This window comes from Elephas maximus, chromosome 2 (genome assembly GCF_024166365.1).
Source record: "Elephas maximus indicus isolate mEleMax1 chromosome 2, mEleMax1 primary haplotype, whole genome shotgun sequence".
In the NCBI taxonomy this organism is placed as follows: domain Eukaryota; kingdom Metazoa; phylum Chordata; class Mammalia; order Proboscidea; family Elephantidae; genus Elephas; species Elephas maximus.
In genome coordinates this window covers 213,934,155-215,079,631 of record NC_064820.1, presented here as the reverse complement: position 1 = coordinate 215,079,631, position 1,145,477 = coordinate 213,934,155, and the positions used below count along the sequence as shown (strand labels likewise).

Sequence of the window (1,145,477 nt, the reverse complement as noted above, 5' to 3'; positions counted from 1 at the left end):
CCCATTTCAAGTATACAGCTCAGTGGTTTTTAGTCTATTCACAGAGTTATGCAGCCATCACCACAGTCAATTTTGGAACATTCTCATCACCCCAAAAAGAAATCCCCAATTGTCCCCATCCCCCTCCCCACCTCACCCCAACTCCTGACAACTATCAGTCTGCTTTCTGTTCCTATGGATTTGCCTATTCTAGATGTCTCATATAAGTGGAATCATATGTGGCCTTTTTCATCTGACTTACTTCACTCAGCATGTTTCCAAGCTTCATCCCTTTATGTCATGGCATGGATCAGAACTTCATTTCTCTTTGTGGCTGAACTATATCCCATTGTTTGGACGGACCACGTTTTGTGTATCCATTCACCTTTGATGCAGGTTTGGGCTGTTTCCACTTTTTGGTGGTTGTGAATAATGCTGCTCTAAACATACACGTACATACCATTTCCACTTCACATATGAGGAAAATGAGGCTGAGAGGCTAAGCAGCCCAGGCAAGGCCAGTGGTCTGGCATGCAGTCCAGTCCACTCTTGGCTCCTGTGATAGGGCTGCAGCTGACCTCAGGCCACTTGGCAGCAGCACGCAAGACGAATGCAACACACTTGCTGCTGGAGAAGGAGTGTGGGGTGGGGAGTCAGGGCTCCTGGGGGACTGTGGGCAATTCACTTGTCTCTGAGCCTCAGTTTCCCCAGTAGACAAAGGATGAGCCTAACAACGGCTGTGCCTCAAGGAGGGAATGAGAGTACAGATGGGAAAAGAGCTTGGTGTGGGTGAGGTGCTCTGCAAATATTGGCCAGGATAGAATTCCTGAGATTAGGGCCAGAGGCACCTCGGGACAAGTGTGAGGAGGAAAGACAGAGAGACACAGAGAGAAAGAGGGGCAGAGGTACAGAGAGAGAGACATAGGAGATAGAGAGTGTGAGCACGGGGAGGGCACAGCCTTGTGGGCAACAGCACTCAGGCCCCCAGGCTTTCCACCACCCCTCACAGCCACTTGCCCAACCCTGGGGGTGGAGGGGGCAACTGCCATCATTTCAGCCTGAGTAATGTTGGCCAGAGGGAAGGCTCCCTGGGCTCCACGGGAACATTGAACACAGTTACAAACGTCAGTGGCTGATGACATGTCAAGAGCCCGAGAGAGAAGACGGCTCCATCTGCATCAGCCACCTCTGAGGGGAGCTGAGAAGGGCCTGTCTGGGGGCTGGGCCAGGAACTGGAGCAGCTCCATCGAAGGGGCCATGGGCTCCTCTGCCTTGCCCACCTAGTCGACTCCCCTCACTCAGCTCAGGGCTCATACACTCATCTCCTTCTTAGTGTGTACCCTTGGGCAAGTGGCTTAGACCCTCTGAGCCTCTAATTCCTCATCTATAAAATGGGTGGAACTAGGACACCTCACTCAATAGTGAGTGTTTGACACTGTCATTGCTGTCTTTAGGTGCTGTTGAGTTGATTTCAACTCATAGCAGCCCCGTGTAACAGAGTAGAACTGCCTCATAGGGCTTTCTAGACTTTAATCTTTACAAGAGCAGATCATTAGGTCTTCCTCCGATGGAACTGCTGGGTGGGTTTGAACCACCAACCTTTGGTTAGCTGCCACGTGCTTAACCACTGTACCACCAGGGCTCCTTTGGCACTGTTAAAAACTAAAAAAAAAAAATTTTTTTTTTTTTTTTTACTGTTAGACCCTATTAATTCATCCCAGTGACACTGTGAGGAAGACATTTCTATTATCCCATTTATCAGAAGAGGAGGCTGAGGTTCAGAGAGATGGACCCTTACTGGGCCTTGGTTTCCCCAACTGCAAAATGCAAGGCTTGGCTAAGAAGGGCCACCTTATCCTTCCCTCCTCCCATCCCTCCTTCCCTTCCTTCTGCCCCAGCATTTTATTGTGAAATTTTTTTTTAACAGACTGTATTTTTTTGAGCAGCTTTAGGCTTACAGGAAAATTACACAGAGAAAGTACAGAGAGTTTCCATATAACTCCTCTCCCTGGCCCTCCTGCAGTTTCCGCTATTGTTAGCATCTTGCATTTGTGTGGTACGTTTGTTATGTACCCAGTTGATGAATCAAACTGACACATTATTATTAACAAAGTCCATAGCTTAAATTAGGCTTCACTCTTTGTGTAGTGCAGTCCCATGAGTTTTGACAAATGCATAAAGTCATATGCCCAACATTACAGTATCATGTGGAATAGTTTCACTGCCTTAAAATGTCCTGTTCTTCAATGATAAATCCGTGAAACATTTCATAACATGGAGGAATCTGGAAGGCATTATGCTGAGTGAAATTAGTCAGTTGCAAAAGGACAAATATTGTATGAGACCACTACTATAAGAACTCGAAAAATAGTTCAAGCAGAGAAGAAAATATTCTCTGATGGTTACGAGAGTGGGGAGGGAGGGAGGGAGGGAGAAGGGTTTTCACTAATTAGATAGTAGATAAGAACTATTTTAGGTGAAGGGAAAGACAACACACAATACAGGAAAGGTCAGCACAATTGGACTAAACCAAAAGCAAAGAAGTTTCCTGAATAACCAAATGCTTCAAAGGCCAGTGTAGCAGGGGTGGGGGTTTGGGGACCATGGTTTCAGGGGACATCTAAGTCAATTGGCATAATAAAATCTATTAAGAAAACATTCTGCATCCCACTTTGGAGAGTGACATGTGGGGTCTTAAACACTAGCAAGCAGCCATCTAAGATGCATCAATTGGTCTCAACCAACCTGGGGCAAAGGAGAATGAAGAATACCAAAGACAGAAGGTAATTATGAGCCCAAGAGAGAGAAAGGGCCACATAATCCAGAGACTACATCAGCCTGAGACCAGAAGAACTAAAGGGTGCCCTGCTACAACAGATCACTGCCCTGACAGGGAACACAACAGAGAACTCCTGAGGGAGCAGGAGAGCAGTAGGATGCAGACCTCAAATTCTCATAAAAAGACCAGACTTAATGGTCTGAGACTAGAAGGACCCTGGAGGTCATGGTCCTCAGACCTTCTGTTAGCCCAAGATAGAACCATTCCCAAAGCCAACTCTTCAGACAGGGATTGGACTGGACTATGGGATAGACATGATACTGGTGAGGAGTGAGCTTCTTTGATCAACTGGACACATGAGACTATGTGGACAGCTCCTGTCTGGAGAAGAGATGAGAGGGCAAAGGGAGTCAGAAGCAGGCCAAATGGACATGAAAATAGAGAGTGGAGGGAAGGTGTGTGCTGTCTCAGAGGGAGAGCAACTAGGAGTATATTTATGTAAGTTTCTGTGTGAGAGATTGACTTGGTTTGTAAACTTTCACTTAAAGCACAATAAAAATTAAAAAAAGAAGTCCTGTTCTTCAACTAGTATTGTGAACATCTTTAAGCATATAAAAAGTTGAAAGAATTTTTCAATAAACACGCATATATCCACCACCTAAATTCTACAGTTGTTGACAATGTGTGATCCTTGTTTTATTACATATTGATGCAAATACCCGTCTCTCTATCCCTCCATCAAACCGTCTTCTTTCTGATGCATTTCAAAGCAAGCTGCAGACATCAGCACACTTCACCCCTAGACACTTAAGCGTGCATATCATGAACTGGAGTTCAATATTTGGGAACAGTTTTGTTTTTTTGTTTTTGGTAAAATTTGCATACAGTGAAATGGACATAGTTTAAGAGTACTCATCTTGACAAATGTTCACACTTATATAACCAAAACCCCTTTCAAGAAATAGAGTATTACTGGTTCTGGTAAGATGGTGGCTTAGATAGGTGCAACATAATGTCCTCCTACAACAAAGACTCAAGAAGCTAAGTAAAACAGACACAAACAACAACCTTGGATTCCTGAACATCAAATGGAGGGCTGAAGAATTGGACCAAGCACCAACTGGAAGGAAAAATAGAATGAGACCAATGGGACCACGGAGATTCACAGATCATCCGTGCCCTGTTTGCTGGCCTGGCACAGCATGGCCATTTTTTGGAAGGCAGGAAGCAATATCTCCAGTGAAGAGCCCAGGAAGGCAACTTCATGGGAAACAACTGGAGGCAGAGATAACATGTAAACAAACCTGGAAAGAAACAAGGGGCCACACTAACTGTACCAACACAAAGGGACTTCACTACCCCTCAAGATCTGTGGAGGGATCCTGACCATCCATCACCTGGTGTCTGACATTGAAGAAGGGACTTGCTCTTACACCACCACACAATCCTCCAAAGGAAGACATACATGCTTAGCGACGTAGGACCCCTGTGTGTGCAAACCACCACACACATCAGTGAGAGGAAACCACAGCTAATCAACTGGTGGCACCAAAATCATACATAGGCCAGTAACACAAAACAACAATTAAAAACAATACAAAGGAATGGAAGCAATCTAAAGAGAAAGGGAAGAAGTTAAGCTCTTGATATATTTTTAAAAAGACTAACATACAATCACAAATAAATAAAACCTTAATATCAAAAGGATAGCAGTCAGTTAAAAATCATATGAAGAAAACAGGAAAAGGTGGTGCAAGCAAACAAAATAAAGGGACAGAAAAGCTCTTAGGAAGAACAAATAATGGAACCACCTGATGAAGACTTCAAAAAACTACATCTACTCCTCATTTATCAATTATCTCATCATCCAACATTTCGTATTAACGATAATAGTAAAAAATCTACCATCCAGCTATTTAGTACATTAATGACATACATCTGGGAGTAACGAATGCCAGGGTGCGAGGTGAGAGTAACACTAAGCTGTGATGGGTAAGGTTATGTGTCAGCTTGACTGGGCCATGATTCTTGGTGCTTTGGCAGTTACATAATGATGTAATTTGGCAGTTATGTAATGATGTAATTTGGCAGATATGTAATGATGTAGTCATCCTCCATTTTGTGATCTAATGTGGTCATCCTCCATTTTCACATAATGCTGATTTTTGCATAATGACCTGCCCTTTGGAACCGAATCATATCAATAAGTGAGGAATGGGTGTAGTATTAAGGCTCCTCAAAAAGGTCAAGAAAAACACAGAAAAAAACTCTAGATGAATTTAGGAAAACAATATAAGAACAAAATGACAAACTCAAGAAAGAGAATCCTCAATAAAACAACAACTAGAAATTCAGAAGTTTAACGATAAAGCAACAGAAATAAACGACTCAATGTATGAACACAAAGGAAGGAAGAATCAATGACAGAGGACAAATCCCTTGATATTACTCTTTATGAAGAAGAAAAAAAAATCAAAGAAAAATGTAGAAAGCCTACAGTTTATACAGTACACCATCAAGAGGAATAATATATACATATTAGGAATTCCAAAAGAGAGGGGAACAAGTACAGAAAGAATTTTTGAAGAATTAATAGCAGAAGGCTTTCCAAATATTATGAAAGACAAGATTTTCATCCAAGAAGCTCAACGAGTTCCATGTAGGATAGACCTCAAGAGAAATTCACTGAGTCATATCATAGTCAAACTTTCCAGGTCCAGAGACAAAGAAAGAACTTTGAGAACAGCATGTGAAAAACGAAATATCACCCACAGAGCAGCCCGAATAAGATTAAGCCCTGATTTGTCATCAGAAACTATGTAGGCAAGAAGACAATGGAATGACACGTACAAAGCCCTGAAAGAACTGTCAACTGAGAATTATATATCCAGCAAAATTGTCATTTGAAAATGAAGGAGAAATTAGAACATTCTCAGATAAGCAGAAATTAAGGAATTTGTAACCACCAGACCAGCCCTACAAGAAATATTAAAGACAGTCCTTCAGATAGAAAACCAACAACATCAGACCACAGCCTGAGGTTAAGACACATGACAGCATTTACCTGATACCAATCCAGGTGAAGACATCAAAACAGTACAATAAAAAATGATTACAGGCAATCTGGGACACAAAGTTGTAATTGAAAACAACATCAAAACAAAAGGGGAATGATTAGTGTAGTTATAGAACTTCCATATGGTGAGGAAGTTAAGGTGATTTCAAGATAGATCATTTTAAGTGTAGGATGTCAAATGCAAAACTTAGGGTAATCACAAAGAAAACTAGTCTACTCACCAAAATAAAGAAGAAAAACAAATAGACCCAGTAAATACAAAAACAACAATAATTAATAACAGCAAAAGAAAATCCATATACAAGAAGAACTAAGCATGGAAAGTAAAGAACAAAGAAATTATTAACACCATTTAAAAAAAGCATAACAAAATGACTACAGCAAATTCTTCCCTATCAATAATCACACTAAATGTAAATGAATTAAATACAACGCTCAAGAGACAAAGAGTGGCGAGCAGATGAAAAAAGATGACTCATTAATATGTTGCCTACAACAGACACATCTTAGGCACAAAGATATAAATAGTTTAAAAATCAAAGGATAGAAAAAAGCATACCAAGCAAACAGTAACCAAAAGAGAGCAGAAGTGGCAATATTCACATCTGACAAAATAGACTTTAAGTCAAAATCTATTGCAAGAGACAAAGAAAAACATTTTATGATTCACCAAGAAGACATAACAATTATATTTATCTACCCAGTGCCAGAGCCCCAAAATTTGTAAAGCAAAGTCTAACAGAATTAAAGAGAGAAATGGACAGATCTACAATAATAGTAGGAGATTTCAATATACCACATTTGACAATAGATAGAACAACTAGAAAAAAAATCAGGAAAGATGTAGAAGACCTGAATAACACTATTAACCAACTGGACCTAACAGACATATATGTAGAACACACCACCAAACAGTATCACAATATATAGTCTTCTCCAGTGAACACAGGACATTCTCCAGAGTAAACCATATTTTAGGCCACAAAACAAACGTCAATAAATTTAAAAAGATTGATATTACACAAAGCATTGTCTCTGACCCTAACAATATGAAGCTAGGAATCGATAACAGAAAGAATAAGGAAAAAAAGCAAACATGGAAATGAAATAACACACTACTAAAAAAACTATTGAGTCATAGAAGATATAAAAAATGGAATTGAAAAATACTTAGACAAAAATGAAAACACAACATACAAAAATCTTTGGGATGAAGTGAAAGCAGTGCTCAGAGGAAAAGTCACAGCAATAAATGCCTGTATTAAAAAGGAAGAAAGATCCAAAATCACTAACTTAACCAGACAACTTGAGCAAATAGGAAAGGAGGAGCAAAGGAAGACAAAAGCTATCAGAAGAAAGGAAAGATCAGAGCAGAAATAAAAAAATAAATAAAAACAGAAAAAAAAATAGAATCAACAGGACTAGAAGCTGGTTCTTTGAAGGGATTAATAAATTGACAAACCACTGGCCAAAATGACAAAGGGAAAAAATGAAAAGACACAAATAGCCAAAATAAGAAATGAAATTGTTGTCGTTACGACAGATACAACTGAGATAGAGGATCATGACAGGATATTATGAAAAATTGTACTCCAACAAATTAAAAAACCTAGAAGAAATGGACAAATTTCTAGAAACACGCTACCTAGCCAAACTAACACAAATAGAGGTAGAAAATCTGAATAGACCCGTAACAAAAGAAAGATTAAAGATGTCATTAAAAAAAAAAAAAACTCCCAACAACAAAAAAAGCCCAGGACCAGATAGTTTCATTGGGGAATTTGCCAAACATTCAGGGAAGAGTTGACACTAGTTCTGCTCAAACTCTTCCAGAACATAGAAAAGGAAGGAACACTCCCTAATTCATTCAATGAAGCCAGCATCACCCTGGTACCAAAGCCAAATAAAGGCATCACACACACACACACAAAAAAATTATAGACCAATATCTCCCATGGGTATAGACGCAAAAAATTCTCAACAAAATTGTAGCCAACGGGATTGAGCAGCATATCAAAAAAAAAAAAAAAAAAATCATCCATCACAATCAGGTAGGATTCATACCAGAAATACAACGGTGGTTTAAAACCAGGAAAATCAATCAATGTAATTCACCACATAAATAAAACAAGGGAAAAGAATCACATGAGCATCTCAGTTGATGCAGAAAAGGCATTTGATAAAATCCAACACCCTTCCCTGATAAAAATTCTCAGCAAAATAGGAATAGAAGAGAAATTCCTCAACATAATTAAAGGCATATATGCAGAACCAACAGCCAACGTTATTCTCAAAGAAGACAGACTGAGCGCCTTCCTCTTGAGAATGGGAATGAGACAAGACAAGGATGCCCGTTATCACCAGCCTTATTCAATATTGTGCTGGAAGTCATAGCTAGAGCAATAAGGGAAATAAAGTGTATCCAAATTGGAAAGGAAGAAGTAAAGCTATCCCTACTCACGGATGACGCAACCTAATGTAGAAAATCCCAGATATTCCACAAGAAAGCTACTGGATCTAATAGAAGAATTCAGCAAAATGTCAGGGTACAAGATTGACACACAAAAATCAGGTTCCTTTCCACTAACAAGGAGAACTCCAAAAATGACATCAAGAAAACAAGAGCATTTACAATAGCCCTCACCCCCCAAATGATAAAATACCTAGGAAGAAACCTATCCAGGGACGTAAAAGACCTATTCAATAAAAATATAAACACTAATGCAAGAAACTAAGAGACATATGTAAATGGAAGAACATTCCATGCTCATGGATTGGAAGACTTAACATTGTGAAAGTGTCAATATTACCCAAGTGATCTATGGATATAATGCAATCCTAATTAAAATTCTAATAACATTCTTTACTGAAATAGAAAAACTAACCACCAACTTTATGTGAAAAGGAAAGAGACCCCGAATACCCAAAGCAACACTGAAGAAGAACAAAGTAGGGAGCCTAACACTTTCTAATCTCAAAACCTACTATATAGCCACAGTAATCAAAACAGGTCCAATAACAGACAGACCAGCGGAATAGAATTGAGAACCCAGAAGCAAATTCATCCATCTATTTTTATGGGCAGCTGACGTTTGACAAGGGTGTCAAAATCCACTCAGTGGGGAAGAAACAGTCAATGGTGCTGGCAAAACTGCATATACATTTGCAGAAAAATGAAACAGGATCCATACTTCACACCGTACACAAAAACTAACTCAAAATGCATCAAAGACCTAAATGTTAAAGCTAAAACTATAAAGTTCTTGGAAGAAAACATAGGGACAAAACTTTAGGGGCCAAATTATTACAAAAATAGATTATCCAACACAACAACTGCAATGCACAAACAGTAGAAGACAAATTAGATAACTGGAACCTAATAAAAGTTACTTATGCTCATCCAAAGACTATCAAAAGAGTAAAAAGAGAACCTACAGGCTGGGAAAAAATTTTCAGGAACAACATACCTGATAAGGGTCTAATCTCTAAAATATATATACAAAACTTCAACAACTAAACAGCAAAAAGGCAAATAACCCAGTCATAAAATGGGCAAAGGACATGAACAGACACGTGAGCAAAGAGGACATTCAAGTAGTCAACAAACTCATGAAAAGATGTTCATTATCATTAGTCATTAGAGAGGTGCAAATGAAAACAAATGCAATATGTCACTGATCAAAAAAAAAAAACAAAAAACAAATGCTGCCAAGGTTGTGGGGAGATTGGAACTCTTATACACTGCTGGTGGGATTGTAAAATGGTACAACTACTATGGAAAACAGTATGGCAATTCCTCAAAATAACTAGAACTACCTTATGATCCAGCAATCCCACTCATATTTACCATAGAGATCTAATAGCCGTGGCATGAATAGACATATGCACACCTATGTTCACTGCAGCGTTAGTCGCAATAGCAAAAAGATGGAAAAACCTAAGTGCCCATCAACAGGTGAATTAATAAACAAATTGTGGTATATACATACAATGGAATACTATGCAGCTATAAAGAATAATGACTAGTTCTCAAAACATTTCGTGACATGGATGAATCTGGAGGACATTATCCTGAGTAAAATAAGGCAACCACAAAAAGGGCAAATATTGTATGATCTCACTTTTATAAAAAGACAAGGATAGGTATATATACAGAAAAGCAATGTTCTTTGGTGATTATCAGGAATGGGAGAGTGAAGGAGGGGGAATCACTTTCTAGATAGTAGACACTTGTTTTTGGTGATGGGAAAGGCAATACTAAATATGGGTGAAGTCTGCACAACTTGACCAAGTAAATGATGACACTAAGAAGTACAAAAGAACCATCTGATGCCTTTGAATTATGGTGTTGCTGAAGAATATTGAATAAACCATGGACTGCTAGAAGAATGAACAGGTCCATCTTGGAAGAAATACAGCTAGAGTGGTCCTTGGAAGCAAGGATGGCGAGACTTCGGCCCATGTACTTTGGACATGTTATCAGGAGGGCCAGCCCCTGAAGAAGGACATCGTGTTTGGTAAAGCAGAGAGTCAGTGAAAAAAGAGGAAGACCTCAATGAGATGGAGTGACATAGTGGCTGAAACAATGGGCTCAAAATAGCAATGGCCGTGAGGATGGTGCAGGACTGGGCAGTGTTTCATTGTTTTACATAGGGTCGCTATGAGTTGGAGCCGACTCCACGGCCCCTAACAATAACAACATCCAATTGTGCAACAACAGTAATAACAACCAAAAAATATGCATGTGGTTACATAGGTTAGATATGTATGCATATATGTGTGTAGGAAGGCACCTGTGAGTATATGGGTGTGCATGTATAGGTGAATCTGTAGGCATATGTATATACCTGTGTGTGCTGCATGTATATTCATATATATAATAAAGCTCATGGGGGCACAGTTATGGATACTTCCTAGACATAACCAAACACTTCACAGGATTAGTTTACTGGGTTTGAATGCTTAGGACCATAGTCCCTGTGAGACAACTCAGTCAATTGGCATTACGTACCTCATAAAGATAATGTTGTACATCCTAGCTTTGTGAGAAGCATCTGGGATCTTAAAAGCTTATGAGCAGCCATCTAAGATACAACTATTGGTCTGTACTTGTCTGGAGCAAGAGAGAAATAAGGAAATCAAAGACTCAAGGAAGAAACTAGTCTACAGGGCTTATAGCCCACATGAACCAGGGTCTCCTCTATCCTGAGACCAGAACTAGATGGTGCCTGGCTACCACTACCAACCATTCTGACCAGGGTCACAATAGATGGTCCCGAATAGAATGGGAGAAATATGTAGAACAAATTCAGATTCCTAAAAGAGGCCAGATTTACTGGACCAGTAGAAGCTAGAGGAACCCCTGAGACTATCACCCTGAGATACCCTTTAAACTTGGAACTGAAGCCGCTCCTGGAGACCACCTTTCAGCCAAATAACAGATTGGCTTATTAAGTAAACAATACCACCCATGAGTACTGTGTCCTTTAAATAGTCACCTATTTACACTAAAGCAAATATGAGAAGGTAAGGGGGGGCAGGGAAGCTAGATTAATGGAAACAGAACAACCAGAATGGAAATAATGAGAATACTAACACATTGTGAAAAATGTAACCAATGTTACTGAACAATATAGAAATTGTTAAATGGAAAGCTATTCCTATGTAAACTTCCATCAAAAACACAATAAAGTATTATTGAAAAAAGAAATTGGAGACATTACTACAGATCCAACTGAGATAAAGAGAATCATAGAATACTACAAAATACTGTACTCCAACAAATTTGAAAACTTAGAAGAAATGGACAAATTCCTAGAAATGCATTACCTACCTAAACTAACACAGATAAAGAGGTGGAAAATCTAAACAGACCCATAATCGAAGAAGAGATTGAAGATGTCATCAAAAAACTTCCAAACAAAAAAAAAGCCCAAGACCAGATAGCTTTACTTGGGGAATTCTACCAAACATTCAGAGAAGAGTTGACACCCATTCTACTCAAACTCTTCCAAAACATAGAAGAGGAAAGAATATTCCCTAACTCACTCTGTGAAGCTAACATCACCCTGATACCAAAGCCAAATAAAGACATCACAAAAAAAGAAAATTACAGACCAGTATCTCTTATGAATATAGATGCAAAAATTCTAGTGAACAGAATACAACGTATTAAGAAAATCATACATTGTGATCAAGTGGGATTCACACCAGGAATGCAAGGGTGGTTCGACATTAGAAAATCAATGTAATTTAACACATAAGTTAAAAAAAGGAAAAGAATCACTTGATCATCTCGTTGGTGCAGAAAAGGCATTTCATAAAATCCAACATACTTTCGTGTTAAAAACCCTCAGCAAAATAGGAATAGAAGGGAAATTCCTCACATAGTTAAGGGCATATATGCAAAACCAACAGCTAATATTATTCTCAATTGAGAAAGACTGAGATCCTTCGCCTTGAGAATGGGAACGAGACAAGGATGTCCATTATCGCCAGTCTTTTTCAATGTTGTACTGGAAGTCCTAGCTAGAGCAACAAGGCAAGGAAGAGAAATAAAGGTATCCAAATTGGAAAGGAGGAAGTACAACTATCCCTATTTGCATATGACATGTTTCTATACAAAGATTACACAAGAAATGTCTGGATCTAATAGAAGAATTCAGCAAAGTGGCAGGGTACAAGATCACACAGAAATCAGTTGGGTTCCTTTACACTAACAGGGAGAAATCCAAAAAGGAAATCAAGAAAACAATATCATTTACAATAGTCCCCCAAATGATAAAATACCTAGGAATCAACCTAACCAAGGATGTAAAAGACTTGTACAATGAAAACTATAAAACACTGCTACAAGAGACTAAAAGAGACCTACGTAAATGAAGGGCATTCCATGCTCATGGATTGGAAGACTTAATATTTTGAAATGTCAATACTACACGAAGTAGTCTGTAGATACAATGCAACTTCAAATTCCAACAACATTCTTTACTGAAATGGAAAAACTAATCACCAAATTTATAAAGGAAAGAGGCTTCAAATATCCAAAGCAATATTGAAGAATAAAATAGGAGGCCTCATGCTCCCTGACCTCAGAAAGACTGTACAGCTACAGTAATCAAAACAGCCTGGTACTGGCTCAACAATAAACACATAGGCCAGTGGAATGGAATTGAGAACCCAGAAATAAACCCATCCATCTATGGACAACTGATTTTTGACAAGGAGTCAAAGTCCATTCAATGGGAGAAACAGCTTCTTTAATCAATGGTGCTGGCAAAACTGCAAATCCACTTACAGCAGAATAAAACAGGACCTATACCTCACATCATACACAAAAACTAACTCAAGATGAATCAAAGACCTAAATGTTAAAGCTAGAACAGTAAAGTTCTTGGAAGAAACCATAGGGACAAAACTATAGGACTGTATTATAAAAAAAAAAAAAAAAAAAGATTATCCAGCACAACTACACATGCACAAACAGCAGAAGACAAATTAGATAACTAGGACCTCATAAAAATGAAATACTTATGCTCATCAAAAGACTTTATCAAAAAAATTAAAAGAGAACATACATACCGGGAAAAAATCTTCAGGAACAACATATCTGATAAGGGTCTAATCTCTAAAATATATACAAATATATGTATAAATTATATATCTAAAATATATACAAAACTTCAACAACTTAACAACAAAAAGGCAAATAACCCAATCAAAAAATGGGCAAAAGACATGAACAGACACTTCAGCAAAGAGGACATTCAAGTGGCCAACAAACACATGAAAAGATGTTCCCCATCATTATAGAGATGCAAATCAAAACTACATTGAGATATCATCTCACCCTTGCTAAAATGGCACTGATTAAAAAAAACCCAGAAAACAACAAATACTGGCAAGGATGTGAGGAGATTGGAACTCTTATCCACTGCTGGTGGGATTGTAAAATTGTACAACCACTGTGGAAAACGGTATGGTGCTTCCTCAAAAAACTAGAAATAGAAACTACCTTATGATTCAGCAATTCCTCTTCTAGGTATATATCATAGAAGAGACACGAACAGACGTGCACACCTATGTTCATTGCAGCACGATTCAGAGTAGCAAAAAGTGCCCATCAACGAATGAATGGATGAAGAAAATGTGATAGATAATACATACAACGGAATACTATGCCGCCATAAAGAATGAAGAGTCCACAAAACAGCGTGGATGAATCTGGACGATTATTCTGCTGAGTGAATAAGTCAATCACAAAAGGGCAAATATTGTACCATCTCGATTTTATAAAATGACAAGAATAGGTATATATACAGAGATCAACATTAGTTGGTGGTTACCAGAGATGGATGGGGCAGAGGGAGAGAGGGTATCACTCTCTAGATAGTAAAAAAAAGATAGTAGACCCTTGTTTTTTTTATTGATGGGAAATGTAATGCTGAAGTGTGCACAGCTTGGCCAAGGTAATCAATGTCCTGAAATGCACACAAGATAAAAGTGTCTTTTGGTAATTGCTATGGCATATATAATTATGCAACAACAGCCAAAAATATATATATGTGCAGGTGTATATGTATGTATGCATAAAAAAAAAAAAACCCAGTGCCTATATGTATATAAAAATCCAAACTCATTGCCATTGAGTCAATTCCAACTCACAGTGACCCTGTAGGACAGAGTAGAACTGCCCCACAGGGTTTCCAAGGCTGTGATCTTTACAGAAGCAGACTGCCACGTCTTTCTCTCACAGAGCAGCTAGTGGGTTTGAACCATCAGCCTTTCAGTTAGCAGCCAAACATTTAAGTACTGCGCCACCAGGGCTCCTTGTATGTGTACAGGTATATATATATGTGAGTATATGTGTGCGTATATCTGTTGTTGCTGTTAGGTGCCATTGAGTCATTTCCGACTCATAGCAGCCCTATGTACAACAGAACAAAACACTACCTAGTCCTGCGCCATCTTCATAATCATGGCTATGTTTGAGCCCATTGTTGTAGCCACTGTGTCAATCCATCTCATTGATGGTCTTCATCTTTTTCAGTGACCCTCTACCTTACCAAGCATGAGGTCCTCCTCCAGGCACTTGGTCCCTCTTGATAACATGTTCAAAGTACTGAGCCGAAGCCTCGCCATCCTTGCTTCCAAGGAGCACTCTGGCTGTACTTCTTCCAAGACAAACTTGTTTGTTCTTCTGACCAAAAAAAAAATCCAAACCCCTTGCCGTTGAGTCGATTCCAACTCATAGCAACCCTAGAGGACAGAGTAGAACTGCCCCATAGAGTTTCCAAGGAGCGGCAGGTGGATTTGAACTGCCAAGCCTTTGGTTAGCAGCGGCAGCTCTTAACCACTGCACCACCAAATGGAAATGGAACAACCAGAATGGAAATGAGAATATTCACACATTGTGAAGATTGTAACCAGTGTTACTGAACAATTTGAGTAGAAATTGTTGAATGGGAACCTAATTTGCTGTGTAAACTTTTACTGAGAACACAATATTATTTAAAAAGAAAGAAAGATAGCAGTATAGCATTGTCATTGCCCCCTGAAAATTTGCCGTTGCTCCTCCCCAGTCATTCCTGCTTTCCTGGAAACAGCTCTGTTCTGCTCTTTTTCACATCATGTGGTGTAAATGGAGTACCCATAAACCTCACACAGCATGTTTATTCTGAGACCCAGCCATGCTGCTGTGTGTTTTAGTAGTTTGGCCCTTTTCATTTCTAAATAGGATTCTACTGTACGGCTGTATCCCTAGTTTGTTTGCCCGCTTATCTGTCGATCATTGGAATTATTTCCTGTTTGGGGCTATCATGAGTAAAACTGTTGTGAACATTTATGTCTGAGTCTTTGTGTGGACATATGTTTGCATTTCTCTTGGTAAATACCTAGGAGTAGAATTATTGGCCTGTGGTTTTTTTTACAGAAAGAGCCCTGGTAACTCAGTGGTTAAGCACTTGGCTGTTAACTGAAAGGTTCCGGGTTTGAATCCACCAGTTGCTCCACAGGAGAAAAATGTGGCAATCTGCTTCAGTAAAGATTTACAGCCTTGGAAACTCTATGGGGTGGTTCAGCTCTGTCCGATAGGGTCACTATGAGTCAGAATCAACTCGATGGCAACTTTTTGTTTGGTTGGTTCTTTTATAAGATTTTACAAAAAGTGTAGGTCACCGGATTGCAGACACTTCGAACAATCACCATCGCCTTGTAAAGAGATGCTGCAACTCTGAGGAAGGTCTTTTGCAGGCTGGGGAGGGGACTTGGCTCATATCCTGGTTCTGCCATTTTTGCCCTGTATGACCTTAGGTAGGTTTCTTAACCTCTCTCCTCCTTTGTAGAGTGGGAACGATGACTGCACTCTTCTAAGGCCACTGGTGGAATCCTATGAGAGAAGGGATATAAAATGCCCAGCACAGGACTTGGCATATAATGAGTGTATCAGGTTCCCGTGGCTGCTGTAACAAATTTCCACAAACTGAATAGCTTCAAACAACAGAAGTCTATTCTGTCACAATTCTGGAGGCCAGAAGTCTGACATCAGAGTATTGGCAGAGCCATGCTCCCTATGAAAGCTCTAGGGGGAAATCCTTCATTGCGTCTTCCAGCCCCCAGTGGCTGGCAGCTTTCCTTGGCTATGGCAGCATCAGTCAGGTCTCTGCCTCCATCTTCAGACGGCTGCCTCCTCTTCTCTCCGTGTCTGTTCTCTTCTAAGGACTCCTATCATTGTACTTAGGGCCTACACAGGTAATTCAAGATGATCTCATCGCAAGATCCTTAACTCAATTACATCTGCACAGACCTTCTTTCTAAATAAGCTCACATTCACAGGTTCCCATGGGTCAAGACGTGGAGATACCTTTTTGGGGGCCACCACTCAACCCATGGTGTTTTCAGTCACCTCCTATGCATGTGAAAGCTGGACAATGAATAAGGAAGACTGAAGAATCGATGCCTTTGATTGCGGTGTTGGTGAAGAATATTGAATATACCACGGACTGCTGGAAGAATGAAAAAATCTGTCTTGGAAGAAGTATAGCCAGAATGCTCATTAGAAACAAGGATGGTGAGACTTGTTCTCACATGCTTTGGACATGTTATCAGCGGGGACCCGTCCCTGGAGAAGGACATGATGCTGGTAAAGTAGAGGGTCATAGAAAAAGAGAAAGACCCTTAATGAGATGGATTGACACAGTGGCTACAACAATGAGCTCAAGCATAACAATGATTGTAAGGCTGGGACAGGACCAGGTAATGTTCCCATCTGTTGTACATAGGGTCGCTATGTGTCAGAACCGACTTGACAGCACCTGACAACAACAGCAACTCAACCTGAGAAAAAGTAGCCCCAACTACCACCACCTGTTTAGATTCTATTGCCTTTCTAGGTCTACTGTCTCCTCATGATGCCTTCGCAGAGAATTTAGGTAACAACTGAAGAATACAAGCACTCACAGAATATTTACTCTGCCTCAGACATCCGGGAGTGCTGTCAGAATTAACTCATTTAATTCTCCCAACAACCCCATAAAGCAGGTCATTCATCATCATACCCATTTATAGGCACAAAAAGATTCAGTAACTTGCCCAAAGTCACACAGCAAGTAAGTGGTGGAACCAGGTTTTGAGCCCATGGAGTGTGGCAAATCAAAGGATCACAAAGATTTCTGTTGGCCTGCAGATATTCACTAACACAATCACCACGGCTGGGCCAGATGCTGTCTTCAGTGTTGCAATTGTTGCTTCATTCAGGCAATACTGAGAGGCATGTGGTATTATCATCTTTTTGCAGGTGGACAACTAAGGCTTAGAGAGATCGCATAAGGCTGAGGCCAGGTAGACTGTGTGGCTTGTACTAAGTCCCACTTTCCCCTCCTAAGACTTCTGTGGAATGGATTTCGGGGGTTGTGAGGGCTGTTTTATTATTATTATTATTGCTATTGTTGTGGTAAAATATGCATAATGAAATTCACCAATTTAACCATTTTAAAGTGTGCGATTCGGTGGCATTTTGTACATTTCCAATGGTGTACAGTTGTCACCTCTATGTAGTATCAGAACTTTTCCATCACCCCAAAAGGAAACGTCTGTTTCCCACAACCTGCCAGCCCTTGGCAACCACCAATCTGCTTTCTGTCTCTATGGATTTGCCTAGCCTGGATAACCCTGATGGCGTAGTGGTTAAGTGCTACGGCTGCGAACCAAAGGGTCGGCAGTTCAAATCCACCAGGTGCTCCTTGGAAACTCTATGGGGCAGTTCTACTCTGTCCTACAGGGTCGCTATGAGTCAGAATAGACTTGATGGCACTGGGTTTGGTTTGGTATGGTTTGGATATTTCACATAAGTGGGATCATATGGCATTTGTCCTTTTGTATCTGACTTTTTTACTCGGCATAATGCTTTAAAAGTTGATCCACGTTGTAGCATGCATCAGGTCTTCATTTATCTTTATGGCTGAATAATATTCCATTGTGTGTATAGACCACACTTTGCTTATCCCTTCACCTGTTGATGGACACTTGGCTTGGTTCCACATTTTGCCTCGTATGACTGATGCTATGAACACTCATGTACAAGTTTTTGCTTGAGCATATGTTTTCAGGTCTCTTGGGCATATCATATGCCCAGGAGTGGAATTGCTGAATCATATGGTAATTCAGTGTTTAACGTCTTGAGAAACTGTGAATCCCAGGGCTGTTTTGAACACTCTTGGGGTTATGGTTGGAAACAAGCATGATGGAGGAAAGAGGGTTTGCAATGCAGTGGTATCTTGTGGTCACTGGAACACAGTAGAAATGATGCCAATGAACTTTCACCCCTTCCCCTCCACTGTCCCAGGCCTCCTTCCCATGTCTTATCAGTTTCTTGAGGCCACCCAGCCCCGCCAGCACTGAGGCCTCTGCGTTCCACCCCCCATCCACCCTGAGCTCCAGGGGACCCCTCTTCTCAGCTGGGCAGTCCTTGGAGGGCTGACCCTGTAGAGTCCCCTCTGGGAGTGGGTTTGGGGTGTCACACCCCTTTTGGCCGAGTCCCACCTGCAGCCAGGCCCTGGGTGGGACCACTGCAGCTGGTGTTCAGAAGCAGGCAAGTGGACTCCTGGGTGCCCAGCCGCCCATCTTTCCATGCCGAGCCCCCTCCCTCCCACTGGGAGATGCGGCTCACCAGGAAGGGCAGACCTGGAAGTGCAACCAATGGGGGTCAGGTAGGTTCTTCTGGTCTGAGGCAGGAATTCAGTATTCACTTGCCAGCCCTGACTGCTCACCCTGTGGTGGGTGCTGCTCAACACACGGGGGACCTAGTGCTGACCAAAAGAGATGTGGTCCCGCAGGACAGCTACACAGTGCAGGGGCCAGGGCAAAATGAAAATGCAGGGCCCTTGTTCCAAAATTATTAAGAATCTCAGGATGGCAACAACAGAGGCCCCTCTACCTGTCCATGTGGCAATGCCCTTCATTGCCTGGGCCCCTGCCCTCAGGTGCCGTGTATTCTAGAGATTCCATTGCCATCTGAAGGAAGCATAATATGATTGACATCTGCAATTTAAAATGTTCTGGTAGCCACATTGAGAAGACTTAAAAAAAAGAAAAGGTGAAATTAACTTTAGCAATATATGATATTTAACCCAATACATCCAAAATGTTTTCATTTCAACATGTAATTAACATAAAACACTGCTGAAATATTTTATAGTCTTTTGCTTGTACTGAGTCTTTGAAATCTGATGTGTGTCTGGTGTTCAGTGCACATTTCAATTCGATGAGCACATTTAGGTGCTCAGTAGCCAGGCCCTTGGGTTGGGCAGTGCAGACAAGAAGCAATGCCGTGTTACCAGTCGGAGATGAGGCAGCTGCAGGGCAGGGAGAATCCTGGTGGTGGGAGTGTAGCCGGAAGGGCTCCTCTGAAGATGGGCATCGAGCAGAGGCCAAGGCCAGAGTCGGGAAGTGCAGCGCCAGGTGTGCAGGGGCATGAGGCCAACTGGGGAGCACTGCCCAACTGCCCGCTGCCTGCTCTGGGGCTCCAGCCTGCAGATAGCATCTAGAGCTCAGGAGCCGAAAGAGATCTTAGAAAACATTGGCTCAGTTGCCCGCTTTAGAAATGGGGAGACTGAGGCTCAGAGAGGGGTTATGGCCTGCCCAGGGTCACACTGAGCAGGGAATACCACCACAAACACTGCTTCCTGGCCAATACACCGCACTGCCCAGTGCCCAGCCCAGGGAGGACCCAGGCCTCGCCTCTCCCTCTCTCCTTCCTCAGGAGAGGGCTTGCGCTGTGCAGAAGCAGTTTTCTGGAACCGGCCCAGGTGACTTCCTTCTGGCTTGGAATCACGGGAGGAGGCTGGCTGGGCCAAGCCAAGCTCTGTGTGGGTGGACATGTATTGGGACGGAGCCAGCACATTAGCCCTGCCAGCAACACAGGCATGAGCAATGACGCTGGTGCCCCCCAGGTTCCAACAGCAGCCAACCCACAGCTTTACATGCGGCTGAAGCCATTTACAGAACTGCCACCGTCTGGCCACTTCTACTCACTCCACAAAGACAGCTACCTTGGGAGCCTGCGGCTCTCTCTCTGGCTGGACTTCTAAAACAATTGTAAAATACAACAGAAAATTCACCAGGGTAGCCATTTTGAAGCCTACCATTAACTACATTCACAATATGGTGCAATCATTACCATTATTTAGTTCCAAACATTTACATCCCACAAAAGAAAACCCCACACCCATCATTAGCATCATCCCCTAAATTCCCTCTACCCACAGCCCCTGGCAACCACTAATCCTATTTCTGTCTTTATGTATTTGCCAACTCTGGACATCTCATATAAGTAGATTCTTGTAACATCTGACTGATTCTGAATGACCCTGACTTCCACTTACTGTGAGCCCTGATAAGCCCACTTCAACCAGAGGTGGGAACATCACACCCACCACCTCCTTTAGTCCTCACACCCCCAATAGCAGGGGCATTTATAGAGGAGAAATGGGATCAGACAAGCTGCATAGAGAGTAAGTGGAGGAGCTGGGATTCAAACTTGGGTCTGATTCCCCAAGTTGCGCCCCAGGAAAAGGGAAACCCGGGACATGCCACTTGCTCTTCTGGAGTTCTAGTGAGGCCCAGAGGTGGCAGTGACCATATAGATGGGTGTCAGCAACTTTATCTGCAAGGGGGATGCTTCTCAGGGGTCCCTGTGGGCACCAGACCCCGACTACTTGCAGGCACTTTATGAATGAGGCGTGGCCCCTCAGGCTGTTGTCACACCAAGGCAGGTCAGGGCTCGGGAAGAATGGATGGCCCACACCTGGCCCAGGGGTGAGGCTGTGTTAGGGACCAGCTGCTGTGCCATGAGGGCCTGTTTTCAGGGAGGAGCCCTAGGAAGCCTCAGGGCCGTGGTGCCCAGAGAGGAGGAGAGGATGGGGGTATGGGGCTCCTACACCCTGGGCAAGGGGCCTGCACCTCCAAGGTGGACACTTTGAGCTTTGTACAAGCTGCATGTGTATCTGTTCAAAAAATAATTATGTTAAAGATAAACCAAGACCACACAAAACATGTACATGAGTATTTATAGTAGCATTATTCATAACAGCCGAAAGGTGGTATGGTGAAATAAGTTCCTTTGTGTGGCCTTTTGCCTTGGTTCTTTGGAAAAACAGCTTGAGAGATTTTTCCTCTAAGCCCTGAGGAGTTTCCTTTGCCTAATTTTCCACCCTGGAGGGTTTGTTACTTTTGTCCAGGTTGATTGACATTTCCTGAGTAAGCTGTAAATGATTTGCGGTTTGATACTTTTTGTCTGGTCCTGGGTTGCAGCCTAACCTGTAATTGGTATGTACCTTGCAGGGATTGGTCAACATACTATGCAAATGAAGGTGACTATAGACTATGCAAATGAAGTTACTATAGCCTACTATGCAAATGAAGTGTCCATGGCCTGAGGATTGGTCAATTCATGGCTGTTATCAATTGAATTAAAAAAAAACAAAAAAAATTAGCCTCCCTAAAATATGTGTTGTAAATCCTCACCGCTATGCCTGTTGGGCCTGTGGTTATAATCCCATTTGGGAATGGGTAGTCTTTGTTATGTTAATGAGATGAGATTCGTATAGGGTGTATCTTGAGTCAATCTCTTTTGAGATATAAAAGAGATTAAACGAGGAAGCAGACCAGTGATGGGGTAAGATAGATGCCAAAACACATGGAGATCTCCAAGGAACCAGGAAGCCGAAGCTGAAGAGACAAGGACCTTCCCCCAGAGCCTGTTGATCCTGATCCTGAGTTGTACCATTACTTCCTTAATGAACCATTCAACTGTAAGTATGATCTGTGAGTTCTGTGTGACCATTGCAACAGATTATTGAACCTAGAAGAGAAGTAGAAAGTGCTGTGGGAGTGTCGGCTGGTGTCAGAATTGGTGAAAAGGTTGGAGAGTGGAGGTATGTCTGACATCTACCTCATAGGTATCAGCCTTGGGCTGATCTTAATTGGCATTATCCCCCTTGAAGTTAGACAGGTTCTGCTGCTACTTCTACTCCCGCCATTTTATAGGTGAAATAACCCAAGTGCCCATCAACAGATGAATAGATAAATGCAATGTTGTGTATCTGTGCGATAGAAGTCCACATACATGCAATCACATGGATGAACCTTAAAAACATCCTGATGAGTGAAATAAGTCAGTCACATAAGGCCCCATATTGTATGGTGCCACTTATACCAAATGTCCAGAATAGGCAAATCCACAGAGACAAAAAGCAGATTAGTGGTGCCAGGGAATGAGGGTGGGGGTGGAAATTTAGAAGGGTGTTGGAGTCTGAGCAGGGTGAGGAGGGCACCTGCCAGGGGAGAAGGAGGTAGCAGAGATGGGAGTTGGTTACATCCAGGGGGACTGAATAAGTAAGCAAAGTATCAAGAGGAATGGGAGCCAGGTTTCTCATTACCAGAGAAGAGTTATGAATACAGAAAGGGAGAGAAGCAAAATGAATCCTGAGGTGTTGAATTGAAGTGGAGGCATTGGTACGAACTCACGGTTTTCAATATACACATAAAAAACAGTCAACCAGCATTATTTGCAGGCGTTACGTTCTATAAATTCACCACAAACCCTGAGTTAGCAAATAATGGACCATCGCTCCTGGGGAAATACAGGGCAAGGTTCCTGCGAGCCTCTGGTCACATTTTCATCAACTGATCAATGCATAACCTTGTTTTATGTGTGTTACTGTTTAAAGACATCTTATTTAATATATATTGTTGATTCATTAAGATGGAACTCAACGGCCAACAGCACTATAACATATGCCTGTATAAAGTTTATCTAACACACATATTTTCTCTGTAAGACACGTCATAACCTTCTTGTGCTTAGGAACACTAGATAGCACTTCAGCACTACACGTTAAAAAAAAAAAATTTTTTTTTTAAATAGAAAAATCACCACCACCGCCAACAACAACAAAACCTACAAAAATTGGGAAAACGGCACTAAATAGACCGCAAGAAGGACACTTGTTTAAAGCATGAGAGCTGAAACAAGAAGGCAGAGTGTCACTTGTTCAACCTCCCCTGGGAAGGTATGTGTGAGTGTTAGTGGTGACTCAAATTTTAGGCCACTCTGCGCATGTCCACGAATGACCACCAGTATCGATTTGGGGGCTACAAGTAAACTCTAGTAAGCCAGAAAATTCACAAATATGAAATCTGTGAATAATGAAGATAGACTGTAAGTATATATATGTATGTAGCTCTGTCCTCTGATAGGTTCTGGGGTTGTAACACCCCAATAGCCTAGTGCCCACGTCTCTTGGTTTCTAAATACCATTTTCCACTAGGGCTTCTTGGAGAAATGGCTGACTGCAGGGCTGGGGCAGGGAAAGTACAGAAAGAGCCTGGAACATCCTGTTGTGCCATAAAATAAGATGGTGCTTTTTACCCAGAATGAGGGAAACATGTCAAAACTGCATGGACGCCATCTTGAAAAGGGGCACCCAACGGCCAAATCAGGGTAATAAAAAAAAAAAACCCACCACTATTGAGTTGATTCCGATTCATAGTGACCCCATAGAATTTCCAAGGCTGTAAATCTCCACAGAAGCGGACTGCCACATCTTTCTCCCGAGGAGTCACTGGTGGCTTTGAACTGCTGACCTTTTGGTTAGCAGTCAATTGCTTTAACCACTGCTCCACCAGGGTAACAGGAACATCAAAATAAATAGTCATAATAACAGATTACACCCCCACGGAGTAAATAAGTCATAATAAGTCCTTGTGGCTATAAATAACCAAATAAACAAATTGAATGTTTGATGAAGAATGGGATATTTACATCATCTCAAAGCACCTCCCCACAAAATACATAGTCATCACGGTGGAGAAGCCTGGCCGACACCGTCTTAATCCAGTGACCCCACCTCTTGGTATTGCTGCTCCCTTCACAGACCTGCAGCTTTCCCTCTTGGGCCTATGCTCACCCCACTCCCCACTGGCGTTCCCCTCTCCACCTACCTATGACACCTGAACCCTACCTATGATACCTGGCCACCTCCTTCACAGTGTGCTCTCAGATCACTCCTGCCGCAGGCAATTTGGAATCACCTTTCATTCACTCAGTCAATATTTATTATGCTCCTACTATATAGTTAAATACTTGGCTGCTAACAAAAAGGTTGAAGGTCCAACTTGATGGCACACAACAACAACATATGCCTAGCAGGAGGATAACCCTGGGTATATAGCTCGTATTGACCAGGGAGCTTCCTGTCTGCCAGGGACCGTGAGAGCGTCCTGGAGGAGGTGACACTTCTCTGTGCTTTACAGCTGAGATGGTGCGAGGACACAGTGGCAAGGTGGGGAGGGAAATGTTTCAGGCAGAGGCATTGCATTACAGGCACGAGTCATCACCTCACCGCTTGCCCCATTTGTGGGAAGAAGCCACAGGGCTGGGGGTGGGGTGAAGAGATGAGGTGGAAGGAGTGGATGGGGCAGCTGTGAAGCCCCTCTGTCAGTCTGAATTTTAGTTCAGGGTTTATGCGCCAAAAAGATTGTATCTGTAAGCCGAAGAGTTTGCGAGAGCCAGCAAGCCCGGTTTCGACCTTGGAGAAGTTGCCTAAGCCCTCTGAGCATCAGGTCCCCCATCTATGTAATGAGGGCTGGGTTAGACAATACATGGGCAAGGCTGGACCCACGGAATTATCCATCTGGAAGGAAGTTTAGGGAGGTCTAGTTCAGGGTCTCAAATTCAGACATCCACTGGGCCAGGCAGGTCATAGGACGAGGGGCACATGGCCCACACATGAAGAATGGAGGCTCTCTAGCTCCCGACCAGCCATAGCTTCTGGTTTCCAGGTAGTGCGGAAACCCTGAACTCTGTGAGAAATGCTCAGACTTTGTGAAAGGGGCTCTTCACAGAGTAGGCTCCAGCAGTGGCTGCGAGGGAGTGGCTGCTCTAAGCCATGTCAGGAGGCAAGGGCTGGGTGCCCACTGGAGGATGCAGGTGGGATCCATGTGAGCGGCTGCAGCCTCCCAGCACCCCCGGCTGTTGTGAGAAAACAGAACACACTTAGCGACAGTTTTGGCCCCCAAGCCCCCAGTTTGAGACTTTTGTCAACTCCGTTTCTGAGTCTACTGTTCCCCATCCTTAGCGCCAAGCTCCTGGAGCCTCACACTGTCACCTCTCCCAGCCCCACCCCAGGCTCCTGGCTGCCTCAGCACCAGGCTGGCACCAGCAGCTATTTATCAAAAGGGTGGGCCCCTAAGCATCTGGTTGGATGTCTATGCCAGGATGGGTATTTGACCTTTTTCCTGCAGCCTACCAGCCATGGCCTTGGCCCTCCGGGGAGCCTTGTCAAAGCACTCTCCCCGAGCTGGCTGGTCAGGAGGTCAGGCAAAGCTGGGACTTTTGTCAGCAGAACACACAGGTGTATAAGGGCCCAGGAAGTCCACCCTCTCATCCCTGCCCCTCTCTCCCCAACTACAGAGCCTTTCCTTGGGACTTGAAGGTTTGGGGCTTCCTGAGACCAGGCTATACTTAAGGCCTGTTATGCCAGCCCCCTGGAACTGATGCTAAGAGCCTCAGAAGGCTGCAGGATTCAGGGAAGATGGTCAAAGAATTTGGGGGCCACGAGGCCTTGAAGGCATGTGGAGGGGCTGGAACTCAGTGACAATTCATAGGAACAGGCTTTCTGTGCTTCCTTCATTCCAGCTTGGCCTGGAGGCTTCTAGCCCACCCCATCCCCACCTTGCCTCAGCTGGCCTTGCTCCACCACTCACTGTGTGCTCTCAGGGAAGTTACTTGACTTCTCTGTTCCTCAGTTTTCTTATCTGCAAAAAGGGGATACTAATAGTGTCTCTGAATCAGAGAGGAGGCTGGGAGGGTTTGACCATGCCGGGCGGGTAGCACGGTGCCTGGCACCCGCGGGCAGCTCAGATAAGTTTGTCGTGTTGTTATTACTGGTATTGTTATCACCACCCTTCCCCTGACAGCGGGGCCTCCCAGTTCACTGTACACAGGGTGGGGGAAGCAGCTCCATGCCTGGGCCGAATGTGGGTAGGGGGAGCTCCTGCCTCATCATGCCGCAACCAGCCTCAGCCTGCAGGGGTGCAGTTCTCACCCATACCCCCTCTCTCTCCAGCCAGCCATCGAGGACACTCAGGTTTCTCCCGTGACAGTGCCTGGCTGTCAACATGGGCAGTGTAGCATCCACCGTGACACGAAAATAAAATACAGGATGTCCGGCCAAATCAGAATTTGAATGATTTTTTTTATTGAGTTGCTATGAACTGGAATCAACTTGACGGCAACAGGTTTGTTTTTTTTTTTAATACTCAAAACCAACCAAACGCACTGCTGTGAAGTTGATTCCGACTCACAGCGGCCCTATGAGACAGAGTAGAGCTGCCCCATAGGGTTTCTAAGGCTGTAAAGCTTTGCAGAAGCAGAATGCCACGTCTTTCTCCCGAGGAGAAGCTGGTGGGTTCAAACCACCGATCCTTCGATTAGCACCTGAGCGCTTAACCATCACTGTACCACCAGGGCTCCTTTTTTTTAGTCTAAGTATGTACTGAATATTGTATGGGACATATTTATACTAAAAAATTATCCACTGTTTATCTTAAATTCAAATCGAACTGGGCATCCAATATCTATCTCTATATATAATAAATAGATGATAGATAGATAAATATACGATCCACAATCTATGCCCAGGGAAGCAGCAGTCAAGGAATCAAATGATGCATTGCCTTGGGCAAATCTGCTGCAAAAGATCTCTTTAAAGTGTTCAAAAGCAAAGATGTCACTGTAAGGGCTAACGTGTGCCTACCCCAAGCCACGGTGTTTTCATTCTCCTCATATGCATGTGGAAGCTGGACAATGAATAAGGATGACTGAAGACGAATTGACGCCTTTGAATTGTGGTGTTGGCGAAGAATATTGAATATACCATGGACTGCCAAAAAACGAACAAGTCTGTCTTGGAAGAAGTACAACCAGAATGCTCCTTAGAAGCAAGGATGGTGACAATGCATCTTACATATTTTGTCAGGAGTCAGTCCCTGGAGAAGGACATCATGCTTGGTAAGGTAGAGGGTTATCGAAAAAGAGGAAGACCCTCAAAGAGATGGATTGATACAGTGGCAGCAACAATGGGCTCAAGCAGAACGACGATTGTGAAGATGGCACAGGACCAGACAGTGTTTCATTCTGTGGTACATGGGGTTGATATGAGTCAGAACCGACTCGATGGCACCTGACAACAGCAACATATATACGTGTGTGTATATATATATATATATATGCATGAGACAGTGGTGGGTCAGAGGTGGAATTCTCACCTTCCACGCAGGAGACCCAAGTTTGAGTGATGGCCAATGCACCTCAAGCACAGCCACCACCTGTCTGTCAGTGCAAGCTTTCATGTTGCTGTGATGCTGAACAGAGTTCAGGGGAGCTTCTGGACTAAGAAAGACTAGGAAGAAAGGCCGTTGATCTACTTCTGAAAATCAGCAAATAAAAATCCTAGTCTGGTTATGGGTCACAATGGTCCGATCCTTTATGCGTGGGGTCACCATGAGACGGGGGCTGACTTAACGGCAGCTAACAACTATATATATATATATATATATATTTTTTTTTTTTTTCCTACTTCTGGCAAACTTACCTACAACTCTTCCCATTTCTGGGCACTCAGGCCCCCAATTGTAGGTTCCACACCTCTTTGCCCGTGGATCTGCTCTGACCACAGGCTGGAGGGGTGGGGATGCACCCACTGGCACAGTGGCCTCCCTGGCATATTTGACACCTGGGACAGATTGTTTTTAACACCCCCTTCCTCAAGTGACCAAATTGTGTCCTGTAATAATCATGAAACAAAACTAATAATACCAATAGCCAGAAAAAGAATGCAGATGGTGAAAATTTTCTTTCATTGAGCCTGGCATATACAATCATGCTGGAAAAAAATAAAAATGAAAAATAATTTATCGAAAAAGGAATAAGAATATATACCTCCATAATGGTCAGTCACAGTAATGAATAATAACATGGTTTCTCCTTTCAAGCTTTTATTTCTTTGTCAAGACTCACCGTCTTCACAGGTTCATGTTGAATAGCCAGGTGTCTCAGTCCAGCTTCTGTCACAACTGATGGAAGGACACTTTTTATGAAGTTTAATTTTGAAGGATTTCTTTCCCGTGAAGAAATAGATACACAAATGTTAGGAAAGGTCTTCAACATATGGTAAGTTACGAAAAGATTTATAAAAACCGCATTTTACAATAAATTCCCAAACTTGCAACACTGTTCGCGTCTTTGTTTCATTGGGATTAATTCTAGCAGCTTTCAAATGCCTCTACGGCAGAGAAAATATTGAATTAAAATGAAAACTTCAAGTGGTCACACAAAATAATGTAACAGAAGGAATTCAGATTCTACAGCTTGTGAAGCAGGAATTGGTGACCTGGGTTTTCTAACTTCCTTTTCTCGGAGTTATTGTTCTTCCCATCTCCCATGGCCAAATTAAAAAACAAAAATTGTTAAAACGAAGACCCCAAGACCTTACCTGTCAAGCCCCCATCAGGATCCTGGAAAGCATCCTAACCTTCATCACCAAGCATGGGCCCAGCCCGCCCTGGCAGACAGGCTCTGCTCCAGAAACAGCGTGTTCTAAGGGAAAGCGATCCCTGGAGGGGACATTTGGGAGCAGGCGAGGAGGTGCGTCACTGAAGCTTGGTCGGGAGGGAAAAGTCCTCATGGCTCCCGTAGCTTGAGCCCTTTCTGTGAGCTGAGCTGGCACTGAGCCCTGGGGCAGAGTTTCATTTCATTGAGTTTGCAGAACAACCCCATGAAGAAGAGAACTGTCCCTACCTGCATTTTGCAGATGAGGAAACTGAGGCTTAGAGGGCCAAAGTCATCTGCCTGAGGTCTCCCAGGAAGTTAGGGAGCAGCCAGAGGGGACCCACGTCAGATCACACCCCTCCTCTGCTTAAACTTCCATGGCTCTGACTTCACTCAGAGTAAAGCCAGGGTCCTTTCCGTGCCCATACCTTGATTGGTCCTTCTACACCGTTACCCCTCTCTTTTCCTCCTATCCCCCCACCCACCACCCTGCTCCAGCCACTCTGGCCTCTCCATGGTGCTGGACACACCCAGCTCAGGCCTTCCTACTTACTGTCTGTCTGGAGCTCTCTTCCTGTAGAGGTGGTAACTGCACAGCCCTCCGGTTCTCCTCCAGATCTGTCCTATGGGCAGCTCCACAACACAGCCTTGCCCAGCCTTCTGCTTCAGAATGGCGGCCTCCTGTGCCTCTCCTGCAGCCAGAATGCCCGGATTGCTCTTCTTCTTGATGCTTAACACCATCTGACCATGCACATATTTTACTTATTGACATGTCTCTTTTCACCAAAATGTCAGCTCCACAGGGCAGGGATTTTCACCTATCTTTCTCATCGCCGTTTCCCCAGGGCTTAGAACACTACCTGGTGCCTGAAGCAGGTTGTCCTTAAATGTTTGTTAAATGAATAAATGAGTTGGGATTTGCACCCAGGTGGTTTGAACTTAAATGAATTAGCAAAAAAAAAAAATACTGACCAGAAACCGAATCTACTGAACTGAAAATCAGACCCAAGTATTTTAAAAAGTTTTTTTGTGTGTGTGTGGTAAAATATATATATAACAAAACATTTGCCAATTCAATACTCTCTCTACGTATAATTCAATAATCACATGTATTGATTGAAGTTCACCATGTATGACCATTCTCACTATCCTTTTCCAAATTATTCCACCACTGTTAACATAAACTCAATACCCCCTAGGCAAAAACCTCCCCTTTCCTCCTCCCTCCACCCCTGGTAACCACTAATGATTTGGGTTTTCATATATTTGCTTATTTTATACTAGTAACAGCATACAGCGTTTGTCATTTGGTGGCTGACTTATTTCACTCAGAGTAATGTTTTCAAGGTTCATCCACGTTACGACATGTATCAGGACTTCATTTCTCTCTATGGCTGAATAATATTCCACTGTATTTACATTGTATATTATTATACAATGAATAATATTATTCAGCCATTCACCCTTGATGGACATTTTGCTTGTTTTCACCTATTGGCTCTCGTGAACAGTGCTGCGGTGAACATTGGTGTATACAGGTGCCTGTTTGCGTTCCTCCCTTCACTTCTCCTGGGCATCTACCTGGGATTGAGATGGCTGGGTCATAGGGTAGGCCCATGGTTAACTTTCCGAGGAACTCCCAAACCGTTTTCCACAGTGGCTGTACCATCGTGTATTCCTATCAACAGGAGATGAAGATTCCATTTTCTCCAATCCTTGCCAACACCTGTTATTTTCCTCTTTGTTTTTTGATCGTTGCCATTCTAGTGGGAGTGATGTGGAATCCCACTGCATCTCCCTAATGATTAGTTGGCAGTTCAAATCCTCCAGCCGCTCCTTGGAAACTCTATGGGGCAGTTCTACTCTGTCCTATAGGGTCACTATGAGTCGGAATCGACTCGACGGCAACGGGTTTGGTTTTTTTTTTTTTTAATGATTAGTGGGATCCCTGGTGGCGAAGTGGTTAAGAGCTTGGCTGCTAACCAAAAAGCGGGCAGCTCGAATCCATAGGCTGCTCCTTGGAAACACTATGGGGCAGTTCTACTCTGTCCTATAGGGTCGCTAGGAGTTGGAATTGACTCGATGGCAACGGGTTTGGTTTTTTTGGTTTAATGATTCATGCGAGGCCCCGGGTATCAAAAACGGTTAAGCGCTTGACTAGGTTGGCGGTTCGAAACCCCCAAAGGCACCTCGGAAAACAGGCCTGAAAGGTCACAGCCTTGAAAACCCTAAGGAGCAGTTCTACTCTGCACACGTGGGGTCCACATGAGTCAGAATCAACTCGATGGCAGACGTCAATAACAATGATTAATGATGTTGAGAATGTTTCATGTGCCTTTTGGCAATTTGCATATCTTTTTTGGCAAAATGTTTATTTGAGTCTTTCACTCATATTTCTTTTTTTAGCCTTAGGCATGGTCTTTATTCACTTGGACACTGTACAAATTTAAAATTTCATTTTGCTGCAAAAAGAATAAAAATAATCTTCATATAGGAATCCATTTGTTACTGTACATCTTTCTAAATCTGCAAATGGCTCTAGCTGAGGGGAAATGAACAAACAAGGGGGCTATCCTCAGGGACCAACCCACCCAGGTTGCTATCTAGAGATCTCTGTTCCTTCTGGTTAGCACCCCACCACCACCTACAGGCTCTCAGGGCTAGGGCCGAGCAGAAGTGGGGTATATGAGAGGGCAGGAGGAGCCATAGGGTCAGGGGTGGGCAGCAGCAAAGGCTAGAGGTGGTGCTGGTAAGCCCCCAGCTCCACTCTATCCTTCCTTCCTTGGGGGCAGGGACTGGCAGGAGCAGGGCAGTGGGGCTGAACAAGCTGCCTTGTGGGGGTGAGGGTGGGTTTGAGGTTCTGTGCCACTGGGTGGCAGCAGATCCTGGGCCTGGGGAGGGCACAGGTGGGAGAGGCCTCCAGGAAAGGAGAGGTGACATTTTGGCTCCAGGATGGAGGGGCTTGGCCCCTTCCTCTGCTCTCCTAGCACAGTACAGGTGTGGGTGCAGGAGCAGGGGTGGGAACTGTGGCCAGGACTGTGCAGTGAGGGAAGCCTGGGGAAGCCAGGAGCCTGTGGCTATGTTGGGGTAGTGTCGGGGGAGGTCCCCCAGCTCAGATAGTCTGTGTCCAGTCACACAGGGCAAGTCCCTGTCAGGCAGAGGTGAGAACAGGCACATTGGAGGTCACAGACACCTTTACTCTCGACTAGGTTGTAACTGTAACCATGGTCTTCAGGGGGCAGAGAAAGACGGAGGAAGGGGGCAAACACTTCTAAAGACATCAGCTCCTCCAGCAGTTCTGAGCTCATGCATTCTCGTGTGAGACCCAGGATTTCTGACAGCCAGTGGAGTCTGCTTTGATGGGCTCACAGGAGGTAGGAGGTTGGGTCTGGATGAACTGCCATTGCTATTGCTGCCCAGTAGGGCAGAAGACTGCAGTGGCCAGGTGTCCAGTGCTGTGGGGCCCAGAGGAAGTGAGCTGAGCTTGCCACTGTCCCTGCTGTCGGTGCCAGGGTTGCCTCTTACTGTGCTCTCAGCTGTTGGGCCGGCTGCCCCCTGGGCCTTAATGCTGCTAGGGACAGGGAAAGGGGTGGTCAGCTGGGGACTGCTTGGGCGTGAGGCTCCCTGAGGCTGGGCCAGGGTAGGCTTGGGCAGAGACAGAGGGATAGAGACAGCAGGTGGGCCCTGGGGCAGATGTTCGGGGGGCGGCACAGGCACAGCCACAGGCGGTGAGCTCCATGCCCGCTTGCTCACCAGCAGCACTTCCAGGGGACCACTCACACTCTTCAGGGGAACCTGGTGCTCCTTCTGCCCCTGAGGTCCTCTGGGATGGGCACTCCAGGCTGGTGCCTGATGGGCCAGATGGCCAGGAGGGCATCTCCAGCAAAGCATCTGCAGATGTCCTCACGAGTCACGTAGGCCACGCAGCTGTTCTGTACATCCTCTGTGGCATTCTGGGTGCTCTGCTGTGCCCACGCCTTGTGCTGGTCCAGTTCTTGTTCCCGCCACTGCAGCTCCTCCATCTCTGCCTTGAGCCCGGTCAGCTCATCCGCAGCCTCCCAGGTATGCAGCCAGGCCTACGACCTTCCACTGGTTGCTATTCCTGGATTTGTTCTCTACCAGCCCGATACCTTCCAGTTACACAGCTAGGGGGTCAATGGCCAGCTTGAAGTCAAGCACGCTGTCCTTGGCCTCCTGCAGAAGTTACACGAACTTGGGGGTGAGAAGTCCCAGGCTCTTGTCATGCTGGCTCAGGGTGCCCAGGGGTGGTGGTGCCTGTGGCCCGGCCTCTGCCATCATGCCTGCCTGCCGCCTCACCGTAGCCAGGCCAGGCCAGGCCACACAACCTCTTTCATCCATTTTTCGATTGGGTTGTTTGTCTTTTTGTTGTTAAATTGTGGTAAAATTCATTTTTTACTTTTTAGAATAGAAATTTTGAACAAACATGAAGCAGTAAGGATAGTATAACACGTCACCTAGAAGCAACAGTTATCAACACATGACCAATCTTGCTTCACACCCAGCTTCATCCACCTCTCCCCTTCCTGGGTTATTTAGTAAATTACCCCCAAAGTTTAGCAGTTTAACAAAACACAGGTTCTGTGGCTCAGGGATCTGAGTGCAGCTTAGTCAGTTGTCTGGCTCAGGGAGTCTTCCAGGCTGCGGTCAGGTGGTCAGCTGGGGTTGCAGTCTTGTCTGAAGGCCAAGTGAGAGTGGTTGTTGGCAGGATCAGTTCCTCATGGGCCTTGCCACGTGGGACTGTCCACCGGGCAGCTCAGGACACGGCAGCCTTTCACCACAGCAAGCGAGTGAGCAAGAGGGTGGGGGTGGAAAAGACTGTAGCCATTGCCTTTTGTAACCTAATCTCGGAAACAGCTCCCATCACTCTTGCAGAGTTCTCTTCATCAGAAGCCAGTCACTAGGTGCAACCCACACCTAGCAGTTATACAAGAGTGTTGTTATAGCTTGAATTGTGTGTTAGGGATTGAATTGCACCCCCCCCCCAAAATGTGTATCAATTTGGCTAGGCCATGATTCCCAGTATTGTGTGGTTGTCCTCCATTTTGTGATCTGCTGTGATTATCCTACGTGTTGTAAATCCTACCTCTATGATGTTAAGGAGGTAGGATTAGAGGCAGTTATGTTAATGATGCAGGACTCAATCTACAAGATTAGATTGTATCTTGAGTCAATCTCTTTTGAGATATAAAAGGCAGAAGCACACAGAAAAAAGAGGGACCTCATTACCACCAAGCAATAAGAGCCAGGAGTGGAGTGTGTTCTTTGGACCTGGGGTCCCTGCACTGAGAAGCACCTAACCAGGGGAAGATTGATGACAAGACCTTTCTCCAGAGCCAACACAGAGATAAAGACTTCCTCTGGAGCTAGCGCTCTGAATTTGAACTTCCAGCCTCCTAAACTGTGAGAGAATAAATTTCTCTTTGTTAAAGTCATCCACTTGTGGTATTTCTGTTATAGCACTAAGACATTGTGTCCCCCAGAAAACCATGGTGAAGTCCTAACCCTAGTATCTGTGAAAATGACCTTGTTTGGAAACAGGGTCTTTCTTTGAAGCTATAATCAGTTAATGATGTCATACCAGAGTAGGGGGAGTCCTAGGCCTAGTCCCTTCTGAGTAGTAGAAAAGAGAAAGACAGACATGGAGAGACATGCACAGGGGGAAGACACCATGGGAGGATCCATCTACAAACTAAGGAACACCAGGTAGCACTCGGGCTGCCAGAAGCTGAGAGAGACAGGGAAGGATCTCCCCCTAGAGCCTTCAGAGAGAGAGTATGGCCCTGACAACACCCTGAATTTAGACTCCCAGCCGCCAGGACTACGATAAAATATATTTCTGTTCCTTAAAGCCACCTACTTTGTGGTATTGTGTATGGCAGCCCTGGGAGACTAAGATAGGTGTGAATACCAGGAGGTAGACTCACAGGGAGCTACTTTAGGGGCTGCTGCTTCTTTTTTTTTTTTTTTTCTTACATGGGCTCACAGCAGGCGTGTGTGTATCAGCCCTGCCCTCACCCACCCATTCGCACAAACATGTCTCATCTCAGGTGCCTACTGTGTCCTCTCCCTTTGGTATCTGAATTAGCTCAGCCCATACGGCTATGTTGGGGAGTGAACGTCCTTAGGGCAACCTTCAACCCATAGAAGTGCAAGTCTGCAGCTATGTCCCCTTACGTCCTGTCCCATGCAATCTCCACAGACCTCAGTGGGTTCCCAGAGGGATTGCATCTGGGGTACCCACAGCAGCAACCAGCTCCATAAGGCCCCCTTACTGCTTTTTAATGTCCTTTGTGCTGTGGTAGCAGACTCCAGGATGACTCTTCTTGACCCTCACCTCCTGGTATGCATGCCCTATGTAGTAACTTCCCATGTTGAATTGGGGCAGGTCTGTTTAATCAATGGAGGAAGGCAGCGGTGACAGTGTGTGATTTCTGAGGCCAGATCACGAAAGGCATGGGGGCTCCCTCCTCCATCTTCTGGATCGCTCGCTCCGGGGGAAACCAGCTGCCATGCTATGAGGACACTCAAGCAATCCTGTCTAGGAACCAAAATTTCTTGCCAATAGCCACACAGGTAAACTTGGGAACTGGTCTTCCAGCCCCAGTCAAGCCTTAGGATGACCTCAGCCCCTGGCAACATCCGACTGAAACTGCTGAGGTGCTCCCGGATTCCTGAGTCAAAGAAGCTATCCAAGATAATACATGATTAGTGCTGTTTGAACTCTCCAAGTTTTGGGCTAACTTGTTATATAGCAATTGATAAAAGGGAAACTAAATCGTCTCATTCTTCCCACTTCCTCCCTCCTCTTTCCTGAGATCCCTTCCAAAGGAACTACCTGCACCAAATCCTTGTCTCAGGCTCTGCTTTGGGCAGGAACCCAAACTGAGACAGCTGGAGCAGTAAAAGCCTTGGGACAAATTCATGTCCATCAACAGGAAACTGGATAAATAGTGGCATGGTTGTTCCATGAAATCAATACAGCAGTAAACATGAATGAGCAAGGACCACCTTCAGCAACTTGGGGAAGTCCCCAAAATCTAATATGAAATGGAAAAACAGCAAGTTGCAGAAGGATATGTACAGTGAGAAACTCTTTATAAAAATTTTAAAAAGCTTAAAAATAGGCAAAGCAATATGTGGTGATGTTAACAGACATGTGAACATGTAGTCACAAAAGCACGGGACCTCTGAGGAGGACGGTAAACAGGCTTCACACTTCCTGGTGCAGAGGGAGGAGAGTGGAAGTGGGGAAGGCTGCACCAGGGCCACCCCATGTTTAACTTCTTCCTCAAGAATTGAAGCTAATAGGAGGAATGTTGTGTTTTTTATGAAGCTTGTTGGTGGGTATGAAGGTGGTTGTCCCTTTCATGGCACAGTGAAGAGAGGAGAGCTGGGATAATTGGGATGCTTCTATGCTCTGCACCCCAGTTCTTAACATGGGTGTGATGTTTAGCTTCGTTGGGTGGCACTGACAGAGCAGGCTCGGGCTCCCACAGACACAAGACCTTCCATTCTGATCCTCCCCCGGCCTAGTTTTCTTTATCTATTAGAGATGCCCCACAAAGTGAAAATTGCCCTCAACACTGCGGCTTGGCCCAGCCCAGCTGCAGCAGCCAAATTGGCTGTGCAGAGGGGTGGGACAGCATTCCCCTTGGGGTCACCTGAGGTGACCTTGTCTGCACCCCCTTCCCCATCCTGTTAAGTGAAGGAGTTGAAGACATAATGGTTTGCAGCCCACTGTCCCCGTACAGCAGTTTCTTTCAGTAGGACTCCTACATGGACTCTTGGTACCCACAGCAAGGGAGAGGGTGGGCCCATTGCCAGGCTCTGTCGCCCTCATAGGTAGCTCCCCACGGCCCATGGAGGTGGGCTGCCAGAGACTCCCAGACTGTGGGTCTGACGGGTTTGCCCTCCAGTGTGTCCGGTGACGCCTGGTGTCCACTGGACGTGCCGTGCCTGCTGAGGGAGCACTGATGCCAAACACAACTTGTGAAGAAGAGAGGAGAAGCAAGGCACAGTGGCAGCATCAACCCCATGGCCCGATACAGCTTGGTAACACGTTCGGCTGAGGAAATCCCCAAGGTGCTGGGCGTGCTGTCCTGTCCCCCTGCTGCCCACCCCACCATTGCAGCACCTCTGTGGGCATTAGGGAAATGACTGACTTAGCAGCAGATGGTCTGCTTTACTGGGAATTGGGAGCATCTTGCAAAGAGTGAAAAGCACACACACACAAAATCATTAATTTGGACACATTGTCATGAAAAAGAGCATGAAGGGCACTGGAAGTTAGCTCCGCCCTTTGCTTTCTGTATGACCTTAGGAGATGCCGCTTGAACTCGCCAAGCCTCAGTTTCCTTGTCTGCAACATGCGCATGCTTTACCTGGCTCACAGGGTTCCTTGAGGGCTAAATAGTTAATACCTAGGGCACATGTCTGACATGTGGAGAAGAGTTAGAAATACCTCCTTGCTCCCTCCTGTAGATGGTATCACATGCAAAGTTGGGGGGACCTCAGTTTCCTCATCTGTAAAAAGGGGTATGTGCTTTGTGACCACAAAGGGCCTCCAAAGGCTAACATGACCCCTTGTGGCCCAGGTGGCCCACAATCACTAATGAAGCACTGAGCATATTAGAAGTAAGAAGGGTCTTTAGGCCTCACATCCAGCTGGGGGACCCAGAAGGGTCAACGATGTGCCCATGGTCAGAACCACGGCTGGAACTCGTCTCCAGATCTCTGGTCCCCAATCTTCCCTATACCGCTTCCTATCTTTCCAGCATCCTGACCTCCTAGCTTCTAATCTGCAACCCCCTGCCACGTTCATTCATGCATTCAGCATTTATTGACACCAAGACAGACTACAAAGCTATGATAATAAGAACAGCCTACTCACTGCCATCAAGTCGATTCCGACACAGAGCCACCCTATAAGACAGAGTAGAGCTGCCCCATAGGGTTTCCAAGGAGTGGCTGGTGGATTTGAACTGCTGACCTTTTGGTTAGCAGCCAAGCTCTTAACTACTGTGCCACCAGGGCTCCAAGAACAGCCTGGAGAACCTCAAATTCCTAAAAATAAAAATAAAATCAGTCTTTTACTGGACCGATTGAGACTGCAGGACTCCCTGAGACTATTGTCCTGAGATACTCTTCAAACCTTAAACCAAAACTAGCCCCTGAGGTTACCTTGTAGCTAAACAACAGATTGGCTCAAAAATAATGCATACCACCTGTAAGTACTGTGCATCTTTTAAAAATCACCTATATGAGACCAAACGGTCAACAATGACTTTAAAACAAAGATGAGAATGTAAGGAGGTAGGGAAACTAGATTAATGGAAATGGAACAACCAGAACACATTGTGGAGAATGTAACCAATGTCACTGAAAAACTTGTGTAGAAATTGTTGAATGGGATCCTAAACTGCTGTGTAAACCTTCACTGAAAACACAATCAAATATTATTTAAAAAAAAGAAAGAAAGAACAGACTGGAAATGACACAGGGACAAGCACGTTAAACAGAACAGGGCGTGCAGGTACATGCAAATGTGAGCACCCACTTTCTCTCGTCCAGCATGCTGTCAGTTCCTTACACACACAGGAGACAGGACCTTCCAAAATGGCTGCCAATCGATCACTCTTCTCAGAATGTGTCTCTAATCGTTCTTCCATTGAGAGGCGGGGTCTATGTCCCCACCCCCTGAAACTGGGTGCAAGTGATGCATGTGACTTCCAGGCCAGGTCCTAAGGCAGCTTTTGCCTGGCTGTCTGGGGACACTCACCCTTGGAACCCAGCTGTCATGCTGTGAGGAAGCCCAGGACACATGGAGAGGCCACAAGTTGGTGTCCTGGGTAACAGCCAGCACCACCACCAGACACATGAGTGGAGAAGCCTTTGTGATGCCTCCAGCCCCAGGCCTTGTCTGAGTGTCACCATGAGAGACCCTGATCGGCAGCCACCCTGCTGAGCCTTGTTAATTCCCAGAGTCATGAGAGATAATAATAAAATAACTGTTACTATTCTATGCCACTAAGTTTTGGATGGTTTGTTTTGCAGCCATTGATAAAAGGACACCACTCAAGTGCCTGAATCTCTCTCTCTTACCTTTTGTTAAGCAGCCCCTCCCTTCCCCCCAGGCAGGCATGACCCAGAAGTACAGGGCAGTTAACTTCCTGGTGGCACCCCCAGCCCTTGGGATCAGGAGGTGGTAAGCCCATGCCCCAGGCTCCTGTTCTACAGAGGCAAAGTTCTCAGGGGGCCCAGCAGGAGTCCCCAGTCAAGGGGTATAGGCTGAGGCGGGGTCCCACAGCTCTCAACCACTCATGGTGCCCTGTTATTGCTTTTGCTGTCTTTCTCACTCCCTTCCTGGGAGCACTTTCCCCAATAAATTACTTGCACCCAGGAACTGCCTCAGTCTCTGCTTTTGGGGGGAACCCAAACTAGGACATATGTTGGGGGAGGGTGTCTTCCTTAGTATAAGGCTTAGGAAAACATCCCTTTTCTACAGGCAAATATTTATTAAGCATTAATTAACCTATTGCCCTCAAGTCAATTCCGACTCATAGTGACCCTATAGGACAGAGCAGAACTGCCCCATAGGGTTTCCAAGACTGTAAATCTTTACAGAAGCAGACTGCCACATCTTTCTCCTTAGGAGCGGTTGGTGGGTTTGAACCATTGATCTTTCAGTTAGCAGCCAACTGCTTAACCACTGTGCCTCCAGAGCTCCTTTAGTGCTAATTACTAGGAATAAAGTAATGCTCAAGGGTTAAGAGCTTGGCTGCTAATCAAAAGGTCAGTGGTTCAAATCCACCTGCCGCTCTGCAGCAGAAAAAACCTGTCAATCTGCGCCCATAAAGATTACAGCCTAGGAAACCCTTTAGGGCAGTTTGACTCTGTCCCATGGGGTCACTAAGAGTTGGAATTAACTCGATGGCACACAACAACAACAACCCTCAACTAACACAGAGTCTGTTGGTGCTTTGTCCAAAGCTGAAAACAGCTCCTCTTCACATTATTTACAGCTGCGTGTGCACACACAGACAGCATACACACAGCCTAGAGGGCACAAGAGCTCAGATTGTAGAGGTACATAAACTTGGGTCCAAGTTCTGGCACCACTATACCATCCCCACCTTTCCATATTTCCCTTAAATTTCATTTTTGTTCAGGCATCAGATTGCCAGCTAACATAATTACCTTCCCAGGCTCCTTTGCAGCCAGGGTGGCCACTGGGCACAGTTGCGGCCAAAGAGACCCAAGTGGAACGCTGCTAAGGATTCCCTCCTAACAGAGGTGCTGCACCTTCCTTCTTCATCTTCCTTCCTGGAGTCGGGGTGTGAGGCCAGAGGCGGGCAGTCATTTGTATGCAGAATGTCTGACCTCAGCGGGTCATCAGTGTGGCAGGTCAAAAAATACTCCAACGATGTCCACAGAGCGACAGAGATAGAGACACTAAGAGACTCACAGAGCAGACAGAGAGATGGAAAAGGACAAGGAGAGGCCCAAAGGGAGACAAACACAGAGCTAGAGACTCAGAGAACCAAAAGAGATAGGAGGGAGAAAAAGAGGCATACAGAAACAGAAAGACATCGAGATTCAGAGAGAGACACAGAGACACAGGCTGAAATGCCCACACCCACGTCAAGTGACTGTCCAGGCTCCAGGTTCCAGCTCCCTGTGAGGCAGGGCCCTCACTCTCAGACTCCAGTAAGCTCCTCTTTGGCCTGAGTGGATTTCTGTTACTTGCAAACCAAGCATCCTGAGTGAGATGAGCCCTCTTCACATACCCAAGGCAGCCCCCTTTGCCCGCGCTTCTTGCCCACACGTCTCTCCGGCCAGTATATCCTGGGCTTTTTTTTTTTTTTCCATTTTTAAATGTTTTGTTTTGACATCAGTTTAGATTTACAGAAGAGTTGCAAATATATCACAGAGAGTTTCCATATACTCTTCACCCAGCTGAGCCTAATGTTAACATTGTATAAAACCATGGTACAATGCTCACAACTATCAGCTAAACAACAGGATTTATCAGGATTTCACCATTTTTTTCACTAATATAGGAGTCAGCAAACTCTTTCTGTAAAAGCTGAAAATATTTCCTATCTGGTCATATGGAGTCTGCTGTTGCATTCCGAAAGTAGCCATAGACAATATGGAAATGAGTGGCCATGGCCATGTTCCAATAAACATTTTACAAAAATGGGTGGAAGGCCAGGTTTCACTCACAGATGGTAGTTTGCTGACCTCTTTTTTTGTTCCAGAATCTCATATTGCCTTTATTTATCACATCTCCTTGGTCTCCTCCAGTCTGTAACATATAGTTGCCATTTATGTTGGTGAAAAAAGATATTGGCAATGAAGAAGTTGTTGGTCTTGCAAAATTCAATCATGCTATCTCCGGCATCGTTTCTATCACCAAGGCCATATTTTCCAACTACTGATCCATCTTTGTTTCCAACTTTCACATTCCAGTCACTAGTAACTATCAATGCATCCTGATAGCATGTTCGATCAATTTCAGACTGCAGGAGTTGGTAAAAATCTTCAATTTCTTCATCTTTGGCATTAGTGGTTGGTGCATATATTTGAATAATAATCGTATTAACTGGTTTTCCTTGTTAGCATATGGATTATTATCCTATCACTGACAGCATTGTACTTCAAGATAGATCTTGAAATGTTCTTTTTGACGATGAATGAGATGCCATTCCTCTTCATTTTGTCATTCACAGCATAGTAGGCCATATGATTGTCTGACTTAAAATGGCCAATACCAGTCCATTTCAGCTCACTAATGCCTAGGATATCGATCTTTATGTGTTCCATTATATTTTGAGGATTTCCAATTTTCCTAGATATGAGCTTCGTACATTCCACATTCCAATTACTGATGGATATTTACAGCTATTTCTTCTCATTTTGAGTCGTGCCACATCAGCAAATAAAGGTCCCAAAAGCTTGACTCCATCCACGTCATCAAGGTCGACTTTACTCTGTGGAGGCAGCTTTTCACCTGCAGTCTTTTGAGTGCCTTCCAATCTGAGGGGCTCATCTTTTGGCTCTACTGTATCAGACAAAGTTCTGCTGCTATTCATAAGGTTTTCACTGGCCAATTTTTTCAGAAGTAGACTGCCAGGTCCTTCTTCCTAGTCTATCTTGGTCTGGAAGCTCAGCCAAAGCCTGTCCACCACGGGTGACCCTGCTGGTATTTGAAATACTGGTGGCATAGCTTCAGCATCACACCAACATGCAAGCCACCACAGTACAACAAACTGAGAGATGAGTGGTGCAAGAATATTGGTCAGGTATTTTGTGAACAGTTGGTCGGTTTGGATTTGTCTTGAGTTTTCTCACGATTAGACTGAGTTTATGTATTGTTGGAAGAAAACCACAGAAGTGATGCTGTGTCCTTCTCAGTGCATCCTACCAGAGGGCAAGATGTTTCCATGTCTCATCACTAGTAACATTGACCTTGATCAGTCGGTTAAGGTGGTGGCTGCCAGGTTTCTCCACTGTGAAGGTACTATTCTTCCCTTTGTAATTAATAAATATTTAGTGGAAATACTTTGCAAATTCTGATTCTCCCACTCATTTCAGCTTTCCTCAGTGGATCTTGCTTGCAGCCATCATTACTATTGTGTTCTAAAAGTGATTTTCTACTTCCCTCATTCCTTCTGTGTTTGTTAAGTGGAATTCACTAAGGAAGAATTGTCCCTTCTCCCTTATTTATGTGTTCAATCATTAACGTATATCAGTATGGACTTAGGAATCTTCATTTTATTCTGTGGGTTAAAACTCAATACTATTATTTATCTTGAAATGTTGATCAAATTGTCCCAGCATTGACTATTGGGAGCTCTTTCAGGTTGGCTCCTTTGTCCTTTCAACAGCCCTCCTCCCTTTTTTCTGAGCATGTTCTTACTTTCTGGTACCTTAAGATGCTCCAGGCTCATCTTGTATTTTCCCTGCCCCTCAACTCCACCACTTCTCCAGGAGATCCCAAGCATTCTTGCTGTACCCCTTATTGTTTACCTTTCTCCTTCCTCAATCCTGTGCCCTTCCTCCCAGGTGGCCATTCCCTTCCTTTTGTTCCTTGTTGCCCCCTCCCCTTCAACCAGTCTCCTCCTTACTCTCTCCAGTCCTGGGGATCCCAGCCACCTCCCAATGCCCACAGCTTGCCCAGCTGGTCCCAGTCAGCTAGCCCCTGTCAAGCACTTTATAGTCCCTGGGTAGTTCTCCAAGGAACAATTTTGAGACCCCTGGATTACCTTCTTGGTGTCCCCTCACATGTTGGGGACAGTTGCTGTCTCCCTGGCCTGACATGTTGCCCTCAAGAAGGCAGGACTAAAAACCACCCCGCAACACGACTGCTGCGAGAGGCAGGAACAGAGAGGCAGATGGGGCCCTGGGTCTCTCATGAAGGAGCTGCCAGATGTTGATGGTCCTGGCTTGATGAGGTCAACCTATGGGAGGTGCAGGCACACAGATGGAGACGGGAGAACTGCCCAGCTCCACATAGCCTCCCTTCAGCTTCTGCTCTCAAAGCCCACATGACTAAGGCCCATGAATTGGTAACTTTATGCATGAGGTCCAGTCAGTCAGACCCATATTCATTCATTCACTCATGCACTCATTCAACAAGTATTCATTGAGCATCTACTATATGCTGAAGGTAAAGCAGTGAAGAAAATAGGCAGAAATTGATGCCATATTGAAGTCTTGCCCCAGCAGGGAGACATAAATAAAAAATAAAGAGTGTGCATGTGTGGGGTGCTACTCCAGACCTGTGATGAGACTTTTGATCAGAACTGTGCTCACCAAGCCCAGCGTAGCTTCCACATAAAAGCTCACTCTCAGGGGCAGTGCTTCCATTTATTTGTTGACGCTCAGTCGGGAACAGCTTGACACGTATTCTTTTTTTACAGCCCAATGACTCTTCACTGGGCTTTGAATGGCCCAGTAACACATTTTCATATTTTTCCCTTTCAGCCCCTTCGAATGGAAGTGGTATTATTAGAATCCTAGCGTGTCAAAAGAGAAGGTGCCTTCAAGGTCACCCAGCTCAGTAGTTTTCAAACTGAGGTCTTTGAATCCCATTGGTACTTGGGGTAGGGGCTGAGGGAACTCCCACGCGGGGAGGGGTTAAAGAGAGCAGAGGGTTCTTCAGCTTCACTTCTACCAAAGCAGTCCCCTGCATAGCTACATTAACAGAGCCACCTTGTCTAATATCATCTATAAACTTAAATATAAATTTATATATATATAATAGTTTAAACCAATTTTAGTAACTAAGGGTAAAAACAGGACTTCTATTCAATATTTCATTTGAAGAAAGGACTTCCAGTGCTTAAAAAAAAAAAACTTGGATAACCCCTCATTGTACCATTGTGAGGTTCAGCGCCTACACCTGAGGTCAGACTACCTGGGTTGAATCCTGGCTCTTTGACTTGTGGCTTACATGACTAGCCAAATCTCAGTTTCCTCCTCTGTAGAATGGGGGTAATAGCAATTCCTACTTCAACAGGGCTTTTGTGAGGACTAAATGGGATAACCTGTCACAAAGGTCTTAGCAGAGGGCCTGATAAATACTAGACACTAAATTAGTGCTATTTAAAAATTTTAAATTAGAAAAAAAAATGACAAAAGTGACCCAGGTCCTTAAAAAATCTAAATATTACAAAAGAATCAAGGACTACCTAGAAAAATCCCAAAACTCAATCTCAAAACACCTATCATTAAAACAATTTAATATGTATTCTTCTAGAGTGTGTACTATGTATTTTCTGATATATAATATTTGTTTATAATTTTTTTAACTACAATGGTATTTTACTCTACATCTTGCTTTGTAGTTTGCTTTTTCACTCAATGGTCATGGGCAAGTTTCTTCATCAGTACTAGAGGCATTCCACATTCTTTTTAATGGCTGTATAGTATTCCATTGCAGGAACGTTCCATCTTTTATTTAACTAATCCCCAATTTATGGGCATTTAGCTTATTTACAAATCATTGCAATTACAAACAGCACTATAATTAATATATTTGTATACTTTTTTTGCATTCATGAGCAAGAGTATATGCCCAGATTACTAGACATTTTAATTTTTTTCAAGAGAAGTAGTGTCTCAGGATTAGGTTAGCTGCCTATAACAGAAACCCCACAATTATGGTGGCACTGGGTTTTTTGTTTTTTTTTTTTAAGTAAGAAAGAAGTTAGTTTTATTCCTGGAAAAGAATTTGAGATGTAAGTAGTTTGGGACAAGTATCATAGTTTCTTAGTGTCACCAAGGATTCAGGCTCCTTCTCTCTTTCTCACGCATCATTCCAGCATATGGTGTCCATCCTTGAGGTCAATTCATAGTTCCAAAGTGGCTGCTGGAGCTCCAGCCATTTAGTTCTTGTAGCAGACAACAAGAAAGAAAGGAGGGAAGTGAAAAAGGGGCACACCACACTTCTACTTCCTTTTCATTGGGCAGAATTGAATCACATGGTCTCAACTTGCTGCAAGGGAAGCTGGGAATTGTAGTCTTTTAGCTGGAAATGGCTGCCCTGAATAAAATCAGGATTTATGAGCAAAGATGAAGGGGAAACCGATATTAGATGGGTAACCATCAGTGTCTTCCATGAGTAGGAACTCTATGTGAAATTTCCTGATTTTTAAACATTGACTCATGTTTTTTAAAAGCATCTTGCAGAACAAAACGAACACATCTATAGGTTGGTTATACTGCCAGTTGGGAACTTCTGGGCTGGCCATGGTCCTCTGAGGAAACCTTAGGTGCAAAACTCACCTGTGACAGCTTTGGAGGTGTTATTAGTTTAAAAGCAGCTTTCAGTTAAAACAATGTTGAATCACAGTGAGGTGAAGAGAGAGAATAAACCAATGTTTTACAAACATGAGCCCAAAAACCACAAAGAAAGGTCACAGTCTGAACCTACCACTTATGGCTTCAGACAAAAGCTTTCTGTTCTACATAAAGGCTTCACGCACAGGCTGCTGGGCAGATTTGACGGAAAACAGGCCTTCTGAGTCACAGCCCCCGCTTGCTATTGTATTCTGTGTTTGCATTTTCTTTGTGTATAAACCAATGAGTTATAAGCCATGAAGGAACAAGGACAAAAAGCCAGTAATTATTCACTCTGGAGTGACCTGCCACCTCCTCATCTTCACTTCCAGCATAGCATGTCACGCTGTTAATGACGTGTCCTGGGAAGACATGACAATAAACCTTGGGCAGAAAGCTGTATTTTTCTAGGCAGGAAACAAGCCCACATAGCTTCATTGCCACACGCTTCACAGACGCTCTGAAGCCACTGAGGTACCCTGCGGTGGGGTTTGGAGGTCTTTCTTGAGCAGTTGGCTGGGTCACTTGAGCTTTCTGGAAGCATGGTGCCAACTGGCCATAAAGAGGGAGATGTGGGGGTGTTGGAAGGTGGGGGAGCCAGGGCCCACGGCAGGCCATCCAGGGCTCACCTCAGCGTCGCCCTGGTGTGCTGGAAGATCTTTCTCGTGTGCCAAATCTCCCTTTGCAGCATTGTCTCCCTTCCTGTCAGACCCAGCCCCTCCCCTTTGGCTGTCAGGTTCTTCAGAGGCTGAGGCACAGGTTTGGGAGTTAGGTGAGCCTGGCTCAGTGCCCCGAGCCTCCAGGTATTTATTGTGTCCCAACCTGCGGTGGTTTCAAACAGCCACCGGAAATCACACTCTCCATTTTGTGAGTCAGGAATCTTTGTGGGGTTCCGCAGGGCAATTCTTCTGCTCCACGTGCACCGGTGGAGGTCAGTCAGGAGTACTTCACACACTACTGGTGGGGTCTGGAGGGTCCCAGATAGCTTCCCTCACACACCCGGGGATTTGGCAGGAATGGCTGGTGGGTGGGGCTCAGCTGGGCCTCTCCAGGTGAGCTCTGCAGCCAGGTAGCCAGACTTCAGACATGCCTCAAAACTCCGGGAGACAGAGCATGGACAGGTTTTGTCTGGAACAAACTCTCAGTTGCCGTAGTCAATACTGCCACACAGTTCTTTTCAGTGCTTGTACCAACTGTTAAAAATAATAAAAACTCCACAAAATTTGAACATAAGGTTTATTCTGAGCAGTTATTCTATATGCACATAGGGAGACCATTTGGATTCCAGAAAAAGCAAAGGGTTTGAAGCAACTAGGTACAATGAGGCTTATAAAGAGAAGAGGAGGAAGAAACATAGATCAACCATTGGTTAATATTAACATGAGTGATTGAACCCTGCCCACCCTTTTGTTTAACTGAGATCAACTGATATCAAGTCACAAGATGGTCTCTGCTTCTCCCTACTAAATTCAAATCTAGTAGGCCTGGCTTTGCACAGGGAAGAAAAGATTTACAACTTTGGGTGACAAGAAAAGCTGCTGGCAGATTAATTTTTGTCAGGGATTTCTTTAAAGTGAATATTTGGTTTCATGAGTTAAAAGAAAAAAATCAAAGCGAGATATCTGCTATCAATTTCTCTCTTTGACGTATTCCCCCCTCCTGATCATGATTCAATTAGAATGGTATAAATGTATAAGCAGGACCGCTAAGCATTGGCCAGGCACCAATCTAGATTCTTCTGGTCTCATAGGTACTGCTTTGTGGGTGTACGTTTTTGTGAAACATATTTTTCTCGTTGGTTCTTTAGCTTCTTTTCTTCACTCTTCATTTAGTCGGAATGAAACCCTTTGCTGTACCTCAGATAGACACAAGCAAGCTTTTAAGACCCCAGACGCCAAGCAATATAGTAACTTGATAATAATATAAAAGATTACAGAGGAGAATGCATAAGCCAATGGTCTGAAAGGCTTGTCCGACCCGTAAATCTAAATTTCCTACCCATGAAAACAAATCACAAGATGCAAGGTGAGCATCTGCAGCGTGCATTGCATCTCTAGCACGAGCTTCTACTAAAGCTATTACCCAACAATTTTCTTTCACCGAAGTTCAAACTCGTCCTTGGGAAACAGGTAAATAATCAAGAGCTAATAATCTATTTTATAATATAATTATCATTATCTGTGCTATTTCAGAGAGAGAACGCATAGCTACATTAACAGAGCCACCTTGTCTAATATCATCTGTAACCTCAAATATAAATTTATATATATATTTATATATAATAGTTTAAACCAATTTTAGTAACTAAGGGTATATTATGGCTGTTATAGAACAGCCAATTAATGTTCGCTTTGTCAACGGATCCTGATTTGATAGCAGTTTGGTCAATTGTTTGGTGGTTCTCAGCCTTCATGTCTCTCATTTTTCAAATTTTCTTTTGAGTTATTGATTATGTATAGATACACAGAGAACAACATATACTATGTAACTAGAACAAGTCTAATCTGCAACTAGAAAACAAATTCGTTAGTCATCTGTGGTTTCTCAAAGATGATGAACACAAACCCACAAGGATTTGCCATAATTTCCTATTGAAGCATAAAATTTCTCTCTGTGGCCTCCCTCCTCTCAGCATCAAAAGGCAATCTCAAAGCAAAGTTTTTCTTGATCTAAAATGTGGCCGGTCATCATTATTTACAAAGGTGCAGCAAGAACGGTAATTTATCACATAGCCTTTTAAATCTGCTTTGATGGACATTTTCATAAGGAAGCTCAGGTAATATCTGTAAAAGTCTCTTGCGGCTAGAAGTCAAGTCAAGAGCTTAACATCAGAAATACTGGCTCCATAAAGTCACTCTTAGCTTTCTTAAAAGTGTGTGGTCATGCCTGATTTTCTGAGCACTGTCCCCAAATATGATGTTCTGGTCAAAGCTTGTATATAACCGAGATTTCCAAGTATGTCCTGTTAACAAGGGGAACAGATTCTTACTGAATTTATGCAAATAACTATATTGCCATAGAAAAAGAAGAACTCATTAAGAGTTTTCCAATTCTGGAGGGATTAGAGAGACAGAAATAATAAATGTTCCGTCTCTGCATACACAGTCTATTAAATTATTATAAGTTATAGATAGTTTACCTGTTGCCATCAAGTCAATAGATTTCGACTCATAGCGACCCTGTGGGGAGAATAGAACTACCCCATAGGGTTTCCAAGGAGCAGGTGGTGAATTCAAACTGCCGACCTTTTGGTTAACAGCCGAGCTCTTAACCACTGTGCCATCAGGGCTCCATATGTGGGGGGATATTACTTAATGTTTTAATGTTATGCTTTCTTGGTATAAAAAACCATTTTTTTCCTCTAAAACATCAAGTAATATCCCCCCACATGAAGCCCATAATAATCCTTTAGCCCACTCAGTCCTGCAATTAATTTTGGTTCCTTTTATCCTGGATCAGCAGTCATGAACCCATCAACTTCTCCATAAAAATTCTAGAAACCTTGATTCAGTCCAGTGGTATAAGCGGTGCCACTGAGAAGTCCATGTCCACGTATCTGGCACAGTCCTGTTTATGGATCCGTTTTGGTGAAAAACTCTGGCCTGTGATTTATTGCAGGCACCTCCAGGGTATCATCAAAAGTAAGACCTATTTGCAGATGATAAGACTTAAAATATCCATGGTTAACTTATTGCTAATAGTAATTCATACAAGTAAATGACCTGATGAGAATTTGTTTAAAAGTAATGCAAAACAAACAAGTCAACCCCGCCTAAAAAAAACCACTTTAGACAAAATATCTCTAAACATAGTGGATTAATCTTATCTCATTTTTTTTTTAAAAATGGATGACCATAACCCTTAGTGAGAAAACTGTAGATGTAACATATAATAATCCTGAGACATTACATAATATGAATATAAAGCTTATAGTTAGGATATATGAAGAATATACCAGGATTTTCAAGTTTCTCAGCATCTGAATATTAATAAAATTCCAGAGGTAAGCAGAGTAAACTCTCAGTTGAAACCCACTGACTTGGATGCTGCAGATATAAATTTAAGAATAAAGTTCCAATCAAGTTAGCAATTAAAAAACTAAAATTATGACTGGTAATATTATGCTCTAATATTAGGCAAAATATAAGAGGAGATACTGACACATTAATTTCTAACCCAAAGAAAATTAGACACTGGTCCCAATTTGACCACAGGTTTCACACAACTCATAACATGTTAAATAGGCCTCTTTTTGTTTTTCGCACCTTTCCCTTTACAAGGCGGGTACAAATCTTTTGTGGCTTTCCATGAAGTTTTGAAACTTTCAAGAGGTATCATAGGTCACCGAGATGGATATCTATTTAACTATGGTGACAATAAGAGATTTTAGAAGTAAACTTCTCAGCTTTTTTCAAAACCAACTGGACTTGGTTTTCTTAGTCAAGGACATAAAAGTTGACATAAACTCATAGACCCAGAGTCTGTACCTGCCAGGCAGATGACACAGAGGAAAAAATAAATTTTCATATTATGGGTAAAGGCAATAAACAGTAACTCAAGGAAACAAGACCATAAAATTGAGTAACTTTGCTAGGATTTTAACATATGTTATAGCTTTTCAGATTTAGGTGTTATAACCCAAGGCAAATAAAAATTTTCCAGGTTTTGTCCTTGAGTATGCTCTTATATTCTGGAATAAACTGCCACTGTATTTTTTAGGTCTGACCTCAAAGGGCCTGCTAGGTCAGAACTAATCTTATAATCTCATCAAGAGGTTATCATCATGTGGTGCATTCATTGTTGCTGTCTCCAAAAGATTGACTAAATGAGCATTTTAATCAAGCTTTCCTCAGTTTTACTTTCTGACATAGTTGATGTCGATAGTTACCCCTCCCACCAATGCATCCCAAACTCTTATGACATTCCCAAAGTTTAAAGTGTGCAAAGGCTTTCAGAGACAAAAAAATAAATAAACAAAACAAACATTGCTTTTGGGGAAAAAAACTAATCCTTTTCCTTGGACGGGGGAGGGGGGAACAGAAGCATGGACACAGTTGTCTTAGTGATGAAGTGCTGCTATAACAGAAATACCACAAGTGGATGGCTTTAACAAAAAAAGAAATGTATTCTCTCACAGTTTAGGAGGCTAGAAGTCCAAATTCAGGGCATCAGCTCCAGCTCTGTCTGGCGCTGGTCTCCTGGTTCTGCTGCTGGTGGTCCTCTGCTGCCATTTCTCATCATCTGTGCCTTCTCCGGTGTTAACAGTTTTCCTCACCCCTTTCTAAGTCTTCTATTCATTCACAGTTCAAAACTGCTTCTACATTTTAGGTATCTGTTAGAGCAGCGGAAAACCTGGTGGCATAGTGGTTAAGTGCTATGGCTGCTAACCAAAGGGTCAGCAGTTCAAATCCACCAGGCGCTCCTTGGAAACTCTATGGGGCAGTTCTACTCTGTCCTATAGGGTCGCTATGGGTCGGAATTGACTCGACGGCACTGGGTTTGGTTTTTGTTAGAGCAGCACCCCACTCTCTTGGTACCAAATTCTCTCTTAAATTATCTAGTGCTGCTATAACAGAAATACCACAACTGGATGGCTTTAACAAAGAGATATTTATTTTCTTACAGTCTAGTAGGCTAGAAGTCCAAATTCAGGGCATCAGCACCAGGGAAAGGCTTTCTCTCTCTGATGGCTCTGGAGGAAGGTCCTTGTCGCCAACCTTCCCCTGGATTAGGAGATTCTCTGAGCAGGAACCCCAGGTCCACAGGAAGTGTTCTGCTCCTTGTGCTTCTTTCTTGATAGTATAAGCTCCCCACTCTCTGCTTGCTTCCCTTTCCTTTTATCTCTTGCAAGATAAAAGGTGGTGCAGGCCACACCTGGGGTAAACTCCCTTTACATTGAATCAGGGATGTGACCTGAGCAAGGGTGTTAATCCCAGCCTAATTCTCTTTAACCACAGGCAGTATGATTTATAACATGTAGGAAAATCACAAAATGGAGGACAACCACACAATACTGGAATCATGGCCTAACCAAGGTGACACATATTTTAGGGGAACACAATTCTATCCATGACAGTTGTATTCCTCTGAAACTATTTCTTCTCAGTGTAGTCTTAACAGCTAACAAATATCATAACTTTTAAGAAAAGCAATCTAGTTCTATTACACAGAGAACTGAGGGAGTGAATTCTTTCGTTCTTATTTTTATCTTTTGGCTTCTTAAAATTTCTCTACAATGGAGTGCTTGTTGGAGCCCTGATGGCACAATGGCTAAAAGCCCAGCTGCTAACCGGAAGGTCAGCAGTTTGAATCCCCCAGTTGCTCCTTGGAAACCCCATGGGACAGTTCTATTCTGTCCTGTAGTGTTGCTATGAGTAGGAATTGACTCAACAGCAACGGGTTTGGTTTTTGGTTTTAGAGTGCTTGTTTATGGTTCTTTTATGTTGAGGATCCACCCAACTTCTGGTATCTGCATGAAGACAGTATTTTTCTTATTTTAAACCTCACATCAATGTCCACATTATTTATTCTATTTTCCTTTCCCTTTTTAAAGATCTTCACCTGGTTGGGAAGAGACCTTTCTTCAAAAGCTCCCCTTGGATTACATGGGCAAGCCAGGCCTCAGAGGGAGGGGGCCTTGAAGCCCTGATTCTGTGCCCCCATTGACTTATCGTCAAGAAGAATTTGTACAATCTCTATTCATTTACGTATGATTAAACTAGTCAAGGTATTTTGAAAGACAAAAGATAGCTTAATTGCTCAGGCTGTTTTTTCAAGTACCAATTTATTTTCTTTTCTCTTCTACTTTCTCTTGGTAAGCAGTTTTGCCTTCTCTTCTTAAGTTTAACCTTCTAACCTTCCATCTCCACCCAAATTTTCCTTTTATGCTTTTCTCTTACTCATTCTGTAAGGGGGAGAGCTTGCACTGGGGAAAGAAAAAGAGGAAATGGTCTCTATAGGGGTCCCTGACTTGGCTGTTAAATGTTAACAAGGGAAGGTAGAGAGCTTACACTCGGGGAAAGAAAGAGGAAATGGTCTCTACAGGGGTCCCTGACTTGGCAGTTAAACGTTAACAGGGGGAGGTAGGAGAAAAAGGGTATAAAACCCTAAGAAAATGACAGTATCGGGGCACTCAGACTCTCTATCTATCTGAGTAGCCCACTTGACACTCCCTAGTCAAGTGTACGTTCGCTACTAACCCTCTGTAAGCTAATAAACCTCTGCTTGCTTGGCACTATTTGTCTGTGTTTGAATTCTGTCCTACACCAGAGACAAGAATCTAGGGCATTTTCTCTGGTAACAATTCTAGTACAGTTTCTTTCAGTTCAGGACAAAATTACTATCTTTTCCCTCAGCAAAACACGTTCCATATACTTAACCTTGCCTAGTTTGCTTGGGACCTGTTTTTAAGTCAGGAAGAATTCACTTTCGTTAATTCCCAGGAATATTTGGACTATTAAATTTACTGTTGTTGCTGTCAGGTGCCATCCAGTTGGTTCCGACTCATAGTGACCCTGCCCACAACAGAACAAAACACTGCCTGGTCCTGTGTTATCCTCACAATTTTTGCTATATTTGAGCCCATTGCTTCAGCCACTATGTCAATCCATCTCACTGAGGGTCTTCCTCTTTTTTAATGACCCTCTAAAAAAAAAAAAAAAATTTTTTTTTTTTTTTTTTTTAGTTTTATAGGGTCGCTATAAGTCGGAATCGACTCGACGGCCCTGGGTTTGCTTTTTTTTTTTTTTTTGGTTTCTGCTTTACCAAGCATGATGTCTTTCTCTAGGGACTGGTCCCTCCTGATAACTTGTCCAAAGTATGTGAGACGAAGTCTTAGCCTCCCCACTTCTAAGGAGAATTCTGAACAGATTTGTTCATTCTTCTGGAAGTCCATGGTATGTTCAGTATTCTTCTCCATGTCCTAGAGTAAGAACACGTACTCTGTTAAAGTAACAGCAAAGAGGTTTATTGGAGGTTTAAACAGTTTGAACCGGGGACACATTAGTTCTCACAGAATGAAGACGAAATGCTCTCAGATCCTGAAGGCAAACAGGTATATTTATATGGTAATTTCAGGCACTAACAACATAATATTTCTGATCGGTGCTCAGTGATTTTGGAGAAGTGAGAGGTGGGACATCTCAAAGCAGGGAATCGACAGGAATTGGTGCAAAGTACACAGGTGGATTATTTTGATGGGTTACATTCTTAAGTTGCAGAAGTGTGTGACTAGAGGAGGGTAGGTATGGTGGTCCCAAGATGATTACAAGGCATTCTATGGTAAGAACATTCCATTATACATAGCTCCTTGGGTAAAACATTTCCTGAGGGCTGCTTTTGCAGGACACTTCTGATACTCCATCTGCATCAAGTCCTCCACTCCGCGAGAATGATCTGTCAACATTCTTTTGTTTAATCACAAACAAAAGCATTTCCTTAACTGTAGGTTCAAGTCTGTACAAAGGTTGACAGTTGTTAGAGCAGTAAGCAGGCATCAAGATGGAGTCCAGGCTCAGACCCAGGCCAGTTATTCTACTAAGTTCAAACGCCTCATTTTTTGAACTCTCACACTGCCAACACCATAATTCAAATGTATCACTTCTCCTTTATATAAGCACTTATTTATCATTAAACAATTCAGAACAAAGCTCTTTGAAGGAATATTATAATCTAATTAATAATACTATCCAGAGGTAGGAAAATATTCTATTTCCATAACCCTATCCTCTGCACACTTTAAAGAACCTTTTAAAGAATTAAATTCAGAATAATTTTTATCTTTTGAGGCCTTGTTGTACCAATCAAAGTATCAATCCATCCTTTTTTTCCAGTGCATTTTTCAAATGAACCAATTTGTATCAAAGTTTTTCAGAGTAGCTACTGAAAGCTCAAATCGTAAGGCAAACAGAAGAAGCAGTTTTACTTGGAGCTGAGACTTAGAGTAACCTCATGAAGGCACACAGGAAAAAAAAAAAAAAAAGACCGAATGCTCTCTCTAGGTCAAAACCAACGTCCTCAAGACTAAAGCTCACCCACCTAGGTGACCCACTGTAAAATTCATCAAATTGGACATCATTTTTGGTGAGAATCACACATTTATCTCTCTGTGGAGCCAGATCAAAAAACAGGCTTATAGGGTGTAGGTTTCTGTTCTACTTTATGAAATTTCCATTTTATGACTATCAACAACAGCATAACACTCTTAAAACAGCACAACACAAAATAAGACAACATACACAAAAATAGCTACACAATTTCGAGCTGTTTCAGTCAGGTCAATCCATCTTAAAATTATTGGAGACCTTCCCTGAACCCAGTTTCATGTCTCTAGAACCCATTCAAGTATTTAACTACAATTATCTGAGTATTTCCTCAGACCCAGTCTGAGATTTCTTGCACCCAGATGGGAGCAAGTATATTCTTTTCACCCAAACTGGGGCAAGTGTGTCCCTTGTGCCCAAACTGGGGCAAGTATCCAAATAAAATTACCTGAGGCCTCCCTTGGATCAAATCAGACAATTTTATTGAGCTGAATTTGATATCCATTGAAACCAGTCCGAGGAAAGTATTCAGATAGAACAAATGGAAAAAAATCCCTATGACACTTGAGCACCAAAGAGAAATTACCCAAATTGGAAAGAAAAGAAAAAGACAGAACAGATGGGAACCCAGTTCCCCAAAGAGACCACGTGAAAGGGTAACTTAACAAGGAAAAGAAGTCCATAACTATTCAGATATATACTCAGAGAGATCAGCACACAAAAGCAGTGGAACTCAAATTCAGAAGACTTTTACCAAATTCCCCAGCTGTGGTGAGGGAGAAATTGGGCGGGCGCAGAGGGCCTATGTTTGGTACCATTTTTTGTTTGATCTCTCACCACAAAATGGAATGCTTGGCTCGTTGATTTTCTCTGGGTCCCACTTTTGACACTAAACTGTCAAAAATAATCAAAACTCAATGAAATTTGAACATAAGGTTTATTCTGCACTTAGGGAAACCGTTCCCCCCCCCCCCCCGCATTGGGATTTTTTAATTTTTATTGTGGTTTAAGTGAAAGTTTACAAATCAAGCCAGTCTCTCATACAAAAATTTATGTACACCTTGCTATATACTACTAGTTGCTCTCCCCCTAATGAGACAGCACACTCCTTCCCTCCACTCTCTACTTTTGTGTCCATTCTGCCAGCTTCTGACCCCCCTGTCCCCTCATCCCCCCTCCAGACAGGAGCTGCCCACATAATCTCATGTGTCTACTTCATCCAAGAAGCTCACTCTTTACCCGTATCATTTTCTGTCCCATAGTCCAGTCCAATCCCTGTCTGAAGAGTTGGCTTTGGGAATGGTTCCTGTCTTGGGCTAACAGAAGGCCTGGGGACCATGACCTCTGGAGTCCTTCTAGCCTCAGTCAGACCATTAAGTCTGGTCTTTTTTACAAGAATTTGAGGTCTGCATCCCACTGCTGTCCTGCTCCCTCAGGGGTTCTCTGTTGTGTTCCCTGTCAGGGCAGTCATAGGTTGTAGCTGAGCATCTAGTTTTTATGGTCTCAGGACGATGTAGTCTCTGATTTATGTGGCCCTTTCTGTCTCTTGGGCTCATAATTACCTTGTGTCTTTGGTGTTTTTCATTCTTCTTCGCTCCAAGTGGGTTGAGACCAATTGATACATCTTAGATGGCCACTTGCTACCATTGAAGACTCCAGACGCCACTCTCCAAAGTGGAATGCAGAATGTTTTCTTAATAGATTTTATTATTCCAATTGACTTAGATGTCCCCTGAAACCGTGGTCCCCAAACCCCAGCCCCTACTATGCTGGCCTTCGAAGCCTTCAGTTTATTCAGGAAACTTCTTTGCTTTTGGTTTAGTCCTGTATTGTGTAGATTGTGTGTTGTCTTTCCCTTCACCTAAAATAGTTCTTATCTACTATCTAATTAATGAAAACCCCTCTCCCTCCCTTCCTCTCCATTCTCTAACCATCAAAGAATATTTTCTTCTCTGTTTAAACTATTTTTTGAGTTCTTATAATAGCGGAGGGAGACCATTTTGATTCCAGAAAAAGCAAATGGCTTGAAGTAGCCATGTACAAGGAGGCTTATAAACAGAAGAGGAGGGAGAAATATAGATGATTAGCCATCAACCATAGGTTAGTATTGACATGAGTGATTGAACCTTGCTCCCCACCGGTTCCTTTTACTGAGATCAACTGATATCAGGTCACAAGATGATCTCTGCCTCTCCACCCAGTCATATCTTTTGAAATTCAAATTTAGTGGTCCAGTCTTTGAACAGAAAAGAAAGAATTTGCAAGTTTGAGTAAAAGAAAAGCCACTGGTGGATTAATTCGGGTCAGGGATTTCTTTAAATTGGATATTTAGTTTCGTGATAAGAAAACCCCAAAATCAAAGCAAGATATCTGCTATCAGTTTCTCTCTTTGACACAATTCATAAAACATACGGAGGGCTTAATCTGGCTTGCAGTTCAGGGAGCTCTTGTCCACACCAGACACCTTCACTTTACTGTTTATTTCCCTGCACTCCAGCGGCTGCTCCTGGCCCTTTCAAGCCGCCTCCCTCAGACTGGGGCCAGCCCCTCTGTGGGGGATCCCACTGCCCTTGTCTCTTAGCTGTGCTCAACACTAATCACTCTGGGTGGTACGACTCTCATCTCTCTGCTACTGAGGCCCTCCTCCTGGATGCAGCACTTGCTGGGGCCTCTCTAGACACCTAATCAGGCTCTGTCCAGGGCTCATCTTAAGGTGGCTCTTAAGTGTGGGTCTTCTCTTGTGGCCTCCCTGGGTGGTCCCGTTTGCTCCTGGGCTTCAACCATGCTCTCTGTCCCTCCATCCTCACCTCTGCTCTGAGAGTCACTAAATAGGCTCTCGGATTCCATCAGTCCAAAGCTGAACTCACCATCTGCCTCTCTCCTTCCCATCTCAGTGAGAGGCTGACTGGCCCCTCACTGCTCAAGCCACAGACCTCCCTTAGCCACCAGCCAGCCACTGTCCCAGTGACATCAACTCTGCCTCTTTTATATCTCAGATACATCCTTTCCTCTCCCCTCCACCCCACCACCTCAGGCCAGGCCTGAGGGTCTCCTGCTGCAGTTTCCTCCTGCCCTTCCTCAAAATCCCAGAGAAGAAATGGATTCTGAGTGCACCACATTGCAGACAGGGAGGACCTTCTAGACCCAACTCCAGCCACAGCTCTACTCTGCTTAAAACCCTGGGGTTGCAGCATGGGAAACGACTTAACGCCATGACAAGACAGGCATGCAGCCACCATAAGTCACCCAACAGAAGGCAGAGGAAGCACCCCGGTGCCACATAGGAAGGGTCTTACAACAGATGAAGGAAATAAAATGTGAGCCTGGGCATGGCCATGCCTCTGGATCTAATTACCAGTGTACCGGAAGCCCAGTGGACAAGAGCACAGGCCAAACACCACCATGTGCATGTGCTCAGCAAAACACAAGGCACACTGCCTGCTTTCCTCAACAAAAAATGGTAAGGGAAAAAAAGAGGGAGGAGAGACCAATAGACTAAAAGAGACCTAAGAGACATGTCAGCCAAATGCAAGGCAAGGACTCGGTTAGAATCCTGAGTTGGCCTGAATTGAGCAAACCAACTGAAAAGCGTTCATTTGTGAGAACATTGCAGAAATTAAAGACTAGCCGGATAAGTCACAATACTAAGGGATTGCTGCAATCTGTTTAAATGTGATTATGGTTTTGTGCTTATGCTTGAAAAAAAGAAGTTCTTATAGAGACACATACTGAATATTTACAGTTTTGGAGGGGTTACAATGCAGCGAATTTACTTAAAAGGTCCTTCTAGTCATAGTCTTTGTAACTCCCACCAAATGACTGGGTGGGACTATGCAAATTAGGTGCTTATGGCCCACCAAGGGGATTGAATAGCTTGCTAATAATGTAAATAAGGTGCACGCACACTTGTGGGTGTGGGACCATTCAAATAAGGTGTATGAAACCCTAAAGAGGGGATTGGTCAGTTTTGCCACCTCATTAGGCTTAAAATGAGCCACCCCAGAGACGGGAAGAGAGGATCTCGCCACCACCAAGAAAAAAGAGCCAAAAGCAGAGCATGTCCTTTGGACCTAGGATCCCTGCACTAAGAAGCTCCTGGAACCAGGAGATGGAAAGAGAAGGAGCTGTAACACTAAATTTCGGTGAGAAGCAGCAGCAGAGGAAGGAAATTGGCAGTGGACAGCATGGTGGGCTTCTGCGCCCACAGAGCAAGAAAACTGAGCCCAATTGTGCAGGAGGCTTGTGGCAGAGTAGGGTGCCTCTGGGCACTTGGTGAAGATAGGTTTGCCAACCCACGTGGCTAGAACTGAGTGTCTTTGGACTCAGGCTTACTGGTGGAGTGGGGTGCTTTGTAACACTTGCCCAAGCAGGGCAGAGGCAGAGGGGCCAGGGAGAGACCTACCTTCAGGCACAGCTGAGAAGAGGTCGTACTGATAGAAGAACTGTATCCTGAGCATTCCTGAACCTGAATTGTCTCCTGTTACTTCCCTAATGGAGTCCTGGTTATGCAGTTCTACCAGCCACTCCTTGGAAACCCTATGGAGCAGTTCTACTCTGTCCCGTAGGGTCGCTATGAGTCAGAATCAACTCGACAGCAATGAGTATTTTCTGTGAGTTCAATGAATTACTGAACTTAGCAGAGAAGTAGAGAGTACCATGGGAGGGATGGGTGGTGTCAGAACTGGTAAAAAGTTTGGAGGGTGGAGGCATGTCTGGCCTCTGCCTCACAGGAATCAGCCTTGGGCTGTTGATCTTGATTCTCCTTCCTCCTTGTGAAGTTAGAGGAGGTCAGATGCCCCTGCTGTGCCATTTTTACTGGGGTGGAGGGAGTGGGTAGGGGAATAAATGAAATAAGATTGGTCACTTGATAATTGTTGAAGCTCAATGGTAGATACATGGAAGTTTATTATAACTATTCTTCTTTTGAGTATATTTGAAAATTTCCATAATAAATTTTTTTAAAAATCAGGGACATTCTGGTTCCTCACTACCCTCAGGATAACGGCCAAGCTTAATCCTGGTATTTAAGTCTCTTCCTGTAGATATTCCCACCTCCTTATCTTGGCCTCCTCCCTCCACCCACTCCTCTTCCTACTTTCCAGTTGGCTGACCTACTTCCAGGCACTTTCCTGAACTGCCTTGAGCTTTCTCTAAGCTTCATGTATAGTTTTTGGATAAGGATACATTTATGTGGTTCAAAAATCCAATGCTCTACAGAAATAATTTTCCTTTCTTCTCCTGTCTCCCATGCACATAGGTAATGACTATTTTAGTTTCTTGTTTCTCCATCCAGAATCGTTACACATATATAAGCAAATAGAAATAGGTGCTCATTCCCACCCCCTTTATTACACAAAGAGAAATACAATAACACATTGCTCTGCACCTTGCTTTTTTACTTACGTATCTTGGAGAGCTTTTCCAATCACTACATTGTGAGTATCTTTATTCTTTTATACAGCTGCGTAATATTCCATTGAATGGATATACTGTAACATATTTAACCTGTTTCCTGTTGATGGACACTTAGGTTGTTTCCAATCTTTTGCTTTTTCAAACAGGGCTGTAGTGAATAGCCACGTGTTTACCCCATTTCAGGTGCTTCCTCTTTCACCCACTTGCTGCCCACTGCTCCCTCTGCCATAAATACTTTCCCTCACCTTCCCTTGCCCTCCTTTCCCCAAACTCTTGTCCATCCAACCACTACTCACCCTTCAGTTCTTGGGTTAGATATCACTTTGTTTGGGAAACATCCTCAGATTGGAGATAAAGATGCAGGTGTTGAGAACAAAGGCTCCAGAGTTAGACAGGTTGGAGTTTGAATCTCACCTCTTCTACTTAAGAGGAAAGTTATTTAACATCTATGAAGCTATTTCCTTTCTGAAAAATATACAAGACAATAATCTTTCTCTCACTGGGTTGCTGTGAGGATTAAATGAGGTAATGTATATATAGAGTCCTTAGAACACTGCTTGGAACATTGTAGATGTTAAATAAAAGATGCTATTATTATCATCATTGCATAGAAGGTCTTTTCCTCCAGAATGCTCCTGTTCTGGCCTTACATACACAAACCATATTGTTAAGGCCTAAGTCACATACCTGTAAACCTATTTTTTCCTAATCCATTCAATTTAAATTTAATTTCTCTTTTTTCTATGCTCTCCAAGTATCCAAATGTAGCAGTAAGAAAGGCTTTTGGCTGCAAGTAACAGAAAACCCAACCAACAATGCCCTTATAATATCTGGGGGGTTATTTTTCCCACACACTGAGAAGTTGGCAGCTATAAGCTTTGGATTAGATATTCAATGGGAGTCATTAAAAACTCAGGCAAATCTTTGCTTTCATCCTCTCCATCTTCCTCATTGTGATGCCTGTTGGTCTTTTAGTGATTGCTTCTTTTTTTTTTTTTCTTCATTGCAAGATGGCTTCTGCAGCTCAGCCAACATAACCACCTTCAAACCCAGGAGGCAAGGATGGCCAGAGTTAAGTCTTTCCCAGAAGCCCTCTGGCACATTTCCATTGCCCAGAACTTGGTCACATGCCTACCTTAAGACAGGGGCTACCTTCTCTGAAACATAGTGACCTCCACTCCATCCCTGAGTAAAATTAGGGTTCTGTCAGTAGGAAGGAATTCAGAATGCCTGGGAAGGTAACCCTAGTGTCTGCTGCACTCCGTCTGCATCTCAGTTTGAACAGTGATCTTCAGCCTTTTATTACAGTTTTATCTCTACTACTTTTTTTTTTTTTTCTTACTAGGCCGAGGGCTGGCTGAGGGCAGGATCCATTCTGATTTCCTCTATATTCTCTGTAGTGCCAGTGCAACGGGTATGTGTGGCCATGGGGTGGATGGGCCATCTCAAGACCACCATCCAGTTATAGCAGACACGGACTCTGACTCCAGGAGCTCCCGGGAGAGCATATGAGTTCTGTGTGGAAGTGATGTAACATCAAGACACCCACTGTGTTTCCCCACCACCTGGGGACTTAGCGTTTCTTCTGTGACTGTGATGTACAAGTCAATCCCTACCCTCAGCCTACCCCTCCTTCCTCTTTCTTGTCCTCACTGGCCACCCTCCCAGCCCTAGAGACTGAGTCCCCCATGCCTGTATGTGTTTGTTTAACCTGGTTATGGAGGATGAGTTGCACTGCCTGATCCTCGGAGGAAAGGAAATCTTGCCTGAGACCAGCTGATGGCATCATAAGCACTCAACTTAAGGGTAAAACAGTCTATTTGTTGTGTTGGGAAGCACCAACTCTCCAGTAGAGGTGTCTGTGAATCATTCTCCTCGTGGCTGGATCAGAGGCTATCCCAAGATAAGGAGATAGATCAGCACGCACTCCGGGGTGCAGCTGAGTGGTGAGCTGGTGGTGGAGTGGCTGCCTTGGCTTTCCAAGCCCCAGCTGGTTAACAAGTCTTGACCACATCAGACAGCGCTTCTCCTCTTCGAGCCGGTGAAGGAGGCTGCCTGATTGGGCTGGCCAGGCCCCTTGTCTGCGTCTAGGATGGACCTGGCTGTATCCACAAGATAACAAGGTGAAAACACAGATATTCTACCCTACACTGGGCTTTTGCTGATTTTCCATTTGGTAGCAGCTCTCTTAAGCCCTTAGTTTCTGTCCACCTTGCCACCAACCTTCATTCATAAGAATCTGGAAATGTAGTGAATGGAGTATCATCATATATGTCATGTCATATTGTTGTTGTTAGTTGCTGTCAAGTGGGCTCCGACTCATGGCGATCCCATGTACACAGAACAGAATGTTGCCTGGTCCTGTGCTGTCTGCAAGCCCTTTGGTATGCTCAACTCCATTGTTGTGGTCACTGCATTTTGAATGCCTTCCAACCTGTGGGGTTCATCTTCCAGCGTTATATTGGACAATATTCTGTTGTTATACGCTCATGGATTGAATTGTGTCTCCCAAAAATATGTGTATCATTTTGGCTAGGTGATGATTCCCAGTACTGTATGGTTGTCTACCATTTTGTCTTCTGATGTGATTTCCCTGTGTGTTGTAAATCCTATCAATATGATGTAATGAGATGGATTAGTGGCAGTTACATTGATGAGATCTACAAGATTAGATAGTCTCTTAAGGCAATCTCTTTTGAGATATAAAAGAGGGAAGCGAGCAGAGAGACTTGGTGACCTCATACCACCAAGAAAGCAGCGCCAGGAGCAGAGCACATCATTTAGACCTGAGGTTCCTGCACTGAGATGCTCCCAGACCAAGAGAAGACTGATGACAAGGACTTTCCTCCAGAGCCGACAAAGAGAGAAGGTCTTCCCCTGGAGCCAGTACCCTGAATTTGGACTTCTAGCCTACTGGACTCTGAGGCAATAAACTTCTCTTTGTTAAAGCCATCCACTTGTGGTATTTCTGTTATAGCTGCACTAGATGACTAAGACATATACATAGAGTTTTCATGGCTAATTTTCAAAAATAGATCACCAGGCCTTTCTTCCTAGTCTGTCTTAGTCTGGAAGTTCCACTATCTGTCCACCAGGAGTGACCCTGCTGGTATGTGAAATACCAGTGGCATAGCTGCCAGCATCACAGTAACATGCAAGCCACCACAATACGACAAACTGACAGGTGATGGTACCACATCATAAACAAAAAAACTAAAATCAAAATATTACAACATCATAAAGTAGAGTAAGCACTGAAACCACATCAGAGGTAGTTTTACTTTCCTTTAATGACTCACGTCTCCATCTCTTGACGGGGGTCTGAGGATCATCATTGTGAAACTCCATCAGCGTGGTACAAGCTCATGGGGCGTTGCTTCCTTTCAGAGTTGGAGTCTGCATAGGTGAGAGTTAGGTGGAGCAGTTGGTCTTCTCTCTTGCAAGCCCACTTGAGAGCCAGTGCAGCCCCTTCCCTCTGAGTCTCAGAGAATGGCGGGCATCTAATTCCTGTCTGGCTCATTTTAGGAGCCCATTTGCACGGGTTCCATTTAACCCTTCCACCCTTGGCTAGGTCTTGGAAAATGTTTCCCTGGAGGTAGAGGGCTGGAACTTTACTCCCTCCCTCTCCCCTGCATTTGAGGCCAGCTCCATTCCTTCCCTGATTTGGGTTTTGCGCTTGTGCTTAAAAAGAGTCCTTATAGAGACACATACTGAACATTTACAGATGAAATTAAATGATGTCTGGAATTTACTGTCAGATAATCCAATCTGGAGGGTGTTTGGAGGGAGTGGGAGAGAGGAATAAGTGAAATAAGATTGGCACAAGTGATGCCTGGCACACAGGTAAGAGCGCATTTGTACCTGACATGACTTAGGGTTTGTCAATGGCACACTGACCTGGGGTCATTCCAGGAGGCCACCACCCTTCACCCCAGGAGGTGGAGTTTTGGTGGTCATAGGGCTGTGGCAGCAGCATCCCGGTGGTCCTGGGTGGAGCCTGCATGGTGAAGCCCAGAACTGACCCTCCCTTGGAAGGCCTCTCAGGTTCTGTTTTTGGAGCATTGCTTCTCTCCCCTCCCAGGCTGCTGGCACGATCTGACAAGCTAGGGTCTGCCCCTTCTCAGAAGTAGTCCCCTTCTCCCCTAAAGGTCAAGAGGTAATTCAGTTGGAGCCCAGAAGAAAGGAGCACTGATTCCCTCTAAAGAGTGGAATTTCTAATTGAATGCTTTCCGGGGCTGGTCCTCTTCATCTTTATGGAGACTCTCAGCAAAGCCTGGGTTGTGTGGCACTTGATTAGTGGCAGGTGATGGTTGGTTTCCAGCTGTCTTCACGTTCCCACATAACTAGTGTTCTCTGTCTCCATCGTGAGTTCCTGGGAGGCCTCGGTGTCTCACCTGGTGACACAGCAGACGCTCAGTAATGTTTGTTGAACTGATTTCGAACTTGCTGAGTAATCTTTAAATACCCTCCCCCATTTTTGTTGTGTGTGGTTTTGTGTGTGTGTGTGCGGCTTCATGTAGAACGTTCAATGTAATACAAAACATGGCTGGAAAAGATGGTCAATCTTGCTGACATTTAATTGGGCTTACTGTGGAAGCCTTGCTATTTTGGTCTTGTCTAAAATACTTTGATTTGCCTGCTGGTGGGCTGCCCTAATTGCAGGCAAAGTACCAAGATTTCTTCTCATGCCATAGGCAGCTCCAAGTGGGAATTTGGTAAACCTGATTATAAAAGTTATTAGAGTGATATACTACTACCTTATGGCAGGTGTCTGGCATAGCTCCTGGCCTGTGGGTCCGGGCCCATGGATCAGCATCACTGGCCTCCTGGCCTGTGGGTCAGCATTCTGGCCTGCAGGTCAGTATCACTGAGTCCTCTGAGGTGAAGGGATTCTTTGCTTTGGCAACAGCTCAATTCCCCTGCAGAAGGGGGAAGGACCAGAAAAATCTGCTTCCCACCCCCACTCATAGCCATTTATTCCCTTTGACTTTGCCTGCAGGAGCAAAGCAAACAGAAGCTTGGGGAAAACAAACAAACAAAAAAAGGGGTAGGTGGGTGCTGCCTTAGGCATAAATTTACCGCTCAGCAGGAGGTCCTCTTGGAGCTGAAATCCTTACCCTACTTATTCCTCACCCAGCCCTGAAATCACAAACAAGCCCTTGGCTGGGCTCCTAACGAGTTTCTGACGAGCACAGCCTACACTTATGACACAGAAAACATAATTAGACATGCACAAGTGGCCATGAAATACCGGTCTAGGCACTGGGAACCTCAGTTCTCCACGCCACCGCTCGCCCCAGGCTTCTTCCACGTCACTGCTCACCCCAGGCTTCTTCCGGAAAATAGGGCTCGTTAGGGGCAATAATGGCTAATAATGCAGAGAGAACATCATGTTTTGGTTTCAGGTCCTTAGCAGGCTCCAGACTGTCAGGGCAACAAGAGAGAAGAGTGTGTTTTTGTGCACATGTATGGGCATGTGTCTGGGCATGTGTGTGAACATTGTGTGTGCGAGTGCATGCATGTGTCCGCATGTGTGAGTATGTATGTGTCGTCTGTGTGTGAGTGCACATGTGTATGTTTTTATGTGCTGTGAGTACATATGTCTCCAGCAGTGGGTATGTGTGTATATGCACATGTATGTGTTTGGTGACGGGGGTGCCATCTATTTCATCTATTTATCATAAAAGAACCAAAGCTCTAGGGTGTGTTGGCTTGTTGCAGTTTCAAGGTGAAGAAGATACTAGAGTGAAACATGTTGGCATTAAGATCAAGGTCCCATTTCCAGCAACCTTGGGGAAGTGACAGGTCTTGGGCCTCAGTCTCATTATCTGTATTATCTGTAAGATGAGGGTAACTGTAGAACCTCCCTGCCTGTGGTGGTTAGCGAGATATTGCAGCTAAAGTGCTTGGCCACGAGCCTGGAGCACAGTTAGGGCTCAAATGACATTGACCACTAGTCAAAGAACAAGCTTTATGAGTTTTAGTCTATTTAAGAAGCCACAAGCTGACTGAAAAAAGACAGAAAACACGGTCTTTGTCCTCACAGAGCTCAAGAAGCTGGGATGATGAGAAAACCATTGGGTAGGTCCACTTGGATGCTAGAGTGTGTGGCCCAAACCGAGGGACAGCTGTGGCTCACTTCGGGGCAGCTTGTTCTTTCTAATTCTCGTTACCTTCTCTCCTTTGGTGGTGGAGGAGGGTGGTTTCTGCAGGCTGTAGGAAGTAGGGTGTGGGTCATTGGTCTGTTTAAGGCTGTTATAAAAAAGGGAGATCAGCTCTTCGTTTACTTATTACTAGTACAAAGCACAGTATTTTCCAGGTTCAAGATATTAGACAGGATGTTATTAGTTGCAACAATGGCACACCACCACAAGTTAACTTAAGAATATGAGCAAAATGCAAAAAGTGAGTTTTTTTGTCTCTCATAACTGGAGAGAACAAAGATGTATCTGGCCAGCTTCAGTCATAGCTGGCTCCAGGTGCTTGCTTGCTTTCCCTTTCTCTCTCTCTTTCTTTTTTTCCTCTCTCATTCCTTTCCTTCTTCTTTCTCTGGTAGCTTCAAGCTTACACAGTAAACCCACAGCTCATGATCTCACAGTCAGAGAAAGCCTCTCTCCCAGAATCCACACACTGAATGCCATGGAGGGATTGTGACAGCCTTGATTGTCACTGGCCCCTCCTTGGACCAGTCACCCTGGGCAGGGAAATGGGCAGCATGAGAGTAGAAGTGGTGTGGCCAGCAATCCCACAATGGTGTAGATTTTCCCAGATAAGGTAGGTGAAGATGTGAACAGTCAAAATAACCGGAATCTACCTCTGTGAGACTCTGAGAGAAGATACAAGCAGACACCAAGCACTTGGGATGAGCAACAGATGCAGCCTTTATACTGGCCCTTTGTGTATCAAGTGGCTGGTCTGGGACATTTTGAAGGATTTGATGTCAGCCAGCCTACTTTCTTGCATTCCAAAGCTGAATGGTTTCCAATGGTTCTTGAATCAAAGTAAGTAAGGCCTAAATACCAAGCATATGGCACTGTGGCAGCAGCTCAAAGATGATGCCGGTGACCTTTGTCCCCTATTGTTCAGATCCTGGTGTAGTTCCTCCCCCCTCCCCCCGCGCCATGGAATAAAAATACAGTGGAAATGGCCATGTGTGGCTTTCAAGGCTGGGTCATAAAAAACATTGTAGTATCTACCTTGCTCTTTGAATCACCCACTCTAGGTAAGCAGCTGCCACATTGTGAGGACATTCAAGCTGCCTATCTTAGGCTGTGTTCTGTAGAGAAGCAAAAACAGTGAAGTGTACCTATATAGAGAGAGAAATTTATCTCAAGCGGAAGGCTCATGGCTCGTGCTGTTGTAGAGGCTGGCAAGTCCCAAAGTCTACGGGTCAGGCATTAGGCAGGAGGCTTCTCCTGGCTCACATGGCTTCAGGGGCTGATAAGCCCAGAATCAGCAGGTCAGACAGCAGGCTGCTAGCTCACATGGCTGCAGAAGCCAGTGAATCCCAAAGTTGGTAGATCAGATGATAGGTTGCTGGCTCAAGTCCCAAGAACTGAAGGTGAGATGATGACTAGCTGGAAACAGGATTTGGAGCAAGCGATCTGTGCTGCAATGTCCATCTACATACTGGGGGAAGGCCACACCCTAGAAAAACTCCCCTGACAACTGATTGGCTGATCACAACAGATCACATCATGGAGATGATTACATTATATCACAAAATGGAAGATAATTACATAATACCAAGAATCATGGCCTAGCCATGTTGACACATTAACTATCACACAGCTCAGTGGAGAAGTCCACATGGCAGGACACTGAGGCCTCCTGCCAACAGCCATGTGGGTGCACCATCTTGCAAGTAGATCCTTCAGTCCTAGTCAACCTTTCAAATGATGGCAGGCCCAGCTGATATCTTGACTGCAACCTCATAAGATACCCTGATCCAGAACCACCCAACAAAGCCGCTCCTGACCCCCATAAACTGTGTGAGATGATAATGTTTGTGATTGTTTCAAGCCACTAGGTTTTGGGGTAATTTGTTACACATCAGGAAATAACTGATATAGGTCTATTACAGTCTTTTCTTATATCACAGGGTCAAGGTCACTTGGAAAGTTTCCTTGGATCATTTTTAAAGCACTTCTCAATGATCCCTATTAGTTATTGTTACAAAACTTAAATTCCCCAAATGGAATCATGCTGATATCACAGTGTCGTTCGTACTGTCTCAACAGGGTGATTTTGCAGATTTAAAAAATTATGTTTACTCTTGCGCTGCCTCCTTCTGTGTTTGATCTGGAGATCGAGATTTGGACAGGAAGGACACCTTGAGGATTTGCCTCCACTGTCATTCAGAGCAGTTTTGGCGTATGTAAGTGGCTTTTGCAGCACAAATGTGTAGGTTCCATTGGTGACATGTGGCAAGAGTCCCCTTGGATTCTGAACCCCAACAAAGTCTTCCAGATGGCCTCCTGACTGTAGCATCACCTGCCCTGGCAAACATGCCAGCATTCAAGGAATGCTGGTCTGGGCTGTGTATTCTGTACAGGGTCTTCAAATGCCCCACTCCACCATGATGACTTTAGCGTTTCATAGATATCCTTCTCCAAGCCCTCCATGATCTGAGCCCAGCCCTGCTTTTCCAGATGGGTCTCCTTCCCTCCCCTATAAATCCTCAATCAATTAGTTATGTGCTGTATGGTTTGAACAGTGGCCTCTCCAGAATGCTAAGTCCACCTCCTAACCCCTGGAGCTTAAGACTATATATAAACCTTTTTGGAAAAAGGATCTTTGCAGATTTAATTAGGATGAAGGATCTTGAGAAGAGATTATCCTGGATTATGCAGGCGAGCCCTAATGACAAAAGTCCTTATAAGAGAGTGGCAGAGAGAGATTACCCAGCGAGAACAGAAGGAGGCCATGTGACCGCAGAGGCGGAGATTGGAGTGGTGCAGTCACAAGCCAAGGAGTGCTGGCAGCCACCAGAAGCTGAAAGAGGCAAGAAATGGATTCTCCCCAGAGCCTCTGGTGGAAGCACAGCCCTGTTGGCATCTTGATTTTGGCCTGGAATACAGATTTTGGATTTCTGGCCTCGAGAACCATGAGAGAATATATTTCTGTTATAATAAGCACCAGGTTGTGGTACTCTGTCACAGCAGAAAGGGGAAATGAACACAGGTACCTGTGCCCATGCCCCTCCCTCTAGCCAGCATTTTCTGTCTCCATACAGTCACTTGAGCGTCTCTTTCCTCCCTCTGATGATTCAGGCTTTACTACTGATGATGAGCACGTCTGTGAAACTCTCCAAAATGCTCCCCTTCCCCTCTCCCATCTCTGAGCTCCAATTATCCAAAGTATCTCACTGAAACTCTGAGTTCAGCCAGAATCTGATTGCAAGTGATAAAAAAACAAACCCACTGGCGTCGAGTCGATTCCAACTCATAGTGACCCTATAAGACAGAGTAGGACTGCCCTGTAGAGTTTCCAAGGAGCGCCTGGTGGATTCAAACTGCCGACCTTTTGGCTAGCAGCCGTAACACTTAACCACTATGCCACCAGGGTTTCCACTGCAAGTGATGGAACAACCAATTCAAACAGACTGGCTGGACCCAGTGTCCTCAGGACCCTGTTTTCTGTCAGCTCCAGGTTCTGACTTCCTCTGAGTATTGGCTTCGGATCAGCCGGCCCAAACAGCCCTGTGAGGGCAACAAGATTGATGCTCCCAGGAGCACATGGACTAGGGGAGAGGCTCCTTTCCACAGGAACAGGACTACTGGGAGACTCATCTGCAGCAGCAACTGTGCACTCAGTCAAACATGCCCCGAGACTTATTGGGACAGTGAGGTACCACCCTGGTTCTACAGTGGAATTTTAAGCACCTCAAGGTTGGGGTCCATTTTTTATACTCTTGTTGTAGTAAGCTGCCATCAAGTTGGGCATGACAGAACGAAATGCTGCCCGGTCCTGTGCCATCCCCATGAGTAGTTGCAGATCAGACCATTGTGATCCATAGGGTTTTCACTGGCTGATCTTCGAAAGTAGATCATTAAACCTTTCTTTCCGGTCCATCTTAGTCTGGAAGCTCTGCTGAAACCTGTTCAGCATCAGCATCATAGCAACGTGCAAGCCTCCACTGACAGACAGGTGGTGGCTGCATGAAGTGTGTTGGCCAGAATCAAACCTGGGTCTCCTACATGGAAGGCAGGAATTCTATCACTGAACCACCAGAGTAAATATAAATACACTTATCATCCTGCCTCTGCTTGCATACCTTCTGTGACAGGGCACTCATTACTTCTGGGGCAATTCCTTTTGTAAATTGCTCTCCACCTCTCTGCGACTTCCACCTGCTGGGTGAATTCTGCCCAGTATCAAAGAACACTCATTGTCAACCACTGTGTCTCCTCCTCCCCCCTTCCCTTTGTCCCATAAGTCACCGACTAGTGGACTGACATCCAGTGCATTTGTCGAGGGGCAACGCTGTGTCCTGTCCCCCAGCACAGTCCAGAACTCCCTCACTTTCAGTTAGGCACAGCTGCCTTTGGGGAAAATCCCGTCCCCTCACTTTCTGTTGCCTAAAATAGCCACTTCCTTGTTGGAGCATGAAGGGAAGTAGGGAGAGTGAAAGGGGATGAAGTAAGCCACCGAGAAATTCCCGGCTTGAAACCATTCCTGGAAAGGTCAGCATTAACATCAGCCAAATATTGAGCAAAGCTTCTGGCTGGTCATTAACCAGGGTAAACAGAATAATGAGGAAAGTCAAAATGGGAGGGTGAGCAGCGAGCAAATAGGTCGTAAACTAATGTAAAATATAGTCCGTGTGCAGTATGACTTCCTTCTAAAGGAATTTGACATGTTTACAGATGGCATCGATGCCCATGATTCCACTTCCGGTCGGATTAAGGCAATAAACAGCGAGACTGGTGAAGTCAGGTTACATGGGACACATGGCTCCTTAAGGTAATGCATTAGGTTTCCTTGTCATGATTGCATAAGCAAAGCATTCAAGGCTAAACAGTACATGTTTTGGTTGTCTGCCCGATTGTCCATCACTTCGATCGGTTTCAAGGACTTACTGTCTGCTTCTGAGGGATGTTCTGCAAGTGTGGGCTCACATAGCGGCCGCCATTTGTGAGGAAGTGTGCCACAACCTTACTTAAATAAGCGGTGGCCAACCAGTGGTCCAAGCTCCGGTTGCGCAGTGGTAAGAGCTACGGCTGCTAACCAAAAAGTTGACTGTTCGAATCCACCAGCCACTCCTAGAAAACCCTATGGGGCAGTTCTTCTCTGTCCTACAGGGTTGCTATGAGTTGAAATCGACTCTACAGCAAAGGGTTTATCCAGCCAGCAGTGGTGTTCATATCACCCTTCTCCCAGCTGCTGTCTTGGCCACCAAAGAGGTTGACCAGGTAGAGGAGGAACCTCTTCTTCCCCACAAGGTCTCTTGTTTCTCCCCTCTGGTGCTGCCTACCGAGAAGGACAGCTTGTGCATGCCACATTGCAGAGGGCTCGGGGTACAAGCTCAAGATGTGCTGGCACTCACTATTCCTGGGCTGGCTGGCCAGTGTCACACACCAGGATGCTTTCTGTAGCCCATGTTAGCTCTCTGGGAATTTCTAACCAAAGCAGGAGTGCTCCTTAGGACTCTAGGACTTGAGGGAACTCTGGAGAAGCAGACTGGGGGCTCAGGCCAAAGGCTCAGACCTGGCTTCTTGGCCTTGTGACCTGAGCATGGCAGAGAGGCTGCTGAGCCAGGATTCTCAGACCACGGCCTGAAGGCTGCCTGTGTCATGCCCCACCTGGAGGGACCAGATCTCCTGAATCAGAATTGTTAGGGTAGGGCCAGGTGTTTCTCATACCCACCCAACACTTGCTTTCAAAGTGGGGTTCCCGGGCCAGCAGCATCGTCATTACCTGGGAGCTTGTTAGAAACACAGAACCTTGAGCCCTCCTCCAGACCTACTGATCGAAGATCTGCATTTTTAATGGCCCCCACTGATCTGTGCACTTTGGCAGTGGAGAATCCTATGGCTAGGGTTTGAGAGCCGTGGCCCTGGCTAGGCGGAGGCATATCCAAGAAGGGTCCTCTGGAGTTAATCTTTTGCCAAATCTGAAATTCAGAGCTAGATCAAAGCATACTTCTGGAACCCTCACCCATCTAGGTTAAATGTAAATACACGTTGAGAAAATGTGTTCTAGAAGGTTGTGCGGTGGCCCCAAAGATACTTGTCTACCTCCTAATCGCCAGAAAAAGGGCCTTTGCAGATGTGATGCAAAAGGATCTCGAGATGAGGAGATCATCCTGGATTGTCTGGGTGGGGTCTAAATCCAATGATGTGTCCTTATAAAAGACAGAAGAGGAGAAGACACACACCAGGGGAGGAAGCAACGTGATTACAGAGGCAGAGATGGAGTGAGGCAGTCACAAGCCAACATCTGCAGCCACCAGAAGCTGGAAAAGGTAAGGAAGCATCATCCTCTAGATCCTCAGGAAGGAGCATGGCCTGCCACCAACACCTTAACTTCTGACTTCTGTCCTCCAGAACTGTGAAAAAATAAATCTCCGTACTCTGTCCCATAGAATTGCTATGAGTTGGAATTGACATGATGGCAATGGGTTTTTTTGTTTATTTGTTTGTTTTTTGTAAGACGCCCAATTTGTGGTAATTTGTAAGACAACCAGTGTGTGGTAATTTGTTATGGAAAAATTGCTAAATTAACAACAACAAAAAAAAACTAGTACAGATGGCCTTTTAAACTGTGGAAAGGTAAGGAAAGAATGGTAAAAAGTGACTCAAGAAAGAAAAATGACATGGCCAATCCCCAAGTAGTAACAATCTTAGCTTTGTTCCCAGAATTTGATGGCTTTTTCTCAGCCCACATTTTCTTATTCCAAGACCTGGGGCACTTGGTCTTGCGTGGCTGGCTAGTCACCAGACCATCAAAGGTCACCAGACCATCAAAGTTCCCAGAACAACTCTCTACGCAAACAGGGGCACTCCAAACACAGCTATTTATTCATCTCCAACCCCACCTTGTTTGAAAATTATTTAATGTATTATGATACAGCTAAACTGAGTCATATTTTAACTGCCTAAATACCATTTATAGACTTTAACAAGACTTTGGGAAATGATCCCACAGCAACTCAGTTTTCTAATCTTCAATGATCATATACTCAGTCAATGTCAAGCAAGGAATATTACTAGTGGATTTGAACGGATAGAAACTCTGGATGCTCTGAGGCTATTGGATAATTTGATCATTTCCCTTTAAAAGTTTTCAGAAATCAAAGAAAAAGATTTGGGGTAGTAGTTCTCAGCTCTAACTCACATTGGAATCTGTTGGGGAGATAAAAAACAGCCACACTAGTGCCTTGGCCTCAGCCCAAATCAATTAAATCAGAATCTCTGGAGGTGTCTGGGGAATCTGTTATGGATGAAATTTTGTCCCTATACTTGTCGATATGATTCTGTTTGGAAATGTTTTTTTGTTCTGTTAATTAGACCTACCTGTCATGGATTGTACCATGCCCCCCAAAAATGTGTGTCAACTTGGCTAAGCCATGATTCCCAGTGTTGTATGATTGTCTACCATTTTGTTATCTGATGTGATTTTCCTATGTGTTGTAAATCCTGCCTCTATGATGTTAATGAAGTAGGATTAGAGGCAGTTATCTTAATGAGACAGGACTCAATCTACAAGATTAGGTTTTATCTTGATTCCACCTCTTTTGAGATCTAAAAGAGAAAAGTGGGCAGAGAGACGGGGGACCTCTTACCAACAAGAAAGCAATGCGGGAGCAGAACATGTCGTTTGGACCCAAGGTTCCTGTGCCGAAAATCTCCTAGACCAGGGGAAGATCGATGACAAGGCCTTTCCTCCAGAGCCAACAGAGAGAGAAAGACTTTTCCTGGAGTTGATGCCCTGAATTCAGACTTCTAGCCTCCTAGACCTGTGAAAGAATAAATTTCTGTTTGTTAAAGCCATCCACTTTTGGTATTTCTATTATAGCAGCACTAGATAACTAAGACACAATTTGGTACCTGGAGTGGGGTGCTGCTCTAACTGATACCTAAAATGTGGAAAGTGGTTTTGAAACAGTGAATGAATAGAGGTTGGGAGAGTTTTAAAGTGCCTAATATTAAAAGCTTAGATTGCATTGAAGAGACTGTTGGTGGAATTATGGACATCTAAGACAATTCTGGTGAGGACTCAGAAGGAAGTGAGGACAGCTGTTACACTGGAGACAGCACAGATGGCGAGAAACAGCAGCAGAGAAATGGTAGCAGCAGAACCAGGAGATCAGCATGAGACAGCACAGGAACTAACCCACAGAGCTAGAGAGCTGAGTGCCTTTGTGCAGGAGGCTTCCTGGAGGAGTATGGTGCCTCTAGGCACTTATTTGTGGAGCTAGGCTTGCCAACCCATGGAGCAAGAGAGTGGAGTGCCTTTCGGCAGAAGTTTACAGGCAGAGTGGGGTTCTTCCAGGCACTTATCAGTGGAACTACAGAGCTTTGAAACACTTGCCCCAGCAGGGCAGAGGCAGGAGGTGAGGTCTGAGGGGCTGAGAGGCCAAGTACCAGGAAGCAGAAGCTGAAGAGACAAGGAATGCAGAAGGTAGAGCTTCCTTGGTCTCAAAGGGTAGGGCCATGCCCTCTGAGGTCTCAAAGAATAGAGTCATGGTCTCTGGGGTTTTAAATGGTGGGGCCACAGCCTCCTAGGTTTCAAAAAGTCATATCTTCACCAACTCAGTCCTGGAGTATGGGGCTGCCTTTCACAAGTGTCAGCAGGATGGGGCTGGATCTGCTGCCCAAAGCTGAGGGGGTGGGGCTGCCATGCCCAAGGGGCAGAAGAATAGGGACTGCCAGGGCCAAGGGGGTAAGGTTGTCACTCAGATGGACTAGAAGAATGGGGCTGCCCAAAGTCAAGGTAGCAGAGTTGCTGTTACAGTGGGCCTGGAAGGCAGAACTGAAGCCCAGGGGTACCTCCAGTCAGAATCCAGAGAGCGTGGCCAACACCCAGAATCTGGAGGGCAGAGCCCTTGCTTAAGTGGTTGCAGAGAACAGAGGATTATTTTCAAGCCTTGAGAACTAGTGGAATGTGTTGTGCTGACTTACTTGGTCCCTGTTATCCCTCTTTTCCCTCCAATTTCTTCCATTTGTAATGGAAATGTCTGCTTTGTACCTGTTCCATCATTGTACTTTGAAGTAGATAATTTGCATCCTTGATTTCATGGATGGAGGAATTTTTGGATTTTGGACTTGGAGTGGATTTAAGACTTTTGATATGATGGGGTGAATATGTTTTACATGTGGCAAGGACATGAACTTTTTGGAGTCAAAGGGTGGAATTTCATGGATTGTATTGTGTACACCCAAAATGTGTGTCAACTGGGCTAGGCCATGATTCCCAGTATTATGTCATTGTCCACCATTTTGTCATCTGATATGATTTTCCTATTTGTTGTAAATCCCACCTCTATGATGTTAATGAGGTAGGATTAGAGGCAGTTATATTAATGAGGCAGGACACAGTCTACAAGATTAGGTTGTATTTTGAGCCCATCTCTTTTGAGATATAAAACAGACAAGTGAGCAGAGAGACAGGGGACCTCATATCACCAAGAAAGCAGCGCTGAGAGCGGAGTGTGTCCTTTGGACTCCAAGTTTGGACCTGAGGTTCCTGCACTGAGAAACAACTAGATCAGGGGGAAACTGACGACAAGGACCTTCCCCAAGAGCCCACACAGAGAGAAAGTCTTCCCCTGGAGTTGGCACCCTGAATTCGGACTTCTATCCTCCTAGACTGTGAGAGAATAAATTTCTGTGTGTTAAAGCCATCCACTTGTGGTAGTTCTGTTACAGCAACACTAGATAACTAGGACAATACCTAAGTAGGGTGGGTTTAAGTTGAACAAATTCTGAGCTATAAAAAGAGCAAATTAGACACGTCCATGCACACATGGGAGGATGCCCAAGGAACCAAGGAATGCCTGGGGCTACAGACAAGGAAGGAATCCAAACTGCCAAGACCCTGATTTGGAGCCTCTAGAACTGTGAGAAAATAAATTTCTGATATTTTTTCTAAGTTTTATTTATTTTATTGTTGTTTTTGAGAATGTACACAGTAAAACACACACCAATTCAACAGTTTCTACATGTAAAATTTAGTGACATTGATTACATTCTTCGAGTTGTGCAACCGTTCTCACTCTCTTTTTCAGAGTTGTTCCTTGCTCGTTAACATAAACTCACTGCCCCCTAAAATTCCTAGCTAATCTTTTGAGTTGCTGTTGTCAATTTGATCTCCTATATATAGTTCTTAAGTGAACATAATGCTCAAGGTAGGCCTATTCTACTAGTGATAAGGAGTTTCTAAAATCAAACAGAGGCTCTAGCAAAGCCAAGATGGCTGATCACTGGACTCTCAATAAAGGGTTAATCCAGATCATTCTGAATTAGCAGAGGGAGAGAGACAGAAAGAAAAGTAATACATGCACTTAGAATGTTCCAGGAAGCATGTGACACAAACGTGACGTCCTCAGAAAGAATATGTTTTGCAGATGGTCTTCTGGAAGGAGTTAAGATTAACTGAAGAAAGAACAAATATTTTTTAAATATTTGTGAAATCAGTCATGCCTAACTTCTTGTATAAAAACTCAACTTTGTCTCCAGAAAGATGGAGGATTTGGGGAATTCTTCCTGAATATTGCCCAATCCAAATCGTTATATTCCCTCAATAAAATTCTATTTACTTTTACAGAGCAGCCTGTTTTACTCTTTGACATTTCTGGTGTTAGGTACACGAGATCCAAAGGTACATTATCTTCAGCTGCCCCTGAGACATCAAGGATTTGGGCTTTCAGTGCTGGCAGAGCTATTTTCTGGCTCATCACCTCTGCACTTCTCTGGAGTCATGTAAAATAAATAATCTCTCAGATTTTGAGCTCCTCTGCCTTGTGTTGAAGCTTTCTGAGTATCATTGAGGAATCTGTTTTGTCTTTGCAAAAATGAGTGAAATTAATTTCACTTTGTACTTGCAAGTCTGTTTTCTGGTTTGTTTCTGCAGAAATCTGTCACCAGTCCTGGCGAATTTGTCTCGCACAAATAATGTCTAGTCCTTCCAAGATTGAAAATTGTTGTTGTTGTTAGGTGCTGTCAAGTCTGCTCTGACCCATCGTGACCCTACACACAACAGAATGAAACACTGCCCTGTCCTGCACTATCCTCACAATCCTTGCTATGCTTGAGCTCATCGTTGCAGCCACTGTGTCAATCCATCTTGTTGAGGGTCTTCCTCTTCTTCACTGACCCTCTACTTTACCAAGCATGATACCCTTCTTCAGGAACCAATCCCTCCTGACAACGTGTCCAAAGTATGTGAGAGGCAGTCTCTCTACCCTTGCTTCTAAGGAGCATTCTGGCTGTACCTTTTCCAAGACAGATTTGTTCGTTCCTTTGGCAGTCCCTGGTATATTCAATATTCTTCCGGAACACCACAATTCAAAGGCGTCAGTTCTTTGGTCTTCCTTATTTATTGTCCAGCTTTCACATGCACATGAGGTGATTGGAAACACCATGGCTTGGTCAGGCACACCTTAGTCCTCACAGTGACATCTTTGCTTTCCAACAGTTTAAAGGGATCTCTTGCAGCCAATTTGCCTAATGCAACACATCTTTTGATTTCTTGACTGCTGCTTCCATGGGTGTTGACTGTGGACCCAAGTGAAATGAAATCCTTGACAACCTCAATCTTTCCTCCATTTATCGTGATGTTGCTTGTTGGTCCAGTAGTGAGAATTTATTGTTTTCCTTATGTTGAGGTGTAATCCATACTGAACGCTGTGGTCTTTGATCTTCATCTATAAGTGCTTTAAGTCCTCTTCACTTTCAGCAAGCAAGGCTGTATCATCTGCATAACACAGGTTGTCAATGAGTTTTCCTCCAACCTCGATGCCCCATTCTTCCTAATATAGTCCAGCTTCTCGAATTATTTGCTCAGCAGATTATATAGGTATGGTGAAAGAATATAAACCTGACACATTTCCTGACTTTAAACCATGCAGTATCCGCTTGTTCTGTTCTAAAAACTGCCTCTTGATCCATGTACAGATTCCCCCTGAGCACAATGAAGTGTTCCAGAATTCCCATTCTCTGCAATGTTATTTATAATTTGTTATGATCCACACAGTCAAATGCCTTAGCAAGGTCAATAAAACACAGATAAACAACTTTCTCGTTCTCTGCTTTCAGCCAGGATCCATCTGACATCAGCAATGATATCCCTGATTCCACAACCTCTTCTAAATTCAGCTTGAATTCCTGGCAGTTCCCTGTCAATACACTGCTACAGTCACTTTTGAATGATCTTCAGCAAAATTTTACTTGCGTGTGATATTAATGATATTGTTCGATAATTTCCACATTCAGTTGGATCACTTTTCTTGGGAATAGGCATAAATATGGATCTCTTCCAGTCAGTTGGCCAGGTAGCTGTGTTCCAAATTTCTTGGCATAGATGAGTGACCACTTCCAGTGCTGCATTCATTTGTTGAAACATCTGAATTGGTATTCCATCAATTCCTGGAGTCTTGTTTTTCACCGATGTCTTCAGTGAAGCTTGGGCTTCTTCCTTAGTACCATCAGTTCCTGATCATATGTTAACTCCTGAAATGGTTGAACATTGACCAATTCTTTTTGGTATAGTGACTCTGTGTATTCCTTCCATCTTCTTTTGATGCTTTCTGCACTGTTTAATATCTTCTTGGTAGAATCCTTCAGGATTGCAACTTGAGGCTTGAATTTTTTCTTCAGTTCTTTCAGCTTGAGAACTTCTGATTGTGTTCTTCCTTTTGGTTTTCTATCTCAGGTATCTGCACGTCATCGTAATATTTTACTTTGTCTTCTCGAGCTGCCCTTTGAAATCTGTTCAGCTCTTTTACTTCATCATTTTTTTCCTTTTGCTTTAGCTACTCAACATTCAAGAGCAAGTTTTGAGTCTCTTCTGACATCTACTCATGTCTTTTCTTTCCTGTCTTTTTTTAAAATAATTTTTATTGTGCTTTAAGTGAAAGTTTATGAATCAAGTCAGTCTCTCACACAAAAACCCATGTACACCTTGCTATACACTCCCAATTACTCTCCCCCTAATGAGACAGTCTGCTCTCTCCCTCCACTCTCTTTTCATGTCCTTTTTGTCAGCTTCTAACCCCCTCCACCCTCTCATCTCCCCTCCAGGCAGGAGATGCCAACATAGTCTCAAGTGTCTACTTGAGCCAAGAAACTCACTCCTCACCAGCATCCCTCTCCAACCCATTGTCCAGTCCAATCCGTGTCTGAAGAGTTGGCTTCGGGAATGGTTCCTGTCCTGGGGCAACAGAAGGCCTGGGGGTCATGACCACTGAGGTCCTTCCAGTCTCAGTCAGACCATTAAGTCTGATCTTATGAGAATTTGGGGCCTGCATCCCATTGCTCTCCTGCTTCCCCAGGGGTTCTCTGTTGTGTTCCCTGTCAGGGCAGTTATCGGTTGTAGCTGGGCACCATCTAGTTCTTCTGGTCTCAGGATGATGTAGTCGCTGGTTCATGTGGCCTTTTCTGTCTCTTGGACTTGTAATCACCTTGTGTCCTTGGTGTTCTTCATTCTCCTTTGATCCAGGTGGGTTGAGACCAATTGATGCATCTTGGATGGCTGCTAGCGTTCAAGACCCCAGACGCCACTCTTCAAAGTGCGATGCAGAATGTTTTATTAATCTTTCCTGTCTTTTTAATAACCTCTTGCTTTCTTCATGTATGATGTCCTTGATGTCATTCCACAACTCATCTGGTCTTTAATCATTAGTGTTCAATGTGTCAAATCTATTCTTGAGATCGTCTTTTAATTCAGGTGGGATATACTCAAGGTCATACATAGGCTCTCGTGGACTTGTTCTAATTTTCTTCAGTTTTAACTTGAACTTTCCTATGAGGAATTGACGGTCTGATCTACAGTCAGCCCCTGGCCTTGTTCTGACTGATGATATTGAGCTTTCCCATCATCTCTTTCCACAGATGTAGTTGAAAATGGATAATGCCAAATCACAGGGGAGCCCCCTTCTGGAACTCCTGCCCGTTTTATGAACAAGCACTTTTCTTGTTTAAATTGGCATCACTTGACCAGAGACAATTTAGAAAATCAGTGGCTACTTTGGGATCTTTTGATCTCTCCAAATTAATTTTTTCTCAGCAGTAAATGAGAAAGCAAAGGCTCCCAAATTAAACAGTCACAGTGGAACGCCTATTTTCATTGGTATTTAGAGGTCTCCAAAACCACCCAGATAGCATAATTGCTGTTTCCAAGTTAACTGAATAAAACAAGAAGCTACAGAATCAGGTTTCTGTTTCACCTACCCCTGCTGCTCTGACAGCATCTACCCCTTTGTCTTCTCCTTCTTCCTTATACCCAGCCTTTAACTCTCTTATAATCCTAACAAAATTTTATTTGAACTTCCTCTTTTCCTAAGGAACCTATTAAAGAGCCTAAATCTCTTTCTGAAATTCCTTTTAAGATAAAACACCTGGAGGAAACTAGCAAACCTTCACAGATTAATTTCTCCCCTTGACCTAAAGCAGAATTTCCTGGGGTAGTAAAATAAATTCTTCACTCTCGAGACGATCCTCAGGCATTCATAGAGGAATTTAAAATTCTAACTGAAAATATGAGCCTGGGTTTCCCTTCCCTATTGGAATGCTGGTCTGGGATTCATGTTCAAAAACACTGCAAGCTGAATATAATTTGAAATCTCAGTGATCACTTTAGGAAAATTAATTCCCATTTGCATTTTTTTTCTTAAGAATATTGTTTAATGTTTTAGTCAAAGAGTCTGAATAAAAGCCCTTCATCTGAGACTCTAGCAAATTATAAGTTTATCTAAAACCTTTTTTTCTGAATTTATCTCATCCAAGAATTGCTGTATACATTTTTAAGGAACTAAGTTGTTTATGTTGTGTGTTATTGTATAAGCTTTGTTTTTGAGCTGGCTTCATGGAATGATCGGTTCATGTAGTTTTTCTGCTTCATTTTGTTTTGAGAGAGTGCCTCAAATGTTGTATCTGTCTTGTATCAGGTTCAAAGCCATGGCTGGTGTTTTTCATGGGGCTGTCTAAAATATCAGTTCTTTTCTCTTCCAAGAATAGCTACTCTAAGAAACACTGATATAAATCAGTCTATTTGAAAAGTATGCTGGAAAAATAATAGATTGCTTTTTGGGGGAGGGCGGAGGGGTAAGATCCAAAAAGTTAATTTTAATTTAATGTAATTCTCTTATCTTTCAAGAACAGAATCATTATCAAAAATAACAAAAATAGTCAGATACTGCTATATTCACTATATTGTTGAAACTTGAAGTTTTAAATAGGATTTGGCAGTAACCAAAATCATCTTGAGTCTTAGGAGCAACCATAGGAAAGTTTTTGGTCTGTTTTTGTGTTTTGTTTTGATTTTAGAGCAAGTGTGTTTGATTACACCCCCCCTCTGGAGGTTATTAAACTTTTTTTTTTAAATTGTGCTTTAGGTGAAAGTTTACAGCTCAAGTAATTTCTCATACAAAAATTTATACACACATTGTTATGTGATACTAGTTGCACTCCCTATAATGTGACACCACACTCCCCCTTTCCACTCCAGGTTTATTGTGTCCATTAAGCCAGTTCCTGTCCCTTCCTGCCTTCTCATCCTGCCTCTGGACAGGGGCCACCCATTTGGTCTCATGTATCTGCTTGACCTAAAAAGCATGCTCTTCATGAGCATTATTTTTATAGTCCAGTCTAATCTTTGTCTGAAGAGTTGGCTTCAGGAATGGTTTTAGTTTTGAGTTAACAGAGCATCCAGGGGCCATAGATTGTTTATTTTAATTGGCATAACAAGGCCTTAAAAAGGGACAAATTATTCTAAATTGATTCTCTAAAGGATCCTAAAAAGCATTAAAAGACAGGGTTATGAAAAATATAATAATTTCTGTCTCTGAATGGTATTATTAAATTAGATTACATTATTTCTTCAAAGAACTTACTCTGATTGGTTCAATAATAAGCACTTGTATAAATTAAACAGTCCTAATATTCCCTGCCCCCACATTTCTGTTAGTTTGTCATACTGTGAGGGTTTGTATGTTGCTGTTATGCTGGAAGCTATGCCACCAGTATTCAAATACCAGCAGGGTCGCCCATAGCAGACAGGTTTCAACTGAGCTTCCAGATGAAGACAGACTAGGAAGAAGGACCTAGCAGTCTACTTCTGAAAAGAATTAGCCAGTGAAATCCTTATGAATATCAACAAAACACTGTCTGATATAGTTATAGAATATGAGACCCCCAGGTTGGAAGGCACTCAAAAGGCAACTGGAGAAGAGCTGCCTCCTCAAAGTAGAGTTGATCTTAAAGATGTGGAGGGAGTCAAGCTTTTGGGACCTTCATTTGTTGATGTGGCATGACTAAAAATGAGAAGAAACAGCTGCAAACATCCATTAATAATCAGAACATGGAATGTACAGAGACTGAATATAGGAAAATTGGAAATTGTCAAAAATGAAATGGAATGCAAAAACATTGACATCCTAGGCATTAGTGAGCTGAAATGGACTGGTATTGGCCATTTTGAATTGGACAATCGTATGTTCTACTATGTCAGAAATGACAACTTGAAGAGGAATGGTGTTGCATTCATTGCCAAAAAGAACATTTCAAGATCTCTCCTGAAATACAATGCTATCAGGGATAGGATAACATCCATACGCCTACAAGGAAGACCAGTTAATACGACTATTATTCAAACTTACACACCAAACACTAAGGCCAAAGATGAAGAAATTGAAGACTTTTATCAGCTTCTTTGGTATGAAATTGACCGAACATGCAATCAGGATGCATTGATAATTATTGGTGATTGGAAAGTGAAAGTTGGAAACAAAGAAGAAGGATTGATAGTTGGAAAATATGGCCTTGGTGAAAGATATGATGCTGGAGATCACATGATAGAATTTTGCAAGACCAACGACTTCTTCATTGCAAGTGCCTTTTTTCATCAACATAAATGGTGACTATACAGATGGAATATACAGGAATCAAATTGGCTACATATGTGGGAAGAGATGATGGGAAAGCTCAATATCATCAGTCATAACAAGGCCAGGGTTGACTGCGGAACAGATCATCAATTGCTCATAAGCAAGTTCAAGTTGAAACTGAAGAAAATTCAAACAAGTCCACAAGCGCCAAAGTACAACCTTGAGTTTATCCCACCTGAACTTAGCGATCATCTCAAGAATAGATTTGATGCCTTGACCACTAATGACAAGAGACCAGATAAGTTGTGGAATAACATCAAGGACATCATACATGAAGAAAGCAAGAGGTCATTAAAAAGACAGGAAAGAAAAAAAAGACCAAAATGGATGTCAGAAGAACCTCTGAAACTTGCTGTTGAATGTTGAGCAGCTAAAGCAAAAGGGAGAAATGATGAAGTAAAAGACCTGAACAGAAGATTTCAAAGGGTGTCTTGAGAAGACAAAATAAAGTATTAAATGACATGAAAAACACACTCAGTTTTTCTCAAGCTGAAAGAACTGAAGAAAATCCAAGCCTCGAGTTGCAATAGCGAAGATTTCTATGTGGGAAAATACTAAATGACTCAGAAAGCAGCAAAAGAAGATGGAAGGAATAGGCAGAGTCCCTATACCAAAAAGGATTGGTTGATGCTCAACCACTTCAAAAGGTAACATATAACCAGGAGCCAATGGTACTGAAGGAAGAAGTCTAAGCTGCACTGAAGGCATTGGTGAAAAACAAGGCTGTAGTACTTGACGCAATACCAGTTGAGATGTTTCAACAAACTAATGCAGCACTGGAAGTGGTCACTCATCTATGCCAAGAAATTTGGAACACAGCTACCTCTCCAACCAACTGGAAGAAATCCATACTTATGCCTATTCCCAACAAAGGTGATCCAACCGAATGCGGAAATTATAGAACAATATCATTAATATCACACACAAGTAAAATTTTGCTGAAGATCATTCAAAAGCCACTGTAGCAGTATATCGACAGGGAACTGCCAGAAATTCAGGCTGGATTCAGAAGAGGACGTGGAACCAGGGATATAATTGCTGATATCAGTTGGATCCTGGCTGAAAGCAGAAAATACCAGAAAGTTGTTTATCTGTGTTTTATTGACCCTGCTAAGGCATTCGACTGTGTAGATCATAACAAATTACGGATAACATTGCAAAGAATGGGAATTCCAGAACACTCAATTGTGCTCATGAGGAACCTGTACATGGATCAAGAGGCAGTTGTTTGGACAGAACAAGGAGATACTGCAATACTGCATGGTTTAAAGTCAGGAAGGGTGTGCATCAGGGTTGTATCCTTTCACTATACCTATTCAGTCTGTATGGTGAGAAAATAATCCAAGAAGTTCAGGTATATGAAGAAGAATAGAGCATCAGGATTGGAGGAAGACTCACTAACAACTTGTGTAACACAGATGACACACCTTTGCTTGCTGAAAGTGAAGAGGACTTGAAGCACTGACTGATGAAGATCAACGATCATAGCCTTCAGTATGGATTATACATCAACATAAAAAAAAATCTTCACAACTGGACCAATAAGCAACACCATGATAAACCAGGAAAAGACTGAAGTTGTCAGGGATTTCATTTTACTTGGATCCACAATCAACACCCATGGAAGCAGCAGTCAGGAAATCAAAAGACACATTGCATTGGGTAAATCTGCTGCAAAAGTCCTCTTTAAAGTGTTGAACAGTAAGGATATCAGCCTGAAGAATAAGGTGTGCCCAACCCAAACTATGTTATTTTCAATTGCATGATATGCATTGGTAAGCTGGACAATGAATAAGGAAGACCAAAGAAGAATTGACACCTTTGAATTGTGGTGTTACCGAAGAATATTGAACATACCGTGGACTGCCAAAACAAGGAACAAGGAACAAATCTGTCTTGGAAGAAGTACAGCCAGAATGCTCCTTAGAAGCAAGGATGGCCAGACTGCATCTTACATAATTTGGATATGTTGTCAGGAAGGATCAGTCCCTGGAGAATGTCATCAGAGCTGGTAAAGTAGAAGGTCAGTTAAAGAGAGGAAGACCCTCAACGAGATGGACTGACACAGTGGCTGCAAAAATGGGCTCAAGTAGAACAATGATTGTTAGCATGGCGCAGGACCAGGTGGTGTTTCATTCTGTGGTATATAGGGTCACTATGAGTCAGAACTGACTTGATGGCACCTAACAACAACAACAACAATATTCCCAGGGGAAACACTGGTGGTGTAGTGGTTAAAATCTATGGCTGTTAACCAAAACTTCGGCAGTTTGAATTCACCAGACATTCCTTGGAAACCCTATGGGGCAGTTCTACTCTGTCCTATAGGGTCACTATGAGTCAGAAACAACTCAACAGCAACAAGTTTGGTTTTTGGTTTTAATATTCCCAGGGGAAATCCTGGTGGTATAGTAGTTAAGAGCTGTATCTGCAGAGGTGGGGCCAAGATGGGAGTAGTCAGATGCTTCCTGTGGTCCCTCTTACAACAAAGATCTGAAAAAACAAGTGAATCCCTTATATATGACCATCTAGGAGCCCTGAACATCAAAGACAAAGTCGAGGAGACAGATCGAATGGCAGGGGGAGGGAGAGACAGTTCACAAGCATCGAGGATTTGCCAGACTTGACCTGGCTGGCACTCTGCAGGCTGAATTGGCTGGCGCTTGTGGGCTGAGGCAAGCAATAGTGCTCAGGATGCGTTTTCCGCATCAGGAGAAACTGAGAAGCAGAAAATCTGCTCAAGCCTCAAGAACCAGGGAAAAGTGACCCTGAATCAGCAAAAGATAAGTACAAGAGACTAACCTACTGCACGGATCAAAAAAAAAAAACAACCTTCCCCTCTTTGGGAAGTACCTCTCTCCCATTTACCTGCCCCCTTCCTGCTCTGATCCGGGTCCCAGTCCAGTTTCAACAATTGCTGTGCCGTCTGTGCCGGAAGTAGGACCCATCACAAGCCCCAAGCCATTCTCCCAGCTTTGGAGACAGAAAAAATTAACAAACAAGAAAAAATAATCTGCCAGCTCCTCAAAGACGGGAACTCAGGGCAGGCACAGCCCATTTGCCTCGGTACAGGCATAAGGGGTGTAGGACTTTGAATACCTTTCACCCCTGCCTCCACCTGTGTGGGCCCATTTCAATAGTATAGGCACCCATTAGTACGGTACAAGAGAATATATACCTGAAGCCTATTTTCAACTGCAACAGCTAAGGGGGAGTGGCAGATTTGTGACACTTGACATCACCATGCCCTTTAAGCAGGGTCCTCACCTACCCATATCAGAGGCCTGAGGACTGGTAGGTGTACCCATTCTACCTAGCCAACCACAACAGGGATTCGAGAACAAGTGATGCCTGCCAGTCCTTACAGCCAACAGCATTAGGTGCCCAAAGTCTGGCTATAAAACCCACCCACCTATGTACTCTAAGGGATAAGGGCACACCTTCCACCCAGGCACTCAGGGGCAGCTGTCAGCCCCCTGTCTTGCTCAGCACATGACCCCCTATTGCAGCCAGATACCTGTACCTACTCCAATCACCCTCGCCAGTCTAGGACCGTGGGTGAGACCCTGTACCACACACTCAGTGACCGACGACCTGGACACCTGAGCTGAATCCACACAAGAAATGTAAACAGACTCCTGGGCACACATACCTAGTAACGGCGCTAACCACCTGGTGACAGGATGTGAGAGCATCAAAGATACCAATAATCAAAGTAGCTGGTCAAATGACCAGCCTATTTGAGCATATCAAAACAAAACAAAAGCTGAGGTGGGGCCAAGATGGTAGAGTAGTCACATGCTTCCAGTGGTCCCTCTTACAACAACAACAAAAAAAAAATTAAAAAAAAAAAAGACCCCAAAAAACAAGTGAATTGGTTATATATATGACAAGCTAGGAACCCTGAGCATCAAAGGCAAAGTTAAGAAATAGGACTAAGTGATGGGGAAGGTGGAGACAGTGCAGAAGCAGTGAAGAGTTGCTGAGTTGATGAGGGCATCTCAGCCCCCATTCCCTGGCGCGACTGCAACAGGGCTGGAAGTAGTGTTCAGGGACGTGGTTGCTTGAGCGAAAGAAAGCAGCAAAGCAGCACACCCCGATCCCCTGGCGCGACAACAGTGGGGCTGGCAATGGCGTTGAGGACATGGCTACTTCAGCAAAAGAAGACAAGCGGGGTGGCGCAGCCCAGACCCCCTGGTATGACCATGGCGGGGACTGAGCCAGCACACACAATCTACACATGCCTCTGGAGTCTGAGATAAAACAGTGCTCTCAGTACAAGATAAGTGATTTTGTCTATTTACAGCATGGATCTAATAGCTCCTCCTTTTGAAAGAATTCTCTTTTATCTATCTGATCCCTCCTCCCTCTGCCCCAGCTGGCTTCATTAACATTTGGTTTCCCTGGGCCTGAGATAGGTCCTGCTGTGCTACCTGAGCCATTCTCCTGGCCTTGGAGAAGGATCAAATTAACCAACAGGGCAAAAATACTCTGCTGACTCCCCTAATCTGTAAAGTGAGAGAAGTGGCTCCAGTCCAGGCACAAGCGGTCCACAGACTTTATCTTTCACCCCTGCATGGATCCAGGTGGTCCCATTACAGCAGATAGGATCTGGCTATTATATTGCAAGGGCGAATCTGTTTCAGGTTTGAAGGTAACTGTTTCAGCTCTGCAGTGGAAAGGTAGGTTTTTGATGTTTGATACCACTCTGTCTATTAAACAGAGTCCTCACCTACCCACAGCAGGGGGCTGAGGTCTGGTGGTTCCACCCATGCCACCTAGCCACCCGTGACAGGGGTCTAAGGATAAGTGGTGTCTACCAGTCCTTACAGTTAAAAGCACTGGGTGCCTATGGTATATCTGCAGAGCCCACCCACCACAGTGCTCCAGAGAACAGGGACACACCTTCCTCAACAGACACTCAGAGGAAGGTTGTCAGCCCCCTGCCTTCCTCAGAGTGCAACCCCCTGCTGCTACCAAAAACCTGTGCAAACACCAATCACCACGACTTCTCTAAGATCTTAGGTGAAAGCTTGTACTACACACTAGGTGACCAACTACCTGGACACCTGAGCTGAATCTATAGAAGAATAGTGAATGGACTCTTAGTCTCATATACCTAGGAACAGCTCTAGCCATCTGTTGACAAGACATTAGTGCTTCAAAGGCTCCAATAATCAATTTAGCCCACTCTAGTACCCTTTTCTTTTTTTTTAGTACCCTATTCTGGTATATCAAAACAAAACAAAGCAAAAACTACGACACAGTGAGCAAACATAAAATAAATTAATACAATAACTTATAGATGGCTTGGAGACAACCAAAAACCAAAACCAATCCCATTGCCATATATTCCAACTCATAGCGACCCTATAGGATGGATTGGAACTGCCCCATGGAGTTTCCAAGGAGTGCCCAGTGGATTCAAACTGCCTACCTTTTGGTTAGCAGTCGTAGCTCTTAACCACTACAGCATCAGGGTTTCCCCGGAGACAGCAGTCGATATCAAATCACATAAAGAAGCAGACCATGATTGCTTCAACGAACTCCCAAAACAAAGAATCAAGGACTCTTCCAGATGAAGATGTATTCCTGGAATTACCAGATGTAGAATACAAAAGAGTAATATACAGAACTCTTCAAGACATCAGGAAGGAGATCAGGCAAAATGCAGAGCAAGCCAAAAAGCCCACAGATAAAGCAGTAGTGGAAATTAAGAAGATTATTCAAGAACATAATGAAAAATTTAATAGGCTGCCAGAATCCATAGAGAGATAGTGATCAGAAATTCAGAAGATTTACAAGAAAATTTCAGAATTAGACAACTCAGTAGAAAGTTAGTGGAGCAGAATTGAGGAAATGGAAGTCAGGATTAGTGAGATTGAAGATAAAATCCTTGGCAACAATATATTCCAAGAAAAATCAGATAAAAGACTTTTTTAAAAAATGAAGAAACCCAAAGAATCATGTGGGACTCTATCAAGAGAAATAACCTACAAGTGATTGGAGTACCAGAATAGGGAGGGATAACAGAAAATACAGAGAGAATTGTTGAAGATTTGTTGGCAGAAAACTTCCCTGATATTATGAAAGATGAGAAGATATCTATCCAAGAAAATCATCAAAACCCATACAGGGTAGGACCCAAAAGAAAATCACCAAGACATATTATAATCAAATTTTCAAAAAGCAAAGATAGAGATTTTTAAGAGTGGCTAGGGATAAACAAAAAGTTACAAGGTAGAGTCAATAAGACTAAACTCTGACTACTCAGCAGAAACCATGCCGGCAAGAAGGCAATGGGATGGCATATATATAAAGCCTTGAAGGAAAAATTGCCAGCCAAGAATGATATATCCAGGAAAATTGTTTCTCAAATATGACGGCAAAATTAGGGCATTTACAGATAAACAGAAGTAATTATAAGAAATACTAAAAGGGAGTCCTCTGGTTAGAAAATCAATAACATGAGGTAACAACATGACAGCATTAAAACAAACAAACAAACAAAAAAAGGCTAAATAATGTAGTCATAGACCTTTCATATGGAGAGGAAGTGAAGGTGATATCAAGAAATAAAAGATTGGTTTAAACTTAGAAAAATAACAGTAAATATTAAGGTAACCACAAAGGAAACTAACGATCCTACATATGCAAATAAAAAAGAAAAACATAAAGACTCAGCAAATACAAAGTCAAACACAATGAAAAGAAAATACATAAAGAAAAACAATTCAGAACAGAAAAGTGAAACAAAGAAACTGTCAACAACACACACACACAAAACCCCATCGAAATGATAGTACTAAACTCATACCTATCAATAATTACACTGAATATAATGGACTAAATTCACCAATAAAGAGACAGAGAGTGGCAGAACAGATAAAAAGACATGATCTGCCTATATGCTGCCTACAAGAGACACACCTTAGACTTAAAGATGCAAACAAACAAACTCAGAGCATGGAAAAATATATATATATCAAGCAAACAACAATCAAAAAAGAGCAGGAGTGGCATTATTCATCTCTGACGAAATACACTTTAAAGCAAGATCCACCACAAAGGGTAAAGAAGGACACTATACAATGATTAAAGGGTCAATACACCAGCAGGATATGACCATAATAAATATTTACACACCCAATGACAGGGCTCCAAAATACATAAACTCTAACAGCATTGAAAAGAGAAATAGACGGTTCCACAATAATAGTAGGAGACTTCAACACACCACTTTCAGTGAAGGACAGAACATCCAGAAAGAAGCTCAATAAAGACACAGAAGACCTAAATGCCACAATCAACCAACTTGATCTCATAGACATATACAGAACTCTCCACCCAACAGCAGCCAAGTATACTTTCTTTTCCAGTGTACATGGAACATTCTCCAGAATAGGCCGCATATTAAATTAAAGGCAAGAACCACGTGATCTTATCAATTGATGCAGAAAAGGCATTTGATGAAGTTCAACACCAATTCACGATAAAAACTCTCAGCAAGATGGGAATAGAAGGGAAATTCCTCAACACAATAAAGGGCATTTATACAAAGCCAACAACCAACATCATCCTAAATGGAAAGAGTCTGAAAGCATTTCCCTTGAGAATGGGAACCAGACAAGGAGGTCCTTTATCACCATTTTTATTCAACATTGTGCTGGAGGTCCTAGCCAGAGCAATTAGTCAAGAAAAAGAAATAAAGGGTATCCAACTGGTAAGGAAGAAGTAAAACTATCCCTATTTGCAGATGATATGATTTTATACACAGAAAACCCCAAAGAATCCACAAGAAAACTGCTGAAACTAATAAAGATTTCAAGATAAACATACAAAAATCAGTTGGATTCCTCTGCACCCACAAAAAGAACTTCGAAGAGGAAATCACCAAATCAATACCATTTACAATAGCCCCTGAGAAGATAAAATACTTAGGAATAAATCTAACCAGAGACATAAAAGACCTATGCAAGGAAAACTACAAGACACTACTGCAAGAAACCAAAAAAGACTTACATAAATGGAAAAACATACCTTGCTTGTGGTTAGGAAGACTCAGTGTTGTGAAAATGTCAATTCCACCCAAAGCAATTTACAGATAAAATGCCATCCCAATCCAAATTGCAGCCACATTTTTTTTAATGAGATGGAGAAAGAAATCACCAACTTCATATGGAAAGGGAAGAGGCCCTGGATAAGTAAAGCATCACTGAAGAAAAAGAACAAAGTGGGAGGCCTCACACTACCTGATTTTAGAACCTATTATACCACCACAGTAGTCAAAACAGCCTGGTACTCGTACAACAACAGATACATAGACCAATGGAACAGAGTTGAGAATTCAGACATAAATTCATCCACCTATGAGCAGTTGAACACAACACCAAAAAAGTAGAAATCAATAAGAGGAAGAAGAAGGGAAAAAAATCAAATACCTGAAGACTGAATAACACCTTGCTTAAAAACAACTGAGTAATAGAAGAAATCAAAGACATAATTAAAAAATTCCTAGACCCAAATGAGAATGAAAACGCATCTTCAGGACACAGTAAAAGCAGTGCTCAGAAGTCAATTTATAGCAATAAACACACACATCAAAAAAGAAGAATGGACCAAAATCAAATATTAACCCTACAACTGAAACAAATAGAAAGAGAACAGCAAAAGAAGTCCATAGGTACCAGAAGAAAGGAAATAATAAAGATCAGAGCAGAAATAAATGAAATAGAGAACAGAATCAACAAAATCAAAAGTTGGTTCTTTGAAAAGATCAACAAACTCGACAAATCATTTGCGAACCTGACAAAAGAAAAACAGGAGAGGAAGTGAATAACTCAAATGAGAAATGAAATAAGGGACATTACAATAGACCCAACTGAAATAAAAAGGATCATAACAGAAAATCATGAAAAATTGTACTGCAACAAATTTGAGAACCTTGAGGAAATGGACAAATTTCTAGAAACACACTACCTACCTAAACTAACACAAACTAAGATAGAAAATATGAACAGACGAGAGAAGAGAATGAAGAGGCAAAAACAACAACAAAAAAATACCCAAGGGGCAGGGATGGGGAGGTGGGGGCCTGGCCTGGATGGCTTCACTGGAGAATTCTACCAAACATTCAGAGAAGAGATCACACCACTACTGCTCAAACTATTTCAGAACATAGAAAAGGAAGCGATACTCCTGAATGCATTCTATGTAGGAGCATAACCCCGATACCAAAGCTAGGCAAAGACACCACAAAAAAAGAAAATTACAGACCAATACTCTCACGAATATAGATGCAAAAATTCTCAATAAAATCTAGCCAATAGAATTCAGCGCCATATAAAAAATAATAATAATACACCACGACCAAGCGGGATTCATACCAGGTATGCAAGGGTGGTTCAACATTAGAAAATCATTCAACACAATCCACCACATAAATTGAACAAAAGAAAAGAACCATATGATCATCTGAATCAATGCAGAAAAAACATTTGATAAAGCCCAACACCCATGCCTGATTAAAAACTCTCAATAAAATAAGAATAAAAGAGAATTCCTCAACATAATTAAGGGCATCTATACAAAATCAGGATCCCCACTGGCACAGTGGTTAAGCACTCGCCTGTTAACAAACGGTTGGCGATTCAAATCCACCAGGTGCTCCTTGGAAACCCTATGGGGCAGTTCTACTCTGTCCTACAGGATCACTATAAGTTGGAATTGACTCAACAGCAACAAGTTTGGTTTTTGGTGTACAAAACCAACAGCCAACATCATTCTTAATGGAAAGCAGCTGAAAACATTCCCCTGAAAATAGGAACAAGAAAAGGATGCCCTTTATCACCACTTTTATTTAACATTGTGCTGGAAGTCCTAGCTAGAGCAATAAGGCAAGAAAAATAAATAAAGGGCATCCAAATTGGAAAAGAAGAAGTAAAACTATATCTATTTGCAGAAGATATGATATTATACGTAGAGAATCCCAAAGATTCCACAAGAAAACTACTGGAACTAATAGAAAGCAGAGTAGCAGGATACAAGGTCAACATAAAAAATCAGTTGGATTTCTATACACCAACAAAGAGAACTTCAAAATTGAAATCAGGAAAACAATACCATTTATAATAGCCTGCCAAAAGATAAAATATTTAGGAATAACTATCTGGGACAGAAAAGATCTATACAAAGAAAACTACAAAATACTACTGCAGGAACCAAAAAAGACCTATGTAAGTGGAAAAACATCCATGCTTATGGATAGGAAGACTCAACATCGTGAAAATGTCAATTCTACCCAAAGTGATCTACAGACGTACTGCAATCCCCATCCAAATACCAACAGCATTATTTAAGGAGATGGAAAAACTTTATACAGATAGGAAAGAGGCCCCAGATAAGCAAAACATTACTGAAGAAAAAGAATAAATTAGGAGGCCTCACACTGCCTGATCACAAAACTTACTATACAACCACAGTAGTCAAAACAGCCTGGTACTGGTACAACAATAGACACATAGGCCAATAGAACAGAATTGAGAACCCAGATGTAAAACCATCCACCTATGGTCAGCTGGTCTTTGAGAAAAGACTGAAGTCCATTAAATGGGGAACAGTCTTTTTAATAAATGGTGCCGGCAAAACTGGCTTTCCATCTGTAAAAAAATGAAACAGAACCCATACCTCACGCCATACACAAAAACTAATTTGAAATGGATCTAAGGCCTAAATACAAAACCTAAAATAATAAAGATCATGGAAGAAAAAATAAGGACAAGGCTAGGGGCCCTAATATATGCCATAAATACAATATAAGCCATAACTAACAATGAACAAACACCAGAAGATAAACTAGATAACTGGGAGAACCTAAAAATTAAACACTTATGCACAGCAAAAGACTTCACCAGAAGAGTACCTACATATCTGGAAAAAATTTTTGATTACAGCATATTCAACAAGTGCCTAATCTCTAAAAATCTGTATCATACTTCAACACCTCAACAACAAAAACATAAATAATTCAATTTAAAAATGGGTAAAGGATAAGAACATTCTCTTCACCAAAGAAGACCATTCAGGCAGCTAACGAAGACATAAGGAAATGCTCACCATCATTAGCCATTAGAGAAATGCTAATCAAAACTACAGTGGGACATATCTCACCCCAGCATTACTGGCACAAATCAAAAAAACACAAAATAACAAATATTGGAGAAGTTGCAGGGAGATTAGAATTCTTATGCAACTGCTGGTGGGAAGGTAAAAGGTACAACCATTGTGGAAAACCATATGGCACTTCCTTAAAAAGCCAGAACTAGAAATACCATACAATCCAGCAATTCCACTCCTAGGAATATATCCTAGAGAAATGAGAGTCATCACATAAATAGACATAGGCACACTCACATTCTTTACAGTATTATTCACAATAGCAAAAAGATGGGACCAACCTAAGTGCCCATCAACAGATGAATGATAAATTATGGTACACACACACTATGGAATACAACTCAGAACGTGGATTAATCTGGAGGGTATTACACCGAGTGAAATAAGTCAATCTCAAAAGACAAATATTGTATGAGACTTCTATTATAAAAACTCAAGAAAAGGTTTACACAGAAAAAAACAATCTTTGATGGTTATGAGGAAAAGGAGGTATGGGGAGGAGACATCACTAACTAGACAGTAAAAAAAGTGTTAACTTTGGTAAAGGGAAAGACAACATATAATATAGCGGAAGTCAGCACAACTTGACCAAGGCAAAGTCATAGAAGTTTCACAGACACATCCAAACACCTTGAGGGAATGAGTTACTGGGGACTATGGTCTCAGGGGACATCTAAGTCAATTGGCATAACATAGCTCATAAAGAAAATGTTCTACATCCTACTTTGTTGAGTAGTGTCTGAGGTCTTAAAAGCTTGTAAGCGGACATCTAAGATACATCTATTTGTCCCACCCCATCCAGAGCAAAGGAGAATGAAAAAAAACAAAGACATAAGGAAAATATTAGCCCAAAGGACTAGTGGATCACATGAACCACAGCCTCAACCTGACTGAGCCCAGAAGAACTAGAACACCACTGACCTTGACAGGGATCATAATAGAGGGTCCTGGAGAAAGTGGGAGAAAATTTTAGAATAAAATTCAGCTTCACAAAAAAAGACCAGACTTACTGGTCTGACAGAGAATGGAGAAACCTTAAGAGTATGGCTCCTGGACACCCTGCTAATTGAGAACTGAAGCCACTCCCAAAGTCCACCTTTCAGCCAAAGATTAGGCAGGCCTATAAAAGAAACAATAGCACACTTGAGGAATGTGCTTCTTAGTTCAATCAATTATACAAGACCAAATGTGCAACACCTGCACGAAAGCAAAGATGGGAAGGCAGGAAGGGACAGGAAAACTGAATGAATGGATGCAGGGAACCCAGGGTGGAAAGGGGGAAAGCTGACACAACGTGGGGATTGCAACCAACGTCCTAAGACAATTTGTGTATAAAGTTTTGAATGGGAAACTAATTTGCGTTGTAAACTTTCACCTACAGCACAATTAAAATTTTTAAAAAGAGCACTCCAAGTAATTTTAACTTAAGCTAAATATTATATAAAATATGTTTTGTTTAAGGAAAAGGAGTGATTTTATCAATTCCAGAATAAATACACACACACGCACACACAAAATCTGGATCTGTGGAAGGTTCTGGAAGGTTAGAAGGTTAAAAAAAAAAAGTATGCAGACCTGGAATTGGTTTTCTACTAGGTTTGTTCTTAATGAAAAGTAAAATGACAGAAGGGGGCTAAACTCACTGCCATGAGAATAGCAAAGAAGGTCAAAGAGTCAGGAAACCCCTCCTAGCAGAATAGAAATATTTAGGTTACTGAAAAATAAATAAATAATGTGGTTGTTGATAAGGTCTAAAATAAGAAAAATTCTGTCTTAACATAGTTACCAGAAATTGAATGGATCACCAACGTAGTAAACCCATGGATAAATCTTAAGTTAGATTGAAAAAATACATAGGAAATGGTAGAAATTTGAATGAAAACATAAACTATTTAAACAAACTTTACTTCAACAGTAATTATGTTTTGTAGTATATAGGGTTAAATTAATTTCCAAGATTTTTAGGCAACTTACTGATATTAAATTGAGTTAATGGGTATTCATTATAATTGAAGTTTATAGGCTCTTGCTTTTTATGCCACAGAGAAAAGATATATATTTAGGTCTGGCAATGAGTGTGTTCATTAAAGAGTTGTAGTATAAGAGATACATAACAAAGACAAGAAAATTAAAATGAATTTATCTGATATAGTCAAAGTTCTTGTTTACTGCAGGTAAAAGTTTGATGGGTTAATTTATGAGAATTTTTAGGAACTTCAGTGTCAAATAGCAAAGAATTAGGCTTCTCACTGTTAAGATAAAATTTTCTTTGATTACTGAGTCGAAGAGTTAATCTTATTCTTTGTGTAATCTACCTTGAAGGCAGAATTATTCAAAAAAATAAATTCCTGAGTCAAGAACCAAGCCACGTGGCTTTCAGAAAAAACTAAGGTTTTTACCTTTAAGATCTTCAGTTAAATAACTCAAGTATTGTTCCTCAGTGACCTCTGAGAAACTCCTAGCAATTTTGAAACTTCATAGAAAGCCGCAAAAAGATCTGTTTCTGTTCTATATATTAAAAAAAAAAAAAAAACACTAAAAAAAAGTTTAATATTGTGGTGCAGTGAATTACTTAAATGGCCCTTCTGATTGGGTGTGGCTATACAAATAAGATGTGTGGAACCTGTGTTGGTTAAAGTTATGTGTCAGCTTGGCTGGGCCATGGTTTTCAGTGGTTTGGCCGTTATGTAGTGATGTAGCTTTCCTCCATTTTGTGATGTGTTGTAATTTCTAGCCTCTTTTTTTATTCCTGTGGTGGCATAGTGGTTAAGAGCTACAGCTGCTAACCAAAACGTCAGCAGTTTGAATCCACCAGGTACTCCTTAGAAATCTTATGGGACAGTTCTACTCTGTCCAATAGGGTCGCTATAAGTTGGAACTGACTCAGTGGCAATGGGTTTGTGTTTTTTTGTTTTTTTGGTTATGCCTGTGATTATGGTCCCATATGGGAGTGAGTTGTTCATTATGTAAATGTGGCAAGATTACGGTGGCATGTATCTTGAGCCACTGCCTTATTAGAGGGTATGACTCAAGTCATCGCCCTCATCCCAGTCACTACCCTTATTCAAGTCATGCTCTTACCTGAGTCACACCTTTTATCTTACAAGAGATAAAAGGAGAGAGAAGCAAGCAGAGAGGGGGAGCTCACTATCACCAAAAAGAAGAGCTAGGAGTCGAATGCACTCTTTGGACATGGACTCCCTGTGCTGAGAACCTTTTAGACACAGGAGACGGAAAGCTGTGACATTGGAGATGGCGCAAGATGGCAAGAAGCAGTGGCAAGTGCAGCAGAGGACTGGCAGCAGTAGAACAAGGAGACTGGTGTGAGATGGCATGGTGGGCTTTCCAGCCCACAGAGCCAGGTGGCTACAGTGGGTGTGCCAACCCATGGAGTGAGAGAGCTGAGCACCTTCGGACCAAGGCTTACTGGCAGAGTGGGCTGCCCCCAAGCAGTGGTGTCACTAGGGTTGATGTCACCTAGTGTGATAACTCATGGTGTCACCCCTCCATGGACCTCCTTCCATACCAGACCATACAGAATCTTTAGTAATGTTTTTTTGTACTAATGTTATTCGTAAATCATAATTCCCACATGTCATTTCTTCTTTTCCTTTAATTACTACTCCATTCTCAAAAAAATTATTGATATAGGTTCACAAATACTAATTACCACAATATTGTAGCTAAAACACCAGAAATTTGGCAAAAGCAGTGACTATATAAACACCAGCAGCAACGAAAACAACAGCATGTGCATGTAGCACGTGCAGATGAAACCTCGTTATTCAAAGCATCATTGTAATTGGGTAATAATGATAGAGTGCATTAGAAGGTTTGAAAAATAAATTAGCATAGAGTTTTAGCCTTGTAGGTATATTGATACATTTAAGCTTGGCTTACAAAAAATGTTTTTGTTGATATAACTAACCACAGGGTTATTTTTTATAGACAGTAATTTTGGTGTCACTCCCTCTGACAGTGTCACTTGGTGTGGTCTGCACCGTTCACACCTCCCAAGTGATGCCACTGCCCCTGGGCACTTTTTGGTGAATCTAAAGAGATTTATAACACTTGCTTGAGCAGGGCAGAGGCTGGGCTGAGGGGTCGAGGGCCAGAGAGAAAGGCCTGCCTGCTTGTACAGCTGAGAAGGGGCTGTCCTGATAGAATTATATCCTAAGCCATTTCTGATCCTGAATTGTGACTTGCTGCTTCCCTAATAAACCCTGTAATTGTGAGTATTGTCCGTGAGTACTGTGTGATCATTGCAGTGAATTATCAAACCTAGCAGAGAAGTACAGAGTGCCGTGGGAGGGACAGCTTGTGTCAGAATTGCTAAAAAGGTTGGAGAGAGGAAGTATGTCTGACCTCCACCTCATAGGAATCATCCTTGGGCTGTTGATGCTGATAATGATTCTCTTTCCCCCTTGTGAAGTTAGATGAGGAGGTCTGACGCTGCTGCCACACCATTTTTACAAATGTGAATTGCGTGACAAATGTTATTAAATCAGAAGATGTGCTCAATTTTATGTTAAGCTTGAGCCAAATATTATTAACACATTTCAGAAATGCAATTTATAAGTTCCTAGAGACGTGTCAACGTTCTCTCAATTCCTTATACATTCTGGTACTATTTTGCATGGCATTAAAAAAAAAAAAAAGTCCATTGCCATTGAGTCTATTCCGACTAATAGTGACCCTGAAGGGCGGAGTAGAACTGCCCCATAGAGTTTCCAAAGAGTGCCTGGTGGGTTCAAACTGCTGACCTATTGGTTAACAGCTGTAGCACTTAACCACTATGCCACCAGTGTTTCATTGCCTGGTATTAGACAACAAAAATATAGTATGATTGGTCATAATTTCATTTTTTTTTTTTTAAGAATTGACTAGGCCATTACTTTTTTCCTTTAATTTAAAAATAGCATCATCTAGGCAAATGATTTTAACTGAAGAATTCACGTTGTTTACACATAGATTTTGTTATTATTCAGATGTTTAGAGATTTAATAATCTTAGTATATTCTTGGTATATCCTATTTAATATTATGTCTCAAGATTATTATGTGTTATATCTGAAGCTTTTTTAAAATAAGGCAAATCATTATGTTTAGAGATTTTTTTGTCTAAAGTTTCTTTTTAATTGACTTTATTTAGGTTTGCATTACTTTTGCAATTAATTCCCATCAAGTATTTCACTTTTAAGAAGTATTATTTTTATCAGTTAACCATGGACATTCTTAAATTTTCATCTGCAGATAAGTATTACTTTGCTGATTCACTGAAAATGCTTGACCAAAATATTTAAACAAAAATAGACTAAATCAAGACTTCTAGAATTCTTATATAAATATGACAGAATTTTCAGACTGCTACTGATCCAGAATTACATGGAACAAAAATTAACTACATAAACCCACCCACTGCCTTCGGGTCGATTCCGACTCATAGTGGCCCTATGACTACATAGGACTAAATATAATCTGAAAGAATTACTATAAGGTTTATATGAGAATATTGCTGATGTTCAATGTTCTATTATTTAGAATAATAACTGGAAAACCCATGGCCCTCCCTTATGTTGCACATACTAACTCCACATTGTTCAACCTGAATTATTAAAATATTGTCACAGGTTAAATGATCCAGACTCCCCAAATCTGCCTAACCTTACCCCTGTATACTATGTATATTAGAAAAGGCACCAATTAAAAGACCCATTAAACCCATTGCCATCGAGTCAATTCTGACTCATAGCAAACCTATAGGACAGAGTAGAACTGCCCCATAGAGTTTCCAAGGAGTGCCTGGTGGATTTGAACTGCTGACCCTTTGGTTAGCAGCTGTAGCACTTAACCACTGCACCAGCAGGGTTTCCAAGAACCCATGTGCCGCCAAAACTAGACATCAAACCCTGGATCCATTTATCACAACTGAAAAAAGGCCAAGCTGCCCTTGTAGACCAGCCGGCCCTCTGGGGAACTAAAAATTACCCTGAGATGCTCTGGAGGTAGACACCTGAGGTAAACAGCTAATCCCAAGATCATGGAACAAGATTCCATGCATCTTGCTGAACTTTGTGGTCTTTGCTCTATAATTGTAGCTATCCTTATGCCGTTAGCATTACTCCGTACTTGTGGTATTGTTCCTCAGTAATTTTATTCAACAAGAAGGTCCATTTATGTTTTACTCTTCACTTTCCAGTACTTTATTCTCCTATTTGATGTCTTTACTTGGTTACCCAATAGCATTGGTTCTTTGTTATATGTTCATTATTACAAACTAGATTCATGTTTTTAATCATTGTAATGTTGGTTATAAAAAGACTTGTTAAATGTATTACATACACATCATGTATTTAACTTTTGCAGTCATACTGCTAGACCCAAAGTTATGCAAAGGATTGTGTATCTTGAGAAGACTCAAGTCTCTGAAACTTCCAAGTTGGTGCCCTAGCACTCTGTCACTTTGTGTATTGCTGAGATGTTCCTCTAAAAACTTTTGGCCTATCTACTCCAGGCACCCCTTACAATCAGATCATGAGAACCAGAGTGACTAAGCAATGACATGGTGAAGATACTAGATGATGCCTGGCTACTAAATAAAAGCATAGTAGTAGCATCTGGGGTCCTAAATGCTTTAAAGCAGCCATCTATGTTACAGCACAACTAAAAGACCATGCAGAAGAAAACACTCTTAGAGTGGTCTTTTGTGACCCAAGAATTTCTATAGAATTCTTGATCAAAAGGGGGAAATGATAAGTGTTCCTAAAATCAAACTGAGGCTCTCAGCAAGGCCAAGATGGCTGGCCACTAGGCTCTCACAGATCACTGTGAGGGGAGAGAGGCAGAAAGAAAAGTAATGTATGTGCTTAGAATGTTCCAGGAATCATGTGACACAAATTGATGTCAGAAAGAATGTTTTGCAAAGATGATCTTCTGGAAGGAGATAAGATTAACTGCTATGAAGAAAGAACTGTTTCTGAAATATTTGTGAAATTAGTCATGCCTAATTTTGTGTATAAAAACTCAGGGGCCATCTAAATCAATTGGCATAATAAAATCAATTAAGAAAACATTCTGCGTCCCACTTTGAAGAGTGGCTCCTGGGGTCTTAAACTGTAGCATGCGGCCATCTAAGATGCATCAATGAGTCTCAACCCACCTGGATCAAAGGAGAATGAAGAACACCAAGGACACAAGGTAATTATGAGCCCAAGAGATAGAAAGGGCCACATGAACCAGAGAATACATCATCCTGAGACCAGAAGAACTAGATGGTGCCCAACTATAATCAGTGACTACCCTGACAGGGAGCACAACAGAGAACCCCTGGGGAAGCAGGAGAGCAATGGGATGCAGGCCCCAAATTCTCATAAAAAGACCAGACTTAATGATCTGACTGAGACTAGAAGGACCCCAGTGGTCATGGCGCCGAGACCTTCTGTTGGCCCAGGACAGGAACCATTCCCGAAGCCAACTCTTCAGACATGGATTCGACTGGACAATGGGTTGGAGAGTGATGCTGGTGAGGAGTGAGTTTCTCGGATTAGGTGGACACTTGAGACTGTGTTGGCATCTCCTGCCTAGAGGAGAGATGAGAGGGTAGAGGGGGTTAGAAGCTGGTGAAATAGACACGAAAAGAGAGAGTAGAGGGAGGGAGTGGGCTGTGCCATTAGGGGCAGAGTAATTGGGAGTACGTAGCAAGGTGTATATAAGTTTTTGTGTGAGAGACTGGCTTGATCTGTAAACTTCCACTTAAAGCACAATAAAAATTATTTAAAAAAAAAAAAAAAAGAAACTCAATTTTGTCTCTAGAAAGATGGAGTGTTTTGGAAATTCTTCCTGAATGCAGCTCGGTTTGAATCATTTATATTCTCTCAATAAAACGATTTACTTTTACAGAGCATCCTACTTTACCCTTTGACACTAATTAAGCTAAACTATTGTTTCAGTTTTAAGATGACTTCAAGGAATATTTTTGGCTTAAGGTTTAAAAATAACCTCAGGGCAATAGTATCACCCACTCTCCATGACTCCAGAAAGTCTAGAGTCCATGAAAATTTGAAATTCCATTCTGCATTTTCCTCCTTTTGATCAGGATTCTTCTATGGAATCTTTGAACAAAATGTTCAGTAATGGTAGCCAGGTACCATCTAGTTCTTCTGTCTCATGGCAAAAGAGGCGGTTGTTCAGGGAGGCAATTAGCCATACATTCCATATCCTCCTGCTATTTCTGACTCTTCCTTCTTCCTCTGTTGCTCCAGGTGAATAGAGACCAATTATGCCTTGGATGGCTGCTTGTAAGCTTTTAAGTCCCCAGGCACTATGCTTGGAACTAGGAGGTAAAACAGAAGCACTAAACATGTTATTAGGGCAATTAACTGGGTTGTTCCATGAAACCATGACCATAAGCCTCCAAACCAAGGAACCAAATTCTATGAGGTGTTTGGTTATACATAAGCAGTCTCAGCAGCTACTTTTTCTTTTTGTCATTGTTGTAAATATGTCTATCACACAACTTTTGCCAATTCAACTTTTTGCAGGTGTACAACTTATTGACAACAATTACAATAATTGGCTGTGTAACTCTCCCCTTATTTAATCACTGAAACCTTTCCACCACCATTAACCTCCCTTTTCCCCTTTCCTCCCACCCCTGGTAACTACTAATAAACTTTGGTCTCTGTATATTTGCCTTTTCTTGTCTTTTTATATATGTGAGGTCACACAATACTTGTCCTTTTGTGATTGGCTTATTTCACTCAGCATAATGTTTTCAAGCTCCATCCATACTGTAGCATGTATCAAGATTTCATTTCTCCTACTGGCTGAGTAGTATTCCATTGTATGTCCATACCACATTTTATACATTTCTGATTTTTAAAGCCATTCACTTGTGGTATTTCTGTTACAGCAGCACTAGAATACAAAGACAGAATCATTCCTCCGGTGCAATAGAACCCATCTCCTGCTATAGAAGCCCCCTAGGCCAGACCCTTTCTTCCAGACTCCCTCAAAGGAGGCCGTGGGCATGGGACACGGGCTGTATGTAGCAGTGCTTTGTTCATTCTTCTTCCTGTGTGATGTGAATATGCCACAGTTGACTGACCATTCTATTGTGGATGGGCATTTGAAGTTTCCAGATGTGACAAAGGGTGTTGTTAGAAACATACTTGTGCCTGTCTCTTGGTGCCCATCTGTTAGCCAATATCCTTAAAAAATTTTTATTATGGTAAAATATATATATAAAATAAAACTTACAATTTCAATCATTTTAAAGTGTGCAATCAGTGACATTAATTACGTTCACCATGTTGAGCAACCATCTCCACTGTTTCCAAAGTCCTTTCATCACCCCAAACAGAAACTATGCACCCATTAAGCAATCACTCCCCCTTTCCCCTCCTCCAGCCCCTGGTAACCTCTAATCTACTTTCTGTCTCTATTAACTGGCCTATTCTAGATATTTCCCATAAGTGAAATCATACACTATTTATTCTTTTATGTCTGACTTATTTCATTCAGCATAAGGTTTTCAAGGTTCATCCATGTCATACATAGCATGTATCAGGACTACATTTCTTGTTACGGTAGAATAATATTTTATTGCATGGATAGATCACATTTTGTTTATTCACTCACCTGTTGATGGACATTTGGGTTGTTTCCACCTTGGCTATTAGGAATTGAATAAGTGCCTGTTTGCGTCCCTGCTTTCAGATCTTTTAGCTATATACCCAGAAGTGCAATTGCTGGAACTTATGGTAATTCTATGTTTAACATTTGAAGAATCAACAAACTGTTTTCCAAAGCGGCTACATCAGTTCACATTCCCATCAGCAATGTATGAGGTTTCCAGTTTCTCTGCATCCTTAAATACTTGTTATTTTCCTAATTTTTAAATAAGAGTCACCCTAGTGGGTATAGTTTTGAGTTGTATTTCCCTAACGGCTAATGAAGATGAGCATCTTTTCATGTGCTTACTGGCCATGTGTATTATTCTCTGGAGAAATGTCTATTCAAAGCCTTTGCCCATTTTTAAGTTGAGTTGTTTGTCTTTTATTATTGAGTTACGGGGCTTCTTTATAAGTTCTGGTTATTAAACTTTTATCAGATACATGATTTCCAAATATTTTCTCCCATTCTGTAGGTTGTCTTTTCACTTTCTTCATAATCTCTTGATGCACAAAAGTTTTTAATTTTGATGAATTCCAATTTATCTGTTTTATCTTTTGTTGCTCATGCTTTTGGTATCATTGCTAAGAACCAAATCTAAGGTCATGAAGATTTACTTCTATGTTTTATTCTAAGAGTTTTATGGTTTTAGCTCTTACAGTTAGCTCATCAATCCATTTTGAGTTAGTGTTTGTATAAAGTTTGAGGTAGGAGCCCAACTTCATTCCTTTGCATGTGACAATCCAGTAGTCCCTGTGCCATTGATGGCCAGATTATTATTTCTCCATTGGATGGACTTGACAACAGTCTTAGTTATCTAGTGCTGGTATAACAGAAATACCACAAGTGGATGGCTTTAACAAAGGGAAATTTATTTCCTCCCAGTAAAGTAGGCTAAAAGTCCAAATTCAGGCTTTCTCTCTCTGTTGGCTCTGGAGGAAGATTCCTTGTCCTCAAACTTCGCCTGGTTGAGGAGCTTCTCAGGTACAGGGACCCTGGATCCAAAGGACAAGCTCTGCTCCTGGTGCTGCTTTCTTGGTGGTATGAGGTCCCCTGTCTCTCTGTTCACTTCTCTTTTTTATATCTCAAGAGATTGCCTCAAGACACAATCCAATCGTAGACTGAGTCCTGCCTCACTAACACAACTGCCACTGCCCATCCTCCTTCATTAACATCATAGAAGCAGGATTTACAACATATAGGAAAATCACACAATACTGGGAATCATAGGCCAGCCCAGCTGTTACACACATTTTTGGGGGGACATAATTCAATCCATGACAGTACCCTTGTCACAAAATGGTTGGCCACAGGTATCTGGATTTATTTCTGGACTCCTAATCCTGTTCCATTAATCCTGTTTCATTGGTCTATATGTCTATCCTTGTGCCAGTACGACTATTTTGATTACTTCAGCTCTGTCGTAAATTTTGAAGTTGGCATGTGTGAGCCCTTCTACTTTGTTCTTGTCTTTCATGATTGTTTGGTTATTTGGGGCCACTTGGAATTCCATATGAATTTGAAGATCTGTAGAAAAGGCTGTTGGAATTTCGATAGCAATTCTGTTGAATCTATGTATCACTTAAGTAGTACTGCCATCTTCACAATATTAAATCTTACAATCCATGAATGCAGAAAGACCCTCCATTTATTTAGGTCTTTAATTTTTTTCAGCAATGTTTTGTAGTTTTAAGTGTACAAGTCTTTCATCTTCCTGGTTAAATTTACTTGTAGGTATTTTATTTTTTTTAGATGTTATTGTAAATGGGATCATTTTCTTGATTTCCTTTTCAAATTGTTCATTGCTGGAGTATGGAAACACAACTGATTTTTGTGTGTCGATCTTGTATCCTGAAACTTTGCTGAATTTCTTTATTAGCTCTAGTAGCTTTCTTGTGGATTCTTTGGGATTTTCTATATATAGGACAGTGTCATCTGTGAATAGAGTTAGTTTCACTTCTTCCTTTCCAACTTGCATGCCTTTTATTTCTTTTTCTTGCCTAATTGTTCTGCTGGAAGTTCCAGGACAATGTTAAATAGCAGTGGCAAGAGTTAGCACCCTTGTCTTGTTCCGGATCTTATGGGAAAAGATTTCAGACTTTCACCATTAAGTATGATGTTAGGTGTAGGTTTGTCATAAATGTCCTTTATCATGTTGAGGAATTTCCCTTTTATTCTTAGTTTGCTGAATGTTTTTATCATGAAAGGGTATTGGATTTTGTCAAACGAAGAAATGACTTCAGATGACTATGTGCACGAATCTCTTTTTAATAAATGCCTTTTCTACTTAAATTAGCGGAGTTGGTTTATGTTGCTGTCTTAGTTATCTAGTGCTGCTATAACAGAAATACCACAAGTGGATGACTTTAACAAACAAATTTATCCTCTCACAGTCTAGGAGGCTAGAAGTCCAAATTCAGGGTGCCAACTCCAGGGTAAGGCTTTCTCTGCCTGCTTTGGGGGAAGGTCCTTGTCATCAATCTTCCCCTGGGCTAGGAGCTTCTCAGTGCAGAGACCCTGAGTCCAAAGGACGAACTATGCTCCCAGTGCTACTTTCTTGGTGGTATGAGGTCCCCAAGTCTCTCTGCTCACTTCTCTCTTTTATATCGCAAAAGAATTTGACTTAAGATACAACCTAATCTTGTAGATTGAGTCCTGCCTCATTAACATAACTACCACTAACCCCACCTCATTAACATCATAGAGGTAGGATTTACAACACACAGGAAAATCATATCAGATGACAAAATGGTAGACAATCACACAATGCTGGGAATCATGGACTAGCCAAGATGACACACATTTTTTTTTGGAGGGGACACAGTTCAATCCATAACAGTTGATTACAACCAATGACTTTGATTGATTCATTATACATGCACTATTATTATCCCCACCTTACAGATGAGGAAACTGAGGCTCAGAGAGGCTCAGACACTTGCCCCAAGTCACACAACTAAGAAGTAGCAGAGCTGGGATTTGGACCAGGGCCATCTGACTCCAGAGCCTGCCCTTTCTACCACTGGTGAAGGGACACATGTCTTTCCACAGTCTTAGTGCTGCCTCTGCCACACAGTAATTTGGTGGTTAACAATCACCTCCTGAGGAAGCAGACTTGGGTGGGGCTACGAGGGAGCTGGGCAGAGAACTGCTGACCCCATGCTGCATTGGTGGTGGTGTCCCAGGCACAGGTCCATGAGGTCAACTGTGCCCAGGTGCCAGAGGAGATCACAAGGGATAGGGGGCCTTCAGGGCCACAGCTGTGTCTGGAGTCAGCCCTGCTAGAGGAAGGGACGTGTCCTTTCAGACAAGAAGACAGGATCCTCCACTGAGCAGAGTGGTGGCCTGAGGTCACTGAAGGGGCCAGTGGAGAAACGGCATCTCAGCCTTGAAATTCACCCTCTACCTGTTACATCATTCCCAGGTGGGAATGAAGTTTCTGATGCAATGTATCTGTCTGGAGGGCATCCTTTCCTTGGACAAATGGCCCTGCTGAAGCACCTGCAGTCTGCTCACCATCTGGGAGCCCTGAGCCAGAGCTGCCCCCACCCCCAGCACAGCAGAGCAGAGAGTGACATATGACAGCAAAAGGAGGGCAGAGGTGGTACTTCTGCTGAGTGACCCAAGTGATGAACCACTCTGCACCCACCGGATTGGGGGCCATTTCTTTGCACATGAGGAGCAGTGGGCCAGATGCCAGCCTCTTAAACACAAGATTCCCTCCATGGAGACAGGCCATAGGCCTTTTACCAAGGTCTCTGAAGACAGCATTCAAGTCCTATGTGTTCCCACAGGAGCAGGTGCAGGTGAGAGGTCATGCAGCATTTTTGACAGGACATTTAGGCTAAAAGGAGAGAAGCCAAAGTTGGTGTGGGCAGTGTAGACCTCCTCGTACCTCTTCCCAGGAGGCTGCACAGCAGGTACAGCAGTTTTCAGAGCAGGATAGCCAGCCAACAGTATCAGCAACCTCTGGGAACTCATTAGGAACACAAATTTGGGGCTTTACCCCAGGCCTGTTGAATCTGGACTTCTGCAGCAGGACTCATCACTCTGTTTAATAAGCTCCAGGTGATGCTGATGCTCGCTCCAGTTTGAAAGCCACTGGCATTGTGCAGCCATATGAAGTAAATATTATATCATCAGTTCTGTCTTATGGTTGAAGAAACTGAGACTCAGAAGGTTTGAGCAGCTTGGTCAGTCACACAGCTAGCAGAGGGACTATATTAGTTACGATTAGGTTCAGCACTCAGAGAAGAAACTAGTCCATAGGACTAAAGGACTAACAATCTTCACGAACCACGACCTCATCTATCCTGAGACCAGAAGACATAAATGGTGCCTGGTTACCACTACTGACAGTTCCGATCAGGCATACAGTAAGTAGATGGATCCTGAAAGAGTGGGAGCAAAATGTGGAACAGAACTCAAATTCTTAAAAAGTCCAGACTTACCAGGGTGTATGAGGCTGGAGGCCTCCCAGAGACTATCGACCTGAGATACTCTTTAAACCTTGAGCCAAAGCTATTCCATGAGGTCCTCTTTTAGTTAAATAATAGATTGGCTCAAAAAATAAGTAATATCATCTGTTAGTACTTTGCTCCTTTAAAAAATCACCTATATGACACCAAATGATCAACATTTCTTCAAAAGCAAAGATGAGAAGGTAAGTAAGGAGGCAGGGAAATGGAACAACCAGAATGGAAATAATGAGAACGTTGACACACTGTGAAAAATGTAACCAATGTCACTGAACAAGTTATGTAGAAATTGTTAAATGAGAACCTGATTTGTGTGTAAACTTCCATCAAAAACACAATGTCTTAGGCTGGGTTCTCTAGAGAAGCAAAACATATAAAACAAGTACAGCATATAAATATATATAGAGAGATTTATAGTAAAGAAATGGCTCATGTAGTTGTAGAGGCTGGAACATCCAAAGTCCATGTGTTAGGATAGAGGCTTCTCCTGATTCACGGAGCCAAAGGGGCTGGCGAACCCAGGATAAGCAGGTCAGAGGGCACAGCTCTTACTCACAGGCTGTAAAGATGGACGAATCCCAAGACTGGCAGGCAAGACTGCAGGTAAGCTGCTAGCTCAAGTCCCAAGAACTGGAGGTCAGATGAGCAGGACCATCTTCAGGATCCAGAGCAAGCAAAAGCCCACCAGCCTTGCTAGAATGTTCACTTACATTCAATGTAGGCCACAGGCCCAAAGAAACTCCCTTTAAACTGATTGGCTACTCAGAGCAGATCCCGTCCCATCATGAAGGTGATCACATTATATCAAATATTATCCTGGAAGTGATCACAGCATCATATGACTGCCATACTACTGAGAATCATGACTCAGCCAAGGTGACACGCAACCTTAACCATCACACACAATAAAATATTTTAATTAAAAAAAGTTACATTCAGCTGCAAATAACAGAAATAAAACCCTAAAGAACCACAGACTAAATAAAATATTTTTCTTTCATGGTCCAGGATAGCTGCTGGAGCTCCAGCCATCATACCCACATTCCAGGCAGCATAAAGAAGGAAAGTGAGGAAAGATACTCCCTGTCCCTTTAAGGCTGCATCCTAAAATTTTATATACTACTTCATCTTACACCCACTGACCAGGACTGAGTCAAGTGCTTCACCAGGTAGAAAGAGAAGCTGGGAAAATAAAGTCTTTGGGGTTCTACTGTTATGGAAGAACACAGATATTGGGGGACCACTAAGCAGTACCTGCTTCAAGGGTGCAGCTGGAATTCAAATCTAGAGCTGATAATTTCACCATTTGATATTTTTGTTTTATATTGTCTTTCTCTTCCCCTATTAGGATATATGCTCTCAAAAAGACCAAGGACCTTATCTGTCTTGTTCCCTGATATATCCTCAGCACCTAGAACAATGCTTGGCATGTAGTAGGAGATCAATAATATTTGTCATTATATGTGAATTTTTAAAAATTAAATTAGACTACTGTCATGGATTGAATTATGTCCCCCCCAAAATGTGTGTATCAACTTGGTTAGGCCATGATTCCCAGTATTGTGTGGTTGTCCTCCTTTTATGATTGTAATTTTATGTCCAGAGGATTAGGGTGGGATTGTAACACCAGCCTCACTCAGGTCACATCCCTGATCCAAGGTAAAGGAAGTTTCCCTGGGGTGTGGCCTGCACCACCTTTTACTCTCAAGAGCTAAAAGGAAAGGGAATTAAGCAAAGAGTTGGGGACCTCATACCACCAAGAAAGTAGCACCAGGAGCAAAGCATGTCCTTTGGACACGGGGTCCCTGTGCCCGAGAAGCTACTCGACCATGGGAAGATTGAGGACAAGGACCTTCCTTCAGAGCCAACAGAGAGAGAAAGCCTTCCCCTGGAGCTGATGCCTTGAATTTGGACTTTGAGCCTACTTTACTGTGAGGAAATAAATTTCTCTTTGTTAAAGCCATCCACTTGTGGTATGTCTGTTATGGCAGCACTAGATAATTAAGAAAACTGCATATGCAAAGATTGAAGTTGTCAAGAATTTCATTTTACTTGGATCCATAATCAACACCCATGGAAGCAGCAGTAAAGAAATTAAACGAGCATTGCATTGGGCAAATCTGCTGCAAAAGACCTCTTTGTAGTATTAAAAAGCAAAGAGATCACTTTAAGGACTAAGGTGCCACCTGACTCAAGCCATGGTGTTTTCAATCGCCTCATATACATGTGAAAGCTGGACAATGAATAAGGAAGACTGAAGAAGAATTGACACCTTTGAGTTGTGGTGTTGGCGAAGAATATTGAATATACATACCATGGACTGCCAAAAGAATGAACAAATCTGTCTCAGAAGAAGTACAGCCAGAATGCTCCTTAGAAGTGTTGTAGGGGAAAAAACATCACAAAGTTTAGTAAAACAAAGAAAGTTTTATTCGGCATATATTCAAAAAGACAAAAGTTGAGACGTGGACAAGCATACTGCCAGAGATAATGTCTGCCCAAGTCCAAGGAAATATTACAGAATAAGCAAGAATGGAAAAATGCCCCAGCACGTTTCACAGCCATGTCTGCCCGAGTCGAAGGAACATTACAGAATAAAAAAGAGTAGGAAAGCGGGCAAGCATGCTGCCACAGCCATATCTGTCCGAGTCCAAGGAAGGTTAGAGAGTCATCAGTATATATTAACATTGCAAATGGGCAAAACCATTGAAAGCTTCACTTTTTCACAGATTGGCTAGAAACTGTCATCCTACATTCTGAATCGCCTGTCTTAAGGATCACTGGTACAGGTTTCGGTAACGACAGTCAGGAGGGTCTTCACTGGTCCGACACATTTCTATCCACTATATGTTAATGGAAACCCTGGTGGCGTAGGGGTTAAGTGCTACGGCTGCTAAACCAAAGGGTCGGCAGTTCAAATCCGCCAGGCACTCCTTGGAAACTCTATGGGGCAGTTCTACTCTGTCCTTTCGTGTTCTGACTTATGTGAAAGGTTCCCTAAAAGATATTTTCCAAGATTATTCTATCTATTGTCTTTATCTCAGGACCCAATTGATGTGTCCCTGTGAGTCCTTGTGAGCTCTTGTGAGCCCAGCTCCAGCTGGGTCACATTCTCTACGCTCAAGGACAGGGAATAATGATCCCATTATTATTTCCTAAATCGGAAACGAGGGTGGGGAGACTTAGTCTCACATACTTGACATGTAATCGGGAGGACCAGTCCCTGGAGAAGGACATCATGCTTGGCAAAGTGGAGGGTCAGTGAAAAAGAGGAAGACCCTCAATGAGATGGACTGACACAGTGGCTGCAAAAACGGGCTCAAGCATAGCAAGGACTGTGAGGATGGCACAGAACCGGGCAGTGTTTCATTCTGTGGTAAACAGCGTCGCTATGAGTCGGAATTGACTTGACGGCACCTAAAACAACAACAACACATATGCAAAAGAACCCACTGGGCACATAGTAGGTACCGAGAATATGTAGCTGCTAGTCTTTTTTTTTTTTTTTTTAAGTCTTAGTTACATCTTTCTGGTCAACCCTAGCCACCCCCAGGAAGGGTTTATGTTTCAAACCCTAAATGTTGCTCCTGAGCTTGACCCATGCTTAGGCTTTAAAACTAACCCACGGTATTTAACTGAGTCTGGAGAACACACCAGCTACAGCTTGGGCACCAACTAGACCAACTAGATGGGTGAGGCATATACACATCACCACCCCCACCCAAACTAGGCTCTGGGAGGAGGCCTTCGGCATGATGTTAGTCCTGCTCAGTGATGGGCCAGCCTCTCCCAGCCCTCATCTGAGCTTCTCCTTTGTTAGTGCAGCCTCGCCAGGTCAGGCCTCTTGTTCTGGACTCTGGGTTTGCCATTGTTTTCACTTTGCCAAATTGGGTCAAGGCAGGGGGAGCACCGGGGCCATCTGCATTGGCTGCCTCCCCGACAAGTGGCACACATGCTCGCAGCCTCCAATATCCAATTTAATACAAATCCTGACGTCTGGACCGAGGCAAATGGGCCTTATTCAAACGGGAACGGTCTGTTGTGGATCTGGGACCTGACAACAGCCAATGCCGTTTTGCTCCATTGCAACTGTTCTAATTACAGACAAACCCTAATTTCATGGAATTTTTTGAAACAAAGCAAATATTTGGAAAGAATTTTTCTCATTTTTTAAAAATGCAGGTAAGAAAGGCTATGAGGGCTGATTGAGTTTATTAATGGCGTGGAGTTGTTACCTCATGGCCTCTCTTATCTGGTCTCCTGGCCTTCCTTCTGGGGTCTGTTTGAGGAGCAAAACGAAAGTGAGGCCTCCGGTGCAAGTCTTTTCTAAGTAGTCAAGCAACCTACCGGCAGGAAGTAGTATTATTCTCTGCCTTCACTACTCAGCACTCCAGCGCTTTATTCTTAGCCAGGAAACTGACCTTGTATCTGTGAGAGCTCAGGAACTCCAGCCCACAGCCCCAGGTACACACCTGTGTGTGGCTTGGCCCCACCTGCCTCTCCGACCCTCTAATCCCCCACCCCTACTGCACTCAACCTACACTCCCACCCCCACAGCTCCCTCCTAAATCTTCTCACCTTTTTTTTTTCAGGCTGCAGCTCAACTGTCACCTCTCGGGGAAGAGGTGGCCTGCCCATCCTTATCACAGGGCTCTGTCCTAGTCTTTCCCCGATTCTGACCCTTATGAGATAATTTGTGTGTTTGCTTATTTCTCTCTTCCTCCCACAAGAAGCGTCAGCTCTGTCCAGGCTGCACCCCGTGTCTAGGACAGGACCAGTCACAGAGTGAACATCAGTATGGTGGATTGTGCAATTATTTGGGAACTTGGTCTGGGGAACAGGGAGAAAAGTGACTGGTTAACTAAAGCGACTGGTTAAGGGATTCATTCACTCAGCATTGCTAACTACCTGGCCTGGGTGCAGCAGGAGAGAGCACTGGGTGAGAACCATGGGTACTCAAGGAGTTTACAGGTCAGGAGGAGGGACAGTCAGTGTGCAGTGGTTATATAACGGCTCCTGCTCTGAAGGAAGCCCGAGAACAGGAGGTCAAAGTTCAAGCACACAGGGAGGGCTGGAAGAGGGCACTCGATGTCAGGGCCATGGCCGTTCTCAGGAAAGAACCACAGGTGGGCCTGCCCTGTCCACCAGCACCCTCTGTCACCTCAGGTGGGCAGGGCTTTGCCACTTCTGCTGTAAGAGTCTCTCACTCTGGCCCACCCCATCTGGTCCATGGCGTTCCCGTGCCTGGACCTGCCTCTCTCTCAGCAGCTCTCTGTTGCAGGCCTGGCCCTGGCTGTCGTTGCTCTGGGACTTTGCTCTGAGTCACCTGTTGCTGCTGCAGAGGACCCAGCCCAGCCAGCACTGGAGTCCAAACTCAGGCCAGGCCCAGGTCAGGTATGATGCAGGTCAAGAGCTATACAGGGTGCAGCAAGGACAAGTGCACTTCTGAGCAGGGCAGAGGGGCCACAGAGGAGGTAGCCCTGGGGCCAGCCTGGGGGCTGACCTGTGTTTTGAGAATTTAAAATGCTCTTGGAATATTTTCTTTAGGTGCTCACTCTTGTTCTCAACAATGTAATTCTCATGTAGCCCTCCAGGAACCAGTTTCAAGATGTCAGTCTGACTCATAACGCCTAGAGGTTTCTCTTCAAGGACCGCCTGACAATTGTGTTCAAAGGCGGTTTTGAGTAATAAATGGGGTAATTCTGCCAGGCCAGCCGGTGAGAGGCTTCATAACAGACACCTAGCTTGAGACCTAATTTTTTTCAAAGATGCTTTATTAGAAAAAAATTCTAAAAAATTTGGAGTTAGGCAATGAGGACGACATCCCTCACCGAGGTGGGGCACAATCTTTCTGCTTGGATAGGCTGCTCATCTCCAACAGGCCAGAGAGGGCTCAAAACAGGGATCAGGGTGCCTTTTGTGTGTTTGTTTCTTTTGTTATCATTGTCGTTGTCTAAATTCTCTTCAAAAGCAAAATCTATGCTCTCTCTCGTGTCATTGCCTTGGGCTCCAGCCTGCTCAGCACAGCCAGCCCTGGTGGTGGAGTGTGGGGAGACACAGGAAAGAGAACCAACAACAACAATCACCCTGTAATGATGCCAGGACACCAACAAGTGTCAGGGAAGGCTCTGCCCTGCAGAAGTGGCAACTCAATGACCTCTAGCCTGGCCTCAGACTTTCTTCCTCCTGGTCCATTCATTCTAGGCATGCTCCTCCAGGCTTGAACCCTCCAAGGCTGGGATAGCTTGATAGATAGATCACTGATGGTTACTCCGAGAGAGGCTGCCTCTACTTAGGGCAGGTGTTAGAAGTCAGAAGACCTGGGCTCTAGTGGTGCTCCCTCCCCAGCCATACTGCCATTCACATAGTCATGTGGCCTTGGACAAACCACTTAATCTTGCTGTGCCTGTCTTCTCTCTTCAGTAAAATGCACTCTGATCATCTGTGCATGGGAATTCACGTCAAGCTCTTAGGAGTGTGCCAGGCAGAGAACAGGTACTCAGTGCACAAGAGCTGTCATGCGGCTAGGTACTTCTCAACCCTTTGAACCTCAGTTTCCCCAGTCACAGAACAAAGGCAATCGAACCATCTTTCCAGCTTTGCAGCATGACCGTGAGCATCATGAGGACTGAGGTCATGAAGATGTCTACATCTTAACGTGGAAGTGATTTCTGTCTGAAGTGCAGAGCATTACTAAGGAGGTGGCTCCAGGAGACAGGCTCCTTATTGAAGGGTGAGAATGCTATAAGGTGTACTACGCAACTGAAAACTTTTAGGAATCACCCATTCTCAGAAGAGATGGAATTCAGTCTTCCTGGGAGTCAGTTCTGACTCCCCTGCTATTTCACCAGGTGCACATGGACAATATCCATTATTTATCCAGGAGAATGGAAAGGTCCATGGGCCGCTCTTCTGGAAATATCTGACCCAGGTGTGTAAATGGATGTGCCAAACTAAGACCTTCTGCAGAGTTCAATGCTGCGGGCTGCCTGAAGGGGCTGCAGGACCTCGCATCTCTGTAGAAATTGGGGGGAACTGCTAGCTCTGTGGTCTAAGTGAGCAACAAAAGCTAACACTCAGGTTGGAAGACACGTGGTCCAGCTGGTAATATCTTCGGGCTAATTCTAAAGATAACAAAAGATTTTGTAGAATTATACCCAGAATGGGCTTTAGAGGCTGTTTAGTCAGACTCTCTCCTATTCCTGATAAAGAAATAGGCCCAGAGTAATCACCACCATCATCATCATCATCACCCTCACTACCTTCATGACCAGAACAATTACCACTACCATTACATCACCGTAATCATAGTCACTGTCATCACCACCACCATCATCATCACCATCACTACCACTATTACCATCATCACCACCTTCATCATCCCCACCAATGCATTAGTCATCACCATAATCACAATCACTACCACCATCACCATTATCATCATCTTCATCATCATCACCATCACCATTTTTAGCACTTATTGAGCATTTACTGTGTGTCAGGCACAATGCTAAGCACTTTTCATGGATTGATTCACAAGCTGTCTAAGGTAATGGGTTTACTGTTATTCCAGTTTTACTTATGAGGAAATGGAGGGGCAAAGAGGTTATATGTGTGCCCTATGACATAGTAACCGGTACAGCTGGGATTTGAACCTAGGTGGCCTGACCCCAGGATATCTGTGCTTTTGGCCAAGATTTCGCAGTGAGAGGTAAGATGGGAGCTAGTATTTTTTCACTTGATTTTCAGAATGGCCTTCCTGCTGCCCATCCCTAGTCTTGAGTACCAGAGCTCACAGGAGGGCTGAGCAAGGAAGGAGGGAGGCTGCCATTTCTGGGCTGCTTGTTGCGTGCTGCTGGAATAGGGAGAAGGTCTTTGGAGACTTGGGCAGGAGTGGACTTTTCAGTCCAGTCCGATTCCACCACAGCCCAAAGCTCATGGCTTCTGTTCTCTCGACAAAGGGCAGCTTCCTTAAACCTCAGAAACCGGATGGAAAACAGACCCCACAGCTGGGCTACAGAAGGTTGGTCATGGATATTCACTCCTCACTAATCCTCCACATGTAGACTAGGGTTTTCAGTGAGCTATTTTTGTTTTTTTTCCAGTGCAGTTCCTCAGTGTGCTTTTTTCTGGGCACATCGCTGAATGCTGAATGCCATAGCGCCATTGGAGGTTAAGACAGAGTGTGTGTGCATACACACACACACACACACACACTTCTTTGTGAAAAAGGTCATATAACAACATTAAGGAACTTCTGAAAATAAAGAGCACCCATAATCCCGCCCTCACCAAACAGCCATTTATGGTTTTGAATGTTGCCTTGCAGCTTCCCGTCCATTTCAAAGCCTCCAAGATTCACAACCATAAGATCTTACAGCCAGAAACGTAGTCCAGCTCCCTCCTTTCACTAATGAGAAAACTGATGTTCAGAGGGTTAAGTGATAGGATGTTACATGAAAGGGTAGTAGTGATGCCCCCACAGGATTTTCCAAGGTGGCCTGAGGGGCCTTCTAAGTGTTCCTCAAACTCACCAGACACATTCCTGTCGCAGGGAGAATTTCGTTGCAAACTGTTCTTATTCTATCCGGTCAATGATTGGTAGAATATTGGTTATTTTCAGTCTTAAAGGTTGACTAGTGAATGTAAGTTACGCTGTCATCAATGAATTAAGTTTATTGAGAAAGACACTAAAAACAGGTGGAAAAATCGGTGGAAAGTTCCTTAACTTATAGTTTTTACCAAAACCCTGTAGAAAATATCAAACTGGACAGTAAAACATTCACCATGTTCCCACTGAGTCATGAATAAGGCTACAGCTACCACCTGCATCATTATGCAGGAGGTCCCAGGCAAACAGGTAGAACAAGAAAAAGAGGTAAGAGTTACAAAAATTAAAAAGCAAAAGACAAAACCATCACCAATTATGGGTGATTTGATTAACTATCTAGAAAATTTTAAAAATCAACTTTAAAACATCATTTATAAAATTAGATTTAAGACCAAAAAAAATGTTTTTAAAGCTTGCTGGCAATAGCCAATTTTAAAAATATATGGAAAAAAGATGGGGTCTCGAAATGACCACCACAGACATCAGAACACGTGATTGTTCTCATGCGCTGACATCTGCCTTTGATGCTCAGTTCAGTGCGTCTTACTTTGCCACCCAGCCTAGCATCTTACCAGGGCCTGGAGGAGCTTGGCAAGCATTCCTGAAAGCACTTGGCTTTAATACAGACACACCCTCAGGCCTCAGTCCCCTGCACTACTCCTGTGCTTTTTTTTTTTTTTAATAGACTTTATAGTTTAGAGCAATTTTAGGTTTACTGAAAAACTGAACAGAAAGTACAGAATTCCCATATATCCCGTTTTCCCTCTGCACACCGTTTCCCTTATTATTAACATCTTGTTTTTTTATGGTGCATTCCTGTGGTACATTTGTTACAACTGATGCATCAATTTGTTGTTGTTGGCTGCCATGGAGCTGGCCCTTGACTCGTGGTGACCCTATGCACAATGGAACAAAACGCTGCCTGGTCCAGCACCATCCCCATAGTTGGTTGTACATCAGACCACTGTGGTCCATAGGGTTTTCACTGGCTGATTTTTGGAAGTAGATTGCCACGCCTTTCTTTCTCATCCATCTTAGTCTGGAAGCTTTGCTAAACCTGTTCAGCATCATAGCAATGTGCAAGCTTCCACTGACAGACAGGCGGTGACTGTGCACGAAGTGCATTGGTCAGGAATCAAACCTGGGTCTCCATGGAAGGCGAGAATTGCACCAGTCAACCACCATTATTGATATATTATTACTAACTAAGGTCCATAGTTCACATTGGGGTTCACTGTTTGGGTTGTACTTTGTGGGTTTTGAAAAATGCATGATGTTATATGTCCACCATTACAGTTCATACAGAATAATTTCACTGCCCTAAACACTGGTGGCATAGTGGTTAAGACCTACGGCTGCTAACCAATAGGTCAGCAGTTCAAATCCACCAGGCACTCCTTGGAAACTCTATGGGCAGTTCTACTCTGTCCTCTGAGTCACAATCAACTCAACAGCAACAGGTTTGTTTTGGCTTAAAAGTGTCATTTCCTGGAAGGAAAGAGAAGACCAAAATGGGTATCAGAAGAGAGTCTGAATGTTGCTTTTGAACGTAGATTAGCTAAAGTGAACAGAAGAAATAATGAAGTAAAAGAGCTAAACAGAAGATTTTAAAGGGCAGCTCGAGAAGACAAAGTAAAATATTATAATGAAATGTGCAAAGAAAACCAAAAGGGAAGAACATGCTTAGCATTCCTCAAGATGAAAGAACTGAAGAACAAATTCAAGCCTCGAGTTGCAATATTGAAGAATTCTACAGGGAAAATATTGAATGATGCAGGAAGCATAAAAAGAAGATGGAAGGATCATTCCTGAGATTTACCCTTCAGCCAAAGATTAGACAGGCCCATAAAACAAAAAATAATACATTTACTCCAACAATTTATGTGAGACTAAATGGACACACCAGCTCAGGGGCAAGGACAAGAAGGCAGGAGGGGACAGGAAAGCTGCACAAATGGAAATGGGGAACCCAAGGACAAGAAGGAGAGAATGTTGACATGTCATCAAGATGGCAACCAATGTCACAAAACAGTGTGTGTATTAATTGTTTAATGAGAAATTAATTTGCTCTGTAAACTTTCACCTAAAGCACAATAAAAAAATTAAATGCAGCAACAAAAATGAAATATAAAAAAAGAAGATGGAATACACACAGCCACCATACCAAAAAGAATTGGTTGATGTTCAACCATTTCAGAAAGTAGCATATGATCAAGAATCGATGATACTGAAGGAAGAAGTCCAAGCTGCACTGAAAGGAATGGCCAAAAACAAGGCTCCAGGAATTGACAAAATACCAATGGAGATATTTCAACAAACGGATGCAGCACTGGAGGTGCTCACTTGTCTATGCCAAGAAATTTGGAAGACAGCTTCCTGGCCAACCAAATGGAAGTGATCCATATTTGTGCCCATTCCAAAGAAAGGTGATCCAAAAGAATACAGAAATTATTGAGCAACATCATTAATATCACAGGCAAGTAAAATTTTGCTGAAGATCATTCAAAAGTGGTTGCAGCAGTACATCAACAGGGGATTGTTAGAAATACAAGCCAGATTCGGAAGAGATGTCAGGTGGATCTTGGCTGAAAGCAGAGAGTACCAGGAAGATGTTTACCTATGTTTTATTGATTATGCAAAGGTATTGGACTGTGTGGACAATAACAAGTTATGGATAACATTGGGAAAAATGGGAATTCCAAAACACTTAATTGTGCTGTTGAGGAACTTGTACGTAGACCAAGAGGCAGCCATTTGAACCAAATGAGGGGGGTACTGCATGGTTTAAAGTCAGGAAAGATGTGTATCTGGATTGTATCCTTTCACAATGTTTATTCAATCTGTATGCTGAGCAAATAATCGGAGAAGCTGGACTGTATGAAGAAGAATGAAGCAGCAGGATTGGAGGAAGACTCATTAACAACCTGCGTTATGCAGATGACACAACCTTGCTTGCTGAAAGTGAAAAGGACTTGAAGCACTTACTAATAAGATCAAAGACCACAGCCTTCAGTGTGGATTGTACCTCAACACAAAGAAAACAAAAATCCTCACGCCTGGACCAAAAGCAACATCATGATAAATGGAGAAAAGATTGAAGTTGTCAAGGATTTCATTTTTCTTGGATCCACAATCAATGCCCATGGAAGCAGCAGTCAAGAAATCAAATGATGTATTGCATTAGGCAAATCTGCTGCAAAAGACCTTTTGAAGGTGTTAAAAAGCAAAGATGCCACTTTGAGGACTAAGGTGCCCCTTACCCAAGTCATGGTGTTTTCATTTGCCTCATATGCATGTGAGAGCAGGACAATGAATAAGGAAGACTGAAGAAGAATTGACACCTTTGAATTACGGTTTTGGCAAAGAATACTGAATTCACCATGGTCTACCAGAAGAACGAACAAACCTGTCTTGGAAGAAGTACAGACACATGATCCTTAGAAGAAAGGGTGGTAAAACCTTGTCTCATATACTTTGGACATGTTATCAGGAGAGGCCAGTCCCTGGAGAAAGACATGATGTCCTTCTCCGGGGACTGATCCCTCCTGATAACATGTCCAAAGTATGTGAGACAACGTCTCATTGCCCTGGCTTCTAAGGAGCATTATGGCTGTACTTCTTCCAGGTCAGATTTGTTTGTTCTTCTGGTAGTCCATGGTATATTCAATATTCTTTTCCAATACCGTAATTCAAAGGCATCAATTCTTCTTTATTCATTGTCCAGCTTTTGTATGCATATGAGGCAATTGAAAATATCATGGCTTGGGTCAGGCATACCTTAGTCTTCAAGGTGACATCTTTGCTTTTTAACACTTTAAAGAAATCTTTTGCAGCAGATTTGCCCAATGCAATGTGTCGTTTGATTTCTTGACTGCTGTTTCCAAGGTTGTTGATTGTGGATCCAAGTAAAATGAAATTCTTCTTGACAACTTCATTCTTTTCTCTGTTTATCATGATGTTGCTTATTGGTCCAGTTGTGAGGATTTTTGTTTTCTTTATGTTGAAGTGTAATCCATACCGAAGGTGCCTTTGATTTTCGTCGGTAAGTGCTTCAAGTCCTCTTCACTTTCGGCAAGAAGCTTGTGCCATCTGCATAATGCAGGTTGTTAATGAGTCTTCCTCCAATCCTACGCCCAGTTCTTCATATAGTCCAGCTCCTCAGATTGTGTGCTCAGCATACAGATTGAAGAAGTATGGTGAAAGGACACAACCCTGATGCACACTTTTCCTGACTTTAAGCCACGCGGTATCCCCTCTTTCAGTTCTAATGACTGCCTCCTGATCTACGTATAGTTTCCTCACGAGCACAATTAAGTGTTCCAGAATTCCCGTTCTTCTACACTGTTATCCATAATTTATTATGATTCACACAGACCAATGCCTTGGCGTAGTCAATAAAACACAGGTAAACATGTTTCTGGTATTCTCTGCTTTCAGTCAGGATCCGTCTGACATCAGCAATGAAATCCCTCGCTCCACATCCTCTTCTGAACCTGGCTTGAATTTCTGGCAGTTCCCTGTCTGTGTACTGCTGCAGCCACTTTTGAATGATCTTCAGCAAAATTTTACTTGCACGTGATATTAATGATATTGTTCATTAACAATATCCAGGAGCCAGCGTGTCCTTTGGACCTGGGATCCCTATGCTGGGAGGCTCCTGGGATCAGAAGACAGAGAGAGAGAGAGAGCAGTAACCCTGAAGATGTTGAGAAGCAGTGGCAGGAGAGACCAGGCAGCAGGAGACGGTGCGCTGGGCTTCCCAGCCCAGAGAGAAAGAAAGCTTAGTGCATTTGGGCAGACTGAGGGCCGGGTAGAGGTGTGCCTGGAAGCATGGCTGAAAAGAGGCTGTGCTGATGAAAGAACCATATCCTTGAGTGTTCCTGAGCCTAAACTGTTACCTGTTACTTCCCTAATAAACCCCATAATTTTGAGTATGAACTGTGAGTTCTGTGTGGCCATCGCAATGGATTATCGAGCAGAAGTGGAACAATATTAATGACGTTGTTCAACTATTTCCACATCAGGAAATTATCGAATTATCTGTTACAGCAGTACCAAATAAACAAGACATTGAATCACACGTAAACGCCTGCATGTTGGTGAATTCTCTCCTCTACGTAGACATATCCCCACCCACCCCAGTTCAGCACCCTCAAGATTCACTCCCAAGTGCATTCCCCCAGTCCCTGTGGTTACCTGTTGCACAGGTCCTTCAGTGTGTCAGAGGGTCTCTATTCTCCCTCAGGCTGTGCTGACCCTGGTCATCAGCCTGGAGCAATGCAGGGTGGCAGTGGTGGTGTAAAGACAAGTGTCACCTCTAAGATACCTGCCTCATGTGGAGGGGCTGTCCCTGCAGGGAGGAGTCAGAAGAATATGTGAACCCACAAGGCTCAGGCTTGTCCCCTCATATTTCTCTACTCCAGGTTTCGAGGGCCCATCTGTGGGAGGCCCACTGAGGCTGGGCATCCATCTCTTCTGTCTTCTGCCCCTACCAGCAGACACTGGGCCTATGGCTGCAGAAGCTAAGAGTCTCCCCCACACCACCCAGAGGGTCTCTGACATTCATGGCATGTTCCAGTCGATAACTGGCTGACCTGAGTCTACCATTCTCTTTTTTCAAGGGGCCCAATGCAGATAACAAAAGTAATTCAATTCCGTAGTCTTTGTATTTACCGTTGCCCCACACCATCCCAGTGCCATGGCTACTGCTTAATGAAGCACTCTATAGGAACCACATTCTAATCAGCCATGGGGGATAGGGAGGCCGAGTGATGGTCTCAGTGTCACATGCCAGGGCTTATCACCTTCACGTGTACCACCAGTGCTGTTGCTAGCTACCATCCAGTTGGCCCCCAGCTCATGGTGACCCCACATACAACAGAATGAAATGCTGCACAGTCCTGCATGATCCCTGTCAGTTGCAGATCATAGTGCTGTGATCCATAGGGTGTTAACTGGCTGATTTTCAGAAGTAGATCTACAGGTCTTTCTTCTGGAAGCTCCGCTGAAACCCGTTCAGCATCACAGCACCACACAAGCCTCCACTGACAGATGGGTGGGGGCTGTAATGAGGTACATTGTTCATGAATGGAACCCAGGTCTCCCAAGTGGAAGGTGAGAATTCTACCACTGAACCACGATGGCTCCCTACCACCAGTCTTGGGAGCCTTACTACCATCGGTTCTAAAATCTCATTCTGGAGATCTACTGTCTAGAGCCCTACCTGGTGCTGTCCCTCTTAGCCTCAGAGTTTATTTGGGAAGGTGACAGCAGGAAGGAATGGTGAGTGAGCAGGGTGAAAGAGGAAGACGGGACAGCCGATACAAGGAGACACTGCCAAATTGGTCATGCCATGGGGGACCGTTTGCTTCACCCACCAGACTGTTTGAGCAGCCTATAAAATGGCCCTCAAGGCCACTCAATTAAAGGAAGAGGTCGGTCAGGGGCTGCCTCCAGGTAGTAGCTTCTTGCACTTGGGGTGCACACATGCGGGTGCTGAGTGGCCCTGCGAGGTGCTGAGGTGGTCAGAGCCCTGGTGCAGGGCACAGGCTGAGATGTCAGGTGGAACTGTGTGAAGCTGGTGACACTTGTGCAGACCAGCCAGCACCAATGTGGCTGAAATAGAAGGTAGAGCCAACAGGGTCTGCAGTCATGCCTAGGAGGAGTTTGATGTGGACACTGTCCTGGTCTTGAGGTGCCCCCAGTCTAGCTAAGAGGACAAGGTACGCACATACACACTAATCTAACATACGCAGTAAAAGGCCTCAGCCTCATTGGGATAGAGCAGGGAAAGCAACTCAGGTGTCCTCAGGGTAGCGGGGTACAGCTGCGGCACCATGAACACAAACCATGTGAGGCCAGGGCCATGAAGGTCAGGAGAGGTCTGGGCAGTTGTGTCCAACTAAGGGAGGCAGTTGCTTCCCAGTGCCAGTTGCTGCTACCATGGGGGATAAAACCAGAAAAACAGTTTTTGTCCACTTGATTGCAATTCGTGGCAAACCCACGTATCTCAGAGCAGAGCTGTGCTCCATTGGGTTTTCAGTGACTGATTTTTCAGACGTAAATCACCAGGCCTTTCTTCTGTGGTGCCTTTGGCTGGACTTCAACCGCCAACCTTTTGGTTAACAGCCCATCACTTTAACTGTTTGTGCCACCCAGGGCCTCCCCACAGACGATGTTGTTGTTGTTTTTAGGTACCATCGAGTCGATTCCACCTCATAGCAATCCTGTGTACAACAGAAGGAAATGCTGCCTTGTTCTGTGCCATCCTCACAATTGGATCCCATTGTTGCAGCCACTTTGTCCATTCATCTCATCGAGGATCTTCCTTTTTTTCACTGACGCTCTGTTTCACCAACTATGATGTTCCTCCTGATAATATGTCCAAAGTGTGTAAGACAAAGTCTCGCCATCATCCTTTCCAAGGAGCACTCTAGCTGTACTTCTACCAAGACAGACTTGTTCATTGTTTTGGTGGTCCATGGTATATTCAATATTCTTCCCCAACACCATAATTCATGGGTGTCAATTCTTCTTCAGTCTTCTATATTCATTGTCCATCTTTCACACGCATATGAGGCAATTGAAAACACCATGGCTTGAGTCAGGTGCACCTTAGTCTTCAAAGTGACATCTTTGCTTTTTAATACTTTGAAAACGTCTTTTGCAGCAGATTTGCCCAATGCAATACATCGTTTGATTTCTTGACTGCTGCTTCCATGGGCATTGATTGTGGATCCAAGAAAAATGAAATCCTTGACAACTTCAATCTTTTCTCCGTTTATCATGCTATTGCTTACTAGTCCAGTTGTGAGGGTTTTTGTTTTCTTTATGTTGAGGTGTAATCCATACTGAAGGCTGTAGTTGTTGGTCTTCATCAATAAGTACTTCAAGTCCTCTTCACTTTCAGCAAGCAAGGTTGTGTCATCTGCATATTGCAGACTATTGTTAATGAGTCTTCCTCCAATCCTGATGCTTCCTTCTTCTTCAGATACTCCAATTTCTCAGATTATTTGCTGAGCATACACATTGAATAAGCATGATGAAAGAACACAACCCTGGCACACATCTTTCCTGATTTTAAACCACACTGTATCCCCGTGTTCTGTTCAAATGACTGCCTCTTGATCTATGTACTGGTTCCACATGAACACAATGAAGTGTTCTGGAATTCCCACGCTTTGCGGTGTTATCCATAATTTCTTATGATCCACATGGCCTTTGAATAGTCAGTAAAACACAGGTAAAGATCTTTCCCGTATTCTCTGCTTTCAGCCAAACTTTACTTGCCTGTGCTATTAATGATATTGTTCAATAATTTCGACATTAGGTTAGATCACCTTTCTTTGGAATGGGCACAAATATGAGTCTCTTCCAGTCAGTTAGCCAGGAAGCTGGATTCCAAATTTCTTGGCCTAGACAGGTAAGCTCTTCCAGAGTTGCATCCATTTGTTGAAACAACTGTATTCTGTCAGTCCTGGAGCCTTGTTTTTTGCCAGTGCCTTCAGTGCAGCTTGGACTTCTTCCTCTAGTTCCATCGGTTCTTGATCATATGCTGCCTCCTGAAATGGCTGAACATTGACCAATTCTTTCTGGTACAGTGACCCTCTGTATTCCTTCCATATTCTTTTGATGCTTCCTGTGTTCAATATTTTGTCCATTGTTATTGTTGTTGTTTTTAGGTATCTTCAAGTCAGTTCTGGCTCATAGCGACCCTATGTACAACAGAACAAAACACTGCCTGGTCCTGCATCGTCCTTACAATCATTGTTATACTTGAGCCCATCATTCCAGACACTGTGTCAATCCATCTCGTTGAGGGTTTTCCTCTTTTTCACTGACCCTCTGCTTTACCAAGCACAATGTCTTTCTCCAGGGACTGATTCCTCCTGATAACATGTCCAAAATATGTGAGAAGTCTTGCCATCCTTGCTTCTAAGAAGCATTCTGGCTGTACTTCTTCTGAGACAGATTTGTTCATTCTTTTTTTTTTTTATTAACTTTTATTGAGCTTCGATTTGTTCATTCTTTTGGCAGTCCATGGTATGTATATTCGATATTCTTCGCCAACACAACTCAAAGGTGTCAATTCTTCAGTCTTCCTTATTCATTGTCCAGCTTTCACATGCATATGAAGCGATTGAAAACACCATGGCTTGAGTCAGGCGGCACCTTAGTCCTTAAAGTGAGGTCTTTTGCAGCACATTTGCCCAATGCAATGTATCCTTTGATTTCTTGACTGCGACTTCCATGGGTGTTGATTGTGGATCCAAGTAAAATGAAATCCTTGACAACTTCAATTTTTTCCCCATGTGTCATGATGTTGTTTATTGGTCCAGTTGTGAGGATTTTTGTTTTCTTTATGTTGAGGTGTAATCCATAATGAAGGCTGTGGTCTTTGATCTTCATCAGTAAGTTCTTCAAGTCCTTTTCACTTTCAGTAAGAAGGTTGTACCATCTGCATAATGCAGGTTGTTAATGAGTCTTCCTCCAATCCTGATACCCCATTCTTCTTCATATAGTCCAGCTTCTCAGATCATTTGCTCAGCATGCAGATTGAATAAGTATGGTGAAAGGATACAACCCTGAAGCACACCTTTCTTGACCTTAAACCATGCCGTATCCCCTTGTTCTGTTCGAATAACTGCCTCTTGTTCTATGTATAAGTTCTTTACAATTAAGTATTCCCACCCATTGTGATGTTACCCATAATTTTTTATGACCCACACGGCCTTTGCATGGTCAATAAAACAAAGGTAAACATCTTTCTGATATTCTGTGCTTTCAGTCGGAATCCATCTGATATCAGCAATGACATCCCTGTTTCCACATCTTTTTCTGAATCCAGCTTGAATTTCTGGCAGTTCCCTGTTGATGTACTACTGCAACTGCTTTTGAACGATTTTAAGCAAAATTTTACTTTTGTATGATATTGTTAGATAATTTCCACATTCGATTGGATCACCTTTCTTTGGAATGGGCATAAATATGGATTTCTTCCAGTTGGTTGATCAGGCAGTCTTCCAAATTTCTTGGCATAGACAAGTGAGCACTTCCAGAGCTGCATCTGTTTGTTGAAACATCTCAGTTGGTAATCTGCCAATTCCTGGAGCCTTATTTTTCACCAATGTCTTCAGTGCAACTTGGACTTCTTCCTTCAGTACCATATGTTACCTCTTGAAAAGACTGAACACTGACCAATTCTTTTTGGTACAGTGATTGTGTATTCCTTCCTTCTTTTGATGCTTCCTGCGCTGTTCATTATTTTGCCCATAGAATCCTTCACTACTGCAACTTGAGGCTTGAATTTTCTCTTCAGTTCTTCCAGCTTGAGAAATTCGAGCATGCTCTTCCCCTTTGGTTTTCTCTTTCCAGGTCTTTGCATATTTCATTATAATACTTTGTCTTCTCCAGCTGCCCTTTGAAATATTCTGTTCAGCTCTTTTACTTTATCATTTCTTCCATTCACTTTAGCTACTCTATGATCAATAGCAAGTTTCAGAGTCTCTTCTGACATCCATTTTGGCTTTTCTTTTTTTCCTATTTTTTTAATGACCTTTTTCTTTCTTCATATATGATGCTCCTGATGTCATTCCATGAGTCGTCTGGTCTTCAAATCTATTATTGAGATTGTCTCTAAATTCAGGTGGAATATACTCAAGGTTGTACTTTGGCTCTTGTGGACTTGTTCTAATTTTCTTCAGCTTCAACTTGACTTGCATATGAGCAATTGATGGTCTGTTCCGCAATTGGTCCCTGGCCTTGTTCTGACTGATGGTATTGAGGCTCTGCATTATCTCTTTCCACAGATGTAGTCGATTTGCTTCTGTGTATTCCATCTGGCAAGGTCCACGTGTATAGTTGCCATTTATGTTGTTGGAAAAAGTATTTTCAATGAATTGGTCATTGGCCTTGCAAAATTTTATCATGCGATCTCCGGTGTCGTTTCTATCACCAAGGTTATATTTTCCACCTACTGATCCTTCTTCTTTATTTCCAACTTTTGTATTCCAATCACTAGTAATTATCAATACTTCCTGATTGCATGTTTGATCAATTCCAGACTGCAGAAGTTGGTAAAAATCTTCAATTTCTTCATCTTTCACATTAGTGGTTGGTGTGCAAGGACCCGAGATTTTTAAAGATGAGCTGGAACTTTTTCTGTGAAGCTGATTTTTAAATATTGATTCTTTTAAAAAAAGAAATTTAATTTAATTAACTTAATTAAAAAAAAATTTTTTTAATTCTACGATGTGTCTTTGGCTAGAGTTATAAGCACCCTGAGAGTAGGAGCACTGCCTTGCTTCCTGCCATATCCCAGCATCGCACAACACTCACTCACTATTTGTTAAGCCATATGAAATAGATGCAATATACAGACAGCCAGTGAGCACTCCAGGTTATTGCTGGGGCTGTTTTGCTCTAAAACTTACCTTTTCCATACTAAACCTCTCTCTATGTATATTTTTTTCTTTTCTCCTCTGGATCTCATTTTAACATTTGAAAGCTTAGAGTTTATCTAGTTGGGGAATTATTTGGGAATTCCAAATAATTAAAAAAAAAATTTTTTTTAATTCCAGGAAAAAAAAATGCCCTTGAATGTAATCCCTAATCTTCCGTTTCTTAAGTGCAGTGTGTATTTAGATTGTAAACTCACCTGGTAGAAACCGTGCTTAAGTCTCTGTTTTGTACAATGGAGTAAGGGATATGACGGGATGACCTTCAGGGTCCTTCCCACCTCTGCACGGACACTCTGAGTCCACAACTTCCTGCTTCCAGATCAGGCTCACATAGGGTCCCCCACTCCTTAGACACATGTGGCTGTAGCAAGGCATGGGCCAAGGAAGGAGCTGCATCCCTTCCCAATGGTTTCTTAAGTTGCCTAATGGTTGTTGAGACTTTGATAAACAGGATTGGTCTGTTCAATACTCAGTCAAACGTCAGTTGTCAGACTGGGAGGAACATGGCAAGGTGGCCAAAGAGTGGGGATTTTTGTATGCCTACCCCTTCCCCACCAGCCAACAGGCCCTGCTCCTTAAGCAAATGTGTGTGTGCGTGTGTGTGTGTGTAATTTTTAAGATCTAATTCCTTTTCACTTTGGCAGAAAGAGATGAGAGAGGACCAACAATGAACAATTTTTCTTTTTAAGAAGTTTGTTGTTGTTAGTTGCTATTGAGTCAACTCTGATTCACAGCGACCTCACATACAATAGAAAGAAACGTTGCCTGGTCCTGCATCATTTTCACAATGCTTGAGTCCATTGTTGCAGCTTTTGTGTATTTTGAGTGCCTTCCAACCCAGTAAGCTCATCTTCCAGCCCTGTGTCAGTCAATATTTTGTTGTCATCCGTAGGATTTTCATTGGCTAATTTACAGAAGTAGATTGCCAGGCCTTTCCTCCTAGTCTTAGTCTAGAAGCTCCACAGGAACCTTGCTGGTATCTGAAATACTGGTGGCATAGCCTCCAGCATCATAGCAACATGCAAGCCAACACAAAATGACAAACTGACAGACAGGTGGTGTTTAAAAAAAAAAAAGCTTAGGATACTAAAATGAGACGCCAGGGTAGCTTAAAAAGTAAGAATCTCAGAGGAAGTAAAAGTTGTTCCATTTCAAGAAAAATAGTCCCAAAGGCTACTACCTACCATTACTATGATTCTCTAAGTCCTACATGGCTTCTCAGCAGTGCCTGTTTCCACAAGCTATTATTGCCCTTGAATAGAAATTTGCTATTTTTTTCCTTTGGATTTTTTTTTTCATGCACTCTTTTAGTGAAAACCATGTTGTAAATCAATACTAGCTCACACCCGTTCACAGGAAATGAATGAAAGGAAGTGGGCTACAAAACAACACGGTCCCAAATTTGTTTAAAAAACACATGTATGCATTTAAAATGTAAAAGACAACAAAATGTTAAGCATGGATATCTCCAGGTGGTTGAGGGAGGTTATTTTCTTCTGTGTTCTTTTTTTGCATTTTCCAAACATATCTTCATTGGCCACATATTTTTTGGGTCAACAGATTAAAAATAATAAAAATTTTTTTAATAAAAAAAAAAAGGTTGAAGTCACCTCTCCCTTTAAGAATCCTTAAGGAAATCATTATTAAGAATGTATCTGGGGGCTAATGGCAGAATGGTTTCTTGTTCTTGCCTTACAAGGCCTGGAAGTGATAGTGTCACAGGCCTGCGGTTTTTCTGTTCTGCTTTGCACACTGCCTTTCATCCTCCTACTGGTGGCCTCATGGTTTCAGTGTGGCTGATATATCTCCAGGCATCACACCCCCATTCCATCAAGAAAGAAGGGAGGAAGTAGCAGCCTCAGCCAATTCTACCTCTTTTGCTTAGAAAGAAGAAAGCTTTCCTGGAAGCTGATCTATTGATGGCCACAGCTGGGTCCCACGGCCACCTCTAGACCAGTCACTGGTCAAAGGGAGTGAGATTATCAGGACTCGTTGGGTCCAGTCACATTTCGTCTCCAAAGGTTGGAGTAGACACCTGTCCCCTGAGACCAAGGGATAGAAGAGTACCACCAGCTTCCTTACCAGGAAAGAAGGCCAGGGTGTGTGCTGGGCAAAGCATGTGCCGGCAATGAATATTTGACAAAAAATAAAAAAGCAAACACTTTGCAAGAAATTTCCACTTTGCACTACAGATTATTTAAATCTCTTTCCCCTCCCTCCCTCTGCCTCCCTCTTTGCTTCTCTTTCTCTTTGTCATCCTTTTCTCCCCTCCCTTTCCACCTCCTCCTTTCTTCTTCTTCTTCCTCTTCTACTGCTTTTTCTTTCTTCTTTCCCTCTCTCTTTCTCTCTCTTCTTTCCTCCTCCTACTACAAGATCTCCAAGAGCAGCAGCTAAGTCTTCTCTATCTTTGTCTCTCCCATGTCTACCCCGGATACGAAGGGAACGATTGCCGAATGGTAGCTGAACAGATGGAGAATGGACAGCCGGATAGGCTGCTGGCTGAAGCGCCAAGTCCATATTTCAGACAAGGGGAGTTTTGAGAAGGGAGAGCCCTCGCGTACTGAGGGTCCAGCAAAGGCTTTTGGGAGGACATGGTACCTTAACGAAGGCGCACCTCTCTCCGGTTTTATTCATTTTTCTTACAGGTTTCTCTACGGTTTGAAATGAACTTTTTTCACTTACATGTTTTCTCATTTTCATTGCATTTACTTTTTATAAATTTAGCTATGGGGGTGGAACCAGTTTTGATTTAAATTTAAGCTTTTTTTTTTTGTCATCCATGTGCTTTGAGCTTCTTCAGTTTAGCGCTGCTGGCCCTAAAATCTGTATCTGCTGCCTCCCACCATCTGGCTTGGCACCGTGCTCCTCTAGACGATGATGCTGGGGTGTCTGCTCTCACGGCTCCCGCCCACTTGCAGACGGGTCTCAGGACTGCTCAGACTTGGCTCTGTGACATCTGCTGTGAGGCAGGGGATGGGGTTCTGTCCGTGTCTCTGCTTTCCCTGTTCCTGCTGGGGAAATGAATCCCAGGAAGCCCTGTGGAGCCTTATCACACAACGCTTTGTTTTCCCCACAAATGAACTGTTTCCTGAGACAAACGCCACTTCTTATGCTCCTTGTGTCCTTACAGTGCCTAGTACGTGACCTCTCACAGAGCAGGCCTCAGGAAATATTAATTAATGTCCTGACCTTCTGATCCCTAGAGTAGTGTTAATACCGATGATGATATTTTGGGTCTGGCAGCATATGACGCCCAAACTATTGCTGTCTTAGTCATCTATGGCTGCCATAACAGAAATACCACAGTGGATGGCTTTAACAAGGAGAAATTTATTTTCTCACAGTCTAGTAAGCTACAAGTCCAAATTCAGGGCATCAGCTCCAGGGGAAGGCTTTCTCTCTCTGTTGACTCTGGAAGAAGGTCCTTGTCCTCAATCTTCCCCAAGTCAAGGAGCTTCTCAGGTGCAGGGACCCCATGTCCAAAGGAAGCACTCTGCTCCTGGTGCTGCTTTCTTGGTGGTATGAGGTCCCCAACTCTCTGCTTGCTTCCCTTTCCTTTTCTCTCTTGAGAGAGAAAAGGTGATGCAGGCCACACCCCAGGGAAACTCTACCTTGAATTAGGGAGGTGACCTGAGTAAGTGTGGTGTTAAAAAAATCCCACCCTAATCCTCTCAATATAAATTAATTACAACCACAAAATGGAGGACAACCACACAATACTGGGAATCATGGCCTAACCAAGTTGACACATATTTTGGGGGGGATACAAATCAATCCATGACAATTGTTGAAAGATGAAAAGTGCAGTGGAAAGGAAGGCAATTTCTGCTGGGTCTAGTTGGCCCCTGACTTTCTTTTCCTGTGTAGCTGGTTATTTTGGAACTGTGAGTACGGACAGCTCCTGACACGCGTGCCCAACAGTCCGAGAAGAAAGGGCAGGAAGCAGCCTTGACAGAGAGGCAGGAGTCACCTCCTCAGCCCATTTCCCCAATGCCCTGCTGTGCCTCACAAACCTGCACTGAACGATGTTGTCTCTAACCCACGGACTCCCCTGAGAGGGGGATGGTATTGCCCCATTGTACACCAAGATGACCCAAGTATAGGTGGTTGAGTGACAGGCCCAAGGCAGCAGCACCGGTAACTGGCAGGTGTGGGGCTGAGCCTCCTCCCAGCACTGTCCAAACGAAAAAACCAAATCCACTGCCATCATGTGGATTCCAACTCATAGCAACCCTATAGCACCGAGTAGAACTGCCTCATAAGGTTTCCAAGGCTATAATCTTTACAGAAGCAGACTGCCACATTTTCTCCCCTGGAGCACTGGTGGGTTCCAACTGCCGGCCTTTCGCTTAGCAGCCAAGTGCTTAACCACTAAGCCACCAGGGCTCCCCCAGCCTCACCCAGGGAACACAAAGGCCCCACAAGTCAGGCAAGTGCTCTCCATAGCCAGGGGCCAGACAGTGAGGGCTGCCTGGCTGTGGTGAGCGCTACCTGGCTTTGGGCCTCCTCTCACCATTTCATAGCTAGCTATGTTCTGTTATTTCTCCACTTGAATTCCTGCTGTAAGAAAACCCAGTTTCCACTGGGTCAATCAGCTGGCTTCAAAGCATTGTTCCAGAGCTGACCCTGGAGGACACTGCCGTCTCTGTGAGTGCTTACTGCGCAGTCAGCAGTCACTACTGGGCTCTGTGCTTGGCTGCCAGGGAGATTGCAAAAGGCCCCGGAAGCAACACACACAGGCAGCTCTGAGTTCACTAGCCTGATGGTGGCTCTTTAGCCTTCTCTCCTGACATTTGCAGCAGTCTCAAGCTGGGCGGTTACATAACCAGTCGCCCTTGCCAACAGTCACCAAGGCCACCTGCAAAATCAAGATTTCCACAAACCAGCAATGGCCTGCAGAGGCCTGACACTCTGTGCACTCTTGACCCCCCACTTCGGGGCTGTGTTTAAGCCCTCTCATTACTACAAGCCCTGAATTTTCAACAACATTCTCTGTGAATTTAAAACAGGTTAAGATGCAGAAACAGGCTAGAAACTGTGTGATCACTCAAAGTCATCTGTCCCCTCTGGAGTCCTGGTTTATCCCTAATGTCAGCAACACTGTCTTCCTGCTTCCATGCCCCGTTCTTCCACCCACTGGCTGCACGACCTTCAGAAATCTCCCTGGGACTCTGCGTCCCCATCTGCAAAATGAGAGGACTTGGAAGACAATGCCAGGTCCCTTCCAGATGTGAAATGATCACCTGTTGTCCTGTCATCTGGCCTGAAGTACCCTCCTCCCTCCCCAGCCCCCATCTGTCACATCCTAGCACACTTCTAGGCACCAGACAGGTACCCAGACACGCTGTTGGAGGGGCAGGGCAGGTGGGTTCTTGACAGCACCCAGGATCACACCATTTGTTGAAGCTAGAAGTGAGTACGTGAGCCCTTATATTCACCCCACCAGGTACAGGGTGGCCGTAAGATTTCCCTTACCACGTCTCCAAGTCCTTGACAGAGCCCCTTGTTGATGCCATCTGACCTGCAGCATCCCCATGAGGGGGCAGAAAGAGTGTTGTTGCCCCTTCTGCAGGTGGGGAGTGCCAGGCTGAGCAAGTGGAAGCAGCTCAGAAGTGGGTATCCAAAGTCGTGAGCTGTGTCCTCTCCCCATGCACTTCTGGGGTTGGGAGGGAGACTCATTCTCTTCAAACCTGGGGCCTCACTCAGCATCACAGCTAGGAGGCGGCAACACTGGGTCCAGCCCTGAGGTTCTGACTCCAAGTCCCATCCCCCATTTGACCACATGTCTTAACGCCAGGTAGAGGTGGGCAAGAGGGGAGAGCTGGCCAAGAGGAAAACATCTGGCTTCCCACCCTTTAGGATAGCTACTATAAGTGAGCTTAGCTGAAGCACTCAGGGGCTCTGGGGGCAGAAGGAACCGAAATGAGTACCTTCAAGTCGGGGGGTTGACCTGTGTCTCCAGCTCTTCCTCTGCCAGATGGAGTAACAAACATTTTGAATTTAGAGAGAAGGGAACTATTCTGTGTAAAACGCCCAGGCCAAGGTTGGTCAATATAAACAACCATTATTCTCTCTGTAGTTCATGTGCCTCGGATAAAGGCAGGCACCTGTCCCCACCCATGTCCCTCCATCACCTCCACCAAGAATGAAGGTATAGTCCATTCATAGCATGCAGAGATAGCAGTGACACCTTCCTTCTCAAGTCTACGGGTAAAGGCCCAGTTCTCACCGCTTTGGCCCTTGTTCAGGTCTCCTCCCTACCACCTCCCCAAAGAGAATACACAGGAATCAAATTGTCTACATCTATAGAAAGAAACAATAGAAAAGCTCAAAATCATCACTCAAAACAAGGCCAGGGGCCAACTACTCAACAGACTAACAATTGCTTATTTGCAAGTTCAAGTTGAAGCTAAAGAAAATTAAAACAAGTCCACAAGAGCCATATAGCATAAAGATTGAGTGAGGAGGCGGAGCCAAGATGTGGAATAGACAGATGCTTCTGGCGAGCCCTCTTACAACAAAGACCCAAAAAAAAACAAGTGAAATGAGTATATTTGTGACAAGCTGGGAGCCCTGAGCATCAAGGGCAAGCTTAGAAAACGAACTGAGGGGCTGGGGGAGGAAGAGATGGTTCAGAAGCGGAGAGGAGTTACTGGACCTGAATCACGGGGAGCCCTCAGGCACCATTCCTGGAGCGGCGGTGGTGGCGGCGGCGGTGGGCTGGTACTAGGGTTTGGCCGCAGTTTCCTTAGGGAGAAGCAGCCAGCCACACAGCCTACTCACACCTCTGGAACCAGAGGAGAAGGGTGCCCTCGGCAAAAGCTAAGTACTTATGTGTATTTTACCATGCCCTCCCCTCTGCCCCCAAGCTGGCTTCAGTTGCTGAATTCCCTGGGCCTGAGACAGACCTTGGTGAGCACCTAGAGCCATCCTCCCAGCCTTGGAGAAGGAATAAATTTGCAATTGGGGGAAAAGATAATTTGCCAGCTCCACTAACCAGGTGAGCTCAGGACAGAAGCAGCTCCTGTCCAGGCATAAACGGTCAGTGGACTTTGAGCACCTTTCCCCTCTGCATGGACCTGTGTGGGCCTATTTCCAGAGAATAGGCCCTTGTTGGCAGACTCCAACCGTTTCAGCTGTGCAGCGGAGAGGTGGGTATTTGATGTTTGACATTGCTTTGCCTATTAAACAAGGTCCTCACCTACCCACATCAGGGACCTAAGGACTGGTAGCACCACTCAGGTCACCCAGCCACCTGCGACAGGGGTCCCAGGATAATTGGTACCTCCCAGTCCTTACAAGCAAAAACATTGGGTGCCCATGGTCTGGTCCATCTTCAGAGCCCACCCACCTGTACACTCTAGGGAACAGGGACATGCTTTCCTCAGAGGCATGTGGGGGATGACTCTCAGCCCCCTGCCTTGTTCAGAGTGTGACCCCCTGCTGCAACCAGATACCCATACCTACACCAATCACCCCTGCCCCTATAAGACTGTAGGACAGAGCCTGTGCCACACACTTGATGATCAGCTACCTGGAAACCTGAGCTGAATTCATACAAGAAAAGTGAATGGACTCCTAGACTGATATACCTGATAATAGCTCTAGCCATCTGAGGACAGGACCTCAGAGCTCCAAAGCCAAAAATAATCAAGCTAGCTCACTCAAGCAACCCATTTGGACATATCAAAACAAAATTAAGTCTATTGGTAAACCAAAAGGTATTGGCCTCTGGTTGGGAGTGGGACAGGAGCTGGCAAAGAGAGGCGCAAACAATTGGGAGAAATGTTCTAACATTCTCAAAGGCTTCTTAGAAAGGAGGGGGTGGGGACAACAAGCCAAACACTGTTGTTCCCTCTCAATGCTGCTTCCATTTTCCAGTGTGGAACTTGCTGGCTCTTGGTCCTAAGTATTCTAAATGTCTGTGACTCCAGGCATTCTTCTCCCAGGTGTGAAGACCCCATCGCAGGACTGGGACCTCACCTGCCACATGATGCTCAGAGGCAGCACAAGTCCTGTCCTCTTCAGTGTCCCAAGTACGTAATCATATTTAATTAAAATTTTGAAACTGGAGCTAATAGGAGTCAAAAGATTTACAGTAAATCCAATATAGGAAACAAAGTAACTTCTAGAAAATGAGAGGAATGAAATGTGAGAAAGACAAAAAAGACAACCATGAGAAGAGGATTTTTTTTTTTTTAAGAAAACATTAACAGATGGGGTTATAGTGGAAGCTTTTGAGGAGCAGCTGGTAGGAAGAAAAAAATTGACTAACAAATAATTTGAATGAAAATTACTTAGTAAGAGATTGGAAGAAATATGGTAGCTGAAAAACTTTAGACATTTTAGACAAAAACTAGTTCCTGGAATGGATTGTGTCTCCTTTGTATTGTATCAAAAGCTGTTTAGAAATTTAAAGGGAAGTAGGTGGGAGCCTGGCTAAAAATATTAAGAAGGAATATGGACTAAAGGAAAAAACATAAGGAGAAAATTATCTAAATCTGAAAGAAATCTAGTAGAACTGTGTGCTGAAATGGCCCAAATGAATACTTCTGAGAAACAAAACCAATAAAATAAGCGGGTTAAGAAATTGGACATAATGGAGCATCTTAGAATAAGGAGATGATTGAAAGGAATAAAAAGAAAAAATCAAAGTGAGTTTAGAGAGAAGAAAGGCAATCCACAGGGTGGATCTGAGAAAAACGCTTTCATTCTGTGGTTTAAGCAACGTGTCATGGCTTGAGTGGGTGGATTCCTAGTATATGTTGTGCTAGCTTGGCCTGAACAATGACTGCTGCCTGTTTTTCTTATTTTTAACCCATGAAACGAAAGTGTCTTGTAGTTTTTTCATCCTGCCTAAGGCTCTAGGTAAATCAAGAGGATGAATCATAAGTACGAATACAGCTCTGATGAAAAAGCCCTGATCACACAATGACATAGCCCACTATGTTTATCTGAAAGAGAAATGACTATTTTTGTCTTTACATAGCAGAAATATAATTGTTGTTGTTGTTAAGTGCTATTGAGTCGGTTCCAACTCATAGCCACCCTATGCACAACAGAACTAAACACTGCCCAGTCCTGTGCCATCCTCACAATGGTTGCTATGTTTGAGCCCATTGTTGCAGCCACTGTGTCAATCCATCTCATCAAGGATTTTCCTCTTTTTTGCTGACCCTCTGACTTACCAAGCATGATGTCCTTCTCCAGGGACTGGTCCCTCCTGATAACATGTCCAAAGCGTGTGAGATGAAATCTCATCAGCCTCACTTCTAAGGAGAATTCTGACTACGTTTTCCAAGACAGATTTGTTCATTATTCTGGCAGTCCATGGTATATTCAATATTATCTGCCAACATCATAATTCGAGGGCATCAATTCTTCTTCGATCTTCCTTATTCGTTGTCCAGCTTCCACATGTATGTGAGGGGATTGAAGATACCATGATCAGGCACACCTTAGTCCTCAAAGTGACATCTTTGCTTTTTAACACTTTAAAGAGGTCATTTACAGCAGGTTTGCCCAATGCAATGCATCTTTTGATTTCTTGACTGCTGTTTCCATGGGTGTTGATTGTGGATCTGAGTAAAATGAAATCCTTGACAACGTCAGTATTTTCTCCATTTATCATGATGTTGCTTATTGGTCCAGTTGTGAGGATTTTTGTTTCCTTTATGTTGAGGTGTATTCCATACTGAAGGCTGTAGTCTTTGATCTTCATCAGTAAACGCTTCAAGTCCTCTTTACTTTCAGCAAGCAAGGCTGTGTCACCTGAATATTTATATTTGTTAATGAGCCTTCCTCCAGTACTGATGCAGTGTTCTTCATATACTCTAGCTTCTTGGATTATTTGCACACCATAGAGACTGAATAAGTATGGTGAAAGGATACAACTCTAACACACGCCTTTCCTGATATTTAAAACTAGGTGATATCCCCTTGTTCTATTCGAGCTACTGCCTCTAAATCTCTAATGGTCAGGAGCTAATAGCTAATTTTAGGTTCCTCATGAGCACAGTTAAGTGTTCTGGAATTTCCATTCCTTGCAGTGTTATCCATAATTTGTTATGATCCACACAATTGAATGCCTTTGCATAGTCAATGAAACACAGGTTAACATCTTTCTGGTATTCTCTGCTTTCAGCCAAGATCCATCTGACATCAGCAATAATATCCCTCATTCCAGGGCTTGAATTTCTGGCAGTTCCCTGTCGATGTACTGCTGCAACCGTTTTTGAATTATCTTCAGCAAAACTTTACTTGTATGTGCTATTAATGATATTGTTCAATAATTTCCACATTCTGTTGGATCACCTCTCTTTGAAATGGGCACAAAGGTGGATATCTTCCAGTTGGTTGGCCAGGTAGCTATCTTCCAAATGTCTCGGCATAGACGAGTGAGCACTTCCAGCATTGCGTCCATTTGTTGAAACATCTCAGTTGGTGTTTCGTCAATTCCTGGAGCCTTGCTTTTCACCAATGCCTTCAGGACAGCTTGGAGTTCTTCCTTCAGTATCACCAGTTCTTGATCATATGCTACATTCTGAAATGGTGAGAAATACAGTATCACAAGCCTATTCATAGTGTTCATAGCGGAGGTCCACTTTAAGCATCTGAAAGTTCAGTTATTGGGTACAGCCTGGTTGTTGTATTCGTTCTTATAGTAGCGGTTTGTTTCATAATGAATAATTACGTGTTTGTGGTTTTTTTGGAAAAAAAAAAAGTAGCTAGCATAGGTAAAATGTAAGTGTGTACTATGTGCCAGACAGTGTTCTAAGCCCTTTCCACACAGTAATGCTAGTAACTTTTACAGCAGCCTTATGAGCTTTGCAGGTGAGAAAACTGAGGCACAGGAAGATACAGGGTATGAAGTGTCTTTGAAACTGGAGTTAATACTCAAGAATTAAAAGATTTACAATAAATCCAATACAGGAAACAAAGTAACTTCTAGAAAAGGGAAAGAATAAAATACAATGAAGACAAAAAAAGATGACCATGAAAAGAAGGGCATTTTTTTTTAAACAAAAAGGATTTACAGAAGGGGTTACAGTTATAGTCGAGGCTTTTGGGGAGCAGCTGATAGATAGGAAAAAAAAACCTTCGCTAACAAATAATTTGAATAAAAATTACTCAGTAAAAGATGGGAAGGAATGTGGTATCAGAACAATAATGAACCATTTTATTAAAAAAAAAAAAGTGGGGTTTAATTAGAAAGCATATAGTTGAGGTCTTAATTTTTTATCCCATCTGACAGTCTTTACCTTTTAATTGGAGTGTTTAAACCTATTACATTTAACGTGGTTATTAACATGCTTGGGTTTAAATTTTGCTTGTTACTGTTTATCTTCTGATCTTTGTTTTTTTCCTCTGCTCTTTTCTGTCTTCTTTTACATCAATTAAATATTCTTTATGACTGCATTTTATCTTCTATCTTGGCTTATTAGCTATACATCTGTTTTATTTTTAGTAGTTCTAAAGTTTACAAAATACATCTTTAACTTATCGTAATTTAATATTAAATATATCACTTCACTTACAACTTAAGAACCTCAAAACCATATACTTCCTTTTCATCTCTCGTATACTATGGTATTGTTGTCATAAATTTTACTTCTACATATGCTATAAACTCCACAATATATTATTATTGTTAAATAAGTATATATCATTAAAGAGATTATAAAAAGACAAAAGTAAGAAGGTAACCAAAATTATAGAGAAGAAACAAATCTACAAAGTTGATAGACTACATGACCTCAGGAACCTTGAGACCGGAAGGACTAGATGGTGCCCAGATACCACCACTGATTAATCTGACTGGGGGTACAATAGATGATTGTGGTTAGAATGGGAGAAAAATACAGAACAAAACTCAAATTCTTAAAAATAGCCAGACTAATTGGACCACCCAAGACCAGAGGACTCCCTAAGACCATCGCCCTGAGACACTCTTTAACCTTGAACCAAAACTATCCTGAGATCACCTTTTAACAGAAAAGCAGAGCGACACACAAAATAAAGGATAGTATCCATTAGATTGGTGCTGTACTGAAAAAAAAAAAAAAATCTGTATGAGTCCAAAAGATCAACATTTAATCCAAAGCAAAGATTTGAAGACAAGGAGGCAGGAAAACTAGAGTACTGGAAATAGAACAACCAGAATACACCTAATGAGAACGCTGACACAATGTGAAAAGTGTAACTAACGTCATTGATCAGTTTGTGTGGAAATTGTCAAAGGGAAACCTAACCTGCTACATAAACTTTCACTAAAAACACAATCATGGTGCTATGGATCTCTTTTGTGTGGTCTTCCTGCCATGGTCTTGGAAATCCCACCCAAGTGATTGGGTGGGACTATGCAAATAAGGTAATTGTGGCCCACCAAAGGGATTGGTCAGTTTTGCCATCCCCTTAGGCTTAAGATGAGCCATCCCAGAGGCAAGAAGGAGGGGATCTCCCCACTACCAAGGAAGACGGGCCAAGAGCAAAGCAGCTCCTTTGGACCCAGGATTCCTGTGCTGAGAAGCTCCTGGAACCAGGAGAACAAGAGAGAGAGACAGAGAGAGCTGCAACACTGAAGATGGTGAGAAGCAATGCCAGAGAAATGGCTGCAGGAGAGAACATGCAGGGAGATGGTGCAGTGTGCTTTCCAGTCCATGGAGTGAGAAAGCAGTGTACCTTCAGGCAGGAGGTTTGCTGGTGGAGTAGGGTGCTTCCAGGCACTTGATAGAGCTAAGTTTGCCCATCCACAGAGCTAGAGCTGAGCACCTTTGGGCTGAGGTTTACTGATGGAGTGGGATGCCTCTGGGCACTTAGCAGCAGAACTAAAAGAGCTTGGTAACACTTGCCCGAGCAGGAGCCAGAGAGAGGCCTGCCTGTGGGCACAGCTGAGAAGAGGTTGTCCTGATGGAAGAACTGTATTCTGAGAGTTCCTGAACCTGAATTGTAACCCGTAATAAACCTCATAATTGTGAGTATTGTCCTTGAGTTCTGTGTAGCCACTGTAATGAACTATCGAAACTAGCAGAGAAGTAGAGTGTTGTGGGAGGGACAGTTGGTGTCAGAATTGGTAAAGATGGCAGAAAGAGGAGGCAAGTCTGACCTCTGCCTCAGAAGAACCAGCCTTGGGCTGTTGATCTTGATTCTCCTTCACCCTTATGAAGTTAGAGGAGATCAGATGCCACCTCATGCCATCTTTACAACAATAAAATATTATTTTAAAAAGGAGAAAAATATATTTCATACTTATGCACATATTGACTATTTTCAGAGTTCTTCATTCCACTGTATAGACTCAAATTTCTACCTAGAATCATTTTCCTTCTACCTAAAGACATGTTTCTTTATGTTGTTTGGCCACTGTTCTATAGGATTTCTCTTATTATTATACTGATATTATAGTGAAATACATAGGAGAAAATGGACTATTTTAGACAAAACATTTACATGTAGACAATAAAATACCTTGTTCGCAATTTTTAATATAGATTACATGTTGAAATAATAATATTTTGATTGTGGGTTAAGTAAAATGTATTAACATTAAATTCACCCATTTCTTTTTTTTTAATGTGGCTAAGAGAAAATTGAAAATGACATTTCTATTAGAGTGCTGATCTAGATCATTCTAGACTATTCTTCTTAACTGCCACCAGTTGATTTTTTTTAATTGGTGAGGGAGGAAACCCTACATCTGAATAATAAGAATTAATGTTTGCTGAGTGAAGATACTTCTCTACATGCTTTACCTGTATAACCTCACTCAATCCTTCTATGAGGTTGAATCAGGAAACAATTGTCCAAAGCCGTCCAACTTCAGAAGCGGAGCTGGGATGGAAAGCCAGCAGGTTGGTTCTGAAGCCTGAACTCACAACCTCCACCTGACCAGACAAAGCCCTTTAAGAAGCTGCTTCGGAAAGTGATCCACATATAGCTTAACTCTGTGACGTTCATAACAACATATACTCCTTAGGTATCAATGAAGCAGCTGCCTTTTTCTGACTCTTCACAAGGCGGTTATAAACAGACACATGTTTGTTGCCGCAATTGAAGCTTTAATGAAACCAGCACAGGCAGTATTTTTGTGACATCCACTTGCATCCTTGTGAAGTCAGCTTTACTCTTTGCCCCTAATTATATTAACTATTTTTAGGACAAATTGTCAATGTGCCATACTTGTTCATGCTTAATACATTTTCAAATTGTTTTCTTTAGCCATATCTATTTATACTTGAAGTGTTTTTTTAAAAAAAGATTATTCCGGCAATGACAAAGATTCATGATGAAGTTATAAAACACACCAGGAGAGGAAGATGACATGCAGTCACCATGGGGATATTATTGATGAATAGCAGATTGCTTTTTGAATTCTGAATAAGAACTTAACTTTAACATTTTGAATCATAAAGTTTCAGAATTGGAAGGGACCTGAGGTCTCTTATGCACAGGCTTGGTGCCAGGAAAGTTGTGTGTGTGACCCCGGGACCAGGGTCTTAACCGTTGTAAGACTCAGTTTCCTCATCTATAAAATGGGAATGCAAACATCTACCTTCTAAAACTCCTTTGTGGATTAAATGAGATAATATTGTAATTCTGTTTCTTGTACCTTCTTTTATTCCATGGTAGCTATGGTTATTATTATTATTATTACCATTATTCCATCATTATTTCCCCCAGGTGACTCCAAATGTATACCCTCTCTTCCAGCACATCTGGTCTTATCCCAATAGTCCTTTCTCCTCTATTCTCCACAAGAACTCTTGAACTCTTCCCTTAGGTGAGGAGGTCCCTGCAGGCCTCTCCCCCTCCCTTTCCTCTCCAGCACCCCCAACAACACCCAGTTTCCACTCTGCAATCTTGCTGCCCAAGGATCTGCCTGCTCCCCATGCTTCCGAAATATCAGTTACTGCTCATCTGGCTGCCTGAAGGTGGACTCCTTACTGCCCATGATGGTAGACTGAGGAATGATGCCAAATGAAGGCTTTCCTAGCCCATGCCTTTCTTCTTCCACTGGCTGCCCAGCCTAGACATTTATTGTACAGTCCCCTGGTCGTACCTATTTGAGGAACATAACCACAAACCACCAGAAGTCTCCCTGATTCCTTGGGTCCCAGGGGGTCCTCATGCAAATGAGACCTACCTTCAGGGGTCAGCCACATATTTAAACTTAGAAAGCAGTCTAGGCTTCGGAGGTAAGGAAACTGGGACCTAGGGAGCTTAAGGAACTGGCCCAGAAGTATGAAGAGTGTCTTAGTTATCTAGTACTGCTATAAAAGAAATACCACAAGTGATGGCTTTAATAAATAGAAATTTAATTTCTCACAGTCTAGTAGGTTACAAGTCCAAATTCAGGGTGTCAGCTCCAGGGGAAGGCTTTCTCTCTGTTGGCTCTGGAGGAAGATCCTTATCCTCAATCTTCCCCTGGTTGAGGAGCATCTTAGGCACAGGGACCCTGTGTCCAAAGGACACACCCTGCTTCTGGTGCTGCTTTCTTGGTGGTATGAGGTCCCCAACTCTCTGCTTGCTTCCCTTTCCTTTACTCTCTTGAGAGAGAAAAGGTGATGCAGGCCACACCCCAGGGAAACTCTACCTTGGATCAGGGAGGTGACCTGAGTAAGGGTGGTGCTAAAAAATCCCACCCTAATCCTCTCAATATAAATTAATTACAATCACAAAATGGAGGACAACCACACAATACTGGGAATCATGGCCTAACCAAGTTGACACATATTTTTGGGGGGACACAATTCAATCCATGACAGAGAGTATTTGAAATTCTTCAATGTATTATTATTTGTGGCATGAATCCCCATCTAGGTCCTTGGGTGGTGCAAACAGATTTATGCTCAATTACTATCCTAAAGGTTGGCAGTTTGAACCCACCTAGCAGCCCTGCAGAAGGAAGGCCTGGTGATCTGCTTCCATAAAAACTACAGCCAAGAAACCCTGTGGAGCAGTTTCACACTGTAACATATGGGATCGCTGTGAGTTGGAATCTACTCCATGGCAACAGGTTTAGCTTTGTTATTTTTTTTTTGTTTTTTCGGGGGGAGGGGTGGTTAATCCCTTCTGAAGGAGCCCTGGTGGTAGAACGTTTAAGTGTTCAGCTGCTAAATTAAAGGTTGGTGGCTGGAACCCATCCAGACAATCTGCAGGAGAAAGACGGGGCTATCTGCTTCTGTAAAAGTGAAAGAAACAAAAAACAATTCTAAAGGTTACAGCCTAGGAAACCCTATGAGGCAGTTCTACTCTGTCCTGTAGGGTCGCTAAGAGTCTGAATCGACTCCACCACAGTGGGTTTGGTTTCTTTTTTTTTTTTTTTTTTTCAGTCTTCCCATAGTTCAACTTTTTTTTCTTCAGGAGACCTTCCAGAGGAATGGCGGATGGTGGGAGCCCTGGTGGCGCAGTGGTTAAGAGCTGTGGCTGCTAATCAAAGGTTGGCAGTTCGAATCCAGCAGCTGCTCCTTGAAAATCCCATATGGGGCTGTTCTACTCTGCCCTATAGGATCACTATGAGTTGGAATCAACTCAAGGGCAATGGGTTGAGTTTGGGCCACGCTGAGCCTTATTTATCGCAAGGTTTCCGTGTTGGTTGCGTTTGGGCTCTCTTCGTCAGATGAATAGGAATAAGAAAGACTGGGTTATTTTTTGAAATAAGTCTCCTATTTCCGAGTGTTTAATAATTTAGCCATGTTGACTCACAGCCAAGTTCAGGCCACCCAGGCCCGCCAACAGCCTGTTGCCCAGCAACAGTCGCCAAGCACTGCCCAGCCCCTTTGCCCGGCACCCATACGCCTGTGCGCATGCGTAGACCCTTCCTGCCGGCGCGCAGCGGTGACGTATGAAATCCGTGACGCTTTCGGCGTGTTGATCCCCCCAGGGTCCTGCTGATTGACTGACAGACCCCTGAACTTCATGGCCTCCGCTGGTGTGGCCCCCGGGCGTCAGGCGGAGGATGTGTTGCCGCCGCCGGCCGAGCCGCAGCTTCCAGAGACGAAGCCGCTGCCGCCTTCTCAGCCGCCAACGCCGGTCGCTGCGCCTCAGCCGCAGCAGTCGCCCGCGCCGAGGCCGCAGTCACCTGCGGGCGTGAAAGAGGAGGAGAATTACTCCTTTTTACCTCTGGTTCACAACATCATCAAATGGTAAGGCCCTAGAAGATGACCATCCACGACACTCCCCCCTGCTTCGCGTCACACCCCTGTCAGAGCTGGAAGAGGCTTAGAGGCTGCCCCCATTTTACATATGGGGCTTCGGAACCGGAGGGGAAAGAGGCTTTTCCCAGGACCTCGCAGAGCCTTTCCATGAGGTCAGCAAATGCCTTGATCCCTAAGAGTTACCAGGCCTCATGATGGCCAGCCGATATTAATAAGAATGAAGTCAGCTCAGAGACTAAATTCACAGACTCTGGAGTAAAAAAAAAAAGTTTGCATCGCAGCCATCTTGAGCAAGTTCAGCCTCTCTGACCCTCAGTTTTCTCATCTGTTATATGGGGGTAATTCTCACTTTGGCTCCTTTTTTCTATTCAGCCAACAGGTTTTGGCCCTCCTTCCTGTATGACACACGGCTAAGTGCTGTGGAGTGTGCCAGTTAGAAGGAATGGGAAAGACACATAATTTAAGATGATAAGGAAGGGCTGATGATTAAAAGAAACAAGTTCCCCACCAGATTAGATCCTGTGGCACTAATTTCCTTCTAACATAGTACCATAGGGGGTGGTTGTCATCCTTTTGGCCAGGATTCAAGTTAGCTAGAGTTTTCAAACTGACCCCTGTAAAAGAAAAAAAAACCAAAGGTCTCCCTGATCCCCATTTTTACCTAAGTTATTTTTATTCTTGTTACTTGAATATCTATCCACAGGATACTAGGTGGAAACCCCTTATGCTTATAATTTATTTAGCCATTAAACCAATACAAATGCACAAAGTAGGTTAAAACGAAATTACTATTCTAGCACAATTCAAATGCACATTAGTACGCTGTTTGATGTTTTGCTGAAATGGAATTGCTACATGAGGATAAAAGAAACAAACAAATAAAAAAAACCAAACCCATTGCTTTGGAGTTGATTCCAACTCATAGCAACCCTATAGGGCAGAGTAGAATTGCTCCATAGGGTTTTCAGGGAGTGGCTGGTGGATTCAAACCGCTGACCTTTTGGCTTGCAGCTGAGCCCTTAACCTCTGCACAACCAGGGCTCCCACATGAACATACGGACCATTAATGGCCCAGATTCTTTTGAGTAGCCAGCCTAAATTCACTTGCTGTGGGATACATGATGTTTCCACCATTTTTCTCTTCAAACTATTGCAAAACCTTTGTTCTCACATTAGACCCTGACTTCGTCTGGCTTCGCGTTGCATAAACAAAAGTGAAGCAGACTCTGTTCTTGGCAACAGTGAGTTTGCAAAGACAAATGCAAGTGCACACCCCACACTCCTGGGGCAGTACTGGATTATGAAGGGGTTGGCCAGGTTAACCCAGATATACTTACGCTAGTTTTTAAAAAATCTGGGAAAATGAAAACCCAAAATATACACATTCGCAGAGACGGTTCTTAGACCTCTGAGAGTATGTTCCTGAGCCCTGATAGAGCAGTGGGGTTCTGCTGGCTTTAAGGATGGGGCAGTAAATTATACTAGAGAGAACATAGGCTTTGAAGTCAGGCGGTGCCGGATTCAGGTGTGTTAGGCCTTAATTCTCTCATCTCAATATGTGGATAATAATAATGGACCTCAAACTAGGGGTTCAGATTATAGCTCTATAATATGCTAGCTGGATGACCTTGCACCAGTAACTTAACTTCTCTGAGCCTCTTTTTCTCCTGTGAAATTGCTGAATTGTTGTGCAGTATACTCAAGTGTACTTTCCCCCCTGGGAAAGACGGCGGGTTAATCTCATGCATTCATCTCTGTTTCCTCTAAAAGGACAGTGAAGGGGTTTTTCTTTCTTTCTTTTTTTTTTAATGTATAAAACTAAAAAGAACAGGAGAGGAGATGATTGCCACAGGGCAGGCGGTCAAGGGCTGACTCACCTACCAGCCCTGAGAGCAGTCCACCTTTGACCGTGCTGTTGTTTTTAGGTGCTGTCAAGTCAGTTCCGACTCATAGTTACCCTGTGCACAACAGAACAAAACATTACCTGGTCCAGCACCATCCTCACAATCCTTCGTATGCTTGAGCCCATCATTGCAGCCACTGTGTCAATCCATCTCGTTGAGGTTCTTCCTCTTTTTCAGTGACGCTCAGCATTACCAAGCATGATGTCCTTCTCCAAGGAGTGGTCCCTCCTGATAACATGTCCAAAGTACGCGAGATGAAGTCTCAACCATCCTCGCTTCTGAGGAGCACTCTGGCTATACTTCTTCCAAGACAGATTTTTTCATTCTTCTGGAAGTCCATGGTATATTCAGTATTCCTCACCAACACCATGATTCAGAGGAATCAATTCTTCCTCAGTCTACCTTAGTCATTGTCCAGCTTTTACATGCATATGAGGCAATTGAAAATACCATGGCTTGGCTCAGGTGCACCCAGTCCTTAAAGTGATATCTTTGCTTTTCAACACCTAAAAGAGGTTTTTTGCAGCAGATTTGTCCAGTGCAATATGTCATTTGATTTCTTGACTGCTGCTTCCGTGGGCATTGACTGTAGATCCGAGTAAGATGAAACCCTTGATCTTTCACCGTGGCCTCTCCCGAGATTCCAGGAATCAGCAGTATCAGGAACCTCTGGAAATAAGGGTGAAAGTGGGACTAATAACAGGAGGATCACTTAAAAGTCTCTTTAAGAAACGGATCCCCACAGTCCTCTGACAGGGAACTCAAAGCAACAGGTGACTACGGTTCTTCCATCGGGTAGAAGACTAGTGTTACTCTCTCCCAAGGTTTTTTCCTCAGGAAAGAGTAAGCCAGAGGGGCCTCTGGACTGGGGACACCAGGCATATTGCAGGGGTTGGGGGAAAAGATGCTGACAATAAGGATGAAGAGAAAGTTCCCAAACTGATTGATGGGGCACCACACCAGGGGCATTCTTCTCTACTTGGTGTCTAGGCTGGCTGCTAGGATTATTACCTCCTAGGAAGAAGGTGCTTGACCAGCCCAAGAGAAAAAACATGGGGGATTCCCAAGAAGGAGCCTAGTCAGATCATTGTATAATAAAGTAAAAGAGTACCACTCCTACTCAGGGCTTCCACTAAGACCTTTAGTGCTTTGTTCTTAAATACGTGACTGGACAACCAAAGTCATTGAACATTTGAAGAAAACTAACAAGAAATACAGGACAGAATAAAAGAACAGAAAAAGCCACTTGAAGGAAACAGTATGCACAGGGAGATGAAGAGATAATTACAACCATGAAAAAAGAATAGGATCCAATTATTATCCAGTAGGGCCAAAAATAAGCCAGTATTATGACATACGTATATGCATTCGAGCTTCTAGGCTCCTGAGGGAAGGAGACATAAAATGTGATTAGGTGGTGATGGAAGTGTGCACGAGGAGCCTGAGGTAGCAGAGGCTTGTTGAGGAGTGATGCCAATGATAAGTCTAAGTCATGCAGGGAGGGGAGGAAGGCTGACGTAGGAAGTGCGTGGGTAAGATCTTGAAGTGAAGAAATAGCACTCCTGGGGATGCTGGAGTGTCAGAAGCCAGGGGGGTGGGGAAAAGGAAGGAAGAGCTGGAGAGGAGGGAGGCACCAGGAGACAGAGGTCAGTGCCTACCAAGTTAAGGAACGGGGGCTCTGTCCTCTGAGGTGTGGGGAGCTACTGAAACTTCCCAGCCGGTGGCGACTTGGTCGGGTTTATGCTTGAGGTAGATATGGCTGATGGGTCAGGAAGCCAGTTAAGAAGCCGCATGGCAGTCCTAACCAGAGGACAGGAGCTGGTGCTGACCTGGATAAGGCTTGGCCACCCAGTGTAGTGGTCCCAGGCCCTGATTTCTTCCTTCTCCTGTCACTTCCAGATGGTCCTTGTATTGTGTGTTTACTCCTTTCCCAGCAATAATAAGGACATACAACCTGGAGTGGTGAGTTTAGCCTTTCCTATTCTCACAAAGACTTCAGAGTTCTACTTTTGTTTTTTAAGTAATTTAATAAAAGTAAAAAATGCAAATTCAAAAGTACAGAAAGGTATAAAATAAAAAAAAGTGTTCCTTCCCCTAAGCCCCCTCAGCAGTGGTAACTGCTGTGAATACTTTCTTAAGTGTCCTTCTGGGAATTATATGTGTGTATCTTTTCAAAAATTTATACAAATTGAGATCATACTGTACTTGGCATTTTTCACTTAGTAGTCTAACTTGGATGTGCACTTAAGGATCCACCTCATTAAAGTAGCCGCAGGCAGTCCCATGTTGTAGATGTACTGTAATTTACGGAACTAGTCTTCTCTTCATGGACTTGTAGGAGTTTTTCTAATTTTTGCTATTACCAACAATTTCTGCTATTACCATAAGCTTCCTTGTCTTTGAGTAACTTTATTAGGAGATAAATCCTCGGCAGTAAAATTGCTGGATTGGAGGGCATATGCATTTTTTATTTTGATAGCTATTGCTAAATTTCGAAGTCTCATCTGTAGACTCATCTGCTTCAATTAACCTAAAAAAGTCTGTTAACCTGAAATGACCCATAAATATGTCACCCAGAAAACATTAAAAAAATAATAATAAAGTACGAACATAATATGGAAAGTGAGCCTCTCCCTCCAGCCCTCCCAGGTCCCTTGTCCCCAGGCTGTGTTGCTCCATGTTGTGGACACACCATGGATTTAAGCAGCTCCTGCTCAAGGACACGTGCACTGTTCACGCTGTTTCGCTGTTGCCGTCGGTGCTGTGGTGAACAGCTTTGAAAATGCTATCCCAGTGAACTCTTGAGAGTCTCTTAGGGTAAAGTTCTAGCAATAAGAGACGTGAAGTTAAAATCCTGATCCCTGTGATGGAAAAATCACATTGATTAAGGGTGGGCTTGCACAGCCGGTTAATATAATTGCTGTCAATAAACTGTACACCTGTAAAAAGTTCAGTTGGCAAAAATTGTGTGGTAGATCGATTTACAACAACAAAAAGAGCAGCTGCTGAGGCTGCTTATGTATAACCAGACACCTCATGGGATTCGGTTTCTTGTTTTGGAGGTTTAGGGTGATTTCAAATAGAGCCCAAACTACCCAGCACAGACCCTGGAAGGAGTCATTCTTATCTAGGCTGTGTGCAGCCCAGTCCCCTCCAGGAGTGCCTGCCTGCCTTTCTGTGCCCACAGAAATGTTGTGTATCCTTTAAGGATATGCGTAGAGGCCACCTCCTCCAGAATTCTGGGTTGCAGTTGTCATTGCCTGACCCTATGGTTTTGACCCACCAAGCAAAAGTATTCAACCAGCATGGGGGCTTTTTTAATTTTTTTAATTATATTTTTAAATTTGGTAAAATTTTAAGTTTTTTAGATTGCTGGATAGTAGCAGGCAGCCATCTTTGACACTACAGAGGTAGTTCAAGTGGTGAGCACACCGAATTGTCCTTTACTCTCCAAGCTTGCGTCAGGTTGCTTACAGCAAGTCTGTGTGTTACCGAGGCAGGTCAGCAAGACCTCAGAGCCCCAGCAAGACCTCTGTCATGGGAACAGGGCATTGTTGACCTGCTCCTTCCCACACAAGTGCCTGTTTTAGTCTGAATGGACCTTCGTGCCAGCTGAGGCCACCTGGGTGTGTTGCAGGAAGCGGCCTCCCGTGTCGGAGGAGGGTTTGTGAGTGACCAGGCTGGTCCACCGGGCTTGTCCACACTGGGTTTACTGAAGCCCTTGGCCATCCACTGCTGCTTCTCCGTCAACCAGATCCCACTAAAAAGAATGAGGCCCTGATGGAGAATATTTATAGATTGTTTGGGATTATTTCTGGGCCTGCTTAAAAACCTGTTCACTCTTCTACCACTTCATTTCTATTCATTCATGCAGTATAATTGATCAAGCTCCTGCTGGGCTCCACTAGAATATAAGCTGGGGAAGACAGATATTCAGGGCCAGCAACTCTGTAGTACAGCATAAAAAGTACAGCTGGGCCTTCAGGGACAGTGGGGCCTGGAGCCCAGGAAGGTTAGAGGCTGCTTGTGGATAGCCCTGCGTGGTCCTCAGGGTTTGGACTCACTATAGTAGGTGTTGTCTGGGGGCTGGGGTGGGAAAGCATCTGAGATTTTAGGAGGAGCAGACCGGGGTCTGTAGGAAATGAGCCACAGTGGAGGGGAGGAGGAGGTGGAGTCGGTTACTAGATGGGTGTTGGGAGCAGTGGGACAAGTCAAGAAGGACCGTTCTCTAGCACACCACAGCTGGGTGGGTGGAGTGCCACCACCTGAGACAGGCACCTGGAGGAGGCTGGTCAGGAGGCCTCCCCAGGTCTCCCCAGACTCCAGGGAAACACTGGTAACTGTTGGAACCAGGGAGCCAGAATTCAGGAAGGAGGGCTGGGCTGGAAGGAGCTCTCAGCATGTGAGGAGGTGGGAGTGGATGGACAAATTCTGGGGTATTTTGTAGAGCAGTGGTTTTTCCACACTTCTAGCAGCAGAACCTCTTACTGCTTCTTCAGGGAAGAATGTTTTTCACATGTAACCGTGTGAGCAGAGAAGCATGGTTATGAGCTCCAAGCCCCTTCCCAAAGGCCGGTAGGTGATGGCAGGACTGCGGGGGAGAGATACAAATGGCTGATAAATAAGTAAAAGCTAGTGTTGTCCCCTGTCACGGGAGTGCACGTCAGTTCAGCTTCTTTAGAGGTCGTTTTGGTAATAAAATTTTTGGTCAAAAATTTTCATGCATTACCTTTGACCCAGAAATCCCACTTCTAAGAAATTATCTTACAAAAATGTTTGCACAAGTGCATAAGATATAGGTACAACATGTCTCTTGCCATTCTGATAGCAGTAGCAATAAATTGCAAACACCCCAAAGGCCCATCAGCAATGAGTACAAATTATTCACGTATAACTTAGCTGTATAATTGTACATGTATCAACATGTCAAGTGAAAAAAGCAAGATTCAGAACCATGTGTGTAGCATGGCCACATAACTGTGAAAGTAACAGAAGCGTAAGTGTGTGTACTATTACAGGTTTAGAAGTTCTCTGGAACAGTGTGCACCACGTGTTAACAGAAGTTCTGGCTAGGAAGTGGGATTAGAGGGACTTTGACTCTCTAAACCTTGGTGTATGTCATTTTTTCCTTTTTTTTTTTTCTTCAAGCATTTATTGCTTTCATAATCATTAAAAAAAACTATTTTAAAAAATGGAAAGCCCCAGCATTCGCACACTGACCGGAGAAGCTTCAGGCAGAAGATAGCTCCTGCATAGCTCCAAGAGTTGGTGAGGAGAAGGGCTGAGCAGGACTAGCTGAACAGGCCCTCTAGAAAGAGCAGGACATGCAAGGCCAAGGGGGAGGGAATTGGGAAATGGACAGCCGAGTCAGATGCCACAGAGAGGTCCAGAGAAGTGAGGCTCAGAGTTGGGAAGCAGAGGGAGCAGGTTTGGTAACTCTCAGGTTACAGTGAGGAAGATGGCTTCAAGTAGAACAGGAGCTGAAGCCATGTGGCAGCGGGTCCAGTGAGCTCCCCTTGCTGCTAAGGACCAGTGGACAGACTTTGTGCTTGGTTGTTGCCAGTTTGCAGCTTCATGTCCCAAAGCATTGACACTTAAAAGGGGGTTGGATGTAATTCCTCAGTTTATCCACCTGAGCGCTATGATATTTTGCCTTGAGTCTGGTGACATTTATAAAATATCTGTGCTGGCTGCCGAAGGGGCATTCTGTGTACACCAGCAGTTACCCACGATGTTCTCCCAGCAATGGGCCATCAGGGAATGCTGCCAGTCAGGCTGCTGCAGTGGTGTCTGATCCTCTGTTCACATCGTGGCCGGCTGGAGTGCCTCACCTTGCCCTGTCGTACACCTTCCATGCTCTTCAACTGGCCTCGTATCCTTTTATTTCCCTTCTAAAATTGGGTGATGACTAACATCCACACAAAGGCAGGCCCACTCAGCGCTGTCTGCTTTTATTCACTTGTTATCTGGGTCTGTCCCTCTTCTGCTTTGAGCCTTTCATAGTCATCCTGGCTTAGCATGTTCCTGCTCGGGTTGAGCCAGTCCCTGAATAGAGCATTTTCCTCACCCCAGGAGCTGAGTGCTAGTTACCTCCACCCATGGGGGCAGGTTGAGAAGCTTGCAGAGAGGGCTTCCATGGGGCTCCGTGGCCTCCTTTCAGCTCAGCTCAGCTCCCCTCCATGTGGCTTCTCCTATGCCCTGATTGTCTTCAGACTGTCTCCTTACTGGAAGCTCACCAGCTGAGGACTAGTCAGCCCTTGAGATTTGGGGATTTTCAGAAACAAGCACCTTAAACATGGCCCGCTTTTTACTTTCAGATTTAAATGTTCCTTTGGGCCAGGGTATGTTTGCTTTAAAAACTTGATTAGCATAACTTCCTTCCAAAGGTTTATGAAGTTTTTGTTTTTACCATGTCCTTTCAGACTCATGTGATGTGAACTATTTTTCTTAAGACTATATTTTAATTTCAAAACTCCCTTGGGATATAAGTCTATAGCCAGTATGTTAATGCATATGCCACCCAAGTGCAGTGATCTGGGGCGTCCAGATGGTGTCTGCCCAGAGTGTGGATCCAAGCTGAGATTTAAAGAATTAAAATAAAAGTCGCTGCCTATTTGCTTCCTTTCAAATGACTTGCAGTTCTCATGAATACCAATGGTCCTCCCTAGAAATTGGGATAAGGAATACCATTCATAGTCCCTGAGTGGTGCAAATGGTTAACACATGCAGCTGCTAACTGAAAAGTTGGTGATTTGAGCCTACCCAGAGACACTGTGGAAGAAAGGCCTGGCAGTCTACTTCTGAAAAATCAGGCACTGAAAACCTTATGGAGCCCAGTTCTACTCTTACACGTGTGGAGTCGCCATGAGTTGGAATCAGCCCCACATCAGCTGGTTTCGGTTATACTGTTCACCGTCTCTCTGAATTGGCATCAAATGAAAGCAGACAAATGGTTGGCTGACCATACATTTCTTAAGTTATTGGTTCTCTCTGTCCTGCCTTCTGAGTTTCAAGCTGTTGATAAATAGTGAGCAGGCAGCGGCAGCACTTCGCTTTGCAAGGTGTAACACGTAACCAGTGGTCGTCAGGGAGGTGGGTATTGTCTGCGCAAGCAGAGAAATGGTGAATAATAAACGTTGAGTTAGCACCATCTGGTTTGAGATGCCCCACCTGGGATGAACGTTCAGTGAAAAACTAAGTGCTCACTGACACCTTGCCCCTTTTATGCCTCAGTGGTATACTTTTAGAACAGCTTGCTGGATTGACTTTGAGGTTTTTAGTCTCAACAGCTTGTTTCCTAAGGCTCATTCACTTCCTGACTTTTAAAAAATGTATGGGAATAAGTGGCAGGCTGTGTCTTTGATCCTAGGTGAGGTGTTTTTGTTTTTTAATTTAGTACTGACAGGAGCGTGGCTCGCAGGGCAGCTGACAGGAGTTGTGAGTGAGGGCCTGAGCCTGCCTTTAGGAGAGCTGGGCCCGGAGGCAAGGACTTGACCTGACAATGGTAGGCCGGCCTTGTATCTGCTGAACATTTCCAGTTACTCGTAACTAATTTAAAATTTACGAACATCCTTGGGGAAAACAGGCTTTATGTTAGCAGGCTGAAGCATCAGAAGCTCAGCTAAAATTAGCTGCCCGCTGGTAAAAATTTGATTGGCCTCAAAGTTGATCGGATCGAAAAAATGTGGCACATCCGCAAATTTTATCTGGCAGTTGTCACCAGATCTTGATAATAGTTTGTTCGTTCATTCAACAAACATCATGAATAGCCTGTGGGTCAAGCATTCGTTCTTTCTGTAACGGTTTCTTGAGTGCCCGCAGCGTCGTGCACACTGGGCAAGGAACGGGGAACGCGGCTGGGAGCACAGCGGCCCTGGGCTGCCCGAGCAGACAGTCTGGTGAAGAATGCACAGTGTCAGGGGAGAGTGTTGCAAGCAGGGCGTGTACTGGGAAAGGGTTCACTGGCCTGTGTCGGGCACGGGGGCCACAGAGCTGTGACTGAGCACCAGCACAGGCCGGCCAGTGCTACATCACCAAGCCAGCCTGTCTTTGGGCACGCAGCCTAGGTGGGGGACCGCACACAGGCAGGGTCTGAGGGTGCTGGCAGACCGCAGGGGCAGGTTCTTTGGGTGCAGGGGGGCAGGGGCCGGCGTGGTGTGTGTGTGCTGACAGTGCCTCTGTCCTCTATAGCATGGACAAGGACAGCCCTGATGTTCACCAGGACCTGAACGCCCTAAAGACCAAGTTCCAGGAGGTGCGGAAGGCCATCGGCAGCATGCCCGGCATCCACCTGAGCCCTGAGCAGCAGCAGCAGCAGCTGCACAGCCTCCGGGAGCAAGTTAGGACCAAGAATGAGCTCCTGCAGAAGTACAAGAGCCTCTGCATGTTTGAGATCCCCAAGGACTAGAGCGAAGGCACTGCTAGGAGCCACAGCCTTTCACGTCCCCCACCACCCCCGGTAGAAGCACTCTCTCGGACCTCAGCTCTGAACCAGGCGGCCAGGCAGGCTGAACGCAGTGGCTCTGGCAGAACCCTCTGTATATCCCAGAGGGTGGGAGGAAGGCCAGGGGCTGGGCTCCACTTGCAGCTTTGCAAAACACGGAGGCGAAGAGAGAAGGAGGCAGCATCCTCTTTGCTTCCTTCCCTCCCTCTCCTCTCACCCCTGGATGTGATGAGTGCATACTAGGTACATATCGTTCCCCGTGACAGCAGTTTTATGAAGCATTTGCATAGAACTCAGTGGGCAAATGATGCCAGCATCAGAGTGGTGTGGTTGCCTGCGGTAAAGAGCGGCAGCTGTGAGAATGAGCATTGCATTGGAAGACGGCAAGGTGGCTTTTTCCCCCGTTTGTCCCTTTCATTTGAGCCCTGTCAAGTGTTGGCTGGAGCCTGCAGGCAGCCCTTGTCTCCAGCTTCTCTGCCACCCCATGTCCTCAGTACCATTAGCTCTTGCTCCCTTGGTCTCCTGTGGGCAGCCACGTAATGCCAGAGAATGGCAGCCCTCACCAGAGCCCGCGAGGCGCCCTTGAGCCGGTGAGCTGCCACTCCTACCCGAGCTAAAACTGCTCTTCAGGTGAGCAGACCTTGCCCTTCTGGCGTTTCAGATTCAGGCAGGCCTACTTCAGGGAATTTTTTCCCCCTTTGGCCTTCTCACTAGAGTGAGCAGCAGACGTTCCGTGCACTGCCACACCAAGATGCTGGGATGTGCTTTCTGCTCAGAGAAGTGGCTGGTGATGTTCTGAGGGACGCAGGCCTGGCAGTCCTCACTACCCCAGCCCTACTCCGGTGTCTGCCAGGCGGGATGCTTTATTTATGTGCCCTTCCCCTGACAGCTTGAGGGAAGAGCACTTCTTTCCCCTGCCTCTTAAGGGGAGGTGAGAAGTAACTGCATTTTGTTTACATCTAGAAATGGACACCTCACCTGTGCCAGCCTGCCCGGGGCTTAGCAGGTGCCTGCCAACTGACCTCATTGGCAGGCACAGTGGCCGAGGAGTGTTTGGAAGGACTCCACGGTGTCCCCTTACCTGTTAGGTGGCTGGCGTGGTGGGAGCTCAGAGTGTAGAGTAGGTCAGGCTTCAGTGGCCTTGGGCAGAAGAGCAGGCTCTGAATGTAAGTGGGCAGTCACTACTTACAGCATCCCAGCAGCCATGGGACTGTTACTTAACTGAATCAGTTAATTTCTAGAAATTTCAGAGTAGTGTATGGGCCAGTTTTAAGGCTCTGACCAAATACCATGAAACCTGAAGCACATGAAGAACAAGACCATCAGGTTCTGTTTGAGGCTGAGATGATGGACAAGGGGCTCCTTGCAGGGGCAGGGGAGACACCTCCACCCCCTATTTATACCTGAAAGAACTTAGAATGGTCTGCTCTCAGGATGTCTTCGTTTTTGTACTGAGAAGCCCGCAGCAGGATGTCTGTTGAAAAGCTGACAGGAAAATGTTTGCTTAGAGTGTACACAGAATAAATTGTGAGAACTCTACACGTCTCTTTCCTGCCCCTCTCCCTGCACATACATCAGCCAGACCAGTGGAAACACAGGATCACTCCTCTCCTGGAGCAGCCTGACCACACAGGCAGGTGTCCTTTGGTGGTTTGAGGCAGTTTTTAGGCCTGTGAGCGTCCCCAGAGCAGGGTGACATCCCCTAGGAGAGTAACCTGGAGTCCCCTCACAGGGCCGAGCACCTCCTGAAGTACCACATAACATGGGTTACTGGCAGGCACTGGTGCTAAGTACTTTTTAATATCACAGCAGCCCCTGGAAGACAGCATTCTCTTGACTCTGCAAATGAAGTAGTTGAGTCTTGGCAGGTGTGGCTTGCTCAAAGTTTGCAGGCAGAGAGAGCGGGGATGAGAGTCCTAAGCATGTGCCCTTAGCCACCAAGAGAGGGAAAAAGCAAGGGAGACCTACTGTCCCTTAGGCTGGGGGAGAGGGGGGCTTTGTGATTTTAACTGTCCCTGGGCCACATCAAGTCTGGTGACAAGGCCTTTGGCCCTACACTGAGAGGACTCAGAATACTTTCAGAAAACGAAGCCGTGTGGCTTGACCGATGGAAACATCAAGCAGTAAATAAATGAACTAGAAAGATTGAGTCTATGGAGGTGTCATTTTTTTTTTCTTTTGTCCTTGCTTTTGGGGCATGCCACTCCCAGGGAGCTAGTCCCCAAATAGAAGGGCTTTGTCCCTCTTGCCACCCTAGGCCTGGGGGCCCAGGCATCTGGAGAATTTGGGGGCCTGCCTTCCATGACTGCTGACACTGTTTTCATAACAGCAGGGGTTGTTTCTGGTCTGGGAAAGGTGCATTCTCATTCCAGGAGTGGAAACTCAGCACACCTCCCTTCTCCCACCCTTCCTCCCTCCAGTCACGTCTAAGAGCAAAGAAAGCCAGGTTTTCCATTTTAAATTATTTTATTTTATATTATATTAAAAAACCAACAATAAAGACTGTCTCACACATACGTATAAACACCTAAGATTTTGTTCATGTCCATGACACCAGAACTATTAAAGTGCAAATTTTTTTTTTTTCCTTTTTGCAATATAACAAACATGTAAACGAGTCACCGGTTGTGAGTTGACCCACACCACCGCTTGGCTTCAGAAGGGCAAAGACTTTCACCAGCTGTGATGACAACCCAGACTCACAGACTAGAAGCCTGGCTGGATGGGTTTCTTGGCGCTTAACAGTGGCTAACTTCCAAACTGCCTCCCCCACCCACTCTCCGTCTCAGGTCTTTGTGCGAAACGAGACAAGTGCACCCTCCCCTGGGCCCAGCCCTGAAGGTGGGGGGAGCCCTGGTCGTGGCAGTTCTCTTTGCTTCCAGAGCAGATGACCGTCCCTTCTCTGTGCGGTTGCGCCTCCCCGCATCGCGGGGCTAGATCGCGGGCCCTGGGCGCGCAGGGCTGGCGGGAACGGCAGATCATCACTTTTAAAACAAAGGTTCTCCTTGTGTTCTGTTGCTGGGGCGGCGGAGGGTCCTAGCTGATGACGCAGCGCTCCTTGTCCTTGGCCTGGCCGCCGCCGCTGGCCTTCTCGCGGATGTACATGAGGTCGCTGTGCACGCTGGGTCTGCGCGCGAAGGGCGCCACGATGCCAAAGGCGTCGCCCGGCTCGCAGCTGCCGCCGCCGGCGCGCAACAGTTTCTTGCTGCGCAGCGCTTTCTTGTGCAGCACGTCGCAGTACTGCACCGACACCTTACGGTGCAGGTCTGGGCTCATCTCGCTCGGCAGCTTGGCCATGGCGAAGAGCGCTCGGAACATTTGGTCCAGGCTGCTGTTCTTCTTGGCCGAGATCTCGAAGTAGGCGCAGCGCTGGGGTTCATCGCCCACTAGCTGCTCGATTTCGCGCTGCTCCACTTCGCGTTGGAAGTCCCGGTCACCCTTGTTACCGCAGATGACCAGGGGCACGTCCACGTTCTCCTTGGTTTTGTTCTTGAGGCAAGACTTTGTGTCAAGAATCTGCTGCTTGAGCCTCTGCACCTCCTCGAAGGAGTCGCGGTTGTCTAGGCTGAACACTAAGATGAAAACGTCTCCTGCGGGGCGCAGAGAGGGGAGAGGAAAGGGGTAAGGCGGCTGCCAACAAGGCAAGTTGGGCGCGCAAACCTTTCCAAGCGCAGGGCAGGGCGGACGCGCCTCTAACCAGAGCACAGCCCTCAACGGCGCACTTAGATAAGGGGGTTTCCTCCCCTTCCCATGGCCAGCCCCCTCCCCTCGCCCGCTGCCCCGGGGCTCAGAGCCCGGACCGGCCCCCGCTCACCTGTGAGGATGGAGAGGCGCCGCATGGCGGGGAACGGGTGGTTGCCGGACGTGTCCAGGATGTCGAGTTGGTAGACCTCTCCGCGGATAGAATAGAACTTGCGGTGGAAGTCCTCGATGGTGGGCGTGTAGGTGTCCTCGAAGCGGCCCGTGAGGAAGCGCGACACGATGGCCGTCTTCCCCACCTTGGACGAACCGAGGATGACCATGCGGTAGCAGTTCTTGGATGGGATACTCAGCTCCGAGTCGCTCGGACACATCTTCTTAATCATCGCGGCCAGTTTCATTTGGTGCCGGTGCCACGAGGGTGAGCGCGGGTCCGAGAGAATGCGCGGGAGCTAGGCGCGGCTGCCAGCTGGAGCTCAGAAGGGAAGGGTGCAGGCTCTCGGCGGTCCGAGCGCTCTGGCTCTCCGGGTCCGGCCGCCGCCTTTATGAGCAGCTCAGGGCTGCCCCGCCCCGCCCGGTGCGTCATGGCCGGGCCACTTCCCACCGCCCTCTGTAGCGGCTGCTCCCGGCTCCTGCCCCCTCTGGGCGCGAGCAGGAAACTGCGTCCAGGCGCAGGCCGGGCGTAGGGGAGCCTGGCCTGCGCCTTTCCTCCGCAGTGGGCTCAGCAGCACCTGCGCGTCGGAGTTCTGGCCCCCGCTGTGTGACTCTCCGTGACTTCGGGCCGGGACCCCTGCTCCGCAACGCACACACGTGCATATACAATTACTTCTTTGGACCTCAGTTTCCCCAGAGAGTAACAATAGTAATTCTAGTAATAGCAGCGTGCCAAACGTTTTACGTACATTCTCTTTCACTCCCCAGAACATCCCCCTCCGTCCCCTCTACCTCCCACCCCCCCGGCGCGGCTCCGGCCGCGGCAGCCCTCCTTTTCCCGGGCCGGGAGGTGCTGTTTCCAGGCAGAGCCGCCGCGGGGCCTTCAGCCCGGGGATGGGCGCCATGCTCTCCAGCCGCCAGGGGGCAGCAGAGGGCTCCCCCAGCCGCGCGGAGGCATCTGGCACAGGGCGACCAGCTGTAATGGGGATGAGGGGCAGACGGGTTTGGGGTCCAGAGAGGAACGGAATACGGTCTTTGGGGCCCCAGTCCTGGACTCACCAGCAGCTCTCCTGCAGGCCTCAGGTGCTCCTTTATCTCAACCAGAGAAGCTCTGTGGCCTGGGGGGGGGGGGGGTCTTCTGTCAGGCGATACCCCGTTCTGTTCCTATCTCTGACTTGTAAAAGACCAAAGATTCCCCTTCCTTCCTTGGTCAGAACTAGACCAGCGTGCCCCTCCCCCAAAGCGTTTTGAACCTCTAGAGTTCCTTGGGCCAGCACTACCATTTTATAATTGGGGAAGCTGAGGTTCAGAGCCAGAGTGAGTGCAGGAAGACCCTGAGACCGAAGCCCGGTGTCTTGAACCATTTGCGGGACTGCTCTTTGCTACCCGTGGTCTTCTTGCATTGTGTGGGGCCGGAAGGGACACCAAGGCAGGCTAATGGTAAACGAAGCAGGCAGAAAATGGGTACTCTGGAAGGAGGACTGGGCTATGAAATCAGAAAGCTGCTGGGTGACATTTGGCCCAGGTCCCTTGCTAGTCAAGGAGCCCTGGTGGTGCAGTGGTTAAGCCCTCGACTGCTAACGGAAAGGTTGGCCATTTCAACCCACCAGCTGCTCCACTGGAGAAAGATGTAGCAGTCTGCTTCCATAAAGATTACAGCCTTGAAAATCCTATGAGGCAGTTCTACTCTGTCCTATTGAGTCTCTATGAGCCGGAATCAAATCCACGGCAGGCAACGGGTTTTTTGTTTTGTTTTTTTTCTTGCCTTCTCTGGGCCTCAGTTTCCTCTTCTGAGGTGGATGGTGGCTTGGTTCTGTAATCACAGAAGAGAAAGCATAAGCACTTTATGGGAGTGGGCCTGGTAACAATGGTGTTGCTGGGTGCCATCTGGTGGATTCTGACTCACAGCGACCCCATGTCACTGAGTAGAACCACCCCATAGGGTTTCTTGGCTGTAATCTTTACAGAAGCAGATAGCTAGGTCTTTTTCCTATGGAGCCGGAGCTGCTGGTAAGTTCAATAACAACAGTAAATGACCCATTAGGCCCTGTTCCGGCAGACAGGAGGGGGAGGCGGGGGCTCAGGAGCAGACACTGGCGGTAGCCAGTTGATCAGTAACCAGAAGTGGGTTGATGCTGCTGAAATGCCCAGAAATAGGCTGTCTGGAGACCAGTGCTTTTCAGCCTGGAGCTTGTGAAAAAGCCGTTGCTCCTCCCTGCAGCAGGGTCTCGCTTGGACTGTGTCTGGTTTTGGAGAAACCCAGGAAGCCATTAGCTTATGCACCCCCACCACCCCCCACACAGGTCAGGGTGCTTTGACCCTTGGTGTAATTTGTTCAGGAGTGATTTGACAGCCATCTGTGGCTGGCGAAGGCCTCTGGAGGGCCCCCCACCCCCACCCTGCCACGATTCTCATCTGAGGCTGTAGCCGTGAAATGCCTGGCTGGGGAGTGGTGCCATTTTCCAGAGGGAACTGAGACTAGGGGCACTGTACCCAGGGCTGTTGTAGATGGTGGTGCAGGGTGTGACTGCAGGAGGGCCAGTGGAGGGCACAGAGGGGCACGACATACATCACCTGGTCCCCACAGAGACTTACAACTTGGAACTCTTTGCTGGGGACTGGGAGTAAAGTTGGATCCAACATGGCCCCTTGCCCTATGAGTTTAGTGTCTGGGTGGGGTCAGAGGGCACACGAATGGCAGGGTGGAGGAGATACAGTGGCTGCGGCCCAGCTTAGAATCAGCTCTCTGCCTTGCCCCAGGTCACATGTCCAGGCTGGGACTGACTGGTAAAGTGTGGACCCCAACCAGGTTCACCTCCCCAACCTTGAAGGAATCTTGGAGCATCTCACCTGCTGGGTTTTGCAAGACTTATACTTTGTGAGGCCACGCCCATCAGCCAAGCCCATCGCAAGCACCTGAGCCCCATGCACCCGCTGATCATGTCTCCTGCAGAAAGTGAACAGGGGTGACACTTGAGAGCATGGCCACCTCGTCTCCTTGTCCTGCTTTGTGGCTTATCCTATTACAAAAGTGGGGCCATGGTGGTTCAGTGGTATAATTCTCACCTTCCATGCAGGACACCTGAGTTCAATTTCCAGCCAGTGTACGTCATACAGCCACCATCGATCCATCAGAGGAGGCTTCTGTGTTGCTAGGATGCTGAACAGGCTCCAGTGGAGATTCCAGACTAGGACAGACTAGGAAGAAAGGCCTGGTGATCTACTTCCAAAAATCAGCCAGTGAAAACCGTCTTAGGCTGGGTCCTCCAGGGCACCAAAGGCAGTGAATACAGAGATTTATTTCAAGGAAGTGGCTCACACAGTGTGGGGGCTGGCAAGTCCCAAAGTCAGTGGGTCAGGCATCAGCTGGAGGCTTCTCCTGACTCACGTGATTGCAGGGGATGATGAACCCAGAATCAGCAGGTCAGACAGCAAGCTGCTGCTCAAATTCCAAGAACCAGAGATCAGATGATGACGAGCCATAACAGGAGCTTTCCCAGAATGTCCATACACATATATATTGGGTGCAGGCCACACCCCTCAAGGAAACTCCCCTTAGAATTGGTTGGTTGATCACATGAGATCACATCATATTACTTATGGGAGATCACAAAATGGAGGATAATTACATCAGATCACAAAGTGGAGGATTATTTTGTGAGAGGCAGCTCTTGGGTGTGTGAGGTCCCAGGAAGTATGGGGCACACTCGGGCTGTGCATGGACAGTGACACCCCAGCCTGTACCCACCCAGGGCAGCTCTCGGCAGTGTGGGGTTCTGGGGAGTGTGGCGCACACTCCGCCTATGCATGGACAGCGATGCCCAGTGACAGCAGACGAAGCCAGCTCCAAGCAGCAGACACCCTCTCCCTGTCCCCCAGCTGTTTGTGCACTGAAGTATTTTTTATTCTCCAGGCCCCACCAGGCTCCCTGAAGCAGGGAGGCCAGGTCAGTTGAGCCAGCAGAGCTGGAAAGGAAACCCAGCTGCACTCAGCCTCTGTCTGGGAGCCTATGGACAGTGGTCTCTGGACCCCACCCTGTAAAAGGGGGACCCCAGCCCCTCTTCCTGACAGTGACCTGGCACTTCCTGCCAGCTGCAGCGTCATCCACACGTCCAGGTTTAGATGGCCAAATGCTGCTGGGTATGACACGGTTAGTCATCACAGTGTGAGGGTGTAGGCAGCTGATAGCCCAGCCAGCAGGCCATGTTTCTGAGGTGACGGGCTGCTAAACAGGCTGCTGGTGCACGGTGCAGCAGTCTTCTGCTCAGACCGAACAGGAACTTTTAAACACATCTCACCAAATATTGGGGGTGGTGTGGGGGAAGACAGCTGGCCCCCAAGGCAAGAAATGTTGGCCACACAGCCTGGCCTGGTGGCAAAAGGCAGCGAGAAGGTTCTTGAATGCCAGGTTTGAGGAGAGGGCAGGCAGGCTCCCCGTCCAGGCTGTGTCCGTGTGGCATCAGGACACTTGCGATGCCCTGTATCGGCCCATGTGTCAGTTCCATGGCACCAGGGGCCCGAGCTCAGAGAATTGACTTGTTGCCTCCGAGGCTCCCCTCCTACCAGTCTGCTGCCACCTCCTGAAGGAAGAGGAGAAGGGCTAAATGACCGCCTCCTGCCCCTCAAGATGCCCTTCATGAAGCTGAGATCCCAACTGTCGGTAGTTTCCCCATTGGTGAGTGAGTGGAGTAGGGCTGCCTTCTGCCTGGACTCAGCTCCCTTCTGCTCAGCCCCAGGGTCCCAGCCCTGCCCAGCCCTCTCCCTTAGCCAAGTGGACCCCTGACCCCTGGGCAAGGGGCCAGAGCTTCACACCCCACACCCCTAAGGGATGGCTAGGCCACCAGGCAGGGCCAGCAGCCAGTCCTGTGTGTGTGTATATGGCTGTGTGTGTGTGCTTTTGTCTCTGTGGTGTGTCTGTATGTTTGTGTGTTTGTGTTGTGTCTGTGTATGTGTGTCTCTGTGTCTGTGTCTGTATGTGCCTATGTGTGTCTGTATTGTCTGTGTGTGTCTGTGTTATGTCTGTGTGTGGGTCTGAGTTGTGTCTCTGTGTAGTCTGTATGTGTCTGTGTGTCTCTCTCTTTGTATGTGTGTAGAGGTGGTTGAGAATGGGAATTCCAGAACACTTAATTATGCTCATGAGGAACCTGTACATAAGTTGTTCAGACAGAACAATGGGATACTGATTGGTTTAACGTCAGGAAAGGTGTGTGTCAGGGTTGTATTCTTTCACCATACCTATTCAATCTATATGCTGAGCAAATAATACAAGAAGCTGGACTATATGAAGAAGAACGAGGCATCAGGATTGGAGGAAGACTCATTAACAACCTGTGTGATACATATGACACAACCTCGCTTGCTGAAAGTGAAAAAGACTTGAAGCACTTACTAATGAAGATCAAAGACCACAGCCTTCAGTATGGATTACACCTCAACATAAAGAAAACAAAAATCCTCACACCTGGACCAATGAGCAACATCATGATAAGCAGAGAAAAGATTGAAGTTGTCAAGGATTTCATTTTACTTGGATCCACAATCAACAGCCATGGAAGCAGCAGTCAAGAAATCAAGAGATGCATTGGGTAAATCTGCAGCAAAGGACCTCTTCAAAGTGTTGAAGAGCAAAGATGTCACCTTGAAGATTAAGGTGCGCCTGACCCAAGCCATGGTATTTTCAATCACATCATATGCATGTGAAAGCTGGACAATGAATAAGGAAGACCAAAGAAGAATTGACACCTTTGAATTGTTGTGTTGGCGAAGAATATTGAATATACCATGGACTGCCAAAAGAACGAACAAATCTGTCTTGGAAGAAGTACAACCAGAATGCTCCTTAGAGGCAAGGATGGTGAGACTGCGTCTTACATACTTTGGACATGTTATCAGGAAGGATCAGTCCCCGGAGGAGGACATCATGCTTGGCAAAGTACAGGGTCAGTGGAAAAGAGGAAGACCCTCAATGAGGTGGATTGACACAGTGGCTGCAACAATGAGCTCAAGCATAACAATGATTGTAAGGATGGCACAGGTCCGGGCAGTGTTTCGTTCTGTTGTGCATAGGGTCGCTATGAGTCAGAACTGACTCGACAGCACCCAACAACAACAACAAAGAGGTGGTTGTGAAGGGAGTGAGTTCCCTGTTCCTAGGGATAGGGAAGCAGAGGCAGGGAAAAAGCACTGGATATGGTCAGACTATACTGGCTGAGTCTAAACTTTAGAAACCAAAGAGAACACCATGGGTGCCTAAGATGGCCATTTTACAGATGAGGGGACTGAGGCTCCAAGAGCTGTGTGCACCAAGGTAGAGTCACCCCAGTCTCCTGACTTGAACCGGGGACAGGCCGATCCTGTGTCCTTGGAGGACTCCTGTGGTAAGGCTGGGGGCCAGGAGGGGGTTCTGTGGTCAGCCACGAGGCCCTGAGCAGTGGTGTGGCCTGCCCCCACAGAGACATGTGGCCTGCAAGGGATTGTGTCAGCAGAGACAAGAGAATTGGGTGTCTGGCCAAAGGAGTGTGAGAGGGGTTGGCTGCTGGGCTCAGCTCTGAGCCAGGCACTGATCGACCCGCTCCCTCCAGGAAGCCCTCTCTGACTGCGCCCAATGTTTCTTCCCTAACTCCTCTCACCATCAGAGGGATGGGGGGGGAGGGTGTCATGGACATGAGAGTTGGACAAACCGTGCACTCACCGTGCCACCTTGGACACACTGCCCAGCCTCTCTGAGCCCCCATATCCTCTGCCACCACATGGGGGGAGAGGGTGATACCCAGTGTGTGTCTTCAGGAGACGGGTACCCAGCACAGGCTAGCCTGCCCTGCCTTTCTCCTCTGCCCCCAAGGCTGAGCCATTGCTGGTTAACCGGCCCCCTCCCCAGCCTGTCAGCCTCAGGACACAGGGAGGAGATACTTTCCTAGACGACACATCGTCCACATTCGGAGGTGACTCCAGTGGTGGGTCAGGCGGGGGGAATGTCTGGACTTTCCTCAGAGCACCCCACAAAGGTGATCTGTGTCCAGCGCTGGCTCACCTGCTGCATCTCGAGGCCAGGAGGTCAGTCTGGAGCAGCGGGAGAGTCGTGGCCCAGCCCCCTGCCCGACCCAGGCAGAGCCCCGGCTCCGGCTCAGCCCCTCGGCCGAACCCCTGACCACCTTAGTCCTTCAGCGCCTGCTGCTTGAGCACCTCAAGCCTCCTCCCACCTCAGAGGCTTTGCGCATCGTGTTCCCTCTGCCTGGAGCCCTCTTCCTTCAATTCATCCCCCGTGGCTCCCTCTTGTCACTGGGTCTCTGCCCAAAGGTCACCTTGAAGAGGCCTCCCCACTCCCACCAGTCACTATCACATCACCTTTGAAATCGTTGGCATCATATTTACCATTATCGGATCATTTCTGGTTAGTTCTATTCAAACTGGTAAGTTTGTTTTTAATTAAATTTTCTTTCATTTCGGAAATTTTATATTAAGTTGAATTATATAAAATTGCTATTTTTATAGGTTAAAAACAGTTGAATGTTGGCCATTTCACTGTTCAACCTGACTTAAGTACAGCAGAGTGCAAAAATCCGAAGCTTACAGCTGGCAGGAGATCCACACAGGTGCACACCTGTGTGTCTCATACCACCGACCTGCAGTCTGAGACTGCAGCCTGAGCCCCTACACAGCAGCGTCCCCACGGAGCTGGTGTCTGTCACCACAGATTACTGGTTTTGCCTGTTTGGAACTTTGTACCTCTGTGTCTGGCAACTTCAACCCATTGGCCTGTGAGACCCATGTTGGGGGCACTCTCCTGTAACTGCAGAGTGCCCATGTGTGATGACACCATGGTGCACTTGTCAGTCTCCTGCTGGTTGGACTGTTCCAGCTTAGGGCTGAGTCGGTGGTCCCAACCCCTTGGTTCCATTGGAGAAATAACCTACAGGTGAGGCTGCAGGGTCCCAGCTCTGACGGCTTCAAGAAAGCAGGACTCCACACCAGCACTGCTTCTGCCCTCAAGCCCACCTCTGAGCTTCCCTCATTGCCCTGACCACAGAAATAGCACAAATGACTGTCCAGCTACCACCACCCTGGGGAGGACTGAACTGGAGGTGGCCATGGGGCGATCCAGAAACACCAACACAGGCTTTGTGACAGTCATCAGTGAGGTGGGAGTGTAAATGGTGCAGGCACTGTGGAACAGTCTAGAAGTTCCTCAGTGTCGCCATCTGAACAAGCATATCCACTTCTGGGTACTACCCAAGCGAAAACATACACCTACACAAAAACTCATACACCAATGATATTAGCCATTATTCTCAAGAGTCAAAGAATGAAAACAACCCAAATGTCCACCAGCAAATGAACAGATAAACTGCGGTATGTACACACAACGGAGTATTATTCCACCATAAAAAGGCATGAAGCACGATACGTACAAAGACCATGTGTTGTATGATTCCATTTTTATGTAATGCCCGGATTAAGAAAATTCGGAGACACAAAACAGATGAGTGCTGCCAGGATTTGCAGGGTGCAACTAAGAGGTGCGGAGTTTCTTTCTGGGACGACGGAAGTGTTCTAAAATTGACAGTTGCACCACTCTGTGAATGCATTGAAAGACGCTGAACTGTGTCCTTCAAATGGGTGAGTTCTCTGTAGGTATGTGAACTATATCTCAGTAAAGCTCACTGAAGCGGCACTATGAAATAGGTGAGCCAGTGGTCAAGGAGGTCCACTGCTAACTGAAAGGTTGGCAGTTCAAAACTACCAGCAGCTCCACAGGAGAAAGATGTGGCTGTCTGCTTCCGTGGAGATTTACAGCCCTGGCAACCCTACAGGGTCCTATGGGTTGGAATCGACTAGAGGGCATGGGTTTGGTTTTTGGTGAGGGAGAACTGGCAGCCCCAGGCTGTGAAGCTGTGCCCTCTGGGAAGAAAAATGGGGGCCTCAACATCCAGGTAAATGGGCCAAGACAGCCTGAGAACACTGGGAGCTGTGGAGGTGTCTCGTTTGGCAGCTGGAATGGGGGTGGGGGGTGGGGGTGTGCAGAAGGGAGGCCCCTGGAAGGTGAGGCACAGGTGGTCTGGGGGAGGTGAGGCAGGGCAGGCGGGGAGGCTGTGCAAGGACTGAGGGGTGCAGCCAGGTTGGAGGAGACTGTGCCATGGGGAGCCTCTCCCTACCTGGCCAGGGAGGGCAGGCCCCACAAGGTGCTGCACCAGGCCAGTTGCCAAGGGAAACCAGGCACCCTCCTCCTCTTGGCTTGTGGCAGACACAGCTTGGTGCTGGAGAAGTGGTGCCTAAAAATAGCACTGGGCACAGGCCGAAGGAGGGGCGGGTGTGAAGTCAGGTCAGGCGACAGGGGCTATTTGGAGGTGGGCCTTCCTGAACCTCTCCAGGCCCCAGACCCCATGTCGGACATCCTTGCTGGGGAGTGCAGAAAGGAGGCTCTTGCCTAAGCACCTCCTGCCTGGGCTGCAGGAAGCTCCAGAACACCCAGAGTCTCGGGGGGATAGGGTGGGGGTGGAGAGGAGTCAGGGTAGCTTGGGCTCAGGAACATAAACACAGTGGAGCCACAGGTGGGCCCCAGGCCCTGTGTAAACTGTCCAGTTAGGCCCACTACTGCTGAAGTCCCAGGGGGTTAAGGTAATGAGGCCACCCGAGGAGGCTGGGCCCTCGGACCCTGACTGCAGCCCCTTGGAGCCAGGTCATTCAGGACAGGAGGTGGGCAGTGGCTGGCCTTCAGTCACGAAGAGAGCCTGGACCTGAGACAGGCCTGGGAGAGCCCCTAAAGGGGTGCTAGCTGTGGCAGGGAGGGCAAGAAGTTAGGCTGGGGTCTCTGGCACACTGGAACGGCGATCCGGAAGACAGCCGAGCTTAGGAGTCCTGCTCTGTCCCAGCCGCGTAGCCTGGAGTCCTGGGTCCCAGGGGTCGTGCAAGAGGGACACTGAGGCCCGGCCATGTCTCCTCTGACAGGAAGTGGGCCAGAGCCCAGAAGCATCCTCCCCCTGCCCACCTCTGGTCCCCATGGTAATTTGAAGACCCTGCTCCTGGGGCTCACACTCCCTGGGCGCCCCACTCTGCTCAGATCTACTCATTCATACCATGACCCACCTGCCACCCCTCCCTCTGCCAGACCCCATGATCAAAGGGCCCCATGACATGGGTGCTGGGGGCCAAGGATGCACTGAGGTGTGAGATCACACATCCAGCCTTCGTGGTGGTTCTGCTGGAGGTGGGGTGCCCAGACAGGACAGGCAGAGAGGAAAGGTCTCCTTCTCTGTGGCCGTGGCCCATGGCACCCACCTCTCTGAGGCATAAGGGTCCATGAAGGGATGCCCAGTGAATGTCCCTTCCCACCGTTGGAAACTATCTGCCACCCCCCTCAGCCCACGAGGATATACAGAGACTGGAGGCCATGCTGAGTCGGGGGCCTTTACTGGGGAGTCTGAACATGGGGGCAGCAGGCAGAGCGGGCTCGGAGGCCGCATGGCAGCCAGCAGGCCCCCAAGGCAGCATTTCCCAAGGCACTGGAGCGGCCACAAGGTGCAAGCCCTGAGCAGTGGGGGCCACATCCCCCAGGGCAGGACAGGTAGGGCGGGCCGAGGATGCGGCCTCAGTGCAGCCACTGCCTCCTGGCTCCACCAGCCGGCCCATCAATTCCTCTTGTGAGACTTGGCGGCTTTCTGCCGGTAGATCTCCGCTGTGAAGGGCCTGTGTGGGGACAGAGGGCGGGGACAGGGGCCATCATTTGGTCCACCTGGGCACAGAGCAGACAACCCCCTCCCATAGGAGCCAGGTGGCAAGGGGGCACCAGGATCCCCTACCTCTCTCTCAGGGCTTCAGAGAACAGAAGGGGGTTCTGGAAGAGGGTGGGAAAGGGCAGGAGGGGCCAGAGGAGGGGGCGGGAAGGAGATGGAGGGGCCAGGAGTGTCCAGAGCAGCGGGGCATCCTAGGGCAGGGGCTCCCTGACTGTGGGGAGCATCGTGGCGCCTTATTACCTGCCCTCTCAGGGGAGAGGGAAGCTTAGCACCATGCCCTGGACTCCAGGCCCCAGCTGGGCCCACTCTGAGTGCCCATCTGCTGCTCTGGTCTGTGCCCCTGGAGTGGCCTCGCTGACAGCAGCCTGTCCTGAGCCCACCCAGGACATGGGGAATGGCCCGTTCTGCTCCCCCCGCCGCCCCCGGTGACAGCCCACTCACTCCTCATAGAGGATGGCAACCACATAGACGATGCCCACGACGGCGGTCAGCAGCAGGCCGGTGGGGCTGGCATGCCTGTGGGAGACGGGCTGGTGGGCAGAGAGCAGGGCTGGGATGTCCTGCTGCCCCCACCTCCCCAGCCGGGCCCCATGTTTGGGGCAGTATGACTTCTAACTCAGACCCAGGGATGCTGCTCTATCCCCCAGCTTAGGGGGCAGCATCAGGGGCAGTGGGCAGGACTGGGCGCAGTGGCCTGGAACAGACCCACGTGCCCAGGCACAGGGCCCACTCCAGGAGGCGAAGTGTGACAGCTAGAGGGCAGGCACCCTTGTGGGCTCTCCGGGCAGTGGCCAGGCCCTGTGGTTTGTTAGGGATGAGCATGGAGAAGCCTGGGCCCCAGTTTATTTCTGTTGGGGCCCCTATGGACCATGGCACCCCGACCAACAGGGAGGAGGGGGTAGCAGGCCACTGGGCATAACTGGAGCTCCTCCTGCCCAGTGTGGCTGGGGGCTCTGCCCTCCTTGCTGGTGGGGACGGCCAGCATCGCCACACTGGCCATGCACTGTGGGAGGCCAGACTACCATGCTCCCCAACCCCACGGCAGTATGACGTGGAAGCCGGGCCTGAGTCCCACCCCAATGCTGGTCTGTCTAGGAGCCTTGGGAGAGGCAGGCAGATGCAGGGACAGCAACCCCCGGCCTGGCCCCTGGTGCGTTCCGTACACTGCGCCCACTTCCTGTCTGGCTCTCTGCCTGTCACCAGCTCAGAGACTCCTAGGAGGAGGGAGTCTCAGGCAAACACGGTCTTCCCGGCCCAGCCTTGCTTGCTGGTCCTGTGTGTTCTGTAGAGCTGCTCCCCCGCCCCCAGCCCAGACAGGAGCAGAGCCTTCCTCAGGAAAAGAAACTTCTACTTCCCCAATGCTGTTCTTGCTTGACCTCGTAACAACTCTGTGAGGGGATGATTGTCCCCATACCACAGATGAGGAAACTGAGGCCCAGAGGGGCCCACATCCAGAGCCCAGGCCTCGTCCAGAGCCTGGGGTGCTGCCTGCACAGCCGAGTGGACCTGGTGCTGGTCCTGGGGACGGGGCTGTGGATCATGGAAGGGGTGTCTTGCTGTGCTAGGGGGTTGAGCAGGTGGAAGCCTGGAGAGGGCAGGGCGCCGGGGGCCCTGCCTCTAGGACCCCTACCTAGGTCCCAGGCCCTGGCAGTGACAGTGGACACCCCTGGTAGGCTGGGACAGACGGTGGCCCTGCTTGGTCATATCCTGTAGCCTGGAGTGATGGACTGTCCCTAACGAGCTCTCAAATGAGGGGCTCCCTCTCCCCAGCACAGCCAAGGCCCCAGCATGCCACACCATGTGGAGGTATCCTCCCAGAGGGCCTGCCACCTGTCCCTAAGGGGCCTGGCCTGGCACCCTGCACCCAGGGCAACTCCTCACTCATCTGCCCACACTTGCTGGGCACTGGCATGCTGGGTGGGAAGGACATGTGTGAGCACTGCCCTCAGAGAGCCCCGGTGGTTGCAGGGAAGTGGAGGCTGTAGAGCAGAGGCAGCACCCAGCCAGGGGTGGCAGGGGAGGGGCCTGGGTGGGCTGAGCATGTGCCTGGCACAGTGTGGGAGCTGACACATGTGAGTGTGCTGGGGGACTGCAGCAGCACGAGGGGGTGGAGGCAGGAGGAAGAAGTTTCCGTCTGGCTCATCTTATCAATCTCAGGGCAGGGGTGCTCCAAAGAGAGTGAGTCTGGAGGTGAGGAGTCTCCCCTCGGAGCCCACTGCCCCAGCCCAGGCAGTGGAGAGGGAGGTAGAGAAAAGAGTTTACAGGCCAGCATCACAGGGATGGGCACTGGGTGGATGCAGGCAGGAGAGGAAAGAAAGAGCTTATCACTGACATTCCACCATTTGAGATTCATTCCTTTGGTGCCCTCTAAGCTTTTTGTTCTCTGAGTGCATGTGTAATATTCTAGGCAAGTGGTTTCCAAATTCTAAATCACAGCAGCAGAACACTTTCTACAAAAAAACCCTCTGTGGAAGGAGCCCTATTATAGAAAGGGATAGTGCAAATGGTTAACTCTCAGCTGCTAACCGAAAGGTTGGAGGCTCTAGTCCACAGAAGTGCCTTGGAAGAAAGGTCTGGAGATCTGCTTCGGAAAAAGCAGCCACTGAAAACCCTATGGAGCACAGTTCCCCTCTGACACACATGGAGTTACCATGAGTCAGAGCTGACTCGACAGCCGCTGCTCTGGGTAGGGCGTGGTATGTATGGCTGGATGTGGGGCTTGGCTGGAAGCCCAGTGTCTGCAGTTCTCCCCAGGCCAGCCTCCTTGACTGTGAAGATAGAACCATGTGGGGGCAGCCTGACTCTGGGGGCCACGGCCCCTCACCACATACCTGGCCAGGGCAGGCGGCAGTCAGGAGGCCCACTCTCATAGCACTGGGGTCCCTCCTCTCAGGTGGGGAAGACACTGCACGCAGGGGCACCCACACAGGACCAAGACTTCATGGTGGGGACTGGGAGACCCCCATGTGTCCCCGGTGCTAAGTTCTAGCACAGGCTGACAAAGTACAGCCCCCAGGTCAACAGCAGCTTCTGTGTTTTTAAATGGTTAAAAAAAAAATCAAAAGAACAATATTTCATGAAACATGTGAAGCATATGAAATCCAAGTGTCAGAGTCCATAAGGGAGGTTGTGTGAGTGTGTGTCAATCCAGGTGCTTCCGTGCCACACATGTGGCAGAGCGACAGGGACCAGCCTCGAGACTGCAGAGCCAACCCACCAGGCCCTTTCTGAGGAAGTGAGATGTCTTCCCTTCCACCACAGATGAGAGCCTCCTAAGGGAAGAAGGTGGGGAGCAGCCTGGATGGCCCACCAGCTGAGTGGTACTCACATGATGGCCCAGCCCAGGTAGTTGGCAGTGCTGCCCCAGTACATGGGGTTGTCAAGGACACTGAAAGGGAATGTGGTCACTCTGGCCTCCTTGAGGATCCCGAAGTAATCACCTGTGGACAAGGCAGGGCAGAAGGTCACTGGGCCACCACCCATCCAGCCTACCCAGGAGTTGGCATCCTGGGGGCCCCAGCAGATGTGCCCTGAGCCCTGGCCTCCAGAAGGCTCCTGCCTCAGGCACCAGCCATAATGCAGACTGGTGTAGGCTACTCTGAGGCTCGGACCTCTAGAGGGATGAGGCTGGAGGGCCCCAGGGGGCTGTAAGCCCTTCTACCTGCTTCTCCTCCAGCCCTGGAGCCCTAGCCACGTTGGCCTTCTGATTCTTCAACCCCCGCACCTCTACCTGAGCGCGTCCCCACTCTGAGCAGCTACTGCCCTTCCTTCTCCCCACTTCCCCCTGGGCTCACGTCACCTCCTCCCAGGGGTCACCTCTTCCCAGAGGTCCTTCCTGACCAAAAAGTAGGCCCCTGTGCTCACCAAGCTATGTGCCCTCAAGTAAGTTCCTTTCCCTCTGGCCTCAGTCTCCCACCTGCCCCAGGGACCACCAGCCACAGACCTGTGGGCTCCAGGGGTGGCCAGCAGGTGTGGACAGACCCTTCCTACCCACCCGGGCTCAGGTGGCCAGCCCAGCCCTGTGTGCTGGCCCAAGCCCCCAGTGCACTGGGGACCCTGACCACTCTCAAGTGATGTCCCCCAGCAGCTTCAGGGCATTTGGAGGTGGCTGAGGGCGGGTCATAGTGCTCCTCTCCCCTTCCTGGGTGCCTGTGACAACAGAGACCAGCAGAGGGAGAAGGCAGGCAACATCCCAACAGCCCTGTAGAGACCACCCTGCTCACAGGGCCAAAACCTTACAAGGGGAGTGGGCTCAAAGGGGTACAGCGCACTGTCTGTAGTGGCTCTGAGTTTGAGGCTCAGATCTGCCGTGATCTCGGTGCATCCTTGGGCAAGTATCTCCCTCTCTTGGGGCCCCAATGTCACCATGTGTCAAACAAAAGGTTGGATTTACTATTTCCCCTTTAGCCCTAAAATTTTAGGCCCCTGTGACCTATTTCCCTCCCAGGTGACAGGCCAGCTTTGGGGCCTGCCTCCTGAGGCCTTGGGGCCTCCCTGCCTGTACCATGCTGTCTCCTGAGGCATCATGGGTCTCTTTCACTGCAGAGTATATGCACACCAGCTTCGCATTAGTAAGAGCAGGAAACAGCCGTCCCCTAGCCCTGGGGGCTAAGGCTTCCCCGACACAGGAGCTTCTGGGAGTGAAGCCAGCGACAGTGCAGGTACCCACAATGCTAGGACCCATGTCAGCAAGTTTTCCAGGTAACGGAAGAGTAATCCTTCCAACACTTAAACCTACTTCCTATGGAAGCTCTGCATGGAGAACATTCTAGAAAAGAATCACAAACATGAACAGAAGCCTCAGGATAGTATATCTCCAGCATGTTCTTCTATGCCTCAGGATCATGGTTTCAAGCATCAGTGACTGTGTGATGCTCTAACAGGCTGTACAGGTTGAGGAGGGACAGAGGCTGCCCCGATGCTTTCTAAATGCTCTGGTCTACTGGGCATGGTTTCCCTGCTCCTTCCCCAGCACCAGCTGTCTACCTCTCAGAAGCCAGCTGCTCCGCTCCCACTAACATGCTACCTCTCTTTGCTATGGGCTGTGACAAAGGTGTGGAGAGCAGAACAGCTCAGTTTCAAGTAAGGCCCAGGGCTCATCCCAACCGAGCCTGTGAGCATGAGGGCCAGCTATTCCGGCTTGGATGCTGCTGGAATGCTGAAGGCCAAGATGGCAGAGTAAGAAGCTCCATACTCCCATCGCCCTATAGAAACATCAAAAAACAAGCAGAAACTGTCAAAACTAACCTTGTTGGAACTCTGGTGAATATTTGGGATTGACAGCTGTCAAAAGAGTAGGACAGCTTTGTGGCTTTTTGATCCTAGCTCACCCCCTTGAAGCTGCAGCCGTGTTTCCTGCCTGGGACAGTGGTCCCTGGTTCTGAGTGTGCAGAGTGCTTGTCCTGCCCATCTTGGAGGTCAAGGCACTACCAGGGAAATGAGGAGCCGGGAGCCAACTGGGACAAAAGAGGGCAATTAAGATATACAATGGAAAGCTTGGGCCAATGTCAAAAAGTCAGGGAGAGAGGCTCTTTGGGAGATTGGGGCATTTAAAGGCACCCATGTATAATCTGGAGAGCCACACTCATGCCTAGGATAGGATGCATGCTCAGAAAGACCTGAGGAAATCCTACGCTTTCACCTCAAGCTGATCCCAGGGCTCAGTGCAAGCCTGGCTAAGTGCTGATGAAAGCCCTAGCACAGAGCCAGTTCTGCAAAGACTGCAAGAGGTGGGGTTCTCCTCCAAATATCTTTTTCCTCTCTTTTTTTCTTTTTAACTTCTGGCATTCAAGGAAGTGTCTATCAGAACACTAGATGAACAGATGCTAAAGAAACAGAGTCAATACACAGATCAAAGAATCCAATCTTTACAAAAACAGTTTGGAAAAATCACTAAACCAACAGACTACTACAGCCTTCAACAATAAACGGAGAAAGGAAAGACAAGAGAAGGAAGGGAGGGAGGAAACCAAGCAAACCCTGAGAAAAAAGGGAGAATCTGGTTTCCAGAGCTACCACATTATTCAAATGTCTCATGTAAAAATAAATCACAAGACATGCAGAAAAACACAGAAGGCTGACCCATTCAAAGGGAGAAAACAAAGTGACAGAAGCCACCCCTGCGGAAGCCCAGGCATTGGACTTATAAGATTTTTAAACAATTCTCTTCAAAGAGCTAAAGGAAAATATGGACAAAGAACTAAAGAAAACAACATATGAACAATATGAGTCTATCAAATAAAGAGAGAGAAATTACAAAAAGAAATCAAACAGAAATTCTGGAGCTGAAAAGTACAATAACTGAAATAAAAATTGACTAGAGGGGTTCAATAGCAGATTTGAGCTAGAAGACAAAAGAATCAACAAACTGGAGGATAGGACAACTGAAATTATAGAGTATAGCGCAGAAAGAAAAAAGAATAAAGACAAACATGCGTTGATAATTACTGGTGACTGAAATGCAAAAGTTGGAAGCAAAGAAGAAGGAACAGTACTTGGAAAATATGTACTTGGTGATAGGTACATATGTACTCTGCCAAAGCCAGACATGGCATGATAGGATTCTGTAAAACCAATGACTTATTCATTGGAAATACTTTTTTTCAACAACACAAACAATGATTATACACATGGACCTCGCTGGGCGGATTACACAGCAATCAAGTCAACTACATCTGTGAAAAGAGATGATGGAGAAGCTTGATATTATCAGTAAGACAAAGGCAGAGGCTGACTGTGAAAGAGACCATCAGTTGCTCATATCCAAGTTCAAGTTGAAAAAATACCAGCAAGTCAACAAGAGCAAAACTCTGACCTTGAATACATTCTGCCTGAATTTAGAGATATTTTTTGTTAGTATTCATATAATCTAAAAAATATTACATTTAAACAATGTACAACTATATTGATCACATACCATTCTATGATTAAAATTGATAATAAACTTACATGCATAACAATTATTGATTATATAACTCTTTGATAACTAAACAGAAATTGACAGTTTAAAATATGAAGTGGGGAAATGCTATGTTTTTTTCTTTCTTTTTTTGTCAATATCCTTTTTGTGTCTATACCCACCCATATGTGCTCAAATGGTCGTTTTCACTTTGGTTGTGGTATGTTCACTACACCCACATTCGGTGCCACTTTTCCCATCACCACAAATATCAAGTCTCTATGGTCTAAAGCGTACTTTCCCCTTCCTGCCTCCTTAAAGAGATATTTAAATAATCTACTTAAAGAATACATTTGATGAACTGAACACTAATGACCAAAGATCAGAAGAGTTGTGGGATGACATCAAGGACATCATACATGAAAGATGTAAAAGGGCATTAAAAAGACAGGAAAGAAGGAAAAGACCAAAACAGATGTCAAAAGAGACTGAAAACTGTCATAAGTGCAGAGTAGCTAAGCAAACAGAAGAAATGATGAAGTAAAAGAGCTGAACAGAAGACTTCAAAGGGCGGCTCAAGGAGACAACGACAAGTATTATAATAAAACATACAAAGACCTGGAGTTAGAAAACCAAAAGGGAAAAAAATAACTGGCTAAAAGAATTGAAGAGAAAATCCAAGCATGGAGTTGCAATATTGAAGGATTCTATGGGGAAAAAAATTGAATGACACAGAAAGCATCAAAAGAAGCTGGAAGGAATACACAGAGTCATTCTACCAAAAAGAACTGGTCAGCATTCAAATCATTTCAGGAAGTAGCATATGATCAAGAACTGCTGGTACTGAAGGGAGAAGTTCCAGCTGCACTGAAGGCATTAGTGAAAAACACGGCTCCAGGGACTGACAGACTACCAACAGATGCTTTAACAAATAAATGCAATGCTGGAAGCACTTACTCATCTACGTCAAGAAATCTGGAAGACAGCTAGCTAACTAACCAACTGGAAGAGACCCATATTCATGCCCAGTCCAAAGAAAGGCGATCAAACAAAATATGAAAATTATTAAACAATGTCATTATAATATCATATGCTAACAAAATGCTGCTGAGGTTAATTCAAAAACGGCTGCAGCCATACATCAATAGGGAGGTGCCACAAGCTCAAGCTGGATTCAGAAGAGAATATGGAACAAAGGGTAACACTGATGATGTTAGATGGATATTGGCCAAAAGCAGACAGTATGAGAAAAATGTTTCCCTGTGTTTTACTTATTACCCTAAGGCTTCGATTATGTGGATAATAACAAATTATGGATAACATTGTGAAGAACAGGAATTCCAGAACTTTTAATTGTGCTCATGCAGAATGCATACATGGATCAAGAGGAAGTCCTTCGACCAGAACAAGAGGATACTGCATGGTTTAAAATCAGAAAAGGTATGCCGTAAGACTGTACGCTTTCACCTTACATATTCAGTCTGCATGTTGAACAAATAATCTGAGAATCTGGACTATATGAAGAACACCAGGATTGCAGGAAGACGTATCAACAACCTGAGATATGCAGATGACACAACTATGTTTGCCAAAAATGAAGACACCTTGAAGCACTTACTGATGAAGGTCAAAGACTGATAACTGGTCCAATAAACAACATCATCATAAATGGCAAAGAAATTGAAGTTGTCAAGGATTTCGTTCTACTTGGATCAACAATTAATGCTCATGGAAGCAGCGGTCAAGAAATCAAATGACGTATTTGTGTTAGTCTGGGTTCTCTAGAGGAGCAAAACCAGTGAAACGTATATAAATATATAGAGAGAGAAATTTACTTCAAGGAAATGGCTCACATAACTGCAGGGGCTGGCAAACCCCAAATCCATGCATCAGACTGAAGACCTCTCCTTGCTCCTGTGGTTGCAGGGGCTGACGAATCCAAAATCTACAGGTCAGGTGGCAACACCATAGACTTCTGCAGGCTTACATCCCAAGAGCCAGAGGTCAAGCGATGAGAAGAGTACAGGGCCAAGAAAGAGAGCGAGTTTGCCACAACATCCATTTATATATTGGAGATAGGCCACATCCCCAAGGAAACTTCCCTTTCAACTAACTGGCTGTTCACATCAGATCACTAAATGGAAAGTGATTACACAGTGTCAACCAAACCACTGAGAATAATAGCCTAGCCAAGTTGACAGACAACCTTAACCATCAGAGTCCACCCCGTCAACTTGGCACCTATACACAGCTCCTTAAACCATATATAATCTCTAAATAAAGACAGTTATACATCACACTTGCACCTCACATGACACAACTATCATGAGTACAATCGAAAACATACTAGCCCCTTTTCTGTGTTGTACTTTATAATAATAGGATAAGTCAGGGAAGAAAACAAAGATATTTGGTCTGTGGGAAGAGATGATGGAAAAGCTCAATATCATCTGTCAGAACAAGGCCAGGGGCTGACTGTGGATCAGACCATCAACTACTCATATACAAGTTCAAGTTGAAAATGAAGAAAATCAGAACAAGTTAACGAAAGCCAAAGTACGACCCTGAGTATATCCCACCTGAATTTAGAGACCAGCTCAAAAATAGATTTGACGTGTTGAACACTAATGACTGATGACCAGACGAGTTGTGGAATGACATCAAGGACATCATACATGAAGAAAGCAAGAGGTCATTAAACAGACAGGAGAGAAAGACCTAAAGGGATGTCAGAAGAGACTTTGAAACTTACTCTTGAATGTTGAGTAGCTAAAGCAAAAGGAAAACATGATGAAGTAAAAGAGCTGAACGGAAGGTTTCAAAGGGCAGCTCGAGAAGACAAAGTAAGCTCTTATGATGACATGTGCCAAGAGCTGGAGATAGAAAACCAAAAGGGAAGAACACACTCAGCATTTCTCAAGCTGAAAGAACTGAAGAAAAAACTTAAGCCTCAACTTGCAATACTGAAGGATTCTACAGGGAAAATATTAAATGATGCAGGAAGATGGAAGGAATACACGGAGTCACTATACCAGAAAGAATGAGTCGACGTTCAACCATTTCAGGACATAACATATGATCGGGAACTGAAGGTACTGAAGGAAAGTCCAAGCTGCACTGAAGGCATAGGCGAAAAACAAGGCTCAAGGAATGGATGGAATACCAATTGATATGTTTCAACAAACGATGCAGAGCTGGAAGTGCTTACCCATCTATGCCAAGAAATATGGAAGACAGCTACCTGGCCAACCGACTGGAAGAGATCCATATTTATGCCTATTCCCAAGAAAGGTGATCCAACCGAATGCAGAAATTCGCAAATAATATCATTAATACCACATGCAAGCAAAATTTTGCTGAAGATCATTCAAAAGAGGCTGTAGCATTATATTGACAGGGAACTGCCAGAAATTCAAGCTGGATACAGAGGAGGACATGGAACCAGGGATATCATTGATCATGTCAGATGGATCCTGGCTGAAAGCAGACTACCAGAAAGATGTTTACCTGTGTTCACAACAGTGTGAATCATAACAAATTATGGGTAACACTGCGGAGAATGTGAATTCCAGAACACTTAATTGTGCTCATGAGGAATCTGTACATGATCAATAGGCAGTCGTTGGAACGGAACAAGGAGATACTGGATGGTTTAAAGTCAGGAAAGGTGTGCTTCAGGGTTATATCCTTTCACCATACCTAGTCAATCTGTATGCTGAGCAAATAATCTGAGAAGCTGAACTAGATGAAGAACAGTGCATCAGGATTGGACGAAGACTCATTAACAACCTGCGTTATGCAGATGCCACAATGCTGCTTGCTGCAAGTGAAGAGGGTTTGAAGCACTGAGTGATGAAGATCAAAGACCACAGCCTTCAGTACGCATTATACCTCAACATAAAGAAAACAAAAATCCTCACAACTGGACCAATAAGCAGCATCATGATAAACAGAGAAAAGATTGAAGTTGTCAAGGATTTCATTTTACTTGGATCTACAATCAACACCCATGGAAGCAGCAGGCAAAAAAATCAAATGACGCATTGCAGTGGGCAAATCAGCTACAAAAGGCCTCTTTAAGGTGTTGAAAAGCAAAGATGTCACCTTGAGGACTAAGGTGCACCCAACTCAAGCCATGGTGTTTTCAATAGCCTCATATTCACATGAAAGCTGGACAAAGAATAAGGAAGACCAAAGAAGAACTGACGCTTTTGAATTTTGAATTGTGCTGGTGAAGAATATCGAATACACCATGGATTGCCAAAAGAACGAACAAATCTGTTTTGGAAGAAGTACAGCCAGAATGCTCCTTAGAACCAAAGATGGCGAGACTATATCTCACATACTTTGGACGTGTTATCAGGAGGAATCAGTCTCTGGAGAAGGACATCATTCTTAGTAAAAAGTAGAGGGTAGGCAAAAAAGAAGACTACCCTCAACAAGATGGATTGACACAGTGGCTGCAACAATGGGCTCAAGCATGGCAACAGCTGTGAGGATGGCACAGGACGGAGTGGTGTTTCATTCTGTTATGCATGGGGTCCCTATGAGTCAGAACTGACTCAACAGCACCTAACAACAACATATATATACATATATATGTGTATGTGTGTGTGTGTGTGTGTGTATGTATAAAAAGTGGTTGGGTAGCATTAAGTTCCAGTTCAACAGAATCAGTATATATAGAAACACACACACATATAACAATACAAGGAAGAGATACAAGAATTACAGTCCTCACTTCTGTAACTGGTCACGTGGTTATAGCTGGTATTTAGAACTACCTTCTTCAATCACTCATTTTGTGTTCCCTTTGCCCTCAGCAAGCACCTCATTTGGCTGTGGTTCTTTGCCTGGCAGAGTGACCCAAACATTCATTCCTGAAGAGTAACAGCCATTAGCAGTCATGTCAGAATTGGGTTACTATAGTTTTCCATTGACTTTAATCACAAGGTATGGTAGTACTAAGAGACACCTTAAGGGATCTATCTCCTGTATCTCAGACACACTCTTCTTTATCTCCCGTATGTAATATCAATCTGATTTCCCCTTGGTAATCAGGATCAACCACACCAGCCAATATGGTAACTTTCTTCTTTGACTGTTGATCCAGAGGCATAAGGAGCCCAAAGTGGCTGGGTACCATTCTTAACGTCCAGCTCAATGGAATCAGTGTTGTTGTCTCCTGGCAGGAGTAGTCCCCTCTTTGGAACTAAGACCTCTAGACACACAGAGTACAGGGTTGCAGGAATAGGAAGCAAAAACTTTAAGAGTGGGTCACTTAGGGGTAATAGTGAGTGGTGCCACTCCTTTTCAAACCCTTGATTCCTGGACCCATGAATCCTGGCTAGGGGAGATAAAGCACCATATATTGGATGCTGGTTTAGAGCATATACAGCCTTCTGGAGAACACTGCCCCAACCCTGCAAGGTATTACCACCTAGCTAGCACCATAATTGTGTCTTTAGAAGGGCATTCCATCATTCTACCAAGCGGCTGCTTCAGGATGATGGGGAACATGGTAAAAAGACCACTGAATCCATGAGAATGGGCCCACTGCTATACTTCAATTGCTGTGAAAAAAGTTCCTTGATCCAAGGCAATGCTTTGTGGGATACCATCATGGTGGAGAAGCCATCCCGTAAGTCCATGGATGGTAGTTTTGGCAGAAGCATTGTGTGCAGGGAAGGCAAATCCATATCCAAAGTGAGTGTCTATACTGGTAAGAACAAAACGTGGCCCTTTCCATGATGGAAGTGGTCCAATGTAATCAACCTGCCCCATCAGGTTGCTGGCTGATCGTTCTGAGGGGTGATGCCATATTGGGGACTCAGTGCTGGTCTCTGCTGCTGGAAGATTTGGCACTCAGCAGTGGCTGTAGCCAAGTCAGCGTTGGTGAGTGGAAGACCATGTTTTCGAGCCCATGCATAACCTCCATCCCTGCCACTATGGCCACTTTGTTCTTGAGCCAATTGGGCAATGACAGGAGTGGCTGGGGAAAGAGGCTGACTGGTATCCACAGAACACGTCATCCTACTAACTTGATTGTTAAAATCTTCCTCTGCTGAGGTCACCCTTTGGTGAGCATTCACGTGAGATACAAATATCTTCATTTCTCCAACCTGTTCAGAGAGGTCTATCCACACCTCTTTCCCATACCTCCTTTTCACCAATTTTCCAATCGTGTTCAAGTCCCTAACCATCCAACCAAAGCACTGGCTAGAGCCTATGAATTAGTATACAATCACACATCTGATCATTTCTCCTTCTAAACTAAAAGAACCATTGCCTTCTAGCACACAAATAGAGAGTGGAAAATTAACCTGACAAAATTTCAGATGCCTTCCACCTCAGTGAAATTTCTAGGTGTCCAGTGGTGTGGAACATGTTGAGATATTCCTTCTAAAATGAAGGGTAAGTTGTTTCATCTGGCCCCTCCACCCTCTGGCACACAAATAGAGCCCTGGTGGCACAGTGGTTATGTGCTCAGCTGTTAACTGAAAGGTTGGCCATTCAAACCCACCAGCCACTCTGCAGGAGAAAGATGTGGCAGTCTGCTTCCATAAATATTTACAGCCTTGGGAACACAATGAGGCAGTTCTACTCTGTCCCAAAGGATCATTATGAGTTGGAAGCAAGTCAACAATAACGGGTTTTTTTGTTTTTGGTAGCAAACAAATGTCTTACCACTAAATCTAGAGTCCTTGATACTTCTTCCTCACTAGATCCAATCGGCATAATGTCATCAATGTAATAGAACAGTGTGATATTGTGTGGAAGAGAAAGGTGATCAAGGTCCCTGCAGACTAAATTATGTCACAGGACTGGACAGTTGATACACCTTTGAGGTAGGACAGTGAAGGTGTACTGCTGGCCTCACCAGCTGAAAACAAACAGGAATTGAGAAAACGGCATTGATTGGCTAGATTAATAGCTGCGTACCAGGTATCTGGAGATTAATTAATTTACTCAAGAAATCACATCTCGAACTTGGTTACGTTTATAATAATCCACTGTCATTCTCCATGATCCATCTGTTTTCTGCACAGGCCAAATAGGCAAGCAGGCCAAAAAGGCAAGTTGAATGGAGATATGGTGGGAATCATCACCCCTGCATCTTTCAAGTCCATGATGGTAGCACTAATCTCCAGTGCAGTATCGCTTTTGGTTTACTATTTTCCTAGGGAGGGACAGTTCTAACGGCTTCCACTTAGCCTTTCCTACCATAATAGCCCTTACTCCACATGTCAGGGGTCCAATGTGGCAGGGGTTATGCCATTGCTGAATATGTCTATTCCAATTACACGTTCTGGAACTGGGGAAATCACTACAGCATGGGTCTGGGGACCAACTAGGCCCACTGTAAGATGGACCTGAGCTAAGACTCCATTATTCTGACCGGTGGGTCGCAGTGACACTTTGGGTCTCTTAGACTTAGTGTCAGTTCAGAGCCAGTGTCCAGTAGTCCCCCAAAGGCCTGATTATTTCCTTTTCCCCAGTGGACAGTCACTGTCTTAAAAGTCCATACACCCCGTTGGGGAAGGCTGGGAGAAAAGATTACCAGTATAAATTTTTGGCAGCATAGTGGGGTTCTTCCCTCAAGGGAACCCAGCCTCCCCTCCATTCAAGGGGTTGTGGGTCTATAAACTCACTCAAGTCTGGGAATTGATTGAGGGGCTGTGACTCTCTCTTCTGGTGATTCAGGTTAGACTGCCGTTCCTTTGTAGAATTCCTCAGCTTGTACAGATTAAGTAAATATTTAGTAAGTTTCCCATTTATTTCACCCTCAAGGGACACCATGCCTAATCAGTCAACATCGAAAGTCCATGTGAGTTTAGACTATTCTGATTACTGTTTTGACTCTTCTGTCCACTATAGTAACCATGCTCCCCTTGTCTTCAGCGATTAAGTACTAACAAGTGGCCCCTGACACTCCAGGATCCAATCACTCCCACTGTAGTTAGGTGTCTTAATTCAGTTAGGGCAGTTCCCACTGTAAACATCTGACCTACATGGAAGAGCCATCACCGTTGTCTTCATGGATGCTGGGGCTCCCTTCACAAATTTATTCCTCAGAGTTGTGGTAAAAGTATGTCCTTTGGGCACTTCTGGGATGGGTGGGTGGGTCCAACATGACAAATCCACTGTAATATCCCAATTTCCTTAAGCCTTTAGATACCTTCTACAGTTTAACAAGGCAGTTCTGGCATTATAATTTCATTTAATGTAGGCCATCTCTTGGTCCACATCTCAGTCAACCAACCAAATAAACTATTAGATGCTTTTCTAATCTCTCAAGCTGAAACACTGAAGAATGTTTGCTTAGTGGACCCATACCAATAAACTCAGACTGACCTAACTTTATGCCCCTTACACCATCATCCCACACACTCACTATCCATTCCCATACATATTCCCCAAGTTTCTGTCTGTATATCTTAAAAAAAATAATAAAGCAGTTCTTTTAAAGTATAGCATACCTCCTCTTGGGTCACACTTTGTACTCCACCTCTTGGGGCTCGCTGAGACTTTAGTCTAGTTAGAGGTCTAGAAGCAAAAATGGGTGGTGAGAGTGGGTCCTGGAGATATTCAAAAATGTATTGCAAGGCATCTGCCTCACACAATGCCCAAATGATACCTCAGGAAAGATTCTTCAGACATAGCTGGGTTAATCTCATCAGATGGAGGAGAAAGGGATGGTTTTACTGGGGAAAGTGGCTTAGCAGACAAGACTGGAGTGATCTCTTCTGATGGGAGTGAGAGGGATGGCTCTGTTGGCAGGAGTGATTCAGTAGAATTTAGAGACTCACTGTTCCCAACTTCCACATTATCTGCTGATATGTCCCCATCCCAAGCTTCACAATCCCACTTCTTCCCAATCAATGCCTCACTTTAATTTCAGACACCTTTCAAGGTTGGGAATTCAACTGGCGTTGTAATTCAGCAACTCTTAGGGTAAGACTCTGGGTTTTGTTTTCAGCAATATCAGCTTTTACTACAAGAAATAAAGCTCTTTTTCAGGGCACAAGTATCAACTTTCAGGTCTTTTATGTGGTGCTTGAGCTGGGACTCTGAAGTCCTGCGCTCATCATTTTCTTTATCCCTTTATCTAGCAAATGCTGGACCAACCAGCCAGCATCATTATACTTCTCAGTATGACAAAAATGTTGAAGGGTATCAAATACACAATCACCGAGAGCTTTTTTCTCAAAGATATTTGATCCAGTGATGGTGATATTGTGCCACATTATGCCATGGATTAACTGTGTTCTCTTTACTACTGAAAATAGTGTCATTAGTGCCTTTAAGTCTAGCCAGACTTGAAAATTCATCCTTAAGATGTTGTTCCTTTAGAACCACTCTCGGTATCAAATGTCTTAGTCTGGGTTCTCTAGAGCAGCAAAAACCAGTGAAGCATATATAAATTATATATATATATAGACAAATTTACTTCAAGGAAATGGCTCAGGCAATTGTAAGGAATGGCTCAAACAGCACACCCAACTCTGTGGGCCAGGCGATGGGCTGAAGACCTATATTGGCTCACGTGGTTGTGGGAGCTGATGAATCCAAAACCTAGAGTTCAGGCGGCAGGTCAGAGACTTTTACAGGCTTATGTCCCAGGAACCAGAGATCAAGCTACAAGAAGAGTGCAGGGTCAAGAAAGAGAGTGAGTTTTGCTAGAATATCCACTTACATACCGTAGGCAGGTCACACCACCAAGGAAACTCTCCTTCTGACTAATTGGCTGCTCACATTAGATGACAAAATGGAAGACGATTACACAGTGTCTGCCAGGCAACTGAGAATCATCGTCAAGTTGACACGTAACATTAACCATCACAGTATTGCATTTGGAAAATCTGCTGCAAAAGCCCTCTTTAAAGTGTTAAATAGCAAAGATGTCATTTTGATGACGAAGGTGTGCCTGACCCAAGCCAGGGCCTTTTCGAATGTGTCATTTGTGTGTGAAAGCTGAACAATAAGAAAGGAAGGCAGAAGAAGAATTGATACATTTGAATTGTGGTGTTCATGAAGAATACTGACTACGCCATGGACTGCCAGAAGAACAAACAAAGGAAGGAAGTACAACCAAAAGGCTTCTGAGAAGTGAGGATGGCAAGACTTCATCTTGCCTACTTTGGACATGTCATCAGGAAAGATCAGTCACTAAGAAAACAGCATCAACAAAATCAAAAGTTGGTTCTTTCCGCAAAAGTTGTGTGACAGATATATTTACAACAGCAACAACAACAACAAAAAAGAGTAGCTGCTGAGTCCACTTATGTACAACCAAAAAACCTCGTGGGATTTTGTTCCTTGGTTTGGAGACTTAGAGCCATGGTTTCAGGGGGCATCCCAGTTAACTGGCCTAATGATGTGCTTAGTGCTTCTGTTTTACCTCCTAGTTTGCTGTATAGTTCTTGGGGTCTTGAAAGCTTGCAAGTGGTCATCCAAGGCACAACTGATCTCTATTTGCCTGAAGAAGAGTCAGGAATAGGAGGAGGAAATGGATTGTGTAGCTAATTCCTCCATGAGACCAGAAGAACTGGACGGTGCCTGGCTACCATTACCCAACATTTTGATTAAAGGTTCAACAGAAGAATCCTGATCAAATGGGGAAATGCAGGACAGAATTCCAAATTCTCATGGAATACAGACTTCCTAGACCCATAAAGGTTAGATGAATGCCTGAAACTACTGCCCTGAGATAATCTTTAAACCCTAAACTAAAAATATCCCTGAAATCTTCTTAAAGCCAAACAATAGTTTAACTAAGACAAAATGTCTGCCTTGAGCATTGTGCTCTTTTAAGAACTATCTACATGGGTTCAAAGTGACAACAACAATTCGAAAAGACTGACAGGAACCTTAAGGGTCAGTGAGTTATGTTAATGGTCAGTGAGTTTATGTTAAGTTTATGTTTTGAGGAACAACTCAAAAAAGGAGGGTGAGAATGCTTGTACAACTTGAAGAATGTAATCAATGTCACTGAATTTACAGGCAGAAATGGTTGTTTTGATGTATATTTTGCTGTGTATATTCTCAACAACCACAACAAATCAAAATTAAAGAAAAAAAAGTTGGTTCTTTGAAAAGATGAACAAAATTGACAAACCTTTAGCTATACTAACAGAGAAAGAAAACACAAACAAAAATTAGAAATGAAGCTGTGATGCAGTGAATTACTTAACATGGCCCTTCTAGCCATAGTCTTTGAGATTCCCACACAATGATTGGGTGGGACTATGCAAATAAGGTGCTTGTGGCCCACTAAAGAGATTGGACAGCTTGCTGTTAATGCAAATAAGGTATAAGATACCCTAATGAGGAGATTGATCAGTTTTGCCATCCTGCTAGGCTTAAAGGGAGAGAGCGAGAGGGGAGCTGTAATACCGAAGACCGGCAAGAGAGGGCTGCAGTAGGGCTTGCTGCCTACAAAGCTAGGCGCTTTGTAACACTTATCCAAGCAGGGCAGAGGCGAGGCCAAGAGGCCAGAGAGAGGCCTGCCTGTGGGCAAGGCTGAGAAGAAGCTGTTCTGATCAAAGATCTGTATCCTGAGGCATTTCTAATCCCAAGTTGTACCCTGTTACTTTCCTAATAAACCACTTAACTGTAAATATGGTTCGTGAGTTCTGTGAGATGAAAACTACAGAACGCAAAGACCAGAGGGAGAGTGCTGATGGGAGGGGAAGGTAGGTAATGTTAGAGATGACAGAGTGGTACAGCAGTTTGAAAAAGTTGGACACTTGGGACATCTTTAACCTCTGCCTCACAGGAACCAGCTCTGTGCTGATCCTTATAAAAGAAATTATTCATTTAGAAGTAGAGACATTACTACCAACCTTACAGAAATAAAAAGGGTCATCATACTATGAACAACTGTACGTCAATGAATTAAATAACCTAGAGGAAATGGACAAATTCCTAGAAACACACAAACTACCTAAATGGACTCAAGAAGAAATAGAAAACAACAACTAAACCGCCAAACACCCTTTTACCTCAGTACTGAAGTCACTTCTGAGGTTCACCCTTCAGTCAATGATTAGACAGGCCCATAAAACAAACAAGAATACACATAGATCAACCATGTGTACAAGACTAAATGGTCACACCAGCCCAGGGGCAAGAACGAGAAGGCAGGAGGAGACAGGCAAGCTGGATAAATGGAAATGGGGAACTCAAGGTCGAGAAGGGGAGAGTGTTGACATGTCATGGGGTTGGCAACCAGTGTCACAAAACGTGTATTTATTGTTTAATTGAGAAACTAATTTGCTCTGTAAAATTTCACCTAAAGCACAATAAAAATAAATGTAAATAATCTGTAGCAGAAGTGACATTGTAAAAAAGAAAAGAAAACAGCAAGTAAAAAAATTAAATCGGTGATCAAAAACATCTTAACAAAGAACAGTCCAGGACCAGATGGCTTCAGTGGAGAATTCTAGTTAACATTTAAAGAGTACCACAAATCCTTCTCAAACTCTTCTGAAGAATAGAAGAGGAGGTAACACTTCCTTACCCTGATAACAAAGCCAACACCACAAGTAAACAAAGCTACATACCAATATTCCTTATGAATACAGATGCAAAAATCCTCAACAAAATCCTAGCAAACAGAATCCAACACTGTGATGGTTAAGGTTGTACGTCAGCTTGGCTGGGTCACGATTCTCTTCTCAGTGGTTGGGCAGTTATGTAATGATGTAATTTGGCAGTTATGCAACAATGTAGTTATTCTCCATTTTGTGATATAATGTAATCACCTCCATCATGTGATCTGATGTGATCAGCCAATCAGTCGTAAGGGACGTTTACTTGGGGGTGTAGCCTGCATCCAATATATATGGTCATTCTGGCAGAGATCACTGGCTTTTGCTTGCTCTGGATCCTGCATCCAGCTCATCATCATCTGTTCTGGTTCTTAGAACTTGAGCCAGTAGCCTGCCGTGTTGCCTGCCGATCTTAGGATCCGTCAGCCTCCACAGTCTGTGAGCCAGCCGCCTGCCCTCTGACCTGCCAGTCTTGGGTTCGTCAGCCCCTGTAGCTACATGAGTCAGGAGAAGCCTCCAGCCTGATGCCAGACTCATAGACTTGGGAGTTGCCAGACTCATGGACTTGGGAGTTGCCAGTCTCTACAACCATGTGAGTTATTTCCTTGAGATAAGTCAATCTCTCTCTGTAGATGTATGTATGTATGTACATGTGTATACAAACACACATACACACACACACATATATACACACTTCACTGATTTTGTCTGTCTAGAGAACCTAGCCTAAGACAAACATTATATTAAAGGATTACAAACTATGATCAAGTAGGATTTATTCCAGGAATGCAAAGGTGGTTCAACATAAGAAAATCAATCAATATAATAAACCACATTAATAGAATGAAAAAAAGAACCATGTGATCATCTCAATTGATGAAAAAAAGGAATTTGACAAAGTCAAACATCCTTTCATAATAAAAATACTTAGCAAACTAGGAATAGAAAAGAATGTCCTCAACATGATAAAAGGCATTTTTGAAAAACACACAGCTAACATCAGACTCAATAATGAAGGACTGAAAGCTTTCCCCTTAAGATCAGAAACAAGAATGTGAGCTCTCACCAGATACTCATCATTGTATTGGAAGTCCTAGCCAGAGCAATCAGGCAAGAAAAAGAAATAAAACGTATCCATATCAGGAAGGAAGAAGTAAAACTATCTCTATTAACAGATGACATGATCCTATATATATACAGAAAATCCCTAAGCACAATAAAGCTACTGGGGCTAATAAACGAATTCGGCAAAGCTGCAGGGTACAAAGTCAACACACAAAAATCAGTTGTGTTTCTATACATCAGCGATGATCAATCTGAAAAGGCTATTAAGGAAACAATTTCACTTCCAATAGCATCTAAGACAATAAAGTACCTAAGAATAAACTTAACCAGGGAGGTGAAAAACTTGTACACTGAATGCTACAAAACAACGCTGAAAGAAATTAAATTGGACCTATATAAATGGAAGGATATTCCACGCTCATGGCTCGAAAGGAAACTTAATATTGTTAAGATGTCAATACTACTCAATGTGATCTACAGATTCAACACAATCCCTATCAAATTCCAATAGTTTTTACAGAAATGGCGAAGTCCTCAGTCATATAGAATTGCAAGGGGCCCCAAATAGCCAAAACGATCCTGAAAAAGAAGAACAAAGTAGGAAAATTCATACTTCCCGATTTGAAGACATAGTGTTATTTATTAGCTGTTGTTAGCTGCCTGACCCCATGCACAATGTAATGAAACGCTGCCCGGTCCTGTGCCATCTCCATAATCAGCTGTGAATCGAACCATTGCGATCCATAGGGTTCTCAGTGTCTGATTTTCAGAAGTAGATCACCAGGCCTTTTTTCCTAGTCTTAGTCTAGAAGTACCACTGAAACCTGTTCAGCATCATAGCAGAAGACATACTATAAAGCTACGGTAATCCAAACAGTCTGGCACTGGTATAAGGATAGGCTTATAGACCAATGGCACAGAATTGAGAGACCAGAAATAAATCCATGCATGTATGGCCAGTATGGCAAGCACTATGGAAAACAGCTTGATAGTTCCTCAAAAAGTTAAACATAGAATTACTATACGACCCAGTAATGACCCTATATATCCAAAAGACTTGAAAGCAGGGATCAAATAGATATTGTACACCCATGTCCACAGCAGCATTAGCGAAAAGGTGGAGACAATCCAAGTGCCTGTCAGATGAATGGATAAAGAAAATGTGGTATATTCATATAACGTAATATTATTTAGACATAAAGAGAAACGAAGCTTCTACCACATAAGTGAACCTTGAAAACATTATGCTATGTCAAATAAGGCAGACAGAAAAGACAAATATTGTATGATTCCACTTATATAGAATACCTAAAACTGGCAGATGCACATAGAGACAAAACTAGATTAGCTGTTACCAGGGGCTGGGGCAAGACGGGGATGGAGAGTTATGCCTTTAAAAAAGAAGAAGAAGAAAAAAAATGTACAGCAACCAAACATCCATTGTAGTTCCTTCTCATAGTGCATAATTTCTATATAATTAATAAAAACGTTCCTACATAAAATTAAAAACAAACAGGGAGCAAACACGGTGACGGCTGTATCTATCTGGCTTTTCATTGTCGGGACCAAAGACATCTCCCACGTGCTATTTGCAGTGTATTTGCCTAAGAGTAGTCTGAAACTCCCTTCATCTCCCTTTAGAAAAAATAACAAAAGTCATCAAATTGAAATAAAAATATAAGGTAGCTCCAAATGTATTTTAGCTTAAAAAAAGAATAAATACACATTATGAAATTTAAATCTCATATTAACATATATGTGGTAAAAGAGAAGAGAAAGACTGTCACTGTTGTCACAGACCAGCCCATGTTTGTTTTCACTCTTCGAGGACAATTGAGCCTCATTCGAAAGTAGGGCAGCCGGCTGACAAGGGGGTGCAGCAGGCAGGAGGAGCCATTGGGAGCTGCGTCACCCCATTGTCCGAGCACAAAGAGGGCAGGAGCCCTGAGGTGAGGCCGGGATGGAGTTCTTCCCAGGAAGCAGGAAATGGGTTAGAAGAGGCGATGGCACAGAACCCACTTTGGGGCTGACTCACTCGGGGTTACCTACTTCCAAAGCCCACTTAGGCCCCATTCGGCATTTCTAAGCTGCTTCTCCTGGGCATTCTTGGGCTTCTTTCTGACCACCCCCTCCCACCCCCTAACTTCTCACAACAGCCCTGACGCCACCAGTCCCCCTTCCCTGCTGCATCCTAACCCCAGCCCACCCTGGCCAATCCACACTTCCACCCTTTCGGCCCCTTCTGTCCCCTAAGCCCTGAATGAAGACCAGGCCCTCCCTGCTGGAGGGTGATCTGCCCTCTAGTCTCCAGCACAGCCTTGCCTCTCCCCACCTCCAGCAGGAAGCCTCCCTCCCACCCAGGCCCTAGCATCTCTCATTCCTCACCACCCCCCACCTGGGCCTCAACCCTTTCCTCAGTCTTCACCTCCATCCCAACCTTCTACCCCAGCCCATTCTCCTTGTTGCTGGGGGAGGGTCTTTCCAAGCTCTTCTCTGCCTCCCCATTGCCCTGGGGATGCAGCATCAGCTCCTGGCTTGGCCCTCAGTACCTCCAGTCTGGCCCAGCCCCACCACCCCGACTTGCACCCCTTGCCACAGCCATGTTATTGCCTGTCTGCCTTCCTCCAACAAGACCCCTGCTTCTGTCCTTTGACCTCTACCTATGTAGTTCCTTGGCTCAAGGCCTTTCCTCCTTCCTCCTAGCCCCGCCCCCACCCGGTCAACTAAAGTGTTCACATTTCCCTGATTTTCCCCAAGTTCTCTCAGCACCCCGTCTTCCAGGAACAGACTCCCCGACAGTTCATGTCCCACCAGGAGGCACATAGCTGCCTCCCACCCCTGTGCTCCAGCTCCCGACAAAGGCCTGGTGTTGAATCCACACCAAGCCCTTCCCCCTTAAAAGTGTGGCTCCCACTGAGGGTAGGGTCCAGTGCTGGGTCCAAGGTGGGCTCCCAGTGTCTGTGGGGTGTGGATACACAGGCCAGATGGTGGGGGTGGGAGCGGGATGAGGCCCACGGTGGCCCTGTCTACCAGCTAACTCCCATGTGTGGCCTTTCACTGGGAATTGGTCCTCTCTCCAGAGGGGCCACCCCCTCTGCCCTGTTCTCCAAAGCCCCCTGCTCCCTGCTGCTTCTCCTCATAGGCTCCCAGGGGTGGGAAGTAGCTGGCATTATGGGTGGATGGGGCCCAGCCTGAAATCCCCAGACCCTCAGGCAGTAGGGAACAAATACAAGGAATCATATCCCCACACCCGTGCCGGACCTGCACCAGCCTGCCTCTGGCCCAAACATAGCAATGGGAATCCAGCCCTGCCAGGCAGCCAGGGTACCAGGAACTGCCCAAGCAGCAACCAGGGGGTCTGTGAGGGGCAGCCCTCTCCCTGTGCGCGGTACAAGCAAGGTCCCGAGGGCCTTCCGATGGGTGGAAGTCACTCAGAGGCCAGGGCTGGGGGTCAGAAGCTCACCCTCAGTCCACCCTCAAGGTCTGCCCAAAGAGAAGAGTCAAGAGAGGGCAAGAACACCTGGTCCCCCAGGGCCAGCCAGCCATTGCAGACGTGGCTCCAGGGTGGCCAGCCAGTGAGTGGGTCTTACCTAGGAAGGTTCCAGTGAAGCCCAGTGCGAAGAAGCTGGAGAGCACGAACAAGGTACCCACTCCCAGGAGCACCAGGCCCATGCAGTAGGCCATGGCGTTATCCAGGCTCTCCATCTTGGGCTGGCTCAGCATGGCCTGTGTGAAGCTGCAGGGGTGGTGGATAGGGTGTCACTGCACGGGGAGGGGGCTGCCCACTCCTTGCACCCTTTCCTCTCCCCATGTCCCTGGCCTCAGACCAGGTGAGTCCTCAGAAGTAGCCGGTTCAGGATCTCAAACTCAAATGCCTGTTGGGCCATGCAAGGTGACAAACACAAGGGGCATGGGCTGGAGGGCCACCAGCACCAGCCCCTCAAGGCCATGAAAGAGGTGACAGGAAGGGGTCCAGATCTGTGCAACTTGGATTTTTCAAGGGAAGCCAGAAATCCTGAGGTATATGTGACATGTCCTAAGCTTGAGAAACAGGCAATTAGCTGACAATGGTTTAGACTCTCCATGTAAGCAGGCAGCTTCAACCCAAGGGTTGCTGGTTTGCAAACCATGATCCTGTCCACTTAGCAACTTGTAGTGCAGAGGCCAGCAAGGCTGAGAAAGATGAGACACCAGCCCCAGGCAGCATTAGCAGGGCCTCTGGTACCTAAGCACCCCACCTAGAGGGGCTGGCCGAGATTCTCTGGGTGGGCTATAAGTAGGGGAGCAGCACTGGTCAGAGGGAGGCCCTGGGTGTTCTGTGAGGGTCATATCAAAGGAAGGGGATGTGTGTGTGCACAAGTGTGGGCATATGTCACAAACACACATCCTCACTCTCCCACGATCATCACGCTCAGAAGAGACATGAAGCTTTGCTGTCTCACGTGGGACAACCACTTCCTCCACCCATTTCTGAACATTTACTCTGTACCAGGCACCTCCCAGCCAGGGCAGCACAGGATCCATCCATCTACCCATTCTTCCATCCATCAATCTCTCTTCTACCCATCCACATAGCAACCATCCATGCATCCATCCATCCACCCACCCACCCATCTACCCATTCATCCATCCATCTACCCACCCACCCATCTTTTCATCTATCAATCTATCTACATATCACCCACCTACATATCTACTGGAAACCCTGGTGGCGTAGTGGTTAAGTGCTACGGCTGCTCACCAAGAGGCTGGCAGTTCAAATCCGCCAGACGCTCCTTGGAAACTCTATGGGGCAGTTCTACTCTGTCCTATAGGGTCACTGTGAGTCGAAATCGACTTGACAGCAGTGGGTTTGGTTTGGGTAGTTACATTATCTACTCATCTTTACATCCCCCATTCACCCACCCATTCATTCATCTATCCATCCATCCATTGCTAAGTATCTGTTTGCCAGGCTCTTTTAGGCAGAAAGAACTTACTATCTTCATTCATTTATTCATTCGTTCCATTGGTAAATTCAGATTGTGGTAAAAATTTCTTCCTTACACTGAGCTAAAAAGTGCCTCCCTGGAACTTCTCCCTCAACTACACTTTCTCCCTGGGACCTGGCACTGCTTGCCAGATGGAGGTTCAGTGCATATTTACTGAATGGAGAGAAAACACATGCCCCTCCCTGCCAGAATGAAGAGAGTGGGGGTGGGGGCAAGGAGGGGGGAAGGGGCCTGCCCCGTGAGTTGTCAAACAGTGGCAAACACGTACCAGGGCAATCCTGGTTCCTGGTCACGCTGCCCACAGCCCCAACCCTCCACCCACTGCTGCCCTCCCTGCTCTCTCCTGCAATACTGGCTCAGGGTCACCCTGCAGCTCCAGGCTGAGCATTGGGATTGGCTCAGGGTCACAGCTGCTAGGCAGCAAGGTAGCTCGGGGCACACTCAGCACTGTGCACGGTTGCCATACCCATGCTCCACCCCCACGCCCTCATCAGACTTTCTCACAAGCCAGCAGCCAGGGTCCTCTGTACTCAGGGGTGGGGCTCACCTGCTGGCACCCGATTCCTTGCCTACCACTGTATCAGGGACCGCCCACAGCAGAGTTTGTGTGTGCGTACTATATTTTTATGCAAATAACGCACGCCATCTACGTTTGCTTGCCAACTGCACCCTCCTCCCACAAGGTATTTTCATAAGCATGCTATGCTAATCATTTTACAGCAGCATGTAAAAAAGAATTGGCATTGTAGTGCTTATGAAGATATCTCACAGGGAGAGGGCGCGGTTGGCCAACAAACATAGGAGGAGTGCATTATTTGTGTTAAAATACGGTATGTGTGTATATGGGTGAGTGTATGTGTGTGTGCATGTATGTGGGTATGCACGCATGGGAAAGCATATGTGTGCATGTATGCATGCATTGTGTGCATGTGTGTACACGTGTATGTGTGCGTACATGTATCTATAAGCATGTGTGCATGTATGCATGTGTTGTACACGTGTGTGTGTACACATGTGCATGTGTGTGTACCTCTGTAAGTATGTATGTAGTGATTGTCAGGCTTCCATGCTCTCATGAGCCGAAGTGACACCCAACTGCCTGGCCTCTGGGCTCTGCCCATCCACCTGTTCAGCTCTGGCACCTGCTCCTAGCTGCCTGGGCTGACCTCAGTCTGCCTAAACCTAGGGCAGTGAGGCCTGCCAGGCACCTCTGGCCAGCCCTAGGCTACTCACAGCCCAGCAAACCTGTCAGGGAGCACCCAGTGGGCAACACAATTGAGGGCAGGTGGGTACTGGCAGAAGAATGAGATTGGGTTCCCACAGACCTAGTGCCCCGGCCTCAGTGTTCTGCTCTGCAATCCCTACTCTGTTTCCTTGTATGGCATTGCTGTGAGGGGTAGACCAACTCCTTCCCAAGGTGGCTGACAGTGCCCAGGGCCTGGGCACATACAAAACACAGACCAGCCCAGACCCCTCTGCCTGTGGAGCTACAGGAGTAAACCAAAGACTGCAAACTCTAAAAGTGCGTGAAGAAAAAGCACAGGGGCTAGAACAAAGAACAGCATTTATGCAGAGATCTAAAGGGAGAAGTTAGCCAGGAAAGGGGGGAGGGGGCAGCAGAGAGCATTCTAGAAACAGGAAAAGCTGGGTCTGGAAGCCTTGAGGAGGGACAGGGGTCAGGGCAGGGGAGTGGGTGAATGGAGCCTGCACCCTCGGCCTGGTGAGGAGCCTGAATTCATTGTCAGGGCATGGGGAGTGGCTGCTGCGGTGGAAGCAGAAGGCCTCCTGGTCAATCCCTCTGCCAGGCTGTCCCCATCAGCTCAGCAGAAGGCAGGACTGCCTGGCCATGTGTGCATACTGCAGGCCAGAAATGAAAAGGACCTTCTGCTCCGAGCTGCTGCAGCCTGGCGCTGTATATCTCCAGCCCACCTCCCCGAGGGACAGCTCAGTCGGAAGACAGATCTGGTCTGGAAGCTGATGCGCTTCCATGACAAAGGCCTGCAGTGTGCCTTGGCTGCACTAGACTCAACACTTGGTTGGTAGGTCATGGCCCAGGGCCCCAGGGCTTCCCCTCATCAGTGGCTCCAGCCCTGGCCTTGACCGTGGACACCAGCCCACCCCACTCTACCTGGCCTGCTCTCTTTGGCACTGAGAGCCTGCTGAAGCCTCGCACACAGCCTGACTCACCCTTGTCACCGAAGCCTCACAGCCCCTTCCCCTTTGCTCTGCTCCCCAGAAATCCCCCTGACACATTTCCACACCCACAGGTCCTTGCCTACCCACCTTCTCTCCATCCCACCACTGCTGCCCAGTGGCAGCCTCCCGTGGACAACTGCCTTCTCCTCCTCAAGCACCTTTCGTGGCTTCCCATGTTCATAGCTGCAGATGGTGGGGCAGACCGGGGTACCCTGGGCCTCCTGAGTGAATGGTCAGTGGGTAGGACACTTGGGGAGCCCTAAATCAAGCTGGAAAAGTTGCAGACCTGCTGGCCCATCACCTCCTCCACTCCCCATCACCAGCAGAGAAAGGGCGGGGTGGGGATTTTCTTGAGCTCTCACAGGTCGGAAAGAGCCCCCGGGGTGCCCATCCCCCACGCGGCTCTGTGGGCCACTGGAAGCCCTCCCTGGGCCCCACGCCAGCGTGTACAGGCTGTGACCACACAGTCTGCCTTACGGAAACCGAGTGGCTCAGCCCGTCAGGTGCTCTTTTGCGAGTGTCTAGTGCCTCTATTAAGCCAGGAAAGCACAGTCAGTCCCCACGTCCGTCCGATCAATGGAGGACAAGGCGCTCTTTGAGGCCACAGGCTCGGGAAGAGAATGAAGTAATTGGAGGCAATTTCCTTTGGAATATTCTGCATCGGGCTGTGGGGGCGGAGAGATGCCCATTCATCTCCCTTGGGTTCTATTTTTAAAGCACAGATTGCGCTTTCAGTCACCAGCGTGACTTGAGGCTGTCTGGGCACTGCTCCCTGAAATCCAGGAGGTCTGAGTGGGGGCAGCAGCATCTTGCATGTATGTGGCATGATCACATGTATGAAGTGTGTCCCGCCACACCCAGCAGGTGAGCACCACGGCACCCACACCCTGGGGCCCAGCTGGTCCCTGTATCTATAACCAACAAGAAGCACACCCCAAACGTCAACTAGTCAGGAACTCTCTTCAGTATAATTGACTTCATATGTCCTTCAACTTACTCTTTATATCCTTCACCTCACACTAAGCAATAAAAAAAGCAGTTGCCATTGAGTTGACTCTGACTTATGGCGGCCCTATGTGTATCAGAGTAGAACCGTGCTCCACAGGGTTTCAGTGGCTGATTTTTTGGAACTAGATCTCCAGGCCTTTCTTCTGAGGTGCCTCTGGGTAGACTCAAACCTCCAACCTTTTGGTGAGCAGCTGAGCACATTAACTGTTTGCGCCACTCAGGGACTCACACTAAGCAATTCTTCCCATGAAACCACACGTCTGATGTGTGTGCTTGTTTTTTTCTAAGACACATTAAAATCAATACCTGCTATAACATGAAGGTCGTCTCTGCAACCCAGAAACCCTCAAGGGACTAGAATGCAGGGCTATAAACCCGTACAAAATCCATGTACCTTTCCAGTGTGTCACAAAGCCCACCTCAGTCAAGAAGTGCTGTCTTGTTCCCCAAATAGGAACCAGCCTGGTTGGAGTAGGAGCCACAGCTTCTCCTGCCCCCACAACTGATGAACAGTGAGGAAGCACGCCTCACACCCAGGGTGACCCAATATCCTCGCCCATGTGAGACAATGCGGTACAGTGGTGAGCTCCTCCTCCCACGGTCCCTCAGCACTCCTAGGGGGTCCCGGCCCACCCCCCTCCCAGATAAAGGGCACTGGGGCCCCAGGGGAGAAGACAGGGGGCAGCCCCGGAGTGGGGCCTCCATTCTTTCACCTTCCAGCCACAGGTCCTCAGCCCACTAGGCCTTGCAGAGCAGGTGCCCCTCCACCCTACCCCGGGCCTGGCTCCCCACCGCCTGGGCTCACCTTGATGAGCTGCAGCCTCTCTCCCTCCTCCTGCCCCTCCCTCTTCTCTGGGCCCTCCTTCTCCAGCTGCTGCACAGATCCCCACCACCTCCCTGCCCACAGCTCCCTGACAGCACCTCGCACCTACAGGAAGGCAGGTAAGGGAGGCATCCCAGGCATGCAGGGGTAAATAGTGTCTGGGGAGGGCCTTCCTCCAGCACCTCCAGCCACCCCACCCCTCCCTCTTGTCCACACATCTAATCAGTTGCCAAATCTTGGGGGTTCTTGTCTGCATAGGCCTTTGAATCTGCCTCCAGCTCAGGCCTCCTACCCCAACCTCCTCCCAGAGAACCCTCCACTCCTGCCACCAGGTGCACCCTGCTAAAACCCAACTCCAGCCAAGGCCTTTCCCTCAGGCGGCCACAGTACCCTTCCTTTCCTTCTCCAGCCCCCACTTCCCATGCTCCAGCCATGCTGGGCCCTTGCCCTTGCCCAAGACCTTTGCTGGTGCTGTTCCCTTGACTGGATGGAATTCCCTTTCACCACGTGGCAGGCAGAATTCTAAGGTGGCCGGCCCCCAAGGACCCATGCCCCGTACAGTCCCCTCCCCTTGAGTTCAGCCATTCCTATTATGGGGCAAAGGTGAAAAGACTTTGCTGAGTACCTAAGATCCCAACTGGCTGACTTTGCTGATTATCTTGGGCAATTATCTTGAGGTCAGAGATGGAAGAAGTCAGAGAGGTATGATGCAAGAGAAACACTCTCCTGCTGGCCTTGGAGAAGCAAACTGCCAGGCTGCACAGAGGGCCACACTGCAGGGAGCAGGGGACGGCCCCTAGGAGCCAAGGGCTTAGTCCTACAACCCCAAGGAACTGAGTCCTGCCAACTGCTGTGAGCAAGGACCCAGGGCCTCAGGAGAGTGTAGCCCTGGCTGACCCCATGACTGCAGCCTGGCGAGAGCCCAAGGCCTGTGATGACGGGAGGCGAGACCAGGAATGTATGCTGAGTGAAGCAGCAAGTTTGTTGGCATTTGTCGTGCAGCCATAGACAACTAACACATGTTGCCTCCCAGCCCATGGGAATCCCATTTGCCCATATAGATCCAACTCCCAGAGCAGCCTGACCCCAAGACTGAAGGAACACCTCTTCTCTGGCCATCTGTGCCCACCCAGGGCCAAGCTGCCACCTGATCCGTCCCACTGCCACCTGAATTACTATTCTTGTGGCTGCCTCACTGGTACGGCTGCTCACTTGCCCATCACCCTAGCCTGACCTATGCAGGGAGCAGTCCACACTGGCACTGGGGACACAGCAGTGACAGACAGACTGCCCTTAGGGGACAGAGCCATGAGCATGCCAACAGCCTCCAAGGCAGCAGAGCCCACAAGCGTGGCTGACCACTTTGGGACTATCAGGGAGTCCAGCTGTTAGACTCAGCAGGTCTGCTGCCTGTACCCCAGGGACCTGGACCAGGGGCAATGAAGAAGGTCGGCTGGACTCACCCCCCAGGTCCCGTTGGTCTGCCTACCCTGGTACTCTGGGTTTGCCCTCCTCCAGACGCCCCTCGGCCCATGCCTCGTTGCAGTGGGCGGCTATTCTGAGTCCTCTGCCATCTGAGAGCCCCTTTAGGACAAGAACGAGTGGATTTATTCTTCACCTCAGCACTGGGGAAGGAGCTCTTTCCAGGCTGGCTGTGCCTGGTGCACCAGGAGCCTCTGGAGGACATAGGTGCCTGGGCAGCTGATTCTGCAGGCCCAGGGGCCCTGGTGGCCACATTCTTGACAAGACTCAGGTGATTCTGATGTGTGCTGACGTACAGTCTCCCAGGTTTAGGACCTGATCAGATGATGTCCCTGGTACGTTAACTCCTGTCCAGGTGAAGCTGGCTGGGGGAGAGAAGGGCTGGCTCCCTCTCTACACACCCACACCCCCTCCTACTCCCATACCTTTAGCCGCTCTGAGTGCCCCCAGCCACTCCTGCCCAGCCCAGGCTACATGTCCCCTGGAAACTGCATTACTTGGGGTTATCAAAGGTTTCCTGGAGGCACATGTGCAAGTGCAGGAAATGCCCCCCCATAGGAGTCCCTTTGGCCCAGGTCACCTGTGGGTAAGGGTCTGCCCTGCTGCGGGACAAACAATGGCAAGGGCTGGAGGCAACCAAAATGGCCAGTGCAGGTGTTGAGAGTCACCACAGGGACCCATACCGTGGGTCCTGGGCGGCAGGGACAGAGGACACCCCAAACAGCACTACTGAGGGAGGATAAGTGTGTGAACCACATGTGTGCAAGGCCTCCCGGGGCACCCAGAGACCCCAGAGGGAAAGTGGACGGAGGGAAGGGAACTCGGCACTGGCCCTGTGCCACCTGCGCTGCTGGGCCCCTTAGCTGCTGTGCTAGTGGTGGGCTCTGCAGAAGAGCCGCCAGGCCAGCAGCACTTTTATGGCCTCGGCAGCCGCTCACCCTCACCAATACGGGCTGTGCACCCCTCTGCTCTTCTATCTAACCCCAGTTCCCTCTGATCCAGGCACGACCCGGTCCCTGCCCCCCCAGAGCCTGCTCGCTCAGGGACACTCCAGGAGTCCCAGGGTAGAGGCAGTAGCCATCGCAGTGCCCACCCACCAGGCACTGGGCACTTCGTATATTATCTCTTTAATGCTCCAAAGGAGCTGAGGCTCGGGGAGGGGGTCAGCAGGGCCATGGGGGGTTGCTGGAGGCCCTGCCCTGCAGTGGTTCCCCAGGGCATCCCATTTCCCTCTCACTCTAGACTTCTCACTGCTATGAACCAGGAACACAGGTTGCCTTGGCATGTCTGCCACCACATTTCTGGAGCCTGAACCTGCTGTCTTTGCCCCCGCTGGGCCTCACCTTCTTCCTCTGTAAACAGGCCTCTTCCCTGGTCCGGGAGCCCGTCACCATCGGTGTGTAGGCTCTGTGGGTCAGCTAAGCTGAGTGCCCCCCTGCTACTCCCCCACAAGCCCAAGCCACCCTAATCAGGCCAAGCTTCGAGCCCCTTCATATGGTGAAAATAACCTCCCTCACTTGACCCAGAGCAGGAGCCCTCCCTCCGCCCCCCACCAGGACTAGGGCCCTGAGATATCTGTCCTGGCCTGGGTGAAGGAAGCCACAAGAAACAGGTGGCCCAAGTGGCCAAGAGGCAAAGACCAGGAGCCAAACCCACAGGGATGGATGCAGAGAGAAAAGCCCCGCGTCCAAGTTTGAGCTCTGACCTTAGCCGGGCCTCAGTTTGTTAATCTGTAAAATGGGGGAGAAGGGCCACCTGTGCCTTTCCAACAGGAGCAGAGTGTGAAAGTGCCCCCCACGCTCCCATGGCATTTATAAAGGCTCTCTCTGTGCAGGGCGTGGCACCTAGCAAACACTTCTAACATCACCACAGCACCGGCTGGGCCCTGGAGGGAGGCGGGGTCAGGCAGGGCTTTGAGTGGGGAATGCAGGCCCCGTCTAAAGAAACAGCATCAGACATGCCTCAGCCAAGCTGCCGGAGCATCCAGCCTATCAGTGCACGGTTCTTCAGCTTTTGACGCATCACAGGGGCCCATTCGGGCCAAGCTCAAGCAACTGGCCCGTGTGCAGCAGCACTCATTTCTCACAGAAACCCAGGGTGGGTGTTCACCCTGTCTCCCTACAGATGAGAAACTGAGGCTCAGAGGTAGGTGGGCTGGGCTCCCGGGACTAGACAGCAGCTGGAACCACACTCCTGCTGAGGGTTTCCTAGGGAGGGGGAGAAGCTGGCCAAAACCAGCAGTGGGTGAAGCTCCGCCTCTAAGACACGATCCCGCCAGGGTCTTGGTCCCACCCTGGCACCTCCTGGAGGGAATAGCTAAAGCAGTACAGCTACATGCTGGGGCCACGGACAAGAGCCAGGGCCACTGGGGGTGCTCTCCCTGTCCCCCTACTCCCTGCCGGCCCCAGGCATAGAGGAGACATAGCATATGTGCCCCCTGCCTGAAGAGGGGCAGCAATCTCTGCTCCTCCAGATGCAATGCACCCCCATCTGGATGGACCCAGTACTGCCAGCATTTGCCAGCCCCTCTCTGGCGCTGTGGACTCTTATGATGGAAGCCCACTACACCAGCTGGCAGCAGGCCTAGCCCGGTGGCCCCTAGGTGAGCTTACCAGTGTGAGCGCGCAAAGTTCAGGAGCAGGATGGCACCACCCAGTGCATAGCAGGCCAGGTAGGGTGACCCAAAGGCCTTGCTCAGCCTGCGGGTCTTCTGTTCCCATCTTGCAACCTGCATTATGGAGAGAGAATAAGAAGGACACATGAAATGTTGTTGGGGAGCATCCCGGGATGGGGTTGGGGAGCAAGTCTCCTCTGGGATTCAAGGTCCCACAGTCCCAGTTTCGAGGAAGGAGGGCCACATAGAGGCAACAGCTTGGTCAGGGACATTCCAATATATCTCCACATGGGGCTAGTGCAGGTGGGACACGAGTCATGTGGGAGCAAGCTCTCTAACCAAGAAGCAGAGAACCGCCCTGGCTGGCATGTGGGTGTGCAGGACTGCCAACCACAGGCCCCTCATGGAGCCTGAGCCTTATTCTACCAAGAAGCCTGCAGCAGATGGGCTGAAGGAAACAGACAGAGCAGGAGCTGCTGGAAATAGACAGAACTGTCCAAAGAAGCCCTAAGGCTCCAATAAGCTCGGCTGCCCAAGAAGGCCACTGGCACGGGGCAGCACAAACAAGATGACCAGAGGTCCACAGCCCTCTTGCCCATGCACCCCGTGGCAGGAAGTGGGCAGGTAGGGTCTCCACGATTTGGTGCTGACAGCACAAACCTCCCGCCACTTCCCCCCACCCCCGCCGACACTAAGTCCTTAGGGCTTTCCTGAAGGCTCGGACTTTCACAATTTGAATACTTAGCCACAGAAGCCTTTTCATTTTTTTTTTCCAAGAATGCCTACATCCCACAGCTCACAGTGGAGATCGCAAGCAGATGGCTCTGATCAGTCCTTCTGTCCCACTGGACACTGCTGGTCCCACCACCCACAGCCTCTCTCATGCCCCGCTGGGCCAATACTGCCCTCCTGCAGTGGTGGCACCAACTGCAGGCACCAAAGGAGGGGAGGAAGCGGGGGAAGATGCAGCCTCAGGCTCTGGGGAGAAGGTGCTGAGAGTCAGGGCAGCTAGGCTCTAAGTACGTGGGAAGTCACCCACCTGGGCATCTGGAGCGTAGAAAAAAATGGTTTCTGTGTGTCTGTATGTATGTCTGTTCCTGTCTGTGTGTCTCAGTGTGTGCGTCTGTGTGTCTCCATGTGCGTCTGTGGTGGGGGGAGTGTCTGCCACATCTGTGTACCCCTGTATATGCCTGTGTGTGCGTATGCGCATGTGTGTCTATGTACCTATGTATATGTGTGTCTGTGTTTGTGTCTCTGTGTGTGTGTGTGTGTGTGTGTGTGTACGTGGGCATGTCTACATACAGGTAAACTGGAGGGCATCTAACACAGCAGGCCCAGTCCGCAGCTGGCTGAGCTGAACTGCATCTGTGAGGTGCAGGCTCTGGTGCAGAGGCCGTAACGTTGTGTGGCTCTGGACATTCCATGGGCCATCTGTCTCCATTATGGCCAACGTGATAACCATGCCTGCTGCCAGACTCAGCTCCCCAAATGAATCTGCCTTTCCCAGACAATCAATCAGCAGAAGAGTGATAAGCTGCTTCCGGTCCAGCCAGTGATGTGACCCAAGGCTACTGATGCTGTCCTCAGATATGCGAGGCAGCGGCAGGCCAGGGGAAGGTGCAGGCTGAAAGTGAAAGGATGGAAAAAGATATTCCATACATATAATAACCAAAAGAGACCTGGAGTGGCAATCTTAATGTCTGACAAAGTAGACATTAAGACAAAATCTGTTAGAAGAGACAAGGATGGACGTTATATAGTGATAAAAGGGTCAATTCAAGAAGAAGATTTAACAATTATAAATACATATGCATCCAACATCGGGGCACCTAAATAAATAAAAGCAAACACTGATAGAATTGAAAGGAGACATAGATAGCACTACTATAAGAGTTGGAGACTTCAATACACCGGTTCCAATACTGGACAGAACATCTAGAAAGAATATCAATAAAAAAACAGAGGACCATGAACCAACAGGGGACTATAAACCAATTAGACTTAAAAGACATATTATATAACACTCCACTCAACAACAGCACAATATACACTCTACTCCAGTGCACTTGGATCATTCCCCAGGATAGATCACATTTTAGGTCATAAAGCAAGTCTTGATAAATTTAAAAAGACGTCTTTAAAATCATAGAGTATTTTCTCTGACTATAATGGAGTGAAGCTAGAAGTCAATAACAGAGAAAAAACTGGAAAATATGTAAACATGTGGAAATTAAACAACACACCACTAAACAAGCAATGAGTCAAGATAGAAATCAAAAGAAAAATCACAAATTTCTTAGAGTCAAATGAAAATGAAAGCACAATATACCAAAAGTTTTGGGATTCAGCAAAGGCGGTACTCAGAGGGAAACTGTAATAAATGCCTACACGAAAAAACAAGAAAGATATCAAATCTATAGCCTAACTCTACAACCTGAGGAACTAGAAAGAGAAAAGCAAACTAAGCCTAAACCTACCAAAAGAAAGGAAATAACAAAAATCGGAGTAGAAATAAAATTGAAAACAGAAAAACAATAGAGAGAATTAATAAAACCATAATTTAGTTCTTTGAAAAGATCAATAAAATTGATAAACCTTTAACTAGACTAGAAAAAATGAAAAAAGACACAAATAACAAAAAAAAAAAAGAAAGAGGTGACATAAAGAGAATTATGACAGAAGATTATGAACAACTGTATGGCAACGAACTGGTTAATCTAGACGAAATAAACAAATTCTTAGAAGCATACAACCTACCCAAACTGACTCAAAAGGAAAGAGAAAGTCTCAAGAGACCCATAACAAGTGAAGAGACGGAATCAGTGATCAAAAACCTCCCTCCCTGTCATGGATTAAATTATGTTCCCCCAAAAATATGTGTATCAACTTGGTTAGGCCATGATTCCCAGTATTGTGTGGACATTCTGTGTAAAGGGAGTTTCCCTGGGATGTGGTCTGTACTACCTTTTATCTCTCAAGAGATAAAATGAAAAAGAAGCAAGCAGAGAGTGGGGGACCTCATACCACCAAGAAAGCAGTGCTGGAAGCAGAGTGCATCCTTTGGACCTGGGGTCCCCGTGCCCGAGGAGCTCCTCGACCATGGGAAGATTGAGGACAAGGACCTTCCTTCAGTGCCGACAGACAGAGAAAGCCCTCCCCTGGAGCTGATGCCCTGAATTTGGACTTTTAGCCTACTTTACTGTGAGAGAATAAATTTCTCTTTGTTAAAGCCATCCACTTGTTGTATTTCTGTGATAGCAGCACTATATGACTAAGACACTCCCCCCCCAAAAATCCTGGACCAGATGGTTTCACTGGGGAATTTTACCAAACATTTAGAGAAGAATTGACACCCGTCCTGTTTAACCTCTTTCAAAAGATAGAGAAGGGAGGAATACTCCCTAATTCACTCTATGAAGCAAATAAAACCCTGATACCCAAGCCAGACAAAGACATCACAAGAAAAGAAAACTACAGGTCAATATCTCTTATGAATACAGATGCAAAAATCCTCAACAAAATACTAGTGAACAGAATCCAACAGCATATTAAGAGTCATACACCATGACTAAGTGGGATTTATTCCAGAAATGCAGGGATGGTTCAACATTAGAAAATAAATCAGTATAATACACCATATCAATAGAAGAAAGGAAAAGAACCACATGATCGTCTCTACAGACACAGAAAAAACATTTGAAAAAATTTAATACCCTTTTCTTGATGAAAGCCCTAAAGAAAATTGGCATAGAAGGGAAATTCCTCAGTACAATTCAGGGCACATATGAAAAGCCAACAGGCAATATTATACTTAATGGAGAAAGACGGAGAGCCTTCCACCTGAAATCGGAAACAAGACAAGCGTGCAGTGCACACTCTCATCGCTTCTATTCAATACTGTGTTAGAGGTCCTAGACAGAGCAATAAGAATAGAAAAAGAAATAAGAGGTATCCAGATTGGAAAAGAAGAAGTAAAATTATCTCTATCTGCCGATGATATGATCCTAAATACAGAAATTCCCAGAGTACACAAGAAAACTTCTAGAGATAATAAAGGAATTTAGCAAAGTTGCAGGGTACAAGGTCAACAAACAAAAATCAGCTGGGTTTCTATACAGCAGCAATGAGAAATCTGAAAGTGAAACTGGAGAAACAATTTCCTTTACAGTAGCATCTAAGAGAATAAAATACCTAAGAATAAATTTAACTAGGCATGTGAAGGACTTATACAATGAAAATTATAAAACACGGCTGAAAGAGATTAAAGAAGACTTAAATAAATGGAAATGTGTTCCATATTGATGGACCGGAAGACTTGATATCGTTAAGATGTTAAAACTACCCAGAGCAATCTACAGATTCAATGCAATCCTGATCAAAATTCCAACAGCCTTACTTATTTACAGAATGGAAAAACCCAATCGTCAACTTTATATGGAATGGCAAGAGGTCCCAAATAGTCAAAACACTGTAGAAAGAGAAGAAAGATGTAGGAAAACTCTCAATTCATGATTTTAAAATATATTATACAGCTACAGTAATCAAAACAGCCTGGTACTGGTATAACAATAGACACACAGACCAATGGAATAGGATTGAGAGTCCAGAAATAAAACCACACATCTATAGTCAACTGATTTTTGATGAGAGCGCTAAGTCCACCCGATGGTGAAAGAAGAGTCTCTTCAAAAAATGGTGTTGGGGAAATCGGATCTCCACTGCAGAAAAATGAAACAGGATCCATGCCTCACACCATGTTGTTGTTAGGTCCCGTAGAGTCAATTCTGACTCTTAGGGACCCTATGTACAACAGAACAAAACACTGCCCAGTACTGCACCATCTTCACAATTGTTGCTATGTTTGAGCCCACTGTTGCAGCCACTGTGTCAATCCATCTCATTGAGGGTCTTCCTCTTTTTCACTGACTCTCTACCTTACCAAGCATGATGTTCTTCTCCAGGGACTGGTCCCTCTTAATATCATATCTAAGGTATGTGAGACGAAGACTGCTTAGAGCGCTCGTTTCTAAAGAACACTCTGGCTGTACTTCTTCTAAGAAAGATTTGTTCGTGCTTCTGGCAGTCCATGGTATATTCAATATTCAATACACAAAACAAATTCAAAATGGATTAAAGACTTAAATGTGAAAACTAAAATCATAAAATTTTTAGAAGAAAACGCAGGGGGCAAGGCTGTTGGGCCTCACTTTTAACAATGGATTATCTAATATAGCAAAAGACAAAATAAATGGGACCTCATAAAAACTAAAAACTTTTGTTCTTCAAAAGACTTTACAAAAAAAGTGAACAGACAAGCTACCAACTGGGAGAACATCTTTGGAAACCATACATCCGACAAGAATCTAATAACCAAAATATATATAAAACTTAGACAACAACAAAAAGACAAGTAACCCAGTCATGAAATGGGCAAAGGACCTGAACAGGCATTTCACCAAAGAGGACATTCAAATGGCCACCAAACACCTGAAAAGATGGTCCATGTCATTAGCCACCAGACAGATGCAAATCAAAACCACAATGAGATACCATTTCACTCCCATTAAGATACCAAAAACCAAAATCCACTGCCGTCAAGCCGATTCTGACTCATAGCTACCTTGTAAGTCAAAGTAGAACCACCTCAAAGTGTTGCTATAAATCTCCCACGAAACAGCTGGTGGGTTCGAACCACCAACCTTTCAGTTTGCAGCCACGAGGGCTGCTTCTCACTAGGATAGTTAAAATTAAAAAAAAAAAAAAAACAGAAAATAACAAATACTGGCAAGGATGTGGGGAAATCGGAATCTTTGTCCACTGTTGGTGGGAACGCAAAATGGTACAGCCATTATGGAAAACACTGTGGCAGTGCCTCAAAAAACTAAAAATAGAACTACCATATGACCCAGTAATTCCACTCCTAGGTATATACCCAAAAGATATGAACGCAGACACTCAAACAGATATTTGTACCCCCATGTTCATTGCAGTACTATTCACAATAGCCTAAATGCCCAACAACAAAAGAAAGAATAAATAAAACGTGGTACATACATACAATGGAATACTACTCAGCCTGTAGGAGAAATGTCTTGCTACGTGCTACAGTATGGATGGAACTTGAAGACACTATGCTGAGTGAAATAAGTCAGTCACGAAAGGACAAATATGATACGGCCTCACTTATATAAAAAGACAAGAACGGGCAAACGTATAGAGATCAAATTTTAGTAGTGGTTACCAGGGGTGGGAGGGAGGGGGAAAAGGGAGACTACTGCTTATGGAACACTGACTTTTGGTTTATGGTAATGGAAAAATTTCGTTAATTACGATAGGGTTTCACAGCCAATTATTTTAAGTGCTGTCAATAAGTTGTATACCTGTAAAAAGCTGAACTGGCAAAAGTTTTGTGATATATTTATAACGCTGATGAAAAAAAGGGTAGCTGCTGAGGTTATTTATGCACCAAACACCTATGGGATTTGCTTCATTGGTTTGGGGGTCTAGGGTCCTGGTTTCATGGGACATCCCAATTAATTTGCCAAATAACATGTTTAGTGCTTCTGTTCTAACTCCTAGCTCACTGTGCAGTGCCTGGGTCTAAAAAGCTTGAAGCAGCCACCCAAAACACAGCTGGTCTCTCTCTGCCTGGAGCAACAGGAGTATCAGGAATAGGAGGATGTGAAATGTGTGGCTAATTGCCTCCATAAACAACTGCCTCCTTTGCCAGGAACCAGAGGAACTGGATGGTGCCCAGCTACCATTACTGAACATTTCGATGCAAGATTCCATAGAAGAATCCTGATCAAAATGGGGAAAATGCAGAACAGGATTCCAAATTCTCATGGAATCCAGACTAGGCTAATGAATTCCTGAAACTATTGCCCTGAGATAATCTTTAAACCCTAAACCAAAAATATCTCCTGACGCCTTCTTAAAAACCAAACAATAGTTTAGCTTAACTAGTGAAAAATGTCTACCTTGAGCACTGTGCTCTTTTAAAAACTCTCTCTATGGGATCAAATTGACAACAGCAACTTGAAAGGCTGGATAGGAACTTCGGGGGCAGTGAATTGATGTTAGTGGGAGAGGAATAATGCAGAAAAGGAGGGTGAGAATGGCTGCACAACTTGAAGGATGTAATCACTGTCACTGAATTGTATACATAGAAACTTGAATTGGTATACGTTTTGCTGTGTATATTCTCAACAACAACAAAATAAATAATTAAAAAAAAGAAAAAGAAGTGCAAGGAAATATACACACACAAAGAAAAAGCCTGCTAACAACCATCCAAGGTACAATTGGTCTTCATTGACCTGCAGCAACAGAAGAAGGAGAGTCAGGAATAGGAGGATGTTGAATGTGTAGCTAACTGCCGGCATGACCAACTGCCTCCTTTGCCATGAGACCAGAAGAAATGGATGGTGCCCAGCTATCATTACTGAACATTTTATCAAAGATTCCATAGAATAATCCTGATCAAAAGCGGGAAAATGTAGAACAGAATTTCAAATTCTCATGGACTCCAGACTTCTGGAGCCATGAAGGCTGGATGAAGCCCTCAAACTACTGCCCTGAGATAATCTTCAAGCCTTAAGCCAAAAACATCTCCTGAAGTCTTCTTAAAACCAAACAATAGTTTAGCTTAACTAGTAAAAAGTGTCTGCCATGAGCACTGTGGTCTTCAGCAACTCAAAAGACTAGATAGGGCGCAGTGAGTTTGTTAATGGGAAAGGAACAACTCAGAAAAGGCAGGTGAGAACGGTAGCACAACACAAAGAATGTAATAAGTATCAGCGAATTGTACGTGTAGGAAACTGCTGAACTGGTGTATGTTTTGTTGTATATATTCTCAACAACAACAACAAAATAAATGATATTTGAAGACGGAAACCCTATGGAAGGCAGTGCTTCTGACACACGGGATTGCCATGAGTCAGAATCGAACCCACCGTAACTGGCTTGGTATTCTACCTCACGGGAGTGGGAGGATTAGGGAAGGCGGCAGGTGAAAACATTGCTGCACTAGCCTTCACGAGTGTTTGCCTAGCACCTTATTAAAGTGACCTGTCTCTCCCTCTGGCCAGGAGCTCCTTAGGGTAGGGCCTGTGTCTCATTGAAGTCTGGGGAAGGCCATCTGGCCATGCTCCAGAGTTGGCCTCGAAGGCTGCACCTCCAGTTCTAGCCAGGGTTTACACTTCTTTCCAGCACTTACTGGGGCTCTGTTTGTGGCATCCCTAAAGACTGCAGCCTTGCATTCAGACAGAGGTTGTAACTGGCAACCCAAATTCGTTTTGGTTAGTTGGCTTTACAGCGTTTAAAAAATACTGGATCCAACAACTAATCATCCAGAGTTTTCGCATTCAGACCCAGGTTTGCAGTTCTCAAGGAAAATCTGGACGAGTCCATGACGATGCTGAGCAACCTCGGTGCCCCTCACCCCAGCCCCTGACCTCCCTACTGCATTCCTAGACAGTTTCACTCACTTGTGTGAACAGTGTGTCCTGGAGGCCTGGGGTCAAATGAGGGCCCACCACGGGGCTGTGCCACACATGCCAGGAGCAGAAGCCTCCAGCGGGTGTGGCCAAGCCTTCCGCCTCCACAGCCTCCAGGCTAGGTCTGGCATGCTGTCTGTCATGTGTATACCAGGCCTGGGCAGTGTGCAAAGACACCCGGCCAATGTCAGGGAGAGTAGATTTATTGAAGTGAGACAGAGGCTCCTTCAAGGTCATGAAATAGTTATCTGCTGAGCACCTACTATAGTTTAAAAGGCAGGACAGTATGGTGGTTAGAGCATGGGTTCTGGGCTCAAACATCAGCTCCTCTACTAACTAGCTGTATGACCTTGGGCAAGTTATTCCCCCTCTCATTGCCTCAGTTTCCTCATCTACGAAATGGGCTAATAATATACTATACCTCAGAGAGTTGCTCAAGGGTTAAATGAGCTAATGCACACGAACTGTTTAGGACAGACTGGAGCATGACAAGCACTCAGAGACGGAAGGGGTGGTGTTTGTTTTTATTCCAGTGTGGACAAATGGGTGGGAGTTGAGAGGCAATGAAGAAGGCCTGGCTGCTGGCTACACAGACGGTTAAAAAGCAGATGAAGGAAGTTTGTTATGAAACCAGTGTTCCCAAGGGTGAGGATAGATGGGCCCTCTCTCACACTGGGCACCAGCTTGCCCAGCTGTCTGTCATCCCACCGAGCTGTCTGCTTCTCAGGTCTGACCCTTTCTCTGCTGGCCAGGCCTTTCCTACCTTACAAAAGGGCACAACAGGGGTGGCCCACTGGAACCCCACTTCTCTTCCCTCCCCGTCTCGTCCTACCATTGGCTAAGTTCCCCAGCCGAGAACAGCTGCCCCCCACAATCTAGCGTGCAGGCTCTCACCTGAGGACTGTGAACACCCCAAAACTGAAGAGAAAGGCTCTTCGGTGCTTTGGCTAGGGAGAAGCCAGAATCTCCATGAGCTCTTCAAAGGGGCCCCTCTACCCAGGCCAGCCATGCCCCCCAACTCTGTCAGGCACCATGGTCCACTCACCACCCAGGCAGGCACAGGCATACCTGCTCTCTTTCCACCCCAGTGCCTTTGCCCCGGAACCTATGCCTGCTACCGCTGGGCCACATCCCTGACTACCCTGATCCTACCATCCTCCAAGCTCAGCTCAAGCCCCTCCACAAGTTGCCCAAGCTCACCCCAGCCACAATCAGAACGGTCTCAGATCTCCAGGCTGCTATCACATACTCACTGATGGATTCCTGACATGGCTTAACAGTTCAGACCACAACTCACAGCTTTGTGCTCACTGCTGCATCCAGCTGAATGAAGTAGGAGCTAAACAAACACTGAATGGACGGATGGGTGGATGAATGAATGAGTGGTCACAAGCCTCCCAGGGAACATTAAAACCCACTGCCGTCGAGTCGATTCCGTCTCACAGCAACCCTAAAGGACAGAGTAGAACTGCCCCACAGAGTTTCCAAGGAGCGCCTGGTGGATTCGAACTGCCAACCTTTTGGTTAGCAGCCGTAGCACTTAACCACTACGCCACCAGGGTTTCCCCTTGAGTAACTTTCCCTCACCAATCCATGTCCAATCCATGAACACAGGATGTCTTTCTATTTATTTAGGACTTCTTTAATTTTGTGCAACAGTGTTTTGTAGTTTTCGCAGTATAAGTTTTATACTTCTCTTGCAAAATTTATTCCTAAGTATTTTATTGTTTTTGATGCCATTGTAAGTGGACTTGTTTTCTAAATTCCATTCTCAGATTTTTCATTGCTAGTGTATAAAAATACAATTGATCTTTGTGTCCTACTCTTGTTTCCTGCTACATTTCCACCTGCCCTGTAGGGAGACAAGAAGGACCTGTCCAGGCAGTTCCATCTCAAAGTGGAAAAAGAGACCAGGGGTAGGCTGACCTGCTCTGAGGAGCTAGGAAGGGAGGGGGCATCTTGCTGGGAGCTGAGGAGCACATAGAGTCCAGAAAGGCGAGGGAGGAGGGTTCAAGGTGCTCACAGAAACACACCATGATCCTACAAGGGCACAGCCTTTTCTTCCACCTATAGGTGACTTTGAGGGTCGTTGCAGATGTAATTCCATTAAGGATCAAGATGAGATGAGCAGGGTGGGCCATAAATCTGATGACTGGTGCCCATGGAGGAGAGGACACACAGATGCAGGGAGAAAACGACCATGTGAAGATGGAGGCAGGGATAGAAGGGATGCAGCCACAAGCCAAGGATTGCCAAGGATTGCCAGCAGCCACCAGGAGCTGGTAGAGACAAGGAAGAATCTTCCCTAGAGCCTTCAGAGGATGTGTGGCCCTGCCCACAGCTTGATTTCAGACTCCTGGCTTCCAGAACTATGACTGCATAAAACTCCTGTTTGAAACCACCAGGGCTCTGATACACCATTCCAGTGGCCCTAGGAGACTAATTCAGGGATGATGGAGATGTCTGTGATCTTACCTGAGCTCACTTTCTGGCTGTGCAGACATGCCAAAGCTCATCCAATTGTACACTTTAAATACACGTAGTATTCTATGTCAATTATTCCTCAATAAAGCTGTTTGAAAGATTAAATTATTGTTAATTTTGTTGAATGTGGTAACTTATTGTGGTCATTTATAGATGAAATGATATGGTATCTGGATTTTCTTTAAAACGGTACAGCAAAAGAAACAGGAAGGGGAAGGAAGGAGGATGCAGAAAACAGATTCCTTCACACCATCACACAAGAAATAGGACATAAACGCAAGATTAATCCCTGGAGCTGGGTAAAGAGTTCAGTGGTGGGAGGTCATTATACTATTCTAGTTTTATGTATGTTGGAACTTTTGTATAATACTAAGTTAAAACACAGCTCTGTGACTCTGGGCAGCCCCTGCACCACCTCTCTAAGTGTCAGGTCCCCCTCTGTGAGCAGGAGCCGGGGCGCCCCCATCGCTCAGGGTGCTGCAGGGTCTGGCTCAGTAACACGAAGAGGCTGCTGTTGCTGTGCTCTCAGTCTGAAGAGTCTGCACCTCCATGGTCTCACCTGTGGCCAGAGCCTTTCTAGGGCACAGTTTTCTCATCTGCAGAACAAGGGCTGAGGGGATACCAGCCACAGAGTCACAGTGGCAGCTAACACTTACACGCACTTAGTCTGCTACCCACCAACCTTGCCGTAGGCCACCAGCACCTGCTGACCTCCCTCTACCTAAGAGGCCAGCACACTAGCTGCACCAGCACAGCTCACAGTCCCCAAAAACCTTCTGGCTTGGGGTGGGCCCTCTCAGGAGCCATGGAGCTGAGCCAAGCAACAGGCCCAGGTCCCCAGATTCCCAGTCTCTAGCATTGGCTCTGTTCTATACACTTAAGCCAAGTTCAAGGCCTGCTCTGCCTATCCCTGGGCAACCCGGGAGCAAACTGGCACCTCTGGACCCAAAACACATATAGCCAACTTCCAAACCTTTCCTCCTGGGGCAAAAGAGGCCTGAGGACATGTGTCACCACCTGTGGAGAGATCGCTGGAAGATGGGGGATAAAAAGAGAACAGATCTCATGTTAATTCAACCATGTCGGGAGGATTCTGCCACCTGAGCACTACCTCTCATGAGCTTCTTCCCCCAGCCTCGCTCATGTGAGTCATAGAGATCAAAGTGTTTGGATGGAGGAGACACCGCACAAAGCCAACCTTCCTGGCTGATGGCAGACTCAGCAAGATTTGCCTGGTCACCTGCCCCTCCACGGACATGCCACCCCTGGGGGCTACATGGTGTGTATCTATCCAGGGGATGCCTGCTGCTTCAAGTCCTGTTGGTGGTTTTTTTAGACCAACGTTCCCTCCACTGGCTGGAATGGCCAGGCCATCGGGAGAGGGAATGGGCCTCGCCCAGCAGGGTTGGTTGCTGTCATTTGTGCTACGGCTGTCTGCCTCCACGCCTCATTCCCTTTGGCTGAGAGTGAGGTGGGGACAGAGGCGTGGCACAAGGTCTACATTCCCCAGGCTCTTGGGGATATCCACTCTCCCATGGGCTACCCTTAGTCCTTGCAAGTCAGGGGAGTAAGCACCCTACATACCCTCTCAGCCTGGGGTCCGCACTGGGGGGACCATGCTGCCTGCCATGTGCTCCGCCAAAGGGGCCGCACCGAGAGGCAGGTGAATTGAGTAGTCTGGGGCTGGACAACAGGAATATATTTGGCTCCTTTTCCTTGGGCAGCCCCTCCAAGTTTCAAAACCAGGTCTCATGGAGGCGCCTTAAGTGCATGCTGCCCTGTGGAAAAAGCCAGTCCAAAAAGGCTACCTACACACTGTAGGAATTCAACTCTATGACTTTCTGGAAAAGGCAAAACTATAGAGGCAGTGAAAGGTCAGTGGTTGCCAGGGGTAGGGACGAACAGGTGGAGTCCAGGGCACTTTTAGAGGGGTGAAACTAGTCTGTGTGATACTGTAGTGGTGGACACGTGACGTATGCATTTGTCAAAACCTGCAGGACTGTACAAAGAGGGAACCCTGCTGTACATGATGGGCTTCAGTTAACAATGCATCAGGGTTGGTTCATCAGTTGTAACAAGTGTACGCCTTAATGCAAGATGTTAATACACATCCCACTTTGAAATGTGGCGTCTGGGGTCTTAAATGCTAACAAGCGGCCATCTAAGATGCATCAATTGGTCTCAACCCACCTGGATCAAAGGAGAATGAAGAACACCAGGGTCACACGATAACTATGAGCCCAAGAGACAGAAAGGGCCACATGAACCAGAGACCTACATCATCCTGAGACCAGAAGAACTAGTTGGTGCCCGGTCACAACCGATGACTGCCCTGACAGGGAGCACAACAGAGAACCCCAGAGGGAGCAGGAGATCAGTGGGATACAGACCCCAAATTCTCATAAAAAGACCATAGTTAATGGTCTGACTGAGACTAGAGGAATCCCGGCAGTCATGGTCCCCAAACCTTCTGTTGGCCCAGGACAGGAACCATTTCCGAAGACAACTCATCAGACATGGAAGGGACTGGAGAATGGGTTGGAGAGAGATGCTGACGAAGAGTGAGCTACTTGTATCAGGTGGACACTTGAGACTGTGTTGGCATCTCCTGTCTGGAGTGGGGATGGGAGGATAGAGAAAGTTGGAAGCTGGCAAAATTGTCACGAAAGGAGAGACTGGAAGGGCTGACTCATTAGGGGGAGAGCAAGTGGGAGTACGGAGTAAGGTGTATATAAACTTATATGTGACAGTTTGACTTGATTTGTAAACGTTCACTTGAAACTCAATAAAAGTTAATAAAAAAAAAAAAAGATGTTAATACAGGGAAAACTGTGCAGGGGGAGGGAGCACACAGGAACTCCCTGCATGTCATGCACAATTCTTCTATATGTGTAAAACTTCTCCAAAAAATAAACAAAAAAACCCCGTTGCCGTCAAGTCGATTCCAGCTCATAGTGACTCTACAGGACAGAGTAGAACTGCCCCATGGGGTTTACAAGGAGTGCCTGGTGGACTCGAATTGCTGACCTTTTGGTTAGCAGCCAAGCTCTTAACTAATGCACCACAAGGGCTCCCTCAAAAATAAAATCTATAACAAATTTTGAATAACAGAGATAGACATGTCACTGGTATGTACTAAAGTCTAAAGATTTTCCTTCATCTAGAACTAAATTGTGGTTTATAATAAAAATCTCAACATTAAACAACAAAAACCAAAAACCAGGGTGTTCAAGCTCCTGTTTACAAACATCAGTCCCAGAACACCGGGCCAGTCCTGCCTGGTCAGAATAAAGGGGAGGGAACCTTGGAGAACAGCTCAGAAACTGGCCCAAGGCTACCCCACTCCTAAAGCCCCTGACTCTTGCCTGCTCCCCATGACCAAGGTCCCCATACTGGTCCTGGTACCTGGCTCCTTTGTCACAAGGGCAATCCTGTCCCTGCAGGTCCCCAAGCCCCGCCCCTGGCATGACCACAATGGCAGAGTCACCTCACCAGAAGGCTGCAGCTCCCCCATCACACCTCGCCCAGTGTGGATTAAACCCACTGCATTGAAAGGTCTGACTTATTTACAGATTTGCACACAGATTTCCAACTACAAACAAAACAAAGCCTACCTGCACAAAGCCACTGGGAACAGAGCCCACGAGTGACTCCTCAACCATGATCCAAATACCCAGCCCCTAAAGCCACCCCGGGTCACAGCAGCCTATGGTGACCTCCCCCCGGGCCAGCCTCCACAGGACCGCCATCTGCACAGCTCATCTGTCAGTTAATCACTCTCTGCCTCATGGCCACCTCTCCTAGTATTTGTCTGTAGGGGTGGGGGTGAGGGAAGATAAGATATGGAGGTAGAAAGAAGAGGAAAGCCCTGGATCACTATTTGTTCCCAGAGGCTCTGTGACTCAAATCCCGAAACCCACCCCCACCCCCACCGGCCCCACCCGCAGGCAGCCCCTGCCCAGGCTCCCGTAGAGCACACAGGCTCTGCAGCCAGGCTCTGGAGCCAGGTGCTGGGCTGAAACCCCAACCCACCACTCTCAAGCTTTATGTCCTGGTACATATGGCCACTCATTGCTGCTGAGCCTGTTTCACTGTGCGGGTGACCAGAGATGTGGAAACCATCTGGTGCAGGCCTGGCACAGGCACGAGGGGTCTCCCTCCTGCCACCAGCCCCCTGGGTGGCTGTTTGCAGACTGAGAAGAAGGGAAAGTAGGGGCTGGAGAGCTTGGGAACGTCACAGCATGTGACTTCAGTGGGGTCTTGTAGTCACTTGTCCCACCTGCCCCCTCACCCGGGGAAGATCACAGCAAGGAGGGCAGGAAGCGCTCACGGGTAAATGCCTTCAGGCAGAGGATGGTCTGACTGCAGAGACCCATAGCTTGGCCCATCCTGTCTGGCCCACTCTCTGATCTCACTTCCTCTTAAGCAATAGGGAAGGGGGCCTGGGCCGGGGCTGCCCGTGGAAGGGCCCAGCAAGCTTAGGTGCCACAGGGTAGATAGGAAAAGAGGAAGACCCTCAACGAGGTGGAGTGACACAGTGGTTGCAACAATGAGCTCAAGCATAGCAACGATTGTGAGGATGGCTCAGGACTGGGTAGTGTTTCATTCTGTTGTGCATAGGGTCGCTATGAGTCCGAACTGACTCGATGGCACCTAACAACAACAACAACAGATAGATGATGTTCGAGGGGGGCCTTCCTCTTCCTCCCTGACAGGAAACAGAGAAGCCCTGAAAAAACTGTCCCTATGTCATCAATGTACTCACTTTGGCCACCACTACATGCCTGTCTCCAAGAGGCCCACGTGGGGAGCACAGCCCACAGCAAACACAGAGGCTACAGCACAATCGCTAAGGCCACAGTCCTCGTGTGAGCAAAGCAAATATGTACCTTTTCATCTATTTAATAAATACAGTAAAACGGGAGGGAGCAGTCAGTGCTTTGTCCAAAGAGTCCCTCTGTGGTTCATTTAAATCTGTGGGCTTTCCTGCTGCATTTAAAGTGTTTGATTTATGCACAGCTTTTCAGGCTGTTTTTTTTTGACTGTAAATAAAACAAAGCTCACCTGTACAAAGCTCCTGGGAAAACAGCCTAGGAGTGACTCCCCAACAATCACCCAAATATAGTGCAAAACACAGTCTGCCTTCTTTGGTCAATATTTGTATGGACATGAACCTGCCTCAGAAAGGAAATCTGAAAGGATGTGGTAAACAGTTGTCTGGATATGCAGGGCTTCAGCCAGCGCTGGGCACAAGCTTCTGAGCCAGCCTTTTATGGGCACCCTGGTGGGGCGGCCACCAGAACAGACTCATCCTCACTGACACCAGAGCTGCACGGCCATCGACACCCACAGTGAGCCAGCATATTTGTTTTTGTTTTTTAAAAAAGAATTGTTTATTTTAGAAAGTGGGACTGTCTGAAATTTTTTTACGTCAAGTCTGTTGAGGTAAGATTAAGATACAACAAAACATGTGCCCTCTCTAAGGCACAGTTCTGAGTTTTGACAAACGCATGCAGTCACATAACCACCACTACTGTCAAGACAGAGAACGCTTCCGTTGCCCTAAAAATGTGCCTCCCTGCCCCTCTGCAGTCAGTCCCCTCCCCACACTCAAGCCTCTAGGAGCCACTGCTCTGATTTCTCTCCCAAGCTCGTGCCTGTCCCAGAAGGCCAGGTGGATGGAGTCACAAAGCATGCGCCTCCTGAGTTCCGCCTCTTCACGCAGCACGATGCCTCTGAGATCTAGACACGCGGCTGCGTGTATCAGGGCTTCATGCCTTTTCATTGTTGAGTAGTATTCTGCTGTATGGACCAATTTGTGTGCCTGTTCCCCAGCCCCACTGGATTATCCAGAGCCAACCCAAACAACCTGGATTGTTTACAGGTTTTGGCTACTGTGAATACTAGAACATCTACTTAGAGATTTTATGTGGACATAAATTTCCATCTTTCCTGGGTAAATAACATAGAGTGGGATTGCTGGATTGTTTTTTTATGGTAAGTGTGTATTTAACTTTAGAAGAAACTGCCACACTGTTTTCCAAGGTGGCTGTACGGCAGGAGCCAGCTCTCCTGTATTTCATGGTATTTATGGGCCTCACGAGATCACAGCCCAGGAGAGCCAGGCTCAGGAATGTAGATTTCAGGGGCTTGGGAACCACCCAAGTTCACATCAAGAAGTGGCAGAGTGAAAACAACCCAGATGCCCAGCAACTGGCAAATGGGTGAATAATATGTGGTCCATCCACACAATGGAATACTATCCAGCTCTAAAGAGAAAGAAGTTCTGATCCACGCTACGTCATGGATGAACCTTGAAAACATTACGCTGAGTGAGACAAGTCAGACACAAAAGGACAAATATCGTATGATCCCACTTACATGAAATATCTAGAATAGGCAAATGCATACACACCAAATATACACAGTTCATTCGTGGTTGCCAGGTGTGGGAGGGAGGGGAAGAGGGACTCATTTCGTAGGGGTCACTGAGTTTCTGTTAAGGGTGTTAGGAAAATTTGGAAAACCGGTAGTGGCGGGAGCAGCCAGCCCAGTAGCTGGTGGGCAGAGGAAGGGGATGCTCCACGGGGTTTTCAATGGCTGTGATCTTTTGAATTAGATGGCCAGGCCTTTCTTCTGAGGAACCTCTGGATGGACTCAAACTTCCAACCTTTTCATTAGCACCCAAGTTTGTTGACCCATTTGCACTACCCAGGGACTCTAGATAATTCCTAGGCTTCATCAAAGCCCTGCCAGGAAGACAGCATCACCCACATTGATGGAGAGACAAGTGACTTCTCAAAGCTGCCCATCAGTCTGCTGAGGAGCCCAATCCAGAGCCCAGCTCTACTCCCTGCCAGTGCCACTCCTCTCTGCCAGCGCCCCGCCACCTGGGAGCAGGGTACAGCCCAAAGCATTCCTGCAGCCTCCTAGGTGCCCAGGGCTGAGGCCCAAATAGATCTGCCTCACAGCTGGTGCTGACACCCACCCAGCTAAACAAAGCTAGCTCCCCCCAGGGGGCCCCGGCCACATGAGAATAGGCTCTCAGGACCCAAACAAGGTAGGCCACAGAGCAGCAGGTGTGGTGGCAGGTCAGATGCTGCTGCCACAAGGGCTCACCCCCAGGACATGGTCACCAGCAGTCCCGTACCTCTGCAGAAGGAGGTCACCCGGCCTGAGGGTGCTTCAGGGGGGAAGTGACCACTAGTATGGTTTCTCAAGGCCTCCAACGAGAAGCACGTGGTGTGCATTTTTCAGGTGAGGACTCGAGGCTCAGAGGGGTGAAGCAACCTGCCCAAGAACACACAGCTCTCCAGAGGCAGGCAGGATTTGTGCTCAGGGCATCCCGCAGCTGGGTATTCCCTGGCACCTTGGGCTGCCTGGAGAGGAACCTGGCTCCAAAGCCTGCCTGGCGCCACTCATCGAGGTCACTATGGGGCAGCAAAGCCCCTTGAATATTAGCATCTCAGCCAGAAGGTGCAGCTAATCTTGTTGTTCTTCACGGCAAAGGCTGTGCTGAGGAAAATGCTTTGCCTAATTAAGCTCCCTCACAGTTAATCCAGAAAAAGGAGACTGATCTCCCTGGACTGGCATGACACAGCCAGCAGGCTCCTGGCCTGGGACAGAGAGGGCCTGTTCAGACAACCCCAGTGGATGTGCGTGGCAAGCTGGCCTCACCTTGCAGGCCCTCCAGGCCAATGCCGTCACCTCCCCAAGGGTGCCATCTCCAGCTGATCAGTAGACTGAGGGGCCAACATCCCTAGGCAGAGAGAGTACAGCTGCCCCATAGCAGGGACACTGCAGAAGGGGGTGCAGGGCCTGCTCACTCTGGAGGGATCACCTTTCACAGGAGAAAGAGGAGAAAACGTCTCGAACCTCCCAGTAATAACAGTGGGCACAGTCCTAGCATTTACATGGTCTCCAGAGTTCCTGAGGACTTTTCACATCCACAGCTCCAACCAATTCCTACTCGGGCATGGAGATGTGGCAGGACTGAGTGTGATCCTCAGTTTATAGATGAACGTGGCAGGGCTCAGGTGTGATGGAGCCCCCACTCCAGCCTTGAGCCCAGCCCCTGTCCGCACAGCCTGGGGTTCCCCTGCACTGCCTCGTGTCCCTCGGCCACACGCATCAGCTGCTGGGGACTGCAGGGCCTGGGGACCATCAAAGACCGCTCCACAGGTTGTGAGGGGGTGCCGTTTCCATCCTCTGAGAAGCTGCTCCCGTCTTGAGCATCCTGAAGTTGACTCACTTTTCTCTCTCTCCAGCTGCCATTCCTCAGAGGCTGGATCCCTCAGGGGACCAAGTATGCCCGACGGGGCAGTAGAGAAAGGAGGGAGGCGAGCTACACTCCCCAAACTGCAGAGAGGAAAATAAAAAGGTTGAGTCCTGCCCGAAACCCAATCCCCCTCGCAGATCGGTGTGACTGTCCCTGAGGGCACTCATGACAGCAGGGGCTGGGAACAGCATGGCACTGGGCACAGGAACTCTCTCTTCTCGCCAGATACAGCTTGGGTCCAAAATACTGTGTTCCGTGCTAATTGCCCCCCGCTGGAACATTTCCCGCGGTCCTCGAGGACAGGAACATCCATGGCCTAAAGAAGGGACTAGACAGAACAGCCTGATCCTCACCTGCGGCAGGGCCTGCTGTGGTTTGGTCTCTGGGGACGATCCTGTGTGACTTCTCTGGACCACTGGGCAGGGAGGGATTAAACAGGGGCCCTACTTTGTCTCTGAGGTGCAAAGTGGGTACAGAATTTACAGTCCCCGTGGCACTCAGGGTCAGAGTCATATACACACACCCCACCTGGATGGTCCGGTTCAGGACATGGGGGGTGGGTTGGGTCTTTGCAGACACGCTCCTCACCCTGCAGTCTCTGCTGTAATCACACCCTAACCTGCCCTTTGGTCCAGGAATTCCAGGCCTAGAAGTAGATCCTAGGTATATCTGCCCATATGTGCAAATAAGTAGTCTAAGGAGTCCCTGGGTACTGCAAACAGTTAGCATGCTCAGCTGCTAATGGAAAGGTTGGAAGCTTGAGTCTACCTAGAAGCACCTCAGCAGAAAGGCCTGGCCATCTACTTCCAAAAGATCACAACCACTGAAAACCCCATGGAGACCCAACAATTCCACTCCTAGGTATATACCCAAAAGACTTGAAAGCAGAGACTCAAAAAGAGATTTGTACACCCATGTCCCTTGCAGCATTATTCACAGTAGCCAAAAGGTGGAAACAATCTAAATGTCCATCAGCAAATGAGTGGATAAACAGAATGTGGCAAGGACATACAATGCAATACTACTCAGCCAGTATGAGGAATGAAATCTTGACACATGCTACAGTATGGATGGAACTTGAAATCTGTCAATCACGGAAGTGCAAATATTGCATGACCTCCCTTATACAAAAAGACAAGAAAAGGCAAATGTCTAGAGACCAAAGTTTATTAGTGGTTACCAGGGACAGGAAGGGGAAAAGGCAGGTTAACGGTGATGGAAAAATTGCATTAAGGGTAGGGCCGCACAGCTGATTATCTGAATTGCTTTGAAAAAGTTGAATTAGCAAAAGTTATGTGACAGACATATTTACAACACTGACAAAAAGAAAGAGTAGCTGCCGAGGCTGCTTACGTACAACCAAACACCTCATGGGATTTGGTTCTTTGGTTTGGAGGTTTAGGGTCCTGGTTTCACGGGACACCCCTGTTAACTGGCCTAATAATGTGTTTAGAGCTTCTGTTCTATCTCCTAATTCATTGTATAGTGCCTGGGGTCTTAACAGTTTGCCAACAGCCATCCAAGTCACAACAGTTGGTCTCTATTCACCTGAAGCAACAGAGGAAGAAGGAGAGTCAAGTACAGGAGGAGGATATAGAATGTGTGGCTAACTGCCTCCATGAACGACTGCCTCCTTTGTAATGAGACCAGAAGAACTGAATGATGCCCAGCTACCATTACTGAACATTTTGATCAAAGGTTCTATAGAAGAATCTTTGATCAAAAGGGGGAAAATGTAGAGCAGCATTTCAAATTCTCATGGACTCCAGACTTCCTGGAGCCATGAAGGCTGGATGAACCACTGAAATTACGCCCTGAGAAAATCTTTAAACCTTAAACCAAAAATATCCCCTGATGTCATCTTAAAACTGAACAACAGTTTAGCTTAACTAGTAAAAAATACAAAAAAGTTCTGCCTTAAACATTATGCTCCTTTAAGATCTATATGGGATCAAACTGACAACAGCAACCTGAAAGATTAGATAGGAACATTAGGGGGCAGTGAGTTTATGTTAATGGGGGAGGAACAAGTCAGAAAAGGAAGTAAGAACGGTTACACAATTTGAAGAATATAATCAATGTCACTAAATGGTACATGTAGAAACTGATGAACTGGTATGCTTTGCTGTGTATGCTCTCAACAACAACAAAATAAATACAATTTAGAATAAAGAAAGAAAACCCCAAGGAGCACAGTTCTACTCTGACACACATGGAGTCACCATGAATGGGAGCCAACTTGATGGCAACTGTTTTTTGTCCACCGGTTTTTAAAAAGGACACATGATACCATGTATAGTCAAAACCATAGGGCTGCACAACATAAAGCAAGAACCCTAATGCAGACTACGGACTTCAGTTAATAATAATGTATCAACATTATTTATCAACTGTAACAAATGTAGCAGAGAACCAAGATTTTAGTAACAGCGGCAACTGCGCAGGGGGAGGGGAGCATATGGGAACTCTACTTTCTGCTAGGATTGTCTGTACACCTAAAGCTGCTCTAAAAATTAAAGTATATTTTTAAAAAAGGAGCAACAAACATAGTTTGGGGTATTTATCTGGAAAATTCACTGATACAAAACAGGCCCCTCCCAAAACAATTATCTCATTTTTCTGACAGCCTTTGCAGCTAAAAATGAGGGCCTTGCCCTATTAAATGATGACTACATCCTCGTCCCATTCCACTTCCCTCGGTCTTTGCCCCAGGGAAGAAACACTAGCCTGTGAGGCAAACGCTGGTCCTCCTGTGCAGAGGGTCTGAGTACACAAGGGCCACCATGGAGACCCCTGCACCTGGGAGAGTAGGGGGTCGGTGCAACCTGTGCTTGACTTACAAGTAACAGAGGTCCAGGCAATGCTGCAGTTTTTCTGTTCTGTTTTTTTTTTTTTTTTTCCTTCGTTGTTGTTTTATTTTTTCTTTTAATTACAGTCCTGCCGTTTTGACATGGAGACCCGAGGTCTAAAATTAGGCCACTGGATCTTACACCTGACTTTCCACTGGGGGAGGAAGGGAGTCTCGGTGCCAACAGATGTCAGATTCATGCTGGAGGGAACAGTCTTCTGAGCACCCTGCACCCCTCCCCCCGCCACACTGGTCTGGGGGAAAGGCTGAAGGGCTCCCACCTGGGAGGCAGCAAACCATGCTCGCCCCCAGCCCACCACTCTCCACATTCAGAAACCCCGATCTCGACCTTTTCTTCACAGGAACAAGCATCACCCAGCTTCCTGCGGGTTTCTGTTTGGGTGTGAAAGAACCTGGCAGGTGGGGGATTAGCAGGGCTTTGGTGTCCCTACACACCTTGTCCTTTGGACCAAAGGGGTTAAGGTTACTCCTCACCTTCATCCAGGCCAGAAAGTCAGATTCAGAGCCAAAGAACATGGCTCCAGCCACCCTCAGACCCACCTTGTCCTCTAGAAGGAGCCTCCACTAGTACCCCTCCCCACCCCCAGGCCAGGTCCACCCTTGGAAGTCATTCTATCATCCAGGGCTTAACTGCTGAGGTGTGGGTCATCCATAAGCCCCTGATCCCATGAGGGTCACACAAAGGCATTCAAGTCAATCACCCTGTATGCCAACTGCCACCGGGCCACATGCTGCACTGCCCCTTTGTTCCAGGGACGGAGGAAGCAGAACCATGCTTCCAGCTCTGTTCACTCCCTGGGGTACCCCCAGTTCTGTGCCCCTTCAACCCAGACACGCTCAGGCATGGGAGGAGCCTCCTCATCTCTGCCTCCTCCCAGTCACTTCCCTTGGACCGCCTTATCACCAGAACCCGGCCCTCCAGCAGGCGCTCTCGACCAGAAGGCTCAAGGCTCCTTCCAACTCTCCCATCAACCAAGAAAACCTTGCAAATCTAGAAACCTCTGTGGACAACTCTCCTGGTTCCCCACAGCAGGGGGATGGGCTACACGTGGTAGATTCAGGAGCGGCTCTCCTGGCCCACTCACCCTGCCCAGGAGTGGGGACCACTCTACATGGACGGTCAGGGAGGCATCTCTGAGAGAGGCCATGTGAGCTGTGACAAGGAGAGAGCTGGGAGAGCATATCAGGAAAAGTGATGTGACTGGGAGTGGCCAGCAGAGGCCTTGAGGGGCCCCACAGCCTGAACCCTGCAAGTCCATCGCAGCCCTACACGCTTTCAACCCCTTGTTCCTTCTCTCACAAACACCCCTGTGCAGAGGCAGTTAGCCGCTCAGTATGCAGGACAGAGCTCTAGAAGACCTGGGTCCACCTCTGCCCCAGCTGTCATAGGCCATCAGGTCTTTGTCCTGGGGCGGGGGGGGGGTCTGCATTCCTCCTTCCTGCTTCAGGGTGGAATTGCCCAAGGGGTCAGGGGTGAGTGCAGAGCAGGCAGGCACATTTCCCCCGGGGCGCAAGCTCTGGCAGCAGCAGGAGGGAAGGGGTCTAAGGTGGGCAAGGTGGGCTGGGACTTCATGGGCCTAACAGGGGAGGCTCTGACCAGCAGGTGGGGTGGACGGGCCAAGGAGCCCAACAGAGCTCTGCGAAAGAGGGGAGGGGCAGGTGCTGTTGATGGGCATAGGCGGATCCACTCGTTGCCAACCACACTTACAGCCTGGAGGGCGGGTGGGTTCTAAGCCCTGCTCTGGGCTCTCTCTACAGCCCTTATCTCCCCCATGGCTGGGACCCAGAGACAGGAGTGGCTTGCCAAGGTCTTCCTGCGGGTGAGCGGCAGAGCTAGAGGTCACAGCCAGGAGGGCAGGAGACTGAGATTCTCACCTGTCACCAGCTGTGTGCCCTTGGACAAGTCCTTTCCACCCCAAGATGAAGTGAGGAGGAACTTCCAGGACCACCATCCTCAAGACCTGCATCACAAAAGGCCAGCAGAGGGGTGATGGCCCAGGGCTTTGTCCCCTTCCCTGGGGGAGGCATTTATAGCTTGTGTTTGGGTTTGAACCCTCCTCTCCTTTGGCCCCTCTGGCTCCTCTACTGGGGCTCAGGATCTGTTACAGACAATGTATTCCCGACAGTGCCCAGGTGAACCCATGCAGCCCCCCAGCTGGGGTCAGGTGTGGTCTGCCTCCATGCTGCTCCCGCTCATAGCACAGCCACTTGGACAGCCCCACATTCCCACCAGCTATCGTTCCTCTCAATAAGACCTTCTACCAGCGGAGGCCCAGAGGATGGTCAGTCCTCGTCACGGGGACCAGGTCCTGAGCTGCCCTCAGAGTCACTGCAGACACACAGCATCCGCCTTTCACGGCTGAAGCATCTTCTACTGCCTTCAGATTCTCTTGAAAGTGGGCATAACTCAGCTAGAACGCCAGGGAAGGGGGCGAGAGTGTCCCAGTCATCTTTCGAAGCTCAGCCTGCATCAGAGCTGGCCTCCCAGAACCCTGCTGGGCCAAGGAGCTGGCAGGCAGCATGTTTTGCTCATGACCCCAATTTCATGGTTCCTGATGCCTCTGTGAGCCAAGCCCCAGGCTGGGCAAACTCAGCTCCTACTCGGGGAAGGGTGAGGTGCACAGGAGGCCCACGGCCTGGGCTGGGCAAAAGGACGAAAAAACGCCAGGGGAATTCAGAGGCAGGCAGAGGAGGCCCCTCTAGACAACCAGCTCCAGGACCAGGGCCAGGCCTTGCTCAATTTAGCACTATAAAACCTCAAAATGAGTCATCAACCCTCAGGGCAGCCTGGGAAATTTTGGGGTGGGGATGTGTGGGATTTCCACTGCCCGGATGGGGAGCTGAGTCCTGAGAGGGAAGGGCCTGGCCCAGGAACCCCAGCACATCAGACTCCCAGCCAGGGCCAGAGAACCTGGTCAGAGCCCACACAGGGGACGTCCCTGCTCCTTCCATAGAGGCCCAACAAGCACTCAGAGCCACAGGAATGGAGAAAGTGGTTACACGCCCTTAAATGCAGGAGGTCTTGCAGAGCTGAGGGAAATGGATGCGGGATGCCACAGGGCTGAGGTTCCTGCCCGCGGCTCAGTGGGAAAAGCCAGGTTCCGTATCCTCTTGCACTGATGCTGAAAAATTCAGAGCCTTGTCCTCACCATCCCCTCCTCTTCTCCATGGCCTCTCCAGCTCCACCCTCACACAGGGAGGTGATTCAGCACCGACCCCCTAGGAGGAAGGCCTGAGAGGTAAGGCCATCTCCAGGAGTCCCAGGGCACAGGGCAGGATACACCAGCAGGTCATAGCACACTGCACAGCCATCAGTCCACACGGGCTCCTCTCCTGGGTTCACTTCTAATCCATCTCTAAACCCACAGCTCTCAGGGCAGGGTTCTATAGGGTCAGTGCCCAGGAAACACTCAGCCAAAGTATGAATAAAAGATGCACCCTCACACATAAAAATCAGTTGGGTTTCTATGCTATGAGAAATCTGAAAAGGACATTTAAAAAAAACACCATTTACAATAGCACCTGTTACATATTGAACTGTGTTCCCCAAAAATGTGTGTCGACTTGGCTAGGCCATGATTCCCAGTACTGTGTGAATTCCACCATTTTGTCATCTGATAAGATTTTCCTATGTGTTGTAAATCCTAACTTCTGTGATGTTAATGAGGCAGGATTAGAAGCAGTGATGTTAATGAGCCAGTACTCAATCTACAAGATTAGGTTGTATCTTGAATCAATCTCTTTTGAGATATAAAAGAAAGAAGCTAGCAGAGAGATGGGGGACTTCATGCCACCAAGAATGAAGAACCAAGAGGGAAGTGTGTCTTTTGGTCCCAGGGTCCCTGCACTGAGAAGCTCCTAGATCAGGGGAAGATTGATGACAAGGAACTTCCCCCAGATCAAACAGAGAGAGAAACCATTCCCCTGGAATTAGCACCCTGAATTCGGACTTCTAGCCTCCTAGGCTGTAAGAGAATAAATTTCTCTTTGTGGTATTTCAGTTAAAGCAGCACTAGATAACCAAGACAGCACCTTAGAGAATAAAATACCTGGGAGTAAATTTATCCAGGGATGTGAAAGATTTATACAACAAAGATTATAAAACACTGCTGAAAGAGATTAAAGAAGACCTAAATAGATGGAAAGACGTCCGGTGCTCATGGATTGGAAGACTTATAGTCAGGATGTGAATACTACCCAAAGCAATTTACAGATTCAACGCAATTCCAATCAAAATTCCAACATTTTTTATAGAAATGGGAAAACTAATCCTCAACTTTATATGGAAAGGCAAGAGGCCCCAAATATCCAAAGGAATTTTGAAGAAGAGCAAAGCAGGAGACCTCATACTTCCGGACTTTAAAACATATTACACAGCTACAGTAATCAAAACAACCTGGTACTGGTTTAATGATAGACACACAGAGCAACAGAACAAATCGAAAACCCAGAAATAAATCCATACATATATGGTCAACTGATTTTCAACAAGGGTGCTAAGTTCACTCAATGGGAAATAAACAGCCTCTTCAACAAAATGGTGCTGGCAAAATTGGATTTCAACATGCAGAAAAATGAAACAAGATCCATACCTTACACCATACACAAAAATTTCAAAATGGGTCAAGGGCATAAATGATAAATCTAAAACCATAAAGTTCTTGAAAGAAAATACAGGCACAAAGCTATGGAACCTACTCTTTTTCAGTGATAACTTATCAAACCCAACAATGAATGTACAAGCATTAGAAGACAAAACAGATAATTGAGACCTCATAAAAATCAAACACTTATGTTCATCAGAAGACTTTTATCAAAAGAATAAATAGACAACCTGAAGACTGGGGAAAAAATCTTCAGGAACAATATGTTTGACAACGGTCCAATAACTAAAATATACATATATATAAAACCTCTACAACTTAACAACAAAAAGACAACCCAATAAAAAACAGAGCAAAGGACATAAATGGACATTTTACCAAACAGGATATTCAAATGGCCAAAAAACACATGAAAAGATGCTCAACATCTTTAGCCATCTTTAGCCAATCAAAACCACAATGAGATATACCATTTCACTCCCACAAGGAGCCCTGGTGGCAAAGTGGTTAAGAGCTCAGGCTGCTAACCAAAAGGTCAGGTGTTCGAATCCCCCAACCACTCCTTGGAAACCCTATGGGGCAGTTGTGCTTTGTCCTACAGGGTTGCTATGAGCTGCATGAGTTGACTCGATGGCAACAGGTTTAGAATGGCTAAGTTTTTTTTTTTAGTGGAAAATAACAGATGTTGACTGTAATGTAGGGAAATTAAAACCCTTATCCATTGCTGGTAAGAACGCAAAATGGTACAGCCATTGCGGAAAACAGTGTGGTGGTTCCTCAAAAACTAAAAATAGAACTACCATATGATCCAGCAACCCCACTGCTAGAAATATACTCAAGGGACTTGAAAGCAGCAACACAAACGGACATATGCACAGCAGTGTTCACTACAGCACTAGTCACAATAGCTAAAAGCTGGAAACAACCTAAATGCCCTTAAACAAATGAGTGGATAAACAAAATGTGGTACATATACACAATGGAATGCTACACAGCCAGAAAGAGAAATTAAGTCCTGATATGAGTGGAGCTTGAAAAAAATATGTTGAGTGAAATGAGTCAATTACAAAAAAACAAATATTGCGTGACCTCACTTATAAAGACCGAAGTTTATTAGTGGTTACCAGAAGTGGGAGGAGGGAGGCGGAAAGGTGAAATTTTTGCTTATGGAGCACTGAGTTTCAGTTTACGGTGATGGCACATTTGCGTTGATTACACAGCTGATTAAGGTAATTGATATCAGTAAGTCGTACACTTGCGAAAAGTTGAATTGGCAAGTGCTGTGTAATACATATTTTTACAAAAAAAGAACAGCTGCAAAGACTGCTTACATACAACCAAACACCTCACGGGATTTGGTGTCTTGGTTTGGAGGTACAGGGTCATGACTTCAGTGAGCATCCCAGCTAATAGGCCTAATAATGGTTTTAGAGCTTCTATTCTACCTCCTAGTTCGTTGTGTAGTACCTGGAGGCTTAAAAGCTTGCAAGTGGCCGTCCAAAGCACAACAATTGGTCTCTAGTCACCTGGAGCAGCAGAGGAAGAGGGAGTCAGGAATAGGAGGAGGAAATGGAATGAGTGCCTGATTGCTTCCAGGAACAACTGCCTCCTTTTCCAGGAGACCTGAAGAACTAGATAGTGTCCAGCTATCATTACTGAATATTTTGATCAAAGGTGCCTGATCAAAGGGGGTGGGAAATGCAAAACAGAATTCCAAATTCTCACAGAATCCAGGCTTTCTGGAGCCTTTGAGGTTAAATGAACCCCCAAAACTGGTACCCTAAGATAATCTTTAAACCTTAAACCAGAAATATCCCTTCAAGTTTTCTTTAAACCAAACAATAGTAAAGAATGTCTGTCTTGAACATCATGCTCTTTTGAAGAACTATCCACATGATATCAAATCGATAGCAGCAACTCGAAAGGTTAGACAGGAAGCTTAGGGGACAGCAAGTTCACGTTAATGCTGTTGTTATTGCTGGGTGCCATCCAGCTGATTCCAACTCATAGCAACTCACATAACAGAGAAGAGCTGCCCCATAGGGTTTTCTAGGCTGTAATCTTTACAGAAGTAGACCACCAGGTCCTTTTCTGGAGCCACTGGATGGGTTTGAATTGCCAACCTTTCAGTTAGTAGCTAAGTGCTTAACCACTGCACCACCAAGGTTCCTTCATGTTAGATTTGCTGTGTATACTTTCAGCAACAATAGGAAAAAAAAATTCACAACAAAAAAAAACACACCTGGGCAGGGCCACAGTGGCCAGGTGAGGGGCAACAGGACTGGCACCTGTGAGAAGGTGGCCAGGGCAGAGGTCTGGAAAGCAGCCAGGGGCAGCCACTGGCACCAGGACCCCAAAGACAGGGTGTGGTGCCGTGGTGAGAAACAGGGAGGGAGGCAGGTGGGGTGGTAGGCTGGGGTGGGGGGTTTTACTCCTCATGGGCCTTGGGCTCTCCCTTTCAGCTGTCCAGCCCCATGAATGGACCCTGCCACCCAACAGGGCCATACTCCCAAGGAGAGGCCCCTTGCCCCCGCTCTGGGCCCAGGGCCCACAGGTCAGAGAAAAGAAGTATCTGGCATTGATGCCCAGAGGGCCTGAGCTGCCCTGGGTAAGTCTAACAGGAAAAACAAAGTCCATGGGTGGCTGAAACAGTTAAGCACTCTACTGGCCAAAAAGCTGGTGGCTTGAACCCTGCCAGAGGGACCCAGCCAGACAGGCCTGCTTCTAAAAGGTCACAGTTCTACTCTGCACACATGGAGTCGCCATGAGTCGGAATAGACTAGATAGCAACTAACAGCAACAACAAATACAAGGCATCATGTCCATCAGCAAGCCCTGGCTTCCCTACTTCCAAACACATCCCAGGCCTGCTGGTTCCCCTCCTCCCATGCCACGTTGGCGGATGTTACTCCACCCACCTCACAGATACAGGAATTAAGTCACAGAGATCTTGCAGGACTAGCCACAGCAGTAAAGTCCGCAAGAGGCCAGGGTAAGACACCACGTGGTCTGCACCCCAGAGCAAGGGGCACAGGGAGAGTGGGGAAGATGGGGAGGGCGGGGGAAACAAGGAGGGCAGGAGGGTGGGCTCCTGGGGAAGCCTGCGTGTCAGACACTGGGCCAGGGGCTTTCTGTACAGGTTTCACCTGACGCCCAGTGTCCTGCCTATGAGGTAAATGCCATCATGCCTATTTTACAGAAGAAGAAACTAAAGCTGGTAGTGGTTAAGTGACTTGCTCAAGGAGGGCAGAACCAGAACTGAAACCCAGGGGTCTGTTTTGGGCCAGGACTCAGCCCACGGGGCCAGACACTCGCTCCTGCATGGGGAAGGAGGCTGGCCAGCAGGTGCCCTGATGCAGTGGAGAGGCCAGAGACCACCTGATGCTGGGCTCCACGACATGCTCTTCAAGCCTCCACAGGACAGGGATCCTGAGATATCAAAATGCAGGTGGGGCTGAGGCGAAAGGTGGGAAGGGAGAGGTGCGCTGGGAGGTGAAAGCACTCTGAATGGGGTGAGCACTGAGCACTGGGATTCCTGGGAAACCCAGGGAGGGGGGTGCCTCAGAGCAGAGCCAGAAAGCAGGCTCAGAAAAGGCCCATCATATAGCCCCACCTCCTCCAGTTTCTGTATGGGCAAACTGAGGCTGAGAGCAGGTTGATGGCCTGCCTGCTCCAGCTGGCATGGCTGATGGAGGTGTGACTGGGACTAGAACCCGCCCATGGCTCCCCGTTGCATTTCCTGTCCAGCGTGCTCTCCACCAGGCCTTTGTGGGCCCCACCCTGGACCCTGAGTGCTGGGGAGTGAGAGGCGGCCGAAGCCTCTGGCCCTGCAGGTGCAGCAACCCACCATGAGGCCTCCGATGGGCTTGTCAAAGCCCTGCGTCACAGCCAATCACAGCAACGACCTGGCCTGAGGGTCCCCGAGAGGCCAGCTGGTGTGCTCTTCGAACAGCACCCAGGCACCCTGTAGCTGATCAGCAAGTGTCCAAGAAGCCACCAGGAGGCCTACGAGGGAGAGCTAAGCTGATATGTCTCTAGGGAAAGGCTCTGGGGTCCCTGCTCCTGGGGAAGATACTGGACACGGAAATGTGGAGCAAGGGGAGAAAATGAACCCTGGGCAACTGCTGAGGCGGCAGAGGGGTAGGCCCAGAGCGCCTAACTCCCACCCTCCGCACTGTGGGCCAAGTCCTAGACCCTACCCTTGACACCCAGAATCTAATTTCATCATCAGAGAAAACCCAAGATACTGGTTATCTGAGGAGGAAACGAGGCTCAGTAACTTGCCCAAAGCCACACAGCTAGTGAGCAGCAGAGACTGCACTCAAACCAGGCCTACATGGCCCCACAGCCCAGCTCCTTTAGCCCTGCTATACCAAGTGATTTGGAGAAAGACTGAGAGGAGGAGGAGGACACTCCGCCCACAAGGTGGAGGAGCTGGGCATTACCTCTGTGTGTTAGTGCCGTTTTAACCAACTGGGCCCAGTGACCTTGCCAGACCCCGCAGGGAGAAGGGCCCCATCCCAGTGCATTAGCCAGCCTAGGAGGGTTTCCAACAGGCTGGTGCATGTGGCCACTCTCTCTAACCCATCACAGGCTCCCTGCCGCCCTGTGCAAGCCCTGAAAGCCACCTAGGCAGCCTCATCTCTTCCACTTCTCTTTTGAGTTCTGTGTTGCCCCTGGCCTGAACGACCTGAACAACCGGTGGCCCTTGAGCTCCCCATGCCCGTTACCTCCAACCCTGTACCCTGCTCTCCCTCCCTGCCTCCTTGCTGGCCCCACGTGGCCTCCATGCAGGCCCTGCACCAGTGGATTGGGAGTGCTCCCATGCTACCTGAGCACCTATTCTTCCTCTCCGGGAATCACCTTTTCTCCTAGTCTGCTCTCTGTGCCTTGTCACCTGCTGAGTCCCAGGGCCCAGCCTGGCACAAGTCAGGGACACAGAGGCAGTGTACAGTATGACCAGGAGGGTAGTGCCCTCTGCACTCTCTCCCTTGTCTCCTGCTACAACCTTCCTGCTACTTCCCCAGGCCTTGGGGACAAATCCTAGGTCACCAGGGCCAGAGCGTGCCCAGTCACCAAATACGTACTAGAGAGGATGTGTGAGGGCACAGTGCTGGGCGTGGGCAGGACCAGCAGCCACCACCACTACCACCACCCATGGTGTGCTTGTTAGGCTCTCCCTGAGTGCCAGCCCTGCATCGTGGGCCATGCTCATTCACTGAGTCTTCACCACAAGCCTGTAGGTGCAGCCTTTGCTGATCCCAGTTTACAAATGGGGAAACTGAGGCATGGGGCTCATGTTAAGGAGCTTGCCTCAGATCTCCCCTGGGTGCTCAGGCTCCCAAGCTGGGTAGTAACCACCATGCTCCTCTGCCCAATCTGGGAGGCCGAGTCTGGGTCCAAGGCCTAAACACACACGACATCGAACAACACAGGCCCCCAGAGTGGGTGGCCAGGTGGCTCCATGAACGGCTAAGGGCAAAGTGGGCCTCTTAGAAGTGCTGGGAGGTGAGGGCACTTGTGGAGCTTGCCCCAGGCACCATAATATCCACTCTCTCTTCCAATCTTCACAGCCTTCTGTGAGGCCACTACCACCCTGCCTATTCTACATGTGCAGAAAAGGAGGCTCAGAGAAGCCAGAACACTTGCCCAGGTCCCTCAGCTAGCAGGTGTGAGGCAAGACAGGCCTGTGTGCTCCAGCCAAGGATGGCCGAGGTCAGCCAAGGACAGAGGACGGGCCACAGGCTCCACAGAGCTCAAAGGTCATGTGTACCACCCTCTCCAGCAGAGGCCTCAGTGCCACAGGGCCATCCCACGTGGCCATGTGCCGCCCAGCAAGCAGCAAGTGTCACATGCAGTCACAATATTGACACTGGCGGGCACAACCCGCCAGGAGGCTGGGCTGTCAGTGGAGGGCTGGCAAGCTCCAGGAGAGAGAAGGGCCCCAGAGCTGGGTTGGACAGGTGTCCAGAGCCTCTTCCCACCAGCAGGGTCGGGTGGTTCCACCCCACCTGGGCCAGGCCATGCTGACATTTAGGGCTGTTTCCATTCTTGCCCAACACAACACACCTGTGCCCCAGGTAGATGGAGCAGTTGTGGTGGGAGGGGGAGATAATGCACAGAAGCGGGAGCCCCAGCTGCCAGGCCCAGATCTGCACTCACCACTGGGTGGCCCAAGCAAGTCCAGCAACCTCTATGTCCTTAGCTGCTGCTTCTGTGAAATCTGGGGGTAGGACCAGGCAGCCTCATGGTGCCTTTCAAATCAAATGCCTTCCATTCAGCATGCACAGTGTGCCAGACCTGTACCAGCTACAGGGAGACTGGAAACATAGCAGCGATGATAATGATTATTATTATTCCATTTATTATCATCATCGTCGTCATTGTCACAGCCACATCACCTATGGAGCACTCCTGCGCTCAGGGATTCATGTTCTTGGCCATGAGCTGTCTACCCCTTCACAACAGGTCACCACCCTTCAGTCCCACCTTCAGAGGGAGCAGGAGAGATACACTTGAGCACAAACAATGCTGACAGAGTCAGCCACCTGGCTCCAACCCCATGCCATGGCCCATGCCAGGAGCCTCTCTGACCAGTCACCTCACTGCAGCCATATCCAGGGCTCTCAGGACAAGGAGCAGACTCTCAGGAACAGAAGACAGGAATCTGCATACAACCGCTGAGTCACCCACTTGCCCTCAGAAGCACCAGTGTACTTTCAATTCCAAAGGAAGACGGCCTTACGCAGGAGCTAGTGTCTGACATCTGCCCATCACAACAAGGTCAGCTGGCTGAGGCTCAAAGGGACCTTCTGTCCTGAGCGAGGCTGAAGACACTGAGATATTCCCCAGGTCACCTCCACCTCCTCCCCACCGTCCCTGCCAAGGGAAGGAAGGGTGGAGCAGGTGGGCTCCACCAGGGAAGAGAATACACCCTTGCCCCAGCCAACGGCCTTCTCTAATGACCACACGTGGGACCTTCGGGCAGCATGGGTGGTGCCACTAGGGACATGGGTGGTCTCGGTGGGTCGGGGGGACCCTGCTTTTTCCCAAGCAACATTTCCTTGAAGGACTCCCCAGGAACCTGCTGGGGGACCTCCTGGAGACTGAGCTTCACTCACCCCAGCCTTGCAGGGAACAAGGAGGGGAACAACCCTGTGGGCTTGAGGGGAGGGACTCAGCACAGTAAGGGGCCACAGTACTGGGCCCTTCCCTGGCCACTGCAGCTGGGACCAGTACTGATGCTCACAGAGGTCACAGGTTCCCCCTGCCAGGGAGGGGAGCGCTCCTCCTGCCCACCCACCCCTGATTTAAACACCTGGCAGATTTCTGAGCATTCCCTGCTCTTCACCACAGCCACTGCGGGGAAGTCCCACAGGTCTGGGGAAAAAACGCAGGGCACCCCTCTGGAAGGGCCTGGGCTTGGGAGAGAGGGTGGGCCAAAGGCTGTTATAAATTCTTGAACAAACACAGGTAACAGGAAGAGTAACAGCAACCCTGAGGTACCTGCCCACCAATGCCCTCCCATGGTTGGTTAACACTAGATTTTATCTAACCCTGTGACACTGGTGGTCAGGAAGACACAGCACATTTCAAAGAACTACCCTTCCCACTCGGCTTAGATAAGACTCGGGACGCCCCCTGAGGTAGGACAAGGCTAGACACAGACCCTCCATGTTCCCATTCTTTGCCTCATAAATGAGTAACTAACTGAACTGCTGTCCCCACTGATCAATCAGAACAAAATGCTTGTTAACCAAACTGTGGTTAAGCTTCTCTCCTCCCCCCAGGTCCCCGAACTCTGACCCACCCTCAGCCTGAGTTCCTTAAGGGTCCCTCCCGAAGCAGAGGCTGCCCTTGGCATGAAACGCTGGGGTCTACTATCCAATGTGCTATCCAACCCACTCAGCCCACTTCCCCACACCTCGGATTCTCCTAGCCCTATCCACTCCCAGTCTGTACAACAGAAAAATGCCTTCTCCCTAACTCTTGCAGTTCTTATGGTCGGGGTGTTCTCCCTATTGTAGGAGTCCCCTACCCCCTACTACAATCGTCCCTGCCCCCATCCTTTTTCTTTCTGAATACATCTTCTCCCCATCAAAGTCTGGACTCGTTTTTGACACCACCCACTCTTCTTTGAGGGCAGATGCGAGGATGACCTCACAGAGGCCCCATCCTGGGCCAGGAGCTGGTCCTAGGCTCCCACACTGCATTCCTTGCCTAAGCCTCGCAGCGACTCTCTCTGAAGGAACCCTCACTTTGGAGGACAAATGAGCTGGGAGAATTTGAGGCCTTCTCTGGGCCCCAGCGTCAGGGACAAGCTATGCAGAACCAGCCCTAGCTCCATCCAGCCCAGGTTAGAGGCTGATGCCTAAGCGGGGCAGGCCATGACACCGCTCCCCGCAGGCCCTCTGCCTGGGACCACAGGCCTGGGGGCCCACTGGGTGCAAGGCACCCCCACCAGCCTTTCAAGAGCATGCCAGCTCCAGAAAGAAGGAAGTTTCCAGCATCCACTCTGCACAAGGCTTGAGAGGCCGTCCGGAGGAGGTCTCAGACTATATATAGCAGGTTCCATAACCCCAGACATCCACCCAAAGCCCTTTGCCAGGGCTCCTTTAAGCCTGGACGTCACACACGCACACACAGCCAGACAGACAGACAGACACACACACAGAGACAGACACACAGACATACACACACACACACGAGCCTGGAGGAATCCTTTGGATTGAGGTCATTTTGAGAGCAATTCTGACCTGGTTCAGACCGGCAGCTCAAGACCAGATAGGCCACCCGGGGACAGAGGATGTGGGAGCTCACGAGACTGGAAGATGTGCTATTTAACATGGGTGTTTGAGTCGTCAGGTCCCGGAGGAATGGATGTGGGCACTGCCCCATGGCTGGTGTGGCTTCTTAGTGGGCAAGGTCCCTCCGGGGTAGAGGGGAGAGGGGCCCTACCATGGCTCTTCACACCCAGTGGCCTGGCCTTCACCACATTGGGGCCTGGACCCTCTGCTCCCCGCAGGACAAACCTGTAATGCTCTGTGAGCTCCAGGTGTGAAAGCAAAAGGCTCTCAGGGCATGTGATGGTCAGCGCTGGACATGCTCCCATTATTCTGCAGGTTGGGTCACACTGCAATTCTTGTCCTTGGCTGCACCTGAGGATGCCTGGGACCTTTTATATACCCTGATGACTAGGGCCCACACAGGCCATCAGAATCACTTGGAGGTGGGGCCCAGACAGCAGAAGTTTTTAAAGCTCCTCAGGGGCCTCCAACAGGTGGCCTGGCTTCATCTGGGAAATAGCTATTTGAATACCTTGGCCCAGAAACTGTCCTTGTCCATCTTGCTCCCCACAGCCTCAGGAAAAGAGGACATTGGTCCAAAAGAGCCAGCTGGACCAAACTAAATCACTCCACCGGTACTGCGCCTGCTGTGCGTGGGTAATGGCTGTGCTGTCAGTAGTTCAGTCTAGGACTGTCTGAAGGACCAGCTCTCGTGGGTGGTCTGGACCCCTCCCTCTATGCACACAGAAGCTGCTCCCAGCCGACCACCACAAACAGACTAACCCTGGAAAATAGGCTCCCCACTGAGGGGTCAGAGTGTGGGGTGGGGCAAGTAGCAAAGGTCTGTTAGCAGGCAGAGTGGCCCACTGTGGTTGCCTCTGGGTCACCTGTGGGCCTGTACACCTGGCAGGGGCTGGCACAGCACTGGGATGAACCAAAAAGGGCACCCGATTTTGAAAACTCCCGTTGGGGAATTTCACAGGCTCCAGGTCCCAGTCAGGGCTCTGACCTCCAGGCATTCTTCTAATTCCCACCTTCCATCAGGTTCCCTGGGTCTCCATCTCTCTCCACCTGGACCCCTGGAGTAGACTGTTCAGCTCTGACCTCATCCTCCCACCAAGACCAGGCCCATGTGCACTGTACATGCCTCAGCCTGCAGACAGGCTCCCCAGGCCTGGGCTAGCGCCCCCTCTTAAATAAACCCCTGAAATTGTCATCTCAAGGTCCAGCAGTGACAGAAGCAAAGTGCCCTTTCCTGTCTCCACACCTGGCTACACTCCACCTTGGGCAGGGCAGCATTTGGCCATCTCCCACCTTAACCTTCCTGACTCTCACTGTGACACAGCTGGTAGAGGAAGCAAGGGGTGAGGACCAGGGACCATGGCAGCAGAACAGGGCTGCCTCCTGGGCAACCAATAAACTTGAACTCTGGAGCCAAGCAGGGGCATCTGGTGATCCTGGAGAACTGACCGCCACCACAGCCGGCCCTGGGCCCACTCATCACTCCTGGAGATAGGGAGGGGTCACCAGCTACAAGACACATCCCTAAGCCATGGAAATTTCCTGGGCACCAGTTTCTGGACTAAATGAAAAGCACTTGAGCTGAAGCTCAGAGAAGTAGCTGGGAAGGCAAAGGCGCTGGGGGCTTCCACAGATGCAAGAACTCCTCTGGAAGCTTCCACTGATGCCAGGCCTCCTCTGGAAGCACTTGTAGCCAGCAGCTCCCACAGCTGCTGCTCCTTGGTGCCAGTAAGGACGCTGGGGCCTCCTGATTCCCAAACCCTCCATTCTTTCCTCCCTGACAGCCTTGCAGCCTCACTGTAAAAAAAAAAAAGAAAGCAGGGCAGAGGCTACGCTTCCAGACCCAAGATGAAGCAACCAGCCCAAGGCGGGGACGGGACTGGCTGACTGGAGCCCTGAGCTCTCGGGAGCAAGGCCTCAGTCGGTTTCATGTGCCAGCTGGCTCTGCTCAAAGGCCTTCCCTGTGCCGCAGGCTCTATCAGTCAGCCCAGCTCAACATTCCTGCAAACACCAGACGCACACTGGTCAGGAAGATGCTCTCTGGCCCCCAAACCCAGGCTGGAAGCCCACTGGGTACCCGGCCATGCCCAGAGAGCCAAGTTTCTATGCCAGGGAGAGTGAGGGGCTCAGAGAGACTGGCTCACATCCCTGTGCCCATGTCTGCCTGAGCGACACTCCTACCCGCCTCCAACGGACGCCAGGACCACAAGCCATGATTGACGGTCTTCCTCCATGGGACCTGGGCCTGCCCATCCACCTCCCCCACACTTCTCCCCATCTTTGGTCTTCTCCACTCCTCCTCACCCCCCACCCCCACTTTCTCTGAGAAGCCCACCTGGGCCCATCTGTTCTGCCTGCCCTGGCTGGCCCTCTGCGGCACAAACTCTATGTAGCCTTCAAGCCTGCTTAAGGGCCCCTTCCCCAGGAGTCTTACGACCCCTCCCCTCATCTACTATCTGCATATAGACCCTTTAAAAAACAAACAAACAAAAAAAAATCCACTGCCATCGAGTCGATTCCCACTCATAGTGACCCTATAGGACAGAGTAGAACTGCCCCATAGAGTTTCCAAGGAGCGCCTGGTGGATTCGAACTGCCAACCTCTTGGTTAGCCGCTGTAGTACTTAACCACTACACCACCAGGGTTTCCTATAGACCCTTTAGGGATGCCTTGTTAGTCCTTGAACCCTGATTGTTCAGTTTCACCTCTCACACAGAGAGCCAGAGGCAGAAGAGGCAGGGCCCTGTCCCCCAGTGTCTGGCTGACCACCTCACTCAACATGCTTCCACAGGCACCATGGGGTCCATGGGGTCCCCAGGAATGCACCAGCAGGCAACTGAGCAGGGCAGGGCCCACCCCTCTCCTTCCGGATGTGGTCTCCTTGCCTTGCCCACAGCGCCACCTGCTGTCCTGCAGCCAGGGCTCCCTCCAGGCTGTAGCCCTGGCACCAGTCCAGCCACTGTGCCCTGCAGTGAGCAGCCTCCCACTCTCCCACCGCACCAGAGGGCTGGCCAGCCCTGCAGTGAGCGGCCTCCCCTCCTTGGAGTGAACACTGGCTCTTCCCAGATGAACCTCAGCTGTGTCTTCCCACAGACTAGGGTGGGCAGCCCTCCTGGTGTGCCAGGGGCTGAGGGGCTAAAACCAGGGATGTCCAGGGCAAACCAGGCAGTCAGTTATCCTAACACAGGGACGGACTGCAGGGCTCTGGTGCGGGTTTGTTTTGGCTGGGAGAGCTGGGATGTCTGTTGGCAACTGCCTCATCAAACACACTTACCCGCCTAAGCCCGGGGACACTGGAGGAGGGGGCTTCACAGGGCAGGCCTGCCACCCTGAGCTCTGCAGGATGGTGGAGCAGCTTAAGGCAGAAGAAACAGCCCAAGCAAGGACACAAGAGTAAGGGCAAGGGAAGCCAGAGCTAAAGGAAGCCAGGGTGGCTAGAGGCCACGGGAGAGAAGGCATGGCTTCACTGATGGCAGAGCAGACGTAGGTCCTGGCCCCTTTACACTTGTGTCCTTGCAGAACGATTAGAGCACTGCCTCTCCTTGAAGCATCCACTGTGGGGGGTTAACATGATGGCCACTCTCTCCAAACCCACCCAGTTCAACCACAGTGTCCAAAGGAGCTAGGGTGTCTCAATCAGCCTCCACCTTATCATAAGCAATTTATCTTTAAGAGTTAAGGTCCCAGATGTGTGAATCATCTACTGTTGTAAACAATGACAGACAATGCAAGGCCATTATTACAATAACCTCGAGCTGGCCCGGGGTCAGAACACCGGATGGCGTCCCCAGGGAGCTGGGCATTGCGCAGGGCTGCCCTATCTTATCTCTGCTGTGTTTTCTTCATCAAGTCAAGGCCTGCATATGCAAGGGTCACAACATAGACCCCTGGAGTTCATGTCAGAAGAGTGATGAACTGCGCATTATGTTCCATCCAAGCAATGACGGCTGCAGTAAATATTTACTGAGCCTGTGTTCTATGTGGACATAGCACTGGGCACTGAGCTCACAGAAGCAAGGAAGCAGACCCTCTCTCTGCCCTCCGTAACACGGAGGATGAGCAGGTGTCAGGTGTGAAGAGGCGGTCCCAAGGGCTCATGGGAGGCATGAAGTAGGCTGCTGTGTTCAGACCAGCAGTCAGCTGGTTTCAACCCCCACAGGACGGCCGTGTAGGAGACAATTTAGACCATTACGACGGTGGGGATTCTACTGACACCTAGTGGGTAGAGGCCAAGGATGCTGCTGAACGTCCTGCAGACCCCACAACAGAAAATGATCTGGCCCAAAAGCCAACAGTGCTGGGCTGAGAAGCCAGGCCCAGAGCACATGGCTGGGCACAGGGGGTTGTGAGAGGCAGGGAAGATACCCTGGAAGGGGTGAGCCCTGACCAGGTCTGAGAGAAGCTGGCTGAGGGCACAGGTAAGTCCTGAGGAAGGGAAGGGACCTTAGGGTGACTGAGGCACAAAGTGGGGTGAATGTAGGTGAGAGAGGGTGCCAGTCAGCCTTACAAACCAGGCTGAGGAGTTTGCACTCTATCCCAGAAGCAACTGTGAGAAGGGCATGTAGAGCCCGATTCTGCCTGTGGCAGGGCCCTGGGCTGCTTGGCCTGGGAGATGGGGGTGGTGGAGGGAGACAGGGGCTCAGCAGTAACTAGTGCCTTAGGAGGGAGGGATGCAAGTGGCAAGGAAGGCCCTGGACAGCTGGGATGGGCACCTGGAGGAGGTGACAGGGAAGGTGGAGTATGTCAGGAGGCTCTGGGAGAGTTCTCTTCTGGATATGGGGTATAATGTAGGGCCTGGAGATGCGCCTGGACCCAAGGTTGAGCCACTGAGGAGGGTCCTGGGCCAGGGACTGAGACAAGGGGACAAGGAGAGGCCTGTAATCAGTGTCTCTACAGCACTTTGGCTCCTTCCTCCTGAGCCCTGGCCACAACTGAATGGGACATTGACTGGGCCCTAGGTTAAGTAGAGGACATGTGCTCACTCAACACCTGGCACACAGGGCTTCCAGCAACATGGGAGGAAAAAGAGTCACAAGGTGCCGCAGAAAGAGATCAAAAAACTTAGTGTGGAAGCTTCAAGAAAGAGCAGGGGTCCAAACCCACAGCCATCAAGTCGCTTCCGACTCATAGCAACCATGTAGGACAGACTAGAACTGCCCCATAGGGTTTCCAAGGCTGTAAATCTTTATGGAAGCAGACTAACACATCTTTCTCACTTGGAGCAGCTGGTGGGTTTGAATCACTGACCCTTCAGTTAGCAGTGAGTGCTTAACCACTGCACCACCAGCACTCCTTGGGCAGGGGTCAGCACTGTTAAGTTTTACCCAAAGATCCTCCAATGAGACAAGGGCGGAAGAGTGCCGTTGGCTGGGGGGACACAAGGGAGGAACAGGGTGTGGAGCCCAGTGCTGTGAGACACTCACCTGACTTCCACTCCAGGTTCAGCTCCTGGCTGGCTGTTTCCTATGGCACTGGAAGTCACCACAGCCCAACCTCTCCCCTGAACCCAACTCCCATGCGTCCTCCACGCTTCACTTGGGTGTCTCACGGGCATCTTAAATCTAATGCAGACAAAACTGGACTTTTCCTCCTTCAGCTGTCCCACCTCCTGCCATCACTCAGGCCCCAAGCCACTGAGCTGTCCTTGACCCCTCTCTTACACTCACCGTCAAATCACTGTTAAGTCCCGTCAACCCTGCCTTCTCTCAGAACACACCAGAATTGGACCACTTCCCCCACCCCCACTGACGTCCTCCTGGTCCCAGGCACCAGCCACAGGGAGTGATTGCTGCTGACAGCCCCCACTTCTGCCCTTGCCCCTACCATTCAGTCTCCTCAAGGTACCCCACATGAACCTCGAACACCTGAGTCAGACTGAGTCGCTCTCAGCTCAAAGCACCACCACCCACGCCCTACCCCCTCCACCAGGCCTCCAACATCGTACAAGACCCTGTACCATCACCCCAGCCCCGCTGGCCTTCTCCTTTCTCCTCCCTCCTCACTGCCGCTGACTGCAGCTAAGTCCTTGAAATCACCAAGCACACTCCAGTCTCAGGACTTCTGCACTTGCATCTTCCCTGATGGCCAAGGGCTCCTTCAATATGCCCCCCCACCCCCAGTTTCGGATCAAAGATGGCTCTGCCAGAGAGGCCTTCCCTGGCCACCCCACAGACTCTCAACACCTGCCTTGCTTAGCACTTTGGACTGCACTCTGTGAGGCTGGGCCGTTATCCCCACACCTGAAACACTGCCTGCACACAGTAGGCCATCAAAAAATACATGAAAAGCAAATGAATGAACAAAGCTCTTTAAGCCTCGTTTCCAGGGGGGCCAACGACAGCATTTGCCTCAGAGGGCTGGAACGATGCACAAACGCACCTACCTAGCCTAGGCACATCAGTGCCCCAATATCTGTTGTTATTAGTTGCCATCGAGTCGATTCTGACTCATGGGGACCCCATGTGTCACAGTGGAACTGTTCATAGGGTTTTCAAGGCCTTTCAGAAGCAGATCACCAGGCCTGTCTTCCCAGGCACCTCTGGGTGTGTTCCAACCCCCAACTTTTTCGCTAGCAGTCAAGCGCTTAAGCGTTTGCAACACCCAGGCTCCTACTCCAGTATCGGCTATGATTAAAGTTTGATAAATACTCACCAAGTGGTAGAGGCTTTCACAAGCGGCCTCTTTCAGCCCCATGGTGACCCCAGAAGGAGGGTTTCTCATCATGTAGTGGCTCAGAGGCACAGTGGGCATCAACACCCCAGAGCTGGAAGGGGCAGAGCAGGGGGCAGACCCTAAACCAGTTTTTCCTGCTGTTCCTCTGCTCCCCACCCCCAGCAGCAGCCCACTAAACCACAACATGTTTCCGTCCATTTTCTCACTCTGAAACAACACTGAAGAGCTCTCTCTCCTACTAATGACCACAAACTGTTTCAGTGAATAATTTTCACAAAAATGAGGCAAATCAAAACTTATGACCAAAAATAACTGACAGCAAACACACAGCCCCAGAGCTGCCTGTCCCCGGACCCTTACTGAGACTTGGTCACACAGCTGTTCTGGAAATCTCTGTGGGCCAAAGAATAGCTTTAAGAGAACTATGTAAAACACATGGTTGGAAAGGGCAACTAGAAAATAACCAGAGGGGACTTAGGCATACATGTGTCCCCAGGACCCACTGTGGCTTTGGCAAGCCAAGCCCCTGTGCTGCCAAGAGGGGAGGCCAGTGTGCAGGGCCGGCCACCAGGTCCACAGCCACTACAGGCTGAGGAGAGGGTGTGCTGGGGGCCCTGACGCTTCCTGCAAGCAGAGCCTCTGGGGCCGGGACTCTGGAGGGGAAGGGTACCACACACTCCCACGCGGCTCCGTTAGGACTGTGATTTCTTCTAGCAGGGATCAACAGCTGTACCTTTTTTTAACACTCTATTCATTTCCTGCTGCTGCTGTAACAAGTGACCACAAACTTTTGGCTTAAAACAACAGAAATTTATTCTCTCACAGTTCTGGAGGCCAGAAGTCTGAAATCACTGTCACTAGGCCAAAATCAAGGTGTTGGCAAGGCCATTCTCCCTCCAGAGGTTCTAGGGGAGAATCCTTGCTTGCCTCTTCTGTCATTCCTTAACTTGTGGCCACATCACTCCACTCTCTGCCTCCATCTTCACATTACCTCTTTGCGTGTGTGTGTGTGTGTAGGTGTATACTCATGTGTGTACGTGTGTGTGTATGTGTGTGTATATGTGTGTAGTCGTGTGTGTGTGTGTGTGCGTGTGTGTTTAAGTAAACTCCCTCCACCTCCCTCCTGTAATTGGGTTTAGGGCCCACCCAGATAATCTAGGACAATCTCCCTATCTCAAGATCCTTACTAAACCATATCTGCAAAGGCTCTTTTTTGCCATATAAGGTCACATTCCTAAGTCCCAGCAGTTAGGCCATGGGTATCTTTTGGGGCCATTTACCACACATCTGCTTCACCTCTGGGAAGCTAGAAATGTGGGAGAAGGTGGAACAGGAAGAAAGCACACAGGGACCTGGGGGGAATACAAGTAGAGCCAGGGGACAGCAGGTCGGTGTACAGGAGGGAGGCCGGCCCTGGGCCTCAGTGGGTGCACCAGAGCTCGATTAGGGAGGCCTGTGTAAGGGGAAAGAAGCCCTGGTGGTGTAGTCGTTAAGCGCTCAACTGCCAACCAAAAGGTCAGCAGTTCGAACCCACCAGCCACTCCGTGGGAGAACAATGTGGCAGCTTGTTTCTGTAAAGATTACAGCCTCGGAAACCCTATAGGGCGGTTCAGCTCTGTCCTGTAGTGCCGCTATGAGTCCGAATTGGCTCGATGCCAGCTGGCTTGGTTTCTTTTTTGGGTGTGAGAGGAGGGGAGGGCCAGCTCGGCAAACAGAGCACGTGGGAGGAGGGCAGGTCTCCAGAAAGCCTAGGATTCTTGGGGCAGTGAGGAGCGGCCAAGAGGCTGAAAAGCAGCATGTGAAGAGCTCAATCCCAAACAGCTCAAGCCAAGCCTCCTGGCCTCAGTTCCACGCCCACATGGACAGAGAGCCCCCAGCCATCTCTCAGGGCTCTGCTCAGCTCAGCCAGGCTCAGCCTGTCCCCTCCCACCCACTCCCTTGCAGGCCAGCAGTGCCCTGTTCTCTTGCCCCTTTGTATGGCAAAGTGGCCACGCAGAGGGTCCAACATGTTCAGGACAGGAGGGACGGCTCATGGAACATAGCCTCTGTGAGGGAAGCAGCCCTGCCCACCCTGACCACCCACTACCCATGTCTACCTCACTCATAAACCCAATAAAAAAACACATCCTGTTCTGTCCCCTGGGACATGGGTCCCCTTAAATGAAAACAGGCAGGAACAGTATGTTGCTTGCGCTACTCTCTCTCTGCCTTCTCTTCAGATTCCCCTCAAGGCTGATCACAGGGCGTTTGCAAGCTCTGTACTAGCAGACCCAAGTGTAGCTCAGTTACAGCCCCCAGGGCTCACCCCCAGCTCCAGGGTAGCCGGAAGCAGACCAGAGGCCCCAAGAGCGGCACCCCACAATCTGGGAAGGAGGGGTACTCTCATACCTTCCTCAAGCCCCACCAAGCCTGGGTTCTGGGGGGTAGGCTCACCCAAGTGGTCAGCCCTAAGCCATTCGTGCACCCTCTCCCTTATAAATGGCTGCCCAGTTTCTTGTGTTTTGAATTCATATCGGCTTGTTCTGCTACAGCATGTCTCAGTCTGTGGGTGGGCAGACTCTTTTTGTTAGAAGCCTTATTTAGGGAAAATAAAAATGCTGATGGAGGCCATGGGAGGGGGAGGCATTTGCAAGAAAATGGCTTCATTGTGCAACATGGCAAAGAGGGAAGAAAACCTCACAACTTAGATAAGACTATGGGTATAGTCACTGTGGACATATTTGAGGTGGCATGTCCCAGAGGCCAGGTGGGCCGAATGCTGGCTGCAAGCCACCCGTGACTTCTGAGGCCATTTGAGCACTAGCCTAAGCAAAACAGAGGACTAGGTCAGCCACTCGATGAGAGGCTGTGCCGGCATCTCCAAGGCTAAGGGCCTCCGAGCGTCTGACCGGGACAGCGCCAGCAGCAGGGCACTTACCACATTCCAGAACAGTGGGTTGAAGGTGATGGTGAGGACAGCAGCCACAAAGCTGGGATCCAAGGGGTTCACGTAGCCCAGCAGCCGGGTCATAATGCAGAGGTCTGCCTGCAGGAACAGAGCCGACGTCAGTGGGAAGCCTGCCCAGTGCCCTGCAGCCAGGATCTGGAGCTCCCGAGGGCGGCAAGCCCTCAAACTCAGAAACAAAGTTACCCTCTGAGAACAAGTGGAGGTTTGGGACACCCAAGTCCAGCAAAGATACTACAGTGTAGTCTCATAAAACTGAAGATAAGAAGCTGCAACTCAGTCAACTGTGTCGCGCTCCGTCGCAGGACGCAGAGGAACAGGGGGCACAGACGCTAGACAAGGAAAGCACGTTAGCAACCTGAGAGCGAAGCGTCACCACACCTGGGGGCCAATGCATGGGTCACCGCACGGCACCAAGGGGACCCACGGGGGTGGAGGTTTGCAGAGGTGCCAGAGAACACTCAGTGGCTGAGATGTGTGTGAAGAGCCTCACTAGCAATCAGGTGAAAACAGAACAACAGTAACGCACCTTTTCTCACCAATCACCTCATCCCAAACGTAAACAACCGACAACGCTGAGTGCTGATGAGGGCAGGCAGTGGCCAGCGAAATTGCTCATGGGTGCATCCCACACCCGGCAATTTCACTCCCACGCATCTGCCCTTCCGGACCTCCACACATGTGCAGAGAGCACTTACAAACATGTTCCATCAACACCACTTGCAACGGAAAAGATCAGAAGTAGTCAGAAACGAGCAAGGCGTCCATTGAAAGAAAAATGAAAGATAAAACATGACCTACTCCCAAGGTAGTTAAACCACGGACGTTAAAATAAATGAACTGGATCCACAGGCATCAATGTTTAAAGTTCTCAAACACAGAATGTCAAACGAAAAAAGCAAGTTGCAAAGTTCACGGAGAATACATATACATTTTTAGAGAACAACACAACCCAATATAATGCGAAACATTCTTTCTGTGTGTGTGAAAAAGACTAGCATTGAGATACACCAAGGTCAGGACGCCTGCTGCCCCAAGACCAGGGCTGCTCACTCTCAGCATGGTCGGGCCTGTCTGTTGTCCTGTGCGCTGCAGGGTGTTCAGCAGTAACACCTCCCCAGCTGTACAACCAACACTGACTCCAGACATTGCCAAATGTCCTCTGGGGGGCAAAATCACCCCCACTGAGAGCCACTGCTCTAGAGACCAGAGGTAAGAATGACTGGAAACACTCAAGGTTGGTTTCTTTCGTGAAAAAAGACAGGTTGACAGGACACTCTGCGTGGCAAGTCCTTTACTGAGAGCATGCATGCATTATCTGTGGAGCCCTAGTAATGCAGTGGCTTAGAGCTCAGCTGCTAACCAAAAGGTCAACAGTTCGAATCCACCAGCCGCTCCTTGGAAACCCTATGGGGCAGTTCTATTCTGTCCTACACGGTCGCCATGAGCCGAAATCGACTCGATGGCAATGGGTTTTGCATTCTCTCTGTACTTTATTTTTCATTTTAACCAGGACTTTAGAGGCCCAGATCACTGAGCAGGTGGTGTCTCCCCACATACAATTCAAAATAAAAGCACTAAATCGTGTGATAAGCGCAAGTCCACTGGGGTTCTGATCTTTCTCATAGTGCCTGCTTTGTGGTATGTTGTGTTTCATTTGGGAATATAATAAGTTCTTTCAAAAAATGCTCTGTCTCTCGTTTGGGGGTGGTCAGGTCACCGAGCCCCCCAGGTGCAGCACCTGGGGATGACGCTAAGGGCCATGGCCATACCTGGATGCACCCTTCCTCCCTGCGCAAGCAGCAGCAGCCTTCACTTCCATTCTTAGTTCACCAAGCAGCCTTTGCCTAGAGTAACTCAGCCTGCCCAGTCCCTTGGGGCCATCCAGGCAGCACTGCTGGGTGCACAGAATATTCTGGAAATTCTTTCACATGGCCTGGCACATCACTCCTCCTGGTCAGGTCTTGTATTTCTCAAGGACAAGACCTGCACCTGTCAAGGGGCACGAGGGCAGAGCTCAGCAGATGGTAAACTCCTAGAATACAGACCTAATGTTATGGATTGAATAGTGTTCCCCAAAAATACATACTGAAATCCTGGCCCCTATACCTGTAAATATGGAGCCCTGGTGACGCAATGATTAAGAGTTTGGCTGCTAACCAAAAAGTCGGCAGTTTGAATCCACTAGCCACTCCTTGGAAACTCTATGATACAGTTCTACTCTGTCCCATAGCATCGCTGTCATAGATTGAATTGGTCCCCCCCAAAATCTATCAAGTTGGCTTGGTCATGATTCCCAGTATTGTGTGACTGTCCACCATTTCGTCATTTGATGTGATTCTCCTATGTGTTGTAAATCCTACTCTATGATGTTAACAAAATGGGATTAGTAGCAGTTATGTAGACTCAACCTACAAAATTAATCTACAATTTAAGCCCATCTCTTTTGAGATCCAAAAGAGAAAAGCAAGCAAAGAGACGGCAGTGGGGGAGGCACTCATATCACCAAGAAAGCAGCGCCGGGAGCAGAGTGTGTCCTTTGGACCCAGGGTTCCTATGCGGAGAAGCTACTAGACCAGAGGAAGAATGATGACAAGGACCTTCCCCAGAACCGACAGAGAGAGAAAGCCTGCCTCCGGAGCTGGTGCCCTGAATTCAGACTTCTAACCGGCCAAACTGTGAGAGAATAAATTTCTCTTTGCTAAAGCCATCCACTTGTGGTATTTCTGTCATGGCACCACCAGACAACTAAGACAGTCACTATGAGTCAGAATCAACTTGTCAACCACAGGTTAGGTTTTTGGTATACCTGTAAATATGATCCTATTTGAAAATAGCATTTTCTTTGTTATGTTAATTAGGTCATATCCAAGCAGGGTAGGCTCTAAAGCTAATCAGTTCTGAATTATCGAAAGACCAGAATGGACACAGAACAGACGCCATGAGAAGCCCACAAAGGAATAGAAAAGGAAAGACTTCCCCCTAGAGCCACACCCTAAATTTAGGCTTCTGGTCTCCTGAACTATGAGAAAATAAATTTCTGTTCTTTAAAGCCACCCACTTGTGGTGTTTTGTTACGGCAGCACTAGGAAGCTAAAACGTCTGCCTACTAAATGAATGAATAAGCAAATAAACCAGCAAGAGAACTAAAAGTAGCTTATCAAGTGAACGTGCGGCGGAACAACTGAGAGAAAAAGATGACCAAGTGAGCACTGAGAGCCCTAACGACAAATGGAAAAAGGAATACCCACTGGGGGAATGGCAGAGAGAACGGATGCAGATGCAGGCCCTGTCCAGGTTCAAGGCAGCCTCCGTGTGCCACCAGGGCCCTGCAAACCACACTTTGTCTTCCAGTTCCACCTCCAGCTTTCCTGAGAGTGTACCCCTAAAAGCCTTTGGCAGCACCAGAGCTGTAAAGCATGGTGGCCCTTGGGGGGCCGAACACCTTCTGCCACCAAGTTGTCCTCTCAGATCAGTACACCCTTCCTTTAACAAATCCTTGGGCTGTGATCAGGAGCCTCAGGTCTCCCTGGAGATCACACCATGCAGAGAGCTGAAGTCAGTTAAAAAAAAAAAATTTTTTTTTTTAACTGGGGACACACCTCAAAAATAGGGTGCCCTGCCCCGCAGAGGAATATCAGTACCTCCCAGTCATCCAGGCTCCCCAGGATGGGGGTCCAGCCACATAGCCCCAAAGCTTCCAGAATCTGGGCCTGACCAGAGGACCAGCTTTATCTTCTCTGTTCGATAATATGCATTTATTAAATCAAGCACCTCGTGAATTAAGTGCAGTCCACAGCTGGGCTCAGGTGGGATGTGAGGGGAAGGAACTATGGGGGAGGGAAAGATGGCCTAGGGACCAGGGAGTCCCAGCTCTGGTCATGACTCAGCCACTTAGAGGTCACGTCACCTTGCTGCTCCTCAAAAGCCAAGCCAAACCTGCTGCTGTCGAGTTAATTCCAATTCACAGTGACTCCGTAGAACAGAGCAGAACTACCCCAGAGGGTCCCCAAGGCCGTATTCTTTAAGGAAGCAAATGCTGCACCCTTCTCCCAGGGAGTGGCTGGTGGGTTCGAATCGCCAACCTTTTAGTTAGCAACTAAGCGCTTAACCACTGCACCACCAGGGCTCCTCTCACTGCTCCTTAGCCAGCAGAATTTCTCCAGGTCTCTCCCCTTTGCCCTGTTCCCCATCTCAATCCATGGCACGTCCAACCCCCCAGCCAAAAGCAGTCCTCTTACCTCTCATCCGCCATGTACTCTGGGGCCCTGTTACTGGGCCCTGACCATCCCACCTTGGAAACCACCATCTAGTCCACCTCCTTTTTCCAGCCCCACCACTTAGAGCATGGCCTACCCTGAGCCCACCAATGGTCCAGGGTGATCTTCCATGCTAATACCTACCCCATCTTCCCCACAATTTCCCACTGCCTCCAGTATCACACCCTCACCTAGCTGGCTTCACGAGCTCACTCTGCCATGTGCCTCACACCCTGACCCCACGCAGGCTTCCCAGGCTCACTCTGCCGTCCCCTCATACCCTGATCCACACAGGATGATTCAGCAACATGCTCACTAGCTGGCCTTCCACCTGCCATCCATCCTGCCCCGCCCCACTCACCCATGCTGGATACCTCACCGTAGACACTTTCATCACGGCCGCTGCACGTGTCTGAGACTCCCTCCACCTTTCTAGACCCCTCTGGCAAACTCCTACTCATCCCTCAGCACCCAGCTGAGGCAGCTCCCCTACCTCTTCCGTGACCCCACTGTTCACCCCATTGCAATGATGTGTTCTTCTGCCCCAGTCCATAATAGTCCCTCCAGGCCAGGGACTGCTTTTTCTGCATTTTTGTCTCTAAGGTGCCCATCTACTGCCTGGCAGAGGATGAATATTTTCTACATGAGGCTGGCCCTTGTTCCATCACCAGTAACTGAGAGGGCTCCCAGCACTTCCTCCTTGTACTCTGACATCCTCCACTCGGGGGGTGCAGGCCACCCTCGACTCAGCTCTGGAATGGAGACCAGAGCAGCCTGTAGGGACTCTGCAAGCAGGGAGCCAGCAGCTCCCACCAATTCCTTGGGACACAGAGCCCCAGAACCTGATGTCACCACCCACCCAGACGCTGCGCTTCATATTTATTTCTCTGGCACCTTACAGGCTGAGAAATCAAGCAGTGTCTTCCGAGCACTGGCAGGGGAGAGACGGCCAGGGAGGGCAGGGCCAGCAGAGGTGCCTGAAAACTTGGGGACTGGCCAACGGCAAGCAGAGGTCAGCCTAGGGCCTCTCCATGGGAAGTCCTGGGTGTGGAGCAGGTGGAAGTGTGTCAGGAGGAGCACAGGGGTCAAGGCCTGGGCTGCTGCTAGGAGTCAGTGGCACGTGCGCCACCCCAGCCCTCCCTGAGACACCATTCTCCCCATCCCTCAACTCTGCAAACTCCCCTAGGCCAGCTGCCCTGCACCCTCCTATAAAAGGACCCTTTGAATCATCCCAGGTAGAGGGAGTTGCGTCGGCAGGCTGCAGCTTGAATTGACTTTTTTTTACAGTGTGTTCACTTTTGAAACGGCAGTTCCCACAGGGGTTCATACAGTAACTCTATAAATGAGGATTTTATTATTAACCAGAACTCCCTTCATGGAGCGTTCCGCGAGCAGTCTCCATTCTCCTCAGCCAGCATTCTCTATTCCTATCTTCTCCTGCACGCCTTCCACACAGTCATGCGCTTGACAAGCTGCTTACAGGTACATTCTATAGGTGGCTGTAATCTGACCACGTGGAGCAGAAAGAAAATAAGTGAAAGACATTCTCTCCTGTAATTCTCCCAACAAGCCTGTGAGGTAAATGCTGCTATCATCACCACTGCCCTCATCCTACGCATCAGTAAACTGAGGCGAAGGGACTCACAATCGGCAGAGCCAACCCCTGAGTTCAAACCCCATGGGCCTGGTTCTAAAGGCCCCAGCCCTGCTGTCTCCCCAGGAGACCCCCCAAGACCTATCTCACGTGGCCTTGTGAGCCCATGCAGGCTTTGTCCTGGGTGTACGCCCTGAGCTGCCTGTCTCAGCAAGTCTCAGTCCTCAACCACATCTTAACTCAGAGGGAGAACCTGTGGAGCCATCCCAGGACCTCCCCAGGGTTAGCAATGAAAGCCCCATGTCCCAGAAATCCCTTAGACCCAGGCAAACCAGAAAGGGTGGTCACCCCAACATCACTCACCAGGTGGCCTGGTCTGGGCCTTAACCACTGCACCCTCCCGCTGCCTTGGGGTCACCAGGAAGGTATCAAGTCTCTCCTTGTGGGTCAGCCATCAACAGGGATGGGCAGACCCACTGATCCTGAACCCATAAGGGCCAACCCAAAGAGGGAAGAGCGTGAGGCACAAGTTTCAGGGCAGAGTCTCCTCCATCTGAAGAGAACGTGACAGACAGTGGGAAGGAACTCACGGAGGAAACCTGAGGCTGGGAGAGAGCCGGCAGATGGCTTTAGGGGGAGCCTAGGAAGGCTTCAGTCATCCCATCAGAACAGGGGTCACCCGGGGAGCAAGGTGGGGCACTGCCTGTGAAAGGTACAAGGATTTCTAGGGTGACGGGAATGTGGCACAAACGGTTAAGTGTTCAACTAATAACAGAGAAGTTGGTAATTCAAACCCACCCAGAGGCCCCTCAGAAGACAGGCCTGGCAATTTTCTTCCAAAAGTCACAGCCTTGAAAACCCTACGGAGTAGTTCTACACTGTCCTGAGACACAGGACCACCATGAGTCTAAATCAACTCCACGGCAGCTAGCAACAAAAACAACAGGATGTCCAGCTGGCGTCGGGGTGGGCCAGCGTATGCGCGTCAAACTCCCTGACTGCCCGCTGGTGTCCGCTGGGGGCCTGCGTGGTTCACCGTGCGCTGGTGTCCGCTGGGGGCCTGCGCGGCTCACCGTGCGCACATCACTCGCAGTGAGAGCAGAGGTTTGACAAAGCGCTTCCAGAAAGGTCAGCTGAAATCATCTCCCCAGCAGCCTGTGCCCCTTGGGTTAAACCCTGCCCCCTCGTTTAATAATTCCGCTCACTGCCATTCAACAAACAGTGAGCACCCACTAAGGGGGCCCTACTTGGGGGAGCGAGGGACTAAGACAGGTAGAAGGACCCCAGCACTGGGCTAAGACACCCATAATGAACTCACTCATACCAGCTACTGAGATCAAGGGACATCTATGTAAACTCTACATATCTCATTCCATCCCTGGAAGCTCTCCTGAGGGAAAAGCACAGCCATTAATTACTCTTGCTCGGCTGATAAGAAAACCAGAGGTTTGGAGAAGACCGCATGGGTCAGTGAGGAGTCTCAGGCCACCTAGGCCTCAAGCCACTGCCGTCAAGTCGATTCCAACTCCTAGAGACCCTACAGGACACAGCAGAACTGCCCCACAGGGTTTCCAAGGCTGCAATCTTTAAGGAAGCAGACCGCCACATCTTTCTCCCAAGGGGCGGTTCCTGGGATTGAACATTGAAAGCTCCTGGGGTTGAACACTGAATGGCTGACCTTTTGCTTAACAGACAAGTACTTAACACAGGCCTTAAAGGCCCATAAAAAAGCCCATAAAGTCCTAATATAAAAGGATGCAATTGCATATTCTCCACAGCAGCATGAGGCCAGCCAGAGGCCAGAAGGACTGGAGCTCCTGCTGCCTTGGAGGCAAGGATAAAAGTCAGAGTTTCTGGGTCCTGCTGGGGTAGGGGAGGGCCCTGCAGGGTTAGCAGCAATTGACACATCCTCCCCCACCCCTTACGCCCACTCCCCCCTCCCAGTTCGGGCTGAACCTGTCAAAACTGGACCAAGGCCCCCTCCCCGACCAGGTCCCAGTGCCCTCAGGTCAACCTGGTCCCCTGAGGGAAGTATCTGATAACCCCAGTCACCTTGAAGAGCAGAGAGAGAGACTGCAGGCCCAGTTGCCTGGAGAAGAGCCAGCTCAGCAGGAAAGAATGACTAATGGTTCAGTGTGGAATTCCAGGCAACTGAGGGCTTTTAGGGAGAGGGAGCCCTCTGGCTTCCCACTCTCTACTGCAGGTGCCTTCCTGATTATTCACTGCCCAAAATTCCGCCCGAAACGGGATCAGCAGCAAAGAGTCTAAAACGTGTGCAGGAGACCTGGCCGGCCACCCTCTGCAGACCCCTGGGCCACCTGAACTAAGGGAAGGGCTCCCACTCTCTGCACCCACCCCTAAAAAGCCTTGTGAAAGCAGTGACGTAAGCAGTGTCATCCTGGCTTCCTGCGCCTGGGTAACTGTAAGACTGGAAGCCCTTCAAGGTCACAGCCCACAGACCTCTCCTTGTTTGGCTAAGGACAGGGGCAACCTACCAGACGCAGGAGGAAACGTTAGCTGAGCTCCAGGAGTAATCCCACGGCGTCCTGACCAATGGGCTCTGCCACTGAAGCCCCACAGGAGGAGGCTCATAGCAACTCCACTTTACTGGGGGATTTGGCGATGCTTGAGAGCAATGTTTTATTTTCAGGGAATGATTTGCAGCAGGTCAACAGCACCCAGGGTTCATGCCATATTGTGACATCCGAGCAAACAGTAGGAGCCCGGAGAGTCAAAGTCACATCGATTGCAAGTGGCCGTTTGATTGTATACATTCTATACATTGAAGGGCAGGTGAGAGAGCTGGGGTTGCCCAGGAGGGGAAAGGGACCCACCATCACCGCAAAGCCTGCCTTTGAAATCACAGCCCCTAGTGCTGACTAGGTGCTGTGCACGTGCCCCTGATATTGCAAGTTGACTCCGTCAGTGTTTATTGGGCAACTTTTGGCCAGAGCCCCTATGTCTGGTGCCTGGGATACAAGAATGAGCGTGCTGGTCTTTTTCCTCTAAGAATCCTCTGATCTGGCAGGAGTAGGGGAAGCTGTTATACATTAGGGCAGCTCTCTGACCCCATTTTTTCTACTCTGCACTGGGGGCACTGGCTCAGAGGAAGGACTCCGGGCTTCGGCAGCCCACAGTTCTGGGCTGGGCACAGGGCTCCACCACACATGGGCACACCTCCAATGACCAACCTGAGCCTCAAGCGTGCCTTCAGTAAAATGAGGATAATGAGCTAGCCACCAGGGTTACAAACAGGACAGAGGTGAGGACAGGTGCGAACATACAGGGTGCAGACTCCTAGTGACAAGGGTGTTCACCCCCTTTTCCTGTTTGCCTATGCTAACATAGATATTTCACCTGTCTCACTCTCTGGAGGGCCCCTTCCCCCCTGGAAAGATAACCACCCTAAAGAATGAGTCAGAGAGAAGAACGCTGGCCCAGGAATGTAGACATGGTGGAATTTGAGGGCGAGGAAGCCCTGGAAACTGAAGCTGGTCTTAGAGCAGGAGGAGCCAGTTTGTCAGAAAAGTCACAGTGTGACAGTAATCTCAAATACCACTGATTGCAAAGGAGCCGTGGGAAAGACATTGCTTGGAAATGCCCTCAAGCCCCACAATAAAATCAAATTACCAGCAGCTGCTCCAACTGCCCAAATCCATAATTCCTTTCCAGAGGTGAATGACATCCTTCATTCATTGGTTTACCTATTCACCAAATGTCTGGCCATGAGGGCCCCGATGGATGGCACATGAGCTCCTCAGTCTGTGGGCTAGGAGCAGTGCACCCTTCTGGGATGGGATCTATGTGGTCTGCATTCTCCCAAGGCCCTTATCTCTTCCTCCCCTAGGTGTGACTATGCCCACCTCCCTCTTATCTCCTCTGTTTGGCTGTGGGTTTTTGGCCCTTCTCCTTTAAATTCATCTTCAAGGGCCCAGACCAGGCCCTTCTACCAGGCTGGCATCTACTGAGAGGCACCTCAGAAGAAAGGCCTGGTGATTTACTTCCCCAAAAAATCAGTCATCGAAAAACCTATGCAGCTTGATTCTACTCTGACACAGATGTGGTTGCCGTAAGTCAGAATTAACTCGATGGTAATTGTTTTTTGGGGCTTTTTTTTAATGAACAACTTTAAGTCCATAAATTCAACAACTTAGATGAAATGGGCACAAATGAAAGACACAAGCTACCAAAATTCATTCAAGAATAATCCTATATCTATTAAAGCAATTAAATTCATATTAAAAACCTTCCAAAATGAAAAACTTCAGGCCCAGATAGTTTCACTGGACAAACTCTACCAAACATAATCTCTTCCAGAACACAGAAGAGGAGGAAACACTTTCCAATTCACTTCGTGAGGCCGGCATTACCTTAATACTAAAACCAAAGACATTACAAGAAAAATACAAACCAATATTCCTCACTGAGTAGATAAATAATCATCAAATTCCACCTTTTCCTGACGCCAACTCTGAGGATATAACAGATTCCCACCTTTCACTTCTCTGTTCAGTTCTGACACCAGCACCCCCTGCAGCACCCACAGCACTCCTTCCTCTGACCCTATCCACCCAGAGCTAAGTCAGATCTCACAAGTTAAAGGAAACACACAGTCCTCCAGACTGCCCAGTCTGCTCGAGACTTCACACGCCAGTCACAAGCTTTGGAGTCCCCAGGAGCTACCTTCACTTCTGACCCACTAGCTACAAACTCGGGGGCTCCCTCTACCCCTGCAGGATACCAGCCTCAAGCTTGAGAGTCCCTAAGCCCCCCTTACTTCTGAACTGTTGGTTCCCACTACTTCCTCAGGTTCAATAATTTGCTGGAACACCTCACAGAACTCACAGGAAGTGTTATACTTACAATTACAGCTTGATTATGGCAAAAATTTCACAAATGAAGGGACTCATAGGGTGAGGTCTGGGAGGGTTCCCAACATGGAACTTCCAAGTCCCAAGAAAGGGACACATTACTCTCCCACCTGCATTGATGCCTTCCACCAACCAGGAAGTCCATGGAACTTCCATGTCCAGATCTTTTATTGGGCCTCAAAGCGTAGGGATGATTGATTGAATCATGCCTCCCCATCTAAGATCACCTGATATCAGTTGGCCAGGCCAGCCCCACTCATTAGCATAAACCCTCAGGGGTGGTCTGGAGGTTTTATATAACAAAAACACTTCAATTACTTAAATTCTTTAACCCACACTCAGGAATATAGTCATAAAGATCCTCAACAAGACATTAACAAATGGAATCCATCAATATATATAAAGGATAACACATCATGACCAAGTGAGGGCCATCCTTGGAATTCAGGGCTGATTCAACATTTAAAAAACCATATGACTATCTCAATAGATGAAGAAGAAACTGAAGTTTAGAGAGATATTTTGTGACCTGCTTAAGGTTACATAATAAGTGCCAGAGTAAAGCCTCAAATCCATTCCCTCTTGACACTCATTCAAAAAACACTGAAGGCAAAATGTATGTCCTCGGGATTTTACAAAATAAGTCATGTAATACAATGGCCAAATGTTTACTTTAACTGAAGTGATAACATCAAAAAGTTTTTTAAAAACATTTTGTATAGCAGGCAAACATCCTTCCCCAAAAGGCAGACAAGACACCCCAAACCTGCCATCAGGACTTTGCTTCAAATGGTTTACTGAGACTCCCGTATTACAAATGGGGACTGTCCAACTACAGGTACCAGTCTCCCTACCTAGCCTCTGAGCTTCCTGAAGACCACCCTCATGTGGGCTGCACTTCACCATTTATTAAGTTCCTCTACACTCTTCATCTCATTTTGGTCTTCACCATAGCCCCATTACCAGTCCCATTTTATAGATCAAGAAACTAAGGCCCACCTCTTGGCACCTACACTGAGTAGGTGACACCACCCATCTGCTCACATGAACAGGTAGCTCTGTGGAAAAGAAAAGGGATCTATTACCTGGGCATGAAAGAAGTCCACCTGGGGCCATGGCCCTGCTCTCAGCAGCGCAATTTGCTCAGACACTCTGGGTTCTCCAAGACAGCAGGGAAGTATTTGACATACATGGCTGAGGCCAGGGTCCCCCGCCTGTGATCAGCAAGTCCCTGCTCCCATCCATCCACCAGCAAGACTCTAGAATTCCATAGCAGGGAAGGCAAAGAGTGAGACAAAAAAGGGCCTAGCGGGGCAAGTGCCAGGAATACCCCTTACCCCAATAAATAAAAATTTTAAATAAAAACAAAACCGATTCCTGGACCAACCAAAGCACGCCTGAAGAGAGCTGGCTACAGGTATAATCGGCTATGCAAGCGCTGAAGCCAGCAGTGGCACTGTCCAACACAATATGGTAACCATTAGCCAGCACGGCTACTGAGTACTTGGGATGTCATTTTGGATACGCTGGATTGTATAAAATATATTATTAAAATTTCATGTTTCTTTTTTTTTTTTTTAATATGGCTACTAGAAAATGTAAAACTCCCTATGTGACTCACACTACATTTCTATTGGATGGCACCAGTGTGTCAGATCTGGCAGCCCACGGAGTGAACAGAAACCTGGAGACTTACTCAGGCCAGGGACTGACATCTTTTAAAACCAGAGAGTTTGAGTGAGGAGGGTGAGGAGATACTGCAAATACTTGCTGTGGAGGTGGTTACGTTTGCTTTTTTTTTTTTTTTTTCCTTTTCTTTTAAAGAAAAATCCCTTGGCAACTGGAAGCTTAGCTGTACCAATGAGGACAGCAATAGAAAAAACAGATTGTTAGTCAATGAGGATCACCCTGACCTGTACCCCCCAAATGCTCCCAGCTGTCAACTGCACAGCCCCATAAGTTCTGGGAGAAAGGAGAAAGAGCAGGGAAGATTAATCTTCCCCTGCTCTTGGCTGAGCCTCTCTGCTACTCCATCTAGAATATAGGCCCTGCCTCAGGGCAAATGTGCTTGGCCAGGCTCTGAGCTGCGTCCACTGTGCGTCCGTGCCCACCTGCATTCTGCCCACCCCACATTAATGGCAGCCCACCTTTCCCCACGGAATTTACTCCTCCATGAAACACTAAACCAAGCAGTGCTGATGTTGGGCCCCTCTTTGGAATTTCAACCAAAACCAAACCCACTGGTGTTGAGTCTCATAGCAACCCTACAGGACAGAGTAGAACTGCCCCACCGTGTTTCCAAGGGTGTAAATCTTTACGGAAGCAGATTGCCACATCTTTCTCCTGTGGAAGGGCTGGTGGGTTCAAACTGCCAACCTTTCAGTTAGCAGCCGAGCGCTTAACCACTGCATCACTAAGGCTCCTCTGAATTCCAACAGCCCTTTTCATTTGTGATTTACTGTGGTAGAAAACATGAAGAGCCCTGTCACTGACCACGTGCGCCTGGAGATCTCAAATGCTCCTGGGGGCCCGTCTGCATCTTGATCTGGGTGCTGATTACACGCGTATGCCCACTTTGTGAAGATGTATGGAGCTGCACTTGTAGAATCTGTTACTCATCTGCATGTTTGTTATATGTCAATGAAACGTTCCCTGTAACAATAATGTCTTTTCCTCAGCCATCCACTTCCTACCACCCTCCTGCACTCCCTCAGGGTTGGCTGCATAGCCTTTCCTTGTTCCTGGAACAAACACTTCCTCCTTAAGACTTCTGCACTGTGCTCCCTCTACCATGAGCTGTACTGGTTTATCATTCAGGTCTCCAGTCACATGTTGCTGTCTCAGAGAGATCTTTTGGAACCACTTGTCTTGGGATTTCAGTCCCACCTCCCCACCAGCTACTCTCCAAATATCTCCTTCAGAATATTTCTACTTGTTTCCCTGCCAATTGTCTCCCTCCTAGAATGAATGCTCATGGAGAGCAGGACCTTGACTGTCCCCACACCAGGCCCTCAGGAACCACTGGCTGGGTCAGTGAATGAATAAACGCACACATGAGTAATGAATAAAGGGAATGGATGGACTGAATCAGAGGCTGCTGCAAGCAGAGATGTCTCTTACGGCCTCAATGAACAGTGGCTGATTGATAAAAAAGGAGAACGAAGAATCTAAGAGGAAGTTTTGATCCACCGGAGAACACAGGCGAGCGGAAAAGTAACTGGAACTGGGGGACTGGGAGGAGACCCAGGAAAAGGGCAACTCAGCCAGCACTGGGTCTCCAGCTCCCGGGCTCTCGCATCCCATCCCGACACAACGCTCGCAGGTATGGGCTGTGCCATCATTGGCCCAGGACGGGGTGAGAGTCTGCAATCTGCTCAAGGTCGCAGAGTGGAGGCACCAGGGCTCACCACCGCTTTTGCCCCAGCTGCAGATCAGGCTTTCAGGCCCCTCCGTGCACACGCGCAGTTCTCACACACGCACATACCTGCTGGCCTCCTTTCACTCCTCACACTCAGTAACACACAGCCCCGGGTATACACACCCACGCTCTGACACGCTCCGCGCAACGCGACCACACAATCCCAGAGACTCCCACGCGGACACACCCCTGGCTGACACGCGCGCGCACACACACATAATCTAAGGCCGGCTTCCTCCCTCTCTCTCACAAAAACCCCAATCTCGGATCCCTGAGTATATCAGTCTCTCGGTCACACACGCGCACACGCACACACGCACGCACGCAGGAACGCACGAGCCCGTTCGCCCCCGTTGCCTAGTAACGCCCGCAGCCCCGCCCCCGGGAGTCGGAGGCGGTGCCGAGCCGGCAGCCATCCGCGTCCCTCTCCCCGTGGCCCAGGTGGCCCGGCGGCCCGGTAGCCCCACGGGATCAGTACCTGCCTGAAGTCAATACTGCCGAAGCCTCCGCAGCAGTCGGGCCCGGCTGCCGGACCGCTCATAGGCTTGGCTCGGGCCCCAGGTCCTCCCAGCCGGGGGCAGCCTCGGAGGGACCACGCGGGGCTTCGTGGCGCCTCCCGTCGCCCGAAGCCGGCCCCATCGCGCTAGGGGTACGCCGCAAGCCGGGGCGCTTTCCCGGTGACCCACACGCACATAACCCCCCCCCCGGCCTTGTGGGAAATGTAGTTCCCGGCCCCCGTGGGGCGTCTGGTTCCCGGGCTTGCGACGGCTCCCGAGGAGCTGGGAACTACAAGTCCCAGGACCGCTGGCGGAACGCGGCCGTGTCCCCGCGCCTGCAGCCCCTCGGCCACTGACCTGGCGTCCTGTGCTCGGCTGACGGCAGTGCATTAGAGGCCGGCGGCCGTGGGCCGTAGATATAAGTAGTTGTTGGGCAGCCCCCTGCGGACTCGGACTTTGGCCGGCGCGGCCCCCCGCCCCTTCAGAGAGTCGCTGTGCCCTGGGGCCGTGCAGGCCGAGCGAGTTTATCGCTTCCGGCCGGAGGCAGCTTCTGAGGTCTGGGCCCCCGACTCCCCCGACCTTTTCTCTCAGCCAAGACACCTCTCCTCACTCGTCCCTAATTTGTTCTACGAGCAAGACAGACAGGGGCCCTTATGCCTCTTAACGGAGACAAAGAATTACAACTCCGATAAGTGCTATGATGGAAAAAACGGGGAGCTAGGTCAGGGTAACAAAGGATGCGGTCTTAGAATGCTCGGGAAGGCCTCTGAGAAAGAGAGGTTTGAGCTGATGAGAACCTGCCAGTCAAACAAAGTGTGGGGAGGGCAGGAGAGCCAGCTAGGAAGAGGGAATGGCATGTGCAAAGGCAGAAGAAAGGATAGAATTTAGGGGCACTTCAGGAGTGGAGAAGAGGCTAGTGAGCTATGGAATAGTGGTGGAGGGGGGAGTGGCAGGAAAGAAGGAGTTAAAAATAATAGGTGGGTTTTAGATATATGGGTCCAAAAAGAAACCTTTTTGCAGCTGAGTATTACCTATATGGGGAAATAGATTCAGAGATTTGGTCGATGGCACACAGCCAGGCAGGACCAGAGTCCATGTCTCAGTGCTGTTTCCACAACACCAGTGGCTTCCCTGTTTCGGTGGCCCACTTCTCCTCCTTAGCCTACAGTACAGTTGTCAGGTGCTGTACAGTCGATTCCAACACATAGCGACCCTGTGTACAACAGAATAAAACACTGTCCAGTCTTATGCCAGCCTCACAATCTTTGCTGTATTTGAGCCCATCGTTGGCAGCCACTGTGTCAATACATCTCGCTGAGGGTCTTCTGGTCTGGTCCCTCCTGATAACATGTCCAAAGTATGTGAGAGGAAGTCTCACCACCCTGGATTCCAAGTACAGTACAATACCTACCATTACTGAACATTTACAGACACTGCATTCCCTTCTCTGTGTTAACTGCTTTACAGATAGCCCCAGCCTTCACCACATCCTCAGGAGGGGCGGGCAGGCCAATACAGCAGAAAGGGCACTGGCCTTGGAGAAGGCACTAGCTCTGTGACTGGGGGCTTCTCTCTTTGTCTTCAGAAGTAAAACGGGAAAAAATGTGTTGGTCAAGCACATCATGAGGGAGCTGACCCCTGGAAGTCTTCACTGACAGAGGGGGTTTACAATGGGTATTCGAGGGCTAGTTCATTGACTGACCCCTGGCATTTCACAAGAGTCAGGAACTGTCCCCTGCTCAGGGGGTCCAGGCACGCCCTGCTGGAATCAGAGCCGTTTCTGGGAAGCCCACCAAGGTGGTGGGGGAGGCCCTTAGCAAACATTCTCCTACCCCACATGTCTGCCTCACTGAAGCCCCGGTGTTCTCCTGACCTACCTGGCCTCTCTTGTTGTTTTGTTACGCCAACAAAATGGATTTTTGTGTGTTTGGTTCATCTGGCGGGAACAAAGAAACATCAGAGGTCACATCAGAGCTGATGCAACTAGAGGAATACGCTGCTCCACCCCTCAGTCCCTCCACCCCTGTGAAAAGCAAACACCCCACCCAGAAGACAAACTGGAATTTGAAATGTGACTGGGTTGTTCAGATCAAAAACCTGCTGAAGATGCTTACGGGCAGAAGTCCTTGCCTCTCCCTTGAAAGCTCCCAGGTGTGAGAGGTTGTAGGGAAATCAATCATCCTGGCCAAACTCACCCATTGGAATACCCTGTAGCATCCCTGGCAGATGGAAATGTCACTTCTGCTTACATGCCTCAAGTGATGGGAGGTTCACCACCTATTGAAGTAATCTGCTGTATTGTGGGACCAAACCAATAACTAGTTGCCGTGGTGTGAATTCTGATTCATGGCTACCCTGTGTGTGTCAGAGTAGAATTGTGCTCCATAGCTTTTCAATGCCTGATTTTTCAGAAGTAGATTGCCAGACCTTTCTTCCAAGGTACCTCTAGGTGGACTTGAACAGCCAACCTTTAGGTTAGCAATGAGTTAACTATTTGCATCACTCAGGAACTCCTCTGTAGGACAGAGGTGTTATTCAGGACACTAAGCCAAAGTCCCCTTCCAGAAGCTTTAAGAACTCAAGCTGCATTTTACCCTCAGGGTTACCTCTCTGATAGCTCTTCAGATAAGGGAAGACAATTATCAAAGGATATCTCCCAGTCTGCTCCAGGCCAAACAACTCCAGATAACCTCACTGGCCAGGGGTTTGACACTCCCCCCTATAGAAAATCAAGACCAAAAGGAGACTTAACCTTTTATTGGCCTCCCCATCCCCCCAACTTCCGTCCCCTGCACTAGATCCCCCCATACACACCAGAGCTGACTGCTTCAGGTCGCAATTCCCAGCAATCACTAAAATGGGCTTTTATGATTAAAATTAATATTTGCTTATTGGCTGACTTTAGGTTCTACTCTGAATATATTTCTGTTCATAAAACAGGCATCAGGATACCGCTTGAGTGAGGCTTCAGTGAGTGATAACTCACACAGTAGCTTCTCAGTGGACATGGGTTTCCCTTCTTTCTGTATAACTGAGATTCTAACATTAGGATCACACCTGTGGACACACTACTTGGGGTGAGAGCAGCCTAGCACTGGTGTCCAGGAGAGCTAGCTGGCAGCTCGGGGGCTCTGAATTCCCGGGAGGAGATAGGGCAAGAAGGAGCCAGGACGGCAGCCCTATGGTGCAGGGAAGAGGCAAGGCCCAGCATATAAACAGCAGGTCACGGGAAACTGCTCTGGGTGGCTCAGCAAACCAGGAGGGAGCGGTGGGGCATGCAGGGACCCAGTGCTCAGTGCCATTTCCTAGATTTTGGCCTGGACTGCCTTTCTAGAGAGCTGTGGGGTATCCACAGGAGCAGGTAGAGTGGAGCAGCACAGCCACTTCGAGTGATGAGTTACTTGTCCCTCTCTGCCACCCTGGGCTTAGGAATGAGTCCTTTCCCTAGTGACCTCCCACTTGCCAACAGAGGGCACAGGAGTGAACTCACCTGAATCAACCCTCAACATCTCAGCCAGCCCAGAAACACAGCAAGGAGGTTGGCGCTGGCGGGCCTTTCTCCCCTCAGCGTCCACAGCACAGACAAGCCCTGCCTTCCACCTGGCCTCCTGGCTGTTCCTGGATCACCCAGCACACTCTCACCTCAGGGCCTTTGCACCGGCTGTTCCCCAGGTCTCCGCACAGCTTCCTCCCTCACCACCTCAAGTCTCTGCTCAAGCATCACCTTTATACCCCACGCTCCCTATCCCTCTTGCCAACCTTATTTCTCTCCACAGCCGTTATCACTGACACATTCATTTAGCTTATTCATTTATTTTGTGTTTTGTCAGTCTTCCCAACTAGGAGGCCAGCTTCATGAGGGCAGGGGTGTTTGTTTGTTTATTCACAACTCTGTTCCATGCCTGAACTAGTGCCTAGCCGAAGGTAGACATCCAGTAAACAATTTATTGAGTAAATGAATGAATGGTTCTGCCACTCCCAAGGTGAGTGACCTTGGGCAAGTCACCCCTCTGAGCCTAGCTCTCTGTGGAGCTGGGAGTGTGGCCAGGTCTGTATGTAGATCTTACCAACAGAGCCAGCCTGTAAGTCTCTGCCACGCTGCTTCCTGCGTTGTGGACTAGGGTGAGGGCCTTGCCCTCTCTGACCTTCAGACTGGATGAGAAAATAGCACTTCATATCTGCTGGCATGGCCATATAAAAAAATTATAATAAATAAAAATGAATGCTTTTTTTTAAAACCAGAAAATAACAAGTGTTAGTAAGGCTGTGCAGAAATTGGAACACTTGTACCTTGCTGGTGGAAACATGAAATGCTACAGCTGCTATAGAAAACAGTTTGGCAGTTCCTCAAAAAGTTCAACATAGAATTACCACTGTTGTCAGGTGCTGTTGAGTTGGTTCCGACCCATAGCAACGCCACGTATAACAGAATGAAACACTGCCCGGTCCTGCACCATTCTCACAATGTTTGTTATGCTTGAACCCATTGTTGCAGCCACAGTGTCAGTCTATCTGATTGAGGGTCTTCCTCTTTTACGTCGACCATGGACCTTACCAAGCATCATGTCCTTCTCCAGGGACTGGTCCCTCCTGATAACACATCCAAAGCATGTGAGATGAAGTCTCACCATCTTTGCTTCTAAGGAGCATTCTGGCAGTACTTCTTCCAAGACAGATTTTTTCAGTCTTTTGGCAGTCGTGATATATTCAATATTCTTCACCAACACCGTAGTTCAAAGGCGTCAATTCTTCTTTGGTCTTTCTTATTCCTTGTCCAGCTTTTGCATGCATATGAGGCAATTGAAAACACCATGGCTTGGGTCAGAAGCACCTTGGTCTTCAAGGTGACACCTTTGCTTTTTAAGACTTTAATAAGGTCTTTTGTAGCAGATTTGCCTGCTGCTTCCATGGGTGTTGATTGTGGATCCAAGTAAAATGAAATCCTTGACAATTTCAGTCTTTTCTCTGTTTATCATGATGTTGCTCATTGGTCCACTTGTGAGGATTTTTGTTTTCTTCATGTTGAGGCGTAATCCATACTAAAGGCTGTAGTCTCTGATCTTCATCAGTAAGCGCTTCGAGTCCTCTTCAGTTTCAGCAAGCAAGGTTGTGTCATCTGCATAAAGCAGGTTGTTAATGACTCTTCCTCCAATTCTGATGCCCCGTTCTTCATATAGTGCAGTTTCTTGGATTATTTGCTCAGCATATCAGATTGAATAAACATGGTGAAAGAATACAACCTGGACGCATAATTTTCCTGACTTTAAACCATGCAGTAGTATCTCCTTGTTCTGTTTGAACGGCTGCCTCTTGATCTATATACAGGTTCCTCATGAGCACAATCAAGTGTTCTGGAATTCCCATCCTTCGCAATGTTATCTATAATTTGTTATGGTCCACACAGTCGAATGGTTTTTTACAATTACCATAGGATTCAGCAGTTCCACTCCCAGGTATATACCCAAAAGAATTGAAAGCAGAGGAAAACAAACACATGCACACGAGTGTTCATTTCAGCCCTGTTCGCGATAACCAAAAGGTGAAATCAACCCAAGTGCCCATCAACTGATAAGTGGATACACAGAATGTGATCTATCTATACAACAGAATGTAAAGATTTATAGCCTTGGAAAACCTATTGAGCAGTTCTACTCCATTCTATATGGTCACTGAGTTGAAATCAACTAGATGGCAGTGGGTGGATATCTTCTGTGCCTGGTACAATACCTGGCAACTCTCAGGCACTCATCAAATATTTGGTGACTAAATGAATGTTGGCTCTCAAGCTCCCAGGCTCCAATCCAGGATAGTGCCTAGGATATCCTAAAAGCATAAGAAGCATAGGAATTTCAGGGAAAAAAGAAGACAGAACATCTCAAATGCAGCCAGATGAAAAATTGACACATTACCCTCAGAGGAGCAACAAGACTTACAGCTGATTTCTCAGTGTAAATGATGGGAGCCAGAAGACAATGAAATGATATCTTTCAAGTGCTGGGAGTGGGGTGGTTGCTCATCGTGTAGCAGGAAAACTGTCAAAATTGAATTTTATGTCCAGTGAATGTATTCTTCAAAAATGGAGGCAAAGTGAAGATACTTTCAGACAAATCAAGGCCAATAACTCATCACCAGCAGGCCCAACCTGGAAAAGAGATACCATGGGAACTTTTCTAACAGGAGGAAACGATCCTGGTTGGAAGCTGAGAAATGTAGAAAGGAATGAAGAACGGGGTAAAAAAAAAAAGGGTAAATATGTAGGTAAATTTAAATGAATACTAATTTTTTAAATAAACTTTATTTTTAGGTTTCAGGTTTACAAAATAATTGGACTGAATGTAAAATTCCCATATATCCCTTTCCCCCCTCCACATAGTTTCCTCTGTTAAAATCTTGCCTTCATGTGGTACATTTGTTACAATTGATAAACCAATGTTGATTTAAAAAAAAAAATGTTGATAGGTCAGTATTAAATGAAGCCCATAGTTCCTATACAATTCTGGGAGGAGGCAGTCCTTTGAACAAGCTCAGCAACCATGGTCTTCCCTGCGCCTCCCCTTGTTAGCTTCTTTAGGCTTCAGAACAAACCAGCACCCCCTGAAGCCTGATAAACAGCGAGACTAAAGTAATGAAATTCCACCTGGCGCCCAGTTATCTAACCACCTCCTCCTGGGAAGATCAGGCAGGAAAATCTACATTGCACTTCCAAGGCAAAGTAAAGATACTTTCAGACAAATCAAGGCCAACAATTCATCACCAGCAGGCCCAACCTGGAATGAAATACCATGGGGTCTTTTCAAACAGGAGGAAATGACCCCAGTTGGAAGCAGAGAAATATAGAAAAAGAATGTGGAAATGTCAAAAGGAATGAAGAGCGGGGTAAAAAAAGGTAAATACACAGGTAAATCTAAGTGAATGTTAATTTTTAAAATAAACTTTATTTTTATGGAGTCGTGTAGTCCCTGGAGGATAAAATTAGCTAAGGGAGGAATTTTCTGATCCCTTGTCTACAGTGAAGGAGCCCTGGTGGCACAGTGACAAAAGCACTCAGGTGCTAACCAAGAGGTCGGCGGTTCTAACCCACCAGCCACTCTGCAGGAGAAAGATGTGGCAACCTGCTTCCATAGAGATTTACAGCCTTGGAAACATTATGGGGCAGTTCTATTCTGTCCTACAGGGTCGCTGTTCATCAGAATCAACTTGACAGCAGTGAGTTTGTTTGTTTTTTGGTTTTGTCTACTGTGGTACATCATGGGGCATGCATAGAAGAATTTCCACCCCACCTGGAGAGCTTTCAAGCCAGGGAGATCTGCTCATCATGGAACTGTCCTAGTTCCTGTCCTATGGTACAAAGTGGGAGCACATGTAGAAGTGTTTTCCACCTCCACCTGGACAGCTTTTGAGCCAGGGAGGACTGCTCATCCTGAACTGTTTCCTATAGTATGCTGTCTGTTGTTGGTGAGCAATAACAATGGCCTTCACTTTGCCAACACTTTGTGTCTCGCATGTATGGATCGACCAGACTAGACAGACACAGTTTCCATGCAGTGGTTAATGATACTGGGTGGAATCCTCATCCTGGCAGTTTTATTGCTGCTTAGAATTTTGAGGCAACCTGAGTGCGCAGTGCAGGCTCACTCTTTGTGTTGCTCAGCCCTGTGGGCTTTGACAAATGTGTGATGTCATGTGTCCACCATTTACAGTATCATAGAAAATAGCTTCACTGCCCTAAAAGTCCCCTGTGCTTCACTTGTTCATCCCTCCTTTCTCCATGAACCCCTGGCAACCACTGATCTTTTCACTGCTTCTATAGTTTTGCTTTTCCCAGAAAATATTAAATTTTTAGAACAATAAAAATACCTTGTGGGGCTTAAAATATATATCTTGGTAACTGAATGAAAAGGCAGAAAATAATAGCCAATTTACCTTATTGACATCTGTCTTAGGCTGGGTTCTCTGGAGAAGCAAATGAGTACATGCATATAATGTATATTATGTAGAGTGCAATATATATAGAGAGAGAGAGATTTATATCCAATAAATGGCTCATGAGGTTGTAGAGGTTGGCAAGTCCCAAGTCCGTGGGTCAGGCATCATGCTGAAGGCTTCTCCTGACTCAGTAGGTGCAGAGGCTGACAAACCCGAGATCCATAGGTCAGACAGGAGGCTGTAACTCATGGCTGTGAAGGCTGATGAATCCAAGATTGGTAGGTTAAGAGCAGGCTGCTGACACAAGTCCCAAGAACTGGAAGTCAGATGCTGACAAGCTGAATGCAAGATCCAGAGCAGCGCAAAAGCCAGCGAGTTTTGCCAGAAAGTCCACCTATATTGGATGCAGGCCACACCCTCAAGGAAAATCCCTTTCAACTGATTGGCTACTCACAGCAGATCCCATCATGGAGGTGATCACATTAATTTTTTTTTTTCATCATGGAGGTGATCGCATCATTATATGACTGCCAAACTACATCATAACTGCCAAACCACTGGGAATCATGGCCCAGCCAAGTTGACACAAACAACGTTAACCATTAGGACATCTATTGAACATGCCTCTCAACAACTGCATAATACACACTTTTCAAGTTCACATAGAACATTTCCAAAATATGCAGGGGCTTAAAGCAAATCTCAATAGATTTTAGCAGATTGAAATCACGCAGATTACTCCCCTAAACACAGTAAGAAAACAAATAACTAAAAAGTCCCCCAGTGCTCAGTGTCTTAGTCTCCTAGTGCTGCTGTAACTGAAATGCAAGTGGGTGGCTTTAAAGAGCAGAAATCTATCTTCTCAGTTTAGAACGCTAGAAGTTCAAATGCAGGGCCCAAATGCAGTTATAGGGAAGGCTCTCTTCCTTTTTTTTTTTTTTTCCCAGTAAGATAAGTTTATTAGCACAAACCAAATTAACAACACTCATTTTTCTAAAGCATAACTTCCTACTCAGAAACCCTGAATATCTTCAATATCTCCCTGTCCACTGCTAACTGAATGAAGGACTAACATTCACCCTCTATGTCAGCCCACCACAAGACTGACCCTCATCAACTATTTCTATAAAGCTTTCCTCTCCACTTCATATTCAGGTTCTTGAGATCCAGTCAGACTGAATTACTGTCAACCTTTAGACATGATTCACATTTTTCTGTGCCTCAATCTGTGCTTATGGAATTTCTTTATGGAAATTTTCACTTCTCTCATCTCCATTTTTTAAATTGTACCTTACATGAAGGTTTACAGAACAACCTAGTTTCTCATTAAACAGTTAGTACACATATTGTTTCATGACGTTGGTTAACAAGCCCATGACATGTCAGCACTCTCCATTCTCAACCTTGGGTTCCTATTAACAGCTTGCCTGTCCCCGCCTGCCTTCTAGTACTTGCCTCAGGGCTGATGTGCCCCTTTAGTCTCCTTTTGTTTTATGGGCCTGTCCAATCTTTGGCTGAAGGGTGAACCTCAGGAGTGACACCATTACCAAGCTGAAAGGGCCATATTCTCAGGGTTTCTCCAGTCTCCGTCAGGCTAGCAAGTCTGGTCTTTCTTTTTGAGTTAGTATTTTGTTCTACATTTTTCTCCAGCTCTGTCCCAGAGCCTCTGTTGTGATCCCTATCAGAGCAGTCAGTAGTGGTAGCCAGGCACCACCATCTAGTTGTACTGGACTCAGTCTGGTGGAGGTCATGGTAGACGTACTCCATCAGTCCTTTGGACTAATCTTTCCCTCGTATCTTTAGTTTTCTTTGTTCTTCCTTGCTCCCGAAGGGGTGAGACCGGTGGGTCTCCTAGTATCCTAGTCTCCCAGATGGCTACTCACAGGCTTTGAAGACCAGAGACACTACTCACCAAAGTAGAATATAGAACATTTTCTTTATAAACTATGTTATGCCAATTGAGCTAGATGCTCCCTGAGATCAGAAAGGCTGTCTTTCTCTGTCTGCTCTGGGAGAAGATCCTTTGTCAACTTCTGTAGCCTCAACATTCCTCAGTTGCTGGGCAATCACCACATGGCATCTCTCTTTCCCCTATTTATGTTTCCTAGGGGTGGGGCCAAGATGGCAGAATAGGCAGACACTTCGTGAGCCCTCTTACAACAAAGACCCCCAAAAAACAAGTGAAATGAGTATGTTTACGACAAGCTAGGAGCCCTGAACATCAAAGGCAAGGTTAGAAAACGAACTGAGGGGTGGGGGGGAACAGACGGTTCAGAAGCAGAGGGGAGTTACCGGAACTGAATTGCCAGTAGCCCTCAGGCACCATTCCTGCGAGTGGCTGTAGGGGGTTGGTACTAGTGTTCAGCTGCATTTTCCTCGGGGAGGAGCAGCCAGCCACACAGCCTACTCACACCTCCAGAACCAGAGAAGAACAGCGCTCTCGGCAAAAGCTAAGTACTTGCATATATTTTACCGCCTCCCCACACCCCCCAAGCCAGCTTTAGCAGGCTGATTTCCCTGGGCCTGAGATAGGCCCTGTTGAGTGCCTAGAGCCATCCTCCCAGCCTTGGAGAAGGAATAAATTCACAATTGGGGGAAAAGATAATTTGCCAGCTCCCCTAACTGGGGGAGCTCAGGACAGAAGCAGCTCCAGTCCAGGCATAAATGGTCCGTGGACTTTGAGTACATTTCCCCTCTGCATGGACCTGTGTGGGCCTATTTCAGGAGGATAGGCCCTTGTTGGCAGACTCCAACCATTTCAGCTGTGCGGCAGAAAGGTGGGTGTTTGATGTTTGACATTGCTTCAACTATTAAACAGGATCCTCACCTACCCATATCAGGGGCCTAAGGACATGTGGCTCCACTCAGGTCACCTAGCCACCTGTGACAGGGCTCCAAGGACAGCTGGTACCTCCCAGTCCTTACAGCCAAAAACATTGGGTGCCCATGGTTCATCTGCAGAACCCACCCACCTATATGTTCTAGGGAACAGGGACATGCTTTCCTCAGAGACATGAGGAGGACAATTCTCAGACCCCTGCCTTGTTCAGAGCATGACACCCTGCTGCAACCAGGTACCAGTACCTATGCCAATCACCCCTACCCCTCTAAGACTGTAGGACAGAGCCTGTACCACATACTTGATGATCAGCTACCTGGACACCTAAGGTGAATTCATACAAGAAAAGTGAATGGACTTCTATACTGATATACCTGATAACAGCTCTAGCCATCTGGGGATAGGACGTTAGAACTCCAAAGATGAAAATAATCAAGCTAGCTCAATCAAACAACCCATCTGGGCATATCAAAACAAAATAAAACAAAGCAAGAAGCTACGACACAGTAAGCAAACATAAAATAAACTAATACAATAACTTACAGATAGCTCAGAGACAACAGTCAATATCGAAGAAACAGACCATGATCGCCTCAACAAGCTCTCAAAACAAAGAATCAAGGGATCTTCTAGATGAAAGTGCCTTCCTGGAATTACCAGAGGCAGAATACAAAACATTAATATACATACAGAACCCTTCAAGACATCAGGAAGGAAATCAGGCAATACACAGAACAAGCCAAGGAACGCACAGATAAAGCAGTTGAATAAATTAATAAGATTATTCAGGAACTTAATGAAAAATTTAATAAGCTGGAAAAATCCACAGACAGACAGCAATCAGAAATTCAGAAGATTAACAATAAAATGACAGAAGTAGACAACTCAATAGAAAGTCAGAAGAGCAGAATTGAGCAAGTGGAAGGCAGAATTTGTGAACTTGAAGATGAAGCACTTGGCACCTATATATTTGAAGAAAAATCAAATAAAAGAGTTAAAAAATGAAGAAACCTTAAGAATTATGTGAGACTCTGTCAAGAGAAATAACCTACGAGTGACTGGAGTACCAGAACAGGGAGGGATTACAGAAAATACAGAGAAAATTATTGAAGATTTGTTGGGAGAAAACTTCCCCAATATCGTGAAAGATGAGAAAATATCTATCCAAGATGCTCATCGAACTCCACATAAGGTAGATGTTAAAAAAGTCACCAAGACGTATTATAATCAAGCTTGCCAAAACCAAAGATAAAGAGAGAATTTTAAGACCAGCAAGCGATAAATGAAAAGTCACCTACAAAGGAGAGTCAATAAGAATAAACTCGGCAGGAACCATGCAGGCAAGAAGGCAATGGGATGACTTACATAAAAAATTGAAGGAAAAAAATTGCCAACCAAGAATCATATACGCTTTTTTATGTTTCCTTGTCTCTGTGACTCTGCTGCTTATAACTTAGAGGTGATTAGGTTTAGAACACACCCTACACTGATTTAAAAAAAAGACAAAACCAGGCATGTTGCCAATGAGTTAGTTCTGACTCATGGTAACCCTATATGTTGCAGAATAGAACTGCTTTATAGAGTTTTCTTGGCTGCAGTCTTTACAGAAGCAGATCTCCAGGTCTTTTTTCTGCAGCACCACTGGGTGAGTTTGAACTGCCAACCTTTTGGTTAGTAGTTGTTATTTCCAGGCAGGATTACATCCACAGGTTTAGCGGTTAGGATTCTAACACGCATTTTAGGGAACAATTGAATCCATAACATTGAGAAATTAGACAAAACATTTTTAAAAATGCTAGAGAAGAACTTTAATTGGCCCAGCCTGGGTCAGATGTCCATCCTTGGACCAACACTGGTGTCTGAGAGGGTGGGGTACTATAATTGGCATGGGGGTGTGATGTAGTGAGTTCTCTTATATGTGGCCCTTCTGGCCTTGGGTTTATAATTCTGCCAAAATGAATGGCTGGGCCACAATCTTTCAAGGGATTGGTCAGTATACTATGTAAACAGGGTGCATAAAACCATCCAGCAGGATTAATTTACCTTGCAGGAATTTGTCAATTACTATGCAGATTGAGTAACTGTTGTCTACACAGGGGATTGGTCAGTTTGTGATCCTGGTGGGAGGGCCGTGCCTTGAAATTGAATATAAGGGCGAATTCCACAGAGGCTGAGAGGGACCTCACTACTACCAAGAAGAGCCTGGAGCAGAGGACATTCTTTGGTCCCTGCTTTGAGAACCTCCTAGACCCAGCAAAGAAGTAGAGAGTACCATGGTGGTGGTGGTGGAGAGGGAAGGGGGACAGCCGGTATCAGAAAAGATAAAAAAAGTTGGAGAGTGGCAGTATGTCTGACCTCAACCTCATAGGAATCAGCTTTGTGCTGATCTTGATTCTCATCCCTCCCTCCTCTTAAAGTTAGACGAGTTTAGAAGCTAGTAGATTACAGGGGGCAACAGTGACTAGCCCTAGTCAATCAATGGTGGCCACAGGGCAGGGTTGGGTGACCAGATAAGGAGACATTTCCATTTGAATCCCATGGTTAGAGTAGCAGAGTAAGGAAGGTAGTGGGTCGCTGAGTGCTGTTGAGTGCTACAGGACTAACAGGATGCTTTGGGCTTGTATAACAGCATGCAGTCCTTGCCCCAGTAGCTCAGAGATGAATGGGGTGTACACAGGTAATTACCACAAGTGTGAAAACTGCGCAGGAGGGACATGCCCAGTGAAAAGCAGGGCGCGGAGTTGAAAGCAATGGTGATGAGACAGAGGAAAGGAGGCCCAGCACAGATAAGCACAGCCCCCTGCCCACCTCTGGGCACTGATGGAGTTCATCCTTGTCTCCTGTGGACAGAATCCTTCCCTGTCCTGTTGACTTTGGGCTTCACCATGGCTCACATTTTGTCTAATGGAATGTGCATGGCAGAACTAGCAGAAGTCTTAAATATGCTGGAGTGGTTTGAATTTGGTGTCCTGCGCTCAGGTGGCCCTTCATGAGACGTGGGTGCCCTGGGTGGCTGAACTGGGACCCAGAACAAACGTGTGTGGAGGAAACTGGAACTCAACCTGTCCTGATGACCTGCAAACTGGAACATAGTGCCCAGGTGAGCCCAGACTAGACTAGTCAACCCACAGCCAACCTGCAGGTCTGTGAGCATAAGAGGAAACGCTGGCTGCTCTAAGCTGCTGAGTTTGAAGTAGGGCTTCCAACCAGTTCATTCTGGTTCGAACTCCTGCTGAGAATTTGCATTTCTAACAAGTTTCCAGGTGATATTACTGCTGCTAGTTAGGGACCAATTCTGAGCACCACTAGTAGAGCCAAACCAAAACCAAACCCATTACCATCTAGTCGATTCCATCTCATAGCAACCCTGTAGTAGAGTAGAAATGCCCCATAGGGTTTCCAAGGCTGAAATCATTATGGAAGCAGGCTACCACATATTTCTCCCATCACCAGGGCTCCTTACCTAGTAGGGTTAAAAAAAAAAAAAAAAAAAAACACTAAACCCATTGCCTTTGAGTTGATTTCGACTCTTCCGACTCATAGTGACCCTATAGGATAGAGTAGAACTGCCCCATAGGGTTTCCAAGGAGTGCCTGGTGGATTTGAACTGCTGACCTTTTGGTTAGCAGCCGTAGCGCTTAACCACACCACCACCAGGTTTTCCCCTAGTACAGTAGTGGTTCTCAAAATTTATCATATATAAGAATCACCTGGAGATCTTGATAAACTGTAGATTCTGTCTATCTGGAGTGGAAATGCAAAATCTCAGCAGAGGTTTGAACCAAAACGAACCGGTTCAAAGCCATGGTTTGAAGTGACTTGTTTTGTGGCATTATTGCAGCAACCACTGACTGATACAGCCTGGGTTCTAGGGCCAGCTTAACCACTTGCTAACTGTGAGAGGTTGGACAGGTTACTTGGTCTCAGCAGATCTGCGTTTCCCCATCTGTGTAATGGGGATAATATCAGTGTTGGCCTTATAGGCAACAGTGAGGGTCGAAGGTGATACTGCACACAGAGCTACTGGTGTATGCCTGGCACCAAGAAGTCTTTAGTAACTGTTGGTTACTCTTTGCATCTATTATCACTGCTACTTCTGTAATCATTAGCAGTGACCCTCAGGGTCCAGAAGGAGCCCTGACCTCTGCTCCCAGAACTCTGCCACACTGATGACAATGAATGGGAGGGAGCCTGGGATACATGACCGAGAGGTGGATGGTCCCAGGAACACCTTGCCCTAGTGGCTAAGATTGACCAGGACTCACAGTTGCCCAGGTCGCACCCACCCTTAGTGAGCATCTAGAGGGGGCTGGTTGGGCATCAAATGCCAAGAGCCTCAGAGTGACCCACGGGCCACAGAAAGTCAAAATCAGCCTTGCCCTCCCCAACGGGCTTCACCCCACTTCAGGCCGGGGCTTGTGTAGCCAACATTCCTAACAACAGGCCACAGTCCTGCCACAGGGCCACCCCTGACGTGAGAGTGTGAGTGTGTGTCTGGATTTCTATGTGCTTATGTTTCAGTGTCTGTGAGTGTGTATATCTGTTCGTGGGTGTGCCTTCTGACCTTCTGGGTGTGTGTCTGCACATGGGTGTGTCTGTCTGTGGGTGTGTCTGTCTGAGATTCTGGGTGTGTGTCTGTCCGTGGGTGCGCCTGTCTGAGTTTCTGTGTGTGTCTGTCTGAGGTCCTGTGTGTGTGTCTGTCCGTGGGTGTGTCTGTCTGAGGTCCTGTGTGTGTGTCTGTCTGTGAGTGTGTCTGTCTGAGGTTCTGTGTGTGTCTGTCCATGGGAGTGTCTGTCTGAGTTTCTCTCTGTGTGTGTGTGTGTGTGTGTGTGTGTGTGTGGGTGTGTCTGTCTCCAGACTCAGAGGGTTGCTGTCCAGAGATGCTCAGGAGCAGACCAGACAGCAAGGCCCTACTCTGCCATCAGGGTACAGAAGCTTCTGCAGGTCAGCTGCAGAGTGACCTTGGGGAAATGTCTCAACCTCTCCAAGCCTCATTTTCTCCTGGGGATGTCTGAGGATTGGAGTTGACTCTGCAGGTGAAAGCTGGTGCCAGGTCTGCCCCGGCAGGGCTGTCCCCTTTGCCATACACGTGCCCTGAGAGCACTGGCTTTGCCCACACCGGTCCCTTGGTACCAATGCTGGCCAAGTCTGCCCAGCAGGGCTGTCCCCATGGCCAGGTCCCATGCCCTGACCTTCACCCTCACCCAGTGAGGTCACACCCTGCTGTCAAACAAACTAGTGTGGCTTTCCCTGCCACCCATGTCTGTGTCACCCGGGTCTCCCCAAACTCGATCCCCTTTCCTTTAATTCTCAAATGAAACATCAGCGCCTCCTCCCCATAGGGAAGCCGAGCACCCTTCTGGGGTTCTGCTTGTCACCCGCCCCTCCTCCCACTCTCCTGCGTCTGGCTCAGTTCTCAGCCTCCCCTGGCCACCCACCTCCTCCCTCTCCACACTCGCCTTTGCCCCTCACATGGGCACAGCGCCCTTTCTTGTTCCCTAAGTCACTGCCAACCCTTGTCATGTGTAACTCGTTTTAAATATGTAACAGCTGTATTGACACACCACAGACATACTGCATGCCGTATTTTGCCCTTTAAAGTGTACAATTCAGGGCTTTCCTTACTTTCAGAGTTGTACAACCATTACCATTACCTCGTTCCAGAATATTTTTATCACCGCAAAAGCAATTTGCTACCCATTAGCAGTCACTCTGTGTTCCCCAGCCCCAGCCCCAGCCCTCCAGCCCGGAGCAAACGCTAATCTGCGTTCTGTCTGTATGGATTTGCCTATTCTGGACATTTCATGTCAGTGGAATCACACAGTATGTGTGACTTACTTTGCTCAGCATAATGTTTTTGAGTTTCATTCATGTCATAGCATCTATCAGTACCTCATTCCTTTTTAATGGCTGAGTAATATTCCATTGTATGGCTCACCACATTTTGTTCGCCCCTTCATCTGTTGATAAACATGTGGGTTGTTTCTACTTTTTGGCTATTGTGAATAAGGCTGCTCTGAACAATTGTATATAAGTTTTTAAGTGGACAAAACTTTCATTTCTCTTGGGTGTATATACCAAGGACTGGAATTGCTCGGTCACGTGGTAATTCTATGTTTAGCCTTTTCAGGAACTGCCAGGCCATTTTCCAACATGACTGCACCGTTTTCCATTTCCACCAACAGTGAATGAGAGTTTCAGATTGTCCACATCCTTGCCAACATGTGTTATTATCTGTGTTTTTGATTATGGCCATCCCAATGGGGGTAAAGTGGTACCTCATTGTGCTTTTGATTTGCATCTCCTTAATGGCTAATGGGAAACCCTGGTGGCATAGTGGTTAAGAGCTACACCTGCTAACCATAAAGGTTAGCAAATCCACCAGGTGCTCCTTGGAAACCCTATGGGGTAGTTCTCTGTTCTATAGGGTTGCTATGAGACACACCTGTAACCTGACCAAGACACCTGCGGACAGCTTACTTGGTCTCAGCAGATCTGTGTTTCCCCATCTGTGTAATGCACTGAGGGTTTTCACATAGCACACGTTGATTACAAGCTCACATCAAGAGTCATCCAAAATGGAGTATCGGATAGCACGGCTGCTCAGGTCCTATGTCTGTGTTCTGGTGTGTGTGTGCTTCAGTGCCTACATGCGTGTGTCTGTGCATCTGTTCCAGCGTGCATGTGTGTCTGTGTTTCAGTGTGTATGTGTGTATTACTGTGTGTGTCCCAGTGTATGTCTGCGTTTCATTGTGAGTGTGCATGTGTTTCAGTGTGTCTATTTTTCAGTGTGTCTGTGTTCATGTATATGTGTGTGTGTTCCTGTGTTTTTCAGCGTCTGCACGTGTGTTTCAGTTGTGTCTCAGTGTGTGCCTGTGTTTCATTGTGAGTGTGCATGTGTTTCAATGTGCATATATGTGTTGCAGTGTGTCCACGTCCCAGTGTGTGTCTGTGTTCATGTGTGTCTGTGTGTGTCTGTGTTCTACTGTGTGTCTGTGTTCATGTGTGTGTCGCAGTGTATATGAGTGTGTTTTCCAGTGTGTCTGTTTCTCAGTGTGTGCATGTGTATTTCAGTATGTTTATGTTCCACTGTGTGCGTCTGTTTCAGCCTGTCTGCGTGTGTGTTCCAGTGCGTGTCTGCATCCCAGCGTGCCTCTGTTCCAGTGTGTGTCTACATCCCAGTGCGTATCTGTGTTCCAGCGTGTGTGTGTATGTGCGCTCGTGAGCCCCCTGCCTTCCATGTCATCACTCCTGGCCCTGCCAGCCCCCACCCCTACCTCTAGGGAACAGTGACCCCTCCTCTCCCCACTAAGTTGCTTCCAGACAACCCCAAGACCTTTCCTCTACTATCAAGAACTCTTGGGAGTGTTTTTCTTCTAATATCACTCCTGCGGTGCCCTGTATATGTACAGAGATAGCTACGGCCAGCTTCTTAAAACAGCATCCTTTCTCCTCCCATCCCTGCAGAAGAGACTCTTGTCTCCCACCCCCTATCAGGCCACTCTGTCAGACACCGGCTCTACCACCTGCAGGCATCCCCCAAGGTCTCCCAACCCCACCCAGCCTGCTCCTTCCCCTGCTTCCGGACCCCAGGCCTCCCAATCCCCAGACACCTCAGTTCCACAGGCTCCTCCCTCCCCTCCCTGCCACCACTTATCAGTCCATGATGCCTATCAATTGTTCCTCTCTGAAGTAGCTTCGCTCGACCTCTGCAGCCCTCACCTGGTCTCCTCCCCCCTTCCCAAGGCATCCTTCACACAGCAGCAGTGACTCCTCTCCTCAAAACCCTGCCATGGCTCCCCACCACCCAGACCAAAATCCAACATCTTAGGAAGGGGGTCAGCTTCCTAGAGCCGCCGTAGCACAGGGCCACAAGCTGAGGGGCGTATAAGAACAGACATTTATGGTCTCACAGTTCCGGGACGGCAAGTTGAAATTCAGGGTGTCAGCGTTGGCAGTTCCTTCTGAGGGCACATCCATTCCAGGCCTCTTCCCTAGCTTCTGCTAATGGCCGGCAACCCTTGGTGCTCCCAGGCTTGCAGCAGCATCACTCTGTGTATGCCTCCCTTGCCACGTGGCCGCCTTCCCTCTGAGTCTCTCTCCCTGTGTCTCTTCTCCTCTCTTAGCAGGACACCACTCAGGCTGGATTAGGACCCACCCATCACCAGCATGACCTCCTGTTTCCTAATGCATAACATCTTCAGAGACCCTATTTCCAGACAAAGCGACATTCACAGGTACCGAGGTTAGAGCTTTAACATATCCTTTTGGGGCCACAATTCAATCCGTAACAGGAAGGTATATGAGATTCTCCATGAATTAGTTCCTTTTTTATTTTATTTGTATTGATTAATCCATCCATCCAATTCCTGAGCACCTACTATATGCTAGGGACTGGGACACAGTGGGACAAAGGACAGGCCTTTCAAAGAAGTCACTGCAGACTGCCAGAGGTATGACAGGGCCTGCATGCAGGAGGGTGCCAAGCCACGTGAAGAGAGCTTCCTGGAGGAGGTGTGTCTTGACAAGACTGAAGGATGAGCCAGGATTGACCAGGCAGCAAGACAGAGAAGGGTGTCCTGGGACCAGAGAATAGCACATGCCAGCGTAGGAGAGGAGATTGGGCCTGCCAGCCGGCCTCATCCCAGCCCTCACCAGCTCCCACCTGGTACCACCCCTGCTCCAGCACACCAAGCAACCTTGCCTTCCCAGAACGCTCCATGCTGCCTCTGCCTCGGAGCCCTTGCAAGCCCACAAAAGACCCTTTTCCCTCGTCCTTTTAGCAAACTCCTCAGCAGCCTCCGAGGTCTGGTTGAAATGTCCGCTCCTCTGTGCATCCCTGCCCCTCACCCTGTGCAGAGTGGCCCTGCAGAGACTTCATTGCCGCGTTCATTCCCTCCAGCCATGATTCTAACCATGATTCTCTGCAGAGCCAATTGCCATCTTGTTTTCACTTTCTGCTGCTGTAGACACATCAGGGAACAACCAGTGCCTCTCTCTTCCTGACCTGTACTTCCAGCTTCCAAAAAGGAAAAACCAGCCTTTTCTAGGTAAATGTCTGGCAGCTTCTAATTTAGGAGTTCTCAACCAAGGGTGAGGTTGGTCTGCCCTGGTGACATTTACAATGTCTGAAGGCTGTTTTGGTTGTCGCAGCTGGGGATTGCTACAAACATCTAGTGGGTTGCGTCCAGAAAAGCTGTTAAATATCCTACCATGCATAGGGCGGCCCCACGATAGAACAATCCAGACCGAAATGTTAGCAGTGCTGAGGGTCAGAAACTGCGTTCTAACCGCAGGTGGAAATACAGTTGAGCGTGTGTGTGCGTGATTGTATAAGCCTGTGTGTGAATGCATGTGTGAGTGAGTGTGTGTATGTTTCAGGCTAAGAGGCACCCCCTGGGCCCAGGTGAGCTTCCTGGAGATGATCTGTATCAGGTTTATGTTGGTAAGGCCCAGATACTTTGAGGGCACTGCTGGGTGGTCAATGAGGAGGAAGAGCTGTAGACTGGTGCTTGGAGGGACGAGGCAGGTAGCGCCAGCCCTGGTCTGCCTGAATCAGTTGAGAGGGAGAGGAGGGTCCCTCAAAAGCAGGAGACCCGACTTCACTCAACACCAAATTCAGAGATGGTAGAAACTTCGATGAGGCTAAGTGGGCCCCTGGCCACAGAGCTTCAGCAAGCATCACTTCAGCCATGCTCCCTACCACTTCCGAGAGATCAAGTGAGCCTGGCATGGGGCTCTGGGCCTTCACAAGATCTCTGTTCTCCTCTTCTTCCTGGGCACACCACCAAACTCCATTTCCCAGCCCCCTTCACGGGTAGTGTGGTCACGTGACTGGGTTCCAGCCATTGGAATGTGAGATAAAATGATGTCACCACCTCCAGACTGGGCCATACAACCTGTGCATACCATCCTCACTCTCTCCAGCTGGATTAGATGATGCTGAGTACCCAGAGGAAGGCACAGCCACAAGATGGACGGAGCGTAGGTCCATGAATGATGGTGTGAAGCAGAGCCCAGCCCTACCCCTCTCCCCACCAACCCACATGGGACTGTGACATGAACAAGAAGTAAACCCTTACTGTGTTGAGCCCTGAGACTTTAGGGTTTAACTTGTTACAGCAGCTGGTATTATTTAACATAATGAATACACCGGCCTGTGTCAGCAGAAACACCAGAGTTGGAAGAGAAATGTTTCCTTTGATTTTTCAGGACTGACCAAGTCCTAAGATCCTGGGCTGGTCCTTAAAGATGCCACCTCTCCCCTCCATGACAGTCTTTTATACTTTTTGCCAATATGACAAGTGTGACCTCAAATAGGATTTAACCTGACCTTTTAAAATAAAGGAATTCCTTGCACCCCGAGTGTTGTGCCACAGTCAGTACCCATGACACAACTTGTGTCATCTTTCTTGATTGACTGCAAGCCCTTTGAGGGCAGAGTTCCAGCAGAGGGCTCAGCACAGGGCAGACTTCAGGAAATATTTATGGATATCTCTGGGCATGGAATTTCCCTGATGGCCCAGCCTGCCCTCTGCCTTGGTGTCTGTATCTGTAAGAAATGCACTCACTTACAAGAAACAGAAAATCCAACCAACAGGGGCTTAAACAAATAGGGGATTATTTTTTTCACATAATGCAAGTCCAGAAGCAGGCAGTTTCTAGCATCGGGGACCTTGACTGTTTCGGCCTCAGTGTCACAAGATGGCTGCCATAGCTCTAGTCATCACACCTGGGTTCAAGGCAAGAGAAGCATAAGGGAAGGAGTAAGGATCATGGTAGCTGTACCTGTCTGTTTTCATTGAGAGAGCAAATGTTTTCCCAGAAATCCCCGCAGCAGACTTCTGCTGGTTAAGAGTGGGCACTGACCTGAGGGGAAGTGCATTTTTGGTGGGTTTCCTCCTCCCAGGTGGCTGGATTCCACTTCTGGCCCCAGCCGGGTGGTTCCCCCTGTTTCTTTGCCCAAACACAGAGTGCCCTTTCCTTTGAACTTCTGGTCACAGAGTTCACTACATGCCCAGCAGCTGCCTCAGAGGCTGACTGCTTCTTGGGGGCCCCCGCAATGTTGGGGAGAACCCACAGAGCATTTGAGAACCTGCTGCTGACATAGCAGAGAGAGGAAAGCCAGTCACAGCACTCCTCCTGGTGGAAGAACCCAGCATCTTTTCTGAACAGTCCCTATATCCAGTGAGTGGCTCAGATCAAGCCCCTAGAAACCATCACTGAATTTCAGGAACTACAAGGGACAGAGGCTTGCGGTAAACACCACCACAGGGACTCAAGCAACAAAACTCCAGATGGTGGGAGGCTGTGCAGGGAGAAGGTTTGACCTCTTCAACAAATGGATGCAAAAAATCAAAGATGGACAAAGAACCTAGAGGTTAAAAGAATCAGTATCAACCAATGCAATGCTGGACCTTATTTGTATTCCAATTCAAACAAACTGTAAACAACAACACATATACTCAGACACACACAGGTATATACACACACATATGTGTATGTGTGTGTGTGTGTTTGTGTGTGTGTGTGTGTGTGTGTGGTGGTGGAGGTCTGACTCATAGTGAGCCCACATCCAACAGAAGGAAACCTTGCCCAGTCCTGCACCATCTTCAAGACCGTTGGCTTGTTCAAGCCCGTTGTTGCAGCCACTGTGTATTTCGAGTGCCTTCCAATCCAGGGGGCTCATCTTCCAGCACTATATTGGACAATGTTTTGTTGTGATCCATGGGGTTTTCACTGGCTAATTTTCAGAAGTCCATTGCCAGGCCTTTCTTCCTAGTCTGTCTTAGTCTGGACACTCCACTGATACCAGTCCATCATGGATGACTCTGCTGGTATTTGAAATACCAGTGGCATAGCTTCCAGCATCATAGCAACACACAAGCCACCAGAGTATGAAAGACTGGCAGATAGGTGATGGATATATACACACGCACACACAAAACCAAATCCCTTGTCATCAGGTCAATTCCAACTTGTAGCAACACATATAAAATATATATATATATATATATATATATATATATATATATATATATATATATATATATATATATATATATAGTTGGGGATGATGTTAGGGAGGTTTTGTTACTTTATTGTTACCTTTTTAGGTGTTATAATGGTGGTGTAGTTATATTTATACAAGAAGAGTCCTCATCTTTTAGAGATACATGCTGAAATATTTACAGATGAAATAATATGATGTCTGGGATTTGCTTCAGAAGTATAAGGGAGAGGACATGGGTCACATGGTGGGTCTGGGAGCCCTTTGCACTGTTCTTTCTGACCTGTATATCTTGAAATGATCCATCCATAAGTTAAGAAAATAGGGCAGAGAAAACTTAGTGAGAAAGTAAGCTGGGTCCTTACTTGCTCACTAAGTCTCTCCCCTAGCCCCTGCTGACATCCCCTGTGTACCTGGCCCGAGACCCCCATTGCCCTGGGGTGGCAGACCATTCAAGGGCATCAGCATCAGGAACCCTGAGGTGACCCCAACCCAGCCTGGGCTCAGGGGGCCTCTGGAAGAGATGACAGTGAGACAAAATGGGAGGTGAATCAGAGGGCATTCAGGCAGAAAGGACTGAGGGGCTTGGACTTTCTGAGGGCTTGGAACCAACTCCACCTGCGGGCACGTGGGTCAGGAGACATGGCCAGACTATGAAGGCGTCGCCTTAGCAAGATGATTCTCAACTAGAGGCAAGCTCACCCCCTAGGGGACATGTGGCTAGTCTGAAGACAGTTTGAGGTGTCACAACTGGAGAGGTGCTACTGGCATCTAGTGGGTAGAGGCCAGAAATGCCGCTAAATGCCCTACAATGAAGAGGACAGCCTCCACGGTAAAGAATGACCTGACCGACAGATGGGTGCATGGCATGACTGACGTCATCTTGTCACTGAATTGTGCATGTAAAATATGCTAAATGGCAAATGTTTTGTACATATATTTTTACTATAATTAAAATAAAAGTGATCCCAAATGTCAGCAGCGCTGTGGCTGAGGGACTTGCTTGACCATAGAGGGAACCACCAGGGGTGTGAAGCTGGGAGTGGGTGCAGCAGCCTGGCATTGGGGCAGCCCCTACAGAGGGTGGTCCAGAGGCAGGAGACCAGAGCAGGGAGCCCAACAAGGGGCTGGGGCAACGGCCCTGGAAAGAGGATGAGGCCCTAGCCAAGGTGGCAGGCCAGCGGGTGTGTGTGATTTTTTTTATAATTTAGGTGAAATTCACGTAGCTTAAAACTAACCATTTTAAAGTAATCGATTTGCAGCATTCAGTACACTCCCAGTGCTGTGCAACCGTGCTCTATCTCATTCCAGAACATTTTCCTCATCCCAGAGGAGACCCCAACCCCAGAGCGCATTTCTCTCCTAGCCCCTCCCCACCCAGTCTTGCTTTCTGACTCTATACTTTTGCCTATAATGGACATTGCATATGAATCATACAGTATTTGTCCTTCTGTGACTGACATTTCACTCAGCATAATATTTTCAAGGTTCATCCATGTGGTAGCATATATCAGGGCTTCATTTCTCTTTATGGCCAAATAATACTTCATTGTATGGATACACCGGTTTGTTTATCCGTTAATCTGTTGATGGACAGTTGGGTTGTTCCTACTTTTTGGATACTGTGGCTGGGCTGAGGGAGTGCGCTGGCTGTTAGGGCATTTGGGGGACAAGTGGGAATTTTAATCAAATGTGGTTTGATTTAACTTTTTATTTGTTTTTATTGTGGTAAAATACACATGAAATTTACCATTTTGATCAGTTTAAATGCACAATTCAGGGGCATTAATTATATTCACAGTGTTGTGCAACCATCACCCCTGTGTAGTTCCAGAACGTTCTCACAACCCCAAAAAGAAACCTTGTACCTGTTAGCATCACTCCCCAGTCCCACTCTTTCCACCCCCATGTCCTCAGCCCCTGGCAACCACTCACCTACTTTCTGGCTCTACGGATTTGCCTGTTTTGGACATTTCATGTGAATGGAATCATACGACATGTGGCCTCTTGTGTCTACTTCTTTTGATTTACTTTTTTGAAGGCTCCTCTGGCTGTGGACCTCACCGGATGTAAAACACAGGAATCAAATTGACTACATCTACAGAAAAAGACAATGGAAAAGCTCAATATCATCAGTCAGGACAAGGTCAGGGACCGACAGCAGAACAGACCATCAATTGCTCATATGCAAGTCAAGTGGAAGCTGAAAAAAATTAGAACAAGTCCATGAGAGCCAAAGTACAACCTTGAGTATATCCCACCTGAATTTAGAGACCATCTCAAGAACAGGTTTGACACATAGAACACTAATAGCAGAAGACCAGATGAATTGTGGACACTTAGGTTCCATATCAAGAACATCATACATGCAGAAAGCAAAAGGTCATTAAAAAGACAAGAAAGATCCCCTAAGATCGAGAACCAGACAATGATGTGCTTTATGACCACTCTTATTCAACATTGTGCTGTAGGTCCTAGACAGAGCTGTTAGGCTAGATAAAGAAATAAAGGGGAAGTGGGTCCAAGATGGCAGAATAGTCAGGGCAGAGTGGTCAGATGCTTCTGGTGATCCCTCTTACAGCAAAGACCCGAAAAAATTAGTGAAATGATTATATTTATGATAAGCTAAGAGCCCTGAACATCAAAGGCAAAGTTAGAAAATGGACTGAGCACCAGGGGGAGGAATCGTTCAGAAATGGAGAGGAATTGCCTGACCTGAGTCGCCGAGAACTCTCAGACACCATTCCTGGGAGCTACTGTGCCAGGCTGGTGGTAGCATTCCAGCCGCAGATTCCTCAGGGAAGACAGCCACCCACACAGCCTACTCAGAGCTCCGGAACCGGAGAAGAATGGCAGTCTTGGCAAAAGCTAAGTACTTGCATATGTTTTACCGCGTCCCCAGCCCCCAAGCCAGTCTCAGTGGCTATCGATTTCCCTGGGCCTGAGATAGGTTCTGCAGCATACTCTGAGCTATTCTCCCAGCTGTGGAAAAGGAATAAATTCACAACTGGGGGAAAAGATAATCTGCCAGCTCCACTAACCTGGGGAGCTCAGGACAGAAACAGCTCCTGTCCAGGCATAAATGTTCTGGGGACTTTGAATGCCTTTGCCCCCTGAATGGACCTGTGTGGGCCTATTTCAGGAGAATAGGCCCTTGGTGGCAGAATGCAACTCTTTCAGCTATGCAGTGCAGAGATGTTTGATGTTTGACACTGCTTTGCCTATTAAACAAGGTCCTCACCTACTCACATCAGGGGCCTACAGACTGGTGGCTTCACCCATGTCACCCAGACATCCACAACAGGGGTCCAAGGATAACTGGTACCTCCCAGTCCTTACAACCAAAAGCATTGGGTGTCCATGGTCCATCTGCAGAACCCACCCACCTGTGTGCTATAGGAAACAGGGACGAGCTTTCCTCACAGACACTCGAGGGATGGTTGTCAGCCCCCTGCCTTGTTCACTGTGTGACCCCCTGCTGCAACAAGATAACTGTACCTGCACCAATCACCCCTGCCCCTCTAAGACTGTAGGACAGAGCCTATACCACACACTTGATGACCAACTATCTGGACATCTGAGCTGAATCCATACAAGAAAAGTGAATGGACTCCTAGGCGTGAATGGACTCCAGCCATCTAGTGACAGGACGTTAGAGCTTCAAAGGTGAAAATAATCAATCTAGCTCACTCAAGGAGCCTATTTGGGCATATTAAAACAAAGCAAGAAGCTAGGATACAGTAAGCAAACATAAAATAAACTAATACAATAACTTATAGATGGCTCAAAGACAACAGTCAATGTCAAATCACATAAAGAAGCAGACCAGGATCACTTCAACAAGCTCTCAAGACAAAGAATCAAGGGATCTTCTGGATGAAGGTGCTTTCCTGGAATTACCAGATGCAGAACACAAAAGATTAGTATACAGAACTCTTCAAGACATCAGGAATAGGATCAGGAAGGAGATCAGGCAATATGCAGAAAAAGCCAAGGAACACACAGATGAAGCAGTTGAAGAAATTAAAAAGGTTATTCAGGAATATAATGAAAAATTTAATAAGCTACGAGAATCCATAGAGAGACAACAATCAGAAATTCAGAAGATTAATAATAAAATTACAGAATTAGACAACTCAGTACAAAGTCAGAAGAGCAGAATTGAGCAAGTAGAAGGGAGAATTAGTGAGAATGAAGATAAAACACTTGGCACCAATATATTTGAGGAAAAATCAGATAAAATAATTAAAAAAAAATGAAGAAACCCTAAAAATCATGTGGGACTCTATCAAGAGAAATAACCTAAGAGTGATTGGAGTACCAAAATAGGGAGAGATAACAGAAAATACAGAGTCAATTGTTGAAGATTTGTCGGCGGAAAACTTCCCTGATATCATGAAAGATGAGAAGATATCTATCCAAGATGCTCATCGAATTCCACATAAGGTAGATTTTAAAAGAAAATCACCAAGATGTATTATAATCAAACTAGCCAAAACCAAAGAGAAAGAGAATTTTAAGACTGGCTAGGGATAAAGGAAAAGTCACCTACAAAAGAGAATCAATAAGAATAAGCTCGGACTACTCAGCAGAAACCAGGTAGGCAAGAAGGCAATGGGATGACTTATATAAAGCACTGAAGGAAAAAAATTGCCTGCCAAGAATCATATATCCATCAAAACTGTCTCTCAAATATGAAGGTGAAATTAGGACATTTCCAGATAAATATAAGTTTAGGGAATTTATAAAAACCAAACCCAAACTACAAAAAACACTAAAGGGAATTTTCCAGTTAGAAAAGCAATAATATCAGATATCAACCCAAGACTAGAACACTGGACAGAGCAACCAGATATCAACCCAGACAGGGAAATCATGAAAATAAATCAAGATGAAAAAAAAAACGAAAAAACTCAAAACAGGGAAACAGCGATGTCATTATGTAAAAGAAGACAACATTAAAAAAATAAAGAGGGATTAAGAAATGTAGCATAGGTCTTTCATATGAAGAGGAAGACAAGGCTCTATAAAGAAAAGTTAGGTTTAAACTTAGAAAAATAGAGGTAAATACTAAGGCAACCACAAAGGACACTAGCAATCCTACACATCAAAATAAAATATGAGAAAAAATAGAGACTTAGCAGAAACAAAATCAACAGCAACAAATAAGATGAAAAGACAATATATAAAGATAAACCACTCAGCACAAAAAATTAAGTGGGAAAAAGAAACTGTCAACAACAGACACAAGAAGACATCAAAATGACAGCACTAAACTCATACCTATCCATAATTACACTGAATGTAAGTGGACTAAATGCACAAATAAAGAGGCAGAGAGTGGCAGAATGGATTAAAAAAACACAATCCATCTATATGCTGCCTACAAGAGACACACCTTAGACTTAGAGACACAAACAAACTAAAACTCAAAGGATGGAAAAAAATGTATCAAGCAAACAACAATCAAAAAAGAGCAGGAATGGCAATATTAATTTCTGACAAAATAAACTTTAAAGTGAAATCCACCACAAAGGGTAAGGAAGGACACTATATAATGATTAAAGGGACAATATATGAGGAGCATATAACCATATTAAATATTTATGCACCCAATCACAGGGCTGCAAGATAAATTAAACAAACTCTAACAGCATTGAAAAGTGAGATAGACAGCTCCACAATAATAGTAGGAGACTTCAACATACCACTTTCAGTGAAGGACAGGACATCCAGAAAGAAGCTCAATAAAGACACGGATGATCTAAATGCCACAAGCAACAAAATTGACCTCACAGACATATACAGAACACTCCACCCAACAGTAGCCAAGTATGCTTTCTTTTCTAGGGCACATGCAACATTCTCTGGAATAGATCACATATTAGGTCATAAAGCAAACCTTAGCAGAAGCCAAAATATCGAAATATTATAAAGCAACTTCTCTGACCATAAGGCCATAAAAGTAGAAATCAATAACAGAAAAAGCAGGGAAAAGAAATCAAACACTTGGAAACTTAACAAAACATTTGGAAACTGCTCAAAAACGGCTGGGTTACAAAAGACATGAAGGATGGAGTAAAGAAACTCATAGACTCCCATCAGAATGAAAACACTTCTTATCAGAACCTTTGGGACACAGCAAAAGCAGTATTCAGGGGTCAATTTATATCAATAAATGTACACATACATGAAGAACAAAGGGCCAAAATTAAAGAATTATCCCTACAACCTGAACAAATAGAAAGAGAGCAACACGAGTAGCCTCAGGCAAAAGAAGAAAGCAAATGATACAGATAAGAGCAGAATTAAATTAAATAGAGAACAGAAAAACAATTGAAAGAGTTAGTTTATGGACCAAAAGCTGATTCTTTGAGAAAATTAACAAAATTGATAAACCATAGGCCAAACTGACAAAAGAAAAACAGGAGAGGAAGCAAATAACCCGAATAAGAAATGACACGGGAGATATCACAACAGAGCCAACGAAATTAAAAGAATCATACCAGATTACTATAAAAAATTGTACTCTAATAAATTTGAAAACCTAGAAGAAATGGATGAATTTCTAGAAGCACACTACCTACCTAAACTGACACAAACAGAAGTAGAACAGCTAAATAAACCCATAACAAAAGAAGAGATTGAAAAGGTAATCAAAAAACTCCCAATAACAACAACAAAGAAAACCCTGCCTGGCTTCACTGCAGAGTTCTACCAAACTTTCAGAGAAGAGTTAACACCACTACTACTAAAGGTATTTCAGAGCATAGAAAAGGATGGAATATTCCCAAACTCATTCTATGAAGCCAGCATGTCCCTGATACCAAAACCAGGCAAAGACACCACAAAAAAGAAAATTACAGACCTATATCCCTCATGAACTTAGATGCAAAAATCCTCAACAAAATTCTAGCCAATAGAATTCAACAACATATCAAAAAAATAATTCACCATGACCAAGTGGGGTTCATACCAGGTATGCACGGATAGTTTAACATTAGAAAAACAATTAATATAATCCATCATGTAAATAAAACAAAAGACAAGGAGCACATGATCAATTGATGCAGAAAAGGCATTTGACAAAGTTCAACACTCATTCATGATAAAAACTCTCAGCAAAATAGGAATACAGGGAAAATTCCTCAACATAATAAAAGGTATGTATACAAAGCAAATAGCCAACATCATCCTAAATGGAGACAGTCTGAAAGCATACCCCTTGAGATCGGGAACCAGGCAAGGATGCTGTTATCACCACTCTTATTCAACATTGTACTGGAGGTCCTAGCCAGAGCAATTAAGATAGATAAAGAAATAAAGGGCATACAGATTGGTAAGGAAGAAGTAAAAGTATCTCTATGTGCAGATGACATGATCTTATACACAGAAAACTCTAAGGAATCTTCCAGAAAACTACTGAAACTAATAGAAGAGTTCAGTAGGGTATCGGGATACAAGATAAACATACAAAAATAGTTGGATTCCTCTACACCGACAAAAAGAACATCAAGAAGGAAATCACCAAATCAATACCATTTATAGTAGCCCCCCAAAAGATAAAATACTTCGGAATAAATCTTACCAGAGACATAAAAGACCTATACAAAGAAAACTACAAGACACTACTGCAAGAAACCAAAAGAGACCTACATTAAGTGGAAAAACATACCTTACTCGTGGGTAGGAAGACTTAACATTGTAAAAATGTCTATTCTATCAAAAGCAATCTATAGATACAATACAATTCCAAACCAAATTCAAACATTTTTTAATGAGATGGAGAAACAAATCACCAAGTTCATATGGAAGGGAAAGAGGCCCCAGATAAGTAAAGCATTACTGAAAAAGAAGAACAAAGTGGGAGGCCTCATGCTACCTGATTTTAGAACCTATTTATTATCTATGGGGCAGTTCTACTCTGACCTCTAGGGTCTCTATGAGTCAGAATTGACTCGATGGCAATGGGTGTGTGTGTATATGTGCACTGCCACGGTAGTCAAAACAGCCTGGTACTTGTACAACAACAGATACATGGGCCAATGGAACAGAATTGAGAATCCAGACATAAATCCACCCACATATGAGCAGCTGATATTTGACAAAGGCCCAAAGTCAGTTAAATGGGGAAAAGAGTCTTTTCAACAAATGGTGCTGGCATAACTGGATATCCATCTGTAAAAAAAAATGAAACAAGGCCCATACCTCACACCATGCACAAAAACTAACCCAAAATGGATCAAAGACCTAAATATAAAATCAAAAACAATAAAAATCATAGAAGAAAAAGCAGGGACAACTCTAGGAGCCCCAATACATGGCGTAAACAGTATGCAAAACATTACTAACGATGCACAAACAAACAATGTACATCCATAGACTTCACCTAAAGAGTAAAAAGACTACCTACAGACTGGGGAAAAGTTTTTAACTGTGACATTTCTGATCAGGGCAAAGGATATGAACAGGCACTTCACTAAAGAAGACATTCAGGTGGCTAACAGATACATGAGGAAATGCTCACGATCATTAGCCATTAGAGAAATGCAAATCAAAACTACAATGAGATTCCATCTCACTCCAACAAGGCTGGCATTAATACAAAAAACACAAAATAATAAATGTTGGAGAGGTTGTGGAGAGACTGGAACGCTTACACACTGCTGGTGGGAATGTCAAATGGTACAACCACTTTGGAAATTGATTTGGTGGTTCCTTAAAAAACTAGAAATAGAACTACCATACAATCCAGGAATCCCACTCCTTGGAATATATCCTAGAGAAATAAGAACATTTACATGAACAGATAAATGCACACCCATGTTCACTGCAGCACTGTTTACAATAGCAAAAAGATGGAAGTGACCAAGGTGCCCATCAACAGATGAATAGATAAATAAATTATGGTATATTCACACAATGGAATATTACACATCGATAACAGTGAGGAATCTGTGAAACATTTCATAACATGGAGGAATCTGGAAGGCATTATGGTGAGTGAAATCAGTCAGTTGCAAAAGAACAAATATTGTATGAGTCCACTATTATAAGAACTTGAGAAATAGTTTAAACAGAGAAGAAAATATTCTTTGACAGTTACGAGAGTGGGGAGGGAGGGAGGGAGAGAGGTATTCACTAATTAGATAGTAGAAGAATATAGTAGACAAGAACTATTTTAGGTGAAGGGAAAGGCAACACACAATACAGGAAAGGTCAGCACAACTGGACTAAACCAAAAGCAAAGAAGTTTCCTGAATAAACCGAACACTTTGAAGTCCAGCATAGCAGTGGCAGGGGTTTGGGGACCATGGTTTCTGAGGACATCTAGGTCAACTGGCGTAATAAAATCTATTAAGAAAACATTCTGGATTCCACTTTGGAGAGTGGCGTCTGGGGTCTTGAACACTAGCAAGCGGCCATCTAAGATGCATCAGTTGGTCTCAACACACCTGGAGCAAGGGAGAATGAAGAACACCAAAGACACAAGGTAATTATGAGCCCAAGAGAGAGTAAGGGCTACATAAAGCAGAGACTACATCAGACTGAGACCAGAAGAACTAAATGGTGCCCTGCTACAACCGATGACTGCCCTGACAGGGAACACAACAGAGAACCCCCGAGGGAGCAGGAGAGCAGTGGGATGCAGACCTCAAACTCTCATAAAAAGACCAGACTTAATGGTCTGACTGAGACTAGAAGGACCCTGGAGGTCATGGTCTTCAGACCTTCTGTTAGCCCAAAACAAGAACCATTCCCAAAGCCAACTCTTCGGACAGGGTTTGGACTGGACTATGGGATAGAAAATGATACTGGTGAGGAGTGAGCTTCTTGGATCAAGTAGACACATAAGACTATGTGGGCAGCTCCTGTCTGTAGGGGGGATGAGAAGGCAGAGGGGGTCAGAAGCTGGCGGAATGGACATGAAAATAGAGGGTAGAGAGGAGGAGTGTGCTGTCTCCTTAGGGGGAGAGCAACTAGGAGTATATAGCAAGGTATATACAAATTTGTGTATGAGAGACTGACTTGATTTGTAAACTTTCACTTAAAGCACAATAAAAGTTTAAAAAAAGAGAAAAAAAAAGAATAAAAGGCGTTGGGACACTACAGCAAAGGTTATGAAACCTCACTATGGATGATGAGAGTCATATAACAAGATAGGATAGAAATTAGAAATACAGAGGTAAAATACCAGAGATATTGAGGCATGGCACATTGAACAGTCTCAAGACTGTTTACAGAGGGAGAGTTCCAGAAATAGAATAGGGTTTGAGGGGAGGAGAAAAGCCCGGACCAGGCTTGGAGTGGAAAGCGACAGGGAATTCTTCGGGAACTGGATGGCAAGCAACAGGGAGAACCCAGCGAGGCTGGGTAACTCATGTTACTTTTCTCTGTAAATCAGTCTAAGGTACAATTTTCTCCGTAAATCAGTCTAAGGTACAATTTTCTCCAGCAACACTGAGAAGCTCCCAAATTAGAGATATAAAAATGCCCAGACAGAGAAAAAGATTTTGAGAAAGAAAAACAGAAAGGAGTGGACAGGGGTTGGGCGAACCGGATGGCTGTAGCTGAAGAAGGGTGCTTCAAGGATAGGTTGTTAATGAAAAGAAAAAAGAAAAAAAAAAACTTCGCAAAAACAAAAGTCTAAAATCTTAGCTCCCTAACAAAAAGTTTTCTCTCATTTTTGTATGCTCCCTTCTACTTTTTGTCTATACCAGAGTCAGGCTTATTTCTTTCAGGCATGTGCTGGTGCCTTTGTACACGATGTCGTTTGATTTTCAACTGCCCTGTCAGGTTTGCTCTCTAAACTCACGCTGTACTGGTTTCTGCAGCACCAAAACGAAAAAAACCAAACCCATTGCCAACTCATAGTGACCCCATAGGACAGAGTAGAACTGTCCCATAGGTTTCCAAGCCTGTAATCTTTTTGGAAGTAGACTGCCACATCTTTTTCCCCGCAGAGTGCCTGGTGGGTTCGAACAGCCGACCTTTCAGTTAGCAGCCGAGCACTTAACCACTGTGCCACCAGGGCTCCTTTCCCCAATACCAGTGTGCGTTAATAGCTTCTGTTATGCACTGAATTATGTTCCCTCAAAAATATGTTGTAAATCCTAACCTCTATGCCTGTAGTTATCATCCCGTTTGGGAATGGGTTGTCTTTGTTATGGTAATAAAGTAGGATTAGCATAAAGTGTATCTTGAGTCAATCTCTTTTGAGATATGAAAGAGATTAGGACAAGCAAGCAAGCAGAGACGGGGGAGACAGATGTCAAGCCACCTGAAGGCTGCTTAGGAGCAGAAGTTCAGAGACAAGGACCTTCCTCTAGAGCTGACAGAGAGAACTGGCACCCTGAATTTGGACTTTTAGCCTCCTAAACTGTGAGAAAATAAATGTTTGTTAAAGCCTAAAAACAAAAAAAGACAAGAAAGAAAAGACCAAGAAGGATGTAAGAAGAGACTCTGAAACTTGCTTTTGAACGTAGAGTAGCTAGAGCAAACGGAAGAAATGAAGATGTGAAAACAGAAGATTTCAAAGGGCAGCTTAAGAAGACAAAGTATTACAATGAAACATGCAAAGACCTGAAGTTAGAAAGCCAAAAGGGAAGAATACGCTTGGCATATCTCAAGCTGAAAGAACTGAAGAGAAAATTCAACCCTCAAGTTGCGATTTTGAAGGATTCTCTGGGCAAAATATTGAATGACGCAGGAAGCATCAAAAGAAGATGGAAGGAATACAGAGTCACTATACCAAAAAGAATTGATCAACGTTCAACAATTCCAGGAGGTAGCATATGATCAAGAACCAACGGTGTTGAAGAAAGAAGTCCAAGCTACACTGAAGGCACTGGTTAAAAAAATCAAGACTCCAGATATTGACGGAACACCAGTTAAGATGTTTCAACAAACAGATGCAGTGCTGAAAGTGCTTACACGTCTATGCCGAGAAATATGGAAGACAGCTACTTGGCCAACCAACTGGAAGAGACCCATATTTGTGCCCATTACAAAGAAAAGTGATCCAACAGAACATGGAAATTATCAAACAATATCATTAATACCACATGCAAGTATAATTTTGCTAAAAATAATCGTAGACAGTTGTAGCAGTATATCCACAGGGAATTGCCAGAAATTCAAGCCAGATTCAGAAGAGAATCTGTAACAAGGGCTATTATTGCTGATGTCAGATAGATCTTGGCTGAAAGCAGGTAATACCAGAAAGATATTTACCTATTTTTTATTCACTGTGCAAAAGCATTTGACTCTATGGATTATAACAAATTATGGATAACATTGAGAAGAATGGGAATCCCAGAACACTTAATCGTGCTCCTGCGGAACCTGTACATAGATCAAGAGGCAGTTGTTCGAACAGAACACGGGGATACTACATGGCTTAAAATCAGTAAATGTGTGTATCAGGGTTGCATCCTCTCACCATACTTACTCAATCTATATGCTAAGCAAATAATCCGAGCTAGATGTCTTAGTTATCTAGTGCTATTATGACAGAAATGCTGAAAGTGGATGGCTTTAACAAAAGGAAATTTATTTTCTCACAGTCTAGGAGGCTTGAAGTCCAAATTCAGGATGCCAGCTCCAGGGGGAGGTTTTCTCTCTTTGTCAATTCTCCGGGAAGGTCCTTGTCATCAACCTTTCCCTGGTCTAGGAACTTCTCAGCCCAGGGACCCTGGGTCCAAAGATGTGCTCCACTCCCAGTGCTTCTTTCTTAGTGGCATGAAGTCCCACCCCCTCTGCTTGATTCTCTTTTTCATATCTCAAAAGAGATTGACTCAAGATACAACCTAATCCTGTAGATTGAGTCCTGCCTCATGGACATAACTGCCTCTAATCTTGCCTCATTAACCTTAGAGAGGTTAGGATTTACAACACATAGGATAATCACATCAGATCACAAAATGATGGACAACCACACAATACTGGGAATAATGGCCTAGCCAAGTTGACACAAATTTTGAGGGGACACATTTCAATCCATAACACTGGACTATATGAAGAAGAATGCAGCGCCAGGATGGGTGGAAGTCTCATTAACAACATGTGATATGCAGATGACACAACCTTGCTTGCAGAAAGTAAACAGGACTCAAAGCACTTACTGATGAAAAGCAAAGACTACAGACTTCAATATGGATTAAACCTCAACATACAGAAAATAAAAATCCTCACAACTGGACCAGTAAGCAACGTCAAGATAAATGGATAAAATATTGACATGGTCAAGGATTGAATCCACAATCAATGCCCATGGAAGCAGCAGTGAAGAAATCAAACAATGTATTGCATTGGGCAAATCTGCTGCAAAAGATGAAAAGCAAAGGTGTCTCTCTGAGGACTAAGGTACACCTGACTCAAGCCATGGTATTTTCAGTCGTCCCATATGCATGTGAAAGATGGGCAATGAATAAAGAAGATCAAAGAAGAATTGATGCCTTTGAATTATGGTGTTGGTGAAGAATGTTGAATATACCATGGACTACCAGAGGAACAAACAAGTCTGTCTTGGAAGAAACACAGGCAGAATGCTCCTTGGAAGCAAGGATGGTGAGACTTCATCTCATGTGTTTTGGACATGTCATCAGGAGGGACCAGTCCCTGGAGAAGAATATCATGCTTGGTAAGGTAGAGGGTCAGTGAAAAAGAGGAAGACTCTCGATGACATGAACTGGCACAGTGGCTGCAACAATGGAGCCAAAATAGTAACCATTTTGAGAATGATGCAGGATCATGCAGTGTTTTCTTCCGTTGTGGATAGGATCACTATGAGCCACCAAGCAATGAAGGATGCTGGTGGTTTGGACCAGGAGGAAGGTGAGGTGGGGAGATAAGAGACTCATGATGGACTTTGAAGGCGGCACCCCAGGGCTTCCTGTGGCTGGACTGTGGGGCACGAGGGAGAGCAAAGGAGTCAAGTAGGACTCAAGGTTTGAGGCCTGAGCACCTGGGAGGATGGTGGTACCAAAGTGAGACAGCAGAGGTGGGGGATGGAGGTGAGTGGTCTGCATGAACCCAAGGGCCAAGTATGCAAAGGGCTGCTGCAGATATTTTGAACACAGCCAATCCAGGGTCCCCTGGATTGTGAACATCAGCTTGGTGGAGGCAAGCAAGGGCTGTGCTGAGGACATGCACAGGCTTGCCAAGGAAGGCCCCTCATCACCTCCAGATTCTTCTTACGGGGACAACTGGTCCTTGTCCGTGCTCGGCGGGACATTTATGAGCCAGGATGTGAGCATGCTGGGGACCTGCTCATCTGCCTACCTAGCGGATCCGTTTCTGAGGGCTCAGGCCACCAGGCACAGTTGGGTAGGTCAGGAACTGGCGTTCTCCCTAGAGTTAGGCAGTGCACAACCTGTGCAGTCGTGCCTGGTGGCCCCAGTCATTGTGGAATTGCTGTGTTCGTAAGTAAAGAAACTCCTTTGAGGAGAGAGACGAATGTTTGTGAAAAATAGGAGTTTTCTTTGCTTCGAAAGGTCAAGTGAACTCTCTGGTGTTTAAACACAGCCCCAGAGTCCCTGCACGTCCTGTTTGCTTTTTTATTGTGGTGAAAATGTACACACCAAAACAATGGCCAAGGGTCAGATGGTAACTCTGCCTAATCATTTGAGGACCTGCAAATGCTCTGTGCCTGAGTTTCCACCATTACAGCCTGAGAACTTCCACACCCCCAATCAGAGATAGGTGCCCCTTCGGCAGCTGCAGCAGAGGTATGGGCTGCCTGTAAGCTGCCGCTCTGATGCAAGGAGTGGTGGGTGGCCCGTGAGGCCTATGAATACAATTGCATCACAGGAGGGGCTTGACTGAAGATAGGGATTGGCTGGACACTTGAGGTGAGATGTCTATAGGAAGGGGCCCTGAGAAGTCAAACAGGGTCCTGACTCTGAACATCTCAGCCCACATGCCCCTGTCTGGACCTTGGTCCCCCATCTGTAAAATGCACATGGAGGAAGTTGCTCCAGGCAGCCTCGAAGGGCTCCCTCCAGTGCCAATTCAGAGGCCCATCTGGCCTTGGCCCTGGCCTTGGCACAGGGAGCCAGGCAGGTGAGGAGGGTTTGTGACCAATGGCACTCAAATGGGCAGAGTCAAGTTCTGTTGGTTTCAATTCTGCTCCCCTTTCCTGGGAAGCAGGGCAAAGGGCTTGGGGACTGCAGGTGCCTGGAAGCTGGGCAGGGGAGGCAGGGAGAAGCCAGCTGGTAACAAGGGGCCTCCACCTCAGCCAAGACAGGCACAGGATCTTGTGTATGCTGTCACTGAGGGCAGGTCCAGACAGAATCAGGCTGGGCCAGACTGGGGACAGCGCCTCTGAGGCTGCACACGCCACTCCAGGTGCCCCACCCAGGCCAGGGCACTGGAATGACGCTGGGAACCCTGGAGAGGTGGCCTTGTCCCAGGCTTTGCAGTGGCAGTTTCCTCCACCTTAGGCCGGCCTCGTTAAGAAACACCCCTCAGAGAGTCTGGGAAGGCTTCCACATCATGGAGTGGGGCCATGGGAAACCTAAGCCAGGTGCAAACTGCTGTGTGGCCCCAGGCCAATCCCTTGCCCTCTCTGGGCCACTGTCTCCCCAGCTGTAAAATGAGGATGTGGTGCTAGGAAGGATCTTTCCAATTCCATACAGCATAGAGTCGCTGTCCCCATTGACAGATGGGCGCCATTCCTGGCTTAGCCCTGGACTTGGGCCCAAGGCTAGCCCAGGTGGATGTGAACTGGATGCTTTGGTCTGGGTGTTGTTCCTGTCTCTCGGAGGACAGGTAAAAGGGCAGTGGAGCTGGGAAGCACCTGGCAACAGCCTTGTCTCCTGGCAACCACCAAGAAAGTGCCTTTCTGCTCAGCTGCCACGGAGGCACAACGGGTTGTAGTCTCTGACCAGCTGTGCCCTCAGGGTCACAGCCCCCGGCACCATCCAGCTGAAAGGCCCCAGCCCTGGCCCCCACGGTGTAAACGAGGAAAGAGATCAGACAGGCGAGGGACTCGCCCAGCCAGTGGCTGAGCTGAGGGCTCACCTCCTAGGTTTTGTTATTTTAACTCTGGGCCTGAATCTCAGTTTCCCCATCCATCGAAAGCACGTACGTCCTAATGACTATCCCGCAGCATCTCTGAGGCCCAGGAGGCCGAGATGCTGGCAGCAGCATAGCTGGTGGCTGTTCTCAAAAAAGGGCCTCCCAGCCTTGATGCTGCCGTGCCCTCTGCTGGGGAGTCCTCCCCAGGCTGTGCCCCGCTGAGCTTGCCCATGCTGCCAGGCCACCCTTTCTCCCCTGAGCCCTCTCTGGGCCCCTCCTCTGGCTCGCTACTCCTGTGCCCTTGTCACATTAATGCTTTCTCATTCCCACCACCAGTGTCTCCTCTTGAGGATGGTGCTGCTCTCTTCCCCTCAGCTTCCTTCTTTCTTCCCTCCTCCCTCCCAGTTTCTCTGCTTCTTATTGTAAAAGGTCTGCTTCACTCAGTGCTCAGACTGAGCCCACTCTTAAAGCATTGACGATTGGATTCACACACACACGCACACACATCTACACATCCACACACAGGCACTCACACATACATCCACATATTCACACGTCACACGTCCGCACATTCACACACAGGCACTCACACACATCCACACATTCACACATCACACATTCACATGCATGTACTCACACATACATCTCCACATCACACGTCTACACATTCACACACATACATTCACACACTCGTTCACACACACTCACACACATGTAAACGTTCATACATCCATTCACATCTACACATGTGCACCTACTCACACAACCACACATTCGCACACACATGGACACACATGCTCACACACCCACTCCTTCACACATTCACACACATTCATACCCACACACATGTGCACAGACATGCCCACACTCACATATCCATATATTTGCACACACACACATTCATACCCACACACATGCACACAGACTTGCACGTCCATACACTCACACACACTCACACTCAAGCACATTCATAGCTACACACGTGCACACACATACACACATCTACACACACACACATTCATACCCACACACAAGCACACAAGCATGCACACATTCACACATCCATACATTCACACACACTCACACACACACACATTCATATCCACACACATGCACACAGGCATGCACACATTCACACATCCATACATTCACACATACTCACACACACTCACACTCATGCACATTCATACGCACACACGTGCACACAGACTTGCACACATTTGCACATTCATACACTCACACACACTCACACTCACGCATATTCATAGCCATACACGTGCACACACACACATCCATACATCCACACATACACATATCTACACACACACACATTCATACCCACACACATGCACACAGGCATGCACACATTCACACATCCATACATTCACACACACTCACAAACACTCACACACACACATTCATACCCACACACATGCACACAGACTTGCACACATTCACACATCCATACATTCACACACTCACACACACATTCATACTCACACACATGCACACAGACTTGCACACATTCACATATCCGTATATTCGCACACACACATTCATATGCACACACATGCACAGACTTGTGCACATTTGCACATCCATACACTCACACACACACTCACACTCACGCACATTCATAGCCACACACGTGCACACACACACATTCACACATCCATACTTCCACATATACTCACACACATCTACACACACACACATTCATACCCACATACATGCACACATTTCCATATCCATACATTCACACATACACACACATTCATACCAACACACATGCACACATTCACACACACACATCTACATATTCGCACACATACACCCACACATTCACACAGACATGCACACATACATCCACACATTCACGCATACTCTTAACAACTCAAATGTTTCTCCTTGCAGCACTGCAGATAACACCGCCACGCCCCCTGGGAGAGTGGTGGTCTCCTCACCTGTCGCGCCATCTCTCCTGTCTACGCCCTCATTCCAGGGAGCTCAGATAGCAGGGTCACCAGCACAGAGGATGGGGCTCAGCTGTGGGGTTTGGCGCCTGGGCTCCAGTCTTGCCCCCACACAGCTGGGCAGGACTTGGGGCCCCAAGGACACTGACTGTCCACTGGGCCCCTCTCTTGAGGAGCTGATGGGAAATGGCTGGCAGGGGAACTGTGTGATGGGGATCAGCTGGCCTGCTGGCTCAAGTGGTGCCATGGCCAGGGCTTGGGCCCAGCCTTCTGGGAACGGCCTGTCCACCTCTGCACTTGCCCTTAGCCCTGGGCGTCAAGAAGAGCACTTCTGGAAAGAGGGGGCCGTAGGCTTCCAGGCCCAGTACAACAGCTCCTGCTGGTAGTGCAGGGCACCCTGCCTTGGGCCCTGGAGAGGTCACGGTCACCGCACCTCCCAGCTCAGCCCACCTGGAGGATGTGCCCTGATGGAGATGGCCCTGAATGGTGCGTCCTGGGCACAATGTGGGAAATCAGGTCCCAGAGCTTTGGGGTCAGGCCTGGGCTGAGGCCAGCACTGCATTCCTTGGCACGTGGTCCAGGCGCTGCCGCTCCCTTCTTGGCTGTGAGATGAGGCTGGGTGGCTGGGACTAAATGAGACAACTCGTGGGATTGTCTACACCCCATATTGGACCCGGGCCCCACAGAAGTGGACCCCAAGACAACGATACCAGAGCCAGTGGTTATTTGGGACGTGACCCAGGAACCACGCAGGAAAGTGGGGATGTGAGACAGGAAGGGAGGAGCTAGTCAGGGTGTGCTGTCGAGCCAAGTGCCCCTGTACCGTCGTCTGATCCCACTTACATGAAATGCCCAAATAGGCAAATACATAGAGACAGAAAGTAGATTGGTCATTATCAGGGGCTGGGGGGAGGGGGAATGTGAGTTGTTGCTGAAGGGGTACTGAGAAACGAAAAAAAGAGCCACAGGTGCCTGGAGTCAGAAGCCATGCCCAGGCATGTGGTGGAGGGCAGGCAACGGTGTTTGGTACGGAGTAGGCACTCTGCTTTCAATTCCTGACTCTGCCGTTCCCTGGCTATGTGACCTTGGGCGGGCTACTTAACGTCTCTGTGCCATCTCTAAAACGAAAGCAGAACAGTTGTGAAGATGAAAGAAAGAAGCCAGGCAAAGTGCTTACAGCGGTGCCTACACAGATCCGTACTCAATAACCCCCAAGCCAGTTGCATGTAGTCAGTCAACTCACGGCAACCCTACATGTGTCAGAGTAGAACTGTGCTACATACGGTTTTCCATGGCTGTAGTGCTAGGTTCCCCTGTACTGCTGGGTGGATTCGAACCACCGAGGGCAAACCATTTGTGCCACCCAGGGGTCTTAAGTACTTGTCTTGGTCATCTAGTGCTGCTATAACAGAAATACTGCAAGTGGATGGCTTTAACAAAGAGAAATTCTTTCTTTACAGCAAAAATAAAAGTAGGCTAAAAGTCCAAATTCAAGGCGTCAGCTCCGAGGGAAGCTTTCTCTGTCTGTCAGCCTTCTCATCAATTTCCCCCTGGACTAGGGGCTTCTCTGAGCAGGGACCCTGGGTGCAAAGGACGTGCTCTGCTTCCAGCACTGCTTTCTTGGGTATAAGCTCTCCCCTCTCTGCTCGCTTCCCTTTCCTTTCTATCTCTTGAGAGATAAAAGGCCACATGCCAGGGAAACTCCCTTTACATTGGATCAGGGATGTGACCTGGGTAAGAGTGTCATAATCCCACCCTAATCCTCTAGTGGTGTAGCAGATAAGAGCTATAGCTGCTTACCAAAAAGTATGCAGTTCAAATCCACCAGGCGCTCCTTGGAAACCCTATGGGGGCAGTTCTACTCTGTCCTATAGGGTCGCTATGAGTCTATGAGTCTGAATGGACTCGACAGCAATGGGTTTGGTTTTAATCCTCTTTAACAAAGAATTACAATCACAAAATGGAGGACAACCACATAATACTGGGAATCAAGGCCTAACCAAGTTGATACAAATTTTGGGGGGACACAATTCAATCCATGACAGTACTCAATACCCAAAACCAAACCCATTGCCATCGAGTCAATCCCGACTCAGCTGACCCTATAGGACTCATAACGACCTTACAGGACATTGGATTTCCAAGGCTGTAAATCTTTACGAAAGCAGGCTGCCACGTCTTTGTCCCCTGGAGCAGCTCAGTTAGCAGCTGAGAGTATAACCACTGCACCAACAGGGCTTCTGAAGTACTCAATAGAGGTTAGTTTTCAGTCCATGTTAGGATCACCTTGCAAATTTTCTGGACCAGCTGTGGCCCCAGGTGCAGTATCAGGATTGAAGGAAGACTCATTAACAATCTGCAATATACAGATGATACAACATTGCTTGCTGAAAATAAAAAGGACTTGAAGCACTTACCGATGAAAATCAAAGACCACAGCCCTCAGTATGGATTACACATCAACAAAGAAAACAAAAATCCTCCAACTGGACCAGTAAGCAACGTCATGATAAATGGAGAAAAGATTGAAGTTGTCAAGGATTTCACTTTACTTGGATCCACAATTAACCCCCATGGAAGCCACAAAAACAAAAAACAAAAAACCATTGCCATCGAGTTGATCCTGACTCGTAGCGAACCTAAAGGACAGAGTAGAACTACCTCATAGGGTTTCCAAGCAGCGTCTGGTGCATTCAAACTGCTGAACTTTTGGTTAGCAGCTGAACTCTTAACCACTACACCACCAGGATTTCCCCTTACTTGGATCCACAATCAATCGTCATGGAAGCAGCAGTCAAGAAATCAATCGATGCTTTGCATTGAGCAAATCTACTGCAAAAGATCTCTTTAAAGTGTTAAAAATCAAAGATATCACTGTGAGGGCTAAGGTGTGCCTGACCCAAGCCATAGTATTTCCAATCGCCTCATATGCATGCAAAAACTGGACAATGAATAAGGAAGACCAAAGAAGAATTGATGCATTTGAATTATGGTGTTGGCAAAGAATACTGAATATAACACGGACTGCCAAAAGAACAAACAAATCTGTTTTGGAAGAAGTACGGCCAGAATGCTCCTTAGAAGCAAGGATGGCAAGGGTTCATCTCACATACTTTGGACAGGTTATTAGGAGGGATCAGTCCCTGGAGAAGAACATCATACTTGGTGAAGTAGAGGGTCAGCAAAAAAGAGGAAGACCTCAAGGAGATGGATTGGCACAGTGGCTGCAACAGTGGGCTCAAGCATAGCAATGATTGTGAGGATGGCGCAGACCAGGCAATGTTTTGTTCTGTTGTATATAGAGTCACTACTCAACGGCACGTGAAAACATTTTCTTTGTACACTTGGACTAACAGTGTTCAGCACGGAATGAGTGTATGAACAAATGAATAAATCAGTATATTTTAATTTTTCAAAATAACAACTTTTAGATAAATGTGGGCTCTGGTATATGCTCAGAAAAATATCCTGAGGGAGCCCACGCCAAACCCTTACCTGTGGTCACCACTGGGAATGGACCTATGGAGAGCTTCATGCAGTGCAGAAAACACATCTGAGCACTATGAGAGCTCCGTTAATTTTATCAGCCAAACAAATAAGACAAACCACAGAGTGGAAAAGAGCACATTTTTTAGTCACCAGTTGGCTGAAATGAGGAATGCACGTTTTGCAGGTGCCTCGCTGATCTGTGAGAGGTCCTAGCTCCAAAGGCCATCAAAGGTCCCGCCCTGGACTAAGAAGGTGCAAGCACCCACTTATCTTCCAGTCAGACAAAAGGCGGGCCCTAGGAGGCTCTTGAGAACTTGACTCTGGTGGCTTTGGAAGGGCTGCAGAAGGAGCTCCTGCGGGACAGGCCTTACTCCATCAACAAGCACTGCCATTTTTTAGTGACCACCTACTCTACACCAGGCACTGTGGACCATCTTAAACCTCTCAGGACAGTTTCAAGGTGGTGCCAATCCCTCATTTACGGTGGTAAGGAGAGTGAGTCTTGAAGAGGTGGCTCACTCAGTGTCACACAGCCGAGGTGGGACATCACATCAGGTCTGCTCTGACCCTGCACATGAGGGCCCGAGTGCATGCCCTGCTGGTCTGCAAGGACTGTCCGCACTTGGGCAGGGCCATCTGGGGCCCTGGAGCCCTGGTATCTACCCATTTTTGCCATTGTTTTAAAAAATGTTTTTTTTGTTGTTGTTAGCCTCCAGCCAGTTGGCTCCAACTCATGGTGACCTTACATACAACACAATGAAATGCTGGCCAATCCTGACCTGAGTCATCCTCACAATCACATGTTCGAGTCAACCCATCTCACCTAGGGTCTCCCCCCACCCTCATCGGCCCTCTACTTCACCAAACACGATGTCCTCCTCCCGCCATTGATTCCTTCTGTTGATATGTCCAAAGCAAGAGAGTCAGACAATGTCCTGTGGTGATCCATAAGGTTTTCATTGACTAATTATAGATTGCCAGACCTTTCTTCCTAGTCTATCTTCTGGAACATTCACTAAAATCGGTTCACCATAAGTTAACCTGCTGGTATTTGAAATACCAGTGGCATAGCTTCCAGCATCACAGCAATACCCAAGCCACCACAGTATGACCACGAACTGACAGATGGAGGTTAGGAAAAAAAAAAGAAAAAAATTTAAGGGTGGCAATTCTGACACACCACCAGGCAAGCACTGCCACCTGGTGGAAATTAGAGGCACTACATGACTTACCATGCGCGTTTGGGAAATGCTCCCCAGGTGCCCGCTGAGATCTAAGGGGCCAAGGGCAGCGCTGTTTTCTCTGACTTCATAAGGGGAGAGGAGAGAACATCCAGTGTGCTCTCACAGCTGCAAATCAGAGGGCGGTCCCATCTGGGTGCTTCTCACATTGAGCCCAGACTTTGGAGCTTTAAGGGACCCTGTTCCTCCAATACAACACTTGAGTGCCCTCCACAGTATCCTGCCAAGAGATCACCCAGCAGAGCTTACATACCTCCATGAATGGGGGGCTCATATTCTGCATGTTTTCATTGCAAAGTTCTTCCTCATATCTCCTTAGAACAGCCACACTTTTCTCCCATTCCACCTCCGTAAGAAAGCTCGTCTAAACCCTGTCCTTGCTGACCGTCCTCCGGAGGCTCAGGAAGAGCTCGGCTTTTCCCTCGGGGCTCAGTTTCTGCCATCGTTGTTCTTGGAATGTGTCTGGGTCTTCTCGCCGAGGTTACTGTCCTCAGGTCTCCATGCCCCATTTGAGCGCTGGTGCTTGGGCTGAGGGAAGCGAGGGGCACAGAGTCCTGTTTGGCTGTTTCGCGTAGCTGACATGCTTCTCCCCCAACACCTGCCATGGCTGGAGTCTTCTTGTGGTTCTGATCTCAGCTCAGATGTCATCCCCTCTGCGAGGCCTTCCCTGCCACCTTCCCCCTACCCCCACCAGTCCTCCCTGTGCCATCTTGATTGTTTACATGCTGTCCAAAATGACATTGTGTGTTTGCTAGCTGTCCCAGCCCTGCCCTCACTCCAGAAAATGAGTCCTAGAAAGCCGGGAATTTTGTCTGATGTGTTGGGAGCTGAATCAGAGCACCTGGCACAGGACCTAGGAGGTAGTACGTAGTCGGCAGACAGTGGTGTTTGCTCATTCAATGCTCACCCAAACCTGGGTTCTTCATCTGGGGTCCCCAGAGGCCAATCATGAGACAAGGACTTGCAGGTGAGATAACCCAAACAGTTAAGCGCTCGGCTATTAACCAAAAGGTTGGCGGTTCGAATCCGCCCAGAGGATCCTCAGAAGATAGCCCTGGCAATCTACTTCTGAAAGGTCACAGCCGTTGGAACTCCCATGGAGCACAGTTCTGCTCTGACACACACGGGGTCGCCATGAATCGGAATCAACTCGATGGCAACTGGTTTGGTTTTTTAGTTAATTTGGGAAGCAGTCCAAAAACCACCAATGGGGGATGGGGAAGCAATTCTGGGAGGGAAGGCAGTGAATAAGGAATACTTTAAAGAACAGGTTATGGCTGTGGGCAGCTGGGGCTCAGTCCTGCTGAGGAACTCTGGGAAATAGCGTCAAACATGCCCCAAAGTTATCCCACCAAGCGGTGTTGTATGCACCAACTCACCAAACATCCTGGCTGCGATGGGTCCTGTGGGTGCAGTCTCTCTGGAACATCCCACCTGCCCTCTACACAGGCCAAGCTCCTCCCAGGGGAAAGCCTCCAGCAGAATCATAGGTGTTCACCGAAAGCAGCCTCTGGGGCACAGAGGTGAATGTCAGGGGGATGTGAGTGGGACACCCACTGCGCTTGCTATAAACAGGAATTTCTCTCCCAATTTTACAGCCTGGGAGTGGGAGTGACTTGTCCATGGTAACCTAGGGAACCAGACCAGAGACTCAACCCTCTGAATTCCAGACAGAGGGAACAAGCTTCTACCCTGCAACCTGAATGATGGGCCCCTGACCAAGAGGCGAGGTTGGGGACAAGGATGCATCCGTGCTCAGCCACCCTCAAATGTGTGAGTGCGTGGGAGGAAGTGGAGGACTTTGGGACACCTAGGAGAAAGTGCGGGCTTCCAAGACGGAGTGCCCCCTCGACCAGCCCAGACGTGCCCAGAAACCAAATCCCAAGGAGGGGTCTGGCTAGGACAGCAGTTCGTGGACACAGCCCAGGGATGCAACTGTTCCTTCGACATTGGCTGAGCTCAGCTGTCAAACCCGAGCTCAGCTCTGGGGACTCAGTAAGGACTGAGAATACCCACCCCCTGACCTCAAGGAACTCACTGTCCCATGGGTGACATATATGTATGTGTGTAAACAACAGCAGAAGAAGTATGCTTAAAGTGTATAGAGACTAAAGTTCATTAGTGTCACCAGGCGTGGGCGTAAGTGAGGCAGAAAGGGGCCACTGAGCTTCTGCTAAGGGTGACAGAAAAATTTAGAAGCAGAGAGTGGTGATGGCTGAACAACATGATGAAAATAATTCATGACACTGAACTGTATGTACATGTAGAAAATATTAAAATGGCGAATGTTATTTACCACAACAAAAATAAAAAGAAGTATGGTATAGGGACCACGGGGGCTGTGGGAACCCTGAGAAGGCCCCTAACCAAGCCAGAGGGTCAGGGAAAGCTTCCCAGAGGAGGTGAAGAAAAAAAGGCATTGACTGCCACAAGATACCACTTCCCACCCACCAGGATGGCAACGGGCTTCCCTGGGTGGCGCAATGGTTAAGTGCTTGACCATCAGCAGGAAGGTTGGCAGTTGAACACATTCAGAGACACCTTGGAAGACAGGTCTCAAAATTTGCTTCTGAAAGGTCACAGCCTCGAAAACCCTCTTGAGCAGTTCTACTCTGCACACACGCAGTTGCCATGAGTCGGAATCCATCTGAAGGCAACTAACAACAACAAAGAAAGGCCCTTAAAAAAAATGGAAAATAAGCGTTGGTGATAATTGAAACCCTTGTACATTGCTGGTGGGAATGGAAAATGGCGCAGCTGCTGTGGACAACAGTTTGGCTGTTCCTCAAAAAGTTGAACACAGACTTAATATGACCCAGGAATTCCACTCCTGGGTATATACCCAAAAGAAACGAGAGCAGGGACTCAAACAGACATGTACACAAATGTTCATAGCAGCACTATTCACAATAACGAAAAGGTGGAAACAACTCAAGTGCCCATCAACAGATGAACGGGTGAACAAAATGCGGTCTCTATATACACTGGAATATTATTTAGCCACAAAAAGGAATGGATTTCTGATACATGCTATGACATGGATGAACCTCGAAAACGTTATGCTAAGTGAGCAAAAGTCGGACACAAAAGGTCACATATTGTATTATTCCATTTATATGAAACGTCCAGAACAGGTTAGTCCATAGAGAGAGAAAGTAGGTTAGTGTTCCCAGAGGATGGGGGAGTGATGCTAATGGTAGGGGCTTCCTTTGGGTGATGAAAATGTTTTGGAACTAGACAGTAGTGAAGGTTATACCACATTGTGCATACGCTAAAAACCACTAATTTGTACACTTTAAAATGGTGAATTGTAATGTGAATTTTCTCTCAATAGAAAGGAAAAGGAAAGCACTAACTGGCAAAGAAAGGGAGGAAGGGAGAAATGAGAGAAAACCAAGAAAGAAGAAATCATGTGACAAAGGAAACAGGAAATCCACTTCTGGATAGAGATCAAGAGTGATCCAAAGGTGACGGTACAGGAAGTAGCCAGGATGACGTCACCTGTGCCCTGGGCAGAAGGCCCCTGGAGAGATCTGTTCAAGAACATGACATTGGTAGAACAGATGGTGCACGTGAAAGACCTGACAACTGGCAGAGGGCCTGGAGTTAAATTGTGATAAGTACATTTAAAAAAAACAACCCATCAATTATTGCTCCAGGGAGAACAAAAAGTTGTTCAGGAAAAGAAGTCTCATCCTAGTATACTACCCGGCTTTGCTGTGATTGGCATTTACATGGGCATCAGAAAGTTCACACTGAATATCAATTGTGTCCACTCAGGCCCTCCGGGATGCAGATGCTAAGATGGATTTAGGAGCGCGAAAGATTCACTGGGAGAAGAAAAAAGGGGAGAAAGCAGAATTGGGTAGAAAGAGTCTCAGGCTACAACGCAGACCTGAAAAAGTCTTGGCCAACCCAATAGGGAGCTTGGGAGCAAAGACTGCCTACCACAAGTGTCCAACGATAAGCAGAAATGGCAGGGCTGAGTACCCCCATGAGGCCCATTTCCTGGCTGGAAGCTTCCCGGGGAGACCATTGCCTCAGCTCAAATGCTGCCCCAGGCCCCAAAGGCTCTGCTGCTGTCCACTAAATGCGCTCCCTACAGCTGAACAAGTTCTTTCTTGAAGGGAGATACAAGCCGAGTGCCTTTGTGGCTCACACTTCCATGACATAATTCTTATGGGAGGGTGGGGGCGGGGAGAGAGCAACAGACCAAGGACCTGGGTTGTAGGTAGAGTTGGCCAACCTTGTTGGAGGACTGAAAGTGGCATTAGGGGTGTCACAAAGACATCACAGCCTCTGGAGACCTTTGTTTCACCCATGCTCTTGCTTCACGGACTCACTTCTTCCCAGGGGTGAGGGCTTCCAGACGTAGCCCCAGGTATTCTCCCCAGATGTGGCCCCACCCAGGCCCTTCGGCCTCAGTCCCACAGTCAGGGTAGGTCCTGGGGAGTCCTGTGTTTCCTTTAACCTGCTGTAGACTGGCTATAGATAGGCCACCTCCATTTCTCCCACCTCTCAGCCCCTCCACCCCTCTTCAGGACCACTTGAGAAAAGAGCTGACAACCAGAACCATGGGATGTTCACTGAGGGGGCCTGAGCAGGCAAGTGGCTTAAGACTAGAGCACCACACATCTCAGCTTGCTGGGGACCCTCCCAGTGCATTCCCAGTGTCCCAGCAGGCGGACTGCTAGCCCACTCTTGCTTGTGAAGTATCTTGATCTGTACGATAAATCACAACACCATTGGCACATTTTCTCTGTAAAAGGCCAGACAACAGATATTTTAGGCTCTGCGTAGACTCTGTCGCAGCAACTTGGCTCCAACGTTGCAGAGTGAAAGCACCATTGGCTACCCAAACACAGGGTGTGTCTGCGTTACAATAAAGCTTTATTCACAAATACAGGAGACAGGCTGAATTAGCCAAGGGATTGTCTTACTTTCTCAATGCTGCCATAACAGGAATACCACAAGTGGGTGGTTTTAACAAACAGAAACTTTTTTTTTTTCACAGTTCAGGCGTCTGGAAGTCCGAATTCAGAGCTCTGGCTCTAGGGGAAGGCGCTCTCTGTCTGTTCTGGGGGAAAATCCTTGTTTCTTCCAGCTTCTCCTCCTCAGTTCCTTTGTGATCTCCATTTGGCATCAATTTTCCTCCATTTGTGCCTCCTTCTTTGCCTAATCTGCTTCTTTTATATCTCAGAAGCGGTTGGTTCAAAACACACCCTACGTTGGTATGGCCTCATTAACATAACAAAGAAAACTATTCCCTGGAAGGATTATATTCACATGTACCTAAAAACCCACTGTTGTAGAGTTGATTCCAACTCCTAGCAACCCTATAGGACAGAGTAGAATTGCCTGATAGGGTTTCCAAGGAGTGGCTGGTGGATTTGAACTGCCGACCTTTTGATTAGCAGCCAAGCTCTTAACCACTGTGCCACCAGGGCTCGAATCCCCTAAATTCAGCTGTGCTGGCAGGGGGCCCCCTGCTTACCAGGGTTACCAACCCAGCTGGCAGGGTTCTCTCATCCTCCCCCAGGAACGATGGTGACTGCAGTCCCCTGGTTTTGCCAGACCCTCGAGAATTCTAAAGGCCTGTCTGGCCTTATTTTACTGATAGGGCAGACCTCAGAGGGGTGAAAAGCTGTAGCCCAGAGAGGGGCAGGGCTTGTCCAAGGTCGCACAGCACCTGGGAAAAGTACAGCTGGGTGGACCCCAGCCCAGGGCCCTGTCTCTTGCTCTGAGCCAACTCCTTAAGGACACAGTGATCCCCAGGGATGGTCCCACATGATACCCCACCCTGACCCCAGCCCTCAGATTCCCACCTCATGGGCTCTCAGGGTGTTTAGAAGGGCAAGCCCCACCTGCCTTGGTGTGACAGTTGTAAGGAAAGGGGTAGAATCCTCAGGAGAGGCCAAGGCTGGGGGCCTCAGGGTAGCCTCTGCCTCCCCTCCCAGCTGTCCTCCTGCCCTCCACCACAAGCTTACCCAGCCCCAAAACACAAACCCAATCAAACTTGGTGGTCCTGAGACCCCTGGCTCTGGCAGGCCTCTCTCCCCGTGGGGCCAGCAGATGTGTCCTTGGATTCTCATAAGCCATCCGACCTCCCTGGGGTGCCCCCCACATCCCTCTCTGCCCCCCCCCCACCCCACTCTAGCATGGCTTGTTTCCCAGCCTGCTCCGGAAGGTCACTGTGGCTAGCGGCCTCTTAAGTAAGGAAGTACTTTCTTGGCCAGGGACAAACAGCTATCTCTCTTCCCTCTGGCATCCTCTTCAATCTCTTCCCCCTCTCCACTGCCAGCATTCAACCCCTACTCTTTACCCTCAGCACCCTCTTCTTTTCTATCCTCTCCCCATTATGAGCCTCTCCCCTCCCATCCAGTGTCCCCCAGCTCCATTCTCAACCTTTTCTCATCTCCTAGTGCCCCACCAGCACCTTCTCTTTCCCTATCGCACCCCAGTGTGTTGACTATGGTTAAGTGGTCATTGGTACCCACCCCATCTCACCCCAGTGTGTTGACTATGGTTAAGTGGTCATTGGTACCCACCCCATCTCACCCCACTGGGTTGACTATGGTTAAGTGGTCATTGGTACCCACCCCATCTCACCCCACTGTGTTGACTATGGTTAAGTGGTCATTGGTACCCACCCCATCTCCTTCTAGTGGGCCTTATAGATGGTGAGAATGAAACCAAAACCACATTTCTGTACTCCCTTGCAGCTAGGTTGTGGATGCAAAATTGGCTGTGGCCATTGGAAGCACTGATTTGACTATTATGAGTAATGCTGCAGTGAACATGAGTGTACAAGTATCTGTTTGATCCTTGCTTTTGGGTCTTTTGGGCATATCCTAGGAGTGGAATTGCTGGATCCTACAGTAATTCTTTGTTTAACTGTTGAACTCTTCAAGCCCCTGACATTCTTGCCTTGTTGTTTCTCAGTTATTGAGAACAAGACCCTCAATTTCGCCAGAGAATCATTTTCAAGTCACATCAAACAAGTATTTGTTGAGAAACTATTTTATGCTCAGCAGAGTCTGATTTAGGGTGAGGCAGCTGAAATGAAAGGAGGTGGAGAAGAGTGTGTTCCCCAGAGTTCCCCTATAGGAGAATATTCTAGAAGGATGGGGAGATCACTCTATCCTGGATGGAGGGTTCAAGCTTTTTGAGATTTTTTTGTTTGTGGCCAGATATATTGAGGTACAATTTACATCTAATAAAATCCACCAAGTGAACAGTCGAGTGTACACGACAGTCAATGAGTTTTGACAAATGTATAAAATGGTATAAGCACCATCACAATCAAGATGGAGAACACTTCTGTCTTGTGATAGGGTCTGTAGCTTGCTCATCTTTGTGTACCCAGACCCCAGCTCAGAGCCTGGTACACGGTTAATTTTGTGTGTCAACTTGGCTAGGCTATGATTCCCAGTGGTTTTGCCAAACATTAGACTAGTTACTGTTTCGTAATGTAATGTAACACAATGTAATATAATGTAATACAATGTATTATAATGTGATCATTTTTATATCCACTGCCGTGTAATCAGTTTGTTGAAAGGGGTGTTCCTTAGGTTGTGGTCTGCCTTCAGACTTTAAAATAGATATTTTGGCAGAACTTACTCTCTCTCTCCCCTCTACACTCCTCCCATTACCTGACCTATGGATCTTGGGTCAAAAGCCTACAGATGTCTCCAGCCTGCCGTCTTACCTACAGATTTTAAATTTGCCAGCCCCCTACAACCCCATGAGCCAGCGGAAGTCTCCAACCTGTTGTCTGACCTACAGATTTTGGATTTGTCAGCCCCTACAATTGTGTAGGCCAATCCCTGGAAGTAAATAAAAAAATCAATCTCTCTGTTTCTCTCTCTCTATATATACATATCTCTCTCTGTTGCTGCCAAGTCGATTCCAACTCATAGCGACCCTACAGGACAGAGTAGAACTGCCTCATAGAGTTTCCAGGGAGCACCTGATGAATTCAACTGCCGGCCTTTTGGTTAGCAGCCGTAGCTCTTAACCACGACACCACCAGGGTTTCCTCTCTGTATGTGCGTGTGTATAAATTACATGTATTAAATATATATTTTATATATGTGTACCTTTCTCCCACAGAGTGGATGGTGGGTTCCAACCACCAACTTTCTGGTTAGCAGCTGAGCACTCAACCACTGTGCCACCAGCATTCCTGCTTCTGTAAAGATTACAGTCTTTGAGACTCTATGGGGTGGTTTGATTCTGTTCCATAGGGTTGCTATGACTCAGAATCATCTCCATAACAATGGGTTTGGTTTTATATATTATATATGTATATATATATATATATTTTTTTTCCATAGAGCAAAATCATGGAGCCTGCTTAAAGTAAAAGCAAAAGAGGTTTATTGAGGGATAGGGCAATTCTCGAATCAGGGTGGCACAGAGTAACCAGGAAGTTACAAAGTACGCCACCAGTCAGAGGCTGCACAGGGCTTAAATATTAAAATATCAGGAACTAACAGTAAAAAATATTCTGATTGGCTAGCTAAAGTAAGTTCTTCTGATTGGCTATTTTTGGTAAAACATTAAGAACATGCCCAGGCAAGTTCTTTGTGTAAGAACAACATGGCCAGGCAAGTTCCTTGTATAAGTACTTTTCTACATACTAGTTAATCTACTTTCAACCACATTCTTCCTGAGGGCAAGCTGCCTCTCCCTTGTTTACCCACCAACAGTCATGGTTCACCCGCTCAGAAACAGAAGCAGAGCCTAGGACAAAATGGAGTCTGAGTCAGACCTTGCATAAAACATTTTAGTCATGGCAAGTACCCCAGATTTTGGAGTGCCCTTACACATTCCTTTCTTCTGATCATGGATTTCCATAGAATTTCTTTGACCACTATTATAAGAATTTCTTCTTCTGCATGGACTTCATAATACCTTCCCTTAGATGGCCACTTATTCTGATTAAGCTAATTTTTAAGACCCCAGATGCTACTTGTCAAGCGGTAGCCAGGCACCATCTACTTTCCTTCATTCCACCATGCCATAGCTTGGACACTCTGCTTCTTTGATTTTAAATTGGTGTGAGTGATGGTCAAGGCCACTACTTGGTTTTCTAAAATGCTCACTCAAGGTATGAGGTTAATTTCCTCTGAGAAACTATTTTCTTCAGGATACACAATTTTCTGCATAGCAAGGGGAGTGACAGTTTGATTCCAAGTATTAGAAAGGCATTTCATACAACATTTAACAAGAACTATATCAATAATTATTACAGTAATCAAGGTGATTAATCCAGTTTGTAGTATAGAGTCTAACCAAGAACCAATACCATTTGGTAACCAACTAAAAATGTCAAGCATAGGAGGAATTGAATGTAACCAGGTAGCTTTCTCATGAATCTTGCTAATATCTTGTTCTACTTTTCCTGAGGCATTTATCCAGGCACAGCACGAGGTATTAGCAATGGCACAGACTACCCTTTGTTGGGCTAGAAGGAAATCAAGAGCTATTCTGTTATCAAGGGATTCTAAAGACTTCTGTTGGGCTGCCATTCCTTCTGTAATATTATCAGTAATTTGAGCCATTGTAGTAGATAAATTACGAATAGCTCCTTCAAGCTGAGAATGCTGTAGCTGGGTGAGAGTGCTTGGAGGAATACTCATCGCATCCCAGGTTATCAGCTATTGGATTACCTTGTGGCATAAAGCCTCTCTTATTCTTAGAGAGGATTTTAAATCACCAGTCCAGTGTTTACTTTTATTATATGTTCAGATATCTAAGAGGATTTCTAAAGTCCTTAGGTGCATTGACTGTCATGTTCCAACCACCTAAGCAAGGCAATACCAAGGCATAAGGATGGGAACAGAACTGACAAACAAATTTGTGGTTGGGAAGGATTTTCATACAACATTGTTTTAAAGAACAATTAAAATAATTACTGATTTACCCTAAACATAGTCTCTAGGCTGATCTTTGGAGTCTGTTTCCCTGAAACACTGAGTTCTTCAAAAGAGCACAATGCCCAAGGGCAATGGCCTGAATGGGTTACCCCAACTTCCATGAAAGCCAGAAATTTGGGTAGCAAATTAAGAAGTAAAACAGAGACATTAACAACAATATTAGACCAATTGTCTGAAAAAACCCATGAAACCATGACCCGAAGGTCTTTGAACTTAGGAAACAAGTTCCATTTTGTGTTTGTACATAACTGCTTTTCATGTGCCTCAGCAGCAAGGACATTTTGTAAAACCTTAGACTGCATATTAATATAAACACAGCAATGTTCATCAACTGTTCCTTGGGAGACTAACAGGAAATCTAATGCCATTCTATTTTGTCTTCTAATTCGAGAGTTATAATATCTAAACTCATTCAAAGTCTGATTACTTCCTTTAATGCAAGAGCCAGCTATTTCAGTACTAATAGCACTATGCTGACTATAAAATAATCTATGGTAAGAATATTCTCATCTCCTAATTCTCCTTTCTAATGTCTTCAAGGTTTCTTTTCTAGTCTCGATTTTACATTACTCTCATATTTCTTATTTTTCCTCTTGGTTAATTGATTACATATAAATGCATAGCAATAGCAAACAAGAACCAGTCCAAATCTGCAGATAAAAACAAGAAACTCATTAGTTAGATAATTTAGGAGAAAGGAGGAAAAAAGTTTCTTATATCCAGAAAATAGGATATTAAAATATGAGCAATATTCCTATAGGAAACCCATAGTAATCCTTTAGTCCACTCAGTCCTAGGTAGTTAATTTCTGTTCCTGGATTAGCTGCAGTGTATGAAGCTCACCAGCTTCTATACCAGAGTTCTGGAAATCTTGATTCAGTCTAGTAGGATCCACATTCAAAATATCACAGTCCTTTTCATAAGTCCAATATAGGCGATTTTTTGTTGGAATATTTTGGTCAAGCATTTCAGCAAGTCAGCAAAGCAAAAGCTTATCTGCAGGTGACAAAATTTAGTAATGGCCGTGATTAATTTATAATAATATTTATTAAAAGTGAAAGATCTGATGGGAATTAATTATAAAACTAACGCAAAGCCAAGTAAATTTTAAAAACTTTAGATGAAAATATCTCCAAACTTAATGATTAAACTTATTTCCAAAGAGCTTCAGATATAACACATAATAATTTTGAGACATGATATCATATAATCAGGATATACCAAGAATAACAGTAAGAAACCCAATCCTTTGCTTTAGATGCTATTTGACACCAAATATTCTTTAAAACCTCATAAGCTAACCCATCAAATGTTAGCTAGACAGATAACATTAACCGTATCAAATAAATTCCTTAAAAAAAAAAAAACTTTTTAAATTTTGTCTTTGTTGCATATCTCATAACTTTTCAAGTGGCAAAAATGTACACACATTAACAGACCTGAATATATATACATATTCTTTCTCTGAGGCATAAAAAGCAAAGGTATGTAAACTTACATTATAACAAATATCTATTAACTCGATTTAATGTCTTAAAGATCTTGAAAATTATTTTAAGCCTATCGCTATGGTTAAGGTTGTGTGTCAACTTAGCTGGGCCATGATTCTCAGTGGTCTGGCAGTTATGATGTAGTTTGGTAACTATGTAAGGGTGTAATCATCGCCATAATGAGATCTGATATAATGTAATCACCTCCATGATGAGATCTGTTATGAGCAGCCAATCAGTGTAAAGGGATTTTCCTTGGGGGTGTGGCCTGCATCCAAACTAGGTGGACTTTCTGGCAAATCTCATTGGCTTTTGCTCTCTCTGGATCCTGCAGCTGGATCCTGCTCATCTGACCTCTGGTTCTTGGAACTTGAGCTATCGGCTTATCAGCCAGTCTTGGAATTTGTCAGCCTCTGCAGCTTATGGCCTGCCAATCCTGGATTTACCAGCCCCTGCAGCTATGTGAATCAGGAGAAGCCTCCAGTCTGACTGGGACTTGGGACTTTCTAACCTCTACAGCCATGTGAGCCATTTCCTTGATATAAATCTCTCTCTATATGTATTTATACACTTCACTGGTTTTGCTTCTCTAGAGAATCCAGCCAAGATACCCATAAAACATAATTACTATTTGTCTTCATTCAAACTTTTACCATTTCTCCTATTTTCCCCAATCTAAGTTTAGCCTTTTAAGATTTTAAGATCAACTAGTTTTGGAAACCATAAAATCTCTGCTTCTCTGACTGAATCATTGATATGGATATAAATTTAAGTCCTTGGCTAGGGGTGGGAACAATTCCCCAGGCCATTTCAGGTATGTCTTATTGTGATTTCTATGTTTTGGCTTCTAGAATTCCCCTACAATAGAGAGAACTTGTTTAAAGTTCTTTTATGATGGGGGTCCACTCAATTTCTGATAATGATAGTAAGACACCCCCATGCATTTGTCAGTTTGTCATATTGTGGGAGCTTGCATATTGCTGCGATGCTGGAAGCTATGCCACTGGTATTCAAATACTAGCAGGGTCACCCATGGCAGACAGATTTCAGCTGAGCTTCCAGACTAAGACAGACTAGGAAGAAGGACCTGGCAGTCTACTTCTGAAAAGAATTAGCCAGTGAAAACCTTATAAATAGCAGAGGAGCCCTCAACAAGGTGGACTGACACAGTAGCTGCAACAATGGGCTCAAGCATAACAATGATGGTGAGGATGGCACAGGACTGGGCAGTGTTTCATTCTATTGTACATAGGGTTGCTGTGAGTTGGAACCAACTCAATGGCACCTAACAACAACAATAACATAGTAAGACAGAATTTTTATTATTTTCTTTTGTCTTAAGAGGTCTTCACGTCGTTGGGAGGCATCCTTCAAAGGCTTCCCTGGAGCTTGGTCTCAGAGGCTGGGGGCCAGGGTAGCCTGATCTTGCCCCAGCCTCCCTCTTTTTTGACTCATGGTAGAAGACAAAAACAGATCATCCCAATTCATTTACATATGTTTAAGTTGGCCCAGGTATTTTGAAAGACAAAAGATAACAAAATTCTTGCCCTTTTGCTATTCTCTTGGTAAGCAGTTTTGCCTTCTCTTCTTTATAATCTTTTATCTACATGGTAGATATCAAAGCTCCTTAGAAAAATGAACCCATCAGTTTTTGGAAATTATACCTTTTGATCAAATAAAACACATTTCATATAATATCTAGCTGAAGTTACTTAGAAAGGTTTTGCTTTTAAGATTGACATACTACAGAACATAAAAATCTTTATCAGAACGAATTCATTTTCATTAATTCCTGGAAATATTCTGACTTAAATTTATATAAACACTTATTTATCATTAAATCAATTCTAATTTAACAATACAATCCAGAGGTAGGAAATTATTACATTTTTCATAACACTACCTCTTGCATGCTTTATAGGCTCCTTTAAAGAAGAAATGTAGAATTTTTTAAAAAATCTTTTTGAGGCCTCAGTATTTCTTCAGTGCACTTTTCAAATGAACCAATTTGTATTAAAGTTTCTCAGAGTGGTTTCTGAAAGCCTAATTCCTAAGACAGGCACAAGAAGCAGTTTTTCTTGGAAACAAGGCTTAGGGCAACCTCATGACAGCACACCGAGGAGGTGGGGGGAGGCGGGGGAAGAAACCTAAATCGATTGCTTGCTCTAGATCAAAACTGAAGTCCTCAAAATAGAATATTAATCCACATTTCTAGGTGACTCACTGCAGATTTCATCCAAGTGGACACCATCTTGGGTGAGAATTACACACTCACTGGGAGACAGCTCAAACAATGGGCTTAGAGGGTCACTGCCTGTGTTCTTCCTTGAGATTTTCCATTTTATGACAATCAGCAACAGCATAACACTTTTTTTTTTTTTATTGTGCTTTAGGTGAAAGTTTACAACTCAAGCTAATTTCTCATTCAAAAATTTATACATACATTGTTTTGTGACAGTAGTTGCAATCCCTGCAATGTGACAGCACACTCCCCCTTTCCACCCTGGGCTTTCTGTATCCATTCAACCAGTTCCTATCCCTTCCTGCCTTCTTATCCTGCTTTCGGGCAGGAGCTGCCCATTTGGCCTCGTATATCTGATTGAACTAAGAAGCACTTTCCTCACGAGTATTATTTTTGTTTTATAGTCCTCTTTGTCTGGTATGGGCTTTGGCAATGGTTTCAGATCCGGGTTAACAGTGCATCCAGGGGCCATAGTTTCAGGGGTTCCTCCAGTTTCTGTCAGATCATTAAGTCTGGTCTTTTTATGTGAATTCGAGTTCTGTTCTACATTTTTCTCCTGCTCTGTTCGGGACTCTCTGTTGTGTTCCCTGTCAGGGCAGTCATTGGTGGTAGCTGGCCACCATCTAGTTCTTCTGATCTCAGACTGTTGGAGTCTCTGGTTCATTTGGTCCTTCAGTCCTTTGGGCTAGTACTTTCCAGCACAACACTCTTAAAACAACATAACACAAAACAAGGTAACACACACACACACAAGCACACACACACATAAAAGTAGCTATGCAATTCCAAGTTGTTTCAGTCTAAGGCTATCAAAGGTCTCCCTCAGATCCAGTTTGAAAATCCTTTCCCAAAACACTGTCAAGTAACCTTTGCCCCCAAACCTGGAACAAGTAACCCCTACAACTTTTCTAGTCTTGGCATTCCAGGGCAGGGGCTTTTGTAAGTTTCTCCATTAATATTTATGATAATTTCTCTCTGTAAATTTAGTGCCATCAAGGGAGAGGGAAAAACTCCTGTTAGATCCATTTTCAGTCACCAGTGTGCTTGCAGGTTCAATCACCAGTGACCTTCTTTGATTCTCTCTTTTTCGTGGTGGGCCAAAGAATTTGGGCTGCCCATGAAATCATTCTGGGACCTTTGGAGGGCAGACGAAGCTGCCCATTTTATAGCTGAGTCAGCTAAGTTATTGTCTTTGATTTCTTCTGTTTGAGAGCTCTCTTTAGGTTGATGGGCCTGGATTTTAATAACAGCAATTGCAGAGGGAAGCAGTAAAGCCTCCAGGAAGCTGGCCATTACAGGACAGTTTTTAAGTAGTGTCATGGATGAAGTAAGAAACTTTTGATGTTTTTATAAGTATCCTGTCTTAGTTATCTAGTGATGCTATATCAGAAATACCACAAGTGGATAGCTTTAACAAACAGAAATTTATTCTCTCACAGTCTAGTAGGCTAGAAGTCCAAATCAGGGTGCCAGTTCCAGGGGAAGTCTTTGTCTCTCTGTCGCTCAGGGGGAAGGTCTTTCTCATCAATCTTCCCCTGGGATAGGAACTTCTCAGGCACAGGAACCCTGGGTCCAAAGGATATGCTCTGCTTCTGGCACTACTTTCTTAGTGGTATGAGGTCCCCATGTCTCTCTGCATGTTTCTCCTTTTTATATCTCAAAAGAAATTGATCTAAGACACAATCTAATCTTACAGATTGAGTTCTGCCTTATTAACATAACTGCCACTAATCCCACCTCAAAAACATCATAGAGATAGTATTTACGACACGTAGGAAAATTACATCAGATGACAAAATGGTGGACAATCACACAGTACTGGAAATCATGGCCTACCCGAATTGATGCACATTTTTTGGTGACACAATTCAATCTATAATACATTCCAAAAGCATACCTTGAGTCTGTAAAATGTTTACTGACCATCCTGAAGCCAGTCTGCAGGCCCCTGCAAGTGCGATCAATTCAGCTTATTGGGCTGAAGTAATTTCAGGGAGAGTGCCACTCTTGAAAACAGTGGTAGAAGTAGTCACAGCATATCCTCCCCACTAATGAGAACTAGTAGGAGTAGGTTTAAATATCATCAACAAAAGGATTAAATCTAGATTAGCAAGGAGAGTTTCTTGTAGATGACAAAAAGTTGATTAGTTAAATCTAATTTTCCCGATCAGATAAAGGCAATAAATTAGCAGGGCTCCAGTTGGAAACCCTAAAGCTGGTAGTGTTTTTGAATATAAGACCCCAAACCAACATCTCAGTAGGGGGAAATTCAAGCTTATTTATAAAGGATGTTTTAAAAGTCTTTTAAAGTTAAATTAACATATACTTTAGATGGGACTGGGTCTGGTTAGATGGATTCTCTAAGGTCTCTTCAAGACCACTCAGTGTAAATTTGCCTTGAAGGGCTTTTTAATTTGTTTTTCTTGCTTTGTATTGAGGGTTCTTATTTCTGGGAACTCAGAAAGCTGTTATGTGGGAGTCTAATATTTTCTAGTCTCATGAGCCTCCTATTTCTTGTTTCTTTATGGCTCAAATCAGTTCTTTTATTTTCAGATTAGAAGGATATCCATTTGCTTGATTATTATTGGATTAGTTGATAGAAACCAGGGAATCCAGGTTGGTAAGCTTTAATAAGAATTCTAAGTTCTTCCTCAGTATATTCTTTAGTGAGGAGGAAAAAAAAAAAAGGTAAGGTAAACAGAGTAAGCTGCTGGTGAAGGGGCAGAGGAAGCATCTGTAAAATTCTGGCAAATTCGGACAGAGTAAGCTGCTGATGAAGGGGCATAAAGAGAAATGTCAGGCACCTGAGGTTGTAATTCTTTATGTAGTTTAGTAAATCTTGAGATTGTATCTTACAGGGTGGCAATTTTACTCTCCTACTGTCTTTTGGATGCCTCCTGGAACCAATCAAAAAATGATCCCATTTTTGTTGCAGCTGGAGTGCCTGCGGCCACCAGGCACTTCCCATTTTCACTAGGATAGCAAACACTGTCTTTCTCTCACCAAGACAGCAAACGCTATCTTTCTCTCACAAAGATAGCAGACAAATATATGCATGGTTTACCTTGAAACTTGCTCCAGAGATGTAGGCACGCAAAAAGACCTTAATGTGCTGCCTAGGGAAACGAAAGTAACTTGTGGCTAGACTGAATAACCACAGTGGTAGGACTGAAGAGTTGCAACCCAAGACATCCAAAAAAGGAGATAGAAAGAAACTGATAATAAACCTCGAAGGAACTCAACGCAAAGCATGCAGAGGTTCAGTTTTAGAGTGCTTACCTAGAGAAAACCCCTAAGAGTCATGGAGTCAAATTGAGCTCAAAAGGCTTGAGCAGACATGTTGATGCTCTGGGTTTATAGGTTCTCTGGGGTCACTGGAGACAAGATGCCTTTGAACCCCACTTCTGACACCAAAATCTCATAAAGGAAAATTAAAGTCTGCTTAAAGTAAAAGCAAAAAAGGCTTGTTGAGGAATAGAGTGATTCGTGAATCTGGGTAGCACAGAGTAGCCAGGAAGTTACAAAGTGCTTCACCAGTCAGAGGCTGCACAGGGCTTAAATATTAAAATATCAGGAACTAACACTAAAAAATATTCTGATTGGCTAGCTAAAGTGAGTTCTTCTGATAGGTTATTTTTGGTAAATCATTTAGGACATGGCCAGGCAAGTTCCTAGTGTAAATGCCTTTCTACATACTAGTTAATCTACTTTTAACTACATTCTTCCTGAGGGCAAGGTGCCCCTCCCTTGCTGTCTTAGTCATCTAGTGCTGCCATAACAGAAATACCACAAGTGGACGGCTTTAACAAAGAGAAATTTATTTTCTCACAGTCTAGTGGGATACAAGTCCAAATTCAGGGCATCAGCTCCAGAAGAAGGCTTTCTCTCTCTGTCGGCTCTGGAGGAAGGTCCTTGTCCTCAGTCTTCCCCTGGTCAAGGAGCTTCTCAGGCACTGGGACCCCATGTCCAAAGGATGTGCTCTGCTCCCAGTGCTGCTTTCTTGGTGGTATGAGGTCCCCAACTCTCTGCTTGCTTCCCTTTCCTTTTAACTCTTAAGAAGTAAAAGGTGGTGCAGGCCACACCTCAGGGAAACTCCCTTTACATTGGATTGGGGAGGTGACCTGAGTAAGGGTGGTGTTACAATCCTGCCCTAATCCTCTTAACATAAAATTACAATCACAAAATGGAGGACAACCACACATGGCCTAACCAAGTTGATACGCAGATTTTTTGGGGGACATAATTCAATCCATGACACTTGCTTACTCACCAACAGTCATGGGTCACTTTCTCAGAAACAGAAGCAGAGCCTAGGACAAAACAAAGTCTGAGTCAGACCTTATATAAACCACTTTGGTCATGCTGAGCACCCTTACACAATATACATATATCTCACTGGTTCAGCTTCTCTGGAGAACCTTGACTAAGACATTTTTGTACCGAGAGTGGTTCTAGAGGAACAGAATCTTAAAGATGGGTTCTATGAATTTGTTTTGGTGTTTCTGGAATTGGTTCTTAAATCTGGGTAGATTTAAAGATAGTCGTTAAGAATTATAGCTGCTAACCAAAAGGTCAGCAGTTCGAATCCACCAGGTGCTCCTTGGAAACCCCATGTTCTACCACAGTTCTACTCTGTCCTTTAGGGTTGGTATGAGTAGGAATTGACTAGATGGCAATGGGTTTGTTTGTTTGTTTTGGTTTAATGGCTGTACTTCTAGGAGTAAAGAGGGCACTGTTTGTCCATGGCATGATATGTATCTCAATTATCTAGTGCTGCTATAACAAAAATACTATAGTGGATGGCTTTAACAAGCAGAAATTTATTCTCTCACAGTCTAGGAGGCTAGAAGTCTGAATTCAGGGTGTCAGCTCCAGGGGAAGTCTTTCTCTCTCTGTCAGCTCTGGGGGAAGGTCCTTGTCATCAATCTTTCCTGGTCAAGGAATTTCTCAATGCAGGGCCCCAGGTCCAAAGGACATGTTCTTCTCCTGGCTCTAGTTTCTTGGTGGTATGAGGTCCCCCTGTCTCTCTGCTTTCTTCTCTCTTTTATATCTCGAAAGACACAACCTAATCTTGTAGATTGAGTCCTGTCTCATTAACAAAATGCCACTGAACCCATCTCATTAACATCATAGAGATAAGATTTAGAACACATTGGAAAATCACATCAGATGACAAAATGGTGGACAATCACACAATACTGGGAATCATGGCCTAACCAGGTTGACAGATATTTTGAGGGGACACAATTCAGCCCATAACAATATGGCAATAAAGATACACAAAATATCACAATTGGACAGTCCTAATCAAATATTTATGATATTCAAGTATTTTATACCTTAGAAATTTTTTGTGAAACTGATCTTTTTAACAAAATTGGCTGCTTGCTCCTATGTTTTGATAGAAAAAGTGGGGAAAGAAAGGGATGAGCACAAAGCTTTAAAGTCCAGCTCAAGGCCACATAAAGGACCTGAAAATTCTATGTGTGCCCTGAAAAAAGCCTTATCTGCTATAGTAACAGAGCTGAGATTGCTGAAGACCAAACCCAGAGTCTTAAGAGTGGCTGAATTACAAGGCCAACTGAATTTCTTAACTTAGTAAGTTTCCTGAGTTTAAAGTGAGGGCATCGATTGGGAAGAAATGGGATTCTGAAAATTGAAATGGGGACATATGAGCAGGTAATAATGAAGCTGAGAACACTAAGCCCCTAAATTCTCTTGAATCACCTTTGCCAGTAGAATTAACCCTTCTGCCCCCATCTGATGAGATTAATCCAGCTTTGTTTGAGGAATCTTTGCCTGAGACATCTTCTGAGGCAGGTGCCTTGCAAGATATTGCTGAATGTCCTCAGGACCCACCCCCAACACTGGCCTTTGCTTCTAGACCTATAACTAGACTCAAGTTCCAGCAGGCCTCAAAAGGTGAGATACAAAGTGTGACTCATGAAGAGGTATGCTACACTCCAAAATAACTACTTGATTTTGCTAATTTATGTAGACAGAAATCCAGGGATTATGTGTGGGAATGGCTATTAAGAACATGGGATAATGGTGCAAAGGACACAAAGGTGGATCAGTTTGAATTTATTGATATAGGCCCACTAAGTAGAGATTCTAAACTCAATGTTTCAGCTTGAGGGGGTAGCAAAGGACTTAACAGTTCATTTTGTTGGTTGGCTGAAACATGAACCAAAACGTGGTCTATACTAAATGAAGTTGAAATGCTAGAACTGCCTTGGTATACCGTAGAAAAAAGTATACAAAGGCTTAGGGAAACTGAAATGTTAAAGTGGTCTATCATGTCAGACACACCCACTTACCCCAGAGGTGCCCAGAGGACACACCTTTTACCACAATTGTGAAGAATAACTTTGTGAGGGGAGCCCCAGCATTCTTGAAGAGTGCTGTGATTGCTCTTCTATGTAGGTCAGATATTACAGTGGGAACCACCCTCCCTGAATTGGGGAACCTAACTACAATAGGGGTGACTGGATTTGTGGGTTACAGGGGTGAAATGACAATACTTAATTACCAAAGACAAGATGAGTATGGTTGCTATAGTGGACAGCAAAGTCAAAGCAGTAATCAGAACAGTCTGACTCACATGGACTTTTGGCATTGGCTAATTAGTCATTGTGTCACTAGGATTGAAATAGGTCCAAAACCTACTAAATATTTACTTGGTATGTGTAAGCAGAAGAGTTCCAGGTAAAGTGAACAGCAGCCTAACTTGTATAACCAAAATAAGAGAGTCACAGCTACTCAATCAATTCCCAGACTTGAGCCAGTTTACAGACTTCTGACCCCTTGAATGAAGGGGAGGCTGGATCACTTTGAGGAAGGGCCCCACTACCCTGCCAAAAATTTTACTTTAATTTTTCTCCCAGCCTTCCCCAAAGGGATCTATGGCCTTTTACTATGGTGACTGTTCATTGAGGAAAAGGAAATAATCAGACTTTTGGGGGATTACTGAACACTGGCTCTGAACTGATTCTAATCCCAGGAAACCCAACACATTACTGTGGTTCACCAGTCAGAATAGAGGTGTGTGAAAGTCAGGTTTTTAATAAGTCTTACCTCAGGTTTGTCTCACAGTGGCTCCAGTGGGTCCCTGAACTCACCCTGTAGTGATTTCCCCAGTTATAGAACACATAATTGGAATAGACATACTCAGCAACTGGAAGAATTGTCACATTTGATCCCCACACAAGTAAGTAGAGTATGGGCTATTATGGTATGAAAGGCCAAGTGGAAGCCATTAGAACTGCCTCTACCTAGGAAAATAGTAAACCAAAAGCAATACTGCGTTCCTGGAGGAACTGCAGAGACTTAAAGGATGCAAAAGTGGTGATTTCACAACATCCCCATTCAACTTATCAATTGGCCTGTACAGAAAACAGATGAATCTTGAAGAATTATAGTGGATTATTATAAACTTAACCAGGTGGTGCATCCAATTGCAGCTGCTGTTTCAGACATGGTTTCTTTGCTTGAGCAAATTAATAAATCTCCTAGTACCTGGTACACAGCTATCGATCTAGTTAATCAATGTGTTTTTCTCAATTCCCATTTGCTTTCGTCTGGCAAAGCCAGCAATACTCCTTCACTGTCCTACCTCAGGAGTATATCAACTCTCCAGTCCTATGCCATAAGTTAGTCTGCAGGTACCTTGATCACCTTGCCCTTCCACAAGATGTTACACTGGTCCATTTCATTGATGACATTATGCTGATTGGGCTAAGTAAGGAAGAAATATCAGTGATTCTACACTTTCTGGTAAGACATTTGTGTGCTACCAAAAAAAAAAAAACTCAATGCTGTTGAGTTGTTTCCAACTCACAGTGACTCCACTGAACAGGATAGAACTGCCCCACAGTGTTCCCAAAGCTGTAAATATTTATGGAAGCAGACTGCCACATCATTGTCCTGTGGAGCAGCTGGTGGGTTGAATGGTCAATCTGTCAGTTAACAGCTGAGCACATAACCACTGTGCCACCAGGGCTCCTATCTGTGTGGTAGAGGGTGGAGGGGCTACATGCAACAACTTACCCTTCACTTTAGAAGGAATATCTCATGGCGTTCCACACCAGTGGACCCCTAGGAATTTCACTGAGGTTGAAGGCATCTACAAGTTGGTCAGGTTAATTTTCCACCCTCTATTTGGAATTTTTTTTTTTTTTTTTGCGTGCTACAGGATGGAAAATTAACCCAACAAAATATCAGACATTTTCCACCTCAGTGGAATTCTACAAGTCCAGTGGAGTGGGGCATGTCAAGATATTCCTTCTAAAGTGAAGGAATAGTTGTTGCATCTGGCCCCTCCTACAACTAAAAAGGAGACACAACACCTACCAGGTCTCTTTGGGTTTTGGAGGCAACGTACCCTTCATTAGGGTGTGCCACTCAGGCCTATTTATCAAGTTAATCGAAAATCTGCTAGTTTTTTTTCTTATAATTTTTATTGTGCTTTAAGTGAAAGTTCACAAATCAAGTCAGTCTCTCACACAAAAACCCATCTACACCTTGTTACACACTCCCTATTACTCTCCCCTTAATGAGACAGCCCACTCTCTCTTTTCGTGCCCATTTCACCAACTTCTAACCCGCTCCACCCTCTCATCTCCCCTCCAGGCAGGAGATGCCAACATAGTCTCAAGTGTCCACCTAATCCGAGAAGCTCACTCCTCACCAGCATCCCTCTCCAACCGATTGTCCAGTCCAATCCATGTCTGAAGAATTGGCTTCGGGAATGGTTCCTGTCCTGGGCCAACAGAAGGTCTGGGGGCCATGACCAGTGGGGTCCTTCTAGTCTCCGTCAGACCATTAAGTCTGGTCTTATAAGAATTTGGGGTCTGCATCCCACTGCTCTTCTGCTCCCTCAGGGGTTCTCTGTTGTGTTCCCTGTCAGGGCAGTTATCGGTTGTAGCTGGGGACCATCTAGTTCTTCTGGTCTCAGGATGATGTAGGCTCTGGTTCATGTGGCCCTTTCTGTCTCTTGGGCTCATAATTGCCTTGTGTCCTTTGTGTTCTTCATTCTCCTTTGATCCAGGTGGGTTGAGACTATTGGTACATCTTAGATGGCTGCTTGCTAGCGTTTAAGACCTCAGATGCCACTCTTCAAAGTGGGATGCAGAATGTTTTCTTAATAGATTTTATTATGCCAATTGACTTAGATGTCCCCTGAAACCATGGTCCCCAGATCCCTGCCACTGCTACTCTGGCCTTTGAAGCGTTCAGTTTATTCAGGAAACTTCTTTGCTTTTGGTTTAGTCCAATTGTGCTGACGTCTCCTGTATTGTGTGCTGTCTTTACCTTCACCTAAAGTAGCTCTTATTTACTATCTAATCAGTAAATAACCCTCTCCCACCGTCCCTCCCTCCCCCTCTCATAACCACAAAAGAATGTTTTCTTCTCAGTTTAAACTACTTCTCAAGTTCTTATAATAGTGGTCTTATACAATATTTGTCCTTCTGCAACTGACTAATTTCACTCAGCATAATGCCTTCCAGGTTCCTCCATGTTATGAAATGTTTCACAGATTGCTCACTGTTCTCTATCAATGAGTAATATTCCATTGTGTGAATATACCATGATTTATCCATTCATCCGTTGATGGGCACCTTGGTTGTTTCCATCTTTTTGCTATTGTAAACAGTGCTGCAATAAACATGGGTGTCCATATATCTGCTCGTGTAAAGGCTTTTATTTCTCTAGGATATATTCCCAGGAGTGGGATTTCTGGGTCATATGGTAGTTCTATTTCTAGCTTTTTAAGGAAGCACCAAATCGATTTCCAAAGTGGTTGTACCATTTGACATTCCCACCAGCAGTGTATAAGTGTTCCAATCTCTCCACAGCCTCTCCAACATTTACTATTTTGTGTTTTTTGGATTAATGCCAGCCTTGTTGGAGTGAGATGAAATCTTATTGTAGTTTTGATCTGCATTTCTCTAATGGCTAATGATCATGAACATTTCCTCATATACCTGTTAGCTACCCGAATGTCTTCTTTAGTGAAGTGTCTATTCAAATCTTTTGCCCATTTTTTAATTGGGTTATTTGTCTTTTTGCAGTTGAGTTTTTGCAGTATCATGTAGATTTTAGAGATCAGGCGCTGATCAGAAATGTCATCGCTAAAAACTTTTTCCCAGTCTGTAGGTAATCTTTTTACTCTTTTGGTGAAGTCTTTGGATGAGCTTAGGTGTTTGATTTTTAGGAGCTCCCAGTTATCTAGTTTTTCTTCTGCATTCTTTATAATGTTTTGTATACCGTTTATGCCATGTATTAGGGCTCCTAACGTTGTCCCTATTTTTTCTTCCATGATCTTTATCGTTTTAGATTTTCTATTTAGGTCTTTGATCCATTTTGAGTTAGTTTTTGTGCATGGAGTGAGGTATGGGCCTTGTTTCATTTTTTTGCAGATGGATATCCAGTTATGCCAGCACCATTTGTTAAAAAGACTGTCTTTTTCCTATTTAACTGTTTTGGGGCCTTTGTCAAATATCAACTGCTTATATGTGAATGGATTTATGTCTGGATTCTCAATTCTGTTCCATTAATCCATGTATCTTGTTGTACCAGTACCAGGCTGTTTTCACTACTGTGGCAGTATAGTAGGTTCTAAAATCAGGTAAAGTAAGGCCTCCCACTTTGTTCTTCTTTTTCAGTAATGCCTTATTTATCCGGGGCCTCTTTCCCTTCCATATGAAGTTGGTGATTTGTTTCTCCATCTCATTAAAGAATGTCCTTGGGATTTGGATCAGAATTGCATTAAATGTATAGATTGCTTTTGGTAGAATAGACATTTTTATAATGTTAAGTCTTCCTATGCATGAGCAAGGTATGTTCTTCCACTTATGTAAGTCTCTTTTGGTTTCCTGCAGAAGTGTACTGTAGTTTTCTTTGTATAAGTCTTTTATATCTCTGGTAAGATTTATTCCTAAGTATTTTATCTTCTTGGGGGCTACTGTAAATGGCATTGATTTGGTGATTTCCTCTTCAATGTTCTTTGTGTTGGTATAAAGGAATCCAACTGATTTTTGTATGTTTATCTTGTATCCCGATACTCTGCTGAACTCTTCTGTTAGTTTCAGTAGTTTTCTTGAGGATTCCTTAGAGTTTTCTGTGTATAAGATCATGTCATCTGCAAATAGAGATACTTTTACTTCTTCCTTGCCAATCTGGATGCCCTTTATTTCTTTATCTAGCCTAATTGCTCTGACTAGGACTTCCAGCACAACATTGAATAAGAGTGGTGATAAAGGGCATCCTTGTCTGGTTCCCGATCTCAATGGGAATGCTTTCAGGCTTTCTCCATTTAGGGTGATGTTGGCTGTTGGCTTTGTATAAATGTCCTTTATTATGTTGAGGAATTTTTCTTCTATTCCTATTTTGCTGAGAGTTTTTATCATGAATGAGTGTTGGACTTTGTCAAATGTCTTTTCTGCATCAATTGATAAAATCATGTGATTCTTGTCTTTTGTTTTATTTATGTGGTGGATTACATTAATTGTTTTTCTAATGTTGAACCATCCCTGCATGCCTGATATGAATCCCACTTGGTTATGGTGAATTTTTTTTTTTTATGTATTGTTGAATTCTATCGGCTAGAATTTTGTTGAGGATTTTTGCATCTACGTTCCTGAGGGATATAGGTCTATAATTTTCTTTTCTTACGGTGTCTTTACCTGGTCTTGGTGTCAGGGATATGGTGGCTTCATAGAATGAGTTTGGTAGCATTCCGTCCTTTTCTATGCTCTGAAATACCTTTAGTAGTAGTGGTGTTAACTCTTCTCTGAAAGTTTGGTAGAACTCTGCAGTGAAGCCGTCCAGACCAGGGCTTCTTTTTGTTGGGAGTTTTTTGATTACCTTTTCAATCTCTTATTTTGTTATGGGTCTATTTAGTTGTTCCAGCTCTGTTTGTGTTAGTTTAGGTAGGTAGTGTGTTTCTAGGAATTCATCCATTTCTTCTAGGTTTTCAAATTTGTTTGAGTATAGTTTTTCATAGTAATCTGATATGATTCTTTTACTTTCAGTTAGGTCTGTTATAATATCGCCCCTCTCATTTCTTATTCAAGTTATTTGCTTCCTCTCCTGTTTTTCTTTTGTCAGTTTGGCCAGTGTTTTATCAATTTTGTTCATTTTTTTAAAAAAACAGCTTTTGGTCTTGTTAATTCTTTCAATAGTTTTTCTGTTTTCTATTTCATTTAGTTCAGCTCTAATTTTTATTATTCATTTTCTTCTGGTGCCTGTGGGTCTCTTTTGTTGCTCTCTTTCTATTTGTTCAAGTTGTAGGGATAATTCTTTGATTTTGGCCCTTTCTTCTTTTTGGATGTGTGCATTTATTGATATAAATTGGCCTCTGAGCACCGCTTTTGCTGTGTCCCAAAGGTTCTGATAGGAAGTGTTTACATTCTCATTGGATTCTCTGAATTTCTTTATTCCATCAATAATGTCTTCTATAATCCAGTCTTTTTTTTTATTGTTCAGTTTCCAAGTGTTTGATTTCTTTTCCCTGCTTTTCCTGTTATTGATTTCCACTTTTATGGCCTTATGGTCAGAGAAGATGCTTTGTAATATTTCAATGGATTCTGCTAAGGCTTGTTTTATGACCTAATATGTGGTCTATTCTAGAGAATGTTCCATGTGCACTAGAAAAGAAAGTATACCTAGTTGCTGTTGGGTGGAGTGTTCTATATATGTCTACGAGGTCAAGTTGGTTGATTGTGGCATTTAGATCTTCCGTGTCTTTATTGAGCTTCTTTCTGGATGTCCTGTCCTTCACCGAAAGTGGTGTGTTGAAGTCTCCTACTATTATTGTGGAGCTGTCTATCTCACTTTTCAATGCTGATAGAGTTTGTTTTATGTATCTTGCAGCCCTGTGATTGGGTGCATAAATATTTAATATGGTTATATCTTCTTGGTGTATTGTCCCTTTAATCATTAGTGTCCTTCCTTATCCTTTATGATGGATTTAACTTTAAAGTCTATTTTGTCAGAAATTAATATTGCCACTCCTGCTCTTTTTTGATTGTTGTTTGCTTGATATATTTTTTCCATCCTTTGAGTTTTAGTTTGTTTGTGTCTCTAAGTCTAAGGTGTGTCTCCTGTAGGCAGCATGTAGACGGATCTTGTTTTTAAATCTATTCTGCCACTCTCTGCTCTTTATTGGTGCATTTAATCCATTTACATTCAGGGTAATTATGGATAGGTATGAATTTACTGCTATCATTTTGATGTCTTTTTTTGTGTGTTGTTGACAGTTTCTTTTTCCCACTTGATTTTATGTGCTGAGTAGATTTTCTTTATATATTGTCCTTTCCTCCTATTTGTTGTTGATTTTGTTTCTGCTGAGTCTGTATTTTTCCCTTGTATTTTATTTTGATGAGTAGGATAGTTTGTCTCCTTTGTGGTTAACTTATTATTTACCCCTATTTTTCCAAATTTAAAACTAACTTTTATTTCTTTGTATCACTGTATCTTTCTCTCCATACGGAAGGTGTATGATTACATTTCTTAAAAAAAAATTTTTTTTTTTTTTTTTAAGAAATGTAACCTCTTCATTATTTTAATGTTGTCTTCTTTTATATAATAACATCGCTGTTACCCTGTTTTGGGCTTTTATATATATATATATATATATATATATATATATATATATATATATATATATATATATATATATATATATATATATATATATATAATCTTGCTTTGTTTTTTTGGATTTCCCTGTCTGGGTTGACTTCTGGTTGCTCTGCCCAGTGTTCTAGTCATGGGTTGATACCTGATATTATTGATTTTCTAACCAAAGAACGCCCTTTAGTATTTCTTGTGGTTTTGGTTTGGCTTTTACAAATTCCCTAAACTTGTGTTTATCTGGAAATGTCTTAATTTCACCTTCATATTTAAGAGACAGTTTTGCTGGATATATGATTCTTGGCAGGCAATTTTTGCCTTCAGTTTTTTAAATATGTCATCCCATTGCCTTCTTGCCTGCATGGTTTCTGCCAAGTAGTCCGAGCTTATTCTTATTGGCTCTCCTTTGTAGGTGACTTTTCGTTTATCCCTCGCTGCTCTTATAATTCTCTCTTTATCTTTGGTTTTGGCAACTTTGATTATAATATGTCTTGGTGACTTTCTTTTAAGATCTACCTTATGTGGAGTTCGATAAGCATCTTGGATAGATATCGTCTCGTCTTTCACAATATCGGGGAAGTTTTCTGTCAACAAATCTTCAACAATTTTCTCTGTATTTTCTGTTATCCCTCCCTGTTCTGGTACTCCAATCACTCGTAGGTTATTTCTCTTGATAGAGTCCCACATGATTCTTAAGGTTTCTTCATTTTTTTTAATTCTTTTATCTGATTTTTTTTCAAATATATTAGTGCCAAGTGATTTATCTTCAAGTTCAGAAATTCTAGCTTCTACTTGCTCAATTCTGCTCCTCTGACTTTCTATTGAGTTGTCTGATTCTGTAATTTTATTGTTAATCTTCTGAATTTCTGATTGCTGTCTGTCTATGGGTTTTTCTAGCTTATTAAACTTTTCATTATGTTCCTGAATAATCTTTCTAATTTCTTCAGTTGCTTTATCTGTGTGTTCCTTGGCTTGTCCTGCGTATTGCCTCATTTCCTTCCTGATGTCTTAAAGAGTTCTGTATATTAAACTTTTGTACTCTATATCTGGTAATTCCAGGAATGCACTTTCATCTAGAAGATCCCTGGATTCTTTGTTTTGAAAGCCTGTTGAAGTGATCATGGTCTGTTTCTTTATGTGACTTGATATTGACTGTTGTCTCCAAGGCATCTATAAGTTATTGTATTAGTTTATGCTTGCTTACTGTGTCGTGGCTGCTTGCTTTGTTTTGTTTTGGTATATCTGTATGGGTTGCTTGAGTGAGCTAGCTTGATTATTTTCACCTTTGGAGCTCTGGTGTCCTGTCCCCAGCTGGCTAGAGCTGTTATCAGGTATATCAGTCTAGGAGTCAATTCAGTTTTCTTGTATGAATTCAGCTCAGGTTTCCAGGTAGCTGATCATCAAGTGTGTGGTGCAGGCTCTGTTCTACAGTCTTAGAGGGGCAGGGGTGACTGGCGTATATACCGGTATATGATTGCAGCAGGGGGTCACGCTCTGAACAAGGCAGGGGGCTGAGAACCAACCCCCAAGTGGCTCTGAGGAAAACACATCTCTGTTCCCTACAGCGTGCTGGTGAGTAGGCTTTGGGGACCATGGGCACCCAAAGTTTTTGGTTGTAAGGACTGGGAGGTACCAGTTATCTTTGGACTCCTGTTGCGGGTGGCTGGGTGACCGGAGTGGATCTACCAGTCCCTAGGTCCCTGATGTGGATAGGTGAGGACCTTGTTTAACAGGCAAAGCAATGTCAAACATCAAACACCCACCTCTCCACCTTACAACTGAAATGGTTGGAGCTTGCCAACAAGGACCTATTCTCCCGAAATAGGCCCACACAGGTCCATGCAGAAGGGAAAGGTGTTCAAGGTCCACGGATAGTTTATGCCTGGACAGGAGCCACTTCTGTTCTGAGCTCCTCCAGTTAATGGAGCTAGCAAATTATCTTTTCCCCCCAGTTGCAAATTTTTTCCTTCCCCAAGGCCTGGAGGATGGCTCTAGGTGCTCACCAGGGTCTATCTCAGGCCCAGGGATTCAGCTGCTGAAGCTGGCTTGGGGGTGGGGGTGGGGGCACAGTAAAATATATGCAAGTACTTAACTTTTGCTGAGAGCGCCATTCTCCTCAGGTTCTGGAGGTGTGGGTAGGCTGTGTGGCTGGCTGCTTCTCCCTGAGGAAACTGTGGCCCGCTGCTGCTAGGGGAATGGTGCCTGAGGGCTCCCCACGATTCAGGTCCGGTAACTCCTCTCCACTTCTGAATGGTCTCTTCCTCCCCCTGCCCCTCAGTTCGTTGTCTAAGCTTGCCTTGGATGCTCAGGGCTCCCACCTTGTCACAAATATACTCGTTTCACTTGTTTTTTCGGATCTTTGTTGTAAAGAGGGCTCAACGGAAGCATCTATTCCGCCATCTTGGCTCCACCTCTCAAAACGCTGAAAATCTGCTAGTTTTGATTGGGGCCCAGACCAAGAGAAGGCTCAGCAACAGGTAGAGCTTGTCATGAAAGCTGCTCTGCCACTTGGGCCATCTGATCCAGCTGATGCAATGGTGTTTGAAGTGTCAGTGGCAGATAGAGATGCTGTTTGGAGTCTTTGGCAGGCCCTTATTGATAAATCAGCCCTGGTGGCATAGTGGTTAAGAGTTCATCTGCTAACCAAAAGGTCAGCAGTTCGAATCCACCAGGCACTCCTTGGAAACCCTATGGGACACCTCTACTCTGTCCTGTAGGTTCACCATGAGTTGAAATCAACTCAATGGCAACAGGTTTAGGTTTTTTTTATTGGTGAATCATGGAGCTGTGGTGGCACAGTAGTTAAGAGTTTGGTTTCTAACCCAGTTCAATTCTGCCAGCTGCTCCTTGGAAACCTGATGGGGCAGCTCTACTCTGTCCTATAGGGTTGCTATGAGTTGGAATCAACTTGAATGTAATTGGCTTGGTGTGGTTTTTTTGTTTGTTTTGTTTTTTGGTATTGGTGAATCTCAGAGCAAACCCTTAGAATTTTAGAGCAAAGCCCTGCCACCCTCTGCAGATAACTACTTTCCATTTGAGAAATGGCTTTTGGGTTGTTACTGGGCCTTAGTTGAGACTGAACGCTTAACTATGGACACCAGGTTACCATGCAGCCTGAGCTGCCCAGCACGAACTGGGTGTTGTCTGACCCACAAAGTCATAAATTTGGACATGCACAGCGGCACTCCACCATCAAATGGAAGTGGTATGTATGACATTGGGCCTGAACAGGCCCTGAAGGCACAAGTAAGTTACATTAGGAAGTGGCTCAAATGTCCATGGTGCACATTCCTGTCATACTGCCTTCCTCTCCCAGTCTGGACCTATGGCTTCATGGAGAATTTCTTACAATCATGAGGAAGGGAAAACTCGTTCCTGGTTTCCAGATGGTTCCATGTGATATACAGGTACCACTTGAAAGTGGACAGCGGCAGCATTGCAAGCCCTTTCTGGGACTTCTCTGAAGGACAGTGATGAAAGAAAATCCTCCCAGTGGGCATAACTTAGAGCAGTTCCTTTGGTTGGTCTTTTTGCTTGGAAGGAGAAATGGTCAGATGCATGATTATATACTGATTCACAGGCTGTAGCCAATGGTTGGTTGGATGGTCAGGGATTTTGAAGAAACATGATTGGAAAATTTGGTGACAAGGAGGCATAGGCAAGAGGTATGTGGATAGACCTCTATAAATGAGCCAAAGAAATGGAGATATTTGTGTTTCATGTGCATTCTCACCAAAGGATGACCTCGGCAAAGGAGTATTTTAACAATCAAGTGGATAGGATGATAAAGTCTATGGAAACCGGTTATCAGCCTCTTTCCCTAGTCACTCCCGTTCTTACCCAATGGGCTCATGAACAAAGTGGCCAGGGTGGCTGGGATGGAGGTTATGCATGGGCTCAGCAACATGGTCTTCCACTCACCAAGGCTGACTTGGCAACACAGCCATTGCCAAGTGCCCAATCTGCCAGCAGCAGAGACCAACACTGAGTCCCCAGTATGACACCATTCCACAGGGTGATCAGCCAGCAACCTGGTGACAGGCTGATTACTTTGGACCACATCCATCATGGAAAGGGCAGCATTTTGTTCTTATAGCATTTTGTTCTTACCATGCTCTGTGATTAAAGCCAATGGGAAACTAAAACAATCCAATTCAGGCAGTACTACTAATGGCCCAGCCCCTTCAGGAATTAAGGTTTGGGTCACCACACCAGGCAAAGAACCATAACCATCTGAGGTACTTGCTGAGGGGAAAGGATAGTGGACTAGGTATGTGGAAGAAGGTAGTTATAAATACCAGCTACAACCATGTGACCAGTTACAGAAACAAGGACTGTAATTGTTATGAGTATTTCTTCCTTGTTTTATTATGAATATGTGTGTGTGTATATACATATATATTTTTTTCTTCCTTCTCTTATCCCATTACTTAGTATAAAATACTAGCTGTAAAAGGGGTTAGTTCATTTTTTGGCTGTATACATGTTACCTGTATCATGTTAGGTGGGCATACGACTTTGCAATTGTCTTTATTTGGAGATTATGCATGGTTTAAGGAGATGTGTATGGGTGCTGAGGTGACAAGGGGTGACTGTAATGGTTAATTTTGTGTCAGCCTAGCTAGGCTATGCTTCCCAGTGGTTCTGCCAAACACTAGACTAGTTGCTGTTCCATAATGTAATCTAATGCAATGTAATCATCTACAATAATATAATGTAATCAATTAGTTGAGAGAGGCATTCCTTAGGGTGTGGTCTGCTTTCAGGGTTGAAAATATTTTGGCAGAACTCACTGTCTCTCACTCTCAACTCTATACTCTTCCCAGTGCCTGACTCACAGATCTTGAGATGCAGGCCTGAAGAAGTTTCTGGCCTGCTGCATGACCTACTATCTTAGGCTGCGTTCTCTAGAGAAGCAAAACCAGTGAAGTACGTAAATATACAGAGAGAGATTTATATCAAGGAAATGGCTCATGTGGTTGTAGAGGCTGGAAAGTCCAAGTCTGTGGGTCAGGCTGGAGGCTTCTTCTGATTCATGTAGCAGCAGGGGCTGACAAACCTAAGAAAAGCAAGTAAGATGGGAAGCTGCTGACTCACAGGCTGCAGAGGCTAACAAATTTCAAGATGGTCAGGTGAGCTTATAGCTCAAGTTCCAAGAACCAGAGATCAGATGAACAGGAGCCAGCTGCAGGATCCAGAGCGAGCAAAAGCTAGCAAGTTTTGCCAGAAAGTCCACCTATATTGGATGCAGGCCACACCCCCAAGAAAACTCTTTTAACTGATTGACCACTCATAACAGATCTCATCATGGAGGTGATTGCATCATTATGTTTCTGTCAAACTACATCATAACTGCCAAACCACTGAGAATCATGGCCCAGCTAAGCTGACACACACCTTAACCATCACACTACAGATTTTGGACTTGCCAGCCCCCACGATTTTTTGATCAAATCCCTTGAAGTAAATCAATCTTGAGAGAGGGGCCTGTGTAGCACAAATGGTTACATGCTCAATTACTAGCTGAAAGATTGGCAATTCAAACTCACCCAGGGGCATCTCAGAAGACAGGCCTGGCAATCTGCTTCCAAAAGGTCGTAGCCTTGAAAACTCTTTGGAGCAACTCTACTCTACACACATGGGGTCACCATGAGTCAGAATTGACTTAAATGGCAGTTAACAACAAATATATATATATATGCCTCGTGTGTGTGTGTGTGTGTGTTTGTGTGTGTCTCACTGGTCCTGTTTCGCTAGAGAACACTAAGACAACGGTAGATGGTACTCAGTAACTACTGAATGAATGCCAGGTTTATCCTCCACACTTTGGTTCCTGCTGTCCCCCTCTCCTAGAATGCTCTCCTTTCAGTCACCCTTTATCCAAATCCTGTTCTTGTGATTAGTTGCCGTTGAGTTGGGTCTGACTCCTGGGGACCCCATGTATAACAGTATGAAACATTGCCCAGTTCTGCACCATCTTCATGATCACTGGCATGCTCAGATCCATCACTGGAGTCACTGTGTATTTTGAGTGACTTCCAACTTAGGGGCTCATCTTCCAGCACTGTATTAGACAATATTCTGTTATGATCCAGAAGGTTTTCATTGGCTATTTTCAGAAGTAGATCTCCAGGACTTTCTTCCTAGTCTGTCTTAATCTAGAAGCTCTGCTGAAACCTGTCCACCATGGTTGGCACTGCTGGTATTTGAAATACTGGTGGCATAGCTTCGAGAATCACAACAACGTGTAAGCCACCACAGTATGACAAACTGACAGACGAGTGATGGATCTCCAAATCCTACCCATTCTGTTGTGAAGGGCCATCTCCTGCTGATTTGACTCCTTTCCACTGCTCCTATGTGCTTCTGTCCCCATCCCTCCTCCTTCCACCAAGGCACAGGCTCCTCAGCCACTAGGCAATGATGCTGCAGGCTTCAGCAGCAAGGACAAGCTCAGAAAGAAGCTCCAGAGCCCAGCTGGGAGGCCAGTGCTGCTATCAGTGTGCAGGCCTCCTGGACAAGGCACTTCATTCTATGCCCTGCCTCCGCACCTACAACTGTGGCAACCACACCCCTCTCACTCACACAGCTCCATGCACAGCCCCCCACTGTCCCATGAGTGCACTGAACGCTCCGAACTCAGGGTCTTTGCACGTGCTGCCCCTATGCCGGCAGTGCTCCTCCCCTGAACATGCCCCTCCTTCCCTTCAGGTCAACCCTTGGCCACCCCATTGTCACCTTCTCCCTGTCCCCACAGTGACTCTCTACGTGCTCATTTTGTATGCTTTCTCAGCACATATGTGGCACACACTGTATGTTATTTGCTTACATGTGTATTGTCAGGCTCCCCTACACCAGAGTGAAGATTCTCAAGGCAGGAAAGGAACTTTGCTCACAGCCGTATCCCCAGACCCTCAGTAAACATGTTCCGAATGAATCACTTTGTGGTCACGAGACTGAGAATTAAATGAAATGTAAAGTGTGATTGCCCTACCCAGACTGCTGTATTTCTAGAGAGGGAAACTGAGGCTCTGAAAAGTACAGTAGCCAGAGTGATGGACAGCTGAGTTCACACCCCTTGCCTGAACCACACTCCTGCCCACCTTGTTTCAGGCGCAGTGTCACAGATACATGGCACACACACCACACCAACACACAGACCACACTCACCCCAAAGACCTCCTACACCTAGACACACTCTGTGTTGCAGTGGTAGTGGCACTAGAACTTTTCTAGATTGCTAGGGATAAGAACCAGGATCAGCCCAGAGTTGATTCCTATGAGGTGGAGGTCAGACATACCTCCACTCTCCAACTTCTTTACCATTTCTGACACAAGCCGTCCCTTCCAGGGCTGTTTCTACTTCTCTCCTGGGCTTGATAATTTGTTGCAATGGCCACACAGAACTCACAGACCATACTTACAGTTAAGTGGTTTATTGAGGAAGTAACAGGGTACAACTGGGGATCAGGACCAACAGGCTACAACTAGAGACCAGGATCTGGAAGTAGGCCAAGTCTTAAAGGCTCCCCCAAAAGGGAGAGCACATCCCCCCTTCTTCAGTGTGGGACAGCTCCCCCAGTCCTCTCAGCTGTGCAAGCGAGCAGGCCCTACTCTCTGCCATATACTGCCCTTCTCGGCCATGCAGGCCTCCTTTCAGCCTCCTGAGGACCAGGCTCCTCTTGGCCCCCTCAGGACAGGTCTCCTGTCAGCCCCCACAGGACAGGCCTCCTGGCCCTGCATATCCCCTCTCAGCCATGCAGGCCTCTCTGCCTTCAGCCTCCCTGCCATCAGCCTCTCCACCGCTAACTGACCCAGCTCATAGCCAGTGCAGCAGGTTTGTTCAGCTCTCTTAGCTGCATTCCTAGCAGCAGCTTTCTGCCATCACCACAGACTCTGCCTCAGGGCCCCTTCTGGGCCTGTTACCATCTTTAGTGTTGCAGCCCTTGACCCATGTTACAGCAATTTTAGGAGGTTCCTCACCTCCTCTCTCTGTTTCTTCTCTTCTTGCCTCTCTTGCTTTTTCTTCTTTCTGAAACCTCTGTGGGGTTGGCCACATATATAAAAGCAAACTCCTTGTCAATTTCAAGGCATGGCCCTCCCAGCAGGGCCACAAACCGACCAACTCCCTTGAAGGACCATAGTCATTTCATTTGCATAATCTATAGTCATTTCATTGGCACAACCCATTGTGGTCGAGTCAATTCCTACTCGTAGCGACCCAATATAGTCTACAGTATATTGACCAACCCTGCAAGTTGGATACTGCAGCCCAGGGCTAGACAAAAAGTATCAAACCATCAAGTTGCTTACAGTCTAACAAATGTAAAAACGATGGGGCATCAGCATCAGACCTCCTCGTCTAACTTCACAAGGAGGGAGGAAAATCATTACCAGCATCAACAGCCCCAGGCTGATTGCTATGAGGTACAGTTCACGCATACCTCCATCCTCCAACCTTTTTACCAATTCTAACGCCAGCTGTCCCTCCTATAGCATGCTCTACTTCTCTGTTGGGTTCGATAACTCATTGCAACGGCCACACAACTCACAGACTGTCATGGGATTTATTACGGAAGTAACAGGTTACGATTCAGGATACAGTTTTCAATCAGACAGCCTCTTCTCAGCCATGCCCACAGGCAGGCCTCTCTCTGGCCCTCAGCTCCTTGGCCCTGCCTCTGTTGTGCTTGGGCAAGTGTTACATAGCTCTTTAGCTCCACCAATAACTGCCTAGGGGCACCCCATTCCACCAGTAAGCCTTGGCCCAAAGGCTGTCAGCTCTATTGCTCTCTGGGTCGGCAAGCCACGCTCTGTTAACAAGTGCCCGAAGGCACCTCGCTCTGCCAGAAAGCCTCCTGCCCGAAGGTGCTCAGCTCTCTTGCTCCATGGGTCATCGTACTCACTGTAGCCGCCTTGCTCTGTGTGCTGGGAAGCCCACTGCACTGCCTCACTCTGGTCTCCTGATTCTGCTGCCATCACTTCTCTGCCACCACTTCTCACCGTGTTATGCTGTCTCTGGTGTTACAGCTCTCTCTCTCTCTGTCCCCTGGGTTCAGAGGTTCTCAGTGCAGGGACACTGGGTCCAAAGAATGCACTCCACTCTTATCTCTTCTTCTTGGTGGTAGTACAGTCTCCCCTTTCTGCCTCTGGGATGGCTCATTTTAAGCCTAGCAGGATGGTAGAACTGACCAATTCCTTTGTTAGGGTTCCATATGCCTTATTTGCATAATCCTACCCCTACAAGGGTTCCATGCACCTCATTTGCATTATTAGCTAGCTGTTCAATCCCCTCAGTGGCCCACAAGCACCTTATTTGCATAGTCCCACCCAGTCATTGTGTGAGAGTCACAAAGATTGGCTAGAAGGGCCATATTAAGTAATTCACTGCACTGCACTGCACCCAGGAAATGTCAATCAACCTGGACAAAGTCACAAACCCCTCTGGGGTAGAAAACTAAGGCAAAGGTAACTCCTCAGGGCTTAGGAAGAAAACCTCTTGAGCTATTTTTCCAAAGAAGCAAGGCAAAAGACCACATAAAGTAACTCATCTCACCACACACCCCAACATAGACACACAGACATTCACACTTAGGAGCTTTATAAACATATACGAAGACACATAGCCTTCCACACTCAGGAATCCTGTTCCCACTCACACATGCGCACACACACACACACATGCACACAGGTACACAGCCTTTTATACTTGGGAATTCCACTCAAACATACACACATGGGTGCAGAGCCTTCCACACTCGGGAATCTTGTTCACACATACTTGGGTGCACAGCCTTCCACTCTCAGGAATCCTGTTCACACACATATGCACGCACACACACGGGTGCACAGACTTCCACACTTGGGGATCCTGTTTGTATTTACACATCTGGGCACAGCCTTCCACACCTGGGAATTCTGTTCACACACACACATACACACATACGGGTGAACAGCCTTCCACACTTGGGAATCCTGTTCTCACACACATGCACAGACACACACAGGTGCACAGCCTTCCACGCTTGGGAATCCCGTTCACACACACATACAGGTACACAGTCTTCTACACTCTGGATTCCCGTTCACACACACATGCATACACACACAGCTGCACAGTCTTCCACAGTCAGGAATCCCATTCACACATACACACACAGGTGCACAGCCATCTACATCCGGGAATCCTATTCACACACACACAGACGGGTGTCCGGCCTTCCACACTCAGGAATCCTATTCACACATACATGTACACACACAGGTACACAGACTTCTACACTCTGGAATCCTGTTCACACACACATACATGGGTGCACAGGCTTCCACGCTCAGGAATCCCATTCACACACACACACACACACACACACAGAGCAATGCACAGACACATTCATGCAGCATCACCCTAGATGACTGACAAGATGGGCTTGTGTCACCATGACAACGGGTGGCTCTCTCTCACATCTCAGCTATGAGCACAGTCAGCCACAGAAGGATAGAGCCGAGGGTATACATTACAGCTGTGACCAGCGCTCCGCAGACTGGAGCAATGGGGACCTCCAATGCAGACCCCCCAATCATGTGTGGACGATCACTATTGCCATCCACATAAGGCCACTACCCCGCTCACAAGTGCCCATCTGTGGCAGGCATGGGCATATGTTGAGAAGTCCATGTTCATTTTTTTTGCTCAATCCCCACAATAATTCCTCTACATTGGTGCTGCCAGCAACCCCGCTGTACAGATGACGAAACTGAAGCTACACGAGGGGTCACACAGCACGTCACCAGGAGGACTAAGATTTGAGCCCAGGTGAAGGGCTCTCTTCCCACTGCCCTGCCCTGTCTGAGCGAGGAGTGAGTCTTCAGGAGCAGCCTAGACAGGAGCAATCAATGACCAGCTCTCACCTGCACCAGAGTTGGTTCTGTCCTTGTGGAGCTCCCTTGATAGGTTGTGAGATCCTCATCATAAGCAGCGTTCAAACAGAGTCTGTCAGAGATGCTGTGGAGGAGGGTCAAGCACCAGGGGGCAAGAAGTTGGACCGGATAGCCCAGCATTAGTCTTTGGGTTGTAAATGGAAAAAAACAAAACAAAACAAAAAAAAACTATTGGTGAATATAACTGGAAAGTAATTAGGTTCAAGAACAGCTGGATCTAGCTCTCAGACACCATCAAGAATCTTCCTCTCAATCACTGGGCTTCTGTGCAGTGAAGAATTAACTTTACCCTAGAGAAGACTGGCCTTCCTCCTGGTTCCTGGGAAATAATCTTGAAATCCTTGGAATTTCCTGAGTGAGTGGCAAGGAATGGAACTTTGCTCACAGCTGTACCCCAGGCCCTCATTAAACATGTGCCCAATGAAAGACTTTGTGCCCTGACCACACCTGAGAGTTTATGCTAACAAGGTGACTTAGGACCGGGGCTGGCCACACCTGAAAGCCCTACCTTGTGATTAGAGGGTTGGAGCTTTGAGCCACATGATGATAGCCTGAACTCTGGGGAAGAGAGGGTGCTAGAGATTGAGTTCAATCCTGTGGGCAAAGATTCAATCAATCATGCCTGGTAATGAAGCCTCAAGAGAAGCTGTGGACACCAAGGCTCTGGTCAGCATTCTAGAATTACAATATATTGTATACATCAATGTACCAGGAGGGGGTCCTCTCTATGGGGACACGAAGCTCTGTGTTTGAGACTCTCCAGACCTCACCCCATGTGTCTCTCTCTTTGGCTGGTTCTGATCTGTTTGCTATAACAAAAGCTTTCCTAAGTTCTGTGATTCATTCTAATGAATTATCAGATCTGAAGGGGTAGTGGAATCCTCGAATTTGGAGCCAGCTGGTCCTGGGGACCCCCAAGCTTGCAGCTCACATCTGAAGTCTTGGGCAGGTTGGCAGTGTAGAGGGCTGTGCCCTTCACCTGTGAGAATTAATCTGCCTCTAGGAGCTGATGCCAAGAGTCACTGGTGGCTCCCCTTTGCTCTGTATTCACTTGATTCTGAGATGGGCTTTGCCTTGCCCATGATGGCCACTTACCGCCCCGGGCTTATATCAGGTCAGTGACCCCCAAAAGAAAGCTCAAGTTTTGCCAAAATAATGCTGTAAGTATTCAAAAGGCTGGTGAGTCTATGTGTATGTGAACCCCAACTCAACCCCTGGAAGAGCCCTGAAGCATCCAGCTGTCACCCTCTCCAGCACAGAGTTCGCTCTTCTGTCCTTAATAACACCAGTTCTGAAACATTAAATAATTTATTTAGCATTTCCTACGTACCAGGTAAGGTTCCTGGTGTCTTAGGCTGGGTTCTCTGGAGAAGCAAAACCAGTGAAGCATGTGTATGTATAAATATATATAGAGAGATTTATCTCAAGGAAAATGGCTCATGTAGTTACGTTGTTGTTGTCATTACGTGCTGTCAAGTCGGTTCCGACTCATAGCAATCCTATGCACAACAGAATGAAACACTGCCTGGTCCTGCACCATCCTTACAATCGTTGTTATGCTTGAGCTCATTGTTGCAGCTACTCTGTCAATCCACCTCATTGAGGGTCTTCCTCTTTTCCACTGACCCTGTACTTTGCCAAGGATGATGTCCTTCTCCAGAGACTGATCCCTCTTGACAATATGTCCAAAGTATATAAGATGTAGTCTCGCCATACTTGCTTCTAAGGAGCATTCTGGTTGTACCTCTTCCAAGACAGATTTGTTCATTGTTTTGGCAGTCCATGGTATATTCAATATTCTTTGCCAACACCACAATTCAAAGGCATCAGTTCTTCTTTGGTCTTCCTTATGAATTGTTCAGCTTTCACATGCATATGATGCAATTGAAAATACCATGGCTTGGGTCAGGCGCACCTTAGTCTTCAAGGCGACATCCTTGCTTTTCAACACTTTAAAGAGGTCCTTTGCAGCAGATTTGCCTAATGGAATGCGTCGTTTGATTTCTTGACTGCTACTTTGATGGGTGTTGATTGTGGATCCAAGTAAAGTGAAATCCTTGATGACTTCAGTCTTTTCTCCATTTATCATGATGTTGCTCATTGGTCCAGTTGTGAGGATTTTTGTTTTCTTTTTTTTTTTTATGTTCAGGTGCAATCCGTACTGAAGGCTGTGGTCTTTGATCTTCATTAGTAAGTGCTTCAAGTCTTCTTCACTTTCAGCAATCAAGGTTGTATCATCTGAGTCTTCCTCCAATCCTGATGCCCCATTCTTCTTCATATAGTCCAGCTTCTCATATTATTTGCTCAGCATACAGATTGAATAGGTATGGTGAAAGAATACAACCCTGACGCACACCTTTCCTAACTTTAAACCACTCAGTATCCCCTTGTTCTATCTGAACAACTGCCTCTTGATCTATGTAAAGAGGCCAATAATTCCCAAGTCTGTGGGTCAGAGAGCAACCTGGAGGCTTCTCCTGACACATGCAACTGCAGGGGCTGACAAACCCAAAATCAGCAGGTAAGATGGCAGGCTGCTGGTTCATAGGCTGTGGAGGCTGAGGAATCCCAACATGGGCAGGCAATACAGTGGGCTTCTGGCTTAAGTCTTGAGCACTGATGACAAGCTGGATGACAAGCCAGAGTAAGTAAGCGAGCTTTGCCAGAAGGTCCATATATATTGGATGCAAGCCAAACTCTCAAGGAAACTCCCTTTTTAACTGATTGGCTGCTCACATTAGATCACAAAGTGGGGGATGATTATGGCAGATCACAAAATGGAGGATGATTACATCACATCACATCACAAAATGGAGGATGACTACATCATTACATGACTGCCAAACCACTGAGAATCATGGTCCAGCCAAGTTGACACACAACCTTAAGCACCACACCTGGGTAGCACAAATGGTTTGTAATTGACTACTAACCTAAATGTTGGTAGTTTGAACCCACCAGTGGCACCACAGGAGAAAGGCCTGGTGATCTTTTTCTGTAAAGATTACAGCTAAGAAAACCCTATGGAGCTGAGTTTTACTCTGTAACACATGAGGTTGCCATGAATTGATGTCAAATCAGTGGAAATGGGTTTAGTTTTTGGTTTATGTATCAGCTACATTGCATCTGAGTTTGTCCTACTGTTGTGGCTTGTGTGTTACTGTGACGCGGAACCTATGCTACCAGTATATCAAATACCAGCAGGGTCACCCATGGTGGACAGGTTTCAGTGGAGCTTCCAGACTCACGTAGACTAGGAAGGACTTGGCAGTCTACTCCTAAAAAAATTGGCCAGTGAAAACCTTATGAATAGCAGCAGAACATTGCCTGATATAGTGCTGGAAGACGAGCCCCTCAAGTTGGAAGGCATTCAGAATATGACCAAAGAAGAGCTGCCTCCTCAAAGTAGAATCGGCCTTAATGACGTGGATTGAGTCAAGCTTTTGGAACCCTCATTTGCTGATGTGGCACAATTCAAAATGAGAAGAAACAGCTGCAAGCATCCATTAATAATTAGAAAGTGGAATGTACGAGGTATAAATCTAGGAAAATTGGAAGTCAACAAAAATGAAATGGAACGCATAAAGATCGATATCCCAGGCATTAGTGAGCTGAAATGAACTGGTATCGTCCATTTTCAATCAGAAAATCCTATGGTCTTCTATGCTGGGAATGACAACTTGAAGAGGAATGGTATTCCATTCATCATCAAAAAGAACATTTCAAGATCTATCCTAAAGTACAACACCGTCAGTGATAGGATACTATCCATACACCTACAAGGAAGGCCAGTTAATACGACTATTATTCAATTTTACCCACCAACCACTAAGACCAAAGATGAAGAAATTGAAGATTTTTACCAACTTCTGCAGGCTGAAATTGATCAAATATGCAATAAAGATGCACTGATAATTACTGGGAATTGGAATGCAAAAGTTAGAAACAAAGAAGGATTGGTAGTTGGAAAATATGGCCTTGGTGAGAGAAATAATGTCAGAGATTACATGGAAGAATTTTGCAAGACTAATGACTTATTCGTTGCAAATGCCTTTTTTCAACAATATAAACGGTGACTATACACATGGACCTCACTGGGTAGGAAACACAAGGATCAAGTTTGCTACATCTGTGGAAAGAGATGATGGAAAATCTCAATATCATCAGTCAGAACAAGGCCAGGGGCTGACTATGGAACAGACCATTAATTGCTCATATGCAAGTTCAAGTTGAAGCTGAAGAAAATTAAAACAAGTACATGAGACCCAAAATACAACCTTGAGCATATCCCACCTGAATTTGGAGATCATCTCAAGAATAGATTTGGTATACCGAACACTAAAAACCAAAGACCAGATGAGTTGTGGGATGACATCAAGGACATCATGAAGAAAGAAAAGGCCATTAAAGAGACAGAAAAAAAAAAAAAAACACAAAAATGGATGTCAGAAGAGACTCTGAAACTTGCTTTTGAACACTGAGTATCTAAAATGAATGGAAGAAATGATGAAATAAAAGAGCTGAACAGAATATTTCAAAGAGTGGCTTGAGAACGCAAAGTATTATAATGAAACATGCAAAGACTTGGAGTTAGAAAACCAAAAGGGAAGAACATGCTCGACATTTCTCAAGCTGAAAGAACTGAAGAAAAAATTCAAGCCTCGAATTGCATTTTGAATGATTATGCAGGCAAAATATTGAACAACACAGAAAGCATCAAAAGAAGATGGAAGGAATACAGAGTCACCCGACCAAAAAGAATTGGTCAATGTTTAACCATTTCAGAAGAATGTTCAACCATTTCATAACCATTTAGCATACGATCGAAAACTGATGGTATTGAAGGAAGATGTCCAAGCTGCACTGAAGGATTGGTGAAAAACAAGGCTCCAGGAATTGACAGAATACCAGCTGAGGTGTTTCAACAAACAGGAGCCCTGCTGGCTCAGTGGTTAAGAGTTCAGCTGCTCACCAAAAGGTCAGTGGTTCAAATCCACCAGTCGCTCCTTGGAAACCACATGGGGCCATTCTACTCTGTCTCATAGGGTTGCTATGAGTTGGAATCGACTCGATGGCAACAGGTTTTTGAACAATCGGATGCAGCACTGGAGGTACTCACTTGTCTATGGCAAGAAATTTGGAAACAGCTACTTGGCCAACTGACTGGAAGAGCTCCATATTTGTGACCATTCCAAAGAAAGGTGATCCAACAGAATGTGGAAATTACCAAATATCATTAATATGACACACGTAAAATTTTGCTGAAGATCATTAAAAAATGGTAGTAGCAGTACATCAACAGTGAACCGCCAGAAATTCAAGCTACATTCAGAAGAGGACGTGGAATGAGAGATATCATTGCCAACATCAGATGGATCTTGGTTAAAAGCAGAGAATACCAGGAAGATGTTTACCTGTGTTTTATCAACTATGCAAAGGCATTCAACTATGTGGATCATAACAAATTATGGATAACATTGTGGAGAATGGGAATTCCAGAACACTTAACTGTGCTCATGAGGAACCTGTACATAGACTAAGAGGCAGTTGTTCAAATAGAACGAGGGGATACTGCACAGTTCAAAATCAGGAAAGGTGTGTGTTAGGGTTTATCTTTTCACCATACTTATTCAACCTGTATGCTGAACAAATAATCTGAGAAGCTAGACTATATTGAAGATGTGGCATCAGGATTGGAAGAAGACTCATTAACAACCTGCGATAAGCAGATAACACAACCTTGCTTAGCTGAAAGGGAAGACTTGAAGCACTTACTGATGATTAAAGACTACGGCCTTCAGTATGGATTACATCTCAACATAAAGAAAAAAATCCTCACAAATGGGCCAATAAGCAACATCATGATAAACGGAGAAAAGATTGAAGTCGTCAAGAATTTATTTTCACTTGGGTCCATAACCAACACCCATGGAAGCAGCAGTCAAGAAATCAAACAGTATATTGCATCGGGAAAATCTACTGCAAAAGACTTCTTTAAAATGTTGGAAAGCAAAGATGTCACCTCAGGGACTAAGGTGTGCCTGACCCAAGCCATGATATTTTCAATCCCCTCATATGCATGTGAAAGCTGGACAATGAATAAGGAAGAACCAAGGGAGAATTGATGCCTTTGAATTATGGTGTTGGCAAAGAATATTGACTATACCATGGACTGCCAGAAGAACGAACAGGTGTGTCTTGGAAGAAGTACAACCAGAATGTTCCTTTGAAGTGCAAATGGTGAGATTTCATGTCATGTACTTTGGATGTGTTATCAGGAGGCACCAGTCCCTGGAAAAGGACATCATTCTTGGTAAGGTAGACAGTCAGCGAAAAAGAGGAAGACCCTCAATGAGATGAATTGACACAGTAGCTACAACAATGGGCTCAAACATAACAATGATTGTGAGGATGGCCTGGACCAGCATAGGGTTGCTATGAGTTGGAACTGACTCAGCAGCATCTAATGACAACCAGGTACATCCTGAGCACTTTACAAACGATGTTGTTGCTAGCTGTCATTGAGTCAGCCCCCAACTCACGGTGACCCCATGTACAATGGAATGAAATGTTGCCCAGTCCTGTGCCATCCCCATGATAGCTGGCATGGTCATCATTGGGGCTATTGTGCCAAGCCATCTCACTGAGCATCTCCCTCATCCTTTTTGGACCTCTACTTCACCAAACATGATGTCCTCCTCCAGTGATTAGTCCCTCCTGATGAGGTGTCCAAAGCTAGCGAGTCAGACAAGGTTCTGTTGTGATCCATAGGGTTTTCATTGGCTGAATTTCAGAAGTAGATAGCTAGGCCTTTCTTCCTAGTCTTAGTCCAGAAGCTCCACTGAAACCTTTTCCACATTATAGCAACTCAAAAGCTTCTACTTACAGACAGGTGCTGGCTGCTCAGGAGGTACATTGGCTGGCAACGAAACTCGGGTCTCCCACGTGGAAGGCAAGAATTCCACCACTGAACCGCCACGGCCTCTGTTTATAAACATTAACTCAAGAAATCACATAGTAGCCCTAAGAGGCTATCATTATCTCCATTTTATGGATGGGGAAACTGAGTCACAAACCAGTGAAGTAACTTGCCTGAGTCAGTGCTGGAGCCACACAGCCCTTGGCAAGCCCAGACACCTCTGGAGGCTCCATCTATACCAGCGAGAACGGTTCTATCTGGAACCAGGATGCGGAGATGACCCAGGCGCTTTCACTAAACAGCCAGTAACCCAGCAGCCCTGAAGGTTACCACAGCAACCAAACCAGACAAGGCTGCCTCATGCAACTCAAAGTATTCAGGTGCCATGAATGGACTTAGGTACTCACTCTTGCATTTGGACCTTGTGCTCCCTGTCTGTAAAATAAGCAGGGGTTGTGGATCAAAGCGTGTCCTCAAAAAGATATGTTGATGTCCTACCTCCGTACCTGTGAATGTGACCCTATTTGGGGAAATAGGGTTTTTCTTTGCAGATGTGATCAATTCAGTTAATGAAGTCACATCAGTGCAGGGTGGGTCTAATCCTAATCCCTTCTGAGTGGTATTTCGTAAAAGAAAAGAACAGAAACAGTCACACACAAGGGAGGACATCTGTGAGGATCTGTCTACAAGCCAAGGAATGTCTAGAAATGCCCAGGGCTACAGAAACTGAAGGAGACAAGGAAGGATCTTTCCCTAGAGCTGACAGGGAGAATTTGAACTCCTAGCCTCCAGAACTGTGAGAAAATAAATTTCTGGTCTTTAAAGCCACCCACTCTGTTGTATTTTGTTATGGCAGCCGTGGGAGACTAACAAGGCAAGTTACTCTTTAAAAGCATCGTACCCGCATCCGTGGTGGAACACTCCAGGGAAGTGCTGACCAGCAGAACTTCTGGTGACATTCAACGTGGTAGCCATGTTGAAATGGGTCTAGTGCAACTGAGGAAATAAAATTTAAAATTAAATTTTAATTAACTAAAATGTACAGAGCCACACATGGCTAGTGACTACCGTATCATGCAGTGTAACTCTAGGGTCTTAGGTGTATTGTCGTTAGTGTCATTGAGTCAACTCCAACACATGGTGACCACATGTAAACTGGACGAAACATTGTCTGGTCCTGCCCCATATTCACGATTATTGATATACTTGAGTCCATTGTTGCTGCCGCTGTTTTTGTTTTGTTTTGTTTTTTGGGCTTTTTTTTTTTTTTTTTTGGAGTGCCTTCCCACATAGAGGGCCCATCTTCCAGACTATATCAAATAATATTCTATTGTGATCCATAGGGTTTCATTGGCTAATTTTTGGAAATAGGTCACCTCGCCAGGGCTTTTTTCCTATTCTGTCTTAGTCTGGAAACTCTATTGAAACCTGTCCACCATGGGTGACCCTGCTGGTATTTGAAATATTGGTGGCATAGCTTCCCATGTCACAGTAACACACAAGCCACCACAGGATAACAAATTGACAGATCAGTGGTGGTTCACCTGATGTCTTAGGTATCTAGTGCTGCTATACAGAAATACTACAAGTGGGTGGCTTTAACAAACAGAAGTTTATTTTCTCACAGTTTAGGAGGCTAGAAGTCTAAATTCAGGGTGTCAGTTCTAGGGGAAAGCTTTCTCCTTCTGTCAGCTCTGGAGGAAGGTCCTTTTCTCTTCTGAGCTTCTGTTCCTGGGAATCTTCATGTGGCTTGGCATTGCTTTTCCCCCATCTCCGCTTGCTAGTTCACGTTTAATCTCTTTTATATCTGAAGGGCGATTGACTCAAGATACACTTTACACTAATCTTGTCTCATTAACGTAACAAAGACAACTAACCCATTCCCACATGGGATTATAACCACAGGCATAGAGGTTAGGATTTACAACACATTTTGGGGGGATATGGTTCAATCCATAACATTCCACACTTTGGCCCCCCTGAAATTCATGTCCTTTCCACATGCAAAACACATTCACCCCATCACATCATTCCAAAAGTCTTAAATCAACTCCAAGTCCAAAATCTCATCTTCTGAATAATCAAAATCAAATATGGGTGAGATTTTAGGTGTATTCCATCCTGGGGCAAAATTCCTCTTCATCTGCGAATTTGTGAAATCTAGACTACAAGTTATCTGTTTCCAAAGTACAATGGTGGAATAGACACAAGGCAGACATTTCCATTACGAATGGGAGATTGGAGGAAAAGAAGCAAGTCCAAAACCCAGCAGAACAATTTACATTAGCTCTCAAGTCTTGAAAATAATTCTCTGTTCTCTGAGACCATCTGGACAATGGCCTCACCTTCCAGACTCTGGGTATTGTCCACACCTTCTGGATTCTGGGTGGAGGCCCCTTGGCCCTGGGCTTCAGCTCTGTCTTCCAGGCCCACTGTGACAGCAACTCTACTCACTTGGCTTTGGGTGGCCCCATTTTCCTAGTCCCTCTGAGTGGTGACACCATGCCCACAGCCCCAGCAGGCCACATTCTTCTGCCTCTTTGGTATAGCAGTGCTGCCCCCTCAGCTTTGGACAGTGGCCCCATCTCCATGGCACACCTTAATGGAAACCCCACACTCCGGAACTGAGTTGGTGAAGATCCAACTCTTTGAAACCTAGGAGACTGTAGCCCCAGCCTTTGAGATCTAGGAGGCAGTGGCCCCACCCTTTGAAACAGAGAAAGCCCTGCTTCCCATACTCCTTCCGACAGTTCTGCTGATCTCCAAGCTGTTCCAGGGATGGTCTTTTACTTTTCTTGAAGGACAACAGATGTAGCTCCGTTGCCCTGTTTCCTGCCTGTAGAATTCCAAGAGGCAGACGGTGTTCTTTCCTTTTGTTCTTTGTCTGTTTCAGTCTAAGCTGATGGACTTTCTACTGTGGTGGTTGGTTAGAGCCATTAATCACAGGCTTAATCTATTTAAAAGATTGTGTAGCCATATCCTTGGTGAAAATTCTAGGACATGTGTCCTTAGTTTGTACATCAGAATTTTCCACATCTTTAAATTTTGTTTACATTTCGCACAGTTGATTTTTTTTATTAACTTTTATTGAGCTTCAAGTGAACGTTTACGAATCAAGTCAGAGTGTCACATATAAGTTTATATACACCTTACTCCATACTCCCACTTGCTCTCCCCCTAATGAGTCAACCCTACCAGTCTCTCCTTTCGTGACAATTTTGCCAGCTTCCAACTCTCTCTATCCTCCCATCCCCCTCCAGACAGGAGATGCCAACACAGTCTCAAGCGTCCACCTGATATAAATAGCTCAATCTTCATCAGCATCTCTCTCCTACCTACTGTCCAGTCCCTTTCATGTCTGATGAGTTGTCTTCGGGAATGGTTTCTGTCCTGGGCCAACAGAAGGTTTGGGGACCATGACCACCAGGATTCCTCTAATCTCAGTCAGACCATTAAGTATGGTCTTTTTGTGAGAATTTGGGGTCTGCATCCCACTGATCTCCTGCTCCCTCATGGGTTCTCTGTTGTGCTCCCTGGTCAGGGCAGTCATCGGTTGTGGCCGGGCACCAACTAGTTCTTCTGGTCTCAGGATGATGTAGGTCTCTGGTTCATGTGGCCCTTTCTGTCTCTTGGGCTCTTAGTTATCGTGTGACCTTGGTGTTCTTCATTCTCTTTTGATCCAGGTGGGTTGAGACAAATTGATGCATCTTAGATGGCCGCTTGTTAGCATTTAAAACCCTAGAAGCCACATTTCAAAGTGGGATGCAGAATGTTTTCATAATAGAATTATTTTGCCAATTGACTTAGAAGTCCCCTTAAACCACGGTCCCCAAACCCCCGCCCTTGCTCCGCTGACCTTTGAAGCATTCACTTTATCCCGGAAACTTCTTTGCTTTTGGTCCCAGTCCAGTTGAGCTGACCTTCCATATATTGAGTATTGTCCTTCCCTTCACCTAAAGGAGTTCTTATCTACTAATTAATCAGTAAAAAACCCTCTCCCACCCACCCTCCCTCCCCACCTCGTAACCATGAAAGTATATGTTCTTCTCAGTTTATACTATTTCTCAAGATCTTATAATAGTGGTCTTATATAGTATTTGTCCTTTTGCCTCTGACTAATTTCGCTCAGCATAATGCCTTCCAGGTTCCTCCATGTTATGGAATGTTTCACAGATTCGTCACTGTTCTTTATCAATGCGTAGTATTCCATCGTGTGAATATACCACAATTTATTTAACCATTCATCCGTTGATGGACACCTTGGTTGCTTCCATCTTTTTGCTATTGTAAACAGAGCTGCAATAAACATGGGTGTGCATATATCTGTTCGTGTGAAGGCTCTTATTTCTCTACGGTATATTCCAAGGAGTGGGATTTCTGGGTTGTATGGTAGTTCTATTTCCAACTGTTTAAGGTAACGCAAGATAGATTTCCAAAGTGGTTGTACCATTTGACATTCCCACCAGCAGTGTATAAGAGTTCCAATCTCTCCGCAGCCTCTCCAACATTTATTACTTTGTGTTTTTTGGATTAATGCCAGCCATGTTGGAGTGAGATGGAATCTCATCGTAGTTTTAATTTGCATTTCTCTAATGGCTAATGATCAAGAGCATTTTCTCATGTATCTGTTAGCTGCCTGAATATCTTCTTTAGTGAAGTGTGTGTTCATATCCTTTGCACACTTCTTAATTGGGTTGTTTGTCTTTTTGTGGTTGAGTTTTGACAGAATCATATAGATTTTAGAGATCAGGCACTGGTAGGAGATGTCATAGCTGAAAATTCTTTCCCAGTCTGTAGGTGGTCTTTTTACTCTTTTGGTGAAGTCTTTAGATGAGCATAGGTGTTTGATTTTTAGGAGCTCCCAGTTATCTGGCTTCTCTTCATCATTTTTGGTAATGTTTTGTATTCTGTTTATGCCTTGTATTAGGGCTCCTAACATTGTCCCAATTTTTTCTTCCATGATCTTTATCGTTTTAGTCTTTATGTTTAGGTCTTTGATCTACTTGGAGTTAGTTTTTGTGCATGGTGTGAGGTATGGGTCCTGTTTTATTTTTTTGCAAATGGATATCCAGTTATGCCAGCACCATTTGTTAAAAAGACTGTCTTTTCCCCAATTAACTGACACTGGGCCTTTGTCAAATATCAGCTGCTCATATGTAGATGGATTTATATCTGGGTTCTCAATTCTGTTCCATTGGTCTATGTGCCTGTTGTTGTACCAGTACCAGGCTGTTTTGACTACTGTGGCTCTATAATAGGTTCTGAAATCAGGTAGAGTGAGGCTTCCCACTTTCTTCTTCTTTTTCAGTAATGCTTTGCTTATTCGAGGCTTCTTTCCCTTCCATATGAAGTTGGTGATTTGTTTCTCTATCACATTAAAAAATGACATTGGAATTTGGATCGGAAGTGCATTGTATGTATAGATGGCTTTTGGTAGAATAGACATTTTTACTATGTTAAGTCTTCCTATCCATGAGCAAGGTATGTTTTTCCACTTAAGTATGTCCTTTTTAATTTCTTGTAGTAGAGCTTTGTAGTTTTCTTTGTATAGGTCTTTTACATCTTTGGTAAGATTGATTCCTAAGTATTTTATCTTCTTGGGGGCTATGCACAGTTGATTTTTAAGTCTATCTCTTTCTTCTTGCATTTTAGTATAAGAGGCAAGGAAAAACCACATGGTCCCTTTAAGATCTTGCTTAGAAATCTCCTTTGCCAAATACCCAAGCTCATCACTTACAAGGTCTACGTTCTACCAAACATTTGAACACAATTAAGACAAGTTCTTTACCACTGCATAAAAAGCATCGCCCTTCCTCCATTGTCCAATCACTTATTCATCATTTCCTTTTAAAGCCTTATCAGCAGCACATTTAACATCCACATTTCTAGCAACGTTCTGTTGCTGGTGCCATATGCATTCTCTAAAATGACAGTGACTTTCACTTTGGCTCTCCTCGCTTGCTTCTGAGCCCTCATCAGAATCGCCTTTGACGTCATCCATAGTTCTACCAACAGTCTTTTCACAGTGATCTAGGCTTGTACTATCAGGTACCTTAAAAATCTTCTAGCTTTTACCCATTACCCAATTCCAAAACTTCTTCTGCATTTTAGGTAACTGTTAGCACTGCACCTCACTCTTCTGGTACCAAAATCTGTCTTAGTTATCTAGTGTTGCTTTAACAGACATACCACAAGGATGGCTTTAACAAATAGAAAATTATTTTCTCACAGTTTAGGAGGCTAGAAATCCAAATTTAGGGTGTCAGCTCTAGGGAAAGGCTTTCTCTTTCTGTCAGCTCTGGAGGAAGGTCCTTGTCTCTTCAGAGCTTCTGCTCCTGGGAAATCTTCATGTGGCTTGGCATCTCTCTTCCCCATCTTTGCTTGTTGCGTTTAATCTCTTTTATGTCTCACAACACATTGACTCAAGATACACCCTACACTAATCTTCTCTCATTAACATAACAAAGACAACTAACCCATTCTCAAATGTGATTATAACCACACTGGCATACCAAAAATTCAAACCAAAACCGTTGTCGAGTAGATTGACTCACAACGACATTATAGCAACCCTGTGGGACAGGGTAGAACTGCCCCATAGCATTTGCAAGGAGCGGCTGGTGGATTTGAACTGCTGACCTTTTGGTTAGCAGTGTTAGCTCTTAACCACTGCGCCACCAGGGCTCCACTACAGGCACAGAGGTTAAGATTTACAACACGTGTTTTGGGGGGACAGAGTTCAATCTGTAAAAGATGTCTGTTTTGTTCTTTCTATTTTTCCTCACTCTAGGAGCTCCTTGCATGTCCCTCCCCAGGGAGGTTTGGTGGCATCTCCCTTGGTAGGCCCACCATCACACGCACAACCCCCTCCTCCACTGCTAGACCAGCCCTTCTGTCGAGCTAAGGTCCTGGGTCGCCAACAAAAAGCACAACTTACACACACAGGCAGTGGAACAATGTTTTACTTAAATAAAGAAGAGACAAAGTCAGCTTTGACCATGGGGACCAGACCCCATGGCCAGCGAAACACCTCCCATGGCCGGCGCAGGGCAGGTATTCTGCACTCACACATCTTTGGCCGCAGGTGAAGGACACCATTGCCTCCCTGCTGGGAATATATATAGGAATAGAGGCTGGCCAGGTACCATATGGCCACACATGGATAGAGCACAGAGAAAGTTTACTGCCTGCCCAGAACAGGGAGTGAGTTTCCCTGATAAGGAGCAGAAATGAGGAGAGAAAGAGGCCCAGTTTCCAGGCTCCATTATCAAGGCCCAAGGCTTCTGAGTAGATGTCCAGGTGGGGGTGGAAGGCTGCACGGTGGACTGCTGTCCCACTTTCCCAGCACCTCCCAAGCTCCTGATTCTGTGCCTTCTGGTCTGGGACCTGAAGGAAGCCTGCAGCCTCCAAGGGAAAGCTCGCCTCCTCTCTGTCCCACAGAGGAGCTGTGGGGAGATCAGAGGAGCCAGGCCAGGGCAGCCCAGCTCAGCACCACTCCTGGCATCCCCGGTGAGCCCAGGCCTGTGTTCCAGGTCCAACAGTACCCAGGCGCCAAGACAAGCTGGCTTTTGGGTGCCGGCTGCCTTCTCCCCCTCTACCTGTTCTCTTTGCCTACCATCCCCTGGTCCCCTGCTGGCCTGTAGAAGTGAATGACCACCCAGCCTGCCACCTACATCCCAGCTCTGGAGTAGGTTAGGGAGGGAACATGAGTGCAAGCCAAGAAATCCTAAAAAAGAAGCATGTTAGTTTTCCATGGCTACTGTAACAAATGACCACAAACTGGGTGGGACAACAACAGAATATTCTCTCACAGTTCTGGAGAACACAAGTCCAAAATCAGTTTCACTGGGTGGAAATCAAGGGTCGGCAGGACCACACTCCCTTCTGGAGACTCTAAGAGGGAATCTTTACTTGTTTCTTCAGCTTCTGGTGTGTGCCGGCACTCCTTGGCTTGTGGCCACATCACTCCAATCTTCAGATCAATGCTTTCAAATCTCTCTTTGCTCTATTTTCACATGGCTTCTCCTCTGCTGTGTTACATCTCCCTCTGCCTTGCTCTTCAGACACTTGTGATTACACTCAGGGCCTGTCTGGATAACCCATGACCATCTCCTCTTAAGATCCTTAGTTTAATCACATCTACAAAGACCTTTTTTTGCCATGTAAGTTCACATTCACAGGTTCCAGGGATTAGGAGGTGGATACCTTTTTGGGGCCATTTTTCAGCCGACCACAGTAAACCACATGGGACCTGAGCTGACCCCCAGACACATCAACCTGGCCAGCTCCCAAAGTCATCTGGTTTTGACCACTGGGTAAGGCCGTGTGCAGCGGCCAGACTTTGGAGTACTCTCAGCAGTGATGTTATGGGCCTTGTGAGTGTTCTCTGAATGATGGACTCTCAGAGAGGCAGAGCTGGGAGCACAGAGAGATGGGCTCCAGGAGGGTAGGAATTCACGGAGGGGTGGCTGTGGCCCAGCATGGAGTAAGGGGCCCCCATGTGAGCCTCTTATTCATCTTCTCACAGGCCTCTGTGAGGGGTAAGGAAACCAAGGCTGGCAGAGGTCCTGGCTGAGCCCTTCCTGCAGGTTATTTCCATAGAATAGGTGCTCTCAGCTCCTAGTTGCTAGGGGGGAATTATCTGCTCAGAGAGGGAAGCAACTTGCTCAGGGTCACACAGCATAGGTGGTGGAAGTGGGACTAGAAGCTCATGTGGTTGATTCATGCACCCTCACTCTGGGCACCTCACCAGGCTTCCTGAAGGAGGGGTTCTGGGAGGATGGACAGGACTTGGGGAAGTGGAGAGGAGGGCGAATGAGGCCTGAGAGCAAATGGCCAGCCAATTCCTTCTGACTTCCTCCAGCTGATGAGTGGAAGCGTTGCTGGCTGTCTTTCACGATGCTTGCTCTTGGGCAGTGTATGACTTTCCTGCGGCAGCCGTAACAAGTTACCACAGACTCAGTGGCTTAAAACAACACACGCTTTTTTTCTCTCACAGTTCTGGATACCAGAAGTCTGAAATCAAGGTGTCAGCAGGGCCACACTCCCTCTGGAGGTGCTAGGTGAGAATTCTTGCTTGCTGCTTCTTCCAGCTTCTGGTGGCCACAGGCATTCCTGGGCTTGTAGCCATATCACTCCACTGTCACATTGCCTCCTCCTCTGTATGTGAGTGTCTTCTCCTCTTCTGTCTCCTATAGGGACACTTGCCATTGGATTTAGGGCCCACCTGGATAATCCAGGATGATGTCATCTCATTATTTTTAAATTAATCACATCTGAAAAGGCCTTTTTTCCCAATAAGGTCCAGGGATTAGGACATGGGCAGATCTTGGGGGGCCACCGCTCAACTCACGACCAGCCAGTTCCTCCCTTCAGAGGCCCCAGAACAGGCCTCAAGCATGCCCACCAAGGGGTAGTGGTCTGAGGAGGGCTTGTCTCTAAAGAGCCCCACATGCACTCCATCCATACATGTCCCTGGAGGCCTGCTGCGTGCACCTCACTCCCCGTATTCCCCTCCCGCCTCTGCAGACCTGGAGGCTGTGGGAATGAGAGAAGCAGGGTATTTGGCTTAGCTAAGCACATTCCTCATTTCTAGGGATGGGACTGCAGGAGGGGCCGAGGAAGCAAACAGGTGGGGCCGTTCTCACCTCTGGCTGAGGTCTGGGCTCCAGGGATCACAGGGAGACCTGGGATCCCAGCCTTGCTCCCTGAGGGCACATACCCCATTCTGTGGACAGACTCACATACATCCTCACACACCCCTCCCCTCAGACACCTGAACCACCAACAGCAGTCAGATGCTAACACAGAGCCATGGGGGTGTACCCTCAGACAGACACGCTTGCCTGTTGCTCAGGCCATAAACTTTGGAGTGTCCTGGTCTCTTGTCCATTTAACATCAGCAAATCCTGCTGGTTTTACCTTCAAAACATACTTGGAACCTCTTTACACCCTAGAGCTCACTCTGCTCCAGGCTTCTGTCATGACTCACTGGCCAGCCTCCCTGCTTCCACCCTGTGCACTTCCCAGCAGCAGAGGGAGCCTCTGAGAACCTAAGAGAGCACACAGCCTTCCTCACAGGGGCTCCCACCTCACTCTAGTCAGACCCAAAGCCCTTCTTGGTCCTTTTGCCCCTGTCTCCTCCCCTCTGCCCCACACTTGTTCTGTTCCAGTCCCACAGCCTCCTTGCTGTTCTCTGGCACATCCCTTCCTGCCTCAGGGCCTAAGTTATCTACATATAACAGAAATACCACAAGTGGATGGTTTTAACAAACAGAAATCTATTCTGTCACAGTCTAGGAGGCTAGATGTCCCAATTCAGGGTGTTATCTCCAGGGAAAGGCTTTCTTTCTCTGTCAGCTCTGGGGGAAGCTCCTTGTCATCAATCTATCCCTGGTCTAGGAGCTTCTCAGCACAGGGACCCCAGGTCCAAAGAATGCACTCCGCTCCCAGCTCTGTTTTCTTGGAGGTATGAGGTCCCCCTCCTCTCTACTTGATTCTCGATCTCAAAAGAGATTCACTCAAAATACAACCTAATCTTGTAGATTTGAGTCCTACTTCATTAACATAACTGCCTCTAATCCTGCCTCATTAACATCATGGAGATGAGATTTACAACACATAGCAAAGTCACATCAGATGGCAACATGTTGGACAATCACGCAATACTGGGAATCATGGCCTAGCCAAGTTGACACACATTTTGGGGGACACCATTTAGTCCATAACAGGGCCTTTGCATGCGCTGTTCCCTCTGCCAGGCAAGCTCTTCCCCCAGATTTCTACGCATCTCCCTCATTCACTGCTCTTGCGTCTCTGCTCAGAGATCACCTTATCAAAGAGGCCTTCCCTGACCTCTTAACCTAAATTAAGAAGCTGTTTCTCAGCCTCTTGCTCCCTTTCACACTCCATTTCTTTGTTTTTCTTCACGGCACTTACCATCAGCTGAAGACTCTGTTTCGTTTTTCTAAAGGAGCCCTGGTTAGCGCTTGTTGTCTAACCAAAAGGTTGACAGTTCAAACCCACTAGCCACTCTGTGGAAGAAAGATGTGGGTGGTTGTCTGCTTCCTTAAAGATTTATAGCCTTAGAAACCCTGTGGGGTTGCTATTAGTCGGAATCAACTCCACGGCAACAGGTTTGGTTCTTTGTTTGTCTGCCTCTCCCCCATCCCCACCCCCTCCACTGGAAAGTCAGCTTTGAGGACAGGATTTTTCTTGCATTCCCACCCGGCCCAGTACTGCCCCATCATAGGTGTTCAACAGGTGTGTGTGTGCAGGGGAGGGATGCACCTGGAGAGACATACCCATAGGTGGGGACACAGGGACATGACGGGCCCATAACCGGTCCTGCCTATGTACACGTGACTGCAAAGATTCACACACACCCATACACCCTTGTGCACACACACGCATATATGTACGCCCCACTGCCCTCACCAGGCACACTGCCCCCACCAGGCCCCACTGACCCCACCAGGCCCCACTGACCCCCATCAGGCCCCTCTGTATCTCACACGAGGCCCCACTGCCCCACCAGGCCCCAGCGCCCCCACCAGGCCCCAGCGCCCCCACCAGTTCCCACTGCCCCCACCAGGCCCCACTGCCCCCACCAGGTCCCACTGCCCCCAGCAGACTTCACGGCCCCACCAGGCCCCATTGCCCTCAGCAGGCCAAATGCCCCTAGCAGGCACCACTGCCCCCACTAGGCCCCACTGTCCCCAGCAGGCTCCACTGCCCCCAGCAGGCCTCACTGCCCCACCAGGCTCCATTGCTCCCAGCAGGCTCTGCTATCCCCACTAGGCCCCAATACCCCCACTAGGCCCCGATGCCCCACCTGGCCCCAATGCCCCCACCAGGTCCCACTGCCCCCAGCAGGCCCCACTGCCCCCAGCAGGCCCTACTACCCCCACCAGGCCCCACTGCCCTACCAGGCCCCACTGACCCCAGCAGGCTCCAATGCCCCCACTAGGCCCCAATGCCCCCAGCAGGCCCCACTGACCCCAGCAGGCCCTACTGCCCCCAGCAGGCTCCAATGCCCCCATCAGGCCCCACTGCCCCCATCAGGCCCCACTGCCCCCAGCAGGCCCCACTGCCCCCACCAGGCCCCAATGCCCCCACCAGGTCCCACTGTCCCCCTGAGCAGGCCCCACTGCCCCCAGCAGGTCCCACTGACCCCAGCAAGCCCCACTGACCCCAGCAGGCCCCAATGCCCCCACTAGGCCCAAATGCCCCCAGCAGGTCCCACTGCCCCCAGCAGGCCTCACTGCCCCACCAGGCTCCATTGCTCCCAGCAGGCTCTGCTATCCCCACTAGGCCCCAATACCCCCACTAGGCCCCGATGCCCCACCTGGCCCCAATGCCCCCACCAGGTCCCACTGCCCCCAGCAGGCCCCACTGCCCCCAGCAGGCCCTACTACCCCCACCAGGCCCCACTGCCCTACCAGGCCCCACTGACCCCAGCAGGCTCCAATGCCCCCACTAGACCCCACTGCCCCCACCAGGTCCCACTGCCCCCAGTAGGCCCTGCTGCCCCCAGTAGGCTCTGCTATCCCCACTAGGCTCCAATGCCCCCACCAGGCCCCACTGCCCTACCAGGCCCCACTCCCCCAACAGGCCCCAATGCCCCCAGCAGGCCCCACTGTCCCCCCGAGCAGGCCCCACTACCCCCAGCAGGCTCCACTGACCCCAGCAGGCCCACTGTCCCCACCAGGCCCCAATGCCCCACCAGGCCCCACTGCCCTACCAGGCCCCACTGCCCCCAGCAGGTCCCAATGCCCCCACTAAGCCCCAATGCCCCCAGCAGGCTCCACTGTCTGCCCGAGCAGGCTCCACTGCCCCCAGCAGGCCCCACTGACCCCAGCAGACCCCACTGACACCAGCAGGTCCCAATGCCCCCACTAGGCCCCAATGCCCCCAGCAGGCCCCACTGTCCTCCCGAGCAGGCCCCACTGCCCCCAGCAGGCCCCACTGACCCCAGCAGGCCCCACTGACCCCAGCAGGCCCCAGTGCCCCCATCAGGCCCCAATGCCCCCAGGAGGCACCAGGCCCTGCACCCCTCACCAGGCCCTGTGCCCCCACCAGGTCCCGTGCCCCCACTAGGCCCCGTGCCCCTACCAGGACAAGGCCCTGCATACCCCCACCAGGCCTGGCCCCTCCAGCCCCTTATGGGAGCTTGTTACCAATGACTTTCTCCAACTGAGATCGATAGAAAACATTTTATCTCCTTCCCCAGGGGCTCAGGCCTCAGAGCAGACTGGGTTCCTGTCACTATGGTGACCCCTCCTCATCTCACAGACTCCTTCCCCACCCCCTACCCCCACTTATCCCTACCCCGACTCCTCACTCTACCGTCCATCCCCCTCCCCAACTCCCCATCTCCCATCCCCCCACCTTACTCCACAGCCCAGGACAAGCACTCTCTCCCCACAGACCCTGCCCCCACCCCAGCCTGTCCCCACATGCCAGGCACCATCCTTAGTGTCCTGGAGCTACTGTTATCTTTAGGCTCAGTGTCTCCCTGGTGCTGCCGTGGGGAGACTTTTGGAGTGTGGAACTGTACTGCAAGGAGCACAGGGCTCATCTGTGCCATGAAATAAATATTAGCCATGGTTGATGAGTCTCACTCTGCTCACTCACAGAATGGGTGTAAGACATGGTATGGTTGTAAGGGGTAGACAAGAGACAACCATTTGGCCCAGTTCTGTCAGGATCTGTGCCCACAGGGTTCATGTCAGGAGCCATCATGCCATCCTGTTGGTCCTCCAGTCCCATCTGCTCTTTGATGGAGCACGGGGGTGAGAGGGGCCAGGGGTGGAGAGTAGGGGGAACAGGTGACTCCACCCTCCACGGAAACTCCAGCTGACAATCCATGGAGATCAGTGCCTCACCTGGGTCCAAGTAACCTGCACCCTCCCCCCCCTTGCCCCCACTACTCCCCTTCTGCCTGCCTGGAATGCCTGCCCCACAGAATGGTCAGCCAGCAGGTCAGCAAATCTCTGGCAGAGAGGTTGCCAAAATCAGCTCTCCTGGTCCAGACCAAAGCTCTGCCACTTGATGGTCACCCACCCACGTGCTGTGTGAGCTGAGGCAGTACCCTCTCAGGCTGGCCGAATACCAAATAGCCCTCCAAGATGTCAGGTCCCAATGCCTGGAACCCCTGGATGAGACATTGCAGGATCTCTCGAGATGGGGAGCTCATCCTGGATGATCCAGGTGGGCCCTAAATGCAATCACAAGTGTCCTCATGAGGAGGCCAAGGGAGAGCTGACTGCAGAAGAGGAATAGATGTGACGACGGAAGCAAGAGGCTGGAGTGATGAGAGGAAGGGCCACGAGCCAAGGGAGGCAGGCGGCCACCAGAAGCTGAAAAAGGCAAGTGCACGGGTTCTCCCCACAGGGCCCCTGAAAGGAGCTGGTCCCACAGAAACCTTGACTCTGTAGACCTCTGGCCCCCAGACAGGAAGGTTGTGGTATTTGTTATAGCAGCCACAGGAAAATCATACACTCTCCCTGTACCTCAGTCTCCTTGTCCATAAAATGGGAATGATATCACACCTCCGTCATGGAGGACTAAATGAGTCAGTAGGTGAAAAAAGCTTAGAAAAGTACTTGAAACTGTTTTAAAAAGTTGTTTGTGGAATGACTGCTGAAGGGGCACTGAGTTCCTGTTTGGGGTGAGGAAAAACTTTTGGAAACAGTTGTGATGGTTGCACAATGTGGTGAATCAATTAACGTCACTTTAAAAACAGTTAAATGGTAACATGTATGTTACATATCTTTTACCACAATCATTTTTTAAATTCTTGGGCAAAAACGATTTGCCAAGCACTGAAGAGGGCAGTTTTCAAGCCCTCAAGAAATTCACCTCCTGGAGCTGAGACAGACTCAAAGAGAAAGATGACCTCGGTAGTATGCTGCAGGACTGCAAACATGCCCTGGGGAGGCATGGGGGCAAAGGCTTAGCTTGCCCCAAGGAGGCCTGGGAAGGCAACCTGAGGAGCCGCTCCTGAGCTGAGCCTGACAGGTAGAGAGGGAACACCCAGACAGAGCAGTGGGGAAGGGTGTGTCTGGCAGAAGGAATAGTGTCTGGGATGCTCAGAGGAGTGAGGGATAAAGCAATTTAGGGGCTGCAGGTCATCCTGTGGGGATGGAGCAAGGGAAGATGTGTTCGCCAGCCCTGGGGGCAGCTAGGGGCTGGCAGGGGTGAGGCCCACCAGAACGGAGCAATCCTGAAACAGTTTTTCATCTTGTTTATATAAAAGCAATTTCATCACCTGCGTGGAGAGTGGATTGAGGGTGAGACTGAAGGCAAGGAGGCCAGTAACAGAGGCTAGGCTTTCCTGACAACCTGGACAGGTGCTTCTAAGAGTGGGAGTGGGAGGGGACAACAGCTTCCTGACCTAGAGAAGTGGTTAGGTGGGGAGGCGATCCCGAGATAACAGTAACAATAATAACCTCCCTCACTCCTCAAAGCCTTGAAGTTGTCATTGTCCACACTGGGCAGGCAGGAAGGCCAAGTTCAGACACAGGAACAGGGGAGGTAGAGGAGGCTGGGATGCTGGGGGTGAGGAAGAGAGGTGATGAAATTGATTTTATATAAACAAGATGAAAAACTGTTTCAGGACTGCTTTTGTAATACTTTTCTATAATTAAAAAAAAGGGAGGAAGGATGGAAGGAAAAAAGAAAATACATGTTTTATTAGTAGCTAAGCTCTTTTATTTTCAACCCCTGGTAATAGGGCACTATTACCCTGAGGCACAGGGAGGTATATTAGTCTGAAAGACTGGCAATTCTAACTCTACTCTTTAAAAAGGACCTGTGAACTACATACCCCTGAGGACTGCTGCCTGGGCAATAACGGCTTAAAGGGCAGCAAAGGGGTGGTGGGGGACATGATCAGCTCAGCTATATTGTAACATTTCGTTTCTTGAGCTGGCAGTGGTAGATACAGGGGTGATCGCCGAATTATCTTTATACCGTCTTGAATGTCTTAAATATTTTATAATTAAAAATGGGGAATGAACTTTAGAGAGTTGTGTCTGGGATCTTAAACGCTAGCAAGCGGCCATCTAAGATGCATTGGTTGGTCTTGACCCACCTGGAGCAAAGGAGAATGAAGAACACCAAGGTCACAGGGTGATTGTGAGCCCATGAGACAGACAGGGCCACACAGACCAGGGACTACATCAGCCTGGGACTGGAGGAACTGGCTGGTGCCCAGCTACAACCAATGGCTGCCCTGACAGGGAAAACAGCAGGGAAACCCTGAGGGAGCAGGAGAGCAGTGGGACGCAGACCTCAAATTCTGGTAAAAAAAAAAAAAAACAGACTTGATGGTCTGACTGGGAATAGAGGGACCCCAGGGGTCATGGTCCCCAGGCCTTCTGTTGGCCCAAGACAGGAACCGCTCCCAGAGCCAACTCTTCAGACAGGAATTGGACTGGACTATGGGATGGAAAATGATACTGGTGAGGAGTGAGATTCTTGGATCAAGTAGACACATGGGACTGTGTGGGCATCTACTGTCTGGAGGGGAGATGAGAGGGCAGAGGGGGTCAAAAGCTGGCCGAGTGGACAGTAAAATAGAGAGTGGAGGGAAGGAGTGTGCTGTCTCCTCAGGGGGAGAGCAACTAGGAGTATATAGTGAGGTGTATATAAGTTTTTGTGTGAGAGGCTGACTTGATTTGTAAACTTTCGCTCAAAGCACAATAAAAACTAAGAAAAAAAAAAAGGGGGAGTGACATGCATTCCCCAGCTCTACACAAACCCTGAACTAAAGAACTGAGTCCTGTCATTCACTTACATAATCCCTGTCCTTCTAGCCAGCTTGTGCCCCTTCATCACCTCCTTTCATACCCACCAGGGATAGGATCTCGCTATCAAGGCAGCCGTGGCTTTCCCTGGACAGCTCTATCTGTGGAGAAGTTCTTCCTTACAAAGGGACAAAATCCTCCTCCAGGGTCCTCCCGCCAGCTGAGACATGAGTCTCCGTGTTATACCACAGGGACGGTGCAGGGGGGCCTTCTATTCTAGGAAGACAATGGCCACACCCCTTCTCTCTAGGTAAAACAGCCCCAATTCTCTCAGTGGCAGATTGTTATCTCTTTGCTTAATCATCTCCTACGGTCCCTTCAGGTCTCAACTTCTCTGTCGCTTCCTCAGGGAGGCTCTGTCTTTCACTACAAGTGACAGAAAACCAACTCAAACTAATTGATGGCAAAAGGGCAGCTGACTCGCCTATGCAGCTAAAGTTCCAGGGATACTGTGGTGGCTTGCCTATTGCTGTGGTGCTGGAAGCTATGCTACCAGTATTTCAAATTACAGCAGGGTCACTCATGGTGGACAGGTTTCAGCGGAGCTTCCAGACTAAGACAGATTAGAAAGATGGATGTGGCGATCTACTTCTGAAAAAATTGGCCAGTTTAAACCTTATGAATAGCAGCAGAACATTGTCTGATATAGTATCGGAAAATGAGTTCCTCAGGTTGGCAGGCACTCAAAATACGACTATGAAAGAGCTGCCTCCTCCAAGTAGAGTTGGCCTTAATGACATGGATGGAGTTAAGCTTTCAGAACCCTCATTTACTGCTGTGGCATGATTCAAAATGAGAAGAAACAGCTGCAGACATCCACTGATAATCTGAATGTGGAATGCACTAAGTATGAATCTAGGAAAATTGGAAGTCATCAAAAATGAAATGGAACACGTAAACATCGATAGCCTAGGCATTGGTGAGCTGAAATGGACTGGTATTGGCCGTTTTGAATTGGGCAATCATATGGTCTACTATGCTGGGAATGACAAATTGAAGAGGAATGGCATCACAGTCACTGTCAAAAAGCACATTTCTAGATCTATCCTAAAGTACAACTCTGTCAGTGATAGGATAATATCCATACCCCTACAAGGAACATGAGTTAATATGACTATTATTCAAATTTTCAAACCAACCACTAAGGCCAAAGATGAAGAAGTTGAAGATTTTTACCAACTTCTGCAGTCTGAAATTAATTGAACATGCAATCAAGATGCATTGATAATTACTGGTGATTGGAATGTGAAAGTTGGAAATCAAGAAGAAGGATCAGCAGTTGGAAGATATGGCCTTGGTGACAGAAAGGATGCCGGAGATTACATGATAGAATTTTGTAAGATCAACGACTTCTTTATTGCAAATACCTTTTTGAACAACAGAAATGGTGACTAGTTTTTTTATACATGTGGACCTCGCAGGATGGAATACTACATCTGTGGGAAGAGATGTCAGAGAAGCTCAATATCATCAGTCAAAATAAGGCCAGGGGCTGACTGCAGAACAGACCATCAATTGCTCATATGCAAGTTCAAGTTGAAGTTGAAGGAAATTGGAATGAGTCCACGAGAGCCAAAGTACAACCTTGACTATATCCCACCTGAATTTAGGGACCATTTCAAGAACAGATTTGACCCATTGAATGCTAATGACTAAAGACCGGACGAGTTGTGGTATGATATCAGAAGAGACCCTGAAACTTGTTCTTGAATATAGAGTAGCTAAAGAGAATGGAAGAAATGATGAAGTAAAAGAGCTGAACAAAAGATTTTAAAGGGTGGCTCAAGAAGATAAAGTAAAGTATTATCATGAAATGTGCAAAGACCTGGAGTTAGAAAATCAAAAAGGAAGAACATGCTTGGTATTTCCCAAGCTGAAAAAAACTGAAGAAAAATTTCAAGCCTCAAGTTCGCAGTGGTTAAGAGCATGGCTGCTAACCAAAAGGTAGGCAGTTCAGATCCACCAGCTGCTCCTTGGAAACCCTACAGGGCAGCTCTACTCTATTCTGTATGGTTACTATGAGTCAAAATCAACTCAGCAGCAGTCGGCTTGATGAGTTTGGGCGGATGAAATATTGAACGACACAGGAAACATCAAAAGAAGATGGAAGGAATACACAGAGTTACCATTTCAGTAGGTAGCGCATGATCAAGAACCGATGATATTGAAGGAAGAAGTCAAAGCTGCACTGAAGGCATTGGTGAGAAACAAGCCTCCAGGAATTGACTACCAATTGAGATATTTCAACAAAGGTATCCAATGTTCTTCATCTGTGCCAAGAAATCTAAAAGACAACTACCTGGCCAACTGACTGGAAGAGATCCATATTTGTGCCCGTTCCAAAGAAAGGTGATCTAACAGAAAGCAGAAATTATTGAACAATACCATTAATATTCAGGCAAGTAAAGTTTTGCCACTGTTGCTGTTAGGTGCCAGTGAGTCACTTCCTACTCATACCGACCCTATACACAACAGAACAAAATGCTGCCCGGTCCTGTGACATCCTCACTATCGTTATGCTCGAGCCCATTGTTGCAGCTACTGTATCGATTCACCTTTTTTAGGGTCTTTTTTTTCCCGCTAACCCTCTACTTTACCAGGCATGCTGTCCTTTTCCAGTGATTGATCCCTCCTGATAACACGTCCAAAGTATGTGAGATAAAGTCTTGCCATCCTTGCTTCTAAGGAGCATTCTGGCTGTACTTTTTCCAAGACAGATTTGTTCGTTCTTTTGGCAGTCCATGGTATATTCAATATCCTCTGCCAACACCATAATTCATAAGTTTTGCTGAAGATAATTCAAAAACGGTTGCAGCAGTACATCAACGGGGAACTGCCAGAAATTCAAGCCAGATTCAGAAGAGGATGTGGAATGAGGAATATCATTGCTGATGTCAGATGGCTGAAAGCAGAGAATACCAGAAAGGTGTTTACCTGTGTATTACTGACTATGCAAAGGCATTTAACTATGTGGATCACGACAAATTATGGATAATACTGTGAAGAATGGGAATTCTAGAACATGTAATTGTGCTCATAAGGAACCTGTACATAGGCCAAGAGGCAGTCATTCGGACAGAGCAAGGGTATACTGCATGGTTTAAAGTCAAGAAAGGTGTATGTCAGGGTTGTATCCTTTCACCATACTTTTCAATCTGTATGCTGAGCAAATAATCCGAGAAGCTGGACTGTATCAAGAAGAACATGGCATCAGGACTGGAGGAAGACTCATTAACAACCTGCGTTATGCAGATGATGCAACCTTGCTTGCTGAAAGCAAAGAAGACTGGAAGCACTTACTGATGAAGATCAAAGACTGCAGCCTTCAGTATGGATTACACCTTAGCATAGACAAAACAAAAATCCTCATAACTGGACCAATAAGCAACATCATAATAAATGGAGAAAATATTGAAGTTGCCAAAGATTTCATTTTACTTGGACCCACAATCAACACCCATGGAAGCAATAGTCAAGAAATCAAATGGGGGTATTTCACTGGGAAAAATGTGCTGCAAAAGACCTCTTTAAAGTATTAAAAAGTAAAGATGTCACCTTAGGGACCAAGGTGTGACTGACCCAAGCCATGGTGTTTTCAATCGCCTCATATGCATGCAAAAGCTGGAAAACTACAGAATTGATGCATTCGAATTATGGTGTTGATGAAGAATATTGAATATACCATGGACTGCCAGAAGAGCAGAGGTCTGGTGACACAATGAGTAAGCATTCAGCTGCTACCAAAATGTCGGCAGTTTGAAACCACCACCTGCTCCTTGGAAACCCTATGGGGCAGTTCTCCTCTGTCCTGTAGGTACACTGTGAGTCAGAATCGACTTGATGGCAATGGGCTTCGGTCAGAAGAACAAACAAATCTTTCTTAAAAGTACAGCCAGAACGTTCCTTAGAAGCAAGGATAGGGAGACCTTGTCTCACTTACTTTGGACATGTTATTAGGAAGTACCAGTCCCTAGAGAAGGACACCATATTTGGGAAGTAGAGGGTCAGCAAAAAAGAGGGAGACCCTCAACGAGATGGGTTGATACGGTGGCTGCAACAAGGGTTCAGACATAGCAAGAATTGAGAGGATGGTGCAGGACCGGGCAGTGTTTCATTCTGCGGTACACGGGGTTGGTCAGTATGAGTCAGAACTGACTCAACAGTACCTGACAACAAGTCATGTAACTCCAGATGCAAGCAGTCCCAGGCTGAAATGGCTGTGCCCAATGAGCTGAACATTCATTATCTGAGTTAGAAGTAAACACCATTAAAACATGAAAACATTTACCAGTGTCCTGGTCTCTTACTGACTTGGTGTCTACTCAACATCCTGCCCTGCTTAACTGCAGCATCTCTCCCTACCCATCCATCTGCATCTTTTCCAACTTCGAGTTCACTTATGCAAGTTGATCGCAAAGGAAAACTTCAACTCTTGCCAAAGTTGCAGAATTTCATGAAGTTGGTGAGAGTGGTATTAGAGAACTTCTGGGGTCACAGACAAAGTAGTCGACGAATTGAGGCTCTACTTGGCTAGGCCAGCCCCAGCTAGATAATGAAAACCCCATGTGAAGAAGATGACTACCTGCTGCAGAATAAAGTCATTTGGTGATCAGAGACCTTAGAGCAGCACCAGAGAATGTAATGGAGCCTTTGAGTAGTTATACTATAGAAGGACCTAGTAAGGACCATCAGGCAGTCTTGTGGGAAGAATCATGCGTCCCCAAATTAACTTTTTCCCTTCTAAGAATTAGCACATTAACCTAAATTATGATGTGTGGAAGATAAAATTTATGTATTTTCATAACTTTAATTTCATTTTTCTAAATAGAACTCCAATTAAACTTTTTTCTCCAATGACTAAGAAATTTTGGTGCGCAATGCAAAGGGATTTGTGGTCAAAGTGGCCTTTTTTGGGATAATGAGCTCCAGAATAGGTCCAATGTCTATCTCCTTTTCAGACTGAGTGCAGTGTGGGCAGGACCTGCATTCCCTTATTCCTGGAGATGGAGCCTAGAACAGGGCCTGGCTCAATAACTGTTTATAGAGAGCAGTAGTGAATGTACAAACGAATGAATGGAGGATCCTAGTGATGGCTTTCTGGCCTGGGCCAGAGGTCTGGGACCTCTTAAAAGGCATCCCTAGAATTGGACATAATTCCCCTCACAGTAGGGTGCTCAGTTTTACCTGGAGCTAAGTAGAGTGACTGCCTCCTGTTCTCAACTTTCTCCTGGAGATAGGCAGCCTCACAAGAAGCCCAAGGATATCTGCCTGCTCTGACTCCCACTCTGAGATGGCTGCCCTCCCTTTTCCTTGGCCATGCCTTCCTGCTGCAGGGCTCTGAGCACTTGTAAGACCATCGCAAGAAATGACTTTGCTATCTTTCACCTTTGATGTCCCTGTGGTGGAGCCTGGTGGGCCTGTCTCACAGAGTCAGTGAGGTCGGGGACAGCAGCAACAGTTGTACAGAGTTCCATGCATCCAAGTGATTTAAATCCTCACAACAAGCCTGCAAGATGGGCACACTACCTTCCTCCTGTGAGAAAACGGAGGCTTCAAGAGGGCAATGCATTGCCCTAGGTAACGCTGACAGCAAGCAGCAGAGCTGATGCCAGTTCCCCTCTCCTTTCCCATCTCACTCTTCTATTTACTCAGGAAGCAGGTATGCTGGCAGACAAGTGAGCACACAGTCACCCAAGCCTGGGGGTTTCTTCTCTCTGTGGGGCTCTACTTTTCCCTCTGCAAAATGGAACTAACATCCTTACCTCACACCATATACAAAAATCACCTCAAAAGACTAAATCCAGGAGCTAAAACTATGACACTCTTAGAAGAAAACAGGTGAAAAGCTTCATGACCTTGGATGTAGCAATGGATTCTTAGATATGGCACGAAAAGCACAGGCAATAATAGAAAAAAAGATGAACTGGACTTCATCAAAATTAAAAAACTGTTGTGCATCAAAGGACACTAACAGAAGAATGAAAAGACATCCCCACAGAAAGGGAGAATTTATTTGGAAACCATATATCTGATAAGGGATTAATACCTAGAATATATTAAGAACTCCTACAAATCAACAACAAAAAAGCAACCCAATTAAAACATGCGTAAAGGAGTCCCCAGGCCCTCTGTTAGCCTACGACTGGAACCGTTCCTGAAGCCAACTCTTCAGACAGGGATTGGGCTGGACTATAAGAACAGAAAATGATACTGGTGAGGAGTGAGTTTCTTGGCTCAAGTGGACACATGAGACTATGGGGGCAGCTCCTGTCTGGAGGGGAGATGAGAAGGCAGAGGGGGACAGGAGCTGGTTGAATGGACACGGGGAATACAGGGTAGAGAGGAGGAGTCTGCTGTCTCATTGAGGGAGAGCAGCTAGGAGTACATAGCAAGGTTTGTATAAGCTTTTGTATGAGAGACTGACTTGATTTGTAAACTTTCACTTAAAGCACAATAAATTTAAAAAAAAAGTGGGTAAAGGACTTGCATAGACATTTCCCCACAGAAGACATACAAAGGCCAATAAGTACATGAAAGGATGCTCAGTGTCATTAGTCACTAGGGAAATGCAAATCAAAACCACAATGAGATACCACTTCACACTCACTAGAATCAGGAAAAAAAAAAACAAAAACCAGAAACAGGTGTTGGTGACGATATGGAGTAATTACAACCCTCATTAACTGCTAGTGGGAATGTTAAATGGTGCAACCACTGTGGAAAACAGCTTGGTGATTCCTCAAGAAGTTGAACATAGAATTATCATACGACCCAACAATTCTACTTCTAGGTGCAGTGAATTGCTTTTATATGGCCCTTCTAACCATGGTCTTATAATTTCTACAAAATGATTGGATGGGGTTATTAAATTAGGTGCGTGGAACCCCTGTAGGGGATTGGTCAGTTTTGCCATCCCACTAGGCTTAAAGGGAGCCAATCCTAGAGGTTGGGGGAGGGCCTCACTATCATCAAGAAGAAGAGCCGGGAGTAGAGCATGTCTTTTGAACCCAGGGTCTCTGGGCTGAGAACTTCCTAGACCCAGGAGGCAGACGTGTAACACTGGAGAGCTGTAACACTGTAGGTGGCTGAGGTATGAGACAGTGGGAACCAGAAGACCAACGGGAGATGGTGCAGTGGGCTTCCTGGCCCACAGAGCAAGGCAGCCAGAGTGGGCTTCCTGTCCCATGGAGCAAGAGAGCTGAGAGTGTTTGGATAGGAGGCTTCCTGGCAGAGTGGAGTGCCTCTGGGCACTTGTTGACAGAGCTAGGTTTGCTGACCCACAGAGAGAGAAAGAGCTCAGAGCCTTAGGGCAGGAGGCTTCCTGGCAGGGTGGGGCCTCTGGCACTTATCAGTGAACCTCAAGAGCTTTGTAACACTTACCTAAGCGGGGGCTGAGGCTGAGAACTAGGGCAGAGAGCAAGGCCCAAGGCCAAGAGTGGGGGCCAAAGCTGACAGCAAGGGTGGGGGCCAAGACTGAGGGTCCAGTGGCAGAAGCCAGGCCCAAGCAGGGTCTGGCAGCAGAGGCCTGCCTACAGGCATGGCTGAGAGGAAGCTGACTTGATTGAAGAACTGTATTCTGAGTAGTTCTCATTACTTCTAAATTGATCCTAATCCTGAATTGTAACCTGTTCCTTCCCTAATAAGCCCCATAATCGTGAGTATGTATGATCTGTTGGCTCTGTGTGACCATTGCAGAGAAGTAGAGAGTGCCATGGGAGGGACGGCTGGTGTCAGAATTGGTAAAAAGGTTAGAGAGTAGAGATATGTCTGACCTCTACCTCACAGGGATCAGCTTTGGGCTGATGCTGACCTTGATTCTCATCTCTTCCCTTGAAGTTAGACAAGGAGATCTGATGCCACTATTTCACAATAAGCAAGAGAATTGAAAGCAGGGGCTCAAATAGATACTTCTTAAGGTGGTAAATTTTATGTTATATATATTTGTGAATGATTAATGTTATGTGTCAACTAGGCTAAGCTATGATTCTCAGTGGCTTGGCAGACATCGAACTGATTGCTCTTTCATAATGTAATATAATGTAATCACCTCCTTGGGGTTGTGGCCTGCCTCTAGTACATAAATGGATGTTCCAGCAAGGCTCGCTGTCTCTCTTGACCCTGCACTCTTCTCGTCACCCGACCTCTGGCTCTTGGAATGTAAGCCTACAGAAGTCTTCGGCCTCCCGCCTGACCTGCAGATTTTGGATTTGCCAGCCCCTACAACCCTGTGCGCCAGCAGAAGTTTTCGACCTGCTGCCTGACCCATGGATTTGAGATTTGCCAGCCCCTACAATTGTATGAGCCATAAATCTCTGTATATGTATATGTATATGTATATGTATATGTATATGTATATGTATATGTATATGTATATGTATATGTATATGTATATGTATATGTATATGTATATGTATATGTATATGTATATGTATATGTATATGTATATGTATATGTATATGTATATGTATATGTATATGTATATGTATATGTATATGTATATGTATATGTATATGTATATGTATATATATTCAAAGAAATCAAATGATGCATGGCATTGGGCAAATCTGCTGCAAAAGACCTCTTCAAGGTATCAAAAATCAAAGATGTCACTTTAAGGACTAAGGTGCACCTGACTCAAGCCTGGTGTTTTCAATTGCCTCGTATGCATGCAAAAGCTGGGCAATGAATAAGAAAAACTGAATAAGAATTGATGCTTTTGAATTATGGTGTTGGCGAAGAATACTGGATATACCATGGACTGCCAAAAGAACAAACAAATCTGTCTTAGAAAAAGTACAGCCAGAAAGCTCCTTAGAAGCAAGGATGTCAAGATTTCATCTCACATACTTTGAACAGGTTATCAGGGAGGACCAGTCCCTAGAGAAGGATATCATGCTTGGTAAAGTAGAGGTCAGCAAAAAAGAGGAAGACTCTCACCAAGATGGACTTACACAGTGGCTGCAACAATGGGCTCAAGCATGGCAACAATTGTGAGAATGGCACAGGACTAAGCAGTGTTTTGTTCTGTTGTACACAGGGTCACTATGAGTTGGAACCGATGGCACCTAACAACATTTATATATATTGTTTATATATTCACTGATTTTGCTCTACTACAGAACACAGGAAACCCTGGTGGTATAGTGGTTAAGTGCTGTGGCTGCTAACCAAAGGGTCAGCAGTTCAAATCCACCAGGCGCTCCTTGGAAACTCAGTGGGACAGTTCTACCCTGTCCTATAGGGTTGCTATGAGTCGGACTCGACTCGACGGCAACGGTTTTGCTTTTTTTTTGGTTTATAGAACACAGACTAAGACAATATTTTACCACAATTTTAAAAATGGGGGAAAAAAGGAGATAATAAAAATCTCTGTGTCACAGGCGGAAATGTACAAGACCTGGCACATAGTAAATGCTCCACAGTGCCAGCGTTGTTCTGACAGAAAGCCACTGCACGCCCCGTTCTGTGTAGAAGTGCCCCGCCCTGAGAAGGCAGATAGCACAGAGGGTGAGAGCTCAGAGCTCCTTCCATGGAATCCTGCTCTACATCTCCTACTCTGGGTGCCAGCCATGTGGTCTTAGGCAAGTTACTTCACCTCCTTGAGCCCTCAGTTTGCTCATTCAATGGGAATGTTGACCTAATAAGGCAGATGGCTTGGTGGGAGCTGCCTGGCCACACTTTGCCTTCTACTGAGTGAGCAAACCCTCAGCCCAGTTCCTTTCAGGGTGCAGGGTTTTCTCTCCAGTCTGAGATCCTCTCCCCTTTCCCTGTCCTCCAGCCCACAGGGGTCTTCCCCCCCCCCCAACTCCCAAAGGTCATTATCTCATTTAGACCTCTAGGAAACAGAGGCCCAAAATAAAGACGGTCAAGGCCAAACAGATGCAGAACTGGGTCTTAAGACCCCAGGGGGGTGGTGTGTGTGTCTCAAACTCAAATGCCCTTAGGGGTGAGCCAGGTGTTTTAAGTGTGGATTAGAACAATAGGAATCCCCAGGCGGTTCGAATGCTTAACAAGCTGGGCTGTTAACCGAAAAGTAGGAGGTTCAAGTTTACCCAGAGTTACCTTGAAAGAAAGGCCCAGCAATCTGAAAGGCCTAGCAATCTACTTCCAAAAAATCAGCCATTGAAAACCCTATAGCATAGTTCTACTCTGACACACGTGGGGTCACCATGAGCTGGACTTGACTTGATGGCAATCTTTTTTTTTTAATAGAACAATAGATAGTGGTAGGGCCCCTGTCTTAGTTATTGTTATGGATTGAATTGTGCCCCTAAAAATGTGTGTCAACTTGGCTAACTCGTGATTCCCCATACTGTGTGATTGTCTACCATTTTGTCATCTGATTTGATTTTCCTATGTGCTGTAAATCCTGTCTCTAAGATGTTAATAAGGCAGGATTACAGACAGTTATGTTAAGCAGGATTCAATCTAGAAGATTAGGTTGTATTTTGAGTCAATCTCTTTTGAGATATAAAAGAGAGAAGCTAGCAGAGAGACAGGGGGACCTCCTACCACTAAGAATGAAGAGCCGGGAGAGAAGTGCATCCTCTGGACCCAGGGTCCCTATGCTGAGAAACTCCTAGACCAGGTGAAGATTGATGATAAGGACCTTCCTCCAGAGTCAACAGAAAGAAAAAGCCTTCCCCTGGAGCTGGCACCCTGAATTTGGACTTCTAGCCTCCTAGACTAAGAGAGAATAAATTTGTCTTTGTTGGAGGTATCCACTGTGGTATTTCTGTTAAACAGCACTAGATAACTAAGGTAGTTATCCAGCACTGCTACAACTGAAAAACCACAGTGGGTGGCTTTAAAGAACAGACATTTATTTTCTCACAGTTTAGGAGGCTAGAAGTCCAAATTCAAGGTGCTGGCTCTAGAGGAAGGCTTTCTCTCTGATGGCTCTGGAGGAAGGTCCTTGCCTCTTTTGTGTTTCTGCTCCTGGGCAATCTTCTTGTGGCTTGGCATCTATCCCCATCTCTGTTTCCTTAATCTTCTCTTTTTATATTTCAAAAAGAGATTGACTCAAGATACACCCTAAGTGTGTCTCATTACCACAATAAAGAAAACCCATTCCCAAATGGGATTCTAATCACAGGTATGGGGGTTAGGATTTACAACACGTATTTCTGAGGGATGTAATTCAATCCGTAACAGCCCTGTCTTGGTTATCAAGTACTGCTGTAAAAGAAATACCACAAGTGGACGACTTTAACAAAAAGGAATTTATTCTCTCACAGTCTAGGAGGCTAAAAGTCCAAATTTAGGGCGCCAGCTCCAGGGAAAGGCTTTCTCACTCTGTTGGCTCTGGAGGAAGGTCCTTGTCATCAATCTACTCCTGGTCTTGGAGCTTCTCAGCACAGGGACCCCGGGACCAAAGGATGCATGCTCCTGGCTGGTTGGAGGTAATGAGGCCCCCTGTCTCTCTGCTCACTTCTCCGTTTTATATCTCAAAAGAGATTGACTCACGATACAACCTTATCTTATAGAGAGTCCTGCCTCATTAACATATCTGCCTCATTAACACCATAGAAGTAGGGTTTACAATATATAGAAAAATCACATCAGATGACAAAATGGTAGACAATCACACAATACAGAGAATCATGGCCTAGTCAAGAGATATTTTGGGGTGACACAATTCAATCCATGACAAGCCCCAAGAATGGAGATTCCTTTGTTGTTGTTTGCTGCCCTTGAGTCAGTTCCCAATGGCAGGTTACCCAAGTCACAATGGAACAAAACACTACCCAGTTCTGTGCTATCCCCATGATCAGTTGCTGACTGGACCATTGTGATCCATAGGGTTTTCACTGGCTAATTTTAAGAAGTAGATCTCCAGGCCTTTCTTCTTAGTCAGTCTCAGTCTAGAAGCTCTACCGAAACCTGTTCAACATCATAGCAACATGAAAACTTCCGCTGACAGATGGGTGGTGGCTGCATTTCAGGTGCATTGGCTGGGAATCGAACCCAGGTCTCCCTCATGGAAGGCAAGAATTCTACCACTGAACTATCATGGCCCCCCTTAAAGGTACCTAAACTCCCAAATTTCCAAACACTTTGCTATCCAATCAAAACAAACCCAGCAGCCCAGGTTCAGCCTTGGAGCAGCAAGTTTGAGATCTGTACATCAAGCTGTGTTTACTGGGCTTTGGTGTTGTACGGCGGGCCCACCCCCTTGCTGCCCTCTTCCTTCATCAGTGGAGAATGTCAAGCAAGGTCTCAGCAGAAACCTCTCCTGGGCTGGCTCCGCTGTCAGGGAGCCCCAGGCAGCTCCCGCTTCTCCTCAAGAAGCCCTGCTTTCTCAGCCAGCACAGAGCAATTCTGGCACCGTCTTGCTCAGAAGCTCCCTTCCCCCACTTCCCCGCTAAAGCTGGGAGGAATTACTCTTCAGCAGATCTCAGCTCACAGGGTACATCCTCCAGGAAGCCTTTTTGAATTTCTGGGCAGGACCAGGTCATCATGTGCCTGGGCTCCCCAGTGCTTTGCATAGGTTCTAATGTTGTAACCCAGAGCCTAACCCCACCCATGTCTGTCCACAGAGAGCACCCATGGAATGGGTGAATCAACTCACCTGCTGTGTGACTGGTACAGATTGAACTGTGTCCCCAAAGTGCGTGTCAACTCGGCAAGGCCATGATTCCCAGTATTGTGTGGTTGTTCACCATTTTGTCATCTGATGTGATTTTCCTATGTGTTGTAAATCCTAACCTCTATGATGTTAATGAGACAGGATTAGAGGCAGTTATGGCAATGAGGCAGGACTCAGTCTACAAGATTAAGTTGTATCTTGAGTCAATCTCTTTTGAGATATAAAAGAATCGAGTAGAGAGGAGAGGGACCTCATACCACCAAGCAAGAAGAGCCGGGAGCAGAGTAGAGTGCCTCTTGGACCTGGGGTCCCTGTGCTGAGAACTCCTAGAACAGAGGAAGATTGATGACAAGGACCTTCCTCCAGAGCCGACAGAGAGAGAGAAAGCCTTCCCCTGGAGCTGGCACCCTGAATTTGGACTTCTAGCCTCCTCAACTGTGAGAGAATAAATTTTTGCTTGTTAAAGCCATCTACTTGCGGTATTACTGTTACAGCATCACCGATGACTAAGACAGCTACCTTGGGTGACTAACTTCACCTCTCTAAGCCTAGATGTTCTTATCTGTGAGATATGTTGTGATAAGGAGGATTCAGAGAATGCTTGGTACATTGGCTGAGTAATGGCTTCAGGCCCTATTTCCTGGAGTCTGTGAATGTTCTCTTATATGCCAAAGGAAACTCTGCAGATATGACTAACTAAATTAAGGATCTCAAGTTGGGGAGATTATCACAGAATATCCAAGTGGGTCCTACCATAATCAAAGGGTCCTCATAAGACAGGAAGCAAGAAGGTCAAAGGAGGAAGGAGGAGCTGTGACAAGGAAGCAATTGTTTCCTTGCCTTTTCTAGGTTCACCACGGCATCACAAGCCAAGGAATGCAGGTGGCCTCCAGAAGAAAAGAACAGGTTTTTGCCTGGAGCCTCCAGAAGGAGCCAGCCCCGAAACTGATTTTGGACTCTGGGCCACCAGAACTATAAGAAAATAAATGCATATTGTTCTAAACCACCAAGTTTGTGGTAATTGTTACAGTGGCCAGAGAAAAGGAATACATGTGGGAAGCACCTGGCACACAGCAGGTGCTCAGAGCAGCAGGCCTGGTGCCTGAGGCCCACCCACTCTCCTTGTTCCTCCATGTTCTTCCTCCCCTGCTCATGATGGCTTTGTTCTCTGGCACACCTGTCCCTCTTGCTCGACCCAGGGTACTGTCCCTGACAGTTCTCTAAGGCCTGGCTCAGACTCACCTCCTCCTGAAAGCTTCACTGACATCGAGAGAATGAGCTCCCCTCTTCTGGGATTCCTCCCACAGTGCCTAAACTGTGGCTCCTAAAGAGGTCAGGCAGTGACTCTCCCTTTCTGTACCCCCAACCCCCCACATCCTGAGCATAGGGACCCAATGCTCCCAGCCGCATCAATTTGACGCCAGTGAATTAAAAAACAAAACACAAAAAAAACTGATTCCAAGGCCAAAAAATGGGCCCTCATGGACGTGGGGTTCCAGGCAGTTTCCCATGAAACTTGCCTCTCTGGGGGCATGACCCCCATGGGTGACCTGAAGTCCTTCAGGGAGGCCTCCTCTTATTGCCTCCCATTGAGGTTCCTGGGGCCAGATCTTCCCTCAGATTCGCCCCAGGCTAAGGCAAGGCCCTGAAGGCAGGAGGGATCAGGATGGTGGTGGAGGTGTAGGCAGCCCCTGTCTGAATGAAAGGGACCCTCCCCACTTGCACAACATTTTGCCTAAAACAGTAACAGCATTCACCACATGCAGGCTCTGGGCTACGTGCTCTACACACGCTACCTCATTTAATCCTCTCCACAACCCTGTGTGCTAGGTGCTACTGTAATCCCCCTTTGCTAGATAAGAAAACTGAGGCTGAGCAAGGTAAGTGACGTGCCCAAAGCCACACAGCTGGGTGCCGAAGAGCCAGATTTAGAAACCAGGTCTGCCACCCCCAGAATGGGTGCTTGCCGCCAGGAACGTTTCCACCAGCCCGGTATACGATACAACCCAGCTTCTGCCTTGCTCCCCACATCTGCCCTGGAGACCAGTGGCTGAGCCTGGTAGCAGGAGCTTCAGGTGCAAGGTCTGTCTATGCCACTTTAGCTGTGGGGACCCAGACAGGTGACTTTACCCCCTGTGTCTTAGTTTCCTCATTCTGAAAATGTAATGAGCCTACTTCAAAGAGGGGCTGCCAGGATCAAATGAAACAATGTATAGAAAGGGGTGCAATGCCTGGTACAGACATAGAACCTTATTCTACAGATAAAGAAACTGAGGTTTGGGAGGGAAACTCACCTGTCACAGATCACCTGGGAGTTCTGATGCCTTGACCACCTCCATTCTCCTCATAGGAGGAACAGAGCAGCCTGCAATGGGGTTGTTCATCTTGTCCTGCTCTGAAGACCCTAGAGGCTGGGGGTGGGGGTCGGGGAGGGGGGAGGTGGGAGGCTTCCCAGCAGGTGGTAGCCAACTCCCACCTCAGCTGGGGTGAGTCAAAGCCTTTGAGTGGCAATTGCTGAGGGGCTCTGTAGGTTAAGAGATTCGTTCATTCATTCAACACTCTTCTGCTTAAAATCTTCCAGTGGCTTCTTTCCCATGGCACTGGAATGGCACCCAAATTCCTCACCAGGCTTTCCACTGCCGCCCTCTGCAGCCCCAGGGGCCCTCCATCATTGCTCTATCACCACTACACCTTCATCTCTTTCCAGTCCCACATGCCGACTGCCTGTCCCCTTGCTTGGGTCTTCTCACTATTCTAATTATGAACGAAGCTCTCTTCTACCTCAGGATCTTAGCACTGGCTCTTCCCTCTTTAGGAATGCCCCTCTCCTCTCCTTCCTGCTACTCAGTCCTCTGCTTAGACAGGCCTTTCCTTTCACCCCCCAGATAAGGGGCCTCCTTCTATCACTTCACCTGTTAGTTTTCTTCCCAGCACAGTTACTCTCCGAGCCATGTACTTTATGCACCTGAGCACGTGTTTATTATTTGCCTCACCCCACCAAGATGCTAGCCCCTGGATGGCTGGGCTCAAGTGTCTGTTGAATCCCCAGGCCCAGCAGGGCCCCAGGTGCCCAGTGAATGAAGATGTTTTTGTGCTGAGACCTACCGAGTTTTGAAATCCAAAATGTTTCCCAAACTGTAAAGAAGTGGTCACAGGTGAGGGTTAGTGGTGAGGCTGGGTGGGGACCAGACCGAGGGACCAAGCAGACACTGGACGTACCTGAGGCAGGTTACGGGTCTAAATATTCGGCCTGAGGTTGCAGCCGCCGCCCTCACCCTGGTCCTGGGCCTTCTCCAGGCCCGACAGCCCTTGGGGGCTGCACCCGGATCTCACTGCAAAGCCTCCTCCCTTCCTAAGCCCGCGGACAGGCGGGGGGCGCCCAGTGGGGCGCGTGGACCGCCAGAGGGTGCTGTCGGGGCGCGCACGGCCCACCTGGGGCCGCGAGCGAGCGCAGCCAGGCTGCCCGGGAACTTTTCTCCTCCAGCTCTCTCTCGGCTTCCCCCCAGCGCGCCGCCCTCCCGCTCTTCCTGTGCGGCGGGGATCGCAGTTCCCCGCTGCACCCGCGGACACAGGCAGGTCGGGCGGTGCGCGGCCAGGGCCCGTCCCCCGCTGCCGGCTCCTGCGCCCGGGCGCCGCCCCCGCCCGCGCTGGGTTCGGAGGGACGAGTTGGAGAGCTAGGCGGAGGCCAGGGCGCGGGGCGAGCCAAGAGGCCGCCCTGCCGGGGCCCGACGCCGGCGCGAGGAGGGGGCGCCGCGGCCCACCCTCCTTCCTGCCTGGCCGCGGGCCGGCCAGGCCGCCGCGCCCTGACCCCATGGCCGCCCAGGCCTCCCGGCCGCGAAGTCGCAGCGTCGGACCCAGGGCCCCCGCGTGAGCGCGGCGCCGAGGTGAGCCCTTAGCGCCGGCCGGGGGCACAGGGGGCGCTGCCTGAGCTAGCAGGGCGGCGCGCCGCGTCCGGACCAGCTAGGTGAGGAGCCTGGCGTGGTCGGGTCGAGCGCTCCGGGCCAGGGTGTGGGGGTCCGCGGGAGTCACTGCTTTGTGTGGTGCGGGGGGTGCATGAGGTCACCGGATGGCCGTCTGGGGAGCCGCAGAGCGGAGGCGCCCTGTGTGCCCCGGATGAGGGGGCTTATGGCTGGTTTGTGCGGCCGGCTGGGGTGGGTCCGCGGCGTGGGGGCTCGAGAACTGAGGGTCGAGCTTGTGGCTGGGGATCCGCGTGCGCCGTGTGGCGCGGCGTATTGGCCCAGTGTCGGGTGGGAAAGTGGGGGCATCCGCGCGGCGCCGGGGGCGGAGGGTATCTTTGTGCCGGCGCCCTGGCCGAGGCAGAGAGCCAGGCCGCGAGTGCGGTGCGTGGTGGGTTGGGGCGCGCGGGGCTCTCTGCGGTGTCCTCAGCCGGTAGCGGCGTCCGGGCCTGTGCGCAGGCCCCACGACCGGGCAGGAAGCGGCCCCCGCGGCCCGGGAAGCTCAGCCGCGGCCAGGCCCTGGGCGCGCGGGCCCCCCGGGAGTGAGGTCACGCCAGGCCCGCGTCCCCACCGCCCTTATCGAAGCTTGGCCCCCATGCCTTGGAGGCAGGAGACCCGGGAGACGTGGGGACCGGGCGCGAAGCGACGTCGGCGAGTGTAGCAGGGGCGAGAGGGTGGCAGAGTGTGGGGGTGACATTCGGAGCCTTTGTTGCGCCAGGGGCCACCGAGGAGGGGCCGAGGGGGAACGAAACAGCAGGCCGGAGGCCGCGGCGGCCCCAGCTTCCTGGGGCGCCCGTTTTCCCAGGGAGCGATTTCCCTTGTTAGGGCTCTCAGTCCTCCTCAAATCCACACCGGGGGCTGGCTGGAGTGCGGGCCTGGGTCGTGTCCTCCGCTTGGGAGCTCGTGATGGGGGGAGCAGTGGGGGTTCAGCTCTGAATGGATAAAAGCAAACGTAACAATGCGCTTTGGGGGGCCTGGGGGAGGGGAGGCGGCGCGCTTGAATGGCGGACCGCGGGGCACCCTGGCCCTGCGCCTCTCCACGCGCCGCGTTCCCTTCTGCAGCGCCTTTCCCATCGTTTCATTAGGCCCTGATTCCAAGACCCACGCGGGACCCGCACAGTTCCCTCCCACCCAGAGTGCCCCTTTCGGTTCTTCCCCACCCCAGCGGCGTGTTGAGGATTCAAGGGCATTACATCTGGTTGCAATCCAGTTTCACGCCGCTGCTGGGCTGTTAAGACCTTGCGCTGACGTCAGAGCAGGGGAATTACTTTTTATTTTATCTTTTTTTAGTTGTCTGCTGCCCTGGGAGGGGAGGCGGGGGTGGATTAGGCCAGCTCTGATGTGGAGGCGCCAGCGCGATGGGAGACCCCGGCTGGAAGCTCTACCGCCAGCTTCTCTTCCAACCCCCCCCCCCATTCTCTATACACACCGTGCTGGGGGTGCGCAGGCCCACCCCGGGTGGGGCCAGCCCTCGCAGCAGACTGAGTGGAGGCCTACCCCTGCGGACTGACCATGCAGCTGCGTCTCCAGGGGACTCCCTGGGACATGTCACAGGCTCCCTTAGGTTTCAGGTGCCTTGGTCCTCAGAAGCTGGACGCTGGAGTCTTCTGGTTTCCCACCCTTGAGAACCTAGGTGGTGATGGGCCCAGGAGCTTCCAGGGGATCACTGGGAGCAAGGAGTGGGTGACACAGAAAAGTGGGCACAGCCTTTCTGGTCCAAGGCAGCTCAGCCTCAGGACCTAGCCTTGGAGGAAAGGGGGGTGTATCAAGGGGAGATCCAGGCTTAGGAAGCCAACTGTGGAGTGGGCAAATAGGAGCTTTCCCAATAGTCAGGAGTTCCCCAGGCCTCCGCCTAAACAGAGAGAACTCACTGGCTCCAGAGCCATTTTTCTCTCCCACTGAACCATGAGGCTCTTGCAGGGACAGACCTGTTCTCATTCCTTTTTAAACCCCTAAGTCTTGACCACTGGCTTGAAAACTCTTGGTGGTGACCCACAGCAAGTAAGGCCACACCTACTATATGTAACTGAAACAATGTTTCCTTAAACAGTTCTTTCTTCTAAGATGTTTGCTGGTCTCTGGTACTTTCTGTCCTAGTCTATTTGATTTAAAAGAAAATCACTGGTTGTGACCCACTATTGATTTCACAGTCCGCTAATGGGTCATACCCAGCATTTGAAAAAATGCTGAGAAAATAAATCTGCCATCTATTCATTCAACAAACTCTCACTGAGGCCCTAACAATTTCTCTCTTTTTAGATTACTCAAGCAACACTTGGATACGTTCTCATTGTGAAAAATGCAAATAACCCAGAGTTATATCAAGTAAAAGCAAAAGTCCCCTTTACCCTGCTTTGCTTCTCACATTCTCCCCACAGGTAACCCTAGTGAACAGCTTGAACGTATCCTTCTAGTCTTTTTGCTATGCACTTAATATATGCATATATCACATATAAAAACACGTAGTTTTGTTGACCTCAAATGAGAACTCATGGGACTTTTATTCTGCAACTTCCTTTTTCCTCTTCTTTTGTCTCAAAGAAGTTGTAGCGTGAGGTGCTTCAGGGCAAGGCTCTGGATTGCTCCTGACTTCACCTTGTACTGAACAAGTTATTTGCCTCTTGGTGCCTCAGTTTCCCCATCTATACAATAGGGACCTTGTGGGACTATGGTGTAGATTTAATACCCTAACCCACAAAGTTTGGAGCAATGTCTGGCCTGTGTCAGGCACTTCATCAGTGCTGGGTCCTGCTAGCATCATTGCTATTTTTACTGTTATTCCTCCCATTGCAGTCCATGTTTGTCCCTCACCTGTGGCTGCAGGGTGGGCATTGTTTGCTGCCTCCATGGGCAGGGTGAGGGGAGAGCCGTGTGCACGCAGAGGGTGCAGCCAGCAGGCAGCACTTCTCTGGGATAGGTGCCTGGGGTCTCTGGGCCCAGGGGAGAGACACGTTTCAAGGTACCACTGTTTTTCAAGTCCTGTGCTTAACGTTACCCACCCTCCCCCCAACCCTGCCAAGGTCACAGCCCAGTGGGTGGTGGAGACCCAGATAATAACCAAGGAGACCAGCATCCTTGTGGTAGTCATGCGGGGCCTGGGGCTGGCGCAAGGGTGGAAGCACCAGGTTGGCCATATGGGGGTGACAGGGGTCCTGGCAGAGGGAGACAGTGTGTGATTCAGGCCAGAGGCTAGAAGGGGCGGGGCAGAGAACCTGGACACAGCGATGAATGTGCCCAGTCTTGGCCAGAGTTGGGGGGCTTTGTGGAGGAGAGGAGCTTTGGGCAGGTGCTTCAGCTCAGGTAGGTGAGAAAGGAGGGGGATTCCCAGCAGAGGGAACACGGCAAGCAGTCTTTGGAGGCTGGGTCAGACATGGTTTGTGTGCTGTGGCCAACAGGGAAGGCCTTGACTCAAAAGGATGGTAGGGAGGAGGCCGGCAGCTGCTCAGGCCTCCTCACTGGCCTTCCTGCCTCCATCTTGGCCCCATTAAGGTGCTGCCCCATCATCAGAGGGTCCTTCTCAAGCAGAGTGGGCCCAGCCCTGTTCAGGCACCTCCAGGGCTCCTGCTGCCTTCCTGATAAAGGTCCAGCCCTCGGCCCTTCATGGTCTTTCCAGCATCCTCTGCCTGCTTTGCCCCCATTAAATCCCCTTCCCCTCCACATTGCTCATTCCCAAGGTTCAACCCTGGACATCCCTGCCTCTGCATTTGCCTTCTACCTAGAACGCCCTTCACCTTCTGTCCCTGCCTCCCAAGACCAAGACAGACGTCCTGTCTCCTCCTCTTGACCCCTGAGGCAGGATGAGTCATCTCGCTTTGTCTATACCCACAGCACATAGCGGATCCCTGATTATTGGTAATTCTGTCAGCGTTCTCCTCACAAGGCTGCATCTTTCTCCTTGCTCCAGCCCCAGCACCAAGGGGTCTGGAACACAAGACCCTCACACAGGGCTTCCTGGCAGGAGCCGCCAGGTGAGGTGGAGAGGATGAGGACTCCAGCGTTTCCTGAGGACCCCCTTGGCCCTTAGCAATGGCATCTGGGATCATCTTCACTCTTCTGGGTGAGAGTCAGAGGGTTCTGTCCTGTCAGACTCTATGGAGGAGACCAGTGAGCCCCTCCCCCCAGCCAGGGCCCAGCCTCCAGGCTGCTTGGAGAATTCCCTGAGGGGACTGAGAAGAAACTGGCTGGTCCTGTTCCGGGGATCCAGGAGACAAGTTCAAGGCAGAGCTGTGTGTCGTGGTGGTGGTGGGGGTGTTCCAGTTCCTCGGTGGGTCTCTGGGTCTCTGAGGTTGGAATGTGACACCAGGGAGGGAGGGTGGGTGGTAGGGTCTCTAGGTGCAGGCTGGGGTTTGGCTGGCAAAGGACAGATTTTGCTGTACTGGTTCTTGAACCTGTGTGAATTGATTGTGTGTGTGTGTGTGTGTGTGTGTGTTGTGTGGAGGGGGAGACACAGAGAGAGAGAGACAGTGGATAGGGGAAGAGGGAGACCTGGGGGAGAGAGAGGAAGATGGGATGGGGGGGAGAAGTTCTTGCTGAACAGTAAGCTTAGAATCAGGAAAAATGCAGCCAGGCGCACTAGGGTTTGGGCAATACTGGACATTCATTCATTTGTTCATTTGTTGAGCAGACAGTCCCTGACGGTTCTGTCACTGCACTGTGCTCACACTGGTCCCCAGAGATGAGCAAGCTTGCTGTCCACTGTTGAGGCCCTGGAAGTCTAGGGGGCAGGTGACAGTGGACATCTGGTTTCTGTACAAAGTGATCAGGCTCAGGGGAAGAAGGCAGCCCACCAACTGAGTCAGGGAAGGCTTTCTGGAGGAGGGGGAAGGCAGGATGACTCAGAGGGGCAGGAGTGGTCCTTTGAGGAAGAATAAGGGGCAGTGGGGTGGGGCAGGGTGGGGTGGGGCAGGGGAGGGGAAGAGGGAAAGAGACGTTTGGGAAGCCAGGCTAACCGGGCATCTCACTTCTCTGATCTTATCTGTACTTTGGGGAAGAGTGGGTCCTTTCAGATGAGAGGTCAGTGAACCCAAGTCACACACTCCTTAGGGGCGGGAAATCAGGGGACCCAGTGAAGGGGGTTGACAGAAAGCGGGTAGGGGGCTTGCTCAGAGCATCTGCAGGCCCGGTGCTTGGCACCTGAGGAAGAAAACGCAGAATCAGTTGAACTTGGGCTCCTTCTCCTGGAGTTCCCTCTTTGGGGCTGTGTCCATCAGTGGGAGGGGTCAGGGCAGTGGAGGGAGCACTAGATTTGGAGTCAGGAAAAGGACTGAGTTCTGACTGTGGCTTCAGGCAAGCACTTCCCCTCACTGAGCGCCGGTTTTCACTTTGGTCAAAAAGGGGAGTACGAATTGTTGCAAGCATTAGACGTGATGATTATGTTGGTGTGTTTTGTGATTGAGAAAGCCAGGAGACCCTGTAGCTTACAGTCATAAACACAGGCTTTGGGATTAGGCCAAACCAAACCAAACCCATCACCGTCGAGTCGATCCTGACTCATAAGCTGAGTTCAAATCCAGGCACCAACCACTCTCTCTGGGGCTTTGTTTCCCCATCTTTGAATGATGAACATAATAGTAGGCCCTTGGTGATTGTTGGGAGATTTGGTGGGTGCATGTGCACAGCTGCAGGCACACAGCACTCAGCTGTGCTGCTGAAGGCCTTGGTCCTGGGAAGAGATTACTGTTAGTATTCTTTTCCCATCCGTGCCAGGTGCGTCTTAACTTTACCTGCAATAGCATTGACCAGAACGAAGAGTTTAGGGCCTGTTTCCTTCCTAGCCAGGTCAAGGAAGGTGGATTGAGTGAGTCTTTGTTATACAGCAGAGCAGGTGAGAATTACTCATTTTCTGGCCAGAGTTTGTTTCAGAAGTGACTTTGACCCCGTGGTGCAGGTGGACTCTGAGAAGGCATCCAGCCACTTTTGGCTTCAGGGGCGGTGAATGTGGCATGATAAGCATGAATCCATGCATTTGTTCATTCATTCATCACATTTTGAGCACCTCCTGTGCACCAGGGTACTGAGAACACAGCCACAGGTGTGAGAGATAATTCTAACATAGCGTAGCAGGTAAGCACTTACATTTTGGAGTTTAACTACCTGAGTTCATATCTTGGTTCTGCTCCTTACCACCTTGGGCAAATTACTTATCATCTGCTTTACTCAGTTTTCTCATCTCTAAAATAGGAGAAATGATAGCGCCTCCCACTTAGGGTTGTTGGGATAATTAATGAAGTAATACAGATAAAATACTTAGAAAGTGCTAGAGAAGGGTACCTCACCTCATTGTCATTTTTATTCCTGCTCTGGAGGAGCTTACAGGCCAGTTTGGGGGAGGCGGGAGCTGGTCCCAACCAGGGCTTCCCTGTAAGGGGTGACACCTGGGCAGGGAACGGCAGCATCTAAGCCCTGCCATGGAGACAGGCTGATGCACTTGGCCTCATCGTGACGCTTCTCGTAAGGTGCTTCTGCACTGTGCCCTGGGCCTCCTGCAGCTCAGTTCGTTGGGGAAGGTCCAGCTCTGCCTGGGCGCCTCTTTGAGAAAGAACTTTAGTATAAAGTGTTGAAGCTGAAAGTGTTTTTTGATTGAGCCATCCTCACTGTGTGTCGTTAGGCAGGTCCCTCAAGCTCTCTGAGACTATTTCCTAATTTATCAAATGGGCAGAATAATAGTATCTGTTTTATGGCTTTGTTTTTAAGAGGGTTGAATGAGAACATGTCCGTCAAGCATTTAGCCAGTAGGAAAGGGCTTAATAAATGTCACCTCTTAGTGATGATAATTCCCGGAAAACGTAAATTTAAAACTTAAATTTAAAAGATTCCTTCCTGGGGACTACAGCTCCTGAAGATGTGAAGGTGTAAACCTTCCACTAGCCCAGTAGGACCAAGAGTTGTTACAATGAGGAGAGAGAACTGAGGCCCAGAGAAGCTTAGCTACTGTAGCCGAGTCACCCAGCAATCCATGTGTGGGGTGTGGAGGGGGGCCAGAGCTGGGTTCCAGGGCCTGGTGCTCTCTGATGCTTTAATAGTTATTCCTTCAGAAAAGAGCTATGGGTGATGCAGCATTGATATAAAGCTAGACTTGTCTTCTGGAAGCTTCCAGTCTGACTGGGAAAATGAAATTTGTACATGATTATGATAAGGGGTAAAAAAAATCATCTGTTCCATCAAAGGGGGAAGAGTCATGTGTTCATTCATTTGAGGGGCGCTGTGCCAGGCCTTGGAGCAGAAGTTCTTAGCCAGGGCTGATTTCGTCCCTCAGGAGACACGTGTCAGTGTCAGGAGACATTTTTGGTTATCTCGACTGGGGAGGTGCTACTGGCATCTAGTGAGTAGAGGCCAGGATGCTAGTAAGCATCTTACAATGCACGGGACAGCCCCCAAAGACAAACGAGGTGACCAAAAACATCAACAGTGTCAAGGCTGGGAGTCCCTGCCTGGAGAGATGGCAGCAACCAGGCAGACACAGCCCCTGCCTCTGAAAGCTTCTTGTGGTGCATGAATAGACACCAACAAGAGCAAGGAGGACAAGCATGGAGTGCAGTGAGGGTGACACAGGGCTCACCACCATTGGGAGGGAAGGCCTAGGCAAGTCCCTCCAGCTGGAAGGCTTGACCAAGCAAAGACGTGGAGGCAGAAAGTGAAAGGGTGTGTGGTGAGAGGGGCAAGCTGCGGCCACCTAGTGTGTGTGTGTTGGGGAGACTGCAGAAAAGAACCTGGCCTCAGGGTACACAGGAAGCAGTTTCCAGAGGTGGAGGGTGAGTAAAATGTCTGGTTTGAGGGAACTACAACTCCCAGCATGCTGGCTATGCTAGGGAACCTAGCTGACAGAGCCTGCGGAGAGGCACCTGCAGAGATGGACAGGTGGGATGCCCTGGGTGAGGCCCCTGGCACCCTCTGGTTGTGGCGTAGCCTCCACCCTTCCTCTCATATGCATCTCCCTGACAGGTGGGGAAGAGAAGTAGGAAAAAGAGAGAGAAGATGAAGAACAATATTTTCATTTCAAACACAGGTGGGAGAGATGGAAAGGAATCTGGCTTATGATACCTTTGAGGTAAGCACAGAAAATCCCTACCATGGTCCGAAATAGCACTAAAAACACGTTTTGCCAAACAAGACTTAAATAAGCATCTCCCTCTTCTTGAGTCCAGCAGGATGTGGACCAAGCTGGCTTTGTTTCCTTGGGGTGACACTGTCCCCTAGAGCCCCAGCCCTGGTTAATTAAACAGAGAGGCCCTGGTCTTCTAGGGCAGGGCAGTGATCTGGGGAGCTCGCCCTGGCAGCCCTTGGCCTCTGCCAGAGCATTCCAGAGGTCCGGAGTGGGGTGGGGGGCAGGGTGAGAGAGTCATTCTACAAGCACAGAGGTGGGAGACCTGTTCCTCTAATAAGTGAGTGTACGCATCTTTGGATGCTGAAATGCATCATGGAGAAAAGCTATCCTTTAAAGAATACCTATTGTGCCAGGCATTGAGTAGTCACCTCTAAGCCTTACTAACTGCCCTGAAAGGATTATCAAGGAAAGTGAAGCTCAGAGAGGTTAAATGACCTGCTTGAGGACACACAGCAACCAAGTGGTAGTACAGGCCCTGCCTGCTGCTCACTTACTTCCATTGGGCAGCAAATCACCGATCATGTAATGCTACTGCAGTCTGGTGGGAAGTTTTTCAGGCTTAGAGTCAGGCATTTGTCAGCCTGAATTCTGACGGGGTAACTGTTGTTGCTGTGGCTTTCGCTCTTGGAGCCTCCCGTTTCCTCATACGTCAAGCAGATATAATCATGCCTTTATTCTGGAGTTGTTGTAAGGGATGTGAAGGGGAAGAGGGAGGCCTGGGGGTTAGGGCCTGCCCTGGGCCACCCAGCGTGGCAGGGCACTGTAAAAGAGCCCTAGGAGAGATTGTGGTATCTGCGTATCAGTGTTGGGTTTCTTTATTTGAACGGGGAGAGAGGGCAGCCCTGCTCTGCAGGTAGAGGAGGCCGTGTGGAATGCGGGCGTTTATTTTTCTTTGGCCGTGAAAGCCCTGTTTCAGCTCAGGCTGACTGTGGAGGGCTTCCCAAGATACTGCAGTGGGTGCCTGCCATGCAGACAGGTCTGCCCAGGGTGGGCACTAAGAGGGTACTCTCCAAGGGAGTTTCCCACCTCCCTCACACACCACACACACACAGCCAATAAGCCCTCATCTCAGGGCCTGGGATACCTGGGAACCCTCAGAGACAGTGAGGGGCCCCTGAGGGCCATGAAATGTGCCACCCCCCCCCCACCTGCAATCCTGTAGTCCTCCTGGTCCCATTCATCTCCTTATCTCCTGGCAGCCTGTAGATTGCTGGGAAGGCAGGGGCAGCCTTCCTGACTGACAAACAAAACAAGCCATCGGAACAAAAGGAGAGGGGAGGCTGGCTGGGCCTCTCAGCTCCCCTCCCCCTCCCCTTGCCCCAGCCCTGGCTGCAGGCATTTCTCTTGCTCCACCCAGCTGGCACCCTACACTCAGAGGCACTGAGGGGGCCCCAAAGCCATTGTTGGTCAGGCTGCCGTGGCTGGGAGCCCCTTGCACTGGGAGGTGGGCTCGAGGAATGCTGGAGTGGCCATGGGGCAGGGCTTGCTGAAATGGCTGCCCCCCTCCTTCCCTTCGGCTTGCTGGGCAGGCAGCTTGGAGAGGCAGCCAGGCCGGCAGGTAGCAGAGAAAGACATCGGATCCAGGGGGAGCAGCAGAGAAAGCAAACAAACAGGGCTTTGTGTGGCTGCAGATTGGCGTCTCAGAAGGGAAGCCAGGCCTGTGGTGGGGAGGAGCGGGAGGAGAAAAGGGGGTGGGGAGAGGAGGCCACTGCTGAGCCTGAGATAGGCGGCTGGGCCAGCCTAGGCAGCCAGGGAGCAGGGACAGGCTCTGGCTGAATCCCAGCTCCGTCACTTCACTCCCTAACAGATCTGGGCCTGTCTGCCCACCGGGTCCTGGGCAGAGCCCCTCACGCGTAGAATTGTTCGGTAGATTACAGATGATGGCGACAGTCCCCAGACCAGGGCCTGGCCCAGTCAGTGTGAGCTCCCGCCCTACTCCTTGTCCCCGGAGTCAGTGGGAGGACACAGAATAAGAGAAGATGGGGGTCTCCTGGGAGGCCAGGGACCGCTCAGAGCTGTGGGGGCTCTGACTGGGGGAAACAGGTTCGTGCTGTCAAATAGCAGAGATGCATGGGGGGCGGGGAGACACGCAGACAGCTCGATGATCCCCTCCGGGACCATTTCCTCTCCTCTCCCTGTCCTCTAGAGGGGACGGTGAGAGGGCAAATGCCTCGCTTCCAGCCCGCTCTCCCGCAGCACCACCATCTTTGGTTGGACAAGCCCCGGCCAGCAGGGCCCTCGAAGCTGAGAGGGGCCCAGGAGCCCCAGGGCGCGGGGGCAGCGCGGAGGCCCGGGCGGGGCGGGGCGGGCCACTCCTGTCGCCATGGTAGCGCCCTGTCCCGGCATGCCTCGCGCCCACCCGCACCTCTCAGGAAGGCGGTGGGCGTGGCAAGTGGGTGTGGTTGGCGGGCGAGGCCCCGCCCCGGTGCCTGGTTCTCCTTGGTAGGAAAAAGCACTGAAGGCCTGGGTTCTGACCCCAGCGCTGCCTCTGGGGGCCCCCTCCGTCCTGCCGGCAGTGTGGGAAGAATGAGAGACTGAGCGTGTTAGCCTTGGAACTGGCTCTGCGCCTGGAGCGCAGCAGTCCCAAGTCAGGGGCAGCAGGAAGATGCTTTCTGGGCCAGGATAATGGAAGGCTAGTTCCTCGTTCTCGCTGCAGAGGGGCCTTTAAAAAAGTAGGGGTCCCCCAGAGGGTTCCAGGCCACGCTGCCCCTGAGCTGAGCTCTGCCTCTAGCTCTCCCTTCCCTTAGGCTGCCCAGGGCCAGCCAGGCCTCCCTGTCTAATGGCCAGAGGAGGGGGCTTGGGTGCACCCCTCATCTCACTGCCCACCCAGGTCTGGGCCCTGCTGCCCCAGCCAGGCTCCTCCAGCCCAGGAGCATGGGCCTCCCCTATTTGGCAGCTGCTGGACTATCTGTCTGGGAGGGTTGTTCCTGCCTCCTGAGCTCCGCTACTCCCTCTGCACTGGACTCTTCCAGAACTTTGCTGCCACCTCAGCCCTGCCCTCCTGCCAGTGCTGCCCTCTCTCTACCCAGCCTGCTCGTGTCTCCAGTTCCCAAGTGGTCACTCCAGGGCCATCTTCTTTCCCTCAGTCTCTAAAGAGACACCAATTCAGCTGGCCCCTGTCCCCTGTTAGCTGGGCTGGGCAGATAGCCAAATTTAATGCCAGCCTTTGGGTCTCAGGAGGGAGGAAGTGTCCTCGGTGAACAGTTTTCCTCTTGCCACCTGGTGCCTCACCCAGGTTACACACACAAGAAGGGTGAGAATGCACTTTGATTATAGCAGGAGGAACTCAGGCTTGATATCAGAAAGAACTTCCCAGTTCTAAGCATTTTTCCTCTACGTATATGATATATTAAATATTATGAACCTGCAACTATGGAGTCATGCTATATGTTTGGTTTTGTAAGACACTTGGTGGTTTTAATAGCATTTTTTCACTATAAAAAGAGTACATGTTTATTATAGACTTTTGGAAAATATGACAAAGAAAAGGAAAAAAAAAATTCTCATAGTCCCTGTCTCTAAAGGTAGCCATAATTGTCTTTTTTCCTTCCTATTCAGGGTTTTTGTTTCATATGTTTTGTTTGTTTAGTCACAGCACCGTTTTTCCTATACATACCATTTGATATCCTGCTTTTCTCACTTAATGTTGTGTAATAGGCTCCTTTTTCCTGCAAGTCTGTGGGAATCTTGAGAGAATTAGAACCGTGTTCTTGGGGGAACTTCAAAACTGAGTCAGATTTCTGGGGGTCATTTGTTGCACTGGGTGGTTGCTTTAGGACTTTGTTCATTCTTGCCCCACCTGCAGACTCCTGAGGACCCTTTCCCCATTGCCGGTAGCCTCTGGTGAACTCCCTATCCTGGACAGGGGCATGAAGATATGGGCTCCCACAGCCTCTGGTGCCAGATTTCTGTGGGGTCTCAGATCTCAGCCCCATCCGGGGCCTCTTTTAACCAGCCACCCTTGTTAGCCCTCTGACCCCTCTTCTGCTTCTCTATACCCTGGGGATATACAGGCCTGGCACCAGGCACAGCCTCCCTGGCCAGCCACCCCTCGGGCCAAGCACAAGCTGTCCTTTCCCTTACTTACCCCTGTTGCCAGGCCTCCCTCCATTGCCCCGTTCCTGAACAGTTTGATGCTAACACATCCAAGGCCTGCGTGACACACACCTTGGAAAATCAGTTGCCAGGGATGAATTGGCATTTAAAAGGCATCCAAGGCTTGGGAGGAAAAGCCAGAGACAAGAGAATGCAGGGCCCTGTTTCTGAGCAGCAGCTGGACTCACTGGATGAAGTATCAGAATATCTCTTTCCCAGGAATCACGCCCCTTCCAGAGGGGCAGTGGGTGGGGTTTGGGACCTGCCAGGCCCCGCCTCACTGCCTTTTGCCACCCCCCTGTTTGCTCTCAGAAATGAAAAGATGCAGAAGGGACATTTGTGAGCTGCAGCCCATGGCCCTGTGAATTATATTCTAACAGGTTTATTCATTTGTAAAAATTTTAAGATAGACTTCCCTTTACCACTAACAAGGAGGCAGCTAGGTTTTGGGCCCGATATCGATGTTTTGGACATGATTTATTCAACTGGATTTGTTCTGGGCTGGTCACCACCTGCCATGTGGAATTTAACCAAGTGGCTAGATGGATGTGTGAGGGTGTGTGTCTATGTGTGTTTCTGGGCTTGGGGTCTGTGTGTATGCCATGTGCCTCTGTGTCGGTATTTGGGGGATCATGGGCACGTGGGGGTGATTGTTCTTGTATAGTTGGCTCTATTCACACACGTGTGTCTAAGTCTCTCGTTGTTGCATTGTTGAATTTGTGCCTGTGTAGTATGTGTGTTTTGTGTATATAAGTAGGTTGCTGTTTGGCTGAGTGTGTGCATACGGTCCATGAGTCTGTTTGTGACTGTGAACGATTGGTGATTGGGTGCATGTGTGTGTGTGTGTGTATGTGCATGAACTGAGAGGTCTATTTGTGTAAATGTGTCTTGGGAGCTTGTGTGTGGGGTGCTATCTACAGTGGTGTACATGTCCCGTGTGTCTGCATGGTGTGTGTGTCTGTGTTTGTGGGTGAGGGGGCCATGTGGCTGGCTGGCTGTGTATTCTGTGGTGCAGGTGCCTGTTCCTGTGTGTACGTGGGGTGTGGTGTGGGATGTCCCCACCCTTGTTATCGATAGAGGAGGCAGTAGGTGTGGGCTGAGATGCCAGGCTGTCTGCTTTCTGCTGGGCCCTGAACCCTGGGGTGAATGAGGTGCCTGGCAAACTTTCACCCTGTGACCCTTGTGCTGGCTGGACCTCAAGGCCCTAGGAAGGAGTGGTTGGAGGGCTAAAGGGGTACTGGGGAGTAGGGTAAAAGACAATACCCCCAACTCTCTTCCAGCAGAACTGGGCCTTCCCTCCCCAGTAACTTAGAGACCAAAGTGAACTTGGGGGCCAGGTGGTCCAGGCCCATATTTCACAGATGGAGAAACTGAGGTCCGGAGGGCACATGGCCTGTTAGTAACTGGGCCAGACCCTAATGTAGAGCACGGCCACCACTCTAGGGCCTCTGCTTCTGACCTCACAGTCCCCACCAGCTCTCCTTCTTATTCCGATCAGGGTTAGAGTGCCTGTGGGGAAGTTACCTGTGGGGAGGACACCACCAGGGCACCCTTGGGGCTTGGACTGGGCAGCTGGAGCCCTAACTGAGCCCAAACTGGAGTTAGGAGGCCAGGACTCCGGACCTGCCCAGGCCTGGAGCTGCTGTGTTATCTGGGGCAGGCCCTGCTCTCTCTGGACCTCTCCTGTTGTACAAGCGTGGGGCCCCTAGTCATTGCACCCCCTCTCACACACATCTGCGAAGTCTGCGCTGCCAAGTCTGCACTGGATGGGGCCGCCCAGAGCTCACAGAGCATCAGGACTGGACTAGCCCAGGCTCAGAAAAGGCAGGGATTCATCTGGAGTCCCTCAGCAAGTCAACCCCGGGATGTATGCAGGCAGCAAGAACAGCAGGGGATAATGGGAGAACCTCAGCTCTGGGGCCTGAGTCCCAGCTCTGGGGTGTACTCTGTGTTTGGGGCTTTGTCTTTGTCCCTTCCCCAGGCCCGCCCCTGGCCCAGATGGGGCCTAGTGGCCTGGGAAGTGGCAGGCATTTGGCTTTCTCAGCTCTGTGACAGCCCTGCCCCCGCCAATAGCTAATGAGGCTGCCAAGGGCCCCCCTGGGACAGATACCTTTGCAGGCCAGGGGCAGCTGAGGGGGTGGGCTGAGCCCCTCCCCTGCATGAGTCCCCCAGGCCCTCTCCAGGCCCCGGAGCCAGACATGGGGATGGCGTGGGACAGGAGGGCCTGGAGAGACAGGATCACCCACACCAGGCATGCATTTTTCTTTGGCTCTGTGACTATTTGTAGTGGTAATACTTCATCTGGCTAGACCTGTATGTAGGCCTACTGTGGGGCAGGCATAACCTGGGCAGACAAAAGTCCTGCTCTGGGGACATTGTGGTCATGGGGGACGATGTTAGTCACATGATCTGAGTCATCATCCATATATGTACTGGAACATGTGAGTATCACAGGCCAAGACAGTGGCACAGAAGACGAACAGGGCCCCTCTGCTGGAGAGAGGGATGCCTGGGCCCAGGTCTGGGTGGGTCAAGACCCTGACTGGTGCTGTGTAGCCCCAGACCACTGCCCAACCTCTCTGGGCTCCTCAGGGGCTGGGTGTTTCCCTCCAGCTCCATCCTCTCTGAGTGGAATCAGTCAGGTCTATGTCTCCTTTCCCAGTGCTCTTTGCCCTCCCCACCAGGGCCCTCAAGATATCTGTTGGCAAAAACTTCAACTCTGCAATGCCCGAGGCACTGCCCCAGGTGATGCTGGAAGCCACTGCACAGCATGGCAGGCCCCACCTGCCATTGCATCTCAGCCCTTTTGCCCTCATAGAATCACCTGCCTGGGCAGGAGCCTACAAGAGATGAAATCACAGAATTAGCTTCTATTTCCCTTCCTCATCATTTACACCAGTTGCAGTGAAGTCGATGCCAACTCATGGTGACCCCATCTGTATCAGAGTAGAATTGTGCTCCATAGGATTTTCAGTGACTGATTTTTTTGGAAGTAGGTCGCCAGGCCTTTCTCCCAAGGTACCTCTGAGTGAACGCGAACCTCCAACCTCTCGGTTGGCAGCTAAGTGTATTTACTGTTGCCCCACCCAGTACTCCCCCACTGTATTGGGAGGCATTGATGCATACGTGCATTCGTTTGTTCCACTGGTATTTCTTGAACCCGTATTAAGTTGCCAGGCATTATGCTACACGTTAGACCTAAGGTAGCAGACTGCAGGCTGTAAAAATGGCGTGGCAGAGGCATCGTTATCTGACCTCTTCCTCTAACTTCACAAGGGGGAGAGAGAATCAGCATCAGCAGTCCAAAGTTGATTCATATGAGGCGGAGCCCAGACATACCTCCTCTCTCCAACCTTTTTTTTTTTTTTTTAACCAATTCTGACACCAGCCATCCCTACCACAGCGCTTTCTACTTCTTTGCTGCATTTGATAGTTCGTTGCAGTGGGCACACAGAATTCACAGACGATATTCACAATTAGGGAATTTATTAGGGCAGTTAATAGGTTACAATTCAGGATCAGAAATGACTCAGGATACAGTTCTTCGATCAGGGCAGCCTCTTAACTGTGCCCACAGGCAGGCTTCTTTCTGGCCCTTGGCCTGGCCTCTGCCCTGCTTGGGCACCCCACTCTGCCAGTAAGCCTGGCCCTGAAGGTGCTCAGCTCTCTCAGTCAGTGGGTTGGGAAGCCTAGCTCCACCCAGAAGTGCCTGGAGGCACCTCACTCCACCAGCAAGCCTCCTTCCCAAAGCCACTGCGCTTTCTTACTCCATGAGCCAGGAAGCACACTGCACCATCTCCTGCTGGTCTCCTGGTTCTGCTACTGCTGGTTCTCTGCCATTCTTGCTGCCAACTTCTAATCGTCTTTCAATGTCTCCATTGTTACAGCTCTCTGTTTCCTGGGTCTAGGAGGTTCTCAGCACAGAGACACCAGGTCCAAAGGATGCACTCGGCTTTCAGCTCTTCTTTCTTAGTGGTAGTAAGCCCCCCAACCCATGGCCATAGATGACTCATTTTAAGCCTAGTGGGATGGCAAAGCCATAAACCTTATTTGCATTATTAACAAGCTATCGAATTCCCTTAGTAGGCCACAAGCACCTCATTTGCATAGCCCCACCCAGTCATTTGATGGAAGTTACAAGACCATGTCGAGAAAGGCCACGTGAAAGTGATCCATCACACTGCAGGGGCCCACCTGCCACATCCTCACTGCAGAGCCCTTTTGAAGGCCTACCCAGAGTTTGGGAAAAAAAAAATCAAGTGGATCACCACTGAGTAACCCTCGAGCAATTTCATCCCAATTCCAAATTATAGTGCATCTTGTTGTTATAGCCTGCTTCGCACAAGGCCACGGCCTGCCTGGTGGGGTGGCAGGACTTCTCCAACAGCCACAGCCCCTACCCTGCCTGGGCAATCCACCCAGCCATGTCAGCCATCCACATGGACATGTCATCCACTGGCCCGGCAGGCAGTAGGGCCCGTGACCCACTCTAGTTCTCGGCAGGGTGGGTAGAGCAGGGTGGGAGTGTGGCATCCGAAGGAATGAGCTCAAATCCTGGCTTGGTCATGTGGTTGCCCAGTGAGCAAGCTGCTTCCCTACTCTGAGCCCTGGTTTCTTCATTTGCAAAAAAGGATGTCCTCTTTTTCTGGCCAGTCTGTATGGATAAAGGCTGGCTTGGGAGGGAACAGTTTCCTAAGCTGTAGGGGGCTGGAGAGCAAAGACCTGGCCTGGGCAGCTGAGAGACTGAGGCTGAGTCAGGTGGAGGGTCTTGGCCTGGCAAAGGCACGCACCTACCCCTCCATCCTGGCGGGCCCAGGATTGCGTTCAGTTGCGTGGCTTCCAGGTTATGAGTGCAGCCCCAGGAGGTAACCTGCCTGGGTTCAAAGCCTCACCTTGGGTTTCACCAGCTATGAGACCTCTGTAGAAGCCTTGATGGCACATTGATTAAGCGCTCAGTTGCTAACCGACAGGTCGGTGGTTTAAACCCACCAGCCCCTCCACGAGAGAAAGATGTGGCAGTCTGATCCCCTAGAGATTACAGCCTTGGAAACCTAGAAGGGCAGTTCTGCTCTGTCCTATAGGGTCACCCTGAGTTGGAATTGACTCGAGGGCAACGGGTTTAGTTTTTCGGTTCGTTTGAGACCTCGGATAAGTCACGTCCCACCTCCCCAGCCTCAATCTTCTTGTCTATAAACTGGGAATCACAGTGGTATGTACCCACTAGCCCCAGGGCTGCTGGGGCATTAAGTGAGAGGATTTTGCTAAGGGCTTAGGACAGGCTGAGCTTGGGCTGTAGTCCCTTTCCTGTGGGGCCCTGTGTGAGGCACCTGGCACCTGCAGGCCTCAGTCTCCCCAGCTAGTTCTTTGGGAAAGCAGCCCCTGCCCACTCCCCTTCACCTTCAGAGACCTATTCTTGGGACCTGGGCTGGCCCCCCATCTTGCCCACTATCCTCCAGATCCTTGGGGAACCTTTGCCCTCTATTCACCTCTGGCTCCAGGTAGGAGACCTGGCCTCAAGGGGAGGCGCCCCTGTGCCTCCCCTGCCTCCTGCCAGCCCTCTGCTCATGCTCACCCACTGACCCCCTCAGGAGGCGGCCGCCATCAAAGCATCCTCTGGTGCTTATACTAATGAGTTGTATGAATGCCTAATGGCTGAGCTCGGCTCTAATTGCACCTGCCAGGCATCCGGACATGCGCAGGTTTGGACGCCATAATTACCTGGAAGATAGGTCCAGCGGAGGGCGGCAGGTGGGGCTGTGCCCTCCGAGCGTCGCAGCGCCCAGACTGCAGCCCAGCCGCATGCATCCTCAGAGCCCCGCACGGGATGGGGAGAGGCTGGCGTGACAGTAATTCAATTAATTTACCGCCCAGCCTTGACGGAGACAGGAGCTGTCGGCCGCCCGCCCCGGCATTCAACCGGGCCGCTCCTCCGGCCCCGGACTCACCTGCGCCAAGTGCGCGGCGCCCAGTGGCTTCCTGGTGCTATGGCCTCTTTGTCTTGGCATTTTAGGCCCTTCGGGATAGGCTGCTGCAGATCAACCTGGGACGCTCTGCACACACAGTACTAGCGGTGGCGATGAAGGCTTTGGTGCGCTGTCCATTCCTACCAGGCAGGGGTTTGTGTCGCCTCACGGGGACCCCCCCCCCCCACCGATTCACTATCTCACCTCTCTTGTCTTTTATAAGGCTCTTCAGCTCCCCTGTTCAACTTCATGAAAGCTATCCCTGTCTCTCCAAGAAGGCCCCTCTGGTCTCTTGGAATTGGTCTGGGCCCTCTGTTGGGGATGGGGCAGCCCAGGGTGAGGGGTTTCTGGGTGTGTCCCTCCCCCTTGGTGGCTGAGGGTTCTTTGAGGCCAGGTCATCTGACTCCATAGGTCTATGTGTGCTGCTGGAAGTGGCACAGGTGTGGGGGGAGTGCAGTGCAGGAGCCGCGCAGCCCAGGGGTCCTGGGGACTGTAGGGGATGATGGGAACTTCAGGGAAGCCTTGATGCCTAATGGTGTTTTGTGGGGCACGTGTCCCTCCCAGCCTCAACCAGGGGAGCCACCAGGAGGCACTGGGCCTGGAGAGGCCTGCACCCCCTTCTCCTTCCCTGGTCCCTTCCTCTCTTCTCCCACACTTCCCTTTCTCTAGAGGGAAAGGGGAAAGGGAAGAGGGAGAAGGCAGGCTGGTCATGCAGATTCTAGAAAGTGGCCCCCTTCTCCCCTCAGTCTGGCCAGGCCCTCTCACACCCCAACCTCTCCTGTTTGCCCCCACCCAGATCCTCCCTCTCCTCTGGTTTACACTGATGGCATTGTATCCCAGAGCTGCCCCCACCCCATGCCATCTTGGAGACAGAACCCTAAAGCAGAACAGGAGTGCCCACCTGGCATCTGCCCCGGCCCTGCCCTGCCCGCTGTTGGGCAGTACTGGGAGCACTGAGGACAGCTGATTGGGGCTCTGCCCTCCAAGGGCTCCAGTCGGGGGAGGCACCCTAGAGAGGAATGCTTGTACTATAGGGTACAAGGACTGCTTTCCAGTGAGCAGAGATCGGCCTTTGTGCCCAGACTGGAAAGGAAGATCGGGAGAGGCCTGTAAGCTCAGTCTGGGAGGAGGAATATAACCACAAGTGAATCAGAGGAGCATTCCATGAAGGGGAGCCACTTGAGCAAAGGCCTGGGGCGGAACATGCCTGATATGGCGGGGGGGTGGGGGAGGGGGGAGGGACAGCCTCAAACTGCTTCAGCTCACTAGAGGGCAATGGGTCTGAGCTGGAGAGGTGGGCTGGGATTTCTCTGCTTTTCGACAACCTTCAGCGGTTCAACACTGCCAGGACTCCTGATGGCAGGCAAGCTTGAACCACCCACCTCATCTCAGGCAGGTCTTGCCTCAGCATGGCCCCTCCTCTGACTAGCTGATGTTTGTTGTGGGCCTACTGTGCTCTGGGGACTAGGAGATGGCTCCACGTGGACTCAGTGGCAGTGTGGCCTACAGGGTGGGTTTCTTTTGCTTTGCTGGGGTCCTAGCATGTCTGGCCTTCAGCCAGAACTTGGCACACCTCCCCCACCCTCCCAGATGTCCTTGCAGACAAAATGGAGGTGACCGGGCAGATTGCCAGGGACATCAGGTGGCATCACAGCCGGGCAGACCATACTCCCCTGACTAATGAGGTGAGGGGAGCCTGGAGGGAGGTCTTTCCTGGCATGCCACGGGGCTCTGCCTTCGCCTTGGCCAAGGGGAGGAGTGAGGCCCACCCGGGTTGAACATACCTGTGGGTGAGGCTCAGTGCATTTGTCACCCTGTGAGGTGGGTCCTGTGCTGTCCACTTGCAGATGGAGACACTGAGGCTGATGGAGGGGAAGCAGCATGCCTAGAGGCACTCAGGCAGGAGGTGGCAGAGCTGGCCTGCAGCCCAGTCCGTGTGACTATAGAGCCTGTGTCGGTAACTGCTGAGCTGTGCAGTGTCCACCATGTGCATCCTGTCTCTGAGGTGTGGTGGGCTTGCAGAGAGGCGGGCCATGCCCTTTTCAACTCCATCTCCCTTGAGGTGGCTAGTATGGCACTTTGTGTGTAGCAAAACCAAAAAAATCCAAACCCGTTGCCATCATGTCAATTCTGGTTTGTAGGGACCCTGTAGAACAGAGTAGAACTGCCCCACAGGGTTTCCAAGGCTGTAAATCTTTATGGAAGCAGGTTGCCACGTCCTTCTCCCAAGGAGAGGCTTATGTGTTAGAACTGCTGATTTTTTGGTTTGCAACCGAGCACTTAACCACTGTACCACCAGGACTCCTTTGTGTGTAGCAGGTGCTCAAATGCTTGTGGACTTGCTGGCTGGGGGACTGGATGATGTGTGGCATTCACAGGCAGGAAAGCCCCCTCATTCCTCCCCAGGAGCTGGTCAAGGTCATTGTGAGGGACTTAGGGATCAAGGCTTCCAGGGAGAGGGTAGGCTCAGAGGAGGCTGAGGAGGACCCGGTGACACGTCTCCCTCAGGAGACCAGGCTGATGGGTGCAGGCCACCTGGGAGTCTGTGGTGCCTCATGGGCAGGGGATGCAGTGCTGGGCTGCGTTCTGACCATGCTCCAGGCCATGGCACCTTTGAAAGGAGCCAGAGCAAGAGCCTTCACCTGTGACCTTTCAAGGGTTAGGGCCCAGCTGTCACTAAGCAAAGATGTTAGATCATGGTCCCAGAGCTCAAGTGGGAGGTAGGGACGTTCATGGGCAAAACGAATAAGTAAAATGACAGGAACCATCATAATGGTCACAGCATTTGTTGGGCACCTACTGTGTTTCAGGTATAGGGTCGGTAATCTGTAATCCTGATCACAACCCCATTTTACAGATGAGAAAACTGAGGGGTGGTGAGATTAAGGTCACAGAGCAGACTGGGATCTGACTCCAATGTGGGTCTGTGTTCACACCCACTGATAGCCTTTCCTTTTTCCACACTGCTTCTCATAGACCCCCATGTGGCTTCTCTGGTGGCCCCGAGGCCTTGTTTTCGGAAGTCCTGGGGTAGAGTCTGGCCTCCCTTCATCCCAGCTCCTCAGAGGGTGGTCCAGGTGGCCAGGGCCACAGGCTTGATGTGCCAGGGCCAGGGACCCTTCCTTAGTGGACAGTTGTGTCCTTGCCCTGGTTCCTGGAACAGTGGAGTACTTGTGACTACCCTCCGCTCCAGAGGGGTCCTTTTCTGAGGTTGAGGGTGCCCCAGGGCACCCCGTACTGATAAGGTAGCTGAGGATACTCAGGCAGTAGGGAGCAAAGACTTACGATCTCATCTTGGCCTTGCACAGCCCCACAGTGTAATCTTGGCCTGGTCACTGCTCCCTCTGGGCCTTGGTTGACCCATTAGTAAAATGCGGGCCTGACCTTGTCGCCTCCCAGGGTCCTAGCCTTTGAGAACTCTTCATCCTGGGAATAGGATGTGGCAGTGCCAGGAGCCCGTTTTTGGTGGGAGTGGTCAGGTTGACCCTCGCATGGCTCCTCTCTCTGTCTACCCAGGGCAGTCCTTGACCACCAGCCAGCTACGACAGAGAGTCTGGGCCTGGTTTGGCGTGGAGAAGGGGCTGGAATCACTCAGGTTTGCCACTTACAGGGTGTGTGACCTCAGTGGTCCCTTTACTGTGTGGGCTTTAGTTGTCTGACCTGGAAAATAAGGCTACCCATAGCACTGGCCTCAGAATAGTGACTGCTGTGTTTGGTGAAACACCCGTGTCAAGTCCTTAGGCCAGAGTCTGGGGCACAGGAATTACTCAAAAATTGACCTCACTGTTAGCATGGCTATTGGTGGTATTTGAGGTGTCATACGGCTGTTGGCCAAAATTTCCAGTCCCCTGCACCCCAGTACCAGGAAACCCTGGAAGTGTAGTGGTTAAGAGCTACAGCTGCAAACCAAAAGGCCGGCAGTTCAAATCTACCAGGTGCTCCTTGGAAACCCTTATGTGGCAGTTCTACTGTCCTGTAGGGTCACTACGAGTCGGAATCAACTCGACAGCAGTAGGTTTGGCACCCTAGTACATGTAGGGTTCCTGAATGTCTGGTGGTTGGGTGGGGCCGTGTGATCAGTTCTGTCCGATGAGGTGTGAGCAGGCCAAGCTTTTCATTCCTGCGGTGAGATCACCCAGAACCTTCTCCCTCTGTCAGAGAGTAGTAGCCCCCTGTACCCTTAGATGGATGTGTAGTGTGAGCAAGAAATAAGGCTTGTTGTTTGAAGCCCTTGAGATTTAGGGGCTTGTTATAGCAACAGAGCCTAGCCTATCCTCATACGTCATGCTTATCATTAGTAATGATTAACATTATCATCATCACAACCTAACCCACCTGGGGCCAACAAGAAGACAGAGCAAGTTCCTAGAGGAGGTAGACGACCCGTTGAAAAGTAGAGGTTTGTTGCTGACCGCTTTCTAGAATTGTCCAACCCATTCTCTTGCTCATTTATTCACCTTTTCACAAGTTTGTTTCCATCATTCATTCGTGCAACAAATGTCCTTGAGCTCCTGTTTCTTAAGCCCTTCTGGGTGGTGCAAATGGTTAATGAGCTGGACCGCTAACTGACAGGTTGGAGGTTTGAGTCTACCAAGAGGCACCTCAGGAGACAAACCTGGCGATCTATTTCTAAGAAATCAGCCTTTGAAAACCCTGTGGAGCACCAACCCTGTGGTGACACGTGGGTCACCGTGAGTTGGAGTTGACTCAATGGCAGCTGTTTTTTGAGGGAGCCTGGAGGCCAGCAAGGGCTGTAGGTCTCTCTGCAGTGGAGGTGTGGGGCCTCTCGCGAGGATCAGGGGCAGCCCCTGCCGTGGGAGCCAGGGCAGGCTGTGGGTTGAAGTGGCAACACTGAAGGAGTGGGGGTGTCAGATGTATAGAGCGGGCCAGAGGGAAGGAGTGGGTCTTTCTTGAGAAGAAGCCTGGAGGTGGCAAGAGACATTGAGCAGTAGACTCTGGCCAGCAAGGATGAGGCCAGGTAACAGTGGCCAAGCTGGAGGGGGACTTTGGCCTTTGGCCCATGGGTCACAGGGCACCTAGCATTCTGGGCTGAGAGATGAGGACAGTATACCTGGGGGGTCCAGCAATTAGAGGGAGGGAGATCAGGTAGGAGCCTGGGTAAGGATCCAAGTGCCAAGGGCCAAACAGGGACCTGAGCGGGAAGAGCAGGGACAGGCATGCAGGGTGGGTAGCCAGTGTCATAGGCCCAGGTGAGCAGTGAGCCAGGCCAGAGTGCCGAGCACAGTGCCAAGTTTGGGAATCTGCGCAGAGTTGGGGTGCCTGAGGCAAATGTCTGGAATGCGGGTTGACTAATGGGATGAATGTGGAGGGAAAGTGAGGCCTATCCCATTGATCCTGGGGGTGGGCTGGAGCCAGAGGGGTGGCTCGCATTTCCTCCCTACCCAACCCCAGGAGAAAGAAGAATTGAAACTCCCACGGAGGAAGTGATTTTAAAGACTTCACCATAGTGAAGTCTTGCCTATCTGGTGTAATGGGTGCTTAAAAACTTTATTCATTCAGCACATGGTGGAGCGCGGACTGTGGTGGTCCAGGTGCTGGGGACACATAGTGAGCAAGACGGACCGAGATCCTGCCTGGGAGGAGCTTCTGTTCCAGGGGCGTCAGAAGTAAGCAAGGGAGTAAATTATCAACTATGTTAAAAAGTGGTAAGCGCAATGAGAACAGAGATGGAGCCAGGACAGGGGCTCAGGAGCTGAGGGATGTTTACAGTTTTAAATTGAGGAGTCAGGAAAGGCCTCACCGAGTAGGGCCATTTGAGCAAAAACCTGAGGAAGCTAAGTGGACTTCCTTGTGGAAGTCTAGGGGAAGGGCATTCCAGGCAGAGGGAACAGCATGTGCAAGCCCCTGAGGCAGGAATGTGCTGTGCTTGTTCACCTTCCAAGGGCAGCAAGGAGGCCCCAGGTGAGTGAGGGAAGAGGGGACAGAAGAAGCCTCGTGGCCACAGTGAGAACCTTTGCTTTCATTCTGAGTGAGGTAGAAGCCACTGGAGGCGCGCCTAGAGGTGTGCCCTGAGCAGACTTGGGATCTAACAAGTCAGCTGTGGACAGCCAGGTGCAGACCAGGCTGTAGGGGCTGAGAAGGAGCCGAGAGCAGTAGGGAACTCCTGGGTCCTTGGGCCCTGCTGCTCTGGCTGCCTCTGGGCAGACCTAAAGGTGCATCTGGGTAGGCCAAGCTTACCTGTATGCTCCAGCCTTTCAGGCCTCTACCCCTGCATCAAGCCCACTCAGTACAGGAGAGGAGCTCACTCTCCTGACTCCCAGCCTGCATCCACCAGCAGCTTCTAACGGGTCATCACTGCAGCAAGTGACTGCTCATGGAGGGCCCCGTGTGTGCCTGGCGCCTTGCTGAGGGCCCAGGAGGAGGGGGACAGACCCCCTTGTGCCAGGAGCTGCGCAGCTTGGCCAAGGCCAGGCATCTGGTGAGAGGCAGAAGTGGGGGTGAACCGTGGTTCTGAGCCCAATGACGGGCTATTTGCAGGGCAGGCTGCTTTCAGCCTCTCTCTCTGTTGGGGCTCTTTTCTTTGTCTCCCTCTCATTCTCAGAAATGCCCCTTCTCTGTCCCCAGGAACCCGGTGTCCCAACTTCCTTCTCATCACCCTTCTCTGCAAAAGCCCCTGCCCATCTCCCGGCTACCCCCAGCCTCCTGCCCAGCCTCCCGCCACCCCCCCCCACCTCCCTCCCCATTCTGGTTACCACTGTTGTGGCGTGCCTGTAAGCTGACCCTTTCTGGGGCTGCCCCAACATGCCGTTCACAGTGAATGTTTTCAGTTCCAGCGTGTAACGGCCCCAGGTCACCTTGCACAGCCCACGTCTGCCCCCATGTCCTCCTAGGCCCTGGCCTCACTCTGGCCCTGATCCCCTTCCCAGGGCAGGGGCTGATCTGGACCTAGCTCTGGCATTCAGGCCTGAACCCCAGCCTGTTGGGCCTGGAGGAAGGGGCCCCTTGCCGGATCCATGAACACAGTACCAGGTCCAAAGTGATATGTGTCAGGGTGTCTGGGCGGACGGCTGAGGCTTGCTCTGAATCCACAAGGTACCCATAGATAAAAGCCCCATGGGGGGATGTGCCTGTGTGTGTGTGTGCATGTGTGCATGTACATGCACCCATGGGTGCAGCTAAAGGAGGTGTTTTTCATGGAGCTAGAGAGAATGTTTTTTTTTTAGAGAGAATGAGAGAGCCCAGGAGAGGGCAGTCTCAAGACTTGGTGTTTCAGGAAGAAACCCTGCCTACCATATGCGCGTGCACACACACACAAACACACACACGCACGCACATACTCAGACACACACTCCTAGGTGCTAGCTCACAGACACATGGACACGCTCACCCCAAAGGTCCTCACTACAGGATGCACAGACTTCTGAGGGGCTCTGTCTGTCCCAGATGAGGCAGTGCGTGGGGCACAGGGTTCCCTGGGTATCCTCAAAGCAGCTTTTGCCCACTCCCTTGCCTCGGCTTCCTCACCTCTGAAGTGGGAGAGGGCAGGTTCTCAGTAGGCACAGGATTCCCAGAGAGGGCAAGGTCACACAGCAAGCCCATGGCACAAGCTGACCAGCCTCTCATTCCAGAGCCATCCTGGAAGCCTATGTGTGCATGGCGGGTATGGAGGGGGCAGGCAGGAGGGAAGAGGCCGGGCTGGCTTTGCTTCTGCACCTCCTGCCTCCCCTCCCCGCTCCTTCTCTCCCTCGCACGGGTTTGTTTGGAGAATGACTCACAAGAGTGCAGCAAAATCCTGACGGATGGGAAGGCAGGGCCGCAGTGCCGTCAAGCCTCTCCAGGGTAGGGGGCGGGGCTGAGCTGCCAGGCCAGAGAGGCCGTGATCGTGATCGGGAGCCCCCCTCCGGTGGAGGTAGGGAGACTGAGGCCCGAAGGGGAACTCCGGGCCCAGCCTGGCTACAGGCCCGTCTTTTTTCAGCGTGACTACGCATACGCTCGCGTGCATATGCACACACACTCACACACCCACACATGCACACTCATGCTTACCTGCCCCCCGCCCCCGCAGCTGCAGCAGCATGTCTCTGTCCCAGCCGCCCCACCTTCTTGCTGGACCAGTCTGCCTAGTGCAGGGCTTTCTTAGGGTGCTGTGGAGCCTGTATACAATAGGTGATTAACAAATGCTCATTGCCACTGAGTGTGCCCCAAGCCCTACCAGAAGGCAGAGGCAGCCCTGGGAGTCAGCATTTAGTGGGGACCTTCCAGGTGTGTGCTTTTCCCCTATGCCCCTTAGGAGTGGGCATTCTTCATTCAGCCCTTCAGCAGGGTTTGCTGAGGGCCAAGTGCATGGGAGACAGGACGGAGAGGGCGCCATCTCTCTCCCCCTCGAGCTCATAGTCAGATGGGGAGGTACCCACAGGGCCCGAAACAGCTATGGCGGGGCTCAGCTTGGCCCTGGGCTTCCGACAAGTTGCCGCCTCCTAGAACAACGTGGGGATGGAGGTGCCAGTAGCAGAGGGGCAGCAGGTGTGGAGGTTGAAGGAGTGAGCCCAGGGAAGCATGGGCAGGTGAACGCAGCTGGAGCTTAAGGGGGAGCTGAGAGCGGGGTCCTCAGGCCCCAGGTGTAGGGGAGCAGTGGTCCTGAGTCCTCAGCCAGTGCCTTTTCCACCTCACATGCTGGCCCCAGAGCTTGTGACCACCCCACAGAGGACGTGGAGTGAGGAAGGAGGCAGAGGGCTTCATCTTGCCCACATCTTGGGCATCTCTGAGGAGGCACATTCCCAAGGCCCTCCCAGCCAGGGCTGCAACTGCCTGCTAGACCCCTGGGCCAGGACCCACAGCCATCCCTGCAGACGACTGCTGTCTTGGGTTTGTGGGGGACTCTGGTGCCCCCAGGCCTGGCTTCTCAGAACCTGCTGATGGTTGTCACGCCGGCACACGGCTCCATATGGCCAGATCTGTGTACTCAAGGGAAGCCAGAATCTGGATTTTTCTGTGAACTCTCTTGATTTTAAAATGCTAGCTCAACGAACGAAAGGCACAGTGTGGCTTAGACCGCACTTGTCCGCGTGTCCACAGGCTGAGAATTGCCCCTTTATAACATCTACTCAGTGGGATGCTGGGGTTTCTGAGCCCAAGTGGAGGACTTTACATCTACCGTTTTATCATTGTTTATTTTATTGGAAACAGCCCAGACATTCACTGAGCTGTAGCTCTGTGCTAGGCACTGGGGATCGATCAGTGAACAAGACAGTATGCTGGGGAGCAGCCCTTCTGGTGGGGGAGGGAACAGTGAATAGACGGCTCTGTCAGGGATAGGTGTTATAAGGACAATAGAAGCAGGACCAGAGGGACAGGGAACAGTGGGGAGGCTGGCACATCCAGGAGAAGCATGCCTTAGGCGGGAGGAGCAGCCGGTGCAAAGGCCCTGAGGTGGGACCATGCTTGGTAGGTGTGAGGAATATGAGGAGGCCGGTATGGCTGGTGCGGAGGCCATTGTGGCTGGTGCAGAGGCAGTGAAGGGGAGGGTGGGCAGAGAAGAAGTGAAAAGGCAGTGGAGGCCAGGTTGCAGGGCCCTGTGGGCTGAGAGCTAAGTTTGGTTTTGACTGAGTGAGGTGGGAACTGAGGAAGTTTCTGAGGGAGGACGGATGTGGTCTGACTTAAGTTTTCATGGGTTCCCTCTGGCTCCTGTAAGGGTTGAGGGGGCAAGGTGGGCGCAGGGAGGCCAGGAGGAACGGCTGTGTTGGTCTGGGATGGTTGAGTAAGCCTGGGTAAAATCATGCCATAGTTTGCAAACATTAAAATGATACTGATTATAAGGACTTTGTAGTAACATGGAGATGGTGACTGTGGATGATGCTATGTGAAAACAAGATTTGAAAGCTGTACATTAAACACACAGCAGTACCAGATACAAAAGGCCGCACATTGTATGACTCCATTAACATGCAATGTCCAGAGCTGGCAAATCCGTGGAGACAGAAAGCAGATTAGTGGTTGCCTGGGGTAGGATTGCTAATGAGTTCTGGGTTTTTTGGAGGTGATGATAAAAATGTTCTGGAACTGGATAGGAGAAGGTTGCCCAACTCTGAATGTATTAAAAAGCACTGAATTATACACTTTAAAGGGCGAATTTCTCAATAAAAACAGACAGGCACACACCAGCCTTTCTAACCAGAGCCAATGCATGTATTAAAGTTTGGGAGGAAATAACAGCAGTAATTGTCATAGGGTGAGGGAGTTGCTAAATTTTTTTTCTTCCTACTTTTGTGTACTTTCTAAGTTTCCTGTGACCTGGAAGGGACAGGGAGTTAATTCTGAGGGGCTCAGCCCCTCACTCCATCTCTTCGAGATCTCTCTGGCTCCTCGGCTTGAACCTGGGAGGCTGGAACAGAAAAACCACTAGCTCTCTGCCCCCAGCTCTAACCTTCTGGAAGTCTATTACTGGTCACATGGCCTTGGCTAAGTCATAGGATCAGAGGTGCCAGCAGGTCTCTTAAAGGTCACCTGGCCTTCCCTATCTAGTGCCCGATTCGCCTTCCAGACACCCTGGAGTTTTCACTTGCAGCCTTCCTTACCACCTCCTGCAGCAGCTCACTCCTTCCATTTCTGGGAGCACTGCCTATTGGCAAACTCTTCCTTATATGGAGGTGGAATCTCTCTTCCTGTTGCTTCTACCCTTCCTTAGCTCCCTCTCTGAACCTCAGTTTCTGGGTCTGAGCATGGGGCTCGGCAGCCCCTCCAGACCTCTCTCCCTCACCTGTTGGAAAGTCGTATAAGAGACCAGGAGAGAGCCCAAAACATAAGTCAGTGGTTGTTCGGTACCAGAAACAAAGCAGCACAACCAAGTAGGATCTCCAAATTAAACTTCCAGACCATCTCTGTGAAATTGGAATTTGATACTCATCCCAGTGGTTGAAAACTCAAACCTCCCCACAGACCAGGGAGGAGTAATAATAATCAGAGGCATTATTTGCCAAGGGCTTATGATGTGGTAATGTGACAGTGACTTCCGTGTACTCACTCCTATGAGTTCTCCATAGAACCCTTGCAGGAGGTCATGTTATGCTCCCCATTTTAAAGGAGAAAATGCTGAGCCCAGAGACCGAATGCAGAGAAGCTGGGGTGAGTCGCTGGGCACACATTTTGGGCATGGCGTGAACAATAAAAGAACATTGACTAAGAGCTAACCTTCACCACCACAAAAATGTGTAGGGAAAAGACTAGAAGGAAATAAGGACATGACTGGTTGGCTGGCCCTGTCAGTGTGTGGTGAGGATCCTGGCATCTGCCCTGTGTCTGCTTGTGGCTGCCTCAGGGGTGGTTCTCCTTGTCTTTCTGTGCTTAGTTCAAGGAGAGAGATAATAACACCGCTCATACTGTTGTTAGTTTTGCAGAGTCAACTTCAACTCCTAGCGACCCCATGTGACAGAGTAGAACTGCCCCATAGGATTTTCTAGGCTGTAATCTTTACAGAAGCAGATTGCCAGGTTTTCTCCTGCATGGAGCCGCTGGGTAGGTTTGAACCTCCAACCTTTTGGTTAGCAGCTGAGCCCTTAGCTGTTGGGGTTCCTTAATGCCACTTGTGGGAGGCTGCTTTTCTACACCACACACATCACACTCTGGAGTTGAGCAAGAGCAGAGGACCTAGGACTCAGAGAGGGTGCTTAAGTGGCCCAGAGACACAGCCAGGACACTGGGCCGTGCCCAGTGCAAGAATGGAGAATGAAGGCCTTTACTCTATTACCAGGTAGCTTTCCTAGAAAGCCCAGGCAGGTATCTGGAGCCAGGAGTTCCAACCTCTGCAGGAAATGCCCTTCCTTGAGCCTATGAGAGTGCCCACAGGTGGGGGCCTGGGAGGGCCTCTGAGATGCCAGCTGTGGAAGCACTTTGTACACCCTAAGGTGCTGTGTGACTGTGGGAGAGACTTTTGCCTTCTTAGGACTCAGTCTTCCTGCCTGTGCAGTGGGACAGCAGATTGGATGGTCCTGGAAGATTCCTTCTAATTTGGCCTCCAACTTGGTGGTCCTAAGTGTGGAAACCCCACCTTTGGATGAGTTTGAACCAGAGACTCTGGGGTCCCAGGTACCTGGAGCATAATCTAGAAGGGATAATGAGGGCTCAGGTGGGCCTGTCCTCTTTGACCTGGACTCTTCACGCTGTCAGGAGAGGCACAGCCAGAGGGCTCCTGGGGAAGGGAGCCCATTGTTCAGGTCCACTCTCTGCCCCACACAGTGCTGCCTGGACTGCTCTGGGCCGGGCCCTGGGTGTAAACAGTGAATGAGGACAGTTCCGTGAGAGACTTAAGAGATGAGCAGTGACTCAGGCTCAACCCGGAGACCCCCAGATCTGGGATCCTGACTCCCATATGTGTAGCCCAAGAGGCCTTGTACCTCTTTCTTCTGCTCTCTGAGCCTCAGTTTCCACACCTCTAAAATGAGTTGGGGACACCTACCTCACAGGGTTGCTGCGAGGATTCCCTATGGGATGCTTGGTGGAGTCAGCCCCTCTGCATGCCGCAACCACCCCCCACCCCCCGGTACACCTGGGTTCCACCATGGGTGAGGGGTGAAGCCACACCTGGAACAAAAGCACGGAGCCAGCATGCGCCTCGTCTTCCTCCTCTTCTTTCGTAATGCATTTGCGTGGTAGAAAATTTGGGCACTACAACAATGAGCGTCTCTCCCACTGACCCTCCGAGGGTCAATTTTGGTCAGCGGGCTCTTCTTAGCCTTTCCAGAGTGACCCCTGCAAACTCAGGAACTTCTGAAAAGGGGGTGCATCTGCCCTTTGAGCTGCCCACTCGCAGGGTCCCATAGAAGCCGAGCCCTGCTGGTGCCAGGCCCCAAGCTGTGTGTTCACGGTGCTCTCTGGCTGGTGCTGCTGGACTCGGCTTTGGACCCTCCTTTGGCACCACTGTGGCCCCAGCATGGGGCATGTGGGAGTTCCAGCTTTCTGACCACAGCAGGATCTCAGCTCTGAGCTGGGCCCCTTCCTTCCCACATGGCCCCAGCTAGCCCTGGGGAACATGCTCATGGAATCATCACCTTTGTGGGCCTCAGTCAGCATCAAGGTTCAGGCTCAGGCTATAGCTGGGGTCAGAGGTCAATCCATAGCAGGGACCAGATGGCAGTCTGTGGCTAGGAGCTGTGGCTGGGATCAGAAGTCCGTTTATGGCAAAGGCTGAGGTCAGTCTATGACTGGTATTGGAGGGGTCACCCTGTGGCTGGAGTCAAGGGTCAGGATGTGGCTGCAGCTATGGGTGAGGGTCAGATTGTGGCTGGCTCTGGGATCTGCATGCACAGAGGACAGTTAGGCCTCCGTCACTGCAGAGTGCTGATGCCCCACCGGCTGCCTAGCCCTGTGACTCCCTGGCCAAGGGGGCAAGAACAACCTGGGCTGCGGCCACGGGAGAGGTGGGCAGCGGACAGGGTGCACCCTGCAGAGGCTGTGGCAGGTGCTGTGGCCCTGCTGGGTACCACGTGGGCACAGTGCAGTGTTGCTCCTCATGGCCACAACCAGGAATCCCAGCTAGGCCCAAGTGCCAGGGCTGGGTGGCCTTGGTCACAGCCTGGGACTCTACCTCAAGGGGTGAGAAGGTGCCTGAGGCCCAGAACAGGGGCAGCTTCCCCAGCACCAGGTGGGAGGAGACCCCTGCCCAGCCCTCTGGGCTGCTCCTCTGGGGGTTTCCCACTCCCTGGATCTCGCACTATCTCTCCCTCACCCCAGGCTGTCTCATCCCTTCTCCCCACTCCTCCCTCTGTCCTATGTCACTCTCCTCCTCCCTCCTTCCTCCTCTGTCCTTCCTCCCCACTTCCTGGCTGTTTTCTTTCCCAACTGCCCAGCCTTTCTCTTTTCTGCATTCACCCCTAGCCTCTCTCCCCAACTTGAGCCCTCCCTGCAGCCACTGTCTCCCTGGTCCCAGGGCCTGGCCTCTTCCAAGCTCGGCATCTTCTAGATTACTCAGACCCTAGTGCTGAGAGAGGGTGGGAATACATGCTGCACTAGCCCAAGCCCCCAGGCACAGAGGTTAGAGACAGGCCAGGGCCCTGCTCCTGGAGCCCACTGTCTACAGGTGGGTGGAAGTGGAGTGGGGAGTAGACTCAGACTCAGCCTTGAGTCGAAGCTGTGTTGACCTCATCTGATGGCTTCTCATAGTCTTAAAAAAAAAAGTGAACAATGGACAGGTAGATGGCAGAGAAAGCCTCAAAGCAGAAGACATCAAAGGTCATTCAGATCAAAGGCATTGGTGGGCAGACTCCAGACCGCAGCCATGGCAGAGATTGAGGCGGGCCCCTCCCCTGCCACAACTCCAGGCTTTGGCCAGAACCTCAACAAGAGGAGCCCTAACCTCCCTCCATCTGGATTGCAGGCTAGGATTAGGGGTAAGGAGAATGGGGGAAACAAGCTATTTGACAATGCTCTGGAAACTTAAGGGGACTTGGGTGTTTATATCCTAATGGCTACCACCACTAGCTAAAACATCAAGGTCTTTGCTTTCAAAGGAAAACATTTTCTCAAGCTTTCTGCTTTCAGCTGCACAAGGTGTTGCCCCAGCCCGCTGGTGAAATGTGGGACAGGTGTGTAGATTACAGTGATCACCCAGCAACACGAAGGCAAGGCTTTTGTCTGTGGCATGCAGTGGGTGCCTGTAAATGCCTGGAAAATGAGGGGGTGCTGAGTAAACTAGCTCTGTTGATCTGGGAGACAAAACAGGAGCCATGGGAGAGGGAAAGTAAGCGGGGCCTGGGTGCATGGTGCAAACAGTGTTTGTTTGGCTGCTAACCAAAAGGTTGGTGGTTTGAATCCACCCAGTGGTGCCAGGGAAGAAAGACCAGGCACTCTACTTCCCAAAGATGACAGCCATCGAAAACCCTATGACATACCATTCTGTTCTGACACACATGGAGTGACCGTGAGTTAGAATGGACTCTGTGGCAGTGAGTGTGGATTTTTGGGGTTTAGAGGTAGGAGGACCAATGGCTGCTGACCAGTGACATCCTGTAAGGGGGACACTGAGGCCCACGGTGGGCAAGGGACTTGGGTAGGCCCCCCAGTGCTGACCCAGGCAGGAACATAGCTCCCAGCATATCCACTAAAAATGGTGTCTCCCTCAGCGATTTTCTGAGGCAACAGGCTGTGTGGCGGTCCTTAGAGGACAGGCACAGCATGGAGGCGGCGGGGGGCGGGGGCGGGGGGGGGGGCCGGCAGCCTGCCGCTCCTGCCCAGACTCACTCACCCGGCCTGAGTGGCAGATCTGGCAGCTTCTTCCTTCCCCGTTGCTCAGCCTCAAACATGGGGTGTTGACTTTTACCCTCTCACTCCCACCCACTACACATCAGTAGTCTGGGTAGCCTGCTCAGCCCCTCCACAGCCCTGCCCTGTGACCCTGGCCATCACCCGCCTAAGCTAGTTCCTTAGCCAACCTGCTTCTGCCCAGGCCAGGGCGGTACTGGGAAAACCTAAGGGATCACTTCTGTTTTCTTGAAACTACAGAGGCCTCATCTCACTCTGTAAAAGCCCAAATCTTTGTGCTTTCAAAAACGTATGCCTCAGGGCCTTTGCATGTGCTGTTCCCCTGACCAGTAGCCCCCCTCCCCCCACATATCTGCATGGCTCACTACCTTGGGTCTTTTGAGTCTTTTCTCAAATGTCATCTTCTCAAGTATGACTTCCCTGAGCCCCCACTGAAATTGCAACCCTTTGCCAGATATTTCCAGTGCCTTTATCTGTTTGGTCACAGCATGCCTCCACACTGAACATGCTACATTCATTCTGTTGCTTGTCTGTCTCCCCGACTAGAACCGAAGCTCCATCTCATTCCCTGTTCTGAATCCCCAACTCATAGAGCAGTGTCTAGCACACGCAGTTGGTCTCCATAATTATTTGCCCAGTGGATAAGCAGATGCTTCTGTCACACTCAAGTTGTGGGACCTTGGGCTAAGCATTTCTCTGGACCTCACAGACCCTGTCTCTGAAATGGGGAGAGTGACTGACCTGGGGGAGAGACTGAGATTTGAGATGTCCGCCCCCTAGTTAATAAACACGTATTAAAACCTGGCCCACTTCTGTCCCCAGGCCTGGTACACTGTCCTCTCCATGGAGAAGCATGGCATCCCACCCCAGGAGGGCCTGGGAGTTACCAGACCAGGGGCTGACCTGTGTATCAGTGACACCTGCCTGGGTGGCCCCTGGCTAACGCTTGCCCCTGGCACCCAGTCAGTGGGCCTTGTCCTCCACTGCCCAGGGGCTGCCTATGATCCCTAGCCTTCCATCCACCCTTCCTCCCTCCCCATCTCCTGTTTAGTTATTTAACCCTGGAATGGCACTTGGACACATATTTTGCATGAAAACAGCTATTCAGGGGGTGCTAGGCACACAAAAGGGCTGACTTGCTGAGGCCCAGGCTCTGCTGAGTATAGCCACATCTCACCAGGAAGCCCCAGGTCTGACCGCACAGAACTCTCCTGCCAGCCAAGCAGGGGGGACCCTCTCCCTGGCTGAGCCTGGGACAGGACTCACTTGGTGGGAAGAACTAGCCAGCTCCAACATTCATGGAGCACCTACTACGTGCTGGGCACTGCTACCACGACCCCCTATGGACTCCTACTGGTAGGTCTGGCAGAACAAGCATGGGTTTGTGGGGCATGCAGAGTCAATTGGGAATCTGCCACTTCATTTATTTATTTGATAAATACATATTTATCAACACCTACTGTGTGCCAGGCACTGTGCTAGGTAGAGGTGAGCAAGACCCATCTTGAAACTTACCATCAGGTGGGGTTTGGCTGGTCTTGCTGTGTATGTTGTCCGGGGAACAAGAGAGGCCCTGGAATGGGTGAGACTCTGCTCTCCTTGTGACCAGCTGCCCACCATCATCCCACCCCATGTAGGCCCACAGTGGACCCCCAGGACATGTCCCTGAAATTCATGAACAGCTCTCCCTGAGTGACCTCCAGCAGGTCATGTGATGTGTCCATGGCAGGTCACGGTGTTCTCCATCCTGTCTATTGTTTGCCAAAGAGCTGCTGGTTCAGGGGAGAAAGCTCTGGGCTAGGCCAGGCTCACAGGAGGAGGACTTGGATCAGCCTCATTCATTTATTCATTCATTCACTCAACAAATACTTATTGAATGTGTGTCAGGCACAATTCCAGGCACTAAAGATATACCAGTGAGCAAGCAGTCAAAAATATATAACTACATAAATTATATATTAGAATGTAGGGAAAACTATTCCAGGCAGAGGGACCAGTAAGTGCAAAGGCCCTAGGGTAGGAATGTCTGGTGAATTCAGTGGATAGCAGGGGTGTAATGTGGCTGGACCGTGGTGAGTGATGGGGAGAGGGTGGGATGTGAAGTTGGGGAGGGCTGATTGTGTAGGGTCTCCTACCTCCTGGTATGGTGAGGACTTGTTTTTCTTCTGATCATTCAGAAACCACGGGAGCCTATCCCTACCCTTCACGGGAATGGGCACACACTGCCATCTTCATGCTCACTCCAGTGTTGGGCCCTGAGAGCAGCTGCATGGAGGAGGTAGCCGAGTCAGGATGTGACAGGGATAGTCTGAGGCTTAGGGTAGGGATCAACAGTCACTGTGACCAGAGTTAAGGGGTTGGCTGTGACTGGGTTGGTGGTTCCCAGCAGGGATTCCGGCCTTAATGACCTCCCCTGGCCTACCCAATAGATCCTGGACTGAGTGACTGTAGTTCCCAGACCAGATATTGATTGGAGATAGAGACTAAGGAGCCCCCACATTTTAAAGGTGGGGAGACCTGAGCCCACAGAAGACCTAGGGCTGCCCAGGGGCCTCCTGGCAGGTAGGGGGGCCCAGAAGTCTGCCTCTGTTTCTGCTGCATCCTTTCCAGGTAAGCCAGAGGTCAACCAGAGGGTTTATCTCTGGTGGCGAGGCCTGCTCTCCTGGGCCTATGAAGCTGTGGAAAGTGCCAGGCTTTGGGTGGCAGCCCTAAATAGTATGGGTAGTTGTAAGACAGTCCAGGCCAGTAAGTTCCCAAGCCTAGCTGCCAAAATGCCCATCCCTAAGCAGAGGGAACAGGATGTGCAAAGGCCCTGGGCATTCGGATTGGTTCTATCTGGGCTAGAGCCCAGGAGTCTATTATTATTATTAATATATTATTATTTTTTGAAGTTTCCTGTTGACACTGCCCCAGTGGTAGGTTTAGGAGTGACTTCAGCCCATTGGTGGTGCAGTGGTTAAGGGTTTGGCTGCTAACCAAAATGTCACCAATTGTAATCCACCAGCCAGCCGCTCCTTGGAAGCCAGAATGCACTTGATGGCAAGGGGTTTGGTTTTGGTTTTGGTTCAGGCCATTGGGGTACCTGGCCATCCCCCCTTCCCAGCTAGAGGGGTCTGGGCTGAAGTGGCACTGAGCAGAGGTCTTGAAGTATGCTGTCGGCTGCCCGCCCCCTCCAAGAAGTCCCCCTCACCCCAGGCCTCACACAGGGCCAGGCAAACACGGGCAGAGGGCATCCCCACGCCCACCCTTGCTCATGCCTGCGCGTCTGGCGCATAACTACCGGCAGGGTTGGTGTTTAGGCTGTATGGCGAATTTAGGAGGGGCAGGGTAGGAGGAAGATGGGGAGACAGGGTCCGGCAATCACGGAGCAGCAAAACCCGAGTGTGAGAGAGGTGGGGAGAGTGAGCTCCTTCCCTCCTGCCAGAACAGATGGAGAAGACCTAGGAGGAAATGGAGGTGGTGTCCAAGGAGAGGCAGACTAACCGAGGTGAGAGCCAGGTCTGACCCATCTGTGTGATCCCCACGCTCAGCGCACCTCCTGGAGCGGTTGGGTGGACTGAAGGACAGATGTGTGGATGGATGGGTGGATGGGTGGATAAAGAGACGGATGTATGAATGAATGAATGGCTGCGTGGGCGGCTAGGCAGCCCGGCAAGGGGCGGGCCAGCTGCGCGCTCAATCACAGCCCCCCGCGCGGCGCCCTCCAGCTGCGCGCAGACCCCTTCTGCCGCGGCCCCGCCCGGGGCGCTCAATTCCGCGCCCGCCGGGGCTCTGGAGCGCCTCCCAGAAACTGGGCGAGAAGAGGTCCCACCGACGTCGCCAGGCTTCACGCTCTGGCCTTCTTGTGCAGGCAGGGATGCCACTTGGCCGCAGAGAGAACCTGGAGGCGCGGTCCGGTCACAAGGCCCCCGGTCCCGCTTCTCTTTGTCTCGGTCAGGCCCTCCGCTGTCTCCAGCCGCGATCAGCCTCTCCAGGTAGCCTTCGGTGCGTGCGTCTCGGTTGCTCTCCGACCTCCAAGTCTCGGTCCCCTCTGCCCCGGGCTAGCAAGCGCCTTTCCTAGTCCGGCAGGGTCCCCAAACCCAGCGCCTCTAGGACCGCGGGGCCAGCAAGTGCCAGGATCTCCGGGCTGCCTCTCCCAGGGAGATTAAGGAGGGGGGAGAAAGCCCCCTCGTCTCCGCCCTCCCCTTAGCCAGTACACGTCCGCGCTGAGCCCCGACTCCAGCGCCGCCTGTTCGAGCCTCAAGCGGCTCTTCTGCGGCGGTGCGATCTCTGATGCCACGCGGATTGCCCGGCCCCCCTCTCCCCCGCTGCCAGGCCTCAAACCCGCAAACTGAACACAGCTCCCCACACAGCCGCCTACAGCCCCACAGCTGGTACAGGCGCACTTAACCCGTCCCCCCACCCCAGCACGGAGGCCCACACAACCGCAATCCCACTCGTCAACAAGCCCACACAGACACACAACGCCCCTCGGACACACGCAGCCTCACGCAAACACAACCCCCCCCACACAACCCCGCACAGACATGCAAGCCCTGGGACACACACAGGCACAATCCCACCCACGTAGAACCCCTCTGTAAACAATCGTCCACACAGAACCCTACGCAGGCCCCACATCACTCAGTCCCACCAGGACCCAGAAGCACGTTCACCAGCTCCTACCCAGACCCCCGTGCGTCGTGACATTCACACGTAAGCACAGAACAGAAATCTACAATCCACACTGATACACACACCAACCCAAACGCACGGCCTGGAGCTCCCCTGCGGGCGCGTAAGTCCCTGGGAAAATATTAAAGCGGTCCTCCCTCCCACTCTTGCTATCCTTGACGCGCGCGTGCGTGCGCGTGCAGGCGCGCACACACACACACTCACACTCTCTCATACACACTCTCTTTCTCACACACACAAACACACCCCGGTTCCTCAGCTCTCGGAACCTAGCAGCCAGTGACCTCGTCCCCCGCGGAGAGAGCTGCGGGAGCGTCTCCTGGCGCCCCCTCCTCCCTGGCTCCCGAACCCCGCCACTCCTCCTCGCTGCTGCCCCTCCCTCCTCTCCTCCCCTCTTGTCCCTCCCCTCCCCCGCGTCTGGGGCGCGGGCTAAGCTCCGCCAAGCCCCCTCACCGCGCGCCCCTTCTCGCGCGCGCCCGGCGCCCGCATCGCGCTGGCCGAGTGGCTGCGGCCACCGGCAGTCTCTAATTAGCGCCTGTCCCCCGGCGGCCCATGCATAATGGCTACTGAGGGCGCTCGCAGGGGCGGTTGAGGAGGAAACGCGGGTGCGAGGCGCGGCGTGCGCGGGAGCGCGAGGGAGAAAGGAGCGAGCCCGGGTCGCCGCAAGCGGCAGCGGGAGGCAGAGAAAGGAAGCGCGCGAGCGCTCACCTTTTTTTCTCCCAAGGACCTCATCTGGTCGCTACGTTCTGGAAGAGGCGAGGGGGAGAGCGCGCGCGAGGAGCCGAGAGACGGAGGGCGAACGGGAGACGGCGAGCCGCGCAGCCCCGGCACCCGCGAGACCCAGGAGGAACCCGCAGGTATTGTTGGCCGCCGGAGCTTTGTGTCTTCTGGGGCTGTTCTGGGGCGCGAACGTTCCCGGCCCCCTGCCCAGCTGAGACTTGCGCCGGCGGGGTCCGGCTGCCCCCCGCCGCGCCGCGATCTGGGCTGGAGTTGCAGATTTGCCTGTTTTGGGGTTTTCCAAGCCGGTTGAGGGAGTGGATCTCAGGAGAAGGAATTTCTTTGGTTTTTTTTTTTTTGGCCGTAGTTTGGTTGTGCTGGGGATCCCACCCCCCTTTCTCCATAATGCCTTGGTGAGAGGTCTTGGCGACAGTGGCACTGGAGCAAGGCAAGGGGCTGAGATGGCGGGGCTGGTGGCCGTGGACGGGGAGGTGAGGGATTCGCGGAGAAGGAGACTTTTGCTCAAGTTCGCAGTTCGCCCAGGAGCTGGTTGGGCCATGGAGGGCCGGTCTGCGCACCCTATTCTGCCCCGGGCAGCCTGGGGGAAACTTCCCGGGAGCAGTCTCCCGGGGGACTCGGAGCCCCCGACGCCTCCAGTGCTTCCTTCAGCCTCCGCGTCCCCTCCTCGCCTCCCGTGAGCGCTTAAGGTCGCGCTCTCCCCACCCCCGCCTTCCTCCCTCGGCGGGCAGCTTCCGGATCTGGATGAGCTGGAGGAGCCGCTTCAAACACTTCCCCGGAGACCCCTCCCCTCGCGCAGCCGGAGCCTGCCCGGAGCCCCCTGCCCGGAGCCCCCCCCCACCTCCTGCGCGGCGGGAGGCCTGGTTGAAAATGAAATCTTGCGCCTCAGCCGCCTAGGGGGGACGGTGGTCACTTGATCACTCCGGGGGCTACTGACCCCCGGCTGGGCAGGGGGAGGGGAAGGGGACTCAAAGGGGGAGGGACTTGTTTGGGTTAGAGACGTTGACGTTGGATGGCGCCGGGCTGGGAGGGGTACTCGCTGGAGGTTAGAGGCCTAGGTTCGCCGCCGGGGTCTCGAATTCTAGCCCCTCTGGGGCTGGGTGATTGACTGGTGACTCCAGGCACGTCGAGGACCCGCTTCCCTCAGCCCCCTCCTCTGCGCCTCGTCCCCTCCCTTCCTGGACAATGCGGACTAAAAGAGGTGATCCCGAGGGCGAAGAGTGTGTGTGTGTGTGTGTGTGTGACGAAGTGTTTGTCTCCTGTCATCCACAGCAGACGCTGCTCCAGTGACCCGGAGATCCGGGCGCCAAGCCCCCTCCCCCAGGTGCTGGGGGAGGAGAAGATGAAGGGAAAGGGCAGTAGTGGTGGGAACTTCTCCGCGCACCCACTGGGGCCATGGGAAGGTAGCGCTAGCTCAGAGAATTTCTGGGAACGGCAATTCTGGGGCGGGGGTGGGGGTTCATCTCAAAGAGGGGAGCCGCTGGGTCAGGGCTTTCTCCACTCAAATCCTCCAGATTTTTTTTGCTCCTTTTGGGGGTGGGCGGGTTTGAAAATCTGCATTAATTGGATTCCCAGGCAAGCAGCCAGGGTGGGATAAAGGTGCCCTTTCCCCTTTCCCTTTCTGGGGTAGGGAGTCAGGCTCCAGACCCCAAGCTAGCCGCCCAAGTAAAAAAAAAAGGAAATTCCTCTCCCTACTTTAAGAGAGGATTGGGGAGGAGGGTGGGGGGAGAAGGTACCTTTTTTTGCCGGCATGGTTGGGGTGTGTGTGTGTGTGTGCTGTTTTCAGGCTGTTCTGTCTCTTGGTCCAGGAATAGAAAGATTTAACCCTCCCCCAGAAATCTGTCACCCCCAGCGGGGACAGGCTGATGGCCATGCTAACACCCGCTGACAGGAGAGAGCAGATTCATACCCTGTGCCCCCCATCCACACCAGGCAGGGCCTGCCCAGGTGGTGCATTGTCCAGGGACCTTGGGGAGAGTGGCCTTATGGCCCTGTGGCCTGGGCTACCTAGACCTGAAGGGGACTCTCTAGGGCTGGGGTGGAGGGCCATTGTGGAATGGCCTTTGCCCAGGCTGGGGAGCCTCTGTGAGCTGGCTGGTCCCTCCCCACACGTTTACTCTGTTCCCAGCCCCGCCCTCAGTTCCCATGGCAGGAGGCCTGGTGAGGGGTGAGTTTCTGCCCCTCCTCCCTACAGGTTGGACTCTGAGGCCCTAGCAGCAGAGGGCAGGCCCAGTGAGAGTGTGCTGGGAGAGAGAACTGAACCAGCAGCATTCCTGTCTGCTTGTCCCGTGCGCCCCACTACCGCAGGAGTCCCTTGGTGTAGCAGTGTGGCTGACTTCTCCTCCGAGAACTGAATGCCTCCAGTGCACGCATCGAGGAGCCCCAGACCTGGCACACAGTGGGCACATAGCTTTGGCCAGACAAACACAAGAGTGAGTGAATCCATCATGAATGGATGAAAGGGCAGTGTTTCTGAATTGAGGCATTTTATAATTTTTTAGACCTTTTTGTTATATACATTTAAAAATGTGCAATTCGTAAAAAATCCAATAAATAGAGAAAATAAAAGAAAAAGGTGCCTGTCAATCTTCAGGGGCAATGACAATAATAATTTTTATGTAGTTCTTCTCAATCTTTGTCGACTTGGTGGCTGGTTTGTTTTTAAAGACTGTGGTCATTCTCTATATTCAGATGTATATCCTGCTTTCTTTGCAGGCTAACAGCCTTTTCCTGTTGTTTTGTAACCATCTCTTCATAAAAACCATGGCTGGCGTCTCCAGTCTTCTCCAATCGAGTGGCTGTGCCATCATTTACTTCATATTCCCCTTTTGTTAAACGTTCTGGAGGCTCCCAGTGAGTGATGCAGGGAATGTGTTTCGTGCATAGGGCTTTTTTTTTTTTTATGTTTAAGATGATTTCCTCAAAATGACGCTGCCGGTGTAGGAGGCTCAACCGTGCCTCCAGTGGAAGGAACCGGCTTCTATGATTTTCCCTGGATAAGTGGGACACGGTCCTCCTTCCTTCCTCACAATCTGGAACCTTCCTTTAGAGCTGCAAGGAGCCTGCGTGGTTAGTCACCTGTTTGACCCCCTCATCTGACTCAGGAGCCAGAGGGGCAGTGACTCTATGGTCACACGACCATCACTGGGCCACGCAGCAGCAAGAGCCGGCTGCTCCTCTGTTATCTGGTGTTTGATTGCACGAAGGATCCCTCCTACAGATGGGAAGAGGAGGAGCACCCAGCTTGCCTCAGGTGGAGCCCCAGCCAGGCCCTTCTGCCCTTCTGAGTTACATGCACTGGCCACGTTCACGAGACCTGGGGCCACCCAACTCACTAGCCTGTGCTTGGCCCCATTGTCCCTCCTCACAACTCCCCCTCCTTCTCATCATCTCATTTCCCAGAAGGGAAAGCTGAGATCCAGGGTAGCCTGGAGGTAGAGGACCCAGGGGTTATACTCCTGCCTCGTGCCTCAGTTGATTTGTCTGAAGGCCTAGCCCTCCACCGGTGCTGGAGCTGGGGGCAGGAGACAGCATGGATAGCGGGGGTGTGGAGGTGGGGAAGGACAAAAACCACTTCTAAACCAGCTGTCCATTCCAACCCATGTGTTGGAGTAGAACTGTGCACCAGAGGGTTTTCAAGGCTGTGATCTGTTGGAAGCAGATTGCTAAGCCTTTCTTTCAAATAACCTCTAACTGGACTAAAACCGCCAACCTTTGGGTTAGCAGTTGAGCCCTTCACCGTTTGCATCCCCCAGGGACTCCTGGGGAAGGACAGGCTACTTCTTTAAAGCTTCCTTTGACCACAGAGAGGCTTCAGGAAGCCCCTGGGGAGGGAGGGGACAGATGGAGGCAGAGAAGGAGGAGAGAGGAAAGGAAGAAGTGAGAGAGGAAAAAAGGGACTAGAAAGAGGGAAGGGAGGTAAGGAGGGAAGGAAAGGAAGGGGGAAGGGAGAAGAAGGAAGGATGTGTTCGAAGGGATGACAGCGATAAGTCCCCCATCCCCCACCTTGGTGGCTCTGGGGCCGTGAAGGAGAGCCCAGGGTGGCCTGGGGGAGAGGCTGGGCACCTGCCTGGAGATGGGCGGGCTCTGCAGGGCTCAGCGGAACAGCTCTTTGGGGGGCATAGAGAGAGGCTCTAGGGGTCAGATGGAGCCAGAGCAGGTGGTGGCAAAACCTGGGCAGGTGGCTTCTTGGTGCTCTGACTCCCCATCAGAGGACAGGGCCTTTCTCTTCCTTCCCCTGCCAGCATGCCCACGTCAAGGCAAAGAGAAACCCTCCTGGGGGTATGGGAATTAGGGCGTTTCGGTGTACCCACAGGTGTGTGCCTGTCTCTGTGCACCTGTGTGTGATGACTGTGCATCTCTGACCCTGGTTGTGCCTTCCTGGGCTCAGTGTGCCTGCCAGCTTGGGCCCGTGTGTGTGTGTGTGTGTGTGTCTATGGGTGTGGTGTGTGAATGTGCATGGGTGTGGTGTGTTTGTGTGTGTGGCATGTCTGTGTATGTCTGTATGTGTGGCATCCCTGTGAATGTGTGTGCCTGCATGTGGTGTGTCTGGGTGTGTATGTGCATATATGTGTCTGTAGATATGCATGGGGTGTGTGTGTACATGTCTGTATGTGTGCGTGTCTCAGTGTGTGTATGTGCACATGTGTCTGTGTGTATGTATGTCTGTGAATGTGGCATGCCTGTGTATCTCTGATCCTGTGTGTATATTTCTTAAGGAGTCTATGTTCCTGCCAGCTTGGACATGTATGTGTGTGTCTGTGTGTGCTGTCTGTGTATGTCTGCTTGTGCATGTCTGTGTGTATCTGTGTGTGCCATGTCTGTGTGTGTCTCATCTCCTGGTGCATTTCCGGGGAGTGCCCTGAGCCTGGGCACGTGTGTGTGTCTGTGTGTGTCTGTATTTGAGCGCACACTTCCCTCCTAATGGCCCCAGGAGAGATCCAGGCATCAGGCTTTTGTGCTGCTTTCAAGGTTGAGGCTGGGTGGGTGAAGGGGGGGCGGCCTTCAACTGGGAGAGGTGGGGATAGGCAAAGGAAAATCTTAAAAGACCGTCTTCCCGCTGGTCTCCAAGGAGATCAGCCTGTGAAATGATCCGCACGTTAATTAAAAACGATTATACCCTGATTGAGCCATTCCTGCTCACATCCCCGAGCCAGGAGATGTAGGAGGCTAAGACCCAGGCTGCGGTGTGGGGAAGGCCTAGCTACAGGGCACAGTCAGGGTGACCCCACACATGAAGGAGGGACAGAGCCTGGGGGTGCGAGGGGGCAGGGGCAAGGTGTTATGGGCATGTGCTTGGCAGACTTGTGCTTGGCAGACTTGAACTTCTCCTTTGAATTTTAAAACCCTCCAGGTCGTGGTCTCTGAGGTCCTAGGAGCTGGGTGGCCACTGCTGCCATGCCCCCTTGTGGACGGGCACAGATCCTGCGAGTCAGCATTTGTGGTCTGGTTTACAGAGGAGTAACATGTCGAGGTCACACGGCTACAATCTGGGGATACCAGGTTGGACTCAGTCCTCAGACCCCAAGGCCTAGACTATCTTACTAGCCTCCACCTGTCTCCAGACTCGGACTGTGGGCCCCTGTCTATGCAGGAGCTGTGGGCAGATGGGGCCCCTGAGGACGAGGCCCTGTTGTCCTCCATGGAATACCTGGGAACATTCGTTTCTGTCACAGCGCTAGTCTAATATACATCACCCTCAGCTGCCTGGGCAGGGCCTGTCTCCACTGATCATGCCACTGCAGACCGGCCCCAGGCGGGCCTCCTGGCCTGGCTGTGTACTGCCTTGACGCTAGCCTTCATCCATCCAGTCCTGTGAGCACCGTAGCTCTAGCGGGGACGGTGATAATATTGACTAACATGTCGCTGTGACTCATTACCATATGAGCTGCTCAGGCGCACCAGGCAACCTCATCATTTGTGGGGTCCTGGCTTTCCAAAAGTGGGCTGCTCCCTGTCCCTACCCACTCCCCCCAGAGTGTTGTGGGCAGCTCTATATTCATTAACTACCTCCTGTATGCCCAGGCTTTTGGAAGTGGAGAAGACCAGTTTTAGGAAGCAGAAGACAGGCCTGAACGTTAGCCACACCAGACCAAGCAAGAGCAAGGGGTTCTTCCCCTTCTGTGAGCCTCAGTGCTCCATCTGTGAAGTGGGAAGCCCAGTACCCTCCTGACAGGCTGTGGGAGAGTAAGGAAAACCAGGCTAAGTGCAGCACCTGGGCCCATGGAGGGCACAGCCAGTGTTCATTTGATCACCGATCCGTGCATGCATCTGTAGCACCTGTGTGGCCCCAGCAGGGCATTGGGCTCTGGGGAGGGAGACACACTGTTATCCTTAAGTGCTTCCCCAGGAGACAGCCTGAACTGGAGGTGACTATCATCTCTGTGTGAGCCCCCAGGGGACAGAGAAGTCCATTGGACCCACCTGAGGATGCATTATCAAAGGTAGAGTGTCTGGGAAGGGGAGGGAATGTTCAGTGAGACTTGCTGGACCAGGCCCCATGTTCTGAGGGGGGCTTGATCTTGGTGAGGCTCAGGGGCCAGAACTAGTGTCATGAGGAATCAGAATGGCAGGTGATGGGAAGCTGTCATCCACTGTTCTGCAAGGGCAGCACTGGGAAAGAGTCAGGCCTATGTCAGCTCCTCCCCCAAAATCCCTTCTTTCAGAAAAAGGCAAAGACTCTGCCTACCCCAGGCCATCCCTGCAAGGTGCCACCTCCAGGAGCAGACTTTGTGACCTAGGCCCCTGCAGAATGTCCTCTTCTTGCCTTCCCCAGTGCCAGAAGTGCCCCATTCGTCCCTACTAAGAGTGAAGGTATTGAAGGCCCTGCTTAAGTGCACACACATGACCTTGGAGGAGTAATCAGAAGATGGGCTCATGTTTCCATAATGCAGGGGTCACAGCCTCAAGCCCCACAGGGCCCAGGAGGGAATGCCGATGAGGCTGTGGGGTTGCCTGGCCCTCACGGAGTCTTGGTGGCCCAGCTCTGCTAGGCAGCAGTGGGGCAGTGCAGCCCAGGTTACCCCATCCCCACTTTCTTAGGTCCCAGAATTCAGATACCTACACAAGATCCCTGGTTGGCATATGTTGACTGCTAATTCAGCAACCTGTCTATGGCCAGATTTGCACCCCTGACTGCCAGTTTATGGTCACCCAGCCTGAGGTACCAGTTTCTGTTACCTGGTGATGACTATGATGGTCCCACAGTATGAGCAGGGCAGGGGTGGCAGAGTGGGGATCCGGGCAGGGGCCTGGCAGTCCCAGTCTAGACCATTCACCAAGACCGAGGGGCACAGGCACAGGATGAAGGCTCTGAGGGGCCAGGCCAAGGCAGGCAGGAGGACTGGAGAGGCCAGAAGGGAAGCTTCACTGGTGCCACCCTCTGAGGCAACCTGACAACCAGGGACTGCTCTGGGCTGCTCCCAGCTGATGTTTTTTGGCTGGAGTCCTGAAGTGGCCAAGAAAGAAGCCAGGAGGGTTAGTGGCACCTTGGTCTTTAGGCCCAGGGGATGGTCAAGGTGCCAGGCACTGTGCCAGCCTCACGCTCCCACATCTACCAACCCTTGGATGAGGCCCTTTAGAGATGGGGATATGGGCTAGGGGCTACACAGCAGGAAGTGCTGGTCCAGACTGCACCCTGTTGCATGATTTGCCCCAGCCAAGCCCGGTCCTTGGCACCTGCACTTCAAGCGTCCACAGCCATCCCCATGAGGGCTTGGCGAGGAAGATGGGCAGCTGATGGGCATCTCCTTTTATGGTTAGGTTTCATGTTTTTTCAGCACACGCCTGCCAACAGTGGGCCATGGTTAGGGGAGATATGGGTACTAGGTCTTGAAACCTGGGCAGGGCCTTGACAATAGGGTCCAGTATGACCCAGGCCTGGAGGCAAGAAAGGACAATAGTGTGTGTGGACATGTGGGCAGCTCTAGGAGGCCAGGAGGGCAGAGACAGTATCTGAGGGCAGCTGTGAGGGGCTCTGCTTTGTCCTGAGGGCAGTGGGGAAAGAGGTGCCCCTGGAGTCAACTGATTTTCAACAGGGTACTCAGTCCATTCAATAGAGAAGAAAGACTCTTTTCAATAAATGGTGCTGGGAAAACTGGATTTCCACATGCAGAGTCAGGATCCATGCCTCACACCATACACAGAATCTAACTGAAAATGGGTTGAAGACCTAAATGTGAAACCTAAAACCATAAAATTCTTGGGAAAAATATAAGGGCTAGGAAGATGTTGGAGTAAACAGATCATTGTTCTGACCCTCCTCCACAAATACAACAAGGAAACAGTGCTCTGCCTTGAGGGACTCTGAATCAGCGAGCAAAAGAAAGCAGCAGGGAACTGCAGACAGGCAAGAATCAACAAATAAACGAGTTGCATACTATAGGAAAATTGCTTCTCCCACCGCCCCATCCCTCCCCCGGCTATGCGGGCCTCCAGCTGTTGTGAATTGGGGAAGCGGCCCCAGCAAAACAGCCTGCTTCTGTAACCACCAACCCCTGCCTGTACAAAGAGACAGGACCCAAAGCTCTAGAATCAACAAGACAGACTCCCCCTGGGGTCCATTCAGTGTGTGCCACACCTCCCCCGCCTGGACACTGTCAGCTGCAAGGCTGCTGTGAATTACTGCAGAAGGCCCCTGCAGTGGAATCTGGTCCCATAGTCAACATGCTACCTGCTTCCCTGCGCACCCCGTAGCACAGGCCTCTGTAACTAACAGGACAGACCTCCCTGAGGGTCAGTTTGAGTCTGTCTGCTCCCCATTGTTGGTGTTGAAAAATGCAGACTGAGGTTGCTATGTGCTAGGAAGAATGCATCTTGTATGGAGGCTGCACTCACAGCCAACATACCACAGGGAGGCGCTCTGATGGCAACAAGGCAGACCTCCCTAGGGATCTGTTCAGAGTGTGGCAGCCCCTCCCCCACCCCGATGCTGGCAGCAGTAAGGCTGCTGTGAATTGCTACATAAGGCACCCTGCAGTGGAGTCTGCTCCCACAGACAGCCCTCTCCTTGCCTCCCTGTGTACTGCATAGCTCAGGCCTCTGAAACCAACTGGACAGACCTCCCTGGGGGTCAGTTCAGGTTAGCCTGCCCCCGCTTCCCATTGCCACTGAAGATTGCTGACTGAGGCTGCACTGTGCTAGGAAGCAGGCATCTTGAGTGGAGGCTGGGCTCACAGCCAGTAATCTGCTGGGGGGTCTGATAGCAATAAGGCAGACCTCTAGGAGGACCTGAATGGACCGTGACACCCCTTCCCTCACCCAGTAACTGTTGGTTGCCAGACTGCTGCAAACTGTTACAGAAGGCTCCTGCAGTGGAGTCTGTCCCATAGGCAGCTCTCTACCTGTCTCCCTGCATATTTCATATCTCAGGCTCCCAAAACCAACAGGACATACCTCCGTGGGGTTCAGTTTGGATCTGACCCCCTTCAGGTTGGCACTGAGGACTACTGACTGAGGCTGCTGTGTGCTAGGAAGCAGACATCTTGAATGGAGGCTGCATACACAGACAACAGTCTACCAGGGACACTGATAGCAACAAGGTAGACCTCCCTCAGGAGGGTGTGTTCAGAGCATAACTGCTCTTCCTCCACCCAGTAACTGTTGGTTGCTGGTCTGATATGAACACCTATGGAAGGTTTCCTACAGTGGAACAGGTCACCTAAGTAGAGACTGCTTCCCCAACCAGCACAGGGTCACTGGGGCTTTGAAACAAACAAGACAGATCTCTTGGAGGTCCTTCTGGAGTGTGCCAGCCCCTCCTCCTCCTCCTGAAATGGAGGAAGTTCTGCCTGTGCTTCCCCTGAATGCCAGCTCAGATATAAGCAGCCCCCACAGAGCAGGGAAGGGAGCCTCAGACAAAACCAGGGGGCAACACCCAGCCCTGAAGGGGGCTCGCTGGGTGTGGGTTTTCCAACTAAAAACTTGGTTGTAGAAACAGAAGGGAAGGGAGTAATAACCAGAGAGAGAGAGAGAACTACATCCCCTGTTGGACAGATTGATTAGGGTGCTATATCTTGCCAGAGTGGCAGCACCCACTGATGGACAGATTGACCACAGTATGTTCTCTGATGTGTTTGGGAGACACTGAAAGTTGAAAACTGAAATCTGTAACTTTAAAATTACAATGAAAACAGGAAAGGAGAAGGAGCTTTTACAGAGAGAGAGAGAGAAGAAACAATAAGAAAGGCCAAATGCTCTGCCCATCTAACAGAAAGTAGTGCAGGCAAAAACACCAAATACTGGAGAGACATGAGAAAGTTAATACCCTGAAAAACTCTAATGCCTGAACAAAAAACCACAAGACACATAAAGAGAAACGATGACCCATCCAAATGAATATGACTAATAGAGTGAAAATGCATCTATGGAAGATCAAATAATGAAAAGAATAGAAAAATATAATACAACAATGTTAAATATAATTTAAGAGTTAAGGGAAAACATAGACAAAGGTCTAAAAGAAAGCAATGCAGGAACTAAAAAAGAGATAAAAAGAATACAGAAATATTGCAACTGAAAGGGGGAATAACTGAAATAGGAAACACAATGGCAGACTCTTAACAACATATTTAATCAGGCAGAAGAAAGAATCAGTGAATTAGAGGATAAGACAGTTGAAATTACAGAGGCTGAAGAGCAGCAAGAACAGAGGCTCAAGAAAGCTGAACACAGTTTAATGGAACTATAGGACAACAAGAGACCTAATGTATGCATCATGGGAATTCCAGAAGGAGATGAAAGAAAGGGAGAGAAAGAATGTTTGAAGAAATCATGCCAAAATTTCCCCAATCTGACAAAGGACATGAACCTACAAATCCAAGAATCTCAAAGAACCCCAAGTGAAATAAACTCAAGGAGATCTACACGGAGACACTTAGTAGTTAGGCTTTCAAAAAGTAAGGATAAAGAGAGAATCCTGAAAGCCGTGAGAAAGAAACAGGCATGTACAAAGGGTCCCTAATAAGGTGAAGTGCCGATTTCCCCTTGGAAACATTGAAGGCCAGAAGAAAATGGAATGGTATATTTAAAGTGCTGAAAGAAAAAAAAAACAACAAAAAACTGTCAACCAAGAGTACTATACCCAGCAAAATGGGTCTTCAAGAATGAGGGTGACCTCTACAACAAAAAGACAAATAATCCAATTAAAAAATGGGCAAAGGAAATGAACAGACACTTCACCAAAGAAGACATTCAGGTGACCAACAGACACATGAGGAAATGCTCACGATCTCTACCGTCAGAGAAATGCAGATCAAAACCACAATGAGGTACCATCTCACCCTGGTATTACTGGCACGAGGAGATCATTAACTCTTATGCACTGCTGGTGGGGATGCAAAATGACACAACCATTTTGGAAAACGATATGGCACTTCCTTAGAAAAGCTAGAAATAGAAATACCATATGATCCAGCAATCCCACTCCTAGGAGTATATCCTAGAGAAATAAGAGTCACACATGAATAGACATATGCACACCCATGTTCATTGCAGCATTGTTTACAACAGCAAAAAGATGGAAACAACCTAGATGCCCATCAACAGATGAATAGGTAAACAAACTGTGGTACATACACACAATGGAGTATTATAAAACGATAAAGAACTATGATGAATCTGTGAAGCATCTCATAACATGGATGAATCTGGAGGGCATTATGCTGAGTGAAATAAGTCCATCACAAAAGGACAAACATTGTCTGAGACCACTACTGTAAAAACTCATGAAAAGGTTTACATAGAAAAAGAAGCAATCTTTGATGGTTACGAGGGAGGGGAGGGGTGGGGGTGGAAAAACACTTAATAGACAATAGATAAGTGGTAACTTTGGAGAAGGGTTAGACAGTACACAATACTGGGGAAGCCAGCACAACCTGTACAAAGCAAGGTCATGATAGCCCCATAGACACATCCAAACTCCCTGAGGAACCAAATTGCTGGGCTGAGGGCTGTGGGGACCATGGTCTCAGGGAACATCTAGCTCAACTGGTATAATATAGTTTATAAAGAACGTGTTCTACATTCTACTTTGGTGAGTAGCGTCTGGGGTCTTAAAAGCCTATGAGAGGCCATCTAGGGTACTTCACTGGTCTCACCCCTTTGGGAGCAAGGAAGAATGAAGAAAACTAAAGATATAAGGGAAAGGTTAGTCCAAAGGACTAACAAACCACATCTACCATGGCCTCCACCAGACTGAGTCCAGTAGAACTGGTTGGTGCCTGGCTACCACCACCGACTGCTGACAGGGATCACAATAGAGGGTCCCAGACAGAGCTGGAGAAAAATGTAGAACAAAATTCTGACTCAAAAAGAAAGACCAGACTTGCTGGCCTGACAGAGACTGGAGAAACCCTGAGAGTATGGCCCCCAGACACCCTTTCAACTCTGTAAGAAGGTCACTTTTTTTTTTTTTTTTAATTTTTCTTGTGCTTTAAGTGAAAATTTACAAACCAAGTCAGTCCCTCATACAAAAACTTATATACTTCTTGTTATATACTCCTAGTTGCTCTCGCTCTAATGAGACAGCACACTCCTTCCCTCCACTCTCTATTTTCGTGTCCATTCGGCCAGCTTCTGCCCCCTCTGTCCTCTCGTCTCTTCTCCAGACAGGAGCTACCCATATAGTCTCATGTGTCTACTTGATCCAAGGAGCTCACTCTTCAGCAGTATTGTTTTCTATCCCATAGTCCAGTCCAATCCCTATCTGAAGAGTTGGCTTGGGGAATAGTTCCTGTCTTGAGTTAACAGAAGGTCTGGGTACCATGACCTCTGGGGTCCTTCTAGTCTCAGTCAGACCATTAAGTCTGGTCTTTTTACAAGAATTTGAGGTCTGCATCCCCCTGATCTCCTGCTCCCTCAGGGGCTCTCTGTTGTGTTCCCTGTCAGGGCAGTCATTAGTTGTAGCAAGGCACCATCTAGCTCTTCTGGTTTCAGGCTGAGGTAGTCTCTGGTTTATGTGGCCCTTTCTGTCTCTTCGGCTCATAATTACCTTGTGTCTTTGGTGTTCTTTAGTCTCCTTTGCTCCAGGTGGGCTGAGATCAATTGATCCATCTTAGATGGCCGCTTCTAGCATTTAAGACCCCAGACACCGCTCTCCCAAGTGGGATGCAGAATGTTTTCTTAATAGATTTTATTATGCCAATTGACTTAGATGTCCTCTGAAACCATGGTCCCCAAACCCCCACCCCTGCTACGCTGGCCTTTGAAGCCTTCAGTTTATTCAGGGAACTTCTTTGCTTTTGGTTTAGTCCAGTTTTGCTGACCCCTCCTGTGTTGTGTGTTGCCTTTCCCTTCACCTAAAATAGTTCTTATCTACTATCTAATTAGTGAAAACCCCTCTTCCTCCCTCCCTCCCTGCTCTCGTAACCATCAAAGAGTATTTTTTCTCTGTTTAAACTATTTTACATGTTCTTCTAATAGTGTTCTCATACAATACTTGTCCTTTTGCAACTTACTAACTTCACTCAGCATAATGCCTTCCAGATTCCTCCATGTTATGAAATGTTTCACGGATTCATCATTGTTCTTTATTGATGCATAGTATTCCATTGTGTGAATATACCATAATTTATTTATCCATGCATCCATTGATGGGCACCTTGGTTGCTTCCATCTTTTTGCTATTGTAAACAGTGCTGCAGTTAACATGGGTGTGCACATATCTGTTTGTGTGAAGGCTCTTATTTCTCTAGGATATAGTCCAAGGAGTGGGATTGCTGGATTGTATGGTGCATCTATTTCTAGCTTTTTAAGGAAGCGCCAAATCAATTTCCAAACTGTTTGTACCGTTTTACATTCCTACCAGCAGTGTATAAGTGTTCCAGTCTCTCCACAACCTCTCTAACATTTATTATTTTGTTTTTTTGTATCAATGCCAGCCATGTTGGAGTAAGATAGAATCTCATTGTAGTTTTGATTTGCATTTCTCTAATGACTGATGATCATGAGCATTTCCTCATATATCTGTTAGCTACCTGAATGTCTTTAGTGAAGTGCCTGTTTATATCCTTTGCCCATTTTTTAAATGGGTTATTTGCCTTTTTGTAGTTGAGTTTCTGCAGTATCATGTAGATTTTAGAGATCAGACGCTGATTGGAAATGTCATAGCTAAAAATTTTTGGCTAGCATGTAGGTAATCTTTTTACTCTTTCGGTGAAGTCTTTGGATGAGCATAGGTGTTTGATTTTTAGGAGCTCCCAGTTATCTAGTTTCTCTTCTGCATTGTTAGTAATGTTTTGTATACTGTTTATGCCATGTATTAGGGCTCCTAGCATTGTCACTATTTTTTCTTCCATAATCTTTATCATTTTAGATTTTCTATTTAGGTCTTTGATCCATTTTGAGTTAGTTTTTGTGCATGGTGTGAAGTATGGGTCTTGTTTCATTTTTTTTTGCAGATGGATATCCAGTTATGCCAGGACCATTTATTAAGGAGACTGTTTTCCCCAGGAGGTCACTCTTGAGATCCACCCTTCAGCCAAAGATTTAACAGGTCCATGGAACAAAACAAAACTAAAGGGGCACACCAGCCCTGGGGTAGGAACTGGAAGGCAGGAGGGAACAGGAAAGCTGGTAATAGGGAACCCAGGGTTGAGAAGGGAGAGTGTTGACATGTCGTGGGATTGTTAACCAATGTCATAGATCAATGTTTGATAATAAACTGGTTTGTTCTGTAAACCTTTATCTAAAATACAATTAAAAAAAAAAAAATGAGGGTGAAATTAAAACATTTCCAGACAAACAGAAGCTGAAAAAGTTCTTATCTGCCAGACCAGCCCTACAAAAAAATACTAATGGGAGTTCAGCAGATGAAAAGGAAGAGACACTAGAAAATAATTCAAAGCCATACATAAAAAGAATGATCCTTAATAAAGGGAATTGCCTGGGTAAGTATAAGGGGTAGTAATAAGGTATTCATGCTTGATAATTCTAATTGTTTTATCTCTTTCATGCTTTTTAATAACATATGTACAAAAAGCAAGGATAAAATTATATGTTACATGGCACATGAAATATAATGATATAATTGTGATGACATCAAAAGAGGGGGTGGTATAGGTACAGAATTTCTTGAATATTACCGAAGTTAAGCTGGTACCAACTTACCGTAGGATGTTATAAATACAAACTGTTACATGTAATATTCATGTTAACTACTAAGAAAATATCTAAAAAATATACACAGAAGGAAAGAAGGGAACCAAAATGGCTCACTACAATTAACCAACAAAACACAAAAGAAGGCAGTAGGAAAGGACAAAGCCAGAGAAGACACACAAAAAACAACAAACAAAATTGCAGAACTAAGTAACTTCTTATTGGTAATTATGGTGAATGTAAATGGACTAAATGCTCCAGTTAAAAGACAGAGAGTGGCAGGATGGATTAAAAAATAAATAAATAAATAACATGATCCAGCTGTATGCTGTTTACAAGAAACATACCTTAGACCCAAGGACACAAATAGGTTGAAAATGAAAGAATGGAAAAAAATATTCCATGCAAATAATAACCAAAAGAGAGCTGGGGTGACTCTTAATATCAGACAAAGCAGACTTTAAGGCAAAATCTGTTAGAACAGATAAAGATGAACGTTATATAGTGATGGAAAGGGTCAATTCATCAAGAAGATATAACAGTCGTAAATATACATGCACCCAACAGTGGAACACCTAAATATATAATGCTAACACTGATAGAATTGAAGGGAGGAATGGATAGCACTACAGTAATGGTTGGAGACTTCAGTACACCATGGTCATAGATTGAATTGTGTCCCCCCAAAATATGTGTCATTTGTTAGGCCTTGATTCCCAGTATTGTATGATTGTCCATTTCGTCATCTGATGTGATTTCCCTATGTATTGTAAATCCTATCACTATGATGTAGTGAGATAGAGTAGTGGCAGTTACATTGATGAGATCTACAAAATAGATAGTGTCTTAAGCCAGTATCTTTTGAGATAGAAAAGAAAGAACTGAGCAGAGACGGGGGGACCTCATACCACCAAGAAAGCAGTGCCGGGAGTAGAGCGCTTCCTTTGGACCTGAGGTTCCTGTGCTGAGATGCTCCCAGACCAAGGGAAGACTGATGACAAGGACCTTACTCCAGACCTGACAGATAGAAAGCCTTCCCCTAGAGCGGGTGCCCTGAATTCGGACTTCTAGCCTACTGGATTGTGAGAGAATAAACTTTTGTTTGTTGAAACCATCCACTTTTGGTATTTCTTTTACAGCAGCACTAGATGGCTAAGATAGCCACTTTCCATATTGGACTGAACGTCTAGAAAGAAGATAACAAGGAAATGAAACCTGAATGACACTATAAATCAACTAGACTTAACAGACATATATAGAACAGTCTACCCAACAACAAAACAACATACATTCTACTCCAGTGCGCATGGATCATTCTCCAGGATAGACCACATGTTAGGTCATAAAGCAAGTCTCAGTAAATATTAAAAGACTGAAATCATACAAAGTATTTTCTCTGAACACAGCGGATTAGAGCTAGAAATCAATAACAGGAAATAACCTGGAAAATACACAAAAATGGAAATGAAACAACAGACTATTAAACTTCTAATGGGTCAAGCAAGAAATCCAAAGAGAAATCACAAATTTCTTAGAGTCAAATGAAAATGAAACCAAAGCATACCAAAAATGATGGGATGTAGTGAAAGCAGTACACAGAGGGACACTTAGAGCAATAAATGGCTACATGAAAAAGAAGAAGGCTCTCAAATCAACAGACTAACTCTACAACTTGAGGAATTAGAGAAGAGCAAATTAAGCCTATACCTACCAGAAGAAAGGAAATAACAAAGATCAGAGCAGAAGTAAAATATAAAACAGGAAAACAATACAGAGAATCAACAAAACCAGAAGTTGGTTCCTTGAAAAGATCAATAAAATTGACAAACCTTTTGCTAGACTGACAAAGAAAAAAAGAGAAAAGATGCAAATGACCAAAGTTAGAAATGAAGAGGAGATGTTACAACTGATCGGATAGGAATAAAGAGAATTACAACAGAATATTATGAACGGCTGTTTGGCAACGAACTGGATAACCTAGGTGAAACAGACAAATCCGCAGAAGCACACAACGTACGCAAACTGACTCAAGAGGAAATAGAAAACTTCATCAGACCTGTAACAAGGGAAGAAATTGAATCAGTGATCAGGAATCTCCCAATAGCGACCAAAAAAGTCCTGGACTAAACATTTAGAGAAGAATTGACACCAGTATTGTTTAAACTCTTCCAAAAGATAAAGAAGGAAGGGATATTCGCTATTTCATTCTATGAAGCAAAAATAACCCTGATACCAAAGCCAGACAAGAAAAGAAAACTGCAGGCTAATATCCTTCATAAATTTACAGTAATGTGTCGTTTAATATCCATGATAGATTCTGTGCAATAGGTTGTTATACAATCTGGATGTTGCATGAACACCATACAGGGAAGCCCCAGGGTTATGTACCTAGCCCTGCCTGCTGTTCCACCTCCCTGAGGAGCAGGAGCAGCCTGGGCCCAGAAGCCCCAGCAGCCGCCTGCACCCTGGGTAAAGCCCAAGAGCTGTATTCACTGGATACAGGAGGCCAGCCTTGTCAGGTATGCAGCTGTGAGGGGGGTGGGGGCACTGCATGGGCAGCCAGATCAGATTGGGATTTTGTGCATGTCTGGGCATAGGATGGGGGGAGGCTCACTGAGGGCCTACAGAGGTGGCCTCGAGGGCTGGGCAGGGAGCAGGTGTGGGTGTCAGGAATGCAGCTGACAGTGGCAGCCCTGTCTGCCGCTGCCTTGTGGGTGTGGCCACCCTGATCATGTGCAGCCACTGCCCCTGGCCAGAGCCTCCACTGGCACCTGTGCCAGGAGTGGAGAAGCTGCAGCAGGCCAGGCTGTTGGGTCTAGCTTTTGACAGTGGATTATCTAATATAATAACAAAAGCAGAAACAGCAAAAGACAAGACACCATATTTTAGCAAATAACACACACACATATATAACACGCATACCACGCCTAGGAAAATAATGCACAAAGGGATTGTGCGGTTAGCAAAAAAAATTTTTAACACACGTGTTATTTGCATAAAAATACAGTTAATAGTTGGGACCTCATAAAAATTAAAAACTTCTGTTCATCGAAAGACTTTACCAAAAAAGTGGAGACAAGCTACTGACTTGGAGAATATCTTTGGAAACCATATATCTAATAACAAAAATATATATAAAACTTGTCAACAACAAAAAGACAACCCAATCATAAAATGAGTAAAGGACTTGAATAGACGTTTCACCAAAGAGGACATTCAAATGGCCACCCAAACCTGAAAAGATGCTCCGCGTCATTATCCACCCAAAACCAAAAAAACCTGCTGCTGTCGAGCTGATTGTGATTCGTAGCGACCCTACAGGATAGAGTTTAACTGCACCATAGGGCTTCCAAGAAGTGACTGGTGGATTTGAACCGCCAACCGAAAGAGCTGAGCTCTTTAACCATGCACCACCAGGGCCCCATTATCCATCAGAGAGATGCAAATCAAAACCACAGTGAGGTACCATCTCACTCCCCCTAGGATGGCTAAGATTTAAAAACGAAACAAAACAGAAACTTGCAAATGCTGGTGAGGTTGTAGAGAAATGGGAACCCTTATCCATTGCTGGTGGGAATGCAAATTGTACAGCTGTTATAGTAAATAGTGTGGAGGAGGCTCCTCAAAAAACTAAAAATAGAACTACCATATGACCCAGCAATTCCACTCCTAGGTATTTACCCAAAAAACTTGAAAGCAGAGACGTAAACAGTTACTTGTATACCAGTGTTCATTGCAGCACTATTCACAATAGCAAAAAGGGGGAAACAACCTAAATGCCCATCAATGGATAAACAAAATGTGGTACACAATGGAATACTACTCAGCCAGTATGAGAAATGGAATCTTGATATATGCTACAATGTGGATGGAGCTTGAAGACATTATGCTGAGTAAAATAATTCAGTCACAAAAGGGCAAATATTGCATGACCTCGCTTAAATAAAAAGATAAGAACAGGCAAATATATAGTGTCCAAAGTTTATTAGTGGTTACCAGTGGTGGGAGAGAGGGGAAAGGAGGAGGTTATTGCTTATGGAGTAGTTAATTTCAGTTTATGGTGATGGAAAAATCTCAATTTATTAAGGGTATTTTTGCACAGCCAGTTAATGGAACTGCTGTCAATAAGTTATACACCTGTAGAAAGTTGAATTGTCAAAAGTTGTGTGATAGATATATTTACAAAAATGACAAGAAAAAAAAAGTACTGCTGTGGTACAACCAAATACCTCATGGGATTTGGTTCATTGGTTTGGAGGTTTAGGGTAATGGTTTCATGGAATATCCCAGTTAATTGGCCTAGTAATGTGTTTAGTGCTCCTGTTCTATCTCCTAGTTTGTTGCATAGTGCCCGGGGTCTTAAAAATTTGCAAGCAGCCATCCATGGCACAACAGTTGGTCTCTATTCTCTTGGAGCAATGGAGGAAGAAGGAGGCTCAGGAGTAGAAGGAGTAGATGGAATGTGTGCTAATTGCTTCCCTGAACAACTGCCCCCTTTGCCGTAAGACCAGAAAAACTGGATGATGGCCAGCTACCATTACTGAACATTTTGATCAAAGATTCTATAGAAGAATCCTGATCAAAAGAGGGAAAATGCAGAACAGAATTTCAAATTTCATGGAATCTGGACTTTCTGGAGCCATGTTGGCTGAATAAACCCCTGAAACTATTGCCTGGAGATAATCTTTAAACTTTAAACCAAAAATATCCCCTGAAGCCTACTTAAAACCAAACATTAGTTTAGCTTAACTAATGTCTGCATTGAGCATTGCGGTCTTTTAAACCTACCTGTATGGGATCAGATTGACAACAGCAACTTGAAAGATTCTTTAGGAAACGTAGGTAGCAGTGAGTTTATTTTAATGGGGGAGGAGCAACTCAGAAAAGGAGGTGAGAATGGCCATAACTTGAAGAACGTAATCATTGTCACTGAATTTGTACGTGTAAAAACTGCTGAAATGGTGTATGTTATGCTGTGTGTATTCTCAACAACAACAAAATAAGTTATTTAAAAAAATGTAGAGGACGAGGCTGTGGGACCCAGTTTTTAACGATGGACTTAGCAGATAGGACAACAAAAGCTCGAGCAGAAACGACAAAACAGATAAATGAGACCTCATAAAAATTAAATACTTTTGTTCATCAAAGGACTTTATCAACAAAGTGAAAACACAACCTACAGATTGGGAAAAAATTTCCAGGAAGCATATATTAGACAAGGGCCTAATATCAAAAACATATATAAAATTTCTACAACTTAACAACAAAAAGACAAACAATCAAAAAATGGGCAAAGTACTTGAACAGACAGTTCACCAAATATGATACTCAAAATGGTCAACAAGCACATGGAAAGATGTTCAGCTTCATTAGCTGTTGTTGTGGTTAGTTGCAGTCAGTTTCAACTCATGCGACCACGTGTTGAGGGTAGAACTACTCCATGGGGTTTTCAAGACTGTGACCTTTTTGAAGTGGGTTGCCAGGCCTGTCTTCCGAAGTACCTGTGGTGGGTTTGAACTGCCAACGTTCTGGCTGTTAGTCAAGTGTTCAACCATTTACGGCATCCAGGGGCTCCTCATTAGCCATTAAACCAACCCAGCCAAACCCACTGCCTCGGGTCAGTTCCAACTCACAGTGACCAGGGGTTTCCAAGGCTGTGAATCTCTATGGACGCAGGCTGCCACATCTTTCTCTGGAGGAGCAGCTGGTGGTTTTGAACCACCAACCTTTCAATTCACAGTTGATCGCTTTAACCACTATACCACCAGGGCTCTTTCATTAGCGATTAGGGAGATGCAAATCAAAACCACAATGAGATACCACCTCACCCTCATTAGAAAGGCAATGATTGAAAAAAAAAAAAAAACAGAAAACAACCAGTGTTGATGGAGTTGTGGAAAAACTGGAACCCTCATCCATTGCTGGTGGGAATGTGAAGTGGTGCAGATCTTGTGGAAAACAGTATGGCGGTTTCTGAAAAAGTTGAACATAGAATTATGCTGTGACCCACCAATCTCAATCATAGGTATATAGCCAGAAGAAGTGAAGACAGAAACAAACAGAAACCTGCACACCTATGTTCATTGCAGCAGTTTTCACAATCGTCAAAAGGTGGAAACAACTGAAATGTTTGTCAGCAGATAAATGGATAAACAAAATGTGGTATGTACATACAATGGAATACTACTCAACCATAAAGAGAAAGGAAGTCCCGATGCCTGCACCAACATGGATGAACCTGGAAAACACCTTACTGAGCAAAATAAGTCAGTTTGAAAAGGGTTAGTGTCACCTGGTGCAGTAACTCGTGGTGTCACCGCACCGCACCCCACCCCCCGCCATGTACCTCCTGTACCAGACCATACAGAATCCTTAGTAATGTTTTTTGTATTAATATTACTCATAACTTGTAATTCCCATATATCATTCCTTCTCTTAATTACTACTTCATTCTCAAAAGAAAGTTATTGATATATGTTCACAAGTACTAATTACCACAATGGTGTAGCAAAAACACCAGAAAATTTGACAAAACCCGTGACTATAAAAACACCGGCAGCAATGAAAACAACAGTGTGTGCTTGTAGCACGTGCAGACGAATCCACTTGATTCAAGGTGTCATCGTAGAGGAGTAATAATGACAGCTCTGACCAGAGTATCCTGAAGGTTCAAAAAGTAAATTAGCATAGAGCCTTAGCCTTGTAGGTATATTGGTACCTGTAAAACTAGGCTTATGAAAAATGTTTTTGTTGTTATAACTAACTATGGGGATTTTTTATAAAAAGTAATAAAATTCTGCTGAAATGCTGCAGAAAAATTTTATAGACAATCATTTTGGTGTTACCCGTGTGGTCCACACCCCCTGAGCCCCCCTAATGACACCACTAGGTGATGCACTGGTGACTTTTTCGGTGTGTACACTTTCACCACAAAAAAATAAAAAAGAGGTCCCCCAGCGGGGAATTGGGCACACTGGTGCAGAGGCGACACGGTGCCTGAGCCTGGAGTGGGGCCCTACGTGCTGGTCTGCTGGTGCACTTTACTGGACCTGTTTCCCCATCTGTCAAAGAGCGCACTTCTGAGCTCCTCAGACCCCAGATTCTTTGCTTCTCGAGGCAGGACTGGGCTGGGCAGGAGCTTCCTCTTCCCGGCACGCCTCCCAGAGCTGTGGTGGTGGTGTGGCTCGGTGCTGGTCCAGAGGGATGCGGGCTCAGAGGGCTCCTCAAGCCTCTGCCTGAGCTGCGTCCTCAGCCCAGCCTGCAGGCCAGCCCGCCTATCTGCCCACCCAGACTGGGAGGGGCTGTGAAGGCTCTGCTTGGAAGGAGGCAGCGGTCCTTGGTGGCCCAGTAATTAGAGCCTAGCAGATTATAATTCCCTGAAAAGCTCACACAGAGAGGGAGGGGCAGTGCCAGGAATGAGGGGTGCCAGGGGGCCTTTGGAGGGGGAGGAAGGAGAGCAAATCTGGAGCCCTTTTGGCGAGCCCTCTGGGAGGGGCAAGGCCCTGAGCACTTGGTTTTCTCCAGACCTCAGACCTTCCCTGCTCATGAAGGCCCTGCACTCCCATTTTACAGATGAGGAAACTGAGCCCCTGTGGGTCAATAAGAAGCTGGACTGGGGGCGAACTGTGCCCTCCTTACTAGGAATTTGTGAGGGGTGGCCCTGCTTACCCGAAAGGATTCTAATGGTAGAACCCCAGGCAGGTAACAGGCCCGAAGCAGGAATGGGCTCAGGCAGGGCAGACCGTAGTGCCCCTCCCATGACGATCCTCAAGTTTGGTTGATGGGCATGGCCCAGGGTCCACTGCCTTGGGGCCACACAAGCCACCCTCAGCTGACTCTCGCTTACTGAAACCCCTGCCGTATGGTGCGAGGGGAGCGATGCCTCCTCTGGGCCCCTCGTCTGCAGAGGGCTTGGATGACCACGGAGTGCTGATAGCAAACTATGAGAGTGAAGAGAATGCACCTTTAAGAACGACTCCCTTACTCTATCACTCATTCTGTAGCTGTCCCCTGAGCACATTCCTGTGCCTGCTTGCAGAGGCTTTGACACGCCTCTTCACACACAGGAGGTGAGCTTTGTCATTATCCCCATTTCACAAACAGGCACACTGAGGCCCAGTCAGGGCACTGCCGCTCGGTGGCAGCACCGTTTCCCAGCTGATGAAAACATGTCTTTGTGTGGTCTTGCCACCCAGCCTTTGCCCAGGCCAGCCCGTTCACCCTAGCCAAATGCCCTCATGTCTCTCTGCCTGGTTTCATCCCAGCAAAGTGTCAAATCAGAAAGTGGTTTGGAGCACACCTCCTCCTCTGAGCAGGCCTGCCTTCCAAGGAGAGGCCAGGCGGGAGCGCTCAGACCACAGGTTTGCACTGGTGGCCTCAGGTTTGAGTCCTGTTTGGCCGATGGAGGGTTTTAAAACTTCAGATTGCACGTACAAATCTGAATTTTTTTTTTTTTTTTTCGCTTGTCTTAGAAAAATCAACAGATTGGGCAACACCAGGCCTGCATCCCCAGGGCACTCTGGGCAGAGCTGGGATGGGGCTGCCACCCACCAACAGGACCAGGCCACCCAGCTCTCCACATCTCGTCATGAGCTGCTGGCCTGTGCTATCCACTCAGCTCATCACCCCATCAGATCCTGGCGCCCTGGGTTTCTTGGGTCTTGAGAAGATTACATCTTTGAATCTTATCTATAAAATATCACAATGGAGGCACTGATTCCAGACTGGGTTTTGAAGGTGTTTTCCAGGAATTCTTTAATCCAGGAAGATGAAAGGAAAGGGTGCCTCGGTGGGGGACAGCCTAGGGAGAGATCAGGGGGTGAGAGGCTCAGGATGCTTGGACAGTGGCACTGGATCCCCTGCCGGATAAACACTTGGCAATGCCTGCATGCACATGCCAACAGGATTCTGCTTGTTCTCTAACACAACTCATTCATTCCAGTCATTCAGTCCTTCTGGCTTCAGCCATCATCTCCTGGCATATGGCCCTCACTGTGTCTGTCCCTGATCGAGGATCATGGTGGGGCTTTTATTTCCATTTTTAGCAAGAATGCTGGGACTCGAGAGGTGAGATGCCATGCCTTACATCCCAGTGAGGTGGACTTTCACGAGGAGCCCTACTTCTGACTCCTGTAACAGTGCCTGTTCCAACCTAAAATACTGTAAAAATAGGCTGCTTTTTCCTGTGCATTTTTTAAAAAGCTCCTTTAGTTAATATGCAGGAGAGATGTCGATGTTCTCGTACGTAACCTTTTGCTGAAGCGACAACGTGCGATAGAAGGGTCCCAGGAGAGCCGGTGTAATTTGGGCTGTGAGGGACAGAGAATACCAATGTAGAATCCTCTCCTGGAAGCCCAGCTGCTCCCAGGAGGTGGGAGACCTGGAGGCTCCATCCGCACCGACTCCAGGGCGTGGTCCAGAACTCCTGCCACCTCAGACCCAGGGCCGCTTGTTCATTCAGATTTATGTTGGGCTATTGGCTTTCTTTTTTCTCAGATTTTTGGGCAAGAATTAGTTCCCAGAGGATGGAGGGTGGCTGGAAGAAAATAAGCCTGGCTGAGGGAAGACAGAGGCCCCAGCTGAGAGCAAATAGAAGGGTCTGTTCAAGCTCTATTTGATTCTGCCCTTGGCCCCAAAGGATTGAAAAGGGAGGCTTGGGAGGTTCCAGGCAATTGAGGCTGGTTTCAAATTGGTGGGCTTAATAAAAGGTATTTTTCCTCTCGTGGGAGCTGACCTGAACTAACCAGTGCTACTGGGAAGGGAAATGGTGGGGACAGCCTCCTTCCCTTCCCACCCACCAGAGGGCTCAGGGATGGAGCTGGTGCAGGCCAGGAGGCCCCACCTCCCTTCCTTCCTGGTATGTGCTCCTTCATACATGTATGTGTGTGTGTCACACACCTACTTGTGTGTTCGTGTATTACACACTGGCATCTGTGTGTGCATGTGCAGGGTGTGTGTGTGTGTGCATGTGTGTGTGTCTGTGTGTGCTAGTTCTGGCCCACCCCCACTCTTTCCTCAAGGCCCCCTTCCTTGAAAACAATGTCCCCTCCCCTCTTCCGGTGAAACAGGACAGAGAAGAGTCTTAGTTTAGAAAGCTCAGCAGGACATGGGCTTAGTGCCTGCGGAGGGCAGTGCCCAGCTGTGTGAACAGAGGTGACACCACAAGCTTCAGTTCCACACAAACAGTAGGTGGCCCAAAGTGGCCCGGGTTGCCCCTGAGAGTGAGTGACCTACCTTGGTCCGCGTGCGGGCAGGTGCTTTCGTTTTTGGTTCTTCTGAGCCTCAAGCCCTGGGACCATGTGCCCCACCTGGCCCCAGCCATCACACTGCATCCCCAGGGGCCATTCTGTCTTGCTACCCAGACTGATTTGATGGACAGAGGGGGCTCTGCCTCTCGGTGTTCCCAGATCCCCAAGAGGCCCTGGGGAATGTGGGTGAGGATTATCCTGTGTGTGTGTCTATGTTGCATGTGGAGGGTGTGTGCATTTGTGGGGGTGGGACTGCAGGTGTTGCGTGTTGTGAGTATGGGTTGTTTGTGGCTGGGAGAGGTGGGTGTGGGTCTTTTGTGACCTGTGTAGACAACAACCATGGAATGAGAGTGTGTGCACTTGGGTGGTGACAGTGTTTGTGGGGAGGTGTGTCTTTGGTTGTGTGGGTGGCAGTGGTAAGGCCCCTACTGAGTCTGTCCTGGCACATTCCTTCCCACCCTAGGCCTCTCTCACCACCCCTGCCCCAAGTTAGCCCTGGGAGGCTCCTAGTCACCCCAAACCCTGATCATCCCTGCTCCTCCCTCCTAGAGACCTCGACACCTGCAGCTCAGCTCTTGACTTCACCCTTGCTCCTGGACCAGAGCAGGCCCTGGAGAAGGTCAAGATGTCCCAGGGGACCAGAGGGTGAGGCCTAGTTACTGCTCACCCCACTCCCCAGGAGATCCTGAAGAAAGTGGGTCTCTGAGATTCCACAGCATCTGGGCCAAATGGGAAACCTTTCTGGAGAGTCCATGGGCATTTCCAGACATGAGCTGGAATGTTTCCAGAGATGAAATGTTTTTAGAAATGAGGTAACGGTATTTCCGGAGACAGAATGAGGGCATTTCTAGAGATGAGCTGGAAAGCATTTCTGAAGGGGCATTTCTTGAAGATGAAATGGGGGCATTTTTAGAGATGAAATGAAAATATTTCTAGAGATAGGAGAGAGTTTTTTCTGGAGTAAAGACAGTGTCTTTCTGGATACCGAATGTTGCTAGAGATGGAATGATTCCGGAAATGGAATGTTTCTACAGATATGCTGTAGTGCTTGTGGAAGTAGAATGTTTTTGAAAATGATGTGGGAGCATTTCCGGAAATAAAGCAGAGCACTTATGGAGATGAGGTATTTTTGGAGGTGAGATGGAGCATCTCTGGAGATGGGATGTGGTATTTCTGGATGTGGCGCATTCCTGGAGTCAAGATGGAGCCCCTGTACAGAGTGCTGGCATTTCTGGAGGTAGATTATTTTGTAACACGAGTGGGGATATTTCTGGAGAGAGGATGGAACATTTCTGGAGATGGAACCTTCTGGAGCTAGGGAATGTCTGGATTAAACTGAAATGTTTTTACCGAAAATATGGGTCATTCTCAGAGAAGGACCATTTTGGGGTTGAGGATGAGACATTTCTGGGGTGGGGTTTTCTGGAGATGGGGGGCATGTCTGAGGCTGGCTGATTCTAGGCCTCTTGAGGAGGAGAGACTCCCACAGGTGACCCTTGTTTTGTAGGCATTGGGTCTGAAGGCTGGAGAGGAGGCCCCTGCCCAGGACTCTTCCTGTGACCAGGGATGGATTATCCAATAAGCAAGGTACACAGGCTTACTTCTGTTTACTTACTAATCTGTAGTGGACAATTGAACAGCAGGTGAAATTGTGTACCACAGATTAGTTAGTAAGCACAAGTAAGCCCATGGATACCTTCCTTACTGGGTAATCCACCCCTGCCTGTGAGTGGCAATGCAGACCTTCTGGGGACCTGCCCAGAGTTCAGCAGTGACTGTTGCCTCTCTCTCTACCCCCAGGCCTGTGCTGGAATCCTCCTCAAGGGAGTCCAGAGCCCTCCCAGTCCGGCTCCGGGGGTCCCTACCCTCACCTTTGCAGCATAGTGGGCTGGCACCCTGAGGCTTACTGCAGGGATGGCAGCGTCTGAATGGTTAGATTTAATCTAATTCACTCTCGTCAGAGCCATCTGAGACATATTCCCCAGCCCCTCGGTCAAAGCCCTCACCCTTCCTCCCCATGCTTTCTCTAACCCCCCAGGACCCTCTATGCCATAGCAGCCCTGAGGTTGCCTTGTTTCAGAAGCAGGGTGGTAGTGAGGGCTGGAAGGCTGAGCACAGGCCCAGCCTGACTGTGGGGGAACCAGCTATTGAGGCCTGTCACCACTTGGGCCAGCCTGGAGCCTCAGAGTAATTATTTCTGTTCCTTAATTGAAATTTCAGCCTCAGTGATCTGCTTTGGAGGTGTGAGGCTGGTGCAGAGACCGGGTGCCTGGCCTGGGGGCAAGAGCCATCCTTGCCCTGTCAGGAGGAGACAGTGAGGCCCCATTCTTGCGGGGCAGGCAGTTTTCAGCTCTGCGTGGTGATGGGAGCTGGTTGATGGCTGCACTTTGGGAGACAAGGGTCAGTTAGAGTGGGCATTGGGGTGGGCAGGTCAGAAGGAGGGGCAGGCATGGAAATGGGGGCAGCCCGTCTTGGGGACTTGGAGTTAGGAGAGCATGAGCGAGGGGGCACCCAGGAAACTCCCACCTCCTTCCAGGGCTGGTTGGGAGCCGTAGGGGTGGGCTGAGAGGCTGTGACTCAGGCCCAGTTCCTGGTTCATGACTGTGTGAGACAGCTGGCCTGGTGGGCCGGGGCCGGGCTTGGGGGGCAGCGGAGGAGTCTGTTTTCTTGGCTGCAGTCAGGCTGGGCGGGGTTGCTAGGTCACCACACACACTCATGCTGCCTGGGTGGTCCCTGCCACCCCCAAGGCCTTGGGCCTGCCCAGTGGTGGGGGCAGAGGACTCCAGGGGCCACCAGAGGGAGACAGGGAGAAGCTGGAGAGGGTCCTGGTCTGCCCCTACTTGAGCTCTGGAGGGCAGCTTGAGGTGTCAGGCTAAACACAGAGCTGCTATATCCAGCCCCACTCATCTAGACCCAGGCTGACCAAGCCTACCATGGGGCTGCTATGGCAATGTGACACTGGTGCCTGTGGGCTCCTCTGGTCTCAGTCTCCCCACCTGAAAAATGGAGCCATGGCAGCGGGTGGGAGTTTTCAGGCCCACAGTACCCGCATGGTGCCAAGTGCTGCAGGCCTGGGCTGTCAACCTGTGATCTTACTAAGTGCCCAGCACAGCCCCCAGTGGTACAAGTGGGTGGTGGTTTTCCAGGCACGCTGCCCAGGGTCTCCCTTGCCTAGGGCAGGCAGCTCCATGTGTGGAACAGGAGAGGGTGGCTGAGGGACAGCAGCCTTCATGCACACTGGCTCAGTGCACGCTCACATGCCCAGACCTGTCACCCTGAGCCTGACCCTGCCTTGTAGGAGTACCTGCAGCCCCTCCTTGGAGGGGGGACATTGAAGGCATCCTGTGGTTGCAGCAGCCCCGGAGGGGGAGACGGCAGAACTGGCTAACAGGACTGGACAGGTCAGCCCCGGGAGGTGCAAATGGAATGCGCTATCTCATTTGCAGCTCATTTGCTTGGTGGCTCAGGCTGGGCCAGGGGGCTGGAGCAGTGGGGATGACCCAGGGCTGTCCAAATGGGTCCCCAGTGCCAGCCCAGCCTGCCAGTCAGCTGTTGGAGCTAACCTCATCACCTTGGGCCCCAGCCTGAGGGCAGCACTGTCTAGCCTTTTCCCTCCGTGCTAGCGGCTGGCCACCAGCATCTGAGCTACGTCTGATTCACCTATGTAGACAGCACCCCTGCCCACTGGGGGTGAGGGGCCTCCAGACATGGTAAGCCCAGCCCTAATGAGAGTTGCGGCCAGGCCCAGCCCCCTCTCAAGAGGACAGCAGGGGTGCAGAGGTGGGGCTGGCTCCCCAACCTGGGGCTTGGCACCTATAAGAGCCTTTAGGGACCCTTCAGGACGTCCGCACCACAGGGGAAGAAATGGTGTCGTATCACAGGGCCTCGGCATTCTAGGGCAGGGCTCTCGCCTCACCCTACTGCCCCATGCTGCGGGCTGGGCCCAGCACTGTTGGTCCCAGGGCTGACCAACAGCAGCCCCTCCTGTCATCCAGAAAAAACTGAGGTCTCGGGGCTGGAAACACTCCCTCTGCCCTGAATCACCCCCCAAATTCTCAACACAGTCCCCTCAGGAGGCTTGGGGACATAGTCCTCAAAATGCTCCCCCCATGGAAAAGCTGTTCATGCCCCACCACCCTGGGGCTGACATCTGTGTGCTGGCAGCTTACACGGGGAGGGGTATGGGTACATGAGGTCCTCTCAGATCCTCACAGCCGCCGCGTGAGGTGGCATTCTTGCCCTCCTCCTCCTCATGCGAGGAAAGAAACTGGGCTTTGAGAGCGAGACAGCGCTCAGGCCAGACAGCGGCATCTTGCTCAGACCAGCTCCCTTTGGCTAAGCCCCCTGGACCGAGGTTTCCTGGGAGAGACCGCAGAATGGGCACCACAGGACAGTGGTGCTTTGTGACTGCACACATTGCCCACCCACCAGTAGGCCCCAAACAAAATGTCCCCTACTAAGCGTGGCAAAGCAGCAGAGCAGGTGAAGGAAACCCAGGTGCCTGTTGTTGCTCAGGGAGGGGTGAGAGGATGGGTGTGTCTCTGAACAGGGAGAGAGGGAGGGGTGGCTAGGAGTGTGTGGGGAGAGCGCAGGGCAGACATACCTGAGTCCAGGTACCACCCCAGCCCATGGCCCCTGTTAGAGCATCAAGAGTGCTGACCCCATTTTAGTATTCAACACACACACATGCACATAGTCACATCACACTCACAGATACATGCATGCCTCACATGTGCTCATACTCACACACATGCTGGTCCACACTCAGACATGCTTACACTCACAGTCACATTTGCTCAGCATCCACACTCACATATTCTCACACACTTTGCACCAGAGACAGACAGACACACACGCACCACTCCATTTTCCCCACCAGCTTCTAAAATCGTCTTTAAACCAGGAAGGTAGCAGGCTGAACAGCAGAGGAATGAGAAAAAGATTAGTGGGCAGAAAAGCAGACTCTGGAGTTACCTCAGTTACCAGCTCCTAATAACTTGGGGGTGGGTTCGGCCATCTTCCTCTGCAGGGTCCCTCCCCCCTGGGTCCCTCCATCACCCCATTAATAAGAAGAGGCTCTTGTTGGTGAGCTCTGTAGCAGGAAGGGAAGAATCAAGGACGTTTCAATAAGAGCGGGCTCCCTGGGTGGTTTTGAATAGTGGCTTTTTGTCTGGCAGTGAGGGACTGTCCCAGCTCGCTGCCTCCCCCAGCCCTCTCTGTCACTCTGTGGAGCCGCCTGCTCGTGGGTCTCCAGATGGAGGAGCATGTCTCTCCAGAGCTCAGCCCGTATTGTTCTTTCCTTCCCCTCCTGACACCCCAGCTTAGCAGAGGTGACAGGCAGCTTTCAGGCCTCAGGGAGGCAAGACAAGCCTCCAAGGAGTTCTGAAATGCTTAAAGCCTGTAGTGGGGTGCAGCGTGGAGGCCAAGTTTCTATCCTGTGATGGGAAACAAAAGCACGCTCCCCAAATCCAGGGTGCTGGCCTGCTGCCTTGGCCATCCTCAGGCAGCTGCTTTGGTGCCAGGGAAAGGGGGGAGTAGTGGGAAAGGCTGGCAGAGGAAAGAGGATGGTGGAAAGGGAGGGAGACAAGCAAATCTGTTTCATCAGACGCTGCATCTCTTAGGAAAGCACATTTCAGCTCTTTTGGCTTTTGGCAAGCTGGTCCTCCCCTTTAATTTTCTAATAAAAAGGAATTACGTTTGCTGAAAAGGCAGTAACCAGTTTCATGTCAGTGTCTCTTGCAGAGACCATAATTCCCTGCTTGGGTGCCTGCCGCCTCAGTGGGGGTGGGCTCCTGTGGCCACAGGTGATACTGTCCGGGGGCCAGGGGGCTTTGCCCTGCCTGCCTACCCCAGCACCAGCACTTTCTTTCACCCTCAGCCCACACCACAAACCATGGTTGCAGGCTCACCAAAGAGATTGGGGTATCAGAGGCCTCAAGAGTCAAGATAAATGCTTAATAAATATTTATAGGGTGAATGAATGAATGAGCAAATGAATGAATTCTCATTGATGAAGCCCAGCTGAGACCTGGCCTGGGGTAGCTGGCAGGTGGCTCAAAGGATCCCATCTTTGTTGAATTGAATGAATGAATGAGGGAATGAATGAGTGCTTTCCAAGGTTTGAAACTACCAACCACCTAACTGGAAGGACTTTCTAAACCTCTCCAGCCCCTGGCACTTGAAACTTTGCCAAAAATTCTATCTTTTTTTTTTTTTAATACGTGTTCATTGTTTACCAAAAAAAAACCCCACACTGAAGTATCCAGGGTGGCCTTCCTCTTGGCACAAGCCATTCTGTGCATCCCTCATCTGGCTTGGGGCTTTACTCCATGGAACCCTTCCCCGCACATGGGACCCGCCGACCGTCTGCTCTGATGGGAGATCTGGGTGTCACTGTCTTCTGCCTGTCTCCAGCCTGACGCACGGGGTCCACCACCAGGTGCCGTAGAGTTGACCCTGACTCATGGCCACTGTGTGTCAGAGTAGAACTGTGTTCCACAGGGACCTCAGTGGCTGATTTTTCAGACGCACATCACCAGGCCTTTTTCCAAGGTGCCTCTGGGTGGATTCGCACCTCCAACCTTGCAGTTAATAGCCAAGTGCGCCACCCAGGGACTCAGTGCCCAGGAAGTACGCAGTGAACCACTGCTTCTGTGGAGGAGGGGTGCTACTATGAATTCCACTGTAATCCCAGTCTCAGTTGTAAACAAGATGATGGAGGCAGAATGCCTGCCACAAGTGGGCACTCTCTAAATGGTGGCCTTTGTTGTTTGAAAGCGATCGAACCCCGTTCTGTGCCCTGTGTGCAGGCCTCGCAGGCTGTGAGACCCCTGGGCCTCAGAAAGGTGACGCCTTCCCTGAGCAGCAGCCTCAGGAGCCCAGCTGCTGCTCCGTCCCCCAGCAGGTCACTGCTGTTGACACCTAGGCACCCTCAGCCTGGTCTATGCCTCAAAAGTGGCAGGCCGTTGGGGGCAGGGCAGAGCACACACACAGATTTTCTCTGGGGGCTGACCCCCACTCCCCTGTGCCTTTGCCCCCACTTGGCTCCACCAGTAGACCCTCATAAGAGCAGCCAGGGGTGGGGGGCTTGTCTGGATCAGGCACTTAGAAGGAGACACAGATGCTACTCACTGTTGCCCCCTCAGCCTGTGGAATCGCAGCCCTGGGATGGCCCAGGACCCTGGACTCTAAGGCGTTCCTCTGAGGACGCTAATGCCGGCCACAGTGGGAACTGGCAGCAGATGGAGAGCAGGGTGGGGTCAGCTGTGCACTCCGGGTGGCAGTGGGACTGGGTGGGCAGGGAAAGTGTAGGAGTGGAAGTAGGGAGTCCAGTTGGGCGATGTTGTATCCCTAGATTTGGGCTTGGGCAACAGGCCCGGGTTCACCCCTGTGTCCTCTGCAGATTTTCAGGCACATGGTGGGTGCTTAATAAAATGGTTACAGATGTGAGTGGCTATGTGAACAATGGATAGGGACCCCAGAGGAGGAGTGGGTTTGGGAGCCAGTGAGGCAGAATTTGAGGTCCTCAAATAGCCCCCAGATAGCCCCCTCTCAGTGACATTTGGCTTTCACTTATGTGGAAAGAGGGCCACTCCATAACCCTCATGAGGGGTCATGAGGCTTAGCTGTCGGGGAGGCACTGCCTCCAGCAGAACCGGGGAGCTAAGTCTTGGGTGGTTTCTTAGTGGTGGTTTCTGCTATTGCTTTCATTCACACTCAATTTTTAATTACAAAAGTGTGTTAGTTATCTAGTGCTGCTATAACAAATACCACAAATGGATGGCTTTAGCAAAGAGAACTTTATTCTCTCACAGTCAGGAGGCTAGAAGTTCAAACTCAGGACGTCAGCTCCAGTGGAAGGCTTTCTTTCTCTGTTGGCTCTGGGGGAAGGTCCTTGTCATCAATCTTCCCGTAGTCAAGAAGCTTCTCAGCCCAGGGACCCTGGGTCCAAAGGACACACTGTGCTCCTGGCACTTCTTCCTGCTCGTTTCTCTCTTTTATATTTCAAGAGATTGACTTAAGACACAACCTAATCTTGTAAATTGAGTCCTGCCTCATTAACATAACTACCGCTAATCCCATCTCATTAACATCGTCGAGGTAGGATTTACAACACATAGGAAAATCATATCAGATGACAAAATGGTGGACAGTCACACAATACAGGGAATCATGGCCTAGCCAAGTTGACACACATTTTTGGGGGACACATTTCAATCCGTAACAGAAAGAAACGATGGTTATCAGTAAAAGAGGAAGAAACTATGGTGGCATACGAAGTAAAAGGTCTGAGGCCCTCTCCAGCATTCCCTTCAGTCATTCCTTCCACTTGTTAAATGAGAGTTCTCCCATTATTTTTCTGGTACATTTACACCTGTGCGTGTGCTCACACACGTGCACGTGCACACACACGTGCATAATTAACTCTTGACTGAGCACCTCCGGCTGCCATCCAGTCAGTTCACAGTGACCCTACATGTGTCAGGGTAGAACTGTGCTCATAGGGTTTTCAGTGGTTGAATTTTCCAAAGTAGATTGCCAGACCTTTCTTCTGAGGTGCCTCTCAGTGGACTCAAAGCTCTAACGTTTTGATTAGCAGCTGAGTGCATTAACCCTGAGTGCCACCCAGTGACTCCCTGAGTGAGCACCTTCTCATGCTCACCCCTGACGATCCAGAGAGAAATCAGACCTGGGCCTGCCTTAGGGGGCATCATGGTCCTATTGGGAACAAGCTGGTAAGTTACCCTGTAGTGGGTGCACTGTAGCATGATGAGGTTAGAGAGGGTGCCCAAAGGCAGAGGGGCGCACTGCAGGGTGGTGGGACTTCAGAAAGGCTGACAGGCCATGGGACTTGAACTTGGCTTTCTCAGACAGTTGGCAGTATCTAAGCTGGAGTGGGGGGAGGAGAGCATGGGACAGGGTCCCTAGGGACTCTGGAGGCTCGGCTGGCACACACGGGGGAGGGAAGGCAGTCTGGGGGAGGCCTTGGCTTGTGTGCTGGGCCGGGGAGATAGTATTTTACTCTGGAGGACGTGGGGCCATTGTGGGTTTTCACAGGAAGTGACCTGGGCCAGGCTGTGTCTGCGGAGGGAGGCTTCTGCAGCAGCGAGTGGCTGGACACAGTGGGAGGAGGAGTCCGGGGTGAGGACTAGGGGAGGCTGGTGGTGTGGTGCTTGCTGACATGGAGAGCCCAGCTCTTCCTGCTCTGGGAGCCCCTGCCTGTCTGCCTTATGTGACCCCTTTTTAGGTCAACCCCCTCCTCTTCCAATACCTGCCAGTGGGGGGCTGGGGCCTGTGCTTCAGAATTCCCCTGGGACGCTGGTGCCAACTGAGTGCAGATGCCCCCAGGGTGCCAGCCACTGTGCCCCACTCACCACCCTTTGACACTTAACAGCTCCCCAGAAAAAAAGACCTTGTCACAAAGAGAGCAAGGAGGGAACACGCTTACATGGTGCGGCCCATCTGGGCGCCCGTGTTGTTTTCCTGATCTCGGGGAACATCTGTTCCTGCCTCTTCTCTCAGAGCAGGGAGCCTCAGTGAACACTGGCCCTGGGACAGGAGGGGCTGGGAGGGCCATATTCTCTGCCCCACATCCTCCCCGATGCCCACCCACCAGCAGCCTGAGTCTCCCCTTTTTGGGCTCCTTGTGCGTGCTCCTCACCCCTTTAAGGTGCCTGTGGCGCTGCCACCCCAGGGCAGAGTGCCCACGTGCATATTGAGGACCCTTCACTGCCTCACGCATGCGCACAGAGCCCTTTTCTGAAAGACGGCTGCCATACAAACTCTGTTTGTTACGTCATGATTAATTCATCGCCCCATTTTTTATTAATCAAAGACATCCATAACTGCCTATCCGTGCTTGGGGTAGGGAGATCACCGGCGGGGCCTCCAGCCGACAGCCTTCCAGCCCAAAGTGAGGGGACTGCTGAGTTTTTGTCTGGGTGGTCTCGCTTGGGGTAAATGCACAGTATCCCGAGATGCCTAGAAGAAATAGAGATGGCCTGCAGACCCCCGCGCATCCCCTCCCCCTGCCCCTGAAATCACTGGGGTGTTTTATAACCTCCTCTCCAGCCAGCTCCGGGCTCAGGCCAGCCACTTGGCACTTAGCCACTGGCCAATGGCTGTGTGGCAGAGGGTGGGCGGGCAAAGGGGGAGAGTGGGCTGAGGCTCGCAGCTCTAGAGGCCACCATTAGTACAGGGAGGAGACTGGGGCCGTGGGCCAAGGTCGGGCCAGAGCTTTGGGCAGCTGTCAGAGGACTGTCCCGGCAGCTGGCCCCAAGCACAGAGAATTTTGGGTTCAGAGGGCATTTTGGATGCCCCTCTCCTCACCTCCCAGGGGCAAGATGGGTGTGTATTTTTAGCCCCAGGACAAATAGGGAAGCGAGGTAGGCCTTTGGCCATCCGCTCCTTCTTCAACACTGACCATGTGGCCTGGCTCCCCCCAGGGATGTACCTGCTCTCAAGATGTTCACAGTCTAGTAGGAATGGGAACAGATGCCCAAACAGTCATTACTGCCCTGTTTGGTAAGTGCCAGGAGCTGACCAGGTTGCAGACAGCCCAACAAGAAGGTCCCTAACTCAAACTGAGGGAGCAGCCAGGGTGTGGTCAGGGAAGGCTTCCTGGAGGAGGTGTTGGCTCCAAGTAGGGTTTTTTTTTTTGTTCATTTGTTTTGTCTTTGTGCCACATGCTGTCAGGTGCTTTTTACATTGTCTTGTTTAATTTGCACCAACAACCCAGTGAAGTAGGAAATAACTTTCACATGTCACCAACGAATAAGCCAAGGATCAGAGAGGGGCAGTTGCTTAGCCAACTCCCTCAGCCAGGATTAGAACACCAGGTAGTTCTGAAAGGGCAACAGAGGTATTGGGATGGGCGGGAGGGAAGACCAGTGTCCCTGGCAGAAGAAAGAGCTTATGTAAAAACATGGCTTTGGGAGCAGGCTCGGCATGGGGTCTGCAGGGCTAGAGTGAGCAGAAGTGGCATTGGGTCAGGGAGAGCCTTGGATGTTGGCAGCAGGGAGCTAGGGAGTCAAGGCAGACATGTGAATTAGGGAGTGGTGGGTCCCACTGCAAGTCACTGGGGGCTCCTGTTCCTAGTCAGACCTTGCAACAGCCAAGGAGATGAGACCCCACCCCAGGGCACCCTGCCTGGCTGTGCATTTTAGGCACCTGGCAGCAAGCACACCTCTCAGACCCCTTTCCTGCTCCTGACTTCAGGAGGCAACAGTCAGGCTGGCATACAGCATCAGCCCCAGGGCCTCCCAGACCCGTCTTCATTGCCCTGCCCAGAAGGAGGCTGAGTGGCTGCCAGTATCTTGCACCAACTACCTCCAGGGACAGTCCCTCCTGCCTCCCCTGAGAGCCAGTGCTTCCGCTGCTGCCTAATAGCTCTCCTGGCTGGAGATGCTGGATCCTTGATATTTAGTCTGCGTGGCAGGAGCCTTAATAGCAGCATCTCGCCCTCCCTGTTCTTGCCTCCTGAGCCCCAGAGATGGGTCTGCTCACCTCCTGAGCTGACATCCTCCAGGAGCTGCCAAGCATCCGGCAGAGCAACCTTCTGCCTACTCCAGGCAATATCGGGAATTAACAAGCACCCAGGAGCACCCATGTGTGGAATTTTCTCCTCTGAGATCCAGAGGTGCTTGTGAGAGGGTGTTATGAACATTGCCCCCATTTTACAGGTGGGGAAGCTGAGGCTCAGAAAGGGACTGTGATGCAGACAGACCACTCTGGCCTCATCCTGACTCCAGGAAATGGGCCGAGTTCCCTCCTGCCCCAGTGCCTTAAGTCTGCTCCTCTCTGCCTGGAGCGCTCTCCACCCTGCCTCTGTCTTAGATCATGCTCAGAGGAGCTTTCCTCCCCAGGACCCTGTGAGTATTTTATTAAAGTTGGCCTTGCTCTCCAAACTATAACCTCCATGAAGGTGGGGAATCGTGCTCAGCTTTATAGCTCCCCTCTGTACTGCCAGCACCCAGCACAGAGCACATAGAGCCTGTGTTGGTGGTGTTAGTGGCCATCAAGTTGTGATCCGTAGCATTTTCATTGGCAGATTTTGGGAAGAAGATTACCAGGCCTTTCTTACTAGTACATATTAGTTTGGAAGTTCTGCTGAAACCTGTTCGGCATCATTAGCAACATGTAAGCCTCCACTGACAGACAGGTGGTAGCTGTGTGTGAGGTGCACTGACTGGCAGCCAAACTCTGGTCCCCCACAGGGACAGTGAGAATTCTACCACTGAACCACCACTGCCCACACAGAGAGCCCATAGACCCTCAGTGAATATTTGTGGAATGAGTAAATGAATGAATGGGCAAGTGAACCCCTGTGCTAGTGAGGGGAAGGCTAGTTGCAGCAACAAACAAACCCTAGCGTTTCTAGTTACTTTTTGCTCGCAAGGTTACTGAGTGTTTCTGGTTGGTGACTGTTTCTGCCTCCCCTGTGGCCCCCTCATGGTCTGCATCAAGCCAACAAAGGGCCCAGGGCAGGGGGGTGGGGTAGAACATGGGGGAGTGGTATAGAGGCCAAGCCTGGAAGAGGCACCTCATTTCCACCCTGGTTACCTGGGCTGGGGACTCAGCTACATGACCACCCCCAACAGCAGGGAAGTTGGGAAATGCAGTCCAGCTGTGGCTCCAAGGATGGGAGGCAGGTTCTGATGACGCCAGAGCCTGTTGTCTAGGTTACCATATTGGTTTCTCTAATGACCAGAGCCACCCTTTCCCAAGCCCTCACCATGGGCCATGTGCTTTTCAAAGCACTTTTCTCACATTGGCCTATTTAATTCCCACAACAATCCTGTTGTCGTTAGGTGCTGCTGAGTTGGTTCCAACTCATAGCAACCCTGTGTACAACAGAATGAAACACTGCCCAGTCCTGCGCCATCCTCACAATTATTGCTATGCTTGAGCCCATTGTTGCAGCCACTGTGTCAATCCATCTCATTGAGGGTCTTCCTCTTTTTCACTGACCCTCTACTTTACCAAGCAGGATGTCCTTCTCCAGGGACTGGTCCCTCCTAATAACACGTCCAAAGTATGTGAGACAAAGTCTCACCATCCTCGCTGCAAAGGAGCATTCTGGCTGTACTTCTTCCAAGACAGATTTGTTTGTTCTTCTGGCAGTTCATGGTATATTCAATATTCTTCGCCAACACCGTAATTCAAAGGCGTCAATTCTTCTTCAGTCTTCCTTATTCATTGTACAGCTTTCACATGCATATGAGGCAACTGAAAATACCATGGCTTGGGTCAGGTGCACCTTAGAGTCCTCAGATGACAGCTATGCTTTTTAACACTTTAAAGAGGTCTTTTGCAGCTAATTTGCCCAATGCAATACATTGTTTAATTTCTTGACTGTTGTTTCCATGGGCGTTAACAACTTCAGTATTTCCTCCATTTACCATGATGTTGCTTACTGGTCCAGTTGTGAGGATTTTTGTTTTATTTATTTTTTTCCACCCCTCTCCGAGGATTTTTGTTTTATGTTGAAGTATAATTCATACTGAAGGCTGTAGTCTTTGATTTTCATCAGTAAGTGCTTCAAGTCCTCTTCACTTTCAGCACGCAAGGTTGTGTCATCTGCATGATGCAGGTTGTTAATGAATCTTCCTCCAATCCTGATGCTGCATTCTTGGTATAGTCCAGCTTCTTGGATTATCTGCTCAGCATACACATTGAATAAGTATGGTGAAAGGATACAACCCTGATGCACACATTTCCTGACTAAACCACACAGTATCCCCTTGTTCTGTTCGAATGACTGCCTCTTGCTCTATATACAGGTTCCGCATGAGCACAATTAAGTGTTCTGGAATTCCCATTCTTTGCAGTGTTATCCATAATTTGTTATGATCCACACAGTCAAATGCCTTTGCTTAGTCATTAAAACACAGGTAAACATCTTTCAGGTATTCTCTGCTTTCAGCCAGGATCCATCTGACATAAGCAATGATATCCCTTGTTCCATGACCTCTTCTGAATCTGGGTTGAATTACTGGGAGTTCTCTGTCAATGTACTTCTGCAACCATTTTTGAATTATCTTCAGCAAAATTTTATTTGCATGTGATATTAATGATATTGTTCAATAATTTCCATATTCCGTTGGATCTCTTCCAGTCAGTTGTCCAGGTAGCTGTCTTCCAAATTTCTTGACAAAGACGAGTGAGCGTTTCCAGTGTTGCATCCGTTTGTTGAAACATCTCAATTGGTATTCCGTCAATTCCTGCAACCTTGTTTTTCCCCAATGCCTTCAGTGCAGCTTGGACTTCTTCCTTCAGTACCATCGGTTCTTGATCATATGCTACCTCCTGAAATGGTTGAACTCTGACCATTTCTTCTTGATTCGGTGACTCTGTGTATTCCTTCCATCTTTTGATGCTTCCTACATCATTCAATAATTTGCCCATAGAATCCTTCACTATTATAACTCGAGGCTTGAATTTTTTCTTCAGTTCCTTCTGCTTGAGAAATGCCGAGCATGTTCTTCCCTTTTGGTTTACTATCTCCAGGTCTTTGCACATTTCATTATAATTCTTTGTCTTCTCGAGCTGCCCTTTAAAATTTTCTGTTTAGCTCTTTTACTTCTTTTCTTCCATTCGCTTTAGCTACTTTACATTCGAGAGCAAGTTTCTGACATCCATCTTGGTCTTTTTTTTTTTTCTTTTCCTTCTTTTTAATGACCTTTTGCTTTCTTCATTTACAATATCCTTGATGTCATCTCACAACTTGTGGTTATCAGTGTTCAGTGCATCAAATCTATTCTTGAGATGGTCTCTAAATTCAGGTGGAATATACTCAGGGTCAGACTTTGGCTCTTGTGGACTTTTAATTTTCTTCAGCTTCAACTTGAACTTGCCTATGAGTAATTGATGGTTTGTTCTGAAGTCAGCCCCAGCCTTGTTCTGACTGGTATTATTACTATCCCCTATTTACAAATAAGGGGACTGAGGCTCACATGACCTATTAAAGAACAGAGCTGACTCTGGTAAGTCCTGCCTTGCTTCCTTAAAAGCCCACCTTTCCAAAGACCCTTCTGAAAACATACAGCTGGGGTCTAGAGATGCCACAGCTGAAGGCTAAGACCTTCACCCCCTGACTCCTTACACACCAAATGCCTTGTCTTTTTTTTCATTGTCTAATTGTGGTTAAAATATAACAAAATATTTGCCAGTTCAACATTTTTTTTTACACGTATGATTCAGTGACATGGGTTACATTCATCCTGCTGTGCGACCATCACCACTGTCTGTTTCGAAATTATTCTACCACCATTACCAGAAACTCAGTGCCCCTAAGCAATGACTCCCTTCTCCCCCTACCCCTGGTAACTACTAATAAACTTTTGTCTCTACGCATTTGCCCATTCTAGATATTTCATATAAGCAGGGTCGTATAGTATTTGTTCCATTGTGAGTGACTTATTTCACTCACCAAATGTTTTCAGCATTCATTGATGCTATAGCATGTATCAGGACTTCTGCTGCTAACCGAAAGTGGTTCGAATCCACCAGCTACTCCAAGGGAGGAAGATGTGGCAGTCTGCTTCTGTAAAGATTTACAGCCTCGGTAACCCTATGGGTCAGTTCTCCTCTGTACTATAGGATTGCTGTGAGTCTGATGGAAGGCAACGGGTTTTAATACTCCATTGTATGTATATACCACATTTCGTTTACCTGTTTATCCATTGGTGGACACTTGGGTTTCCACTCTTTGGCTATTGATAACAGTGCTGCAGTGAACATCGGTGTGCTCCGTGGGTTTTTAGGTAAGCAGGCTCACATTTTATGTGGCTGAGCACAGTTGCTGGCCTGTTTTCCCTTCTTACCTGGGAAGGCACATATCTCAGAGACTCAGCTCAGGGCCCAGCCCAGTTCAGGGCCAGGGCTCAGCTCTCTTGCTCACTTCCACTGCCCTTTTGGAGGGCATCTGCTTCTTTTTACCTCACCAACTCTGGGCCTGTGGTGGGCACTGAGGTGGGGGTGGGAGGATGGTTGGTTAAAGTAGAACTCACCTCCCACACAGTGGGAATATGGACACACAGGTGGCTACTGACCACTCGCCTTCAGGAAGCATGGGAAGGGAAGAAGAGGAAAGAGGAGGGAAGGACAGCAAAACAAAAAGAGGGTGAGGAGGGGAAAAGAACCAATACTGACTGGCTGAACGCCTCCTGGCTGTTTCTGCTGTGTCACCCTCAAGCTATCTTCTCTTCACCCTTTGCTTGCTCCGCTCTGGACAGGGTGGCCTCCTTGCTTTCTTTCCTGCACACTACTGCCTCAGGGCCTTTGCGCTGGCTGTTCCCTCTGACTTCAGTGCTCTTCCCACAGATGTTCACATAACTAAATCCCGCTCCCCCTTCGAGTCTTCACTGAAATGTCACCTTGATGAGCCTACCAGACCACCTATTTAAACCTACAAACTGCCTCCCTCACATTCCGCATTCTCCTTCCTCCGCTGTATGTTTTCTCCATAGCACCTAGTCACCTTCTAACATCCTGTTCAATTTGCTTATTTCTTTGCTTATTAGCTGCCCCGGTTCTCCTTCTCCTTCGAATCTAAGCCGCCTGAAGTCAGCTTTTTTTAATCTGCCGTGTTCAGTGATGGAGCTTAGCCTCTGAACATAGTAGGCGCTTAATAAACGTTCGTTCAGTTATTGAGCGAATTCTGTCCTGGGCTGAATGTTACTCCATTTCACAGAATGGAATGGAGGCTCAGGCCCCACGGCCCGCAACCACGTGCGGGTTTGGGCAAACGCACCCCGGGAAGGTTCTAGATGGCATCTCCAGCCTCCCATCCCCCACCCCCCCCATCTCCCCACCCCCTCCTATACTGCGGGCGTGGAGCAGGCATCTTTCCCTGCCGAGCACAGGGCGGTGCGCGGGTGCTGGTAACCATGGTTACGGCGCCAGAGACGACTTGCATTTCCTGCCTTTTGTGTGCGTGCAGACCCCGCCCCTAACCCGTGCCACCATCTCTGATTGGTCGCAATGCTGAGGAGGGGCGGGGCAGAGGAGGTACTGCCCCATCTCCGCCCTGAACCCGGGGGGGCGGGACCATTCCTCGTGGGCGGGGCAGAGGGCGGGGTCTTCTATCTGCGGCCCCTCCTCCCTATGAGTACTGCGAGGCTGCCGCTAGAGGACGGGGCAGGGTCGGCGCGCGCCCGGCCAATGATTGACAGGGCATTGCGGTGAACTCCGGGGGGGCGGGGGGCGGGGGGAGGGGCGGAGCGCGCGCGGCTCAAGATGAAGGCTCCAGTGCGCGCTGTTGGAAAGGCGCGGGGCTTCGGACGCCGCTAGGAGCACGGTTGGCGGAGGGGGCGGGTGAGTGCGCGTTGATGGCGGCCCCCGAACAAAGGACGCCCCCTGCCACCGTTCCATCTCTTGGTGGTTTCTTTTGGTCCCTCGGGGCAGAGATGAGAGGCCTGTTTGGGCCAGCGCCCCATCATCCTCATCCGTGTCCCACTGTACTTGTCCCGCTGGTCTCCTGCCCCGTCCAACCTCAGGGCCTTTGCACAGCACTCCCTGGGCCTGCCCCGCCCTGCTCTGCTCAGCACTTCCTGCTGATGCAGTTTTATCTTTATTTCTGCATCCTCCTTCCACACCTGGCCGAGTCCTTTGGGGCAAAGTCTGTGGCCTGGCACGTAGTAGGTGCTCAGTCCGTATCTGTTGAATGAGCCCATTCATGCCTTGGCCGGAAGGCCTCCTTGTGCTCTGTGGTGGGCGCTGGGACCTGGGTGGAGAGGACACAGATGCCCCTTCACTCACAGACACAGACGAGCTTGTCTCCAAGGCCAGGGCATGAGACAAGCCTTTGGCCTGGACTCCAGACCAGAGGAGCCTGGTTTGGTCAGTGCCCTTCGTCAATGGTCCACTGTGCTGCTCGGACTGGGTGTCCCCAGGGGCTGGCCCTGCCTCAGGAGGAAGGCGGTATTCCAGAAACGTGACGGGGTGGGGGGCTGCTGGAAGCACTCAGGGTGGAGACCCTACCATCTCACTGTCATGTGTTAGGTATCCGCCCTAGCTGCATGGGGGTGCAGGGAGAAGGCCTACAAACCTTCTGCCCTATTGGTGTACCCACAACAAATCAAAAGCAAGTAAAATCATGAAATCAGTTACATGTTTATACATGGGTAACCATTTTGGGGTTCCCAAAAGGGAAACCCTGGTGGTGTAGTGGTTAAGTGCTATGGCTGTTAACCAAGAGGTTGGCAGTTCAGATCCACAAGGTGCTCCTTGGAAAATCTGTGGGGCAATTCTACTCTGTCCTGTAGGGTTGCTATGAGCCGGAATTGACTCGAGAGCAACAGGTTTGGTTTTTAGTTTTTGGTGGACTTTTAGTTCCCACCACTGCCAAAAGAAAAATACAGTGTACCACAAAACCAGTAATGACCATTTTAGGTCAGAGCCTTAAGTCAGAGCTTTGTGGCTTTGGGAGTTATATAAATCTCCCAGGAGTTTGTCCCAGGGGCAGATTCCTGAGCTCAGGCCACCCCCAAATCACAGATGTGTGGAGTGGGAGCCAGGAATCTGCCCTTTTTCAGGTTACCTAGGTGATATTGATGCTCAGGATCTGAGGTCCACTTTTGGAGAAATAGAATGGTAAATAATTGTGTTCCTGAATACATTCAAAGCCCTCCACAGATCCTAGCAGGTTCCCTCTGCTACTCTCCATCCCAGATCCTGGGCCCAGGTTCAAGTCTAGATTGTGGGCCAGTAGACTGTTTGGGAATTGGGGAAAAAGCTTTGGCCCATTTTCAGGAAAATGTGCTTATTCACAGACACATACACAAACTTTGTGTTTGATTTCAGGAGGTTCAAACACCTGGGCTGAGTGGTTTGAAAGGCGGCTGAGACCTATATGGGGAAAGGCCTCCATGCTGATGCCTGAATCTAGAGCTAAAGGGTCCAGTTGTGCAGGTTGTACACTGCCTAAGTGTTCTGGCAGAAATCCAGCCTACATGCCACTGGCCATCCTATGTGGGATGCCTTTTCCTATTTTGTACAAAGTCAGCCCTCCTCTTCTTACTTCCCCTCTTGCCTCCCATGACGACTCAGGTTAGCAGCGCTAATGAAGTTACAGAAATTACGCACATTACTGGTGAAAGGCTGACCTTCCGCAAACTCTGCTGTTAAAGCCATAACAAATGACCCTACAGCCCTCAGCTACTAATGCTTGGTTCCTGGAGCTCTCAGAGCCCTGGGCTCCTACTGAGCAGTGGTTAGGGTAGGGGCTGCCCCAGGGAACCATCCTTAGCTTGAGATGGGAAGATGGTTTAAGGGCCCAAGAGAGTGGGGGGAAAGGAATGGGAGGAGAGCAGAAGCCTGCCACATAGCAGGTGCTAAGTAAATATTTACCCAATGTACATGAATGACTCATTGGGTCCATTTTATGGATCAGGAAAACTGAGGCTCTGAGAGGACCAGTGCATTTGGAGTGGAGGAAGCCCATCTGTTAGGGGAGACTTATGAACGAAGGCTTCGATGTAGGACAGGGAGGAGGCCAAGGAGGGAGAGATGAAGGGGCCAGAGCTGTACCCCAAAACTCATCACACGACACCATCACCCAGCTAAAGTGACATTTCCTAGAAGCCTCCCTGACCCTTTGGGATGGTTAGCATCCTCCCCTGGGCTCCCACGGCCTGGGCTTCTGTCACAATGCTGACCACCCTGGCTTGGCAGGCCTGTGTGTGCACTGTCTCCCAACAGCCTGGCTATGCCCCAGTGCTGGACTGCAGCCTCAACACGGGGCCTGGCCCAAGGCCGGTATAGAGCACAGCTTCACTGGATGAATGAATGATGTGTGGTTGATTAAGTGGTCTCCTGGTTTCTTAGTTTTTTTTTTTTGGTTTCTAGTGCTCTTTACTGTTAGATGGAAAGACCTGAGAAGTGAGGGGGTCAGTGAGGGCAGGAGGAATGGGGGTCTCGGGCAGGGCAGAAAGGAGGGGGTACAGGCCTGCAGCTAGATAGAGAGGCCAAGGGGAGCATCAGGCCTGGGAGCTGGCTGGAAGGGTGAGTTGGCATTTCCTGCTTGCCAAGGTCTTGGTGGCTGCCCTCACCAACCTCCCACCCAGCCCAGCCTGGCTGAGGGCAGCAGAGCCAGGACAGTGGAACCCTGGGCGGGTAGAGCCCCCACTCCTCTACCACAGACCCTCAGGTTCTCAGGAGCTGTGTTCTTCCCACTTTCAGGCTAGACATGCCTCCTCAGGGACCCCTTGCCCCTGTGAACTGAGGACCTTGAAAGCCCCTCCCAGGCAGCCTTCTCAGTCACTGTCAGTCAGGGTCCCTGCTGACATGGGGGTCTTCCCTGAGCCAGAAGGGGAAGTCCTCTCTCCCTCTCCCCCCATCCCTCCAAGCCTGGCCATCTATGTCCCACTCTGCCTCCTTGCTATCCTGTCCCCCTTCTCTCCCCACAAGTGGTCTTTCTGTCCCTACCATATGACTAGGTCACCCTGTGGCTCTCAGAATACAGCCCAAGGTCTGTGCCTGGTGTCAGCTGCCCAAGGCCTTGCTTCCACATGCCCTACCAGCCGATTTGCTCACTGTGTTCTTTCTTCCTGCCAGCATTAGCTGGGCTGTGCCCTCTGCCCAGATGCACTAGCATTGGCTGGGCTGTGCCCTCTGCCCAGATGAGTCCCCCATCTTCCCTTCTCTCCCTTTGTTGATATCTGCAGCTCACCAGGCACTGTTCTAAGGCTGATACTATATTGCTTGACCCTGCAAGTGGCCACGCACATGGCACCTCCTCCAGGCAGACTTTCTGGCCCAGCCTGGCTTCCTCCCTCCAACATGGCCCTTGGCACTTGGTAGGGTAATTATTAGGGTGCCTTTTGGGCTGCCCTGAGCTCCCCAAGTGGAGCCATGTCCCATTCTTCAGTGTCTCCAGCACTGGTCCAGAGGAGGGGCTCGGGGAGTATTTGATGAGTGAATGAATGAGTGTATGAGTGAGTGACTGCCTGTTGTTTCTGCAGGGCCTGGCTTCCTGGAGGAACACGATGTGGGAGTTGGGTCACAGGCGAAGAGGACTTACACCCAGGAGGGACCTTGGCCCGACACAGTGTCCAAGGCCCCATCAGCAGCAGGAGAGAAACTCTCCAGGCTGAGGGGAGTGGGTGCAGTGTCCACGTGATCTGGCTCTTAGATGTCTCCAGTCTGTTCATTAGTCACAGCCAGCTAAGAAGGGCAAGGGCATCAGACAGGCCCTCCCCTCCCAGGCCCTCTAACGAAGCCTAGGTCTAGGGGCAGTTGGTTATTTGAGGGCCTGTTCCTGGATCTGTCTGTTCTGGGCCTCATGATGGGAGCTCTGGGGCCTGGGGAACTTCAGAGCCCAGCATGGGTCCTGGCACAGGGGAACCTAGGGACATCTGACCACAGCCTAAGGGAATGGATGAGCAAAATGGATGACTCAATGAATGAATGAGGATGCCAAGAATGACGAGAGAGAAATGAGGTAGGGGGTGGGGAGGGAGGAGGCGTGAGCCTCTCTCACATCTGCTCTGCCTCTCCATTCCCCCACCCCTGGCAGCCCCGATGCCCACACAGGCAGCCCCAGATCAGAAGAGGGCTCAGAAGGTGCATGCGCACACTCAGGGTCTCATGCCTCTGTTTATCCACTCCTCGTTCAGCTGTTATGTGCTGGGGACACAGCGGGGCCCTGAGAACAGCACATAGCAACAAATAGACATCAGGTGGTGAAAAGCCTGGAGAAGCCGACTGGGGAGGGTGGGGTGAGGCTGCTGTGGGGGTTGGCCTGGCAGGCCTCTTAGAGGAGGTGCTGTTTGAGCTGAATGGAGAGACCCCTTCGCCCCAGAGCCTCGGTCCTCTCACCTGATGAATGGAGGTGACAGGCAATGAATGGAGAGACCCCTTCTCCCCGGAGCCTCGGTCTTCTTGGCTGTTAATTGGGGGTGACAGGCAAGAATGGTGTTCTGATCGTGATTACTGTTACCGTTAACAGCCACCCACCACAGAGGGTAAGGTGGAGTCACTCTCCTCCTGCCTGCCCCTGTGGCTGCTGTGGGTGCATATGAAGCCCGTGCTGATATCCACACCCACAGCAGGAAGACTCATGAAGTCCTGAGCCCAGAAGCACCCCTATTTGTAGCTGGGGGATGGCACATCGTTGGGAATACCATCAAGGCGAGGGAGCCACATCGGTGTTAAGGTGCCTAGTCCCCTGCCTGGTTCCTCTGACTATGGAATCAGGAAAGATGTCCTGAAGGAAGGGGACGTTGAGCCTGGACTCCCAGCTGCAGGGGAGTTTGAAGAGATAGAAGAACATCCCAGGGGAAGGGACCACATTCCAGGTGAAAGCTGGAGTGAGCAATTCCAGGGGAATGAGCTCCTTCAGGTAGCTAGTATGTGTGTCCTTGTGTATGTGGACGGTGGGCCTCAGGGGGGCCTGGGGCTCCTGGCTGGGCCTCAGGCTCTGGCCCTACCCTCCTCATGCCCTTGCCTATGCTGCTCCCTCCCCACCCCAGCCCTGTGGCGTTGTGGGGCCCTCCTGGTGGGGCCCACTCCCATGGAGGCAGGCGAGGGAGGATCCTTCTCCAACTCAACAACAGCCGCCACTGGCAGCAGTGCAGAAGGGAAGTCGGGACTTGCATTTTGCCTCTGTAGCTCCTGTAATCAGCCCACACAGCCCCCGCCACAGGCGCCCCATCAAGCTGCTTCCGGAGACTACTTGAGATACACCTGCTCTTGCTAAAAGGAGAAGCAGCAATCCATCAAAACAACCCTGGCGCCGGGGCAGGAGGGGGGAGAGACTTAGCGACCCCTGGCATAAAATGGGGCAGCATGTGGCATCTACAGTCCCTGCAGGTCCTGGCATTCTGGAGTCACCTGCCTAAGTCACTTCTCCCCCCTCTGGGCCTGAGTTTTCCCGCCTGTCAAAGGTGGCAGGGAGATGAGCTCCGAGCTCGTGTGGCTGGGTCTCCTCCTGCGCCCCCACCCTCATCTCTTCCTTTCCAGAGACATTATAAATCAAACGGCTTAGAACGTAAGGCATCAAAAATTCTGAAACCTTCATCTATTATTAACGCTGACAGTAAATTCCCCCTCCGAGCATTTTACATAGCAACTGTTACCAAGACTCACTGGTGGAGCTGCCGTGCCAGCCAGCCTCATCTCAGTGGCTTCGGCAGGATGGCAGGCCCTGGCCAAGCCACCTGGGCACCCGCCAGGCCCTCTCCGGGTGGTGGGAGGGGAGGCAGGCCTTGGCAGAGGAAATGGCTGGCTTCCTGCTCAAAGGGGGTCCTGGCTGCCTTTGTCAGGCCCCGTCCAAGGCCCCCAGCTCCTGCCCAGACGCTCCACACCCCTCAGAGCCAGCACCGTGATGGGGATGGGACCTGGAGTCTCCCCTCCACACTGCCCCAGCCAGAGGTGGCCAGTGAGATGGGCGGCGGGAAAAGGCTTTCTAAACTGTAAAGGGCTGTGCAGATGTTGTTTACCAACGCCCCCACCTGTCAGCTAGACGTTTCCCCGAGCGCCTGCTTCTCTGCAGGTGGTATCTGGGCACCAGGGATTTAAAACAAAGAGGCCTGTCCATCCCTGTCACGTCCCGTGTAGCAGGAGACAGACGCAAGCCCTAAATGCAATGAGTGCCATAATCAATGTGTATACAGGGTACCGATGAGGTGAAAGAGGGGTGGGGGGCAGGAAGGCTCCTCAGAGGGGTTGGGCAGGGTTTTGAAGGATGAATAGGAGAGGGTCTGTCCTGGACAGAGGGACCAGCATGTGCCAAGGCCTGAAGGCATGAAGCAGCCCAGTTGGCAGGTAGGTTACGGGGACAGGGCTGGAGGGGTCAAAGGGCACATGGCCTTGAATGCCAAGCTCCAGATTTTAAAATTTGTTTGGGGGGACTGAGGAGCCATGGAACATTTTAAGCTGCGCAGGAACAAAGTCAGATTTGGGTTTGCAAAAGAGCGGTAGATACAGCTCGGTCTCTCTGGCTCCACTTTTTAGGCATGGGGGGCGCAGGCAGGTAGCTAACATTTACAAGTGCTTTGATTGTCACCCTGGCCTGACATGGAGGCCTGGAGAATTGAGAACACCTTCCCCCGGGAAAATGGGGAACTTGCCTTCATGGTGGGGAGGCCAGACCAGTGCCAACCCAACCAGGGCACAGCAGCACAGGCAAACCAGGTGGCCTCGATCCTGGGGCCCATGCCCACAGGATACAGCCTGGCGCACAGATTTCATCCCAGTTAAATGGAGGCATCAATTAGCAGACCCCCCCTCTTCTCCCCCAGAGATAGAGCGTATATGTCCATTGTAGAAAATTCAGCAACTGAAGTCCCAAGAAAATAAGTCCCCTGGGACCCCACCCTGCACCAATGTCCAGGTCACCTCTTGCACATTCTTCCTGCTGCCCTTTATGGCCTGCTTTCCTCATACTTTGGGACTCCTTCCCTGGAGTCCTCCCACCCTCAGGGAGAGAAGTGGCTGACCTGGACTGTGTAGTCCTCATCTGACTCGCCTGTCTCGGAGCAGCAGCCGAAGCTACCAGGTTTACTTGCCCACCCCCAGTATCACAGTGGGCACCCCCAGCACCAAGGTGGGCACCCCCAGCAGCTGTGAATACACAGTAGGAGAAGAACGATGTTCTTCCCTGGAAGCAAGCCATCTGAAGTTGGGTGTGGCCCATGAGGTGCTGTGGTTTGAATCTGGGGCTAAATTGCATCTTGGGGTGAAATGTGTGGTGATCAAAGGCCCTTGATGATCGGAGTAGGAGGGGGTAAGGAGTTGAGTGAGGGCTTCCTGGAGGAGGCAGGCCATGGGCCATTGTGGAAGGGAAAGATGCATTACTATCGTTTGCTCATCTAACGAGCATCTATGACAGGCTCCCTCTTGGCTCAAAGCCCCATGCTGGGCGGTGCTGGGACCCAGAGAGGCTCTGCCCTCACAGTGCCTCCAGGGAGAGACAGACAGTTGGTCCTGTCCTCTCCTGGGTCTGGAACAAGTAGGCTATGTGCTCAGTGCTGTAATGGTGGAAAGGGCAGCTAGGGAGGGAGTGGGGGGGGTAGGCCCAGAGTGGGGGTTGGCATCAGGGCCAGAGACACCCAGACTACCCCAAAGCTTGGTTCATTCAGCACCCTTTGGCCTTTGGGGAGCTCAGCCAGTGGGGTACCCTGGCCCAGGGGGCCCCCAGCCTTGAAGAGACCCCTACAGCCCAATGCTCACTCCCTGCACCTTCACCCCCACCTGGAAGCACAGGACTGGGAGTCCAGAAGTGGAGCTAGAATCCTGCTGTGTGGCCTGGGGATGGAGAGTCTCAGTTAACGTTTTAGATCCTCAGCTTCCTCAGCTGTAAAACGGGCACACAGCTCCCTGCCTGCCCTACAGGTGTTTACCAGGCTAAAATTTAATGTGTTCTAAATGCTGGCACCACTAGGTTTAGAATTACACCCCCAGAGACTCCCTTCTTTGCACTACCCGGCCACCCAGGGCCAGGCTGGGAAAAGCTCTGGGGAGAAGCCCCCACTCCTGGCCAAAGGATTTGGGGATTTGCCCAGGGGAGGGAGGAGTTTGGCAACAAGGTATGGCTGCAGGTGGGTAGAAATGAGAGCTCTGGAGGGAAGCCTTACAGACGCTTCACCTTCCAGAGCTTTCTAGAACTTCATGTTCAGGTCTCAGGCAGCTCACTTCAGTTGAAAGCATGTATTTTGGAGGCAAACAGACCTGGATTCAAGTTCTGGCTCTTCCACTTCCTGGCTCTGTGGCCTCGGGCTAGTTCCTTGCCCTCTCTTAGCGTCCTCATCTTTACATTAGGGATAATAACAGTTGTTATTAGTGGCCATGGGATCAGCCCCCGACTCATGGCAACCCTGTGTGCAACAGAATGAAATGCTGCACAGTCCTGCATCATCCCCCCATGATCGGTTAGGGAATCGGACTGTTGCAATTAAAAAAAAAAATTACCTGGTGTTATTTCAAGGGTGGAAAGAGGCAGCACACATGTGAATGACCTCAGCTCAGTGCCTGGCACACAGTCGGTGCCTTGCAAGTGAAAGCTGCTGTTGTTGCTTTTGCTAGTGCCCCAGGGGGTGGAGGCGGTAGATTGCTTGCCTGTCTCTTATGTCCCTGGCATATGTCCAGCCACTGGGTTCTGCCTCTGGAGTTACACGAAACCAGCCCATTCACCATGTACCGATAGCTTTTTCTGAGCACCTGCTATGTGCCAGGCCCTGGGGGCACGGCTGTGGGACTTCCCAGGAGGTGATGGTGCAGATCCTGGCCTGCAGAGACTGATGCCACAGTGGAAGGTGGCAGGGGACAGGTTAGGGAAGCCAGTACAGGCACCTGCCTGTTGGGGAGTCACTGTGAGATTTGAGAGGAAGTGATCCCAGAGCTGAGGTTCCAGAGCCTGGAGGGGAGAGGATCCCAGGCAAAGTGCACAAGTGTGCAAAGGTTAGAGGCACAAGTGACCCATGGGTGCAGGTCGCTCCTTGTGGGGGAGATCTGTGAAGTCTGAGGTGGAAAGGTGGCAGGGCTCACTTGTAGCTGCCAGGCCGAAGGGGTAGGACATTTCTCATGGTGATGGGGCCATGGAGGGTGAGAGGAAGACGGGGAGACCAAGGCCGAAATGAAGGGACAGGAGAAGGGAGGCCTGAGCTCAGAGCTGCCCTGGGCGTGGAGGCAGCTCACCACAGGGCTTTAGGAGGTAGAATCAGCAGGTGGGTAGGGAAGGAGAAGGGAGTCAGGAGGATGCCCAGGTGCCCAGGGGTCTCCAGGCTGAGCCAGGAACCCCCAGAGTGACAGCTACAGACCTCACTCCTGGCCCCGGGTGATGCCAGGGATGGCACCAGGGAATACCTGCACCTGCCTGTCTGTTCGGCAAGCATGCATTAGGTGCCTGCTATGTGCCCAGCATGACTCCAGCCTCTGGAGACTCCATAGTGAACGGGCAGATGGGACCCTGGCCTCCTGGGGCTTTCTGTCCAGTGGGGCAGATAGACAAGAAAGAGGTGATTTCAGAGCAGGGTAGGAGCTGTGTGTGGGGGGAGGTCCTCTGAGAGGAGATGGTCTTTGGGCAGTGAGAAGGCTCAGGGACGGTGGCCTGGGCAGGGGGAGTGGCGTGTGCCGGAGCCAAGGGGGCTGGTATGGTTCGGGTGTGTGGGAAGAGGGCTGGGAGATGAAGGGGCACAGTGCCCCTCGCACAGGGCAGGGTAGACCGAGATAACCTGACCAGCTGCAGGACTCCAAAGAGCAGTTCATTCCCTCTCCACCCACTAAGGTAGGAGAGCAGCCCCCAGCCCCGGCTTTCCTGTGTGACCCTGAGCAAGTTCCTCACCCTCAGTGTCCTCCTGTGGCAAAGCAGAGGTGGCCAAGGGGCTCTGTGGTTGGGGGCTGTTGGAAGGGTGCCGGTAGAGATGAACTTGATAGAACTAAGAGTCCCCAGACATAGGGGACCCTGGGGGGCACTACTTGGCAGCAGATTCACTCCTTAATGTGCCCCAGACTCCTGCCCACACTGTTCCCATTCACCCCTTGGATCTCACCAAGCCTGGAAGCAGAAGCAGCCAAGTCATGCATGAAGCCATCCTCATGGTGGGTGCGCGGAGCCAGTAAAAGGCTGGGCTGAAGCCCCTGCAGCATTGGGAGCTCTGGAGTCATCTAGCACAGCCATCAAACAGGCCTTTCTAACCGAATGGTGCCTTCCCTGGGATTCCAATGCACATCATCGAAAATAGGCTAACCTGAGGCACCTTTTTCCCTGAGCACCCCTAGATCCTTACCTGCATCCCCCAATATCCCTGAGCCAGTCAAAGGCCTTGGATGGGGATGAGGGGGGAGGTTTCTGAGAGCTGTGTACCCTAAAGGTGCTGGCTACCTTCGAAGTCCATCCCTGCAGAGCTGCAACTCAAGAGGTTGTGTGTCTTTCCTTCCCTGCTTGTTCTTGTAGGAAATAATGACTGGTCCCTGGCTGTAGGCCCTGCCCCCAAGGAGCCACTGTCAGCAGCAGGAGAGGGTGACGAGGGCTATGGCTGAGCAGGTATGGGGGTGCTGAGGGGATCTGGAAGAGGAGCCCGCCCAAGTGGTCCGGAGCTGGAACAGTTTGCCTGGGAGGCAAGGAGGCAAGATTGCTGGGCAGAGGTGTGGAGGACTTGGTGCATTTGAAGAACAGACTCCAGCATGGCTGGAGTGTGAGTCATGGGGCACACAGCCAGGATGTTGATATTTTGCAAAGCCAGAGCAGTTACCAGGGACCAGGCCACAGGATCCTCAAGTGCCTGGATGTACTAGTCAGGGTGGGTAGGGTTGTGCTGCAGTAACAAACATTTCCAGATTCAAGGTCATCACTCACTCGTGCTCCATATCTCTTGCCCGACAGTGGAGAGACAGTTCACTGATGTCACTCGGGGACCCGGCTGCTGCAGGCCAGAGGCAGAGGAACAGCAGCACAGGGCTTTTGGAGCTTCCTCTCCCTAAGGCAAGCGCCTGTCGCTTTTACCCCAATTTCACTGACTAAAGTAGGTCATGTAGCTACACCTGGCTTCTTTGGGGGTGGGAACCTGCACCCTGCCATTGGCCGAAGAGGACAAGAAATATTTGGTGGTGGTGCCACTGTTGACCACATAAGCCAGGTGGTGTTTATATTTTACCCTAAGCAATGTGAGGAGCCCCGGGTGGGGTTAGACAGACGAGTCTGGGGTCCTGTTTGGTTTCACTTTTTAACTTTTTATTAAAGTGTTACCTGCATCCAGAGAAGGGCAGGGACCAGAAGTGAACAGTTGATAGAGTTTTGCAAACCAAACATATTGCTGTCAGCAGCCCCCGAATCTGGAACACTGGCACCCCCCAGAAGTGCTCCTGTGGCCCCCCTTCCCACCCAAGATTAGCACTGTCTGATTTTGAGTTTCCGACGCTCCTAGTCTTCAGTCCAACTTGCCTTACTTGCAGAATGTTTCTGAGCCGCCTGTTTATTGCTGTGTGCTGTTCCGCTGTGTGAACATACCGGTTTGTTTACCTCTTCTACCTTGATGAGCATTTGGGTTGTTTACAGCTTGGGGATCTGACGAATAGACCAAGGAGGCCTGGTGGCACAATAGTTAAGTGCTGGGCTGCGAACCAGAAGGTTAGTGGTTCGAACCCACCAGTAGATTCTTGGGAGAAAAGACCTGGTGATCTGCTTCCGTAAAGGTTACAGCCTAGGAGGCCCTATGAGACAGTTCTACTCTGTCACGTGGGATTGCATCAACTTGATGGCACATAACAACAATGAATAAACCTGCCAGGAACGTTCTAGAACATGTTACTTGGTGCCCAGATGTAGCATTTCCATTGGGAGTATACTGGAAGTGTGATATGGCCTTATTTATGTTTAAGAAGACCCTCCCCCCCACCCCCCCGGAAACAGAGGAGACCAGAGCAGTGGTCCAGGCCAGGACGGGAGAGGAAGAAAGAGGGGTGAGCCGTACCCTGTGCCTCCGTAGCCTCAGACTCCAGAAGCACCCCCAGTGCAGTCTCATCTTCCGTGGAACTTGGGGAGGTCTATATTGTGCATATAAGATTAAAATCACATCCTGTTAATACCCTCAAAACCCCTGTAAAGCAAGGCCCTGGTTTATCCCCAACCGGTAACATGTAGGCCTTACTATGACGTGATAGCACATCATAGTATAAGGGCAAGAGTCACTTTATAATGGTTCAACACCTGGACCTCATGTCAACCAAGTGCATGTGCGACGGCCCCCACTGCCATCCCCAGGAAGCCTGGGGTGCCCAGCTCTGCTCTCTTCTCCCGGGTGTACAGGAGGAGAGAACCAGGGGAGGTGTTCCTCACAGGGATGGGGGACGTGCCCTGCTACCTTCGTAAAAGTGGAGCCTGGAGAGGGGGGCTGCCCAGAATGAAGATGAGATAACACGGGGGGTCAGGCCTCACCTGTGGGGCCGCCCATCAGAGCTACCCAGGCCTCTCCAGCGCATCAGGCCCTTTAAGTCACAAGAATCTCACAGGGCAGCAATGGGCAGAGTTGCCTGGTGGCTATGTTGCTGGAAAGATCTGGCTTTGGGTCCTGGTTCTGAGGTGCTCAGCAGGGCTTGTGTCTCAGGGTCTCAGGCAGCCTCTGCCACATGTAAAGGCCACACAGAGTGGTGCATGGGAAGCTGCATCCAGGGACCAGCCCCAGGCCTGCCTGCACCATCTATCGGTCTGATAGGATGCACGGCTTTTTGTAGTGAATCTATGGTGTGATTGTTGTTTTGGCTGCTCTGCGCCCCTGTGTTTGGGTGCTCCAGGCATGAAGTGGTCCCTCAGACCCCCAGCTCTGGGGGCAGGGGGCATCTGGGGAAGGCAGGGGGACACTGGCCAGTTATTGGAAGAAATTCATCTTTGTCATAAGCACATGTGACCCTTTATGTAAGTGATTTTGGGCTCCAACAGAAAGCAGGAACATGAGGCTTTGATGCACACACCACCTCTCAGCCAGGCTGCTGGGTCACCCAGCCACTATTATTAAGGAGCTGTCAGGTTTTCTCAGGGTGGAGACTGGGGGAAGGGGGGCTCTCCTAGCAGGAGGGGCCTGAGGGCCTTCCCTGCTCAGAGCTGTCTGTGGAGGCCCAGAAAGGGTTGGCTGTGCAGGAGGGTGCACCAGAGCATGGAGATGTCGATGGATTCCCAAAGTACTGCCCTAGGCTTGAGGGCCTGGCACATGGGTGAGGCCTGCGGAGTAGCAGGCACACCAAGAGGTGGCTGGACACTAGGCTGTGATCACGGCAGCCACAGCCTGGCTGGGAACCAGGAGGGAATTGCCACCAGCTCTGGGCCAGATGAGGTGGGGTGGAAAGGAAGGGGCTCCAGGCAAGGGGAACTGGAATGTGGGGAGGTGTGGATGCCCAGGGAGTGAGTCATGGTCCCTAGGAGCACTGGGAGGTAAAGCCAGAGAGAATGGCAGGGATGAGCTGTGGAGGTAGAAGTGAGTTTGCATCTGGTGGACCTCAGGGTGGTAGGGACCTCAGGGTTGTGAACAGGAGAGGTCGGGGTAAGATCCGAGTTTGAGGGAGGCCTGGGGATTTGCAAAGGACAGTGGAGGCGGGAGCCAGCAGAGGCCAGAGCCAGTGAAGGCCAGAGCCAGCGAAGGCCAGAGTGGCAGTTGGTTGAACACCAGCACACCCTGAGATGAGCTGCAGGAGACCACCAAGATGCTCAGCTCCTCCCAGCCAGATCCAGCCCCTCATGCTGTCCACAGGCCAGCTGGATGGGGATGCTCCAGAGGTAGCCCAAGGCTCCCTCAGGTCCCAAGGAGCTTTCTGAATCCTCAACAAGGCCCTCACCATCATAGGTCCAAAACCAGTGTGTGGGGAGCTGGCTCTCAGAACTGTGTGACCCTGCATGGTGTCTACAGCAACTGTCTCTTAATCACAGCCCCCCTTCCCCATTCATTCTAGAAAAATCAGAGCAGTTGATATTTTTTTTAATTTTATTTTATTTTTGTTGTTAAGAATATACACAGCAGAACATACACCAATTAAACAATTTCTGTGTGGACAATTCAGTGGCATTGATTACATTCTTCAAGTTGTGCAGCCATTCTCACCTCCTTTTCTGAGTTGTTCCTCCCCATTAACATAAACTCACCATCCCCTAAGTTTCCTATCTAATTTTTTGAGTTGCTGTTGTCCATTTGAACCCATATAGATAGATCTTAAAAGAGCACAGTGCTCAAGGCAGACATTCTTTACTAGTTAAGCTAAACTATTATTTGTCTTAAGACTTCAGAAGATATTTTTGGTTTAAAGTTTAAGGTTTAACGAGTACCTCAGGACAATAGTTTCAGTGGTGCATCTGGCCTCCATGGCTCCAGAAACTGTGAAGTCCACAAGAATTTGAAGTTCTGTTCTGCATTTTCCCCCTTTTGATCAGGATTCTTCTATAGAATCTTTGATCAAAATATCCAGTAATGGTAGCTGGGCACCATCCAGTTGTTCTGGTCATATGGCAAAGGGGGCAGTTGTTTGTGAAGGGAATTATTCACACATTCCATATCCTTCTATTCCTGACTTCCTTCTTCCTTTGTTGCTGCAGCCGAATAGAGACCAACTGTTGTGCCTTAGATGGCCACTTGCAAACTGTTAAGACCCTGGGCACTACACAATGAACTAAGAAGTAGAACCGAAGTACTAAACATGTTATTAGGCCAGTTAACTGGGATGTCCCATGAAACCATACCCTAAACCTCCAAACCAAGGACGCAAATCCCATGAGGTATTTGGTTATGCATAAGCAGCCTCAGCAATGGCTTTTTGTTGTTGTTGTTTTTATAAATATATCTATCACACAATTTTTGCCAATTTGACTTTTTACAAAAAGACAAATAGCCCACTCAAAAAATGAGCAAAGGATCTGAATAGACATTTCACCAAAGAGGACATTCAAATGGCCACCAAACACAAAATGCTCAACGTCATTAGCCATCAGAAAGATGCAAATCAAAACCACAATGAAACTTTCACTGAAAACAATAAAATATTATTTAAAAAAGTAATAAAACCACAATGAGATACCATTTCACTCCCACTAAGATTAAAAAGAAAAAAAAGTTGGTGAGGATGTAGGGAAATTAGAACCCTTGTCCATTGTTAGCAGGAATGCAAGATGGAACAGCTGCTATGGAAAACAGTGTGGCAGTTCCTCAAAAAACTAAAAATAGAACTACCATATAAGCCAGCAATTCCACTCCTAGGTATATACCCAAAAGACTTAAAAACAGAGACTCCTAGACTTGTACACCAGTGTTCACTGCAGCACTATTCAGAGTAGACCAAAGGTGGAAACAATATAAATGCCCATCAGCAGACGAACGGATAAACCAAACGTGGTACGTACATACAATGGAATACTATTTACCCAGTAGGAGAGATGAAATCTTGATACATTCTACAATATGGATGGAGCTTGAAGGCATTAACGCTGAGTGAAATAAGTCCATCACAACAGCACAAATATTGTTTGACCTCACTTATATAAAAATACAACAAAAGGCAAACGTATAGAGAGCAAAGTTTATTAGTGGTTACCAGAGGCAAGAGGGAGGGAGTAGGGAGGGTCACTGCTTATGGAGTACTGAGTTTGAATTTACGGTAATGGAAGAATTGCATTGCACAGCCAAGTCATCTATGCTGTCAATATGTTGATCTTTTGAAAAATTAATTTTTTCCTTGTTTTTAAGTGCTCATTGGAGAAAATATAGATAATACCAAAAAACACAAAGGAAAAGTCACGTCTGGTCTCTCTGACTAGAAGACACTGATGTTAGTATTTGTATGTTTCCATTCAGTTTGTTGGTTTCACAAAATTGGAATTGTGTTGACCATCCACTTGCGTCCTGCTTTCTTCATTCACTATGCACCGTATTGAGATCATTTGCTCAGGGTGGAAAAGTATCTTAGGAAACTGGGCAGCTGCGAGCTGCGTCCAGGCCAGGGTTCTGGGCCTGCTGTGCGGTGTGACTTGCTGGAGTCGGCCGCCTTCTCTGAGCCTCAGGCTTTGCCTTTGCAAGAAGATGGTGAGACTAGATGATCTCTCAGACTCCATTTAGAGCCAACATTTGGGTTCTTGGTCTTTAACTGTCACATAGCCTCACTCCCCAGGGAATACTGTGGTCGTGTCTGTGGTGCAGCGGGCACCAGGCTGGCCCATGACCAGGGGTTCAATCCGTGCACTCGGGGGCCAGCCTTGAGGTCAGGTACAGCCTGGGGCTCACTTCCACCTACAGCACTTTCCCCCGTGGGATCTTGGGGAAATCATTCCGCCTCTGAACCTTTGTTTCTTCCGCTGCAGCATTTGGTGGTTGTGACAATTCACTTCGCACGTAGCTAGCACTCAGTAAATGTGCGCCATTGTGGCTGTTATGATAAGCCACAGCCTCACGGGACTGAGGATTAAATTAGGTGTATTCCTATGGCATTACCAGGATGCCTGGGACCTAGCAAGCAACCACCAGGAGTGGCGACTGGTCTTGTCACCCTTCTGTAGCCAGGGCTGGCTTTGGGGGTGCTGCCTGGGAAGGCACACAGAAGGGTCCTGCCTGGTTTAATGCTCTGCTGTTATCGTCTTGAAGTTCTTTAATCTTTCTGAGCAGGGGGCCTGCGTTTTCATTTTCGCACATGACAAAACTCTTAACAAAAGTCCCTCATGGGTCTGTAAGGACTGCCTGCTGGGCACCTTGCGCACAGTAGGTGCTCGGTGACTTCTGTGCCCCACAAAGCCCAGAGGTCACACACTGGAGGCGAGTACCAAGCAGGCCAGCACATCACACAAGGGGCTGACTCAGCCACTGGCAGAAAGTTGTCTGGAGTGCCAGTGAAAGAGATGGGGCAGGGCTGCTGTACCAGACGCACCACCCGGGAGATGCAGGACGACTGAATTGACAGGAATGGGGCCAAGAGCTCAGGTGCTGAGCACACATGGGAGATTCGTGCTCGCCTGTGTCTCCCCCTCCCTCCCAGGGTGGATGGGAAGTGCCCAGTTAGGAGAAGATGCCTCCCAGTGCCTGGGCATCCACCCATGAGGGGTAAAGGAGGGGACAGGAGCCAGGCACCTGATGTCCCGAGGCTGAGACAGCTGTGCAGGGGGCTTGGGCAGAAAGGGTGACAGCCCACGGTGCTGAGGGGAGGCCAGAGGGCCTCCACGAGGAGCTGGGGCTGAGTGTGTGGAGAAGGGGTGTTGAGGACACTGGGCAGCAGGGGTGTGGCAGAGGCCTCTGACAGACAAAGGCAGCTCAGCAGAAAGGAAAAGAGGATACTAAAGAAAAAAAAAAAAAAGGCTTGTCGGCCGGAACCTTCACAAAGCAGGGAGAGGATAGGTGTGGAGGAGCTGGAGTGCTCGGCACACCTCCTGGTGGGAGGACCAGAGCAGCATAGGGGCCGGTGCCTTCCAGCTAGGTCACCCCACAGGCGACTGTGCTGGCCCCAGAGCGGCCTCAGAAGAGGAGGCCAGGCTTGGGTCTGCCTCTTACTCGTTCTGTGTGGGCCTTCTAGGGGCCATGGCCCAGTGTGTCCCCGCAACTTTGTCCCCCCTGGCACATCCAGCCTGTTGGCATCTGGATTTTATGGTGGAGAATTGAGGCCCTGAGAGGCACAGGATGTGCCGTGGTCGCTCGAGAGAGATGAGGTATCTATCCCACAGGATGGGGGCTGGAGGAGCCACGTAGGGACCACGACCATCCCAAGGAGGAGAAAGAACTGCTCCCAGCTGAGGAAGCCAGGAAAGGACCCTCAGGGGCCACCGCTGCCTGGGATTTGGCCCTGAAGAGATGGCGAGGGGCTGGGGAAAGAGAAGGGGTCAGGCCAGAGGAGTAGTCAGCCTACGTAGGGGCTTGGAGGTGGGACAGCCCCATCATGGGACACCGAAGTTACATATCAGACTAAGAGGTGGCAAGAGCCAGGTGTCGCCTAATGAGATCTGAATTCCATGTTGAGGAGTTGGGACTTGAGCTGGCTGAAAGTAATAGGGAGCCATGTACAGAGCTTGTGCAGGACCACACAGGGCCAGAGGCTGGCGCTGGGGAGACTCTACCAGCCTGGAGGTAGTTACGAGATTCCCGGCCCAATTCTGGACTGTGGCTGTGGGGACAGGCAGGAGGGTCTGAGAGAGGAGGGAGGGACACAGGGAGGACTCAGAGGACATGGGATGGGACTGGCAGGGTGGGCAGACAAGGCCTTCCCTGAAAAGGATCACAGGACAGCTTGGGCCAAGGACACGGGGGTCGTGAGACAGCTGGGCCCAGGGTCTGAACTACAGAGAGGCATTCAGGGTGGAATGGGGATGGGAAGCTTTGGCTCTCTGAGGCTCTGGGGTGAGATAAGATAGCCAGAAGGAGAGGCCCAAGGATAGGACTGAGGAACACCACACTGAGAGGGAGGAGCAGAGAGGTGGGTGGAGCTGGGGCAAAAGGGCCCCAGGGACAGGCAGCTCATGTCCAGAGGGATGGTGGTAGGACGAGGGCACTGATATCAGGATGCTGGGCACCAGAAGCCCCCTACCCTAGGGCCGTCCTGAATGAGGCCTCAGGATGAAGATCCAGGGCACGGGGTCCTGGTCCATCTGCCGGGGGGCAGCCATCCCCAAAGGGCGGTGGGGTGGCGGGCCTCAAGGACAAAGGCAGGCAGGGGCAGAGGAAGGAGCTATGGCTGGGAGCTTAATGGCCCCAGAAAAAAAAAGAAACATAAAACCAGAGAATTATGGGGAGACATAAACAGAGCTGTCAGGTCTTAGCTGCGGGGAGACGGCTGAGCCTGGGGAAGAACTGCTGGCGGCTGAGCCGGGATCCTTGCGTTGCATAAAAAGACAGAAGTTATAAAAGGAGGGAGATTAAGAAAATGCTGCTTCTCCACGCTAGGCTCCCAGCGGATTCCGTTCTCACGCCCCAGCCAGACGCACGCCGACCCTAAGGGGCTGCACACTGACCCTGAGGGCTGGCTGGCATGGCCTGGCCAGGGCAGGGGCCAGGGCCTGCCAAGGATAGAGGGGCCAGGTGGGGGCTGGCATGCCACGAGCTGGGCCCAAGGACGGAGGCGGTGCTGGCCGCGGCAATTTATGGGTGCTGACACACCCTGCCATCTTCATTTTCACCACTGCTGCTGATGTCATTAGCCAAGCACTAATGGGCTTAAATTTCACCTTAAACCATCCCCACTGTCCTCGGCAGATGACAAATGCCCTGTTCTTGCCGGCGCTGCACAGCTGCCAGGCAGGCTTCGCATAGGGCAAGCCCCTCCCTCCTCTTGTGCCCTTCTGGCTCCCCAGGGCTCCCAGGGACCAGGCTGGAGACATTTAAAGGTCAGGGGAATTCCTGGGGGTCTCAGAACCTGGAGGGAGGGGACAGGTGTCTTGGGAGCTTTGGAGGCATTGGGGTGACGTGGCATGGGGAGGCGGGTCCCAGGGTCTGGTGGCCCCTCCCTGTGTGCCATGCAAGCCTCCTAGGCCTGGCATCACAAAGGGGGCAGTGGCAGAGGGGATCCACAGGCAGGCCCTGGGAACTACCTGCCATGTTCTTAAAAGCTTTAGGGAAATCGTGTTTTGTTCAGGCTAGCAAAAATAGCAATGGCGATGCTTTGGGTTGGAATTTCATTCATTCATTTCATTCAGCAGACGCTGGCTCATGAGTCTCTGCTCTCGAATGTCTGTCCAGAACCCTGATTAGCAGCTCTTTTGAGTCCTATGAGAGAGAATGAGGTGTGGGGGGTGGGGAGGAGACAGTCTTTCTAGCAGTGGCTCTGAAGGTAGGAGGGAAAGTGACAAAGGTGCCCTGGCTGGGGGGTATGGTCACGTTTGCCTATACACTGTGCAAGGAGGGCTTGAGCCTGAAAAGGAGGGGGGCGAGAATAAAGACAGAAGCAGCCTCAAGGGCTCCTCAGAGTTTCCTCACTCGTGTTTGCGCATTTGTGTTTGCGCATGTCCTTGGCCACAGCCACTGCCACCTTTGTCTCCCAGCAAGGGGCTGGTGCCCAAGGGGTGACTGGGCTTATCCATCATCAAAGCAGAGCAATCCCTTTCTCATGGGAATCTCTCTGCCTTCCAAGTCCCCGGCACCCACCTCTGTCATCGCGCTGGGAGTGGGTACCCACTGACACCCAGCTGGTGGTGAGAGGAGGTTATGGCCAGAAGAAGGCCACCCTGCAGGCCTTGGTGTCACACTCTGTCCCCTGCCTTCCCAGGCTTGTGCCCTCCCCCTGCAGTGAACCAAGGAGAATGGAGAGGTTGGTGCCTGCTACAGTGGGAGGCGGGTGTCGAGCTGGCGCTCTGTGGCCCCCTTGCTCTCTCCGGGCCTCACACATGCATCCAAAGGTGTCAGCCCTGCCCCGCTTCAACAAGCCAGGAGTTGTAAGCCAGGCTTGGGAGAGGCAGGTCTGCAGCTCCTGCTGCCCTTGGAGGTCAGACAGCCAAGTGGTTAGGGTCATCGGCTTTGGAAAACCAGGCCACTGTCACCCCTTTTCCCCCACCAAATTTGAGTTGGCTCTTGCCTCCTGCTCTGTGCCTCCCATTTCCGGAATTTGAGTGCTCCTTTCCAGCCCTCTGTCTATACCATCACTCTCTGGGAGACTGTCCCAGGCTCCTTGCTGGTCCCCTGGCGTCCACTCTCATCTCCTTCACCAGTTCATCTCCATCACTGCAGCTACTGCAAACTTTCCAACATTCATGTCTGAGGATGGCACTTGCTCCCTTGCTCACCTTCCATGGCTCTCCACTGCCCTCAGCAGAGTCTGATCCTTACTGTGGCCCATGAGGCCCTGTGCTCCACACATTCAACTTGCAAGCCATGCCCATACTTCCATTACCCTCTCTCTCACCCTCTCCTGCCGTTCACTGTTCCTTTGCTAACTCCTGCACATCCCTCAGATCTCAGGAGAGGTGTCACTTCCCCTAAGAAGCTTTCTCCAGTCTTCTGTTCCTACCCGGCTATGATCTGGGCCCCTCCTTCTCCAGGAGGCTATAAAATCTGTGCTTATCTCTGGCTCCTCAGTTCCTAGCACCTGTGTGGCACATAGCAGGTGCTTAGTAACTGTGTCTCGGATGGATGGATCAATGAGTGAGTGGATGGATGGATGAGTGGGTGGGTAGATGGGTGGATGGATGTGAGGTGGATGGATGGGTAGCTGGGTGTAAGGGAGGGATGGGTGCATGAATAGATGAATGGGTATGAGGGTGGATGGATGGATAGGTGGCTGTGAGGGATAGATGGATAAATGGATGGGTGGGTGAGAGGGTGGATGGGTGGGTAGGTGAGTGGGTGTGAGGGTGGATGGATGGATGGGTAGATGGGTGGATGTGAGGATGGACAGATGGATGGACAGATGGACGGGTGGATGGATGGATGGATGAATATGAGGGTGGATGGAAGGATGAGTATGAGGGTGGATGGAGGTGCCATGTGGTTTGTGAGGGAGGCCCTAGGGGCCAGGAATTGGGGTTCCGAGTCTTGGGCAAGTCACTGCCCCTCGGTGGGCTTCCACGACAAGTGTAGAAGCTCAGGGTGAGCTGGGATGAAGGTGGAAGCTCTGGAAGGCAGTAGTCAGATGCTCAAAAGACAGTGTTCAGCGGAACAATTTTGCTCAGAGCCCCTGCAGCCATCAAAGGCCCCCTTCTTCGGAGGAATGCCAACACCCTCCATTCTTGCTTACACCCAGGATCCTTGCCCTCAGTAGCAGACTTGGAGTTGGGCTGGTGGAGTGCAAATCTACACTTTGGTGCTCCCCACAATATGCCCTCCACCTCTGAGGCTTCGATCCCACTCTCTAAAGCAGATTAAACCAATTCGACAAAGAAGGCACTTCCCTCACTGCCCAGCTCACAGAGGGCACCCAGGGAACCTGGAGCTTCAGATCCCAAAGCCCGCATGAGCTACACTGCACTAGCCCTGCCGTGAGCACCACACCCAGCCATAGCACCGTGGCCTTTCTGCCCTGCCCAGCACTGCCTGCGGGGAGCTGTGTTTGAAGCTTCCAAAGCCTAGCCTGACCCCTGAGCCATGCCATATGATTGTAGTATCAGACCTCCCACGTATTTACCTAAAAAAAAAAACCCACTGCTGTCAAGTCGATTCCAACTCATAGTGACCTAGGATGGTGCTTTTGCCACTTACCAGCTGTGTGACTTTGAACAAGTGCCCCAACCTCTCTCTGCCATAGTTTCCTCATCATCTATGTAGACCACATAGAAGAGGGTTTGGTACAGGGGAGCACTATGTGAGACATGGCTGTGAGGATGATGATGACAAAGCACCTTTATGTCCATTTTCTCATCAGTCTTTTGCTTGCCCTGTGACGTGGGTCCTGACAACCATCCCTATTTTACGGGTGAGGAAACAGAGGCCCAGAGATGTGAAGTGGCTCTGATGAGGCCACACAGCTTGCCAGGGCCTCAGGTACTTGGTGTTCTTTCCAAAGACTCGTGAGGCTCAGGTCTGGAAAAAGCCAGGCCTGGCCTGGGGTGGAACACAGGAGCCTTTCTGAGCCGTCTTTCCCCAGGCCTGTGGCCACAGGGCCTCTAGCCAGTTGGCCAAGTCTGTTCCGCCTGACGTGCCAGTCAGGGAACACAGACAGCCAACCCCTGTGCCAGGACAGTGTGGCTGCCCCTCTACCCCTACCCCGGGCGGGGACCAGCTGCTCCTAGGACTGAAGGAAGCTGGAATCAGATGCCTGCCACTCCAAGGAGCTCCTGGCTTCCTGGCATCACCTCCGCAGCCAACAAGGGCCAGTCTGGGATTTTCTTGAACTTTCCTCTGTTATAAATATTTACTTTTTAAAAATAACAGCTAACTTATTGTATTCTTCTCTGCTGGCCAGAGCTCTAACTACTTTGTGTGAGTCCTCTCATTTGATCCTGCACTGCCCTCTGAGATACATGCTGTCACTGCTGTTTTACAGGTGAGGGAACTGAGGGATGGACAGCTCCCACAGCCAGAAGTGTCGGAGCCCAGATTTGGACTGGCGCCGGGGGAGAGGCCCACTCCTAGACTGCCTCCTAGGCAGCCCCGGCCCCGGGCATGGCTCGTAGGGCTAGCCAGCGCCACCAACCCGCCTGTCCCTTCCTTCTGATGATTCAGGGAAAGCACATGGCTGGTGGAATGTACAGGAACATGTGAAACCAGGAGTTGTTCATTTAGGACCAGACTGGACTTAATCCTTGACCCGTGCTGCAGCGGGCAGCTGCCCATACTACTTAGGGTTGAAGCCAGTTCCTGCTTCTGTGCCCCCCAACGCTGTCCACCCAGAAGTGAGGACACAGCCCACTTGGGGATTCAGATGTGGTTTATGCCTTGGGGCCTCAGTTTCCTCATCTGTAAAATGGGAGGGCAGGTGATTGCTGTCTTGCCCATTGCCCAGGCTGGCATCACATCCCATCCTGCAAGGAAACTGGGGCTATGGGGCTAACCTGCTGGCCTAGAGCTGAACAGCTGGAAAGTAGCAGAGCCAGGACTTGTACCTGAACTGGGCCCTTTCTTCAACCACCTTGCATAGTCCAAAGGGAAGATACTTATTCATGTAACAAGTTTTTAAATCTTTTAGAATGTATCACATGCTTATGGTTAAAAAAATGAAACAAATGGATACATTCTCTACACAGCTTTTTTTTTCACCAGACTGGGGGGCTACTCCCCACTAATACAGAAACTTCCCTACTCTTTTTAGTGTCCAGTGGTTTAGAATTTCCCAAATGTGTCCCCCTCAGAGGAACACTTAGGGGCTCTCAGTCCTTTGCTCCTATGGACGATGCTTTGTGCAGATGACATTGGCCAGAGCAGAATAGCTGGGCAAAGGGCACATGGACTTTCTGTTTGTGTCAACACTGCCAAAAAGTTCTCCAAAGAGGCTGTCCTGGCTTACCCCCACAGCCCTGGCTAGACTGGGGCACCTTTTCCGCACACCTTCATCAGCCAGGTAGATGGGGTACACAGTCATGGCACCTGCTCTGTGCCAAGGAAACCAAGTGGAGCGTTTCCTTGGTGTGCTGGGAGGAGCCAGAGCCCAGCCCTGCAGGCTCAAGGAAGCAGGCCTGAGCCCCTCCCACCACACACCCCTCACCACCTGTGAGCTTGGGCAACAGGCCCCCCTCTCTGGGGCTCACCTGTAAAACGGGGGCAGGGAGTAAAGTACCCCTCTCATGGGGTTGCTGTGAGGACGAGGTGAGTTTGTGGATGCACAGTGCTTAGGACTATGTCTGGCTGTTCTTAGTGGTCTGGGTGACGCTCTGTCCCAGGGACTCTTGTTGATGGGGTGGGGGCCCAACCCCTGGGTTCCCCTGGGCCAGTCGAAATCTGGGCTCTGACACTTCTGGCTGTGGGAGCTGTCCATCCCTCACCTGTAAAACAGCAGTGACAGCATGTATCTCAGAGGGCGGTGCAGGATCAAATGAGAGGACTCGCACAAAGTAGTTAGATGCTCAGGTCATGGATTTCAAGGGAAGGGCAGAGGGGTGCAGGGAACCATAAAGGGAAAAGGGGGTATCAGTTTATCCCAGCCTCCCACTATATAGATGGGGAAACTGAGGCCCAGAGAGGTCCAGGACCTGCAGTGTTTGCAAGCTTCTTGGTGCAAAACTGCTTATCCTAGCTGAAAAGCAAATGCCATATGCAGGGTCTGGGGGTTGCCCAGTTCACTGCAGGGACCCAGCTTTGAAACAAAAGGCCTGTTGCTGGGGGCCTGGAGGGCGCTCCCTGGGCAGGACAGAACCTGTATCATCCCCTTGCCAAGCCTAGCCTCCAGGACTCAGCAGGACCTGGAGTTCTAGAGCTGAGCCCTCGCTGCTCTAAATGCGATCCATAGCCCAGCAGGCTCAGCTCACCTGGGAGCTTGCTGGAAAAGCCCACCCTCAGGCACCCTCCCTTCCCATCTGTCCACTCCCTCCCCACTCAAAGCATCAGAATCTGCATTTCACCAAGGTCTCTAGGCAATTCATGTGGGAGGTGAGAGAGCCCAGCCAGGAAAATAAGGAAAGATGCCTTTGGGGACAGGATATGTATCTCTGAGGGCACTCCCAGAATGCCCGCCACACCTTTCCTGCAGACCTACTATGTTCCAGACACAGATAGCTCCCCAGGAGACAGAGGAGGATCATGTGTGGACTTGATCCCCATGAACACAAAAATGGTAGTGCTGGGAGTTGCTGCCCTTCTCTGGGCCTCTGCCAGCTGCCAAGCCCACAACCCCTTACTCTCATGAATCCCATTAATGAGAGCATTTACGGTGAGGAGTGGGAAGCTCAGAAAGGGTGAGAGAGTGGCCTGGGACCATCCAGCAGGTATGTGTGCAGGACTGAACTTGAATCTAGAGCTATCCAGCCTGGCCCCTGACAGGCAGCAGAGAGGTGGGACCACAGGAGGCCACCCCCACCCTGAAGCCAGCTCATGTCATAGCTGGCCATTGTGAACCCAACACCCCTCTCTTGCTCACCACTCTTGGGAGCAGGAGAGGCCCGTAATTCTTCAAGCCTGCATAGCAAAACGAGCCAAGAGGGGTTTTACTTGGACTCTCTAAAACAAGAGAGCCTAGGGGGTCAGGCCATGTGAGCATCATACAGCTGGAAGAGGCTCTCTCTCCCAGGTGCCATTGACTGGAAGTGAGTGGGAGGGTGTTCTGGAAGGGTCCAGTGCAGTGGGAGGTGAGGCCAAGGGGGCTGGGCCTGGGAGTACCAAATGGGCCTTTAGCGGCCGGCTCAGAGACTACTCACTCTGGGAGAAGACAGGAGTGTTGTTGGACATGGCCAGATGCTGGACTCAGACGGTTTTCCTTGCCTCAACTTGACCCTTAAACACCTCCAAATTTCATGGTTGTTTGGGAGAAAGGAAAATCAGCCATCTGCCCACTCAGGCACAGGACGAGGCAGCAGCTGAAAACCAAAGGCAAATATTTTCTGTCCTGAGGGAAGCCTTTCTGGGCTGGGCTTCCCCAGGGGTCAGGGGCTGGATCTGCAGGATGTCCAGGGTCCACCCCGCCCAGGGAGACTTGGGGGCAGTGGTGCTATTTTAGCCATTCCTGGAAATGGCAGCTGCCCCCTGCATTCCTCCCAGCCTTCCCAGCTCGTCTCTAGCAGGGGCCCCTTGTATGGAGATGAAGACCCCTTTAATATAAAATAGGAGCTGCGTGTGAGTCTGTGGTGGGAGAAGTGGGGTGAGTAAGCCATGTTCAGCTGCTAGGCCCTGTGTGAATTGGTGATTCATCACGACAGTCGCTATACATGTTGAGAAAGTAGCGGCACATGGCTGAGTGAGATTGACCATCTACAGGTGAATAAATGAGGCCCAAGTGGACCAGAGACATCATCTTGAGAATGCTGCACCCCGGGACCAGTCCCCCACATGGAACCCTTTCTGGTGACATAGTGGTTAAGAGCTAGGGCTGCTAACCAAAAGGTCAGCAGTTTGAATCCACCAGCTGCTCCCTGGAAACCCTATGGGGCAGTTCTACTCTGCCTATAGGGTCTCTGAATTGAAATCAACTCAAGGGCAATGGGTAGCACCTTGGGTGGGTGTGAGGAAGTGGGTGGGGTTGGTAGTGGATAGACCTCTCTCCAGCCCCCACTGCACCCCCTACCCCTGCCCTCTTTACCCTCCCAAAAACATGGTTTTCTGAACATGCTCCATCCTGATCTTAGATCTTGTGCCTCCGGTGCGGTGTGTGGTCATGGCTCCTGGCATCTCCCTGGTGCCCAACTGTAGGCCTTCCCCACAAAGCCAGGGTGGTAGAGCCCAGAGAGGGTCTCCCAGAGGCTGCAGCCTAAAATGGCTCCTTCCTCTCTCTGGAACTGAGTTTCCATGCCTGAGATTTGGGGTGACATCACCTCCTACAAGGGCAGTTAGAGGGTCAGAAGTAAAATCTATCTAGGCACCTTGGCTATAGGAGAGGTCAGAGAACAGCTGTGGATATTGATGTTACACCGCCTCTGTGGTCTGAGGGTCACGGAGAACATTCTAGATCTGAGAGGCCCCCAGGTCTAGGCTGGCTGGGGTGATGCTCCTTGGGAAGGCTCTGCCGAACCAGACCCTGTGTTTGCTCAGGAGGCCCCTTTCTCCCCCCTCCTGGAAGACAGACCTGCCTCCCCACCAGACCTAGCTGTACCCTCCCAGTTCGAGCTGGTGGCCCCAGCGTGTCACCTGACAAGCCTGACAGAAGCAGCTGCTGGCCTTGAACTCCTCTCCCCACCCTCTGTATCTATTCCACACATCTTCTTGATGGAGGTGCTCTGAGCTCCCCAAGCTCCTTACCTGGGTACAGTAATCCCCAGCCAGAGGCAGTTCCCTTGGGGTGGGGCCTAGCCCTCCCAACCCCACCCCAAGCCCCCTAGGCCAGTCCCTCTAGCCCAGCTGGACTGGGGAGAGAAATCAGGTTTCCAGGGTAGGCTGTGTTCTTTCCTGCCACTAAGCCAGGCAGCTCCTGCAGCTGTAATGCCCTCTTCCTGCTCTCTCACCCGCCCCCCGCCCCCCGCCCCCCGCCCCCCTTGGGAGGGAAGGAGCAGGGGCCGCTGGTGGGTGTCTCCAGGGGTAGACATAGAGCAGAATCTCCCAGTTTGTCGACTCACTGAATGAATGGTCAAGGCAAGTGGGGTAGGGGGGGCGGCTTCTGGCTCAGCCAGCTCCTCTGCTGCCCCCACTGGGGAATTACAGGAGCTGGGTAGGCAGCCTTTTGAAGAGCAGGGTCGTGGGTGTGAACACAAACTTCCTGCTGCTTCTTCCCTTGAGGAGTCTGAGCTCCTGGGTCTGGCGTGCAAGTCTCTTCTCCGCCTGAGGTTGGGCCTGTTGGAGAAGTGGGAAGGGTCAAAAGGCAGAAAGCCTGAGAAGAGGGGAAGGCAGGAAACTGCCTCCTATGCTCTGGGCACCCTTGCTGTCCTGCAGGGCCCCCCCAGCACCGAGACGGGCAGGGGTCGGCTTGCGGTTGCACTGAGCCGGCAGGCCCGCTGCTGTTTAAATGGTGTGTTTGGAATGGTTTACGGTGGGGGCTGGAAATCGGGGGTCATCTCCCCACTTGGCGCCGCCGCCGCCGCTGCTGCAGGGTCCATGTGTTAGAAGCTTCCGCTTCGTAGACCACCAAGGGTGGGCGGGCGTCGGAGAGAGAAGGCCGAACGCTAAATGGGGGTCGGCGCCCCGGGCCCGCCGCCCCCGTTAGCGGAGCGAGGAGGGAGGAAGGCGAGGGGACTAGAGCGCCAGGCTCCCCGCCCCCATTCCACCCGGCTCCAATATTTCGCAGAAAGGCACGCGGCGCCTAATCGGTCCTTGCCAGCCTGAGATTTAGCTGCGCGATGCCCGCGCAGGGGCGGGGGCCGCAGGCCGGGGGAGACGCTCAGAGGCCGGAGCCGCCGAGCGAGGTGAGGAGCGTGGAGCGGGCGGGCGGGCGCGCCAACCCGAGAGGCAGATATAGAAAGGGGGGCAGGTTAAAAATAACCCTCTCCGGCTGGGAAGCTCGCGAGCTCTCGCCTCGTTCGGTGCCAGAGGACTCCAGGGGAGGTGGCGTTGGGGAGGGCAGAGCGGGATTCCCCCTCCTCGGCGGGGCGGGCTGCCCGCCTGCGCGCCGCGGCTGCACGTGTGCGGGGCCGCGCACCCGCGCCCCCTCCCCGCCGCCGCCCCCTCCCCAGGGCCGGGCGCATCTGGCAGCGGCCCCCGCCCGCAGCCTTGCGCAGCTGGAGGGAAGCGCTCCATTATTCATTATTTACGAGCGTTAATAGGTTTGGGGCACTGGCGGGAGGGGGGGGTCGAGGGCGTATCGAGGAGTGAGGCTTAGGAGAAGGGGTGGGGAGCGGAGGGGGCGACGAAGGGGCAGGGCTGCGGCGCGGACCGCAAGGAAGTGTCTCTGCCCGGACCCTGAACCCCCTGCGAGGCGTTTGGGATGCAAGGGGCACGCGTCCGAGGCGCACCTCCCCGCCGGGTGCGGGGATAGTTTAGAGCCCCGGGAGGAAGTGCGGGCCTTTGATTTTTGCCGCTCGGCCTCTGTCCTTCAGTCCTCGCCCTTCCCGAGGCGCGAGGAGGGGGCTGCGGGCCGCGCGCCCCGCCCTGCGTGCCCCTCGTCGCCGCCGACGCCGCCGCCACCGCGTCCCCGTCGCAGCCCCGGCCTCATTTATCATCATCTTTGGTCAAGTGGAGTGTGCAAGGAACAGCTGCTTCACTCGGCTGACTTCCGAGGGCGGCTGCAGCGGGAATCAGGGAAATGAGTGATGGGGGCTGGGGGGGGCACAGGCCCCCCGGGGTCCCCGCGCTGGCGGGAGGAAGGCGGGAGCGCCCAGTGCTCCTTCCGCCTCTCGGTGACTGCAGCGCCCCTTTCCTCTCTCTCCCCGCTTCTCCAATTAACGTGGATGGGGGCAGGAGGCGCCCAGGAAGGGGCCGGGCGCAGGGAGGCGGCCTCGCCGGCGGAGGGCGACGCAAGAGCTACTGGCGGGGCCTGAGGTCGCTGTGACCTTGCTGGGGTCAGCGGGTTGGGCCGAGGAGGAGGCGGCGCGGCGTCTTTGGTGGCGCTTTCCGGATTGGCGCAGAGGCCGGGAAACTAGGCGGGGGCGGGCGGGGGCGTGAGGGGAACATAAATAGAAGGTGAAATTTTACCTGCCCCTGAGGGAGGCCTGCGGATTTTCTCCCGGCAGCGGCGGGCGCGCTGCCTTTGTCTTACACCGCTGAAACATCTGTTGCAGTAGGGCGGCGAGGCCGCAAACCACCCCCGCACCCTGCGTGGCGCCCCCGGCCCCAGTTTGGCCTGAGCGGACAGCTAGAACTCGCTGCGCCGCGTTAACCCTGCTCGCGCTGGGCGCACGTTCCGCAGCCCCAACCGCAGTGCAAGCTTCTGGTGGTGGGGGGGCGACTCTTCGCCTCCCGCCCCAAAACGGCCCTCGCGGGGCGCCCAGTGATCCGCCCCACTTTCAAAGGGTGTCGTGGCAGCAATGGGGGGGTGGAGGGGCGGTGGTGGAAAGGGTTAATGGCCTAGTCGCAAACCCTAATTGTCAGACCCCGGCCCCGCTTCGTTTCAATTACCCTAAGCAGAGACTGAATGCGCAATTAACGAAGTCAGCTTGCCAACTGGAAAGCCGTCCCCCCTTTAACATTTAGCAGAATACTCCACCAGCTGACTCGGACTAAGTAATTTCCTCCGAGCTCTCCCTTTCTCTTGCTCTCTCTTTTCCGACCCCCTCCCTCTTTTTCTCTCTCTTTAATAATAAAATTATACCAAGCAGTTTGCGGTGTGGCAGGCGGCCAGAAAAGCGTTTCTTTAAACGCCGTCGTCTTACAATTAGGCAGCAAGAGGATTTGACACGCCGTGGCGGCCTGACAGGCGCTTCCTCCCCTGGGGGCCGGGGGAGGGGCGCCCATTCTGCAGCTTCCCCAGGTGGAACCGAGTTTGGGAAGGGCTTGGGAGCTGGCCTCCCTGACTGTCAGGATGCTGCAGAGGCAGGGAAGGGAGGGGCGTTCTGGCTCAGGCTGGAGAAGGGGGAGCGGTCCCTGACTCCCCCAGGAAGCTGGGGTACCCAGGAGGGAGAACTTGCACCCTGGTTTTGACCTCCAGCTCTGAGTTCCTTTTGTTTGACAGACGGATGTGGCGGGGTCTCGGCTCAGGGGGGGCCTCCCTGGACTTGTGGATGACCCTCTCTGGGCTCCTGTTGCCCCCTCTGCAGACCAAGGGCAGGTGGACCTAGATGGAGCTTGCAGGAAGTGGCGGAGAGTGGCGGCCCACCCTCTTAGCGGTAGGTTTTGTAGGTACCACCGTGGTCAGAAACCATGACCCCCTCCAGCTCCAGGGACAGAAGAGTAGGCCTCGAAGGCACACGGAGCAGCTATGCAGGCAGAGGGCCACTGGGTTTGACTTTGCAGGATCACCAGGACTGGTGGTGGAAACAGGGCATTTGACCATTGGCTGTAGCAGCCAGGTGACACCAGGCAGGGGTGGGGGTAGGGAAGTGAGTGCAGTTGCCCTGTGTGCCCTCAAGTCCCTCTCCCCAGTTTTGTTGTTGTTAGGTGCCATCGAGTGGGTTTCAACTCATAGTGACCCTTTGTACAACAGAGCGGAACACTGCCCAGTCCTGTGCCATCCTCACAATCGTTATGCTTAAGCCCATCGTTGCAGCCACTGTGTCAATCCATCTCATTGAGGGTCTTCCTCATTTTCACTGACCCTCTACTTTACCAAACACGATGTCCTTCTCCAGGGACTGATCCCTCCTGACAACGTGTCCAAAGTATGTGAGACATAGTCTCACCATCCTTGCATAAAGGAGCATTCTGGCTGTACTTCTTCCAAGACAGATTTGTTCGTTCTTTTGGCAGTCCATGGTATATTCAATATTCTTTGCCAGCACAATTCAAAGGTGTCAATTCTTCAGTCTTCTTTATTTATCGTCTAGCTTTCACATGCATAGGAGGCAATTGAAAACACCATGGCTTGGGTCAGGCGCACCTTAGTCTTCAAGGTAACATCTTTGCTTTTCAGTACTTTAAAAAGATCTTTTGCAGCAGATTTTTCCAGTGCAATGCATCTTTTGATTTCTTGACTGCTGCTTGCATGGGTGTTGATTGTGGAGCCAAGTAAAATGAAATCCTTGACAACTTCAGCCTTTTCCCCATTTATCACTATGTTGCTTATTGGTCCAGTTGTGAGGATCTTTCTTTTCTTTATGTTCAGGTGTAATCCATACTGAAGGCTGTGATCTTTGATCTTCATTAGTAAGTGCTTCAAGTTCTCTTCACTTTCAGCAAGCAAGGTTGTGTCATCTGCATAACGGAGGTTGTTAATGAGTCTTCCTCCAATCCTGATGCCCTGTTCTTCATATAGTCCAGCTTCTCGGATTATTTGCTCAGCATACAAATTGAACAAGTATGGTGAAAGGATACAACCCTGACGCACACCTTTCCTGACTTTAAACCACGCAGTATCCCTTTGTTCTGTTTGAGCGACTGCCTCTTGATCTATGTACAGGTTCCTCATGAACACAATTAAGTGTTCTGGAATTCCCATTCTTTGCAATGTTATCCATAATTTGTTATAATCCACACATAGTATAATCCACACATACTCAGTAAAACACAGGTGAACATCCTTCTGCTGAGATCCATCTGACATCAGCCATGATATCCCTGATTCCGTGTCCTCTTCTGAATCCAGCCTGAATTTCTGGCAATTCCCTGTCGATATACTGCCGCAGCCGCTTTTGAATGATCTTCATCAAAATTTTGCTTGCATGTGATATTAATGATATTGTTCAATAATTTCCACATTTGGTGGGATCACCTTTCTTGGGAATAGGCAGAAATATAGATCTCTCTTCCAGGGGGTTGGCCAGGGAGTTGTCTTCCATATATCTTGGCATAGACGAGTGAGTACTTCCAGTGCTGCATCCGTTTATTGAAACATCTCAGTTGGTACTCCATCAGTTCCTGGAGCCTTGTTTTTCGCCAATATCTTTGGTGTAGCTTGGACTTCTTCCTTCGATACCATCGGTTACTGCTTATATGGTACCTTCTGAAATGGTTAAACGTCAACCAATTCTTTTTTGTATAATGACTCTGTGTATTCCGTCTATCTTGTTTTGATGCTTCCTATTTTCCCCATAGAATTCTTCAATAAGCAGCTCGAGGCTTGAATTTTTTCTTCAGTTCTTTTAGCTTGAGAGATGCAGAGCATGTTCTTCCCTTTTGGTTTTCCAGCTCCAGGTCTTTGCATGTGTCATTATAATACTTTGTCTTCTCAAGCCACCCTTTGAAATCTTCTGTTCAGCTCTTTTACTTCATCATTTCTTCCTTTTGCTTTTAGCTGTTCCACTTTCAAGAGCAAGTTTCAGAGTCTCTTCTGACATCCTTTTCTTTCTTTCCTGTTTTTTCATGACCTCTTGCTTTCTTCATGTATGATGTCCCTGATGTCATTCCACAACTCATCTGGTCTTTGGTCGTTAGTGTTTAACGCATCAAATCTATTCTTAAGATGGTTTCTAAATTCAGGTGGAATATACTCAAGGTTGTACTTTGGCTTTCGTGGATGTGTTCTAATTTTCTTCAGTTTCAACTTGAACTTGCATGTGAGCAATTTATGGTCTGATCCTCAGTTGGTCCCTGGCGTTGTTCTGACTGATGATATTGAGCTTTTCCATGATCTCTTCCCACAGATGTAGTCAATTTGATTCCTGTGTATTCCACCTGACAAGGTCCAGGTGTATGGTTGCCGTTTATGTGGGTAAAAAAAGTATTTGCAATGAAGAAATCGTTGGTCTTACAGAATTCTATCCTGCAACCTCCGGCATCATTTCTATCACCAAGGCCATATTTTCCAGTTACTGATCCTTCTTTGTTTCCAGCTTTCGCATTCCAATCTCCAGTAATTATCAGTGCATCCTGATTGCATGTTTAAACAATTTCAGACTGCAGAAGATGGTAAAAATCTTCAGTTTCTTCATCTTTGGCCTTAGTGGTTGGTGTATAAATTTGAATAATAGTGGTAGTAACTGGTCTTCCTTGTAGGTGTATGGTTACTATCTTATCACTTACAGCATTGTACTTAAGGATAGATCTTGAAATGTTCTTTTTGATGATGAATACAACGCCATTTCCCTTCAAGTTGTTGTTCCCAGCATAGCAGTCCGTAGTGGTTATATCTTTCTTCCCTGATCACTTCCTGTCCCCAGTGGCTGGCTTACTGTCCCTTCCCTGGACCACCCACGGCCTCTTTCGTGGCACTTCATCTCAGCCACTTGGCCTGACGGTTGTCTGTGTGTCTGTCTTCCTTGGGAGAGCAGGAGCCATGCTGATTTTTCCTGTCTACCCAGAGAGTAAGGTGAGCAGTTTTCCTGGAGGGTGAGTGAGCACAGGGACATGGTACACCAGGGGCTGTGACCCGGGGTTGGCGGTGGGGAGAGCACAAGCATTGTTTCCTTCCTGATTGGATTTTGCACGAGTCCTGACCTCCAGGCTCCTCATCGTCAAACCTGTCTCTGGGCATCTTCCCTTTGGGCTGTGGTGCGAATTAATGCATCCAACACAGAGCTGACCCTGTCCATCCACCCAGCTATCAGCCATCCAAACAATGGTTAATAAGCACTTCTCGGGCCAGTTTCTGATCTTGGGGCTGGGAACAAACAGAAGAAGCTCCTGCCTCAGCAGGCTATTTCCTAGCAAGGGAGCACATGCCCAGCAGCTCATCATACCACTAGTTCTGTCATTGTCATTGCTGTTGTGGGCCATGCCACAAGGAGCCTAGAGAGGCCTGGGAGAGTGGGGTCAGGGCCTCACCCTGTGCCCCACTAGTACACAGTGTGGAATGCACAAGGGTCATTGTCACTCAGTCTGCCACTGCATAGGCCTGCCTTCCCCCCTCTCAGAGCTTCGCCTGGAGTCAGGGACATTCTGGAAGCCCTTTCTGCTCTGGGTCTTTATCCATTCCCTGCACTGAGCCCCAACTGTGTACCCAGATTCCCAGGAACAAGCCCTGTGTTTGCCCACAGAGAGCTCCACCTGCGCCTTTGACACCAGGCTGTGATAGCTGGGAGTTTATGGCCAAACACAGCCACAGATAGCTTCTCTTGACCCCTTAGAAGTGTTAAAAATAAACAAAAAACTTTATTTTTTAAATTTGGTTACTAATACTTTAAAAGTGAGAGATCTTCTATTTTACAAAGTTATCTCTGGTTTTTTTTTTAAAGCAAAAGGGTCAGATACTTTGGCACTCTGTGCCCCCTTTCCTGCTTAGCAGCAACCTGCTGGAGTTGAGTGGGGTACCCCACTTTATTTGGGTCCAAGATCCCCAGTTTGCCTCCATCTCCACCTTGCCCACTTCACCCAGGAGCAGTACCTGCCCAGCTCTTGTGGCAGCCTCCTTCCTCAGTGCCAGGGCTGAGGGCGGTGTTGTTCTTTGTGAAATGAATGAACAGGGTCCATGGCTGCAGCCCCTCTCCCCTACTCAAATGTGCTCTGTGCCCCTACCCAGCTGCTGGTTCTGGATATTTTCTGGCATTTTGCACATTTTGTTCTGGGCAGTGTGGGTAGCTGTGATCAAAATGGGCAGAAATCCCTGCCATCATGGAGCTTTCTCTCTAAATAGGAGACCAAAGACGAAATGAGTAAGTCACCCAGCCTGCTGAAGGAAGCACATGTTGTGGAGAAGAAAGCGTTCGGGGGATGGGGGAGCTGTTTAAAGTCATTGGTCAGAGAAGAGGCCTGAGAAGGTGACATGGGAGGGCAGACAGAGCCAAAGGAGCAAGCAAGTAGCTATCTGGGAAGTAGGTATCTGGGAATGGCTTTCCCATCAGAGAGAATAGCCTTGAGGCTCAGAGACGTGAAAAGGCTTGCCCAAGGCCAAAAAGTGAGTCAGCAGCCAGACCAACCGCCAGCTTGGAGCCTCTGTCCTTCACTGCCACAACGAAGTCACCCTCCTCCAGCACGTGGGTGATAGGTCCTGGTTGGTCTCTCTCACCCTTGCGTTCTTTGCCCTCCCTCCAAGCCAGCAGCCACACAAACGCTGACTGCCTGCAAAGCCAGGGACTTCTGGGAGCTTGGGGTGGGCTGGAGAAGGGAGCAGGCTGGAGCCCTCTGCAGTCCCCTCGGGCACCTCTTCCAGCTGGCAAGTTAGCCCCTTGGTCTTGCTGGGCCTGGGGTCAACACTGCCCGGTGGCACTGGGCTGGCCTGGGCTGGGGGAGGGAAGGATGGCTGTACCCCTCATGGCCCCTGGGGTGGCCTGGGCCCCCAGACCTGGCCTTTTATCTGCATCCCAGCAGTCCTGTTTTGTTCTGGTTTCCTCTTTCCCTCATTTTGACAGAAATGGGGAGAGGTGGTGGTACTTTTTATTGAGTGGTGAATAAAGTGACCTAAAAAAAAAAAAAGATAGCTTGTAGTGACTAATCAGTACACACTGATAATAGTGACGCTGTCCCCCGACGACCCCCAGGAGGGCACTGCTGCCTCTCACCACTTCCTGCCACCCACCCCTCACAGCAGGGGTGCTAGTTGGCCATCTGCCCCACCCCAGACGCTCTCTGGGCCTGTTGATGTTGCACCCCAAAAACAGGGAGCAGGATAAAGCTTTGAAAGTCAGGACACCTACGTGGAAGTCTCAGCTCTGCCACTCCCTCTGCCTAGTAACTTGGCAAGTTTCTCCATTCCTCTCAGAAACAGGGGTCCTGGCTTCCTAACTGAGCAGGGTGATGGAAGGGACTAGAAGGGCCCCAGACACACAGTAGGTGCTCAAGAATGAGCTCTGGCTGCAGGCAGATGGGTGAAGTTAGAAGGTGGGGGTCTGGTTAGCAGGCAGAGGCTTGGCTAGCAGATGGAGGGGTCCCATTCTGGTGACTGAGTCTCAGCCAGCTGTCTTGCAGCAGGATCCTTGGAGGAGACGGTGTTGGTGGGGTCTGTAGGGAGGCTACCTGCACATTCTGGAGAGTTGAGAAGCCTGATCCCCACTCCGATGCTCCCTAAAGATCTGTGAGTCCCCAGTCTCACAGGGAGTCTCCAGCCTCAACTAAGAAGCCTGGCTGAGGCCTGACATCTGTAGATGGTACTGGGGCAGTCCCCCAGCTTCGCTGCCCTCACCTTATTGCTTGCCTCTTAATATTGGGGACCTCCAGCCCCGCAACACCCTTGCAGAGGGGCATGTTGGACACCCCTGTGGTGTTGCTCACAAGAGCTTGTGTGTGTGTGTGTGTGTGTGTATACAGGCCTGCCAGGGCCTGTGTACACAGAGGAGTGTGGGTGCTCACGAATGAGGGGTGCATATCTAAGCGTGCTAGGGGCCTGTGAGAGGCCATGTTTTCGGGTGGAATCTGTATTGGTCTTCTGGGGTTCCTTATGCCCTTGCGATGGTCCCCGTCTGCCCCATGCAAGCCTCTCCCAGCTGGCCCAGATGAGCAGCAGCAGCTGGTCCCCATGGGTCCCTCCCCTCCGCTAGCCCTTGTCCCAAGGTCCCCCACCCTGTTCCAGAGGCTGGTGGGCTCCTTGGAAGCACATGCCTTCCCCTACTGCAGCCAGGCCCTTAGGATTCAAATTAGACCCCACAGGACAATGTAAATCTGGCTAATGGTTTGTCATTTCAGTCAGTGTCTCTCATGTATTTATTATTCATCACTCACAAGAGATGGGGAGGCCGGAGTGCTTTCACCTTCATGCCTCCCTGGGCACACCTCCTACCCGACACCCATACCTCAGCCTGTAACCCTCCTCCTCAGGTCCTAGGCCTTGAATGGGTCGAGGTTTTAAGTTTTTTCCCTGCAGCCACAAATCAGGAAATGGGGTCATAAAACAACCTTGAGTAAGTAGGTGGGATGGACCGGGCGTTTCTGAGCTGCTGCTGGGCAACAGAAAGCTTCCTCCTCCTCTGTCTGTCCCCCTGCCTTCCTCTCTCCAGCCGCTGCCTCCAGCTGGGAGCCTTCTGGGTCCATGCTGTGCGCCCATTTCTCTGATTGAGGGCTTAGCCCTGGGCCTGCTGACCTCTCGGGGGCTGCCCAGGGGACAGTAGTTACCATGGTGATAGCAGGCAGCCAGTGACCACCGATGCCCATCAGTGGCCTCCCTTAAGTGAGTCTGGCTGCTTGAAGGTGAGGGCAAGGTAATGACACAAGTGGGAGCCTGATCCAGCTTTCAGGGCATCACAGATTTGCAGAAAATGGCCCCCCACACTACAGCAGGGAGGGGCACAAGAGGGAACCTGGGAACTATGAGCAGGATCACCCACCCCCTTCCCCAGCTCCACCTTCTTGCCATTGTTCTCCAAAAGGGAAAATCTTGAGGTGGGGTCCACCAGGGCGTTCTTTGGTCTGGCTGCGGCAGCTTCAGACATCTATCGGAAGAAACTGGCCTGTGAGCCAGCTCTGCCCTGTGGCACTGAGCAGTTCACAGCATTCCTCTGCACCTCAGTTTCTTCATGTGTTAAATGGGTAGGACAGTTGTACACTGAACGAGGAAACTCTGCAGGGTAGGCCACAAGGAGCATGGGCAGCCCCTGCACCTGTCATGTCCAGTGGTACCTCAGGAGGGAAGGTTATGGCTGGGGCCTCTGTCTGAAAGACTTGTGCCCCCAAGTTTACCCCAATACTGACGGCCTTGGGGGGCTCTGGTCTTGCCTAGAGGCAGTCTGGGGGCTGGAGTCTCATCATACCACCAGCCTCTGGTTCCCCCCTCCATTATTCCATGGCAGTATAGATGGCTAGGGGTGGTAAGACCCCCTATGGTGCCACAGGGCAGGCCTGGGCATTGGGGTGCCAGGCCTAGTTTTGTGCTGCGTGACCTCAAGTGCTGCTCTTTCTGAGCCTCACTTGCCATCTCTGTAAAATGGGCCTGGGAAGACTGAGGTCCTAGAGTTGTCCTAAGGGCAAAATGTTGAACCATCTGGCGTCTACAGGACCCGCCCTCCCTCCCACCCTCCTTCCATCCTTCCTTCCCTCCTTTCCTTCTGGTTTGGCAAGAACTTTAGAGCCCAGGCTGTGAGGTAAGGCCTTGACCAAATGACTGGGAGGAGAGGCGGGTAGAAGACATGGAGAGAAGAGACTGGTGTGGGGGTAAACCTACGGGTAGGGAGGTTAAGCTGGACGGACCAGAAGGAGCCCAGTGAGGAATGGCGTGTCCCACTCCCCTCTCCTTCTGGCTGAGCCAAAGGCCATACCCACAGTCTGGCCCCTCTAGCTGCCTCCTCTCCAGTTCGAGGTCACCATCCCTCTGCCAGGAGGCCCTCTTTGTGCCCCCCTCTGAGCTCCACTGCCTGCTTCTTCTCCCCCTCCTTGTCCTTTCTTAGTGCTCTTGAAAAGTAATCATAATCATAATAATTAATAATAAGAGAGCCCAGGGCAGGCCCAGGCTGCTCTTAAAGAGGCAGAGCCCGGTTTTCTCCTGGCAGAGCTGGTGGTCCATTGAAGCCCTGCCTTTGTTCCCCCCACCCCCCCTCCCCCCCATCTGGGGTGGAGGGTGGTTGGTATTGGGGCGAGCATTTTTGCCTGCTTTCTCCATCAGGCACTGGGCTTCTCACGTTTTAATTGAACTGTCTTTTCGTAGAGATAGATGCTCTCACTGCATCCAGCTGCTAGCGTGTATTGGGAAGCTCAACTGTAATACAGTTCTGCTAAGTGAAAAGATGCAGCCGCCGAACTGATTAAACAAGGAGGAGTCGCGGACAGCAGGCTGGGGAGGGCTGCGTAATAGCGCCCGCGCTTTCTTGCTCTCTTTAAATAATGTTTCTGGTAATGCATTTTGTAGAATGTGAAAAAAAAAAAAAAGCGGTAGAAATGCTAATGATATCCACAGGACACTCAGCAGGAAATGAGAGCGATCTGGGACTAATAAAAGCCGAAATGTAATTTGTGCAGATATACAAGGCACAGCCTTCAGCGTTGTCCTGGGTCTCTGAGTTCTGGGCTCATAAATATGGACTGGGTGGGGCAGGGGCTTGGACAGCCCTTGGCAGGGCAGTGGGCCTGCCTAGGTGGGCACCACGTGCTCCCAGGGAGCAGGGTGAGGAGGTGCAGGGCTGCCCACCCAGCCCCTCTGGGCCAGGGCATCATGGCAGGCACCTTCTGCAATGTTTTGTCCAAGCTGCCAGGGACGGGACTGAAGTAGGTCAAGAGGACAGCACTTCCTGTCAGAGGGAACCTGTGATAAATCCTGGAGGGGTGACGGGAGGCTGCTGGCAGATACGCCAGAGGGCAGGGGGCTCGCCCTGTGGAACCCTGGTCCCCCACATTGTGGGCGCCTCCCTTCTCACCCTACCCAGGTCTGCGGCACCTCCATCTCCAAGTCAGGGCGAGCTGACTCCGGGGCAGAGGGCTCCTGGCTGGCTGTCCTGGGCTCATCCTGCTCAACTGGATCTGTCGCCTTCTCTGGGTCAGCCCCCAGACGCTGAACTGAGCCCAGGGTCTACGTTGGGGTCCAGGCCACAGGAAGAGGGGTGAGCCTGTGCCTCCCTTCTGGGGGGATCCCCAGCCTCCCGTCTCTCTTTGTGTTTCTCAGCGTCTGCTCTGTGTCTCCCTCTTTATCCCTTTCTGACCCTCACAAAAACAGAGCCCTGGAATCTCTGCAGCCTGAGGCAGGCCACCCCCTCCTCTCAGCCTTGAGGAATGAGAGCTGGAAAGCCCCACTCTCCCATGGGCCCAGTTCTTCTTGCCTCCTGGCTGGGAGGCCAGCATTATCACAGGGTAAACCCCAGCGCCCTCTGGGACTCTGCCAATGACAGCCAGACCCTCGACAAGATCCCTGGTCCAGTGCCCAACACATTCCTCCCTCCTCCCCCTTCCTGAGCTGTCTTGAGTGTTTTCTAGGGTGGCTAGTCTGGCCTGCCTGTCAGCTCCAGAACCTTCTGCCTGTTTAGTGAATCCAGTTGCTCTGCGCTGAAAGGCCCCCACCCCCACCTCACCCCAGGTCATTCCCTGACCCAGAATCCTGCTTCAGCCAGCTCGACCCCACCCAGGCCTGACCTCTAAAATCATAACCAGATGGATGGGGCTGCAGCATGCCCTAGCCCTGACCCTGTGGAGGCGGGAGGGGCGGAGCACCAGGCCTGGGAGAGAACGCAGCTTCTCACACTTGCACGGGAAGGGCTGTAGCCACGGGACTGCGTGTGTCTCTCTCTCCCCAATTAGTATGCGCACCCTCACTTCAGGCCACGTAATCTGTTTATGCACCTACAATATCAAAAACAAGCAGGTGCCCCCGCCCTGCATCCCTGGGAGTCGAATCAGGGACGGTGTGCGCCTGCAGTGGCTCGGGGGGCCCTAATCATCCGACGTAGGTGAGAAGGAGCAGATTCCAGATGGCGTGGCAGTGATGGAGGAGGGGTGCGTGTGGCCTGTGTGAGTGTACACAGGTGTGCACGTGTGCCTGGTGTGTGCATGTGTGCCTGTGTTCATATGTGTTTGCCAGTGTGAGCATGAGTACGCATGTAAGCCTGTATGAGCATGTGTGACTCTGTGAGTGTGTGTGCGTGCGTTCATGTGTGTGTCTGTGTGTGTGTGCTTGAAGACGTAGCAGGGTGGCTTCTCCCTGGGGCGGGGGCAAACCCCCTCAGCCCCGTATGGCAGGCCACACTTGAAGGCTGGACCACAGGGACCAGATGAAAGGCTCCAGCAGGCCCAGGGGACAAGGGAGCTGGGATTACTCTGCTGAGTGCTTTGGAGCTGTCAGTGCAGGGCTCGGGGAGGCGGTGGAGGAGGGTGGGAAGGGTGGGAGGGGCTGGAGAGGGAGGAGCTGGCCAGGGGTTGGGGGTGGCAGCTGCCTGGGAGGCCTGCGGGCAGGCAGTGGCCTGGCACTGGGTGGCCAGTTTGCACCTCCATGTTGGTGGCTGTCCTTGGCAGGGCTCAGCTGCAGGGGATGTGGGCGCGGGAAGTACAGCACCGCCTCCCTGACACACAAGTTGTCAATATGTGCACAGCTGGTGGGAGGCTCGGCAGGGCAACTGTGCAGAGCTGTTGCAAGCTGAGGGGGGACAGGGGGCTGCCTTCTGGGGCAGGAGGAGGTGGCCCATCTGATCCTCTCTCACTCTCCCTCCCCTCCCCTCCCCTCCGCCTCCCTCTTTCTTTTCACAGATAACCAGCCCGAGTCATGCAGTCTTTTCGAGAAAGGTGTGGTTTCCATGGCAAACAGCAGAACTACCAGCAGACCTCACAGGAGACATCACGCCTGGAGAATTACAGGCAGCCAAGTCAGGCCGGGCTGAGCTGTGATCGGCAGCGGCTGCTCACCAAGGACTATTATAACCAGCAGCCTTACCCAGGCTACGAGGGCAATGCAGGCACGCCTGCTGGCTCGGCAGCCTCAGTGGTGGCTGAGAAGTACCACCGAGGCAGCAAAGCCCTGCCCTCGCAGCAGGCCCTGCAGGGGCGGCCAGCTTTCCCCAGCTACAGCGTGCAGGACAGCAGCCCATACCCAGGCCGCTACTCGGGTGGAGAGGAGAGCCTGCAGGCCTGGGGGGCTCCACAGCCGCCACCCCCCCAGCCACAGTCCCTGCCGGGGGGCGTGGGCAAATACGATGAGAGCTTGATGAAAAAGACAGCAGTGCCCCCCAGCAGGCAGTACCCAGAACAGGGTGCCCAGCTGCCCTTTCGGACTCACCCCCTCCACGTGCAGCAGCAGCTACAACAGTTGCCGCAGCCTCAGCAGCCCCTGGTGTACCCAAAACTCCAGAGGCAGAAGCTGCAGAACGACATCACCTCGCCGCTGCCCTTCCCCCAGAGCAGCCACTTTCCCCAGCACTCCCAGTCCTTCCCCGCCTCCTCCACCTACTCCCCATCTGTGCAGGGTGGCGGGCAGGGGGCCCACTCTTACAAGAGCTGCACGGCACCGTCTGCCCCCTCCCATGACAGGCCGCTGACAGCCAACGCCAGTCTGGCCCCAGGGCAGCGGGTCCAGAACCTTCATGCCTACGCATCTGGCCGCCTCAGCTATGATCAGCAGAAGCAGCAGCAGCAACAAGCCCTTCAGAGCCGGCACCATGCCCAGGAAACCCTCCATTACCAAAATCTCACCAAGTACCAACACTACGGGCAGCAAGGCCAGGGCTACTGCCAGCCAGATGCCGCCGTTCGGACTCAGGAGCAGTACTACCAGACCTTCAGCCCCAGCTCCAGCCACTCACCTGCACGCTCCGTGGGCCGCTCACCTTCCTACAGCTCTACCCCATCGCCCCTGATGCCAAACCTGGAGAACTTTCCCTACAACCAGCAGCCGCTTGGTACTGGGGCCTTCCCTGCTGGTATCACCGACCATAGCCACTTCATGCCCCTGCTCAACCCCTCGCCAACGGATGCCACCAGCTCTGTGGACCCCCAGGCTGGCAACTGCAAGCCTCTGCAGAAGGATAAGCTCCCTGAGAGCCTGCTGTCGGATCTCAGCCTGCAGAGCCTCACAGCCCTGACCTCACAGGTGGAGAACATCTCCAACACCGTGCAGCAGCTGCTGCTTTCCAAGGCCGCCGTGCCGCAGAAGAAGGGGGTCAAGACCCTTGTATCCAGGACCCCAGAGCAGCTCAAGAGCCAGCACTGCAGCCCTGAGGGCAGCAGCTACTTGGCTGAGCCAGTGGGCACACCACTGTCGGAGCCGCTGAGCAGCACCCCGCAGTCCATCCACGCCGAGCCCCCGGAGGTTGATTACCTCAGTGGCTCCGAGGACCCTCTGGATCGCAGCTTCCTCTACTGCAACCAGGCACGTGGCAGCCCTGCCAGGGTCAACAGCAACTCCAAGGCCAAGCCTGAGTCTGTGTCCACCTGCTCTGTGACTTCTCCAGATGACATGTCCACCAAGTCTGACGACTCCTTCCAGAGCCTCCACAGCAGCCTGCCGCTAGACAGCTTCTCCAAGTTTGTGGCAGGTGAGCGCGACTGTCCACGGCTGCTGCTCAGTGCCCTGGCACAGGAGGACCTGGCCTCTGAAATCCTGGGGCTGCAGGAGGCCATGGTGGAAAAGGCTGATAAGGGCTGGGCCGAGGGGCCCAGTCTGGGCAAGGATGTCAGCAAGCCTCCCTTCTCTCTGGAGAACCATAGCACCTGCCTGGACCCTGGAGCCAAGAGCGGGTGGCCACGGCCAGGGGAACCAGAGGCTCTGCCTGACCCCTTGCAGCTGGACAAGGGCGGCAACACCAAGGACTTCAGCCCAGGGCTGTTTGAGGACCCCACCGTGGGCTTTGCTACTCCTGACCCCAAAAAGACGGCTGGGCCCCTCTCCTTCGGCACCAAGGCCCTCATCGGGGCGGCCCCCACAGACCCGGCCACAGCAGCCTTCGACTGCTTCCCAGACACAGCCACCGCTGGCTCAGCAGACAGCACCAACCCCTTCGCCTGGCCAGAGGAGAACCTGGGCGACGCCTGCCCCCGGTGGGGCCTGCACTCTGGGGAACGTAACAAGGGCCTGGAGCCAGGCGGGAAGGCCTTGGAGGGCGCCAGCAAAGAGGGTGCCCAGGAGGCGCCGGCCTGCCTCAGTTTCCAGGGGGAGGAGCCCACAGGGGAGAAGGCAGCTGTGCCTGGGGACTTCAAGCAGGAGGAGGCGGGTGGGGTGAAGGAGGAGGCCGGGGGGCTCCTGCAGTGCCACGAGGTGGGCAAGGCTGACCGCTGGCTGGAGGAGAGCCGGCACTGCTGTGCTGCCGCTGACTTTGGGGACCTCCCGCTCCTACCGCCTGCCGGCAGGAAGGAGGACCTAGAGGCCGAGGAAGAGTACTCCTCCCTGTGTGAGCTCCTGGGCAGCCCCGAGCACAGGCCCAGCCTGCAGGACCCGCTGTCCCCCAAGGCCCCACTGGCCTGCACTAAGGAAGAGGTGGAGGAGGCGCTGGACGCAAAATCTGGCTGGGCCTCGCCCTGCCACCTGTCGGGGGACTCTGTCATCCTGCTGGGCCCCACCGTGGGCGCTGAGTCCAAGGTCCAGAGCTGGTTCGAGGCCTCCCTGTCCCACATGAAGCCAGGCGAGGAAGGCCCTGATGGTGAACGGGTGCCAGGGGACACCACCACCCCGGACACCTCGCTGGCCCCAAAGCTCAACAAGCCTGCTGTGCCCGAGACCCCCATCGCCAAGAAAGAGCCCGTGCCACGGGGCAAAAGCTTGCGGAGTCGGCGGGTGCACCGGGGGCTACCCGAGGCCGAGGACCCCCCGTGCAGGGCGCCAGCCCTGCCCAAGGACCTCCTGCTCCCTGAGTCCTGTGCAGGACCCCCCCAGGGGCAGATGGAAGGGGCAGGGGCCCCGGGGCGGGGCACCTCAGAAGGGCTCCCCAGGATGTGCACGCGCTCCTTCACAGCCCTGAGCGAGCCCCGCACACCCGGCCCCCCGGGCCTGCCCACTACACCCGCACCCCCAGACCGGCTAGGGGGCAAGCAGCGAGCGGCTTTCAAGTCAGGCAAACGGGTGGGGAAGCCCTCGCCCAAGGCTGCATCCAGCCCCAGCAACCCTGCTGCCCTGCCTGTGGCCTCTGACAGCAGCCCCATGGGCTCAAAAACCAAGGAGCCGGACTCGCCTGGCACCCCAGGCAAAGACCAGCGTTCTATGATTCTCCGGTCCCGCACCAGAACCCAGGAGGCCTTCCATGCCAAGCGGAGGCGGCCAACAGAGAGCCGGCTGCCCAACTGCCGCACCACCAAGAAGCTGCTCACAAACAACCACCTGCCTGCGCCCTTCAAGGCCTCTGGTGGCCCCCAGAAGGAGGGCAGGGCAGGCCAGCGGGCACGGGTCCCCAAGCCCGGCGGGAGCATCGGTAAGTCATCTGAGCGGCCCCTGCACGCGCTCAAGCGGAAGGCCTCCTTCATGGCCCCAGTCCCCACCAAGAAGCGAAGCCTGGTGTTAAGGAGCAGTGGCAGCAGCGGCAGTAGCTGTGGGGGGGATGCTCAAGAGGAGAAGACCGAGGGCACCCTCACCCTCTTCAAGAGGTTGTCTTCTCCCAAGAAAGCCAAGCTGGCCAAGGGCAGTGGTGGTGAGCCGCCTGCAAAGCCCCCACCCCCAGAGGCTCCCAGCGTCTGTATCAAGATGGCCTCGAGGGCTGCCTTCCAGGGGGCCATGAAAACCAAGGTGCTGCCCCCCCGCAAGGGCCGGGGACTGAAGCTGGAGGCCATCGTGCAGAAGATCACCTCGCCCAGCCTCAAGAAGTTCGCGTGCAAAGTGGCACCTGGGGCCGTGCTTGCTGACCCCCTGAGCCCAGCCCTCCCCGAGAAGGAGCGGGGGCTCAAGAGCACGGGAGGCAGCCCTGCAGGGGCAGAAGAAGGGCTGTTAACCACGGGTGTGGGGCAGAAGCTCCCAGCAGCTCTGGGGGCTGACCCTTTATGCAGAAGTCCGAACAACAGATCCTTAAAAGGCAAACTCATGAACAGTAAGAAACTGTCCTCAACCGACTGTTTCAAAACTGAGGCCTTTACATCCCCAGAGGCCCTGCCACCCGGAGGGACCACCCTGGCTCCTAAGAAGAGAAGCAGGAAGGGCAGGGCTGGAGCACTGGGACTCCCCAAAGGCCCTCTGGATAAACGGCCCCACCTGGGCCCAGCTCTGCTCCCGACCCCACGGGACAGGGCCAACAGCACGCAGGGAGGTGATGAGGACATTTCTGGTGGAGGAGGCAAAAAGCCAAAGATGGAGGAGCTGGGCCTGGTCTCCCAGTCCCCCGAGGGCCCACCCTGCCAGCCCCAGACTAGGGCACAGAAGCAGCCAGGCCATGTAAACTACAGCAGCTATTCCAAGCGGAAGCGGCTCACGCGAGGCCGGGCTAAGAATGCCACCTCCTCACCCTGCAAGGGGCGTGCCAAACGTAGGCGGCAGCAGCAGGTGCTGCCCCTGGATCCTGCAGAACCTGAAATCCGCCTCAAGTACATTTCCTCCTGCAAACGGCTTCGGGCTGACAGCCGGATCCCAGCCTTCTCACCCTATGTGCGGGTGGAGAAGCGAGACGCTTTCACTACCGTATGCACTGTTGTCAACTCCCCTGGGGAGGAGCCCAAGCCCCATAGGAAGCCTTCCTCCTCCACCTCCTCCTCTTCCTCCTCATCCTCCTTCTCTTTGGACGCCGCTGGAGCCTCCCTGGCCACGCTCCCTGGAGGCTCTGTTTTGCAGCCACGGCCCTCCCTGCCCCTCTCCTCCACCATGCACCTGGGGCCCGTGGTCTCCAAGGCCCTTAGTACCTCTTGCCTTGTTTGCTGCCTCTGCCAAAACCCGGCCAACTTTAAGGACCTCGGGGACCTCTGCGGCCCCTACTACCCTGAACACTGCCTCCCCAAAAAGAAGCCAAAACTCAAGGAGAAGGTGCGGCTGGAGGGCGCCTGCGAGGAGGCCTCACTGCCCCTAGAGAGAACACTCAGAGGCCTTGAGTGTGCAGTTGCTGCCACCGCTGGAAAGCCCCCCAGGCCTGATGGCCCAGCTGACCCAGCCAAGCAGGGCTCACTGCGCACCAGTGCCCGGGGCCTGTCCAGGCGACTGCAGAGTTGCTACTGCTGTGATGGCCAGGGGGATGGTGGTGAGGAGGCGGCCCCAGCTGACAAGAGTCGCAAGCATGAGTGCAGCAAGGAGGACTCGGCGGAGCCCAGCGGGGGCACCCAGGAGCACTGGGTGCACGAGGCCTGTGCTGTGTGGACAGGCGGGGTCTACCTGGTGGCCGGGAAGCTCTTTGGGCTGCAGGAGGCCATGAAGGTGGCCATGGACATGGTAAGAGGCCAGGCCAGCCAAGGTGGGGAGCTTGGGGTTCTGAAGGACAAGGCTGGCAGCCCCTCGTCTTTCAGACATGCACACACCACACATTAATAATGTCCACAGACTTGGAACGCCATCTGGGGGGCCCAGGGACTAGAGGCACCTACATGCCCACCCCTCTGTCCAGCCTGTGCTGCCTGCCCAGCCCAGGGCCCACTCACATTCACCCAAACCTTCCAGCTCTAGACCACCTAGGGCCCCCTGGTCCTCCTTTCTCCTAAGGGGACCAGAACAGACCACAAGCCAGCATAAGGCCAGCCCTCAAAAGCAAGTTGTCTGCCCCAGGTACCAGCTCTTCACCTTTAAATGCAGCTGGGCACTTAGGAGACCCCTGGGAATAGCAGGTGGTTGGTACATTGCCCTGGTGACAGGGCCTTTCCCACCTGGTAGGACGGCCCCAGGACCAGACGACTGGAGAGGCCTGAAAACACCCTGTCGGGGGAGGTCTGGTGCCTCTAGTTCAAATGCCAGCATGGCCCCTTGCTCACTGTGTGCCTTGAGCCATGTTACTTAACCTCTCTGTGCCTTCATTTCCTCATCTCTAGAGTGGGGATGGTGACACCTGCCATGGAAGGGCTGTGAGGATTAAAAGATCGATCCCTGTGAAGCCTTTCGAACAGTGCCTATGCATGTTTAGTGCCCTCTGAGTATCCGATATTCAGATCAGCGGTGGTAGTAGCAGTGTTGGTGTTACGTGACATCGAGTCGATTCCAACTCACAGCAACCGTATAGGGCAGAGTAGAACTGCCCCACAGGGTTTCCAAGGATTCAAACTGCCGACCTTTTGATTAGCAGGCAAGCTCTTAACCACTGTGCCACCAGGGCTCCAGGTAGCAGCAGTGGGAGCAGTATTGCTACTAACAGCATTACTACTGCCAGACACCCAGCGTTCACAGTGGCCCCCTGCCAAGGGGGGAGCACAGGCCATTCTGCAGATGAAGTTTGGAGCAACTCGGAGGGACCACCAAAGCTATCCTTACCCCTGAAGGCCTGCCTCCTGTTAGCTCAAGGGGCCTGGGGGCAGGTGGGGTCAGCATTCTTTCCCTGGGCCTGTGCTACTTCCCCCTTCTAGGGCTTCTGTGAAGACTGCCCTCCCAGGAGCTGCCCTGCTCCACACCCAGGTTACTCACCCACTCATTCGTTTATTCCTTCAGTATGCTGAATGCTGGGCCCTGGTCTCTGCTTCCGAATAGAGGGTCAGATCCAAGGAATAGCTCTTAGTGAGGAGGAGAAGCCAGGGGTGTCTGGGCTAGCCTGGGCCTCAGGAGCTTCCCTGAAGGCTGCCTGTATCTGAGGAGCTCAGTGCCAGGAAGCAGCTGCCCCACCACCCTGTGCCTCTGGCCACTGTACACCACCCCCATGGCGATGCCCAGAACCCAGGCCAAAGCCCACCTAGTGGCTCTCTCCCAGGCCCCCTGCCCTAGCATGGCTGCCTCCACAGCCCTCACCCACCCTCCCAGGCCCCCTGCCCCAGCATGGCTGCCTCTACGCTGCTACCTTCAGCACCCTCCCTCCAGCTGCTCTCCACCGGGGTTCTAGTGGCTTACCTGGTAAAACCACTCTCCAGAGGAGCCTATGTGTATCAGTGCATGGCTCAGCCCCCTGCAGCCCAAAGGAAGGTTAGAGACCCTCTTTGGGCCCTTCCTCCCAGCCTGCCAGGATAGCCCCATAGGTTCTCTCCCCTCTTCCCTTCCCAGTTATTCTTTTTTCTCCCTCATGCTTTCTCTGCTTTTCTCTCATCACTGGCTCCTTCCTGGCCGCCTTTAAATAGGCTACAGTTTCTCCTGTCATTAAAAAATAATAACCCTTAGCTTCCAGTCCCAGCTGGCCCCTACCCTTCTGCTGTTCACAGCCTACCTCTCAAAAGTGTTATGTACACCTGTCTGCATGTCCTCACTTCCAGTCCATCCTGCAACTCATTGCTTAGGCTCTTGTCTATACCACTTGGTTAGGCCAGTCTCGGCCCACCCCCTGACACTTGCTCACACCCCATCTACCCCTAGACACATCCCTTCCCCTGCACCCAGCACAGCCTGGGTCAGGGGGAGGGGCACGAGCACAGAGTAGTACCTCAGGCCCACCTCCTGCTCCCAGGGCTCGGGGCCCCTCCACACTACCCGCACAGAGATCTGGTAGGACTTTGCCCGGGGTCACACAGCTATTAAGTGCTGAACTCTGGCTTCTGTCCATGCTCAAAAGATGGCCTGCCAGCCTTTGCCGCCACAGGGCCTCCCCAGAAAGGTCAGAACAGGCCTCAGGTGTTTGCCGGTGCGGCAGCTCCCTGCCTCTGGACAGAAGGCATCTGGGGCAGCTCAGGAAGGGCCAAAGGGCCTCCCTGCCAGAGAAGGTGAGTGCAGGTTGCCCTGCCAAGGCCTCGGTGAGGTCATTAGTGGAGCCCCCACACAAAATGCAAGCAATGGTGGGCAGGGGGGGATGGGCTTCCCAGGGCCCCTGGCTGCACCTGCCCTTCCCAGAGGAGAAGGTGCTCAGGGCCACCACTCAATCCATTGGAACTAATAGCCCCAGTTTCAGTCCTAGCTCTGCTGAGGGCTGGGGTGTGACTCAGGTAAGGCGCTTGCCTCTGGGAGCCTTCCTGGTGACGTGCTGGCCCCATTAGGAAGGCTACAGGATCAGATGGGGCATCTGTGACCGACCTGCCTGGCACCCACAGGGGCTCTGGGAGGAGGCCAGCCACCACCTCATCATACCCGCTGTCCCTCTGGTCTCAGCTTTGTCTCTGGAGAGATAGAACTTTTGCGTGGGACCCTGGGGGCACCCCTCTTCCCTCAGTGTCCCCCCAGCCTTCTTTTCTGTCATGGGAACCCCCACAAAGCCTGTTTTCTCTGAGCCCTGCCACACCTACCTCCTGGAATCTCACTCTCCCAGAGAGTGTAGACCCCCCAGGACTGATTCAAGCCCCCCACCCGCACCCCACCATGAGATGATGCCTGGCTCTACAGAAGCTTTAGGGTGGGGGGGGTTGATGTGTGACTCAACTTGATGAAGAGGCCCCAATTTGGGGCTCCTGCCTCCTCCAGTGTGAGTCCTGTTGTGGTAGCTGGGGCAGTGGTGCTGGGATCAGGAGCGCCTGACACTTCCATCTCCCCTACCTCAATTTCTTCATCTCTAAAATGGGCATTGTTCATGTGCCTACTTCGTGGATTGTTGGGGGGCCTTGGCACAGGAAAGAGGAGAGAAGCCCCAATCCCCTATTCAGCCAGAGCAGTCCCCACTGTTACCCCTTAAACATCCAAGCACACCAAGGGCCACTTTTGGACAGGAGACTTGGGCCTGGTCTGGGCCACTCCTGCTTTGTCATCTCTCTGTGGGTCAGGATTAGGGGGATATTTGGCCCCAGGAGGCCCTGGCCCTGCCCAGAAAGAAGCTGCCCATTCAGAAGGGTCATGTGAAAACCCAATGTCGAGAATGTTCCTCAGCTTCCACGCTGGACCTCCCCAGCCTCAGCTCTGGACACCAGAGAGGACAGTCTTGGGCTAGTCCGGGAGGGGTAGGTAGGAGAGGGGTAGGAGGAGGTCCCCTCAGCCCTGAATGGAGCCCTGTCCTTGCCTGTTGCAGTATAGGGTGTGGTTGTGGCCATGTGCGGCAGAGTCCAGCCTGCTGCTGAAGCTCTGTGTTACTTAACCTCTCTGAGCCTCAGTTTCTTCACTAGTAAATCCAGTAAATGAACACCACCACCAGCCTCATAAGGTTAAGAGGATGAGGCTGCCGGCTGTGCCTGGCACATAGTGAGCCATCGTTACTTGTTTCAGCAGCTTAACATGTGAGCCTGGGCCCTGTCACCACTGCCACTGACTTGCCGGGTGAGTGGAAGGAAATGGCTTCCTCCTGGCTCCTCTCAGCCCCCGTCCATACAACGAGGGGCTGTGGTTCTGGAGTCTTTGTGATTTGGGGCCAGTCCCTGTCCCTCCTTAGTCCTCCAGTTTGTCCTTGGTCTTCCGAGAGCTTTCTTGGCATTGGCATTGCCATCTTGTCCCCTAGGAACCGGGCCAGGCACAGTGGGTCCCCCAAGCTCAGGGACTCACTGAGGGCTGGGTGGCCAACATTTATAAGAACTCAGCATCTCAGGAGATTGGCTTCCTTATCTCCTCCTTTTCAGAGGTGAAACTTGAGTCCTGGGGAGGTGCCTGACTCATCCTGGGGTGGGATGGTGACTCCTGGCCCAGGGTACAATCTGCTGCCTTAGGGGAGAAAACCATGCATCACTTGTCGGGCGTGGGAGGCTCATGTTTCACCATCTGTAAAGTGATGGTGAAGGGAGCGAGTGACAGCTGCCCACCTCAAAGGCTGTTAGGAGAATGAGGACACACATAGGACTCACCTGGGACCCAAAAGCCCCCACAGACGCTGGCTAGTACCCACAGCGATAGTGGTAACTGGCGTTGGGTTCTTTGCCGTTGGCTGAGCACACATTACCTCACTGAACTTTCACAAGCACCCCATGGCAGTGTCCCCATCTGACAGATGAGGACCTGAGGTACAGAGAGTTGGAGTCATTTACCCAACGTCAGGCAGTGCGGAAGGGCAGAGTTGGGATTCCACCAGGTGTGTGCGATGCCAGGACCCATGTGCTCATCCACTGAGTGGTCATTCCCAGCCAATAGCACCAGCCCAAGGACTGCCCAGGAATCCAGCCTGGTGGGCATTTACACTTCAGCCTTGAGCCACCTCCAGTCAATTTAGGGGACCATTGCAGGGGACGGGGGCTTGTTTGTAAAACTTCAGGGCTGGGCTCTTCAGCAGAGACTCACTTGCCTCCCCTCTTTTCACCAGACATGTTCCAGCTGCCAAGAAGCCGGGGCCACCATTGGGTGCTGCCACAAAGGATGCGTCCACACCTACCATTACCCGTGTGCCAGCGATGCCGGTAAGAGCCAGCCCGCAGAGGCAGGAAGGGTCCTGGAGGCCTGTCATGCAGACCAGGAGGACCCTGAGCACAGCTCCTTGAGTCCAGGCCCCATGTGACCCCTTGGCTTTCCTTCTCTCTTGCCCCAGAGGTTCTTTATCTCCTTGCCTCTTCTTTACCTGGGCCTGCACTGGGCAATGCCAGGGACAGAAGATGAGTCAGTCCCCAGACCCCCTTTTGAAGAATGACCAGTCTGATGGGGGAGACCGGGCATACGTTATAAAATGGAGAGCTGTTCAAGAAGCTGTCATTGCCAAGGGGTAGGCAGGATCTCTGGCCTCAGAAAGGAAGGAGTACTGGGGCTGGTCCTTTGAAGGATGAGTAGGAGTTCCCTGGGCAGAGAAGAAGGGAAGGGATAGCAAAAACAGAATGAAGTGGAAGGAGATGAGATTCGGAAGAGCAACTGAGGCCAAGTTATCTTTTGATGATGGAGAACAGGTATGGAATGTTTAAGCAGGGTGATAGGGTCTAAAGACGGGACCAGGCTCCCCTGGAGCCTCTCACCCATTCTCTACTCTAACTCATTTGTTGAGCACCTACTATTGCCAGGCATGCAGAATGACAGACTGCAAGGGCTAGAGAGATCTGAGAGCCTCAACCCTCATCACCTAGGTGGGGAGAGCAAGGCTCAAAGACAATTCTTACTTCATCCAAAGGAAGAAATTGGTTACCTTGGCCTTTTAGTCATCCATGATGGAGTTATTTTAGGTTTAGGGGCAGCTTTTACATGGATTCAACCCCTGGTGGCAGTCTTACTGTGTGGCCTTGAGCAAGTCTCTACACAGTTTCCCCATCCGTAAAATGGGGATTATAATAATCTCTTCTTGGAGCTATTTGGAACAGGGAGTGGAATAATAAACACACAAGTCTTTGGCCATATGGGGGTCCCAGGGAATGCAGCCTCAGCCCACCTGACCTCTGTCTCCCTTGTCTCCCTCCCCGTGCTCACCCCATGCCCCACCAGGTGAGTTACCTAGATGTGGACAGAGAGCTAGGGGGTGGGAGGCTCCAGCTCCCTCCACCCCTCCCTCTGAGCTGAAAGAGGGATGACATGCTCATGACCCTGCTTCGTGGATGGAGAAGACGAGGCCATGTCACTCTCCCAAGGCCAGCAGGACCCTCCCACTGCCTAGAGACCAGCTGCCTCTCCTCCCGACCTGGTGCACACTCCTGCTGTGCTGGGCAGGGGACTGCTTCCTGTCCCTACTTGCCTGCCTGGTCCTGGCTGGCACCCGCCCCTCCCCAAGCCAGGCTTTGAGTGGTGACAGCTCCATGGAGGGCTGAGCCAACAGCTGGCTCCCCTGTCCACCCCACAAGCGTGGAAAACCAGATTTTAATCTGGACTCAGCTACTTAACAAGACACATGGCCTCACAACTAATTAACAGCTACCATGGGCTGTAGTTTTCACCCTGCTGTGATTTTTTTAGCACCTTCTTTGTGTCATGCCCTATGTAGGCACCTGCATTACCTCCACTTGCTCCTTTGCAGGGAAGTTGCCTCATCCAAGGTCCACACAGCATCGCCTGGGCATAACCAGGGTGTGGTCCCGCATCCTTATTCCATACCCCATGCTCTTGCTCCTACCCCAATATTGTCCAGCCCCCTAAGGGGCTCACATTTGAGTGGGACACACAGGGAGAACCTGATTCTTGCCTGATGCAGACCAGACAGGGAGAATGTGTGCTGTGAGAGATTCATCCTGCCTGAGCTAGAGGCAATCCCAGAAGACTTCTAGGAGGAGGTGACATTTGAGCCAGGCCTTGAAAGACCAGAGGACAGAAGGGGTGGGCAGTGGCTGATTAGTGTTGGGACTTGTACATCAGGCTTTCGCAACAGAACTTTTGTTATAAATCAGATTCTGGAAGTATTCCCCATATAACAGAGACCTCCATAAAGACACTGGATTGAAGTAGGAGGGGGGCCCAAGGCTAGAGAGGCAAGGCACTGACCGAGATCAGAACTGTGTGTAAGAAAGAGCTGATGGGACTACTGTAACAGTTCAGGCAAGAGATGATTCAGACTCATAGCAACCCTAAAGGACAGAGTAAAACTGCCCCATTGGGTTTCCAAGGAGCTCCTGGTGGATTCGAACTGCCGACTTTTTGGTTAGCAGCTGTTATCTCTTTAACTACTATGCCACTAGGGTTTCTGTGGCTTAAATAGCAGCCCTTTATTATTTCTTATGGTGGGAGAGTGGGCTTCTTTCTGCCAAGCTCACTCTTGGGCTGTAGTGTGCTGTTGGGCCCACTGGTTCAGGATGATCCAGAATGACGTCAGCTGAGCATGGCCTCTGCTGCACGTGGTCACTCACACTCCACAAGCCAGCATATCCTCATGGCCTCGGCGGGCTCAGAAGTGGCCAGAGTTACAAGGCCTAGGCTGGGAACTGACAGAACGGCTCTTCCAAAGCATTCTATCTGCCAAAGTTAGTCTCAAGACCAGCCCAGATCCAAGTGGTGGAAAACAGATCCCAATTCCTGATCGGCGGGTAGTGGGGGCGGGGGCGGTTTCACAGGTCCATTGCAAAAAGGCTCGGCTACAGGAGGGGGAGAATTGGGGCTGTTTTAGCAGTGCAGTCACAGAGGGCAGGTTCCCTTTGGACACACGGGGCATGGTCACAGCCAGGTTCTAGAGAGACTCACCAGCACCAGCAGGTGGGGGGGGCCATCAGGGGAGCAGGGGGAGAGAGGGCACCGTCATTTTACAGCCTGCAGCGGTGGAGGAGTTGAAGGGGGACCACTGGCAAACCGAGGAGCTGAAGCCAAAGAAGGTGAGGGAGCGAATGAGCATGGCAGGCGGGGGAGGTGAGAGAGGAGAGCCTTTGGGAGGCTGGGAGGGCCAGCGATGCCGCCCTCTCCCTGGGTGCTCTGGAAGATGGCGGCCCTAGCCAGCCAGGAAAGGTTGGGGGTGAGGGGGAACTGAGGAACAGCAGGCCAGGCCGATTCCATATCTGAGCCACAGGCCTTCATTAGCACTCCTCGTACCCACCAAACACCCATGCCTTCCAAGTGGGGCCCCACAGAGACTCTCTGGGTGTCTGGGTCAGGCTGCCAGCCTCTGCCCCTCACTGCTGCCCTGGCACCTAGCCACCCCTTTTCCCCTCCCATCTAGAGGCCCTACTCTGGAGGAAAGCAGTGACTCAGCAGAGGCCACCAACCAGTGGCACCGCCAGCACCTTTTCACTTAGGCCCGAGGTTCCCAGGTTCAGACACCAAGAGAGGGGTCTGCCTGGAGCCCTCTATGACTGGCAGCCTGAGAGTCAGGAGAAGGTGGGGGGAGCTCCTGTGTAGGTCTGGCTCCCAGGCATTTGTGGGTATGTTCAAGACAGTGCTGGCAAGGCTTGGGAGGGGAGGAGGACCTGGGATGCAGCTGGGGAAGATGGGTGGGAGCACCAGTGGGAAAAGCCAGGGCCTCCCTAGGTGGCAGCAGGCAGGGGAGTGGGACTCATGGAAATATCCTCATACCTTGGTCCCAGGTGAACACCAAGGGCGGGGTGCACTCCTCCATCCTCTCTGACCCTTCAGGGTGGGCAGTGCCTCTAGACACTGGACACTTGCAGTGATCTGCTCAGGCCCAAAGCCCCCTATTCCTCCTTCCCCTACCTTCTGCTTAGCTGGCCTGCTCGGCTAGGACAGGAGCCCCAAGGAACAAGCCCCCAGCCCCTGAGCACCTGCCTTGTGCCAGACCATGCTGGTGGCTTATACTCCCCATGAGAGACGTATAGGTAGGTGGCATCATGCCCATTTTACAGATGTAGAGATCAAGGCTCAGAGTAGTAACCGGTGGGCCGGGCTGGCATTGAGATCCAGACCTGTGACTAAATCCAGTCAGTTAACAAACATTCATGGAGTACCCACTGGGGTCTAGGCCTCTTCTAGAGACGGGATATGATCCTCCAAGGAGGCAAAACTGGTGTCCTCTGGGCCTCCTTCCCAGGATTGATAAATAATAGAATAGGAAGTAGTAACAAATGCCACCAAGCAAGGCCCTGGGCTGTGTTTTGTGGCTGAGGGGTGGGGCCAGCTGCCAGCACAGAGCAGGGCCAGAGTTGGGATTGTGGGGTTTTAAGCAGGATCTGATTTATTCTGTGAAGGAAATGACCTAGGTGGACTGGTGGGTGCTCCCTCCCTCTCCCCCTGACCAGACACCACAAGCCCTTCTGGATTGCTCTGTCCTAACCACAGACACTTCTCTTTGGTCACAGGTTGCATATTCATGGAAGAGAACTTTTCTTTGAAATGTCCCAAGCATAAGGTAGGTGATCACAGGAGGGTGCCCCCAGCCAGGCTGAGCTCTGGGAGAGAGTTCTTCTGCCAGCCAGGTGTCCCGGAGCGCACCCTGCCCACGTCTCTGCACAGGCAGGACACCCCCAGCAAGACCCAGCTCTTGGAGGGAGTTCTCTTGGCCATGCCAGGAGTCCCGGTGGCCCCCCGCCCCACCTCCCAGCTCAGCGCTGATCCGCCGCCACCACCGTGGCCTCATGATTCGCGGTTGATGAGTGGGGCGGGAGCAGGTGGGCACGTGCTGCCCGAAAGGACGCTGTATAGATCCGTCAGGTCCTGGGCGCCCCGAATTCCCTGGAGGGGGCCCCGGAAGATACCTGGGAGGGCCTCCCCACTGCCCTCCCAGAGAGGGGACTGAGAGAGGGCAGGGCGGGGCGGAGCGGACGATCGCCTCCCGCTGGAAGCCACCCGGGCCTAGCGGTCCCAGGGTGTGGTTGGGGGCGGGCCTCCAGCGGGGCGGGGGTCGCGTCAGGGGCGGGGCTTATTGGAAAGCACCTCCTGGGGCGGGGCGGAGCTTCCAGCTGGACTAGTTCTGTTGTTCGGTGCGTTGAGTCGGTTCCGACTCATATGGACCCCAGGTACAACAGAAGGAAACACTGCCCGGTTCAGCACCATCCTCACGATCCTTGCTATGTTTGAGCCCATTGTTGCAGTCACCGTGTCAATCTATCTCCTTGAGGGCCTTCCTCTTTTTCTCGGACTCTCCACTCTACCAAGCATGACGTCCTTCTCCTGGGGCTGGCCCCTCCTGAAAATAACGTGTCTAAAGTATGTGAGACGTAGTGTCGTAGTGTCGCCATCCTTGCTTCTAAGGAGCACTCTGGCTGTACTTCTTCCAAGACAGATTTGTTCGTTCTTTTGGCAGTCCGTGGTATTTAGTAATCTTCGCCAACACCATAATTCAAAGTCATCAATTCTTATTCATTGTCCAGCTTTCGCATGCATATGAAGCAATTGAAAACACCTCGGGTCAGGCGCACTTTAGTTCTCAGAGTGACATCTTGGCTTTTTAACGCGTTAAAGCGGTCTTTTGCGATACGTCCCGGGCCGATCCTAGGACTCCTTGCGCTCCACTGTGAATAACGGGCCGTCGACGTCTACTCTTCTCTTGCAGAGGCTGCCGTTGTAACCACCCTCAACGGCTGGGGGAGCCGCTGGAGCCCGCCCGCCCTCCTGCCGCTGAAGGAAAGGAGCCGCCTGCGGGTCCGGAGCCGATCCTTGATCCGGATCCCGGATCTTGGATCCGGCCGCCTGGGGCTGAGACTTGTAGCCCCTGGTTGGGCAGAAAATTCCTTCCGAAGCCGCCTGCTCCAAGGAACTGGACGGCACGGGGCGCTCTCGCCTACTAACCCGGAGCCGGGCTTGGAGGGGAGCTTGCGGAGCGGCCAGACTCCTTGGGGCACCCAAGCTCCGGTGGGTGTGGGAGACGGCTCTGGCCTGGGGACGCGCCTCCCCCCGGAAGTTCTGAGACGAAGTGGCACGCACCTATATGGGTGCTGACGCCACCCCAGTCAGTCGTGGCGCGCAGCTGGGCGAACTGGGGGGCTCAAGGGGCCCTGGGGGAGGGAGAGGGAGGCTCCTGCCTCCGTAAGTGAGGCGGGGGAAAGCCGGAGCCTTTTCCAGTGAGCGCTAGGCCGGCGGGGGAGGGGGCCGGAGCCTCTGGAACTAAACGTTTGGAACGCGCCCTTCCCACTCAGCGTTTGCCTAAGCTTTCGTGCGGGCCCCGGGGAGCCCGGCACCCATGCTCAGGGGATGCCGGCTCCCCGCGTGGGACCGGACTGGGGTACCCCTTTGGCTTCTGTTCGTCCTTTCCCAGTCCTCCACCCCACCCCTGGAGCCAAGCCTAGGAGGAGCCCAAAAGGAAAGAGACCCTGCCAGAGCGCACCTTTGGCGGATGCGGCCATCGTTCCTCTGCACGACTACCGTCTCCGGGGACCGCAACACCCACTCAGCACGGGAGCAGGGACAGCGCTAGATTTGTGTACAAAACCTGTGTACCCCTCTATATATGTTACATAGAATGTATATATGTTGGGAACATGCTCGCTTTTCCAGTGTGTCGCCGCTGTGCGTCGTGCGCCCTGCTGCACGGAGCCCCAACCAGGCCCTTGCGGGGGATGGGGCTGCCGCGATGCCCCTTCCCTACGCAGTCACCACCCGCCTGGGCCAGCCCCTGCCAGTCCGTCTGCCTGTCAATCTGTGTCCTCAGTTCTGTCCACGCTTCGATAGGCCTGACGCAGCTCCCAGACCGGGCCGCCCTAGTGACTTGTACATATGACTGTAAAATGGTAAACGTGTGTATTATATCTGGCCTCGTTATATAGTGTATATATATGTATACATATACATATATATAATATATATGAAGACTGTAAATGTTAAGACGACTAGTGTTCTTATTAGTATATTGCTTCACACTGAAGATTGTGTGTATCGAGCTGTTTCTAAAAGATGTTTATTTTCCTTAAGAGTAAAAAAACAGTCATTGCATTCAGAAAAAAAAGAAGTCAATAAAGATACAACGATTGTTTTGGAAGTCTGCAGCCCTTGGCTTCTGACCAGAGCCCCCTGGGAGAGGGGCCAGGCTTCTGGAGGGGGTGGAGTGGAAGGAAGGGCTCAGGGGTCACAAATGGGGAATCAGGGATTCTTCGCTGTTCCTGTAGGAGCAGCAAACAGGCCCCTGCTATCAGATCGCCCCCATGTGGCCCCAGGGTTCCGCTGTGATGGTGGTACAACACTCTGTGTGTGAGGAGATGACTAGGGGACATGGGTGGAGGGAGGCACCCAGACATACAGCAGGAGACCCAGGTTGTAGCTCCTCCTGCCAAAGCAAACCCACGAGGACACTGAGTCCATCCTCCCATGTCACCCCAGATCTGATGGGGGCTGAAGCTGGGAGGTGGGCGGGAACAACTGAGACCATCAAAGCCTGAAGGGTTAGGGGTTGAAAGCACAAAGATGTGGCCCAGAGCTTCGTGGGGCAGGACTAACATACAACATACAGCCAGGACCCCCATCACATCAAATGCGAGACAGGGCCCTGCCACTGTCCCTAGGGGGCCGAGAAGCCTTTGTCTAGATGCTGGGGGAAGGGATTGGCCAAAGACCCCCCCACCCCCCACCAGCCCGGCCCACTGGTCGGCCTATCAGCTGAAGCACACACCCCAAACTCAAGTTATAAATAATTTCATTTTTTATTCTCTGTACAAAACTTCTCAACCTATGAAAATAAAGTCTGCAAAGGACAAAGCATGTGAGCCTGAGGCTGGGAGGCAGACACACCCTGATCTACACTATGTACAAGTCTCCCCAGAAAGGGGAAGGGAGCATTGCTGGCCAGGATGGCCAAGTTGACCCCTCTTCCCTCTAGACAGGAGAGGAAAAGGGCCACCTCAGTGCCTGGGGAACAAGGGGGTGAAATGCGGCTCCCACCTTCGGCCCCTGCAACCCCCAGAACGGCCACCAGAGGTCAGCAGCTTCCTGCTGCCGGTCGTCCAGTTGGGGAGCAATCAGGATGGTGGGGTCACGTCCCCTCTGGCCTTCAAGGGTCAGAAACAAAGATCCGCGCGGGCCTCCCATCCCCCAAGATACAGTGCAGCCCGGGGGGGCGAACCGTTGGAGATAGACCGGGGTCTCCGGCACTGCCTCCAGCGTGGCTCCTGCAGGGGACACCGCTGCCTGGGGTCTATGCTGCGTCTGGGGTCTAGCTGGATGTGACGGTGGTCCCGCCGCCCAGGCGTAGGAGCATCTGCTGGCAGTCGTGCAGTAGCCGGCGGTCGCCAAGCTTCTCAAGCGTGCGCGCTGCCTCGGCCAGCATGCTCACGCGCTGCCCGGGCGCCGACAGGAAGCCGGGGGGCAGGTAGCAGGAGGCCAACAGCAGGGCCTCAGCGTGCTCCCGCCTTGTGGGCCGCGGCTCCAGATCCGCCCCCGCACCTGCGCACAAGGCCCGTGTCAGGGCTGGGAGTAAGGGGCCAAGCGGGACAGGGACAGGACTGAGAAGTGGAGCTGCAGCTGGGATGGGGCCAGACCCCATAAGACCACAGGGCAGCACAGGCCCTGACTCCGACGAGGTCTTCCCGGTCACTCTCCCCAAGGCCATTCTCCCCAGCTCGCCTCAGGCCTCGGGGCCTGTCCTCTTGAACATGGGTAGCTGTGTGTCCCGCAGATGCCAGTCACCCACATGCAGACAATCTTTTCAGTAACACCCTCCTGTCTCATTCCTCTGGGAGGGCTTTAGGCCGGGGAGCCCCACACACCCCCCTCACAGTACCAGCATCACTCACCTCCTTTGCCACCCAGGCCAACCCGCCGCCTCAGACTCCGGTCCAGGAGCTGATGGGTCCGTGTGGGGCTGGCCCCTGCCATCAGCCGGGCCGTGGCCTCATGCAGGAACACCTGAGTGGGCAGGTGCCAGGTAGTCAGGGCTTGGCTGCAGCCACCAACCCCCGCCCCGAACCCACCACCCCTATCACACCAGGCGAGGATCCCAGCACTCACACGCCGCATGGCAGGCCTAAAGCTTTGGGCCAGTCGCCGAAGGCTGCTCAGGTCCTGCTGGAAGCCACGCAGCTCCAGGGCTGAGGCCTGGGGCCCACCACTGCCTGTCCCTGGGGAGGCCTGAGCTGGTGCCGGTGGCTGTTGCTGCTGCCACAGGCTCGTGCGTGCCACGAGCAGCAGGTCACACAGGAGCAGCTGCATGGCCTGAGGGGGCAGGCAGAGCAGGGTCAGCAGGGCCCAGCTCAGAGCACAGTGGGGCCACCCGCGGCGCCAGGGGCTGGCCCCGGGCTGCACTGCTGAGGCACTGCACCCGCCACACACGTGCAATGCAACAGCAATGCACCTCGGGGCCGCCCGCCTCTCCAGGCCCCCATGCCTGCCACCTGGGCCCTAAGAGTGGGGACACTGAGGCCAGGCAGCAGTGGCCCCTTCCCCCTGAACCCATGGCCCAAGCCTTAGCCAAAAAGAAAGGTCAGCCAGACCCCTAGTCCTGTCCAGCTTGGGTTAATCCTGTGGACTTCTGCGGCCTGTGGAAAGGCCACGACCCCTAGACCTGCCAGGCCCCCGGCCCCACCCCTCACCTTGTCGATGGAGCTGCCAGCTGGCATGGTGGCCAGGCTGTCCTGCAAGTGCCCACTGGCCTTCTCACAGAAGGCCAGGCTGGCCGGCACGGGCTCTGCCTTACTGCGGCCCAGCAGGGCCCGAGCAGCCCTGAAGGCATGCAGGGCCGCCCTGGGCAGGGCTCTCCTGTGGGTGGGGAGAGGAGGGGTGGTCAGGCTGGGCCCTAGGCCCTGAGTGAGCCCCCCTGCCCATGGGAAGGAGGGGGCAGCCCCTACCACATGGGGCTGATAGCAGGCAGCAGGGCAGGGGGCAGCTTGAAGCACTCACTCGGACTCCTGCAGGGCACGGGGCAGGCGCTCCACCAGTGGGCACAGTCGCTCGGCCGCCTCCTCGTCCCGCCGCAGCCAGTGGATTGCCACGGTCGCCAGTGACGCCCACCACTTGGACACTGGGTCAGTGCCTGCAAAGGAGAGAGGGGCACTGGGAGGAGGCCCCAACTGGCCAGCATCTTTCCCCACCATTGCAGAACCCCCCTGAGCCCTCAGCAACACTGCACCTGCTGTGGGGGAAAGGGGCTGAGTCTGAGCAGGAAGTGCCAGGCAGGGACTGACGGCTCACCAGAGCTGATGGAGAAGTTGCAGGCGGGAGCTTCAGTGGCGTCGGAGCAGCTGTTCAGCAGCTGCAGGTACCCAAGGGCATCTGAGAATTCCCTGTAGCAGGAGACGGCTGGCTGTGAGGAGAGGCGGCAGGGGTCCTTCCCCCTCCTCCACCGTCTCCTCCTGCCTGCTGTCTGCTGTTGGGGAAACTGAGACACGGAGAAGAGGGCAGATTACACCTGAGAATACACAGCAAAGGGCAGTGGACAGACCTGGGTCACCTACACTGGTCCCTGAACACAGCTGCTCCCAGATTCCAGGTGGAGGGGGGGCACGGACACTTACCGGTCTCCATCAGTTGATCCAAGGCCAGGACTGGGCTCGACTACACAGTTCAGGGCTCGTTCCAGGAGATGTTCACGGAACAGCTGAGTCACCTGGGCCAGGGGGTCCACTGGGGGTGCAAAGGAGAGGTGAGGGTGGGGTGGCGCATAGCAGATGCTGGCACCCACTTTCACCTCAGCACACCTGGGTTTTCTCCTGGGCACATGGGCAGCTTGACCTACACTCCAAAGTGCCACAGAGCATGGCCAGCAACAGAAAGGAGTTAGCGGGTAAGTCCCCACCTCCCCTTCTACCAACGAGGTGCTCTCTGCCTTTTCAGGAGGCCCCTGCAGGCTGAATCTTGGCCCTTCCTCCTCTGCAGTCGTCTAGACTACTGGTCGCCCCTCCCAGTCTCAGTTCCTCACTCCGCTTGGTGCTTCCCAGGACCACTTCCCAAATACACCAATGCCCTCCAATCCTCATCTCAGGGTTCACTTCTAAAGTGCCCCAGCTGAGAAAGACTCAGCCGGCCTCCCCCTTCCTGCAGCACCTCTAGCCGAAACAGAGGGTCGGGGATGGACGGAGTGGGCAGGGACACCCTGAGACGCCAAGGATGAAGGATAGGGTGGAGGCACAGGATGAGGGGCAGGGTGGAGGGATAAGACAAGGATTGGGGGACAGGGATGGGGGACAAGGAAGGGGAACAAGGGACAAAAGATGAGGCAAGTGGCAGGGATGAGGGATGGGATGGGGGAACAAGGGACAAAGATGATGGGAGATGAAGGACAGATATGGGGACAAGGGACAAGGATGAAGGGCAGGGGATGGGGATGGGGGATGAGGGATGGGGATGGAGGACATGCGATGGGGGACAAGATAGGGAAAGTGGAGGGGATGAGTGACAGGGATGGGGGCCAGGGGACAAGGGACAGCAATGAGGGACAAAGGATGGGAATGAGAGCACACCTGGGTTTCCAGCCAAGCTATACAGGCTCTCCCGTGGGGCACTGTGCACGGTCCAGTCCCCATCCACAAAGAAGCGGTGGCCCACAGGGTGGCAAAGCCACTGCATGACAAGGGGCATGGAGCCGCTCTGAGCCAGGCAGGCCTGCCGGGCGCTGCTCAGGAAGAAGCGCTGTGGGGGAGAGGAGCTGAGCTGTCACACTGGACCCAGGCAGAGGCTCATACCCAGACATTGGTCTGAGACCAAGGCCCGGCCCTACCCCCACAACAGCTTCCTTGTCCTGCGCAGCCTGGTGCCAGGGAGCCACTGGTCAGAGCTGCAAGGTCAGCTGCAGCCCTCTCCCCATCAGCCCCTAACCCACTCACAGTCAGGAAATGCAAGGTCCGAGGGAGACTGGTCTTAACCCTCAGGGCAGCTGCCACATAGATCTCAGTCAGTGTTGCCATGGACACCGCATCACCCGCACATTCAGCCAGGTTCAGGGCACCCAGTGCCAGGTTGATGGCAGCGAGGTGCCCACCAGTATACTTTCCTGGGAAAAAGCAGGGCCCTGAGCTGGGGTCGGGGAGGGGTTGGGGGAAGCAGTGAGGAAGCCTTTCGGCCCATTCCATGCCCAGCCATACCCATGGTATGCAGCTGGTGCAGTTGATGGTAGGCCAGAGCAGCGTCCCGGGCACTGATGCGTGCATCTGCCTGCAAGGAGCCATCCTTCTGCAGGCTCCCTGCCCGGCTGGCCAGCCAGCGGCCCACCCAGAGATGTTGCAGCAGGTGGCGGATGAGGTTCCAGAGCAGACTACATGCCAGGTCCAGGTGGGAGGTGGGCAGAGGCCGGCCCAGTGCCCGAAGGGCTAGCCACAGCTGCTGGGTAGCCTGGGCAAAGTCCCCCTGGGGATATGAGTTTGCTGGGTGAGAGGGTAGAGCCAGTGCACCTGAGGACACGGCCCTATTATCTCTGCAGGTCCCTTGGCTCAGACTTCCCATTGTGGCCCTGGGCATGCTGGGCTTGTCCCAGGTCACCCAGCAGCACTGGGCTAGGCACTTGGGCCCCAGGGGGTCTGAGGAGTAGACAAGAGTGGTGAGAACAGGGCAGACAGCTGATGCACACAGAGGGCAGAGGACAAGGAGTAGCGCCCCCTTCCCAGAGCTGGGAGCCTGGTGCCACCCGGTCCCCTCTGCCCACTGTCCCAGGACAGCCCTTACCCTGGCCAGGTCCAGGTCAGCCTGTCTGCGATGCCTCCAGAAGTGCACAGCAGGGCCCGAGTGTGGCCGTGTGACTGGTTCTCCATAGACAAAGAGGAGTGCTAAGGAGCCCAGCACCAGCAGCCCGTTAATCAGCCAGATGAGTGGGGGCAGCAGCCACTGGGCCCAGCCAGGGCCATCTGGGGGCAGAGGGCAGAGCTGCAGGCACAGCTCCCAGGGAATGCAGACCCCAAGCCTGCAGGCTTGGGGTCTAAAACCTGAGAGTGCCTCAGGGACTAGCCCTAAGAACGCCCCTGTCTACCTCTCTCCCAAAGATGCCCAGGCTGGCTCGTCCCTACCTCTGCCCTCGGTGCACAGCACGTTGCGCCCAGGACCATGGTAGGCACTGGTGGCATCCGGGGGGCCAGGGATGCCCTGACCACCCAGCAGGGAGGCCAGGGGGTTGCATGACAGACAGAGAAAGACGAGGGTGCACAGGGCCAGGCGGGAGCGGTCCAGCAGGCCCCGGCTGCAGGGGGACAGCAGCGCAGGCTTCCCCTGGTAAGTGAGGTGGAGAGGGCAGTGAGGGTAGAGCAAGAGTGACCCTGAGAGCTGAGGGCTGGGGACAGGAATCAGGACCCTGCCTGGCTCCAGGTCAAAGATTTCTGTCTATGAAGTGGGAGGTGGGCCAAGATCTTGTCAGGGTCTCCCTGTGACCCAGCAGTGGGGCTCAGAGGGGCTCACTGTGGGAGGGGAGAGGACAATGCCATGGGGCCCAACCTGGCTGTCTTCCAAGACCAGGCTGTCTGGCTCCGAGTCACTGCCACCACCACCACCACCACTGCCCCTGCTACCAAGTGACAGAGGGCTGCTCTGGGAGGGTGAGCCAGCATCCGAGGGGGGCGGGGTCAGTGCATCCACCACCTCCGGCTTCACGCCCTCCATGGGCACATCTGTGCTTCCCCGACTGCCACAGGTGGACGCCAGATCCTTCAGAGACTCTGCAGTCCAGCAAACAGCAGGGCTGAGGGTGAAGACCGGATATCCCATCCCACCCCACCCAAATCAGCTCAGGGCCCTGGGTGGTAGGGGCTAGGAGCTGGCATAGCTCCTGAAGCCCTGGAAGCCGGAACAGAGACCATATTAGTGCCAGCAGAGGGGCCACAGCTAGAGGTAAGGCCAAGGACCAAAGTAGAAGGCTGGGCCTGGGCCTGGGCAGGGCCAAGGCAGGGCCAGGAGCCTGGGCTAGGGGCAGAGCCTGGGGCCAAGGGCAGGGCCAGGGGTGGAGCCAGGGTTGGGTGAGGGGCCTGGGCTGGGAGCAGGGCCAGGACTCACTGCTCTTGTGGGCAGCAGTCCGCAGACTCAGATTCTCCTGCTTGAGTTTCTGGTTGCTATGTTGCAAGAAGCGGATGTAGTCGATGGCCTTGCGCAAGACAGCTGATTTATTCAGCTGCAGGGGGTGGGAAGGAGAGAGTGCGGGAGGGCAGGGGTGCTTTGCCACACAGCTGCCTCAGGGCCCTTGCTGTTCTCTCTGTACAGACTGTCTCTCCGAGATCTAGTCATACCTACCTCCTGGGATGGCCGATGGGATAACAGGAAAGATGCATAGAGCAGTGCTTAGCTAGCTGCTGTTACTGTTACTAATTTCTTCACCCCCACTCCCTTGCCTCCTCCAGGTCTTTGCATACACGTCACCTTAGCGAGGCCTTCCGTGACCCCCCTACTCCTATTTAGACTTGCCAACTCTCCCACCTCATTCCTTGCTCTGTTTTCCTCTGCAGCACTCAGCCCCATCTGGGGTCGTCTCACACTGATTTACTGGTCCTGTTCACCACCCATCTCCCCCACTGGGACCACAGCTCCCCGGGGAGGGCGGATCTGTATCTATCTTTCTCACTGTTGTCTCCCCATGGCTTAGAGTAGCCCCTGGTGCACAGAAGACCCTCCATCAAGTTTACCTATCAAGTCCCGTCTGTCTAGGGTGCTGCCTCGACCCTCTCTTCCTCCAGCCCCCGACACACCACCCACCCTGGTCACCCAGCTGTATCCCAGCCAGGCCCCCGCCCGCACCTTCGCCTCCGTGCCCACCACCAGGTCCTTGAGCTCTACGATCTTGTCATTGATAGAGGAGCGATAGCGCTTCTCGATGGCATTGTGGGCCGTGCGCTTCTCACCACGGCTCTGGGCCACACCGGGGGCCTTGCCGCTGGCTGCCAGCCGGTTGATGGGCAGCTTGTCCGTGTCCACCACCACTGGCACTGTGGCCAGGATGGTCCCGCCACTCACCAGGGTCTGCAGGCACCAGCACAAGTTAGCAGGCAGTGTGCACACGTGCAGGCCCTACACCCCTCTGCCCCGTGCATGCCACCCACCTGCAAAGGCCCTGTCTGCAGAGCAGCACCAGGGGCCAGCGAGGCAATCCCTGCCGTCTTCACAGCGGCTCCCACATCCGTCTTCATGGTCGTCAGGAGCAGTGAGTCAGCTTTGATAAAGTGAGGCTGAAGCAGGACCTGGGGGTGACAGGCGGGGCTTAGGCATATGTCCAGGCCTAGGACACTCTACCCACCCAACCCCAGGCCAGATCTGCTCACTGGGACCTGCTGGATCTGCGAGGCCACAGTGGTCATCCCAGGGGCTGCTGAAGGGCTGGCTGTGGCTGCGAGCAGCTGCTGGGGGGCTACGCTCTGGACCTGGGTGTGCAAGGAGCCAGGGGGAACCCCTGTCAGGGAAGCCTGTGGCTGGCTAGTCAACAGCTGCTGAGTGTTTGCTGGAGAGGAACCTGCAGAGAGAAGGGTGGAACTGAAGCACAGGCTGCCTGAACTCACCTTAAGCCTGCCCCTGCAGGTCCCCAACACTGGGTGAGTCTCCCTGGGACCTCAGTTTCCCCATCTGCACAGCTCCTGCCTGGGGCTCTGGTGCACATGAACCAGCTCTCCAGCCAGGCATTTGCATTTTGAAGGCAGCACTGATGTAGACACCCCTGGCAGAGTGGGAGTCAATACTTAACCCAACGCCAGTTGTACTCCAGTACTGCTCGTGACAGGCTGTTCAAGCAGCAGAGTGGAGGTCCAATTCCTAAAGCCTACAAATCCCTCTCCCAGACCCCAGCAGACCCTGCCATCCTTCCCGGGCCCCTGGCAGTCCGTCCTCGCACTCCCACCACCCCTCTTACCTGTAGAGAAGCCTGCAGCCAGGGTGGAGTAGCCCAGCACAGGGGCTGAGCTGCACGGGGGCACGGACGGAGCTGGGACTGGGAAGCTCTGAGCCAGCAAGGCTCTTGGCAGGGGCTGTGGGACAGGGGGCTGCAGGATGCTCAGTGGTACTGGCTCCTCCTTGATACCAGGCCCAGGGGAGAAGGCAGGCACAGACGGGTACATCTTCAATGGGGTGGGTGTAGTTTGGGAAGGGGATAGGGGCAGGGGTGCTGCTGCCTTGGAGCCCCCCAGGAGGCCTTCAAGGGGGGAGTCCAGCATGGCAGGAGGTGGCGACAAGCTGCCTGGGGAGCTGGCGTCGGGGCTGGCTGGCTCTGTGCCCCCGGTCCCTGCCCCAGCATAGGGGGCATCGAACAGGCCCGGGAAGTCGCTCTCCTGGTTGTTGATGAGCTGAAGCATGTCTGTGGAAGTAGGAAGGCATGTGAACCTACAATGGGAGGGCTGGCCCTGGACAAGCGTCACACACTTACACACGCAAACATACATGCATGCTCTTGTCCACACAGCCAATACATGTGGGCATTGCCACAGGACACAAGCCCACCAGCATAAACCAGCCCATGCTTCCAGACCACATTCATTTCTTGGGCACCCAAGTAAGGCCTGATGCCCCAGGTACATCTGAAAAGCCCCTGCAATAACTTGAGGGGGCCGTGACTTGCTGGGGCCATGGCTCCATGAAACTCATTAACTTGGCCTGCAGCTAGGGTGGGGTGGAGCTGGGGCACTGCCAGCTGCAGAGTCTGAGCTCTTAACAGCCCTGTATTTGTCTGGACATCTGCTAACACCCTCCATCCACGCACACACACACTCATTCACTCAACCAGCATTATCCACTGAGCACCCATGTGCCATTCCAGGCACTGTTCCTGACTATGAACAGAACAGGAAAAATTCCCGGCCCAGAACCAGGGAACTTTCTGGGAAGCTGGAGATGTTGTGTATCTTGATGTGGACAGTGGTGGATTTTCACTCCTGCCCTCATGGAGCATACCCTCTAGAAAACGTCCACCTGTGGGCTCTCATACATACACACACTCATAGAGGCCTTGCACTGAGGGCTCCAACCCAGCCAAGCGCTTGCTCTGGAGGTGACAAGCCCTTCCAGTCAGCCTCTCCACACTCCATCACCACCCCCACCCCAGGACCAGCTCTGTGAAGAAGCATACCCACCCAGCCCAGGACAAAGGGAGTCCAAAGGTCCAGGTAAGCCTTGGTCTGGCCCCGCTAGTTTCCCAATCTATGAAATGGGGGCAGGCCTCACAGAGCCGGCACATCTAATCCTTGGGGCGGGGAGTGCAGACAAGGACTGTTCACAGGGAAAGCCCTAGGCCAGGCAGCTTTCATCCTCAGCCCGGGGCGGTGGTGGGGGGGGCAGCCACCCAGGGCAGGTGGGAGGAGACAGAGGCTCTTCAGACAGGTGACTGGCTCACACCCCACTGCTGGCCACTCCTGACCCTTTCCTTCAAGGCTGTCCAGCAGGGTCCTCTGGGCACAAAATTAGAGAGGGGAACTTAGAGATTGCTGAGAAGTAGCTGAAGCCCTCCTCCGGTTTACGGGGGTTAGAGAGAGGCCCAGGGAAAGGTAGACTGGCTGATGGCTCTGAGAGGTGGTGGGATCCTCCATGACCAGCCCCACTATGGGTCCTGTGCCCCATTCCTCCGAGGGCTGCACAGGATCCCCAAAGACAAATAGCAGTAGGGCTGTCCCCCAAGAGGTCCCCATCTCAGAGCTAGGATACCTCCTGCCTTCCTGCATGATGGGTCTGACAAACACAAGAACTCACTCAAAAGGTGGGGTATGACTCAGCCCATTTTACAGATGGGATTTAGAAATGGTGGCCTGGGCTGACATGAGGTCTAGGAAAGCAGTATGACCATCAGCCACTCTATAATAAGGAAACTGAGCCATAGAAAGTGACTTACAGATGCACAGACTCCACCTGACCCAACACCCCAGCTGCTGGCCATGAGGAGGCAGAACCCACAGGGGATTCAGCCCACTCTACAAGATGCCCAGCCTTTTGTCTCTGCACCTCCCCTTCCCACCCCCCAGGAAGCCAGGAGCAAAGCCGTCATCACCAACCCATTCCTCAGTGGCACAGACCGAGGCTCAGGGCCAAGCCAGCTGCTGGTCACGCAGCCAACCAGAGTGTCTCCGTGTGTTCTGGGCACAAACCCCAGCCCTGATGGACCAGGCCCGGCTATTCGGGGCTTTGGTCTCCCCTCCACCAAAGGGAGTGCAGTTTGTCCTTCTTTCCTCCTGGTACAGCGTGGGATCCCTCCCCTTCTACCCCTGCCTGGGCACAGCCCTCTCTCCCAGCTGGCACTCAGCAGCCTGGCAAGCTCAGCCCAGGTCCCTCTGACTCGCTCAGGACACCCACCCGCTGGGTTACCAGGTCAAAGGGCTCTCTGCAACACCCATGAGCACAAACCAGGAGCCCCTCCCAGTCCCTGAGGTCCCCAGCCTGTGCTTCCAGCCCTGCCCGCCCCTGACTCAAAGTGAGGCCGAGGCCAACAGCCTCTTCTCATTGGGCCTGTTTCCTCATCTGTAAAACAGAGGAGATTGGGCCCTTTTGGGCAGCTGCTTTGCCCCAGGAGTGGCTGCTCAGAGTGGAAGCTCAATGTTGCCAGATCCCCTCCCTCTGACAGGTGTCCCAGCAGAAGGGGTCCCTAAAGCTTCAGCAGAGATCGAGGGGGTGCCAGGTTCTGCCTCGCAGGGGTCTTCACATAAAAACCCTTCACAGCCCTCCAGGATTATACAGGTCAAATGTGCTTCCAACTGCACGATCTCTCACCCAGTCCACAAGAGCCTGTGAAGATGGGGAAACTGAGGCCCTGAAAAAAAACTGAATCCAGGACTGGGAACCAGGCGGTTCGAGACCCCAAAAGCAGGGACACCAAACAGGTCAGACCCCAGACACAGAAGGACAACGAACTCTCTTCCTTCCTGCTTCCTGCCCACCCCCCTCCCCAGGGGAGCAGAGCTTGGGAGGAAGGCCACCCTCTCCCTCCAAAACCCAGTGCTACAGTAGGGTCTCTACACAAACCCTTCCCCTGGACCAGGAGAGAACTGACAAGACTGGGGGGTTATCCACAGGCCTCTCCAGAGAGCCAGGGACTAGCACCCCGCCTCCAGGGCTCTTTCCTACTCCGACCGAGTTCCTTAGCCCCACCGTGGGAAGCGAGATGATAGCCCGCAGCGGAGATGGGGGACTGTTACAAAGGGTGGGGGTCCTCAAAGAAATACCTTCGAACGTGCAGTCCATGGCGCCGTGGCCCAGCCCGCGCCCCCCCGGGGCGTCCAGGCGGCCTGCCCTGCCCGCCCCGTCCCCCGACCCCGGGCGCGCGCGGTGCCGACTCCACCTGTCAGCGCGCCCAAGGCTTTTAATAAAGCCCGCGGACCCTGCTCGGGCCACGCCCCCGAGCCGCGGGCCGCTCATGGGGTGAGCGCGCGCGGCCAATCAGCGCCTCGCCACCGCCTCACTACGGGCCCCACCCCCTGCCTCGCCCTCCGACAGCAGCGCAGCTCGGGTTTCACCCGGCGGCACTGAATGGGGCCGGGGTTACTCTTGGGCGCCTGCGCTTAACCCGCTCGGCTCTGCCGTTCCCGGGGGTTACTGGCGGTCACGGCCTCCCCAGCGCCTGCCCAAACGGTTCCCTCCTGTGACAACTGGCGTGGGGTGAGCGCAGGGCCAGGGGTCAGGGGAGGGAGGACTCGGGCAGGGAGATCACTGGCCCCCTGACATCGTGAGCAGTCTCAATCGCTCCAAGACTCAGTTTACTCCTCTAGAAAATCGGACAATCACATCTCCTGGGCATGAAATGGGAGAAGTAAGGAAGATAACGTGGGTGCAGCGCTTAGTATGTTTAACAAGGCCAAAGGTTGCCTGGTGGTGGCCGCCATGGGGACCTCCCCTTCCTGGGGCAACCCCAGCATGGGGCGAACCCCTACTCTTGGAGGGACTGATGACCTGGAATCCAGGGGAAACCCTGACAACAGTGTGGGAACAAGAAACCCCTAGGCACTGGGGTTGGGGAGCCCACATTTCACATCCAGGTAATCCTCAAACCCTGGGATCCTGACTCCCACCCCAGATGTCCTCTCTCAGGGGGGCCTGGAATGGAGGGTGGGCGTCAGTGAAGTCTGCCCCTCACCCCAAAGTCTTACAGCCCCTCAGCACTGACCAGGGGCAGCCCACTTGCTTATTCACCACAGGGTTCCGGGGGCCAAGAAGGGACCCAGTCCCTGGACAAGGGTGAAAGAACTACTGAATGCAGACGCTCGGGGTCAGCCCAAGGGTGCCAGCCCTAAGGTGCCTAGGCCTTGTCTCCCCTATGTATGAGATAAAAGTTAGACACACCAACAGACAAAACCTGGCTGGCACCTCTGGCTGCACGGTCAGGCTTTTCAGCAAGTGGCTTTTATAGCCAAGCAGGCCTCTTCCTGGCTCTTCCCTGCTCCAGGCCCAACCTCCTGAGGGGAGACTGAAACTCCAGGCAGGTGTCACAGCAGAGGGCTGGAGTCCCTTTTGGCCCCAGTTTCTCTCCCTTTCCAAGGGCCATTTCTCCCTTACAGCTTCCAGTCCTCCCCTTCCCAGGAGCTAGGACCCTCAGGTCCTCCCTTCCATGGCCTGAGGAGGGACTCCAAGGACAATGGAATTGTCTAGCACCTCCACACCCTCTCCCTGCAACTGAAAGTCCTCCTGCAAAAAAAATAAAAAAGCCTACTCTGGCCTCACAGGAGGGACCTAAGGCAGGGATGAGGCCTTGACCCAAAAGAACCCTGATTGATGGCTGAACCCCAGGCTTCAATGTGTCCCAGAGGCAGACCTCCAGCTTTGCTCTTTCATCACTGAGACTTGGTGACCAGGACAGCAGGCTTTCAGGCAGAGGAGCAACCTGAGTGAAGACACTGCTACAAGACAGGCTGGGGGCCCCTAGGTACCGGGTGGCATGTGGAGGGGCCCGCCACCATCCAGAAACTTGGGGCCTGACCCATCCCCACCCCCAAACTCATTTCCCCAAACTCAGGTTCCCATCTCACTCTCTCCAGGGGCCAGATCTGTGGCCAATTTCTACAGGAGACGCTGGGCACCAGGGCTGAGTTGGGTGGATACTGGAAAGCCAGTCCCCCAGCCACCCGGGGGTGCAGCCTGGGGCCGCAAACAGGGCTGGGTCACCCTCTCCTCCCCTCCCTGAGCCTGTACCTGCCTGTCTGGGGGGCGGCAGGTGCCTGGGAGAGCAAGTGTGTAAAGCAACAAAAGCTGCTCCTCCCCAGTGAGGCAAGACAGGGATCCAGAACTGGAAGGACAGGCGGGAACTGACTGAAATCTTCATGTCAGAGCCCCACAAGCCCTTGATGGGAATTTTGGTTTTGGAGGGGGTAGCAGGCCCAGAGGCAGGTGTGGCTGGAAGGGGCCTGGGATGCAAGCCTCAGGAAGTGCCTCCCTTGCCTGACCAAGGCTGCAGTCCTGCCCATTAAGGCAAATGTCTCCAAATGGTGGCACACTGTCAGGTCAGCTGAGCTGTGCCGGCCACCATACACCGGGCTCTCAGCAGAGATTCAAAGCCCCTCTGGTTCCTAGGGCACTCGCACTCTCTGGACTTGGGGAGAGAAGAGGCACAGACACAGGCCTCAGTGGGCCTCTGACCACGCCATCCTTCACCTTCCCCCAAGCTTATGAGGCCTAGACAACCCTCCTTTTCCCTCTTCTTCCTCCTCTGTCCTGTCCTGATTCTATCAGGGTCCAACAGGAACCTTGAACAGCCCCCTCCCTGGCTCTACCTTCAAACCTCCCTCTGAAGGCAGATACGGGGCAAGCTTTAATTTCTGTTTATTCAGTGCTGATTTATTCGGGGCCGATTTATTTGGTGAAGCCTGAGGACATCCTGAGGGGGCCTCATCCCACACAACCTTGCAGGAGCCCAGCCCTGACCACCACAGAGCCCTGGAGACCCACAGGGCTGCAAAGCCCAGAGGTCAGGAGCCAACAAACTGTGAAGAACAGTACACAGTGTGCATGAGCACCACCACACACATTAGGAGGACTCGGACAGTGACTGTGGACCCCCAGCTCCACCACTCTGGGTGCTGATGGAGGTCGCAGGACGGGGCCAGGGCTGCAGGTGGGCGCAGCTCCTCCCCAGCTGCCTCCTTGGTAATGCAAGCCGGCAGGGTCTTGTGTCCCTAGCTAGTGAAGGACGCAAAGGGACATAAAGCTGCCTTTTGTGCCTGCCACCTGCCCCGGGGAAGCAGGTGTGTCCCAGCTCTTCCCGGAATGGGCCAAACACGGGCCCTCTGGACAGATGAGGCAACTAAGGCTCAGAGGTCCCACAGCTGCCAAGCTGGGGCCCAGGTCTGCAGACCACACCCACACTCTTCACCCCTCAGCCTGGTCTGGCTCTAACCCCCTGCTGTCACCACTTGTCCCAGCTCAACCAATGCATGTGGAATGAAGACTGGATGAGATGCCCACAGCCCTGGAAGACCCAGCTCCAGCTCTGCCCCTCCCAGAGGCCTGTAGACAGCCACTCCCAGGCCCACTCCCACCTGCCTCACTAGATCAGAGACCAGGCCTTGTCTGGAAGCTTTTCAAGGTGGGGCCAAGGCCGGCACCAGCTCCTGCACCCAACACAGGGCTGGCACAGGACCACAGAGCTAGGGGGTGGGGAACACCAGCCCCTGCCACCATCACCCTGCTGGCCTCTGACCACTGGACTCCCCAGCTCCAGCTCTCACCGAGCCTCACTTTCTTGAATTTCTGTGCAAGTAATGCACTTCATGCCACCATGCATTCCCCCAGCTGTCCCCTCTGCCAGGAACACCCTTCTACCACCTGTCCACCTGGCAAACTGCTATGTCATCTTCTCACAAACTCTCCTCCCCCATGCCCACTCCACTGACCAGCTCCCAACCACACTGTCCTGTCAAGTTCTTCCCCTGGGTGGTGCTCTGAGGCCCAGCAAAGAGTTCTGAATTACACTGTGCCAGCCTGTAATCTGGGGATTAAACACGTGGGCTAGTGCCAGTCAAACACCCTGGCCCAGGTGTGGCCCAGGTGTGGCCCAGGGCTCACACTTGCTGTCCTGGGCCTGGAGCAGTGGCACTTTTTTGGGTAGTCTTCTGCTGTTGGGCAAGCATCTCGGTCTAACGAGTAGTGCTGTACGCTTCTTGTATAAATTATGTTTCCCCTCCTGGGCTGCTTCTCTGCAGCCAATTTTAAACCTGCAGTGGACGTGTTGGTTCACAGGCTGCACGCTGACTCAGAGCTGCCAGGCTGCTCTCTGGGAAAGTCAAGGCTCCTGCAATGTGCCCCATTTCCCCAGAGCACCACCAGCCCTGGGTTTTATCATTTTTTTTTACTTTCCATTGTTTTGTTTAGCCCACCAGCTGTGGGAACCTCTCCTCCTCGAAGGTGCTCTAGTTTGCATTTCCAGGGCTGCCTAAGTGCCTCTTGGGTGCAGCCAACCATCAGGGACCAGAGAACTCAGGGACACCTGCTCTCCCTACAGGCTTCCTCAGCAGGTTCTTCACCTTCTGGACCCTGAGAAGCAATTCCTTCTGTGCCTGGATGCTTCCCCACAGAGCGCCAGGCCCACCCCCCAGCAGCCCCTGGGTCTGGGCCACAACAGGCTTGGCTGCAGTGGGGCTATGGGCAAGTGAGGTTTTGTGAGGACTCCACTCTTCCTCTGTACAATGGTCAAGGAGTTGACAAGACCTTTCTAAGGGGGCTTCCAGCTCTATAGTCTCTGATCTTTAATGGCAGCTAAGGAAGGGGTACTCTCTCCTCAGCGGTGTAGGTAGAGGTGAGATGGCTCCCAGCTGGCCTTGCCCAGGCCCACCTTGTCTCCTGCCCAGACACCCAAAACCCCCAATGGTGATGCTCAGAACTCTGAACCATAGCCCAGAAAATCCTAGAGACTTCCAACACATGCTTTTTGAATATTCGCTGTAAACTGTTATTGAGTTATACGTATCAGGCACCAGGCAGGGGCTCAGTGCTTCAAATTATAAGATACTACCACTAACTGGCATTGGCTGAGGGCTAGCTCTGTGCCCGACACTACTTATGCAGCTGACTTAAATTAGCTCATTTGATCCTCATAAACCCAAGACAGTGGTTATATTTTATTCCCACTTATACTGATAAGAACCTGAAGGTCAGAGAGGGTAAGCCACTTGCCCCGGTCATGAAGCAGGGGCTGATGTGGCCCTCTACCCTTCCAGGTGCAGAGAGAATGGGGCTCCAGAGGCCTGGGGTAGGCCCATGGTGTGCCTAGGAGAAGCAAAGCCTGCAGGGGTTGTCTGGGAGGTCAGCAGGGGCAAGGATGTAAGCAGGCTTCAGGTCACAGTGGCCCTCTCCATGCCACAAATTTCCCCCAGCCCTGCACCACCTACCACCAAGCCCCAAACCAGCCTGTAGGCATCCCCTCCCAGCCCCTCTCACCAAGGCCCCACCTCTGATTTATCAGGCTGCCCTGCCTTGCCACAGCCAGCTCTGTGGAGCTCTGTGGGATGTAGGTCTTGCACACTGTGTGGTCCCGGTCAGTTCCCAGGGTGAGAGGGTATATCCGACAGGACCTGTGGCTGGCAGGAGACAGGGCCAGACACACACTTCCCCTGGCCAGGCAGCAATTCCTGTCTGGGCCGCACCTGTCAGCAGAGCAAAGTCGAAGTCCTGGGCCTCTGTCCAATGGTGACTCCTGCCTGGAGCTGACCAGGTCACTAAGGATGTTTGTATGTCTGGCTGGGTAACAGTCGGCCAAGAGGTAACTGCCAGCCATCGGCCCGTCAGCCTCCCTGGGACCCACTCCCAGTACCCTCTTCCCTATCCTGGTCTCCTCAGCAGCATTAGGGCTAGACTCATGGGGCCTCAGAGCCCCCTGAAACTCAGAGAGGCAGGGTAATATCCCTAGGGGAACCGCCATTCACGGCCACACAGGGGATCTTTCTGCTGTGCCCAGGTAGGACAGGGAAGGACAAGGGAAGTAAAAGTCTGCAGGCTGGACCCCAGGCCTGAGGGATGCTAGACATGGGGTGAAGGAGAAGGGGCACAGTGGCCAGGGCAGGCACAGGAGTGCCCAAGGGGTAGGCTGTAGACAGGGGAAATGCCACAGGAGGGGCAGGTTTGGCAAAACTGTGCAGGGCCTGAGACCACTCCGAGATGAAGGATGGCATCTTGAGGGCACTGGGGAGCCATGGATAGTTTGGGATCCAGGGAGTTATGCACCCAGAGCTGTGCAATGGGCAGTGACAAGTCTAAGGCTGGTTTTCCCAGAAGTGCCTGTGCTTGGTTTGGCCAGTGGGAGATCTGGGGACACAGATGTCCTGGGAAGAGGGGTGGGTAGTGTGTGGCCCCCCTGAGCCCTCTCCATCAGGGCTGGCCTGGGCCTTCAGAGGAAAGGCCTCCCCTGTGACGGGGTTAGGCACCTAGGGAGGGACCCCCTGGGCTGGGTGAGAGGAAGGTGAGCAGGGAGGGTGATCCAAGAGGGGAAGTCCTCTGCATCGGGAAGCCATCCTTGACCAGAGAGTGGCAGCTGCAGGGTGAGGCAGACAAGGACAGATGTGCAAGTGCTCTAGGCAGTGTGCCACCATGGACTTTAGGGTCCCCTCAGACTGCCCTCTGTTTGTTGAAACTTCTCAACTGGTATTCCATCAGTTCCTGGGGCCTTGTTTTTTGCCAGTGCCTTCAATGTTGCTTGGACTGCACTGAGGAAATACCAATTGAGGTGTTTCAATAAACGGAAGCAGCACTGCAGGTGCTCATTCATCTATGTCAAGAAATTTGGAAGACAGCCCATTTCAAAGAAAGGTGATCAGAAAGAATGCAGAAATTATCAAACAATATCATTAATATCACACACAAATAAAATTTTGCTGAAGATCATTCAAAAGTGGTTACAGCAATACATTGACAGGGGAACTGCCAGAAGTTCCAGCTGAATTCAGAAGAGGACGTGGAACCAGGGATATCACTGCTGATGTCAGATGGATGCTGGCTGAAAGCAGAGAACACCAGAAAGATATTTACCTACGCTTTATTGAATATGCAAAGGCATTTGACTGTGCGGATCATAACAAACTATGGGTAACACTGCAAAGTATAAGAATTCCAGAACATTTGTGCTCATAAGGAACCTGTACATAGACCAAGAGGCAGTTGTTTGAACAGAACAAGGGAATACTGTGTGGTTTAAAGTCAAGAAAGGTGTGCATCAGAGTTGTATCCTTTCACCATACCTGTTCAATCTGTATGCTGAGGAAGTAATCCGAGAAGCTGGACTATATGAAGAACAGGGCATCAGGATTAGAGGAAGACTCATTAGCAACGTGCATTATGCAGATGACACAACCTTCCTTGCTGAAAGTGAAGAGGACTTGAAGCACTCACTGATGAAGATCAAAGACCACAGCCTTCAGTATGGATTACACCTCAATATAAAGAACACAAAAATCCTCACAACTGGACCGATAAGCAACGTCATGATAAACAGAGAAAATACTGAAGTTGTCAAGGGTTTTATTTTACTTGGATCCACAATCAACGCCCATGGAAGCAGCAGTCGAGAAATGAAAGGACATATTGCATTGGGCAAATGTGCTGCAAAAGACCTCTTTAAAGTGTTGAAAAGCAAAGATGTCACTTTGAGGACTAAGGTGCGCCTGACCCAAGCCATGGTGTTTTCAGCCACTTCATATGCATGTGAAAACTGAACAATGAATAAGGAAGACAGCAGAAGAACTAATGCCTTTGAATTATGATGTTCGAGAAGAATATTGATTATGCTGTGGACTGCAAGAATGAACAAATTTGTCTTGGAAGAAGTACAGCCAGAATGCTCCTCTGAAGGAAGGATGGCAAGACTTCGTCTCACATCCTTTGGACATGTGATCAGGAGGGACCAGTCCCTGGAAAAGGACATCATGCTTGGTAAAGTAGATGGTCAGTGAAAAAGACCCTCAACAAGATGGACTGGCACAGTGGCTGCAACAACGGGCTCAAAAATAGCAAAGATTGTGAGGATGGCGCAGGACCAGGCAGTGTTTTGTTCTGTTGTACACAGGGTTGCTATGAGTAGGAAGTGACTCCACAGCACTTAACAACGACACCAACAGAGTGCCCCTTTGCCAGCCCAGCCCCCGTGGTAGGGCAGTGGCTCCCTTTCCTGGCCACTCTGAACTCTGTCTGCAGCTGCCTCTGCAGCATTTACAAGTTTGTGAAAGATCCAATAAATTCATCCTCAGCGGGAAGTGATGACGGCTATGGGCTTGATTATAATCCCGAACATGTGGAAGGCTGCCTCTCACCTTCCCTCTCAAGCAGCCGTAGGGAGCCTGGTGCTCAGTGCAGGAGGAGGCCCAGAGCCAGAGGAGACAGAGCAGGGTTGGACTCGAACCCAGGGCAGTGCCCTGACCCACAGAGACAGGACTCTACCCCAAATCCAGCCACATGATGAAGGGTTTGGCCGAGGCTCTTGGCTGCTCCCCAGGGCCAGTCCCCAGTCTTGTAACTCAGACACCACTCTGGGTGGGAAGGGCAAGGCTGCAGTGTGGCCTCTGATCCCTCTGGGACCCACCCACAGGCCCCAGTACATCCCCCACGGAGCCACCTCCCTGGTTCCCTGCCCCGTTCATTGCCTCCCTTCCCTCCCTGCCCAGTCTTTGGAACACAGCAGCTAACAGCTTGAACCCAGGCTCTGCATGGCCTGGCTGTGTGATCATGGGCAGGTCACTTCCCTCTCTGTGCCTCAAAAGGCTCTTGTCTATAAGATGAAGTTTAAAGTCTACCTGCTTAGGGTTGTTGGGAAGATTAAAGAGACAGCAGCACAGGCCTAGCATAGAGTAAATGCTCAATAAATGCAACCTGCTCATGTTATGACCCTCCACCCGAGGCCCCAGCAGGAACTTCTAAAACACACCCTGCACAGACCCTCTGGGGCTCCCTGCTGCCTCCTGGGTCTCCATCTTGGTGCCCCTACTCCTCTCGAGCGACCTGGGGCCCACGGAGCCACGCTTCCCCTCCAAGTTGCCCTCACTCTGGACCTCTCCAAAGGCAGGCCCAGCTCCGCCCAGTGGCGCTCCCCAGCCTTATCTTGCAGGGCTGTGGCACCACTTAAGAGAGCAAACCAGCCAGGACATCACTCTGCAGGGGCCTCTGCGCGAGGGTCAGAACTGCTGTGGCAGCTGACAGGGAGCAGAGCAAGCCACACTATGGTGAACGAACTGAGCCCGTTCTAATTTCTTTCTTATTGGTGCAGTTTTAAAATTGTAGTAAAATACACATAACACAAAATTTACCGTTTTAACCGTTTTTGAGTACCAATCAGTGGCATTAGTTGTATTCGCAATGTTGTGTAACCATCGCCACTATTTCCAGAACGTTTCCATCACCCCAAAGGGAAACTCTGTACCCCTCCCTAGCCTAATTTATAAAAAATACACCTTAGTGACTGCCTGAGGCTGAGAATGGGGAGTCATTGCGAACAGACAGGAGGGGTCTCTAAAACTGGCGATGGGCACACAGCTCATAAATTGACTGATGATTGTTAAATTGTACACTTAGAGCGGGTGCATTCTATGGTATGTAAATTATATTTTATGGTATATAAACTATACCTCAATAAAGTTATTTTTTGAAAAAGCAGGTGAAGAGTGCAGCCACACACACACACAAATATATATATGTATGTATACACACATACACTAAGGAAATAATCCCCTGCATAATTAACAGGGCTTATCTCTGGGTGGTGGGTTTAAGGAGGATTTTATTCTCTTCTGTTTGCTCACCAGCACTTTCCAATTTTTCTACAATGAAAAGATTGTGTAATTGAGGAAACAGCACACACAGTTTGAATAAAATGAGAACTACTCCTCTGCAGTAGGCAAATTTATACTCCCACCCAGCAAGCAGGGCCTACCCAGTGCTCAGGGGCCTTAGGGCCCCCTCACTGCTCAGACTACAGCAGGGGTTTGAGTATTGCCCAAGGAGGTAACCATTCTAGACGTGAGCTGATGAGGAAGGCCTGTGCCAGACCTTGTGTCCCTATGCACCGTCTCTGACTGTGCTGTCCCAACTCCCCTGTGGGGGGGTACTCACACCCTCATTCTTCCACAGGGGGAAACTGAGGCAGGCCCAGAGGATGAGATGCCTGAGCAGGGTGGCAAAGTAAGTGAGCTGTGTCCGGATTCAGGTCCTGACTCCAAAACTCCTGCTCTTGCCCCTCGGCCATATTGGCTCTTCAGCTGCACTCAGTGGCCCAGTGCTAAGGACTGGGGATGGAGTCAGGCCCAGGTAGCCCAGGGGTTCTGGGGTTCACCATTCCAGAGTACAGTGAGGACAGCCCCTTCTGCCATGGCTAGGACAGGCTGCTGAGCCCTCAGCCAGCCTTGGAAAAGCTCCTTCATCAGGCTCCCTCCTCTGAGGTCCTCTCCTCCCCAGGCCCAGGGGAAGGCAGCTGGTAAAGCTGGGCTAATCCGCAAGGTTGCAGTAGGGCAGGAGTGGGCGACTCAGAATGTGTTGCCCACCCCCAGGAAACCACAGGCCCAGAGACATGCCCATCCAGGCTGTGGGAGTGTCTAGTCCTCCAGCGTGCTCCTGGGCTCTTGGGCTCCGTTTCCCCACCAAGTGCAACTCAGCCCGTGTTGCTAAAAGTCGCACGCAGCAACCTTGTCGCAAAGTCTGCCGGGGCTGTCCACACAATGGAGGTGACGGCCCCGGATCGGTGTCCCTGCTGCCACTGTTAGCCCCAAATCCGGAGTCGTTCCTCTGCTCCAAAACCCTTCCTCAGAGAGGCGACTCTGGCGGCTTTACCCCCACCCCACCCCAAGGGGCAACTAAACGTCCGTTTGCGGATTTGCGCGAGTGTGCTCCCCAGGGGAGGGGGACACAAGTCCGCCCACCCGACCCGAGGGAGGAACGCGACGGGGCCGAGCGCGCCTGCGCACGAGCTCCCGCGCTGCGCTGAACTCTCGGCCGGAGGGAATGACCGAGAGTAACCCCGGGCTGACGTCACGGCCGGGGCAGGGGCGGGCCCGGCGACTCCGGGTCCCGGCTCCCACCGCGGCCGCCCCGGCCGGAGACTTGCGGGCCTAGGGCGCGGGGACCCGGGCACCCGTGACATTAGGGTAGCCCTGTCGCGGTCCGGTGTAGGGACCCCGCGGGCCAGCGACGCCGGGAAGATTCGGCGCGGCCCGTAGGCTCCAGACGCGCAGCCCAGAGACGCCGGGGACCCGCGCTGCCCAGCGCCGAGCGGCCGGCGGGCCAGTACCGCGCCCCCGGCCCCGGGCCCGCGCGCCCACGCACCTTCGATGTCGGTCAGCAGCGCCGCGTCCAGCTCGCACGGCGCGGCCAGCGCCTGCTCCAAGGCCGCCTCGCTAAAGGGCGTCCCGTCCATAGCGCAGCGCCTCCTCCGGGCGGCCCACCAGTCCCCACGCTCGCGCCCGGCTCCGTCCTCCGTGGCAGGCCGGTGCCTGCGGAAAGTCCCTCGGAAGCTGGGTTCCCCTGGCTGCCGCGGTCCGCTTGGCAGGCGCGGCGGGGAGGAGCGGGGGGCGGAGGCCACGCCCCCCGGCCCACGGCCCCGCCTCACCTGGGCAGAGCCGGGACCCCAAACCCTGCCCGTGGGCCAGCGCGGACGGCCCCCTCCCTCATCCTCTGCGTCCGTCCGGGGCGCTGTCCGTCGCTTTATCTAGCCTGACGCCACCGCAGCCTCGGACCAACTGCTTGGGAGCCTGGGCAGGTCACCGCCTCTCCCTGGGCTTCAGTTTATCCAGCACCAAGCAAGGAGGGCTGAATGGAAGCCCCAGGACTCAAGGTGTGCCTTATTTAGTGTTGCTATGACAGAAATACAGAAGCAGGTGGCTTTAACAGAAATTTATTTTGTCACAGTTTAGGAGGCTGCAAGTCCGAATTCAAAGCCCCAGCTCTAAGGGGAAGGCTTTCTCTCTGTCCGGCTCTGGTGGAAGGTCCTTGTCTCCACTCAGCTTCAGATCCTGGGCAGTCGTCACGTGCTTGCCATGTGTCTTCCCCTTCTCAGCTCTCCTCCTTTGTTTAATCTTTTATCTAAAAAGAGATTGACTGAAAATACACCCTACACTAATCCTGCCTCATTAACATAACAAAGATAGCTCATTCCTAAATGGGATTATAACCACAGGCATAGAGGTTAGGATTTACAACACACATGGTTTTTTGGGTTATTTTGGGGGGACACAATTAAATCCATAACAAGGTCCATCCCAGAGGTTTCTGGGTTTGGAGAAGAGGCCCAGTCCTGGAGATGGCTGGCCCCAGAGAGACAGGGATCTGCCCAAGGCCACAAAGCTACTCTTGAACCACAGCAAGGCTGTGATTGGGGCTGTCTGACTCCAAACTTGGTGCTTTCCCAGGGAGCAGCAGAGTCAAGGGCACGTGGAAAAGGCTGGGCTTTAGCCCTGAGCCATGTTGCCCTGTGCCCTGACAGGCTGGGGCCAGGTCAGTAGGCAGCCCTGTTGGGCCTTGTGGCTTGGGGACAGAACCAGGTGGGGCAGGTGGGAGGGAAGGAGTCCCAGAGATATGAATCAAAGTAAACCAGAACTAACATTCAGGAATCTAAAAATTGGACGACAGTGAGCTCCCTGTCCCTGCAGGTATGCAAGCAGAGATCGCATGCCTCCTCCAGGACTGGACCCGTTCCCCAAACCCAGAAACGTCTGGGATGGACCTTGTTATGGACTTAATTGTGTCCCCCCAAAATCTGTGTTGTAAATCCTAACCTCTGTGCCTGTGGTTCTAGTCCCATTTGGGAATGGGTTTTTGTTTTGTTAATGAGGCAGGATTAGCATAGGGTGTATTTTGAATTGAAAGCACCAAAAGGAATGGCTCCTCAGGGGTCTGGAGCCCAAGGCCCTTCTAGCCCTGGGTCTGGGTGAGTCATGCTGTCCCAAAGATAGCCTTGTTCAGACTCCAGATATATATAACCCATTTGGTCACACCCTCCAAGAGAAAAATTAGTGGCTCACTTTAGGAGGGGGGAACCTGGACTGAGAGAAGCTTGGCCTGGACATGCAGCTTTTCTTTGTTCCCCTCCCGGAAGTGGCTGTCATGGAAAACTACCCAGAACAGGGGTGGCTAGGAGGCACGGGGGTCTTCAAACCACATCTCCTGCACAAATGGCCCTACTCAGGGGTCTACACAGGACCTTGACCCTCTGGGTGAGCTTCTGTTCAGTGACCAGATGAATCCCCCTCTCTCCCTTCCCTGCAGCCCCTGAGGAGCTAGGCGCCCAGGGGGCCTTGAGGAATTTGGTGACTTCTCTGAAAATTCAACAGACAGGAAGAGGGGTGGGCAGAGGAGGATGCTGGGTGAAGCCTCAAGACCACTTCCTTCAGAGTCTGGCAGCCAACCTGGTTTTTCATCTGCTTGCTGAACGACTTATTTCCCCTTCCTGAGCCTCAGCTACTGATCTATAAAAAGGGAATAAGCCTTTCTGCAGTCAGTCACCTTCAGAACAGACATGCCTAACTGTTCTTTTAAGTGGTTTTGCCACATATGTAAAGAGCATCACACAATAAATACACACTCCATGACTGCAGGAGTTAGGGGAGAGGGAAGGAGGATGAGGCAAGGCCAAGACACCAGTTGAGACTGAAGGCTCGCTAAAGCCCCCCTCCATGGGGGCCATGGGGCATAGTCCAAGATAGAGTGGGCAGACAATAAATCTTTGCCACCAAAGAGACAAAACTTTGCTCCATGGACCAGAATTTCCATGGCAGCCCTCAAGGAGAGGGTAGGGAAAGCCTGGCTGAGGACTCTGTTCCTCAGGGGAGCCTGCTGGTCTTGCTCACTCCTCCCCTTCAAAGATGGGAAGACCCCAAACAAGATGCCTCCTGGCTAGGCAGGTCTGAGCATACACAGGAGCTGGACCAGCTTGTGGTTGCCCCCTGTCCTGGAGTGCTGAGCAGGCCAGTTGCATCCACACAGGCAACAAGTCTTGAGCACTTACAGTGGGCCCATCCTGTGCCAAGTACTTCTCCTGTATTAACCCATTTATTCCTGTCCCGAATTCACAAATGAGTAAACGGAGGCACTGGCCTTGAAGGACATGCCCAGAACCTCACAGCAATGTTGCCCCTGATTGTCAGGGCTGGGAGGGGGCAGTCTGAGGAGTGGACCAGTTCCTTACCCTGGGGAGTTGGGGCGCCAGGCCAGAGAAGCCCCGCCCCGTGGGCCACCAGGCAGCCAATGGGCGCTTGGCCCGCAGTGGGGAGATGTGGCGTCACCGCCTAACTCCTGGGAGTCCAGCCCGGGTCACATGTGCTAAGCCCACTCACCCGGGGCTGGCAGGGCTGGTAGGGCCGGCCCTGCGGCCAGCTGGGCCTGCTGCATCTTCCTGGCCTCAAGGCCAGACACCTGGCCGGGACTGCTGCCCGGTGCGCGTCCGGGGCACCCGGGCGGGGCTGGCCTGGGGCGGCCCCTGCCTCCCCCCCACGGCTTCCTGCGGGACTGTGCAGGCGCCTCCGGAGGGGGAAGCTCAGCCAAGGGTACCCAGCCCGACCTCAGCTTTCCCAACTGTAAGATAGGAGTTCGAACGCCCCCTTCCTCCCCTAGGCGACTTAGAGGCAGGGACATATCTTCTGTGGGTTCTGAGTCATTTGGGGTAGCGGCCAGTGCCAACAGGGCCTCCATTGACCCTCGGTGCCCTGAGCCCATTGGGGGCGAAGGGGCAGGTAGGTGCTTGGGGGGCTGCCATTAGGCAGAAGGCCACCGAGACCCCAGCCCAGCCCCACTTTTGGAGCCCCTGCCTGCCCGCAGTTTAGACTTCATTCCTCCAGTAGCTAAGCTAGACCCTCCCCAGGTGACAGTGGAGGGAATCAGGCAAGGGGAAGAAACATAGGCAGGAGAGGGGACAACCCCACTTCTCCCTCTGTACCAGGGACTGGAGGGCTGTTGGCCTGATGATTCTGTGTAAGATGACTGTATTCTCATTCCTGTGTGGCCTCCTCTGCAAGCTGGGCACTCGAGTGACCCCAGCTCTGCACCTCCACACCTGCTCTGCCCAGAAGGCTCATGGTTGTGGGCACCTTCAGGTCCTCCAGGTCACCTGACAGGCCCTTCACTCAAGTGAGGGGTGAGACTCACAGAAATGGAGAATGAGGGGGGACCCCTGCCTCCTAAGAGCTGTATGAATGGAGGGGGAGTCACAGATCAGGGTGGGTGTTGGAAGCAGCGTGAGAAGGGACCCCCAGGCATCACCTGACTCTGAGGCCAAATGCAGCCACAGAGGGGTTCTGATTTTGAGTTAATTGTCAAAACTTAGGCTTCACCTGAAGGCTGGGTTTCTAGCTTTAAAAAAAAAGATGTTTCATCTGAAGGCTGGGTTTTTTGGCTTTTTTTTTATTTTTAATGGATCACTGGGAGTGACAACTGGCTGCCCCTTTAGCCAGGGCTGTAAGCTCCTTCCACAACCCCCTCCCACCCCCCCCACCCCCCACTGGGACCACACCTAATCCACTTCACTGGCTGTGCTAGCTGCCAGGCCCATGAACCCATTTCCCAGATTGAAGAGTGAAGGCAGAGGCGGACAGGCACATGCTCAGGAAAAAATGGTGATGCTGGTGCTCTCTGAGGATTCATGGTGGTGGGGAGGGCATGGTTCCAGACTGAACCTTTTCCGGAAATGTCCCACTGACTCCCTAGTGTTGAGAGCAGAGATCTTGTTTTCTGAGATGTGAGGGCCTGGGCTTGGAGGCTGGCCAGGTCCCTCTAGTGGCCACCCAGCAAGCCCTGGTAGGGGCTCCTCCAAAATAAACTGCAGTTCCTGGGTGACTCGTGCCCATTGAAGGCCTCTGGCTTTGCACCTCCCTCCCCTTGGGGCCCAAAGGAGACACTTTTTGGAAAAGAGGTAGGTTGGAAACAATCCCCTCCTCCACAAGTGCTTCAATGGGGGGACAAGCTGGCTGCACGGTGCTCCCACACTGGCCCTTCCAGGTCTCTGGAAAGGGAAATTACAGCTGGAAAGCAGCCCCTCCCAGGGCTCCAGTGAAGGGCTACAGCTGAGAGCAGGCAGAGGAGGGAGTCCTCGGATAGGAATCAGGTCTGGCTCTGTTGAAGTCTGTGCCCCTAGGGGTGTCACTCCCATCCCTGGCCCTGTCTATCCCCCGCTGCAGACAGTCTATTGTTTGTGCCTGCCCAGATTTCATCCCCGCTCTGTTAACAGCCTGCTTTTCCAGGGTGGATTCTGGGACATTTGCTGGAACTATTGGGAAAGAGCCCTCCTCTGTCAGACTGGAGCTGTTGGCAACCTTCAGTTAACCACACACAAGAGCCAAATAAAAGGAAACAGAGTAGAGATGGAGACAGGCAGATTTCTGACCAAATCCCTAAGCACCTGGATCCAGCTGTGCCTGAAGGTGAAACTCACTGAATTTATCAGTTACATAAATCAATCTCTCTTTCTGGTTAAACTCATTTCTGTCACAACCAAGCCATCTCTAAATGAGAGGTTGGGGCTGCAATTACCCCTATCTTGGACAATCATAACAAACCTTGGCATATTAAAAGCTCAGAAAGGTCCTACTGCTGCTTAACTTTAATCCAGCATTTCCCAAATGTGTCTCTCCACAGGAATCCCCCCTTTAGGAACAACTATTAATATCTTGGGAAAACGCACCTTGGCAAGGGCTCATCAGTGATCTTGAGGTCCCCCCTGGAGGCTGGCCACTCAGGCCAGAGTTGCGTGGCCTCCCTCTTCCTCCTCTGTGGCTGGCCTGCCTGCTCTAGCTGAAGGCTTGGCTGCCACCCTAGAGCCTCCCACCCTGCAGGCCTCAGAAGAAGGCTCCGATGCTTCCTGGTTGCAGAGTATCCTGGCTTCTGGAAACCAGGCCATGAGCTCCTTGAGGGTAGGGCCGCAGCAGCTCAACCCTTCAGCACCAACCTGGCACATGGCAGGTTCTGCAGAACCTGGGCAGAAAGCAGGAGTCTGAGCGTGCTGGCAACCTCCTCTCCCACAGAGCAGAACAGGGCCAGGGCTCTTCTGGTGCCCACAGTGCTTACAGGGCTGGACACAGGGTGGACTCAGGATCCTTGCTGTCTAGTCACAGGGAGCCCAGGACTCAGCCCTGGCTAAGGGCACCACCCGCTCCTGTTATCCCTCCCCACTGTGGGGGTATTGACCTCCCTCACCTCGCCAGCAGCAGACTGGGCCTCCATAGAGCTCCCTGGAGCCCAGGGAGACAGCTGGCTGCAGGAAGCTGAGGGCTGCTGCTTCTGGCCTGGGCTGGTGGCCCCAACATTCCCCTACCCCAGCCATGGGCCCATTTGCCTCCTGCCAGCTGGCAGGGGGGTCCCATCCTGAGCCACCTTCCCAGAAGGACTGGTGTTCAGTGTCCTTTCTGCCCACTCTTCTGGGGCCATGACCTGGGACCCGAGGTCTGGGTTTGAGCCCTGGCTCTGCTGCTAATTCCTGTGCAGCCTTGGCAAACTTACATTCTGCAGGCCTATTTCACCTGAGCAGTGGCTCTGCATTGACTCCACGTGCACCTGAGGGGCCCTCCTCAAGCCCCACGAGCCACTCTGAAATGGCCCAGGCACCAACAGCTCCCACAACCCACCCCTCAATGACCCTCTACATCTCTAGGGTCCCGAGAAGTCCCTCTCGAAGGCAAGACGAGATGAGGAGAGCAGCCTTTTTAAAGGGAGATTGGGCTGGGGAGGGGGAATGAGTGAAGGGGGTCACAGGTTTCTCTTTGCCATGATGAGAATGTTTTAAGATCATGGTGGCGGCTGCAAAACTCTGTGAACACACTAAGGACCTTGGATTGTGCACTTGAAATGGTGAACAGTATGTGTGCTATCTCAATAAAACTGTTGCCGAAAAAGGGGAGGGGAGCTAATTCTCAAGCTCACAAGCTCTGCAGGATTCAGGTGCCCAGACGTTTAGGAGCCTAGTTGAGGGGGGCTAAGGCCCGTTTGCTCAAGGGCCTTGGGTGCTCCGGGCCCTGGGTGTGAGCCTCCCTCCACATGCCAGGCTGGGAACAAGCCACAGAAGAACCACTGCACCTCATATCCGAGCTCTCGAACAGTCTGGGTGGGTTAACAGCCACCACAACCAATGCCCCAAACCGGGCCATACCAGGCTGACCCTGCGGGGACAGTGCTGGAGTTTTCCTCCAGCCCAGACTCCCTTGGCAGGCAGGGGGCTCTCAGCCCTGCTTACAGAAAATAGGGTCAGGTCTGGCAGATCCAACAACCAATCACAGCCATTTGACAGCAGTCACACAGGAAGGCTTGTTTATTTCTTTATCGTATTTTACATGCAAGAACCCAAACTAAAGAGATGACACTGGGGGGGGGGGCCATGGGTGGCTGGCCACTTTGAGCTTCACACACACTGACCGCCCACAGAAACATGTGACAGGGACAGGAAAACCAGCTCCAGGGGCGACTGGACAACGAGCTCCACATTCCACTTTTCCACAGCTCCTACAATCCTGAGAGCTCTCACAAGTGCAAATCTACCCGCCTTCCTCCAGGAGCACCTGGTGATGGACACACCAGAGCACCAATTACTACTTACATCCCCCAGGCTGTGGCTGCAAGGGAAGCCCAGCTCGGACCGGTGGGCAGGAAGGGCTGGAGGTGGGTGTGAAGAGATGGGCACTGCAGGGCTTGACAGGAGCAGCTTCTGGGGAAACACTTATCTGCGGTTGGTGATGAAGACCAACTGGCACTCAGCGTGGGTGAGTGGGGAGACCAGTCCTCCTAACATGAGCCCATGGGGGGCACAGCCGGGCAGAGAGCACAGCCTTCTCCACAGCGCTCCCACCAGACCTGCTGGGCGTGGACCTGTACCCAGGAAGGCCTGGCCCACACTCAACTGTCCTAGGCTAGGCCAGACTGTGAAGAAGCGTTTGGGTGTGGGGCAAGGGTGGGCTGTGAGGACCCAGGGTCTTCCAGAGCCCTTGCCACTCGTCTCCCGGCAGGGCCTGGAAGCAACGCTGTGGGGAGGGGAGTGACAGGCACTCCTGCGCGGCCCCAGCCCTCTGCTTTGGACCTCTGGTAGGGAGAGGGAAGGGCAGACAGTACTAGTCTCTCAGCAGGGTTGTTTGCACTGAAGCGCTGACAGAAAGACAAAAAGACAGATGAGTGGCCACCTTTCCCTCTGGCCCAGCCCGGTGCCCAGGGTACCCAGGTGGGGACCAGCAGCTCTGTTCAGACTTCCCTCACCTCACCACTGCCCACATGGCCAAAAAGGCAGGCCGGAGGAGAGGGTTAGTTTTCACATCTCGGCACACACAAACACAGAACAGGTTAAACACATTCCCAAGAAAATATTTTGACAAAATAAATATTTTAACCTATAATCAGGTATAATTAGTGCTTACGGGAAACCCAGCAATAATTTAGTGTAATTAAGTACATACTGTATCTGTGATTTCTAACACCTGTGGAGACTGCGGCTTGGGAGGGTCTGGATTTTCTGCAAGGGCACTGCCCCTCCTGTACCTGGGGGCCTGCAGGCTGTGCTGTCAGACTGGGGGGCAGGCCCCATACCTAGGGTGCTGCAGCCTCAGGGCACCCTAGAAAGGTTCGCAGGCCCCCTCAAAGCACTGGGCCTGTGCGTACTTCCCGGGCAGGCCTCGAGTCCCCTCAGCCTACATGGGCAGCTACCTCTGGACAGGACATTTGAGCAGGAGGCACCGGAGCCATTTGAGGGATGGTGTCGGGCTGGGGTCATGGGTGACACTTCTCTGCATGGGCCAGTGGCCTCCTGCCATCCCACAGAAGCCTGCCACCCTGCTGCCCCTGGGGCTCTAGAGCACGGGTACTAAGGACAACTGTGCCTTGGGTCTCCCTGGGAGGTGCTTCTCCTTCTCTTCTTCCTCTCAGCCCCTGCAGGCTCCTGGCCATGAGGGGCTTCCCATTCACCAGGCAGGGGGCTGGCTTTCCCTCAGAGGTCCCTGGCATGATTGTGGGGTTAGGGCCACAGCACTGACTGCAGAGGGCAGAGAAAGCCCGGCCCCCCACCCCATGGCTCCTGTCCTCTACAGAGACCACCCCTCAGACTGCTCTGGGGCTGGAATACTAGTGGGTCTCTGCCCTGGAGGGCCGCAGTGTGGACCATGGGTAGAAGAAGAAGTACAGCAGCTGGCAGAGAGGCCAAATCAGGCTGGCAGGACCTAAGGACGAGTATCCTGGGCATCGCTGAGGAACTGGAGTGTGGCATCACCAGCTGGTCCTGCTAGACAGGCCCCGGCCGGATCCCAGGCCTCTCTTCCAGAGGAAGCTGGAATGGTGCCAGACTGGGCATGGGTGCTGGGTTGCTCGGCTCCCTGCTCCTGTGGGCACTTGACACAGCTCTCAGCTCCAGTCCAAGTGCTCTTTCCAGATCCTGTGCCGCTGCTGTCCCTGCTCAGGCTGCCGTGCTGGCGGTGAAAGCCCAGCTTCCAGGCCATCCCGACCAGTGGAGGACTGACACCTACCCAGTCAGGATACACAGGGGCCCGGGCTGCCTATTGGAGGGGATGGGGACCGACTAGCCATGCAGCCCCCACCTTAGGCTCACAGCACGTGGGAAGCAGCTGCAGTAGTGCTCTCCTTAATCTGGGCCACAGCCGCACGGGGTGGGTGGCCATCAGGCTGGACCGGGGGATGGGCCGAGCCCCACGCCCATCACCCACAGCCAGGAGATACACCAGGAGGACAGAGGGTGGGAGCGGGGTGTTGTCAGCCCCATCAGCCTGGCTCTTCTGCCTCCCAAGTCAGCTTGGGGAGGAGGTGCAAACCTGCTGCTGGGGTTGGGCGGGGGGGAGGGGGACCCAGGGTGGGAGGAGGTCACGCTGTCCAGGGTCTACGGGGGAGACTGAGTCCCACAGGAGCGGGGCAGGACCTCAGTGCTGTTCTGGCCACTTGGCCGCCTGGGCTCTCTGAGCTGTCTTGGAGGCAGGGGCGCACAGGCTGCCCCAGGTCCGGCCAGAGCCCCGAGGCGGTGCGTTCATAAGCACCTGAAGTCCTCCCAAACAAATCCCTCCACAGACAGCCCACAAGGGGCTGTGGGGGTGCAGGCTGTGCATGGGGCATTCAGGCCACGGTAGTGTTATCGCTTCAAGCACTAACCATTGTGCCACATGGCTACTGTCCACAGGCTGGCTGGGGTGGCCCTTGTAGCCCCTGGGACTATCCCATGTCAGGGGCCTGTGGGAGCCAGCTGGGGCATAGGCCTGGGGCTGGGCAACCAGCTCAGTGATGGAGAGGGGACGAGAGGGTAAGAGACCACACAAGACACCCCACAGGGCCTTCTAAAGTGTTGGCATGCCAGGTGCTGTGACTGACAGGAGTCAGGGAGCAGCAGCCCAGGAGGGGAACCCTGCTCTCCCAGAGCAGCAGCACACAACCCTTCTGGAAGAGGAGGGGCTCAGGCTGGACCAGGGGGAGGGAGGGACTGGGGCCTGCTCCATCCAGAGCTGGCCTTGCTGCCTCCTCCCCCTGGGAGGGAGCGTGCGGTGGGTTGGGGGCAAAGGGGCTCAGCTGCAGTGAGGCTGTCCCACCCCCAGAGAAATGAAGGCAGTTAAAGTTGGTCCTGATGAGTGAGAGGCCTGGGAACAAGCACAGTGGAGTTTCCATGGAGACACAGGTGCAAGCCTGGGAGGAGGGGCCAGTGCCCATTGCCAGGGACACTGGGGGCATTTGTAACCTGGGCCTCTGGGCAGGCAAACCGTAACCACAGCTCACAGGGCAAAGAGGGCATCCTCAGACCGCTCAGGCTTCTTCCGGCCAGAGGGAGCAGGAGCCGGGGCCGGGGCCTCTACCGGGGGTGAGGGGAGATTAGGGACCATTTCAGCAGCTTTGGCTCTTTCTTCAAGGAATTTATCAAACTCTGCAAAGAAAACCAAGACAAGGGCAGGACAGGTCAGGGAGTTGAGCCCCTCTCTAAAGTCACCTTTTTAAAGTCCTTGAGTTCAAGCAGCCCTACCCCCACTCATTCCCCATAAGCTCTGCTTAACCCAGTCTCTTTAGGGGTCTCCCTGCATGAGCCCCACCCCTCTCCCAGATCCTGCCATCCCCACACACTGCCCTGGGCCCCCAGGGTGCCCCTCACTCCTTGCTGCCAGGGAGGGAGGCAGGGTAACAGGAGCTGCCAGCTGGAGCCCAGGGGCAGGGCCCTTTCTGGGCACTGACCTCGGAAGTCACACTCCATTTCCCCTGCTGCCACCGCTAGGGCGAGGGGAAGTGGGCAGCAGGCAGCTGCGGTGTAGGGCAAAGGACAGCCCCACTTCCTCCAAGAAGCCCTCCACCCCCAGGAATTCTAGAGGAGGCTCCCAGCTCCCCTAGCCCCGAAGGACCCAAGGGAAAGGCCAGTGGGCGCCGCCCTATGTCTGCCCCACTGATGTGCTGCTTTCCCTTTTCCAGATCAGCCCTGGGGCAGGGGCAGGGGCAGGGGCAGGGGCAGGGGCAGGGGCAGGGGCAGGGGCAGGGGCAGGGGCAGGGGCAGGGCAGGGAGGGCTGAGGAGTGAGCTCAGAATCCCAACCTCCCCCACCAAAGGGAGTGGCTGGGGAAGCAGGTGGGGACAGAGAGTTGTGTCCACCTCTCACTGCGTGCTGCGTGAACACCAAAGGGCTCCTGTCCTCTCCCTTGGCCCTGAGGGGATCTGACCCATGGATGGCAGGATCAGACAGCAGAGTGAGGGGAGACAGTGAGGAAGGAGCGGCAGGTAGACGTGGGTGAGAAGAGGGGTGGGGCAGTGGCCCAAGACAGGAGGATGGTGGAATGGAGGTGAGAGGCTGTGACAGAGAAGGAATCTTCTGCTCCCAGAAGGCCCCCAGGAGGTGCCATGCCCAGGAAGCCCCTGCCCTGGCCTGCCTTCACCCCAGCAGAGTCCTGATACACCAAGCTAGCCACAAAATCCCATGTCCCGCCTCTGGAGGAGACAGAGCACTCAAGGCAGACAAGCTGGTGAAGAGCACAGGCCTTGGGATCACACTGCCCTGATGGCAGTCTGTGACCATGACTCCCTAGCCCTATGACCTTTTTAAAGTCACATGTTCTTTCTGATCTCACTTCCCAATAAGCAAGATGGGAGAGGTGACATCTCCCAGTTGGAATGGGGCCTAAGCCGTGAAGTCTGTTGTACAGAGCCTGGCACGGGGGTGGGGGGACTTGGTGACAGGCCAGGGGTGGGTGCAGGGGACGGAGGTCATACCTTCACTCGTGACCCCTTCCTCCGGGTCGTCACCCTTCTGTGAGAGAAGCAAAAACAGGTGCATTAGGCCCCATAGCTGCCCTGCCCCCTCCATCTCGTCCTCCACCCCAGAGCCCACTGCCCACTGTTCCCCAGCTCCCAGAGTCTATGAGAGCAAAGTAGTGCTCTTCTTACTGGGGAAACGGACACTATCTACCAAAAAAAAAAAAAAAAAGCAGGCTCTGGGTCTTGATCTTCCAGAAGGATTGGGAAGAAAAAACCAGAAAAGGTGCAGCCTGTGCCGAGGACTGTGCGGCAGGCGCCTTCCCAGTCTGTCAAAGCTCTCTGAGCTCATGCAGGAAAGGGCCACATGCCCCTCCACTGAGCACCCGCTCCCTTCCAGCCTTGGGATCTGAGAAGTCACCATCTATGCTGCACTGGGAAGAGCCACAATGGAGACCCCATCAACCACTGTAGCTCCTGAAGGAGTGAGGGGGCGCTGTGCGCTCTTAAAACAGAGTGAGTCAGACCTGATTGTGTATGAAGCTCCTAGTGGCAGCTTGAGGGCCTGGGGCTGCCTGGGAGCCTCGGGGGTGGGGGTGGGGTGGGGGGGGCAGTGGACAAAGCTGGGGAGGAGACCTGGTTCCTTCCTGCCTCTGCTATGACCTGCTGTGTGGTCTTGCTGAGCAGGCCTCTTCCCCTTTCTGGCCTTGGGGGTCCTTCTGCTTTGCCTCTATGACAGGAGCTATTTCTTTTCAGGGCATCCCTTTGGGAAAGGTATAATGGGGCATTTTCCTCCTCCCCTGGCATCTGGGGTGGCTGCTTCATCTTGCAGTAGGAAAGCCAAGACTTTCTGGGAGCAGGCCTGGAGCGGGAAGGGGCTCTTGGCCAGAGGCCTGCTGTCCTCAGGAGGGACAAGTGGGAGAGGCCAGGCTACCAGCCCACAGTGAACCAGGCTAACCCTGTGGTTAAGATCCCAAGAGGCTGTTCAGTTTCTGGAAAAGGTCTCCCCCAAAAGGGAGGCAGCTAGGAGCAGGAGATAAGGAGACTCCAGGTCTGGGGAGAATCCAGTCAGCCTTGAACAAGCCAGCTTCTCTCCCAGAGAACACTTCTATACCAAGGGGCCGGGGGGCCCCCCGGGCTGCAGAGAGTGAAGGCGTTTTGCAGGAGTAAGGGGAGGCACTAGAAGCACCTAGCTTCAGCTCTCTGCCATTCACAGGTGTGTGACGCCTTCTCTTAGGGTAGAGAGATACTCTTTGGGACAGGGGCTTTGTAAGTCAAATATGCCAGAAGATTGATGGAGAGGGTGACAGTGACTTAAAAACAAAACCAGTCACCTGACTCATCTGTGTGTACATCTTAACAATAAAAAATAAAATGAAATGGAAAAAGAAAAACCCAAACACACGCCTGAAAGTGAAAAGGAGCTGGGGAAAGTTGGCACGTGTTTTCGAGCCTCCTCCACCAGGCCCCAACTCCAGTTCTGCTCTTATTAGCTGCATGCCCCACCGAGCTGCGCTGCAAGGCCTGACGGAGGCGCTGCCCAGGGCAGGGGCTCCATCAAGCTGGCCTCCTCAAGCCTGAGCATAAGTGGGTGCCTGCGGAACCAGGGCAGGTGCCGGAGAGGACAGTGAGGCTGTGTGAGCCCCCCGCCCGTGAGGCACGGCCCTGAGACAGCCCCAGGTGCCCTTCCTCGGAGGAGCCTATGGCCCTTAACACCCGCACACAGAGTACAAACGTGGGAGTCTCACCAGGTCGGTCCTGAGCCACACCTCAATGTCGTCCATGACAGAGGGCTGCACAACGGGGATCTATGGCACAGTCAGCAGCCGGGCAGGCAGCCACACAGCCACAGCAAAAGACGGTACACCGGAACAAAAGAAAATCGTCAAAAGCCACCCCAAACTAAACCAAAAAACACACATGGCAAAAAACCACAATCAGCACTACAAGCACAGGGCAACGCAGGCAGCGCATATGAAACGCTGGTGGAGCACAAGGGAGCGCAAATGAAAAGCAGCAGCTGGCCGGCGGGTACTGGGTGGGGAAGGCAGGGTGTTTGTACGCGTTCTTGAAATGGATAACTTTTTGACTACATGTGTCAGCCCTCATGTCATGGGGTCTCAGTTGCAGAACCAACTTATGGCAACCCCATTTGGTGCAAACAGTTAAGTGCTTAACTACTAATGGAAAGGCTGGTGGTTCAGACCCATCCGGAGGCACCTCAGAAGAAAGGCCTGGCAATCTGCTTTCGAATGGTCACAGCCTTGAAAACCCTATGGAGCACAGTTCTACTCTGGGGTCGCCACAAGAGCTGCAGAAGTGCCCTCTAATCCCAGAAGTGCTTTGGTCAGAGTGTTGCCACCTCCTGGTGGCTCAGCCTGGAGGGGCCGCCAGCGCTCGATGCCTGGGGAGGTGATGACCAGGGAGGCTCAGGGGTGCAGTGCTCTGGAGGGCAAGGCCAACAACGCTGGGAGCCGACCCAGGTGGAGGTCTGGGGCTTCGTTTGCTCAGTGGAAACTATTTCAAAATGTGTCCTGGTGCCTTTCTGGGTGGGAGGCAAGGTGCACCGAGAGGAGGTATGCACTGCTCTGTGGGTGCAGCCTAGGTGACAGAAGGCTGCCACGCTTTGCCACCACCAGAATCAGCACAAACGAGGGCTGACGACAAAGGGGACTGTGGGCTTTAGGCTAAGCCCTTGTTGTCTCTTCAGGGGAAAATCATGAAGCAGTCCTGAATGGAACAGCTTTCATCTCACCCTTTCTTCCTGCTCTCAATGATGGCTGTCTGTGCTTTAGAGGTCAAAGAAAAGAGGTTCACTGGAAAAAGTCGGGAGCAGGCCAGGGGTGGGGGCTGGCCCCAGAGCAAAGGGAGAGGCCCCTTACCAGTGCTGAGCAGCAACCCCCCCTCCCCCCCGCCAGGGCCTCCAGGGCAGGATTCAGAACATGGAATCTGGATAAGAATGTTTAAGTTGCTGTCAGATATATATAGCCCCCTGAGAGGCCGCGCTAATGAGATGTTGGCTCCCAGCCTGGAGAAATGAACTGCCTGCCCTTCACTGAGGTGACCCGCTCCTCACCTCGTCTGGGTCTGGTAGTGCCTTCCTGGGATTCACTTGTAAGTCCACTATTTCTAGAAAAAATACCAGCAGTGCATCTGACCTCATCCAGTGTCCTATCTGGGGTAAGAATAAGGTCAAAACAGCCAGGCAGAGGGCTGTCTCAGTGTTTACCAAATCTAAAATTAACACACTCTCAACAAAGGAGAAGAGCAGAGAATTTGTACCCACAGCCCTGCCAGCACACCCCCCTCACGCTCCTGGAAACCTGCTGCTGGTGGGTTTGGGGCACACGGGGTTGGTGAGGGGGCGTCTAAGCCCAGCCGGGTCATGCTGTGCAGGGGTGGCCCATGGCCCTGTCCAGAGCTCCTGGCACGTGCACTCAGCTCACTCAGCGCCTGGCTCTGAGGAACTGGGTAGCTCACTGCACTTGGTGACCTGGCTGCAGGCCCAGGACAGACGGTCCATGTGTGACTGCTGTGAAGGCCTGATCCAGCCACGGGCAGAGCAGGGGATACTGTCTACCGCACTACTTTATTCTTTTGACTGACGGGGGCGTAAGAAAGTTAAATTTAAAAACATCAAAGAGTTCATATCCCCCTAAAACGGCACAAATGCCTGACAGGCTATGCTAACAGCACCTAACACAGGTGCATCTACACGCCAGCAGCGGAGCACATGGGTTGTGGTCTGCCAATGCTGTGCCTGCTGGCACGTCTCAGCCTCCACATCCTCTAGCAGGAGGTGCTGAGTTTCATTATCTTGGTGCTCACACTGCACAGTGCCAGGCCACAGGAAGGGGCCATGCCAGAGGTTGGGAAGTCAGCCCACATCTCCAAAGGGAAACACCCCAACACACCCTTGAGCGCATACTGGGCCTTTCCATGGCTACCTCACGTTATCCCCACCGGGAGAAACTACACTACAAGTGTAAAGCTTTTCAGTGTGCTGCAAAAGCTTGAAAAAAGTCATCAAGGGGTCATGAGCCTTAAGCCTTCAGATTTTCCTTAAAATTTTTTTGTTACTGTTCAAAAACACGTCCTTCAAGGCCTGGACCATGCTCCAATTTCCTCTTTGAGGATTAATCTTGAGAGCCTGAATGCTCAGGAAATAAACATTGACATTTGAGAAACTTCTCCAAAAGCTGGCTCATGGGAACACTTCTCTTCCCTCTCCTAGATTTTCCCAGTACGTGGCATGCTTAAGTAAGTTTAAGGACTGGCAACCTCCAGATCCTCCAGACCAGGCCCAGGAGCTCAGGCGAACCCAGCCCAAGGGGCACCGCAGAGGAGGCCGGAACGCTGGGCAAGGCAGGGCTCAATTCCGAGCCTGGCAGCACAGGCTGCACAGCCCTGGGTGCATCGTCCCACAGCGCTTCTCTGGGCCCCAGCATCTTCATCTGACAGCCTTCCTCTCACATATTAAGGTGCTTCGGAGAGGTGGTGGGGCAGGGGGAACAGAGGGCAGGGTGCCGGCTCCTGTGCCGTCATTTGGGCAACTTCCTTTTCTTGGTCTTGGTTTCCTTATCTGTGAAGTAAGGTGACTCTTAAGGTAACATTTAGCTTTCAACACTCAGTGACCCCGAATCCCTTGACTTTCTGACTGTTGTCATCCCCGACTCATGGTGACCCCATGCACAGCGGGATGAAAGGCTGCCTAGTCCTTTACCATCCCCATGATTGGTTGTGGATCTGACTGTTGTGATCCATAGGGTTTTATAGGGTGATTTTGGAAGCAGATGTCCAGACCTTTCTTCTGAGTCCATCTTAGTGTGGAAGCTCTGGTGAAACCTGTTCAACATCATAGCAACACACGAGTCTCCGCTGACAGACGGGCGGTAGCTGTTCAAGAGGCGCGTTGGCCGGGAACTGAACCCACGTCTCTCTCGTGGAAGGCTAGAATTCTACTACTGAACCACCATGGGCACAGGCCCTCACATTGGTGCTTCTGTTTTCTAATTCAGAAACCCAGGGATGTGTGAAATTATTGGAATCGTCTCATTAGACTGCGAAAGACACCTGGCCTAGGGTATGAATCACTGTGGATCCAGGGCGTTGGTTGACAGTTAGGCTTATACAATAGAAGGCAAGGGTTGAGTTTCTTGTGGTTGGAAACAATACCTTAGCTATATAAACTTCCTGCCCTGGTAAATAAATGCCTTGGTTATTACAACAGGGTAAAGTTTCTTTGAATAATGTAGCTGCTTTCAGACCCAGACTAAACATGTACATAACTATAACAATGTGGACTCAGGGAACTGTGAGGGAGGAAGAGGCAGCCCTGCTCCAGGCTGGTGAGAAGAGAGGCTATGGCTAGAAGAGGGGCCTGCACTGAGTGTCAGGGCCTGGGCAAGTCATCAGCCCCTCTGAGGTCTCAGTTTCTCATCTGTCAGCAAGGGGTGGGATCAGCTGACCCCTAAGATCCCTGTTGGCTCTGACGTGCCATGGTTTTAGCATCTTCTCAGGCAACGGTCCAAGCTAAAGGCTAGTCCTAGTGGGCTAAAGAAGGCAGTGTGTGGAATAGGGAGAAAGAAAAGTAATGAGATATGAAGAGGGAAAAGGCAAGGAAGGGAACACAGCCATCTCCCTTAGAGGCAAGGCAGGACATGGTGGCTGGGCTGAGGCAATGGCTGGACAAGTCCTCCCCAGCTTCAGAGTCTGAGGAGAAGCCGGCCTGTCAGACATCAGAGCTGCAGATTTTGGTCTGCAGGCTGCCTCTGACTCCCACTTGGGTCTGCAGGTGGGAGTGGCTCTGAATCCAGGCCAGGAGGGTCATCTGTCCTGAGGGGGCCTTGATTAGGGGCCACCCTCCCCCTACCCCTCACATGCCTAGGCTCTTTCCCAGCCCACTCTGTTCTGTGGTGACTCATAGTCATTCCCATCAGAGTATCTTCCTGGGTGCCACCTGCATCTAGGAGACATCCCAGCTGATCACCAGCTAGGAGAGGCAGAAAGACCCTCGAACCACAGAAGGCAGGCAGGAGTGCCCAAGTGCCATTGGGACCCATCCCAGAGTCCCTGGGAGCCACAGCTGGCTCACTGCTAGGGAACCTGATGTTGTCACCAAACTTCTGTGCTGGATATCAATGACACCTCCAGCACTGGGGAGCACAGCCCCTCACAGTCCGAGCCCAGCAGGAATTCTAACTGTGGCTTTCAACAGAACAGGACAACACCTGCAGCTCTGGGGGTTATTCCAGAGAAGTTGCGCAATCCTCCCATAATGCTTCCCCACTGTGAGGAACAGTCTAAAAGTCTGTTGGCCTCAATCAGTAGAACAAAAAGTTTCCAGGTAAAGAATTTGTACTCGGGAGGTGTGGGACGACTCAGGGTTTCTACGCTACGGGAAACAGGGCAAAGCAGTTAATAAACATTGTTTAAAAACAAAAAACAAAAAATTGCAGCCAGACAGGCGGGATGCCAGGTTAGCTGTTAGTGGGGTTTCTCTGGGATGTCGGGGACTGGAGCTCTGTGTGGGGACAGGGCAGTGTGTAGGCAGCCTGTTTGGGCAGAGACAGGTGCCACCACCAGCAGCTGAGGCCACACTCAGGCTAGTTGACGTGGGCAGTATCCTTTTTTGCAGGATTAATAGGCACAAGGACACACACACGGGCTGGATCCTCCCAGTTTGGACGGTGGAGCAGACATGGTCTCCAGGAGCCCTGCTCTGAGGCCACTCACATGGGCCACAGTCCTAGCATGCCCCAGAAGTAGCAAGCAAGGGGCCCTGGCTAGCCCACGTCAGAACGGCCTTGGGTCCTGGCCCAGAAACAACTGCCCTCTCACTCCGAGCAGAAGCGTGCTATCTGCTGCTACAGTGGGGGTGGGGGAGCCTGCTCCACCTTAGCGTGGCTGTGCGAAGTTCACGAGCTCCAAGCTGGGGGTCAGGCAGGCACCTTCCCCCCCATGGTTCTGGATGGTCCTACTTGGGCCAAGTTCTTGCATGTGGGTCAGCTCTGCTCAGGCAGGTGACCTTCTGTGCTGCTGGCTGTCCCAGGCCTCTAGCCCACCTGCCTGGGCCTCTCCTGGCACAGCACACAGGGGTTAGCTACACTTCTTCACCACTGTGTCTAGTGCCCCCTGCCCCGATTAGAGCTGAGCCCCCGCAGGACAGAGACCCACGCTTTCATTTCTTTTGTCGTCTTTCCTCTTCTCCAGCCAGCCCACCACACACACACGCACATGCACACACACACCCATACACACACTCTCTTGCACGCACATGCACACACGGACAAGTACACACATGCATGCGCACACAGTGCTGTGTCTCCACGTTAGGTACTTTGTGAGGGCTGCTGCTTCATCAGAGGGGACTGTCACTCCACAGCAACCACCTAGGGTGAGGTCACCTCCTCTTCAGGCAAGCTCAGAACCACCTAGTGGGACAAGGTCTCTTGCCAGAAAAGCTCTGCTTCATGAGGACAAACTGTGTTTGCTATCATTCCCCCTGCCCCGGGCTTTGTTTTCTTATTCTGTTCCTGGTGTTTGTGTGCCTTCTTTGAGAGATCTCAACTCTGTTTGTGACTTAGTGGACATAAATAGCTACACTCGAAAACTTGTCGAGCCTAGGACCGCCAAGCCCACAGGCTTCTTGGACTGGCCAGTTGCGGGGGTTGTTCTTTCAGAAATACCCCCCACCCTCCACCCAAGCAAAAGGCCCAGGAGCTTGTGCTCATCCTGGAAAAGCGAATACTGCCGAAAGCTCCAGAGACAGTAAAAGGAAGGAAGCCCTGCCCACCACCCAACATCGATAATGGCCCCGACCCTTGGGGCTCAGGTCACAGACCTCAGAAAACCAGTGAAGGTGTTGCTGGGGCTGGAAGTCTGTGGCTTAGGGGAGATTATTCAAAGACAGGAGGGAAAATTTGGCATCCTGGTTAGGAGGAGAGGGTGGCCTTGTACTGTCTGGTCCACCGGGGCTTTGCGGGTTGGCAGAGGATGACAGTGGACTGTTACACAGGGAAGGGGCTGGGTGCACACAGGCCTGGCACTGCTGGTCAGCTCTCACCATTCCTTGGGCTATTAGCCAGCTGTCTATAGGCTCCAGGTCAGAGTCCCCACCTTTACCTCTCTGCTGGGCCGAGGACAGAAAAGTCCCAGAAAGAAAGAAGTCACAGCAAGACCCATGATAAAGAAGTCAATAGAACATACTGTAGCAACAGAAAATCCCTGTTCAGAGTCGATTGTCATGAGAAGAAATGTGACCCCATGCCCCCCTCCCCTCTCCCACGTCCCCATTACCTGCCTGGAAAAAAAGAAGAAAAGTTTAGCAACCAAGAATCCCAACAGACACTCATGCCAATGCCTCCTGAAGCCTGGGCTGCCTCTGTGAGGTCAGAGAGGGCTGGCCAGTCCTGCTTCTCCTGTTCAGGGCCACAGGGCTTTGCAGGAAACGCACTCTTCAAAGAACCAGCTTTTACAAAATCACTTCATTTTTTTCTAACTTATTCCTGCTTTTTTTTCTCTCTTTCTCCTCCTTTCTAGTTGCCTGCATATTCTTTTTTTCTAAACACCTAACCTGAAAGCTGAATTTGATTGTATTTTTATTGCCTTTTTAAAAATGATTAAAGTATTTAAAGTTAAAAAAAAAAACAAAAAAACCCAAACTCATTGGCTTCGAGTTGACTCTGACTCATAGCGACCCCATAGGACAGAGTAGAACTGCCCCATAGAGTATTCACGGAGCGGCTGGTAGATTCAAATGCTGACCTTTTGGTTAGCATCTGAGCTCTTAATCACTGTGCCACCAGAGGCCCAATTTAAAGTTAGGACTACTGATTTGGTTGCACCCTGGTGGTGCAGCTACACCATTTCCCCTAATTCTCTGTGTTTCTAGTTCCTCCCTCGCCCCAGCTATCCATCTGGGAGCATGTTTTCATTCCCAGGTCAGCACGGCTTGGGGTACAGGACATGACCTGCAGTAATGACCTGAAGGTGCACATCTGTACACACGTGTGTGCACACCAGAGGTGCACGGAGAGTAACGAGCATCCAGGGGCACCCCCCCACCACCCAAATCCAAGTGCCCACAGAGCAATCTTTAAGTTGCACCACCCCCCAATTTCAAGATGAACAGACGTTGACAGCAGTGACCCATCAGCAGAAACATCTTCCCCCCTCTTGCCCGGCTGCCTCAGTCAGCTGCCTTTCATATTTGTGGTGCCTCGGAGTGTCATTCTGGGCCTCGACTGGTGTCCCCTTGGACTTGTGCCCAGGGGGAAGTGCCCCTTTCTGGCCCCCACTCACTACACCAGAGCCTGGCGCACAGTACCCTGCTTCCTGGCATCGCTAAGGCCCTGGGCATGGCATCACCCTGGCAAGCAGCAAACACAAAAAGCGATTTAAAAAACCCACCACCATGTGGAAAACATGCTGGCATCATCAAGACCTTTGAGGACAGCAGGAGGATCCGAGCCAGGTTTGCTTTCAAAGGGTGAAGGTCTGAAGTCAACCCCATCCCCTGGGCGGGACCTCTCTGATCCACCCACTGGCTAGGATCCCTGCGGGGCCACTGATAATAGCAGGGGTGCAGGATGACACACCCTGGCGGGAGCAGGCAGGCAGTGCAGCCAGCATGGGCAGCAAATGAGGTCGGCTGGGCCAGGGTCCTCTGGGGGAGGGGCTGTCCTCACCAGGCAGTGTGCTGGCGGGCCCTTGGCCAGGCTCTCACTGGCCCTCTGGGCAGATGTGAGGAAATTCTGTTTCTAAGTAAAGGGAGAAATAGGGCCATGGCCATTGCGTAAATTTTGGGCATCCCAATCCAGTCCCTTCTGTGGGAAGACAGGGTGCTAAGGAACCCAGGGCAGCCAGGGCACAGGAGTGGCTGGCAGGCCAGAATGTGTCTTCTTTGCTCCCTGGTGGCCAGTGCCAGGGGCCAAGCCCCCTCATCTCATTAGGCTGGCCTGATGTGGACTCCTTCAGGTGAGCTTTCTCATGGAATCCAGCCACAGCACTGCTGCCTGCTGGGCCCACACTCAGCCTGGGGAGCAGGAGGCCCCTGGGGCAAGATCTCCCTGCCCCTTTCTGGCCAGCCGAGGGCCTCTGAAGGAGCTCCAGCCGGTCTGGAGCAGCAGTCCCTACAGCCTTCTTCCATCCTCGCCTTCTGCACATGGACACATGTTCACACACGGTCATACACATCTCTCTTTTAGACAAAAGAGAGAAACATCTCATAAGAAGCAGTAAGACACAGATCTTTTTCCGTGCAATGACAGAAACTGTATATGAGGCTATGTTTTGGGAGCACAAATAAGCACCCTTCCTCCACTTCTAAGGGTTTCCCCTTTGAGCTCTGCTCCTCCCAGACATTTTCTCCTGGAGCCCCACCCTGCTCCTCCAGCTGTCCTGACTGTCAGGGCCTACTAAGTGGGCTGGTACTCTTGGTCAGGCCAGCTACAACCCACCATCAGAGCGGGGGCTCAGGCCAGCATTTCCTTCTTTGTAAAGGTCATGATTTTGTCAGAGCACACAGGAGAAGGGCCTTTCTCTGGCCACAGGAGCCCTGTGCCCTGACAGCTCAGCCACCAGGGCAGGACTAGCAGGTGCTCTGGGATCAGACCCTCCTAGCAGTGGATCCTGGCCTGCTCCCTGCTCCATGGGTACCCTGGGAAGGCCTCCCACCTCGCTAGGCCTTCAGACTTTGGGGCTGGGGTGATGATCTCGTACCAGGCCTCTCCCCAGCATGTCCCTGCCCTCCATTCAAGCCACTTCTGTTTAATTATCCAGCAGATTCACCAAACTGCCTGACTTCTCTCCAGAGGACTCCAGGCAGAAAAGCAGAGTTAAAGACCTACCGCTTCAGAGCTCTGTTTCCGACTGTCCAATGCTGAAGCCAGTCCCCCGACTGCCTGTGGATCCTCGTAGGTCACCCTGCGGACAGCAGCACAGGAAGCATGAGGTCCCCCCGCTCTACGGATGGCCTTTAGCACCTTCCATATCCAGGAAAGCATCCTGGAGCCTCGCATTCTGGCAGAGGCGCTGAGGTCAGGCTCTGCAGGCTGCAGCAAAGCGAGGAGATACAGGTGCTTGCGCTAGCTCCACCCTGGTTTCCTCTGGGATTGGGGATGTTGTTGTTGTTGTGCAACTCAATTTCTTGCTTCTAAATAACAATTCTGGGACATCCCTAAAGCTCAGTGACAGGATGTCTAAGGCGTCTTGAAACTCCTTGAGGTAATATGAATTCTTATTTTAAAAACAGCAGCCTCAGCAGCAAGGAAGGTGGCCTTACAATCTGTGATCTGGGGCTGCCACTGATTATGGGGGGTATCTTCCTCTGCTCCCAGACCCTTTTAGCTGTATCAGTTTTATACACAATTTTTGTTGATGAACGGTACATAAAGCCTTGGGTGTCTGTTCAACCTGTTGAGTCCTGAGCATGGGGCTCAAAGAGCTGAATGTACCAAAATGCTGGGTCCCAGGGAAAGGGGTGGACAAGCGCTCTTCACCCGTGTTGAGGATGAACAGAACGCTGGAAGCAAGGGCTGACGCTTCCCTTAGATGCCGAGGGTTGTCTACTTCCGAGTTTACTCCCTCAACCCTATACGGCTCATCCTTGCCAGGGCTGCTGCCAGGGAGCTGCTGCATTAACTCCTCAGCAGGGACACCTGGCTGCCAGGAACCAGGTCAGCCCCTGCCTGCCAGCTCCTGCAGAAGAACGGCGGGCTGAGGTGGAAGTTTTCTGTAGCAGCAGCCCGGGGAGCAAAGAGCATCCTCTCCTCGGGACTGAGGGAGAAATCGCATCGCCGTCAGTCAGTCCAGAGGTGGCAGAGGCGAAGATGGCTGGCATTCATCCGGCATCTGCATCGCATGCCAAGTCTCACATCTATATTGTAAAGCCCCTGGCAGCCCTGGCCCCAGTAAATCAAGGCATCTTTGTGTTACCTGTGTTCAAGCCTGGGTCAATCACCTCCCCCTGAATATCTTTAGAGAGCCACTGAAAGGGTCCCCACATACGTTTTGCGTTGTTCAGCTAAGGAATTCCCTCTCGTCTGGGCAAACATGTCGAAGCCTTCATGGGGGTTACACTGCTGGAGTGAACTGAGGGTGCCACTGACGCTCTCTGTTCCCAAGTCTGTGGTGACAAAACAAGCCAGAGGAGGATGAGAAGAGTGTGGACTAGGAACTTAATAGGGGCCCAAAGCTAGGGTACCAGTGGGTGGTTTAAGGGTGCAGCTCTGGGGTTAGGGGGCCACAGGACTTTCCTCAGTCACTCCCAGCGCATCCACCCGCAGAGTGGCAGTCTCGGTGCAGAGAGAACAGCCGCTCAACCCCACGCTGTGAATGAAAGGAGACTGCTGTGGCAAAGGCGGGCGGGGTCTATCCACTTCACTGCAGTTCCCACAAGGCCCCTAGCAGTGAGCTCCTCAGGAGCTCAATCACAATTTCTAAGGGCCTGGGTCACTGATCTATTTGACAAACATTTATTAGGCACCCAGTTGGGAACGTTCAGAACTATCTCTGAGTGGACCAAACTGATTGTGACATGGTCCTTGGCTTAAAGAAGAAACAACAGCAGTACTTAGCTCATGATACCAGGAAAGACTCAAGCTGACACAAGTGTGGTCTTTAAGGATGAGTGGGGTTTTGGTGGGGGGAGAAGAGGGTCCAAGGTAGACACAAAGGCACAGGGTCCAGGGAGAGTTTAGTGGAGAACGAGGCTGGTGCTAAGCCTCAGCTGCCGGGGACAGAAGCTAAGGGGAGAAATCTGACAGTTTTTAAGGACAGTGGCAAAACCCAGTTTAAATTTTAGGTATGAAGTCTGGTGCCCACATGCTTAATAGATGGAAGGCACAAAAATCTGTTTCACTAGAGAAACAGTAGCTACAGATACACAAGCTATTAAGAAGCTAGAATTAAAACTACTGATAGTCACTAAATAAAGCCTTAATTCAACAGAAATGAATCAAATGTAGGAAGAGGAATATTAAGAAAAACAGAAAATAGGAGAGAATTTTGAAGGGGTCATGCTTATTAGTTATTTCATGATTATAATTTTGTTTCAGTTATAAACTGACATCAACCGGTGTATTTACAGCATCTAGAGCTATACACATACTTAAACTGAATGGACTGTGGACAAGGGCTGTTTCTTTTATGTATTAAACAATGGAGCATTTTGGGTAGATGGTGTAGTTCAAAGGAGCCCTGGTGGTGCAGTGGTTAAATACTCGGCCGCTAACCAAAAGGTTGGTGGTTCAAACCTACCAGCTGTTCCGCAGGAGAAAGATGTGGCAATCTCCTTCTGTAAAGATTTATGGCCTTGGAAACCCCATGAGGCAGTTCTACTCTGTGCTATAGGGTCGTCGTGAATCAGAATTGACTTGATGGCAGTGGGTTTGGTATAGTTCAAGGCCAAATATGTCCGTGCCATCATTTCCTGTTTCTGAGCCATGGCAGACACTGCCAATCACTCACAAACTCATCTTCTAAGCCCTGATGTGTCTTCAGCATCCTTCTCAACCCTGAGTTCCAAGCAGCCATAAGCTGAAACCTATTTGCCATCCTTAGCCTAGTTGATATACAAAAGGAAATCATTTCAACCACAGCAAATATTCCAGATAAAACTTAGCAAGCTACTTTTCTTTAAAAAATAAATCAAATAAACAACTTCCAGGTCCGACCCCTACCCATGCTTTCCAACACAGGGTTAAACTTTAATTTTCGGGAAAGAAGTTATGACTTGAAGGTGGTGCAATTGGCTGGGATATAGGAATACACTTTCACACAGATTCCACAGAAGGCTCCCCCCAGGCCTTTCAATAAAGAGACAGAAAGGGGCCCTTAGCCCAGAGTGGCAGCCAGGAAAGGGCCTGCAGAGGCGGCCGTGGGAGGGAGGCCCACGGTGCCCCTGAGACACTCACCCAAGCCCGCAAGCTGGGAGGAGAGGGAGGACGGTGGTGCTGTGTTCCCCACCATGGGGCTCACTACAGCTGGAGAGCCCGGCCCCAGGTCTATTAGGTTGTCTTCGGTCACCTCATTCAGTACCTGTCAGGACATGATACTAGCAGTGAGCTCCACAGCCCTGTGTCGACTCTGAAGTCAAAGCAAGCAGGTGACCACAAGGAGTTCCATGTGGAGAAGCATCCGTGGCACCAACACAGAAGCCAGGTGGTGTCCCTCAGCCACTCTCAGGGGTCCGAAGCGGGGGGCCTGGCTGCTAGTGAGCCCCTGCCCACTGCTCCTCCCCCCTACCCCTCACTTAAGAGCAGCTGAGTCACCAGGACAATGACAACTGTAAGCGCCACTGCCTGGCCACACTAGCATGGTCAAGGGGTGTGCCTGCTAGTTCTTCCCCAAGGACTGTTCCACCAGAGCTGCCCTTCAGTCACGAAAGCTGGAGGTGAGGCCCAATAGAGGTGGGTCTCCCTGACCACTACAACGTGGAGGCTGGCTCAGCCTCAGGCCTTGAGGGAATTCTGAAGAAATACTTACTCCATTAGTGGCCTTTTGTACCGATAGGCCCGACCTGTATCGTTCAAACCTAATGGGGGAAGGAGAAGCAGAGGTCAGGAGAGAGGGTGCCTGCGATGTGACCCATGCAGGGCTCACTGCAGCTGGAAAGAGCTTGGGGACTTGAGGGCCAGCAAGGCCAGTGAGACAGAGGTTCTGAGAAAGGAAACCAACCAGCCCCACACGGGGGCAGGTGAGAGGGGGCAGACACACCCACACTGTCCCCACAGTCCTCTGCGTGGGCCCCCTGGAGGAGGGCTGCTTCTCACATGAGCACCCTCAGTGGGTATCAGGGAGGAAGATATTATAAGCCTCACCAGTCACCCCCACACCTGGGCCCAAAACTTTGCCCCTGCCACGTTACCCTGGGTGTCTCCGATGTGTATCTACAAACCAGGCAGTAACTGCAACCCTCCTGATTTCATAGAGCCATGGTGTGGAGTCATTAGCTGAAGTCTTTAAAATGCCCTCAGTTCTGGGGATGGGAGGAAGAAGTGCTCTTCCTTGGGAGATCATTAGCTGTAAACTCATCAACCTGCTGGAGGAAACCGGGAGGGGCGGGAAGGGGACAAGAGAAGGAGGACAGACTCGGGCCCTGGCCACAGCCTGGTGGACGGAGTTGTGGGGACTTGGACAGTCGGTGAAGGGCTGCTGCAAGGAGCCGGGCGGGTCTGCGGGAGTTGCCTCTGCACTGGCCAGTTAGCCCCAGATGGGACTTGGCTTTGAGCAGCTGCAGCATGCCTCTCCCTACTATACCCAAGTCATTCTCATACCAGTGCAGAGCATGAAAGCACTTGTGGGTAGGACTCAGAGAGGGAGTAGTAGTTTTCTGCTGTCATATTTAAAAGTTCCCAAATGCCATGGGTGAAGAGGTAGCTAAGAGACATCTCCAGCTTAAGTCTGGAGCAGTGGGCTCCAGTGGGATATGCTAGCCCATGCTTGTCCTCTGGCTCATTGGGGTCAGTACCCAGGGAGGAAGGCACCCCAGGCAGGATGAGGAAGTCAGGCAGTGGTGCCAACTGTGGTTTTAAGAAAAGACTTATGTGGTATTTTCAGCTGTAGCCTTTAGGAGAAGAATGGAAACATTAATATATCTGAAAAATTTCTAATCCTGGGGTACCTCTCCCTCACTTTCTTTGAGTGACAATTTGTATTATCAGCAGCACTTGAACCAGGATAGCACACTGGGACACCGGCCCCAACCTCCGTCCCTGGATCCTTTGTAATTCTGGGACTGGTGGACTCTTAGGTGAAAACACCCACTTTACCATCTCTTAAGGGCCCTGGTGGCATAGTGGTTAAAGCGCTCAGCTGCCAACCAAAAGGTCGGCAATTCAAAGCCACCAGCCACTCCACGGGGGAAAGACGGGCAGTCTGCTTCTGTAAAGATTTACAGCCTTGTGGCAGTTCTTTGTCCTTTTAGAGTTGCTATGAGTCAGAATCAACTTGATGGCAGTGATAGCTCCTGTTAATATATTATAGGAGGGGCTTAAATGGGCTTACTAGGTTAAAACCCAAGTCCATTTAACACGGAGAAACTGGGACCATGTGACCAACATAGGCAGCTTGGCTGGAAGTCAGGGCACAGCAGACCTGCTCCTGTTCTCCAACAGATGCCTGGGGCCTCCTGCGTGGCCCCACACTCCTACTGCAGAGCTTTCTTCATCTGTCAAATGGGCACCCAAAGCTACCTAAACAGTAGAAGCTGAGACAAAGCTCATGGTTGTGACAATCACAACAAAATCAACATCTATGCACCCAAAGTGTTATGCAAATGCAAGTGTCTATCATACCGAACCAAATGACCCGTTATCATCCTCCTGATTAACACACATAATAAGCTGTGAGTCACTTTGCACCACCGAGGAACTCAGGCAGGTCTCTCGCCCTCTGGGGCCTTGTCTTTGCAAGGAAAGGTTGGCCTGGTCCTTTCTGGTTTGAACACTGGACAATCAGGAAACTCTATGGTGCACCTCTTGGGTGACAGGATGGAAATGCTGTCTGCCATTACACCTTGTTTTTAAAACTGTGTCTCAGTAAGATGTTTCCGACTTTTTCCCTGAGAGAAGGCTCTGGAGAAGGCTTGTTACCTTAAACCTGAAAATTATTTGGCTGCCGCAAGAAATAAGAGCTGTGTCCCCAAGCAGTAGCTTCTCAGCACACATCCTGCTTGCATCTCCTGCACACTCTAGACACACTGGCATTTGAAAAGGAAATCCTCTTTTTTTTTTTTAATCCTTTTCAAATTCAAAGGATCATCAAAAGAGCAGGTGCAGAAGAAGCTCCAGCCAAGCCCTCCCCTTTCTGGAGCTGGGTAGTAGGGGAGGCAGAGCAGCCTGAGGCTTACAAAGGGCAGAGCCTAATTCTTCAGTCAACTTCCTGCTGCTGGTTCCCAGGAGAACAAGAAGCATTTTCCCTGTCATCTGGGAACAAATTAGCATCTCTGATGAGTATTTTCCCACTCTAATCTCTCTCCTTTGTTTATGAAAAAATCCCTCTGTTATGGCAACAGTCTTTTCAAGGGAAAAGAAAGTAGAGCCTGGCTCCCACCTCTCATATCGGAGGAAGACATTGTTGAGGTCGTCATTGACATGCAGCAGCTCCTCGGTGACCTCCTCATTGGACACACGGGAGATGAGCTCCACGATGCGTTGCTGCATGGCCCGGCAGGTCCTGTTCAGCTCCTAGGGAACACACACTCCTGGCTAGCATGCTGGCTCTGCTTTCTGTCACCTTCTATTGCCTTTAAAAAAACATGTACTCATTCTTAAAGGTCACAAAATGAGTACATGCTTGTTCATAAACCAACAGTCGTCTGTAGAATGCAGTCAAGTCCCCTCCCTCAAGTCCATTTAACACAGGGAAACTGGGACCACATGACGGACACGGGGGCTTGGCTGGGAGTCAGGGCACAGCAGACCTGCTCCTGTTCTCCAACAGACACTTCCTACCTTATCCTGGAGGATGGTGGGGCTCTGTCAACAGATAGGCATATGTACAGACCGATACAGTGCTATGTACATACGTGTTTGTACACATAGTTTTTAAAATATAGAAATGAGAACCTTTGCAGCTTGCTTTTTCTCTTCCACAGAATATCCCCAACACCCTCCCCCGCCCCACCACTCCTTCGTGTTTGTGCCATGACCTACCTCCCCTTCTTCTGCTGATGGGCATTCATGGTGGCTCCCTTTTTTTGGCCGACCCAAATAACACCATGATGAACATTTACACATACACCCTTATACACTTGTACAAGCACTTCCATTGGTCAAGTTCACAGAGGTGGAATTTGAGGGTGAAAGGATATGATTACTTAAAATATTGACTGGTAGTAGTAAAAGGCCCCCCCACCAAAGATATTTGTTTGTACTCCTAGCAACCGCATGAATGCAGTTTTATGGCAGCAATTAGATACATTTGATGGCATATTTGTCATCCTGCAGAGAGGACAGGCACTTAGTGAGCTCACAGAGTTCGCCAGCTTGCCAACGACAACACCGTGCACCCCCGGTCCCCATCGGAGCTGCTCTCCACCTCTGGAAGCAATGTGCCTTGAAGACAGGGCCTTATTACTTCATGGCCTGTTTTCCTAAGTCTTCCTTGCTCTGGAGCAGCAGCCTTATTGGTGTGCTCATTCAAACTTGCTTATGTAGCTCCCTCAAATGCTTGCAGGTGCACCTTGCCACCTTGAATGCAAGATGAAGGACCCTACAGAGGAGGGAAATGGTAGGTCGCCATGCTGGCCCCTCAGTATCCCTGACCACAGGCACTGCCCATTTGCAATCTCCAGTCCCAATGGGCTGTGAATAGCCGAAGCTGAGGCCAGACACTGACCCTGCCTACCTGAATACTGGCAGGAGCTAACAAACCAGTGAGTTAAGGGGTAAGGGATAAAGCGGGGCAGGGGTGGGGTGGGGGGCAGCTTCCTTCTGACAGCCTTGCTCCAAAACAACCTCCTCTTGAAATCCTTCCCGGTTAGAAGCAACTGATCTACCCATAGCAGACAGGGGCCACCTCTGTTTAGCTCTTCGTTTTGCCTCATATCTGCCAGGCTTTTCCTCTTACCAGGTCATAAACTCCTTGAGGCAGGTACCACCATTTACTACCCTCAGGCCTTGCACCAGACCACGCATGGTGAAAAAGCCCACTAGCCATCTGCTCGATCGATGTGTCACATCCTCCCTGTCCTTGCCCAGCCAGGGCAGATACGGTGTCCCTTGTCCCTGTTCCCCTAGTACTCCATTACCAACACATAGGCACTCCCTAAATTCTCAAGTGAATTAATTCAGACAAGTTGCACTCCTTCTACCTACATTCAGTCCAAGGTATCAAAAGTGCTCGCTTACATAGACACAAGTGGGTGCATGCACACACATGCACACACACATGCATGGGCACACACATATAGTCCAAGGTATCTAAAGTGTTCCCTTACACACACACAAGCAGGTGTGTGCATTCATACATGCCCACAGACGTATGTGCACACACACACAGCCAAAGTATCAGTAGTAGTTTCTTACACGTGCATAAGCAGGTGTGCACACACACATGCACACACATGTGTTCATGCACACACACAGCCAAGGTTTCAAGTGTTCCCTTACATATACACAACTGGGTACACGCACACACACACACGTACATGCATGTACACACACACAGTCCAAGGTATCAAGTGTTCCCTTACACGCACACAAGCAGGCACACTCACACGCACACACACACGTGCACACACACAGCTACTTCCCTCTGAAGGTTGATGAGTGTCCTAGGTTTGACCCTGCAGGTAAGAGTGGGGCCCCTCCACAGACCTGGCCATCACAGAGACAATCTGCTCAGCCAAAGGCCGGACTGCTGGGATGGTCTGCTCCCGCTGCTGCACCTGCCAGGGCTGTTCAGCTCGCTGGGGCTCCTTCCTGAGGGGCAGCTGAGGAACAAAGCCAGCCCCCATGGGCTGCGTGGACTCTGTCGAGTGCAGCTGCATTTGTCAGGTAGAAGGTACCCTGATTTAGGCAGCTGGGCACAAGTCACCTGGCATTCACCTTACGAAGAGTGCCCCCCTCCGAAAGGCCCTGCCCTGGCCACCCTGCTGGGTGCTGGCTCCCTGCTGTGGCAGCATTACCCTTTGTCTCAGTTTCACCCTGTTCTGTGGCCTCTGCCAAGCCGGGTGGTGGTGTCAGTCTCTCTCGGTCAATCGGGAAGCAAGCCCAGTGTCCAGACCTTCCGTTATTTTGCTGCACAGACTCCCACTCTTGGTTCTCCTAAGACTCCCCACCCTAGGTTTTGGAGAAGGCAGTGTCGTTCCTGGGAGTGTGGGGTTTAGAGCACATCACCTCATGCTCACCATCTTGCTCTCCTTACTCCCAACATGGTGCTCCCAGGAGCACCAGGCCCCATTAGCCCAACGGGACCATATTCCCATAGAGGAAGGAGAAGGGTCAGAATCAGGGTGGACCTGCAGGGAGGGCAGCGCCAAAGGTCATTAGCCTGGTGTTCCTGCTTGGCTGGTCTCGGGGACCTCAACTCTAAGGCACTCTGACTCCTCAGTCCCCCCAAACCATCATCACTGTCCTCTCCGTAGTTACCTATCTGAGCTCAGTCTTCTTCCCAGCACTCTTCTCTCAGAAATGGGGAATTCTTGTTCACCCAGAATCTCATGTTCCCACTCTAGGACTTTTCCCACATCTTGATGACCCAGCGGTACGCATTTATAAACACACACACGAGCCTTAGAAGTAACAAAAGGCAAACACCAAAGAGTAATTGTAGAGGATACAGATATTTAGCAAAAAGTAAAACACAGCAAAATGTCACCTCCTTCAATGGGGACTGACTCCTATTCCCACACCAGCTAAGAGAGGGCTGCCAGAGCCGATCTGGCCTCAGATTGCTCCAGCGTGGCTGCCACGTGTGCTGATGGACTAGCCAGGATGAACCCAATCACCACAGGGACAGCAGCGTCACACAGGAAAGCCAGCAGTGAGGCAGGAGCCTCACTACAGAAATGAAGTGTGCTGGTGGGGAAGCTGACATGGCAAGCCAGGGCCTCAGCACACAAAATACAACACAACACGCCCAGACATATGAAAGCAACGGCTACACTCTACTACGTGAAGAACTCCAACAAGGACTCAAGAGAACAATGCAAAACGATCACACAGGTAGCTTATTTACACTACCTGTTACCATCCAGTGGATTTTTTAGTGACCCTATAGGACAGAATAGAACTGCCCCATAGCACTTTCGAGGCTGTAATACGTAAAGAAATGCTATGGGGCAGTTCTGGTGGTGCAGTGGTTAAGCGCTTGGCTGCTAACCGAAAGGTCAGCAGTTCGAACCTACCATCTACTCCATGGGAGAAAGATGTGGCAGCCTGCTTCCATAAAGATTACAGCCTTGGAAACCCTATGCAGCAGTTGCACTCTGTCTTACAGGGTCACTATGTGTCAGAATTGACTCAAGGGCAATGGGTGATCTTTACAGGAGCAGACTACCACATCTTTGTCCTGAGGAGTGGCTGATGGGTTTGAACCAACAAACTTTCAGTTAGTAGCTGAGCACTTAACCACTGTGCCACCAGGGCTCTTATTTATACTCTAAACCAAACCCATTGCCGTTGAGTTGACTCCAACTCATAGCGACCCCATAGGACAGAGGAGAACTGCCCCATAGGGTTTCCAAGGACAGACAGGTGGGTAAGAACTGCTGGCCCTTTGGTTAGCAGCCCAATGCTTAACCACTGTGCCACCAGGGCTCCTTATTTACATTAACCAAACCAAACCCACTGCTGTCGAGTCGATTCCAACTCATAGTGACCCTATAGGACAGAGTAAAACTGCTCCATAGCGTTTCCAAAGAGCACCTGGTAGATTTGAACTGCTAACCTTTTTTGGTTACCAGCTGAACTCTTAACCACTAGGTCATCAGGGTTTCCTTATTACACTGAAAAAAAAAAAAGGTAGTTAAAAACACAAACACCACCACTGCCTTAGGGCTAAGAAGGGGGTGTGGCTTTAGGTTGACTTTAAAAGACCAGCCCTCCCTCCCCTCCCCTGCCCAGGAGAAAGGGAGACTATGCCAACACTTGGCCCAAATGCTGGACAGAGCAGCGCCAGTAGACCTGGCCGAGGAGCCTGATGGAGAGGTGGAAGGCTGGGGATGCGGAGCAGGATGTGGCTGGGAGGTGGGGACAGAGAAGAGAGGCTAGCAGTGGCTGCTTATCTGCCAGAGACACTCCCTGTGCTGTTGTGGGGATCAATCCCCTCCTGGACATGCAGGTAGGAACTGGACCAGCCAGTGCCTAGGGCTCTGCCTTGCTCTAGCATTCAAGGGTCTAAAAAACCTCTGATGAGCAAAAGAACCTCAAGTTGCAGCTCAGAGCCACTCCTGCCAGCAAAGGCAGACCCCACCAGGCCGGTCTCTGCTGAAAGATGTGGTCCCATCCTGGTGCCTGTGGCCAGCAGCAAGCCCTGGCTGCCCTTGGTGGGGAAGGGAGAGGGAAAATGTCTGTCAGCCCCGTACAAACTGTGGGCCAATCACAGGCTCAGGACCTACAAGCCTGAGGGGGTGGGGGCAGGTGTGTGTGTAGCGGGAAACAGGTCCAAGGCCACCCTTCCAAAATTCCCAGCAGAGCCCAAGCCCGTCTCCAAACACACCTCAGGCTTCGGAGGCTGGCAGAGGCCTCAGGCCCTTGCCCACATTGCTCAGGGGCCCCTGAGAAGTTGGCCCTCTGGCTATACTGTCTCCTCACCTCCTTTTCCATCAAACAAACTCTTAGTCATCTTTCAAGGCCCCAGGATATTCCCCCATCCCATCCCAATATTTAACCTGCAAATGTCTAAAGCTGACAGAATTTTACGGGGGATCTGGCATACCCACTACCTAGATCCTCCATCAACATTCTGCAGCGTTGGTTTTGCCTGCTTTCCCTTTTCCCTACCTCCACCCACCCAGCATGTGTTCTGGGGCCTCATCTTGCACCCTTCCTCCCTTGAGACTCCCACAGCACTGTGGACACACCCCTGCAGGCCCCTGCTGATGAAGACTGCCATCAAACTCCTTCTCCAAGTAGGCCTCCAGCTTGCCCTTATCTTGACCTGTGATGACCAGGACCCTCGCTCCCACCATAAAGCTCTGAAGCCCCAGGACAAAGAGTAGGCCTTGAGGACTGTCTGAGGAATTAACAGGAAAACCAAACCAAATCCCTCAGAATCCTGGAGGGAGTGTCTCAAAAACATGGGTACTCATACCCAGTACCAGAACAGGAAGAGAACAGGCCCATTTCGGTCTCCCACACAGAGCCCCAGCCATTTGGGTGCTGGGTGCTAACTGCTGTCAGCAAGTAGCCCAGGACTGCACACATGTTCATCTCCAGTTCTCTCAGGGCCTGTTTCTCCATGTGTAAAGCAAGGGGGTGGATGCAGGTGACATTCTGCAGATGCCACTGAGATGCCTCAGCTGCCTCAAAGCACAGGTTCAGGCACCCCCACTGCAGCCAGGCTGCTCTGCTTTAATCTATTTTAAACACCGTGGTCCTCTGTGGACTTCTGTTAATGGAGAAAAGGGTTCCACTGCTTTAAAAAATGTTTGGAAAGTACTAGATGACTTCAGAGGTTTCTACTAGCTCTAAAATTATAACCTTGGCTTGGAGGAAGAATGCAGCCCGAGGACATAAAATGCAATGACTCGGGGGAAGCTTTTGCTGCCTCTCTCCCCACTGCCTCCTGCTTAGGCAGCGGGGAGAGGCCTCCACCCCGCAGGCAAAGCTGAGATGCTCGAATCTGAAGAGCAGCCTGGCCTGGCTTTCCAGAGCTGCACCTAAGGATAGGCCCAACGACTCTGGCTGCAGGCTTCTGAAACAGGGATCTCCACAGGTCTCTGCACAGAGAAAGGTTCAACATCTCCTTCTCCAAACTTCTAAGTTACTGTCTTAAAAAGAAGTGAAGTGGAAGTCAAAAAGAATGGAGCACTAAGCTTTCTGTAACCCAAAGGCCAGCTGCCCAGCCGCCTGGCACTCCACAGCGTCAGCTACAGCCAGGTTCTCAGCTGGCTCAGCTGGGAGACCTGCCTCTGCAGCCCTCTACTTCCAAACCAGCCAGCCAGAGTGGTGTTCTCCCGGTCCTAAGGCACCAGAGCCCACAGTTCAACCGGCCACCTCACCACTCTGCAACAGTGGGACAGGGTCTCCCAAGTGCTGAAGATTTCTGCTCTGGCTCCTCCATCTCCGGTCCTCACTGTTCTTTGTGCACGAGACTTCCATCTACCAGAACACCTTATTAAAACAGCCTCTCTTTCTGTCTAATTAATCCCAATGCCTTTAACTTTTCTTCAAGGGACATTCTCATTCCCACCTCACAAAAATATCTTTTAATCATCTTTATGGGTTTTCTCTGAACCCTCTCCAAGTTCTAAGGAGCATAGGATAAGGTCCTCAAGATCTGTTTTCTGTAGCTGCAAAGGAGAGGGAAGGAATAAGACATTCTTTGTTGAAGAGAAAAGGGGGAATAATGAAGTTACACATGTAGAATAAACCAGATTTCTCTAGAGAAAACGGTTGTGGCCATTCCATTTTTGTTGAAATGAGATGCAAGAGCCAAGAAGGAATATACCATCTGCTATTAGAAGAAACAGCTTGGAGGAGGACTCCTTTATTACCAATAGGTGGCCATGTAGGAATGCCCGTTTTTGGTATGATTGGATTAATCAAGTTATTATTAATCAAAGACAAAGTTCAACAGGCTAATTTGGGAGAGACAGGGCACATCAAATGGCAGAAACAGACTTCTCAAAGATTCCCGAAGCTTACCTTACAGGCTGCAGCTAAGGGTATGAGCTTCAGCAGGGATAAATGCAAAGTCTCACATTCTAAGCCCCAGACTCAAGTGCCCAGGCACAGGAAGAGGAAGGTACAGCCTGACAGGCACACAGGAAAGAGATGGAGGGTTTCAGCTGATGGAAGCTCTCGACTTTATAATGTCTGCCTCTTGCTGCGAAGTGCACATTCATTTACAAGGTGGGCTTCCAACAGCCACACTTATACCATGTCAAGATGGGGGAGGGGTAGTTATTGCAGTCTTTAAAGGCTTAAGGACTGCCGTGTGAAAGAGGAATTAGTTTTGTTCTACTGTCAAAGAAGATAGGCAGGATGGAAGGTGCAGGTAGACAGACTGGAGCTCAGTGAATGAAAGGATTTTCCAACTCTCACCATGGGAGCTCCGGTTTACAGAGGATTTATTTACCTGCGCCTAGGACTGGGCTAGGCACTCTATGTATATGATTTCCAACCCTTACAAGGAGGAATGATTACTTCCCATCTACAGAGGGAGGGGAACAAGGCTTAGAGAGATCAGGTGACTTCCCTAAAGTCACCAAGCTCCTGGTAAGGTCAGGATTTGAACTTGAGTGATTCTAAAGTCCATGGTCTTTCTACCCTGCCATGCTGCTGCCCGAATTCTAACAAAGAAATATATTTAGCACAGAGTGCCTCCAGGGGCTGCCAAGAATGGCCTATCACTGGGGGTGGCAGGAAAAGTCAAGCGGGTACTAGGCGAGATGCTGAGGAGGAAACTTGAGTGTGGGGTTGGTGTTGGCCTAGTGGCCCAGAAAGTCTCTTCCAGCTCGGCTCAAGTGAGAAGGACTGACAGATGGCCAGAGGAGGAGTGCTGGCTCGCTGGCTGGTGTCCTCACACACCTGACCTGGGAGCTCCCGCACAGGCCAGAGGCAAGGGGTATGGTCTCTGTCTCCCCTCAATGCTGACCACCTCTCTGGAGTCCTCAGACAAATGGCTCTCACCACCAATCCTCCCTGCTGCTCTACATAAGCTGTCAGGTCAGTGTGCCCTGTGCTGTCATCTGCTTGCCACTCCCTCCACCTCCCATTCAGCCACCACACTTGGGTGAGGAAGCTCCTGTTGGCATGTACATTGCAGCTGGTAATGAATGTGCTTACTTCCATGACCCCGGCCAGTGCCGGGAGCTCTGGAGAATGTCCATGCTGAGCAAGCTGGCTGCCCTCCAGCCTGACTGAGGGGGTCCTTGGGATGCATTCTGAGCCCATCACACTCCAAGCAGGCTGTGGCATTTTCCCACATAGGAAGCTTGCTGTTTGGGGTGACCCCGACCCTGGAGAGACCCTGCCCGGCTGGCTCCCAACAGCCGGGGGAAGAAGAGGAAAGATGCTTTCCTCAATGACTGAGGAGCGATGCCACCAGCCAGAGGAGCCGGGTCTGTTTCGCACAGTGCTACCCAAAGCCTGGCTTTCCCATGCTGACGGAGAGCCTCCTGCCCTCCCACTGGCACCCAGAATAGTTCTTCCCCTGTTTGATTTATAAGATAGCAGGAGGGTTGGTAGGCTCAGAGCTGGAACAAAACAGAAGAAAGAAAAACATCATAGGAAGCAACCTATTTTTGAAAACTGTGAGCTGACGCCAGGAGATTAGGTTCTGTTTGTCTTGGCTGTTGGGCTTATTTAAAAAAACAACACACACACACGCACACATGTGTGCACATACAGACACATATGCTTGCACACATGCACATACGCACACGCATACAGTGCTCTTGCTGTCTGGCTCTGCTCTGTCCGCCTGGAAGCACCTTGACTTTGTTCAGCCTACTCCTGCTGTCAGGAGCTCAGCTCTGTTCACTGCAAACCCCCATCAGCAGGAATTCCGACGCTGACACAGCACGAAGCGGCCTCAAGAGGCCCTCTCAGTTTCTGGGCTGACCTCAGATTCCTGTGCATGGTGGTAACGCCTGGCAGAGCGCCTTCTGCAGCTGGGAGTGAAGGCCAGCAAGGACTCATTAAAGGGGACTGGGTCTCATGGTGAGTGGCAAGTGAACAGCAAGATTGCTGAGCTGAGGAAGACTGCCCAGATGCAGCAGTTTAGAGGAAGGCTTGGGAACTCAGGGGAGGCCATCCTCCCCACGCAGGCTGGGCTGAGGAACCTCGTCTTGGCTTCAGGAGTGGCCTGACACTGCGACTTCCGGAAATGAGCCCTCCCTGCCTGTCTCCTGCACTAAGCTGGGAGCTCTTCCAGAGCGGGGACTGTGGCTCATTCATCTCTGCCCCTCTAGGGCTCTGCTCTGTACTAGACTCATAGCAGGCCTCCATCCACCTGTGCCCCCACAGAAGCTAAGGGCTTCAGAGGGGAGGGGGTGCAACAAGGAGAAGCTTGCAACAAGGCTGTGCCTGGTCGAGTGCACTCCTGAAGTGCAGGTCATGAAAGCAGAGCTTGCGTGGGCTACCTGTGTGAGCCAATGAGTGACTGCATGCCAGACAAAAACAGCAGCAGCAAGCAGGTCATGAGGCACTGTGCAACCTCGCCCCATAAGCCTGGCTGCTGACCTGTTCACTCAAGCACCTGGCCTCCCTCTAGTGAGATGCAGCACTTCCAGTTCACAACATTCTTCTCAGTCCTCTCCAGAAGGTCGCTGCTCCTAAGGGCAGTGCTGCTGCCATCCTCTACAAAAGCCAGAGAGTTCTGAGTGGGGCAGGGCTGGGCTGGCTTGGGAAGCAGGCCTGAGGCAGGGTCCCTGATCTCTAGTCTACAGGCAGGACTGTAAACCTCCCCGCTCCTGGAGCCCCTTTCTGCCACGCTCCCAGGTGTGCAGGGGCCAAGAGGCTGGGGAGACAGTTAGCCACAGCTCCCTGGAGCCATGATATGAGCAAACCCCTCTCTGTCTGGGAATCCTCAGAGTTTCGGAAATGAAAAGGATCTTCAAGCTTCATCTCAGTCTTAAGAACGTCTTGGAGGTCAAGGGTGTCTAGAAGGGTTCCTACCGCACTAAAGGCTTAAGAGGCCTTGTTGCAAAATGTTTTATGATATAACATTAAGGGAACAATCCAAGACACAAAACTGTACGCATAGAAAATGCATCAAAATGTCAACAGTGGTTATTCATGGATACTGGGATTAAAGAAAATTATTATTTCCTTCTTGGTATTTCCTTTTTCTTTTGATGGCCATGTATTCTACAATTGGCGTTTTATAATCAGGAAAAAAATGTTATTAAGGAAAACGAGAGAGCAGCCCCAGTTGGTGGTGTAAATTGGTACTGGTCTGACGGTTCCAGGAAACGTGAGGCTAAGTGACAACAGTGCCCTCTAACCCCACCCCACTGCCGCAGCCCCAAGTGGGGGGCTGCCCCAGGTGTGTGCAGTAGAGTGTCACCGGCAGGCCCCTGGATGAGGTCTTCCTCACCTGTAGCAACTCCAGATCAGATGAATCCTCCTGCCCAGGGACCATTTCTGTTAACATCTCGGACATGACTTTTGTGTTTCCTCGAACAACGTCTAGTTCGCTCCGCAGCCTGGCAATCTGTTGAGGCCCAGGAAGGAGGAAAGCAAGGAGGAGAGGTCAGCCAAGCTTTGCCTGGAGTATCAGAGCACACTAGCTCTGATAGTCCCATTCACAGTGAAATCTAGGTCACACTTCTGAATGTGCACCATTGGAGAAACCTTCCAGTCTCACTCCAATTCGAGTGCAAAGGTGGTGGCAGTGCTGAGAGAACCATAGACAGGTAAGCTCATCCTACAGGGCACTGGTCACCAGAAGCCTGTGGTCCCTGATGATTGGCCCGTGACACTGCAGTAGCGGTTCTGCATGGTGGAAGAGGAAGAATTGAACTGGTTTTCAGTCCTGGCTCCTCCATGACGTGTCCCTGATGTGTCACTTGACCCTTAGGCCTCCATTTCTGCTCTTTAAATGAAAGTGCAAGAGTGTGCGGTCTCCAAGGACCTTAAGGGTTGACCTACTTTATGAACCCCGTGGTTATTGACTCACTCCCCTGGGAGTTTATGCTCTAGCTGTTACAGTGCCCTGGGAGGCTGGCTGGTGTGAACCTCACTTTTCTGGTGTGGCAAAAATGAGGGTAGGGAGCGAGGGGAGGTTACCAGGGAGACCTCAACCCACCCAGCTCCCTACTGCTACCATAACCCCTTGGAAAACTATCCAGGCTGCCTGTCCCAAAGGGGCAGCTCCCAAAGCCTGGCTCTGGGCTCAGGCACGAGCCGTCTCTGCTGCACCAGGAATGCCATGAGCCTCTCCTCAGCCTCCGGCACTGTGCCCAGGTCAGGTCAGGTCCCCCACCCTGAGGCACTGTGAAAGAAGCTGCATAGAAATGCCTATCTGGCCCCACAGACATACTCCTCAGGGATGGGAGACCAGTAACGCTGGATGGAAGTCGAGAGCTGCCCCAGACACCTGGAGGAGCACCAGAAGGCTCCTATGAGCACAGGGCTCTACTGCAGCTGTGACGCCACAGACGGACCTTCACCTGAGCCTCAGCTTCTTCACCTACAGAAAGGTGCTGATAATACCTGCACCTCACAGGCTTGCTGTGATTACCTGAGGTTCAGGTGAGTACATGCCAGTTCAGTGCCTGGCACACATATGCTGTCAGCTCCCTCTCTCCTGCTGAGACAGCCAGAGGCTGGTGTGGATACCACTCTTCTTGGCTTCTGACTTTGCCCAACAACACGTGCTCGAGGAAGCCTTTCTTGATGCCCTGCCCTGCCCTGCCCTGAAGTGGAATGACCGTTCCTATGTCCTCCTCCTCACCTACCACTCACTGCAAAGCCTACCATCACAGTATCTATAGCAGCTGCTCCTGTACTCAAGGGCGCCTCTTAGGGGACAAGAACAAGAAGCCTCGATAAATGTTTGCTGGGTGGAGGAATGGATGGGTGAATAGTCATCCAGGCAGATGATCTAGGTCCCAAGTGCCTTGGTCTCTGCCTTGGGCTCCTCCTGGTGGATGGTCCACAGTGCCCTCTCCAAAGTCTTAGCTGAGAAAACGCTCTGACCAGGGAGGCCCAGGAATGCTGTGGTACCTGTCTGCCTTTGCTTCCAACTTCCCCATGGCCTGTCACCCACCCAGGCCCTCCTCTCGCTGTTTAGCTGCTGGGAGGGCTTTTCCAGAGCTCCACCTCACTGGCAGCAAGTCGGCAAAAGGTCTCAATCACTGTCCAGCTTTCAAGACGCTCTGCCCTCCCTCTGAGTAGAAGGGGGCACAGTTCTGTCTACAGACTCAGGGCCCGTAGAGGGAGACCTCCTTCCCAACGGCCTCTTTTTAGGAAAGGTCCTGGCCATTCTTGGTAAGAAGGACTGCATACACCAAACTGAAGCCCATGGCCAGTGTAAACCCACATCTCAAGATGTGGGCCTTGCTTCCTGCCCCTGAGTACACACAGCATCGGGTGATTCTCAAGAGGCCCTTTCCCTCCTGCCTGTCATGCTCATGACTACCCTGTTGGGTGAGAGGGGACAGTCATCACCATTTTGCTGATGAGGAGCCCCAGGTAACATGAGCTGAACACAACCTCTCAGTAGTCAGCAGCCCAGTCCTATTGGACTCACTCTCTCCTGCTCACCCTACCTCCTGCTTCAGAGCTAGCAAGGAACATCACTGTACAGTCCTGGCATTGTATTTCCACTCACAAGACATTAACACTTGGACCCTTTGTTTACATGACGTTATCTAATAATGACATTGTCACAATATTAAATAAGGATTTTGAAAATATAAACATTTGATAGTTTTTTTTCCAAGTCTGACCAATTCCCAAATTTTAACAAATGAAAATTCCATAGATTCATCTAAAAATCTGCCTCCACAATTCATCTAAAAAATCCAATCTGGGGTTAGAATTGTGTTAGCTCATCAGGAAATGACACAGGGAAGGTGGGCAGGTGTCTGGGATACAGGCGGACCCTAGCCCTAACCTTGACTTTGGCCATCACAGCGACCTTGCTGAGCATGTCACCCACCTCTATGAAAACCTCTGACAGCTCTCCTTTTTCACAGGACACATCTGCACCTCTCCGAAGGACATACAAGGCCTTCCGCAACTCAGCCCTGCCCCCAGGACTTGGCTGCATCCTTTGCCACGGTCTCCTCCCATCGGACCCTGCACCTACACCCCAATTTGTCTGAAAGAGCCGGGCTCCTCTGCACCTCTGGACTTACTGGCGCCACTGCCCTAAGCACCACTTCACCCAACAGCCCCTACTCCTGCTTCAAGACCCCCATTGTTGTCAGCTCCCTTGGCCAACTGCCCTCCAGCCACTGCTAAGCTCTGCTCACAGATAACTTGTGCCTGCACCTTACCGGGCAGACTACATTGCATCATGACTGTCTTTGCATCTGGTCTCCCACTCTCTTCTGAGCCTTCAAGAGAAGGGATTGGCCCTTCCATCTTTGTGTCCCCAACACCTAGCAAGTACCTGGCATGGGGAGGCCTCTATGGTTTCCTGGAAAGGTGGAAGAGGCCAGTCAGCTGGCTTGCCTGAGGCCTGGAAGTATGCAAGTACCTGTTCTGAGTTGGCTGTGATGGGGCCAGTCACACTCAGAGGCGGGGCCTGTGGAGCCGAGAAGGGAGCAGGAGGCGAGGAAAAGGAGCCAGCACTCGTCTTCGGCTGCGACTGGGGCCTGGGCATGGTCACGGCTGGATCCACTTCAGGGACACTCTGGCACGGCAACAACAAAGTCCTCTGTTCACTTAAACTGCCTGGCTGCTGGGCCGGAGGGCCTACCCCACCCTGGACAGCACCTCCAGTCACTGTCACCCAAGAGAGGCGGAGCCAGCACTGCCACTGGCCACGGACTCTGTCAGATGAGGCTCCCCACGGCACCTCCCTCTGCTCTCCTCCACAGATAGTAGAACAACTCATGAGGCAGAAGGAGATTCTCTGTGAGCAAGCTCTTGTGGTTCCCACCACTGAACTGCTGGGTCCCAGTGGAGGGAGGGCTGCTATCAGATTTTGCTGATCATGAGTTTGTACTGGGTACCCTAAGACTACAACTGGGCCTTCACAAGCAGGCTAATGTAAACAGTAACGTGCAGTGTACCAAGTGTCCTTTCTAGTTACAGGCACAACAATGCTGTTTCTGGCCTTAATTAGAAGAATGAAACAGGCCATGGTTAGCCCGCAGAGCATGGTGAGCAGTTTGCAGGGATCATAATGAGAACAATGTTCTGGAAAGGACATTTCTTATAATTTCCCTTTGGGCATCTCAGACAACCTCTTGGACGTTACCTTACCTGGTCCAAGAGACCTGCGTAGGCACGCTGGCCTTGAAGCCCATTTCACCCAGGGAACCGGCAAGGCCAGGTATATGGGGACGAGGTACCTTTCCCCGATTCTGGAGTTGTGTTGACTCTCCCCAGGCCCCCAGGAGCTGGTCACCACCCATACCCGTGCGGGCTTCACTGCAACAGGACAGTCGTCACCACCCGTACTGGTACAGGCTTCTTTGTAAGAGGACAATGGTCACCACCCAGACCACTCCAGGCTTCTCTGCAAGGGGACAGTGGTCACCGCCTGTACCAGTGGGGGCTTCTCTGCAAGGGGACAGTAGCATCACATGCATGCATCTACTTCTAGGCAGAGTGGCCTCTTGTGGATCTCGCACTACTACTGGCACTGGAACAGCCCCAGTGGAGTGTCACGAGAGGGTCTCTCCTGGGCTTTGAAGTCCAGGCTGATGGGATTCAAAAGTGTCTGACTGATGCTGAACGCTCACAGCTCAATGTAAGCTTTAGCTCCCATCTGCTCGCACTACTGCCTGTGGCCAGTGATGCCAATGCCTCTGCAGCAGTCAACGCGGTGCTCCCAAGGGACAGATGACAGGGTCCTGCCCAAATTCTAGGGGTCTCCAAAAAACAACTGCTAATGGCACACATAGGAGGGTCCGCCCAAGCAGCTGGGCCCATGAGACCGCCTGAACCAACCCCTCTGTTATATTTTACCTCAGCCATAGTAAGAGCTGGGGGACACTACTGCCACTTAATCACCCATCAACCAGCTGTCTCAGTCCGGCATTCCCCTTGTTATTAAAAAGAAACACCCTCTAGTCTTACAAATGCATGATGGCAAGCTTGAATAATTCAAATGGAGCAGCAGAAGGGTGGTGGCAGTGGGCTGGCCAGTTCTTGCGACAGGTCTTTCTAGAACATGCCAGTTGGACACTTACCCGCTGTGGTGTGTGTATTGGAGACAGAGCGTCCAAGTCTGCCATGGGAAACTCGACCCCTTTTCTCTTCAGCTCCTCGTATATGTGCACGACACCAGTGAGGTCTGGACTGCTCCTAAAGGCATCTGCCCAAGCCTGGATGGGGAGGGGAGAAGGCCTGTTAGGAGTCATCTTTCACAGGGGTGGCCACGCCACAGCCCTATGTCCTCTCAGAGGCCAGTGCCCTGTCCCCTATGCTGGAAGACAAATCTCCCTGGCAAAACAGACACTGCCTTTCCTCCCACAAGCACTGTCACGAAGTGGCTGGCAAGATCTTGGTTTTCAATGGTGCTATTAAGCGTGAACAAAAACATAAAACTTAATTCAGCGTACAGTATTTCCTTAGAGAAGCGGCAGAGAAATAACACCCAAGCACCGTGGTGCATCCTAAATGCAGGCATTTCCCTAATCGTAAGGAAATCGATTCCTGGTGAGGCCTAGCTGACAGGAAAGGAAGGGACTGCCTTGCCGCCATCCGTGCTCAGGGATGTGCCGGCCTCAGGGAGCACCGCGCTTGCGCTTGCCCGTCAACAAACCTCCTCTACACGTTCCAGTCGAGCACAGGCAGAGTCCGCAGGCAAACTGAGCAAAAAGGAGAGAAGCTGAAGAGTGACGTAAAATAAAGGCTGACTCTAGGCTTTGGAAGCAAGGCTTTCCTTGGTAGACCAGAGACCGTTAAAGCTGAGACTGCCATGCCCAGCCCCATCACTGGACAGACAAGCTAACCCAGGCTCAGGTGAGAGAACTTTGCCAGGGTCACACTGCGTGCCCAGCAGGCTCACCCCCACGCATCCTTACCCCAGTCCCGAGCTTCCTCCACTATGTTGCGCTGCCTCCCGTGTCAGCCTTCACGTGCCCAAACCAAACACTCCAATGGAAAGCACAACCACTAGACTCCCTTACATGAAAACACAACAGAGAGGAAATAACAAACATTCAAATGAATTGCCACTTATTTCTGTTGATTTACAAAATGCTTCTAATTTTTTTTCAGATATTCTGTTCTTTGGAAGTTACAGAATATATCAAAAAAGAAGGCCACGTACTACATCCGAAGGGCTCTTGAGAAATGGGGTCTGGCTCTTCCCACGCCACCCTGCCCATCCATCATAGTACCTGAGGGGAAGGCAGGGCTCTCTGGCTAAGGTCCCGTTAGCCGGTTCTGCTAACGTCACCTGCATTTAACCACCTCTCTGGCTCTAGCAATGTGTTCCAACCAATCCTGGGGCAGCCACAGAAATTCTACCTCTAACAGACAGGCTCATTTGAAGTTAGATCAATTTCCAAAAAGCCTCCTCAATGACAACAGAAGTATCTCACTTATACAGCCATTACTACCAATCTAGCTTCTCATGGCCCATTTATTTAATGTGCGTTCTCAGGGGCTTCATGCCATCTCCTCCTCAGGACAGCCTGCCTTGGCCAGCGCCCTCTCTGGTTTCCGAGCAACCATGAGATGAGGGCCGAAGTGCCCGAAGGAGACCACCTGGGGCTCAGAGGTGGTCAGCTTTGCCAGTGGCTCTGCCCTTGGGGAGTCCTCACAGGCCTGTCCTCCAGCTGCTGCCTTGGCTGCCTCCACCTGAATCAGAATCCAACTGCACCCTGTGACTGCACCTTCAAAATGCTCAGGCGTTTTAGGTTAACACGATGTCAGAGTCTAACGCCCAGTTACAGCCTGCTGTGGGAAGCTGGGGAGGAACAGGCAGGACAGTTCCTCTTGGTGCCATTTCATGCCTCTGTTTCTACAGGAAACAAACAGCTCCAGGGCACCGCTTTCAATGTATCTTGCTCTCCTCCCAAGCCAAATCTGAGATAACAGGGATAAAGACTAAAAGACTGTCACTGTTCTCTCCATTCAGAACATACTTCTTAGGGCATCTGTCAAACCTGAGTCAACAGGCCTCTCTTCTACAGGCCCCCCACCATTCAAAGAGGTGCCCACAGCTGTGCCAACACCATGAGCACGTGTGCGTGTGTGTGGACCCAAGTTGGGTCCATCAGATTCCCCTCCTCTCCAAGGTTGGCCCTGGGTGTCAGGGAGAGCTGGGACCCTCTCTGGAAAGGCAGGACTGTCCTCCACAAATGCAGTCCTGGGAGGCAGTCGTGTGCCACCAGGAGCAGGGAGCAGACAGTCTGGTTGCTCAGAAAGGCTCAGCTGGTGTGTGAGAGATCAGACATATAGGGGAGGGTTTGGAGGCCTCGCCTGATCCCTTCCATCCCTTCTCAGACCCAGTCTAGGGTGACCTGGAGTTCTGGGAAGGCCTACCACATCATGACAAACCCTCCTCTTCGCCTAGGCAAGCAGGAGTTGGCATCTGTTATTTGCAATCAATCCACCCCCTTCCACCTGCCACGATTTCAACCCCTGCATTGGGCACCTGCACAGTCTGAATGAGGTGGCTGCTCACAGCATATGCTCATGACAGCTTCCCCCAGTGAACAGGATTCTGATGTCAAATGGGTGGGAGATGGGTAGTAAGGTAACGATCACATGTGAAAATGCAGAAGCAGAGGCTGCGTGTCTTCAGCCTCTTCTTGGACAACACCTAAGTCCCTGTGTGCCTGTCTTCTTCCCCACTAAGCCACATGCCTTATGAAGGCACAAGCCAGGTCTTCTCTGTCTTGTACACAGAAGGCAGTCAGTAAACATTTGTCAAATTAAACTGAACTCCATTCTCATGGTTACTAAGCTTTATTTTCTCACTTCAGAGAGTGAAGGAAGGATGGTCACTTGGGCCGTCTACAGCCTGCAGTGAGAGTGATAAAGGAGGGGCCTGCTGGAGGGCTGACTTCACTGTCACCCTCACGAGGGGCGTGGTGCAAACCTCAGGAGGCTTTGTCCTGCTCTCAGAACCCTGCCCTGAAGCCAGGAGCAGCAGTGACAGTGCTGGCCAGCTGCTCTCCCTGATGACTGCCTCCTCAGAAAACATAGTGACAAAGTGATATGGCTGTGCCAGCACGCGGAGGGTCCTGTCATGGGAACTGTCCAGCAACTGACCAGAGGGGACACCTTGCTGGGGGCCGTGCTCGTTATAGATCCCCCTTCCCTTCCTCTGGCTACAGCATTGGGTGGTTGAAAGGGGAAGAACTAATGAGGAGAAAAAAGAGAGATTAATGCTTTATTTCCTTCATTCCTTCAGACTGCACATCAAACCCCAGATTAAAACCTTATACAAGCACTAACCACATCCTAGTCATTTCTGTAACCCTCAAAGTTTTTAATTTCAAGCCAATAAACAACTACGGGTTTAAACTATGGGTTCTGGGATGTCTTTGGACAAAAGAAGGCTTCTGTAAATGTTCTGTTTATGCCCCTAGGACCAGACATCCTGTTCTCAGTGACAGAGTTCTCAGAGAACTGCCTGTCCACCCAGAATCTGGCCAGAAGCCCGCCACCCAGGTCTTGGACACCTTCAAAGAACACAACACCTCCCGCTCCTCCTGCCTCCACTCCCACCCCCTCAGCTCGCTTTCTTCAATGGAAAGAAAACCTTTGGTAGAAAGAGTATTTTTAGACCCTACTGCTGAGCACCAGGGCTGGGGCAGAGAAGCATGTCCGCACTGTGGTTACTCTGCCAGGATGATGTCTCTTCAGTTTCTGAAACAATTTCAAGGGGAAACTTGAGGAATGGTGTCTAGTGGGAGTATCCTTCTGGTCTTCTCAACAAATGAAACTGTATTAGTTATCTGGCGCTGCTATGACAGAAATACCACAAGTGGATGGCTTTAACAGAGAGAAATTTATTCTCCCACAGTCTAAGAGGCTAGAAGTCTGAATTCACGGTGCCAGGTCCAGGGGAAGGCTCTCTCTCTCTCTGTCAGCTCTGGGGGAAGGTCCTTGTCATCAATCTTCTCCTGGCCTAGGAGCTTCACAGCACAGAGTCTAAAGGATATGCCCCACTCTTGGTACTTCTTTCATGGTGGTAATGAGGTCCCCCGTCTCTCTGTTAACTTCTTTCTTTCATATCTCAAGACAAATTGACTCAACATACAACTCAACAGAGACTAACTCAACATACAACCTAATCTTGTAGATTGAGTCCCACCCATTAACATTTTAACTGCCTCTAATCCTGCCTCATTAATATCACAGAGCTAGGATTTACATCACATAGGAAAATCGTATCAGATGACAAAATGCTGGACAATCACACAATACTGGGAATCATGGCCTAGCCAAGTTGACACACATTTTTGGGAGATACAGTTCAGTCTGTAACATGGATTTAACATGAGGAAACACAATGGAACAGAAAACTCTCCTTTGCCATGAGCCCAGAAGAAGTGGATGGTACCCGGCTACCATTATTGAACACTTTGATCAAAGATTCCATAGAAAAATCCTGATCAAAAGGGAGGAAAAGCAGAACAGAATTTCAAATCCTCATGCATTACAGACTTCTTGGAACCATGAAGGTTGGATGAACCCCTGAAATAATCTACTGCCCTGAGATAATCTTTAATCCTTACACCAAAAATACACCCTGAAATCTTAAAACCAAACAATAGTTTAGCTTAACTAGTAAAAAAAAAAAAGTCTGCCTTGAGCATTATGCTCTTTTAAGAACTATCTACACCGGATAAAATTGACAACAGCAACTTGAAAGATTATATAGGAACCTTAGCAGGGAGTGAATTTATGTTAATGGGGGAGGAACAACTCAAAAAAGGAGGATGAAAATGGTTGTACAATTTGAAGAATATAATCAATGTCACTAAATTGTACATGTAGAAACTTGAATTGGTGTATGTTTTGTTGTATATATTCCCAACAAAAATAAAATAAATGAAATTTAATTTAAAAAAAAGGAACAGGAGCCAAAAGACCTGTTAAGGGGCAGAGTGAAAACTTAGGGATGATGCTGTAAGTGGTAGAGGTGAAGCCTGCGGTAGTCAAGGGGGTGGGGCACAGGCTCTAGGGGAAGATTCTTTCCCTCCTGGCTCTGGGGAAAGGTCCTTGTCTCTATTCCTGGCTTCTTGGTGATCTTCATGTGGCATAGCATCTATCTTCCCCGTCTCTGCTCCCTTGTTTAATCTGCTCCTTTTATATCTCAAAAGAGATCGACTCAAAAAACACCCTATACTCATACCATGTCATTAACAAAACAAAGAAACTCATTCCCAAATGGAATTATAACCACAGGCATAGGGGTTAGGGTTTATGATACGTATTTTGGGGGGACACAATTCAATCCATAACATGGAGGGTAGTCTTTTGGGCCTCCTGAAGGTTCAGGGTGCTCTGGAGTACACAGCCTAAGCGTATTTCCCTTTTTTTCGGTGGGGGTGGTGGGCTAGTGGGCAGCCTGAGGACAGGATCCCTACAGGAGGGGAGGGACTGCATGCTGGGAAAGAAAGGAGGCCCGGCATCAACTAGGTTGTCTTCACAACTTTCCCAGAGTGCCGGTGGTGGCAAATATATGCCCCTGGAAATGCTACCTCTGTGCCAATCCTAGACGGAAAATACCTGTGGCCAGCATTCAAGGGAGGATTGGGGCTGGGCAAGGGTAGGCATGCAGAGACAGCACTATCCCCCATTTTCTAACAGGCCCAGGGAACTTTGGAAAGCCTGGCTTGGAGGCCAGGCTCCTCCCTGCCCCCAACACCACACAGCCACCAAAAGGATGGACAGTTCCATCCGGGGCTGGTGGTCAGGGCCCAGAGATGCTTCCTGTGCAGGAGGGAAGACGGGCTTCTTTGTGTAGCCCCTTAATCTTGAAAGCTTTTCAAGTGCCAATACATTCAATTTACTGTTATGGAATTGTAAGTTCCAGGCTATCCCCCAAACTGTCCGAAGTCGGCTCAAGGCCTTGCTGGCTAGGCCCCAGCCCTAAGTCATCTGTAAATCTCCACCTCTCCTGTTAAACTGAAGCCCCACCTCCCCATCAGAAGGACTACATGAAGCACTAAGAAACATTCTCATAGAAAGAGTGCTAAGAAAGAACCCACTATGGCTGTGGCCCCTGAGGGCACATCTGGATGAGCCTCTCTTCAGTCTAGCTGTACTGACATTGTGGCCTGCTGCCTGCTCACAGGCAGCTGAGAGTTAGTGAGCCCCCGCCTCACCTTTTCTTGGTCTCATCAGGGGAGAAGCAATTGCACTCAGAGGGGGAATTATAAGACCCTTGGCAGTTGGGGCACTTGTGAATTTTTTAAAAATATATATACAATTTCTCAAAGGGGTTCCAGGTTGACATTATGCAATACCACTACATACTCATGAGATGAGGTATAATGGAAAAGATGGAAAACACTGCATGCTGGCGGGGACTGCTGTATTAGCTTTTTGGGGCTGCTGTAACAAATTACCATAAACCCAGTGGTTTAAAACAACAGAAATTCGTTCTTTCACAGTCCGGAGGTTAGTAGTCCAAAACTGAGGTGTCGGCAGGGCCATGCTCTTTCTGAAGGCTCTAGAGGAAAATTCTTCCTTGCCTCTTTCTAATTCTGGTGGTTGCCAGTAATCCTTGGCATTCCTTGGCTTACAGACACATCGCTCTAATCTCTATTTCTGTTGTCACGTGGCATTCTTATCTGGTGTCTGTGTCCAAATTTCCCTCTTCTTATAAGGATCTCAGTCATTGGATTTGGGTCCACCTTACTCCACTGTTAACTTGTATTAACCTGATTATATCTGCAAAGACCCTATTTTCAAATATGGTCATAGTCACAGGTATAGGTTAGGACTTGATGCTCACTGAGCACTTTTCATAATAGCCCAAAAGCAGAAATCCCAAATATCCATCAAATGAGCTGTGACACACTCACATCATGGGACACTGCACAGTAAGGGAAATGACAGGAATGGCAGACATACAGTCACACGCAATGTGTACGACTCACACAAACACAGAGGACCCAGACACAAAAGGGCACGGCTGGACAATGCCATGTAGACAACATTCAAGAAAGAAAAGGCTAATCTGTGATGCTAGGAGTCAGGCGAGTGGTCAGCCCTCAGGTGCTGGTCATGTTCTGATTCTCAATGTAGGGCCCAGTTACACAGGTGCGTTCAGTTTGTAAACATTTATCAAATTGTACTTACTTTCGATATATGCAATTTCCTGTGCATTTATTATAACTTAATAAAAAATCCACCACGTCACAGAAGCCAAGCCATCCTCTAGCTATAAACGCTTCCTGTGATTTTCTCTACATTGGTTGGCTAGATCAGAAAGGGCACTTCCTGGAATGCTCCAGAAGCCACAGAAGAAGAAGGCGTCCCAGTTAGGCTGTCAGACCCTACCCAGGAGCACCCCTCTACAGCCCTTGCATGTCACAATTCTACAGGGAGGGTGCATCCTCTCATCCAGGCACAGCAGGAGCCTGCCAGGTGCCCAAAGCCCAGTTCTGCTCAGGCCTCTGAGACGGCAGACACTGCTGCTGCCAAAGGAGCAGGGGGTAGCTTTGGCACATGGGGTGGGCCATGCCAAACCAGATTGGAGGGGCTAGAGGGCAAGAATGCAGCAATCACGGCCTCTACTTTATGGTGCCAGGGGAACTAGACCATGGGGGAGGTGGTGACATTGATGGGAACGCTTCTGTCTGGACATCCTGGGTCAGGGCAGGGTATGCAGGGACATGTCCCACCAGGTGGGGCCTGCAGACACTGGTGATTGGCTGCTCTGGGTCACAGCAGTGCATGAGGCTTGTCTCCTAGCCATAGTCTGCACACACTCAGCAGAGGCAGCACAGGTTACAACCCTGCCTACCATGGGGTGGAACAGCTACAGGGCCTCAGCCAGGCCCCGGTAAGGATGTACGCTTTCCAGGTCTGACGTGAAAGAACTCTCTGTGGCCATTGTGGGCCCTGCGGAGAGCCTTTTCCGTACAAGAAGCTCAGGCTGCAGTGGACCACCTTTTGTGAAAAAAAGACAATTTTCATTTTCCTCACGTCAATTACTGGGGTGTTGAGGCAGAGGTGTGGGCTGGCAAAGTTCCAGAACGTATGCATGAGTGTGTGTGTGTACAGGAGCGAGAGAGAGAGAGATGCTGGGGGAGGGGGAGCAGAAGAATGAAGAGATGGGGACACCCCTGCAGGAAGCACGGAAGGGGCACTGTTGTCATCCACACTCCCCTGACTCACACCTTCAGTGAACTACTGCCACCATTTATCAAAATAATATTTATTGAGTGCTTACTCTACATAGCCAACTGCTCCAGACCCTGGGGATATAATGTCCCTGGGCTTTCAGGGAACTTGCAGAGGGGCAGACAACAGAAAAGTTAGCAAACAAGTGCTTTAAGACCACAAAAGAGAATGATGTGAGAGAAGTGGGGGGTGGCAGAGAGAGACTGTCTGTGACTACTTTCATAGGGTGATGAAGGGTCTCTGAGTGTCCATCTGAATGATGAAGAGGAGCCAACCAACCATTACGAGAGTTGAGAAAGGACTTCACAGGGAGAGGAAACCCCAGGTGCAAAGGACAGACAGAGGCAACCGACTCCTCGGCTTGGCCTTTCTCCTCCCCAGCCTCAGGCTGACAGCTTGATCACACTGCTCCTGCCTTCTTGGCCCCATGCTCTGCCTGACTAACTTCCATTTGCCTTTGCTAGAGCCTCTGATTGGTCCCCCTCTTCTCTTAGCTTTTGTAGGGCCCCTGTCTGACCTCGACCACAGCACTCATCACCCCAGGTGGGATTCACTTGTTGACTGATGGCCTTCCTCCCTCTCACCTGAGTACTACGTCTACAACCCAGATCTGACTGTGTATGCCCCAGCTCAGAAACCTCCAGTGGCTTTCCATCACCTCCGGGACAAAGCACTAACTCCTCATCAAGCGTGGCCTACAAGCCTAACCACCCTTCTGGCCTCACCTCCTCTTTCCCTCTCCCCCATGTGCCTGCCTCACCCATTCTGCATTACACCCTCTTTCCCGAGTGACGGTTTAAAAATATGTCCACAAAATCTTTCATTCTCCTCTTTTCAAGGGGTGGAATTTAATTCCTCTCCCCTTGAGACTGGACCTGGTGACTCTCTTCTAACAAAGAGTCTGATGGAAATGACGGTGTGTGACTACTGAGACGGGGTCATAAAAGGCACTGCAGTTTTTTCCTACTCTCTCAGATCTCCTGCACTGGGGAAAGCCAGCTCCATGTCATAAGGACACTCAAGAGGTCTACATGGTGAGAAACCGAGGCCTCCTGCCAACAGCCATGTGGGCGTGCCATCTCAGAAGCAGATTTCTAGCCTGAGTCGAGCCTTTGGATGACATCACCCTTGGCTGACAACTGACCGCATTAGAGACCCTAAGCCAGGACCACACAGCTTAGCTGTTCCTGAACTCCTAACCCACAGAACTATGAGATAATACACAATTGTTGTTTTAAGTGCTAAGTTCTGAGGTAATTTGCAACAGTGCAATTAATAATGAAAACACCCCACACGGTATGAAATAATGGAAGCTTCTGGGTTTAAACATTTGCTGAAAAATATTTAATTTTTTATGTTTGTCCCACTGAAACCCTAAGCTGTCACTCATCAGCCAGTTGGCAGGGCTGTTCTCTGTGGTGCTCCTGTGTCCTTGCACACACTATCTTCTCTGCTTGCAATGCCTCTCGCACGTTGTCCTTCCATCAAGCTCCTCATGACCTTCCCTCCTCCCATTCCACCCTGCCCCCCCTCCCAGATTGGTGCCTGCTCTGTGACCTCACGAACCCTATACATGGCTCTGACATGGCCACATGGTCCCTGATGGCTCAGAGGTCTGCCAACACCCCACCTGCCCATGGGGGCAGCAGAGGGCCAGGTACCCAGAAAGTGTCACTGACGAGCCCTGTCAACTGGCTGGTGAGCCACAGCTTAGGGTTTCAGTGGGATGAGTGTAAAAAATTACATATTTTTCAGCAAATATTTAAACCCAGAAGTTTCCATTCTTTCATCCAAATTATGGGAAAGCATGAGGAATTGTCGATAAGGAGCCTCATTTTACTCTGTCCCAACAAAGTGGACAAGGGGCCGGCCTACCTGAATCAGAGCAAGCACTTTGTCCTGTACAATGGTGGGAGGGTTGTTCTTGGGAGAGATGATTTTGACCAGCACACTGTCGATGAAATCACGGTTAGCCACAAGGATGTGAAATCGGTGGCCACAGTTCTTCACACATGTCTCCAGCACCTGGTGTAGGGAGAAAGCGCGAGAGGTCACCACCACCGTGGGAGCCAGATTAGCAATGGGCACTGGGGAGGGCAGCTGGTCTCCACTACCCCTTTTGTTCTCCTCCAGATCTTCCTTCTGACACATCTCCTCCAGAGTCACAACTAGAAGAAATTCCCATACTCCACACCGGTCCTGCCTCCCAGGGATGACAGCAGCCCCTTGCTGACTGAAGTCTCCTATCCCTGCACAATAATCAAGCAATTAATTGGTAATGGAGGTACTAGTTTTGCATGAGAAGGATGCCATGTTTTAATGGGATCAAAATGACTGAGCCAGGCACTGAAAATTAGCATATTAACTCCTCTCTCCAGACCTGTGGGTATGAGGCAGTAGCCAATGGAACACAGGCTCTGTCACCAGAGGAGGCTGCTGTGACAGCTTCAATTACCTAGTGAGTTATTGGCCCTTGTACGTGAAGAAGCAAACACACACATACACACTTCACATACCTCCACAACCCTGCTTCTGCAACTAAAACTGGCAACCACAGAATATTTTCCACCTTTGATAAATGGTTTGCATGTCCTCAGTCGCCAGGAAGCTTTAAGGTTGGTGTTTAATTCGAGCCCTGCCTGCTCCTCCCTGTCTAGAAAAACGAGTTATACAGGCCTTCGAAAGTCATTACAGTGGAGAGATCCCAACTCAGAGCAGCCCTATAGGATGGAGTAGAACTGCCCCATAGGGTTTCAAGATTAAACCTTTACAGGAGCTGACTGCCACATCTTTCTCTCGCAGAGCGGCCAGTGCATTCAACTGCTGACCTTTCTGTCAGCAGCTGAGTGCTTAACCATTGTACCACCAGGGCTCCTCACACAGGCCTTAACCCCTCAGAAAAGTGCAGTACATGTGGGTCCTGGCCAGACAGTGAGTATGGCTATGAGCCTCAGCTCTGCAGCTTCCTCCCTGTGGCCCAGGACCAGTCTCTCTGAGCCTCAGCTTCCTCAACTCATCTGTAAAACCAGCACAATGGCTCCTCCCTTACAAGGCTACTGAGAGGATGAGGAAGAACGTGCTTAAGATACCTAGCAGGGCACCCTACGTATGGGACTAGCATTACTATTACTGCTATTCAGAGAGCTGCCAATACACTCAAGCCTGGGGATGGACAGCTTACTTCACCAGCAGAACAGATGAGATGCAGCCTGGAATTCAGAGCTACCAACTGGGAGGGTTTCTCTAGTTTCAAACACAACTCTCTGAACTCATATGACTACCTGGCCCTTCCCACCTTTGCCACCAGTGCCACAGTTGGCTAGCGGGGAATGCTTCCTTGGAGGACATCAGCAGCAGCACTGAACATCTCTGACTGCTTCAGTTATTCTCACTTGCCCACAGATATGACCACTGATCCATTTATACAGCCATCCCTCAGGGCTGGACTTGCAAGACCTGGCCTGCTCTAATTTGTTGAGGCCTGGCTATAATGGCTGGAAAACAAAGTCCAGGCTATGAAGGAACCAGCTTTCACTCCTCACAGTGACCCTGTGGGGGCTATGGAAATGAACCAGAGGTGTTCTTCCTGCCCTCAAAGAGCATAAAGTCATCCTTCTTTCTAACGTTCTCTAAAACCCTCCTCCCAATGTTACCTAAGCAGGCATGAGCGGGCTGTGTGGCCGAGGGGTTGGCAGGAAGCGTGCTTTATTTTGTGAGGGGCAGATAAAAAGGGAAGGACACAGGGCTGGAGAGGGAAGGCACATGTGGTGGGAAGGAGAACTAGACAAAGAGGAGCAGAGGGCTGAGGGCTGAGCAGACTATGGGCTGCGCCTGCCTCCACCCGCAGAGCAGCAGGGGCTAGTGTGCATGCCTCACCTTGAGGGGTCACACCCTTCACTTTTCCTGAGCTGCAGACTTAAAAGCCTGTATGTCCCAGCCTGCCCTCTGAGGTTCAGATACGCAGGCGTGAGAATGCCACAGACAGCAGCGGCAAGTGATACAGAGTGGCCCAAAACCCAGCAAAGCAGGAGGTGGGGAGGTGCTCCCTCTGCTGGTGGGGCCCCTCTGCCTGAGGAGACCCAGTGGCCTACTTCCATGACCCTGCCACTAAAGGCCCTAGGCAAATCTGCCCCAGAGGATTGTGGGGTATGAAACCCACAGCAGCAATTTTCCAGAAAGAAGCCAAAACCTAAAAAGTAAGCAAAAGGGGCCTCTAAGCAATCAGGAACAGTCATTTCAAGTCTATACACTAAAGCCCAAGCAAGAGCCCCTCAGGACCTCTTATTAGATAAATACTAACAATCCGGGTGGGCACAGTTAAGAAGTTTCCAGAGGCCTACAAGAAGCAGGACTGAGAGAGACTAATAGGTTATGAGAAGACAAAGCCAGAGAAATCACAAGAAACAGACATGAGACCTTGCAAAGTATACCAGGCTGGGCCCATTCAGCACAGGGACAGTGGCTCTGCACATTTCCAAAGTTCCCCATGAGCATCACTAGGTTTGCAGCGGAGACCTGACCCATCAGGAAGGTTAAACGATGCCTGTGGTGCTCTGAGGTAGAAGGCAGTAAGCATACAGTCCATTCTAGAAGGCATCCCACCCAGTGTGGCTACCATGATGCTGGGTGCATAGAGAGGTACATTGTCCACACCAGGAAAGGCCTCCCTCCCGTGTTAATACTTGTTCTCTGGTGGCTGAATTATTGGGAGCAGTTCATGTGGACATCACGCTGGATTTAGTGAACGCCTTGGCTCAAATTCTGAGGAAAAAAGCTTTCAACTCCCTATTTCTCTACTGGCCTTTTCTCCTTTATTTTTCCAATCCCAATTCCCTGGCACAGAAAACTGTCCTATTAAGTCCTAGGTTTTTATGTGGGCAAAAAATCCAAACAGTTTCTCTGCTTTGAAAGGAAGTGTTTTATATCAGTTTGGGATAAGTAACCCACTATTCCAACCTGTCAGAGAGGCCAACACGCAGACCTGTCACAGTCTGTGTGGTAAGAAAGCACCGTGACCCAGACTTTGTCACATGTTGGAAACAACACCGTAAGTCATCCTTTTCATTTTCTGCCATCTTAAGAAACAGCAAAAAGCTGGTCTGGTCCTGCAAGGAGCCACTTGGCAGACCTCAGGAGCCTCTGTAGCTATGATTACTTTCACTCCACGTGACAGGCTATTTGTGATGGCAATTCATGGCTTGGTAACTTCCCAGCTGGGCAAACCCCAAGACCTCTCTGAGTCTTGGTTTCCTCATTCTTACGAGGGGGGTGGGGAAATCTATTCTGTAAGGTTGTAAGCATCTGCTCTGACATCTTAGAAGCTTGGCACAGCCTCTAGCCCCACTCAGTAGCATTTTTCTGACGAATGCTGACACCTCCAGTAGCTACTGGCCCTGGTCAGAGCTGGCTTGAGGGCAGAAGGGGAGCCACGGCCAGGTCTTCAGCTTCTCAGTTCTGCTGGTGTACATTTACTGAGATGTGCTCACACCTGTTTCAGAGGAGGGCAGGGAAGCTTAGCCACAAAGCTGTACTGAGCACTTGAAGCACCTGCATTGAGCCCAGGCACTAGCTGCAGCTCCCGGAGGCTGTGCTGAGTAGACAAAGGGAAGGCCCTGTGAACGGACAGGGCAGGTAGGCTGGGTCTGCCCAGATGTTTCCCCACACCCTGGGAACTGCAAATGGTCAACACACTCAGCTGCTAACTGAAAGGATGGCGGTTCAAGCCCACCCATGGGCACTTGGAAGTAGGCCTGGCAATCTACTTCTGGAAAATCAGCCACTGAAGACCCTACAGAGCTCAGTTCTACTCTAACACCCACGGGCTCACAGTGAGTCAGAGTCCACTTGTCGGCAACTGGTAAAATAAACCATAGTCCCCAAGCCCGGGAGAGCAGCACTCACAGTTAATGCCAGCATCACTTCTCTGTAGTTCCGGTTCCCGTTGAGCCGCTTCTTTAGGGCTCGAATGGCATCCTTTGGCCTAGGGAGAAGGATATATTAAGATCCCTTCAAATTTCACTTTGGGGAACTGTGGGTACAATGAGTTCCTTTATGTGGCATTTTGCCTCCATTCTTTGGAAAAACAGCTTGGGAGATTTTTCTCCTAAACTGTGAGTTGTTGTTACCTTTGTTTGCCCTAGTTCTTTGGAGACGCAACTTGGGGGACCTGCAAGGTTGCTTTCTTTTCCAGAGGACTGTTACTTTTGCCCAGGGGAAAGTGTTTCTGCAGGCAGAAAATGTTACTTTTGTATAAGACCTTAGTTGACTGACATCTCACCAATAAGTGGAGATTGGTTGAACTGTGGTCTGGTGAGGGAAGCCCCACCTTGTAAATGAGGATTGAGTTATATAAATAGCTGAAGATCAGAGGTTTTCAAGGCCTCCTAGTTCATAGGAGCCAGGAGGGGAGTGTGTCCTTTGGGACATGGAAGTTCCTTCCAGGCCTGGTTAAAAAAATGTGGAGCTGAGAGAGCTGTCAGCTAGGAGCTGGGCTGATAAAGTGAAAACGCTGCAGCTGAGAGAGCTGCTGAGGTTTACACCTGGGCTGGCAGAAGTACAGAGCCACGTGGGAGCAGAGCAGTCCTGAAGCTGCTACACTGGCTATAACTGGGCCAGTTAGCAGCAGAGAGGCAGAGAGTGGAGAGGCCCGACAGCGAAGGGGCCTAATGGCAGAGAGGGTTGACAGTGGAGAGCTGCTGATAGGAGAACAGCAGCTGAGAAAGCTGAGTAGGCTGCTACACTGGCTATGAGCTGAGCCAATTAGCAGCAGAGAGGCTGATGGCGGGCAGCCTGATGGTAGATAGACTGGTGGTAGAAAGGCCAATGACAAAGAGGCCAGCATGGCAGATAGGGCAGCCACCCAGCAAAGAAGCCATGCCCACTGATCACTTGAGGAGGGCTGTGGGCTGGCTGAGAACAGTCTTAGAGCTGTTCCAGCAGAGAGCTTATCTTCTTTCTACATGAGCCTTTTTGCTCTGAGAGCTATCCTGGTCAGAAGCTGTTCTATACCAAAGAAGAGAGTAATGTCTCCATTTAGGGACCCATCCAAACTTTGACTATGTGCCTCCTGATGCTGATCCCAAGTTGTTCCTGTTACTTCCAAGTTGATCGCGATCTTGGGTTGTAGCCTGTTACCTTCCTAATAAACCACATAACTGTGAATATGGTCTGTGAGTTCTGTGTGGCTGTTGCAATGAATCACTGAACCTTGCAGAGAAAAGACTCCCATAAGGGGGAGTGGCTGATGTTACTCAACTGAGGTCCGTGCCCTGGAGCAGTTGAACCTACAAAACATACTCCAAATCAGAAAGAGAGAGAAAGTTTATTAGGAGGTGACACCAATAGGAAGTCTGGCAGCAATGCAGGCTGTTTTTATGGAGTCCGAAAAAGCAATTTCTACATCAGAACTTATATATCAGCTTTGCAAGAATTACAGTGTCTTCAAGTATGTAGCCCACAGATGGTCCAGATGAGTATACATCATAAGACAACCACAAGAAACTCTTTATCAGGCTAAAAGTATGCATGCCGGACATCTGGACTTGGCTAGTGGAACTGGCCTGCCAAGTTTACTCTAACTGAGATAAGGAGCAAGAAGAAAGTTACAGACCAAAAGCAACAGGCAGGCTTCCTAGCTGTCTGCCACCTTGCAGGCTGAAGGCCATCTCCCGAGAGAACAAAGAAAAGGAGACCAAGGCCGCAAGAGCCGAGAAGGCCCCACACCCCTTTGGAAAGAGTCCAGTGCCACTGGTGTAATAAAGGATGTTGTGAAAGTAAGAGTGTACAAAATACCAAGCAAAAGAAAAAAAGCTTACAGGTTACTTAGACTATCATGATGGTGTTATTTATGTCAAGCTCTCTAACGCCCCACTATGAAAAAGAGAAAACATGTCATGAAGCACTGGGGTCATACCGATGTCAGAAATAATGCAGAAGTAGGAAGGTGGACATACCGATGTCAGAAATAATGCAGAAGTAGGAAGGTGGACATATACCTGACCTCTGCCCCACAGGAACCAGCTTTGTGCTGATCCTGATTCTTATCCCTAATGAATTTAGACAATATGTTATGCTACATCATATCTACAGATTCACTCCTGTTTGTTTGAACTAGCACATATATAAGGTTATTCACTGAGGCACTATTTGTCATTGAAAAAGAATGGGAACAGACTAAGTGTCCATCAACAGGGAACAGGTTAGAATAAATTATGGTACATCCACACAATGGAATACTATGCAGCTTCACAAAAGAATAATGGCACAACTTATGCACCAATATGGGACAAACTCAAAGATCAGTGACTAAAGGAATATGCTGCACAGTGTATCAAGTATGGTACCCTTCTGAGTCGTAAAATGAAAAAACAAACTGGCACATAGCGCACATGCCAGTAGAAGGATGGAAAAATTTCTGGAAGGGGGTCTAAGAACCTACTAACACTGGCTGTCCTGAGGAGAGGGCAGGGAGGCAGGTTGGTCACTGGATTGCCTTGTTATATTACACTCAAGTGTCATTTATTCAAAACAAGAACTAGCGCGCTAGCAGGTAGCACATTGAGAGATTTTTTTTTTTTTTTTTTCCAGAGAAACCACAAAAGAGACACAAAGGGAGAGGTCTGAATATTCTTAAGTCTGAATATTCATTTTCTCCTGGAATCCACAGAATCGCTCCCTCTTAAGTGGACAAACTTAAGTGAGCCTACTTAAAGCTAAGGAGTCATGTGCTTAAGGTGATAGATCTCATGTGGATCCCAGAGAAAATCTTGTAGAATCATAGGCAGCTCCCAGCTTACAAACGGGCTGTGTTCAAGAGCTCATTCATAAACTGATTTTTTGAAACTCAAAATGCATTCTTTTTTTTCCCCGAAGTTTTATTTATTTTACTGTTGTTGAGAATATATACAACAAAACATACACCAATTCAACAGTTTCAACACGCACAATTTAGAGACATCGATTACCTTCTTCGAGTTGTGCAACCATTCTCACCCTCCTTTTCTGAGTTATTCTTCCCTCATTAACATAAACTCACTGCCTCCTAAGGTTCCTATCTAATCTTTTGCTTTGCTGTTGTCATTTTGACCCCATATAGTTCTTAAAAGAGCATACTGTCTTTTTTGCTAGTTAACTGAAACTACTGTTTGGTGTTAGGAAGACCTCAGGGTTTATTTTTGGTTTAATGTTTAAAGATTATCTCAGGGCAATAGTTTTAGGGTTCATCCAACCTCCATAGTTCCAGAAAGTCTAGAGTCCGTGAGAATTTGAATTCTGTTCTGCATTTTTTCCCTTTTGATCAGTATTCTTCTATGGAATCTTAGATCAAAATGTTCAGTCATAGTAGCTAGGCACCATTCAGTTCTTCTGGTCTCATGGCAAAGTAGGCAGTTGTTCACAGGTGCAATTAGCCTTCCATATCTTTCTCCTACTCCTGACTTGCCTTCTTACTCTGTTTGTTGCTCCAGGTGAATAGAGACTAATTGTTGTGCCTTAGATGGCTGTTTGCAAGCTTTTAAGACCCAAGGTACTACACAACAAACTAGGAGGTAGAACAGAAGCATTAAACACATTAGCAGGCCAATTAACTGGGATGTCCCATGAAACCATGACCCTAATCCTACAAACCAAGGAACCAAATCTCATGAGGTGTTTGGTTGTACATAAGCAGCCACAGCATATATATATATATATATATATATATATATATATATATATACATACACATATATATATACACATATAGTGGTTTTTGTAAATATATCTGTCATACAATTTTTGCCAATTCAGCTTTTTACAGGTGTACAACTTATTGACCGAAATTACATTGATCAGCCCTGCAACCCTACCCTTAATTAAGGCAATTTTTGCACCATGGCTAGCCCCCCTTTTTCTCTCCTCCCTCCCATCCCTGGTAACCACTAATAAACTTCAGTCTCTATACATTTGCCTTTTCTTGAATTTATATGTAAGTGAGGGCATATAATATTTACCCTTTTGTGACTGGCTTATTTTGCTCAGCAGAATATCTTCAAGCTCCATCCATACTGTAGCACATATCAAGACTTCATTTCTCCTACCGCCTGAACAGTATTCCACTGCACGTATGTACCACATTTTGCTTATTCATTCATCTGCTGGTGGTCATTTAGGTTGTTTCCACCTTTTGGCTATTGTGAGTAGTGCTACAGTGGACAGTGGTATGCTAGTCTCTTTTTTAGTTTCTGCTTTCAAGTCTTTTGTGTATATTCCTAAAAGTGGAATTGCTGGATCACATGGTAGTTCTGTTTTTAGTTTTTTGAGGAACTGCCACAGTGTTTTACACAACAGCTGTACTATTATGCATTCCCACCAGAAATGGATAAGGGTTCCAATTTCCCCACATCCTTGCCAACATTTGTTAATTTTGTTTTGCTTTTAACCTTAGCCATCCTAGTGGGGGTGAAAAGGTAACTCATTGTGGTATTGATTTGCATCTCTCTGATAGCTAATGAGGCTGAGCATCTTTTCATGTGTTTGCTGGCCATCTGAACATTCTCTTTGGTGAAATGTCTATTCAAGTCCTTTGCCCATTTTGTGATTGGGTTATTTGTCTTACTGTCGTTAAGCTAAGTTATTGGTTATCGGATTCTTGTCATATGTATGGTTTCCAAAGATATTCTCCCAGTAGGTAGCTTGTCTTTTCACTTTTTTGGTAAAGCCTTTTGATGAATGTTCTGGACTGAATTGTGCCCCCCAAAATACGTGTCAACTTGGCTAGTCCATGGTTCCCAGTATTTTGTGGCTGTCCACCATTTTGTGATCTGATGTGATTATCCTATGTGTTGTAAATCCTAACCTCTATGATGTTAATGATGTAAAATCAGAGGCGGTTATATTAATGAGGCAGGACTCAAAACTATAGGATTAGGTTGTATCTTGAGTCAATCTCTTTTGAGATAGAGAGAAGCGAGCAGAGAGGAGAGGGACTTCATTATCACCAAGAAAGAAGTACTGGGACCACAGTACGTCCTTTGGACCCAAAATCCCTGTGTTGAGAAGCTCCTAGTTCCAGGGGAGGATTGATGACAAGGCCTTTCCCCCGGAGCTGACAGCGAGAGAAAACCTTCCCCCTGGAGTTGGCGCCCTGAATTTGGACTTGTAACCTACTAGACTGTGAGAAAATAAATTTCTATTTGTTAAAGCCATCCACTTGCGGCATTTCTGTTATGGCAGCACTAGATGACAAAGACACGGGTTGAATTGTGTCCCCAAAACTCCTTGTCATCAATCTTCAAACAATAGAAAAAAAAATTTTATCAAGCAAACAACAATCAAACAAGAACAGGTGTGGCAACATTAATCTCTGACAAAATAGACTTTAAAGAAAAATCCACCACAAAGGATAAAGAAGGACACGATATAATGATTAAAGGTCAATAGACCAGGAGGACATAACCATAATATATATTTATGTACCCAACGACAGGGCTCCAAAATACATAAAACAATCTCTAACAGCATTAAAAAAGAGAAATAGACAGCTCCACAATCATAGTAGCAGACTTTAATATACTACTTTTGGTGAAGGACAGAACACCCAGAAAGAAGCTCAATAAAGGCACTGAAGATCAAAATGCCACAATCAACCAACTTGATCTCATAGACATATACAGAACACTCCACCCAAAAGGAGCCAAGTATACTTTCTTTTCCAATGCACATGGAACATTCTCCAGAATAGACCACATATTGTGCCATAAAGCAAGCCTTAACAAAATCCAGAGCATCCAAATATTACAAAGCATCTTTTCCAACCATAAGGCCATAAAGTTGAAATCGATAATGGAAACGCAAAGAAAAAAATCGAACACATGGAAACTGAACAACACCTTACTCAAAAACTACTGGGCTACAGAAGAAATTAAGGATGGAATAAAGAAATTCATAGAATCAAATGAGAATGAAAACACATCCTACCAGAACCTTCGAGATGCAGCAAAAGCAGTGCTCAGAGGTCAATTTATAGCAACAAATGCACACATACAAAAAGAAGAAAGGGCCAAAATCAAAACATTAACCCTACAACTCAAACAAACAGAGGGCAACAAAAGAAGCCCTCAGGCACCGGAAGAAAGCACATAATAAAAATTAGAGCAGAGTTAAATGAAATAGAGAATAGAAAAACATTGAAAGAGTTAACAAAAACAAAAGCTGGGTCTTTGAAAGGATCAACAAAATCAATAAACCACTGGCCAAACTGACAAAAGAAATACAGAAGAGGAACCAAATAAGAAATGAGATGGGCAATATCACAACAGACCCAACTGAAATTAAAACAATCATAACAGAATACTATGAAAAACTGTCCTCTAACAAATTTGAAAAACTAAAGGGACAAATTTCTAGAAACACACTACCTACCTAAACTAACACAAAGAGAGGTAGAAAGGTAACTAAACCTATAACAAAAGAAAAGATTGAAAAGGTAATTAAAAAGCTCCCAATAAAAAAAAAGCCCTGGCCCTGATGGCTTTACTGCAGAATTCTACCAAACTTTCAGAGAAAAGTTAACACCACTACTACTAAAGGTATTTCAGAGCACAGAAAAAGAGGGAATACTCCCAAACTCATTCTAGGAAGCCAACATAAACCTAATACCAAAACCAGGCAAAGCCACCACAAAAAAAGAAAATTACAGACTGATACTCTCTCATGAACATAAACGCAAAAATCCTAAACAAAATTCTAACCAAAAGAATTCAACAACATATCAAAAAAAAAATTTACCATGACCAAGTGGGATTCATACCAGGTATGCAGGGATGGTTCAACACTAGAAAAACAATCAAGGTAATCTATCACATAAATAAATCAAAAGACAAGAACCACATGGTCTTATCAATTGATACTGAAAAGGCATTTGACAAAGTCCAACACTCATTCATGATAAAAACTCTCAGCAAAATAGGAATAGAAGGAAAATTCCTCAACATAATAAAGAGCATTTATACAAAGCCAATAGCCAAGATCATCTTAAATGGAGAGAGTCTGAAAGCATTCCCCTTGAGAACAGGAACCAGACAATCATGCCCTTTTTATCACCGCTCTTATTCAACATTGTCCTAGAAGTCCTAGCCAGAGCAATCAGGCTAGAAAAAGAAGTAAATGGCATCCAAATTGGTAAGGAAGAAGTAAAGGTATCTCTATTTGCAGATAATATGATCTTATATCCAGAAAAGCCCAAAGAATCCACAAGAAAACTACTAGAACTAATAGAAGATTTCAGCACAGCATCAGAATACAAGATAAACATACAAAAATCAGTTGGATTCCTCTACCCCAGCAAAGAGAACTTTGAAGAGTGAATCACCAAATCAATACCATTACAATAGCCCCCAAGAAGATAAAATACTTAGAAATAAATCTAACCAGAGACATAAAAGACCTATACAAAGAAAACTACAAGACACTACTGCAAGAAATCAAAAGAGACCTACATAAGTGGAAAAACATACCTTGCTCATGGATAGGAAGACTCAACATTGTGAAAATGTCAACTCTACCCAAAGCGATCTGCAGAAGCAATGCAATCCCAATCCAAATTCCCATGGTATTTTTTAATGAGATGGAGAAACAAATCGCCAACTTCATATGGAAAGGGAAGAGGCCCTAATATATGAAGCATTACTGAAGAACAAAGTGAGAGGCCTCATACTACCTGCTTCAGACCCTATTATACTGCCACGATAGTCAAAACAGCCTGGTACTGGTACAACAACAGAAACACAGACCAAAGGAACAGAATTGACAATCCAGATACAAATTCATCCACCTATGAGCAGCTGATATTTGACAAAGGCCCAATGTCAGTTAAACGAGAAAAAGACAGTCTCTTTAACAAATGGTGCTGGCATAACTGGATATCCATCTGCAAAAAAATGAAACAAGACCCATACCTCACACCATGCACAAAAACTAACTTGAAATGGATCAAAGACCTAAAATATAAAAAATGATAAAGATCATGGAAGAAAAAATAAGGACAATGCTAGGAGCCCTAACACATAGCATAAACAGAATATAAAACATTATTAATAATGCACAAACACCAGAAGAGAAACTAGATAACTGGGAGCTCCTAAAAATCAAACACTTATGCTCATCAAAACACTTCACCAAAAGAGTAAAAAGATAACCTACAGACTGGGAAAAAAAATTGGCTACGACATATCCGATCAGGGTCTAATATCTAAAATCCACAAGATACTGCAAAACCTCAACAACGAAAAGACAAATAACCCAATTAAAAAATGGCAAAGGATATGAACAGACATTTCACCAAAGAAGACTTTCAGGGGCTAAAAGATACATGAGGAAATTATCAGGATCATTTAGCCATTAGAGAAATGCAAATCAAAACTACAATCAAAGCTAGCAATTAAGGCTAGCATTAATCCAAAAAACACAAAACAATAAATGTTGGAGAGGCTGTGGAGAGACTGGAACACTTATACACTGCTGGTGGGAATGTAATGGTACAACCACTTTGGACATCAATTTGGCACTTCCTTAAAAAGCTAGAAATAGAAGTATCGTATGATCCAGCAATTCCACTCCTTAGAATACATCCTAGAGAAATAAGAGCCGGCACACGAATAGATATATGCACACCCATGTTCACTGCAGCACTGTTCAGAATAGCAAAAAGATGGAAACAACCTAGGTGCCCATCAACAGTCAAATGGATAAATTATGGTATACTCACACAACGGGATACTATACAACGATAAAGAACAACAATGAATCTGTGAAACACCTCATAACATGGATGTATCTGGAAGGCATTATGCTAAGTGAAATCAGTCAGTAGTGAAAGGACAAATATTGTATGAGACCACTATTATAAGAACTCAAGAAAAGATTTAAACACAATGAAAACATTCTTTGATGATTACAAGAGTGGGGAGGAAGAGAAAAGGGTATTCACTAACTAGACAGTAGGCAAGAATTATCTTACGTGAAGGGAAAGACAACACACAATACAGGGGAAGTCAGCAAACTGGACTAAACCAAAAGCTAAGAAGTTTCCTGAATACAACCAAACACTTTGAGGGACAGAGTAGCAGGGTCCAGAGTCTGGGGACCATGGTTTCAGGGGACATCTAGGTCAAATAGCATAACAAAGTTTATCAAGAAAATGTGCTGCATTCCACTTTGGAGAGTGGCGTCTGGGGTCTTAAAAGATAGCAAGTGGCCATCTAAGATGCATCAATTGGTCTCAACCCACCTGGAGCAAAGGAGAATGAAGAACACCAAAGACACAAGGAAAACATGAGCCCAAGAGACAGAAAGGGCCAGATAAACTAGAGACTCCATCAGCTTGAAACCAGAAGAACTAGATGGTGCCCAGCTACCACCAATGTCCGTCATGACAGGGAATACAACAGACAGTCCCTTACAGAGCAGGAAAAAAGTGGGGTGCAGAACTCAAATTCACATAAGAAGACCAGGCTTAATGTCTGACTGAGACTGAAGACCTAGACTAAAACCATTTCCAAAGCCAACTCTTCAGATAAAGATTCGACTGGACTATAAGACATAAAATTATAATCGTGAAGAATATGCTTCTTAGTTCAAGTAGATACATGAAACTAAATGGGCAGTTCTTGTCCAGAGGTGAGATGAGATGGCAGAAAGGGACAGGAGGTGGTTGAATGGATATGGGAAATGCAGGGTGGAAAGGAGGAGTGTGCTGTCACATTATACAGAGAGCAACTAGGCTCACATAACAATGTGCGGATACATTTTTGTATGAGAAAATAACCTGAGCTGTAAACTTTCACTGAAAGCACAATTAAAAAAAAAAAAAAAATCAAACCATGCATTGCATTGGGCAAATCTGCAAAACAACTCTTTAAAATGTTAAAAAGCAAAGATGTCACTTTAAGGACTAAGGTGTGCCTGACCCAAGTCATGGTGTTTTCAATCGCCTCCTATGCATGCAAAAGCTGGAAAATGAATAAAGAAGACTGAAGAAGAATTGATGCCTGTGAATTATGGTGTTGGCAAAGAATGCTTAATATACATACCATGGACTGCCAGAAGAACGAATAAATCTGTCTTAGAAGTACAGCCAGAATCCTTCTTAGAAGCAAAGATAGCAAGACTTTGTCTCACATACTTTGGACATGTTATCAGGAGGGACCAGTCCCTGGAGAAGAACATCATGCTTGCCAAAGTAGACGGTCAGCAAAAGAGAGGAAGACCACCAAAGAGATGGACTGACACAGTGGCTGCAACAAGGGACTCAAGCACAACAATGATTATGAGGATGGCGCAGGACCAGGCAGTGTTTCGTTCTGTTATAGATAGAGTCACTATGAGTCGGAACCTAATAACTAACACATATATATTTATGACTGTTAAATCTTCTTGATTAATTGGCCCTTTTATCACTATATAATGTCCATATTGGAAACCCTGATGGAATAGTGGTTAAGTGCTACAGCTGCTAACCAAAAGGTCTGTAGTTGAAATCCACCAGGTGCTCCTTGGAAACCCTGTGGGACAGTTCTACTCTGTCCCGTAGGGTCGCTATGAGTCAGAATTGACTCGATGGCAATGGGTTTTTTTTTTTAATGTCCATATTTATCTCTTCGGATAGATTTTGTCTTAAAGTCTACTTTTCCTGATATTAAGAGTGCCACTTAGCTCTCTTTTGATTATTATTTACATGGAATATTTTTTCCATTCTTTCATTTTCAACCTATTTGTGTCCTTTGGTTTAAGGTGTGTCTCTTGTAAACAGCATATAGTTGGACTGTGTTTTTTTAATCCATCCTGCCACTCTCTGCCTTTTGATTGGAGGAAATACATTCTTCCTTAAATTCCTGTTACTGATATAAGATTCCCAGTCAGACCCACTAGCCCCTTAAGTTCACCTATTATGTGCAGCCCTGTGTCTAATGTGTTATCTCATTTAAATTATTCTAACCCAGTGTCATAGGTTGAGTTGTATCCCACAAAAATGTCTGTCAACTTGGCTAGGTCATGAGTCCCAATGTTGTATGACTGTCTACCATTTTGTCATCTGATGTAACTTCCCTACGTGTTATAACTCCTATCACTATGATGTAATGAGATGGATTAGTGGCAGTTGTATCGATGATATCTACAAGATTAGACAGTCTTAAGCCAATCTCTTTTGAGATATAAAAGAAAGAAGTGAGCAGAGAGACATGGGGAACCTCATACCACCAAGAAAGCAGTGCCAGGAGCAGAGTGTATCCTTTGGACCTGATGTTCCTGTGTTGAGGTGCTCCCAGACCAAGGGAAGGCTGATGACAAGAACCTTCCTCCAGAGCTGACAGAGAGAAAAAGCCTTCCCTTGGAGCGGCACCCTGAATTCGAACTTCTAGCCTCCTGGACTGTGAGAGAATAAATTTCTCTTTGTTAAAGCCATCCACTTATGGTATTTCTGTTATAGCAGCACTAGATGGCTAAGAAAACCTGGATTCAACAAAATTATGGGACTAAGAGTGACCCTAAAACATAAAGCTCCTAACCCTTAATGTCCCATAATCCTGCACTCTGGGGAGCCCCAAGTCTGGCCGCAGGCCAACCCTTTATACTCTACAGGTGGACTCCAGCCTTCCACCGATTGTATATCAATCTAGCTGGTCTTTCCTAGGTTAAATATTTATTATTTATTTATCAAATGAAAAAGTCCTTTCAGTTGTGTGTGAGAAAGCTGTGGGGAGAAGGAGACTCTGCCAATCAGCCCAATTTGGACAGAAATACACAAGAGCAAAGCGAGGCTTCTGGAAGAAATTAAAAAATAGCCCAGTCATCTATTTTCTATTACCAACTTGAAACATGGCTGCCCTGCAGGAATTTTTGGCTCCTGAGTCAAAGGGAACAGGCCCCTGCCAAGTGTGTCTGCAGTACAGCTGCAGCTTCCAAACAGGGATGCTGATTTCTACAAATAGGGGGCCTGACAGACTCCAATGTGGGGACTGTTGTGGGCCTGCACTGGTGAAAGTCAGTGGTGACTGGCTGGAGCAGGTATTGATTTCCTCCCTTTCAAAAGCTCTGCCAAGCCATGGTCAGCCTGCCCCGCAGCTCCAGTCCCTCTCAATCCAGTCCCACTCCTCCCTTCCTGAACTGCCACAGGGCAGAAGCTGGGCACGGCCTGCATTGCTGAATCACTTGTGGCTTGCAGGGTGTCAGCACGCTGGGGGCTCTCCCCAGTGTGGGGTGATGGTGGCAGCAGGAACCAGAGAGTCAGCAGGCACCGGGTGAGATGCAAGATGAAAATATATCCCTGGGAAGTATTGCTAGAGCGTGACTGGGTAAGCACAAACGCAAGTATTTGTCTCTCTCCCTGGGGGAGATGCTTCCGAGAGGAGGATCAAAGTCATGTCAGAGGAACTGCAATGTTTCCAGAAGCAGCAGCAGATTAGAGAGAGCGGAGCTGGAAGCCAGGGAAAGGGAAGAATTGAGAGTCATGAGCCAAGATGGAGCACAGGAAAAAGGACCAGGAGGAAATGACATGTGTGCTGGCGCTAACGCCACACTTCTCTCGGGTGAGATCAGGCCTCTCACGCAGGCCCAGGCCCAGGCCTGGCTGCTGTGTCACCTTCAGCCTCATCTGCTAGTACCTTTCTGCAAAGTCTCCTCCCACTCCAGACACACAAAACCTTCTTTCCAGCCCTTGTTATGGCTCCACACCTCAGCCTCTGTACCTTTTGCCCTTCAGCTATACAACTGCTGCTTCTGAGAAGTGTTCTCCTTACTAGCTCCCAGGAGGGCATGGCCACCCCTGGGCTCCCACATCATCCTGGATCAATCTACCAATCAATCTCTCGCTGTCTCAGCTTTTATCCTGCGCTACTTTATCCATTTACGCCTCTGTTTTTTTTTTTTTTACCCTCCTTCTAGCTTAGAGGTCAGAGTACAGACAATGATCCGGGTCGGTAGATCCACTTCAGAATTTCCTGGGAAGCAAAGACCAAATTCACATGCTTGTGCCCTAAACAGGCAGGTCTGGGGTGCAGCCTGGCAGACAGATTCTAAAGCCAGGTGTTCCTGGCTAATGGCAAAGAGTCCAGGGCATGAGGGACTGCCACACGAGGCCTCCGGCACCAGAACTCCTCAGGCCGGAAGGATGATGAGGAGGAAGGTGGCCCCAGCTCTGGATGTCAGGGAAACCTGCACCCACTGGGACCACAGCCTCCCAGAAGGAAGCTCTGCAGGAGTAGAGACGTGCAGGTAGCGTTTCAGTGCAGGCATCAGGTTTGCGTCCTGCATCTGCTACTTCCCACTGTGCTGTGAGGCCGTTAGCAGAGGACTCAGCATCTGGGCCTGTTTCCCCATTTAAAAATGGGCTGTTGGGGGCTGCATGAGAGGATGAAGTCCAGCTCGGCCTGGCGCCTGCTAAGTGCTCAGAGGATGGCAGACAGGCTCAGGGCAGTGGGCCACAGAGACCATTCCTCAAGGAGGATGCCACAGAGAGCCCTGCAAGTAAGAGTTATGAAGTAAGTCATGGACCATGGAAGACTTTAAAGGATAAACAGCAAATCCATGTAGATAATATGAACATACATATAGCCAGAAACTTTCTATATATTTACTCTTTTATCCTTACAACAATCCTATGAGACTCTTTTATAAATGAGGAAACTGAGGCACAAGAAGATAAAGGAACTCACCTAAGGTCACCGACCAAGTGAGCACTGGACCTAGGATCCCAGTCCAGGCCAATGGTGGCAGGTTCCTGCCCTGTCCACTGAACCACACTTCCTATGTGCTTGTTGCAGGCACTGGCCTCCAGACTGGGGTGCCTGCCTTCCTCCCTGCCACCCCTACTTCACATGGTGGGTGCCCTCGTATCCTGCAAGACTCCACTTAGGTGTGTCCTCCTTAGGTGTGTCCTCCTTAGGTGTGTCCTCCTTAGGTGTGTCCTCCTCGAAGAAGCCTTTGCCACTGACCAACAAAGGCTGGCTGGCTGCCGGCACCAGAGTTTCTCTCTGGAGCTTTATATAGTTTCTCTCTCATAGCGCTTGTCACGTGTGTCAGGACTGTGTTTACACGCCTGCATTCCTCACCAGACTATGAGTTCCCTAGGGACTTCATTCACCACTTAACAAACACTTATCAAGAGCCAAATAAGAACATCCTGTGGTAGGCGCTGGGGATAAAATGGTGAGTAAAGCAGGTAGAATTCCTGCCCTCATGCACTCACAGTCTAGTGAGGGCTGAGGAATGAGTCAGGCCCTACCAAGCATCAGGCAAATGGAAGTTTAGACTGTGAGAAGCATCGGTATAACACAGGGAGTTATGAGAAAATGTAACGGTGCGCTTGTCCAAATTGGGAGAGGGCATCAGGGTAATGAGACCCAATGAATGATGGGAACTGGGGGTGGGGAATGAAGGACCACCAGGGGCAAGCCTTGATGCATGTGGGTGGGGGTGAGTCCCCAATACTGAGCTGAACTTGTGGGGCTTGTTCTCCCACTTTGGGGAGACAGTTGACAGTCACCCCATAGGCAAGGCACTGATAGAAAATCCCCTGGGAATCACTAAGGTATTCTCACTCAAACATACAGGGACAGGGAGCTGGGACCACGTTAGGAACAAGGTGTAACCAGGCCTTCTGTGGCTGGACAATTTGAAAAGAAGCTCCTCAACTCTAGCAGATGGAAGACTCTTTGAAATGAGGAAGCTCCTGGGCTCCTGGCCTTCCTGCCCTCAGCCATATAGCTATTTGAGCAACTCACCAGAAAAGAATGTATCTGTATACTCGAATTTGTAGAGCACTTCAAACTGGGTAAGGGAAGCGAGAAATTCAAGGAGTAGAAAGATCAATGGGGCTGCAGGGCGAGAAAAAGGAGGGGCCCAGAACAGGGTTGAAGGGGCCTGGGTTGACCATGCAGGTCTGGGGAGGCACTGAAGGCCTGTGATCAGTGCAGTATTTTGAGGAGTTCTGAGTGTTTAGGAGGCACCTCTGGCTGCTGCGTGGAGAATGGCTGCGGGGCGCGTAGCCATACCACCTCTGGGACACAGCCTGGCCTTTTGCACACAAGCCCAGAAAGAACGCTCTTTCTACCCCAACACCTCACTGACCTCTCCAGCCCTGGCTCCAGGCACCTCCTCTCCCCACTCTCTCCCTCTCCATCCCAGACTGCTGTATTCCTCAACATGCTGGCTCTTTTCATGCCATCCTCTTCCTTCCATCCTTGATCTTGACACCCTGGAGCCTGCTAAACACTAGTGGTATTCAATCAACATTGTCTGGATGACTGGATAAATGAGTGATGTCTGAGGTGGACAGGAAGAAAAAAGGAACCCAAGGAAATCTGAAGGAAGATGACCAATCTGAGCCCAGTCCTTCCTTTATTAAAAAATGCAGTCCTCAACAACTATGACTATTTGTGAAATCACATCTGTGTGCCAGGCACCAGGCTGATTACCCGTATTTAGAGAGCAGAAATACACCATTGTTCACAGAAGACCCCAAAGCTTGTATCTCTAGGGCAGGCCACCGCTGCAAACTCGACTCATCCATCCAAACATCATCTTGTCAACATCTCTACCTGCAGGCTTAACAGGCACAGCAGATTTCACAGGTTTTAACTGAACCTCTGATTTCCCTACCCCAGCTTCCTCTCCCATGGTCGTCTCCATCTCAGGAAATGGCTTATCTATTCTTGTGGCTGTCTAGGCCCCAGACCCCTGGCATTATTCTTCATTCTCTTCCCTCGGGCTCCACAACACAAATCCCATTGACTCTACCTTGCAAATAGAACCTAAGCATTTCTTACTCTCTACCATTACCATTGTAGGCCACCATCACCTGACACCTGGACTGCCCTAATAACCTCCTAACTGGTTTCCCAGCTTCTGCTCTGGCTCTGCCCCCACCAGGCAATGCTGAACACAGCAGTCAGAGTGTTTTTAAAACGAAGGTTAGCTCATGCCACTTCTCTGCTCAGATCCTCGGATGGATTCCCCTCTCACCCAAAGGAAAAGCCAAAGTCCTTCCCATGCCCTCAAAGCCTGAATTATCTGGGTCTCCATGCAGCCTCTGACCTCAGCTCTCTCACTCCACTCCAGCCCCACTAGCCTCCTCGCTATTCCTCAAACATACCAGGCACCCTCTGTCCCAGGATTTGTGTGCTTGCTGTTCCCGCTACTCAGAAAGTTCCTCCCTCATATAATCTTCATGCCTCACTCCCTTCCCTCCTTCAAGTCTTTATTCAAAGCCACCTTCTCAGTGAGGCTTTCCTTGGTTACTCTACTGGAAATTGTTAACTCCTGGCCTGTCCCCTCCTCCAGACTATCAGCTCCCCGCAGGCAGGGGGATTGCTGGTCTTATTCACCACTGTGTCCTCAGCACTTACAGTAGGGACCAGCACAAGGGGGTCTCTCAACAACGATTTGTATACATGGCAAGGCTAGTAAGTGACAGTGCCAAGAGGCAAACCCAGGGCTGCCCAAAGCCAAAGCTGTTCCCCTCATCACTCTAGAGATGTTTAAGAGGACATGACCACAGTAGGTAAGTAAAGTTTTTATGGTGTGGGCAGTGGGCTAAAGACAGACCAGTTTGGAAGAAATACAAATACAGTATAGATAAAATGTAGAAGAGGATATGGTAAAGTAAAATAAAAACACAAGCAATACAAGAGCGGATGCAGCAGAGCTGGAATGCAAGGGGACGACTGGGGGTAGCTGTGTCCTCCATGACAATAAAAATGCCATACACGTCCCTTTCTCCCTCCCTGTCTTCCCACGCCTGGGCATCCCTCTATAGACTTGGCAGGGCTCTCTCCTGACTCCTGAGGCTCTGGTCCAGCAAACCATACAAGTGAAGGGGAGGCAGAGGCTGGGGAGGAGAGGGAAAAGGAAATGATGATTTGGCTGCTCAGATTAATTATCACTGGGGACCGAGTAACCAAGCAACTTCATTTCCATGTGTGACTAAAAGCAGGTCTATTAAAGAGGTCATCATTGCTCTAATTCAAGAGTGGGACAGAAAGGGAAAGATAATTGAGACTGTCAGTTTATTAAATGCCAAAGTGAACAGATTAAAAAGGAAGCACCTAACACCCTTAAGACTGACGGGCTTTGGGCCACACCAGAGAGCTGACAGAGGCTTAGCAGGAGGAGGAGGTGGGAGCGGCACGTACCCTTCCTCCGTCTCGTTGATGATGTCGCAGATCTCCATGTTCAACGTCCAGTCCTCACTTTGCAGGGAGCCATCTGTGGCCTTTTCTGTGAAATCAGAGAGAAAACCAGTTTACAACTCCCCTGGAATGAGGGCCCTGATGGAAAGCCGGAAGAGGCCAGAACCGACAGAACCGTTCTGGGGGTGCTGCTTTCACAAGAGAACACCCAGACAGAGACTGAGGCCTGAGGCCCAGTGTCATAACACTGCCATTCACTCACCAAACTCTGGGCTGAAAAGCTTACAACAGGCCTAAGCCATCAAAAATCACTCCAAACCTGAAGCTGTTATTTCAGAGCCCACAGACTCTGGAGCCAAACTACCTGGGTTAAATACACACTCCAGCACCTATAGGGCTTCAAACTGGATCGTTCTGGTTTTAACCCCTGCTGTGAATTTGTATTTCTGACAAGTTCCCAGGAAGCTACACATTAGAATCACCTGGGGAATCTTGATAAAATGTAGATTCTGATTCAGTATATCTGGAGTGGAAATGCAAATTCTCAGCAGGGAACTTGTTAGAAATGCAAATTCTCAGCATATTCAAACTGGCTAGAAACCCTAAGCACCTACTAGCTGTTGACCTCGGGTAAGTTACTTGAGTGCCTTGGCTTTTGTAAACTAGTGACAATCACAGTACCAACCACATAGTTCATATACATATGCATATACACCTGCTCCTCACTTATTGACTATCTTGTTATCTCACATTTTGCATTTACAACAATAGTAAAAAACCTACTATTCCATTATTTTGCACATTAATGACATATATCTGGCAGTAATGAATGCCTTGGTGTGAGGCAAGAGTAACACTGCCTGTGATGGTTATGTGTCATCTCAGCTGGGCCATGATTCTCAGTGGTTTGGCAGTTATATAATGATGTAATTTGGCAGCTATGTAATGACAGTCATCCCGCGTTTTGTGATCTGATGTGATCATCCTCCATTTTCAGGTAATGCCAATTTTCAAATAACAACCTGATCTTTGGAACCTAACCGTGTCAATAAGTGAGGGGCAGGTGTACAGCCCTTGAATCGAGCCTGGTCCAGGATGCATGCTCTGCTGTCATCATTCTTCAAAATCAGCTTTAGTAGTTGCAAGATACATTCTGGACCAGGAGCAGGGAAAGGGGCAACACTTAATGAGCCACCACCAAGCACGGTGCTGGGTGCTTCATGTACTTTATTTACTCCACAAAATGATCCCCCACACTTAAAAAGAAGAAAATTGAAGCTCAGAAAGGCTGGATCACTCACCCGAGATCACATAGTTGAACTGGAGGCACCAATAACTGATCACAGGTCTGTCTCTAAAGGCTGGATGTTTGCATGACACTGCCCATGTCCTAGCAAAACCGGAGTTCAGATCTGAAGTTGAGATCTTAGATAAATTCTAAAGCTCCCATCTTAACTGCACAATTCATGAGGGTTAGCACCACCATTTTAACAGAAGCTTAATATAACTCATATTTCTACTGATAGTCAAATAATAAAATAGATGACCTCTGTATATGCTGAAAGTATTCTTATTTTGGAGTCCCTGGGTGGCACAAATGGCTAAGTGCTCAACCTCTAGTTGAAAGGTTGGCAATTCAAACCCACCTCAGTAGATAGGCCTGGCAATCTGCTACCAAAAGGTCACAGCCGTGAAAGCCCTACGGGACAGTTGTGCTCTACACACATAGGGTCGCCATGAGTCGGAATCAACTTAACGGCAAAACAACATACTTATTTTATTGCTTGCAACTACGAAGATGTGGTACTGCTTTTTACATAACTAGGACTCACACATCCAAGCAAAAACTATACTTAAAAGCTGTGACAACACAGTTACTCCAAAAGTATAGCTATAGCTGAAAATGTTTATGCAACAGCCTTCAGTCTGCATAAAAAGGCTTCACTGTTTTAACTGTGCCTGACTTGTTACCAAAGAGGACATATCCCCAACTTTTTCGCCCACATTTTCCATAAACAAAAGACTTGTGACTGCCTCGAAAAAGCAAAAGTCCTCAGATGGGACGGTCTGCTAGGTACAGAGGCAGTATTTGGTATCTGCCTACAAGAAGAGAAAAGTGCATGGGGGTGAAGGGGAGGCCTCAGAGGCTGTTAAGAGCAGGGCTTCAAACTGGTTCATTTTGGTTCTAACCGCCCGCTAAGAATTTGCATTTCTAACAAGTTCCCAGGTGATGTTGATGTGCTGGTTAGGGACCAATTCCCAGAACCACTAGCAAAGCAGTGAGTCTCAAAATTTATTATATGTAAGTATCATCTGGGGATCTTGTTAAAATGTAGATTCTGATTCAGTGTATCTGGGGTGGAAATGCAAATTCATAGCATGGGTTCCAACCAGAATGAACCAGTTCAAAGCCCTGGTTAAGAGCCAGTTGGTCCCAGAGAATACCTGAGCCACCCCATCTGCTCCCTAAACATGGAAAGAGAGATTCATTGATTTAAGCTGCAAAGCCACTAAGTAGCACACTGGGGCCTATAAGGCAAAATAGAGCCACCTGGGGAGGTGCGAGACATGGCTAGGAGGCTAGGGGCAGTGACAGGCACCCAGGAGAAGAAAAGGCTGAGAAGAGAGGCTACAGGAAGGCTGGTGCAGCACAGGCACCAATCTCAGCCTTCCCACAACGGTCACTGGCAGGCAGTGGGCTCCCACTGCCCACAGGGTTTGCCCAGAGGAAGGGTAGTCCCACCTCTGGGAGACTGCAGAAAAGTTCCTGAGCTGGCCAGGCTTGGGGGTGGAAGGATCGACCCCTCCCGCCCACTACTCTTCCTGCCACGCTCTGTGGTCTCTGAACACCCCTCCCTTCAAGGTGACCACTCAGAAAAGGTCACTCACTGCTGGAGGTCACTTCTGACCATAGGTGGTATGTCTGCAACCTCCTCAGGAGGAAGCAGACCCTGAAGGCAGCAGCTCTGCCTGTGGGCCTGGGCCTGTGACCCTTCTGTGCCAGCACGTGGAGACGCTAGCCCGCCAAAGGGCCGTCCATGGCTGTTGCCCCTTCATAGAACAATCACGGCCCAGAATCTCATAGGGAAGAGAGTACCACCACTGCACTTTGCTAGGGCCACAGGGACATTGTCTTGGGAGTCTTAATAGAGGAAATATTAAATCAATGAAACCTCATTTCCAAGTTCAGTTTAGCAGCAGAATCCATTAACCTTATATTCACCCTCTCCCTCCTCTAATAATGCCGGGAAGGGGTTCAAAGGCATGGTAACTTATCCTCAGGGTCAGCACATTCTATTCAATTACAGGGTTCTAAGTATTCAAGCTAAAAGATGTCTACTCATTTTGATTATAAAGAACCAGACCAAAAAGAACATCTCTCTCTTTTTATTTTACCGAAAATGTCACACAACACAACCGTGGATATCTGGCTAAAACAGATGAGGGAAGTGAGGCTGATGGTGGAGCTCAAATCAGCTCTTATTTTTCTCTTTTCATAAATGAATTCTCAGCAAATGGGAACAAAGTTGTATCTGATTGTCCCCGGAACTGAGGCCACTCTGTGTGGTCTCCCTCACTTGCTTCTGTTCCTAGGCCAGAGGAAAGCAAAGTTCAATGTCATTTCTGCTGTCCTGTAAATTGTCAAATCCTGGTGCAACTGCAGAAACAGCGCTCTAGGGAGCCATGGGGCCAGTCATTCCCAGCAGCCAGCCCTTGGGATAGATATCGGTCAAAACACCAGTGACTCTAGGTGCCAAGCTCTGACCTCTCAGAGGTCTCCAGTGATATACTAATAGGAAGGGGTAGGGGTGTGGGGCAGGGCCTGGGCAGGGCAGCCAGGGATTAGACTGTGCAGCCCTTCTGGACAGCCTTCCCTGAGCGGCCCCAGTTCCAGAGCAATCAGATACAGCTCACATTAAAGCTTCAGTGTGAGAGCAGCATTTAGGGCACTTCCTCCATTTAGAAAAGGATGCCTCCTGCCTGGGGTGCTGCCTGGGCCAAGCTACCCTGCAGCCACAACACTGGCAGCAGTGAGCATGCTCCTGGGCAGGGCTTTTCTATCCTCCTGCAGTCTGGACTCCAAGGTGGTCCTGCTGGGTGGGGCCTCACAATTCAGCCGTTTGGAATCTCAGCTGCTGCTTTCAGTATTTTGATGTTAAATACAGTGACTTCAGAAGCAGCTGGCATCAGGAGGCAAAGGAGGGCTGGTGTTAGCATTTTGCATTCAGCAACACCCTTCTGCAAAAAAAAAAAAAAAAAAAATGGAGGAAAAAAACAGCCAACTTATCTATATCCTGGATAATCAAGAGTGTGGGTAGGAGCCTAGAGGTGCCAGCACAAACGAACTGGCTGCTCTGTGACAGGTGTAGAGGAAGAAGAAAAAGAGGTTTCGATGGACAGGAACCTCATCTAATAATATGCCCCAATAAAGTGGGATGAACCTTCTGAATCCCTCTATGCTAGCGAGCCACGCTGGCATCTATGAGTCAGGTGGAAAGAAAAATCAATCCCGACATTCTACACAGAGCCATTATTGCCTTTTGCTTCAGAATCCCAAGCTGCTCTGGGAATGTTAATTGCAGATGCTCCCCCTTCCACTGGCGAGGCAAGAGGATGAATTTCAAGTACACATCCTTACTTTACAGGCTGTCCTTTCCTGGGACAGCTGTCCCACTCCTCCCTCCATCCCCTTAAAGGGAAGATCACAGGTCCAGCAGAAGTACACATACACAAAGCACCATCTAACCAGCCTGCAGGCTGCTCTATGGCCATGCTCTCTGTGACCTTAAGGCTAAGTAAAACCACATGGTTCCGATGCCGTTCACTCAGTGTGGATAAGGCCTGAGACGTGCTTACACTGTCTTTGGAACTGAGAGAGCAGCTGGTGAGATCTGCCTTCCGAGGCCAGGATAGCAGGGGTGGCAGAGAGGCGGTCAGTCCTGCTTAGCCTGGTACAACCACAGAATGCTGGGTGGCTTTGACACCTGGGTCCTAGTGCCACCGAGCTGGGAACTGCACTGTGACAGACAATAGCATGCCTTGGCAAGCAGTGCACACAGGACGGGCAGACAACCCAGAACAAACCAGCTGCAGAGAGCCTCAGGAGAGGGCAGGATGTCAAACAGTGGTTCCCAAACTGGCTGCACGCTCAAATCACCCAGGGGGCTTTTACCATATTAATGCCTGTGTTCCACCCCATATCATTTAAATCAGAATCTCTGGGTCCTGAAGCACAGGTACTGGTGTGCTTTAAAAGCTCTCTGGGTGAGTCTAACATGCAGCCAGGGGTAAGAACCATGCACTAGAGCTAAGATCCTAATGTAGCCATTCATTTGGCACAGGCGTAGTGTCTATCTACCAAGCCTCTCACACTGGCACACAGACGGGGTAGAGTCAGGTGACCCTGGTTCAAGTCCTGGCTCTGCCACTGCTTGTCCTGAGGTCCTGGATGACTCCTTCTTCTCTGGGACTCAGGTTCCCTGAGGGAACAGGTCCAGTGGTCTCAGAACTGACCCACGCATACTTTTACAAACCCCAGGCATACCCTGCGAGGGCACACAGAGCTAGGGAAGACCTGCTTTTTCACAGAAAAGTAGGGTATATGCTGGAGGGCAAAAGCAGGAACCACGTGAGGATTGGGGGACTTCACAAACCAAGGTGCCTTTTCTCTTTGCTTCCAACCCTGAGGACACCACTTCAGACTCCTCTGGTAGAGAGCCCTCTCAGCTCACTCCAGCCCCTCTAATGCCAACCTCTCCGTATCTAGCCCCAGTACCAGCTCCTCGGGGATCCTCCGCTGCTCCCACACCCCGAGTGGCCCTGTGAAGGGCTCCAGCACCTGCCGCTTCAGCCCATGAACAGCTGCACTCTGAAGACTGTTCTCGTGGTGTTCTGAGAGTCTGGAAAATCTCACTGGCTTAAAAGCCATGAGCACATGCTCGGCTAAACTTTCAGCTACTTGAAGGCAGGACACCTTCATGTTCTCAAGGCATAACCTGATTTCTTGCTGACAAGGAACCTTTGGTAGTAAACTGGTGCTTGCTAACCCTTCTGGGGCCCCTGGATAAAAAGGTGCTGGGTGATTTGGTACCCTTAGCACAGGGCGCCCACCTGCCCCTGGCTTCTTTCTCTGGAAGCAGGAGAGACGAACAGCACTGCAGAAGGTATGACCAGGGTTTAGCGTTTCTGCTAATTACAGTGTGACCCCAGGCCAGTAACAGAACCTCTCCAAGCCTTTCCCTTGTCTGTATAATGGGATAATAACGGCACCTTGCTCACACAGTTATGCTGAGGAGTAAACTCAATAACGCACATAAAGCACTAGACAGAGCCATGGACACAGCCATACTCCTCCAGAGGCCGGGCCAGCCACTCCTTTTACAATTACGACAGATTCTGAAAGGGCTCAGCCAACACGTTCCCCTCCCCCTCAGTCAGCATCCTCGAATCACCACTGCCACCTACAGGTAAACAGCCATCCACAAGCTATACCCACCAGATTCAACACCTTGAATCCTGCAGTACCCTCAGTCTTTCTGGTTTCTGAGCGGGAGTGCTCCATGTCCGGAAGTATAAGGGGCTCCCCTTCCAGAAGGAAGCCCCCCAATTTGGCTTGGCCCACCTACAGAGTAAAGGAGGAGCCAGGCACAAGTTCCTTAAGAATCCAAATGCTGATGCTCCAAGAGGTCTTAGAAACTATCAAATAAAGAGATTCTACATGAGTCACTCAAAAGAGATGTTTAGGCAGAGCCACATTTTCTGGACTTCTGGAAATGGGGCCGAGGGAAGGCATATTTTGTTGCTAGCTCCTCCTAGGCTGCTTGTTGCCCTTAAAGCTACCATTCGACCACTTATCTCCCAAGTCTTCAAGAAAATCACACTCATTCCTTCAAAAACAAGGAGAAACAGAGGGAGAATGAAAACCAGTGTTTTCCAGGTACAATACTCCACGCTCTGTCTGGGCCAGGTCCTTTGCTACATCCACCATCTTAATCCTCCCCTCCCCTCCCCAGGCAGGGTGTCCCCATTCTAGCAGGTGAAGGAAATGGAGGCCAGAGAGGTGAAGAGCCCCACAGCTCACAGCAAGGAAGGGCAGCACTGCTAACTGCACACCCAGATCTTCGTGGCAAGCCAGGCCCTGGACCCCAGCACGCCCCCAGAGGGTGGTGGGAGCAAAGTGAAAGATTCCTAACCACTAAATCCTAGCCTCTGGAGCCCCAGATGCAGCCCACCCTTCTAGGTTTACGAGGGAAGACTAAAGACCCTGGGGTAAGGGCTGTGTGAGGGAGTGCAGGTGAGAGAATCAAGTTAAATGAGCTGCCGAATCAACTTTTTTCTCTTTTTTTAAGATAAAATTTTTGTTTTGAAATAATTTTCGATTCACTGGAAGGTTGCAAAGACAGCACAGAGTCTCCGCGTGCCCTTCACCCAGTCTCCCTAATGTAACGTCTTATATAACCATAGTATATCGTATATTTTTAGTCTAAACTAAAAAATTAGCAGTGGTACACTACTGTTAATGAAACTCTAGATTTTATTTGAATTTCTCCAGTTTTTCCACTAATGTCATTTTTGTGCAGGATCCAGCCCAGAATACCACACCGTATTTACTTTTCCCCTCTTTTTAATCTTCTTTTTCTTTAAAGACTGACAAACTCACAAAATCAACTTACCCTCCTGTCTGGAGCTCCTTTCTAAAGGGCAGCCCTGTGGGAGCCACCATCCCACACCCCAGCCTAATTAGGACACCGCATTCTCCCACTCCCCAAACAAAAGAGCCCTTCAGGCCAGCCAAACAACAGAGAAAATAGAAGCTTGTTAGATACACAGGCCTGAGGCTGCTGATCCAAGTTCTTTTTTAACTAGAATTCCCCTGAGGGGGACCCACAGATTTAAAATGTATTTCGGGGTTTGTGCTCTAGAAGCCAAGCCACGGATCTGATGTATCCCCTGCTTTGTATTTAATGGAATATTTTACATGTGGAGTAAATGAGTGTTGAAGCAGAGTCAGGAAGAGACAGATTTAGGGGTGGGATGGAAATTGACAAGGAGGGGAATGGGGCCTCTGCAGGAGCCAATCACAGGCCAGGACAACAAGGTTGTCCCAGCCCAGCCTGCTGCTCCTTAACCTAGGCAGGTAGGCAGTTTTACTAAGAAGATAAAAGGTCCCCTGGTTCTCCGTGGTGTAGCTGTTAAGTGGTAGGTCTGCTAACCAAGAGGTCGGCAGTTCAAATCCACCAGGTGCTCCTTGGAAACTCTGTGGGGCAGTTCTACTCTGTCCTATAGGTCGCTATGAGTCCGAATCAACGCAATGGCAATGGGTTTTTTTGTTTGTTTGTTTCGGCTTCAGTTAGTTGAGCCCTGGTGGAGCATTGGCTAAGCACTTGACTGTAAACTGAAAGGTCGGTGGTTTGAACCCACCAGCAGCTCTGAGGGAGAAAGCTGTGGCAGCCTGCTTCCGTAAAGATTACAGCCTTGGAAACCTGGAGGCAGCTCTCCTCTGTCCTGTAGGGTCACTATGAGTCACGGGGTGGCAGTGGTTTAGTTTGGGGCCTGAGTGTTCAGGTTAGAGTTCTGCTTTGGAACAGAGTGAGCAGTGTGTGGGCATTCACACGTACTGTTTTCCCTCTTCCCAGTGCAGGGGGTTTTGCGCCAATTTCTTCTTCCCCAAAGGCCTCTCCGGGGCTATTTGCCTTGGCTACCTGCCCGCCAGTGTCACCAGCACTCTCAGTGAGAATCCTGGTACTGCTGAGAGAAGAAATGTACATCCCAGTGCAGCTGGCGCTAATACCAGCCGTTGTTCTAGCTGCCCCTGATGACTGAGCTGGAGAGGAGACGCTGGAATACCGTTCCTTGGGAGGCAGTTCAATAGAAACCGAGCGGCCTCCCCTGCCAGGCACTGTGCAGGCAGGACAGAAGGTAAGCAAGACAGAGCCCTGCCCTCAAGGAGCTCCCCAGGCAAGAAGCCTGCAATCACAGCTAGGACACCACAGGAAGAGTGTCAAGATAGGTGTGTGTGAGAAAAAGAGAGGCTCTTGGTCAACAGATGAGGGAGTTAGTCACTACAATGAAGAGGGGAGAGGAGCCTGTGAAAGCTAAGGAAAGGTGCTAAAATTTGAGGTGGGCCTTGAAAAGTGGCAGAGCAAGAATTTGGAGGAGGGGCATGGGGGAGCACTACGGGCAGCTGAAAGGCATAAGCAAAGCCCCGAAGGCTACAGGATTGGGAAGTGAGCACAGGGCTGTGGTGGCAACATGGAAGACCAGATCAACAGGCTTATTAGAAGGATGAACTAAGGTGTCTACTATGATTGTTTTTGTAATCTGGTCAGTTAATAAACAACAACTGCTTTCAAACTAGGGGAAAAAAGGGGGGGGGGGGGAGATGAGAAGAGACCAGGACGACTGTCTCCACAGCTTTTACTGCAGCCTTCAGGCCTAAGGGTATGGTGGCAACCCAAGTTTTTACAGAGGGACCCTGACAAGCAAGGCAGCATACTGTTCGCCAGGCTCCAATCAGCAGAAAGGACCAGCCAGGGATGCAGACATCACCATGAGTGTGGCTAAAAAGGAGGGTCTCCTTTCTCCTCTGAGAGCAATTACAAAACCCCAAGCCAGGATAAAAGATTTCCAAAGTCCCCTAGCTCACACCTGCTGTGCTCATTAAAGCCAGAGCACTCTGACTGTGTCCTGCAAACAGCTGTCCTTCAGAACCAGGTCAAGAGGAACACTCTCCTTGTCCCCATCACCTCTTTTGCAGTATTTGAAGGCATGTGTGGGTAGCAGTCAAAAACCACCCATCAAAGGAAGATTCAAACATTAGCCGTTCTTCCCATACAGAGGCTTCCCTGAAAACTGTTTTAGAGGGAATAGCAGCTAATAATAAAAAATACCCACCCCTAGTAAAACAATGAAGTCAAACTTTTAAATTAATAAGGATTTTTAAAAGAATAACACCTAGTGCTGTGAGGGTGGCAGTGAAACAGGAACATCACGTTACTGAAGAAACCTTTGGAAAAACAATTTGGGCAACAGATATTGATGAGAATGCCATAAAAGATTTTTATGCTTTCACCTAATCCTCTCTAGGACTTTTAGTCCAAAGAAATATTTCTAAGAAAAAAGCCACACATAACCCAGCAATTCCGCTCCTATGTATAGACCCAAGAGAAATGGAAACATGCTTCCACACAAAAACCTGCACACAAATGTTCATCACAGCATTGTTGATGGAATGTGGTCTATCCATTCAGTGGAGTATTATTCAGCCATGAGAAGGAATGAAGTACTGATTTATGCTATACATGCTATGCCGATACATGGAAGAACCTTGAAAATCTTATGGTAAGTTAAAGAAGCCAGTCATAAAAGACTGCATAGTATATGACTCCATTTATATGAAATGTCCAGAATAGGCAAATAGAGACAGAAAATAGATTAGTGGTTGCTTAGGTCTGGGGCAGGGGTAGGCTAGGGGGGATGGGGAGTGATTGCTAATGGACAAAAAATGATGAAAATGTTCTGAAATTGATTGTAGTTATGGTGGCACAACTGTGAATATATACTAAAAACCACTGAATTGTACACTTTAAATGGGTAGATGGTGTAGTATGTGAATTACATTTCAAAAAAGTTGTTACCAAAAAAGGTGGGGAATCACACATAGGAATATGCTTAATGTAGCAATATTTAAAATTCTGAAAACATCTCAAATATATAATAAAAAGTAACGGCTAAGTAAATTATGGTATATTGACTCAACTGAGTATTACATAGCCATTATAAGTAATAATTATTAAAACTACATAGAAACATTTTGTGCTGGTGTAAAGTGAAGAAAGCACAATACAAAAGTGTAAAAATTAAAAAAATGGATGCATATGGACAATGCCTGGAAAATAAAAGGAAAAAAAAATAAAAAAGAAAACAATGTGATTAAAGGAATTTGGCTTAGGGGCAAACCTTTTTAAAAATGTTGTGTTATTCTTATAAAAAAAAAAAGAAAGAAAAAGATATTCTACACTACAGAAGACAAAGGAATAAGTTGGCAAACTTATAACTAAAACTAAAATCTGGTTATTTAATTTTTCCATGATAAATAGCACAGGGCATAAGGCTGGTGTGAAGACAAGTAGTATGTTTTTAATGGAGTATGAAGACTACTTTCCCCAAGAGTTAAAAGCACTCGAACCCCACATCTCTCAAAAGCCTTTTTCATCTTGACCAGGCCTCCCTGTTAACTCTCCCTTGGCCCAGAGAGAGTAACCTGTGATTCCTTTTTTCATCACCCAGTAGGGTACCCAGTTAGGGAGGGAGGGCCAAACCGGAGAGCCCATCCGGGCTGGCACAGGGGCAGATACATACATAACATACATAACATTCTGAATCATCCAGGAAATTGCTTCTATCCATCAACATAGAAAAATCAGAAATATCAACCTGAGAACAAACCAGGGATATTACATTTAAGTGTAACCATATTTAATACTAAGAGACCCAACACAAGCATGTGTTCTTATCTGCACAATATTCAGAACCATCAGACTTACCACACGCAGGTTGTATAACTCATTAACGACGATGTGCCTTTAAATAGTTCTAACTAGGTCACCTTGAATAATACCAAACAAAGCTTGCCAAGGGAAGCATGCAAATAAGATGATAAAAATCCAATGGGGAAGAAGCATTTTCCAAGCCTTTTGGAATTTTTATTGTAGAAAAAGAAACATAATATCTAGCTTCTTCAACAATGAAAGAATCATATCATCATTTTACATTCTTCAATTGGGGGAAGTCCGAAGAGAGGGTCCGACGCTGATTCTTATATGTCGCACCACGGCAAGCTGGTATGTGGGTAAAATGGCACAGTCAGGTTTCCCCGTGACTTGTGCACAGACGGTACCCTACACCCAGGTGCAGCACAAACCACATGGGGCCAAGTGGCAGAAGCCTTGAAAAGAGGCCTTCCTCCTTTCCTCTCTGAAGCCGGGATGTGCAGGCAGAGCCGCCCTTCTCAACGAAGAATTCTCAGCCTCAAGATAAGAAGTGTCAAGGGAAACTTTCCCTGGAGAAAGAACATGCTGGTGCAAACACCATTTGGCCGCGTAGGAATGGCCACAAAAAACATTCTGAACTCTTACCCTTTCAGTAGGGTAACTTGATATTTTATGATATTAAGAGTTATGGTTAATCTTTTTAGATGTAATAATGAAGTTGTGGTTATACCTTTTTAAAAGAGCCCTTGTCTTTTAGAAACACAGGCATTCCCTGGATTATGAATGAATTCCGTTCCTAAGTCTGTCTTTTAAGTCAAATTTGTATTAAGTCGGAACAGTTAGGCCTTTTTCATAATAAATGTCACTTTATCAAATGTTTGTCTCAATATATAGTATACAGTATGCCTTTCTATGCATAAAAAAATTAAAGAAACACTTTAAAAAAATTTTTTTTATTGTACTTTAGAGGAAGGTTTACAGAGCAAACTACTTTCTCATTGAACAATTAACACACCCCATGACATGTCAACATTCTGCCCTTCTTGACCTTGGGTTCCCCATTACCAGCTTTCCTGTCCCCTCCTGTCTTCTTGGCTTGCCCCTGGACTGGTACGCCCACTTAGTCTCCTTTTGTTTTACAGGCCTGTCTAAGCTTTGGTTGAAGGATGAACCTCAGGTAACTTCATTACTGAGCTATAAGGGGGCCTGGGGGCCATACACTCAGGGTTTCTCCAGTCTCTGTCAGACCAGTAAGTCTGGTCTTTTTTTTTGGGGGGGGGGGTATTTTATTTTATTTTGGATAATTTTTATTGTGCTTTAAGTGAAAGTTTACAAATCAAGTCAGTCTCTCATAAACTTATATACACCTTACTACATACTCCCACTTACTCTCCCCCTAATGAGTCAGCCCGCTCCCTCCTTCCAGTCTCTCCTTTCGTGACTCTTTTGCCAGTTTCTAATCCTCTCAACCCTCCCATCTCCCCTCCAGACAGGAGATGCCAACATAGTCTTGTGTCCACCTGATGCAAGTAGCTCACTCCTCATCAGCATCTCTCTCCAACCCATTGTCCAGTCCAATCGATGTCTGATGAGTTGGCTTCAGGAATGGTTCCTGTCCTGGGCCAACAGAAGGTTTGAGGACCATGACCGCCGGGATTCTTCTAGTCTTAGTCAGACCATTAAGTCCGGTCTTTTTATGAGAATTTGGGGTCTGCATCCCACTGTTCTCCTGCTCCCTCAGGGGTTCTCTGTTGTACTCCCTGTCAGGGCAGTCATTGGTTGTGGCCGGGCACCATCTAGTTCTTCTGGTCTCAGGATAATGCAGCCTCTTGTTCATGTTGCCTTTTCTGTCTCTTGGACTCATAATTACCTTGTGACCCTGGTGTTCTTCATTCTCCTTTGATCCAGGTGGGTTGAGGCTCATTGATGCATCTTAGATGGCCGCTTCCTAGCGTTTAAGCCCCCAGATGCCAAATTTTAAAGTGGGATGCAGAATGTTTTCTTAATAGAATTTATTTTGCTAATTGACTTAGATGTCCGCTGAAGCCATAGTCCCCAAACCCCTGCCCCTGCTCCACTGACCTTTGAAGCATTCAGTTTATTCAGGAAATTCCTTTGCTTTTGGTCCAGTCCAGTTGTGCTGACCTTCCCTATATTGAGTGTTGTCCTTCCCTTCACCTAAAGTAGTTCTTATCTACTATCTAATCAGTAAATAACCCTCTCCCACCCTCCCTCCCTCCCCCCTCTCGTAACCACAAAAGAATGTATTCTCAGTTTAAACCATTTCTCAAGATCTTATAATAGTGGTCTTATACAATATTTGTCCTTTTGCATCTGACTAATTTCACTCAGCATAATGCCTTCCAGGTTCCTCCATGTTATGAAATGTTTCACAGACTGCTCACTGTTCTTTATCGATGTGTAGTACTCCATTGTGTGAATATACCATAATTTATTTAACCATTCATCTGTTGATGGACACCTTGGTTGCTTCCAGCTTTTTGCTATTGTAAACAGTGCTGCAATGAACATGGGTGTGCATGTATCTGTTCGTGTAAAGGCTCTTATTTCTCTAGGATATATTCCGAAGAGTGGGATTTCTGGGTCGTGTGGTAGTTCTATTTCTAGCTTTTTGAGGAAACACCAGATGGATTTCCAAAGTGGTTGTACCATTTGACTTTCCCACCAGCAGTGTACAGTTCCAATCTCTCCTCAGCCTCTCCAACATTTATTGTTTTGTGTTTTTTGGATTAATGCCAGCCTTGTTGGAGTGAGATGGAATCTCATCGTAGTTTTGATTTGCATTTCTCTAATGGCTAATGATCGAGAGCATTTTCTCATGTATTTGTTAGCTGCCTGAATATCTTCTTTAGTGAAGTGCGTGTTCATGTCCTTTGCCCAATTTTTAATTGGATTGTTTGTCTTTTTGTGGTTGAGTTTTAGCAGAATCATATAGATTTTCGAGATCAGGCGCTGGTTGGAGATGTCATAGCTGAAAATTTTTTCCCAGTCTGTAGGTGGTCTTTTTACTCTTTTGGTGAAGTCTTCAGATGATCATAGGTGTTTGATTTTTAGGAGCTCCCAGTTATCTGGCTTCTCTTCATCATTTTTGGTAATGTTTTGTATTCTGTTTATGCCTTCTATTAGGGCTCCTAACGTTGTCCCTATTTTTTCTTCCATGATCTTTATCGTTTTAGGCTTTATGTTTAGGTCTTTGATCCATTTGGAGCTAGTTTTTGTGCATGGTGTGAGGTATAGGTCCTGTTTCATTTTTTTGCAGATGGATATCCAGTTATGACAGCACCATCTGTTAAAAAGACTATCTTTTCCCCAATTAACTGACACTGGGCCTTTGTCAAATATCAGCTGCTCATACGTGGATGGATTTATATCTGGGTTCTCAATTCTGTTCCATTGGTCTATGTGTCTGTTGTTGTACCAGTACCAGGCTGTTTTGACTACTGTGGCAGTATAATAGGTTCTAAAATCAGGTAGAGTGAGGCTTCCCACTTTGTTCTTCTTTTTCAGTAATGCTTTACTTATCCGGGGCTTCTTTCCCTTCCTTATGAAGTTGGTGATTTGTTTCTCCATCACATTAAAAAATGTTCTTGGAATTTGGATCGGAAGTGCTTTTGGTAGAATAGACATTTTTACTATGTTGTCTTCCTATCCATGAGCAAGGTATGTTTTTCCACTTATGTAGGTCCCTTTTAGTTTCTTGCAGTAGTACTTCGTAGTTTTCTTTGTATAGGTCTTTTACTTCTTTGGTAAGATTTATTCCTAAGTATTTTGATTTGGTGATTTCCTCTTCGATGTTCTTTTTGTTGATGTAGAGGAATCCAACTGATTTTTGTATGTTTATCTTATAATCCGAAACACTGCCAAACTCTTCTATTAGTTTCAGTAGTTTTCTTGAGGATTCCTTAGGGTTTTCTGTGTATAAGATCATGTTGTCTGCAAAGAGAGATAATTTTACTTCTTCCTTGCCAATCCAGATGCCCCTTATTTCTTTTCTAGCCTAATTGCTCTGGCTAGGACCTCCAACACGACGCTGAATAAGAGCGGTGATAAAGGGCATCCTTGTCTGGTTCCCGTTCTCAAGGGAAATGCTTTCAGGCTCTCTCCATTTAGGATGATGTTAGCTGTTGGCTTTGTATAAATGCCCTTTATTATGTTGAGGAATTTTCCTTCTATTCCTATTTTGCTGAGAGTTTTTATCATGAATGAGTGTTGGACTTTGTCAAATGCCTTTTCTGCATCAATTGATAAGATCATGTGGTTTTTGTCTTTTGTTTTATTTATATGGTGGATTACATTAATTGTTTTTCTAATATTGAACCAACCTTGCATACCTGGTATAAATCCCATTTGGTTGTGGTGGATTATTTTTTTGATATGTTGTTGAATTCTATTGGCTAGAATTTTGTTGAGGATTTTTGCATCTATGTTCAGGATTTTTGCATCTATGTTCATGATTTTTTTCTTTTTTTTTGAGGGATATAGGTCTGTAATTTTCTTTTTTTGTGGTGTCCTTACCTGGTTTTGGTATCAGGGATATGCTGGCTTCATAGAATGAGTTTGGTAGTATTCCATCCATTTCTATGCTTTGAAATACTTTTAGTAGTAGTGGTGTTAACTCTTCTCTAAAAGTTTGGTAGAACCCCACAGTGAAGCCGTCTGGGCCAGGGTTTTTTTTTTGTTGGGAGTTTTTTGATTACCTTATCAATCTCTGTTTTTGTTATGGGTCTATTTAGTTGTTGTACTTCTGATTGTGTTAGTTTAAGTAAGTAGTGTGTTTCTAGGAATTCATCCATTTCTTCTAGGTTTTCAAATTTGTTAGAGTACAATTTTTCGTAGTGATCTGATATGATTCGTTTAATTTCAGTGGGGTCTGTTGTGATATGGCCCATCTCATTTCTTATTCAGGTTATCTGTTTCCTTTCCTGTATTTCCTTAGTCAGTCTGGCCAATGGTTTATCAATTTTGTTAATTTTTTCAAAGAACCAGCTTTTGGCTTTGTTAATTCTTTCAATTGTTTTTCTGTTCTCTAATTCATTTAATTCTGCTCTAATTTTTATTTGTTTTCTTCTGGTGACTGACGGATTCTTTTGTTGCTCGCTTTCTATTTGTTCAAGTCGTAGGGACAGTTCTCTGATTTTGGCTCTTCCTTCTTTATGTATGTGTGCATTTACCGATATAAATTGACCTCTGAGCACTGCTTTTGCTGTGTCCCAGAGGTTTTGATAGGAAGTGTTTTCAGTCTTGTTGCATTCTATGAATTTCTTTATTCCCTCCTTAATATCTTCTATAACCCAGTCTTTTTTCAGCAGGGTATTGTTCGGTTTCAAAGTATTTGATTTCTTTTCCCTGATTTTTCTGTTATTGATTTCTACTTTTATGGTCTTATGGCCTGAGAAGATGCTTTGTAATATTTCGATGTTCTGGATTCTGTAAAGGTTTGTTTTATGACCTAATCTGTTATCTATTCTAGAGAATGTTCCATGTGCACTAGAAAAAAAGTATACTTTGCAATTGTTGGGTGAAGTGTTCTGTATAAGTCTATGAGGTCAAGTTGGTTGACTGTAGCAATTAGATCTTCCGTGTCTCTATTGAGCTTCTGACTGGAAGTCCTATCCTTGTCCGAAAGTGGTGTGTTGAAGTCTCCTACTATAATTGTGGAGGTGTCTATCTCACTTTTCAATTCTGTTAAAGTTTGTTTTATGTATCTTGCAACCCTGTCATTGGGAGCATAAATATGGTCTTTTTTTTCTTTTCTGGGTTAAAATTTTGTTCTACATTTTTCTCCAGCTCTGTCTGGGACCCTCTATTGTGATTCCTGTCAGAGCAGTCAGTGGTGGTAGCCTGGCACCATCCAGTTGTGCTGGACTCAGTCTGGTGGAGGCCGCGGTAGTTGTGGTCCATTAGTCCTTTGGACTAATTTTTCCCTTGTGCCTTTGGTTTTCTTCATTCTCTTTTGCTCCTGATGGGGTAAGACCATGGAGTATCTTACATGGTTCTTAACAAGCCTTTAAAACCCCAGACGCTACTCACCAAAGTAGAATATAGAACATTTTCTTTATAAACTATGTGCACATAAACTATGTTATGCCAGTTGAGCTGGATGATCCCTGAGACCATGGTCCCCACAGCCCTCAGCCCAGTAATTTGATCCCTCAGGGTGTTTGGATGTGTCTATGGAGCTTCCAAGACCTTGCCCTGAACAAGCTGTGCAGGCTTCCCCGGTATTGTATACTGTCTTACCCTTCACCGAAGTTACCACTTATCTATTGTCTATTCAGTGCTTTTCCCTGCCACCCCACCCCCCAAAACTAGCAAAGATTGTTCCTTTTTGTATGTAAACCTTTCATGAGTTTTTATAGTCGTGGTCTCATACAATATTTGTTCTTTTGTGATTGACTTATTTCACTCAGCAAAATTTCCTCCAGGTTCACCCACATTGTGAGATGCTTTGCAGATTCATCACTGTTCTTCATGGTTGAGTAGTACTCCGTTGTGTGTATGTGCCATAGTTTGTTTATCCATTCATCTGTTCATGGGCACCTAGGTTGCTTCCATCTTTTTGCTATTCTGAACATGCTGCAATGAACATGGGTGTGCATATGTCTATTCCTGTTGTTGTTGTTAGGTGCCGTCAAGTAGGTTCTGACTCATAGTGACCCTATGCACAATAGAATGAACCACTGCCTGGTCCTGTGCCATCCCCACAATTGTTGCTATGCTTGAGCCCACTGTTGCAGCCACTGTGTCAATCCATCTCACTGAAGGTCTTCTTTTCCACTGACCCTCTATTTTACCAAGCATGATGCCCTTCTCCAGGGACTGATTCCTCCTGATAATATGTCCAAAGTATGTGGGATGTAGTCTGGCCATCCTTGCTTCTAAGGAGCATTCTGGCTGCATTTCTTCCAAGACAGACTTTTCATTCTTTTGGCAAAGTGATTCTTTTGGCAGTCCATGGTATATTCAATATTCCTTGCCAACACCACAATTCAAAGGCATCAGTTCTTCTTCTGTCTTCCTTATTCACTGTCCAGCATTCACATGCATATGAGGTGACTGAAAATACCATGGCTTGGGTCAGGTGCACCTTAGTCCTCAAGGTGACATCTTTGCTTTTTAACACTTTAAAGAGGTCTTTCGCAGCAGATTTTCCTGATGCAATGCGTCTTTCGATTTCCTGACTGCTACTTCCATGGCTGTTGATTGTGCATCCAAGTAAAGTGAAATCCTTGACAACTTCAATCTTTCCACTGTTTATCATAATGTTGTTTATTGGTCCAGTTGTGAGGATTTTTGTTTTCTTTATGTTGAGGTGTAATCCATACTGAAGACTGCGGTCTTTGATCTTCATCAGTAAGTGTTTCAAGTCCTCTTCACTTTCAGCAATCAAAGTTGTGTCATCTGCATAATGCATGTTGTTAATGAGTCTTCCTCCAATCCTGATGCCCCGTTCTTGTTCATACAGTCCAGCTTCTTGGATTATTTGCTCAGCATACAGATTTAATAGGTAAGGTGAAAGAATACAACCCTGACGTATATCTTTCCCAACTTTAAACCATATGGTATCTCCTTGTTCTGTTTGAACGGCTGCCTCTTGATCTATGTACAGATTCCTCATGAGCACAATTAAGGGTTCCAGAATTCCCATTCTCCACAACGGTTTCGATAATTTGTTACGATCCACACAGTCAAATGCCTTTGCACAGTCAATAAAACACTGGTAAACACCTTTCTGGTATTCTCTGCTTTCAGCCAGGATCCATCTGATATCAGCAATGACACCCCTGGTTCCACGTCCTCTTCTAAATCCGGCCTGAATTTCTGGCAGTTACCTGTTGATATACTGCTGCAGCCGCTTTTGAATGATCTTCAGCAAAATTTTGCTTGCATGTGATATTGATATTGTTTGATAATTTCTGCATTCAGTTGGATCACCTTTCTTGGGAATAGGCATAAATATGGATCTCTTCCAGTTGCTTGGTCAGGTAGCTGTCTTCTAAATTTCTTGGCATAGTCGAGTGAGCCCTTCCAGCGCTGCATCCATTTGTTGAAACATCTTAATTGGTATTCCACCAATTCCCAGAGTCTTGTTTTTCACCAATGCCTTCAGTGCAGCTTGGACTTCTTCCCTCAGTACCATCAGTTCCTGATCGTATGTTACCTCTTGAAATGGTTGAACATCGATCAATTCTTTTTGGTGTAGTGACTCTGTGTATTCCTTCCATCTTTTTTTCTTTTGATGCTTCCTGTGTTGTTTAATACTCGAGTGACAACCTTTATTTCTCTAGGATATATTCTTATGAGTGGGATTGCTGCATCATATGGTATTTCTATTTCTAGCTTTTAAGGGAAGTGTCATATCATTTTCCAAAATGGTTGTACCACTTTGCATTTCCACCAGCAGTACACAAGAGTTCAATCTCCCCTCAGCCTCTTCAAAATTTATTATTTGTCTTTTTTTGATCTGTGCCAATAATGCTGGGGTGAGATGGTGTCTCACCGTGGCTTTGATTTGCATTTCTCTACTGGCTAGTAATTGTGAGCATTTCCTGATGTATCTGTTAGCCACCTGAATGTCTTCTTTGGTGAAGTGTCTCTTCATATCCTTTGCCCATTTTTTAGTTGGGTTATTTGTCTTTTTGTTGTAAAGGTGTTAGATTTTCCTGTAGATTTTAGAGATTAGACCTTTTTCACGTTTGTCATAGCCAAAAAATTTTTCCCAGTCTGTAGGTTCTCTTTTTACTCTTTTGATGAAGTTTCTTGATGAACAGAACCCAGAACCCAGTGCCGTCAAGTCGACCCTATAGGACAGAGCAGAACTGCCCCATAGAGTTTCCGAGGAGCACCTGGAAGATTCGAACTGCCGACGTGTTTAATTTTTAGAAGATCCCAGTTTTCTAGCTTATCTTCTAGTGCTTGTGTATTGTTAGTTATGATTTGTATCCTGTTAATGCCGAGTATTAGGGCCTCTAGCATTGACCCTATTTTTTCTTCTTTGACCTTTATAGTTTTTGGTTTTATATTTAGGTTTTCGATCTACTTTGAATTAGTTTTTGTGTATGGTGTGAGGTATGGGTCCTGTCTCATTTTTACTAAAACATTTTTAACATAATGATACAGTAATAATAATAATGTTTTGATTATTTGTTATCATGAAACATTTGTTATCATGAAACATTGTATGTACCTCAAATTTTTAATATAATAGGCTTTATGGGGGTTGGTTAGTAACGATTTTAAGTAAGTCGAAGTTCATAACCGGGGACTGCCTGTACATGCTGAAGTATTTACAGATTAAATTACAGGATGTCTGGGATTTACTGCAAAATAATCTGGGATAGGGAAAGTGTGTGGGAGTATAGAGAGAACAAAACTGGCTATGAGTTGATGACTGGTAAGTACATGGGACCCATTATATTAGTTTCTCTTCCTTTGTATATGGTTGGAATTTTTCATAATAAAAAGAAAAAATAATCAGTAGGAAAAGGCATAAATACCATCCATAATTTTGACCCAGCAATAACCCACTAGGAAATAAGTAAAGGGGAGGGCTGAGTCTGCGAAGATGCATAAGTAAGAAACACTTGGTTGTACCCAACGAATGAGAGGAAGGCTAAGTAACTGGGGTATAGCAATAAGGCAAAAATGCTACCTGACTTTTACAAATGATAAATACTTTGGCCTAGTTGCTAAGTAGAAATCGGTACGGGAATGCTAAGTGAAAAACAGCTAGCATAAATATTATGTGCATACTGGTTACCACAAGGTAAAAATCCACGCTCACATAATGGACAGGGTCAAATGGAACACAAACTGCTGCATCGTTCCTTTAGCGCTCAGTTCACTGCCATCCTCTCACTCGGTATGGTCCCATGGATTTGCCCACCCGTGGAGCAGCCACACCAGGCAGAATTAGCTGCACTGTCCTACTGGGTGAGCCCATGACACTTGGAGGGTAACCTGCGCAGCCCTATTGCACTACAGAAGGGCCCCTTGTGGACCTGCCGATCCTGATGGATGTGGAGTCTACAGCACACAGTAAAAAGGCATTCAATAAGTGACTGTCAGAAGGAAGAGACCATAGCTGCTCTCTAGTGTCTCAGGATTCTTCTTCTGAAAAGCCATTTCTGCTGCAGTAACCATTCAGGAAAGGCATTCCTTAGTGCTGATCAGAGAACAGAGCTTCTGTTTCGGATTCACAAAGCGCTTCTGCAACCGGGGGCTTGTGGAGAGAGGGAGGCAAAGCAAAACCCAGTGGCCTTTCTGTTCAGATCTTCATTTTGTTTGAAGCCTCTAACAAGCTCCTAGTACCAAGTCTGACTACACTCCACAAGTGTAGCTCTGGTGTGCAGGCGTCCCTCCATCACTTGAAGGGGAAGCTCCACAGCCGCCTGCTGCGGTTAGTGCCATGGTGAAGGACAGTGAGAGGCAGGAGAACAGAAAGATCTGGGCCGGGAAAGACAACCATGCCTTGTCCAGCCTCAGAGACTGCACAGGAGCTTAAAGAGATCCCCTGCTGCCACGTCTCCTGTGCTAAGCCCTGAGTCTGGGTGCTTTCCTTTCCTTGCTGCTTGCAGCTGCTTCCAGGTGCTTTGAGCTGCAGGCTTTTGGGGAGGTGTGGTTTGATATGAATATTCAAGAACGTTGGGAAAAATCTACAGGTCATTTTGCAGAGCAGTGGTTCTTAACCCCTTTTTAGTAAAATGTTAAGAAAGACTATATTCTCTTTTAAAATCGGATAACAGCATCCCAGAAAAGTGCATACACACACACAATTCTACAGACAACTTAAACGGGTTCTTCACAATCCCCTGGCCCAGGTCCCACAATGCTCCTGCCCTTGAGAGCCTCAGGGGCTTTATCCATACCTGTTAATATTAACACTTTAAAAAGAGAAACACGAATGAACTCCCATAGCAGTGAGGTGGCCCTAATGGCCATGCCAACTGTGTGTGCTCTGGGAGCGGCACTGGGTTGAGATGGGGACCTCCCATAGAAATAAACGGAACCCATGCCTGGGCACCGAAAAAGGCAAGGGCACCAGAGCTGAGCACTCCATTCTTGCTCTTCAGAAATGAAACTGCCAAGCTTGCAGTCCGCAAGGCCATCAGAGCACTGAGAGAGCATCTTTCTGTGGGACTGGGATGCCGACACTATTCATTAGGCAGAGTCATCTGACTGACGGTTTCTGTAAATGCTCCAGAAAGTGGGGGTGTTTTCCCAGAATCCTGATCAGGGATAGAGAATTGCCAACACAAACTTCAGTCTATTCTCTCTCCTAACAAGAGCTAAAGGATTAGCCCCAGTGGAATGACCAAATGAGACCCTGGAAAAATGGTAGAAAAGGGGGTCAGTGCCCACGAAGGACATGGTTTAGGAGCTGGTAGGGGCAAGTAGCACTGGCCACAGAGAGCCCTGGCTCAACACACACCTCAGGCAGGCCCTGCCTATGCCCTGCGACTCCTGGGGTCCCCAGGCACTGACCAGTCCCATCTCTCATCCAAGAGATAGGCTGTCCCTCCCAGCAGCCTCTTGTAAGCAGCTCATCAATGTGCCCAGAAAACACTCTGAAACAAACTTTGATCACATCCTTGCCCTGCTTCAGTGCTTCACTGTCTCTCTTTACAGTAATGCAGTGTCTGTTTCTTCCTATCAAGCATTAAAACATTTAAAGGGTATAGTCCGACCTTTAAGGTAGGAATTTAAAAAACTTTATATAATAATTCATACCCAAGGCAAATAAAATAAAAGGAGAACTGGAAACTACAAGGAATAAAAGAAGAAATTATTCTAACCAGGAACCAGTGATAAAACAGTTATTGCAATGAGATACTACATCAGACCTGGGCTTCTGGCAGCCTGAGCAAAAAGGGAAAGTGAGTTCTAGAGTCCTCACTTTCTGATTAAAGGAAGAATAAAAGACATACCATTAGGAGGGGAAAATCTTTTTTCCTAACATTAAGTTATTATAGTCATTCTTATATTAAAAAAAATTTTTTTATATTAAGAAAAAGAAATAGCATAATATATCATGTCTTTAGCAATACTTTTATATAAAATACAAAATATTCCCCCTATGACTTAGCCTGGCATTCAGTGGCCTTTGCAATTTGTTCCAATTTCTTTTGCAGACTCATTTTTTACTCTCTGCCCCACCCAGCCCCACTGGAAACTACACAGTTTAGTCAAACCAGACTCTTCCCACATCCCCAGAACACAACTGTACCTCCTCATTACATATCTTTACTCACCCTACCCTCTTTAAATCAGCCTTTTCCTCAAAGATTTCCCCAATTATCTGGGTCAAAGGGGTCTCTGCCTACTATACTTCCCTGCCCCCATACCACCACAGTGGGGTGGAGCACCACAAGGCAGAGTCACACAGAAGCTGGGGCAGGCAGGGTCTTTGGAGGCAAGTAAATCCTTAGTCTGCAGCTTACTGGTTATGTGATCCTCGGCAAGCAACTAAACCTCTGACCCTCAGTTTCTACCCTACGGGATAGGAATATACCTTGCAAAGCTTCTGTAAAAATTAAAAGAACATCTATAAAGTGCCTAGCACAGGTTCTGGTACACCACAGTCCCCAGGAGTAGTGGCAGTGATAGCTGTTCTTTTTAAGACTTGAGTAACCTGTCACCCCACCAGAAAAGGCGCTCCTTGAAGACAATACAGTGAAATACCTCCCAGAATGCCATATACCCTGGAGGCGCTCAACAATGATGTGCTGTCAGAAAGCCTGACTGGAATTACATCAGAGATTCCAACACACAGTGGATTCGTGCCAGGCCATGAATTCACATTATACAAATCACATCATTACAACCTAAGGTGGCCACCTTACCCAGAGATTCCATTCGAGGGGAGCTGGTGTATATTTAATTGCTATGAATGAAACTGACAATAGCAACTTGAAAGATGAGACAGGAAACTTAGTGGACAGTGAGTTTGTTAATGGGGGAGGAACAACTCAGAAAAGGAGGGTGAGAATGGCTGCATAACTCAAAGAATGTAATCAATGTCACTGAGCGTACATGTAGAAATGGTTGAATTGGTGTATGTTTTGCTGTGTATATTCTCAACAACAAAAAAATTATATTTACAAAATTGTTATGAATATGTATCACTGACCAATGCCTTGATGAACTACAGATAAAATCTACTAGCCCTTGATGGCTAATTTGGTATAACATGAATACTGCAAATTCTAATAACTCATAGGAGACTATTCCAGTACTTCTAAGCTATGTGTCTTCCACACTCATAAAACAACCATAATTACCTTTCATGGGTGAGATGTTCTAGTAATTTTTAAGTGATTTAACCCTACAAAGTCTATAGAAAAAAGCTAATTTCAAAGAATTTTTATATCAAAAATAGAAGACAAAACTAAAGCCATAAAATTCTTAGAAGAACAAACAGGGATAATACTGCCAGGCCTAGCTTTTAATAATAAAGCAAAAACAGCAAAAGACAAAATAAATAAATGGGATCTCATAAAAATTAAAAACTTTTGTTCATCAAAAAACTTTACCAAAATAGTGAAAAGACAAGCTACCTACTAGAAGAATATCTTTGGAGACCATATATCTGACAAGAATCTAATAATCAGAATATATATAAAATTTAGGCAACTTAACAACAAAAAGACAAATAGCCCAATCATAAAATGGGCAAAGGACCTGAATGGATATTTTACCAAAGAGGACATTCAAATGGCTACAAAACACAAGAAAAGATGTTCAACATCATTACTCATTACCCATTAAAACCAACCCAGCAGAGAGATGCAAATCAAAACCACAATGAGATACCGTTTCACTCCCACTACAATGGCTGAGATTAAAAAAAAATAATAATAACAAATGTTGGCGAGAATATGGGGAAATTGTAACTCTCATCCATTTCTGGTGGGAATGCAAAATGGTACAGCTGCTGCAGAAAACAGTGTGGTGGTTCCTCAAAAAAACAAAAATAGAACTACCATATGACCCAGCAATTCCACTCCTAGGAATATACACAAAAGACGTGAAAGCAGAGACTCAGAAGGAGACTTGCACACCAATGTTCATTGCAGCACTATCTGCAATAGCCAAAAGGGGGTAATAACCTAAATGTCCATTGGCAGATGAATGGATAAACAAAATGTGGTACATACATACCATGGAATACTTATTCAGGCAGTAGGAGAAATGAAGTCTTGATATATGCTACAGTACGGATGGAGGTTGGAGACATCATGCTGAGCGAAATAAGCGAGTCACAAAAGGGCAAGTATTGTATGACCTCACTTTCATAAAAAGACAAGAAAATGTATAGAGACCAAAATTTATTAGTAGTTACCAAGGGTGGAAGGGAGGGGGAAAGGGAGGTTAAAGGTGATGGAAAAATAGCGTTAAGGGTAGGGCTGCACAGCTGATTATTTTAATTGCTGTCAATAAGTTTTATACCTGTAAAAAGTTGGGCTGCAAAAAGTTGTGTGATATATTTACAATAATAACAGAAAAAAAAAAAACAAAAAGAGTAGTTGCTGAGGCTGCCTATATACAAACACCTCACGGAATTTGGATCCTTGGTTTGGAGGTCTAGGGTCATGGTTTCATGGGACAGCTCCATTAACTGGCCTAACAACGTGTTTAATGCTTCTGTTCTACCTCCTAGTTCACTGTGTAGTGCCTAGGGTCCTAAAAACTTGCAAGCAGCCATCCATGGCACAACAATTGGTCTCTATTCACCTGCAACAACAGAGGAAGAAGGGTCAGGAATAAGAAGAGTGTATGGAATGTATAGCTAATTGCCTCCATGAACAACTGCCTCCTTTGCCATGAGACCAGAAGAACTGGACGGTGCCTGGCTACCATTACTGAACATTCTGATCAAAGATTCCATAGACGAAACCTTACCAAAAGGGGGAAAATACAGAACAGAATTTCAAATTCTCATGGACTCTAGACTTCCTGGAGCCATGGAGAGGGGATAAACCCCTGAAACTACTAACCCGAGATAATCTTTTTTTTTTTATTTTAATTTTTATTGTGCTTTAAGTGAAAGTTTACAAATCAAGCCAGTCTCTCACACAAAAACTTATATATACCTTGCTACATACTTCCAATTGCTCTCCCCCTAATGAGACAGCCTGCTCCTTCCCTCCACTCTCTCTTTTCGCGTCCATTTCGCCAGCTTCTAACCCCCCCCCCACCCTCTCATCTCCCCTCCAGGGAGAAGATGCCAGCATAGTCTCAAGTGTCCACCTGATCCAAGAAGCTCACTCCTCACCAGTATCCCTCTCCAACCCATTGCCCAGTCCAATCCCTGTCTGAAGACTTGGCTTTGGGAATGCTTCCTTTCCTGGGGGTCCTTCTAGTCTCAGTCAGACCATTAAGTCTGGTCTTTTTAAGAGAATCTGGGGTCTGCATCCCACTGCTCTCCTGCTCCCTCAGAGGTTGTCTGTTGTGTTCTCTGTCAGGGCAGTTATCGGTTGTAGCCAGGTACCATCTAGCTCTTCTGGTCTCAGGATGATGTAGTCTCTGGTTTATGTGGCCCTTTCTGTCTCTTCGGCTCATAATTACCTTGTGTCCTTGGTGTTCTTCATTCGCCTTTGATCCAGGTGGGTTGACACCAATTGATGCATCTTAGATGGCCGCTTGCTAGTGTTTAAGACCCCAGACACCACTCTCCAAAGTGAAATGCAGAATGTTTTCTTAATAGATTTTTTTTGTGCCAATTGACTTAGATGTACCCTGAAACCACGGTCCCCATAGCCCTGCCCCTGCTACGCTGGCCTTTGAAGCATTCAGTTTATTCAGGAAACTTCTTTGCTTTTGGTTTAGTCCAGTTGTGCTGACCTCCCCTGTATTGAGTCTTGTCCTTCCTTTCACCTAAAGTAGTTCTTACCTACTATCTAATTAGTGAATACCCCTTTCCTACCCTCCTTCCCCCATCTTGTAACCATCAAAGAATATTTTCTTCTCTGTTTAAACTACTTCTTGAGTTCTTATAATAGCAGTCTTATACAATATTTGTCCTTTTGCAACTGCCTACCTTCACTCAGCATAATGCCTTCCAGACTCCTCCATATTATGAAATGTTTCACAGATTCATCACTGTCCTCTATCAATGTGTAGTATTCCATCGTGTGAATATACCGTAACTTATCCATTCATCCATTGATGGGCACCTTGGTTGCTTCCATCTTTTTGCTGTTGTAAACAGTGCTGCCATGAACATGGGTGTGCATATATCTGTTCATGTAAAGGCTCTTATTTCTCTAGGATATATTTCAAGGAGTGGGGTTGCTGGATTGTATGGTAGTTCTATTTCTGGCTTTTTAAGGAAGTGCCAAATCAATTTCCAAAATGGTTGTACCATTTTACATTCCCACCAGCAGTGTATAAGTGTTCCAATCTCACCACAGCCTCTTCAACATTTATTGTTTTCTGTTTTTTGGATTAACGTCAGCCTTGTTGGAGTGAGATGAAATCTTATTGTAGTTTTGATTTGCATTTCTCTAATGGCTAATGATCGTGAACATTTCCTCATATATCTGTTAGCTACCTGAATGTCTTCTTTAGTGAAGTGTCTATTCATATCTTTTGCCCATTTTTTAATTGGGTTATTTGACTTTTTGTAGTTGAGTTTTTGCAGTATCGTGGAGATTTTAGAGATCAGGCACTGATCAGAAATGTCACAGCTAAAAACTTTTTCCCAGTCTGTAGGTAGTCTTTTTACTCTTTTGGTGAAGTCTTTGGATGAGCATACATGTTTGATTTTTAGGAGCTCCCAGTTATCTAGTTTTTCTTCTGCATTGTTAGTAATGTTTTACATACTGTTTATGCCAGGTATTAGGGCTCTCAACGTTGTCCCTATTTTTTCTTCCATGATCTTTATCGTTTTAGATTTTATATTTAGGTCTTTGACCCATTTTGAGCTCGTTTTTGTGCATGGAGTGAGGTATGGGACTTGTTTCTTTTTTTTGCAGATGGATATCCAGTTATGCCAGCACCATTTGTTAAAAAGACTGTCTTTTCCCCCATTTAACTGTTTTGGGGCCTTTGTCAAATATCAGCTGCTCATATGTGGATGGATTTATGTCTGGATTCTCAATTCTGTTCCATTGGTCTATGTATCTGTTGTTGTACCAGTACCAGGCTGTTTTGACTACTGTGGTGGTATAATAGGTTCTAAAATCAGGTAGAGTGAGGCCTCCCACTTTGTTCTTTTTCAGTAAAGCTTTAGTTACCCAAGGCCTCTTTCCCTTCCATATGAAGTTGGTGATTTATTTCTCCATCTCATTAAAGAATGTCGTTGGAATTTGGATCGGAATTGCATTAAATGTATAGATTGCTTTTGGTAGAAGAGACATTTTTATAATGTTAAGTCTTCCTATCCATGAATAAGGTGTGTTTTTCTACTTACGTAAGACCTGAGATAATCTTTAAATCTTAAACCAAAAATATCCCTTGAAGTCTTCTTAAAACCTAACAGTTTAGCTTAATTAGTTAAAAAAAAAAAAAGCCTGCCCTGAGCAGTGTGCTCTTTTAAGAACTATGTATATGCGATCAAATTGACAACAACTCAAACCTTAGGGGACAGTGAATTTATGTTAACGAGGGAGGAACAACTCAGAAAAGGAGGGTGAGAATGGTTGCACAACCCAAAGAATGTCATCAATGTCACTAAATGGTAGAGGCAGAAAGAGTTGAAATGGTATATGTTTTGCTGTGTATATTCTCGACAATAACAACAAAATAAGCAAAAGCAAAAAAAAAAAAAAAAAGAAGACAAGACTATGAACTTATCATTCTGCTTTTAACAAACATGCCAGAAACCAAACATCCCTTCATTTCCTAGGATATTTGTATTGCAGTGACACTGTCTCTGGACAGGAAACAGTAAAAAACTGTTCTGAAAGCAGTTTTGAATTTTCTGTGTTGGAAGTTCCCCTCAGAAGTAGTGTGGTTGTACTGGGTACTGGGGATGGGAAACGGTAGGAACTCTTTGGAACCAGAAAGATCTGGATGCAAATCCAAATTCTCACTTAAAAATATTGGGATAAGTTTTTAAACCTCCCTGGGCCTCAATGTCCTCATCTATAAAATGAGAATACTACTACTAACAAGTATTAAAATGATTCTCACATTTTATTGTCCATCAGAATCATCTGGAGAGTTTGTTGTCAAAAATACAGGTACATGAGTCCTACCCTCAAAGATTCTGCTCCAGTGGGTCTAGTGTGTGGCCCAGAAGTCTGTGGGGATTTTAATTATTCCTCATTTTTAATTACACAATATGTAAATACATCTCCCCCTTGTAAAATATTAAAACATTACCTTATCGGTTATGATTGCATTCAGCTGCAAGCAATTAAAACACAGTCGCTTAAACAGATGGGGGTTTATTTTTCTCATGGAACAAGAAGAAATGTAGAAGCAGGCCGTACAGAGCTGAAGCAGTGTTCAAGAATGACATCAAGAACCCAGGACCCTTCTGTGTTCCTGCCTGGCCATCTTTGGCCTGTCTTCCATTCTTAGAACTGTAAGATGGCTGCTGATCCACCAGGCAGAGTCGGCAAAGCAGGCAGGAAGAATGTGCCAGGGCCGAAGAGGCTTTGCCTTTTTATTTATGAATGAATATTCTACTTGAGTGGTGTACTCCATTACCAGCTGAAAGGTTGGCGGTTCGAACCCAGCCAGAGGCTCCTCAGAAGACAGGCCTGGCAATCTGCTTCCGGAAAGGTCACAGCCTTGAAAACGCTATGGACCAGTTCCACTCTGCACACATGGGGTCAACATGAGTCGGAATCGACTCGACAACTAACAACAATAGCTCTCCCCTGGAGCTTTTATCTATAATTCATGGGCCAGAGCTGTGTCATGTGGCCACCTCTAGCTTTAGGGAAGGCTGGGTAAGAGAATTTTTTAACTGGGCACATGGCCGCCCCAAACAAAATCAAGGTTCTGTTAGTAATAAGGAAATGAGGAATAGGTACTGGGCAGGAAATTAGCAGTGTCTACTAAAAAAAAAAAAAAAAAATTTTTTTTTTTTTTTTTTTTTTTACTAGAGTTGTTTTTTTCAGACGAGGTTCATGTTCACTTTGGCCCTTTCCCCCTGACCCCATCAGTCCTGTCATTTTTAACAAGCTCCCCAGAGATTCTGATGCCCCCGAGATTTGAGAACCAGTGCCACACTTACAGCTCTTATGTGGAGGTTTAGATCATGGCTTTGGAGTGCCCAGCCTAGTGGGGCCATGACGGGAGTCCAGTGACTGTGTACTCTATCCTCATTCATTCCCCTACAAATCATCTGAAAAACCCAATCTCATCTGTTTTAGCTACATCTCAAATTTGGCCCCCAGTGGCCTTCTCAGGATATAATACTGGGAGGTGGAAAATGATTGGCTTGTTTCAAAAATCAAATCTGTCTTTCAATCAATAGATGATCCTCTACCATGTCTGACAATATTTAAAAAAATGTGAGGTAGGCCTCAAAGCACGGCTGAGGCCTTGAGGGCCTGATTAAGATGGCAGCATTGTCCCACAAAGCGACTCCCCACCCAAGGAGGTTTATTCTCACTCCCATTTGGCTATTGGGCTAGGAATAAGGTCTATGATCATGGGAGAGTGTTTGTCACAGATTAAGTAGGAAAAAAAAATAAGATATGAAATAGTCTGTGCAGTTTTATATTAAAAAGTGTTTGCCTATGCAAAGGAAAAGGCCTAGAAGGCTAAACCCCACTATGGTAACAGTGGTAAATACCTTAGTGGTAGAAAAAAAAAAAAAAAAAACCGTTGCCACCAAATCGATTGCAACTCATAGCAACCCCATAAGACAGGGTAGAACTGCCCCCACAGAGTTTCCAAGGAGCATCTTAGTGGTAAGAGTAATTATATCTTATTCTTTGGGTTTTTTTTTAGACTTTCTAAATGTTCCCACAAAAAAAATATGTACTTCTTTTGCTTTAAATTTAAATTTGCTTTTTAAAATTTGTCAATCTGTATAGTTATCAGGAATCACAGGATAATTTTTGGAAGGACTCTGGTGGGTCAGCTCATCCAACTCTCTGACATATCTCTGATCTCATCTGGTCTTGGTATAAAATTCAATAGCAAATAAGGAGGATTTCAGCCAAGGCAAGGGCATGACTCTGTATGCAGGGCAGCCTGACAAGATCACTGACTACAATGGCAGGTATTGTGCATTGAACTGTGTCCCCCAAAAATCCTGTGTTATAAATCCTTACCTCTATGCCTATGGTTATAATCTCATTTGGGAATGGGTTGTCTTTGTTACGTTAATGAAGCAGGAGTCAATCTCTTTTGAGATATAAATGAGATTAAACAAGCGAGCAGAGATGGGGAAGAGAGATGCCAAGACACATGGAGATCTCCAAGGAACAAGGAAGCAGAAGCTGAAGAGACAAGAACTTTCCTCCAGAGCCGACAGAAAAAGAAAGGCTTCCCCTCAAGTTGGCACTCTGAATTTGGACTTCTAGCCTCCTAAACTGTGAGAAAATAAATTTCTGTTTGTTAAAGCCATCCACTTGCAGTATCTCTGTTATATAGCAGCATTTTTTTTTTTAGGTAACTAAGACAGTAGGGTTTTGAAAATCAGAACCCATTCAGATTTAACAAGGGAAAACACTCCAAATGAAACTCAGGTTCAAGGTCCCTGTGACTTCCTAATCAAGAAGCTGCAAAGGGAAATGTTGGTTCATTATCCAGCCATTGCGCTGCACTCAGCACTCAGCACCCAGCAATTAAGGTGGAGCTCAGGGCGCAAGCACGCAGCATACAAAGTCAGCCACCCTCTGGCAGAAAGCAAAACGCACAAGACCCCACAGCATGGCACTCAGCCAGCTATTCAGAAAACTTTTTCCAATCAGGGTCCATTCTCAGCAAACCCCTGCCTGCAATTTCCTCAGGAAGCCTCTGTGGTTATCAAACAAACAAGCGAATAAATACATTAATAAGCAAGATCTACAAGTTAGCTGCTGTTAACTTTGGGGAGACAGCTGAATCGGAAGTCAGGTCTAAGGGATGTAACTTCTTACCTAAGGCTCTATTCTCTACTTATCCTTTCCATTTTAGCAAATACTTATGAGCTTCTTCTAAACCAAAACTGCCTGCAATTGCTAAGAACCTCCTGATTTAAATTGAGTTTGCCCCATCCTGCATCCCCTCATCCCAGTCTGGCTGGCAGGAAAGTGACCTTCTCTGAGGCCACTCTCACTGCCCACCTCTCATATGTACTGTCAATCCTCAGACCCTGAGCTGGCTCAGCTGCCCCTTCCGAGGCACCACTTATGGTGTTGGCCTTGGAAGGTGCGCTGGGGGACTGAAGAGAGCAGAGGATGGCATGCGCAGGGCCCTAAGACAAGCCACTTTCACCCTCTGGGTCCCCACGGGCTCCAATGCCAAGCTGAAGTATGAGTCTGACCACACCATCTCTAAAGTCCTTCGACTGCTGACAAATAATGGTGCTGTTGGCACGGTGCTGTAATGCTTCCCAGGCCTTTATTCAGAAGAACGTAAGGAGTCAAATCACAAATGATAAAATACAATTGGTAATAAATACAAAAATCCTAAACCTCAGCAGTCATTAAGGAGCCCTGGTGGGGCAGTGGTTAAATGGTTGGCTGCTAACCAAAAGGTTGATGGTTCCAAATCCACCAACCGCTTCCAAGATTACAGTCTTGGAAACTCTATGGGGCAGTTCTACTCTATCCGATAGGGTTACTCTGAGTCAGAACTGACTTGACAGCAACAGGTTCAGCAGTAATTAAAGAAATGGAAACTTTAATGAAATGACATTTCACCTGTCAATTTGGCAAATCTGAGAATTGCTTCACTGCTGGTAGAGACCAACCTGTGCAAAAACCCTAGCTGGTCTCTAGCATCCTCTCCTGCCTTCTGCAATCTACCACCCAGCAGCCAGAGGGGACTTTCTAGAATGCAAATCTAGAAATTACTCACCCGCTTCAAGCCCTTTCATGCTTCCTACTGCGGTTAGGATCAAGTCTGCATTCTATAACCAGGCCTTGCTTGCTCCTGTTCCTGCCTTCCTCTCCAGCATTACCTCACTCCACCTTCGTCATCACTCTCTGGCCTCAGATTCCCAACTTCTGTGCTCTTTAGCAACTCTGGGGCATTTGCACATTCTGTTCTCTCTGGCTGGATATCTAGGACAGTCTCTCCCCAGGATCTCTATCTGCTTCCACCCTTGGGAAGCATTCCTCAACCCTGTTCCACATACTCGTCCCCCCCGCCCTACCCTGAGCCAGTGGGGTGGGGTCACAATAAAGGCTGAGCAGATATAAAGTAGCATACACTTTTTGGAGAGCATACATCCTTTGACATGACAGTTCTATTTAAAGGAATTTTTCTAAGTAAACAATCTAAACTGCAGACAAAGATATAAACCCTAAGATGATGTTTATCACTGCATTAATTATAACAGCAAAAACACACACACACACACACACACAAAAAAAACACTACAGCAACAGAAGTGATCTAAGTGTCCAGCATTAGGGGAGGGGCAGGGAAAATTATGATGTATCCATATGATGCAATATTATGCGGTCATTTCAAAATGCTATCATAAGCTGTCTTTTAGTTAAAAATGCTTCTTACATGTTAGGGAGCCTTGGTGGCACAGTGGTTAAGAGCTCGGATGCTAAACAAAAAAGGTCAGTAGTTCAAATCCACTAGCCACTCCTTAGAAACCCTATGGAGCAGTTCTACTCCGTCCTATAGGGTCGCTATGCAACTTGACAGCAACAGGTTTGTTTATTATTATTATTACATGTCCAGTGAAAAAACAAGGCACAAATTGTTATCCCTGTAAAGAAAAATGCTTAATAACACAGTAAGGAAATAAATCAAAATGTTTATTGTGGTGACCTTTGGGTAGTGGAATAATGAATATTTTTCTCTACTGCTGTACATTTCTTCATACTTTCAAATCCTTACGGTAAAAATAAGGCTTCTCAACAGCCTCAAGTCTACCTCGTCAATTCTTCTGCCTTGTCCTGGAGCTGACTCAGGCCACGGGGTCAGAGTGAACCACCTTCTTACGCCCCTGCCACTCTGACCTCCTGGGACCCTTCCGTTCAGTATCTCCTGTCCCTCAGCATCCTATGACGAATGCCAGGGGAGCAGAGATGAGAGCTGAGGCCACCTGTCCCCCAGAGCTCCAAAGGAGAAAGGAGAGCAATGCCTGGCATGGTGTCATCACTCCAGGTGCACACACTTTCAGAGTTGTCTGGCTACCACAAAGCAGCTGTCTAATCAGCAACACGCCCCTTCCTCACAGAAATGCACCAGAAGCCTAACTAATCTATCCCCCTGGTTTTGGAACAGACATTCTACTATAATTCCATTCAAGGAAAACTATTTTTTTTTACTTTAACCCTTGGTAGGAACCAACCAATAAGGAAATGGAAGGCTGTATGCCAAAAGCCACCCCTGATGAACAACCCACCGAGCTCAGGCTCAAGGAGCTTCACAGGTATGGACAGGGAGGGTTGAAGATGCTTTCACCAGCCCAATGAAGCAAAGCTTCCGCCTGCTTTTCTGTCACCACTGAGGGAGGGCCTTCCCTGGTATTGAGGACCCATGTCACACAGGCTCTGCGTCCCCTGCTGGTATCACGGTGCTCAGCTCCCCAGCAGACTCCTAAGGCTGACAAACTTCATAGCTTTGACGTGTGGCCCACTTTTATAGCCTCTTTTCCTGCAGGCTGTAGGAATGAGAAAGTACAAGGATAAATGGCACTAAGTAACGCAGGGGTGAACACCACTCACAGGGGAGCATCACAAGGATGCTCAAGAGAGCTGCACGGTGGAAGGGCATGGGGAAGGCTGACACCCACGGCAGGCTCCCGATCATCACTCTTAAGCTTCAGGGTAGTTCCAAGACGGGCCTCCGTCTGCCTCACCAACTGTCTGCACTGAGACACTTCCTTCCTGCCAGCACGGGAAGGTCTCTGTTGATGTCCACACAAAGGCTGCCCTCATCTTTGGCTGGATTTTTCCATATGGCACATCTGCTCTGAGGGGCTCTCTCCAGAACCCACTGACACTGAAAGCAGAGGCCCCCTCTGTGGTACTTCCTCATACCCCACCCACCCCCTCCCATAGCAGTATGGTGCAATTGAAAGAGCTCCCAGGAGCAGCCGGGGGAAATGAGAGGGAGGCACGTTCCAGTCGAAATGAAGAAAGGCCTTTGTGTTTAACTAAGAGAGCTACAGTGGGATGTGCCACCTGATGAGATGATGAGTTTCCCATCGCTGGGGGCATACAAGTCTGGGCCAGTAAGCACTTGGCAGAACAGCCTAGAAGGGATGACTACTGTTCCGGAGACATTGCCCTTGGCAACCTACAAGGCTCCTTCTATGTCTGAGAACCTGATTCACAGGAGCAGCCAGAAACTGCCTTCTTCACTCATAACACAAGGCTGACGACAGTCTTGCACTGATGTCCCACACAATAAATGATTGTCAGAACAGGCATTGGGGAGGGATAAAGGAGCCAACCAAGCCTCCGCCAGAGAGCAGAGTGAAGGGACATTCTGGAAGGAGCCAGTGTGACTCAAGACAGCCGAAGGCTGCCAATCTCTTCAGACTACCCACATATACTTAAACGCACAGGGACCCATTCCAGTTGATGGACAACCATAAAACAACACCTGACGTCTACCGATTTATTACAGTATACTAGATGCTTTACCTTACTACGAGAAGCCCTGGCGGAATGGTAGTTAAAGCACTTGCCTGCTAACTGAAAGGTCAGTGGTTCGAACCCACCAGTGGCTCCACAGGAGAAAGATGTGGCAGTCTATTTCCATAAAGATTTACAGCCTTGGAAACCCTATGAGGCAGTTCTACTCTGTCCTGTAGGGTTGCTGTAAGTCGGAATTGACTCTACGGCAGTGGGTTTGGTTTTGGGTTACCTCATTACTTCATTCAATCCTCACCATAATGTTATTCGCCATATTATTCTCACTTTTTGCTCACCAGGGAGGTGAGGTTCAGAGAAGGTAAGTGACTTTTGCTCAGAGTTATACACACAGCAAGCACTAGGCCCTAAACTAGACTCCAGTTTGCCTGCCTCTGACTTCTGAACCCAAGCTCTTTACTAGTAACAAGGTAGCGAAGAGGACTTGAAGCATTTACTGATGAAGATCAAAGACCACAGCCTTCAGTGTGGTTACACTTCAACATAAAGAAAACAAAAATCCTCACAGCTGGACCAACAAGCAACATCATGATAAACGGAGAAAAGACTGAAGATGTCAAGGATTTCATTTTACTTGGATCCACAATCAACACCCACGGAAGCAGCAGTCAAGACATCAGAAGAAGCACTGCATTGGGCAAATCTGCAAAAAAGATCTCTTTAAAGTATTAAAAAGCAAAGATGTCACTTTTAGTACTAAGGTACACCTGACCCAAGCCATAGTGTTTTCAGATGCCTCATATGCACGCAAAAGTAGACAATGAAGACTGAAGAAGAACTGATGCCTTTGAGCTGCGGCATTGGCAAAGTATACTGAATATACCATGGACTGCCAAAACAATGAATAAATCTGTCTTGGAAGAAGTACAGCCAGAACACACCTTACAAGCAAGAATGACGAGACATCGTCTCACATTCTTTGGACATGTTATCAGGAGGGACCAGTACCTGGAGAAAGACATCATGCTTGGTAAAGCGGAGGGTCAGCAAAAAAGAGAAAGACCCTCAACGAGATGGACTGACACAGTGGCTGCAACAATGGGCTCAAGCATAACAACGATTGTAAGGTTGGTGCAGGACCAGGCAGAGTTTTGTTCTGTTGTACATAGGGTCGCTATGAGTCGGAACTGTGAGTTAAAAACATGGAAAAATGTAGTCATATCAGAACTAAACCTGAATCTCATTAATTATTTAGATCCAACTTCTAATCTACATGAAGTGCAGAGGACAGAGGAATATGTTAAGTAACACCACAGAGATACAATCAGCAAAATTCAGACTATGGGAAACTCTATAGGACAAATGGCCTGGTTTCTTCAACAAAGAAAACGTAAGGAAAAAAAAATATGGAGGAGGAACCTACAGATTAAAAGAAATTTAAGGGATATATCTACCAATTGTAATGCTGAACCTTATTAAATCTTATTTAAACAAACTAAAAAAAAACTGACATATGAGACAACTAGAAATTTGAACATTGACTAGATATGTGATGTTAGGGAAGTACTGTTAATTTTTTGAAGTATTATAATGGTATTATGGTTGTTTTCAAAGAGTCATTTTCTTTTAGAGATACATACTGAAATATATGGCTGAAATAATATGATGCCTAGGATTTACTTCAAAATAAGGCACTGGGCACATTGAGGAAACATGATGGGCCATGATTTGACCATTGTTGAAGTTGTATACAGGGTAAGTGGAGGTTCATTATACTATTCTCTGTATTTTTGCATATATTTAAACTTTCCCATAATACAAAATTTAAAAAAGAAATCTACGTTAGAAGATAATATTAACACATTCAATACTCTCAGAGAAAAGTTAAAGTAAAATCTATAGGGCAAATATTATAAATTTAGCAGAGCAGTTTAGGTGAGGGAAATGTACAGCCTCAATCAACATTTACTGAGTGCCTATTATGTACCAGACTCTGCAGCAGGTACTTTATTTACCCGCAGTGTAACCTGTATCATACCTCAACTTCCTCATCTGTAAAATGCACATCTTAGGAATTCCACTTGGTGTGGCTGTTCTTAAGATTAAAGGAACTTAGACATGTAAAAGGACTCCCCGGGTGGTGCCAGTGGTTAACGCGCTTGGCTGCTACCCGAAAGGTTGGAGGCTCCAGTCCACTCAGAGGTGCCTCAGAAGAGAGGCCTGATGATCTGCTTTTCAAAAGTCAGCTGTTAAAAATCCTATGAAGCACACACGGTTCTACTCGAACACACATGGGGTCATCATGAATCTGAGTTGACACAATGATAACTGTTTTTTGGTTTTTTTTTCAACACTCATAAAGCACTTAGAACAGCACCTGGCACAAAGCAAATGCATTCAATAAATGGTAGTTTTACGCAGCTCTACGAAATAAATTTTATTAGACCCATTTTATAAATGAGGAAACTGAGGCTCAGAAAAGTAAGGCAACTTGTCCAAAAAGTCATGCTGCCGGGAAAAGGTTGGGCTGGGATTTTAAAACCAGTTTCCAACCTCAAGTCTGGGCTCCTCTGAACATCCCTTAGCTATGAGAGACTGCTGTGACTGGAGTTGTGGAGAGGCAACGTGTTAAGGGAAGAAATGAGCTGTGACTTGAACCAAGACTAGGAATAAGGTAAGGCTGAAAGAACTAAGAAGGAACAGCACTCAAGACCCTCAGAAATGCCATTAAAATGAAGTTCAGGGCAAATTCTTATCCCAGTTAAAGACTAGTCTCCACAGCTGTCATTGAGGTGACCTCACTAATTCAAATAAATAGCCACAGTATTAAGAGGGACAAATTTTAACTCTGATTTCCATAATAAGGATTCTGGATTTCAGCCCAAAGCTTTAGCTAGTTAAGTGTTGCTCAGTCTCATAAATTGTTTTCTTGGCCATGTCCCAAGAAAACCAGGCTGTCATCCCAGCAATGAGGTGACAGTTTTGCATTCATACCCAAAAGGGAAGCTTTACATGGAGTTTGCAAATCATGCTTGGTAAGCTCCATACCAGTGGGGTTCTCAATCTTGGGCTAAAATCTGTCCCAGTGTTGTATTTGGGGGAAACAAACCATCAAAGATGGCTGTCCCAGACCTGACACACCAGAACACAGATGATGAAGACTATGTCTCCAAGGAATAGGTGGACAAAGGTCATCTCAGAGGCAAAGCCTTCTATATTTGGTGACTGCCACCTCTCCCACCAGTTGACTGCACTGTGCAGAGGGACCCCTAGCCCCCTGGAGTTCCTGTTCCAACTCAGCAATTCTGTTTTTCACTCAATGGGCGGGCGACTTGGCGGGTAGCACTGACAAGTGAGGCCTTTGTGGTGGTAGGAGCAGGCCTGGTCTAAAGATGCCACTCATGTCCTTGCCCTGCCCTTGGATGACCACAGACAACTGTAACAGAGAACTTCATTGCACCATGAGAACCAGACATCCACGAGCAAGCCAGACAAAAAGCTGAGCATTGCTCTCATGGCACTAGAATTAGATCAGATTTTCAGCCTAGGGGCTCCAAGCCAGCAGGTTACATCCAGGGGCAGGTCGCTAAGCAGAATGCCTGAGGCACTATAGAACGGGGTGTGTAACAATGGCCCAGACAGCCAGTTGGTCAGGCCTGGGTTTGATTCTGGCTCTACCGCCATTATCTTCAAATTTTCCACTCCTAGCAATTTTACAGTTGAAATGGATAAATAAGCCCTGTCAATGACTCACTATCTCAGCTGACTGGAAAACAAAGATCCACAGATAACCCAAGAACCTCATTTTGCCTTAGAGTTTCTGCCTCTTGCCCATTAAAACCTATCACAAAAGGGCAGATGTGAACTTTTTTTGTCTGAATTTTCTCTTCATCCTGCTCCCTTCATTACTCATCATTACAGGTGCTGATGAACACTAACATACTGCTTGTGAGAAGCAGGAAGAAGGTGAGAGACGCGGCAAAGGTGCCCGGGGAAAACCTACAACGTGGGTCAGCAATCTCTAAAAGACGAGCACTGGCTTACAGTATCGGACAAAGGTAAGGACCATATGACCTTGGTCTGCCTGACCCAAGACCAGCATGTGCTCTTTCACAAAGCCACATTGTGATGTTCAAGAAATAACAGCAATGATAAAGGCTGGGGCCTTTCAGGTCAGTCAATCCCTGGCTCAAACTCCTGCTCTGCAATTCATTAGCTCTGAGACCTCAAGCAAGTCACTCCACCCCGGTTTTAAGCTTCAGTCACTTCACGTGTAAAATGGGGGTGATAACTGTACACTTGGTAGGACTGCTGTATCAGAAATGATACCTATTTAGAAGGACCTATATAATGGCTGGAAACCCTGGTGGTGTAGTTGTTAAGAGCTACGGCTGCTAACCAAAAGGTTGGCAGTTCGACTCTGCCTGGCTCTCCTTGGAAACCCTATGGGGCAGTTCTACTCTGTCCTATAGGGTCACTGTGAGTCGGAATTGACTCGACGGCAACAGGTATGGTATATAATAGCTGGAAACCTGGTGGTGTAGTGGTTAAAAGCTATGCTGCTAACCAAAATGTCAGCAGTTCAAACCCACCAGGCACTCCTTGAAAACCCTATGCGGCAGTTCTACTCTGTCCTATAGGGTCTCTATGAAATGAAATTGACTCAATGGGTTTATTTTTTTAATTTTATATAATAGCTACCACGTATTACTATGTGCTGACAGAAATACTATATCATTTAAACCTTCAAGTACTCTGTGAGGGAGCTATTTTTCCCCCCTTTTTAGAGACGAGAAAACTGAGGCTCAGACTTATATTTACCCCAAAGACACACAGTTGGTAAGTGCTGGGGCCGAGCATGGAGGCTGGGTTTGTCTGCTCCAAAGGTCATGTTCTCAGTGCTGTGGTAGTGCCTCGTGCATGGCAGGTAGCTAGGAGAAGTCCACAAAGGCTTTCACAACAGCCCTGAGATGGGGATATTTATCATCCTGTTCTATAGGTAAGAAGGCTGGGGCTCAGGTAGATTAAGACTCTTGGAGTTACACAGGTATGTTTAAACAAAAAAGCTCTCATCTTTTAGAGACAGACTTAAGTATTTATGGATAAAATTATATGATGAGTGGAATCTGTTGGGGGGGGGGTGGGGAATGATTAGATGAAACAAAGTTGGCCAAAAACAAAATTGTTGAAGCTGAGTAATGGGTTCATAGGGATCCATGATACTGTTCTCTCTACTCTTGTTTATGTTTGAAACTCTCCATAAAAAAAGACAGAAAGCGAAAATATAAACAAATCACCTCTTCTCATAAACAAATCGTCTCCTCTCCTAGACAATGTGTGAGATAGAGAGATGGGTCTCAGCTGAGTGTGTTCTGTCCCTCCAACCCACTGGGATAAATACTTTAAAGCACCCCTCTCTTTTCTTCCTCCCTATCTGGACCCAGCCCTCCCTAAGGGGACCAGCATCATCCTAGGAGCCCAGGGGTGCTGATAAAATGAGCTGAGGAGTTAGAAAAGTAAGGCAGTCTGCGTTCAGGGTCAAGTGGTAGCAGAGGGCCCTGCTATAGGGGCCTATGGGATGTGATGAGTCTTCCACCTGAGGGTCCAGGCAAGGTCCAGAAAGGATGCAGGGGCTGGCACGTGGAGCTCTGGATAATCCCAAGGAGAACAGAGGGATAAGAAAGAGTAGGAAGCGAACAAGGAAGGAAAGAGGACTGCAAATGCATGGACAGGAGAGAGCGCAGAGGGCCAGGAGTAGGGACAGACGGCCCCCTTCTAATGTCCCACCTAAGCTGTGCCTCTCTTTGGGATTGGTACTGCAGCTCCTCCCTGGTGTCCCTTCCTCCAGTCTCTTCCTATCACCTTGCCACCACATTGCCTGAGATCCCCAAACAGAACTCTGATCTCATCTTCCCCTTGTGCGGTAAAATTCTCCCACAGCTCCCCCGCTTACTTCCAGATAAAACCTACACTCCTCAACCTGACCCTCAGGGTGACTGTCATGAACTGCTCTCAACCCCACAGGAACACCCAGAGCCTGAGGTCTAGTGTCTCAAGCTACCTGATATCTCCCAAACACACAGGCACTTTTCTCTTAGCGGCTTCCCTCCCTAGACTGCACCCCCGATATACTCCTATAGGAGACCAGCTCAGATGTCACCTCCTGTGTGTGGCCAGTCCTCACTCTGCCCTGTAGCACAGTGCACAGCCCTCTAGTATCAGAACCCCCACACTGCACTTGGAAGGCAAATGTGGTCTCTAGGGCAGGGACAGCCCATCCCTTATGCCTTCCCATCTATCCCAAGCCCGGCCTGCAGTGGGTGATCCATACGAGGTGGCTATTATCACTATCAGTGACACAGGCAACACAGCCCCTGGGCAGACAAGGGTTGCGCTGCATCACAGAGCCTGGCACCAAGTGGTCGCTCGCAGAGGCTGGCCAGCAGACAGACAGGTGAGCACCGCTGAGTAGAGGGTCCCTCTGACCTTGGCTGAACAGTCTCGCTGCGGCGCCCTTCAGGTGTCTGCCAAGCACAAGAGCAGCACTCCCTCCAACAGGCTTCAGGAGGCTGATTTAATGCCGGAAAATGCCGCAACTGTTTCCTTCCACACAAATGGGAAATGACTCTGACAGCTTGATGCTCCTCTTACCTCCATGGCTGCAAGCCTAGAGAATATTTATGATCTGTGGGATCAGAGATTTGGTGTTTTAGAAGCAAAGAAAGGTCACAAGATGAACTAAAGCAGACCATCTGCTCTGGGGTGGAGAAAGAGATTCCTGTATTCAAATTTATTCTCCCTAATGCACCAGGCATCTGCTCCTCCTCTGAAAATCTATGAACCAACACAGGATTTTTATTTAATGTAGAATAAAACTAATGTCTTCTACAAAAAAAAAGAAACCAGCCTGGCTACCACCACTGACTGCTCTGACAGGGATCACAATAGAGGATCCTGGACAGAGCTAGAGAAAAATGTAGAACAAAATTCTAATTAAAAAAAAAGACCAGACTTACTGGCCTGACGATAACTGGAGAACACCTGAGAGTAGGGCCTCTGGACACCCTTTTAGCTCAGCAATGAAGTCACTCCTGAGGTTCACCCTTTAGCCAAAGATTAGATAGGACCATAATACAAAACGAGACTAAAGGGGCACACCAGCCCAGAGGCAAGGACTAGAAGGCAGGATAGAACAGGAAAGCAGGTAACAGGGAACCCAAGGTCGAGAAGGGAGAGTGTTGACACGTCCTGGGGTTGTTAGCCAATGTCATAAAACAATACATGTACTGTTTAACGAGAAGCTAGTTTGTCTGTAAACCTCCATCTAAAGTACAATTAAAAAAAAAAAAACAAAAACCAAACCCACTGCTGTTGGTTCCAACTCACAGTAACCCTATAGGACAGAGTAGAACTGCCCCATAGTATTTCCAAGGCTGTAAATCTTTATGGAACCAGATTGCCACGTCTTTCTCCTACGGAGTGGCTGGTGGATTTGAACCGCTAACCCTCTGGTTCTTTGATCACTGCACCAGCAGGGCTCCTTAATGTCTCCTACAATGAGGGGTGAAAAGCTAAATACAAACATGCTAACTAGCAGGCAGCTCAGGAAGCCTTCCAGCGGGTCACAGGAGATCAAGTATACAGCCCAAAGCCTTGCAGGAAAGGGGTACTGGCGTGCTCCATATTAAATTCTTAGCGACAAGGCTTCATGGAGGAGAACAAACGTTTGCATGATTGCAAAGGGTGAAAAACGTGTCGGGGGCTAGTGCTAGCAGAGCTTCTCTCCTCCTACATTTTTCATGGGCCTGCTGCTCCAGCAATTCCCAACACCATGCTTCTGACATTACAACAGATGCTGCCCATTGCCGCTGCTGCTGCCACCGCCACGGCAGCCACGCTAATCCTTCATTTGCGGTTGCCAATGGAAATGTATGATTTCCATTCATCAGAGCAGTGGACACCAAAATAGCTCGTCTGACCTTTTCAAATACCAAAGGGTAGATTTAAAGCAGCAACTGGTGAAAGGTAACGCAGAAGTCTTTAGCTTTCCTTTCAAAGATGACTTTATGCAGCCATTAGCAGAGAAACAGACTGTCTACGGGATCAAAAAGATTAACAATTGCGTAGAGACAGCTGAATTGGAAGTGAGGTCACCACCAAAGTTTCAAAGCACACACACATGCGGGCCTGCACGCATGCACGCACGCACACACACGCACCCTGTTGATGAGTTATTTACCGTATGTTAAAAATATACATAGCTCAGAAATTTCCTGGCACTGAATTGAAAACAATGTCAAACTGGGAGCTGGAAGCTCTCTCAGAGCACACTTACACATCAAATAAACGTGGGTTCAATGTCGAACAGCAGTTGGACTTCATCACAAGATGAAGAGCTAATACCGCCACAGGCCACAAATCCGTGATTGATGAGAGAAGAGATCCTCTCCTAGGAGTCCCATGTTCCATGGGATCAGACTTCTTACTAAGCTTCATAACATATACACCCATCGTCTCTATGGTCTTCTAAATCTTAATCATTGGTATTTTAGGAGCAACAGGGACCCTTCAATATTTCATGGAGATTTTCTTTGCATGGCTGTAATTCAGCCCCACACAAAACTGCATCCCAAGTAATTTCATGAAATGTAGAGCTCTGGGTTTTTTCCATTTAAAAAAAAAGTAGTCCCTGGGTGGTACAAATGGTTAATGCGCTTGGCTGCTAACCATGAGGCTGGAGGTTTGAGTCCACCCAGAGGTGCCTCAGAAGAAAAGTCCTTGTGATCTACTTTTGAAAAATCAGCCATTGAAAACCCTACACAGCACAGTTTTACTCTGACACACTGGCTCTGACACTATGAGTCAGAATCAACTCAAGGGCAACTGGTTACTGGTTCAATTACAGAAAACTTAAAGGAGAAAAGCCTCACCACCCTAATCCCATTTTTTCGTAGTAGCTTTATTGAGATATAATTCACATACCATAGAATTCACCCTCTTAAAGTACACAGTTCAGTGGGTTTTAGTGTATTCGCAGAGTTATGCGACCATCATCACCATCTAATTCCAGAATTAGAAGCACTGCACCCATTAGTAATCACTCCCCCTTTCCTCTTCCCCCAGCGCCTGGCAATCACTAATCTGCTTTCTGTCTATAGACTTGCCGATTCTGGACATTCTGCATGAATAGAATCATACACTCCTTGGCCTTTTTTGTCTGGTTTCTTTCACTAAGCATCATATTTTCACCTAATTCAATTTTTGTGAGTACTTTTGTTACACTTCCTCCCCCTTTTGATTCTTACATATTTAAAATTTAATCCTTTGCTAACATTATAAAGCCCATTCTGGTTGTTGCTGAACAATGAGCTACTGACCCTTGGCTGCTACCGTGGGTCCAGAGCTAAAGGAGGCCTGTTTTGCTCTCTAAATGCAAGGCTCTCGTGTTGTTGTTTCTGGTTGCCTCGAGTCAATTCCAACTCATGGTGAGCCTATGTGTGCAGAGCAGAACTGTGCTCCATAGGGTTTTCAAGGCAACCTTTTGGAAGCATATCGCTGGGACTATCTTCCTAGAAGCCTCTGAGTGGGGCTGAACCACCAATCTTTCCACCAATAGTCGAGCGCTTGATCATTCTCGCTGCTCAGGGACTCCTAGCCTATCGCAGTGGTCTAATTTTAACAGAAAGTGCCTGGGTAGCAAAGGTTAGGAAGATACTAAATAGATCAGCCCTCACAACCACCACACATACTAGATAAGATCTGTGGCAATGCACGATATAGAACTAAAGAATACGGATTTAAATACCAAGACCATCCCCACCATCCACTGAGCTTTATGTTTTGCAAACATTATCTCATTTAACACCTCCCACTTTAAAAAGTGGGACCTTTATTCCCATTTTACAGATGAGAATACTGAGGCTCAAAGAAGTTAATGGAGCTAGGAGTCAGACTGAAGCTTGTCTGATTTCAAAAAGCTTTTGTTCCTTCCAGAAAATACAACACACTGTAATTTATTTTTAAAATTCCTGCAGCACGAAGGGTCAGACTGTCATAATAAACAAATAAAAAGTTTTGTTCTATTTTTAAAAGACCAATACGTACTCTCCCCAACATGTACCTGGTTATAGTCCAAATTCAAAATTCATTCATTTCAGAAACATTTTGGAGGAAGGAAGAAAAACACTTAATGAGTCAAGTGCTTCAAAAGCATTTTCCAATTTCAGCTTTAAACAACCCTAAAAGATATGTATTAGCCATAATGGAAGAAACTGAGGCTCACAAACATTACGTGACTATATCACAACTCTTTGTCTTTCATTAAATTCCCCAGTCTGTTTCATTTTAAAAGGCCAACTGAACCAAGTTCTATTCATCAGCCTTTCTTTGAGACCTGCCATGTTGGGCACTCAGGATACCAAGATGAGTGTGCCCTCAACCCTACCTTGGAGGGAGTTGGAGCCCAGCTGGGGAAGGCGACAGCTCTCCAGGGTCACTGCTCACCCACAGGAAGCTTCTGTACAAGTTAGAAAAAAGGTGTCCCTTTTTCAGAGAGGAAGCAGCCCTAAAGCCCACTCAGCTTGCGGAGTGCCACTGTGCAAGGCATAACCTACCCAACTGTGCACAGCAGTCCTGCAGCTCTCCATTAAGTCCACACACCCCACCTGTGAAGGGTGAGAGCAGCAGAGTACACAGAGTGACAGGAGCCCCGAGGGAATGGTGGTTCTCCTTCCCCCACCTACCACCTTGTCCTGCAGACACAACCTCCCTCCCATACCCCTAGGGACCAAAAGGACCTGGGCCACGTGGTGTGGCTCTGCTGACACTGCAGGGAGGGGAGGTCTGCTCAGGGTGGGCAGTGGACAAAGCCAAAAAGTAACAGTGCTTGGGGTCCCCAAGGAGTGAAGGAATCTCCAAATAGGGGTTGTTGTGGATTGAATTGTGTTCCCCAAAAATGTGTTGTAAATACTTGTTTGGACTTATGTTCAAACGTTTGGTGGGAGGTAGAACTTGTAAGTGATGAACTTGGACATCTGGCTGAGGAGATTTCTAAGCAAGGTCTTAAAGGGCCATGTGGTTTTTCCTTGCCACTTACAGTAAAACGCAAGAGGAAAGAGATGGACTTAAAGATGAACTGTGTAAAATGAAAACAGAACTTAAAAAGATTTGGAAAATTCTGTTATACAAACTAAAAACACATGCCCTAGAATTTTCACCAAGGACATGGCTACACAGCCTTTTTTTTAATGAAATTAAGCCTGTGACTGATGGATCTAACCACTTACCACAGCAGAAAACCCATTGGCTTAGACTGAAAGGGACAGAGACAGGATGAAAGGAAGCAAAGCTGTCTGCTCTTGGAATTCTACAGGCAGGAAATAGGCCAAGGGAGATACATCTGTTGTCCTCTAAGAAAAGAAAAGGACCATCCCTGGGGCAGCTCAGTGATGAGCAGAAGTGTTTGAAGGAGCATGGGAAGCAAGGCTGCCTCAATTTAAAAGGGTGGGGCCACGGTCTCCTGCGTTTCAAAGGGTAAAGCCACAGCCTCCTAGGTTTCAAAGAGTCAGATCTCCGTCAACTTGGTTCTTGAGTATTCAGCTGCTGTTTAGGTGTGCCTAGCGGATGCAGCATGCAGCAGCTGCACAAACCTGAGGGGGCGGGCTGCCATGACCATAAGGCAGGAGAACTGAGCCTACTAGGGCCAAGGGGGTGGGGTCCCCACTCAGTTGGACTGGGAGGGTGGGGCTACCCAAAGTCAAGGGAACAGAGTTGCTGTCCCAGCGGGCCTGGGATGCAGGTTTGAATCCCAGGGCCAAGGGGCCAACACCCAGAGCCTGGAAGGTAGGGCCATTGCCCAGATGGTCTCAGAGATCAGAGGGTTATTTTCAAGCCTTGAGAGCGAATGTAATGTGTTCTGCTGACTTGCTTGGTGCCTGTGACCCTTCCTCCCCACCCATTTGTCCCATCTGTAATGGGAATGTCTACCTTGTGCCCGTTCCACCAGTGTACTTTAGAAACAGATAACTTGTATTCTGGATTTTATAGGTTCACAGGTGAAGCAGAATTTTGTCCAGGGTGGATATTTGATAACTCATCCAAATTTGATTTAGATGATTCAGAAAGTGAGATTTGGACTTGGAGCTGATTTAAGACTTTTAGGATGATGTGGTGGGGTGAATGTGTTTTGCGTGTAGGAAGGAAATGGATTTTGAGGGGGCCAAAGGGTGGGATGTTATGGATTGAATTGTGTCCACCAAAAATATGTGTTAAAAATCCCACTATACCTGTGGTTATAGTCCCATTTGGGAATAGGGTTTTCTTTGTTATGTTAATGAGGTAGTATTAATGTAGGGTATGTCTTAAGCCGATCTCTTTTTAGATAAAAAAGAGCAGATTAAGCAAGCAGAAATGGGGGAAGATAGATGCCACACCACATGAAGATTACCAAGAAACAGAAGCTGAGAAGAGACAAAGACCCTTCCCCAGAGCCCAAAGAAAAAGAAAGCCTTCCGCTAGAGCTAGGGCCCTGAATTCAGACTTCTAGCCTCCTAAACTGTGAGAAAATAAATTTGTTTGTTAAAGACACCTACTTGTGGTACTTCTGTTATGGCAGCACTAGACAACTGAGTCAGGGGTGAAAAGCCAGAGGGATCACATGAGGACTGGGCTGTCCCAAAGACCAGGTGGATCGGAAGCTGGAACTAGGAAGCCAAAGCAGGTCAAAGCCAAGGAAATACCAAGGCCTTAGGGGCCTCTGCCAAGGAGCCCACTTTGATACTGCCAGGGGTCCAGGGCCCTCTGGTGGGGGGTGGTCTCCTGTCAGGCATTCCTCTCACAGGTGTCTTCCACTCCAGACAGGTGCTCTTATTACCTGCCACCTGCTACTAAAGGTTCCCATACCCCCTCTTCCTAGTGTTGGATGATGCATGAGAGTGGGGAGCAGCAGTTGTGGAACATCTGCCATGACGGCCCAGCTCACCAGCAATCCCTCAGGCTTGACACCATCAGCCACATGCACTGAGCATCAAGCAGGGCAGAAAACAGGCTCAGTGCCAAGTCAGGTGGTGAGGCTTCACCTCTGACAAGGGCCTGTCCAGGCCCCCATGGGCTCCCGATTGGGGTAGGAGGATAAACATGATAAACGGGGCCTTCTTGCAGCTCTCTCGACAATCTGTATGCCATAAGGCATATGTGAAAAAGCTCACAAGGAGTAATTGAGGCACCTGGGGCAAGGATGATGGTGGCTCAGAGGACTTACCTCAGTGAGCACGGCATTTGAGCCAAGCCTCAAAGGGGGGGCAAGACCTCACTATGTGAGCAAGAGAGGAAGAGGAGGGAACCACTGTTGGGGGAGGGGGGAGCAAAAACAAAGGCCCAGGGGCAGGGGGTATGCACCACAAAAGGCCAAAAGCTGGAGGAGTGTCCCTACACAGTGGGCTGTGGACCACCAGTGGGTGGGTTTTGGTAGTTAGGGAAGTAGTGTTAGAGAACATGAATCAATTCTCTTCAGATTCCCCAGCTTCTATCTCAGTATAGTGGTAGAGCCTGGCCAGCCACAACCATTCCAACATCGGGAAGCTCCATTAACAAGAAAGTGGGCCTCATCTGGGAGCCTCAGGAAGCAAGGGTCTTCAGCGAGAATAACCTTGTTTTGATTTCACTGCATTTATTTATTTTTATGTTTGAATGAATGTAAAATGATACCAGTTTTCAATTTATAGTAGTAATAAAGGTTTTTAAAAGTAAACTTTCCCAAGTAAAAAAAGTGAGTCATCATAAAGAAAACATTCTATAAGTAACAGTACAGATGATTCATGGATAAGGACTGCACATCACGCAGCTGACTGAGGTCACCTCTGAGGAGACAGTAGGGCGGGGAAAAAAGGGACTTTCACCTCAGACAATACAGACTTGTGCCAATTTATACGATATAAACCAAAACCAAACCCACTGCCGTCAGGGCAATTCCAACTCATAGCAACCCTGTAGGACAGAGTAGAACTGCCCCCATAGGGTTTCCAAGGCTGTGAATCTGCAAAAGCAGACTGCCACATTTTTCTCCCACAGAAATGCTGGTGGGTTCGAATGGCCAACATTTCAGTTAGCAGCCGAGTGCTGAACCACTGTGCCACCAGGACTCCTTATACAATACAGACGTCTGTATTGTCTAATCTTTTAACAAGAATGTGTCCATGTGTTAACACCTGTTCACTGAAGGACAAACGAAGAAACAGCTTTGGGCTGCCCAGTTGGCAAAGAAGGCCGAACACAGGCAGTCTTTGGGGTCCGCTGTCGAGAGGCCCCTTGGCACTGGAGCTACTACCCCATCCTTTGACACCTGGCCAGATGGCTGGAGGCTGGGTACTAGCACTGCTCCTTCTCCAAAGGCAACTATACTACCATCACAGGGCTGCAGTGGGCTCCTGGGGGGCTGTACCCAAAAGGCTGGTCCCCTCCGCTTCACCAACCTCCATCCTGTCCCTTGGTGGAGCTCTGAGGCAGGTACCATTTCATACCCTTCTCCCTAACTCTACCAAGTGTTTAAACTGAAGACTCCTGGGAACATTATCTCAAACAAGAGTACTTTATGAAGTTCAATGACAAGCACTTTCTTCTCTCTTTATCCTGTCAGCTCCTACATCCTTCAGAACCACACCCAGGCAGCACCTCTAGGAACCTTTCTTTTCCCAGCCCCAACCCAGGTAGACTCAACGCCTGTCCTCTGAGCCTCCACAGTGCTTTGCACCCACTTCCATCACATGGCTCTTCATGTCTCCCTCTCAGGGCAAACTCCCCATGGGCAGTGACTGTGGCTCACCCATCCCCAGCATCAAGCAGAGGAGGCATTTGGAGGCCCAGGAGGGGCTATTCCACCCCTGTACCACACTGTGACCTGCCCTGACTGTGTACCCAAGGCAGTGAGCTGCCCCACAGGCAGGCTTCTTTGTTGTGGGGAGGGAAGGGGTGGAGACATTGCTAGATTTTAATCTGTCATTTATTTGGAGTCCACTATTGCAAAAATGTTGGTGTCAGACCTCGTCTACTTTCACATAGGGGAGGAGAGAGAAGATCAACATCAGCCCAAGGCTGATTCCTATGAGGTAGAGGTCAGACATACTTCCTCTCTCCAACCTTTATCAATTCTGACCCTAGCCATCCCTCCTATGGCACTCTCTACTTCTTTGCTGGGTTCAGTAATTCGTTGCAATGGCCACACAGAACTCACAGACTATATTCACAGTTACGGGGTTTATTAAGGAAGCAAGAGGTTACACCACCATTTGTCTGTCAGTTTGTCATGCTGTGTGGGCTTGTGTGTTGCTGTGATGCTGGAAGGTATGCCACCTGTATTCAGATACCAGCAGGGTCACCCATGGCAGACAAGTTTCAGCTGAGCTTTCAGACTAAGAAGACTAAGGTGTGCCCGACCCAAGCCGTAGTATTTTCACTCGCATTATACGCATGCAAAAGCTGGACAATGAATAAGGAAGAGCGAAGAAGAACTGACACCTTTGAATTGTGGTGCTGGCGAAGAATATTGAATATACCATGGACTGCCGAAAGAACGAACAAATCGGTCTTGGAAGAAGTACAACCAGAATGCTCCTTAGAAGCAAGGATGGTGAGGCTGCGTCTTACATAATTTGGACTTGTTGTCCGGAAGGATCAGCCCCCGGAGAAGGACATCATCCTTGGTAAAGTATAAGGTCAGCAGAAAAGAGGAAGACCCTCAATGAGATGGATTGACACAGTGGATGTAACAATGGGCTCAAGCATAACAACGATTGTGAGCATGGTGCAGGATCAGGCAGCGTTTTGTTCTGTGGTATATAGGGTCGCTATAAGTCACAACTGACTTGATGGCACCCAACAACAACAACAACAACAGGTTACAACTCAGGATAAGGATACAGGATACAGTTCTTTGGTCAGGACAGCTTTTTGTCTGTGCCCGAAGGCAGGCCTCTCCCTCAGGCTACTGGCCCCTCAGCCTGACCTCTGCCCTGCTTGAGCAAGTATTACAAAGCTCTTTAGCTCTACCAATGAGTGCCTGGAGGCACCCCACTCCGAAGGTGCTCAGCTCTCTCATTCCGGGAGATCGGCACACCCACTATGGCCGCCTTGCTCCGTGGGCCAGGAAGCCCACTGCCATATCGCGCCAGCCTGGCTCTGCTACGCCAATTCCCTGCCACGCTTGCTGCCACTTCTCACCATCTCGTGCCTTCTCTGGTTTTACAGCTCTCTGTCTCCTGGGTCTAGGAGATTCTCAGCACAGGGACCCCAGGTCCAAAGGATGTGCTCCACTCCTTGCTCCTCTTCTTGGTAGTAGTAAGGTAGTAAACAGGAAGGTCCCCTTCCTAACCTCTGGGATTAACAGGTTGTCCAAGCCCCCCAGTGGGCCATAAACACCTTATTGTATAGTCCCACCCAACTGTTTTGTGGGTGTCAGAAAGACCACGGCTAGAAGTGCCATATTATAGTAATTAACTACATTGCAACTATCCCTGGGGGACACCCATTCACCAAGGGCCAAGATAATGCTACCAGCCCAATTGAGTGCTATAATTTCTGTTCTGTCACCTAGCCAAAAATGACCCCTCAAACTCCTCTGTTCCACCATTGCCTCTAAACCTGTAAGACTGGTGGCCACCCTCCCTCCCAACAAAGCAATTTTGTATAACAAAAACAAGTATGCAGCATCCCCTAGCAAATATGAAATGCAAACATAAAATACACGCTCCAAGGTTCTGATGTTTTGCCCTCCTACCACGCTGAGGGCTCTGTGGAGGCTTAATATACCCCAAAAAAGTATACAGAGAGTTGTTCTGTGCCTTTAAAAACCAAAGCCAAGCCAGTTGCTGTCCAGTTGATTCAGACTTATGATGACCCCATGTGTGTCAGAGTAGAACTGTGCTCCGTAGAGTTTTCGACGGCTGTAATCTTTCGGAAGTAGATTGCCAGGCATTTCTTCTGAGGCACCTCTGAGTGGATTCAAACCAGTAAATTCTAACTGCCAACCTTTTAGCTAGTAGCTGATGGCTTAACTGTCTGCCCTACCCAGATAATCCTCTGTACCCTTAAGGTAAGGAAGGCAGAGGAACGGGCAGAGCAGGTGTGGGGTCTGTTACAGTTGAGCCAGGAGAAAAAGCCTGATCAGCAAGGGTCTGAAGTCCAAAAAAAACCCACGGCCGTTGAGTCGATTTCGACTCATAGCGACCATATACCCTGGTGGCGTAGTGGTTAAGTGCTACGGCTGCTAACCAAAGGGTCGGCAGTTCGAAACCACCAGGCGCTCCTTGGAAACTGGATGGGGCAGCTCTACTGTGTCCTATAGGGTCGCTGTGAGTCAGTCTGAAGTCCGGGCTAAGTTTTTCACACATTCTCAAGGACACAGGAAGCTCCAGGAGTCTTCTGAGCAACAGGTAGATCTGTCAGAAGCCTCGAGTGGCAGCCAAGTGCAGAAGGGGAGGGAGAATGGAAGGGAGGAGACCAGTCGGTGGCACCTGCTATGGTCCAGGGCCTGGACTAAGTTAGAGAAGGTGAAAAAGAAGATAATGAAACAAATGGTAAACACATTATGAAGGAATAACTTTTTAAAAATGAAAGTTCCACACCCACACTGAGCTGTACATCGAGGCCAGGATCCACAGACCCTCCAAGGCACAGGGCCATGCCCTGTCCGTCTGCTTAGCCCTTCCTGACCATCTTTCTTTCTGCCCCTGCTCATCCCTGGAGCGATCTGTTTTTATGTTCAAAAAGTACTTATGAAGTTAAAATGAGTGCATCTTATAGACACCTTGCCAGAAACGTGCCATTACAAGTGACATTTTTGGGTGTCAGAGTTAGACTCTCATCTGCTGGTGGATCTGATTTGCCCAGTTGACAAGTGAGAAGACTGTGACACCAACAATTATAGAAACAAACTCAACCTAGAATCTGTAAATCAAGCTATTCTCTACATTCCTCGCTCCACACTCAGCAAACAATGTGGTGGACACTGGCAGAGGACCCTGGCTTCTCAAGCTACTGTCACTCCAGGCACCCAGACCCTCAGGCTACATGGCCTTTCAAAATGGCAGGTAATGAAAAATCGTGTATCCAATTTCTTAGGACTGTAGGAAGAAAGCAGAGAGTCTCTTCAAAATAATACCAGGATTCGACACAAGAGAGTACATATTGTATGAGTTCACCTACATGAACTTCCAGAACAGGCAAAACCAATCTATGGTGATAGAAGTGATATCAGTGGTTGCCTCTGGAGGGGTATGTTGAAGAGAAGCATGACTGGGGAGCGGTACAAGGGAACTTTCTGTGACGACGGTGACAGGGGAACGAGTTACCGGGGTGCGTGCATTTGACAAAGCTCACTGAACTATAACAATTAAGATCTATACATTTCACTGTAAGTAAATTATACCTCAATGAAAACTATTAAAAGGCATTTATATCTATATCTACCTATCCAGTTGATTCTCATCATTCACTGTAGTCGTGTTCTATAAAGTTGCAGCAAACACTGAATTAGTAAATACTGAACCAACTGAACCAACATAGGGGAAATATAGGGTTAGGTTCCTGCAAGTGTCTGATCACAACGTTATTGTCAACTAATCGATACATGACCTTGTTAAATAAGATATATTATTTAATATATATTGTTGATTCATTCACACTGAACTCACGGCCAACAACACTATAACACATGCCTGCATGAAGTTTATCTAACACTGGTATTTTCTCTGTTAAGGCACATTAGAACCTTCTTCTGCTTAGGAACACTATACAGCACTTTACCACTACACTTGGGCACCATTTTAAACAGTGAAATCACACAGAAAATGCAAAAATATGCAAAAAACGTGGCACTAAATAGACCAGGAACAGAATAGTTCTTTACAGTATGAAAGCTGAAAAAAAAAGAAGGCAGAGTGTCACTTTGTTTGACCTCAGCTGGGAGCTTGCATGTTAGGCAACTCAAATTTTTCACTGATCTCTGTCTGTATATGTCCATGAATGGCCCCCAAAACACCACAAGTGTTGATTTTGAGGTTGCAGATAGATTTTAGAGAGTAGGCAAGTTCACAAATATGGAATCCATGAATAATGAGGATTGACAGTGTGTGTGTCTATATATCTATACATAAATATCTCTATCTATCTATATATATTTAAAACCAGATTCAAAAGGAAGTAGAGTCTTCTACGGAGGCTAAACCCAAACCAAACCACTGCCGTCGAGTCGATTCCAACTCATAGCGACCCTACAGGACAAGGAGCGCCTGGCAGATTCAAACTGCCGACCTCTTGGTTAGCAGCCGTAACACTTAACCACTATGCCACCAGGGTTTCCAATGGAGGTTAAAGGTTAAAGGTCTTAAGAAGAACTTAAAGCCACTTCAATTCAGGCCTTAGAATTACAGAACCCTCAAGCCTTAGGCCTGGAAATGAACTTGTAGACCCTGTCGTTCAATCGCACTCTTCAGTTGAGTGAACAGGTAGGACATGATCTACCCAAAGTCACACAGCAAATCAGCAGCAGAGCCATGACCAATCCAGATCTTCCGAGTCCTAGCCTGGAATTATTTTCTCTGTCCTGGACGGGTGCCAAAAAAGCAGATGAAACAAAGGACCTAGAGTGATTTTATGAACTAATTTTATCTGAGCTATCAAACCTGGAACTAAATAGTACCCCCCACCAAGCTGGTCTAAATGAGGAAATTAAGTTTTAAACAATAAAAATGAATTTACCTTTCATAAGGCTGAGTCAAGAACTGTCCTTCCATTAAATGGCAAACTTAATACTATCTTGCTTAGAATTCCTGCCCATATATAAATACCCAAAGGACTGGTAAGAGGCGATGAGGTAAGAAGAAAGACATTCAGCAATCATTAACTGGGTTCTTACCCCAGCTTTGCTACTGACTCACTGTATGACCTTAGTAAATCACGTAGTGTCTCTGGGCCTCAGTTCCTCCACCTACAAAAATGAGAAGGAGGTTGAACCACATGCTGCTAAAATCCCTTCCAGCTCAAATCCTTTGACCTTTGCATTGCTGGTTTAAGAATTTCCAAGGTTAACGTGAGGCATTCTCACTCTATGGAGCCACTAGCAAATTCAGCCTTGGAACCCCAAGTAACATCATTTGGCAGGCCTCATTTCCTATTTTGAGTAATGTGCCAGAACTCTGTATGATTTCTCCTTTGAGGAGCAGCAAAGAAACTCAACAATGTCCCATTATAGGGCTCTGTCCTTGTCCCCTGTTCTCAAAGACTCACAGCCCAATTTTCTGAGATGAGAGAATCAGTCTCTCTCCATTACATTCAATTTTAAACCAAAACCTGAAACAGGATATTTGACATGCCTCCCAGACCACAAGGCTCATGCTTCATCAATGATTAAAAGAGCAGCTCATAATGTCTGAAAAGCAAGCTTGTCACTTAGACAGCTTAGCATCTGTTTAAATCCCCCATCTTCCAACACTAGTTCCAAAGCACATCCAAAGAGAAAGTAAAACACACAGGTCTTCTGTTACTTAGAGGAGACTCTGTGAGGTCATAAGAAAGCACATCATTTGACTAAATGCTCAGAAAACTTGCTGGGTTGAAGAGGACACTCATATACTGAATTACACTAGGGGTGACTGAAACGGGGCGAATAAATTATAATTCCAAGGCAGATCTGAATTTGAGACAACTATTATCCAATTACTTTAGAATATTGAATATACCATGGACTGCCAGAAGAACGAAAAAGTCTGTCTGGGAGGAAGTACGGCCAGAACGCTCCTTAGAAGCAAAGATGGTGCAACCTTGTCTCACATACTTTGGACATGCTATCAGGAGGGACCAATCCCTAGAGAAGGACATCATGTTGGTAGAGAGTCAGCAAAAAAGATGAAGACCCTCAATGAGATGGATTAGCACGGTGCCTGCAACAATGAGCTCAAGCATGACAATGATTGTGAGCGTGGCACAGTGTTTAATTTTGTTGTACGTATAGGGTCGCTATGAGTCGGAATCAACTCGATGGCACTGGGTTTGGTTTTTTTTTTTTTTTTTTTTGGTTAGGGTCACTATGACTCGAAACTGACTCAGCAGCCTCAATGGGACCTAACCTAATAACATTATCCAATTTCCAGCCACCAAATTAATTCAGGTATTCAATTCCACCACTAATTGGTAAGCTCTACAACGTAGTCACTTCTGACATTCATTTTGGTCTTTTCTTTCTTTCCTGTCTTTTTAATGACCTCTTGCTTTCTTCATATATGATGTCCTTGATATCATTCCACAACTTGTCTGGTCTTCGGTCATTAGAGTTTAATGCATCAAATATACTCTTGAGATGGTCTCTAAATTCAGGTGGGATACACTCAAGGTTGTACTTTAGATCTTATGAACTTGTTCTAATTTTCTTCAACTTGAACTTGAACTTGCATAGGAGCAATTGATGGTCTGCTCCACAGCCAGCCCCCTGGCCATGTTCTGACTGATGATATTGAGCTTTTCCATCATCTCTTTCTACAAATGTAGTCGATTTGATTCCTGTCTATTCCATCTGGTGAGGTCCACATATATAGTTGCCTTTTGTGTTGTTAAAAAAAGGTATTTGCAGTGAAGAAGTTGTTAGTCTTGCAAAATTCTATCATGCGATCTCTGGCATCATTTCTATCACCAAGGCTGTATTTTCTAACTACCAATCCTCCATCTTTGTTCCCAACTTTCCCGTTCCAATCACCAGTAATTATCAATGCATCTTGATTGCATGTTTGATCAATTTCAGACTACAGAAGTTGGTAGAACTCTTCAATTTCTTCATCTTTGGCCTTAGTGGTTGATCTGTAAATTTGAGTAACGGTCATATTAACTGGTCTTCCTTGTAGACATATGGATATTATCCTATCACTGACAGCATTGTACTTCAGGATAGATCTTGAAATGTTCTTTTTGGCAATGAATGAGACGCCATTCCTCTTTGTCATTCCTGGCATAGTAGACCTTGTGATTATCTGATTCAAAATGGCTAATACCAATCCATTTTAGCCCACTAATACCTACGATATAAATGTTTATGCATTCCATTTCATTTTTGGCAACTTCCAATTTTCCTAGATTTATACTACATACATTCCATGTTCCAATTATTAATGGATGTTTGTAACTGTTTCTTTTCATTTTGAATCGTGCCACATCAGCAAATGAAAGGTCTGGAAAGCGTGACTCATCCACGTTATTAAGGTTGACTCCACTTTGAGGAGGCAGCTCTTCCTCAGTCGTCTTTTGAGTGCATTCCAACCAGAGGAGCTCATCTTCAGGCACTATATCAAACAATGTTCTGCTGCTGTTCATACAACTTTCACTGGCAATTTTTTCAGAAGTAGACTGCCAGGCCCTTCTTCCAAAACGGATGTCAGAAAAGACTCTGAAAGTTACTCTTGATTGTAGAGTAGCTAAAGCAAAAGGAAGAAATGATGATGTAAGAGAGGTGAACAGATTTCAAAGGGTGACTGGAGAAAACAATGTAAAATATTATAACGAAATGTACAAAGACCTGGAGATAGAAAACCAAAAGGGAAGAACATGCTCAGCATTTCTCAAGCTAAAAGAACTGAAGAAAAAATTCAAGCCTGGAGTTACAATACTGAAGAATTCTACGGGGAATATGTTAAATGACACAGAAAGCATCAAAAGAAGATGGAAGGAATACAAAGTCACTGTACCAAAAAAGAACTGGTCAACGTTCAACCATTTCAGGAGGTAGCATATGATCAAGAAGCAATGGTACCGAAGGAGGAGGCGAAGGCACTGGCGAAAAACAAGGCTCTAGGAATTGACAGAATACCAACTGAGATGCTTCAACAAATGGATGCAGCGCTGGAAGTGCTCACTCGTCTATGCCAAGAAATTTGGAAGACAGCTACCTGGCCAACTGACTGGAAGAGATCCATATTTGCACTCATGCCAAAAAAAGGTGATCCAACAGAATGAGGAAATTATCGAACAATATCATTAATATCACACACAAGTAAAATTTTGTTGAAGATCATTCAAAAGTGGTTGCAGTAGTACATCGACAGGGAACTGCCAGAAATTCAAGCCAGATTCAGAAGAGGACATGGAACCAGGGATATCATTGCTGATGTCAGATGGATCTTGGCTAAAAGCAGAGAAAACCAGAAAGATGTTTACCTGTGTTTTATCGACTATGCAAAGGCATTCGACTGCATGGATCATAACAAATTATGGATAACAATGTGAAGAATGAGAATTCCAGAGCACTTAACCGTGCTCATGAGGAACCTGTACATAGACCAAGACTGAGTGGTTTAAAGTCAAGAAAGGTGTGTGTCAGGGCTATATCATTTCACCATATTTATTCAATCTGTTTGCTGAGCAAATAACACAAGAAGCCAGAGTATGTGAAGGACAGGGCATCAGGACTGGAGGAAGACTCATTAAAAACCTGTGATACCCAGGTGATACAATCTTGTTTGCTGAAAGTTAAGAGCACTTGAAGCACCTATTGATGAAAATCAAAGGCTATCGCCTTCAGTATGGATCACACCTCCCCATAAAGAAAATAAAAATCCTCACAACCAGACCAATAAGTGACAACATGATAAACAAAACTCTGAAGTTGTCAAGGATTTTATCTTACTTGGATCTACAATCAATGCCCATGGAAGCAGCCGTCAAGAAATCAAATGACACGTTGCATTGGGCAAATCTGCTGCAAAAGACCTCTTTAAAGTGTTAAAAAGCAAAGATGTTACTTTGAGGATTAAGGTGCACCTGACCCAAGCCATGGTGTTCTCAATCACCTCACGTGCATGTGAAAGCTGGACAATGAATAAGGAACACATATGAAGAATTATGGTGTTGGTGAAGAATACTGAATACACCATGGACTGCCAGAAGAACGAACAAATCTGTCTTGGAAGAAGTACAGCCAGAATGCTCCTTCAAAGAAAGGATGCCGAGACTTGTCTCACATACTTTGGACATGTTGCAGGAGGGACTAGTTCCTGGAGAAAGACATCATGCTTGGTAAAGAAGGTCAGAAAAAGAGAGAAACGGATTGGCACAGTGGCTGAAACAAGGGGCTCCTGCCTAACAACTGTGAGGATGGTGCAGGACTGGGCAGTGTTTCATTCTGTTATACATAGGGTCTCTATGAGTCAGAACCAACTTGATGGTATCTAATGACAACAACAGAGTAGTGGTTAAAAGCACAGACTCTGGTGTCCACAGACCTGGGTTCTGTCCCTACTCTCCTACTTATTAACCATAAGGCCTTGGATAAGTCACTTAACTTTTAAACCTCAGTTTCCTAGTCTATAAACTGAATGACAGTACCTGCCTCACAGGGCCTGTGGTGACTAAAGGAAATGATACAGTGAGGTACATAACCCAATGCTTGGCGCAAGGTCATGCTAACTTGTACTGTTTAGCACCATCAGCATCAACCTTTAAGGTACTGTTTTGGCCTCTACTGAAAAATCAGAGTAAACAGAACAAGTGCCCTCATGGAAGGTTTAGTCTAAACAATGCATGGGAAGACGTAAGAGCGCACCTCTATGTCACTTTTTAGTTATGAAGTGCTTTTATATACAGTATTTCCCTTAACTCTCTTAACAGCCCAGTAAGACATGGAAGAGCAAGTATTCTTGTCCCCAGTTTACAGATTAGGAAACTGTGATCAAAACAGCTGGTAGACTCTGACAGGGCTGTCAGAGAGGCAGAGATGGAAATGATTCCAAAAACAAAAGTGCTAACTGCTAGAAGAGAACAAAGAGAGCGCAGTGGGGTCAACATTCTCTGGAATGTACTGATGGCCTGTGCTACGTATACAGTCAATTAACGCCCGTTATTGTCTAAATGGAAACATCATGCTTGCTGTCTAAAAGGCAATATGAACAAAAGGTCTGGAGCCAAAGTCCTTGGGTATGGATCACATCTCAGCCTATGTGAGCCATGAAACCTTGAGCAAGTTTCTTAACCCTTCTAAGCCTCCATTTCTTCATCTGCAAAATGGAGATGATACCATTGACCTAATAGAACTGTTCCGAGTGAAAAAAAAATTTTTTTAAATAAGAAAATTAATGGATATCAAGCACTTAGCAAGGTGCCTGGCACATGGCAAGGGTTCAGTAAGTGATGGTTAATTTTTTAGCTTTGAAAAGTGCTAGAAAATAAAATCGATCAAAGGGAATCTGTGAACAGAGTAACAGCAGAGAATACTCTACCACTTGCTGTGAAGGTCACGAGGAAACAGAAAGTACACACCCTGCCCTCAAGGAGCCTTCAGTCTTATTAGGGAGATAACATATGACAGACAGATGACAGCAGGAAACAGCACGAAAGAGCAAGAAAGGAATCAATGAATTTTGATTTTATTTGTGGAGAGCAGAACACAGTGCTAGCGACTTTACACATATAATCTTTACAAAAACCTGGAGGGTAAGTTATATTATTGTTGCTACTTTATAGAAAGAAGAAAAGCCTGGAAATCTATTTCTAAAATCACCCAATGTAAACCCCATGGAGCACAAAGGTCCGATCTACAACCATGCATGGGGACGGAGCAGGACCAGGCAGCGTTTCATTTCATCATGCACAGGGTCAGCATGAGTCAGGGGCCAATTCAAAGGTAGCAAACAAAAACAATGGCTTATCTGTCTTGGAAGAAGTACAGCCAAAATGCTCCTTCAAAGCAAGGATGGCGAGACTTGTCTCACATACTTTGGACATATTTCAGGAGGGACCAGTGCCTGGAGACGGACATCATGCTTTGTAAAGAAGAGGGTCAGAGGAAAAGAGGAAGACCCTCAAGGAGATGGATTGACACAGTGGCTGCAACAATGGGTTCAAGCATGACAATGATTATGAAGATGGGTCAGGACCAGGCAGTGTTTCGTTCTGCTGTACATGGGTTGCTATGAGTCAGAGCCCACCGGAGAGCACCTAACAACAACAATATCATGGATAACAAGTGAATGGTATAGATCACAAGTGAGTGGTATGGGTAACTAGTGAACGGTATGGATAACAAGTGAGTGGTAGGGACACCAAGTGACTGGTATGGATAGCAAGCACTGTGAGTACAGAGAGGAGACTCATCACACAAACAGGGCATCTGGGAAGGCTACCCCGAGGAGGAGGCAAAGGTTGATGAACAGCAGTGTTGACGACTGGATGGAGAAGATCAAAGAGAATCTTCCAGGTCAGGATTGCTGGAAGGAGTTCTGAAATAGGCACCAAGTCTGAGACTGACTTTTAAAAGGCCTCTCTTCTATCTACAAGAAGCTGGGTCAAAGGGAAATGCCTCAACACTATTTCTATCAACCTTACAGACTAGTAGGTTGGCCCCAAAATACTGGATGATTTGTCTGCTAGGTCAAGAGAAACCACAACCCTTAACTGATGCTTCCCTGAGCACTTCTTATTCCCCCTTTCTTGTCTACTACCCCAAGTAAAAAACAAAAAGTAGATTATACAGAAATATGTTAACAGCTATATTACAGTACATATATAATCTCCCAAGCATGGGAAAATGGAGAGGGAAATACACAAGAATGCATTATGTGAAATAAGAAGAACTGAATGAGTTTGTAAGAAAGCAAATTATGATGATTTTGTTCTCCTTTGCATTTTTCTGTATTTTCCGTATTTTCTACAAGGGTTGTAAAAATGGCATGTGACAGGGGCTTCTGACCTCTTCTAACTGCACAAAGGGGAAGGAGAAGCAAGATCAACATCTGCCCAAGGCTGCCTCCTATGAGGCGGGGGTCAGACATGCCTCCATCTACCAACATTTTTACTAATTCTGACACCACCCACCCCTCTCACTGCACTCTCTATTTCTTTGCTGGGTGCAATAATTTGTTGCATTGACCACACAGAACTCACAGACAATACTCACAGGTTACAATTCAGGATCAGGCACTCTCAGGATACAGTTCTTCGATCAGGACAGCCTCTTCTCAGCCTTGTCTGCAGGCACACTTCTCTCTGGCCCCTCAGCCACTGCCCTGCTCAGGCAAGTGTTCCAAAGCTCTTTCAGATGTGTCAATAAGCACCCAGAGGCCTTGGCCCAAAGGCACTTAGCCCTCTAGTTCCGTGGGTCACTAAGCCTAACTCTGCCACCACGTGCCCAAAGGCACCGTACTCCGCTAGTAAACTTCGGTCCAAAGGCACTCAGCTCTCTTTCTCTGTGAGCCGGGAAGCCCCCACTGTCCTGTCTCCTGCAGGTCTCCTGGTTCTGCTGCCTCTGCTCCTGCCATTTCCCTACTACTGCTTCTCGCTGTCTCTCACAATCTCTGGTGTTACAGCTTTCTCTGTCTCCTGGATCTAGGAGGTTCTCAGTGCAGGCACCCTGGGTCCAAAGGACGTGCTCCACTCCTGGCTCTTCTGTCTTGGTAGTAGTGAGATCCTCCCTTCCCGCCTCTTGGATGACTCATTCTAAGCCTGGCAAGATGGCAAAACTGACCAATCCCCTCATTAGGGTTCTATATACTTTATTTGCATGGTCCTACCCCCACAAGGGTGCCATGTACCTTATTTACATTATTAGCAAGCTATCCAATCCCCTTGGTGGACCATAAGCACCTCATTTGCATAGTTCCACCCAGTCATTTGGTGTATGTTGCAAAGAATATGGCTAGAAGGGCCATATTAAGTAATTCACTGTACCACAGGCCACACCCTGGCTCTTCTAGCCACTGGTCCTTTCATACTTGAAGGATTAACTTCCCCCTCCCAAACATTTTACCAGTCCAAAACAGGCATTAGCAATTAGTCCTTCAGTAGGACAGTCCTAAGGATGAGGTTACTCAGGTACCACCCACTCAGATCTGCTGCAGGTGTCCATCTGATCTGGTCAAGTTCTCCAAAAGTCATGTTGGCTTCACTCTCTCTGGCCTCAAATAAAATTTAACTGAGAGAAGATTATTCCCTTGCTCCGAGTCTCTCTTGAGATACCAACATGCTAGATTTCCCCTGCTGCATAACCCATTTATTTATTCCTTAGCTTTTTTTTTACCTTCAGCTGTTATTTCTCCTTCCTCCCATTTGTCATTTATTTTTACCCAAACTTTTCCACCTTGGGAAGCGGCATCAGATTCAGCTGCTGGGCTAGTCCAGATTCCTTGTAGCAAGACCAGTCTAGCAAGTGCTTCCCCCAGTCCACTCCCACTCATGTTGGGTAGGGTTACCTAGGTACAACACTAGTGGGATATCTGAGCCACCGGGCAATACGGCAGTATTTACTGTCAACCCCAATTCTGCCAGATAGGAGAAAGGTACAATCCACCCCATCAGGCCCTTTGGAATTCTGGCATATAGTGGCGTGGTGGTTAAGTGCTATGGCTGCTAACCAAAGGGTCAGCAGTTCGAATCCGCCAGGCGCTCCTTGGAAACTCTACAGGGCAGTTCTACTCTGTCCTGTAGGGTCCTTATGAGTTGGAATCGACTCGATGGCACTTGGTTTTTTTCTGGAGGTTCAGGGGTATAGTTACAGTTTCCTGCTCAGGGATCACTCCTGTTTCTGGCACCTGCAGCTGCATCAGGCAGAAAAAAGAAAATTTTAGGTGATGTAGGGAAGAACTATACAGTGGCACCTGCATCTTCCCTCACCCCCACTTCTCCAGACACCCAGAGATGCACAAGAATCTGTCCAGTGGTGATCCTCCCTGTACTGCAAGGGTACATGCTGTTTTCTAAGAAGCACAATTAGTGAGAATTTCAAATATCTCAGACAGCTGACCACGCCACGTGGCTCTCAGTGCCTGTGCTTTTTAACCTGGTCAGGCAGTTAAGGACCAGTGTTGTCAGAAACCCAGACTTCTTCCCAGCATCCCATCAACCTGCCTGGACCTCCCTGTTTCTGTGGCCTCCAAGCTCCCCTGATGGAGGCTCACACAGAGTGTCCCTACCCCAGCCTCCAGTGGCCCTGCCTGGAGGAGTCAGCACTGTCCACTGCAGGCTTCCTTCTGGGATCCCAGTTCTGCACAGATGGGGCTTTGATGGTAAGAAAGAAGAATGACCTTTTGGTGACCTCAGGGTGAAGTCTCCCTGCCTCTGTAAAGGACATTCACGCCACTCCCATCCCTAGACAGCTTTCATGGCCCTTAGTGCCACCAGGGGAAGAGCTCAAACTATTTGACCCAGAATTTAAAGCCCTCTGCAAGCAGGCCTTATCTTACCTTTCCAGTCTCTCAACTCTCCCCCGTCTCCCCTTTCCTAGGCTAATGGAAGTAATTCCAATTACCCCTACTTGCCTCTTAACGTGCAGCCTTGGCTCAGACTGTTGTTTGCCAAGACAGGATAAACATTTTCCATTTCTACATGAACCAAATCCTTCCCATGGGTCAAGGCCCTGCCCAGGGCTACCGCCTCCTCAGAGTCTTCCTGACTTCTTCCCTGCTTCTCCTACAATGCTCCCCGACCTCTCCCTTGCTGAGGGCAGCACAACATAAAGGGCATCTGGAGTCAGGGTGCCTGGGTTCAAACACCAGGTGTGTGACCTTTGGTGGGGTAACTGCTCATCGCCTCAGTGTCCCCATCTACAAAATGAAGATAATAACAGTACCTGAATCACAGCATTGCTGTGAGGATCAAGTGACAGCAAGACATATAAATCAACTACTGCGGTCTCTGGCACATCCTAATACAACACTTTACCTTCAAAACAAAACACCTCTAGGTATTATTAATGCAACTGGGAGGCAGCGGTGGTTCTGCGGTAGAGTTCTTGCCTTCCACATGGGAAAGTCAGTTCAGTTCCGGCCAATACACCTCATGAATAGGCACCACCCGTCTGTTAGTGGAGGCCTGTGTGTTGCTATAACGCTGAACAGACTTCAGAGGAGCTTCCATACTAAGATGGACTAGGAAGAAACGCCTGGAGGTCTACTTCAGAAAAGCTGCTAATGAAAACCCTATGGATCACAATAGTCAATCTGCAGCCAATCATAGGTGGATGGCACAGGAGCAGGCAGCATTTCATTCCATCGTGCATGGAGTCGCCATAAGTTGGCGGTCAACTATACAACAGCAACAACGACTACTGGAGGTGACCCCTCCCCTCCTTCAGTTTCTTAGTGCATTCACCTGTCCAATCTGTGGTACCACTTTCTACCTTATCTGTTTTAGGAACCTGTCTTAGCACTCATACTAGACTAAAAGTTCTGGTTGATGCTTAGTTTGTCCACAAGAAAACCTACATTTAATGTTTGAAGGAAGATAAAAAAAGAGATTTAAGAAACAGAAATTTTGATCTAGAGCAGCAGCTCTCAGAGTGTGGCTCCTGGACCGGCAGCATGGACATCACTTGGAAATTTGTTAAAATACAGAATCCCAGGGCTCACACTCCAATGTCTTGAAACTCTGGGGTGAGGCCTGGCAACCTGTGTTTTAACAAGCCCTTCAGGTGATTCCAGTGATCCTGAATCAAGGATCTGTAGAGCAAGAAGCAACATGATAGAACAAAATGAGCACCGACCCAAGGGGGGATTCTAGGCTTACCTCCGGCACAAATCTTGCACAAATCTCTTAACCTCTCAAAGCCTCAATGTCCTTATAAGCAATACAGGGACAATAACACGTAAATAATTAAATGTTGTGATATGAGATCTTACGTACAGGGTTTGCATATAGTAGGTATTTAATATAAGTTACTTTCACTTCTCTTCCTATGTATCTCACTGGGTTGTGAAGACTAAATAAAATGATTGGAAGCAAAGGGCCTTGTGAATTGCCGAATGTCATAGTAATCTGAGGGACAGCTATTATCCTGAGTACAAACAGCCAGACTAGAGTCATATGCCTAGTATTCACAGGGCATTGTGAAATAGTTTATGCTCAGCACCACAGAATCTACAAACACAAATTCTGCAACAGAATACTGGCCTCTCACCTAAGGAGCTGGGAATACAATAAATGAGCCTCTTTTTTTCTCCTGTCTTCTGGTCAGGGAGCCACAGTGGCACAGTGGTTAAGTGTGTGGCTGCTAAACAAAAGGTCGGCAGTGCAAATCCAAGAGCTGCTCCTTGAAAACCCTATAGAGCAGCTCTACTCTGTCCTATAGGTTTGCTAGGAGTCAGAATTGACTTGACAGCAATGGGTTTGTTTTTTGTTTTGTTTTGTTTTTTAACTCTGATCAAGTCAGAATTAACTACTCACTGATCTTTGACTTTTAAGTTTTACTCTTAGAAAAGGATTATCTGAAATTTCTTCTAGCCACTGCCAACTGCAAACATTTGCAAAGCACCATGGACCTGGCATTAGGAACTCCCAGTGTATGACATCCAACTCAGAGCGGTTGTGGAGGGCTGAGATAAATGCAGGAACATTGTGAAGCCCGTTTCAGTAAAGAGAATTAGGAAATAGCTTTCTCTTCCTTCACACTTCCTAGCTGCTCACATCACTTTTCTCTCTCTCCTTTCACTCATTCTGCTCAGGAACCACTTTCCCCAAGGAAGGGAGGGATGGATGCAAGAAATAAGCAACACAAATATGCCAGACTGAGGTCTAAATTGCTAGCTCAAGAGGAGCAGATCAAGTATTTGACCCAACAGCGTCACTTTAAACATTTGTGTGAGGCCTGCGCGTGAGATGGAGTAATAAATGCTCTAGCAACCACTTGACTATGGAAGCCTAACACTCTGCAGTTCAGCGACACCCGTAGGGGGTGTGTTACCACTACACAAGGCTCCCCACGAGCAGTTCTTTAATATTTGTATCCCCAGAGCTTTGCAGAGGCCTGGCCCCAAGAGGCGCTAAAAAATGCTTACTAAATTGGACTGACAAATTGGAACTACCGTATTTAGGTACCAGGCTCTACGCAGCTGTTAATAGGTATTACTTTTCCAGTGAGGAAAGTGAGGCCAAGAGAGACCAAAAGTTCAAATCATTGAAAGAATGTAGCCCTTGATGCCACCTACCCAGAATGGGGATCCGTCCACCACCCAAGCCCTACTTGTCTCTATTCCCCCAGCACCTCTGCTCCACTCACACTAGTGTCCACAGATGTGCCCACATCTACCTCCCTGCCTTGTCTACCTGACCCCAGGCACAAGGTATTCTTCTCTCTCTGCCTGTGGAATTCCCACCCATAGCTCACAGCCCTTGGACTCAAAGCCAGTTCCTATCGCCCAGCCTCTTCTGAATTCTTTTGAACTCTATAGCATTTACAATCCGTATCACTCAATTGAGCACTTAACTATAGATGGCCTTCTACTTAGCGTTCATTGCTACACAGATCTCTGTTTTCTCTCCTGAGTCCAAAAATCCCTTGAGTGCAAAGACCAGGTATGAAATCCCAGCTTTCTCTTGCCAGCTGAACAGTCTTCAGCAGGTCCTTGCACTCGCTGAGGCTGTCTCCTCCTCTCTAAAGTAGAAAGGACAATAAAACTTGCTTTACAGAGCAGCTGGAAGGAGCAAGTGATGGCAGTGGAATTGCTCTGTGAAAGCCAGAGCTGCTGTCTTTAATCTTACCTTTGTTGTTCTTTTATTTCTGTGTTCCCCTCCCCCCCCACAGGTGGCATATAAAACAACAACAACAACAAAATTGTCATCCAGTTGAGTCCTACTCATGGCAACCCCACAAGTGTCAGAGTAGAGCTGTGCTCCACAGGGTTGTCAACACCTGTGATCTTTCAGAAGCAACTCACCAGGCCTTTCTTCCGAGGCACCTCTGGGTAGATTTGAACCTCCAACCTTTCAGTTAATAGACAAGCATATTACCCATTTGCACCACCCGGTCGAGTTGATTCTGACTCATAGTGACCTTATATGACAGGATAGAACTGCACCATAGGTTTCCAAGAAGTAGCTGGTAGACTCGAACTGCTGACCTTTTGGTTACCAGCTGTAATTCTTAACTACTGCACCACCAGTAGGTGACATATAAACCTGCTGCTGTCAAGTCAATTCCAACTCATAGTGACCCTGTAGGACAGAGCAGAACTGCCCCATAGGGTTTCCAAGGCTGTAATCTTTATGGAAGCAGATTGTCACGTCTTTTTCCTACAGAGCGGCTTGTGGGTTCAAACAGCCAATCCTTCCATTCGCAGCCAAGCACTTTAACCACCGCACCACCAGAGCTCCTGAGGTGGCAAAGGGGCATACTTAACACCCACTTAGTTGATATTACCATCACAAAAAAAACAAAAATTACCATCACATGCAGTCTTTAATGAGTGATGCTGCCTCCCTGGCACATACTTTTAATACTAAGGTGTCATGAAAATCACATTTACATCTTTGTCACAACAGTATAGACTGAATATACATTAGAATGTCACTCTGTCCTCTAACCATTTATCTGAACTGAACTGAGTTTTCTCAGTTGAGATAACTGGTTAGAGGACAGAGTGAAGAGCTGGTGCCCACTGCCTGTCTGCTCACCCTCTCCCCCACTGAGGTGCCACTGTGAGCACACTTATCCAGCCAGCAGTCTCTCCACTGCTGACCCCCAGGACCCAGGTCTCTCAGGCCCCTGTGTCACTGAGGAACCTTCACTCTCTTTATGGTCAAATGTCTCTTAGAAGGGATGGTAGACTCTGGAGCCTAGATGGGTACTTTCCTTCACAGATAACAGATTGGCCAGTAGTTTTTCCATATCCCATCTACATAAGAACAGTCAACCCTGACTTAATCATTCTCTTATTAACAGCGACAACTAATTTATTGAGCCTCTATTGTGTTCCAGGTACTATGCTAAGTGTTTCAATACATTATCTCACTTAATCCTCATTACTCTGTGAGTTTTAGTCTCCCACTCTCTTTATTGCTCTCTTTTTCTCTTTCTCTCAACAATTAAGCAATCTAAGGCTAGAAGGGTTAAAAACTTTTCTTGAATCACACAGCCAATAAATGGGCAGGATCAAAATTAAACTCAGGTCTTCCTGACAGAAGCATCCATGCTTTCCACTTCCTTTTTATCCTACACCCATTATATTGCTATATTTTAAAATCTCCTTTACCTTATATCCTTCATTAACTACCATGACATTTCAAAAGTGTGTAACTTCCTATTATAAAGGAGACAAAAAATTAAAAAAAAATTCCTTATTTACTTGCTCCCTCCATGAGCTGGCTGGAATTCAACACCCATCTGCACAGTGAGTTTGTAGAATACAGTTGAATGAAAGAGCCCCTGAGGAAAGTGGAAAAGGCAATGAGGAAGAAGAAAGGTGGGTGAGAGGCACTCAGTGGGACCAAGAGGTAAAGTGTCATAAAGTTGGGAAAAGTCTCTTCCAGGGCCCAATGTCCATCATCCTTTTAAAAGACACTTCACCAGAAAGGAAAGTGAGGTTCCCAAATGCCAGTTAACCAACAGGAGAGGCCTCTAAAATTTCACAGATCCCACTAAAAGCTGGAAATTCATAAGCAAAACAGGAAATAAATCACTACTGCCTAAACCAGTCAGACCCATACGGACAACAAAGGTCCCTGCTCATAAAAGACGTTTTACCGGTCCTTCCACCAACCAGGAGGCACCCAGTTTGAAAAGATACTAAGCAACATTCTTTACTGATCACTTAACATAAGGTCCTGTCTTGATGAAAGGCAAGTTGTTCTTTTAGTAGGGAAATCCCACATGGTAGCCACTTCAGTGCTCTTTCACCTACTCCTTGGGCTTTCCTTATCCAGGATACTAGTCGCCTCTGGTGCTCCTTTCCAGATGCCCACAGCTCCACTACAGGATTAACAAGAACCCCCCATGCCACCAAAAGATTTCAGCATTAGCAAATTTAATATAGCAGGGAGCAATTGCAATGTGCAGAGATTACCACAAGGAATATCAAAACTTTAGAACCTGGAAGGACCTAGCACATTTCACCTCCAAACACCTCATTTGACAGACAGGGAAACTTAAACCAGAAACGGTGGTGACTGCACAAGGTCATCTGTAAAGTCACTGGCAAAGCCAGTACTGGAGTCCAGGCTTCCTGACTCCCAGACCAGGGCTCTTATCATTAAATGACACAGGCTCCCTCTTTCCCGGGAGACTCTGCAGGCACGCCACGCCTGCCAGGACAAGCACACCCTACGAATCCCCATTCCAAACCTCTACAGCCTTGCTGAGTAGCAGCTCAAATTAGAAAGTCTTAGGGCAGAGTGCCCACTCTGAGGGCTGCTGGAACTGGAACAGGGGACAAGGATGGAGAGAGACGCGGGGGCGGGGTGCTACCGCGGTGACATCCCACAGGGGCTGGGAAAACTGGGTCCTAGGGGCAGTGGCGGCGAGACTGTTGGCTGGATCGGATGCTCACAGTGGCACCTCCTAATGGGGGAGGCAGTGAGCAGACAAGCAGTTGGCAGCCGCTCTAGAAGAGCCAGGAAGGGCTGGGCCCTGACGGGTAGGAACGCGCGGAGCATCCTGAGACCGAGCCGGTTCTCAGGGGCGCTGCCTAGCAGCATGCACCGGTGCCGGGCAAAGGCCAGCCGACCAGGATGCTCCGCCCGCCGACCAGAATGCCAGGTTCACCGTGAGGTGGCACGGGCGCCCGGCAGGGGCCGCGGCCCTCGCCAGCTCCAGTCCGCCGCCGCCGCCGCTCCCGCCCCCACGCGCGGCCTTACCGAGACACTGCCCCACCGGGGTACTGAACGGGTTCCCCAGGAGGAACTCCATCTTGGGTGGGGAGCCGGCTAAGGCCGTGTCTGCTGCCGCGGTCTCCGCTGTCCCCCAGTGTTGCTCCGGACCTGACTGACACTTGCCCCCGCCCCACCCTCAGGAACGTCGAGCCCCGGGCCCTCAACCCCACCCCCTTGTCGCTTCCCTATTGGGCAACGCCTGCGCAGCCCTCCTCTGACTGGCCTTACGTCCTCAGCGAAGCCCCACCTACCCCGCGGCTAGCGATTGGGCCGAAGAGCCAGGAGTCCCCGTCGGGCGTAGCGGCATCCCCCTTTGCCCGCCTCCGAACGTTAGGTTTTCCATTTTGATTCATCTAGATGTTGGTCAATCTAGAAAGTCCTTATATTATTGGATAAAATATGAGTCAATCATCCATCTAGGGGGCGGAGAGGAGGTGAAGCTAGGAAAATCCCCGCCCATAGAGCGTGCTGATTGGAGAGACGTTTGTTTTGTCTGCGCTTGGTTGGTGTGAGGAATATTTCCCCGCCTAGAAATTGGGTCAAGTGACCCGTCAACTTTCACCCAGGATGTCTACCTTTTGACTTCCCATAGCAACCGAGTGGCTGCGCTTGGTTCCCCTAGCAACCGGGCGGTGAGTCTGCTGAGTGGAGACAGCCCCGTAGTCGGTACCTGGAAAGGTGAGAGCGGGCAACTGCAACTCCGAGAAACCTCGAAGGGGCCAGACTGCGCCCCCTTTATGACTCTTTTCTGTGACCTTTTTCTCTGAATTAGCACACAGATCCCGTGCTTTTCAGGCCTTCGGATGAGTAAGAAATTGCTAAAGAAGCATCTCCTTAGGCATGAGCAGAAGGGATTTTTAAGGGAGGAATTGTTACATCCTCCCCGCCCCTTAGCCGTATCTCTTTCACAGAAAGAGAGGTATCCAGTCCACTGATAACTTCCTCCAGACGCCTTAACTCTCACCAAACTGTTTCATATTTTTATTCTTCATTCCAGTGCTGTATTATTAATGGGCTTTTATTAGGAATATAGATACCTGGGTTCCATGTTTATCTCTCTCAGTAGCTCATTGTAAGACTTTGGACCAGTTCCTTCCTCTACCAGAGTCACAGTTTCCCTGTCTGGGGAATAGAGACATTCGGATTCCCTTCTCTAATGGCCCCCAGAGCTGGCATGTAATTAAATAATGCATGTGCACTTAGCACTCAGTAAAATGGTTGATTTTCTTCCTATTAAGTCATGGCCAATAAACCAAAACCAAACCAAACCCATTGCTGTCTAGTCGATTCTGATTCATAGCGACCCTATAGGACAGAGTAGAACTGCCTCATAGAGTTTCCAAGGAGCGCCTGGTGGATTTGAACTGCCGACCTTTTGGTTAGCAGCTATAGCTCTTAACCGCTATGCCACCAGGGTTTCCAAGTCATGGCCAATAGGGGTTATATATTTTATATCCAATTGATCCCAGGTTGTTGTTTCCCAAGATAATTCTGGATCTGTATCTCTGTGAGGAGGCTACTCCATTGACAGTGGTGTAAAGTCCTTCACTGCTTTTCCTACTTACTACGTCTGGTCTTCACCAACAACTCTATCAGCAGGCAAACTAAAAGGCAAACCAGGTTGGGTAGTAAATTACTATAAATTACTGCAAATCACTCTGGCTGCAGTACTGAGATTGGTAAGTGTAGTGAGGCCTTTATCTTACTGTGTTTGCATCTTTGCGCTGACCCAAGAACAGGTGAGAAATCAATGTCACTGTGACAATGATAGACCACAGTGCCCCAGGTACGGTTGAGTAGAGATTAAGAAAATGGTCTCTGGAGTCATAGTCTCCTGCCTCTGCCATATAGTAGGTGTGTAAACTTGGCAAGTTACTTAACCTTTCTAACCAGGTCCAGCCTTTTTATCTGGAAACTGGAGATGATTACTCTTTCATATAAATTAAGTTCATAGAGATCTCTCACATTCACATCATCTCTCAGCTTACTACTCTTGCCACTCTCAGTACTGCAGCCAGAGTGAGCTTCTTAAACTTAAAATCTGACCATGTCACTGCACTTATGAAACCCTAGGAGCTTCCCAGGGGTTGTAGGATAGTAATAAAACTCCTGCAGCCTTTTCAACTTAACATCACTCCAGCCAAAGTGGAACAGGTCTTGTTCTCTCCCACCTCAGGGCTCCCACCATGCAGTTCCCTCTTCCTTCCTGCCTTTCCAATCTCAGCCCTGTCTCCTCTGGCCAGGCCAGGTGTCCCTAACGTATGCTCCCCTACTTCCTATTCTGACAAACTTGTCATAATTATAAGTAAATCTTTCTACGATTATTTGATTCATGTGTGAAACAGAGGTAAGAAGATCTGTCCATGTCATTTATGGCACATAGTAGGTACTCAGTAAACACATGTGAGCTAAATGAATGGCCACGTATTGAGTCCATTCCCAGCCAGCAACTTGGCATGCATTGCTTCTTTTAATCCTCATAAGCAAACATAAGAGGCAGGAACAGATGGGAAATTGAAGGTTTAGACAGGTGAAGTGAGTTGCCAAAGATTGCACGGACAGGATTCAAACTCTGCCTTGGTGTGCTTAACAAATAAGGACATAACAACTATACCACACTGCATAGCAATAGCTAGGCTTGACTGAAAGCAAGCTTGGCATATCACATGTTCCGGGCCTTGATAAAGAGAGAGTGATGAGAAGTCAGTCAAATTTTTGAAATCAGGATTAAAAACCATTTCCCAAAGTAGAGCACCTTTCTTTGAAAAAGCACAAACACTTTGAGGATGACATCTGTCTAACACAGCAAAGGCAAGTTGGTGGGAAGTTATGGGAAAACTGCTTCAGAAAAGTGGAGAAATGGAGAGAAGCCAAGGACTAGAAACACCTCTAAGGAGGAGGAGCCAGTGTTGAGAGCTTGGAGAAAGTGGGAAGAAAGGGATCAAAGTTTTGGAGAATGGAAGACCCAGGTTGAGGGGGCAGGTATGTCTCCTCCCAGGGCAGAAGGGAAGGATGCAGAAGGATAAAAGGCACAGGGACATTTGATCATGGACTACCTGTGAATGGAGAGCACATCATTGCATGAGCTGCATACAAGTGGATGTGGGGAGGCAGGAGGGCAGCCAGGCAGTAGATGCCTCCAGGATCAGGTGGCAGGTTTGCCGGGCCCACTCTGGGTTTGTGGTGGACACCACCTTCCAACGTCAGGAGTCTCTCTGGCAGGCTCAGTGGAGAGAGCAGAGGGCAGGGGACTCCAGGTCAAAGACCAACAGAACAAGAGGTTTGGGGGGCCCCAGAGGCAAAGTAGAAGGTAAAGCCAGCAGGGAGGTGAAAAGCTGGGAAGCCATGGTGGAAAGTACAGGGGGAGGATGGAGTTTCCATAGGGTTCAAGAGGCCACCCAGGGAGTTTCCAGCAGACTGCTGGAGAATGTGCCTTCACGGAGGGCCCAGCCCTTCCAGATGTCCTTGCCAAGGGGGTAGGGGGTAATGAGAAAGAGGCCGAAGCATCCCCATGTTTCCAGGGCTGGGACTCTATCCAGCCAGGAATAGCAGTTGGAGATCAGCCTGCAGTGTGACTAACCGAACTCACAGATCCCCACTTCTTTGGCAGCTTCATCTCAGCCAAAGACCTTTGGACCATTAGCAACAGAAAACTACTTGAGTTAGCTTAAGAAAAACAAACAAAACCATTGCTGTCAAGTTGATTCACTCATAGTGACCCTATAGAACAGAATAGAACTGCCCTATAGAGTTTCCAGGGAGCGGCTGGTGGATTGGAACTTCTGACCTTTTGGTTAACAGCTGAGCTCTTAACCACTGTGCCATCAGCTTAAGGAAAAGAGGACTCAGTGTAAACAATCAGGAAACTCTCTTGGAACCACCAAGAGCCAGCTCACCGCCAGGCCTCCCAAGGACCTGGTATGCCAGCAGGAAGAAGGTAGCATCTGTCCGGCCTTTTGTCTCTCTCTTTCTGGACAATCTGTTTCTCTTCTCCTTGCTCATCTGCCTCATTCCCCCTGCTTTCTCTACTTCCATGTGCTAGGCCACCCCACAGCTTCCCAGTTCCTCCCAGGGCAAGCAGTTCACTCTTACAGGTGCACTCAGCCCACAGCCCCATGTCCACCCTTCTTAGAGGGATCTATGGGGTTAGATGCTCAGAGCAGGGGGCTTCAGTCTGGTAAGGAACACAGTCAGAACATAGTGCCCAGAAGCCTGAGCAAGGATGGACACAGACAGCCCAAGGCCTGAGGCAGGGCCGAGGCCTGAGGAGAGCTAAGGTGTGGAGGCAAAGGAGGCCAGTGTAGACACCAGTCCTTGGGGCTGTGGGACCAAGTGGTGAACTGAGGCCTGGCATCCAGGCAGGTGCAGGAGCTGGGCGGGGGAGGGGGCAGGCCTTGGAGTGCCTGTGGCTGCCCCCATGTCCCAGGGCCCCTTTCGAGGAGCCCTAGCCATCCATGTCCTAAACAAAAGAAGTGGTGTGGAGGGCAGTGTGGTGTTTTTCAGGAGGTGGACAGGACGATGAACCGGCTATGCCAGTCGATGGAGCCGAGAGTGATGGATGACGACCTGCTCAAGCTGGCTGTGGCAGAGCAGGGCCCCCGCGAGGAGGCCGGGCAGCTGGCCAAGCAGGAGGGCATCCTCTTCAAGGATGTCCTGTCCCTGCAGCTGGACTTCCAGAGTGCGTACCCCTGGGTGTATGGTGGGAGGACAGGGCCCCCCTCCTGGGCAGGGCCGTCGTGCCTTCTCAACTCTCAACCTCTAGCCCAGATTCCCACACCAAGCCCCAAGCTCACAGGCCCATATCAGCATCACAGCCCCCTGGGTTTGAAAGCGCAAGAACAGCAAGGATGTTTTTAAAACACCGCCTTTCAAAAATGGACATCAAGTGTTGTTGTCTAAATGTCATTAGCATTGAGTCACTCTTGATTCAGATTAAGAACAGAGGAAATGATAAAACCGCCATCTCCATATCTAAATGAACCCCAAAGGCCATGCTATTTCCAGCACACACGCCATATAGGGTCCTTGGAGTGGGCGTCCCTGGCAGGCAGAACGTAGTGGGCGGCCCCAAACAGCCAGGATCCACAAGTGGGAAGCTTGGGGCGGAGGATCTGGCCCTGGGAACAGCTTCAGAGGAGGAATGACTGAGGGGGGCTCAGGGCCCTGAGGCAGGGAGACTCAGGAGTGACAGCTTGGCCTAGCGTCAAGATGTGGCCAAGGACCAGACAGACCATAGGGCCTCAGTTTCCCCATGCACAAAATGGGAATGGCTGTCGTTCCTGTTTTCCGCCTGGCTGGGAGATGGAGGCAAGACCATATGCACACAGGGCCCAGCTTAACGAGAACCCGCATGCACCGTGAGCCAGCTGAGCAAGTGAGAGAAAGCAGAGAAGAGGGCAGGGCCTGGAGCCTATGATAAGGCCATCACCGAGTGACCCTGGCTGCTTCTCATTCCTGCTCTGTCTTTGGCCCACTCTGGCCAGGTCACTCAGTCAACAATGAGGAATGACTGAGGCAGGCCTCTGCCCAGCCTTGGTCACAAAACCCACAGCCCCTCAGAGTGTAGCCTCAAGGCAGCTCATGACTGCAGGAGTGCCCCGCAGCTGAGAGGGGCCTGGTGCTTCCTGCCTTGAAGGGGTAAATGGAGTGCAGCTGGCTGGCACGCAGGAGGGGGCTTTAGGGTTGACTCCCTTCATTCCCGCCTCCCATACACTCAAACCTAAGGTTCACATAATCTTTATCACATGTCAGGTACTATTCTAGGCACTAGGGGTTCAACTATGAGCAAAAAAAAAGACAAAAACCATGACCTCAGGGAGCTGACATTCAGGTGGAGGAGGGAATAAATAAATAAGGAAAATATACTGTATGTTTAAAGTGGTGAGTGCTACAGAGACATGTAAAGCAAGGAAAGAAGGGGGAAGCTGGGGTGGGGTGCAGGTTTTATAGGATGAAAAGTCAGAGAAGTCCTCACCAAAAACGTGATGATTGAAAGAAGACTTGAAGGAGGGAGGAAGCCATGTAACTATTGGGGAAGTGGGCCAGGCCAGGGCAGCAGGTGCAGAGGCTGGGACAGCGGCCCCAGGCATTCAGGGAAGAGAGCAGAATGAGCCAAGTGGGACGCAGGAGAAGATGAGGCCAGAGAGGCCGGGGGCCAGGTCTGGGCATTTAGCTTTTATGGTGAGTGAAGTGGGAGCCACAGGAGGGTCCTGTGCAGAGGAGAGATGGGATAGGACTTAGGTTTTCACAGGCTCCCTCTGGCTGCCTGAAGATGGGCTGTGGGGCAAGGGCCACACCAGGGTCCAGGTGAGTGATGACACCTGGGGCCAGGGTGGCAACAGTGGAGTTGGATTCTGTATGTATTTGGGAAATTAAATTGCCTTCTATGGCGGTCCTGTCATGCTGGTAACTCGCTTAGAGCAAATCGTGTGTGGTGTTGGTGAATTGTGTTTTCGTGTATGGTTTTGTCCTCTCCGGTGAACTACTGATGCCCTGGAAAAAGCTGGCCTCTGGCACGTGTTGCAGAGCCCCAGGAGGGCAGGACCCCTAGGTAGAGTGGCATCTGTCTAAGATCCAGGCCAGAGCAGATGCTTGGAAAGACCAGACCGGGGGTACAGGTGCTGAGAACCTCAGGAGCAGCTTCAGATCCAGTAATGAAATGGTCACACTCTGGAAGCACAGGGTAGAAATGATGGCACATATCATTCTGTGAAATCTGGCCAGAAAACAGGAAGTGGGAGTCCAGGCACCAGCCTCACCCAGCCCTGGGAACCTGGGGGAGGAATAGCCAGGCAGTCCAGCAGTGGGTCCTATGTGGGTGGGCAGGGAGTATGGGGGTGCCTGGTCTCCCCCAGGACCTTCAGTGCCATGTTGGCAAGCCCAGCCCTCTGCCCCTCCTGCCTCCAGTGAATATTTATCGCACACTGCAGGTGCCAGGAGCGTTCTGGATGCTTGTGCTATAGCAACGAACAAGCCAGATGGGGCCTTTCTCAAGGAGTGCATTCTAGTGGGAGGAGATGGAGAATGAGCTGTCAACAAATAAAACAGCAATGTGGACTCAGCCAGCAATGCATGGAGAGTCCCTAAAACAAGTGGTGTAATGCATGGGACTGGCCACCACTTCCTAGGTGCATGACCTTGGCGAGGTGCATGGCCTCTCTGAGCCTCAGTTTCCTAATCTGTATAATGGGAAAAATAATAGCGCCTACAGTAAAAAAAAAAAAAATTTTTTTTTTTTTTTACTGTGTAGGGCTCACAGGTTGAAACGAGAGTGTGTATGCCCTCCAAACTTAGTGCTTGGCACTCCGTATACAGTAGTGACCCTCATTCAGCCCAGGTGAGAACAGCCAGGTGTAGAGACCTGCCTGGCACATAGTTGTATGCTGCCGTCGAATCGGCCCCCTACTTATGCTGCCCATGCACAATGGAAACGCTGCCCAGTCCTGCTCCCTCCCCATGATCATTTGCAGATCAGGCCATTGTGATCCATAGGGTTTTCATTGGCTGATTTTCAGAAGTAGCTTGCCAGGCCTTACTTCCTAGTTCATCTTAGTCTAGAATCTCCACTGAAACCTGTTCAGCAGTGTAGCAACACACAGGCTCCACTGACAGATGGGTGATGACTGCACGTGAGGTACATTGGCCAGGAATCAAACCCAAGTCTTCCACATGGAGGGCAAAAATTCTACCACTCAACCACTGGTGTTCCCTGGTACATAGTAGATGCACAAGAAAGACTGAATGAACATTGAAACTGAGGCCCAGAATGTGTGGTTAAGAGTATTTTTTAAACCTTTTTTTATCTCCATATTATTGCTTTTAATGAATACTTTCTAATTTTATAAGTTTTTGGAAATTATTACAAAATAAATATAGAAAGGAGGGCAAATAAACAACAGAGCTATATGTGACTTCTAGAAAAAACTAGGGGACAAGTTTAGGCCTCTAGAATTATATATATATAGTATATATTTTTGTATACTTATGTATTAATCAGAGCCCTGGTGGCACAGTGGTCAGGTGTTTGGCTGCTAACCAAAAAGTCGGCAGTTCTAATCCACCATCTTCTCCTTGGAAGCCCTATGGGGCAGTTCTGCACTGTCCTATAGGGTCTCTATGAGTCAAAACCAACTGGACGGCAATGGGTTTGTTGGTTGTTTTTTTAAATGTGTTATTCGGAACTCTAATTTTAAATTTTATTGTGGTAAAATATATATTACAAAAAATTGCTATTTTGACTCCTATTAAAGGTTTTCAAATAGATTTGTGTGAAATTTTTTGTGGTAGAATATATATAACAAAACATTTGCAATTTCAACCATTTTTACTGTATAACTGCATTCTAGATATTTCATGTAAGTAGGATCATACAATGTTTGTCCTTTTGGGACTGATTTTTTTCAGTCAGCACAGTGTTTTTAAGGTTCATCCATGTCGTATCATGCATCAGGGTTTCATTTCTCTTTGTGGCTGAGTGATACTCCATTGTGTGTATATACCACATTTTGTTTATCCGTTCATCTGCTGGTGGACATTCAGGTTGTTTTCATCTTTTAGCTATTGTGAATAATGCTGCAGTGAGCATTGGTGGACAAATGTCTATTTGAGTCCGTGCTTTCAAGTTGTTGGGGTATATAACCAGGATTGGAATTGCTGAGTCATGTAATTCCAGGAGCCCTCGTGGTGCAGTGGTTAAAGCACTCGGCTGCTAACTAGAAGGTCAGTGGTTCAAACCCACCAGCTGCTCTGCAGAAGAAAGGTGTGGTAACCTGCTTCTGTAAGGACTGCAGCCTTGGAAACTCTATGGGGCAGTTCTACTCTGTCCTACAGGGTTGCTACGAATTGGAATCAACTTGACAGCATTAGGTTTGGTGGTAATTCTGTGTTTCACTTTTTGAGGAACTATCAAACTGCTTTCCACAGTGGCTGCATTATTTCACATTCCTACCAGCAATAACGAGTGAGGGTTCCAATTTCTGCACGTCCTCACTGACAGTTATTTTGTCTTCTTCTGATAATAGACATCCTAGTGAGAGTGAGGTGATATCACATTATTGTTTTGATTTGCATTTCCCTAATGACTAACAAAGTTGAGTGTCTTTTCATGTGCTCGTTGGCCATTTGTATATCTTCTTTGAAGAAATGTCTATTCAAGTCCTCTGCCTATTTTTTGATTGGGTTGTTTGTCTTTTTGTTGTTGAATTTTAGGAGTTTTTTTTATATGTTCTGGATATTAAGCTCTTACCAGATACACGATTTCCAAATCTTTTCTCCCATTCTGTAGATTGTCTTTCTACTTTCTTGATAATGTCCTACAATGCCCCCCAATTTTTTTTTTATGAAGTCCAATTTATTTTTTTCTTTAGTTGCTTGTACTTTTAATGTCATATCTAAGGATCCATTGTCAAACACAATGTCCAAAGATTTACCGGTTTCTTTCTAACAGTTCTGTGTTCTTAGTTCTTATATTTAGATTATTGACCCCATTTTTAGTAAATTTTTGTATATGGTGTGAGGTAGGGGTACAACTTTATTCTTTTGCATGTGGAGATTCACGTGTCCTAGCATCATTTGTTGAAAAAACTATTCCTTCCCCATTGAATAGACTTGGCACCATGTTGAAAATCAGTTGGCAACAGATGGATTGGTTTATTTCTGGATTCTCAATTCTATTCCATTGGTCTATATGTCTATTCTTATATCAGTACCACACTATCTTGATTACTGTGTCTTTATAGTATGTTTAAAAATCAGGAAGTGTGAGTCCTCCTACTTTGTTCATCTTTTTCAGGATTGTTTTGGCTATTCTGGAACGCTTACAATTCCATATGAATTTAAGGATCAGCATTTCCATTCCTGCAAAAAAAATCTTTTTGGAATTTTGACAGGGATTGTGTTGAATCTGTAGATCGCTTTGCGTAGTATTGACATCTTAACGATATGTCTTCCACTCTATGAACATGAAACATTTTCCATTTATTTAAGTCTTCTTTAATCTCTTTCAGCAGAGTTTTATAATTTTCATTGTGTAAGTCCTTCACGTTTGTGGTTAGATTTATTCCTAAGTATTTGAGTATTTTAGATGCTGTTATAAATGGAATCATTTTCTTAATTTCCTTTTCAGATTGTTCATAGCTGCTATATAGAAACACAACTGATTTTTTTGTGTTAATCTTGTACCACGCAATTTTGCTGAATTCATTTATTAGCTCCAGTAGCCTTCTTGTGGAATCTTTGGGATTTTGTATGTAGAAAGTCATGTCATCTGTGAATAGAGATAGTTTTACTTTTCCTTCCTTTCTGATTTGGATACCTTTTATTTCTTTTTCTTGCATAGCTGCTCTGGCTAGAACTTCCAGTGCAATGTTGAACAGCAGTAGTGAAAGTGGGTACCTTATTTTTTTGTTTCCAATTTTACGGGGAAAGCGATCCATCTTTCATCGTTGAGTATGAGCTTCACTGTGGGTTTTTTTTTTTTTTTTGGTAAATGTCCTTTATCATGTTGAAGAATTTCCTTTTTACTCCTAGTTAATTGCCTGTTGTTGTCATGAAAGGGTGTTGAATTTTGTCAGATGCCTTTCCTGTATCTCAGAACTCTTTTGACTGCAAGTGACAGAAACCAAACTCAAACTGGCCTAAACAGGAAAGGGAAGAGAAGGAATTGGTTTCTGTAATGGGGGCAGGTGGTCTTTAGAAATGGCTGGATCCAGATGCTTAACCACTATCAAGTCTCTTCCTCTTTCTCTCTCTCTATTGTATGGAAGATTTATTCCATCCTCCATATAGAGACATTTGGTTTTGGGTTTTTTTTTTTTTTCCTACTATTTTTCTGCCTCTAATGTCCATGTAGGTACCTGTTTGAGTACATACACAATTGTGTCTTTGCGGACAGATTCCAAGTAGGTAAATTGCAGGGTCAAAGAGCACAAACATTAAACATTTTAGTACACATTGTCAGATCGCCCTCCAAATAGACCGAACCAATTGATTGACCCTCCTGTCAACCGTACACCTCCATCATCCCCCGCAGTGGACCCATTAGGTTTTCCTGTGGCCCTGGGCAACAGCACTTATCACAGCCCTCGCACTATTAGGGGCACAGGGCTCCTCAATGCCCAGCCCACAATGCCGGGCACCTGCGTACTTCAAGGTGGGGTGGGTGGGTTGTGGGACTTTAGGCCTCCCATACACTGGCATAAAACCTTAAGCCAAAGCTGTGACCTACCAAGGTGTCTCCTCCAATTATCTCAGACATCCTCCGGATAGACAACCTCTGGCAGTTTGAGAACCTGAGGAAGCTGCAGCTGGACAACAACATCATTGAGAGGATCGAGGGCCTGGAGAACCTCACCCATCTGGTCTGGCTGGGTAAGGCGCCATCTGTATGCCCGCCCAAATCTAAGATGATGCCCTGCCAAGGTCATTTCCTCCCCAGGGGACAGTAATTGTGCTGACCCTCTGCTGTTAGCCCACCATAAGCCTTGTGCAGCAGAGGCTTCTGTCTGCTGGGAACAAGAACACCATGAGTTGTTAAAGCTTGGGGTCTGAGCTGGGCAAAGCACAGAGGTGTTCTTGGATATGCCAGGAAAGAATATTCTACTCCAACGCACCCAGCCTCTCTGGGAGAGGGACAGAACAGCAGCCACAGACTCCTGTTTAACCTAAACTCAGATTGACAGCTAACTGTGGACCCCACCAGTCAAATCAAACCTGAAATAACCATTACAGCTGCTAATGTGAACTGAGCCCTCACATATGCTAAGCATGAGCCTATATGCTTCTAAATCCGTATGGCAGCCCCATTATAGGGATGAGAACACTGAGGTCATGGCAAGTAAGTGGGGGCATCAGGCTTCCAGCCCAGCCTTGTCTGACTCTAGAGTTGTGTCCCTCACTGCTAAGGCCACAGAGAAATTTGAATAACTGTCACCATCTGCTGGTCTTGTTGGGAGGCACCCTCACATCTGATGAGGGCAGGTGGGCACCTAACAGAGAGAAGGGAATGGGCCTAGGAGTTATTTTCTGTTTAGAACACTGTTTAGTGTTCTAGGGCCATCATAAGAAGTACCACAAATGGGGTAGCTCATAAGAACAGAAATTTATTGTCTCACTGTTGTGGAGGCTGGAAGTCCAAAGTCAGGGCCACTTCGACAGGGCTATGCTCTCCCCAAAGCTTCTAGGGGAAGGTGCTTTCTTGTCTCCCTGGGCTGTTGTAGCTCCAGGCATTCCTTGGCTTGCAGGTGTGTCTTCACGTGGCCATCCTTCCTCTGTGTGTCTGTGTCTCTTCTCCTCTTCTATAAGGACATCACTCAGATGGGATTAGGACCCACCCTACTCTAGTGTGACCTCATGTTAACTGATAACATCTTCAGAGACCCTCTTTCCAAACAAGGTCATGTTCTCTGGTACCGGGGGTTAGGGCTTCAACATATCTTTTAGGGGGACACAATCCAATCCCTAACATGGTCTCATTGAACACCTACAACAACCCTAAGAGATGGATCTCTGTTATAATCCCATTCTACAGATGAGGAACTGAGGCTCAGAGAGGCCAAGTCACTTGGCCAAAGCTATGCAGCCAAGAGTAGCAGAGCTGGGACTCAAATGCACACCTGTCTGACCCTAAAGCCCACATTCCTTCTGGTTACAGGGGTACCCCAGGGCATCATACCTCATGATTTGCCAAACACACTCAGTAACATCTGTGCTGATGTTGCAAGCCAGCAGCAACCCTGTAGGCAGACCTTACTGAGCCATCTCACAGGTACAGAAAGTGAACCTCAGAAAGGCTGGCTGGCCTGACATAGTCACCAGCCCGATGTAGCAGAGGCAGACCACAGCCAGGCACCCCCTTCCCCACCATAGCCCACCTTCATCACCAGAGTCATCTTCTCTAGAAGAGATCCGGACAGTGGGCCTGGGATTGTCATTGCAGTTGTTGTGCAGCCCTGACCCTGAGCCATGTGCCTCTCAGGAAGGCCATCTGACCCCATGATTTGCAGCAAGAGCTAGCAGGCCCAGCAGTCACTTGGACACACAGTCAATGCCATGTGTCCACAGACAGCCCCTGCCAGTCTGACTACCCAGAGAAGGACTTGGTTTCTCCCCTAACAAAAGCCTGTCTCCCTACCAACTAAAGCCCCTGCACCCAGACAGGAAGTCGGCCCTGCTCCCAAGCCTCTCAGCAGTGGAAGTGCATGTTCCCAAAGGTGGCTTGATGCCCAGTACTCCCTGTTATGGGGTAAGGGAGCAGAAAGAGGATGTGCTGGGAGTGAGAGGTTACGCTGCCTTCCTCAGGGGAAGTTCTAGGAGCAGGACTAGTCATCTGGCAACCCAACTATAGCCAGAAAGAGCTGGGTGACTGGGATCTAGGGGGTGCTCTGATGATTCAGCACAGCCCCCACATCTCCAGGCACAGCCAGCTGCCACGGAGCTGGGGGTCCTGAAGCCACTGGCATTGGTTCTCAAAAAGCCAAGCTCACACAGCTCTTTGCAGATTTGCATTCAGGGACGTCAGGGTAGAAGCTTGAAATTGGCTATGGCGGGAGTGTTTACACCACAGAAATTAGCAAGTGTTGCAAATTAGGGCTTTCTCTCCTAGTTATTACACATTTACCAGCATACCACTAGTTCTGGGGGATGGGAGGGTAAGCCACCAAAGAAGAGACCCTGGTGGCCTGGTGGGAAAGGAAGTGTGCAGGCTGGGCATTTGGTGGACCCCAGTTCAAATCCCAGCTCTGACATGAACTGATTCTGCACAAGTCATTTTACCTCTCTGAACCTCAGCTCCTGTGTGTGCCGTGTGACCTTGGGGATATTACCACTCTCCTCTGAACCTTGGGTTCCTCATCTACGAAATAGTTGCTCATCCACCTAGTGATGATTACCATACTGTGAGGATTGAATAGGTAATACTTGCGTTATGGATTAAATTGTGTCCCCAAAAATATGTATTGTAAATCCTAACTTCTATGCCTGTAGTTGGAAACCCTGGTGATATAGTGGTTAAGAGCTATGGATGCTAACCAAACGGTCAGCAGTTCAAATCCACAAGGTGCTCCTTGGAAACCCTGTGGGGCAGTCCTACTCTGTCCTATAGGGTCACTATGAGTTGGAATCGCCTCGAAGGCAACGGGGTTTTTTTTTGTTTTGTTTTCGTTTTTTATGCCTGTAGTTATAATCCCATTTGGGAATGGGTTGTCTTTGTTATGGTAACAAGACAGGATTAGTGTAAGGTGTCTGTTGAGTCAATCTCTTTTGAGATATAAAAGAGATTAAACAGGCAAGCAAGAGAAGCAGGAATGGGGAAGAGAGATGCCAAGCACATGAAGATCAGGGGCAGAAGTTCAGAAGAGACAAGGACCTTCCTCCAGAGCTGACAGAGAGAGAAAGCCTTCCCCAAGAGCCAGCACCTGAATTCAGACTTCTAGCCTCCTCGACTGTGAGAAAATAAATTTTCTGTTTGTTAAAGCCATCACTTGGCTGAGTGGACACGGGAATACAGGGTGGAGAGAAGGAGTGTGCTGTCTCATTAGGGGGAGAGCCAAAAAAACCCAAACCCACTGCCGTCGAGTCGATGCCAACTCATAGCGACCCTACAGGCAGAGTAGAACTGCCCCCACTGAGTTTCCAAGGAGCGCCTGGTGGATTCGAACTGCCGACCTTTTGGTTAGCAGCTGTAGCTCTTAACCACTACGCCACCAGGGTTTCCAGGGGGAGAGCAGCTGGGAGTATATAGCAAGGTGTGTATAATATTTGTATGAGAGACTGACTTGACTTGTAAACTTTCACTTAAAGCACAATGAAAATAAAAATAAAAAAAATTTTAAGTGCCTTAAAAAAAAAAAAAAAGCCATTCACTTGTGGTATTTCTGTTATAGCAGCACTGGATACCTGAGATAGCATGTAAAGAGCCTGGCATAGAGAAGGGACACTAAATTAGTAGTCTCAGCTGCCATCAGGGAAGTGACATCTCCTAATCACAGCCCATCAGCATCACCTGATTACAGAGGAGGCTAAAGTAAGATGTGGTTAAACTGTTCCCACATCACCTTGTAAATGTGGTTGCTCGCAGTTATCATCATGAGATTTCCAAGCTCAGGACAAATTCCCTGTTTTGACCTCTGGGCCACTGGTGTTTCAGAATAGAATTGCAACCCGGAACCTCCACGAACCCTGAGAACCTGTGGTGGGACAAAAAGTACTTTTATTCACAGAGGTTGGAGATTTGAGCTGGGAGGATTCTGAGGTCTCTATAGGTGTTGAGAAGGAGCCTAAGCCAGCTGTGAGGTAGCAGGAGAGCCTGGCCAGCCATGAGTCACAAGAGGACAAGATGAACTCTGGTACCACCATTGTTAGCTGGGTGATTTGGAGCAAGTCACAAAGCCTTTCTGAGCCTCAGCTTCCAGCTTGATAAAATGGTGAGGGAGACTCCAAACCACCACTCGAGTTGTTGTTGAGGTGCACACCCACTCACTCTATAAAGTGGTCAATGCTGAGCCAGTGGGAGGTGGTGGTACTGGGTACCCATGGGTATAAGGGAAGAGAACTCTACAGTGGCCTCCCCCTGGGAAATGCACATGAGCATTTTCATCTCAGAACAATGATGTGTGTTCCCACTCAGAAAGACGATGGGGCCGGGGTTCTGGAGCAGAACTGGAGAAGGTGGTAAGAATGTGGAGCCACAGGAGAGAATCTATGCAAGGCTCCTAGAAACTCACCAACCACCCAACAGTGAGTCTAGTCTTGGCCCCACAGCTCGACCTAGAACTCACCAAGCATGAAGGAGCCTGGTGACTTTACTTCAGGACAGTTCATCCCTAACCCAGCCATTCCCACCTCCTAGATCTGTCCTTCAACAACATCGAGACCATTGAGGGGCTGGACACACTGGTGAACCTGGAGGACCTGAGCTTGTTCAACAATCGCATCTCCAAGATCGACTCCCTGGATGCACTGGTCAAGCTGCAGGTGCTGTCCCTGGGCAACAACCAGATCTTCAACATGATGAATGTAAGTGGCCAGCAGCAGTGGTGGGTACCAGGGGGACTGGGCTGAGGGTGGGCCATAGAACAGCTGGGGCTGCTGTTGGTGGTGTTCGTGCCAGGGGCCATGTAGGACTGGGGTTCCAGGTATTCCCTTTTCTTCAAAAAGCCAGAAATCTAGGTTGTTCCATGAGAGACTTGGTAAGGTTTAAATACCACGCTTACATTTCTAATCCTTAGAAGCGAGAGACACAGTAGCTGCAACAGTAGGCTCAAACATAGCCATGATTGTGAGGATGGCACAGTGCCGGGCAGTGTTTTGTTTTGTTGTACATAGGGTCGCTAGGAGTTGGAACTGACTTGACAGCACCTAACAACGATAACAACAACCCTTACAACAACACTGTTAAGCCAATATTATCACTCTCAATTTTCTGGGAAGCAAATTGGAGCCCAGAGCTTAACCCTTACAACAACACTGTTAAGCCAATATTATCACTCTCAATTTTCTGGGAAGCAAATTGGAGCCCAGAGCTTAAGTAACAAGTGAAGGCCACATGGTAAGTGGCAGACTAAGGATTCTATTTGCATAATATACAGTGAAGACTGTGAGAGCTGGAACTTGACAGGACTGCCTTGTTTTTCCGGCTCTGCTAAGTCTTTTGCCTTTGAGAAGGTGCAGTCTTACCACTTTTCTGTTGATCATTTTAGTGAAAAATATTTGAGTTTTGCTTCTCTGACAGGTTTCTGCCTCACACAGTTTCCAGGTTTTGCAGGTTTTACTATCTATCATAGTTAGTATGTTATATAGCACAATTGTATTTATATATATAAAACAAGGTGTTAAAATTGAGTTTTACACTACCACAAGAAACCAAAAAGTGCTACATAAATGGAAAAACATACAATGCTCATGGATAGATAGACTCAACATTGTGAAAATGACAATTCTACCCAAAGCAATTTATAAATACAATGCAATCCCTATCCAAATACCAGCAACATTCTTTAAAGAGATGGAAAAACTAATCATTAACTTTATATGGAAAGGGAAGAAGCCCCAGATAAGTAAAGCACTATTGAAGAAGAATAAAATAGAAGGACTCACGCTACCTGACCTCAGAACCTACGATACAGCTATGGTAGTCAAAACAGCTTCTGTCTGGAGGGGAGATGAGAGAGCAGACGAGTTCGGAAGCTAGCCAAATGGACACGAAAATGGAGAGTGGAGAGAAGGGGTGTGCTGTCTCATCGCGGGGGAGACGCACTAAGATTATAGAGCAACGTGTATATAAATTTTTATAGGAGAGACTGACTTAATTTGTGAACTTTCACTTAAAGTACAATAAAAATTAAACAAAAAAAGCCTGGTACTGGTACAATGACAGCTGCATTCACCAATGGAACAGAATTGAGAATCCAGATATAAATCCAACCACCTATGGTCACCTGATCTTCAACAAGGACCCAAAGCCCATCAAATGGGGAAAAGACAGTCTTTTTAACAAATGGTGCTGCAAAACTGGATGTCCATCTGCAAAAAAATGAAACAGGACCCATACCTCACACCATACGCAAAAACTAATTCAAAATGGATTAAAGACCTAAATATAAAGCCAAAAACTATAAAGAGCATAGAAGAAAAAATAGGATCAATACTAGAGGCCCTAATACACGGCATTAACAGGATACAAACCATAACTAACAACACACAAACACCAGAAGAAAAGCTAGATAACTGGGATCTTCTAAAACTAAACACTCATCAAAAGACTTCACCATAAGAGTAAAAAGAGAACCTACAGACCTGGGAAAAATTTTTTGGCTATTACAAATCAGACAAAGATCTAATCTCCAAAATCTATGAGAAAATCCAACACCTCTATAACAAAAAGATAATCCAATTAAAAAATGGGCAAAGGAAATGAACAGACACTTCACCAAGGAAGACATTCAAACAGCTAAAAGACACATGAGGAAATACACACGATCTCTAGCCATTAGAAAAATGCAAATCAAAACCATGATGAGATACCATCTCATCCCAGCATTACTGGCAGAAATCAAAAAACAGGAAATAACAAATGTTGGAAAGGCTGCTGGGAGATTGGAACTCTTATGCACTGCTGGTGGGAATGCAAAATGATACAACCATTCCTTAAAAAGCTAGAAATAGAAATATCATATGATCCAGCATTCCCACTCCTAGGAATATACCCTGGAGAAACAAGAGTCATCTCACGAATAGACATATGCATACCCGTGTTCATTGCAGCATTGTTCACAACAGCAAAAAAGATGGAAACAACCTAGATGTCCATCAACAGATGAATAGATAAACTGTGGTACATATGCACAGTGGAGTACTACACAATGATAAAGAACAATGATGAATCTGCAAAAGCATCTCACAACGTGGATGAATCTGGAGGCATCAAGCTGAGTGAAATAAGTCAATCACAAAAGGACAAATATTGTATGAGGTCACTACTATAAAAATTCCTGAAAAGGTTTACACACAAAAAGAAACAATCTTTGATGGTTACAAGGGAGGGGAGGGGTGGGGATGGAAAAACACTAAATAGACAATAGGTAAGTGGTAACATTGGTGAAGGGTAAGACAATACACAATACTGGGGAAGCCAGCACAGCTTGTACAAGATAAGGTCACGGAAGCTCCATAGACACATCCAAACTCCCTGAGGGACTGAATTGCTGGGCTGAGGGCTGTGGGGTCCATGGTTTTGGCGAACATCTAGCTCAGTTGGCGTAACATAGTTTATAAAGAAAATGTTCTACATTCTACTTTGTTGAGTAGCTTCTGCGGTCTTAAAAGCCTGTGAGTGGCCAAGATATTCCACTGGTCTTACCCCTTCTGGAACAAGGGAGAATGAAGAAAACTAAAAACAAGGGAAAGATTAGTCCAAAGGACTAATGGAACCACATCTACCACGGCCTCCATCAGACTGAGTCCAGTACAACTGGATGGTGCCTCATTACCACCACTGACTGGTCTGACAGGGATCACAATAGAGGATCCCAGACAGAGCTGGAGAAAAATGTAGAAGAAAATTCTAACTCACAAAAGAAGACCAGAGTTACTGGCCTGACAGAGACTGGAGAAGCCCTGAGAGTATGGCCCTTGGACACCCTTTTAGCTCAGTAATGAAGTCACTCCTGAGGTTCACCCTTCAGCCAAAGATTAGACAGGCCCATAAAACAAAACAAGACTAAAGGGGCACACCAACCCTGGGGCAAGAACCAGAAGGCAGGAAGGGATAAGAAGAGTGGTAATATGGAACCCAAGTTTGAGAAGGGAGAGTGTTGACATGTCATTGGGTTGTTAACCAATGTCATAAAACAATATGTGTACTGTTTAGTAAGAAATAATAAGTTTGTCCTGTAAACCTTCATCTACAGTATAATAAAAAAATTATAGAGATGTTAAAAAAAAAATTGAGTTTTAACAGTGCCCCAGTACAATGTCTGGCACATAATAAGAGTTTAGCCAGTGCCTTCTCTACCCATTATACTACCCAAAGAAATAGTAAACAAACCAGGAAGATTCATAATATTTTTGTCTGATGCTTCCATTAACTTATTTGCGTGATGTGAGAATTGGAGGATAACCTATCGACTTCCTTTCTTTACAGATTCTGGCAATGATCCCTATAAACATCCAAAACTGCGTTGATTGAGGTTGTTACAGGTCAATATATTTTTTGCAAATAGCAAAAATAAAATAAATAAATACCACACTCATTGCAACAAAACATTGAGGGCCAGTGGGTACCAGTCACACTGCTTTTTCCCTAAACCCCACGCTCATTAACAAACATCCACTGAGGTGAGGGCCTATGGGATATGGGGCATGTGTACTGGGCTCAGTGGATACAGAGATGAACAAGGTATGGCCCACCTAATGAAGACACAAGGTAGCCAGGAACCAGTGTCATAAGGAGGAGTAAAGCAAGGCCTGCAGGTGGAGGGAGGATACCTGGGGGACCAGGTCTGTCCATGTGAGGTGCAGTGGACATTGGTTATCTTGGGGAGAGGAAAGCTGCCCTCCTGCATCCTCTGCCCACACCCTCACCAGGCTCATCAGTGAGATTTCTGCATCTGAGACCTTGAATCTTGGGGTCTAGGCAAGCCAGACAAGGAACAGCTGGGCAGGCTCATGGCAGCTGGGCTGGGGCTGAGAGCCTGGGGGCTAGGGGTATAGCAGCATCTGTGGACCCTGTGTCAGACGTGACCCCATGATGACCTTATCACACTGCTTTTGGGCCAGGACCATGTTCTTCAGCCTGTTCCCCAGTTCCAGGCGCGCCTGATATCCTTTCAAGGGTCCTTTTCTGCTTAGGTCAGTCAGATGGCCTGGGTTCACCTCTCAGCTGCACACACCTCAGCTGCACACTTGACCTTTCTGTGACTCAGTGTCCTCATCTGTAAGAGGGACAGCATGGGTATACCCTGCCTTTCAAGGCTGCCCCAGGGGCTCATGAGAGAATGAGGGGCTGGCTGGAGTAAGTTCTCCACAAACAGAGAATATTGTAGCTGCGATCACTCCTAGGAGGGTGTTGGGCGTGAAGGTGACTTTGGATCTGATTCAATGAAATGTTAACATTTTACCAGCCAGCAGAAGGAAAGGCTTCCCAGGAGGAGGGAAAAGTGTGAGCAAATTCTGAAGGAGAACTTGAGAATGCCAACCTGGCCAGGGTCGTTAGGACCCCAAGATCCCTGGAGAGCTGGAGGGTATGCAGACAGGGGGCCAAGGACAGGAATTGGGGCCTCAGCGCAGACCCCTTGAATGGCATCAGAAGCACTGGGGAGCCATGAACGCTTTTGAGCTGGGGTGTGTTGGGGCAGGTATGTAATTCAAGGAGGAAACCTGGGGACAATGAGGGTGGGCTTGCAGGGGCTTTGAGTGAGGGTGACCAAAGGCTGGCTCCATCAGAAGGAAGAAGACTTGCAAGTAACAAGCTCAGCCCAGCTGGCTGAGTGCAAAGCCGAGATGAGGCTGGTGCCACTGGCTGTTGGGGTGGTCTCCCAAAAAGCTGGAGGGAGTGAGGGGGAGAAGGAAGACCAGTATCCAGGTGTATTACTGAGGTTGCTGCTGGAGGTGATCGGGGCTCAGAAACATCCAGAATGTCTCCCAGACTTGAACCCCTGCAGGCCTGGAGCCAGGGCATTTACCCACCACCCCTGTTCCTCAGGGGCTGAGGGGTACCCCAGGAGTATTAACCCTCCTGCTGGGCTGGGTGGGCTTCGGTGGCTTCAAAGCTGCCTCTGAGGCCAAAGTGGGACAGCTGGGGAGCTGTCAGCAAGTCTTTAACAGCAACAGCCAGGCCCTGATGCTGAGGAAGGTTGGTGGCACAATGGTTGGCCTTGCAAGGAGGGGTGGGCTCCAGGCCTAAACATCAGTGATCTTTAAGGACACAGGCTCCTCTCTGCCCTCAGCACAGGCAGCTCCTCACTGCTGCCAGCCAATACCCTCAAGGCCACATGTAGCAGAAGTGAGGGAAGGTGGGGGAGGGAGAGAGACAGATATCCCCTCAATGGGAACTGAGAGCCCTTCCCTTTAGTCGGGTTGGGCCATCTTCGGGACCCCACCCACCCTGAGAACAGCACCTCAGGGCTGGGCTGGGCATCCGCTGAGTTATCATAGGTGTTCAGCCTGTCCAGGGCAAACCCTGCAGACGTTTGGCCTCAAAAGTCTGCAAGATCGGAAGATGAATGGTCTAGGCCCACCAGCCTTCTTTAGGGTTCAAGTTCTGATTGTTCAGTTTGCTGCTTTGCAGAGGTGGAACAGCCACATGCCCCCCACCCTCACCACGGGCCACTGAGTGAGGCACGGAGGGTAGGAGAACTGAGCGGGGGCTGCGAACTGGGGTTGGCCTGTGTTCATACCTCAGCACTGCTGCTACCAGCCATCTGAACTGGGCCAGTGATGCATTCTGGGTGCCCAGGTACTCATCAGTACAGTAGGAATGATAATAGTTCCTACCATGAAAATCAATTAGAGAGTGTTAAGGGCCAATACAGGGCCTAACACATGGTAGGTACACAGGAAATGATAGCCATCAAGAAGTTTCCAATCAAAGGTTAACCGCAGACAGCCCCAAATCCTACAACTCAGAAGTATTTCTGAGCATTTGGCAGGTTTTTCTGCCTCGGTGAGTCCAATATCTGAGAGCCTAGGTGTCAGTGACTCCCTTTTGGATGTCTTGTGATGTCAAGCCTTTGGACATGTGCATTTAAACTTTGGTGACTGTCTTAGTCATCTAGTGCTGCTGTAACAGAAATACCACAAGTGGATGGCTTTAACAAAGAGAAGTTTATTCTCTCACAGTCTAGTAGGCTACGAGTCCAAATTCAGGGTGTCAGCTCCAGGGGAGTGCTTTCTCTTTCTGTCAGCTCAGGAGGAAGGTCCTTGTCATCAATCTTTCCTTGGTCCAGGAGCATCTCTGCGCAGGAACCCTGGGTCCAAATTACATGCTCTTCTCCCGGTGCTTCTTTCTTGGTGGTATGAGGTCCCCGTGTCTGTCTGCTCGCTTCTCTCTTTTATATCTCAAAAGAGATTGGCTTAAGACACTACCTAATCTTGTAGACCTCCTCATCAGTATAACTGTCGCTAATCCATTTTATTACATCATAGTGATAGGATTTACAACATATAGGGAAATCACATCAGAAGATAAAATGGTAGACAATCATACAATCATACAAGGGAATCATGACCTCGCCAAGTTGACAGATATTTTTCGGGGACACAATTCAATCCATGACAGTGACCTTGTCAAATTGCCTCTGTGGAAGTGGAACCATTTACAAACCCACCAGCCATTATGAGTAGACCTGCTTCCTTCACCCTCTACAGCACACAAGGTTATCAAACTTCTCTTTTACCAATTTGAAAAGTGGAAACTGGAATCTCTCTGAGAGATCTCTTAAAATTAAAGCAGCTCCTGTACCCCTTCCATACACACTTAAAAATCTCCAGTGGCTCCCATTGTCCTGAGATCCAAATTCAAACTCTGGACCACCAGACCCCATGAGCCCATGGGCTCATGCACCAGCCCTGCCCTCATCTCCAGTCTGTCTTGAGTCCCCTCACCCACCTCATCCCTGTGCTGCAGCCTCTGGCTTTCTCATAGAGAGCTCTACCCATCCACAGGCTGCAGCCCAGGCCTCTTTGTAGCTCCTGGTCCTGGTGAGTTCTGTCCTGCCCCAGGGCCTTTGTCTGTGCTGTTCTTGCTTCCAGGAATGCACTTCCCTCTGCTCTCCATATCCGTGGCTGGCTCCTTCAGGTCTCAGCTTAAACGCTACCTCCCCAGAGAGACCTTCTTTGTGTTCCCTAACTAAAGAAACCACTCTGCTCTTTCTCTTACAGCACCATATACATGTTCCTTGTAGCGCTCACCCCAAACCTTATGCTCTTACCTACTTTTAAAATCTGGTTGTCCTCTGCCCCTAGAATGTAAGCTCTTGCTACCAGGCAGGGACCACGTGGGCTTTCTTCCCTGCTGTGTCCCCCAGGCCTGGCACATGACTGCAGCCTGGTCAGCTTTATAATGCTTGTTGAATGAATAACAAATGATTGAAAGGAGTACCTTCAGGAAAGGAGATTAGGTCTGTTTTTTATCTTTTGCAAAGGTCAGTGTCTAGGTGTTCAGAAGGTGAGAACGAATAAAACGTCAGCCATCTTATTAATTTTTCCCCCGTTTCACTAAAAATAGAATATAGGAAAAATGAATGGCAGTTAGTAGAATGTTATCCAGTTAACCAAGGTTAATTTTAAGTTGGCTTCCACTTAATGTAAGAGATTTAGATCTTTCTCAGGGCTTTACAAACTAGAGAGGCAGTGCCTATTCCGAGTCCCTGCTAAATAATAAGATCAACTACCAGTTGAGTGCTTATTAGGTGCCAGGTGCACTTCTAAATGCATTTCATAGTTTATTTCATTTGGTATTTATAATACCTATAAAACACACAGCATTTTTTTTTATAATTTTTATTGTGCTTTAAGTGAAAGTTTACAAATCAAGTCAGTCTCTCACACAAAAACTCATATACACCTTGCTACACACTCCCAATTACTCTCCCTCTAATGAGACTTTTCACGTCTCTTTTCATGTCCATTTTGCCAGCTTCTAACCCCCTCCAGCCTCTCATCTCCCCTCTAGGCAGGAGATGTCAACATAGTCTCAAGTGTCCACCTGATCCAAGAAGCTCACTCCTCACCAGCATCCCTCTCCAACCCATTGTCCAGTCCAATCCATGTCTGAAGAGTTGGCTTTGGGAATGGTTCTTGTCCTGGGCCAACAGAAGGTCTGGGGACCATGACCAGTGGGGTCCTTCTAGTCTCAGTCAGACCATTAAGTCTGGCCTTTTTATGAAAATTTGAGGTCTGCATCCCACTGCTTTCCTGCTCCCTCAGGGGTTCTCTGTTGTGTTGCCTATCAGGGCAGTCATCGGCTGTAGCCGGGCACCATCTAGTTCTTCTGGTCTCAGGATGATGTAGTCGCTGGTTCATGTGGCCCTTTCTGTCTCCTCATAATTGCCTTGTGTCCTTGGTGTTCTTCATTCTCCTTTGATCCAGGTGGGTTGACACCAATTGATGCATCTTAGATGGCCACTTGCTAGTGTTTAACACCCCAGACGCCACTCTGCAAAGTGGGATGCAGAATGTTTTCTTAATAGATTTTATTATGCCAATTGACTTAGATGTCCCCTGAAACCATGGTCCCTAGACCCCTGCCCTTGCTACACTGGCCTTTGAAGCGTTCAGTTTATTCAGGAAGCTTCTTTGCTTTTGGTTCACACACAGCATTCTTATACCCTGTTTTATGAACAGAGACATTGGCCCTCACAGATGTTAGATAATTTGCCCAAGGTCTCACAGTTAGGATATGAGCCCAGGTCTGCTTGATTCCTTGGAGTCTGCCCTTCCACCCAGAGCCCCCTTACCTGTCGCTCCACCCAGTGAGTGCTGGGCGGAAAGGCTTCCAGGTGTGCCTGCAGCCCAGTGACAAGAAGGCAAACGGGGCCTTTTCTCTATCTCCTCCCCAGGTCATCTACCTGCGGCGATTCAAGGACCTGCGGACACTCAGTCTCTCTGGGAACCCCATCTCCGAGGCGGAGGATTACAAGATGTTCGTCTGTGCCTACCTTCCTGACCTCGTGTACCTGGACTTCCGGCGTATCGACGACCTCACGGCAAGTGTCTCCCTCCCCCTCAGCCACCAGATTATGAGACAGAGCCTTTGGGCCCAAGTTCACGGGGAGAAGGCACTGAGCAGGAGCTCCCCATCCCTCTTCAGAGTGCTTTGTGTCTGCCCTATCAGAACCATTCCCCAGAGTCCTCACGGTCACTGCCAAGTGTGTGCTCGCAGGCCTGGCCCCTCCCACCCGTGATCTCAGGGCCCCTCACAGCCTTCGCAGTGTCCGCTTTCCAGATGCAGAAACTGAGGTGGCCAAAAGAGGGCCAGCCACTAACCCAGGGTCACCAGGAGCCACACCCAGTTCCCTGGCCCCAGTCAGCCTGCTGGCACCTCACACACCTAGCCCCTGCATTGTTCTTTGCTGCGTCTATCCCAGCCTTTGAAGTGAGCTCTGCCCTCACACCAGCTCACTAATGAGGTGGCTGATGCCTGGGCCTCATGACTCACGGGTAGCCTGGGCCCAAAGCCAGGTGTCCAAAGCCAGTCGCACTCTGGCCCCTTTCATTGTGTCTCTGCCAGAGCACTGTTTGCAGCATGGTCTGTCTGTGGCCACTTTCTCCTTCAGAGAAAAGAAAAAAGGCCAGCACAACCATGAAGCCTTGGGCGGCAGGGCCGTGGTATCCCTGGTGCCAGGTGCGGGGAACCGAGGACCGCACACCCTGCTGCTCTTCTTGCAACACCTTCGGGAGAAGGGAGACTGTGTTGGGGACACTAAGGGATTCAGAGGCCAGCCCTAGTCTTCGCCCTAGCCCTGCACAGCCTGGGCCCCAGAGCAGCCCCCACAGTGGACGAGGGTGTCCCAGGTACAGTGACCCCTTCACCAGCACCTCCTCAGGAAGTCCATGGGATAGGTCAGGGCCAGAGAGCTGCCCCTTCGCTGACCGTGGGGTCTCTCTCCTGTAACAGTCTGAGAATCTGAGGTTTTGAATACTAAGACTCTTGAGTCTTGTTTTTTTTTTTTTTTTTTTTTTCATTTAGATAATTATTTTAAAGGCAGCATGGGCACAAGTGCTTGGGCTAGTCAAAGATCTGTTTGGGTGAGTTTTGCTTGTTACGAAACCATGGGACATCCCGACACTGCAGTTACCGGAGCGCCTTCCCAGGCACTCTCCTCCGTCCTCTGAAGCTCCCATAGAGAGCGGGCAGGACGCCTGGGCCTCCCCAGGGCACCATGAGGAGACTATAGTTTCTTTCAAGATTCAGAAACTTGGCTAGAATCACCAAGATAAAGAGTGATAGAAAGGTCATGGAAGCGGAGTTCTGCAAGGCAGGGGCACCTGGGATCCCCCATCCCCATCACCATCTGACTTGGCACTGACCACAGACCACCCCTAGCCCCTGGCTCCCTGGCTCCGTAGGACTTGGGTAGTGAAATAGCCAGGCACAGCCACAGGCTAACCAGGAGCTAGGGCAGGCTCACAGGGCCTCTTAACTCCACAGGCTTTCTCTTATTTTCTTCCAGGCCACTTTCATCAAGGCCCTGCCTGAGCAGGGCCTCACCTCACTCCAGCCTTGAGGAGTGAAGGGGTCCCAGCTGAGGCCACAGAGAGGGCAGGGGCTGCAAGCTTGGGGGGCTGTGTGTGCCAGGGAGAGGGAAGGTGGCAGGTGGGGACAGGGACCAGGTCAGCAAGGCTCATTCTGTTGGAGATGGGGGCCATGGAGAAGTCTAAGCAGATGGGGTGTCACTCAGCAGTTCAGGGATTTGGTGACTGGTATGGGGAAGAGAGTAAGGGAGAGATGAGGTGACGAGTCTAGGAAGCGGGCATCTTAGAGAGAGGAGACAGTGGCCACATGGGGGGCAGAGCTGTGAGAAGGGAGGAGGAGGGATGGGTACCAGACACTTCTACAATTTAAACTTATTTATTGAAGTATAAATATATAAAGAAGCAGAATGTAAGTACACAGTTCTAGAAATAACAAGAGACTTTTAGAAGAATTTCAACTCTGTGTAAGATAGATGATGATAGAAGGAAATATAAGCTGTTTTGTAGCCAAGGAGCCCCACCAAAGTGGAGGATAGGATAACGTGTGTAATGGCAGCATGTGGGTGTGAGGCCGGTGGGGGGCTCAGGCAGTACCTGGGGATGGAGCTGGACAGACCCAGGGGGAAAGCCCAGCTCAGCCAGAGCTCTTATGGGCCAGTACGCTGGGAGGGGGACAGTACAGGTGGAAGTGCGGGAGGAAGGATGAGGGCTGAGAGTATCCACAAGGGTTGGTGTGCAGTAGGCTGACTGAGCCCAGAGGGTCCCAGAAGGCTTCCCCCAGGAAGTGGCTTTTGAGCTGGGAGTCTGTGAAATGGGCAGGAGTTGGCTGGCCAAAGGAGCGGCCAGGCAGAAGGCCCTGGGTCAGGAGGTGGCATGCTGAGCAGGCTGGCAGTGGTGCTCAGAGAGCTGGAGAGACAGTGTGAGACAGGGGAGATGAGAGAGGCTCCAGAGCCTTGACGGCCATGCGGGGAGCTGGTTCTTCCCCTAAACCCAAGAGGAAGCTGTAAGAGGTAAGCGAGGGGCTCACAAGAACAGATGTGCAGACAGTAAAGACAACTCTGACTGCTTGCTGGATGGAGAACAGATTAGAGGAGGGATGGGATGGGGGAGATCAGCTGAGAGGCTGCGGCAGGGGTCACCACAGGAGATGCTGCTGAGATGTGACCAGATTGGATGAGTGTTGTTGTTGTTGTTAGGTGCCATCGAGTTGGTTCTGACGCATAGCAACCCTATGCACAACAGAACGAAACACTGCCCAGTCCTGCACCATTACAATCGTTGTTATGCTCGAGCTCATCGTTGCAGCCACTGTGTCAATCCACCTCGCTGAGGGTCTTCCTCTTTTCCGCTGACCCTGTACTCTGCCAAGCGTGATGTCCTTCTCCAGGGACTGATCTCTCCTGGCAACATGTCCAAAGTATGTAAGACACAGTCTCACAATTCTTGCTTCTAAGGAGCATTCTGGTTGTACTTCTTCTAAGACAGACTTGTTCGTTCTTCTGGCAGTCCATGGTATATTCAATATTCTTCGCCAACACCACAATTCAAAGGCGTCAACTCTTCTTCGGTCTTCCTTATTCACTTTCCAGCTTTCACACGCATATGATGTGATTGAAATACCATGGCTTAGGTCAGGTTCACCTTAGTCTTCAAGGCGACATCTTTGTTCTTCAACACTTTAAAGAGGTCCTTTTTAGCACATTTACCCAATGCAATGTGTCTCTTGATTTCTTGGCTGCTGCTTCCATGGCTGTTGATTGTGGATCCAAGTAAAATGAAATCCTTGACAACTTCAATCCTTTATCCATTTATGATGATGTTGTTCATTGGTCCAGTTGTGAGGATTTTTGTTTTCTTCATGTTGAGGTGTAATCCATACTGAAGGCTGTGATCTTTGATCTTCATTAGTAAGTGCTTCAAGTCGTCTTCACTTTCAGCAAGCAAGGTTGTGTCATCTGCATAGCGCAGGTTGTTAATGAGTCTTCCTCCAATCCTGATGCCCCATTCTTCTTCATATAATCCAGCTTCTCATATTATTTGCTCAGCATACAGATTGAATAGGTATGGTGAAAGAATACAAACCTGACGCACACCTTTCCTGTCTTTAAACCAATCAGTATCCCCTTGTTCTGTCCCAACAACTGCCTCTTGGTCTATGTACAGGTTCCTCATGAGCACAATCAAGTGTTCTGGAATTCCCATTCTTCGCAATGTTATCCATAATTTGTTATGATCCGCACAGTTGAATGCCTTTGCATAGTTAATAAAACACAGGTAAACATCCTTCTGGTATTCTCTGCTTTCAGCCAGGATCCATCTGACATCAGCAATGATACCCCTGGTTCCACGTCCTCTTCTGAATCCTGCCTGAATTTCTGGCAGTTCCCTGTCGATATACTGCTGCAGCTGCTTTTGAATGATCTTCAGCAAAATTTTGCTTGCGTGTGATATTAATGATATTGTTCTATAATTTCCACATTTGGTTGGATCACCTTTCTTGGGAATAGGCATAAATATGGATCTCTTCCAATCAGTTGACCAGGAAGCTGGCTTCCATATTTCTTGGCATAGACAAGTGAGCACCTCCAGTGCTGCATCTGTTTGTTGAAACATCTCAATTGATATTCCATCAATTCCTGGAGCCTTGTTTTTCGCCAGTGCCTTCAGAGCAGCTTGGACTTCTTCCTTCGGTACCATCGGTTCCTGATCATATGGCACCTCTTGAAATGGTTGAACATCGACTAATTCTTTTTGGTATAATGACTTGGGTGAAAGCACTTGGGGTGCATAGAAAGAGCTGAGAAGGGCTGGGGGTAGGGTTGGGTGGAAGAGACGAGGACCTTCACTCTCTCCCCTGTCCATCCCTAAAGGGAGCCTGGATGCCCACCTGGGAGAGCTGTGGGATGTGAGTGAGTTATATGCAGGCACAGGGGTCCCCAGCCACCCCACAGCACCCCACAGCCAGCCATGGGCACATTCTGCCTCACGTGGCTCCCCCACCCTTCCCGATGTTACCAAGTCGCTAAATTTAGAACTTCGGAAGACCCATGCTCACCTACACCGAGTGCACACCCTAGGCCCACCCATCAGGTGGCCTTCTGGTCATGGCCCCCATCCCCGCAGAGAGAGCTGGCAGAGATCAAGCACCAGTACACCATCGACGAGCTGAAGCACCGAGAGGAGCTGACACAGGCCCAGTGGGAGGAGGCGCAGGCCCGGAAGGAGGAGCTGGAGGCACACAAGGTACCTCAGGGAGGCCTTGGCCCTGCCCTGACCCCGCTCGCCCAGACCCGCGTGTCCTGGCTCAGAGGTGCTCAGGAAAGGGTGTATGCCAGATTAGACCAAGTTGGCAGGGGCCCCCAGGGCCCCGAAAACCTGCTTTTGATTGCAAGCTAACTAATGCTGTTCAACAATGCCTGAGTCTGCGCTGCTCTTGCCGCATGCCTGGGCCCCGCCCACCTTGCTGCACCAGGCCACCTGCTGTCCCTGTCCAGGCCGATCGCCTGCCTCTTGCTCAGTGCTGCCTGTCTGTTGTCAGAGCAGTTCCTTGTCTTAAACATGGGAGTTCCGAGGCAGGCGAGGAACAGTGCAGTCTGGAGCTCAGCATGGCCCCTCCCACCAGTCAGCCCCCACCCTCTCTCCAGCCAGGCAGAGCCCTGTAGAATGTTCTGAATGCGTTCTGCTGTGCGCTGTCTCTGGCCTCTGCATGGCCCCCTCCTCCAGAGCCACTCCTTCACCTGCCTCCCTCAGAGCTCCTCCCCCTCCAGGAAACCTCCCCAGATCCTGCCCACCAGGCAGATAGTGTGTCCTGGCAGGGGTCAGTGGGCGAACCATGTTTCTGTCGCAGGCTGCGTTCATCGAGCACCTGAACGGCTCCTTCCTGTTTGACAGCATGTACGCTGAGGACGTGGAGGGCAACAAGCTGTCCTTTCTGCCCGGTGTAGGCGAGCTCCTCGAGGCATATCCTTTCAAGCTCAGTGCTGTGCCACTACCCTGCCTGAGGCAGGTCCCCTTCTTCTCTGGGCCTCAGCTTCTCCATCTCTCTCGTGAGACCCTGGGAGGGACAGTCCCCATTTCAGAGCAGTGTACCCAAAACGTGGGTCAGAGCTGGGTCAGCAAGGGCCAGAAGTACTGTCTGGATTTCATGGGACTCACTGAAGTCCAGGCCTAGACAATGGGGTTCTCAAGGTAGAGATGTGGAAAACACACTCTGTGGTAGTGACCTTCCTCAGTCGTGTCTCCTTGTCCTGCTCTCTGCTTTGCATATGTTATTTGTTGTTTTCTCAACCCCCTGTTACAGAGCAGGACTTCCCAGCTTGGGACTAAGCCCTGCCTAGGTTCTTACCTTCTTCTGAGCAAGAATGACCAGGAGAGGCTCAGAGGTTCCACACAAACAAAGGTTTATCAGGGACAGAAAGAAAGTAAAAGGCTCGTGAGGGAGAGATGGAGAGGGGTTGCCACTTATGCTAGCCTCCAGTCTCTCGTGAACAAAGGATTTCCTAGGGTTTATAAAAGGTTTTCTTCATTCATTAGATGGGTGGAGATTTCCAGGAGAAGGGGAGGGATTGTGAAAATCAAATACGTGTGCAGTTGGAATTCAAGATGGATTTCCTTGCAGAGATTGTCAGAACTAAGATGGACTCTGTCCAGAGGGCTGCTGGAGTGTCGAATAGGACTTATTCTGGGATGTTGCACATGTGTGATGTCTCTGAATCCTGGTTCAAGTCCCAGCAAAGGATCCCTGCTCATGATTACCTCAAGAGGAAGGTCATTTTAGGCTACCTTGATTTTTACTGTGCATGCTCCGCACCTGGTGGGGGCCTTGAAAAACAACTCAAGAGGTTTATCAGTAATTTATAGTTGGTCAAGCATGTAGGGATAGGAAATACGGCCCCTTATCTTGTCTAAGCACCTAGTTTGTTAATCACAGGTAGTCCTCAGGTGCCAGCGGTAAAAGTTATATGGTGGTCTGCACTTAGGTTCAAGCATACAGGGCCTTGGAATGTAGCCCCTTATCTTGTCTGTCTCACCCACACTGGGTGGACACTGTCATACATTCCACTTAATGGTCAGGGAAGCTGAGGCCTGGGCCAGCCAGTTAGAAGCTAGGCTTTAAACCCCATCCTGAGTCCTAAAAACCTGCATTCTTCCCCCAGTCTACCCAACAGCATGCTGAATAGAGAGAAACTCACTCCTAAAAGCCCGGTACTCTAAAAGCCAGTCGGGGCAGGAGCATAGAGGTGAAGCAGAAGGGGGTGCGGCGAGGGTGTCTAGGGCCGAGTGTACGGTTAAGAGCAGGGCTCCGAGCCAGACACCCCAGGCTTCTGCCTGGCTCTGCCACCCACCAGCTGGTGACCTGCAGCCAGGCAGACCCACATTTGAATCTCAGCTGTAGCATGCTGTGGCTACATGAGTTTGGGTGAGTCATCACCTATTTGAGCATTGGTTTCCATCCCTGCAGGGTGGCTTGATCCTCTTGGCCTCAGTGACACCTCTCTCCCAAGGATACTGGTGGCAGATGAGGACCCTGAGGCCTGGAGGAGGGAAGTGACTTGCCAGGGTGGGGTCCCAGGGTCAGCGGCACAGCAAGGGACCAGGCCTCAGCAGAGGAGCTCTCCTAGATAATATACCAGAGACAAGACTCCCCAGGCACTCAGCCCCACCCTGGCCTCCCCCAGGGACCTTCCTGGAGCCCTTCTCAGCATGACTCTCCCTGCTCTGCTAACGTCTTCCCCCTTGAAGCTTGTTTCTGAATCCCTTAGGCTGAGGGTGGAGAGACCTCATCTCAAGCCCATGGCTGTGACCCTGGCCAGGTCCCAGCGCCCACCCTAGGTTTCCTCACCAGGCAAATGGACCAGATGAGATAGATTGTGGGTTTCTAGTACCGAGCTCAGTGTCCACACCAGCTTGTGCTCCATGCCAGGAGCCCTGATATTATTGTTCTGCAGCTTTTACCTGTGGCCCTGAGGCAGTCTGCTCCTGAGAGACAGTGTGAGCCTCCTTGACAGCCACTTACCTACAAGGACAAATTCGTCATCATCTGCCTGAACATTTTTGAGTACGGCCTGAAACAGCAGGAGAAGCGGAAAATGGAGATTGACACCTTCAACGAATGCATCCAAGAGGCCATCCAGGAGAACCAGGAGCAGGGCAAGCGGAAGATCGCCGAGTTCGAGGAGAAGCACCTGCTGGTAGGCCCTGCACCTCTCAGGTCCTCTCTCTGCCCCCACTCCCAGGGCTGAGTCCTCAACCTCAGGCCACTGTGCTCTAGAGTGCCAGGCACACCACCATGGCCGACCCTGCAGTGCCCTGGCCCCACCCAAGGGGCTACAACTCATGTTCCCTGGAAGCCCTTGAGGCTCAGGTCATTATCCCCAGTGACAGAGGTCACAGAGCTATCAAGTGGCAGAGCTGAGATTCAGCCTCACACCACCAACAACCACAGCTCCTTCCTGCACTACCACTGAGTTGAGCAAGGGGCCCAGAAGAGAAAATGTAGAGGGGGTTGGGTCAATCCCCTCCAGCTCCACCCAGCCACCCACTTCTCCAGGGGCACCTGCCAGAGATCATTTAGAAACAGATAGATATCTATATAAGGAGCCCTGGTGACCCAATGGTTAAGCACTTGGCTACTAACCTAAAGGTTGACTGTTTGAACCCATCAGCCATTCTGCAGGAGAAAGCACCTGGCCATGTGCTCCTGTAAAGATTACAGTCTAGGAAACTCTATGGGCCAGTTCTACTCTGTCACCTAGGGTCACTACAAGTTGGAAGCAACTCGATGGCACACAACAACAACATATATCTCTATATGTGTGGAGTCTCTGGGTGGCGCAAACAGTTAAGCACTCAACTACAAGCCAAAAGGTTGGCAGTTGGAACCCACCCAGAAGCACCTGGAAGACAGGCCTGGGTCTGCTTCCAAAGGGTCATAGCTTTGAAAATGCTATGGAAAAGTTCTACTCTGCACACTTGTAGTTGCCACGTGTCGGAATCAACTCGACAGCAACTGACAACAACGTATGTATCTATAACTTTCTCTACCTATTTATATATATGTGTTCGGTGTATATATATATAAACCCTGGTGGCATAGTGGTTAAGTGCTACGGTTGCTAACCAGAGGGTCGGCGGTTTGAATCCAACAGGCTCTCCTTAAAAACTCTGTGGGGCAGTTCTGCTCTGTCCTATAGGGTTGCTGTGAGTCGGATTCCACTCGACGGCACTGGGTGTGGTTTTTTGGGGGATATATATTGATATATATCTATATATGTATAGATAGGTATACACGGTGCGCTTTGCTATTTTATCTGTATCATGGAGAGCCTTCCAAAACTAGCTGTGGGTTTCCCGTTGCATGGATGGGCTGGACCCTGTGCATGGAGTTAGGTTTCTCCAGTCCTTTGCTCTTTCAGAGTGTTGCAGTGAATGACCTGGTACAAGGCTGACCTGCAGGCTGAGGCCCTAGTTGTGGAGTGGTGCCATGATACTTTTAGTAGCTGTTGCTGGACTGTGTCCCACAGCACCTGTGCCAGCTGATGGCCCTCTAGCCTGGCACCTACCAAGCTTCTCTGCCTTTGCCAGTCGGGTGCACCCAGGGTGTTCCAGGAAAGATTACTTCGTGCTGATTTTTCTCTTGGGTGGGGGGAGCACCACATGTTCACAAGCATTTCTATTTCTTGTTCTATGAACTGTTTGTTCTTATGTTTTTCCCTTGCCCATTTTCTGTTTGTTCTTAGTCTTTCTCACTCTCTTTTTTATTTTTTTTCCTAATTGTTACTTTTAGGGGCTCTTTTTAGATTAAGAAATTAGCCCTGTGTCTGTGAAAGGAGTTGCAGACACTGCTCCCAGTTTGTCATTTATGCTGTCACTTTGTCTGTGGTGCTTTTGTCATGCAGAATTTTAATTTTTTTTTTAAATATAGAATTTATCAGTCTTTTTTAGTTACATTTAGAAAGGACATCTCCACTCTGAGATTAATTTTTTCAACCGCTTGTGTTTTCTTGGAGCCCTGGTGGCACAGTGGTTAATAGCTCAGCTGCTAACCAAAAGGTCGGCAGTTCAAATCCACCAGCTGCTCCTTAGAAACCCTACGGGGCAGTTCTACTCTGTCCTATAGGGTCGCTATGTGTCAGAATTGACTCAGTGGCAATGGGTTTGGTGTTTTTTTTTTTTTTTTATGTTTTCTTCTAAAACTTTCATGGTCTTATTTTTTACATCTAAATTTTTGCTCCATCAGGACTTTCTTTGCACATAAGGCTGAGGTAGGGATTTTCCTTGGTTTTTCTCCAGGTAAGGTAGCCATTGTTCTCAACATCATTTGCTGCACTGAATCATGCACAGTTACCCAGTCCTTCTTCGTGACCAAATAGCAATGAAAACACTGTATCCAGCAGTCACTTGGCAGCTGAGTTTTCAGGTCCTTTGTTAGGGAACAGATGGTATGTGGTGATGGTATTGTTACTGCACTCGGAGGCTCAGACCCCCCATTGCTCTCCAGCTGTGAGCAACCACTAATGCTGAGCAATTCAGCATTTGCTTACCCCTGGCCTCCACTTGCTTACCGGGGTCTGCGTGGTTTGCTTTGTTTCCTCAACGCCTGGCACTGTCTCATGTTCCCAGTGTTTCTCCCTCCCTGAGCTTGTTGTGGAGTCCATGGGTGGTACAAACAGTTAACAAGCTCAGCTGCTAACTGAAAGGTTTGAGGTTCAAGTCTACCCAGAGGCACCTCGGAAGAAAGGCCTGGTGATCTACTTCTAAAAGATCAGCTATTGAAAACCGTATGGAGTGAAGGTTTAATACAGTTAAGATATCAATACTACCCAAAGCAATCTATAAATTCAAAGCAATCCTCATCAAAATCCCAACAGCCTTCTTTGCAGAAATGGAAAAGCCAATCCTCAAATTTATATGGAAGGGCAAGGGACCCCAAATAGCTAAAGCAGTCTTGAAGAAGAATAAAGTAGGAGGACTCACACTTCCTGATTTCAAAACATACTACAAAGTCGCAGTAATTAAAACGGTTTGTTTGTAAAAGTCACATAAGTCTGATCCCCAGAATGTGAGGATTAATCAAATCCTAACTTTTCCACATCATCATGTCTGATGCCAGGCACCCATGTGGCACTTTCTCTGACCCTAGCCTACTCAAGCTAGGGCAGATCTCATAAGTTAAAAGGACACCACCCTTCAGATACCAACTGCAAGTTTGGGGAGCACACATAGCACCTCAAACTTCTGGCCTGTTGGCTACAGATTCATTCGAGGTTTTCCTGTTACCCCTTCAGGTTGCTAGCCTCAAGCTCACAGGCCTCCAGTGGCTTCCCTTACTTTACCTGCTGGCTCCCCCTACTCCCTTAGGTTTGGTAATTTGCTGGAACAACTCATAGAACCTACAGAAAATATATATAGGCAGGCCCTGGGTTATGAACATCCAACATCCAACAACTCCTGCTTGTCCTTTAATGTTACGTAGATTTGCCCTCACTTTGAAACTATTGAACCAAGCCCTACTCATAACAAATTCTTCATCCTACAGTCACCTTCACATGCTGCACGTGCAGCTTTTGAATCATTGATAAGGCTTCAAGCCTTTTTTTGCATTAAAGTAAGGCTAAATAAGAACCGTATGCATCTGTTCCGACTTACAAATGTGACTTAAAGGCACAGTTAGGAATGGATCTCGTTGTAACCCAGGACTGCCTGTAGTTACGATTATAAATTTATTATAGCAAAAGGATACAAATCAGGATGGTCACAAGGAAGAGACACACGAGTGAGGTCTGGGAGGGTTCCCAATGTGAAACTTCCATGTCTCAAAGAGGGGACATCACCCTCCCTTCACCACACTGGAAGCTCTCGGAGCCTCCGTGTTCAGAGACTTTGTTAGCCTCAATCATTACATAGTCAGAATTGAGGCCTCATTGCGTATGCATAATAGGTTAAATCATACCTCTTGGTATTGGCTACCAGGTAGTTTTTCTGGTCTGGCTAGCCACCACTGATTTATACAAATCTTCAGGCGTGATCCCCCACCTCAAACTGTGTTGCCCTTGAGTGGATTCGGACTCATAGTGACCCTATAGGACAGAGTAGAACTGCCCCATAGGATTTCCGAGGAGTGGCTAATAGATTCGAACTGTTGCCATTTTGGTTAGCAACTAAATGCTTAACTGCTGCACCACCAGGGCTCCTAAAGTTACCTCAGTTACTCAGGAAATTCCAAGGGTTTAGCGTTATCTCCTTAGGAAACAACAGCAAGACCATATTCCAAAGACAAAAACCAAACCCATTGCCGTCGAGTCGATTCCAACTCATAGTGACCCTATAGGACAGAGTAGAACTGCCCGATAGAGTTTCCAAGGAGCGCCTGGCGGATTTGAACTGCTGACCTCTTCGTTAACCTCTGTGCCACCAGGGTTTATACTTTAGGTTAAATTCTTCACACCACAGCCTGATACTGGTATAATAATAGACATATAGTCCAATGGAATAGAATTGAGAGTCCAGAAATAAATCCGTACATCTATGATCAACTGATTTTCGACAAGGGTGCTAAGTCCATTCAATAGGGAAAGAACAGTCTCTTCAATAAGTGGTGCTGGGGAAACTGGAGGGCAGAAGAATGAAATAAGATCCATGCCTCACACCATACGCAAAAGCCAATTTAAAATGGATTGAGGACTTAAATGTGAAAACTAAGATCATGAAATTCTTAGAAGAAAATATAGGGCGTGGTTGCAGGTTCCAGTTTTTAACAATGGACTATAAGCTATCACAACAAAAGCACGAGCAGCAAAAGACAGAATAGATAAATGGGAACTTACAAAAAGTAAATACTTTAGTTTTCAAAGGACTTTATCAACAAAGTAAAAAGACAGCCAACAGACTGGGAGAAAATTAAGGGGAAGCATATATCCAATAAGGGTCTAATACCAAAAAAAATTTTTTTTAAAGTAAAACTTAACAAAAAAAAGGACAGACAACCCAATCAAAAAAACGGGCACACGACTTGAACAGACATTTCACCAAAGAGGATATTCAAATGGACAATGTCATGGATTGAGTTGTGTCCCCCAAAAATATGTGTCAACTTGGTTAGGCCATGATTCTCAGTATTGTGTAGCTGTCCACCATGTTGTGATTGTAACTTTCCTATGTGTTGTAAATCCTAATCTCTGCCTGTGGTTAATGAGGCAAGATTAGATTACGTTAAAGGATTAGGGTGGGATCATAACACCCTTACTAAGGTCACATCCCTGATCCAATGTAAAGGGAATTTCCCTGGGGCGTGACCTGTACCACCTTTTATCTTACAAGATGTAAAGGAAAGGGAAGCAAGCAGAAAGTTGGAGATCTCATATACTACCAAGAAGCACCAGGAACAGAGCGCGTCCTTTGGACCTGGGGTCCCAAAGCCTGAGAAGCTCCTCAACCAGGGGAAGATTGATGACAAGGACCGTCTTTCAGAGCCGACGAAGAAAGCCTTCCCCTGGAGCTAACACCCTGAATTCAGACTTCTAGCATACTAGACTGTGGGAGAATAAACTTCTGTTTGTTAAAACCATTCACTTGTGGCATTCTGTTATAGCAGCACTAGGTAACTAAGACAGCCAACAAGCACATGAAAAGATGCTCAGTGTCATTAGCCATTAAACAAAAAACCCATTGCCGCCGAGTCGATTGTGACTCATAGCGACCCATAGGACAGAGTAGAACTGTCCCATAGGGTTTCCAAGGCTGTAATCTTCTGGAAGCAGACGGCTACATCTTTCTCCTGCAGAGCAGCTGGTGGGTTTGAACTGTAGACCTTTCAGTTAGCAGCCGAGCGCTTAACCACTGCGCCAGCAGGGCTCCTTTATTAGCTATTCCCACTGCTGGCGAGTCGATTCCAACTGACAGTGACTCCAAATAAAGCTCTGAGGCTGTAAATCTCTACAGAAGCGGACTGCCACATCTTTTTTCCATGGAGCCACTGGTAGTTTCAAACCTCCAACCTTTCAGTTCCCAGTCAATCGCTTTAACCACTGCACCACCAGGGCTCCTTTCATCAGCTATTGGGGAGATGCAAATCAAAACCATAATGACATATCACCTCGCCCCCATTAGAATGGCAAAAAAAAAACAAAACAGGAAACAAAAGGTGTTGGTGAGATTGTGGAGAAACTGGAACGGTCATCCATTGCTGGTGGAAATGTAAAATGGCACAGCCACTGTGGAACACAGTTTGGTGGTTCCTCAAAAACTTGAACATAAAATTATCATATGACACACCAGTCACAATCCTAGTACCAATACCCAGAAGAAGGAAAAGCAGGAACACAAAACAGAAACCTGTACACCAATTGTTCATTGCAGCACTTTTCACAATGGCCAAAAGGTGAAAACAACCAAAATGTCCAGATGAATGGATAAGCAAAATGTGGTTCTTGGATCGAGTAGACACATGAGACTACGTGGGCAGCTCCTGTATGGAGGGGAGATGAGAGGGCAGAGGAGGTCAGAAGCTGGCTGAATAGACACGAAAATAGAGAGTGGAAAGAAGGGGTGTGCTGTCTTATTGTGGGGAGAGCGGCTGGGGGTATATAGCAGGGTGTATATGGGTTTTTGTGTGAACTTTCACTTAAAGCACAATAAAAATTAAAAAAAAAAAGATTGGCTTAAGACACTACTAATTTTGTAGAGCTCATCAATATAACTGCCGCTAAGCCATCTTATTACATCATAGTGATAGGATTTTTAACATACAGGGAAATCACATCAGAAGATAAAATGGTAGACAATTATACAGTCATACAAGGGAATCATGACCTAGCCAAGTTCACAGATACTCTTTAGCAGCACAATTCAATCCATGACAATTGCAAAAGAAGAAATACTGTGTGATCTCACTTAGAGAAAATAAGCAAATACATAGAAACCAAAGAATGTATAGGATATAAATATATGGAAACCAAAGTGGTTACAAGACGGGGAAAGGGGAAGTTTTCGCTTAAGGGGCGTTTATGTTAATGGTGGTGGAATAATTCGGAAGAGGGAGGCGAGAATGGTTGCACAACGTGAAGAATGTAACCAACATCATTAGATTATATATGCAGAATTGGTGAATCGGCGACTGTTTTGTTGAATATATTTTCACCACAATAAAAGAAAGAAAACCTATGGAGCACAGTTCTACCCTGACGCACATGGGGTCATCGTGAGTCGAGTCAACTCAATGGCAACTGGTTTTTGGGGGCCCGTTGTAGGCATTTTAAGGAGCCCTGGTAGTACAGTGGTTAAAGTGCTTAGCCGCTAACCAAAGGGTCAACAGTTTGAACCCACCAGCCGCTCCGTGGGAGAAAGATGTGGCAGTCTTGAAAACCCTATGGGGCAGTTCTGCTCTGCCTTATGGAGTCACTATGAGTTGACAGCAGTGGGTTTGGGCAGGCATTTTGTAGGGTCTCTTAATTGAGCCTCTGCTGTGTGCCAGGTGTTCATATACCTGAACTTCACGAGCACAGATGAGGAAGTGGAAGCTCTGGGAATGGAAGTTGCTAATAGAAGTCACGTACTAATAAGCAACCCGGGTGGGGTTCAAGTTCAGTCCCAGCAGACCCTGGAGCCACAGCCCCTGCCCTCAGCCCACTAGTGCTGGGGTCTGCCCCAGGAGCCTGAGGCGTGTTCTCTCAGTGCTCATCACAGCAGTGCCTTGAGGTGCTGACGAGGCTACCGAGGCACAGGGACAGTCAGTAAGTAACTCTCACAAGGTCAGGTAAACTTGGTGATCCAACACCAGAGCCCACGTTTTACCCACAAAACCAATTGCCACCTGACATGGGCTAATTACAATTAGCTGCTGATTCCTAAAGCACAGGTTTTGTTTCCAGAACTTGAGTGCTATTCGAGATGAGTCTGAGATGCCTGTCATTGAGATGAAGATAGTGGAGTGTGGTGAGGACATCACTCAGCTGTTCAACGTGCTCATGACCCTGGAGATGCAGCTGGTGGAACAGCTGGAGGTGAGCGGACCCCGGATGGGAGCGTGGACCACAGCCCACGGGCTCTGAGCCTATGGCTCCTCCACAAGGCTTGGATAGGTAGACTCCAGCCTGCAAGGCTGGAGGCCTGTGCTGTGCTCCTCGCAGCCAGCCCCACGGTCAGGTCTTGCTCACCAAGCTGGCACTGCTTTTCACGCACTTGAGTAGCCTAGATTTGAGGTTGTCCTCCTGGAGAATGAGAGGTGAGTCCCAGCCCCAGTGGGGAGAGGTTTGGTATAGCCCCAGAAGCTGTTGGGAGCTCAGGAGACAGAGTGCCGCCCCCCTGCCCCCCAGCCTGACATCGACCCACCTCAGAGCAGGCCAGGAGCCTACAGTTCAGCATTCAGTGCTGCTCTCCAAAATCTGTGCACGGCCAGAGTGATGTGTGTTCACCAAGCTGGGGGTCTGAGTGGTGTGATGAATTGAGCCTCCTTGGATGCTGCTGCAGCTGGGCCAGGAGATAGCACCTAATCAGCTTCTCACAGGCCCAGTCCCTACCCCAGACATGGGACAGACTCCTCATGCGTCCCACAACAGAGGTTTTCTCCACACAGCACGCGCTTGCTCCGGGGAGGCGTGAGGCAGCCTCTCAACCTTCCCAAGCAGGGGACGCTTTCTCAGCCTCCACATGTTCCCCAGAGCCCATGCGCGGGGCGTGCTTGTGCTGCCAGGGCCCAAGAAGCTGCAGTGCAGTGTACTTTCCAATGACTGTTTGTATACATCACAGCCACATTCACACCTGGTTAAGAAATGTGTAATTGGCTTGGCCTGCAGACAGGCCTCGTCCAGATTCTGCCTGCATCTCCTGGGGTCTAGAGCCATCTGTGCAGGGGATGACCCATGGGGGGGACGCAGGGCAGCAGCCTTAGGATGGCATCTGCACTGCACATCCAGCCCACTGAACCCCACGCAGGCCCTTGGTGCCCTGAGGCACAGGGGCATGCCTTGCAGAGGGTGCGGCTGTGTAGGATCTGGGTGATGGCTTTCCTGAGGGCTTCCCTGTGCAGGCACCTTGCCACACACTTTATGTGAAATAACTCCTTAAGGCCTCATAACATCTCTGTGAGACCAGGCAGTATGTTAAAAAAAAAAACATTTTTTAGATGAGGACATGAGGCCCACACAGGTTAAACACTGTCCCATAGTTGCAAGGAAGGGGTGGGGCAGAACTGGGTGGCGACTCCAGCACTGTTTCTGTCTAGTGATAAGCAGGCGCACTGAGGTGGGTAGCTCTGTGGTAGACCCAAGGGAGGCAAGACTGGGACGGGGGTTCCTGGCAGAGGGACCAGGCCAGGCAAAGGCCAGGAGAAAGCAGTGAACATTCAGGGCACGGTGAATGAGCTGATATGGCCAGAGAGTGGCATCTGTGGGAGGAGGTGGAGTTGCCCACAGCGTCCCAGTGAGGTGGAAGTGGGCCTGAACCCCCAAGCTGGAGAGCAGAAGCTGCCCAGCTGCTGCTGCGTTCTGAGCAGTACCTCCTGCCCTGACTCCAGACCCTCGAGTCTAAATGCAAGCATTAACTGTCATCTTTATCATGCCCAGGAGACGATAAACATTTTTGAAAGGAACATCGTCGACTTGGTGGGACTCTTTATCGAAAACGTCCAAAGCCTATATCCTTCCCATGCAGACCTTCCATGGGGAGGCCAGGTGCTGCTGGCCTGTGGGGTCATCCCAGCGGTTCCAGTGCCCCTCATTCCCGCCTCCAGGGGGCAAGGAGCAGGGGAAGGGAAGCTTCTGAGCAGACTAGGCAGGAGGTAAGTAAGCAGGTCCCTTCCAGGTGACCTCCTGCAGGTCCCACAGCTGCCCCTCCCGCTGACACCAGCACCCTGAACAGGAGGTTTAGACAGAGGTAGAAAAAGTCAGCATTTTATAGTTTCCGTTACCAGAAATAGCCACTCCCCACAACTGACTTGCAGGAAGAGCTCCACCTCCACCAAGATGATATTTAAATTCACACAGGATCCTATTTAGTGAGAACCTCCACCTTGGAAAGTAGAGAAATGTCAAACCTCCTGTTTCTCACCAAGGAAAAAGCTTACGTTCAAAGGCTCAAGATTGGGCAACCCCTTAGAATGTTCAAAAGATGCAGGGTCCAAGGGTATCTCCCAGACACCCAGCACAATGATGGCTTTGCTGGAATATCCGTGCAGATGCCCAGTGTGGCCCTGTGTGGGGAGAGTCCCGGTGTGCTTATCTCCAAGTGGGTGTCACGCATAGGCAGCAACACTCCGGAATCGCCAGCATGCCGAGTTTGGTGGGCAAATAAGTGCTGAGTGTAGGGCACCTCCACCTGGAGGACACTGACAGATTACTTACATGAGCTTGTCAGATTAAAGGTCAGGGATAGGAGCTGGTGTTTGGGGCATGGCCACCCTTCTGCTGATGAACTCAGGGCCCTGCTGTGCAGGCAGAGGCGGGGCAAATGGTTGGGCTCTGCCCCAGAAGCACCCTCTGGCTCCTGCCTCTGAGGGGCGCTCAGGCAGGGGACAGCAGTTATAGATGTGACAAGTGGCAATGGAGGTGCAAGGTGAGCGGCACCAAGCCAGTAGACCTGAAGGGAGGCCTAAGAGGCCAGGTAGAGCCCTGAGCACAAACCTTGAAGTCTGTCCAAGAGGAGGCTGGCAGGCCACTAGCTCATTTAGGCCTTAGGCCAAGTGGAGGGTGCGAACAGTGCAAGTGATGGGCGGCTCTAAGCCAGTGGATGAGACCCAGTCTGTCGCCACCTCTGAAAGTTCACTCTGGCTGCTGCAGGAAGGGGCAGTCAGGTGGGACAGGTCCAGCGGGAGGTGGTGGTAGGCATGGAGAGAGGTGATGGTGGACAGAGATGGGGTATGAGGATATCCGTGCGCTGGGAGTCGTGTTGGCCTTGGGTGGCCCTGTATGGCTTAGAGCACGCCCTTCTGCCCCTAGAGCCTGTTCTGTCCTTGCTGAGCTCACATCAGAGCCCCCACCCCGTCAGGGCTGTGCCCACCTGCTGCCCCTCCTTTGCTTAACTCATGGTGCACCATGGCTCAGTGCCGGGACCTAGAGAGCCACCACCATGAGAAGCTCCTGGAGATATCCATCAACACCCTTGAGAAGATCGTCAAGGGGGAGCTCGATGAAGACCTGCCTGACGATGTCCGTGCGGTGAGCAGCTGGGCTGTGCCATGGGGCATGGGGCAGGGGACTGAATCTCACGGAGCCTCAGGGTCCTCATCTGCAGAAAGGACAGTGGCCTGCTTTGCAGGGTGGGGGCTGAGAACTAAAGCACTGGCAGACACCACGGAGCCCAGTTAGACAGGAGTGTACAGAAGTTAGGTGGTTTCCAAAACCTCACCTCTCTGGGGGCCTCTGGTACTTTCTGAGATCTCCCCCAGAGGCCTCCTGGGTCCTGCCCCTCTGTGATATGTGATGCGAAGCACTGTTTCTGACCCAGCGTGGTGCAGTCCCGTTCCTGCCAGTACACGCTGCAGTGAGTGGGTCAGCAGGTCAGAGGGTCATCCTCTGTGCCCGGCCCTGTTCCTTGGGCCTGTGCTATGGGATGCACTGGGGCCTTCAGCACTGAGGCCATACTTCCTGTCAGGGCTGTGTCCCTCACTCACTGATCCCTCCACTGCCACATTCCTCACCTCTCCCCATCTCCTTCCTGCCGACCCCCAGACATGCCATGTCACCCCTCACCTGGACCACTGAAATGGCCTCCTCATGATCTCCTGCAGGCTATTCTCCATGCGGCAGCCAAACCAGATAATCTGTGCAGTGCACAGAACCCTCGGGTGGCTGCCCACCGCCCCACTGTGCCTCCCCCTGTGCTCCCTGTGGCTCCCACCTCCAGCCTCAGTCTGGGCACTGCCCCAGCCTTTCCATCTGACATTCCGTCCAACAGACCCTCTCCCCTCAGGGCTCGGGTGTCTGGCTCCTCCTTGTAGTTCAGAGCTCAGCTCAAATGTCAGCTGCTTGGAGAGGCCTTCCCTTTGCCTCATATCTCTCACACACCTGTTTTTCCTGGTCCCAGACCCATCACTGCTTCCTGTGGTCTTGTTCACATGAACGTGCTCCTTTGATTCTCTGTGGACACTCAAAGGAAGCCTGCAGGGGCCGGGGTGGTTTCTCACCACCGTCCTGGTGCAGCAGCAGTGGGCACAGCACAGTGTGGAGTCGGGGTAGGCTGTGGACCGAGCAAGCCGGAGCGTCCACTCCCTGAGCTTCTGCCCTGCAGGTGGGTGCAGCTTAGCCCAGCAGACACAGAGGGCCAGCATCCCCAGCTCAGAGCCTGCTGGGCCAAGATAAACCCCAGCCAGCTGCAGATGGCAGGGCCACACATCACGAAGCCTGAGCCACCAGCCTTCTCTCCCTAAATACTCGCTAAATGCTGCTAACAGTTGCTGACCAGACTCAGGGAGAAGCCATCTCCCAGAGCCAGGAAGTGAGGCTGCCTGCAAGAGCCCACTCTGGGATGGCAGATGGTCAGTGCAGGGGGCCTGTGATAACCAGCAGGATAGGGCTGAAATGTGTATGCTTCCTGATGCCTTGGACAGGAAGAGAAAGACAGACTGGCCGGCACTTCTCCACTGCCAGCTGGCTCTGCCTGGGCATCTGACACCTGGGTGCTCCTGGGCTCGAGGGGCACCAGCCACCTGCTGAGGGAGGAGGCTGACCTCGCCAAGGGCTCGCTGAGCAATGGCTGGGCACTGTCTGAGCCTGATGGTCATGCGCCACCTCACTGACTTCTCCAAATACCACTGCACAGGAGGCACTGTGCTCATCCCCATTTTACACATGGGATGTTGTTGTTGTTAGCCACCACCAAGTTGGCCCCCAACCCCGTGCACAATGGAAAGAAATGCTGCCTGGTCCTGCGTGATCCCCCGTGATCAGTTGCACATTGGACCGTTGTGATCCACAGAGTTTTCATTGGCTGATTTTTGAAAGTACGTCACTAGGCCTTTCTTCCTAGTCCATCTTAGTCTGGAAGCTCCGCTGAAACCTGTTCAGCGTCGTAGCAACACACAAGCCTCCACTGAGAGGGTGGTTGAGGTGCTTGAGGGGCATTGTCTGGGAATCAACCCAGGTCTCCTGCATAAAAAAAAAAAAGCATGGAGGGCTAGAATTCTACCACTGAACCACCACTGCCCCCTACAGGTGAGAAAACATGGTAAACCTGAGGCTGAGGGAAGTTTAGTAAATTGCCCAAGGTCACACAGCCGTGAGAAACAGTCTGGATTAAAATTCAAGTGAGCGGTGCCTGAGCCAGCCTCGCAGCAGCACGGGCCGTCCCCGCCTGCAGACCACAGGATGGCATCATGGGTAGTGCAGGTCTGCCTCTGACATGAGGAGCTGCCTTGAAGCCTGCCTGCAGGGCTGGTCTAAGCTCCCTGCCGGGAGTACCACCCTTGAGGCCTCGGGGGTGGCCGAGCACACTGGAGAGCCTGCCTCTGTCGGCTGGGGTGCACCTCTGCCCTTTGGGGAACTTTCACGGTTGCAGCAAGAGACATCACGCGTACCTTACACTGTTTCTTAGGTCTCCTTATATGTAAGCAACAAAACGAGGCATATCTTCTGAGAGGAGAGTTTGTCCTAACTGGGGGAAGTAATAGGTACCATGATGGCTCCCTTTTTTACAGATGAGGAAACTGAGGTACAGAGCAATAGAGTAATCTGTCCAAGGACACAAGCTGTGGCGTTGTGTGAACCAAACCCAGATAGTTTGATTCAGAAGCTTTGACAAATGTCCACTGAGTCTGTAGCAAGACTGGGGATGTTGAGATGCGGGATAGGGCCTGTGGTGAGAACTTAGTCATCGATGAGCAAATCCTGATCAGAAAGGCACTCTGTGAGGTCAGCTATCTCTTTATGTCTCCTCTCATTCAGCTGAGTGACTGTTACCAGCTAATGCCAAGCCTGTCCCAACTCTATATCTGTAAGCCCTGCCAGGTGTTAGAAGAGAGAGCAAAAACCCTAGCCCAGGGAAAGCCCCAACCTGGCAGTGTGACAGGGCCCTAGACAGAGGCCGGTGCGGCTGTGACCAGGCAGGAGCACAAAACCAGCCATAAGTCTCCATCAAGTGGCAGAGGTGGCAGGAAAGCCAGACACCTTCCCGAGGGCTGTGAACACCTGGGTCGGTGTCCAGCTTTGAGGCAGGGTCAGTGCCCGAGCCTAGGCCATGGAAGGACTTGCAAAACCCCGAGAGCTACTCCAGCTGGTCAATGTACAGGGGCAGTAACAAGGCCTGGCCGGGGCTCAGGCTGCAGTCCATGTGGGGGGGCCATAATGAGGACTGGGTGGGACCTAGGTGGCTCCCTCAGCACAGGAGACTGACCAGTCCAGTCCCTGCCATGTCAGCCACGCTGGGGGCAGGGCATCTCTGCAGCAGGGGGAACCACGGTGCCATCAGGTACTCTGAGCAGGTGACAGGATAACGGGGCAGCAAATACTCAGACCACCAGCATCACAGTGGTCTTGGGGTAAGCACCAGTTGTGCCCTTCTCAAAAGCTCCCCACAAGAAGTTGCTTAGAAAGAAATGTGCTCTTTCCCATGATCAGGGCTGCTGTTGTGGAAGGCCAGCCAGTACCACAGAGTGGCAGGCCACTTGGGGCCATCACTGGTGGCCTGCGTTCCCCATGGTTTCACCCCTGCAGAAACTAGAAAGGGACCTGCAGCCCTCTGCACATAAAACCATTCCAAGAAGAAAAGAAGAGCCAGCACTCTGGGCCACCCGAAGTCTAGAAACAACTTTGCAGTTTTTATCTCACTTCTTTAAACCAGACCTTTAATTTGTATTTTACAATATCACTGTTTTTCATAACAGACTCTATCTAACCGTTCACCTTTCTAAGTAGACTTCAGTTTCTCTTGTCACTGCTTACAAAGCTTGTTTTCCACGTCTGCAAAAGTTGGGGGAAAGATTTCTCCTCTTGGCTAAGGATATCAGCTTGTCGTGGATTGAATTATGTCCCCCCCAAAAATGTGTGTATAGATTTGGCTAGGCCATGATTCTCGGTAAATTGTGTGATTTTCCCATATGTTGTAAATCCTGCCTCTTATCCTGTTCATGAGGGAGGATGGGTGGCAGTTGTGTTAGTGAGGCAGGACTCAGTCTACAAGATTGGATTGTGTGTGAGGCAATCTCTTGAGATACAAAAGAAAGAAGCAAGCAGAGAGACAGGGGGGTCTCATACCATCAAGCAAGCAGTACCAGGAGCAGAGCGAGTCCTTTGAACCCGGGGTCCCTGTACTGCACGGAGAAGCTCCTAGTCTGGGGGAAGATTGATGAGAAGGCAGACAGAGAAAGCATTCCGAAGGAGCTGATGCCCTGAATTTGGACTTTTAGTCTACTTCACTGTGAAGAAATAAATTTCTCTTCGTTAAAGCCATCCACTTTTGGTATTTCTGTTATAGCAGCACTAGATGACTAAGACACAGCTGTAACCCGGTTTTTAAAATGAAGAAGGGGGATCTTCCATGAGGAATTGATGTGAATGGTGGCTTTTTCTAAAACACAGCTGGAGACCTTCACTGGGATGACCACCTGTGTTCCTGTCCTGTTTCTCAGGAAGGCAGGCTTTACAGGTCTTTATAGGTCAATTAGCGTGACTCTACTAATTGGTTCCCCAGACATTCCGTTGCCCACATCAGCTAACCTGGTTTTTCCCACCTGGAATTCCATGGAAAGCCAGCACCCGGCAAGTTGTTAATGGTATTACTCTGAAAAGGAGTCTGTGCCAAATAAGTCAGAAAACTGAGAGAAACCAAGTTTGAAAAATTTGTTTTCTGCAGAACTTTCTGGAACCTTCAAAATGCTTTGCGTGCTGTGGCTGCTATAACAAAGTACCACAAACTTAGTGGCTTAAAGATTTATTCTCTCAAAGTCCTGGAGGCCAGAAGTCCAAAATTAAGGTGTTGGCAGGGCCTTGCTCCCCCTAGAGGCTCTAGGGGAGAATCCTTCCTTCCTTCTTCCAGCTTCTGGTGGCTCCAGGCATTTCTGGGCTTGTGGCCACATCACTCCATGTCTGCCCCTGTGGTCACATGGCCTCCTCCTCCGTGTATGTGAGAGAGAGACTGCACTCAGGGCCCACCAGGAAAATATAGGATGAGCGCCTCTTCTCAAGATCCTTAACTCAGTCGCATCTTTTGCCACAGAAGATAATATTCACTGTTGCCATATAAGGTAATACTCACAGGTTCTGCGGATTAAAAGTGAATATATTTTGGGGGGACCACTTTTTCAGCCTACCACAGGTGTGTAGGATTTCACAAACATATTTGACAAGAATACATTTATTTTTTGCAGAAATAATAACATCTTGATTCTACAGAACATATTCTGGAGACCGTTAAGTTAACTACTACTGTATGAAAAACCAAAACACAACACAAAGTGGACTTGCGGTCCTCTCTGCAATAGAGAATACTTTCAGGTCCTTTGCCATCCTGGGCGTCACAAAGCACCTTCCCTTCAAAGTGGAAGCAGCTGCTTGCTAAATGCTTAAGCAGCCTTGCCTAGCTCCAGGAGATAATTCCATTCGGTAATCAACCACCACATGCACACAACAGCCATAGTCTGAACACCTAGAACCTGCCAGTTGTTCTTGACAGAAAACAAGGTCAGGAACAAGTGAAGATACAAGGAAACACCAAATGGAGCCAGAGATTTGACTTTGTTAACATGGGGCAGTGGAGAGACAATCATGGTCTAAGCACCTGTCACCTTGCAGGACCCTCTGTCCTCAGGGAGCAGCCTTGAGCCCCTTGACCAGCTTTCCATACCCCACCAGCCAGCAAAGGTTTTCGGCAGGTCAGACTTGGGAGCAACCAGGGAAGAGGAGCTTTCCTGGCTGTGGCCCACCCAGGGCTGCTACCTGCCTTCTTCAGGAGAAAACCTGCTACAACTGGGCTTCTGATTCAGCAGCCTGGTTTGCCCTTCCCCATAACTGGTCTGGAACTGCTCGGGTCTAGGAGGCACTGAGACCTGCAGGCAACCTGCAGGATGTGCGAGATGGGTGGCACCTACACCAACTGGGGTACTTGGGCTCCCTTTTTGATTTAGCATGAACATCGTGCTCAGGGTGGAACACCACCATCTCTTTGGTCATTCTCACTAGCTTTTTGTCGACAAAGACACAATTGTGAACGCTGTTGGGGCATCACATGACATCCACCTCCTGAAGATCGACAACCGGGAGGATGAGCTGGTCACGAGAGTCAACTCCTGGTGCACGCAGTTGGTGGACAAGGTGGGTACAGTGAACCTGCTCTAGCTGGCTCGGCCTGTTTCCCTAGCAGCCAGCCAGAGAGAAGGTGGGAATTCTCCCTAGGCAGTATACATTATTTTCAAGAAATAAAATTATGGATTGTAGCATTCTACACTGAAGACCTAATTTTGCCCAGTCAGAGGCATTAAGGGGCCCTGGTGGTGCAGTGGTTAAGAGCAATGGCTGCTAACCAAAAGGTCAGGAGTTTGAGTCCACCAGCTGCTTCTTGGAAACCCTCTGAGGCAGCTCTACTCTGTCTTCTAGGGTTGCTATGAGTGGGAATCAACTTGACGGCAATTGGTAGAGACGTTAAAGCCCACATGCTTCATTTTCTAACTCCTACCTCAAATATTTGTTGCCGTTCCGAGCCATCGAGTCAGCTCAGAAACATGGTGACCCCATGTATAAGCAAACAAAATGTTACCCAGTCCCATACCATCCTCATGATCGCTGGTATGCTTGAGTCCATTGTTGCCTTACAACCTAGGGGGCTCATCTTCCAGCACTATATTGGGCAGTGTTCTGTTGTGATCCATAGGGTTTTCATTGGATGATTTTCCAAAGTAGATCACCAGGCTTTTCTTCCTCGTCTGTCTTAATCTGAAAGCTCCACTGAAACCTGTCCACCATGGGTGACCCTGCTGGTATTTGAAACACCAGTGGCATAGCTTCCAGTATCACAGCAACACGCAAGGCACCACAGTGCAAGCCACAGACAAACTGACAGGAGGTGGCTCAAGTATATAATCGACACGTGGTGGGGGGGCAGTAAAGTAAATGAGGAACTTCAACTATACAAATTTTGAACAACCACCCTCCCTTCCCTCACACTGGACTCAGAAGAAGATGTTACTTTAGGATCTGAATTAGGGACATTGTTTTCCCTCATTCCTAGATTCACACGGATGAAATTATGAGGAACCGCAAGCGCGTGAAGGAGATCAATCAGTACGTCGACCACATGCAGAATGAGCTGGACAACCTGGAGTTCGGTGATATTCTCGATTAGAAGTGCGTTGGCCCTCACACGCCCTCTGGAGGAGGGTGTGCTGACCACCTCCGCAGAGAGGATTGCTGGAACTCCTCAGCTGCTGCTACTAGCACCATCCCTCTCTCCCCACCCCTGACACGATTTGATTTCCAAATGTAGAAAGTAATAAAGGACTTATGTGACCTTTCCTTCATTCTTTAAAAGAAACTAGAATTCCTGTCCATGTACGAGCAAGGGAAAAGGCCTAGAGGAGCAGCAGATCCTCACAGGTGGTCAGGTGGCTGCATGTGACCCCCAACGCAGCAGTGGCTGGGCTGGGCTGTGGGGCCCAGCGACAGCTCCAGGTTCCCCTGCCGCACCCAGGGCAGAGCCCTCCCCTCCTCTGGTGCCAAGGAGTTGTGGAGCAAGAGAGGCCAAGCTGCACCACTGCTGGGGACTGGGCCATCTGCGAGGCTGGGAGGCAGGGACCCGAGCTCCACAGGAGGGTCAGCCATAGGCAAGGTGCGATCGTCTGGACTGGGTTCAGGTCCCACTCTGACATGTCCCCTCTGAGGCCTCAGTCTCAGGGGATGTGCCAGCACCTACCTCAAGTGCTGATGCAGAGCCAGGGGACTGTGTGGGGAGGGCATGGGTATGTGACCCCCTTCAGTTTGGAAGTGACTTGTGGGGCAACCCGAGCACGGAGAATGTGACAGTGATCATGGTGGGAGACCTGAGAATAGACTAGGACAAGATGGTGACCATGTGGAAGACTCAGGAATAGAGGAAATGGAGGGGACCATGTGTAGGGACCTGGGCACAGAGGGCATGAGGATGACCATGTGGGGAACCTGGGCCATGACAGGGACCATGTGGAGAGACCCAGGCCCGGAGAGCATGATAATGACCATGTGGGGAGACCAGGTGTAGAGGACATGGAAGTGACCAAGTAGGGGGGGAGGACCTGGGCATGGAGGATGTAGAGGCGACCGTGTGGGGGCACCTTGGCATTGAAGACATGGAGGTGGCCATGAGGGGGGACCTGAGTATGGAGGACATGAAGGTGACTATGTGGGGGACCCAGGTGTGAAGAATGTTGAGGTGACCATGTTAGGGGACCTGGGCAAGGAATGCAGGTGACCGTATGGAGGACCCAAGTGTGGAGGATATGACTGTGACTGCGGGAGGGGAGAACACAGACCTGGAGGACCCTGGTGGAGGATCTGGGCATGGAAAACGTAATGGTGACGTGGAGGGGGACATAGGTGTAGAGGACATGATGGTGATCTCAGGGGGATCTGGGCCTGGAAGATGTAATTTTGACCCTGGTGGAGAATCCAAGCATGGAGGATGTGGAGTTAACCATGTAGGGGAGGCATCTGGGCATTGAGGACATGAAGGTGACCATAAAGGGGGACCTGGGTGTGGAGGACATGAAGGTGACCATATAGAGTGACCATGTGGGAGGACTCAGGAGTGGAGGGCATGGACATGACAGTGTGAGGGGGACTTGGGTGTAGAGGGTGTGATGGTGATTGTGTGGGGGTACCTGGGCACGGACATGACAGTGACTGTGTAGGGGACCCAGGTGTGGAGGGCATGATGGTGACTGTGTGGGGGTACCCAGGCATGGACATGACAGTGTGATGGTGACCATGTGGGGGGATCTGGGCATGGAGCACGTGAAGGTGATTGTAAAGGGAACCTGGGCCTGGAGGACATGACAGTGACCTTGGTGGAGGGTACAAGTGTGGAGGACTTGGAGGTGACCATGTGAGCATGTGAGGGAGCCAGCCATGGAGGATATGGTGGTGAGTGTGTTGAGAAACTCGAGCTTGAAGGATGTGACAGTGACTGTGTGTGGGATATGGGTATGGAACACATGACTGATCATGTAGGGGGGGACCTGGATATAGAGCATGTGGAGGTGACCATAGGAAGGACACAAGCCTGGTGGGCATGATGGTGGCCCTGGAGGTGGATACACCATGGAGGATGTGGGAGTCACGAGGAAGGACATGGAGGTGTCCACAGGAGCAACCTGGGTTTGGAGGACATGACAGTGACCCTGTGGGGACCCGGCTGTGAAAGACAAGATGGCAACCCTTGTGGAGTATCTGGGCATGGAAGACAGGGATGTGACTGTGTTGGGGACCCAAGTATGGAGGATGTGTTGGTGACCATGGGGAGACCTAGGCCTGAAGGATGTGACAGCGACCATGTGGGAGGATCTGGGTGTGGAAGACATAGAGGTGATCATGGCGGCGGGGTGGGGGGCCTGGGCCTGAAGGACATGGCAGTGACCGCTGGGGGAGACTGCGGCCTGCAGGACGTGGTGGTGACTGTGTAGGGTGACCCAGGCATGGATAACATGATGTTGACCATGGTGGAGGAGGGTACCTACATGTGGAAGTGACCGTGTAGGGAGACCTGGGCATGGACAACATTACAGTGACTGTGTGGGAGGACCCAGATGTGGAAGACATGACAGTGACCATGTGGGGGACGCAGGCATGCAGGACGTGACAGTGACTGTGTGTGGGAGGCCTGGGCATGGAGCAAGTGGAGGTGACCGTGGGCGGGGGCGGGGCTTGGTTGGAGGACATGGAGGTGACTATGTGTTTGGGACTTAAGGAGAGAAGCCTGCACATCACGGGACCTTGCCCTGTTCCTGTCCTGGCTTTTAAACCCAGGCACAACTTGTATTTTCTATTTTCTGCAGTAAATAATTTTTTTCTCAATCAGCAGGAACAAATAGATACAACTGGCTTGGAAGGATTCACTTTGAAAAGATCATTTGATTATAAACCAGGAAACAATACCTGTCACTGACATGGTTTTCTCCCCAGTGTAAGTTCCCAACCCAGGGCAGCAGGTATCAAAATGTGTCCGTGGAAGGTCAGCTTAACCTTGGTGAAATGCAGACATCACAGGAGTGGAGAAAGTGGAGGCATGAATTAAAACAGGGCACATTTTCAGACTGGAGACATATTTAATAAAATAAGGTCACTAAAATAAGAGGAAGTCATGTACAACCCGTTGCCTGTCACTGGCGGCTGGCCGGGTGCCTATGCCGGCTGGGGCCCCACAGGGCTCTGCTGCCCATGGCCTGGCTGCAGGCCTCACTCCTGCAGAAGCTTGTGCTTGACAGTAGTGCTCTCGGAGCAGAGGTGCACGAAGAGGGCGCCGGCGGCTGCACGGGCCCGCAGCTCCTGCAGCTCATAGTCGTGGGCCCACTCGATGTTACCCCACTTCTGGATCTGAGGGGAGAACCAGACAAGCTGCTGGGAGGGCACCCAGTGCCCAGCTCCTGTTAGGCCAAAGCTGCAGGAGGCCAAGCTGAGCAAGTGCAGGCCCCAAGCCAGCACACACAAGACGTGCGGGGGTGTGGGGATGGGGAGGGGGCAGTTGGCCAGCAGCCGTCCATGCTCAAGAGGCAATGGTGATCCGAGAGGATGTGGGCTAGACCCAGGGCCAGTGGACCCTAAGTGCTCTCTCCTCCAAGGTGCCCAGCCCGTGGGATGGAAGGAATGGACAGTCACTGAGGCCCGTGGTGGGCTGCAGGGCTGACTCTGGAGAGGGCCCAGGACTGAAAGGGCCTCTGCTCACACACGGGCAGGCTGCAGGGCTCTGAAGCCCAGAGGGAGGCAGCCCGATTCCAGCCTAACCTGCCAGTTCCTCTCCCGCTAGAGGCCCAGGAGGCCTGGCCCGGCCTGGCCACCTCAGCTTTTCTGGTCACCCTGAATCTCATGTGCCCCCACAATTCTCCGCATTTCTAAGCTGCCCAGTCTGTCTTGAAAACTGCACTATATTCTCTGAAGAGCATGTTATGCTGCCAGAGCACTGTCACTACATAATCCAGGCTACCCCCATTTTGTGGAGGGTCAAAACAGACATTCAGAGAATGAGGGCCTGGCTCAGGGTCCCACGGCCAAAGGCAGAGTCCAGACCAGAAACCAGGGCTCCTGGCTCCCAACCAAACCCGTAACACCAGGAATCACACTTCGCCCTAGTCAATCCTTCCTAACACCAAAACCACCAGCTTCTTTTGTTGTTCGGAAAGAAATATTCCCTCAGCACTTCCTGGATCACCAGATGACTACATGGACTTGGGAAAAACTGCCATTACAAAGACATTTTCATCCTACTGAGACTCAACTCCTAGTAGCAATTCACCTTATAACTGCAAAATCTACTGTAATGTTCAGAGTAAAAAAATGCAAATGATAGTCCAGCAAACCCTGGTGGAATCTGAGCCCACTAAACCACAACTGGTGTGTAGACAGCAGCTCCCTCTGCTCCTCTGGCAGCCAGGCTAACTGCTGGGGAGACTTGGGGGCTGAAGCAGGGTAGCCCACTTGGAAGAACACAAATGTGACTTTCAGCAATGGTAGCACCGTGTGTGTGGATTGGGCCCAGATGATTCATGTCTGTCCACGAGTGTCTGTGGGGGAGAAGGGCCGTGGCTCTGGAGGCCCCCAGACCTGGCTCCAAAGCCAGCTTGAACATTTCCCAGCCATGCAGCCCTGTGCCTCGGTTTTCTCCTGTAAAATGGGGTAACGGCAGCCCACCTGTAGCTGTTTCGAGGAGGTGAGACCCAGGGGTGAGGTATGATCCCAGGGCTGAAGCACAGGGTTGAACTTACTGCCATGACCTGATTATCTCTGTTACTTGGCAGTACTTCTACCGGCCCTTAGTTCTGGTTTCAGTACGTACATGAAAGTAATAGGGCCAAGTTCACATTCAAAAAACTCAGATGGGTTGCCCGTCCCCCAGTCCATGTAAATTAGGAAGGGGTGTTATCAGAATCTATCAGTGGTCTGCTTCTCCCCTGGTGGGTAGAGAACTGAGGGCAGCCCCAAGGCCATGGTTCACCTCACCTGGTACTCTTCCTCCAGGCGGGACAGCAGCACAGCCTGCTCCACCGTCAGGCGCAGGTCCATCAGGCCCAAGGTCAGCACCATGGACTTGAGCTGGGCCACCACAAACTCAATTCCTGCAGGACACAAGCCAAGTCAGGACCCAGGAAGCCCCCACTCAAACAGGGCAGCTGCTCTAATGCTCCGAGTGGTAAAAAGTCGCTAAATGGGGGAGAATGGTCCCAGGAAGAAGCTGTTGTGTTGGCCTGCTCTGTACCCACCCCTTTTCTTCTGAAGAGAGCTCTATCCTTTCTTGGGGATGGTCCTCTGCTCTCACTTGGTGGGGCGGGGAGGGGGGTGAGGGCGGTGCATATGGCCGGCACCTGGCAATCAGAGCATTCCACACCCCTGACCCAGTGACAGGTTCAGGGATGGGCATGTGACTCAAGCCTGGCCAATGACACATGGACCCAAGACTTGTGCTGGGGAAGAGAAACCCAGCTTTGTGCAGGAAAGGTGTAAGTCTGGAGCACAGCCTGAGTAAAAGGGTTGGTGTCAGAGCCAGCCTCTGTCCTTAAAAGCCACCTTGGAGCTTCCTTAGGGACAGGTAGGCACAGGCTGCAGATGCAAAAGCCCATCATCCCTGTCCCCCAGCCCCAGCCAGCTCCATGAATACCTTGGAGGGCCCACATGTTGTAAGATGCCAGATGGCTGGCAAGTGCCTCATGAGTCTTGGCTGGGATGTTGGGCCCCATGATGCTGGTGGAGGTGCCAATTTCCACGCCATATCTGAAAGGAAAAAGCTTCAGCTTGTCTTCGTCTTGCCGTGGCCCAAGAGCAGCCCAGCTCTTGCCCAGACCTAAGCTACTGAGCATATATGCACCCCGTCAGGATATCTGGCCAAGGAGCCAGTCTTAGGGGTTTTGGGATCCACCGCCACTGGCCAGTGGCCTCCTGACCTAATTTTTTGTCCCCCAAGAGCAAACCCAAAGGACCAGGAAAATGCCCTGCATGGCTGGTGAGTCATGCGAGCTGGGTACAGCCGCCGGAAACTCTTCAGTTGTGTACCTGGAATCTCCAGCAAACACGTGGATATCTGCTTTTTAAACTTTCTAAAAAGTCTTTCACATTCGAGGCCATAAAAGATTTCTTTTAAATATTGCTTTCAGGAATATTTGTATGTGTCTTACATAATTCATTTTCTTTATTCAACAAATATTTATGGCCCCTATACTATACAGGGCATTGTTTTTGGCCTGGGATCTATAGGACATGCGCTGGCTTCAAGTAACAATAAATCTTCAAGAAAAAAAAAAAAAAAAATACTATACATGGCATTGTTTTTGGCCTGGGATCTATAGGACATGCGCTGGCTTCAAGTAACAATAAATCTTCAAGAATAATCATAACTATATAAAGCACATGACAAATATAATGGAGAAGAACAATTTTTGTAATTTCTTTCATGTATCACAGAGTCCCCAGTGGTTTAAAACCATCCTTGCTGAAATTCCTAATAGTACAAATCGAGTGTAGGAGTGGCTAAGTTCTTCTGTAAACTGTTAAGGACAAGAAAGCTCAACTGCCACAAAAACCAGACTATTGTATACCGTGGCACAGATCTCTAGGCACCTGAATTTTGTTACATTTAATTAGACCTTAAGATGACATTGCATCTTCATATTTCTCATCCAGTACTGCAGCTGTTAGGCATCCCCGGGTGGTGCAAATGGTTAAGCACTCAGCAGCTAACCAAGAGGTTGAAAGTTTGAGTCCACCCAGAGGCTCCTTGGAAAAAAGGCCTGGCAATCTGCTTACAAAAAACCAGCCAGTGGAAACCCTACGGAGCACAATTCTACTCTGACACACGTGGGTTTGCCTTGAATCGGGTCAACTGGAAACCTGCTGCTGCTGCAGCTGTTAACCTCACTTGATCTCTTTATTTTAAGTCCCTCGGAGCACCGCCTGTGCCTTTTACTTTAAAACCCCAGGGTCCTGGCACACTGTGGGCACTCGGCAAATGTGCAGCAAATGAAGGAGACAGACTGGGGGACTCACTTTTGTGAAAAATGTTACACCAGAAACATCCATGTAAGCTCACAAAGTACTGTGGCCAAGGCAGTACCCCGACGCCAGCCCTCCCACACTCCCTTGGAATGAAATCAAATTGAATTTCTTCTGCTGCCTCATCAATAGTCCTTTCAGTTTTGCACTCACAGGAGTCTTCCCGTAAAGGAAAAACATTGGGACCCCTCAGCTCCTAGAGCTGTGCACCCCTGGGAGAAAACACTGCCTGTGGTTCTGTCACGGCACTACCCGGGCTGGCCCCTGCATGTGCACGTGTGCCATGTGACTGCTCCGTGACCCACTGAGGGGTGTAACAATTGTGATGATACAAGATGACCACTGCCAGCATGTGAGCATGTGCATGGGCCAGGCCGGTGCCAGCCCTTCACAGGCACCGCTGTGCTCACGCCCCAGTCCTGAGGTTTCACTAGCTCCACCTCAAAGACAGACACTGAGCTCGGGGGCCAAGTCGCACAACTGACAAGTGGCAGACCTGGGACTAAACCAACACTGCTGCTCTCAGCCGCTTGGGGAGGGCAGCCTGGGAGCCCCGGTGCTGCCCGAGGACGCCCAGCACAGTGTGCACCAATGGCAAGTGCCCAGTGCCCAGCATTGGGACAGGCTGAGAACGCCTGACAGCACTTTCCCCAAGGTGACCCTACACCAAACGTCCAAGAGATGCCTAATCCCAGGACATCTGAGCACAGAAAGCAGAGCAGCCAGGGTTTGTATGGTGTGGCCCTGGACCCCAACCCTGCCCAGTCCTGGTGACCAGTTAAGGGGTTGCCTGGAGGTGGGGTGAGGAGGGGCAGTGCCTTGGCAAGCAGTGCATCTTACCTCTTCTCAGCCCACTCGATAATGGGGTCCCATTCATTCTTCTGAAGTTCCACTAGTGTCTCTGGCTCCTCCACCCTGTAGCTAATTCATCGCAAAAGTCACCTTCAGTGACAAAAAATACAGCTCCTTCATTCGGCACAGACAAAGGGAAACCAGAACCAGAGCCAACACTTCTTCTCCACCACCCCAGCCTCACAAGCCAGCCTCTCAGCTCTTCCCCTAAAGCAGCAGCTCTCAAAGTGTGGTCCTGGGACCAGCAGCATCAGCCGTACTGGGGAACTGGCCAGACCGAAGTCAGAACTCTGGGACGAGGCCCAGCAATGAGTAGCTTAACAAGCCCTCCAGGTGATTCTGATGTAGGCTCCAGTTTGAGAACCACTGCCCTAGAGGCCCCTCATTACTGGCCAGGTAATGGCACTGATGACATTCTAGAACAGATTTGCTTTCCTAACTGCACCCCTGGATCCACATCCACTTGATGCTTGGATGCTGAACATGGATATTGTGCTAGGAGTTCAGTCGTGGCAGCCCTGACCTTCCCCTCCCAAGAGACAGTGCATGCCTCCGGGGTCCATCCCTAGCTATCGGTGCCGAGGCTGCGTGGAAGCCTGCCCTGAGGGGACCTGACACTTGTTTTGACCTGGAGAAATGGAGCCGGAGTCAGTTGAGGGAGCTGAGCTGCAAGGCCTCATGGGATGGGCCCCAGGTGGCCCTGTGGAGAGCCGTTGGCCCATGTAAGCAGAGGGGGTAAGACAGAGTGTAAGGCGTAGGAGCAGAGAAGTGGAAGAACGGACAGACTCAGCGATGGCACCCCTAGGGCGGGGGCGGGGGGTTGCGGTCCAGCTCCAGCTTCTCATCTTAAGATCCCAGCCCCGGTGGCCCAACCATTCTTCATCTCCTGTCAAGAGTCCCTCTATCATTTTCAAGGAATGTTTTCCCTGAGTTAGGTTAAGTGGTCAGTCAAATGGCCCCTAACCCAAATGCACTTGGCTTTCTGGCTAGCAGCTCAACATGGGCACTATGGCAACCTGGTCAGGGGCACCTTTGCTCCTCCCAAAATTTCAGTGCTGATTTTGGATGTCGTCCACAAGGCACCTAGAATTTTAGCACCTCAGACCAGCAGAGAGCAGACGTGGCTGCTCCCCTACATAGTTCTTCCCTCAGCTTTCCTTCAGCATCATTGACCGACTAGCCAGAGAACATAAACACGGGAAATTTAGAGCTGGGAGAAGCCAGCTCCTTGATGTCAATATCTGATAGGCTCTGTATGCCCAAGTTGAGGAATGACCAGAATGTCTACATAAGAATGGTGGGTGTCAGGGCCACAGCTAGGGTCAGAGCCCCATTGAGGGGGTGCTCCTTGGATCCTGGAGTCTGAAGTGCTGCTTATACTCCCCCAGACCAGGAGGTAGAGGATGGGCTGCAGAAGGGTTGTATTCTGACACAGTTGTAGCTGAGGCATCCCCATCCTAGGGAGGTACAGGGGAGCTTAGTGCTGATGTCAAGAGGGGTGCCCCACCCCTACCCCACACGAGACAATGGAAACCAGTCTGCCACCCTTCCACTAATAACTGCCTGGCACACGAGGCAAGGTGACCCAGAGCAATCAGCTTAGTCCCAAGGGAGTTCCAGCAATGTCCTTTACCAGATGGTGTCAGTGTCCAGAAACTTCAGAGCCGCCTGGATCAGCTGGTCCTTGCTTCGCTGGGTTGGGTTGTCCAAAGAAGTGTTGCACAAGGTGGTCTGGATCAAAAGGTAGAGAGTCCCCCCGTGATCAGCTGTGGGGCTCAGGCCAAAGCACTACCCTCCTGAGGACACTGTACCCAACACACAGCAAAAAGGAGAGAAGCCAATGGCCACACCAGGGAGATGGCCTGAGGAGTCCTCACAATCACAACAGCAGCACATCGGTCGAAAGCTTGCGACAGCAAGCTTTGTGCTGGATGCTTATGAGATCCTCAAGCTAGCCCTCCTAGGCAGGAACTTTCACCCCCACTTAGCAGATGAAGCTGAGCCTTAGAACAAATGGACTTCCCCAAGGTGTCATGCTCTTCACTGCCTGGTGCTGCTGTATTTCATGTAATCCTTACCACAACCCTCTGGAGTAGGTACTGTTGTTCTACCCATTTCAGAGATGTGAAAACTGAGGCCCAAAGAGGTTAAGTACATCATCAGATACTGCAAATAAGATATGTAAGCAGAACTGGAATGCAAGCCTGCTGATTGCATGCTTTACCACCTGGCTCCCCAATGCCTCAGAAAGCAGGGAAACAAACCATCCAAACCAGGGTCAGGATGGTTTTTCCAGATCTGCCTTGCTGACAATGAGTTGCTTAGGCTACTCGAACAACTAGCTGTGGCCCGGTCACCCTGATTTCATCATCGAAGGAGCAGAGAGCAGCACAGATGGCTGTGAAGGTTGCGAGGCAGCCAGCCCAGGTCTGCATGTCAACAGGGAGTAGAGCGATGGCTGGTCCCACAGCTACTGAATGCTAACTTGTGCCCGCACCTGGCCAGAACTTCACATGCATCACCTCGTCTAATCCTGACCTCACTCCACATGGCACGTACCACCAGCATTCCCTTCTCACAGACAGGGACGGGAACCGGGCTGAGAGAGGGACAGGCACTTGCCCAAGGTTCCAAAGTCTAGAAGCCAGAGAACCTGGACCCAAAGAGCTCAGTGGCCACAGTGCCCATGGGAGCCACTCTGTGTGGGTGGGAGAGGCTGGCTTACAGTGAGCTGCCCCCACCCGTGGCTCCATTTGTTCTTTCATTCAGCCATACTTACCAGTGCCAGCTAACCTTCGTGGTAGGGCTTGGCACACCTGGTGAGTGAAATAGACACGGCCCCGGCCCTCATGCTCCTCACAGTGCAGTGGTTGGGACAGACAACAAACATGTGAACCTAAAACGCACAATGTAGCTGCCATCACAGACAATAAGAGGGCTGGAGTCCCTCTGAGGAGATGGCATTGTGGCAAGGCCATAAGGGGGAGAGGTTGCTGTAGTCAGGGGACTGGAGTCCCTCTTGCAGAGTCGGGCCAGAATCTGGAGAGGCATCTACATTTTTGCAGAGCCCTGGACGAAGTCACGGGGACAAGGAGAGGACTAGGGCACAGGCCAGCACTGTGAGCTCATTACCAGGTGCATGGTGTAGAACTTGATGGTATCCTGCTGGGAGTCCCATTCAGTGGCTACTGCAGTGGCCAGGGCCTCACTGGGGACAGTAAAGAGCTTGGCTTGGGGTGTTTTCAGCTTCCTGTGGTCCAGGTTTATCTCAAAGCCACCTTGAAAGAGCAAATGCAAACCTCTCAGGGACTGTGAAATGGAACTGAGTGGCCATTCCTATATTTAGCCATGTGAATTGGTACAAAGCAACCCCAAGTCCTCTCACTGAAGGGCTTACAAAAACATATCTGACAAAAGCAAGAGGTACCATCTCACCACAGAAGTAGCTGGAGCTGAAAAATGTTCCCAACCTTTCATACACACACACACACACACACACACACACACACGCACAATGGTGGGGGCAATCAGTTTCAGACACTCACCTTCACCCTGGGTGATGGTGACATTCTGATAAAACCGCTTTCTTTCTGCAAGAAAGATTTTTCAAAAAGGCAGGTTAACATAGTGACAGCTTAGGAAGTGACAAGCCCAGCTGTATCATTACTGCTGATGTTGCTTTATTTGCTTGATTTTCCCAGCACCGTTCAAGTCTGTCCTACTCTACACAGTTTCAACAACAGCTCTGACTGAGGCTGGAGGAGGTGGCTAGCTGGGGAGGGGAGCACTCTGGGGATCAAGAGAGGAGCAGGACATGCCAGTCATGTCGCCCTCCAGTCACCAAGCCCCAGGGACAAGTCTGATCACGCAGCATCCCCAAGCTGCAAAGCCTATCTCACTCTACAGGTTTTCCTACCACCTTCAGTCTGACCTTCCCCACCACCCCCTCCCCCGCCACCAGTACTGTCCCCCCAACGCCCGCACAATGAGGATGGGATAAAGCCAGAGCTCCACCCCAGAGGCCCACTTCTAAGCAGGGATGAGTGAAAAGCCAGCATTTTGTGTGTGTGTGTGTATACGTGCAATAACCAGGCAGTAAGCACATGTCGCAAGAGTACTTTCTATTCCCTCTATCCAATTAATTAACCTAATTAGCCAACCTGCTTATATATTCAACAGAGACTCCAAACATTTAAGGGGAAAATCTGTGTTCTGTATTCTCTTTTGAAAATAACTTCAATAAAACCTTATATGAAAATATAAACATATCCTCCCTCTTTTATCCAGGAGGGATTAAAAACCAAGAGCACCTCGGAAGGAATCACACAGATTCTCTCAACTAATAAAGAACAAATAGGTCACATTTTGGAAGCCAAAAACCATAACATGGTCTTCAGTCCCTAGAACAGATACAATACTTTCATGCATTCGCTCATTTGTTCACCCATTCACTGGGTACCAAGAGCCTCAGGGTCCCTGACTGAAGTTACTTATTGAGGTAATGATGTGGCATGTGGAGGAAAAGGAGGCTCATTAAATCATCTGGTTTTAACATCTTTTTTTAAAAATCGACCAAGTTTTGGTTAAAATTGCATTAATTCAAATAGAGAATTGAACTAATTATTCAGTTAAGCAATTAATTCAAATTCAGGAGAACTTGGTGCGTGGGGGGAGATAATGGTACAAGGGTATCTGAATAACTGAGCGCGTTCTTCTTCTGTTTTCCCACGTACCTGTTTTTACCCCACAAATCTCATTACTATACTTCCTACCTAAACACAGAAGGCCCAAAATTGCATTTCCAGGGTTGCATTACTAAACTAAAGCCTAAGCTTTTTTCCCACAAAAAATAACATTTTGTTCGCCTACATGTGTCAGGCACTGCTCTAGGCACTTGGGATACAACAGTGAATAAAACAAAGAAAACCCCTGGCCTAAAAAAAGACTAAAAAAGTTTTTTTTTTTTTTGCTGTCCTAAAAAAATATTTTTTTCTTTTCTTTTTTTTTTTTTTTTTAGGCCTAGTGGAGCTTAAATATATATATACACATATTTAAAAATGTGGTCAGATCTGGCCACCAAGATGAGGATGTGTTATTCTGTCCTTCTTCACCGCCTTCCTCAGAAATCCTAACACTGATTTTCTCACACACTTGACCCCAGAAAGGAGGTTTATGCCACACTGTGCTTTTAAACTTTCCTTCTGTCCATGCTGTCCTGGTCTCATCCAAATGGCAGGTCCACGGGGGTCTGGGGCCTCCTTTTGTGCCTCTGGTCTGGACTGAGGTACCCAGACTACGTCCATTCTGCCTTCGGATGACTGGGCTGGCTGGCTGCCTCCATCTGACCAGGCCAGGTACAAAGGTGGGAAGGCGGAAGTGCTATGAAAGCCTGACTCAGCACTGGGTAGGGTCTTCCAGCATGTGTAGGAAGTACCGGGGGAGCACAGAGCAGCAGTGCTGCACCAGCATGCTGCCCTGATGCAGGCCTGGGAAAGGGCCCAGGGGACCTGGGCACTGAGGAACAGACTGGGCAGATGCTGACAGCACCAGCTACACTTTACGTATTGCCAAAATAGCTGGGTTTCCCACGGGGAAGTCCTTTTTCTGCTTTGCTCCTCTGTCCTGGCCAGGCCCACTGCTGTACTTGAGTAAGAATAAGAAAAAAACTGGAGGGAAGTGGGCTGGATGGAGGAGCAGGAAAGGAGCAAAAAAGATTGCTCTGAACAGGAGAGAACCAGGCAGTCAAATAGACACAGCAGGGTAAAAAGAGCCCGGGCTGCCAGCCCCACACACCAGAGGCAGGCCCAGGTGTGGACTGCTCTGCACAGACACTTGGCCGAAGTAAGCTTCTGCATCTGAAAGTGCACTTTTCAGTCTTTTAACAAACTTCCAAACCAAAAGCCAAATCAGCTGCTGCCGAATCAGTTCCCACTCATGACAACCCCATATGTCAGGGTAGAACTGTGCTTCACGGGACTTTCAATAGCTGATCTTTCGGAAGTAGATTGCCAGTCCTTTCTTCTGAGGTGCCTCCGGGTGGACTTGAACCTCCAGCCTTTTGGTTAGCAGTCAAGCACTCAACCATGGGCACCACCCAGGGACTAACAAACTTCAGTGGATACTAACCAAGTGCCAGAAAGTGTGGTAAGTCCTAGGGACATGACTGTGCAAAGCTCATCCTGCCCTCAAAGTACTTACTGTCCCATGAGGAGGACAGACATTAAACTAGCCAAACAGTAAAGTCACTTTTTCAATGGTGAAAATACAAGGAACAAGGAAAACAATACCAGGGAAGCCACATCTCATCTTGGGCTCAAGAAAGAGCCCCAAGTGGTTAGATTTAATCGGAGACCTGAAGAAGAGCGAAGAGTTAGCCAAGCTTTATTGACTGATTTGTTTTTGGAGGGGGTGGTGTACGGAAGTCATCTCCAACAAAAGAACCGGTCTTCAGTAAGGTCCAGGGTCTTTGTGGACCAGAGAGCAGTGTTTTGGAGAAGTACAAAGACATCAGAAGGACAAGACTGTAGTAACCTAGCCGAGAAGGGTTAGAGATGATCAGAGGGGACGGTGACAGCTGATGTTGGGGAGGCAGACGCTCTAGGTTCCCTCCGGAAGCCAAAGGAAGCCAAGTAAGGGTTTCACGTAGACAAAACAAAACATGATCTAGAAAATTCATGTGCCAGGACTCACGCTCTCCAACAATATCAGAAAGATGGGAGTAATTCGCCTAGGCCCCCAGAGGTCTAGAGTCACATAGGACAAATTGTGAGACACTGGGGAGCTTGTGAAGCTTCCACACTCCTGGTGAAAACAGGGCTAGCCAAAGGCTATGGGAGCGGGCTCCAGAGAGGAGAGAAATGGCCAAGCACGCAGACCAAGGTCCGTTCTGAGTATGAATTATTCCCTTTACAGGACATCTGTGGCAAACACACATACACAGTGCCTTTTAAGAGACAATCTGTAGACTATGTAGATGCAAAGAAACAGGTATGTAAAAAGTGTTGAATTTTAAAAGCTGGCCACACAAAAACAAAAACTTTGTTAGAACAGCATCATTCACAATAGCCAACAGGTGTAAATAATCCAAATGTCCATCAACAGATAAGAGGATAATAAAATGTGGTCTAGCCATACAATGGAATATTATTCAGCAATAAAAAAAAATGAAGTACTGATACATACTATGACATGGATAGTCCTTGAAAATATGCTAAATGAAAGAAGCCAGACACAAAAGCCCACATGTCATGATTCCATTCACGTGAAATGTCAGAACAGGCAAATTCACAGGGACAGGAAGTAGATTAGTGGTTGCCTAGGGGTGGAGGTGGTAGTGATGACGGCTGCACAACTCTGTGAATAAACTAAAAGCTATTTTACACTTTAAATGGGTGAACTGTATGTATGTGAATTAAATTGCAATGAAACTGCTAAAAAAAAAACCCAAAACTTCAGGCCAATTGTGTCTGCCATAGCAACTAATTTCAACGGGCTAAATGAACCAAACAGACTCCCCATTTTCCAAACTGCTCTTGCTCTGGAACGGGGATTGGCAACCTCTTTCTATTAAGACCCAGACAATAAACTACTCAGCTCTGCTGTTGTAGTGAAAGCAGACAGAGACAATATGTAAATGACTGAGCACTGCTTCATTCCAATAAAACTTTATTTACAAAACTTATAAAAACAGGTGGCAGGCTAGAGAATCACTGGTAATCTACCCAACCCCCTTATGAGGAAGACAAGGCAGGTAATGCCTCTGTGGTAGTAAGGGCTCTGACAAGCTACATGACTTGTCCAGGTGACTAACAACTTGTGAATGGTGAGTCCTGACTTCATTTGGTGTTTGCTGCCTCTCCAGAGCATCCGCAACCCCCACATCCAGAGTCAATGGACTTATGACAAGCTAGTGCAGGGACCTAAACCCCTTTTGAAAACCTTCAACAGTATGACCATTCCTAAAGGGTCAGATTCAATCTCCTTAACCATTGAAACCTTACCCAAGAAGGCCCATAGAACCTCACCACTGATAACGTCTTTGTACAGCATGCACAGACCTGATTTATGGGTGTTCCTCCCACTGTACCTCATTCATTCTTTCATGATTGACCACCTACCATCTGCCAGGTACTGCTAAGAGCCTAACTAGTAAGTCTGCAGTAGAAAGGACAAGGAGAGGATAGATCAAGTGCCGCAGTGATGGAAAGCAGGCACCCACAACCTAAATCAACCCTTTGCTTTTGCCAACGTGGTGAATGCTTGAGCATGTCTCCTTTGCTCATGCTGTGCCTCCCTAGAATGTCCTTCCTTCTTCCTCTTTACTGGCTCATCATGGCCCACCTCCAAGCCCTTCATCTGGGCCCTGATAGCTGAAAACTCGGCTCCCCGCTGCACCGAACCCCCTTCCCTATTTGTATAAATTTATGGAGCTTAAAAACTGAAAGGACCACAGAAGCAGCTTATTCCTTCAGCTCGCAGAAGAAAATGAGGCTCAAAGGAAGTAGTAGCTTGCCCAAGATAACACAGTGCCTCAGACATAAGAACCCAGATTTGTACTCCAGCCACAATGTTAAACTGCCCATGTTCTGGACTTTCTAAAGCAGGCAGTGTATGGCATAGTCCCTCAAGCCACACTCCCTGTCACCTCTGGACATATTCTAGCTACCCATCACTTCTTCCTCCTCTTCACCAAACTCCTTCTCATCTATCAAGGCTCAGGTTAAATGTCCTTTCACTCAAGGCCCTTTCTAGGCCCTCAACCCCTCCCCAAGATGGGACTAGGTGCCTCTTTGTGTTCTCAGTTTCTTTGCACGTCCTTTATAAACCTCTATTTAATCAGAATACTATAATCCCCTGCCCTCACCAAGATGGGGACCCCTCTGTCTTGAAGACCACTGCACCTTCTGCCCTAGCATAGGAAAACCAACAGCCCGGAAAGAGAATGTTATTGCTCTTCATTTACTGAAGCAAGTCACTCACACTCTTACCGTAAAACTTAGCCCCTGCACAATGCAGGAGTCACTACCTTCTCCTAGGCTTTATCAGAATCGTAGGTGGAGAAAGGAGGCACTTGGTGTCCACTTCCGTTTACCAGAAAAGGCTGGGGGTGGGAGGGGTTCCGGTAGGGCGCCTAGAGTGAGGGCCAGGAAATGTGGTGCAGACAAAGTGGCCAGGAGGGAGGACTGCAGGCCTGGGTTCCAGGCCCTTCCTGTGTCAGGTCCTGTGCTAGGCGCTGGTGACACAGAAAGGGGTCAGACAGCCGGCCTTTACAGGCCACAACCTCTCACACAGTCTGCTCAGTGACCCTGGTGAAGTCTTGATCCTGAACCCAAATGTTCTCATCTGAAAACAGGGATAACATCTGTTTTCGTTACAAGCTTTGAGAAAAGTGGCGCGGGCCAAATGTCAATGCTTGCCTTGTGCGTTGCAGCGCTGCGTATCCTCCCGGAGTCCCCTGCCCGTCTGTCTGCACTTTCCCGGCCTGTGGCAGGGTCTGAGCCCTCAGCCCACCCTAACCGAGCTCGGAACCTGGCCCAAATAGGATGCGCCCTGGCCTCACCTGCTGGGGGGGCGTAGGCCCGGGCCCGGAGCTCAGGGGATGGCCCCGGCACCAAGGGGTCGATGGGGCCACCCAGGGGCCGTTTCAGGAGGTGGCGGCCCCAGTCCCGCAGCTGGAGGCAGCTCCTCCACATTGCGCCCGAGGGTCTCCGAGGACGCGCAGAGCGAAGCCTGAGTGCAGCACACACTGAGCGCAGGGAACCCACGACACGCGCGCGGGATGTTCGGAAACTTCTCTCACCGACTCCCAGAGCCCTCAGTTGCCCTGGGCGCCGCCATCTTCTTCGTGACACCACTGGCAGGCTGTCGCAACCGCGCGCAATCAGCATCACAAATGCACGTCGCCCCGCCCCTCCGCGCTGCGCCTCGAGAAGAAGACTACAAATCCCAGAGGGCCGATCGCGCACCCCGCCACGTGTTTTCTCCGCCTACCAATGGGCGGGCGCGCCGCGTGAGCCTGAGCTCGGCGCCCCGCGAGCCGGGGCCAATCGGAAGGGTCACTGTGTGTGTATGTGTGTGTGTGAGTGTGTGTGTGGTTGTATGAGCGCGCGTGTGCGTGTGTGTGTGTGTGCGTGTGTGTGCGTGCGCGCGCGCGCGCGCGCGCGAGGGCGAGTGGGGGTACCCGGCGCAGCGCTGGGAGGCCCTGCTCGCAGGTCCCGGGGTCCCGGTGGCGGCCGGAGCTCTGGTCCGCAGGTGGCGGGCGGGTGGTGCCCCCAGAGGCCACCCGCGCGTGCGCGCCCGGCCCCCCTCCCCTCCCCCTCTTCGGCTCCCGCGCGGCGGCGGCGGTTCCTCTCCCCTCCCCCAGCCCTGGCTCCGGGGGACCCCGCGATGCCGGTCCGCACCGAGTGTCCCCCGCCGACCGGTGCCTCGGCCGCCTCCGCGGCCTCCCTCATCCCACCGCCGCCCATCAACACGCAGCAGCCCGGCGTGGCCACCAGCCTGCTATACAGCGGCTCCAAGTTCCGTGGCCACCAGAAGAGCAAGGGGAACTCGTACGACGTGGAGGTGGTGCTGCAGGTGAGCGCCGGCCGGCGACTGCGGCCCAAGGACCTCCTCGCGGCGCTCACGGCCCGAGCCCGCCCGCGGTCCTCGAGCTTGCGGCCGCAGATCAGGCCCTGGCCGCCGGGGCCTCTTGCGCCCGGCGCTTCACAGCCGGGACCTGCCCAGCTGGTGTCTCAAACTCTGCGAGCCCTAACCCTGACCTGCCCCCTAAGACTGGGACCCACTCCCTCAGACATGGAGCCCCTTGACCAGATACCCCGTGACTGTGACCTAACCCTCTGGGATCCGGAAGCCCCCCACTACTTGGACCAGGTTACTTCCTACCCGTGACCTGTCTTGTCACCCCTAGATCAGCTCCCACCAATCCCTCTCAGAACTCCTTATTGGATTCATCCGAATCGGGACGCCCCCTCCCATGGCTGGGCCCGTGACAGTTTCTCCCAGACCTGAGACATGTCCCCCTTTCCTCAGTCCCAGGAATCCTCCAAGATCAGACCTCCGACCCCGGGGTTCTCCTCCTGCTCTGATTTCCTCCTTGGGTGAACTCAATCTGACTCTTAAGCCTTCCTCTTATTAGACCCTGAGCCTGAGAGCCCCCAACCCCACAACTGATTGCTCAGACCCTGGCCCCCCTCAAGACCAGACCCTCACACCCTGGCTGCGTGCTGTGGCTCCTTATAGTCTGTTGCCTCTTGTACCCCACCCTCTGCTTACCTACTGCTGCAGTCTCTTGCTTCAAGCACCCAGCTCTTCACAGCTGCCTCCACCTCCAGGCCTCCTGTCCCAGGCCTCTCATACCCTTTACCCCCATTCTTTGGCCACTTCCAATCTGCTCCGCCTTCCTGGCCCTGTACTCAGACCTCCTTCCCACCCCATACCTGAATCTTCCTCATTCCTTGCTCCAGGGGAACCTCTTTCTGTGTTCTTAATATTTACCCACACAGGCACAGGGCTTCCTCCTACAGTCTCTGATACCTGCGTACTGGCAAATCTAACTCACCCAGTTCTGTTTCTCACACGGATTATTTCCTTTCCACGTTCATCCTCCTCCCCCCATTTGACCTGGATCTCTGAGTACCTGCTGCCAGGTGCTGACCAGCTTTGGAAGTATACCTTCACCTCTCCTGGCCCTTCACTCTACCTCACCCCTTACACGCAAATGGTAGCACACTTGACATTTTTTCCCAGTCAAGGGATGGTGATGGTGGTGGTGAATACGTCTTTCCATCTTCCCTCCCCACAAAACTGTTCCTCCTCTATGTCTGCCTTTGCCTCTGGACCCACTTTCTCCCTCCCTTTGCCCCCTTTTCCTTAGTCTGTTACCCCACCTCCTAGGCTGTTCCTAAAAGCCCCTCCAAGTATCTGTCCCTTAGACAGCCCTTACGGAGAACTCTGAGGCCCTGGCATGATGTACTCCTGCTTTCACGAGCGAGGATAGAATGTAGAGTGTGTCCTTTCTTCATGTTCACCCATTGACCTTTTTTATTTTGAATCTTAAAGAGCATCTCTTCTGAACAAGTAGGTCTGCCACCCAAAAGACAATGGGGGTACATTTTTCTTTCTGCTAACTATAGCTCCCTTCATCAATTTCTTTTTTTCTTATTGTTCTGTGGGAATAAATTTTTTCTTTTTGATCGGGAAAACAGGATTCTCACATTAATTATGTCTTTGGTCTGTGAACCTAAAACCCTGCTGTGAGCTGTGATATTTATTATAATTGAAAAACTAGTGTGGTTGACATCTTTCAGCCTCAAAATTATATTTCTCATGAGGCAATTCCTCTTATGCTTAAAATGTGAGAATTTAGTGTGAAGGTACAAGCTTTTTTTTTTTTTTTTTTGGTAACCATAAAATTCTGGAAATGAGATCCTTGGTGTGGGTCATGTTTGGAATCATATTGAATTTGTGCCCATTTTTAAAGTTAATGGTTTCTGATGTTTTAGGGGGTAACTTAAGTGTCAAAACGAAATCTGCTTTGGTTACTTCTGCCATTAGTGTGTTGTTTCTGAACTCCTGTCAGGTGCCAAGTTTCTTTGTGAACCCACAAGGCTGAGTGAGTCAGTGGGCTTTAGAATCTGATGTTTGGGGGAGACTTGTGCTCTGCTGACAGGTTTCAGGGCAGCACAGAGAAGACATCCCTCCCAGGGCTGGCAGCTACTTGAGTAGGATGCCTGGTGGGGGGGCTGTCATCATGTCAAGGAATGCTGCCCTGCATCTGGATTAGTGAGCTGCTTGTTTGTCATGGGGACTAGTCAGTGGCATGTAAATTGCCCCATCTTCTGGTTTTTCAGCCAGGACTAGTTTCTTGGACTCAGCTTCTCAGAATACTTCTCCTGCCTTTCATAACTCAGCTACTTTGTTTTTAAACAGTTTTATCAGGATATCATTCATATACCATATGGTTTCACCCATTTAATGTGTACACTTCAATAGTTTTTAGTATGTTCATTGAATTTTGTAACTACCACCCCAAACCTGTTGCTGTCGAGTTGATTCTGACTCTTAGTGGCCCTCTAGGACAGAGTAGAACTGCCCCATAGAGTTTCCAAGGAGCACCTGGTGGATTTGAATAGTCGACCTTTTGGTTAGCAGCCATAGCATTCAACCACTGCGCCACCAGGGTTTCCAACCACCACCACAATCTAATTTTAGAACATTTTCATTACCTTCCCCCACCCCCTGCAAAAAATCCATGCCCCTTAGCTGTCACCACCTCCCCCCACCCTTATTCCCCAGCCCTAGGCAACCACTAATCTACTTTCTGCCCCTATAGATTTGCCTATTCTGGACATTTCATGTAAATAGAATCATACTGTTTGTGGTCTTTGTGACTGGCTTCTTTCACTCAGCACAATGTCTTCACAGTTCGTCCACGATACAGCATGTATCAGAACTTCATTTCTTTTAATGGCTGAGTAATATTCCATTGTATTATGTACCACGTGTTCATTCATTCATCAGTTAATTGACACCTGCGTTGTTTCCATTTGAGCTATTGTGAATTGTGCTGCTGTGAATGTTCACATGCAAGTTTTGTGTGAATGCGTGTTTTCAGTTCTCCTGAGTAGGTACCTGGGACTGGAGTTTCTGGGTCAGATGGTAACCCAGTGTTTCACTTTTTGAGGAACTGCCAAACTGACAATCCAAACTGACTGCACCATTTTACATTCCCATCAGCAATGGATGAGGGTTCCAATTTCTCTACATTCTTGCCAATGCTTATTATTTGTCTTGTTTGTATTAGCCACACTAGCGGGTGGTTAAAGAGCTCAGCTGCCAACTGAAAGGTCAGCAGTCCAAATCTACCAGCCACTCCTTGCAAACCCTGTGGGGCAGTTCTTCTCTCCTGTAGCGTCACTGAGTCAGAATGGACTCGATGGCATTGGGCTTTTTAGTGGCTGTGAAGTAGTATCTCTTTGTGGTTTTGATTTGCATTTCCCTAACCCTGGTGGCATAATGGTTAAGAGTTCGGCTGCTAACCAAAAGGTTGGCAGTTCGAATCCACCAGGCACTCCTTGGAAACTGTATGGGGTAGTTGTGCTCTGTCCTATAGGGTCGCTATGAGTCGAGATTGACTCCATGGCAACAGGTTTGGGTCTGTTTAATGTGGAATGATCATCTTTTTTGTGCTCACTGGAGCACTTTCTTTTTTGGGATTCCGTTTTAAGGCATTCCTCAAACCTTTGTGAGGTCCTGACTGGATCATTTTGTCTTTATTGTGACTACTTTGTTCTTCCTCACCAACCAAGAAGCTCAGCATAAATGAAGCCCAGTCACTCTGACAGGGACATTAAAAAGATCAGCTGCTAGACACAGCTGTGCCAAGAGACCTTCTTGCTAAGCATGGGCCTTGTTATCTTTCTCATTGAGATGCTGACCTGTCGTGTGCCTTGTGGTGTATTTGAGTTCACCGTCCATCATCAAGATGAATTTGGGTAGAATAGGAGAGACACATGGTTGAATGGAGGCCGAACTGAAATTCTGATTCTTGAGTGTGCAAAATGTTAGCGAATTTACAGTTCAGATTTTAATTTTATTATGAAGTGTCCTTGCCACCTGGTACCCTTTCCAGCAGTTGTGGAAAAACCCCAAACTGTTGAATTGAATGACAGTTGCATACATGACATGTAAGGCCTCAGGCTAGAGCTCTGTGTCATTTATTACAAATTCTCGGCTGACCCAGGTGAGTGTGTATCAGCTGCCTTGATAATGCCCAATGGCCAAGATCAGCAGATGAGGATATTTCAAATGCTTTCACAGCTTTCCCATGGAATACCGTTGTCACCAGCACGTTAGCCTTATTGAAGCTAGTTTGCTTTGGTGCTGACATCATCTGGCTGACTAGGTTCATTGCAGTTTATAAAGGACTGCCTTAGTATTTGACTTAGGGTATGATTGGAAGTAGTTGAGTTCCCAGTTCTGATAAATGCCGCGGAACTTTTCTAGGTTTTTTTGAAAGGAGACTCCTATTTAACATTAAAATCTCAATGTGCTAGCATTGTTTGTTTTGTTTTTTTAACTTAAAATTTGTTTTATTGTGGCAAATATATAAAACAAAACATTTGCCATTTTTGAATGTGCAATTCAGGGATATTAATTACATTCACCGTGTGGCACAGCCATCACCACTATCCATTTTGAAATACAACTAATTTGTTTTTGTTTTTAGTTTTTTTTAATTGTGATGAATATATATGTCACAAAACATTTACCATTTTAACATTCTTCATAGGTGCAGTTCAGTGACATTAACTTATATTCATTACATTGTCCGACTATTACCCTTATCTGTTTCCACAGTTTACCATCAGTACTGGTGTATTTTGTTTTGCTTTATTCCAGGGGTTTACTTTGTGAGTGAGTCCAGTTGTCATGAAATCTGAAAATCTGCCTATTCAGAATGAGTCTGTATAGATTTGGATGAAACGTACTGGTCGATATACTTTCAGCGGCAAGTAACCATGCCCGTTTAAAAATAAAGGATAAGTGAATCTATTATCTCATGTTACGTGGTTCCAGGTTGGCTAATTCGGGGGCCCCCGCCAGGTCCAGTTCCTCCCATCTCTCTGTGCTGCCGTACTTGTACATCCACCACCACTGGAAGACAAAGAACCACTTCTTCCTCAAGTGCCTTTCTCGGAAGCCAGCCAAGCTCCCCTAGAAGCACCCAGGACACTTACACACATCCTATTGGCCAGAACTGGTCGCTCACCCCTAAACCAATGACTTGAGAGGGGAGCGTCAGTTTGTCTTAGGTCTGTCAGGGTCGACCAGGCTTTCCGGGGGCAGGGTGGGCACCAGAACAAAATCAGGGCCCTGCCAGTGTGGAAAAGAGGAAATTGATTGTTGTTGGGTAGGCATCTGTCAACCAGTGATTGGTGGCTGCTAAACCTCAAAATCTACTATGCCTGTTATTTCTATTTATTTTAGGCTTCTAACTCATTTCACTGAGAAATTCAAATATCTATGTATAAAAGGGGCCAAGTGGACGTTACAATATAATCATATTTTTCATTGGTATTTTGATTCATAACTGAAATTTATAGCACATAAGTTTTCATAAAACGCTTTTCCTGAATATTCTGCCATTTCACAAAGAAATCATGTGATGCTGTTTAGTGTAAATAATAGGGGTGGAGTCAACTTCCTAGCAGTGATTGAGCAGTGCAGAAATAGAAATAGGCTAAAAAGACATCAGAAAGAGAATAAAGACCAAGATTGGGGATGATACTATGAGTACAAGCAGACATGGAGACCAAGGGCCCAGCATTGCATGCACAAAGTCTGTAGGTTGGCGTACGCAATAGAAGGTAGCACAGCAAGTGGTGTTTGAGAGTGCTCACTGTTCAAGTAAAACACTTCCATCTCAAGGTATTTAGCTGAAAGAAGTTAAGAGGGTGCTGGGATTGGTTGAATCATGATGGTTTCAAGGTTGGGTATACACTGGGCATGCACTGAGTTCCGGGTCTCCCTCACCTGAGTTGGGCCCCCGTATGCTCATGGACTGGTGGATGCTAATGGATTTCCGAAGTGTTCCCCAGCTTGTCCCCTACTAGGCTCATCCATTTGTAACGGGATTGTGTGTCCTTTCTTTGTAGCATGTGGACATGGAAAACTCTTACCTTTGTGGATACCTGAAAATCAAAGGCCTTACTGAGGTAAGTATTTACTCAAATGGATTAAAAGTAGACAGCCTACTTAGCAGTTTAACAGAATTAAGGGTAGCCAAGTTTAGCTCTTGGGAGACCTGATTAAAGCACTCTGGGTTTTTGTTTTCTTGGGTTTTTTTTGTTTGTTTCTTTTATTGTGATAAAATACATATAACAAAAATTTTACCATTTTAACCATTTTTAAGTGTACAATTCAGTGACATTAATTACATTCACTGTGTTGTGCTACACATCAACACTATCCATTTCCAAAAGTTTTGCAACACCCCCAAACAGAAACTCTATACCCATTAAGCAATAACCCACTGTCATCTCTGCCCCAGCCCCTGGTAATCACTAATAAACTCTTGTCTCTATGCATTTACATATTCTGGATATTTCATATAAGCGGGATCGTATAATATCCGTCCTTTTGTGTCTGACTTATTTCACTCAGCATAATGCCTCCAAGGTTCATCTATATCCTATCATACATCAGGACTTCATTTCTCATTATGAATAATATTCCATTATGTGTATGTACCACATTTTGTTTATTCATTCAGCTGTTGATGGACATTTGGGTTCTTTCCACCTTTAGGCTACTGTGAATAATGAATGCTACAGTGAACATCGGTGTACATCTGTTTGAGTTTCTCCTTTTTATTCTTTTGGGTATATAACCAGGAGTGGAATTGCTGGATCATGTGGTAATTCTGTATTTAACTTTTTAAGGGACTTCCAAACTCTTTTCCACAATGGCTGCACCATTTCACATTTCCACCAGCAGTGCATGAGGGTTCCAGTTTCTCCACTTCGTTGCCAACACTTGTTATTTTCTGTTTTTCTGATAATAGCCATCCTAGTGGTATAGAGTGATATCTCATTTTGGTTTTGATTTGCATTTCCCTAATGAAGTCAAGCATCTTTTCATGTGCTCATTGGCTCATATCTTCTTTAGATAAATGTCTCTTAAAGTCCTTTGCCCATTTTTTGATTGGGTTATCTTTTTTGTTGAGTTGTAGGAGTTCTTTATGTATTCTGGATATTAAACCCTTATCAGATAATACAGTGTCTAAATAGTTGCACCGTTCCATAGGTTGTCTTTTCACTTTCTTGATAAAGTCTTTTGATGCATAAAAGTCTTTAATTTTAATAAAGTCCAGTTTACCAACTTTTTCTTTTTTGCTTATACTTTTGGTGTTGTATTTAAGAATTCATTGTCAAACCCAAGGTGTGGATGCTTTACCGCTGTGTTTTTTTCTAAGAATTTTATGATTTAAGTTCTTATATTTAGGTCATTGAGTTAATTTTCATATGTGATGTGAAGCAGGGGTCCAACTTTATTCTTTTGCATGTGGAAATCCAATTGTCCCAGCACCATTTGTTGAAGAGACTCTTCTTTCCTCGTTGAATGGATATGTTACACTTGTCAAAGTTGACCATAAATATGTGGGTTTATATCCGGATTCTAAATTCTGCTCCATTGGTCTACATATCCATCCTTATACCAGTACCATACTGTTTTGATTACTGTAGCTTTGTAGTGTGTTTTAAAATAGGGACATGTGAGTCCTCCTACTTTGTTCTTTTTCAAGATTGTTTTGGCTGTTCAGAGCCCCTTGCAAATTCTATCTGAATTTCAGGATCAACTTTTCCATTCCATTCCCTTTTTGAAGTTTTGATAGGAATTTCATTGAATCTATAGATCACTTTGGGTAGTATTAACATTTTAACTCCATTGAGCCTCCCAATTCATGAACACTGTATGCCTTTCCATTTATTTAGGTCTTCCTTAGTTCCTTTCAGTAATGTTTATAGGTTTCAGTGTACAGGTCTTTTACTTTTTTGGTTAAATTCCTCGGTATTTTATTCTTTTAGAGGCTATTGTAAGTGGAAGTGTTTTCTTAATTTCCTTTTTCAGAATTGTTCATTGCTGGTGTATAGAAACACAGCTGATTTTTGTGTGTTGATCTTGTGTCCTGCAACTTTGCTTTTTTCATTTAATAGCTTTCTTGTGAATTCTTTGGGAATTTCTGTATATAGGATCCTGTCATCTGTGAATAGAGGTAGCTTTACTTCTTCCTCCCTTCCTGAATTGGATGCCTTTTATTTATTTATTTATTTATTGCCTAATTGCTCTGGCTAGACTTTCCAGGATAATGTTGAATAAAAATAGTGCAAGTGGACATCTTTGTCTTATTCCTGGTCTTAGGGGAAAAGCTTTTAGCTTTTAATTTCCCGAGTGTTTTTATCATGAAAGAGTGTTGGATTTTGTCAAATGCCTTTTGTAAATTAATTGAGATTATCATGTGGCTCTTTTCCTTCATTCTATTAATGTGATGTATTACCTTGATTGTTTTTCTTATATTGAACCACCTTTGCATTCCTGGGATAAATCTCACTTGATCATGGTGTATAATCCTTTTATTATGTTTGTGGATTCAATTTGCTAGTATTTTGTTGAGGATTTTTTGCACCTATATTCATAAAGGATTTTGGCCTGTAGTTTTCTTTGCCTGTGATATCTTTATCTGGCTTTGATATCAGGGTAATGCTAGCCTCATAGAACGAGGAAGTGTTTTCTCTTTTATTTTTTGGCAGAGTTAGAGAAGAATTGGTGTTAATTGTTCTTTAAGTGTTTGGTAGAAGGTTGAGCTGCTGTGTGACCCAGCAATTTCATTCCTAGGTATGTACCATAGGGATCTAATAGAAATGACACAAACAGACATATGCATACCTATGTTCATTGCAGCACTATTCACAGTAGCAAAAGGATGGAAACAACCTAAGTGTCCATCAGTGGATGAGCGGATAAGTAAAATATGGTACATACATACAATGGAATACTACTCAGCAGTAAAAAAAATGAGTTCCCAAAACATCTTGGAACATGGATGAACCTGAATAACATTATGTCGATCGAAATAAGTCAGTCACAAAAAAATACTGTATGTTCTCACTTTTATGAAATGACATGAACAAGTAATGTTCATTAGTGGTTACCAGGTATTGGGAGCTGGGGGAAAAGGGGCTTCACTCTCTAGATAGTAGACACTTACTATTTTTGGTGATGGGAAAGGTGACACCAAATGAGGGTGAAGTGTACACAGTTTGACAAAAGGTAAACGATTCCACTAAAAAGTACACAAGAAAAAAGAACCTGTTGGTAATTGCTATGGCATACATAATTTTGAAACTTATGTATATGTATATACATCTATTTGATTGTATGCGTATACATTCATACATAGAGTAAAACCTGTGAGAGCCAGAACTTGATGAGACTGCCTTGTTTTTCCAGGTCTCACAAGTTTTCCACCTTTGACAGGATGCAGTCTTAACCACTTTTCCTACCACTCTCTATTAGTGGAAAACATTTGAGTTTTCCTTCTTCGACAGTTTTTCACCTTACACAGGGTTCCAGCTTTTGCAGGTTTTACTGTATAATAAAGTATCTAGAGGGTATAATTGTGGATACTTAGACATAACAAACACATCATGGGATTGATTTCCGAGTTTGAAGGGTTAGGACCACTGTCACATGGATCATCTCAGTCAGTTGGCATAATATAGTTCATAAAGTTACATTCTACATCCTAGTTTGGTGAGTAGTGTCTAAGGTCTTAAAAGCTTACGAGCAGCCACCTAAGACACAACTATTGGTCTTTACTTGTCCAGAGCAAAAGAGAAAGAAGAAAACCAAAGACTTAAACCATGAACCATGGCCTCAACTACCCTGAGACCAAAAGAACTAGATGGTCCCCAACTACTACTACCTACCATTCTAATCAGGGCCACAGTAGATAGATCCTGAAAAAATGCGAGAATAATATGGAACAGAACCTCAAATTTCTAAAAAATAAAAAACTAGACCTACTGGACTGGTTAAGACTGGAAGACTCCCCCAGATTATTGCCCTGAAATACTCTTCAAACCTTGAACCAAAACTAATCCCTGAGGTCACAAACAACAAATTAGCTTAAAGAATAATGACTATCACCTGTAGGTACTGTGCTCCTTTAAAAAATCACCTGTATGAGACCAAATGGTCAACAATTACTTTAATACGAAGATAGGAATATAACGGGGCAGGGAAACTAAATTAATGGAAACGAACAACCAGAACGGAAATTAATCAGAAGGTTTACACATAGTGAAGAATGTTACCAGTGTCACTGAACAATTTGTGTAGAAGTTGTTGAATGGGAACCTAAACTGCTGTGTAAACCTTCACCAAAAACAATAAAATGTTATTAAAACAAAAAAATGTTTGGTGGAATTCACCACTGAGCCCATCTCGTCCTGGAATTTCTTTGTTGTAAGGTTTTTGTCTACTGATTTAATCTCTTCCTTTGTTATAAGTCTATAGTTTCTGTTTCATCTTGAGTCAATTTAGGTAGTTTGTTTGTTTCTAGGAATTTGTCCCTTTTGTCTTAGTTATCTAATTTGTTGGCCTGCAGTTGTTCATAGTATTCTCTTATAATCCTTTTTATTTCTGTAGGGTTGATAGTATTATCCCCACTTTGGTTTCAGATATTAGTTATTTGCATCCTCTTGCTTTTTTCCTTGTGAGTCTAGCTAAAGGTTTGTTCATTTTAGTGATCTTTTTAAAAAGCCAGCTTTTTGTTTTGTTGATTCTCTTTTTTTTTTTCCCCCTCTAGTCTCTATTTCATTTATCTTTGCTCTAATCTTTATTATTTCCTTCCTGGTAGCTTTGGGCTTAGTTTGCTCTTCTTTTTCTAGTTCCTCAGGTTGTAAAGTTAGGCTATTGATGTGAGAGTTTTCCTTTTTTTTATTGTAGGTGTTTGAAACTCTCTGTTTTTAAGCATTGTTATTGTAAAGTGAACATGAAACTCGTAGTTTTATGTTTTCATGTGTCTTGATGGCAAGTATACAAAATCACAAATATCTTAAAGAAAAGTTTATAAATGAGTCACAGTAGGACCAACACTAACAATTTTATTTTCATCTTTTTTTGGGGGAAAAAAACAAGCATATAACTACCAGTCTCATCATAATTTCAATAGTTTCAGAGATAAGCACTAATTATTCAAGAACTAATAATTTTTAAGTTCTTTAAACCCCTTAGTTCATGGAAACAATAAAAAATGATCATCCAGCTTCTAATAGAAGTAGCTTTTTGTGTAAATATAAGATGTTTTCTTTTCTTTGAACCAATTTTTTAAAGCTTGCCAGTCATGGGAATTTAGAAAGCAAGAAAGAGCATCCTTTTTTTTTCCCCCCTTCCCGTTAGTGAGTAAACAGGAAGAGGAAGAAGGTGGCTGAGCTGGCGGCCTGACTCCACAGGAACGCCGGGAGTTGATTTGGCGGCTGTGTCCTGTTGGCCTGTTATCAGTCTCACTGTCTTTATTACCCAGCAATGTTTAGAACTACTGGATGGAGCAGTAGAAAGGGCCCTAGGGTGAAATTCTGGCCCTGCCACTCACTGGCCATATGACCTTTAATTTCTCTTCATTTCAGTTTCTTCGTCTGTGAAGTGAGAATAGAAAATACCTGCTCTGGCTATTGAATAAACTAGTCCTAGGGAGGAGGAAAAGACCCTGGGTGGTGCAGTTAATGCACTTGGCTACCAACCAAAAGGTTGGAGGTTCGAGTCCACCCAGAGGCACCTCAGAAGAAAAGCCCCACATTCTGCTTCCAAAATATCAGCCACTGAAAACCCTAGGGAGCACACTTCTACCCTGGCACACATGGGGGCACCATGAGTCAGAGCCAACTCCATGGCAACAGGTAGATAACTAGTGACATGAAGAAAAGTGTATGATTATTTGATTGAATTTTATACCTGTATTTTTCATTTTTGTTTTCTCATTTATAATTGTTAAAATATCAAATACAAAATTTATTTCAATTAAATAAAACTAAATGGTTTGGGCTTTGGTCACAGTAGTTGTCTTTCTCATGTATGCAGTGTGGCAAAATTATTATTACATTAGAGATAATTTGCCTTAGTTACTTCATATTCACAAATGAGCACCTGAGAGTTTCAATGAAACCCCAGCTTTGTGAAGAGTGAGATTCTGAAAAAGACAGCTGCCAGTAGGAAGAGGTACCTCTCCTGGGGAGGCCCACACGTCCTCACTGGGAGGGTTGGGAAGCTCCAGCTGAGGGTGTGGTAAACTTGTTCAGAACCAGGGAGATGGTTCTACTCTCCAGTTTACTTACCTATAAGACGAGGTACATAAACATTCTGGAAGTTCTCATTAACTTGCTGGTCAAATGAACTTTAATCTCCCAGAAGGCAATTCTGCTAGGGCCAGCCTGGAATGGTGGAAGGATCTGGTTGGGGAATTGAAGTGGCTGATGACAGCCAGGCAGGGGAGGAAGACCACGCCTGCCGCGGGTGGATGGGGCTGATGGCCAGCTTTTCCGTGCTGACTCATTTTTCTGATATCCTTCCTTCTGCTGACACGTTTTTTCTTTAGCTCTGTAAATACCACCAATTCAGTTGTAGTCAAGCACTTGAATTTCCTGTTGCTGCCCTGAGAAATATTTTATCTTTTTGATGACTTCTGTACATATCGAATCTTATTCCTTAGATATTTATTTTATTTAACTCTCTGATGTACTGTCTAAAAGTGTTTTTAGAGAGAAGTCAGTGCAAAAGCACTCCTTGGAAAAACGGGTGGTTTAAACTACAGGTATTTAATTGTGTTGTAATAGAGCCACTTTATCATTTTCTCCTTCTCTTCCTTCTGTGGTGGTTCTGAAAAAATATTTAAAGCTCAAAAACTCAGGGGAAAAAGAAAATATATTTTTTAATTTAAAAATCTCAAGTCATGAATGATGACATACTAGAAAAGCCTGCCCAGGGGCTACATTCTGGTGTGGTAAGAACGCTCACTTGCCTCCACTGACTGCTTCCTCTGAGAGCCTGAGAGCCGTGGTGCTGACTCAGATGGAACAGGCTTGTTCATATAATTCAGCTTATACCTTAAAAATCAGGTTTCTGTTTAGGAAACTTTCTCCTAGCAACTGTAGTGGTAAGTGGGTTGTGGGGTTTCTTTTGGTGTTACATTTACAGTATTTAAAGTTCACTATTAAGGAAACAATACCCTCAGCAGTTTCTTCATAATCAGACCTCTTCAGTCAACTAAAGTCCTGGGGAGGGGTTTCTGGTCCTGGGAAGCCCCAGGAGCCCATGGCTGCAGTGTGGCAGGCCTGCTCAGGAAAGCACGACAGGTAGGCTGAGTGGGGAGAAGTTGTGAGCCGTCTGTGAACATGGGAGGACGCGAAGGGCTGACCTAGGATCTGAAGAAATGGGCCTTCTGTGGTCCCAGGCATATTAGCACTCTTAATCATGGCTTTGCTGGGCCGCTGACTCTTTGTAGCTATGCTCCCCAGAATCACCAGGGGCTTGGCAAGCTAAGCTGGGGGCTGGGGGAGGGGAGAGGTTGTCTGGTTTTTATAAATGTAGAGGAGTGATATTCTCTACATTGTTAACTTTTTCTAACAAATCTTTGGTTCCTACTTATTAGCAGATGAACAAATAGCAAATAAAATTAACAGTAGTGTTACAAGCATCCAAATTAGTGTGACAGCTTTTAATTATTTGATACCTAATTATTTACTTTGCTTTTTTAAATATTTTATTGTAGAAATATATATGTAACAAAAAATTTTTACCATATTAACCGTTTTTAAAATGTACACTTCAGTGATATTAATTATATTCACCATGTGTACAACCATCGCCACTATCCATTTCTAAAAGTTTTTCATCACCCTAAACAGAAACTCGGTACCCCTTCAGCACTAACCCCCATCCCCCCCAATCCCTGGTAACCACTAATAAGCTTTTGTTCTTATTCATTTGCCTTATTTAGATATGTTATACAAGTGGGGTTATATAATATTTGCCCTTTCACGTCTGGCTTACTTAACTCAGCATAAAGTTTTCAAGGTTCATCCGTGTCGTATCATGCGTCAGGGTTTCATTTCTCTTTGTGGCTGAGGGATACTCCATTGTGTGTATATACCACACTTTGTTTATCTGTTGATCTATCAGTGGACATTGAGGTTGTTTTCACCTTTTGGCTATTGTGCATAATGCTGCAGTGAGCACTGGTGGACAAGTGTCTGAGTCCCTGCTTTTGAGTCTCTTGATAGGAATGGAATAGCCAGGTCATGTGATAACTCTATGTTTAACCTTCTGAGGAACAGCCAGACTTCTCCACGAGGGTGCACCATTTTGTATTCCCACCAGCAATGTCCACATCCTCACCAACAGTTGTGATTTTTTTGTGTTTCTGATAATGGACATTGTAGTGGATTTGAAGGAGTGTCTCGTGGTTTCGATTTGCATCTCTGTAATAACTAAGGGAGCTGAGCAACTTTCACGTGTTTATTGGCCATTTGTGTATCTTCTTTGAAGTAATGTCTGTTCAAGTCATTTGCCCATTTTTTAATTGCATTGTTTGTCTTTTCATTGTTAAGTTGTAGGAGTCCATTATATGTTCTGGATATTAAACTCTTATCATATATATATTGATTCCCAAATATTTTCTCCCACTCTTGTTTGTTTTTTAATGGTATGTTTTTTATGGTTGTGATTTCACGTTGCCAACACGATTTATGTATATTTCCCCTAATATGTAAATTGTTTAGTTTATATGCTAGAATTAAATATGTCCCCTGTATTTGAAAATAACCAAAACCAAACCTGTTGCTGTCAAGTCCATTCCGACTCATAGCGACCCTATACTTGAAAATAGTTTCCCCTAAAATCTACCCCCACTGGAAACTTGAATACTTGGCTTGGAAGGGACTAACTACTGAACGATTTTGAGAACCTGTGGGCCAGACCATGGTTTGAGGAAGACTTAGCTGTAAATATTGTGATTTTGAAGCTTCTTTGTGATTTTTACCTTGGAAGGTAAAATCCACTAAGTCATCGTCTGCTTTGTATATTAGAATATTCAGAATTCACTTGTGCAGATAGTCTACATTGTTTTTTGAGAGACCAAAACATAACAATTGAAGTCTAAGAAGGGTTCTCTGCTTCAGGCAAAGCCTCCAAAGCCCAAGAGACCTTCCAGCATATGGGCAAGTTCAAATCCATTTCCACAGCCTGTTGGCAAACCACCCAATTTAACTCTGGTTTGGATTGTTGATTAGCAATGTGATTATTTTTGTCAAAGTATTAGAAGTTAAAGCAAGGTCCATTCTCCCCTTGTAAAGGCTGAAGCTCTTGTTAAAACATCTCATTTTGATATTTGGCCTTTTACCGTAGGAGTACCCAACGCTTACAACCTTCTTTGAAGGAGAAATAATCAGCAAAAAACACCCTTTCTTAACTCGAAAGTGGGATGCAGATGAAGATGTTGATCGAAAACACTGGGTAAGTAAATCTTTGACCTGTTCTGGGTCATCCAGGGACTGCAGAGGGACTGAGGAAATGCTGGGCAGGAGCTAGAGACATCCCTTATTCCTACGCAAACCTCAGTTGTTCATCTTCCGTATGAAAAGAGCTTAGATACCAATTTAGATGCTCTTCTTTAGGATCCCTGGTGGTGCAGTGGCTACTAACTGAAAAGCTGGCAGTTCGAACCCACCAGCCACTCCAGTGGCGAATGGTTACCTGATGAGAAACCAGAAAAACCAAACCCATTGCTGTGGAGTTGATTCTGCTTCGTGGCGACCCTATAGGGCAGTGGAACTGCCCCCAGTGGAATGCCTGGTGGATTTGAATTGCCGACCTTTTGGTTAGCAGCCGTAGCTCTTAACCGCTATGCCACCAGGGTTTCCCCGATAGGCATAGTACAGTAATAAACACTTCAAGACAATTTAATTTCCATTCCACAGTTTTTTCATTGGTTGTCACACGTCTTATGTCTTCAAAGTCTATATTTCAACTGACCTTAATAGATTTTTGGCATAGTAGACCATGGTGATGATGTATTTTTGTTAGACACTAAGGAATTCCAATATGCTTACCTACAACCAAAAATGGTTGTGACAGTAATGAAGATTCTGAATTCCTCATCCTTCCCGTTGCCACTCACACCTGCTGCCTAAGTTCTCTCCGGATTTTGGTATAACAGTCTCTGAGTGAGCTCCAATGTAGAGGAGCCACTTTGCTTAATAATGATTTTTACTTGAGTAAGCAAAGGAATATCTATCAAATGCTGAGTTTCAATGGATTTTAGATTGAAGCTTAAACTTTTTAAAACATTTTTTCAAAGCTACATGTTTTGACTGTTGTTATAGCAAATAGACAATAAAATCAGATAGTCATTTGTGTTTCTGTAATAAGAGAATGAACATGATCCAATTATCCAAAAGGCGGGGAGAACTCAAGTGGTATGTAATGGTGCCCAGTGTTCAAAATCGGACTGGGTGGGCTCCTCAACGCCACTGGTCACAGCCCTATCTCATGCCGGCTCCTCCTTCGTGCCTTGCCAAGATAACTCCTTCCTCTGTTGGACAGCTCTAGTGTAGAAAGTTCTTTCTTGTAGTAAATGAAAACCTGTTTCCCATTCACCTTTATTTTTCATTTCAAATTGGTCCTCCAAAAAGCAAGGTCTTTGAGGTCCAATGAAAATTCAGTTTTTGGCTAGGTTGACCACGGAGTGAATACCTGCAGAGCACCTCTCGTTTTCCCGTTAGAAAACTGCAGCCATCTGAGACTCTGGCCTTTGCTACACTGGATTCAATATTTTGGGTGAAAGAAAGACTGACAAGGGTCACCCTTGGCAGCATCATGCTCAGTGTGACAGTGATAGGGAGCTAGGCCTGCAGGGTTCTCCTTCTTCTCCGGCAGCTCTGTCCGCCTGTGTAGGACTCTTGGCATTTCCCATAACTTCCCAACTCACTTCTTTTCTTAGGATTCCCTGATTGTCACAGGGGACTCCTAGGGCTCCCACAGGGGACCTCTAGGGCTCCCTACTGGGCCTCAGTTTGTCTGGGGATTATGATGTCTAGTAAACTTCATGGACATCATACTTGGCAAAGTACAGGGTCAGCGAAAAAGAGGAAGACCCTCAACGAGGTGGGTTGACACAGTGGCTGCAACGATGAGCTCAAGCATAACAACGATTGTAAGGATGGCACAGGACCGGGCAGTGTTTCATTCTATTGTGCATAGGGTCGCTATGAGTCGGAACCAACTTGACAGCACCTAACGACAACAATAAACTTCACGTATGATATCATTTTTCCATTGTAAACTCTGATCAGATGTATTGCACCCTCAAATTTTTTGAGTTAAAGGTGGTGGTATCACAAGTTAAAGATTCCATATATTTAATTTACTCAGAATGAAAATATCTATGACTTAATGCCTCCAGGTAAAACAGCAGTTCACCCTTTCCTGAATTTCCTTTATGTATACTTTTTTTTTTTTTAACAAAAACGGGATCATAAGATAGTTTCGTAACCCACCTATTTCACTTAATGATGTACTGTTGACATTTTAAATACAGTACCCTATTTAGTGGTTACCTAGTAGGCCATTTAAGTTGCTTTCAGTTCTTTATTATCATAAAATCTTTATTATCAAAAACGCAAAGATAGAACAGTATTAAAAAAAAATTTTCAAAAAAATCACCCCTAATTCCAATACTCTGATACAACTATTTTAATTTTTTATTATTTCCTTCTAGTCCTGGCACACACGACCTAATTTTACATAGTTGCAAACTTAATGCATACTCTGTTTTTAGTCTCCTTCTTAATTTAACAATATATTACCTACTTCCTGCTTCTGCTTAATGAGTTGGCCCAAACCATGACATTACGTCCAAGCTCTAACATTTGCCAGCCCGTTTCCCCTCTGTGGCTGCCCATTCAGGCTGTCGATAGGTTGTTTTATATCAGTCTTTGCTACTGTTGAGATCTCCTAATTAATTGTTGGTCTTTGTTTTTGGTAAGGTGTTCCAAGAGAAGGTTCCTGGGATTTCCTGGTCCTTGGGATTCCTGACACCTGTTTCCATCCTTGGGCCTTCTCCCTAGCCATGTCTTGGGAAGATGGGTGGATAAAAAGCTGTCCCGTCAGCTGGCCTGCAGGGCCCTGGTCTGGAGCCCCACCCGCTGCCATCCTGCATTTGAAACATTGTTCACACCTGGGCATGTCGTCGTCTCCCTCTATTGATCTGTCATCATGCTCTTTTTTGCTTTCAGGGCAAGTTTCTGGCTTTTTATCAGTATGCAAAATCGTTTAATTCTGATGACTTTGATTATGAAGAACTGAAGAGTGGGGATTATGTCTTCATGAGGTGGAAGGTAAGGCCTCCCTGTAGTGTATACTGTGGCCAATCTGCAGAGGGCAGCTCCTGACCAGGGCTCCCTGGCACAGTGTTGGTTACATAGGGCCTTATGGCAGTGTCTTTACATACTTGTGTAAAGCAGACACACTTCTGAGCAGCCCCCATCACAGTGACTTCCCAATCGGTTTCTCTGGTGAAACTATTTGAGTGACCAGCAGATAGTCTTGGTGGTGGTCACCCTCGGACATTGTCTGTGCCTTCTCCCTTTCCTTTTTACCACCCAAGAATCCCTTTGAGCCTTCGGGTTACATCATTTCCAAGTGTTCCGTGGATTGGGGAAGAGCCAGACTGCCTTTGAACACAGTCATCGTTGCACACAGTGCTCAGCAGTGGGTGACAGCGCCCCTTTACATGACTGCTTTCCTCCACCACCTCTTGGGCTCCGTGCAGCCTCGGCTCTGCCAGCTCCCTTCAGGCAGGAAATGACGGGCCTGAAATGGAATTTGGGTTTTTCGTTGACCAACCCTCAGAGAATTCCATCTGGCTGCACTCAGTGGACTAGTTCTTGGCAGAGAACTCATTTGTGCTACCTGCTTTTGTGGTATGGTACTTGCCTTGCTACAGCCACGGATGGCAAAAGCACAGAGCTGTTAAGTAACTCTGTGAGCGTATATAAACCCCAGCTGCCAAGCTATGGGAAAAAGTTGTTTTATCTTGAAATCTTGCCAGCTTTTTACAAGTCAGTTCCTTTAGGGTAGTCATTTCTAGTCTTTACTTTGTATACCTAATATTTTGAGGTAGGGTGTGGGTCATTGTTCTTTCAGTAGACATTTTGGCTCACCACCTAATGGGAAATGAAACAACTAACCAATTAAAGGAGGTCTTTTGTAAAGTTCTAAAAGTAGTTTTACTTCACTTTAATTGTTAAAAATGGCAATTTCCAAGGTTGAAGAACAGGAAGAAAAGTGTCTTGAAATCAAAACAGCAGTGGAGCTGTTTTATCTGCAAAGACTTTCTCAAGGTGACTCCACTGTGGGCTTTTAGTAGCCCTGCTAGGCCCTAAGGCCTAGCCTGGTCTGTCTTCTGGCTGGAGAAAACAAACTTGCCTCTTTCCTAAGGTACCTGACCAAGAGTGGTACTGTTCTGGTTGCTGTGGATGTAGTAGAGCTTTTTGACGGGGTGTTATTGGGGCTACTGGTGATTGAGCTGCCCTCAAAATGACCTGCAGACCAACAGAAGTGACTCGTTGTTCTACAGGTGGTCAGGGACTTAGTGGCCGTCCCTGATTGGGGCATACACCTGCTTTTCTTAGGTCATTCTGCCTGTGGTGTCTGAAAGGCATTTGTTCTACATGCAGATGCTTAGACCATGGTTACCTTCTCTTATTAGCTGATCTTAGCGAGCTGAAGACAGTTTGCAGCTTCAGTGTGTAGAGTACTCTAGTAGCACAGAGATGCTGTTCAGAATCAGGCTGAAACCCAGAGGCTTGCTGTCACCCGTAAGTCTGGTTTGGACCATGGATGGTATTTTTCCCCCAAGTAGTCACTGTGGTTGTTGGAAAATGCTGCGTACTAATCACCTCCCATCTGTGTGCAGGAGCAGTTCCTGGTCCCAGACCACACGATTAAAGATATCAGCGGTGCTTCCTTTGCTGGGTTCTACTACATCTGCTTCCAGAAGTCGACGGCCTCCATCGAGGGCTACTATTATCATCGGAGTTCAGAATGGTAAGAGACCTCAGGGGCAGAGGCAGTGTCTTGCTGCTTCCTGGCTCTCCTCCAGCTCACCAAACCCAAAAAAAAATCTCCTCTGCATAGATTCGTGCTTTATTTAGACGCTGAGGCCAATTTAAATGCTCTCAGTTGCTCTAGAGCCCACAAAGCAGAGAAAAGGAGAAGAAAGTGATGTTATAGATAAAGGGAGGTAGGGACAGTTGCCAGGAAGCCAATTCCAACTCATGGTGACCCCATGTGTACAGAGTAGAACTGCCCCATAGGATTTTCATGGCTGTGACCTTTCAGAACCAGATCACCAGGCCTTTCTTCCAGGTGCCTCTGGAAGGGTTGAATTGCCAACCTTTCTATTAGTAGTAGAGCACTTAACCATTTGCACTACCCAGGGACTCCTAACTTATTGCAGAATACTTTCTAGCAATACTATATTTTTGGCAGTGTTTTAGTCTTGATGGCTTTGTATTTATTGCTCCCAAGTTAATGCAGTAAATAAAATTTAAGACCTGATTGTGGGCAGTGTGGATTTTGCTGTTGGCGTTCTTTTACATTTTTGTGGTCTCAGTCCTTGGTCCCACATGCGCTTGATTCAGCCTGGTGACCCAGGAGCCTGTGGGAGCCGGTAGCCCTGCCCTGCCTTATCCAAGATGAAGGGCTAAAAGCCCCCCAGGTGCTAGCTTTGGTCCCCTTCTTGGGCCTCTCCTGTCTCCTTGCTGCTGTACCTGGGGTGTGAGCCCTGTTATGGATATCTGGCTCCCCCTCAGTGTGACCCCTTCCCATCTTTCCCACTTTGGTGGCCCTGAGCTGGAAGGACTCAAGTTCCTTGTGTAGTGGCAGCAAGATTATATCTGTGAGGAAATACCCACCCTGTAGGCATGATTACTAAGCCTTTGGTTCTGTTTTCAAATTAGCTTTAAAACTTTTCATGATTCTATTTTTTTTAACAACAACGTTATCAGTTATTTGAAGTGTACAACTCCATGTCTTTAGTGTGTTCACAGACTTGTGCAGCCACCACCATGGAGTTTAGAACATTTTCATGATTCCAAAAACGTTAGCAGTCACTCCCCATTTCCCCCAGCCCCTCCCCCACAGTCCTAACCTAGGAAACCACTAATCTATTTTCTGTTGATTTCCTGTTCTGGACATTTCATATAAATGGAATCATACAGTATTTGGCCCTTTGTGACTGCCTTTTTCCACTCAGCATAGTGTTTTCAGGGTTCGTCCATGCCATTGTGTATCAGTGCTTCATTCCTTTTTATGGCTGGGTAATAGTCCATTGTATGGATAGACAACATTTTGTTTACCCATTCATCTGTTCATGGAAATTTGGGTTGTTCCCATCTTTTGGCTATTATGAATAATGCTGCAGTGAACATTTGTATGCAGGTTTTTGTGTGAATATATGTTTTTGTTTCTCTTGGGTATAACCTAGGAGTGCAATTGCTAGGTCAAATGGTAACTCCATGTCTAACCTTTTGAAGAACTGCCAGAAGTTTTCCACAGTGGCTGCACCATTCTACTTTTGCACCAACAGTGTTTGAGGGTTTCAGTTTCCCTGTGTCCTCACCAACACTGATTATCTGACATTTTGATTACAGCCATCCTAGTGGGTGTGAAGTGGTGTTTCATTGTGGCTTTGCTTTGCATATCCCTGCTGGCTAATGCATAATCCTTTTTTGATCATTTTTTTAAAAGGAATAAATTGCGTTTTACCTGTGTTCTTCTTTTATATGCTCTTCCTCCTTCTTTGTGAAGCAAGAGGGACAGAGCTGACATCCAAACCATGGACTCTCAGCATCCCAGGGGTTCTCGCCCCAGTGTATCGAGTGTCCAAGCATTGCTTCTCCTTCCTGCCTGGCTCCGCACCCACCTACCAGTTGGGGGGAGAGGGGGACAAACACCTCACACCTCCCTGTGGGGAGGACAAACACCTCACACCTCCCAGTGGTAAGACAAACACCTCACACCTCCCTGTGGGGGGACAAAACACCTCACACCTCCCACCATTTAACAGACACAGTGAAGAGCTGGGGAAGTGAGAGTGAAAATGGTCAAATGAAATGTATTTCTATGCTGTTGTTGGATGCTGTGAGACGGGGGGTGTGCGATGTCATCCATGAAGTTCTTAGGCTCCTATTGCCTGATCCTACATGTAGGGAGCTGAAGTGCTAGAAGGAGGAGAGGCAGGGCAAGGGAGTGAGGACGAGGGCCAAAGGCCAGGGCGAGCTGTATAAAACGCACCATGACTACTTCTGATTGGAGCAGAATGCCAAAACAGCTCATCTTATGCATAGTTCAGGAGGGTTCCCCAAAAAGTTTGGAATAAATTTAAATTAGGTTTCACTTAGGAAGCATAAGGTGACTGCATTTCAAGTGTGCAATGGTCCTTGGGCTCAGAGGGAGTGCCCCTAACATCCTCAGGAGCTTGGTTTTCAGCATGCATTAGGTGACTGCTGCCCATTTGTGTCTTTCCACCTCTGCAGGTACCAGTCCCTCAATCTGACTCATGTTCCTGAACACAGCGCACCCATTTATGAATTCCGGTGACAACGGTTCAGAACAGCCACCAAATAAAACTTAACTTGGCAAAAAGAGCTTTGCCAAGAAAATGTGTACCTGCCAGAACCAGGAGGACATGTGTTCCTGTCTCTTCAGAGTAGACTGCACCAGAGAGCATGAGCGTGAGCCCACAGACGCTGGGAAGCACAGCCGATGCCGGCAGGTGAAGGGCTCCTCGCTCTGCCTTCCTCTCTGTGGCTACTTGGTCTTAATCTGTTTTTAAGCTACCTTAAATGCACTTTTCCTTCTTGCTCAGCTAACTTCTGTATCACTGAAATGCCCATTCCTTCCTCATCCCAGCCTCCAGCTGCGGAGGACATCAGCTCCCTGGATCACCTTTGGCCTTGGTGCTCAGCGGTTCCTATTCCTCTGCCCACCTCAGAGCCAACTGACGGGCCTGGGCCCTCCCCTCCCCAGTCGTTTGGGCTGGTAGCTCAGAGAAGGCCGAGCCCAAGCCACCTGTGCCCTCAGAGCTCTGCGGGGAGCTGGCAAGCCGGCCTGCCCAGCCTAATCAGTCTCAGTTCTGATTGGTCGGTGGGGTCAGTTAGTGCCGCCCAGCCATGACGTAAGCAGCACAAAGCTAGTAAGTGGCTGTGGGTTCCGGGCCTGCCATGGTGGTCACTGAATTTAAGGCTTCCAGGTCCCCGGCAGGAGCAGATTCCAATCCTGCCTGCTCAGTACATTTGCTCCAAACTTTTGAACTTGAGGGCAGTACTAAACTTAATGAAAATAAGAGTTTTTTATTACAAAATTATTTTTATGGTCCTTGAACAAGGACCCTTGGCAAATGCACAATTATTCAGAATTACATTTTATCGTTTTCACATTGAAAACAACAAATGTTGACTTAGTAATTTTTATACCTATATCTATATGTATGTGTATATTTAATCAACCAGCAGTTTTGAAACTAGTCATCCTGGTACAAAAGTTTTGCAGCATTGCATAAATTATAGTACTAAACACGAGAGCTGTTCGGGGGCCAGTTTAGCATTTGTACCCTCCTCCTTTTGCTGCTTCAGACAGCAGTCTTCCTGGCAGCCTTCTGTATCTGGCAGAAGGAGCAGAGGTTCTCCTGAAATACGGGGGTGTGGGGAGGGGCGGGAATATGAACACGCTCAAGTAACTCGAGGCTCGTGCCAAAGTGTGTGTGTGCGCGCTTTGTTTTGTTTTTTAAATGTTGAAAAAGCTTAATAGGTTGGCATCAGCTATAGCCCACAAAGATGGGCAGGGCTTTGCAGGGGTTGGCATTTTCTGGTGGCTTATAAGACTTCCTCAGAGTACAAGAGGAAAAGCTTTAAGACAGAAGAGCATTAGAACCCAGGGGAGCAGAGGAACTTGAAGGTTGCCTGTCCACTGGTCTGAGAAAACAAAGCCTTTGGGTTAGATGAGTACTGAGGAAATCTTTTTATTGTTAAAATAAAGTGACTTTCCTTTTAATGATACAGTACTGTATATTACTGAGACAGAGTATTAGGGGAGGCTTACATGAGACAGATGTGGAGCAGTAGTCAGCGGACCCTTATCATAAAATCTGTGCAGGAGTGTGACAACCCATTTAGTAAGGTCAGAGCCTTGGAACCCTAAAAATTTGTCCTAGTGTCTTAGGTGGGAAATAACTCACATCTGTTCCCAGAGATGAGTCAGAAAAGTTTTCTTGATTTTGAAATTTAAAAGAAGACTGGCTCTGGCCAAACCCAGCTGATTCCACACAGATGAGCGGGTGGGTGCACCACTGTAGCTGCAGAGTTACCCTGGTGAACTTTGTATAGGAGTCAGGGCCGGGCCAGGGCTGTGCTGGTTTCTTGATTCCCACAGGCCCTTTGGTTTCCTGTCAGTTCTCTCTGTGGCCCGCTGGTTAGTATCTCCTGTGTTTTGCAAGCCTCCTCTGAAGACGCAGGCCCTGCTCAGGGCCCTGGGGGTGAGGCCACCCTCCAGGCTTGCTGGGGGCAGGTATATGTGTCTTTGAGGGGTAGGTTGAGTAGGCAGGGAGGGATATTTGCAAGAATTGCTGATGTTCAGCTAGCCAAATGGGAATAAGCAAGGTTCTATTGTAGGGTTTTTATTGTTTGTTTGTTTTTTTTAAGTTAGGTGATGAGATGTACCAGTTGTGTTGGGGAAAAATGAAGAAGTGATACCCTTAACAGATCTTTTGGCCACATCTGTGATGAATTCTGCCCACCATGGATAGGGAAGGGATTAAGTATTTCTCACCTCTGCTCAGAAACTCCCAGCTGATTGACATTGACCCCTCCTTCCCTCAGAGAGCTTACTTCTTCCAGCCAGTTCCCAAAGGAACTTCGGGGAGTTAGCCCCATTTGTAGTTACTTTTACTCTTTTCTGAACCTTCTCAGTGGTTTACATGACTCTGCTACTATGTGCAATATTTTTGGTTGACGTTTGTATCCATCATTAAGAAGGTAGTACAGATTGCAGATTTTCTGCCATCTTCCTCTACACCAAACAGACCCGACAGGAGGTGGGTCCTCAGAATTGGCTGCTCTTTCTCCTTTGCTCAGAAAGCTTCCATCCTGTGCTCCCCCAGCCTGGTCACTTGCCAGGCTGGAGTTATTCCCATCCTTCACCATTATAGACCGTTTCTGCTGCCGTCCAAAAGTGACTAAACAATGCCTAATGCTAAGCAGAAAGTCCGTGTGTGCTGGTTTTGTTTGGGGACGTTGGAATCACAGACTCCAGAGGAGCACAGAGGTGTTCCAATGTCTTTGCTTTTAGAAACAGGGAATTTATGTTCTCTCTAAGGCCTTGAATTGAGTTTTTCTTTTCCACATAAAATAGTCTGATAAGCTAATTTTCTAGAAAGAAACGCCATTGAGTATGTTGTATTGTGGTTTAAAATTACTAACACATTCTGAAGAAGAGAAATAAGATTTGATTTGGAATCTTACATGTTTTTAAAAATTAGATTTGAATGGGCGCAAGGTTTGACTATTTTGTTTCTTTATGGAGGACATGTGGAAAGAGTTCGAGGGTTTGGAATTGGAGAAGTATTTTGCAGAGCTATCAATGTCCAGATAATTTTTAAAAATAAATAAAGGTATTTAAGCAGTGAATTTGTCCTGTTTCTAACTCAAAACAGCCATATTAGAAGAAAACTGTCCTTTTACTGGCCCTGTGGCTACAGAGATGTCCTGGGCTACCGGAACCCTCGGCAGGGACTGAGGTCCTCTCTGGGCAGCTGGCAGCAAGGTCTGGCCGCTCCTTCCTTCCCACTCTGGGGCTTTCAGCCACTCCATGCTCCTGCTGGAGCTCCATGTTGGTAATTTCTGTATTTCTTTAGAAATACAGAGCATTTCTTTTTTTGCAGGGTTTATACTTTTATTTAATAACAGAACATACGCAGACAGAGCACACAGGGCGCCCTGCAGCCCCACCACACTCCAGCACCTGAACAGGGTGTGCTAGGGACTTCCCAGGGCAAACATTGGCCCTGGTCCTCTGCCCCAGGAACCAAGGCCCCAGCTCCCCAGTTACACCACATTTGGATAGACCACCCTGAATGGCATCGATATATCTGGGTTCTCCTGTCGTGATGTCAGGTTTCAGGGCCCAGGCAGCACCAAGGGGGAGACCTGGAAACACTATTTTAATTTTTGAGGAAATGTATAAAGTGTTGAAAAGGTTTAAATTTTAAGCAAGTTGAAACGCTAAGGGTGTTTACACTAGTGGCCTGCAGAGTCCCCCATGCTGGTGCAGTGTCATCTGATCTTACGTTGTTTAAACAATACTGAATTTTTTCCTCCCGTAAGACATGGTATGGAAAAAGGACTAGACTGTTCACTGTGCTGAGCTCCTACAGTTTAAGACACCATTTACTGGCTATTTCGTAGTCCCCAGTCTACCTCTAAATCATGATGTGACCCCTGGAGCATCAGCCGACCTCTCTGAGCCCATGTGTCCTTGTTGGAAGGTGAAAAGAACAGCCCCCACCTACATCGTAGAGCTGCTCCAGAGTTAGTGAGGTACTCTGGAAAGGACTTTGTAAACTGAAAACACATTACAAAGGTAAAAGGTTATGCTTGCTTAATAATAATTCCACAAATGTTTACTGAGTCTTGCCACATGCATTGCACCATTCTAGGTATAGGGGGTGATGCAAAAAAAGACATGCTACTGCCCTCGAGCGAATAGAATAGGATGTAAATTAGGATTTTCTGACCACACGGTCAGCCCATCCCTCTTTCTTATCTCCATTCTGACATCCCTAATGTCTAACTTTTACCCTGCTGTATTTCTAAGCTGGCCATAGAAACAGTAGACACGTGCAGCTTGGCAGGTGATTCTCTGTATTAAGTGCGAAACCAACTGCAAGACAGGACAGAAGGACAAAATTCTAAACATCGAAGCTGTCTCCATTGATCTGAACCGCAGCAATGAAGGCAGGCACTAAATTGCTCAGTAATGAAATAGGCAGCTGGTTTCAATACCAGGAAAAAGCGACTGAAAATTGAAGTGCAACTGAGCAGCCTTTCTCTCCAGATTTTTCTTCCAAAACATCTAAAGATTAGAATTCCTTATTTGCACGTAAGAGGAAGAACGTGTAAGGCTTTTCACTTGTGGAGAACCATATGCTGAAATTCAAGTTTAATGGGCCATTTTTTCCTTCCAGTTTCTTAGCATGCCGCACTTTTCAATGCATTGGTCATCGTTCCTCTCCTAACTGCTCAGTAGCCCCTGCATTTCACTCCTCCCTTAGCTGGCACTGGCTTAGAGCACGGCTCTCAGGCTTATAAGCGCTGGCTGAGAGCACGGCTCTCAGGCTTGGGCACACATTAGAACCATCCAGGAATCTCAAAAACCCTCATGTCGATCCCCAGACCTTCTGTTAGCCCAAGACAGGAACCATTCCCAAAGCCAACTCTTCAGACAGGGGTCGGACTGGACTAGGATAGAAAATGATGCTGGGGAAGAATGAGCTTCTTGGATCAAGTAGACACATGAGACTGTGCATCTCGTGTCTGAAAGGGAGATGAGAGGGTAGGGGGTGTCAGAAGCTGCCCAAATGGACACAAAAAGAGAGAGTGGCGGGAAGGAGTGTGCTGTCTCATTAGGGGGAGAGCGATTAGGAGTATATAGCAAAGTGTTTATAAATTTTTGTATGAGAGTCTGACTTGATTTGTCAACTTTCACTTAAAGCACAATAAAAAAAAAAAAAAAAACCTTCGTGTCGAGGTTGTACCCCAAACCAGGGAAATCACAACCTCTGGCTGCACCCACCCATTTTCATTTTTAAGCTCCCCGGTAATTCCAGTGTGCAGGGCAAGCTGAGACTGCTCACCAAGAGGAAGTGAGCCTCCCCCCGCCACTGAAACTGGGGAGAAGCTTCCAGGCACGTGATGTTGGTGCACTGCCCCTTAAGTGTGGTCCCTGCTGAGCACAGACAGTGCAAATGCCACCCATTTTCAGGAGTGTAGTGGCATAGTGGCAAGTGGCAAATGCCATGCTGGTCTTCTTGCCTGTGTGCAGTGGGAGCCAGTGAAAATTCCAGCCCTGTCTAAAACTTGGAGCCCTTGAAAATCAAAAGAAGGGGTGGCACAGTCCTTTCACTTTACCTTTGTCAGGGCTTCACACGTTCAGCAGAGAGTTCTCTAGTCTTTATTTTGTACTAAGCACTACTCTGGGAGCTTAGAATGCTTCAGTGAACAGAACAGATAACATCCCCAGTATGGCTCATGCTCTTGAGGAGGAGGATACATAATTAGCAATAAAGAAGTGGTGTAATGCTAGATGGTGATAGCACTAGAGGTAAAGACGAAGCAGGGGGAGGGATGCCGGGCTAGACTGGAGAGAGCGCGAGTTGCAATTTTTAAAAGATGGTCAGGGTGGGCCTCATTGAACAAAGACCTAGAGGTGAGGGAATGAGCCCAGTGGATTTGTGGGGAGGAGCATTGCAGGCAGAGGCTAGCAGCGCGGTGGTCCCGTGGCCACGAGAGGCAGCCGAGCTAGCGGAAGAGCGGAGCAGTGTGGGCTTCTGTAGGTCACTGTCACTATAAGGTACTGTGGCTTTCAGAGTGAGATGAGAGCCATTAGAGACTTGAGTAGAGGAACGACGTGGTGTGATTACACAGGGTCGGAGGCTACAGAGGGGGATAGCAGAGCTGGGGAGAAGCAGTACAGTCTGCATCGATTCTAAAGGGAGGGCCACAGGGTTTGCTGACACACTGGATATGACCTCAGCAGCAAGAGCAGCCAGGGGATTCCAGGATTTGGGCCTCAGCACCTGGAAGGCTGGAGCTGCCACTGTGTCAGTGAAGGTTATTCCAGCCGTGGCAGAGAGAAACCCTTAACTTAGGTCTCAGTGGCTTTCCCTAACAGAAGTTTACTTCTCCTGCTCGTCAAGTCCAGCTGATAAAAGGTAGAGGTGGACTCAGGCAGACCGAGCTCCGGAGACTGGCCTGGGCAGAACAGCTGGCCCATGGCATCCACAGTCTATTCAGAAGTAGACTGGGGAGTGAGAACCTCGCCTTGCACGGCCTTTTCCACTTTATGAAAGTAGTTCCTGGGAGCAGGTCTACTGGAGGCCACCTTGCTCCCGCCTGTCCCCAGAGCTGCACCAGCTGCCAGGGGGCGGGGGTGCTGGGGAGCATGGCCTCACTAGGTGCCCTGGTGGGATTTGGTGAAGGGCAAGCAGTCTCTTAAGGCAAAAACTATGGCTGGACCAGGTCTGAGGGCAGAGCAGGAGTCCAGCTTTGGGCATGTTAGGTTTGATCCTGTCTCAGAACAAAAACGCTGTGTACAGTGTGACAGAGGCCTAATATGCTAACCATGCTATCTAATTCTAATCTGGATTTCTAGGCTAACAGCTGTTTTTGAGAAAAACATGTTTTTCCTCCCTGGTCAAAACCAGGATGGGAAACCATATGCTCCAAGGCTCTTGACCAAGTGATGGCTTGGTCTGCACCCCTCAAAATACTTGTACTCAGGAAGAGTGCTGTCTGGGTGCTTTTGCCAGCACGGTATTTTTGTAAGACAAAGAAAATACATGTAAGCATCTTGTGATCACTGTCTAAACATCCTGTGAAACTATAATCTCTAAATATAGCACTAATTGGTAACCAATCAGTGTTTTGCAGCTATACCGTCTGAACGAACCACCAATAAGGTACCTTTCCCCGCCTCCCAAGATTCCACCTCCCACTCCCCTGATGGGAGAAGCACCAATCAAGAATGACCTGTGGCTGATGCCTGCTATAAAGATAGTAGAATTATCGCCGATTCACACCCTGTATTTGGACACCACTGCCCCATCTCAGTGAGCTGAGCTGTTCCCAGTTGGAACTGTAATCTTTGCTTGGAATGAAGCTCTGTGGTTTTATCTTAAACAGGCTTGTTTTTCTGTCCCGCCGGGACATTTTGGCGCAGCGGCGGGACGCGGAAACGCTGCTCAGCCGGTGTGGACCCGCTTCCCGGCCGCGCCCCTCGTGCCCGGCAGGGCTCTCCACTCTCCTGTGCTTTCGGTTCGCTCCCAGCCGTACTTGTCGAGGAGACTTGCAGTGCTGTCCCAGTCACTCTTGCTCGCTTTTGTTTCCCTGGGGGCCTCGCTCGGGGTCTTGAGACCGACTTTCCCTGTCTCTAGAGCTTTGAGGGTTGTCCTTTTTCCCACGCGTGGTCGCCAGCTGCGCTGAGGAACAGACCACCCCGTCCCCAGGGACTCCTGTGATCAATGGCAGGCTATGCCCGGGATAGTGTTGAGAAATGTTGACCAAAAATAGAGAACTTTTGACATGTCAAAAATTACCTTTTTGCGCTCCAAGTTAGAGAAACGAGGTGCCGGGGTCAGACAGAAACAGTGAGATACTTTTTACAATAAAGAATCAGCTTCCCTTGCGGGACCGTATCCAAATTGAAAGAGAAGCAAAATTAACCCCTCCTCTGACCTTTCCCCTGCCCCGCTTGCTGCCTCCCCAGCTCCTCCACCAGCAGACCCCTTTGCCTGATTCCTACCGCCCCCACTCCCGCTCCCCCTCCTCGCGTATCTGTCAACCAAGGCTTCCTTTGCACCATCCCTCCCCCCCCACCCACTGCTGCCCCCAAGGGACCGGAATCCGAACCAGCCTTAAGAATGCCTCTTAAGATTTCCCTACCCTGAAGAGGCTAATAAACTGCCCCAAATAACCTTTGCCCCGTGGTCCGGGCCCGAGCTTCATGCTGTCGTCAAAGACTTCCCAAATCCACTGGAGGGAGCCTATAAATTCACCCAAGAATTTATTTTAGCCCAAATTTATGAACCAGGGCTGGCTGCTACTTATAACCTTATCCATATGTTAGTGGAGACCGGAGATGCTTCCAGGTGGGTGGAAAAAAACTAAATGAAAATCCGCTGAGAAATGCTTAACTGTAGGCCCCAAAGCCCCTGGGAGTACACATTTTTAGCTAAAACTAAAATTTATTATTTGCTTATTAAAGCTATTCCTAAGGTTTTATTAAATAGATTTGCTTATTAAATCTGTACCTAAGGTTTTCCCCAGAAAATAGATTGGGCCAAAATTCAGGGTTATACTCAAGACAAAGGTAAGAATTGTATAACTACCGTGACCGACTAACCCAGTGATTTGATGAGCATTTGGGGGTAAAACCTAGAGGATACGGAGACTAAGATTGCTTTCAATTTGCTCTTTATTAACAGTCTCCAACCCGAGCTCAGCAGTCTGGTCAAGTGCCACAAATTAGATTAGGAAAACATTGAAACCAACAGATTAGCTACATTGGTCTATAAAATGAACCATACTTTGGAACAACAAGAAGCTGAACAGAAGATTTAAAAATAGGCAAAATATAAGGGCTTTGCAAATGCAGCAATTATAGTCTGCCACAAGAGGGCAGCCACAGCCCTCTAGGAAAGCGGATGCAAAGTAAAGTTCCGGGAATCCACTGTTATTTCAAGAATCCAGGACACTTTAAAAACGTTTGCCTCAAGCTTAAAAACAAGGCAGGCACTTTGCCCCTTCCATGACTGAGTGACGGGGCTCCCGGGGTAAGTTAGGGGCTTTTCTTTGGTTCGCTTGGACTCACAAGGTAAAACTGTTACTAAGATTAAAGGAGTGCAGGGAATGCCAGGGACCAGTCCTAAGACATATAGATGGGGACTCTGATGTTTACAACAACACCCTAGTGAGCCATATGGCATGATTTAATGAGTCACCAACGGCGAGCTCTAGATAAAGAACAAGACCAATGGAAGAAAAAGGGTTGCCGCCTTAATGGCGTCTCTAGAATTTGAAAAGGACCCAATAAAAAACCTAAACCCCACATTGGAAGCCAGCCCTCCCCAGGTCTTTACATGTTCCCCTAGCTCAACTCTCCATGCTAGTAACCACTGGGAAAAAGACAAACCTATCAAAGAAATTGTGAAGACACTTTTGGGGTGCAGCCAACCATGTCCCCCAACATTGCTCCATATGCTCTCAGTTTAATGCTGGTCGAGCTTACAGAGCTCCCCTGGGGAGGTACCCCTTACCTCTTGGGCCAGTGCTTGAAGGGCAGATTGACTTTATTTAATTGAGGCCTTTCGGGGGTATAAATTTATTTTAGTTACGGTTTGGAAATTTTCACTAGCCGGATTGCCACAGCATCATCTGTGACCAAGAAACTTAGAGAACATCGTCGCTAACTGGGGTGCCTCGAGAGCACTTTGCAGTGACCGAGGTACCCACTTTACTGGATAAATCACAAAGGATTTATGCAGACTTTTTCCTATTTTTCAGAGGCTGCATTGCCCATACCATCCACAGTCCTTGGGTTTGGCTGAGAGAATGAATGGTATAATTAAAAATCAATTGTCAGAGCTACCCCATTCTTTAGGATTGTCCTGAATACAAGTGTTACCAATAGTCCTATTAAATCTAAGGTCAGCACCTTTGGCCCTTCCCTATGGGTCAGCCTGAGTTGATTCCAACTTTATGCAAGTCAGCTTTTTAAAGTACTGTAAGGCACTAACACGTTATGCCCAGGCTTATAACAATCTAGTTGGAAAAAAAAAAAAAACTTATAATCAAGAAAAGCCTGTGGAGCCCACTGAAAGGGCTATCCAACCAGGAAATCATATACACTAGATGAGACACCAGCGAAAAGATTCCCTGGAACCACGATAAAAAAAAAAAAAAGACTCTCAAGTTCTTACTGATCAGTGTGCTGCAAAATTACAGGGGATAAAAAAATACACCTATCACAATTAAGGAGCCCTGGTGGCACAGTGGTTAACAGCTTGGCTGCTAACCAGAAAGTTGGCAGTTTGAATCCACCAGCTGCTCCTTGGAAACCCTATGGGGCAGTTTTCCTCTGTCCATACGGTCTCTATGAGTCAGAATCTACCCAACGGCGATGTTTTTTTTTTTTTTTAATCACAATTCAAGAAGACCGCAGCCCCCAAGTGGACTGTGCAGCCCACTGAGGAACTTAAACTAAAGTTTAAAAAGTACCAGGATGAGAAACAGCTGACAGCTGAGCGGACAGCTTCCTCTCAAGATACCAGGACCAGACATGTATGAAAAAAAAAATTTTTTTTTTTTTAAAGCTGGTTGAAATTCTTGGACTAATTTTCTTCCTAATTGTTGTACCTATGACTTTCATAATCCTCCTTCAGAGCTTTAAAGTGATTCCATGTGTGGTATCTTACAAGTTGAACTAAAGCCTTGTTCACCAGTAGTACCCACCAATTGTAGCATGCCACGAGTGATTGACTTTCCATGAAAGATGAAATTTTACTAGTCATAGCTTTATGTTTAATCTTAATCACCTTTGAAATCTGCTTTTTCCCAAGTTAGGACTGTGCAATTAAGTGGTTCATTCCTGTGCTAATTTTGAAACCTTGTTATATCTTTCCTTATTAAGTCTTTTAGCTGTTTGTTTTTTGTTCATGGTCATAAAAGCAATACAGAATTTAGTCCCACATATTCATATGTTATTTACTAGAGAATTTTATTTCATTATAGTTATTATTTGCCTGTCAATAGCCCTTATATACCTCTTTTGGGCAAATTTTCTTACACTATGGAGCTTAACACCTGGCATGAAGATGCCTTTGTTAGATTCTCCCAAGTACCTAGCACTGATAATCTCACTGAATGCTGGATTTGTCATTCTTCCCTCAAATCCAGTCTTGCTAATTCTGACCCTTTAGCATCCACCGTATAGAATTATAGTTTCATACCAAAGCAACCATTAATCCCAACATCACCCTTAAGCAAACCATACCTATTAGACTATGACATCCTCGTGGATCGTTGGCCCAACGTCAAATAGCATGCTTTAATTTAATCCAACCCATAACACCTGACAGGTCATAAAGGACCTGAGAGCTTGTTTTGCAAAATGTAGGGGTGTTTGTGTTTGCCAAATTAGCTAGTCATCCCAACACGGAGAATTCCCCAGATACCTTGAGATTTTAGCAAGTTAAGGCAAAGGAATTACCTGACTGTAGAAAGAATGATTCATCCCCTGTTTGTACTAGACTCTGGAACCCTTTAAAGACAGGACAGTTATCCATTTGTGACAATTCCCTAACAGAACCTTGGCTTGAACAAGTAAATTGAAACATTCCCTTCCCACATAATTATACCAGAAACAACATGATCTGTGATCCTTATCGATATGTATTTTTATGTGGGGGATAAGATGATTCCCCAAAAAAGAAAACAGATCCAAGCAATGAGCCGTATACTTGGACATTGCCCTGTTTAGATGGAACGTGATGGGCCAATATACCTTGGGACATAAAGGTGTCCCCCCAAATATTCATTCATACAGTGAGAGTGTACATTAGACCAATTATTTTAAATTATTAGAAGAATAAAGAGATACTTCATTGACACCCCAGTTGTCTTAGTTATCTAGTGCTGCCATAACAGGAATACCACAAGTGGATAGCTTTAACAAAGAAAGAGAAATTTATTTCCTCACAGTCTAGTAGGTTACAAGTCTAAATTCAGGGCGCAAGCTCCAGGGGAAAACTTTCTGCCTGTGTTGGCTCTGGAGGAAGGTCCTTGTCCTCAATCCCCTGGTCAAGGAGCTTCTGAGGCACAGGGACCCTGTGTCCAAAGGATGCACTCTGCTCCTTGTGCTGCTTTCTTGGTGGTATGAGGTTCCCAGCTCTCTGCTTGCTTCCCTTTCCTTTAATCTCTTGAGAGATTAAAGGTGGTACAAGTCCACAGCCCAGGGAAACTCCCTTTACCTTGACCTGAGTGAGAGTGGTGTTATAATCCCACCCTAACCCTCTCAACAGAAAATTACAATCACAAAATGGAGGACAACCATTCAATACTAGGAATCATGGCCTAACCAAGTTGATACACACATTTTTGGGGGGACATAATTCAATCCATGACACCAGTGATAGATAGCTCCAGAGATGAATGGGCTTTCCTCCAAGGTCTCTTGCTGTTGGTAGACATCGCTGAAATTGAGGAATCCATTCACAATCTTCAGTCACCATGGAAAAAATAAATAATGATGTTGCTAATGGGATTGTGGCTCAGCAATAATCTTTAAATTCTGTTTCCAAAGTAGAACTAGACAACAAAATAACTATGGATTTTTTATTAGCCCAACAAATAGGCATTTGTGCTATAGCCAGTACCTCCTGATGCACCTGGATTAATGCTTCTGGAGAAGTAGAACAAGGTATCAGGCAAATTTACCAGAAAGCCATCTGGTTGCATGTTTCTGATATGGGATCAGGGTTTTTTCTTACTGATGTGTTTGGTTAACTTTCACAAGGAATGGGAGCCTGAATTAGATCAATTTTATTCACTGGAATTATGTTTTTAATGGTCATTGTCATCATAATTGGCACTGTTAAATATTACTTAAAATTAACCACCTGTGTTTTGACCTCAAGAACTAACGTGATGCCTATAAAAAAAATAATGTATGTGGAAACCGTCCAGGTCAATGACAACCTTGATGAAACCCCACTTGAGGGACAGAATAAGTCAGCCTTTTGTGCCTCTGATCCATTGCACCTGACACTGTCTCCTATTTCCTCCCCCTTTTGAGACCCCACCAAGCATCTCCCTCTAAGGCATGGTGAAGCTAGAGGAAACTTGCAGAAGATGGGTTACTCCTTTGTAAGCAGCATGAGGCCAGCCTAGCGTGAAGAGAACTCCACTATGTCAAGGTAAAAGGAAAACACTCAGTAGTGCTCTGTCACAATTGCAGTGTGGCGTCTGAGGTCTTAAATGCTTAATAATTTAAGCATCTACTAGAGTAAACAATAGTAGCAAGCCTGTCCATGTGAGAGAGACTACTCGATTCATCAGTGATCAAAAGATGCTCTATGAGATCTTTGATCAAAAGGAGGGAAATGTCTCAGGAAAAGACAACTTTTTAGTGCAGCCAGAGGAACAGAGGTATAATATGCTGACCGTGCTGTCTAATTCTAATCTGAATTCTAGACTAATAGCTATGTTTTCGAGAAAAACATGTTTTTTCTCAGTGGTCGAAACAAGGATGGGAAACGATATAGCCCAAAGGTCTTGACCAAGTGACTATATATACATGCCTCAAAATACACGTACTGAGGAAGAGTGCCGTGTGGATGCTGTTGCCAGCAAGGTACTTTTGTAAAATAGACAAAGAAAACACATGTAAGCATTTTGTGATCACTTTCTAAGCATCCTGTAAACTAGCTAAAATCTCTAATTATACTCCCTCCCCCCCCAAAAAAACCCACTGCTGTCGATTGCGACTCATAGCGACCCTATAAAAAAAAAAAGCTATCACTAATTAGTAACCAACCAGTGTTTTGCAGCTACACCCTCTGAACTAATAAGGTACTTCTCCCTGCCTCCCAAGATTCCACCTCCCACGCCCTTAATTGGAAAAGCACCAATTAAAAATGACCTGTGGCTGATGCCTCCTGTAGCAGGAGGATTATCCCCGATTCACAGCCCGCCTTCGAACACCACTGTCCCATCCTAATGAGCTGTGCTGTTCCCAGCTGGAACTGTAATATTTGCTTGGAATAAAGCTCTGTGATTTTTCTTTCTTTTTTTTTTTTTTTTTAATTATGCTTCAGGTGAAAGTTTACAGCTCAAATTAATTTCTCATACAAAAACTTATACACATTGTTATGTGACCCTAGTTGTTATCCCTATAATGTGACCTCACATCCCTCCTTTCCACCCCGGATTTCCTGTGTCCATTCAACCAGCTCCTATCCCTTTCTGCCTTCTCATCTTACCTCCGGACAGGAGCTGCCCCTTTAGTCTCATGTGTCTACTCGAACTAAGAAGCATACTCTTCAGGAGTATCATTTTATGTCTTGTAGTCCAGTCTATTCCTTGTCTGAAGAGTTGGCCTCAGGAAGAGTTGTTAGTTCTGGTTAACAGAGAGTCCGGGGGCCATGTCTTTTGGGGTTCCTCCAGTCTCAGTCAGACCATTAACTCTGGTCTTTTTACTAGAATTTGAGTTCTGGAAAAAATTTTTGGCTATTACAAATCAGATAAAAGTCTAATCTCAAAATCTCAAGAAAATCCAACACCTCTACAAAAAAAAAGATCAATAATCCAATTAAAAAATGGGCAAAGGAAATGAACAGACACTTCACCAAAGAAGACATTCAAGGGGCCAACAGACACTTGAGGAAATGCTCACATCTCTAGCCATTAGAGAAATGCAAATCAAACCACAATGAGATACCATCTCACCCTGGAATCAAAAAAACAGGAAATAACAAATGTCGAAGAGGCTGCAGGGAGATCCGAAACTCTTATGCACAGCTAGTGGGAATGCAAAATGATACAACCATTTTGGAAAATGATTTGGCGCTTCCTTAGAAAGCTAGAAATAGAAATACCACATGATCCAGCAATCCCGCTCCTAGGAATATATCCTAAAGACATAAGAGTCGTCACACGAATAGACATATGCACACCCATGTTCACTGCCGCACTGTTCACAATAGCAAAAAGATGGAAACAACCTAGATGCCCATCAACAGATTAATGGATAAAGAAACTGTGGTACATATACACAATGGAGTATTACACAACAATAAAGAACAACGATGACTCTGCAAAGCATCTCATAACATGGATGAATCTGGAGGACATTATGCTGAGTGAAATAAGTCAATCACAAAAGGACAAATATTGTATGAGATCACTACTGTAAATACTCATGAAAAGGTTTATATACAAAAACAAACAATCTTTGTTGGTTACAAGGAATGGGAGGGATGAGGATGGAAAATCACTTAATAGACAATAGATAAGTGGAAACTTTGGTGAAGGGTAAGACAGTGCACAATACTGGGAAAGCCAGCAGAACTTGTACAAGGAAAGGTCGTGGTAGCTCCATAGACACATCCAAACTCCCTGCGGGACTGAATTGCTGGGCTGAGGGCTATGGGAACCATGATCTCAGGGAATATCTAGCTCAACTGGCATAACGTACTTCATAAAGAATATGTTCTACATTCTACTTTGGTGAGTAGCGTCTGGGGTCTTAAAAGCCTATGAGTGGCCATCTAGGACACTCTACTGGTCTCACCCCTTTGGGAGCAAGGAAGAATTAAGAAAACTAAAGATATAAGTGAAAGATTAGTCCAAAGGACTAATGGACCACATCTACCACAGCCTCCACCAGACTGAGTCCAGTAAAACTAGATGGTGCCCCGCTACCACCACTGACTGCTCTGACAGGTATCACAATAGAGGGTGCTGAACAGAGCTGGAGAAAAATGTAGGACAAAATTCTAATTCCAAAAGAAAAACCAGACTTGCTGGCCTGACAGAGACTGGAGAAACCCTGAGGGTATGGCCCCCCAACACACTTTCAGCTCAGTAAGGAGGTCACTCTTGAGGTATGCCCTTCAGCCAAAGATTGAACCAGCCCATGGAACAAAACAAGACTAAAAGGGGCACACCAGCCTTGGGGCAGGGACTGGAAGGCAGGAGGGAAGAGGAAAGCTAGTAATATGGAATTGAGGGTTGAGAAGGAAGAGTGTTGACATGTCACGGGGTTGTTAACCAATGTCATATAACAATGTGTGTACTGTTTGATGAGAAACTAGTTTGTTCTGTAAACCTTTACTTAAATAAATAAATAAGTTCTTTAAAAAAAAAAAAAAAGACATCTACCTGCCTCATTCTCTGGATTTCAGCTCAAACGCCTGGTCTGAGGCCTCAGATGCTAACTCATCACAGAGGCAGGACTCAGTTTAAAACAGCCACACCCCCCGTGCCTAGTGGAGGTAGTCATGTTCATTTTGTGCCAACACAGCAGCTGTGCCCCACTGGATGGCCTGGCTGGCGAACAGAGGTGGTGGTGTATTCTGGGACTGGCTTCACTGGCCCTGTCCTCCCTGGAAGAGGGTCTGCTTCTTTGTTTTGTTGTGCTTCATGTTCACAGATGGAGGCCTCAGAGACACAGGCAGAACCATGTGGGCACTTGGGACTCCCAGAGGACCATGGATGGACAACGTCTGGTGGGGGGGCCACCCAGATTTGGACCTCTGGAAGGGAAGTCTGACAATGATTGAGACTGAACTTCCCCCACTTGTGTGCACAGGGGCTAAGAGTTGGGCTTAAATTAAAGATTGTGATTGTCTTAGTTTCCTGGGGCTGCCATAACAAAATACCACAAAGTGGGTGGCTTTAAAGAACAACCACGTATCATCTCACAGCTCTGGAGGCTGGCAGTCCAAATTCAACATGTCAGCAGCAGGACCATCCTTTTCTTGTCCACTCTAGCAGAAGACCCTAACTTCTGGCAGCTCCAGACTCTCTTGACATTCCTTGGCTCATAGATCTATTTTCAAGTGGCACCCTCTCCCTGCATCTATCCTTGCATGTTCTCCCCTTTTATAAGACATTCAGAAGGGATTAGGGTTAGGACCCACTCTACTGAAGTAAAACCTCCTTCATTTAACCAATAACATCTGCAAAGAAAAAACCTATTTTCCCAAACAAGATCACCTTCACAGGTACCAAGCTCCAGTTTGCCAAGAGCAAGGGTGATGAAGTGGGCCACACACACCAAATGCTGGCTCAATGGCTGAATCACTCACTTGGCAGCTAACTTGATTCACCCAGGTAGGTGCTGCCTCCATTCGAAAGTGAGACTGTAGCTCAGAGGTCACATGATCAGCAAGACCAGGGTGAGCACCTGCGCCTCTGGCCTCTTTGTTGGGTGGCAATGCTCACTTCATCCTTTCCAGGAGCCATCTGGCAAACATAGGTGCTCTGGAAATATATTTTCAATGAGTAAACAAATTTGAGCCAGGAATACTGGCCCTATTAGACAGCTGTGATTGTAAATGGTGACGTTCAGACGGGGTCCCAGCTACTTTGCCAGAATTTCTTCTCAAATGCTTCTATAGCTCCGGTAGCAGCCTCTCCTGGATTGTGTAAACTCTGTCTCAAGGGTGAGTTGGGCGACATGAACCAGCAGGACTCATGGCTGGCTTCCCAGGTTTGGGGCTGGAGGACCCAGACCTTCCAGCCAGGAAAGGCTGGTTGCTACCCAGAACAAGCTAAACACATGGTTGTGAGACAGGCAAGAGATCGGGCTGGCTGAATTAAATAGCCTCTGACTCAGTATTCTTGGAATCTAAACCTAAGTGCAGACCACCATATAACCTTCACTGCTGGAAGCCGAGAACTACTTGTGATTAACTAGGTGTTTAGACAAGATAAGGAGCTACATTTCAGGGCCCCGTGTGCTTGACCAGCTATAAATTACTGATAATCCTCCTGAGTTGTGTTTCAAGGCCCCACCAGGTGCAGAGCATGCACAGTAAAAGTCAACGTGGCCCATGATTGACCTTCCACAGGAGGCAAACGTGAGTAGAGACCCCTCACTGGGACTCGAACCAAGGTCCAGAGGCATCACGCATGCACAACATCCCAGAATAAGTCCTGTTCGACATGCCGGCAGCCTTTGTGACAGACTCCATCTTAGTTTCAGCAACCTCGCAGAGGAAATCCATCTTGAATTCTAATTGCGTGCACATTTGATTTTTATAATCCCTCCCCTTCTGGAAATCTCCACCCATTTAATGAAAAAAGATAATGCCTTTTTCCCACCTAAGTACTTTTATAAACTCTCAGAAATCCTTTGTTCGGGGACAGACTAGAGGCTAGCGTAGGTGGAAGCCCCTCTCCGTCTCTCCCTGGCAAGCGTTTACTCTCTTTCTGTCACTAATAAACCTTTGTTCATGTGGAACCTCTGAGCCCCTCCTGGTCATTCTTGATCCGTAGAAGGCAAGAACCTAGGCAGGGCTTAGTCCTGTGCTGGGAAGCTGTGCCCTGCAACAGTTATCTCCCCTAGCCCTTGAAGCAGGCACAAACCCCGTTATATTTGTGAAGAAACCGAGGCCCACGTAAGAGCAGCAGATGCAGTGACAGGGGTGTCCAAGCTCCTGGAAGTGAGTCCTTCGCTGAAACCCTTCTGTGTCCCCAACTGTACACTGGAAGTGCACACACCTCGGAGGGTGGGAGGGTGGTGGTAAATGAGGCCCAGAGAGCCAAGGTCATATGGAAGGGCAGCATGCAGCTGAAGCAAGCAGGAGTGGAGGCCCTTCACAGTTGTAGGGAGCCCTAGTGCCCAGAGGGTGTTCCAGTATATCGCCAGAAACCTCATATGCAAATATTTCTACCCACATCCTACCAAGTCACTCTGGGGTCACTGGCCTTGGAATGGAATGCCCTGCGTTCAAATCTCAGCCCTGCCATTCAGCAGCTTGAGCCACGGCTCAGGAACTTTCCACAAGCTGTGACCTCGGTTTAGAAACTGCGGATGAGAATGGCAAGCTCAAAGCTTGCAATGGGCCTTACCTAGCCCAGAGCCAGCAAACAATCAAACAAACAAACAAAAAAAAAACCCAAGCCCATTGCCTGCGAACTGAATTCCGACCCATAGTGGCTGTATAGGACAGAGTAGAACTGCCCCATAGGGTTTTCAAGGCTGTAATCTTTTTTTTTTTTTTTAATCTTTAGGGAAACTGCCACATCTTTCTCCTGCGGAGCAGGTGGTGGATTCAAACTGCCAATTTTTCGGTTAGCTTAATCACTGCGCCACTAGGGCTCCTTTTACATAAGGCAGTAATGCTAGATTGCAGCACTCGGTTATGGTGATAATGGGGACCCGCTTTTAACCACTACACTAAATGACAGGCGTTGCCACCAGGCGTTCAACTCAGAGCCTTTTCTCTACGCCACCAGAACGCTGTGCCTGAGGACCCACGATTTAAGACTCAGGACAGGCCTACCGCCGTCTACGCCACGGCCCCGCCCCTGTTCGGGTCGGCCCCGCCCCGGCCCACCGTGGCGGCTCCCAGTACCTCCGAGCAAGCTGGCGGAACTAAGAGTGTCTGGCGCTGCGCTCAACGTCATCCGCCCGGACTCTGAATCCCAGAGCACCGGGCGCCCACAAGCACGCTGTTCCTCAGTGGGCTTCCGGGCGCGGGCTGCTACACTGCCGCCTTCCGGCCGAAATTCCCGGTGCAGGTGCCGCCGCCGGTGGGCCCATCTTAGCCGCCGCCATGGGGATCCTGGAGAAGATCTCGGAGATCGAGAAGGAAATCGCTCGGACGCAGAAGAACAAGGGTGAGGGCCGGCCCGGTGTGGCCTCCCTTTCTGCCCACCTCAGTTTACCTGTCTGCAGAATGGGGGAGCAACCTCACTGGGGCGGGCCTGGGAGCCTCAAAGAAGTGCCAGACAGGGGCTGAGGCCTCCCAGCGCCCCCGAGGCAGGGCCTGGCGGGTGCGGGTCTCACGACCCGGTCTGACTGCAAACGCCTCTGGGAGGTCTGCTCAATGCCAGACCGGTGACCGACCAGAGAAATCCAGCTCACAGAGCAAGCCCTTAACCCAGAGAGAGGCAGGGCCGGGGTTCGAACCTGGGTCTCCTAGTGGTTGGGTCTGGGGACTTTGTGCTGGGAAGTCCTGAAAGAGACTTCTAGGAACAGCCGCACCCAGCAGCTGCGAGCCTCGAGGTGGAATAGAGGGAATCAGGACGCTGGGGTCTGACAGGCCTGGGGTTGACCCAGACTGCGAAGCCTTGGACACTCAACCTCTTTGAGATTCAGTTTCCTCATCTGAAAATGGGGATAATAACCTCTTGCCCACCTTAGCTCACAGCACTGTTAAGTAGGGTTTGCAAAGTGCTGGGCTCATGGTGAAAACTCAATATTTAAAGTAAACACCCCAACAGAGATAGCACATAATGAAGCCCCAAAACTGGCTTCAGATTATAAGGGCTGGAGAACTCAGAGGAGAGGTGAAGCGAGAACACTGGTGAAACCCAAGAAGCCTTCCAGGAGGAAGCGGAACTTGAGCTGGCTGAGGGGAGGATATTCCAGGCGAGGGACACTGCTGAGGCAAAGGCATGGGAGTCAGGTGAGCATGGTGTGTTCATAGGTAAGTGAGAAGAGCCATGTAGATAGCAGGAGGGACAGTAGGTCCAATAGTGGGAGATGTGATGGGGCAAGGTGGGTGAGGCCTCATGCCTGACGAGTCCAGCTGTGTGGTGGTTCAGCATTAGAGGAGTAGGAAGCGAGGAGCACTAGGTGCTTGATCTCAATGTCCGTCCTCCCTTGGCTCCATTCAAGTCTGAGAGCTGAGGAGTTGGGAAACTGAATCTCAGCATTTTCTTCTTTCATTCTTCTGTAAATCTTTACTGCGCCCTTGCTATGTACTGTGATTAAAGCAGTGAACACAACAGACACGTTCCTGCCCTCATGGAGCTGGCCTTCCAGTGGACAATTCGTAAACCAGTAACCAGATAAACAAAGTAATTCCACAGTGATAAATGCTGTGAAGATAAAAAAAAACAAACCCAATGCCGTAGAGTGGCTGTGAAGATAAACCAGGGTCATATAGCAGAGTGCGGAGGGGTGGGGAGGGGGGAGTGGCCCTACATAGATTAAATGATCAGGAAAGACCACTATGCCAAGGAGACATTTGAGCTGAGACCTAATGAGAAGGAGGAACCAGCTATGCAAAGATCTGGGGGAAGACTGTTTCTGGCAGAGGGAGAGCTAGTGCAAAGGCCACAAGGCAGGAGTGAGCTTGGCTGTTCAAGGATTAGAAGGTCTGTGGCTGCCACACAGTGATGGGAGATGAGAGGACATGAGTCGAGACTGAAAGGGCCAATCCCACAGAGCCTCACCAACCACGGGGAGGACTCTGCATTATGTTCTAAACAGTGGGAGCCAGTGGAGCGTTTTAAGCAGGGGAGAGACAAGGTCTGGTCTGTTTTAAAAAGTTTCTCCCGTGTGCAGTGTGGAGTGTCATCTATAGGGAGGTAAGGGAAGTGGTAGGGAAGCCCCGAGGGGCAGAGATGTTGCAGCTTGGCCTCAGTGGTGGCAGTGGTGAAGGAGGAGAGTGAGGTAGAGGTGATTAAGACCTAGTCCTTCCCTTCAGAGATGCTCAGAATCTTATGAGCTGGACCACAGGGAGGCATCTGTGAACCTGACTGTTGCCCATTCTTGACTGTGGCATTCACATGCTAAAACATTTCCTGAACATTGCCCTGTGCCAGATACTGGGGATACAACTGTAACTATAGCAGTCTCAGTTCCCGCCCTACTGGAGTCAGACACATAAAGAAACAAGATACTTTCAAGTAGTGATAAGTGCCATGAGACAAATAGGATCATGGTCCCAGAGGGGCAGGGGTGGTGATGGTTACTGTGTTGTTGTTGTTGTTGTTAGGTGCCATCGAGAGGGCTCCAACTCATGTCAACCTTGTGTATAACAGAAGGAAATGTTGCCTGGTCCCATATTGTCTTCACAGTTGTTGATATGTTTGAGTCCACTCTAGGGGCCACTGTGTCAATCCATCTCATTGAGGGTTTCCCTCATTTTCACTGATCCTCTACCAAACATGATATCTTTTACTACAGATTGGTCTTTCCTGATGACGTATCCAAAATAAGCAAGCCAAAGCCTCACCGTCACTTCTAGGGAGCTTTGTGTTTGTATTTCTTCTAAGTTCTTCATGTTGTTGTGAGGTGCTGTTGAGTTGGTATTGACTCATAGCAACCCCATATGACAGAGTAGAACTGTCCCATAGCGTTTTCTAGGCTATAATCTTTTTGTTGTTGTTGTTATTGTGCTTTAAGTGAAATTTTACAAATCTAGTCAGTCTCTCATACAAAAAGTTACACACTTATACACACCTTGCTATGTACACATAGCTGCTATCTCATAATGAGACCGCACATTCCTTCTCTCCACCCCGTATTCCCTGTGTCCATTCAACCAGCTCCTGTCCCCCTCTTCCTTCTGATCTCCCTCCAGACAGGAGTTGCCCTCATAGCCTCTACTTGACTCAAGAAGCTCACTCCTCACCAGTATCATTATCTATCTTATAGTCCAGTCTGATCCCTATCTGGAGAGTTGGCTTTGGGAATGGTTCCAATCTTGGGCTAACAAAGGGTCCAGGGACCATAACCTCCAGGGTCCCACTAGTCTCAGTTCTGGGCTATAATCTTTATAGAAACAGATCATCAGGTCTTTCTCCTACTAAGCCACTGGGTGGGTTCGCACCACCAACCTTTCAGTTAGCAACTGAGTGCTTAAGTGTTGTGCCACCAGGGCTCCTTTGTGGTTACTGTAGGTGATAATAATAATAATAGCCAGCCTTTACTAGGTGTTTACTATGTGCTGGAACCCTGGTGGTGCAGTGGTTAAGAGCTATGGTGAGCTACACCTGCTAACCAAAAGATCGGCAGTTGGAATTCACCACCTGCTTCTTGGAAACCCTATGGAGCAGTTCTTTGTCCTATAGAGTCGCTATGAGTCGGAATCCACTCACAGCAACGGGTTTGGTTTTTGGTTTACTATGTGCCAAACGTTGTTCTTAATCCTTACAAAAATCCAGTGAAGTGTATTTTGCCCTTAAACGCGCTGCCATCAAGTCAATTCCGACTCATAGCGACCCTACAGGGCAGAGTAGAACTGCTCCATAAAGTTTCCAAGGAGTGCTTGGTGGATTCGAACTGCTGACCTTTTGGTTAGCAGCCATAGCACTTAATCACTATGCCGCCAGGGTTTCCATTTTGCCCTTAGCATTCATATATTGCAGATCAGGAAACTGAGGCACAGGAAGATTAAATAACTTTCCCAAAGTAAAACAGCCATTCATAGTAGGGTGGGGTTCAGACACAGGCTGATTGCAGAGTATAGGCTCTCAACCTCTGCTTGCCCAGAACCTCAAATAAGCAGGAGCTAGGTTGAAATGGAGTGAGCAGCAAGTGCAAAGATTCTGAGGAAGGCATGAGGTCAGCATATTTCGAAAAAAACAGTGGCTGTGGCTGGAATGTAGTGGTAGAAAATGTGGTTGGAGAAGTTGCCAGGGGCCAGGTCACATAAGGCCCTGCTTCTCAATCTCGTCAGACCAGGACCCCTTTTATAGCAAAGGTTTTGTAACATCTCCTTTATTGTCCTCAAATGAAATTCCCAATTAATAGTATAATTTATGGGCATATATAGTTTTTCAAAAATCAACGTAGTGGTCTAATTGTAATACAAAGGAAGAGGAAAAGAAAAATAATTTATAATAAAAATAGTTTTAATTCACACTGGAGGAGATAACAAAGCTGTCAGATGCTTGCACCTCCAGGTGGAATCACTGTGAAGGTGGCAGCCCCAGCGCAGCCCAATGCGGGTACCCTGTGTTGGTAACTTGGATACTATACAAGAGGCATCACTGTTGGCAGCATGGTTTTCCAAAATGGTGAGCAGTTCTAGGTCAAGTTTCAAACAAAACATAGCCTTCCCTTGACATACCCCTGGAAATTTCAGCATATATTAAAACTACAAAAAAATGCCCTGTGTTTATACCTAAAATAGAGTTAGATTCTAGGCTCCAGTGATCTGAAACCAGGCTTTCCCTCTGTGGGTGTCTTGTTGTTGTTAGCTGCCGTTGAGTTGGCTCCAACTCATGGTAACCCCGTGTACAACAGAACGAAACATTGCTGGGTCCTGTGCTGTCCTCAGAGTCATTGGTATGTGTCCATTGTTGGAGCTACCGTGTCAGTCCATCTCACTGAGGATTTCCCTGACCCTCTACTTTACCAACCCTGATGTCCTTTTCTAGTGATTGGTCTTTCCTGATGACATGTCCAAAGTAAGCCAGCTGAAGTCTTGCCATTCTGCTTCTAAGGAGTGTTCTGGTTGAATGTCTTCAGGGACATGAAGAGTCACGTGGAACTTGGGATGGTTCTTGACTGTGTAGGACTGACTCAGACCTTGTAGGGCCGCTGGCTTCCCTGCCCCTTCCTGCTAAATGCCAGCAGGGGACTTCATTGTCTGAGTGACATGGAAAACATTCCCTGGTGTCTGCAGAGTGCTGGGAGTGGTGCCATTGCTGCTGAGAACCACTGACATAGGGCCGGCAGTTCTCGCAAGGAGCCTGGGTTTATTCTAAAAGAAGTGAGAAGTGGGGGTGCTTTAAACAGAGCGTGTCGCCTCCCCGACAGAGATTGCTGTCTGGTTCTAGTGCTTCCGGCCAGGACCTACTCATACACAGGCCTTATCTGACCCATGGGGCTTGGATACCCTGGACACTTACCTTCCGTGTCTTGCTTTTTGTCTTTTAGCCACCGAATATCACCTAGGCCTGCTGAAAGCAAAGCTTGCCAAGTATCGGGCTCAGCTTCTGGAACCATCCAAATCGGCCTCGTCCAAAGGAGAGGGCTTCGATGTGATGAAGTCAGGCGATGCCCGCGTGGCACTGATTGGATTTCCCTCTGTGGGTAAGGTCAGTGATGGTCATTGCTGTCTGTGTGGGCCCTGGGGGGAAGGCAGGAGGCCATTTCCTTTCACACAGACAACTGTCTACACCTCCCCTCACCGCCTTCCAGGGTTTACTTCAGGGACAGAGAAGACTCAGTCACCCCTGCCGCCCCCGCAGTTTTGACCTCCCTGCTTACCCTCATGCACAAGCGTGTGCGTACTGAGCATACCCCATGTGCAGGCACTGGGCCAGTACCGGAGACACAGCAGGGGATATGCAGACCAAGCCCCTGCCCACACAGAATTCACTTCTTTGGGGAGAAAGGGCAGTAAACAAAGGAAGTAAAAGACATGGTCTATCAAGTGGTAAAGTGTGCTATGGAGAGACAGTGGTGAACATGGGGCTTCATTAATCTTTGTAACCAAGTCCAAGAAGCTTCTCTGCTTAGGTTGTGAGCAGAGGCCTGAAGGAAGTGAGGGAACTGGCAGATTCCTGGGCGCAGAACGTGACAGACAGAGGGAAGAGTGAGTGAAAAGATCCTGAGACAGGCGCTCACTTAGTGTGTTCAAGGGATTGGGGTGGCTGCACCTGAGTGAGTGGCAGGAGGCAGTAGGGAAGGAGTCAGAGAAGATAGAGGCCTCAAGGGCCACTGGAAGGACGTGGGCCCTCTCTCTGAGTGAAGAGGGAGCCGCTGCAGGTTTTATTCTAGAAGGTTTCTTCTACAAGCTTCCGAGTTTAGCATAAGATCCTTACTGGTTTAATTTTTATACAAGGGTCATTTAGGGTTTTGAGCAGAAAAGGGACATGAGTTGACTTACTTTAAAAAAAAAACAACTTTATTTTAGAACAGTTTTAGGTTTATGGAAAAATTGAGAAGGTAGTACAGAGGGTTCCCATATGCCCCACACCATCTCCCCTGCTGTTAGCATCTTACATTAGTGTGGTCCACATGTCACAACTAAGGAACCAATACTGATCCGTCATTATTAATTCAAGTCCATACTTTATTCAGATTTCCTGAGTTGTTACCAGTTTCTGTTCTAAGATCCCACTTAGGACACCAAATTACCTCTAGTTAATCATGTTTCCTTAGGCTCCTCTCGGTTGTGACAGGCTCTCAGACTCTTCTTGTTTTTCATGACCTCATTCTCTCTGACCGCCATCACAATCGCACAGCCGCCACACATACATGCACGTATCATGGAGTCATACCTAGATCTGTCACTTGCAGTTGTAGTTTTATTGTGAGTATCTACCAGTTCATAACTGTAGGTGATATAGTTATTTCGTAGTAACAGTTCTCTTGTCTCCATCCCCCACCAATGGATATCTGGGTTATTGCCAGTCTCCTGCTGTAACACACAGTGCTGCATGAACTTCCTCATCCTAGTGTCTTTGTGCCCTTGGGCGTGTGTCTGGAGGAAGCAGTCCTAGAAGTGGGCCCACTGGGTCAGGGATTTGTGGGTTTTAAAAACAGCCAGTGGCCCCTCCAGTTAAGCTCTGGCTGATTCCATATGGGGACCGGCAGCAAGTATTTCCTGATGTCCTCTCACCAGTGCAGGCAGTCTCCAGATTGCAAATGAATTCCGTTCCTGAATCTGTATTTAAGTTTAATTTGTACATAAGTCAGAACAGTTAGGTACGGTTTGTATCTAACGTCAGTTAGTCAAATGTTTGTCTTAGTATATAGAATGTAGTATATGGTATATGGTGTACCTCTCTATGAATAAAAAACATCAAAGAAACACTTCCAGATACACTAAAACATCTTTAACCTCATAATATAGTAGTAATAATAACGTTTTGATGTGCATCACAAAGTAGCGCCAGTTTTGGTATTATGAACCATCGTTTGTACCTCAAATTTTTAATGTGATAGGCTTTATGGGCATTGATTGGAAACTACAGCTTGTATATAAGTTGGACATTTGTAACCCAGAGACTGCCTGTGCACGTTTACAATGTGTCAGAGCTGGGCCGTGTGCTGGGGCAAGTAGATATTGGATTCTTACCTGAGGGCACTGAAGTGCTTGCTTATCTTCAGGAACGTTCTCCTCCAGTGGGGTTTGGTCATCAGTACCCAGCTGCGTGCCTTTCCTCCATGTCCTCTCTTGGGTGGATCAGGAAATAGTATCATTTTAGTAACCAGCAGAGCCAGGTAGAGTTAGGATGGAAAAGTCGCCATAAATGAAAGTTATAAATACGTTGGGAGCTAGCTGTTATAGACTTAGTGCCTTAGTAACCTGAACAGGTGGGTATTATACGCACTTGACTGAAAGTCCAGTTTCCCGCATCCTAATCCTGTGCATCCGAAGAGAAGAAGAAAAGTCTCTGGACATCAGCATAGGTGTGGCCAAGCCCCTGGCCTCCATCAGACTTTGACTCGAAGATGAGTTATTCCAGTGTGGCACACTGCAGTGCAATGGGTTTCTCTTTATATATGGCCTGTTTGCTTTGGGTTTGTAGTTCTGCCAAGATGATTTGCTAGGCCAGTCTTGCAAAGGGATTGGTTAGTCTGCTATGCAAATAGGGTGTGTAAAACCCTTGTGGGGTTTTTTTTGTTTGTATGCAGATTAGGTGACTGTGGCCTGCCAAGGGGATTGGTCAGTTCATGGTCTTGGTGAGGAGGTTTATAAAAGGGCCAATCCCACAGAGGTTGAGGGGGACCTCACTGCCATTAAGAAGAGTCTGGAGTGGAGCACGTCCTTTGGACCCAGGGCCCGTGCTCTGAGAACCTCCTAGACACAGGAGAGAGAGCTATAGCACTGAAGATGGCTGGAGATAATGGGAGATGGGTGCAGCAGTGCGAGCGGCACGAACCAGGAGACCGGTGCAAGACAGCTGCAGTGGGCTTGCTGACCCATGGAGCAAGAGGGCTGAGCACCTTTGGGCAGGAGGCTTGCTGGCAGAGTGGGCTGCCTCCAAGCACTTGTCAACAGAGCCAAAAGAGCTGTAACACTTGCCCAAGCAGGGTAGAGGCCCAAGAGAAGGCCCAGCGATGGACACGGCCAAGAGAGAAGGCCTGGCAATGGGCAAGGCCAAGAGAGAAGGCCCAGTGGTGGATATGACCAAGAGAAGGCCTGCCTGTAGGCATAGCCAAGAAGAAGCTGAAAACAAGCTGTCCTGCTTGAAGAACTGAATTCTGTCTCCTGAGTTGTATCCTGTTACTTCCAAGTTGATTCTGATCCCAAGTTGTAGCCTGTTAAAAACCAGAAAACCAAACCCATTGCCATTGAGTCAATTCCGACTCATAGTGACCCTATAGGACAGAGTAGAGCCGCCCCATAGAGTTTCCAACGAGCATCTGGTGGATTCAAACTGCTGACCTCTTGGTTAGGAGCCACAGCATTTAGCCACTACGCCACCAGGGTTTCCTGTAGCCTTTTACTTCCCTAATAAACCACATAATTGTGAATATGGTCTGTGAGTTCTGTATGGCCATTGCAATGAATTATCGAACCCAGCAGAGAAGTAGAGAGTGCTGTGGGGGGTCGGCTGGTGTCAGAAAAGGTGAAAAAGTTGGAGACTGGAGTTATGTCTGACCTCCACCTCATAGGAACCAGCTTTGGACTGATCTTGGTTTTCCTCCCCGCTCGTGAATTTAGACAGCTTCTGAAGCTACTAGGTTACACACAGTGCTCACCACATTGGTTCTCTCGGTTTCCTCACTTAGTGAAGCTGCGAGAAGCCATCCAAGGACTGGGAGGAGCCAGGTAGGGACAGGCACGTAGAGAGCAGTGAGCAGGGACAACCAGAGAGGTCAGGGAAGAGGAAAACAAAATAGCGAGCACAGGTGGTTTCAGGTGGCCTGTGGAGAGCTGCCGTGTTAGTGACATCTGAAGGCACTGAGAAAGGGTTGTGCTTCTGCTCAGGAGGCAGAAACAGGCAACATAAGAGTGGATGCTGGAGGGATGGTCCTGGGCCATGACAGCGTTGCTTCCTGGAAAGAAAGTAGAGACTTTGAGTGTATAGACTGGGGGCCGGGGAGAGCATCCAACATCACCCCATCTTCCTCCCCTTGGAGACCTGGCCCAGTGTTGCTGTCCCGGGCCTGAACAGCTCTCCTTCTCGTGGCTGCAGGGCTTGGTCCATCCTTTACCATCAGGAAGTTCCCCTGGAACTGAACCCAGCTCTGCCTGTTGAGAGGGCAGCTGTGTGTTTTTATTCCCTTGGAATGTGGGGGAAAGGCTGGCAAGCTGATCCCTACCTCAGTGGAGGCTGTCATGAATGGAGGGGTCACAGAGCCCCCTGCAGTTATTATTCCACACCATTTATAGTCCATCCACTTGGCCCTTTACAGCTCTGCCTTAAATGTGAGGGACATAAAGCTTCAGGCCTGTTCTTTTAGTGACGGGGTACTCATGCCCCTGAGATCACTTAAGCTAGACACTTGGAATGGGGGAAGGGCCTTCTGCAGCCCCTCAGAAGGAGCTGACAGGCCACTGCAATAGGCCTCCACTCCAGCCATGCCTCTGCCCCAAGGGTAGAATACTCCCCATTCTTCACACTCTGTGTCTCTGGTCCTTTCTCATTTGCCCAATATTGTGTAATAAACGTTTCTAAACATACAGAAGAGTTGAAAGAACAAGTACAGTCTGCCTTCCATCTGGATTCGTTATTGACATTTTGCCATAATTGCTCTTTTCTGTACATATATGTATGTGTTTGGTGATCTATTTGAGAGGAAGTTGCAGACATCAAGACCCTTCATCCATAAGTTTTTTTTTTCCAATTCAGCTTTTTGTAGGTGTACAGCTTATTGACAGCACTTAAAATAATCAGCTGTGCGGCCTTACCCTTAATCGCTGCAATTTTTCTGTCACTAAACTGAAACTCAGTGCTCCATAATCAATAAACCACCCGATCTCCCCGCATGTGAGGATGGTGCAGCAGCAGGCAGGGTTTCGTTCTGTCGTCCATGGGGTTGCTGTGAGCTGGAACCGACTCCATGGCACCTAACAACAACCATTCCCCCTGCCCTCCTGCCCCTGGTGAGCACTAAAAACTCTGGTCTCTGTACATTTGCCTTTTCTTGTCTTTTTATATAAGTAAGGTCATACAATATTTGTCCGTTTGTGGTTGATTTATTTTGCTCAGTATAATGTCTCCAAGCCCCATCCACATTGTACCATGTATCAAGGCTTGATTTCCCCTACTGGCTGAGTAGTAGTCCATTGTGTGTGCGTACCATGCTTTGTTTATCCGTTCACCTGCTGATGGGCATTTAGGTTGTTTCCACCTTTTGGCTATTGTGAATAGTGCCGCAGTGAACATCTGTGTACAGGCCTGAGTCTCTGTTTCAAGTCTTCAGGGTATATACCTAGGAGTGGAATTGCTGGGTCATGTAGGAGTTCTATTTTTAGTTTTTAGCTGAACCGCCACACTGCTTTCTACAATGGCTGTACGATTCTGCATTCTCACCAGCAATGGATAAGGGTTTCAATTTCCCCACATCCTCACCAACATTAGTTATTTTCTGTTTTTTTTTAATCTTAGCCATCCTAATGGGAGTGAAATAGTATCTCGTGTGGTTTAGATTTGCACCTCTCTGATGGCTAATGGTGTTGAGCGTCTTTTCATGTGTTTGGTGTCCATTTGAGTGTCCTCTTTGGTAAAATGTCTATTCAAGTCCTTTGCCTATTTAATGGGTGGGTTGTCTTTTTGTTGTTAAATTGTCTAAGTTTTAAATATGTTTTTGTTAGTAGATTCTTATCAGATACATGGTTTTCAAAGATATTCTCCCATTCAGTAGCTTGTCTTTTTACTTTTTTCGAAAAGGTTTTGATGAACAAAAGTTTTTAATTTTTATGAGGTCCCATTTATGTATTTTGTCTTTTGTTATATGTGCTTTTATTATATTAGATAATCCATTGTTAAAAGCTAGGCCTGATAGTGTTGCCCCTACATTTTCTTGTAAGAATTTTATGGTTTTAATTTTCGCAATTAGGTCCTTAATTCATTTTGAAATTGTTTTTGTGTATGGTGTGAGGCATGTGGAAATCCATTTTTCCCAACACATTTAAGAGCTTCTTCTTTCCCCATCGAAGGGACTTGGCACCCTTGTCAAAAAGCAGTTGACCATAGATGTGTGGGTTTATTTCTGGACTGTCAATTTTATTCCATTGGCACCCCTAAATATTTAAGCTTTTATCTCCAGAGAATAGGGACATTTTCTTTTTAACCACAAACTGTTATATCACAGCAAACAAATGAACAGTAATCCTTTAATATCAACGAATGCCCAGACCATCTTCTGATTTCGTCAGTAACCTGAAAATGACTTTTGCAGCTGGTCTGTCCACCCTTGGCTCCATTTTGGGACCACATGTGGCTCTGTGGATTTTGTCCCTTAAGTCTGCTTTGATTTCAAACAGTTCCTTTTGTCATAGCCAGGCTTGCTGGTAGACCAGGCCACTGTCCTGAAGGAAGTCTGTGCCCTGAGTTGTCTGGTGCCTCCTGTTATGGCCTTGAGCTTGCTCCTTGGTCTGTTGTGATTTCTGTGAGCTGCGAGTTAGGTGTTTATATCGGTCAGGCTGCAGCATAAGAGAGGGTGGGCGCCTCAGTTTTCGTCACGTGAGGAAACAGCTGGTAGCTGGTTGGTACCTCCAGGACCACTAGATTAAGGAGACGGCAGCCTGTATCCTCCACTGTAAAGTTACATTTCCCCCCACAACTGAAAAGTAACCTGTGGGGTGTTAACTGCAGTAACGTACCAAATCCAGCCCTGTCAGCCTCCAGTTAGCCATATTGACACTCTGGATCATCCTTGCTTGTGTCCATTTTATTCGCGGTTATAAAATGGTGTCTGTCTAGTTCCCATCTTCTTTCCTTATTTATTAGCAGATATCCTGTAAAATAATGCTTCTCATACTGGGGGCCTGCCTGGTTCCCTAAACAACAGTCCCGCCTGGGAGGTGGGACAAAGGCTGTGTCTGCCCTTCAACTACCGTATGGTGCCCTCCATCTCACCAGGTGATGGGAACTGTCACAGTTTCTGACTCTTGAGCGTCATTACTCACTAGTTTGAGCCTTTTCTTTCGATTTTGCCTGCCAGCCTGCCAAGGACTTCTTTTCCCAGGTGAGAAACCCAGCTGGGAGAAGCCAAGCCACTCTAGGTGCTGAGGGCTGCACCTCAGAGTCTGGGCCCTGTGGGGAATATGGGCTCTCTGACCATGGGGGTCTAGGACCCTCACCCTCACAGGCCAGGCCAGTATCCCTGAGGCTGGCCTTCAGGACAGGGACCCAGTGTCTCTCTATGCCCTTCGGCCCCAGTGACTCTTCATTGTTCCCAGGTTTCCAGGTGGTCCCCAGAGCTGAGAGTGTTCACATGGAAGACTTGGTGGGCTTCCTCATCTGCCCCATTCTGGGTTCTAAGACTCTGTGGGCATGTGGCCAAGCGTTCCCCCAGCCTTCCCACCCCCAGCCATGGAGGTGGTGTCCCGGCAGTGCTGGCCCAGTCCCAGCTCAGCAGCTCAGGCTTCTTGTTCCAGGCCTGCTGACTAGAATAGGGGCCTAACTGGGAATCAGCTCGCTTCTTCTTGCCAGCCCTGCCCACTGCTGGTGGCTGGGCTCTCAGTGTGTTCCAGGCCTACGTGGCAGAGGCAGCAGTGCCCGTTTGACACTGAGGACACTGAGGCTCAGCGGATGTGGTTCCTTGCGTAGGTCCCCCCCGACCTCCCAGCCGAGCCATGGTTCCAGTCCCCAAGTGAACTGCATTGTAAATTTTCATACCCTAGCCCCCCGCCAGCTCCCCTACCCCTCATCCCCCACCTGTTTTCCTTCCACTGTCTCTCTCTGTTCCAGACTTGACGGTCTAACCTCCTCACACATCTCACCTCCCTGGGTGAGCAGCAAGTCTGGGCTCCAGTTTTTAGAGTGCTGCTGGGGTGCCACCTGCTGTGAGCTCTCTGGGCCCGGGTGGGTCTGGAGGGATGTGTGGAGTGAGAGAAAGGCCCTTGGTATATGTAAGAAACCTGTTTAGAAACTAGGTCTCTGTCCACAAGAAGGGCCTTGAGGCCACTGATGATCCTCCAGTGCAGGACCCTCTGGGCAGCACCAGAGGTGACATTCCGAGCACAAGCAGTTGTCCTTTTCACACCCACTCAGTTTACAGGCTAAGAGTGAGGACAGCATCTCCCTGCTGCCTCACCCCCAGCACCCGACCCTCAAGGATTCTCCAAGGAGACTGGAACGAGACACCTAAAAGGAATGACCTCTTTTTCTTTCCTAGTCCACCTTCTTGAGTTTAATGACCTCCACAGCCAGCGAAGCTGCATCCTATGAATTCACCACCCTGACGTGTATCCCTGGAGTCATTGAAGTGAGTGGAGGTTTGCTGGGTACCAGGAGGAGAGGGAGGGTGCTTGTGTTTAAGCTCCGTGCATGGCTGTCACATACGAGTGTGCATGTGTATGAGGAGTGGGCGTCCCCACAGAGAAGAGGCTCTGAACTCAGAGTCTTTGCCCAGAAGCCAGAATCGCATAGCCCCTGAGCTGGGGGCCATCGCGGGCATCAGGGGTTCAGACAGGCTCTTCCCAGGGTGGCAGTGGTGGGGTCTCAGCTGGCGCCATCCTCATCTTCCCCTTCACTCTGTGTCCTAGTACAAAGGAGCCAACATCCAGTTGCTGGACCTGCCTGGAATCATCGAAGGAGCGGCACAAGGTGGGAAAGGGAACAGGTGGAGAGCGGGCAGAATGGCAGGCTAGGGGGCAGGGCCAGAGCTCAGCACCCAGCCTCCTACTACCACGGGCTTGGGACGTGCTGGACACACTGGCCTCACTGTTGTTGCAGCTGGGCGTGGCTGTCGAGGGCTTATGGGTAGAGGGTGAGAGGCCCCCACCATAGGCCCCTCAGTCTCTACTTCTTAAGGGGCTTATATAGTTCAGGGGCTGGGGGGCAGGTTGTCACCCATCTTAATTCTAGAAAGTAAGGCCCAAGAAGTGAAATGACCCACCCAAGGTCACACAGCTCATAGGACAGGCTTGACTTCCTGCCTTCACTGCATTCACTCCATCTTGCTCCATTGGGTCCCAGCATGGAGTGGATACTTGTTAGCTGACCTCTTCAGACTATGCTCCTAGTTCTGTCGTCCTGCCTGTTTTGTTTTTTAATTTTGAGGTGGGAACCCCCTGTGACCTCTTATGGCAGGTGACGGCAGTGGGTGCGGGACTATGAAGCAGGCTCTGGCAGTTTCATAGGGCTGGTTAACAGCTTGTGGTGGGTGTGCACTTGCCAAGGGCCAGGACTTGATGCTGACCATTGTCTCAGGAACCCTCACAAAGGCCCTGTGACCTGGGCTGTATATTCTCGGGGGCAGATAGGTAAGGGCTTGCCCTACACCCTCTTGAGCAGTGAAATGGGTGAGCTGGGGCTCCAGCCCAGCCTCTCTGGTGCTAAGCTCCCCGCTGGTGTCCAGTGCCCCCTCTGCACCCTCCCAGCCCCCAATGGCTCAGCAAAGCAAGGCCTGCCTATTTGAGTGGGGTGGTGTGGGGTGAGGTGGGGCAGGGTGGGGTGGGGTGGGGGTGGGAGTGGTGACAGATCCCAGGAATCTATTGTCCCAGCCAGTGCGTCACACTGAATCTCAGGGACCTGGAGATGGTTGGGCTACCATGGGGGAAGGGCACTGTGCTTAGAGTCGACATAGTTGCCCAGGGAGGTCACCTGGCCCAACTTCCTTGTTCTCAGAAGAGGGAGGCAGATGCTGGTTTAAAGCCACAGCACCTGGATCCTGGCGCTGCTCCCTTGGTCCCTGACTCTCTGTGTGACCTTGGCAAGATGCTGACTTCTCTGGTTGCCTAATCATAATGGGGTCTGGCCTTTGTGACAGCTCCCCAAGCACCTCCTGTGTTTCCTCATTTGATCCATTCTACAGCCTTGAGTGGGGTCCTGTCAACCATTTTGCAGAAAGAACAAATGCAATTTCAAATCCTGAACCAACCCATACTAGCTTTATGATCAAGCCTCAGTTTTCTTTATCTGTAAAACAGGCATAATAATACCTACCTTACAGGAAAGTTTTGAGGACTAAGTGAGGAAATATTTATGATGCATTTAGCACAGGGCGTGCCACACAGCACTCAAAAATGCCAGTTGTTATTATCCTGCTTAGGGTGGTGGTGTTGTATTTCCTTCTAAAGTAAGTCTGCATAAACAAGACAGGAAGTGGATTAAAGAAAAATGCCAAGGAAGTCACAGCCCTGGGTGGCATTTGACAGATGTCACAGGTGTCTGGGGCATGATGGGCAAAGGACAGGTGTCTGGGGCACGATGGGCTGGCTGGGGGTCTCCAGGTCCCACCTGAGGTCATGGAGGAGTGCCCTGGGCTGTGAGCAGGGTGGGTGGGAGGCATCCCCGAGCCTCACCACGGTGTGATCGCATCCCTTCTGCCTGGGTAGGGAAAGGCCGTGGCCGGCAGGTGATTGCTGTGGCACGCACCGCTGATGTCGTCATCATGATGCTGGACGCCACCAAGGGAGAGGTGCAGAGGTCAGCAGGGGCGAGGAGGTGCAGGGGGCAGGCCGGTGTGCTGCTGCTGGCTTTCACACCGGGAGGCGGTGGCAGGATTGTCCGCGGTCTGAACTTAATGTGACCCTGCTTGCGCAGTCTCTCCACGAAGCATTTCCCCCAGGACAGAAGGGCCTTTGGGGGTGGGGCTGTGGGGGTGCTGGACCAGCTCAAGCCCAAGCCAGGAGCTCTTTGGCAGACTGTGGCCGGGGATGAAGTGGAGGAGGGGGTTGGTGTCCATCTGGGTCAGCAGGGAGACCCTGGGGGAGCCCAGGGCAGCAGGAGCCGGCCCCTGAGGGCGATGGTGAAGGGCTGTCACGGGGCTCTGCCTAGGTCACTGCTGGAGAAGGAACTGGAATCGGTGGGCATCCGCCTCAACAAGCACAAGCCCAATATCTACTTCAAGGTGAGGCCCTGCGACCTGCAGGCCGGAGGTGCCGGGGTGGCGGAATGGCTCCAGCCAGGGGCCAAGGCACCTGGACCTCTGTTGCCCTCATTAGCGGCTCCTCTTTCCTTTCTCCTCCTGCAGCCCAAGAAGGGCGGTGGCATCTCCTTCAACTCGACAGTCACCCTGACCCAGTGCTCAGAGAAGCTGGTGCAGCTCATCTTGCATGAATACAGTATCCTTCCCCAAGAGGGAGGCGAGGCCCCCCGGGACGGGAGGCTCATGGCCCCGGCAACAGCAGACCACCCGGGAAACCCTAGCCTGCCCCAGGAGCACCCTGCTCTGGCTCCCTTTGCCCAGAGCTCAGCCGTTCGTTCCAGGATGGCTTCCTGACTCCTCCCAAACACTGAGACCTGTGGTGTCCATTGAGAGGATGTGCTGCCCTCAAGGCCGACTCAGCCCTGGTGACATCTGGAAAACAGACGAGAGGGCTCTGGGAAACTCGCCCCGAGGAGCGGGGTTCTTGGCCCAGAGAAGCTAAGGCTGTATGAACACCTCAGGACTGGGACGAGGACCAGGGCTGTGTGGACACCTCAGGGACAGTCTGGGACAAGGACCAGGGCTGTGTAGACAGCACAGGGACCATCCGGGACGAGGACCAGGGCTGTGTGGGCATCTCAGGGACAGTCTGGGACGAGGACCAGGGCTGTGTGGACACCTCAGGGACAGTCTGGGACGAGGACCAGGGCTGTGTGGACACCTCAGAGACAGTCTGGGACGAGGACCAGGGCTGTGTGGACACCTCAGGGACAGTCTGGGACAAGGACCAGGGCTGTGTAGACAGCACAGGGACCGTCCGGGACGAGGACCAGGGCTGTGTGGACACCTCAGGAACAGTCTGGGATTCCACACAGGTGCTTTGAAGCGTCTACCAAGTTTTTTTGTTCTGCCTAATAGCAAAGATTTCAACTATTTGTTGACCGAGACTTTTATATATTATAGTTACTTTCAAAGGAAAGAAAAGTAGAGGTTCTCCCAAGCCTTAAAATCCCATAAAGCCTCTCCAGCACATATGCAGTGGTCCCTTCCAGCCAGCCCATGGTCTGGGCTCTGCCAGCCAAGGGGCGTGTGGTGTCGCTGGCATGCAGGCTGCCCTTAATCCCAGCCCTCAGAGATCTTCAATGCTGAAGTGCTCTTCCGGGAAGACTGCTCCCCTGACGAGTTCATTGATGTCATTGTAGGCAACCGTGTGTACATGCCCTGCTTGTATGTAAGTGCTGCTTGCACCCAGGACCTGTGGGGGTGGGAGCCTAGGTCCCCAGGAGTCCCTCCTCTTGCCCCCGCTGCCTTCTGTGCTTCAGTGCTGGGCAGGTATTGCAGACATGTACAGCTTGAAGCCAGGGTTCTAGCCTAGCCTGCCTCTCTGGGGAGCTGGTGCCCCCAAGTCCCTTAGCCTTCCCCCCAAGCCTTGAGCCAGGCAGGGAGACATCGACCTTTCTGGTCAGAGCCGTAGGAGGGCTGGCAGGTCAGTGACCACTGAGGGACCTTTCTGACTGCTTTGTTCCTTCCCCAAACCTCACCTCCACCTTTAAAACCAGGTGTACAACAAAATTGACCAGATCTCAATGGAAGAAGTGGACCGCCTGGCCCGGAAGCCCAACAGTGTAGTCATCAGGTGAGGCATGGTACCCTGCACACCAGTACCCCTGGCCGCCCCAAGGGGTGCCTGTGTTCTGATCAGTATGGCCATGAGGATGTGGTTCTCTCCAGCTCCACTTAGTGCCATACTGGCAAAGCCAGCCTGAGTTATCCAGGTGGGCTAGGTGGTGTCCGGCACCTTGGGTTGAGAAAACAGGTGGATTTCATCTACAAGGCTAGAGGTGCAGTATTTAACCACAGTCCCCAGGAAGGCCAGGACATGAGTACTCTCCTGGCATCTGCCCGACCACAGCTCAGAGGGAAGAGAGAGTGTGCTCGCGGGCTGCGGGCCCCACCAGGCTCCACTCCTTGTCCTTCTTGGCAAGCGGTGTGTTTACTGTGGGTTCACTGTACCCACCAAGGTCTTCTCTTTTGGGGTGTTCTTGTTCCTGTGCTTCATTTGGCTTGCTTCCAGCCCACAGGTGCTGTGTAGCTTCTCTGTGAGCTCTGCCAACAGTGGCAAGACACTTGGGGGACAGGCAGGGGTGACAGGTGCCAGTGGGGGGTCCTGGACCTGAGTGGGAGAACTGTCTCCTGGCAGCCCCAGCTGTGCACGGAGCATTTGTCCTGTGGGCAGTTCTGCATCCCAGGCCTGACGGGCTCCTCAGGGCCACCTCAGCGCCTGGCCTGCTGTGTCCCAGGTCTGCCAGGCTCCCTCAGGTCCACCTGAGGACTGGCATCCTTGGGGCACGGGCAGTGCTTGTACTGGGCTGGGCACCCCACCCCCTTACCGTGCTCTACCCACCACCACCCTCTAGAAGAGAGATATTTGCTTGGGGTCACAGCTGTAATGGCCAAGCCCAGTCCATGGGGTCTGGCTACCTCCAAAGCTGGGCTCCCCCTCTGCATGGTGCTGGCATCACTGCTGGACTGCCTGGGCCCCCAGTAGGGGGATGAGCTGTGGACAGCAGCATTTCCTGGCATCCGCCCACAGTGCCTACCACAGCCCCGCCAGTCTTCCATGGCAGGTACCAGCAGGAAAGTCCAACCTCTGGACGCCCTCTGCCAATGACAGAGCAACCCCCCTCCAGGAAAGATAGGTAGCTCTGGAGGTGTGGTGATGACCTGGGGCCAAGAGGCACTGGCAGCCGAGGCATCACGCTGCTGTCACAGTAATGGGCTTGTTTTCCCTACGGTGCCAGCTGGGCCACACTGCCTTGGGCCCTGTGCCCCAGCCAGGTGGCAGTTGGTCCTCCAGCCCCGGGAAAGTAGAACCCCGGCCTCTGGCCCATGGGTCCTCCTCTTGCAGCTGTGGTATGAAGCTGAACCTGGACTACTTGCTGGAGATGCTTTGGGAGTACTTGGCCTTGACCTGCATCTACACCAAGAAGAGAGGACGTGAGTCAGGAGGCTCAAGGCCATGCTCTGCACGTAGCACCCGAGGACCCTGGCCCAGCCCGCTTGGTGCCGTGCTGGAACCTGAGCGCTGCTCCCACCCCAGGCTGGGAGATACTTCTGTCCAAGTCTTTGTGGGCTGCTGGTCTTCAGGTTACCCGGAGTGGGGATGCAGAGCGCAGTTGATAGAAACTTGCCCTGAGTTCCCTACGGGTACAGTATTAACTTCCTTGTGGCTCCCTCCCACCAGGAAGTTCCACATCAGAAGCTTTAGGCAGCTGAGGCCACAAGAACTTAGCTTCTTGGCTCAGCATTCACCTTCCTACAGCTCTGAGTGCTCACAGGCCTCTATGCACATGCCCACATACCAGGGGGCCACATATCCGAAGGGTCCATGTACTTGGGGTGCTACATACCAGGGGGTCCATGTACCCGGGGGCCCGGTGGCAAGTGCGAGCAGTCTGCATCAGCCCTGACCTTGTCACAGGTGGGAGGGTGGACTCCCCAACTAGAGCAGCGGCTGTGGCAGTCCAGGTGCACCGCTGCGTGGCTGTCTCAGCACCGTCATGGTTGCCGGACCGCCAACAGCATGAGTCCTGGGTTTGGCTCATTCAGTTTTCCATGTTGAGGTCGATGTTGTGCAGAAGCTGACACGGGTCTATATGGAGGGTGTCCTGAATAGCGGGTTTGCGGGGCGAGGTTTAGGTTGAGGCCTAGGAGACCTATGGGGACCAGAGGAGCCTCTGCACCTGCATGGCTTTTTACAAAGCTGTCCAGGAGCAGTAGCCACACAGTTGACTCTCCTCTCATCTTTCCAACTATACAGAGAGACCAGACTTCACAGATGCCATCATCCTCCGGAAAGGGGCTTCCGTGGAGCACGTGGTGAGTGAGGGTGCTCCATCTGGGCCTCTTGGGGCTCTGTCTGCCTGCACCTGTCTGTCTGGGGCCTCAACAGGGGTAGGGCCCTCCCTCCAAGCCTCTTGGGGCTCTGTCTGCTGTGGCTCTCCAGCTAAGGCTCAGGCTCATCTTCGCTGGCCCTTGGATGAAGCCTATTATGGTGGCAAAGTGGCTGAGGGCCAGCCTGGACAGGCCTGACTGCATATCTGAGCCCCAGCTTCCTCTCCTGTAAATGAAGATAATGCTGCTGACTTCAGTGGGTAGTTAGGAGGACTGCATTTGAATGAGACAGAGTATGGAAAGTTCTCAGCCAGAGCACAGTGTCAAGGACAGCAGGTGCTGGAGCCAGGTGTGTGAAGAGGCTGATGGGGTGCAGAGGATGCTTTATCCCAAAGAAGCCTGTTCCTTCAGTGGTCACCTTGCCACAGGTGCCTCCCTCCCATGGCACCAACTGTCCTGGGTACCCTGGAGTACAAGTAAAAGGCCTGCCCCTGCCTCGGTACTTTATTATAGCATGGGTCCTGGCAACAGAGACCCAAAGCAGACAATCCAGGTAGACATTGGAGCCAGGCAGACCTGGGGTCAGACCTGAGCTCCTCCACTCAAACTGCTTCATGCCCCTCATCCGGGGGGGCTTATCTCACAGGGCCGTGGTGACGCACCGAGCCTACAGCCTGGCGGGGTGCTGGTAACCTCCCTACGAAAGGGTTGTGAATGTAAGCCCTGGCTGGCAGAGAGGGTACTGCAGGGCTCAGCAAAAATGAGAGTTTCTGAGGACTCCAAGGAAAGGGGTGTCTTGCAGTCCCCAGAGAAGTATGCTCTCTCTGTGTTGAAAAATACAGCCTTCTTGGATGAACTTCCATTCGCCCCCTATTGCTGGAAATGTGAATACCGAGAAATAATTCTGTCCACAAGAACAGTAGAGCATTTCAGTGGTAAATGGCTCCTACTGATAACGCTTGGCCTTAGTGTCAGACACTAGGGCATGGTGGGGACTGTGGCAAACTGGAGAGCACGCACGCGTGCACGCACGCGCACACGTCTGCCTCAGAGAAGCACCAGCTCAGTGCTCCAAAGCTGACAGGGTTTCCAGAAAAGCTGGGAATCCCTGTGACTCTGACCTGCTCTTTAAACATTGGCAGTGCGTTTAGTTTTTTTTTTTTTTTTTTTAATGTTAGGCAAACTGAATAGAACCTCAAACCCAGTTGCAGGCTAGAGCCAACCTCTGGGCCATCAGTTTTTATTCTGTGATGTAGGAGAGATGAGTGCCGGACTTGGATTTGTGGGTATCGGTACTAGTTCCTGGCAGCAGGACCCTGTTGTCAGGCCAGGCATCCTTGGTCACCCAGAGGAGATTGGTCAGGTTGGCTTCCCATGTGTGCTCAGAACGTTTTCTTGCGCCCTGTGCCTTCCTCTTTCCCCGTGGAGGCTGGGTTGAGGTGTTGCTTTCTGGCTCAAAGGGCATGTTCTGCCCAGGGTCTGTAAGATATGTGGGCATGTGTAGGAAAGCCAGACCAAGTTGTCCACCCCACCCCTAACTGTGCCTGACCATCATGTTGACAACCAGGGATCCACATTCTCAGCGGAAGAGTTGGCTGCCCCTCCAAGGTCTCCTCTGGGTTCCTGAGACTTCTGGTATTCCTGGACCTTCATCCCTACCCAGGAGTGCTAAAGGGTGCCTGCTGCCCTGGGGACAGTGTGGGGAGATGGGTGATGAGGTGCAGGAGGCACCAGGTCACAACTGCAGCCAAGAGGGCTGAGAGAGTGAGCAAGCAGAGGTAGGATGTCCTGAAAAGCCACCCTTGAACATTCAAGAACATCTTGAGAGTATGGGGGGAGGGCAGGCGGGGGCCATTTGTAACCAGGACCCTGACTGCCCTCTCTTGGGCTGTAGAACATTTCTAAGTTGGCATTACAGCTCCTAGAAAGACCTGGAAATGCGGTCTTTAGAACCACCGCAGCCATGGGTAGGGCTGTGTTTGAGTCCAGCAAGTGGTACCCGTTGATCTGGGGCCTGGCCACCTCTCACTCAGCAAGTGCTTTTTGAGCCCCTGCCTTGTGAAGCAGTACTTGCTGGCGTGTTGCCCAGGGCTTCAGGCCTACAGCGAGGTCATCTGGGGGCTGGGCAGATCTGCACCTCCTGTCTAACTCTTTCATCCACCAGTGCCATCGGATCCACCGGTCGCTGGCCAGCCAGTTCAAATACGCCCTGGTGTGGGTGAGTCTTGGGATGGGGCGGGGGGGGATTATACCTGACAGAGGTCCCTGGGTTATGCAGGGAGTGAGGTGTGGGGTGTTGTACCTGACACATGCCCTGGTGTGTCTGTCCCCTTCCACAGCATGTGTATGCTCACCTCCCCCACCTCGGCATAGGCTGGGCACCCCCTCCTGCTTTGAGATTCAGAGGTAGTCGGACCACTAAAATGGCCAGCTGCCTGGGACCTGTGGGGTTTGCCAGTTCTGGGCCCTCCCCCGTACACATCCCTGCCCTCCTCCAGTGATACTCCCCCCGCAGTGGAGTCCGTCCATCTCACAATGGCATGGCACCTCTGCTTGGAGCTCCTCCCCTCATGGGCTCCCTCTGCCCCCACCCCAGGGCACCAGCACCAAGTACAGCCCACAGCGGGTGGGACTGACCCACACCATGGAGCATGAGGACGTCATTCAGATCGTCAAGAAGTAGGGGCGCTGGCGCCCCTCCATCTCCCTAAGGAGTCAAACCACAGGGACACGCCAGAGCCCAAACAGGAAATACAGATACACATACCCCAGAACAGGTCCCTTGAGTCTCTGCTGTTTCCAGAAGTTTCTTCACTAGGCAGCCGGTGATGTTGGGGCAGAGAGAAGACAGTGGAGGCCTTGGATCTGGCTGGAGCTTTCCCTGAGACTGACTCTCAGATGTGGTTCTGAGTTGGAGCCCTGGGCCTGCTCCTTTGGGCACTGAGCGAGCAAGCTGCCCATCTGCCCCCCAGTCAGGGCCTAATTCGGATGCTCAGGGCAGGGAGCTGGGTATCCTGGGTCCCTGGCTGTGGGCTACTGTCAAGGCATCTTGTTCCTCAGTTCTGCCAGATTCTCTGACATTAGGGTGTGGGGGTTCCCTAGGACCAGAACCCCCATGTCCCTCACCTCCACAGGGCTGTACTGTGGTGGAAATCAGGGTAGGTCAGTGGCTTTGAAGGTCCAGTTTACTCCCTCCCAGACTGAGAGGTGTCTGAAGTGCCTCCCCTCTAAGCTCCCCCTGGGCAACCCACACACAGCACAAAGTCCCTGGACCTAACCCTGCTCACTGGGGCTGGGCTGTCAAGTTTGGGTTCTGTGTTTGCTTCTAAGCCCCCAATCTCTCAGCTTCTTCCTGAAATAAAGAACGATTCATGTTCCAACTGAGAGAAAAAGCTTGTACTTTTGCAGATTTGGTGACCTTTGCTGCCGGGCTGGGGCAGGAGGCGCAGCAGTGAGCCAGGGGATCACAGTGGGTCTGGTCTGGGCCCATGGGGGAGCAGACCCAAGCCTGGGGTGACAGGAGAATGTGAGGGATATTACCCTGGGGGATTGGTTTCAAAAGGCCAAAGACCAGACTCGGACACAGAGCAGGCTCCACCTGGGAAGGCCAGCACCTCCATGAGGCCCTGCAGGCCCAGCAGCAGAGGTGGGCAGAAGACCCTTGTAACCAGGAAAGCCCTGCTGCAAGAGTGAGGTGGCTAGATGCATTTGCTGCCTGTCCCAGGCATGGGGGCCTGGCGTGGTGCTGGCACAGCCTGGCGCCTAATGAGCCCTGCTGCAGGCTAGGGGTACTTTCCCAGCTTACAGTGCAGAGCTAGGGTTTGGACCCTGGTCTTTGAGACCTCTGAGTGGCAAGGCAGGCTTCCCGAAGGAAGTGATCCTTCGGGGGGGCCAATTGTAATGGGCTTTTGAGACTGTTGGGTGTTGACCGTCAGGAGCCTTAGCTCCTTGGGGTCCCTGGGCAGACCTGGAGTGTGGAGCAGGACCAGCTGCCCAGCCATCCAGGCTGTTACTAGCTCCCCTGTCAGCTGTTAAGGCTCCTTTCCGGAGACAAAACAGGAATAATAGACATCGTTAAATATACATGGGGCCCCAGGCGGTCGGTGTGGTGGGCTGGACCTCTCTTGCTTGCAACACTGAGCTGCTCTGCTGAGTTGATGTGCTCTTGGGCCAGTCTACAGGCCCTCCATTAGCGGCATGCAGGCGGCGAGCAGGCCACGGGAGCCAGGTAAGGGCAGCCTGGCCCTGGGCCCTTGGAGTCTTCCACTGGCCTACCTAGGTTGCAGGGGAGAAGAGGGAACAGTAAGGTGGCAGAGCTGGGGCCCTGCTCCTAACTCATTGTGAGACCTCTGGGCATCAGTTTCTTCATCTATAAAATGGGCATAATGCCCATGCAGTCCCCCTTTTGGGGACAGGGATGTCAAGACAGGTAAGTGTTCAGTGGCTTATCTCAACCCCTCTCCTGCCCCACTAAGCCTGGCTGGTGGAGATCCTTAAGTGCAGACTTCTTTCCCAGGACCAGGACTGTCACTCCCACTTCCTGCCTTACAGGTATGGCCTTGGGACCCAGGTGTTAGGCAAGTCCAGACCTCAGACTAGCTGGCTGGGAAACAGAAGATCTAGTGCAGGGCATCTGGCATCCAAGGCCCTGGCCACATGAGCCCCTTTCCTGGGCTAGGTTTGTGTGTCCTTGGATTTCTGGATCTGTGGTCAGCGTGTGAGAGAGTGGCACTGCCCAGGTCCCTGTGAGGCCAAGGTACAGGAGGAGGGGGGTGAGGCGGAGCCTCAGCGCTGGGGAAGTCCCCTAAGGGGGGCCAGGCCCCACCCCTCCAGGGCGAACTCAGGCTCAGGCTGTGCCCCACTGGCTCTTCTGGTCACTCACCCTCACTGGCTCCCTCTGGAGGGAGGTTCTGGCCTGGGTGAGTCAAAAGTCCCTTCCTGACCCATCTGCCTGGCTGTCCTGTGAAGGCCAACAACACCCCCTCCTACCCAGGACTCCCCAGGATTCAGGGCTGTGCTGAGCCCAGGCTGCAGACTGCCCCTCAGCATCCCCCTCCCCTATACCCCCAGACGAGGCCCCACCGGAGGCCTTGATGGGCTTAAGGGCAAAGGAGCCAGGGGTGACCACCTGTCCCTGCGTTCGTTTGTTCCTTCTCCACGTCCCTCATCTCAGAAACCCTCAACTCATTTGTCCTCTGAAAGAACCCATGGGGCCCAGCCTCCCCACCCCCACCCCCACCCCGCTTCTGAGCCAGCGCTTTTGAGGAACACCCTCAACCCCCTCAGCAGCTCTTCCCACCTGCCTTGCCCCTTGAGTCCCACACTCCCCACACCTGCTAACCTTGCTGTGGCAGAGGCCCGGCTAGAAAACTCCAAACAACCCACCTCCACTTCACCCCCTTCTTCCAGGATGGAGGATATCATGGCCTGGCACCTCCTCGGGGCTGGGGCCTTCACATCACAGGAGCGTCCACCGAGCTCTCTGCTGCTTGCTTTCTCCTGAGTGTCCTATCCACTGACCAGCTTAAGCCTCTCGCTAAAAAAAACTAAAAGCCCATGACCACCTCTGGGCACCTCCCTCCCCTTCATGACTTAGCTCCCCGTGTCCACTCTCTCTGAGTCTACCTCACCTTCCTTCACCCATCAACTCCAACAGACTACTCAGCACTCTTGCCAAGGCTTGTCCATCTCTCCACCCCTGCTCTCTGTTGCCAACCTGGCAGCCAGCCGTTTCTAACTCATACTTATTTGCCTTAGCCAGCTCCACACTGCTGGTCTTGGCTCCTGAAATGCCGCCCTCGCCTCCAGCTTCTTCTCTGTCTCTTTCCCACACATGCTTAAAAGCAGGGCCCCTCAGACCTCAGTCACTGATGTCCTGGCCTCCCTCTCACCATCTGCTGATCCCTCACAGCTGCCTGTCTGGTCCAGCCTCTCCTCCAAGTCCCAGACCTAAGGGTCTGAAACAAGAGAGCTTCGGGAGACTACTTCCTGATAAGCGATGTCGTGGGCACTGTGGAGTCTCAGCTTCCTTGTCTGTAAAATGAGAGTGACAGCGGTACCCTCTTCCCAAGGTTGTGGATAGTGCAATGTGGCCTGGTAGTTGTGAACACAGGCCCCACGGTCAAGAATGGGGTCTGTCGTGCCCTCACCGTGGGGTCTTCAGTGTGTGACCCAACCTCTCCAAGACAGAGCCCTTACCTGTAAAATGGAAATAACCATCCCCGTCTTAGGTATTGTGGAATCCAGGGAGATGGCACAGGGGAGCATGTGGCACCAAGCCAGGCACACAGTGAACAGTCGGCAGTGTTGGTTATTTTTATTATTTTCAAAACGCAGATCTGGTCACAGCATTTCTACCTGCTTCAAACCCTGCAGTGGCTCCCCATCCCCTGAGGGACCAAACTCCCATCCCAGCCTTCACAGCCTCCATGGGCCAGTCCCCTGCTGGCCAGCCTGGCCGCTGCCCGCTCACGTGCCCTCACCACCCTATTCTGACTGTACAACTTCCCTGTTAGGCCTCTCACCGCTTGAGCAATGCACATGCTGGTAGGAGCACTGTTCCCACTTCCATATGATTAACACCCTCCCCTCTGCCAGGTCTCCCTCATCCATCAGGGAAAGCTTCCCTGGTAGCCCGGGCTGGCACCCTTGCCTTTGCAGCCCCTCACAGCAGTAGTTTTCCCATCTCTCCCCTGTGACTTTGGGAGTGGGTCTGTTTCTCACCCCCTAGTGCCTAGCACAGTGCCTGGCACACAGTAAACACAAATACTTGAGGAATGAACAAAAGAGAGACTTGTTCCTAGGCACCCACTCTGCCCACTGCAGAAGCTGGGGACCCTGAGTGGGAGGCAGGACCCTGAACCAGACAGAGAAGGGGCGGTCTGGATGACCACTGGGGAGCACTGTCCCCAAGGCCTAGGCCCCAGAAACCAGGAGTAGTCACGCGGCAGGCCCTTGCTGCCAGAGACTGCTCCAGGTCACCTTACCAGAGCAGACAAGAAGGGGACTGTGACAACTCACCGGGAGTAATAATAACAGAAGGCCTGCCAGGCCAGTCCTGTGCTATTTCTCCATCTCACCCATCCTCACATCCACTGGCACATGGAGGCTACATGCCCCGCTGCGGGCCCCGTCCACAGTCCGGCATCAGGGCAGAAAGATGTGCCCAATGGGAAGATGCAGGCCCTTGTGGCCGGCAGTCACCTTCCAATGACAGACAAACCCCAGGGGCCAAGGACCCTCAACTCGGGATAGGCAGGGGTGTGGCTGTGGGAGGCAGCCTTGAGCAACAAGGGCCCGCCCTGTCCCCTCCTTCCTGGAAGTCACTGACCTCTGGGCCCCAGTTTCCAGAAACATCACCTGGAGCTGGAAGGGGTGGGGCTGGACTCTGCAGTGGGGCCCTGCCATTCTTCCTGGGGGCTCTTCTAAAGGGGTGTTTTCACTCACTGTCTCAAATTCCTTTTTTCCATTCTTTTTTTAAATGTTACTTTGTTAGAATCATACCGGTTCTCCCCAGTGCATTATTCATGCTTCTGTGAGCCAGCCAGCTCCAGTTACACTGACCGCAGCCCTGGGCACCAGCCCTGCCCACTCCCTACCCCACTGGCCCAGGACCTGGAGGGTTCAAGGTTCCCCTCCAAGGCCACTCAGCAGGCTTTCAGCATCCAGGCTGGGGTTCAGAGGCCCCAGGGTCCACTTCCAGCCCAGGTCAGACATGCTGGGTGGCTTAGGGCAGGTGACTGCCCCTGAGTCCCAGCATCCTTCTCTGTGATAAGGTGATGATAAAAGCTCTAACTTGAGTGTATTTGAGCCAGTTTATGCACACCAACGGCTTCGCACATTAGGAGGGCTTCATAAATGTCAGCTGTAGTTGCTGTCGTGATGACCATAAGGCCAGATGTCTCCCCACCACCTCCCAGTCCAAAAGGCCTCAGCCACTCCCTGCTCCTGGTAAACAACACCGCCACACTTTCCACCACCACTTGAAGGTGAAACCCAAGTCCATGCTGGGAGGAGATGAATTATGGATTCGCCCCTAGAAACCCTGGCCCCAGCAAGCTGGCTGGGCCTCCCTGTGGCAGCCCCAGCCAGTCCTGGCTGCTCTGTGCTGGAGGAGGCCAGTCCCAGCTACTCCCTGCTGGAAGAGGCCTCCTGTCCAGCCCTGGGCAGGAGACTGAGAGGACCCTGCATCTCCAAGCCCCTGAGCCTGAGAGGCCAGCCCTAGGCCCACAGGGAGCAGGCAGCCACCATGGCAAAGGAGGAAGATGATGAGAAGAAGGCCAAGAAAGGGAAGAAGGGAAAGAAGGCTCCTGAACCCGAGAAACCAAAACGGAGCTTGAAGGGGACGTCACGACTGTTCATGGGCTTCCGCGACCGCACGCCCAAGATCTCCAAGAAGGGCCAGTTCCGGAGCGCATCGGCCTTCTTCTGGGGCCTCCACACCGGCCCGAAGAAGACCAAACGCAAGAAGAAGGCGCGGACCGTGCTCAAGTCGACGTCGAAGCTCATGACGCAGATGCGGATGGGCAAGAAGAAACGAGCTATGAAGGGCAAGAAGCCATCCTTCATGGTGATCCGCTTCCCTGGCCGCTGTGGCTACGGCCGGCTGCGGCCACGCGCCCGGTCCCTCAGCAAGGCCTCCACGGCCATCAACTGGCTCACCAAGAAGTTCCTCATCAAGAAGGCCGAGGAGTCGGGCAGCGAGCAGGCCACGCTGGACGCCTGGCTCAACCGCTCGGGCTCCCACGGTTCGTACAAGCTGCACTTTCCATCAGGAGCCGAGATCCTGCGCCACGGGGGTCGCCTGCGCCGCTTCCCGCGCAGCCGCAGCATCTACGAGTCTGGCGAACCTGTGGGCTTCTTGCCCTTCGAGGACGGGGCCCCGTTCAGGCCATCGGGCTCACGTAGGTCGCTGTACGGGCTCGAGGGTTTCCAGGACCTGGGCGAGTACTACGACTACTACCGGGAGGGTGACGACTACTACGACCAACAGTCGCTCTACCAGTACGAGGAGCAGGAGCCCTACCTGGCCGGCTACGGCCCCTACAACCCAGCCTGGCCCCCCTATGGTGGCGACCCCTACTATGGGTACCCGCCAGAGGACCCCTATGACCACTACCCTGCCGACTATTACGGGGACTCCTACCCACCGTACAGCTATGGCTACGACGACTATGAGCCCCCCTATGCACCCCCATCAGGGTATGCGTCTCCCTACAGCTACTATGATGGGTACGAGAGTGAGGCTTACCCGTACAGCCACCACCTGGACCCCTATACACCTTACTACATGCCCTACCCACCCTATAACCTTCCTTACGAGATACCCTACTTTGATCACTATGGGGTCCCCTACAGCATTCCCTATGCTGAAAGCATCTATGGTGGCGGGGCTGAGGCCATCTACCCACCCGAGACGCCCTACCTTTACCCAGAGGAGTCGGCCTTCATGTACCCGTGGGTTCCACCACCCATACTATCACCCCACAACCCATACGCCCACCCAATGGACGACATCGCAGAGCTGGAAGAGCCCGAGGAGGCAGGTGGAGAGCGGCAGGGCACTTCCTTCCGCCTGCCCAGTGCAGCCTTCTTTGAGCAGCAAGGCATGGACAAGCCCGCCAGGTCCAAGCTGTCCCTCATCCGCAAGTTCCGCCTCTTCCCGCGGCCCCAGGTGAAGCTGTTTGGGAAGGAGAAGCTGGAGGTGCCCCTCCCGCCTTCCCTGGACATCCCACTGTCCTTGGGGGAGGCGGACGAAGAGGAGGACGAGGAGGAGATGACCCCGGTGTCCTACCGCCATCCCTTTTGGGGCTTCCTCACGCCGCGCCAGCGCAACCTGCAGCGTGCCCTGTCGGCTTTCGGGGCTCGCCACGAGTTTGGCCGTCTCCCAGCCCGGCCGGCCACCTCCCTGGCCCGCTTTCTCAAGAAGACGCTGTCGGAGAAGAAGCCTATCCCGAGGCTCTGGGGCAGCCAGAAAGCGGGTGCGAGGGCGCCGGCCGTCCGAGAGGCGGCCTACAAGCGCTTCGGCTACAAGCTGGCGGGCATGGACCCGGAGCACCCGACCACGCCTATCGCGCTGCGGCGCGTGCAGCCACGCGCAGGCAACAACTCGCGCCCTCCTCCCGCGCCTGCGCCCGCGCCCTGGGGCGCGCCCGTGTCGCCGCCCGCGCCACGCCGCGCGCCCGCGCCCCTGGGCCCTTCAAGGCCTGACTCGCCCGGTGGCTCTGTGCGAAGACATCCGCCGCCTTGGGCTGCCCCAGCGCACGTGCCACTTGCGCCGCAGGCGAGCTGGTGGAGCTTCGTGGAGCCCCCGCCCGTGCGCCCCGAGGGCGCTGCGGACAAGCTGGCCTTCCCCGGGCCCCGGCCCTCTCTCACGGTGTCCCGCAGGAGAGGCCAGGCCTACGCGTTCACAGGCCGCTCACCGCAGATCTCGCGCCGGCTGTGCTGGCACTCGCTGCCCTCGCCGCAGCCCTCACTAAGAAGCCTGCCGGGCCCCGGCTACGGCTCGCCCAGGGGGCCCCTTTCCCCACAGCCCTCTGTCCGCTTGGGCCCCTTCCAGCCGCCTTTCTCGCCCCTGCCCTGCCGGCCCCGCTCGCTTCGGGAGCCGCTAACCCCGCGCAGCAGCTCCAGGTGCCTGGGTTCGCCCCGGCCGCCCCCGCGATCTGTCGGCCAGAGGCTGCCTGCGTCCCCGCCTCTGCTGGGTCCCAGCCTCGGGCGCCGCTCCCTAAACCTGCCTTCGCGCCTCCCGCACACTTGGAAACGGCTCAGTGAACCACCTACTAGGGCCGTGAAACCCCGGGTGTGTCCACCCTTCTTCCACCGACTGCCGGGCTCGGGGTCCCGGCCGGTGAGTCGGGCTGCCCCTGAGCCCCGGGAGTCGGAAGAAGACTCAGAGACGCTTTGGACCGTGCCACCACTGGCCCCCAGCTGGGACGTGGACATGCTTCCCACGCAACGTCCACCCTCCCCCTGGCCAGGAGGCGTGAGTAGCCGCAGGGGCTTATCCAGGCAGCCCCTTGTGCCAGAAAACCCCTTCCTGGAGCATTTGGGGCCTGTGCCGTTCCCCACACCCAAGCCCAAGGACTCAACTTCTGACGCAGTCAATGTCTTCCTGGGTAGACACTGTGAACCAGGCTCTGAACAGCTACTCAAATCTGCAGGCCTGAGCCCTGTGAAGCCAGAAGAATCCGGGCTGGTAGACCCCCAGACACCATCAGAGCCTGAGCCTCCAAACATGACACCCCCCAAGGATCTCATCCCAGAGAAGGTGCCAAGGCCCAGCTTATCCCACCCATTGGCCATGTGTGACCGGATGAGGGCCATGTGGCCACCATGGCGCCATTGGATGACAATGCCCAGAGTCCCTGGCTCCTTGGCACCCACTGGGGCTCCTGAGCCCCTGCCTGAGGGAGGCAAGCAGTGCCAGGCTGGGCCTGGGCAATGTGCAGTGGTCATGCCTCAGGTGCAAAAGCTGAGTTCCTTCCAGCAAGTGGGTCGTGCCACCCTGCAGCCCCCAGTCCAGCCACCCCAGGACCCCCAGCCCAGCCCAGAGCCTCGAGCCTGGAGTCTGCGCCGGGCCCGCCTCTTGCAGCCGGCGGAGGGCCACCGACCCTGGCCACGAGTGCACACCTGCCCCCCATCCCGCCGCTTGGGCCCTGAAGCTGCCTACCTGCCCCACAGGGGCGCCTGGAAAGAGGTTGGCCCCCAAAGTTGGCAAAATAAGGTATGGGGCACAGAGGGAGGGCGTGGGGGACCATACCTGGGAAACAGGGAACAGAACAGCCCCAGAAGCCCTGTATGTCCTTGGTGAGCTGCTTCCTGCTTGGGCCTCAGTCTGCCCATCTGTAACTCTGGGAGAAAAGTCTTGGCCTCCCTGAACCACAAGAGAGGTGAGCAGGGGTACCCAGCACAGGGCAGGGAAGAGATCCTGTCTGTAGCCCCAGTCCGGGTTCTAACTACGGAGTGTCCCTGTTCCTGCAGTCCTGTCCTGGTCAGCTGTCTCTCAGAGATGGTGCCCTAGGTCAAAGCCCACCTCCACATCCACGTCCACACTGTTTCTCCAGCCTTTTACTGTTCCTCTGCCAAACTAGAGTTTTCTCCCTCTCCTCAGGGTTTCTGCTTAAGGCTAGTAGCATGTTTCCCTTCATAGCCCCCCAGGGCTGCAGGTTCTGGCATATCTGAGGGTGAGGGGCTCGTTGTGGAGAGTCCTGAAAGGTCCATTTCTTGGTCAAGGTAACACAGTGAATCAGGTGCTGAGCCAGAGCCTATCTGAGCCTCCCTCTGGGCTGCAGAGCAAGGTAGCAGGTCTGAGGGGTGCCTAGCCGAGCTTGGCTGCCACGCTCAGGGCAGATCACAAGCCTAGCACTGGGTGGCCCTCAAAAGAGGTGGGTAGTCACCGGAGCCTCCCCCGGGACATGGGGTAGGCGGGGCAAGCAGGGGCAGCAGGTACCTCAGCCTCTGCAAACGGTGCCCAGAGGAGCGGGCAGCTGGCCGGGCCCGCCAATGGCGACTGGGGTGGCCTGGCTGTTGGGGGGACCCAGGCCCCGGCGACGGGTGCCCCGCGCTGTGTGGGCTGCAGCCTTGCGGGAGCGGGGCGCAGGGCGCCCAGGGGTGAGGGGCAAGGATGCCTGGGCCCTCCTCACTCTGGAATACGTGAGTGGCTGAATTATTTAGGGTCTGAGAGCTGGCAAGCACATGGGCAGATGGATGGGCGGGAAGCCAGGGCATCTAGCGAGATACTCTGTAAGATGGCCTACTTAGCAGCCTGGCAGCAGGCAGAATTGCCTGCAGGGGCTCGCTCCTGGTGTCCTCTTTCCTCGCTTTCTCAGGGAGGGGCGTGAACTGGGATCCGGAAGGCTTGGAAGGCTGAGGGCACCACATTTGTGCTCACAGTCACACAGACCACACACAGGCCTGCATGTCAAATGACGGAACATGTGTGCATGTGTACCAAGGCTTGAGCAGACATGGTAGGATTGCTTGTCCACTGGTGGCATGTATGCACACATGTGTGTCACATAGATGGGCACAGAGGAAATCCTGCAGCCAGCCCAAAGATAGCACTGGACTTCCATTCTCTAGACCCACAGGTGGGGGGAGGCTTGCCGGCATCCACAATGTAGGCTGTGTAGCACCAGCTGTACACAGACCCCTGTGTGTGTGCCTGCCAGTGGCCTGTCTCCAGCCAAGCACCACGGACGTATTCGGAGCCCGTGGGCGTATGTGGGAATGGTATGAATTGCCAGTGCCTTTGTGTGGAGATCCATGTGCGTGCGTCTTTGTGTTTACCCTGGGCTGGCGCAGGCGCACCACGATGGGGGATGAGGCAGGGTTGGCCCCAGGGGTCCCCCTGAGTCTGGACACAGATATTCTTCAAGTTGTCACACAAGCAGGTGTATTGGACTTGTAGGGTCAGTTGGGAAGAAGGGTATCAGAGCTGTGAGAGGCCTGAAGTTGGGAGGGCTTCCCTGGAAGAGGGGGGCCTGTAGGTGGGCTTCTAGGACAGCCGGGAGGAAAGTGTTTGCGTGGGGATATGCTCACACATCACACATCTGGACATCAATGAACATGTGTGCGTCCCGGGGTGGGGAGATGTGCATGCCAGCTCTGTGGGCCTACCCAGCCTGGCCTTGGGGCTCCCTCCTTGACAATGGCAGCAGATCCCCAGTGTGTCCAAGCCAATGGGGACCACCCCAGGAGGCATCTCCCACCAAGCCAACCCACAGCGTCTCTCGCAGATGCACTCCATCCGCAGCCTGCCGTCCCTGCGGTCCCGTGAACAGCGAGGGGAAGACGGTGTGGAGGACATGACGCAGCTGGAGTGAGTGCGGGGGTGGGGGCTGTTTTGGAGGTCATCACCAGGGTCACCACACTCCCAGCCATAGAGCCTCCTCAATACCAGGGATGCATTTCACCTCCCAGAACGTTTTCAGAACCTCAGCTTCCGCATCTGCAAAATGGGTTGTTGTGTGGTATCACAAAGGTCAAATATGTGAACATCAAAGCTCAGTGGGCCAGACAGGCCTGGGTTTAAATTCTAGCCCCACCACTTACTAGCTGGGTGACACTGGGCAAATCACTTAGCCTCTCTGTACCTTAGTTTCCTCACCATAAAATGAGAGTGGTGATAGTCCCTTCCTTTCACCACTTTTGCAAGGGTGCAGGTACGTTGGAGGTGCTCACAATGAGCACAGTGCTGGTCAACATCATGATCCAGTTATGATGACTCAGCCCAAGTGTCTGTCGTCTAGCAGTGTTCCCACAGCCCCAGTGCAGTAGGTGGAGTTATCATTCCCATTTGACAGATGCATAAACTGAGGCACAGAGAGGTTAAGTAACTTGGCCAAATTCTCACAGCTGGCTGATGTCAGGGACAGAACTTGAACTCAGGCCTGCCTGACCCAGAGCCCAAGCTCTTACTTAGCCACCGCCCAGCACTTAAGGGGAGGAGGGCATGTGCCAGCTCAAGCCTGGGCCCTGACTGCTCTTCTCTGCACCCTCTCAGAGACCTCCAGGAGGCTACTGTGCTGTCCAATATCAAGACCAGATTTGAACGGAACCTCATCTATGTAAGTCCTGGGGCTGGTCCTGCCTCCCTGCCTGTGGGGCCTTCTGGGGTTGGGGGTGGACACACAGGTTTCTCCTGTGGGGCCCCAGACCTGTGGCTGCTGGTTTGAACCTTGAGGTTTGTACCGTTTGAGCACAGAATGCTAGTGCCTGGAGCTCAAAGCCCTAAAACGTGGGATCTTAGAACGTTGTAGAGCAGAGGCAGGGACCTGGAGTCGGGGAACCCAGAAATGTGCAGTTTCCGCTGCAGGCCCTGTGGATACAGACTCCACCATCCCAGAATCCCTAGACTTGGGTCCCAGAATGGGGAAGGCCACCGGGGTGGGAGGAGCCACTGACCCCAAAAGATAAAAGGGAGGGCCGAGGGCATAAACCACTGTGGGGAAGGCAAGGACCCGGGAGGGCTAGTGGTCCCCAGGGTGCCCTGGGCTCCCCAACTCTGCCCCATTCCAGGGAATGGATGCTTGACCTCAGAAGTCTTTTGGGAGTAAAGGAAGTAGGCAGCAGCTGATGGGGCAATCAGCCTGGCCCCCCTTTGCAGAGTGGTAGCTGTGGGGCTTTACTCTTTTCAAATTCCTTCCAGCCTCAGCCTGGTACAGTGCCTGAAATTCCAGTTAGCGCATGTGATCCCAGTAAGCTGTTAGAGGGCCTTGGGTGTGAACACTGAAGCCAGGCAGCTAAAGCTCTGTCCTGATGGAAGTGGGGATCCCAGCCTCCAGGAGCAGGGTGGGTGGGTGTAGAGGCCACGAGGAGTATGGGCATTGAGGCCACCCCTTCCCAACAGACATACATTGGTAGCATCCTGGTGGCGGTGAACCCGTACCGGATGTTGGGGATCTACGGGCCAGAGCAGGTGCAGAAGTACAACGGGCGGGCTCTGGGAGAGAATCCACCGTGAGTGTCCTGGGGGGGCGGGGGCTGTCCCGCGTCCTTCTCTCAGCGTGACAAGAGCCTGGCTGCCCCACACCATGGGTTGGGGCTGATGGTGGTGGGCACAGGCCTGGCCACACCCTCTCTGGGCCTGAGGCTCCTCCCCCCATGGCTTGAGACCACAGTGTGGGGTGGGAAGCACGTCCCTAAGGCGGTGAGGGGTGGGAGCAGGGTTGGACCCTGGGCTGGACAGAGATCCCCCTGGCCTAGGGAGGTGATGCCTAGCAGCCTGTCTCCCCAGACACCTCTTTGCAATTGCGAATCTTGCCTTCGCCAAAATGCTCGATGCCAAACAGAACCAGTGCGTAATCATCAGGTGAGCTGGGGGTCAGGCGGGGTGGGGTGCCTATTCATGGGGATGAATGAGGGGACTTCAGGAACGTTCTGCAGCAGGCCAGACCTACGCTGTGGCCTTGGGAGGTCCCTGGGCATCTCTGAGCTGGCGTGTACCCATGTCCCACATCTTTCCCCCACCCTGGCTCCAAGGCAGGGCTGGGGGGCCCAGGAGAGGCAGGGAACAAGAGAAGCCCACTCTGCCTCTCTGTCTGGGCAGTGGAGAAAGCGGCTCTGGCAAAACCGAGGCCACGAAGCTGATTCTGCGCTACCTGGCCGCCATGAACCAGAAGCAGGGCATCACCCAGCAGGTGGGTCTGTCTCTCCAGGACCCTCAGGTGAGCACCGTTGTAGTGCATGCTCCATATGCTCCCCAAGAGGCAAGGGTCCTTGGCCCCACTTTGAGGACAGAGAGCCTGGGCTCCAGAGGGGTTGGGGCCTGGCCAGGGGCTGCACAGAGAGAGACTGTTGGGCTCTGGGCTCTTTCTGATGCCCCTGCCTCCCTGGGAAGCGCCTGGGGGTGGAGTCCCCTCCTGTCTGTGTTCCTGGTGGCAGCTCTGTGTTCCAGGGTCAGAGAGGGGGCCACAGGGACAAGAGGATTGCTCTGTCTCTCCTGCCTGGTGTCTTTGTCCCAGTTACAGCCCGGAGATTCCATATTCTCACACGCGGGAGTAGGACAGGCCTGAGTGTGGGGGGAGTAGATAAGGAGAGCAGCCAGGGAGGCAGTAGACCCTGGGCAGGGACCCCTGGGCACCGAGGAGAGGAAGGACTAGAGGTTTGCTAACAAAGCGGGTGCTAAATTGTCAAACCTGAGAATGTTAGAGCCTCAGTAATTTACCGAGGACCTAATGTGTGCCCAGCCTGCATGCTAGATGCTACAGAGGCAGACAGCAGCAACCAGACAGATGTTCCAGCTGCATAGAAATTTCAGTCTAGTAGAGAGACTGAAGAAAACAAATAAGTAAATTTTGTGCATGTAAAGGATGATAAGTTGAGGAGAAAAAGAACGAGGAGGGGCAGGGGGTGTTAAGGGCTGTCCTTTTAAGCATGGTGGTTAGGGTGGGCCCCACAGAGAAGCTGAAGAAGTGGCCTGAGAACTTTTCGGGGAGAACCACCAGCTAGAAGATAGGGCAAGGGCAAAGGCCTCAGTGTGGGAGCCTGGCTAGTGTGGCCAGCGTAGAATCCATGTGAGAGGGTGGGGGCTCAGACCAGGGAGGGGTGAGGAGTGTTAAATTCCAGGTGTGTGAGAGATGGGGAGAGCCCAAGGATGCCCCAGGTGCTGGCCTTGAGCCGTCGGCAGGATAGGGCTACTGGAGGAGCAGTTACGGAGAGAAGACGATGAGGTGACCTGGAGCGGCTACTGGTCCCTGCAGAGCACAGGTCAGGGGCTCAGGAGAAGTCGGGTGGGGCTGGAAGCAGGCCCTCACCTGCTCAGACTGCACAACCGCAGTCTCAGACACCCCAACACGAGTGTCCACTGAGGCTTTGATGTGGCTACAGTGTCCCAGCCAATGGGGGACTCCGCAGGGGTGACCCTTGGGGGATCAGCCCAGGAGACTGCCTGCCAGCCCAGCTGGGACCAGCCTTCTTAAATGTCTACCTTGGCCTGTTAGTCTCTTCCATGCCAGCATGGGCCTCCGGACAGTCAACCCTCCCTGTGTCTCCAGGTTAGACTTAAGGAGGGACTAGTGAGGTAGGTAGGGAAAGAAAGAATTGTGTACCAAGCACCTCCCAGGTGCCAGGTGCTGCCAGCTGTGTTGTCATTGCTTGATTCTCACAGCATCCTTGTGAGGGAGGTCTATTTGGATCCATTTTATAGATGGTTTGGCAGGGGAGGTGCCTTGCCAGTGTCCCAAGGTGAGATAGTAATGGAGCTGGGATTTGAAGTTCACGGTCAGAGAGCTTATCTTGGCAAAGGTCCGGGAGGCCGGTCGGGGCTGTGGGAAGTGGCTGGGTCTAGAGGAGTTTCTATGTCAGCGCACAGTCGGTGTGAGGACATGTCTACTAGCTGGGACGAGTGTGGGACTCGTCTTCCAGCTGCTGTTCTGCTCCTCCTCATGTGATCCAACAGTCCAGAGCCAGGTTCAGTTTTAGGCTTGATTGGATCCAGGATCTTAACCAACGTCCCTTATCTTGGTTCCACCTCCCCTGTTTATGATCATCCTCCTCAACCTACCTCCCAGTGGTCAGCAGGATAATGCCATAGTAACACAGCTCCCACCTCCCAACAGTCCAGTAGTCTCAAAGCTCTCTCTCATTTCTTGTTTTGGCCATGTCTTCTCACTTGAGCCAGTCACATAGCACAAGGTGTGCTCTGTCCTGATTGGCTGATACCTGGGCCTGGTCCTTGGGGTGGGTATGTGAGGAGGGTTTCCAAGAGGATGGCTGGATGCTGGGCAGCCCAGAGCACCTGGTACCGCATGGGGGCTGGATTGGAGGCCCTGAGGTGCCAGGTGTTTACCCCCCTCAGGCCCATCAGGCCTTGCCCCCAGCCCCTGGCTGTGTGTCCACTCTGTGCTGGGCACACGAAGCAGCACCCCCCCACCACCACTCATGTGCCCTCAAAGGCTCCCAGACGGAGGGATATGTCTTAGTCATCTAAACCTGTTGCCATCGAGTCGATTCCGACTCATAGCGACTCTATAGGACAGAGTAGAACTGCCCCATACGGTTTCTAAGGAGCACCTGGTGGATTCAAACTGCCAGCCTTTTGGTTAGCAGCCATAGCTCTTAACTATTGTACCACCAGTAACAGAAATACCACAAGTGGATGGCTATAACAAAGAGAAATTTATTCTCTCACAGTCTAGGAAGCTAGAAGTCCAAATTCAGGGTTCCAGCTTGAGGGGAAGCCTTTTTCTCTCCGTCAGTGGAAGGTCCTTGTCTTCAATCTTCCCTTGGTCTAGGAGCTTCTCAGCACAGGGACCCTGGGTCCCAAGGAGGCACTCCGCTCACAGAGCTTCTTTCTTGGTGGCATGAGGTCCCTTTCCTCTCTGCTCACTTTTCTCTTTTATATCTCAAAGAGATTGACTCAAAATACAACCTAATCCTGTAGATTGAGTCCTACTTCACTAACATAACTGCCTTTAATCCTGTCTCTTAACATCATAGAGGTAGGATTTGCAACACATAGAAAAATCACATCAGATGACAAAATGTTGGACAACCACACGATGCTGAGAATCACGGCCTAGCCAAGTTGACACACATTTTTGGGGGACACAATTCAGTCCATAACAGGATAGTTCAGGGCAGACCCCAGGCAGGCCCTGTCCCTCTCAGACACAATATTACCTAGACAGGCGAGACTATGGTTGTGGCCCAATGGAGGGAGCTGGCATTGTTCCCAAGATTACAGATACTATTTCTGTGGTGACAGGGCCTTCCCTGCTTCTCCCCTAAGAATGTATCCTCAGGAAATGACTCAGCAAATGGAAATGCTGTGTACAAACCTGCTTGTTGCAGTGCAGGGACCCCACCCTCATGGATTCTGGAGTCGGGCATGGGACCTGAGGCATGTAGCTTCACCTCTCTAAGCCTCAGTTTCCTCATCTGTAAAATAGAGGAAGTATTAGTACCTACCTTATAGGATTATTGGAAACCCTGGTGGCATAATGGTTAAGTGCTACAGCTGCTAACCAAAGGGTCGGCGGTTTGAATCCGCCAGGCGCTCCTTGGAAACTCTATGGGGCAGTTCTACTCTGTCATATAGAGTCGCTGTGAGTCGGAATCAACTTGACGGCACTGGGTTTGGTTTTATAGGATTATTAAAAATGACATAACTAGGATAAACTGTCTGGTGCATGTTGTTAATTTCCAACTCATAGCGACCCCACGTGACAGAGTAGAACTGCCCTATAGGGTTTTCTTGGCTGTAATCTTTACAAGGAAGCAAGGAGCTAGCCAGTTCTTTCTCCTGTAGAGCCCCTGGGTGGGTTTGAACCACAAAACCTTTTGGTTAGCAGCTGAGCACTTAACTGTTGTGTCACCAGGGGTCCTTGTCTGGTGCATAGTAGGTGTCAATAAGAGTCCTGACGACGCAGTGGTTAAGAGCTTGGCTGCTAACCAAAAGGTCGGCAGTTCGGATCCACCAGCTGCTCTCTGGAAACTCTATGGGGCAGTTCTATTCTGTCTTGTAGGGTTGCTATGAGTTGGAATCGACTTGACGGCAATGGGTTTGTGTTTGGCTTATCATTAGCTATGGAGTCTCTGGGTGGTGCAAACAGTTAATGTACTCGGCTGCTAATGGAAAGATCGACGGTTTGCGACCACCCAGAGGCACCTTGGAAGAAAGGCTTGGGGATCTACTTCAGAAAAATCAGCCATTGAAATCCCCATGGAGCACAGTTCTCCTGACACACACGGGGAGGCATGAGTCGGAAATAACTCGACAGCAACTGGTTATCATCGGCTCTGGTCACCCCTGGGCAGTTCTGACTGTGGGATGCCCTTCCTTTATCCATCCATTTAGCAGATATTTTCTGAGGGCCCACTCTGTACCAGGTCCTGTGTAGGTCTGGGAGTTTAGAAAGGGGGCTGCCATTCCAGTGGGAGAGAGATGACACACAGCAAACAGATGGAGAAGCAGAGTTACTGGTGGTGCTGTGGGCGCTACGGGAAGAGGACACTGGTGGGGCCTGACCTAACCAAGGTAGTCAGGGAGATGTCACCTGAGGCAGGTGATAGGTGAGCAAAGAAGATGAGCGTATGAGCCAGGCAGGTACGTGAGCACCTCGGCTTCCGGGAGATGGAGCAGCGAGTGCAATGCCCAGAGGCAGGAGCGCGCCTGGGTGTGGTAGCAGTGGGTAGGGGGAAGTGCACATTCCCAGAGCATTTCGGCAGGTAGAGCCAGCAGGACCTCCACACCCTGGAGGCCACACACAGCCCCCAAGCCCGGCCATCTGGGGACAGGGGCTGAAGGCCTGTGGGGTCTATGAGGTTCCAGATCTGTTCTCACCTGGTGGCTCTCCCACTTGCCACCAGGGGCTGAAAGGGGTCCCTGTCGGTCTGTGGTCTGAGGCTCCTGATCTCCTGGGGGGGGAGCAGTGCTCAGTCTGCTGGTAACCCACTTCTGTTCATGTCCCTTTCTTTTTCCCCTCCTTCCTGAACCCTCCCGGTGCTCCTCAAGATAAAGGTACTTAGAGCGTGCATGTGTGTGTGCACACACGCCTCATGCCACCTGGACCCTTTTGTGTGTGTATATGTGCATGTGTGTGCATACTCGTGTGTGGATGGTGGTGTGGGCTTGTCCAGGGCCAGGGCTGTGGCTAGGGGGCTTCGTGTTGGGAGCTGCTGTCGCAGGGAGTCCAGGGAGTTGGGAGAGGAGTGGCGTGGGACTTGCAGTGTGGGGGCTGGGTTGCACAGTGTGGGGAGGGGTCAGGTTGAAGCAGTGGGGGGCACTGGAGAGGCCCCAGGGTTCTATAGGGAGCCCACCTCCAGTTACCCCTCACAAAGGGGGTTCTTGGGGTGGTCTGTGTGTGCGGAAACCTAGGGGTAGTCCCAGCCATGCTCCCTACCCCAGGCCCCCAGAATACTGCCCAGCCCCCCAAGTCCCACATCTTCTGGGGTCCAGATCCTGGAGGCAACACCCCTCTTGGAGTCCTTTGGTAACGCGAAAACCGTAAGGAATGACAACTCCAGCCGCTTTGGGAAGTTCATGGAGATCTTTCTGGAAGGGTAAGTGGGTAGTAGAAGGGGTGCCCAGGGAACCCTGGCCTTGCAGGGCACCCTAGTACCTGGCCACAGACCCTCAGAGCCACCCCCCACCTGACCCCACATAAGCTGCCCTGTGTTCCCACCTCCAGGGGCATGATCTCTGGTGCCATGACTTCCCAGTACCTGCTCGAGAAATCCAGGATTGTGTTTCAGGTGGGCCAGTGTCTCCTCAGCCCTGTGTGTTGGGGCAGGAGGGGCTGGTATGGATATGCAGAGCTGGCACATGGTAGGCTTGGTAAATGCTGAGTTCATGAACAACCCTGTGTGGGGGGTGGGTGTGGGGGTGGGAAGGGTGTGTGTGTGTATGGGTGCGGGTGTGTGGGTGTGGGTCTCGATGTGTGTGTGGGTGTGTGTATACCTGTACGTGTGAGCATGTGACTGCTTCCCCCCCCATGCCCCTCCTACCACACTCCTTGCTGTTTCTGAAGCAAACCAGGCATGTGCCTGCCTCAGTGCCTTTGTGCCTGCTGTTCCTTCTTCCCCCTGATACTCATGTGGCCAAATCCCTCTCCTCCTCCAAGCCTTGCCTGAAACGTCACTTGCTCCAAGAAGCTTCCCTGATTACCGCACCCCACGAGAACTCCCTGACCCCTCCCTTGCTTTAATCCTCTATGAAGCACTTACCGCCATCTGACACATTTTATATCGTGGACTGAGTTGCCAGGTGTCTCTCTTCTAGCAGGCCGACTCCATGCATTCTTGGGATTTTTGTCTGTCTTGCTCCCCACTGTGTCCGGGGGCCCAGGAAGTACCCAGCCCACCTGGCTGGTTGGCCCATGGGGAAGCTCTGTGTGTGCACACTTGGGCCTGTGAACACACATGTACGCAGGTGTGTGTGGCTGGTGCACATCAGAGACAGGCTACCTTGCTCCTCTTTTTCTAAACAAAGTAAAACCTGGTCTGGAGTCTGCTCCCCACCACCTATTACTGGCACCCTTCCACCCTCTACTCCACCTCTAGTCAGTGTCAGGCTGGGGAGGCCAACTTGCTGCATGGGGTGCCCTGCCTCTTCAACGGCTCTGTGTATGTATATGTGTATGTGTGTGTGTGTATCTATGGGCATGCCTGGGTCTGTAAGTGTTCCCTCTCCGGGCTGGCCCACCCGCTCCAGGCCAAAAATGAGCGCAACTACCACATCTTCTACGAGCTGCTGGCTGGGCTGCCTGCCCAGCTCCGCCAAACTTTCAGCCTACAGGAGGCCGAGACCTACTACTACCTGAACCAGGTGGGCACACCTGAAGGGCCTATGGGGCCTGTGGGAGTGGTGGGATGCCACTGAGGCCAGGGCCAGGGTTGCAGTGGGCACAGCCTTAATCTGCCCCAGGAGCTGAATAAGGGATGTCCCACAGCCCTGGTCTTCCCACCCCCATCACCCCTGGGCTGGGTGGGCAGCCAACTCGTGCTGCCCCAATGGCCAATGAAAGTTATGGAGGTTTAGGGAGGAAGAGTGTGGATTTAAGCTTTTCACTGCAGCAAGGGAAGCAGATGTCTTTGTGGTTCAAAGTGGAGAGCACTGGAGGTCTACCTGATTCTTCAGTTCTTTGAGCCTCGGGGGGAACTGGCCAGCCTAGAGCTACTAAACTGGCCCTCTCTGTGCCTCAGTCTGCTCAGCTGTAAAATGGGACCAATAGAGTGCCTACTTCACAAGGATATAGTGAGGATTAGATGAGGAAATGCCTGTAAGCACTTAGCACACGACCTGGCACGTAGTAAGTGCTCGATAAACGTTGGCTGCAGTTTTTTGTCATCATTACCATTGGGCTGTGACAAAGGTCGAGGTGTAACAACCACTGCTGCGCAAAGCCATTATTCGGCTGTGCTCAGGGTCTCCGGCACATGAGAATGGAATGCCCTTTTCATGATGAGAGCTTGAGGGACTGGCTTAGGGTCACACCACTGGTCAGGCAGACCAGGGACCTTGAGGGCTCCAGATTCCCACTCAAGGCCCCTGCCCTCACCCAGGGTGGGAACTGTGAGATCCAGGGGAAGAGTGATGCAGATGACTTCCGGCGGCTCTTGGCCGCCATGGAGGTGCTGGGCTTCAGCGGTGAGGACCAGGACAGCATCTTCCGCATCTTGGCCTCCATCCTGCACCTGGGCAATGTCTACTTTGAGAAGTACGAGGTGAGAAAAGGCCATAGCCTGCATGGCTCCCCAGCACCTTGGGACAAATGCCATCTTCTCAGAGGCTTAGCTGCCACCTGTCTTTCCCCTTCTGGCCACACTGTGCTCATATCATTTGTCCTTTTTTTGCTTTTTTTTTTAATGTTGTTTGTTTTACTGCTGTATGGAAGCTCTTCATATATGCTAAGGAAATCAGCCCTTTGTCTCTGATATGAACCGTAGATATATTTTACAGCTTGTCATTTATACCTTGACTTCCTTTACAGTGTTGGTTTGTTTTGTTTTGCCATGCACATTAAAAAAAAATTTCTAAGCAATTCATTTATCAATCTTTTCTTGTGTAAAATTTGGACTTTGCATCCCGTTTAAAGGGGTCTGCCTCGTTTGGGAATTATAACAGCCCTCTCCCATAGTTTTTTCAAGACCTTTTATGGCTTTGTTTTTACATTTAGATCTTTCATTCCATCAGGCATTTATCCTAGTGTCAGGTGTTTCTTAATTAAAAAAAATTTTTAACTATTTTTTAGAAGTGTTTTATTTATGTTTTTTTATTGAGACAAATTCATATAACATAAAATTATTTTAAAGTGAACCCTTCATTGGCATTTAGTACATTCACAATGTTGTATAGCCACCACCTCTGTCTAGTTCCAGAACATTTCATTACCCCAAAAGGAAACCCCATATCTATTAAGCAGTTACTCTCCATTCCCCCCACCTCAAGGCCCCAACAACTACCAATTTGCTTTTGGTTTCTGTGGATTTGCCTGTCCTGATCTTTCATATAAATGGAATTGTACATTATTGGTCCTTTTGTATCTGGTTTCTTTCACTTAGCATAATATTTTCAAGGTTCATCCAAGTTGTGGCATGTATCAAGACTTCGTTTCTCTTTATGGCTGAGTAATACTCCATTGTATGTATGTAGGACATTTTGCTTATTCATTCCTCCGTTGATAGACATTCGGGTTGTTTCTGCCTTTTGGCTATTGTGAATAACGCTGCTATGAACATTCCTGTACATGTTTTTGGTGTGGACACAAGTTTTTATCTCACTGGGGAGAACTCCTAGGAGCAGAATTGCTGAGTCTTTATGTTAATCCTATGTTTCACGTTTTTAGGAACCGTCCCAGTGTTTTCCATAGCAGCTGCACTGTTTTACATTCCTACCAGCGTTGTACCAGGATTCTAGTTTCTCTTCATCAACACTTGTTATTTTCCTTTTATTTTTTATTTTGTTTTTGTTGTTAGGTGCCGTTGAGTCTATTTCATAGTGACCCTGTATACAACAGAACAAAACACTGTTCACTCCTGTGCCATCTTTCATTGCTATGTTTGAGCACATTGTTGCAGTCACTGTGTCAATCCATTTTGTTGAGGGTCTTCCTCTTTTTTACTGACCTTCTACCTTACCAAGCATGATGTCCTTCTTCAGGGACTGGTCCCTCCTGATAACATGTCCAAAGTACATGGGACGAAGTCTTACTATCCTCACTTCCAAGGAGCACCCTGGCTGTACTTCTTCCAAGACATACTTGTTTGTTCTTCTGGCAGTCCATGGTATATTCAATATTCTTCGCCAGCACCATAATTCAAAGGCATCCATTCTTCTTCGGTCTTCCTTATTCATTTTCCAGCTTTCACATGCATGTGAGCCGATTGAAAATATGGCTTGGATCAGGCGCACCCTAGTCACCAAACTGACATCTTTGCTTTTCAACACTTTAAAGAGGCCTTTTGCAGCAGATTTGCCCAGTGCAATACATCATTTGATTTCTTTTATTTTTTTTTAATTTTTATTGTGCTTTAAGTGAAAGTTTACAAATCAAGTCAGACTCTCATACAAAAATTTATAAACACCTTGCTATGTACTCCTAATTGCTCTTTCCCTAATGAGACAGCATATTCCTTCCTTCCTCTATTTCTTTTTGTGTCCATTCAGCCAGCTTCTGACACTCTGTACGCTCTCATCTCTCCTTCAGACAGGAGCTGCCAACATAGTCTCATGTGTCTACTTGATCCAAGAAGCTCATTCTTCACCAGTATCATTGTCTATCCTATAGTCTAGTCCAATCCCTCTCTGAAGAGTTAGCTTTAGGAATGGTTCCTGTCTTGGGCTAACACACAAAGTCTGGGGACCATGACCTCCGGGATCATTCTAGTTTCAGTCAGATCATTAAGTCTGGTCTTTTTTATGAGAATTTGGGGTCTGCATCCCACTGCTCTCCTGCTCCCTCAAGGGTTCTTTGTTGTGTTCCCTGTCAGGGCAGTCATCGGTTGTAGCCGGGCACCATCTAGTTCTTCTGGTCTCAGGCTGATGTAGTTTCTGGTTTATGTGGCCCTTTCTGTCTCTTGGGCTCATAATTACCCTGTGTCTTCGGTGTTCTTCATTCTCCTTTGCTCCAGATGGGTTGAGACCAATTGATGCATCTTAGATGGCCACTTGCTGGCATTTAAGACCCCAGATGCTATTGTCCAAAGTGGGATGCAGAATGTTTTCTTAATAGATTTTATTATGCTAGTTGACTTAGATGTCCCCTGAAACTGTGGTCCCTAAACCCCTGCCCCTGCTATTCTGGGCTTCAATGCATTCAGTTTATTCAGGAAACTTCTTTGCTTTTGGTTTAGTCCATTTGTGCTGACCTCTTCTGTATTGTGTGTTGTCTTTCCCTTCATCTAAAATGGTTCTTATCTACTATCTCATTATTGAAAACCCCTCTCCCTCCCTCCCCCCTCTTGTAACCATCAAAGAATATACTCTTTTCTGTTAAAATATTTCTCGAGTTCTTATAATAGTGGCCTTATACAATATTTGTCCTTTTGCAGCTAATTTCACTCAGCATAATGTCTTCTAGATTCCTTCCATGTTATAAAATGTTTCATGGATTCATCATCGTTCTTTCTCGATGCGTAATATTCCATTGTGTGAATATACCATGATTTATTTATCCATTCATCCATTGATGGGCACCTTGGTTGCTTCCAACTTTTTGCTATTGTAAACAGTGCTGCAGTGAACATGGGTGTATATATATCTGTTTGTGTAAAGGCTCTTATTTCTCTAGGATATATTCCAAGGAGTGGGATTGCTGGATTGTATGGTACTCCTATTTCTAGCTTTTTAAGGAAGTGCCGAATCTATTTCCAAAGTGATTGTACCATTTAACACTCCCACCAGCAGTGTACAAGTGTTCCAATCTCTCCACAACCTCTCCAGCATTTATTATTTTCTGTTTTTTGGATTAATGCCAGTCTTGTTGCAGTGAGATGGAATCTCATTGTAGTTTTGATCTGCATTTCTCTAATGGCTAATGATCATGAGCATTTCCTCATATATCTGTTAGCCACCTGAATGTCTTATTTAGTGAAATGTCTGTTCATATCCTTTGCCCAGTTTTTAATTGTTTTTTTTGTCTTTTTGTAGTTGAGTTTTTGCAGTATCGTGTAGATTTTAGAGATCAGGTGCTAATTGGAAATGTCATAGCTAAAAGCTTTTTCCCAGTCTGTAGATAATCTTTTTACTCTTTTGGTGAAGTCTTTGGATGAGCATAGGTGCTTGATTTTTAGGAGCTCCCAGTTATCTAGCGTCTCTTCTGCATTGTTAGTAATGTTTTGTATACTGTTTATACCGTGTATTAGGGCTCCTAGAGTTGCCCCTACTTTTTCTTCCATGATCTTTATCGTTTTAGATTTTATGTTTAGGTCTTTGATCCGTTTTGAGTTAGTTTTTGTAGATGGTGTGAGATATGGGTCTTGTTTCATTTTTTCACAGATGGATATCCAGTTATACCAGCGCCATTTGTTAAAAAGACTGTCTTTTCCCCATTTAACTGACTTTGGGCCTTTGTCAAATATCAACTGCTCATATGTGGATGGATTTATGTCTAGATTCTCATTTCTGTTCCATTGGTTGTACCAGTACCAGGCTGTTTTGACTACTGTGGCGGCATAATAGGTTCCACAATCAGGTTGAATGAGACCTCCCACTTTGTTCTTCTTTTTCCGTAATGCGTTACTTATCAGGGGCCTTTCCCTTCCATATGAAGTTGGTGATTTGTTTCTACATCTCATTAAAAAAATGTTGTTGGAATTTGGATGGGAATTATATGGTATCTATAGATGGCTTTCGGTAGAATAGACATTTTTACAATGTTAAGCCTTCCTATCCATGAGCAAGGTATGGTTTTCCACTTACGTAGGTCTCTTTTGGTTTCTTGCAGTAGTGTCTTGTAGTATTCTTTGTATAAATCTTTTACATCTCTGGTAAGAGTTATTCCTAAGTATTTTATCTTCTTGGAGCTACTGTAAATGGTATTGATTTGGTGATTTCCCCTTCAATGTTCTTTTTGTTGGTGTAGAGGAATCCAACTGATTTTTATATGTTTATCTTGTATCCTCATACCCTGCTGAACTCTTCTATTAGTTTCAGTAGTGTTCTTGAGGATTCCATTGGGTTTTCTGTGTATAAGATCATGTCATCATCTGCAAATAGAGATACATTTACTTCTTCCTTACCAATCTAGATGACCTTTATCTCTTTATCTAGCCTAATTGTTCTGGCTAGGACCTCCAGCACAATGTGGAATAAGAGTGGTGGTAAGGGGCATCCTTATCTGGTTCCCAGTCTCAAGGGGGATGCTTTCAAGCTCTCTCCATTTAGGATGATGTTGGCTGTTGGCTTTGTATAAATGCCCTTTATTATATTGTAGAATTTTCCTTCTATTCCTATTTTGCTGAGAGTTTTTATCACGAATGGGTGTTGAACTTTGTCAAATGCCGTTTCTACATCAGTTGATAAAGTCATGTGGTTCTTGTCTTTTGTTTTATTTATATGATAGGTTACATTGATTGTTTTTCTAATGTTGAACCATCCCTGCATACCTGGTATGAAACACACTTGGTCATGGTGAATTATTTCTTTGATATGTTGTTGAATTCTATTGGCTAGAATTTTGTTGAGGATTTTTGCATCTAAGTTCATAAGGGATATAGGTCTGTAATTTTCTTTTTTTGTAGTGTCTTTACCTGGTTTTGGTATCAGGGATATGGTGGTTTCATAGAACGTAGTTTGGTAGCATTCCGTCCTTTTCTATGTTCTGAAATACCTTTAGTAGTAGTGGTGTTAGTTCTTCTCTGAAAATTTGGTAGAACTCTGCAGTGAAGCCATCCGGGCCAGGGCTCTTTTTTTTGTTGGGAGTTTTTTGATTACCTTTTTAATCTCTTCTTTTGTTAGGAGTCTATTTAGTTGTTCTACCTCTGTTCGTGTTAGTTTACATAGGTAGTGTGTTTCTAGGAATTCATCCATTTCTTCTAGGTTTTCAAATTTGTTAGAGTACAATTTTTCGTAGTAATCTGATATGATTCTTTTCATTTCAGTTGGGTCTGTTGTAATATCGCCCTTCTCATTTCTTATTTGGGTTATTTGCTTCCTCTCCTGTTTTTCTTTTGTCAGTTTGGCCGATAGTTTTCAATTTTGTTAATTTTTCAAAGAACAAGCTTTTGGTCTTGTTAACTCTTTCAATTGTTTTTCTGTTTTCTATTTGATTTAGTTCTGCTCTAATTTTTATTATTTCCTTTCTTCTAGTGCCTGAAATTTCCTTTTGTTGCTCTCTATTTGTTCAAGTTATAGGGATAATTCTTTGATTTGGCCCTTTCTTTTTGGATGTGTGCATTTATTGATGTAAATTGACCTCTGAGCACTGCTTTCGCTGTGTCCCAAAGGTTCTGATAGGAAGTGTTTTCATTCTCATTGGATTCTATGAATTTCTTTATTCCATCCTTAATGTCTTCTATAATCCAGTCTTTTTTGAGCAGGGTATTGTTCAGTTTCCAAGTGTTTGATTTCTTTTCCCTGCTTTTCCTGTAATTGATTTCCACTTTTATGGCCTTATAGTCAGAGAAGATGCTTTGTAATATTTCAATGTTTTGGATTCTGCTAAGGCTTGCTTTATGACCTAATATGTGGTCTATTCTAGAGAATGTTCCATGTGCATTAGAAAAGAAAGTATACTTGGCTGCAGTTGGGTGGAGTGTTCTGTATGTCTATAAGGTCGATTTGGTTGATCGTGGCATTTAGATCTTCCATGTCTTTATTGAGCTTTCTGGATGTCCCGTCCTTCACCGAAAGTGATGTGCTGAAGTCTTCTACTATAATTGTGGAGTTGTCTATCTCACTTTTCAATGCTGTTAGAGTTTGTTTAATGTGTCTTGCAGCCCTGTCGTTGGGTGCATAAACATTTAATATGGTTATATCTTCCTGGTATATTGTCTCTTTAATCAATGTATAGTGTCCTTCCTTATCCTTTGTGGTGGATTTAACTTTGAAGTCTATTTTGTCAGAAATTAATATTGCCACTCCTGCTCTTTTTTGATTGTTGTTTGCTTGATATATTTTTTTCCATCCTTTGAGTATTCGTTTATTTGTGTCTCTAAATCTAAGGTGTGTCTCTTGTAGGCAGCATATACATAGATTGTGATTTTTTTTAATCCATTCTGCCACTCTGTCTCTTTATCGGTGCATTTAGTCCATTTACATTCAGCGTAATTATGGATAGGTATGAGTTTAGTGCTGTGATTTTGATGTCTTTTTGTGTGTGTGTTATTGACAGTTTCTTTTTCCCACTTAATTTTTTGTGCTCAGTAATTTATATTTATATTTTGTCTTTTCCTCTCATAAGTTGTTGTTGGTTTTGTTTCTGCTGAGTCTCTACTTTTTTCTTATAATCTACTTTGATGAGTAGGATACTTAGTCTCCTTTGTGGTTACCTTAATATTTACCCCTATTTTTCTAAGTTTAAACCTAACTTTTATTTCTTTATATCACCTTGTCTTCTTCTCCATATGAAAGATCTATGACTACATTTCTTAGCCCCTCTTTATTATTTTAATGTGGTCTTCTTTTACATAATGACATCGCTGTTTCCCCGTTTTGAGAGTTTTTTTTCTTATTTTTGTGATTTCCGTTTCTGGGCTAACATCTGATTGCTTTGTCCAGTGTTCTAGTCTTGGGTCCATACCTGATATTATTGATTTTCTAACCAAAAAACTCCCTTTAGTATTTCTTGTACTTTTGGTTTGGTTGTTACAAAATCCCTAAACTTCTGTTTATCTAGAAATGTCCTAATTTCACCTTCATATCTGAAAGACAGTTTTGCTGCATATATGATTCTTGGCTGGCAATTTTTTTCCTTCAAAACTTTGTGTAAGTCATCCCATTGCCTTCTTGCGTGCATGGTTTCTGCCAAGTAGTCTGAGCTTATTCTTATTGACAGGTTTATCCCTAGCTGCTCTTAAAATTCTCTCTTTATCTTTGGTTTTGGCCAGTTTGATTATGATATGTCTTGGTAACTTTGTTTTAAAATCTACCTTATGTGGAGTTCAATGAGCACCTTGGATAGATATCTTCTCATCTTTCACAATATCAGGGAAGTTTTCTGCCAACAAATCTTCAACAATTCCCTCTGTATTTTCTGTTATCCCTCCCTGTTCTGGTACTCCAATCACTTGTAGATTATTTCTCTTGATAGAGTCCCACATGATTCTTAAGATTTCTTCTTTTTTTTTAATTCTTTTATCTGATTTTTCTTCAAATATATTGGCATCAAGTGCTTTATCCCCCATGTGTCTGTCAGTTTGTCATACTGTGGGGACTTGTGTGTTGCTGTGATGCTGGAAGCTATGCCACTGGTATTCATATACCAGCAGGGTCACCCATGGAGGACAGGTTTCAGCTGAGCTTCCAGACTAAGACAGACTAGGAAGAAGGACCCGGCAGTCTACTTCTGAAAAGTATTAGCCAGTGAAAACCTTATGAATAGCAGCAGAACATTGTCTGATATAGTGCTGGAAGATGAGCCCCCAGGTTGGAAGGCACTCAAAAGATGACTAGGGAAGAGCTGCCTCCTTAAAGTAGAGTCGACCTTAATGGCATGAATGGAGTAAAGCTTTTGGGGCCTTCATTTGCTGGTGTGGCATGACTCAAAATGAGAAGAAACAGCTTCAAACATCCATTAATAATTGGAACCTGGAATGTACGAAGTATGAATCTAGGAAAATTGGAAATCATCAAAAATGAAATGGAATGCATAAACATTGATATCCTAGGCATTAGTGAGCTGAAATGGACTGGTATTGGCCATTTTGAATTGGACAATCATATAGTCTGCTATGCTGGGAATGACAACTTGAAGAGGAACGGTGTTGCATTCATCCTCAAAAAGAACGTTTCAAGATCTATGCTGAAGTACAACGCTGTCAGTGATAGGATAATATCCATACACCTACAAGGAAGACCAGTTAATACCACTGTTATTCAAATTTACGCACCAACCACTAAGGCCAAAGATGAAGAGATAGAAGATTTTTATCAGCTGCTGCAGTCTGAAGTTGATCAAACGTGCAATCAAGATGCATTGATGATTACTGGCGATTGGAATGTGAAAGCTGGACACAAAGAAGAAGGATGAGTAGTTGGAAAATATGGCCTTGGTGATAGAAACAATGCCGGAGATCGAATGACAGAATTTTGCAAGACCAACGACTTCTTCATTGCAAATACCTTCTTTCACAAACATAAACGGCGACTATACACATGGACCTCACCAGATGGAACACACAGAAATCAAATTGACTACATTTGTGGAAAGAGACAATGGAAAAGCTCAATACCAGTCAGAACAAGGCCAGGGGCCGACTGTGGAACAGACCATCAATTGCTCATATGCAAGTTCAAGCTGAAACTGAAGAAAATCAGAGGAAGTCCACGAGAGACAAAATATGACTTGAGTGTATCCCACCTGAATTTAGAGACCATCTCAAGAATAGATTTGACACATTGAACACTAGTGACCAAAGACCAGACAAGTTGTAGAATGACATCAAGGACATCATCCATGAAGAAAAGCAAGAGGTCACTGAAAAGACAGGAAAGAAAGAAAAGATCAAGATGGATGTCAGAGGAGACGCTGAAACTTGCTCTTGAGTGTTGAGCAGCTAAAGCAAAAGGAAGAATTGATGAAGTAAAAGAACTGAACAGAAGATTTCAAAGGGCCTCTCGAGAAGACAAAGTAAAGTACTATAATGACATGTGCAAAGAGCTGGAGATGGAAAACCAAAAGGGAAGAACACGCTCGGCGTTTCTCAAGCTGAAAGAACTGAAGAAAAAATTCAAGCCTCCAGTTGCAATAGTGAAGGATTCCATGGGGGAAAATATTAAATGACGCAGAAAGCATCAAAAGAAGGTGGAAGGAATATACAGAATCATTATACCAAAAAGAATTAGTCGATATTCAACCATTTCAAGAGGTGACATATGATCAGGAACCGATGGTACTGAAGGAAGAAGTCCAAGCTGCACTGAAGGCATTGGCGAAAAGCAAGGCTCCAGGAATTGATGGAATATCAACTGAGATGTTTCAACAAACAGATGCTGGGCTGGAGGTGCTCACTCGTCTATGCCAAGAAATATGGACGACAGCTTCCTGGCCAACTGACTGGAAGAGATCCACATTTATGCCTATTCCTAAGAAAGGTGATCCAACCTCATGTGGAAATTATAGAACAATATCATTAATATCTCAGGCAAGCAAAATTTGCTGAAGATCATTCAAAAACGGCTGCAGCAGTATATCGACAGGGAACTGCCAGAAATTCAGGCAGGTTTCAGAAGAGGACGTGGAACCACGGATATCATTGTTGATGTCAGATGGATCCTGGCTGAAAGCAGAGAATACCAGAAGGATGTTTACCTGTGTTTTATTGACTATACAAAGGCATTTGACTGTGTGGATCATAACAAATTATGGATAACATTGCAAAGAATGGGAATTCCAGAACTCTTAATTGTGCTCATGAGGAACCTTTACATAGATCAAGAGGCAGTTGTTCGGACAGAACAAGGGGACACTGATTGGTTTAAAGTCAGAAAAGGTGTGTGTCAGGGTTGTATTCTTTCACCATACCTCTTTAATCTGTATGCTGAGCAAATAATATGAGAAGCTGGACTATATGAAGAAGAACTGGGCGTCAGGATTGGAGGAAGACTCATTAACAACCTGCGTTATGCAGATGACACAACCTTGCTTGCTGAAAGTGAAGAGGACTCGAAGCACTCACTTACTGATGAAGATCGAAGACTACAGCCTTCAGTATGGATTACACCTGAACATAAAGAAAACAAAAATCCTCACAAGTGGACCAATGAGCAACATCGTGATAAACGGAGAAAAGATCGAAGTTGTCAAGGATTTCATTTTACTTGGATCCACAATCAACAGCCATGGAAGCAGCAGTCAAGAAATCAAAAGATGCATTGCATTGGGCAAATGTGCTGCAAAGGACCTCTTCAAAGTGTTGAAGAGCGAAGATGTCACCCTGAAGAATAAGGTGCGCCTGACCCAAGCCATGGTATTTTCAATCACATCATATGCATGTGAAAGCTGGACAATGAATAAAGAAGACCGAAGAAGAGTTGATGGCTTTGAATTGTGGTACTGGTGAAGAATATTGAATATACCACAGGCTGCCAGAAGAACGGACAAATCTGTCTTGGAAGAAGTGTGGCCAGAATGCTCCTTAGAGGCAAGGATGGTGAGACTGCGTCTTACATACTTTGGACATGTTGTCAGGAGGGATCAGTCCCTGGAGAAGGACATCATGCTTGGCAGGGTACAGGGTCAGCGGAAAAGAGGAAGACCCTCAACGAGGTGGGTTGACACAGTGGCTGCAACAATGAGCTCAAGCATAACAATTATAAGGATGGCGCAGGACCGGGCAGTCTTCCGTTCTGTTGTGCATGGGGTTGCTATGAGTCGGAACCGACTCGAGGGCACCTAACAGCAACAACAAGTGCTTTATCTTCAAGGTCCCCAATCCTCCCTTCCATTTGCTCGATTCTGCTTCTCTGACTTTCTATTGAGTTGTCTAATTCTGTAATTTTATTGTTAATCTTCTGAATTTCTGATTGTTGTCTCTCTATAGGTTCTTTTCAGCTTAATAAATTTTTCATTATGTTCTTGAAGAACCTTTTTCATTTCTTCAACTGTTTTATCTGTGTGTTCTTTGGCTTGTTCTGCATATTGCCTGATCTCCTTCCTTATGTCTTGAAGAGTTCTGTGTTTTAATCTTTTGAATCCTGCATCTGGTAGTTCCAGGAAGGCACGCGCATCCAGAAGATCCTTTGATTCTCTGTTTTGAGAGCTTGTTAAAGTGATAATGGTCTGTTTCTTTATGTGGTTTGATACTGACTATTGTCTCCGAGCCGTCTATAAATTATTGTATTAGTTTATTTTATGTTTGCTTACTGTATTATAGTTTCTCACTTTGTTTTGTTTTGATATTCCCAAATGGGTTGCTTGAGTGAGCTAGCCTGATTATTTTTGCCTTTGGGGCTCTGATGTCCTGTCACCAGATGGCTAGAACTATTAACAGGTATATGAGCTTATGAGTCCATTCACTTTTCTTGTGTGTGTTCAGCTCAGGTGTCCAGGTCGCTGGTCATCAAGTGTGTGGTACAGGCCCTGTCCTACAGTCTTAGGGGGCAAGGGTGTTTGCTGTAGGTACTGGTACCTGGTTGCAGCAGGGGGTCACACTGTGAACAAGGCAGGGGGCTGAGAACCATTCCCCAAGTGTCTCTGAGGAAAGTGCGTCCCTCTTCCCTAGAGTGTGCAGGTAGGTGGGTTCTGCAGACGGACCATGGGCACCCATTGCTTTTGTTTGTAAGGACTGGGAGGTACCAGTTATCCTTGGACCCCTGTCGCGGGTGGCTGGGTGACCTGAGTTGAGCCACCAGTCCTTAGGCCCCTGATGTGGGTAGGTGAGGACCCTGTTTAATAGGCAAAGCCATGTCAAATATCAAACATCCACCTCTCTACCACACAGCTTAAATAGTCACAGTCTACCAGCAAGGGCCTATTCTCCTGGAATAGGCCCACACAGGTCCATGCAAAGGGAAAGGTACTGAAAGTGCATCGACCGTTTATGCCTGGACGGGAGCTGCTTCTGTTCTGAGCTCCCCAGGTTAGTGGAACTGGCAAATTATCTTTTCCCCCTGTTGTGAATTTATTCCTTTCCCAAGTCCAGGAGCATGGCTCAGGACGCTCAAATGGGCCTATCCAGGCCCAGGGAAATCAGCCACTGAACCTGGCTTGTGGACAGGGTGCACGGTAAAATATACGCAAGTACTTAGCTTTTGCCAAAAGCACCATTCTTTCCTGGTTCCGGAGGTGTGAGTAGGCTGTGCGGCTGAGAAAACTGTGGCCGAACGCTACCACCAGCCCACCCCAGGCGCTTCTGCATCTGGTGCCTGAGGGATCTCAGCAATTCAGGTCTGGCAACTCCTTTCCGCTTCTGGAAGGTCTCACTCTCCCCCTGCCACTTATTCTGTTTTCTAACTTTACCTTTGATATTCAGGGCCCCTAGCTTGTCATAAATCTAATTGTTTCACTTGATTTTTCGGGGCTTTGTTGTAAGAGGGATCGCAGGAAGCATCTGGCTATTCTGCCATCTTGGCCCTGCCTCCCTGATTTGACTTCTTGACTGCTGCTTCCATGGACATTGATTGTAGATCCATGTAAAATGAAATCCTTGACAACTTCAATATTTTCTCCATTTATCATGATGTTGCTTACGGTCCAGTTGTGAGGACTTTTGTTTTCTTTATGTTGAGATGTAATCCATACTGAAGGCTGTAGTCTTCGATCTTCATCAGTAAGTGAGTGCTTCGAGTCCTCTTCACTTTCAGCAAGCAAGGTTGTGTCATCTGCATATCGCAGGTTGTTAAGAGTCTTCTACCAGTCCTGATTCCCCGATCTTCTTCATATGGTCCAGCTTCTGGGATTATTTGCACACCATAGAGACTGAATAAGTATGGTGAAAGGATATAACCCTGACACACACCTTTCCTGATTTTAAACTGTCAGATATGTCGTAGCGAAAAATTTTCTCCCAGTCTGTAAGTTCTCTTTTAAGAAATCCATATTTGTGACCATTCCAAAGAAAGGTGATCCAACAGAATGTGGAAATTATCTAACAATATCATTAATATCACACGCAAGTGAAATCTTGCTGAAGAAAGTTCAAAAATGGTTGTAGCACTACATTGACAGGGAACCTGCAGAAATTCAAGCTGGATTCAGAAGAGGATGTGAAATGAGGGTTATCACTGCTGATGTCAGATGGATCTTGGCTAAAAGCAGAGAATACCAGAAAGATGTTTACCTCTGTTTATTGACTATGTAAAGGCATTTGACTATGTGGATCATAACAAATTATGGATAACATTGTGAAGAATGGTAATTCTAGAAAACTTAATTATGCTCATGTGGAACCTGTACATAGACCAAGAGGCAGTCATTCCCACAGCCACAGCCTCCTAGGTTTCAAAGAGTCAGAGTTTCACCAACTCAATTCTGGAGTGTGGGGCTGCCTTTCACAGAGTACCAGTGAGATGGGGCCAGATCTGCTACCCAAAGCTGAGGGAGTGGGGCTTCCATGCCCAAAGGGCAGAAGAATGGGCCTGCTGGGGCCCAGAGGATGGGATCTACACTCAGATGGACTAGAAGAATGGGAGTGCCCAAATCTGAGGGAGCAGAGTTGCCATTCCAGTAGGCCTGGACAGCAGAGCTGAAGCCCAGGGCCGAGGGGCCTCCACCCAGAATCCGGAGAATGTGGCCAACACCCAGAGTCTGGAGGGCAAGGCCATCGCCAAATGGTCTCAGAGAACAGAGGATTATTTTCAAGCCTTGGGAGGTGTTGTAATGTGTTCTGCTGACTTGCTTGGTGCCTGTTATCCCTTCTTTCACTTCAGTTTCTCCCATTTGTGATGGAAACATCTACTTTGTGCCTGTCCCACCAGCAGTGGTACCCGGCGAAGGGGGAAGAAGGGAATGGGGAACGATTACTTAATGGATACAGGGTGTTTTTTAGGTGTGGTGAAAAAATTTTGAAACCAGATAGAGGTAGTGATTGCGTGACTTTGTAAATGCACTAAATGCCACAGAATCGTATACTTTAAAAGGGTGAATTGTGTGTTATGTGCTGTTGCCTCAGTTTTAAACACACAGTCACACGCCTGCTGTGTTTTTCATAGACGGATGCACAGGAGGTGGCCTCGGTGGTGAGCGCCCGGGAGATCCAGGCTGTGGCGGAGCTGTTGCAGATCTCCCCCGAGGGCCTGCAGAAGGCCATCACATTCAAAGTGACTGTGAGTCTGCGGGTACCTGGGCTGCTAAGAGAGCTTCCTGTGGGCCACCTTTTCTACCCACCCGCCTTTCTGTCCCTGTCCCTTGTCTGGGTCAGTCCCTCTCGCAGGCTTATGAGGAGGCTCTGAGGAAGTGACCTCAGAACCCAAGGGCTTCAGGGTCTCATATCTCCTGGAGTTTGCAGAGGCTGTTCCCTCTGCCTGGAATGCTCTTCCCCCTCACAGCTACTCACCTATCTAGACCCAGGCCAGTCATCCCCCCTCCAGGGAGCCTCCTCTGGCTTCTGTCTGAATCTCACAAACCCTGGGCTCTCCTCCCTTCCCAGGGCTGACCTCATTGTGCTGCCATGCCTGTTTATGCCTCTGTTCCCCTCAACCAGCAGCTGCCACCCCCACCAGTGCACCTGGACAGAAGGGGGAGGAGGGTGTGCCCATCTGTGCTGCCTCTGGCCTGCCTTACCTGTGCCCCATCCACCCTCTGGGGGCTTTCTGAAGGTGGTAGCTGGTCTGCCCTCAGCTCAGGGACCGTTTCCTTCCCCAGGAGACAATGCGAGAGAAGATCTTCACACCCCTGACTGTGGAAAGCGCTGTGGACGCCAGGTGAGGCCTCCCCTGCCCTGCCGGACCCCCAGGCCCTGTCCCGCCCCGTGCCCCACCCACGAAGCAACCTCTCCACTCCAGGGACGCCATTGCCAAGGTTTTGTATGCACTGCTGTTTGGCTGGCTCATCGCCAGGGTGAATGCACTGGTGTCCCCATCACAGGACACGAAGTCCATCGCCATCCTAGACATTTATGGCTTTGAGGTAGGGGCCGTGTGGGGGAAGGGGTAGGGGCAGCCTGCTGGCTGCCTCTTCCACCCCACTTCTCCCCTTCTGCACCACTCACCTTCATCCCTTCCTGGGTCTCCCCCTCACCCACATGTCCAGCCCTCAGGAGGGTAGGGAATAGCTGTGACAGAGGCAGCCTAGCCTCTGGGACAGAAGGAGACACCCTGAGCCGATGCCTGAAGAACCAGTGATGGCATTCTAGGTCGAGGGAACAGGCCAGGGCCTGCAGGGTGCTGGGCAGGTGTCTGTGGGTTGGAAATCTGCAGTGACTGTGGGGTTGAGCGCACATGCGGACTGGTGGGACGCAAGGCGGGGTGATTATAGAAGTGACAGCTAACACGTGGTACCTGCTATGTGACAGGTACTGTTCTAAGCACTTTACACTTATTAATTCACTTAATCCTTATAATAACTGTACGAGACATGTGCTGTCATTATCCCCATTTTACAGATGGGGAAACTGAGGCACAGAGAGATGCCCAAGGTCACACAGCTAGAAAATGGCAGAGCCAGGACTTGAACCTGGGCAGAAGGCTTCAGAGCTGTGCCTTTAACCACTCTCTGTCCTGCCTCTCATCAGGAGTTTGGGTGTCTGGCGCTACCCAGTGTGCAAGGCAGCTGTGGAGGGTTCTGAGCAGTGGGTGTGTGGTCAGGCATGAGAGCTCTGGGCCTGGGCTGGCAGAGGTGGACAGAGCCCAAAACTATCACTTCCCACCTGGCAGGACCTGAGCTTCAACAGCTTTGAGCAGCTGTGTATCAACTATGCAAATGAGAACCTTCAGTACCTTTTTAACAAGATTGTCTTCCAGGAGGAGCAGGTGTGCAGGCCCCATTACCACTCCCATCCCCATTCTCACTGACCGGGTCAGCCCGGGGGGGGCCTTCCTGGGGACAGACCAGGATGCACTGGTTCTCTCAGGCAAACCAGAGGCCACCAGTCGATGAATGGGGAAGGCCCATGTGATGGCTGTGTCCTACAGGGGTGTTGGGTGCTAGGCCCAGAGGAGAGCCACCTTGAGGGTCCTTCTCACCCTCTGCAGGGTTGTCCCAGGTGGAGGGAGCAGTGGGACCCTGAAATGGCTCATGTTTTCTTGCTAGGGAGTGAGCCCTCTGTTCTAGGAGGCATGCAAGCAGAGGTGGCCTGGCCCGGCCCCTCCAGATGGATTCAGCCCCTGAGTGTCTGGCTAGTTGAAGGGTGGCTGGGTGTGGCAAGGCGCCGAGCCTCTGCTGCTTGCTGCCTGCAGGAGGAGTATGTCCGTGAGCAGATCAACTGGCAGGAGATCACCTTTGTCGACAACCAGCCCTGCATCAACCTCATCTCGCTGAAGCCCTATGGCATCCTGCGCATCCTTGATGACCAGTGTTGCTTTCCCCAGGTGAGTCCGGTTAGATCACTGACATCACTGAGCCTCCATGGCCTCATCAGCCACTGAGTCCTTCATTCGTCTCTACTCTGGCCTGGGGGCAGGTGTCAGGACATCCAACCTCCCATTCACAACCTGGGGGGATTAAAGCTGGTAGGGAGCTCTGGGGTTCCAGAGGAGGGGCTGCCACCAGCCTGGGAAGTCAGAGAAGGCTTTCTGGAGGAGGTGACCTTGGGGTTGGGCTTCAAATCCTGATTGGAAAGCATAAAGTACACAAGGGTGGGATGGATGCTCCTGGCAGTGGGACTAAAGAGGAAAATGGCAGCTGAACTGGAGGGGAGGCTGTTGGGAGCTGAGTCATCAAGGCCTATCTACAGGGGTCCACTTGGGCCCTATGGCTCACTTGTTGCCACCCTCAGCACAATGGTTAGCCTCAGGAAGCTGTGAGTTACTCCTCACCAATACCTGTTGGAGACCTTGCCACCAGCCGGGAACAGGGCATCTCCCCTGGGTGCCCAGCCCCCTGCCCACCCACTGACCCCTACCCACCCACTGACTCCTGCCTGCCCCAGGCCACAGACCACACGTTCCTGCAGAAGTGCAACTACCACCATGGCACCAACCCACTCTACTCCAAACCCAAGATGCCACTGCCTGAGTTCACCATCAAGCACTACGCAGGCAAAGTCACTTACCAGGTGAGACCCCAGAGACTGCTGGCCTGGCCTCCCAGCACCTCACTGCCCCATCTGTTGTGGACATAGAAGCATTACATGGGCTGTAGATACTAACACCTGGATTCCACTTCTGGCCCTGCCACTCCCTAGTGCTGTGACCTTGAGCAAATCACTTAGCCAATCTAAGCCTCCATATCCTCATTGGGAAAATGGGAATAATAGTGCCCCTTTAATAGGAGCCTACGGTAGGTTTGATAAAGAGTACTTATCCTATAGGGTTGCTATGAGTCGGAATCGACTTGATGGCAACGGTTTTTTTTTATTCTTAGTAGTAGTATCACTGAGGCCACCCTCATCCCTGTTACCTGAGGTATGTTCCTGCCCTAGAGGGGCTAGGGGCCAGGATTCTAGGCCTCTGTCTCCATCTGGGTCTCAATTTCTTCATCTGTAGAATGAGCACAGCACAGTGTCCTTCACTGAGGATGGAGGCCAAGACCCAGACTGGTCATGTGAAGCCCTGGCTAATACCCACCAGGAGTGGGGAGGATGGTGGAGAGGGTCCAGTCCCTCCTGGGACAGACAAGGAGATAGTCCTGAAGGAGGCCTCCCCCCACCCCACACAAACCTCCAACCCACCAGAGGGAGGGAGAGAAGGAGGCAGGGAGGAAGCTGGTTATGCAGACTGGAATGGAGGTGTCCCTCTACCCTGGCCCCTCAGGCTGCTTGAGCCGGAGGATTATGGCCTGAGCTCCCCCCAGTTCTCCCTCTTTTAGGTGCACAAGTTTCTGGATAAGAACCACGACCAAGTGCGCCAGGACGTGCTAGACCTGTTTATAAAGAGCCGGATGCGAGTGAGTCCCCCAGCCCACAGTCAGGCCCCTCCCCAAGACCCTACCTCCTGGGTACTACCCTGGCGTGGCTCTTCCTAGCTTGGCCTGCCCCAAACTTGGCTCTACCCCCACCCAGCACTGGGAAATGGGAAGGCACCCTAGCCATGGCCCACCCCAGCTCTGTACCTGGCAGCCTTGGCTCAGCCCCTCGTGCCTCTTTTTCCAGCCCCACCCCCTGGCTGGCCCTGTCCATGGTTGGCCCTGCCTCAGCACTGCAGCCCTACCCTCCAAATCCTAGCCCCACCACAGGCCAGCAGATGATGCTGTGACAGGAATCCTGACCCCTGCGCTCCCTGGCATGTGCCCTGAGGAGGGTCCTTCAGTCCCTGGCCTCCGTCTGCCCTTCTGTCAAATGTGCACCTGTCCGTGACCATAGGCATAACAGGCCTACCTCAGGGGCCTGTGTGTGTTCCCTGACTGAAGAAGAAAAGCTGCCACAGTTCAGCCATGGGGTGGGCCCTTGAAAGGTGCTGAGCGTCCTGTCTTGAGAGGTGTGCAAGCCAGGAGGACAGAGGCCTCACAGATGGGGGTGCGATGGGTCAGCTGTTGGATCCCTCTGGTCTGGGAGTTGCTTTTTTGACTGCTTTTCTCTCTCTCCCTTTCTGCTTCTCCCTTTGTGTCTGTCTCTGTCTTCTGGGTCCCCTCTCCGACTGTCCCTTCATCTCTTGGTGCCTTGACCCCCACCCCCACCCAGGTGGTAGCATACCTCTTTGCCAGCCATGCCCCACAAGCTGCTCCGCAGCGCCTGGGCAAGAGCAGCTCCGTTACCCGACTCTACAAGGCACACACGGTGGCCGCCAAGTTCCAGCAGTCGCTCCTGGATCTGGTAGAGAAGATGGAGAAGTAAGTGTGCCGGTGGGTGGTGCACCTCCCCCCTGGTTCAGTGCAGAACCCTCAGCAGGAGGTGTCCGTCCTTCTGGGGCCTCACACTGTCCACCTCCTGCCCTGTGCAGGTGTAGCCCCTTGTTTGTGCGCTGCCTGAAGCCCAACCACAGGAAGGTGAGTGATGGCTGAGGTCCCTGGAAGAGCCAGAGCCCCCTCTCCATGCTGGGTGACCTTGGTCAAGGGGCTTTGGACCTCGATCTGTCCAGCCCACTGTGGATGTTATTCCCCCTGGTCGTGCTCCCCTGCAGGAGCCAGGCCTCTTTGAGCCAGAGGTTGTAATGACACAGCTGCGCTACTCAGGGGTGCTGGAGACTGTGCGCATCAGAAAGGAGGGCTTCCCTGTGCGGCTGTCCTTCCAGATATTCATTGACAGGTACCTCATTCGGGCTCCTGGGCTCCATGGGCTCCTTCCCAGCCCCCATAGTCCAGGACCACAAACCAGGCAGTTGCTCAGTCTGTGCAGTACGTGAGTCCACCACACGCTAGCTGTCACTTGGTCAATACCGTTACTGTTTTATATTTTTTCATATTTTTACTGTATCTTTGTTGACTTCAAAGGGTGGTTTGGACAGTTACGATGACAAGTTTCCAGCAGATGGCAGTAAAGTGTCCTGTTCTACTGAAATCATATATTATGACAATTCTCCACACCCAGAAGAGTCTTGAGGACAGAGTGCCTTTTTCTGATTAGAAGACACTATGAGTGGGGTTACCACAAAGCTGGGCCTCCAGAGACAGGGGGTTGGAGGTGGTGACCCTGTGGTCTACCAGGCAGATGGGATAGGTCCCGTGGTCTCATAGCCCCCAGCTGAGTTTGGTCCCCACAGGTACCGCTGTCTAGTGGCCCTCAGGCACAACGTGCCAGCCACTGGGGACATGTGTGTGTCGGTGCTGAGCCGCCTGTGCAGTGTTACACCAAACATGTACCGAGTTGGAGTCAGCAAGGTGAGTCCCACCCCCGCTGTTCCCCAGAGATACCCAAGCTAAAGCCTCCTGTCCCAGAGGCAGTCCAGACGAGCCTGGTAGATGGCATGCTGACCCCATCTCTGGACCTTTGCACAGGCAGCTCCCACTGCCAGGTTCAACATTATCCTTTCTTTCACCTCACCAAACCCAGCCCATCTTGCAGCGTGCTCCTGGAGACTGCCCTATTTGTTCTATGTCCACTCACTGCTGGGGAGGGAGGCCCCCACCACCCCGGTCCAGCCACCTGGCCCTTACCTGCCTCAGTACCCACTTCCTGTCTCCAGCTGTTCCTTAAGGAACATCTGTACCAGCTGCTGGAGAGCATGCGGGAGCGGGTCCTGCACCTGGCAGCTGTCACATTGCAGCGCTGCCTCCGTGGCTTCCTCATCCAGCGGCGATTCCGCTCACTGCGCCACAAGATCATCCTGCTGCAGAGCCGGGCCCGAGGCTACCTGGCCAGGTGGGGCCCAGAGGTGGCAGGACTCCCTGGGGCCCTGTAGCCAGGCATAGGAGAACTTAGGTATTGAGCTCAACGTAGCCTGAAATTAGGTGGTTAGCACTCCATCCCTGGAGACATGCGAGCAAGGGGTAGAGGCTTCTGCAAGGAGGGAGATCAGATTCACTGTGTGTTTACTCTTGGATACCCTTGTGACTGGTGGGGGGCGGGTAGATAGTACAGATGAGGGGCCCCAGCCTACATCTCAGGTCCCAGATAGAAATACACAGTCCAGACAGGTGAATTTGGACCTAACACTTAACTTGCTATGTGACCTTGGCTAAGTCAACTCCAGTTTCAAACCCTTGTGTCAAAGGGCCCCAGAGTGAAGTGTGGCACTGGCTCCCAGACCAGGCCAGGGTAGGCATCTCTGCCCCTTTGGTCCCAATCCCCGTCCCCCCACAAGATGCCCTCTGTCGTCCACAGGCAGCGGTATCAGCGGATGCGGAGGGGCCTGTTGAAGTTCCGGTCCCTGGTGCACTTGTACATAAGCCGCCGGCGCTACCTCAAGGTATGAGCCTCTCCCCTCGCCCTCTACCAGGAGCTGGGGACTGCCCTGCCTGGCCAGGGAGCAGGAGGGAGGGGCAGCACTTAGTACCCAGACGGTCTTGGGTTTCAGTCCTCTCGCTGATACTCTAGCCTGAGCTTCCTCATCTACCCCTCGGGATTGTGGAGAGGGTTAAATGAGATATTGCATATGAAGGCTTTGGTTGGGCCAGGTTAACACTCAGGTCTTCAGTAATTAGGAATAACTAGAAAGAGGTGACCTGAAAAACCTCTTTGGGTGTGAGCCCAGTCTTGGCCTGTTGTCATATAAGCTGGCCACCATAAAGGAAGATACATCTCATCTTCAAAGCACTGAGGAGCTGCGTAGCTGTCTCTGAAGGTTCCATCACCGTTGCTCAGCCATCTCTAGAAATCCTCCTTGGATGTCTCTCTCTTCCCCCAGAGTTTCCCCCTCCTTCCTTTGCCTTGTGTCTCTCTTGCAATGTCTTTCCCCCAACTCTGTGTCTCTGGCCACACCTCTGCCTCCCCTTGCCCATCTGTGAAGTGGGTGCAGTATCCACAGCCTCATGGGCAGATCTTCAGCCAGCAGGCTTGCTTGCCCCTTCATCCTCATGCCAGCTGCCTCTGCATGGTGGCCCGGGACTGCCCTGGCCTGTGGGCTGTCATCGCCCCTCCCGCCATGCCTGCCTTGACTATCTGCTCTCCTGCAGCTAAAGGCAGAGCAGAGGCACCAGGTGGAGGAGGCACGGCTGCGGGAGCAGGAGGTGGGTGCAGGAGGTGGGTGGTAGCAAGGGACAGGGGGAGGGAGGCAGGTGGGGGTGTAGCAGGCCAGTTCTTTCACATGCGATGTCCCTCCAGGAGCTGAGCAAGCGGGAGCTGGTGGCTGTGGGACACCTGGAGATACCTGCTGAGCTGGCTGGGCTCCTGCAAGCGGCAGCAGGTATGCCTCCACTGGATTGAGGAGGGGAGGGCATGGGTGTGGGGAGGCATGGCTGCCAGGCACTCATGCCCTCCGCAGGCCTCAGGCTAGCCCAGGCACCCCAGGTGGCCCCCGTGCGGACTCCCCGGCTCCAGGCTGAGCCCCGTGTCACGTTGCCCCTGGATATCAACAACTACCCAATGGCCAAGTTTGTTCGGTGTCACTTCAAGGTAAGGGCTGGCATAGGCACAAGGGGCCCAGCCAGTGGACACTGACCAATCTGAGCTAACGTGGTCCTCACCCTGGGGCATGGCGGTCTTCACCATGGCCATGCCCCGTGGTGCCAGGTGTGGCTCCTTCAGTTGCTAGATCATGGGGAGTCTGGGAGGTTGCTGGGGCCCAGATTGCAGTGGAGGACCCTCAGGGGCTTGGGTAGCTGGTAGAGCCACAGCACATCAGCCTCGCCCTGTCTAACTTTCTGCTCTCCAGGAGGGGCCCAGATAGGGCTCATCCTATCTCTACCACCAACTCAGGAAGGCCAGTGTCTGCCCCTCCCTGAGCCTGAGTTTCCCCATCCATACACTGGGGACAAGAGCCCCTGCCTCGCTGGCTCTTGTGCGCCCACCTGGCCTAGAGCCGTGGATCCAGATGGGCCTTGCCTGTGCCCCCAGGAACCTGCCTTTGGGATGCTGACAGTGCCCCCGAGGACCCCCCTCACATGCCTGCCAGCAGAGCACCACAGGGAAGCTGTGTGCATCTTCAAGCTGGTATGCTGCCCACCCCAGGCCACTTTCAAGTTCATAGGCCTACCCTGGAGGCCTGATCTCCTGGGCCCTCCACTACCCTAAGCCATGAGACCTGGCCTCTTCTCTGGAGGAGAGACTTTCATATAATTGGGAGGATCTAGACTCCTCTCTGGAGGAGAGACTTTTATGTCATTGGGTGGATCTGGCCTCCTCTCTGGGCTGAGGTCTAGGGGTTAGTAGTCTTTCTTCTCCCAGCCATCTTCCTAGCAAAAAGACCACCTGAGAGCCTCCCTAGAGCCTCCTAGGAACACTGAAAATAGGACCCAGTCTGATGGGGAGGGCAGAGCAAACTACTGTAGACTGAGGTTAAGCACAGAGGCTGAGAAGTCCAGACAAGACCCCTAACCAGCCCTAAGCAGAGTCAGGGAGGAGTTCCTGGAGAAGGAGACATTTGAGCTGAAGTGGAAGGAGGAGTCAGAATTTGCCAGACAGGGAGAGAGGAGACAGCACAGAGAGAACAGGAAACTGGTGTGGTCAGAACAGTCAGGTGCACCAGGGTGAGAGGAGTCAGCAAGGCCTTGATTGATAGACCCAGAGCTTGGGTTTCATCCCAAGGCTACTAGGAAGCCAAGGAAGGTGCTTAGCACGGGAGGGATGTGGTCAGGCCTACATGTTAGAAAGAACCCTCTAGGGCCTGGATGGAACAGGAAGTGAAGGGCTGGCTGGAGGCCAGGAGTACAGGGAGGGAGCTGGGGCTGTAGGGGAGCTATAGAAGGTTCATGAGCAGGAGAGAAATTCAATGTATACTTCGGATCTTGACTTCTCCCATAGTTGGGGTGAGCTGGCTGGTCATTTGGCATAGAATATGGCAATTACATTGTAATATGGGGGACTTTATGTGAATATGGGGGCACATGTGAGGGACATGAGAGGGACTAACGCTGGTTGGGGAACCTGGCAGTAACACCTTTCTGAGAGGTCCAGAGGAGTCTGTTTGTGTTTCAGGTGCTGCGTTTCATGGGGGACACCCACCTGCATGGAGCCCAGGAGCAGGTCTTTGGGAACTACATTGTGCAGAAAGGGCTGGCGGTGCCTGAGCTGCGCGATGAGATCCTGGCACAGCTGGCCAATCAGGTGTGGCGCAACCCGAATGCCCACAATGCTGAGCGGGGCTGGCTGCTGCTGGCCACCTGCCTCAGCAGCTTCACACCCTCCTCACGCCTCAACAAGTACCTCCTCAAGTGAGTGGGACTGGGCGGGGCCCAGGGTATGAAGGGCAGTGACACCGGCAGTGGGGCCCAAGGCAAGATCTTAAAGGCCATGCCAGCAGTGAGGTCTCCATGCTTGGAAGCTCAGGTACAGAGGCTGGCCTGCGGCTGCTGTCCAACTCCACTGGGCTCCAAGCAAGAGAAAAGGGCAGGTCTTCACTGCAGAGGGTGGCATTCAGGTCAGATTGGACAAAGGATTTCCAGAACTCAGAGAGTGGCAAGATCAGGAAGTAGAGGACTTGGGAAAGGATATTGACATCTCATGTCATAGGAGAGAGGTTAAGAGCATGGGCTCTGGACTCAGAAGGTCTGGGTTCAAATTCCAGCTCAGCCACATATGAGCTGTGTGGCCTTGGGCAAGTTACTTAACCTCTCTGGGTCTCAATTTCCCACTTATACAATAATGATTGTACAATAACGATAATGACAGTACCTATCTCATAGGCCTGTAAGGATTGATTGTGTAAACACATACGATGTGCTTAGAACAGACAGCAGTACTATGTGAGTATAGCTGCCACCATCATCATCTTCATCATTATTATGCCACCCTTTTGTCTGAAAAGGATGATTTACAAGGAGAAGAGTTCTGGCAGACCCTGGGTACAAATCTTAGTTCTGACATTTACCTGCTGTGTGACCTGGTGCAAGTCACTGGCCCTCTCTGAGCGTACTGCCTCAGTTGTAATTGTGGATGCGAGGTGTGGTGTGTACAGAACCTCACTGGGTCAGTGTGCAGTAGCTTGGCCAGTCCTGTGACTGTGGTGGCAGCTGAACTGGCAGAGCTGGGCCACCTGCCTGTGGGTCCCAGGCCTTCCTGTGGACATGGCTTTCAGCTCCCTCTTGCAGGTCCCCAGGCACTGTTCCAGTGCTGCCCTCTAGCCAGATCCAGCAGCAGGTGGGAGGGAGGCAGGAGGTCTGGCATGAGGAGTGCCTGGCCTACGCAGAGCTCAGGCCCAATGGCCCTGAGTCCAGAGTCGAACCCTCACAGTCATGTCTTGTGAGATGAGAACTTTGAGGCTCAATGAGGGTAGGTAAACCAGCCAGAACTGCCTGGTGGAAGAATGGAGGGCAGAGATGCAAGCCCAGGCGGCTCTGGTTCCAGAGTTCAGGTTCCTGCCCGCCTGCAGCTGCAGTCCCCATCCCATCAATGACATCTGGCTCCAACAAGCTTAGGTGGGCCAACCTGGAACCTCTTTGGCCTATCCTTGTGCTGGCATGAGATACTGTGGGGTAGCCTGGGGTGGTTTCAGCCTATCCCTGAAGCTCTGGGTTATCCTGGAACCATTTCCACCTAGTCTCAGAGCTCTTACCTAGCCTGGGACCCTCCTAAGTTAGTCTGGGGACTTTTTAGCCTCACCTCAGAGCTCTGGGCTAACCTGGCCCTCCCTCAGCCTAGTCTTAGACACCCTGGACCCCTGGGCTAGCCTCTTGATCCTGGCTCCAACCCCTCCCACCAGGTTTGTGTCTGATTATGGTCAGAATGGCTTCCAGGCTGTGTGTCAGCAGCGCCTCGTGCAGGCCATGAGCCGGGCCCAGCAGCAGGGCTCCAGGGTCGCCCGCACCTTCCCCCCAACCCAACTTGAGTGGAAAGTCACCCAGGAGAAGGCCAGCATGGCACTGGATGTGGGCTGCTTCAATGGTGAGCTGCACTCCCCACCCCTGATGCTGTCCTCACTGGGGTCGGGAGAAGCTGCAAGAGCCTGTAGAGCTGGGGAGGGGGCTGAACAGATGTGGCTTTGGACCTGGGGGAGAGGGGAGGCAAGGCAGAGGCAGGGAGGCTGCAGGTCTGGGGTCCAGGAGAAAAGCAGAAGCCTTGAATACAGATGTGCCTAGACTGAGCCCAGCACCTGCTACCTCCCCAGGGGACCAGTTTTCCTGCCCAGTGCACTCATGGAGTACAGGGGAAGAGCTGGCTGGAGACATCCTAAGGCACAGGTTGTGTACCCCACCCAGCACCCCTTGTACACCTCAGAGGGCTGGAGGGAGGCACAGAAGGCCAAATCTCCTAGGGGCTCCACTCTGGTCTTGCTTTGGGTCTGGCTCCTATCGTAGGGCCCCCAGGCAGTGCCTGAAGGTCCCTCATTCCCATCCCTCCTGTATGATGTAACCAGGAGATTGGCAGATGGCTGGCGGGGCTGGACAGTCGCCATGAAGAATGGGGTCCAGTGGGCGGAGCTGGCTGGCCACGACTACGTGCTGGACCTGGTGTCAGACCTAGAGCTACTCAGGGACTTTCCGCGGCAAAAGTCCTACTTCATTGTGGGCGCGGAAGGGCCCGTGGCTGGCAAGGGAGGCCCCAGCGTGTAGGTAGCTACCTGGGCGTCCCCTCATACAGATGGTCTCCCCCAGGCAGAAGGCTCTGCCCCTGCCGGCTGCTGGGTGATGTTCTGAAGGAGGTGGAGCCCACCGAACAGTCCTGCCTTTTAAAGAGACAGAGTTACCTACTTCCAGGGCACAGGAAAGAATCTGGGGGTGGGTTATCTGTGGGCTATGGATCTCTCTGGGGATCAACTGCTCCATGTTCCCCTCCCCCACAGGGTGTTTGGGAGCAGCTGGGACTCAGATGAGGATATGCCCGTGAGGCCTCCGCCCCAGGGACATGTGCCCCAAGTACCTGACTCCTATAGGCACTGCAGCCACAATGAGGGTAGTACAAATGGGGAGACTGAGGCCCAGGGAGAGACAGCAACTCACCCAGGTCAACCAGTAGTGGCTGCTGTCTCTGGTAGGGTGGTAGCCTGGGGGCCGTGGGGGTAGAGACTAGCAGGAGAAAAGAGCTTGACTTTCTTGTGTCCATTCCCAAGCAGACTGGGACAACCTTGGCGAGCCTGCTGTGCCCCACAGGGGGCTGGACTGCTACCTGGACAGCCTCTTTGACCCGGTGCTATCCTACGGGGATGCGGTATGGAGGCATGTGCCCACAGCAGGCACAGGCAGGCCAGAGACATGGGGTAGCATGTTCTTGCTGGTCTCTCCCGAGAGCCAGGCCAAGGATAGGGTGTCCTCACACTTAGAGGTGCTCCTGACTGACCCCAGAGGGACTGTACAGCTAAAGGTCCCCGACTCCCCATCCTGCCTTTGAGGGACCAGCCCTATGTGGCCACTGAGAGCTTTCTCTTTGGCGTGGGAATGACCTTGACCCCTGGGTCCTTCAGCCCCAGATTCTATGAGAGCCCCTCAGGCATCCTTGCTCATTCTGGGAGCTCCCTCCATTGGGTCCAGACAGGTTGTGCCACTCTGAGCAGGGTACAGCCCCTCTTTGAGCCTCAGTTTACACCACTATGAGAGGGAATAGGTGAGCTGGGAACTGGCAGGCCTTGCGGAAGACTAATTGGAGGCCACATGGGCAAAGGCTGGGTATGCAATAGACACTTGGACAGCGGAAGGGGCGGAGGAGGCGGTGGTATCAGGTGCCCGTTGCCGTGGAACTTGGGAGTGCAGAACTAAGGCTGTCACCCTAGCTGCCTGCTGCCCCCAGGACCTGGAGAAGCCAACAGCCATTGCCTACCGCATGAAGGGGGGAGGCCAGCCTGGTGGAGGTGGCAGCAGCAGCTCTGAAGACACCCCTGGGAGACCCCCAGAGCCAAAGCCAAGTCAGTGTCCACCCAGGGTGGCTCCAGGGTGGGACAGAGCGGGGGCTGCTCACTGGTTCCTGCTGGGATGGGGGCAGCCCCAGGTGGGCAGGGGTGAGAGACTAGTGGGGTCATGGTTGGGAACTCCCACCTCCTTCTACCCACCACTTCCTACTCCGTGCCCCCTGCTTGACCCTGACCCGGCCCGGCAGTCCCAGGCCTGGACGCCTCCACGCTGGCCCTGCAGCAAGCCTTCATCCGCAAACAGGCCGTGCTGCTGGTGAGTGAGGGAGGGGCTGCTGCAGGGCAGAGATTGGGCTGCCTGGTCCCAACCGCCTCCTCTCCCTAGGCTCGAGAGATGACTCTGCAGGCCATGGCACTCCAGCAGCAGCCCTTGGGCCCCGCCCCGAGACCCCTGCCCCCTGAGGTGAGTTGTCTCTAGAGATGGGTGCTGGGCTATTCCAGGACATTATTGCCCCTCTCTGAGCCCAGCAGCCCAACAGCCTGTCTTGGGAAGAGCTGGGGCCTCTGAGAGCAGGTAAGGGCTGGAGTGTCCTCAGCAGCCCACCTCATGCCCTACTCTTTGCAGAAGCCCTTAGTGCCAGAGGCATGGCCAAAGTCTGTGGGTACTGGGCCCCCCGCCAAGCCCGTGCTCCTGCGCTCTGCCCCAAGGCCTGTGACCCCAGCCCCCACAACCAAGGCTCCCAGGCCCCCCACCAAGCCCGCAGCTGTCCCCGTTCTAGCTCAGGACCGGGCTTCTCCAGAAACCAGTGAGTGTCCTATCCCAATGCGGGGGGGCTCCCAAAACTGGACTGTGGGCGTGCCCTGTGACCTCCCTCTGCTCTCCACCCTGCCCCCACAGCCTCCCTAGAGCTGGTCCGGCATTCGAAGCTGAACTCTGAGCACTTCCCCCAGCCCACACAGCAGATCAAGAACATCGTGCGTCAGTACCAGGCACCCCGGGGAGGCCGGCCCGAGGCCCTAAGGTCAGCACGGCCCCCAGGCCTCCAGCTCCCTGGTTAAGGACAGGGCTTAGCACTGCTGCCTGCGTGTCGTGTCCACCATCAGTGAACTGTCTGCTGGGTCAGGCAGTACCAGGCCCCACACCCTCTAGGGATTGAGCGTACTTATGCAGGTGGTCCAGCCCCCTGTGGCAGAGGGAGGCCCCAACTGCTGTCAGGTAGCTTATGCTGTGTCCCTGGGTCTCACCTTTTTCATTTATTACAATGAGGTGGGGTTGGAAGGGAAAGTTCCCATTGTAGGGATTTACAGTGGGAAGGGGAGACTCAGTGTCCAGCCCATGATAGCACACCAACCCCACTCAGGAAGGATGGTGGGAAAGTATTCATGAAGCGGCCAGACCCCCACGAGGAGGCCCTGATGCTCCTGAAGGAACAGATGACTCACCCAGCAGCAGCACCTGGCACCCAGGTGAGGGGGCGAGGCTGGGCTGTGGGAAACACAGTCAAGCCTCAGGGATGGCCTCAGAAAGAAGCTCCCCCTACAAGCCAGAGTCTCATTGGCTGCCCCCATCCCCTGCTGCCCCCTGAGCACTCTCTGGGGTGGGGACAGGTGCCCAGAGAGGCCGTGGCCTTGGTGAAGCCGGTGACCAGTGTGCAGAGGCCATCTATGGAACCCACCCCAGGTGAGGGGTCAAGGAAGGAGGGAGGGACAGACGGGCATGGTGTTCACGTGTATGTGTGTCTTCCTGAGCACAGATGAGTCTAGGTCTGTATGCTGGTGGCATGTGTAGGTCTGTGTCCCCAAGCCTGTGTGTATGTGTTGTGTAGACATTTCTGCAATCACAGTATCAACACTTAAATAGCACTGGTCACAGGCCAGCCCCACCCTGGTGGTCCAAACATTTGGCATGTACTCAGTCTTCACCAAAGAGCCTAGAATGCTTTTGGGCAGATGTTTGCCTGCTTGGCCTCTTCTCATTATTTAGGTCTCAGCTCAAATGTTTTCTCCTCAGAGAGCCTGCCCAGACCATCCTAACTGAAGGACCCTCACTGACTGGCCCCCAGACTCCATCCTAGTTCACCCTGTTTTATTTTCACCCCAGCTTTTAGCTCTTTTCACCTGTTTTGTCGTTTCTCAATTGTCTGCTTCCCTCACACCCACATGATACTCTAAACTCAAGGACAGCCTCCTTGTCTATCCTGTTCACTGTGGTATTCCCAATCTCTAGCACAGGGCCTGTATACAGTAGGTGCTCTATATATGTGTTGAAAGGCTGTGCGGTGTGTGTGCGCACGCCTGGGTGAGCAGGTGTGTCTGTGGACAAGGATGTAAGGCAGTGCTTCTGACCCTGCCCTCTCGCCGTCCCCTGGCCCCACCTCACCCCTACCTTCGAGAGACGTGCTGCCTTACTCCCACCCCCAGAGCTGCCCTCCCGGTCGCTGGAGCCCCTAGAGGAGCCCGTGCAGACGCGACTGCACTGCCTCATCAACCCCACCTTCTACGGCTACCGGGATGCCCCCTGGAGGATCTTCCTGCGCAAAGAGGTATCTGGGCCGGGCTGGGCGGAGCCGGGGGCAGGGCCATGGGCGGGTCTGGTACCAATGGGTGGGGTGGGGCACACCTGGGGCGGAGTCAGGGCCTGGGCCATCCCACAGGGCTGTAGCGAGGGAGTGGGGTGGAGCGGGAAGCAGTGGGGGGGCCGGCCTAAGAGCCCCACTGAAGCCCCGCTCTGCAGGTGTTTTACCCCAAGGACAACTACAATCACCCTGTGCAGCTAGACCTCCTGTTCCGGCAGGTGAGGCCTGCTCTTCCCTCTCAGCTGCAGTGTCTTAAGCAGGCAAAGGGACACACAGATGGGCCGTCTGCTTCCCACGTTTTGGAATTGCGATCTTGGGCCTGATAGGGCCTGTTCTCAGAATGCCCTGCCCCTGTGGACAGGGTCAGCGAGCCCACAATCCATGTAAACCAGAGTCACTGCCTGTCCGACCTAGAGGGGGCCAGGATGTCAAATCTAAACCCTAAGGTGGAGAATAGGAACTGAAGCCTGAGCCGGCAGCACAGACTTGCTGGGGGCAAGGAGGCACTCCTGGAAGGGCTCCTCAGAGGTGCTCTCTAAGTGGGATCTGGGTTTATACAGATGACCCCTTGTGGCATAGGTGGAACCCCTGTGCCCACTTGCCCCAGATCAGTTGGAGCCCAGAGGGGGAGTCACTGGTCACACACCCGGACTGGCTCTCCCACAGATCCTGCATGACACACTCTCCGAGGCCTGCCTGCGCATCTCCCAGGACGAGCGGCTCAGAATGAAGGCCCTGTTTGGTACTGCAGGGGAGGGAAGGGGCGCTGATAGGGGCAGCAGCCAAGGCCACAGCCTGCCTGGCCCTGCCTGTGTGCCTCCCAGACACCCCTCCCTGCTTGGCATGGCCAGGCCTTCCCTCCGTCTCTGGGTTTCCACCTCCCAGTATGTACAATGAGAACACACTGATCAGATACCTTCTTGCTGGGTATCAGCTTCCCCTTCTGAGATGAGGGCCTCAGGGGTGGGGGGAGGGCCCTGACATCACGTGGCCTCCCTTAGCCCAGAACCAGCTGGACACACAGAGGCCCCTGGTGACGGAGAGCATGAAGCGGGCCGTGGTCAACACTGCACGAGACAGCTGGGAGGTCTACTTCTCTCGCCTCTTCCCCGCCACGGTGCGAGTCCCCCACCTACTCCCACCCACCCAAGGGATTCAGAAATGGGGCTGGAAGACCCTCACATGCCTCTCATCCCTGCCACAGGGCAGCGTGGGCACTGGTGTGCAGGTCCTAGCTGTGTCTCACGTGGGCATCAAACTTCTGCGGATGGTCAAGGGCAGCCGGGAGGCCAGCGGGCAGCTTCGGGTTCTTCGCACATACAGGTGACCAGCAGGCAGCAGGAATGGGCATCCTGGAGCCAGGGGCACAGACTAACTCATTCAGCAGCCACTTACCAAGTGTCTACGATATGCCAGACTCTGTGCCAGGCCTTTTAATTAGCCCATTTTAGAGATGGGGAAATGTAGACTCAGAGAGAAGTTCCTTGTCTCAGGTCACACAGCCAGGAAGTGGATGAGGTAGGAGCCAGCCACACCATCCAGCCCCTCAGATGCACACCATCCCCATGCTCCTAAAGCGTGCTGTGTAACGGGGTGACTGCACTGCAGATAACCAGGCTCCAAGGCGGCTGGGAAAGGGAAGGGGCTGCTTGCTGTGGGCCTTGCTGAGGCCTTGGCTCCCCTCCCTGCCAGTAGCCCCTTTTGTCCTGAATCATGTGAGGTCAGGAACAGGGCCCTGCTCGCCAGCTCAGTGAAAGCTTCTTGCTTTGAAAGGTGGTGGGAATGTGATCAGTGGGTCAAGGAGCTAGGCTTGTGGAGCACAATCTGGGAAGCTGGGCCACATGGCAAGGGCTGGAGTACTGGGTTCAAACATGATAGGAAATGAGGCTGGAGTCACAGTGGGTCAGACAGGGCAGGTCAGGGAAGTTCCTTGGATCTCCTGGGGGCTGGTGTAATGAGGCTGAGAGCCTCAGGTGGCAGAGAAGGAAGGCATGAGTTAGGGCTAGGCTGGAAGAGAAGGGAAAGGCAGGAGGAGAAGGAGCACGATGGGAGTATGGGTGGTCCCTCTGGCCATGGGGTCCTACCCTCATACCACTCTCCCGATCTCCAGCTTTGCAGACATCTTGTTTGTGACCATCCCCTCCCAGAACATGCTGGAGTTCAACTTGGCCAGCGAGAAAGTCATCCTCTTCTCACCCCGTGCTCACCAGGTCAAGACCCTGGTAGACGACTTCATCTTGGAGCTGAAGAAGGTTGGCAGCACCCCCCACCCCCCCAAGATTCCTCCCCCAAGGATCAAGGGCCCGGGAACAGGGCTCTCCCATCCCAAGTATAAACCTGCCACGCCTGCCTGAGGAAGCACGATTGTGCCAGTGGTATATCCATAGAGTTGCTGATGCCCCATACCTCTGCACAATCTGTGCCTCCCACCTAGAATGCCCTTTCCCCCTTTTGCCTGCTCCTTGAGCAACCATTTCCTCATGCCCTCCGCAGAGTGACCGTAGCACCTCCTTTGAGGTCCACAGCATTGGATTCCCCACTCTCCTGTAGTGACCACATTGCCCGGGACACTGTATCTCCAACCCCTTCCTCCCCCCTACACTGGGCTGGGCAGCCTCCAGGCCTGGAGGAGGTCACCTCTTGCCTTGGACCTAGCACCTGGCCCAGGGAAGGCCTCAGTGGGAAGGGTTTTTTAATGAGTGCTTGTCCCTGTCGTCTGTCCATCTGTGTTCATCAAACTCATGCCTCCAGGCCTAGGCAAGGCTGTTCTTTCTACCTAGAATGTCTTTCGCCCCTTGCAACTAGGGAATGCTTCCTTTCCTACTGATGTGAGAGGCAGAGGAGCGGCTGTAGGCTTCTGGGGGCAGGGGGATGGGACTGCTGCAGCCCCTTACTCTGGCCCTGCTGACCCAGGACTCGGACTATGTGGTGGCTGTGAGAAACTTCCTGCCTGAGGACCCGGCACTGCTGGCCTTCCACAAGGGCGACATCATCCACCTACAGCCCCTGGAGCCGCCCCGAGTGGGTCAGCACCATGGGTGCGGCGTGGGTGCAGGAAGGGAGCTGGACAAGCCCCATATGAGCAAATGCTAACAGAGCTTGGCCCACAGGCTACAGCGCTGGCTGTGTGGTCCGCAAGAAGGTCGTGTACCTGGAGGAGCTGCGACATGGAGGCCCTGACTTTGGTGGGCACACTGGGATGCCCCTGTCCAGCCTCTTCCCCACTACCCCATCCCCAATTACGGAACCCCACAACAGGGCTGATCCTGGTTTCACGCACTCAAACTGCAGTACCCAAAGGGGTTTCTTGGTGCCCCACAGGGGCCTGCCTCCCTTGGCCTGCCAGTCCTTCCTGGCAGCCATCCAGCCAGCCCTCTGCCTCCTCTCCGGGTGAGGGGTCTCATGGGCATTAGTATTTCCGTGTTTGTGGCTCGAGTCTCTCTCAGTACCTCTGCATGTTTTTCTGCTCCACCTCCCACTACCACTCTTGCTTTAACCCAGTCCCTTCTCTTCCCGGAGTGTCTGTTTCCTTATCAGTAAAATGGCCTACATGGCAGGGCCTCCCTCATGGAGCTCTAGGGAGGTGTCAAGGAGGTACCCAGTATCCCTAAAGGTCCCCTCAGCCCCAAGACACCTCCTCCTGTTTGCCTCAGACCCCTCACCTGCCCCTAGGCTGGAGGTTTGGGACCATCCACGGACGTGTGGGCCGCTTCCCCTCAGAGCTGGTGCAGCCCGTGGCCGCCCCTGACTTCCTGCAGCTGCCAGCCGAGCCGGGCAGGGGCCGAGCTGCTGCTGTGGCTGCTGCTGTGGCCTCTACCGCAGCTGCTCAGGAGGTGGGCCGCTGGAGAGAGGTAAGGCCCGTGGGGGAGGGGTCTGGCCTGGGGTGGGACAGGATCAGCCTGAATGCCAAGGACGTGGCCAGGCCCATAGGGCGGCCTAACCAAATGCTGTAGGCAAGGGTAGCGGTCAGCTGAGACCAGCTGATGGAAAGCCTGGACTGGAGGAGGCTGAACCAGCCTAGGCCCGCCAGTAGGTGAAAACAACCTGTGGTGGGGCAGGGCCAGGTGAGTGGGGTGGAGTCAGGCTTGTGGAAGGGAGCCAGCAAGGGGTGGGGTCAGCTGGGACAAGGCATGTGGGGAGACCAAAGGAGGCAGGGAAGGGCTAGGTGGGGGCATGGCTAAGGTGGGCAGGGGGCAGGGCAGACTGGTTGGGGGCAGAGCCAGACTGAGGTGGGGTGGTGAATGGAGGGGGGGGCTGCTGGAATGCGGTGGGGAGCAGACTGGCCTGAGATGGTCTGGGCAGCCCAGTCAGCTTTGACAGGGGTGGGGCTAGGCAGGGTGTGGTTGGAATGGGCTGCCTCAGGTGCCAGAGCTGCAGCTACTCCTCTCTTGCAGGGTTCCACATCCAGGGTGGGCACACCTGACTGCCGGAAGGATGCCCTGGCTCCTCCACAGCTTCCTATGCTCGAGTTTGCACAGAAATATTTCCGAGACCCGCAGAAGAGACCCCAGTGAGTGGTGACCTCACCTTTCATCCTCCTCACTCCCTGGGGAGGGTCCTTCTGGGGCTCTTTGCAGTTGCCCAAGTTGCAGGCTGCAGAGCTAGGGGGCCCTGCTTCTGGTGGGCCAGATGAGAGTCCACCTAGGTGTAAGGCCTAGCTTCAGCCTCAGCCTCTGGGGACCTCCCTACCTGGTGATACAAGTGGGGTTAAGAACGGCTCAGTGTTTCCTACGTGGAAAAAGGATGTTGCCAAAGGCCTTGAGGTAAGCCTGGCCAGCAGGCTCCCTCTCCTGTTGCAGGGATGGTCTCAAGCTGAAATCCAAGGAGTGTTGGGTGTCCAGAAACTTGGAGGATATGCTTTGCTTCACTAAGGTGTCCAGCCCTCAATTTCCTCATCTGTAAAATGGTTGTGCACGAGCCCCCTCCCAGACCCTAAGGGTCTTCAACAAGACTCTCAGCTCTCAGGCCCAGTCCTCAAAAACTCTTGAGGGGCCTGGCTTCCTCGCAGGGGCAGCATCTGTCCCCAGTGTTGTCAGGCCTCACTCCCCTTTTATAATGTGGCCCCTCCTGCCACCAAAACATGATGTGCCCCCCTTCTGCTCTGACTGTCCCTCTCCCATTATGACACAAGCCCTCCCTGTCCTCAGATCCCACTCCAGGAATCCCTCATCGAATTCAGCGACAGCAGCCTCAACAAGATGGCCACTGACATGTTCCTAGGTGTGAGGGTGGGACTGTGGCCAGGGTCCTGGGCAGGGTGGAGTCAAGTTGTGTGTGACTCCTGGTCGTTACCACTTCTCTCTGGTCCTCAGATTCTGCCTTTCCCTCCCGCCTCCAACTGAGGCAGTGGAGCTCCTTTAAGAGAATAGAAGCCCCCTGTTGCCCCTGCCTGAAGCATCCAACCCTGAGGCCTCCTGGGGTGAGGTGGGCAGTTGGGGGTCCGGTGGGCCTGAGTGGGATAGGTCCTTCCTACAGCTGTAATGAGGTTCATGGGAGACGTCCCGCTGAAGGGCCAGAGCGAACTGGATGTGCTGTGCACCCTCCTGAAGGTTAGTCCCTTCTCTGATCTGGGACTTGGCTTCCCTGTCTGTCAGTCAGAGTTGCCAGATATTGGGGTGGGAAGCTTTTCCCGTGGTCCAAAGAGGAGTGCACCCCTCTTTGGGTGGGGGAGGGTACACCAGGCCTGACTTAAGTGCCTACCCTGTTCTTATGTGCCTGGTATGTGGTGTGGCCCCTGGCATGTCCTTGGCATGTGACCTGGTCTGCCCCCCTTCAGCTGTGTGGGGACCATGAGGTCATGCGGGATGAGTGTTATTGCCAAGTTGTGAAGCAGATCACGGACAACACCAGCACCAAGCAGTGAGTGAGCTGGGCCTTTACCCCACCCCCACCCCCACTGTGTCCATGGGCTCAGGAGGAGCCAGGTCAGCCTCTCACTCCCCTAGACCAGTTTCTCCCCTATTCCCTCCACCTGGTCCTCTTTCTCACTCCATAGGCAGAATATGCATTTTCAGCTTCAGCCTCATCCTCTGGGGGCCTCCCTACCTGGTGATACCAGTGGGGTTAAGAACTGCTCATTGTTTCCTACTGTCATTTCTACTCTCTGAGCTTCATTTTCTTCATCTGTAAAATAACAATGATGTATGAGTCTGAATTCCTGGTTGCAAGTGACATAAACCCAACTCAAATTAGTTTAAGCCAAAGAGGCAACTTATCAGCTCAGGTAACTGAAAATTCAATGAGAGTATGGCTTCAGGCATAGCTGGATTCAAGTGTCATTAGGAAATAGACTTCTCTTGGGCCTGCTCTTTTCTATTATCACCCCCAGGCAGCCTCTTCCATAGGTTGGCAAGATGGAACCTCTGGGGAGACATCTCTTCTAGTTCAGCAATCCCAGGGAAAGCAAAAGTGTCTGATCTAATATTTGCACCAAAAGACCCCAAATGGAGTCTCATGCTGTTTGCTTCGTCACATGCCTATCCCTGAGGCAGCCACAATGGCTGGAGGATAAAGAGTTCTGATTGGCTAGATCTGGGTCACATGTCCATCCCTAAGCCAATCTCTGTGGCCAGAGACCCATGGTGTTCTGATTGGCCACTCCTGGCTCCATGCCCATCTCCAAACTGTTGGGACCTAGGGCAAGGTGGGTGGTTCCCCAAAAGTGATTCCCACACACAAAACCCTCACACCCAGGGTGGTATGAGAATAAGTTGTCATGCCCCATGCAGGGCCAGGACACAGTAGGTGCCCAATTTGCACCCTGCTCTTATTGGCTGCTCTCCAGCCCACCCCATCCTATCCTCTGCCTCCTCAGTTGCTCTCGCTCCACCAGGGACTTTAGAGGCACTTAGCACATCCTCATGGCCTCCCACCTCCAGGCTTTCCTGACACTACCTTTGCACAGCCCTGGCAGGTGCACCTTACCCTCCTCCAAGGACTTTAACCCAGATACCTCCTCAGAGAGATCCCCCAGCCCGGGAAGATGGGTTTCTTTATGCATTGTGTGTGTTTCTGGGACCTTCCGCCTTCTTCACCTGGCTTCCCAAGGAGAATATGCCTTTTGCACAGCTTTGGGCCTGCCGTACTCTCACTGGGCAGGGAGGCATGTCCTTGGAAGACAGAAACTGCCTGAGAGCCGCAAACCTCTAGACGAGTCTCAAGAGACTCCTGGCATGACACTCCAGTGCCATGGCCCTGTGTGATGTGGCCCGATGTGTTCTTGCAGGGACAGCTGCCAGCGAGGCTGGCGGCTGCTGTCCATCGTGGCCGCCTACCACAGCTGCTCCGAGGTCTTCCAGCCATATCTCCTCCGCTTCCTCCAAGACATGAGCCAGGCCTCGGGCCTGCCCTTCCAGGGTGAGCAGCAAGTAGGCGCTCAGGGTGGTGGGCACACTGCCTGGGGATTGGGCAGGTGGTAGGTTGAGGGAAAGCCCAAAGGGCCTGACCCTTCACAGGGGCCCTGGCAAAGTTCGTAACTATTAGCTCACTCCCAAACATTTGTGATAGCCCCACAGGGACTGGCGGTAAGCAGGGAGGGGCAGGTGTTGCCTGGTGGTGGGCACAGTGGCTGGTGGTGGGCATGGTGGCTGGTGGTGGGCACGGTGGCTGGTGGTTAGCACGGTGGCCAGTGGTGAGCACAGCAGCTGGTGGTAAGCACGGTGGTGAGCACAGTGGCTGGTAGTGAACACAGCAGCTTGTGGTAAGCACAGTGGTGGTGAGCACGGTGGCTGGTGGCGAGCACAGCGGCTGGTGGTGAGCACGGTGGCTGGTGAGCACGGTGGCTGGTGGTGAGCACGGTGGCTGGTGGTGAGCATGGTGGCTGGTGGTGAGTATGGTGGCTGTTGAGTGCGATGGCCGGTGGTGAACACGGTGGCCGGTGGTGAGCACGGTGGCCGGTGGTGAGCATGGTGGCTGGTGGTAAGCATGGCGGCTGGTTGTGAGCACAGTGGTGGTGAGCACGGTGGCTGGTGGTGAGCATGGTGGCTGTTGAGTATGGTGGCTGGTGGTGAGCACAGCGGCTGGTGGTGAGCACAGTGGCTGGTGGTGAGCACAGTGGTGGTAAACACCGTGACCGGTGGCGGGCACGGCGGCCGGGGGAGGGCATGGCGGCCGGGGGTGAGCACAGTGGTGGTGAGCATGGTGGCCGGGGGTGAGCATGGTGGCTGGTGGTGAGCATGGCTGCTGGTGGTAAGCACAGTGGTGGTGAGCACAGTGGCTGGTGTTGAGCACAGCGGTAGTGAGCATGGTGGCTCATGATAAGAATGGTGGCTGGTGGTGAGCCCAGTGGTAGTGAGCACAGCGGCTGGTGGTGAGCACGGGGGCTGGTGGTGAGCACGGCGGCTGATGGTGAGCACGGTGGCTGGTGGTGGGCATGGTGGGGTGGTGGGCATGGTGGGGTGGTGGGCATGGTGGCTGGTGGTGAGCATGGCTGCTGGTGGTAAGCACAGTGGTGGTGAGCACGGTGGCTGGTGTTGAGGACAGCGGTAGTGAGCACGGCTGCTGGTGGTGAGCACAGTGGCTGGTGGTGGGCATGGTGGGGTGGTGGGCATGGTGGCTGGTGGTAAGCATGTTGGGTGGTGGTGGGCGCGGTAGCTGGAGGTTTAGCATAGCGGCTGAATGGCAGAAGCAAAGGCCCAGAGGTAGAATGAGTGTGGCAGGTGTGAGGGGAGGGGAGCAATGTGGGCATAAGCCCAAGGTACTGGGTGAGCCCAGCTTCTCTGGCCGTGGGGAATTAATCAGCAAGGGTCTTGTGTGGGTCTGAGCAGGTAGGTCCAAAGCCGGTGGCAGGGTCTCAGCCTTTCCCCCTTGGAGTGTGGGGGAAAGAGCCATTCCCCAGGCCTCAACCCCGGTCACGTTTCCATAGCAACTGCTGGGTCCTCTAAAGAAACATGCTGATGCCCCTGCAGTCACATGACAGCCATGTGGGAGACTGGGGACCTCACCTTCCCCACCTCCAAATCCTTTTCGATTCAATCAACAGACTCTCTTAGGCCCAGTGGTGAACAGGTCTAGCTCCCCAGAGAGGGGCTCCCGGGTCCCTGAGGGCAGCCGAATGAGACCTCTTTTTTTTTTTTTTTGTGCTTTAGGTGAAAATTTACAGCTCAAGTTAATTTCTCATGCAAAAATTTGTGTACATATTGTTCTGTGATATTAGTTGCAATCCCTATAATGTGACAGCACACTCCCTCTTTCCACCCCGGGTTTCTTGTGTCCATTCAACCAGTTCCTGTCCCTTCCTGTCTTCTCATCCTGCGTGGAGACAGGAGCTGTCCATTTGGTCTCGTGTATCTGATTGAACTAAGAAGCACTGTCTTCACAAGTATTACTTTATGTTTTATAGTCTATAATCTTTGTCTGAGGAGTGGGCTTCTGTAGTGGTGGGTCTCATACAATATTTTTCTTTTTGCAACTGACTGATTTCACTCAGCATAATGCCCTCCGGATTCATCCATGTTGTGAGGTGTTTCGAGGATTCATCATTGTTCTTTATTGTTGTGTAGTATTCCATTGTGTGAATATACCATAGTTTATTTATCCATTCATCTGTTGATGGGCATCTAGGTTGTTCCATCTTTTTGCTATCGTGAGCAGTGCTTCAATGAACATGGGCGTGCATGTATCTGTTTTGTGTGAGGGCTCTTATTTCTCTAGGATATATTTCAAGGAGTGGGATTGCTGGATCATATGGTATTTCTATTTCTAACTTTTTAAGGAAATGTCAATTGATTTCCCAAGTGGTTGTACCATTTTACATTCCCACCAGCAGTGCATAAGTGTTCTGCTCTCTCCACAACCTCTCCAGCATTTATTATTTTGTGTTTTTTGGATTAGTGCCAGCCTTTTTGGGGTGAGATGGTATCTCATTGTAGTTTTGATTTGCATTTCTCTAATGGCTAATGATCGTGAGCGTTTCCTCATGTATCTTTTAGCCCTCTGAATGTCATCATTGGTGAAGTGTCTATTCATATCCTTTGTCCATTTTTTAATTGGGTTATTTGTCTTTTTGTTGTTGAGGTGTTGCAATATCTTGTAGATCTTAGAGCTTAGACATTGATCGGATTTGTCATAGCCAAAAATTTTTTCCCACTCTGTAGGTTGTCTTTTGGTGAAGTCTTTCGATGAGCATAAGTGTTTCATTTTCAGGAGCTCCCAGTTATCTAATTTGTGCACTGTTAGTTATGGTTTGTATTCTGTTTATGCCATATATTAGGGCTTCTAGCATTGTTCCTATTTCTTCTACCATTATCTTTATTGTTTTAGATTTTATATTTAGGGCTTTGATCAATTTTGAGTTAGTTTTTGTGCATGGTGTGAGGTATGGGTCTAGTTTAATTTTTTTACAGATGGATATCCACTTATGCCAGCACCATTTGTTAAAGAGATTGTCTTTTCCCCATTTGAAGGACTTTGGGCCTTTGTCAAATATCAGCTGCTCATAGTTGAATGAGTTTATGTCTGAGTTCTCAGTTCTGTTCCATCGGTCTATGTATCTGTTGTTATACCAGTACCAGGCTGTTTTGACTACCATGGTGGTATGATAGGTTCTAAAATCAGTTAGTGTGAGGCTTCCTGATTTGCTCTTCCTCTTCAGTAATGCTTTACTTTTCCGGGGCCTCTTCCCTTTCCATATGAAGTTGGTGATTTGTTTCTAAAATTTCATTAAAAAATGTCATTGGAATTTAGATCCGGATTGCATTGTATCTGTAGATTGCTTTGGGTAAAATTTACATTTTCACCACGTTGAGTCTTTCTATCCATGAGCAAGGTATGTATGTTTTTCCACTTATGTAGGTCGCTTTTGGTTTCTTGCAGTAGTGTCTTGTAGTTTTCTTTGTATAGTTTTTTTACATCTTTGGTTAGGTTTATTCCTAGGTATTTTGTCTTCTTGGGGATTATTGTACATGGTATTAATGTGGTGATTTCCTCTTCGAAGTTATCTTTGTTGGTGTAGAGGAATCCAGCTGATATTTGTATGTTTATCTTGTATCCTCATACTTAGTTGAAATCTTCTATTAGTTCCAGTAGTTTTCTTGTGGATTCTATGGGGTTTTCTATGTATAAGATCATATTATCTGTGAATAGGGATACTTTTACTTTTTCCTTACCAATTTGGATGCCCTTTATTTCTTTTTCTTGCCTTATTGCTCTGGCTAGGACTTCCAGCACAATGTCGAATTAGAGTGGTGATAAAGGGCATCCTTGTCTGGTTCCCATTCTCAAAGGGAATACTTTCCGACTCTCTCTATTTAGGATGATGTTGACTGTTGGCTTGACTCATCCCCTCCCTAGTTAAATCCCCATTCTAGAATAGTTATTGGGAGAAGGCACTGCTTAACCCAGAGAGGTCCGGCATTGATGCTGACTTTCCTGCCCTTGGGAGTTGGGGGAGAGAGGGAGCTGGACATGGGGAATCCCAGCTGCAGAGCCAATGCCTCATCGCCACTGTAGCCACACAGCCTCTGGGGGCCAGGCCTCAGTGCAGCAGCTTGGGGACATGTGTCCAGAGCTCATAGGTAGCCAAGGGGACTGTGGGATAGACAGAGGACTGTAATGGGAAGTGGAGCCAGGTACCCCTGGGTTCGAGTTTCAGCTCTCACACTCTACCTCTTGACCTTGGGCAAATCTCTGTACCTCTCAAACCTGTTTCCCCAACTCTAAGATGGAAAAGTCAATGCCCATCCCACAGGTTGTGGGGAGGATACAGTGGGCTCATGGCTGGTGGCCAGAGGACTTGATCCCGGTCTCTGCAGGTATTGCCAAGGCCTGTGAGCAGAACCTGCAGAAAACTTTGCGGTTCGGCGGCCGTCTGGAGCTCCCCAGCAGCATGGAGCTTCGGGCCATGTTGGTGAGTGAGGATGGGAGGATCAGATGTACCCTGCCTAGGCTGCCCTCGTGTGCACATGATCTGCTCAGGACCCCTGTGCACACACACACCCGGGACCCCTGGGCTTGAGGAATCCTGAGGACCCAGCCTTTCATCCCTCCCCAAACCCCAGGCTGGCCGAAGTTCCAAGAGACAGCTCTTTCTTCTTCCTGGAGGCCTTGAACGCCATCTCAAAATCAAGACATGCACAGTGAGTGAGGGAGTGCCGGAGGTTCCTGCAGGCACGTGCTTGAAGGGCTCTAGGGGTAGGGGTGGGCTGTTGATGTGCTGAGCCCCTCTCAGACTCTCACACAGCCCCTTGAGGCAGGAACTATATCTCAGGAGAGCAAGCTAAGGCTGGGAGAGATTAGGCCTCCAGGTCAGGGTCACAGACAGGTAAGATTGTCCTTAGGCAGAGTTCCAACCTAAGGCTCTTGGCCTCAAAAGTCTTTGCCTGCTCAAGGCTGGTGTTCAAGCTCTTAGAGGTGAGGCGCTCTGCACTCAGCCTCCTGGGACCACAGCCATTGGCCCACCCTGCACACCTGGTCACTCCCTCCTGCTCTACTCTAGGTGGCCCTGGATGTGGTGGAGGAGATTTGTGCTGAGATGGCTCTGACGTGCACCGAGGCCTTCGATGAGTATGTCATCTTTGTTGTCACCAACCGAGGTGAGTGCCAGGGAGACTGAGCATACTGGGCTCATTCGCACCGCCAGGCTTGACTGCTGGCCTGGATCAGATGACACCTCTTCCAGGAAGCCCCTGATCCCTGTGTTAGCTGACTGCTGGCCTGGGTTAGATGCCTCTAATCCCTGTTAGTTGACTGCTGGCTTGAGTTAGATGCCTCTGATCCCTGTGCTAGTTGCTGTGTCTCATGCAGGGCCAGCACACGGTAGGTGCCATGCTCTTGTTCCCAGGGGACCTCAGGTGCTCTAGAACTGTAAGATAATAAGATAAAACGAGGAGGCTTATGAGGACAGAAATGTATTGTCTCATAGTTCCGGAGGCTACAAGTCAGCAGGGCTGTGCTCCCTCCAAGGCTCTGGGGGCAGACCCCTTCCTCGTCTCTCCCACAGTCTGGCAGCCCAGGTGTGCCTTGGCTGGCAGCTGCAGCATCACTCCTCTGCCTCCTTTCACATGGCTGCCTTCCTTCTGTCCCGGCACTCACTCACCATTCAGATTGGATTAGGGCCCACCCTACTCTGGTATGACCTCATGTTAACTTAACTGATAACATCTTCAAAGAGCCTATTTCCAAACAAGGACTTCGACCTGCCTTTTTGGAGGACCCAATTCACCCCACCCCCACATGTCTGTCAGTTTGTTGTACTGTGTGGGCTTGTGTGTTGCTGTGATGCTGGAAACTATGCCACGGGTATTCAGATACCAGCAAGGTCACCCATGGAGGACAGGTTTCAGGTGAGCTTCCAGACTAAGACAGACTAGGAAGAAGGACTCGGCAGTCTACTTCTGAAAAGCATTAGCTAGTGAAAACCTTATGAATAGCAGCAGAACATTGTCTGATATAGTGCTGGAAGATGAGCCCCCAGGTTGGAAGGTACTCAAAAGATAACTAGGGAAGAGCTGCCTCCTCAAAGTAGAGTCGACTTTAATTGGTGGTTGGAGTAAAGCTTTCAGGACCTTCATTTGCTGATGTGGCGCAACTCAAAATGAGAAGAAACAGCTGCAAACATCCATTAATAATCAGAACCTGGAATGTATGAAGTATGAATCTAGGAAAATTGGAAATCATCAAAAATGAAATGGAATGCATAAACATCGATATCCTAGGCATTAGTGAGCTGAAATGGACTGGTATTGGCCATTTTGAATCGGACAATCGTGTAGTCTACTATGCTGGGAATGACAACTTGAAGAGGAATGGTGTTGCATTCATCGTCAAAAAGAACATTTCAAGATCTATCCTGACGTACAACGCTGTCAGTGATAGGATGATATCCATACGCCTACAAGGAAGACCAGTTAATAGAACTACTATTCGAATTTACGCACCAACCACTAAGGCCAAAGATGAAGAGATAGAAGATTTTTATCAGCTGCTGCAGCCTGAAATTGATCAAACATGCAATCAAGATGCATTGATAATTACTGGTGATTGGAAAGCGAAAGTTGGAAACAAAGAAGAAGGATCAGTAGTTGGAAAATATGGCCTTGGTGATAGAAACAATGCCGGAGATCGAATGATAGAATTTTGCAAGACCAATGACTTCTTCATTGCAAATACCTTCTTTCACAAACATAAACAGCGACTATACATGTGGACCTCACCAGATGGAACACACAGAAATCAAATTGACTACATTTGTGGAAAGAGACGATGGAAAAGCTCAATACCAGTCAGAACAAGGCCAGGGGCCGACTGTGGAACAGACCATCAATTGCTCATATGCAAGTTCAAGCTGAAACTGAAGAAAATCAGGGGGAGTCCACGAGAGCCAAAATATGACCTTGAGTATATCCCACCTGAATTTAGAGACCATCTCAAGAATAGATTTGATGCATTGAACACTAGTGACCAAAGACCAGACGAGCTATGGAATGACATCAAGGACATCATCCATGAAGAGAGCAAGAGGTCATTGAAAAGACAGGAAAGAAAGAAAAGACCAAGATGGATGTCAGAGGAGACTCTGAAACTTGCTCTTAAACGTCAAGCTGCTAAAGCAAAAGGAAGAATTGATGAAGTAAAAGAACTGAACAGAAAATTTCAAAGGGCCTCTCCAGAAGATAAAGTATTATGATGACATGTGCAAAGAGCTGGAGATAGAAAACCAAAAGGGAAGAACACAATCAGCATTTCTCAAGCTGAAAGAACTGAAGAAAAAATTCAAGCCTCAAGTAGCAATAGTGAAGGATCCTACGGGGAAAATATTAAATGACGCAGGAAGCATCAAAAGAAGGTGGAAGGAATACACAGAGTCATTATACCAAAAAGAATTAGTCGACGTTCAACCATTTCAAGAGGTGGCATATGATCAGGAACCGATGGTACTGAAGGAAGAAGTCCAAGCTCCTCTGAAGGCATTGGTGAAAAACAAGGCTCCAGGAATTGATGGAATGTCAAAAAAAAAAAAAAAAATTTTTTTTTTTTTCAATTGAGATGTTTTAACAAACAGATGCTGGGCGGGAGGTGCTCACTTGTCTATGCCAAGAAATATGGAAGACAGCTTCCTGGCCAACTGACTGGAAGAGATCCACATTTATGCCTATTCCTAAGAAGGGTGATCCAACCGAATGTGGAAATTATAGAACAATATCATTAATATCACACGGAAGCAAAATTTTGCTGAAGATCATTCAAAAACGGCTGCAGCAGTATATCGACAGGGAACTGCCAGAAATTCAGGCAGGTTTCAGAAGAGGACGTGGAACCAGGGGTATCATTGCTGATGTCAGATGGATCCTGGCTGAAAGCAGAGAATACCAGAAGGATGTTTACCTGTGTTTTATTGACTATACAAAGGCATTTGACTGTGTGGATCATAACAAATCATGGATAACATTGCAAAGAATGGGAATTCCAGAACTCTTAATTGTGCTCATGAGGAACCTTTACATAGATCAAGAGGCAGTTGTTCGGACAGAACAAGGGGATACTGATTGGTTTAAAGTCAGGAAAGGTGTGCATCAGGGTTGTATTCTTTCACTATACCTCTTCAATCTGTATGCTGAGCAAATAATCTGAGAAGCTGGACTATATAAAGAAGAACGGGGCATCAGGATTGGAGGAAGACTCATTAACAACCTGCTTTATGCAGATGATACAGCCTTGCTTGCTGAAAGTGAAGAGGACTTGAAGCACTTACTGATGAAGATCAAAGACCACAGCCTTCAGTATGGATTGCACCTCAACATAAAACAAAAATCCTCACAACTGGATCAATGAGCAACATCATGATAAACGGAGAAAAGATTGAAGTTGTCAAGGATTCCATTTTACCTGGATCCACAATCAACAGCCATGGAAGCAGCAGTCAAGAAATCAAAAGATGCATTGCATTGGGCAAATCTGCTGCAAAGGACCTTTTTAAAGTGTTGAAGAGCAAAGATGTCACTTTGAAGACTAAGGTGAGCCTTGACCCAAGCCATGGTATTTTCAATCACATCATATGCATGTGAAAGCTGGACAACGAATAAGGAAGACCGAAGAAGAATTGACGCCTTTGAATTGTGGTGTTGGCGAAGAATATTGAATATACCATGGACTGCCAAAAGAAGAAACAAGTCTGTCTTGGAGGAAGTACAGCCAGAATGCTCCTTAAGGGCAAGGATGGTGAGACTGCGTCTTACATACTTTGGACATGTCAGCAGGGATCAGTCCCTGGAGAAGGACATCATGCTTGGCAGAGTACAGGGTCAGCGGAAAAGAGGAAGACCCTCAAGGAGGTGGATTGACACAGTGGCTGCGACAATGAGCTCAAGTATAACGATTGTAAGGATGGCTCAGGACTGGGCAGTGTTCCGTTCCATTGTGCATGGGGTCGGTATGAATTGGAACCAACTCAACGGCACCTAACAACAACAATTCACTCCATAACAATCCCTCCATGGAGGGACCTCTGTCCACTGAGCACTGCCCGCCCTGATCTGCCCTCTTCTTTCTTTGTGTAAGAGTCTGCTTGGCCTGCAGACTGGAAGCTCCTGGAGGACAGGGACTTGCTCTGAAGCCTCCCGCTACTCTTCGAGCCTGCTCGGTGCTGTCTGGGCCCACGGACTTGCAGGAGGATGCTGCCCCTGCCCAAAAGGAGTCTGCATCCTGGGGAAGGTTTCCCTTCATTGGCCCTGGGTCCTGGAACCCAAAGGTCCAAACATTTTTCCTGCCTCTCAGGCCTTAGCAGTGACTGCTGGAGCCCCTCCTGTGGCTTCACCAGGCCCTTCCCTATAGGTCCCAGGACCCTGGGGGAACTTCATGCAGCCTAGGGCCCTGTCCATCTGCTGCCTGCGTACCCTAGACCATGGCCTTGCCTCCTGTCTCCCAGCTGGTCAACTCCAGCCACCTCCAGCCAGCTCCCCCACTGCTACCAGTGCCCCTGAACTGTGTGACCATGTGCTCTCAGCCCTGCCTTGCCAGAGCCCAGAGTCCATCTAAGACTTGGGGGCAATAACAAAACAGTCTTATTGATGGATGCTTATTTAGCAGATAGTATGAAAAAAATTTTTTTTTTTTTTATGTACCAGTCACAGTTCAGAGCACTTATTTCTATAAACTTTTTTATCCTTGTAACAACCCTATGAAGTGGAGACTGTTATCAACCCTATTTACAGATGGGGAAACTGAGGCCCAGGGAGGTTATATTAGTCTACCGTGGCTGTTGCAACAAATTGCCACAAACTCAGTGGCTTGCAACAATGCAGACTTACTGTCTTACAGTTCTGGAAGCCAGACATCCTAAAACCAAGGTATTGGCAGGGCTGCCTTCCTTCTGGAGGCTCTAGGAGACAGTCTGTTTCCTTGCCCTTTCCAGTGTCTAGAGGTAGCCTGCATGCTTTGGCTCATGGCTCCTTGATCCATCTCTATCTTAGTCATCTAGGGCTGCTATAACAGTAATACCACAAGTGGATGGCTTTAACAAACAGAAATTTATTCGCTCACAGTTGAGGAGGCCAGAAGTCCCAATTCAGAATCTCTAGGGGAAGGCTTTCTCTGTCAGCTCTGGACGAAGGACCTTGTCTCTTCTGCTTCTGAGCAGTCTTCATGTGGCTTTACATCTCTTACCTCCTCTCTACTTGCTCTGGTGTTTAATCTCTCTTACATCTCAAAAGACACTGACTCAAGATACACCCTTACACCCTACACTAACCCTGTCTCATTAACATAACAAAGACAACGCATTCCCAAATGGAATTATAACCTGAGGCATAGAGGTTAGGATTAACAACACATATTTTGGGGTGACACAGTTTAGTCCATAACAATCTTCAAAGCCAGCAGTGCTGAATCTTTAAATCTCTCTCTCTGACCTCTGCTTCCGTCCTCGCATCTCCTCCTCACCTTTTCCTCTGACTCTGACCCTTCTGTCTCCCTCTTACAAGGACTCCTGTGAGTACATGGGCCCACCCAATTAGTCTCCTCATTGCAAGATCCTTAATTTAGTCACATCTGCAAAATCTCTTTTGTCATGTAAGGTCACACATGCACAGGTTCCAGGGATTAGGACATGGACATCTCTGGAGGCCATTTTTCACCCTGCCATAGAGGTTAGGTGACCTGTCTGAGGTCACACAGTCGGGACTTGGACTCTTACCATCGTCCCCCAGCCCCTTTTTTTAGTCAAGTTCTACTCAACATGTGGGGCGATTGGTAGAAATGCCAGTTCAGGAAAGAAAAATTTAAGCCTCCCTCACAAACCTACTCATTGCCCTCCCGACCCCACTCCCACCCCCCACCAGGTGCCCTGTAGGGGGTCTCTACTGAAAGTTCTGCAGAAAGGCACCCCCTGGGTCTCATGATCTGAGGCCTGTTGTGCTTCTCCTTGCCCCCAGCCACCTCTGGAAGGGGGCTGGGCTTTCTCTGAGCTTAACCGGGTACTTTCCCAGGCTGGGGCAGGCTGTCCTCAAAGGTATTATTCAGGTCTCTCTCTTGGGAGAAATGGAGCATTACTTGTAGCTTTGAATTGGAGCAACTCCCGTCTGGGGTCATCAGCATTTCAATAAACTATCCCAGGCCCCTTACTCCCTAAATACCTACTCCTTTTTAATGGAAACCCTGGTGGTGTAGTGGTTAAGTGCTACTGGCTGCTATCCAAGAGGTCAGCAGTTCAAACCCACCAGGTGCTCCTTGGAAACTCTAGGGGCCAGTTCTACTCTGTTCTATAGGGTCACTATGAGTTGGAATGGACTCAACGGCAGTGGGTTTAGTTTGGTTTTTGGTTAATGAGAAACAAGTCCCAGCGAGGGGAGGGGTGAGGGGCAGTGACTTGCTCAGGTGATGCCTTGCTGAGTGGCTGGTTGGAATCTGCACACGGGCTCAGCCCCAGTGGGTGTGTACACACACACACACGTATGCCCCACGCAGCCCTGCTTCCCTCCTCTCTGCAGGCCAGCACGTGTGCCCACTCAGCCGCCGTGCCTACATCCTGGATGTGGCCTCAGAGATGGAGCAGGTGGATGGCGGCTACATGCTCTGGTTCCGGCGTGTGCTCTGGGATCAGCCGCTCAAGTTTGAAAATGAGCTGTATGTGACAATGCACTATAACCAGGTCAGCATCTGCGGGCTACTCTGCTTCTCTAGAACCTGCTGGGCTCCCCTAGGCCTGTGAGATCACACTCCCCAGGCTTGGTGTTTGAGGCCTTCATGATCTGGTCCCCGCTGACATTTCTAATCCTAATGCCTCTGCTCCCCTAAATGGTCTCCTCAGAGTAGTCAGAACTGTGTTACCCTCGCTGCCTAGTTTCTGGGCCTTTGCACATGCTGTCACCTCCACCTGGCTGCCCTTTCCTCATCTCCGGTGATTTAAGCCCTCTCCATAAAGGCACCTCTGAAACAGTCCCTCTTCCATGCAGCTGTCTCTGGTTTCCCCTTCCCTCCAAATTTCTTCCTGAGCAGTGTTTTACTAGTATTGTTATTTTTGTCTTTGTACTATTCCCCTTTGAGACTTGGAAGTCCTCTCAGTCAGGATCATGAATTTTACAAAATCTTGGTTCTTCCCTTCTATGCCAAAATTTGTGCAAGCCCTTGGACTGAGAGCAGGGGTTTTTGTGTAACTTGTACCATCTGCTTCAGCAATTCCAAGTACAAAACACAGTCACTTACCTTTTGTGGCCACATGGTGTCACTGTTGGAGATCAGGCCTGTGCAGTTTGGTGCACTGCTGCTCAAACAGTGGTCTGTGGATTGACAAGCTGCATCTCCTGGGAACTGGTGAAGATGCAAATTCTGAAGTCCTACCCCAGATCTGCTGAATTAGAATCTCTGGGGGTGTAGCCCAGTAATTTGGCTACTTTTTTGTAGTTGTTGAGGTAGAATTCACATAACATAAAATTAACCATTTTAAAGTGTACAATTCAGTGGCATTTAGTACGTTCATAATGTTATACAACCATCACCTTTATCTAGTTCCAAAATAGTCTCATCATCCTGAAAGGAAACTCCTTACTCATAAAACAGTCCCTCGCCATGTCACACCCCTCACTCCTTCCACCAGCCCCTGGCAGCCATGAATCCAATTTCTATCTCTCTGCGTTTACCAGCAGTCAGTCCTAAGAAGCCCTCTGGGTGACTTTGGGGTGTGTCCATGTTTAAGAGGCACTGGTCTAATAGACATTTCTCCACCCTGCACTGGTACTGCTCCACTTTTACCACCCCAAACCCTGCTCAGGACACTGTAGGGGCTCACACATGGGCTTCAAGGCCACAGCTCTCACTGCTTACTTCACACCCTCTGGCATCGTTCCCTAACGCCCCAGAAAGTGATAGGCCATCTTACCCCAGAAGTGGATGGGGCTGATGTGATTACAATCATATCTCTAGGTGCCCAACAGCTGAATGACTCAGGGGTACCCACCTGACAGCCCCTCACCTGTGCTCCTCACAGGTCCTGCCTGACTACCTGAAGGGCCTCTTCAGCATGCTGCCCAGCCGGCCCAGCGAGCAACAGCTGCAGCAAGTGTCCAAGCTGGCCTTACTGCAGCACCGTACCAAGGACCACTTCTACCTGCCCAATGTGTAAGCACTGCCTACCAGGCTACCCACCCACCTGTCAGCTGGAATGGAAAGGCACTCCCGCCCTCTTCCCCCGACATTTCTCAACCTGCTTATCCCCAGGCCTCCCATCCTCCCCTCTTGCACCAGTGAGGCTGTCTGGGAAGGGGCTGTCCTGGCCTTAGGGCTGAAGTCCCCCAACTCGTGTATGATCTGCAACTCCCTCTCCCTTTTCATGACAAGTTGCTTCTGGCCGGTATTAATAGCTCAGAGTAAATGTAATGATACAAAAGTTTCAGGACATGCACGCCCTGTGTTCCAGGACATACACGTGGCTGTGCAGCAAGATTTAGCCACAGATATGTTCATGGTGGCATTGCCTAAGACAGTATAGTACTGGAATCAATTTCAATATCCAACAATAGGGGATTAGTTAATTACTTAGGAAAAAATAACTATTTAAAAAAAAAATTTTAGAAAAGATTTTGCAGATTTCTTTACTGCCTGGCTTAATAGAAGACAGCTGGATTCTCAGATCTGCTTTTGTGTTCAGTCCGTTGTGTCATGTAGCCTCCAGAAAACTCCACTGTACACTCCTGAGAGAAAGAGTGAACACAGCAAATCACATTTCCTAGTGTTATTATAAAAATGGCTCTGACCTCCCAGACCATCGACTACACTTTGAGAAACAGCGGTGTAAATAACAGTAAATGAAATAATGTGTGTACAGTGTATATCCCAGTGCGTATAACACAGTGGAGCCCTGGTGGCATAGTGGTTAAGAGCTCGGCTGCTAACCAAAAGGCCAGCAGTTCAAATCCACCAGCCACTCCTTGGAAACTCTATGGGGCAGTTCAACTCTGTCCTATAGGGTCGCTATGAGTTGCAGTTGAGTTGATGGTAATGGGTTTTGTAACACAGTGAGGGCTCAATATGTAAAGCCTTTCTATGTTATAACTTTAAGTGAAAAGAGCAAGATAAAATCCTGGATAAAAATACTTGTTGAGTTCTAATTTTTTTCAGAGCACCCTGTGTGCTTGATCTCAGCTAATCTTCCCAATGCCACACAGTTTTCCCCTTTTACAAAGGTGGAAAGTGAGGCTCAGAGACATTACCTGGCTTACCCAGGTTTACCCAGCTAATAGGTGGGGAACCAGGATCCAAACCTGGGGAGGCCAGACCCCAACTGTGTAAAGACCAGAGGAAAGATGTTGCCTGGGGGATCTCTCTGTGAGGGGCTCCCTGACTTTTTCCCAGCCCTTCCTCATTCTGTGGCCCAAGGCAGCCAGGACAGGCTGGGCTGCTGTTGATATTTTCTAGATGTCCAGAAAGGGATAGAGGCTGCCTGAGAAGGCCAGGGTATATCAGAGAGAGGCTGAGATGGGCTCTCCTGCACCCTGCTCTCACCAGCCCACCTTGCTGGTTTCTCCACCTGTGTGCTTCTCATCCTCTGGCTTGAGCTTCTCCTCAAGGGCAGGAGCTACAAAGGACAATTCTGCCTTGGGTACAGGTGCTGGCTGCCTGACTCCCTCAGCCGCTGTGTGACCTTGGGCTGGTCAGTGAACTCCTCAGAGCCTTAGTTTCCTTATCTGCAAAACAGGGATGCTAGTGGTATGGGCCACAGTTATTGAGCATCTGCTACATGCCAGGGCCGTGTGTGAGCACTTAATTATGCCGACCTTCAGCCATCCACAATCCCCAGTGTTGAGTCTTTGAGGGAGGTGATGGGTGCTCAGAGAAGGTTTTCCCTCCTTACCTAGGCGGGAGGTCCGGGAGTACATTCCAGCCCAGCTCTACCACACAACAGCCGGCTCCACCTGGCTCAGCCTGATCAGCCAGCACTGGCAGCAGACACAGGCACTTAGTCCCCACCAGGCCCGCGCCCAGTTTCTGGGTAAGAGTCCTGGGCTGGATGTTGAGAGCACAAGGGCTTGCTGGGGTCCTGGAGGATGGGGGTGTGAAAGGGTATTCCATGGCAGAGTCAATGAGCAAAGGATGGAGGAGGGATGGTGTGGAGTGGTTAGAGGACTGCAGCCAGATCTATGAGAGAACTGGAATTCAAACCCCGGACTTTACCCTGAGGGCACTGGGCAGCCCTGGAAGGACTTGAACAGGGGGAGGGGTCCATTCAGGTTTACACCTGGAAGACAGAAGCTTGGAGGCCGCTGTAGGCTTCCAGGGTGAAGATGGAGGCAGAGTTTGGGATGGAGTCCCAGGGACAAGAAAGGTGGATGGGGTCAAGAGATACTCAGGATGAAGAACAGACATGGCTCCGGCTCCATGAGAGCTACTGCTGGGGAGGGAAGAGGCTAGAGGAGGGCCCCACTAACCAGCTTGAGCTCCTTTGAGGAGTAGGGTCACCAAGCAGGGGACACCAGGGAGGGAGCAGATGTGGGGAATTTGAGGGCTTTTGGGTCACTGATGTATGGTCTGGGCTGGAGCGCCAAGAGTCCTGAGTGAATGGAGATCTTTGTATCCCTGGGGGTGGGAAAGCCACCACGCACAGTGGTGCAGGCAGAGCACTGCACAAGGGCTGTATCTGGCTGAGCAGGAGGGGGCCTGGGTCCAGTTCACTGAGGGCTGGGGCTGCTCAGAGGAAGGTGCCCCTGGAGAAGGCATCATTTTCCTTTGCACAAGGGTATTTTCAGTGCCAGCTGAGCACCCGCCTTGGGGTGGGCCTGGGCATAGAACGCTGGAAGCAACAGAGAGGAGAGGAGCTATGAGCAGGGATGGAGGAAAAGGCCAGACTGAGGGCTCCTGTGTCAGGTGCAGCCAAGGGAAGAGGTGGCTGTGGCTGTGAGCCCATCCAGTCCGATAACTGCTACTCCGTCTCCCTACCCCAGGCCTCCTCAGCGCCTTGCCCATGTTTGGCTCTTCCTTCTTCTTCGTCCAGAGCTGCAGCAACATGGCTGTGCCAGCTCCTTGCATCCTTGCTGTCAACCATAACGGCCTCAACTTCCTCAGCACCGAGACCCATGTGAGTGGCCTCAGTCCGGCACCACCTAGCACCCCTTCAGGGGGCCAAGATCACCACTTCCCCACTGTGTGACCTCGGGCCAGCCTCTTCCCCTCTCTGAGCCTCACTTTCCTCCTCTGGAAGACAGGGATGATAGGCAGGCCCACCTCTTAGGTCTCTTTTGAGTCAGCACTCATGTGGGACTGTTACCCCCTTTCTTAGATCCTGTCCCCAGAAGCAGCCCCTGAGACAAGCATGGCAGTGGAAGTGGTTTATTTGGAGGTGATTCTAGAAAACCCTCACATGAGGTAGTGACAGGTAGGGATGGGGCCAGTAAAGGGTGTGTTTACCAAGCAAGTCACTGCTGTGGGCAACTGGGGCGCTGGCTGGCTGGAGTGCTCTGGGAGACAGTGTGGAGCGTACCTCTGTATTACCTCAGCTGAGGGGGAGATCATCGCAGCAATGGGGTGTTGCCCGCCATTTCCCCAGCTGTCATTAGCCCAGGGCTCCTTCCTAAAGTATTAACTCTACATCGGGCTTGCTCAGCGTGTGGTCTGAGATGAGAAATAAAGCCTCCTGACAAAGATTTAAAAGTGTTCACAGGAGGCAGCTCTGATATGTAGAGGTGAAGGTCAGGATGCTGGTGGCATCTACCACACCCCTGGACTCCAGTGTTTAAAACAGGGCCTGGCAGCATGCTAAGGCATTATCAATGTTGGTTCTACCCATTTCACAGGTGAGGAAACTGAGGCCTGGAAAGGTAAAGCAACTTATTCAAGGTCACACAGCAAGTCACTGGGGAACTGGTACTCGAACCAGGGTCTCCTGCCTTCTATGGAGCTGATTTGCAGAGGAGGGGGAAGAATGGTTAAGAGCACTGGGCCATGGGGGAAGGTACCCAACCCACAGCCTGTCTGACCCCCTCCCCTGACTCCCAGGAGCTAATGGTGAAGTTCCCCCTGAAGGAGATCCAGTCAACCCGGACCCAGCGGCCCACGGCCAACTCCAGCTACCCCTACGTGGAGATCACACTGGGGGACGTGGCGGCCCAGCATACCCTGCAGCTGCAACTGGAGCAGGTGCGCCCAGCCCTGGCCCTGAAGCCTCCCTACTCAACCCCGCACTCATTCATTCAACCTGCGTTCACCAGGGTCAGGTCCTGGCTGTGCTTCCAAGGAGCATGCAGTCCCGTGCAGGCAGAACCAAACCCACAGCACACACACCAGTCATTATGGGGGTCTTCCAGGGAAGCATCTTGCTAGAGGAACCACAGGAAAGGGTCCAGGTTGTTTGCAAAATAGTGAGAACTGGGCAGGGCCTGGGGATGCACAGCCAGGGCACGGCAGATCTTGAAGGGCCTGACGTCAAGCTGAGGATCTGGGGCTTTCCTCTGAGGGGACTAAGGAGCCACAGAGGGCTGGTGAGAGGGAGGGACACAGGAGGCTTGAGGAGGTTCACTGGAGCTACGGCATGGAAGTTGGATTATGAAGCCTAGGACTGAGGGTGGGTTGGTGGGGTCCCCATGTGACAGACAGGGAGACTGAGGCCTGCGTGCCCTGTACCTTCTCATCAACTGTGGTGGCTCCTTAAAAGGCAAGGGTCACCTCTGGGCTCCTGTCCAAGGCTTACAGCTAGGAGGGAAGGGAGGTAGGACCCCATCGTAGAGATGGGGTTGAGGCCCAGAGGAGGGGCAGAACTGGGGCTGGAACAAACACTGTCTACCCTGTCTAGCCCCCGCATCCCACCTGGAGATCTGGGCCAGCACCCTTTTAGGCCCCCCTGGGAAGGGCTGATTTCCCAGAGCAAGAGGGAGAGGCTTTCACTTCCCCAGCCCTGCAACTGGGGGGCAGAGCCAGAACAAAGACCCCTCGCCCCTTTGAGAACCTATGATTCCAGCTCCCCCAGTCTGCTTCCCTTCATGCTTGTTCTGCTCCCACCAAGGGGCACCCTGATCCTTGATTTATACCCAGGAGCATCAGGCAGCGGCTGCCCTGAGCCCTCCCCTCTGTGTTCCCCCCAGGTGTTCCCATGTCATCTTCCTACCTCCCTGGCCTCCTCTCCAGCAATTCAGTCTGTCTGCTTAAGCTATCTGTCTCCCCTCCAGAATGTCAGCCCCAAAGGACAGGGCAATGTCGCAGTGCCCGCCCCATGTCCATGGACATGGCTGATGTGGAACAGATACCTGTTGGATGGTGGATGAGTGAGTGGAGGTCTTTCTAGCTCCTCCCCTTCCTTGCAGCCTCCTGACCTCTTTATGCTGCCACCTCTGCCTTTGGCTGGTGTGTATCATTCACTCACTCACTCATTCATTCAGCACAGAACTCTGAGCATCTCGATGCAGCAGGCCTTGCACCAGCTGCAGGGTACCGAGTGACCTGGGACCTCTGCCCTTGCCTCTGCATCAGCTGCAGGGGTGCTGAATTGCCGGAACCCTCGGCCCTCAGGCCTTGTCTCTGCACCAGCTGCAGGGGTGGTGGGTGACCTGGACCCTCGGCCCTCAGCCCTTACCTTCACAGAGCCCCCAGTCTCTTGGGAAGATGGGCATGAAGGAAGCTCTGGAATAAACTGCAGTCAGTGCTGGGAGGGCGTACAGGGGACCTGTGCTGGCTGGGAGGTCATCAGGAAGGGCTTCCAGGAGGATGTGATGTCAGAGTGTAGTGGCCATTGCAGCCAACAAACGTGGGTTTCCATCCTGCCTGCCTCTGACAGTCTGTGTGAGAGGATTTTGAACCATCCCTGCTTCTTGGTGAGCCTCAGTTTCCACAGCTGCCACAATCCCACCAAGACCTGAAACACAGCTGGTATCGGGCAGGCATTGGATTGGCTGGAGGGAAGGAGCACCCCATACGCACACAGAGGCACATCTAGGTTCCCCGATCTAACTAGCCAAGGTGGCCCTCCAGGGCTGGAGCAGATGCAGCAAACCTCACCAAAGACCAGTTTAGAGTGTGGCCTTGGGCATTCTACTTCCTGGGTTTAAATCCCCGTACCTGCCAGTTGTGAGATCTGTGGCAAGTGGCTTCCTCTCTCTCGGCCCATTTCCTCACCTGTGGAATGGGAGTATAATCACGCCTGCCTCATAGGGACACTGTGGGGATTCAGTGGGGACCATGCCTGGGTTTGGTCTGAGACCCACACTCCCAGACTGGTTTTCACCTTTCCCTGCTGCCTTTCCCCAACTGGAGCCCTGGGGCTGGGTCCTGACTCCTTCTAGGCTGTTCTGCCAGGTGGTAACCATGGCAAAACATAATCAGAAACAGTGACCTTGTATTGATTGGATTAATATTAAAATTTGAAACCTAAAGGATTTATACATAAATGAAATCTCATTCAGTCATCACAACAGCCCTGTGAGGCAGGCCCTAGTAAACTGAGAGCCTACAGATGAGGAAACTGAGGCTGAGGGAGGCGAAGTGACTGGCCCAGGACTACCCAGCTCGCCAGCCCAGAGCCAGTGAATGCACTTGCCTCCCTTCCCCCACACCCTGCCCCTGACCAAGTGCTGGCCCTTCCAGCCTGTGCTTGACCTTCCTGCTGCCCTGCTCCTCACACTCCTCCAGGGCCCTGGGGAATGGCAGGCTTGGACTCTAATTGTCTCCTGCAGGGTCTAGAGTTATGTCGAGTGGTGGCTGCCCACGTGGAGAACCTTCTCAGTGCCCGAGAGAAGCGGCTCACACTGCCCCCCAGTGAGATCACCCTGCTCTGACTGACTCTGGCCTCCAGCTGCCCTCTGTCAGAAGACCTGGGGTCTGTAAGGGGCCAAGACTTGGGGGAGGCCAAGAGGAGGCAGGAGGAGCTACCCAAGTCCCCAAGACCCGTTGAGGACCAATCTAGAGTTGAGGTGGAGTCACAGCATGCAGCGAACAGGAGGAACTTCCAAGGGCTGCCTCATGTTACAGTTAAACAGAAGGCAGGACTGTGGGGCCTCCTGCCACATACTCGCTGCAGCCCTGCCTGAACACCCACTGGTGGCAGGGAAGCCTTACATCAGTGGCCTAGATGAACTGGACTTTGCCTGTGGTTTACTCAGGGTCTGATGTGTGAATCTGCTTGGACTCCACATCCCAGCCCCCGATATCCTCCTCAGGTTACTGCCTCGGACTCCCTTTCAGCCTGGAAGTGTGACCCTTGGTTGTTTCTGTGCAAATAAATAAAAGGTATACCCAGCAGCCATTTTCTCCAGGGTGTTGCTAAGTGGCTGGGATGCAAGCCCAAGGGAAGAGGCAGGAGTTGAGGCCGTTGTGCCCCTGACTTACTGGCCATGAACAAAGCTTCCTGCAGAGCCCTTACCACTCCCTACAGGTCCCCACTCTCTACCCCTTAAGTGGCCCCAACACCAGGCCCTCATCTCTGGACGGGCCATACAAGGTTCAAGAGTGGTATAGTGAGCACTGCTGGTGGGAATGCAAAATGGTACAACCATTTTGGAAAACAATATGGCACTTCCTTAAAAAAAAAAAAATTTTTTTTTTTTTTTTTTTAGAAAGCTAGAAATAGAAATACCATTTGATCCAGCAATCCCACTCCTAGGAATATATCCTAGAGAAATAAGAGCCATCACACAAAGAGACATATGCACACCCATGTTCACTGCAGCATTGTTCACAATAGCAAAAAGATGGAAACAGCCTAGATGCCCATCAACAGATAAATGGATAAACAAACTATGGTACATACACACAATGGAGTATTACACAATGATAAAGAATAATGATGAATCTGCGAAGCATGTCACAACATGGATGAATCTGGAGGACATTATGCTGAGTAAAATAAGTCAATCACAAAATTACAAATATTGTATGAGACCACTACTGTAAAAATGCATGAACAGGTTTATACACAAAAAGAAACAATCTTTGATGGTTATGAGGGAGGGGAGGGTTGGGGATGGAAAAACACTTAATAGGTAAGTGGTAACTTTGGTGAAGGGTAAGACAGTACACAATACTGGAGAAGCCAGCACAACTTGTCCAAGGCAAGGTCGTGGAAGCTCCATAGACACATCCAAACTCCCTGAGACACTGAATTATTGGGCTGAGGGCTGTGGGAACCATGGTCTTGGGGAACATCTAGCTCAGTTGGCATAACATAGTTTATAAAGAAAATGTTCTATGTTCTATTTTGGGGAGTAGCATCTGCGGCCTTAAAAGCTTATGAGTAGCCATCTAAGATACTCCACTGGTCTCATCCCACTGGGAGCAAGGGAGAATGAATGAAGAAAACTAAAGACACGAGGGAAAGATTAGTCCAAAGGACTAATGGACCACAACTACCACGGCCTCCACCAGACTTGAGTCCAGCACAAATAGATGGTGCCCGGCTACCACCACTGACTGCTCTGACAGGGATCACAATAGAGGGTCCCAGACAGAGCTGGAGAAAAACAGAACAAAATTCTAACTCCAAAAAAAGACCAGACTTACTGGTCTGACAGAGACTGGAGAAACCCCAAGAATATGGCCCCCAGACACCTTTCTAGCTCAGTAATGAAGTCACTCCTGAGGTTCACCCTTCAGCCAAAGATTAGACAGGCCCATAAACCAAAATGAGACTAAAGGGGCGCACCAGCCCAGGGGCAAAGGCTAGAAGGCAGGAGGGGATAGGAAAGCTGGTAATAGGGAACCCAAAGTTGAGAAGGGAGAGTGTTGTCATGTTGTGGGGTTGGTAACCAATGTCACAAAACAGTATGTGTAATGTTTAATGAGAAGCTAATTCTGTAAATCTTCATCTAAAGTAAATTTAAAAAAAAAAAAAAAGAATGGTGTAGTGAAAGAAGGGAGAAGTCTGGAAAAGGACTTCCCAGAGAATGGGACATTGGAGCTGGGTTTTGAAGGATGAGCAGGAGTTTGCTAGGAACAAATAGAGGTGAGGGAGATGAACATTTCAAATAGAGGCTTGGGCCAAGACTTAGAAAAACAGTAAGTCCAGGTGGGTGTGAGAGATCTAGAGCAGAGGTAACCAGGCCCCAGGGTGCCTGGCCAATTGTGAGGGAAAACAACAGAGGAGGAATGACCAATTGTCAAAGCCTGAGACAGGCATACTCATGAAGGCCTTGGGTCCCAGATGGGTGTGATGAGAGGTACCATGATACTTGGGCACTCACAAGTAACAGGAAGTACCTCATTACTGCCCCATATGGGACACGGGGCTGGGCCCAGTCATGTTCCAGCATCCACATACCTCCCTTACTTCCCCCCTGTCAGGGATACCTCCTCCTGCACAGGAACCACAATCCTCTTAAGATAATCTTGGCCTGGTGGTTGAAGGCCGGGGTTATGGAGCCACAGAGGCCTATGTGGCCTTGGGTAAGTTGCTTGCCCTCTCTGAGCCTCTGCTTCCTTCTTTGTAAACTGGAAGCATTGACAGAACACAAAAGCTTTTGTTGTCATTATTAGGTGCCGTGGAGTCAGTTCTGACTCACAGCGACCCTATTAGGCAGAACGAAACACTGCCCAGTCCTGAGCCATTCCTACAGTCGTTATGCTTGAGCTCATCGTCGCAGCCACTGTGTCAATCCACCTCGCTGAGGGTCTTTCTCTTTTCCGCTGACCCTGTACTCTGCCAAGCATGATGTCCTCCAGGGACTGATCCCTCCTGACAACATGTCCAAAGTATGTAAGACACAGTCTCGCCATCCTTGCCTCTAAGGAGCATTCTGGCTGTAGTTCTTCTAAGACAGATTTGTTCTTCACCAACACCATAATTCAAAGGCGTCAATTTTTCTTTGGTCTTCCTTATTCATTGTCCAGCTTTCACATGCATATGATGCGATTGAAAATACCATGGCTTGGGTCAGGCGCACCTTAATCTTCAAGGTGACATCTTTGCTCTTCAACACTTTAAAGAGGTCCTTTGCAGTAGATTTGCCCAATGCAATACGTCTTTTGATTTCTTGACTGCTGCTTCCATGGCTGTTGATTATGGATCCAAGTAAAATGAAATTCGTGACAATTTCAATCTTTCTCCATTTATCATGTTACTCATTGGTCCAGTTGTGAGGATTTTTGTTTTCTTTATGTTGAGGTGCAATCCATACTAAAGGCTGTGGTCTTTGATCTTCATCAGTAAATGCTTCAAGTCCTCTTCACTTTCAGCAAGCAAGACTGTGTCATCTGCATAAAACAGGTTGTTAATGAGTCTTCCTCCAATCCTGATGCCCCGTTCTTCTTTATATAGTCCAGCTTCTCATATTATTTGCTCAGGATACAGATTGAAGAGGTATGGTGAAAGAATACAACCCTGATGCACGCCTTTCCTGACTTTAAACCAATCAGTATCCCATTGTTCTGTCCGAACAACTGCCTCTTGATCTATGTAAAGGTTCCTCATGAACACAATTAAGTGTTTAGGCAAGTGCTTTCTAGGTGATCATGGTTAGGTCCAGCATGAAATGCAAATGGATATCTGAAGTGGGGAGGGTCAGACATTTTAACTCTTACCAAAATTTTACTATGTGTCAGGCACTGTACTTTACATGAATTAGAAGTAACCCATTTAATCCACAAAACACCCCAACAAGGTGGGCACTATTAGTACCTCCATTTCCTGCATGGGGAAACGGAGGCCCAGAGAGGCAAAGCGACTTGTCCGAGACAACACAACTATTAAACGACCTAGCGAAGATTCAAACCCAAGCAGGCTAGCTCCAGAGTCCAGGCCGTCTCTCATGAGGGAAGGGCTCTGGCTCAAGAGCACATAGTCAAGAGTGAACACATAGAAGCTTCCAATGGGGTGTCTGGGATGCAAGGGGCTGTCTCAATCTAGAGAAGTGGTGATTCCCATTTCTGCCTGGATGAGCAGAGCTGGGCTCTGTAGGGGAGGCTCCAGGACTTTATAAGGGTAGCAAGCTCCGTGCCATGTAGGTATATGAGTAGAGTCTGATGCCCTCCTGCTGTAGGGCAGCTTAGAGGCGAAAGTCGGCATTGAGCTTCTGAAGGGCCTGAGCCTCCACAGCCAAAACCTCCAACATGCAGGTGAGGGGCCCTGCCCAGGGGTTCACAGAGTGTGGCCCAGGCAGGACTGGTGCAGCAGCCAGGCTGCCTGGCCTTAGCCTTGCCCACTGGCCACCTTCTCCCTGCTTGCCTGCAGCTGCCTTCCTAGCACCCTCCCCCCACCTCCCAAGCCCCACCAGGCTGTGCCTGAAAAGAGCAGGAATGAAGTTTATTGCAGGCTTCATGCCTGCCCCATTTTCCCCTACAACTACTGCTGCTGCTTATTGGGATAAAGGTGGCCAGGTGCAAGTGCTTGAGGACTGCCAGGGTCCCAAGTGTCTGGGCATCCGCATCCTACAGGCCTTGTCCCGGCATTGCCAAGTCACCACACAACTCCCACCTTCCAACAGATACTGGTGGGACCCACTGTTTATAGATGGGGAAACAGGCCCAGGCTCAAGGTCAGTGATTTTCTCTGCTTAATGTTGTCATTAGCTGCCATCCAGTTGGCCCCCAACTCATGGTGACCCCAGGCAAAAAAGAAAAAAATGCTGCCTGGTCCTGTGCCATTCCCATGATCAGTTGTGGATGGGACCATTGTGATCCATAGGGTTTTCACTGGCTGATTTTCAGAAGTAGATCTTTCTAGTCCACTTTGGATGCTCCGCTGAAACCTGTTCAGCATCATAACAATGCACAAGCCTTCACTGACAAACAGGTGGTGGCTTTGCACGAGGTAGAATTCTACCACTAAACCACCAATGTGCCCCCCCTTAATGTACCTGATCCCAATTTATCCTCACAGTCACCATGTGAGGTGAATACTCGTGTTGCCCCCGTTTCACAGGCCAGAAAACTGAGGTTCAGAGTGGGGAAGTCACTTGCCATTCAGCTCATTATATCAAGATTCAAACCCATGTCTGTCCGATCCCAGAAAACTGAGGTTCAGAGTGGGGAAGTCACTTGCCATACAGCTCATTATATCAAGATTCAAACCCATGTCTGTCCGATCCCAGAGTCCATCCTTTTGTTCTGACAAACTAGGGTGTGTGGGTGGGGGTGGGTGTGGGTGTGTGTGTCGCTGGTTGGGAGCAAAAATAGCCAGGAAAGTGAGGCTTTAAGGTAACTGCAGAGACCATATCATGAAGGCTAAGATGCATTTCATCTCAGGCGGAATCTGGGGAAACGTGGTGAGTTGGTGCCCAAAGAAGCAAAATTAAGGAGATGCGTGGACGGGAACTGGCATTCCAGCTGGAAGAAACAGCTTGGGCAAAGGTCAGGAGGTAGGACAGGGTATGTTTGCAGACCTGGCAGTGTAAGGGCGAGGCTGTGCTCAGTATAACAGAAACAGGGACGAGGAGACAAAGCCGGAGGGACTCTTGAACAAAGGCCTTGAACGTCAAACAAAGCAGTTGGATTTTATCCTGGGGAGCCATGGGAGGTTTTCAAGCAGGAACCCGTACTTCCTGGACCCGCTCAGCGCATTCCGCATAGCCACGCCTTTGCTCAGGCTGCCCAACTGCACTACTTCAAAACTTTCGATTCCCGATAGTGATTATCTAAACTTCTGCCTTACGTGCGCGCCTATTCGGGAAACCCTGGTGGTGTAGTGGTTAAGTGCTACGGCTGCTAACTAAAGGGTTGGCAGCTCGAATCCGCCAAGCGCTCCCTGGAAACTCTATGGGGGCAGTTCTACTCTGTCCTATAGCGTCGCTGGGAGTTGGGATCGACTCCACAGCACGGGGTTTGGCTTTTTTGTTTCTTTATTCGGTCTCTTGAGTTTCTTTTCCCGTCGTAACCTGAAGAAGCGCCGCCATACGCGCCTCCAGTCCCGAGGAGCAGCACCGAACCCCGCCCCAACCCCGCCCCGCCCTACCCCCACCCCAGGCGCGCTCCCGAGGCTGCGCACGCGTCCACCGCGCTGAGACGTGACTAGGGCAACGTCCGCTCCCGGCAGCAGCGGAGGCCGAAGGGTTACCACGGCCAAGCTTGTCCAACTTCTGCGGCGGCCGCCATCCGGGTTCAGAGCTGAGACTGGTGCTCTCGGCCCGCAGTTTGAAAAGTTCCCGCTGATTTCAGAAGTTTCCTTAAGCGTCCTGAGGGCTTTCCTCTGTTGGGGCCTCCCTTCAGGCACTTTCTTAGCCACCCATTTCCCCTTCAGGGGTCCTCGCCGCCATCCCCGCCCCCCGGTTAAGTGACGGACGCAGTAGCCACGACGACCGCTTGAGTGACTGGCAGGATTGCCAACAGACATCGGGAAGCTCCCGTCTGGGTCCGCCCGGCGCAGGGCCAGGGGCCCAATTAAAGGAGTGGAATCGCCAAAGGGGGCGGTACCGGGGCAGCCGAGGTTGTGGCGGTTCCCCGGTGATTGCTCGCTGGGGTTGCAGCTCTGACGGGTTTTCGGATGATGCCGTGACAGAGGATAACGACAGCGTGGACAGCGTGAGCGCACCCCTGCGGAGGGAACCCTTCCGAACCAGAGGCGGCGCGTCGTCGAGGCAGGGCGCTCTTTGAGGGCGCTCCTTCAAAGCCCTTCAGCGAGTGGGGGAGGGGTGGTGGACGCCTACGGCCCACTGTGCGCCTGCGCTGGCTTCTTCACCGGCCGGCTTGCACTCCCGCGCATGCCCGGAGCGCGCGGGGCCCCGCGGCGGCTGGCTGCACTGCGCGTGCGCGTCCGGGAGCCCGCTGAAGAGCGGCGCTGGCAGACGTCGGGCGGGAGGCCCGTGACGTCGTGAGGAGCGCCTTAAAGTGCGGCCCCGGCCGGGTGTCAGAGGGTCCGACCGGGAGTCGGTCCGCGCCCCCGCGGCAGCCCCCGCGGCATGAGGCGCGGCCGGCGCTCTTGCCACCTGGGACGTGGAGGAGGTGGAGGAGGAGGACGCCCCGTTGCCGCCACCTCTGCATGACCTGCCGCCCCTAAGGCCCGACCCCGCGCCTGGCTCCTCGACGCTTTCCGCCGGGCCCTCTGGCCACGCATGGGGGCCCGGCACTGAGGAACTCTTCTCCCCGGGGACGCCGGGGCGCGTCCCCTGAGGGCCATGCCCGGCCGTCCCGCCCGCCCCAGGGGACCCTAGAGAGCGGCGCGGGGCCATGGCGGCCGCCGGCGGCTATACGGACCTGCGTGAGAAGCTCAAGTCCATGACGGCCAGGGACAACTATAAGGCGGGCAGCCGGGAAGCGGCGGCTGCCGCTGCCGCCGCGGTAGCCGCTGCTGCCGCCGCCGCTGCCGCCGCCGAGCCCTACCCAGGGTCCGGGGCCAAGCGCAAGTTCCAGGAAGACTCGGACCCGGAGCGCAGCGACTACGAGGAGCAGCAGCTGCAGCGGGAGGAGGAGGCGCGCAAGGTGAAGAGCGGCATCCGCCAGATGCGCCTCTTCAGTCAGGACGAATGCGCCAAGATCGAGGCCCGCATCGATGAGGTGGTGTCCCGTGCCGAGAAGGGCTTGTACAACGAGCATACGGTGGACCGGGCCCCGCTGCGCAACAAGTACTTCTTCGGCGAGGGGTACACATATGGCGCCCAGCTACAGAAGCGAGGGCCTGGCCAGGAGCGCCTCTATCCGCCGGGAGACGTGGACGAGATCCCCGAGTGGGTGCACCAGCTGGTGATCCAGAAGCTGGTGGAGCACGGCGTCATCCCCGAGGGTTTCGTCAATAGTGCCGTCATCAACGACTACCAGCCGGGGGGCTGCATCGTCTCACACGTGGACCCCATCCACATCTTCGAGCGCCCCATCGTGTCAGTGTCCTTCTTTAGCGACTCCGCGCTCTGCTTCGGCTGCAAGTTCCAGTTCAAGCCTATCCGGGTGTCCGAACCTGTGCTTTCCCTGCCTGTGCGCAGGGGGAGCGTGACTGTGCTCAGGTAACGACCTGGGAGGAGCCCTGCTTTGTATAGATCTGACCCTTTCTGCTTGGAGCTTGTGGGGAGTGGGGGAAAAGGGCCTATGCCACTTAAAACACGGATAGCAAGACAGCAAAGGTCAAGGAGCTGATCTAGATTTCTGTATCCCGGAGGCAAGTTTGACGCAATCACGAATTTGACTGAGAGCTAATCTAAAGGCAAGGCATCTTTCCAAGAGGCAGTGGGGCTGGGTATCAGGAAGCTAAGATTTTTAGGCGTCTGCTTCCCTGTGTTATTTTAAGCAAGTCACTTTTCCATTCTGGGCCTTGGTTTCTGAATCTACGTTTTTGGAAAAAATTGAGTGGAGCTTAACTTTGAGTTGAACTTAAGTAACAAAGTTTTTCCTGTTATGCTGTTGTTGGTTTTCTTAACAGAGGATGTTAATGTATTCCTTAACAGAAAATATGGAAGCAGCTCTCTGAGAGTGCTTAATTGATGCATGGTCTCCATTCCCAAGGAGTGGGGGGAGGGGGTGACTTCCCTGGAGTTGCACAGTTTAGTGGTTGGGCCAGGAATAGAGTTCAGCACATTCTTAAAATTCTCCCACCTTGGCTGCAGAAGAGCCCATTGGTCATTTTGAGAATGTGTTACCTGTTTTCAGGACTGAATAAAACAAAATAAAGTTCATCTTTTGACCTGGCATTTAGCCTTGTAGTTATGTCAGTAGCAGAACTTATATTCTTGGCCTATTTTGGGTCCCAGATCTTGCTGAGAGGTAGCTCAGTGCCCTGGTCCTCAGAGAAAAATGCCTGATGAGACACCTTTGCTTGTTTAGATGAAGCAGAAAATTTATTTGGAATCTGCTTTCTCCACCCCCGAAACAAGTAATCCTCGGAATGTACTTCAGTAATCCCCAAAAGCTCTTAGGAGGTCTAGACTGCAGCTGTCCGGAGCAGCTTCGTTGACCACTGAATTAAAGTCCAGGATCAGTGTACACTGGGATTTTGTTTTGAGCTGCTTAGTTTCTAAAGTGCAATCAGGGCAGGCCACAGTCAGGATAGGTTTGGGTGGAAATAGGGTCCCTGGAGCCCTCTTCATATTGTGGAGTAGGTTCTCTGTCTCATTTGAGTTGGACAACTGAGGCTGCTTACCTGTCTGGAGATGGCGGCGGAGCCTTGTGATGTCCGAGGTCTTCTGATGGGAAAGTCTAGGATGTTAGTGGCAACAGAAGCAGTACTTTGGCTTCCTTGTGAATCTGAAACGTGGCAGGTGCCCACCTCAGAAACCCAGAGGGCCCCTTTGTCATTTGGGCTTCAGAGCTTCTTAGATCTGCGTGGTATTTCCAGAGTGATGTTTGGGCAAAGCCATTTAAGATGGAATTTCTAGGGCAGACCCTTCCAAGAGGCTTGCTGAATACGGCAGGTTGGTGTCTCACCCCATCAAAGGGCTCTTGTGCTGAAAGGATATCATGTAAGGACCATTTGATCTCTGAAATACTATTTTTCCACGTAGTCACAGGCCCTCAGGATTATTTTCAGGAGGTGGAGCACTAGCCAGGCATGTAATGGGGAGATCAGAACAGGCAGTTTGTGACTTTGAGACTCTTGCCCCCAACACACACACAACCCCTTGTATAAAATAGCAGAAGTTTCGACTTCTAAAAACGCAGGTTTGTCAGTGATCATTAACAGGATTGCATCGTCAAGAAAATCCATCTTTTCTGGAGAATAGTGAAGTCCTAGAGCCTTCCCAATCCCCTCCAACTCCCACCTAGATTCTGACTTGGCTGCGAAGTTAGCATGGGAGGTTCAGCAGTGTCCTGAAAAGTGCTCCCCTGGGCCTTGAATCCAGCTCTCTCGTTTGTTTTGAGAGCTTTTGGGTGGTTTTCACATCTGTAAAATGGGGATTCGAACTTCCAAAGCCTATTAGAATTAGATGTGGTGATTTCGTGTCTGGTAATGGAGCCTGGCACAGGTTAGGCATTTAAATAGGTGTTTGCTTTCTATGCAACCCTGCTCTCTTGTTGGGGAGGGGTAGCGATTTGGTGGAGTGTGAATCATGGCTCTTCTTGGAGTTCATAGCCCAGCTGAGACCACAGACAGTGAGCCCAGGATGGTAACTATAAGAGCACAATGAGAGGGACATCTTACCCACTGTGGAGTGTTGAAAGTTTTGGGGAGGAAGTAAGCTAGTACTTGAAGGATGACTAGGAGTTAACCAAGCAAAACAGGGAGGGCACAACAGCGGCAGTAGCAGGGTGGGGATGTTCCAGCCATAAAGAACAAGTAGGCAAAGGCAGATGGGGGGGGGCGGTGGTGCTGACGTGAGGCAGATGGAGTTCATTATTAGTCCTTAGCTCCACCCTGAAGCAGAGACCCCCATGGGGATGCCCTGATACAGCTCTAGGGGAGGGCTTCTCCACAGCGGCACTGTTGACATTTCGGTCTAGAGAATTTTTTGTTGTACGGGGCTGTCTTGGCATTATAGGATATTTAGTAGCATCCTCAGCCTCCTAGAAGCCAGTAGTGCCTTCTGTAATGACCAAAAATGTTCCCAGACATTACCAAATGTCTGCAGGGAAGGGGGAACACAAAATCATCCTCCGTTGAAAACACCGCTGTAGGGTTCTGGAACCCATCCTCTAATTTACATCTTGGATTAGCTCACTTAGCACTTTGAGCTTGCTTTGTATACAGGTGGGGAACACTTGCCTGTTAGCAGCGCCCCTCTTTAAATCCCGCTTGGGTTCTTCCCTCGGCTGGTAGGAGAGGCGATGCTTTCTCACTTACTGGTACATATTCCAGCTCAGGGCTGTTGAGCTATAACCTCCCAGATTGGAACGAAGGGGCTGATTAAAATAATGGTATTCTGTGGATGTGGAAGGATTTAATAATTCTCATCTGCTTGTGCTTCAGTGGTGTCTGTGGCAGGAATACAGTTACATTTAATAGTTGTCAGTGTGTTTGTCAGTGTATGGCAAACATTGACTCAGCAGTGTTTAAGCCTGAGCATTTAGAGCAAGGCCTCATGGAGGCTCCTGGAAGTGCTTCAAACTCCTTTCCAAAACCCAGCTGGCAGTAGATTTTTTGTAACCTTTGTATGTTAGGCCTGGGTGGGTCCCCTCTTAATGCTTGTTCTCTAGGAAAGTAAATATCTTTTACTTTCTTTTATGTCAGCTCATCCCACAGTTCCTCTCTATTCCCTGTAGTGTGAATGGGGCAGATTAAAACAGACTCCTATTGGATCAATTGGAGTAATTACCTTGAGGCTAATTGCTTACTTGCTGCTGCTTTTAATCACTGCTGCCTGGTCTGTGGTTATGGTGGCCATATTCCCAGAGACCCAGGCCTTGGCTGCCCATGTGGAAATGACTTGGTCTGTTTGTGTATTGCTGGCCATGGGCATGCAGTATGAGCTCAGCCTGCGACTCTTCCAGTTAATGGTTGGTGTTGGGTAGAATGGGTACCCTGTCAGTTCTGGGCTAAGGGCTGAGTTTGTGCAGCAGGTTAAAAGCAAAATTTAGCTTTCTGCTTAAAATAGTTGGGGAAGTAGGGCAGATAGGTCCTGGGCCACATCTCCTGTGTGGAATCTTCTGATTCTCTGAGTGGGAGGAGCCACAGACTGAAGCCAGGGCTGTGCACTCTGGGGTTAGGGGCTCTGGCTGCCCTGGGTGCTGCCAGGCCTGACAAGGCAGAGGGCCTCAAAGGGAAGAAGCTGGCAGGTGAGCTGTGGTCTTCATTACAGAGCTCTGAGCAAATGGAGGATAAGTAGGCCATGAAAATTTCAGGTCTAGCTGGCCGTTTTAGGCTGGGCAGTTGCTATGTAACCGTTGCTGAGATATGGTGTTAGCTGTGTAGGGGTATGAGCTCATCTTTGCAGACCTCTTCCATGGAAGGGGACTGCGAGGTTACAAGCTTGTCCTTTGTCAAAGGCAGTGAGGCCCCCAGGACAGAGTCGGACCTTAACACCAGGAAAACAACCACCCTGCTTCGGAGAAAAAAAAAAAAAATGGCACCAAAAATCACTGTAGCCTGAATACTGAAACAAAGAGTTTGATGTCAAACCTGGTTGGAGTTCCAGCACCACCACTTTAGGTATTTGACCTTGGGCAAGTTACTTAACCTTTCCTTTCCTGCAAAATGGAACTAATGATGCCATGAGTTGTCATAGAAGGTTCTTTCTCACACTACTGCACACTTGAAGTTTAGCTAAAAATGTTTGTGGAGATGAGCTGTGCTCTGTGTTCAGCTACTGTGTATTTGTACCACGATATGTGCAGACCATCTTTTAGATTCAGAAAGCCCCAGGACTTCTCATAAAGGTTAGGCCACGTGTCTTCTTGGGGGCTGGGGGCTGGTAAATAACTTGAGCCTGAGATTCTCAGTCTTAAGGGCCTGTCAGTGGTGAGGCAGGCTCTGGGGTCTGCCCAGGGCAGGCAGTTCCAGCTGCCGGGAGGTTGTCACCATGCTCAGATCTTGGCCAGTCCCTCTGTCTCTGGTCCACCCTAACCTGGGCAGGGTCTGGGGTAAATGGGAAATGGAGACCATCTTGGAAATGTACCTTGACAACTGACTCTCCAAGACTGTCCCCTATAGAGGTTTTCAAACTTCTCATTTAACCTGCACCTTAATCTTCTGAAGAAGGGCTTGTTGTGATCTCTGTTTTAAAGATGTAGAAACTGAGGCTCTGAAGTAGTAGAACAGTTAAGCTCAGCAAACATTTCATCTAGCATCCACTGTGTACAGAGATGAATAAGGCCTTTGGAAGCTTTTTCTGGTAGGGAAGACATAATTTTTATAAGGCCAAATGTAGTAGCAGAGAGGTATGGGTGAATGTAGCGGGGCAGGTGGGGGGTGGGAGTAGGGAGAAACCCAGTCTGGGTAAATAGGAAAAAACTTCCCAGAGGAGGAGATAGATGTGTCAACTCCTTAAAGAGTCACTTTGAGGTACAGAGCTAGTGGATGAGAGGGCCAGGCTGTCACTTTTGCTGCACACTAGTCATCACTGCATGGGTGTTGGGGAGAACCGAGGGGGCTCGGCCCAGGCAGTGTGCAAACAGACTGACCAGCCTGGGGCATTTTCTCTTTTCGCTCCCCTGTGAAAACAAAAGAGCAGGAGGCACTGAGACTTTGCTTCGTGCCAAGGGTAGGGCTGGACCTGGGGTGTATTAAGTTTCAAGGCAGACTGGGATTTTCTAACAGTTTCTCTTTTGGCAACTTAGCTCCCTAGCAGTAAATAACCTTCTTCTGGTCTCTCCTGTACACTTTCTGCTGAAGTTTGGCTAGGAGAGTTTCCCTTGGTCAGAACTTTGAGTCTCCCCACTTCAGAGGAGCCAGGTCCTCTGAGGAGGAGTCGGTAGGCTGTTCCGCGGTTGCCAGGAAGTTCTGGGGTCAGTGCCAAGGTTGTTTCTATGGGCCTATGCAGTTCTACTGCTGCACTAGCTCTTCCAAGGCCTGGGCTCAGTGGCGGGAACCTGGCATGGCTTTTTCTTAAGTTTTAGAGCGCTTTGGGGAGTGGGGCAGTTAAGCTTTCAGAAGTGTCTGGAGTTGCTCCAGAACTGCATTAAGAGAAGTGGTTCCTTGGTGGAGGTGGAGAGTCAGGGCCCTTGTAGTGCCTGTAGCCAAGTCAAACAGATTGATAACATTTGTTAACAGTAGGGAAGGTTGCCTATAGCCAGGACTGTGGATTCAGGCCTCAAAGATGTGCCTTGGGATGCCTTTGGGAGGTCGGACTTAGCTATTTGGGGAAGTATATATGGCACCATTGTGCAGCCTGGACCCTCTCTTCCCCCAGTGTGGAGTGATAAGAGCACAGGATAAGACCTGGAACTCTTAGCCCTGGAGGCCAAAGGTCCTCTGCTGTTGGCAGGTCCTTCAGGGGAAGCCCATATCACTTCTGGCTGGCAGATGCTGAGCCCAGAGCTCAGGCTTACTTACCCCACGGTGGTCCAGAGCCACCTGGCTTATGTCAGATGCTTAGTAGGTGGAAGTGATGTGCTAGGCACCCAGCCTTAGTAATTCTCAAAACAGCCTGCAGGTAGGCCTCCCACCGCCCTCCCTAGGGGGCGCAACCATGTAGTCAAAATCTCTGTGATTGTGTACTGCAAGGGAGGAGGTGCTGTCGCTTGTTAAAATATTGTAATCTTTTAGTAACCACAAAACCAAAAACCAAACCCGGTACTGTTGAGTTGATTCAGTAGCCATAAAAGAACACCCAAATTGTGAAGGATAACATAGTAAACAGAACCTACTGCTCTCGTTATTACAGATAAAGAAACTGAGGCTTAGGGTTTGTACCTTAACTAAGGTGTCGAAGCTAGTGGGTGACAAAGCTGGGATTCAAACCAGATCTTGTCAACTCCCTGATCACTGTGTGCTGAAGGATATTAATAGATGTTATTTGAGAGAAGGCTCTTTGGTCAGTGTGCAGTTAAACAAAGTCAGCAGGTTCTTTTGCTGTAGTAGTTTTCAGATCCTTTAGTATACTAATGTTTTTTAAAACTCTCCTATCAAGATTTTCCCAATTGACATGACTCTGAGAATTTGCCCGTAGTCTCTCGTGGGACTGGTGTTCACGAAAACTGTGGCCTAGGAGTAGCGGGAGGGGAAATCCCTAAAATAAAGGTTCTTTGCCTATGCCAGCACAGGCTTGGGTCAGATGTCCAAAGCAGAGGTGCTTCACTCTCAGGGCTGCGGCTTTTTTTTTTCTTTAAAACCTCCCCTTCACTTTTACATCTGGCTCTTGCCCATGATTGGACAAGCCTGGCCTTTTTGAGGAGTCTTTCCCAGGCCTCCAGTGCTCTGACGGTTAAACATGAGCCTGTATAGCTGTCCTTGAAAAGGAAGCTGATTATCAGCCATGTGGAGAAGGCTTTGTGATCTAGGGGCAGTTTGGAATCCTGAGCAGGTGGCAGAGGCTGAGAAGGTGCCCACCTCCCACTAGGCCTGTTGCTGAGAGTGTTTCAGGCTGTGTAGAACGGTCTCAGTTCAGTGGAGGGACTTCAGAGGGAGAGGAGAGTCACTTGGATGCCACGCCCCCCGGTGAGGAGTTCACTTCCAGTGTTTCAAATCAGAAGGACTTTGGCTGTGAAGAGGACGGTCATGTACCCACATTTCATTGGTCTGTAAGCAGTTTTAAAAATCAAGTAACTTGTTGAAAATAAGTTAATATTTGCGTATGATAGAAATTCTTAAAATATCTTAAATGCAGCTGTCTTCAAAAGTTTGGATCCCTTTAAATGTGGAGGCTTTTGGAAGCTTTTTTTCAGTAGACAAATTCTCTTTTTGAACATTGCTGTTTAGATTACTTTGATGACCCAGTGCTGTTAGCATCTGCCTTGGCTGCCTCTTCAAGCCAAAGGATAGAGAATGGAGGAGGGAATGAGGAGGAGATGTGGCTCATTGTCACTCACCAAAGTCTGGCCTCAGTCACTCCAGCTGCCTCCAAAGGGCCTAGAAAGGTGTCCCCTCTGAGGACCCTTTAAAAAGAAGGTCTCTTTGTATATCCTAGTGTAGGATACAGCCATGCACATAAATAATGACAAACAATAAAGAGATAAATAATGACAAACAATAAAGAGATTAGGAACCCAGAAGAGAGAAATTAACACCAAATTGGGAGCTGGGAAAGTTTTCGTGGAAACTAACATTTATTGAGATTCTACTATATGTGCTGAAATTGTTCTGGGTGGTATTTATGTTAGAACTTAAAAAAAGAATTTCAACAAGTAAAAGAGGATGTTCTAGGCAAAAGAACAAATCAAATGTTGCAGAGACAAGAGTGAGCCAGGCAAGACGGCAGGGGAATACCCTGGGTTTTCAGGTCAAACACATAAATGATAGCTCTGCCTCATGGTGATCACTGAGGGTTAGTTCCACAGCCTCTTGGAGCCTCAGTTTCCCCGTTTGGAAAATGTTGATGATACCTGTGTCATTGGGTGATGATTTAATGAGATGTTTGCAGACTGGCCCACACAGAGTAAATATTACATAAATACTTGTTTAAAATAAACAAAGCACACACAAAACAAGTACTGGTCTGTTGGGGGAGATTCCTGCTTTGGTATCTGCCTTACGAGGCTATTAGGTCACCTCATTCCAGGTTTTTCCTTGAGTGGTGTCTGGCCGAAAGCTTCCTGGAGCTTAACTTGGTGTATCACTTCATGTGGATTTTTGAACCTCTCAAATCATTTTGCCTGTTGTTCCACCTGCAGCAGGGGTTGGGGCAGAGGGCAGCCATAAGACTTGGGCCATGGTCCCATTCCTTTGCCTCCAGGAACTTTGGTTGCTTGTCAGTTCTCCACACTCACATTCTTTGTGTTTAATTTCAGTGGATACGCTGCTGATGAAATCACTCACTGCATACGGCCTCAGGACATCAAGGAACGCAGAGCAGTCATCATCCTCAGGAAGTAAGTGCCCGGACGTCTGGCACCTTTTGCCTTGCCTGCAGGCCTGTCTGCAGATGTAGGTCTGAGTTCCCTTAGCTCATGGGTCCTCTAGATCAGTGGCTTGGTAGGCTGAAGCCTGCGAGAGAAGAAGGCTGTTAAGTTCTCCTTTTTATTTGAATTCTGTGAGAATAAAGCTGTTTTATCTTTTCCTCAGCAGAAAATTAAGCTTTGTCTGTTTTAAGGAGTTCAGGTCTGAGTAAAAGCTCATGCTTCCAGTGTTTATGGGCATAGTCTTGAGATGGAATTTGGGGAACGTTCTTTCAGTCACCCCCACCTCTTTTCCCCACTTCTTTGGTTGTGATTTGTCACATGTGCTTTCACTGATTATTTTTAGAGTATGCGTTAGCAGTCTGCTTTAAAGATGCCTTGGTTTTCACTTCTGGGAAGAGCAGGAATGAGAAGAGATGAAGGTGGGACCTTAGGGTGCAGTGTGCAGCATACTCACAGCTTGTGGCTGCTCCTCCTCTCCGGTGACAGAGTTGGGGAGGTGTGGACTAACACTGCCAAACTTTTGGCCATTGGGAGCACTTTTTCCCTTCTCTTCATGGTTTAGTGGACTGAGCCAAGCCAACTTGGGGTCCGGACAAACTTTCCTTTTGAGTGGAGTTCCAGAAAGGGCAGGTGATTGCCTGAGGTCACATAGAAGGCTGTGAGCAAAGTGAGACCCAGGCTTCATCAGGATGTCGTATAGCTTGCTCTCTTTTTCTTTTAAAACTTAAATAAACTTTATTATTTAGAACAGTTTTAGTTTTACAGAAAAATTGCAAAGACAGTACAGAGAGTTCCCAGATACCCCACATGTAGTTTCCCCTATTATTAACATCTTCCATTAGTGTGGTCCATGGGTCACAACTAATGAACCAGTATCAATCAGTTCTTAACTAAAGTCCATACTTTATTCAGATTTTCTTAGTTTTTCACGGGTTTCTGTTCTGGGACCCCATCCAGGATTCCACATGACATTTAGTCATTGTGTCTCCTAGGCCAACTTTGGCTGTAACAATTCTCAGACTTGCCTTGATTTTGATGACGTTGACAGTTTTGAGGAGTACTAGTCAGGTATTTGGAGAATGTCCCTCAATTGGGATTTGTCTGGTGTTTTTCTCATGGTTGGACTGGAATTACGGGGTTTTGGAGGACTATAGAGGTGAAATGCCATTCTCATACGTCGTGTCAAGGGTACACAGTATCAGCATGACTTACCGCTGTTGATGCTGACCTTGATCACCTGGCTGAGGTTGTGTTTGTCAAGTTTCTCCACTGTAGAGTTATTGTCCCCCACCCCCTTTTTAAAACATGCTCTTTGGAAGACAGTCACTATGTACAAAAAAAAAAAAAAAAAAAACCAAACCACTGCAGTTGAGTCGATTTCCGACTCATAGCGACCCTATACACTGTGTACAGCCAGCGTTTAAAGAATGGAGGAGTTAAGCTCTACCTCCTTGAGGGTGGAACATCTACATTAATTATTTGGAATTCTTCCGTGTGGGAGATTTGTCTCTTCTACCCCACTTATTTATGGATTCAATCACTTGTATCGGCCTGAACTTCTTGTGGGCATTTATGCTTCGGGTTGTAATCAATACTGCTGTATTTTTGTTGCTTGAATCGTTCTGGCTTTGGCCATTGGGAGCTCTTGCAGTTGGCTTCTGTGTCCCTTTGACATACCTCTGTCCATGTGGTGTGGGCTTTTTTGTCTTTTGTACTTCCTTGCTTTCTGTCTTGCCACCTTTTTTAAACTCAGTCGATAACTGTGGCATTCTGGCCATTGAGGCAGACCCAGAACTCCAGAATAATGTGGTGGTGAAGTCTCTCTGGTGTGGCTCTGATACTTGGTCAAGTCAGAGACTTTGAGCCTCTGTTTTATCATCTGTAGAATGGAGATGAGCAGACCCGTGGGGCAGTCCTGGCAATTTAAGGGGTGTGGGCAGAGTTCTGGCACATATTGAGAGCTCCAGATACTTGGATCACCTATGCAGGTGGCGGCCTCTCTCCTCAAGCCTGTGAATATTTCCTGAATTGACTAGAGGATGGATTTTACCTGCCTTCCCGTTTTCTTTTCCTCTGGTTCCCAGCACAGGCCAAAACCCAGAACCTGGAAGTGATGGAGCCCAAGATTGCAGTGCCCTGCACTCTGTACTCTGACTTCTTCGTCCAAGTCATTTCTTCTTGGGCTGCACCTGGCACCTCCAACTGCAGTCAGGGACCCAGGCCAGGAACTTGGAGAGGACCACCCAGAGTAATAACTTCCCAGGTGTCCCCTCCCAATCTCTAAAAATAGCTCACTCGATCAAATTTTAGCTGGAGGTGTTACTGGAGGTGGCCATAGCCAGAGTATCAGATCAGTCTTCTAGCTGCTTCCTTCCTCTTGAATGTTGTTAGGTGCCATCGAGTTGATTTCAACTCATAGTGACCCCATGTACAACAAAACACTGCCAAGCCCTCTGCCGTCCTCACAATTGTTATGTTTGAGCCCATTGTTGCAGCCATTGTGTCAGTCCATCTGGTTGAGGGTCTTCCTCTTTTTCGCTGACCCTCTGCCAAGCATGATGTCCTTCTCCAGGCACTGATCCCCCCTGATAACATGTCCAAAGTATATGAGATGCAGTCTTGCCATCCTCACTTCTAAGGAGCACGCTGGTTGTACTTCTTCCAAGACAGACTTGTTTGTTCTTTGGCCATCTATGGTATATTCAGTATTCACCAACACCACAATTCAAAGGTATCAGTTCTTCTTTGGTCTTCTTATTCAGCTTACCCATGCATATGAGGCGATTGAAAACATCATAGCTTGGGTCAGGTGCATCTTAGTCTTCAAGGTGATATCTTTGCTTTTCAATGCTTTAAAAAGAGGTGTTTTGCAGCAGATTCGCCCAATGCAGTGCGTCCTTTGATTTCTTGACTGCTGCTTCCATGGGTGTTGATTGTGGATCCAAGTAAAATGAAATCCTTGACAACTTCAATCATTTTTCCATTTATCATGATGTTGCTTATTGGTCCAGTTGTGAGGATTTTGTGTTTGGAAGTAATCCATACTGAAGGTTGTGGTCTTTGATTTTTATTAGTAAGTGCTTCAAGTCCATTTCACTTTCAGCAAGCGAGGTTGTGTCATCTGTGTAACAGGTCGTTAATGAGTCTTCCTCCAATCCTGATAACCCGTTCTTCTTCATATAGTCCAGCTTCTCGGATTACTTGCTTAGCATACAGATTGAGTAAGTATGGTGAAAGGATACAACCCTGACTCACACCTTTCCTGACTTTAAACCACACAGTATCCCGTTGTTCTGTTTGAACGACTGCCTCTTGATCTGTGTACAGGTTCCTCGTGAGCACAATTAAGCGTTCTGAATTTCCCATTCTTTGCAATGTTATCCTTAATTTGTTGTGATCCACACAGCCAAGTGCCTTAGCATAGTCAATAAAACACAGGTAACCATCTTCCTGGTATTCTCTGCCGTCAGCCAAGATGCATCTGACATTAGTGGTAATCCCTGGTTCCGTGTCCACTTCTGAATCTGGCTTGAATTTCTGGCAGTTCCCTGTTGACGTACTACTGCGGCTGCTTTTGAATGATCTTCACCAGAATTTTACTTGCATGATTAATGATGTTGTTCAATAATTTCTGCATTTGATTGGGTCACCTTTCCTAGGAATAGGCATAAATACGGATCTCTTCCAGTCAGCTGGCCAGGTAGCTGTCTTCCAGATTTGCTTGATGTAGGTAAGTGAGCGCTTTCACCGCTGCATCCACTTGTTGTTGAAACATCTGAACTGGTGTTCTGTCGATTCCTGGAGCCTTGTTTTTTGCCAGTGCCTTCAGTGCAGCTTGGACCTTTCCTTTCAGTATCGTTGGTTCCTGATCATATGCTATCTTCTGAAATGGTTGAATGTCAACCAATTCTTTTTGGTTTAGTGAGTCTGTGTATTCCTTCCATCTTCTTTTAATGCTTCCTGCATCGTTTAATACTTTTCCCATAGAATCCTTCACTATTGCAACTCGAGGCTTGAATTTTTTCTTCAGTTCCTGCAGCTTGAGAAATGCTAAGCATGTTCTTCCCTTTTGGTTTTCTAACTCCAGGTGTTTACACATTTCATTATAATGCATTACTTTGTTTTCTTGAGCCACCCTTTGAAATCCATTCAGCTCTTTCTCTTTATCATTTCTTCCATTTGTTTCAGCTACTCGATGCTGAAGAACAAGTTTCAGAGCCTCTTCCGGTATCCATTTTGACACTTCTTAATGACATCTTGCTTTCTTCTTGAATGGTGGCTACAATACTAGGCTGCTTAAACTGGCTGAGTCAGATGCTGCTTCATGGAGCTAAGAGTCTGCACTGTTAACCAACTCTCCCAAATCTCTTCGGCTAACTGGGCCCCTGGCAGTGGTCTGACCGTGGCAGGAAGTGGCTGTTGTGGATGACTGAGGTTCTTCGACCTTTGACTTCAGTGGGGTCAGGGGTCAGCTAGGGACTGGGCTGGTGGGCAGAAGCATAGGGCTTTGGGATAAGGGCCTGGAGAGGAGTGTGGGGTTTTCCCTCACTTTCCCTAGGCAACCGAGCTAGAAAAGTACCCAGTTGTAGGGAGCCAGCCAGGGGACCAGAGTAGAGCCACAGGCTTCTCTGGTGCCTGCAGGATGAAGTCCAAGCCCCTCTTTGGGCTTTTGAGGGCCTTGCATGTCCACCCAGCCTAGGCTCCTGGTATTTTCTCCTTCACCTTCCACTCCTGCAGCTCCCGGTATGGTCCAGGGACTTGTGCCCTGGGCTCTGTAGCAGCGTGCCCTCTGTTGAGAATGCCATCTCGTTTAGCAACCTCATCTTCTGATCTGCCCCCACCACTCGAATGGTCATGCATACGCACAGTGTCATTAACTTGGCCATCCTCCAAGGCTGTAGGGAACACTTACATATACAACTGTAGCCCTCTCAGCACCTCCTTGTGTGGTCTCTCTCAGTCCACACACTTGTCATGGTGAATTTCCAAGTCTGCATTCTCTGGGGGCAGGGAGATCACTGCTCATCTGGGACCCAGCACACTGCCCAGCCCAGGAGAGCCGTTCATCACTGGAAGAGCAGCTCCAGAGTAGCTGCAGAGGTTTGTCCTGGAGATGCTGGTAACAAAGTGGAAAGGGGAGCATCTTGGCCTAGGAACAGCCAAAGACCAGCAGTGTGTGGCCTTGGAGGGTCCCTGGCTGCTTCGATGTCTTGTGTTGAGGCTATGTTCACAGGGTAGCATCCGGACATTGAGCCCGGCCTGGCCCTGGCACAGAGGGTTTGGAGCTGCCCCACCTTCTCCCAAGTTAGGTAAAGATTGCATAGACTGCTGGGGAAGGCCTAGGGGCTCTGTTACTGACTGGTCAGTCACGGCTGGGAAGGTCTTTATAAAGGCCTCCAGAGGGGAGAGGAGTGGGCAGCTGCCAAGTGCTTTCTGGTTCAAAGTATGCGCTCCTTTGAGCAAGGATGTGGTACCTTCGTTTTTCATGGCAAGTACTGGGAGAGGATAACCTTCTGAGAGCTCCCCTAGGAGCGGAGTCTTGAGGATGCAGCTTGATGTTATAGTCTGTTTCTGTCACAACCAGTAAATGCCTGAGTGAGGCCCTGAGCTGGGTCTCCCACGGGGTCTCGTGCTGGTCCTGTGGTGGTTTGGCACAACGGAGCACCTAAGCCCTGCCTGCCATGTGTCATTTGGGTGAATGCTGTGAGTTTAAGAAATGGAATGCACAAAAGGGCTTTCTCACTTCTGCTGTACAAGCAGAGAGCATATTAGTGAGTGTGTTTTAAGTGGCAGGGGGCAGTGTTACAGAGGGTGGGATCAGGCTGCAGGCTGGTCAGCTTCTTGGGCCCCTCAGCATTCCTAAGCCATCCCTGAATATTGCCATCTCTGAGCCCACCCAAGGTAAGATGCCCAACATGCATAAATATGGTCAACCTTTGGTGCCCCTGGAGCCCTGGTGGCACAGTGTTTAAGAGCTCGGCTGCTAACCAAACGGTCAGCAGTTCAAATCACCAGCCACTGCTTGGAAACCCTATAGGGCAGTTCTGCTCTGTCCTCTAGGATCGCTATGAGTCGGAATTGACTCGATGGTGACGGATTTGGGGTTTTTGTGTGTGTGTGCGTGTGTGTGTGTGCGCGCGCGCGCCACTGGCAGGGATGCTGGACTGTAGCCTGAAAAGTTTGGTTTGCGTCACTGAGGTGTTGGCGGCTCTGAAATCGCTGGCCTTCATCTCAGACATGGGCATCTGGAGGGCAGTGGTGAGCCATTGAGGTGGGTGCACAGTGGGGAGAAGGGGTTTTGGCTGGATTTGTGTATATTGGCTGAATGAAATGGCTGATTTGGTCGTTCAGAGCCAGGGTCCAGGGGAGACCCTCCGTTAAAGCAGAGCAGCCCAAATGTAAGGCTGGGGTTGTGGGTACAGGAAGGGCTGAGAATAGTGGGTCTACTACGCGTCTGTCCCTTGGCAGTTTCCCTGACCCTGACCAGGCCAGAGGCATGCAGCCATCAAGCCCCTTGCCATTGCCAGGCGTGGTGCTGCTCCTGTCTCTCTGATTCTTGCTCCTCTACCGAGGGTCAGCCCACAGTTGTCCCTGAGTCTGGTAAATGTGTGTGTACATGAGTATACACCCTACCGGTTGGGTCCCTAACCAGTCTCATGTGTGCTACCGGCCCAAGGAATAAGGGAGCAGTGAGACCACCAGGTTTGGACTGCCGGCGTGGCTCTGCTGTGTCCTCACTGAGCACGAGCTGTTGCCGGAGCCCCTAAGCCTGTCTTCTTACCTGTAAATTGGAGCAGCTGTGACACTGGGGATGGTTAAGCTTGTGAGTGCTGACTCTGCTTCTCTTTGCCGCTTCCTCACCATAGCTCCCTCTGAACTTGGTGGCCATACCAGGTGAAGGTTCCAGGGATGGGGAGGGAAGGAAAGCCCCAAAGTTTGGCATTCAGTGGCCCAGCTGGGGGAAAGCAGACTTGGCCTCAGACCTCTCCTGGAGGAATCAGGCCCCAGCAGGGGGATCCCTGGGCACTCTGTGGCCTGGTTGACCTCCTCAGAGCCCTGGCTCCTGGGCTGAGGTGTGCAGGTATGTAGTGTGATGGGGTAGCTGGGCTGAATGGTTTGCAGAGGCTCCACTTGGGGCTTGGATGTCTTGCAGCTCTGTGTGTTGGCGGGGGGGACACTGCTGGTAGTCCAGGGGCACGTGTTTGGAGTGTCTCCTTTTTGGGTGATACCCCTTATCTGCCTTTCAGACTCTTCTGACCATAGCTACTGCACCCTGCCTCAGGACTGCTCTGTGCAGAGAGCAAGGCAGGCTGTCAATGTGGAATGGGGCTTGCTAGCAGGGGGTGGGCACTGTTGGAGGAGAAACAGCGGGGCGCAGGCCTGGGCTTTGTGGGAGTCTCGCTGTCAGAAGTACTGAAGCTTTAAGCTGGACCTGGGGTCCAGGATACTGCATATACCAGGAAGGGCTTGAATAGGCCCACAAAGCCAGGCTTTGCAGCACAGGGTGCTCGGTGAAGGTGGGACCTGAAACGAGGTGGCAGTGGACAGGGAGCTGCCCTTCGGCAGGGTCACTGGTGTAGGCTGGTCCTTTCTCTCCAGGAATAGTGGTACTGCCAACATAGCTTCTGCTCTCCTCTGCTCTGCAGTGAAGAGCTCACATGGGCGAATGAGGCTGTTTTGGGGTAGCAGCTGTGTGACTTAAAGCTCCCTTCTCCCCTCCCCCAAAGTGGGAGCTGTCCCCCCAGCAGTGTCTGAGGGCAAAGGAGTGATAGAGGAGCATGAGGGAGTACCTGGAGCAGCCACAGCGCCTTCCCTCCCCTCAATCCACCGTGAAGGCATCTTTGAGGCTGCAGCCATCCTCTCTGACAGGCTTCACTTGTACCTAGGCCTCATCCCTGCTTTATCCTGGGGGCTGCCCTGACACCTTGGGAGACCGGGGAGAGGGGGCGCCTCTTCTCTCTGGCTGAGGTCGTCACTCAGAAAGCAGCTTTCTCCTCATACCTGAGGGACCTTCTGTGGCCTCTGGGTACTTACTCAAGTCTGTCAGACAGGTCTTCATTCCTTTCACCCACCTGAGGAGGTCCAGGCTCAGACTGAAGACTAGAATGGGGCCTCCTGACTCCAAACATGGGACTCTCTGTGCCAGACTCTGAGAGGCCTTGTTAGAGGGCTGTGTCCTGGAGTTAAACTGCTACTGGGGTCTGGGCTTCAGGTCTACCTGTAGCCTGGCTTCCTGCAGTGTGGTGGCTTTTTAGAGGAGGGGGCAGGAGCTCGCCAGCTGTGATGAGATAGACTATAACAGCCCCAGGGGATGTGTCAGGAGTTCATGCTGTCCCCAAAGTGGGTGCAGAATGTTGGGTTTGTGGTACGGTCGCCTCTGATCACTCTCTTCTCTGGAGGCTGCGCCCCCACCCCCATGGTAGCAGGGCTCTCGTGCTGTGGGGGAACAATCCTCATCCCATTCTTGGCAGCTGGGGAGAGAAGCAGAGAGGCAGTCGGGGCCTCTGGCTTGTCTGTCCCCAGCCTTTCCAGCAGTCCTAGACCCAGGGCATCTGGCTGCCACCGCTGCCTCACCTGCCCAGGCTAGCCACCTGGAGAGTAGGAAGGAGCTTTAGGAGAACTGGGATGCCTGCCAGGGCCTGGCACGTGCCAGCTGTCCTGACGTGGCAGCATGTGCTCACATTGTCCAGCCCCAGAGGCGTAGGCTTAGCTGAGACCCAGGCTCTGGTCTTGATGGCTCTGCAGTTCTCTTGCCCTCCATCATTCTCCTAAGAAAACAAGTCCAGGATGCCGGGCCCTGCCAACCAGGGCTTCACTGGCACGCAGGGGCCTTCCTCCCCTGAGCATGGGCTCCCCAGCACCTGTACGGTCTTAGTGTTGGACTTACCCTTATGGGTGTCAAGGGAGGGACTTTTTCCCATGTGGTTTCAGACCCTTGGAGTTCCTCTAAGTCAAGCTTAATAGCTCGTTTGGTCTGATCTCTGTCCCCTAGACCTCTCACTTCAGGGGTAGGAAGCTTGGCCTGGTATAGAAAGGGCCTCAGGGCAAGCGGTTCTCATTCACATCCTCAGTCTGGTGCGGCCAAGTACCACCTCTTGTGCTGTGCTGTGCCCCTCTTCACAACCCTAGCCTTGAAGGAAGCACCTTGTCTTTTGACTGCTAGACTCTCAGAACTGGAGGCCAGTCACATTTCCGCCTCCTCTGTTCAGCTGGGGAAACAGGACTGGAGTGGGACAGTGACCAGCCTGGGCTCTGAGTGGCAGCGCCAGGGCTGGCTCTTCCTCCTCCTCGCTGTTTAGGTCCCTGAGCCCTGAGCAGGCCTGGTGGAGGCTGAGACTGATGGGCTAGCAGGTGTAGCTGTGTCCCTCTGGCCTCCTATGATGCCAAAGCAAAAGGGGAGAGTGTGCTGCCTGCTACTCAACAGTATGGGCCTGCGGGCATTAGGAACTTGGGTCCCAGCTGGAAGGAAGGAGGACCCTGTGCTGGCTCAGTAGACAGACCTCTGCCAGGTTGGATCCCTGGTTCCTGCCTACAGGCTTGACCCCTTCTTCCACAATCTCTGGGAGGTGTGACCTTCAATTTTCTGACCCAGTTTCCCCACCCTTTTACACCAGGCCACCTGACAGAGGGTCAGCCATGGGGGCTAGCCCAGGGCAGTTCTTATCTTAGATTTCTCTTCTCTCTCCCCTGCAGCATTTCTGCAAGGTGTGTCCTTTGAGTCCTGCCCTGGCCACAGCCTTTCCTTCCCCAAGGCCAGCTGTGCCCCCACCGCTCCCATCCCAGGCCGTTAGGAAGGCTCCTCACCTGCCCCTGCTCCCCTGCCTGACCTGCCAGCCTTCTCTCTGCCACATAAGCAGCTGCAGAGCCTCTGAGGTTTTCCCAAGCCAGCTCCTCATGGCGCAGCTTCATGAGGGATGCAAGTAAAGGCCTCTTCCCAGCTCCTCCACCCGCTCCTCCCTGGCCACGCTCACGTGGTTTCACTTCACTAGATGGTGCTGGGTGGAGCCACAAAAACTCTGGGGTGGGGGCAGGGGCTTTGCCTTCAGCCCCATCTGTCCTCTGCTCAGCACCCGGGGACAAACAGAGGGCTAACTGTGTGGCAGAGTCAGAGTACTGCTTAAGCCAGGTTCATGGTTTGGAGTGGGTCAGAGCTCCTGGTTGTGCCACTCCCATGTCAGGGAGCTAAGGCAAGTTGTACCCCAGCCTCGGTGTCCCTGTGTGCATAGTGAGTGATAAGTGGGCAGCTCTGGTTGCTTTCCTCCAGCCCTCCTACAGGCTGGGGCCAGGGCAGCCTCCCTGTTTGGGTATTTCAGGCAAGGATGAGGGAGGCGTCTGTTCAAGTATACTGGTGCCTAACAGTGGGGCCCTCAGTCCTCAGGCAGGTGGAACAGATGCCTTGGGAGAACCTCTGAGCCTGAATGAGGTAAGATGGGGCCGTCTCATTCTGCGGAGAGGGCCCTGGTGTCTTTCCCTGAGGCTGCAGGTTCCTACAAAAATATTGCTTATCTGCTTCTAAGCTTGAGCTTAAGAAGGGTCTTTGAAAGTCAGCCGCATGAATCCCTAGTTAAGCCAGGAGGAAACTAACAGAGGCATAGAGCAGGGACTGCTGGACTAGGGCTGACTGGCCTCAGCCAGGCCTGGCCTGAGGGAATTGACTGGAGTGAGGCCAGTACCCTCCCCAAGGTCTGTTGGCAACACAATGTGTATTTCCTTTGCAGGACGAGGTTAGATGCGCCCCGGCTGGAAACAAAGTCCCTGAGCAGCTCTGTGCTGCCACCGAGCTATGCTTCAGATCGCCTGTCGGGAAACAACAGGGACCCTGCTCTGAAGCCCAAGCGGTCCCACCGCAAGGCAGACCCTGATGCTGCCCACAGGTACTTGCCTGGGGCCCTGCTCAGAGGGCCAGTCTGGCAGCCTCGGAGCCTGGCTGTAGGGTGAGGTGGGTGGCAAGCCTGAGGGGTTGGCCGGGTGGGAGGGAGCCTGAGATTCTCCACCCTCCAGAGCCTATGTCTGCTTCCTCTAGGTTGGTGGTGTTGGTCCACCTAACCACTGGCCAGCTGCCTGTACCCCCAGAGAGTAGGGTCAGGCAAAGACAGATGGGAGTGTGTCGTGGCTTTTCCATGTCTTCCCTTGTTTGGTCCCACCCAGACAGATGCATGAGTTCATACTTAATATGAGAGGGAAGTTCAGGACTTGGAGGATCGCAAACCAGACTCGGGAAAGGTTCCTGAAGAGGTCATATTTAGGCTGAGGCCAGAAGGATGAGAAAGATGTGTTGGAAAGATGTTCTCGTCTGAAGGTGCTGTGAGGGCCAAAGGCCAAGGCTGGAAGGAAAGCTTGTGGTTTCAGGGGCTAAAGGGATTGGAGAGCAGGGCGGAGGTAGAGAGAAAGGAGAGCCAGGGGGGTGAAGGAGAGGGGCAGAGAAGTAAAGGTAGATGGGCTGGACCATGCAAGGTCGTGAGGCTGTGATAGGAAGGGTCTCTTTTGTCCAGTAGCCCTGCCCGTGTCCTGGGCCCCAGACTCTGCCCCTCAGGGCCGAGCAGATCCCACAGGGTCATTGGGAAATGTCTCAAACACAGGGGTGGCCACTGGCACTTAGTAGATCAGGACCTACAATGCCAGTGCATCTGCCAGCATGTTCCTCATGAGAACTCTGGAGCCGGAACAGCCCGTCCCCCAGGTGAGGTACCTGCCAGGTCACGTGACCCCTTCCTTGCAGGCCACGGATCCTGGAGATGGACAAGGAAGAGAACCGGCGCTCAGTGCTGCTGCCCACACACCGGCGGAGGGGGAGCTTCAGCTCGGAGAACTACTGGCGCAAGTCCTACGAGTCCGCGGAGGACTGCTCAGAGGCGGCTGGCAGCCCTGCTCGGAAGGTGAAGATGAGGAGGCACTGAGGCCCGCTGCCCACATCCCTCCGGGGAACTCTGGTTCATCCTCATGTAGCTGCCCCCTCCTTTTGTTTCCTTTGTTTTGATGGTTTTTGTTTTTGGTTTTTTTGATCCTTTATTTTTTTCCTTGGTTTGTTGTCTGTTAAGGCTGAAGAACAGAATTGGCCAGGACCTAGGTCCTCGTGTTCTTGGTTTTCCTCCTGGATGGAAAGGCTGTTGGTGTTTGTTGGGCACAGAAGCTGACACTAGAGTAGCCAGTAGAGGTGTGGGGGCAGCTGTCCTCAAGTGGGGCTGTGTCAGACTGGGTTTATTTAAAAGCAACAAAATGTTTTGGTTAAGTAAATTCTTGGTTTGCTTTAAATTTAAATCTTTTCAGTATTTTAAACAAAGTTTGATCTTCTGCCCCACCCCTTCCTCCACTGACACCTGTGCTTGGTTGAGGTCTCTGGAAACCTGGCCAGCTCTGCCTGTAGCCTGCACAGCCCTGGCTCCGCTGCCCTCCCACTTCCCACCTGCTCTCCAGGTCCTGCAAGTTCACGCAAACACCATTTCTCCATCTCTGGCAGAGTTGTTCATGTTGGCCAGGTGGGTGCAAACAGCCCGCCCCTGTCCCCCCCTGCTGAGCCCCTGGGCTGCCTCTGAGCCTGCTGGCATGCTCTGCCCACAGTTCTATGGGGGCTGACCAGGGGCTGCCATGGTCCTGGCCCCTCTTGCCAAAAGCACACCTCTTTGCTGGGTTGCTTTTTTCCAACATAAGTGTGTGATCGTATGGAACAGTTAAGACTTGCTGTGTAGGGTCACTTTAGGATTGTTTCTAGCTAGAGGGACTGGTGTCCTCCCAAGTCTAGCATGCGGGGTACAGAATATTGTTGTGGTGTGTGGTAGGGTTCTTATTTTGAGTTTTTTTTTTTTTTTTTTCCTTTGGCCTCCTGGGTTTTTCCTTTCCCTTCCCTTCTACAACGGCCAGCTTGGGCCCTCTCTCTGTGGTGTCCCCCTGGGGAGGTGCCCACACCTCTGTCTGCCTTCAGCATGCATCCAAGGCCAGGGCTTAGGCCTTCAGACTAGGTGGATGTTCCTCTGCCTCAGTGGGGGTGGGAGCTGGGGAAGGGCCTTTTAAAAAGATAATAAAAGAAATAAACGATGTAAAGTCTTTGGCAGTTTCTACCCGTTCAGATCCTTGAAGGCTGCAAGGTTTTGCTAATCTAGATTCATCAGGAATTTCTCCTTGCCAGCCAGGGCCAGGGCTGAAAGCAGAGGTTCTCCCAGCCCCAGGTACCACCATCCACCAGGCCTTGTCCTGCGGACGCTCAGGTCTGAGGCCGCAGACGCTGAGAAATCAGGGGCAGCCACCATCAAGTAGTCCCTCTCAGGGACCAGAACTGCTTTGCCAGCGTGGATTCCTCAAGTTGGGACTGCATAACTAAAGCAGTTGCAGGTTTATTTTTTTTACAGCTTTTTTCCCAAAAATGATTTGTAGTTGTATGTGCAGCACTTTGCCCTGAGATGTGTGCTCTACAATAAAAACCAAATCTAATATATTTTGAAACAATTGTCTGATGCTGTCATAAGAGAAGGCTTGCCTTTGGTGCTTCCTTAATCCATTTGTTTCTCCCTTAAACTTGGGAGCGGGGTAGTAGAGGGGGCTGGGCCCTGCAGGAGAGGACCCATCACTGACACACAGGCTTTCCTGTGACCAGCCGTGGGCTGAGCGCTGGCAGTGGGCTTGCTCTCTGCCCACTGCCCACAGGGGCCAGGACCACCCTGCTGAGTTCGGGCAGCCAGTCTTCCGGGGGTGATCAGAGAGGCTGCCTGCCAGGGGGGCACAGCAGCACAGAAGTGGGAGAGGAGGGCCTGGCTTTGCAGAAGATAATCAGGTGGTTTTGCACTTTAAACATGTTCTTGGATTCCCAGTAAGTACCGGGCAATACTGGGGCCCCAGCGCTGAGCAGAGTTCATCCAGTTCCTGCTTCCAAGACACCTATAGGAGCGCTGTGGGACACAGGAAGAAGGTGCTTTAGGGTGAGTGGGCTTTGGCTCAGAGAGCGTGAGTCCCCCCAGATCTCAGACCTGGCTCCCAGGGCTTGGCCAGGGGCTTGCTGTCTAGCGTCTCCCTCACTCTGTTCAGTGCTCAGAGCCAGCCTTCTGGGGCTAAAGTCTTTGGAAACTTCGGCAGCCACTAAACTGCTGTTTAAGAACAGAGGAGAGACCAGAGGGCGAAGCGACTTGTCAGAGCTCATTCTGCAAAAAATCAGTCCATGAAAGGAGGTTCAGCGCCCCCATGTGGCTGTGGCTAGATGGGCCTGCAGGAGTAGCCACTGGGCTGGACAGACAGCTGCCTGGGATGCCCAGAGAGGACACATTGGAGATGAGGGATTGGGCCTGGCCTGAGGTCATTCAGATTGCATATGGCAGAGGTGGGCATCCTCCCAACACACCTGGGATGCTGACACTTGGGGGTGGCATGGGGGCTCATGTGGAAGGTTGGGGAGCTCTAAGAACCTCCTTGTGTAGCTATGACAAAGCCAGACCTGGCCTCTTTCCAGCCCCTGGTTGAAAGAGGCCCCTTATTCTGCAGAATTGAGGGTCAGGAGTGGCCCCGTCACTGGCTCAGTCTCTACCTGTACAGTGAATCCATGTCCCCTACTCCTTCCACCATGTCTCAGTGACTGAGAATCCTCAGAGCAGTCCCCAGCCCCTCTGGGGTCTAAAGGAAACTCAGGGGCCTTCACCCTGACTCCCTGAATTTGCCCATCCCCAGCCATCTCCTGCGGCTTTGGGCCAGATGCTGAGTCTGTCCCCCCACCATTGTTGCCCCCGGCCCAGCCCTGCATGCAGTAGACGCTTTAACAACAGCTGGCACCAGCCCTGCCCACCTCGGAGGTTATCGCATTCCTCCAGTCCTGTGTGTGGTGGGGGAAACTGAGACCCAGAGAGTTCAGGGACTGGCCCAAGGTCACATGTTTGTTCATTCAAAAAATATTGCATGTCCTACTGTGTGCCATGCCTGGTGCTGGGGATAAAAGACATCTGGTGTCTGCCTTCACAGAGCTGACACCCTGCTGGGGAGACAGCAATCATGTCTCACATACCTACACACACAGCGATGGTAAACTTTACTGATGATGATGTGTAGCACATAACTTACAAATAACAAATGATTTAATTGTAAATTTCATATACAGTCAGTCCCTGGAGTATGAATGAGTTCCGTTCCTAAATCTGTCTTTTGAGTCTAATTTGTACGTTAATTCAGAACAGTTAGGTACGGTTCATATCTAATGTCAGTCAAATGTTTGTCTTAGTATGTAGTATAGCGCCTTTCTATGCATAAAAAATGTTAAACCCGAATACACTAAAACATCCTTAAGATAATGCAGTAATGTTTTGACGCGTGTCACAAAGTAGCACCTGTTTGATACTACAAACCATTGTATGTACCTTGGATTTTTAACGCACAGTTAATAGGCTTTACTGGGGTTGGTTCATAACTATAACCTGGGGACTGCCTGTACTTCGTTGTTTTTCACAGAAAGCTTTTGTTGGTTTTTGCTGAATCCTGGTATGTATAGCCAACATACGGTTGTAATTCAACCACAATTTGACAAATGGAGTTGCATCCCTCTCTGCTTGTACTAGTTTTCCATGGCCACTAACAAATGACCACAGACTTGGTGGCTTAAAAAACAAATCCATTCTCTCACAGTTCTGGAGGCCAAGAATCGGAGATTACTATCACTGGACCAAAATGAAGACTTTCAGCAGGGCCATGCTCTAGAGGACGATCTGTTCCTTGCCTCTTGCAGCTTCTGGTGGCTGTCAGCGTTAGTTGACTTCTGGCTGCATCACTCCAATCTCTGCCTCTGTGGTCACATTGCCTCCACCTCTTCTGTGTGTATCAAGTCTTCTGCCACTCTAAGGACAGTTGTCATGGATTTAGAGCCCACCCGAGTAATCCAGGATATTCTTCCCATGTCAGGATCCTTAATCACATCTGCAAAGACCCTTTTTCGTTACGAAGGAGCATTCACAGGTTCCTGGGAGTAGGGTCTGATACCATGACTCTACCCCCTACTCTGCTCTTTTCTCAATCAGTTTGTTGTCATTAAATCTGATACATGACCGGCTGGTTTCTCATCCTTGAACACATTAATTGGGCTGAAACTCCTTTCAACTTCGGCTCTCATTTCTTTCATTGGCCCGCTACCATTTTTTTCCTTTTCCACGAGGCCAGAAATGTCCTAATTAGAAGCTCTTCCATCAGCCTGGGTCACAGGATGAAGAGGAGAGACTGATGCCAGTGGACGTGTAGCCAAACAAGACGTCAACCTTTGTGGCTGTGAGCCACTGAGGTGTGAGAGCTGTGCATTACCGTCTCTTAGCCTAAGTGCAACACTACTTTTAAACTTGCATTACTAACAGCTTCTCCATCACCTTCTTAAATCTAGACCTGTGCTGTTCAGTACAGAAGCCACTGGACACTGGTTACTGAGCACTTGACCTGTGGCTAGCTTGAGATGTGCTGTAAAGCGCAAAATACACCCCGGATTTTGAAGAGTTAGTATGGAAAAAAAGTGAAATTTATCATTAGTAAGTTTTTTATATTGATTATGTGTTGAAATTATAATAAAATGTATCAGTAACTTTTATATTATGTGTTAAAATTATAATATTTTGGACATACTGTGTTAAATAAAATAAGCTATTTGACCTGTTTGCATTACTGTTTTACATGTGGCTACCTGAGAATTTAAAGTTATATATGTGGCTTGCATTATATTTCTATTGGTCAGCGCTCATCTAGAAAATGAATAAAAATCAAGCCTGATTTGTGGTGTTTGCCAATTTCCATGGTGTAAAGTACATCCATCGTGGCTGATTTTGAGCTACCAACATGAGGTCACTGAATATGGAGTTGGGAAGAGACATGCAGTAGCTTACCATTGTACAGTTAAAAGAGCAGAAGCAGCAGTAAAATGTAGTTAAAATACTAATGAAGTGATGAGTTCTGAATATTATTACCTTTGTTTTTAGTATTTTGAGTTTATATAATTTTTAAATAATGGCTATGTTTAACAACTGACAAAAAAATTTAAAAATATGACAACTGGCAAGTGGCCCCAGTATCCCGTAGGAAAGGGGTGATGTGATCAGACTTAGGGTCCCTCAGGCAGCTTATTAGCTAAGGGGTTCAAAACTAAAAGGCTAGGACAAGTGGGGCGGGGCTTGGACCTCTACACGCTGGTGTCAGGGCTGGGGTCCTCCAGCCAGGTGTTAGGGCTCATGTCTGCAGTTCACCCCTGTGCCCACAGTGTGGCAGCATAGTCAGCGACAATGCTTCAGACCTGGGGCAGGGGACAGCAGTCCATTGGTTGGATGGGAGCGAGGCCCCACAGGCCCTGGAACCTGCCAGAGGTTATGCAGGGGCGAGATTTCGGTTTCCTGCTGCTTCTACCCATCAGCCAGGACTCTCAGGGCTACTGCATAAGTGGAGGGGCGCTGGGCCCTGGGGAACAAGGGGAGGCCCAGAGCCCCCAGTCTGAGCCCCACGCCATACCTCTCTGCCCCAACTCACTGGTGCATTCGGCCCTCTGAGCTTTTGCACATACCAGTGCTTCTGCCTGGGATGCTCTCCAGGGACCCTGCTCATCATGTTCAGCTCAGGCAGCGGCTACACAAAGCCGCTTTCCCTGGCCCCCGACTGGCCTCATCAGTGCTCCCCAGGACACCCAACGTGTGCCATGTGGTCATGCCCGTTGAGCAGGTCCCAGTGCCTTCACTCCAGGCTAGGAGTGAACTGTCTTTACTGAACTCTCACTGTGAGTGGAGCCTTTTATGTATTACCTCCTCTAACTTTCACCACAACCTAATACCTCACTTGGGGCCCGGGCTCAAACCCTGGCTCTGCTGCTTACTAGCTGTGTGACTTGGGCAAATTACTTAACCTCTCTGGCCTCAGCTTCTTCCTATGGGCAAGAGATTCAAAGAATGACTAGTGTCTGGCACAAAGAGCTCTATGTTAATAAACAGTAGCAATTAATATTAGACTCATTTTGCAGATGAGGAAACTGAAGCCCAGAGAGGTGAAGTAGCAGAGGCAGGATTAGAACTTGGGGCCACAAAGAGGAATAAAGCACAGAGCTCTTTATGCTTCCAAAGGGCCTGTGATAGTCCCCACCTGCCCAGTGCTTGTAGTCTCAAACCTAGCACTCCCTGAAGCAGGCAGGTGCACCCAAGTTGCCAGGTCCTGTAGCTCAGCACGAGTCAAGAAAAGCCCCAGGATCCAGGCTCAGGGCAAGTGTCAGGGCTGAGAATCCTGCATCTAGAGAAGGAACACTAGGCTGTCAGTCCAGAGACCCATACTCCCCTTGTGGCCTTGGGCAGATCACTTCTCTCTGAGCCTCAGTATTCTCCTTTGTAAATGGAGTACCGGCACTCTGTCTGGCCTTTTCTGAGACCCAGACACTTCATCCTTCAGTGGAGAGGCCCAGGTCCACTGCCCCTCCCCTCGCCCTGATGGCCCCCTTCACTTTGCACACTTTGCTGGATGAGGGGCTCAATTCCCCTGGTTTGGGCTGGCCTGCTGGCTCTTGGTCTGGAGTCCTGCTTCCCTGGTGGTATCTGTCCCAGTCAGCCCCCACCCCCTTTCTCCATCTCCCTCCACCATAGGCCCTGCCCAGCCCCATTCCCAGTCCAGGCTGCACTCCAGGAATCCTCAGGCAGGCCAGACCCCTGGGGAACCACTGGAAGAAGCTGCTTGCCTGTAGCTTGGGCAGAAGGGGAAGGGTGTGGCCTCAGCTAGTGTCTGGGCTAGCTCCTAGAAGGCAGGGCCTGCCAGTAGCCCTGTTGGCCGCCTCCCTCAGCCAGGCTCGCTCCTGGTTTCCTCCACTCCCTAGCTGCCTCTACTCTACCTCCCTTTGGGGCTTTCCCCTTGTCCTTCCCTGGGATCATCCTCTTTCCCTTTCCCTCTGCAGCTGACCTTGGGCCAGTCACTTCCCTGCCCTGAGCTTCCATTTACTGGCTGCGAAGTGAGGTCATCCTTGTACCCATCTTGCAGATTTGTTGAGGATTCAAGGAAATAAAGTGCAGATACAGCATGGATAACAGCACTGGGCACTGGGGTACAGCATGGATTGGGGTGCCTGCCTCTGGTGACACCATCAGGATTATTATCTCCACACTCCGTCAACAGCTGTGGATTTCCCTGCAGCTCCCTGATCCTGGCCTCCAAAGGCCCTCCAGCACCTCTCACGGCAACTGCCAAACCGGCCTCCTCACTTTCCTGAATTCACTCCCAGCCTGGCTCAGGAATGCTTCTATTCCCCCACCTGCCCCCCACGCACTTCTAAACAGTGTGGATTGTTATGATCTGGGATTTATGACTTTTCATTAAATATTTCAATGTTGAGTAACATGAAAAATACTGAAAATAACAAACACCCATTGCCCAATCATGGTAGTATTTTTTTATATTTGCTTCAGTTTTTTTTTTTTTTTTTGTATTTTTTAAAAATCATTGACACCTATGATGTGCCAGGTCCATTCTAGGCACTGGGGACAGAGCAATGAACGGTAGCATTAAAAACCCATGCTTCAGCTGAGGAGACAGCAATGGACACAGAAAGAAGTCAAACAGATAGTCCTGTGTGGTGAAGTGAGTTCCTTTATGTGGCCTTTTGCCTTGGTTCTTCGGAAAAACAGCCTTGGGAGATTTTCCCCCCAAACCCTGAGGAGTTACCTTTGCCATGATTTTCTACCTCAGAGGGTCTGTTACCAGGTTGATTGACATTCCCTGGGTAAGCTGTAAACAACTGGGTTGATACTTTTCGTCTGGTCCTTGGCTGCAGCCTGCCTTGCTATTGGTATGTACCTTGCAGAGATTGGTCGATAGACTATGCAAACGAGGGTCTGTGGCCTACCGGAAGGTATTGGTCAGTTTGTGGGCACCCCCCGCCGCCACTGGAAGGGGCCATGCCTTGAAATGGACAAAGAGCTGTCCATAGAAGCAGCCAACCTACAGAGGTTTTTCAGACAGAAAGAAGCAGGAAGAAAAGCAGCAGGGAGAAAGAAAGAAGCGCCAGAACAAGGGGAGACAAGGAACCTCCTAAAGGAGCCATAACATGGGTCAAGGGCTGTAACACTGAAGACAGCACAGCAACAGACAGCAGAGCCAAGAGGAACCAGTCATCGGGGGCGGAGAGGAGGCCTGCACGGTTGAGAGGAGCTGAAAGAGCTGTTCTACACTGAAGAAAGGAGATATTGCCTACCTGCTTCCTTGTCCTGATCCCGAGTTGTACCTGTACCTTAATAAACCAATTAACTGGAAGTATGGTCTATGAGTTTTGTGTATCCATTGTAAAGGATTATGGAACCCAGGAGAGAAGTAGACATTGCTGTGGGAGGGACGGCTGGTGTCAGAATTGGTGAAAAGTTTGGAGAGTGGAGGTATGTCTGACCTCCGCCTCAGAGGGCTCCGCCTTGGGCTGATATTGATTTGTGTTATTCCCCCCTGAAGTTAGAGGGGTTCTGCTGCTGCTGCTGCTGCTACCACCAGAATTTTATAGGCTGTGATTCTAAATAGGAAACCCTAGTGGCTAAAGCAGTGGGTTTTAATTCTAAATAGGAAACCCTGGTGGCGTAGTGGTTAAGTGCTACAGCTGCTAACCAAAAAGCCAGCAGTTCGAATCTACCAGGCACTCCTTGGAAACTCTATGGGGCAGTTCTACTCTTGTCTATATGGTCGCTATGAGTTGGAATCGACTCAACAGCAATGGGTTTTTAAAATTATAAATAGGTCCAGGGAGGCTTCCTTGAGAAAGTGTCATTTGAGTCACAATCCAAAGGATTTGAAGGATTTGGTGAAGTGATACCTGGGGGAAGAGTGTTCCAGGCAGAGGAAATGGGCAAGTGAAAACACCCTGAGGCAAGAACTTGTCTGGTATCTTTGAGGAAAGGTCAGGAGGCCAGTGTGGCTGGTTCATTAGGTGTACTACCAAAAAAAGGTTACTAGGTTTACTAGGCACAGACCATTTCAGGCTTTGTGCTCAATTCATATTGTGAATCATCTTACTTAATCCTCACTGCATTTTATAGATGAGGAAACTGAGGACCAGTGGTTTAGCTGAGGTTACCCATGTAGAAGGGGAGGTATTGGGATTTGAACCCATACCTGGGACCCATGCCAGAGCTGGGCTGAGCCCCAGGGTGGCCTAGGATCCTGGAAGAGGAAAATGCTGCCCCACCCAGGAAATGCCAGAAGGCAGCAGCCTCTCCCTAGCCTGAAGCTGACCTAGGGCTAGGAGACTGGGGAGAAGGGCAGCTTCCCTTTCCAATGCTGCTGACCAGGCACCCTGCTGCCCCCTCCCGCCCTCAGGTTGGGTGTGGGGCACCTAGAATCCCTGAGGACCCTTCCTTCAAGCTCTTGCCTGGGCTTCCCTGACAGCTTCCTGCTGTAGGCAAGGGCAGGCCTGGGCCTGCATGTAGGAGCCCACTGAGGTGCACGGACTGGCCTCCTGGCCCAGTCTTCTTGGGCCGCCTGGTAATCATAGGCCTAGGCTGTCCCAGCTCACAGGGGAGAGGACAGACAAACAATCATTACCTCCCTAGGCCTCCCAGCCTGGGGAGATGTACCCTCCCCAGTGCCAGTCCTGAACCCTGCCCGGCTGGGTGCATGGGGTGAGCCTGCCTTACTCAGGCCTCAGTTTACCCATGTGCACCTCAGTGTACCCATTCGCTCCACAGTTTGGTGTTTGGTGACCTGGAATCTGCATTGTTAACAAGTGTTGAGGGGTTCTGACAATCTGAGAACCCCTGCTTACCATGGGATCCTTTCCTGCCTGCCCCCCACCCTCTCTGTCTGGGTCAGATGGCCCTTCTGGGCTCCCTCAGGTCCTGGTGCCCCAACACAGAACAGCTTACTGGCACTGTGAGTGGACGTGGGCTCTCATCTGTCTCCCGTCAGACCGTGAGCTGGTAAGGGGTGGGGCATTGGCAGAGTAATGCCTGATGACTACAACCCCATTTCAAAGACAGAGACATAGAGACAAAGGAAGGGCAGGGACCTGTCCCGGTGGTGGAGGGGAACAGCTCAAATAGCAATTAACAAGAGCCATGATGATAACAGCTAACACCGGGCTCCTCCTGGGTGCCTGGCATGTCCTAAAGACGTCACAAGCAGTACTGCATTTAATCTTCACAAGAACCCTTTGAGGGTAGGCACTAGTATGACTGCCGTTTTATAGGTGAGGAAACTGAGGCACAGAGGGCTGAAGTAACTTGCTTCAGGTCTCACAGCTTCTAAGTGGTGAACTTAGGATTTGAATCGGCAATTCCCTAGCACTTCTCACGTGAGGCCCTGCGCTAGGCAAGCAGGCAGGCAACGCGTTATTGACTCATTTTGCAGAAGAGCAACTGGGGCTCAGGCCTTGTCACTCAGTCATTGGAAGGACAGTGCTGGAGGGGCCTGAGCCTCAGTCCAGCCATCTCTGCCCACAGCTTAAAAAAACCCCTTGCCTCTGCCCATCTTCATCTGTAAAACTGGAGTGTGAAATATTGGTGATCCCCTCACAGAACTGTTGAAAGCATGAAATCAATTGAAACTAGGCGAGGGCTTTCAATAGTGCCTGGCACACAGCAGACGCTCATAAGCTTTGCATTCTTATCGTCATCCCTCTTTTCCCCTCCCTGCTCCTCCACCCATCCATCCATCCATCCAGCCCCAGGAAAGGGCTGAACAGAGCTGTGTGGGCGGAGGGGGGTGGGGAAGCCAGGCCCCTGTCTCTGACAGCTGCCTAGGGGTCAGATGTCCGCCCTGTCTCCCTTGACACAGCTGGTGAGGTTGGAGCCTTGCCCACCTGCCCCACCTAAGCTTCTGGGGGCTCTGACCTCACCCAGCCTTGGTTCCAGGGCAGTCTATCTGAAGCCCAGAAGGAAAGACCCAGCTTCCAGGCCACTGTCCAGATGAGAAAAGGAGGACTGAAAAGGCAAGTGGGTACAGGCCAAGGGTCCCTCTCAGAGTAGGGGTGGGGTGCAGCTTTGTTTATACAATGTTCCCTGCAGCCTGGAAGCCCTTCCTCCATCTCTGAAAACCCACTCCAATTTGAGGGCCAAACATCCAAATGTCATGTCCTTCAGAAGAGCCTTCTCCCTCTCTTGGGTCTCTATCCCTCTCTTTGCCTGATAACCACTCCTAAGAATCCCGTGTTACCACACAGAGCCTTTCGGCTTGGGTCCTGAAGGATGCAGAGGAGTTCCTCAGAAGCTGAGGCTTGAGGAGGACTTTCCTGTCTAACCACACGGCCATGTGGGAGCTGTTCTGGCACACTGGCAAACAAAGAAAGTGTCGTCCTGCGAAACTAACTGGTGAAACAAAACTCAGCCAGCATCTGGCCAATGGCCCACAGCGTAGATAGGGAAACTGAGCCTCAGGGGCCAGGGAGTTGCTCCACTCAAAACTCTCCTGGCTTTCGTTACAGGGACGCCCCATCACTTGGATGTGCACTTCGCTCGCTCGCGGGACGGAGAAATACGCCTTCTTCAAGCTCCCAGATACTCCCGCACACTACGTCCACAGCCGCCCACGCGCGCGCCCAGGATCGAGGACTACAAGTCCCGGCAGGCCACGCGCTGCGGCGCATGCTCTGCCGCATCTGTCCGCAAGCCCGGAGAGCTCCATTGTCTTGCCTGCGGGCGGGACGGCGGCAGGCGGGCGCGCCCACTGGTCGGGCGGCGCGTCCGTCGACCGGGCCCGCCCCCTGTAGGCCCCGCCCCCAGGCCCGGGCCGCGCCCCGCCCGCCCTCAGGACCGGCGGGGCCGCGCGGCGCATCCTGCGGGCGGCGGGCCCGGGCCAAGATGATGAAGTTTCGGTTCCGGCGGCAGGGCGCCGACCCGCAGCGCGAGAAGCTCAAGCAGGAGCTCTTCGCCTTTCACAAGGTGCTGGGCCAGGGACGGCGGGGGGCGCGCGGACCAGGGGGCGGGGGAGGGGCGGTGGCGCCCCTGGGCGCGCGCTCGCCCCCACCCCCCGCAGGCTCCGGCTGGGGTCTCCGCCGACTTTGCGGGCCTTCTCCCCGTCCCTGGGCCCGACTCCTGTCGTCAGTCTGCCCGGTGTCGCCGCCACCCGCTGACCAGTTTCCCCCATCCCTTTGCCTCTCGGTTCCTCGCTGTCTGTCTCTGCATCTCGGAGTCTCTGGCTGTCTCTCTCTGCTCCGCGTGACCCTGCCGGGTTTCTGGCACTGACCCTGTCGCTTACTCTCTCCTTATCGCTCCTTCTGCGGGGATCCTCGTCCGCTCCCATCCCGGCCCAGCTCTTGGGGCGGCCAGGGCCCCGAGTTGTGTTGCTTTCGCACCCTGGCGGGGCGGGGAGGACGAGGAGTGGAGGCGGACGTGGGGGTGGGGCTGGGAAATCCCTTCCAGGTTCCTCTCTCCTCTCGCCACTGCCAGCCCCGGGCCTTGCCCTGCGCCGCCGAGAGTCCCAACTGCACTTCAAATCTCGGGGCCTCAGTTTCCCTTGCCGTGAAATGGCTCCTTACCCACCCTGCCGTGGGCTCTGGCTCCCTGCATCACATGGGCCGGTGACCTGACACTTTGAGCCAAGGAGAAGGTGGGGTGGAGGGCTGCTCCTCCTTTCTTTCCTTGGGTGAGTCAGAAGGGGCAATGGGAAAGGGGCTTCGTTCAGCCCATGCCTCACCCTGCACTGGCGTGTAGTAGCATGAGGCCCCCCTCCTGGGTCTGTGAGTTCTGTTCTCAGTTTTATGCCAAATCCCCTCACTGCTCTTAGGGTTATTATCCCCATTTTACAGGTGAGAAGATTGAGGTTCAGAGAGGGATGGTGACTTGCCCAAGGTCACAGAGAAGGCTGAGGCACTTTGTCCTGGAATTTCTTTGTCAGTTGGATTTGATGTTAGTCTTGAGGGGCAGGAATATTCTGAGTGGCCGCTGTGGTCCTGAGCTGGTGCCAGGTGCCCTGGGCTGCCATGAGGAGACCTATGTCCAGGAGGAAGCTCTGGAGTGGCTGGACTTAGAGTGACTGAGGCACTGGGTCCATCTCCCAGAGCAAGCAGAGGTTCCCTCAGACTTGGTGGCTGAGACCTTGCCAGGGACCCTAGTAGGGCCCGGGGAGGAAGGCTGGTGTTTGGGAGGGTTCCCAGATGGCTCCTCTTGTGCTGGGGTGGCTATGAGCCCCATGAGGTGAGAAAAGAATGAGGGGTGGGGGTGGGACAGGCACTGAGCTAAAGTGTCACTTCCTCAGCCAGTGAGGTGGAGTGTGAACAGGGACCTGAAACAGATGGGGAGGCTTGCCTCCTCTGGCTGGCCCTGGGCTTGCAGAAGGTGAGAGCTCTCTGCTGAGGCCCTACTCTGAGTGGGCAGCAGTGCTGGGAGGGAGGTGCTCTTGGGGAAGAGGCTCAGTTATGAAAGGGATAGTAGGTGATCCCTAGGGAGTAGGCCCTGGATCCTAAGTTGGGGAGGTGGGTCAGGGGGAGCATGGACTTTGGTCTCTGGCAGTCTTGGGTTCACATCCCAACCCTGCTTACAAGTTGCCTGTGGGATGTCCACTCTGTCATTTTAACAAATACTGAGACCCTGTTGTGTGTGAGGCCTCTTTCTAGGTTTTAGGGACAGAGGAGTGACCAAAAGGGCTAAATATCTCTGTTCTCAGAAGGCTAATGTTCCAGTGGGAGAGGCAGCAAAAAGCCAAAACAAAAAAGTAAGATAGGCAATAGTTTGACCAGTGGCCAGTGCTGTGGATAAAATTAAAGCAGGGCGAGGGTGTGGAGAGTGTGGACAGGGTGGCTACTCTAGCTGGGGTGGCTTAGGGATGCCTCTAAGGAGTTGATTCTTGAGCTAAGGATTGAGTGGTAGGAAGGAGCCTGTCATGAGGAGCCCTGGGAGAGTGCATTCCAGGCAGCAGGTACCAAGGCCCTGTGGCAGGAGCCTGCCTAGTGAGTTGGAGAGTACAAAGGCTGTGGAGACTTGAATCCAAAGAGCGACAGGACAGTGGGAAGAGATGAGAGCCAGAGGTGATGGGCCAGGTGGTAAGGACTCTGCCTTTGAGTCTGAGTGTGGTAGGTGCCCTGGGTCCTGGCAGAGGAAAGACCAGATCTGACTTTGGTTTTCTCAGGCTCCCTCTGGCTTCTGTGTGGAGAGCAGATTGCGGGGGTGGGGTGGGAGGGATAGGGAGGCCAGCGAGGCGGCTATGGCACTAGTCCTGGCAAGCACTGGTAGGGTTTGGCACGGGGTGGGGACTCTGGGGTGTGAGAAGCTGAGCTGATGGGGTCAGGAGGGGTTGAAGGTGGGGTGTGAGGGAACCAGATACTGGATCACGGCCCTACCCTGCCTATCTCCCTCTTTGTAAGACCTTCAGGGCCTAGCAGGTCATATACTCAGCATCTTCCTGTGTCCTGTGTGCTTGACACTAGGGCTGAACCAGGCACTGGCCACAGTCAGGCCCAGCACGGGCTGGCAGTGCTGGTGGGAAAGGGAAGCCACATCCCCCTCAGTGAACAACTCTGTCCTCTGGTGGCCTCACTGCCCCCGTTGTCCAGATGGGAAAACTAAGACTTAGAGTGTGCTGTGACTTGCCCAGGGCCAGGCCATGGGCACGCCAGCTGCCCAGAGGGCTCCATCTTGGTGTGGACGGGCCGAGGCAGAGTGCCTTAGGAAGTCTGTGTCTTCCTTGGGTAGTGTGGCCCTCAAGTGATGTCAGGACTGGAGGCCACTGTGCGCCATCCCTAGGGAGAGCCTTGGAGCTGGCGGGAGCTCCCAGGCAGGCAGACCGAGGAGGGCACAGGTGAGAGATCTCTGTGCAGGCATGGTGGTGGGAAGGGGCGACACCACTTGGGACTGGCCTTTGCTCTGCGTAGGTGGGTGGTGTCTTTGGAGATGCTCTGCCAACACCCCTGGTGTGCAGCCCCCATCACACCATTTCACCACTGCTTGAGGGTGGGAATCCTGTTGCCCAGTTTCCAGGTGGGAGAACCAAAATCTGGGAGTGGGTGACACCTTCAGGGGTAGGGCTGGAAGGTTCCTCTCTCTGGGCCTCAGTCTCCCTGTCTCTGGGTCTGGGGAGGTGAGGGATGGAGGATGGTAGCCCCAGGGGGCATCAAGAGTCTCTCCCTAGCTGACCCTAGATATTAACCCTTGACCTCTGGCTTCCCTGCAGGGCCTGTGTTTGGGGTCCTCCATGGACTTCTAGGTGGGACCCTGGGCAGCTGACTTCTCTCGGAGCCTCATTCTGTGCCTCCAGGGATGAGTTAATAAGCCCCAGCCCACATGAGGCAGGCTTCCTCTTTGGTGCTGGCCCTAGTGAACTATGTGTCACCAGCACCTTTGCACAGTGGTGTCAGTGACATGGGCATTCAGTGAGGGCCATGGGGAATACCAGTGTGGGGTCGTGGGTAGAGGGCCCCTTCACAGCGAGGATGCCGCCTCGTGATGCAGGGGATGGCGGGAGCCTGATTGCCTTGGGTGGGCCTTAGGGATGGCCGGGGCAGCTGTGCCTGAGTGTGCCCCCTGCCACTCCAACAACCTACCCCCCACCCCGCAGACCGTGGAGCATGGGTTCCCCAACCAGCCCAGCGCCCTGGCCTTCGACCCCGAACTGCGCATCATGGCCATTGGCACCAGGTCTGGGGCTGTCAGGATGTATCCTTTGTGGCCCTGGCCTCTGGAGCAGCTGGCAGTTCCTGGGTCCTGGTCCTCTCCTCGGGGCTGTCTGCTAGGGAGTGAGGAAGGAGGGGCTCTGTCAGGGGCTGCGGTGAGGGCTGGGATGTTGGGCCACAACATGGGTGTCGGTATGGCCTCTGAGCCTGTGAGGGTCCTCACAGAGATGGGGTCCTTTTACCGTGAGCCAGGATGGCGTCCCTGCCCTGTGTCTCTGTGAGGCAGTTACCTAGGTGACTCCGCCATCAACATGTGACTAGGGGGGCCGGGGGCTAGGAGGTGGTACCCACAGGGGGGCAGGGACCTGGAGGTCACACGTGTGCTTTTCCCTGGTGATTGGACACACACGTGTGTGCGTGTGCAGACGTGTTCGGCGCGGGCTGGGGGCAGTGCCAGGCTGGGCATGGAGAGCACAGCACGGCCCCACCTGGGGCCTGGCGGCCGCACAATCAGACCATGTGAGCTGCACAAAGCAGGCATTTTCCCTGCAAGTGGGAGGGGGGGCAGCCGAACGCCTTCTTGCTTGCTGCTGAGAATCCCACCCACTGCTCACTGTGTCGCCCCTCAGGCGGGCCTGGTTGGTGGCTAAGGCTTCTTAAGCAAGGGGCACCCACCCACCCCTCCCAGTTGGCAGAAAAATGAGTCAGTGCCTGGAAAGGGGAGGCCCTGGGGTGCTGGCTGGTTCAGGGTGGGTGTCTGGTCTGTGCCTTGGAGTCTCTTGCCTACTTTAGGGGGTGTGGCAGGTGGGCTGGCCTTCCTCCCCAGTGGCCCCTGAGACACCTGGTAGGCAAAAGGGAGCCCCTGCAGCACCTTGTACCCTGTCAGCCGGCAGTGTCTCCCTGAGGCTCCTGTTCCCGAGCATCATGCCCTGGGGGCTCTCAGAGCTGCCCTCCCGAGTTGTGGGCTTTCTGTAGGTCAGCCCTCTGTTGTCACAAAGAACCTGCCGTGCCTCAGAGAGGCAGGGGGAGCCCTCTCCTTCTCCTCCCTCCTTTCCCACAGCCCCACAGCCTGAGCCCTGGGGTAGGGAAACTGAGGCTGGAGGGGACCAGCCCTGATCACCAGAGCTGCCCCTCCCGCTGCAAGGCTGGCTGCATATCCTTGGAGACCCTGGTCCCCGCCCAGCTGCTCCTGCCCCCTCTTTTGTCCCCTCCTCTGTGTTCCCTGCCAGGCTTCTGCAGGGAATCCCAGCTCAAGCTCTAGGCAACAGCTCCTTTGTTGTTGCCAGGGCAACATCAGGCCTCACTGACCACCCCCCCTCAGCACACCCTCATGGGGCCCCACAAGCCTGCTGGTCCACCAGGTCCACAATCATACCCAGAGTTGCCAGGACTCTGGCACTGACACTGGGGTCCTTGAGCAGGTCACCTAACCTTTCCAAGCTTCTGTGTGCTATTATATCAAATGGACAGGCAAGGGTCCCTCCTCCTTCCTGGTGAAGGCCTTTGGCTACGTGCCCTGGAGGGCGGTTGATTTCCTTGTCCACAGCTGGAGTTTGACCGAAGCTATGGGAAGAGGCAGCCAGGACTCTCTTCCCGTGTCCCCCACCCCATACCCTGTGTCTCCCTGGCCAGGACACATGGCTCTGTGGCCTCTGTTGGTCCTGTCTTGATGAGATGCTTGTGGCCAGACCAGCTAGGCATGGCTCTTGGGTACACATGCACACACATGTATGCGCACAGACACACACAAATGTGAGGGTGAGATAGAGCGGGCCCCCAGCTACGTATCAGGCCCAGGTTAAGTGTTTCAGGCGTGTTTTTATCCTCACTTCCTCTACACAACAGCCCGGAGAAGTAGGAGTCATTGGCCCATTTTACAGATGAGGAAGCGAAGGTCAACACAGCAGTGCTGGCTTGCAGGAGCTGGTGGAACCTGCACCCTGAACCCTGGGCTAGGGGGTGCCTGAGGGTGGACCTTTGAGGATTCTTGGCTAGGCAGGGCCAGGGCAGGGTCCATCAGAATAGTCCTGGGGAAGAAAGAGGCTTGGGGGTGTCTCCATGCCTTAGTTTACCTGCCAGTGCCTGCTTGCTTCTGCCCTTGACCAGTCACCATCAGCTATGGTGCTCCCGGTGTGGAGTTCACAGGTCTGCACCATGATGCAGCCACTGTCACCCAGATGCATTTCCTGCCTGGCCAGGTGAGCCTCTACCCCCAACCCCTCCCCGAGGCCCCTTTGCCCTCCCCCCTAGGCCAGCCCTGGTCTGGCTCTCTGCTTGTCACCAGGGTCGCCTCTTGACCCTGCTGGACGACAACAGCCTGCATCTCTGGGAGATCGTCCCTCACAATGGCTGTGCCCACCTGGAGGAAACACTCAGCTTCCAGCCACCAAGCCGCCCCGGTTTTGATGGCACCAGGTACTGGAGGCCCCGGCCAGGCACCAAGCCACCAGCACTGGGGGGTTTCAGCCATGAGCCTCCTACGCAGGATGTGGCATCCTTAAAGTTGCCAGGAGGGCTGGGGTTCAGGTGTGGGCTATGTGGACCCAGGCCTGGGTCATCCCAAGCAGAGCATGTGGACTTGGTATGACTGGCCTGTTTACTGACGTGTTATGCGGAATATCAGAGGTGCTAGTGGGAGATCCCAGCTTAGTCCAAGGTGAGCAAATAGGTGTCTGCAACAGGACTTGTTGGTGCCTTTGATGGGCTGTGAGCAGTGGGAGCACAGGACCGGGGAGCCCAGGTGCCCCAAACTCAGCTGATTGTGGCTGCTGCCCGGTGCTGTGGTCCCTGGGATGGTGGGGTGCCTGGGAACTTGTGAACAGGCTGGAGCAGGGCCCTGTGGACCTGACATCAGTGAGGGCCCTCCAGCTCCTTCCGTTTGGGTGGAGGAATGGGCCCTCATGTGTAGGTTTGGGGCACGGGAGTCCTGCTGGCTATTAAGTGGTGCTGGCAGGATGCCCCCCGGGGGCAGTGGATTGGGGACTGGGCCCCTGGGGAGAGTGTAAGTGGCTGGAGCACAGCAGTGTCTCTCCCTTCCTGACCCTGCCGGCCTCCATACCACCCAGCTGGGCTCCTAGGAGAGGCTCGTCCTGCTCCTGTCCACAGGCCATGCCGGGGCCTCCCCGTGAAGTCAGGGATGTCCAGAGGGCTGGTGGTGGAGATTCCGTGCTGTCCTGGAGCTCCCGTCTGCTCCTGGTGGGTGGAAGGAGCTGAGGAGCCGCCTGTCTCTCAGACGCGGGGAACCCGTTTTCTTCCTCTCCCCACGTCCTACTGAGTGATTGAACAGGCTAATTATGATGCGTGGAGCTGCCACCGTTGCCTCCCCGCACGCCGGCCCATTCCATAAATAGGTGCCAGCGTGCAGAGGGACCAGCAGTGAGCTCAGTTGCAACCCAGCCCCTCGGCACATTCCCGGCAAGTGGGGCTTGCACCCTCACCCCTCCCCTCTGCACAGCACCCTGCCCAGCCTCTCCCGTGTCACTGTGGTCCTGCTGGTGGATGCCGGCGACAGGGCAGTCCTTGGCACTGAGGGTGGCAGCGTCGTCTTCTTGAACGTGGACACATTGACACTGCTTGAGGGGCAGACCCTTGCCCCTGACGAGGTTCTGCGAAGGTGAGAGGTAGTGGTGCCTGACCCTGGTGGCCTTGCAGTTGGGAAGCTGTCATCTGGCCTCACTGAGTTCCCGCTTGCAGCCTGCCGGATGACTGCCGATGTGGGAAGGCTCTGGGCCCTGTGGAGTCTCTCCAGGGGCACCTGCAGGACCCCAACAAGATCCTCATAGGCTACAGCCGGGGCCTGTTGGTCATCTGGAGCCAGACTGCACGCTGCGTGGAGCGCGTCTTCTTGGGCAACCAGGTAGATGGTGGGCTGCGCTTGTTCTGCCCCGTGCTTCTGCAGCCTGGGCCCTGCTTAGCCCCCACCCCCACTTGCCCCCTCCATAGCAGCTGGAGAGCCTGTGCTGGGAGCGAAGCGGCAGCACCGTTGTCAGCTCCCACAGCGATGGCAGCTACGCCGTCTGGCCTGCAGACTCGGGCAGCGCCCTGGTGCTGCAGCCCACAGCAGCCACCACGCCCTATGGTGAGTGCCCAGGGCCCCCTGGAGTGGGAGCAGAGGGTGACAGGGGGCTGACACAGCACCCCAAGTCAGGCATTCGGGCTGCCTGGCCTCGGTAGGGGGACAATCAGGAGGACTTCTGGAAGGCGCAGTGCCAACTCCCCAGAGGTGAGACTCTCCCAGGGCACATGGTTGGGGTAAGGGTCTTCCCTTGGGGGCTGGGAGGGAGGCACATCTGTGACGTGGGGGGCGATCGCTGCGGTGTTTGGCGTGGCTGAGACACAGTGGGCTGAGAGCAGCAGTGAGAGGTGGGCAGGTTAGCCTGATGCTCTGTCCTACCTCCAGGTCCCTTCCCCTGCAAAGCCATCAACAAGATTCTGTGGCGAAGCTGTGAATCAGGGTAGGTGGAGAGAGTGGGTTTGGGTGGGCCCCTGGGGTTGGGCAGCGTGTGCCCAGGCAGCTTGGGGCTCATGGGCCCCCCACCCTGTGCAGGGGTCACTTTATCATCTTCAGTGGTGGCATGCCCCGCGCCAGCTATGGGGACCGCCACTGTGTGAGCGTACTTCGAGCTGAGACCCTGGTGACCTTGGACTTCACCTCCCGCGTCATCGACTTCTTCACGGTGCACAGCACGCGGCCCGAGGATGGTGTGTGCCCCTCACCCCTCCCCGCCACATGCTCTGTACTCCTGTGGCCGACTCACCCCACCTCCTGCCCCACAGAATTTGATGACCCCCAGGCTCTGGCTGTGCTGCTTGAAGAGGAGCTGGTGGTACTGGACCTGCAAACACCCGGCTGGCCGGCCGTACCTGCCCCATACCTCGCCCCTCTGCACTCATCCGCCATCACCTGCTCGGCCCACGTTGCCAACGTCCCTGCCAAGCTGTGGGCCCGCCTCGTGAGCTTGGGGGAGCAGCAGAGCCCGCAGCCTACCTCCAGTGCCTCGGTGTGTGTCCCGGGAGCCCTGCGGGCTGGGGTCTGGTGGGAGTGAGGGTGGCACTGGGTGGTGGGTGTATGTAGGGAGAAAACGTTTGTCCTTGCCTTGTGATCACATCTCTGCCTCCCTCTCCCAGAGCTGGCCCATTACTGGGGGCCGGAACCTGGCCCAGGAGCCATCACAGCGGGGGCTGCTGCTGACCGGGTAGGACAGACTGCATGCCTGTGGCTAGGTACGGCTGTGATGTGTTAGTGTGTGTGTGAATGAGACCCACTCCTGCCAGGCTTGGTGTAGCCTGCATCTCTGACATGCGGGTAACTCAGCCCAGCCCGATGGGACTGAACCACCCCCCAACCCGCCACTCGGGGTGGATTGGGATAAAGCCTCCCTGGACCCTAATTCAGGGCCCGCCCCACTCTACCTTTTGGCCTGGAACTGAGCTCTGGCAAACCCCAGGGCTCCACCTACCTTGCCTGTCTGGGATGGGAAAATCTGGGCTGGCCCACACTGAGCTTTCCGCGGCAGGTGCGGGAGGGCCCGGCGGGCGCTGACGTGCCCGGTGACTCAGGCCCCGATTTCCTGCCCTGCCCCTGCCGTCAGCCTATGCTGGGACCCTCTAGCCTCTGGGCTGCAGTGTTCCCTCCCCAGCACAGGAACATGCCATGGCTCTCAGGGCTGCAGGAGTGTAGTGTCCCAGCCAACCCTACAGATTCAGCCCCTTCTGCCCTAGCCCTGCCCCCACCACTGCATAGGGATCCCCTCCTTGGACTCTGCAGCTGTCCTGAGGTTATGTCCTGGAGTTGTCTAGTCCTCTTCCACTCGTCACCCCTCCTTCACCATCTGCTGCTGTGCCCACAGTCCCACCCTGTACCCTGGTGCCCTTCCTCTGGCACGCCTGCCCTCTGTTCTATGACTGACTGACTAATCACTCACCCCAGGGAGGGCAGCCCCATAAAGCTCCGTTCTCCTCTGCCTCTTTGCCATCTCCAGTCCAGTGAGTGCTTGCTATCCCCACCTTCCCACCTGCTGGAAGGACTCAGGTTCAAGGCCTGGCATACAGTAGGTGCTCAGTGTCTATATGCAGTAGGGCGAGTCAGTCTGCATGTGTGTGCAGATGCTTGGTGAGTGCTTCCGGGGTGAATGAATGGAGATGAGCCGACCTCGTGCAGCCCTGACGCCCCCTCCCCTCACAGCCACGAGGATGGCACTGTGCGCTTTTGGGACGCCTCGGGCGTGGCACTGCGGCCTCTCTACAAGCTGAGCACAGCTGGCCTGTTCCAGACGGACTTTGAGCACACTGACAGCCTGGTCCAGGCTGCCGAGGACGACTGGCCACCCTTTCGCAAGGTTTGCCCCCACCCCACCACCCTACAGAGCCATCTTGGTCTGCCTTCGTCCTCACTCCCTCCTCCTTCAGGTGGGCTGCTTTGACCCCTACAGCGACGACCCCCGGCTCGGTGTGCAGAAGGTGGCACTTTGCAAGTACACAGCCCAGATGGTGGTGGCCGGGACTGCGGGCCAGGTGGGGCTGAGCGGGTGTCCCCAGAGTTGGGGGTCTCAGGGAAGGCTTCCTGGAGGAGGCGGCCTGGATCAGTGCATCTGGTGGAGTTCTAGATGGGGTGAGGACAGACAGTGGGACAGGCAGCTGGGCCCCTGAGGACTGGGCTCTGGCTGTGGGAGCCATGTCAAGCTGGTCAGGGGTGGGAATGCAGGTGTTAGAGGATCCTCACTCTGTGGCCACATCAAATTCAGCATCAGCGCACAACCTGGGTGGTGGGTCCTGGTCATGGCTGCCTTGGTGCTCCGCAGTGCGCACAGGTGCTCAGCGCCTGCTTATTACTGAATATGAGATAGTGGCCAGGCGGGGGCAGGGTCTACCAGGTCTTGGTATTGCTGTGTTCTTTGGTGCTCACCGTGGGCCCTCTTATACAGTAGATGTGCAGTAAGTGCTCACACAGCAGGTGAACTAAAGGCAATCCTGGGGCCGACCTGGTAGTGGTTGGGGCTCAGGTGGGGCTCTTTGATGGCCCCTCCTCTGTCCTGACCCATCTCCCTGCCCACCATGGCCCAGGTGCTGGTGCTGGAGCTGAGTGATGTGCCGACTGAGCAGGCAGTCAGTGTGGCCAGCATGGACCTCCTCCAGGACCGCGAGGGCTTCACATGGAAAGGCCACGACCGGCTGAGCCCCAGCACGGGGCCACTGCCCTGGCCCGCTGGCTTCCAGCCCCGAGTGCTGGTGCAGTGCCTGCCGCCTGCTGCCGTCACAGCTGTCACGCTGCACACTGAGTGGGGCCTCGTGGCCTTTGGCACTAGTCATGGCTTTGGTCTCTTTGACTACCAGCGCAAGAGCCCTGTGCTGGCCAGGTGCGGCGATGGGGCCACTGGGGCAGGGGATGCCTGGGGCCCAAAGAGGGAGTAGGGTCTGAGCCTCCATCCTGCCCCAGGCTCCTGTGGGTCCTCGGGTAACCCCCATGCCTTTCTGGGCCTCACTCTCACACCTAAAACACCTGTCATCCTATAAAGAATACAAAGAAGCATTTTAAAGGCAGCGCTAATAGTAGAATGTTGGGCACCACCAGCTCCTGAGTGAGCAAGGAGGTGTTGGAGGGGCTTGTTTCTGTAGCTAGTCAGCAGCCACAATGGCTGCTCCTGACCAGCTCCTGCCCGCCCCAGGTGCACCCTTCACCCCAACGACTCTCTGGCTATGGAGGGGCCGCTCTCACGGGTGAAGTCACTCAAGAAGTCGCTGCGTCAGTCTTTTCGGCGCATTCGCAAGAGCCGGGTGTCTGGCAAGAAGCGGGCTGTCAACGCCAGCAGCAAGGTGAGCGGCACTGGCAGGTGGAGGCCATCCTGTGGGGCTTCTCGAATGATGTGTCTCCAGCGAGGTGCTGCTGCCTCTTGGTTGAGCCCCGGCTTGGAACGAGGTCTTTGCTATGGTTTGTCACCCAGCAGCCTGGGCCCTTGGCTATGAGAAGGGTGCTTAGGAGGGCAATGAAATTGACTATAGTGGGTGCCAGGCGCCAGCTGTGGTAGGCCAGGTGGGTGGCAGGAAGGTGGTGTCCAGGCTCTGGTTCCTCACTACCCACCTCGCCCAGTTGCAGGAGGCCAACGCGCAGCTGGCGGAGCAGGCCTGCCCCCACGATGTGGAGGTGACACCAGTGCAGCGCCGCATCGAGCCCCGCTCAGCTGACGACTCCCTCTCCGGTGTGGTGCGCTGCCTCTACTTCGCTGACACATTCCTTCGTGATGGTGAGGCCAGGGAAGGGGCTGTTTGGGGCAAGGTTGGCCCCAGGACATTAGAAACCGTCCTGAGCCCATTTCCGATGGTGAAGGGTTGGTGAGTGACCCAGGAGGGCCTCCCCAAGACCTGCAAGCAGGGCCATAGCCAGTGCAAAGGCCCTGAGGTGGGTGTGGTATGGGAAGTAGCCCAATGGGTCAGGGAGGCAGTGGTGCTGCCTGCCAGAATGAGGACGCTGACGCTGAGCAGCTTGGGAGCTATGGGAGGGTCTTGGCAGGGAAGCTCTGTAGGTGGGTTTATTGGTTGATTGATAGATTGATTGTAACTTGTTATAATGGAGAACTTCAGATATGCACAAAAATAGATGGGTACGGTCACCCTCACTGGTGCCAGCAGCTTTCTGCTGTGGCTGTGTCTGCCCCTGCCCTTGCTTCTTGTCGTGTCCTGCTGGAGTGTCTTCAGTTGAAGCCCACACAGTATTGCCCCTTTGACCACCTGTGTCTCCAGCAGCAGTGTGGCTGGCCCTTTGTGCCAGGGCTGCCCTGTACAACTGATAGCCCCCTCCTCGGGCTGCAAGCAGGCCTTCTGCTTCTCTCAAAAACATCTTGTGATTGGTGCTTGGCTTGGTGTCTGATTTAGGCCTGCATGGTGCATGTGTGTGGTGTGTCTTGCTCTCTTTGAGTTGAGAGGGAGCTCCTTTTTTAAAAAATTTTTATTGTGCTCTAAGTGTACAGATCAAGTCAGTCTCTTATACGAAACCTTATATATACTTCGCTATACACTCTTAGTTGTTCTCCCCCTAATGAGAAAGCACACTCTTCTCCACCCTGTATTTCCGTGTCCATTCAGTGAGCTTCTGTGCCCCTCGGCCTTCACATCTCTCCTCCAGACAGGAGCTGCACACACAGTCTCAGGTGTCTACTTGATCCAAGAAGCTCACTCCTCACCAATATCATTTTCTGTCTTATAGTTCAGTCCAATCCCTGTCTGAAGAGCTGGCTCTAGGAATGGTTCCTGTCTTGGGCTAACAGAAGGTCTGGGGACCATGACCTCCGGGGTCCTTCTAGTCTCAGACAATTAAGTCTGGTCTTTTTACGAGAATTTGATGTCTGCATCCCGCTGCTCTCCCGCACATTCAGGGATTCTTTGTTATGTTCCCTGTTGTGGTAGTCCTTGGTTATAGCCGGGCACCATCTAGTTCTTCTGGTCTCAGGCTGATGACGTAGTCTCTGATTTATGTGGCCCATTCTGACGCTTGGGCTCACACTTGTGTCTTTGGTGTTCTTCATTCTCCTTTGCTGCATTTGAGTTGAGACCAAATGATGCATCTTAGATGGCTGCTTGCTAGCGTTTAAGGCCCCAGATGCCACTCTCCAAAATAGGATGCAGAATGTTTTCTTAATAGATTTTATTATGCCATTTGACCTGGATGTCTCTTGAAACCATGGTCCCCAATCCCCCCCCCCCCGCCGCCCCGCCCCACTGCGCTGGCCTTCGAAGCATTTGGTTTATTCAGGAAACTTCTTTGCTTTTGGTTTAGTCCAGTTGTGCTGACCTCTCCTGTATTGTGTGTTGCCCTTCGTTCATCTAAATTAGTTTTTGTCTACTATCTCATTAGTGAATCTCTCTCTCCCTCCCTCCCTCCCCCCTCATAACCATCAAAGAATGTTTTCTTCTCTGTTTAAACTATTTTGAGTTCTTATAATAGTGATCTCATACAATGTTTGTCCTTTTGGAACAGACTAATTTCACTCAGCATAATGCCTTCCAGATTCCACTATGTTATGAAATGTTTCACAGATTCATCATTGTTCTTTATTGATGTGTAGTATTCCATTGTGTGAATATACCATAATTTATTTATCCATGCATCCATTGATGAGCACCTTGATTGCTTCCATCTATTTGCTATTGTAAACAGTGCTGTGCAGTGAACATGGGTGTGCATGTATCTGTTCTTGTGACAGCTCTTAACTTCTCTAGGATATATTCCAAGGAGTGGGATTGCTGGATCGTATGGTAGTTCTATTTCTAGCTTTTTAAGGAAGCGCCAAATCGATTTCCAAAGTGGTTGTACCATTTGACATTCCCACCAGCAGTATAGAAGTGTTCCAGTCTCTCCACAGCCTCTCCAACATTTGTTGTTTTGTGTTTTTTGGATTAATGCCAGCCTTGTTGGAGTGAGATGAAATCTCACTGCAGTTTTGATTTGCATTTCTCTAATGGCTAATGATCGTGAGCATTTCCTCATGTATCTGTTAGGTACCTGAATGTATTCTTTAGTGAAGTGCCTGTTCATATCCTTTGCCCATTTTTTAATTGGGTTATCTGTCGTTTTGTTAAGTTTTTGCAGTAACATGTAGATTTTAGAGATCAGCTGCTGATCAGAAGTGTCATAGCTAAAAACTTTTTCCCAATTTGTCGGTAATCTTTTTACTCTTTTGGTGAAGTCTTTGGATGAGCATAGGTGTTTTTTATCTGATTTCTCTTCTGGTGTTTGTACAATTCTAGTAACATTTTGTACACTGTTTATGCCATGTATTAGGGTTCCTAGCATTGTCCATATTTTTTCTTCCATGATTTTTATCATTTTAGATTTTATATTTGGGTCTTTGATCCATTTTGAGTTCATTTTTGTGCATGGTGTGAGGTATGGGTCTTGTTTCATTTTTTTGCAGATGGATATCCAGTTATGCCAGCAGCATTTGTTAAAGAGACTGTCTTTTTCTCGTTTAACTGACATTGGGCCTTTGTCAAATATCAGCTGCTCATATGTGGATGAATTTATGTCTGGACTCTGAATTCTGCTCCCTTGGTCTGTGTATCTGTTGTTGTACCAGGCTGTTTTGACTACTGTGGCGGTATAATAGGTTCTAAAATCAGGTAGTGTGAGGCCTCCGACTTTGTTCTTCTTTTTCAGTAATGCTTTATTTATCCGGGACCTCTTTCCCTTCCATGTGAAGTTGGTGATTTGTTTCTCCATCTCATTAAAAAATGTCACTGGTATTTGGATCAGGATTGCATTGTATCTATAGATGGCTTTGGGCAGAATAGAGAGGGAGCTCCTTTTTTAGTGTAATTTGTTGAAGTTTGTCCTATAGTTCCCCATGTCTGGATATGGCTGCTGCAGCCCTGGGTGGTCTCTAACTGCCCACAGCCCCTGACCAAGCCAGTTAGGCGCAGGCTTACAGGGCTGGCCTTGCTCCCGGCACTGGAGTCTCTGTGGTGCTTGGAATTGCTCAGGGGCTTTCTCCTCCAGGATTTGGGTCCCGCTGATGACGGTTGTTAGATCCATCTGTGCACCCAGGACTGACCTTGCCCTGCCTTTGTGGGCTCTGCCTGTGCCCCAGGACCTGTCCTCCTCAGTGGGGCCTCTTAGAGGCTCAGCCACACAGGGGGGCAGGACAGCACCCATGCTCGTGCTCCAGGGTGCTGGGGGAGTACACAGCAGGGTGCTGGGGGGGGGCATGCAGTGGACCTACGGGGTAAGCTCTTTGTATTATTCTTCTTGGTGATACTGAAGCGTCCTATGGGGCCCTAACTGGACCCCTAGGCCAGTTTCAGCCACTGTCACAAATGTGTTCCTGGCAGCACGTGGCTCAGGCTTCCTTCCTCTTCTTTGCCTTGGGCCTGAGGGCTTCCTTGTTTAAACAGCCGGCTCCCTCCAGCTGTTGTGTGGGGAGCAGACCACAGAGGGGGTTAGAGCGCAGCAGGAGCTGGGCTGGGGCCACGGACTTGTGGAGGCAGAGATGCCACAGGCAGGCTAGGCAGATCTGTGCAGGAGAGGGGCTCGGATTGTCTCCACTGAGGTAGTGCTGTAGGACTAAACGATGGGGCGTGGGTGAACGGGGTTGAGGGATATCTAGGTCTAGGGCCTGAGCAGCTCCATGTACTGTGTTGGTGTGGCTGAGGGTGGGAGGGCCTCGTCCATTTTGGATAGGTGAAATTTAAGGTGCCTCTTGGGTGTCCCTGGAGTTCTGTGGTTAAGAGCTATGGTTGCTCACCAAAAGGTTGGCAGTTCGAATCCTCTGCTCCTTGGAAATCCTATGGGGCAGTTCTACTTTGTTTTATAGGGTCACTATGAGTCAGAACCAACTCGACAGCAATGGGTTTGGTTGTTTTTTTTGTTTGATGTCCCTGGGAAGTGTCCTGGTGGTCCTTGTAGAAGGGCTGGGTCAGAGGCTCGGACTTGGGTGGGTGTAGAGAAAGATGGTATCTGAGCCCCAAGGATCAAGGCTCCTCGGGGATAGAGACAGGATTGAGGCTGTCCTGAGTCTGGGCCTCAAGTTAGGAAAGGGTGATAGGGAGGGGGCGCCCAAGAGGAGTGGGGGTGTCTTGGGTGCACAGGGAGGCAGGGCCCTGGCTTCTGCAGCCCCTCATGATCCCCATCCCCACAGCTGTCCACCACGGCCCCACCCTGTGGGCTGGCACCAACTCAGGCTCCGTGTTTGCCTACGCGCTGGAGGTGCCAGTGGTGACGACAGGCAGCGAGAAGCGGCCGGAGCGGGCAGTAGAGGCTGTGCTCGGCAAGGAGGTGCAGCTGATGCACCGAGCGCCTGTGGTGGCCATTGCTGTGCTGGATGGGCGTGGCCGCCCACTGCCTGAGCCTTATGAGGCCTCCCGGGACCTGGCACAGGCCCCCGACATGCAGGGCGGCCATGCTGTGCTTATAGCATCTGAGGAGCAGTTCAAGGTGGGCTGCCAAGACCCTTGCCTCACAGACCCACTGGGCCCCTCAAGACCCCTCTTTGCCTATATGCCACCTCCCCACTGAGCTGTCCCACCACAATCCCATCTCATTGACCAGAGACCCCTCCCCCCTGCAGAGTTCCCCTAAGACCCTCTTACCTCACTGAGTCCCTTTTGAGACTTCTGGACCTACCAAGACCCCGAGACCACCCCTGGGGACTGTGTCTTGCAGGGACTTATGGTTGGGTAGGAGTACAGGCATATGACTGTTATCATACCCTGTGTGGTTGATTTTGCCATAGGAGAGTCCTGGAAGTTTCCAGGAAGCAGCATTTAGCCTGTTAGGTCTGGGGAGTGAGAAGTGGGAATGGGAGGGTGCAGTGGATACTGTGAGATACAGTAGGCGGAGTGGGTGGCATAGAGTGGAGGGGGTGATGCGGCTGTAAGTTAGAAGGTCCTGAGCAGGTGTGCAGGTTGGGGTGGAGGCCTGAGTGGCAGGTTGTGGCAATAGCCATTAGAGTGGCTCCTGGCCAGAGGTGTTGGGGAGGGCCTTGGGGGAGCGTGGCAAGGCCAGGCTCTGCTTATTGGCTGCCTGCCACCAGGTGTTCACACTGCCCAAGGTGAGTGCCAAGACCAAGTTCAAGCTGACAGCCCACGAGGGCTGCCGCGTGCGCAAGGTGGCACTGGCCACGTTTGCCAGTGTGGTCTGCGAGGACTATACTGAGACCTGCCTGGCCTGCCTCACCAACTTGGGTGATGTCCACGTCTTCTCGGTGCCTGGCCTGCGGCCCCAGGTGCACTATTCCTGCATCCGGAAGGAGGACATCAGCGGCATCGCCTCCTGTGTCTTCACGCGCCACGGCCAGGGTGAGGCAGCAGGCTGGGTGGTTTGCAGGAGGCAGTCAGGTGGGCCCAGCTGGCATGTGTGGGGGCTGGGAAGCCAGCCAGGGTTCTGTCAGCATGTGTCCCCTCACTTCGCTCCTCAGTCCCTCTCTTCTGTTCCACCCAGGTTTCTACCTGATTTCCCCGTCTGAGTTTGAACGCTTTTCCCTCAGTGCTCGGAACATCACAGAGCCGCTGTGCTCCCTGGACATTCGCTGGCCCCGCAGCACTACCTGTGACAGGTGCACGGGGGCTGGGGAAGAGGAGGCATGTGGCCACGCCGGGTCTCATCCCCACTTCCACTTACTGCATGGAGGAGTGGGCCTCCCTGGCATAACTCTATCCTGTTACGCCAGGGCTTGGCAGTGGGAGGGCAGGGGTCCAGCCCAGAGCACCTGCCTGTGGCCCTCCCCATCACTGCCCCCTCTCTGCAGCTACAGGCTCCAAGAGTCACCCAAGCTGAGCCAGGCCAACGGGACCCCAGGCATCATCCTGGCCCCACGGAGCTGTGACAGGAGCCCCAGCCCTGCCCGAAGCAAGGGAGCCGGGGGTATGAGAGAGGAGTGCAGCAAGGTGTGGGGAGGGGTGGTATTGTGGGCAAGGTGCCCTGCCCCATGTGCTCTGACCACGCCATGGGCCACTGCAGGCTGCATCTGGGTCCTCCAGGTGTGACGAGTGCTTTGGGGTTATGGCAGGGCCTGAGCCTTCCATCTCCCCTACCTGCAGACACTCTGGAGCCATCTGAGGCCACACTTTCGCCCATGTCTGTGGACTCAGCCACCAGTGCCGACACCACGCTGGACACCACAGGGGATGTTACTATGGAGGACGTGAAGGATTTCTTGAGGTAAGGCGGGCAGGTGGGTCTCAGTGCAGTCGGGGGTGGAGGGGTGTTTGGACTCTAGGCTCCCCCACCCCCATCTGTGTCCTGCTGCACATAGAGGCCAAGGAGGGGCCACACCCCAGGGCCTGCTCACTACCCGTCCCTCCTCCAGCTCTTCAGAGGAACCACAGAAGAATCTGAGGAACGTGGCGCAAGATGAGGCCCGTGCCTGCACCATTCTGATCAAATGAGGTGCTGTGGGTATGGGGCCAGGGATCTGTCTCACCACTCAATAGCCTCGCCCCCTTGGGCCTCAGCATCCGGGCCCCACAGGCCCTCCCTGCCCTGCCATCCCAACTCTAGTCTTGCACCTGAAACCCTGGCAGGGTCCTGTGGTTGGTGCTTCCCTGGCGTTTGGCTGCCTTCTCTAGGGTCTCCTGGGGAAGGCTACAGGGGCATGACTGACTGTCATAGTCAGGGCCAGCCTTGCAGCCTGGATATCATGGATCACGTTTGGAACATGAAACTATTTAAAGGCAGTGCCAGCGTGGGGCACGGGCTGGCTTGCCCAGCTCACTTCACACGAGGTCACCGAGGTATATCAGGTCAGACCCTACTGGGCAAGGCCAGCAGGCTGAATCCATCTGGAAGCTGATGGGTCCCCACCCAGATCTGTGGCCAGTCTTGGGCCTGCAGGTCTGCCCAACCTCATCTATTTCAGTCCCCAACTACACCCTGCACTAGGGTAGGTACCCTAGCTCTTCATCTGGGGATGGGGCCAAAGGTGGTCCAGCACTTGGGTATGGGCCTTGCATCCTCCAAGCCCACTTCATCAGGCTCTGTCACTGTTGTAACCCCCCGCAGGCTGAGCAGGAGCACCTGTGTGGCCTGGCCCTACATTTTGCTGATTCTTCTTCTCCCCCTTTCCTAGGAAGCCAGAGCTCTCCTGACCACTGCTGTCCTGCTCGGAGCTGGGGCCCTGGACCCCTGGCTTCTGCCTGCCCCTTAACATAGACCGACACCTGCTAACTTGCGGGCTCCTGCGGGGACCTGCTGTCCTGCCTTCCCCAGGCCCAGAGCAGCCCAGCCTTAGGTGTGGGCAGATGCAGGCTAGCCCCTCTGACAAGTAGTTGGTCACCCTGGAGGCCAGGTGCTCCACATGCCGTCCCCCTCCTCCCCTCACAGAGTATTTTTCTAACGCCTGAGCTGGGCAGTCATTTCTAAAACTATTTTGGTACTTGATCCAGGACCACCACCCCTGGCACATGTCCCCCCGACACATGAGTGCACATATGCACTGGGGTCCAGTTGGGGGCGTGTGGGGGGTCAGAATGGGTTTCCCTGTAGATTGTACCTTGGGCTTTTTTTCTGTCATTTTGTTAAAATTAGTGCCGTCTTAATATTAAAAATACTGATTTTTAATATTGAAAATAAAAGCATTTAATATCTCTTCAAGGGCAACATTCGCTTTACTGCTGGTAGGGGAAGGGCTTCACACACCTGCTCACAGTGGGAGGAGCCCCATTTCCCAGACCTCTGAGGGCACCTGTCAGGTCACCCCACAGGTACTGCTAGGGGCTGGGCACTGGGTTGGCTACGCAGGGACAGTCACCAGTGCACATTCTGTTCTAGCAGGTGGTAGGCAGAAGGCCCCTTTCTCTTCCTCACCCAGGAAGTGGTGGGCAGAGGCCCCCTTCCTCTTCTTCACCCAGAGCTTGGAGTGGTGATGGAGCACTGCGAGGAGTAGGGGGACTGCCCTAGGCCAGGTCCTTCCGGAAGGTGCTCCAGGCGTGAAAGCAGCGGGTGAAGGCATGCTGCTCGTTGCCCTTGCGGACCAGGCGCAGACGGCGGGGCTGTTCCTGCTCTTTGGAGCGCAGGTGCTGGATGTACACCTGGAGAGAAGGGGGAGGTGTGGACCCTGCGCCACAGGGCTTCTTACGGGCTGGCCGGCCCACCTCGGCCCACCCTCTACGCAGCTCACCTGACAGGCCTTCAGACTCAGCTTGATTTCCACCTGGCTTGTCTGGGTCCCCACCCACATGTAGACCTGCGGGGACAGTGGGGGAATGGAGGGTGGTCCTGAGGAACAGGTGCCCCCCCTTCTGGCCTCCTTGAATGGGCAGGGATCTCACCTCTTGGCCATTGTCTAGTAGCATGATGTCATCATCTGCCAAGTCATCTTGGCAAAAGTCTGAGCATTTTTCAGTCACTGCAAAGAAGCCCTTCTCGTTGGAGCACCTGGGGGCCAAGGGCGTCAGGGTGAGGCTGAGGGTCACAAGCAGCAGAGCCAGGACTTGGGAGAGGCCAGGGAGGACAGGTGGTTTGAAAGGTCAGCCCTGGCCTCACCGGAAGAGCCGAGTGTGCTTCATGTACTCCGCATCCTCGTCATAAGGCTTCTGTGCCCCGAGGCCCACCCAGAAGAAGTTCTCAGGCTCCTCGCCTTCGTTGATGACCTGTAGGGACCAAGTCAGTTCAGCCCTGAACCCTGCCCACCCACCTGCCCGCCCACCCACCTGCCCACCGTGGGCACCTGCTTGCTGTAGGACGTGTCAAACATGGTGTTGAGGATATCCTCCGCCAGCTTGGCCTCATCGGGGTCTGAGGCCCGACCCACCCACGCGTACACGATGCCCTGGTTGTCCTCACTCTCAAAGGGAACCTGGGGAGTGTGCAGGGGTTTGGGTCGGCTCCAGTGTGTAGGCCAGTACCTTGGCCATAGCCCAGCACCTTGGCTGCTGCCCTAGCTCCTGCTCACAAGAGCCCACCTTGAGGATGAAACAGAACTCCGAGTTGAGGAGGCTGGAATCTGTGCTGATCTGGATGCACCTGGCAAAGGAGTCAGCAGGGGGTCAGGGGATCTTGCATCTCCCACTGCCTCTGGGCCTGCTTGATGACCACCCCACCCACCCCGTCCACCGCCCCCCCCAGCCCAGGCACCGGGTGCAGAGGGCGCTGCCGTTAGTGCGGATCTGGTAGAGGCTGGGCTGCAGAGTGCCCCGGGCCACCTTCCTCTTGCCTCTGTGGATGATGAATTTTCTCTTGAAATGGGACAGGAATTTCGGGTTCTCCTGCTGCTGTGTCATGCGCACCACCTGGGGGGAGGTGTCAGGGCAGCACCTATGTATGACATCCTCTCCCTGCCGCCCCCAGGTCTGAGTCCCACAACCTTCACACATTATGCGAAATGCACCAAGATGGGGCGTGGTGGGGTGGGCTGGCGCACCTCCAGCTTGCCGGGGAAGAGGCTCTCGAACTTCTTCTGCAAGCTGAAGGTGAAGGTGAGCCAGCCCATGTTGGAGGCCTCGCGGCCTTGCCAGAAGTAGACAACACACTGGAAGTCCTCCTCTGGCTGCTTCTCCTCCACCACGGCCTCTTCACCACCTTTGCTGTCTGCCCTGGCCTTCTCCTCCTCCTCCTCGTCCTTCTTCTCCTCCTCATACTCCACTGGCACCCAGTACCTGTGGGGTCAGAGAGGTGAGCAGGGGCCCAAGCTCCAGGAGCACCCACTCCCGGCAGAGTCCCAGGGCAGCACCTGCAGAGAAAGACATAGCAGTCCTGGGTGTGGAAGTGGCCGAACTCCTCCTCGGGCAGCCGTGCGAACTTCTTGCCCTCCAGCACAAAGCCCTCCATGCCATCTAGGTCCTCGTTCCATTCTTCCATGAGCTGCTCTGCCTACATGAGACCCCACACGTGGGCGGTGGGTGCCTGTGCGCTCCCCTCCTCAGCCCCTAGGCCCCGTCCTGCGGCCCACCCAACACCTCTGCAGGCCCCACCTCCCACAACAGGCCCCGCCCCTCTGTCCAGCCCCACCTCGACCAGTGCCATGGGTGGCTGCCGTGGCAGGAAGAGCGCAGTGAGGTCCGCCTTCATCTGGTCTTTCTTCTCCACATCGCGCTTCACCTTGCCGGCCAGGCCCTGGCCTTGCAGCACGGCCTCCGCATTGCGGGTATAATCCACCGTCAGCACATCATCCCAATTCTTGAACTTGGCCTTGAACACCTGCCAGTGGAGAGGAAACATGAACTGTGGTGGTGGGCTCACTGTTCAGGCTGGGGTCTTAGGAGGTGGGGCCGAGGTGAGAGGTGCGGTGTCCTGGGAGGTTGCATGACTAAGGAAGCTGAGAGGGAAGCCTTGGGTCAGAGCTAGGGATGGGTCTTTAGTGTGAGGCAGGGCCCCGTGGCAGGGTGTTTGTGAGGGGCAGGCATCTGGGTGGGAAGTGAGCAGGGCAGGCTGGGGAAAGGACAGGGCCTGGATAGCAGCTGGTAGAGGTGGGCGAGGCTGGGGCCTGACTAGGAAGGTCAGCCCAAGAGTGTGTCAAGGGGGGAAGGGCGTGGCTCATGGGCATGGACCATATGGGTGGGCCTTGCGCACCTGGGCCTCGGTACCCTCCAGGGTGCGGCTGACTGCTGCGTGACGTGGCCGGTGCAACATTCCACACAGCTCCTGGCCCAGCTTGAGCGCAGCAGCCCGCACCAGGCGTGGGGACTTGCGGCCGAGCCAGATGAACACGTCTGACCAGCAGTCCAGGATGTACACACAGCGTGTGTCCAGCAGGCTCTGCAGCTGCAGGCAGAGGCTGGGGGTCAACGCCAGCCACCCATCAGGAGTGGACCCTCAGCCCGCACCCTCCTGCCTGCATTCTCACCAGTCGCATCCCGGGCATCAGCTCCACCCTTGGCCTGGTCTTGTGCTCTACTGAGAGTCTGTAGTTGATCTGTGGCAGTTCCAGGTAGCCCAGACCCAGGCCCACCTGGTGGGAGGAAGAGGTGGGCATGGCACCAGGCAGTCTGATCCAAGGAACATGAGCCCATCCATATAGCCAGCTGACCTGGAATCTAACCTTGCCTAGCAGTGTGGCTCAGGTCACAGCCGCTCCTCTCTGGACCTCAGTCTCCTCCCCTACCCCAGGGTCATTCTTTAAAGACGACCTAGCTTTTTTGCCACCTCTGATCCTCTAACATGACCCTCTCCTGCTCACAAGACCCCCATGGCCTCCTGTCACCCGCAGAATTAAGGGCAGATTCCAGGCCTGGAACCCAGGCACTTCTCTGCCTCCGTCTCCAGACACCTTCCCCTAAACATGCATCCTCATATTTCTCAGGGCCCTACCCACAGCCAGCTTCGAGGCCTTTGCTCAGACCCTGTCCACAGGGTGGCACCCTCGCTCCACCAAAGCCCGGGTGGAGCATACACAGCCAGCTCTGAGGTGCCTGCCATTCTCCCAGCATGGGGGGACTCAGGGCCAGGCCCCACCCCAGCTCCAACTCGACTCACCTTGTACAGCTTGGGTGAGGGTGGCCAGAAGTCGTCGGGCACATGCCTCTTGATCTCAGCGGGCTCCCCGCCCAGTGTCTCCCAGAACTCGGGAGGCTCCTGGCCCTGCACCAGCAGTGTGATTTCCGCCTTCCCTTTCCGCTCATTCTTGTTCATTTTCTCTGCGAACAGTCTGGGGAGGGGGTGCAGAGCCCCCAGTGAGGCCTGTTCCCCTTTTCAGCTGGCCTGGGCTGGTGGGGGAACGAGCTGAGCTTGGTCTGCTTCCTGGCGTATGGCGACTTTCCTATGCGCAAACACCCCAAATATCTGCGTGGTGGACAGTGTCATACCTGGCCTTGGTGGTGCTGCCCAGCGTGGCCTGGGCCCCCCGCCACACATAGATGTCCAGCCCTCGGTCCAGCAGGAAAACAAATCTGGACAGGAGAGGGCAGGAGGCAGTGAGTACTCCCTGCCCAAGCCCCTTAGCCCACCAGAGCCACCAGAATACTCCACCCCGGGGTCTCAGCTCCTGCTAAGTTCCATGGGCCACGGGACAGAAGGGGTTGCCTGAGGGCCTCTTATAGAAAGTCTCAAACTGTCCCCCCATGGCGGGGAGAAGGCTGAGGGTAAACCACCTCTACCTCGTACCATGGGGACTCACCTTGGGTCCAAGGAGGCCCCCTTGAGTGGCACAGGCTCCAACTTAATGTTCTTTTTCCCATACACGCGGTACATCCTGGGGCCAGGGTACAAACAGCTCAGCGTGGGCACCAATGGGCTGACCTGCCCAGCACCCCTCCTCCCCGCAGCTGAGTCCAGGCCAGTGTTACCCCACTCCCCACCCCACCTGCCGCCAGCACCCTCACCTAGTGACATAGTGCGTGTCCTCCACAGTGTAGAAACCACTGGCTGTCCCGCCCTCAATGTAGGAGATGTCGTGGTCAAACACCTGTTGGGGGGAGGCTGTGGTTCCTCACCATTGAGCTGTCCCCCCACCCCACCAAATACCACCTATCAGGAGGGGGCGAGTGTCTACAGGAGAATCAGGTGCTAAGACCACTGTCGATACACATAAATCTATACTGGAGTGTCTGAATGGACAGACACAGCATGTTTAGACACGCATGTGTGTACTGGTGTGTGGGAAAGTGCGAGCCTGGGGAAATCTGGCAGGGTGTCCCACACTAACGGGGGAGGTGGGTGACAGTGCTAATCCAACTTAGTAACCACATCGAAGACCGGGCTGCATGTCTTGCCCTTGGCCCCACCGCCTCAGCACCCCAGCGTGTGGCCCAGTCCCCAACTACTGTTGGTCTTGGCTTCCTGGCACGCTCTTGGCCATGCCTATTGGCCTGGCTTCCCAGCCTCCTTATCCTCACCCTGCTGACTCCAGCTCTGGGTCCCAGGCTCCTCACCTTTGGCCTCACTCCTCTTCCCAACCTCCCTATTGGTCTTTGTGTTCCCGCTCATCACCCCTGCCACTGGCACATTTGGTTTCAGTTTCCCAGTCCCCCTGCCCAGGCCCCCTGGCCCCACCTCCAGTCCCGCCCCCCACGGCCGTTGTCTGTGGGCGAGTACCTGCAGGAACTCCTCACTCTCATCGCCCATCTCCTCCCGCACTGTGCGGCACTCAGCACCCAGGTAGTTGCGCAGGTTGACCGCGTGGATGGCCGAGCAAGCCTTCTTGTCCAGGGTGGACTCCCCACCGATCCAGTAGTAGATCTCCCAGTTCAGGGAGCCGCTGTCGTCCAGAAAGGTCTGAGGATGGGCAGTGCCATGTCAGCCCTCACCTGGGCCGTCCTGGCACCCAGCCCACCTGAGAGGCTGCTGCCGATGGGACTCCACTGGCCCACCTGCCTCCCTGCCTTGGCAAAGCCTTAACCTCCAACTATGGAACTGGGGGGTTCTGGACCACCTAAGACAGGGCACTCCGGGCGAGAGGCCTGGTGCCCAGGCCCCGCAGTGTGCCCAGCCCTCACCTTGAGCACAATGTAGCAGTCGGCCTCATAGAACCTGCCATGGAGGGCCTCCTCTACCAGCACAGGAACGAAGTTCTCAATCTGCCAGATGGTCAGGCCGGGCAGCTGGCCCACGTCCTCCGTGAAGAACTCGGAGTAGTCGAGCCGTGGCTTCTCCAGGCCCTGGTCCCAGCGCCGTACCTTCCCACCAGGGCCTGGGGCATCTGCACTCTCCTGGGGGCACAGTGACAATGAGAAGCTTTGCTCTGCGGCCACTCAGATGGGTCTCTACTTGCCGCCCACCCCAGGGCCTTTGCACAGTCATTCTCTCAGCCCAGGGCACTCTCTCCCTCAGCCCGGGCCACAGTCTCTCTCAAGCAGAGGCCAGCACTACTTGTCCCGCCCCAGCCCCTGGCCTGGCTTACCTCCTGCTTTTTATTTTTCTCCTGAGCCACATCTGACATGCCCTTCAACACCTGCTTGGCCTGGTCATCCTGGGCAGAGTCCTTGCGCCTCCGCAGCCGCATCTTCCGAGCCAGAGGGTCCTTGGGTCCACTCCCTGCTTAGGGGAGGGGCAAGCAGCTAAGACCTGACCGACCCCACCCCCTTGGGCATCCACCCAACCAAGGGCCAACCTTATCCCTCAGGGCCCAGATCCCACCCACTTTACAGACAGAACATGAGGCCAGGTTAGGCCTTTCCTCACTCACCAGCTGCTGCTGCAGCCACCGTAGCAGGGGAGGCACCTGCCAGCCGCAGCTGATTCTGCAGTGAGAAGTCGATGTTGTACCACTCAGCGGCGCGGTCAGCAGGCTTGGGTGGCATGACCAGGCTGGGGTTTTCCCGCACATCCAGGACCTGCCTCATGTGGAGAGCAGAGGCAGCCTGTGAGTCACACCTCCCGGCCACCCCAAACCTGGTTTCCTGCTTTTGTCTGCCAGGGCCGAGAGGCTGGGGCCAGGGCCTGGGTCCTCATCCCAGCACTGTGGCCAACCTTCTTGTGAAACGGGACCTCACAGGCTGGTTGTATCGTGTCACATACACAGGGACATGGCTTGCCCTCTCCCAAAGGCACCAGATGGGGGTAAGGCCTGGGTGTGAAGCCCTTACAGGCCGCATCAGGCTTGGGAAGGAAAGGTGTGCCTTACTGCCAGGCTCCAGGGAGTGCCTCCCCCTTGAACTCTGGGGCTCCCCTCCATTCTGCAACACCTGCTCCCCCAAGAGAGCTAACACTCGTTGCTGTAACAGCCCGTCCCTACCCACAGTGTTCCTTCTTTCCCTTTCTGAGGAGGATAGGATGGGAATTATCACGCCCATGTCACAGATGAGGAACTGAGGCCCAGAGAATGCCATGACTTGTCCAAGGCCACAATCCATGGCAACCTCAAGCAAGAAAGGTTGATGATCCGTACTCTGCCCCTCCCTTGCCCCAGTTCACTCCAAACCCAGGGTACGCGGCACACCTTCCGGGGGTCTAAGTGAAGTCCCTCTAGCCTCAAGGTGCACCCCTTCGCTCACATCTGAGTATCTGTCTACCTCTGCCCCGACCCCCCCTCTCCACTCTCAGCACCCGGCCCAGGTCTGCCCTGGACCTCAATCTCTGTCAGGAAGTGGATGGCCTCCGGGAGGGTCACCAGGCGGTTCTTGTTCAGAACGAGTTTCCTCAGCTTAGTGCATCTGTGAGGACAAGACCAGGAGGCAGGGCCTCAGAGGGATGGTGGGGGTGTGGACAAGGACACTGCCAGTCCTGGGGAGGGAAAGCAGGTAGGGCCAAGGCAACTGGGGAGGGAAGGCAGGGAGGGCCGAAGGCAACTGAACAACTGGGCCCCGTTAAGAAAGCAGCGGGTTTTAAATGCTAGAAAAGGTCGGAGAAGCTGGAACTGCTGGAGCCAGAGTCTTTTCATAGTTAAGTGACTGGCAAGTTAGCTTTGTGACTTCTGTGTGGGGACATTTACCAAAGCGGCCTTCTGCAAAATTAAGGGCTCCCCGGCTATGAACAAGGAGGCATGGAGAAAGCTGGGGTACAAGCAGCTCAGTTCTCTGCCTGTGGACCTGTCAGAGCCAGGAGGCCACACCAATGGGCTCTGCAGCCTCCAGGAAAGACAGAAGCAGTGCTGTGTTCCAAGCTCATGCGCGGCAGTGGGACTCTACTGGCGTCAGCCCCATCAGCGTGCTCCCAAAGCATGCTCTGAGAAACCCACTGGGAATTGCTGGCTTGGGCCTGCATGATTCATACCCACAAAGCCAGGCCAACCCATTCTCATTCCATATGATACATGAAGACCAGAGAGTGAGAAGTGGCCACAGTTCTGGCTTCTGCTGTGCTCTGAGTCCCCCTCCCGCCAGGCACACCCTGGCCCCAGCCTGGCCGCACCTGCAGAGGCTCTCAGGGATCAGCTCCAGGTTGTTGTTGGCGGCCATGAACTCCTCCAGACTGGCCAGCTTGCCGATGCCTGAGGGCAGCCCATCAAAATCCAGCTTGTTGGAGTTCAGGTACAGCTTCTTCAGCTTGGTCAGCTTGCAAATGGCTGACTGGAGGGGAGATGGGAGGGGGCAGGTGGTCAAGGCTGGCCCAGAGGTGTTCCCCTGCCACCCCCCCAAGGGTCCTACACGCACGGGCAATGAGGTCAGCTGGTTGCGGGACAGGTTCAAGGTCTCAATGTGTGTCCACTGGTCAATGCACAGGGACAGCTCTGTGATCTGGTTGCTGCTGAGGTTGAGGCGGCGCAGGCTGGGCAGGGTGTACAGGCACTCAGGCACACGGGCCAGGTCGTTGCAGGACAGGTCCACGTCTGCGGGAGCGAAGGGTGGGCATCAGCCAGGTCTACACAGCAGGTTCTAGGGCAGCCAAAACTAGTTTGAACCCAGCTCTGCCCTACAGGCTATCTAGCCGTAGGTAAGTGACTCTGAGCCTTGGTTTCTCCATCTGTGGTGGGGGTTAATGAGCACAAGGTCTAGACGTAAAACACATGCGTGACTAGTCATCTCCATAACGACAGAAAGAATAATAGCACGGCTGGTATCCTTTTCCCTCTGGGCAACGCTTGGAGAAGGGCTCTGTCCCCCACTTCATAAGAAGCTCAGGATGCCCAGAGGAGGCTGGCCACCAGGGACGTCACCGGACCTGCGAGGTTGCTCAGGCCCTCCAGGCTGGTGGGGAGGTTGCTCGGGGTGCGCTGTGTGTTCCGCAGGTGCAGCGTCTGCAGGGCCAGCATAGCCGGCAGCTGTCTACAGAGGCAGGAGGGGAGGATGGTCAGGGCCCAAGTGCAGGGCCACATCTGGGGGGAAGGAGAGTGGGGTCCAAGCCCAGAGGCGTAGGGCAAGGCCTCTCCTGGGAGGGCAGGTATGTGGCCATCTGGGCGGCCAAGGGAGGTTGCGGGCAGCGTCAGATGCACAGACAGGAGGGCAAGATGATATTTAGGAAGTAGGGTACAGTCCTACCCAGGAGGGACTGGGTGTGGCTAGGTCTAAAAGGGGAAGGGCCAGAGCTTCTGGGAGGTTAAGGCTACAGGGGAGTATCCTTGAGGGGGCAGGGCCAAATCTAGCAGTCACTGAGAGGTACGGCCTGGGGTAAGGTGCCTGTCTGAGGGCTGGGAGCACAGACCGCAGCTGTGCGTGCAGCAGCGGGTTCCCATTGAGCACTAGCGTCTGCAGCTGCACCAGACGGCGCATCTGCGGAGGTAAGCTCTCCAGGCGGTTCTCGCTGAGGTCCAGGTACAGCAGGTCTGTGAGGTTGATGAAGAGCTGATTGGGGATGGTGTCGATGCTGCAGCCGGAGGGAGGGAGGAAGAGAGAGAGAGGGAGGCAGGCAGGGGCTGCCTGAGTTGGCCCGACATCCACATCCAGGCCCACCTGGCTGTTGCATTGTTGTGGCCTGGGCCTCCCTCCCCCACCCTGATCTCCCACCCAGTGCGACAAGCACCTGTTGTGGCTGAGATTCAGCACCAGCATGTTCTTGGCATTCTCCAGCTCCCGCGGGCACTCCGTCAGCTGGTTGTAGCTCAAGTCCTGGGTGGGAGGGGCAAGCCCTGGTGAGGGATGTTGGGGGCTGGGCCTACCCAGCCAGGTCTCTGCCAGGTCCTGGGAATCAGGAGGAGCACTGAGTGGGGAATGACTAAATTAAAGCGAGACAATGGGGACCCTGGATGAAGAGTGCTTGAGTTAGACATCTGTCTCCATGAGGGGCCTCTGGCAAGGCATTGCCCACTCTGAGCCTCAGTTTCCCCATCTATAAAAGGGGTTAGCAATGGTCCCTGGGGACTATAGATGGGGGGGTGGATGGGGACTGAAGGGTCAGGGCCTGAGGAGGGGCCAGGTGGATGGATAACCACTGACCAGGACTGAGAGGTCATCCAGCTTGAAGATGTCATCAGGTACTCCAGAATTCTTCAGGCTGTTGGCTCGAGCCACAATGGCCTGGGAATAAACCATGACTCCTGGCTTCTGCCCCCAGGAAGAAGCAAACAGGTCTCCTCCAGGAAGCCCACCAGAAGTCAGGCCTGAGTGCTCTCACACCTCTGAGCCTTTTGCTTATACAGTCCCTCCACCAGGTGGGCTCTTCCTAGCTTTCTGGTAAACTCCTATCACACCTGAAAGCCCAGCTCAAATGTGTCCCAGAGCCCAGCACAGGGACCACCCTGACTATCTCTCTCTCCCAGCTGAACTCCATCCAATCCCAGCTCTAATACTGCCTGTATATGCCACCTTGGGTGGGTGACTTGGTCTCCATGAGTAAGTCTCCTATCTGTGAAACAGGTTGTTGTTGTTGTTCTCAGGTGCTGCTGAGTCAATTTCAACTCAAAGTGACCCCATGTGACAAAACAGAACTGCCCGATAGGGTTTTCTAGGCTGTAATCTTTATGGGAGCAGGTTGTCAGGTCTATCTCTCAGAGCCACTGTGTCGGTTCAAACCACCAACTTTTTGGTTAGCAGCAGAGTGCTTAACTGTTACATCACCAAGGCTTCTTATAAATTAGGTAACAGCTAGGATTACATGAAAAAATCTACAAAGCAGAACAGTACTCGACCTGTGTTGACTATCACTGCTGTAGTTTTATTTGTTGCCCAAAGTAGATGCGGTTTTCAACTTTTTAACATTTTCCCCATGGAATTTTAATTCACGTGGTTTACTTTACACAGGGCATCGTTTTGTCTTCTTCCCTTTACACGTATGTACGGGGGTCGCACAGATGCTGGCCCGGCCTGAGGTCTGATCCTGCCCTCCCTCTTCTGGCAGGACGCCACCCCACCCCAAGGCTGGTGGCCTCCCTGCCCGCACTCACCCGCAGCGATGGCAGGCTGGACAGCTCCCCGTGAAGCGTGGTCAGGTTGTTGTGGCTCACAGACAAGTGCTCCTGGGGCCGGTCAGAATAGCAGGAGCTTAGTGGGATGGGTGGGATGGCTAGAGGATCCTCATCCACCACCATAACCTTGTTCCATCCAGAAGGGCCTTCTGCTACGTAGGCCCAGTCCACCTCTGCTGTTTCCCTCCCTCATAGGCCCGATTTCTTCTTGCACAGCTCCTGGGACAGGGTACTCACTCCCTCTCTGCCAGCTCTGATAATAGCTGTCAGAATGGTCTTTCTCTGTGTCGGCTGCTCTCGGCATAGCCTCTGCTTGCCTGGTCCAGTCTCATCCCCACAGACCCTCCCTGTCCACCTGGAGCTCCTTACCAGCTTCTGCAAGGCAGCCAGCTCCTCCGGCAGGTAGCAGAGGCCAGTGCGGTTCAGCTTCAGCCATCGCAGGCTGGTCATAGCCTTGACATTCTCAGGGAAGTAGCCACCCTGAGGTGGGACAATATCATGGTGGGGTGGGCTGGGAGAAGGGAGCACCCCTTCTGGTGCCTCAGTTCCACCACCCTCTGCGGCTCCCACTGCTCAAGGGAGCCTCTGGGGACCAACAGAGCCACCTCTCGCCAGCTGTGCAATCTTGGACAAGTCACTTCGCCACTCTTGTGTGTTGATTTCCTTACCCATCAAATGGAGCTAATAAAAGCCTCCATGTGACAAGTGTTCTGAGGAGGGACTAATTATTAGGTTGGCCCCAAATCTAGCTCTCCCACTAGACTCTGAGGCCTGGGAGGGCCAGGAGAGAACAGGCTTGTTGCAGGTGACAGCCCCAGCACCCAGCCCAGGGCCTGGTCAGCATATGTACCAGCTTTGTGTCAGCATGGGCTAAATTCCTTCGCCAGCATTCCAGGCCTGGCTGCAAGGCCCTGTCTATGCCTCCAATGCCATCAACCCCCAGGTCCAATTCCCACTGTGCCAGGGCCCAACTCCACATCCCACACAGGCTCATTCATTCATTCATTGGTTTATTCACTCCCCCAACACAAAGTGGAGGGATCTGGGGTGGCTGGTGTGCCCCTCAGCATTCCTGGCCCTGTGACAGGGTTGTGGCAGTACATGCCTTCATTGCCCATTGCTGGCATCTCCTTCCCACTAGGACCACATTCTCTGCTGGTGACTCAGAGAGGAGACCCCTGGTGAGAAGGGTGGAGATGGGGACAGAAAGTAGTGGGGTGGCCACCTGTGCACCAGGTAGGATAAACACAGGAGGAGCCTGCCTCCTTGGCCTCAGCTCTGGCTGACTCCTGACCCCAGCCAAAGCCTGGGCCAGGAATCTTGCAGCCCCAGGCCAGCTCGAACCTGTGCTGACCTCCTGCCACCGTTTCTCTCTGGGCACAGACTCTCTAGAATCACCTCCTCTTCCCCACAACTGGCTGGGGTTCCTTGATCCCCTCCTCTACCATTCCAGCAGCTGCTCACTGAGGCCCCACCCCCCGGGGGGGCGACAGATCAGACAACCCCACCCAGGACCTGGCACACCTGCCTGACACTCTCCATACCCGTTAATCCTCACGACCTTCCCAGGCCTCTGAGAGTTGTGCTGTTAAGTCCCCCGTCTGGATGGGCGGCTCTAAGAGGGGAAGCGACTTTCCCAAGACCACACAGGATGGGGTGGCAGTGGCGGGGACAAAGCAGTGACGGCGGGCTCCAGCCCCGCCCCGGGCAGCCCGGGCGTGAGTCAGGGCCTTACTTGGGTGTGTGGCCTCAGAAGGGCGGGGGTGGAAGCTGGGGAGGTGGCTGGGCGGGGCCCAGACCCGGAATGGGGCCCGAGGAGGGGCTCCTAGATGGATCCCCCTTCTCTCAGCCTCAGGCCCTGGAGTGACTCCGGACGTGAGCGTCGCCCGCCCCTCCCGGTCTCGGCGTGCCCGGCCGGGCCCGCGCGGAGGCCTGGGGTCGGGCTCTGGCAGGGCGCAGGGAGCCCCATCCCGGCCACAGGCGGGTCCGCGGCGGGCGGGCAGGAAGCGCGGGCCGGCGGGCCGAGCGCGGCAGGCGGCGCAGGGGCCCACCGCGGCTCACCTTGAAGTCGTTGCCGCTGAGGTCCACGCCTCGCACGAACGGCAGCACCCCAGTGGCCTCCATGGCGCCGCAGTCGCAGCGGTCGGCAGCGCAGAGGGCGGACCGGGCGGATGGAGGGCGGACCTATAGCTGTGCCGGGCGGGCCCCGCCCCCTTAACCCGCCGGCGCCTGCCGGAAAACCGTGCCGGGCCCTCGGCGGGAGCGCTGACAACCTTGGTGGGGCCGGAGGGGAGGGTGTCAGGGCCCCGCAGGGCCAGGCACTGACCCCCGTGCTGCTGCAGTGACCCTGGGAGACAGACAGTCTGGACCCAGGCCTGGGGGCGCTAGGCCCGGCATGGCCGACGGGGTTACTAAGTCTCGCCCTCGGGTGTAGAGCTCTGGGCAGGCCCCAAGGCCTGCTTCCGGCTTCAGATTCCTCATCTATAAAACGCTTCCCCAGCAAATCCACGCGTAGCTCCCCGCATACAGCAGGGCTCAATAAGTGGCGCGTCATTACTGCTCCTTCTGATACTCAACACCCACCTCGCTGGTCATTTATTTGCTTACTCGCCCCACCCCCACGCCCAACGCAGGCTCCAGAAGGGAGGCTTCCATCTTTGTCCATCTAGTTCACGAGGTCTCACAAATAAAAGCCGAGAGATTTCACAGCTGTTATTGGGAGAGTCCCGTGTTCCCATTTCACAGAAGAGAAAACTGAGGCCCAGGTGAAGAAACGGCCTATGTGAGTTCACACAGGGCAGGTGGCAGGGATGTGCTGTCTTGCCACACTGTGCCTGGTGGGCCAACAGGTAATGTCCATGAGGTCATCAAGGCCCACTCCAAGGGCGACCTAAGGAGATCATATGAAAGGGGGTCTGGCTGCAGCCTACGGGCCAGGCCCAGAACGAACGCGGCCCGGATGGCTTTCTCCACACCGGATGCTCCCAGCGCAAGCAAAAACCGCGTCACTACGGACCTCCACGGTGGCTGCGCCGCACAGGAACACTGCTACTTCACCTCCCTGCGCGTGCTCGAAATGCAGTCCTGTACCTTTAAAGGACAACTGCGTTCGCTATGTCCCGCCCCCAGGGAGCGCGTCAGCGGCAAGGGGGCGTGGCAGGCTCGCTATTGGCTGAGCCGTTCAGTATTTTGGACCGTGAGCTGGAGCGCCGCGCACTCTGATTGGAGATACGGCCTGCTTTTCTGTGTGGCCCTGGAGGTGTTACAGTTTCCCGGGGTCTCGGCGTTCGGTGCCGGCTCCTCCAGGTTCCATCCTGAGCGGGGCGGGGCTCCGGGGCTTAGCGGTCCCTCTGCGCCCTCCGCTGCGTGTGCTGAAGCCGCGAAGCAGGTATGGCCGGAGCGCGGCGGACTGCCCGCTCACCCAGTCGGGTGTGGCCTCTGCTGGGACGCGGTCGGGGGCGTGGTCTGCGCGCATAGTAGGGAGCTGAGAAGGGCTCCGGCCAGAGTTCGAGTCTAGGTTCTGCCCTTACTCGAGGCTTTGCACCTTCCCAGGACCTCAGTTCCCCCAGGAGTCAGCGGGGCCGTAACTCAGGCGGCGGTGTCCCGAGCGCTGCCAGGGCCCGGCCGCAAAGAGTGGGGTCTTCCTCCCGGAGTTGAAAGGCTGCGGGTTGGAGCTGCGGGACTCCACCAGGGGCTAAGCTGACTTCCATTTTGACGGGTGGGAGAATTTAAAGCGCTTTGCAGAGTGGATTCCTGGCCCCCGTGTCACTGGCAGGCCTGTGACCTCCCCAGGCCCCAGAGCTCGCTTGTTCTCCCTATTTTTAGCTGGGGCTGTTGGGCAGGTGTCTGGGGCTGAGTCATGCCTGCTTTGGGCTTCAGCTGCTCCAGGCATCTTCTCACCCTGTGACCAAGCCCCAGGCACCCGCAGCAGGGCAGGGACGGCAGAAGTCCGTGGTGGCAGAGTTGGCTGTGACTCAGGGTCATCTGCCCCCTCCTCCTCAGACTGTTCTAACGGGACCCATCTTGCTTCTAAGCTTGCACCTTGGTCACCACCCCCCATCTGCTCTCCGGTTGGTGGGTAGGGCCTGAGGGCAGAAGTCCGCCTCCTACAACCTGAGACCATGGTGGGCCGCCCGGGAGAAACCTCTGTCTTCTCCTCCCACTTCCCCAGTACGCAGTCACACTTCCAGGTCTCTCACTTCTCCTTCCTTGCCCTGCTTGTGCCCTTTGACAGTTAAGGAGACAGGCAGGGCCCTCAGGCCGTGATCTTTCTTTGTTGTTTGGCTTCTGCAGCTCCCCATCCCTCTTGTCCCAAGCCTGAGAGGCCAGGAGAGCCCTCTGTCTGGAGAAATTAGGCCAGTCCTCTGGGGGCTTCACATTTGGAGCTGCCTCAGTTTCTGCCTCCTGGAAGCGGGGCCTTCAGACTTGACCTGCACTTGCCCGTTTGCAGGCAGGACTCTGCCAGCCTGGGCCATTTCACTGTCTACCAGGGGCTGCCCTGCCAAGATCTGGGAGTTTAACTGTGGCCCCTGAGCTTCACGGATGTCTCCACCCAAGGTCTGGGAGTCTCAGACCTGGGACCTCAAGTCACTGGTCTTCTCTGGGCCTCAGTACACAGAGTGGATTGGAGATCGGAGAGCTGCTGTGCTGGCCCCACTTGGGAACCTCGGGAAGAGGCAGCCTCAGACTGGCCATCTGGAGGGAGGACTGATCCGACTCTGGGGTGGTTAGGAGGCTGAAGGCTTTGCTGGTGTGGGTCCATGTCCACATCCCCCACTGTGTGTGTAAGTCAGGGTGGCCATGACAACTACTCTCCTCACAGGTGTTTGGTAGTGTCCTGGGAGGTGGGTGGGTGGAGGATGGGCCTCCTCTGACCTGCCACAGGCCTGAGGGTCTCTCTGTGATCTCTCCTTTACAGAGGGCGGGTTGTTTGCAGGTTTTGGGGAGGGGGCTTGGGCAGCTCCCCCATCTCCTCCCGAGAAACTATGCGAATGGCTTTTCTCCTGAGAAATTCCCAGGAAGCTCTCCTCGTGGGCTCGACTCAGCAACCTGGCCTAGTGGCTGCCATTCCCTGCCCCTCCTGCCCAGGTGAGCCTGGCTTCCCACTCCTACAGGCTGACCATGGCGGAGTTCTCTCAGAAGCGAGGGAAGCGACAAGATGATGCTGTGCTGGGCAGTGCCGTGGACTTCCTGCTGGCCAATGCCCGCCTGGTGTTGGGCGTGGGCGCGGCTGCTGCGCTGGGCATTGCCACTCTGGCTGTGAAGCGGGTAAGGGTGGCAGGGTCACCCTTGGGCTCACAGGAATATACAGGGCTGTGCAGGGCCTGGGGCCTGGGCACCTCCCCTTCCCCTTCACGACCTGGTTTGCTGTGTCCCTGGGCTTGCTGTGTCCCTGGGCTTGCTGTGCCCTTGGGCTTTGTTCACCTGCAACTGCCCAGGCCTCAGATGCTCTGATGTGTTGCTCTGCCTGCAGCTCATTGACAAAGCCACCAGCCCAAGGGACGAGGAGGATGAAACCAAGGGCAATACCACTTGCCTGGAGGATGGCTGGAAGGAGCTGAGCCTGCTCAAGGCCATGCCGCGTCCCCAGCCCCAGCCCCCACCTGCTGCCCTGAGCCAGCCTGTGTCCACCCCAGCCCTCTCACCCACTGTCCCAGGTGAGTGGCACCCACCTGACATGGGTGGGCCCCGCTCTGGTCGCCACATCTGGGAGATGCAGCATGAACAGGGTCCTTGAGTTCAGCCCAGGCTCCACCACTGACTCCTGTGCCACCCCAGGCAAGTGGCTACCCCTCTCCCCAGCATAGAAGGGGTCGTTTTTCTCTTCCCACTTGTTGGTACCAGAGTGAGGCAGCAGTGTTATGGTGGGGGCATGGGAACCTGGGGGAAGCCTCAGATGGAGAAACCAAGGCCCAGAGAGGGCAGGACTTGTCCAAGGGAGAGGCCAGAGCCCAAACTCCCTGATTTTGCAGGAAGATGTCTTAACTATAGGGCAAAGGTGTTCGGAGCTGGGAACAATGAGAGCTTGTTATCGAGCACTCACTAGACATGAGGGCCTTGCTGTTGTCCCCACTTCACAGGTGAGCAAAATGAGGCCGAGGTGTCATGCAGCTAGCGACTGGGTGGAGGCCCCTTTACACATCTGCCCCATCGAGGCTGTGCTGATACATTTCCCTGACCCCTTGGCTCTGCAGAGGGGCCTGGAGACAGTGGTTCCCGAACGCCACCTCAGCACAGCTCCCCAGCACCGTTGTGCCTGACCTTCCAGGAGAAGCTGCTGGCATTCGAGCGGGAGCACGTGGTCATCCCAGCAGTCGATGTGGCTGTGGCCCAGCAGCTGGCTTGCGATGTCAGCCTCGAGCTTCAGGCCTTCCTGCGGAGCAAGTTCCTAGAACTGCCCTTTGGGGCCCTGGAGCCTGGTGGGCCACTCTTTGATGGGCTGCAGGCCAGTGGCACTGACCCTGTGCGCCTCCTGGTGCCACTTCGACTGGAGCCAGAACTGTGGGGCCTGGTGCCGGGGGCTGACACTGTGGCTCAGGATGCTCGCTGCTGGGCTGTGCGCCGGACCCAGCTGGAGTTTCGGCCCCGTGGGAGCAGCCCCTGGGACCGCTTCCTGGTGGGCGGCTACCTGTGTGCCCAGCTCCTGCTGGAGCTGCTCCACAAGGCGCTGGCCACCTCCGTCAACTGGCCGGCCATCAGCAGCCTTCTTGGGTGCCTGGTACAGCCCAGTGTGACCTCTGAGGAGCTGCTGCTCGAGGTGCGCCAGGAGCACTTGGAGCTCACTATTGCTGTGCTTCCTGCTGTGGTCGGCACCGTTGCCAATGACCACGTCCTCCTGGCCTGGCCCCTAGAGGGACTGGCCGGGAACCTCTGGCTGCAGGACTTCTACCAGGCTGAGGCCGCCAGGCTGCGGGCCCTGGATGACCGAGATGCCGGCACCCGTCAGCGGCTTCTGCGGCTGCTGTGTAGTATCTGCTGCCGTCATCCTGTCCTGGGGCGGCTGGGCCGGGGCCACCTCACCCAGGTGGTTCTGCGCCTGGGGGAAGAAGAGGAGGACTGGGCCGAGACAGCCCTGGGGTCGCGCTTCCTGCAAGCCCTGGAGGAGCTCATTGGAAGCCTCGAGCAGGCCAGCCTGCTGTGCCACTTCAACCCCAGTGTGAACCTCTTTGGCGACCTGTGTGAGGAGGAGATTAACAGCATTGGCTATGCGCTGTACAGCGGCCTGCAGGCCCCCGAGTGGCTGCTCTGGGGCGGTGTGGCCAGCCCAGGCCCTGATGCTGGTGCACTGTGCACACCTCCTTCTCAGGGTTTCAGAGAGTACTTTTCTCTTGCATTCAGCTAGAATAAAAGGGGGCACGTTTCCTAAGCACATGGGCATGACAGGTGCTCAGTTGCCTGGACCCACCCAGAGAGCTTGGATTGCTGTCACCTGTGCTCAAGCTGGGCTGCCTCTTTGCAGCGTGGACTGACAGCCTCTCATCTCTGCCCCCCTTGGGCTCTGTCATCACCAGCAACGAACCCACTGATGGAATGTGGCTTCTGCCACCCAGCTGGGGTGGAAGGTCAGCTCCATTTTTTCTACCGAGGGATCTAGCACTTCCTGGGATGCAGCTTCAAGGCATCTTGGGGCTTTCTGGTGCCGCTTTTGTCATGTGTTTGTTCTTTTGACCAGGGGCTACGCCTGGTGCTCCTGGAATACAGTTTTTGGCTTTGAAGTGTGGTGTTTTTCCAGTCTCTGTGTGTGTTGTTCTCATAAGCTGTAGCTCTAGAGCCATGCTTGGGAGCGGGATATCACCTCTCCTATCGGGGAAGACGCCTTTTCCCTCGACTGGGCCGGCTTTCTCCTTGGGCAGGTGAGGCCGCCGGAGAGCCCTGTCCTCACTGGGAGGGCTGAGGGACTTGGTGCTGGTTCCCTTGTCCTGAGCCCAGGAGGCTCCGCTGTAGCTGCTGCTCACCTGGCTGGACAGCAGGGGCCAGATGTGTGGGCCAGCTAGCTGCGTCCCCGAGTGAGTGGCTCTCAGCTGATGTCTGTTCTGACTTAGGAGCCTGCCACCTTGGAGCCTGGCAGAGAGGGGGTGGGGGAGCTGCAGGAGGGAGAGCCTGCCTTCCTGCCCAGGTGCTTCCGTGTCTCTCCAAAGCCCTTCTTGCGAAACAAAGCTGTGTCTCAAAGACTGTGAACCAGAATAAAAGAACAGTCCTTGCATACGTGTGGGTCATGTGCTGGTGAGGTGCAGGTAGCACTGCCATACAGAGCCGTGTAGAGTTTTCTGGAAGCCCTGTGGCTCGCCCTGGCAGCCTGACCAGAGGGTTTGGAGTCAGCAGGGAGGTGGTAGGGTTTCACTAGAAAAGTAGGTGGGATGTTTGGAGTGGGAATACTAGAAGATTCCCTTGGTATGCTGACTTCCTGGATCCCTGCTGTGCCCACTAGCTTTCTGGGACAGGGAGCTGCTTCCCAAGCCCTCTGGCCACTTGCAGTCACCTTTCAGGGGAAGGCGATTTCTCCATGTCTCTGCCCTTCCTTGGACAGGTGAGAGAAGCAGGTGTGAAGCAAGTACATCACAATATTCCTGCGGGAGCCCAACGAGCTCACCTCTGTCACCATGGATGACAGAGGAGGCCTGTCATGGCTACAGAGAGCCTGGGGTGGACCTGGGACCATGTGTCCACATGGTGTGGCCACCACAGGTGTGTCATTTCCATTCCTGCTTCTCTTTTCTTCCCCATCCCCTTGTCTTCTCAGAGGTGACTTCTTCCCCCTTCTGGCTGGGACTCGAGGGTGAACAGAGAAGGGGGAGCAGGGTCCGAGTCCTCGCTCATTCGAGGGGCTATCACCCCTCTGGGAGGTGCAGCTGTGTTGGAAGGCAGTATGTGTGCTGCCCCTGGAGGAGCTGAGACAGGCTTGCTGACTCTGTGGCCGAGGGTCAAAGGGGCACTCTGGCCTTGGTAAGCAGAAAGCTTTAAGCAGCTCTAGTGGCGGTAGAGGGCTGGCTAGGGCCTGTGGTGTTCTCCTTGGTACAAATGGGGCCTTCAACCTTCTTTGGAGGGTTTGGAGTGAAGTGCTAGGCATCAGGGCTCACCAGTGCCGAGGCAGAGTGTGTGGCTTGGTGCTCTCCCACTTGACCAGCTTCACCCTGAGGCCTGGAAACTGCCAGTCCCGTGGCCCATCAGAAGACTGGTGGGCCTGGTGGCGGCAATGCCAGTCTGAGCTCTGATGGAGGATGGGGTATTCAGTTTAGAGCCCACCTGAGGCAGTCTGTTCTGCAGAGGCCACTTGCTTTGGGAGGCTCTGAATTCCCCCATGTACACGGGTTTCAGTAAGAAAGAACCAGGACAGAAAGAGTTTGGGCCATAGTTTTCATCTCCATGTAGTATTCTAAGTTTTATAAACTCGGCGTGTTTCGTATTAACTTTACTGAATCCATGCCAGTGAAGGCTGTTAGGCTTAAATTAAAAGGGAGAAAAAAGTGTTTGTGGCTGCGTCACCTATCCAAGGCGAACATCCGCAACTTCAGTTTCTCGCTGTTTTGCCAGAACCCTAGCAGGCTCTCTGGTGGCGCTGGCCCAGGACGATGCCAACCCATCTGTCCAGGCCAGGGCTTAAATGCCTTAATATTGGTATCTTCAGCTGTGTTGGCAAAAACAGGCATGCCAACTCCTTTTTGTAGCTTTACCAAGTGAGCCAAAGACGGTTCTGATGACTCATGGTAAAGCAGTAATTCTACCTGCTCAGGGTAAAAGGACTGCCTAGTGCAAATACAAACAAAAGTAAGACACACTGGAAAATAAGAAACTTATTAAAAAATGTTACCCACAGATCCCCTACCCTAACACAACTCAAGAATAAATCTCACCATATCACGTCCTTTTTGTAAATTAGTTTATAGGCACTTCTCTTCAAAAAATCAAAAACCAAACCTGTTGCCGCTGAGTCGATTCCAACTCATAGCGACCCTACAGGACAGAGTAGAACTGCCCCGTAGAGTTTCCAAGGAGCGCCTGGTGGATCTGAATTGCTGACCTTTTGGTTAGCAGCTGTAGTATTTAGCCACTATGCCACCAGGGTTTCCTTCAGAAATACTTAAAAAAAACCAAACCAGTTGTCATTGAGTCAGTTTCGACCCATGGTGACCCAGTGTGGTCAGAGAACCGTGTTTCATGGGGTTTCAATGGCTAATTTTTACGAAGTAGATCTCCAGGCCTTTCTTCCAAAGCACCTCTAGATGGACTTGAACTGCCAACCTTTCAGTTAGTAGCTTAGCGTGTTGGCCATTTGTACCACCCAGGGACTCCCAGGAATACTTACAAAGCTGCAAAATAGTCTATCAAATGAGTGTACCATTTTATTTCCCTAAAGCTGACCAGTCACGTTGTATTTCAGTTTTTGCTATTATTAAAAAAATACAAAGGGCTCTGAAGAAAGTCTCTGTGCACAGGAGCTTTCTCATTGGAAGAGATTCCTGGCAGTGGAATTACAGGTCGAAGCCTCCAAACATCCTTAAGACCCTGAACATGATCTTGCCAAACTGCATCTGAAAAGGACTTCAGTTAGCATGTTAAGTAACAAAGCCCCAGAGTATTGGCAGGAAATACAGCAAAACATTGAGAGGTCAGGGTTGGTGTACATAAACACCCCCACCAACTTCCATGGTTCTGTATTTTCCAAATTTCCTAAGATTTTAACTTTGGGATGGAAAAATGAAAGCCGATTTATATTCCCACCAGTGACATCTTGGTCTGTGACTTCACCCTATCTGCCTAAGGTGTGCTAAGGAAACACAAAATCCTATCAACATCAGCCCCAGGTGCCTTCAGGTACAGAGACCTTGATGGACCAGAATCTACCCTGAGAAGGAGCACAGCTGCCCTTTGGTTTACAAGCCACGGAGCCCCATGGTCCTTTCCTCCATCCACCCCGGCTCTTCCAACGTGGCTCTGGAGGAGTCTCAGATGTGGTCTAAGATCGACCTCCCCTTCAAGACAAAAGCTTGGTCAGCTGGAGGCCTCAGGGGCTGCCTCCAAGCTTGTGAGGGCTCCAGAGTGGACGAAAGAGGTGGCCTAAAGGGGGATGGTCTGGGAGCTGGGCTTGGGCCCAGTTCACCCAGCAGCCTGTAAGCCAGGGCCATGGGTGTCACCCCTCTGCCTTTCAGTCATGTATATTATATATGTCTAACATTTCCATGTTTTATGAATAGTTTTGTTGTCAGGAAAAGAAACTCTTAAAACCCTCAGTAACATTACAGTCTAGTTGCATGTCACTGAGGAAGCTGAGGTTGTGGTAGACAGTACCTCAGTGTATTCCAAATGTGAAGGCCCCTAGCTGGTTTCAGACCCTCTGTTCCACCTTCCTGAGAGCCCATCTCAGCCAGTGCCAATGAGCGCAGTGGTCGGAGCTGTGGTTGTACAGGCTGACCCTGCAGGCTTACTCCCTGTGGATGCATGTCTGTGGACTTCAGGTTGAACTGTCCCAGACTTGGGAACCAGTGGTCTGCGGAAGGGAGAGGGGCGCAGATCTGTCCCTCTGGCACTCCCTGCAGAGGCTGGACGGTGAACCTGTCACCCATATGGCGCAGTGCAGGAAACCAGGATGCTGTTTGTGGTCCAGTTCTTGGCTACAGCAGGGTCTGGGCGGGCGGTGGCGGGGGGGCGGGGTGCGGGGAGGCAGGTGGTGAGTTCATCTTGACCATCCTTACCTCAGAGAGCAGCAGTTTCTGCCTAGCTCCCACCCAGAGCCTGGTGTCTCCAGCATGGGCATCAGCACTGCTGGGTGGAGCGGGGCTCACAGAGCACATCAGCCACGGATGGGGAGCAGAGATGCATTTTTAGACTCCATCTGCTCCAGGAATGTGCTGGAGCCTGAGTGTGCAGAGCTGGCCCTTGTTCTGTTGATTTTCCTGTGGATGTCGGGGAGGGGCCATGTGAGAAAGCATGTGTGGCGGAGGTGTTGCAGCGTGTGAGGCTCTCAACCCGGACACGGGAAATGGACAAGGCCTTTGAGAGCAACGAGTGTAGGCAGTTTTAGGGTCTGGCTTTCACCTGCAGTTAGCTGCCTGGTAGCTGTGACGCCTTGGGTAGGTACTTCTCCTCTCAGACCCTCCGTCTGACTTTTAAGGGCAGGGGGAGCCGTGTTGGGGGAGGCTGGAGGTAGGAAGCCAGTGTGTGTGACATGCCGATTCTAGAGTCCCATCTGCAGCAGGGGGTGGGCCTGCTCTTCCTTGTCTTGCACAAGCAGGAGGAGATCGGGCCCAACAGATGGGTCAACCTTCCCAGTTAGGTTCAGGTGGGGAAGGACCAACTCATCACTGCATGGCCACCAACAGACTTGGAAAACTGTGATAGGTTTTATTTGTGACTTTTCACTGCAATTGGGCTTGACTGTAACCCTCCACCAAGGAATGTGATGCTGAATGGAAACACGCTATTACAGATGAGACGCCTGACTGAGGCTTAAAAGGTGAACACACACTCAAGGTGGCACAGCAGGCCAGCAGAGAGCCAAGACCACAGCCCAGGTCTGTCTGGCCTAAAGCATGCAACCTTTTTGGTACAGTCTGATCCCGCAGTTCTTGGTCCTGGCACAAGAGGAATTATCAGTGGAAAGATTAAAAACCAGAAAACGCCTCTTATATCCGGAATATATAAAGAACTCCTATAACTCAACAACAAAGAGACAAGCAGCCCAATTAAAAAATGGGCAAAGGATATGAAGACATTTTACCAACGAGGACATTCAAATGGCCAACAAGCACATGAAAAGATGCTCAATGTCATTAGTCATCAGGAAAATGAAAGTTAAAACCCCAGTGAGATGCCATTTCACACCCACTAGGATGGCTATGATAATAATAAAAATCTTAACAAGCGCTGGGGAGGATGCAGAGAAACCGGAACCCTCGCCCACTGCAGGTGGGACTGGAAAATAGTGTAGGGGTTCTTCAGTAGGCTGAGCATACAACCACTGTATCAAGAGTCCCTGGGTGGCGCAAATGGTTAAGTGCTTGACTACTAGCCAGAACGCTGGCAGTTCAAACCCACCCAGAGCTGCCTCAAAACACAGGCTTGGTGATCTGCTTCTACAAGGTCACAGCCTTGAAAACTCTATGGAGCACTTCTACTCTGCACAGATGGGGGTTGTCATCAGTCAGAATTGCCTTGATGGCAACCAACACACCACCCTATAACCCAACAATTCCACTCCTACATATATACCCTAAAGAACTTGAAAACAGGCGTTCAAATACTCGGACATGAATATTCATAGCAGCACTGCTCGCAACAGTCAACAGGTGAAACGATTCTAATGTCATCACCAGAGGAATGGATACACGACGTGGTATATGCACACAATGGAATGTTACCAAGAGGAATGAAGCACTGCTACACACTACCACGTGGCAGAACCCTGAAAACAGGCTGAGTGCGAGAAACCAGGCACAAAAGGACAAATATATGATTCCATTTATATGAAATGTCCACAACAGGCAAATCCATTGAGATAGAAAGCAGATTAGGAGTTGTCAGGGGCTGGGGGAAAGGGAGATTAAAAAATAAAATACATAAAACACAAGTGCAGGGCCACACCCCACACCTGCTGACCCAGAAGCTCCAGCAGCAACTCTAAGAATCTGTGCTATAAAAATTCTCCACCTTGATGCCCAGCCAGGGTACCAGCTACTGTTCTGAGTGGTCTAAGACCCGACAACAGTTCGTTTCCTCACCAGCCAGGGGTGTCCTCTGGGCACTGCCCCTTGTCTTCTGAGCTACAAAATAAGACCAATGTGGTCATGTTTTATTCAGCATCTTTGCGCAAGCATGTAAGATGTGTACCAACCTCTGGGAAGTGTGGAGGATGAAAGGTAAGTCTCAGTCTTGCCCCAGGCATCTGCTCTGCTCTGAGGGACAAATGGTTTAGGGGTAGGGCGGTAGCTCTCTCCAGCACTGGCTGGTGTTTGGACCCATGGCTCCTGCACATCCCGACATTGCACCAACTCCCATCAGGCGAATCCTTTATTAAGGCACTTTAACTGTGGGGCACCCTGGCTGCCATGGCCTCTAGGTGAACAGGGAATAAAGCCTCCTCTGAGGATACAACTTCAGAACAAGAGCCATGTCCTTGGATTACACTGCTCTTTCCAGGATGGCTGGTGGTGGGAGAGTAGGGCCAGGTTGCCCAAGCCTGCACTGGGAGCTCTCCACAGCGGGGGAGGCCTTGAGGGTTCCTTTCACAGAGGCTTCTGCCTCCACCCTCCTCTTCCACAGCAGAGGAAGCTGCAGCTGGGAGTGCTACCTCCCCCAAACCCTCAGCTGCCAGCTTTTCCCCTATGTGCTAACCCAACAGTCCCAGACCCACAAGGCAGCCGCTCTAGGACTTCTCAGCAGGGGCAACGGTCATTCCTGAGCCTGGACAGAGGGCCACTGTTCACTGGAGGCAGACTTCCCAGGAGCAGTTGGACCATGCACTCCTAGACCAGGGGGACCAGGCTCCCCAAGCCAACATGTTCCTCCAGTTTCCAGGGCAGTGAGCGGTCCCCAGTCCTAGTTGGACAATTCAGACACAAGGGGCAGGGCCGATGCAGGGCCCACTCTATTGACTCTGTCCTCATCTATTCTGAGGACAGAAGGGTCGAGTGTGTCCAGGCTGGTGGCAAAGGCTGCATTTCCGGACTTTTCTTGCCGTAGACTCTGTGTCAGAAGAACTGGCCCGGGGTCTTTTGCTTCTGGCCTCTGGTCCGTGGGTATTCCCTCTGCCTCCCGGCCAGGGTGTGGCTCCAAACGTCCCTGTGGGAAGTCAGGGAACGCTAAGTTTAAAACTGACACACTGAAGCGGCGACTTAACAGGATGCAAGCTTGTTGGAGAGTGTAGGCCAGGTGCTCCCCTATGGAGGGAACTTCATCCATTAAGGTATGAGGTGTGTCACTTCAGGTGTGAGGCGGCATGCCATTTTCCTGTCAAGGTATGAGGCACGTGCCACTTCACTCAAGGTGTGAGGCATGTGCCAGCTCCTGCTGAGGTATGAGGTACGTGCCACTTCACACTGACCTGACCCCTCTCACTGAAGGACACTCAGCTGGGGAGGCTATCCTCCCTCTCACTGTCCTGTCAGGAGGACACGACCCACAGGCTCACCTACAGAAGTGGCAACCATGCCAGCAACAGACCCCTGGTCACAGGGTAAGGCAGCAAAGACAGGCGAGCAAACCCATCCACGCGCTCACCCTGCTTCCAGGGAAGGAAGCCTGGGTTCTGCATCCTTTTGGTCCCTCAACAGACCTTCCTGCTTGATTACCTGGGACCATTAGTCAGTTGGCCTGGAGGCCAGATACCACTTCTCTTCTGACCAGGGGGACAGGAATCCTGTCATGTTTTAAGCATGTAAAAGGCAGGGCTGGCTACCTTTCCCAAGCTTCGAATGTGGTTCCAGCACAGTGGTAACCACCACTGGGATATGGATATGGTCCTGCAAGGTTTACAAAGGCCACGAGAGGCATGTGGAATCAGGCAGACCTGAGTTCCACTCTTGACTCTGTCACCCTGTGACCTAAGCAGGTTACTCTGTCTGTCTGGGCATCACTTTCCTCACCTGTCCGGTTGGGATAACAACGCTTATCAGATGAAGACGAAAGAAGACAGGTACAAAATATATCAGCACAGTGTCAGATCCCAGCAGCGATTCTCTACTGGAGGTGAGGGGTGTGCTGCAGGGTGTGGTGCGTGTTACCTCATAGGAGACCCAGCTCCCCTGCTGAGTCCCCACACCACACTACCTGGCTTTCTCCCTGCTTTATCTCTGAAGTGGAGACTACCACGAGAGCTGAGGGCTGACGTCTGCCTGCCCAGAGATGGGGCCAATAGGACAAGCCCTGTGCCCACCTCACCTGGGGCTGCGTTCTCATCGGCCCACTGGAAGAAGCCGCACTGCTGCTCTCTGGGCTTGGAGCACGTGTGGAACTGGCGCCCCTTGTTGGGCCCGTCCTTTTGCACAGTCCGTGTAATGGCTGGCTGGCTGCACAGGCAGGAGGTGCCACCACCGCCAACCCCTGGACTGCCAAGTCTGCCCAGGTGGCTCCCCGAACCCAACGAGTATCCCAGGGAGGTGCCAGGGGGTCTCGCTGTGGAGGTAGGAGGCCCGGCTGTGCCTGGTGGGCTGCCGTCAGACCAAAGGAAGAAGCTGCAGTTGCCCCTGCTGCACTTGTAGAACTGGCGGCCCTGGTTAGGGCCCTCCTTCCGCACGGTGAGCAGCAGGGCCTCCTGGCCACAGTTGCAGGTCACAGAGTTGCTTTCAGCAATGGCAGCAGGTGGCGGAAGAGCCCGAGCCAGAGCCCTGGGGGGTCCAGTCTGTCTGTTGCCAGGAAGCTGGGGGTGCACCTGCTGGCTGCTGTCCATTCTGTTCAGGGACTGGCTGGCCTGCGAGTAGCCTGAAGGCTGGCTGGCTGGCTGGAGAGCTCGGGGGGGCCCTTGAGGAAATCTCAGGTCCAAGATCTCCCTGAGGGTCTCATCACACCCACCGATGCAGCCAACGAACTCCAGTGGCATGGTCGGGGGAATGCTGCCAGGCTTGAACTTCAACTTCAACCTAGTGAGGCCAGAGGTGAGGAAAACCATGAACACCCAGGTTCAGAAGTCTTCTCCCCAGTCCACAGAGAGGAGTCATCACACTAGGCCTCCCTTCACCAGCCCTGCAGCCCCCAGGCCCCAGGAAGTCCAGACAGGTCTCAGCAGCAAACTTCCCCCAGCAAATGAGACTCAAGACCTCAGACTAACCACCGAATCACAGCCACCTTGGGAAGCTAATGGTGCTAGACACCAGCAGTTCTCACGGTGTGCTCAGGGCCTTCCAGGAAAGGTCACAGCTTTTCTACACTAGTGCCAACAGCTGTCTGTCCTGACCTCAAGCTTTGGCGTGTGCACAGAGCAGTTTTCAGAGGAGACAACACAGGTGATAACTGAGACTGAGCCCAGAAACAAGCAGAAGTATTCTATTAATCCAGACATTCAACTTGCAAATGTACGATGTCTTTTTTTTGGCTTTGAAAAGTACTTTATTATAAAAAGATGTTATTTATGTTAATATGTAATGTGTTTATTTTTTAAAAAGAAATCAGTAAATGTTTTAAAAGATGTTTCTGCTTTAATTTCTACTATGGTAAATACTGATACACATAACCCACAACAAAGGCGTCTTGGGTTCCTCAATGAGCACAAAGGGGCCCTATGAATAGTTTGAGAACCAATGTCTACATTAGGGCTTTGGCCTTTTTAGAGGAGCTTGGGAGCCACAAACACTAAGTGAGCACGTTTCCAAGCCTATCTGGAGAGGGCGGAAGGAAAGTTGCCTCCTGGGTTCAGTCACAATGTATGGAGGGCCCCCTCCTGCCCAACCAGTCTGGGTTTCCCCCTGCCTGGGCAGCAAGGGGACGCTGGGCACAGCAGAGCTTCAAGGTGGCTCCAAGCGAGCTCCCTGGGCATCTCCCTCTGTGCCATGATAGGAGAGGAGGCCAGGCCTGGATGCCCGCTCACTGTCAACAGGGTACGGGCCCTGAGGTGGCTCTGAGCAAGCTCCCTGGGGATCTCCCTCCATGCCATGACAGGAGCAGGAAGACTGTCCTGTGGCATGCCTGGATGCCCGCTTACCTGTAAACAGGCTGTGGTTGACAGACTGGACACACACTCTCATCCCTGCTGGCTTCCAGAACAGAGTCAGGAAACCATATGGCTGACCGGCACTTTGGGAAACCCACACAGCTGAGGTAGAACCTGGGAAGGCAGGAGTGAAGGGTCAGGAAGGGTCACCAGGGCACGCGAGGACTTTCTCAGCTTAGCAGGGTCTCAAGGCCGTTGCCCCACAGGGAACTATCTGTCAGCTGACTCTGGAAGATTCTCCCAAGGACCTTCACTGCTCTGGAGGACACTGACAGTGAGTGACCCAGGAAAACTAGCCTGCACCACTAAGACACTAAACAGCTGTGCTGACCCAGCCTTTTTTTAATAATTTTTCTTGAGCTTTAAGTGAACGTTTACAAATCAAGTCAGTCTGTCACATATAAGCTTATATACGCCTTACTCCATACTCCCACTTACTCTCCCCTTAATGAGTCAGCCCTTCCAGTCTCTCCTTTTGTGACAGTTTTGCCCATTTCTAACCCTCTCTACCCTCCTATCTCCTCTCCAGACAGGAGATGCCAACAGTCTCAATTGTCCACCTGATACAAGTAGCTCACTCTTCATCAGCATCTCTCTCCTACCCACTGTCCAGTCCCTTCCATGTCTGATGAGTTGTCTCTGGGAATGGTTCCTGTCCTGGGCCAACAGAAGGTTTGGGGACCATGACCGCCGGAATTCCTCTAGTCTCAGACCATTAAGTCTGGTCTTTTTATGAGAATTTGGGGTCTGCATCCCACTGATCTCCTGCTCCCTCAGGGGTTCTCTGTTGTGCTCCCTGTCAGGGCAGTCATCGGTTGTGGCCGGGCACCAACTAGTTCTTCTGGTCTCAGGATGATGTAAGTCTCTGGTTCACGTGGCCCTTTCTGTCTCTTGGGCTCATAGTTATCGTTTGACCTCGGTGGTCTTCATTCTCCTTTGATCCAGGTGGGTTAAGACCAATTGATGCATCTTAGATGGCGCTTGTTAGTATTTAAGACCCCAGACGCCACATTTCAAAGTGGGATGCAGAATGTTTTCATAATAGAATTGTTTTGCCAATTGACTTAGAAGTCCCCTTAAGCCATAGTCTCCAAACCCCCGCCCTTGCTCCGCTGACCTTTGAAGCATTCAGTTTATCCCAGAAACTTCTTTGCTTTTTGACCCAGCCGTCTTGAACAACAGCCAGCTGGGTAAGCAATGCTCTTGTGGGCTGTTGCTTTCAATCCCTGTGCCGTGCACTCTCTCGCCGTCCCTCACTCTTCTGCATCACAGTCTTGGTGGGGGTTGGGGGTGTGTAGGGTCTGTCAGGGCTCTTGGGGCACCTTTGAGCAGACCGGTACTTAGAGGGGTCTGGTAACCTGCTTAGGACATATGTGTAGTGAGCAGGGGAGCTGGACCTGGAAACCTATCTACCTGATAAAAGAGACTTCTAACACCTACACCACGTGTCTCTCAGCCAACATTGTGAAGCCTTCCAGTCACAGAACTAGGGTTTAACTAGTTAACATGCACAGGATTTACATGTTCCTCTGAGTGTGCCTGTGTGACCTGACCAGAAAAAACAAGATACACATACACACACACACAAAACAAACACAAAAAGCCCCCCAAATACTTAAATGGTAGATTCACAAACTCCAAAATGGAAATGATCAGATACATCCTAGAGTGGTGAAGTGCACATGATAAACTCCAGGCCTCCCTGAGTGACTGAGAGCAGCATTCTTTTGTTGTCAGATGCTTTGAGAACTCAGAGCTAAAACAAAAGCCAGTATTCTTTCCCCCTTATGCTCCAATAATTACTAATATATTTACCTGCTGGTGGCAAAAAAAAAAAAAAAATCAAAAGAATTTATTAAAGCTTAAATACATGCATCAGGTACTGGGTCCAGCCTACAGCGGCTCTGGTTTTATATGACCTTTGTGGACAACACCGGCCCTGCCACCTGCTTCCAGGTCTGGCCTCTGACTAATACTTTCAGTTTCTGTGAGCTGGGGTGGCCTCCCCTTCACCGAGACTGGGTCCCAAGACCTGGGTGAGGCACTGGCGAAACCACGCTCCTCATTCAGGGCCTTCATTTTGTCTTTATGCCATCTGTCAGCACCAAGGAGGCAGTGTCATGCTGTGGCCCCCAGGGTGGGGTGGGTCAAGGGGAAGAGGCAGTGAAGACATGGGCCAAATTCAGCATTACTGCTCACTAAGGCTCTCTGAGCCTGGGCAAGCCACCGCAGGTCCTTAAAAGATTGGGGTGCACATGCTGCCTTGCAGGGTGGCTGTTAGGCTCCGCTGAGGTAACGCACCAGAAGCTCCTTGCACTGTGCCAGCCATGAGCAGCACACAAGTACTGCACTGCTGCTTCTCAACACCCCTTTCCCCATGAACGTCCCCCAGTGGCCAGTCACTAATGAGGCCACCCTGGACAACCTGATTCTCAAGATAAACTCCTGCACTGAAAATGACAACGGATTTGAGATTTCAAGCCAAAACCAGAATGTTGAATGTCTATACTGTATCAGGCACTGTGCTAGACTCCTGACCCTTTCATTTACTCCTTGCCCATACCACAGCTTTATAAGGTGGTAACTACTCCCTTACTTTATGGGAGAATAAATTGGGGCTCAGAGTAGTTATATAACTTACGTGGAGCCACAAAGCTTACATGTGGCAGAAGTGTATTTGAACCCAGCCCCGTGTGGTTCCAAGGGTCATGTTTCTCCACTGGCCAGAGTGAAGGACATCCTATTCATGGGGGGCAAAAACCAGTCCCCTCTCCTCTGAATTCTCATAGCACTTCATGACTTGAAGGTCAGGCCCCAGTGTGCTCCACTTATCTCTCTAAAGACCAGTGTAGAGGCTGCTGATAGCATGCCTGCCTTAAAATAGTGACACAAAAAAGAAATGTCCAGGGCCTCTCAGAGCTGTCCCATCAATACGGCCCGGGCTGTGCGAGCAGAGGGGCAGGCAGTGGGCACCAACCCGCCACTCTTCCTGGTCTTGAGGACCATGTCTTTGTTGCACTGCGGACATTTCCTGATGGGCTCCGGCATGGCAGGGTAGATCTCTTCTTGCCGGGGCACCTCAGCTCCTTCCCCAAAGTACTGGGACAAGGCCTCGTCCAACCTACAGAAAAAGACAAACACGCGCACTAGCTGGCTCTCGTGAGAAAGGCATTTGCAACATCCATACGTGGATACAACATGCATGTGATCCTAGGACCCAGAGGTCCAGTGTGGCCATAGGTCTGAGACAGAGGACAAGAGCGCACAGAGGCCTCGGCTTGCCCCCCAGCCCTGGCTCCCTGATGCCCAGTTCCCAGGCAGCCCTGGAAGGAACCCAGCTGCAGGCAGATAAAGAAGCTGCTTCTACCTGGTCATTGCCACTCACTGAACAAACATGACTGCAGAGTGTCCACACACACACTCCAGAAACGTCTGTGTGGTTTGAGTTTAAACCTATTCATGCATTTCTTTTCAAAGTTGGCATGGGGCAGACAGCATGTTATTTCTAACAAAAAGCCACACATGCTGGTTGCCAAAGAGGCACCCTGAGTCCTCCAGAGAGCCAGCAGTTGCACACCAGCACCTGGGTGTACTGACGTGCAAGCAAGCTGCACACTAATTCAAAGCAGGCATCAAGAGAATGGCATTTCTAAAGCAAACAGCCCAGGTGTTGGAGCCGGCTCTCTCTGATTATTGTTCCTATGCTGACAAAGGAGCCCTGGTGGCGCAGTGGTTAATAGCTCAGCGGCTAATCAAAAGGCTGGCAATTCGAATCCACCAGCTGCTGCTTGGAAACCCTATGGGGCAGATCTATTGTATCCCACAGAGTCGCTGTGAGTCGGAATGGACTCGATGGCAATGGGTTTTTTAATATACTGAAAAGCTCTATGGAAAGGAAAAAGCAAAATCCAGAAGAGGCAGGTCAAAAGGGGAGGCACTGGTATGTAAGGTAACAGGTCGCCAGTGAGGGTGAGCTCAGCTGGCAGCGACTCAACACCCCCGAGAGTACAGACACAAGGAATGACACGCTCTCCTGCCGCGTCACTCCCGCGAACCCCTCCTCCTCCTCAGGGAATGGTCTGACAGCCTCGGGGGCAGACCAGGTTCTGGCACTCACTTCTTAGCTTTAGCCACTGCTTCAATGAAAACCTGCTTGTATTTCTGGACTTGCTGCCTTAGAACCACACATTTGTCCTTCTTGCCCTCACAGATCAGCTTCAGATCAGCCTCCAGCTCGGCCCGGAGGTCCGGCTTGGACATCTCATAGCCCATGGAATCGTAGCCTGCAAGGAGAGCAGTGCTGTGAAGACCAGCAGGACACGGTACCCACCCTGTGGCCGCACCCCTCCTCACCTTCCACGAGCCCCATTCCCAGGTGCCCCGGGAGAAACCTCTTGTCTGCTGTAAGCCCCACGTACATCCGGGCTTTGATTGTCTCGATGTGCTCAGCGTGGGTGGCATCAGTGCCTGAAAAGCATTGCCCGGTTACTCTGAGGTAATACAGACACTGCCGAGGGGACTGTAGCACCTTAGTAACAACAGGCCCTCTCCTGCGCCTGACTTCCTCTCCAGGTAAGACACGCCGTTCACAAGAGCCCACCCAGAAACCTTAACGGCAGCCGCGCGCCTCTCCCTCACGTCTGTGTGCTCATCACAGGCACTCACTCACTGCAGCCCACAGCCTATCCTTGAGATGTCTCAAGGCTTTCTCCTTCACTCTGCATGTCAAAGAGCCCACATCACCTCATGTGCGTTATCACCATGTTCTCTCTCTCCCCCTCCCCCAGCCCACTCTCCATGCTGTGGTCAAAGGGATCTTTTGCAATGTAGCTCCACCATCAAGGAAATGCAATCAAGACCACAATAAGATACCACTTTACACCCACTAGGATGGCAGAGTCAAAAAGTCAGATGATAACAAGTCTTGGCGAGGATGTGAAGAAACTGAAACCCTTGTCCACTGCTGGTGGATCGATTATAAAATGGTGCAGTGACTCTGGAAAAGTCAGGCAGTTCCTCAAAGTTAAACACATAGTTGACATATGACCCAGTAATTTCACTCCTAGGTATATACCAAAAGAACTGAAAACAGGTATTCAATCAAAAACTTCCATATGACTTCACAGCAGCATTATTCATAATAAGCAAAAAGTAAAAACAATCCAAGTGCCCATCACCTAAGGGTAAATAAAATGGTCTGTCTACACAATGGACTAGTGTTCGGCCATAAGAAGAACAAAGGTTTGACACCTGCTACCGCATGGTTGAACTGCGAAAACATTATGCTGCATCCAAGAAGGCAGTCAAAAAGGCCACGTTTTATGATTCCATTTATATGAAAGGTCCAGAACAGGCAAATCCACAGACAGAAAACAGACGACTGGTTGCCAGGAAATAGGGGGTTTTAGGAGAGAAATGGGGCTCCTGTTAACGGGTACAGGGCTTCTTTTTGGGTTGATGAAAATGTTCTAAAACCGATTACGGTGATGGCTGTACAAGTCTGTGAACACACTAAAACCACTCGACTGTACACTTTAAATGGGTAAATTGTATCGTATGTGAACTACTCTCTCAATAAAGCTATTACATAAATTATCTTTAAAAAGTATAGCTCTGCCTATATTGCTCCTTTACTTAGGAATCTTGCCGGTTTCCCTGCTGACCACAGGTCAACCACCAAGCTCCACAGCCCACCACATAAGGCCCTTAAACTCTGTCTGCAATCACTGACTGTGGAGTTATTCGGACCCAGCCTTTCATAGCTCACAAACTTTGTGACTGTAGATAGGTTCTGACCTCTCCAAGCCTCACTTCACCTATAAATGGGAAAAAGAACATAACGCCGACATTACAGAGTTGTTGTGAAGATTATGTGAGACACAGAGACGGCAGTTTCCAGCACCCTGAGTTACTGACCAATGCCATGCTTTTCCATGAGGGCAATGAGGTCGGCTTCGGTGAGCAGCTGGGGCGGGCTCGTCTCTCCATCCACCATCTCCACAGTGCTGGGCTGGAAGGACGAGCCTCTCTCATAGACAGGGATGATCTGCACATAGCAGCAGAAGCTTTAGTCAGATCATGATGTCATCATACTTGGGAAAAGACAACTTGCATTTCAAAGAATATGGTCCTGATCCACCAGGCGGCATTAGGGCTGGGTAAACAATTGTCTCCCCTTCCCTGAGGCCCACAGGGTCAGACATCTGAGAGACAGCATCTGCCCTCTGTCTGAACCTATGGTTCTTCACCTTGTCGCTCCAGTGATCATAGGGATACACGTCCAGATAGTTCCGGGCCAGAACCATGAGGCCGCTGGCCAGGAAGCGCTCCTGGGCAATGTCGATCTCCACAGTAGTCTCCTGCCCCTGGGCATTCTGGGAGCAGCAAGCGAGGAAATGGCGAACAATGAACTCATACAGTCGTTGCTCATCTCCCTGTGAAGAAAGGAAAAAAGAGTCTGAAAGCCACTCCAGAACATTAACCCGCAACGGCATCAGCGCCATCCGTGGTTTAAACCAGGCCCATGCCCCTTTCAGCCAAAAGCTCTGAACAGAGCAGGGCACCCCATTCCTCGAGGCCTCTGTACCAATATGGAGCGCCAGGCCCATCCTCTGGGTTTCTATGATTTCAAGCTGAAAAACGTCACAGTTCTAATCAGGATAAGGTAAGCAGGGGAGTCATCTTCCCCTTGAGCCAGAAGTGATACTTGTGACATAAAACCAATCTAAACAGAAAACAAGATGAAAGAATAATAAGTTAGCAAGAAACTCCCTAACATATAAAACACTGCCCCTGGCAGCCTTGCTGCTGTTGTTAGATGCCACTGAGTCGGTTCTGACTCACAGCGACCCTACGTGCAATAGAACGAAATACTGCCCAGCCCTGTACCATCCTCACAATTGTTGGTATGCCTGAGCCATTGTTGAAGCCACTGGGTCAACCCATCTCACTGAGGGTCTTCCTCTTTTTTGCTGACCCTCTACTTTACCAAGCATGATATCCTTCTCTAGGGACTGGTCTCTTCTGATAACATGTCCAAAGTATATGAGACAAAGTCTTGTCATCTCTGCCTCTAAGGAGCACTCTGGCTGCACTTCTTCCAAGACAGATCTGTTCACTCTTTTGGCAGTCCATGGTACATTCACTATGCTTCGCCAACACCATAATTCAAAGGCGTCAATTCTTACGCATTCTTCCTTATTCACTGTCCAGCTTTTGCATGCATATGAGGCAAGTGAAAACGCTATAGCTTGGGTCAGGCACACCTTAGTCCTTAAAGTGACATATTTGCTTTTTAATACTCTGTGCTTCAAAGAAGTCTTTTTGCAGCAGATTTTCCCACTGCCATACATTGTTTTGACTGCTGTTTCCATGGGCATTTACTATGGATCCAAGTAAAATGAAATCTTTGGCAGCCTTAGGCTAAGTTTATGAGCACAACCATATTATGAATGCAATTACTTGATGAACACATCACCTTCTGGACACAACCAAGCAGTTAAGTAATCGAGGATTTAGTGGGGATCAACTTATCAAAAGCCTTTAAAATGTTCATACTCATAACCGATCATTCTAACAATTTATTCCAGGAAATAATGAAAGATTGGCACAAATACTTATGTACAAAGATGTTAACTCTAGTACACAAAAAAGAAAAACCTAAACCCATTCCACAGTAGAACTGCCCCATAGGGTTTCCAAAGAGTGGCTGGTGAATTTGAATTGGCAACCTTTAGGTTACCAGCTGAGTCTCTATAAAAAAAAAAAAAAAATTTTTTTTTTTTTTTTTTTTAGTATGTTGTTATTAGGTGCCGCTGAGTTGGTTCCAACTCACAGTGACCCTATGTACAACAGAATGAAGCACTGCCCAGTTTTGTGCCGTCCTCGAAACTGTTATGCTTGAGCCCATTGTTGCAGCCACTATGCCAATCCATCTCGTTGAGGGTTTTCCTCTTTTTTGCTGACCCTCTACTTTACCAAGCAGGATGTCCTTCTCCAGGGACTGGCCCCTTCTGATAACATGTTCAGAGCATGTGTGATGAAGTCTTGCCATACTTGCTTCTAACGAGCATTCTGGCTGTACTTCTTCCAAGAAAGATTTGTCCATTCTTCCGGTAGTCCATAGTACAGTCAATATTCTTTGCCAACACCATAATTCAAAAGGCATCAACTCTTCTTTGGTCTTCCTTATTCACTGTCCAGCTTTTATATGCATACGAAGAGACTGAAAACAGAATGGGTTGCATCAGGTGCACCTTATTCCTTAAGGTGACATTTTTCCTTTTCAACACTTTAAAAATGTCTTTTGCAGCAGATTTTCCCAATACAATATATCTTTGATTTCTTAACTGCTGCTTCCGTGGGCATTGACTTGTGGATCCAAGTAAAACAAAATCCTTTACAACACTTCAGTGTTTTCTCCACTTCTACCATGATGTTGCTTACTGGTCCAGTTGTGAGGATTTTTGTTTTATGCTGAGGTGTAATCCATACTGAAGGCTGTGGTCTTTGATCTTCATCAGCAAGTGCTTCAAGTCTTCACTTTCAGCAAGCAAGGTTGTGTCATCTGTGTATCTCAGGTTGTTAACGAGCCTTCCTCTAATCCTGATGCTGTATTCTTCATACAGTTCAGCTTCTCGGATTATTTGCTCAGCATACAGACTGAATAAGTATGGTGAAAGGATGCAACCCTGACACACACCTTTCTTGAGTTTAAACCACACAGTATTCCCTTGTTCTCTCTGAACGACTGCCTCTTGGTTTATGTACAGGTTCCTCATGAGCACAATTAAGTATTCTGGAATTCCTATTCTTTGCAATGTTGTCTATAATTTGTTATGATCCGAACAGGTGAATGCCTTTACATAGTCAATAAAACACAGGTAAACTTCTTTCTGTTTACCTGTTTACCAGGATCCATCTGACATCAGCAATGATATCCTTCGTTCCACATCCTCTTCTGAAATCGGCTTGAATTTCTTGGCAGTTCCCTGTTGATGTACTGCTGCAACTGCTTTTGAATTATCTTTAGCAAAATTTAGTAAAAATTTACTTCCATGTGATATTAATGATATTGTTCGATAATTTTCACTTTCTGTTGGTATATTAGTATATCCAATATTAAATACACCTACTCCTTGACTCCGCAACCAGAATGCTGCTTAGAAGCAAGGATGGCAAGAGTGCGACTTACATACTTCGGACATGTTGTCAGGAGGGATCAGTCCCTGGAGAAGGACATCATGTTTGGCAAAGTACAGGGTCTGCGGAAAAGAGAAAGACCCTCAACGAGGTGGATTAACATAGTGGCTGCAACAACAAGCTCAAACATAACAACGATTTTAAGGATGGTGCAGGACCAGGCAGTGTTTCGTTCTGCTGTGCACAGGGCTGCTATGAATTGGAACCGACTCGACAGCACCTAACAACAACTCCTCGACTATCTCGTTATCTGACATTTTGCATTTATGATGATAGTAAAAAATCTATCATCCAACTACTTTGTGCGTTAATGATCTACGTCTAGCAGTAATGAACACTGAGGTGTGAGGTCAAAGTCAATACTGGCTGTGATGGTTTTAAGGTTATGTGTCAACTTGGCTGGGCCATCATTCTCAGTGGTTTGGCAGATGTAATTCGGCTGTTATGTAATGATGTAGTCATTCTCCATTTTTGCATACTACCAATTTTCATTTAACAGCCTGGGTCTTTGGAACCTAACCATGTCAGTAAGGGAGGAGTGGATGTAGTTGGAAACAACCAAAATTTCCAAAAGCAAGATTTAGTAAAACAAAAAAAAGAAATAAGGGAGCTATGCAAGTATTGTAGGAGACAAAGAGTGCGTACCAGAGATTAGTTAAAAAAAAAAAAAAAAGTCTTACAAAAAAAAAAAAATTTAGCAAAATAACTTATGCAGTCATCAAAAATTACACTTCTAAAGAATATTTCAGCATGTGGGAAAATGCTCAAGATACAAAAATGGAAAAAAGTTTACAAAATCATTTAAGATTCTAATTTTTTTATAAGAAAATTACATGCATAGAAAAAAGGTGGATTTTATTCTAGGGGACGAGGTTACAAGGACATTTTTTCTTCTTTATGGTCTTCTATATTTTCTAAATTGTCTGAAATTAACATGTAATGATTTCATAATTAAAAAGACCAATAAAAAACCAAACCCACTGCTGTACAGTTGATTCTGACTCATAGCAACCCTCCCAGACAGAGTAAAACTGCCCCATGGGGTTTCCAAGGCTGTAATCTTTACAGAAGCAGACTGCCACATCCTTCTCCCAGAGTCGCTGGTGGGTTTGAACTGTTGACCTTTTGGTTAGCAGCTGAGCACTTAACCACTGCACCACCATAGGTCCATGAAAAAAAAATATATGTCATTAAAAGGGAAAACAAAGCTAAATTTACTTAGCTTTGCAACAAGCCTGCAATTGTAAAACAAGCTTAAACGGCCCCTGCCCTCATGGAGCCCACTCCCCAGCTGAGGAAATAACTGAAACCTGTGAGACAATCAGACATAGCTAAGCATGAATATTCTGCAGTGAGTATGAGTATGAAACTATGAAAGAAGTGTAGATTAAAGTTTCAGGATACAGATGGACACTGATCCCATCTTTAATGGATGGACAGGACTCTTATCATTAACAAGGCAATCCAGTTCTGTGTGGGGATGGTGGTGGGTGTGGACATGGGTGTGGTGATAGGGTTGTGTGTAGGCATGGTGGTGGGTATGGACATGGGTGTGGTGGTAGGTGACTGTGGGCATGGACATGGGTGTGGTGGTAGGTGTGGGTGTGGGAATGGTGGTGGGTATGGACATGGGCGTGGTAGTAGGTGTGGGCATGGGCACGGTGGTGGGTATAGGCATGGGCATGGTGGTAGGTGTGGGCATGGGCATGGTAGTGGGTATGGGCAGGGGCATGGTGGTAGGTGTGGGCTTGGGCATGGTGGGTATGGACACAGGCATGGTGGTAGGTGGGGGCGTGGTGGCAGGTGCAAGTGTGGGCATGGTAGGTGGTGGTGCTTAGGGTAAGGATAGTGTATCTGGTGGTGGGCGTAGATGCCGTGGGTGGGAGTATGGGTGAGGGTGTGGGGCTTTGCAAAGGTACAGAAATGGTGTGGTGCCCAGTCTGTGTGTAGAGAGTCAGTGAATAAGCCAGAGGGCAAGTGCCAGTATGGACAAGTGAGGCTGGACAGACCATGTGGCCCGTCATGGAGGGTTTTCACGAAAACCAGGCAGAAAACCGTGAAACACAAATGTCACGCTGACTTTTCTGATATTGAAGAAATATCTCAAAATCACTTATTCCTATAACAGGTGCCCACAGAGTAAATTCCAATCCTCCTATTGACCCCTTAGCCCCTCTCTGGGGCTCGGCAAGTGGCGGCAGTAGAAGTGTATTTATGAACTAACCTGTAAATTGCTGGTGTGTTTGGTGGGGTGAATGGGAGGGTGGGCTTGGTCGGACTTGTTTCCGTTGCGGGGGGTGGGACCGCCCCGCTCTAGAATGCTCTGGGCAAAGGCTCCCCAGCGCGGATCCTGGACCTGCTGCTCCACCAGCGCTGTCAGGTTCAGGTCTTTGGGGAAAATATTTGTCTCAGTTCGGGGATAGCTGATGTACCTAAACAAAGGCAAACAGAAATAAAAAGAAATGGTGAGGTCTTTCAGTGGTCTGCAAGTGGTTCTGTTAGACCAAAGCCCTGGTGACTCCTGCAAGCACCCATCTGACACAGCCACCTGGATCACCACACTGAGACACTCTGAGGTGTGGCCATGGTGAGGGGCAGGAAGCAGGATCTGCCGCAGTGTGGTGGAGGATCAGTGGCCCAGGGCACACTGGTGAAGGCTCTGGCACGGCAGCAGCAGTGGGGCTGGGCAGCAGCAGAACCTGCTGCAATGGAGGAGTCCTACTTGCCCTGACAGCTACCATGTGTATGTCTGTAACTTTTCTTAAGACCAAAGGACAATGCTATCCAAAGAAACATGTGGACTCTGTATTTAATTTGCAATTTTCTAGTAGCCACATTGGGGCTCTTGGATGGTGCAAACAGTTAAGTGTTCGAACCCACCGAGAAGCACCTTGGAAGAAAGGCCTGGTGATCTGCTTCCAAAAGGTCACAGCCTTGAAAACTCTGTAGAATTGCTCTATTCTGACACATCTGAGGTCACCATGAATCAGAATTGACTTGACAGCAACTAACAACAGTAGTCACTTTAAAATAAAAACATACTAACTCTAAAAATATATAATCAATGTAAGAAATTATTAATGAGGTAAGTTATCCTTTTTTTCACGCCAAGTCTTTGAAATCCAGCGTGTGTTTTCCAATGACAGCACATCTCAACTCAGACCACCCCTATCTCGAGTCCCTGGTCACATGTGGCATGTGGCTGGAAAGCTTAGCACCCTGAGGAAGGGCTGCCTTGCCACTGGCAGACACCACCTAGAGGTGCCACCTGCCCCTGCCAGGCCACCGAGAGGTCAACAGCAGGATGTGAATTCACTCTGTGGGCTCTTATTTGAGGAATAATTGATTCTGAAGTATTTTGTCATATCAGAGAAGTCAGTGTTGCCATTATTTCACTTCAGGGATAGGGTGACAGACATCTAGACCATTTATGCTTCCCTCATTAAGCTCTATTTCTAAAATATTTCATTCTGATAAAGATACACCAAAATCTATTCCCAAATCCAGAGGACTCACCCTTGAGTGTAGAGCCTCTCGGCAATCCTCATGGTTTCCTTTGCATTTATTCTCAACTTCCGCGAAGCCAGCTTCTCGAGCTCCTGTTGAGTGAGTCAGCAGGCAGTTAGCGTGAGTGGTGGCCGTAGGGCACCAAGTCACACACACTTGTCCTCCAGAGTACATTCCACTCCCATCACCCCAGCTGCTGCTGTCACAGGAGGGGAGAGCTGTGTTCTCAGTAGCAATTAAAAGTAGTAGTGACAAGGGACAACTAGAAGCAGAGAGCCAAGACCTACCTTGTCTTGATAGCCATGTGCTCTGCCCTCTGGACCAGCCTGCATGCAATCCCAGCATCTCACACAACTTACATGTTTACGAAATGCGACCTTGAACGTTACTCGGAATTAACTACAAATGCTAAGGGGCCAACTAACTGGAGAGGCAGAGGACTGGGTTGCAGCCATTCTCCACAGGGTCTACTGTTACCTATCTGGGACCTTAGGTAAGTCATCACATTTCTCTGGGCCTGGGTTTCCTCATCTGCAGAATTAAGTGAGCAAGCACTATTTCCCAAACTTTATTAATCTTAAAAAATACAGATTCCAGACTCCAACTCAGACTCACTAGATCAACCTCCAGGGAAGGGACTGGAGATTTTTTAGCAGTCATCGCAGGGGAATTTTTACAGGTAAGTGTGGGGAAAACAAGGTAACAGCAAGCTTCCCAAACCCGGCTGCACATCAGAAGCCCCTGGGAGGCTCCTTGAAATCTGGAGTCCCAGGCCCACAGCAGAGCAATACTTCAGAATCTCCAGGATTGGGGACCAGAAATTTAAAATTTTCACTGGGTGCCAAGATGATCCACCAGCTAGGCCCCAGTCCTTAGGGGCCCATGGGTCAGAGCAACCCCAAGGTTCTCTAGATCCATATGCCCACAGAGGTCTGTCTCGAACTCCCAGGTCAGAGCCCCAACCCCTGCAGGGACCTTCAGCATGCAAGGAGCCAAGCATGGTGGGCCCTGGAGTCTGGTAGGTCCAGTGCTGAATAGTGAACTCATAATGTCATGTGCTCTGAGCCCTGGCTTCCCTGCATGTACAATGTGTCCCAACGTCTACCTTTCAGGTTGTAGCAGGGATTAAACAAGGCAAGTGACCCTCACTGCTCGTCCCCCCACAGTTCTGTGCTCCTCTCCTCGCACTATGTGTACAGTCTGCTGTATGAACCCATCCTAACATCCACACCAACTTGTGACTACAGCCAGCCCCGCTGTGGGCACCAGACAACCTGGCAGAGCCTATAGGTAGCAGCTCAGCCAAGGTCTAAGAACTCATACCTGTGTCAGGGAGCCAGCAACCTGCTGGCAGCACGGGGAATGAAGCACATGCCTGGGTCTGCCAGCGTTAAGAGTGCTGGCCAAGCTACCCTGTCAAGGAGCCCCTGCCTCGAAGGCAGCTGTCAGAGTGGCTGTGACACTGGCCCAAAGGAGCTCTGCACAGGAGGGGCTGATTCTGCAGCTCATGCTCAGGGTGCCTTTTTTTCCCCCGACAAGGCACTGTTTTTTGATGTGCATTCTAGGATCACAGTGTTTCTAGAATCTGGGGATTGGTCTCCTAGGCTGCCAGCCTCACAGCCTGCAATACAATTCCTCCGTGTAGCTCCCAGGCCCTCCACAGTCTGCCCCTGCTTACCTTTCCAGCCTCCTCACAGACATGCTCTGACCACCCGCAAGCACTCTGCCGGACACCGCTGTGCCTTTTGATCATGGGCCTTCTTACATATTATTCTCCTATGTCTCCTCACATGATCATCTTGGCCATGCCCCACTCCTGGAGGCACCTCCGGGCCATCGTGGGCCTGTGTTCTCCTAAAGACACTGCTGTGCTGACCCCACCCCAGCACGAAGCAGACAGTGCTGCCCCCACTCATCTACACCCCAAATAAGAATAAAGACTGTGTCGGTCTGGTCACCCTTATAATAGTCGCAGGGCCTAAATGCTTAAAAATGTGATTAAGTGGGTGACTAAACCCTGTGTTAATAGATCATTTCTACCTCATTAAACCAGTTATTCTTCTCTAGTGTCTCTCTACTCTCTAGGATCTGGCAGTCCCTTAGCAAAGAGGAACATTTGGGCTGTGGATGAAGCACCCCCTGCCAACTTGGAAAAGAGGGAAGGAAACTGAAATCGATGCACAGATGCAAAATGGCTGCAGGAAAAACTGCTGACATTCAACTCAATGCATTGAAATAGCAAAGAGCCACTGTGTCTGTGGCAGCGCAGTGTGTCTGTGGCGGTGCGGTGTGTCTGTGGCGGTGCAGTGTGTCTGTGGCAGTGCAGTGTGTCTGTGGCGGTGCAGTGCGCCTGCAGTAGTGTGGTGTGTCTGCGGCAGTGCGGTGTGTCTGCAGTAGTGCGGCATGTCTGCGGCAGCGCGGTCCATCTGCAGTAGTGCAGTATGTGTGTGGCAGTGCAGTGTGTCTGCAGTAGTGCGGTGTGTGCGTGGCAGTGCGGTGTGTCTGCGGCAGCATGGTTTGGTTGCAGCAGTGTGGTGTGTCTGCAGCAATGTGGTATGTCTGCGGCAGCGCAGCATGTCTGTGGGAGTGTGGTGTGTCTGCAGTAATGTGGTGTGGCTGCAGTAGTGTGGTGTGTCTGTGGCTGCGTCTGCGGCAGTGTGGTGTGTCTGCGGCTGTGTGGTGAGTCTGCAGCAGTGTGGTGTGTCTGCAGCAGTGCGGTGCGTCTGTAGTAGTGTGGTGTGTCTGTGGCAGTGCAGTGTGTCTGCAGTAGTGCGGCATGTCTGCGGCAGCGCGGTCCATCTGCAGTAGTGCGGTATGTGTGTGGCAGTGCAGTGTGTCTGTAGTAGTGCGGTGTGTGCGTGGCAGTGCGGTGTGTCTGCGGCAGCATGGTTTGGTTGCAGCAGTGTGGTGTGTCTGCAGCAATGTGGTATGTCTGCGGCAGCGCAGCATGTCTGTGGGAGTGTGGTGTGTCTGCAGTAATGTGGTGTGGCTGCAGTAGTGTGGTGTGTCTGTGGCTGCGTCTGCGGCAGTGTGGTGTGTCTGTGGCTGCGTCTGCGGCAGTGTGGTGTGTCTGTGGCTGCGTCTGCGGCAGTGTGGTGTGTCTGCGGCTGTGTGGTGAGTCTGCAGCAGTGTGGTGTGTCTGCAGCAGTGCGGTGTGTCTGCAGTAGTGTGGTGTGTCTGCGGCAGTGCGGCGTGTCTGCAGTAGTGTGGTGTGTCTGCAGTAGTGTGGTGTGTCTGTGGCAGTGTGGTCGGTCTGTGACAGCGGTGGCTCTGAGGCAGAAGCAGAACCAGGAGCGTCTGGGGACAGATGCTGCCACCCCCTTGGCCCGGTACGGGGGAGGGAGGTTGCGGTCTCGGGGTCTGAGCCTTTCCGATCTCCCTGAGGTAGACTGCTGGCAGGAGGGCTGGATTCATCAAGCTTTGAGGTTCTGGTCCCAGGACAAGAGATGCACCATGGGATGGATGGACGCATGCATCAGGCTGTTTTAAACCTTATTCAACACCCCCAGCTCTGACTCCAGGTCACCGATCAACTCAATGATCATAGGATGACTTCTCAAAGTGAAGGGCCCAGAAAGGGTGCGTGCACCTGTCAAACAGACTTGGGACGCATGGTCCTGATCCCACTGCTAGGAATACGTCCTGGAAAACCAAAAAAGTGGCTTCCAAGTACAGCTGGTATCCCATATAGTGGTATCAGGGAGATAGCAAGCAGTGTGCACTGGCCACTCCTCACTGCAGACAGACAGACTGGCGGCCCTGGCCCTGGGCAGCAGTCTGTGAGCTCAGTGAACATGAGCCTGGTGCTGAGAAAGGGACGGCTCCAGTGTGCTCACGGCAGACCTCCAGGCCTAGGCAGTGGAGCCAGACCCCAGCCCAGGACTCACCAACTCTGAGGTGCACAGGAAGTGTCCCCTGAGAAGCAAACTGACTCACAGCCCTGACTACCAAGGATTCTGATAGAGGAGCGGTGTGAAAGTGGCCAGGAACTTGTATTTGAACAAGCAGGCTAATATACTGACTCTAACATAGGTGATCTGAGAACCTCACCTTGGGAAACACCACACCAAGCCCCAGAAAATTCCCGTGGATGACAAATATCATTCTTCCAGGCCACCTGGGAGATAATCAGCTGTTCTCTCCCCTCGGTGATACTCCAACAATGCTGCTGACTCTACGGCAACCCATATTTAGCCAGTGAGGAATAAAACACATATGCCTAACTCTATAAAACTGTCCTGTAACTTTCCCCTTAGTCCCTCAACACACACAAACACACATGACCCTGCTCCCTCCATGTGTGGTCACCTCCAGAGTTGACCCTGAGCTCGATGATAACTAGAGTTTTCTTGCAAAATGGTACGTAGGAAGAGGCACCCCCAATGTGATCTGCCCAGACTTGTGTCCCATGGGGATGGCCCGCCTCGGGATTAAGACAATTGAGAAGTTGTGTTCCAAGGCAAGTTCAATAGTAGATACTCAAAATGATGTTGACACAGATTATGTAGCAAGATGGAAAAAACAAGCTACTTGGATTATAATGCAGTAAAAATATGCATATTAAAAAAATAGGAAGAGACCATTACTGAAACATTTTGATCAATGATTCTATCTTGATCAAAAGGAGGCAAATGCAGAACAGAATTTCAAATTCTCATGGACTCCAGACTCTTGGAGCTACGGAGGCTGGATGAACCCCCGAAACTATTGCCTTGAGAGGATCTTTAAACCTTAATCCAAAACTATCCCCTAAAGTCTTCTTAAAGCCAAACAATAATTTAGCTTAGCTTAAAGGATGTTTGTCTTCGGAATTATAGTCTCTTAAGAACTATCTACATGGGATGAAAGACAACAGCAACTCAAAAGATTAGATAGTAACCTTAGGGGACAGTGAGTCTATGTTAATGGGGAGGAACAACTCAGAAAAGGAGGGTGAGAATGGTTACACGCCTCGAGAAATGTAATCAACGTCACTGAATTGTACTTGCAGAAAATGCTGAATTGGTGTATGTTTTTCACTCAACAACAGAAATAATAAATTATTAAAAAAAAAATAGGAACACACAAAAAGCTGATCAATAATCATGCAAAAATTGTGAGGTTAAAGGTGATTTGTTTTCCTCCTTTTGTTTTCCCAACCTCGTTACATTGCATTTGTTAACTTAGAAAAGAAAAGAAAAGAACTATGGGGCTAAGCAGGCCCGTGTTTTGGGATTTCCGTTTTTCCCAAGTGCTTTCCTGTGTGGCCTGTGAGGGACGATGCTTCCTTCCACGGGGCCACAGGTCTGCGCAGTTTGACCCGTCCCAGCAAAAGAAGTACATACACACTACTTACTCGGTGGTGGAAACTTCCACCCAGAACCTACCACAGTGTCCAGGGCTTGAGGCCTCCACTTGCTCTTCGGCTTAGAGCAAACCTCCACCACGGTTGCCGTAGGATCCTAGAAAGCCAGGAAGACAGACAACCAAATCAACCTGCTGGCACATCACCCCCAGTTTCCCACAACAGTGTGCTCACCATTACAGATGACCCTGGCCAGCACCTGAGCTGGTGCTGAGGGGAGTGCCCCTATTTGATGCAGGGTTTTAGCCAACAGTACGAGGGGAGTCATGACCACTGTCCCAGGTACAGCAAGTGTTTTGGGGCGAGTCCACAAGCCATGCATTCCTCAAGCAGTTTGCACACTTCTGCAGCATGGCTTCCATGCAGAGTGTTAATTCTTTAAAATTCAGGCTAGTATACAATAAGAGATAAGAGAAAACACACAATACAAGCTGGAAAACTCCAATCCTAAAACGAACTTGACACTTATAAGAGACTGTAAATGGGCAAAGAACTGAGGTGAACTGATTTACTAACGAGGACCTATGTATATCGAAATCCCGACTTCTCCCTTGCAATAGACTGGGGACCCCTGCCAGGACTTCTGGCACCACCTCCTGGTGGAGTCAAATGGGCAGGTGCTTTTTGTTATCAGACAAATGTGCAGTGTCCCAAGGCTCCGGTGGTGTGTGAAGTAGGGGGATAACGGGGGCCTCCTGGAGGCAGCGCAGTCTGTAGCTACAGCACGGGCTGGAGAATTGATACACCTTGCCCAAATCTGTGCTCTGCCATCGCTAGCTCTAGTGTGTCGGGCTACTTAACTTTCTCCAGGTTCCTCATCCGTAAGATAGAGATGCTGTTACCGCCCTCACAGGCATATGAGGACTAAATAACATGTAAAAGAGTGTGCCTGGCACACAGCTGATGCTCAGTAATCATTGGTTCCTTTCACCAAATCAATGATTCACGTGTCATTGGACTACAGCCACATGACTGATCAAACCAGAGGTCTCTGGACTTGACTTGAGGACCACAGTGCCCCTGGGCTGAACTAGGCACTTCTTTCTGACCAGCGGGGGTGGCATCATAAAGTGGACAGTCTGAGGTCAAGGAATATGAAGGCTGGCTAACTCTACCACCGACTAGCCAGTGACCCTGAGCAGCTGTGGTCCTTGACATGTGCTGTTTCCTTGACCTCGCACACTCTTGCCCCAGGTCCTCCTCTGGCTGCCTCCTTCGAACCATTCAGTCTCTCTCTCAAATGTCACCCCCTCAGAGAGGCCTTCGTGAGCACCTCATCTAAACACTGTCCCCAAGGGACCCCTACCCCAAGGTTGTTCTCCTTCCTCCTCTGCAGGAAATGGACTGCTCAATAGTGACCTGATGACTGTCCTGTTTTGCCCCATGAGGGTGGCAACTGCATCTGCCCTGTTCCTACAGTGTCCCCAGCACCTAAGAGTGTTTGGCACATAGCAGGCGCTCAGTAAAAATGTGACAGCCGTGCCTGTCATCTCTGTAGATGTCCGCATCTGAATGGAGGAGAGGGCTAGACCAGATGCTGTCCTGTGTCCTTCCACTGTAGGAGCCTGGGGCGATGACCTGGCAAGGCTGTAGTGGTGTGCTGGGCTCCAGGGAGGACTGCAGGGAAGCAGCTCTCAAAACCTCGGATTTCCTCTCAGTTCCGCATTGCATGCAGATGGAGCAGACCATTCCCTTCTACATTTTCGGTGCAGTTTTCATGGGGTTCTAGTCTTACTGGTTCACAAACACTGATGCCCTGAGATGCAAGCTTATAGACAGAAAAGCTACAGCGCAGCGGGAGAAGAGGACGGGACCATCTCAGCCAACATGGAGAGGGAGCTGGGACACATGTAGAAGTCTTCTTTCTAGATTGTGAAGATTTCAAACGTATTTCTTACCTCCATACACAGCTGATAGAGGACGAGACAAGCTGTGTGGTTAAAGAGACGATGCCTCTTCCAGTTGAATTCTACAATGCCATCTTCGTGCTCATGAGTTACTATATCGGGAAAGACAAGCCGGAAAGCAATGACTCGGAGAAACTACACGATATTACGACCGATAAGTTTCTTGGCAGCTAAGAAAACCTCCAGTGGATTCTGAATACCACGAGGAACAGGAGGAAGGGTAGCAAGAGGAGAAGCCGCACATCTAGCTAGTGCTATGGCTGCTCCATGTCCCTCTGTTATTCCTGGGCCCTCTGGCTCCAGGCCTGTTGTGGATTGAATTGTGTCCCCTTAAAATATGTGTTGTGAATCCTAATCCCATTTTGGAATAAGGTTTTCTTTGTTAATGAGGCCCTATCAGTGTAGGGTGTGTCTTAAGCCAATCATCTTTGAGATATAAAACAAGATTAGACACAGAGAAGCAAGCAGAGACACGGGAAGACAGATGTCACACCACAGGAAGGTCACCATGGAACCAAAGAACAGAAGCTGAAAAGAGACTAGGAACTTCTTCCAGAGCTAACAGAGAGGAAGCCTTCCCCTAGAGCCAGTGCCCTGAATTCTGCCTTCTAGCCTCCTAAACTGTGAGAAAATAAAGTTCTGTCTGTTAAAGCCACCATCTGGGTTTCTGTTACAGCAGCCCTAGATAGTCACTGCCATAAGCAAGATTAGAAGTCACACATCTAATTAGTGCCATGGCTACTCCACGTCCCCGTTATTCCTGGGCCCTCTAGCTCCATGCCATAACCCCCCTGCTTACCTTTAATTCTGTGGAAGGTTTCTGGCACAAAAGCCTGAATGGCTTTGAACCTCTCTACCACAAAGCCCAGCGTTGGGAACTGGCAGCTGCCGTAACTGATCAGTTGCTCGGCCAGCACCTCAGGGAAAATCCTCTGAAGCCTTAGGGTCTGGAACCTTGTGAAGGCAGCACCTGGGGAGCAGACAACAGGGAGGTGAACGTGACGGACAGTATGGGCTAAGTCAGATGCACACACGCACATAAACCCCGCAATTAGCCCCCAACATGCCAAGGAGCCTTCCTGTGTGGCCCTCACCAATCCGCAGGTCCAGCTCTTGCCTCACGTCTACAGCATCGCTCACTCTCTGGTCGGGCTCTGTTAGGTTCTCACAGGCCAGCCTGATGGCTCGTGGGGTGATCTCGGAGAAACGGGCCCTCAGCACTGGCAGACTGGGCTTCACTGCGGAACAGAGCAGGTAAGAATCCAACCTCACTGCCTTTCATCACATCCAGGAAAGGGCTCCCTGTGCTCACGCCACCTTGAATGGCGAGGAGTTCATGTCACTGACACAGTTAAGGTCATGGAATATAGTCCAAGAGGGAAACACCACTGTGCCCTCTCAACTGAATGTTACCAGCGATAACGGGGCAGTGAACTCAGCTACTAAGAAAGTCTCTGGTAAGCCCTGTGAGATGTCAGTCTCACTTGCTCTCTCAGACCTTTAGGAAAAAAGAAAAACTTTGCCCATGGAAGGGTCCTATGGGGGAATGTTCTTTCACGAGAGAGTATAGGACATACGCTGTCCCTGACAGTTATTTAAGCTCCCAGGATGCATGACAGCTTTTTACACAAACACACTTAAGAAAAACTGCACCCACCACCCTTGGAGCCCTAGAATTGCTGTCCACCTAAAATCAATATCCCTGTTAAATAAAAAAAAACCGAATCCATTGCTATCAAGTTGATTTCGACTCATAGCGACCCTATAGGACAGAGTAAAACTCCCCCCCAGAGTTTCCAAGGAGCCCCTGGTGGATTCAAACTGCCAGCCTTTCGGTTAGCAGGCGAAGCTCTTAACCACTATACCACCAGGGTTTCCATATCCCTGTTAGAACCATCCAAATTCACTTCATTAAGTATTTATTAATACTCAGGCATTGCACAAAAAATATGGGAGATAAAAAAACAAGCAGAACATTTTAGAATAATTCTTTATACTTTACGTCTGGTATATAAAACGCAAATGTGTCACTTTAATGACAAAGGTGCGCCTGACTCAAACCACGGTGTTTTCAATTATGCACGTGAAAGCCAGACAACGATTAAGGATGACTGAAGAAGAACTGACACCTTTGAATTATGGTGCTGGCGAAGAATACTGGAAATACCACGGACTGCCAAAAGAACAAACTTGGAGGAAGTATAGCTAGAATGCTCCTGAGAAGCAATGACGGTGAGACTTTGTCTCACATACTTTGGATGTGTTATCAGGAGGGACCAGTCTCTGGACAAGGACATCCTGCTCGGTAAAGCAGAGGGTCAGCGAAAAAGAGGAAGACCCTCAACGAGATGAACTGGCACAGTGGCTGTAATAATTGGCTCAAACATGGCAATGACTGTGAGGATGGCACAGGACCCGGCAGTGTTTTGTTCTGTTGTACACAGGGTCACTATGAGTCAGAACCAACTCTACAGCACCTAACAACAACTGTATATACATACATACACATATGCGCATATACGTACATGCATGTATATATACAGCCCCCGGAAGATGCAAACTGTTAAGTGCTGGGCTACTAACCAAAAGGTTGAGGGCTGAAACCCTCTCAACGATGCCATGAAAGAAAGACTTGCAGGGGTTCAGTGACTTGTTCCGGGATGACACACAGCTGCTGAGTGGTGGAGCTGGCCATGGACCCCACTCCACTCCAGAGCCCATGTCTTCCCACCTCACGAGGCTGAGAGTGACTCAGAAGGGAGAGGTTCACGTGGAAGAGCTCGGCAGTGGTCCAGGAATACACAGATACAGGACAACAAGCTAGTTATGTGATCCCAAGGTAAAAAATATTCAGAAATGGCATCACCTACCAGCCTTGCATACGTGGATGATCTCAAATCCAATATTCTCCCCTTCTCTGTCACAGTCAGTCCAGATCACCAGAGCCTGGCACTGCTGCGTCTCTCGTTCCAGAGTTTTCTGAAATTCACAGTGGGGAAACAGCAGTGACAGCAGGCTCTGCAGTGCTACTGCTTGACAGCTCTCACTAAGGAATGGGACTAAGCATTAATGGTGCTCTTGGAGTATGCCAATTTGGGTGAAAAAAACAGCAGACAACACTGTTCTTACCAGCTACAAGGATGGCGAGGTCACTAAGGCAGTCCTCCAGCTTAGAAGACTGTTTAGTAAAACACCCCGGCACACAAGTATAACTCACTCTAGCACACATTTATAACCCCCAACGCACACTTATAACTCACCTGACGTAGCTTATGACTCCCCCGCATATGCACTTACAACTCACCCTTAATGTGTGGTTATAGCTCACTGCTGACACATACTATTACCTCCCTGACACACACTAACTCCCCCAAAGCATACTTATAACTCCCCTAACACATGCTTATAACTCTCCAACACATGCTTACAACTCCCCTTAACACACAATTAATAACTCCGACACACGCTTCTAACTCCCCCCAGGCACATGCTTGTAACTCCCCCGAAACATGCTTATTACTCCCCCGACACACGCTTATAACACCCCTGACGCACCCTTTTAATTCCCCCAACACACACGTAAAACTTCCCCCAATACACACCTAACTCCCAGACACACACTAGTAACTCTCCTCTGACACACACACTTATAATCCCCCTGACATACTTGTACCTTCTCCCGATACACACGACTCCCTGACACACACAAATAACTTCTGACGCACACTTATAACTCCCTCCTGACAAATGTATATAACTCAGCCTTAACACACACTCATGACTCTCCTGGTTCTAATTAAGTACTGGTTAAAAAAAAACAAAAACAAAAAACAGTGAACTACAGATGCCCTGACTGCTTGTAAACGGAACAATTCATTTTCAAACAACCGCTGGGACCGTGTAGTCTCTTCACTCTAACTAGGTGAGCCAAGGTTAGAAAAATTAGTAATGATTACTTATTTAAACTACCAGCATTCATAAAAAGGCTTACTTCAATCCTCTGGACACTTTGTTTTCATGGTCTCATTTACACAATGGATGAGAATAATCTTTTTAATCATGATACTGAAGTTTGTTGGAAACGCTTATTTCTAAACTCTAAAGCATTTGAAATACACAAATCACTTAGTTTGATTATTTTGTGGTTGTTCCAACCCCAATGCCATATGTCTTCCAATAGAAGCTACCTTGATGTCCAGAAAATTCTCTGGGCAGTATTTTTCAATTTCTGCTTCAAAGAGGACAAGGGGATTACAGCTCTGCCTAGAAAGAAATGAAAACACAGGAATTATACAATTTAGGGGAAACACACTGTACCTCAGTCCATGATGGACAGTTGTCCATTCTAGTGCTCTGTGGGCTCATGCATGGATCCCCCACCGAAAAAGCCCCATGTGAAAACCCCAAATGATTAAAAGCAAGGCTTTGACCCTCTTTATAATGCACTTTCCACTTCCCCACAAAGATTAACAGTGGTTGCTAAGATGAAATCCTGGAACCCTTTTATGCACATCTGCAATGGGATATAAGGAGCCCCCATGGCTCAGAGATTAAAGTGTCTGACTGCTAACTGAAAGGTCAGTGGTTTGAAACCACCAGCGGCTCTGCAGGAGAAAGACGTGGCAGTCAGCTTCCCTAGAGATTTACAGCCTTGGAAATCCTATGGGGTCGCTATTAGTCAGAATCGACTTGCCTGCGGTGGGGTTTGGGCAATAGAATATACGTGATCCTATGACTGCATGAAAAAAACCTGTTTTGGGAGAACACTTAATTGTGTTCTTATTCTGAAGATATGGTAAAAACTTAAAATCAGTTAGATAATCTTAGGTTATCTTAGTAATATGTTACACAGTAAGATCAATATGCCTCAAAATTCCCGTAACATTTCACAACTTACTGTAATAACCAGAAAGGTCTTCTCCCAGAAATTATACTGACCATTTTCGAAATTGCATCTGGAAATCATGAGCCAGCAAATGTCCAGAAACCGAAGTCATTACCATGGTAACACTCTGCACGACAACAAAATCTGAATTATTCTTTTAGCAATTATATTTTGGCAAGTCATTTAAATAAAAGGGAGGGAATTCTATGTAAGAAAAGCAACAAAAACAGTGGATTGGGAACAAACATAAATATAGCTCTGTGAAGCCAAAAGCCAGAGTCCCACAATGACTGTTCTAGTACCACGATGTCTTTTTTATCATTTAAAATTTCTTCTATTGTATATTAGCAGTCACACAGCTTCTTTCTTGTCATAAAGTGCTGAGATGGGACCATGTTTTATTAAAAGAGTTCCTTATAAATTGTCAAACGGTAAACCTACAACCAGAGACTTTTAGAGGTCACAACAATATTCTTCAAAGACAGTTGTATATTCTACAACGTCCAGGCTAATGTTCCTTGATCAAGTAATTCTAAAGCAAAAGCAATTTAGGGAGAACTTGCACTTAAAAAAAAAAAAAAAGAGGAGCTCTGGTGGCACAGGAGCTAAGCGCTCGGCCGCTAACCAAAAGGTTGGCAGTTCAAACCCACCAGCTGCTCCTTTGGGAGAAAGATGTAGCAGTCTGCTTCTGTAAAGGTTAGTCTTGGAAACGCTTTGGGGCAATTCTACTCTGTCCTATAGAGTCGCTATGAGTTGGAATTGACTTGACACCAATGTGTGCAGTAAAATGCTGCCCTTCTTAGCCACAGCTGAATTCCCAAGGCATGCTCACAGAAGGCACAGGGATCTGAGGGCACATGTCAGCTGTACAGAAGAACCGCTTCAGTACCTACCTGGCCATACAGGTGATAATCAAATTCATAGATCTTGTTAAATTTAGAAAGGCCTTCCCTCTACAAGACACAAAAAAAAAAAAACAAAAATTTTAAATTTAATTATATTAATTTTAGTTATAATTAATGACTGCTCAGTATAAATATCAAGCAAAACTGATAAGTGGGAATATTAAAAATACAACAGGATCTCCTACAGATAAAATCTAGGCTACATTACTAAAATCATTTATTAAATGCCCCTCAAAACAAAGTTAGCAAGCACATACTTCACTGAATCCATGGAATTTTTATGCTTGATGGTACCTTTAAGATCAGCTAATGTAACTTTTTTTTTTTTCCAATTTGAAAGCAGTTACAGTTTTATTAACCGACCAGATTACAAAAATAATCATGGTAGATACCTTAGTTCATCCTTCTAATAAGCCTGTTGATCTGGTCTTCCCTGTTGCCAGCATCTCCACCTTCTACAAAATGGGTGGTCTTTTCCTTCATCCCACCTCGTGGAGAAGGTAAATTGAGGGCCACAGGAAGTTGTGTGCTTCTTTGAAGCGTTTCCCAACAGTACAGATCCTCCATGCAGATGCTGGCATATTTACCAAGAGATCGTGCCATCAAAGTGTTATCCGTCAGGGCAATTCGCTTCTTACTGATCTCGCCATAACCGCGCTTATAGATCAGTTCATTCACTGACTTCAGGTTTGGGTATCCCCATGCAATATATGGTTCCACAATCCTCAGCATGTTAACTGAAGCCTTGTGGAGCTTAACAAAGGTGCCGCTGAAGATCTGGCGAAAGCTAAGAAGCTGCAACACCTTTTGAACCTTTGGGCTCACACCATTGATACCTCTGATCCTGATAACAAATGCCAACTTGGGTTCTGCAGGTACATAGAAGTTGTCAGCTTTTCTTGCCATCCTAGCCATTCGAATTTCAGTCCTGTACATCTGCCTATATTCCTCGTGATAGTGCTTAGCTTTTTCATAGATAAACTTCCTCCTTGCCTTTCAGAGCATCTCGGGCAAATTTCTTTCTCAGGCGCTTGATCTTTAGTTCTGTGAAATTCCTTCCCTTTTCCTTAAGGGTTTCTGGCACATCAGGAACGTTCTTTTTCTTCTCTTCGACACCCTCTGTGGCTCCAGCAGGAAAAAGAGCTAATGTAACATTTTTTTTATAGATGAGATTAATTTGTCCAAAGTCACATGAATTAATGTCAGAGAAAGGATTAGGTCCTAAGTATCTTGACTATTTTCTCCTTCCTTTCCACACAGCTCTCCCTCCTTGCCATACAACTGCACCAATAAACTGGACCTTCCTTGGGTTAGTCATTCACCTTTCTGACCCTCAACTGATTCCTCCTCTCGGTTCTGAGATCCAATGACACCGTGAGGCCCCATCAGAACTGGGGTCCGGTCTACAAAGCATTTCTTCAGCTGCAATTATGGATCAACAAGACCCTCTAGAGTATACCCTGATGGTTTCCCACAAAGGTACTGAAAACAGTTATGGATGTGATTTTTACGCCAACAATGAAGAGATGAGAAAAGTGGGCTGGGAACCGGAGAAACAGTCAACAATTGAGAATTATCAGTATCAAGAGTTTCTCTCAGCTGCTGTGATAAAGAATTCCTTTATGTGGCATTTTGCCTTGGATCTTTGGAAAAATGGCTTGACAAATTTTCCCTCCAAACCCTGAGGAGTTATCTTTCCCTAGTTTCTACCCCACGGGGCTTGTTACTTTTACCAGGTGCACTGACATTTTCTGGGTAAACTGTAAACAACTTGGTTTGATGCTTTTTTTTGGCCCTGGGCTGCAGTCTGCGCTGTGACTGGTATGCACCTTGCAAAGAGTGGTCAATATACTATGCAAATGAAGTGACTATGGACTATACAAATGAAATTACTATAGCCTACTATGCAAATGAAGCGTCAGCAGCCTACTGAGAGGGGATTGGTCAGTTCGTGGCCCTGGTGGGAGGGCCATGCCTTGAAATTGATGCTGAGTTTCTGTATATACGAAGCCAACGCCACAGAACATTTTTCAGACAGGAGGCAGACTGAAGCAGAAGGAAGAAAGAGAGAAGCAGCAGTGGGTGAGGTGGCAAAGAACATCCTAAAAACTATAACATGGGTCAAGGGCTGTAACACTGAAGACAGCAACAGGCCCAGAAGAGGCCTCTGGCAGAGCCAGTGGCAACAGGCCTGGCTGTGGCAGAATAGGTAGTGATGGAAGGGAAGCTGAAGGCAGAGAGGGCTGTCCTGAGAGGGCCAAGAGGTGGCCTGCACAGATGAGAGGGGGGTGTGCATGGCAGAGAAAAGAGCCTGCTTGCTTGTGCAGCTGAGAGGATCTGACAGAGCTGTGCTGCACTGAAGAAGGGAGAGATGTGCTCTCCTCTTCGGGGGCATCTTCCAGACTTTGCCTACATGCTTCCCGATTCTGATCCTGAGTTGCAGCCTGTTGATCCTGATCCCAAGCTGTACCCTGTTACTTCCTTAATAAACCACTTAACTGTAAGCATGGTCTTTGACCCCCACATGTCTGTCGGTCTGTTGCACTGTGGGGGCTTGTGTGCTGCTGTGATGAAGCCAACAACTAATAGGTTCTTGCCAAGCAAACCAGTGAACTGGAGTCAGCCAGACTCGGGGATGAAAGAACATAAAGGTTTATTCACAGTTTGCAAACTGGGAAGCAGGCAGGGTCTCACAACCTAAGGTGGCCAGCTCCCTGAACCAGGGTAGATTACTCCTTATACAGGGAGTGACATACACATTCATGAACAGTGAAGGGAGGATCGTCAGTCCTGTGATACCATGCACAGCCCTAAAAAAAAAAAAAATGGCAATGGCTCTCTACTGCCAACCCAGGAAGGTCGTACAGTGGGTAAATTTGGAGTTGGTGGGCCTGCACCTCAGCCATTCTGCCAGAAGAAAGGAAACCTGGTGTATTAACTGTTTATGGTGAGGTGTTGTAAAAGCTGCAACGAAAATGTAACTAGACCTTTCTGAAAAACAACTACAATGGGATGGTCAATAACCCTCTGCCCGCTTCAGTGATGCTGGAAGCTACGCCATCGGTATTCAAATACCAGCAGGGTCACCCATGGCAGACACATTTCAGTTGAGCTTCTTTCAGACTAAGACAGACTAGGATGAAGGACCTGGCAATCTACCTCTGAAAAGCATTAGCCAGTGAAAACCTTATTAACAGCAGCAGAACACTGTCTGATATAGGGCGGGAAGATGAGCCCCCCAGGTTGGAAGGCACTCAAAATACAACTGGGGAAGAGCTGCCTCCTCAAAGTAGAGTCAACTTTAATGATGTGGATGGAGTCGAGCTTTTGGGACCTTCATTTGCTGATGTGGCGCAATTCAAAATGAGAAGAAACAGCTGCAAACATCTATTGATAATCGGAACGTGGAATGTACAAAGTATGAATCTAGGAAAATTGGAAATCGTCAAAAATGAAATGGAACACATAAAGATTGATATCCCAGGCATTAGTGAGCTGCAATGGACTGGTATTGGCCATTCTGAACCAGACAATCACACGATCTACCAAAGCTTGAAGAACAATGGTGTTGCATTCATTGTCGAAAAGAACATTTCAAGATCTATCCTGAAGTACAATGCTGTCAGGGATAGGATAATATCCATATGCCTACAAGAAAGACCAGTTAATACGACTATTATTCAAATCTACGCACCAACCGCTAAGGACAAAGACGAAGAAATTGAAGATTTTTACCAACTTCTGCAGTCTGAATTCGATCAAACATGCAATCAGGATGCACTGATAATTACTGGTGATTGGAATGTGAAAGCTGGAAACAAAAAAGAAGGATTGGTAGTAGGAAAATATGGCCTTGGTGATAGAAACAATGCCGGAGAACGCATGACTGAATTTTGCAAATACCTTGTTTCAACAACATAAATGCTGACTATACACACGGACCTTGCCAGATGGAATACACAGGAATCTACCTGACTGTATCTGTGGAAAGAGACGATGGAAAAGCTCAACATCATCAGTCAGAATAGGGCTAGGGTCTGACTGCGGATCAGACCATCAATTACTCATATGTAAGTTCAAGTTAAAACTGAAGAAAATTAAAACTAGTTCACGAAAGCCAAAGTATGACCTTGAGTACATCCCACCTGAATTTAAAGACCATCTCAAGAACAGATTTGACCCGCTGAACACTAATGACTTAAGGCCAGATGAGTTGTGGAATGACATCAAGGACATTATACATGAAGAAAGCAAGAGATCGGTAAAAAGACAGGAAAGAAAGAAGAGACCTAAATGGATGTCAGAAGAGACTCTGAAACTTGCTCTCGAACATCAACTAGCTAAAGCAAAAGGAAGACACGATGAAGTAAAGGAGTTGAACAGAAGATTTCAAAGGCCGGCTCGAAAAGACAATAGTATTATGACAACATGTGCAAAGACCTGGAGATAGAAAACCAAAAGGGAAGAACACAATCAGCATTTCTCAAGCTGAGAGAACTGAAGGAAAAATTCGAGCCTCAAGTTGCAATATTGAAGGTCAGCAGTTCGAATCCGCCAGGCGCTTCTTGGAAACTCTATGGGGCAATTCTATTCTGTCCTATAGCATCACTGAGTCGGAATCGACTCGACAGCACTGGGTTATGGGGAAAATATTAAACGACAAAGGAAGCATCAAAAGAAGATAGAAGAAATACAAAGAGACACTATACCAAAAATAACTGGTCGATGTTCATCCATTTCAGGAGGTAACATATGATCAGGAGCCAAAGATACTGAAGGAGGAAGTCCAAGCTACATGAAGGCACAGGTAAAAAACGAGGCTTCAGGAATAGATGGGATGAGTATCAACTGAGATGTTTCAACAAATGGACGCAGCTCTGGAAGTGCTCACTTGTCTGTGCCAAGAAATTTGGAACACAGCTAGGTACCTGGCCAACCGACTGCAAAAGATTCATATTTATGCCTATTCCAAGAAAGGTGATTCAACCAAATTTGGAAATTATTGAACAATGTCATTAATATCACATGGAAGCAAAATTTTGCTGAAGATCATTCAAAAGTGGCTACAGCAGTGTATCAACAGGGGACTGCCAGAAATTCAAGCCAGATTTAGAAGAGGATGTGGAACCAGGGATATCACTGCTGATGTCAGATGGGATCCTGGCTGAAAGCAGAGAACACTAAAAAGATGTTTACCTGTGTTTTATCGACTATGCTAGGGCATTCAACTGTGTGGATCATAAATTATGGATAACATTGACAAGAATGGGAATTCTGGAACACTTAATTGTGCTCATGAGGAATCTGTACATGCATCAAGAGGCAGTTGTTCGAATATAACAAGGGGATAGTGCATGGCTTAAGGTCAGGAAAGGTGTGCATCAGGGTTGTAGCCTTTCACCATACCTGTTCAATGTGTATGAGGACCAAATAATCCGAGAAGCTGGACTATATGAAGAACAGGGCATCAGGACTGGAGAAAAGCTCATTCACAACCTGTGTTACGCAGATGACACAACCCTGCTTGCTAAAAGTGAAGAGGACTTGAAGCACTTACTGATAAAGATCAGACCACAGCCTTCAGTATGGGTTACACCTCAACATAAGGAAAACAGAAATCCTCACGACTGGACCAATCAGCAACATCATGATAAACGGAGAAAAAACTGAAGTGTTGTAAAGGATTTCGTTTCACTTGGATCTGCCACCAACACCCATGGAAGCAGTAGTCAAGAAATCAAAAGACACATGGCACTGGGCAAATTGGCTGCAAGAGATCTCTTTGAAGTGTTAAAAAAAAGCAAAGATGTCACCCTGAGGACTAAGGTGCTCCTGACCCAAGCCATGGTGTTTCCAATCGCCTCATATGCATGTGAAAGCTCAACAGTGAATGAGGAGACCCAAGAATTGATGCCTTTGAATTGTGGTCTTGATGAAGTATTAATACTGAATATACCCTGGACCGCCAAAAGAACAAACAGATTTGTCTTGGAAGAAGTATAACCAGAATGCTCCTTAGAAGCAAGGATGGTGAGACCGCATCTCACATACTTTGGATATATTGTCAGGAGGGATCAGTCCCTGAAGGACATCATGCTTGGTAAAGTAGAGGGTCAGCAAAAAAGAGGAAGACCCTCAACGAGATGGACTGACATGGTAACTGGAACAAGGAGCTCAAGTATAACAACAATTTTGAGGATGACCAGGACAGTGCAGTGTTTCGTTCTGTCGTATATACTGTCGCTATGAATCAGAATCGGTTCGACAGCACCTAACAACAAGAATAACAATGGTCTGTGAGTTCTGTGTGGCCACTGCAACAGATTATTGAATGCAAAAGAGAAATAGTGCTGTGGGAAGGGTGGCTGGTGTCTAACTTGGTAAGAAGGTTGGAGAGTTGAGGTATATCTGACTACCACCTCATAGGAGTCAACCTTGGGCTGATTTTGATTCATGACAGGTTCTGACGCTACTACTCAAATTTCACAGCTGCACAAAGACAATTTTTCAGTGTGGAATATTAAAGGCTGCAGCCAACAATGAACAAGGCACAACGGCAAATTTTAAGAGGGAAATTAGTTTAGTACTGGTACCTAGAGTTCCTACCACCCATCTGTCAGTTTGTCATACTGTGCTGGCTCGTGTGTTGCTATGATGCTGGAAGCTATGCCAGTGGCATTTCAAATACAAACAGGGTCACCCATGGCAGACGAGTTTCAGGGGAGCTTCCAGACTATAACTAGGAAGAAAGGCCTGGCAATCTACTTCCAAAAATTAGCCAGCACACTAGAAAAAGATATTGTTTGGTAAAGTAGAAGGTCAACAAAAATGAGGGGAACCCTCAATGAGATGGACTAACGCAATAGCCTCAATAATGGACTCAAACATGAGTATCATGTGCCATGAAGATAGCACAGGACCAAGCAAAGTTTCGTTCTGTTGCACGTGGGGTCACCATGAGTTGAAGCCGATTTGATGGCAATTAACAACAACCTGGAGTTCAGCTAGTCTAGCGTGGCCAAGAAAAGAAATTACCTCTGCAGACTCAACTGCTACTTAAGTTCTTTTAGTAACAGAGAATGAACATTGTCTAACCACTGGTTTCTAAAACTTCATTTTAAGAAAGCAAGGAGCCTCCCCAAACAAAATCTGACATGGACCCTGACATACAAGAAGACAGATGTACTCTGGCTGCAGCAAGGCTGCAGTCCTACTCAGACTCTTTGCAGACTAGCCTCAAGTAGCTTCACATATTGAAAACCACTGGTCTCATCCTCCAATAACATGTCTGCTGACTCAGGTTCAGGGTTCTCTCAAGGCCTATTCTACCAATAGTCTTTAGGATTTAAAATATTTTTCCTGAAATTTTAAACTTGCCTCCCTGTAATTCCCATATACTGAGAACAGTATATAATTATTTGCAATCCCACGTCTTGGGTGAGGTGCTGGGGGTGAGGGACTTCAATGCAATAGGTTTCTTTCATATATGGCCTTCCTGGCCCTGGGTTTGTAATTCTCCTAAAAATGACTGGTTGGGCCACAGTCCGCCCTGAGATTGGTCTACTTTACCCACCTTGCAGGGATTACCCAGTTTACTAGTCAGGTAGATTGTGTGTAAAACCACCCAATAGGATTGAGTGACTTGCGGTTCACCGAGGGGATTGGTTGGTTCATGTTCCTGCTGAGAGAACACCACCTTGAAATTGACAAGGAGTTTACTTATATAAGCAGCTAACCCCACAGAAGTTTTTGAGAGGGGAGGAGGGAACCTCAGGACCAAGAAAAGCCTGGAGTGGAGTGGTCTGGACCTGGGGTTCCTGCACGGGGAACCTCCTAAAAGAGCTGTAATACGGGTCAAGGGCTGTAACACTAAAGACGGTGAGAGCCCTGGAAGGGGCCTGGTGGCAGAGTCAGTGGCCAGAGGCCTGAAAGGGGCCTGGCAGCGGAGTTGGAGGGCTGAGAGGGCCTGCATGGCTGAGCAGGCTGCTACACTGGCTATGAACTAGGCCAGTGAGCTGCAGAGAGGCCGATGGTGGGTAGCAAATGGCGGAGAGAACTAATAGCAGAGAGACCTGATGGCAAAGAGATACTGAGAGAGCTGTCCTGGTTGGAAGTCGTCCTGCACAGAAGAAGGCCTTGCCTATGTGCTTCCTGATTCTGATCCCGAGTTGTTCCTGTTACTTCCAAGTTGATCCTGATCCCAAGTTGTAGCTGGTTAAAACCAAAAAACCAAACTTGTTGCTGTTGAGTTGATTCTGACTCGTAGTGACCCCGTAGGACAGGGCAGAACTGCCCCACAGGGTTTCCAAGGAGCAGCTGGTAGATTCGAACTGGCGGATTCGAGCTGCTGGCTTTTTCGTTAGCAGCCAAGCTCTTAACCACCATACCACCAGGGCTCCACCCACAGGTATAGGGGTTATAATTCACAACACGTTTTGGGGGCACGCAATTCAATCCACAACAGTATTGTTCCATCAATGCCTGTGTGTGAGTTGTGTCTTTCCTGGTGACCTTGGACCTCGGCTCAACGATTACCTTGTCTCCCTGACTAAAAGGTGAGCTCCACAGTCACACTGATAGCCTTCCTGCCTCACATGCCAAATACACCAATTCAACAGATTCTACATGTACAACTGATTACGTTTTTCAAGTTGCGCAACCATTCTCACCCTCCTTTTCTGAGTTGTTTCTCCCTTATTACCATAAACTCACTACCGCTGAGGTTCCTATCTTATCTTTCCAGCTGTTGCTGTCAATTTGATCCCATATAGATAGTTCTTAAGACAGCATAATGCTGAAGCCAGACTTTTTTTTTTTTACTAGTGAAGCTAAACCATGGATCGATTTTAAGATGACGTCAGGAGATATTTTTGGTTTAAGTGTTAAAGATTATTTCGGGGCAACAGTTCCACCCTCCATGGCTCCAGAAAGCGTACACTCCTTAAGAATTTGAAGTTCTGTTCTACATTTCCCCCCCTTTGATAAGGAATCTTTGATCAAAATGTTCAGTAATGGTAGCCAGGCACCATTCAGTTCTGGTCTCACAGCAAAGGAGGCAGTTGTTCATGGAGGCAATTAGCCACACATTCCATACCCTCCTCCTATTTCTGACTCTCCTTCCTTTGTTGCTCCAGGTGGATGGAGACCAGTTGTTGAGCCTTGGATTCTTTTTTTTTTAATTGTTGTAAAAATACATATAACACAACATTTGCCAGTTCAACATTTTTCAGGTGTTCAATTTAGTGATATTACTTATATTAACCATGTCATGCAACTATCACCGAGTCGTTGACAAATTTCCATCACCATAAACAAAAACTCACTGCTTCCTAAACAATGGCTCCCCGTTTTCCCCTCTCTCCTGCCCTGGGTAACTACTGATAAACTTTGGTCTCTATACATTTGTCTATTCTTTTTATTTCATGTAAGTGACATCATACAATATTTATGCTTTTGTGATTGACTTACTTCACTAAGCGTTTAAGGTTTTCAACGTTTGTTCACATTGTAGCATGGATCAGGACTTCATTTCTCTTTCTGGCTGAGTAGTATTCCAATGTATGTATATACCCCACCTTAGTCATCTGTTGATAGACATGTGGGTTGTTTCTACCTTTCAGCTATTGTGAATAGCGCTGCAAAGAACACTGGTATACAGGTATCTGTTCATGTTGCTGCTTTCAGGTCTCTTGGATACATACCTAGGAGTAGAATTGCTGGGTCATAATAAGGCAGAGGTCCACAGGTTGCAGAAAATTCCACTGCCACAAGCAGTTTGCTCAGCCTGCCCTGTAACTTTCCACTAGAATCCCAGTTCCTTTGCTTGGCCTGCCCTGTAACTTTCCATTAGAATCCTGGCTCCTTTGCTTGGCCTGCCCTGCAACTTTGCGTTAGAACCCTAGTTCCTTTGCTTTACCTGCCCCGTAAAAATCAAAAATCATGGCGTTGCATGAAGTTATATGTAAACCTCACTGCACCAGTGTAGTATGATTAAGAATGTAGCTGACATAACTTGTGTACTTGTAAACCCCTTAAAAATAACCTTTCCCCTCGGCCTCATGGGGCAGTCGTGACAGAAGCAGCGCTGGCTGCTTCCTTTCCTTGCACAATGAAATAAAGGGACCTTTCCACTCTCCCTCCTTGGTCTCTCGTTTATTGACCGATATGAGTCACGCTAAGCAGAAACTGGGGTTTCCACGCAGTAATAATATGGTAGTTCTATGTTTAATTTTTAGAGGAACTGCCAACATGGCTCATCTTAACTGATGCAGAAAAAGCATGTGATAAAATCCAACACGCTTTGTTGATAAAAACACTCAGAAAACTAGAAATGGAAGGGAACTTCTTCAACACGACGAAGGGCACTTCGAAAAACACACAGCTAACATCACATACAATGGTTAAAGATTGAAAGCCTTCCCCCTAAGATCAGGAGTAAGGCAGGATGCCTTTTTTGCCGCTACTATTCAACACTACTTTGGAAGTGTAAGTACAACAATTAGTCAAGAAAAGAAAAGAAAAGGCATCTCTTTTTGCAAACATGATCTTATATATAGAAAATCCTAAAGAATCTACAAAATACCCACTAGAGCTAATAAATGAATTCAGTAAAGCTGAAGGATATAAGATCAACACACGCAAATCCGTCTGATTTTTATACACTACCAATGAATAATCTAAATGGAAATTTAAAAAAAATAATTTCATTTACAATAGCATCAAAAAGAATAAAATACTAAGCAGTAAATTTAACCAAGGAGGTGCAAGACTTGCACACTGAAAACTACAAAACATTCCTGAAAAAAATTAAAGGCCTAAATAAATGGAAAGACATCCCATTTTCATGGATCAAAAACATAATATTGTTAAGATGGTAATATTTCCCAAAGTGATCTACAGATTCAATACAATCTCTATCAAAATTGCAATAGCCTTTTTTGTGGAAATGGAAAAGTTAAATGGAATTGCAAGGGTCCTCAAAGAGCCAAAACAATCTTAATAAAGAAGAAAAAAGTGATGCCTCACACTTCCTGATTATAAAACTACAAAAAACTACAGTAATCACTACAGTGTGGTACTGATATATAAGCACAGACATATAAATCAGTGGAACGGAACTGAGAGTCCAGAAATAAACCTAGACTTCTACTGTCAATTGATTTTTTCCCTAGATTTTGTCGAGAATATACACAGCAAAACATATGCAAATTCAACGTTTCTACGTGTACGATTAGCGATCAATTGATTTTTGACAAGAGTGCCAAAATCATTCAATGAGGAAAGAATAATCTAACAAATGGTGCTGGGACACCCGAATATCTATATGCAAAAAAATGAAGGTGGACCAATAACTCACACAATATACAAAAATTAATTCAAAATGGATCAAAGATCTAAATATAAGACTTAAAACTACAAAACTTTTAGAAGAAAACACAGGGACAAATCTTCATGACCTTGGATTTGACAATGGATTCTTAGATACGACATCGAAAGCATAATAAATAATAAAATAAAAACAACCCAATTGAAAAATGGGCAAAGAACTATGATAGACATTTTTCAAAGAAAATACACAAACGGCCAAGAAGCACATGAAAAAACACTCAAAGTTATTAGTCATTATTGTTGCATTAACTGCTGTAGAGCTGACCCCCGATTCATGGCAACCCCATGTACGTTCTGTTGTGATCCACGAGAATCGAATCAGTCTCCGCCATGGATTGAATCGTGTCCCCCCAAAATATGTGTGTCAATTTGGCTAGGCCATGATTCCCAGTGTTGTGTGATTGTCCACCATTTTGTCGTAATTCTCCCATGTGTTGTAAATCCTCTCTCTATTATGTATTGATGAGATGGGATTGCAGCAGTTATGTTAATAAGGCAGGACTCAATCTACAAGATTGGATCGCGTCTTGAGCCAATATCTTTTGAGATATAAGAGAGAGACAAGCAAGCAGAGAGACAAGGAGACCTCTTACCACCAAGAAAGCTGCGCCGGGAGCAAAGCATGTCCTTTGGGCCTGGGGTTCCTGTGCAGAGAAGCTCCTCAACCGAAGTAAAATTGATGACGAGGACCTTTCTCCACAGCAACAAAGACACAAAGCCTTCCCCTGGAGCCAGTGCCCTGAATTCAGACTTCTAGCCTACTAGACTGTGAAAGAATAAATTTCTCTTTGTTGGAGCCATCCACTTTTAGTACTTGTTACAGCAGTACTAGATGACTAACATAGTCTCCCGCACAGAAGGCGAGAATTCTACTACTGAAACACCACTGCCCCCCCCCCCCTTATCGTTCATTATTGTTAGGTGTCGTCGAGTCAGTTCCGACTCATAGAGACCCTACGTACAACAGAATGAAACACTCCCTGGTCCTGTGCTATCCTGACAATCGTTATGCTTGGGCTCATTCTTGCAGCCACTGTGTCAATCCACCTCATTGAGGGTCTTCCTCTTTTCCGCTGACCCTGTACTTTGCCAAGCATGATGTCCTTCTCCAGGGACTCGTCCCTCCTGCCATGTACAAACTATGTAAGACATTAGGGAAATGCAAATTAAAACCACTTCACATCAATATGGATGGCTATTAACAGAAAACAGTAAGTGTTAGTGAGGATGGGGAGGACTAGATTAGAAACTGGAATTCTCATCCACTGCTGGTGGAAATGTAAACCGGTGCTAGCCACTGTGGAAAACAGTCTGGCAATTCCTCAAAAAGTTAAGCACAGAATTAACACATGACCCAGTAATTTCACTCCTAGATACATACCAAAACAAAAAAACCTGAAAGCAAGTATTCAATCAAAAACTTGAATATGAATTTTCATAACAGCTCTACTCAAAACAGCCAAAAGATGGGAACAACCCAAATATTCATCAAAGGATGAATGGGGAAACAAAATGTATCTATTCAGCCATAAAAAGGAATGCAGTGCTGACACATAGAGAAGATGGTTGAACACAAAAACACTACCCTAGGTAATAAGGGGGTGTGGGCAGTGATTGCTTAATGGCTACAGGGTTTCCATTTGGGGTGATGAAAACCTTCTGGAGCCTCTGTCACCTCAAGTAGTTCCAGACCCTAGTCTCTGTCACACAATACTAGAGCCAGATTCTTAGTCTCTGTTACTCAAAATACACCCTGGAGTCCAGTCTCTGTTCCCCAACCAGACCGCCAAATTCTGCCACCCTAAACAAGACAACTATACCTCTGTCTCTATCATGCCCACTGAGAAACAATGTACAAAATGTCACCTCAAACTGCAGACCTGCACCCATGGTCCCTTTAACTTTGATGTAGACAACCAGACCCCCATCTGTCATCCTAAACTATACAACCAGACCCCAAGCACCACTTACCCCAAACTAGATAAGCAAACTCCCATTCTATGTTACCCTAAACTAGACCTTGGAATTCTAGGTAGGGGTAAATGACTGGACACATTGTGAATGTACTAAATGTCACTGAACTGTATACTTTAAAATGGATAAAATAGTGTATTTTGTTACATGAATCTTACCACAGGCACACACCAAACCTCACTGCTCCCTAATAGTCAGGAATGGCCCTCATGACCCGCCTTCAATTGCCTCTCTTGCTTATCTCACTGTCCCCTCCTACATGAACTTAACTAACTTCTCACTGTTTTTTAAATTTTTACTGTGCTTTAAGTGAAAGTTTACAAGCCAAGTCAGTTTCTCATATAAAAACGTACATATACCTTGCTATATACTCCTAGTTGCTCTCCCTCTAATGAGACAGCACACTCCTTCCCCCATTCTCTATTTTCGTGTCCATTTGGCCAGCTTCTGACCACCTCTGCCCTCTCATCTCTTCTCCAGACAGGAGTAGTCCACACAGTCTCATGCGTCTACTTGATCCAAGAAGCTCACTCTTTACCAGTATCATTTTCTATCCCACAGTCCACCCCAATTCCTGTTTCAAGAGTTGGCTTTGGGAATGGTTCCTGTCTTGGGCTAACAGAAGGTCTGGGGACCATGACTTCCTGGGTCATTCTAGTCTTAGTCAGACTGTTAAACCTGGTCTTTTTATGAGAATTTGAGGTCTGCATCCAACTGCTCTTCTGCCCCCTCAGGGGTTCTCTGTTGTGTTTCCTGTCAGGGCAATCATTGGTTGTAGCCGGGCACCATCTAGTTCTTCGGGTCTCAAGCTGATGTAGTCTCTGGTTTATGTGACCCTTTCTGTCTCCTGGGCTCATAATTACTTTGTGTCTTTGGTGTTCTTCATTCTCCTTAGCTCCAGGTGAGTTGAAACTAATTGATGCATCTTAGATGACTGCTTGCTAGCATTTAAGACCCCAGACGCCACTCTCCACAGTAGGATGTAGAAGTCACTGGTTTTGAACATGTCAAGATACTGCAGTCTACTGTGTTGTTCTTTATACATACTGTTTCCACTGCCTGGTAAAACCTTACAGCCTTAGCTCAAATGTTCATTCGACAAATAGTTATTAAGAGTCTCCTGTTTTCCGGATGCTGCATTAGGCACTAGGAGCATAGTAATGAACAAAAAAGACACAGTCCCTGCTTTTCGGAACTCCCAGCCTAAGGAGGGGTGGTGAAAGGCATCAAATGAAGCACAGTGCATTATTTAACTGAAATGGGTAGGTGCTTTCCAAGTAGGAAAATAGGATGCCATAGCAGCACATCACAGAGGATCCCTGACCTAGTACGGGAGAAAAGGGTGTAGGAAAAGGTTCCTTGAGAAAGAAACACCTAAGCAGAGTCCTTAAGATTAAGAAATTAGTTAAGGGTAGAAAGGCCATTCTCAAGAGGCTGAGAAGCTTAGAACTAGACAATCTTGGGGCTGGTCACTGAGATGCTAAGCCCTGGAAAGAGGTGAAGCTCTTAGCTGACACTCACACAACCTTGGCTCGTGCACTTGCTACCCCTACCCTGGACACACCAGTCTGGGGACTCTGGAGTCTAGAAAGAAAAAGAAGCAAGGAGCTTCACCCCAAGCTCTTAGAAATTCTTCAGAAAACCATTTCAGGATCTACTTTCACTGTCTGAGAAAGTAAGGTCCCCATGTCACCTCCTTCATGAAGCCTTTTCTTAACTTCCCTTTTCCCTATGCCTCCAGTGTGTCTAGAACACGCTCTGTCTGTCTCACGTGTCTGTCTCTGGAATTACTCTGTAGGAGCAGATGGAGGACTGACTTCACTGTTGATCCCCTGCTACAGAGCTGCCCTGTCAGCAGGCTGCAGAGGACAGGAGATGTGGCAGAACACAGGAAGGGCTAGCTCAGCTGGGGAATAACCCCTTAGGGCTTAAGGCCCAAGTTACAGGAGTTGGGTCAGTAGGTCCCAAACTTCACTGACTAGCCAGTGCCCCAGGTGATTCTGACAGCAGACAAGTTGAGTAAGGCTGATGGGGGAGATCAAAGATTTTCAAGCAAATAAGTCAAATGTCCTAACTATATGCCAAAGCTGGATGATGAAGAAGGAAAACCAAATAATCGATGCCTTTGAGTTATGGTGTTCGAGAGTACTGAATATACCATGGACTGCCAGAAAAATGAACAAATCTGTTTTGGAAGAAGCACAGCCAGAATGATCCTTAGAAGCAAGGATAGCGAAACTACATCTCACATACTTTGGACACGTCATCAAGAGGGACTAGCTCCTGGAGAACATTATGCTTGGTAAAGTACATGGTCAGCGAGAAAAAGAATCTCAACGAGATGGACTGACACAGTGGCTGCAACCATGGGCTCCAGCATGACAATGATCATGACGATGGCGCAAGTCCTGGCAGTGTTCCGTTCTGTTATACATAGAGTCGCTATGAGTCGGAGCCGACTCGACGGCACTCAACAACAGCATCAATCTGAGGAAAGCCGGATGCCTGGGAAACCAGACAGGAGGCCACTGCAATAGTCCGCAGAGAGCGGCGGCGGCGGGACCCAAAAATGAGAGCAATAGACCCCATCTCTACTCCAAAAGCCCACCTCAGTGTGCCGGTCCGCGGGCCGCCCTCCGGGGCACAACGGATCGGAAATGCGCTTTCTTACCCGCCTCATGCGACTGTTGGACAGCAAGTCGGCGATGCCTTTGGCCGCGTCGTTTTTCTCGGCCACACAGAGGACCTTCCGCACCCCTCGGAAGGCCACTTCCATGGCGGCGCGGGACAAGGCGCGTGCTCTGGCCCGTGGCAGCCACCGGCGCGCGCAGCGGGCGGCAGGAAAAATCATCCCTGAGCTCTGTACATGCTAGGGGAGCCGCGCTGAGGCCAGCCCGCCGCCCGCAGCTAAGGCGACGAGCGCCCCCAGGAGCCACTCGCGTTCCGGCCGCCTCCCCACCAGCCCGCCAGGCAACCGCCGGGCCGGCGGACGAACGCGCCCCCTTCGCCCGCTCGCTACTCTCCTTTCCGGCGGTGCCGCCGGCCTATCTGCTTAGTACGGGGAAGTCGTCACTGCTCGGCCGTCCCGCCCCCGCCGCACGCTTCCGCACCATCTTCCGCGCCTACTCGGAACCCCCCGCGAGCACTTCCGGGTCACGCGGCGCCGACGCCGAGAGTCATGTGACATAAAGATGGCGGCGCCGCGGTAGCGGGTCCCTGGTTGTGGCGTCCAAGGAGCCGCAACGGTTTCTGCCCCCAAGCTGTGGGGGCGGCCCGTAGTCCCGCGTTAGGCACCCTTTCCGGACTCAGCTGTTACTGGCGCGGTGGAGTCAGGGCAGTGCCGGAGACCTCGCTGCAGGTGCCTTGGGCCGGCCGCGCTCGCTGCGGGAGGAGGAGGGTAACCAGCTTCCCCGGTCTTCTGGGCCTGAGGCCTTGGGGCTCATGAAGCCGTCGAGGGCTCCGGAGAAGCTACACCTTTGAGCCGGGTGTGGGAGTTTTGAGTCCTCGAGTGTGTGTGAGGCAGCCTAGGATTCCTGAGGGCTCAAAGGCGGCCACAAGGACTTAGTTTCCTACTCCAGAGGCTCGGCGTCCCCGCGTTGACTACCCTTGCATTCTTTCCCAGACCCTCTCCATGTTCTCTCCTCACATCTGGAAATATGATCAGCGCCCCTGATGTGGTGGCCTTCACCAAAGAGGACGAGTACGAGGAGGAGACTTACAATGAGCCGGCTCTGCCCGAGGAGTACTCGGTGCCGCTGTTCCCTTTCACCAGCCAGGGAGCCAACCCGTGGTCCAAACTGTCCGGGGCCAAGTTCTCGCGGGACTTCATCCTCATTTCTGAGTTCTCCGAGCAAGTGGGACCCCAACCCTTGCTGACCATCCCCAATGACACCAAAGTTTTTGGCACTTTTGATCTCAATTATTTCTCCCTGCGGATCATGTCTGTGGATTACCAGGCCTCGTTCGTGGGCCATCCCCCTGGTTCTGCCTACCCTAAGCTGAACTTCGTGGAGGACTCCAAGGTGGTGCTGGGCGACTCCAAGGAGGGAGCCTTTGCATACGTGCACCACCTTACCCTGTACGACCTGGAGGCCCGTGGCTTCGTGAGGCCCTTTTGCATGGCTTATATCTCAGCAGACCAGCACAAAATCATGCAGCAGTTCCAGGAGCTTTCGGCTGAATTTTCTAAAGCCTCTGAATGCCTGAAGACAGGCAACAGGAAGGCATTTGCTGGGGAACTTGAAAAAAAGCTTAAAGATTTGGATTACACCAGGACAGTGCTGCACACAGAAACAGAGATTCAGAAGAAAGCCAATGACAAAGGCTTTTATTCATCTCAGGCAATTGAGAAAGCCAATGAGCTGGCCAGTGTGGAGAAGTCCATCATTGAACATCAAGACCTGCTGAAACAGATTCGTTCATACCCATATCGGAAGTCGAAGGGGTCTGATTTGAGTGCGGGTGAGGCAGAGCACACGCAGGATCAGGCTGGTCAGGCATCCACTACCTCTAACCCTGATGAGTCTGCTGACACAGAAGTTTACACTTGCAGACCAACCTACACCCCCAAGCTCATCAAAGCAAAATCCACCAAATGTTTTGACAAGAAGCTGAAGACCTTGGAAGAGCTCTGTGACACTGAGTATTTCACTCAGACACTGGCTCAGCTCAGCCACATTGAGCACATGTTCAGAGGAGACCTATGCTACCTTCTGACCAGCCAAATTGACAGAGCCCTTCTAAAGCAACAGCATATAACAAACTTTCTCTTTGAAGATTTTGTGGAGGTTGTTGACAGGATGGTAGAGAAACAAGGTAGCGTGCTCCTTGAGCCCGGTCAAGACAGGCCACCTTCCAGGTCTCTGGAAGAATGTCTGATTCCCAAAGTGTTAATTAGTGTTGGTTCTTACAAGTCCAGCGTGGAGTCTGTGGTGATCAAGATGGAGCAGGAACTTGGAAATGAGGAGTACAAGGAAGCAGAGGTGACAGAAGTGAGCAGTTTTGACTTGCAGGAGAACTTGGACTACCTGGATATGGATATGAAAGGGAGTATCAGCAGTGGTGAAAGCATTGAGGTTCTAGGAACCGAGAAGTCCACCTCTGTGCTATCTAAATCTGACAGCCAGGCCAGCCTCACGGTACCGCTGAGCCCCCAGGTGGTCCGGAGCAAGGCGGTTAGCCAGAGGACCATTAGTGAGGACAGTATTGAAGTCCTCAGCACTTGCCCCTCTGAGGCACTCATCCCTGATGACTTTAAGGCCAGCTACCCAAGTGCCATTAACGAAGAGGAAACATGTGCAGATGACAGTGAGGGAGCCATCCACTTCCAGGCAAGCATCAGCCCCCCGGATCTGGGGGAGGCAGAGGAGAGCAACTTGGAAAACACCCCATCACACACCGACTCCTCTTGCTGTATTGGGAAGGAAAGCGACAACTTGCTGATGCCACTCCCCACTCCTCCCCACAAGCTCTCTGACAATGATGGAGTGGTGAGCATCCCTCCACAAAGCTATAGACAGAAGGACCAGGGCTTCCATGTGGACTTTGCAGTGGAAAATGTCAGCCCTTCCCAAGACAACAGTTCCGAAAGCTTCCCGGCTTATGAGCTGGACCCTAGCTGCCTGCTGGCCAGCCGGGATGTCAGTAAAACCAGCCTGGACAACTATTCAGACTCCACCAGCTATGTGAGCAGCGTGGCCTCCACCAGCTCAGACAGGACTCCCTCTGTGCATCCCCCCGGCTCCTCTTCTGAGAGGCATAAAAAGAGGGCCGGCCAGAATGCCTTAAAATTCATCCGCCAGTATCCCTTTGCCCACCCCGCCATCTACTCGCTGCTCAGCGGGAGGACACTTGTGGTCCTGGGGGAGGATGAGGCCATCGTCAGGAAGCTCGTGACAGCGCTGTCCATCTTTGTCCCCAGTTATGGCTGCTATGCCAAGCCTGTGAAGCACTGGGTTTCCTCCCCTTTGCACATTACGGATTTTCAGAAGTGGAAGCTTATTGGCCTGCAGAGGTAACTGGTTACAGGTGGTAGGGAAGGGCCCTGTCCAGTTAGAGATGGTGGAGGCTTCAAATGCACATCTCTTTGGGTGAGGTGGGCCCAGATTCAGGGACCTGTGGCTTCCAGCTGGGGTTCCCCAGCAACTCACTGTGTTATTGTTGGCAGATCATTCTCCCCTGGCCTTCAGCTTCTGTGTTTGTCATGGGAAGGGCTTGCAGTTCTTAAGTGGTTCCCAACCCTGCTGTATGAGAATTTTTTAAATCACGAATTCCTGGCCACCATCCCCAGAGACTCTGAATCGATTGGGCTGGGGTAAGAAATGAAATTTTTCTATGTACAGCAAAGTTTGGGAGCAAGTGGACTGCAGGTCCTTCCTGTAAACGATTTGCTCCTCAGAGGCTGTGATCTTTCTCTGAGAGGGCAGCTGTCACAGAGGGACGGCAGGGCATCCTCATAGAGGGCAGCCGTCACAGAGGGCAGCTGTCACAGAGGGATGGCAGGGCGTCCTCGGAGAGGGCAGCTGTCACAGAGGGATGGCAGGGCATCTTCAGAGGAGGCAGCTATCCCAGAGAGACGGCAGGGTGTCCTCAGGGCAGCTGTCACATAGGGACGGCAGGGTGTCCTCTGGCCCTCGCTGTTCTGTTTGCCCGAGGAGCCTGTCTGAATAAGGAAATGCCGTGACCAGTCCCTTCTTCCGCTCTCTGAGTATGTTAGGTTTCATCTCCCCATGCTACTGATATCTGCTTTGAGAGATTCCTTTTGTGTTTCCAAATACTGCTCAACGAGTTAAGCCTTGCTAAGGGGCACTTTCCCTCTGTGTATTCACCGTGTTCAGTTTCCTCATTTTGTGGCCCTGAACGAGGCACTTCCCTTCTCTGAGCCCCATATTCCTTGTTTGTAAAAGAAAGCCGTTGAACTAGGTGATCATTAAGGTCTCTCCTGACTTTGTTTTCCTCACATTACGTGGAAAGGGTCAAATGAATTTCTTCAAGACCTTAATCAACAGTTAGGAATTCTTCTAATATTCCTACTTTCTCATTAATCCTGAAGATTAATGAGGTGTATTATCTCCTGTGGAACTCCCCTGGAGCTTTCCCTAGCCCTTGCTGAGTTAGGTTTTACCTGGGGTAGTCGTGTCTGATTTAAGCCAATGCATTACCCTATCAGGGCTTGTTGAGAATCTACTGAAGGTCATGTGGGTGCTGGGCCACCAGAGAGGGTGTGTTCTGGTCCCAGCTCTAACACCAGTTCATTCACGGGGTACATTCTGGCATGTCGCCCCAGCACTGTAGGCTTCAGTTGCTCTGTAGGAAGTAAGAGGCTTGGGTCTTTGAGTGATCATTTCTCAAATATTTACTGAGGTCTGCTGAGTGCCAGGCACTGTACTTAGTGCCAGAATTACAAGGTGAGTTAATCATGGCAGTGGTGACAGGAAGAGCGTGGCCTCCAGGATCAGCCCCAACCCAGCCCCGTCACTGCTGTGGGACCTGGAGTCGGCACCTTGGCCTGTCTGAGGCTGTTTGCTCAGCTGCAGCTGGAGCTGAGGAGATCTACCCTGTAATAAAGTCTGTTGAAGGGCCTCTTGCATCTGACCCCTACTGACTGGTCTCCTCTGAGATCCAAGTAGGGGACGCAGGCCAGTTGCACAGAGGCTGCATGTGGTTCTCACCCACCAGCCTTCAGAGAGTAGCCTGGAAAACAGATTTTTTAAACATTCTTTCCTGCAAAAGCCAGAGGTCCAGTGAATTGAGATCTTTGCAAAGAATCCCAAGTGGGAGAGTGAGTGATTATTTCTCTGGTTAAATTTCCCTTCTCAAACCCGAGTGTGCTCCGGTATTAGGAACTGGGGATGTCTGCCTCCAGAGGGTCCTGTTCAGGCATGGGGGCGATGGATCGGGGTCCCTGGGGAACATGTCACTGAGGATCAGCTGAGGGGCCAGAAGTAGAGTAGGCATTGCACTTGCTGCAGCTCCCCTGCCAGTGCAGTGCAGAGAAACCCCAGGGGGAGGTGAGCAGTGGAGGGGAAGCATCACGAGGTTAAAGTCCGTGGCAGTGTGGCCTGCCCATTAGAGAGGGGGCAGGGGGTGCTGTGAGCTCCAGCCCTGGGCTGCTCCAGCAGCTGTGCGAATGTGGCCCAGTCGTCTCGCTCCTGCATTCACCGGATCCTGTGGTGCCTCTGTAGGTGGAGCCTGCAGCACCCACCTCCTGGAGTTGTTGAGAGGGCTCACATATGTGCTATCTATAGCCTGGTGCAGATAAGGGTGCTGAGTCAGTGTAGAGCCATGGGCGACTTTTAGGGATGCCGATAGGGCCCTGTTTTGCTGTGCTCTCAGATGCCCGGCCTGTGCAGGTCTCTGCCTCCCACCTCTGGGACCTTGAGCTTGTGCTTTCCTGGATCTGAAATGCCTTCTCCCTCTCCCAGAGCCCACCCTGCTTTCAAGGCCTACCTCCAGTGCCAGCTCCTCCATGACCCCCCTTTGATTTTCTCAAGGTGTCTCAGGAGACCTTGGCCATGTCCCTCTTCCCATCAGGGTACTTGCATGCAGCTCTCTTCCCAACCACACTGAGCTTGCTCAGGACAAGAATTCCAGGGTCCTTTTTATTCCATTCACAGCCCCCAGGTCAGTGCCTGGTATATAGCAGGTGTTCAGTAATGATTATTAAATATTTGAAAAGATAATAAAACCCAAAAGGAAAAAATGTTGTGAGACTATTTTGGCTCCAAGTTACTGTCAACTCTTTTAAAAGATACGTTATACCTAACACAAGCTCTTAAATTTCTGAGGTGTGATAGTCTGTGCAATCTGGTCAGCCAGCCATTTGCCAGACTGTACAGGGTAATCCCAGCTCTGGAAAACTGATCTAGAGGAGGCTTGTTAAGAACCAGCTTACTGAGGCTGACCACATCAACTTTCTCTTCTCGTGGAACTATGCTTCCTGCCCGTACTAGGCAGTGGGGGCCATTAGGCCAAGGCAGACTCAACCCTGGTGCTCCATGGAGAGACAGGTAAGCAGCAGTGCCTACCCTGGGAAGTGTCAGGCTATGAGTAGTAATAGTGGCAACCACAGCTAGCATTTAGCTGCTACTGAGGGCCAGACACTTCTCTCACCACAACTCATTTAATCCCAGCAGCATCCCCATGAGGTAGGTTCTGTTACCTCCATCTTGTAGATGAGGCTCTGAGAGGTTCAAGAATGTGACCAAGGTCACACAGCAAGGAAGCAGAGGTGCACACAAGGGGGGCATTTATTCCAGATTGAGGGATCAGGGAAGGCTGAAAAAGTTCTTATTGACCAACTGGTATAAACCAAGTACAAAAGGGAAGAAGGGCATTCCAGGCAAAGTAAACAGTTCAGTGATTTGGGGGCCCTGCAGAAGGCTGGCCGTGGCTCAAAGGTGGGTCCATGTGGGGAGGTAATGGATGAGGCCTCAGAAGCTGGCAGGAGTCAGTCCGGGAAGGGCTTGTGGGCTATGCCAAGGTGTTCAGCCACCATCATGAGGGTGGTGAGGAGCCATAGAACAGTGTGATAATCAGATTTGTATTCCAGAAAGAGCCAATAAGTGCTGGCTGGGCGGAGCTGGCCTGGAGTCAGAATGCTCACACCTCCCAGGCTCAGCCTCCGTCTTCCTGCACTTCTCTTCCTGCTGACCTTTGCCTGTCTGTTTCAGAGTGGCCTCTCCTGCCAGCGCTGGCACCCTCCAGGCCTTGAGCCGCTATAGCCGCTATACGAGCATCCTGGATCTGGATAACAAGACCCTGCGTTGCCCCATGTACAGAGGTACCCTTGTGCCCCGGCTGGCAGACCATCGCACCCAAATCAAGCGGGGCAGCACTTACTACATGCACGTCCAGAGCATGCTCACCCAGCTCTGTTCCAAGGCCTTCCTCTACACCTTCTGCCACCACCTGCATCTGCCTGCGCACAACCGGGAAACACAGGAACTGGTGGCCAGTCGCCAGGTGAGCTTCCTGAAGCTGAACCTGGGTCTGGTGAATGAGGATGTCAAGGTGGTCCAGTACCTGGCCGAGCTGCTAAAGCTGCAGTACATGCAGGAGTCTCCTGGGACCAGCCACCCCGTGCTCAGGTTTGACTATGTCCCCAGCTTTTTGTATAAAATCTGAGATTGGTCCCAGCTACTGTGACAAAGACCTCTGACTCAGGGCAGAGGGGTTTAGGGGGGAGGTGGTTGGCATGACCAAGCAGTTGTCTAAGCTTGACTGTTTAGACTTGTGTTGTCGGTGGGAAGGAAATCAAGGTGGCCACCATGACTGATGACTCTGGGCAGCTTGAGTGTTGAGCATGGGCAGAGATGAGAGGCTGGGTCTCTCGGAAGGCATCTGGAGGGGCAATAACAGCCCCTCCTGGTGCCAGGTACAGAATGGCCCAAGATTGGGAGTGGCTCCTGTCTTCCCAAGGACTGGCAGCCAGGGCAGAAGAGCCAGCGTCCCTCAGGTGGGTGGGGAAGAGCGGGAGACCAGAGCCTAGGTGGACGGAGCACACAGCCACATTCAGCACTTGTTGACCCAGGACGACAAAACACACTTGGCCTCATTCAGACCCAGCTGGAGGCCCCTGAACAAGTGAGGAGGAGGGGCAGGCGCACCACCAGCTTCCTGGGCCCCAAGGCTGCAGAGGACAAGAGAGAGAGCACCCTTACCCTCGCTGCCTCACCCAGGGAGACATGCTGGTACACTGTCAGTAGAAATGACTGCAGGAGCTGAGCTGCTGGTCCCTGCTGGGAAAGGCACCACTCGGAGGTAGACAGATACCCAGTACACAGGGTGGGGCTGGCTTGCCCGTGCAGTCACCACTGTGCTCTCCTGGGGACAGCCCACTGCCTTTTCTGGACAGATCGAGCCATCGTTTTTCTCCTGAGAAAGGTCTGCAGAAATGTTCAGATTCAGCAGAAGTCATGTTCCCCCTCCAATGCAGTCCCCTCACCCCATCAACCCTTTGCAACCATGGTACTACCTCGTACGGGGTCTTGTTGACAAGGTGGCAGCAGCATTCTGTCTGCCTGGCCAATGGGGTATGAGCCCACCCAGCAGCAGTAATCTTGGGAGGGGTTTCCTGCAGAAGCCAGGCTCCTCTCCATGCTTCTACTGCCCTCCCCCCCGAGTCCCACCTCCACAGAAGGCGTTTTGAGACTGAAAAAAGGAAAAGCCTCTGTTCATCTACCCCACCGCCTCCCACCCTGACCACCACCCCCGCAGGCCCCCTCCTCCCTGGGGCTTAAGGAAAAGTTTCCTGCAAGAAGAATTTACACCTTTTTTCAGAAACTGTTTTTCCCCACAAGTAGGAATACTCTGGATGTTACTGCTTCTTTTTAATTTGTTCCAAGAAAAAGGTGGTCACAGGGGCCTGAATCAGCCACAGCGGTTGCTCCTGGGCACTCGTACATATATGCACAGACTAGGCACTGCCTTTAGTGTTGCTTGGGTCCTGCTGCTGACACCCAGCCCCACTGTCAGCTTTGGGAGCACCGTTGAGGTCACTGAGGGCAGCCACACAGGACCAGGGAGGGTTTGCCTCCCAGCGCCCTGTGATCCTCCGTCACACAGGTGTCTGCACAGAAGGAGCGTGCCTGCTGGCACCCCCTCTCCCCTCAGAGGGCTGTGGCTTTGCACATGAGGCTTCGACCAAGACCCTTTTGTGGCGGATGGCGTTGCCCACGCCTCATCAGTTTCTTTGTACCTGTGCCTGCGCTGTGCATTTTCAGAGACAGAAGTTGCCAGCAATGTCTTGGCAGTTTTTAAATGTGAAGTATCCATTGTTTGCACGTGAAGAAGGCTGCATAGAAAGCCAGTTCTTCTGTCTCCCTCTGCCTGTCTCCACGCCCCCTCCCTGGTGTTTTAAGTGCTGCTTCATTTTCTAACTGGGTGGTTAACAGCTGTCTACTTAGGCATCCAAGGTTGCAGCAGCGCAGTATTTTGTCTTAAAGGGAAGAAAGGTCTGTGGCGCCCAAATGACAAGAAAATGGACAGGTGTTCATTGATACTGCCGCTGCTGTTTTGTCCCTGTGTTTTTACACTAGTGTGGAAACCTGCAGTTAATGCTGCTTCTCACTTGGGAAGCTGGTCGAGGCAGCAGGTCAGTTTCTGGCAGATGCTGAATCGCAAGAGCAATTGGCCTTCTAGAAGCTGAAGCAATGCATTACACTGATCTTAAGTAGAAGTCCGCTTCAGTGGGTATTTGCTTGGAGGCTTAGCCTCGAGGACGGTTCAGAAGGTTCTCAGGACTCTCAGGCAAAAGACCAGTCAGGGTGACAGAGCCACGTCTCCTGGGTGGAGCCAGCTACAGAAGGAGCAAACCGGGAGCAGCTCACTCAAACTGTTTGCTCTCAGAAGTGAAGGTGGTGTCACTGAATAGTGGCTGAACTCCAGGACTGAAATTTTGGTTAGGGTACCTTTTCAGAGTGGCAGTTTCAAAGGATTACTTGATGCAGAGTATGCTAGTCCTTAAAGGGATATTGAAGGTACTAGACCTGAGTCATAGTTGAGGCAGAGATGTCTGATACTCTGACGCTCTGCGCCCTCCCAGCCCTGCTCCACTTTGGAAAACTTGAACCTACTAGAAAAGTCTTGTACTTATGGCTGTTGGTGGTGGGGAGACCTATGCAATGGGGCTAATCTCTTGAAGAATTTTCATTTGAGGTTTTTGCTTTAGTAATAGGTTAATGAGTTTTATAAACCATCTAAAAACACCACTTCCAGAAAATAGGTATTAGTGCCCCTAATGACTTCTTCAGTCATAGGTATCATGTTGAAGGCCCAGGCATTGAAGCTTTATTCTTGTCTGAGGTCTGTTTCAGCTTCACCTATAAGCCATTACCACTTCCCCAACCCCCTTTTTATAAAAACAGCCCAAGTTAAAAACCTGATCAGGCCAGCAGTATGCACTAATGGTTTTCAGAAGCCCCATTTTAGAGAACTGAAGGCCTTTTCTGGCCTTTGTGACGTGTGTGACACTGGCCTGAGCTTCTGCCTCACCTGTTCCCCTAGGAGCCTCACTCCCATGGTGGAAATTTAGGATTTTAGCAGTTGTGACTTCTCCATAGTTTACCACAAGGCTGGCAGTTACACGCATTGCACAGGCCTTAGGAATGGCCCACGGCAGCTCACCTGCCATCCCCACCTAGCCTGTAATTTCTGTTTCAAAGCATTGCTGTGTCCAAAGCACTGTCAACTCAACCCCAAACAAATTACATCTCAAAATCCCAGAGAGGCCTGTGGACGCCCCCCAGCACCCGGCTGGGGCTGCTGCAGCTCCCGCAGTGTTGCTCAAGGCAAAGAGCTCTCTGCTCGCTGGACATCTTACATGCAGTGACTGCCCACGTCCTATCCATGTGGAACGCACACTCCCCTCCCCCAGCCCCAGCGTTGCATGTCCAGCCAGCTTCTAGTGTCACGCCGTCGTCTGTCTGCAGGACTGGCAGCACAGTCTCAAGCTGATGGAGAATTCATGGTGGGCATGTCTAGCATGGGATGAACTGGCTCCCTTGGGGAGCAATCAGGCATCTCCTCCTTTGCCTCCCGCCTCCCTCAGGCAAACCAGTCCGCTGTCTGGCTTTTCCCCACCACTGTGATAGAAAGTGGTAAAACTGGGATCTTTACAGACCTCAAAAGCAAAGAGCCCTGGATTTCTACTTCTAGCTGGAAAGCAAAGAACTGATAACGTCTGGCACCAGACATTCTCCTGGGCTCTCTCCTTGGGGCCATCTCATATAGTCTGGTTCTGTCAGATAAGGTTTGGTTCAAGCTACAGGAAGGCAAACGATGAAGGTAATGGAAGGAACACTTAGCAAACCCACCTGTAGGCATGGGGCCTGGGCTTGCTGGGAGTCAGTTGTTCCACCCAATATGAAGGAGATGAACTCGGTCCTGTGTAGTAGGGGGCCTTGGATACATCCATTTACCCTCAGTTGGGGAGGAGTCCCAAAATTACATGTTTCAGCAGCAAAACGGCTCCCAAGTGGAGGCCGAAAACAGAGCCTGGGACCACATCCAGCACACTGGGTGACTGCAGCACCTGCGCCGGCCCCACTTGAGCGAGCACCAACAGCAGCTAGGCCCAGGCTGCAGGGAGTGCCAGGAAGGCAGGGCCGCAGGGTACCCCTGCTGCCGCTCAGTGCACTGGGTCAGTGGACACACAGGCTCAGTTGAGATAAATGCTGCCTTCAAGGTGGCAGTGAAAAGCAGTCTGTGGTGAATTCCTGTTATTTTTTAAGAAAGCTATTTTATTACTGCATGTTCCCCTGTCTGTTTGTGACTGTCACCATGCAAGCAGCAGCTCCCACAAGTGGCTGATGGAATCGTTCAGCTGACGTGTGGTACCATTTTATCGGTGTTGCTGAACAAGAGTTCAACCAGAGTAAATGCCAAATAGTATGAGAAGTGTACTTTTTAAGAAAATTAATTTATTTGAGTTCAGATATTTTTGAAATAAAAAAAATTGGTTGTATTTTTAAAGGTACAATTCCTGTAGACATTCTGTGGTTAAAAACTTACTGTGCTTATTAGAAATGGTCATCCAAGTTTTGCACTTCAGCTTTGTGAGAAATAAAGTTTGTTTGGGAAGGTGATGTTTGGTGCCTAATTACAGGAGGGAGCTAGCTCTGGGGCTGCTGACTGCCTCTCAGACCTGTGATTGTGGGGAGGGGCTTTCTGGAGGGGATGGTACTGGGGCACACTGGTGCTCTCCCACCAGCCCCAGGTGTGGAGGGCAAAGGATACCTCAGACACAGCACCCTCTCAGCTGCTGACAGCAGCCCTGCCACCTCTTGGGGGGGTGCCTCGTGTGGCCTGTCTAACTTCGGTTCTGGTTTAAAGCACACAACAGCAGTGTCTGAAGAACTTTCTTTAGGATGGTCAAAATTCAGCTTTCCTTTTGGCACCCCACCAGGTAACAAAACATTAACAGTGGGCAGCTTTTAGAAGCTATTAGCTTTGGGTTTGCTGTCTGCCACAGCAGGTTAGGAGAAAGCCCAGTGACTATCAGAAGGATAAGTACAATTACTGGAGTCTAATAGTTTTGCCCTATACCACTGTCCATCCAAATGAATTAAGGCTAAATGGCTAAACAGTATTTCATTTGTCCAGAGGAATTAGGTGTAGCTGTTTGAGAAAGTAAAAGTTCAGATCGAACGCTTAACCTGTCACAGAGTACTAACAATGGGCTCTAAACACATTTTGATTAGTGAAGACACATGAAGAAGGTTCAAAATGGAACCCCTCCAAGGGCACAAAGAGGCGAACACGGTCCCCAGTAGGGCAGCTCTTCTCTGGCCCTGAGCAAGTGGCTCCTTGGCAGTGCCTGCCCCCCCGGCTCTGTGCTGCTCGGGGGTGGGTAGGCAGCCCCTTCAGAAGTCAGGCAGGCCAGGCAGAGGGAAGAGGGAAGCAAAGTTCTCCACATCCTCCCGGAGAGCCCTGATGGCAGTCTGGTGCTTCTCATCGCCTGCTAGCTTCTCCTTGAATTCCTTCAAGGTAGCCTTGGCACCGATGTCCTTCTGAATCTGCAGTGTCAGCTCTATCCCTGTGTAGCAAGACACAAATGAGCATCTGGCTAGCAGTAGGGTGTGGCTCTGCTGAGGCCACAGGCCACAAAGTGGGAGAAAAGCATGGTTCATGCCCTATGCTAGACTAGGGGGGAAGACAAGGGCCTGAGTCCAAAGCACAATTGTCAAAATGTCCCCCACAGCTGGTGAGTGTAATACACTCAAAGATACTAACATTTACCTCAGCAGGGATTCTTACAGGCACTCTTCCTTGGGCAGACATCAGGAAATGTATAAGCCTCTAAGGATGGCTTGCTGAATGATTTTTGCTGTCTCCTGTACCCAACAAACACTTGGCCTGGAGACAGCAATGTCCCTCAGTGGCTGTTTCTGCACCACCCATGGTCACAATTAGAGCCTTCAGGTACCCAATAAAATGTGGCAAACTCCCAAATTTTATCCTTACCTCTGTGGATAAAGTGGGCTACTTGGTGGAAGTCTTCTTCCAAGAATCCTCGGGATGTCAGTGCTGGGGTCCCCAGTCTTAGTCCACTGGGCCGCAGTGCACTTTTGTCACCTTTGAGATAAATGGGATTCTGTCCCTAACCCACACCCAACTCGCCACTCAGCATTTACAGAGTATGCTTGGGCAAGAGCTGGCTCGAGGGTACTGGCTTGACCTAGCAAGAATAGTACCACTGACCCAAAAACTAGGGGCAGGGCCCAAGGCATCACAGACGGGGGGAGAGAAGTGCGTTTTGGTCCGTCATTTTTAAACAGCAAAGTCATCTCCTGTGACGTGGCCCTTGCTCTGAAAACGAGGCTAACATCTGGCAGGGCCTGGGATGTATCTCCAACTGCTGGGGTGAGGGCTGAGTCTGCAGGAGAGGCTGGAAGACAGCCTGGATTCAGTCCCCATCCAGAATGGTGTATCAGACCCCTCAGATCACCTTATGTCTCCCTGAGGCGAAGTATCTTGGCCCAGAAAAAAGGCAGACAGGTGATGAAAGGAAGGCCAAGGATTCTCACCTGGGCAGGTGTTCTTGTTACAGGCAATAGAACAGGCTTCTAGCACCTTCTCAGCCCTTCCACCATCAGTGCCTTTGGAACGGAGATCCACAAGGATCAAATGGTTGTCAGAACCACCTGAAAACAAAGTTGGACATGCAGAAAATGCAGAAGGCTGACTCTGCCTGGTGAAGAAGTACCTAAGAAGCACGGGCAGGGAGCGATGGAGGCTGCAGCAGATGAGGTGAAGGGAGTGAGCATACCCACCACATGCTCTCCAAGATTTTAATCCCCTGCTAGAAAAAAGGAGGCAGTGGTGATTCAGTGGTAGAATTCTCAGGGAGACCTGGGTTTCATTCCTGGTCAATGTGCAAGCCACCATCCATCTGTTGTGGAGGCTTTGGTGTTGCTATCATGCTGAATGGGTTTCAACGGAGCTTTCAACCTAAGATGGACTAGAAAGAAAGGCCTGGTGATCTACTTCCAAAAATCAGCCAGTGAAAACCCTACAGATTATAATGGTCTGATCTGCAACCAATCATGGAGATGGCACAGGACAAGGCAGCATTTCTTTCAATTGTGCATGGGGTCTCCATGAGTCAGAGGCTGACTCAATAGCGGCTAATAACAGCAGCTAAAGAAAAGATGCCCCAGGAGCTAAGAATTTGAAAGGACACAGTAAAACAAGGTAATCAATCATACAGAGGAAGGATGAAGCTGATGGGTAAAATGTCCACTCTAGTGACACAGAGGACCAGAGGGCCTGACAGTTTGCTCAGCGTCCTTTGTGGTTTGTTTTCTCCTAGACAGATTACAATTGGCCATTTCCTGTGTCTCGGAAATCTGTCAGAGGCCACCTCTGTGCCTGGTCAGGGGAGCATGCAGGTGGTGCAGCAGCCACGCTCGCCTGGCTAGCACTGTCACATACTTCACCCCTCCCCCGGTGAAGTGGACAGATGATGCTACGGAGGCTAAGAGACCTTGGTGGAACTGGTCCACGGTCATGCAGGGGTCCAACCACACTTTGGCCTGTTTTCCAAGCCCCTGGATCTTTCCACTTTGAACTGTTGTTATACCAGGCATCTTGAACAGGTGACAGTGGTGCTCTTGCTTGGCCACTGGGGTGTGTTTCAGGGATGACCAAGATGCAGCTGACTCTAATCAATAGCTTTGCTCTGTAGCCTCGGGGCGCAGAGTGTAAGTCTCAGCTTTGCTGCATAGCTACAGTCAGGGAGCTCAACATTTTTGAGCCTCCGATGCCCATTTGCAAAACAGACCAGTAGTTCACGAGGTTGTCAGGAAGCCTAAATAAGATACTGTGTATTGTCCTTGGCACGGTGCTGGCACTCACAAATGTGGGCTGCTGTTATTGCCACTGTTACCTGCTTTGTTGCACTGGGCCATGTCTGCAGGGAACAAGAAAAAGACAGTGACCAGAGTGAAAGCAGGCCTGGGAGGCCACACAGGTGGGAGACCTTCTCCCCCAAGTCACCACCGGGCTGCCAAGGCTGTTATTGGATGCCTGGGGCCGGAGGGAGTTTGGCTTACATCCTAGTAACTCAAAGTGTGGTCCCCAGACCACCAGCATCAGCATCACCTGGCATCTGGTTAGAAATGCAGAGACTTGGGTCCCCCAACCCAGACCTAGAGAATCAGAACCCGCATTTTAACCAGAGCCCAGGTGACTCGTGTGCACGTCCAAGCTTGCGCAACCGCAACACTGACCTCACCCTCAGGAGGAGACCCTTCCATGGGAAGGTGTGAGGCATTTCTCTATAGAAAGGCACCACAGCCAGGCCTTGTTCCAAATCCCAGCCCTGCCACATACTAGCTGTGTGGCCTTTAGCCTTCTCTCAACCTAAGCCCCTTATGTCATACATAAGCACGTGCCCATCTTTCAGAGCCAGGTAACAAACACCAGCTACCATGACCGTCATCATGGCACATGGAGAAGGTGTCTGGCACTGTGAGAAAGGGGGAGACCGGACAGGAGGCCCTCCAGCCTGAGGGTGTGCTGACTTCTGGGGTGGTCCCAAGCCCTCACCCAGCTACAGTGGCAGAAACCGGTTGACTGCCCCATTGGCCACCCCATACTGGGATAAGTGGGGTGCCAGGCTTAATGCCCCCACAAGGAAGGGCACCTGTGGACCGGCCACATGGCACAACATTGCTTCTGTGCGTACCTGTCACTATGCTGTAGCCCAGCTCCGTTAGGGCCTGGGACAGGGCCTTGCAGTTGGCCACCACCTGGTGCTGATAAGCTATGAACTCCGGAGTCATGGCTTGCTTCAGGGCCACAGCAACCCCTGGGTGGGAGGAGAGAACGTTTCAGAAAACAGGGCAGGATCAACAGGAAAAAATCTGTTTCTATGTGAGCCGCCTTATTTTTCAGTGTCACCAAAGGGAGGTGGATTACATTTGTTTTCTCACAAAATGGTAATTTTTCTAATTCTACAATTACCTGGCTAAATTTCCAGCCCTTTATTGGAGAAGATTCTTTCTGAGGAACTGCCTTTTTTTTTTTTTTTAATGTGCTCTTCTCAATCCCCCATTTTTTAATTTTGTGGTCAAATAGATATAACAACAACAACAAAAAAGTGGCCATTTCAACTATTTTTAAGTGTACAATTCAGTGACATTACTTACATTCACCATTTTGGGCAACTATCACCACTCTGTATTTCCAAAACCTTTTCATCACCCCAAAGAGAAATTCAGTGCTCCTTAGGCAATAACCCCCACCCCCCCCACCCCTAGTAACCACCAATCAACTTTGGTCTCTACACATTAGCTTGTTCTGGATATTTCATTTAAGTGGGATCATATACTATTTGTCCTTTTACGTGTGACTTACTTCACTAAACATAATGCAGTGGCATGTATGAGAACTTCGTTTCTCTTCACGGCTGCGTAATATTCCACTGAATAGACAGACCACATTTTGTTTCTCCCTTCATCAGCTGATGGGCACAGGGGGTGTGTCTACCTCTGGATACCGTGAACAGTGCTGCTGTGAACAATGGTGTAGCGGAACTGCTTGTGAGGTAACTTTTTCCCTAAGCATGGAAGCTTAGTGCTACTAAGATTACCGCAGAAAAAGCTGTTCTTGGACAAAATGAGTGTTACTACTCAGCTGCCCAAAGGCAGATTTTATGCCCGATCATGCAGCTGTCTTAGAGTCCATGGCCCCATTCTACTCTGCACCATTCAAGCCACCTCCAGAATCCTGGGTCAACTGTGAGTGCTGCTCAGGGAGACAGAAAACTGGAGGGTGATGGGAAAGTCAGTGCCTGAGGCCTGGCACAGATGGCCCCACTCTGTGTTCGTGGGCCTGAACACCCTACCCCCAAGGCTGAAGAAATGTGAAAATGCCCCGTGCTCCCAGACTTCTCTCCACCTGCTCACACTTCAAATTCCCTTCTTTGCTGCTTTCCCCAGTTCCCTCTTTTTAAACACTAGTGTTTCCCTAGAGAAAGGTCACACATTTGTCACTGCTCCTCAGATGAATACGTTTCGTCACTTGCTTTCTCCCAAAGAAGATATGGCATAACTCCGAGACAGAGCATTTCCTAACCAATCGCAGTAAGAAAGGAGACTATTTAACGAGACCTCCAGTTGTCAGTGGAGACAGACCTGGGAGTCAGTGATGTGGGAGGAGACACCCATCAGGGGGAAGTGCCTTGTCTGAGAGCCTGCTCCGTTGCAGACGAGCTCTCACATCCCTATCTGCACCTTCTCGTGGTCATGTTCCTTCTACACACTTTAAGGCCCCTGCCCTGACCTTAGCCTTGCCCAATGGTGACCACATGTGAGGAGTGGCTGTCACCTCTCTCTAGTCCCTACCTTCCACCAGTCACAACTATGTCCCTCTTCCCTGTTGGCAGCTCCTGGGTAGAGATATTCCTGCCACACACTTTGAATAGAAGGTGAGACAGAAATTAAGGGGCACAGAATGAGCCGAGGGTATGAGAACCACCAGAAGGCACCATGGCCATCGGCCTGAAGGTGCATTTTACCAGCAATGGCGTGGTTGTGGGGACCTCCCTGGAGGCCCGGGAAGACGGCAGCATTGATGAGCGACTCCAGGTTGTACAGAATCTCTTTGCCAGTCTTGGGGTCCACACTGCGCACTCCTGGGTGAAGAAAAACATCAGAATGGAACCACATGGGCTGTCCCGTGTTCTTCCTTACTTGGACTCAAGCCCAGACTGGTTCCAGCTCCCAAGAGAGCAGAGGTGGGGAGGGGTACACAGCCTCCCTGTGACTGGGAGAACTGGTTCCCAGCGCTGCAGAGCAGAGGGCCCTTCCCTTCCTGACCAGTGTCCTCACACTTGGGAATGAGGTGTTAGGGATGACTCGTAGGAACATTGGTCTCAGCTGGACATCTGTTTGCCCTGACAGCACCTCTTTTTAACAACACACAGCTGTAGTGAGGCTTTAGGAAAGTAAATGGCAAAGTGTCCCTCCCTGAGACTGGAACAGACTATGCCTTGGGTATATCTCCCCAAAAAAGGAGTGTCCAAGACGGTCACCTCCAAGATGATGACTTTGAAGGGGACAACAGTTATCGGGCTAGATAAGGGGAATAAGGTTCCTTTCTGTTAGTAATAATGAGAAACAACAACTACCAGTAACATCTATCTAGTGCTCCTTGTGAGCCAGCAACTGCTCTAAGCATTTTATAGCAGCCGCTGGAAGAGAAAGGGGCTATTATGATATTATTACACTCCCCGTCTGGAGATGAGGAAATGTGGTGGAGAGAGGACACACCACGGCCCTAGAACACTGGCCAAGCAAGGCCCAGGGTGAGTCACCTGGGCAGTCTGGCCCCAAATGGGCTCCACTCATGACACCCACACATAGTGGAAAAGGCAGAATCCTCCCAGGCATGTGGGAAGAGCCACCTGCCTTAGAAATGGGTCATCAGAGGTGTGAAGGCAGCAGGACCCTGAGAAGCAGAAATAGGCAAGTGGAAGAGTCTAGCAATGGGAGCTGCGCAGAGATAAGAGTGATCCGTTACTACAGGGCTTGTTTCTCTTCTGACTCAGGTTCATTCATAAGTTCTCACCACGGGCTGAATGAGGACCTGATTACTAGCTCGGTCTTTCCAGGGTGAGATTCCCCAATTAAGCGGGGCGTCTAGATGTGGGCTATAAATATTCCACAACTGGAAGAGAAATTCCTCACTAAAATTACTAAACTGGAATAATGGTTTTTACATCAGTGCCTTACAGTTTGGTTACTGTGAGTCTTTTTTTGGAGAAACATGCTAGAGCACAGTGAATTCACCAAGATGATGGCTGTATGGCAGGCGGTGCCCATTCAAACACCATTCAAACACCACCTGCCTCTCGTGGCAAAGATTAGCTAAGACAAGGGGCAAGAGTACAGACACACAACGGTGCCAGTTCACTTCCTCTTTTCCTTGGACTCAGTCACACAAGGAACGATAGGAGAGCTGCCGCTCGGGATTCCTCCTCCAGTCCTTTCTGCAAAGCCGCCATTGTTCCTTCCCCAGATAGCTCTTCAAAGGATCCAAGGTCAGAGCTCGTTCCAGTTCCTTAAACCAAATCTAAATCCCCCAGGAGAAACACAAACTACTCCCGTGTGCCCAGACCCTCGGGAAGCAAACCTTTCCTGTAGAAGATCATGCCAGCCCGGCAGCCTCGCAGAGTCTTGTGGGTGGTGGTGGACACCACGTGGCAGTATTCAAAAGGGGAGGGCACCACGCCAGCTGCCACCAGCCCACTGATGTGTGCCATGTCTGCCATGAGATACGCCCCGTTATCATCGGCAATCTTCCTCAGACGGGAGTAGTCCAGGTTTCGGGAGTAGCAGCTGACACCTGGGAGGGGACAGTGACACTGTCACGTCAGAGAAGGCCCTAGCAGCGGGGCCAGGTGAACTGCAGATGAACAGGCGGATACCAGATGTGCAGATTCAAGAGCCTAGCACTGCCCTCTGCTGCCCAAGACCTCTGAGAACAAAAATGGAGAAGTGCTAAAGGCAATGACACTGACCAGCCCTTGAGTGTCACGGTGATCAGGGCGGCTCCCACTAGGTTACCACCCCCAATTAGTTATTCCCCTGGTACTGACATCAGCATGCACACACATTTGTCCTTTCGGCTGTTACTCCACACCTGAATTTCTAAGGTACTTTACATGGGGTGTGGCTCCCGCTGAAAAAAACAATACTTAGACCAAGAAACACTGCTACCCAGGGCAGAAACGACAATAAGCTACAGGGTGGGAAGCTACAGGTCAAAGGCACATGGGATCTGCTGACAACTAAGGCTGCCTTCAGCCCAGCGAGTCACCTGCAATGATCAGCTTTGGGTGGAAAAGGCGGGCATTCTGCTCCAGCTGGTCATAGTTGATATATCCAGTGTCGGGGTTCACCTGTGGGAGGCAAGACGGTGGCTCAGCCTTCTCCCTCTGGCCACCCTGTGCCCACTCTTCTTGAACTTGAGCCAGCTGTCAAGGTTACAATGGCTTCTTCCGAGTCCTCGGGTGGTGCCAACAGTTAACATGCTTGGCTGCTAAACAGAAGGCTCGAGGTTTGAGCCCACCCAGAGATGCCTCAGAAGAAAGGTCCGGTGACCTAGTTCTGAAAAAGCAGCCCGTGAAAACCCTATGGAGCACAGCTCTACTCTGACACACGTGGCTCACCGTGAGTTGGGCTGGACTAGACAGCTGGTTACTATGGCTACATGGTCCAAAGCCCATCTTCAAGATGAGTTTTGGCCAATTATGATATCTGGAACTGAAACACCTAGCCCTTCAATGAGAAGAAATGAACTATCACTTGCACACCAAAGAGCACACGCACCCTTACAAGAACTGAGACAGAGGCTAAGTAAAAATCAAATGATCAACAGACTGCAACAGACATCTGAAAGTGGAAACCAGCACCCATCAGTCAACAATACTGTGTCCGCTATTCACCAGACTGAGAGGCTCTGGTGCCTTCTGTTCATGGCGGGAAAGACAGCACACCCCAGGAACGGCACGTCTGACAATGAACAATGCAGGCAGCAGGCTTCTGACGTGATGCAGTTACCTTGTGCACTGCCTGGGTGCCGAATACGCACGAACCTCTTCTCTGCCGTCCTTAAACCTGCATGGAGAAACCACCATGCCTCCCAGGAGCCCTCAAATTCTATCATGCATTTTTAAATCGTGTTGTTTCTATGGACAGGGCCCCAGGCAGCCCTGGGCACTGGTTTTGACAGTTGTTGTTTGTTACAGTTAATTCTGACTCATGGCAACCCCACGTGTCACAGCAGAGCTCCACAGGGTTGTTAAGGCTGTGGTCTTGCAGAAGCCGATCTCCAGGCCTGTCTCTCAAGATGCTTCTGGGTGAGTTCAAACTACCAACCTTTTGGCTAGTGGTTGAGAGCTTAACTGTTTGCACCACCCAGAAAATGGTTACATACTGGGTGTACTGTTGATATGGGTTATAGCTGGCAGAGGGTAGGTCTGGGCAGTGAGGGCAGCCACAGAGTGCAGGAGCCTGGGCTGTGACTGCTATTGCTACCACCCAGAGGCAGTGGACGTGGAGAGGTGGGCCGTGTCGCCCTGCTCTAACCTCTCTGGCTGCAGGGGCTCCCCTAACTGGCTGTGGAGGGCTGTGGCTGATGCCCAGGATGCTGGTATTGGTGCTAGGGCCAGGGACGCTGCTGTCCAGCAGCTGCTGGCCTGCTGTGATTCTGAGCAGGGCTGTAGCTGGCTAAGGGTGGCATCTGCTGTGGAGATAGCTGTTTCACCGGTGCGAGGTCGGGTGCAGATCTGGCTGTAGTTGACTTGGTGGTTGTAACTTTTATCCTGGTTGCTGCTGTCCCAGTAATTCTGAGAAGCTGCCATCCCCACTACAGATGAAACCTCCTTGGTGGTTGCCTCAAGGCAGTCCCTCTGCCTCTGGACCACAGCTTCCCTTCACTAAGTCCCAAGAGATCTCCCTATTCAGGGCAAGAAAAGGAGAAACAGGAGCCGTGGAGACTTCCTGTATTGCCACACGAACCAAACTTCATTCCTGCAGATGCAGCCCAACATGGGGGTCTCCTGAGGAAGCACACCAGAGACGCATGCACTAACCTTATAAGGCATGGATTCAAAAAAGATGGATGTGGCCGAGATCTTCTTCTTGTCAGTCATGAACCCGTGGGTCAGGTGGCCCCCGTCGGGCAGGTCCAGGCCCATGATGCGCCCGTGGGGCTCCACCAGGGCAGTGTACACCGCAAAGTTGGCAGGGGAGCCTGCAACGGGTGGGCCAGAGCAGACACGGTTATTTCTACTCCGGAGGCACCGTGCAGCTCCCAGGGGCTTGGGGAGAACAGGCCCAGCCTCCCACACAGATTCCTGAGGAGGGGTTCCACGAGCCCCCAGAGGGTCCCCTGCCCCATCCGCATGAGGATAAGGGTATGTGTGTGGGGAGTGGGGAACATTTGGGAGAAAGAGTACTGCCAGGGGAGGGGGCAGTGCAGCTGAAAGACCATGAGCCAGGAAGGAAGATGTGCCCACCCAGCACAGGGTCGACTTATTTTTTACTTTTGCTTTTGGCCAGTTCTCTCAGGGAATGTCAGCCCTTACCTGAGTAGGGCTGGACATTGACCCCCCAGCACTGGGGGTCCAGGTTGTAAGCCTGCAGCGCCCGTTTCTGGCACAGAAGCTCCAGCTCATCAATGAACTCCGTCCCGCCATAGTACCTGTGGGGGAGGGCAGGAGACTCAGACCTGCTTGGCTGACTTCCAGTCCCAGCAGAGATGGTACACGTGCAGAGGCAGAGGGGCCCTGCACCAGCCCCATTCCTCTCACTGGGGCCTCTGGGACCTCGAGTAGAAGACCACACCAGCTGTGCCGCCGAGCAAGCACCTCCTCATCTGTAAGAGTGGGTACCCACTAATTGTACACTTTAATGGCGAATGTATGGTATGTGCATTGTACCCCAATAAAGCTGTTATAAAATAGTAAAAACCCCAAATCCAGAAGTTTGGGTCCTAGATTTGTATTAGGGAAAGTCATTAATGCTAGATCACTGCTGCTTCCAAATACTAAGAATACCAAGAATATTCGAAGGGATGATTTCACATTTTTAAAAAAATGATAACGTAAATAGACTTTTTCCATTTTTAAGAGCCCTTTAAAGTGAATAAATGATTGAACTACCTACACTTCTATTTAGTTTTTTTTTAATTGTGGTAAAATATATATAACGGAATTTGCCATTTTAATCACTATTAAGTGTACAGTTCAGTGACATTAACCACATTCATCATGTTGGCAACTGTCACCATTTTCTATTTCCAAAACTTTGTCATTATCCCCAACAGAAACTATGTACTTAGTGGGCAGTAATTCCCCGGCCCCGCCTTCCCCCAGCCTGCAGGAACCACTAATAAACTTTGGTCTCTCTGCATTTGCCTATTCTAGATACTTCCTATAAGCGAGATCATACAATATTCATCCTTTTGTGTCTGGCTTATTTCACTCAGCATCATGTTTCCAAAGTTCATCTGTGTTGTTGCATGTCTCAGAATTTCATTCCTTATCATTGCTGAATTCCAGTGTATGTATATCCCACATTTTGTTTATCTATCCTCTGCTGATTACATGTGGGTTGTTTCCACCCTGTGAATAGTGCTGCTGTGAACATAGGTGTACAAGTATCTGTCTGAGTCCTTGCTTTCATTCTATTTAGTTTTTAGTGACAATTATTTTTGGTTCAGTTAAGTAATTAATAAATTCATAAAATGAGCCTTAAAAAGGGGGAGACGTCACTAGATGACCTGAGGGCCCCTCTCAGCCTCACATTCTATGGTTCCAGGCAACAGAAGGTGAGCTGCCACAGGCTGCAGGAGAGCAGCCACACCCAGGACAGCAGACTTGCAGACTGCCGGGGGTGTATGGGGACAGAGGGGAGGGAGGGAGACACAAGACCAGACCCCGATGCTCCTTCCCGGCTCGCCTCTCTGCACTGAGCAGTCTCAGCAACAGGGGACTGTGCAGAGCGCTGACGCTTCACAGTCACAGATGCAGTCAGCCCCTGGTTCTGCTACTCACAGACTTGGCACAGCTTCCTTGGCCTATTTCTTTATTTTTAAGAGGGGATGACAATGCTGACTTCAAAGTAAGGCCGTGATGTGAAAATAGGGGATGTGCACAATCACGCTCAGCTCAATGCTTAGAACTCAGCACTTCGTTCATCAATTTAAGATGTCCTCAATTATAAAATGACCATTATTTTATTAATCACTGAGGAAGCCAAGAGCATTGTCAATTATCAATTAAATGATAACCTGCCATCAGCTGGCGCCCCTGCGTGGCACAGAGGGTTAACGTGCTTGGCTGCTAACCACACGGCTGGCAGTATGAAACCACCCAGAGGCACCCGCGAACAAACTCCTGGCGATCTGCTTCTAAAAGGTTCACGGTCATGAAAACCTTCTGGAGCGCAGTTCTATTTTGTAATACTTGAGATTGCCATGAGTTGGAATCGACTGACTACGGCAACTGGTTTGGTGGTGTTTTTTTTTTTTTTGGTTGCCAGCAATTTTAAAATGGATTCCAATTTCACAGATGGTAAAATGGGAAAAAGCAAGGCATTGGACTGATGCAAGTTGGCAATACTGAAAAAAGTTAGAGCAGCTCCCCGGTGCTAAGCCTCTGAGCTCGTATGGAAATTTCATTCTGGCAAGGGATTAAGAAGCCTGACCCTGGCCAGGGATGTAAATCATGTTCTCCAAATTAACTTCGCTTGCAGTAAGGTGGCTACCCCTCCCCCCACCCCATTTGAGCACTTACAGAGGAGGAGAAACACTACCAATGATTAAAGAATACACTCAAATCTCAAAAGAAAACATGCGGCAATTTTAACACCTTACTGGGCCCACAAATCACCTACCTCACCTCTTTACAGACATATTCACTGGGCCAGGGCAAAAATCCCAGGAACTGTCCAAGTCTTTTCTACAAAACAGACTAGATATGCTGGAACCTCAGGCAGTTTGGGATTTGGTGTGAGAACATCTGGATTCAAACCCCGGTTCTGCTAGCAGCGTGAGCCCTGTGTGGTCCCTGTGCTGTGCAGCCTCGGGACGCCACTTCATCTGGTGTGCCTCAGCTTCCCCAGACTGAAGACATGGGAGACAGCGCCAGCTGCCTGGCAGCCTTGCTGTGAGGGTCTGAAGCCATCTGTTGTGGAAACATCTGGTCAGCTCTTCAAGGGACAATGCACAAGTTGTTCACAGTGCTGCTGCGCTCAGCTGCCATTGAGTCAGCCCCTCAGCTCATGCCCATCCCATGCACGACCAAACAAAATGCTGCCCCAGATGGGACCACTGTGATCCAGAGGGTTTTCGCTGGCTGATTTTAGATCACCAGGCCTTTCTTCCTAGTCTGTCTCGGTCTGGAAGCTCCACTGAAACCTGGTCAGCACGACAGCAACACACAAGCCGCCACTGACAGACGGCTGGTGGCTGCGCATGAGGTGCGCTGGCCGGAATGGAATTGGGTCACCTGTGCGGAAGGTGAGAATTCTACCCTGAACCACACAGTTCACTGAAGGAGAAAGACAATTCCTTCCCCTTGATTCTCAGCCCCTGTATAGAGTGCTTCACAGGTGTCTCAGAACAAAACGGCAGTTTATACTCCAAGTAAGATCGTTCCTTCTGTGTCCTGGTGACAAAAATAAATGTGCCAAAACCATATTTCATGCTCTGTATTTTTTTTGGCTTGATGACTGTAAAAGGCAAAAATGAATACAACTTATCATGGTTCTCAGGGCAAAAGAGTTAACTAAAAATCACTATTGAATTCACACAACCCAACATTCATCGTGCAGAGATGCTTTCCACTACTAGAGATCACCTTTCTTTTCCTGGCCGTTCCTGACAGCAGTTCAGTTACTCGAGTAGCAACAACCACCCTCCACGGTATGACTCCAGGGTCCGGACCTTTTCAACATAGAGGCTAGACAAAGGCCCAGCAGCTCAGCACTCCGGGTAGCCTGGCCTATCACTCTAGAAAGCCCTAAAGGGATGGAGAACCTGAGCATTTATATTTGATCCAAGAATATCAGAGGAATCCCACACTGGCATAATAAAAAGAGTTACGCTAGCGAGCGGGAGTGGAGTAGAAAGCAGCATATCTGAGAAACCAAGTCCGGACACACACACATACCTCTGGCCTGGGTACCCCTCAGAGTATTTGTTATTTAAGCAAGAGCCCAGGGCCTCCAGAACAGCTCGGCTGGCGAAATTCTCTGAGGCAATCAGCTCCAATCCAACCCTCTGCCGGTTACTCTCCTTCTTAATGATGTTGTAAACCTTGTGAGGATAAAACAGACACTCAACATTTGAGTTTTTAGTTTAAAATTTTGTTCTGATCAAAGCCACAACTTCCTAAAGAGACATTACTATAGATTCATATTTTGCCCTCAGAAGCTAACCATAACCCAAATAACCAAATTAAGACGACTTCTTTAACACTTAAGGAATAGCATAAATCTTCTGAAAAATTTTACCAACAGGGAAAGAACTAATAGAAGACACTGAATCAAAGCAAACGAAATGACTTGAGAGAAAATTATCTTTAAAATAAGTTTCCTGCCGAATTCTACACCACCCTGTCATTTTTATCCCTATGTGTCATCAAGTTTCTGCCTTCTTGAGCCTTATTCCTTCTTCTTGCCCCTTCCTTAAAATAAAACATGCCTAGGCAAACACATAGAGACAGAAGGTGCTGGCGGCTGCCAGGGCTGGAAGGGCAAAGGAAACGGACTGCTGATGGGCTCAGAGTTTCCTTCTGGGGTGATGAGAAATGTTCTACAATTGATTGTGGTGATGGTTGCTGAAAACCATCCAAATGTGCATTTTAAATGGTAGACTTGCATGGAATGTGAGCTATATCTCAACAAAGCTGTTAAAAAAATAAATAAGCAAAAGATGCTTCCAGGCGTCTAGATATACCCTCTCTGACCTGTAAAAAAAAAAAAAAAATTAGGAAAGGGTCAAATTGCAGTGATCTCTCCCCTCCTTCCCTCCCCATTCCTTCACAAGCACTGACTGGCATGGGGCCCTGCAGGCTGTAGGACCTCACAGATGTTTAAATTCTGCTCTTCAACAACATGGAGCCATGTCGTCAGCCTCTGCCCCGAAACCTGGCACTCTTATAATAATTACAAGCTGTCCCTCATAAAGTTAATTCGTGATTAGAACCAGAGATGTAAACAAAAGGCTCTAATTTAAAGACACGTGTTAGGACTCCCACCTCGATGTCATTGTCTCTCAGGGGCTCTGCCAGCATCTTAGTGTGCGAGGCCCAGAGGTCGGCATCCTGGTGAACACCACTGATGGGAGTCGCCATGACACTGGTCTGAAGTTGTCTGAAAATAAAAAAACATGTAGTTTTCAACATTAAATATAGCCAAAGTTCACCTCAACCTACCGGTTTTCCCAAGTTGCTAAATTACCAGCCCATTTTGCAATATTGCCCTGGAAATACTTGGTAAACAGGAGTGTGTTCTATTGCAAAACCATTCTGTGTAATGCTGGGCTCCTCCTCGCTGAATGGCTGTAGTAATGAGAACTAACCCTCATCTCTCCAAGCCCTGTTCACCCCTCACAACCCTCCTCCCGGTGAGGCCATCTCAGTGTGAGGGCTACCCCCTTTTCTCAACAGCTCACCTTACCCCTGATCAAAGGGACTTGCCAACACTGCATTTATAACTAAACGTTTCATGGTCACATCTTACCTCCCCAATTAAACTTAAGCTCCTTGAAGGCAGGGACTGAATGCTAGATTTTTAAAAATCTCCCAGAGTACCCATCACAACTAGACATGTAGTAATATGTGCCAAATGACTAAACAAAGGAATTGGGGGCTTACAGCAATTCCACAGGTCAGGAATAGGCGGGTTCCCACAAAGTGTTAAAAATTCAGTACTTAGCAACTTTTCAAGATACTTTTCTAGGCTGATAACACAAGTTAATGATGAACAGGGTACAGGCAATATGATCACCACCAGTAATACTTCATAAATTATAATTTAAGAAAACATTCATCTTAGTCTTGGCACATTTCTCCAGGCTTGGGGAAAGTATACTGCAGAGTTTTGCTCTAAGAAAGGCCTCTACTAGCCAAACCAAACCCATTGCTGTCGAGTCATTTCTGACTCATAGCGACCCTCTATGACAGAGTAGAACTACCCTATAGGGTTTCCAAGGAGCTGCTCGTGGATTCGAACTGCCAACCTTTTGGTTAACAGCCAAGCTCTTAACCACTGTGCCACCAGTACTGGAGTTTTGCTCTATGAAAGGCCTCTACTAGGCACTATGTATAAGTTATCTCACTTTACTTGCAACACTTTAAGTGTCCCCCCTCATTTTTTTCCTCTTTAAAAAGCTTTATAGAGACATACTCCACATACCATAAAATTCACTCATTCAAGGGTACAATTAAGGAGTTTTTAGTACATTCAGAGATTTGTGCCATGTCCACCACAATCTAATTTTAGAAACCATCACCCCAAAGAGAAACCCTATACCCACAAGTAGTCACTCAACATCTGTATCCCCCAGCCCTAGACAACCACTAACCTGCTTCTTAATAGATCTATCTGGACATTTCATATCGAAAGAGTCGTATAACATGGGGTCCTCTGTGATAGGCTTCTCTCATTTAGCATTATGTTTTCTAAGTTCACCCACGTTGTAGTAGGTATCAACGCGTCATTACTTTTTATAATTTATCTTTGTTGTCGTCACTGAGAATATATACAGCAAAACAGACACCGATTCAACAGTTTCTACAGGTACAGTTCCGTGATGTTGATTATACTCTTCAAGTTGTAAATTCTTACCTTTTCTGAGTTGTTGCCGCCCACGCTGACATAAACTCACTGCCCCTTAAGGTTTCTATCTAATCTTTCCAGTTGCTGTTGTCAATATGATCCCACGTAGACAGATCTGAAAAGGGCACAATGCTCAAGGCATTCTTTACAGCTAACCTAAACTATTTCTTTTTGTTTGGTTGGTTGGTTGGTTTTAAGAAGACTTCAGGGGTTGTTTTTGGTTTAAGGTTTAAAGATTAATTCAGGGCAATAGTTTCAGGGGTTCATCCAGCCTCCATGGCTCCAGAAAGTCTGGAGTCCATGAAAATTTGAAAGTCGGTTTTACATTTTCCCCCTTTTGATCATGATTCTGCTATAGAATCTTTGATCAAAATGTTCAGTAATGGTAGCTGGGCACATCCAGCTCTGGTCTCCTGGAAAAGAAAGCAGTTGTTCAAGGAGGAAAAAAGCCACATGTCCATCTCCTCTTCCTATTCCTGACTATCCTTCCTCTGTTGTTCCAGGCGAACAGAGACCGATTGCTATGCCTTAAATGGCTGCTTGCAAGCTTTTAAGACCCAAAGGCACTATGTAATGAACTAGGAGGCAGAACAGAAACACTAAACATGATACTAGGCCAAATAACTGGGATATCCCACAAAACATGACCCTAAACCTCCAAACCAAGCAACCAAATCCCATGAGGTGTTTGGTTGTACAGACAGCTTCAGTAGTTATTTTTTTTTTAATCATTGTTGTAAATATATCTACCACACAACTTTTTTTTTTTAATTTTTATTGAATATTTCTATTATTTATGGACATGTTAAGCCATACCACTGATGTCAACAAAAACTTATTATCTGTGTTTTCCAGACAAAAGCCAATCAAAAATTTATTTTGGTGTTTTAACTTTTCATCAAAAGAGAAACTTCTAGCAGTATTAAACTCTCAGCAGGTCTGAAGTCTTTTGGATGCCCTTACTAGGGAAGTATACATAACCATACTCAATCTACTCCCCCAAACTCATTGTCGTGGAGTCAATTTGGACCCATAGCCACCATGTTGGACAGAGTAGAATTGCCCCGTAGAATTCCCAAGGCTGTAAACCTTTACAGAAGCACGTCTTTCTCCAGTGGAGTGACTGGTGGGTTTGAACTGCTGACCTTTGGGTTAGCAGCAGAGCACTTTAACCGCTGCGTGCCATCAGGGATCCTTAATCCACTACCAGGTGGACAATAAAAAGTTTATGGTGTGTTCTGGTAAATGTAGACTTGTTATATGTTGCTTTTATCTCTGTTTTAACATCTGCTCTCTATTTCTTCCCTTGTACCACTTTTTTTAATTGTTTTGCTGACTCAAATGTCAGTTGTTGGCCTTGCCATTGTTGAGGAATATTTCGAAACAGAAGTAAAAGCAGTGGGAAAAGATAGTGTTTTTGCTAATTTGGCTCCAGCTGATTTTAGACCTGGAAGCAGGAGAGCTGATGGCTCTTGTGTGCTGTTAATTAAACCCTGGGCTGATGGCTTCTGTTATAGGTCTGAAGTCACCCAACTTGTTAGCAGGTCCTCTGGTCCAATGGGGTTGGATTTACCATTGGGGAATCATTTTCAGAATTTTTTACCGTGTATTCAGGTAACCATTTGAAGGGAGGATGATGGCCTGATGTTTGCATTTGGCCAGAGAGTTGGCTATGAGATGTGTGAAGGCAATTTATATGGAGCCTCCCTCTACTTCGCTTTAAGAACAAGATGGTGTCAAGTAAGGGCCATCAGTGTGAACTTCTCTCCTCCCTTCCATCTCCTAGAATTCTCTTCAGTGAGAAAAGAAAACTCTCACTGCATTTTGTTTTCCTCATGCTTCTTGGATTCTCGCCAGCAGGTTTTTACAGTCTGTTGCTTGCCTTTCAGATTAGAAGAATGCTGGCATATTTTAACAGTTTCCTAGGATTCAAACAGCCTTTAATTAACAGCAAATTGATGTTTTGGAATGTTACCAAATTATGGGAGACTCTGAACGCCGAAGCTGGGCTTTCGTCCTTCCAGGCTCTGAGCGCAGTGGAGTCCTACAACAGGGGGTGAAGGTGTGTGCTTCTTTACAAAACAGCTGGCTGTGTATTAGTGTGCAAAGGGGGCGTCTTTGTTGCCATATGAGTCCCACAGCCTGCTCATTGGTGGCCTTCTAATTTCCGCCTACCCATACCTGCCAAGGAGGCAGGTAGTTTTGAGTGCTCAAAGCTAAGCAGCCCAGGGGTTACTCAGTTTGTTGCACTGGGTTTGCTGGGTTTTAATCCTCTAGTTGCCAGGGCAGTAAGGTACAGCTGCCTGTGTCTGCAGTTGAGTTTCTTTTCTGTGCCAGGTTCATGTCATCTTGCTGCCAGAGTTCTGGATGTGGGGGAAAAGAGCAGTCCTGGAAAGTAATCACTCAGACTGAGTGTATTTTCTGAGCAGAAGTTGGGTTTCAAAGAGGGAGAGTACCACACAACTTTTGCCAATGCAACTTTTTACAAGGTATACAACTTATTGATAGCAATTACATTAATTGGCTATGTAACCCTACCCTTAATCAATGCAACTTTTCCATCACCGTAGCCCAAACCTCAGTCCTCCATAAGCAATAACCCTCCCCATTTCCCCCTCTTTCCGGCCCCTCATAACCACTAATAAAACTTTGATCTCAATACATTTGCTTTCTTTGTCTTTTTATATAAGTGAGGTCATACAATATGTGTCCTTTTGTGACTGGCTTATTTTATTCAGCATAATGTCTTCAAGCTCCGTCCATATTATAACATGTATTAAGACATTATTTCTCCTACTATTATTCCATCGTATGTATGTACCACATTTTGTTTATCCATTCATCTGCTGATGGCTATTTAGGTTGTTTCCACCACTTGGCTATTGTGAAGAGCGCTGCAATGAACATGGGTGTACAAATGTGAGTCTCTGCTTTCAAGTCTTCTGGGTATATGCCTAGGAGTGGAATTGCTGGGTATATGGTAGTTCTATTTTTTGTTTCTTTGAGAAACTGCCATACTGTTTTCCATAAGGGCTGTGCTGTTTTGCATTCTCCTCAGCAAAGGATAAGGGTTCTAATTTCTCCACATCCTCATCAAGATTTGTTTTTTTTTTTTTTTTTTATCTTAGCCATCCTAGTGGAAGTGAAATGGTACCTCACTGTGGTTTTGATTTGCATCTTTCTGATGCCCCCTCCCTATTCTTCAAGTAATGACAACGAAGCTCAGAAAAGTAAAGTGTCTTTGCCCAGGGCTGCAGAACAAGTTGGCTGTTGGCTATGGAGCAGGATTCAGCACCCCAACACACACGCTCTAACTGTAAGAGCTGCTAGTTAAGATAGGCACTTGCTTGAGTACAGACCCTTCCGTAAGAATTACAGGTCAAATTTGCATTTTTATATTTCTATCAGAGAACTGTTGTTAGCTGTCATCAAGCTGGCTCTGACTATGGTGACCCCATGTACAAAAGAATGAAATTTGCCTGATCCTGTACCATCTTCACAATTGTTGGTATGCTCAAGTCCATTGTTGTGGCTACTTTGCACTCTGAGTGTGTTCCAACCTAGGGGGCTCATCTTCCAACACTATATCAGATGATATTCTGCTGTGATCCATAGAGTTTTCATTGGCTAATTTTTGGAAGTAGATGTCCAGGCCTTTCTTCCTAGTCTGTCTTAGTCTGGAAGTGCTGCTGAAACCTGTCCACCATGGGTGACTGTTGTACCAGAGTTCAAGGTTGTCAACAAAAGACACAGACCACACATACGCTCCACCGGTGCACGGGTGATCACTTCACTCATGTAGAGAAGAAACAGTGAGATCAGCTTCACTAGTGGGCACCAGTCTCCCACAGCCAGCAGGATCATCCCTGTATATGTCCAGTGCAGGGCAGATGTTCTACGTTCACCCATCAGGCTGTAGTTTGAGGCCCTGTTCCCTCCTTGCCAGGAACAGATACAGAAGTGGGGCTGGCCAGGTACCACATGGTGCCCACGCATGCACAAGAGACAGAGAAAGTTAATGTGTGCCCAGAACAGGGGAAGGCTTCCCCAGTAAGAAGGAACTGGGAGAGAGAGACCCAATTCCCAGCGTCCTTATCAGAGAATGTTCTCGGCCCTAGGCCTTTACTTAGGTAGCCTGAACGGAAGGCAGAGAGGCAGACCATTTCCCCCACAGTGACCCTGCTGATATCTGAAATACTGATGCCATAGCTTCCAACATCAGAGCAACATGCAAGCCACCACATTACGACAAACTGATAGACGGGTGGTGGATCAGAAAACTACATCCCATTAAAATACAGCTGAGGACACGTGTAGATTGTAGAAACGGCAAATGTTCTGTTACCTATACACTTCCTTGATTAAAAAAAAAAAAAACCTGAATCGAAGGGAAAAATACAGCTTACTAAAAATGGGTGTTTCTTTAAAAATATATTTCTACAAAGAAGTAGAATTTGTGGCCAGCTGGAATTTTATGATCAGTGAGAGTTTTAGACATTTATAAGAGCAAACCTCTCTTAACCAAGAGTCGGCAGCTTTTCAGTATATTTTTCTGATTCTGGTAGCTTTCATTTATAATCCATTCACTCAACGACTATTTGTTGAGCCCATCCACATGCAGGCTCTGTGTCTGATACTGGAAAGACGGGTGAACAGGCTGGACCCTGCCTCCGTGGAGCACGATCAAGGGCACCCAACACGTAATTGGTGCCGTGCAGGACAGGTGCCGGGTGCCGGGGCAGGAGGGCAGACAAGGGAAGGTGCTCGCTTCAGATAGGTGGTCAAGAAGGCCTAGTGCGGAAAGGATATTTAAATTGAAGAGAGCCAATCACAAGGAGAGAGACCATTTCCAAGTATACACACAGCACAATGTCCTAGACAAATATGCCCATTTAATGGAAATACACAAATTGTCCTAGTAGTCCCAAATCATAGCCATCCTCCTTAATTTCTGGTAGAGCTAATATAAAGAAACAATTGATAATCTTTTAACCAGGAAATTCCCAATCAGGGCTTCCAAAGCAGCCTTTCTGTTAAAGCAGGGACAACGGGATTAGAAACCCAGCCAGGCCTGAGGCCGCAGTGCAGTGCTGTCTCTCCCAAGGCTGGGCAGCTCCACATGTGGCCGGCCACATATGCCTGGGTAAGAGGCGCCAAGACGGAGTACACGTGGTCCGGGCACCAGGCCCCTACTCAGCTCTGCTGGTCTCTGCACGCAAGCGTGGCCAGGGCCACCAAGAAGCTCTGCATCCACCAACGCACCACCCTTGGCAACAGGGGGCCTTGAAAAAAGCACAAGAGCAATAACAGGCCCCTGGCCCTAGAATCCCAAAAAGAAATACTGCCTTTAAACAGTAACTATTCAAGGTTAAAAAGCATTTGAAGGTAGCAAGCAACACAGAGCAGGTATTTCTTAACTGCCAAACAACCGCAGTCCACTTGGAAACCTCCTCCTGTATTGACAGACAGACAATCCTTTGGTGAAAAGCACTTGGTTTAACTCTCCGCAGGGGGAAAGTCTCTGTTTGCCTTCAGTCCAAGGACACGCTGGTTCTGCATCAGCATTAATAATAACACGCACCACTTGCTGTCCTTTTGCACTTATTGCAAAGCTTTTTCTTAGCCAAGATACTCAGTGTGATCCCTGTCAGTTGTACGGTGGCTCACCCAGGCTAGTGGCGCCATCCCTGCTCTACCCGTCCTGAATTCAATGACCACTGAGGATCAAGTAATCCCCATGCTAAAGGTAGTACTCTGTCCGCTTATTAAACCTATGCCCTCCTTGGTCCTTTTAGTTTCTTAGGGCTGCTGTACCAGAAATACCACTAATGAGGCTTTAATAGACAAACATTTCTTTTCTCACAGTTTGGAGGCTAGAAGGCCAAATTGAGGGCACCAGCTCTAGGGGAAAGCTGTCTCTCTCTCTGTCCCCTCTGATGGAAAATCCGTGTTTCAGCTTCTCTAGCGCCGGCATTCCTTGGTTCCTTGGTGATCTCCACGTGGCATCTTATCTTTCTCCCATTTGTGCTTGCCTGTCTCTGTGCTGGGAGCCCTGGTGGTACAGGGGCTAAGAGCCGGGCTGGTAACCAAAAGGTTGGCAGTTCAAATCCACCATGAGTCAGAACCAACTGCAAAGGGTTTGTTTTGGTTTTGTCTCTGTGCTTCATCTCCTCTTTATATCCTGAAAGTTGACAGGTTTAAGACACACCCTACACAAACAGGGTATTACTAACCTAACAAAGAAAATTCTATTCCCAGATGAGACTACATCCACAGGTAGTCAGGCCCACATGGCTGAAGCCTGCAGACCAGGGAGAGTCCCAGAGATATGATTCAAGAGGCCCAAGGATAAGACAGTAGACGGGCAGAAGCACATACTTTTACCCTGACAGCATATACTCTGCACATTTCAAAGTGTTTTCTAGAAACCCCGGTCTTAAGTTATTTTCTCATTCCAACTGTGACATCTGAAACCAACAATTAGGGAACCTCAAATGGAAAAGACAAGGACTTCCCTTCTCCAAAAGAGCATGTAGATGACCTAATACCTCTCAAGCTGGACCCCTCCACTTTTCCAGGTCTCCAGATGAAAAACACCTGAAGGAGAGTGTGCATGTTACTGGGTGGAAACCCCAGGCTCTTGCTTGGCATGACTCCTATTGGCCAATGAACAAGAGACCGAGGTGGGAGAACAGAAAAAGCACGCTTATCTCGTTGTACAATGAAAAGGAGTCCCTCCGAGCTACTGCTGCCAAGACTGCTCCCTCATTAGGTGTATTTTTCTGGCTAAAAGAAAACCTGGAAAATAGTGCTCTGTTCTGCCAAATTTACAGGGGGAGGTGGCAGCTCCTGACCTGTGTTATGAAATTTGTAGAAAGAAGTGGCAGCTCCTGCCCTGTTTTATATAATTCGCAGGGAGAAGTGGTAGCTCCATACCTGTTTTATGATAGTTTCTCAATAAAGAATTACAATAATATTCCTCCATCTGACATTCTGCCAAGTTAATAAGTTTTATCTTTCGTTGAATGGAGTCGATCTTACCAAAAATTGCTATATACGCTTTAAGAAAGTAGAATCCCCATATCCTTGTTTTGTGTGGTATTGTTCAGTGAATTTATGTGGTCTTTCTGTCTTGTTTTGTTCTGAGAGCTTGCTTCCGGTCTAGAGCATTGTGTCTAAGTTTCTCTCTTGTATCAGGTTGGAGGCTATGGCTAAGAATTGCTGTTTTCTGTAAGGCTGTCTTAGAACCTCAGTTCTTTCCTCATTCAAGAAAAACTGTGTCTCCTGTCTCATGATTTAGATTTTTAGTAGCTGCATTGAAAAACTTAAGTTTTTCTAAGTAACTTAAGCTAGATATTATATGAAATGTGTTTTATTTAAGGAAAAAGAATAATTTTGTCTTAAAGTAAAACTAGTAGTTACAGAGTGGGTAAAAGGAGGCATAGGACAAGCCTAGGAGAAAAAGAAAAAAAAAAAAAAAAGGCTAGCCAAGAATTGATGGATTCGTTTTAGAAAATTGCCAAAGAGTTTTGGTATGTACTGGGTAGACAGCCTTTCAAAAAGCCTAGATCAATTTAAACATATGTAAATGAACTGGAATGACCTAATCTTGTCTTCTATCATGAGTCAAAAATCGAGAGGGTGGGGGAACATCAGGCCCTGATTAAAATAAGTCAATCACAAAAGATTAAATATTGTATGAGACCACTACTATAAAAACTCAGGAAAAGGGTTACACACAAAAAGAAACAATCTTTGATGATTATGATGGAGGGAAGGGCTGGGGATGGAAAAACACCAAATAGACAATAGATAAGTGATAACTTGTGAAAGGTAAGACAGTATACAACACTGGGGAAGCCAGCACAACTTGTACAAGGCAAGGTCATGGAAGCCCCATAGACACATCCAAACTCCCTCAGGGGTAAGGGCTGTGGGGACCATGGTCTCAGGGAACATCTAGCTCAATCGGCATAACACAGTTTATAAAGAAAATGTTCTACATTTTACTTTGGTGAGTAGTGTCCGGGGTCTTAAAAGCCTGTGAGCAGCCATCTAAAATACTCCACTGGTCTTACCACATCGGGAGCAAGGAAGAACGAAGAAAACTAAAGATACAAGGGAAAGGGTAGTCCAAAGGACTAATGGACCACAACTACCACGGCCTCCACCAGACTGAGTCCAGCACAACTAGATGCTGCCCAGCTATTACCACTGACTGCTGACAGGGATCACAACAGAGGGTACGGGACAGAGATGGAGAACAATATGGAACAAAATTCTAACTCACAAAAAAAGACCAGACCTACTGGCCTGACAGAGACTGGAGAAACCCCAAGAATACGGCCTCCAGACACCCTTTTAGCTCAGTAATGAAGTCACTCCTGAGGTTCACCCTTCAGCCAAGGATTAGACAGGCCCATAAAACAAAAACAAGACTAAGGGGGCACACTAGCCCAGGAGAAAGGAGTAGAAGGTAAGAGGGAACAGGAAAGCTGGTAATAGGGAACCCAAGGTCGAGAAGGGAGAGTGTTGACATGTTGTCAGGTTGTTAACCAATGTCATAAAACAATATGTGTACTGTTTACTGAGAAGCTAGTTTGTCCTGTAAACTGTCATCTAAAGTACAATAAAAAAATACATTTTTTTGTCTAAAATTTTTTAAACTGACTTTACTTGGTTCTGAATTTTTTTTATAATTAAGGGTATTATGTTTATAAATTATCATGGCCATATTAAGATTTGTCATCTGCAGATAAGTTTTTACTTTGCTGACTTGCTGAAAATGTTTGACCAAAATATCTCAACAAAAAGACAGATTTATGAAAACAACAGTGACTAGACTGAATCAAGATTTCCAAAACTCTTAATGCAGAGAGAAGCTGATGCGCTCACAGACAGCTGCTGATCGAGAATCACCTGGAGCAGAAATTAACTACATAAGACTAAGTAAAGGAATACTATGGGTTTTATACAGGAATATTGCTGATGTCTTAAGGTCCTACTTTCTGGATATGAGAAACCATTCTCCTTTCTCCTAAATTATTTAACTGAAGTGTTTGGATATTGCAACTCTTGAATTAGAAGCTCTTCTCTCCTAAAAACATTTTTATGACACTTCTGCTTCTGAGAAAGTGATCCATGGCTGTTAATAGGTAAACCAAGAAGGGACAGCTTGCCCTCGAGAAGAACACTTAGTATGTTTTAAACAGATTAACTGAAGACCCGTATTATTTTGTTAATCACGTATTCACTAACGAAAAGCTGATTGTCACATGTGAATTTTTCTATACGTTATGTTTCCTCTGGACAAACTTTGTGTGCTCCTTACGGGTATGTTTTTTGTGTGGTGGATCCAACTATACTGGTTTTAAATGATCTCTTTCCAACTGACAGTGAGTTTACGTGGGCAATCTCGTTTAGATTCCTGGTGAATGCATGGGCAACACATTTCAAGAATTTTCAGATTCCTTTCAGGTATTCATAGTAATGGTGCTAGTAAATATTGAAAAGGTAATGTTAAATTGTTACACATTATAAAATGAGAGTCAAAAAAGAAACCCACTGGTCCAACACTCAGGGTATGGCTTTAGTTTCTAGTTATGGTATAGCTGAATTGGAGAAATCTTCGAGAAGTTTATCAGTCATTATGGGGCACATAACAGAAGAAGTTGCTAATGAGATAAAAACAAGACAGCCATCTCTGAACTCATTAGCCAAGGTGACATGAGATAACAAAATAGCCTTAGATTTTTTTATTAGCCCAAGAAAGTATAGCCTGTGCTGTAGCAAATACCTCTTACTGCATCTGGATAAGTATCACAGGAGAAGTAGAACAGGATATACATAGAATTAGACAGCAAGTTACTTGGTTATACACTGTAACATTCTTACAAACACCAGACTTATTTGGTTAGTTACCATCAGGAGTTAAGTACATGGGCTAGATCACCACTGCAAAGGATAGTAACATTCTTAGTCTACATCCTGATAGTATGAGGCATAATAACACTTATCTTCTACTGTCTTATACACTTAAAAGGCAAATGAAGGCCTCAGGCTAAAATGTTGAGGTACATTGACTCTGCTCACTTTGGCAATGGGATTGATGAGAACATCTCTTAAGATCCTGGTGAAGAACTACATGGTATTCAGTGGAAAACCAGCACCCTGAGTTTAAAGAGCCTGCCCAAGCCACCATCTAAGAGCTCAACTAAGTCAATGTGTTATCTCCAATCTCCAATCAAAACAAAAGGATGTCTTAGGAGATAAATCCTGGAGCATAAATGTGACCCAGCTGGAGCTGGACTTACAAAGACACATCAACTGGGCCCTGAGGTATAAAGACAAAAAAAAAAAAAAAAAAACCTTTTAAGGAAACATTCACATAAACAGGACATAAAAGCCACTCTCTTTATTTAGTAAACAGTATAAACTAGTAAGAGGTCAGTAACCACAGTGAAAGGCCTAGGTCCAATATCTGCCCCTCCTCCAACATAAGGCAAACAATTCCAAGCCAGGCCACGGTTCAAAATGGACACTCGTCTTGGATGACCAATGTCCAAAAAGAAATGGAAGGAGTGAGACAGAGCCCTCACGGTGCTTTATTAAAAATCCATGTTTTCTTTACCTGACTTCCTCCCCCACAGTATTGTATCAAAAAATCCTGTTTTCTTTGCTGGGCTTTCCCTCAGGCCCCAGCTTTGCATTTGAATCCTGCTTTTGCTAAGAGGGTATGTGTAAACCCCATTGCTATAACTTGTAGGAACTCCCTACTAGTAAAACCCTTTAACAGTAACTTGCCAGCACGCCCTTGGGGAGCAGTCTTGGCAGCAGCAGCTCAGACCGACTCCTTTTCCTGTTCTCCCACCTCAGTCTCTCCTTTATTGGCCAATGAGTCATGCCAAGCCAAGAGCCTGGGGTTTCCACCCAGTAACACACCAAAACCAAACCCAACCCACTGCCATTGCATTAACCCTGACTTACAGTGACCCTACAGACGGAGCAGAATGCCCCCATAAAGTTTCCAAGGCTGCAATTTTTATGGACGCAAACTGCTACATTCCCCCCATCCCCCCCCCGGCGGCTGGTGGGTTTGAACCATCAACCTTTCGGTTAGCAGCTGAGCGCTTTAACCACTGCACTACTAGGGTTCCTTGGCACAGAGTAAGGACTCAAAAAACATTTGCTATTATTATGCTTAAAAAAACCTGGGACCTCAGTGCCTCTTCATTACCACCTGGTAACACCTACTGGCAGCCCTGGTGGTGCAGTGGTTAAGAGTTCGGCTGCTAATTGGAAGTTTGGCAGTTTGAATCCACCAGCATTCCTTGGAAACCCTATAGGGCAGTTTCACTCTGTCCTATAGGGTCGTTATGACTTGGAATCTACTTGATGGCAGTGGGGCTTTTTGTTTTTAACACCAGCTGAGCACCCTGTAGAAATATCAAGCATGGGGTTATCCTCACCATAACCCCACGGTAATGGACCCAGAAAGTGAAGTCACTTGCCAAGGTCACCAGCCTTGCCATAACCTTGGGAGCTCTGTAACAGGTGGACTGAGCAGGAGTCCATGGGGATAAGTGCCTGGCTAACTTACCTGGCAGTTTCTGTGCTCTCTACAGAGAAAGAAACAAAGAGGCCCTGGAAGGGACTTGCCTCAGGTCATAAAGTAAGACAATCTGAACTATGGTTTACCTTAAGTTCCAAAGCCTCTTCCCACGATACTGCACTAAATAAAACCACAATTACCCACCTCCACTACATGCTCCCTCAACTGAAAAACTTAAAATATGGTCCCCTAAGAACTCAAGCTGGTGTTTCCGGTCCAGCAACTCCTAAGTGAAGGCTCACATTTCTGCTGCCTCAGCTGACCAAGGGTCACTCAACTTCCAGGACCTCGAAATACAGGGCATTGGGCCAGGGGCTGACAGTACAAGATTCCTCTCCAAAAACGGTAAGTGATGGATGGTATCAACTGGCACCACTCCTCCCCTACAACGGTGCGGCTGGACAAACCAAGAGGGGAGGCCGCGCACGTGGTGGTAATGAGTGCAGGCTTGGAAAATCCAGGTTCCATCCTGGGCCCCGTCATTTTACCAGCCCTGGACTGCTAACCTAAAGGCTGGTGGTTCAAATCTACCCATGGTGCCACGGAAGAAAGGCCTGGTAATCTCCGCCAGTAAAGATTACTGTCAAGAAAACCCTATGGAGCACAGTTCCTCTCTGTAACACATGGGGTAGCCATGAGTTGGAATCCACCCCAGAGCAACTAACAACTCCAAGGATCTCGCTTAAGATCGCCCTTGAGTCTGCCGCCTCACCTTCCTCTAAAACGGGGTTATGATAGTCAATCTGCAGCACTGCCGGGAGGCTAAGGTAGGGGTGAGGTGCTTGACTTAAAATGCTTAACGAGAGAAGTACTCAGCAGTCAGCCTTGGCATGCGTGTTGAAGGTCACCGCCATCACCCCTACTTCACTGCGAGTTCGCTAGCCCTCGCCGCCGGACCCTGCGTCCGGGGCAAGAACAAAGCGCTCCCTCCGCGGATTCCGGGGGAACGCCCACGCGCGCCGCGATACCGAGGCCTGGGGCTCCAAGCCGCGGACCTACCGGATGGACCCGCCCACGAGACAGTGACATCGGCTCCCACATGCGACCGACCACGCGCGCTCTAACCCGAACTCAGCGCGCCACGCTCTCCGCTCCCTCCATGCTCGCTGCGCGCGCCGACCCGCTCAGCCCCGCGCCCCGTGGTGCCCAATCAGAGCGCGCAGACAGGAGCGCCGGCCGGAACCAGCCTACGCCATTGGCTGCGCTGAGCCAGGCCGGAACCGGGCCCGGGACGTCGCGTAGTGCACCTACTCGCCTAGGGGTGGGCCAGGTTCGGATGGCCAGCTGCGCTGGGGAACCCAGGCGGGGTTTTCCGGGAGCCCGCGCAGGGCTCGCTCCATTTCACTTGGGTAGGAGCCTTATAGTGTGGGTGAATTTTATTGTTTGTACCTGTTTGCAGATGTCCTACTTACAGTTTAGCACATTGGACCTTAAATTCATACTAACTTAGGTAGGAAACCAGACGCTGGCAATATTCACTTTACTTTTTTGAGGTTCATATTTGAGATGGAGATAATTTTATCAGCCTGGCAGGGCTGTCGGGAGGATTAATAGATATATCTAAAATTCTAGAGGGTTGGCGCAAAAGAGGAAGACCCTCAATGAGATGGATTGACACAGTGGCTGCAACATGAGCTCAAGCATGATAATGATGGGGAGAATGGCGCAGGATTTCTGTTGTACATAGGGTCCCTATGAGTTGGAACCGACTAGACGGCTCCTAACAACACAACAAAACACTTAGCATTGTGTTGGCACAAAATAAGGATTGAATAAATGTTAGCTAAGCACTATTTTTTTTTTTAATGTTAATATTCCACCAGTGGCTTATCCATTTGTCATACTGTTGCAGGCTAAGATTTCCCCTTTCAAAACTAAGTTCTGCCTAGGTTCTTGCCGTTTCCTGACCAAGAATGACCCAGAGAGGCTCAGAAATTCCACATGAACAAAGGTTTGTTTTTATTAGTGGCAGAGAAAGAAGGCAGAGCCTTAGGAGGGAGAGACGGAGAAAGGTTTCCGTCTTTGCTAGCCTCCAGTCTGTCTCTCTGAACGAAGGACCTCCCAGGGTTTGTAAAGTTTTGGGGGGGGGGGCATTATCTTTATTAATAAAATGGGTGGAGATTTCTAAGAGAAGGGGAGGGATTATGGAAATCAGATGCGTGCTGCCGGATCTCAAGATGGACCCTCCCCCACCCCCGCCAGGGGCTGTCAAAACGAAGATGGAGTCCATTGGAGTCCCTAGCGCGGGCTGCTGGGGATTGAACAGAACTCACTCTGGGATGCTGTGCAAGCTCCGCACCCAGCGGGGAACCGAAGAACAACGCTGAGGAAGTTGCCGTTTACCTGCTGCTGACAAAATGTAAGAAAAGGTTATTTACTCAGAAGAGAATACATTCTAACAACTCATGGGGGGGGGGCAGTGGGTGAAGCTTGTGTAAGGCTGCCATTAGGAGCATTGAGCCAGAGTTTATCTACCTAAGCCAGTCCCATTCGCTGTCTCTCAGTACTGTGATAGCTTGCCTGTTCCTGTAATGCTGGAAGCTTTGTCACCAGTCATCCATGGTGGACAGGTCTCAGTGAAGCTTCCAGACAAAGACTAGGAAGAAAGGCCTGGCTTCTGAAAATTAGCCAGTGAAAATCTATGGATCACAACAGAACATTGTCCAACTCATTTCTTTGGACAAGTCATCAGGGAGGGATCAATTGCTGGAGGTGAACATCATGTTTGATGAAGTGGAGGGCCAATAAGAGGTCATGAGAATGACTCAGGACCAGCAGCGTTTCATTCTGTTGTACATAGTGATTTAGGAGATAAAACTGGAGCTGTTATTTCCTGTCTTTGAGCATAAAGGATGTGACCCAGCTGGAGCTGGACTCAACAAGGACACATCAACTGGGACCTAAGGTATAAAAATAATAGCTAGAACAGTTTTGGAAAACATCTTTTAAGGAGCCTTTCACATAAACTAATCCTAAGCAGGGCACAAAAGACCTACATACTTTCCTCTCTTATCTTTTTCTATTAGCATTTAGTGAATAGTAAGATTTGCTGGAGCACAGGATCCTTCTGACTGTTGTTAAGGAAACCTGTTTCAAAGATGATTCCCCACAAAGATGATTAAGAAAGATAATTCAAGATGTAGAATCACAGCACTTCGGCAGTTTTTCCGCCTAGCTATGAAAAGGGAACGCTTTCAACAATTTTACCCATTTGTAATATTAATATATACTGATGGTTCTGTGATGTTCCTCAGAGTTGGCTGGCAGCATGTATGCCCGGTTCCTACTTTTGTCTCTGGGAACATATGTCAAATAAAACCATTCTTTTTGCTTTACTTTAACTTTGTGATGATTTTACCCTGGAACAATAGGGTCACCATGAGTCAGAGTCAACTGGACTGCAGCTTTCTCTCTATATACATGTTGTTAATAGTAATAAACCAAAGGGCTGCCCAGTGTAGGGGAAAGAGCCCAGGTTCGAGCCCCTACTCTACCAAATAGTGTGGTCTTAGGTAAATCCTTGACTTAGTTTCCCATCTAGAAGATGAGCTCATAATCTTTCAGTCCTCAGCTTATCCAGAGCACCCCGTGTGCATTTACAAGACTGAGCGATCACCAAAATGTTGTAACAGGTATGGCTAATGGGACAGTCAGTAAATTGAAAACTTCTTCAGAAAAGCCCAAGGAAAGACAATGAGAGCGAGTAAGGGATGCATATGATGTTATAGAGGAAGTCGTGCACTGCAGTGCAAATACTCAGCATGGTTTTGGGCTGTCAAATAGATTTTTGGCTTACTGCATTTCCTCCCTCTTTCCTGGTGGATTTTTGGATTAATTTAGAACATTAAGTAGGAGGTCGTTGTATCGACACTTCACAGATGAGGAAATTGAGTGCTAGACAACCTTCAATCCTGTAGCTAGTCTGATGGAGCCTGAGTTCAAACTCAGGGCTCGCTGTTTCCAAAGCTGGAGCTGTCTAAGTGCTATGTGGCAAAGAATGCAGCCAGCTTGGAGCTTTTCAAGATACAATGTTCTGTTGTGATCCATAGATTTTCACTGGCAAGCACAGAAAAAATCCATCCCATTAGAGGCTGGAATGGAGTGGCTGCAAATCTCAAACCAAAAACTCAGGAATTCTAATCCCTGCACATATGGATGTGATCCAATTTGGAAACAGGGTTTCCTTTTTTATGTTAATGAGGCCATATCAGTGTAGGATGTGCACAAGAAAGCATTAGTTTTCTTTTTTTTTTTTTCCCCTATACCTTTTTTGGAGCCCTGGTGATGCAGTGGTTAAGAACTCTGGCTGCTAACCAAAAGGTCAGTGGTTCGAATTCACCAGCCGCCCCTTGGAAACGCTATGGGGCAGTTCTACTCTGTTATATAGGGCCTCTGTGAGTTGGAATCAACTAGACAGCAAAGGGTTTTTTTTTGGCTTTTATACCTGTCTTAGGTTGCTAGTGCTTTTATAACAAATACGTAAGTGGATGGCTTTAAAGAACAGAAATTTATTTTCTCACAGTTTGTTGTTAGGCACCCTATGTACAACAGAATGAAACACTACGCAGTCCTGTGCTGTCCTCACAAATATTATGCTTGATCCCATGGTTGCAGCCACTGTGGCAGTTCTCTTTTTCTGTGATCCTCCGCTTTACCAAGCATAATATCCTTCTCCAGGAACTGGTCCCTCCTGATAACATGTCCAAAGTATGTGAGATGAAGTCTTGCCATCCTTGCTTCTAATGATCATTCTGGCTGTACTTTTTCCGAGACAGATTTGTTTGTTCTTCTGGCAGTCCATGGTATATTCAATATTCTTCACCAACACCATAATTCAAAGGCATCAATTCTTCTTAGGCCTTCCTTATTCGTTGTCCAACTTTCACACACCTGTGAGGCGGCTGAAAACACCATGGCTTGGGTCAGGCACACCTTAGTCCTTAAAGTGACATCTTTGCTTTTCAACACTTTAAAGAGATCTCTTGCAGCCAGTTTGCCCAATGCAATGCGTCTTTTGATTTCTTGACTCCTGCTTCCATGGGCATTGATTGTGGATCCAAGTAAAATGAAATCCTTGACAACTTCAATCTTTTCTCCATTTATCATGATGTTGCTTATTGGTCCAGTTGTGAGCATTTTTGTTTCTTTATGTTGAGGTGTAATCCATATTAAAGGCTGTGGTCTTTGATCTTCATCTGTAAGTGCCTCGAGTCCTCTTCACTTTCAGCAAGCAAGGTTGTGTCATCTGCATAACACAGGTTGTTAACGAGTCTTCCTCCAGTCCTGATGCCCTGTTCTTCATAGAGTCCAGCTTCTCAGATTATTTGCTTAGCATGCAGATTGTATAAGCTTGGTGAAAGGATATAACCCTGATGCACACCATTCCTGACTTTAAACCACTCAGTATCCCCTTGTTCTGTTTGAACAACTGCCTCTTGATCTATCACAGGTTCCTCATGAGCACAATTAAGAGTTCTGGAGTTCCCATACTTCTCAGTGTTATCCATAATTTGTTATGATCCACACAGTCTTTGGTTAGTCAATAAAACATAGGTAAACATCTTTCTGGTATTTTCTGCTCTCAGCCAGCTTTCTTACAGTTTAGGAAGCTGTAAGTCCAAATTCAGGGTGCTAGCTCTAGGGGAAAGTTCTCTTTCTCTGTTAGCTCTGGGGGAAGGTCCTTGTCCCTTTCAATTTCTGTAGACTTGGCATTCCTTTGATCCTTGGCAGTCCTTATGTGACATCTGTCTTTCCTGTTTGTGCTTACTTATCTCTGTGTCTCTGTTGTTGCTTATAACTCAGAAGTGATTAGGTTTATGACACACCCTGCACTGATACAGCTTCATTAACATAACAAAGAAACCCCTATTTCCAAATAGGGTTATATCCACGTGTATAGGGGTTGGGATTCCAATGCATGTTTTTGGGGAGCACAATTCAAAATATTCCACCCTTCGGTCACCCAAAATTCATGTCCTTCCGAAGTGCAAAAACACATTCTCCCTGTCACATCATCTCCCAAAACTTAAATCAACTCTAAGTTGAAGATCTCATCTTCTGAATCGTCTAAGTTAAGTACTGTACTGGTAAGACTGGGTGTTTTCCATCCTGGGAAAGATTCGTCTCCACCTGTGTGCCTGTGAAAACTAGAATACAAGTTACCTATTTCCGAAGTAGAATGGCACAAGACAGACGTTTTCATTCCAAATGGGAGAAATTACAGGAAATGAGGGAGTCATGGGTATCAGGCAAGTTTACAACCCAGCAGAGAAAATCTGAGAACAAATTAGTTTTCAAGGCTTGAATATGATCCTCTGTTCTCCAGGACCATGTGGACAATGGCCCCGTCCTCCCGACTGTGGGTATTGACCATGATTTCTGGATTCTGGGTGGAGGCCCCTTGGCCCTGGGCATCAGCCCCGCTTTCCAGGTCCACTGGGGCAGCAAGCTAGCTCCCTTTGCTTTGGGGCCCCATTCTCCTGATCCTTGAAGTGGTGACTCCTTGGCCCCTGGCAGCTCTATTCTCCTTGGCCCATGGGCATGGCAGCTCCACCCCCTCAGCTTTGGGCAGTTGTCCCAACCCCTTGGCCCACCCAAACAGCAGCCCACCCCCTGGAACCTAGGCTGTGGAGATCTGACTATTTGAAACCCATGAGATGATTTTTGTCCACTCTTTGAAACTAAGGCAGTGCTGCCCCCCTCCCACCCCACCCCTCATGCTCCCTCAGTTCTGTTGATCTGCCCACTGCTCTCGGGATGGTGCCTTCTTTCTTTTGGATGACAGTAGATGTTCACAACCAAGTAGCTGTATTGGCCCATTTTCTTTCTATAGAAACCCAGAAGACAGATAGCTTTTCTTCATTTTGTTTTGTTCCTGTCCCTTTCAGACTAAGCTGACAGGATTCCTGCTAAGGTGATTGGTTAAATCTGTCGGTCGTATTGAAGCCCTGGTGGTGCAGCGGTTAAGAGCTTGGCTGGTAACCAAAAGGTGGGCAGTTTGAATCCACCAGTTGCTCCTCGGAAACCCTATGAGGCAGTTCTGCCCTGTCCTATAGGGTCACTATGAGTCAGAATCGACTTGATGGCAATGGGTATGGTCATAGGCCTAATCTCTTTGGCAAAAGATTGTGCATTCTTGACCTTGGTGAAAGTTCTAGGACATGTGCCTTAGTTTGTACAACAGAATTTTCCAAATCTTTAAGTTCTTATTCCTTTTTTAAGTCTATCTCTTTCCTCCTGCATTTTACTGTAAGTAGGCGGCAAGGAGAAGCCAAGCTGCCCTTTCAGGATTTCACTTAGAAATCTCTTTGGCTGAATATACAGGTTCATCACATACAAGTTCTACCTCCCACATAATTCAGTTTCTTTGCCACCTTGTGGAAACCCTTGTGGCATAGTGGCTAAGTGCTACGGCTGCTAACCAGAGGTCAGCAGTTCGAATCTGCCAGGCGCTCCTTGGAAACTCTATGAGGCAGTTCTACTCTGTCCTATAGGGTCACTATGAGTCAGAATTGACCCGACGGCAATGGTTTTTTTTTTGTTTTTGCCACCTTGCTTGTCTCTGTGCATGCTGCCTCTTATAACTCAGAAGTGATGAGGTTTAGGACACACCCTACGTATGACCTCATTAACATAACAAAGAAAATGTCTCCAAGTAGAATTACATCAACATGAGTGGTGTTGTTCTGACTCATAGCAACCTTATAAGACACAGTAGAGCTGCCCCATAGTGTTTTCCTAGGCTGTAATCTTTACAGGAGCAGATTGTCCGGTCTTTTCTCCTGTGGAGCCACTAGTGGGTTCTAGGAATCTTGCCCTCTAAACCTTTTCTTTCTCCAGTCCAGAGAGACTTTGCTCATTGTAAAGGCTTAGGTGGAATGGGAAATTAGCTCTGTCTCACCGTATGTTCTCTCTACCCTAAATCTTCTCAAGGCAAAGGCTTTTTTGTAAGCCCACATGCCTCCAATGTTGCAACTCAGAACCCTTTTCTCTCAAACCATTGGCTCTGCCAGGAGGTTCCCAACAGACTCAAAAACCAAGAATTAACACTTTTCTCTCTCTTTCTCTCTCTGCCTTCTGCTCTGTCAATTCCTCCTTAACCTGAGTGGATTGTGTGTGGGGAGGGATGAGGGCAAGTAGGACTTGCAGCAAATGTTGGGTGGGACAAACACAGCAGTAAATAGATCAAAATATTATCCTGCTCAGGGGACTGATAGTCTAGATATTTAACAACCTATGTGGAGTGGAAGGATTCACTGGGCGATGCAAGTAGTTAATTGGGCTTGACTGCTAACTGAAACGAAGAAAGGCCTGGCCACCAACTTCTGAAAAATCAGTCATTGAAAACCCTAAGGAACACAGTTCTATTCTAACTCACATGGGGTCAACATGAGTCGGACTTTGCTCTAAGGCAACTTCTTTTTTTGGTTATGGAGTGGATGCAAACCAATTGAAAGAACCCATAGGCCGTTAAGAGTGGACACAGCTAGAAACATCAAGGATGGTCAAACCAGTCTTGATTTTTAATATCAGCCTTGATTTTGCCACAAAGGCAAGTAGAGGCAAGAGAAGTAAATGCACTGTGTCCTCAAGTAAGTCACTCTACGTAACTGAGCCTTTATAAAGTCCATTTGAGTTCTTCTCACTCTTCCTCTATATTCCTGTAGGTTTTGGGGCTTCCTACATGCCACTGCCTTCTTCTTCTTCTACTCACTCTCTCCAGACCAACTCATCCATGGCCAAGGCCTCGGCTACCGCTTCGGTGAAGGGTCAGAGTGTTGGAAGAGAAGTAGAGGCAGATCCCAGGGTCGGATGTCAGGGGGTGGGCACAGGGAGTAGAAGAGACTTACTAATTGCTTGTGGGCAGTTGTTGTTGTTAGGTGCCGTCGAGTTGCCTCCGACTCGTAGCAACCCTATGCGCAACAGAACGAAACGCTGCCCAGTCCTGCGCCATCCTTAACAATCGTTGTTATGCTTCAGCCCATTGTTGCAGCCACTGTGTCAATCCACCTCATTGAGAATCTTTCTCTTTTCCGCTGACCCTGTACTTTACCAAGCATGATATCCTTCTCCAGGGCCTGATCCCTCCTGATAACATGTCCAAATATGTAAGACGCAATCTCGCCATCTTTGCTTCTAAGGACCATTCTGGTTGTACTTCTTCCAAGACAGATTTGTTTGTTCTTTCAGCAGTTCGTGGTATATTCAATATTCTTCACCAACTCCACCATTCAAAGGCGTCAGTTCTTCTTCGGTCTTTGTTATTCATTGTCCAGCTTTCACATGCATAAGACGTGATTGAAAATACCATGCCTTGGGTCAGGGGCACCTTAGTCTTAAAGGTGACATCTTTGCTTTTCAACACTTTAAAGAGGTCCTTTGCAGCAGATTTGCCCAATGCAACGCGTCTTTTGATTTCTTGACTGCTGCTTCCATGGGTGTTGATTGTGGATTCAAGTAAAATGAAATTCTTGACAACTTCAGTCTTTTCTCTGTTGATGTTGCTTATTGGTCCTGTTGTGAGGATTTTTGTTATCTTTATGTTGAGGTGTAATCCATACTGAAGGCTGTGGTCTTTGATCTTCATCAGTAAGTGCTTCAAGTTCTCTTCACTTTCAGCAAGCAATGTTGTGTCATCTGCATAATGCAGGTTGTTAATGAGTCTTCCTCTAATCCTGATGCCCTGTTCTTCTTCATATAGTCCAGCTTCTCGGATTATTTGTGGGCAGAGTGTTCTGTAAATGTTGATTAGATCCTGTTGGTTGATGGTGTTGCTGAGTTCTTCTCCTCCTTGCTCAAGGCTCAGGAACCCTTCCTGGAGTCAATGTCATCTGAGCTGGGTCTTAAATCATGAGCATCAATCCTTCAGAGAAAAGGAAGTAGATAGTAGCAGGTAGGCAATGTCGTATGACGGGGGTTCTGTTTGCTATTTCACCCATTACACCAGGCTGCCACTCTTTTTTTTTTTCTCTTTAGTATTCAGCAAAACTTAAAAAATGAATGATGACACAACGGAAAGAATGTAACCAATGTTATTGAACTGCACATGTAGAAATTGTTGAATGGACGTAGATCTGCTGTGTATATTTTCACCAAAAATAAAATACATATCTTTTAAAACTTTAAAAAAAAAAAAAAGTAAAACTCTACTGTCATCACTTCATCACTTACCATGTGAAAGTATTATTCTCAGAATGTTAAAAATAGGAAACAGGTTTTTACTTCCATTATGATATAGTATACAGGGGTTGACTTACACTTCTGTAATAAACACCCAGAAAATTGGACACAGTGTGTAAAATAACTGCTTTCAGGCATTGGACGTCAAGCAGCATAGGACTATGATCTACGAGGAAAGGGAAGCAAACTAGGTGCTTCCTACAGTTGTGCTGGCTTCATGCTTGGAGGCAATTTATGGACCATGGGTGCAGAGAGGGGGAACTCAAACCAAGGCCAGTGGTCTTAGTGAGAAAAAGAGGAGGGGGGGGATCAGAGTTGTGGAGGCTGTGGTAGCTGTAAGTTTGGGACATAGTTCCAGAAAGGAAGGCGTTATGCAGAAAAAGTGCTTTACAAATCTACATGGAGTTTCCTTGAGTTTTGCTGAGTAAGGGACAGTGCATGTGTAGCATGAAACTCTACAAAGTCGGACATAGAACAACGGGGAGGGAATTGTATGCTGAAAGGTTCTCAGAGTTCACACAGGGTAGGAAGATATTCTAGCTCTTACCAGCCAGAGCAGAATCCTCAGTAATAACAACCCAGGATATTCAGTGGAAAACCCAGAGGACAAGGCTTTGTAATAAGGCTACTGCTGGAGTAAAAGCTACCCAACACCTGCCCTAGAAGAACTTAAAAACAAGACTCAGACAGAAAATCAGCAAGGACAGATGTTATGCATTGAACTGTGTCCCCCCAAAATGTGTATAAATTTGGCTAAGCCATGATTCCCAGTATTGTGTGATTGTCTACCGTTTTATCATCTGATGTAATTTCCCTATGTGTTGTAAATCCTGCCTCTATGGTGTGAATGAGGGGAGATAGGCAGCAGTTATGTTAATGAGGCTGGGCTCAGTCTACAAGACTGGATTGTGTCTTGAGCCAATTTCTTTTGTGGTATACAAGAGAGAAGTGAGCAGAGATACAGCAAGACCTCATACCACCAAGAAAGCAGTGCTGGGGGCAGAGTGCATCCTTTGGACCCAGGTTTCCTGCACAGAGAAGCTCCTAGTCCAGGGGAAGCTTGATGAGAAGAACCTTGCTCCAGAGCCGACACAGAGAGAAAGCCTTTCCCTGGAGCTGATGCCCTGAATTTTGGACTTCTAGTCTACTCTACCGTGAGGAAATAAATTTCTCCTTGTTAAAGCCATCCACTTGTGGTATTTCTGTTATAGCAGCCCGGATAACTAAGACCACAGAGAACTCAAAACCACCATTAACCAACAAGATAAAACAAACATTTATAGAACACTCCACCCAACAACAGCAGAATACATACACTTATCAAGTGACAATGGAGCGTTTACCAAGATAGGCCATATCCTGGGCCATAAAACAAACATCAACAAATTTAAAGGAATTTAAATCATACAGAGTGTGTTCTCTGACCAAAACAATCAAATTAAAAATCAAAAACAAAAAGATAACAAGAAAACTTCCAAACATTTGGAAACTAAACAGTACACTTCTAAATAATACATGGTTAATGCAAGAAGTCTCAAAAGAGCTTTTTAAAAAATACTGAACTGAATGAAAATGAAAATACATTTTAAAATTTGTGGAACATAGCTAAAGCAGTGCTGAGAAGGAAATTCATAGCACAAAATGCTTACATTAGCAAAGAGGAAGCACCTCAAATCAATAAGCTAAGCCTTCACCTTAAGAAACTAGCAAAAGAACAAGATAAGAACAGCAACAACAACAACAAAACAAAAACAAAAAGCAGAAATAATTGAAATTGAAAACAGAAAATCAATAAAATAAAAATCTGGTTCTCTGAGAAGATCAATAAAATTGACAAACCTCTAGCAAAAATTACAAATAAAAAAGAGAGAAAACACAACCAATATTGGAAATGAAACAAAAAACATCACTACAGAACTTACAGATACCAAAGGATAAAAAAGAAACACTATGGTAGGAAATACTACTTTTTTTCATATACATAAATATGATTGTATTTTCTATACATAAATTTGATAACTTAGATAAAATAAATCAATTCTTCAAAAAGAACACAAACTACCACAGTTCAACCAACATAAAATAGATAAACTGATGACTCCTATGATTATTAACTAAATTGAATTAATAATTTAAAACTCCAGAAAAATAAATCTCCAGGGCCAGATGGCTCAATGGAAATTTGTAACAAACATTTAACCCCTAGAGGCCCAAGAGGGCTGGACTCAAGCCTGGAACTCCGAGCCCCCTTGCACCTGGTGGTATACTGGTTAAATGCTACCACTGCCAACCAAAAGGTCAGCAGTTTGAATCCACCAGCCACTCCTTGGAAACTCTATGGGGCAGTTCTACTCTGTCCTATAGGGTCACCATGAGTCAGAATCAACTCGACCGCAGCAGGTTTGGTTTTTGGTTTATGGATTGCCCCTTATACCACCTATTGCAGGGCTTTTAGCCACGTAGACCCTTTCTAGGAAACTTCTGTCCCTTTGGGCTTGTATTTCTTAGAATGAGGTCTTTCCACCACTTACCTCAGCATCAGCTGAAGTGTCTTTAAAATGCAGATTACCAGCCTCCCAGCCCAGACCCACTGACTCAAATTCTCTGGAATGGGGCCCCAAAATCTGCATGTTTAATAAGCTCTCCGGGTTATTCTGAAGTACCCCAAGGTCTGAGAACTGTTGAGGCTGTGGGGCCTCAAAACAATCCCACCCCAGCACTCTTGGAGTGGGTGGGATCAGGCAGGGCTTCACTGAGGAGAGGAGCCTAGAGTTGGATGGAGAAGATTTAGAGTAAAACTGAAAGGGCATCGCGATGAGAAGCATGGGAGCAGAGGCATGGAAGCAGGAAAACGCAAAGCATAAAAACATTTTTAAAGAATCAATGCACACACGCACATACAGGAAGCATCAACACCGTTTCTACATGAATTCTACACAACCTTTTCAATAAAATAGCAGGGTACACTTTCCAACTCATTTTATAAGGCCAGCATTACCCTGATACCAAAAGCAGAAAAAAAAAAAGACAATACAAATAAGAAAACTACAGACAAATATCCTCAGCAAAATGTTAGCATATAAAATTCAGCAATATATAAAAAGAATTATACACCACAACCAAGTAGAGTTAGTTCTAGAGATGCAAGATTGGTTCAATATTTGAAAACCAGTCAATGTAATCCACCTCATTAACAGGCTAAAAGAGAAAAATTACGTATTATGCCAATTCATATAGAAAAAGGTGAAAACTACAAAGTATTAGTGAAAGAAATCCAAGAAGATCTAAACAAATGGAGAGACATACCATGTTTATGAATTGGAACACTCAGCATAGTAAAGACGTCAATTCTATCCAAACTGATATAAGACAATTCCTATAAAAATCACAGCAAGATTTTTAACAGACGTAGACAACATTTTCTGAAATTTATATGCAAAGGTAAAGGAACTAATGTCGGTCTGATAGATTGCTTTTATGTGGCCTTTCTTGCCATGGTCTTGTAACTTCCACCAAATGATTGGGTGGGACTATGCAAATAAGGTGCTTGTGGCCCACCAAGGAAACTGGGCAGCTTGCTGATAATGCAAGTAAGGTGCGTGACACCCGTGTGGGGGTGGAACTGTGCAAATAAGGTGTATGGAATCCTAACGAGGGGATTGATCAGTTTTGCCATTTCACTAGACTTAAAGCCCATTGCCGTCGAATTGATTCTGACTCATAGTGACCGTATGGGACAGAGTAGTACTGCCTCATAGGGTTTCCAAGGAGCAACTGGTGCATTCAAACTGCTGACCTTTTGGTTAGCAGGCAAGCTCTTAATTACTGCGCCACCAGGGCTCTGCTAAGCTTAAAATGAGGTGGAAATGAGCCATCCCAGAGGTGCAAAGGGGGGCACCTCGCTACCACCAAGGAGAAGAGACAGGAGGAGAGTGGGTCTATTAGACCTGGGGTCTTTGGGCTGAGAACCTCCTAGACCCAATAGACAGAGTTATAGCACCAGAGATGGTGCAAGATGTTAAGAAGAAGCAACAACAAAACCAGGAGACCAGTGTGAGACAGCACAGTGGGCTTCCTGGCCCATGTAGTAAGGTGGTTACAGTGGGTGTGCCTACCCATGGAGCAAGAGAGCTGATTGCCTTTGGGCAGGCAGCTTCCTGGCAGAGTGGGATGCCTCTGGGCACTTCTTATTGGAGCTAGGCTTGCCAACCCATGGGCAAGAGAACTGAGTGCCTTTGGGCTAAGGCTCACTGGCAGAGTGGGGTACCCCCAAGGACTTATTGGCAGAACCAAAGAGCTTTGTAACACTTGCCCGAGCAGGGCAGAGGCCAGGCAAAGGGGCTGAGGGGTTGAGGGGCTGAGGGGCTTGAAGGGCCAAGGGGCCAAGGGCCAGAGAGAAGTCTGCCTGTGGGCACAGCTGAGAAAAGGCTGTCCTAATGGAAGAACTACATAGTGAGTCATTCCTAATCCTGAACTGTAACCTGTTACGTCCGTAATAAACTCCATAACTGTGAGTATGGTCTGTGAGTTCTGTGTGGGCATTGCAATGAATTATTGACCCCAGCACAGGAGTAGAGAGTGCCGTATAGGAAGGACGGCTGGTGTCAGGATTGGTAAAAACTTTGGACGGGGGGAGATATGCCTGACCTCCACCTCATAGCAATCAGCCTTGGGCTGTTGATGCTGATGATGATTCTCGCCTCTTGTGAAGTCAGATGAAGCAGTCAGACGATGATGCTGCCACCATGCCATTTTTACAATTGGGACCATTTTCTTTTTTACAACTAGAACAGCTAAAATATTTTTGAAAAAGAATAAAATGGGGAGAATCATTCTACCCAGTTTTTAGACTTATTATATAGATATAGTAATCAAGACTGGCAAGGGAATGGACATATAGATCAATAGAATAGAGAACTCAGAAATAGACATGTACATATACAGCCGAATGACTTTTGACGAAGGTGCAAAACCAATTAAATGGACGGAAGATTGTCTTTTCAAGAAACGGTACTGGAGAAATGGGATATCCATAGGCAAAAAAGAATCTGGAGATAAAATTCACACCTGACACAAAAGTGAACTCAAAAGGGATTATGGATTTAAGAATAAATATGAAACTATAAAACTTTTAGAAGAAAACATAGGAGAAAATCTTTGGGTCTTGAGTTTGGTGTTCTTAGACATGACACCAAAACATAACCCACAAAAGAAAAAAATTGACAAATTGCACTTCTGCAAAATTAATAGCGTTTGCTCAGTGAAAGACCCTGATAAGAAGATAAAAAGACAGGCTGCGGACTGGTATAAAATATTTGCATGTCACATATCTGACAAATGACTTGTAGCCAGAACACATAAATAACTCTCAAAACTCAACATTAAAAATACAAACAATCCAGTTAGCGATTGGGGAGGGGGATCATTTCACTGAAGAGGATATGTTCAATAAGCACATTAGAAGATGTTCATCACTAGCCGTGAACCCACTGCCATCAAGTTGATTCCGATTTATAGTGACCCTATAGACAGAGTAGAACGACCCCATAGGGTTTCCAAGGCTTAATTTTTACCGAAGCAGACTGACACATCTCTCTCTGGCAGAGAAGCTGGTGGGTTTGAACCACTGACCTTTCAATTAGCAGGAGAGTGCTTAACCACTGTGCCACCAGGGCTCCTTCACTAGCAATTAAAAAAAAAAAAAAACAAGCCTTTTGCTGTCAAGTTGATTCCAACTCATAGCAACCCTAGCCATTAGAGAAATGCAAATAAAAATCATGGTGAGATACCATTACACACCTTTTAGAATGGCTGAAATAAAAAAAAACTATGGCAATATCAAATACTGGTGAGTATGCAGAGAAACTGGATCTCTCATACAATGCTGGTAAACCAAAAAACCAAGCCCACTGCTGTCATGTTGATTCTGACTCACAGTGACTCTATAGTACAGAATAGAACTGCTGTTATGGATGAATTGTGTCCTCCAAAAATATGTGTCGTAAATCCTAATCTCTATGCTGTGGTTGGAGCCCTGCTGGCACAGTGGTTAAGAGCTCAGCTGCTAACCAAAAGGTCAACAGTTTGAATCCACCAGCTGCTCCTTGGAATGCCTCTGGGGTAGTTCTACTCTGTCCTATAGGGTTGCTATGAGTAACAATTGACTCTAACTCAACTGGTTTTTTATGTATGTGGTTATAATCCCATTTGAGAATGGGTTGTCTTTGTTATGTTAATGAGGGAGGATTAGTGTAAGGTGTATTTTGAGTCAATCTCTTACAGACATAAAATAAGCAGATTAAGCAAGCAGAGATGGTGGAGAGATGCCAAGCCACATGAAGATCGCTCAGGAGCAGGGGCTCAAAAGAGACAAGGACCTTCTTCCAGAGCCTACAGAGAAAGAAAGCCTTCCCCTAGAACCAGCACCCTGAATTCAGACTTCTAGCCTCCTATACTGTGATAAAGTAGATTTCTGTTTGTTAAAGCCACTCACTTGTGGTATTTCTGTTATAGTACCACTAGATAACTAGATAACTAAGCAGAATTTGTTACCAGAAGAATGGGGTGCTGCTCTAACAGATACCTCAAATGTGGCAGGTGGAAATTTGGAACTGGGTAATGGGTAGAGGCTGGAAGAGTTTTAAGATACCTAATAGTAAAAGCCTAGATTCCCTTGAAGAGACAGTTGATAGAATTATGGACATCAAAAGCAATTCTGGTGAGTGCTCAGAAGGAAGTGAGGAGAGCTACAGACAAAGTCTTCATTGTCTTAGAGAATACATATCGTACCAGTAACAGAATGTTGCTAGAAATATGGACATTAAATGTGTTTCTGGCGAGGCTTTAAAAGAAAATGATGAACATGTGATCAGACAATGGAGAAAGGGCGATCATTTTTACGCAGTGGCAAAGAAATTGTCTGAATTATGTTAAAATGTTTGGTGGAAGGTAGAGCTTGTAAGTGATGAACGTAGATATCTGACTGATGAAATTTCTAAGCAAGATCTTAAGGAGTCCATGTGGTTTCTTCTTACCACTTACAGTAAAATGTGAAAGGAAACAGATGGACTTAAAAATGGACTGTGCAAAATGAAAATAGAACTTAAAGATTTGGAAAATCCTGCCGTATAAACTAAGGACACGTGTTCTACTATATTCACCAAGGATGTGGCTACACAATCTTTTGTTAAAAAGGTTAAGCTGGTGACTGATGGATCTAACCAACTACCACAGCAGAAAACTCATCAGCTTTCACTGAATGGAACAGAGAAAGAACAAAAGGAAAGAATGCTGTCTGCCTCTTGGAATTCTACAGGAAACAAGCCAAAGGAGCTACCGCTGTTGTCCTCCAAGAAAAGAAAAGGACCATTCTTGGAGCAGCTCACAGATCAGCAGAACTGTTGGAAAGAGCACAGAAACAGGGCCTTCTTGGTTTCAAAGGGTGGGGCCATGGTTTCCTAAATCTCAAAGGATAGGTTTCAAAGAGTCTTAATTGGCCAACTTGGATCGTCTGCCAACTTGGTTCTGGAGTGTGGAGCTGCCATTAAGGTGTGCCAGGGAATAGGGCTGCTACCCAAAGCTGAGGGAGCAGGGCTCCCATGCCCAATAGGCAGAAGAATGGGGCCTCCTGGGGCCAAGGAGGTGGAGTCATCACTCAGTTGGATTAGGGATGGCAACCTAAAGTTCTGGGATGGCAACATAAAGCTGAAGGAGCAGAGTTGTCATCCCAGAGGGTCTGGAAAGCAGAATTGAAGCCCAGGGCTGAGGAACCTCTACCAAGAATCCAAAGGGCAAGGCCAATATGCAGATTCGGGAGAGTGGGGCCATTGCCCAGGTGGTCTCGAAAAAGAGAGGATTATTTTCAAGTGTTGAGAGCTAATGTAATTTGTTCTGCTGGGTTTTGGACTTTCCTGGTGCCTGTTATTCCTTCTTTCCCTCCAATTTCTCCCGTTTGTAATGGAAATGTCTACCTTGTGCCTGTTATATATGTGTGGGAATGGTTATTAAGGGTGTGGGATAATGGTGCAAGGAACATAAATTTGGATCAATCTGAGTTTAGTGATAAGGGCCCACTAAGCCCAGATTCTTCATTCAGTTTTTCAGCTTGAAAGGTTAGGAAAGGCTCTAATGGTTGATTTGTTTGGTTTGCTGACGCATGGATTGTGCAATGCCCTACACTAAATTAAGTTGAAGTACCAGACCTGCCTTGGTATACTGTAGAAGAAGGTATCCAAAGGCTTAGGGAAACTGGCATGTTAGAGTGGATTTATCAGAACCACAGACTCACTGTCTTGGCTATCCAGTACTGTTATAACAGAAATACCACAGGTGGATGGCTTTAACAAAACGAAATTTATACTCTCACAGTCTTGGAGGCTAGAAGTCCAAATTCAGGGTGCCAGATCCAGGGGAAGCATTTCTGTTTCTGTTGGCTCTGGAGGAAGGTCCTTGTCACCAATCTTCCCCTGGTCTAGGAGCTTCTTAACGCAAGAATCCTGGGTCCAAAGGACGTGCTCTGCTGCTTGCACTACTTTCTTGATGGTATGAGGTCTTCATGTCTCTCTGCTTCCTTCTCTCTTTTGTATCTCAAAAGAGATTGGCTCAATATACAATCTAATCTAGTAGATCCTGTCCTGCCTCATAAAATAACTGCCTCTAATCCTGCCTCATTAACATCATAGAGTTAGGATTTACAATACATGGAAAAATCACATCAGATGATAAAATGGTGGCCAGTCATACAATATTGGGAATCATGGCCTAGCCAAGTTGACAGAAATTTTTGAGGGACACAATTCAATCCATAATACTCACACAGGGATTGCCCAGAGGGCACATTTTTAACCACAACAGTGAGGAACAAATTTGTGAAGGCCGCCCCAGCATCCTTGAAGACTGCTGTGATTGCTATTTTATGTAAGTCAGATTTGACAGTGGGAACTGCCCTAAATGAATTAACATACCTAACTACAATTGGGCTGATTGGACTCCATGGTGGTAGGGACCAGGTGGTGGCACTCAAACAACAAAGGCAAGGTGGGCGTGGTCACTGTAATGAATAGTGAAGTCAAAGCAGTAATCAGAATAGCCTGGCTTGTATGGACTTATGGCATTGGCTACTTAGCCATGGTGTCCCTAAGAGTGAAATAGATGGGAAATCTACTAAATATTTACTTCATCTGTAGAAGTGAAGGAATTCTAGGTCAAGTGAAAGACAGTCTAACTCAAATTTTCAGAATGGAGAGTCATAGCCCCTCAATCAATTCCCAGACTTGAGCCAGTTTACACACCCACAATTCCTAGAATGAAGGGGAGGCTGTGTCCCCTTGAGGAAGGACCTCACCACACTGCCAAAAATTTATACTGTTACTCTTTCTCCCAGCCTTCCCCAAGGGATTTACAGCTTTTTACAAGAGTAACTGTTCATTGGGTGAAAGAAAATAATCATACTTTTCAGGAATTACTGGATACTGGCTCTGAACTGACAGTAATTCCAGGAGACCCAAAATACCACTGTGGCCCACCAGCCAGAGTGGGGGAATATGGAGGTCAGGTTATTAATGGAGTCTTAGCTCAGGTTTGTCTCACAGTGGTTTCAGTGGGTCTCTGAACCCATACTGTAGTGATTTCCCCAGTTCCAGAATGCATAATTGGAACAGATACACTCAGCAATTGGCGGAACCCCTACATTGGTTCAACAGGGAAAGAAGGGAGTTACAATATTGGCTGGTATCAACTTGGCTGGGCCATGATCGTTAGTGGTTTGGCAGTTATGATGTAATTTGGAACTTATGTGATAAATTCTATGGTGAGATCTGCTAGAAGCAGCCAATCAGTTGAAAGGGAGTTTCCTTGGGGGTGTGGCCTGGCTCCAGTCTATAAATGAATATTCCAGTAGGGTTTTCACTCTAGATTCCACATTTGGCTCATCATCTGACCTCTGGTTTTAGGACTTGAGCTACCAGTTTACCTGTCCATCCTGGGATTTGTTGGCCTCCACATATATATACTTTCAAAATTTTTACTTTGTTCTTAGCTTTCAACTGTTTGATTATGATATGTTTAGGTGTGTATCTCTTTGAGTTTATCCTACTTGGTGTTTATTGAGCATTGTGGATGTGTAGATTCATGTCTTTTATCACATATAGGACCTTTTGACCATTATTTCTGCAAATATTTTTACTTCCTCTCTCTCTGTCTTCTCTACTTCTTGGACTTCCATTATACATATGTTGCTAAGCGTGATGGTGTCTCACAGGTCTGTTAAGCTCTGTTCACTTTTCCTTATTCTTTTTTTTCCTTCTCCTTCTCAGACTGAATAATTTCAGTTGACCTATCTTCAAGTTTGCTGATTCTTTCTTCTGCCTGCTCAAATTTGCCATTGAGCCTTTCCAGTGAATTTTTCATTTTAATTATTGTAGGCCCCAGTATTTGTATTTGGTTCCTATTTATAATTTCCACGTCTTTATTGATATTCTCTATTTGTTGAAACATTGTTCTCTTCTTTTTATTTTACTCTTTATTTTTTTTGTCCATAGTTTCCTTTAGCTCTTTGAACATATTTAACACAGATGATTTAATGTCTTTGTCCAGTAAATCCAATGATTGTGCTTCCTCATAGACAATTTCTATTCATTTATTTATTTTTTCCACTGAGTGGACCATAATTTCTTCTTTGTTTGCATGACTCATAATTTTTTATTGAAATGTGCGTATTTTGAATATTATTTTTGAATCTTAACTCCTGAGGTTTTTTTTTTGGGGGGGGTTACTTGCTGTACATTATAGTTGTTTATTTACTGACTTTTCTAAGCTTTTTTTGTGTGTCTATGAAGGATGTATACTTTGTAGTGTGATCTCTCAAGTTCCTGTTTCTTTAGCTTGTGGTCAGCTAGTGGTTTCACAGAGATTCCTTCAAATGCCTGGAGACAAAAAAGAGGAAGAAGTATATGAAAATAAAATTAAAAAATAGCCTAGTCTCTCATTCTGAGAGCGAATTTTTTAGGAGGCACTTCCTCAATACTTAGACAGTCCATTTACAACTCTGCCTTAGCTTTCACTTTTTTTTTTTTTTTTGCTTTAAGTGAAAGTTTACAGAGCAAAGCTTTCCTTCTTACTTGAACTGCTCCTAAAGATCAGCCAGAGGTGAAAGCTTAGCTCCTTTCAGGTCTTTTTTGAACATGTGTGCTTCCCTGGACATGTGTGTGGCTTTCTGGATTTCTCATTTTATGCGAAATCTTTTCAAAGCCTTACTCCCCAAAGTAACTCTACCCCCAACTTTTCCTCCCAGGCTTTGTCTATGATTTTCCTCAACTGTAATCTTTTGCCCCACATGGCAGCAGATTATTAATTTGCCTTTCAATGTTTTTGAGGAATCCCCTCTGTTTAGCTGCCTTTCTACCCCCAGAGAGTTCTGAGTTAGGATAAAAAAAGGCAAGCACCCTGCACCAGTCCTTCAGGGAACCTCAAATAAATGAAAAAGTGACATTAGTGAAAATGGCAGGGTATGGATCGCCTATGACTTCTCTCTCCACAGAAATACTGGGGGAGTGGGGAAGGAGGTGGGGGAAGGTGGAGAGCAAAAATTGTTAGAAACAACTTTCCAAGAACTCTGGAAAATAGTCAAATGTTTACAGCAACCAAATGAATGCTGTATCTAGAAAAAGGTGACATAAAACCAAACAATATTTTAGCTTAACTAGTAAGGAATGTCTGCCTTGAGCATTGTGCTATTTAAGATCTATCTGTGTGGGATCAAATTGACAACAGCAATGCAAAAAATTAGATAGGAACCTTGGGGGCAGTTACTTTATGTTAATGGGGGAGAAACAACTAAGAAAAGAGGATGAAAATGGTTGCGCTACTGGAAGAAAATAATCAACGTCACCAAAATGTACATGTAGAAACTTGAATTGATGTATGTTTTTGCTGTGTATTCTCTCAACAACATAATAAAATAAAATATTAAAAAAATTAGCATACTCAATGAGACCTCCCCACTTAAAATTGCATATCCTCCTTGTGTTCATGACTATCCTTCCTCTGTTGCTCTAGGCACATAGAGACCAATTGTCATGCATTGGATGGCCGCTTGCAAGATTTTAAGAACCCAAGCACAACACAGTGAACTAGGAGGTAGGACAGAAGCACTAAACATGTTATTGGAACAATTAACAGGTAGGTTAATATGACCTAGTATTTCCACTCTTAGGTATAAGCCCCAAAGTCTTGAAATCAGAACTCAAACAGATTTGTACACCAATGTTCATTGCAGCACTATTCACAATAGCCAAAAGTGGAAACAATGAAAATGCCCATGAACAGATGAATAAATGGATTAACAACATGTGGTACATACACACAATGGAATACTACTCAGCCAGTAGAAGAAATGAAGCCTTGATACATGCTAAAATATGGATGGAGCTTGAAGGCATTATGCTGAGTAGAATAAGTCAGCCACAAAAGGATATATATTGTATGACCTCACTTGTATAAAAGGACAAGAAAAGGGAAATGGGTAAAGACTAAAGTTTATTAGTGGTTTCCAGAAGTGAGAGGGAAGGAGAAAGGAGGGAGGGGAGTCAATGGTGATGGAAAAATCACATTAATTAAGGGTAGAGTTGTACAATCAATCATTGTAACTGATGTCAATAAGCAGTACACCTGTAAAAAGTTGAAGGGACATGCTCTGCTCCCAGCTTTTCTTCCCTGGTAGTACGAGGTCCCTCTCCTCTCTGCTCCCTTCTCTCTTTTACATCTCAAAAGAGATTGACTCAGCCTAATCCTGTGAATTGTGAACTGCCTCTAATCCTGCGTCATTAACATCGTATAGGAAAGGATTTACAATACATAGGGTAATTACATCAGATAGCAAAATGGAGGACAACCACACAATACTGGGAATCATAGCCTAGCCAAGTGGACACACATTTTGTGGGGACACAATTCAATCCATAAGAGAAGGCGGGAATTCTACCACTGAATCGCCAATGCCCTCGTACCTCAATAAAGCTGTTAAAGAAAAAAGTCTAACCGACTTGACTGAAATGAAAATAGCAGAAAACACCAAGTGCTTCCGGAACTCTCGTGCATCACTGGTGGGAATTTAAGTTGGTTCCACTGCTTTGGAAATAGTTTGGCAATATCTCCTAAATATGTATATATGTATGTACAACAGAAGAAAACACCTCCCGTTCCTGCACCACCCTCACAACTGTTGTTATGCTCGAGCCTATTGTTGCAGCCACTGTGTCAATTCATCTCCTCAAGGGTCTTCCTCTTTTTCCCTGACCCTCTGCTCTACGAAGCATGATGTCTTTCTCCAGGGACTGGCTCCTCCTGATAACATATCCAAAGAATGTGAGATGTAGTCCAGCCATCTTTGCTTCCAAGGAGCATTCTGGCTGTACTTCCTCCAAGGCAGATTTGTTTGTTCTTTTGGCAGTCTGTGGTATATTTAACATTCTTTGCCAACACCATAATTCAAAGGTATCAATTCTTCGGTCTTCTTTATTCATTGTCCAGCTTTCACACACATATAAGGTGATTGAAAACACCATGGCTTGGGTCAGGTGCACCTTAGTCTAAAAGGTAATATTTTTGCTTTTTAACACTTTAAAGATATCCTATGACCCAACAGATCCAATTCCATTAAGAGTATACACCTAACAAAAATGTGTATATACGTTCATCAAAAGACATATAAGAGGTTCGTAGCAGCACTATTCATAACTGTTCCAAACTGGAAGTGACCCAGATGCCCATCAACAATAGTATGGACAAACACAGTGTGAAAACTACAGAACAATAAGAATAAACAATCTACATTTCTACCCAACAGCATGGATGTAACTCACAAAAACAATATTGAGTGAAAAAAGATAGAGCTTAAAGAGCACATACAGTGTGATTCCATGTGTATAAAATGCAAAAAGAAAAAAAAAAAGAATGATCAATATGGTGTTATAAGTAGGGATAGTGGTTATCTTGGGGAGGGGGAGGGAAGGCAGGGTTGGTGGACTTGAGGGAAACTTCTGAAGTGTTGGTTATATTCTATTTCTGGATGCTGGCCGCATAGGTTTATTCAGTTTGTGAAAATTCATTGAATCAAATACTTAAGAAAAGACTGAATTTTTATACCTCCATCTCCACCTAGTGTTCATTCTGTGGACTACAACACCCAGCTAGCCCTGGCTCTTGACACAGGCTGAGTGTGAGGGAAGCAGATGCCCAAGTGCTTTCAGGAGTGAACAAAATCTGGCCAACCAGCCAGTCCAAATCACCTTGGAAACTTACAGCGTGAACAAGTCCTTAGAACAACGATGACTTGAATGTCCTCTGAAGTGAGTTGGGATCAGGTCACAAACCAAGTCCCCTCTCTCCCTACCCTCATCTCTCACAACTTTCCTAAATCTTACCCTCCAGAGTCCAGCCATGCCCAGATTCCTCTACTTTGCTCAGCTCAGAATGAACTTTCCTGCCTCCTGGTCTCTGCCCGTGCTGAATCTACCCCTAGATCCAGGAGTGGAACATATGACTCAGGACAGGCCAATCCGTGCTGACATTACCCTGGTTTGAGTAGTTGGTTCAGAGGTGGGCAGGCGACCAAGCCTCTTCAATCAGCCTGAGTCTTGGGACTTTTGCTGACAATGCTAGGACAAAGGGTGTAGAATGTCAGTCTGGAAGGAGACAGCTCCAGAAGCTGTTGGCCATCATCTAATGACCTGTCTGCAAGTGGAAACAACACTGAGGAAGTGATGGAGAGAGAGAAATGGAGACTTGATTTCATCCTTTGATCACTAGACCAAAACTTTCCTGAAACAGAAACCAAGACTATTCAGTTACGTGAAAAGTTTCTTTATTTTTTTTCTTCTTAAGGCAATTTGTATTGGATTTTCCTGACACCTGACACTGAAGGCACCCAACAGAGAGAGCATGTGATGTGTGCTTCCAGGCTCAGGTTGGGTGGATTGATGGAGCCTGTGGTCAGGAAGTGAAGGGGCTGCATGAAGAAGGTGAGAGTTGTGTTGCACCTTAAGGGCAGTGTCTCAGTTATCTGTTGTTGCTCTTGTTAGCTGCCATCAAGTCAGTTCTGACTTATAGTGACCCTACATACAACAGAACGAAACACTGCCTGGTCCTGAGCCATCCTCACAGTCTTCGCTATGGTTGAGCCCATTGTTAAAGCCACTGTGTCAATCCATCTCATTGGGGGTTTTCCTCTTTTTCACTCACCTTCTACTTCACCAAGCATTATGTCCTTCTCCAGGGACTGGTCCCTCCTGACAACGTGTTCAAAGTACATGAGACAAAGTCTTACCATCCTCACTTCCAAAGAGCCCTCTGGGGTGATTCTTCCAAGACAGACTTGTTTGTTCTTCTGGAAGTCCATGGTATATTCAGTATTTTTCCCAAACACCATAATTCAAAGGCATCAGTTCTTCCGTCTTCCTTATTCATTGTCCAGCTTTAGCATGTACATGAAGTGACAGCAGATATCATGGCTTGGGTCAGGTGCACCTTAGTCCTCAAAGTGACATCTTTGCTTTTTAACACTCTAAAGAGATCTTTTGCAGCAGATTTCCCCAGTGCAATACATCATTTGATTTCTTGTCTGCTGCTTCCATGGGCATTGATTATGCATCCAAATAAAATGAAATCCTTGACAACGTCAATCTTTTCTCCATTTATCATGATTTTGGTTATTGGTCCAGTTGTGAGGATTTCTTTTCCTTTATGTTGAGGTGTAATCCATACTGAAGGCTGTAGTCTTTGATCTTCATCAGTAACTGCTTCAAGTCCTCTTTACTTTCAGCAAGCAAGGTTGTGTCATCTGCGTATCTCAGATTGTTAATGAGCCTTCCACCAGTCCTGATGCCCTGTTCTTCTTCATGTAGTTCAACTTCTCAGATTATTTGCTCAGCATACAGATTGAGTAAGTATGGTGAAAGGATGCAACTCTGATGCACACCATTCTTGATTTTAAACCATGCAATATCCCCTTGCTCTGTTAGAATGACTGCCTCTTGGTCTATGTACATGTTCCACATGAACACAATTAAGTGTCCTGGATTTCCCATTCTTCGAAATGTTATCCACAGTTTGTTATGATCCACACAGTTGAATCCCTTTGCATAGTCAATAAAACACAGGTAAACATCTTTCTAGTATTCTCTGCTTTCAGCCAGGATCCATCTGACATCAGCAATGATTATCCCTGGTTCCACATCCTCTTCTGAATTCAGCTGAATTTCTGGCAGTTCTCTGATGTACTGCTCCAACCACTTTTGAATGATTTTCAGCAAAATTTGACTTGTGGGTGATGTTAATGATATTGTTTGATAATTTCCACGTTCTGCTGGATCACCTTTGTTTCGAATGGGCACAAATATAGATCTCTTCAGTTGGCCAGGTAGCTCTCTTCCAAATTTCTTGGCATAGAGGAGTGAGTAACTCCAGCTCTGCATCAGTTTGTTGAAACACCTCAATTGGTATTCCATCAATTCTTGGATGCTTGTTTTTTTGCCAATGCCTCCAGTGCAGTTTGGACTTCTTCCTTCAATACCGTCGGTTCTTGATCATATGCTACCTTCCAAAATGGTTGGAACATTCACCGATTCTTTTTAGTACAGTGACAGTGTATTCCTTCCATCTGCTTTTGATGCTTCCTGCATCATTCAATATTTTGCCCATAGAATCCTTCAAAATTGCAACTCGAGGCTTGAATTTTTTCTTCAGTTCTTTTCCCTTGAGAAATACTGAGCGCGTTCTTCCCTTTTGGTTTTCTAACTCCAGGTCTTTCCACACGTCGTTGTAATATTTTACTTTGTCTTCTCGAGCTGCCCTTTGAAATCTTCTGTTCAGGTCTTTTACTTCATCATTTCTTTCTTTCGCTTTAGCTACTCTATGTTCAAGAGCAAGTTTCAGAGTCTCTTCTGACATCCATTTTGGTCTTTTCTTTCTTTCCTGTCTTTTTAATGATCTCTCGCTTTCTTTATGTATGATGTCCTTGATGTCGTCCCACAACTCATCTGGTCTTTGGTCATTAGTGTTCAGTAAGTCAAATGTATTCTTGAGATGGTCTCCAAATTCAGGTGGGATATACTCAACGTCGTATTTTCATTTTTATGGGCTTATTTTAATTTTCTTCAGCTTCAACTTGAACTTACATATGAGCAATTGACGGTTTGTTCCACAGTCAGCCCCTGACCTTGTTCTGACTGATGATATTGAGTTTTCCATCATCTCTTTCCACATATGTAGTCAATATCATTCCTGTTTTCCATCCCAAGAGGTCCAACTGTGCAGTCGCCGTTTATGTTGCTGAAAAAAGGTATTTGCAGTGAAGAAGTTGTTGGTCTTGCAAAATTCTATCATGTGATCTGTGGAGTCTTTTCTATTGCCAAAGCCATATTTTCCAAAGACTAATCCTTCTTCGTTTCCAACTTTTGCATTCCAATCACCAGTAATTATCAGTGCATCTATTGCATGTTTGATCAATTTCAGACTACAGAAGTTGGTAAATTCTTCAATTTCCTCATCTTTGGCATTAGTGGTTGGTGCATAAATTTGAATAATAGTCATATTAACCAGTCTTCCTTGTAGGCATATGGATATTATTCAATCACTGATAGCGTTGTACTTCAGGTTAGATCTTGAAATGTTCTTTTTGACAATGAATGTGATGCCATTCCTCTTCCATTTGTCATTCCCAGCATAGTAGACCATATGATTGTGTGATTCAAAATGGCCAGTAGCAGTTCATTTCAGCTCAGTAATGCCCAAGATATCCATCTTTATGTGTTCCATTTTATTTTTGATGATTTCCAATTTTCCTAGATTTATACTTTGTACGTTTCACTTTCCAATGATTAATGAATGTTCACAACTGTTTCTTCTCATTTTGGGTCATGCTGCATCAGCAAATGAAGGTCCTGAAAGCTAGACTCCACCCACATCATTAAGGTCAACTCTACTTTGAGGAGGCAGCTCATCTTCCAGCACTATGTCAAGCATTGTTCCACTGCTATTCATAAGGTTTTCACTGGCCATTTTTTTCAGAAGTAAACTTCTAGGTCCTTTTTCCTAGCTTGTCTTAGTCTGGAAGCTCCACTGCAATCTGTCTACCGTGGGTGACCCTGCTGGCATTTGAAATACTGATGGCAAAGCTTCCAGTATCACAGTAACATGCAAGCCACCGCAATAGGATGAACTGACAGATGAGTTATCTAGTGCTGCTGTAACAGAAATATCACAAGTAGGTGGCTTGAACAAACACAAAGTTATTCTCTCATACCTTGGAGGTTAGAAGTCCAAATTCAGGGTGTAGGCTTTAGGGATGACTTTCTCCCTCTGTCGGCTCTGGGGAAAGGTCCTTGTCTCTTCAGCTTCTATTCCTTGGCTCCTTGGAGATCTTCATGTGGCATGGCATCTATCTTCCTCCATCTCTGCTTTCTTGTTGCTTGCTTCTTAAACTACTCCTTTTATATCTCAAAAGAGATTGATTCAAGAAACACCCTACACTAATACTATCACATTAACATAACAAAGAAAATCCATTCCCAAATGGGATTATAACCATAGGTATAGGGGTTAGGGTTTACAATGCATATTTCTTGGGGACACAATTCAATCCATAACAGGCAGGTATGTTCAGACAGGCAGAATTGACTGATCAGTAAACCACATAGGAAATTAAAGCAAGAGGTGAACTCCTACATTTTAGATTTTTTTTTCAATTTCTTATAATAAAAATTTTCAAACATGGAAGAGTTGGAAGGAGAGTTTAATAAACATTCACTTTCCCATCTCCTAGACTTAACACGTTAGCATTTTGCCTCATTTCCTTTAACTTTTTTGTTAAATCACTTCAAAATAAGTTGTAGACACCATGACTAGTCAGACTGTGAGTCCCTCCTGCAGCCTAAAAGTTTCAGTTTTAGTTTGGCTTCTTGCAACATCAACCCTGAATGTAGATGGGGTTTCTGCAGGACCTGCCAGGTGCTGTTATTGTGACCAAAGAATGCCCCTTCCCCTGCTGAGCTTGGCTCTCAGTGCAGTTTAGTGTGTAACTTGAAATTTATGGATGTAGCTGTCTGGAAGAATGGGACCTCACCACCTCACGGAGCTACTTGGCTGGTAGGGCTTTAAGCTGAGGGATCCTAGACCCAGTGGCTTTCCTTTACTGATGTTAATTGCAACCAGACCATGCCCCATGTTCAGTGATTAATGCCACTGAAGGCAGACTGAGTGTGAGGGTCTACGTTCTCCATGCTGCTGTTGCTGGGCTTACTGGTCCGTATTCTTTCTAAATAAAATAGGTGCTGGATAAGCCAATAGTGTATTGTGAGTTCAGTTGTCAATCCTAACCTGAAAACCACTCCTGTGGGTCTTGTGGTGAGATTTCACCTCTAAATACTTAAGCATGCATCTCCTAAAATTAACGATATCCTACATAACCCAACCAGTCATCTTTCAGTTTGTTGTACTGTGATGGCTTGCATGTTACTATGATCCTGGAAGCTATGCCACCAGTATTTCAAATACCGTAACCAAACGCTGGTTCTCGTCCTGTCCTATTAGCAAATCAAAATAAGACAGACTTACACCACCAGTTGCAAGGGAAAGAGAAAGTGGGAATTTATTGTTTGTGCAAACAAGGAGCAACGTGGGGCCTAGCAGCTGAAAGACCAGGCACTACCTGCCCCAGGGGAGCTGGAAGCTTTTATATCCTTGAGTCCCCAGGGAGCCCTCCTATGCCCAAATTTGGAGATCTGGGTGCTGAGTCCTGTTGCAAAGTGACTTAGTCATCTAGTGCTGCTGTAACAGAAATAACACAAACGGATGGCTTTAACAAAGACAAATTTATTTTCTCCCAGTAAAGTAGGATAAAAGTCCAAAGTCAGGGCGTCAGCTCCAGCCAGGGTAAGGCTTTCTCTCTCTGTCGGCTCTGGAGGAAGGTCTTTGTCCTAAATCTTCCCCTGAAGAGGAGAAAATAGTTTTTCTCCAGTGTTTTAATATTAAAGGAGAGAGAATATATTTCCTCATTTGTTTTAGTATAGCTGTATAAGCTGTGATTAATCTCTAGTCTTTAGAAAACGGCGCAGCATCTGTACAAGATATGGCTGAGCAGCCAGTTCCACCCTTAACAGACACCCTGATACCTTACAACACGTTTTCTCCTATTCACAATGGGCGACTGAGAGCTTGACATAACAATGCCATAATGATGCTTTAAGTAATCTCTAAAAACATTTTTTATTGCACCAGCTGCACTGGTTTCTTCCATAGGGGTGCGGAGCTCTCTCAGCTCTGTGGCCTTGGCCTCTCTTCTCTTTTCTCTTGAGAAATGGCCTTCGGCCTTTAAGACAGCAGCTAGAAAAGCCTCCTGACATTTTTAATCCGCAACTTTCTTTTTGCTCCCAATCTCAGCCAGAGTGGACTTGGCAGAACAGTTCCACTAGCCGAGAGATTCTTTTTTTATATAATTTTTATTGTGCTTTAAGTGAAAGTTTACAAATCAAGTCAGTCTCTCACACAAAAACCCATATACACCTTGCTACACACTCCCGATTACTCTCCCCCTAATAAGACAGCCCGCTCTCTCCCTCAACTCTCTCTTTTTGTGTCCATTTTGCCAGCTTCTAACCCTCTCCACCCTCTCATCTCCCCTCCAGGCAGGAGATGCCAACATAGTCTCAAGTGTCCACCTGATCCAAGAAGCTCACTCCTCACCAGCATCCCTCTCCAACCCATTGTCCAGTCCAATCCATGTCTGAAGAGTTGGTTTCGGGAGTGGTTCCTGTCCTGGGCCAACAGAAGGTCTGGGGGCCATGACCACCAGGGTCCTTCTAGTCTCATTCAGACCATTAAGTCTGGTCTTATGAGAATTTGAGGTCGGCATCCCACTGCTTTCCTGCTCCCTGAGGGGTTCTCTGTTGTGTTCCCTGTCAGGGCAGTCATTGATTGTAGCCGGGCACCATCTAGCTCTTCTGGTCTCAGGATGATGTAGTCTGTGGTTCATGTGGCCCTTTCTGTCTCTTGGGCTGGTAATCACCTTGTGTCCTTGGTGTTCTTCACTCTCCTTTGATCCAGGTGGGTTGAGACCAATTGATGCATCTTAGATGGCTGCTTGCTAGCGTTTAAGACCCCAGACACCACTCTTCAAAGTGGGAAGCAGAATGTTTTCTTAATAGATTTTATTATGCCAATTGACTTAGATGTCCCCTGAAACCATGGTCCCCAGACCCCTGCCCCTGCTACGCTGGCCTTCAAAGCATTCAGTTTATTCAGGAAACTTCTTTGCTTTTGGTTTAGTCCAATTGTGCTAACCTCCCCTGTATCGTGTGCTGTCTTTCCCTTCACCTAAAGTAGTTCTTATCTACTATCTAATTGGTGAATGCCCCTCTCCTACCCTCCCTCCCTCCCGCCTCGCGTAACCACAAAAGAATGTGTTCTTCTCAGTTTAAACTATTTCTCAAGTTCTTATTATAGTCGTCTTGTACAATATTTGTCCTTTTGCATCTGACTAATTTCACTCAGCATAATGCCTTCCAGATTCCTCCATGTTATGAAATGTTTCACGGATTCCTCACTGTTCTTTATTGATGCGTAGTATTCCATTGTGTGAATATACCATAATTTATTTAACCATTCATCTGTTGATGGGCACCTTGGTTGCTTCCATCTTTTTGCTATTGTAAACAGTGCTGCAATAAACATGGGTGTGCATATATCTGTTCGTGTAAAGGCCCTTATTTCTCTAGGATATATTCCAAGGAGTGGGATTGCTGGATCATATGGTAGTTCTATTTCTAGCTTTTTAAGGAAGCGCCAAATGGATTTCCAAAGTGGTTGTACCGTTTGACATTCCCACCAGCAGTGTAGAAGTGTTCCAGTCTCTCCACAGCCTCTCCAACATTTATTATTTTGTGTTTTTTGGATTAATGCCAGCCTTGTTGGAGTGAGATGAAATCTCATTGTAGTTTTGATCTGCATTTCTCTAATGGCTAATGATCGTGAACGTTTCCTCATACATCTGTTAGCTACCCGAATGTCTTCTTTAGGGAAGTGTCTATTCATATCTTTTGCCCATTTTTTAATTGGGTTATTTGTCTTTTTGCAGTTGAGTTTTTGCAGTATCGTGTAGATTTTAGAGATCAGGAGCTGATCAGAAATGTCATAGCTAAAAACTTTTTCCCAGTCTGTAGGTAGTCTTTTTACTCTTTTGGTGAAGTCTTTGGATGAGCATAGGTGTTTGATTTTTAGGAGTTCCCAGTTATCTAGTTTTTCTTCTACATTCTTTATAATGCTTTGTATACTGTTTATGCCATGTATTAGGGCTCCTAAAGTTGTCCCTATTTTTTCTTCCATGATCTTTATCGTTTTAGATTTTATATTTAGGTCTTTGATCCCTTTTGAGTTAGTTTTTGTGCATGGAGTGAGGTATGGGTCTTGTTTCATTTTTTTGCAGATGGATATCCAGTTATGCCAGCACCATTTGTTAAAAAGACTGTCTTTTCCCCACTTAACTGTTTTGGGGCCTTTGTCAAATATCAACTGCTCATATGTGGATGGATTTATGTCTGGATTCTCAGTTCTGTTCCATGTATCTGTTGTTGTACCAGTACCATAGCTGAGAGATTCTTATGTGAGTTTTTTAGCCTGTTACATACTGATTATAGTCCAGATGTCTGACATACATATCTTTAGTTTAATAGTTTGTTGTAGTTGTTTTGTGATGTATAAGACCATCTGTGGACTGCGTGATCAAAACATTAGGTAATCCTGACCTTCCCCCTATAAAATTCTCCCACTAGCTCCTTAGAATTAGACAGAATTTAACCCCCTCTGTCTCTTAAATACCAGTATTCAGTAAAGCCCTCTTACTGCTTACCTCCTCCTGTCTCAGCATTGGCTTTGCGGCAGGCCACTCGAACCCACGATTTGCAGTAGCACCCCTGGTCCAGGAGCTTCTCAGGTGCAGGGACCCAGAATCCAAAGGACATACTCTGCTTCTGTGGCTGCTTTCTTGATGGTATGATTCTTTCTTTTATATCTCAAGAGATTGCCTCAAGACAAAATCCAATCTTGTAGGTTGAGTCCTGCCTCACTAACACAACTGTGGTCCATCCTCATTAACATCATACAGGCAGGATTTACAATATATAGGAAAATCACACAATACCAGGAATCATGGCCCAGCCAAATCGATACACACATTTTTGGCAGGACATAATTCAATCCATGACACAAAGGAAGGGATCTTTCTCTCTGTAAATTGTCTCTGGAAAATATCTTCCTCTCCAGCAATGCTCAGGTTCACGGTCAGGTTGAGGAACAGCTCTTCGGGTCCTGCACGTGTGCCAAGATCCTGGTTCATGCATGCGCGGGATTCTGGCGCCAAATTCAAACCATTGTTAGCGTGGTGGGGTCAAGCTGCATTTAGAAACCATGGCTTGGTGGGCTGCAGTGGGGAGGGAGGGTCCACAGTGGAGCTGGGGAAACCTCGGCAGAGGCTTCAATACCAATAGGGTCACTTATGATGGACAGGTTTCAGTGGAGCTTCCAGGCTAAGACAGAGTAGGAAGAAAGATTTGGTGATCTATTTCTGAAAATTAGCCAATGAAAACCCTATATACAGCCATTGTGGAAAATAAACTACCATTTAACCCAGCAATCCCAATCCAAGGTACACACCCAGGAGTTGTGAAAGCAGGAATGCAAACAGAAACCTGTACACCAATGTTCATTGCAGCACTTTTCACAATAGGCAAAAAGTGGAAACAACCAGTTGAATGGATAAAAAAAGTTGTATATATCTACAACGGAATATTATGTATCTGTAAAGAGAAATGAAGTTTTGAAGCATGCCACAACATGGATGAACCTTCAAAACATGCTGTGTGAAATAAATCAGGCACAAAATCATAAATACTGTATGATCTCACTTATATGAAAGAAGCAAAAATATAGAAGCCAAAGTTTATTAATGGCTACAAGGGGAGGGAAGGAGGAGTTTTTGTTTGGGGGTTGTGGTGAAATGAGTTCCTGTATGTGGCCTTTTACATTGGTTCTTTGTAAAAGCAGCCTGGGGAGATTTTCCCCCTAAGCCCTGAGGAGGAAAACCAAAAACCAAAAACAGGAAACCCTGGTGCCATAGTGGTTAAGTGCTACAGCTGCTAAGCAAAAGGTCAACAGTTTGAATCCACCAGGCGCTCCTTGGATACTCTGTGGAGCAGTTCTACACTGTCCTGTAGGGTTTGCAGGAGGAAACTTCTCCCTAATTCTTGGAGGAAGCAACTTGTGGGGAGGAAGGGCTCTTTCCAGGTTGTTTTCTACCCCAAAGAGTTTGTTACTTTTGTCCAGGGGGTTCTCTGGGTTGATTGACATTTACTGGGTAAACTATAAACAATTTGATGGTTTAATACTTTTTATCTGGCCCTAGGCTGCAGTCTGCCCTGTGATTGGCCTATTTATGCACTTTGCAGGGATTGCTCAATGTGCTATGCAAATAGTGGCTCGAAAGTCCATTCACCAAGACTGACTTTCTGGGATTGGTAAATTCGTGGTCCTACTGGAAGGGCCATGCCTTGAATTGACAAGGAGTTTGCTTATATGAGCAGCCAACCCCCCTAAAAGAGATTTTTCAGAGGCAAAGAGAGAAGTAGAGAGAGAGGAGGTGAGGAACCTCCTAAAATAGCTGCAGACACTGCAGACAGTCGAAGGCTGCAACACTGAAGACAGTGAGAGGCCCAGAAGGGGCCCCACAGCAGAGCTGGCAATGATGGCAGAAAGCAGCTGCTAGGAGAGCAGCAGCTGAGAAGGCTGCTCCACCGGCTATGAGCTGGGCCAGTCAGCAGGAGGAAGGCCAACAATAGGGAGGATGAAGGCAGAGAGACCTGCATGGCTGCAAGGCGGCATGCACAGCTGAGAGAAGGGCCTGTTGGCTAGCATGACCAAGAGAAAGGCCTGCTGGCTTTTACGGCTGAGAGAAGGGCCTGCTGGCCTGCATGGCCAAGAAGGACCTGAAAGAGCTGTCCTGCACCAAAGAAGGAAGGGATGTGCTTTCCACCTTGGGGGAGCCTTTCAAATCTCACCTATGTGCTTTCTGATCCTGATACCGAGATGTTCCTCTTTACTTCCACGTTGATCCTGACCCCAAGTTGGAGTCTGTTTCTTCTCTAATAAACGACATAACTGTGAGTATAGTCTGTGAGCTCTGTGTGGTCATTGCAATGAATTATCAAACCCAGCAGAAACGTAGAGAGTGCTGTGGGTAGGGGGGTGGGGGGTGGGGGATGGGGGGGAAATGGCTGGTGTCAGAAATGGTAAAGAAATTGGAGAACGGAGGTATGTCTGACTTTCACCTCTTAAGAACCAACTTTGTACTGATCCTAATTCATGTCTCTCAGGAATTCAGGTGATTCCTTATGCCACTAGATTACAGGGGATATTGAGTTTTTGTTAATGGTGTTCAAATATTTTGGAAAAGGATAACAATGATAGTGGCACAACAGGAAAAATGTAATCAGTGTCATTGAATTGTAAATATAAAAGCTGTTGTGTGGGCAAATGTTTTGGTGTGTATATTTTCACCACAATAAAATGAATGAATGAAAAACAAGACAAAAAAACACCCTATAGATCACAAGAGAATATTGTCCAATATAGTACTGGAAGATGATCCCCTTAGGTTAGAAGGCACTCAAAATACACAGTGGCTGCAACAATTAATTGAGCATAACCATGATCATGAAGATGGTGCGGGACATGGCAACATTTTGTTCTATTGTACATGTGGTCATCATGAGTTGGAGCCAACTCAACAGCAACTAACAACAACAATAATGATAACAACAGCAGCAACATAACCCAAATGCCACTGACACATGTAAGAAAATTAAAAATTCTGTAATATCATCTAACACCCTGTCCGTTTTCAAGTTTCTTCAGTTGTCCCCAAAATATTCTTTACAACTGGTGTTTAAGGATCCAGTGGAGGATTGTGCATGGGAGGCTTTTATGGGTTATACCACTTCTCACAGCACCTTGTCCAGAACACATTGACATGGGTCCAACTTAACTGCAAGGAAACTGGGAAAAATAACTCCTCTGTGTGCCCAAGAGGAAATTTACATTGTCAAAGCAGGCATTGTCTGTGCCGCAGGAGGTCATATGAGGGAAGTAAGAAGGGCATAGGACAGTGGTAATATTTAATGGCTACTGCATTGTCCCCTTCCTAATATTATCCCATTTTGTGTACCCCAGGGAAATTGACACTGCCTTTAAGTTGGACTGGAAGAAGGAAAAATTAACTCAGACTAGATACCACAGGTGGTACGTGGGACAGCATTGCAGGTTTCTTTGCAGATAAATGACTTGGAGAAAAAAATTTTTTTTAGGGATCAATCAAGATTCATCAAAAGCCTTTTTAACTTGAGGCAGGTTGCCTTGATTATATACAAACAGGCTGCTCCAATAGAGTTGTCACCCTGGCATCCCTGAAGTGGGCCAAGCACCCTTCTATAGAGCTCAAAGAACTGGCATGTGGATTGGGAAAGCTTGGATCCCGCTAGGAAGCAATGGATGAAGAGAGTAGGAACAGGTTAGGGAGATGGGACTTCTGGCTCTGCTGCTTTCTGGCTCTGTGAACTCTCCAGTGTGCTGTTGCTGTGAGAACAAACCAGGTTCCATTCTGGGTGGGGTTTACTTCCTGTGTCACTCTCAGAGGGCTATCATCGGGTACCAGCCATAGTCTCAGGAGTCAGCACAACTCCCTGCACTTCAGACCAGCCAGCCCCTCTCTCTTCCTCTAGCCTCTGGGGCTAGGTCACAAACTAGAAGGACTCTGTCCTTCTTCATCAACTTTCCATGCAGCCTTCCTCTGTCACCCAGCCACCCAAAGCCAGGTCTTAATAGATGAACTGCCTGCACATCCCTCTTCTGCCCACCCAAAAATACAGTCACCCAAAATTGGTCCCCATGAGTTAGGACTCTGTCTTTACAGCTGCCCGAGCAGCCCTCCTTTGAATTATCCACTCCAAGCTAGGTCAGAGTCTCATTGCTCCTTTGTGGGTTTGTTAATTCTCCAAAATCGTTCACAAAACTCACAGAGACTATCACCTATGCTTAAAGTTATCCATTTATTATAACCAGAAAGAGTACAGGCAACGAAACACATCAGGCAAAGTCTGAGAAAGTTTCCAGCAGATTTCCACTGTCCCCAGGGATGTGCCACTGTCTCCCATGTACTGATGTTCTCACCAATTCAGGAAGCCCCAAAAGAGAAAGCTCCAAGGTCCAGGGCCCCTTATAAGTCATTGGAACCTCAATACATATGCATGAATTAATGAACATGTATGATTGGTTTCATCATGTTGCCTCCCTTCCAGCGGTTTGTTTCCAGGGTGGGACCTGTGTAGCCCCTGCTCACTTATACATGTTTAAATGTTCCCTGGCTATTTTTAAAAAATAAAAGGGCACCTTGACTGGTTGAGAATTCCAAGAACTATTTTCAGAAACCAGAGACAAAGGCTAAACCAAGTTCTTTGTTCCACACAAATAGACTTTTTTTTCATTTGTCTTGGGTAATACTTCCGAGAAGCATTGCTTGGTCTTGTGGTAGCTTTGTTTAACTTTATGAGAAATTGTCAAACTATTTTCCAAAGTGGTTTTACCATTTTAGATTCCCACCAGCAGTGTATAAGAGTTCCAGTTCCTCCACATCCTCACCAACATTTGGTACTGTCTTAATTTAAGTCATTTTGGTGCATGATAAGTGGTATACCATTGTCCAAGAGTAAAAACTCATACTCTGTTAAAATAACAGCAAAGAGATTTACCGAAGGTTCAATACAGTTTGAACTTGGGAAAACGTTCTGCTTACAAAGTAAAACGAGAACCTTCTGAGGTGGTGAGGTTACATAGACATATTTATATGCTTAAATCAGGAATTAACAATGCAAAATTTCCGATTGGTGCCCAGGAATGTAAGGAGCCAGGAGTTGGGATGACTCAAAGTGGGGAATCCATAGGGGTTGGTTCAAAGTGTTTATATGGGCTTCTTAGATTGGTTACCTTAGATAATTTCAGAAGTTCGTGAATAAAGGGAGAGTTTACATTCCTTTCTGAGAACATTCTGCTAAAATAACATTCCTAGCAAACATTCCCAGGGAATTGCTTGTGCAAGAGATTTCTAATAAGGGGCTTGGTCAAGACCCTCCCTTTAGAGACATAGTTTCCATATCCTTAGTTTAACTGCAGAGAAGAACATTTTCTTAGTTGCAAGATTAACTCTGCTCAAGGTTAACAGTTGCTGAGGAGTAGGCAAAGGCTAAAACGGATTCGGAGCTTAGACCCACGCCAGTCACTTTGACATAGTTAAGCACCTCAATTTTAGAGCCCTCACACACTATTGTGGCTTTAATTTATATTTCTCTGACTACAAATACTATTCAGCATCTTTTCATGTGGTTTTTTGGTCGCTTGGTATATCTTCTTTTGGGAAGCATCTATTTAAATCTTTCATCCATTTATTAAATTGAATTGTTTCCCTTCTTACTCTTGATTTTTAAAGAGTTCTTTATGTATTCTGAATACAAGTCTTTTGTAAGATATATATGTATTGTGAATATTTTCTCTCAGTCTGTGTCTTGCCTTTTCTTTTTCTTAACTGGTAGGGAGTTAAAAAAATTAAATGTACTTAACCTCTACTAAACTCTGCACAATTTGTTATCATCGCTCAGTTTTCCGTGAGTTGGCAGGGCTCAGCTGGGCACTTCATGCTTGGGGTCTCATACAGCTGCATTCAGGTGTTGGTTGGGGGGGCTGTCTGGGCTGGACAACCGGATGGCTCACTCAGATGGCTGCCAGCTGGGAGCTCAGCTGGACTGTTGGCCAGAACACCTACATGTGGCCACTACATGTGATTTGGGCTTCTCCCAGTGTGGCAGTTAAGCTCCAAGAAAAAACATCCTGAGGGTGAGCATTCCATGAGGGCCAGGTGGAAGCTGCAAGGCTTATGACATAGCCCCAAAAGTTCCAAAATAAGTTCACTTCACCACATTCTACTTGTCAAGTAAGTCTACTTGTCAGTGCAAGCCTATGTCTGAGGGGAGGAGAGTTAGACCCCATCTCTTGATGGGAGGAGCAACATGTGCACACAGAGAGGAGAGGAATTGATGGCAGCCTTTTTTGGAGACTCCCTACCACAGAGATCTTCCCCCTAGTTTCTTCATTTCTAAAGTGGGGATAACAATCCTTATGTTGTGAGAATGAAATGAGCTGCCAATATTTGCAAAAGGTCCCAGCTCAAGACCTGGTACACAGTGGGGTTTAGTGCTCTCCACTTCCTTCCCTTTTCTCCCCCTGCCGGGGGTTATCTATTTACTCCAGGCACTGCATAAATAGCAGATTCCAGGAGAAGAGGCAGGGTCTTGTAATAGTTATCACTCATTCTTGGGCCAGAGTGCCTCAGTTCAAAACTGTGTGATCTTGGGCAAGTTACTTAACACCTCTGCGTCTCGGTATCGTCCCCTATGAAATGAGGTATAATAATAATCCAGTTGTTGGTTATGTGCCACAACAACCCTCTTAAAGTTGCTCGTGAGGATTAATTGAGTTAGTAGATGTAAAGCTCTTAAAAGAGTAAAGCACAAAATTTATTATTCCATTAATGGGCATCTCAGAGTTGCATGGTGTGTATGGTTGTCCCAACTTGAGACTAGCAGCCTGCCCACCATCTTGAATAAACAAAAGGCTGTGCCTGCCATCTTCTGTGATGTAGGAACTAACTCCCTCTTTAAGGTATTTCCTTATTTAGGTATGCTTCCTGTTTTCTGGCCAAGTTGAGGAAAGCAAGAGACTGGGGTCACAGACCAGCTAAAGTGGCAAGAACTAGATCTGGCCCTCCTGACATGCGCAGAACCATTGATCCCCTTCTCTGGGTGACCCTGGAAGTCTTCTCTCACTGGACGGAACCAAACTTTAGCAGCCCAAGATTGAGGGAAGGCTTTCAGAGGTAAGGGGTCTGAGCCCAAGATCTGGATTGAGTGGCCCCCCGTTTTTAGACTGAGCGAGTGCAGAAAAAGCTGGATTGCCCCAGGAAGGCTTTTTTGGGCCAGACCAATAAGCAAACTGGTGCCAACCTCGAGGCATTCCTGAAGACCCCAGAGTCTATTTACTTCACCCATATAAATCGTTTGGGGGCTATTGCTCTGGGGGCCATCTTGGCGGCGCAAGTTCCCTTGTGCTCCTTTGCTTGGCCAACCAAATAAAGCTGCTTCTTTTGCTTTCATCCCTTTAAAGCCTCTGTGGCTGTGCCAAGCAGACCTGGAACAGTCCAGTTACAAACTTACTGCAATCTGAAATTCTAGAGAAAGAATAGCAATAACAAAAAAAGTCATTACCAAGGGGGTGGGGGAAAGCCAGGCATTGTAAGGGAGGGTGGCATTCCTTTCAGAGTTGGTGGCACTTTTACGGGTTTTGCTTGTGCCCACTCCCACCCACTGCCGTCGCTTGTGCGGACACCCTAAAATCCTAAAATAGGTTTTGCTGGACTAAGCTGAAAGAGGTTGACTCCCTTAAAGCAAAAACTCCTTGAAGATTAAATTTCCAGATATTCTTTGATATATACTTACCTACCTATCCGTTGCTGTCGAGTTGATTCCAACTCCTAGTGACACTATAGGACAAAGTAGAACTGCCCCATAGAGTTTCCAGGGAGCACCTGGTGGATTCGAACTGCTGACCTTTTGGCTAGCAGCCATAGCTTCTAACCACTATGGCACCATAAAAAACCAAACCCACTGCCGTTGAGTGGATTCCAACTCATAACGACCCTATGGGACAGAGTAGAGCTGCCCCGTAGAGTTTCCAAGGAGCACCTGGCAGATTTGAACTGCTGACCTTTTGGTTAGCAGCCATAGCACTTAACCATTACGCCACCAGGGTTTCCATGGCACCATAGCATGTCCTTAATGACTCTGATTCTACCAACTGATAGACCCTGAAACCCTGCATGTGCTTTGATGCTATCTCTTGAGAAATTAACATGACAGTATCCTTCAGGAGATTACCCTACCCAACCCCAATACTTTACATTCTTAAGAACTGACCAACTTAAGGATCAATGCACGTGATTTTTGAAAACACATACTGTAATGCTATATCCAGAGGTCGCCCAATGACCTGTATAACCCACTTTCACTGTCCCATTTGAAGTGCCTTTCCAACACTTTCAGATTGATATTGCCTGATTTGAATTGTATCTATACAAAAAAAAAAAAAAAAATACACAATATATATATTCTGTTACACTAATTTTTGGCGTTTCTCTGTGCATTTAGGTTTTTAACAATTCCTAGCATCAGAAATGGAATCCAAAGTGGCTGACCGATTGATGTCCCCTAGAGCTCTTGTAACACACAGGCATGGTACCCTCAAAATCCCCTTTGGCTTACTTTCTCCACAGAGCATTTGGAGGTCATCTCAGTAAGCCTTCTTGGATTCTCAAGCTTTGCTCCTTTTGCATTTTAAGCTTGAATCCAACGTTTATGCTGAATTTGTTTTTTCATAGCACTTAGGATTGTCTCAAAATGGGGTCTGCCAAATCCAAGAAAACAGCAGATTTTCCTAGAGGAACTCTGGCTTGCTACATGGCCAAGAGCTATGTGTCTAGGTCTTGTTTACATTTGGAGTTATGGTCTGAACTCATTAATGATGGTTTATCGGATCAGTGACCACTCTGAGGTACTTTTCAACTGGAAAAACTAGTATATATAAGGTCTAAATTAGAAGACTGTGGCACAAATACCAGAGGGACACAATTGGATGCTGATTTTGATTGGTATTCAGGATTCTAAGATAGCCTGTCTGAAAGACACTGCTTTGAAACTGACTGAAAGTAACCTTAGTGAAACTATTTTTCCTGGTTTTTTTTCTGTATTTTCCTTGATCTCTTTCCTAATCTCTTGGAGAGTCCTACATATTAGTCTTTTCAATTCCATATTGAATAGTTCCACTGCATTTTCTTCTGCTGGAAGGTTATCTGATTCTTTATTTTGGTCACTTCCTGGAGCCATCTTGTCCTGCTTTTATATATGTTTTGATATTATCTGTTGTCTTCAAGACATTAAGGTATTATTTTATATATTGACTTTGTTTTTTTGTTTTTTCTTGCTTTTTTGTTATGTCGGGGTGGGTGGGCCAGGAGTGCTTTGCTACTTGCTTACCTGTAGGCATGATAGCTCTCACCACCATGTCTAGGTGGGGCAGGACAATAGCAGGCAGGGTGACCCCACCTGGTTGTACACTGGTTTGATGAGGTGGCTGAGGGCAGACTGGGTGGGCACTGTCTGCCTCCTGAGGTTGGTCCAGCATTCACAGCCCCTCACCAGGTAGGTGGGGGTGTCAGACAGGGAATAGTATGGACTTTCTTCCCACCATTTAGCAGTTGGTCGAGTGGTGGAAAGTGAGGGGTGGTGCAGGCCTGGTGCGACAGCAGGTCCAAGTGCCAGGGACACTCTAGCCACTTCAGCACAGCGGAGGCCAGTGGGAAGGAGGGGAGGTGGTGTGTGGGACTAGGTAGGAGGGAGACAGAAAAGAAAAGGAGACAGAAAGAAAAAAAAGAGGTGGTGTGGTAGTAGCTGGCAGGTGGGATGAAGTGGACCTGGGTGGTAGCCTGTGGGAAGGGGAAGGAGATAACATATAGGGCAGAAGGGTGGAGGGTGGGAAAGCATGTTTCTCTGGTGCTCTGTCTCCTGTTGGGAGCTCCGTGAAATTGCCTGCATGTACTCTCTGCCCAGACTCATTCCTGGCTGTGTTCCAAAGTGGCAATATTGTGCAGTGTTAGTTAGCACAGGACCTTCACTCTGTATCTCTCCTCATTCTCTGTTTTCCATCAGTTTATTCTTCCATTCAGTGTTTAATCTAGTTCTTTATCCCTTCATTTGGTATTTAGGATTCCAGGATTGATGTTTGTATCTGTTTTGCTTAGTTTTTCAGGTCTTTGCTGCAGAGGGATGGCATGGTGCACCATGTTGGCTCTGTCTCCCTTAATGAAACCATTGTCTTAAAAAAAGGGCTCCTAATTCTTCCCCCTCTGCCCCTCTTTACCCAACTTTACCCCCTCATCCTGATGAGTGCTTTGATCTCTCTGAAATGCCTCTTGCTCAGTCCAGTCTTCCTTCAGAGCCTAAGCCTTTTGGGGGTCATTGTTCCCTAATATCTTTTAAAATAAAACCTTGTGAAGGATGGGAAAACAAACCACCCATCACTGCTTTTACCCATGGTCTAAAGCCAAGTAAAGGGTGCATCTTTGAACTGGTTCGTTCTGGGTTGAACTGTTTCTGCGAATTTACTTTTCTAACAAGTTCCCAGAAAGTTATGTATAAGAATCACCTGGGGATCTTGTTAAAATGTAGACTCTGATTCAGTATATCTGGGGTGGAAATGCAAATTCTCAGTAGGGAACTTGTTAGAAATGCAAATTCTCAGCAATGGTTAGAACCAGAATGAACTGGTTTGAAGCCCTGGTTAAGGGCTATAGCAAAGGAATTTTCTAACCCTGTGGAAGACCAATGGAAATTTACAGAGGAATTTAGGATACTAAAGGAGCCCTGGTAGTGCAGTGGTTAAGTGCTCAGCTGCTAATTGAAAGGTTGGTGGTTTGAATACACCAGCTGCATGGGAGAAAGATGTGGCAGTCTGCTTCTGTAAAGTTACAGCCTAGGAAACCACATGGGGCAATTCTACTCTGTCATATAGGGTTGCTATGAGTCGGAATCGACTCGGCAGCAATGGGTTTTGGGTTAGGATATTAACTCAAGCCTACTAACCAGGCCGCCCTGATTTATACCAGCTAATGCACATTCTGACGGGCCCAAGGGAAGCCCAAAACTGGAACTGGTTAACAGAATGGAAAAAATGCTGAACGAAGCTTAGAAGCTGGCACTGCAACCCCAGCTAATTTTTTAAACGACTCTAAAGCTGTAGCTAATAAGTTATTAGAAGTTTATACCATAGCCTTTCCTAGAGAGATTGATTGCGGCAAAATTGAAGGCTGCAAACAGGGACCGACCAGACAAGCTGTATGCAATTTCCAGGAACACTTAACCAAAGCTTTCTCTGAACATTCTGGTCTATAAATGGCACCAGAATAGCTTTTAACTCTATGTTTGTTAAAGGCCTTAAGCCTAAATTAGCCACCCTAGTCAAGAGACATCCTTTAGACTGGGAAATGGTTCCAGTAGCGGAACTAGCAAACTTAACTGAACAATTGAGTCAGACCCTTCAAACCGATAAGACAAATAAATAGAATTGCCTCATGTCTTTACAACTCCAATCTTCTTCCACCAAACCTGACAATCTCCCAGTTGTTAAACCTGCTGGCATTTGCCATTATTGCAAAACACCTGGACATTGGAAAAAAGAATGCTGCAAATTACAGACAAAACTCCAAGGAACTCCCCTCATGGGGCTCTGAGGATGTTGTTCGGCTGCAACCAGTTTTGCCAATTAATTCTCGATGTAAAGCTATATTACTAATCAATAGTGAACCTTGTACCTTTTTAATCAATACTGGTGCCATCTTGTCTGCAATTAGCCCTGCTTCTTTATTGCAGCCTATTCCTTAGAGTGCAAAAACTATTGACATAGTCGGTGTTTCTAACTTTACTCAGCGTGTTACCCAGTCCCTCCTCATTTCAGTTTCTGTAGGTTCAGTGATTGAACACTGCTCATTCCTTTCTTGTGACACCACCCCTGTAAATCTCTTGGGAAGAGACCTGTTGAGAAAGTGGGACTGTGTCATAACCTTTAATGAAAAGGGGGACGTAGTTTTTCAACTTCCAGAAAATCCTACCCCTGAACTAATTTGTCATTCAGACGCTCTAAATCTGCCAGGGGAAAGGGCCCGTTTGGAGACAGAACATCCCATATTACCTACTGTTCATCCTGAGCTGTGACCAACCTATTATATCAATATTGGGAAAATACTGAATGCCCAACCTGTTAAAGTCCAAAGTGACCCCTCTAAACCGTCCCTGCTGTATCTCACTGAAAGCTGAAGCCATTTGAGGTCTCACCCCTATAATTAAGGATTTCCTAGACAAGGGACTTATACGTTGTACTAGTCCTTGAAGCACCCTCATTCTGCCTGTTAAAAAGCCCAAGGGCAAGGAGTGGAGATTTGTACAAGACCTTTATGCAATTAACCGATTGGTAATTCCCTGCTTTTCTGTGGTACCCAACCCCCACCTACTTTTATCACAGGTATCCCCCGAAGCTACAATTTACACTGTAATTGACTTAAGCAGTTTTGTTTTTTTTTTTAACATTTAGGATTCCTGTCCATCCAGAAAGCCTTCACTTGGGAAGAACAACAATTCACCTGGGCAGCCATACTTCAAGGTTTCACTGAGTCCCCAGTTATTTTTCTCAAGTATTAAAATCAGACCTAGAGAATTTAGATTTCCCCTGCAGGGCTGTCCTCATTCAGTATGTGAACAACTTACAGATTTGTTCCTAGTCTAAGGAAAGTTGTGAAAAGGATTCTGTTTGTCTGCTAACCCAGTTGGCTCATAACGGGTTAAAGTATCTAAGGACAAATTACACTTTGTCCTGCCGCGAGTTAAATACCTAGAATATATCCTTACTAGTCAAGGTATTCAACTGGACCCTGCCTATTTAATAACCATTGTGACTTTCTTTTGTCCCATATGAAGAAACAGCTTAGAGGGTGTTATGGATTGAATTGCATCCCCCAAGAATGCATCTCAACTTTGCTAGGCCATGATTCTCAGTACTGTGTGATTGTCCTCCATCTTTTGATCTGATGGGATAATCCTATGTATTGTAAATCCTAACCTCTATGATGTTAATGAGGCAGGATACAATTTACAGGATTAGGTTGTATCTTGAGTCAATCTCTTTTGAGATATAAAAGAGAAAAGTGAGCAAAGAGAAGAGGGACCTCCTACCACTAAGAAAGAAAAGTCAGGAGCACAGTGCATCCTTTTGACCCAAGGCCCCCGAGCTGACAAACTCCTAGACCCAAAGGAAAATTCATGACAAAGACCTTCCCCTAAAAGCTGACAGAGAGAGAAAGGCTTCCCCTGGAGCTGGCACCCTGAATTCAGACTTCTAGCCATCTAGACTATGAGAGAATAAATTTTTATTTGTTAAAGCCATCAGCTTGTGGTATAACTGTCAAAGCAGCACTTGATAACTAGGACGGAGGGTTCCTTGCTGTATGGTTACTGCCACACTTGGATCCACAATTTTTCTCTCATGGTCCATCCCTTTATGCCTTATTGAAGGCTGAAACCCTTGAACTTCTTGTTTGGACAAAAGAAAGGAGACATCAGTTCCACGGGCTAGAAAGGGCCCTATCTGATTGGTACGGCCCTGGAAGTGCTTTCTGGTCTATGCCAAGAAATTTGGAAGACAACTACGTGGCCAACTGACTGGAAGAGATCCATATTTATGCCTATTCCCAAGAAAGGTGATCCATCTGAATGTAGAAATTATTGAACAGTATCATTAATATCACATGCAAGTAAAATCTTGCTGAAGATCATTTAAAAGTGGCTGCAGCAGTATGTCAACAAGGAACTGACATAAATTCAAGACAGATTCAGAAGAGGACATGGAATGAGGGATATCATTGATGATGTCAGATGGATCTCAGCTGAAAGCAGAGAGTACCAAAAAGATGTTTACCTGTGTTTTATTGACTATGCAAAGGTATTCGACTGTGAGGATCATAACAAATTATGGATAACATTGCGAAGAATGGGAATTCCAGAACACTTAATTTTGTTCATGAGGAACCTGTACATAGACCAAGAGGTAATTGTTTGAACAGAACAAGGGGCTACTGCATGGTTTAAAGTTAGGAAAGGTGTATGTCAGGGTTGTATCCTTTCACCATACTTATTCAATCTTTATGCTGAGCAAATAATCTGAGAAGCTGGACATGTGAGGAAGAATGCGGCATCAGAATTGGAGGAAGATTCATTAACAACCTGCATTATGCAGATGACAAACCTTGCTTGCTGCAAGTGAAGAGGACTTGAAGCACTTACTGATGAAGATCAAAGAATACAGCCTTCAGTATGGATTACATCTCAACATAAAACAAAAATCCTCACAACTGGACCAATAAGGAACATCATGATAAACCGAGAAAAGATTGACATTGTCAAAGATTTCATTTTACTTGAATCCACAATCACCACCCATGGAAGCAGCGGTCAAGAAATCAAAAGATGTATTGCATTGGGCAAATCTGCAGCAAAAGACCTCTTTAAAGTGTTAAAAAGCAAAGACGTCACCTTGAAGACTAAGCTGTGCCTGACCCAAGCTGTGGTGTTCTCAATTTCCTCATATGCATGTGAAAGCTGGATAATGAATAAGGAAGACTGAAGAAGAATTGGCACCTTTGAATTGTGGTGTTAGCAAAGAATATTGAATATACTGTGGATGCCAAAAGAACGAACAAATCTGTCTTGAGAGAAGTACAAACATAATGCTCCTTGGAAGCAAGGATGGTGAGTTTATGTTTCACATACTCTGGGCATGTTATCAGCAGGGATCAGTCCCTGGAGAACACATCATTCTTGGTAGAGTAGAGGGTCAGTGAAAAAGAGGAAGACCCTCAATAAGATGGATTAGCACAGTGGCTGCCAACAATGGGCTCAAGCATAACAATGATTGTGAGTATGGTGCAGGACCAGGCAGTGTTTTGTTCTGTTGTACATAGGGTAGCTATGAGTTGGAACCAACTCCATGTCACCTAACAACAACAACATCTGAACCCCCAACCCTGGGAATCTCTAATGACGACAAGCTTTTTATTTTATGTATACATGAAAGTAATGGAAATGCACTAGGAGTTCTGACTCAAACATGGAAGTCAAAGAAGGTCTCTTGGTTATTATAGCCTCCAGCTTGACTCAGTGGCCTAAGCCAATCCTCTCTGTTTACGAGCAGTAGGTGCCACTGCTAAATTAGTATAGATCACTGCAGACATAGTGATGGGGAATGAATTGGAAGTTCTTACCCCTCATTGCATAGAGGTCTTACTTAACTCTGCTTTAACCCAACAACCGTCTACCAGGTGACTTTCCACTTATGAGATCCTTTTCTTTTCTTCACCTCATCTGCACATTCACAGATGCCACCACGTTTACTGTCTATTCTTTCCTTGTCTGATGCAGGTGAACTGCGTTATGACTGCCTAGTATACCCCTCTCATGAATTCCTATCTCGCTGTCTATACTGATGGTTCTTATTTAAAAACTCCCCTAGCAAACTACAGGGCTGGGTATGCTATCACTACTGATACTGAAATACTGGAACAGCATTCTCTACCGGGAGTTAGTTCTGCACAACAAGCAGAAGGAATACCCCTAACCCGTGCACACCAGCTCACTCAGAGGTCAACTGTCAACACACATACTGATTTTAGATGTGTTTTTAGCATGGTACTGTGACTTTGTGATGTTATAGAAACAACAAGGATTCTTAACCTTATCTGGGCATAAGATAAAGAACTAGACTCAAGTTAGTCACTGGCTCGCGGCTCTTCTTTTGCCTAAAGAAATAGCTATCATTAAGGTCGAAGCCCACACTGCTAAACAAAGTATTGAACGTAAACGGAATGCATTAGCAGATAAAGTTGCTAAGGCCGCAGCCAGTTCAGATAAGATGATTCCTGCCACTCCTGAAGAATTAAAAATAGAGCAAAGTCTCATTCCTGACACTGAAAGGGAAAATTGGGAAGCCCAAGGAAAATTAGGAATCAGGCTTTTGGGTTGGACCTAACCAAAAACTAGTATTGCCTCAAAATTTAACAGCTCCCATGGTCTGTGCTCTACATTCCCTAAGCCATTTTATAGGGACAAAATGATTCAGATTATGGAGAAACATTGGTGGGGAAAGTTCTGCCCCATTGCTAAACAAATTTATGCTTTGTAAATGCAGGGAAGCTGTTGAAGGCTTCCCCTGGACAATTTGCCCCACCTATTGGACTGATGAGAGAATAGCAGATGGATTTCATTTAGCTCTCTCCTTCTATATCATATAAGTATGTTTTAGTCCTTATTTGTATGTATTCACATTGGACTGAAGCTTATCCCTGTTGAAGGGCAGCTGCCACTTTTGTTGCAAAAAAATTTTTGGAAGACATTATTCCTTCTTGGGGTACGTGCAGTGCTCTGCACAGTGATTGGGGAACTCACCTTACCAGACAGGTAATCAAAAAAATTTGCCGAGTACTTCCAGTTACTCAACTTCTGCATATCCCATATCACTTCCAATCATCTGGGTTGGTTGAAAGAAAAATGGTATTCTAAAACAATAGCTAGCTAAGTTAATTGAAGATCTACATCTGCCATGGCCTAAGGTTTTGCCTCTGGTTTCACTCAACCTTAGATCCACTCCTTTTGGAAAACATAAATTAACTCTCGTGAGATTGTTACTGGACGACCCTTACTTTTAAGTCACATCAATTATACGGATCCTCGATTAGTTAATGCTGATACTCTGAACTATTGTAAATGTTTAATGATGTATTCTAAGCTTATATCTCATAGGTGGAACAAACTTTTGCCAAAAAAAAAAAAAAAAAATCAGTACCAACCGAAAAAACCAAACCCAGTGCCGTCGAGTCGATTCCGACTCACAGTGACACTATAGGACAGAGTAGAACTGCCCCATAGAGTTTCCAAGGAGAGCCTGGAGGATTTGAACTGCTGAGCCTTGGGTTAGCAGCCGTAGCACTTAACCACTACACCACCAGAGTTTCCAAAAAAAAAAAAAATCAGTACAATCTTGAAAATGGTCTCTGCTTGCCACCAGGAGACCCAGTATATTGGAAAAACGTCAAACTGAAACACTCTCTGGAACCTCACTGGAAATGGGTGTACCAAGTCCTGCTTACCAACTGAGGTGCAATAAAACATGAAGGAGTAAAACCCTGAGTACACATTCCCCAGCTCAAAAGAACTCCACTGAACCCTTGGACAAGTGAAGTTGCCAGTGAACTCTGACTTTGCCTCCTTTGAGGACGTCCCAAAGCAGACGATGTCTGAGATGTAGACAGGTATCCCAAATTAATTGTATCAAGATTCTATCTAAACAAATTTTATTTTTTTCCTTTCCGTTTCTTCTCACCTTGATGAAAGTAACCTCCTTTTCCTTGTATTTTTCTCTAATAATTCCTTATATTCACCCTTGAAGAAGCAATGTTTTTATTCAATGGGCTCATTTATTTGCACAAGCATTAAATCAGACAAATTGCTGGATCTGTGGTCTTACGGACTTGGTGGATCTCCCCCCTGCAACAGAGAGATTCTCTCTTGCCAAGTTTATACTTGAGGAAAAACAGGAATCTATCATACTAAATTTACCCGTAACTATAAATAATCCTTATTTCTGGCCCATAAATCATACCCTGAATGAACCTGGTCGTGGATATACTTTCTCTCTCAGCTACACCATACAAATGGCCAGAGAAACTGCTAAAAATGCTCCCAGAAACAGAATCACCAAACGATTTGTTACTGTCTAGCAGTTATGGGATGAATTTGTATGGCTAACCCAGGGTACAGTTCCTTAAGCACTATTACCCCTCTTTTTTAGGAACAACGTAATCATTCCAAACAACAGCTTCCTAATAGAGTCCATCAAATGGTATGGTTACGTTCAACTGCTTGCCTTATGTGAGTTTGATTGGTATGGTACTGACTGGTCTCATCGGCCTGGCATATTCTAGGTACCTCCCAATGGTATGTAATGGGTTTGTGACTCAAACCTTTGGCCTTGGCTCCCTCCTGGATAACTAGGAAGACGCATTATAGGGTTTTCATGGGTTCAAATCTGTATCATGTGCACCCCTTCCCTTCGAGCCTGATGGACTCTTTCTGTTTTTCATTGGTCTGACCATTCGGCTGCTTTATTCATACCCTCTATTGGGTTAGAAGATGTTATAGCACACATTGAAACTCTAAATAAACTCAATTGGCCTTGAATAACAGTGCTAAAAATATTCTGCCTCTGAACACTGAAATGACCTAAATGAGGAAGGTTGTCCTTTAAAATCGAATGGTTGTAGATATCCTTACTGTCGCCCACGGAGGAACTTGTGCTGTAATTAAAACTGAGTGCTATACTTATATTACTGATGAATTTAGTAATGTTACTCACTACACATCACACATGAAGAACGTAATTAACCAAATGACTGATCCTACTCCCAGTCTAGGTGAGTTATTCCAACAGTGGCTTTCAAATTGGGGAGTCTGGAAGAAATCTCTATTTGTCATTGTCTGCATAGTTATTGTCTTAGGCTGTGTACTCTAGAGGACCAAAACCAGTCAAGTGTATATGTAAATATACATATAGAGAGATTTATTTTAAGGAAATGGCTCATGCAGTTGTGGAGTTCTGCAGGAGCTGGGCAGCAGGCTGTTGACTCACAGGGTTGTGAGAGTTTGTGAATCCAAATTCTGCAGGTCAGGCAGCAGGCTGCTAGTTCACATCTCAAGAACTGAGATCAGAGGATGATGAGATGGATGCAGTATTGAGAGAGAGATAGCTTTGCCAGAACATTCCTATGTATTCGATGCAGGCACACCTTCCCCTGCCCGGAAACTCCCTTTCCAACTCATCGTCTGCTCACATCAGATCACGAAATGGAGGATGATTACACAACATCTGCCAAACCACTCAGAATCATGGCCTAGCAAAGTTGACACATAACTTTAACCATCACAGTCCACCCCTTGTCAACTTGGCGCCTGTACACATCTCCTTAAACTATACATAACCTCTAAATAAAAACAATTATAAAGCCATACTTGCATCTAAAATGACATAAGTAACATGTGTATAGTCAAAAATGCACCAGCCCTGTTTACGTCTTATATTTTATAAGTAATGGATTAAATGAGGGAACAAAACAAAGATATTTGCTATACACACACACATACCCTTGTAACAAAACAGGAAGAAATAGTCATAACAATTACGGTCCTCATTTCTGCAACTTGTCACGTGGTTGTAGCTGGTATTTAAAACTATCTTCTTCCACCACTCATTTTGTATTCCGTTTACCCTCAGCTAGCATCTCAGCTGGTCATGGTTCTTTGCCTGGTGGGATATCTTAGTTGTCTAGTGCTGCTATAACAGAAATACCACAAGTAAATAGCTTTAACAAAGAAACGTATCTCTCACAGTCTAGGAGGCTAGAAGTCTTAATTCAGAGTGCCAGCTCCAGAAGAAGGCATTTACTCTCTGTTTGCTGCGGGGAAAGGTCCTTGTCATCAATCTTTCCTGGTTAAGGAGCTTCTCAGTGCAGGGACCCTAGGTCCAAAAGATGCGCTATTCTCCTGGTTCTTTTTTCTTGGTGGTATGAGGTCCCCCTGTCTCTCTGCTCACTTCTCTTTTATATCTCAAAAGAGATTGATTTAAGACACAACCAAATCTTGTAGATTGAGTTCTGCTTCATTAACATAACTGCCTCTAACCCTGCCTCATTAACATCATAGAGGCAGGATTTAAAACACACATGAAAAACACATCAGATAACAAAATGGTGGACAATCACACAATAGTGGGAATGATGGGCTAGCCAAGTTGACACACATTTTTGAGGGAGAAAATTCAGTCCATGACATGGGGTAACCCAAACTTTCATTCCCAAAGGGTCTGGGCCATTAGTAGTCATGTTGGAATTGGGTTGCTGTAGTTTTCCATTGACTTTAATCACAGAGCACAGTAGTACTAAGAGACACCCTAAGGAATCCCCTATACTCTGGACATACTCTTCTTTATCTCCATTGTGTAATATCAATCCTATTTCCCCTTGGTAATCAGGGTCAAGTATACCAGCCAACATGGTAATTCCCTTTTTTGCCTGTTGATCCAGAGGCGTGAGGAGTCCAAAGTGGCCGGGTGGCATTCTTAACTTCCAGTTCAAAGGAATCAGTGTTGTGTCTCCAGGTGGGAGTATTGTTCCCTTTGGATATAAGGCCTCTAGACACATAGAGCAGGAACAAAATTTTTATGAGTGGGTGTCATGGATTGAATTATGTCCTCCCAAAAATGTGTGTATCAACTTGGTTAGGCCATGATTCCCAGTATTGTGTGGTTGTCTTCCATTTTGTGATTATAATTTCATGTTGAGAGGATTAGGGTGGAATTGTAACATCACCCTTATTCAGGTCACCTCCCTGATCCAAGGTAAACGGAGCTTCCCTGTGGTGTGGCCTGCACCACCTTTTATCTCCCAAGAGATAAAAGGAAAGGGAAGCAAGCAGAGAGTTGGGGACCTCATACCACCAAGGAAGCAGCAAGAGGAGCAGAGCGTGTCCTTTGGACACAGGGTCCCTGAGCCTGAGAAGCTCCTCGACCTGGGGAAGATTGATGACAATGACCTTCCTCCGGAGCTGACAGAGAAAGCCTTCCCCTGGAGCTGATGCCCTGAATTTGGACTTGTAACTTACTAGACTGTGAGAAAATAAATTTTTCTTTGTTAAAGCCATCCACTTGTGTTATTTCTGTTATGGCAGCACTAGAGGACTAAGACAGTGGGTCATTAGTGGTAATAATGAGTGGTGCCACTTCCATTTCCGCCCCTTGATTGCCAGACCTGTGAATTCTGGCTATAAGAGAAACACCACCATATACTGGATGCTGGTTTAGAGCATATGAAGCCTCCTGGAGGACGTTGCCCCAAAGCTGTAAGGTATTGCCACCCAACTGTCACCTAATTATGTCTTCAGAAGACCATTCCGTCTTTACATCAAGCCTGCTGCTTCAGAATGACGGGGAACGTGGTAAGACCAGTGAATTCCATGAGCATGGGCCCACTGCTGCACTTCATTTGCTATGAAATGAGTTCTTTGATCCAAGTCAGTGCTGTGTGGAGTACCATGATGGTGGATAAGGCATTCTGTAAGTCCATGTATGGTAGTTTTGGCAGAAGTATTGCATGCAATGGCAACTCTTACTATTGGAAGTCCATGAAGAAGAAATATTCACCAAGCTTAATGTGATCATAGATCTCATTTTAAATAATGATCAGGCTAGAGAAGTGTTGTTGTTGCTAGGTGTCGTTGAGTCAGTTCTGACTCATAGTGACTCTGTGCACAACAGGATGGAACACTGCCCAGTCCTGCACCATCCTCAGAATAGTTGCTGTATTTGAGCCCATTGTTGCAGCCACTGTGTTAGTCCACCTCATTGAGGGTCTTCCTTTTTTTACTGACCCTCTGCCTTACCAAGCATGATATCCTTCTCCAAGGACTGGTCCCTCCTGATAATATGTCCAAAGTACATGAGAAAGTCTCCCCAACCTCGCTTCCAAGGAGCACTCTGGCTTTATTTCTTCCAAGACAGACTTGTTTGTTCTTCTGGCCAAACTAAAAAACCAAACCCACTGCCGTCAAGTTGATTCCAACTCATTGCGACCCTATAGGTCAGAGAAGAACTGCCCGATAGAGTTTCCAAGGAGTGCCTGGCGGATTCAAACCACCAATCTCTTGGTTAGCAGCCATAGCACTTAACCACTATGCCACCAGGGTTTCTATCTTCTTCTGGCAGTCCATGCTATGTTCAATATTCTTCACCAACGCCATAATTCTAAGGCATCGGTTGATTTTCAGTCTTCCTCATTCATTGTTCAGCTTTCATATACATATGAGCTGTTTGAAAATACCACAGCTTGGGTCAGGTGCACCTTAGTCCTCAAAGTGACGTTTTTGCTTTTTAACACTTTGGTCTTTTGCAACAGATTTGCCTAATGTAATATCCCTTTTGATTTCTGTGATCCACAGTATTGACTGTGGATCCAAGTAAAAAGAAATCCTTGACAACTTCAACCTTTTCCCATTCTTTGCAATGTTATCCATAATTTGTTATGATCCACACAGTTGAATCACTTTGCATAGTCGGTAAAACACAGGTAAACATCTTTCTTGAACTCTCTGCTTTCCGCCAAGACCTATTGAGATTAGCAATGATATACTTCTGTCATAATCATCTAGTGCTGCTATAACAGAAATACCACAACAGGATGGCTTTAACAAAGAGAAATTTATTCGCTCACAGTCCAGTAGGCTAGAAGTCTGAATTCAGGGCGCTGGCTCCAGGGGAAGGCTTTCTCTCTCTGTTGGCTCTGGAGGAAGGTCCTTGTGATGCATCAGTCTTCCCTTGGTCTGGGAGCATCTCAACACAGGGACCTTATGTCCAAAGGACGCGCTGTGCTCCTGGCACTGCTTTCTTGGTGGTAGGAAGTCCCCAACTCTCTGCTTGCTTCCCTTTCCTTTTATCTCTTGAATGATAAAAGGTGGTGCAGGTCACACCCCAGGGGCACTCCCTTTACAATCCCACCCTAATCCTCTCAACATAAATTGCAATCACAAAATGGAGGACAGCCACACAATAGTGGGAAGCATGGCCTAACCAAGTTGATACACATATTTTTGGGGGGACGTAATTCAATCCATGACACCATTGTTCCCTGTCATCTTCTGAATCTGGCTTGAATTTCTGGCAGTTCCCTGTCAATGTAGAGCTGCAACCATTTTTGAATTATCTTCATAAAATTTTACTTGTGTGTGATTGTCAGGGATTGAATTGTGTCCCCCCAAAATATGTGCCAACTTGGTTAGGCCACAATTCTCAGTATTGTGTGGTTGTCCTCCATTTTGTGATTTTCCTATGTGTTACAAATCATAACCTCTGCCTGTGGTTAAAGAGGATTAGGGTGGGATTTAACACCCTTGTTCAGGTCACATCCCTGATCCAACGTAAGGAGAGTTTCCCTGGGGTGTGGTCTGCACCACCTTTTATCTTAAAAGAGATAGAAGGAAAGGGAAGCAAGCAGAGAATGGGGGACCTCATACCAGCAAGAAAGCAGTGCCAGGAGCAGAGCGCATGCTTTTGACCCAGGGTTCCTGCACGGAGAAGCTCCTAGTCCAGGGGAAGATTGATGACAAGGACCTTCCTCCAGAGCTGACAGAGAGAGGAAGCCTTCCCCTGGAGCTGACACCATATTAATATTAATGATATTGTTCAATAAATGATGATTCTGATTACCAAGGGGAAACAGGATTGATATTACATAATAGAGGTAAAGAAGGGTGTGTCATCATTTGATTTCTTGACTGCTGCTTCTGTGGGTGTTGATCATGGATCCAAGTAAAATGAAATCCTTGACAACTTCAATATTTTCTCCGCTTATCATGATGTTGCTTATTGGTCCAGTTGTAAGGATTTTTATTTTCTTTATTTTAAGGTGCAATCCATATTCCAGAACATTCATGAGGAACCTGTACGTAGACCAAGAGGCAGTTGTTTGAACAGAACAAGGGGATACTGCGTGATTTAAAGTCAGGAAATGTGTGTGTTTCAGGGCTGTATCCTTTCACCATACTTAATCTGTATGCTGAGAAAATAATCTGAGAAGCTGGACTATATGAAGAAGAATGCTGCATCAGGATCAGAGGAAGACTCATTAACAACCTGCTTTATACAGATGACACAACCTTGCTTGCTGAAAGTGAAGAGGACTTGAAGCACATACTGATGAAGGTCCATTCTTGAGATGGTCTCCAAGTTCAGGCAGAATGTACTCAAGGTCATATTTTGGTTCTTGTGAACTTAATTTTCTTCAGCTTCAATTTAAATTTGTATGTGAGCAATTGATGGTCTGTTATGCAGTCTGCCCTCGGCCTTTTTCTGACCAATGATATTGAGCTTCTCCATTGTCTCTTTCCACAGATGCGTTGTTTTTGTTGTTGTTAGAGGTCCTCGAGTCAGTTCCAACTCATAGTGACCATGTGTACCAAAGAATGAAACAATGTTCAGTCCTGCGGCATGATTACAATCTTTGTTATGCTTGAGCCCATTGTTGGAGCCCCTGTGTCAGTGCATCTCATTGAGCGTCTTCCTCTTTTCCACTGACCCTGTACTTTACCAAGCATGATGTTCTTCTTCAGGGACAGATCCCTCCTGACAACATGTCCAAAGTATGTAAGACAAAGTCTCACCATCCTTGATTCTAAGGAGCATTCTCACTCTACTTCTTCCAAGACAGATTTGTTCATTCCTTTTAACTTTTTAAAAAATTAATTAATTGTACTTTAGATGAAGGTTTATAGAATTAATTTCTCATTAAACACTTAGTACACATATTGTTTTATGACATTGATTAACAACCCCATGACATGTCAACACTCTCCCTTCTCAACCTTAGGTTGCCTATTACCAGCTTTCCTGTTCCCTCCTGCCTTCTAGTCCTTGCACCTGGGCTGGCGTGCCCCTTTAGCCTCATTTTGTTTTATGGGCCCAAACAATCTTTGGCTGAAGGGTGAACCTCAGGAGTGACTTCATTACTGAGCTGTAGGGAGTCCAGGGGCCATACTCTCAGGGTTTCTCCAGTCTTTGTCAGGCCAGCAAGTCTGTTCTTTCTTTTTGAGTTAGAATTTTGTTCTACATATTTCTCCACCTCTGTCTGGGACTCTCTATTGTGATCCCTGTCAGAGCAGTCAGTGGTGGTAGCTGGGCACCATCTAGTTTTACTGGACTCAGTCTGGTGGAGGCCATGGTAGATGTGGTCCATTAGTCCTTTGGACTAATCTTTCCCTTGTGTCTTTAGTTTTCTTTATTCTTCCTTGCTCCCAAAGGGGTGAGACCAGTGGAGTATCCTAGATGGCTGCTCACAGGCTTTTAAGACCCCAGACACTATTCACCAAAGTAAAATGTAGAATATTTTCTTTATAAACTCTGCTATGCCAATTAAGCTAGATGTTCCCTGAGACCATGGTCTCCACAGCCCTCAGCCCAGCAATTCGGTCCCTCAGGGAGTTTGGATTATCTCTGGAGCTTCCATGACCATACCTTGTACAAGTTGTTCTGGCTTCCCCAATATTGTGTACTGTCTTACCCTTCACCAAAATTCCAACTTATCTGTTGTCTATTTAGTGTTTTTCCTTCCCCATCCGTCCCCTCCCTCATAACCATCAAAGATTGTTTCTTTTTGTGTGTAAGCCTTTCCATGAGTTTTTACAGTAGTGGTCTCATACAATATTTGTCCTTCTATGATTAACTTATTTCACTCAGCATAATGCCCTCCAGATTCATCCATGTTATGAGATGCTTCACAGATTCATCAGTGTTCTTTATTGTTGCGTAATACTCCATTGTGTGTATGTATCACAGTTTGTTTATCCATTCACCTGTTGATGGATGTCTAGGTTGTTTACATCTTTTTGATATTGTGAGCAATGCTGCAGTGAACATGGGTGTGCATATGTCTATTCGTGAGATGACTCTTATTTCTCTAGGATATATTCCTAGGAGTGGGATTGCTGGATCATATGGTATTTCTATTTCTAGCTTTCTAAAGAAGTGCCGTATCATTTTCCAAAAAGGTTGTATCATTTCACATTGCTACCAGTAGTACATCAGAGTTCCTATCTCCTTGCAGCCTCTCCAACATTTGTTATTTCCTGTATTTGTGATTTGTGCCAGTAATGCCGGGGTGAAATGGTATCTCAGTGTGGTTTTGATTTGTATTTCTCTGATGGCTAGTGATCTCGAGTATTTCCTCATGTGTCTGTTGGCCGCTTGAATGTCTTCCTTGGTGAAGTGGCTGTTCATTTCCTTTGCCCATATTTGAACTGGATTATTTGTCTTTTTGTTGTAGAAGTATTGGATTTTCTTGCAGATTTTAGAGACTAGACCTTTGTCTGATTTGTAATAGCCAAATTTTTTTTCCCGAGTCTGTAGGTTCTTTTTTCACTCTTCTGGTGAAGCCTTTTGATGAGCATAAGTGTTTAATTTTTAGAAGATCCCAGTTATCTAGCTTATCTTCTGGAGTTTGTGTGTTGTTCGTTTTGGTTTGTGTCCTGTTAATGCTGTGTATTAGGGCCTCTAGTGTTGATCCTATTTTTTCTTCTATGAACTTCATAGTTTTTGGCTTTATGTTCAGGTCTTTAATTCATTTTGAATTCGTTTTTGTATAAGGTGTGAGGTTTGGGTCCTGTTTCTTTTTTTTTTGAAGATGGACGTTCAGTTTTGCCAGTACCATTTGTTAAAAAGACTGTCCTTTCCCCATTTGATGGACTTTGGGCCTTGGGCCCTCGTCGAAGATCATGTGACCATAGGTGGATGGATTTACATCTGGATTCTCAATTCTGTTGTTTTAGTCAGTGTATCTATTGATGTACTACTACCAGACTATTTTGACTACCGTAGCTGTATAGTAGGCTCTGAGGTCAGGTACTGTGAGTCCTCCTACTTTATTCTTCTTCTTCAACAGTGCTTTACTTATCCGGGGCTTCTTCCTTTTCCATATAAAGTTAATGGTAATTTTTTCCATCTCTTTAAAAAGTGTTGATGGTATATAGATTGGGATCACATTGTATTTGCAAATTGCTGTGGGAAGAATTGTCATTTTCACAATGTTGAGCCTATGTATCCATGAGCATGGTATGTTTTTCCAGTTCATGTATGTCTGTTTTGGTTTCTTGCAGCAGTGTTTTGTAGTTTTCTTTGTATGGGTCTTTTACATCCCTGGTCAGATTTATTCCTAAGTATTTTATTTTTTCAGGGGCTATTATAAATGGTATTGTTTTCCTGATCTCCTTTTCATTGTCCTCTCTTATTGGTGTATAGGAATCCCACTGATTTTTGTATGTTTATCTTCTATCCTGCTAATCTGCTGAATCTTTCTACTAGTCCCAGTAGTTTTCTCATGGAGTCTTTTGGGTTTTCTGTGTATAGTATATCATCTGCAAATAGGGACAGTTTAATGTCTTCATTACCAATTTGGATTCCCTTTATTTCTTTTTCTTGCCTTTATTGCTTTAGCTAGGACCTCCAGTACAATGTTAAGTAGGAGTGATGATAAAGGGCATCCTTGTCTTGCTCCTGTTCTCAGGGGGAATGATTTCAGGCTCTCTCCATTAAGAATGGTGTTGGCCATTGGTTTTGCATAAATGCCCTTTATTATGTTGAGAAATTTCCTTTCTATACCTATTTTATTGGGCGTTTTTATCAGAAATAAAAAAAAGAAAAAAATTTTTTTTCTTTTTTATCAGAAATAGACTTTGTCAAATACCTTTTCTGTGTCAATTAAGATGATCATGTGATTCTTTCCTTTTATTTATGTGGTGCGTTATGTTGATTGATTTTCTAATGTTGAACCATACTTGCATACCTTGTATGAATCCTACTTGGTCGTGGTGTATTATTTTTTTGATATGATGCTGAATTGTATTGGCTAGAATTTTTGTTGAGAATTTTGGCACCTATACTTATGTGAGATATTGGTCTGTTAGTTTTCTTTTTATGTGGTGTCTTTGGCTGGTTTTTGTATCAGGGTTATGCTGGCTTCATAGAACGAATTCGGAACTATCACTTCCTTTTCTATGTTCTGAAATAGTTTGAGTAGTACTGGTGTAAGCTCTTCTCTGAATGTTTGGTAGAATTCTCCAGTGAAGCCATCTGGGCTGGGGCTTTTTTTGTTGTTTTGGGGAGTTTTTTAAATTACCTTTTCAATCTCTATTATTGTTATGAGTCTGTTCAGATTTTCAACATGATTTTGTGTTAGTTTGGGTAGGTAGTGTGTTTCCAGAAATTTGTTTATTTCCTCTAGGTTTTCAAATTTGTTGCAGTATAGTTTTTAGCTTTTCATAATACTCTGTTACGATCCTTTTTATTTCAGTTGGGTCTGTTTTAATGTCTCCCATTTCATTTCTTATTTGGTTTGTTTGTGTCCTCTTGTGTTTTTCTTTTGTCTGTTCGGCTAGTGGTTTGTCGATTTTGTTGATCCTTTCAAAGAACCAGCTTTTGGTTTTGCTGATTCTTTCTATTGTTTTGCTGTTCTCCATTTCATTTATTTCTACTCTGATCTTTATTATTTCCCTTCTTCGGGTGGCTGTGGGCTTCTTTTGCTGTTCTCTTTCTATTTGTTCAAGTTGTGTAGCTAATGTTATGATTTTGTCCCTTTCTTCTTTTTTGATGTATGCATCTATTGCTATAAATTGACCTCTGAGCACTGCCTTTGCTGAGTCCCAAAGGTTTTAGTACGATGTGTTTTCATTCTTGTTTGATTCTAGGAATTTTTTGATTCCATCTCTGATTGCTTCTATTACCCAGTGGTTTTTAAGCAGGGTGTTATTCAGTTTCCATGTAACTTTTTATCCTCGCTCTTCTTGTTGTTAATTTCTACTTTGATGGTGTTTTGTCAGAGAAGATACTTTGTATTATCTTAGTGTTTTGGATTTTGTTGACAATTGCTCTGTGGTCTAAGATGTGGTCTATTCCGGAGAGCGTTGGAAAAGAATGTGTACTTTGCAGCTTTTGGCTGGAGTGTTCAGTATATGTCTATGAGGTCAAGTTGGCTGATTGTGCCCTTTAGCTCTTCTGTATCGTTGCTGAGTTTCTTTCTAGATGTTCTGTCCTTTACTGAGAGTGGTGTGTTGAAGTCTCCTATGATTATTGTGGCACTGTCAACTTCTCTTTTCAGTGCTGTTAGAGTTTGTTTTATGTATTTCGGAGCCCTGTCATTGGGTGCATAGATATTTATTATGGCTAAGTCTTCATGATGGATTGCCACTTTAATCATTATATACTGCCCTTCTTTGCCTTTTATGGTGGATTTTGTTTTAAGGTATATTTTATTTGAGATTAGTATTACCACTTCTGCTCTTTTTTGGTAGTTATTTGGTTGATATATTTTTTCCATCCTTTGATTTTTAATAAATTTATGTCTTTGTTTCTAAGGTGTGTCTCTTGTAGACAGCATTTTGATGGATCCTGGTTTTTTTTTTTTTTAAATCCATTTTGTCACTCTTTGTCTCTTTATGGTTGCATTTAGGCTATTTATATTCAGTGTAATTATTGACAGGTGTGTGAGTTTGTTGCTGTCATTTTGTAGTGCTTTTTTTTTTTTTTTGTGGTGTTGACATTTTCTTTGTTCCTCTTACCCTCCTGTACTAAACTACATTTGTTTGTGGATTTCTTTTTCGTTTCTTTTGTTTTTGTGGATTTTCTTTTTGTTGACACTTTATGTTTTCTTCTTTATTTTGATGAGTAGTTTTGTTACCTTTCTTTGTGGTTACCTTGAAATTTACCCTTATCTTCCTAAGTTTGAACCAGTCTATTATCACTCGGTATTGCCTTGCCTTTTTCTCCATTAGAAAGTTGTATAGCTACACTGTTATTTCCTCTTTTATTTTTCTGACCTTGTCGTCCTATACAGATTAAGCTCTCTGGTTCCCTGTTGTAATACTTTTGGTTTTGGATAGGCCTTGAGAGTTCATTTCCTAGGTTGTCATCTGCCTGGTACAATCTTGCCTACTAGATGTTGTTTGTTCTCACACCGAAGGGCTCCCTTTAATAATTCTTGTAGGTTTAGTTTTTACATATTCCCTTAATTTCAGTTTATCTGGAAATGCCCTAGTTTCACCATCATGTTTGAATGAGTGTTTTGCAGCATATATTATTCTCAGATGGTAAATTTTTCCTTTCAAAGTTCTATATATGTCATCCCATTGCCTTCTTGGCTGCATGGTTTCTGCCAGATAATCAGAGCTTAGTCTTATTGTTTCTCCTCTTTATGTGACTTTTTGTTTTTCTCGAGCTGCTCTCAGGATTTTCTCTTTGTCTTTGGTCTTAGTGAGTGTGATTATGATATGCCTTGGTGATTTTCTTTTGGGGTCTATCCTATATTGGGTTTGTTGAGCTTCTTGGATGGTCAGCTTTTGATCTTTCATGATATTAAGGAAGTTTTCTGTCAGCAATTCTTCAGTGATCCTCTCTGTGTTTTCCGTTTTCTCCCCCTTCTGGAACTCTGATCAGTGGCAAATTTTTGCTTTCGACTGTATCCCACATAATTATCAGGGTTTCTTCATTTTTTTTTCTGATTTTTTTCTCTGACAGAGTTATATCCAAGTGTTTGTCTTCAATTTTGCTGATCCTGTCTTCCATAATTTCAAACCTGCTCCTCAGCCC

General features: G+C 48.7%; 19 protein-coding genes, 1 long non-coding RNA gene and 2 pseudogenes across 52 annotated transcripts; 11 read left to right on the top strand and 11 right to left on the bottom strand.

Annotated features, from left to right (window-relative positions):
- Nucleotides 1–32,072: 32,072 nt before the first annotated feature.
- Nucleotides 32,073–33,237, bottom strand: LOC126068396 (transcription factor E2F4-like; annotated as a pseudogene).
- Nucleotides 33,238–145,599: 112,362 nt separating this feature from the next.
- On the top strand, nucleotides 145,600–158,421 carry MED9 (mediator complex subunit 9). 2 transcript variants are annotated; one of them, XM_049874759.1, is made up of 2 exons: nucleotides 145,600–145,908; nucleotides 156,015–158,421. In XM_049874759.1, the coding sequence occupies exons 1-2, from the start codon at nucleotides 145,682–145,684 to the stop codon at nucleotides 156,229–156,231; spliced, it is 444 nt and encodes a 147-aa protein (XP_049730716.1). In that variant the 5' UTR covers nucleotides 145,600–145,681; the 3' UTR covers nucleotides 156,232–158,421. The 2 variants fall into 2 exon arrangements, with proteins under 2 accessions (XP_049730716.1, XP_049730717.1); XM_049874760.1 differs by lacking the exon at nucleotides 145,600–145,908 and adding an exon at nucleotides 145,919–146,072.
- A 301-nt stretch (nucleotides 158,422–158,722) lies between these two features.
- Nucleotides 158,723–160,490, bottom strand: RASD1 (ras related dexamethasone induced 1). The gene is made up of 2 exons (XM_049874756.1): nucleotides 160,082–160,490; nucleotides 158,723–159,857 (listed from the first exon to the last, which is right to left on the bottom strand). The coding sequence occupies exons 1-2, from the start codon at nucleotides 160,365–160,367 to the stop codon at nucleotides 159,304–159,306; spliced, it is 840 nt and encodes a 279-aa protein (XP_049730713.1). The 5' UTR covers nucleotides 160,368–160,490; the 3' UTR covers nucleotides 158,723–159,303.
- A 9,089-nt stretch (nucleotides 160,491–169,579) lies between these two features.
- On the bottom strand, nucleotides 169,580–264,542 carry PEMT (phosphatidylethanolamine N-methyltransferase). 2 transcript variants are annotated; one of them, XM_049874758.1, is made up of 7 exons: nucleotides 264,258–264,542; nucleotides 249,611–249,714; nucleotides 204,479–204,594; nucleotides 194,957–195,102; nucleotides 174,178–174,289; nucleotides 171,291–171,365; nucleotides 169,580–170,802 (listed from the first exon to the last, which is right to left on the bottom strand). In XM_049874758.1, exons 2-7 carry the CDS (start codon nucleotides 249,701–249,703, stop codon nucleotides 170,745–170,747), a joined length of 600 nt encoding a protein of 199 aa, XP_049730715.1. In that variant the 5' UTR covers nucleotides 249,704–249,714; nucleotides 264,258–264,542; the 3' UTR covers nucleotides 169,580–170,744. The 2 variants fall into 2 exon arrangements, with proteins under 2 accessions (XP_049730715.1, XP_049730714.1); XM_049874757.1 differs by having other exon boundaries at nucleotides 249,611–249,718; nucleotides 264,258–264,541.
- Nucleotides 264,543–387,797: 123,255 nt separating this feature from the next.
- On the top strand, nucleotides 387,798–527,764 carry RAI1 (retinoic acid induced 1). Of its 7 annotated transcripts, XM_049874751.1 has the most exons (7): nucleotides 387,798–388,229; nucleotides 427,075–427,207; nucleotides 509,568–509,741; nucleotides 511,375–516,952; nucleotides 521,790–521,883; nucleotides 526,129–526,178; nucleotides 527,322–527,764. In XM_049874751.1, exons 4-7 carry the CDS (start codon nucleotides 511,391–511,393, stop codon nucleotides 527,334–527,336), a joined length of 5,721 nt encoding a protein of 1,906 aa, XP_049730708.1. In that variant the 5' UTR covers nucleotides 387,798–388,229; nucleotides 427,075–427,207; nucleotides 509,568–509,741; nucleotides 511,375–511,390; the 3' UTR covers nucleotides 527,337–527,764. The 7 variants fall into 7 exon arrangements, with proteins under 7 accessions (XP_049730708.1, XP_049730704.1, XP_049730702.1 ...); XM_049874747.1 differs by lacking the exons at nucleotides 526,129–526,178; nucleotides 527,322–527,764 and adding an exon at nucleotides 396,243–396,348 and having other exon boundaries at nucleotides 521,790–524,554; XM_049874745.1 differs by lacking the exons at nucleotides 526,129–526,178; nucleotides 527,322–527,764 and having other exon boundaries at nucleotides 521,790–524,554.
- LOC126068389 (serine/arginine repetitive matrix protein 1-like) lies at nucleotides 388,405–398,730 on the bottom strand. Its single transcript, XM_049870867.1, has 5 exons — nucleotides 398,581–398,730; nucleotides 391,313–391,453; nucleotides 391,113–391,231; nucleotides 388,901–389,233; nucleotides 388,405–388,750 (listed from the first exon to the last, which is right to left on the bottom strand). The coding sequence occupies exons 1-5, from the start codon at nucleotides 398,728–398,730 to the stop codon at nucleotides 388,405–388,407; spliced, it is 1,089 nt and encodes a 362-aa protein (XP_049726824.1).
- A 1,615-nt stretch (nucleotides 527,765–529,379) lies between the features above and the next one.
- SREBF1 (sterol regulatory element binding transcription factor 1) lies at nucleotides 529,380–552,165 on the bottom strand. 3 transcript variants are annotated; one of them, XM_049874754.1, is made up of 19 exons: nucleotides 540,790–540,823; nucleotides 537,501–537,941; nucleotides 536,920–537,107; nucleotides 536,701–536,838; nucleotides 536,399–536,620; nucleotides 535,664–535,778; nucleotides 535,109–535,329; nucleotides 534,688–534,886; nucleotides 534,350–534,528; nucleotides 533,773–534,034; nucleotides 533,515–533,681; nucleotides 533,152–533,320; nucleotides 532,207–532,315; nucleotides 531,884–531,975; nucleotides 531,593–531,725; nucleotides 531,286–531,451; nucleotides 530,705–530,908; nucleotides 530,491–530,602; nucleotides 529,380–530,140 (listed from the first exon to the last, which is right to left on the bottom strand). In XM_049874754.1, the coding sequence occupies exons 1-19, from the start codon at nucleotides 540,806–540,808 to the stop codon at nucleotides 529,911–529,913; spliced, it is 3,366 nt and encodes a 1,121-aa protein (XP_049730711.1). In that variant the 5' UTR covers nucleotides 540,809–540,823; the 3' UTR covers nucleotides 529,380–529,910. The 3 variants fall into 3 exon arrangements, with proteins under 3 accessions (XP_049730711.1, XP_049730709.1, XP_049730710.1); XM_049874752.1 differs by lacking the exon at nucleotides 540,790–540,823 and adding an exon at nucleotides 551,849–552,165 and having other exon boundaries at nucleotides 529,382–530,140; XM_049874753.1 differs by lacking the exon at nucleotides 529,380–530,140 and having other exon boundaries at nucleotides 530,147–530,602; nucleotides 540,790–540,919.
- Nucleotides 552,166–558,236: 6,071 nt separating this feature from the next.
- Nucleotides 558,237–699,399, bottom strand: TOM1L2 (target of myb1 like 2 membrane trafficking protein). Of its 3 annotated transcripts, XM_049874742.1 has the most exons (16): nucleotides 699,258–699,399; nucleotides 627,488–627,572; nucleotides 610,224–610,302; nucleotides 606,198–606,347; nucleotides 596,192–596,326; nucleotides 594,529–594,684; nucleotides 591,418–591,534; nucleotides 580,759–580,892; nucleotides 578,191–578,239; nucleotides 577,620–577,743; nucleotides 575,713–575,830; nucleotides 574,554–574,629; nucleotides 571,769–571,831; nucleotides 565,452–565,511; nucleotides 563,722–563,758; nucleotides 558,237–562,397 (listed from the first exon to the last, which is right to left on the bottom strand). In XM_049874742.1, the coding sequence occupies exons 1-16, from the start codon at nucleotides 699,307–699,309 to the stop codon at nucleotides 562,249–562,251; spliced, it is 1,584 nt and encodes a 527-aa protein (XP_049730699.1). In that variant the 5' UTR covers nucleotides 699,310–699,399; the 3' UTR covers nucleotides 558,237–562,248. The 3 variants fall into 3 exon arrangements, with proteins under 3 accessions (XP_049730699.1, XP_049730697.1, XP_049730698.1); XM_049874740.1 differs by lacking the exon at nucleotides 571,769–571,831 and having other exon boundaries at nucleotides 558,239–562,397; XM_049874741.1 differs by lacking the exons at nucleotides 565,452–565,511; nucleotides 571,769–571,831 and having other exon boundaries at nucleotides 558,239–562,397.
- A 435-nt stretch (nucleotides 699,400–699,834) lies between these two features.
- Nucleotides 699,835–750,381, top strand: DRC3 (dynein regulatory complex subunit 3). Of its 3 annotated transcripts, XM_049874739.1 has the most exons (13): nucleotides 699,835–699,950; nucleotides 703,776–703,950; nucleotides 710,523–710,639; nucleotides 715,117–715,283; nucleotides 724,325–724,471; nucleotides 729,084–729,203; nucleotides 729,808–729,920; nucleotides 731,977–732,151; nucleotides 739,829–739,960; nucleotides 741,521–741,591; nucleotides 742,987–743,110; nucleotides 749,066–749,197; nucleotides 750,111–750,381. In XM_049874739.1, the coding sequence occupies exons 2-13, from the start codon at nucleotides 703,791–703,793 to the stop codon at nucleotides 750,222–750,224; spliced, it is 1,572 nt and encodes a 523-aa protein (XP_049730696.1). In that variant the 5' UTR covers nucleotides 699,835–699,950; nucleotides 703,776–703,790; the 3' UTR covers nucleotides 750,225–750,381. The 3 variants fall into 3 exon arrangements, with proteins under 3 accessions (XP_049730696.1, XP_049730694.1, XP_049730695.1); XM_049874737.1 differs by lacking the exons at nucleotides 749,066–749,197; nucleotides 750,111–750,381 and having other exon boundaries at nucleotides 741,521–741,735; nucleotides 742,892–749,056; XM_049874738.1 differs by lacking the exons at nucleotides 710,523–710,639; nucleotides 749,066–749,197; nucleotides 750,111–750,381 and having other exon boundaries at nucleotides 741,521–741,735; nucleotides 742,892–749,056.
- A 2,783-nt stretch (nucleotides 750,382–753,164) lies between these two features.
- ATPAF2 (ATP synthase mitochondrial F1 complex assembly factor 2) lies at nucleotides 753,165–767,846 on the bottom strand. The gene is made up of 8 exons (XM_049874736.1): nucleotides 767,520–767,846; nucleotides 761,506–761,550; nucleotides 761,093–761,238; nucleotides 759,594–759,691; nucleotides 757,949–758,029; nucleotides 755,721–755,833; nucleotides 755,066–755,181; nucleotides 753,165–753,445 (listed from the first exon to the last, which is right to left on the bottom strand). Exons 1-8 carry the CDS (start codon nucleotides 767,650–767,652, stop codon nucleotides 753,308–753,310), a joined length of 870 nt encoding a protein of 289 aa, XP_049730693.1. The 5' UTR covers nucleotides 767,653–767,846; the 3' UTR covers nucleotides 753,165–753,307.
- On the top strand, nucleotides 767,739–799,126 carry GID4 (GID complex subunit 4 homolog). The gene is made up of 7 exons (XM_049870857.1): nucleotides 767,739–768,022; nucleotides 768,172–768,535; nucleotides 774,619–774,678; nucleotides 783,926–784,033; nucleotides 786,814–786,915; nucleotides 788,496–788,626; nucleotides 791,119–799,126. The coding sequence occupies exons 1-7, from the start codon at nucleotides 767,739–767,741 to the stop codon at nucleotides 791,180–791,182; spliced, it is 1,113 nt and encodes a 370-aa protein (XP_049726814.1). The 3' UTR covers nucleotides 791,183–799,126.
- Nucleotides 799,127–810,600: 11,474 nt separating this feature from the next.
- On the top strand, nucleotides 810,601–834,786 carry DRG2 (developmentally regulated GTP binding protein 2). Its single transcript, XM_049874735.1, has 13 exons — nucleotides 810,601–810,759; nucleotides 815,759–815,919; nucleotides 824,126–824,215; nucleotides 824,496–824,556; nucleotides 826,290–826,380; nucleotides 826,732–826,804; nucleotides 826,928–827,018; nucleotides 827,956–828,053; nucleotides 828,382–828,458; nucleotides 829,731–829,819; nucleotides 830,643–830,701; nucleotides 832,881–832,934; nucleotides 833,313–834,786. The coding sequence occupies exons 1-13, from the start codon at nucleotides 810,696–810,698 to the stop codon at nucleotides 833,397–833,399; spliced, it is 1,095 nt and encodes a 364-aa protein (XP_049730692.1). The 5' UTR covers nucleotides 810,601–810,695; the 3' UTR covers nucleotides 833,400–834,786.
- Nucleotides 834,787–838,964: 4,178 nt separating this feature from the next.
- Nucleotides 838,965–911,883, top strand: MYO15A (myosin XVA). Its single transcript, XM_049874734.1, has 65 exons — nucleotides 838,965–842,438; nucleotides 844,453–844,535; nucleotides 845,220–845,283; nucleotides 846,066–846,175; nucleotides 846,453–846,527; nucleotides 846,765–846,855; nucleotides 851,673–851,678; nucleotides 852,117–852,220; nucleotides 852,349–852,412; nucleotides 853,371–853,484; nucleotides 854,222–854,383; nucleotides 868,470–868,583; nucleotides 869,122–869,180; nucleotides 869,262–869,385; nucleotides 870,132–870,227; nucleotides 870,654–870,785; nucleotides 871,346–871,471; nucleotides 872,224–872,301; nucleotides 873,035–873,183; nucleotides 873,294–873,339; nucleotides 873,474–873,598; nucleotides 874,053–874,170; nucleotides 874,476–874,651; nucleotides 875,114–875,198; nucleotides 875,905–875,958; nucleotides 876,053–876,134; nucleotides 876,213–876,343; nucleotides 876,785–876,880; nucleotides 877,865–878,100; nucleotides 879,588–879,769; nucleotides 879,993–880,065; nucleotides 880,242–880,433; nucleotides 880,668–880,828; nucleotides 880,938–881,032; nucleotides 881,609–881,723; nucleotides 881,915–881,982; nucleotides 882,052–882,129; nucleotides 882,292–882,472; nucleotides 882,565–882,688; nucleotides 883,028–883,133; nucleotides 883,275–883,347; nucleotides 884,088–884,209; nucleotides 884,401–884,460; nucleotides 884,909–884,984; nucleotides 885,244–885,359; nucleotides 885,447–885,565; nucleotides 886,353–886,494; nucleotides 887,156–887,267; nucleotides 887,353–887,427; nucleotides 887,915–888,093; nucleotides 888,637–888,752; nucleotides 889,042–889,114; nucleotides 889,390–889,462; nucleotides 889,718–889,791; nucleotides 890,019–890,101; nucleotides 891,468–891,598; nucleotides 895,993–896,087; nucleotides 896,239–896,316; nucleotides 896,676–896,772; nucleotides 903,163–903,323; nucleotides 904,659–904,789; nucleotides 906,526–906,659; nucleotides 907,609–907,742; nucleotides 908,660–908,800; nucleotides 911,326–911,883. Exons 1-65 carry the CDS (start codon nucleotides 838,965–838,967, stop codon nucleotides 911,425–911,427), a joined length of 10,446 nt encoding a protein of 3,481 aa, XP_049730691.1. The 3' UTR covers nucleotides 911,428–911,883.
- A 5,975-nt stretch (nucleotides 911,884–917,858) lies between these two features.
- ALKBH5 (alkB homolog 5, RNA demethylase) lies at nucleotides 917,859–940,745 on the top strand. The gene is made up of 4 exons (XM_049874733.1): nucleotides 917,859–919,512; nucleotides 927,821–927,901; nucleotides 938,650–938,805; nucleotides 939,651–940,745. Exons 1-4 carry the CDS (start codon nucleotides 918,743–918,745, stop codon nucleotides 939,826–939,828), a joined length of 1,185 nt encoding a protein of 394 aa, XP_049730690.1. The 5' UTR covers nucleotides 917,859–918,742; the 3' UTR covers nucleotides 939,829–940,745.
- Nucleotides 940,746–951,607: 10,862 nt separating this feature from the next.
- Nucleotides 951,608–971,437, top strand: LLGL1 (LLGL scribble cell polarity complex component 1). 3 transcript variants are annotated; one of them, XM_049874730.1, is made up of 23 exons: nucleotides 951,608–951,750; nucleotides 955,361–955,458; nucleotides 957,532–957,613; nucleotides 957,700–957,830; nucleotides 958,870–959,028; nucleotides 959,109–959,271; nucleotides 959,361–959,493; nucleotides 959,815–959,869; nucleotides 959,962–960,116; nucleotides 960,192–960,415; nucleotides 960,543–960,610; nucleotides 961,600–961,753; nucleotides 961,824–961,928; nucleotides 962,478–962,770; nucleotides 963,080–963,227; nucleotides 963,502–963,655; nucleotides 968,042–968,337; nucleotides 968,936–969,200; nucleotides 969,343–969,457; nucleotides 969,650–969,765; nucleotides 969,942–970,062; nucleotides 970,211–970,290; nucleotides 970,970–971,437. In XM_049874730.1, the coding sequence occupies exons 1-22, from the start codon at nucleotides 951,670–951,672 to the stop codon at nucleotides 970,287–970,289; spliced, it is 3,195 nt and encodes a 1,064-aa protein (XP_049730687.1). In that variant the 5' UTR covers nucleotides 951,608–951,669; the 3' UTR covers nucleotide 970,290; nucleotides 970,970–971,437. The 3 variants fall into 3 exon arrangements, with proteins under 3 accessions (XP_049730687.1, XP_049730689.1, XP_049730686.1); XM_049874732.1 differs by having other exon boundaries at nucleotides 959,358–959,493; nucleotides 969,656–969,765; XM_049874729.1 differs by having other exon boundaries at nucleotides 959,358–959,493; nucleotides 970,970–971,436.
- Nucleotides 971,438–971,471: 34 nt separating this feature from the next.
- FLII (FLII actin remodeling protein) lies at nucleotides 971,472–985,546 on the bottom strand. Of its 2 annotated transcripts, none has more exons than XM_049874727.1 (30): nucleotides 984,614–985,546; nucleotides 982,922–983,032; nucleotides 982,532–982,603; nucleotides 981,585–981,665; nucleotides 981,172–981,257; nucleotides 980,854–981,015; nucleotides 980,374–980,477; nucleotides 979,866–980,041; nucleotides 979,624–979,781; nucleotides 978,842–978,926; nucleotides 977,960–978,107; nucleotides 977,675–977,811; nucleotides 977,271–977,483; nucleotides 976,870–977,049; nucleotides 976,158–976,240; nucleotides 975,953–976,027; nucleotides 975,642–975,725; nucleotides 975,313–975,484; nucleotides 974,684–974,788; nucleotides 974,410–974,601; nucleotides 973,849–974,037; nucleotides 973,571–973,710; nucleotides 973,262–973,496; nucleotides 972,976–973,130; nucleotides 972,804–972,864; nucleotides 972,569–972,697; nucleotides 972,385–972,491; nucleotides 972,171–972,276; nucleotides 972,020–972,085; nucleotides 971,472–971,930 (listed from the first exon to the last, which is right to left on the bottom strand). In XM_049874727.1, exons 1-30 carry the CDS (start codon nucleotides 984,674–984,676, stop codon nucleotides 971,796–971,798), a joined length of 3,810 nt encoding a protein of 1,269 aa, XP_049730684.1. In that variant the 5' UTR covers nucleotides 984,677–985,546; the 3' UTR covers nucleotides 971,472–971,795. The 2 variants fall into 2 exon arrangements, with proteins under 2 accessions (XP_049730684.1, XP_049730685.1); XM_049874728.1 differs by having other exon boundaries at nucleotides 977,675–977,808.
- Nucleotides 985,547–985,780: 234 nt separating this feature from the next.
- On the top strand, nucleotides 985,781–991,073 carry MIEF2 (mitochondrial elongation factor 2). Of its 8 annotated transcripts, none has more exons than XM_049874719.1 (5): nucleotides 985,781–985,940; nucleotides 987,164–987,336; nucleotides 987,641–987,820; nucleotides 988,026–988,209; nucleotides 988,747–991,073. In XM_049874719.1, the coding sequence occupies exons 2-5, from the start codon at nucleotides 987,313–987,315 to the stop codon at nucleotides 989,892–989,894; spliced, it is 1,536 nt and encodes a 511-aa protein (XP_049730676.1). In that variant the 5' UTR covers nucleotides 985,781–985,940; nucleotides 987,164–987,312; the 3' UTR covers nucleotides 989,895–991,073. The 8 variants fall into 8 exon arrangements, with proteins under 8 accessions (XP_049730676.1, XP_049730679.1, XP_049730678.1 ...); XM_049874722.1 differs by having other exon boundaries at nucleotides 987,043–987,336; XM_049874721.1 differs by having other exon boundaries at nucleotides 987,003–987,336.
- A 3,795-nt stretch (nucleotides 991,074–994,868) lies between these two features.
- Nucleotides 994,869–1,042,421, bottom strand: TOP3A (DNA topoisomerase III alpha). 4 transcript variants are annotated; one of them, XM_049874712.1, is made up of 20 exons: nucleotides 1,041,973–1,042,421; nucleotides 1,025,928–1,025,987; nucleotides 1,025,088–1,025,161; nucleotides 1,024,337–1,024,412; nucleotides 1,023,020–1,023,128; nucleotides 1,021,244–1,021,387; nucleotides 1,020,949–1,021,119; nucleotides 1,020,141–1,020,241; nucleotides 1,018,265–1,018,339; nucleotides 1,012,908–1,012,990; nucleotides 1,011,616–1,011,823; nucleotides 1,009,388–1,009,453; nucleotides 1,006,439–1,006,624; nucleotides 1,006,107–1,006,236; nucleotides 1,004,544–1,004,657; nucleotides 1,004,308–1,004,473; nucleotides 1,003,168–1,003,311; nucleotides 1,000,182–1,000,304; nucleotides 998,426–999,123; nucleotides 994,869–997,327 (listed from the first exon to the last, which is right to left on the bottom strand). In XM_049874712.1, exons 1-20 carry the CDS (start codon nucleotides 1,042,150–1,042,152, stop codon nucleotides 997,149–997,151), a joined length of 3,087 nt encoding a protein of 1,028 aa, XP_049730669.1. In that variant the 5' UTR covers nucleotides 1,042,153–1,042,421; the 3' UTR covers nucleotides 994,869–997,148. The 4 variants fall into 4 exon arrangements, with proteins under 4 accessions (XP_049730669.1, XP_049730672.1, XP_049730671.1 ...); XM_049874715.1 differs by lacking the exon at nucleotides 1,041,973–1,042,421 and adding an exon at nucleotides 1,037,921–1,038,205 and having other exon boundaries at nucleotides 1,025,047–1,025,161; XM_049874714.1 differs by lacking the exon at nucleotides 1,041,973–1,042,421 and adding an exon at nucleotides 1,037,921–1,038,204.
- On the bottom strand, nucleotides 1,025,995–1,027,160 carry LOC126070502 (60S ribosomal protein L7-like; annotated as a pseudogene).
- A 31-nt stretch (nucleotides 1,042,422–1,042,452) lies between the features above and the next one.
- On the top strand, nucleotides 1,042,453–1,053,579 carry SMCR8 (SMCR8-C9orf72 complex subunit). The gene is made up of 2 exons (XM_049874716.1): nucleotides 1,042,453–1,045,314; nucleotides 1,048,973–1,053,579. The coding sequence occupies exons 1-2, from the start codon at nucleotides 1,042,958–1,042,960 to the stop codon at nucleotides 1,049,424–1,049,426; spliced, it is 2,811 nt and encodes a 936-aa protein (XP_049730673.1). The 5' UTR covers nucleotides 1,042,453–1,042,957; the 3' UTR covers nucleotides 1,049,427–1,053,579.
- A 1,077-nt stretch (nucleotides 1,053,580–1,054,656) lies between these two features.
- On the bottom strand, nucleotides 1,054,657–1,083,394 carry SHMT1 (serine hydroxymethyltransferase 1). 3 transcript variants are annotated; one of them, XM_049874717.1, is made up of 13 exons: nucleotides 1,083,267–1,083,394; nucleotides 1,069,075–1,069,189; nucleotides 1,067,986–1,068,131; nucleotides 1,064,398–1,064,513; nucleotides 1,063,903–1,064,063; nucleotides 1,062,126–1,062,207; nucleotides 1,061,439–1,061,651; nucleotides 1,059,823–1,059,939; nucleotides 1,057,990–1,058,112; nucleotides 1,057,189–1,057,212; nucleotides 1,055,828–1,055,944; nucleotides 1,055,265–1,055,375; nucleotides 1,054,657–1,054,836 (listed from the first exon to the last, which is right to left on the bottom strand). In XM_049874717.1, the coding sequence occupies exons 2-13, from the start codon at nucleotides 1,069,168–1,069,170 to the stop codon at nucleotides 1,054,664–1,054,666; spliced, it is 1,479 nt and encodes a 492-aa protein (XP_049730674.1). In that variant the 5' UTR covers nucleotides 1,069,171–1,069,189; nucleotides 1,083,267–1,083,394; the 3' UTR covers nucleotides 1,054,657–1,054,663. The 3 variants fall into 3 exon arrangements, 2 of the variants coding, with proteins under 2 accessions (XP_049730674.1, XP_049730675.1); XM_049874718.1 differs by lacking the exon at nucleotides 1,057,189–1,057,212; XR_007516211.1 differs by lacking the exons at nucleotides 1,054,657–1,054,836; nucleotides 1,055,265–1,055,375 and having other exon boundaries at nucleotides 1,055,863–1,055,944; nucleotides 1,056,787–1,057,212.
- A 128-nt stretch (nucleotides 1,083,395–1,083,522) lies between these two features.
- On the top strand, nucleotides 1,083,523–1,104,536 carry LOC126062071 (uncharacterized). 4 transcript variants are annotated; one of them, XR_007513967.1, is made up of 3 exons: nucleotides 1,083,523–1,083,616; nucleotides 1,084,470–1,084,626; nucleotides 1,104,501–1,104,536. It is a non-coding gene; the product is annotated as an uncharacterized LOC126062071 (long non-coding RNA). The 4 variants fall into 4 exon arrangements; XR_007513966.1 differs by lacking the exon at nucleotides 1,104,501–1,104,536 and adding an exon at nucleotides 1,093,389–1,093,615; XR_007513969.1 differs by lacking the exon at nucleotides 1,104,501–1,104,536 and adding an exon at nucleotides 1,087,125–1,087,250.
- Nucleotides 1,104,537–1,145,477: the final 40,941 nt, after the last annotated feature.

Excerpts from the sequence above, each read along its gene's own strand:
- SHMT1 (XM_049874717.1), bottom strand. The coding sequence starts at position 1,069,170 with ATGGCGACTCCCATCAGTGGTGTTCACCAGGATGCCGACCTCTGGGCC. Across the intron at positions 1,061,652-1,062,125 it reads CCCAAAGCTGATCATTGCAG|GTGTCAGCTGCTACTCCCGA; the intron begins GTGACTCGCTGG and ends GTCCCCTCCCAG. Across the intron at positions 1,055,945-1,057,188 it reads GGCCCAGTGCAACAAAGCAG|GTGGTTCTGACAACCATTTG; the intron begins GTAACAGTGGCA and ends CTTTGTTTTCAG.
- SREBF1 (XM_049874752.1), bottom strand. The coding sequence starts at position 551,939 with ATGGACGGGACGCCCTTTAGCGAGGCGGCCTTGGAGCAGGCGCTGGCC. Across the intron at positions 535,779-536,398 it reads TGGTGGGCACGGAGGCGAAG|CTGAATAAATCAGCTGTCTT; the intron begins GTGCGGGCGGGG and ends CACCCCCTGCAG. Across the intron at positions 530,603-530,704 it reads TTAGGCCTGCCATGCGGCGT|GTGTTCCTGCATGAGGCCAC; the intron begins GTGAGTGCTGGG and ends CTGCCCACTCAG.
- TOP3A (XM_049874712.1), bottom strand. The coding sequence starts at position 1,042,152 with ATGATTTTTCCTGCCGCCCGCTGCGCGCGCCGGTGGCTGCCACGGGCC. Across the intron at positions 1,018,340-1,020,140 it reads TCTATCAGCTGTGTATGGAG|GATCCTACGGCAACCGTGGT; the intron begins GTAAGAAATACG and ends CTGGCTTTCTAG. Across the intron at positions 999,124-1,000,181 it reads CAACCACAGCCTGTTTACAG|GTTGAAGTTGAAGTTCAAGC; the intron begins GTAAGCGGGCAT and ends TGGCCTCACTAG.
- LLGL1 (XM_049874729.1), top strand. The coding sequence starts at position 951,670 with ATGATGAAGTTTCGGTTCCGGCGGCAGGGCGCCGACCCGCAGCGCGAG. Across the intron at positions 961,929-962,477 it reads TGGCCGGGACTGCGGGCCAG|GTGCTGGTGCTGGAGCTGAG; the intron begins GTGGGGCTGAGC and ends ACCATGGCCCAG. Across the intron at positions 963,228-963,501 it reads CTGTCAACGCCAGCAGCAAG|TTGCAGGAGGCCAACGCGCA; the intron begins GTGAGCGGCACT and ends CACCTCGCCCAG.
- LOC126068389 (XM_049870867.1), bottom strand. The coding sequence starts at position 398,730 with ATGGCGACAGGAGTGGCCCGCCCCGCCCCGCCCGGGCCTCCGCGCTGC. Across the intron at positions 389,234-391,112 it reads TGCCCACCCTGCAGCCACAG|AGCTGAACCCCCACTGCTCC; the intron begins GTGAGGGACAAA and ends TTATCCATTCAG. Across the intron at positions 388,751-388,900 it reads CCGGGTCTCCTGCCTCCAAG|GCCCGGACGCCGCTACCGGC; the intron begins GCATGGGGGCCA and ends GCCTGCGCACAG.
- MIEF2 (XM_049874719.1), top strand. The coding sequence starts at position 987,313 with ATGTCCACATCCCCCACTGTGTGT. Across the intron at positions 987,337-987,640 it reads CCACATCCCCCACTGTGTGT|GTGAGCCTGGCTTCCCACTC; the intron begins GTAAGTCAGGGT and ends CCTCCTGCCCAG. Across the intron at positions 987,821-988,025 it reads CCACTCTGGCTGTGAAGCGG|CTCATTGACAAAGCCACCAG; the intron begins GTAAGGGTGGCA and ends CTCTGCCTGCAG.
- PEMT (XM_049874757.1), bottom strand. The coding sequence starts at position 264,320 with ATGAGCGGTCCGGCAGCCGGGCCCGACTGCTGCGGAGGCTTCGGCAGT. Across the intron at positions 249,719-264,257 it reads GCAGTATTGACTTCAGGCAG|GCAGACCTCTGCATTATGAC; the intron begins GTACTGATCCCG and ends CTGTTCCTGCAG. Across the intron at positions 170,803-171,290 it reads GTTGCCATCCTCTATGAGGA|GCCCTTCACAGCGGAGATCT; the intron begins GTGAGTGGGCTG and ends GTCCCCACACAG.
- FLII (XM_049874727.1), bottom strand. The coding sequence starts at position 984,676 with ATGGAGGCCACTGGGGTGCTGCCGTTCGTGCGAGGCGTGGACCTCAGC. Across the intron at positions 981,016-981,171 it reads CTGAATCTCAGCCACAACAG|CATCGACACCATCCCCAATC; the intron begins GTGCTTGTCGCA and ends CTCCGGCTGCAG. Across the intron at positions 973,497-973,570 it reads TGCTATGTCTTTCTCTGCAG|GTACTGGGTGCCAGTGGAGT; the intron begins GTGCTGCCCTGG and ends CTGACCCCACAG.
- SMCR8 (XM_049874716.1), top strand. The coding sequence starts at position 1,042,958 with ATGATCAGCGCCCCTGATGTGGTGGCCTTCACCAAAGAGGACGAGTAC. Across the intron at positions 1,045,315-1,048,972 it reads AAGCTTATTGGCCTGCAGAG|AGTGGCCTCTCCTGCCAGCG; the intron begins GTAACTGGTTAC and ends TGTCTGTTTCAG.
- ALKBH5 (XM_049874733.1), top strand. The coding sequence starts at position 918,743 with ATGGCGGCCGCCGGCGGCTATACGGACCTGCGTGAGAAGCTCAAGTCC. Across the intron at positions 919,513-927,820 it reads GGGAGCGTGACTGTGCTCAG|TGGATACGCTGCTGATGAAA; the intron begins GTAACGACCTGG and ends GTTTAATTTCAG. Across the intron at positions 927,902-938,649 it reads GCAGTCATCATCCTCAGGAA|GACGAGGTTAGATGCGCCCC; the intron begins GTAAGTGCCCGG and ends TTTCCTTTGCAG.
- GID4 (XM_049870857.1), top strand. The coding sequence starts at position 767,739 with ATGTTCGGAAACTTCTCTCACCGACTCCCAGAGCCCTCAGTTGCCCTG. Across the intron at positions 768,023-768,171 it reads CCAATCGGAAGGGTCACTGT|GTCCCGGGGTCCCGGTGGCG; the intron begins GTGTGTATGTGT and ends CCCTGCTCGCAG. Across the intron at positions 786,916-788,495 it reads ATGTCTTCATGAGGTGGAAG|GAGCAGTTCCTGGTCCCAGA; the intron begins GTAAGGCCTCCC and ends ATCTGTGTGCAG.
- DRG2 (XM_049874735.1), top strand. The coding sequence starts at position 810,696 with ATGGGGATCCTGGAGAAGATCTCGGAGATCGAGAAGGAAATCGCTCGG. Across the intron at positions 826,805-826,927 it reads AGCCCAATATCTACTTCAAG|CCCAAGAAGGGCGGTGGCAT; the intron begins GTGAGGCCCTGC and ends CTCCTCCTGCAG. Across the intron at positions 828,459-829,730 it reads CCCAACAGTGTAGTCATCAG|CTGTGGTATGAAGCTGAACC; the intron begins GTGAGGCATGGT and ends CTCCTCTTGCAG.
- TOM1L2 (XM_049874742.1), bottom strand. The coding sequence starts at position 699,309 with ATGGAGTTCCTCCTGGGGAACCCGTTCAGTACCCCGGTGGGGCAGTGT. Across the intron at positions 610,303-627,487 it reads ATCAACGAGACGGAGGAAGG|GCCAAAGGATGCCATTCGAG; the intron begins GTACGTGCCGCT and ends CCTTCTCCCTAG. Across the intron at positions 565,512-571,768 it reads GGCTAATAGCCCAAGGAATG|ATCCCCGTTGTGCAGCCCTC; the intron begins GTGAGAGCTGAC and ends ACTGTGCCATAG.
- RASD1 (XM_049874756.1), bottom strand. The coding sequence starts at position 160,367 with ATGAAACTGGCCGCGATGATTAAGAAGATGTGTCCGAGCGACTCGGAG. Across the intron at positions 159,858-160,081 it reads GCGCCTCTCCATCCTCACAG|GAGACGTTTTCATCTTAGTG; the intron begins GTGAGCGGGGGC and ends TGCGCCCCGCAG.
- RAI1 (XM_049874746.1), top strand. The coding sequence starts at position 511,391 with ATGCAGTCTTTTCGAGAAAGGTGTGGTTTCCATGGCAAACAGCAGAAC. Across the intron at positions 516,953-521,789 it reads TGAAGGTGGCCATGGACATG|ACATGTTCCAGCTGCCAAGA; the intron begins GTAAGAGGCCAG and ends TCTTTTCACCAG.
- DRC3 (XM_049874739.1), top strand. The coding sequence starts at position 703,791 with ATGAACCGGCTATGCCAGTCGATGGAGCCGAGAGTGATGGATGACGAC. Across the intron at positions 732,152-739,828 it reads TCGAGGAGAAGCACCTGCTG|AACTTGAGTGCTATTCGAGA; the intron begins GTAGGCCCTGCA and ends TTTTGTTTCCAG. Across the intron at positions 739,961-741,520 it reads AGCTGGTGGAACAGCTGGAG|GAGACGATAAACATTTTTGA; the intron begins GTGAGCGGACCC and ends TATCATGCCCAG.
- MED9 (XM_049874759.1), top strand. The coding sequence starts at position 145,682 with ATGGCCTCCGCTGGTGTGGCCCCCGGGCGTCAGGCGGAGGATGTGTTG. Across the intron at positions 145,909-156,014 it reads GTTCACAACATCATCAAATG|CATGGACAAGGACAGCCCTG; the intron begins GTAAGGCCCTAG and ends TGTCCTCTATAG.
- ATPAF2 (XM_049874736.1), bottom strand. The coding sequence starts at position 767,652 with ATGTGGAGGAGCTGCCTCCAGCTGCGGGACTGGGGCCGCCACCTCCTG. Across the intron at positions 758,030-759,593 it reads CTGGACACTGACACCATCTG|CTACAGGGTGGAGGAGCCAG; the intron begins GTAAAGGACATT and ends GCGATGAATTAG. Across the intron at positions 755,182-755,720 it reads CAACATGTGGGCCCTCCAAG|GAATTGAGTTTGTGGTGGCC; the intron begins GTATTCATGGAG and ends TGTGTCCTGCAG.
- MYO15A (XM_049874734.1), top strand. The coding sequence starts at position 838,965 with ATGGCAAAGGAGGAAGATGATGAGAAGAAGGCCAAGAAAGGGAAGAAG. Across the intron at positions 875,199-875,904 it reads GCCGCCGGCGCTACCTCAAG|CTAAAGGCAGAGCAGAGGCA; the intron begins GTATGAGCCTCT and ends GCTCTCCTGCAG. Across the intron at positions 891,599-895,992 it reads CTCGGGCCTGCCCTTCCAGG|GTATTGCCAAGGCCTGTGAG; the intron begins GTGAGCAGCAAG and ends CGGTCTCTGCAG.